The 1,109,388-nt window shown below is 44.3% G+C and overlaps 38 protein-coding genes and 3 long non-coding RNA genes across 118 annotated transcripts; 25 read left to right on the forward strand and 16 right to left on the reverse strand.

The window, feature by feature from the left end:
- Window positions 1–4,881: 4,881 nt before the first annotated feature.
- On the reverse strand, window positions 4,882–61,406 carry clybl (citrate lyase beta like). Its single transcript, XM_061692143.1, has 8 exons — window positions 61,347–61,406; window positions 30,469–30,667; window positions 20,574–20,762; window positions 16,009–16,110; window positions 14,229–14,322; window positions 12,784–12,951; window positions 7,718–7,842; window positions 4,882–5,410 (listed from the first exon to the last, which is right to left on the reverse strand). Exons 1-8 carry the CDS (start codon window positions 61,388–61,390, stop codon window positions 5,288–5,290), a joined length of 1,044 nt encoding a protein of 347 aa, XP_061548127.1. The 5' UTR covers window positions 61,391–61,406; the 3' UTR covers window positions 4,882–5,287.
- Window positions 61,407–80,250: 18,844 nt separating this feature from the next.
- Window positions 80,251–82,495, forward strand: si:ch211-184m13.4 (uncharacterized protein LOC798560 homolog). Its single transcript, XM_061692451.1, has 3 exons — window positions 80,251–80,616; window positions 80,930–81,435; window positions 82,217–82,495. The coding sequence occupies exons 1-3, from the start codon at window positions 80,289–80,291 to the stop codon at window positions 82,376–82,378; spliced, it is 996 nt and encodes a 331-aa protein (XP_061548435.1). The 5' UTR covers window positions 80,251–80,288; the 3' UTR covers window positions 82,379–82,495.
- Window positions 82,496–87,058: 4,563 nt separating this feature from the next.
- Window positions 87,059–94,143, forward strand: gpr183a (G protein-coupled receptor 183a). 10 transcript variants are annotated; one of them, XM_061692555.1, is made up of 4 exons: window positions 87,160–87,194; window positions 87,574–89,576; window positions 90,186–90,235; window positions 90,414–94,142. In XM_061692555.1, exon 4 carries the CDS (start codon window positions 91,290–91,292, stop codon window positions 92,508–92,510), a length of 1,221 nt encoding a protein of 406 aa, XP_061548539.1. In that variant the 5' UTR covers window positions 87,160–87,194; window positions 87,574–89,576; window positions 90,186–90,235; window positions 90,414–91,289; the 3' UTR covers window positions 92,511–94,142. The 10 variants fall into 10 exon arrangements, with proteins under 10 accessions (XP_061548537.1, XP_061548539.1, XP_061548543.1 ...); XM_061692553.1 differs by lacking the exon at window positions 90,186–90,235 and having other exon boundaries at window positions 87,059–87,194; window positions 87,574–87,629; window positions 91,392–94,143; XM_061692559.1 differs by having other exon boundaries at window positions 87,574–90,488; window positions 91,392–94,142.
- On the forward strand, window positions 92,520–104,338 carry gpr18 (G protein-coupled receptor 18). The gene is given in 9 exon segments (XM_061691935.1): window positions 92,520–92,612; window positions 97,428–97,498; window positions 97,500–97,576; window positions 97,579–97,922; window positions 97,924–97,952; window positions 97,954–98,019; window positions 98,021–98,086; window positions 98,088–98,200; window positions 104,151–104,338. Coding segments are annotated over 9 exon segments (1,047 nt in total).
- Window positions 104,339–111,458: 7,120 nt separating this feature from the next.
- Window positions 111,459–255,738, reverse strand: dachd (dachshund d). Of its 6 annotated transcripts, none has more exons than XM_061691541.1 (12): window positions 254,959–255,738; window positions 181,538–181,653; window positions 169,181–169,306; window positions 148,129–148,301; window positions 147,404–147,569; window positions 147,197–147,328; window positions 122,980–123,125; window positions 121,311–121,458; window positions 120,948–121,091; window positions 119,748–119,816; window positions 114,538–114,635; window positions 111,459–113,000 (listed from the first exon to the last, which is right to left on the reverse strand). In XM_061691541.1, the coding sequence occupies exons 1-12, from the start codon at window positions 255,564–255,566 to the stop codon at window positions 112,983–112,985; spliced, it is 1,944 nt and encodes a 647-aa protein (XP_061547525.1). In that variant the 5' UTR covers window positions 255,567–255,738; the 3' UTR covers window positions 111,459–112,982. The 6 variants fall into 6 exon arrangements, with proteins under 6 accessions (XP_061547525.1, XP_061547523.1, XP_061547522.1 ...); XM_061691539.1 differs by having other exon boundaries at window positions 147,404–147,548; window positions 169,151–169,306; XM_061691538.1 differs by having other exon boundaries at window positions 169,151–169,306.
- Window positions 255,739–308,739: 53,001 nt separating this feature from the next.
- Window positions 308,740–359,503, reverse strand: klf12b (Kruppel like factor 12b). 3 transcript variants are annotated; one of them, XM_061692333.1, is made up of 6 exons: window positions 359,274–359,503; window positions 337,704–337,786; window positions 331,255–331,780; window positions 324,884–325,019; window positions 318,398–318,555; window positions 308,740–313,776 (listed from the first exon to the last, which is right to left on the reverse strand). In XM_061692333.1, the coding sequence occupies exons 2-6, from the start codon at window positions 337,767–337,769 to the stop codon at window positions 313,595–313,597; spliced, it is 1,068 nt and encodes a 355-aa protein (XP_061548317.1). In that variant the 5' UTR covers window positions 337,770–337,786; window positions 359,274–359,503; the 3' UTR covers window positions 308,740–313,594. The 3 variants fall into 3 exon arrangements, with proteins under 3 accessions (XP_061548317.1, XP_061548316.1, XP_061548319.1); XM_061692332.1 differs by having other exon boundaries at window positions 324,884–325,052; XM_061692335.1 differs by lacking the exon at window positions 337,704–337,786 and having other exon boundaries at window positions 324,884–325,052.
- Window positions 359,504–397,289: 37,786 nt separating this feature from the next.
- On the reverse strand, window positions 397,290–430,571 carry tbc1d4 (TBC1 domain family, member 4). Of its 7 annotated transcripts, none has more exons than XM_061691123.1 (23): window positions 429,890–430,571; window positions 422,166–422,294; window positions 421,869–422,091; window positions 420,771–421,030; window positions 419,832–419,921; window positions 419,111–419,215; window positions 418,864–418,996; window positions 417,698–417,789; window positions 417,485–417,595; window positions 416,580–416,696; window positions 415,617–415,667; window positions 412,031–412,245; window positions 410,886–411,044; window positions 408,924–409,072; window positions 408,319–408,504; window positions 405,727–405,888; window positions 404,799–404,957; window positions 404,621–404,721; window positions 403,441–403,584; window positions 402,241–402,400; window positions 401,974–402,143; window positions 400,732–400,908; window positions 397,290–399,955 (listed from the first exon to the last, which is right to left on the reverse strand). In XM_061691123.1, exons 1-23 carry the CDS (start codon window positions 430,292–430,294, stop codon window positions 399,731–399,733), a joined length of 3,723 nt encoding a protein of 1,240 aa, XP_061547107.1. In that variant the 5' UTR covers window positions 430,295–430,571; the 3' UTR covers window positions 397,290–399,730. The 7 variants fall into 7 exon arrangements, with proteins under 7 accessions (XP_061547107.1, XP_061547105.1, XP_061547110.1 ...); XM_061691121.1 differs by having other exon boundaries at window positions 412,031–412,248; XM_061691126.1 differs by lacking the exon at window positions 429,890–430,571 and adding an exon at window positions 425,172–425,830 and having other exon boundaries at window positions 412,031–412,248.
- Window positions 430,572–432,696: 2,125 nt separating this feature from the next.
- commd6 (COMM domain containing 6) lies at window positions 432,697–434,762 on the reverse strand. Its single transcript, XM_061692150.1, has 8 exons — window positions 434,517–434,762; window positions 434,207–434,259; window positions 434,042–434,107; window positions 433,883–433,959; window positions 433,722–433,809; window positions 433,488–433,568; window positions 433,257–433,409; window positions 432,697–433,198 (listed from the first exon to the last, which is right to left on the reverse strand). The coding sequence occupies exons 1-8, from the start codon at window positions 434,539–434,541 to the stop codon at window positions 433,148–433,150; spliced, it is 594 nt and encodes a 197-aa protein (XP_061548134.1). The 5' UTR covers window positions 434,542–434,762; the 3' UTR covers window positions 432,697–433,147.
- A 528-nt stretch (window positions 434,763–435,290) lies between these two features.
- On the forward strand, window positions 435,291–438,850 carry uchl3 (ubiquitin carboxyl-terminal esterase L3 (ubiquitin thiolesterase)). Its single transcript, XM_061691129.1, has 9 exons — window positions 435,291–435,428; window positions 435,611–435,622; window positions 435,786–435,914; window positions 436,050–436,206; window positions 436,689–436,774; window positions 436,852–436,899; window positions 436,998–437,073; window positions 438,230–438,288; window positions 438,385–438,850. Exons 1-9 carry the CDS (start codon window positions 435,387–435,389, stop codon window positions 438,472–438,474), a joined length of 699 nt encoding a protein of 232 aa, XP_061547113.1. The 5' UTR covers window positions 435,291–435,386; the 3' UTR covers window positions 438,475–438,850.
- A 798-nt stretch (window positions 438,851–439,648) lies between these two features.
- On the forward strand, window positions 439,649–502,305 carry lmo7a (LIM domain 7a). 7 transcript variants are annotated; one of them, XM_061692947.1, is made up of 29 exons: window positions 439,649–439,794; window positions 439,919–440,148; window positions 449,240–449,310; window positions 453,752–453,821; window positions 463,489–463,595; window positions 475,860–475,890; window positions 476,385–476,498; window positions 478,379–478,595; window positions 479,305–479,557; window positions 486,135–486,164; window positions 486,881–486,998; window positions 487,492–487,634; window positions 487,718–488,315; window positions 488,528–488,782; window positions 489,046–489,160; window positions 490,247–490,408; window positions 492,533–492,702; window positions 492,773–492,830; window positions 492,936–492,992; window positions 494,422–494,447; window positions 495,286–495,393; window positions 495,466–495,552; window positions 496,333–497,144; window positions 497,590–497,630; window positions 498,914–499,091; window positions 499,209–499,481; window positions 500,708–500,816; window positions 501,285–501,387; window positions 501,497–502,305. In XM_061692947.1, the coding sequence occupies exons 2-29, from the start codon at window positions 440,080–440,082 to the stop codon at window positions 501,505–501,507; spliced, it is 4,386 nt and encodes a 1,461-aa protein (XP_061548931.1). In that variant the 5' UTR covers window positions 439,649–439,794; window positions 439,919–440,079; the 3' UTR covers window positions 501,508–502,305. The 7 variants fall into 7 exon arrangements, with proteins under 7 accessions (XP_061548931.1, XP_061548934.1, XP_061548932.1 ...); XM_061692946.1 differs by having other exon boundaries at window positions 439,650–439,794; window positions 501,583–502,305; XM_061692951.1 differs by having other exon boundaries at window positions 439,651–439,794; window positions 492,617–492,702; window positions 501,583–502,305.
- On the forward strand, window positions 479,564–486,127 carry LOC133411084 (LIM domain only protein 7-like). The gene is made up of 4 exons (XM_061692954.1): window positions 479,564–480,696; window positions 481,050–481,334; window positions 482,819–482,938; window positions 483,980–486,127. Exons 1-4 carry the CDS (start codon window positions 480,380–480,382, stop codon window positions 484,743–484,745), a joined length of 1,488 nt encoding a protein of 495 aa, XP_061548938.1. The 5' UTR covers window positions 479,564–480,379; the 3' UTR covers window positions 484,746–486,127.
- An 11,649-nt stretch (window positions 502,306–513,954) lies between the features above and the next one.
- On the reverse strand, window positions 513,955–516,129 carry kctd12.1 (potassium channel tetramerisation domain containing 12.1). Its single transcript, XM_061692903.1, has one exon. The coding sequence runs from the start codon at window positions 515,974–515,976 to the stop codon at window positions 515,200–515,202; it is 777 nt and encodes a 258-aa protein (XP_061548887.1). The 5' UTR covers window positions 515,977–516,129; the 3' UTR covers window positions 513,955–515,199.
- Window positions 516,130–517,491: 1,362 nt separating this feature from the next.
- On the forward strand, window positions 517,492–522,881 carry acod1 (aconitate decarboxylase 1). Its single transcript, XM_061692899.1, has 5 exons — window positions 517,492–517,636; window positions 517,735–517,896; window positions 519,051–519,140; window positions 519,218–519,417; window positions 521,570–522,881. Exons 1-5 carry the CDS (start codon window positions 517,625–517,627, stop codon window positions 522,528–522,530), a joined length of 1,425 nt encoding a protein of 474 aa, XP_061548883.1. The 5' UTR covers window positions 517,492–517,624; the 3' UTR covers window positions 522,531–522,881.
- A 1,502-nt stretch (window positions 522,882–524,383) lies between these two features.
- zgc:162944 (uncharacterized protein LOC569993 homolog) lies at window positions 524,384–526,963 on the reverse strand. Its single transcript, XM_061692904.1, has 4 exons — window positions 526,747–526,963; window positions 526,502–526,673; window positions 525,027–525,225; window positions 524,384–524,946 (listed from the first exon to the last, which is right to left on the reverse strand). Exons 1-4 carry the CDS (start codon window positions 526,924–526,926, stop codon window positions 524,751–524,753), a joined length of 747 nt encoding a protein of 248 aa, XP_061548888.1. The 5' UTR covers window positions 526,927–526,963; the 3' UTR covers window positions 524,384–524,750.
- A 915-nt stretch (window positions 526,964–527,878) lies between these two features.
- Window positions 527,879–531,901, forward strand: cln5 (CLN5 intracellular trafficking protein). Its single transcript, XM_061692902.1, has 4 exons — window positions 527,879–528,111; window positions 529,501–529,675; window positions 529,764–529,989; window positions 531,113–531,901. Exons 1-4 carry the CDS (start codon window positions 528,014–528,016, stop codon window positions 531,598–531,600), a joined length of 987 nt encoding a protein of 328 aa, XP_061548886.1. The 5' UTR covers window positions 527,879–528,013; the 3' UTR covers window positions 531,601–531,901.
- On the reverse strand, window positions 531,061–539,718 carry fbxl3a (F-box and leucine-rich repeat protein 3a). 2 transcript variants are annotated; one of them, XM_061692901.1, is made up of 5 exons: window positions 539,659–539,718; window positions 538,194–538,566; window positions 537,980–538,102; window positions 536,049–536,220; window positions 531,061–535,156 (listed from the first exon to the last, which is right to left on the reverse strand). In XM_061692901.1, exons 2-5 carry the CDS (start codon window positions 538,563–538,565, stop codon window positions 534,516–534,518), a joined length of 1,308 nt encoding a protein of 435 aa, XP_061548885.1. In that variant the 5' UTR covers window position 538,566; window positions 539,659–539,718; the 3' UTR covers window positions 531,061–534,515. The 2 variants fall into 2 exon arrangements, with proteins under 2 accessions (XP_061548885.1, XP_061548884.1); XM_061692900.1 differs by having other exon boundaries at window positions 539,462–539,709.
- Window positions 539,719–541,582: 1,864 nt separating this feature from the next.
- On the reverse strand, window positions 541,583–607,317 carry mycbp2 (MYC binding protein 2). Of its 14 annotated transcripts, none has more exons than XM_061692700.1 (84): window positions 606,551–607,317; window positions 603,020–603,095; window positions 596,491–596,706; window positions 595,017–595,170; window positions 593,810–594,006; window positions 590,711–590,953; window positions 589,739–589,810; window positions 589,491–589,587; window positions 589,229–589,302; window positions 588,012–588,150; window positions 587,088–587,164; window positions 586,146–586,350; window positions 585,886–586,050; window positions 585,042–585,200; window positions 584,768–584,972; window positions 584,532–584,677; window positions 583,345–583,455; window positions 581,779–581,883; window positions 580,388–580,507; window positions 579,292–579,373; window positions 578,616–578,733; window positions 578,178–578,536; window positions 576,984–577,156; window positions 576,763–576,888; window positions 576,508–576,635; window positions 576,331–576,422; window positions 575,713–575,847; window positions 575,539–575,622; window positions 575,361–575,457; window positions 575,066–575,258; window positions 574,612–574,886; window positions 574,212–574,433; window positions 573,947–574,138; window positions 573,094–573,300; window positions 572,878–573,015; window positions 572,361–572,539; window positions 572,129–572,271; window positions 571,902–572,002; window positions 571,609–571,827; window positions 570,805–571,027; window positions 570,595–570,713; window positions 570,391–570,478; window positions 569,962–570,011; window positions 569,713–569,885; window positions 568,963–569,107; window positions 568,665–568,871; window positions 568,537–568,592; window positions 568,128–568,243; window positions 567,881–567,978; window positions 567,223–567,339; window positions 565,964–566,104; window positions 561,658–561,882; window positions 560,349–560,481; window positions 560,133–560,258; window positions 558,470–558,691; window positions 557,261–557,365; window positions 554,943–556,583; window positions 554,687–554,856; window positions 553,671–553,918; window positions 553,419–553,586; window positions 552,780–552,937; window positions 552,499–552,698; window positions 551,608–551,757; window positions 551,362–551,522; window positions 551,130–551,286; window positions 550,825–551,049; window positions 550,667–550,732; window positions 549,542–549,781; window positions 549,166–549,255; window positions 549,006–549,086; window positions 548,648–548,914; window positions 548,204–548,487; window positions 547,531–547,627; window positions 547,332–547,451; window positions 547,144–547,245; window positions 546,721–546,849; window positions 546,518–546,650; window positions 546,328–546,431; window positions 545,816–546,004; window positions 545,232–545,339; window positions 544,921–545,130; window positions 544,750–544,857; window positions 543,787–543,952; window positions 541,583–542,897 (listed from the first exon to the last, which is right to left on the reverse strand). In XM_061692700.1, exons 1-84 carry the CDS (start codon window positions 606,823–606,825, stop codon window positions 542,782–542,784), a joined length of 14,331 nt encoding a protein of 4,776 aa, XP_061548684.1. In that variant the 5' UTR covers window positions 606,826–607,317; the 3' UTR covers window positions 541,583–542,781. The 14 variants fall into 14 exon arrangements, with proteins under 14 accessions (XP_061548684.1, XP_061548685.1, XP_061548686.1 ...); XM_061692701.1 differs by having other exon boundaries at window positions 583,345–583,431; window positions 588,012–588,153; XM_061692702.1 differs by having other exon boundaries at window positions 574,287–574,433; window positions 588,012–588,153.
- A 2,811-nt stretch (window positions 607,318–610,128) lies between these two features.
- Window positions 610,129–618,249, forward strand: scel (sciellin). 5 transcript variants are annotated; one of them, XM_061692626.1, is made up of 20 exons: window positions 610,129–610,228; window positions 611,111–611,143; window positions 611,540–611,624; window positions 611,754–611,816; window positions 612,759–612,818; window positions 613,822–613,854; window positions 613,940–613,975; window positions 614,113–614,151; window positions 614,265–614,339; window positions 614,428–614,475; window positions 615,301–615,357; window positions 615,426–615,479; window positions 615,570–615,638; window positions 615,716–615,802; window positions 616,525–616,587; window positions 616,667–616,792; window positions 616,854–616,928; window positions 617,012–617,120; window positions 617,745–617,847; window positions 617,918–618,249. In XM_061692626.1, exons 2-20 carry the CDS (start codon window positions 611,128–611,130, stop codon window positions 617,932–617,934), a joined length of 1,215 nt encoding a protein of 404 aa, XP_061548610.1. In that variant the 5' UTR covers window positions 610,129–610,228; window positions 611,111–611,127; the 3' UTR covers window positions 617,935–618,249. The 5 variants fall into 5 exon arrangements, with proteins under 5 accessions (XP_061548610.1, XP_061548611.1, XP_061548614.1 ...); XM_061692627.1 differs by having other exon boundaries at window positions 616,857–616,928; XM_061692630.1 differs by having other exon boundaries at window positions 615,429–615,479.
- A 734-nt stretch (window positions 618,250–618,983) lies between these two features.
- Window positions 618,984–628,257, forward strand: slain1a (SLAIN motif family, member 1a). Of its 2 annotated transcripts, XM_061692842.1 has the most exons (9): window positions 618,984–619,471; window positions 622,040–622,182; window positions 623,383–623,499; window positions 624,524–624,640; window positions 624,821–624,970; window positions 625,045–625,377; window positions 625,697–625,888; window positions 626,970–627,285; window positions 628,095–628,257. In XM_061692842.1, exons 1-9 carry the CDS (start codon window positions 619,086–619,088, stop codon window positions 628,168–628,170), a joined length of 1,830 nt encoding a protein of 609 aa, XP_061548826.1. In that variant the 5' UTR covers window positions 618,984–619,085; the 3' UTR covers window positions 628,171–628,257. The 2 variants fall into 2 exon arrangements, with proteins under 2 accessions (XP_061548826.1, XP_061548827.1); XM_061692843.1 differs by lacking the exon at window positions 625,697–625,888.
- Window positions 628,258–630,761: 2,504 nt separating this feature from the next.
- kbtbd7 (kelch repeat and BTB (POZ) domain containing 7) lies at window positions 630,762–636,161 on the forward strand. Its single transcript, XM_061692723.1, has one exon. It carries the CDS (start codon window positions 631,188–631,190, stop codon window positions 633,051–633,053), a length of 1,866 nt encoding a protein of 621 aa, XP_061548707.1. The 5' UTR covers window positions 630,762–631,187; the 3' UTR covers window positions 633,054–636,161.
- Window positions 636,162–636,259: 98 nt separating this feature from the next.
- On the reverse strand, window positions 636,260–647,646 carry LOC133410374 (uncharacterized). The gene is made up of 3 exons (XR_009769549.1): window positions 647,163–647,646; window positions 644,648–645,257; window positions 636,260–637,585 (listed from the first exon to the last, which is right to left on the reverse strand). It is a non-coding gene; the product is annotated as an uncharacterized LOC133410374 (long non-coding RNA).
- Window positions 636,377–638,051, forward strand: zgc:101559 (Ras-related protein Rab-33B-like). 2 transcript variants are annotated; one of them, XM_061691472.1, is made up of 2 exons: window positions 636,377–636,636; window positions 637,184–638,051. In XM_061691472.1, the coding sequence occupies exons 1-2, from the start codon at window positions 636,400–636,402 to the stop codon at window positions 637,628–637,630; spliced, it is 684 nt and encodes a 227-aa protein (XP_061547456.1). In that variant the 5' UTR covers window positions 636,377–636,399; the 3' UTR covers window positions 637,631–638,051. The 2 variants fall into 2 exon arrangements, with proteins under 2 accessions (XP_061547456.1, XP_061547457.1); XM_061691473.1 differs by having other exon boundaries at window positions 637,190–638,051.
- On the forward strand, window positions 639,570–646,776 carry katnal1 (katanin p60 subunit A-like 1). 2 transcript variants are annotated; one of them, XM_061691470.1, is made up of 11 exons: window positions 639,570–639,944; window positions 640,865–641,038; window positions 641,101–641,261; window positions 642,505–642,655; window positions 642,769–642,878; window positions 642,952–643,057; window positions 643,630–643,788; window positions 643,873–643,999; window positions 644,068–644,202; window positions 644,909–645,035; window positions 645,104–646,776. In XM_061691470.1, exons 2-11 carry the CDS (start codon window positions 640,877–640,879, stop codon window positions 645,300–645,302), a joined length of 1,437 nt encoding a protein of 478 aa, XP_061547454.1. In that variant the 5' UTR covers window positions 639,570–639,944; window positions 640,865–640,876; the 3' UTR covers window positions 645,303–646,776. The 2 variants fall into 2 exon arrangements, with proteins under 2 accessions (XP_061547454.1, XP_061547453.1); XM_061691469.1 differs by having other exon boundaries at window positions 639,570–639,701.
- Window positions 647,647–649,217: 1,571 nt separating the features above from the next.
- On the forward strand, window positions 649,218–657,971 carry tspan7b (tetraspanin 7b). The gene is made up of 8 exons (XM_061691471.1): window positions 649,218–649,344; window positions 652,855–653,043; window positions 654,039–654,113; window positions 654,214–654,309; window positions 655,218–655,373; window positions 655,452–655,535; window positions 655,825–655,910; window positions 656,027–657,971. The coding sequence occupies exons 1-7, from the start codon at window positions 649,279–649,281 to the stop codon at window positions 655,891–655,893; spliced, it is 735 nt and encodes a 244-aa protein (XP_061547455.1). The 5' UTR covers window positions 649,218–649,278; the 3' UTR covers window positions 655,894–655,910; window positions 656,027–657,971.
- Window positions 657,972–667,538: 9,567 nt separating this feature from the next.
- Window positions 667,539–669,118, forward strand: mid1ip1a (MID1 interacting protein 1a). Its single transcript, XM_061691814.1, has 2 exons — window positions 667,539–667,611; window positions 667,701–669,118. Exon 2 carries the CDS (start codon window positions 667,922–667,924, stop codon window positions 668,402–668,404), a length of 483 nt encoding a protein of 160 aa, XP_061547798.1. The 5' UTR covers window positions 667,539–667,611; window positions 667,701–667,921; the 3' UTR covers window positions 668,405–669,118.
- Window positions 669,119–673,115: 3,997 nt separating this feature from the next.
- On the forward strand, window positions 673,116–774,706 carry si:dkey-100n23.5. 4 transcript variants are annotated; one of them, XR_009769609.1, is made up of 14 exons: window positions 673,116–673,296; window positions 676,872–676,924; window positions 677,539–677,593; window positions 680,047–680,103; window positions 680,196–680,256; window positions 686,862–686,949; window positions 697,630–697,719; window positions 698,146–698,184; window positions 707,182–707,260; window positions 714,135–714,182; window positions 724,000–724,082; window positions 744,352–744,499; window positions 771,704–771,839; window positions 774,175–774,706. XR_009769609.1 is itself a non-coding variant. In XM_061692860.1 (13 exons), exons 1-13 carry the CDS (start codon window positions 673,216–673,218, stop codon window positions 753,505–753,507), a joined length of 1,038 nt encoding a protein of 345 aa, XP_061548844.1. In that variant the 5' UTR covers window positions 673,117–673,215; the 3' UTR covers window positions 753,508–756,839. The 4 variants fall into 4 exon arrangements, 3 of the variants coding, with proteins under 3 accessions (XP_061548844.1, XP_061548845.1, XP_061548846.1); XM_061692860.1 differs by lacking the exons at window positions 771,704–771,839; window positions 774,175–774,706 and adding an exon at window positions 753,352–756,839 and having other exon boundaries at window positions 673,117–673,296; XM_061692862.1 differs by lacking the exons at window positions 673,116–673,296; window positions 771,704–771,839; window positions 774,175–774,706 and adding exons at window positions 676,329–676,469; window positions 753,352–756,839.
- On the reverse strand, window positions 697,132–718,291 carry LOC133411043 (uncharacterized). The gene is made up of 3 exons (XR_009769610.1): window positions 718,211–718,291; window positions 716,659–716,688; window positions 697,132–697,827 (listed from the first exon to the last, which is right to left on the reverse strand). It is a non-coding gene; the product is annotated as an uncharacterized LOC133411043 (long non-coding RNA).
- Window positions 774,707–775,067: 361 nt separating the features above from the next.
- Window positions 775,068–820,489, forward strand: bcor (BCL6 corepressor). Of its 5 annotated transcripts, none has more exons than XM_061692852.1 (14): window positions 775,068–775,770; window positions 794,252–794,333; window positions 794,455–797,544; window positions 800,120–800,176; window positions 800,718–800,895; window positions 801,733–802,017; window positions 803,340–803,600; window positions 805,901–806,211; window positions 807,465–807,752; window positions 813,946–814,112; window positions 814,843–814,988; window positions 817,035–817,112; window positions 818,404–818,557; window positions 819,765–820,489. In XM_061692852.1, the coding sequence occupies exons 2-14, from the start codon at window positions 794,331–794,333 to the stop codon at window positions 820,117–820,119; spliced, it is 5,373 nt and encodes a 1,790-aa protein (XP_061548836.1). In that variant the 5' UTR covers window positions 775,068–775,770; window positions 794,252–794,330; the 3' UTR covers window positions 820,120–820,489. The 5 variants fall into 5 exon arrangements, with proteins under 5 accessions (XP_061548836.1, XP_061548841.1, XP_061548840.1 ...); XM_061692857.1 differs by having other exon boundaries at window positions 818,404–818,540; window positions 819,765–819,857; XM_061692853.1 differs by lacking the exon at window positions 775,068–775,770 and adding an exon at window positions 792,819–792,857.
- Window positions 820,490–821,648: 1,159 nt separating this feature from the next.
- On the forward strand, window positions 821,649–827,072 carry atp6ap2 (ATPase H+ transporting accessory protein 2). Of its 2 annotated transcripts, none has more exons than XM_061692858.1 (9): window positions 821,649–821,752; window positions 822,759–822,889; window positions 823,610–823,738; window positions 823,783–823,899; window positions 824,937–825,074; window positions 825,155–825,208; window positions 825,280–825,429; window positions 825,511–825,630; window positions 826,449–827,072. In XM_061692858.1, exons 1-9 carry the CDS (start codon window positions 821,677–821,679, stop codon window positions 826,641–826,643), a joined length of 1,110 nt encoding a protein of 369 aa, XP_061548842.1. In that variant the 5' UTR covers window positions 821,649–821,676; the 3' UTR covers window positions 826,644–827,072. The 2 variants fall into 2 exon arrangements, with proteins under 2 accessions (XP_061548842.1, XP_061548843.1); XM_061692859.1 differs by having other exon boundaries at window positions 823,804–823,899.
- Window positions 827,073–827,683: 611 nt separating this feature from the next.
- Window positions 827,684–829,414, forward strand: LOC133410793 (uncharacterized). The gene is made up of 3 exons (XR_009769581.1): window positions 827,684–827,795; window positions 828,144–828,233; window positions 828,995–829,414. It is a non-coding gene; the product is annotated as an uncharacterized LOC133410793 (long non-coding RNA).
- Window positions 829,415–830,499: 1,085 nt separating this feature from the next.
- Window positions 830,500–848,698, forward strand: senp7 (SUMO specific peptidase 7). 5 transcript variants are annotated; one of them, XM_061692649.1, is made up of 24 exons: window positions 830,500–830,680; window positions 830,776–831,015; window positions 831,209–831,297; window positions 832,411–832,476; window positions 832,573–832,688; window positions 833,757–833,987; window positions 835,333–835,424; window positions 836,747–836,853; window positions 838,694–839,021; window positions 839,784–839,956; window positions 841,925–842,056; window positions 842,151–842,184; window positions 842,735–842,956; window positions 843,029–843,573; window positions 843,896–844,023; window positions 844,144–844,260; window positions 844,345–844,461; window positions 844,556–844,651; window positions 846,061–846,254; window positions 846,333–846,367; window positions 846,536–846,579; window positions 846,650–846,718; window positions 846,793–846,943; window positions 847,741–848,698. In XM_061692649.1, exons 2-24 carry the CDS (start codon window positions 830,913–830,915, stop codon window positions 847,873–847,875), a joined length of 3,324 nt encoding a protein of 1,107 aa, XP_061548633.1. In that variant the 5' UTR covers window positions 830,500–830,680; window positions 830,776–830,912; the 3' UTR covers window positions 847,876–848,698. The 5 variants fall into 5 exon arrangements, with proteins under 5 accessions (XP_061548633.1, XP_061548632.1, XP_061548634.1 ...); XM_061692648.1 differs by having other exon boundaries at window positions 830,500–831,015; XM_061692650.1 differs by having other exon boundaries at window positions 830,500–830,972.
- A 1,321-nt stretch (window positions 848,699–850,019) lies between these two features.
- Window positions 850,020–871,988, forward strand: impg2a (interphotoreceptor matrix proteoglycan 2a). 5 transcript variants are annotated; one of them, XM_061692568.1, is made up of 23 exons: window positions 850,020–850,321; window positions 850,388–850,618; window positions 851,053–851,219; window positions 851,914–851,939; window positions 852,047–852,079; window positions 852,733–852,785; window positions 852,871–852,905; window positions 852,990–853,145; window positions 853,398–853,456; window positions 853,588–853,608; window positions 854,705–854,913; window positions 855,927–855,979; window positions 859,133–859,316; window positions 860,370–861,046; window positions 861,134–861,409; window positions 861,487–861,706; window positions 863,858–864,068; window positions 864,976–865,038; window positions 865,846–866,034; window positions 868,811–869,015; window positions 869,107–869,186; window positions 869,309–869,360; window positions 870,248–871,988. In XM_061692568.1, the coding sequence occupies exons 1-22, from the start codon at window positions 850,258–850,260 to the stop codon at window positions 869,349–869,351; spliced, it is 3,255 nt and encodes a 1,084-aa protein (XP_061548552.1). In that variant the 5' UTR covers window positions 850,020–850,257; the 3' UTR covers window positions 869,352–869,360; window positions 870,248–871,988. The 5 variants fall into 5 exon arrangements, with proteins under 5 accessions (XP_061548552.1, XP_061548553.1, XP_061548547.1 ...); XM_061692569.1 differs by having other exon boundaries at window positions 852,059–852,079; XM_061692563.1 differs by having other exon boundaries at window positions 850,020–850,618.
- A 21,041-nt stretch (window positions 871,989–893,029) lies between these two features.
- Window positions 893,030–919,331, forward strand: LOC133410814 (target of Nesh-SH3). Of its 8 annotated transcripts, none has more exons than XM_061692349.1 (23): window positions 893,030–893,315; window positions 900,364–900,543; window positions 900,635–900,703; window positions 900,777–900,909; window positions 901,327–901,517; window positions 901,657–901,700; window positions 902,226–902,271; window positions 903,174–903,239; window positions 903,393–903,470; window positions 904,235–905,407; window positions 905,512–905,589; window positions 905,956–906,120; window positions 906,807–906,863; window positions 911,485–911,547; window positions 913,032–913,154; window positions 914,153–914,242; window positions 915,050–915,262; window positions 915,371–915,479; window positions 916,427–916,506; window positions 916,812–916,841; window positions 916,930–917,088; window positions 917,352–917,474; window positions 918,226–919,331. In XM_061692349.1, exons 1-23 carry the CDS (start codon window positions 893,210–893,212, stop codon window positions 918,339–918,341), a joined length of 3,492 nt encoding a protein of 1,163 aa, XP_061548333.1. In that variant the 5' UTR covers window positions 893,030–893,209; the 3' UTR covers window positions 918,342–919,331. The 8 variants fall into 8 exon arrangements, with proteins under 8 accessions (XP_061548333.1, XP_061548334.1, XP_061548335.1 ...); XM_061692350.1 differs by having other exon boundaries at window positions 904,238–905,407; XM_061692351.1 differs by lacking the exon at window positions 906,807–906,863.
- A 1,135-nt stretch (window positions 919,332–920,466) lies between these two features.
- Window positions 920,467–932,632, reverse strand: tfg (trafficking from ER to golgi regulator). Of its 3 annotated transcripts, none has more exons than XM_061692425.1 (8): window positions 932,486–932,632; window positions 930,485–930,686; window positions 929,992–930,075; window positions 927,515–927,661; window positions 925,899–926,066; window positions 925,584–925,730; window positions 922,229–922,318; window positions 920,467–921,510 (listed from the first exon to the last, which is right to left on the reverse strand). In XM_061692425.1, exons 2-8 carry the CDS (start codon window positions 930,666–930,668, stop codon window positions 921,098–921,100), a joined length of 1,233 nt encoding a protein of 410 aa, XP_061548409.1. In that variant the 5' UTR covers window positions 930,669–930,686; window positions 932,486–932,632; the 3' UTR covers window positions 920,467–921,097. The 3 variants fall into 3 exon arrangements, with proteins under 3 accessions (XP_061548409.1, XP_061548407.1, XP_061548408.1); XM_061692423.1 differs by having other exon boundaries at window positions 930,485–930,696; XM_061692424.1 differs by having other exon boundaries at window positions 930,485–930,703.
- A 1,244-nt stretch (window positions 932,633–933,876) lies between these two features.
- jagn1a (jagunal homolog 1a) lies at window positions 933,877–935,712 on the reverse strand. Its single transcript, XM_061692242.1, has 3 exons — window positions 935,635–935,712; window positions 935,328–935,431; window positions 933,877–934,426 (listed from the first exon to the last, which is right to left on the reverse strand). The coding sequence occupies exons 2-3, from the start codon at window positions 935,414–935,416 to the stop codon at window positions 933,964–933,966; spliced, it is 552 nt and encodes a 183-aa protein (XP_061548226.1). The 5' UTR covers window positions 935,417–935,431; window positions 935,635–935,712; the 3' UTR covers window positions 933,877–933,963.
- A 1,905-nt stretch (window positions 935,713–937,617) lies between these two features.
- Window positions 937,618–953,312, reverse strand: col8a1a (collagen, type VIII, alpha 1a). 2 transcript variants are annotated; one of them, XM_061691973.1, is made up of 3 exons: window positions 953,270–953,312; window positions 940,772–941,078; window positions 937,618–940,610 (listed from the first exon to the last, which is right to left on the reverse strand). In XM_061691973.1, the coding sequence occupies exons 2-3, from the start codon at window positions 941,067–941,069 to the stop codon at window positions 938,683–938,685; spliced, it is 2,226 nt and encodes a 741-aa protein (XP_061547957.1). In that variant the 5' UTR covers window positions 941,070–941,078; window positions 953,270–953,312; the 3' UTR covers window positions 937,618–938,682. The 2 variants fall into 2 exon arrangements, with proteins under 2 accessions (XP_061547957.1, XP_061547956.1); XM_061691972.1 differs by lacking the exon at window positions 953,270–953,312 and adding an exon at window positions 951,336–951,472.
- Window positions 953,313–970,397: 17,085 nt separating this feature from the next.
- Window positions 970,398–986,031, forward strand: dcbld2 (discoidin, CUB and LCCL domain containing 2). The gene is made up of 15 exons (XM_061691937.1): window positions 970,398–970,836; window positions 972,572–972,796; window positions 973,033–973,170; window positions 975,005–975,056; window positions 975,142–975,214; window positions 980,834–980,967; window positions 981,055–981,095; window positions 981,165–981,380; window positions 981,819–981,943; window positions 982,172–982,319; window positions 982,984–983,127; window positions 983,230–983,327; window positions 983,399–983,444; window positions 983,528–983,662; window positions 985,147–986,031. Exons 1-15 carry the CDS (start codon window positions 970,398–970,400, stop codon window positions 985,497–985,499), a joined length of 2,367 nt encoding a protein of 788 aa, XP_061547921.1. The 3' UTR covers window positions 985,500–986,031.
- A 1,684-nt stretch (window positions 986,032–987,715) lies between these two features.
- Window positions 987,716–990,625, reverse strand: tmem30c (transmembrane protein 30C). Of its 2 annotated transcripts, none has more exons than XM_061691807.1 (7): window positions 990,524–990,625; window positions 990,143–990,259; window positions 989,437–989,544; window positions 989,280–989,370; window positions 988,813–988,959; window positions 988,523–988,735; window positions 987,716–988,297 (listed from the first exon to the last, which is right to left on the reverse strand). In XM_061691807.1, exons 1-7 carry the CDS (start codon window positions 990,623–990,625, stop codon window positions 988,110–988,112), a joined length of 966 nt encoding a protein of 321 aa, XP_061547791.1. In that variant the 3' UTR covers window positions 987,716–988,109. The 2 variants fall into 2 exon arrangements, with proteins under 2 accessions (XP_061547791.1, XP_061547790.1); XM_061691806.1 differs by having other exon boundaries at window positions 990,434–990,625.
- LOC133410520 (filamin A-interacting protein 1-like) lies at window positions 988,109–1,002,808 on the forward strand. Of its 2 annotated transcripts, none has more exons than XM_061691810.1 (4): window positions 988,109–988,352; window positions 1,001,658–1,001,893; window positions 1,002,015–1,002,188; window positions 1,002,536–1,002,808. In XM_061691810.1, the coding sequence occupies exons 2-4, from the start codon at window positions 1,001,660–1,001,662 to the stop codon at window positions 1,002,737–1,002,739; spliced, it is 612 nt and encodes a 203-aa protein (XP_061547794.1). In that variant the 5' UTR covers window positions 988,109–988,352; window positions 1,001,658–1,001,659; the 3' UTR covers window positions 1,002,740–1,002,808. The 2 variants fall into 2 exon arrangements, with proteins under 2 accessions (XP_061547794.1, XP_061547793.1); XM_061691809.1 differs by lacking the exon at window positions 988,109–988,352 and adding an exon at window positions 997,204–997,347.
- cmss1 (cms1 ribosomal small subunit homolog) lies at window positions 990,656–1,014,785 on the reverse strand. The gene is made up of 10 exons (XM_061691808.1): window positions 1,014,721–1,014,785; window positions 995,837–995,979; window positions 993,616–993,681; window positions 993,411–993,549; window positions 993,266–993,325; window positions 992,536–992,638; window positions 992,372–992,432; window positions 991,988–992,075; window positions 991,806–991,894; window positions 990,656–991,329 (listed from the first exon to the last, which is right to left on the reverse strand). Exons 1-10 carry the CDS (start codon window positions 1,014,767–1,014,769, stop codon window positions 991,246–991,248), a joined length of 882 nt encoding a protein of 293 aa, XP_061547792.1. The 5' UTR covers window positions 1,014,770–1,014,785; the 3' UTR covers window positions 990,656–991,245.
- On the forward strand, window positions 1,008,272–1,012,338 carry LOC133410517 (filamin A-interacting protein 1-like). The gene is made up of 2 exons (XM_061691805.1): window positions 1,008,272–1,008,578; window positions 1,009,513–1,012,338. The coding sequence occupies exon 2, from the start codon at window positions 1,009,760–1,009,762 to the stop codon at window positions 1,012,106–1,012,108; it is 2,349 nt and encodes a 782-aa protein (XP_061547789.1). The 5' UTR covers window positions 1,008,272–1,008,578; window positions 1,009,513–1,009,759; the 3' UTR covers window positions 1,012,109–1,012,338.
- Window positions 1,014,786–1,109,388: the final 94,603 nt, after the last annotated feature.

The raw sequence follows: 1,109,388 nt of genomic DNA on the forward strand, positions 1-1,109,388 counted from the left end.
TAAAAACAAATCAAATATCCAAATGCTCACTATATATCACATGTTCATAGTTTTTCATACATTTACTACAGCCCGAGGAAGACTTTATCAAAACATGTTTTTTTTTTTAAGGGATACAAAGAGGTCTCAAGCCCCCCTCCCCCCAAAAAAGGCAACCATCACCAAAATTATTAATACATTTAAGAAAGAAAAAAACTGTAGTGTATATATATATATATATACACACACATATATATATATATATATATATATACACACACAATATATATATATATATATATATATATATATATACACACACACAATATATATATATATATATATATATATATATATATATACAAATATAAAATATATATACAAAAATGACACCAAGATAAATCATTAAAGAAAATCCACTATTAGTTAACCTACAATTCAATTGAAAACAAAATAGAGAGGGGAAGTAAAAATTAACAACTGAGATAATATGGTTACACAAGTGCACACACGCACACTCATAAATGTGTGCAGAATTAAGCAATCATACTCAAATTCATGTTAACCGGGGGTTAAGTAATTCAATCAAATGTCAAAATAATTGGGTGGAATTGATGACAGAGAGGGTAATTTCTTTTTTCAATTCTGATGAATAAAGAAGCAAAAGCTGCAGCAAAAAGAGCACTTTTCTTTCATCCAAGGCAAAAGGGCAAGTGCTCGAGCACCATTTGGGGTATGTGTGTGCACATGCCTGCAACCAAAGGCAATTATGATATATAAGGGATACAAATGGCAATAGTTGTCATAAAAAGTGCTTAATTATGATGCTGCAAGTGTTAAGGTGGAGTACAGCAACTATTGATTCAAGGCACAATTGTACCTAATGATGTGACCAGTGACTTCCCCCCCTCTATCAGGCGCCATTACAGCTTTTATCAAGCATTCCATAAAGGTATATATTTTATCTAAAAAAAAATAAAAATAAAAAAAATAAATCTACGAAATATTTATTTGGTTATATATTATGAATGCGCGTGTCCTTTCTTGTTCTGAGGTTGTAAGTGTTCAAAACTACAAATGCTAACGTGATGAAACATTTACACACCAAAATAAGCTTTATTAGATTTGGCCTACAAATGTCAGCTAGGAGGGGACCCCAAAGAAAATGCGGTAGGCGCCGCTAGTGCCCGTTCAGTCTCGGATGTGGGGCCTCTATATGGAGGTCGAGGTGGGAAGGGGTGGCTTTTGGACCAAGTGGGGCTGCGGCCGACTGGAGACTCGTGCATAAAAATGTATTTCTATTTTAAATTTGACACGCTGACTTAAATGAGTATTTCTATTCAGGCAAGCCGTGCACAGCCTGTTTCGGGGGCCTTCTGCAGGGCCCCATTCAGCCTGGTCAGCAGGTGGGCTCTTTGCACACCTGCCTTATAAAGTCGCCAAAGGAAAGCTTCTTTTCATTTTGCATCACTGAGAATTGGACGAAGGCGAATAATGTTGCTTTGCGGCTGTCAGAATTCGACATCATCGATTGGTCCACGGTCGAATTTGCGTATTATGTCAAATTATAGAGCAGGTAAAAAAAAACAACAACGACGACTCGCAAAACCATGCAATAAAAAAAATGACGGACTGTTAAAATGTCAAAGTTGAATAAATTACATGTTAGACTTTTATGTAATTCATTTGCATTGAATAAATCTCATGTATGGCATATTTCGCCTCTATTCAATTTTGAAAAAACAAATCTTTTTTCTTTCCCCTGCAGGTGATTAGTAACGATTGTTAAATGACAATTAAGGTTTTGCAACAGCAAACAGATGAACCGTTTAGTGCAGAGGCGTGTTTGATATGAAATCACATTTGATATCTAAAGCAAAAGGTTTGTTATCAACTCATTTTTATTTATGTATTTTTTTCGCAAAAAAAACAAAATCCGTGCAAGCCAGGCTCAGAAACGTTCAGCAAGGTCAACGGAGAATTTAGTCGGCAATCATACAACAGTAAATCCGGATGAAATTTTGAATGGACAATTTTCCTGCAGCGGCGGAAAAAATAATGTCAACAATCTGAAGGTGACTTCGCGAAACAATATGCAAAATAATCTCAGTGTTAATCTTGAGTGATCGTCAGGTCACGTGAGCGTAACAACCATTTCCCCTCCTCGCGAACGACGTTCAGCTGCTCATATATTTTCATTAGAAGTCGATTAAAACATCCAATGATTATTTGGGGCAATAAGAGCCACACGGGCGCCATTAAGATGAAGGGGGAAATATGGAAAAGGCGACGTTGGAATTGTCTTCCGACGTGTTTTGCATACACGCGTGCGCATCACCACTCGGCGCCACTCGGCGCCACTCGGCGCCACTCGGCCCCACCCGTCGGCCGACGCTGCTCGCCGCCTAATTGATTCTCGCCGCAATTTGGGCGAGCTTCTAATCGTGTTAATTGTAATTGACGCTGTCTGTCTGCAGTCTCGCGGGGAAACGTCGAAGAGGGTCGCGCGCGCGAGCGGGATGGTGGCAAGATCATCATCATCATCATCATCACTTCCGCGCGTGATTGACACATCACGCGGCATTTCCACAGGGACCCGGACAATCTGCACAAATGGGGGAATTGTTTTTGTGGGGCAAAAATACAAGTAAAAAAAAAAGACTGCACCGCTGTGGAAAATAACCCAAAAAAAAAGAAAAAAAAAAAAAAAAAAAAAAAAAAAGATCCAATAAAATGGCCCATTGTTGCCTCGCGTTCCTGCATGTGACGTCTTGCTCCTTGTCGCCATCGAGACACCTGTTGACAACTGGCAAGTTGAGCAAAGTTCAGCAAGTTTTAAATTTGGACGTTGCAATCACCGGTGTCAAAGTCGAGGCCTGGGGGCCAGAGCTGGCCACCATGTCAATTTATGTGCCGCGCTAAAGTTGATTTAAAACATCTGGACCAAAATTGAAAAATTGTTTGAACTTATCCTAACCTTGCGGGTTGGGGTTAAATAAGTTCGCCGGTTAGGATTCATTCGATGTACAAAACAAGAAGAAGTGAATGCCTGCTTCTCCTGGAGTGTCAGTCAAAAGTCCAACTAGCAAAAGATTTTTATGGTTTCAGTACAAAAAGTCTGCGGCCCTAAGTGGTGTTCAGCTCAAGGCGGAAGATTTGCCAGAAACCGGCGGCGACCGACTCCATAAAAAGCATGTGCAAAACATTCAAACACAACAACATCAGCGCAGTTGGTTCCGAATGTGTGGAGAGGAACATTGAAGTCCAATTCACCGTTATACACAACCCACAAAATGTAAGTTTTCTCCTAAAAATCACTCGACTGTGAGAATTTCTGGAGGAAACTGCACAAACAAGTTCGGCCCTGAACACATTTTCCTTTGCTGCTCACCTCCCACGAAATCAAGCTCACAATGATCAAAACGTGTGCAATGCATTGTGGGCCGCCAAAAACGCTACATTTTGCAAACAAACAACACGAATGCTTCATTCGTCATCTTTATCAAAGCGGTGCTAAAGGATGAAAATATGCTGCTTTAACCTCTTTATTTTCAATTTCCAAAGTTGTGAGAACATCTCTGAAACAGATTTTAAATTGTTCGAATTGATCATAGAGAAAAAGAAATCAATGGAAAGCGTCTCGTACGTTTGAAGTGAAGTTCTTCCACGGCTGTGAAACTTAAGTTGACGTCACGTTGATTTGACAAAAATAGAGTCGGAAATTGTACAAAAAGCGAAGCTTCGTATGTTTGAATTGGTCCATTTCGAAGCCCCCCAATGATGAAATCCATCGGGGGGGCAAAGAAAACAAAAACTGCAACGTGCTCCAATACAAATGCCCAAAAATATATTTGTGGAAGCATTTTCAAAATCAAGCGATTGTGTGTTTTTGACTTTGTGAACAAAAAATAAATATTAAATATGAAACGATGTCAAACTGAGGAACTCACACAACTTGTCATCTCAACGTCTTTATTTCATTCCAATTGTCAATTGTGATGGGCCTGTGCACTTTTTGTAAAGAATCCTACGCAAGTAGTGCAATTTCATGCTCTCAAATACTCTGCTAATAATTATGCAGACTTTGAATTTTCAAAGAATTCCTCTGGAAATGGCAACGAAAGTGAACCTCGACATGACTGTAATACAAGCAGAGTGTTTGACACGGCGCTCGGCTTAAAATGTAGACTTCTGCAAAACTAAACAGAAAATTGCCAACAAAACAGATACTGGAGGAGATTATGATGAAAGAAACGATTCCAAGAACTTTTTTGTGTGCGCGCAAACTCCTGCGAGATGTACGATTGACGTGTGTACGTTTCGCCGAGTTGTAGCGTCGCGACGTGCGCGCGGATTGACTTCCCGAGAGCCGCGGAGGGCGGCGGCGGTTTTGTGGCCGACCTCGGCGTGGCTCGTGAAAACAAACAAACACAAACGGCGGCGAATAGACGATGGCAAAAAGCGGCGCGGCAGCGGCAGCGGGAGGAATCGCGTGGCCCCGCGCCAGACAGACAGCTTACTGCCGGGGCCTTCGGCTCGGGCGCTGCTCAGCCTTTTCTTTTCTTTTTTTTTCTTTTCGGCTGCTCCGGCGCTGGCGCGGACCCGGGCCCGTCCGCGGACACAATACATCATACGGTGGCAAGAAAGCGAGCGGGTGTGGCGGGGTGCGAAGAGAGCTTTTCATCGCCATGGTCACCGGCGACACCCCCCCTCAATTATACTCAGGAGAAGACAAAAGCCGCCATCGCCTCTGCTGGGGCAACGGCGCTCCTCCGCCGCCGAGGTTAGCCCGCGCGCGATTCCACGCCGACGTATTGTAGCGTGATCGTAGCGCACGCAGGCGGCACCGCCGGGGCCCCGAGTCCCGCGAGAGGCGCCCGCTCCCAATAAAGTGGCTTCACCTTCAACCAGAGATCAGGCAGCTTTTATTCTATTTGTCCACGTTTAAACCCGCAGGCCGGCCGGCCGGCCGGCCGGCGAGGAGCCACACGACCTTCGCCAAAGGGACCCGCACAAAGGCGCTAAACGGCGAGGTCACGCGGTTCTGCGTGTCTGACGTCGGGGGGCGCTGAATGGATCTCCCGCAAATCAAAATAGTGTTTGTTTACATTTTTCGCCCAGCAGCGCTGACCATCGAGGTCACCGTGAAAATGCTTTCACGGTGACCTCGAGCACGCGATGACGGAATCGATGGCGCGCCACCACCGGCGGGGCCGGCTCGTCCAAAAAAAAAAAAAAAGAAACAACTGAATTGGAACAAAACTGTCCTCTTGGTGTCAGGCGAAGTCCGGTTCCGGAAGCGGCAGCTCTACGTACTTCTCCCCCGGCGGCCGCCTTCTTCCTGCGGCACGGCGGCCGACAGCGTCACGATGTTCTGCGCTTGCTTCAGCGAGGGCATGTCGATCATGCTGCCGTGGAACGTGAACGCGCCCTGCAGACGGGCCCAAAACAAGACCGTCGTTAAAAAAAAAAAAGCACACGCCCGAAATACACATCAAACTTGAGCGTTTTCAACATAAGATCGTTACAATTGATTTATTTGCAGTACCACTACACCGGGAGGATTTAGGGGGATTCCATACAAAATGGAATGCAATTGAATTCGTAGGAAGGGCGTTGTTTTCAAAGTCGAAAAAAACGAAACAAAACGTACCACAAAGCGCTTTGAAACTATGGCAAAACGGAGCATTATTTTGATACGTCGGCCGTATTTGAGGAAGGCGATCCCGAAATGTACAAAGTACTTCCAGAAAATGTGACATTTGCAGGGGGGTCCATCGGCCATATTGTGGCTGACGGAATGCTTTTGTGTGAATTTGTACTCGATGATTAAGATTGTTGATGGAAGTTGCGTGTGAACTACACATCATTTTGGGGCTGTTCAAAAAAAGCATTTGTTCTCAACTCGTTTACTCCGAGCGCTATAAGAAAATATTGCAATAACTTCGATTTCAGCAGCAAAACAGGACAGGAATTGTATTTATTCTTAACCTTTTGTAGAATTCCGTACTAAATTGTTAAAAGACAACAAGTAGTTGTTGAAACTGAGATTTACGTTAGTGTGGGTGGCAAAAAAACAACAACAACAAAAACAACCCTGTCTCGGTTTAGTTGTGACTGCGTGGAAGAATGAAGTAAGATTCCGTAAGAAAATCATTTTCTGCAATAAGTAGCAAACGAACATTTTGGGGGTTACTTAAAAAGCATATTTTGGCATCTACTTCGCTTTTTGTTAGTTTTCTATCAATTGTCATGGGAACACAAAGAAATGGCGGCATCGTGCCCCCTGCGGGGGCGGGCTGGTGTGGCTCGGTAAAAACAAAAGGAAAAAAAAACCCCAAAACAATCAATAGCGGGAAGCGCAAAAACCAGCAAGTTCTCGCAAGCTCCTACAGTCGCGCACACAAAAAGGGCCGGCCGGGGCGAGCCTACGCGAACCCCTCGGGGCGCGCGGGCCACGGGCCGTCCTGGTGGGCAGCCCGTGAGTTGCGGGCAGATTGTCTTTTACCTCAGCAGATAGCCCACCGAGCCCGACACGTCGGATCCAACCACGCACTAAATTAGGAACAATAATATTGTGCGCTTAATTGGCCTGAGGAGCCCCCCGCCCCGCCCCCGCCCCCGCCCCCGCCGCCGCCTCTTCCGACGGCGTCTGAGAGTCGCCCAAGGGTGGACGGCCTGCGTGATGAAGAGCTCCGTCACAGAGCCGGCCGGCGCTGAGCGCTACCTCATGACGTGGAGCAAGATGACATCGTCGTCCTTTACATTACCGGGTGAACATCTGTCATGAAATTTCCACGATTACAATTTCAGTTCCATTTGAATATGTTTTTGTTTTTCACAGCACTTCCTCCTTGTAAAACCGACACTTGTGATTGGCTCCCTCTGGTCTTGTGCCGTAGTCTCAAACATGACCTACTTTTCCAAATATGAGCTCAAAGCGCCACCTTGTGGTGCAATCTATTAGTTTGTCTGAGATTTTGAAAAGGTTCAACTCATAGTTTCATTTTTGAACACATAAAAGAACATTGACCTTTGAACTGTTTTATCTTTATCATTTTGGACTTTTTTGTAATGGAACTTTCACTTATCTGTGTTTGTCATACGAAGCCTTATTGTCTCAAATTGTGCAAATTTGTCATTAGGTCAACATAGTATAATGTTGGTTTTCCTCATGGTGTACACATTTAATGCTACAAACATTTTTTTTAAAAAGAATAATTTCAATCCCTGATGTGGAGGAAACGTCCGAGAGTCCTGTTGACGCATTCATTCAAAATGAAGAAAAGTCAACAAAATGGGACGCAGATGGAATTAGTTGTATTACTTGGAGAACCGAATTGAAATAGTTACACTATTATTCCCTTGTAATTGTAACCAAGTACATTTCCAAAGTCATCTTGCCAACACTGCTCGTGTCACGCGTTTTTTTATGTTTTTGTGGTTAATTTATGAATGCTTTATTCGTGCGAGTTTGGCACCCTTTTATGGCTTTGGAGAGAGCATTTAAATCGCTGTGTTTAGCAATTCAACTGAGCTTTAAATGAGGTTGCAGCTTCAGTGACTTCATGAATGTGTCGTCCGCAAAAAAAAAAAAAAAAAAGGTGCAAGAGGAGCACCGTGGCTTCTTTTTGGCTAAACCGATTATTTAAAAGTAGACAAACATGATCAAGTTGTCTAAATGATGAATAAATCCATCAGGCAAAATGATCAAATATTTGCATTTGATTTCTTTTACCTTTCCTTCTTTCTGGTGTTGCTCAAATGCGGCAATGAGCTCTTGAGCCCACCGGACCCTCTGCCGAGTGGGAGAGAATTCTTGCTGCACGGCTCCGACTTGACCGGGGTGGATGATCTGCTTACCTAAACGTACAAAAATCAGGCAAAAATTACACCCACGTTCCTAAATCATTTCACATACTTCTATATATTTTCAAATGTATTTTTACATGTAAAAAATGGATGAAGATAATTCTACAAAAAATAAAGGAGGATTAAAAAAAAAACGATTTGTTTTACAATTAAAAACGACCAATATTTTTAAAAAATATTTTCATCTGTGTGTAAAAAGTACGCTAAAAATTCTAATTAAAAAAGGTAAAAACAAGTGGAAGTATAATTTGTGCCAGTTTGAAAAGAAGAAAAACCCAACATGAACAATATTCTTCACTTTTACATTTAAAGCAAATAGGGTGAGAAATCTGAAAAACAAAACAAAAACAATCCAGCTGGGGGAAAAAAAGATGTGGAAACAGAATTTGTGCCACAGTTTAAAAAAAAAAAAAAGGGGGGGGGGGGGGGGGGGAAGCACCCCAAAAACATTCTTCACTTACTTTCACATTTAAAACAAATGGGCTGAGAAATACGAAACAAAACAAAAAAACTAAAATCCAGGTGGCGGGAGAAAGATGTGGAAGCTTAGTCCCACGGAGACAAAAAAAACAAAACAAAACACACAAAGAGAATAATTTGGCCGGAAGAGGAAAAGTTAATTGTGTGTGTTTATATTTGAGGCGTGTGAGGAGGACCAGCAGCAGCACGGGACCCCGCAGGACCCAAAGGTGACAGGCAGCCGAAAATATTGACATCGGGAGCCGCAGTGTGTTTTCTTCACTTTGTTGTCACGGAGAATCCGAGTGTGTTCCTGCAGAAATGCTGTCACATTCATTCACACATCATTTCCCTCGCATGGAGATCAATATTACACACTCACGCCACTTATCGCATTCAGACAGCCATGAATTTACTTGGATTTATTTGAAATCATTTGTCTTTAAATAAATACAAACGGAGAAAATAATAATCATAATAATGAATTACAGCAACATGGGAGGAGAAGTAGGACAAGAATGAGTGTGAATTTGAAATGTGCACTGTGTTCGTCAGAGTTGGATGATATAGTAATTAAGTGCACATTATACTGACGGTAACTGCACTGATACTGTACAAGTACGCCTGCAAAATATAAAAAGATCCGATGCTAGACCGTTTTGTAATATGGGAAAATTCTCCAAAATATGACGTCCGTCCGTCCGTCCGTCCATAAAATGCAACAGCTACTTTTTTTGCTTGTCACATTCATCTCATATTCCCCCCCCCCCCCCCCCCCCCCACAAGATTATGACTTTATTTGAATAAAATGCAACACCTGACCCCCTCACAATACGACTTCTTTCTCAAAATGGTACGGCTTTATTCTCCTAGAAGTACAATTTGTTATAATTACACAACTTTATTCCGGTGAAATGACAACCTGTTGTAAAAGTACGTTGTTGTTTTTTTTGTTGTTTTTTTACCTTGTCAAATTACGACTTCTCGTGTTATTATGACTTTATTCTCAGAAGAATAGTTTTTCTTGTCACTTTTTAATGAAATTACAACTGTTGACTTCTGACTTTCTCCTTTTAAAATGAACTTTTTCCTCAAATCCTTGTAAAATGATGACTTTTTACTCCGGAAATGATGACCGGTTACTCATAATAGCACAACGTTGTTTTACTTTTCTCTCATGACGCTTTTACTATTCTTGCAAAAAACAAGTTACCTTCAGAATACTACAACTTTCGTATCGTAAAAGTGTGCATTTTTTCCCTCGTAATACGTTACACTGCATACAACTACTGTGGTAAAACTACAACTTTTTTCTCATACTACTACAACTTTATTCACACACGCTCTTTCGGACCTCGAACTGCACTCAAGTAGAACGACTACTTTTTGTCAGATTGATGAACGTGAAAGTCGCTGCGGCATTTCAATCTTTTATAAGATCCAAAATGACAAATCCGGCCGACGCAGACGCCAAGCTCCAACACGATCCTCCCGCCGTATTTACTACAACTCGCGCACGTGCCCGCCCAAAACCCCCTCCCGGTTCAATATGGCAAACGCCACAGACATAATCCTGTGGACATTCGCAGATCAGACTTGCCTCGAGATGTTACGGCGGTTATGAAACGTCTTTGGGCAGACGCCGAACCCGTCCGAAAAGCAAGCGAACCGAACGGGAGCCGGTGGCGCAAAAAGAGAAAAAAAAAAGGCTTGGGGGTGGGGGAGGGGGGCCCTCCTTCCATTCAAGCTGCTCTCACCCCGGTTAACCCCCACTAATACACACTCGTACTGTACACACACACACACACACACTGCAGTTCCAGGCTGTTGAACGTCTCCTGACATCGTTAATTAGGCTGCAACCCGTCAACGCCTTTGAGCGCTGCTCGACGTTTAATTTTAAAAACACTCATTTCACGTTTGCGCCGATGTGAGGACAAGTGCGTTGGAGCTGCTGTGTGTGCGTGTGTGTGTGCGCGTGAGGGACTAACCGCGCACACACTTGTTGGCTAGCTGAGGAGCCACTCACGGCGAAGGCGTATTATGGTCATGCTGAAGAGGAAGTGAAAAATAAATAAATACATTTTTAGCGAAATTTGAAAGAGGAGTTGTGAAATTAACTTGGGAACATCTTTTTTCCCCTCACACAGTAAAACTTTATCCGCACGTAATTCTAACTTTAGTTTGAGTAAAAGCTACAACTTTTTTTGTATAGTACTACGACTTTATTCCCGGCAAATGAAAACAATATTGTCTTTTTTTTTTTCTCCGCCTTCAACTTTCTCCTAAACCGACGGTTTCCGACGTTACGACATATCGAGGTTACGATCGGCGCGTGGCGTACGATTACGTCTTCACGCAGCACAAAAAGGCACGCAAAATTGCAAAATGACATTTTGACTTTTGTCCTGTAAAATTGTGACGATCCTTTAGAATAATGCAAGTTCATTCTCGGAAGAGAAATTTAGGTTTTTTTCCCCCGGTGTGGTGGCAAAGCTGGAAACCCCCGTGAGAACGTTGACTCACGCTTGCGTGAGTATTTATGTACGAGAAATGTGTTACTGCCAATCATTGGAGTGTCAAATTTTGCACGCGTGTTCCGCGTGTGTTTTAAGAACGTTGTGCACGTTCGGCCGCCTGTTTGACGGTGGAGACCGAAGACGAGCGTGCGTGTGTGGCAGCGACAGCATCGGCGGGGGCGCTCAGGTACCCTCGGCCGGCGTGCCGCCCGCCCCCACAAAACACACACACACCTCCTCCCAAAATGCATCGTGCATGCCCGGCGGCCAATCGCGGGCTGCCATGTGGAGCTGTCGCCTCATTGGACGATGGCTATTTGGCAAAAAGCTCTCAGGCGATGGATGGGCAGGGGGCGTGGAAGTCAAACATTCTTCTCTTCGAAGCAGAGAATTTTTCAACTCTTAACAGGCAAAAAAATGATTTTGAATCGAGATGACAGAGATTTGAGACATGGCGCTTAACAGTAAATCAATTGTAAGATTAAGGCAACCTTAGAAATCCAATTCCTCACCAATTACAGGATTTCTTTGGGGGGGGGGGGGGGGGGGGGGTGCGTTTTCCGTGGTCTGTGTTAATGGTGGCTTAGATTGTGCCAAGGTCAATTACAGCTCAGGTATAAGCTTTTGGCTGCAATGCTTCATTGCTTAAGGGACACTAATAGCTTTTCAAGAAAAGTCTGCCTTTTTGTTTTTGTGGATTTTGAGCTTTCATTCACATGCACAAATCAGCCAAGTGAGAATGAAATCCGGTACATTCTGGATAGGCACCAAATTTGAACTCGGCAATCTAACGAGAGCCGAGACAAGAGCTATATCAAATATTCTTCACAAAGATAATAATGTCGCGTTTCAATGAACGCTCTCAATTTCAATCCACAGTGTGTTCATTATTATGGTTGCAGTTTGTTTTCTAGTCACATTGATAGCTGTTTCAGTTGAAATAATATCTCTCTCACCATGTCAAAACGAAGCGCTATTCATATCTTTGTAGGGACGCAATATTTGTTTTGGATCTCAAGAGTGCGCACGTGTACCTAATGAAGTGGCTGTGAGTGTAGATTGCTTCATGAGTCGTTAAGGAGAGCAAACAGCACAATCAAAATGAAGCGCGGGAGGGGCGGGCCCACGATTGGAACGTCCCCGGAGTCGACCGGCGTGTGTGGCAAGAGCGCGCACACGCTTAAGGCGATTGCCGAGCGACAGACACGCTGTGCGGCCTGTTAGCGTCGTCTCGGCTTTTCGCTGATAGCTCACTTTAGTCGCACCTGCATTTCCGCCACCGAGATGTCAGAGCATTTAGCGACCGTGCGGCGCTGGTAGATGACAAGAAAACACTGGCCACTTCTTCCCGTTTACACTACGGGAAGATACAAGTTTAGTGAATGTCAATGGGAATGTCTTGAACCACCTCAAAATTCTTCACCCCTCAATGTGAGTGAATATTTGGAACACACAAAAGTCATAATTACATCTTGGCTAAAAGGCATGACCAGATTTGGGATTGAAACATGACTTTGGGGTAGTAGCAGGTTGTGTTGGCAGCAACCAACATTTGCTGCCTCAACGGACAAAGTTCCACACTGAAAGAGGACGCACAAAGTACGGAACTGGCATTTTGGTGTGCAAAAAAAAAAATCAGTGACTATTACAATAAGACAAAGTTGAGCGGACTGCGGTTTTGGTGTGCTTGCTTTGCATTTCTTTTTGTTTCCGTGCGTGTGGCGCAAATAAGTCGAGCAGCATTCCCGTTGTGATGGTCATCAAGTTCAGTTTCGCCCCGAGCAAAGCGGGGCTTTTTCTCCCTTTTGATTGGACCGGGCCGTTAATGTAGATTTTCGGAAGAAAAACCGTAGGCGATTACACTTTCTTTGGGTGGTGCTTTCTGGAACGTAAAGATACTGCAACTACATCAGTAACAGAGAAGGAATTGACGTCAGCACATCAGGAGTTTTACCTGTGAAGCCCATGAGAGCGCCCTCTCGGGCCTGCCGCCTCAGCCCGCCCTCGTCTTTGTAGTCGATGTACACCAGGTCGATAGCCTGCAGCCCGAAAGCCTTGGCGGTGGTGACCACTTTCTGCCTGGCGTATAGCAGCTCCTTGGCATCGTGGGTCCGTGAGGCGCCTTTGGGTAAACGCACGCGGCATACGGGTCACGTGGCGACGTGTGAAAGGAAGCAGAGGGCCGCGCAGGAAGTGAGGACGGCGAGGGACGAAGAACGAGGGAGTCGGGAACATCACCGGTATCGCCGCTACCAAATGCCGCTCTCGCGCAGGGGCGCATTACGGGAAAGCCGGCAAATCCATTTTGCTTTTAGAGAATGCAGGCGTTCGTTGAGTTTCTCTTACACACCACAACAAATAATACCAGCTAGATTTCTTACTTTGACGCAGCGCAGTCGCGCACCACTGAACTGCAACCGCAATGATAAACGTATCGTCGCATGAATACCTTTGTAGAGGCGGAATATGAGCTATGATCCGCTATAATCATCGGCGGAGAGTAAAAGCGTTGCGCCGCAACTTCCCGATAAGAAAGATTCCCCCCAAAAATTGCAGATCGGCTCCCGTCTCGCGAAGTCCACGCAGACGATGACGTTAGGATTTTGCGCAATTCACCAACTTCGATACGTAGCTTGTCCTCGCTGAGTATTTGCCAACTGTACGGTTTTCTTAGCAAATCAAGCGGGCATCAATTGGTGAACACGTCACATTCCCGTGAATTCACATTATTGCAAGGGTGAAAAGACCTAGAAAGACCTTAAGCGAGGAGATGGTATGTTCTGAATGTATTTCTGAGAATAAATACTTTGTAGAATGAAGCAAACAGCCGCTGATAAGAAAATAGAAAGTATAAGTTAGAATAGAATAACTTTTGACATCTTGGATGTAGTACCACTTAAAGGTGGGACACTGCTTTCTCATTCATTTTCTCCACGAGCAAGTATGACTGTTCGCAAATGTCAATTCATGATGTAATGTTATTTCTTTTTGCCATAATTCCTACAGGAAAATTGGTTTGAAATCTGAACAATTTGGTGGTCAACCAGCGTCCCGGGGGAGCTTTTGTTCGACACTGGAGCTTTCACTGTGTTTGATTTCATTAGACGGAGTGACTAATGTTGAGCCTTATTGAAACAATGTACTACTGTTTTTGTTTTTGGTTTTTTTTTTTTAAATAGCCTTTCTTTATACCAGCGGGAGGTGGCATTTTATCTTACCACGTGACACACTTATATCACCGGCAGGTCTCAATATCGCGATAATGAAAGTCCGAGGCCGATTGTTCACGTCATCACGAGGCTGGAAAAACGAGGCGTTTATTTGCACGTGTGACATTCCATCATCATTCCACCGGGTGTCCTCCTCCCCAACCGCGATCAACGCTGGCGTAATAGCTACCTATGCTGGCGCAGAAGTCATCGGAGCCGAACACCACGGCGTCGTGGCGGAGGCCGGCCTCGGGCGCGAGCCGACGGATTTCCTCGCACAGCGCCTGGAGAGAAGCGAGGCACGTTCGTCACAGGCCGCCAGTCGGCGGGCGAAACGGCGGCACAAACGCTGCCGACTTAAATCTCATTATACTCCGCTCTTCCGACTTCAAACAGTCTGCCTTTGTGATTTGCCTTCACAAGGAACACAAGAAAAATCACTCATTACAAAAGTACATTCCCTTTTAGCAAATATGCTAATGAACGCAAAGCCCTTCCTTCGCCTTTACTCTCCATCAAGGCTGAAAATTAGAATACGAGACAACTCAGTAAGCTGCCAGTGGGCACAAACAAGAAGGGACAGTGCTGAGATGTCTCCTTTTTTAATCTTATGATTGTGTGAAATGCTGATAGACAAGCCTTCATACATTTTCTTTTTTCTTATTCATCTGCTTCTTTTTAATAGCAGAATTAGGGGTGGGCACCGATCTCCTTCATCCATTATGGGGAAATGAAATGAACAATTCATAATTAAAAAACAAAACAAAAACAAAATAATCAACAGGATGCAACGATGTCGAAATGTTCTGAACTTCTGTTTCCATGCCAGTGTTGTATTGAGCTGAAAAAGGATGAAAGCTTTTGCTTAAACTAGATGAGAGTAAATCAACAGCGCCTCTGCTGGTTACAGCCAAGTGGTGCACTCCATTTTGCCACAATTGCTTCAAGACACAATTCGTCAACAATCCATTCCAGACAATCAGCTGCATTTTTAAGTAACGAATTGGTATTGATTCATCACTTCGCAGTAGTAGCTCAAACTCAAACAACAACATATGTGCGCAAAGTTTTATATTAAAATACTTACATAAATATAAATATTTAAATATTAATAAGTATATTACATCTATACATATTTTTTGACGTTTCATTTTTCAAAAACAATTTTGTTTAAGCCAGTCTTCTTCCTGTCAGCCATTGTGGAAATGACGTCATTGTTGGGTGCTCATCAGAAGCAAAGAGCTGTGATTATATTTCTTGCTTTGGAAGGGGAATTGCCACTAAACATTTTCAAAAGGTTGCAAAATGTGTAGAAGGAAGCAATGGGCTGGAGCGCAGTCAAAACAAAAAGTGAGTGTCCAGGACCAAAGGCCAAGAACAAGAGCCTGCTTTGCGTGACCGCCGTGACAAGCAAGGAAGCAGCAGACCGTCTTCAGCGGTTAAACGTGGGAACAGCGCGAGGGAGAGTCGCCGTTGATGACATCACCACCACGTGTCGTCATTGACGACATCGACCGAACCTCAAACGCATTTTGCGGCCTTTTGGAAAATTCAATCACAGCTCGGCTTCGGACGGCCACCCGACATCCGACCGCCCATCCACCCAAACCAAACTGCCCTACCTACAGAAATAAAACTAAACTTTAAGAGAACTCAAATGCATTCTGTCGCTGTCCAATGAAAGGCATGCACGGTACAATTTCTTCCAATGTTTTTGTTTACCAGAAAACTTATCTGACATGAAAAACTACAATAAGTTTAAGTTAATAAGTTATAATATATATATATATATAACAATAAGTTTACAATAATTTTTTTAAAAAGTAAAAAAAAAAAAAGAAAAAATGATCACAAAACTTGGCGATGCATGTTTTGAATTGTACTGTGACAAGTCATTTAACTAACCCCCAAAATGTGTTATAAAAAAAATTTGGAAGGGGGGGATGGTCTGGTAGTCCTTTCTAATTTACCTTAAAGTTGAGCAGGCCCACAGCAGTTTCCACAAAGGTCACCAGGCGAACGGGTTCCGTCAGCGGCCGTCCTTTCAAGCTGCGCTGAAACCTGTCAACGAACTGAACAACACAGGCGCTGCGACTCATTAGCTCGCTGTTTGCGCGAACACCAAAACAACACGGCGCGGCGCAATTACAATAAATTAATTTTGTTTGTACGGCAGACATACATCAGACATTTTGTATCCTCTGCAGAATTTAGCCGTAATAATAACAAGCCGTCCCCGCCTTTTGATGATTCCCAAATTAATTTGTAATAGATGTTTAAATGAATAAATTAGAAGATGCGTGGCGCTCCGAGGGACTGTAAAGTTGCTGCTCCTCACCGTGCAGCTGCCACCCTAAGTGCACTTAGCGCTGCATTATTAGCCCACTCCAAAGAGCTCACACTGCGCTATTGGGAGAGAATGAATTCAAGGGGGAAAAAAATGGAATCGAAATGTTGGGATACCGGTAAGCGATATGACAGTTGTCAACATCCGTCACAGGGTAAAAAAAAAAAAAAAAAAAAAAGGAAAGGCGAAGGAAAGTGTAACATTTTGATATGCATGTGGATACAGCGGTAGCTACCTGCGGCACTCACTTAGCAGCCATTATGCGAAGCAACACGGCCGAGGGTTCAAACGCCAGGAGAGGCGGACACAATGACACGTTTGACATCATCAATGTCTTCAGAAGCTCCGCACGGCGACACAGACTTTGCATGCTCGTGCAAATACACACAGAGTTTGCATACACATCAAGGTGAGAAGAAACAAGATTTGAAAAGACTTTTGAGTGTGTTTTACACACACACACACACACACACACACACACACGTACACATCTAGCATTTCTAGTGGGGCCACTGGAGCAACAATGCGACTCTTTTGCAGAGGTTGTTGTTTTTTCTTCCCCCCCTACGCTAATATGCGAGCTCACCTAGGTAGATCTTAAAACCGGAGTTGAATTCTTTTAAAGCATTTGTTCGCAACAGACCGGTTCACAGCGAGCCTCGGGACTGCCGGTGGTATAGCCCAAATTCCAAAATCTATCATCTGGAAACACACAAAAGCCCCTCCTCCCTCCATCAGATATTTTCTTCCAAAGCTAGAACCCCCCTTACTCGCAATCCAGAGGAGAAAACTTTGTGTCCCCTCGCCTTTTTCCACGATAATCTCAGGTACGCGACCCCAAACGTCCCCCGTGCTCGCTTGTCTGAAAGAACGAGGCCTCCATTGAAGGATTTCCAAAATAGGGCCAATTTTAATCATCTCTCCATTCAATCACAGCCGGGATAAATCATATCTGAAGAGATTTGCATAAATACAAACCCATCAAAGACTTCATCTTCAAAAGGGTCTTTTTTTTCCTCCCTTTCCAAGACCCCAACAGGCTTTGTACTGTAATCATCTGAGGTCACAACCCGGTGGGAGCCTAGTTGCCATGGCAACGTGAACGCTGGGGGCTTAGTCGGGCATGGGGCGTGCGGAGGGGACGTGGGGGGGGGGGGGGGCAGGTTTGCGTCTGAGAGTGTGAAAAGAGGGTGTAAGATAAATCTATTTTTGGGACAGAAGAAACAAGATCGAGAGACGGCGGGCCATTGTGTGGCGATGGCGCCGATATCACACGCCGCAACGGACATTGTCGTCGGGGAGAGAAAAAAAAAAAAAGCTTCTTATAAGAGCCTAAAAGCGTCTCTGATTACATGTTTCCGTCTCCGTATTCTCCTCTTCAGCTATTATGGACTTGGAGAGGCTGATTTACACGCCATAAGAGGTGCTTTCATTGTGCTTCTCTTATGTACAGCGGCCATTAGATGTCAATGGCCCTCACAACTAGGGCCCTTTAATTGAGACTCAATAGGGGTGGGTAAAAAACAAAAAAAAACAAAGAATAATTTCTTAAAAAAGGGGGGAAGAATGCCTCTTCCAAGCAGGCCCTCGGACAATTCGGCAAAGAGCAAGAGAAAGGAAGCGATAGCGGGACAAGTTTCAATTAATTTTGCTTCAAAAGGAGGCCAGATTAAATGTTTCCTGCCTGCTGAAGTGTTCATTTCACAGAGGGGAAGCGGAGAAAGGGATAAGGGGAGGTTACGGGAGGAGGCGGAGCGGGACGGGGGCGCCATTCTTTTGGCTACACCAAATAGTGCGGCCGCGCAAAGAATGCAGCACGGCTCCGAATCTGTGTGAGAATTGTCCCGCAGACAAAAAAAAAGGGGGTTGCTTTGAGAGGAGGGGGTTACGCCTGTTACAGCCCAATAAGGCCCGTCAGTCACAAAAGGGGCCGTGGGGGTGCGGCCCATAGGAGGAAGGCCCCCGCTAAAGATTTTCCACACAAAAGGAAACAAGCCAGTCCATCTTTTAGCGACAAATCAGTCTGGACGCTCCTGGGCTAATATCAATAAAAAAAAAAAAAAAAGGAGAAAAATAAACAAGTGAGGGAGGGGACACATGGGGCGGGAAGGGATTTAGTGCGCCTGCCTTACAAGAGTGGAGAGAATCAGACACATGCTTGCAACACAAGACGCCTCAAAAGCAGCTGAAAAGGCCAAGAAGACAACAATGGGAGAAAGAAAAGTTGAGCTGATCCAATAGGAAGCATCCCCAACAACACGCGTGTGCACCTGCTCCTGTGTGAACACATTCCACACAAGTCATGGCAATAAACACATCACTTTTCTACTCCTAACCCAACAAGCTATAATAAGCGTTGTTAGGGTTCTCAAAGTTTGGGGGGAAAAAAACAAACCTTTGTCTTTCGGACAGAATAAAAGAAAGTATGAGGTTGAACACAGAAAATGATGCCTAAAAATATCTATACACAGCCTGAGAATGAAACATGACAACAACATGAAACAGTTGTGGGCAGTTACGGAGCAAAAAGGTCCAATGTTCCAATTCGGGCTCCAGACTGCCTGCCCTAAACGGTCCCATTTTGCCCCTAAAATTTGAGACCGTGCGAGTAAATTTGTCGGCGATTTGCACACGTGCAATCAGTAAATTTGCAGATGTTTGCCGATCAACTCCAAAAGAAGAAGAAAGGACACCAAGATCAAAGAAGGATCCGGGCCAATGTGTGAGAGTGCGGCGGCCAACGGCCACTGTGATTGGCTAATGTGTGAAAAGGGGCGGGGCTTTTCCCGAATCGACAGGTTCCACCTCACTCTTGCAAACAAATGACCACAGCAAAGAGAACTATCAGTGCGCACTTCTCCCCAATAAAGCGAGTCGCGTGCCAGAGGAAACCAATCTCGATAATGAGCCAGACTCGTTTTGTGACGAAACGTTCGCGGTGAGAACAGGCAGGAAATTCCGTTTTCGGGACCAGTGTCGGCACGGCTTTCACCGGGCTGACGTATTTCAGGGAGACAAATTCAATGACCTGCGAATTCTGCACTTTAGAGGTCACGCGGTTGCAGTTTATGAATGGGCATGCTGTAGGTTGGATAAATACATTTTTACCCCGCGGCTAAAACGTAGTCAGTCTTGAGTGCGCTAAAGCAAAGGCGCAATTGTGAGCTCCGTTACGCTTATGAAGCAAATCCGCACAAACGTCGGCTTCTTGAGCAGCGGCCAAGAAAAACACTGCGGTCCACCCGAGTCCTGCCACAGGGATCAATTCCCACTTTTACTGTGAAATGCAAAAGCATGTTATGCTTGCTTTGAAGTTTCGTCTTACTTCTCGAGTTTGTGTGAGGATACGACTACGTTTCGTGGACCCAGAGGACACGGAAAGAAATATCACAGGGGTTTCATGTTATGTTCTTTGTATGCACTGAAACTATTGAGTTTTGTTTTGTTCAAAGAGGTCACACATGGTTACAGTAGTTCACAAAGTAAACCCTTTTTATAATTCAATCAAATTTCCCTCATTGATTACGCGGAAGATTAATGCAGAATTGTGCGCTATTGTTATTTTGTGACAATGGGAGGAGCACTCTCTGAATGTTCTGAACTCCTGTTCCCACACGTTGCCTGGGGGAGTTGTGGCGTAGCAGACGCTTGTGTGGCTGTAGCTCAACAGCTGAAGTTTTGTAGACTTCTTTAGACAGCAAACGCGTTGAGAGTGAATCAACACGAGTCTCTGATGGCAATTGAGCAAGAATCAATTCCATACAATTGATATGATTCTTAACAATGGCTTAAGCAATTATTATGCTCAAAAAAAAAAATGAAGCTCTACAGCACCCAAATTTAACAGGTGACCAAGGCACATCTGCAAAACTACAGTTGCTGGGAAGTATAAACAACATTTAGAAAAGAAAAATATTGACTACATTTTTTATAAAAAGTAAAAACCTAGAGCCAAGAAAATGTACCAAATGTGAAACAAATTTAACCGCATGGATAATAACTATAGGGAAAAAGAACAACAAAAACGTGCAATATCGAGTTGGGATGTTTCGTAACATCATGCCTAGAACGGTTAAGTGAAGCAGTTGAGCGTAATTGTGCTGAATGGCAAAAGAAACCTCGCTACTATAATTTGCTTGGCTGGAGCAGCAATAAAGATCTCCAAGGCACAACAATTTACCAACTTACCCACTGAACCTCTTGCGTGTCCTCCACTTTGGGCAACATCAGGGCGGGTGGCAGAACGTCGGCCTGGAGGACAACTTGCAGGTCAGCCTCAGCGAAACCACTGGACACCGAATTGACCCTCACGCACTTCTCTGTTCGGCCCAAGTTCAGTTCAGCCAACATCCTGGCGATGGTTTCCCTGGCCTCCGTCTAGAACGGCGGGGGGAAAAAGACGGAATTAGGACATGCGGCGTTGTGACCCATGCATCAAGAAGAGGAGCGACATCTGCACATTGACACACAACACAATAAAGCACATTGGACTTTGTTCTTCCAAAATAAACAATTGGGGGAAAACAGAGCAGGAGGGGAAGTGAGGGCGATAGATGGAGGGAAAAGAAAATCAAAGTGAGGGCCTGCAGTTCCAAATTCTATCAGTAACAAAGCATGTGCCACTCTATTTAAAACAGATGGCCGGGAATGAAAAAGGGGCGTCGGAATGGTGGGAATGACGTCCTGTTACTAAGAGGAGAAATGCGGTCTGAGTTAAATAACACACGGAAACGGAAGCTTCAAAATTGTCAGGTTTGATCAGACACCGGAGCTGTTGATGGACCATTTTGGCTTTGCAATAACACTACTCATTACATCGGAGGAAATGACTGACTTTAGGAGTCAGAATGCCGAAAAGCTTTTGAAAGCTAAAATCAGTTGTATGTGATCATGGGGAAGTTCGGCCGTTTACTGTATGTTAGCTACCGAGTCCCAACTACCATCAAATGCAATGCAGAAGCCTACTTTGGATATTATGAAAACTCGCCTAGACTCAATCAAATATGGTATCAAAGTATGTATATATATATATATTTCTAAAGGGGTCAGTGTTGGTGATCTCGGGCTGGCCTCAACAAACGACTAACACGTTAATGTTGGAACCTCTCATGGCACCGTCTTACCGTCACGCTCATGAGCCAGCCACCACCGCCGGCTTCATCTTTGTAATGTAAAACGGAAAGGCCATAATTCATGTTTTCATAAAAGTGCCAGGACGTCTGCTGTTGGTGGCGACTGCGGAAAACGGATTGGTGTGAACTTCTGTCTGACATCGATCACCGCACCAAATCAAACGTCGTTGGATCAAATAGAGCGAGGCGGGTCGAACGCTTTTCACTGTAACCGGAGACGGATCTCGCTGCACTTCTCTTCCTGAAAACAGAATGCCAAGAACGTCAGAAAAGATGGACAGCTAACTGAGCATTGCCTTTTTTTCTCTCTGTGTAAAGTAAGGATTATTATTCTACAAGACACCTTGACCCCTATGGGTTGTGCTACTCAGGGCTTGAATAAAGCCCTTTGAAAAGAAGGATTTTTACATTAATGGACAGCCATCCAACAAGTTGCTTGAAAGCCCCCTCCCCATATCAGCGGGTGCCCCACGGAGCGCCCTCCCCAACATCAGCTCCATCTCCTCTTTGATTCCCTCCATCATCTCCATCATTAGACGCTGACACGCAGGGAAGGCGAAGGCGGAGCCTCCCGACGCGAGCCAACGAGCGGCCCCTTAACGTGCATCCTCAACCTCGGGATCCCGTCGAGTCCGGCGTACGCTTGACGCAGCATGCGCACCGCCTTGTTGGCATCACATCCGACTAGAAAATGAACGCGGAGTTAAAGTTCAATGAGGAGGATCTTCTCCCTCTCTCGTGGATCTACTGGGAATTCCCGCCTTCCGGCTCTGGCAGACTCCATCGTTTCCGCTTTCCCACACGGTCACGAGTCCGGCATCACTACAATCTGAAATCAAACGGTCAACGGCAATTTCAAGAGGCTCGTAAACTCGCGATCCTGCGGTTCAAAGCCTTGAAGTCCTTTCACACTTCAGACAATACTGCTACCCCCAAATTATCGGAGTCACATTTTCTCTACATTTAACTATTGCGGAATCACAAAACTAATTGCAAAGTGTAGACTTTTGACCAGACCAAAAATAAACCTAATTTGAATCAGCACCTTAACTCCTGCAAATTCAAGTGCCACTAAGATTAATGGGATACTCACCAGGTAATATAACAAGATGTTTGTATATGTATAAGGATTGGAAGCAAAACAAAGGGAGTTCTAGCTCCATGCCTTCACAAAACGTTCATGGAAAACAGTACCAAAAAACATACTTGAAATAAAAGTGTAATCCAGCCAACCAGCATTGATGAAACTTATGAAATGAACTAATCTTCGGTGTCCAAACACCTCAGGGGAGTTGACTAACTGTCCTTCGACTTTAGTTAAATGTGACAGTTTCCCTTTGGTTGGTGTTCTAAATTGCCCTTTCATATTTATTTCATTATTACTTTCCTGCGAGTTCAGGCATCAGCTCTTCAGTCATTTCTAAACAATGAATTTGACTCCATTAGTTTGTAAACGTTTCCATATGCCACTAATGTGTTTGTACGCCATGTCCTGAGCACCTGAACACTGCACCTGCAGGTCGAGCCACGCAAGCTGTTCGCCCTGTAAGGCAGGTGCGATCCTTTCCGAACAAGCAATTACCTGATCATCTCCATCGCATGTTCATTAAAGTTCATTTGCTCACTTGGTCTGGTTTTGAACGGACATCACATTTTGAAAACACATTTCCTCTTGACACAACCATTTGTGCTTTTGAGGGCAACACGCTCAAGGCCCTTTTATTCAGAGAGCCCTGCTGCTTCTGGACATGCAATCGCACTTCCATACTTATCAGTTCTTCGAAAAGATCCAAATGTTTAACTCGCTGGTTGAATCACTGAGCTCCATAACGTAGATGATCAACTGGCATTGAGACTTAGAGCCAAGATGCTTTCCAATTTATTCCAATGACATCCTATTTAGGTTTCAACTGGTTATTTTTGTTGTTGTTGTTGTTGGGTTTTTTTTCCAAACGCTACATTTCGCACGCTCAATAGTTTGCGTTGCCCAGGTCCATATTTTGACGTGACATTCTGCACCCTATCCATGTCATTTTAAAGGCTGCATACAGAATGTGTATTTTTTTATTGTTGTTATTTTTTTCAAATGGATCGTGTTCTCGTGGCACGGTGAATGACTGGTTAGCACATCTGCCTCGCAGTTCTGAGGACCGCGGTTCAAATCCCGGCCCAGCCTGTGTGGAGTATGCATGCGCCAGGGTGGCTTTTGTCTGGGAACTCCGATTTCCTCCCGCATCCAAAAAAACATGCGCGGTAGGTTGATTGAAGACTCCAAACTGCCCGTAGGTGTGAATGTGAGTGCGACTGGTTGCGTCTGTGACCTGCGATTGGCTGGCGACCAGTTCAGGGTGTACCCCGCCTCTCGCCCGAAGATAGCTGGGATAGGCGCCAGCACACCCGTGACCCGCGTAAAGAGAAGCGCTACAGAAAATGGATGGATGGATGGTGTTCTATTCATCTTGCTTCCACATCTGTGCAACACCACCTAATGTACCGTCGGTCACGTTCTCTCGTCTTCCCGAGCCATCATCACTCCTCTGAAGTGAAGCGGGTGTGTTACAGAGGCGACACCAACCCCAGTAAGAACCTCGAAGTGGAACGGCATAACGGGAAAGAACATTACAGCGCTAACGTTTACAATCAATAAAGAGCTCCTGATTGATACGATCGAGCCAGGACTTCCCATTTGTGAGTCTTGGCAGCCTGATTGAGAATTTCCCTCAAGTCTCTTGGGCCTTTTTGGTGTCAAGCACACGTTTAAACCTGGAGGTAAACACACCCGCATACTTAAAACGCCAAATACAAACTAGTCCGTATTCATAAGCCAACAGACTAAATCAATATTTCCCAGGAGCTTGTCAAGAGTTTAGTCATTCGAGACCACTTCAAGGCAGAGCAGATCTTCCCGTGTCCTCAGGAATAACACACCAAGTACTCAACTGGGGTCATGTAGCAGTTGACAGTTGGCCGCATAATTTATGTTAAATTGAAAATCTCTGGTGTCAGACACCAGTTCACGCATAGGCCACAGCTCGTACAGTGACGGCACTGCCAACAGCAAAAAGGTAATAGCGCGTAATAATGTCATGCACTGAACATCTAATCTGCGCTCAGCTGCTCACGCCACAATGAGACAGATCTTCCTTTGCTTCACTGGCTCATAGGAAGACCAGCGGAAGGAAAAGCCACCAGTTTGCTGATTCAATGGCAATGCCAAGCCTGGGGCAACCAGGAAGTACAGTTTGATACATACATTTCTTTTTAAATTCACAGTTCCGAAGAGCAGTGGTTAGATGTTTAGAATTGTGGTTAGCACGTTGACCTCACAGTTGGGATCTGGCGTCCAAACTCCATTGGAACGTGTGTGGAGTTCACGGTTTCTCCTTGTACTCACTGTAAATTGACCACAAGCGTGAATTTATTTATTCTTTTAGCACTGCGACTGACTGGCAACCGGTCCAGGGTGTACCCCGCAAACGCTAATGAAGACAAGCAGTTTACAAACAAGATGGATGAATTATATAAGAGGGTACCAAATTATCCAATATCCCACTTTGTGCAAACCTCTTTTGTGGTACTGAATGCAGTAGAAGGACAGTATGATATTGTGAAGGAGGGCGGTAAATACCATGCTGTCATCATGCTGTTACATAGCAAAACCCCAAAAATGAAATCATTAAAAGAAAGACAACAGATTACATAGAAGATGACATTTACGCTGTTTGCGTTGCCTGTTTATGGACAATGTCTGCAGGCAGCAGCACTGCTCCATGTCACATATCATATCATCATCTTTATTAAATTACACAATGGCTATGATGTCGTACGATGGAAACAACCTACACATGCAGAAACGCAAACCTGATCAGGTTTTAACAGACTGAAATTGCACCGTTTGGTAGAAAATAGCTGAATGGGTAGAACAGGACACATTCCCGATCATTGATTGGCCAAAGAAATGTTAGATATAGAAATGATACCTAGGAACACCAAATGTGTCACTTTGTAAGAATACAGTGGCATACAACAGAACATGAAAACCCAGAAAATAATTGTACCAAAAAACAGTATGCATCATGTTTTGTTTAGGTTTCTCGTTCACTAAATTCACGAAACTAAACTAAACTCTTGCAACTCTCGGCTTGACATTTTGCAGTGTTTGAAAACTTAACATGATCGTTATTTCTTCACAGCCCTCACACAACTGAATAATGGATTGATCGGTTTCAAAGAGCATTGACAGGAGCACCAATTGAACAGCGCTTCTAATATGCGTCTCACAGGAGAATTGCGCCGCTGAAAGTTGCTTTCATTGACGCAATCACAAACCATTTGAAAGTTGACTGCCAAGCAGCGTCTGCTGTAAACTTGTTGGTGGCAAGCAGCCGGTGGGCTTCCGAAGCCTTTATTTCACGTGAAGGATCCGCACAACGATGAATAAGAAGGAAACAGGAAAAGTATAGTTTGTGTACTTGTGGTAAATTGTGTGTGTTCCTCTGGAGGCTCATGAGAGTGAGAGAGGTGCCCACCCCCGGGCCCCCACCGAGCCACGATGCCATCTGGAGAGGAAATCGAGTGTGAAGTACAGTATAGTTTGGGAGCAAGCGCCGTAGCAGTAGCTCAGCAGTTAGTTCATTAGCTCCAAATTTCCAAAGATTAGGAGAGAATCTCGAAGGCAGGGAACGCTGAGGGGGGCAGGGGGCAGAGGATGGAGGGACCCATGTGGGGAAGGGGGGCAGAGAGACACACGCCAGGGAGGGGAAAAGTGGACCGTAGGCCAACCAAGAGACCAGGGGGGAAGCATCTTAACCCCGAGGAGCCTGCGGCGGAGGAGGGATGAGTACAAGGGGGGCAAAAAAGACGGCGAGGAAAAGATGAGGACAGAGGGCAGGTGTAGCCGTCAGTTCCGCTCCAGGGTTTCAAGTCCCCCCGCTTCCTCCACCCCACTGATCATACAGATATGAAGATATGTGTACGAGTGTTCGAGCAGTCAGCCTTATCTCGGCTGCCTCCTCTCCCCTACGGCTCCGCGCTGACAGTTAGCAAGCTCTCCGCTGCTCTGACCCTTTGGTCCGTCTCTCATGCCCGCTTCCGAAGCAGCCGGCGCTACTGCCGAGATGGAGGGCGGACATTTTGGGAGTCAAAGTGGCAAGCAATTAATGGAAGCGCTCAGCAAGTTTTAAAGGTGAAGGTGGCTGGTTCATGAAAAGAATACATTAGAAGGTATAATTACCAGACCAGAAACTAATAAAGAAAAAGAACCTAAAGACCCTATCAAGTAGGGTTGGGAATGCCTGGCACGAGGCCGATGACATACATATCTAGATGCACAGGTTACGATTCGATTCAAAAACGATATCTTGAAGGGCGGAACGATACCATCATTCGATGCGATTCCATTTGGCGCAGAAACAATGCAATAGTTCACATTTGTGGATCGAGACAATCATGTAAATATAGACTAGAAAATGACATTTTTCCCAAACGTGTAAAAGACCACTGAGAATTGTTGCTTTATGGCACTGTAAAAAGATAAACAACATAATAGAGTATACATCCATATTTTCAAGTATTTAAATCGACCACAGCAATTTATTGTGTAGCCACAATAACCTGCACAAACAAACAATAGTTAAGAGCCAGGGTGTGGGGGTCTAGCGCGCGGTGCCATTCAAGCTAGGAACACCACTGTACACATGCAAATGCTGTTTTTGTTTTTTTAAACAATCCCACCGCTTGCTGAGCGCTGACTGACTTTTGGAACTTTAAGTCGTGATGACTAGCTTAGCTCGACTGGCGATTGGCTTCGGGACATAGCTGGCTGCGTGTCCTCTCGGTACTTTCTTTTTGGGCTCGCAAAGTACCAACACTGGAACGTATAAGTGGACTGAATGGGCTCGAGAAGCAGCATTGGTTTGCTGAGGTATTTCGCCCATGGGAATTGCAGCCACGTAGCCACCTTTGCCATATTGTCGGCATGTTTACAATCTGCGGCGCACATTTCGCCGCCGGCCCCGGGGTCGAAGGCGGACTTGAGATGAGGTACGTAACGTTACGTTGCATTGCAACTGCCGGGGGAAATGTTATAGTATTTGATGTTGACATAGTGACGCTACAGAGAAATGAAGTTAAACTAGTTGCGTCGGTAGTGCCCACCCACCACTGCGGTTTTCGGTTGTAAGCGTAAGCGTAACGTTACGTCCACGGCACACAGCGCGACAGCTCTCGCGCTTGTTTTAAAAGATGAAAACTGTAAAGCCTCAGGCCACCGATTCCCAGCCTCGGGATATCCGGTCCACAGCCCTACAACCGATGTATCGAAGGATTCCTGGCAGATTTGGTTTCGATGATGGAGTCTGCTACTCACGGTCGTATCTCTCGCCTTTACGGATGGATATCCGGTCGCGTCGGTTTATCGTTCCCAACGCTAATATAAAGTGTATTTGGAAATTTGCTTTTAAATATATTATACATGTTTGAACATAATTGCCGAAAACGTTTGAAGAGTATGAGAACTACGTCGTACTTCATTGTGGACCACTGCGGTTTTCCACATTTCTGGGGCGTGGCTAAAACGCAGCCCAGTTACATACTTGGACGAGTCGTCCCTCCCCCACCATATAAAAACGAGTGCCCTTCGTTCGCAACAGTGGTTAACTGGCGCAACTGCGAGTTACTTGTGCCCACCGCGCCCCAGCGACGTAGCCGAGAGCCTCTTTGCCGCACACGAAGCGATTAGCACCGCTCGTCTACCGGCGTTTTGAGGCTCCACATATCTATACTGTACAGTGGACCGAAAATCCAGACAATGGACGCCCATTATAATCGCATTGAAAAAACCTCTTTAAACCTTATGCCCCAAAAACAGTTTTGAATAAGCGGGGATAAGCCACCATTAAGCGTTTTTGGGGCTGGTTCCCCTGCCCAATAAATAAATAAATAAATAAATAACGAAATGTCAAAGAAATTGAAGAAAAAAAAAAAAAGGGAAAATAATTCAGCACATAGGCGAATCCGCGGGTATGCGGGGGTCCACTGTACTGTACTGCAGGGGTCACCAACATGGTGCCCCCCAGAATCACATGAACAGCCCGAAGGTCTAAAAAATAGCCCACTACTGATGGCACATTGTGATTTCCTAGGAATGCTGTAGAAGTGATCATTTGAAAATGTAAACACTTGCAGAGATTTATAGCAATAACGTTTTGCATATTGATATTTATCAGTTAGATCATTGTTGATAATTATTGCGAAAACTAATGAACATTATCGTCGCAAAAATGAATATCAATAATTATGAATAATAATATTCAATTAAAGGTAGTATGAGCACATTTCCTATTTCATATTAAGTGTGCGGCCCTTCACAATTATTAGCACTCAAGAAGGCGCTGTGGGTTTCAAAAAGGTTGCTAATCCCCGCAGTCGCCAAATCATGGCGCGACTGTCACGGAAGAAGCGGGTAAAGAACTAAGTGAGGAAACGGGAATGGCCGCATTCCTGCGGAGCAAATCTGCGACAGCTCGGAGCTGTCAGTCACGCTGGCCGCCGTCTTATTGTCTTCGTCTAACTACAGGAACGGCCCGCAGCCATATCAATCATCTTTATTATCGTGACTTACAAACCTTTGTTAGCTGACTTTATTCTCTGTGTTTACCCGGGCCCGCTCTTTATCCGGCTCTCCGATCACAATTTCATGGACAGTTCAGCCGGGCCAATGGGGAGGCGGCGTGGGCGGGAGGAGAATGCTTTTAACCTGCTGCATCTGCTGCTTTCCCGCTGCTCGCCCAGTGGGACGTGGTCACCTTGCTTTAAAGGAGGCCTGGGAGGGGGGCACCGCTGCCTTTATGCCACCATAATAGGGAGAAATCTGCTTGTTTTAAACATCTTACTTCGGTAGTTTGCCTTTAAGGGATTAAGGGTGAAAGCACCTGTCGGCCGAAGAATTTGAATTTAGGCCAAAAGCAAAATTGAACCCCGTTACTGAAATCCAACTTGTGCAGAGGACTGAATTCTTTTCATTCCGATTAATGCATGTCGCTATTAAGGATAACGTGAACAAACGTTCTAAAGCTGCACCTTTATCCAGATCTGTAGCAACATTTCAAGGACTTCTCCTTGGCTCGTGCGCCACCCTTTCACGCATTACACATTTTGTACCGTATATTTTACGACGGTATGTCTTTATGTTTTCATTTGGGGGAATGTTTAGCTGTCCACAAAATCATTTTCAAAGATGCCTGCCGCCTTTGAGCTGGCAGCCTGTTACAAGAACACCAATCATTTTTCTCTTTCATTTGTACTTTTCCACCCTTTTCTGTCATGACATGTTCATCATCCGTCGTGGACGAAATTCAGCGTTTTTGTCCGTGACATCGGCGAGTATCGGCGTTCGTTATTTGATGAGGATTTTGCGTCAGCGTATTTATTTCCACGCTGTCGGGACCGGGATGTGAAATTCAATAACTGACACTCACTTCTCCCGCCCTGTTGTGTTGGAAGCAAATGTTTGGAAAACAGCACAGCAGTTGCTGGTGCCGGCGTTGTAGCGCGGGATCCTGCGTCACAAAATCCCACCTTCACTGATTTTGCTCTCCTGTCACCTATGATGAGGCAATGTTGCTGAGTAAATGTTTGTCAACACCGTGCAAACTGGCCGACAGTTTTTTGTGTGTAATCCTACGAAGAAACAAACTGTCGAAAACACCTTTGGCGGCGGAGGTGATTTGGGATCGCTGCCATGGGCGGTGCGGGTCAGGCGGTAGAGTGGTCATCTCGCAACCCGATCGACGGTTGCGTGTTCGACCCTCAGCCCTTGTGGCCATGTCCGAGTGTCCTTGAGCAAAACACTGAACCCCGAGTTGCTCCCGATGTTGCGTCATCAGTACGTGAACGAGGGGACGGAGTACCTTCAAGGTAGGAAAGCGCCAGACAAGTGAAAGCCGCTTAACCTTTTTGTTGAGGGCGACGCCATCCTCGCAGTCCAGTACGGCGCAGTCGACGTCCAGGGTGGCCAGTTTCCGCAGCTTTCGCTCATCGTTGCCAGGGCAGTAGAGCACGGCTCTGCGGGGTACGTAGGGCGGCGAGGCGCCCGCGGCGTCATGGTGGTGACGCCATCCCTGGGCATACGACCTCAGCCGGACGGCCTCCCTGTTAACACCAATATAGATGAGCACACAAATACACAGTAATTCACATATTTCTCGCATAAATTACAAGACCTTATACAGTCTGAATGCAGGGTTAAGGACATTGAATAATTAAAGGTTGTTGTTGCTTTCATCTTCATAATATAAAGAGCTTTAATGCTAAACATGGCGACTACAGCGAAAGTCTGCAGATATATATATTTATTTATTTGAGTTCTATTTGCCCTTCAGCTGCTCATTGGAGTGGAGGGGAGATATAAGCGATGATGACCTGGGCTTTAGTTTTCTTTTGTTGAAGACAAACTCACCCAAACACTCAGCCACTCATATGCTAATGAGGCCACAGTGCTGGCGGTCCGGGGGAGTTGGCGGGGGCTCGTTGTGTCACCGAGTGGAGCACAGAACGAATTGGGTGGCTACGAGTGGAAACATTTACTCTCCTATGCCACTCCACCCACAACAACAAGTGGTTTATACAAATACTTTCGGTCTGTGAAACACACCCCATTTGCATGACTAATTGAAATACAACAACAAATAAAAATAGATAAGATAGAGCAAGTGGACATTATCTTGGTCATTTCTGACGTTCATTATGTCAAACATAAACAGACGACATACAGTACATTCTTGATTCAAGCTTTTCAATGTTTGATTAGCCAGGCGAAACACATTCATGTGCAGTATTTAATAAGGTTTTATCTTAAGGTTTAAGGATGTGAAACGTAAGACGTTATGAGGAGACTTCCATCAAATTGAAGACTTATCATTTACTCAATATGCCCAATGCAGGCTCAATCTTAAATCACCCCAAAAATAAGATTTTTTTTCAATTATTATTATTATTTTTTTATACACTACATGCAAACATTTGCAAAAGAAATATCCTGTGTGAGATGGTGCAGGAATACTGTTCTATGAGCCCATGTAAACATTACAGCTCTTAACTAAAAAAAGGATTAAACTGTCATTTTTTCATGCTCTCTTATCTGACATTTTTGTTTTGGATGTTTTGAGTTTTGGAGTCTGAAAACGCAAACTCAAAGTTTTTAAATCATAACGTTACCGTTTTCATGTAAACATGGTTGTATCTAAAAAAAAAATAATAATACACATGTACGTACGTGCCTGGGTATTTGCATTTATATGAAAGCCAAACAATAATGGCGGAACAAGGCGCTGTTGAGATTTAAAAAGTTCACATTGACTTAATAGCTAATAGTCATATTATTTCAGTTTTCACTGACATTTATGAGTTTCAGTATTATTACTATTACTGTATGTTAAACACGTGCGTAATGTTTCGTGACATCACCAACTACAGGCCCAGTAAACAGATTACAGCCTTTTCAGACATTTTTACATTGTTGCTCGGTATGATAAAGAATCAATGAAGAAATGCTTGAAAATTTAATTCACCCCAACGTCACGGCCAGTCTGACAAATCTTGGCAAATGCAGGAGGGAAAATGCTGACTTGGAAAAATAACAGTGACAATATTCAATTTGTGTGTTTTGCTACCTTGAAAATGCCGTGTTTGACATACGGCCATCCTAAAAGCTAATTGTTTAGCTCCAGATACATATAATTACAGAGACAACCCTTATCTCTTACCGCTAAATCTGACTAAGAAGGATCATATTGTTGGTGGATTACGGCAGTGTCCTTCTGTGAGACGGCTACAAAAGGAGGATGAAGGGCTTTTCTTTTCTAGTTTTCACAAAAAGGGCAGAATTATTCTCCTCATCACTTGTCTTTTGCTTTCTAAAAGGGAGATACAATCACTTCAACGGCCACTTAATCCTATCAACAACGCATCCACGTGTCCTCCAGGTCAGATTAGAGGCAGCACTGCCTCTAATCTGCTTGTGATTTTTGTAGTAGCAGTTCCACTGAATTAGGCTGATTCTTGCATACATGGCATAAGCATTTGGACTGCGAATAGTATTCAATAAACACAAAACAAAACAAAAAAAAGGGTCAAGAGTGGGTGGGTAGATACAGTAGTAGATGAAATATATACAGAGGAACCTCTAAAATGTATTATCCTATGCTATAAAACCCCAATTCCAATGAAGTTGGGATGTTGTGATAAACAAATAAAAACAGAATACAATGATTTGCAAATCATGTTCAACCTATATTTAATTGAATATACTACAAAGATAAGATATTTAATGTTCAAACTGATAAACTTGATTGTTTTTAGCACATAATCATTAACTTACACTTTTATGGCTGCAACACGTTCCAAAAAAGCTGGGACAGCGTCATGTTTACCATTGTGTTACATCACCTTTTCTTTGAACAACATTCAATAAACGTTTGGGAACTGAGGACACCAATTGTTGAAGTTTTGTAGGTGGAATTCTTTCCCATTCTCGCTCGATGTACAGCTTCTGCCGTTCAACAGTTCGGGGTCTCCGTTGTCGTATTTTACACTTCATAATGCGCCACACATTTTCAATGGCAGACAGGTGTGGACTGCAGGCAGGCCAGTCTAGTACCCGCACTCTTTTAATACGAAGCCACGCTGTTGTAACACATGCAGAATGTGGTTTGGCATTGTCTTGCTGAAATAAGAAGGGGTATCCATGAAAATGATGTTGCTTGGATGGCAGCATATGTTTCTCCAAAACCTGCATGTACCTTTCAGCAATAATGGTGCCTTCACAGATGTGTAAGACACCCATGTCATTGGCACTAACACAGCCCCATACCATCACAGATGCTGGCTTTTGACTTATGCGTCCATAACAGTCCGGATGGTTCTTTTCCTCTTTGGCCCGGACGACACGACGTCCACAATTTCCAAAAACAATTTGAAATGCGGACTCGTCGGACCGCAGAACACTTTTCCACTTTGCAACAGTCCATCTTCGATGAGCTCGGGCCCAGAGAAGCCGGCGACGTTTCTGGTTGTTGTTGATGAATGGCTTTTGCGTTGGATAGTAGAGTTTCAAGTTGCACTTACGGATGTAGCGCCGAACTGTATTTACTGACATTGGTTTTCTGATGTGTTCCTGAGCCCACGCGGTGATATCCTTTACACATTGATGTCGGTTTTTGATGCAGTGCCGCCTGAGGGATCGAAGATCACGGGCATTCGATGTTGGTTTTCGGCCTTGCCGCTTACATGCAGTGATTTCTCCAGATTCTCGGAACCTTTTGATGATATTGTGGACCGTAGACGATGAAATCCCTAAATTATTTGCAATTGTATGTTGAGGAACATTGTCCTTCAACTGTTGGACTATTTTCTCCCGCACTTGTTCACAAAGAGGTGAACCTCGCCCCATCTTTGCTTGTGAATGACTGAGCAATTCAGGGAAGCTCCTTTTCTACCCAATCATGGCACCCACCTGTTCCCCATGAGCCTGTTCACCTGTGGGATGTTTCAAACACGTGTTTGATGAGCATTCCTCAACTTTCTCAGTCTTTTTTGCCACCCGTCCCATCTTTTTGGGAACGTGCTGTACCCATAAAATTCTAAGTTAATGATTATTTGCTAAAAACAATCAAGTTGATCAGTTTGAACATGAAATATCTTGTCTTTTTTAGTGTATTCAATTAAATATAGGTTGAACATGATTTGCAAATCATTGTATTCTGTTTTTATTTATGTTGAACACAACGTCCCAACTTCATTGGAATTGGGGGTTGTTGATTAAAGACAATCATGAATAGGATTATATGTTTGTTTTTAAGAAAACAAACACACACAAAAAACATTCGCTTACTTCTAAATATTGAGCAGAATCTCAATTACTTTTAGTTGCAATTGCCAACATCTGGCTAACGACCTTCAATTATTATTAGCTGATCTGAACGCATCTGTTTTACATGTTAAAACCAGTCGCCAACATGCCATAGGGGACCACATTAACAATGTATTTCCCTTCCAGTCATGTTTCCGGTTTTTACATGAAAGCTTATGATAACACAGGCAGCTGTAAAGTACTGGGACACGGCCACAGCAGCGGCGTTTACTGGTCTGAGATCAGAAGTGAGTGCGTGTTTGCGGCTTTATATGGTGCTGGTTCTCATTAGCAGAGCGGCGGCGGCGGCGGCGGCGGACGCAGGCAAGGACAGGCGCAAATGTCTCCTCCTTTTTTGTTGCAAGGGTGAAATTACTGAATATCTTTTGGAAACGTGTTCGTCCTTCTTGTTACGCGGTTCAGGGAAACAAAGCACAACAGCAGCAGACAACCAGAATAATGAATTTAAGAGACTGTTCCATAATCTTTATGTATATATAAATATTTTAGTGACTATGTCAAGATTTGGAGCAATAACTACATAAATTCAGTCAGTTCACTTATAACTCTACAAAAAAGGGCCATAAGGATCATCCACAATATTCACCAACTAAATCATAATCACAACTCTACTTGCGGTCAAAATGATTAAAATTGGTAGATATGGTTAAACTCCAAAAAGCACGAATCATGTACAAAGTTGAAAAACAAAACGTTCAGAAAATCTTTTGCGATAGAGAGGGGCGTTTATGAATTAAGGAGGAACTAGAAGTTCAAAATGAACAGAATCTTCACCTTCTTTCATTCTGTGGAGTGAGACAGTGGAACAGTTTAGGCCAGGGGTGGCCAACTAGTCAGAGACTAAGCCACTTTTTTATTTTTTTTTCTGTGTTACTGCAAAGAGCCACATCATACACATGGGTACACATGAACATCATCTTTTAATCATGTATGCACGCATACACAGACCTCTGCTCAGCCAGATCTAATGAAAATAACCACACCAACATGATAATATCAGTAATTTTCAACAGTTAACATTGTGTGCACTGTCTCACACACACGAACTCTCAGTTCATTTTTGACGCATGTCATGTGACAGCTCCTGAAGAGCCGCATGAAACTAGTTAAAGAGCCGCATGAGGCTCGCGAGCCGCGGGTTGGCCACCCCTGGTTTAGGCGAATCAATTTCAAACGAAATATGAAAATGACACTTTCTCAGGACACGCACATGAAACGCAGGTGTGACAGGCAGACACAAGAGGTTCACAGGAGGCTTACTGATTATCTATGTTTACGATTATTTGGTACCAGCCTATGTTGTGTTTTTATTATTGTTAGATCTCTCTTCTATGTGGATTTTAAATTATGGTATACTGTGTATATATCTTGTATTATTACTATTTTGTTGCGCATTGTTAATATTACTTTTAGTATTATTATCATGAAATGAGAATAGCTATATGAATGAACACAAAATGGACGAGGGGTGGGATTTTATAAATCCAGACTTCTCGCTCCTTCTCTGCAGTTTAGTCTTTAATTGTCTTATGCTGCTTGTTTGTTGTTGTGTTATCATTACGATTGTCTTCATTTAATTTGATTTGAATGTTTATTTTTTAACATGAAGAGAGAAATAACATCCCGCAGTGTATTGAAGATGCTCCGACAACTTACTATTTTATGTTGCTTTTCCTTTTTACGTATCACCCGTGTGTTGAATTAATTAGCTTACAGCAGTTGTTTCATTATCACAATGTAATGATAAGCATTTCCTGTAACTCTACAGACCTCCAACTGGCAGCATAATGGCCTAATTCTGGTGGTAATATTCATTGTACCACATGAATGATGGCAGATAACAAGAGGCTCCACTCTAAAACAGAGGACGACAACAGCCACGCACTCAATATGTAGATTTACACAATTACCTCCAGCATGGAGGTGCAGGCTGATGCTGTGTGGTAAATGTACAAAATTAAACATTTGGCTTTCTCCCCCCCTACAATAATCATCCAGTGATGCATATGCAAACTACATTCTAATGTCGCTGGCTCTAAGTACTGTAAGACGGATCCAGTTTTGGGGAGAGGAAATCATTGTGTCCAAACCGTAATCATGATGACATCCTGATGCAGAAAAATGTCTAACGGGTGGTGGTGGGGGAGAAAAAAAATAAAAATGTCAACCTGCCTGGAGAAGAATTCTTCGCAGGCCTCTCTCAGGTCTAAAGGACACAATGGATTCAAGCCCTTATTTATATTTAGGTATTGCATTATATATACATATTATATATTACACTTACGTGTAAAAAGGAGGGCTAAAATTCTGCAAGACGCAAAATATTGGGGATCCATTCATTTGGTTCCTTCCCCAAGTTCTAATCAGCACTGCGGGAATATTTTTGATTTCAAAAATGCTGATGACAGTCCCTCACCATGAACAACACCCAACTCCAGACCCCCCCCCCCCCCAATCCATGTCCTGTCCCCCTTTGGGGTCTCATTAGTTTGGGTTTTATGCGTTAATCTACACAATGAGGACGAAGTCATGGCAGCTACCTTGGGCAGCCAATGCCTGTCCCACCTGTAATCCTTCTCAAAGACCCCCAGCTTTCTCCAAAGCTCCCAAAATTGGCACACAATGCTTGTTATGCAAGCTCTCTACCGTAATGCCAGGGGAACCAATGACCGTGGACCTTTCTCATCTCTGCCGTATAAAACGAGTTAAATTGCGCGCGAGGTCTCCGGAAAGGCAAACGAATGGAAAGGACACTACGAAAATCTGGCCTCGGGAACGTGGGGTCACAATTTCTTGAAAAGACATTCATTGTGTAAGTTTGTGGTTGCCATCCAACAAAAAGCATGCACACCAAAAGGGTTGTTAATCTGATAAAAAGGACAAAAACCAAAAACCTTTTGCTTTGCATCAAATATGGAGATATGAAACGAAACGAAAATATGCAGCTTTAGTCCAATTTCACAAGATTAAAAGGGAGAACATTTGTCAATGACTCATCACCACGGACATTTTGAACGTGGCCACGTTATCGTTTCCCACTAAACCCGACGAAAAGGGATTTCTTATGGGCTCCAAATCGAAGGGGCCATTTACCCTGACTGTCTTCCGTCTGTTTTATAGAACATTTGTCACCATCTCATCAAAAGACATTCATTTGTAAGTCTGAATGAATCAAGTATATCAACATAAGCGGGGGGGGGGGGGGGGGGGGGGGGTTCCATTTATATGAAAAATAGCAATTACCGATATATATTTTCCGCATAAAACACCCAAATTTGGACACACTTGCTTTTCATTGGACAGCAAATAGAATACATTCAATGGCAATGTGCAGAGTAAAACACCTTTGTTGACAGTTTAAATGAATTTATCATTAAAAGTCAATTGAGAGGGATGCTTCAAAGAGGTCAAATAAGTCGTTCCATTTGAGGAGGACATAAGGGGGTTAGCTTTTAACTTAGCATTTTTATTGACTCTGGCAAAACAAAATGAGCGGCCTCTGTAGGATTGTGCCCTCTGCATTGGCCATTCAGGCCTTCTGAGCCCCATTGTACTACTTTGAAGGCAATGAAAGGAAACCCCACTGGTGGAAATGCAGTGGAACAGCCCCACAACAGGCCACAACTGTTCCCTTATGCATGAAAGGCAGCCACAGAAAAGACAAGATGGACTTCTGAGGTAGCAGCAAAAACAAAGGCAACAAAAGTGCTGATCACGAGGGGATGACACGACTTGTCTCAGCAGAAGGAGCCCAAAGAAAGGGCGGCGGGACAATAGCACTCCTGGCCGATGACACGTTGAAGAATTGAAAAATCCACACAAGAAGTGTCTTTTCAATTCACTAAACCCACAATGGCGGCTGGACGCTGGTCAGACTGAAAGGAGGGGTGGGCGAGAACCAAGCACAACAGCTTTTGCTCCCTTTCCAAAATATTGCCCGGTTCTGTCAAAAACAACAACAACAACAACAAACCTTGGCGATGGCACACTGGGGGGGATGATGGCTTCAGTAAGGAAACACCAAAAGCAAATCCAAGTGTGGTGACTTCCGCTCCCGCCGCTTCCCCTTCTTTTTGAAATCTCAGAAACGTTTCTCTTTGTGCCCCGCAAATAATTATGCCAGTGCCGGAATGCCATGGTAACTGTTTTTGTCAAACAAAAACATGTTTGCTCTCACTGAATATGCCTCCATGTTTTGGGTGATTGACTCTGTTGGCTTTGAGAAAGAGAATTTGGACTTTTGATTTTCCCATGGGCTCGAGATCCAAGAGGCCTTTGGCGTGTGAATAAAGATTCGTTCATTTGTTTATATGATATCATCTTAGAGATTGAAAATGCTAACTTTTCACTCAAATGTTTTCAAAAGTTTCGAAAACGATCACGTGTCTGCCAAATTCGAGAGAACGTGTTGGCAAAAATGTATTTCTCATGGGTACAAATGTAAGAGGCATTTGAGGCGGGACTAAAAAACAGTTTGTTCATTTAGCATTTTAGAGCCTTCAAATGCTAACTTTCTGAAGACAGTCATGTTATCATTTCCAGAAACGCTGCTCTGAAAAATATTTCCCATGGACAACATATCTCCTGTTTCCGCTGGACTATTTTTAATTTCAGGTGTTAAACCCGTAACTCCCACTGCAAACTTCGAAAAATGTGCCTCAATGTGCAAAATTGTTATTTTTTTTATGCTAACAGTTCAAAAACCGATTGCAGTCAAAAATATGCTTTTGGAAAAAGATGGCAGGAACGAGCATTTTACCTGATATGCATAGCACGAAGCTTTTCTAATTATGTCTGAACATGGAGTATTTTTGACATAAAAAAGACACTATCAATTTTATCAGACTGTTTTTGGCTTAACGTAAATTTGAAGTAATTAATTAGCGTTCCCTGATCTTTGGCAACAAATGTCATCAACATTGTAACGCATTCCAGTTGGGGCGATGCCATTTGCTGAACAGCGCATCCACAGGTGAACCGAGGTCCTCCTCCATGATAGCCCAAGGCCGATCCCACCGTTCTTCAGACAGACCCATGGGGCCTTTCACTGGCAACCCCCCTGTCTGATTAATGGATCGATGTGGTAATTGATTAGTGAAGAGGAGGTGGGAATAAGTACATAGGCCATCCACCCCCACCCCAGCCCAAACAAAAGGGGGAAGACGTCAAATGTAGCAGTGATAGCCTGCAGCCAGGCCGCTACCCATCAAAGCCACGGCAGAGCTGACATAAAGGCCCCGGCCCATTCTCCAGCGAGCGCCGTCCTCCCTCACCGACTCTCCTTTTCTCTTGGTAATGCTGTCTGTAAAGTGACAGGAACCATTCTGGGAGCAACCCGTCCACTCGCCTTCATAAAACAAGCCGTAAAGCAGCAAATAACAGGCTTATATGGCTTCATTATGCTGCCTTTGCAGGTTCACAGCCCCGAGGCCGGAGGGGCGAGGGGGTTCGCTGTGGTCGGGCAGAGGCGGGGTTGACTGTTGGCAGGAAGGACAGCCCGCTTCTCGTGGAACGCTTGTTGTCCTAAACGCTGTCACCGTGTCCGTGTTTGCTCACGATAGAAGACTACTTGACCCTCCCTTTATCCCTGTACTCCCTTAAATCCCGAGCAGGACAAACAAAGTGGCACGGCTCACTCCAAGGCTGGAACTGATGCCATGAGTCCGGAGACTTCATTAGCACGACAGAACACGCGAAAGCAATTTATTTAGAAACATGTCAATGTTTGTAGGCATAATTTCACAAAAGCTTGGGTGACGGGGGTCAGGCGTCGACTAGCGTTCGGGTCCAGAAAAATGGGTCAGCGCCGGGAGCCGATTGACCTGGCGGAAAAGTGCAATGGAAAATTAATGGACAATAATTCAATTACCTAGCTAAATTTCAACTTGAACTCTTCATTTGTCCCTTGAGGCCAATTGGTTCTCCAACAAAACAGAAGAAAACAGGACTGCACAGTACATGCAGAAAGGGGGACACAAAAGGGTAAGAGGTGAATTTTCATGTTGCGAATGTATTATGCCGAAGTTGGGTGTAAAGCATCACTCCCAGAGATTTTTTTAATTGATCAGCAACCATCATTTTATACCGGTACGGCGATTTTCAATGAAGCTGACAAGATCTTCTTTTCAAACACACAAGAACGTTTATTGTAACCCCAAAGAAGGTAACTCCTCTCATCAACAAAAAGTAGTGCTTGGTCGCATCGCTGCGGTCAGTGGCCCGTTAATCGTCACGCCCATCAGCAGGAGACGTTTTGAAGGTGCTAAACCAGAAAATGGGGGAGGGGTGGCGCAGACTGCACACGAAGCTAACACTGGAACAAGGGTCAGTTTCCAGTGTCAGGATTACGGAGAATGGATTCAAAGAAGGCAGAGGAGAGGGTGGAGTGAATCCTTTCTCCACAATAATAATAATAATCGGTAATGACAGAGAGAAACGGGCAGGCCAGAATGATCAGCGTTTACTTTTAAGCCGCCGCTCAATCAAACGGTGAAACTAAGTGGCATCAGGTCCTTAAGATTAAGATACACACACACGCAAGGAAGAGGAAGATACGTGTCGTCTTGTGTCGTTTTAATGCCGAGTACTCCATTTTAAATAAAACCTTTTGCCTGGTGATTCAATACGTTTCAAATCTTTATCTGGACATGAGTGGGTGTAACTCATGGTATGAATAATGGGGTATGAAAAGGACACCAGGGGGCCAAATAAACTACAAATATCCACAAATGACTAGCACTTTAATTGAGCTGCTGCAACCTTGGTGGTTCTTGCTACCAATTTTAAACTTACCAGAGAACAACTCTGGTTTATCTTTACGGCCCTGTTTTTACCGGGCCCGCCACTTTATACCGGAGATCAAGCTAGTGCTTTCGAAAAGAGCCGGGCGGACACAAACGGGTGCAACAGCACAGCGCCAAAACTCTCCTGAGCTGTAACTCCCAAGACATCCGAGTCAAATCGAATGAAAGAGCCGAATCCGGATTACGCAAGATTGACTTTCAATAGGATCATTTTGACTAAATCGTTTTCTGTATTGTGAAACAGCTCCAATGTGGAAAAACAACTACAACAAACTAAATATTTTACTTGGACATTCTCATCATGTAAAGGTACCCATAGAAGTACCTTCTTTACAGAGTTTCCAAAGGAAATAGAAATATTTTTATTGAGTCCGTGGCATTTTAAAAATTGAACAGCAGATAAGGATAACGTATCATTTCATGGGTAATTTGGCTTGGAGTTAAGGATCTGTAGACACCCTGCTAAAACCAAATTAACACCACCTAAAGATACAAAAAAAAAAAAAAAAACTCAACACATCTGATACAGAATTTGGCTTATCAGCAGTATTAGCCATACTTTGTGGACTTAAAACAGAAAAAAAAATGAGAGGGAGGCCTGGGTGTTCCTACCAGGGAAAAAATGAATATGAAAGAACATTTCAGGTGGTGAAAGAAACAATGCGAGAAGAGAAGCTTGGCCAGCCTGGGCTGCGGTGACGAGCCTTGGACGGCCGCTCAGATGGTAGATCAGACCGTCAGAATATTTGGCCTGCGATGTGATGTGTCCTGTGTCTGATCGCTTTACCCCCTCTCCCAAGCAAAACGCGGCCTCGTAACGCACACTCGGACCCCGGAAAAGTCAGGCAGATGGGTGTGCATAAAAGATTCACTCGGGAGACTGAAACTTACTAAAGGCGCAGTGCATCTGATGTTCACATTTGGAACTATAACTAGAGAAAAGCAAGCCCGGGGAAAAAAAGAGGGACATCTGTGTCTTTTTTTCCCCTCTTATTTCATCTCTTGTGGGCCGTTGTGTGTCATGACTGAGGTTTTTTGGATCATGGTCTGTTTAATGAAATGGACCAGCATCACACAAGCACTGAACACTGACACCCCCAAGCTCATTGCTCCTCTTTCTCCCTTGTAAGTTGCCTGTGCCCCCAAGTGGTCACATATGAAAATGACACCTGTAATCCAAATTAGAGGACTAAAAATATAAGGTATAGTGTGTGTTTTTAATTAATTCTAAAATGCAAGTCAACCCCCTAAGATATGGTCAATTTGGGTATGTCACTACTGCCCAGGAGAATTTTTGAAAGTAATTTAAGTCATAAAGCTGCTGCTCCCTATAGTGTTGTAATGACAGACACTTCATTCTTTTGACCAACGGGGATGCCGCTTGCCCTCGACTTCTGCCCGGCCCCGAGCCTTTAATTAAGACTGGCTTAGGCCTGATTGATCCTGGCACGCCAGGAAGTTTCTTGAAAATCTGACTGCCAAAACCATGAAAGTATTATATAGGCCACAACCCCCCTCATAGCCCCCTCCTGGCACCCCGCATCAAAAAAAAAAAAAAGATTTGAAGCTGAAAGCTTCTACATTTTTGTGGTATGCCTGTAAGAATAAACCCTTAGCTACCTTCTGTCGCTTGCACACATGAATAATTATCGGACATTTATTTGATATAAGGCCAGACTTTCTACGCTGGAACCGTCACACATTAAAGGTACACAGGCCCAAATCCACCTCAGTCGATAAATCAACAACATACTTCCCTCCACAAAAGAAACGCAAATCGAAGCAGGATTCATCAGGTTTGTGGCACATGTCTACAGGCACCACGCATGAGGGGACCGCTGTACCTGGCAAAATGTGTTGCTCAGAGTAGAATACACGATTAACATGGGTTTGACGTAGCCTTAGACAATACAGGCGGTTGATGTCAATTTGGGGGATATTTTTTACCCAACGAAATAATGGAAATATTTGATACTATAAATAAATACTTTATTGACGAGTAAAATTAACCAAAGTATTGCTACAATATTACCAAGACAATCAAACTATGCCAAAAATAGCACATACCTTCAGCTCGTTTTGTCGGGACACACAGCATAAAATCCCCCCAAAACTCAGAGGTTCCTTGTGGTCTTGTACAAGAAAAACGACAGTTTTAAAACTGTCAAATGGTTGCCTGGGTAAAAGGTTTATGACACTCCATGTTTTAAATAACTAACATTCTCAACTGTTATAAAGTGACGAGTTGAAGATTTTTGGGTAAAAAAAAGGCAAAAGAGTTCATCATTTAATTCTCACTGAACGGAGGTTTTGCAGGATTTGCATGATATCATGCATGACTGGATTTTGATCTAAAGGCTTATCTTTGCCCCAAATTGTTTTCATTTTATTCTACTTAACCTTTATTTAAACAGATGAAGTCAATTGAGAAGCAGTTCTCATTTACAACGAAGACCTCGCCAAGAGGTAGCATAAGAAGCTAGCGAAACATGAAAAGGTTCAAAACAAAAACAATCCAACATCACGTCATACAGAAAACAACAGAAATACACGAACACAATAAATACAGCAAGACATGTTAATAATAAGCAGCTAAAAGCAAGTGCCGTGTTCTTGAACAACTGTTTTTAAGAAGTTATATTCAAATATTTTTTGGCTGCATTCAAATTTAGAGGTGCCACTGTATTAATATCATTACAAATAGCCAAAATGTAGCATATTTGTGAAACAAACAAAAACAAAAACAAAAGGTTTTTTTTGCGAGATGTGTTAATGCTCTTAGTGTTTGTGTTCCCAGTTAAGGATACATGTGCAAGCGGTTGTCTTCACAACACAACAACAGGGGGAAAAATGACTAGGGGCAACTGTTAATGTATGTTTCCCATGTTAGTATTTGAAGCCTTCAGAAACCAAAAACAGAATGTGGAAAGTGTCAGTGAGCAGGATCCTACCTTGGCCAATCTCTCCATTAAGGGTGTGGATTGGGCAGGAGCGGGCATGAACCAAGTGCCCCGCTTCCTTCCTTTACTGGGTGGACCATGGAAAAACATTGTCTCATTTTCAACTTGACACCAACACATCTCAGGATAGGACGGAAAATAACGTAAACATATCCCAGTAAACTAAGATTATGGTAATCGAAATCTTCAAGAGGGGAATTATTATGGTTCTGTAATAAAGACGGATCTGAAATCAATGTAGTAGCCCATCCAAGAAATCGACTGCTTGCTTCAGTTGACGATAACCACTGCGGTCACTCTCCTGTCAGGCCAGATTCTGTGTTCACAGAAAATCGAATACCAAGAGATTCGGCTGGATTAGTCCTGCAAAAACACGGTCATTTTAAGGGTTAAAGAACAGGAATGGGAGGAAAAAATGAACACAAAAGCCCCTTTCACACTGCCAGGAAGAGGTGACAATTTTTGTGTCACTGTTCTGTATAGACGTCGCCGAAACAGAATGGGGCTACAAAGTCAGCTTGGTCATTTTTGGCCGGGACGCCACCTGTGTGTAGGGTATCCATACAAAAACAAGTATTTTACATGTGATTGCAGGATGCGGTGTTGCTTTGTGAAAGCACATACAATATGGAAATATCCTGGAATATGTGTAAAAGACAGGCTGGCACAATGAAAGACACATTTTATGTTGCGGTTCTGATGCACCAGTTTTGATCTCATCGTAAAAAAAGGTCAAGACAAAACCAGCATTCTTTGAGCGGCATCTTTTGCAGGTGACTCAAAACGTGAACCAATTGATACAGAAATAAACCACCAGCTGCACTGAGCAAGAATAGCTGTTAAAAAAAAAAAAGAAAAGAAAAAAAAAAAAAAAGGCCCCAATTGAAATCCTAGCACATAAAAACCTGATTTATCAAGTTATAAAATACTGCTCTGTGACCATGGCTTGTTTTTAAAAAGGACAAGTATTAGCAAAACACTCAAAAAAACTAATTGATTGAAGTTGAAGTTGAAGTTGAAGTTGGCAATAGCATTTCATGTTAGCAGTGTTCACAAAATAAATCAGGAAAGCAACGCTGACGTAAAAACCCGCGAGCACGGGAGAAAGAGAAGGTAGATCGTATAAAGCGGGCGTGAGGTTCAGGAAATCATCAAGAAGATTCCATTTGGAGTCAGTAATAGATTTCCTGACCATGTGTGTATTATGGGTGTCAGCATACTGCTGCTGGAAATGTCTGCTGATTGACATGGGCCACATTTGACGTGGACCTGCTGCCGACTGTTTGGACTGGAACGCTACGCTATTTTTAAAAATGATTTAAGGAAAATATCTGGAAATGGAGCCTTTTTGTAGTGACCTTTCGGCTGTTTTTAGGTATGGTGTTTTTTGCTTGTTTTGGTCATTGTTATATTCTCCCAAAAGCCTGAGCAGTGGCGGAGGCAGGACGTTTGTTACTAACAAGTACAAGAGTGACGCTTTGTACGTGGTCTCGTAAAGGGAAGAAACTCCTGTACAGAGTGCCGAAGACCTCACTCCCGCTCCAATTCCTCCCTGAGCTCAACAGGACTGCCACGTCAGGTTATACAATTAGTTGAGCTTTCATCTTTCACTGTTCTCCGACCATATTTCCAGTGGAAGAGATGACATAAATAACTTCACTTGAATGGGATTTTTGCATTTCTGAGGGATGTTTGGTCACCAAAAACAAAATGTTGGATTAAGGCTCTTGTAAATTTAAACTTGAAGCGACATTTACACAATTTCTCCAACAGCCATAGCCGTCCCGTTTCAGGCCACCGTGGAAAAAAAACAGAATGGTCCCCAGGCAACGTAGGGGACGAGATGGGCAAACAAGATAGGCAGCGATTGTCGTGATCTTTAACTTGTTTAAATCGTCGAAACATTTGCCACGGTAGTCACGGTACCGATGAGATACTTAGTCGGCCGTAGTAAAAGAGGGTGCCGGCAAATTGACCCGCCAGTGCGGGGCAACACAACTTGGAGGCAATCCGTACGGGAAGGCTTGTTTTGCCCGGCATCTCACACTCATCGCCTACAACTCTGCTTTAGCTAAGCCGTGTGTTTAATTTGCCTATGCCGAACTATAAGCGCGCCATTGAGCCTGCCCCCCCCACCACCCGTCGGGGACACCATGACAGACTACGAGAAAACTTAGCGAGCGTCGAATATGGAAAAATATGGCCACAATACCACAGTGTACTACATTTTGGGCAAACGGTGCTGTCGCGAACATAATCCAAATGTAGACCTACACGTATATATTTGGTAACTCAAACGTACTTCAATGACAAGGACCTGTCCTTGCAGATTATAGTGGAACCACTTAAGGCCTTTTCACACGCCACTCGGTTTACTTGGTGTTCAAAAAAAGAAGAGACCATCCAGCATCATGAAGTGTTTCAATGCGGACTCTTTCAATTTCAGTGAGCTCTTGACATTTTACCATTTCTAAATGGAATGAGGAATTTCTGACTGAATTCACCTTACTGATTAAATCCAAATTTGAGCCAGCTCAGCGGGCCACTCCGATACGTCATAAATGAATCAATCAACCGAAAATTTAATTTTTCTGTTCATGAATGCAAGTAATTTCTATTTTTGTCTTTTGTGTGTGTGTGTGTGTGTGTGAGAGAGAGTATATTTGAAAATTCACAGATAAAACAAAGAATCCTTTTAGCATTAAATACGTTTGGTTCAAAAACTTCTACATCCTGGGGAATGAACCATTAGAGAGAAATAATTGTTTTGGTAATCACCAATTGTGTTAAATTAGGACAGCTGCGACAAAAGCCTGACATTGGCTGCTGGTCAATAGATTCGATAAGCCCGGTATATGAATGTCACTCCGCTGCGAGAGCTCTCCTGTGTTTACGGTTTTATCTTACTATGCTGATTTATTCTTCCTGCTCAATAACATGATTTTTAAGCAGTGAATATTTTACATCTGCTTCATTTAAGTCCATTTCTTATGCCCATTGCTATTCCCTTCAGTGAACTGGTGGACTCTTGCCTCCATTGAAAGGACCATTGCATTAATGAACACCGCCTGCCCTTTAGGCTCTGACACTTTAAACCCAACGTTTGATTGCGCCTTTACCTTGCCAGGCCGCACAGAGCATCATTTAGCTGTGAATTCATTTTCATGTTTGGATCAACCCTGCTGAGGTGTGATGCCAGAGGTGCATAATTACAGAAACGCTACATAATAAAAAGGGAAGCTTTAGTCTTGCGGGTATTACTGACCAGACACTGAAATCGGAGTGAGGTGTCAGTGGAGGACAAAAGGAGAATACATCTGCGGGCTTATAAAAGGGGGTACGCGAAGGACTTGTGCAGTTGTGTGCATGTGTGTATCTGGTCTCATCATGGGATAAGACACGCACCCACGGCCACAGCTCAAACACCGGCAGCCCTTAACAAGGTGTGTCTAATGCTCCTATTTAATGTTTGGGGGTTCAGTGGCGCGTGGCCTGAGGTTTTTTCTTTTTTGGCGGGGGTGCGCCGAGAGCCCTGACAGCTGCGGCCCAAACTGCAGACAAAAGCCGAGAGGAAGTACCGCATCATCGAAGGTCGGAGGAAAACGCCGTGGCGATTTGTTTGTGGTCTGGTCTCGATGCTGGCGGCTGATTCGGGGCTTAGTCTACCATTCGTGGTGCAACACAACTAGTTGAAAGGCGATCTTTGGCAAACAAATATGGTTGTGAAAAAGCAATAACACATGGAATGTTTAGATACAAAGCAAGTTGCAAATTGAACAGAGTGTACCTCCACCGTTTGCATCATCTATTATATCTGCTCAGCGCAAGCTAGATTCTGGATTCAGGGTATCTGCAGCCTGAAAGAAGGCAAAATGTAAAACTTTTGAGAAAGCTCAACCAAAAGCACATTAACTCAATACCTGAAACTCATCTCTTTGCTCTTCACCTATTATTGATGGTTTTGGCCCGTCCCAAAAATTCTACATAAAGAAAATGTAGGATCGTCTCTGTGGCATTTTTAAGACTGTTGAATGAAGTGCAAGTTTGTAAGCATAATTAAGGCATTCATTTTTACTAAATCTTAAGACTTGCCATACTGGTATTGATCACAATTTGTTTGTGGGATGATGCAAAAACAACTAACCTATCGATTAAACACTGTCTGGAGCTGGCGAAGGGAAGATCAAACCAGAAATGAATGACGCTGCGCTTCATCGCAGGCCCCTTAACTCACAGCACCAAAACGACACCGCCTGTCCAATCATAATATCGTGCATTACCCTCAGTCAAATAGAGAGTAGCCTGCTAATTAAGACTCATTTTAGGGATGTCTTGAGCACATATATTTGCACCCCGGCCCCTTGATTTTGAGTATCGGCCGATCTGAATCCGATACAATGGCAATGCATTAGCAAAATTATATACATATAAGCTGTATATGTGTGTGTGTGTGTGTGTGTGCGTTTGCATTTCTGTAACACTGGTCATCATTCATTGGTTTTCGTTTTATCCATTCCAACCAGCCTAACCTCCGAACTCAAGTCTTAACCCCTCAAACTGACCAAACAGTCCGACGTCAACACATCCGCCAGAAGACTGAACCTAATTTTAAAAATATCAACCTGTTCAATACGAGAGCATCAAACAGACAGCTGCTGATTTGTTATTCTGTCAATGTGTGTGGCGTTTCTTGTGTGTGTGTGTGTGTGTGTATTTGTACAGCTTCGCTTGTGTATTGTTCCATTTTGTCCGCAGCTGCAAGAGAGGAGCGGGCTAACTCCACTGCGTTGGATAAAGCCCTTTGGTGACACTCTTGACTAACTGCCACCTCTAGAGGAGTAACAGAGTATTACGACATGGATCAACTATACAGTAGATCTGTAAATCACCACTAAAACCACTTTGTATTATTCTCCAAAATTACTCAGCTTACTACTTTAACTATGCTTTCAACTATCCATTCAAATCATGTTTCAGTTGGGAACAGGTAATTTGGTGTATGGAAAAAACAATGTCATGGTCCAAAGCATGCAAAATTGACATCTGCTCCATGAAGGAACGAAAAGGAAGAACAAATGTCTCAAACTTAAGACTTGAGACCAAGTAGTACAATGAAATGTGTACACATGAACTTAAAAAGGGATGGCCATTTAACAAAATGTTGTCCATATCGCTCAACTTCCCATTGCTGACATCGTGTTGTTCCCGTTCACACCTCTGGTAGTCGCAGCCATGTAATTCACGATATCGTGCCTTAAATATGTGATTGATTACAATTCCACACAATCAACAGAATTCTTGAGGGTTTTTACTTCCATTTAATGTAGGCCGGAAATAATTGATCACGAGTAGTTTAGTTTGCGTGCACTCGGTATTTCTACAAACGGTAAGAGTCTGGTGTATGCTGAGAAAGTTCAGGCCCTCATTAATACGAGTGGCTGTGTACTCGCAGGGCATTAGCGCGGGCATTATCTTGTTGTGCCAGACAGTTCTGTAGTAAACACCCTGGCAGAGGGCCTCGTCCTCGTAGTAAACTGATGCGACTGCACAGTCGCGACAGAGTTGTGTAGCCGTCCTGGCACGGAGATATGGGTCACGCCAGGCTGTCCTCTCCCTCACCCCGACAGTAGAGCCCAAACCCTGATGAGATTAGCTCGGCCAGCCAGGAGGCTCAGCAGTTGTAAGGCCAAAAAACACCACCGTTACACGAATACTCCCGTCGGATCCCCCGCACCTCGACTCGGATTCCCTTGCGTTCGGTTGTACCCTTGGCCCGAATGGATCTGAACCACGACTGAGCAACTTAACTTGATCATACACTGCGGGAAGAAGACAAATCAAAGGAAATCAACTACTGTAAGTTGCCTGGAGGTTGAAGATTTTGGGGGTCGGGTCAGAGAAGCCCATCCCCTTGACCAGTCAGAGTTAAATCAATGCTAAAAACGGGATTAGGCAGCTCAGAATGCCGGGGTAATCACTCATTCAGCAATGGCCGTGAGAGAAGGGGCGGGTTTTATACAGCTGAGAGCTTTGCTTCCTGCACCGTCTTAAAAACCGCATCCGATGAGTAAAGACAAGCGCTTGGTCCTCCCCTGGCTTTACTGGGTGAGTCTGCCTCCTGGGTTCCTGTAAATAAGTGACGTCACAGCGCTTAATGATGCCCAGACGAGGCTCAGCGGGACCTACAGAGGGGAGCAAAACAGTCAACAGCGCTAGTTCTTCACATAGTCTCGAGGTACAGAGCAACGAACATGAGTATACTCATTCACAGAGCCCTCTGGGCAAGACACCTATTGCCTCATCCGAGGATCGCCTGAAATGAAGATGTTCAACGTGATCTTCATTGATGTACACTGCTAGTGTGAGCGAGTGACAGTTGTTTCCAGAATGAAAAGGCCCGTCATAAAGCCCGGCCGGCTAGAGGAAACAGGATAAGCGCTTGAGCCAAGGCTGTAAAAAGCTCTCTGGGAAACTTGAAAGCCACACAAATGAAGTCTGCGTCTGCCATCTGGAAACAATAAACAAACAAAAACCCAGCAGCCAAACAAACACCACGGAAGAGAGAAAGCGATCTAAAGATGGCGAGTGCAAATGAGTGACAGGGAGAGGACGATATAAAGAGTCCCGCATCATGAGCAGACACTCGTGGGAAGACATAGAGACAAGGCTTTGTGGAAGACAAAAAAGAGTGACGCTAAGGAGACGACCCTGCTGTTTTGAATCTGTGTGGCACAACTGCAACCTGTTTCCAATAAAGTCGAGTGCTCACAGGAGGCTGCCTGTCTGCAACTCATGCCAAAGATGCGATGGGACCAGCGACACAGCACCAAAGCAAAGGGAGACAACGCGTTGAAATTGTTACCTTGTTTTGGTCACCTCATTTGGAAATATGCGTCACAATGAAATTACACATGAAGCGGTTTTAGAATTCATCGCCTTCGACGGACATTGCTATTCCACTTAAGTCCTCTAGGATTTGTTTGTTACCGCCTTCCGTGTAGTCTGAATGCTAGTGCAAATAAAAAGCCGAACAAAAAGCCCTCTGTCCCTCAGATCTGTATGAAAAAAATCACATGCAACCACACCTGTCAAAATACCATGTACAATATTGTTTATCCACTTTATGTACACGCTGCGCATGGAGTTCAACAAATCAGGTCGGACCCCAGATTCAACTGCGCGACCTCATTGTATTGACCGAAGTCGTTTTTGACATGCCAAAAATGTATAAGATTGTTGTACGACTGCTCATCGTTCGCCACAGTACGACTAACAATGACCCACTTGAAACCCTGCATGAGTTGGCCGACTCAGGAATCGGGCTTGAAAAGGACAGAAAGATGGTGGGGTGGTAAACCGGTTTTGGGTTTACGCCGGAAAAAACATCCAAGCAAAACAAAACGCATGAAAACATTGCTCTCTTTTCTTAGTGGTCGCAATAATGTAAAAAGGAAAAAGGTTTGGTGAGCGGAATTTTGAGTGAAACAATGCCAAGGTCTTTGCTGCCAAAATTATTCCGAAAAGTTAAGGGCAGTACAAAATATGATCAGTTCAGTAATTCGTGGTCTTATTTGTTTCCACGCTTCCTTCGGTAACATCACCGTGAAGCCTGATTTGTTGCTCTGCAAGTTGGATCGAATGGTGTTCTCACCACAACCGAACCTTGCAAGAGCTCAACAGGAATCGTGCCGTGACCGCTTGGATTTGGTTCAATTGCTGCATTCACACCTGACCAAGCAAACACACGGGATCAAAGCGCCGTTTAAAACGCGTACACACCAGTAAGCTTCATTCCAATATAATATTGTTTGCGTATTCAGCCAATTAACTGGTCAAAAGTCAGTTTTAAACAGGCACAGGTCAGCCAAAACATTTACCATTGATACGTTTAGTATAAAAATAATCATACAATCCCCAAAATGTGTATCAAAAAATATCAGAAACTAAGTATACTAAACCTATCGATTGTTTTATGTATGCAAAATTAAAATGGTAAACAATGTTCTTTCAGTGCAAAAAGGCCCAAGATAAATACCAAACTATACTACAAAAAAATAAAGCACTGCCGGTAATATTTTCTTCTCTATCGGCCCAACAATTGTATATATTTTGAAATATCAGTAGCCTAATAGCATAAAAAAGTATTTTTTAACTTCATGTCAAAATATCAAAAATACCACCAGCTTGCTAAAAATTTGGGGTAATTATTCATTATTAATAGTTGAATGGACAGTCTACGTCTAACACGCCTCCCTAGAAAAACCTCAAAACCAATAAAGGCCACTGTCAATACTGACCCCTATGGGCCACAGCAAGAACAGCATCCACGTGGCCTCAGCATCTTTTCTATTCAGTGAGGTGAATATAGTGTAAGCTTTAAACAAACATGAAGGTGGAACGGCCCAGAGAAGCATGTTCAACCCCCCCCCCCCCCCCCCCCCCCCCCCCCCCCGCTGTGCCCGCGTAACAAACACTCCTCTATATAAAAGTAAAACCCATTACACATTAGGGTGTTGCGCATCAGACAGGAGATGCTGCTAAATTACACCTCATCGTTCTGGAGCTGACTTAACCGTCACCATGGCAATGAGCCAACTTCAGAGGCGTGAGAAGACCAAGACCACCACCTCCACCGCCCGGCAAGAGAAGGGGGTGGGAGGGGTTCATTGAATAGCCAAAAGAAACCAAATATGTGCCTTTTTTTAAATAGCTTTCTAAAAATCTGGCTTACCGCAAACCTGGAACTAATATCCTGCCCACACACAAACACGACCGACTGGTAGCCAATTAATACGACACGGGATGGAGAACTATAACAGCAACAGGCTCGTAAGGAAGCCATTAGGGTTGATTACTCATACTTGGAGAGAGCAACTTGGCTATCAGCACCTAATAAGAACATTTATATTTGATGGCTGCACACTATAAATAAATTCATATATAACTTCTTGAGTGCCCTTGATGTTGTACAAGTTATATCAGAATTCAAAAGGCGCAAGGCGTTAGCCTATCGTGGCCGACCTCAGTGTAGTTAACTCTTACTGTACTTTTACTTGGGCTTTCTGCATCGGTTCTTTCAAAAGATCGACCATAGTCCTGCGTGACACCGGATGAGACCTCACACAAGCTAAGCATAACGCGCCAGACCGCGGCATGCTTTTTGTCCACCGCATTTCCCCTTCATATCATGTACATAAAACATTTAAATTCAAATGCTCCGCCCCCTCCAGCGGTACAAGTTCAGAATTCCAATGTCCGCCACGCACGAACTCAAGTGAAACATGTCACTGCATTTCGTGCCAGGCGTTCTGTTCAGCAAGCGGAGATTAACTCTCGGCATCTAACTCCAGCAACACCATTGGCACTTATTGTTGAGTGAGTGGTGAGCTAATTTTTACACTTGTGTGACAAAAACTAAAATATAAAAAAATTGAGATGGGTGAGGCAAATCTGCAAGGGAACTAAACTTTGCAGCACTTATTCATGTTTGAAGTGAGCAGTGTTTTAAATTGGTTTGCGTTAGTGTGCACACTTGTATGAAACAGCATAGATGAATCATCGCTTATTAAAAATGTTTAGACGTAAATGTTTTGTTGTTTTTACGTTTTACAGTGATTAGCTTTTATATTGATAAATTATATTCACATAACTCCTACGCCATTCTTCAGTAAAGAGTTTTATTGTTTTAAAGTGATAATAACGGCTTTTTTAAACGAGTGTATTTTCCTCGGGAAAATAATGTTCTAATCGAAAAAATACATAAATAAATATTCATCTACATTTCATCTTAAAGCGGTCAACACGTTTCGCCCATTTAACTGAAACTTAAGGTCAAAATTCCAACCGAGTTTACCTCACATCTGTAAAGAGCAAAAACGCACATTCTCAGTTTGTGTTCTCCTTAAACCCAAAGAACATCCCCCTGCTTCTTCATTGAAAACTAAACTCCAAAACATGTATTCCCGATTAGCCAAGAAGAAAATTCTTTTGTTGCATTGTTCACACATTCCTCCCCGGTTGTGTTTATACAGATGTGCGCACCGAGGGTCCGAAAAGTCTTTCTTTTTTTTTTTTTTCTTTTTTTTCTCCTTTTAACCCCTCGGCGGCTGAAGATGTGCTGTTGATCAAAGGCTTCTGTGCTGGAGTTGAGACACTTGCTTTGGTTGTTTTGGTTGCCTCTGGGGGATACGGGCTAACAGATCCATCTGTTGGCCGCATGGATCCACCTTTCGCCGGGACAAGTGTAACGTGGGGCCCCTTCCCGCTCGCTGTCCAGCAGCCCCGCCCCTCCAGCACGTTTACTCAGCTGGCCCCCCCATAAGTCGCCACAGTTTGTTTTTGCATAGCAACATGTGTTAACTTAATGCTCTGTAACTCATTTCAAAGGCGAGCTTAGCTGGGTCAACAACAGGTAATAGAGGCATTTATTGATGCATTGCCTTGAAAACTGTGGCGTTAGAAAAGAGGCTCGGCGGGGGAGACATACGCAAATGAATAAAGAATGGTTACATTTGACTATGATGCAACAGCGAACCCCATTTTTTGAGGGAAATACATTCAAGGCCCACCCACAATAGGTGGAAATGTGTGGCATGAAGCGATCATATACTGTCATTTATAATTTAGAAATCTATTTTTTATACACTTTTACTCCCTCCCACGCACTTGCAAACACATTTAAATGTATGTATTAACACACACTTTCTAAAGTAATACTTAGCAGCTGTTTTCTCTCGCTTGCTCACACAGCTCTCCGAATAAGAGGCACAGTGTGCTTGCTTCAAGCTTATTTGTCCCAGTTGCAGTTTAGTGTTTAAACTGACACATAAAAACAAGAGAACTAAACATTGTATATTTAAACACCAAAATGTTTAACCAAACATATATAATTTCCTCTAAAAAAAAAAAAAGTCCGCTTGCCTAATGCTAACATATGATGCGAAACGTTTAACAAAGGGCTAAGAAAAATTAGTATAGATGTTACGTTTATTATAAACCTTCAAACAACTGCTACTTTAACGCACATGGAGCAGCAACACATACAAACAGCAAAACAACAATACTACTTACAGGCACAGACATACATTCTGTCTACTCAGTAGGAAAAAAATGACTATTATTGGAGCTCAGTAGGAGACCTTCTTTGCCTCTTTTTCTTGCTCGTAATTACGCTGCATCTGTCCCAGTAAATCTCAGCGCGGGGAAACACCAAGCGATACCTCTGAAGTCAAACACAATCGGTTCCCATCGGACATAACGGCAATGGAAATAATCCGTGCCTGGGTCAAACTGTCTCCATCGTAAAAATATTACTTGAGTAACATTTCAACATAATTAACAGCCATACAAGTTTTAAAACAAGTGAATCCATTGTTCATATCGGCGAAGGGATCCTCATATATCTTTTGGCGAATTTGCATACTGTGACGCAGGAGTTTTGCTTCTTCATAACAAAGTTATTCTTTTTTTTCCTTGCCTCCGTCACTACTTCTTGCTCATGTGGGCTTCAGTTGTTCTTTTAATGAGTGAGGAGGGTGCTTTGTGACCTGTTCCATGACCTCAGACAACTTCTGCTGTGATTTGGCACGATATAATAATAAAAAACTGAATTGAAGTGAATTCATGATATGCTCAAATTTTGTGTGGCTGTCATGCGCAACAAAGGCCCATCTTTTGAAATAAGCGCCGCAAAGAAAAATAACACGCCAGAAACTAAACTCTGGTCTGGCATGAGATGCGAATGTCTCGTGTGACGTTTGAATCGTGAGAAATCCAAAAGTTTCTGGATCGTACGACCTCATCTTCCACCGTACAAGGGAATAAAAAAGGGTAAAGGGGGTGGCCAAAACAATCGGCACGTTGAGGGAATACAGTACCTTCAAGTCAATAAATGTTGAAATAATACATTCAAATCTCAAGATTGCGCACAGGGTGAAGTGGTTGAAGAAGTTGGTTACACAGTCCCACTGGCTGTTTTCCCGCCTGATTGGATTATGGCCACACACACACGCGCACACTCACGCTCACACACTTGGAGCTCTCGGTTACCAGCGCCAATCAATGAGGAAATGAGGTGTCAACACGCGGGTGTTTATTCAAACAGCCATTTATTTTTCTAGCGGAAGCCAAAGCCAGCTCCTGCACAGACGACACCAGATGAGTGAGGGGATTTTCAGCGAGGATTCCCCCCCCCCCTCCGCTATACAAATAAATCCCACGCAAATGAATGCGATTGTAGTATTAGGCGCATTCAAGGGTATACAGTTAGGTACACTCGGGACGTTACAGGGCTAGGACAAAATATGGATATTGTGATACATCAAATCGTTATATTTCGTGGTACAGATTACGAGTGGCTGGCATTTCCACTCTTGGGAAGTACTTTGGAACCTCCAAAGTCAAACTCCTTAAAGCTGGAAAATATGGAGGCATCAATTTATTTATAGGCAAAAATATGCCTTACATATATATTTTAAATATTTTGGACAGTGCAAACGCTTGAAGTGAGCATACGTCACGAGCAAACATCAAGATGGCGGTCACTTGTTAAAGTGTTTTGTGTTGTGTTTTACTTACATGAATTTACAGCCGCAAATTCTTTGCTGGTTACATGTTATACTTGTATGACATACTTTGGAGAAGGTTCTGTAGGTAAAAAAAAATTGTGTAAATAAAAGTGTGTTCTTGTATCCACTTAATTAAATTATTGATTTTTGTGTGTGTGTAATGCGGAGCAATCCTTCAGTTGCATACGTATTATCGATCATTTGTTCCCCAACATATACAGGTGCAGCTCAATAAATTACAAATTAGAATTGTGAAAAACTTATCTCATTTCAGTAGCTCAATTCAAAAACTTGGTCATATTCTTTAGATTTACCACACAGAATAAAGTAGAGAATTTTTGTACAATTTTGATCATTATGGCTTGCAGCTAAATTACATTTTAACGTTGCAGGAAATTAAAATATCCCTGCTTGTAAGAAAGGACAATACATATGCTTATTAATTTTTAAAAACTAGATTAGAATTGGCCTTCTTGAAAGTATTTTGCCATGTGTCTCGTAAATCTGTATGAGTTTCATTTTTCAAACAGAACTTTAAAATTTGTTGAAATGCTGCTGTAGATAATCAATACGTAATCACTGTACAGTGGACGCCCGCTGTACGCGGGGGGATAGGGATCAGGCTGGCAATAGCGAAAAGTCGTGGATAATTGACATCCATTATAATTACATTGGGGGGGGGACAAGGTTTTTATTTTTTGCATTTTTTTTTTTGATTTTTTTTTACACCCCAAATCCTTTTTGAATAAGTGGGGATAAACAGCCAATAAGCAATTTTGTTGTTGGTTCCAGCCCATAAAATAAAAACAGAAAAAAAGAAAAAGTGTACAAAATGGACTTTTTTTTTTTGGAATGCATGTTTTCACTGCACTGCGATATTACTGGTGGTTAAAATATTGCAATAATACTGGCTCATCAGTGACTCTGTGGAGCCCACTTGGGAAGTAGCATCAAAAAATGTCCCGCACAGTCGTGGCCACTTTAAAACTACGGCGGCAGATAAGAAAGTCCCATCGCAATTTATGCCGAACGCCACCATGGAAAAAGATTCTAGCAACCGCGTGTGCCGCTTCACGTCTCTTAACTGAAAACATTATAGGGGCGCATAACACTTGGGCTTTTTATAAGCATGGCTATATAGCCCAAGCAGGCCCCCAGAGGGGAAACTGCCCATTAACTTATAAGGTCCAGGCCTCGGCTCTCTTAATTGACAAGCTCCAGGCTACTTTCATCACTTGTCGACTTCATAGCGGCAGTCGACGCTTCCTCCCAGGATGCCGTTGCATCTTTGGCGCGAGTGTGTTGGTGACAAAGAGCAGTCTGCCGCCAGTGTCGAGGCCGAGCGCGGGCGGCTCTAGGCTGTCCATAAAACAAAACAACAAGCGCGCACATTCCTCTTCGCGGTCTCGGCCGTCTGAGCATTTAACCTTGTAGACGCCGCTTCCCTCGAGTCGCAACGGATCCAATTAGCAACACATGACCCTTTGTTGAGGCTGTAAATTCTACCTATTACATTTATTACCTCCGCCAAGTGTTAAACGCAAGGGCGAGAGGCATTCTGATGGGTTATTAGTAAGCAAGATTATGCAAACACGACACAACCCATTTTATTTTGGTGAGGACACAAATAATAGCGTGGCTACACAAAAATGGATTTGTCAAATTATGTCAGTTATTTGGAATCAGATGTTGAACAATTGCAATTGACACAAAATGGCGTGCACTACACAGCTGCAGCCAGCAGAGGCGCTGCTGAGTCATTCTCAACTAGTTTGCGGTGTAAACAAGAATAGGATATTGAGCTCCATTCACACTACAGCATAACAACATGACTCCGCTCAACACGGAAACAGGAGTTGTGCCGATCATTGGGGCCGTTGCATTTTCAACATTTTCTTACAAAGCATTTCATTATTCGCCAAAACAGATCTCGAGGGGAAAGGGATCATTCTTGAAATAAAAATGCAAAAAACAATCTGCTTTGTATTTTCTCGTGTCTAAAAAATGTTTTTTTTAAATTGCATTCAGAAATTGTTTATAACAATAGGCGATCAGACATTTAGTCTACCCCTCCCAGATTGGAGAGGTTATTTGCACCTTTTTCACAGTTACAGTCTACTTGCATCGGGACCAACTGATGAGCTGATGTGGAAGCGGATGGCCTCTCACGTCGTGATTCGTCCATCAAACAAGTCGGACAGGAGCGTTCGGCCTTGGTGGAGGTCTGTGCAATGCTTAACAACTTTGTTTATTTCTACTCAGTTGCTCGAGAGGTTCTGCGTTACAATCTCAGCTGCGATTGGCTCGAGCTCACCCGCGACCTAATTAAATTCTGTAAAAAAAAAAAGATGGATAACAGCAATGCTTTGTAGTTTTACTTGCATTAATGCATATGCCTGAATATTATCAAAATCCATCCATCATTTAATACAAAAAAAGCATTTATTTACACTAGGGATAAGCCTGCATAACTATTTTATTGACTACATTATTGTTACGCAGGTGCTGTTAAAAGCAAAATATATCGGCACAAAAGAAAGGGAACGTTGAATAGAAATTCATTATTTTTAATCAGGGGACGTTTCAGTTTTCATGAAGGCCTCCAAGGCCCTTATTAAACATGAAAAAAATTCTATTCAACATTCTTACCATAAGAGCATTTGTGATTTACTTTTGGGAGGACTTTATTTGTTTTGAAATTTGCATGGCGGCCCAGGTCAAATGATCTCATGGGCCTTACGTGGCCCGCAGCACAAATGATCAAATGCTGCGACTCCAACCACCTGCACCTAAACGCCACCAAGACAAGTGAAATGGTGCTGAACATTAGGAGGCCCAGACCTCACCCCTGAAAGGGTTGGCATTAACGCCAACAGTGTGGCGATTGTACAGATGTACTAACATCTGGGTGTGCAGCTGGATGAAAAGGCTGGACTGAACTGCCAAGATTGACGAAACGTGCTGGAAAGGACATAGCCACCTGCAGTTCCTCAGAAGACTCTTTATCATGTTCTACCAGTCTGTGGTGACTACCGCCCTCATGTAGGCACTTGTGTGCTGGGGCAGCAGCGTGAGGAAAAGGGAAGCTTGTCGCCTGGAGAAACTGAGGAGGAAAGCGGGCTGCGTCACGGGCACAGAGTTGGACAGCCTGGCAACTGTGGCAGAAAGGAGGGCACTGAACAAGCTTCCTGCACAAAACGCCGCATAGCATCATCTCCAGGCAGACGAGCGGCTTCAGCGACAGGCCGCTGTCAGCGCCCTGCTCCGCTGGCAGATTGAGGAAACCCTTCCTGTGCCGTGCCATGCGGGAACGCTACTATCACGTAACCCTCAACGGCTTGCGCACAAATTGACATCACCGTATTTTACCGGACCTTTAGACCACACTGAAATTGTGCCTGTTGTTTAAAATGTCTGTCCATCCATCCATCCATTTTCTGAGCCGCTTCTCCTCACTCGGGTCGCGGTCGTGCCGGAGCCTATCACAGCTATCATCGGGCACCCTGAACTGGTTGCCAGCCAATCGCAAAACAATCAAATAAGGGGAAAAAAGTAAATATTTTTCATGTCTTGCTCAGAACATTGAATCGATGGCAACTGGACATTTTGCCTCTCATCCGAGAAGGCTTCTCTCGGCTGCGGGAGGCCAAACGTCTTCGAAAACAACCAGAACAGTCCGGCTGTGATCGATTCAATGCCCTGGAGGAATGAGAATATTACAGGCATTTGTCATCTCTCTACGATATTTGGAAATATTTGACATACCTTTAATACTATTGAGGTTGTAGTGGTCTAATTGTCTTCATAAAAGTACAATTGTATTTTTGTTAATTCAGTCTGTGTAAAACAATGAAGTCTATTGGCAAGCTAAGATCTATTCTCAGTATTTTCTAAAATAATTTACAGTATACTTAAGCCTATTTACAGTATGTAGTAACATTTTACTTTATATTGCACTTTTGACAGAGAGGACTCACACATTGCTGCACATAATTTGAGAATGCAATCATATATAAAACACAGAATCACAATGTTTTAGTTAACACAAGAAAAAAAAAATCAAATCAAATCCAAAAAAAACCCTAATCAAAACAAATGAGCTTCAACAGAATACTCGGCTGTTGCACGTGCTTTGCAAAATTGCAGAAAGGGAAGTGCACTCCACAATGCACTGCAAGGCTCTATCGCCTTGCAAGCTTCATTTCATGTGAGGCTGGTGACACCTGACAGGGCAAGAAAATGACCGCACAGCCACCATTCGGGAGCCTGACTGACCATTGAGCTTACATTTTGCACTCCATTCAGCAGCATAGCCATATTACTAGCAAAAGCAAAGGGACAAATGATCAGTTATTAGGCTAAAAACAACAACACAACAACCGTATTAAACGTCAACTGGCACAAAATGCGCGTTCTTGGTCTTTTATATAACAGGGAAAACAAACGAATGAAGCCTTCCATGCAGTGATTTGACTCCTTGAGGCTGCCGACAAGGCTAGCAAAATATGCCCAACGGTCAGCCGAACAAGCTCCAGCAAAGGCGTCCAAAAAAAAGCATAAAATAGGACTTACTGTTGCAGAAGTCGTCGGATAGTCCTTCTGACGGGCGCCGCCATCTTCGTGTGACGTACAAGAAGGGCCGCTGTTGATTGGCTAGTTAAGTAAATTCTGGTCCTTTGTGATTGGTCGCGGTGGTAGAGGAGGCGGGTACTGAGCGGGTACCAGCTCATTGGCCCGTGAGGGGGGGGGGGGGCGGTGCCACGTTTGCGCGTGTGTGGGAGGGGGCAACGTTTGTGCTCAAAGGGAACGTTCGAGTTCCACAATGAACACGTGAGCCAGCTCGAAAGTAGGTAAAATGCACAAAATCAAAATAATACACAATTTATTGAAAACATTTAATAATAATGCATTCAAATCTTTAAGTATAGTTAGGATTTGTATAAACCCATGATATCATAAAATTAAAAAATGTTAAATGTAAAATTGTAAAATCATGTAAAATTATTTATTTTTCGAATATCTTTATTTTGCTTACATTTAATCCCAGTGATTCTCCAAGTGTGTTAAAAGTACCACTACTCTAGTGGTATGTGAGAATCTCTGAATTAAATGTTGAAAGTTCAGAGTTTGGAGTCTTAAACTTTTTTTTTTTTTTTTTTTAAATTCATTGCAGTACATTTGGTATGCACAGTACTGTTTACAAAAAAATATTTAGGTAATATTTTTACTTGACTTTTATGTGCAATACATTTCAGTTGAATCATTGTTTAAGTAGAGTATTTCTGAAATTTCTTATACTTAAACACTGTTAATGTGTAAATGAAGTGTGGTGACTTAGCACATGTAAACACGTTCTCTGTGCAGTATTGTGGAGATTGTGTCATTAACATCAATTAGCGTTCCAGCAGTCTGACGTGTGTGCTTCGTTAGCTGCCAATTTCCCAAAATGGGCCTATCAGCAAGCCAATCTCAAGTTTGCCAAATTGTTTTGTGATAAAATGCATGAGAACAAGTAGGTGGTCGCTTCGCCACAGTTCCTTCCAACAACTTGGAAGTCAACTGGCGTCACGAAACGTTTGAAAAGTTTTGAGGTTCCACTATATCGTATTTGTGTGACACATAAACATCCTGATGATCACGCACGTGCACGCATAGACCCCGAGTGGTACTCAAGCACCTGTCCTTTTGCTCTGGATAAAAAAAGTGCCCTTTTTGCTGTAGCCCATTTTTCTTCAATCATCTATAATAAACAAACAAACAAATACATAAATCAATAAATACCACATCTGCCTCACAGTTGTGAAGTTGCGGGTTCAAATCCCAGCTTCGCCTGTGTAGAGTTTGCATACTGTCCCCGTGCCTGCGGCGGTTTTCTATAAGTGGGTGTGTGCACTTGTGCAACCATGGTATCTCAGTTGTTTATTTTTACTTCCCCTCTGTAGTTTTTTCATTGAGTTGTACAGGTTAGCTTGCAGGTTAACTCATAGTGGGAAATCAAATTCAAATGATTTTTCTTGGTCTCTTTTTTGTAATCACAAAACCCTGCTGCTTGAGCAAGGCCGTGTTGACGTTTTTATATCCGCTCCCTTCACCTCCTTCCTTAATAGTTGTATTATTGACTGTGTTGTTTGTGTTAACATAAATAAATACATACGTTAAATATCGACTACTGTCTTTATTATTTATTATTGAGTCATTTTGGAGATGGGTGCCTATTTTTGTGTGTGCGCCCCCCAAAATGTCTGCGCACGTGCCTGCAAATGATGGACATTATGATTAAGCAGCTGCCTCATTGGTCGTCCGATTCTGGTTCTGTGATGCATTCAAGACCTCTTTGCGTCACTGCTGTTTGTGTTTACACCGGCTGGCTCAGCGGGACGGGAAGGCGCGGAGACAGAATGAAGCTTGTGACCTCGAGAGAGAGAGCGAGGAGACGCGTGACCCCCCCGGGAGTCCCGCCTCACAGCGGTGACGAATTACCAGGCCCGCCATCAGCCCCGGTCCGAGCGCGCCGCCCAAAATGGCACGCAATATCTGCTGTGATTAAGTCAGCAGGGAGTTTGCTCCAAATGTCAACATTGGCCGAAAAGCCATCGTGTGATTTTGAAAGTGAACGTCGTGCTCCCACATGTATTGTACTGACAACAAGAAATAGAGTAACTTAGTAATTACGCTCGTTAAATGTTCAACAATTATGTGACAAGCATTCACACTGGTGCTCTCAAATCATCGACAGTGGACCCTCGCGTACTCGCGGTTCAGCACCTGCGTATTCATCTATCGAGGATTTAAAAAAAAAAAAAAAAGTATGTATCACAATTTATATCAAGTGAAAGTGGACTTTGAAACAAAAACAAAAGGGCAATTATGGAGAAATGCACTGAGAAACTGGGCGGGACCCCAGTCACGGAAACATGGAAGCGTGCAACATTGTGGAGCGATCAGATGGAACGCTCATCATTAAAAGATGTCGTCTCCACACAGTGTAAAGACGAGGCCTGAACGAAATAGACAAAAGTCCATGTGTCGATATTCATGCCGGATATCTTGATAAGATGCAATACAGCTATGGGTTCATTGAAAACTAAGCATTTTTCAGAAAAACTAATCATACAAAAGGATGTGGAAAGTGGAGTTTTATTTATAAGTTAGTCAGTAACATTAACATAATGTCACCAGTAAATTAAGTAAAACTCAAACATGTTACCCTGCTTAACAATAAATAATTATATTATGCTGTAACTGCTTGAAGGAACACATTTCTCTTTTTGTAATGTTCTCGCTGTTAATGTAATAACATTTTAAATAGTGAAGTAGTGGAATACATATTTACACTTAGGTTTCACAATTTTCATCATATGTGTGCAGTTGGATGTTGTCAAGCTTCACGTCCACAATCTCATGATGATGTATCAATTGATTTAAAAAAAAAAAAAAAAATGGAATCGCCGCTAAACGTGTGCCAACGTGACAGCTGGAACAGCTTATCGAAAATGAACATCAGTTTAACCCCCCCCCAAAAAAAACAAAACATTTCCATATTTCAATTGCGAGATGTACCATGTACCATGGCTCGAAAGCAAAGCGTGGCGTGTCTCTGTCACCCAAATGTACGCCTGCAGTCAGCGATCGCTGCCGACAGCCTCTCAAAATATCCCCACGCTCACCTTTATTCTGGCCCGGTTCCTGTCTTTGTGGCACTCTGCTTCGTCCATGACAATGGCGCCATGTTTTTGTGGTTCATTAAAAAAAAAAATGCAGTACAGTATATTGCATATTGAGCCTCAAAACCCGATAGCGGTTTGCAGTTCTCCTGTTGCAGTGCGTTGTTAGGTGTATGGTGTTCAATCGCTTCGTGTGCAGGTGTGAGTCGCCGACTGTCATTTTTTGGGCGATGGGCCACGTGAGTCACGCTCGGCCGCATCGCTGTGCGCGGCGGACCTTAGACGGATGAAAATATTTGAACACTTGGTCTCTGCTGAAAACATGATTTATACAATAAACACGTTGATTTTCGAGCACGTACAAATATAGTTTCCCTGCAAATTTGCAAAACAAAAGAGAGCTCATGTGCACATCCGTTCTCATGGAATGGAAGCAGCAATGCTTTTAGAAAATTCCATCTTTGTGCTCCTTGGAAACAGCTTCTTTATCCCTCCACCCCTCACCTTCTTCTTCCGCTGATCGAACACAAATGTTGTGTGCTAATCCAGTGTTGATAGAATTTGGCACACTTTCTTTGGATCACAGCAAGATGCTCAACTTCCATTCTCCTCTCCCCCAAGGAACCTCCTGAGCCCACGAAAGCGGCCGACACTGGGTCGCACCGCAGCAACTTGGAGGGCGGGGGCGGTGGGTTTCTCTTGTGTTGTCCAAAAAAAAAAAATGGAAAAAAAGAAGAGAAGAAAATCATCTTCTTTGGAGTCAAGTAATAGCCTTTGCCACCTGCAAACGCGCACGCACAGCAGAGCAGTAAGGAAGTTCATTGAAGACATTTCTTTCTAAATGTTGCATTCACCTAATGACCCCCTGTAAAGGTAGTAAAATATAAAACAACAATGTTAAAGGGACGTGCTTTTTTGAGGGGGGGAGGGGGGCGGCAATGCTCAGAAGTCTGCCTTCATTAAAAGCCGTGCCAAAGCTGTAGTCAGCGATTAAATAATAAAAAAAAAAGGAATATGAAAGGGTAATTCACGGATGGCGAGTCGCTGCCTCGCCCTGGCATTTATAATCATAAACAAAAGCTTTTCGTTTTCCAATTTAAATTCCTCATTATACTGTGACTTCTGCCAAATGCGTTTTCATTGAAAAATAATAATAAAAGAAAGAGTATAATTGATTAGATTTGCATGCTTTTGATTTGAATGTGCTTTTTAGCCAGTTAGCTCCCGAGGCACGTTATTAGCATCATATAAAACAAAGCAACATATCAAGCTGAATGTTTTTTCTCTCCTTCTCCACCGATAAAATAATTGACTTTCAATTGGCGCCTTTGAAAGAAACTTCTGTGAGGGCACCTCAAAAAGAAAAACGGTGCAATAGACTTCACAGGCCGAGAGTGTAAGATGGACATCAATGATGGCTGTATTAACCCATGGCTAAATCCCATCACACAAATGTCAGTGTATCCGTTATGAAACCGTGACATTTAGATCCAAGGTCTCCATTGTGGTTCTTTTTAAACAGGCGAGATGGCGTTTGTCCATTCTGCTTCGCATCTGTCACACAACCTGCACTCCAAGCACCACAAAAGTCGCGAGACCACCATGTAACGCATCTGTAGAATACACCAAGTAGCTTACCAATGTATTTCTTTCTCGGAAATAAACATTTTGGTCACATCTGAATTTTTTATAGAAAACGCAAAACCCAGGAGTGAAGTTAGTCCTTGAGAATCTGAAATGTATTTTGCTTGCTTGACGTCACGCACGAAGATGGTTTGAACTCAAAGTTTTGTTCGACATTTGAGGAACAGCTCCCCAGATCATTTTAGTTTCACAGTTACCATCCATGCCGTTGTACCTGACGCTTGTGCGGGTTTCATTTTCATATGGCTCACGAGAAAATACATGTAAATAGATGTTTCAAAAAATACATGGACACCAAATCTGAATTGGTCACTTCGAGGTTTCAAGTTGAAATTCAGCCAAGTGCCCCATTCCCATACACTGTCCAAACACCATACACACACAGCAGCTGTAGGACATCCTTTCTGATCACGGCTATTAGCGCAATGTAGCGCAAGGAGCCCGATGTGACGCGACCCGACCGCTCGGCAGTCTCGTGCGATGAGGACGTCTACGTTTAAGGATGGGACAGTGTGTCACAGCGGCCTCATGTAACTAGCGCAACACCTACGAGCCACTTGGCCCAGCGTCACGAGATGTTTAATTATCGCCTCCTTACGTTAGCGTGACATATCTCGACGCTTGCCTCGGGCGGCATTTTGGAGCGGGGGGGGGGGGGGGGGGGGGGTTAGTGGATGAGAGAAGGGGGTCCGGAACAGTCGGGTGAGGAATAACGGAGTCCCATCACCAGATCTCCTTCTTCTTCCCGGACAAGGAACCAGAAATGATATCATGACAATTTTTCACGCTCTTGGGCCGAGTGATGTTTTACCGACTCATTTGCTATGATACCTTGTTACGGATCCAGCTGTGAATCAGTGACGTGTCGTGGGCTCGAAGCCGGCCTCCCGCTGGGCCTGGCCGATGACCTGGAAGGCAATAGGGGATGCCAGCGCCTGCAGCATGTGCTGCACTGACAAAGCAGCAGGGCACCGTCAAAAAGCCTCTCGTACAAACTTTGGAGATCACTCCGCTTTTAACAGATGAGTAAGCAGCGCTCTCGACTTACACTTTCCGATACAGTATAAGGTTTGCCGATTCCCTTCACGAGTCGGCGATGGTGCAGGATGCCGGGCGTAAGTAGCGTGGAGGAAGATCTGGGCTCGAAGGATGCGGATGACAAGTGGCGGGGTCACTGCGCAGGTTAAGCAACGATTCAGTTGAGTGTAAAGCAAGTTCCGCGTGCTTGGAAAAGACCAGCGCACCAGCAAGCGAGCGCACAATACAGATTAGAGAGCACAATAGCCATACAGTATGTCTGTGAAGACAAACAGCTTTCTCAATGTTCACTCTGTACTTGCAGAGTTGAGTCAAGCGACCGCTGTAACTTAACCAAAGCTTCTGTGACACAACATGGTTTCAGGGACCCGATTGATGTTTTCCTCAAAGTGGTTCAGTTCAGATAAACGCCATCGATCATGTGTGGATGAAAATCTCTTCAAGAACTGGATATATGCCAACGCGACTATGCGGGAAGATCGGCTTCTGTATACATTATCTATGCAACGCACACGTCTACCCAAAACGAGACACCGACAATAAACAAGACTGCAGCAAAGTGCATAAAGCATGAAACCACAAAAATGACGACCTAGCTCAAGAGTACCTGCAAGGGGAAGAGTCAGTCCAGGCCAAACTAATCAATATCACGTTTAACACAATGTTGTTGTTGTTGTTTGTTGTCTCTTGCCACTTCTGTTTTGGTAGTGACATTTTTCACCAGCATCAGTTTTTTTCGGGATTTTAGATATCTAACAAGGACGACCTTAAAGTAGATGGACAGTCGGTATCTTAAGAAAAGAATCTGCATTAAACATAATAGAGTACTCGCATCATTTTAGTATAATGTATATTTATAGAAGAGACTTGAATTATTGGCCACAAACATGACAGTATTTGTGTTGCTAAGCATTCTTTTTGAAGGCAGTTATGGTCAAGTGGCTTCTGGCACTTTACTTCTCAATGTCGTCTACCTCGCATTTGCTTCACTGATTGCATTAGCACGCTAGCTCGACTACAAGAATTGCTATACTGTTTTCAGTTAAATTAACATGTTTACCTGCATCTAAAAAGTTGTTTTTCACTCTGAGTAAACCAATAATTTCATCTACAAATTCCCAACAAGCAACACATTTTTTTTTTTTTTTTTATTATTCTTCCAGAGGAATTCGTCAAGGGCTGTTGCCGCTTTCCAGATGAGAGACTTCATGCAATCCCGAGCCCTTGATGACTTCTACATTACTGGAATGATGCGGCCGGGACTGATGGGGCTGAGAGTGTCAGGAGGCATTAGCCCCCGCGGCCCGAAGCTGGTGGACAGAACCAGTCTGCGGCCCCCTGACCCGGCCCACCACAAAGCTACTGACCCAGCAATCATGAGCAAAACAGAGAGAGATGAGAAGGAGAGTGACAGATTTGGGGAGAAAAACAAGACGCTTATGTGAATATTCACTTTGAGGGAAATGTCCAGGGGGAACAGTGACTTTTCCCCCCCTGAATCACAGGAAAGTTGTTCCTCCTGTTCAGTTCACCCTCTCACTTCATTTCACTGAATTAATGAGCAGGTCCAAGCAGACCCAGAATATTCCAGCTTTCGGTGACCGCTATTTTGTTGATGGATAGCTTTCCTCTTGGTTGTATAACCCTGAGCATTATGTTGAAAATGTCATCTCAGTAAGTAGGAGTTTAAAAGGCCAATTTGGAGTAGCAGAATGTCTAGTTCAGCACCATGAAGCTGTGTACACGTGGTTCACTTTGGGACAAAGTGATATGTGCAGTGTAACGTCACTGTCGGCCCCCCCCTCGTTGAAGGCGCGGCCTTCGGTGGGCACATGAAAGCTTCAGGCTACATCATAACGGGTGCAGCATTATTGCGTTCAAAGGAGTTTCAAATGTTATTTAATAATGAAATACTCGTGTGCTGCTGCGTATCTCGTTCAACCCAGATCTTTCACAAAACGGCGCAAGTTCATTCATAATTCCTAACGGCAGTGGATTTATTCGCCTTTCTCCCTTGCGGCGCGCCACCGACACCGTAACCGCAATGAAATCCCAGTTTGCGGAACACATCGCCGCCGCTGTGAAAAGTGCTCACAAGTGACTAGTTAGCAGCGGCGTAAAATGCTGTTCAGGTGGCCCGTGAATTTTGAATACAAGCAAACGCGATGACTAAGAAAAGTGATTACGCAAACAAATGATCTCAGGACTAAATGTTCCTGACACTCGACTAGTCTAGTACACTGCAGCGCGTGTCTATTTATTTGTAACAGTTGTTCACAACAATTATGCTGGTTAAGTATGTGGTTATCGGTTATCTTTCTCCCGCCGCTAGTAGGTGCCAAGGCCCCACGCAGAGCTGAAGACAGCGACGCCTGATAGTAATTACATCGCTATTGCATGTCATGACCACCACCAAACATAATAGCTAGCTAAGTGATGACGATTTGTTGGTTGTTAGTTAGCAGGATGACACAAAAGCTACAAAACTCCCTCCCGTGTAACTTTACGGAGCGGCGGCACAAGCGCCAAATAAAACCAACGTGCCGGATTGGGCTGGTCGGTTTTTGCATTGCAAGACGTTGCACAGGTACATCTCAATAAATTTGAAAATATTTACCGGGATTCGAAACCCTGAACCTCAAAACCGTGAGGCTGACATGCTAATCTGCTCCAAATTGATACAAAATTCACTTTTGAACCTGTAGCACTTGATAGACAAGGGGGGGGGGGGGGGGGGGGGTGGACCGCTCCGCCCCACCCCGCCCCTCCCCCTTAGTTCCCCCTCTAACAACTCTTGTGCCCCCCAGAGAGAATCGTCCTGTAAGAACTACTGCAAATGTGTTGGCACCTATTCGATATAAATACTCCCCCTCCCTGGGCATAAGAAAACTGTCAACAGAACGTTTGTGTTCCATTTTCGCACTTGAAGTCGAAGGGCGACGGGGATTGTTTGCCGAAGACAAGGCGTTAAAACAACCACTTCACCCTTTGCTAAAGTCTGAAACGTTAACAGATGGGGCGTTGCGGTTGGACATTCCTACCCATAATACAGTACATTCGGTAGCAGCTGCCATCCCTAAAGCCTGTTCATTACTTACTTACATTTGGCTGAGTGAAAAACACCAGCGGATGTCAAGTCAAGTGTAAGACGAGCGATGTCAGAGGTGCGTGATCTGACCCACGCGTGGAAATAAGCTGTTACCACAAACCCCCCTCGCCTCAACATCCAGCCTACCGTAAATAGATCAAAGCACATCTGTTTGGCTACCCGGCAGCCACACATCTCTAATTGCGAACTGGACCTTAATGGCTCGGAGCGAGCCGTCGGACGCTGAGCGCTTTGGACACGGCTGATGCCGAAGCATATGAGCGGCGTGTTAGCGTCCGTAATCGCGGGACAGGGAATTCTCCGCGGCCACGTTGGCGGGCGTCTGCTCTCCGGCAGACTGAAATAGATATCACAACTTCAGCCCAAGGACGCAGTGTCCCGAGGGCTCGATCGGTGCTGACCCCTCACTCGGGATCGTGAGGGAGTGGTTCGGGGATCCGAGGAGGACTGGGCCTGACGTCGTTTGCCTCTAAAGAGGTGTTACCGCTAAATACTTCAGGGAATGACTTTAGCAGCATTTCGTCCCAAATGCTCTATTCAAGTCATTGAACGAAAAAACCCCCAAAAAAGCAGAACCCAAAGGTGTCGAATCGGGTCCGGCAGAGTCCAAGTTGGTCTCGGCTGGATGGATAAGCACCGCGAGTGACAGGAGAAGCCTCAAGTTGGCCGCTTGTCACCGTGTGACACTGATTCAGCCTAATGAGCGTTGAGCTGTCACCGCACATCTGGCTCGCGCTCACTTGTAGAATCTGGCAGAGTCCGAAAAAACCTGCCGCTCGATGCCGGCACTGCAGACGGCCGACACCTCGCCGCGCCCGGCGCCGTTTGCCAGAAAATGTCCGACAAGCCGACTTCAACTAGAAATTCCAACGACGCCGCACGCAAATAAGCTTTCGCCTAGTGTGACAAGAAAATGACAGGCTTTCCATAGTTGACAATTGTCACTGGCATTTTCCCAAATTTGACTTGCATCAAATATGCTGTAAAGTTTATTTTGCCTTTGAAATAGATGGCCTGCTTTGGGAGTTGTGACACCTCGGTATAAAAAGTAACTGCTCGTCGAACGTTACTTAGGATTACAGTATGTCACTAGCATGAATACTGAAGCGACAGTATTTGTGTGGCGTGGGCCAATGAGAAAAGTGACTTTCGAGCAAGAACACCAATGCTAAGCATACATTGATTTTGAAACATCTTCATCGGCCGCCACCACTGTCCTGAACACCTGTCACACCTCCGTACGCCACACCTTGCGCATTCGTTTTGTTGAGAAGACCGGCAGGCAACACCTCGACAAGAAACCATTGCCGTGACTTTGTTTCAACAAACCGAGTGCCGACAACCTCACGTAACGAACTTCAAGCTAGTTGCAAGCAGACGATTGGCAATCGAGTCTGATTGATGCGTACAGGTGACAACTCATTCATTCATCTTGCGTACCGCTTCTCCTCACTCGGGTTGCGGGCGCGCTGGCGCCTATCCCGGCTGACTCTGGGCGAGAGGCGGGCTACACCCTGAACTGGTCGCCAGCCAATCGCAGGCCACGGATGAACAAACAACCATTCGCACCTACAGGCAACTTAGAGACTTCAATGAACGTAGCATGCATGTTTTTGGGAGGAAACCGGAGTACCCGGAGAAAACCCACGCAGGCACGGGGAGAACACGCAAACTCCAGACAGACAGGGCCGGGATTTGAACCCGGCTCCTCAGAACTGTGAGCCATTCGGCCACGGTGCCGCCATTTTATGGAGAATCCAATGGAAAATGCGTGTGTTCATTTCTTTTATTACCCATCGTAGTAAACATTTTCAAATATTAAAGGGACAGCATACGGTGATTGTTGTGAACTGATGATTTCCATTTCTGGTGCTAAAGCTACATTTTAATGAAATTGTGTAAAACAGTTTTTTTTTTTTTGCACACAAAAATAATACATCTGTAATTGACAGAGAGCAGCAACTAATACAAGATTCTGCCACTATATTAATAATATATTCGGGGGGGCATTTTTGTTTGTTCTTTTGCGCTACCAGAGTTAGAGGGCCAAACTGAAAAGACAAATTTTTTGTACAAATGCAACACTTGTATCCTATTCTTAGAACCTTTGTGTTCAGAAAGATTATTTCTGGTCGGATTCCAACTTTTCTCTTAAGCTTTATTGTCTTTTTTTTCTTTTTTTCCCCCTAGCGTGGCTAAGTGACGTCTCGCACCAGGACCGACGACTAACTGTAACGCGACGCCTTAACGAGCACAACTTGCTGACATGCGTGACAGGTAAATGAACTATCCTCCATTGACTTATGATAACAAGTGCCATGTTCTTTCGGAGCCCGCAGTTCAGTCAAGGAAAGGTTAGCATCCCGATGCTAGTCTGGTGCTGATGCGAGGCGACAACAAGACAATGAGCGAGACTGTCGACTGTAAGGTGATAACAACGATCTGCTCGTCACGTCTGCGATGCGACGCGCGGGTCCACCCATCTGTTTTAGACCGAGTTGAAAAATTCCTCGTGGGCATCCTCGTGGAAAATAGCACAAAGGTTTACCAAACATCATTGTGGCGGCGGCACCAATTATTCTTAATCAAATCAAACGGCCTCAGCCCAGTCCGAGAAACACGCTGATCACTCCAATGACAGCAACTGTCAGTCTGCCTCCCACCAAAGAGAAGAAGCTGTTGGAATAATTAGTCCATGCCCTGTGAATATAACAATAATACAACAGCCCAGATGACGTCCCAAATATGCACGTCGCCTTCACATGACCCGGAAAGTAGCCGCCATTCGGCCTGTGGAACGAGGCGGAAAATCTGGGGGTCACAAATCAATATTGGCCTTGATCAAGCACAATAATTGTTCCAAGCAAATTTGCTGGGCCTTTTTGCAATTCTCAAATTGTCATCTCATTAAGCAAAGAATTGCTCTCAATTCTCAATGATGTTGGCTACGTCGCAGGGAAATTTCACTCATCCGTTTTGGGGGAATTTTCTTTTATTTTTTAAAAAATATCTGGATGGAAGGATCACACCGAATGAATGAAATTTCCTTGTCAGGATCATATTGAGAAGAAGAGAGGAGTTGTGATGAGAGCTGTGCGCTCTAATGACATATACATTGCAGAGCCATATAAAAAAAAGTCTAGCGTAGGACCTCAGGCTCTTTCGTTTATATGGTTAATTTCCATTTCCTTGGTGCTACTGAGAGAATCCTGTAAGTTCTTTCAAGCACTGGGCACAGCGCGCATACCCAACACGGTGTCCGTACACTGGCGCAGCCGCGAGCCAGACTGGACTTTTTTCTTCGTCTCTCTAAGCGCTCCTTCTGCATAGCGCCCCCGGTGTTGCGATTGAGAAAGCACATTGGGGTAAAGCGAGCTTACAGAACAAGCTGGCAAACTTGTCTTCCTCAAATGGTGCTCCAGCCGTCCATCCTCAGCACCGCTGATCTCCGCTCGGCTCGCGGGTGCGCTCGAGCCAATCCCAGCGAGGCGGGTACACCCTGGTCTGGTCGCCAGCCCGTTGCAGTACCAAATAAATATATAAAAATCATCAGGTTTACTTGGTGGAACAGCAGATGAACAGAATCGCTCTGATTGATTTTCCCGATCATGCCTGCTTGGCAACTGGTTGCTAGGCAGGATTCACAGGGCTCAATCATAAGTAACCAGTTTCGGCCGACGGGAACCAAAAGTAACTTCCAAATCCATCCATCCATTTTCAACAGCGCTTATCCCCGGTTAGGGTCACGGGGCGCCAGAGCCTCTCCCGGCTGACTTTGGGCGAAAGGCGGACTACACCCCGAACCGGTCGCCGGTCCGTCCCAGGGCACATACGGACACGGACGAGCACTCGCACCGTCACTGAGTGGGAACTGAACCCACGCTGCCCGCACCAAAGTCAGGCGAGTGGGCCAGTACATCACCAGTGACTTAACTTCAAAATCAAATGCGCAAATTTAACACGATTGCTGCGACTGTTTACTGTTAAGTTTGTGTGTGTGTGTGTGTGTGTGAAGGAGAGTAATGGTGAACCCAAACTGACTCAAAAGACCTTTTACACTGCCTGCAGTCCCAATTTTTCCATGTCGCTGTTCTGTATAAATGGTACTGACAAAGAATGATGACAGACAACCAGTCAACCACGCACTGATCCACTTTTAGAGTTTTAGAATCGCCCGGGTGTCGATGCCAGGACAGAGGACAGAAAGTCTGAGATTCCCGTTTTCCGACGACGGTGCGTTCAAAGCAATTGCGCTGTCCGCAGACATTTTGCGCACGGCGCCAGGTGCCGCCGCCGCCGTCACGTAATTATCTGATTGCAGGATGCCGTGTCGCCGTGTGAACGCGCTCGGTTGCGGCAATATCCGGATTCGGTGTCAAAGGTGCTTCTTCTGTAATGGCTCCGATGCAGCAATTTTGTGGGTTTTATTGACATCGGCACAATCAACAGAGTCGGTTTTACTGCGCAAAAGCTGGACCCAATGAGATACGACTGCTTGGAGTTCCCGTCTGCGACTGTTGGTGCTGAAAAGACCTCCACTTAATCCCCTCGAGCCCGGCGGCTGCTGAGCTGTAGCCGACCCGAGATGGAAGGAGGCGAGTAAGTCAAGGCAACGAGCTAAGTCACAGCTACGAGGTACGTCGACAACGCGGGTTGCTCTTTTCCCAAAATTGAAATTTGGAGGGGGGGGGGCAGACAATTTATGAGCTACAGCTGCACAATACAAAAGCATTATGTCCAAACTGTGTCCCAAAAACAACACAAAGCAGCTTGAAAATGGGGCTAACAAGCAAAGTGTGAACATCGTCTACATGGGGGGGGGGGGGCAGATGTCTGGTGTGGTGATGATGAGACCAGACTCGAGCCACATGAGGCCCCCCTCGCAATGTGGCCTGCAGTATGTCCACACACACACACACACACACACACACACACACGGCATGCTTTTCAAAATAGTTTTAAGTCAGAACTACTGCACTGTTTCATAGTAATATTTTAAATTTGTATGAAGCAATGTATCCTTAAATAAAAACAACAACAACAAAAAACGTCATACTTTGCTTCTATCTTATATTGCAGAGAATTTCCCTTGTGGATGACTAAAGTGTCTTGTCTATTGATCTATAATCTACAATTCCTTGTGTTTGTCTCCCCTCTAGCGGTCTCGTGTTTCATTGCACTTTCCGACTCTCATCACAACACACAAAAATATGTTGACGAAACAAAAATCGGAATCTTTGATTTTACATAGAAAGACGAATAGCCGTCAATATTGCGCCGGCCATCCATCCATCCATCCATGCATCCACCCATCCATCCATCCACCATCTCTTCTTCAAATTGTCTCGCTTCACCCAAGCAGCAGCAGACGAAATGGCTTAACAGTCTCCAGTCCACCCTCAACTAGTTGCCAGCCAGTCGCAGGGCAAAGCTTGAAAAACACCATTCACACAAAACAAAAACTCTCCTTCACAATTTCACTTGTTGCAGTTGGCTAGTGGTTAGTTTGGTTTGCTCGAGGGAGTTGATGAGCTTGTTAGTTGGAATTAGAATGAGTTGGTTGGTTTGTAGTGTCAATGTTGCTCTCGTTGTTGACTCGCTGACGTGGGTTCAGTTACCACTATTATTTCGTAGATATAGTTGTAGCTTGGTTAGAGGTTTGCAACGTGTTAACTGGTTTGGCCAAATGAGTTAGTTAGTTGTTTAGTTTGTCGGAATTAGTCGATTTGTTCAAGTTAAACTTCACATTCAGCAGTTGGTCAGAGTAAGTTGTTGACTAGTTTGTTCAAATGAGGTTCAGTTAGTTGTTGTTTTTTTTTTAGTTAGTGCGAGTTATTTTACAAGCTGGTTTGGTTAAGTTAGTAAGCAAGTTATGATTGTTCCCCCCTTTACGTTGCTTGGTGTTAGTTTATTTATTCAAATGAGCTCATTATTTTTTGTTGGCTGTTAGTAAGTTATTTAGCTAGCTTGTTTGTTCAGGTTAATTAGTTGTTAGCTTGTTTGTTCAAAAGGAGTTATTTGTTAGAGTTGGTTAATTTCAGTTATTTTGCTAGTTTGTCCATTCAAGTTAGTAAATTGGTTAGCTCGTTTGATTGAATTAGTTGCTCAAAGTTGGCTGTTTAGCTTGTTTATTCAAATTAGCTTAGCTTCGGTTAGTTCTTAGCTCTTCAGTCCAAACGAGTTAGCTAGCAGTTAGTCACTCGAGTGTTTTAGTTTGTTAGTTGATTGCAGTTATTTTGCAGCTGGTTTGTTGACATGAGTAAACTGGTGTGCTTGTTTCTTCTAATTGGTCAGTTACTGAAGGTTACAACAAATGTTAGCCTGTTTGTACAGATGAGTTAGCTGGCTGTTTGTTAAGCGTTAGCTTGAGTTATTTTGCCGGCCTGTTAGTTCAAATTCTTAAGTTGGCAGGCTAGTTTGCTCGAATTTCTGTCGTTGATTACAGTTAGTGGGTTAGCTGGTTGATTCAAATGTATTTTGTTTGTTCGACTTGGTTGTTCGGAAGTTATTTTGATATTTGTTTGATAAATATTTACCTCGTTTGTTGAAATGTGTTAGTTACTTGGCTAGTTTGCGAAAGAAACATTTGAGTTTATTTGCCAGCTCGTTTATTTCAATTACCAAGTTTGTTAGTATGAGTTACTTCAAACGAGTTCTCTCATTTGTTGTTTGTTTGAATGAGTTGTTCGCCCGGCCGTTCGAGCGGGCGACGCGCCGTATATTCCAGCCGTAGCCGCTATTTGAAGAAATACACTGGACGAAAGAAGACATTCTCGGACATTCTAAAACTGCATACGGCACGATGTTATGCGGAATCTGTTATCTTTTGCATCTTTTTTCCCACCAACCAACCTATCGGCCTTGCACTCAGCAGCAGCAAAGCGAGATTGTTTCAATATGGCAAGTGAGAGCGTTGCTTCGCACGCGATGCACTCTGCGAGCGAAAAACATCCCAAATTTGCTAAGGCGGCGTTCGTGGACCCACGCTGGCGTCTGCACACGCGTTGCGCTCACCACAAGTCAATCGCACTTTGGGTCAGCAGCACAGCGGACTGGTCCGCCTCCACCATCAGGGCGTCTTTTAAACCATACTCCCTCTGGGGAGGTCTTCTTTCTCGGGCCACGGTGGAAACCATTGACTATTATTGTATAATTCTCTTCAAATCACCCCCCTGACCTGACCTCAACCCCCTCCTGGAAGCCCACCCCTGACTTCGCCAGCAGACAAAGGTCACATTTCGGAGAAGTGACTTCCATACCAGTTGCACGCTGGGTCGTCACTTTCAATTTCCCAAAACCTTTCACGTCACACACTCATCAGCCTAGAAAGACAACCGCACCTGCACGCACGCACAAACTAGCTCTATTACTGCCGTATTACTGTGTATTAACATACTGTTAACCTTACATATGTTTGCAATAATATATTACCGAAAGTAAAACTCTGTTGCTAAAATGAACGAGTGTAAGCGCACACGCGTCTACGCGAAGTGCAGCTCGTAACTTTGCGCATGACACCGTATGCCCTCGTTGTGACCGAGCGCAAGTAAATCGGGCAATAACTCCAGCTGACTGCTGACAACGTGCGTGACCTTTTGCCGATCCGGAGGCCATCTGCTTCCATTACAGCAGACGCCACAGCGCTGGACGACAGCACGCCCACTATTTATGCGCGCTTTACTCCTTCAAGCTGGAGTACGAGAATCACATTGGCCAGCCCGTTTGTTTTTTTTGTTCGGCAGCGGGATTACGGAGAAGACAAACAAACAAACAAACAAACAAACCAAAACAAAAAGCACAGAAACCAGGAGGGCAAATTTGGATTGACTTCTGCTGGCCTTGGTCGAGGTCAGCAGAGGGATGTCAACTTCTTGAAGTCAATCTTATCTGATGACTGGTTTCTCTGTCCCAAACAAGGAAGTTGTTTGGATATACACATTTGTGTCCTCGGTTAGTGAGTTAGTTAGTTGGTAAGTTCCTAGTTGCTTGACTCATTTTTCAGGGAGGAATGTAGTCTGCCACTTCTTTCAGTTAGTTGATAAATTCATTCTTTTGTACTAGGGACTTAAGTAGTTTGTTGACTTGAGTTATTCAGTTGCCAGTTAGTTAATTGGTTGCTAAGTCTGTTTATTTGTTTGTTTCGGTTCGTTCTCTAGTTTGTTCAAAATAGTTGGCTATGTCCTTTGTTCGAATAAGTTAATTCCTTTGTTTGTGGTATTTTGCCAGTTTGGCTGTTGGAGCTATTTTATTTATTTGATTTAGTTGGCAAGTTCATTTGTTCTCGTTAGTTACTTGGTGAGTTGTTGTTTTCCCCTCATGTAAACTTCTTAGGTTGAGTTAGTTAATTTTCTTTGTTCCAGTGAAGTATGTGACTATGTATTTGAGGTAGTCTGTCATTTGTTTCAGTTAGTTGACGAGTTCATTTGTTCGAGTTTAGGTACTGGGCTAGTTTGTTGGCTCAAGTTAGGCAGTCGCTTGTTGGTTAATAAGCTGCGAAGTGTTTGTTTGAGTTAGTTGTCTAGTTTCTTCAAATTGTTGGAGTCGGTTCCTTTGTTTGTTTGTGGTAGTTGGTTAGTTTGGTTGTCCGAGCTATTTTATTTTTGGCAAGTTCATTTGTTCTAGTTATCTACTTGGCAAGTTGTCCTCCCCGCCTCCCCCAAGTAAACTTGTTACTTTGAGCTAGTTGGCTTGAGTTAGTCAATTGGTTAGTTAGAGTGGTTGAGTTGGTATCTTAGTTTCTTCGTTCCACTTGCTGTGTTAAAGGCAGAGGAACATTTGCATGAATATGCGCAAATCATTCTTTACAAATAGGATCTTATGGAAACAAAAAAAAGTGCACGAACAAGTGGAAGGTGTTCAGTACCTTGCTCAAGGGCACCGCGGCAGTGTTCGGGCAGTGAACTGGCTTCTCTCCAACCACCGCAGCTAATTGAACGTGAGCTGAGTCACACAAGAGCAACGAGCGAGTTGTCGCCACGCGCATCTGCGGCGTTTGAAACTTTCTCCGAAATCTCAGGTTGACCTCGATGTGCGCGTGTCGCTTCGCTCGTCGATTATGGCACACCACAGCACGGCGGCATGACATAGAAGTTCTTGCAAAAAATATATATCTATATTTTCCATCTACCACCTGTGAGTGTAAATGTGCGTAAGCTCAAGTTGTGCATGCACTGGCACATTTTGCGCAAATGCAACGACTTCCCTTCATTGATGCTCGCATTGTGCTCTCTTTGTTTTTTTTTAAAGTTGTTAGTCAAGGGCCAGTTGGTGAGTTTGTTCATTTGAGTGGTTTTGTTGGTTTGCTCCTTTGTTGTAATTAGGGCTAGGGGTTAGTTTGTTACACTTATTTCAAGTTAGTTGGATCACTTTTTTGAATTAGTTGTTGCTTTGAGTTTTTTTTTTAGATTTGCATTACCGATGCAGCTGTTTGAATTTGTATTTTCTTCAAATTAGTTACAAAGAGTTCGTTGGTAGGCTCATCTGTTTGAGTTGGTGCTCGTTTGTAAATTGGTTAGATAGCTTAGTCGTTCAGTTTAGTTTGTTATCATCATCCAAATGACTTATACGCGTTTGCTGGACATCCATTTGTTGGCATGTGTTTTGTTGGTTTGAGTTAGAGGTTGGAATGTGGTAGTGCGATCAGATAGCCGTGTCTAATGTTGTGACCTATAAAAGTAGAACTCCAAACAACGTACACTGTTGGCAACCTAAAACCAAAGAGTCAAACGTCAAAACAAACCCTCTGAAGTTGAAAGCAGAGAGACAAATGTAGATGATTATCTGGCACACCATCACTATCTTGCAATGCAGCGCAGTCAACGAGTGTTTTTGCAGTGCACGCCGCATCGAAACGCTTGCCTGGCTCTGCGTGGTATGAAAACGCAGAGGTGGGAAGTGAGAGCCCCACAGATGTATTTCCAGGTATTACAACTCCATTTGCCAAAAGTGGAAGCGCACGCAGCAGTGCGAGCAGTCGATCATCTCGTGTTCAGCGTAGTGCTTCCTGCATCGTTGACTTTTTTGTTGTTGTTGTTGTTTTCCTGCTTACTGGGATTCCCAATGGCCGCTGACAACAACAGCAGCAACCGGAGCGTCTGCGACGTGTTCGCCGACCAGCGAGCTGCCGTCGCGGTCTTCCCCGTTTTCTACTCTCTGGTCTTCTTGGTCAGCGCGTGCGGCAACGCGTTGATGCTGGCGGTGATGTGCCGACGACGGCGCAAGTTCAACTCCACCGCCGTGTACCTGCTCAACTTGGCCTTGTCGGACGGCCTGTTCACGCTGACGCTGCCGGGCAGGATCGTTTACTACGTCCTGCGCTTCGATTGGCCCTTCGGTGACCTCCTCTGCAGGATGAGCACGCTCCTGTTCTTTGCCAACACGTACGCAGGTAAACAAGACGGACGATGATATTGAATGTGGATGCGTATCTTCTCAACGTGGTGCGAACAGTTTGAGGGAGCAGGTCAAAGGTTAGTGAGTCAAATGATGACACTTTCAACCCACCTGTGTCATCTATTAGTTCAGCCGCCATCGACATCTACTTGTTAAGTTGAAGACTGCAGACTAGACCTCATGTTATCCTCGGACATTTTCAATTTCAGCGGCGTCGCCGACATCGTCCTTGGTTCATTGGCTCGACCGGTTAGTATTGTCGTATTTTTCTGTTTCCGACGTTGACGAGGCAGCGTTACTTGCCGCAGGTATCGGCTTCATGACCTGCATCAGTCTGGATCGCTGCCTGGCGGTGGTGCACCCTCAGCGGCTGCGCCGCATGCGCCGGCCAAAGGCGGTTCGCCGGGTCTGCTGCTCCGTTTGGGTTCTGGTGTCCGCTCAGGTGGCTCCCTTGCTGTTGCGCAGCACGCTGCGGCACCACGAGGGCAGACGGACCTGCATGGAGTACTTCGACCTCCGCGGCTCCCGCTGGACGCCGCGCTTCCTGCTCCTGGCCTGCGTGGTCTCCTTCTGTTGCCCGCTGGCCGCCATCCTGACCTCCTACGCCAGGATCCACTCCAAGCTGCGGGCGGCGGCCGAGCGCAAGTCTGCGTCGAGAAGGAACCGCCGAGCCAACGGCGTCATCCTCCTCATCCTCCTCAGCTTCATCGTGTGCTTCGGCCCGTACCACCTCAACGTGATGCAGTTCATGTGGCGAACGATGCAGCGGGAGCTCTCCTGCGACGAGCTGAGGGGCTTCAAGGTGTCCTCCCAGGTGGGGCGGCACTCCATCGACCATCTACTTCGTGATCGTATTCAGAAGCAGTTTTGCAACATCCGTGCGCCGTTAAGTGCGGGGAGATTTTGCAACGTTACCGGTAGCCAATCGGAGCCCAACGATTCCCACAAGACTGCCAAAATATATTTTTTTAACAATCATATTGACTTCGTACTGCAGTGATTTCAAAGTGTGGTCCGAGTATCACAAGTGCCATGTGGGCTCCCTCTAGTGGTACGTCAAAGAATCACTACCAGTCTACAGTTCAGTTGTGTTTAACTTTAATGTGCAATCCATTTCAATTGAATAATTACTTGTGTACGATTTTTGTTTTCCTATATTTAAGCGCATGTGTTGATGTTACAGAGTCTTACTATAATCTAGAAGAAAAAAAACTCAAACTCATTTCACATTAGCCTTAAAAATGAAATGGCTTACAGACATACTGTAAATGTCCGCGTTGAAACCTGTAAAAATACCAATTACTACTTTCCTATTAGCTAGCACATCTTTTGGCAATTTAAGGCTTTACAAAAAGGGCACAAAAATACACAGACGAGCACAATTTGTATGTTTTACTTTTTTTTTTTTTTTTTAATCGAATCACTGAGGTTAGGTTCCATAGGGAAAAAAAGCGTGACTTGGCAAATTTGTGAATGGTGAACCTCAGCGGCGATTCACTGCACACAATCACGTTGCGAGAAAGGAACGAGCTCTGGATGGCACGTCGCAAAATCGTTACTGCATGTTGATGATAATCATCATAATGTTGTTGCAGATTACCGTCTCGCTCATGAATTTCAACTGCTGCTTGGACCCGCTCATCTACTTCTTCGCCATTAAGACGTACAAGAAGCAAATGTTGAGCCTGTTTCCGCACGGCCTGTGCGCTTCCTCCAGCGCATCCAAGACAACTGAGAAAAGCAGCAGCAACAGCTGAGAAAAGAAACGGAGCGTCGTCATCCACCCATCGAACAAAAGGCCTTTCATTTCAATTCTCTTATAGTTTTGGAGCATGCTAATACAGTGGATCCCCACTATTCGCGGGCGATAGGTACCGGGCTGGTTCCCCCACAAAAATAGAAAAATAAATAAACTAATTAATGAAAAGATTTTTTTTAAATTCCTGTACTGCGAGGATACGGGGGTCCACTGTACTTTAATAACTAATACTTGCATGTCATTTATAGCTGTGCAGAAATTTCTAGTTCAAGAAGCTTTTCGTGCATTTGTGACGACACTGAGCAAATTAAAAGCAGTTCAACAACATGTGTGACGCGCTTGACCTGTTTGAGCCACGTCACGAGGGCAAAACATTAGGAAGACTTCTCAGGAAGCGTTCTGTGAGCGTCGGAGCCTTTACAGCACAATTGTGGCGAATGCCACTTCCTCATGCACTGTTCCTGTGCCCCCTCACGTCCAAAAGTGTGTGTGTGTGTGTGTGTGTGTGTGTGTGTGCGTGCGTGTGTGGGCACAAGTCAAATTGTTCGTCCGCATGAACGCCACAAATTTCAATTGCCTGAACCGTTTGACACTTTGTTGCCCTCTTGTGGACTCTTGCAGTACTGCAGGCCGTTCTCTGCTCCCACTGAGCCTCTGAGCGTCAACCACTAGAGCTGCAATACCTCTTCCCTGCCAGCGTGTGGCACTATTACTCCAAATACCGCCTCTCAGTAAAAACATTGTGGGCCTCAAGCGAGAGTCCTCTTAATAAATGTTGTTTTTCGAAAAAGTCAGAGTACTGCGACAGAGAAGACCCTCACAAGGACGGGCAGCGCATCAAACTCCGTAAAGAAAGGACTCCAACGCTGAAACTCAGAACTACGAGGTAAACGTGCTCACCACATGACACCATCATACTGGCAAATGACGTCATTGACGAACCAACCAACTGAATATGCGCATGTGCCCGCATGTGACTAGTGAAAAAAAAAGAAAAACTATTTCAAAATGATTTACAGTGAGTGGCGTTAGAGTGTGTGTCTATCGGCCCTTCTAAACTGTTTGGGGGGTTGTCACTTGTGAACATTCACAGCAGGGCTCGTCGCTTCCGATTCCCAGCAAACCGCGGTCCAACATTCTACACAATCTGAGAGCTGTGACTGTGCCAACGTGAAAATGGTATAACCGTGCGGAGTGGAACCCCAAAAGTTACTTTCCAACATTTCCAAGGACAAATTGCACAAAACGTAGGAGTTTAGCTGCGGTCAGATGTGACGTCACATGACCCCTCAGATCTCATATAGCAAAGGATTCATCGTGGCTGAATGGTTTGTTTTTATTTGTGTTTTTTTAGTATGCGGCCTCACATTCAAAGCAGGCAAACGACACCAACCGTGTCAAATGTTCCGTGTAGTCGAAAGGAAGGATGTCCCTGATTTAAACCAGGCAAACCTTTTTGGACTCTGTCCGCTGAATGAATCAGAATTGAGAATTGAATTTTTACAGCGACATTTTGTCCGTTTTGGATGAACCTTTCCATCCGCAATATTGTGATGCTGTTCGTCTGGATTTCAAATTTGCCAAATTTTGCAAAAATCGCCGCCAACGGTCGTCCACGCACGAAGACGAGTTGCGGAACGTTGCCTGATGCGCGAACGTTCAGTTGCTTTCGGTGTTACGGCGGGCACGGGTTTCCAGTGCCACCTTGCCATGAGTTAAGGTAGACTCGGTTTAGTGGTATGACAGTTAAGAATGTTCAAATCAGTGTGATTGAGACTGTCAGAGAGGTATTGAATTAACAATGTGTTTCTTCATTTCTGCACAACCTAACCTGCACAATTTTGCTTTCCACATTTAGCGGTTGAAATGATGGCAAAATATGAGAAAAAAGCTTTCAGAATGAGACAACGCAGTAAAGCGCAGCAAACTACTGGCTCAATAATTTGCATATTGCTTTCTGACAAAGTCAACAATCCACATGAATTCAATTTTACAAAAACAATTTTCGAAACAGCTCTTATCCTGGATCTCATTACACTTCCATAGGTAATAAGGCTAGTTTTGATGGCTGATTAAGATTGATATTTCCGTCTTCAAGTCGTTATTGGTTTGTTTCTTGACTCTGAATTCGTTTCTAAGTACTTAATACAAATCCCAACCGGCCCGTTGAGAGCTTTTGAGGTTTCATTCTGTTCAAAATAAGGAGCAAGCCCCAGTCGCTTCCTGTGCAACTACTGCAATCTTATCTCAACCGCAAGTCGAACAAATCGGCTCGGTGTCACGCTTGTTTATCTGCGCGCTGCACTCGCCACCGCCACGGTTATATGTCGTTAGTAGCAGTAAGTGTGACACAACCAGTGTGTGTCACACTTACTTACTGTGAGGTGCCGATACTGTAAACTCTAAACATACTGTAAACCAAAAGACGGATGGAACTTCAACAATAAGAGAAGATCCCGCCTTCAGCACCTTTAAAAGTGGCTCATACATATCAAACCAAGTCTTTTGCACAGCTATGAGGTGCAGGTCCGTGCATATCGTACTGTAGGCATCGCTGGCGTCGATTGTCCGCAAAATGAAGGTGTGGAAATTTGATTGCAACTAATGCGAGGCCAACTATTCGAGGCGTGAGCAAACTTAGTCAGCTAAGTTAACGTGGCAAACACCGCGCATATGCGGCAAAGTTTGCGACATTTACGTGTACGTAAGCCCGTTGCTTTTCATTCATACGTACTGCATATACAAATACCGCAACGGAACCGCCCCGTCTGGATCGTCAGGTGTCGCAGTCGTTTTTACTCTGCGCTGCGATCTGCTTTGCATTGATTGTTATTATTGATTTACTTTGTCACTCGGTGGCTGTAACCTTGGATTTTCTCCAGGAGGCGCGGACAGAGAAAGCACGATGTTGCTTCTGAAAACCTGACAGACTCAGGGCAGCCATTCGCAGGAAAACCAACAACAAAAAAGGCTTTTTAACAAGCTGAAGCGAATCTTCCATTCTGGTTTTGAAAAGTAGCTAGCCGTCAAGGGGCGTCAAGGCCTCATCTGCCGACTTAAGAGCGAGCGCCCTCGATTGACCGGCCGGCGCCGAATACTACGGTCAGGCGATACGAAACATTTCGACTGTTTCACAGTGATAACGGCCCTTTGATGAAAACCGACATGACAAGAAGGAGTTTGACACCACTGCTCTACAGTATCTCTCTGGGTTGGCACAAGTGTCGAACCCTGCACAGGATTTTGAGTGTGCAAATCCCTGAATGAGAGCATCTGAGGCCGAAAAGAAGCATTCAAATGAACACGTTGTCACTGGGGATTTCCTTTGACAAGTGTCTCTCTCGCAACTTCCTTTATTAAATACCGGATGTGCACGGCATTAATGAGCATCAGCTGCTCAGGGGCATGTCCTCCCGTTCGCTTTGTCATCACGAGCATCGGAACTTGTCGCATGTTGGAAACACCAGAGGCGGGAGTCCCGTGAGAACATAGTTGGCCACTTTTCCTCGGGCATTGTTGTGTAAAAATAGCGCAGGCGGCACAGCGGGCAGCGCGCGGCCCGTCGGCGAGGGGCACGGCCGTCGGAGAGGCCCCCAGTGAGTCACGAGCGCGCGTCTCGGCCGTGAGGAAGTCGGAGCGCTTCCTCTGCCTCGCCGCCGGACTTGTTTTGAACAAACGACGGTTGCGCTCATTAGCGCAGAGAATACGACGGCTGCATTTGTAAGCGCTTAACAAAACAGTCCCTCCCGTTTCCCAAATGGTACCATGTCGGATTATCTTGATTTGGCGCCGGGTGGCACCTGACACCCGCTTACGCTCCCTGGCCAGTTTATTCGGTACACCTGCACAATGTACAAAGAATCAACGCGAGAACTGCAGCAAAAAGTCAGAGACTTGACAAGCACATTAATAATCAGATTAATTGTCCAATTTCAAACAATCATCACGAGTGATGTGGACGGAAAGTAGAAATTCTTATCATTTCAACCCAAAAATATGCCAAAGCCTGCCTGCCTTTGTTCATAATCCAAAGTCGGTTTCGCGCGCCAAAGGAACGACAATTTGCGCTTGTCTCTGTCGTGACGAGCAGTAGTTAAGTAGCGTAAATACGACATCTTTTGCTGTTCTCATGTCCAACGGTCGCCCGTTGATGGCGCCATTGTATCCCGAATTTGTACATGGAGGAAATCGGAACTGTACGGCTGTCGTTAACCTCCGCTAACGCAGAACTCAAGTCCTAATTACCGTAAATTCTTCAATGAAACATTTCGATGTCAACATTCAAGTGAAAAAGGACAGGACCTTAGCTTGCCTTCTTGTGCCGTGCGATGACGTGTTCTTTCCACCGCTTCACGATATATCTCCACGCATTGTTTGCAACCTCGAAAAATGTGTAAACAGTTGTGCAGACATCAAAGTTTGCGCGGGGTGGCCACAACCAATCTACGATGAGCTTTTTTTTCACCTTGAAAAGCGCAGAAGGGCGCAGGGGCCGGCGTGGTCGCGCCGCCCCTGGTTGGAAACAGACCATCTCAATCAATACGGCCGCCCAAAAACACACATTGACGAAAACGTGAAACATAGAGAAGGATGCGCGATGTTGCTGCTCTGCCCAGTGCCAAAAGTCACGCGAAACGTGCCGCTTTGCTTCACAGTTTGTTCTCAGCCGCAGGTCATAGTTCACATGCTTCACACCACTACAAACCACAAGTGCAATTACAAGCGCTGCCGCTGCAGGGTTTTGTGGTTACGAATCGCATGCGATGAACTCGTTTGTGCCCTTTCTAGTGTGCATGCCAACCAGAGCAGTCAAGGTAACGATTTGTTCTTCCTTCTTTGTAATTGCTTTTTAATTTTCCATACAAATATTTACTGTATTTGTAGTGTTACAACTGTATGAGCGTAAGCCTGACTTGCGTACAAATCTGGGTTCCATCAGTGTTTTAGGAACGGAAGTCCCTGTAAAAAAACTGAGGACTCCCTGTAAATGTTTGGCCATCATCATGAATCAAATAACATCCTGCGTGTGTGCTTGAAAGTTGGAAAGGAAGTGATTCACAGCTTGTTCTGCTTTGCCACCAAACAGCATTTGGTGGCAAATTAAAGTGTCTCAATGAATGCCAAGGGCGCAATTCGCTTCTTCTTTGGCTTTTTCTAATTATTTTATTCTTTTTAATACATGTACTCCGAAAGGAATAGCCTCAACAAGACATGAGAGAAGAGTTGGTACATTCAGAAAGTTACATAAGGTAAGTGGACTTGCATTCAAAGCAGTAAGAAAGCGTTAATTTGTTGTCAGAGAAAAACAAAAAACATTTTCTTTTCCCCCCCATTTTTTTTTGTTTTCTTTTTTTCCTTTTTGTGGGGAACAAACTCCAGATATGCTCTGTTTAAAAATAATAAAAAAGAAAAATATGTATAGATATTATATTTTTTGTCCCGAACCCCACTGTATTATCAAACAGATAAACAGATATAAGTTCCTTCTTGTGGGCTCTGCACGTTGCTATTGTGGCGAGGATGAGCCGCGTCGGAAAAGCTGAGAAACTTCCAAAATCTTTTCACATGAACAATCAGCAGACCGGCAACTCGCGAATGTTGCGGGTGCTATTTTCTCGATTCCCTCGCAGCTCGAACGACGCCGTGGAAAGAGAGAACGGTCGGAGAGTGACGAGTTAGCATATTGAGAACGAAGCGGCTGTCAGTTAAGTGACGGCGCTAAAAGGATTTTGAGTTTTACCGAAGATAGTTATCTTCTCCTGGAAAGTGTGCGGAGGTTCATGCCACCATTTTGCGTATGTATAATTGTTAAGTGGGCGAAGTTGAGTCCACGTACATGTCCACGGACCTCCCCGTTAATTGCTAAGTTAGCATGCTATGCTATGTTCGGTGTTACATTAGCTTAGCGAGCGCTACGACTTATGTCCCGTAAGTGGCGCTCATATTGAGGTGATGTGTCTGATAATGTGCCTTATGCAGCTGCTCAATGTAACTTTACCTTTAACGTCAAGTCATCAGTAGTCACTAAGTTACTTTTTTTTGTTGCATAATCAGTCAAATAAAGAAGTCAACAGATTACGTTTTCAAGATAACGGCTGCAACAGTCCTCGCAATCCTAGCGAGGATTGGTGGGATAGAAAATGGACGGATGGAACTTTTCCTGTTCGAACTTTAAAAAAATATATATTTTTTTTCTTTTGAAATAAAATTTCCGGCTAAGTTCTTGTAACACTCCGCTATTAATGTTACAGCCTTTGCATTTAACGGCAGTGCTCGTTCATATGTGATAACTCATATGACATTTAACATTGCAAGTGCAGCTGTTTTTTGACAAGTGAGGAACTAAAGCAGGCGTGTCAAACACGAAGCCCGGGGGCCACATCTGGCCCGCAACTTCACGTTTGGTGGCCCGCGAAGCCAAATCATTTACATCAACTTCCATGGTTCTTGCTCAAATCTGTACAAAAATGTCAAATTGTCATTTATACAAGTAAATAAGGCTGAAATATTGCAAGCATTTTCTGGTTATCAAACAACTTTTGACATTTCTTTTCAAACTATTATCCTTGACTTCTAATTTAGCCCTCAACCTGTTGTGTATACTGTATGTAATACTATGATGAGGCAATTAAACATTTACAGTAGATGGTTTTCGCAGTCTTAACGGCCCTCTGAGGGAATCCATACCAACAACGTGGCCCGCGACAAAAACGTGTTTGACAACCTTCCACCGAAAATATGAAAAATGCGTGGCTTGGTAAAGCATAATCTTCAGTCTTCACTTTGCTCACCACTAAAAGGATTCAAAACCGAAGATTACAGAGAACTCGATTATTGAGTTGTGACTTCTTGTGAAGCTGAAACCGCTTCCTCCCAAAAACTAACTAATAATCTTTCACTGCCTTTAAGGATTAAGAATAATTATGGCAAGTACAGTAGATACAAGGATGGACTGAGAGGGTGGTAGTGAAGTGGCGGAAGGCGGGTTGGTGTGTGTGTGTGTGTGTTTGTGCAACAACAGGATATTTTGTCACCATGGTCCCTGGCAGAAAAACAGCACATGTTGTTTTTCGCATGCGACCGGTGAAAGGCGGGCCGCGTGAAAGGCGGGTAGCGTGAAAGGCGGGCAGCCTGGTTGGGTCTGGCGCCTGGTGGCATGTGCGGTGGAGCTAAAGCAGACTGCACGCAACTTTGAGGTAAGATCACTTCTGTTATTGGGATATTAAATCAACAGACCCATTATATCATCTTAAGTATGTCTGTATTGCATATTCAGTTATGGAAGGTATTAGAATGACATAAGTAAGGGGACTAAACTTGTTACCTGCTGTTGAAAAAACAAAAACAAAACATTATGATGCTTTCACACCAGTTTGGCTACGAATTGAAATGTTTAAGAAAAAAAAAATGCACCATTCATCATTTAAATTTCTAAAACAGCAAGAAGGGAAGCCCACTTCCTCGTGCGCGCGGCAACTTTTTCTTTGCCAACGTCGGAGCGCCGCGTCGAAGGTCGCTCGGTATTGTTGGCGGGCTTCCGTCGGGTCCGTTCGACAGCCGACAATGTGGATGAAATTTCCTGCGAGTCCCCTCGTTAACGTTGAGCAAAGAGTACACAGAGAATTGGGAAAAATGGCTCAAAGCAGCATCGACATTCATTTGTTCATTCATTTGTTATTTCACTTTGACTAAAAACGAGACACAAATAAATTACCTACTTCTTAACACAAACGATCATTTTATTCAATAATGACATTAAATAGGAATAGGATATCAAGGATACACACATTTGTGTTGTTTTTCAGATCAATTGAAACATCAAATTTGGAGACATAATGAACTCCTGTTTATTGCGGTGAGACCATGTTATATTTTTAACCCACTTTATCCGACACAATTTAAACACACTTAAACATTAAAACACATTTTGAACACACCGGAAAGATAATTAAACAAAAACAATTGCGAGCATAAAGTGTATCGAAAATATGATACATATCGTAGTATGTGTGTCATATATGCGTGTTTAAAAGGCGGGGCCTGGTGAGGGTCTGCGTGTGAGCGTGAGCTGTGGCCAGCAGGATCTCTTGCAAACTGCTGAGTGGCATGTAAGTATAGAGTACTCTAAAAACCCATTCAAAAACGATCACAGTTAAAGGCAGATTTCCGAAATACAGCAGGCATTTCCGCAAAGGACAAGTAGAAACCCGGAGTGACTATTTCTGTTTGTCTGTTAGTTAGCACGCTACGTTTTTGTAACAACAGAACAGTGGCCTAACGGTTAGCAAGTGTGCCTCCCAGTTCTGAAGTTTGGCATTCGATTCTCTGCTCTGGTGGATTTGTTCTCCCACGTTTTGCCAGATACTCAAGCTGTTTCCCACAATCCCAAAACATGCACGTGAGGTTCACTGAAGACTTGAAATCAGGGGTGTCCAGACTTTTTCCTCCGTGGGCCGCACACCGAAAAATCGAAGGACGCAAGGGCCCCTTTGAAATGATTCGCATGAATGTATTAAATACGGTCAAACGAATCAACCGACCAAGTTCAGTACCTATTGTTTATGAATTGTAATTGGGCGGGCGGGTGGGCCGCAAATGGCTCCCGGGTGGTAGTTTGGACACCGCTGCCCCAAATGTTCCGCGAGCGTAAACGTGAGCATGAAGGCCGGTGTGCATGCCGACTGGCAAGCGGCGCCTCGGCAAAACGTCATCCGGGACGGGCTCCGGCTCAGCCCGAGCGGCCGACAAAACGCACAAATGACGAAATTGTAGCCGTCTTCATTTTGGTTCAATTGTTCCATCCCAGCAGCAACTGCTATGTCACAAAAACAAGCTTTTAAGGAAGCAGCTTTACTCACGGAAAAGAGCAATATTTAGCCCTACTTCCTCTTTGAAAGTGCCTTCAGATCATGTGTCCCCTTGTGGTTTTTACAAGGCAAAGGCTACAACGGCACATGACGTCCTTGACCTTTAACCAGTACGTCTTAATCTCTTTCACTTTCAAAAATCAGAACATGGTGATGGCCGCGGCCCCTACTCCCGTGCTCGGCGCCCGTCCGTCGGCCGACAACGACTCCGCCTGCGACACCCTGTACGCCCACAGGAGCTACGCCCGGGTCTTCATGCCTCTGGTCTACTGCGCCGTCTTCCTGGTGGGCCTGCTGGGCAACGTGCTGGCGCTGCACGTCATCCGTCCCAACCTGAAAAAGATGAACTCCACCACCTTGTACTCGCTCAACCTGGTGATTTCAGACATCCTCTTCACGCTCTCGCTGCCCTTTAGGATTAGCTACTACGCGCTGGGCTTCCACTGGCCCCTGGGTGAGGCCGCGTGCAAAATCTCGGGTCTGGTCTTCTACATCAACACCTACGCCGGCGTGAACTTCATGACCTGCCTGAGCGTGGACCGCTTCATCGCCGTCGTGCTGCCCCTGCGCTTCTCCCGGCTGCGCAACGTTAGCAACGTTCGCTACATCTGTGTCGGCGTGTGGCTGCTGGTCCTGGGGCAGACCCTCCCGCTGCTGGGCATGCCGATGACCAACGCCGAGGCGGACGGCTTCGTCACCTGCATGGAATACCCGAATTTTGATAAGGTGGACCACATCGCCGCCATTCTCATCGGCGGCGTCTTCCTGGGTTACGTCGTCCCCGTCGTCACCATCCTGGTGTGCTATTCCTTCCTGTGCTCCAAACTCCGTTCCACGGCCAAGAGCAACCGCCTGATGGAAAAGTCGGGGCGCAGCCGCAAGGCCATCGGCGTCATCTGCTGCGTGTCCCTGGTCTTCGTGCTCTGCTACAGCCCCTACCACATCAACATTCTGCAGTACATGGTCCGCAAGCTGGCGTCGCGCCCGGACTGCGCCGACCTCACTGCCTTCCAGGTGTCGCTGCACATCACCGTGTGTCTGATGAACCTCAACGCCTGCTTGGACCCATTCGTCTACTTCTTCGCCTGCAAGGGCTACAAGAGGAAGCTCCTGAAGCTGCTGAGGCTGGAGGTCAGCATGTCCGTCTCCAGCGTCGTCAGAACTTCACCCGAAGGCTCTTCCAAGGACTTCATTGACGGCAACAACATCCAGCTCAGCGGCTCCGCTTCGGCCTCGGAGAGGAGATCGCGGCTGTACGTGTAAACCAGAAGAATGTTGGAGGGACCGAAGCAAAGATTTTCCAGGCGACGGTGGTCCCTAGTCCACCAGGACTGCTTCGCCGGTGCTCTCATGGACAACATCGGGGTAAACCTTTTGGGCGTGGTGGTCCCAAAAGAAAAGGCTTACAACTTTCGCCGTTTATCTCTCAAGAAGCGTGGGCCAATGACGCCACCAAGTAAAGACTCTATGACCATTGAACAACTTCAGGCTGCTATGAACTTGGACTTTGACCTCACTTCTTTGCCTGAAACTACTTCATGTTAGTGTTTTAATTCAGCTGCTTCCAGAAGTCACTAAGAACATAATAACCATAAACATAATCGCTCACCGAAACATTCACTTTGTAGCTTTGTAGAAATAACATATCCATGTGGGGACTGACTAAAAGTATCCATTTGAGAAAATAAATGGATATTGACCAAATTTGCACTTGGCAGGTTTTGGCCCGACGTCACAGTGCGACGAAAGATGGCGGAGGTAGCCAAAGTGACGGCGATATTCTGTCACCGTGCCGCTTAGTTTGCATTTTTTGGTAGACTGGCGATGGAAGAGAAATCCGAGACGCTTTGTCTGGATAAAAGGAAAAAAAAAAAAAAAAAGGCAGAGAAAAGTTGCTGCGATGGGAGACAACACGACTAATCTTTGGAGTCATCTGCATGATCGCTGTCATTGGAGTCATTTCAATTACAACCTTTGTGGCATCCTGCACGCATGAAAATACGAATGTCAAAAAAGTACATATGGTTGCTGAAGATATAGTTTTGTATTCAAAATCAAATGCTTTTAAAACTGATGATGAAATTCTGCAGAGAGGATCACTTCGAACGCCGGACGATCATACTGATCACGTGGACTGACAGTGGGATTCCACATTTGAATGGGATGTACTAAACAATTACCACAAAATATTCAAATTGCTTCAAGATACGATTCATCGGTTCCACACATTGACCACATAATAAACAATCAAGTCATTGATTATTAGACCCGCCCCTAATTTTGACATTTGTCGTTGTCGAACACATTTACAATTGTTGACGTTTCTCTTCAGGTGTCGCTTGGCGCACAGCTTGAGGCAAAATACTAAAATAAAATATAAATAAAATGCTCTGACCAAGATCACTGAAGTTTGAAGGTGAAATTAGCGCACTTCATTCTCTGGGATTTCAAAAAAATCCAAAAAGTTAATACGTATTTTTAGGTGCAGCACCTAAGTCTGACAGACTCTGTTTTTGCTCTACATATCCAGTTCAAACCCATATTCATTTCAAACAACACACAACAAAAACCTTGCTTTCTAATTTCAGCGGTAACATTTTCTCGCAGCGGTTGTCGCAATTTATGCAATCTAAAACTTTCATTGTTTTCCTTCGGCGAAATAATAAGCCGACTGGCTTCGAACAAGTTCAGATCGACGACATTGAGTTGTTGCGGTTTTGAAAGTGTCAAAAAGGCAAGTGAGTCACAAGATGAAGAGGTTGGCTCGACCAACGCGTTACATCATTCCATTGTGACCGAATTGCGTATAATCTTGTATTACAGACACCGAAGCATATTGCATTCACTTCTGGGAAAACAAAACAAAACAAAACAATTCTGAATAATTTATTTTGGATGTTTTTTTTAAATATAGTTTTAAAAAATTTTTTTAATGTTTTTTTGTTTTTCTGAATTTGTTAGTTTTTATGACTATTTTAATTCTAAAGTATTTTGTTTTCTGGAGTATTTGTCCTGATGACCCCCCCCCCCCCTGAAATGAAGCAGATTACAAATTGTAACGTATGAATGTTTGCGGCTCTCCCAACCGAAGTCATTCGTGGGGAATCAACGCACAAAGAAGCGTCGGGAAGCCGCGCACAGCTGGGGCCTCCGGGGGACGTTTCAAAAGTCGTGCGCCTGGGTCAAGGTCGCAGAAGGCACGAGGGGCGCTGAGGGACGTCGCGGTGCTTTTCCTGTTGGCGTGCACAGGATGCCCTCTTTCAGCAGCAACGCCGCTTGCCTTGGCCCCCTTTTGTCTGTCTGGCTCTCATCATTTGTTTGAATAAACGTCGTGTTAGTATATACAGGTCCAAACATTCGTATGGAGTTATACTGGATGTCAAAATATTTCAATCAAATTAATTTACAAAAAAAAAAAAAACACACACAAAAACTAAAAACTATATCAATATAGCAATTATAAATTTGCTTACATTGTTATTATACATAGATAAAATAGTGGACAAAAATGGACATTTTATAAACTGTAATTATGTTTACATTTTAATGATGTAATATCGTCAACTTATTTTAGAGTGATACAATATAAATCTTTAACGCAAATGTCAAGAGTTACATTTCTTTGCCTTGATTTTTTTTTCAACATTAGGTAGAAAATATCACAAAATATGAATGATATATAATAATATTCAAATTTCTGCCACCATGAATGAATACATGTGTGTGTGTGTGTATGTATATATATATATATATATAATACGTTGGCAGTAATGCATTTCTTATTTTTAAAATATCAGTATGTAATATTGCTGATTGCTTTGCAGTAATTACTTTGAGCCTCTAGAGGGGAGTATATACCAGAGGAAATATCATGGTGCAAGTCAAAATGAAAAGGCTAAATATAACCCTTTGCACACATATTTAAGGGGCTATAGTGGAAAAGTAGAAATAGAAATAGCTTGATAAATCTGTAAAGGACATATATAGACTTTATAACAGCAACAATAAATATAGAGTGGAGGACTTACTAAAACAACCACATGACAAGTATCAAAGGGTTTTATATCAAAAAAAATAAAATAAAAAAACAAAACAGCAGAGCAGACAGGCTGTTGTCATAACAACATATTGCCGTGAACACAAAGTACCATCTGCTTGGGACCTTTTTAAGACTCATTGAGGGGACAAGTCGATAGATAATTAGGAATGAGAATGAGGCGCTCCCGTATAAATAAGAAGGCTGCTGAAAATACGCAGCGGACATTTAAATGAAGCTGCGGCATCAAAACAAAACATCTGTGCCGGTCGCACCCTTCCAAATTGGAGGCGAAACCGCACCCGTTCGGCATTTCTCTTGAGACTTCAGCTCAGTGAGCATCTCCGGACGTGAAGGAAGCAAAGTGGAACACGATGAAAGCCAGCAAACGGATGTCTGGAAATGATCAACCTGAGCGATGACACTGCGATGTGAGATGTTTTCATTTTACGACCGATTTTTCCTCTGCTGCTACTGCGACGACGACTCTTACTCTTACTTACGTCTTGATTGGATTTTTCTCGCAATCTGGTTTGCCGTGTGGCACCAACTGCCTCTTGGTAGATGACAGAAATGTGTTTTGAAGGGATCGGATGAAATCAGAACGCGTGTATCCTGCTTTGAAGATAAACGCCATAAACGTCTTTCGATTTTTCATGTTTTGTGTGTGTGTCGTGACGTCGCTATAGCAAATATACAGAACCGGAAACTGAAGTCATTGCAGTGTAGGAACGTGTTAGCAAATTTGAAGAATGACGCTATTTACCTCACGTTAAATAGCGCGATGCATTTGCGACAATCGCGAGATGTAATGACATTATTAGGAATGGGTCATTGCTATCAGCGAGTGCCCAAGTGGGAGTACCCTTCGTCATCAAAATTCATTTTGATGTTCAACATTACAATGCTGATTGTTCTTAAACAATAACATAACACATAGTGAATCATAGCCGTTCAAAGTTGAGGTCTGAAAAGTTTGAACAGGTAAAAAGCTTGCAGTGATAAAAATCGTGTGCATCTGTCAACGCAGTATCGCAGGAAATCGGTTTTGGACCGACGAAGTGTAATTGTATAGATTCCTGTGGCACACCGGATGATATTAATATCGCGATCTGCTTTGGAATCACTCAACTCACAGCTCACCCAAAAACGATTTTTGGGGGGTACGGGACAGCTGCGTCCCAAGTTCCCACGCGGAACAGTCGGAAAGTCACAAGAAATCTTTCCTCTGTCAACAAACACAAATGCAATATACTGCGTGTGTTTTCAGAGGCTACATAAGCAACAATCTTTCTGAGTCTTAGCGTCAATGAAAGTGGGTTGCAACTTTGCAACAACAGGAAAATGCCGACGTGTGGAAAATATCAGGAATAGAGGATGAAAGTGGACACGCGAACAACACATCAATGGGCTGCCCTCCACGTTTCACCTCAGGTTCACTCGCTCTCACTCATTAAGGCCCCACTCAGGTTTTTTGAAACAACAACAACAACAACAACAACGGCATTTTGCAGCGTCTACTACGGCCTTCTTCGTTCCTGTTTATACGGCAACTGGCTCAACATCCTGTTTTTAATGACTTGTGCGCGGCGGCAGATGCTTCTCGCCGGCAACCTGCTGCGGATGACTCCCCCGAGAGCTAATGTGCTGTGACAGACCCCACTTTTCCAATCAATAACTCGCCCTAAATCTGCCAAACGCAGCTCGCCCGCTTCTAATGGCGCATCATTTTCTTGAGGGGGCGAAACCGCGCACGGCCACCGGAGAAGGAGCACGCGCGGGAAGTGACGTCACGAGACCATGTCGACTTTATTCGGAGCGGTCAAACCGGACTCAACGTATGATCAAAATGTATTGTTTTTCTTACATAAGATGTTAAGGTATGCTATGGACAGTACCTTTAAAAAAAAAAATAAAAATCCATATTTGAAACTCTATATAAGCAGATCCTGCATGCCGACCTCAAATATTTTATCAGAGTTCCGTTTTTCTGTTTTGTAGTTTTGATCCGGGGCTACAACTGAAATATGAAAAAAGTGTTCGATTAAAAACAATTGAAATAATAAGTCACTTTTTCATTTTTTCCCCCCAGTACGAATGATAGACAGATGATTATGTGTTGAAATGTTCTGGTCTCCCAGCAGAATTGGACTCTATTCGGTACGAGGCGGCTTCCGAACTCCTCGCCCTCTCGGCTTCCCGTCGAGCATCGTACTCTTCTACAGCTTCGTCTTCGTCATCGGCGTGGCCGTCAACGCGGCGGCTTTGCGGGTCTTCGCGCGGACCACCAGGAGGACGTCCACATGAGCGACGTGGCGCTAGTGGACCTCACCCTCATCTTGCTCCTCCCCTTCTGCTCGGTCTACCTCTAGATGGACTTCTGGCCCTCCGGCGAGCTTTTCTGCCGCATCGGCGCCGCCCCGTGGCTCTTTGCTCCGCTCGGCGCCGATCGCTACGTGGCCAACGTGAAGCTCGAGCACGGCAAGGAGCTGAGGAACGTCCCCGAGACGGCGGTGGCGCACCTTAGGGTCTTGCCCGTGACCCCGCCGGGCACCGCGCCCTCGCTCTTCTCGGTCGACGATCCCGACGGCCTCGCCGGCTTCAAAATGGCGGACTTCGTCCGCCTGCGCCGCAACGACCCCCGTCAACTTCACGCGGATGGCCTTCTTCCGTCAGCGTCGTGATTGGCTCGTACGCGCTGGTCGTGGACGACCTGATCTGCAGCAAGCACAAACCCAAAGTCCATCCGCATCGCGGTCACGCCGATGGCGCAGGTCCTGCTGTGTTTTGCGTCCTTTCACGTACGCTTTCACCGTTCCGGACACGGTTCTCTACTACTTTGTCTCCAAGCGCTTCCGGGATCGGGTTCTTAGCCGGATCCTGTACGGCAACTATCGGCGTGCCGTCCGTGAGCAACGTGAGCGGCGACGTGATTTGAAACGACAATGACATGAAATGTATCGGACGGGTCAGCGAGCGGGCAGCGCGTCTGCCGCACAATTCGGAGGTTCGGCGTTCGAACTCCGGTTGTCGCCTTTCTGTGTGGTGCTTGTTTTTTCCGGGTACTCTGGCTTCCTCCCACGATCCGAGGATATGCCCGATATTGATCGAAGACTCAAAATTCTCCGTCAGTGCGAATTTCAGTGACATTTTGTGGAGAGCACTATAGGTTTAGGAAAAAATGAAGTAGTTTTTGGGTGGGGGCGCGGGGGGTGACTGAGAAGTTGAAGCCCCCCTAAAATAGGCCTCGCGCTTTGCTAGTCTAAATGCGCGATGGGCTGCCAACCAATCCAGGATCTCGCCCGCCGTCAGCTGGAACAGGCTCCAGCTCACCCACGACACTAATGGCGACAAGCGGCGTCGCAAATGTATGGATACATCGGACGGGTAAAAACGGTCGACGGGAACTGCCGACATGTCATTTCCGGTCCGTTGGCGGTCTGGGACCGAAAACATCTGCGTGCTGAACCGATGGAGCCACCCGAGAGACTTCAGAGCATCTTGGCACGAACGACCATTTTTTTTTGTTCGGTTTGAGTGTGCGGCTCAGGTCTTAGCGTGCTGGTGAAAATGAGACCGACCGTAACGTTTTGACGTTCTTTGTCATCACACATAATCATATCAAAATCATAAAAGACCTATAGATGTGCAAAATATACAGAAAGTTATTGGTCGTCATTTGTTTGGCTTTTCATGTTCTTCTTCAGATGGAAACCTAAGTACTGTAGTTCCTCAAATGGTGGCTGCCCAAGTCCACTTAAGACAGATAAAACAAAAATAAAAATAAAAAGGCATGAATAATATTCTATATTTGCCCCCAACTGAAAAGAGTTCGCAAGTGTCTTAACATCAAGCGCACTGTGTCAAATGAAGGCTCTGGAATGACTCCATATTGTGCCAGGTCAGTGGCGCATAATGATTAGATTAATTCTACCAAAAAATGAGACGCAATTGTTTTGTTCTTCAAATAAACTAACATGTACATGTGAACTTTTTTTGAAACCTGATCTACAAATGACCTGGCCCATCTGTCCAATTTAATAATCAAACTCGTTTGCCGACTCTGATATATTCAGTAGTGCAACATTTAGTCAATTTTTATATATATTTCATTCGAACTCTTACAAAGTTTTTTTTGCAAAGTCCTTTAAAGATGATCCTGATGACAATGCTTATGTTCAAAGATGCATAATACCAATAAAGTACATGTATTTAAAATGAGCTGTGTGAGGCATTGTGTAGTAAATGCAATGAGCAGGTGGTGGCAGCATGGCACAGCTCGTCCTCATCTGCCGGCCATGTTGCACGTCAAGACAAAGAAAAACTTCTCTCATATCCAAGTGGAAAAAGTGGAAGGTTTGATGTATGTTTTTTTTTTTTTTTTTTTTTACTCCAGCAAATGGAGGTCGTTAACTCCTGCGGCCATCGCAGCGGCGATGCAGCGTGCGTGCTATTGATTGCGTGTTCAATGATTCAGACACTGGGAGTGCATTTACAGTAACATCATCAGGAGAGGTCAGCGAGGCTAAAACATGAGACATGACAAACACGGAAACTCCTTGCAGGCTTTTCTTCTACCAAAATCGGTCACGTGCCGTGGGCGTCCTCCGCAGGTGATTGGACTACAATCAGGAAGTGGTTAATGGCCTCGCACTGCAGGTTACAACAACAACAACAACAACAACAACAACAAAGCATCAGTCCTACTGATGGGGAACGAGAGTGTCCCTCAAAAGTCAAACTAATTCCCTTGAATTCTTTTTTGCCAAGCTGCTTCAAAGTTTTGGGATGAGATAATGGCCGACTTCTTGTGCATTTTCAGGCACGTCCGTCATCATATTGCAGTGGGGCGTGTCCTGCCCGGAACTCAAGTGGGATCTTCAGACGTTTTTTGGGTGGATCTACGTCCATCCGCCCATCCGTTTTCTTCGACCGCTTCTCCTCGCACGGTTTCGCGGGCGTGCCGGCGCCTATGCCGGCCGTCTTCGGGCGAGAGGCGGGGTACGCCCTGAACCGGTCGCCGGCCCATCGCAGGGCACGTACAAACAAACGACCATTCGCACTCACATTCACACCTACGGGCAGTTTAGAGTTTTCAATTTGGGATGTGGGAGAACACGCGGGGCACGGGGAGAACATGCGAACACCCCGCAAGCGGGGCCGGGATTTGAACCCGCAACCTCAGAACTGTGAGGCGGACGTGCTGACCGGCCCGTCCACCGTGCTGACCGGCCCGTCCACCTTTTGATACAATTTTAGGCTTCTGAGTGAAACCATTTTCCGATCCTTTCCAGTCAAATTTGGGGTGGATGTGAGACACCTGGCAAAATGTTCCCAAGGATGAACACGCCTGCAAAATTTGGAGACTTTTTCGGTGTGAGGCCTACTAATAATAACAACAATAACGAAAATAAAGAAAGCACCTTCAAGGCGGCCTTTGCCACCGAGCTCGTTTTTAAAACAATGAGGTTTCCTGTCAAACGGCTGTGATGAATTATCCGGAAGCTTTAACCGCCGTGGTTCGAAATCTTCCCCAACGAGTCCCTTTGTTGTCGTGAAATGAACGGAAACAAGATCGTCTTTCGTGAGAGCCAGATCTGACAAACACGACAGCCGGCTGCTCTTTCTCGTACGCGACTAAAAACAGTCAGCATTAAGAAGGGGAAAAATAAAAATACTCGTGTTTTTCTTCTTTCCTACCACTCGCGGAGAAAACAAGTCAGGCGCCGCGCGCACTCGGCCATCTGTTTTGTTATTTGATATGTGCGAATACGCGTTGTAATGACTTTGTTTGCGAATCAGCGCACGAGAGCTCTCTCGACGTGGCGGAGTGTTCAAAGCTAATCATATAATTGGAGACAATAGTCGATGACAAATGGAGACGCTCCAGGCCGCCAGCTGGGGAAGTGGATTTCTAATCATTGTCAAATCATATCGTTGTTTGTTTGTGTGTGCGTGCACGTGAGGACGGCCTAATAGAGTTTGGTGCGATCGGCGCAGACGGAGCGTTTGCTTCCCAAAGGTCGGAAGTCTCTTTTTTCTATCTTTCTACGTGCGGTAGTGCTTTGGTTCGGCACGAAGATGAGCACAGAGAAGTTCCGCAACGCGTCCATCTTGTGCAGCGCTCGTCCTCGTTAGGGTCACGGGGTCAGCTGACTTCGGGACTTGAGGAACCGAAGGAATTTTTCAAATCAGATAAATCCCCATTTTGAACGTTTGATGAATCGCACATCGCGGCACATTTTGAGATATAGATATCCTTCCGCTTAAGGTGAAGGAGCATGTGCGTTTTCGTAAAGCACGCCGTCTGCCATCGACCGACTTCAGCTGACCCGCCTTCGGCGGTTTTGCATCTCCTAACTCCTCCCCCCAAAAAGTCGCCTCAAAAGATCAAACATGTTAAGGTTACACGTGTTTACAACCTCACAAAAAACAACAACAAAACCTCGCCACGTAGCCGCTTTCGTTTTGTTGTTGTTGTTGTTGTTGCAGTTTTTCGCGGAAGTTAGCGTTAGCGGTCACGTTGTTCCCATGAGCGGGCACATGAAAGCGAGCTCCTAATGTTGCGGGGGTACTGTGCGCAGGGTCCGGTTCTAAAGTCTGGGTCTCGCTCGGTCTACCGTACAAACATTTAGCAAGAGCAGCTGCCGGCGTTTGTATGCTAAAGCCTTCCTCTCCGGGCACTTCAATACGCTCGCGCGCTCCCCTGGTAAAGTTTACAGCGTCGAAGGATGCTCGAGGGCCGCCATCGGAAATGAGAGGCGCATGCGGTGCCCCCCTTTTCGCTCGCCGGGATCCCCCCGCCTCGCTCCCCTCAGTGCGATGCCGGGCTTAAGGGCTACACAACGAGACTAATGGATTCTTTTTGTGAGGCAAAACGATGTTAAGCGCAAGATGTATTGCGGCCGCGTGCGCTAGATAAACAATAATATGTGGCGGCGCAGCGGGAAGTGTTAGGGCCGCTTGGCTGGGGCCATCTTTTACTTTCTGCCACCGCCCCCCCCCCCACCAGCGTTGCCTTTCGTCGTCTCCATTAAAAAGACATAATGTAGTGTAGTGGCGGAGTTTCAAACGTTGCTAAAGTGACTCCAATTGACCCCGGCGAGGAGGAGCAAACGTCCTTGATTACTGCTGTGTGTCTATTTTATCTGATTGTACGCTTGCTCATTCACATTTGCTGCCAAACGCCATTAGCACGTATAAATAATGTAAGGCCCACCCCCCTTCTTTCTTTTTTTTCCCACTCAGCTAAGTGCCTGCAGAGGAACCTTGGCCTCCGCTTGTCACTCTCCTCCATAGATTAGTATAAGATTTATTTTAAGTCGGCAAAGCACCGTGTTCTGGAACGTGCAAGAGATGTTTTTGAATTGTATCAAGTGAGTTGAAAGTGGGCGTCCATATCAGGTCTTGTTAATATTTAATCCGGTCTGACTTTCAGTTTCAGAATGTGGAAGCAACCTTATAAGGCGGATGACGCCGCCGCAGCCTCGGGACCTTTGGAGCGTCACGATGCCATTTTTAATTCGATTTTATTTGTTGCATCAGATTCCTGTGCTTACGACGCAACGCGTTTGGAGGTCCATCGATAAAAAAGCGATAGGGCGAGTCACTTTTAACGTACCGACATCGAAGGAAATAAAAACAAATGAGCGCCATTACGATGACTGTAATTGTTATAATAGTGGAGAGATTTGCACTTTGCACAAGAAAAGCTCCTTGCGAGGGGAAAAAAAAAAAAAGCCAGCTGCCACCAATATTTGTTGCTAATTAATATGCGATAATACGCAGACGTCGGGCTGTCGGCGTAATGCGCTCGGTTTTTGGGCAGCCGGTTAGCGCAGCTGAGCGTTAAGGGCCAGGTGCGATCCGCACCATCGGCACGAGTCGGCCGCCGCCGGGCCTGTCAATCAAAACGGGAAATTCGATGTTTGGCCTTCGCGGGGCGCTGCACTCGCTCGAGCCTTCGGAGTACGGAAGAGGAAAAGCGTCCACGTCCACATGTGCGCAGAACGTACACCGGGCCACGTTTGACTGGGAACGCCCACATTTTAGGGTGGCAAACTTCCGAGACGGATGTTCGAAACCACCACGTCCTCGAAAAAGACGCCGTAATTTGTTCGCACCTGTTGATCGGGAGCTATTGCTCGAGTTGAGTCCATTTTCGAGCGTTTTCTACTCTTTACTTCTGGTTCGTGTTGTGATCCCAAAACACTTTAATATCAATTCGAACTCCTCATCTGCCATCATTGCCCTTGTAAATAAATGGCTTACAAAACGTTGCACTGGACGTGGGCGTGCGCATGCACACGTGGCGAAGACTCGTAACTTCTACTAACAACCCAGGCTAAACTTGGCGAGGCTGCAGGGGCGGGCCCGGTCGCGTTTCGCTCCTTCGGTGCGCGCGTCACGTCTCTCAATTAGGGAATTGCGACGAGCAGAGGAAAACCTGTCCGACTTGAATGCCGCGTCTCCGTGAGTCACTGGGCGTTGCGTCCATTTCTCTCAAGTCGACGCCTCCCTTTTCCTCATTGGAAGTAGTCGTTTATTAGCTCAGTCATAAATTCTATAAGTTAACTGCTGAGCTCAATTGAACTCTGTCGCTCACAAAAATAACCAAATAATGCAACAACAACAAAAAAAAGAACAATCCCGGAGCCATTGAGCTCCATCATATAGTAAATATTGTGAACAAGGCAGACAGCTCCATAAAGTGCTGTGGGCATCACTGGGCGCAGGCGCCATTAGCGTGTAAAACCCCAATAAGAGCGCGCACGCACACACTTTCGCTTCACGCGTGCGACGCAAACACTCACGCCACAACAATGGCGGCGTTTGGCTTGAATACGATTCCGCTTTTCTCGTGTCAGCCGGCGCCAAGTGCTGTTTCGCCCGACGAACGCGTCTCCCCTTCATCGCGTCTTTCATGGGGGAGCTCACGAGCGTGGCTCGCGCCCAACTTTACATGGCTGAAAGCAGCAGCAGTAGCAGCAGCAGGCGTGCACACGCGCTTCCAACAAGAGGGAATACAAAAGCGCAGCTCTCCTCCCTGTCATAGAAAGTGATGTTTTGCGTTTGGTCGAGTGCGCGCGTGTGCGTACGGTACGGTACGTGTGTGTTGTTTGCTTTTTGCTTCTCCATTAAGAGATCTGTAAAGGAGAGGGAACAGATGGCGGCGGGCCCGCTCCGTCCCGCGTCTCCTCGCGCGGCCCCCGCCGCACTTCCCGCGCGTCCATTAATCTTCCCGCTCGCCGCGCAACTTTATTAAAACAACTCAAGAGAGAGGCCCGACGACGAGCCGGCGCAGCTGTCGAGAGCGCCGCGCGAAACCATTCGTCCACACCGCCGCCATCGCTCGTACACGTGGAGACACAATAGATGCTTCACACAAAGCATTGACAAGCAATTTGTTCCTGGTGGCTAATGCTAAATGCTAACAAAAAAACAAAACTAATTGTGAACATTCCCTCTTCAGTTTGAGCATCCATCCATCCATCCATCCATCCATCCTTTGTCTCTAGCGCTTTTTTCTGAGCCGCTTCTCCTCACGCGGGTCGCGGGCGTGCCGGAGCCCATCCCAGCTGTCATCGGGCAGCAGGCGGGGTACGCCCTCAACTGGTTGCCAGCCAATCGCAGGGCACATACAAACAAACGACCATTCGCGCTCACAGTCACGCCTACGGGCAATTTAGAGTCTCCAATCAATGCATGTTTTTGGGATGTGGGAGGAAACCGGAGTGCCCGGAGAAAAGCCACGCGGGCACGGGGAGAACACGCAAACTCCACACAGGCGGGGCCGGGGATTGAACGCCGGTCCTCAGAACTGTGAGGCAGACGCTCTAGCCAGTCGTCCACCGCACACAGTGGTCGATCATGCCGCCAGCATCTAGGGAGGAGTTTAGGACACTGGCAGGTCAAAGTAAATGTAAACGTCTCTTTGTCGCTGTTGTATTCGTGTTTTTTAAAAAAAAAAAAATTAAAATCTCGGATTTCAACTGTGCTAAAAACATAAAACATTGAAAGTCCCAATCACAACATCGCTGAGCGGCCGGGAGAACCGCTACACTGTTAGTGACTTTCTACAAAAGATGTTTCTTAAAAAAAAATAGATTTTTTAAATATTTTGTTCAATGTGCTTTTAAGTTTGAAATATTTTAATGATCTCTTTAAAAAAATACATATTTTTAAAATTGCTCCAATAAAAAAGGAGTATTTTTAATTTTAAAAAAGTGATTTTTATGAAATGTAAATGTTAATTATTAAAATAGAATTTTTAATAATATGTTTTTAGTGTGATTATTTGTTATTTATATTTGTAATTGTTTTTAGTTTTTAATTCATCTCTATTTTTATTATTTTTTTGTAATCATGTGGAGCAAAATCTAGTTTTTAATCAGGTTTCTTTGACTGAAAACTTTTTGGGTTTGTTTGTTTTTGAAACAATTTCTGTGTGATTTCTTCATATTTCATTTTGTAGAGAGGGAAAATTACAAAGTTGCTTAACCTTGTGTTCGTGCGTGCGTGCGTGCATGCAAGCGTGTGTTGGTGTGTGTGCGTGCGCGCATGTGTGTGTGTGTGTTTAAAGTGACCCCACTGAGTGTCCATTTTCTTCGGTTGGCCACACGCTATTCACTCTCTCCTCCCTTTTGACACCAGCGTCGAAGAAGACTAATCCAAGTGGATTCAAAACAGACACACACACACACACACGCACGCACGCACACACACACACACACACACAGTGGTCGATCATGCTGCCAGCATCTAGGGAGGAGTTTAGGACACTGACAGGTCAAAGTAAATGTAAACGTCTCTGTGTCGCTGTTGTATTCGTGTTTTTATTTTTATTTTTTTTTAATCTCGGATTTCAATAGATTCAGAAGTTGCTCGCATGTTGACGTTACAATCCGCTTGCATCAGGGCAGAATTGCTGAATTCCCCGACACAAAGGCGTCGTCCCGACTCTTTTACAGCTCTGATACTGTGACTGATAATACGCGTCATTGTGCAGTTAAATATTCTAAAATAAAATGAATACCCAAAAAAAACGCAGTAACAGTAAAATGAAGAAAGTAAAATTCATTCTCAACACAGCCTCATCCCCAGGGGAAAGGGGGTGTGCACACTTGTGCAACCACGTTATCTTAGTTGTTTGTATTTACTTCCTCTCTTGAAAAGACTTTTTTTTTTTTTTTTTAGCAGAAATAGTACCAGTTTGTGACCTGTCAATATGTCCAAGTTTACATTTTGAAACCTAGATGGTCAGTTGACCCGCAGACCGAGTTCAACTTACCCCCAACCTGGGTCGAGTTGAGCCACATGAGCACCTTTTTTTGGAGAGTTCATTGTTTTGGGTAGCTTCGTCACTGATTATTCCATTTGATTGGAGACGTCCTGAAATGAAGTTTATATATCTATTTTTTTTATATTATATTATATATGTTTATATTATATATAAGTTTATATTTCTGTGTAATTTTTTCCTTGTGTCCAGAAGAACCTAAAAAGCGGCTCATCTTACCCCACCCTCCTCTATATCCCGAAGTATCAAATGAATCATTTTGCTTCGTTCCCTCAGTCTGTTTGTGTTCCAATGACACCGTTTACTTTCCACTTTTTTTTTTAACAACAAAGTAAGCAAATCACAAATGGTCCCGCTGGAGGCCTGTTGATCCGAAAAGAACATTACGCCAAATATTCCCTCACTTGTTGACGCATTTATCAGCTGTCAAGAGAGCGTAATGGAGATGTCAGAGGGTCCCGATCACAAAAGGGGATGTGTGTGATAAAGTCAAGGAAAAAAAGGAAGAGAGAGAATCTCTCTCTGGAGAGAGAAAGAGACAGAAGCGGCCGTCTCCATTTCCGCAGAGTTAAAAGGTGGCCCCTGTACAAATGAAACTCAATTTCACGCCACATTATCCCTCCCTGTTCTCTTGCCTGCCTTTCATTTTCATTAAGAGCAGAGACAATCATAAATTAATAATTACTGCCGAATGTCTAAGCGCAGGCCACAGTGCGGCATACGTGAACCCCCCCCCGCGCACCCCCCGCCCGACGCCTCTGTGGGCCTCCATGTTCATGCTTGCAAAATGTTAATTTAGGTAATGTGTCCGTGGCCCTTGTCAGATGAAAGTGTTTTGTACGTCGCCTAATACATAATGGTCCATCTGATTAGATGACAGCGGGCCTATCAGACCGTCCTAATGTGCACACGTGCAAGCTCACCGCCTCCGCGTTAATCGAGATGAACACAGAATTACTTCTTGCCGGGCTGACCTTGGGCTACAAGGAAAACACGCTGATGCTTTGGAGCCTCCAAACAACAAACCTGAGTTTTAACGGTCATGTTCTTCTCTTCAAATGTGCGTATATAATATATATATATATATATATATATATATATATATATATATATATATATATATATATATATATATTCAAAACAACCTCGGCGGTCGACTTTAAAATGACAACTAGCACAAAAGTAAAATCCTCCCAAAAGGCTAGCGGCTTGAATAAGACATCAACACTCACCTTGCATTGGTTACTGCTCCAAATCAAGCGGGGTCTTGCGGGGTCTTGCTCCTCTTACTTGGGAGCTGGACCAACTGCTCTGATTTGGGACCTCAGCGACCTTCACCACTGGGGGTCTTGGAAGGATTGTTTATTTTTGTTTTTAAAGGTACTAAAACATTTTTATTTTACCAAATAAAAATGAAAGAAATTCAAACAATTCAAAATGTAAATACTTTTCATTGTGACAGAAAGCAAATGCTGCGTATTGTCATGCCAGGTACAATAATAATCGTTGACATTAATAATGCAGATTTTGTAATGAAAGGTTTTGTGCCTCATTGTCAAACCGTTCACTCATCCATTTTCTGTAGCGCTTCTTTAACCAGCTATCTTCGGGCGGGAGGCGGGGTACACCCCGAACCGGTCGCCAGCCTACCGCAGGCCACATTGAAACAAGCAACCATTCGCACCTACGGGCAATTTTGAGCCTTCAATTAACCTGGCGAGCATGTTTTTGGGATGCGGGAGGAAACCGAAGTAGCCGGAGAAAAGCCACGCAGGCACGGGGAGAACATGCGAACTCCACACGGGCGGGGCCGGGATTTGAACCCCGGTCGTCAGAAGTGTGAAGCGCTAACCGGTCGTCCACCGTGCCGCCTGAAAGAAGTCACCAGTGAAAATGGTGGACATCTGTTCATGCGACTCGATCACTGCGGCGATGCGAGTCCTCAAACGCAAACGGGGTCTTCTGTTACCTAGGTGGTGGCAAACCATTCCTGATAGTTTGCAGGAAACCTGATGCTTTATGGCCCTTGTCATCAAACTTGACCTCAAATGAAATTCCTCCCAATTTAGTCTTGGGTAGGTGCAGTCGTTAAAATTTGGAAGCCATTGGATGAAATTTCTGGGACAAGTCCGCCTTCGAAGGACCCCTGAAAAAGGCCAAAATGACCCTAAAATGTCCACTTTGACAGAAAACAAATGTTGCGTACTGTTGTCATGCGAGGTGATAATCCTGAGGTAGATGATGTCCCCATGAGAAAATCAAGTTAACAACGCCGTGGATGTTTTGAATATGCAATGAGCGACATTCTAAAAAAAAAAAAGAAGAAGCAACAATAATCCACATTTGGTATTTAAAGCGTTTGTGCCTCGTGGTCAAATTTGTGGCGAGTTGCGTTTCTTACAAAATGTGCAGTGATATGAAACATGTAGCTGCGGGCCCCCCGAGCACATGCATCACATAATGAGAAATAAATATAATATCATAGCGCGCAGGAAGTGAGTCGAAAACGCATGTGAAGCACTGAGTCATTAAAAGGATGACTTCTTTCACTCGCGGGCGGGCGTTCACGACTGGCCGCCCGTCCTGTGTCATATTGCTCTTTCAAGGTCGGGTGAAACTTAAACCTTGTTCTGCTTTAAAAAACAAAAGAAAATAGAAAAAGAAGACGCTTGAAATAGTGCAGTCCTTGAACGTGAACAATGCGCCATTGAATTATGCAACAATCGGTCAATTATTCATTGGGGCGGCTGTGTTACCGCCGCGCTTTAAAAAGCACGCAAAACGGGAGGGAACGGGCCCGAGCGAGCGTGCTGTGTCGGCACTTTTCACTCAGAAATGCTTACTGGAGAAATTTGTCTCTTCGTGTCCATTTCATATTCCGTGTGCATTTAAAGAGCGCGAGCGCTATAACCATCCCCGCGGACAAGAAACATAACAATTGCAAAAACAAATACTACAAAAATATATGGAAAATAATGTATGCAGAACACTCTTACAAAAATAAACTACTCAATACATTTATTGGGGAAAAATGAGCGTACACACTGTTTGTGTTGATGCATGTGCCTTTAAGAGGCGGGGTTTAGCAGGGTGGCACGTGAGTGTTTGGCATGAGCTGTGGACGACAGCAGCTCCTGTGTGAATGTGCACATTGTTTTTCTGTTCACTCAACAGCATTACCGTGTGTATCCTGTAAAATTCTATTTTTACAAAAAAACATTTATAGGTTATATAATGAATGGGGCAACACTGTACATGGATTTCAATGGACAGAAGAAATCATTATTAATGATGCATTTTTTTTAAAAGAGCACAACGGGAGTTACCAAAAAGATTTTTCATTTGCGCAGGACAACTGGACATTTTGTGTTCATCAAACTAATTGAACTACTTCGACAAAAGTATCTCCTTCCATGATTTTACATGTATTATTATTATTATTGACATTATCACAGATGGAAATCCTCTGCAGCCAAAAACAAAAAGAATTTCGTTTGTATCCTGACTACTGTGAAGGTGAGTTTTACAGTCACACTGCCATCTACTGGCCCGGAATGCAAGTTACAGCCGAAGCAGTCAATGTTGTCAAATCACGGCTGGATGTTAGAAAGGGGCATCTCCAGGGATTTGGGTCACCATTCCCAAAATGATACAAAAATAATAATCCCGCTTGATCCGACATCACTGCTGCAGTTGTGTTGTGTGCAACACAAATAGAGCGCAGAGTGAGTTGAATTTCCCCTTAAGTGATTACAATGCGGATAAAACATTTAAACTTCAATGTTATCATCAAAAGGGTTCGACTTGAACTCGCCAACTTCCCCGTTGGGTCTAGAGCACAAAAAATTCACAGCAAGCCATGCGGTTTCGACTCGATTGGCTCCGGAGCAGCAAATGAGCAAATTTGGGCAAAGCGTCTGAAAAGAATCGGCGCACAAGTTGAAGCTTTGCTGGCATCTGCTGCTCACCGACGGCATGCAACACACATCACATCATCACATCACACGTACACACTTCTTTCTCCCTTTTCTCCGCAATCTCGCCAAGACAGCGAGACACCGGCACCATTCGCGTCTCCCTCACAGTTTCGGTAGCGCACTGTGTTGTTCTTGCTAGTTTGAAGCAAACATTGGCACTCGCCATCCACGTGACGCGCGCACATGGCACACGTCGTCCTTAATGCGCCATTTAGGAAGCAGGAAGGCCGAAGATGGGCGTGCTTCATTGGCGCGTTTTGGAGGTCAGGTGACCAGACCAGTTTGGCTTTTGCGGGAATCGCACGTTTTTCATTATTTACAATCACGGGTAAACATTTGTACTGACAACTAAATATGCTAACAATGACCTAGATGCAATTATATATGTATGTAGATAGAATTTTCCACTTTTTGTATTTTTTATTTTTGTTGCACTTCGGGTGGCGACGTCACCCAAACGTGTACGTGCTATGCTAACACTAACCTATGCTAGCGCAGTAGAAGAGTCATCACTACGATAAAAGAAAACAAAAGACAGAGCGTGCCTTCTTGTGACATGTGACGACATATTCTCACGCCTCAGTGCAAAAATAGTTGAGTGCGCGACGTTCATAACTTTGAAATGCCAAACGTCGGTGACCTCGTAAACGGAAGACCCCCGGTGAGAATGCCGAGGTATTGGCCCACCCGTACGCCAAACCCGGCAAGCTTTGACCAATCCAAACGGAACGGAATTAAAAGTATGACGGACGTATACGGTGACATGTGGGTGGTGCCTTTTGGCCAATCAGCGTCATACACTTGAAAGAACACAGGGAATAATTTATTTACAGTCAGCTTGGCCACACCCTCATTGACATAATACGTGGGTCTCCAATTAGCCTAAAAAAAAACCCCCACACACACACACACACATGGAAGTCAAAAGTACGCAGTCCACCCACCGCAAAAACACTCCCGAAGGGAAAAGATGATTGGTATACTTTTTCTTTCACTGCTATACAAAGAGAAGAACAATATGCTCAGTCATTTTCTACAGTACAGCATACCTGCAATTTTCTTGGGGTACCGCCCTTTACATACATGGACAAAAGAGAGGGCGCACCCCCTTTCTCACCCTCACATGGTTTTATTGTCAACATTATTGAAAGTACAACGAAGAGATGATTTTGAGAGGGAAAAACAAGAAGCTATATAAGTTATCAGTGATAAAACACACACACACGTGCGCGAGGCTGCTGCTTCTTCTTCTTCTTCTTCTTCTTCTGATGACTGGAAGGAACACAAAGGCTCAAAAGTGACATCGGGTTATTTCGATAAGAATATACACACGCACACACGCACGTTGAAAAGTCTTTCAGGGACAAGAGTTCACTTTCTATCCATCGGGATACCAGGAAAGTCATGGAAAAAAAATGTGCAGTGTTTTTTTTTTGTTTTGTTTGTTTTTCTTTGTTTCAGGGAGAACTTGTTGCACAAATATTGACAGGTCGTTCTCGAGAGTCTCGTTTCTCTTTTTAGAAAAGGAAAAGAACAGAAAGTGCCGATTTTGAGGGCTCAAAATCATCCAAAATGTTCCAGAAACCTCCAAGAAATATCACCTCTGTTACAAAGATTACATTATGAGCGTACGAGAGGAAAAGTCTTCAATTGGAAAGATTTGTTGTGGTGGTGGTGGTGTTTGTTCAGCACAATAGAGGATTTATTATTAAATATCATAATTTCAGGACAAACATTTACATCATGCCTGCATGCTTTCTCAACAAAGTGGCAGCTAGAGGAAAGAATGATGGCTCAGGAATACAACAAAAAAAAACAAAAACAAAAGAGAAGTTTATAGAAACGGTGCTTTGTTTGCCGACTAGCGCTACTGCATGACATTATATATATACATATCATAGCAACCTGCTCCAGTTGTCCTATCATTGTTAGCATTGTATGTACAACAATGGTAGAAAGAAACTTGATTGTATTGTCAAGAAAAAAATGTGTTCACAACGTTTCCATCTTTTCTGTTCCCGTCTGAAAATTCAAATTTGAAATACAAAAATGGAATCGAATTCCTGTCACTGGTATTAAAAACAAATCTTCAGTGCTGCGGTTGGATGTGTCGCTAGCAACGTTCGACTGTGCTCGATCTACGACCCGAAGCTGCTTTTTCCCCTGTGACGAAACCAGCTAAAATCCCAGGGAGAGAAAAACTTGTTTTGATTCTACAGTCAGACTTCCTCCAGCATTTCCTTCAAGCGGCAACTCCACGTCATCCCGAAAAACTAAATCGTACTGCAAACGGACTCTGGAGAATCTTTCCCATCCTTTGTTTCCATCTTCTTTTTTTTTTGTTTTTTAAATCGCTCTCCCCCCACCAGATTTCCTCCAAGTACGTAGCTCCTGTCGGCGCTATTAGTACATGACGGCGGTTTTCAGGAAGAGTCTTCCGTCTGCAACACAAAAATTGTGCACGATTAGCCAGCGGTGAATCACACACAGACCTGAACAGCCTGCAACTCTCTCGCGCAGCGCTTCTCAAACTTTGTCCACCAAGTAACACCGATAAAAATTCTTAGCTCGCTAAGTAGCACCATCATGACCAAAATAGGAATGCAGTAGTGTAGTAGGCCTAAGCGTTCATGGAAACGAGTCAAAGCATCTACGACGAAAAAGAATCGGAAGCCACGGTAACATTTTTGCAGAGTTTGAACGATAACACTGGACTTAAATAAAAATTTGAAAAACTACTGCGGATAGTTGGATCGGGATCAGGTCGGACCGTGAATAGCGAAAATATGTGGGAAATTGATGTCCAGTATTGAAAAAAAAAATATTGAAAAAAATGTAAAAAATATCTATCTATTTTTTTTTTCAACCTCCCGAATGATCGGGGATAAACTGCCAATAAGTGTTTTGGGGGTTGGTTCACCCCCCAAAAAGGAAAATCTAAAAAAAACTAAAATCTGCGAATAGGTGAATCCGCAGATGCCGATGTATACCAAAATTATGATTCAATTAAAATGTATTGAATGTAAAAGTTAGATGAATTTTTTTTTTTACCTAAATAAAGCTTAAAAACAGAAAAGATGAAATGCAAATGTATTGTATTTTCAACTGAAATACAATTGGCATCAGCTAACACTGTTAGCTTCTGATAAAGTCAAAGTCAGCTTTATTGTCAATTCTTTACGTGTACCAGGCATGAAAAGAAATCCAAATGACGTTTCTCACCTTCTCACGGTGAGGACAAGACAAGACATTTCTCACACTAAGATCAACGGTAAACAAACCCCCCGCCCCCCAAAACAGACATACTATATCTTAACAGTGGTGGGGTGTGTTTGAAGTTAAAGTTGGTTGTTTTCATGTCATATTTGTGCGTTTGACTTTTTATGGGAAGCGGCACGCTACCTTCAGACGGCGCTAAGCTAACGAGCTTGTCCATTTCCTGCGAGAAGGCGCTCAAGTCGGAAAAGCCACGGCGGCGAAAGCGTGTGTCAGATGTTTATTAGCGTTCCTCTGCCAGAGGAGCGCGGCGGTAATGCCTTTAACGCGACGGCCGCTTCTCTACGGCAGCGTGGCTAAATAATTCAACGCCGAAGACAAAGGGAGGACAGCAAGCGTCATATTGTTGGGTGGCGTAGGAGCTTCAAATCATGTTAAAATCATCCTAAATTGAGATACACCATTTTGATTGGACGGTGCTGTGTTGTTATTTCAACGAGCGTTACTGTTACATTCACCATGGAGTGACACATGGGCTCCAAAAAAATAAAAAAATTAAAAATCAATTCTCTTTCCATGAAATACTGTACTCTGTCTGTGAAATTGTTTCACAGTTTGTTTTGAATGTTGTAAGTTAGTTGGTACTTCCTGGCCACGTTCATTTTGGGGGATTACGCAAAAAGACAAAACTTTGCCGAGGCGTGGCCATTTCACGGTGTCAAGAAACTGGATAAAGGTGCACACACAGGAATTGATTTTTACCGTTTGAGTCACAATCGCATCAGTGGAGCCGATCCGCCCCACAGAAAGATAATGGTACGGTCCGTCCGTTTGGCATCCTCCAGGAAACAGGAAGTAGCCTGCTTACAGACAGATGTACTCAACAAATTGGTTTCACTTTTGTTAACAGTTTGGCCTCGGCGGCGGTCTGACTTAAGTTCGAATGCTAAATGGTCACCGTCCGATGAAAAGCAAGTACCCGGAACTGTTGGGAATTCATCTTTGAATCCGAAAAAGCACCAAAAACATTTTGGCCAACTTGCCCTAGATTCGCCATTTGCTCATTTGCTCAAAGAGCTGGCATTTTAGTTTTACATTTTGGAATTTTGTCCTGTTTTGTTTTGGGGGTAGGCTTTTGTCATTATGTTTTTCTAAATCTAAATCTAAATCTTTATCAAAATAGCACAATAAAGTACATCAGCAAAAGAGTACGCTTACGAAACTTTGCAGAGGGGGAGAGGGAGGAGCCTAGCTAACAAATAGATAATAAAACTTTCCATGTTTTTTTTTTAATACCTTATACATTTTATTGTGTTCTGATCAGGAACTTATGTAAAACAACGGACATACTTTTAAAACATTCAATCGACATTTTCACAAAGTTACGAATTCAAAGCAAAAATGTTGCGGTTTGAAGAACAATGACAAGCACGTACTGTTACATCCAAATTGGACGAAAGAATCCCTTCATGGAAAACACAAACATTCATCTTTTCTTTTGTTTTACTTTCATTTTTAGTAACACCTGAAAATATTTGGAGATGGACATTTGTAATTGCGCAGCGAAGATATCTAACTTAAATGTCAATCGAGACACCTCTGCCAAGGCCGAACTGTTAACAAAATTGGGGGGAAAAAAAATGTGTGCTGTGTCTTATTTGCTTTTGTTCGTTAGTAATCTAGCATAGGCCATTAAAGAATTGACTTGTACACAATAACTGTACTTTTCCCCCCACAATGTCGTTTCAAAGAGTCCCATTTTTAAACTATTAATTCCAAAGCTAAACGTAAGCCATTAGCCCGCTTGCAAATGTTGAAAAAAAAATCGGATGAGAAATTGTTTTTACGAAACAGCCTCATTAAAACACGTTAAAACTTTAGTATTTTTACATTCAAATCAGAATTCATTACAGAAAATACATATTTAATTAGATGCTAAATAAAACAAAGGGATTTTTTTCGGCCTCTCTCAGCATAAAAAAATCCTTTGAAAGATTAATTAATACATGTAAATTATGCAAATGACGCCCGTGCAAATATTTTATGAAGACAATTAAGGGATTCATTAATTACAGCCATTTTCGTCTGTCCCTTTCTTTTGCTTCAGTGACATTCATTCATTTAATTTTTAATTTCACTGTTTTGACGGTAAATCTAGCAACAACACCGACAAAAAAAACACAACAAAACAAAGAACTTTAGCGATAGTAGATAACGAGGATATTCAAGAAGGTAGTGGTGCCCCCGCCTGCCAAAAGAGCCTCGCTCCCTCTTGGAAGCCATTCAAAACACAGCCAAAAGCAATTAATAAACACCGACTGTGTTCATATTGCAGAATTAGAGAAGTGTGACAAAAGACAAATAGAAATAATTAGTTTGCTAAAAATGACGCCCTCATTATCTCCCCCCCACCCCCCCACCTCCTTGAATTCAGAGTGAGGAGAATATACCAACACATTCACTTTGCTGATAGGCCGCTCTCCCCCTTCCCTTTATTTAGTTATTTATTTCCCCCTCTGTGCAATTTGTCAACCTCATTTTTTTTTTTTTGTTTGCCATTGGAGGTTAATTATGCAGCCGGGCTGGCAGAGCAGAGCGCAGGAGGAGACACGGGTGGCAGACAAATGCTTCTCTAATTGAACAAAAAGCACAAAAGTGCAGCGTGGATTTGGAATTCATTCATTTCCTCATTTGTTTAATTCACTTGCTTCTCCAGGTGAGCAAGTTTCACTGTTTCATGACAGACGGCGACAATGGAAAAGTCACACTCTATATTATACAGAATATGTATTCTGTAGTATGTATATTTATATTATTGTCTTTCAGATCATTTTACAGTGGAGCATGGCTTTATGACACAAGGTTTTTCTATGGCTTTTTCCGCCCCCCCTCCCGTGAGGGCAAAAAGAGGTGCTAATCTGAAGCGCAAGTGCTAATCAGTCAAAAAGCACAAAAATGTAATAGTGCTATTTTAATTAAATATTTTGCTTGCTCCTTCAAGGCGGTGGTGTGAGAATTTTTTTTTTTACTATTTTATAACTGACAAGGACAGTGAAAAAAAAAAAAAACATTAAAAAAATGTCACTGCTTATTTTAAGTCTCGCTGAGCTAATTTAGCTATCCGATGGAACCGCGATTTACTCTTGAGCAGTGTTTTGTTTTTTGAGTTGTCACTGCAGAATGGTACCAGTGATGGCAAAAGAGGTAAAAGTGTGGTGATAGTCACAGATTTTTTTTAAAAAAGGCCACAACATAATCGAAAGGACCTCGTCGAAACGCACCAAGAAAATACGTTGAAGTGTGCGTGCACACTTGTCTGTACCTGTACAGTTAATAAAGGTTTTATTGTGAATTAATTGACTTGACATGATTATCGAAAAAGAAAAAATGGCTTTGAAATTAGAACTTGGAAATCTGAATTACGCTCGAGCCTTTCAGTGGCTATATCCAAATTTGCTCTTAAATAAAGCCCCATAATGACTTTTGGATGTGTGTGCTACCTTTGCATTGACCGTGTAAATCTGTAAATCATCAAACAGTAAGTGAATGACATTTAATTAAAAGAAGAGTCGTGGTTTCTTTCCGCCATGTTTGCTCTTTTCACAAATCTAACTGTTTGGTAGTGTGGAGACGTCAAATTGCGATTAAAGGTGCGCCCCCGCGCCCCGAAGCATCTTAAAGCGATCCGTCCTCGGCGTGATAATTGAGGATGTTTTTGCGCGGTGTCTTGTGTGCGCGTAAACACAGAGAGCAGACGGCCCACTGAGGTTATCGCCGGTGTGCGCCCTTCCCCAAAAAGCGCGCCCGACCCTCCCCCACGGCCCCGGAGGCAAACAAACAAACAAAGCATTAAAAATGCACAAGGCTTATTCATAAAATGGATTGATTTGGCCTCTTTTATTATTACCAAAGGGGAGATTTCGACGCTTTTGGTGGTTTTATGACTCATTAGTATTTCCTGAGCGGTAAACAAACGCGTCTGCTTCTGCAAAGAAAGCTAACACACACAAGCGCACCGTTTGGTGCTTTTGACTGCATGGAGCTGTTTTTACCCTTGGTGGAGGTGAAAGGCTTATATGTTTGTTTAGTGTGTCGCTATTTGTATGCGTTTGTTACTCGCGCAACTCCCAAACGACGGCATTTATTTTCACAGTGCGAGCAAATATCCAAAATGAATGCACATAGCGAGAGTTAGCAACATTTTAGCACAAAACAGAAAGACACGTGGTGTACTTTTAGCTCTGTTGGTTCGTTTGTTTGTTAGGTAGCACAAATATGCTGAAGCTAAACAGTCGAAGATGCAAGTAGCCATTAGATTTAACTGAGAATTTGGGTAAATATTTGTCTTTTGGCCATTTACTACGGAATCGTACACCTCCACCAGCAATCGTACACCTCTACCAGCAATCCAATGGTAGCGTGCCGTCTGTCTTATCTGAACATATTTGGTTATTCTCGATGAACCAGAAATTAGCCTGCCAACTAACAAACAAAATTAGCGACGAAGGTGTTCCACCACTGCAAAATACAAATCGTAGTCTCTATGAAACAGAAAGTGGTGCACTTGCTAACATATGGTTATATGGCTAAATACTTTACGTCATTCTCTTACTTTACTTTACGTCATTCTCTATGACCCAAGAAAACATTGTGTTGGCTAACATATTGACAATTCCTCCCCAAATATGCCTCGTCACAATTTTATGCTCTGTTTTTGTTGGTTCGCTACTGATGGAACTGTGACCCCCACCCAAAATACAATGGTAGAGTCCACTATGTCTAGTTCAAACACGATGTAATTTCCCATATGGACAAAACAAAATAAAAATAGCGCGCTAGAATTTTTTGTGTGTGTCTATTCACTCATGATGGCAGTGCTACCCCCACACCAGAATGCAAAGAGTAGAGGACCATTTGCTAACTAGCATTCATCCTCGCCTTAGTCATGTTCGTCTGATCCTTACTGTTACGTTTTTCTCCACAAACTAGCGAGTACTAGCACAAACAAAATTGGTGAGCCCCGATTTTGTTCAAGGAATATAGTATCTACGTTTATGTCACAAGGATGGTGAGCCCTGACCAGCCAAGAATGAAAGTGGAACAGACTCGTCTCTTTTGCGCTAATGTCTTTCTCCGTGAACCAGAAATGAGCCAGGTAGCTATTTTTTAATTTTTTTTATTTTTATTGAGAGATTTATTTTCTCTTTTTGCCATTTACTTCAGGAAGTTTTACCCCGTTCGTGGAAGGCAAATGGTACAGTTCAATCATTTTACGTTATAATCTGTTTACCACACGTTTTTTAAAGTTTATCTGCCAGTACATTTGTGAAAATTCAGATGACATAACATCCATGATTCCCATGAAGTCCCACGATTCTTTAGGGTCTTCAAAGTCAATCGAATAGATTTGAAATGCAGTACACCTGGAAAAAGGTAGATATCTTGAGAAAAAAAAAAAGCGATTTAACAAGATTAAAGTTCGACGGTTGTTAGCAGGACAAAGATGATAATTGTTATATGCGTCAACAAAGTTCATCCTTGACATCTCTCCTCACATTCTTGTCAAAGCGCATGCGGCCGATTGCTAATATGGGACTGAACAGAAACACATATGCAATGTTTTCCCCTCACTTTTGTTAACAGTTTGACAATTCCAGCTTGCAGTGCTATTTTAGCTTATCGTTGTGGTAAAATAGTGAACATTACACTGCCTACAGGACGATAAGTGTTTGGAACAGTTCTATTGAGATCGATGTTTTTTTTTTTCCTTCCTGAAAGTATTACATTCTTTCTAAAGAGAAGCAATGATCTTGACCCAGTCTGGTGGCCCAGATGGTGAATAGCGATGGCCCAACGACAGGCACACTAAATGTGTGTGTGTGTGTGTGTGTGTGTGTGCGTGTGTGTGTGTGTGTAAAAGAGGACGAGAAGAAGAAAAAGAAAGATTTATAGTCTCATCTGAGCCCTTGCACCTTGTATTGTCCTTTCAGCATCTGTTCTTCCGCTGCCGCGGTCGCTCTCCATCTCAGGGGTCAGAGCGTCTGCGAGAGAAAAGAGATCAGCGCCGTTAAACATCCTCCCGACGTCCGGCCGGCGCGATGTCAGCGGCGCCGGCGCATCGTTCGCTCGGAACGAGCGGCGGCGCCTCGGAGCCTCGCGGGCTTATGCCGCCTGCGGCCGACTTTTGCTTTTATAATCCGTTCCTCGGAGTCACTCAGCCTTAATACGACAGGTTCAAAACCAGTTAGAGTACCGCCTCAAATAGTCAACAGAATAGACGCCGTCTCTCAATTAGGCGCTGGGTGAGTCATAATTAGGAGTGGCGGGCCGTGCATTTGGTGCCTGGGCCTTGCCTGACGTCTTCCACCTCTTGATACCACCACGATCATGTCGCAGTTATAGAAAACATCAATACAATACAAAAACGCAACCGCCCCGGGAGACTGCCCCTGTCGGCCATTATTAAAAACTGCTGTTGGTCTATCGTATTGAACAGTCAATGACACCTCGCTCATGTTTAGTTAGCGCTAGCGTAAGTGCTAACATGGCGCTTGTACAAACTTCACTAAAATAAACATACACATATATCACGTGTGTGAGTGTAAATAGCATCTTTGAGCTGAAATTATAGCAACGCCATATGCTGAGATAACGGACTACACTAGACACCAATTAAAGGCAGTTCATAGCTAACTAGCTACTCGCGTTAGCCTGAGATTTTGTGTACGGCTAGTTCACGAAACATTTTCGAAGGTGAGCTCTTACGAGGAGTTTCATTCAATGAAATCACTTTAACCTGGCAAAAGAAAAAGTACTGTTCTTTTTTGGGGGAAAAATCATCCCATATGTTTGTAAATTCTGAGCTAGCAGTTCTGCTTTTGGAGGCCACCTAGTGTGTTAGCTTCTACATGGCAACAATTAGCTTCACTGTGTGAATGTCAGCCAGACACTGGAGCTATGTTTGTGGGTGAAAACAAGTTTTAATAGTTGGGAAGTCAAGAAAATTTGAAATACTATACATAATAAAATCAGAAACTGTTGATGTGAATTGACTACTGTGGCATCAATCCATGAATAATTAATACATATCTAAAAAAGATAAAGATGAATACAAATTTACACTTGCAGGTTGTGTGAAAATAAAATAAAATGATTTTGTTTTAGTCGCTGACCGTTGAGCGAGCGCATGCTGTCGGCGGGCGACGGCTGCTTGAGGGTCTGCTCCGCCTGCTCTCTCCTCTTGGATTCGTACTCCAGAGCTTCTTGCAGTTTCCTCTTGGCTTTCTTCTCCTTCTTCAGACGCTTCTGGATGATGGCTAATGACGGGGAAACGCATGAAAAAAAAAGGCAAAGACGTCAAATACATTCTTGGATGTGCTGTATAAAATACAAATGAAATCCCTCTGACTGTTGTTATTTAGCCTGTAATGTATTTGTGTTGCATCAAGTGAAACGTGAAGGTAAAAAGCGTATTTCCACTTCTATACGCAAGAGGAGCAACGGTGCTTTAACACACGCACAGACAAATTGGTTACCTCTGTTCTTCTGCTCCATGGCCAGCTGCTTTTCCAGAGTCTCCCGGAGTTCCCGCTCTCGGAACAGCTCCATCTTCAGCTCCGTCTTCTCCAGCTGAACTTGCTTCTCCTGCGCTCGCGCGTTGTCGATGGCCACCTTCAGCAGGCCCTGCAAATCAAACACGCACGTTAAACCCAGCTGCTTGAGCTCTTGTAGGTGCAGTCGTGGTACTGTACTCCACAGTGGCCACTTTGCTTCAGCGCTCCATTTTCTTGATGCCAACAGTCTCCTCTCAGATACAATGAGTCTGCATTCGGGAGAGCCTCATTCTCCATTGTTGTTGTTTATTAGCCCGATAAGTCCCGAGACTTGTGAAATATAAATATCCATTCATCCATCCATCCATTTTCTGAGCCGCTTCTCCTCACTAGGGTCGCGGGCATGCCGGAGCCTATCCCAGCTGCCATCGGGCAGGAGGCGGGGTCCACCCTGAACTGGTTGCCACCCAATCGCAGGGCACATACTAACAAACAACCATTCGCACTCACAGTCACACCTACGGGCAATTTAGAGTCCCAAATTAATGCATGTTTTTGGGATGTGGGAGGAAACCGGAGTGCCCGGAGAAAACCCACGCAGGCACGGGGAGAACATGTAAACTCCACACAGGCGGGGCCGGGGATTGAGTTCCTCTCCTGGTGGTCCTGCACCGGATGCTCCGTAGCCTCCTGCTCGAGGGAGGCTATACAAAGAGGAGATGGGGATGATTCACCTATTGCATAAATCTCAATCAGTTATCCACTTTAAAATAGTACAGTGGGAAAAAACACTCCGCTTTAAGCGCATGAGTCGGAACGAGTCAGGCTAACAAACGGTCACGATGGAGGGGAACCGGGGTCTCCTGCATTCACTTGTCATCATGTGGTAAGAAGACGTATTCTGCACGGGCAGACTGAGCGCCGCTGCAGCACAACGGAGGCCGGCGAGTAAAATACAGCACCAGGGTAAGCTAATATTAGCATCGTGTGTTTCTTTTTGTTGTTTCGAACTGCGTATCCTGAAATGATACAATCATTCTGATCGACCTGATCGAATCTGATCGACCAATGAGAGACCAGCCAATGAGAGACCAGCCATACACCACCCATATGGTATCTGCTCGGCACACTTGGACCTCGTTTGACCTAGTATTTGAAATAGTACATGGTAATAGAACAGAACCTGAAACAGTACTTGATACAAGACAGAGTAACTTGTACTTTACAATGAATACAACCTAGTAACAGTACAATAGTACTTACTCCCAGAAATAGTAGCCTGAAGCAGGACTCATACTGGCTACCAGAAAATATTATATATACAATGATATAATAATGCTTCTATGATATTAGTATGACATTTGGGCATCACAGCGGAGGTGGTGCTTAGCATGTCTGCGTGCCAGGAGTTTGCATGTTCTCTCCATGTTTTCTCCACTTTTCTCCCGCATTCTAACAACATTCCTGATTGGTTCATTTCATTGTCCACAGGTGGATGCGCATGGTTGTTTGTGCTCTGCGCATGGCTCTCGCAGTCCAGGGAGTAGCGCACAACACCCCTTGCCCAAAGTCAGCCAGGACGGGCTCCAGCTCGCACACGATCCTAATTAGGACAAAAATGGATGCGTGACATCAGCGTGACCAATCCTACCTGTATGTTGGTGAGGAGAGTCTCTATTGACGACAGGCCGTCCGGGAAGAGGAAGGGCGAGGGGAAGCCGGGAGGCAGAGTCGGTCCGGCCAACGACAAGCGCTCGTAGCTGTCTCTCGCCGTTGGCGTGCACATCAGGTTATCGTCTGCAGACAAAGTCAAAACTCATTACCGCTAAGTATTCATACCATCCATCCATTTTTCTTCACTAGTAAAAAAGCAAACACAGCGGACGTGTGAAAGATGTGTTTGATCTGAGAGGTTCCACTGTCCTAATGGAAGTGTCTTCCTCTTCTCTTGTCACCCGGACTCCAAGAATTACACAACATTGGCCCCTGTGAGGTTTCCTTGTATTGCTTTTCCTCAGCATTCCAGAGTGGGGGCGAAACACGATCAAGATGGACAGAAATCCCAGCTTTCCCCATTTAAGAGATGTCACGTGTACAACAAAAGCACAAACAAGTCGGCCCGCCTGCCGCGACCCCCGCGAGGCTCACGCTCCCTTCGCGCTCGCACGCTGTCATTCAAACCGGAGATGACATCATCACGCGCGGCTCCGACCCCGCCATCTGCCGTCCGGCCTCGGAGGAGGGGGAGAGGCAAAGACAAGCGCGCACGTCGGCCATGTTAGTTTGGAGACGATTCGTTTTGACGGGATCGCCACAGGAAGTCAATGTTTAATAGCTTATTCAAGTTTTTTTTCCCACTTCATTATAAGCTTTGTGTCCTTGGGTGTCTTGAAAGGTGCTTATGAAGACAAAGGTATACTGTATATATCACTGAAATTATCTCAATATTCACCTGAGGAACAATATGTATGATGTTAGAAATGATCCATAAATCGTTTTTTAGCAAGCAGGATTACACCAATGATATTCTATATTTTTATTACAATTTTATATTTTTATATATTTGATATTTATTTGAGTTAAAATGAAGTGTCCTTGATTTGTTTTTGCTTAATACAAAATGAGTGTTTTTTGGGGGAATTGTGTAAAAAGAAATCAAATATCCCAATTGTCAATCATTTTTAAAGGATTGGGAGAATTTATTTTTGGGATCATGAAAAAAAAATAAATACTAGTAAAACTAGTTGTTAAGAACTCCGCCAGTCGTGAGGAAGTGAACATTGATTGCGCCTTGAAGCAAAATGCAATGACTTGCTGCAACCAGCAGAGGCGCTGTTGATTCCGTTGGTGCGGATCCAAATTTGGATCATTCGGCCTTGGCGGAGGTCTACGTTCGCTGCGTTCCATTCGAGATTGCAATGCGGACTTCATGTTCATTTTGTGTTTATGTGGCGGCACCCTCCCTCCCTCCCTTTCCTCCTTCCCTCACATAGCCCCCCCCCCCCCCCCCGCAACCCCACAATCAACATTTAAGCTATGCCAGCCAAGAGCCGGCCGGGAACAGCTGGTGCTACATTAATTAGTTTAAAGTATTTATTTCGCCCATCCTCAGAGCAGATTGAGCAAAAACATTGGAGATTATTTCGAGCATCTGCAAAATGCCCTGGAAACATGTCGGGAGCCAAGAAAATGGAGTGTTAGAATTCACAGTTTAGGCTTGTAATTTGGATTTTGAGTCCACCTTTCCTGCGGAGAAGACTGTGAAGGTCCGTGGAGGAAATAAACAACCTTTCCGCTTTTATTGAAGGGGAAGAAGTTCACTCTGTGTGCTTAATTAGAATGGATATTTGCCTAATGGATTCAAATTTTTTCATAATGCCAGTTCATAGGAGTAATGTAGTTCCCACTTTGAAATGGAAATTTGATTAAGTGATGGGGGGGGCAAACTTTGGTTATCGAAAAACATTTGGCATTCTTCCAGAAGATGAGTATTTCGCCAATAATTATATATATATATATAGTTTCGACTCAACAGACTCAAAAAGAGCAATCAAATGTACCGAGTGAGTGCATCTCCTGCCATAAACAGTGTTGTGTTATCATGTAGGTCTCCGAAGCTTTTTTCGAGCCATAGACGGGTTTCGCGTGAAGCGGACCTCCGCACATTCGCCGCTTGGCACCCGAATGTCCATCCATCCAGCCATCCATCCATCCACTCAGTACTCAGTAGAAGTCGCATTGCTTCTTGTAATGTGAACAACTCCGTAAAAAGATCAGACCTCGATTGCATTCATTCCGATTGAAGATCTCTGGTCAACTGTTTACACGGGATGTGAGCTTTTCCCATCTGGTGTACACATGGGACACATACACGTCTAATCGGAAAAGCTGTTTTACAGACGTGTGGCACACGCAGATCGATCACGTGATTTCTCAAGATGGATGTCAGTCCTTTATTCAGCACAGTAGTTGCGATTGTTTTTACAATTTCATTCAAGCAACAGCTTGATGAAAACAAGGTGCAAGAACTTAAAGACAGGATCTCCGTCGTATAGGAGCTCTAGTTGGAAGGCGGCTTATTTACATGCGTAAATGATGATGTCACCGCGCATACACATCAAGACAAAACACGCGCAGCCCCGGACAGTTCCGATTCGCGGTTTACACGACGAAAACGTACTTACACACCTGTGAATCCGAATGAAATTCCATTCAGATTTGACCTGTTTATTCTGATTGAGGTGTTTATATGGAGCAAGTTCATTTGGTTTGGGCTTCTAATCCTCTTCTAAGCAGAATCCAAAAACTCCACGTAAACCCGGCCAATCGTAACCGGACAACGTTACGGTCCCGAAAAGTGAACATGTCTGGGGAAGAGAGGACGGTTGGTCAGCCTTAGCATTGATTTCTGCCTTCTGTGGTGTGCGAAATAAACATCTTTTGGAGTAATATGAAAGGCCCATTTCATCTCCGTAAAACACCTAATGAAAGATCAAAACGCTGCGAGTTGGCCGGCGCTCAGGTTGATATAGACGTCGCCCACCCCCGATAAAATCACCTTGTCAACGAGGGACGTTAGCAGACCTCTGGGAGAGCGAGCTTTGTAATTGATTCGTACCGGTGGCACTTTGTCGTCCTTATTCCGAGCCGGCATTAATCATAAATCACCGCTTTAACAAACTCCGGCGTCAGGCTTCCCCTCAGCTCGACACAATGTTGGATCACACGGAATATTTGATGGCTTTGTTGCGACGGGGAAACAACCTGTCACGCTTTGGGAAAAGCAAACAGCGCGTTTTGTTCGACAGCGTACAAGCACCTCTTGTCAGAGAACATTTCCAACAGGAGACCTTCAAAAAAATACATAAAAATAAAAAAAATCGCGTGAATAAAATGTAATGGGACCAAAACAGGAAACGGCTTCGTGGAAGTGGAATGTAAACCCAGAAGAGTCACATCTTCTTCCATTCTGCACACGCTTCTTGGACGTAAACGCTGGCATGTGCGCGCGTGTTGATTCCTCACAATCGCAGTCTTCAACTTAATTAGAGCGAGCTGAACGGGGGCCCGCCGGAACACAGCGCTCTGCTTCCAGGTGATATTTCCGCGGGGCTGGCGCGGCCGCCGACAGCAGCTGCGACGACGGCGGCGGCGGCTGCCCGTCGCTCTGAAATACCGCCTGCAATAGCGGGCGTGTCACCCCCACGCCTCCGCTCCTCCTCCGCTTTGCTGTCACCAATAACATATCACGCACAGCTGTTTGGCCGGATAATAGGAGCCACAAATAAAAACGGGGCCGCTGTAAATACAATGCATGTTGAATGAAACAGCGTAATTTAAACACCTCCAGCGCAGCCTCCATAACTCCCTCCTTTCTCCATCTTCCCGCTTTGAATAGCTGCACAGGGAGTCGGTGACAGCGTGCAAGCAGTGATGAATTACCTTTCCACTTAATTCTCTTACTCCTCCTCTGTTACGCTGCTAAAACACCAGGCCAGGCATAGACTTGACTATAAATACAACACCTCCCCCCCCCCCCCCTAAAATAAATATTTGTAAATATAAAGGGGAATCACTCGGCGGAATGTAAGCTTGCGTCCAATTTAAATGTGATTATATTTGTGTACCTTGAATTAAAATGTCATCATAAAATAGCCCAAAAAAAGAAACTTTACAATTACATGCTATTACCTTTATGTTTCTAAAAATAAATACAACGTAATATATGTGAAGTTGCGTTCTATACATATGTTATTAAATATGTTATAAGTAGTACATAGACAAAAAATTCAAATAATATAATTACAAATGTGACCTGATTTTTTTTTTTAGTCATATAAAAATATGTATAATGTATATGTCACATATCAGATGTCCAATGTACATGCTGCTAACATTGTGCATGAATCCTGAAAAAAATAATGATGTATATATATATATATATATATATATATATATATATATATATATATATATATATATACACATATATAAACACATATACACACATATATATTTAATAATAAAAAGAAAATGTGGATGTTGGACTTTGCATTGCTAAAAATACAATTGCTAAACAAATACAATAAAATAAAACATATTTGGCACACTTAAGTGTTAGTAAATCTAAATGTACATGGGCTAAAAAAAAACCAAAATAAAATACTGAATATACAGCATGTAAAAAGAACAAAAAAGTAAGTTGATATGTGCAAATATGTGAAATTGTGCCAACAGGTTGTTAAATGTGCATTGCAAGTTGCCCTTGAATCTTGCATTTCTACAAATAACTAAATGATGACGATTCAAAATATTAATACAATAGAAAATGTGAAGTTGCAAATATGATCAAATATGTGTTGCAAGTGGACATTGTACTGTTAAAAAAAAAAAAAAATTAAAAAACTGAATTCATGTGATTATGTTTGTGTGGCATGTAGGACTTGGACCTTGCACTGCTATAAATACAAAAAATCAAAATCAAATGTAAAGTTGTGCTTTATAAGTGAGGAAAAATATGCATTAAATTGTCCTCTTCTTTTTTTTCAGTGTGACAGACAGACATTGCAATCTGCGGCAAAGCCAGAGCAGAAAAACCTTGGGAAATTTAGCCGCAATCTCGGGATAAATAGCTGTAATTGACCTTGGGAGTTGAAAATGTGCCATATGTTTCTGCTTCCCGTGTTTGAAAGCGACTCCCTCAGGACATCGCTGAAGCGGGGAAAGGGAGGCGAGGAGGAAAGACAGACAAAGAAAGAGAAGGTGGAGGAGGATAGTTAAAAAAAAAGGCAGAGGAGATGGATGCATAGATGGCGGCGGCACAAGAACAGAATGATTGAAATAGTGACAAGAGCAAGCCGGCGAGAGACAGGGCATAGGTGCACCGGGCTGGGCCAGTCACAATGATATATTGACAGGTGAAGCTTTTGTCCTTGTGAGCGCCGCTGCCCCCAGCAGGAGAAGCTCGTCAGCGCTGACTCCTCACTGCACAATTACATTGGATTTGTCTCCTCCGCCTTCAAACGGCCAAGTTATGACCTCTCGGACAGCCATTAGCGGCTGGTTCCACCTGCACTTAAAAGCGATGGATTTGGAAAATCCTGCGTCTGCCGCTGCAAGTGCAAGCCACGCAGGCAGGAAAGAGGAGTTGCCTGCAATTTGAGCACTTAAAAAAACATGAGCCTTGCTTATGTTGCAATCGCGATCTGCACTTGAAAGCATCTTTCAGGCTGAGTAGAGTCAACTGGATGAGCTGTCCAAATGGACGGTTCGGAGCAACGTTGCTCGTTGTACATTAGAACATTGGAGCATGTGAGTCCTCAAAGAAACGCGCCCGCCCACTGTATAGTACAAGGGAGTCAAAATCCTTTTTGTTGCAAATCAGAAGTCCAGGATAATAGTTTGTTTCACTATTTATTGTTCAAATGACTGCAAAATGTGGTCTGGCAACGAGAGAAAAAAAAAAGTATCTCACTGTTATTATTCATTACATAAGATTGTTTGAAATTTGGTCCAGATTTTCGCAAGATCCCTGGAAGCCGATGCACATGATTTGCTATCGCGGACCACGTGAAATGTTGCAGCGGGCCGGATCTGGCCCCCGGACTTTGAGTTTGGCAAAATTGTCCTATGCAATAAATGTTGAGCAAAAGCTTTTTTTTGGGGGGTGGTAGCTTCAACAATAGCTTTCAAAATTGGTTACCCACCAATTTGTTGTGTATATGGAAACGATATTCAGAGCCAATGAAACATGAATATGTTTTCACAGTCATAACGGCCCTCTGAGGGAAATCAAAAGTGTCATGTTGCCTGTGACAAAAATGAGTTTGACACTGCTGCTTCCAGGTACCATTTGTAGTACCTGGTCAATCTCGGTTCCAAGCGTGAGCACAAATACCATTGTCACGTTGAAGGCTAAACGTCTTAAAATGACAAAAATAAACACAAATGCTCATGTTAGCTTGCTCCTTTGCTGCAGCGCTCAGTTTTCTGGCTGCCCTCGTTCTTGTCAGTTCAAATTTGTTTTCAGGAAGTAGCCCCTTTCACACTAACCGGTACTTAACACAACTTCATTGGCCATTTTGTCTGTGCTCCATAACATTTATCGTTATGTTTAAAGGCCAAAAGGTGAGTTCAATGAATCGATACCATTTGCGTAAAGTGCGAGCGACATATTTGTTTGCCCATGCGTGATGTTACGTCAGTTTGTGCTAACGTGTTATTCGGGGTAGCATGCCAGCTCATACAATTAATGAGCCTCATGTGAAGGTTGTTTGTTTGTGTTAATTAACTACTGAATACAGTCGTTTATGTAACATGGGTTGATAATTGGCGACATGCTAGAAGCGTGGTGTCGGCGGTTAATGCTTCTTTCTGTTTCAAGTGCTTTACCACCATCTTGTGGCATCTGTGCGCAAATACAAACCCCTTTTGTAGGGGTGGTGGGCAATTATTGAGAGATTTTTGTTAGCCGTGGCAGGGCTCGGTCGCTATCCCCAGCGAAGTACGTTGGGGCTTTGACGAGTACGTTGACGTCACGGTAGCAAGCCGATTTCTAGATTGGTCATTGAGCTGGAAAAGTTCTGCTTCGATTGCAAAGTGAGCAAAGTAAACACGCTGATGGATGGATGCGAAAAACAAGACAAACACACAGTCATTAAACACACACGCACACACTAATGTGGCCTCATCACATTGAAGCTAATTTCCTTTTCATCACGGAGAGAGGTCAATGAGAGTTTGCCTCATCCCCGCTGGGGGACAAAGTCAAGGGCCCCCGGTCGGGATCGGGCTCGGTTAACAGGTCACATTTGCCACTCGCTCTCTTATCACAGTGTGAAAATGATTTTGGGGGTTTTTGTTTGTTTCTTTTCCTGCCCTCCCACCGCTTCGAGATGAAATCGCTGGCTGCACAAAGCCATTTGGAGAGCGGGAGGAGAGAAGGTGAGCGGGATAATCAGGCTGGCCACTGGGCCGTGTTTTCCCAAATGCTCTCCAAAACATTACTGTGCACGGGCATTAAATTAGCGGTGGCCCACCTTAAAATGTTGACATTTAGCGTGACTTTTTGGAGAGTGACACCGTCGTATTTTTCGCGTTGGATATCATTAAATTTCAACTGCCCTATGGCCGTGCCTTTCCATTAATAACCCATTCCGACTGTCGCCTCCCTCCCTCCCTCTCTCTCTCTGTCTCGCCACATTCTTAAAGTGACGACTCCATTGCTTTTGCTTTAATAATAAATTGAAACGTATCCTCAAGGCCGCATGAAAAAAGAGACACGGACGGATATAACAATAAATCCTTCCGTGTCAGGGACGTGACAAAAAATGTGAACAGGAAGCTCACTCAGGCCATGTCCACACAAACAAACTTTTTGGAAAACTCTGTATGTTTTTAATAGCTTAAAAACGGCGGTGATGATTTGCACATTTTGCTTGTAGACGGGGAGCAGTGCGCGCTGCACAGTTCTGAAATTTGCGTTTCGGTCTGGGAATCAGCTGGGATGAACTCCAGCAAATGCGAGCGAATGAGGACGAAAGTGGATGGACGGATACTTGTCGATGGAAGAAACACCTTTTAAGCAACGTAATTTGGATTGGTGAAACAAACAAACAGAAAACGATGATCATAAATCATCTTCAGCTTCTTGAGCTTTCGGCAGGTAAACTCGTTTTAGGCATCTAAAAATTTAGCTTTAGGAAAAGGCCACAATTCACAGCATGTGGGAAATGTTGTCTCTTTTGAAACAAAATACACGAAAACCGATTCCGCCTTTACCTAAACGACACTAAAATTCCGCGAGCTGAAAACGACTCTTGAGGAAAACTCATTCTCAGTGGTAAAATAATAAAAATAACGGCGTTCCGATCCGCTGCAACAGAATGACCCGTAGCCAAAAACACGTTTTATAATCTAATCGTAGCATTAATTTACGTTCAAAATCGGCATACTTCAAAGGGTAATGTTTAATTTAGCGGCACAATTTGGACGGCGAGCAAATATATGCATTCATTGTCAAACCTCTGCACGCAACTTTACGGTCATAACGGAACGTTGTCGGCACTTGGTTGATAAAAGCAAAATAACAGATTTTCGGACTGAGTGAACGTCTGAAGAGGAAGTACATGCTCAAAAGACAGTTCTGCCGCCCGATACTAAGAATAAATATATGACATAATACATAATGTTTTTATTGATTGTTTAGCCCCACAATTTTAAGAGTCGTCATGTAGAACACTTTGAACGTCAACAATATGTTTGACGTACAGTCTTTCAAGTGCAACCTTTGTGAAATTATGTCTCCAAGGTCATGAATGTGTTTCTTTTCTTGCCCCGAGACTCGTGGACTCAGCATCAAAAGAGAAGCACTCAACAGTTGACGCTGTTCATTTTCTTTCTTCTTTTCCTTTGGGCCTGTCCCTTTAGGGGTCGCCACAGCGCGTCATCCTTTTCCATGTAAGCCTACCTCCTGCATCCTGCTCTCCAACACCAACTGCCCTCATGTCTTCGGTCACAACATCCATCAACCTTCTCTTTGGTCTTCCTCTCGCTCTCTCGCCTGGCACTTCCATCCTCATCATCCTTCTACCAATATACTCACTATTTCTGCTCTGGACGTGTCCAAACCATCCAAGTCTGCTCTCTCTAACTTTGTCTCCAAAACATGGAACCTCGGCCGTCCCTCCGATGAGCTCATTTCTAATTTGATCCAACCTGGTCACTCCGAGAGCGAACCTCAACATCTTCATTTCCGCCACCTCCAGCTCTGCTTCCTGTCGCCTCTTCAGTGCCACTGTCTCTAATCCGTCCATCATGGCTGGCCTCACCACTGTCTTCTAAACTTTGCCCTTCATCCGAGCAGAGACTCTTCTGTCACATAACACACCTGACACCTTCCTCCACCCGTTCCAACCTGCTTGGACCCGTTTCTTCACTTCCTGACCACACTCAGCATTGCTCTGGACGGTTGACCCCAAGTATTTCAAGTCCTCCACCCTTGCTATCTCTTCTCCCTGTCGCCTCACTCCCCCACCACCCCTCTCATTCATGCACATATATTCTGTCTTACTTCGGCTAATCTTCATTCCTCTTCTTTCCAGTGCATGCCTCCATCTTTCGCACTGTTCCTCCAGCTGCTCCCTGCTTTCACTGCAGATCACAATGTCATCTGCAAACATCATGGTCCACGGGGATTCCAGTCTAACCTCATCTGTCAGCCTATCCATCACCGCTGCAAAAGGAAGGGGCTCAGGGCTGATCCCTGATGCAGTCCCACGTCCACCTTAAATTCTTCTGTCACACCTACAGCACACGTCACCTCTGTTCTGCTGCCCTCGTACATGTCCTGTATTATTCTAACATACTTCTCTGCCACTCCAGACTTGCGCATGCAGTACCACAGTTCCTCTCTGGGTACTCTGTCATAGGCTTTCTCTAGATCTACAAAGACACAATGTAGCTCCTTCTGACCTTCTCTGTACTTTTCTATCAACATCCTCAAAGCAAATAATGCATCTGTGGTACTCTTTCTAGGCATGAAACCATACCGTTGCTCGCAAATACTCACTTCTGTCCTGAGTCTAGCCTCCACTACTCTTTCCCATAACTTCATTGTGTGACTCATCAACTTTATTCCTCTATAGTTCCCACAGCTTTGCACATTCCCCTTGTTCTTAAAGATGGGCACCAGCGCACTTTTCCTCCATTCCTCAGGCATCTTCTCACGCGATAGAATTCTGTTGAACAAGCTGGTCAAGAACTCCACTGCCACCTCTCCTAGATGCTTCCATACCTCCACAGGAATGTCATCAGGACCAACTGCCTTTGCATTTTTCATCCTCTTTAATGCCTTTCTAACTTCCCCCTTACTAATCATTGCCACTTCCTGGTCCACCACACTTGCCTCTTCTGCTCTCCCTTCTCTCTCATTTTCCTCCTTCATCAACTCCTTGAAGTATTCTTTCCATCTATCTAGCACACTACTGGCACCAGTCAACCTATTTCCATCTCTCTCCTTAATCATCATAACCTGCTGCACGTCCTTCCCATCTCTATCCCTCTGTCTGGCCAGCCTGTATAGATCCCTTTCTCCTTCTTTAGTGTCCAACCTGGCATACATGTCATCATATGCCTCATGTTTGGCCTTTGCCACCTCTACCTTTGCCCTGTGTCGCATCTCAATGTATTCCTTTCGCCTCTACTCGGTCCTCTCAGTGTCCCACTTCTTCTTAGCTAACCTTTCTCCTTGTATGATTTCCTGTGCTGTGAGGTTGCACCACCAAGTCTCCTCCTCTCCTTTCCTGCCAGAAGCTACACCAAGTACTCTCCTGCCTGCCTCACTGATCACCTTGGCTGCAGTGGTCCAGTCTTCTGGCGAGTCTTCTCCTCCTGTCCACCGAGAACCTGTCTCACCTCTTCCCGAAAAGCTCCACAACACTCGTCCTGTCTCAGCTTCCACCACATGGTCCTCCGGTCTGCCTTTGTCTTCCTATTCTTCCTCCCCACCACCAGAGTCTTCTTACACACCACCAACCTATGCTGTCTAGCCACCCTCTCCCCTACCACTACCTATGCATAAAGCGCATTATTGCATTTCGTGGCGGGAGAAGGCCCAATTAGAATCGACTTAAAGGATCTAATCATGCGTGAACACCGGCGCACAGACAAGGATCCACCCTGGTGTTCCGCCGTGTATATGAGGTGTGGCGCTACTAATAAGAGCAGATTATGAGCTACAAATTGAACTTTAGTAGCGTGCATTTAAAGGCGGAGGATACAAGCGCGTTTCATCATTCGCTCAGTCAGAACGAAAAAGCAAAGGCGTGCGAGAGAGCGAAGGTAACGAGGGATCTGAGCTGACTTCCATTTGGGAGGAAGATATCTTGTCTTTTTATGCGGCCCGTGTCATATTTATTGCATAAAGGTCAGAGTGCTCATTTGTTCAAAGTCAGCATTTTGCTGTGTAATAAACGCAGGCGGCTGTGTCATTATCGGACCGGCGAGGATTACGGGCTCGGCCGACTGCGATGACTGCATAAAAGCGTGCGGGACGTTTTGTTTCCGAGCTTCGATAAAAGGTGGGGAGAAGTTAGCGAAAAGGTTGTAACTGCGATCCGTAACTGTCTGAAGGATGAGGCTACAAAAGGAAAGTAAGAATCACAGTGGAACATCTGAGGTCGAGCTAACAACAACATTCCAGCGTTTATTGAAGCAGTGATTTAGATTGCGGCCCAGCGTTTATTGACACAAGAATCCCAGAGATTAAAATTGATTGGCCATTTTGCCTGACTCATTCTCATTTCCGAGCGGGATCATTTGTACTGTATACGCCGCTAATCTCTGCGTGACCCACTAATCATCCAGCCGTTTATTCCTCACTCTTTGTTTACTTTGCCTTTTGTTTGGCATTTACGAATTCATTAGAGCGCCTCGTCGCGCGGCTTAACGCGGAAGGTGACTGGGGAGTCCTGTGTGTACCCGATAGCGCCGCCGAAATACGACCAACACAAGCGGCAATTACACGTTGATAGTAATAATAATAATGAAGCATTTGGGACAAACAAACAAACAAACCAATGGGAGAGGAAATCCCCTTGTACTTGTAGGATTTTTTTTTTAACAGAACAAGTAGTAGTTTTAGTGATATGATTTAAATGTCATGTAATTCATGTCAAACTTTGGTGTTGCAAAAAAGTCAAATAGTTTTGATGCTCGCTAAACTAATTAACTAATAAATTGAATTCAATTGAACTAAGGTCTCACGATGTACACTGAGGTCTCACGAGATGTATTTTAAAAAAAAAATGTTTTACATTTTGTTGGGTTTTCGGAATTGTACGAACTCAACGATTTTTGACTTTCAGGTTAGCAAGTAGTACATCGCCAACATCGCCCATATCTTGCAAAAGCTTGCATTTGGTGTTCATAATGAGCACGTTAAGCCCTGAGAAACTTGGTGAAATATAAAAAATCCTGAATTTACAACTTGAATTGAATCTGTAGAAAAAAAAGACAAATTTGCGTGTGACATTAAAAGCAAATGTTGATCAGAATTCCAAACAAACGGCAGAGGAAATCCCTTGAACTTCTTCCGTCGTACGCTTTGAATGCGAGTCTGCTTACGAATCGCAACTTCCGTTTTATATCACAAAAAGTGTTACAAACAAATCTGAGAAGAAAATGCAAATTAGTTTTTTTTAATTTTAATTTTTTTCAAATTTGTGAGGCATATTTTGATCAAATTGTATCAATTTTTAATTTTTTTTTACATTTTTTAATGGAACAAGCATTTGTTTTAGTAGTGGACAGATAGCCTCACGCTAACTGTCTTAGCTTAGAGGTGTCTTTGCCTGGTTCTGGAATCCACTGGGCGAAGCTCCACTGGCACTAATCCAGATTTGTACTCTACTTGGCTTGCTTTTTAACGACGAGGATGAAGACACGAATAAAAAGAAGCAGAAGAAGAAAAAGCGGGGACTTGAAAAGAACTGGCTTATAGCAACACTTTGCAAAGACGGGATGAAAATCCATTAGTCCATTCACAGTTATAAAAATACTTAAGGGGCCCTTTTAATCGCGGCGACGTGTTAAACGCGCGGAAATCTGTTTTGATAACATTATTCATAACACCGGCTTTGCTCACGCGAATTAATAACACTTCATTTGCAGACGCTCAAGAAAAGCGGGCACGGTATTTGCAGCTAAAGAGATTAATTTTCAAACACCTAATTGACAGACTGGGGTTAGACGGGATAAGCAACACACTCTATAAGGCGGCAGCTGCAAAGTCAAGGTGACTGCAATACTGAGGAAAAGGGTTTCAAGAAAGAAAGGGAAAAAAAAAGCAGAATAGAGAGCAGAAAGGGAGGGGCTGAAGCAAATTAGTCCTGAAGCACTTTTCCACCAGCCGCCCCCTATTCTTCCTCTCTTTATTAGGAATGATTTACTTTCACGGTGGAAGGATATAAAAGCTCGAGTATAGCCGCATAATTATCACAGAGTGAAAATTTAGAGCTTTGACTCACAATGTCCTCAAGTCGGCTATCGAGCAGACTGCCAGACGATAAGAGCGGTCGCGCGGCGCTCCCGGCATCCCGTCGCCCGCCGCCGAGTTTTACGAGCGCTGCCGACGAGCAGCGCCGCTCGCCAGTCTGTAAACAGGACGGGAGCGCCGCGAACGAGCGGGGCCGCTCGTCCGTTTACCTTGGCGAGCCCTGGCCTCAGCGTGTCGGCCGCATCCCTTAATTACTGTTTACATGCAAATATTACATTATACAAAAAAAGACCCCCGCCCCAGCGAGAACATCTCCAAAAGTACAGAAATACATATTCAGGGTCAACCTTATCTGTCCGCAACAGTCGCCGACGCCGCCAAGATATGTATTGTTTTGAATCGCAAATTTTCCAGCATTCTACATAATCTTCATAATTGCTTAATGCTGTTGTCCAAGGGCGTCGGGATGGGAACGTGCGGCCGCGATCTGCATAACAGCAGATGCTCAGATATGTAAAACTCACCTTGGGTGCTCTCAGGGAGCAAGGATAACAATAATAATAGAAAAGAAATCATAACAATAATAAAAACATTTTTTTTTTTTTTAAATTTGTCAATAGCAGTGTGTTTAGAGCTGCCGCCTGAGCGCCGACGAGAACTGGAAATTGCAATTCCCTCAGAACACGGGTGTCAAACACAAGGCCCGGGGGCCAGATCCGGCCCGCTACATCATTTTTTTGTGGCCCGCAAAAGCAAATCATGCGCTACAACTTCACCGTGATTCTTGCTTACATTTGGACCAATTTTCAAATAGTCAAATGTAATGAATAGAAGGGTGAGATATTGCCCAAACATGTTTTTTTGTTACCAAACCAGTTTGTACAGTAATTTGAACAATAGCTAAACTATTACTCTTGACTTCTGATTTCAAAATCAGTTATTGGTCAATTTGTTGTTGATCTGCAATAATATGATGAGGCACTTCAACATTTAATTAACACGGCCCTCTGAGGCCAAGTGTAACTACAGTGTGGCAAAAATGATTTTGACACCTCTGCCTTCGAAGTTCAGCACGGAAGTGGCAAAGAAATAAACACCTTGCAGACGAGAATGCTCGTTAATAGATTGTAGCTTATCAGCGCAACCTCCAGATTCTGTACATGCAACTATAGGCCTTGAGCTTCATTTAAAAAAAATAATAATAATAAGTCAAATGAATGTTTGAGTTGAAAAATAATGACGTTGCACGATAAACAACCAACAACACTGATTAAAAAGTTATTAGTTATGAAATTGGATTTTTTTGGGTGAACATTTTTGTGATTTGTTTGTTTCCCCCTATTATTTGTTGGTTTTCCCAAATTTGCATACGGGTAATGATGGCCACATTTCATTGGTAAAACCAGATACTGCCAGTAACGAGTGGAAACCGTACAGGTGATGTCAAGTCAACCACTGCTGCTCACTCAATGGCAGAGCAAATTCATCACGGTAACATTTGACAGTGCAAAAAAGTGGTTAGCATATCTGTCTCATGGACAAGAGGTCCCGTGTTCGAATCTTGGCTCAGGTCTTCTCACTTCCCAAAACACACGTTAGGTTACACTGTCTGGTGTAAATGAGAGTGTGACTGGTTATTTGTCTAAAAGTGCCCTGCGAACGGTCCAAGGGCGTACCCGGCTGGCCTCTCGCCCCAAAGTTAACGGGGTTAATGAGAGTAAGCTTGATATTTAGAAATAGGGTTAGGGCCACAGTAATATTACTCCGCAGTCTTGGCTTGGCTTCTTGGTGCCCTCAGTGTCCTCAAGGATAACATGCCAAATGAAATACACAAGAGCCTGTCATTCTGAATGATGCATTCAATGAGACATGATTTTTGCAGTTTCCAAACGAAATGTTCCGTCTCTGGACACAATTTTAGGTAGACCTGCGCAATCTCAGTTTGGATACGGTTCTTGTCGTGGATTTAGTTACATTGTGTCCGAATGTAAAGTGTGATTATTTTTGTCTTTGTAGTTCTGTTTTTGTTGTTGTTTTTTTCTTCCATCGGCATAAAAAAAGAAGATCTTTCCCTGACATTGAAGCTATCTATGTCTATCATTAAAAGTTTGACGTGTTCAGCTCCTTCTCTTCATCTCGGCTGACTTTAATGCTGCGTGTTGCGTCGGGTCCTCCCCGTGTCCTTGGCGCTCGCAGCTTCAAACGGGGTGCTGACTACCTGACTTTTTTTTTTTTTTTCCCGGTGGGAGGAGGCGAGATCATTAGCCATCAGAGCCCCTGAAATGTGACTTGGCAGACAATAATGCTTTGTGATCAAACAACTTGTCAGCGCGTGCCGTTGAAATGAAAGCGTGCAGAAAAAAAATTATTCAATAGAGGATCAATCAAATTTCTTCTTGCAGCATGTGAGAAGGAACGCTGACAGTGCAAGCGCGGGGACACAGGAGTTCATTTGGATATTTGTTCTGCCGCTCATGAATGTTCCATCGCGTGACACCATCTCCTTGCTAATCACATTTCACTCAGGTGGGCGGCGGTGGCAGCGGTGAGGAGGAAGGGGACGGGGGAAGATGCTTTTAGGGACGTTGAAAAGAGAGAGGTTCTTTTTAATCTTTGAAATGCCTCAAAAGTGACAGAATGCTCTCTCCTGCCAAGACGGGAGCGTCGGATGGGGAGATAAATATGCTGTGGTCAGCTAAGTGTATCTAGTGAGCAGAGAGGCAAATTTAATAATGCATTATCATTCACTGGCGAAGGTGAAATCTGCCTGTCCATCAGGAGGCTCGGGCCTGTTTCATGTTACCCTTCAGCACAAACGAACAAGCGCTTTACTCAGCCGGAGCGGCGATGCGCACCGTGCGGCGCGCGCGGGCCTCGCTAAATATGGAAGATCAGGAAAAACGGGTCGGCAATCGAAGGAATCATCGGAGAGTGCGGAGGTGAATGATCAAACGCCTCGATTCAATCCACTTTTGTTCGTCCAGATAAGCCACTCTTCACACGCGGCAGCTTTTGGATTCCTTATATTCACACGAGCAGCCATTAGTTGGAGTTTTTTCGTTGCAGTTCTGTTGGCCGTGTGACAAAATCAAGCGCTCCAAGACCGCCCGCAAGATCCCGTCCCCGTATGCTTCCCACGCACTCGTGAAGTGAACGCCATTCCACTTGACCTGTGTTACTCCAATCTCGTGTTTCGCAACTCGGGCACCCATTTTACATTGGGAAAGTCACCACCAAATAAAAGTGTCACAAAAAGTACGAATACTAAAATAATGATGATGTCGTCTCAATTCACAAATGTACTTGGTCTGAAATGTGGGCCAAAGGACAAAAAACAAAAACCAAGCTGATGTACTTGCAGGAAGCTGCTGTATGAATGGCAACAGGCGGACACATGGGCTTATTGTACCTTCTGCTGTCTACTCAAGAGGATTTCATTATTCTGCCTGTCACCAAGGAAAAAGATACAGCTGTCATTAATAAATATGTTTTAATAATTAGCAAAATTCCCCAATGTGGAACTAATAATGGTTATCCTATAATAACTTTGGGCAAATTCAGTGCAATTAGATCATTTAGCTTTCGATCACAACACAGCGAGAGCATTGGCAGCAAGGTGTTTTAGATTCCTGGAAAATCAATATGTTGCATGTCAACAGATTAGACGCTTGACACGTCCTTGGTTTTGCGTCTTCCATGCAGTCAGCAGTGTGTGTTTACACCGCGGCAATGAGGTCAATGTGCTCGAGTCTTGTTTTTAAAGTGCGATTGGCTTTTTGCTACATTGTCCATATAATTATTAAAGCGGTCAACAAATGTTCTTTATTTTTTTTTTTTTTTTTTTACAATTTTAGAGAGTAGCTTTATAGAGTAATATGTGACGTGATATGAGGGACATTGAGTGACTCTCGAACATGGACAAAGTATAAAAGTGTTAATTTCATTTGAAAAATATTTTGTTTTATTTTGTCATCCGAGTGTCCAGAAAAGGCCCCTCCCTCCGACAGCTACTTCTGTTTGAGCCACGTTTGTATCCGCTTTGTCCATATTTGGCTAAGATCGCCAGCTTTCCTCTGATTGGTTGCCTCGGTGTTTGATGTGTCGAAAGCGCCAGCTCGGGACAGCTGGTGACATCGACAAGCTCGAGAAATTCCGACGAGCTGATTTCAGGCCTCTCGCCAGAAAAACGTATGGAGCTCCGGAATGCGTAGACCATTTCATTTCATATTTCACATGTTTACTGAGGCCCCATAGAGACAATATTAGATTCCAAATACTCGAAAAAGTTGGGTTGGTAAAATGTGGCACCTTTAACCACATTCGCTGCCATTGACGGCTTTAGAAGTTAAATATCCATGACTGGGAGCTGGCACTGAATGAGTTTTAAGCTGTATGATGTCCAGAGTGAGTTTTACAGTCATGGCTTCAGTCATGTTCTAAAATTAAGTTCATGAATTAAGTTAATAATAGCATGTACAATGGACCCCCGCATACTTGCAGTTCGCCACCCGTGGATACACCTAATTATTATAATAATTATTATACTATTTGCAGATTTTTTTTCATTTTCCCCCCCAATTTTTTTCAATTTCTTTTTCATTTACAGCATATTGGCGGTCTATCCTCGCCTATTCCCAAATATTTTGTGTGAAAAAAAAAATAATAATAATAATTTTTAATGCAATTATAACAGGCGTCAATTACCCGCACATTTTTGCATTTCGGGGCCAGATCTCAATCCCCCGCAAGTAGTTGGGGTGCTCTGTATAATATTTGATTATTGAAACATAGTCATTTGTAACTATCTACGCTCTGGTTTTGGTGAGCTGCACGGCCGGCGACCGGTGGTTCTGGGTCGGAATCTGGGCTCCGGCCTTTTTGTGTAGCATTCGCATGCTCTCCCCGTGCTTGTGTGCCTTTTCACCGGCTTCTTTCCTCATTCCCAAAACAAGTACGAGAGGTTCACTGAAGATTCCAAACGGCCACGAGTGTGTGAATCTGAGCGTGAATGGTTGCTAGTCTATATGCGTCCTGCCTTTGACTGGCGACCAGTCCGGGTGTACCCCACCTTTCACCCAAATTCAGACGGGACAGGCGCCAGCTCGCTCGCGACCTGAATAAAGACGAACAATCTAGAACAGACTAGACCGATGCTTTTGCTAAACTAGTTTTGACTTGAGAAACTGCCATATAACAAATTACTGGCAAATTCTGCACAGCAAGCTTCCAACCAATAAGAAGGAAGGGAAGGGAAAAATGAGATTATTTTTGTTCAATTTCCAAAACCTATAATCAAGCCAGATATTCAATCAACTGTTCGCATTGTCAGTTTTAGCGTTCAAGAATCATCAGACACACTTTTGCCAGCTCCAAGGCAAACAATGTACTTTTCATTATTGGTAAAACGACGGAATATTGTGTTAGCTTTTGTTTCCGAAACCCCAAATGAAGCCTTATTTTTCATGTGGATAATGCTATGCTGTCATCGCAAAGTCAGTTTTGTCCCTCAAATGTCATCAGGGACAGCTTTGTCTGCTTAAGTTAAGCAAGGCACTCATATTACCCATGAAATGATGTTATGCTGTTGTTATTTTGTTCATCTAAACTGTAAAGGTATGTTGTTAACAGCCTAGTTACTAAACTAAATAACGGCGACTCTCGACGATGGGCGCGACTCGCTACTGGCAAAACACTGCCCCCGCCGCATGCTATTTGCACGTATGGCTGGCATTTGAAACACCGTTTCTTTTCCTGAAGAAAAGAAACCTTGTCCAGCCGTTTGATGGCCGCAGCGGATTTTACAGCCAAAGGCTTTCAGATGCCCCCCCCCCCCCGTTTGTTGAGGCTACCTGCTGTTTTCACGAGACAGAGGCTTGTAGGAAGACTTTTCTTTTTTTTAATCGTTTGAAGCTGTTCAATTAGTCACATGTGAGATAGCTTTATACTTTAAACATCATCGAATCGCACTCTCTCCTCGTTGTTTTTTTTTTTCAGCCAGGAAAATGTTTGGACCGAAGACCGAAAAAAAAAACAAAAAAAACAAGCCAGGACCATCTGTTTTTTCTGTGTTAGGTGACAAAACTTGGAAAAAGTCTTGACAACAAATAGCCTTTGTCCCGCCGTGATGCAGGATGACATTGCGGCATCTTTTCGGGGATCCTATTTAAATGGAGTCCCATCTCCGGCGTTCCCGCTGCGCACGAGATTAATTGAACGCTCGGCCAGGATCGTAAAGATCAAACAAGTGGGGGAGATATCATTAAAGCATCGGAACACTATCGCTAAACAAACCGACGTGACCAACGGGCTCCTAATTAAAAAGCCGGCCATAAACAAAGCCTCCTGAACAATGCTTTATTTTATTCATCTAACGCGTCGTGCATCATATCATTACACTTCACTATATCTATCATTAATTTTATTCCCTTTACTTAAAGCTTTTATTGGAATTACTTTGGTTATTAGTTAGTTCTTAATGTATCGGACGGCGGCGGCCGTCTCTCTTATCTCGCTGCATAAACCGGCGCATGTTATTCAAATTGGCTCATTTATTATGATAGCTTCCGCGTGTAAATTGTGCTGACTGCTCGCCCTTGCGCAGTCCTCATTAGACTAATGAAAACCTTCAAACGAAAAAACTAAACAAGCTGCCAAATAAAAGGTTCCGGGGTTATTATGAAAATTACAACTGTGCGAGCGGCGAGGAGCTCTCTTCATTAATTCATGCTCAGCAAATTGCTAACTAATTTGCTTGCACTCCTCTGCATTAATGGGTTATTTTATGAAAAATAAAGAATAAATAAATAAATCTCATTTCCCCCCCCTCTCCACACAGTGCAAGACCTCAGAAGAGAGCAGAATCCTAATCAGGTCCGGCGACATTTCGGGAATTGACAAGAACGAGTGTGCAGAGTGTGTGAGGGTTAACTTGTTGGGATCGCCGGCGGATTGTTTGCTTCCTTTTGTTTGGCTTTTATGGATCCCGTGCTTCCATTTCCTCCCCAGAGCTTCAACAAACGGAATCTTTGACTATAACATTGACCCCAGCCCATAAACTACAGCTTGACGTCACAGATCGATAGAGGCTTGATTGAGTCTGAACAAAAACAAGAAGCAATGTTTGGGAAAAACAAAACAAAACAAAACACTCCATTTGTTTGTACAGAATGATTATTTTTCTCATGAACTTGCTCACCAGAGGCTTTGGACAGACTAAATATTGAAGCATGTTTTATTTGAGAACTATGAAATGATTTCAACGGTAGGCGGCACGGTGGGCGACTGGATAGCACATCTGCGTCACAGTTCTGAGGACCGGGGTCCAAATCCCGGCCCCGCCCCCGCCCGTGTGGAGTTTGCATGTTCACCCCGTGTCTGCGTGGGTTTCCTCCCACGTCCCGCAAACAGGCGTGGTAGGTTAATCGAAGACTCTAGATTGGTTGTTTGTTTCTATGTGCCCTGCGATTGGCTGGCGACCGGTCCAGGGCGTACCCCGCCTCTCGCCCGAAGATAGCTGGCACAGGCTCCGGCAAGCCCGCGACCCGCGTCAGGAGGAGCGCTACAGAAAATGGATTTCACTGGTGATCCCTCATCAAAATCTGTATACTTGTGCTTTCTTTATGAATATTAGTAGATGACATATTCTTCCACAAATTGAAATGTATTTTGTAATATTTTGAGGAATTATTTAAACCTATGCAAGTATATACATCATTGTTAATACAAGCATTCTTCTTCTACTCCTCCTCCTACTTCTTCTTTTTCTTCTTATTATAACACTAAATACTGTAAAAACATACGCTACTATTAACCATTATCACCACAACTATTATCAATACTTTTAACACACGGTGACAGCGTGATTGTTTTTGGGACATTTTCTTTAATATTTAATGTTTAAAAGGTTGATTACGATAATGATTACTATTATACCCAATATGCTGTTGCACCAAATGGCAGTTTAAAAAACATTTTAAACAGAAATAAAAATAAAAATAATAATTTAAAAAAACATATAATTGTCTTTGTAGCCCCAAAAATAACCCACTTAATATAATTCCTTTATCATATGATGATATGTTATATATCTGTTACAGAATATACAATTTGATGTATTACGTTTCAACCAACGAAAAGTGCTACGAGAAAAATGTTTTAAATACACGGAAACAGCTATATCCTTTTGAATATTTGTTTCAAACGTGATAATATATAATGTTATATCATATTGCTTATGTGGTCAAGACATTGATTTGTGTTTTACTGGTGTTGGCAACAAGTCAAAGTCAGACATTTAAAAAAGAAAAGTAATAGCATGTCATCCACGGTGCCATCCAAGATTTCCTTCACCGCAATAAAAGGAGAATCTGTTCGAAACACACACGCACGTTGCGCACAGTCGTAAATTGTGCTGATGATTCTGCTAATTATTCTGACGCAGCAGCGAAGGTCTAATCGTGAGTTTCATGTCAGACGATCCAACCGGGAGCGAAGCGGATTTCCTCAGCGGTTCTGGGATCGTTATCGCCTCGCGCCGCCCAGCGCAGCAACACGACCGGCCGACCCCGCTCCCTCCGAGCCGACCGAGAATACTACAAATCTAACATTTGCTTCGCTTTCTATGAGTGCGGATCATCTTCCTTTTTTTTTGGTTCCATTTCATAATGAAAAATCTCGCCAGCAATTAATGAACGGATTTCACCGCCGGATGATACGACCGGGGTACATCTCTTGAACGTATCCCCTCCCACGTGGGAAGCAAGCGGGAGTGTCGGGGAATGGCGCGTGAGGATTTATGCTGATATCAATTCATTTGACTTTAGGAACGGAGAACGGCAGACGTCCACCTCCTAATTTGGATCGGCGATATGAATTGCTCATCTTCGTAGCTACTCACATCTTGCTTAAACGTCCATTGTAAACCTTGAGACTGATGCATTATTCAGTGTCAAATGCACCTTTTGCAACATTAGCCAGACTTTCATCAGCCTTCTACTCATTTTTAGACAAACATTGGCCAGAAGTGTTTATATACTCACATGCAAATGGGAGGAAGTAAAACTACAAAATGTTACCAGTATATTCAAATTGATCTCAAGTGAAATTGGAGTGTAAAGTAAAGTTGAAAATTCAAGTCTTCAAAAGAGAGAAAAGCGGCGAACAAACGCAAGATTGCGGAGCGATCAAACGTCTGTCGACGTCCTTAAAGACGGCGTCGTGCAGAACGCAAGCTTTTTTCAGCTTTAAGCGCTCGCTTGAAAAGTCGTCTTCACACTTGAATGCAATCCGGTGTTGCTGTTTCGGTTAGCAATGGAGTTGAAATTGGCTTTGCGGGTTAAGCCTTCATGTCCGTGCGGGAACCCTCGCGTCTGTGACGCGAGATAATTAGTTACTGATGAGAAAAAGGAAGGCTTTTATTTCTTGCAAGTGGGTGACGCACCCGACATCGAATTGAGAGACAGCATCTGTTAAAGGACGGGCTATCTTTGAGGTGTAAAAAATACCCACGAAAATGTTCATTAAAAAGAAGCAGCCTTAAATGTTTTCATAATGACTCGGAGATTAAACCCTCTTTTTTCATATCACCTTTCACCTTTTTTTAGATCCATTTTCAGATTAATTTTATGACCTTTCTTTTTTATTTAACAAGCTCTATTATCGTACAACTTTTTGACCTTTCCCACCTGGCTGTCCAGCAATTAGCCGGAGGCGGTTCCTGCGTATACTGTATTGCCTCAAATAGCGGCCGCCACTCAAATAGAAACTTTCTCAATGTATTCGTTGCAAGCCAAAACAGAATTAAGGTGTGGAGAAAATGATTTCATTATTTGAATTATGCTGTGTATTGATCTGTATGCTTAATGCAGGCCACCAGACTTTGACGTGATCGCTCCACAATGTTGAAGGCTACTTATTGGTTCCGTTTTTGTTTGGAAATTTCAATACAGTTACTTACGCAGGACGCCTCCACCCATCTGCAGTTGAGTAAACAAAAGCCCCTTGTGGAAATATTACAATCTGCAGGAGACAGGAGATCGGGCTCCACCACATTGGAAAACATTTGCATTACGATTCTATTTTAAACCTGCGAAATGAAAGAATACAGGATAACATACTCGTGACGTGAAAACCAGTACACATTTCTCTTTTAGCTCTCCACCGCTGTCCCCCAAATGTGCTAATCTAATCTGTTGGGACGCGAACTTAGTTTCATTCTGAAGAGTGATACAGGAAACGCAGCTGGTGTACACCGTTTCCTGTGTCCTCATTTCTAGTTATCATACAAGGAGTACGGAAGAAGCTGGGATCCTCCGTGTGTTGTTTGAAGGGTTATAATTCACCGTAACGTCGACGCTAATCTTATTTGCGTCTCCAAACAGATCCCTCTGCTGGTCTTTTTTAATATTGCAGTTGATTCACTGCATAATAAGTACATGCGATGTGACAATTGCACACACACGTACATCACAATAACGATGCTCAAACAATATATCGTGCGGCCCTAGACTCCGTTTACACGTCTGTGTGCAACTAATTCACATTCATTTGAATCCTTTTTCATTATTCAATTTAATCAATGAAATACAATGGCTCGCCGAGAATGGCGGGGGATAAGGACCAGACCGCGAATAGCAAAAATCTGGGGATAATTGATGGCCATTAAAAAAAAAAAAAAAGACCCCCCCCCCCCCCCCCCCCAAAAAAAATCTTGAATAAGTCTGGATAAACTGGCAACAAGCGTTTTCGGGTTAGTTAAGCCCCATTAAAAATATAAATTAAAACAATAAAAAATAAAAATAAAAATGGGGGGAAAAAAGAGTGAATAGGTGAATCTGCGGGGGTCCCGTGTATTGAAGAATAAAACTCCACTGACCTTTTTCTGCATGCATCCTCTTGCCTTCGTGGCTCATGTCGTGGGCCAGGTCTCCCTCTTTAGGTCCGGGCGGGATGTTGGGGGACAAGCCGAGCAGGGCTTGGTTCACGGACAGGCCGTTGTGGTGCGGCGCTGCGGACGACAAGGTTGCGGGCGGACGTGAGGACGACTTTGACGAACGCGACGGTGAGCCGCGAGTCCACGTACGTATCCTGTCCAGGGAGCTTTCCGTGCGGGCGGGCGAGCTGGACACGCTGCTGCTACGGTGAGACGACGGGTGGCTGCCGGGCCTCCGGTGGTCCTCTAAAGACGGGGCGGGGGACGGACTGTCCTGCATGCGCTCCTGCAAACCCTGCAGTGACAACACACAGCCCTAAAATAAATATATTCATTAGCAGTTGTCACAAAACAGCCTGTCAATGCATTCCGAAATGTCTTTTTAAACACATTACATTATACCTGTACACGTTTGAAGATAATTGCGGAGTCTAGCGGACGCGTGCAGCCGGCCTATTTAAAACAGGGCGGTCTGCGCCGTGGCGGGCACAGAAGGGATGCTTTATGTTACGATTTCAATTGGGACAAGTAACTTTCAATTGTCTATTTTATAACCGTGGACCAGGTGGTGCTACGCTTTCCCCATTCAAAGCATGCAGCAAGGGTGCTTTGCTACTGACGTGATAATTGCACGCTGCTATAGTTGAAGATCGTATTCTGCATTCTAAAACTACGGGTTAAAATAATCAACATGTAGTTTATATTTAATATATATATTTCAAGCTTAAGTGGTTCATCTACGTTTTGACAGTCCTTTTTGTGAGGGTGACACATTTTTGTCAAATGAGGATGGCTATTTGAAGGAACAACTGCTAAAGCGTTGAGCAAAATAAGACAAAAAAGTGTTGCGCAAACATAAAGGGAGGAAACGTTACCTTGATGACAGACGTGACCATTCTCGAGGGCAGGCTCTGGCCCTGCGCGGCGGCGGCCATGTTGGCGATGGTGCTGAGGTGGTTCATCTGGCTCATCGCCATGGTGACGGAAGCCGGCGGAAGACTGACGGGGATCAGCGGGTGGGGCATCATCATGAACGGGAGTTCCAGGCCTGCCACCACGTGAAGACCAGGTCGTCGGTTACTCAACTTCCGCAACGCAATCGAAGATATATTTCCCCATGCTATTAATTCTGCAATTCCCGCCCCTGAAATACCCCTTAAAAAGTCCAATAACACTTTAACTGAGGCAATTGAATAATTCTCCATGTTAACATAATAGACATCAATGTTTTATTACGCGTTAATAATAGAGAAGGAACGCAATAATCATAAAGAAAATGGGGGATAAAAACTATCCGCACAGTAGTTCACACACTCAAGTTTACACAGCAATAAAAAGGAATCAATTATTCCCTGATGAATGAAAAATATGGGAATATCATGGAAATGATCTCAATATTTAAATATAAAAACGGCAGCAAAAACAGAGGCAATCTTGAAAGCCGCCATGATTAGTTAAGCGCGCTAATGACAAACGCGACTAAGGTTAATTATATCAGCCTATCAGTCGGCATAATGAAGGCGTTTCAGTCCCTTTCATATATAAATATAGATGCACGTATTATTCCATTCCGGCGGCAGACATATCTTTTAAATTATTCAATTGCAGTCCGCCAACGGACGCTTAATTGGGGGAAATTGATGATGTTTAAACAGAAAAGAGAGCGGAATAATAAAGATTCCGCGGGGGTTCGTGGGGAGCAGTGCGCCGCGCTTCTTTCATGAAGAGAGGGCAACTTTCAGAAGGTCAAAGTTAGGCGTCCCCCCCCCCCCCCCCCCCCCCGCCCTTCCTCTCGTCCGTCCCCGCTCGGCTCGACGGGACTTTGAACGGCCGAGGATCAAACGCGACTGCGAACGGTTTGGTCTCGTTCCTGCGCCGCCCGCTTTAAAGACAACCTCATAGACACTCGGATACCGATTGAGCTTTTTTTTTTTGTTGTTGAATTTTTTTCTCTCTCTCTCTCCTTCCCTCTCACTTGGCAGAAGGGTTCAAGGTAATAATAATAAAAAAAAGCTGATCTGCAAAAAAAACAACTCTGACAAAACATCAGTGGCTAAAGGGCAAGGAGATCTGCATGGCGACAACTCGAAAGAGAAGGACACTGCTTGAAAATGAAAGGGCTCCTTTTTCCAAAAGCAACCATTGATTTCCATAAGAAAGGTGCCTCGGCGGAGAGTATTCCCAAACAAAATGAAGGATTAAAGCGAGCACCTTGTCTCATCGCTCGGACTGAATCAATTACCGCTCGGCAGGCAAAGCTCAATTAAAACAAAAAACAAAGCAAAACAAAGAAACGGCGGTGCTTAACGTAGGACAACAAGGAGAAGGTCTTGGCAACCCATCAGCCATTCAAGGCTCCTCGAGGGCCTCTCAGGTAAGATGTATTACACCCAGGGCCAAATGCGTCCTCCCTTTCCAAAAATACAGAGAAGGCGCCGCCACTTGTCCTTGAGGCCAAAGCCTGCGTCGCCGTTATCGCTGTTGCTTTCAGTGGCTGCCCCGCCGGCAACTTTCATGTCCCCGTCGTCCTAAAGTGGCTTTAGGAGCGCAGGGGAATGCGCCCACTTCCTTTTGTTCCAGACCGAAAGGATGCGGGTGAGCGGGAGACCGGTTGGTTTGAGCAAAGTTGGCAGACTTGGCAAAATTTCGACCAGAAAACTTGCAACAAGGTCAATCATATTATGATTATTATGAACCGTGGTGAACTTGTTTTTACCCTTGTCTGACAGTAACTCATGTTGCAAGCTCACTGAAAACCTCTGGTAGTGACAGTCCCTTGAACGGGTTATTTCTATTTCCATAATTTGCCAGGGGAAAAATGGTCTCACAGTACGGACACATCGGAGGCCAACCGGGGTCCCAAACAGATTGTGATCAACATTAGAGTCTTCACGCGTACAAGTGGTGATGATGAACGTAGTTTATTTTTCCTTATTAAATGAACATAAAACAAATAGCAACATCTAAAAAACCATCTGCCTGTCAGACTCGCTACAGAGCCAAAAACCAACAGAACCACAAGCAATTAGTCGTGTGGATATGCAGCGGTAATACCGTTCACGTCAGTACTGTAAGCATTTGACACTGTTGACACAATATCTGACTGTCCCGCTTCGCAGATACTTCTGTCAGGTGAGTAGAAATCAACAATCATTCCGCCGACATTCATTTAGAGTCCTCCATGCAAAACATGCATGTTTTTGAAATGTGGAAGGAAAAAATACGCAAGTATGAAGAGGACACGCAAACTTCACACAGTGAGGCTGCAGCGGGGATTCCAACCCGAACCACAAAACTGTGAGGCATATGTGCAAAACCACAGCCCAGCTGTGCGGCCCCCTGATAATTGCAAAATAAAGTATTTTTCATGTAAAGTGTTTTCTGGATGTTGAAATTCCATACATATAGTCACAAAATAAAACATTTCTGACAGTGCAAATGTAAGTTCATGCAAAACGTACCGTTGGGCGCGGACTGCTTGGTGTACAGTAAGTCAATGTGACTTTTAAAGTCTGCTGTCATGACAATTCAGTAGGTTTTTCTGCAAAACGGTAAGCGGATGACATTGCAGAAAAACTCACCTTAACTTCATAATCACGGCAAAATCGTTTTGCCAGATGTATATTCGTACCGACTAAATTCTTGCCGCGTTGATTGCTATCGGGATTCCCAAGCCAGAAGTGAAGAAGTGATGAAGAGGCGAATTCCCGCCGCATGTCAACAAAGCGTTTATTTAGCGGAAGTGAGCCCGAGGGAGCCGCAAAGGTGAGCTCCGATGTGCTGTCATTAAAACGACAAATCACTTCATGGCGACACAAACAGCTCAGCTGTTACGCTCTCGCCTGGCTAAGCAAAGATCGGAATCGGCCAGCGCATTAAAACAGCCCTCGGTGAGAACGTGTTTTCCGGTGTCAAGAGCTTGTTAAGCCAAACTCAAATGGCATGGTGTAAACAAATGATGGAACGTTTTAAAATGATTAATGATTGTCTCTGTGGTGGACTGAAATGATAACTCGCCACCGTCAATCTTCATCTCAACAGGACGTTTGCCTTTTTATAGGTGAACTTAAGAGAACAAGAAAAAGCGGAGGCCTCGAACAGTTTTAACTGTGTCACAGGCAGATGTCTCCTGACAAATATTAAACTAGATCCTACTTGGCACTTTATTATCTCTTCAGTGGAATGATTTATTGTTTGTGGAGCCAAGGAAGCACAAAGAGAGAAGGGGGAGATTGCATTTGCAGCCAAAGCTCAAGCCTGATCTCGTTTTCCGAGGAACAAAAGGGGAAAAAAAAGCTTCCCGACAAACAATAATGTCAGCTGTAATTGATCAGAGGTCGCCGGGCGGGCCTACGGTAACGGCGTACTATTTAAGCGACAATCCGCCCCGACGCTTTTCAGACGCTTGTTAATGAAGCTGTCTGTCTTGGGCTATTTACCTTCCCTTAACTGGACGGCGGGAGATGTACTGTAAGAGACAGCGCCGGAGAGGATCTGTGAAAAAGGACCTGCGCACGCCTGAGGAATGTCTAATTGGTTGGCGCCGCCCGAGCTCAGGATCCGGCGCTAATTAAATGTCTTGTTTAAAGCCGATCTGTCTTTGTTTGGAGCGTCGGAACAACGCATCCTCGACAAACATTCCCGGTGGTTATCCTTTGAGTTTGATTTCAATTGGACAGGACAAAAGGGCCGACGTGCTCCACCGCTAAGCTTTTTGTTTTGTTCTTTTCGTGTTGAGACGCTTTTTCCGTCACTTTTTTTTCACTTAACTGGTTTGAAAAAAAATATGAAAAACGTATTCCTAAGATGTCATCATTTATAGACCTGTTTCTGGAAAATAGTTGACTGAACACTCTTTCATGATTAATTAGTGACTGCATGAATAATGTTTAACACACACAGCTGACAGACTTGCCAATTTTATATAGTGCTGTATGATTTTCTGAAAAAACATCAGCCGATGTTGAGACATTTCGCTACTAGAAACACACACAACGTCAGAAGTTGAGAGCTGACGGCAGACGAATTTCCCAGAAGCCCCTTCACGCTCTCTCCTGAAGCGCGTAAACTCGTTTCAGTGAGCTTATAAAATGCCCCCATGTCGTATTCTGGCAACAAAGGTAAGGAACGGCCACCTTTGTTGTGGTCATATCAAGCATTTGCGCAGCCCTGAGAGGAAATGAATCGCGGGACCTTTGGCGGTCTGTAGCACTAATCAGCTCTTCATCTTTATTAGAACTGTTCACGGCGTTGAAAAAAATTGCCGTGGCTTTTGGAAGCCTGGCGGACATCAAACGTGGAGAACCTCCATAAACGTGTTGTGTTGTCTGGAGTTGCGCTACCACGCGCAGCGCTTACAATACGCGCAGACGCACACGCACGCCATCTGGACAGGTTGAGTCCAAGCGGGCGAGTCCTGGTTCTCATTAGAGTGGGAGGAAGGTATCCGGCTTTGATGTAGCCACCCACAGCCCCACGGTGTCACTGAACGCACCGCGAACAAAAAACATTTTGCGTTGACGCACTTAATGTCGATCATAAAGCAAACATGTTGCCTCTGTTAAGTACCTCCTGCGCGCACACACACGAGGGAACGGATTCCGCTGAGACGACGTAAACGCGAAACCTCAGATAACGCGCTATAGGTGCACGCAGAGACGACCCGACATGAAACACATGCGAACAATATGCTTTGCATTCCGCAGGCCAGATGGAGACAAATCAAGGTGAGGTGCATCAACAGGCTGAAAGAATCTCGACGATCTTTCCTGTTCAAATGCCGATGACATTTCCAGGCTTTCCGGCACTTTTATCTGTACAATTGTGTTAAACATTTTGTGTCGTGTATTGCTGTGTATGTATACATATTGTGCATATGTATTTTGGGCCATTGCCGGTGAGCTGTGAGATGCCTGAACACAACACAACAATAAGGACGAGACTGGGCAAAAATGGCATCCATGGCAGAGTTCCAAGGCGAAGACCACTACTGACCAAACAGAACGTAAAGGCTTGTCTTACTTGTGCAAAAAAAAAAAAAAAACATCTGAATGATTCCCAAGACTTTTGGGAGAATATTATGTGGACTGACGAGATGAAAGTTGAGCTTTTTGGATTGTGTGTGTCTCGTTACAGCTGGCGAAAATATAGCACAGCATTTCAGACAAAGAACATCATAGCAACAGTCAAACATGGTGGTGGTAGTGTGATGGTCTTGGGCTGCTTTGCTCCTTGGGGACCTGGACAACTTGTGGTGATTGATGGAACCACGAATTCTGCTCTTTCACAGAAAATCCTGAATGAGAATATTCAGGCATCAGTTTGTGACCTCAAGGTGAAGCGCACTTGGGTACTGCAGCAGGATGACGTTTCAAAACACACCAGTAAGGCAACTTCTGAATGGCTTAAAGAAAAACGTTTTGGAGTGGCCAAGTCAAAATCCAGACCTGAATCCGATTGAAATGCAGCGGCGTGACCTAAAAAAGGCCGTTCCTGCTCGAAAACCATCCATTTTTGCTGAATTGAAACAATTGTGCAAGGAAGAGTAGGCCAAAATATCGCCCCAGAGATGTGAATTCATTTCAGTTGTTGCTGCTGAGGATGGCCCAACTGCTGAGGATGGCCCAACCAGTTCTTAGGCTTAGGGGCCGGAAGTGGGCGATAAACATCAACTCCATCCTCAAAAGGGCCCAGCAGAGGATGTACTTCCTGCGACTTCGGAGGAAGCACGGCCTGCCACGGGAGCTGCTGAGGCAGTTCTACACAGTGGTCATCGAGTCAGTCCTGTGTTCTTCCATCAAAGTCTGGTTTGGTGCTGCTACAAAAAAGGTACAACCTTTTACAACTTTTGTACAACTGCTACAACGGACAATCCAAACTGCTGAAAAGATTGTCGGTACCCCCCTAGCCACCCTTGAGGACTTGCACGCTGCCAGAACTAAGACAAGAGTGTGCAAAATCCTCTTGGACCCTCCACATACTGGTCACCAACTCTTCCAGCTCCTTCCCTCAGGTTGGCGCTACCAAACAATGCCAACTAAAATTAGCAGACATTCCAACAGCTTCTTCCCTCTTGCCATCAACTTCTTAAACAGCTAACCTACAATTCCATTGCAACATACTGCCAATTTCTTTTGTCTGAGTTTGTTGTCACATTTCTGTTGGGCCAATTATACATTACTCGCGCACTAACTGTGGTAGGCTCGCCACGCTGCACTATTTGCATATCCGTTGTTGACCAATACTGGCCACTCATGTGCCAGAGAAGCATCTGCACCACTTGCACGCTGACTGAGGAGTATCTGCAACATTTGCACAATCGACATTGTCTCAGATTATCGCGCTACTCGTCACTTTAAACTGCATACATTCATTGAAGTCTCTGCGCCCTTTGCACAATGGTCATTGCACCCGACCATTGCTGTATTAGTCCTCCAAACTGCTCTAAGTGCGAGAGGACTCTGCATCTTTTTGCACATTGTCAAAATTAATAAATAAAAAATTGTACCGGCATTATCAGATAGCTAGCAACCCTTTATTGCTCAGTGACTGTTTTTCTCAATGTCTTTATGTCTCAAAAGTGTTCTCTGTCAATTGACTGAAAAGTTCCTTGTGTGTTTTTTGGTTCTGAAATCACCATTTAAACACAGCATTTTAAGTTCACTTGGGTTACATTTGTTTGATGATCTTAAACAAAGTGGGGAAAGTATGCAAAAATATAAGAATTTGAGAAGGGGGCCAATACTTTTTCATGGCATTGTATATGTTAATGATTCATGATAACACAGCGGACAGACATGAATTTACTACTACAGAAATGAATCGGGGTGGTCGGTTTTCCACTTGAAAATGGCTTCAGTAGTCGTGAAAACCCCAATGAACACAACAACTGCAACGGATGAGCACGACACTGGCGTCTCCCGTATTATCTTCCGACAGGAGAAAGAAAGAAAAACAGGGCGCTGCAGCAAAGTGGAGACAGTGCAGTATAATACAGCAGCGTCCGGAGCACGGCAACAGAGTAAACCAACTTGTGCATGTATACATCCATCCATCCATTTCCTGGACCGCTCATCCTCACGCGGGTCGCGGGCTGCTGGAGCCTATCCCAGCTATCTTCGGGCGGGAGGCAGGCTACACCGTTTTGGAAAGGATCTTTTGTATTACTAAAATGGTTTATTATTATAGATTACATTATCATTACAGTTTATTTAGTTCTCCATTTTAAAAGAAACTATTGTGTCAGCTAGCTATTTGTAGTTATCGATATGACACTGACATGGACACAGGAGTTCAGAACGTTCAGAGAGCTTTTCTCATCCCATTAAAAATAACACTTAAAAAAAGCAGTTCACTGATTGTAAGTTGATCAAAGAAATTCAGTCAAATGCCAATCCCGAGTTCAACCGAGTAAATTAAAAAAAATGAACAACGCGTGCGAACGCAGGTACGTGATAAGAAAGAAAACATTTCTGCTTTGACGAGCTATAGAATAATTGCTTTCCTCCGGAAAGGAGCTGGAGTGAAACATGTGGTCGAAATTATCAGCCAGACAGAGGTGTTTGTCCTTTAAGTGTATTGGGCTAACTTTTATGGGATCATTTAAAATCCCGGCATGCTAATGGCATCCATTCTTTAAAGGGGAAATGGAAAGATCCATCATCTATGTGACAGAGAGGGAAAAAAAAGTTCTTCCTATCTTTGTGTAGGAAATGCAAAACACGTTTTGGCCTTCCAGCGCGTTTCAGTTGTCTGTCTGGCTGCCTGCTGGAAATGTTAACAGACGTTTATTGAGCGCCTTTTTTTTTCTCTAGGTGGAAATGTTGATCAAAGTGAGAGTGTCGTGGTTTACTTAGCTGACTTCAGTCCAAGCAACGTGGGCTCATTTCCCTCTCGGTGACTGAGTGAATGTCAGAGTGAATGTTTGTGTCTGTGGGTTTTGTTTTGTGCAAGGTGGCGGTTATTAGAATCATCTTTATTGTATGTTATGTTAAACTGTTAATGTACAGAATGTTAAAACACACAAGGAATTGGGCTCCCTTCGTTGGAGCTGCTCTCGTACGACAGCAGAGAAGCCGCTACAGTGGCTACGGGGACCGGGACGGATGCCGAATCGTGAAAATACGTGGATAATTGACTCCCATGATAAATGCTTTTTTTTTTTAAACCCACGGAATTCTTGAATACGCGAGGATGAACTGTCAATGTGTGTTGTTTTTTAAACGCAAGTATGCAGGTGTCCACTGTATTGCAAAAAATCCATTTAGGCCATAAGCGCAAAAGTACAGAGTGTCGTTATCAATAAAATGACGGTCTCCACCGAGTGGCCACACATTCGTGACCGGGCATGTTGCGGACTTTTCTCATAATTTTGTTTTTTTCCACTGCTTCTTGTGCAAGGAATAACTGGCTAAAGGAACAATCAAACTCATGAAACTTTTCTCGTTTCTCTGAATAACCCTTGTGATTCTGATCATTCATGTTCTGGAAAAGGATTTGTTATGGGGCAAAAACTCTTTTCTAAAGAAAAAAACTTTCACCCGCCTTCAAACGCGTTTGAGCTGTGTTCTCTGGCTCTTTGCTGCAAATGTTAACGAACAGGGCTCCATAATCAAGCCATATGCTTGCATGTGGCAAATCTCATTACGGTAAATGACCTTTACCAGGCAACGCCAGCGTGGCGGTGCGCCATAACACAGAGCGCAGGAGACAACGGCGGCTCCGGTTAGCGTCTTCAGGCTCGGATGGCAAAAGAGGTTCCCGGGACAAACGGCTCCTCTAATTTGGGGTCCCGCTTTTATATTTGCGTCACGTCACTCCTGATAAATTAGCCGCGTCGGGGGGTGAAAGTGAGCCGGCGATAAGCGACAATGGCGTGCAGAGTGCCGCGGACAGGAGTGCAGAGTGTAAGCAGAGCGCAGATATTAGCAGCAGCTGTTACTGCTGCGGCTGCAATATATTCAAGGCCAATCAATAAAACTCCAGCAGACAGTGACACCCAAGCAGACAGAGGAATCATTTTCATCTGATACTTAGCAAAGGCTCCCCCTTTTAAAAAGATTGCTTTCAGTCAATGACAAGCCGTTGTCATTTGACTAAGGCTGCCCAAATGAAATATATCGACGAGCGTTATCAATCACGGCCCACTCGGCTGTCATATCGCGCGGGCAGGACAATGGACGCCGAGGGGTGGACGGCGGTTCGGGTTTCACGTGGTTATCACGTGGCTAGTTCGTTTTTAATTACACAAATGTGACGTGAGGTCGGCTTTACAGTGCCAACAGTGTCAAAGCAAACTGCCAGCTGTTAAATGTTGCATTGCGTCTGACAATTCGAATCTCCAAATTTGCTGTTTGCTTTAGTTTTTTTAAATATTTTTTTAAATATTAATTTTTTTTTAAATTCCAGAACAGGATTTTTGGTCATAGTTTGGTTGTTGAAAAAAAACAAAACACAAAATCCGAATCAAATGAGGGAGTTAAAAAATGTTGAAATCGCTGAAATTGAAAGGGTCCACATGAAAGCAGGATGTCATCCTCTCCTTTCATGGCAGATTATACATTTGTTCGGCACCAGTTACTCAGTTAGTAGCTACTTAGTTACTCATTATATCCAGTTATCATCCAAAGATTGCAACGTCAATGAATGTTTAAAAAGTGGAGTTTTTATTATTATTAGTGTATCTTTAAAAATAAAAATAAAAATAAAGAACAACATCTGGAGATATAGGGGGTGCTTTGTTTATGATGGTCCCAAAATTCGAGGAATTTGAACGGTGCCCAGTGAACAAGGTTGCGCCATGAGAAAATGAAAATGAAAAAAAAAAAAAAAAAAAAAGAAAATGTCATCACATACCACAAGAAGCCACGCGCAATTACCACCGTGCTGAATGTTTTCATTTGATTTTTGGTATCATTTTTTGTATTTCAGACAAATATTTACTGTAATTATGACTTTATTCCCGTGTTGGTTTGGGGTAGATTACAATTTACGTACAAGTATGGTTTATGTCGCCGACAGAGGCGTCCCGAGGCCAATTTTCAGCCTACCTAAAAACTTCTCAAGCCCTCCACAACATTATTTGGTAGGATGTGTTTATGGTTTATGGTTTATGAGTTTTATTGTCTTAGCCCAACTAAAACCGATCTTCAGCCCCCCTGAAAGAAATAGTGGTTTCCCGAAAGTGGCAACACAATTCGCCTTTTAACGTTCCCAAACTAGGAACAGAACTCCGTTATAAACCGAAGGCCCCCTTGTGCATGTTTTTTGTTGGATTATGATTGGGAATTATGACAACACTGATAGATCATTTAGTTTGTTCACTGCGTTTATTTCCTCACATTGCTGCATTGCCACTGAACTGTAGCAGGATTCAAATATGAATATTGTTATTCCATTTCTTGTTGTTGTTGTACCTGTAATATTATTATTAATTAATATTAACCGCCATGTGCCGCGGTGATCTCTGTTCAGCCTGAAGCTGACCCGCAGATCACTTTTTTTGGGTGGAATCTAGAATAGACTAGACTAGAACAGGTGTGTCCAACTCATTTTTGCCACGGGCCACATTGTAGTCACGGTTTCCCTCAGAGGGCCGTTGACTGTGAAACCACATAAATGTTTAGTCACCCCATAATATTATTACATACACACAACAAATTGATGGATAAGCTAGTTTTGAAATCAGAATTTGTTCAAATATTGTTCAAGTTACCATAAACAGAAAATACTTGCAATGTCTCAACGCTACTATTTATTGTTACTATTTTATGAGAATTTGAGCAATAATCATGCAAGTTGACACAGATGATTTGCTTTCGCGGGCCACATGAAATGACTTGGCGGTCCAGATTTGGCCCCCGGGCCTTGAGTTTGACACCTGTGGACTACAATAAAACATAGCTTCATTGTCACTGTCAAAGTAACAATGGAAATCAGGTAGACATCTCACAGTTTGCAACGTTGAGGTAAAAATCTATTTGGAGTGTAGTTGAGGAATCTAACTGTCACTATTACTCAAATTGCACAGTTACGAGATTTTTCTCCCACGTGGCCCAATTCGAATGAGGGTCACTGCAACATAAAGACAGACAGACAGATTGGATGTATCGTCACCGCGAGCCTGACAAGATCCAAATACGTCGTTCAAAAAAACGAAAAAAAAAAAGCGAATAAACACTACGTGCGCGTAATGCAGCAAATGCGTGTGGCGCATGTAAATGGTTTGTTGTGGTTGATATTTTTAGGATTTATTAGTGTCAAATGTCAATGTTAACAATTTAGTTAATGTAAACACAGTAATATCAGATTCGTAAATAGGGAATAGTAATGTAAATAGTCAATATAGGCACTCAGGTTACGATCACACTGCAGGTCGATTCCAATTTTTTTGCTTGACTTTTTCATGTTAATGTGAATAGTACGATTCAAAGTTTTTCATATCCACTCTTTCATATGTGGATCTAAATAAATCAAATATGTATCCGACCTATACGTCATCAAAAGGCAACAAATGTCGCGATTGTTCGACAAAACAAACATGCCACAAATGCGGATGAAGGAGCAGAAAACAGTCAGTGGCAAAAAGAAGATGCTTTGCGATTGATAAATCGAAGAAAATGTTGTCTGTGGTTGCACAAACTCATTAAAACTGCCACAAACGCGTCATGACGAGACCCACGTGAGGGCGTTTGTTCGAGCTTGTGGACATGCGCAATGTGACGTCACGAACGCATTCCGTGCGGTGTAGAAACCGCCTTTCTTTTTGTAATGTGAAAGACTACATTTAAAACATCGGATTTCACACAAAATCCGGATTGGGCATCATGCCCTGCAGTGTGAAATTGGGGACCTGCAGTGTAAACGCGGTCTGATCGTCTCCTGCAGTTAGTTGACGTGCACAAATAATAAAGGAAAAGAAAAACAAAACTGACCAGTCGAGTTGTCACGCGTCATAAACATTAAAGCTCATTCCTCATTAATTGGATAGATTAATTTGGAGAGCCACGATGCGGGGGCGATGCGTCCGCGCCGCTGTCCGACGCCTCCCCGCCCCTCCCCACTCTTCTTCTCTGTCAGCTCGAATTTAGCGGCGCAAGGGGCTGACCTTTGCGAAGTGAAGAGATCAACACAATTTGAAAAGACAATGTCACTTGGTGTAAATGTGATACGCGTAATAAACGACATTCAACCTTTCGGGAGCGATTCGCAGGTTTCCGGGCTATAATGCGGAGCGTGATTGCGTTGGCCATGTAAAGCAGTTTACAAAGTAGACGCGGCGACTCATTTGCGCTGTGAAATCACGGACGCGCCCGTGCTTAGTAGGGAACATGAGCACGTCAGAGTAACATTACGCCACACGCAAATGTAATGACGATACGGCGATTACGGCGACACGACGACCCCACGAAGGTGAAAGAGCAAAAACGCAAATGGCTGCCAAAACTGTCAGCCATTCTTCCTTACAACAAAATAGAAGAGCACATCCTGCATCCCCAATTTTACAATCATTTACAGATTGTGCACATTGAGAATGTCAGGGTCTTAATCATTCCCAACACATTTCAGCAAAGCATAATTCCCAAACCCTTTCAGCTCATGACCATCACTAAAACACTAAACTCCTTGAAGGCCAAACTTCCCACAATATATGACATATTGCCCGAACATCAACATATGCTTAACAACTTTATTAGACCTAGTTTCATCAAAAACAACAAGTGCTTTAATGTGGACTCTTTCAATTTCAGTGAGCTCTCAACGTTTGACCATTTTGAACAGGAAGGAAGAATTTCAAACTGGATTCCCCTTTTTATACGCACATTTTAGCAGAAGAAATGAATCGAGCATAACATTCAACCACTGAAACATTTTTTTGCTTGTAAGGAATCCAAGTAAACAGCCAGAATTTGACACGTTAAAGAAAAAAAGAATAACAAGTGACATTAAGTAGAAGTGTAATACAGTATGTAATGCATCTTAACATCATGACAGGAATACACATCAGGTGCATTTCTTTGCATTTTGTGGATGACAGATTTGATTTGTGTGGATTGCAGTTTAAGAAGAAAAAGTTGAGCACAGCAGTCTAGTGTGAGTCCATTCTTAAAACAAACACTCGCATCGTCAACTTTTTTTGCAGCCGCCCCTCCAGCGCTGCTCGATATGATAACGTTTAATCGATCCCCCGTCTTACTGTAATTTTATTTCTGCAGTTGTCGTGGCAGCGTTGTTGTTTTTTTTGTTTTTTTTTGAGGGCGTCATGCGTATTCAACGACGGCGGACGCTGGAGGAATCGGAACGAGGACATCCAACTTCATTAAAGAGGAGAAGTGATTATCAGGTTTATCTGTTGAAATGTCTATTAAAACGTGTGACTTATCTGTCGACGGCTCCCGCGAGGCTCGCCGGCCTAATGGAGAGATGGCGAGGGCCTCGCCCCAAGAGAGAGAGCCACCGAGCTCTTTGCCCGTCTTGCTGTCTTCACCTGACAACACCTTGCCACCCTTCTCCTCCTGCACCTTTTTGAACGGCTTCTACCGCCGCCGTCGCCGCAGCACAAAACAGCGCTTTGACGCATAAATCAGACAAATAATGTGCCCCCACCACCAAGTAGCTCTTGTTCATGAAATGAATTCCATTCAGCCCATGGCTACAATCTCGTCGCTCTGGAGAGCTTCCCCGCGACAAAAGGCTCCCGCAAGAGAGCTACACAAGAAGATGGATGAAGTTGCCCCCAGACACTCATATCAGGTCAGCGTGCGCTTTATCCCCTAATGGTTAACGTTCGGATCGAGTAGAGATGGGGGGGTAGATACCAGATCTCAGCCCGAGGGCCATCGTTCCGTCTAGCAGGAGCAACAAGGAAGCGTTCGCCACCGTGCGCCGTCCGGGCGCTGGCCCACATTCCGAGAGCAGCCACCAGCTTCCCGCAGCGGCCAGCAGGTCGGAGCCGCTTCGGATGTGTCTTCCGCCCGGAGAGCGTTATTATTAGAAAGGACATAAACACACTCATTAAATCGCAGGAGCGGAGCTGAGGCTGACAGCCGGCGCAGAGAGTGTGACCAAAGCGATCGCTGTCAAAAGTGCGGGCGGCGCCGCATGCGGCCTCGTCCGCGGGCACGCACAACACCACGCATGCCGTGCCACCGGGGCTTGAAATCTGCCTCAAATGAAGCTTTAAAACCAATTCCCACATTTCTCTTTACAGGTGCCAATTATGCATTGCACTGTGGGCTTCATTTGAATCATACAATAATGAATGTAATTTATTTGAACACTTCTTTAAATTTGGTCTTAATAGTTGGCGATTTATTTATATTGAATACTTTTATCTAGCGTACATGAAATTCTGTTGTTGTCATGTATCACATTTTTAATACATTTATTTAGCTGTATTCAGTCATTTGTATTTTTTTATTTTACTTTATTCTTACCGGAAATACTGTACATAAAAAACACTTTTTTTGTCTAAAAAGATCAACTTCTATATTATCAAAGCATTGCGCTGATGTTACGTTGAAATGGAAACAGATTTTGTGGCAATACTTAAAACGCTAACCAGGCTATTTAGTTTTACGTGTCTTTCTTTACGGGAGAATTGTTAAGAAAACAAGATGCCTGTCGTACCAATTTGCTTTCCAGAAGGCAACAATGAGTCACTGTCTGAGTCTGATGCACACTTTTCTTCGCAAACAGAAAAGCCATGATAATAGTTTGGTCAAGTCTTGGCCATCGTGAAGAAGACCTCATCGAGCGTTTCCATCAGACCACAATGTCGCATACACGCACGCTCATTCATAAACACTGCTCGCCTAATATCTTATTTAGCATTCGGACGCAAATTGACTGGCTGATGTGATCCAAAGTGCTATCCAGCAGAGCGGTAAACATTGGGCTAATTAGCGCTCGCTCTGGGCGACTCTGCGGCGTCACCAAGCGCGGACCCCATATCGGGAGGGGGGCCCGTTATGCATTGATCTCGCAAAATTAAGGCTAACTGCCCCAGATTGCCGTGTCTTGATCTACCTTCTGGACGAGCGGCGCTCGCTAAGCTACGTGCCGTTCGTGGGCCGAACACAATGACTCGCCTTAAATAATTAACGCTTCTCCTTAACGCGCCGTTCCATCTGTGACCGCAGACATGACGACGAGGAGAAAATATGGTTTTAACACGTCAATAACGGCCACGGCAACGAGAATAACCCAATCGATGCGGCTGCAGTGTTTGCAAACTTGACTTATCCACGCCGATATTTGATCTCATCCGTTTCTCCTTCATGCGATGTCATTCTTTATCGAGCGGCCGAGGATGACGGGAACTTTCTAGTTTAGCTTTAGCGTGACTTCTGCCCTCCCCGCCCACCCTCCATTCCTTTATGCTCGGTCTTCATCCTTTCTATTTGAAATTTGCAAGCTGTAGCGTCAGCTTAACCAAAAAGGATTAAGTCCCAAACCCAACAGAGAACACAGATAATGCTCAGTAATTGGTAAAAAATGAAGATGAATGGGACAGCTAGATAAGGACCAATTAGCTGCTGGGAGTGTACAGCTGTGGTCTCCTCACAGAGCGCTCTCAGGGGCCACAGCCCCCCTTTTCTCATGCGCACACACACACACGCGCGCGTGCTAACGTGCAAGCACGAGGGTGGGGCTGCCAGAAATTAGCCTGATGACCCTGGAACGGAGAGAATGATGCGTCCTCCTTGTCTTGCCTACCCCCCCCCCCCACCCCACACACACACCCTAAACTGGCATGCAGGCAACACTCCAGATATGTGGGCAATGCCAACCAAGCAGGCTGTGATTTGGGATATGGAAGTAGGCTAACGGAGTGCTACCAGGAGGCAGATACAGCAGAACCGCTGAGGTCGAACGCGATCTGCTTCAGGATGCTGAGCGAATTAACAAGCAATTTTCCCCGTAGGAAATAATGGAAATTGAATGCATCTGTCCCAGGGTCAAACGGTGTCCATCATAGGATGTTTTAATTCACATTTAAGCATTGCTGATGGTGATACATCCATCCATTTTCTGTACCACTTAATATCACGCGGGTCGCGGGCGTGCTGGAGCTTATCCCAGCTGTCTTCGGGCGAGAGGCGGGGTGCATCCTGATCTCGTCGCCAGCCAATCGCAGGGCACATAGAAACACTCCCATTCACACCTACGGGCAATTTAGAGTCTTCAATCAACCTACCACGCATGCATGTTTTTGGGATGTGGGAGGACACTGGAATACCCGGAGAAACCCCACGCAGGCATGGGGAGAACATGCAAACTCCGCACAGGCCAGGCTGGATTTGAACCCGCAACCTCCAACTGTGAGGAAGATGTCGGTTAAACACAACCTGTTTTTGTTCACCGGTCGAATGAAGAACTCATTTTTCCAACAGGAAAAAATGCAATTTGAATGAATCCATTCTAGGGTCAAACGGTGGCTGTCACAGAACTAACAGGGAAACATTTGAACATTGTTCAATGTCAAACAAGGGTAAAAATGTCAATCGAAAACAGTAACACTGATGACACAGAGACAAATGAGCACATTTGCCTCGGGATTGAACGCAGCATTTTCGGCTTGTTTCTTTTAATCATTATTGCCAACTCGCTCTGCAGTATTGTACTGCGCGGTGAGGTCAGGGACGCGTACGAACCGTTTTTTTGACTTTGAAACAAGTGCCACTTCCTGTCCTATGGTTGTTGTCACTCCTTCCCTCTTTGGTATCACAAAGGACAGACAAAAAGCCCAAGAAAAAGCACTGAGCTGAACCATGTAAGTTTTTGACTGCGTCTGTCTTCCAAAGTATTCATTTTTCATCTTTCAACAGCGCTGACTAAGATGTCAGGTGTGTGAAGTTGAAATTAAGCTTTAAGAACATTTGTTCATACGTCACAACAGGCAATGGCGCTGTCACACAGGTGCGTTAATGTCCCTCTTGGCTGAGTTTTGTATCAAAAAAGAATTTGGTTGTTCTTCTATTTCAGATCTAGTGCGGCTATTTTGCAGGACCGCTGCGTGAAAGAGGCAGGAGCTTATCGTGCCACCAGAAGTCTGCAAATACGTTTTAATGTGGTCAGAGATTTTTGTAAAACGCCATTAGTGTGGAGGGAAATTTGTTTGAGCCTGTTGTGTGCAAGAATATTGTTTTGGACAGTATCGTATATGGACACAGCCTGAGTCTCCAGTGCTCAGAAGTCGATTAGGACGTGGTGCATTTTAGCAGTCTTCTCTCTACTTGTGTTTATTCGGTCGGTGGCATCATCTGGCTGACGACAGTCAGAATTCCCATATCTAATTACGAGCGGGATTTCTGCTCCATTAGAGCCGCGTGGCGACGAGGCGGACGAGCGGCGTGGCGGGCGGCCGGTGGCCGACGGGAAGGCCGGGCGCGGGGGGCGGGAGTGCGGGGCTGAGCGCCGGATGGATGGATTTTGGTGAAATAATAAAGGAGGAGGGCTTGAACATTGTTATCTTTACCTCCCACTCCTCCGACTGAGAAACACTTTATTTTCCTTCCACGCTGGAGAAGAAAGAAAAAAAACAATTCCTTCTCATGGAATTGGCAGGTGTTTGTTAGTGGGCAGCGGACAGTATTTTCTCTCCCAGTAATGAAGGTTGTGGCTGGGGTCAGTGCGCAGAGGAGGGCTGGTGAGGGCGGCGGGGGCTGTTTATCCCCCTCAAGGCCCAACGGCGCACGTGTTTCGCTTGGTCTGTGATCTGTAATTGTGGCATTTCCTGAGAGGCGCAGGAACAATCCACAGCGTGCTCTGGGAGGTCTGCTCCTAACAGGCAATCCCCATGCTCGCCCATAAAAAGAACATTTCTTTGTCGCTCGTCACATATTCCCAACATTCAAAACTATTTCCCCTCTCGCTCAGGATGTTCGCCGAGTTGCTCTCAGAGTGGAACCGGCTGTTTTTCCTTTTCTTATAATTAATAACATTGACGCAAACAGGAAACTCTAATTGAGATGAATATTTAATGCGAGGGAGAAACATTAGGCTGTTCAATTTACATCAACACAAAGACAGCGACGGCCGATCCAAGTCTACGTGTCCTTCACGGGCCGGCTCGGCTTTCGGCCGCCTCACGCAAACACCGGTGGCTAAGAGGTTTACCAGTCAATACTGCCGTGCAGTCCAACTACAGTATATCAACGTAACGGTTGGTCACGTATGATGTAGACATAACCTGCTTCTGAGCTATTGCAGATAGGTAGGTAGGTACTGTCGTTAAGGAGTATATGTAAATATTGTAGGTAGGTAGGTGAGGGTAGGGTAGGGTAGGGTAGGTGGGGAAGGAGGTACTATGGAGTAGGTAGGGAGGGGAGGTAGGATAGGATAGGATAGGATAGGTAGCTGGATTCCTACATTGGTGCAGTAGCTAGCTTTATAGTTAAGGGTAGGGCAGGTACGTAGGAAGGTATAGTAGGGTCGGTAGATAGGTAGGAAGGTAGGGAATTAGTTAGGTAAATAGGTAGATAGGTTAGTAGATGGGTAGTTAGGTACTGTATGTAGGAACAGTTGCTAGGTAAGGTAAGGAGGTTGGTAAGTAAGTCATGGTAAGTATGATATCCTGGTAGATGGGTTAGGGGGGGACCTGCAGGCGGTGGGTAAGTAGGGTAGAGTTTGGTTTGAAATGTACACGAGTGGCGGGTAGAGCCGTGTCGAGAGCGTGGAGCGGAAAAGCTGCATCAGACATTTTCAAAGGTTAGGACACCAGTTGATATTTTGCTGGATTTGCTGGTATTAAATGTAATCCAAGGGTGGGGCCGGATGAAGAAGCGATGCAATAACTCCTGCTGGCCACCCTGTCACAGGCGAGTGCTTGATATAAACACGAGATTGCCGCGACACCCGCTAATCAATATGAGGACGCTTTTCAGTAGCAAACATCATTTGTCTCCGAGAGCATTCCTTTGACCAAACGAAGCATTAATTCAAATCATAAATCTGAACTGATTTAAATTCGCCGAGAGTGAGCGAGAGCAGCGGCGAGATGAGGGGGAGGCTGGCGCCGGGGAGGGGACGGAGGGACGGGTAGAGCGGCCCTGTCGAGCTAATGATTTATTTTCTACATTTCTGCGAGCGAGAGATTTGTCCATACTCACTGACAGGTCACCTTCAAACGCCAGCGGCAGACTGTTCATCACCATGCAGACGAGCACGCGGGCCTCATCGCGGCGGGTAAATATTAAAGGAAAAAGAATCCAATTGATTGTGGATGGGGCCGAGAGGCGTCGTCGCCATATATTTCACTCGCGAGCTAATGCCGGACGCACCTCAGAGCCGCTCCCGCCCTTCGTCGGCGAGAATTACGATTCCGGCGCGCCGTGGCCGGGCTCAAGGTTACCATTTAAATTGTAAAAAGATAAAAGACTTTCTTATTAGCTCCATTGCCGCAGCCTTGCTGTTGGTGTGCACATTTATCTTTATTTCCGTGACCTCGCGCGCTCTTATTCTTTTCCGTCTTTCTTTTTATACACACTCCATTCTCTCGGAGCGATGACCTCACGCTTTATGCATTTCGCATTGTTAAAATCGGCTTGGGGAACACATCCTGTTTTCGTGTGCGGTGTCAAGTGTTACCGGTGAAATGTATTCAGGAGTCGCAGTAAGTGAATCCAAAAGCTTCCATTTAGCAGCCAAAGCTACGGGGAATACATTTGGTTTATAATTCGGAACAGGCTCGCGGATCTGCTCTATTATCGTTCTCTTTAATACACTAAGTGCTTCTGTGTGATATCATGAAAATCCTTCTGCATTTTAGGGCTAATAATTAATTGGAATGGCACATTGCGAAAGGAGGGAAGAAAAAAAAAACAATGCTCTCACACCAATTCAATTAGGCCTTGTTAAAAGGCTGATAGCTTTGGGAAATTGTGTTCACAGATTCACTTAGCCTTCAAGAGTGCTGGGTTTTTTTCCCCCCACTTTCAACACAACAATCTCATATATGTCAGGTGAGGAAAACAAGACCCATCCTGAAAAAGAGTCGCAGTTTGCTCAAATTAGCTAACAGCAATATTTCACGACAGTCTTCCCTTCGTCTATCGCCGTTCACCTATTGCGGATTCAGTGCGTTGCAGATTTGTTTTGTTTTTTATATTCATATCATGCATAATTTGCTATATTGCGGGATTTTGAGTGGATGCGGTAATTTAAAAAAAATGTTTAAGAGTTTAAAAAAGGTGTTTTAAGAGTATAGAAAGTGTTTATAAGTAGTATGGTAGAGGTTAATAGGAGTGTAGGGAAATGAATGAGTCTGGGGAGGTTCATATAGCTTCAAATACATAATAACACATGTCATGTGACCAAACCTAAAAAACAGGATAGCTGACTTCCTGTGTATGCTACGCTACCGAGCATTTTGAGCGAGCAGTTTGATGACATGATCGTTTGAAGCCGAACTTGCTAAAAATGTTGTTTTCTTTATGGCTGGTGTCTTCAGTGGTGTTCTATACATCTATATCATATATTTTTTACAAATATGGTATATGTAAACACGAACAAAGCTGAAACATCGACTATTGTAATCTTTGGGGGTTCTGTGGTGACATCTTGTGTTAAAAAAAGACATCATAGATGTTTAAAGTCTCTACGGTTGCTTCGTCGCCGCCCCCGTCACCATTCGACCGAAGTGGGAGTGCTTTGAGCCCTTTTGCCAAATGCGGAAGTAGGTTGCGCATGTACTGGATTCCTTTCCGTACGCCACTAACATTCTTCGTTCTACGTGAGTCGAGTTCACGGCAAACATATAGCGTTCATATCTGAAGTTTGCACTCGCGAGTGAAACCCAAAAAATTGCCCGAATGTAAAAAAGGTGGGGTCACTCTAATCTCAAGAAACCACTGTACGCCAGTCGTTTCTTCTGAGAATGAGTGTGAGCGTCCTCACCGACGCTGGAGCTGAGGTCTCCGTTCTCACCGTCGGGCCCGTGGTGGTGGTTGGCGTTGGCGTGGTAGGCGCCCATGGCCTCCAGCTTGATCTTCTTGACCTTCATGGCCTCTGCGATGGCCGCGTTGGCAGCCGCCGCCGCCGCCGCCGTCAGACCTTCAACGGGGGGAAAAGAGGACGCGAACAGACTGCTTAGAGAGTGCCACAAGTCCGCCAGGGGGCGCAACAAAACCTGATTGAGCAAATGGATGGAAAAAACGAGGACTTTTGAAAGAGTCGAACAATGAATAATTTCCTCCTCCATAGGGAATAGGCATGTGCGTGCTTTTTCATGTGGTGACAAGAGGATATCTTCACAGCATGCTGTCATGATGATGGTATCATATGATTGTGATGAAGGCTACATCCACCCCGTGGTGCCTTGCCCTCCATATTGAAATATTTGTGCCTTCAAGGAGAAGGCAGGCCGTTATAATAACTACATATGATGTAAGCATTTGTTTGTTTGTTTTACACTGCAGATTGTTTGAGCTATGCTTTGATATCACACTCTCAAATATTCTGACATTAGCTAGTGAGTTATTGGTTCTCATACACATATAAGTTGCTTAGCCAGCTGGCTACAACAAATGCCAACCCCTAAAAATGTGCACTTAAAAACATGTACGTTAGTTTTGTGCTTCAAATAAATGTGAGTTAACTAGTTATAGAAAATCATGTTTTAGCTAGCTAGCTGGCTGCAATGACTGTTCCTTCCAAATAGACAGTAAAAAAAAAACATTACTCGTCAGCTAATGGGCTAACTAGCTTGCTAGCAACTTGAAACCGTAAAAACAGCATACGCTAATGTTTTCTCTCACACCGATTTTAGGTTATGTGATATTGCTTTGACATTTTATAGTGGTTCAAGTCTGTGACAAGAATGTTAAGAAAATTGCCTAATTCTAGCCGGCAAGCAGTTGGTTTAAAAGGTCATTTTATGTATTTTGTTCCATGACAATGGAACGTTTAAACAATCAAGTGCATCTTCGACACCCTACTCAAAATATATTGCTTTAAAAATAACTAAGTGGTGATTGTTTTTACACTTTGTGCAAGTTAAAACTGTATTTATGATATCACAGTTAATAGATGTTTTGTAAATGTGTCTTTACTCGGAAAACAAATTCCGTTGAAATTCAACAATATGGAGGTGGACCAACGGCTCCAGGTTCCACAATACACACAATTATTTTGTGTACCTAAATACGGATTTTCCTCAATAAGTCATCTTCCAATCTTCGATCATAGAGGAGGAGCATGCCCAGACCCCTCAAACAAAATGGACTGGATATGATCTAGTATGTGCGAGATAATAGACACACATATGCCGACCGAGCGCACTGCAGAGATCGTAAAGCATCGGGCTTGTCATTGCGGCACTTTCGGGGCTTCTGGTTGTATCGAACGTGACTTGAAATCTTTATCCATGAGGCCTCTGTTTCCAGCAGCGGGACAAATAGCGCTGAAGCTCTTCCGGGCCCGCGTGTACTGCACGTGCGTTCCCGGGAGATTCCACTGGATTCTCCTCGCCAACAACATCAAAGACAAATAGTTGAGAAAAGACACACACACAAAGAAATATAAAAGGAAAGCGCCTATTAGTGGAATCACTCAGATCCACAATAGAGTATATCACCTGCCCTTTAACTACTTATACTTGATATGCAGCTTTGTCTTTGCCTTTATCACCGCTGCGCTGTCACGCTCAGGAGCGGCCATTAGCACGCACGGGAAGAGGCGGGAATCGAACAGAAGATGCTCTTCTTCTCAGCTGATAGGCAGATGGTAAGAGTCACTCTGCGCATATAATTTAGAGGCTTGTTTGCATCTTAAAATACATCAGGACCATATTGACGCGCCGTGTACATCATGTCAGCGATGGCCCTCTCGTTAGCCGGCGGCTGTTCCATATGCAAAAGGCGTCAGTCGGAAAAAAGTCACAGGCCCATAAGAAGGTGATACTTGTGCACATAATGAATGTGGCCTCTGCCCGGTCTGAAGGTCAGCCTTCATTTGTGTATAATGGCCAAGAGTCAACTGTTTCCCAAATGAGACGTATGCAGAACAGACTGCAGAGTAAATATTGAAATCACCTCGGCGGCTGTTTGTGTGATAAATTCACCGCACAAATCAGGTGCGGGAAACACCTCGCCGTGCCCCCACCCGCAGCTCTGGACGTGCTTTTGGTGTACTGCAGCCTGTGCTTCTTCAACATTTGAGAGTTTTTGTTTTTTGGATTACTAAGAGACAGCAAGTGACAACAAAGCTTTTCTTCCCCACATCCGTCAAAGCCCATGGAGGTCGGCTGGAGCAGTGAAGTTTAGACAATTATTCATTTCTGTTAGTAGTGCACTGAAAGGATTGTGAACAGTCGGCTGCAGGCTGAGGCAATAACCCACCGAAAGAAATTCAGGTTGCGATTTGAGCTCCTCGAATGGAGTTTAGGCAATTGGATGCAAAACTGGCAAGTAGACGATCTTTGTTGAAAAGCTCCTGTTACACACAAAAACTGAGAATGTTCGCGATTTAGCATTGTCCATGTGTCTCGTATCGGTGGTTAACATTTTGTACAATCTGACAAATTGTCAATGAGAATTCATTGAACCACTGGGCCTGGAAATGGGCCAAAAGACCACAAAATGCCAACTTGTACGTAAAGATGTAAATATTTTGAAAGAAATCTGTGCACGGGGGTGGAGTTTTGATGTAGATTTATGTTAGTAGAGGGCACCACTGAAACAATTGTGAACAAACTGTCGGTGGGTTGGCACGTTTCTGAGTTTCTTGAATGACACAATGGCGAAGGCCAATCTTTGTTGCAATGCGGTGCCGACACATTATGACAAAAACTCAACATTCTAAACAATTCAGCTTTGTTCAGCCATCGACTATACATGCTTCCAATTTGGACAAGGTTTCTTTTTGCATTAGGGCTGGAAATTGGCAAAAACAGTTAAAAGAAAAACAAGAGGTTACTGCAAAGGAAAGGACAAAGGATTTATTAGTTGATTTGTTTTTAGAAAGGCAAACTTGTCTTGCCACACTCCACCTAATCTACATGTTACAACAAAAACTTGAATTCTGCATTTTTTTTGTCTGCCTGTTGGTAGCAATGGGTCAAACTTGGTAGCAATCTGACAAATGGCCACAGACAAGTTTGTTTTTGGATAAGCTCTGCAATGGGCAACATGATCTAAAGCTAAAACAAAAAGGTGTGTGTGTGTGTTTGTGTTTATTATTGTGCTTGGTGTCGTGATAAATATGTCAGAATTGTATATTATTTAGACTCACAATTGAGGGAGCGCTTCATTTCCCCCCCCTAACATTCTAGAACAATGTAAACTGGAATGTGTACACCGTTCAGTCATGTTGTACTTGAGTTTTGGTAGTCAACATTGCAAGATCAGAAAATTGACGTTTTCTGTTATTATTAGTTTATCGACCAACGGATTACTCTAAATCTCTGCAGAAGAAGCTATGGAGCCGATGTTTTTGATCGGTGGGCCACGGTATCAAAGGAGGCTCCGCCCACCACTTTGTCTTTGCCTAAACGATTTGCCGCATAAATCTAAAATCTTTATTTTTGCTAAGTGTTTCTTTCCAACAGATCAATTGTCATATTGTCAGACCCCACGGCCCGACGCGACGGGCGTAATGAGGAAGACAAGGAAGTCAATTAAACGGCAGGAAGTCTGAAACGTCAACATTCCACTCGGTCGCTAATCTGCATTCATTACCATGCAAACAAAACAATCCCGCCTCGTATAGTCTCACAAAGTCACCTTTAGATTCAGACGCTGGTATAGAAACAGGTACGAATCATTGGGAGCGCAAAATCAAACCCCCCCAAAAAAAAGCAGAACCCGTCAAAGAATTAATGGAGACTAGCGTGGCAGTGTCACACGGGGAGCACCAAACAGCAAATAACAGAGACAAGGTCTGACGGTAGCCCTCGGAGCAGCTGTCATATTAAATAATAATGAAGGATCTATTAATATGCAAAGGAAGCAGCAGCCGACTGGCTTAACGCTGTCATGCCTCCGCATATTGTCAGGATCTTCATCATTAATTAACATGCTAGCTGCCCCATACCTGCGCCAATGTCAGAACATTCTTACGACAAACACCCCGATGCCTGTGCCCTCTGCAACTAACTCGCATAATTGAATTAAAATCAGATTATCTTCGCATCACTGCACAAAAGAGGAATTCTTCTTTTTAACCAAATTAAAGTTTTGGCTTTGTTAAAGAGTGCACCACGGGCACAAATTAAACCACCTCAACAGATTACGCATGCAGGCGGCAGCACAATAACGACACAAGCGGGAAGAATCTCAGGTGAGCTGCGCCCACTTGAACTGCGCTACATGGCATCACGATACATTTACTATCAATACAGCGCTTGCTAACCTTATGACAAGCCGCCAACTTTAGAGGAGGAGGAGCGAGGCGGCGCAGCAAGCAACACAAAGAAACGAAAATAAAGAACTAGGCGGATCTAAACCGCTTGAAGTGGCGGCGGATTAGGGCGAGCCGCTCTCGACATGCTAATTGTACGTCACAAGGGCAAACTTATTCCGACCGTACAAGTGCACGGGCGGGATGAGCCCGACGGGATTATGAAATAAAAGAAGAACGCGCCGGCAACCAAACCCAAACAAAATATTTTCTGACAGTACACCTCTAACATTGCACAATACTTCGGATTTCAAACTGCAGTCATGTGTGACCGACATCAAAATATTAACGACTGTACAGAGAACCCCCGCTATTCGTGAGACAAACGGACCGAGCTCTACTGCAAATAGTGAAAATCTGCAATCTATTGAGCAGATAAAAAAAAAAGTTTTGGGGTGAAAATGTCTGCCAAAATGAAACTCCTCAACTCATGTCAACAAAGTTCATTGACCCCCCAAGATGCCTCAAAATGGTGGAAAGCACTAGTTTTGTTCAAATGAAACTCCTCAGCCACATGAGTTCTAGGCAGGACAGTGGCAACCAATTGATTGTTCCTCAAATAATCAATCAGTCATTAAGGGTTTTATGAAGATGACAATTTGACCACGGAGAGTATTTTTTTTTTCAATCTTCGTTATTCCCAACCGGGAAAATTCCGGAGGTCGTCTAGCTCCCGGAATGGATAACACACATACTCAAAGCAAAGACTCCAGCGTCACTATCCGCGTTGTCACTTGATAATCAAACTTAGGATACACTGTTTCATTGTTTTGACATTTGACGCAAATTATTAGGCGATGCCCTACATCTTGTCCTCAAATTCAAGGCTTCGTGTTTTATTGTTTTACACACTTTTACACTCGTATGACAGTGAAAAATGCTAAATTGTTAGTACTTAAAACATTGCCTGCACTGATCATCAAAGTTTTAAGACGGGGTATCTGCGGGTTTAAGGAAGAAGCCATGTTAACATTTTTAAGGCAACTTCCATCAAATTTAAGACCTCTCTTCCACTAAATATAACCATAATGACTGAGTGAAATGGACTCGATATTATATCACAGACTATAAGGTCTTGTAACGACAACTTTGTCAAGAACTTTGCGAAGATTTACAAAGGCAATTTTTAAGACCTTTGAATGGCGGCTTTATGGATTAAGTTCCATTTTCTGGGCTTCAATTTGAGACATCAAATGTAAGAATCCTTTTGACAGTAACAAAAACGCTATGTGTAAGGGAAATTTGTGACACCTTATTAAAGACAGTAGTTTTTTGTTTTTTTTCCCCCCCGTTTTACTTTTACCAGGGGTAAACATATTTAGACACTTGTAAAACAGTTAACAACTTAAAACTTAACTGTCACTTTATGCCTGTACATTTGGACTCTGGTAACGATTACTTTAACTTCTAGTGGGGAAAACAATGTGCTCCACTGTTTTGTTATTTTATCAGCGAAGCTTGCAGCAGGATGTATACTGTCGGTGGTATTCATTTCTCTAATGGCGAACTCGCCGCCGGATGAATTAAATAAATGAATTACACTGGAGCTTCTGCTGCTCGAGCCGTGGCCGAGTGCGAGCGGAGGTCCTCTCTCCACTTTAAAGGAGATGTCATCTCCGTGTGGTGTCAGGCCACGGCAAATAATCCCATTTGGGAAGTTGGGAACGTTGGGCTGGGGGCGGGGGCCAATCTGCCTGTAATGCATCAGCCCCCTGAAAAACTCCCTCGGGCACGTGCATACACTTACACGTGCGCTTTCACACACGTACGTATGGGAGTATTTGCTTTAAGGGGATGCTAAGCATATGAAGATGTCCTCTTTTTGAGATGGAAACCGTGTCAAGGGCACACATACATATGTTAACAATGTGTTTCAACACGCGCTTTGCTGCTCTTGTTAGCGTGTGAAGGAAACCTGCACAACAGTGTAGGCGTTGATTTTAATCCGACGCGATCTGTGTGTTTACCGGCAGCAAAGAAATACAATATTTGCAGAGGAAAGAGTCATAAACACCACAGTGCATTGGGGCTTGTTTGGGAGAAAGTAAAACAGATTTGACAAATTTGACGTATGCTGATTGAGGTGGGACTGGCCTCCTGCAGCAGCTCACATGGCACCATGATCCTGTTTAAAAAAGACTTTGTAAAATGCTGTTTCAACAGGATTTATAGGACTAAAATAAAGCTTTCTAACACATTTGAGATATTGAGGGAATACAGGCCCTTTCATCATGATTGGAAAAAATATACACCACAATATTTCCAGGTGACAGACCAGTGATTGCCCACCACTGACCTCAACTGAAACAATGACAAAAACATGTCTAAAGCCTTGAAAAACGTCTGCTTGGGGCAATGCCGTACACAAGCCAAAAGGTTTAGTTTTTTCTTCTATTTCCTTCCAATCAAATCAAAAACAATTCACTGAAACCTGTGGGTAAGGAGGAAAAATGGAGTTGATGTCATCAATAGTTCCATCTATCCATTTTCTTCCACTTTATCTCTGTCGTAAATAGTGAAATCGTGTCGTAACGGCCACTTTTAAAGGGACAGACTTCGAAACAAACTTCCATCATCGGGTTTGTGGACGACATTTTCTCACAGGTATGAATGAAATGTTGTCTTCCAGGAATTTAGCAAAACATAATAGCTAGCATGCTAACTAACTAGTCCCTCAAAGGTCATGTTAGCCACGTCTACAATCAACTAATCTGTTGAAATTAGCGTACCTAAAAAACAAACAAACAAACAAACAAAAAACAACAACTTGCTTTGCAACACTTAATCCAAAAGAAGGAGCAGTGGGAACAAGATCCCTTGTTATAAAAGGTTCGGTAGATTGTTTTGTTGTTCTCATATTTCACAGTGATGAACAATTATTTACGCATGTATGAAAATTAAGAATGCCAAAATGCAGGATAGGTGAGGCCCATGTGTGACACAGACAGACGTATGGGAACATTCCAGCTATGCAGATATTAGCTTTGTAAAAATCCTTACTTGGTGACCTTGAGAAAACAGCTTCTATTTACGACTGCTAAATGTTGCTTGACATCGTCACACACTTCATATACAAGACATACAATACATACAAGACACAAGGATGTGTGTATCTCTTAGAGCAGCAGTAAACCAGCTCAGTAGCTAATGTTCCTTGGCGTGGGCAGATTATTTCTAAAAACTTTGTAGGCATTCTGTCAGGAGACATTCGTGACAATGCCTTATTGGAAACGGACAGAACATTTTCAGCTGATGTTGCTGAAAATGGTCACATCAGATCTGGCCAAAGTTTCCGGTGTCGATTAAACTTTGCTGCATGTCTGTTAATAATCATAACGATGATGCTTTGCTCGCGAATTCTGCGTTAATCGCGTCTTTGATGAAGCCGCCGGCCCGCCATCGATACGTGCGCGGCCGCTAGCTCAAGTGCAAAATGAAGTAATATGACGTGACAAGATAACTATTTAAGACACTTCCATTTTACCATCAATCAGCGCGCTCCGGACGTGACAATGACGTCAATCAGCCGCCTGCTTACATGCTAACTTACGTGTGGTCAATTATATCCAATTAGGCGACTGTCAAAATCGGTAACTTCCCCTGACATTTAACGCCTAATGCCATCATCAAAACGGTTCAATTATAAAAGCAGCGCGCGTCAGATGGCAAAAGTTGCGTCCGAGCACAGTTAGTATGGGCCGCCGCGTGACGGTTATGAGAAGAGCGAAAACCTCAATTACTTTATCAGTGGCCTCTGAATATCCCGACTAAATGTCAAGATCAGAGCTTCCCTCTGGGCTTTAAAGGGGACGCTCTGAAAAGGCTTCTCTGTTCCACTAAATAACACGACTCTTTCTCATCATTGTCCTCCTCCGCGCTCATGTCGGCCTTTAAGTTTCGCTTTCTGCAGATAGCCGCCGACCTCGCCCTATGCGTTCAAAGCAAGCGATTGTGGTGAATGTGCTTCATATTGGGTTTCAAACACCTCACAGACAATGATTTCTTGACTCCAGGACAAAAAAAAAAAAAAAAACACTTTTGGGATTACATTACAGCAAAGAAGAGATAACTACGAGTCTGTTAAAGTAACAATGTGTTGTAATTTTATCAGAAACCCTTTGTTAGACAAGGAATCATATTTGCGAAGTTTAGTTGGTTTACACAGTGAGCCAGCAGATTCCTTGCAGACGATCAAAAAAACAAGGGAAAAAAACTTTTATTTTTATTTCCACTGTCTAATAAAATGTTGTGAAGTATTTAGTTTTTGTACTTTTGTGTGAAAAGACAAAAAAAGGATAAACAAGACAATATTTGGAGATTCATGATTTGTGGTGCCCGATGATAATACTTAGCATATTATGGAGGGGGGAAAAAAGGAAACATAACTATAAACGCAGCTGATTCCTCCCAGGAAATCAAAAAAGTGATGACAAAATGTTAGTAAACTATATTGTTGCAATCTAATGAAAAGCATTTATGTCAGGACTGTTGTGCTTTTGCTTTATCACAATGAACAAAATACATCAAAATAAAAAATACTTAATACCCCCCCAAAAAACTAATGAGTTTTTCCAGACAACTGATGAAAAAGTACAGAGTTGTTTATTTTCAAGACATCAATATTATTTTTATTTTTTTTAGATTAACTAAGATAAAAACATGAACAAAATTTGGTGAAAGATGATGTTCGTTGCACAGTGGCGACACAGGTTATAATCAAATAGGATTATATGAAATAATGACACCAGAGGAAGCACAGAACTTTTCTCCGACAATCAGCGAAAAAGAGCGAAAAGTCATTTTTCTGTTTCAGTAAAATACATCTTCGCTGTCTTTGCTGAAAAGTAGGGATTTTCAACATTTTGGGATTTCTTTAGTATTTATTTCTATTAAAAAACAAAACAAAACAAAATATTTGGGGGATGAAAACAAATAAAAACGGTAAACCCCAAAAATGTTGATAACGTGAGACATTATTTTGGCATTGCTAGCATAGCAAATTAGCTAACCTCTGACGTCTTCACATGACATCTTACAAAAACTTGAGCTGTGTATTACCAACTCAATATTTTAGTCACACTAGTTTCTAAAATCCTGCGATTGGCTGGCGACCGGTTCAGGGTGTACCCCGCCTCCCGCCCGAAGATAGCTGGGATAGGCTCCAGCAGCCCGCGACCCTCGTGAGGATGAGCGGTCCAGGAAATGGATGGGTGGTTTCTAAAATGTCTGCTCATGTCGTTTGACATTTAGGGCCATATCCTCCCATGTGCTTAAGTTAAAATAAGACACGCAGCAACGCGCTTGTCTGGCTGCGCGCATTTTCCCGTCCATCTAAGTCGGTCTTTTACGCACTTTGACGCCAGACACGCATTGTGGATGGGAACACCCGAAAATGTGGGCGTTCCCTGTCAAATCTGTTTGTCCACGCGTACATACAGCTGGCCGAAAAGTCCAAAAAAGGTTCTGAATTTTAAGAAGTCTTTTTGCATGATGCTTACGCGACTCCTCAGCGTGCCTCAAAAAACATTCATACAGTTACTGCGTGTTTTGCTTTTTCTTTGACTTTACAGCAACACTTACTGTAAAAGACGTGTTATAAAAGGAGTTTTGTATTTTTTTTTTATACCTTTTACAGTGGTTTATAAGCTGTACAGTTTATTTCTTCCTCCTGGAACCGATTGAGTGTGACCTTAGATTTGGCGTTACACTCAAAAACTGAAGGGAGACCCCGAGATCTAACTGACATTGTCGTAGAAAACTAGCGGTGTTGTTTTATGTGTATTCAGCATGAAGCACTTCAGTAAATATCATTTACACCGAGTGAGCGCTGAAAACGGTATAACATTGTTAGACGTGTCAAGAAGGAGAGCACAACAATATGCAAATGAGAGCTCTTAAAGCCACCAACATCAAAGTAGTCACAATGAACCCAGCTACAAATAGAACAAAAGCGTTCGTCGCAATAAGACTCGGCCTGAGGGGGCGTCAGGGCCCGAACGCTTGCTGTTGATTCTTGTGGCGATAAGCTTGCTTTAGCGTCAACCGGCGCCTATGTACATATAGCAGCGGAGTGGATTTAATCGCGCTAATTAGAATGCACTCCAGGCAACAAATGCAACATCTACCGGAATAATCTGAGAGAAAAGATCTCCGCTCCAATTTATTCAACCTTCCCTTTGTTGTTGTTTTTTTTTTTCCACAGGGGCTCGAGCAGACGTTCTGTTTTTGGTGAACGAGTGAGCGGCGGGTGTCTGGTGGCGGGGGGCTTCATGTGTCACTTCGGACCTGCTGCCATTTCGAGAACGAGCTGCAGGGAGCCCCCGGGCAGGGAATACAGTGGTACCTCCAAGTTCCGACACCCCAAAGGACGTACGTATCTGGAATTTGACCCACATTTGGGCGAAAAATATGCCCCAAAGTAAAAAAATAATAATAATGTAGGCGTTTGAACCGTCATTATATTTGCAACGACGATTGTAAGAGAAGACTACGGACTCAGATTCAGCCAACGCAGACCCGACAGGGGGCGGTGATGCTGAATGAAGTTCATCTGAGTGAAGATTTCGACTGGCACGTTAGTTTGGAGCTCGCCACCGCCTGGCTAGCTGTCATGTGTGTGTCAGTTGTGAAACAGGTTTGTACTAGTTCCTGTTGGCTTGATATGAATCTCGTCTGACATTTTTGCGGACAAAATACTTTGATTTGAATCTTCAGTTTGACAAGAAGGGGTACTGAGTGAAGACGTAGACTGCTCCGTTAGCTTATCACGTTTAGCCACCTATTGGTTAGCTCCCATAGGCTCATTACTTGTGATCAAAAGGTTGTGTTTTATACATCCCGTGTGCTAATTTATAACATTCTTATTTGTCACACAAGGTAACAATGTGCTAATTGCAGTTAATATTGTAACTTAAATACAACAAGAAATGTTGATAACAAGCGAGAGCTTACTTCCTACTGCTTGCTCCTGTTTTTCTACCAACCCCCGTTGAGGAGTTTTGCGACAAGTCAAAGAAAAAGCCAAACAGTAGAGTTGAGGCTTCGATGCCAAGCAGAGTAAGGTATTGTCGGGTACGCCGAGGTATTTAAGAGCCATCCATTTGGGTAAACGTCAACATGTGAGTGATGTGCTGAGTCCACCGGTGCGCTTTGAGTCGAGATGTCGATTTCTGTCAGCTTTTTGCCCTCAGCAAACAACTGGTTAGTTGCCTCACACGATATTGTTGTTTGTGATCAAAAGGTTTGATGCCTCATGCATGGCAATTTGTTCTCAACATTCTAGTTATCACAAGAAATGTAACTTTCTTAAACTTACAAAAAACAACAACAAAATATAACTTTCTCAAGTGAAAACTCTTACTACTCGAGTTTTTTTTTTTTTTTTTTTTTTTTTTAACTTCTCTTAAAACCCCTTGTTGAGGTTGTTCGCAAAAAAACAACAAAAAAAACAAAACAATGGAGTTGACCCCTTCTTCATCTCTTCACTGAACTTCGGTCTCACCAGGTACAAATGTATTTTTGGTCAAATTTCAAGTTGTACAACTGCATTTGAGTCCATCTATTGTGCTGTTTGGAGGACTGAGTGAAGATGTAAACTATTACATTAGCTTGTCATGCTAGCTCCGACTGGAAAATGTGTCACTTGTGATTAAAACGTATGCACTACATTACATTAGCGCTTGATTTCATTTTAGACTTGTGTGACTGTGTATGTTAAAAAAAAAAAAGAAGAATAATATGACTTCACCTCATTTGATTATTCAAGTTGAGTGTTCAAGGAGTGTTTTATAATGTGACAGTTTGGACTCTAGAACAAATGATTCCAAATATAATTGATGTAAATGGGATATTTTGCTTGTCCAAGACCGAGTGGGAATCCAAGCCTACCTGTGGGTGGGATCATGCCAGGGGACATGAGACCGGGGACCGTGTGGGGCATGATGTGAGGGTTGTCGGGCGAAGTCACACTCTGGGTCCTCTTCGGGGGCCGACCGGGTCTGGAGCTGAAAGGAAAGACAAGAGGCAGGCGGACGGATGAGAGAGCGCGGGGCGGTGGCGGCGAGGGCGGCGGTGGGGGTGGGGGGCGGGCGGGCGGGTGGGCGATGTTACGGCAACGGCGACGGCCGCTGTTAACATTGGGAGCGTTCCGCAACCAGCTAACACGCACTGTAAATAAATTCCCTTTCAAGGACAGTTGCTTTCTGCAGCTCAACATAATAGACTTCCATAACTAATTAGATTACATGCTGAATTCATTTCCTTTTATTGAAGATCAACCACTTTTTGATGCATAATTCATAGGCCGTACCTCGTTACCTGTTCCTGCGCATTAATATCCCCCGCACTATTTGAATTGCCTCGTTTGCATATGCTAAAATCCTCAGCCCGCGTCAGTCTGGAAATTACACGTTAACTTGTTATAATTATTGCAGTCAGGCCACTATTGATTTATGAGACTTTTAAAAACCAAATATGTGTAGTTGCGGTAATGAATGATATTTTAAGCTTCTTCAGGAAATTAAAAGGCAATGGCTGCCTTAGAAAGTGTTCCGCTTGCTTGATTTAATGCATGCCATCGCTGGAAGGTGGCGTGACAGAGTGATTCAGACCTGTTGGACCACTCCGACGAGGGGGAGTTTTATTACAGCGAGCGAGGGGCACAGATCCAGCCGTGATAAATGACCCAGTCACCTGACTGAGGAGGGGAAAAAGGCCTTGGAAGCAGATACCAAGCTGACTTTCCACACATCTCCTTCATTGGCCTTTTAATACAGCTCCGAGTTGCAATCAATAGCTACTTTGCTGGCTTATACTTACACAGACAAGCCTACAGGGTGAGAAAAACATATTATAAGAGGGCAAAGAGTCTATAAAGGTATACTCGGGTGTCTCTGCTGAATATAAATTATGGTCGACTTGACACCGGTGACATATTGGCGTCATAAATTATTTGGCATACGATAGTCTGAGCGTTACCAGGCTACTAAATCCTGTCCAAAATGAGCTGGGGTTCTTGTTTAAAATCGCTGAAAGATCAGTCAAAACCAGAACAACATGGGTCTCGTTTTACACAGACAAAACAAGACTGGAAATCAAATTGTGGGATGGCGTTGGCCGAGGTTCTCCGCCCACCCCTGAGCAGCACCCTCATTCAAATGAATTACTTTTCTGTTAATAAGACTGCAACAGTCAAATGTGATGTATTGTGTTCCACTAGAAACCACAATTACATTCTCCACTGGGAGATAAATGTTTGTTCTTGTGCTAACGAGAAAATTAGAAGACAGTAAGATAGGAAGTGCGGTCCAACAAAATATTGGACTGCTGTGTCACAATTGTGTTTTGGTTTGGAAGGGGGCGTCTGTTTCTCGTCATCAATCGCATGAAATGCTATTGTCACTTTAATTTTCCTTCTGACCTTATTGTCACTCGTATTCATTCTAGTCGTGTTAATGGTGTTAATATTCTGTTTGTGTTTTGCATTTTACAATATAATGTGCTAATAAAAGCTCACGTTAATTGTTATGAGCCCAAACTGTGATCAGTGCCGCCTTTAAAGTGACATTTTGAGATGGAAACACTTTTTCCGTGCTGAACTCGTTTGCAGGTGGTCGTGTCGTGCAGATGAGTCCATGCGTCTTTATGTCGCTTTCATTATCTTTTATTGGCGGCACGGTGGGCGACTGGTTAGAGCGTCAGCCTCACAGTTCAGAGGACCGGGGTTCAATCCCCGACCCCGCCAGTGTGGAGTTTGCACGTTCTCCCCGTGCCTGCGTGGCTTTTCTCCGGGCGCTCCGCTTTCCTCCCACATCCCAAAAACATGCATGGTAGGTTCATTGAAGACTCTAAATTGCCGTAGGTGTGAATGTGAGTGCGAATGGTTGTTTGTTTGTATGTGCCCTGCGATTGGCTGGCAACCGGTTCAGGGTGTACCCCGCCTCCTGCCCGATGATAGCTGGGATCGGCTCCGGCACGCCCGCGACCCTTGTGAGGAGAAGCGGCTGAGAAAATGGATGGATGGATTGTTTCTATATTATTTTTCAGCCATTTGTCTGGTAAATAATGCTAGCTCTCTGTTCTGTGCAGTCGGCATTCATGTTTACACTAACTAATAGCTGCAGAAGCTGCATTCAGGTGGACTTTGTCAATGCAAGTAAATGTGTTATAAAATGGATTCATAGGGGAATTGTAATGATGAATTTAGTTTAGTAATATGGAATTTATTCTGTTAGTCACTACTCTAAAAAGCGTTCTATTTGAGTGAAATATGACCAGCATTTGATTCCAAGAAACCATATTTTTATAACAATTGCAAGACGTAAAGCCATTATTGAGTATCAGTACTCGGTATCATGAAGACTCTAAATTGCCCGTAGGTGTGAATGTGAGTGTGAGTGCTTGTTTGTTTCCATGTGCCCTGCGATTGGCTGCCGACCGGTTCAGGGTGTACCCCGCCTCTCGCCTGAAGATAGCCGGGATAGGCTCCATCACGCCCGCGATCCTAGTGAGGAGAAGCGTTACAGAAAACGGATGGCTGGAGTACTCGGTATCAATGAGTATTCAAACGTAAGTACTCGGACTGAAAAAAGGCAAATATACTAATTTGAATGGTATTGCCATAAAACTGCAACCTATGTTCTGCGACCAAAAAAATGTCGGCAGGAATCGGCCTTTTCCATCAAACCTGTTTAAGTGACAATGTGCTATATATATTTTGAAATGAACACTTGTGGCTGAATGCAGCGCTCTGATCAAGCATTGCGGTCGTTTGCCTTCCAGCCCATCTCCTTGCATTTCCCACAGGCAGCATCCGCAGCAAACGGCCTTAATAGTGGAGTTTATTCAGCCGTGTCTTGTGAGGTTTACTTACCTCGCCGCCTGCTAATAGAGTGCGGCTCGCTCGCTCTGTCTGTCTGAATGTGCTGACTCTCACGGCGCGGCTCCAGAGGACTAAAAGCCGACCCTCGACGAACCTTTTGAAGGGGGCGGGAAAAAAAACTATACAAGCGAGCGAAGCGGCGAGGGAGTGAAAGTGAGAGGAGGGCAGAGAGTGAGGGGAGGGGGGGGGGACAAGTGCCCGCTCAACCTGGGAATGTCTGCAAATGTAATTCCTATTTCTATATGCCTCTTTGATCGGAGGAGAGGGAGCGATCGGCGGACAGTTTTGCTGTCATCACTTTCGCTCGTACTCTGGCTGAATTATTTATGAAAGACCTCAATGGAGGCTACGTGACGGCTAAAAGGCTTTTTGCCAACAATACAAAAAGCAAAAAAAGCTCCTCAAATGGACAAAAAAAAAAAAAAAGTGATGCTAAAGGATGCGGACTCTAGTATGAAAAAACGGTGAAGTAAAAGTGGTTCGTCAGCTTGTACGCATACGAGCTGCCAGTGAAAGTAGCACACATGTTGTACTTGTGCTGTGGGCGATGTGTAACATGGCACCGGCACATCTGCGACGGTCAAGCTAACTAACACAGTGCGTCCGCAGAGGAACTCAACCTGGCTTCCACCAACAAAAGCGCCAGGCTATTTATCAAGGAGCAGATGCTGACTTCCCTAAATAGCTTGGCACAGAAAAAGGCCCCAAACTAGGCCATTATTGCAGAACAGAGAAAGAAAAACTGAACGCATGCTTGGGATTTTCAGAACATTTTTCTAGGAATGACCTTTAACCTGATTATTGTCGACTTTGATCAGAAATGCCGACAAATTGTTAACAAAAAAGGAATTTAAGTACACGTTGTTACTATCCAATAACAAACTACAAATTGTTGTGTTTGAAAACTACAAAAATAAGAAAAACACATTTTTTGTCTTTTCAGATTAATCAGATTTTAGAAAGAAAAAAAAGCACCATGACAAAAGTATTTTAGAAAAAAAATTAAATACCAATATATGTTTTTCAGTGTTCACAGACATCATGTTGCCTCAGTCTAAATTAAGTAGTTTGCATTTTTTTATATCAGTTCCAGTGTGTTTACTGTTGTTGTACAATAAACAGCATGCATCTTCATACTGTTGTGGTTTTATATTACGGAATAAATTGGCTTGCTGGATTCATTACATTTACATAAATCAAGCAGTTTATCATCATGTCAACAAAAAAAAAAGTTGGAAAGAAGAAGAAAAACATTGCTTCAGTCAGTATATTAATCTTGTTATATTAGACCAATCGAGCAAAAGTTTGAGCCACTGAAAGTTTATGTTAGTCATACATACAGTGTGGTTAACATATAAACATAAAATGAAGAAACTTCAAAGTGTTACTACAAAAATCATATTGCAGTTACAAAACAACCGAAACAAGATAAACTAGTATCGCTTATGGTTAAACGACAAATGTAATTTGCAGTTTCAGAATCTGCCTCAATTAGCCGAAATTAAATACATGTGGTGGCAAAACATGCCCATACCCAAACGGCTCAGCTTCATCATTTGCGTGTTAAGTATTTCTTCTCTTCTTTTGTCATGGACATTCATTTGGTTTCTTAATCTCGTTTCGCAGAGTGAGCATTGAGCCTAAGAGTGTACAGTGGTTAATGTCACAAAACCGCAATCGAGTTACATACGGACATTTCTACTAATGCCAGCTTCAACTTTTGAAAATATCAGAACGACTGCCCTAATATTTTGGAGTTTATGGAGGAGAAAACATTTTCGTCATTATAGAGGATTGTCCGGGTGAGCGCAGACGGCCGCCGACAAAACTTCGGGACACGTCGCCCCGGTACTTGAGAGTTCCGAAGCTACGAGCTGCACTTGCGCGCGTCAAGCACCGGGCCTGCCGCACATTACTCGTTTTTCTTCAGTTAGGTTTTTAGAATTGTGAAAAGCCAAAATTGAAATCACAAATAAAATTACGCTAAAAGTGTAAATGATTTGTGAGCTGTTATTAGGCGAGTTTGTCCGCATTAAAAATTACGTGCGGAAACCAATGTCTCCTCTCGGTACGCAATCAATCAATATTAACATTCCATCTTCGTATTTTAAAACACACACAATATACATCCATCCATCCATCCATTTTCTGAGCCGCTTCTCCTCACGAGGGTCGCGGGCGTGCCGGAGCCTATCCCAGCCGTCATCGGGCAGGAGGCGGGGTACACCCTGAACCGGTTGCTAGCCAATCGCAAACAACCATTCGCACTCACAGTCACGCCTACGGGCAATTTAGAGTTTCCAATTAATGCATGTTTTTGGGATGTGGGAGGAAACCGGAATGCCCGGAGAAAACCCACGCAGGCACGGGGAGAACATGCAAACTCCACACAGGCGGGGCCGGGGATCGAACCCGGGTCCTCAGAACTGCGAGGCTGACGCTCTAACCAGTCGTCCACCGTGCCGCCACATCATATACTTTCCATATTAATTTAAAGAATATACTGTATCACCTTCCTGGTGAGAGCGCAAGCAATATTTTAGTCTCCCGGTTGCCCGATCAGTCTCGGCAGTCTGGGCGACGTCTCCGCCGGTGAGATGGCCCTTAAAGTGAACTCCGCTTGCATGTTTGGTAGATATGCTCTCTTTCGACTTGAGTAACATAACAATAAGACACAACTTTCGATAATCATTTCCAGATGAACATATTTTTACAAATTGTAATTTCAGCATAGGCCGCCGTTGTTTTTTCGTGGCGGTGCATTCTGGGTAATGACGTCAAATGTGCCCGACGCCCGCAGTTTTTAGCAGTAGCCACAGTAGCAGCCCCTGGCAGCGATGAACGCTGTTCAGCCATCTCAGTTCTTGCCAGAGTGTGATCAGGGAAATGCGGCGAGTGAGGAAGACACAAGAAATGAGGATGAAGATGACGGGTGTGAAGAAACTCCTATTCGGTGGCGTATTTGTAGCTCCTGATCGAGCGACGTGGCCAGCGCCCGCCTCCTGTCTTGCGCGTCTTTTTGCTCGGCTTTCGCATGTCGCGCGCGGCCGTTCGGGCTCCTTGTGAGGAAAGATTCCAAAAGAAAGAATCTGAGCCGGAGTGACGAGAACGCAGCCGCGGATCTTTGGGCAGCTCAACTCTTCGGACCGCATGCTCCCAGCGTTTCCTCAACTTTCTCTCTTTGGGAAAGCTACGAATGCTTACCTCCTTTTTTGTAATGCAAAAAAATGGCATAAAAGTTGACGAAGTTGTCGCTGACGATAAAAGCTGTTCGCAAGTGGCTAGCTTAGCTCCGCAGAGAGCAGCAACGTCATCATTCCCAGAATGCTTTGCACACGCTAAAACATGGTGGCGACAGTGTATCAAATTGTGGTCTAAAAAAAGCGTTATTTTTTTTTTTAACTCATAGGAGTAAATTATAAATATGCACCACTGTATTTCAGTAGTAGTAGTCAGTAGTTGTAAAATTAAATGTATTAGTCATTTCAATGGGAGCGCACTTTAAGGTATCACTGGATTAGCGTCAAGATCTGCGGCATTCAGACACGTTGTGCTCTCGCTTTCCATTGAGCTTTGTGGGCCGCTGCAGCAAAAGGTTGAAGGACCGATCAGGAAACAAGCTAAATCTTTCACTTTATTTTTACAGCCCCTTTCTCACTTTCGGCTGGTATAAATTGTGTGCGGAAATAGGGACAATATTGAAAATGGGGAGGTCACTTGTGAAACAAATGAATCCAGGCTTTATTTACATTTGAGCTGCTAAGGATATTTGAGGGCCTCGCATCTCTGCTGGCTTCAATTAAGCAACCCAAATAGGCCCCGGCAGCAAATATGCGACGTATCTATTTCTTTGTTTTGTTTTTGCCGTCGCCAAAAGAAAATAACGCTGAACTTTCCCTGAACCAGACCCGCTTTAATGGCTCGGCCTCATGTTGACCCAGCCGTCGCCGGGAACCCGATACTCGCCAACACACTACGCCGCAGCGGGCAATCGGATTACACGGGGCCCGACACGAGTCCAATTTCAACGCCCCGACGCAATAAAAGCCTCGATAATTGCATTCACGTTCTCACCCCGGTTTACAGGAAGTGATAGGCGTAGAATATCGCAAAAGGGGACGGAACCGGTGACTGAGATCTCATTACGCAGAACGCCGCTAATGCAGTGATTACGATCGGTTATAAATCAATCGATAATGTTGAGCCCGAGTGAGCGCGCCACCTTCAGTGGATTTTGTTACACACGTCTGCCGCACTCCCGTCTTTCGGAATCCAACCCGATTATGTCAACAGAGATGGTAATATTATTTTCCAGTGGTTCTGATTGAGCTATTAACCTTTTATCTGGGCTTTTGTTTGACGTGCCCAAAAGGTAAGCATGAAGATATTTATTCCATTTCCGCTGCTCGCTCGGGCCGACAAACAAACGAGTGAATCATTCCGTGTGTAAACAAAAGGCCTCTGCAGGTCTCCGCCAATCAGACCTTATAAAATATTAACCCAATGTCATTGCCCTTTGAAAATCTCTCACCTAGAATTCCCCTAATTGTTCCTTTTCTTTATCTCTCCGCTGCAGAGAGTAAATAAATTAACAAAATAGCTTTTATCGCCCCGAGTAACCTTTTAACTGAGGGATTATCTGGGGTTTATTTTTCATTTCTCTACCAGCGATAGCGGAGCGTGCACCCATTGATTGGTTCGCCGGGGTGGTGACCAGCCGTGGAAATAAGGTCTTATTGATAAAACAAAGCGCCTCCTTACCTTTTTTTTTTTCCCCCCCCCCAAAGTGCAGGGTCAGGCAGAAACACAAACGCTTCGGACCGTCAGGGAGCAGAATATGCTGACTTTATGAGCTTTCATATTTATTTTTTTTAAATGTATTTGGTCAGGTCAAACAGTTTAAAAACTCCCCTGTGGGGTTAACCGCTGCTTGAAGGACTTACTATCAATAGAAAATCCAATAGTGTATTGTTGGACAGAATACATCCACTCTAAATTAAATATTGCATGCAAGCTAGCATCCGTATTTTTAGAGAAAACAATTCAACAGGATATGGACGATTTGGGAAACATCATACTGTTTTATTATTAGACACCAATATAGTTTTAGTATAAAGCATATGTGTAAAACTTAAGGCCCGGGGGCCAGATCAGGCCTGCCACTCATTTTATGTGGCCTGCGAAAGCAAATTATTTGCTTCAACTTCAAATTTTTGCTAAAATATGTAGCAAAATGTCAAATTATCATATGTAATCCATAATAACGCTGAGGATATTGCAAGCATTTAAAAAAAATTTTTTTTTGGTACCAAACCCCTTTTTACAGTAACTTGAGAAATAGTTGTACCAACTATTATCCTTGACATCTGATTTCAAAACTAGTTATCCATCAATCTGTTGTGTATATGTAACACCATATGATGAGGGGATGAAACATTTATATGGTTTCACAGTCATAATGGCCCTCTGAGGGAAACCGTACCAACAATGTGGCCAATACTTTTATTGGATTTATTTCATACAGAAAAAAACATGGTCTCCTTCAAAGTTTAGTGTGTTACTCGGAGCGGTGCGGTTTACCTGAATAAAAGTCCAGTTGACCCGCTCATGCATTATGTTAACCTAAAGTCTATAGTCTAGCTAGGTGAAGTCTAGCTAGCTGTTTCTGTTCGCTAACATCGAAGTGCAGATAACATCGGGCGGCCATGCAAATGAACACACCTGGAACATTGTGAATCATTTACAAATTTGCATGCGGGGACCATTTCCTCCTCCAAACGTATCCGTGCATTAAAAGATGAAGACACCAGAGCGACTGGCGTTGAATCGTTCAACGAGTTTACATTTCTGCAACTTTTTACATTTCTGTTTGGATCATCGCGACTGGTTCAACATCTTGAGTTTTATTTCACGCTTGTGAGACAAAATGAGTAAATTGTTGCAAACTGTTAAATAAAGAAGGCAATGGGTATGCATTAAATATTTCCTTCATCATACGGAGAAGAAAAACATGGGATGATTTATATTTCTTGCTGACCTTGGCAGTCTATTGCTTGTGATGATCGTAATCTCGCAGTCACACTGTGATACATGGGAATATATTCGGTCATCCATCTTTTTCATGCAGCCGTCTATCCCTGCGCCTCATCTTGTATCTGCACTCGCATTCAACTTATTCTCGGATTATCTCCATCAGCTTCCTCTTGCACCTGTCAAACAGACGCCCGGCCCAGGTAGTCACATAGAGCTTATCTTATCAAGATTGCGGGCGAGTTGGTGAGGGCGGGGAACAGATTTTATTTATTAGGGATGGGACAGAACAGCTGCATCCGCCTTGCAAACTGTGAACCTTATGTTGCAGAACAATATACGGCAGATCAAATAGTGAGGAACCAATCATCGGCAGGGGTGGGGAGGGCTAGCTGCAATTCAGTCCTCACTAAAAGCCTTCTTAAACTCCCGTCTGGTGCCTGATCCCTGTGTGGGCTGCGGTTTGGGATCTGGGAATTTGGGATCACGTTTCGGTGGCTAGCCTCCAGTCAGTTAAGAACATTTCTACGTTAAGTTCGACCTAATATGTTAACATCAGATCGGATCGTGGAAATCCTCCATCCAAGACCGGTACCAGGCGAGCTGAAAGGAATGTATAGTCAAACGTAAAATCAATTATTAACGCAATTTGTCACCGTTTATCTATCGCAAGAAAGAGCCTGAGTCCCACTGGCTAAAATAAAGCCATTTGCAATATCAATTGTAGTTAAAATTGCTACCAGCAAAATCGTAAATCTAAGAAAAGTTTTCATTATTTGTCGTCTTTGTTATCTAAGAAGTCAGGTCCTGTCCGTGCTGGCAACGTTCAGTTTGTTTGTTCTCTCCTCTTTTGGTGAAACGTTTTTTTTTTTTTTTAACCAAGCTGTACAAATAAGACCAGTTTGGTACGTTTCCCCCCCCTCCTGCCTTTCATCGCTATTTCCCAAAATATCTTTTGAGCAATTTTGCTTTTCCATCCATCTATCCATCTATCCATTTTCAACACCGCTTATCCTGGTTAGGGTCGCGGGACGCTGGAGCCTATCCCAGCTGACTTCGGGCGAAAGGCAGACTACACCCTGAACTGGTCGGCAGTCAGTCGCAGGGCACACACAGACACGGACGACCATTCGCACTCACATTCACACCGTCACTGAGTGGGAACTGAACCCACGCTGCCCGCACCAAAGTCAGGTGAGTGTACCACTACACCATCAGTGGCTCCCAGTTTATCAAAATATTTGACGTGTACCCTCCCACTTTTCAGTACATTTTTATCAGTCTACAGGTTGTAGTAGAGTTGAATTCGCTTCAGTACCTGTATTTCTTTTCTCTTTTTTGTGTTCTCATTGCAAAGCATCCCAAAATATCAGGTGTGTCACGTTGGACTTTTCAACACGCTTTTGCTAGACTAGCGGTCGCAGTTGGGCAGTGCAGTTTGGTTAAGTGTGGTTTTCTATTTTTTGAGCATTTCCATTGTAAAGGGTTCCAAAATATCTCATCTGTAATTTTTCACTGCTTGCGCTTTTGCTGGAGTACCGGTCGCAGTAGTACGCCCTGAACCGGTCGCCAGCCAACCGCAGGGCACATAGAAACAAACACCCATTCGCGCACACATTCACACCTACGGGCAATTTAGAGTCTTCAATGAACCTAGCACGCATGTTTTTGGGATGTGGGAGGAAACCGGAGTGCCCGGAGAAAAGCCACGCTGGCACGGGGAGAACATGCGAACTCCACACAGGCGAGGCCGGGATTTGAACCCCGGTCCCCAGAACTGTGAAGCAGATGTGCTAAGCAGTCGTCCACCGTGCCGGCGTAACATAGCTAATATTCTAAAATAACAGAAGTAGACGTGAAGAAAAGACAACAACATGAATCCCTTAGTGTATTTTAAAAAAAATCCAAAACACAACGGTTAACATATTTTCTGTGTTTTGAATGAAAACAACAAAACCCACAAAATTTGGAGGAAAATGCTTTTGACTGGACAGGCGACGAAATCCCGAACATGTGTATTCTAGAGCCGCATTTCAAAAATAGCTGGTCTGATTACGAGGGAGATAAGAATACAATGTTTGTGACGCTTCTTTATTTTGTGTCGTGTTTTCCTTCTTTGGCCACTTACACGCCACCAATCCGCTATCCCCATCTGCACAGTGGAGCTGAAAAGTACCGTGCGGATGCCAACTGATAGAAATGTTGCGTAATGACACTATCTCCAATACATCGGTACAGTATGGAAGCGGGACTATTGTTCAAACTCACCGAAAAGTTAATAAATCGATGAGCGATTGTACTGCTCCAATCTTTTGGGAGGAGACTTTCTCATAATCGCATTCCATTAGAGCTGTTTGAAGTCTCTCGGCTGTGAAATTCAATCTACAAAACATCTAAAACACCATAAATTGCTGATTATAAAGCGCGCTTCATTAACGGCAAAAAAGAAGATTTCATAATTGCCGCCGCCGCTGCCGTAACTACAGAGTAAGAGTGTTTAGTATCACATCAACAGGCCTCGATAATGAGTAAGCAGGCTTCCCACATCACGGGAACTGACGAGGAAAGCCTAATTGGTTGACTTTTCCATGCCTAATGGATGATTCTCTTAATTAAAAAGATACTGTAGCAAATGTTAGGAATCAGATAGCGCTTAAAGTAAATGCAGTTAATCAAATGTACGCCAGCGCACAGTTCCAGGAAAGCCCCAAATGAGATCGCTTGATATGACGGGCTCCAGTATTTATTATTAAGCGCCTTTGGTTAACAAAACAGACCAGGTCTTATCTTCAAACTGTGAGGAAATTTCTCCTTTTTTCATGAACTGTGATGCATATGAAACAAGACTTCAAAACAAGGCTTTAAAAACTTACCCAGTCAGGGTGCCTTTGAGGATATTTAATTAAAATCTAATCCTGCATTCATTAAGGCTCACATAAATTAAGCTGTCATTCATAAGATTTATGGATTCTCATTTGCATATTGCATACAATTCATCAATTACTCAAGTATGAAAGGAGCACATTTCCCTTGGAGCTGCCTGCTAGCCTGCCAACATTTGAAATGAGAGAAAGAGCACGACTGTCAGGCATTCACGGCAAACTTTTTTTTCCCCCTCCCGCACAATGTCTGCCGCGTTGATTAATCTCATTTCCTGGGCATCCCTTACAAGATACGTACACAGCGCGGCTACACTTTTCAACTTTTTCAATTATTTCTCCTGTCCTCTCCGAGGAACTCTGAAAGCAGGCCACGGGCTACTCGTGCAGACTGGAGGCTAGGTGTGTCTTTATGTATAAAACATGTCCTTTTTGCCGGTGTAATCATAAATTAGAACGCGAGAGGCTGATGGAGAGGAAATGTCGTCATTTTATTACAAACCCCATCAGGCAGATATTCCGCGTGCTATAACAGCATATTTCCCGTCATGTTTGGAGAGAGGAGGAGATTCTGACAGAGGCAACAAAGACGATAACAGGTGGGGGCTATAAGTGGTCGGAGGTTCCTGATGCGCTCGGGCAGCATCTGACTAATAAGGTTGCTTTTGAAAGTAACCGTGCAATGTTGACTTCATCAAATCGAGGTTTCAATGGGTGAAAGGGGCTTCAACCAAGTCCACATGTAAATAGGTGTAGAAAAAAATTGAAAACCTATGCAATGTGGTGAGGTGCTGGTAAGCCCAGCAGAAGGTTGAACAAACAACAGCAACTGCAACTACAAGCGTTCAAATTTACGTCAGGTACAAAGTTTGACATTCTGACAGATTTGGAAAAAGCGCATTTTCCTTAAACCCTGTTTGTAACTCACTCATTACATTCATCATTTGAAAACAATACCTGCACCTCAAAAATATGAATTGTGTGTTTTCAAACTGAATGGATTATTACTTGCTAATGCATGCTAACTGGGGGCTGAGCACTTTTGTTCCGCAGGGGCAACAAAGCGTAAAAACGTCGACATTTGACATGGTTGTAGGTGCGTTCGAGCATCACCCGACTAAAAAGGATTCTTTGGAAAGCACCTTTGTACTGTGTACACGATCGAATGGAGATTTATGCAGTCAGATAAGGCTAAGTCCGTCCACATGTACATGGTCACTTTGACAAAATATGCATCGTACATCTCCACATGGAAACATTTGCCTGTGGGGAAGCGCTATCGAGGCAATGACAACGAAGCTTGGGAAAGCAACATCCGCCAGCTCGGTTGTTCTTCAAAGTCTCGACCATGCTCATTTAAAAAAATGCTTTTTCAAATTTGTTGTCTTTTTTTAAATGCCAAAATTTGATACATTTGAACAAGTTGTGCTTGAAAATATCTGATCCCAACAACCCAGTTTTGAGTGTCCAAAACATCAGTTTGCCACTAATTGACAGGCCCGAAAAAGCTGAAATATTTTTGAAATACCCACGTTTGAAAACATGGCATACATTTGTAAACAGCACATTTTATTATTAATAGTACAACATTCAGCTTTTAAAAAATAAATAAATCAACTCAATGAATGGCTCGAGGGCATATTGCATGTTTGCAAAAAGAGAGCTTTGAATCAGATTTAGAAGGATTAAGAAACAAAAGGTACAGCATCTTTGACATTGTGCCGAGCACTCCAAAAGGTTCCGTCCTGAGAGACGGCGCAACGGAAACAAAAGCGCGGGGGGAAAAAAAAGTAAAAAGGACATAAAAAGTCCTTATTTGGATGCGAGGCTATGGGAATCGCAGCGAGGAGCGAGTGCTTAAAGCGAGCCGAGCGTGAACGAATCTAAGATAAAAGGTCAGGTGCAAAAAAAAACAAAAAAAACAAACAGGCCACTCGCCAGGACGAATTGAATTAATTGACTCATTAATATGCATGGCTAATAAAGCTGGAAATCCTAAAACAAAAATCATTGTCAAGCATTCCCTTTTAATGGCTCTTATTTTCAGCTTGAGAAGAGCCAGTCTACAGGGCGTATCAATGTTTAAGGGGCGCGTTTTTGGGGGGTGCGTCTCTCGGAGTCACCTCGCTGTTGTATACTCATGTCCTCCCCGGCAGACAAAGGCGGAGTTGTTCTGCTGCGGGGATTAATTGAGAATTAATCCCGCTTTCTGGCAGCGGAGCAGACCGGCAGTTAGGAGTGAAAGTCATCCTGAAGGGTAGTTAATTGGTTCCTCTGTAGCAAGACGCTTTGGAGAAGAGAAATCGAGTCGCATTTTCATTCACGCTCCCCCGTTGTTATTGTTTGAAATCGCCGTGGAGCGTGACTTCAGATGGAGTCAACTGTTAAAGGCTTTCACTTTCAGATCTGTCAGTGGGGTGACAGTTAACAAGCGGCGAAGAACGACAACAGCGGCGGGACTTGAGAGTCAGAGGGCTCCAAATTCCTGATAACTGATAGCGTCACAATCGGAGCGTAATGTTAAAATTGTTGGTTAATGAGCTAACAACAGCATACCGTTGCTCTTCATACAAGGACATTGTGTACCCTGGAGCAACATTGAACGTTTCGGTTTTTTACTTTTAAGGAAAGCCTGTTGATTTTTCTTTTTCTTTCTTTTTTGCGGCTTCAGCATACGACCACAGCTTTTTCCAGAGCTGGCATTTATCTGGATTAGTTGAAGGTATTGGAAACCTCAACTTCTCTGGATAACGCAGTTGAAGGTATTGGAAACCTCAACTTCTCTGGATAACGCGTATCACTTTTGCAGGTGTCTGTCGCAAATAGCTAAACATCATTCTGACCATCCATTTTTCATGTTTACCGGTCGCCAGGCAATCACAGGGCAAGTTTAACCGTACTTATACTTCATGTAAACTAGGGCTCATGTTAATAGCCTAACATTTGCATTTTGGTGAACAAGTGCTTATGTTTATCCAGATTTACTTGGGCTAGTTTTGGAAGTGTGGCAAAGAAAAGCAAAATCCGTCCAACCTAAAATTCCTCAAATGTGCGTCGTTTCAGGGCTTGAAATGTTTTCCCTGTGCTTGGGCGGGGTTTCTATGGGTACTCTCGCTCCCTCACTGTCCCAAAAGATGTTTCTTAGGTTCACTGAAGATAAACTATTTGTCACTACACTACGTAACCCTTCCCCTAACCCTGCGATTGAGTGCTGAACAGCCGAAGTCAGCCCAGCTCACCCGTCGCAGGATTTATTGGCATAGAAAATGAATACATGAATGAAAAACATTGTTTGTACAAAGCCCATAAAGGTACTCGAAATGTGGTTGAACGATTAAAACAATATTTGCAATGTATCTCTCTGACTGAAATGAGTGATAGAAATGTTAGAGACAATTGCAGGAAAAGAAAGAAAGAAAGAAAGAAAGAAAGAAAGAAAAACCAGATTGAGCAATGGCCTTGGGGCAAACACACGAGTGGACGACATCAGCAGTGATGTAACAAAATAGCAGGTTGACTTGAGAATTTACTACGATTTTGCACAAAAATGGATGCACTGCGTTGACTACAATAACTTCCTCTTGTGATCATGAATATTTACAATGAAAAATCCTTAAAAATCATTGCCGATAAACCTGTTTTGCTGGGTTTTCAGTACAGCGTGTCTGAATGAAAATAGTGCAGTCGTGAACACAACAAATACTTACTGAATTCCCAACTCGAGATTTCCCGGTGAGGTTTTGGGAGGAAAGCAGAAGCCACACACAAAAACACATGTTGAAGCTAAACAGGAAGAGCCTGGCGATTAGCATTAATTGCGCTGAGGATTGAGATCCTGTGTGAAACTGTCAACAGAAATTAGCTTCTGTTTATTCCCGTTTTTTCCCCTGCTCTCGCTCTGATTTTCCCAATAATGAATGAAAAGTAAATACGGAGGAGTCCACCCACGATCCGTGGGAGGGAAAAGAAATGTTTACACAAACTTGAGTGTTCTGTGGGTTTGTATACATGCGAAAAGGTTAGGGATCGGGCCTTTTTTTCACCGCTGGGGGAGTGTTTATTCTCCGGCGCTAGCCCTGATCAATTTGGCCAACTGTGCTTTAAATCCAACAAGAAGAGCCTGCAAGGAGCGTACATGGAAGGAGAGGAACTTCTGAGAGGAGCCCCCTCCTCCTTCCTCCCTTCGACTTCAAAGCATGCGCATTCCCAGACGAGCATTTGTACCCAGTTAAAGACAAATCAAAGCACCTCCTCCGCAAGACACGGAAGACTTGGATTCCGTCTGTGTACATGTGTGTGATCTTTTTTGCGGAAGACTGCTTGAGCAAAGAACAGGAAATAACAGGCGCTCTCAATCCCGACTGGAGAGGCGGCGTTGAGTTGAACATTTCATGTCGGATTCCCTGAAACCGTTATCGACTTACTGTCACGCAAATAACTCTATTCGGGCCAGCTACTGCATTGCTCCGGACCTCAGAATTCTCTTCCCAGAGCTCCGTGTCAGCAGTCACACGTTCCGACATACAAACGTCGCTGTAGTATCGCCGGGTCGGAATTTGTGAGCGTAACGCTGACTGCTTGTTAGGGCCAATACATCCTGCTTTCATTGTTAGCTTACTTACAGTAGTTATGGCTCTAACGCCAATTTACGTACGTAATTAATTTTTTTTGTCGTTTTTATGATATAAAAAAAAACACAAAAACTTGCATCTGATTATAACAAGAACTCATTCAAAGTTTGGACATGCATGGTTTTCATTCAACAGCAAGAGTGGGGCACTAGTGCATTGTTAGTGTATATCCCTTTCTGTAATATTTGATTCTGTGTTTCGAGGATGTCTTGCCATTCCCGTAGTTGACACAGCTCTCACCATCTCGCCAACCAGACTGAACCATTTTGGATCCCCTAAAATCCCCACGTGTGTGACAATTGCTATCGACGAGCCTGTCAACCCAGCGCAAATAACTCCATTGGGGTGATCGACTGCATTCCCTGAGACTTTGGAATTCTCCATATGAGAAAAAAAAAAAAAAAAACAACTCAATTTAAGAATGGCAGAAGAGCAAATAGGCCTACTCAGCAGTGGAGAAGAGCAGCCCGCCGGTGTCCTCTTACGTGACGATATAATTCTTAATGTACACCCCGACGACAATAAATCTTCCCCCCAGCGAGCGTCGCCTCTCTAGAATTCCTCGTGATGAATTGTTTTGCTACATCTCGCAGACTAAAACCCTTCAACCTCTTCAAAGCCGGGTTTCTAATAACGCGCAGGTGCTCCGGCGAGGTGACAGCATGATGAATATCACAACAGACAGCTCCAATATGGGACAATTTTACCAGATCGATATCTCACCCTGCAATATCAGAGAAAAGGAGCTGATATTAGTGCACAAAGTGTATTACAGATGGGCTACATTTCTCCTTCCCCTGCACTCCCAATGAACCTGCGCCATACTTCATCCGTGTCAATCGGCGCTTTACACACTCGCAAACTAATCATAGCATGAGAGCATCTGTTTAAGAATGACCCATATGTGTGCGCGCACGTGTGCGACGCAGCCATAAGCGCATCCAATGTGGGAATGGACTTGAAAATAAACTGCGAATTGCAAGCGTGGAGGATACAGACGATTATTCCTAGTGAGAACAAAATGTTTTGTCACGTTCTAATAAAAGACGTCGCTTTGAGGCAGATGTTCCCATGCAAGCGAAACGTTACGTGGATCGCAAATGTCACCGCTCTTCGTCAGAAAGATCTTTGAGGAACGGAGAAAAGCGTCAAATGGGCAACTTGACATTTGTGCTGGCTGACGATAAGGCGCATTCCAACTGTCAGAGTTGCAAAAATATTTTCACTCATAGAAATGGTCATAGATGACAACATCTAATCCCATGCATGAGGTTGCCTCCAAATGTTTATGGCATTGATAGTTTGTTATACAGTGTATGGATTTAAAAAAAAAAAAAAAAAAAGAAAATGGAGTTACAGTGCATCTTTTTGTTCACCCCTCAAAATTCTTGAATAAGTGGGGACATAACGCCAAACAGCATTTTCCCGGAAAAACAGAGATTGGTCCACCCACGTTTGCAAGAAATAAAAAAAAACTAATATTGCTATCTACCCCTATCATAACATCGGGGGTTTGACGTATTAACCAGCGTTACAGTCGATTCATGTGTTGGTTTCACCTTAACAAAAACACATTTAGTTCCCTACGAGCTCGTTAGCTACTAGTTTTTAAAATGTCCAATTTGTTAACTCTGAATATGAAATATGTAAACGCATTATAAAGTAACACTTTTGTTTAGTTACAGAGGTCACGTTTATGATACAGGAGCGCTATTTGTCGGAACCCTGCGGTGCATTATGATTGAAAAATCACTCACACACAGCAAAATCGTGATTAAGACGAGATTTAATTGTGTATATTTAGTCACATATTGAACCGTCCAATCTGTTTCTACTGACTCGTGCGCCCGTTTGTTAGCTTGATGAATGGGACGTGTTTCAACTAGTTATTATAGACGGTATGCAAATGTCTTCATACAGGTGTCATTAGAGGTCCGAGTCTAATTTGAAGCAAATTGCAGCGCCGAGGATCCATCGCAAACATTTATTGAGCCTCGGACGAATAAATCAATCACAAACTCTCGCCGACAAACGACCCGACACGTTTGCCTTTGTCCAACGCGGCGGTCGAGTACTGCGCGTTGCAGGAAATGCAAGGCGACACCTTCCACTCGGGCCGGCAACGGAGAGACTCCCAAGCGCCAGACGTCGCTAAAACGCTTAATATCGGCCCTTTCTCCCCGGGGGGGGGGGGGGGGGGGGGGGGGCCGTGGCGGAGGGCCCCTCTGCTGTCAGCTGCAATCGGCCCTTTTGGTGAGTGCTCAAGGTTCGTTCAAGACTATTAATGGACCACAGAATCCCTCGCGTTGAGGAACTTGTCATTGTTTCATTAGAAGCTGATAAACATATAATACGAAGGTGTCAAACTGTGTGTGTGTCTGTGTGTGTGTGTGGGGGGGGGGGTTGGAATTGCTGTACAATCCATCCGGTGATCGAGTCTGGCAATTGGTAAAAATAGTTATAAAATAATGTTTTCTTTTGCAGTGTAATGCATTGAAACAGCAAACTGCTAAGGTTGTCATTTTCATTCCAGGCCACTAGTTGGCAGTGTAACTGACTTTTGCATGGGTAGTTAGGTAGTCTTATGCTGTTGTGTGTTTTTATTTTTATTTTTTTTACAGTTGATGGATTATTTAAATATAAAGCTAATGCCTTTATTATTATTATTATTTATTTATTTTTCTGAAAAATAAAAAACAACAAAAACATAAATGCATTTTATTTTATACAAAAGAACGAAAGTCTGAGATACGTTTTCCTTTGGGAACAACAAAACTGAGATCGTCACAAGTTCAGTGAGCAGGATCGATTCGGTATGCAATTTTTGTTGTTGTGAGTCCTCCGTTGTGTCTTTTGTTTGATTTTAAGTCAGGTTTCACAGTACCGAATAACGACGTGTGTCCGAAATGTTCAGGGAGGGACTGTCGTCCAAAAGACATATTTCAAATCCAACTTGCAAAGTTTTCCAAATTGCAGGAAGTGAGGTAACGAATGCTGGTTTTCTTTGAAGAACAAGGTTAAACAATGCAAGCTTCATTAAATGTAAAGAAAAGTTTGCCGGGGTTGACATCCAGCAAGACAAGTCGCTTCGGATCGTCTATTGTTCGCTTACGGCAGTTGGGGCCCAAACGTACAAGAAAAGAAATGCGTCGTATTCAATTAAAGTTATTTCCCGGCACTGTAGAAGAAACGGCCCACAGCTGGGACTCTGGGTCCAGTTCACAGAGTCCTTTTGATCATCGGGCTGCAGTTGGAGAGTCGTTTGGAGTCCCGTGGAGTAGGCGGCCGAGCCGATCTTATTACGATAATTGGGAAGCATCAACTTCACATGCCGCTAATGGAACGAGATTGCGCTGATCAAGAGCGCGCGTCTTCCACGGCGGAAAGCAGACGCTATGATGCCACGCGTCCGGGTCGCCTTCCCAGTAGGCAGCGCTCTTCAAATATGGCGCTGCGAGCAACGGTTAGCTTTGATGAGAAGCGCTCAAGATATACATCTACGTCTTGCCGCCAGTGTCTAATTGGTGACTGTGGCCGTTAATCTAGTTCATCTTTTTTTATTCTTTCTTTTATACGCACTCTCTTCAAGCAGCGGGAAATATCACAGGTCCGATAATTAAAAACGTGTCAGGTGAAAGTCCAACGCTCTCCCTCGCACTGAATGTTCGCACGCTGGCCGCTTCGCTCGTCCTATCAACCTCCTCGCCGCCGGCGTCGCCTCCAAATGAAATCTTTAGCCTTTTACATGCCAAATTACAACTGCCCTCCCTCCAGCGCTTTTAATTCTCCTTCTTCTTCCGGAGAAACTTTTGTCTTTCTTCCCGCTCTCGCCCTTTTCCACTCCCACTCGCCGGCGAGCCAGGCCTGTCACGCTCCACTCCTCCCTCCCCAGCTACTTCCCCCCCCCCCCCCCCCCTCTGTTCTTTCCCTTTTCTCTCTTTCTGCAGGTCTGTTTAATTCTCACCTTGCGCTGCCCTTGTCATCAAGCCGCTCAAGCACAAAGCCAGGAGCAAAGGAGTGTTTACTCATTTCCCCACTACATTACCCTTCCTATTAATCACGCCGTGGAAACTTCTGGACACTGAAATGTTTCTGCGGCCCCCGTGCCCTCCCCTCGATTGGGCCGGCAGGGGCCAACATTAAACCAAGCGTGGATTCATCCTGGACGAGATACCGACCGAAAGATTGTTGTGCGCAGAATGTGGGTCGCAATATTATTTGGATCACGTTCAAATTTGGCGGGTGTGCGACAAAAATGCCTCCTGCTCCTTCAGTATAACGGCGGCTTTATCCATCCATTCACTTTCTGTACTGCTTCTCGTCACACGGGGCGCGGGCGTGCTGGAACCTATCCCAGCCATCTTCGGGCGAGAGGCGGGGTACACCCTGAACCGGTCGCCAGCCAATCGCAGGACACATAGAAACAAACAACCATTCGCGCACACATTCACACCTACGGGCAAGTCTTCAAGCAACCTAGCACGCATGGTTTTGGGATGTGGGAGGAAAGCGGAGCGCCCGGAGAAAAGCCACGCAGGCACGGGGAGAACATGCAAACTCCACACAGGCGAGGCCGGGACTTGAACCCCGGTCCTCAGAACTGCGAGGCAGACGTGCTAACCAGTCCCTCACCGTGCCGCACTATGGCTTTATTCCCGTTTTTAAAAAAAACAATATAAAATAATATTTCATTCATGATTTTATTTTTGTGAAATAATGACTGTGGGAAATATAGTGTTTTCCTCCATATATGAAGTTATTCTAGTGAAATTATAGAGAATATTAACTGTCATATAATTGCACATTTATGTAAAATGACTTTTTTTTTCCTCCAAAATTACCAGTTTTATCTCAAGTTCCAATTTTAATCTCATAATATGATGACTTTGTGTGAAGTTATAACTTGTTTCAACAAGAACAAACTTTTTTATCATCAAATCTGACAGTAAAAAAACATTTTCTCATGTAAAGAGTTTATCCATCCATCCATTCACTCGACCGCTTATCCTCACACGGGTCGCGGGCTGCTGGAGCCCATCCCAGCAATCTTCGGGCGAGAGGCGGGGTACGCCCTGAACCGGTCGCCAGCCAATCGCAGGGCACAGAGAAACAAACAACCATTCACACTCACATTCGCACAAACGGGCAATCTAAAGTCTTCAATTAACCTACCATGCATGTTTTTGGGATGTGGTACCCGGAGAAAAGCCACGCAGGCACGGGGAGAACATGCAAACTCCACACAGGCGGGGCCGGGATTTGAACCCCGGTCCCCAGAACTGTGAGGCGGATGTGCGAACCAGTCGATTTTAGATTACTGTAAACTGTAATGCAAGCTTTATCAATGTAAAAAACTTCCCACATCCTAATATTATTGTATTTCATAGTCTTATTCCTCTATGAATATTATGCATCTTATGAAGTGTTAAAATGTTGTAAAATATTTCTCTAAAGATTATTAGACATTATATTGTATAATCTTAATATTTTGACCTCATTCTAATAAATACAAGCTTTTCATATTATGCCGTATTTACGGTATATTTAAATACATTCCCCAAAATGTTTAAATATAGAACGTGTACGATTAGAACTTTTTTGCTTTAAATGTTTGGAGTTCGGCCTGACTAAATGAGGACAATTCACAATTTATTTTCCTCTAAATGTCATAATTTTATTCTTGAATTTTTGAACACATCCTAAAATGTCCCTAATGTTTTGTTATTTCATGACTTTGCAATCACACCTTTAATTCCTCCAAATACTCACAAGCGAATCAATAATTGTCTCCAATTACCGTGTTACAAATTGTGATTTTATTTCTGTAAAATTACCACCATTTTCTCTAACCTCTATGACTTTACTCAAGAAATGATTTTTTCTCCAAATATTATATTTTAATTCTGGCAAAATGACAACTTTATTTGTGCACAATTACAATTATTATTATTTTTTTTCATATATATATTTTTTTGTAACATTTGTAATTTAACCCCCCCTCAGAGCATTACAACTTACATCTCAAAATCTGACTTCTTGTAATAATCACTACGTTTTGTCAAAATATCTCTTCTCGTAGAATTCCAACATTTTGTTTCCAATTCTGACTTGAAAATGTCAACTTTTGTACGATTATGACTGACCACTGATTCCCAGAGAAACAAATCAACAAAAAAGGAGGAGTTTGAAAAAGGACAAAACTGGCAAGAGCTGCCCTCAAGGATTCATGTGAAGTTCAATTAACACAGCGACAAGCTCCCTTTTCTTTTCTCCGTTGCCCTAATTCCCACATTCCCGCTTGAAACTGCCGCATTCCCGGAGATTAGCCTCACCCGCTTTTGCCGTAAATTTGCCGTCGTATATGTGTGGGAAAGGTTGTTAAAAAAAAACAAAAAAACGAGGGCTCCTTAAATATTACAAGGGGATGTTTGAGGAGATGGATGGCCGTGGGCTAGCAGGCCAACCGGATTTTAGTGGGCACGGGGAGGGGGGGAAGCGAAGCGGGTGGGGGCTTGTTTGGGGAAACACATGCTAGTTCTTAATGAGGCCGTATGGACATAAGCGACATAATCATTAGCGACCCGTCGGTGGATTTTACTTCCGTTTTGGCCACCCTCCCAATTAAAGTTGTTCTGGATGGCCGGAGGCGGCGTGGCTGTATGTACGGCGGAGAGAAAGACGACCCAAAATATTTGAAATGCAAATCCACGCAATGTAAATAGTTTGGAGAGAGTTTAGCCTGTGAACAATGCCCCCCTTATGAGACAAATGCAACAGAGGCGGCTTGGACGGGAGCGCTGGTGTCGAGAGGGGAGGAGGCGGCGGGGGGGTCCGGGGGTCCGTGGCGGGAGGGATGATCCAACACAATGTGGCCCTTCTCCTGAAGCAACTTGTTATCAGGCGCACCCCCCACCGCCCGACCCCATTCAATCTGCATTTAAATACATTTCAGTCCACTCGCTCATTTGCATTCATTTCTGCCATTATATTTGAAAATGGCCAAATGTCTGCCCACCACAATGTTGGAGCCCATCAGCGGGATGCGGGGGGGGGGGGGCGCCCACACCTGATGCCAATTTAGTCCTGCTTAGATCTTTTCAGCGCTCTTCGCCATCCTCTTCAATTGGATGTGCTTGTGCTGACAAAATTGTTTTGCTCATTGTGTGTGTTTTTTTTTGGTTCTTTTTTCCCCCTCCATCAGCCCCCTCGCCCCGTTTCCCTCCCTCCCTTTATTGCCATGTCTCTCTTTGCTCCGTCCGTCTCGGTGTCTGTTGGGGAGCCATGGGAAAAGCAGAGGCAAATGATTCTCAGTGGCTTCTGATTTCCACTATTTGTTCAGCATTACCCCGCATTTATCTCACAAAAAAAAAAAAAAAAAAAAAACACACAGAAGCAACACAGAGAGAGAAAGCGAATCACTGACTAGCGAGGCCTGCTGCAAAGTGCCGAGACGTACATTCAAACACGGGGGGGGGGGCCCTCCGAACTCGGCCTCCCCCCCCCTCCACTGCCCCCCTCGATCTGTCGCTCACTATCTGGCCGCGTACTCTCACCTCAGTCAATTACCGCCGCTAATCTGCGACGGGAGGGTAAATATTTCATTACCTTTTCCAAATAAACACTTGTCAAGTGTCATCTATCCTGCGAGGGGGCCGCCCACAAGTGGCTCCAGTTTTCCAATGATTGTTTGTTTGTTTGTTTGTTTGTTCGTGAGGAACAGCCGTTGTGCAAACCGATTCCTGTGAAACAAGTTGAATCCATTTTGAAAAAGTGTGGTTCTAAAATATGCTGTTCAATAAAAACAGAGTTTTTCCATTTTGAACAAAACTAATTGTGTTTTGGGTGACAATGTAGTGAGATCCATCCATCCATCCATTATCTGAGCCGCTTCTCCTCGCGCGGGTCGCGGGAGTGCCGGAGCCTATCCCAGCTATCATCGGGCAGGAGGCGGGGTACACCCTGAACCGGTTGCCAGCCAATCGCAGGGCACACAGAAACAAACCATTCGCACTCACATTCACACCTACGGGCAATTCAGAGTTGTCAATTAATCTACCGTGCATGTTTTTGGCATGTGGCAGGAAACCGGAGTGCCCGGAGAAAAGCCACGCAGGCACGGGGAGAACATGCAAACGTCAGACAGGCGGGGCCGGGGATTGAACCCCTGACCTCAGAACTGTGAGGCAGACGCGCTAACCAGTCGTGCACTGTGCCGCTAGTGAGATACAGTTCTTCACAAAATTCATTTGACAACCTCTCATAAAAACAAGAAAGAGAGCATCTGACTTCATGACACACTTTAATGCGACCTCTTTCAGTTTCAGACAGTTCTCAATGTTGTTCTCCTAAAATTCGCTTGAGCTTGAACATGAGGTATCTTGTCTTTGTAGTGTATTCAATTAAATATAGGTTGCAGATGATTTGCAAACGATTGTATTGTTTTTATTTATGTTTAACACAACGTCCCAAACTTCATTGGAGTTGGAGTTGTAAATGGAAGGGGCGGGATGAATGATCGTTGGACAGGATGTAAATACACCGAGGAGTGGTTTTCACCAGGTCATTCTATATTTAAGAAGGGTACCCGCTAACATTCGACACATTCTGCACTCCACTCGGGCACATTCATTTCACCGACAAATGTCACTATTGACTAACTAGCTGAACAGCACTTTCTGGTTGAAAACGTTCGGTGCGCTCTTCGCCAGCGACATGCGAACTTAAGCGGCGTTGTGTGATAACATAATGCGCGCAGCCGGCGAGAAGGGAGGAAGGTGGTGGCGGGAGGCAAAGGGGACCGGTGGGGGGTTGACAGAGAGATCCCAGAGTCGACTGCTCATTAATCACTGCAGCGTCTTTGACCTTTCATTTGCCAAGGGCACAAAGGGAGGAGGAGGAGTAGGAGGACAAGGAAGAGGAGGAGGGCGGCTGCTAAAAGCTGCCTGGGTTAAAAAGAAAAATGTAAAAATGCGGGTCCGGTGCGATGACCAAGCGGCGAAGACTCTCCGGTCACCACAACACCTTCTTAATGAAGAGTGAAATTAATCAGCTTCACGGACCGTTGATTGGATCCGACACTTCCTGGTCCTGGAGGAGGTGTCAGCTGCTGCGCTCGGCTGGGCAGGCCCGATAAACACCGGCAGGCTGCAATCCCCCCCCCCGGTCCCCCACCCCCTCTTGCATTACCCCTGCTCACCCGTTTACACATGTTATTAAAAGAACAACAAAGATGCTTTCACACCAGCCCGGCCTTTGGGAAGACCGTGCGGGAATCGGCACGGGGGTGCGACTTTAGCGTCAGGTGTATTTTTAACCTGCTCGGGATCGCTAGTGGCATTGTGGTGAAGAGTAAGTGTGCGTGTGCCCGTGTGTGTGCGCCCGTGTGTGTACGTGCGACAGGGCTAACGTGGGAATGTCAATAAGATGTCAGAAAGAATACCTCGAACAGAAGTGAGTGGGAGGACCGCCGCCAAGGCACGATAATCCAAACTGAGATCAGCACCAAATTGAACACGCTCACATGCAAGCTGGAGGAAGGAGGGCATGTTGAAAACGCATTTCCGCCTTACCGCCACATGGAAACTCTTTTGGAAAACTTCTGTTAGGGATATTTTGTCATCTTTAAGTGATGCCACAATTATGTCTTGAAATCATTTTACAAAAGTCGTGTATATATATATATATATATATATATATATATATATATATATATATATTTTACTGTCCAGTAAAACCCTTGTGTCTCCAAATCTTGCAACAGTTTCTCTGTGAAAATCAAAATTTGGAAATAATTTCCCTTCATTGCACAGCAACAATATGTATTTGTATATGTAATTGATTATTTGATATGCACGTTTTCATTAACCAGCGGAACATGCCCAACGATGTTATTGTCTGACACGGGCTGATTTAATTGTGTGCAATCACATGGGAATTAAATAACATGTCATGCTATGGTGTCAAACAAAAGCTTTTTTCAAGATTCTCATTGGTTAAATGCAAAGGTTTTGTCACACTCACAGAAATTGAATTGTGGAGTTATGTCATCTTTTTTTATGGATTTAGCAATGGAGACCGAGATGTTGTCTTTAGGATGCATGTAATTTTCACGGACTTATTAACGAAAACGGTGAAATCTGCACGTTAAGCCATTCCAAATGAAAGCAGATACGCAAGAAACGTCAGTGGCCGCCTCCTCGCCACTCCATTAAGATTTGGGCATATTTTTTTTTCGTAATCGTTGTAATTCGCACGTTTCTGATTGATTAAACAGCACCCGCCACCTGTCAAATGTGTTTTAATATGGACAGAAATGACAGTTAAAACATTGTGATCATGCGGAAGAAAACCCCACAAAAAGCAGTGAATAAAATCTGCGAAGTAGCAACCAATGATTTCTTCTAAATCATTTATTGCAAATGTCTAAGTTCCATAGGCATGAAATTCGACGTCAACATACCATCCGCACACACAACACAACACAACACAAGCACATGCCTATTGGGCATGCCCTGCTCGAATGACCACGTGGACTTTGTGTGAATAAGTGATTTCCGGGGTTAACCATTTGCACTGTTCCTCACTCTCACACTCCTGGCAATGTAGTCAGCATAGAGCATTATGGGTACCCACAATTCATTACGGTGATGTTTTCAACTCCAGTACTGTACTGTAATTGAAGCATTTGTTTGAGCTTGAATTTTGCTACTAAGATGCAGACATTATTTACTGACAAACTCATGAGAAAAGCGCCTGATCTTGCAGCATTAACAATGAAATTGGTATTTTTGGCGTAACGCTGATAATTAACAAACGGTGATGATTTGATAATGTCCTGTGTGGAGGTAACACCTTGAACAAGAGATAAAATAAGTGATGACACAGACACTCGAATGATGCAAAGCAAGGTTAGAACTCAGCATCAACTAGTTATTAATATACGTTTCATCATTTCTTCCAACCCCGACTGATGTTCAAGGTTAATCTAATCAGCCTGAACACCCGTGTGAAGAGCCTGCTCCACTTTTAATTGGCTATTTTTACGGCCTCAGCACCACTGTCAGTCCAAACCAAGGGGGGATATCGCACAACAAGTGTGACATGTGGAGCGTCTAGGGGATGAGTTATAAATATGCGACAAAAATATGTGCATTATTAACGCCATTATTTCCCCGTGACTGCAGGGCGAAGTCTGGAGATTTCTAACCATTAACATTCCAAACAGAAGCGGTCAAAGCCGGGAATCCTTGTTCGGAGAATCTGAAAGGTTGATTCGACACGTCGTCGACGTCGTCGTCGCCTTCCGGCGCCTAATTCGTGAAAGCCAGAGATTACATTGTGTCGAAGACTTCCTGGATCCAATTACGCCATTGATGATATCGATCGAGACTTTGAAAATGGGCTCCCTCTTCAACGTCCTTTTATATCGGAATGAACGTTCCATTTGGCATAACTGCGTCATTTGGAGATGAAGGGCTTATTAATGGCGTGCCTGCTTCCTGCTAAGCGATCCAGTGGGAATGAAGCGCCGCGCAGCGTGTTGTTATTTGTCCTCAAAAGGAATGACGGCCACTCCGGAGCGCTGCTTTAAATATCAGACCTATTTGAGGATCTGGAAGGACCAGAGGCTCCGATAAGGGCAGAGAAAGTTGGAGAAAGACTACGACCGGAGCGGAGTGGAGTGGAAAACACCACCTACTCAAGCTTGACATCTCTACGAAAACAAAAATAATCTGCTGTCAGCGGAATGTTCAGCCACTGCTATCACCCGCGCCACGAACGAAGACCCGCTACTACCCGGAAGGGGGGGGGGGGGGGGGGGGGGGGGGGGGGTGGGGGGGGGCGAAGGGTGGGTGCGTTTCAGTGGATCGGAATGCATGCTAATTGCCGTCGGAGCTTGCAATTCTTGGCAAAAAAGCAAAAAAAAAACAAGATTAATGAAGAGTGTTGAAAGGTTGTGATGCGTGACCGTATATTTCATCATGGAGGTCAGCCTTGCTGCCGCTCTGCGTTAATGCCATGTGGCCGATTTCTCCCACCATTTAGCGAGTCACGCAGTATTTACTTCTTCCTGGAAGTTCTCGTCTTGTGCACGTGATGGAAAAAAACCAGCTGGATGTCTGTGTACACCAGGGATTCGCAACTCGTCTGGTTTGACGCACCCTAGTTGTACCGGTGATCCTGGAATGACTTCTTTACTTTGAAGGGCATGCAAACCGGACCGCAGCAGCAATGCGGAGACTGTGGAGTGTACCGTAAAAGCCCAGCATCCGGAGTTAATGTACAGCAACAGTGAGCGCTAATGTTAGTATGTGTGTTCATTGTTGTTATTTCTAGCTTAGTATCATGAGGAATCTGCTCGACCAATGAGCGACAAGCACTGTTTTGAGCCTGAACATGGTTTCGTCTCGTCCCGCTTGGAATCCCGGCACGACAAATGCTACCTGGTCGTAGCTGGTTTTGCCAGTGTAAAACCATCAATTAGAGCTGCGTTAAACCCAGTTGGAACTTTTGTTTTAATTGAGGTCAAACCAAGCAAATGCACAAAAATGCACATTTTAAAAATCCCAGGTCATATTTCGACTCTAGATGTCGTTGCCTTTCAAAATCGTTTTCTTCGAAATTCAACTAACATCAGAAAAACTATTTTAAAAATTGAAATGTTTTTAAAAGCAATCCAAAATGTAACTATATATATATATATATATATATATATATATATATATATATATAAAACAAAACAACTAATAAAGAACTAGTACAGCAAATAGAGCAATTAAGACCATAAATAATATAACAAATGTAAAAAAAAATACGCAAAATCTAATTCAGCATCAATTTAAAAGTGTAAAATAAAATAAAAATAAAAACAAAAAAATATTTTAAAAAAACAATTTAAATAATAATACAAACATAAAATATATATGTAAACAAGTGTACTAACATTGTGTTCTAAAAATTGAACAATTTATTAAATATACATAAAAATACAAATATCAGAAAAATAAATATTTAAAAAAAGATATAAACCAGCGTGTCGGAACAACGTGACGCTCTAAACAGGAGCAAAGCTCCCTTTTTAAATAATTGATAGTTTCTGATTAAATGTGGCAGTTTGGAGATAATGAATTCTTTATAGTACGCCTGGAGCAAGTCACCAGCTTTGCCCCTGCATGACAGCTTTATGGGGCATCTTTTTTTTTTTTTTGTTCCCAAATTCAGAAAGTTGAACCTATGTAGATCAATCCTTAAAAGAGTTTAATAAATGAAAGTGCAGAGGGCTTTTCCTCCCCTTCCCCCCTCTGTGAGCAGAAAAAGCTGATGAGACAGGTTTAGTTTAATCTCAGGCAATAGAAGTCATTAACCATTCTCCCAGGAATTAAAATATAGCTTGCCCTTTTCTTCTCTCACTTATCATTAGCATCACTTTAATCTCCCTACGTTTCACACTGCTATTTTAATCATTACTTACTGCCTTTTGACAAGTGAAGAACACGCTTGGGCAATATCCTGATTTTAGCTGACAAAATGTAGGACATCATTTAAAAATATCAACATTTCCTCTTCCCCTTTTTTTTTTTTTTTTTTAAATTGTCTATTTCCATCAAAGAAAAGGACGAGCAAAGTGGACGACATTTGAAGGGTAACAAAATGTAGAATACGGGGTTATTTTAATGAATGTGGCGCTTCATATAATGCGCTATGTGGGTCATGCAGGGTATTGGAGTGGGGGGGAGTATTTGTATGCCCTTGAATCAATGATCATTTGCAACATAAACCTCCCATCACCAGAGCAGAATATAAATAAAGTATTATGGCCGGCCGCTCAGTGACAATGACAGATGTAGGTCGAGACATTTCTTCAACTTTTGTGTTTTTATTGTTACTGTTGTTGAACAATGCCAGTGGATCTGGAGCATGATTAATTTGGATATGATTTTAAAAAAAAAAAAAGAAGAAAAATACATGGCCTAAAGCTGATGGTGTATTATAGTTGCAAAATGTGCACTCAGGGGCTCCCAAAGTGAGTTTGTTCTTGAATAAAATGAGGACTCAACACTATTTAACAAGCATTAGTTTTGACGAGCGGCGTAATTCCCTCTGATTTGCTGTTTATTTGCCGTGTCAGTGCAAATAAAGGCATTTTGCGTCATTACATTTCAATTCCGCTATTTAACAGTAATCCATCTAAGCCAGCCAGCGCTTCAACAACCCTGAAAATATGTGAAAATGAACTAATCTGCTTTTCCCGTTGCCGCCTTTTTTCTTAACACGGTGCCAAGATTAAAAGCATTAGCAAAGAACACAAACCTCAAGTCTTTTAGATTAGTGTTCAATCACATAATCCTTTAATAGAAATGCAGCGTTTGCTACGAAACAACAAGAAGACCTCAAATGTGAAGAAACGTCGCTGCTGGCAGAAATGATGAGCAAATTCGGAAGAGCGCCATTTTCTTTACTACGACTCCAAAACATTCGAAACATTCTATGTGTGTTGCCATAGACGACCACGACGTTGCACACTGGATATCCTGCAACGATGTTGTCTTTCGACCAAACGGTTTAGGAACATTTTCCATCGATTTACAGTTTTCAAGCTCAAGGAGAACTCTACGATGCTCAGTATAGAAGGAAAACATGTCAGAACTTTGTCTAAATTAGAGAAATGTTTGCCTTTTTGGCCGATGTCAAGATCTCGGGGACTGATAGAAACACAACATTTGAACGTGATCGAAATGAAACTGCAACCTGTGTTCTGCGCACAATAAGCAGATCTTCCAGTTGGATCTAACGAATTGACTTTCAGCTCAAAGAATGAGTTTTGTTAGATATGTTAGCTTCACAGAGTATATCCCAAAACATCACGGGTTAGCATAGCTATGCTAACACACGACACATAACATTACTGTGCTACATTGTACCCACATTTGTCTAAACTTCAAACTAAACAGCAGTTAACATATTTTGACTTTTGTATGACATAAGAACGTTGAAATATTTATCAAAACAGTTAATGAAAGTTGAATGATGGCCTTACGGTTCATGCATTATATTGTACGTACAGAGTGTCCTAAATAATTGCAGTGTGCTTGGCTACCTGCATGCATTTCTCGTCTTTTTCTTTGTTTAATAGTGGTTAAGTTGGTTTAACGCTTGAATGACGGTAAGAATGCTAAAATGTTACTTCAAATAATGCCTTGTACAGTTAACAAGGGTTTTATGTTTGTATTTTATATTTCCATTATTTCCGATGGAGGGAATAATGGCAATATCTTCGGATGGGGCGGGCCAAAGTTTTGTGCGCAAGGTTGCCACATCTGAGTTTCAAAATGGACAGATGAGCTATGTTAAATGTACATGTAAACGGTTTATTTTTCTGTTACTGTTTTACTGTTATTTGTTTTTTTTTTAGGGGGGGGGCAAGTAATTTCAGGGGGGGGGGAAACACCTGAAGTAATGCAATAAATATGACAGGCAGGACTTTTGAAAAGGTAAATGCTGAGTGGGTAGGATTAACAAACGGTCACATGTGGCCATACTTTACCCACCCCTGCCTTCCATCAATTTATCTATCCTTATCCTTTTTTTTTCTGTTGCGCTTGTCGTCTTTAGGGTTGCAGGTTAGCCTGAGAAAACGCCGTCGACTTCAGGCGAGCTGCAGAACATACTGGACTGCTTGCCAGCGAACGGCGAGGCTCGTGTGGACCAAACTCCTCGCACGAGGGCCGGAATTCAGAATCTCAGAACTGTGAGTCGGACGTCAGACGTGCTCACCGCCAACCCTCCTCGGAAGGCATTTAAAACGTGAATATCTAGAAGTCAATCTGAATCACAAAAGTTGTGAAAATGTAGTCGTTTTGTTGCACGTAGTTGCAAAAGTAGTTGTTTTGTTGCACGTAAATACGGCTTATTATTTGTCGAGCCAATGCGGCGCTTCAGCCAAAATTCGATCCCGGAACTCTTCTGATGAATAAAAGCAGAGTGTTCCTCCACTGTGTCCTGTCTTTTTTTTTTTTTTAAATCAACGGCCCTCCCTCCTAAAGTTGGGCGCAGTTGATGAAGAGAAAAATCCCCTCCTCTCGCATGAAAACGCAGCTCCAGCAGCAGCTCACTTGTGATGTGTGTCCAAGTGCAGAGGGCGAGCGAAAGTGATGCTTCAAAGACCAGCGCAATCAAAGGCGCGCAGCTGTTAAAACAATCTTTTTGCCCGCTCATTGTCTTCCCCGGCGCACTCCTCGCATTTAATCCCCCTTCGCAAAATGAAAGCAGGCAGAATCAAATGCGTCGCATTCAATCATTCCGAGCGGGAGGCTCGGGTGTCACGCAACACTCAAAGATTTGCGACAGCGGCCGCCGCGCCACAATAAGCCGCTATCACCCGCCGCCGCAGCAACAACTGGCGTCGTCCTCTTAAAAATACTAAACCCAGACGTGAAATACTACAAGGCGTTTCGCGAGGCTCATCCGCCGTCCTCCGCAAGGGCAAGTAGTGCCGCCGTTAAACTTCTCCACGCTGCTCAACTTCTCATGCGGGACTCGGAGGATTTTTTTAAAAATCCAACTCTAATGTACGTCGAGATGGAGCGAGGCGCTGTCAATCAGCGCTCAGGCAAATGATATCCCTCGACTCCATGAAGGTTGAAAAGGAGAGCGTGGAGGTCCGGCGCGAGTCAATCAAACCACTCGGTTGATGGCTGCTCTTGCGGCTATTCAAGTTGCAGACGTTACGGAACATCAGCAGCGACTTCAGGAGGACCTGTTGTTGAATGTTGAAATAACAGAAACTGAATTTGCTTTCATTTATTTGCAGGACGACGGCATGGTGGGCTAGTTGGCTTCACTACTACTTCACTACTTCCCGGAACTTTAAATACCAGGAACAAAATTTTGGGGAAACTTCGTCGGGGTCCTACTTTTGAGATTTCCAGCAAACATTAAGGGTGGGTCTGAATCTACTATGCATATATCATTTGGACCTTTGAGTTCCCAGAAGGTGGCACGGTGGACGACTGCTGAGCACACCTGCCTCATAGTTGTGAGGCTGCAGGTTCAAATCCGGCCTCGCCTGTGTGGAGTTTGCATGTTCTCCCCGTGCCTGCGTGGCTTTTCTCCGGGCACTCCGGTTTCCTCCCACATCCCAAAAACATGTGTGGTAGGTTAACTGAAGTCTCTAAATTGCCCGTAGGTGTGAATGTGAGTGCCAATGGATGTTTGTTTATACGTGCCCTGCGATTGGCTGGCGACCAGTTCGGGGTGTATAGCTGGGATAGGCTACAGCACGCCCGCGACCCGTGTGAGGATAAGCGGTACAGAAAATGGTTTTTAAGTGTTACGAAGTGATAAAGACTCACCTGCACGTCAGACGAGCGGAACAGCAACAGCACATGCAAAAAAAGGAAACAAAAGCGAGAGTACATCAGGACAGCGATAAAAACATAATGCGATTGATCTGCAGAATAAAGAGAGTATATATATATATATATATATATATATATATGTAATGATAAATTTGGAGCGAAAAAATGAACAGAGCGACGGACAATATGCGCAGCATTAGATTGTGAGACGTTTCCATTTGGACTGTTTGCAAACATGACACGAGCTGTACACTTGCCAGGCGCTCTTAGCGGCCATATTTCCGACCAGAAAGAAGCTGACTTTGATGGCGGGAGGGGGGGGGGGGGGGGACGACAAAATGCCAAGAATGACACGATCATTTCCATATATGCCACACGGCAAGCAGATCTTCTCAAAATAAGGGCGTTTTCTTGTGTGTCTGACCCGCTCCATCTGGAGGATTGCAGCAGCGGGCTGTCACACAATGCGGGAGACGAGAGCTCGCTGAAGGATAACAAATGACTTCATGGCAAAACAGCCATTGAAATTCTTTCACTATGTGGCATTAAAAACAACTGAACAAATAGAGATAAGACGCTGGCGAGGATTTGAAATGAGATTTTTTTTCCCCCCTCTCCCTTCCTGTGTAAATGCTAAAGCAAACAAACGGCGCTTATTGCTGCAGATGACTACACTGGACACATTCACCGCGTGCAAACGCACCGTTCGCCGCTAAACGCCGCCGCGTTCAGGACCATCATCAAAACCCTGCTCCCTGTTGCCAGATCAAATCCAACGAGTAGACGTTTGAAAATATAACTGTCTAAGAGGTCGTTTCCACGCGGGTCGCCATAGCAAACACAGATAAGACAATTAGGCTGCTATATTTTGACTGTGGCCGCCAAACATCATCATTGACATTGGCCAGCAACCAGGATACACTCGAACAAGCGCTCTATTTATTTTCACTACCAATTGATTACTCGATTGTTGCTGGGGATTTTGTACCACCAACAAGGAAGGTTATGGACTGACTTGTTGTCGGGGTTGAAACACTGTCGAAACTCCAAGGTCCAACACGACCGCTAATTCAACTCCCAATTTATTTGGGTTTCAAAACGACTGCCATCAGAAATCCACTATTAATTATACGGGAAATGTTTCAAGTCACAGTTGGACACCCTCAGCAGTAATGCAAGGGTGAAAATAAGATAACTAAAGGTGCAACGATGAATCGACAACTAATCGATTATCAAGTAAAGGACAACTATTTTGAAAATCAATTAATGGTTCAGAGGAGACCTTGGTAACTTAAAATTGTCCAAATCCTTTTCAGTCATTTCAGTCTCTTAACAGTAAATATTCTCTGATTTGTTTGGACGCCCATGAAAGCAGACTGCTTATCTCTTGTCTTTTTTTTTTTTTTTTTTTTTTAAATAAGACATTTGCAAACATCTCCGTTTACTTTGTAAAACAATAATCACTATTTTTGCAGATTTTCTCAAGGATGTAACATATCAAACCAGTAACTGAAGCAATCCGTTTATGTTTGGGCCTTTTCTGCATTGAATTTGAAATTGAAAAGGCAGTCAGAATATGAGATGTAGTGCAGGAACAGGGTCACGGAGTTTGGGTTGGGTAACAGATTAAGGGAACCCGTCCGTTCATGTAAGCTTGCATGTTCACTTGATTCCCTTCAAATACAAACTTGGTTCTGTGTTTAACAGTAAAAGGAAAAAAAACTATTACTAACAGCTCTCAGTGTGATGGAGTGTATGTAGTTCAAGACCGCTGTAAACTAAAACATTACATTAATCCTCTGACCTTAGACCTCAGATGAGGACACAACATTTGGATTCCTGTTCCTGCAGCGGTCAAAAGCACAGTAACTATAAATTGAACCTAAACGATCATCTTTATTGCAACTAATTCCGTCCAGCCTGGGCCTGAACCTAACTGATCAATAAGCCATAAAGTTAAAATGAGAGGGCGTGGACAGGAACAGGGTCACGCAGGGTGGGTAAAGTCACAGATTCGAAAACTTGATTCACGTTGCGTTTCTGGAAGGCCGTTTCGTGTTCAGGGCTCACAAACCGTCCTGCAACCGAAAGCTACTTCTTCGGTACTGATGAATACGAAGGGCTACTAGTTTGACACACTTCTGGAATAACACTCTTCTACATATTAGCACTGTGAAACAATACTCAGGTCGCTTTCGTCTAAAAACCACAAGTGACCTGTGACTTTGCATACAATTTGATGTTACTTCAAATAATCCAAAATAATTGGATGTTACCACGTCAGTTTGGCTGTTATCCTCCTGTACCAAGCGTAGTTTACGAGGCCTCGTTGGATCGACAGCTGGCACGGAACGCAGGAACCGCCCCTCGCTAAATTCATCACGTGACCTCGACTGACTAACAATCAGGTGGCGGCGTGAACGAAAGCCCATTCCAAATAAATTCCCACTGTATTTGTGTTGGGATTTGATTTAGCGGCCTGTGGGGAGGCACCATTTGGTAGCGCGAGAAGAGGCGGGAGGACGTAGGTGGTGTCTGAAAGTGTGGGTATGTGTGTGTGTGTGTGTAAGAGGGGGCTGGGCACCAGGGGAGCAGGGTGGGTAGAGTTGGAGTGGCGGCGGAGGCGGAGGCGTCGGCGGCGGCGGCGCTCATGTGCCAGAAGTGTTTATTGTGTCATGGTGATTTATTGAGTGAGCTTCTTTTCACTGAATGTTCTCAGATATTTATTTCCCGAAAGGCCCCCACAAAGATATGAACAGGCCTGCATCCACATATGTCATCATTGCCCATTTTACAGCATCAGGAGATTTCTCTCCAACTAACGGGAGGAGGTGGTGCTGCGAAGAGTGGCGGAGGCTACAACAGCTCGTGGCGATCATGGCACCTCTCCATCAAAAAGCCTTGAAACAATGGCAACTAAGCAAGACGGAAAAATGGCATTTTCCGAATACGGCTTGATGACTTTCCTGCCTCTGACCACCTTTTGCTAAAACAGATGTACTTACCGCACAAACTAAATTTATAGCAATGTTTACATTGCGTTATATTCTACATCCCACGCCCTAGTGAGGAAAAGCGGTACACAAAATGGATGGATGGATATATTCTACGTCATTCTAAAGTTGGATTCACACAAAATGGTTCAAGTTATTACAATTCCACGACAGCATGAAAAAAAGAAAAAAAAGACATGGAATCAGATATCTTCAGATCATAATCAGACCTCTTCCAAATGTGGAGAAAAGAACGATACCAATCGCAATTCTGCCAACGTGACTGCAGCTTCAAGGCACGGATCGGATCTAGCCCATCAACGCGAGCTTGTCAAAGTACAGCGCTCAAACCTTCAGTGACAGCATAATCCATGAAACACGATAGACTGGAAGTATGGTACATTACAGGTGCACAGGCCACGCAATATGGAAAAGGGTGGGATATGTTGAGGTTATTGGCATTTTTGGCATCTGCGTCGCACTTTCTACTATTAATACAGGCGATTAATTACTAACCATTAATTACTCACAGTTCTTCACTATTTGCGGCAGGGCTCGTTCCCGATCCTCCATTATTAGCAGGGGTTAACGGTATATATTTATATATTTATATATATTTTTAATTAAAAAAAAATTTCAAGGTTCTGGACACCCATCTAACCACGAAACATTGTGATGTATAATGTTACGTGTTGTTAACAAAAAATGGCATTTAGATTTGAATTGGAGTACAACTGAAGGCTTCTAAAACCCAAAATTTAAAGCCTCCCAGAAACAGCAAACGATAAAAGTTATCGTAACAGCTGCCTCCCACTGACAACATTTGACGGCGGCAAATGGCTGTCATCAACACAAACCCATCGTTGACGTTCTCTTGTCCCGTCACATGGTGAAAGATATGCGGCTAGAGGCCGAGGAGGGGCTCGTATCCATCTTCGTAACGCCGTTGGAGGATGAGGAAGAGGAGGAGGATGACGAGGGAGGCAGCATGTCAATGAGCCTCGCCCGTGTCACTGCGCAGCACACACAAAAGCCATCTGGAGAATCAAAAGACTCCAACCATCTGGTCGCCTCAGCCGCTATCTACCCCCACTGAATAAGAATGGACCAGACACCGCTTTACCATGACAATCCCGGCCTTTTACGGAGGGAAAAGTCCGGCAAATCCGCAATTTACTGTAGGTTAAAACTAGACTTTACACCGGGCTGATCGGTGTCGGCCGATAACTAGCATTTTATGCCGATCGGCTTGAATGTCATAATTTGCCGATCCGATCAATGACGTCATCGATCGGCTCCGCAAAAGACATTTACTCCGCGTCGCCATCGTGCACAGTATATTTGAATCCAAAAGCTAGTTTATTTGTAGCCTGGTTGCAAGTCTTTTGACATAGTACTGTAAATATCTGACGGCCAATGAAGTTATTAAAGAAAGAAAAAAAAAAAAAAAGATGTTGGCGGTGTGGAACAGTCTGAGACAGACAACTTGTAATGACAAATTAAAAAAAGACAAATTTGCTCTTTCAAAATTGCACTATGTCAGACTACTGCAATAAAATCGTGTATTCCGATACTACCGCATCCCGTTTTTTACGATCATTGGGCTTTATCAGGTCAACTCAAATGCGACCGGATACACGCATTACCGTGGCGACGGCAACACGAGTGGATCGCGCCGACTGTATTATGATGACAAAATGAGGAAAAACATGTGTTGGTGGTCACCGGTGCTCAGGACAGGAGAGGACGTTGGCTTAAGGCTCGCTTGAGGTCTGTTCACGTACTTTTTATACGATACGGCTCGCAAGCAGGCAACAGTGTAGCCTAGCAAGCTACTGCTAGCACTGACGGTTGTACGTAAACATGCCGCCGTTCTGTCGAATCATGCTCTAAAGTTTCGGTGTGGGAGAAGTCATTTAATTAAAAATAAAGTAATTTAGTTTCAGTAAGTTAGCACCCATTATTTTTGTCATGTTGTAATGTTGGTTTGACCTGATTGATTAGAATACACGATGTGACTAGAGCGGTGATTTCCAACCTTTATGGAGCCAAGGAACATATTTTACAATTGAAAAATCTCATGGAACACCAACAAACAAAAATGTGACAAAAAGTGGAGACATTAATTACTGTATGGACTTCCTGCCATCTAATAGAAGACCATTTATCATTTGTTCTGTGTCACAATGCGTCACTGGCATAAATAGAGGAACAAAGATACATTATTTCTTGTAAATATAATTTTTTGAGCAATTAAGTACACAAGTATATACAGCAAATGAACAGGTCATTTAAATAGACACATTGCTCCATGTTGTGATTGGATCGGTTATCGGTTATCGTTTTTTTAAACTCGCTGATCGGTGATCGGCCCCAAAAAATCCTGATTGTGTAAAGCTCGGTTAAAACATTGCTTATGAGCTTTAGATGTTCTCTTGTTAACCAATAGACTGGCAACATGGCCCCAGTAGTTTGAAGACTTCACGTCTTTTGCTCACTTACACTTACAACATGCATCACGTCAGAAAAAAAAGCATCTCTCCAATTGGGAATGCTTTTCAAAAACATTTGAAACAATTTCAGAATTACAAGATAATAATTGGAGTGACAAGATGAGTCAGAAAGGTTCCAGGACTGTTGACACAAAAGATACTTTTCAAACCCAAACTACAAAGTACGACTTTTTCCTCTTCAATGTAACTGTAACGTAACTAGTAAATAATTTCCTCTGTTTAACAAGGGAAGGCAATTGAGCGCACTTTCTCGTTTACAATACCAACCTGGAGGCAATTTAGGGTTGAGTGTCTTGCCCAAGGACACGCTTGGATTCAAACCGCCAACCCTTCTTTCAGCGCACGAGCCGCTCAACCAACTGAGCCACAGCCGCCTTAACTCTCTGCCGCCATTGAAGCTTTTTGCACATGCTTTTATCGGCATATGCTCACCAAGACTCACCGCTAATGCGTCATGGATCTTCGAGTACGACCTAGAGACCAAACGCAAGAGCTTTCAGAAAGCAAGAACCCTAAACTCTAACAATAATCCAAAAGCCAAGTCCAAAGTCAAAGTCACATTCTTGGATGTGAGGCCCATCGTTGACTGGAGTTCTTGCCAGAGGGCCAGATGATCAATCGTCACGTCTACAAACTGATCTTGCGACGATTGCTTCGTTAGGTGCGCGCTAAGAGGCCGCGCCTGCTCACCATGCCCTGAGCACCCGACGGTTCCTGGCGGAGAGGAACATCGCCGTGATGGAGTAACGTCCCGACTCACGTGACCTGGCTCTGTGTGATTTTTTTTTTTCCTCTCAAGGACACCGGTGTTGAAGACATGGACGACATCGAGACGGCCGTGACGACGGAGGTGCGGAGGATCCCGGAAGAATCGCTCCCGGAGTGCATGAAGGTGTGGCAGAGAAGGCTGTGAAAACCTAGTTTCCATTGGGATTACCTTGGAGGGGAAAACTTTGCACAGTTTCTACTTGAAATTACTTTTTTTTCCCGTGTCTTGTTTTTGTTTGTTTTCAGTTTGTTTTTTGTTTTTTCGCAATAGCATAACTATTGTTGTTTTTTGTTGTTGTTTTTTTTAATCATAATCCCTAATATTATGTTTGTCATCATTTTTCTTTCAAATCAGTACTTTTATCCCCTTCAGCTATCAGTCACACTCACAAATGTTTGTCTTTTTGTCTTGGTCCTTCACAATAAATAAATCCTCTCGGACCCTCCACACCGGTCACCGGCTCTTCCAGCTCCTTTCCAAGCCTGCATTCAACTGGAATAATTTGGGAAACAAATATCATTTATTTCTAATACAATATTTGTGGTGTCGTGAATGTAAAGTGACGGAAAACGTATCATTGAATCATTTTTTAACACATTTTTTTTTAACAGTGCAGCAAAAAAACAAAATAATAAAATGGCTTTTGCAAAATGAGTATTTCTTGACATAGTCATTTTTGCATGTTGGTTTTCTCTCGTTTGTTCATTCATTTCCCAACGTGTACAAATTATACTATGCGGCGCGAAGTGCTGACAAAGAGCAAATTGTCATCTTGACCCTCCTCATCGTCGCTTGGGCCGGGCAGCAGATGAAGCAACATTTGTGCACATCCAAATTAGCCGGTTAAGCAAATCTCGGCCCTAATTTGAATGGGACCAGTTAAGGCGGCGTTAAACGCTTACCGCTTTTATACGCTGACCCCCGGTGCGCAGCTCTCCTTTTGGGGTCATATCATCATTACCATAGTGCAAGCTCAGAGCCTCGCATTTCTGTGCGCCTTAATTAATGTGTGTTTATGGGAAGGGGGGGGCTCTTAATGAAACATGGCTACGCCCGTCTCGAGGGTCTGCGAGAGACAGCTCGGCTATTGTGCAGGCTGTAAACGCTTAATTGATCTGTGGAGCATATTTGACTGTCCGGATTGGGAGCCTTCCCTGATTACTTTTTAACTTCAGCACAATGCATCCAGTGTCTGGGGTCTGTTTACTGGATTTGAAAAGTGCACACACACGATCAAAAAGGTCAGCAAAAAGTGTGCGGCGGGATAACAACACACGGCGGCCGGGTCGTTCGCTGGCGCGTGCGCAGCGGTGCCGATGACGAGGGCCACGGCCTCCTCCGCTCCAGGGAGCGTCAATGAAAAAGAAGCTTTTCCTCGAACATTCCACGGGTCACCAAAACAATTCGCCTGGAAAGACCTGGCAAAAAAAACTGCCTGGTATCTCAGGAAGAGGCGCAATAGCGTTTCAAACTACAGTAGGATTCCTCCTAGCCTGGCACTGTTGTATAATTAATACGTTTGCTGTGTGTTCTGCATCGGAAGGAACTCATTTCATTTCTCACGCTTCAGCGACTTTGTGATTACTTTTAATGGAGAACACACAGAATGACTCGCTACTTCATTACCCGGCAACACATACGACGACTGACGCTCAACACGAAACCCTGTGATGACTTATCCCGCTTAAATGTCTACATCCGAACGCTTTGCGGTTTAAATATACACCGGTGCGCTCAAGTCCATAAAAGTTGATTTCTCGGAACAGCTAAGAGTGAACATGATCTGTTGCAGTTTTAGTCAGGTTAAAAAAATATATATAAAAATCCCTCAGGAAATAATGGAAGTAGAAATAATCTGTTCCAGGGTTAAACAGTCATGAAACCTTCAGTAACTGTCGAGGCAATTTGAACATTTTATTAAAGTTTAAAATGAAGCGAACTGCACAATTTTCTACATATATTTGTGCATGCATCGTTGCATTACAACATTGCAAAATCTTACCGTGTGAATTTGTCTTATTTCTAGTGAAAACCTCTTCCTGCACTTTTAATTTCAAGACAGCTTTGAGGTTTTCTTTTCTTAATTTTCAGCGAGACAAAGAGACTTATGATACAAGTCAATTCATACTAGTTCCACAGGCAGATCATTTCTCTTACTTTAGGGACAAAACATCTTGCTTTTAATATTGATTTACTTGTCAGGAGAAGGTCATATTTTACAATGTGTATAAAAACAAGTGAAACACCGTAAAAAAGTAATAACAATCGAAACACAAACAACGACAATTCTGAAGAACTTCAAACATAAAAACTACCAACAACAAAAACAGGAATAACAATGCATTTTTGAAGCCGCTTTCAAAGCTCACGGGGGCACTGTACAAACAGTTAAAGGGACAAATGAATTAAACGCACCAGAAACAATGTAAATCAAATAAGATGAGACCTGGCGGAGGGTGGAATTCTGAAGTGGTGTGTTCGGAGTTTGGTGTGGTGGGGGACAAGTTACGGATGGCCTTGAAAGTAAGCCGAATGATACTGTTTTGTTTTTAATATTGAAGGGGTTAGGGTGAGGAAAATTTGATTTCAACAAATAAAGCTAAAGTCGACATCATCTAATGCGACAAGTAACAAAGATGATCAAACGGGTGTCCATATATGAAAAAAACAAAAGCTATTGGTGGCCATGTAACATGGATAATAAAAGGTCAACACATAAAAAGTGCGGATAAATCTGTAAACCTGCAGCTTCATGTAATGCAATAAAAGCACACATTTTACAGCTTGTTTGCCCACGTTAGTGCCTTTATAAGAGTATTAAGGCCAGGCAATATCTTTTGTACATTCTTAAAAGACAAATTTGCAATCAATTGCACTTAAGTGGGGGAAAAAAAAAACACACAATTAACTGGATTAAAAACACTTGAACCCAGATGGAGGTTTGAGCGTGTCTCGAGGCTCTTTTAAAGGACGCCGCACTTCCCATGAGCCACCTTGGCATTTCCTGCAACCAACAAAAATATCTCGCTTGAGGCTGTTCGGCTTTTGTTGCAGATGACAGATGGACACTGTCTGCTCAAATTGAGTTTTCCTTTAATTGCATTCATAATTTATGTGCCCTGCAGATTTTGGATTGAAATACGTTTGACGCGCCTCCTTTTACGTGTATGTTCTGTTTTGTTTTGTTTTTTCCTCCATTCTGCACTCCAGCAGGATAAAAGGACTTCTGCAAGCGCGGTGTTCATTAGCGTCGCGGTCGGCCCTCCAGGGTGACCGTGTTCAATAGGTGAGATTGTCTTTCTTTCAATATGCACTTAAACTGGGCAAGATTGCGAGTGTAAAGCTTCACGGAGGCCTTCCCAAGTTCCATGTTATGATCATTGGGATCGGCGTGGAGGGGCGAGTGCAATGTAATGAAATATCCAAGCGTTAGACTAAGCCGCTCACAAGGACATGCATATTCAGGAACTACACTGCGTTGCATTCAGGTACACCGAACACAGCAGAAAGAGCCCCTTGAGTTCTTTATTCCTGGTTTCCACACCCTGCATGTTCAAGTGGCTCTACTCCTTCCACAAGTGCCAAGCGTCTATTCTTTCCATGCAAACGTGCGGGTCCACGATACAACTGACTAAAAACCCTTTTCTACTACACGCCGCTGGTCAAATACTTTGTATTGTTGCAGTCAGTTTTATACTTCAAAATAACCAACCAAAACCACGCCACATGAACACATCAGTGGAAATGAGACACTCCAACAAACAACACCAATGGAGGCCGACGAGGATGTCGGGTGCTTAACTTCTCCGTGGCGCAGAGACCCGATTTCATCCCAGAGGAAACTGAGGGCTGCCACAGCCAAGTGGACACTGTGGAGTCTCATTCTGCAGCATCCAGCGATAGGGCAAGTAAGCTTTTCAAAGCATATACTGTCAGTAAAAATGGGGCAGCCAATGAGTGAGCAGCAGTGACATGCTACATGAAATTCTATCTGATAGTACTAATGCCTGATTTTGGTGCAAAAAGATGTGGCAAGTGTCGGTATCGTGCAGTGGAAAAGGGGAGAGTGGAGCCTGGGTTCAAAAACCGAAACTTTTGTTTGCGGACCAAAATGTTCGCGAACCGTACCAATTGTTCCCATTAAAATGAATGCACACAGAATGAATATATATACTATTCCAGACTCTGAATCAAGTCACATTCGCACGCAGTTGGCGCAAACGCTTTAGCACGGCCGGGAGCCTCACGCCGAGCCGCCAGAAATGCGCGGAAACCGTTTCAAAATAAAGCGACATTTGTTCAAAAAGTATTTGTTCACAAGCTAATAGTTGTGAACAGGATCGTTCGTGAACCGAGGAGTCCACTGTACTGAGCTGCACAAGAAGGGCCTTCTTCATCGGTGTTCATTCATTGACTAATTATTGTGTCGTGTTCTCATTGGCAAATGACTGTAATAAGGTTTTGGTGATCCAAGCAAACGATCCATTCTAGTGTGACAGACTTAAGGGTACGGCCAGTTGGTTCTAGTTTTTGAACCGACTGTTTTTTAGCTTTTGCAACATCTCGGCTGGTCTTTTCTCGCTTCGGTCCGGACCCCCGTTGCATCTCGCTAGCGCCGCTAAAGATTATATGCTTGTCTCCACTTTTTATGCTCGCCTCTGCCACCCACTAATTGATGCACCCGTGCCAATTTACACTTGAGCCCCAGCTCTGACCCCTATTAACTACCTGGCCTCGCTGTGCCGTGTTCCGGGAGGTTCCTCCAGCCCCTAATCAACTCCTCTTTAGAATGCCGCGAAACACATTTTCATTCGCAGCCAGTGAGCCACTTCACATGGCCTGACCGTCAACTTTTCTTAATTTTTTTTTATCTGGATAAGGATAAACTGTGCAGTTCATCACTTCAAGCCTTGCGGTCGTTCGCCGACCGTGAATCTTTATTTATTTCCCCTCCATCCTCAGATTAGCGTCCTAGTAACGCTGCACCAGCCACATGTCACTGTCTGTTTGGCGCTCATCCCAGATCTGGAGTATTTTGAGGATGCCTGGTATCTCCTGCCGTGTCCCACAAGTGAGCCCACTTTGGAGCCGGGAAAGAACAAGGAGTGCGAGTTCTGCTAGCTTTCTTTATGGACTTCTGACACTTGACCTGGTGTTACGATAGCTCCAGGCAGATTGAAACTCTAATTGCTTCGCAATGTCAACAAAAAGTAACTGAAACCACAAAGCGAATTCGACTTTTCCACCGGACTAAACGTATGTGGCCTGATAAAGGATTTTGTATGTTGTTTACGTGAACACTGGGGAAAATGTCTATTATTAGACGACAAAACGGTTCCACGCCACTACAGAAAAAAGAAATGTGGGGTCTAAAGAGCATATGACGCCATGGAGAGATCGTATTTTATTTTATTTCTTTTTTTTTTTGGGTGGCTGCTGGCTCCTGCATTGCATTGTATTCTAAAGCAGTCATATTGTGGAAAACTATTGTGGTTTTTGAACCCAAGTGTGAAAAGTGGATATTAAAGATGCTTCAAAATGTCAAATTCATGTCTATTTTAAATCATATGAAGTGGATTTACCTAAACAATTTGTCAATAAGCTCTTGTGTGTTAGGCTCAACGAAGTTGGCTACTGATCTATTCTTACCAGTTCAAATTAGGCTTTACACGATCAGGATTTTTGGAGCCGATCACCAATCAGTGAGTTTAAAAAAACGATAACTGATCACATGATAGAGGAATGTGTCTATTTAAACGACCTGTTCATTTACTGTATATACTTGTGTACCTAATTGCTCAAAAAATTATATTTACAAGAAATAATGTATCTTTGTTCCTCTATTTATGACAGTGAGGCATAGTGACAGACAGAACAAATGAATGGTCTTCTATGAGATGGCAGGAAGTAAATACAGTCATTAATGTCTCCACTTTTTGTGACATTTTTGTTTGTTGGTGAGCCGTGAGAATTTTCAATTGTAAAATATGTTCCTTGGCTCCATAAATTAAATTATTTTATTTTTAATTCAATTACTTCACTCACACCGAAACTGTAGAGCCTGATTCGACAGAACGACAGCATGTGTAACGTCCAACCGTCAGTGCTAGCAGTAGCTTGCTAGGCTACACTGTTGCCTGCTTGCGAGCCGTATCGTATAAAAAGTACGTGAACAGACCTCAAGCAAGCCTTAAGCCAACGTCCTCTCCTGTCCTCAGCACCGGTGACCACCAACACGCGTTTTCCCCCATTTTGTTCTTACAAACACACGGCGCGATCCGCTCTTGTTGTCGTCGCCATGGTAACGAGTGTATCCGGTCGCATTTAAGTTGACAAGATAAAGCCCACTGATCATAAAAAACGGCATGCGGTGTTATCGGAATACAAGGTTTTATTGCAGTAGTCTGACATAGTGCAAGCGTGAAAGAGAAAATTTGTCTTGTAGTCTGATCCGGACATTACGTGTTGTCTGTCTCAGACGTGTTGTCTATTCCACACCGCCGCCGTTTTTTTTTTTTTTTTTAAATAACTTTATTGACCGTCAGCTATTTCCAGGTCTACGTCAAAAGACACGCGACAAGGCTAAAAATAAATTAGCTTTTGGATTCAAATATACTGTGCACGATGGCGACACGGAGTAAATGTCTTTTGCGGAGCTGATCGATGACGTCATTGATCGGATCGGCGAATTATGACATTAAAGCCGATCAGCATAAAATGCTAATTATCGGCCGATACCGATAAGGCCGATAGAATCGGTGTAAAGTCTAGTTCGGAGTCCTAAAAATGTGGGACTAGATTACAGCTTTAGCTATTTAAGATGCCGACAAATATACCACTAAAATTGTATGTGCAAAAACATTCCAAAAACAAACTTTTATGTGAGTTAATTAGAAATACTACCAGCATGTGAGCAAGGCTAAATTACATTAAATAACTCAACACCAAAAGATGGTCCGATAACAGAAATGGAAAACACTTTCAATAATTATTTGACTTACCTTATTGTTTAAAAAAGCAATTTTGTAAAATGATTTGATTTAAAAAAAAAAAAGAAAGCATGTTTGTAACAAGCTATGAGCTAGGCTAAGCTAAGTTAGCTAACTCAAGACATGAAGCAGCCTTACTGCTGTTTGGTGCAGGCGGGATGCGGCCAACTATACTCACAGGCTTTGGTGGATGTCATTGTTTAAAGCGCTTGGAGGTAGCAAGGAGTTAGGCGACGCTAAATTAGCTAGTTCAAAATCAGAAGCATCCCTAATACTGTTTAGAGCTTGAAAACTTTAAAAAGGTACGAAATGTTGAGGGAGTTGGACTAATATGACTTGAATCTGTAATGAAATCATTAGCCACAATTTAGGAGAAATCAGTGAGCAGTTGTAATCTGCATTCAGCAGTACCCAGCTAACAGTGGGGTGGAACTGAGCAATATTTCTGAGGGACTTTTCCTTTCAAATTAAAACGCTCTTTTGATCAGCTCAGCACGTCTTGGACAGAACGTGGAATAAGCTCGTCTCCCAGGTGAAAAAAAGAACAGCTTGACTAAGATCTTTTTAGTCAAGCTCCAGTGAATCATTGTGAAACGCTTTACGAAAAAACAAGTACTGCTCATCTTCCTTATCCTGTTTGGCCACTTTGAAAAAAAAAAAAAGGCAACAGTGACCTGCGGCCCCAGAATGGGTAAAGAGCACTCAAGAATGCTCCTCTTTGAAAAGTCTGAAAGCAAAAATGGATCTGGCGTCTTAAACACACAAACACACACAATAAATCTCGACTGATTAAAGCACATCCAAGCCTCCTCAGAGCAACAAAAGAAGATTTGATTTGCCAAAATAATAAAAACCTTGCAAGTATGCAACTATTAAGGAGAGAATACAAATTAAAAGCATGCACATTTGTGGATACCTGACCAGGTCTGCTTTCACATGAGCGAGTCTGCCAAAATACGATTTATGATCCCATAACTTCTGTGGTGCTTAATTGATCATTAAGACTATTAGCAATTGTGTGGAACTGACTATGGCAGACCAGTTAGCACATCTGCCTCACAGTTCCGAGGTTGCGGGTTCACATCCGGCCTCGCCTGTGTGGAGTTTGCACGTTCTCCCCGTGCCTGCGTGGGTTTTCTCCGGGCACTCCGCTTTCCTCCCACATCCCAAAAACATGCATGCGTGGTTCATTGAAGACTCTAATTAGCCCGGAGGTGTGAATGTGAGTGGGATGGTTGTTTGTTTCTATGTGCCCTGCGATTGGCTGGCGACCAGTTGAGGGTGTACCCCGCCTCTCACCAGAAGATAGCTGGGATAGGCTCCAGCACGGCCGCGACCCGTGTGAGGATGAACGGTACGGAACACGGATGGGTGGATGATTATTGATTAATCCGGTCTTCAGGAAATAGGTGAAGCAAAAAAAATGGCTGCAACCAGCAGAGGTGCTGTCTATTCTTCTCAACTAGCTTTTGGCCTGACGAACATGCTGAAAGCTATGTGAAGTTGCGCTACGTCCACAATAACAATATTCTGCCCGCTAAAGCGATAGCATTCAAAAATAATTAACTGATCGCTAATGGTTCGAGAATTTAGGAATCACAACATTTAATTAAATTAAGTACCAGGTACAAATTTAACATCATTTTGACTACTGCCATCATGGGAATAAATGTTTGTTGTAAAAAAAAATCTCCCAAACACATGTGGGAAAATGTTTTATGGGCCGAAGAAACCAAGGTTGAACTTTATAGCCATCATTTCAAATGGTATTTTTGGCGCAAACACAACAAATATTACATATAAGTTTTCACCTATTGCGGGTGGGTCTGGATTCCCACGATATAAGGAGGTTCACTGCAGACAGGTCGAGATCATTCCGGCATTTCCAAACCGCGATGACTTTGGTGGCGGAGAAATCTACTTGGCGCGGTACACAAACACATATAAATATAGAGCGCTGAAGCAGACACGGATACACAGCAGCGAGGTGTCAGAAAGCGCTGTGGCAGCCACGATAAGAGGCTGACAATGATCCTGCGCAGCTATTAGGCCTCAAACAGCGGGCCAATACAAACAGTTGTCGCGCCAAGCCATTGTCACTCTGTGGATTTACAGTGAAGCCCGAAGAATTTAGTCCGCTGTGCTTTTGTACGACGTTTCCTGAGCCTATTGAGCACATTGTTTGGCTGTTTAAAAAATCACGGCATTAATAATAAGAATAAACACACTTTTATGACGCCCTTGGTGTAACAAGCATGTCTAATTAAAATTCAGAAAAGGGGAAAAACAAGATATCTTTGAACAATCCTCGCAGCCCTGGTCGCAAATTTCCCAATAAACACGGCAATATGCGCAGACACGGGGTGGCGTTAATTAAAAGCCTTGATAGACACGGCTTCGATCTTTAAAAAAAAAAAGAAAAAAAATTATAAATAAAAAATCAGGAATTAAATTGCTATCAGCAGCACAGAGAGCAGTCGAGGTCTCCCTCAGGGAGATTCATGAAACAGACTTTCATACAGGAGCCATCAGAGCCCGCTCCAGGCAGGAGGGGGCTGCGAGGGAAGAAAGGGGCCAGCAGCGGGATGTCATGTGCGGGACGGCGGCGGCGCTGACCTCTCATTTCATACTTTAATAAAGTCACACCCAGGTGTCCTTGATGCCTTCCAGTTGCCTGGGGGGCTCTGGGAAAAAGAAGGGAAAAAAAACGCTAAACACGAAAAAGAAAATGCTCTCTGTATTGGACATCCATCAGGGATTTGGTCCGCTACGAATACCATTGACCACTTCGCCAAAAATCTTCAGAAAGAGAAGAAATCCGTAACCAGCAATATCAAGTCGAGACAATCTGTGACTGTGTTTACGTAAAAATGTTGCCTCCCAGTTGCCGTAGACAGAAAACTAGTTGAGAGGGAATCAATAGTGCCTCTGCTATTTACAGCTAGTTTAGCTTGACGACAAAAGTTGTACAATTAGGAGAATAAAGTCATAAAAAAACACAATGTTATGTGAATAAACTCCTGATATAATGAGAGAAGTTGTAATGAGAGATTTACAAGAAAAAAAGATCTTATGAGAACAAATTAGTAATTTTAACAGATGCGCTTTTCGTCATGTTAGGAGAATAAGGTTGTAATATTAGGAGAATGCCAGAGAAAAAATTGTACCGACACAAGAGAAAAGTCACTTCTGTTTTTATTTGTTTGAAAAAAATCAACATGATGAAAAAATGTTTTAGTTTGCAAGACAGGTAGAAACGTTACGTTAAAAAAATTAGAAAGTGAAAGTTTTCCTTTGTTCAAGTCTGACTTTTAGTAAAATTGCAATTTTTCAAGAAAAAAAAGGACGAAGTGGTGATTGAAGTGAGAAAAAAAGTCACCCAGTTACAAGAATTACGTTTTTTTTCAAAGTTGCCATCTCTCACCATAGTTTGGATGTCAGCCATAGTTGACATTACGGGCTTCTTCAGACAGAAAACTAAGTCGGTGAACCAACAGCACCTCTGCTGGTTGCAGCCAAGCAGTGCATGCAATTTTGCCTCTATTGCTTGAATTTATGATTTATTGTCATGCCATGACTAACTGTTATGCGCATCCCGAAGTAAGTCGATTGAAAGTAGACCGTTTCTTAGCGCCTCGCTAAGGCATACAAAAATCCAACACAAAGTCATTAATGACAACACGTTCCACACAACTAGCAGCTAGTGCACGAGGTTTCTAATCAAGATAGGAGTGTGCTCATTGAGAAACGTGGCGATTTCCTCACTCGCGAGCTCAACTTGTGCAACAGCAAGCAGCCGTTGCATCAACAGAACACGTACCAGCGTCGCCTTCATGATTTACAATCGAGCGCGGTTTGGTCACAGGAAATTGGAACAGCGCCGACTTGCCTTTGAATTGCGAGGCCAGTCCGTTTACTGTTGAACAGTGAAGCGGATTATCAGGCAGCAGATATGGAGATGCACGCTGCGCTCCGAACAATATGTTATCACAAGACAGCCAGCGCCCAGACAGCTGCTATCTGTCATAAACTCGGCCTATTGTTGGCCGCACTTCCCTCTGCGACATGTGACCTCATCGAGATGAGCCGCCGCCGAGCAAATACGAAGCGGAATGGTGTCATTTTTAATAAAGCTGTTTTATGGACTCCAGTCAACAGAGCCGCGGGAGAGAGCGCTCCAAACTTCCTTGTGCAAATGACGAGTGCGACTAAGACGACGACAGCGGCGGCACTTTCATAACTTCCTGCGCTCAGACGAGCCTGTGGCAAGTCTGCTGGCGGGCCAAAGCGGGAGAGAAGGAAGAAGAAGAAAAAACTTAACCTCAGCCTTATCAAGATATTACAGACATTCCTTTAATTAGTTTTAATATTTCTTGTTTAGATAATGTCAGCCAATTGACAATTGAGTCCCAAGCGGAACAGGAAGGAAAGTAGGGAGGGAGGAATTGAGGGGGGAGGTATGAGGGGGTGACATCTCAGATACAGAGGAATTGGCAGATGAGAAAGATTACATATTCCATTTGATTTAACAGCGTGTTATATTTGCTGGGCAGGCATCAAACACATTAAGCACGCACTAACTTTCTGCAGAGATAGCCAGCTACGAAACACTCATTTCTCACTTACGCTACTTTGCTAAAGACATAGACAAGACAAAAAAAAATCAATCTGAAGGCTGCGGGAGAAGCCGTAAAACTTTGGTGGGGATCGGGATGAAGGTGCGCACAAATGATTTGAACGGTTTCACGTCAATATGGCATCAACGAAAGTGAAACCAAATAGCACAGCCTGCCCGTGAACCAGCAAATAACCTGCTAGCGAACAAACAATCATAAATATGCGATGATTTTTTTCCCCCCCTTTCTTCTTATGGGGTTCCGTGCTGTATTGTGATTGTGGTTATACACGACGGGGTCCTTGGGTTATGAGGTTAGAAATGACCCAACAAATTGAATTAGTTTGGAATACGTCGTCACGAGGCACAATAAGGCGCAATCAATTAACACCGTGCTTCCTGTATTTCGTTTGATATTTATATATTCATGGCCTAAAAGTATTTGTCATTATTTTCTGCAACTATTACTAACTGCATTTAGTGTAGGTTAGATTCCGACTTACATACAAATTTAGGTTATGTCACTGCCGAAATTCCATTTTTAAATGCTACAACAAAAAGGAGAAAATGGCTAAACTAGGGAAACGCGACACCTTCAAACCAAAATGGCCAACAACCTGACTGTTTCACAGTGTACGTTCTCCAGTGATTTTCTAGTGTCTGGTTCTGATGGACATGCATGCACCATTTTTTCTTTCATACACTTGTTTTACTTAACGGGGCAGACAGGAAATTTTCTTTATTTTCTTGTCGCAAATGATTACACCACTGTGTGTACCTCCATCGCGTTAAGACAACATCATTTGCATATGTGTTGTTGACCAATACTGGCCACTCATGTGCCTGAGTAGTATCCGCACCATTTGCACAATCGACATTGTCCCAGATTATCGCACTACGAGTCACTTTAAAGTGCATCCATTTCTTGAAGTCTCGGCGCCCTTTGCACAATTGTCATTGCACCGGACGGTGGTCATTGCTATATTAGTTATTCAAACTGCTCTCATTGCTAGAGAACTCTGCATCTTTTTGCACAGTTTAAAAAAAAAAATTGTACCGGCATTACCAGATTACTAGCAACCTTTTATTGCTCAGTGTCTTTATGTCTCAAAAGTATCCTCTGTCAATTGAGTGTCTGTTGTCGTACAAGAGCGGCTCCAACTGCCGGAGACAAATTCCTTGTGTGTTTTTGACATACTTGGCGAAATAAAGATGATTCTGATTCTGATCAGAATAAGTCACAAGGAACTCTCTGACTATGAAGGAATGCAACCATTGATTCTTTTTAGGCTTGTTTGTCACTATTTTATACATATTGTTGCATTTTGGTGACAGACAGCTGGGTGGAAAGAGGGTGTCTTATTTGGGGGAAGTCTTTCCGCTCTGTGATAGAGACATTTATTGTTTACTTCGAACAGGCAGCAAATATCAGCAAATTGTTTACGTCCCGGAACATCGGGACCCTGCCAGTCACTGTGGTCTTCAAATTTAAGTCAAAGCAAACAGCACGTCTAATGGTTGCACAATACTAAACAACAGTCAGTATTAGTGCTTGTTTGGAACTGGCGGCCGGACATGAGTGTGTTCTCAGAGCAGTGATGGAAAAATAATTAGCGCTGTTTTTTTCTCTTTTTCAGTCCTCCCAGACAAACACGGCAGGCCTCGACCCCCTAACAATGTCGATCAAAGCGCAGAAATCTCTGGAGCCACACAGAAAGATGGAAAGACAGCCTTTTCCGGAAACAAACATGGCCGGATCTATTTATAATCAGCGCACAGATGTGCACTTAAGATGGCCACGCTGAGTGAATTCCAAAAGCTTTTTAGTGTGATACTGTAGCCTACCTGCATGGTCGGTCTGGAAACGCCACCACCTGTTTCGCTTTCATCTACAATCCCGACAACCACATTTGACAAATTCTCAACCTTTTGTGCCCGTGTCGCCCTTTCTCGTCTTGCGTACCTTTCCTGGGTGGCAGGTGTTGAGTGGTTGCGTCCCCCCCGTCAATGCAATCCATCCCCTCTTGCTTTCCCTCTCCTAACTTTGTCTCTCCGGCAGCTGGCGGGAGGGAGGGAGGGAAGAGGCTTCAACAGCTGCACATGAGGGTGGAAAAATATCGCGGAACACAAACACCTCCGATCCCCTCAGGGTTGTCAAACTCCGAGGGCACCCACAACCTCCTGTGTTTTCCACAGGAGCCCGAGACTGTTACAGTCAGTGTCCTGTCAAATCCACTTGCTGCCTTTGAGTAATTTTCAGATTGGATAATGTGCCTCTTCCGAATGGAAATTATGTTCGAGCTAAGATCCACATTTTTTTTTGTTTTTTGTTTTTTTTCCCCAGCATCAAAATACATGAGATCATCTCTAGGGCTTTTTATTTTGCCCTGGCAAGGTTAGGCCAGGCTCATTCCAAATTTCCTGAGGGCGGGAAAGAAAACAAAAACGATCCCATGCAGATAAATCAGTAACACAGATCAAAAGACAAATCAGCGGCAAAGACAAAAGATGCTGAGTCGCTGAGAACAACGGAGACGAGCGAGGCGAAGGTATTAGAGGAGCGGGCCACTCTAACCGGGGTTTGCATGCTCGGTCAAACAAACTTCAGCAATAGAGAACGAGTAATCCCAATATATTTCTGTTTAAATGTATTCGGATTTGAGTCCGACTGATTTTAAGTAAAAATCCTTTCCCAGATCTGCGGGACTTCACGCCACTGCCCGCGGCGATCTTCTCTTTAGATGAGCAGGTTTTCCAGCAAAAAATCGCTTCGGAAACTACAAGTGACAGAAAAACCGAAAACAAAAAAATGGTAAAGTAGCATGTAGACAAGAACTCACGTCTTTCACGCAGTGGAGAGCTACAATTCATTCCCTTCCGAAATACAATGTGTCCTTCATCATCGAGGTATCGCAAGCCGAGAGGCTTTGTGAGATGAAAATGAGAAGTGACCATTGACTATGATTTTTTGTTTTTGATCAAATGGAAATGCATATTTTGGCTCCACCTATATGATGAATTTTACAATGTCGAGGAATACATTTGTCGCTGGTTGTCTGTATTTTACAAGTTGATGTTGACTACCATATATTTGAATAACGGTGATGTGAATGAGAATATCCACGCAGTTGAACATTAAACGTCGCAAGTGGAAGAAGCCCTCCCGTAAAATATGCAGATTGGAGCGAATACCGTCTCGCGAGCCCTGAACATCAGGTTTTATTCAAACGACCGAGGGGGTCAAAGGATTTACCTAATCGATTTGGTTAGCAGCCCGTGGAGGTGTCGCGAGAAAGATTAGCATTAAAATATAAACCTGAGCCGGGTCGAGACCCCCGTGAAAGTGAGCCGCACTCGAGTGGCTGTCTGCAGTCCAAAGAAGGGAGACCTGATACTGCTGTTCCGGGCAGTAACAAGGGTGGAGTGAGGTTGTTGAGGGGGTGGGTGTTCAAGGTCGGTGCTACAACAAAGACAGGAAGTTCAAAATAAAACAGTTTCACATAGTTTCCGCGACATTGGCACATCAGAGACTTAAGTCGGAATTATTTGCCTGTGCCTTTCAGTGTCTTTTTGTGTGACACCTAAAATACTTGTCAGACAATTGCTTTCAACCCGACAGGGCAGGAGAAATGAATCGAAGGTGCTCAACTTCACATCCCTGCCCCGGCTTCCCCCTAGCCCTCTTCCCGGACAATTTGCAGCTTCACCCCGGGAATGTATACGAGCCTTCCGCACAGCTTTCCTCCGGCCTCTGTTAGTACCGTGGAACACACAGCCACCGTCCCGCCTTTCAAATCTCTGACACTACCTCCGAAACTGAGAAATTCTCCCATCCCGCCATTCAGTGTCCGTACCGCCTTCCTTATGTTATGCATCTGATACTACGTCGGATGTCAGGAAATTTGCGAGTCGACTCTAACCCCCGTTCTGTGTTGATACATTTGAAGCAGAACACAAAAAAAGCTTTCACAGGCCGTGTAAGAGGAGCTATAGATTCCTACTTGAGTCATTCTTTCAAGCCTCTCTATTGCCAACAACGCTGCTAATGGAGAGGGAACTGTAGCCCGGAGCTGGCAGACACACCTGCGACATATTTTCTCTCCCACCACCTCCTCCTCCTCCTCTTCCTCGCCATCCAGTCCCCCTCCCCCCTCCACATTAAAGTCCTTCACAAAAATCAGAATTTAATAAATCACCCCAGAGCCTGACAGAGTTTATCTCCGGGGGTCGCCTCTGCCGGGCAGACGCTCGGCGACAGACAAAGCCCGGCACTGATAAGATGTGAAATTAAATACAGTTAGCACTTTGAGACAAAAGGCAGGAGAGTGTCACGGCCAGCTTTGCGCGCCGTAAACGGCGGGCCTGCTTACACAAACGCCGCGGAGACAGCGAGGTGATTCATTTCACGTCCCCCCCACCAAATCCACATTTAGCCTGATTTGCATCATCCACTGTCAACATATCGCTTCTCACAGATACCTTCAAGAGCTTTCATTAGGGCGTCCGTTTTTTTTTTTGCCGTTATTAATCACCAGAGCTCTATTCCGATGCGGGGCCATCTCCATCACGGATCAAACGCTATCTGCCCGTGTTTCCTTTCAGTCAGCAGACATTCCTGACACCAGCCATCAGTGCCGCTAAAGGAGACTTATGAGAGCGCGTCGGGTCTCCGACGACCTTACAAATGCGCTACATGAGCGTTTAATACCGGCGGGGGTATAAATGTGAGGATTTGTTCAGCGCTAGTCAGCTCTGTCAGAGCAAACCTCGGGCAGCGTGGCACAGGAGAACAGACGAGAGAGACGGAGAGAGAGGCCCGCTGCTCTAAAAGTCATATAACAATGAAACGGCTGCCCCGGTGATATGAAGAAGATTGATTTTAACGAGTAATATTGTTTTCAATTAACTGCGCGCTCGTCAGGCGATGGACGACCTCCCCTGATGTTGGCCCGGCACTGTAGTTCGGAGAACGCACTGTCAGGTATTCAGGTTGAATAGTTGAAGTCAGCCCAAATATTGATATTGCGATGAAACACGCTGCATCGTTATCTACGGGACTGTACAGATATGTCAACATCAGGTATTGATACTCGTCATTGGTACAGCATGTCGTGTTTCTTCATTAAAATAAACCCGAACCTTCGAAAATTAACATTACATCACTGTACAAGCAGATGACTGAAAACGTATATTATAACCCTACGTCCGACTTTATCCGCAGATTTGTAGTAGTATCCAGCACATGAGCAAATATGCTAATTAGCCTTCCTGTGAGCTTTTAACACGATTCACTTCTCTTTCTTAAGCTGTGGGGCAGGTTCGCTTCTGTGGAATGTTCATCTCTGATATTAATTTGTCAGTGATTAGAAAATCTTTTCAACGTGATCATAATTGTATGGCATTTTACTGTACACAGTGTACAAAAAAGCTATTTTAAATCAAATTTGAAAAATGATATTGTCTCAGGAATTCCTCACATTTAATAGCCTTAGTCGCTTCAACAATTGCTAATACGACCGCCCCGAGAACGCCGCGACCCGCGGGTGAAGCCTAATCTCCTCCGACCGCGACCTTGCCCGCTGACCAGACGGCTGTCATCCACAGCCATCGCCGTTCCTGCGACTGATGACTTCCCGCTGAGACAACAGTGCCAGGGAACTGTCAACAGGCCGGGCCCCGGCAGGGACCCCGGCCGGGCCTCTCGAGGGTCCCCTGCGGAATGTGAAGAAGAATGGCAGGAATGCAGGGTGCCGTCATGCGTTGTGATAACGTTCTGCATCCACCAGCGTGATTACTTTCCCACGGCAGCCAGCCGGTCCACGCATGTGGCATCCGAGGCCCGTTGCAATAAATACAAGTCTTACATCCACATGTAGTTTAGTGTTGGCCATTAATTACGACAAGGATGTTGGAGAAATCGCTTCCCAAGTTGAGATTTCAAGCATTTTGAAGGCAACAAGTCTTATCGATTGTCCTCATTCGGACGGAGGGTGTGCTGGGGAATCCAATTGAAAGCTTGTACAGTGGATCCCTGCTATTCGCGGGGGAGGGGACCGGGCCAGACCGCGAATCGCCAAAATCTGCGCATAACTGACACCCGTTACAGTTGCTTGAAAAAAACAAAAGACCCCACGACCCGGAACGGGACAAGCGGCGTGGAAAATGGATGGAGGTAAAGGAACAGGGATTATGCGTCTTTCCACAGCTCATCTTTCTCCTGGTACTACTTGTGTCTTAGAGAACAACCGACTGTATGTCGCCTGCAACAACACGAACAGGAAATGACACGGCTGTGGATGTCAACACAAATGGCGAATGTTTACAGACGCTCAAACACACTGGAGAGCTTAGCGGTGGATGAACACGAGCACGCTCGCACCGACTCCACCGCTGCTGCGAGCGTCAGATAAGGCAAGAAATAAGACAAAAAAACGGACCGTATCCGCCACTGCGTAACATAAACTTTGTTTGATGTGAACGGTTCATTCTTTTTATTGTTCCTGTGTTCAAATGACGGCTCATTTGTTTTGTTCCTTGAGCAAATAAACGACACAAAGAAAGGTTTGATGTCCGAAACGCGATCTGTATTTCTTTGCATTGTCTCCACTTCCTTGCGTGGCTTCTTGAAAGGTCAGCAGGGGGGAGAGACGAGGGGGAAAAAGGCCATTTGATAACTACAGAAAGACCTTTTGGAGACCATCTTTCATGTGCGTGATAACAAAGCGTGGCAAGCTTTTGCCAAAAAAATGGATCACCTTGTCTTCATTCAAACTAGCTAGTAGGCATCCTTCTGCGGGACTGTGACGCTAAGTGCGAGCGACAATTGCAGAGTAAATCGTGATACGCATTATTACGGTATTTTTTTTTCAACAATACCAATACTATTGTGAAACACTGATTGTGGGAGAGTCAATATATTGGAAGAAAATCATGCATGACAGCGATGGGAATTGAGTTAGTCAAGACATGATAGTGATGTTTTTCCAACGATTCTTCATGATCTTGATTTGTTTTCTCCCACTTCTGATGTCTGATGAAGGCCAAACTTAAACTTGAATGAACTGAAGAAATCAAAAATTCAACCACAAAGTCAGACGAAAAGCTATTTTTACTTTGAAGTCATTTAATAACTGGATATATATATATATATATATATATATATATATATATATATAATATATATATATATATATATATATATATATATATATATATACACATATATATATATATATATATATATACACATACACATATATATATATATATATATATACACATACACATATATATATATATATATACACATACACATATATATATATATATATATACACATACACATATATATATATATATATATACACATACACACACACACACTCTCAAATATATATAATTGACAGGAAGTGTGACATTAGACAGCAATATGGATATTTGATCCAGCTGAAACATATCATAAGAGAAAACAATGCAATTTATTGAGATATCAATATTTTTCCCCACTTCGTGGATATATCACGATACATTTGACAGAGGGAAAAGTCACAGAAATGATGACAGAAGTCCAGATTTTACCATTCCAGTAATGAAAAGATGTTGTTTTCTGAATAAATATTATTTATATGTCTTCATATTGATATGATTAATATTAGCATTTTCAAAAACTTTTACAATTGTCATGAAGCTTGCCATTAGACAGTGACTATCACTACCTGATCAAATTGTCCCGATAATGTATCGTAAGAGATGAACAATATGATACATCGGGATATGGATCTTTTTTCCCCACCTGTAATTTTGTTTTTTTTTATGTACTGTAATTTATAAGGAAACAACTTGAAATGAGAAATTAAACATCAGTTGAATCTTTGTATAACTTTTTACAACTTCAACTATCTATTTTTTCCTGTATTGGAATTTCACACCTCCCACTGGCAGTAACCTTGGGAGACACTTAAGACCCACTAGCCTGCAAAAAATGTTTTTGATATGCTTGTGTCATTTAATCATCGGCGTTCTGCCACCAAGACTGCGTGGGCCAATTTTGCAGGATATTAACTCGCAGCTAAAGCCCGGCTTGTATCATTTGCCGGGCCCAGTCGAGCAGCGTTCCCAGGAGGTGTCTCACGCTCGTAAGCGATCCAAGCTCGACTGGGCACGATACACAGGTAGAATGAGCCATAAAGGGATGAAGCGATGACGGAACGGCAGATTGAAATGAAGTCTTTTGCTGACAAGCTACCACTGCGGCGGGTGGGGGTGGGGGTGGGGGGGGGGATTGTATTTGTGATTTGAGCGAACAAGCAAAAACAACGATTCAATCGTTTACTCCAGCCACAAAACGAATGGAAATACAGAAGAGCATCAAAATTCAAACGAGCTTGATTTACTGCAGGGAAAATGAATGATCAATTTATCGGTTCCTGGAATTGGATTCACTTTCGACTTCAGCTGTGTGGGTGGACTGTAGCTCAGCTTCCCATAACTGACGTCAGATTGCGCTTTTATCAATAGCTAACTGCAGGGTGATTACAAAGTGACTCCAGATTTTTAAGGACTTGCAATTTATCGTATTAAGAAGGTGCAGTGATTTTTTGTCCGTTTCCATCATTTCTAATAGGAATAAAGCGAAACGGTTCAACTTTAGAAGCGCGACTGTATTTCTTCTTTTAAACTTGTTCGTCGTGATTCATGTGGATATGTCACATTGCTTAATGGAGTAACAAACTCCCTTTTTGTCTCAGCACATCGCAGATGATGTGATCCATTACTAGAAAAATGCGTTTCAATACGGAGACCGTGCGGAGCATATCCCTCGGACGAAACGTCAGACGCGCGCGCGACACAATGCACGCGAGAAAGAAAGCAAAGGCGAGCGCTGAGAAAGCCTCACGAAGAAGTAGGTCACCCTCTCATAATTGTCAATCATGCAATAAATGTGTGAGCAGCGCAAATGAATACAGCGTTGGGAATGAGACAAAGCGTATTGGCATGCGATGTCAGCTTGACTCAATTCATCCTGCTTTTCACACAAGACCATTCACATGTGAACTTGTCTCTCTCTTTCACACTACCTCGCTCGCTCGTGTGTGAGCCGCGCCGGGGTTAATGTATGTGGACGCCTGGTCTCAGCCCAGGGCCACTTCATTACCGCGAGCCGCGTTTATTTCCATAGTGGAGGCGTCGCGCCGTATTATTATTTGCCTCACCGCTGTCAAGCGAACGCCAAGAGTTGCTTTTCCGCCGCTTGAGGCTCGAAAGCAGCCGCGTGGACGCGACTCGCTGACTCGGAGATGAGATTCACTGAGAACTGTTTTCTTTTCAACCGAACTCATGACAAAAGTGTGACAACACATGGCCGTTACACCATCAGGAAAGCAAGAACGTTCTTCCACACCAAACTCCTCCCAGCACGCCTTTGACAGACAGACCTCACATGATCCCTTAAATTGTTCACACAAATTTGGAAGCATAAAATTGTCCTTAGCACAAGCTAGTGTACAGAAGGAGGGACCAAGCCTCGCCGTGCATAGGGGAAAGTTAAATACAATTAACAAAAAAAAAAAAAAATGTAAATCAGTTTCAAACGCTAACATTGTGCAGAGTTTGAACATTGAATTCAGTGATTCTCGCGTACCACACTTTGCGAATCGCTGTTATAGACCAGCGGAAGTTGGGGATTCGCAGCTGACAGTTTGACAACTTTGGAAATTGTATGTGCAAGCAAAATGCTTTAGAAGTTGTCACTTTAAGGTCAAATTGTTCCCTATCGTTGCTTTAACCAGAAAAGGAAGCCGACATTTTGCTGCACTCTTGGCAGTCGTCCCGTCCGTTCCCCGAGACCCGCGAAGGTTACGAGTCGGCCATCAATAACTGCGGGTCAACGCGTTTTCATCCAACACTGGCACTCCCGGCCTTTGTCGTCCCACGTATCGCACCTTCTGATTAACCGTGGGAGTGCTTTTATTGGCCGCACCCGCTCTTGTTTGTCCCCCCGGCCGACTCAAATGTCAGCATCTGCCTGACGTTTCCTCAAAATCACCCGCGCCGCCGATTCGCCGCGGCACCCGGCTATTATTGCCTTCCCCTTAAAGAGTGACAGGCGGCGTCCTCGCAGACGAGCGCCGCGCCGCGGTCGAGCCGACGGGATCGCGAGGGGCAGACCTCTGTGAACCCAACGCGCTTCGATGCGACAGTCGGCCGCTACGACTCGTGACTGCAAATATGGAGAGTGGACACGCCCCTCATTCAAGGGACTTGACTTCCGCCTCAATTTTGCATTTCCACATAGTCGTTAAGAGTTCAGTGAAGCATGTCATGCTACGGTTTGGAATATTAAACGGTTTGGGGAAATGATCTCTTATGTTCACCCACTGCAACGCGGTTCATCATTCGTGCGTAAAGCGCAGATTTTTAAGCAATTGTTTTGTTTTTTTTTGGGGGGGGGGTTACAGCATACAGGAATTCAGAGTTGTGCGCCTTTGTCGTAGTATCACATTGCGCCGCAACATGCCGGGCAGCACTGAGGTCTACTGGAAGAAATGCAGAGCAAGAAGAGGAGGCAGAGAAGGTACCCAACTATACACTCCAGCAACAGTCGGCGTTCCCACACAGCAGAGACAAAATATGTCTGGGACATGACTATTGTGGAATGCTGTTTGTATGTTGCAAGTTCATGTATGTTAAAGTAGCGGCAGCAGCTTTTGGACGGTTACAATTACCGTGACCCCTCTGCAAAGTTCCGTGAGTTTCACATTAAAAGTCAGCATTAAACAAGGGCACTTTCATTAAGATATAGTTTGGGTGAAAACTTTGGACTTTAAATATACAATGTTTAACTTTCTTGTGTTTTATCTGTGGCGAGATGGTGGGTGTCTGGTTAGCACATCTGCCTCACAGTTCTGAGGACCGGGGTTCAATCCCCGGCCCCGCCTGGATGTCCACCCCGTGCCTGTGTGGGTTTTCTCCGGTTTCTTCCCACATGCCAAAAACATGCGTGCTAGGTTGATTGAAGACTTGCCCGTAGGTGTGAATGTGTGCGCGAATGGTTGTTTGTTTCTGTGTGTCCTGCGTTTGGCTGGCGACCGGTTCAGGGTGTACCCCGCCTCCCGCCCGAAGTTGGCTGGGATGGGCTCCAGCACGCCCGCGACCCGCGTGAGGAGAAGCGGAACGGAAGATGAATGAATGAATGTTTTATCTGTCAGTTTTACAAATAAACAAAGTGGGAGTGACAAATAAACAGCATGAAGCAAGCAGACTTTGCCTTTTATTTCGAGGACTGTGCGAGCGAGACAGTGAGAAGAGGCACTCAAAAAAATACTTTTCAAAAATGTGTTTTAATAAGTTGACTTCATTTTAAAGTGACATCGCATAACTGTTCCATACGACTGCCGATGTTCGTCCAACAACAAAAGGTTCCGGGGGACCTGACCTGATAAATGTGAGTGACAGAATGAGAGCAATCTGCCGAGCAACGTCCAAATTTGGAACCGTCAGTCAGTCAGTCAGCTTGATATGACCCACAAATGTAATTATTTGAATGCATCTCTTGATCAAAACTACCTGAAAGGTCGTACGTCCCAAATACAGTGTGATGCCCTAAACTTGGTCCACATTCCAAAGTTATTCCCTCAAAGGTTTTAATACCGTGGTTGCGCTTTTCATTAAAACCTTCAACAGTACAATGCCTGCGTTGAAAATCAAAGCAAAGTCTCATCTGCTGACTCAACTCAGCAATGTGAGATTTAATCCAACACAACACACACACACACACACACACAGTGAGTGTTTGTCTGCTTCAGACTTCCCGTCAAACAGAGTTAAGGTCATTTTTCTTTGGATGGTCATCACAAGGTATTGACTGAGGGCGAAAGCTTTTGAAGCAGTGTGACGAACGAGCCGCGAGTCTCGAGTGTCATCAGCTTGGGGGACTTTTCTCAGCTAGCGCCAGGTAAAGATTAGATAACAATCGGCTCTTTTTTTTTTTCTTCCTCAATAATAGATTCCGCGCTGTGCTCGTCAACCGAGGACGAAGACACAGCAGGAAAAGTGTGTCGCTACGGAACTCCACTGATATTTTACCAAATCACAGCCGACTGTTGGCTGTCGTCAGTCACAAAAATGCCGCGTGGGCAAAAGAGTAGTGACTATAAAAAGGTGAATTCAGTTTGAAATGTTTTTCAAAATGGTAAAACGCGGAGAGCTCACTGCAATCAGAAAACACGCATTAAAGCGCTCATGAGGCTGGACGCTATCGTCGTGACGTGGTCTGACAAATTAAACACTCGACATATGCAAGACAGTGCTACCTTGAGATACAAGTGCCCCGAATTAATACTTGTACTCATTCCGAACCGCCGCTTGGTCGATTTTTTTGCCGCTGGCTTCAGATTTGGCGCCGCTCGAGTGAAGCGAAGAAGAAAGAAAAAAAAAAAAAGAAGAAGAGCGACAGTCGCCAATGCACTTTCTGACGTTCCTCAAATGGGACAAATGCAAAATGATGACACTCGCAAGGTGTACGGGGAAGACGCTAACACTGAACTAATTGTGAGGTAAAGCGCTCCTGACATCACTCGCTAGGCCACGCCCTTTAAAGGCACATGTCCACACACCAATAGTTTCAGTGAGTGACCCGCACCATGTGAAACGTGCCCCGGAGACAGCTTCGGCTGTGATTTGGCGCCATATAAATAAAAAAAATAATAATCCATCAATCAAATGGACTACTGGCCGGGTGGGGTGGGCTCGTCGGTCCCCCGTCGTGCCGGCTCAGCAATTCCAGGCGGAGCAATTCCAGACGGCAGCTCTGACGCATGCGGAACGGTGCCAATTCAATTGTTTGGGGTGGGGCCACTCCCTAATTGCTATAAATAACTCTTATGAGCTCGCAAACTTCTTGGGATGTCCCCTCACTTGCGTTGCGCTTCTTGAGATGTTTCGAATGTACATAGCCACTCCCACCACAATCCAGTTGCCCAGCCGGGTCCGCGACACTTGTCCTGATCCCTCCTGTCCTGTCCTGTCCTAGATTGTCCTGTTCTTCCCTCACAGGTTGTAGCACTACCGTCCCGTATAAAACTGGAATTCAGTGACGTTGTCATAGTCATATAAAAGTAATTGTTTTGCTTTTTTTGTTTTTCTTGCAGCAAGTGTCCTGTCTTTTCTCTCTGTCCTCCCTTTAAAACCACGTTCTGTCCGAATGTCATTTTCACTCAATGTCCATCATAATACAAAGAACCACAGTGGCAGTATATGACAAAAAGTAATAATCATCCACTGTTGCCTCAGAAAAACTGTTCCGTCATAAAAGCGACACAGATCCTTCATTCCGCTTGGCCTAGCAGACGAACAGGACTGGTTTAAAAATGTGTCTGTTTTCCGTGATCTGAAAAACGACAAAATTACGACAACAAATACTGCCATTTTGCATAGTCGAATGTCCATTCATTGATTATAATATTGAGCTGCTATATTTCTGGTATTAATTTTGTGTGGTGTGAAGGAGCAGCTCCTTCAAATTCCCAAATGTTGCAAAGGCTCTTTTGCGGGGTTCTTTGCTGCAATAAGCTGACATTCACAAAGCTGAGCTGCTTGTTTGGAGTAGAGCGCTGAAGAAAGAGAAACTCTTGAGGAACAACATCAGCGTGTTTACGCAGGAGAAGATTCATCCCCGATAGCCGCCGTGAAAGAAAAAACACAAGCGGAGGAAATTTGTGGAATCCCATGCGAGATGGCCTCCCTGCTGGATTCCTTTTCCTGTCAGCTCAGACGAGAAATGAAGCCGGGGAAAATTAACTCCTGATACGGTCACGCTGAATTAGACAGAGAAGAGGAAGGGGGGTAGTGTGAGAGCAAACGAGATACTTTTTAAGGATTCCATCCTTGTCATTTTCAATTTTCTGCTCTTTTGGACATGCTTGTATTCCGACTCCCCAACATCTCCTCGCCATATCAATCCTAATTAGACAATCTGGGCCCCGCCAAGGATGGGAAGCGGCTTATTTGCATAATTTAATCATAAATACTCAGTGATACATATTTCCAAATGCATTCGTACAATTATCTTTTCATCCTTGGGGCAAAAGAAGCATTAATATGATTAGGCAATACTTCTCTAAAAAGGGAAAATACTCTTCTTTTTTTTAACTGCAGCTTTAGGCTATATGAAAAATTAATTAATTTCACAGGAAAATCAATTTCTCCATGTGACCATATTAGACGGTGCCGACCCAGGCCCGCATTGCTCTTCCCTTCCTTTCTTGCAATCAGGAAATTTCATCTTCAAACTCCAACTTGTCAGGAACGGTTAGCGTCCTCGCGGCGGAGACGCGCGCCACGCTGGCTAAACGCGGCGCGCCGTGAGACCGTGGAGGAGGAGCGACACCGGGAAGTGAAAATCGGCAGGTATTGCTCAAGGTTAGCACCTGAAAAGGTCACACGTTACGTGACCTTAACAAAAAGAAAAAAAGCCAACAAAGAAAACAAAAATATATGCTATTCATCAAATCTGCTCTTACGTATCCATTGTAGGCATGCAAATATACAAAGGAGTATTAGAGTCACACTAAAAATGAAAAAAAACTCATTGAACGTTCAGAGAAAGAAGTCATGAAGTTAGAATGTTACAACTTTTATGCGGTGAAATAACTGCTAATGTTATTATCTATTTTTCATCTTCTGTTTTGGCTTCTTGCTGCTACGCGCGTGAAAAAAAAAAAAAGATTTTTTTACATTATAAAAAAATTTACTGTCAATGAATGACATTTTAATGTTACGAGGAAAAAAAGTTCCAATGCTAAAACAATAAAGTCCAAATTAATTGAAGAATAAGTCATGATATTGTCAGGGGGGGGGGGTGAAAGAATTCATTAGAATTGTTAAAAGACTAGAATGTGTAAACATTTTCAGGAGCAATATAAGTAGAAATCATGATATCACAAGAGTAAGGTCATGATATTATAGGAAGAAAGTTGTCATAATATTAAATAAAGAATAAAGTCTTGGTAAAAACTGTGATTGACTGGCAACCAGTCCATGGTGTACCCCGCCAGAAGTCAGCTGCCATCGGCTCCAGTTAGCAGTATAGAAAAAGGATGGACGGATATTTTGGGAATAAAGTTGTAACATTAGGGGGGGGGGGGGGGGGGGGGTCATACAGTCAAAAGAAAAATGTCATACAATTACGAGAAACGTGCCAAAACCGTCAGACAAAAAAAAAAATTTTATGTTGCGAGAATAACGCAATAATTTCTTTGCGAATGAAGTCATATGGGGAAAAAAAGTTCACAGTGTTAAAGAGAGAAAACATGTAGAAATATGCAAATCAAGTTGGAGCAGTAGGAGAAAGTGGTAATTTTTCGAGAAAAGAATGCGCGTCTTTGCCACGCAAATAGCCTCCAAAGCCACAAACTAAGACGTTTGTGGCAAACAAAGCCTCTCTTAACAAGTCAAATCTGCTGCGTCTTCACTCAAAACAATGTCGGGATTGTTAGAGGAATGTTTTTGCACTTGTTCCAACTGGATGAATGTCAAGTTAATAAAGCCCTTCTGATTTTTCAAGGAGACTATTTGCAAGGGGACAGGGGGGGGGGGGGTGTGCACCTTGCCGCCATCTGCCACCTGCACAGTTGACTTGAGCACATGTACTGTACCTAATCAAATTTAGCAGAGCTCCACTGAAGGATTAAGAAACATAAATATACCCCACTCCTTTGCAAAACCAAAAAATGAGGCACAATTTGACTTTCAAGGAAGTGCTTGAATAGATTTGGATTTGAAACAGCTTTGTGTACCATTGTCTCAACCCCCCCTCATCTAATCAGGCATCTGTCACTCTTGTTTTTGAAGTTATTATCGCCTGGCTCCCTCTCGGATGCGGTTGCCGGGTGACGGCGGGTATCTCAGCACCCACTCGAACGGGCTACGAGCATTTGAATGCAATCCAGAAATCTCCCCTGAGTACCTGTAAACACATTGGCGCCTTGTAAGAAAACAAATATATTATAAGAGAGCTCGACGCCAGCAGAGAAGAGGGGGGAGTGGAGTGAGGGGGGGGGGGGGGGGGGGCGGTTGTTGGTGGGAGAGGGGGCTGGCACCCTCGGTGGCAGAGCACACTGAGCGCTAAGCAAAACAATTACCGTCACTTCCAAATGTGTGTGTGTGGGTGTGGGTGTGTGTTTAGGCTTAAACACACTTGAAAACAAGTGCCCCCCACCCCAACGAGCTGCCAGGCAAGAGGTGACGATGATATGCGTTTGTGTTTAAAAGAGAGTGTAGATGTGTTGTGCGAAAACAAATCAAAACGCTCCAACAAAAAACTAACAAAGGAATAGGTCTGTTTTCACATAATTGATGTCTGTTATTCAAATGTGGTGATTTGCATCGCGTTGAGTCACTGTCTAGAACAAAGCTAGGAAACACAAACTTAATATCACAAGATAAGGTTGTAACAAAATGAGAACATTGTGGTCCTTCTGTCATTTTGAATACGCCAAAAATGTTGAATGTTTTGATAAATTTGTAATATGAGAAACATGTTTCACAGAAACATCATGTGGCTAAAGTAACAATGTGCCAATGTGAGGTCAGTGACCTCAATGACCTTTGCATCTGTTACAAGAGGCGTCTGAAAGAGTGATAAAAGTGTACTTAAGAACACTTGATTTAATACATTAGAACAGCGGTCAGCAACATGCTGTCCGCGGGCACCGGGGAGGCCCCAAGGACCACATGAGTAGCCCGTGGGCCTCTTCTAAAAATAGCCCGCCAGTCATGGGACATTGTGATTTCCCACAGGTGATTATTTAAAAATGTTAACACCTGCATAGATTTATAGAAATACAGAGTTGCACGTCGTTGATCATTATTGGTAGAAACAATTTACAATACATGGTCAGTGTCTGCGCAGAGATGAATAGCATTAATCACGAATAATAACATATGGTTCAAGATCATTTGAGCGAATTTGTCATTTCAGAAGTGTGACAGGTATCAGGTATCCCTTCTCATTCGTGGGTACCCAAGAAGTTGAAGTTTCAAAAAGGTTGCTGACCCCCAGATGAGATACCAAAATAGTTGAATGGAATGAAACAAGCAAAAACACAAAAAACACCTTCATATTTGATCAAGAATAAAGCTGTGGAATTAGGAGAAATAGTCATAATAGGATGATGAACCCTAATAGTACAAGAATAATATTGCCTAAAAAATTCTAAGGTTTTAATAAAATTGAAATATTTAATAATGATGATAAACTCATCATAACGAAGATGACTTAACTTTATTTTAAAATAAAGTTGTAGCATTAGTAGGAATAAGTAGTAGTTGTTGAAAAAAAGTATAAACTGATCATGAACTTGTAATATTGCAAGAATAAATTCGGAACATCACAAGACTAAAATTCAGAATGTTCCAGGAAATACGTTTTATGAGGACAAAAATGGTAATGTTACAAGAATGAAGATACAATTGTGAGGATAAAGCGGTACAGAAAATGGATGGATGGATGGAAGAGATAATAATACAATACTTTTTTGGGGGGGTGAATAAAGTCTCAAGAGTATGAGCGACAGCTCCTGAGTTTTCCAAAAATGGATTTGTAGGGTGGCGTGACGCCGGCCGGGCTGCGCAACGTTCACGGCGAGTGAGGCGGGCCGACGATCGTCAATTCACCGCGACGCGGCTGCGCCGCCCGCCGTCGTGTTGCCGCTCTCCGCAACAGCACACCAACGAGAGATGTGCCGTATCGTTCGGCCCGCCGAACAGCTCGCCGCCGCTGCCGCCGCCCGTGTTATAAAAACCTTCCGGAGAGTTCAAGTGTCACACAGCAATAAGAACCTTTTCCATCCCACCGCGGGGAAAATGAAAAGGAAAGCAAGTAGCTGGAACAGAGGGGATCCTGGAGGGCCGCTCGGAATGGAAGGGAAGGGAGATTACTGAGCCCAGATCTGTGTGTGCGCGTGTGCGTGTCTGTGTGTGTGCGCGCGCGCGTGTGTGTGTGCTAGGGAAAGGAACAGGAGGCACAAGAGAGCCCTTAAGAAAATGAAAGGGTCAACAGTGACTATGTTCCTGAAGATAAATCATAATTACAAAGTAGAAAAAGTCTGTAAATCCAAATCAAAGCCGTCAAAAAACAAAAGAACACCAAGGCCGAAGAATCCCAAATTTGGAATCAGCATGGGATTTTAAATGCCTTATTTACCTTGTTTACTCATTTAGTGGCCGTGAGCATTTATTCAGTCAACTTCAGATGGAAGCGGGCGTCTCCAAGGGCCCTTGAGGAGGCAGGCCTTTATGTTTCCCTGTTATCATAAGCAGTAGTTCTTTGTTTTTGTTTTTGGGGGGTTTTTTTCAAACTTTGTTTGTGCGACATCCGCTTTACAGATACCACATCAGCTCTGCGGGCAGTGCAGTGTATGTTACGGGCACTTGTATACAGCGCCACCTGGTGGTATCAGTCATAGTAAAAGTCACCAGTGCCACCTTAAATTTGTTGGTGCCGGCCGGTGTGGAAGCGAAGAGTAGCGGGTGTCGATTCGGGGGAAGATATTTACTGAGGGCGCAATTTTCAGCATATAGTATTCGAGATGAATATGAAACTGTTTCGTTTTTTTTTTTCTTTGAACTCATCTTCAGCTTTACAGATACCATGCTGAGAGTGCAGGCGGTGTGTGTTGTGCTAACTAGTTTAGAATCGAATAATTCTTGCACGTTGTGTTTCTATTGTGTCTATGCCTGATATCACTTTTTTCAGACCGGTACATGTACGAGTATTCAGTGTTGAATACTCACTGATAGCGATACCACTGGTATTTTTGAAACATCAAATTTCAAGTAACCCAATGCCAGATGGTTGTGAACAAAATCCTGCCAAAGCGCTGCCATGTAGCGCCAACTACTGGCGAGGAGGACTGACTTGATGTCAGAGATTTTCTTTGCCTTCAGTATCAGTGGCTGGGATTGGGAGTCTTCACAAGTACCCAATACCTTGAAACTAGCCCGGCATCGGTACTCGCCCGTCCCTACTTATCAGCTTTACAGATGTCACCCCTTTGCTGTGGTAATGACAATTACCGCGAGACATGCTGGAGCCAGTCATAGTACAGACAATTACAGCCAAGGTTTTTTTTTCCCTGGGGGGAGGGGGGGGGGCCTGAGATGTATTTGGGGTGTGGCATTTATTTACAGTATTCATGATTAACTTGTTGAGGGATGGTGTTGAATAAGAGAGGAGGGTATGCAGTAGCTGGATTTTTTTTCTGCCTAAACTCACACCGCCTCGTTGCGTAACGGAAACCAGCGAAGTCGCTTTAGCGGCGACAAAGTAAGTACCGCCACACTTTTTTTACAAAAACTCAAGTCATTATCTTAGATCTATTACTACATCTATTATTAGTATTAGATTTATTGGCCATTATAGGAGCTGGATAGGAGGCGCATTTTTGTGTAAACATTTTGAGACATTTCCGACAACGTGCCCAAAAAGCTGCAGCGAGTTGTGAGTCCAAACATAACGTTGATATCGTTTCTAAAAGAGGCAGCAAGCAGTGTTGAACTCGCTTGTTGGAGGACAAAAGACAGCGCGGGGGGCTTCATCGTCGCATGTGAAATAGTGCAAGCCCATTGTTAGTATTATTCACCTCATTGTTGCATAAATAAAGAAGAGAAGCAACTGATGGGGGGCGATGAGACCATTTCCAGAGAATACTTTATGATCTGACGGGTGGGGGGGGGCGGGGGGTCAATCAGTTTACACAAACTGACCGTCTTGTCAGCGGCACTTCAATCACACACTAACAGTAACACACACACACACACACACACACGTACGTCCCCAGCAAATAAAATCATCGCAAGCAGCGTTTTATCCAGCAGCTGCCTCTCGCACGTGATGTAATTCTCCAAATGGGACGAGCGCTCGGACGGACGGGCCTCTTCTCGACTGATTGATTTGGAGCCCAGCACCGACCCGCAGGACCCGACGGCTTTCGCGGACAATTACAGCGCCGTGTCCGTGTGCCCCGTAATAGCTCGCCACTTTAGCGTCATTAAAGCGGCGCGGGGCACTGCGTTATCCTTTAACCCCCACCACCGCTGATGCGCCACAAACGCACACACAAGCACAAACGCGCACCTACCCGTTGACAAGAACGGGCGTCGCACGATGTCACCGCACAGGAAGTGGACCGTTCGTGTGTAGATTTACCCATTCAACAAATTCGAAGAAGTGCGAGAGGTGAAAAAAACTTGGCAACCGACGGCCCGGGGATCACGTAGCGCAAAATAGCTTCGACGGCCTCGTTTCAACTCGAAATGATGAGCGCAACGTATCCCGCGGGGCTTTCCGCCAAATGTTTGTGACACACCGTCGCAGAAATGAAAAGCACATACACGCTCTCTGCAAATGCTGAACGCAAGTCCAAATTAAAAGCTCAAATAGCCCAAAACGTGCAAGCCACTTATGCTCGTAACCTACAATAATCAAGGTGAGTAACTGCCATATTTTTTCCATATAATTGCTATTTATCAAATCGGAAAAGATGCCTTCGCATTATATCCCGTTCCCAAAAACACACCTCGAACCCACATTCTCACTCAGTGACACAAAGCGCAGGCGTGTGTTCATGAATATGAGCGATTTAAGCTAAGCGCTAGTTTCAATCTTTAAAGCTGACCAAGTCTCTCCAAGTGTTTACGACTATTGCGACACCTTCACATCATATTTGCATTTCCAACTCGCCTCCGTGGTTACACCGGTGGTGGTGGTGGTGGTGGTGGGGGGTGGGTGGTTCGATATGGAATCAATCACGGTGACCTTTGTGTGTGCGTGCGTGTGTGTGTGTGTGTGAGCAACAGAAATAATCAACTATTTATCTGGCTTTTAATCATTCCATATTAAAACATATAGAGGTCCCGAAATATTCTGACTGCTAATATGGAATGATTTATTAATCCCCGTGTGTGCGTGTTTGTGTGTGTGTGTGTATGATTATGTATCTGCGGCGAGCTTAATTGAGCCTCATAAATCTGCCATCATAATTTCTGGCATGTGCACTTGGTACGTTTGTAATCATGATGATGGAGTGGACTGGCAGTTGATAAAAAAAAAAAAGAAGAAAATACTCCAATATTTGTCTTAAAAATGGGATGTGAGAAATGCGTGCGGTTGGAAAAATGGAGTGACTATTTAGCATAATTCAAGCCACGGATGGAATCATTAGATAATGAATTTGGGGCAGCGGGGTGAAGGTTCAAGTCCCGCTGTGGACAAAGTGCGCAAAGGTCAACGATTTGTTTGGAGACGCGCTCGCCGCGGCTGTGGAGGTGCCCTCGAGCAAGGCGTGTCCCCACGACGCCGAGCACTCTGTAAGGTGTGCGTGCGCTTTAGTTTGACGAGTGGCACGCAACACAAATCCCAATAAATGGATTCCCTGTTAATAATAAATTGAATGTAAATTGATTTTTTTTTTTTATCGAGACAACTTATTGTTTTACTTTTACTTTTTCAGAGGCTCCCAACTTTAATCAAAGAGACGTTTGCAAAGCCAACGCAGACTCGCTGGCGCGGACCACAGCGGACCACAGCGGACCCCCCCCCCCCCACTTCCCTCCCTCCCACCACCTTCCACAAACCCCGAACTTGATCGGCTCACCTGGCGTTGGTGCAGTCGTTGTAGAGCGTCTCGAAGTCCTTCCTGGAGATGAGCTTGCAGCGGTTGACGCCGGGCTGGATGGCGCCGAGCCCGCGGAGGATTCGGACCTGCTCCACGTTGCACACGACCGGCGTGATCTCCAGCCTCTTGAGCTTGGTGTAGACGGTGTGCAGGCCCCCCACCAGGTGCTTGAGGAACAGGTCGAACGCCTGCGGAAGGCAGATGAGCTCGCAGCCGTCCACGTTGAACGAGGCCACCTTGGCCCCGCGCAGCTCCACCATCTTGCACTCGTTGTTCTGCGGGATGTTCTCCACGGGCGACGGCGTGGAGTACACGGGCTTGCCGGCCGCCGCGATGCCCGCCGGGCTGCCGCCGGCGGCCAGCAGCTCGGAGCGGAAGAGCGTCTGCGCCGGCAGCGGCGGCAGCGAAGAGGAGGAGGACGGCGACGGGGAGGAGGTGGTCGACGGCGGGGACGCGCCGATGCCGATGCCGATGCCGATGCCGCAGCCGGAGATGGCGGCCGGCGGAGGCGGCGGAGGAGGCGGCGGAGGCGGCGGCGGGGGCACCAGGGAAGTCGGCGGGAGGAGCGCGGCCGGGACGGCGGCCATGGTCACCTTACGAGGCTTCGGGGGGGGAAGGGGGTCCGGGGGGCGGCCGGGGAGGGGGGTCGCCCGAGTTCAAAGTCTGCCGGACAGCCTCGCCGAACGCGAGAATCCACGCGAGTTTTGCGCCGTGTGGAGCTCCTCGCATAAGTTGCCTGAAAGTTGGGACACCCAAAAAAAAAAAAAAAAAAAAGAAGAAGAAGAAGAAGACGGAGAGCGAGAGAGAGAGAGAGAGAGAGAGAGAGAGGAGGAGGAGGAGGAGAAAGGAGGTGGCGGAGGAGGAAGAGGAGGAGGAGGGCAGGACAATGATCAAAGATAGCAGCAGGAGGAGGAATGACAGCCGGGAAATGAGCTGAAAAGTCAAGCGAGGCTCGCTGGGTCGCTTCTCGTGTGTGCGTGCGCGTGTCGCACGGCGCGCGAGGGGCGGAGCTTGCAAGCGCGGGGACGCCGCCGCAACAACAACAACAACAACACGCGCGCGCGCGCACGCACACGATACGCACGAGCGCGCCTCGTAGGAAGCAAGATCTTTTGCAACAAGTGCATGAAACGTTCGTTTCCAAAGCACTTTGCCTTTGAAGCCACATTATTCGGTTTTCAAGCTTCTCTAAGTCCTCAATTTCAAGTTTAATAGGAAAAGTCCTCAAGTCGAAATGCACAGCACGAATTATACTATTATTCTGTCCCAGATATTGCGTGGACTCAACACTCAAACACGCTTTTGCACACACTCGCAAACATTCTCAAACAAGTGCTTGCTACATTTCGATCGAGTCCAAAGCACCGCAACCACCAGGCGCTCTCCGCAGTCACCTGTGTTTTTAAGTTTTTCTTTTTTTTTTTTAATAGACTGCATCAGAAGTTTGACGTTAAAATTTAGAGAGGGGGGGGGGGGGGGTTATTCTACAGCACGCCTTCAAATTCAATCCCAAATAGATCACAATCATCTTTATCGGCAGACAAGACAAGTATGAGAGTCATTGAGCATTGACAGGGTTCCGGTAATAATGCTGATACAAACACAATTATGCAAATGACGCACAGTCGTCAAGCAATTTCAAGTGACAAAATATTATATATTGCGATATAATTGTGTCACACCGAACAGCCAAGCATAGTTGCAACGCACGCGCGCGCGCGCGCGAGACATCGCGAGTGCTTTTCACATGAGTCGCACTTTTTTTTTTTGCACACGCTCCGATTATAAATATGCGTTGAAGCAAACGCGCGAAGCGTTTGCTGAATGTTTCCAAACCACCAGAACGACGTTGCGGCTTCTACTCAAGCCGCGACGTCGCCACATGAAGTTCGCACTCAACACCCTAACCCCCACCCCCCCCCCCCCCCCACACACACACACACACACACACTCCCTTTATGAATAGCTGTATGCTTTTAAAGTAGAGCATGAAAAGTTTGCTTGATGTTTCCAAACCACCATAGCGCTTTCTACTGAAGCCACAATTTTTATAAATACCAATCACACACATAGTCTTCTCTTCAAAGTTAAAGGCTTAAAAAAAAAAAAAAAAAAAAAAGTCTTCGAGTGGAGTTCCATAAAATCGTAATGTACAGCCGCATTGTAATTGTCACAACATGACAACTTTAAAGACACTTTTGCACACAAACACGATGCATGGCCGCTCCTCTTACGAGTTGACGATATTTTGAAACGCGTGCATGCAACGTTTGCTCAATGTTTCTGTGGCGTCCAAACCAGCAGAACCAGACTGCTTTGTAAAGAACGCTGGCACTCATTTGTGCTCGCTTCGATCTTATTGCCAGAGCAGCGGTCCCTCGGTTAAACGTTTGTCTTGACTTTCGGGTCCCAAACATCCTAAATGTATAGCGGGTGCGGGTTTATTTTCAAAGGGGCCACACGAGAAACCGGAACCGTTGTCGAGGGCCGCCCCAAGATGCTAACTTCAATTGTCTTCGATCTGGATGTCATGCCTTTATATAAAGCAGTAAAGTGTTTTATTTGAATAAGCTGCCACTTGTGCCTATATGGTATAGTCCAGGATATGAAAATCCCCGCATCCGCTTTCGATACCGCTTGGACGAGCGAGCGGTATCGAAAATAGCTAACGAGATGCACCGCGTTCGGCCTGCTGTTTATATTGCCATACGTGGTTTATTAAGGACAAGCTTTAATGTTATGCCAGACTGTTAAAGGGGCAGAGGTCCGGACGATTCATCGCTATCACTTACCCCTTCTGGTCAGAGTACACGCTGCTGATTGCAGAACTGGCGGCTTGCCACAGTGCGATCTGCCAGTTTTGCCAACCTTGCCTGCACTCTGTGCGCTATCCCGATTATTCATACACTTTTAGGATAACGACACTAAAACATCACCCAATGGTGCCAGCTTTAAATGTGTTAAGGCATTCTTCAAAGTGTATATCTTGAATTTGTCTTTGAGTGGACTTTTGGAAAGTGCTTGCACATGATTCTTCCCCCTGCGAGGAAAGCGTGCGCTCCCATAACGCAAGGAGGACGACGTCGTGACGCTCGGTGTCGTATGTTTAAGGAGACGCCGGCGTGTCGTTTCCAAATTATCATTCGAGAAAAGAGGCGGCCTGTAGTGTCAAAATCGATAGCTGCTTAAAATTCATTGCAGTGGCAATCCATTTGCCCTTTATGTTGCTAACCTTTCACTGAAATATGCACCATATTAAGATTTCATTATATACAAGGAATGTCACAACAGTTTGTGAGAATTGTTTGCGCGGGTTCACGGCGACGCACGACTCGTAACGGTCAGCGGGGGGGGAAATAATACATCTAACATTTTATGGGATTCATGTGGGAAAATATATGAGCCTGGTATGTGGGAGGCATTAAACAATGGGATTTTTCAACAAAGTGGGTGGGCTGCATATATATACACATATATATATATATATATATATATATATATGACCGCACTTACGATAACACAGGAAAAAATGCATCTACACCACAGTGCTTGTAAAAATGTAAAAAATAAAATAAATAAAAGTCAGTGTTACATGTAAAAAGTCACAGCTGAAGAAAAAGCATTATTAACGATTAACAAAAATTCAATAAATAAATGTATAATCAGTTCCAGTGTCAAACTGTCAGCATCAGAAACACTTTATTAACTATACAGATTTTTTTCCCCAAGTGTTTGACTATCTTATAGCTGTAATGGAAGTGGACCATTAAGGGTGGGCATTTGACTCCATACGTTCCCTTTGATGTCGATAAGGAGAGATTTCCATCTTTTTTTTGGTTTTTGTTTCCAGTTCATATGAGGTGTGTCCGAAATGTTCCAGGACTCGCGTGACCATAAAAAATATATTTCAATTCCAAACTCCAAGTTTTCCCCTTCAAAGAAATCCAATGGCGTCAAATGAACGAAGCAAACGCAGGAGGAACTCGCAAACGAGTTGAGTGTGACTAAACAGCGCCCCTGCTGGTTGCCGCCGCGGAGTTCACGTCATTGTGCCTCATTTGCTCCGAGACACGATTAATTAATCACTTCCACACACCTGATGAATTCTTAATGATGAATTAATCAATCAATGTGCGCACTGATAGTTTGTAACACACGAGAAGGAAAACAGTTGTTCAGCCAACGCGTTGAAAGTGAGTCAACGGTGACTTTTCGAGTTGCCTCCAACATGCCCATTGCCGATAACCACTGCGGAATCGAAACTGCTTCTGCTTTAATGACACCTGTATAGTATAGTTCAAGAAAAGGATGAAGAAATAGACACATGGGAAAAGTAAACAAAAGGCAAAATAACAGAAATAGAAAAGAGCACAACATGGAAAAAAATCTCAATGCTAGATATTAGCCACATGCTTCTGCTCGGTCAAACTGGCGCTCATCTGTGTCTGTCATTGATATTGAATGAATTGTGTTGCCAATATCGGGACTTACGTGGTTCTACGTTCCATTCCCTGTTGCAATGTTATCATCACACAGCACAAACGCAAAAAAAACGCCAAATCTTTTGAGAGTTCCAGAAAAGTTTGATGAAATTCCAATGGAAAACAAACAAAACATTCTTTGAAATACTTTCGCAAGAAGTGCGCAGACGTGGCAGAGGTCGCGTAAAACAAATGAGTTTGTCAAAAACGTAATCAGCGCGTATGATGCATGGCGTCGGGCAGGCGTTTGAAAATGTACGTTGCGTATGATCAATGGCAGAGTATATTGTTTCTTGTGATAATTTATTCGGGCCGCAACGCTTTGATAAAACAATGTTGAAAAGCAATTTAAATGGAATTCATTTAAATGTCAATTCTCATGCTTTAGACTTTTCTATAATTGGCTATTTAATTAAAATAATTTTCATAGTCATTAATACGGGCCGGGCGACTTGTAGCGCACTGACGTGTTTTAATTACATGGTATTAACAAAATTGATATGCTTTAGAAAGCACGCTGAATAAGAAATAATGAGAGCAATCATGCATCATCCTCTTACGGACATTAAGTGTAGCACAATATAACTGATGAACTTGCGGGCCGGAGAAGAAAGAAATCACAGAGATAAATAACTTTAATTGTGCAGCTGTACTGTGCTGGACACAAAGAACTGCATTATGTTTCATGGCTAATTCATAATCTGCGCCATCACTTAGCTCTCCTTTCACCTACGATTACATGACATTTGAAAGCGGCGGCGATACGGCGCACTCCTTCCAAACGCCCCTCTCGCCTCGTCCGAATAAATCTCGCCGCGCACTTCGGGATCATTGAGATGCTCGGAATAAAGCGGCTATCGATCGTGAATATTTGTTTTCTTCGAGGTCACGGCGCCTTGAACTCGTCCGTTCTCGGGCGGCATCCGGCACAAACATTTCACGGCCGAAGTGACGGGAGGGGACGCGACATCGGCACAAACGCGCGTGTTTCATGAGGGGGGGGGGGGGGGGGGGGGGGGGGAAATTGGGATCAGATCAAGCGCTCGTGTGATGTAAAACGTGTAAAAAGTGTAATTACCCAAATCACGTCCACATTCAATTCAAATCCTTCACACACACAATAAAACCGTCTGGGCCAATTGGAACGCCACTGCTAACCAAAACAGCAGCACCGACCAAAATGCCTCAAGTGAGACTTGACGCATGTTGTCAAGGATTTCACTGCTCAGTATTAAATATGCTTATGTTCCGCGTGAGCTTTGTGACTCATCATATTGGCGCCACTTTCAGCATTTCTCCATAACATTTCCTTTTGATTCCTCATTTAACGTGACGTGCATCGCAATAGGCTGCTAACATCCCATTCGTTCAACGCGAGAGTCGGCCTGCAGTTTTGATGGTCTCTGTCGAAAAAGTATTCATTCCGCAACAGGTTTATGACAGTGGGTTGTAATTGAAGGCCACCCGGTCAACAAAACATTCTAAACAGGTCTCAGTACGATGGAGGGCGTTCCAAACTCCAGCTGCAACCATCACCATTGTGATCTGTCGGGGTCAGATCACAACAAAGCATTATTATCTTTGTAAAGTCAGACGTGGCCAGATGGTGTCATTTTATATCATTTTCGTCAATGACAGTGTGATTAGCCATTTCCTCGCAAAATAAATCACCGATTGAACGTGATTCCGGGGCGGCGGTGTGCTGACGTTGGCGCGCAACGGTATACGATGGCGATATAAAAATATGACACCAACTTGAACGATGCGAGAACAGCGAGCGGCAGCCGGGACGATGTGGAGCTTGTCCTTGCGCAATATTTACTAACTCGGTATGGTTGTCTTCCTCGTACTTTTCATAGTAAATAAAGATGCATAATAAGATGGAAGTGGCAAACTCACACAATCGCGAGAGTGAAAAGACAAAGTTGGCGGCCTCCGTAAGAGAGCAGATGCAAAGTTTTAAAGGTATTTTTTTTAGAATAAACCATTTATATGCAAACAGCAGCTGAGAAAGAAGATGTGTACATTTAAAATAGGGGTTAACTATTAACTTCAGCGGATTTATTCGTCATACAAAATACATTACTTATTATATAAAGCATTTAATTTTCTGTAAAATGTGTATGACTACTTTTTTATTTTTTCATTTTTAACACGAACAAAATATTTTCACAAAACTATATTTGGAATTCAATGTAAAAGCTCATGACGACGCAACATATTTGACCTGAAAGTGAGTGTGCCCGGAGTGGATTCTGGGAAATGAAGTTCTGTGCTCCAGCTAATTGTCTTATTCCTCTGCTAGCAATTCAATTCCACAAAGAGATCATTTACTTCCGCTGTGTTTCCACACTAAAAAGGCACATTTATTGAGTGCGTGTGTTTTAAATAAGACTAATTTAAAAGCACCCTCTGCCAGCACTTGAGGAGCGTGTTAACTTACAACACTTTAATAACACGCTGCCGCACACAAACGCACGTCAAGTAACCGCTTCTCAAGCGAACGCGGCCGCTCAAAACGAAGCCGACTCCATTCGCAGTCGCACTTCATTCGGCTCCACGCCGCTCGCAAACCACAAGCGTGAGGCGAAATAAGAGACTCGTAGATGTCTAAATTGCCAGCGCACCAACCGGTATAAACAGCCGTAATTACCGTCCCGTTGACGGCATCGCGGCGCTGCGCTGCGCTCGTTCTGGCAACAGCCGCAGTGATTAAAATGAATCCTCATCGACTTCTCCATTAAAGCGCTGGCGGAGGCCGTCCCGTGACCTTTGCGCATTGATTGGACATAACAAGCACAATTCTATTGTAATGCAAAGAGAACATTTGTTATCATGTACACCAAATGCAAGAGCTATTTCCTGCCGGCTAATCAATCGAGCGACTCTCGGCGTGATGCACGCAGAAGGAGAACGCGTTTGCCGGCCTTCGAATTCACACTTGACGGGAAACAATCACGCGCACGTGGGCGCTCGTTTGTCGATGGGAAAACAAGAAACCCTTCTTCCCGTGCACTAATAGTTCAACGCTTTGCATCACGCATGTTTTGGGGATGTGGGAGACGGCCTGAGTACTCGTAGAAACCCCTCGAAAAAGTTGGGGGGGAGATTTCAACGCAGGACCTCCGAGCCGTGAGGCAGACGTGCTAACCATTCGGATACTGTGCAGCCCCGTGCGATTTCAAGCTCAACAAATTTGTTTTCAGGCCGCAATGGAAGGAATAAAACAATATTATGAGGAAAAAGGGTTGGTTTTACGAAATGAGTCATTTCTTGTTTAAATTTTCTTCTAATTAACTTTCAGAATTTTGTCAAAATACTTTTTTAGGTCTTTTTTTCGAAAAAAACCCATCTTATTTTTAAGAAAGGTTTACATTTTTGAGATAAGTTGTATTTTTTTAAATTTTAAAAATGTTTTAGTTCATGACAAACCTTGCAATTGCGTGACCCTCAAAGGACAAATTGCAACATCCACCCAAAAGTGTTGATTAGCGAACCACACATTGACGAATTGCTACGTTCAATTCAATTAGAGAAAAAAACTTTAGTCTGATACATACTGCTAGAAAACAGTCACACGTCAAACACTACAAATACAGAAAAGTACATAACGCTAATAAATGTAAAACACTAGCATGACTTCATGTTATTTAAAAGACACACTGCTGTGGGAATGGAAGAGTGCTTGTAAGTTTCCCTGATGGCCAACGACGACCTGTGCGGAGTCACTCAAAGGAGTGGTGAAGTGGGCGTGGCCTCTGTAACGCAGGCTGCTTTCCTCTTCACTGCGCGAATGAACTGGTCAGAGAGAGGAGTTTGAGAATTGCCACCGAGTTTTACATCTTTAATAAAAGAGTTTAGTCTCGCCAACTTGTTGTTTGACTTGAGCCACGTCAGGTGTCGCTCTCGACTAATCACTCAACGCATTACGGTAGGATATTGGGAAGCCAGCACCTCCCCCAAAAAGCTGATGATTAGCATAACATGCTAATGACATGCTGCGTGCTGAAGCAAAAATAGTGTCGTGGCATTGGACTTGAGTGACATCGGACATCCCCTCCTGGAAGCCGTCACCTTATCGTGGTGGAGGGGTTTGTGTGTCCCAATGATCCTAGGAGCTAAGTTGTCTGGGGCTTCACGCCCCTGGTAGGGTCACCCATGGCAAACAGGTCCTAGGTGAGGGACCAGACAAAGCGCAGCTCCAAAAACCCCTATGAAGGAAGAAACAAATCTAGGTTTCCCTCGCCCGGACGCGGGTCACCGGGGCCCCCCTCTGGAGCCAGGCCTGGAGGTGGGGCTCGAAGGGGCTCGAAGGCGAAGGGTAACGTGGGTCCCCCTTCCCATGGGCTCACCACCTGTGGGAGGGGCCATAAGGGTCGGGTGTAGTGCGAGCTGGGCGGCGGCCGAAGGCGGAGACCGTGGCGATCCGATCCCCGGCTACAGAAGCTGGCTCTAGGGACGTGGAATGTCACTTCTCTGGCAGGGAAGGAACCTGAGCTGGTGTGTGAGGTCGAGAAGTTCCGACTAGATATAGTCGGGCTCGCCTCCCCACACAGCTTGGGCTCTGGTACCAGTCCTGAGAGGGGTTGGACTCTCTTCCACTCTGGAGTTGCCCACGGTGATAGGCGCCGAGCGGGTGTGGGTATACTTATTGCCCCCAGGCTCGGCGCCTGTACGTTGGGGTTTCCCCGGTGGACGAGAGGGTAGCCTCCCTCCGTGGGGGGACGGGTCCTGACTATTGTTTGTGCGTATGCACCAAACAGCAGTTCAGAGTACCCACCCTTTTTGGAGTCCTTGGAGGGGGTGCTGGGGAGCGCTCCCGCTGGGGACTCCATCGTTCTGCTGGGGGACTTCAATGCTCACATGGGCAATGACAGTGAGACCTGGAAGGGCGTGATTGGGAGGAACGCCCCCCCCCCCCCCCCCCCCCGATCAGAACCCGAGAGGTGTTCTGTTATTGGAATTCTGTGCTCATCACAGATTGTCCATAACGAACACTATGTTCAAGCATAAGGGTGTCCACACTTGCACTTGGCAGGCCCAAACGTATTGTGGGGGTCTGCTGGGCACGTCTGTCAGAATCCGCTGTCAGAAGGAGTTTCAACTCTCACCTCCGACAGAACTTCGCTCATGTTCCGGGGGAGGCGGGGGACATAGAGTCAGAGTGGACCGTGTTCCGCGCCTCCATTGCTGAGGTGGCCGTAAGGTGGTCGGTGCCTGTCGTGGCGGCAATCCCCGAACCCGTTGGTGGACACCAACGGTGAGGGATGCCGTCAAGCTGAAGAAGGAGTCCTATCGGGGCTTTTTGGCCTGTGGGACTCCTGAGGCAGCTGATGGCTACCGCCTGGCCAAGCGGAATGCAGCTTTGGTGGTCGCTGAAGCAAAAAAGTCAGTCGCGTATGGGAGGAGTTCGGTGAGGCAATGGAGAAAGACCTCCGGACGGCTTCGAGGAAATTCTCGCCCACCATCTGGTGTCTCAGGAGGGGGAAGCAGTGCACCATCAACACTGTGTATAGTGTGGATGGGGCGTGTTGTGAGCCGGTGGGAAGAATACTTCAAAGACCTCCTCAATTCCATCGACACACCTTCCCATGAGGAAGCAGAGTCTGGGTTCTCTGAGGCGGGCTCTCCTATCTCTGGGGTTGAAGTCACCGAAGTGGTTTAAAAAGCTTTTCGGTGGCAGGGCCCCGGGGGTGGATGAGATTCACCCGGAGTTTCTAAAGGCTCTGGATGTTGTGGGGCTGTCCTGGTTGACACATCTCTGCAACATCGCGTGGACATCGGGGACAGTGCCTCTGGATTGGCAGACTGGGGTGGTGGTCCCCCTTTTTAAGAAGGGGGACCGGAGGGTGTGTTCCAACTACAGGGGTATCACACTCCTCAGCCTCCCTGGTAAGGTCTATTCAGGGGTGCTGGAGTGGAGGGTCAGTCGGGAAGTTGAATCTCAGATTCAGGAGGAGCAGTGTGGCTTTTGTCCTGGCTGTGGAACAGTGGAACAGCTCTACACCCTCGGCAGGGTCCTCGAGAACAAGATCCCGGATACGAGCGGCCGAAATGAGTTTCCTCCGCAGGGTGTCCGGGCTCTCCCTTCGAGATAGGGTGAGAAGCTCGGTCATCCGGGAGGATCTCAGAGTAGAGCCGCTGCTCCTCCACATCGAGAGGAGCCAGATGAGGTGGCTGGGGCATCTGATTCGGATGCCTCCCGGACGCCTCCTCGGTGAGGTGTTCCGGGCACGTCCCACCGGGAGGAGACACCGAGGACGACCCAGGACACGCCCGGGAATGCCTCGGGATCCCCCCGGAAGAGCTGGATGATGTAGCTGGGGAAAGGGAAGTCTGGGCGTCCCTGCTAAAGCTACTGCCCCCGCGACCCGATCACTTTCAACGCACTGTCGTGACAGACCGCATAGCTCTGTGACGTATAAATGACGAGCTGCATCATTAGAAAATAGGTAAGTGTCGCAAACATGGCGGTTGAATTGAGCAAACACCGTCCGGCCCAATCAGTCGGCATGATATTCTGACAAGTCGCATAATTCTGTGACAGTCAAGAAAGGACAAACTTGCGAAATGCGCCCAGAAAAGCCGATGATTAGTGAAACACACGCCAACGACTTGCTGCGTCTTTAGCAAGAAAAGCCATTGATAGGCATAAAATGTTTTACAGTCCCTCTTTAAAAGCCGCACTCCACGCCGTCTTTCAAAAAGTCTTCTTATGAAGAGTGCATGCCAATGATGTCCTTAAGGGATTTTCTTTTTAGAATCAGGAGATTATAGTTTACACGGACATTAAACAGATTAAACCGGGCCGCTCTCTCAAGGCAGTTTATCTAATGGAGAAAATGTGCTATGCTAATTGAGAAATTCCGATGGTAAAATTATATTTAAAGCCGTCTCTCTCTCTCTCTCGCTCTCTGCTGGAGAACTTAGCGTGATGAAATCAAAGGGCCAGCAGCGAAAAGTCAGCTTGACGGAGGTAGCTCGGGAGTGGCGTTGTTTGCTAAGCTAAAAGGTAATTGTCTGTGAAAACTTCATCGATGACAGATTCAATTCCATTTGGCAAATGTTTAACAAACGCTCTACAAACAGCAGCGGGGCCTATCTGGGAAAACAAAGGCAAACTTTAATTGCTTTCATCATCGTTGACGCTGCGGTCGGCCTTCAAAAATAGCAGTTAACAGAAACTGTCCCGACCAGGAAATTGAACCGCATTTGGCAGAACGATGCGTAATTAAGATAGCACGTCCCGAGCAGGGGGCCGACTTGTTGTGGCTAGGAACGACATTCCGAGCCGATTCAATTAACAGGACGGACGCAAAGGAAAACAAGCAGCCTATTACGTATCACTCGCTTTTAATCAGATCCAGAGCAATCGTATCGCTTTTTTGAAAATCCCCCAACACAAACATGTTAATTAACAGATAGGGGATGGAAAGATGTATTTTTCATTAGTGGCTGAAATAATGTTCAACATCAAGGAGGAAAAAAAAAAAGAAAAAAAATCTAGCGCAGTTAAAACTAGTAGGCAGTGTAAATTTCCTGCCAGCATTTTTATTTAAAAACTCATTACTGTGTTCAGAGCTGCACCTTTAATCTGCACTAAAAGGAAATAATGCATTTTCCTGTTTTATTTACCGGCCGTACTTAACAAGTGTTCCTGTACAATTAGAATTGGTGAGAGGGAGGTGGGAAACAAAAGGACTTTGAAGCGCTGACATTATTTCTCATGGAGAAAACACAACAGCAACAAAAATCTACAGAAAAAAAAGATCCCACTAATGTATAATATTGGTAATAACATGAGGATATTTTTTTTTAAGGGAACATTTTATTTATGGGGAAAATGCCAATATGTTAGAAGAATTAAGCCATATTTAAAAAAAATAATAATAAAATTAGTAATTTGTAATGTTACAATAATAAAGTTGTTGAGGGAAAAGTTGTAACATAACAATAAAAAAGTTGTAATGCCATGAGAATAAAGAGAGATTTTTCAAGAAATTATTTGAGACATTTACAAAAAAGGAGAAAAAAAATAAATCTGTAATTGTGTTTTTTTTTTGTCTGCCCTGCAATTGGCTGGCGACCAGTTCAGGGTGTGCCCGAAGGTAGGCAGGATAGGCTCCAGCACGGAAGATGAATGAATGAATGAATAATCTTCCTGTACAATGAGAATTGGTAACAGGCTGGGCAAACAAAAGGACTGAAGGTGGGGAAGTGCTGATATGGGGGGGGGGGGGGGGGGGGGGGGAAATCTCAAGAAAAAGTGAGAGAGATGCGGCGAGAGAGCTGCGTCGTAAATGCAGTTTCCTGGAAGGGAGGCGCACAGCAATGATGGCCTGGCACAAATCATAAATCAACCCTGTAAAACATTTCATTGCCACACAACAATAAATTACACACACATTCTGTTTAAACATTGTAATTTTGCCTCATTCACATTAAACCAATGCCCGCTTTTTACAATCCATAAACAGAGTATCTGCAATAAAAGTTAATAAATGTCAGAATTTGCATTTGCAGAAAGAAGGGGGAGGGGGTGGGGGGGGACGCCCTTGCTACATTTTTTTTTCTCTGCAAATATCAATCTATGAACCTTTCAACATTTTGTCAGACAAAATGCTAATTGTACCTTTAGGAATTTTAGACGACAAGTGACAAGAAATGAGATGCAATGTCCTTTAGGATGAGGAGGACAAGCTGGAATACATTAAAGTGGCACACTTAAAAAAACAAAACAAAACAAAACAAAAAAAAAACAAATTAAATGCAGTGACGCGTGGTGGTGACGCACAGACAGACGGGGTATATATCCATTTAATAAGATGAAATTCATGCTTTTTTTCCCCCCCTGCGTGACCACGTGTCATTTAATTGCGTTCAAGTAGTAACAGCGTCGTCGTTTGACGGCATCCTTCGCGCTTGACGACTGTTTCCTGCCCTCCTCTTTATTGAAAGGCTGATAAAGGATACGCTGAATTATTCATGAGTACAGATGAGATTATAGGAGCATACGTTAGCCAAATGCTGTGGATGCATTTGAAAGTTCATCTTTCAATTGTTCAACGGAGACAGTTGAAGGGTCACACTGGGGGGGGGCGGGAATCCAAAAAGAAAAACACAATCTGAAGCTACAATGCCGCACAAAAAAAGAAAAAATTAAGAGGGGGGAAGGAACATACCAGAAGTAAAGTTGGTGTACTACAAGGAATTAAATGGAAAATTTTGCAAGAATAAAGTCAGATATTTTTACTTTGAAAAGTTATAATTAGTAATATGATGAATAATGTCATATTGTTACAAGATTACAGCGTTCATGTTCGAAAACTCCAGGTCAGAAGGAAAGTCAAGGGAAAAAAAAGCTCACTTGATGAAAATAAAGTTGTGTTATGCCAAGATGTTCTTTATTCGGAAAATGTTTGATCAAAAATAAATGTAATCAAACTACAATGAAATATTATTATTATTTTTTTTAATAGAAAAAGTCACAATATTAAGAGAATAAAGTTACATTGTTACAAGAATAACGTTGACTCAAAATGCTATAAGAAAAGTCATATTATTTAAGAAAAAATGTTGTAATTTACAAGACCAAAGTTGCACTAAGCCATGAAGGAGGAGGTATTTTTTGAGGGGGAAAACTGGTCAATTAGGAGAACAAACAACTAGTAGTAAAATAAAAAAAAAAGTTGAAATGTGACACGAAGAAAAACGATAAGAAAAAGTCATAAAACTATGAGAATAAATCTGTATTTTTCAAGAAAAAGGTCATGAAAGCAGTCGAAACGTTAGGACAAGAAGGTTGTAATGGTACGAAAATACACTTGTTGTATTCCAATACAGAGCACATTTATATTTTTCAAGAAATACAACAGAATTTTACAAGAATACAACAATTTAAAAAAAATATTTTTCAAGTCGTAATTTTACAAAGAAAAAAGAATTAATGTGAAGTGAGTGAAGTCAAAACGTGACCAAAATAGTCGCAATTTGCACTGATTGTCCAAATTTCCACACAAATGGTAAACGAGTCATCAAGTAAATCAGGTAATCAGATTATCATAGGGTTTATCGTTTATTGTTAAAAACATTTGCTGTATGACGATTGAACGGAGACAAAAGAGGCAATTTCAGTTCATGTAGAGTACTTCTTGGAATTCTGTCAATTCCGGACGAGAATCTGTCCTCTCATTGCTCAGCTAATTGTTTCATATCAAGATGTATCAATGAGTACAAAAGCTAATAGACACGAGAAGTGTTTTATAAAGAACTTCATGAACAATTACCCGGCCTACTTTTTTATCTGTCCAAAGGCACCGACCCAATTTCTGCTTTCTTCTCCCTTCGAGATGAGGGTGACAAGCAAAGTTGTCCGGGAGAGCCGCTGGCTGCTCCTCCGCATCGGGAGGAGCCAGCTGAGGTGGCGTGAGCGTGTGTTTAGGACCCGAACCCATCGGAAGACCCACGAGGGCTCTATTTTCGTAGACGCCGCGTCAAAAACTGGTGAATCCTGATTTTCGTGGAAGCGCAACGCTCGCTGCCATCTTTGCCAATTTGCCGGACGAGTCTGCGACAGTCGGGCGTGCCGGCGTGACGAGGGCGTGTCCCTTTCCATGCGCTCGGCGCGGTGGGAATTCGGTGGCAGAAAGTCGCTCTCAGCTTAGGCCCGCTCAGACTACGTCTAACTTCTGGCGCGCGATTTTGGTGAATTTGATCTGGGCACAGGCAGAAAGATTCTGAGCTCCGTGGAGACTCGGTGGATGTCAGATCTATTGAATTTATAAATATGTGAACAGCGCGCAGCAAGCCCTTTGAATCACTGACGATATCAATGAATGAATCGCCGCACCGAATATATGCCGTTCCCCAAAGTAGGGCCCCGTGTCTCGCGCCGCATCGGGATGACCCCGAAAGAGCTGGATGAAGTGGCCGGCGATGACCCCAGAGAAGCGGAAGAAAGAGGATGGATGGATGGATGGATGGATGTGAAGACAAGAAGTCAAGATCAATATTCCAATATTACCATATGGTGTATGCATTTTAGTTACAATACATTGCTAAGTTTCAATGTTAAAATACATTACATATCACAATACAAAGAAGGGTACAGCGGAATACATTATGGTACATACATTGAATATGACGACAGAACCGTCCGGGCATTCATATTGCGTAGCGCGTATAGAAGGGTCATGCCTTTCAGTAGTTTATGATATGCAACACAGTACGTTACAGAGAAACGTGCACATGATGCAGTGCTTATACGACAATAGTGCGAATGGAAAGCCGGATTAGCCATTGTCCGTCTTCTTGACGTCTGCCTTTTTGGGACACGCCCACCACTCCAACTAACTTCCTCTGCTGTGAACTTTCTGCCTTTATTATTCACGTCTAATCTCATTTAGTCCTTTTCCTGCGGTCATAATTACTAGAGTGGCTGGAGGGCATCTGTCACCTGCACTAGAGCAGATAGAGTACACCTGCACCCTTTGTCTTTAGTTTCCTCTTTTGTTTTCCCCTCAGTAATAACAGGACGTGTTCTCGGGGCCTTAATTCACTTCAGGCAAATCAAAATGCATGCAGATTGATTTTTAATCTAAGAGACTAATCGCGTTTATAGTCTACGTATCCATCACGGCAGTGACGGTTTTTGATATGATGCGATATGAATTTCACATTATGAGCTCGGGCTACAAGTTCACTTTTAGCGTCAACGCTGTAATAAAGCTTGGCAGTCATTCGCTATGACGACTTTTAATAAAGTGCGCATCCAGCAACAATAATTAGTCATGTCATTCTTCAAAGGTCCTTGAGAAAGATCTCCCGATTCAACCTTTTGTATTAATTCAAGCTTGGCGACGACTGTACCATCTGGGCTCTTGTACTTGGTGATTAATGCCAAGCGCTTGATTCATACGCACAACTGCGGATTAATAAACCCGTCTTGTGGAGCTAAATGGCACATACAAATGCTGAGGATGAACTCATTCAGACGCTCTCATTTGTGTTGGTGGTAATAAAGCCCACTCATCACTGCACACTACAATCATCTCCCAGATACATAAATATGGGGGGATTTGGCGATTAACATAATGTGTTTCTTCCAGAGGAGAGAAAAATAATAATAATCCCGCCATTCCAAAACGCCTCGAGACATATGTACACAAGGCGCTTCATTTGGTTAACTTGCAACCGGCGTAAAGTGATTAACTGGCACGGACAATAATGACGGATCATCGCCACGCAGATTAAATGCCAACAAAGTTTTCTGTTTGGAGAAAAAAAAAAAGAAAAAAGAAAGAGACAGAATTGTTGTGTGCGCGAGACATTACGGCTTGGCAAACAAAATTAACTCTGTAATCCCTTCTCTCGCCTTCAATGTCACACAACTTGCCGCTGAGGGGGGACGCCACGGCACAGCGACCTCTACAGGAACGCTTGTTTACCACTCGCAGCAAGACTCCAAAGCTTTAGTCATCTCAGACACTGTTTAGGGGCTAAAGTGCTGCTGTTTTGGTTAGCCATCGAGTTCATATATGTCTGAATGTTAATAATTGAGTCAATGAACTGAGAAAATTGAATTTCTCCTTGATGTAAAAAAAAGGAAGAATCCTTTGGGGAGGGGCATTGAATTGTTCAAGAATATTTTAATATTTTATATTTTTGATTTTTCAAGTATTCCCGTTTGCACTACAAAAGGGTAAAGTAGCCCAACAGAATGTAATGACAGCCAACAAGACCAACAACATTAAAGCAAATGTATTTATATAGCGCATTTCATACACAAGGTAACTCAATGTGCTTTACATGATTAAAAACATTTAAAAACAAAGACAAAAAACAGCTTCTAAACATTTAAAACAAAGAGATTTTTTTTAAAAATACAATTAAAATATCATTTAAAAGTGGAAATGCTCTAAAAAGCATGGGGGAGTGGGGGGGGAAGAGTTTTTAACCTGGACTTCAAAACATGCACACTTGGGGCTGACGTGACTTCTGTTGGTAATTTGTGTGCAGCATAGCATATACAGGCTGAAGAGGAGGGGTCCAAGAACTGACCCTTGAGGGACCCCATAGGCCATTGCCATTGGATGAGATTGAACACTTCCAATGGTTACAAAATAAATCCTTTCCTCCAGGTAGGACCTGAGCCATTTAAGGACTGCTCCATTTAGTCCCGCCCATGTTTCCAACTTGTTGAGCAGTATGTTATGATCTACCGTATCAAAACGCATACTGAGGTCCAACAAGATCAGAATTGACACCTTTCCAGAGTCAGTATTCAACCTTATATCATTTAGCACTTTGATAAGAGCAGATTCTGTACCGTGATGAGTTCGGAACCCTGGTTGAATTTTTTTAAAAAGTCCATTTAGGTTCGAGAAATTGCTGATAACTTTCTCAACCATCTTGGTTATGAAAGGGAGATTTGAGATGGGTCTATAGCTAAGTGCGGAGCCCATACAAAGAAAGTCATGCTCAGTTTGGATTGGCATTGTTCAAGTGGTATTTGTGCAACAATTCTGTCTGTTGAGGTTATGTGAAGGTGAGGCTCCTTGTATTTCTTCTTTTCAGTAAGGTGGGAGGGAGGGAGGGGGGGGGGGGGGCAGGAGGCAAAAAAATTGGGATCATTGAGGAGGAATGAATGATGCTCCGATAAGAGACAAAGTAAGGAGGGCAGACCAAACAGGAAAAGTACAAGAGGGGAATATGCGGGGCGTAGCCTGCCTGAGCAGGAAAATGTGCTGATATGAATATTTTCTACTCTTTCTCGGGTTGTACTATTTTGTGTGTGTGCGTGCGTGCGTGCGTAGATTTAGTCATAACACTTAGGACGGGTGGGAAAATGTCTTTCTGCGCTTAGTTTGTTACTTTGCCGTGAGATTGGGTCAAGGTTATCGTTGCTGACCGGCGAAAGGTTATTCCGGAGAAAGCCGTGAAGGCAAAAGCCCTGATAGTCATCCGGTTTGGAACATGAGTTACATATTTGGGGGAAGAAGCGTTTGAACGTCCCTCAAAGTGTTTTTTGGGACACATTCTCCACAAAGTCGTGAGCCTCCTGTGTCACCATACACGTCCTCGCCTATTATCGAAGGTGGAGAGGTTTGTCGTTTCTAAAGCTGTTGACTAATTTTTACAGTTGTGCGACAATTACGAATGTTGAAAAAAAAAATGAAAAAATGTGAGACAGTCTGCAGTTCCCCTCTTTTATTCACATGAATTACATCGGTGTTTATTTTTACATGTGGAATGGCAGTTAAAACGTTGCTTGTATGTGTAATAAAGGTTTTATAATGGCGACCACTTGACGCTGGAACATTTTGTTTTAATTTCCATACTTTCTAATGGCTAAAATGATGTCATAATCTGAACAAATCCAACCAGATCAGAACAGATTCTGTGCAGCCTGATTTCTCGCTCCCTCTTTATCTTAAAGAAAATTTTAAAAGATTAAGCGAGGTGCTACGTAAAGTTTCGTACATAATACAGTATGTGGCTAAATATGCATTTAAAGATGGACTAACAAGAAGAGATACAAGCATGGAATAATTAGTTATTTGTTCATTGTACTCATGAGCAGCGGTCTTCCATTGCAATTGTTCAAAGTATGCGCAAAGAATATTGTAGTGGAGTGCTAATTGTATTTCTGGTACAATTGCTCATCATTAGTAATAGCAAATAGGGGCATATTGTTGCGAAAAAAGGAAAACATGGGCTAATCTGCCTTTCTTCCTTCACACAAGGGAACAGGAAAACACAGAGAATGTTGGAGCCCCATTTCTTTCCTACTTGAGTCCTCCTTTATGTATTCAAATTAACTTCGGCAGCATAAAAGTTTCCCATGAGACGGCATTGTCCTCCTGCGTGTCCCCTGGGTTCCCGATCTCCTTGCTAACCCCCCCCCCCCCCCCCCCCCCCCCCCCCCCCCGCCCACCTGCACACATAATATCAAATACACGTCCACATGCTCCAAATACACAAGAACTTCAAGTCCTACACAATCCCTTTTGTTACGGTGATTGTCTTCCAAGTTGTTCGAATTTTAAAGCTATTTTTTTCACCACATATGATCTAAAATGCTCCAGGGTTGAACTGCATCGGAAAACCAGAACTTACAAGTCTTTAAAGGAACATTTAACATTCTTTAACTGTCGCAGAATGACAAAGCGAGGGTAAGAAACAACAAAAGTCAAACTTTGGAGCGGCGATGAAATGGAGAGGGAACAGGAACGTGTTTGCAAATTGGTGAATTGCTCACCTTCTGATGTTTCAGAAAGATTGCTGGAATTCATGTGTTCTGTAGTGCACATACGTAACACTGTTACCATCTCCTTGTTAGTCCATTTGTGAATGTAAACGGTATTTAATCAATTGCAGTGCTTGTATTGTAGTGAGTAGCAAGACCCTTTCTGGTTCGATGGTTATTACACTCTTGCCCGTTGCCATCACTGGCGCGCTTCTGTGGTGCACCACAAAAAACACACCAAACCGCAAAAAGAGTTCAACTTTCCGATGGCCGCTGAGCTAAAGTATCGAGAGGTTTACTTTTGTTTGACTTTTGAGGCATATCTTTCCAGGAAATGTTTAGTTGAACTTACGGTTGCGGCATTGGACTTTGAAGGTTCTGCTGTACTTTGACATTCATGCCTCCGAAGCTGCTCCAATGTGTGCTCTGGTGAACTTGAACGTGACGTTCTAGCCCAACTCGGAAGCAACGAGGCCTTGCCGAGGGAAATGGCATCGGACGAACCGGGAGCGCGCAGAAAGAAATAATCATCCTTCGAACAGGCCCGAGAACCAATCCAACAGTTCCAACACGATGTTCGGAGCTTACAAACGACACACGTCGAACCAGTTTGCGCAGCGGTGTGACGATGCATCATCACACGTATGTTACCGACATACTTTTGTTTTCAGGTTTTGAAATTCAGGTTCCGTTGGCCGTTGGAGGAAAGGAACTCAGTGGTAAACGGAGCGCCCTCCCCTCCGAGCTGAGACCTTCCGGAGCGGAGTCATTCAAGCGGCCGTGTTTAATACGAGGCACGAAAAAACCGTTCTGCCGCCGTCTGCGCTCACGCTAAAACCAAAGGTCAAATTCTTCCCATGTTAGCATCGGCCATCTGACATCTGGCTCAAAAATCTGCTTCACACCCTAGAATGGCCGCTTTCTTGTCTTTTGTGGCATGGCTTTTTGAGTTGTTTTCTTTCTCCTCTGGGTCGACTGTTTTGATGTGAAGCGAGCTGAAATGAAAGGCAAAATTCCAGGGGTCGTGCTCGGGCAATTTTGGGGGTCAACCAACCCAAGATTAACACGCCTGCAAATGATTATTATTTTTCCCCGGGCGTATGGGATCGAGATGGTTATTATCTTTGGCCTGAGATTGATAACGAAAAAGAAACATAGCAACTTAAATAATAATGCTTTTGCCGAACAGCGTGGATTTAGTGACGTCATCGAGCAGAGGATCTCACGACGACGACATCAAAACGAACCTCTTTTGTCGCAATCATTTCCAAAGAATCTATTCAACGCTAGCAGGATCCAAATGGGCTCAACGGCGCGCCCGCCTCGACAAAACTCTCCCACAGGCTTCTAATAAAACAGCGTTTCCGACTCCGCGTATCCCCCGTCGCAAAGATCGCGGTCTGAAGCTCTGTGATCTGCGATAGACAAAACGAGACGCAGCGGCTACGACGGAGCCGAGGCGCAGTCGGCGTATTCCCGGCGCTCCTTGAATAGATAATGCTCTCTCCCCCTCCTTTCGCATGCCTTTTATTCGCTCAAAAAGAATGCATCACAGGGGCCAAACATTAATTCTCCTCGTCATATGGAGGAGCTACGCAAGTGGCATACCACCACGGGCTTTTGAATGATTAAGGGAACACATAAAGGGGTCTGCGCGGCGCTTTGAACGTTTGCTTTTCTTCTTCTCTCCAGCAGCTCCGGAGTTCCGAGCACTGTCAACTTTATTCCCCGGCTCTGCAGGAGACTGTGCATTAAAACACAACATTAATGACAAATCTGTAACAGGTCGGGACAAAGGAATGGATGCAATGCAAACTCATCGAGCCTCAAACACAGAAAGCACTTTGCACGCTTTGTCTTGTTTTTGTTTTTTGTTTTGTTTTTTCCCCATTCACACTTTGGATCACTTTGAAAGAAATCCAAACGGGCTATTACAGAGAAAGTCAACACGCCACAAGTCTACTATTGGGCATGCCGTCATCACATAAAGTAATATCATTGATACTGCACAGCAAACTCGCTTACAAATGTTCCACTAACGTAGCGTGTGGTAAACATTATTCGGATCTTATTGGACGTGGCTTGCATACGTATGCCAATTTGTTGTTGGCGTATGGTGCAATTAAGATGGAGCCCGATAAAATCTGCATTTGGAGAAAAATCAGCGTGACAAAAACGTTACCCAAAAATGAACATACCTTTCATGTTTTTGCAAACATCCCAAAGCATTTGGAGCCTTTGATAAACCTTAATTTACAGTTTTATAATTTTTTTTATAATTTTAGAATTTTTTTTATTTTTTTAATTAAACAGTGAAGATATGTTGGAGTTTTGGATTAACCTAATGCATGTCTTTTGGCAAAAATTGAAGACAAAATGAAGTCCTCATCTCACTAAACATTTTGGTAGTTTTCCTGGTGTGGCGCGCCACACTTTGTACACAAAAATGGAGACTTCTTGTTTGCATTAGGTTGGTTTGTGAACAGCCTTATGCAAAAACGTATACGAAACCTTGCAGAGGGTGCGAACACAGGATCTTCGAGTTCATTTTCACTTGAATGAGGGGCCTCGGAGTGCAGTCACCAGGTAGATCCAGTAGAGGGCGCGCGGCCGGTCGTAGAGATTTGTCAGGCAAACGCGTTTTGGATCGTCGGGCCTTGGCAGAAGTCTGCGCTCTCAGTGCAAATGATTCTGTTTTAGAAGTAATGCCACTGCCAGTGGCGTTAGTGAGCGTTACGATGCAAGCGCGCGTGTGTGGGGAATCGCTTCAAGGAGCGACATTGACCGGGGAAGTGCTGACTCGCGCCGCTGTTTGTCTTTTGACGCGAGAGATCAAATCAATGTACAAGCCGCTTCTCCGGGGCTGATGAGCATTAGCCCGAAGGTGCGCGCGTTGCCCCTCGATCATTAGCGTTCGCTCGCGCCTCTCCGAATGATCACGATGCATCGACAGGTCGGCCGAGCGTCGGAGATGGAACGCAAGAGCGAGGCCGTCATTAGGAGACTCCCGACCCGAGCCGCAGACAGCGGCTGACACTGACATTTGTTATTGGCGCCTGCCGCGTTATTTGTCAGCAGCCTGGTGTGCGACGGTGCCTTCACATGGAAAATACCACAATGAGATCTCCTGGGTCTTAAGTCAGATGGATGGAACGCTCCGGAACGTTGATAAAGGTTGATTTTGCCCCGTGCCGACGTTATTGCGGGGAAACTAATGCAGAATAATTGGCGCATTTTCTCCTGTCAAAATAGAGCAAAATGAGCAACTTTGCCCTTGCGTCGCACCTTTTACCATTGAATGGAGGATATCCAGGCACGCCAATTGGACGCCATTTCCTTTGAAAACGAATAACCCGTTGGAAACAAAAACGTCAACAAAAGAATAATAAGGATGCTTTATTTTCGAAAATTTAACACTAAGTAACAAATAGCTGACATGCGCTTGTGGTTCCAGTTTAGTGGTGTCCAAATTATGGCCCGGGGACCATTTGTGGCCCCCTTCTGTTTCCTTATGGGTCAGCTTAGTACCGACTGATCTTGTTTCGCTTCTGGGTATGCAGAGGTTTTGTTTCAGTACAGGGGCTGATCTAGTCTAATGGGATACAGGGCTGAAGACCATCCCGAAATCCCGAAAAATCCTCTTCTTTTCGCTTCATCCTATTCATTGTACGTGTTTTTTAAATTACTACAGAGAAAAACCATACATAATTGCTGAGCATAGCTTTACGTACAATGATGGGTTGGCTTTCGCATGTCCCTGTCAATAAATTCAAGGTGAAAAAGGCCAGTGGCCCGTGCATTATTCGGTATTTCTGTATCCGTCCCACACCCCTGTTGCAGTTAATCATGCTCTGTCAATCAGCATCACCTCTGCCGGTTGCAGCCGAGTATTGCGCTCCATTTTGACTTCGTGGCTTCAAAACACGATGACTCAATCAATTCAACACGATCCAGCAAATTCTCAACCACTGATTCATCCATGCGTCCGTTTTGAGGCTCATCCCTCCCCCTTGACCCTTAGCGATCTTGTTTAACTCAAAAGCAACAGGATTCTTGACACAAAGGAATAATCGGGGGGGGAAAGGCCGATTTGAAAAATAAATCTGCACTCATAAAGAAAACTATGTTTGACTATCATGAAAGAAATGTTAGCCTTTGCTAAGAACAAAGTTGAGCGGTGCCAAGTCTAAAAAATGACAATGACAATAGACGGAGAAGGTTTGCGAGCGACTGCTTTGAACACTTACACTTTCCAACAAGCTTTGTTTTTTTAATTGGCTGAAATTCATCTTAGGGATGTGGACGTCTGATTTGCATTCATTAAAAGCACAGCGAAAAAGCCATTCTTAATTCCGAACAAATTTGCCTAATTATGCATGGCGACGAATTCCCAAATGAGCTGCGCATTTCCATCAGCAATGTTTTTGTTTCCTATTGCAAATAAGGTGCATTTTCGTGTTTTCGTCACTGTTGAGGAGCACCTTGAATCTGGGCTAAAGAAACAATATTACCGCTCAAGTAATTACAAGAATCTGCATTTTTCACTGTTAATTGCCGGCGTCAGCGTCATTAATTTTCATTTGCGGCAGGCAATAAAATTAAGAATACTTTGTGCTGATGTTTTAAATCAGGTCTGTGAAGGGGACACAAAACATGACTTAAATCTCAAGGAGATATTGATTGCGGCGGGATGATCTTTTCTGCGAATCTTAAAGACGTCACTTTGGTGGGTGAACTTCAGGACCCGACGGCACAGGTTGGACACAATTACGACGGAGCACTGAAACCTGCGCATTAAGATAGGTACGATAGGCGGATTTGTTAGCCTACTCATTTTTGAATCAGGGAACGATAATCCAGTCAGTAGTGCGACGACTCGTGTAGCACATAGCGAGGGTAATTGCGAATTTCTGTACAGGTCCTGGCACAAATAATAGCGTGAGGGCATGACTTTGTTCCGAGCATAGTTGATTCGCATTCCGAGTCCACAGATATATTCTTTGTTTTGAAAGTCCATTAAAATTTCCAACTTAATTGGTTGACACTGAATCTTTCTAAGATATATTTCATATGTAATACAGAATCAAGTTTATTTTTTGTTTGTTTGTTTTTTGCAGGATTTTCAATTTGCAAAGAACTCTGACTCGCATCAAGTGGCATCACCGAGAAAAAAAACAACAACTCGTCTGAGCAACTGCTCTTTCCAATACGTAATTTATATTCAACACAGGGTAGTGATTAAATCCGTCCGTCCGTCCATCCGTTTTCCGTACCGCTTTATCCTCACGCGGGCCGCGGGCGTGCCGGAGCCCATCCCGGCCACCTTCGGGCGAGGGGCGGGGTACACCCTGCACCGGTCGCCAGCCAATCGCAGGGCACATAGAAACAAACAACCATTCGCACGCAAATTGGAGTCTCCGATTCACGCGTGTTTTTGGGATGTGGGAAGAAAGCGGAGTGCCCGGAGAAAAGCCACGCAGGCACGGGGAGAACATGCAAACTCCACACAGGCGGGGCCGGGGATCGAACCCCGGTCCTCAGAACTGTGAGGCAGATGTGCTAAACAGTCGCCCACCGTGCCGCCAGTGATAAAATCATAATTACAATGCAGTTTTTATTTTAATTTACATCGGTGTGACTAACCTGTGCCAGATTTGCCAAATTTTCCAGGCTTGAGAGTTTGAGCTCTGATTCACTTGACGTGTATATGAGCAATTCTCTCGCTGCACTAAAAATGAATATCCATCGTCAAGTTTCATATGAATTACATTATTTATTGTTCGAAGCGGTTGGCGTCCCACCGTTTTATCCACACAAAATCGCCACCGACGTGAAGACTGCAATGCAATCCGCCATCTTTCTATGGATAAGAAAAGGCCTAGAAATCCCACATAAAAAACATGATGCTTTCCTCGGCTACTTTATGATCGTTGGGTTTATAAGATAACGTTGGCTTGTTTCTAGTGTGCAAGCAGATTGGAGGAGGGTTTGATGTGAAACACTGTAAAGTCTCCGTGTTCTATGGGGGGGATGACATTGTGTGTTTCTGCTCCAACACTTGATTTATAGCTCCATTTGGCCCGCGCCTGTAGCAAACACATCCTGCCTGCTGCATTGTCGTCGCCAAACAAAGGAAAAATAAAATGGATCTTGGCGGACGCACACACACAAAATCAACGAATGACTATTTCCCGTTTCATGCGACGTCGGTCCAAGTCGTCCAAATCCTCGCACGTTCCTCTTCTGCCCTCGTAGAACACGTCACCGAAGTTCAACCCGGGCTTAAAGTGTATCACACCGCATCCTTTAAGACGACGCTCCGTTTACACTACGGGCTCCACTGCAAACAGAACCTCTTCCAAGGACCTTTCGGCTTGTGTTCGCTTCTGATAACGAGAGACCCGTGCGAGGTTGCTTCATCCGCAGGGGGCGCCTCGTAACGACCCTCTCACCACAGAAAGCGTTTGTTTACCCACGTGAAATACAGACGGCGCGCAACCTATCCACAGTTTATTTGGCTTCATATTTGTCTGAATACAAAGTGTGCGGATTCTGCTGACTAAAAGCTGCTCTCTAATTGCTTCCTTTCTACACAACTGGTTATGCATACTAAAATAATTATAGGGACACAATGACTGTCACGAGAATCAAGGCGTCATTTCTATGAGCATTTTTTAATATTGTGAAAATAATGTATTTTTTCCAAAAACTCATTACCACAAAGTTAATTAGTGTACTTTTTCCCCCCTCTTTACTTGAGTGGAAAATTTGGATTTTATTTTTGTAATTTTTTTCCCCCCTTGACATAACAGGAAAAAGAATTGAATTATGTTGCTGCGCCTACTTGAAAGCTAAAAATAAATATGAGTTTTGTTGCATTTTTATGATGAACGACACAGCTATGATATTTTCTGTCGGTGGTTCCCCACTGCCTTTCCACCCAAAAATGTCAATATAATAAATGAAGGCTGCATATATGGTACAATTAGGGTGGCACCCTCTTTCGATGGCTGCCAATCGATCGAAGTTACACGTTGCTGATTTCTCTTTCCATCCAGTACCTGACATTGAGGTCCGATTCCTGGAGCCACAACAGACAAATTCGATTTCTAATACATTGGATATGATGAGACTGAACTGAGTGGCTAATGATTGCAAGAAATACTTTGCTGCTGCACACAGCCGTCTTTTAGAGGGAAACAAAACAAGCACAGCTTGGTCTTTAAAGTGCGTCCATAATATATTTTTGGAATGATTGCTGTTTTGTTGCTTCCTTTCTTTCAATCGTGTCATTTGTATTTTGGCGCTTATTCCAAAGGATGCGCTTTGTACCCGTTGTGAAGCGCACTCGGTTCTCGCGCAAAAGTGATTACGTTTCCACAACACCAAAGTATTCCAAAGTTCCATGTTCGATTGTTCTTCAACAGGCTGCACGGTGCACTATCAGCCCCCCGCTCCTTTTCCTGTCCCGAAGCGCGTCGACCCTCTCCGCAACAATGACGGTTGATTTGGACTCGGCTTACCCGAGGCAAATAAGTGCTTAAGCAGCTGCGTGTACTTTGATCCAATTAACTTCCTGAACGTGAGCTTCCTCGTGCACTCTCAACAACCCCGCCTGAGATGCCAGCAGATTCAAGACGAGGAAAACGGTTCTCATGATTATCGTTGGCTGTGTAACCCGATCGCTCCGAACAGTAGCTCTCGTAAAGGGACGACCGAGAACAGTATTTCCCAAACTTGGAACCAGGTCCGAGGTCAGTTTCTATTGGAGAGGTCACCAACCTTTTTGACACCGAGAGCCATTTCTCGGGTACTGATTAATGTAAAGGGCTGCCAGTTGGAGGGAGACACACCGGAAATTTTCAAAAATGCTCAAATTACCTTTCGTTATAGCTTAATATTAATGCTAAAGATGCTGATCGTGCTCATGATTTTGCACAATAATGATCAGCAAAGACGTAACAAGGTACGAAACAAATAACATTCAACACTTCATTTCAGTAGATCTCTGGAAGTGTTTATATTTTGACATGATCACCTCTCCAACATTCCTAGGAAATCGCAATATCCCACCGCTGAGCTGCCACACGGAGCCCGCGAGCACCGCGTTGGTGAGCCCTGCTCTATTGGGTTTGGGACTTTCAAGCGGCAGGTCGCCAGTGACTCGTTGAAAGGTTCTACCGTTTTGCTTCATAGCATGAAAAGAGAATCGAAATGGTGTTATGCAGAATCGCAAACATAAAACTGACTCCATCAAGCGGAAGAGGAAACCGGTTAACAGTATCGAGGTCATCTTTGCTCTCGCCGTGTTCGCTGGGTATTGCTTTTTTAATCAAATACCACAAGCGCCTTTGAAGTTGGTTACTTATTGCAGAACTACAACCCGCACAAAGGCTGCTTCTGTCGCTTCGGGTCCGTGTAATCAAAGAGCAAGCAAGCAATTACCATCGACATGCTAAGAACTTGGAATTCTTCCGACAGCTGCGTCGGGTAAAAGATACTTTGTTGCATTCACAGCAACAAGCAGGAAGCAAATCCAGACCAAGGGCAGTGTCTACAAATGAACGGTAACGGTGCAAACTCCCAAAGCTCACATTTGTGATCTGCAATCATTTCACACACAAATCACATACAATCGCATACATACAACATTGCACACATACAAAAAGCAGCGGTCGGAAGTAGTACAACTCAAGTGTACATGGGGGGGGGGGGGGGGGAAGATCATACTTCCTTTTGATTTCCTCATTAGACCCGTACAACAGAAGGATAAATTACCATTGTCATGCCTTGAGGTCTTCAACAGCCTCACAGACCCCACATTTTGCTTTTGTCTTCACAACATTATTACTATCTCCTCCAGATTATTTACATTATTCTTTTCCTAATAGTCCTTCCAATTTAGTGACGCACGGGCGTGATATTTACAGTGCAAGGACAGCCCGTTTAGGTGAGCATAAATGAGCCTATAAGTCGTATTTGGAGAAACGGCTTCGACCCAAGTTGGCCGACCGAGCTGACGGCACGCAGTTCAGGCATCGCTCGTGCTCGCACGCGACGGTAAAAGACTCGAACTTAATACCGCTGACGGAGCTCCGGGAGGTTGAACGGGCTAGCCGTATGGCGAACATGGCAACCTTTAACATCGCTGTGCGCTTGACTTCTCCCCAAGGACGGCGTGGCTAAAAAGATGATCAGTGGGAGAAAATTGATAGCGGTGATTTAATAAACATCCTCAGAATGATCCCCGTGACCCGGCAGGCAGCGCGGCAGTCGCTCGCACTTCAGCTAGGTTAAAGAATCAAGTGCGATGATTCATTTGAGTGACTGGGGTAGTTGAGTTTGATGGATCGTCCCTAAAAGCATCATTGCTAATCTTCGGCTCCTCTTTTTTAGGTTATTCACAGATCAGTGAGTTTTCCGGCTAATCCTGGACCCGACCGCCGCTCCGGTCCGCGTGCGTGGTATTCATCACGTGCTGACAGGTGGAGTCCTTCAGACGACAAATAACCTTCAGCGAGAGGAGGCGCGCCAGCAGTAGGTGTGCAGTTATTTTGGATACTTTGCACAGTGGAGTGGGGAAAGCTGCGCGGGGAGATGTACGGCGTCCTTGTTGGACGCGCCGAGATGGACCCCTCTCCGTTTCCTAGCATCATCATTCTGAGCCTCAGCCATGCCTTCGACAACTCAATCAGACAGCTTTCTACCTGTAAAGTGGCTGGGCTGATTTGATTGCCATTTTTATTGGGTCTCGCCGCCATAAATCAAACCAATGGGGACGGCTCCGCGGACGTGACCGCTCGTCATTCGCGAGCGGCCTTGGAAACATTGTTTCGGAGGCCGCGTGGCTGTCATCGGAGGTAAATCAGGGCTCGGAAGTTTCTTCCCTCCGACGCGGTTAAATCATTTTGGAAAATGGATGTCACGGCAACCGAGTGTTTTAACCTACCCCTTCAATAGAGTCCCATCAAGTGGTGACAATGTCAGCACTTTTACCCTCCTCCAAAAAAAAAAAGTGAAATCCTCGTCGTGGTCTGCTTTAGCTGATAAGAGCAACTCCATTTTTAGACATTTTCAAAGACTTTTCTTGTTTCGTGTGTTGGGAATAGGGGTGGGAATTGCACAGCGTATCACAATACGATTTTACAACAACAATAATAAATCATCATCATATCATGGTACGGCCATCGTGCAGTCAGCTATACATTGGCAAAAACATCCATGATGCATCCACATATGTGAGTAGAGAAGAAGAAGCGGAAAACTGCTTTTGCAAGTGTAATGCTAAAATGAACAAATACCGAACATACGCCAAACAATAAAAAGTATGAAAAACATTGTTTCGGAACAAAAAGCAACAGTTTGATGTCAATCTTTTTTGACAGCAGATGGTGTATCAATAATGTACTGCGAGAGAATGTCGCAATATTTAAACTTTGCGACACTGAGTTTTTGACTACATTGTGTCTATGACAACAACAACAACAAAAAGCAATACGAGGTGTGCTAGAAAAATTCGAGTACTGCCATCACTGAAGAAAATATTGAAAATCCAAACTACAAACTACATTTTTCAATGAATAATAATAATAGGCAGCACGGTGAACATGTGCCTCCCAGTTGAAATCGGGAGAGTTTGCATGTTCTCCGCCCACATCCCCAAAACATGCATGCTAGGTTCAGTGAAGACTCTAAATTGACCGTAGGGGTGAATGTGAGGGCAACTGGATGTTTGTTGCTATGTGCCCTGTGATTGGCTGGCGACCAGTTCCGGGTGTACCCCGCCTCTCGCCCAGGGTCAGCTGCGATAGGCTGCTAGCGAGACTAAGTGGCACAGGAAATGGATGGATAATGACCAATAATAATAATAAAGTCCACTGTGCTGCCACGGACCATCCAGCCCGGCGAAATTGAGGACGGAAGTTTTCGGCCTCATCGGACAGTGAGGACGACGAAGGGGGAGCGCCTCCACCGAGACGAAAATACTCACGGGAGAAAGTCGACCGTGGCAGATGAATTGGAGAAGTGGAACGGGAGCAACCGCCGCATGGCAGATGGAAACGTGTCAAAGGGGGCGCAGGCATGCTACAGAGTCGTCCGCCCGAGCTCTCGGGGTGGACGCTGACGAGAGCTCGCCGGAGAGCCCATCGGGCGAGCAAGCTAGCTCGCCGGCACGGAAAAGTGAAAGCGGAAAGCGTGCCCAGGTACCAACCACTGCCACGATACGGCTATTAATCCTGAGGAAAGTAAACCATTAACCAACTAAAAACAAACATTTTGGGCGGAGAAGCGGCTGCCAAACTGTGCCGGCGCACTCTCCTTCTGGTTCCGCGTTTTCCTCTCCGCCTTCTCTCACCCGACTTCACGCGCTCTCGCAAGGATTCTTCCGAGATTCTCCGGAGCGCCGTCGTCACGGCCATCCAGATATTGTCCACGTCTTCCAAATGCATCCCCATTAATAACCACCTTGAGCGTGGTAAAGAGGGGTAACAAAAAAAAGAAATAAAACGGAGCAAAGTTGGGTGAAAAGGGAAGTCGCTCCAGCACGGCGAGGAAGTGTCGGATGCTCAGTCGTGAGCAGGCGAGTTGTCACGGTGACGCAGCCTCGGCTCTTGTCGCGCACCGAATGAAGGAAAGGTCGCGCGATCTCTTTGCAGACGTGCAGGGTGATCGTCTGGCAAAACTCGGATTTGGAGGTTCGCTTTGAAATCCATCTTTTGTGACACCGGTCGGGAATTTGTCTGACACACCTCACAACCCAAAAAACGTTGTTTATGAAGAATTGCATAAAAGGTCAGGTGCTTAACCTTATGAAGGACAGCGGCCTACTTTCTTCAGGCTATTATCAGAACAGAAAATGATTTCCCATCACAGTAAGTTAAATCACTTAATTGTCCCTAAATTTGGCAAAAAAAAGATTCCGATTCTAAATATTCAATGACCATTTTACAGTATTACTCAGATTGGACATAATGAAAACGCCACTGAGCGGCGGACTCTTTTTCATCCCAAAAAGAAATGAGGCCTCCATCCGAGCGACTAAACTCTCTTGTACACTCCCTTTGAAAGTTGAACTACGTTGTTCATCATCGCTTAGCGCCGTCTCCTCGGCATTTGATTCAGTGCGAAAGTGACGTCTATCATGTCCACCGGCGCTTACCGCGGCAACATATTCTATTAAAACGCAGGTAGCTCATTTCCTCCCGCCGCGTGGGTGAGCAAGACTGCGAACGAACGTGATGTAAAATTAATTCCGACCTCTGAAATTTTGATCACGCCAAGGCTATTTTGGGTTTCTGGCGGCGACGGGTAATAGGAGGTTGTTGCTCCCTTACCTCGTTCCCAGGGGGCTCTTCGAATCAACGTCATTCGGCATAAATATCACTCGATCTGGAAAAGGAAATTGGACAAAACAAAAGCCATAAATGCAAGGAAGCGCTGTGAACACATTACAGATACAAGGAGGCGAGATACGTCCGCAGCAGTAAAGGCGTAAACAAGGCGGCCGTTAGGAGTGCGGATGATTTGAATCAACAAGGGTGAACAGATATGGATACTCGGCGCATTAGTGTTAATAGGAATAGATTATGGAGGGATTTGGCGGAGTGACCTTCAGTGCACTAATTGAAATAGTATTCCGAGTCAGCAGCGGAGTAATCAACTTAAACACAGAATCATAAATCACGGTGAGGAGCGCTGTCACAACGCAGCCATTAGCCTCGTGTTTTTTTTCCCCCGGCAACCTCGCGAAAATGTTTGCCACGCCGCTCCGTGGGTTAATAGGAACAGAAATGGCATTTCGACTCTATTTGGATCAAGCGCACTGCGGGGTTGAAAGTTTGCTAATTTGCAGGTAATGTGAATTGATGTAGTGCGCAGGCCGGAAGACGCGTTCAGCGGCGAGCCAGATCAGAACGCCGCTTGGTGACAGGCTGTCTTGTGAGGTTGACGAAGAGGTCCACTGGTGGCCAGATCTGTTATCAAGAAGGGATTCATCTTGCAGGCTTTGTCTGACCTTTGTGCTTTCTTATTAATTATAGCTGACAAAAGAGCAATAAATTGTGTTTCCTTAGGGCTCCTGCTCTCCTTTACGCAGGCTATCTGTTAGCGTAAAGAAGTCAGATTGAAGACTTTTAAGGACCTCCACAGTAAGTAAGACCTGATGTCAACAAAATGTGAGCACATTATGAATAGCTACCAAGACTGAAAGTAATCCCTTCTCCGAGATAACCAAACCATTACTGATGCTTCTGTCCGTTACGATATTATGCAGCGATGCCGTCGTACGTAGGATGGGAAGCGCCACACGTTGTGCCATATGGAATTCAACCAATCCATCCATCCATCCATCCATTTTAGGATGGGTTGCGGGGCGCCTGAGCCTCTCCCGGCTGACTTCGGGCGAAAGGCGGACTACACCCCGAACCGGTCGCCGGTCCGTCGCGGGGCGCATACAGACACGGACGAGCATTCGCACCGTCACTGAGTGGGAACTGAAGCCACGCTGCGCGCACCGAAGTCAGGCGAGCGGACCGCTACACCATCAGTGACGGAAAAAGAACCGTCATCATACTCGGGCCGGCATCGAAGGATTCACGTTTTGCGTTTGTCGGCTAGTTTTGCGAAAAGGACAACAGTGGTAATAGACAAAGACCGACCCAAATCACCATGAAGTGAGCAGACTCAAGTCTTATTCTTGTCCAGCATTAGCGAATATTTCTGTGTCATGCTAGTTGAAGACGATCACCAGTAATAAGGAAGATGACTGAGGAGAAGAATTGAAGAATTGCCTTAACAGCCATGTCTTAGCACCGCTAGCGCTTTTATTTCCCGGTTACTTTGTCCTCTGTGACTTGGATCTTCTGTGACTGGTGCTATGCACGAGCACTGAGTAAAAATGTAGACTTCCTTCTTTAGCGTCTTGCACTAGCTTTGGTCATATATATATATATATATATATATATATATATATATATATGCAGATTTTGTGTGTATATATAGATTTTGTCTGTATATATATATATATATACACACACAACATCTGCGTTATTTGTAACATTTTCTACATTACATTGGTGGTTCATTTCATTTTACCCTTTTGTTCTTAACAAAAGGGTAAAATATTTATTACAAAGATTCAAATCTGCTTCCGCTCGACAGTTAATGTCTAAATGTTACCTAAAGGGGATATGCAAATTTGCTAGTTACTTGCATCAAAATATTTGGATATATCTCTGGAGTGTGAAATGTAACAAGCACGTCTATTTCTGAAAATGTGTCTGCGAGCAAGGCGTTCTGCATTTCTCCCTCACTGTTACGCAACTGTGGGGCTAATATACCCAAAAGCCACACCCACACCCACATTTCTCCGCCTATGACTCGGAAGCTCGGCTGGGTGAACGTCGGCCGTTTTCAAGCAACAGCTGGAGTCCGGCCGCAGGGCTAGACTATTCGAAACGCTACCATTTCGACGCTAAAGTGCAAGTAGAGCTGCAGAGCGCTAGCTTCTGATTAGCAGTTGCTCGGTGAAGTTGTCGAAGTGGCGACGGGTTCAGGGGTCGGGGCCTTATTTATCTTATTTGTCAATATTTCCACCACGTGTGCACGTTAATTGCAAAAGCAACATTCGGCAGTTTGGTGACGAAGCGCTGCCTCGACACAAGAAAATATAATCCATGCTTTTTTGGTTGTTTTTATGTTCCCTTTTTTAGATTTGTTCCACAAAGCGCCACCACCCAAGCTCCACCCCTTGTTGTTGGCATAACAAAATGGTGACTCGCTATTGACCCAGCAGGGTGAGGGCTGGCTCTACTCGCAAGAGACAGGCCCTCCCCCCCGAAACAGACTCATTTCAGCAAAACAATATGCAAAAAATGATTCTTGATCCTATTTAAATGAGTCTGTATTTGGAACAGACTCATTTAAATGTGGGAGGGGTACGTCTCCCATTTAGATCTTGCTTGTCCAGTTAATAAATGATTAATGTTGGCAACAGTTTGGACCCTGGCACGAATTCTTCCAAATATAAGGCAACCAAAACAAAGTTCAACAAGCATCACGGAACAGATTGTGGTCGAACTTCATTATGTATTCAAAAGGAAGAAGAAACCTTTGAACAACATCCTCGACGATTGAGGGCAATTTGTAAGGCTAAGGAAGGCTTCACTTGGTCAAATCGAGTGTAAGACTTTTCAAGAGACGCTCTGCTTACAATCAAGCGTGTGTTGCTTGTTTGTCTTCATTAGCGCCAACGCGCCTGATACAAGTTGATTTACTCATCATCACTTACGGCGAATGTAATTTCAAGTATTGGCACTGAGCGGATTGTGGCAATATCTATATCAATATCAACAGCAGCCCTGGCGGTAAATAGCTTTTTAATTGCGGCTAAAGAGTTGGAATGGGATACTAAGCAGTCGGCAAGCGTCGGCGAGACGTCTTTCACACAACAATACACCAGCGAACTTGTCACAAAAGCTGATAAGAGGGCCGACCCCGAGCGCTTACGCGCCATTAATCAAATATCAGGTCTAATTAAAAGCGCTTTAAACAAAGCTTTTCTCCTAAATGTTGCACAGGTATGGTAATAATTTTTGATCAGCCAAGCCTGCAAGACAAATAATTAGAAATGCCACAGCGGCCTGATGAGTGATGTCAGCATCTCAGAGTGACCTTCCCCTGCTAATTAATTTTCATTCCCGGAGAAAAAAAAATAAAATAAAGCCCCCGTTGTTGCACATTATTAATTGAGTTCATGAAAAGATGCACCTGATTCATTTTTGTTGATAATACATGTCATTCTGGCAGCCGTCGGTAATCATTTTATGGGGTTTTCGGCTCTCTGTTTTTGCAAAAGTTGATCTAAGTCATCTTTGTTAGAGATTCATTCATCCTAAGACAACAGGACCTCTGTAGGCAAACTCTAATCATCTATGACTTATTTTTAGATCTTGTTTAATGACATATTATTACAGCTGGTATGCAGGGAGTAAAGGAAACAAAGAACCTTTGAGTAACGATGAACCTTTTTTTTAAAAAAAAAATAAAAACACAAATTTCTCTCTTGGTGCTTCACATGAATTGCTCTCTCTATAGGAAAACAACTACATACAAATAAGAAAGTAAATATGACAAATCTAAAAATACATTTTCATCATCACTTTTGACCTCACGTCTTATTTAGTTGTAGTAAAAATGTCAGATAGTGCGTAGACCTCGGCAGTGTTCTGCCAGACATAATGGACATACGCAATATTAACACGCCGTGTGCACACAGCCGCGAGTCAACAGCCGACTTTGAGTCTTCAACGAGACACGAAAAGAAGCACAAACAATGCCGTCAACACGGTTGCGTTCCACTGTGCGCATCGGCAGTCAAAATCAACGGCGATTTAAGCTGCAACGGATTTCCCAGCGATGTTGAACTCATTTACGATGACTGTAATGTTCTGTCCCGCCACCTGAATTTGTGGACGCTTCGGTGCAGGAAATCCTTCAATTAAGAGGAGCAAAAGACTAAAAATGAACCACGTTTCGGATTCGCCCGATCCGACGACGACGATCGTATCTCGGTGAGATGGGGAAACGCTACCGCTAATGTTAAGCAGCCCTACATTGACACCGTAAGGTTTTTCACGCTGCTTCGTGGATCTGAAGCAAAAGCCCGACTGGCTCTTGGAACTCCGACGAAAACGTCAGCTTTACAGATGCCACGTCGGCAGGCAGCGGTGCATTACTGCGACACGCCGTTGTAATGAAGGTCATTGCAGCCGCCTAGCGGTACCGCCTGGTCTTTTTGCACCTGGTGATTAATTGGGTGACTCATTAGCGCAAAGGCCAACATCTATCCCTCTTGACGAAATAATAGTCATTCAAAAAAATGACACAAAGTTTAGCCGTGCACTTTCGTCAAGATGTGTACCAAAACGTGGGGGTGTGAAAATAGTAGCAGTTTTAGCTGATGAAGAACCCTAACTTCTTGAATAAATGGACACGTCTCATATTTTCAAGTCGATGATTAATTGGGGCAAGGCTACTATTTCGGGATATTTGGCAATTTGGGTCTGTCGGAGCAAGTATACAGTCGGAGTTGCTGTCAAGTTTGGCACGCAGTCTTTCATTGTATATGTTACAGTGGTAACATCATCATTCTTCAAGTTTAGAACAGAAACCTGCATGGTGCAGTTTTCACCATTGCTTTGTTCTTAATGAAAAGCCTGTTGCTGTACGATAAGCTCCGAAACACGGAGAGGTGTCTCGCAAACGGCGATGATTTCGAATGAAAAATACAGAACGCATCCTCGCTAATGAAAAGCTATCGTTTGCCGCAGGGTAATCTGCGCAACGCGAGACGCCACCGCGCTGCCACGACTGCACGCTTTAATGGCCGCTCTCCCAATGATGCCACGTTGTTCTTGACAGCGGGAAACGATGTGAAAAGCTGCTGCTCGTCATTGTTGTGAAACTATTCAAAACATCTGTAATTACAGTGGGCAAAATCCACCCCCCGCCCCCCCCCCTCCTCCTCTTCCAGTGGTATTTGATATGCTCAGCACAATGAGGAGATGAATTAGGACTAATAAACAGGTCTCACGATTCCGTGTTTAATTGGAAGATCATTATATCTCTCCCATAGAGATGCCCCCACAGCTAAAGCCCTTGGTTTCAAACGGGACACAAAAAAGGCTTTAATGAATACTCCTGTGACTTAGCGCCGTCTCTCACAAAGGGGGAGGCACATAATGTGTTTTTATCTCACGCATAGTTTCCAGTAATTGCTGGGCTGAGGTACGAGATCAATGCGGCTTCCCTTGGAAATAATTCAAGCAGAGGTTAAATTTAGGTTATGCGGGCTATAATGTGACATTTACTGGAGTTTTGTTGAATATTGGATCAATTTGAGGTTACAATGAGCTTAAAACAACCGCAGGTAGTTCTCAGACCTAAAACAAAAAGTAGTTTGGATTGGCTTGGAGTACGGAGAACTTTACCTTTGACGAACCAAAATCAAATCGGACTTGAAGCGGGCCGTCGTGTCGACGGCGCAGCCGGGACGTCTTTCATGTTGCGGGCCGAGTCGTGTTGTTTTTTTTTGGAACATATGGACGACAACGTTGTCAACAGCGTAATACGCAAGCCACTTCACAAGTTGCTCCATTTCTGCTTAAAATTGCATGTTGAGCATCGTCTGTTATTATAAGCGCTTTACATAGTTTAACATCGCCGTCTATCGTGGGCAGGATTCAGGACGTTATTGTGCACTTTTTAAAGCCATTTCAATCAAACTTAAGACCGCTCATCCACTAAATATTCTCAATATTATACCACGGCATTTCCCCTTTTTCCAAAACGATGGACTCTTTACAAAACGTTCTGAAGAAAATACAGCAGCATCTTTGGATCGTGTCAGTGGCATTTGAAATTTGGGAATTTTGGAATTTACACTCTGTATTCGTATTCAGGACTTCGGATGAGGCCTTGAGGACCCCAGTTCAGTACTCGCTATGGGCTAAAAGGCCCGTAGGCACGTCAAACAAAGCGAATGTTCCTATAGGTTGACAATGGTCAAAGGTTCTTCTGAATTCAATAAAACCGTCTCTTACTGTACTGCAGCTTTAACAATAATCTTAAGCGTTTCTTGTTACGGCGGTGAGCGGCGCAAATGTAGTGCACGCAGGAAATGTTCCATTTGCTCCCATCGGCGCGGCTGCCGGCGCTCGGCTCTCAGGCCGCGCTCCGGCAAATGGCGGCGGAGCCTTCCGTGGCCTTCCAGCACTTCGCTGAAGCTGACGGGTTACGGCATATAACGGGTTACTAGTGAAGATGTGACAAAGGGACGAGGAAAAGGTTGCAAGTGTTCGACATCCGTTATTCGAACTTGAAGTCGTATTGTTTTTCTTCCCGCAATGTCAGCGAGGTTTTCTTTTCTTTTCTTTTTTTTTTTTTTTTTTAAGACATTGCGTTTGACCTCCACGCTAATGGAGGAGGCCCTTCTTTATCTATTACTGACCAACGCGATCACCCTTGGACAGCTCGGAAGCTAAAAAGTGCTGAAATGCTCTAAATGACGAGCAGAAGGATCTGCAGGCTTTTTGCATATCACACATCCTCCGTGGCTTTAAGAGAAAAAAAAAAAAAAAGGTGAAAGAGGTCAGCTCAATATGCATATAATTTGGCGTTACATTCCAAGTTTAGGTTATAAGCTGCCTGATGAAAGGCAGCTATGAATAAATGTAATCTTTTTCTTTCACATTTTGGTCATTTGCGAGGAGGAGCGCCGGGCGAAAAGTCTTTGTTCAGCACGCCGGATGTGCTGTTAGGGTTCCTTAATGCCGCGCCCTGTGAATTATTGTCCTCCTCCAAGTCTCTCAATGTGTGACCAATGTCAACCAGTTCACATGGAGCACCGGCACGACCGGGTAGCCTATTGACAAAATTGCTTGGGAGAGAAATCATGTAGCACCTTCTTTGTTTGTTTGTTTGTTTGTTTGTAGCAGGCTACCTTCTGATTCACGGAGGACATAATAAGACAATGAACAGACGTAACGTCTACGTTAAAAGGAAAGTTCCATAGGTTTCGGCATACTGTCCTAGCCGTTCGCCGATGAAATGATGCTAAAGAAGTCAGTGGGTTTTGCGCCTTCCAGCAACTGAGGAAACATGGGGTCCCGTATCTGCTTGCAACCAGCAGATGTGCTCTTGATTCACCCTCGAGTTTGGAGTCAAAAGCCGCACCAGCCGATCACACGGATCACGGAGCCGTTCTCTACCCTGAGACGATAATCCCCGCGGAACACGCCGTCCGATCTTCGTGACAGACCGCGACCGCAGCAGTTGAATCGGGTAAAGTTAAGCAAGATTAATTCAACACATCGTAGCAGAGGATTGACGAGAACTAGTCAACTACCGTTAACTAGCAGCAAAGCTAACTAACATCTCGGATTTACGAATTTGACAGCACCGAGACGGCGCAAAATAGACCATGGGCACGATGCGGCAAGGGATCCTGGTTCAAGTAAGCCATTTTAACCTTTAATAAAAAAAAAAAAAATAAATAAAATAAAAAGCTGAACCGCGGCAGCCAAAATGCCTCAGTGTGTTGTCTTTCTGTTGTGATCAAATCTGTGACCCAAACAAATAGGGCTATGGATAGTTTTCAAATAATCAAATTGGATTTTTCATTTATTGGACAATGACGTCTTCATTGCGGATTAGTACAAGGAGTAACGATTCGATTGTGACTCGCTCGTCATTCGTTACTGTCGACGCGAATAGCGATTGGGGATTTAGACGGCCGGTCCGAGCTCCACGACACCCTCGTGGAAAATCAATAGTGCGTTTATGCAGGCTTGCCAAACTCACTCATTAATATTAGGCTAACATATTTCTCAACAAGAAATAATAGAGCAGAGTACAAACATACACGTTTTTAAAAGCTTAACCAAGTTATAAAATGTGAGACCCCACACATGACAAAGACAAAAAGCGCGTGTATTCTTACTGCTCTTATCGACTCGAGATGACCAACACAACACACCGCACACATAACGATATCACCGCCGCCAATCGTGAGTATCCTCCACCAGACCAGATAGGATCAAGACTAGCCTCCAGTATCCAGACTCAAATCAAATCCGATCTACAATATAAAGATCCCAGACTGAAACACCACGTACAGCGAGTCCGAAGTTGAAGAGGTTTCGATGCGCCTCCTGCTCAAATGTCGTTCCTTCCGTCTTTTTGTTGTTGTTGTTGCAAAAAATGATGCTTCTCAAACTAAAATATCTATGTGGGAAAACACACATTCAGTCGTCCGTTCCAAGTAAAACCGATACCCCTGCCGGGTTTTGTCACAGACTCGAAAAGTTTTGAGGCCACCACGCTGTCAAGGAACTTATTTGTCGAGCGATGCAAAAAGGGTGCGGACTGGACGGCAGCCAGTCAAAGGCGCGAACACGCCATTCGTCTGCTCACCTGTTCAAGGTGCGGCCGGTTGATGTTGTCCTCCTTTGGTGGGGAAACATATGTCCGCAGCAGCTGTGCCACCGGCAATAGGCGGCGGTTGTACGCTCGCTAACCGCATTCCCGGGAGCCACGCCAAGTTGGAGCCGAGCGAGCTGTCCCATTTCTTTTTCCTCCGTGCGAGCTTTTCCCGACATTCGGCCTGACAAATGAATCTCGGCGGAATTAGTGACCATTCATTTTGGCTCAAACTGCATACGAGCTCACTTTTTGTCACAACGCAACAGCTGCGGTGCAGTTGTTGAAAGGAGCTGGTTCATAATGTCGGCTCAGTTTATCGCAAAGGTGTTTGATGGGGATAAGGGTCAGGACTCTTGCATTTTCCTTTTCTCAGTCGGAACCAAAAAGCGTCTTAGCCAAACTGTTCCCACGATGTTGAAAGCATACAATGATTCAAAACGTCTTGGAACAGCCATCCATCCATTTTCCAACGCACTTGTCGTCATCAGGCTGTCTTAAAAGAAGAAGTGAAATTCTGGGCGAGGGGATCCAGGAGGTCCAAACCCTGATTCGGTCATTTAAAGTACCGTTATCCACACATTAAACACTGCCGCTTAACAACACACAGCCAGCGCTTTTATACATTCAGCCGAGCTCCGTGCATTATGTACAGCATTTTCCTTTTTAAAGTAAAGTAAAAGTAAGCAAAAGTAGACCTGTTCATGTTTTTTAAATTTTAATTCACTTTGACGTTAGGATTGAGGGCACAAAAAGTCAAATGTGTATTGGAATCAGACTTGGCCTCTTTCTCCCACACTGTCAAAATTGTTTTGTTTTTTTTAAACGCATGTGTCTCTACATGTGGGAAGCTTTTTATTTGAAGAACAAACTGTTTTCATCATGTTTTAGCTCTACTAAGTACAAATACAATTCGGAGATGCGTGCTTTCGTATTGGGCGGTAACGGCAATTTCCAAAACTCTGATTACAATCATTTGATGACTTGAATTCCATTTCACGCAACTCTCCCTTTTTGTCTTGTTGCTGCACAAACATCTGTCCGTTGGCCTCCTCGTTCATAATTCATTCTTCAAAGTGATTGATTTGATGTTCTAGTTGTTGTTTTTTCCTTGAGTATTGTTATGGACATTTACAGTCTAATCACCAGACAAACAGTTGAAATGCAGTAATGGCCGACCTGGCTGAAGCGGAGATGAGAGCGATCCGCGTCTGCGCAGCTCAAGCTCGTCCGGGTCCGAGGAGGTTGCGCGTCAATCTCAGTCGCAGCGCACGACGGGTCAGAGCCTACTGTATGGACAATTCAAGGCATAAATCAAAGGTACATTTGCAGTCTCTGTGTAACATCGTTTCTTGGGGGATGTGGGAAGAAAAGAGCTGAAGAAAAACACGCAAGCGCTGGGAGAACATGCAAACTGCACACGGATGGGAGTTGGGTGCTTAACACTGACGAAGTAAGCTTAACAGATATTGTATGAACAGTTTGAGTAATGCTTTCCCAACATGGCCATCATCATCATCATCATCATCCTCCTCCTCCTCCTCCTCCTCCTTACAATGACCTCCAGCACCTGCGATTGTTGTCGACTCGCACAGGAAAAGTGCGGCCTGTTAACGGCCGCCGCCAAGCCGTCGAAAAAGATTCCGAGGCAGCTGCGAAGTGGAATTCTCGTTTCTGTTGTTGACAATTTGTCCGCAAACAAAGAGTGGACACGCTCAACGCTCCTCTTGTCCTATCGCCGACCTCCATCCCGCCAGGCGCGAGGTCAACAGAAGAGCTCCCGCATCCCGAAATAAACCAATCCCGCCTCTTAAAAACAACACAATCGCACAATCGACGTCGCGCCGCCTTTGCCTCATTGTTTAATTCCGAGCGGCTATCTTAGATATCTCTGCGACTGTTCTTATCTTTGACCTTCAGCTTGTTGCTTTGTCGTCAACCCCCGCTGCACCCGCGCACCTAGCGTCTCCCCCCCCCCCCCCCCCCCGCGCCACAGCGACCTTCAGAGGGGTGCCATTACTCCCTGACCCATTTGACGATCCCCTCATGTGGAATGCGCGTGTGCCCGACGGCTCGGCCGGCCGCCGAGCGGCACAGTATGGGGTGAGGTGAAGTACTTGCAGAAATATGACTTGACGCGCTTTATCAAATGGGGAAAGATGAAGACGAAACAGCCGCTGGTGCTGTCGTAAGCAATCTGGCCGTGATTGAATAAAAGTGTCAGGAAAAAGGGCCGCTTGATGGTCTTTTGTCCCCACCCCCCACCATCCAGCTTGATGTTAGTTTGAGCTGTCAGGAGGGAATCACAGCCGGGTGATTTATCAATACGTGAAGTGACCTTGCAGCCACGCAGCGCCGGTGCACGAGTGTGCGTTTGTGCGGATTAAAGAGAAACAAAGTGGGATATTTTCAACACGCTTGGCACACGTAGACAAAGACTTGGAACAAAAACGCTCTCTTCTTAGGAGTGGATTGTTCTTGCCAGTGCGATAAGACTCCATTTTTATTTATTCTCCACTTCAGAGCTCAAAAAAAAAAAGCTTTCAACTCATGCTGCTTTTGAACACTGAAAAATCTCTCACTTCGCTGCTAAGTGTACAATCCATCAGGTTCGGTGATTTATTGGATGTTTTCTTTTTAATGTAAAATTCAAAAGAGCAAACAATATGAATGACTGAGCGGAAGTGTTTCTGTCGAGCCACGTTCAGCGCCGCGACTCCTTTGATTCCAGCGAGTTTCGAGTTCCTGTTACTCAATTGATTGCAACTTTCGGTGGCTGCTGTTGGGCGCCGCTATTGCTTAGCTTCCCGCAAATAGTCAAAAAGGGAACAAGTCTATTTCAGTCTCATAATTTAAAGGTAGCACGTTTATTGTCATCACGCTCGATCATTCACGAACAAATAAAAAGAATGAATATTAGTCGGCCATGAGTTGTGTTTGCAGCCACAACTGTTTTATGGATGATTCTTCTGAGGTTTTGGGTTGCCAGGCGACGCACGTCGTAGAAATCCGTCTACTTCTCAAATGCTCGCGCTTCTGTTTGTCTTCACTCGCCTCACGTACGTCGCAATGTCGTGTCACGCCCTTTCTTGGTGAGGAAGAAAAAAAGAAGCGCTAAGGTTTGTTTGTTTTGGAGGGGAACGTACAGAGATGGAACCCGCGCGGACATAAGACAAAGACGTGACAGCATTTGGGCTCTGGCTTCAGGCTTTGGGTTCTTAACGTCATCTTTTCAAACCAGCTATTGTTTCAAACAGTTTCGTTGAGTGAAAAAGTGTGAAAGTTCAATTCAAAGTAAGTCTATTATTGTGTCGTAACGTTAACTTAATACATCGGCGTTGGCCAAAAATAGGCGTCACTCCCATTTTAGCAGTCGCGGCCTCTGCGGCACGTTCGCCATTGCGCGTTGGACTCGCTGCGTTGCGCTGGAGCAGATGTTTTACTGCCGCCATAAACCCATCTGTGCAATGCAAATTTGCAGCGCATCTGCATAAATAAAGCACCAATTAATACCTTTCTGCAAACCTCCGCACTCTTTGTTCGGCACGGCGCACTTAATTGTGTACAAGCAGGTAAAACAGCGAATTTGTTAGACGTTACATAGTTTATAGCGCGTTTGGTAGACGTGAATGACCAAAGAATAAGACCGATTTGTTCATATTTTATGGATTTTTTTTTTTTTTTGACACGTTGCACGGTTTGTGGAAAACGTTTTTTTTTTTGTTTGTTTTTTTTTATACGCCATCACATTTTGACGAGCCAACACAGCTAACTATTGACGTATCTTTAATTAAGAATGCGCTACAAACAATTTCAATCAGGGGTAAGACTCGTGTAAAAGTCGCAGCGGGCAGCGTTTTTGGGTTACAGGGGAAATAAAAGCAAATCTGCTGCTACCGGTTGATTGGGAACTACTGAAGAGTCAAGTTTCTTGAAGGCGGCTTTGTTGTGAGGGCGCCAATGGAAGCTCATTAATTTCCCCAGGCTTTTTAATGGGGGAGCGCCGAACATGTGGCGAGCGTTGTCTTGCCGGGACCCTTAAGCGTTGCGCACCTCTGCAGTTGGGAGTCCACGCGCTGCCTTTCACTTGTAAAACCCTTGTCCCTTTTTGCCAGCTAATCAAACGCTTAGCAGCACCAATTGATTTATGAGTGATTCTAATTAGGCGGCTTTTAAAATGCCATGTATGTCTGCCACCGCTCTGCGCCGTCCGCCGAGAATTGTCTTCTTTTAGCTGTAAACGCGACGGTGTGAATCATTATTTACCCGCAAGTTGCGATGATGTCTGAGTTAGCGGTTCTTCGCTCAAAGTGTCATTGCGTCCTTGGGTTTCCAAACGGAAGAGCTTAAGCTCATTTTCAATTTGTACAAAGCGCCGTGGTTGTGAAGAGAGACTTGTTCACCACGCCAGATTAAAGGATGAACACGCCTCCCAAATCAAGTTGAAGAAATAATGGGAATAGAAACAATCTGTTCCATGTTCAAACAGTGCGCCATCCTAAAACCTTTCAGGTCTGTCCCGCCAATGTTCGAAGTAACATTTGAACATTCTTAAATGTCACACAGTAATCCCTCGTCTTCGGTACGCTACATTTTCGAGGTCGGGCGCGCGGAACCCTCGAGCAAACAAACGAGCGTTTAAAAACAAGCGGGTTTTTTTTGGGTCCTCAATGAACCCAGCGTGCATGTTTTCAGAAAGCTGAGGAAGCTGGAGTTACCCAGAGAAAAGCCACATGCGCATGCTAACATCTTTAGCTGGAAATTTCTATGCGCTGTATTTAGACCTTCAAAACTTACATAGGGTGAGCACAGGGGTCGCGGGGACAAATATTCGTAATTGTCGATGTCCTTTTATCGGGTTTTCAAGATCATTTGGGTTGGAAATGCCCAGGATGCCCTTTTTCAAGCTATTCCCGATGGTGTTTTAGGCCCGGCCATTGACACAGCCGTATTTCTCATTAATATTTAATATGGTTGCCCTGATTGGACTGCTGTTATTCTTAATTTAAATCGGGAAAACAACTTTGCTGTGATTGGTCCTTGCCGATATCACAGCGCGTTGCGACGACGGAGACGGCGCGCTCGCCCCGGCTGGTTTTCTTTTCTTTTTTCTCCCTCGTTCTTCTCCGCTTCCAGCCCCGCGGCCAGCGACGGTGTGCGCTGTGAGCGGCCACGGCAAGCGAGACGCCGCCGCCGTCGTCCCCCGGCTCGCCTAAAACCCGGAAATGTTGTGTTGCCGGTCAGCCGAGTTGAGTGGGCAGGTACATGAAAAATTAGTAACTATCATGTCACACACTCATTTCGATGGCATGGAAACTTCATTCGATTTTAGTTCTCCTTTGAGGGAAATGGCATATTTATGTCGGAGGGCTTTGAGGGTTTCATTTGTCTGTAGAATTGTATGGCGGATCGGGTCAAATGTCCCCCGCCCCTGGGCAAAAGGCCGCAAGACATGTTGTCACATATCTTGCACACGCAGCCAGGATTTCTCATCTACGTAATGCTGCATTACTTCTTTCGTCGGCTCGCAAACGTATAACAACTTTCTAGCTAACGAGTTTAAAAGCTACGCCGCCTCGACACAGTCCGTCCGAGCTGCCATCTCGTAAATTAAATTATGTCCATAAGCATTACAGCTTTGATGCTCTATTTGGGCAGCGCGTGTGCATCCATTTGCTAAATTCTATCTAACAAAATTATAAAAAAAAAAAAAAAAAAAAAAAAAAAACACAGACACCTATGGAAAGTGGGCTCGGCCGCAGCACTTAAAGGCAACCGCTCCAAACGGTCTGCTGACTAATGCATTTCCAATCATTCCTCTGATCAATGTTAGCTGCCGTACAATAAGATTAATCAGCCATATGCAAAGTGAGGATCACCTTGAACAAGAAGTGTCTTCATTATGCGGAAGTGCAAAGAAGAGAAAAGAAACGCACACCTGCATTATTCCCGTTCTTCCCGTGGCGGGTCACGTCGGCCGTGTTCGAGCATCTGTGCACAAGCGGGCCGCCGCCGAATAGCTGCCTGATTATTCCGAATGGAAAAGAATATTCAAACGAGGCCGCTAATTCATTCGTCCGGACGATTCTCCGGAGCTCGGGCAGCTGTCGAGCAGACGGACAGATATCGCCGTACAATTAACAGGCGGCGTTCGAAATCTGGGGGCGAATAACAAGAGCCGAGATTCAGGAAACGTTCAGCCAATACACTTTTAACCCCACGGGCAAAACCTGTTTGATTTCAGGTATGGAAATAACATTTCATTGAAGTGCTTAACCGGTCGACAAAAACAACAAAAAAGATTGAGAGTGCTGTCGAATCCTAAATAGATAGAACATCCCTAAAGTCTGGACACGGGGAAAAGCGTGCACGATCCATCCATCCGTTTTCCGAACCGCTTCCGAACCTCACGCGGGTCGCAGACGTGTCGGAGCCGATCGCAGGCCACATAGAAACAAACAACCGTTCAGTCTCACGCTCACACCTACGGGCAATTTTAGAGTCTTCAATTAATGCACCACGCATGTTTCGGGCATGCGGGCGGAAAGCGGAGTGCCCGGAGAAAAGCCACGCAGGCACGGGGGGGGGGACATGGGCGGGCGGGGGCCGGGATTCGAACCCGCAACCGCAGAACAGACGTGCTAAAATATGTGTGATGATATTTCATTTCAGTAGATAAGATTTATAGAAATACTGTAGCTCAATGCATTACAATAAACGTTATTGAATTGATGGCCCTGTATAGTATTTCTATAGATAAGATGGATATATCTAATTTGTCATTTAATATTTCATTTCCCAGTATTTTCTTTACTGAATTCTAATATTAATGACATTGGTTTCTTTACTTTGTTCAATGTATCGTTTGTGTGTGTCAAAGTTTCGATCCAATCTCAAACAGCAGCTTTCAGCTAACGCTAACCCAGCGTTAGCAATTAGCAGTAACAAACATCACGATTCCTTTGTCAATTGTGTCTCCTAAGACGTCCTTCCACGTCAGCTAAGCGTCGCCGAAATTAATAAATACATATCTACGGTCACGTTTCATTTCAACTTTGAAAGAAATGCCTTAGACAGCTTTTCTGGGATGGTTAAATTAGCGGCCGTCGTCTTAGCTAACGATCGACACTGAGCGTCCAAATATCGTGTACATTTACACTTAACTGAACAACTAAGAACTAACGACACAGGGGGATTTATAGATGGATTTTTTTTTTTTTTTGTTCGTATTATTATTTTATCCCGCGAGGAAAACAAAGGTGAAGGTCGTACAGTTGTCTGACATCCGCTGTGCTGCGTCACGGAATGAGCAGTGAGCGGATTCAAAAGTCCTCGAACATAAATGTCGATTTGAACAACTGTGTCAAAGGTGGGAAAAGGACTGATACGCTCTAATATTTGTGGATAGAAACATGCGAGTAAAAGTAGCAGTATTGATTCAACTCCTTTGGTGGGGAAAAAAAAAAAAGCATGCGTTCGGATTGTGAAACGCACTCAAGTACAAAAGCCAAAAATATTTGTTGATGCCAGCTATATACAGTACCAGTAAAATAGTTTGCATAGCGCTCATCTCACACGAGACGGCTTTGCTGCAAGCTAAATTCGGAGCGCTAATCGGGACGGAACTGGCTGACGACGGGTCCTGCACGGGATACTCTAAACAATATACAAATGTTTTTTTTTTTGTTTTGTTTTTCAGATTAGACGGAGCATCTCTGAATTCCAGAAACACATTTGCCGCAAATGATTCTTGTAGCCAACAATCCCAAACAATTCCTTCCTGTAGCCTTCAATGGATCGAGATCTGGACTGCGCCGCAGTTTACCGCTCTCTTGTTGCATCTTCTTCGACGTGCTCTCGTCATTCGTGAAGGTTGGAAAACGTGACGAGCCAATTTTGACAAAGTAAAGAGTAGAAAGTACAAACACTTGTTTTCAAATGTAGCGAGCAGAGGTGTCAGGTAACGAAGTTCAAATACTTTGTTACTTCATAGAAATCTCCAATATCTGTACTTTACTGAAGTGTTTGTTTTTTTTAATCCAATTTAACCTATCCGGATAAATGGCGCCAGGAAAAAGTGATTTTGATTGTGGTTGGATGAGAAGTATAAATTCCGACAGCCTATTGGTTCGTACGCTATTTTGCACATGACACAATGCCCGCAAAAGCCAAGCAAATCAACACTCTCATTGGCTGACGCCCACGCCGCTCGCCGTCGCCGGGCCCCGCCTTTTCAAGCCACGCGCACTCAAAGTCACAGATACTACAGTAGAACACGACGACGGCAACTCTAAAGTGGCTAAAAAGTCCTAAAAAAAGACGTGGGCTGTTTTTGAAAGCCAAGGATGCTTGATGAAGACCAAACGCTGAGCTTCGAAAACTCATGTGACGTCTGCGAGGGGAACAAAATAAAACTTTCAGTAACTTTGTTACAATCCGATTACAAGAACCTGCGAGCGCAACCGATACAAGCGCACCGACAAGAATCAGAGCGCGGTTCGTCCGGCCGAAGAATTCGTCCGGGCCGACGGCTCCCGCGGCGAACAATGAGCGGCTTTGTCCGCGGAGGGCACACCTGTGAGGGCAATTACGCCATCGCGCAAGACTTCAAACGGGCAACATTCTTGCAGCAGATTAGAGCAAAAGGATGTTTTATTATTTAAGGGGGGGTTATGTATTGGACTCCCCTTTGTGGTGAAATCCAAGACAGTTTGAGATGGACTTTTAAGAAAGGCCAGCAGAGAGGATCAGATTAGAAGGCCAACAGCGAGCGGCGCTATCGTCTCTCGTCTTCTTGTCCGAGCCTGTAGAGATCTTAAATTAAACGGCTGTAATAAATGTTGCGGAATGGCCGCCCATCAAAGGGAGAAATGCCGCAGAGAAACAGCAACACGGCGGAAGATGGCAAGGAACCTTCAAAATGGACTTGTTTTCATTTCGAGCGCAATTATAATGCTGCGCCCCAGAAACAATTATATTGATGAATGCTGCCCAAGTTACTGTAATTAAATTATTCCATTTCATTAAGGAATTATGGGGAATTTCTCCCCGGAGAGTCTACGCTAGCCTCATCTGCTGTTTCCCAAACAGGAGCGGGCGAAGGAAACGATGGCTAACGAAAGAGCGTCACGTCCGATAAGTGTGCCGCTCGCTGCTTGTGACGCAGCCAAAAGACAGATTAAATAAAAGTAGGGACAGCATATTGATTGTATTTTTCGAGGGTAGAAACCGTTCAAAAATAACTTCATTGTAACATCATGAAGGCGAGAGGGTCACTTGAGGATTTTGTTGAAACGACTGTCTTTGAATTCCCAGCAAATCGATACGTGCCTCCTATCAAGGCGAAATATTTGAATACCAAAACATTTTAAGGCAACGGCATTCGAACAGGAAACAATTTACGTAGCTGAGCGTATACAAAATAACGACAAAATCAGAGGAAATTGGAACATATTGACTTTGTTATTTGGATCATGGAGTTGAGTGAGAAGCTATTTCAATACGCAGCAAAATGTAAAGATGAACTGCAGCGAACCACTGCCCTCTGGTGGTCATGTCGGGAAAAGGCTCATTCACACAAAGCTGGATGGAATACGCCATACTTCACTTCACTTCACTTGTGAAACATCGTCCGACTTCATTTCAGAATTCCAACATTATTAACATCATAAAGCATTCAGCATATGGCATCAACTAATGAATGTCAAACAAGTCAATGCCAGTATATTGGGAAGGTTAAAATACACCCAAAATCAAACATAATGCAGGTTGAAAGACATCCGAACAAATCAAGTAAAAATTAACAAAACAGCGATCGCCAGGAAAATATCCATAATGAACAAATTGTATGCAAGCTATAAGCTATAAAGACGAACAACGGTAAAGATCAACAAATGCATCCTGAACATAAATACAGACAACCATGAGTCCAAACAAGCAAAACATGTCAGGAAGGAACACATAAATAAAACACATAAACACTGCAAAAATCGAAAAAGAAACAAAGGGAAAAATAAAGTGCGCAAACAACGTGGCTCCTGAAATGTTCTTATTCAAAGGTTCCCGCAATGACACAAATGACGCTACTCATTCCCAAATCCGATTCAAATCGCAGACGATAGTCATATACAGTACAGGACACATTTGGACATGGATTCATCAAGTCACTTTAAGTTTTGGGGTTTTCTTGTACGGCATCGTCGCCGTACTTGCGACATCGCCTGACGTCGGCGCAGGCACTTGAGCTCAATTTGGGAACGTTTACCTGTGTGCATGTGTGCCTCGCGGTTGACCGGCGACCGGTCCGCCGTCCGCTTTGACGTTATTTAACATCGGGAATTTGGTTTGGGAAGCGGAAATGGATTGTGTTCCACTTTGGAGGTTCCGCCGTATGAGATCATTCCACGTGGACGACATATGTTCGGTCAGGTCAGCTGTGCAGCGCTTACGCGATACTTCACTCGTGTGGGAACCAAACAAAAAGCCTGACAAGTCAACTCTATTGTGTTAAGCTGATCTTTAAAGCTGCTGTCACTGTGATCTTAAGAGCGCTGCAAGGTTGGATTACGACTCGGCTTTTTATTGCTGAGACATGACTTGAAGAAGAAGAAGAAGAAGAGGGAGAAGAGGGAGAAGGAGGAGGAAAAGCACCAAGCACATGTCAAAGTTCCTGCAAGAAGCTGACAAAAGACTCCACAGAAGCAAATGTAATGTTTGCAGTTTGATTCTTGGAATGAACACAACAGAGGAGAAGCTTCAAATTCCAGCACAATCCTGTTTGGGATGCGGAAATTTTGTCAAAGGTCTTCTTATAAAACCTTTATTAATTATACTATATATATATATATATATATATATATATATAGCTATATTATAGCATGTTTAACTTTCACACAAGTATTAATAATAAAAAAAAAATTAAAAATAAAAAAAAAAGCAGCCAGAGCCTTTCCTATCTCAGAATAAATTCCAGTTCCGGTTCTATGGTTATCGTCATCTTTGCCATCACTGGTCACTTTCTGTGCTGTCACAAAAGAAATAACAAGTGCACTTGTGGAGTAGTTAATGCTTCAGATGAGGAGTGTCTCCAAAATAAAAACCATGAAGAAAAATATGCTTTTCAGTAAAGGTTTGAATAATTCTGTTGAAAAACGTTTGCGCTATTTTGTGTGCGCTGGATACTTTTGGTGCAAACAAAGACTGCGGCTCACCAAAAGAACGGCGTGCAAACCTGCAGGTGGTGGCGGCCTCAAGATTTGGGCGGCGTCTTAGTGCAGCTGCAACCGGGACCTTGGTCAAGGTGGAAGGAATTAGGAACTGTTCCAAACAGCAGTCAGTGACCCTTTAGGCTTCTGCTAGAATGCAAAAAAATGTCAGGAAAAGCCTGCTTGAACACCTGAACTTTATGTAGGTCTATAAATTTTAAACGGCGGCAGGTGTGCTGACTGCCGTTTAACATGCGTTTAAATATGATTGGTTCATTCTGAACACAGCCACATGCCCACTTATAAGAGGGTGTGTGCACTTGTGCAACCCTATTTTTGCAGTTATTTGTTATGTACGTAATGTAATGTTTGTGTCTGATTTTTTTCATTTATTGTTTTAATGTTTCTCTTCTTTTTCCCTCTATAAAGTGGCTGCTGGACCAGCATTTAAAAAATCAGAATGCTGTAATAATAAACAAAACATGTTTTTATTTAAAATAATAATAATAAAATAAATGTTTCATTAGATTTTTGATACTAATTTTAGATACTAAATTCAGACAGCTATAATGTAAGAGGGTAATTATATTAAATTGCAGTAATTGAATGTTTGGTTGATATTATTAATAACAAATCGCCACATTTTTTTGGGGAGCAAATCACGTCCAAACATATGTTGTTGTTTTTTTTGTTTGTTTTTTTAAGTCGAGCTCCAAACAACATGAAAGTATCATTTCCTTGATTTGTCTTCAAAAAGCATTTTCAAAGTGCTCCCCCCCCCCCCCCCCCCCTCTACTTAGCACCTGGCGGCGTGAACATCTGCCAAACGCTTTTAGTGTCTTCAAGCTCCTTTTCAAAGTGCTTTTTACATATTTATTTTTTCAAAATTCATTAATAAACACCAAACAAAGCTGTTCCTGTGGGAGAAGGTTCTTTTATCACCTACTTTTCTCGACTAAAGCCAATCCTGCCTGCTTGATTTTTCAGACTTGTATTGCATGACTGTAGAGGCATCAACTTTTTATATATATATATATATATATATATATATAGACCAAAGTCCAAAAGATACACCTATAGTGACATATGTTTCTCATAAATGTGGGTCAATGGGGCAACTTTCTTTCTAGAATATATAAATTTGGTATTGCATGAAAACTGGGACATTATACGCAGAAAAAGACAAAAAAATTGATTATTCTAAATTGTATAATCTCGGGAAAAATATGCCCCTATCGCATTTTGGTGAAATCTGAAATGACTCTACTTTAAGGGGCATATTTTATTCAGAACATTTGGGTGAAGTTCAGAAATTCGCACATTTGGGGATATATTTGGGTCAATTTCACAATTGTAAACTTTAGCGGCATATTTTTTTGTTTGACTTCATGTAAATATTTTTTGATAAAATGTTGGCCAAATGTCGAACTGTAGGACTTGGGTACAGAAGATATGTTTTCTCCAGTGGTCGACGCAAGGGGGACACGTTCCCAGATCATTTTGGTCCAATTTAGATTTTTTCAAAATCATATTTGTACTTCTTTAGCATTTGGGTAAACTTGGAAATATACTGCACTGTATGACTTTAGGGGCACAATTCTCTAGAATTGTATAACATTACGGTCTTTACTTTCCAGAAGATTTTTGTCACAAATCGCCCAAAAAAATAGTTTGACGAGGGAATTGTACAATTTAGGGGCATTCCCCCCCCCCCCCCACTTCTTGGGGCGTTCAAATTTAGAGGTTCCACTATAGTTCCCCTGAATATCAATATTTGCGGAGCAGGGAATAACAACATATTAACCGAGCATTACATATAAAATGCAATTTTATTAACCTTCATGCCTCCATTCATATTAATATACATTTATATGTTTCAACTTATTTAAATTTCACAGCTCCAGCCATTTGAAAAAAGAAATACAGAAGAAGTAGAAGAAGACAAAGCACAGACTGGATAGGCTACTTAAAACAACTGGGGGGGAAAAAACGAACAAAACAAAAACCAGAGAGTAACACAAAAATGGGCACCATGTTTTTAAAGAATCCCCCGCAAAATATTGTACATTTGTGTTGTTAGTCTGTGAGCAAAATCTCCCTTTTGAAGCGGTTTGCTGAGCGAAATCACACTTTTCCTTACGTGAAGATCGCAAAGAAGAAGACCGAAAGATATTTACACTACACTCACTTTACATAAATACAGGAACAACCATTTACTGTACGAAATATCTGCAAATTGAAACACAGCCGCCGGCGTCACGATTCTTCCCAACCACGAAATCAAAATGTACACCGAAAGTAAAGTAGATTTACAACTGATAGACTCTCCAATTATAATGAAAAAAAGCCATCAATCTACATTGAGTGGGATTTCCCGTTACGTTTTTCCAGAAACCGTGAAATAAATTCTATGGAGTCGAATCGTTTTTGGTTTTTTTTGTAAGAAAACATGCAATGAACAGTGTGTGATTTTGGCAAGCGGACGTGACAAACGGTGTCAAAATACATCAAAACATCAGCGGTCCGACTTGCATATCGTTGTCTGTGCTGCTTCTTTCTTTCTTTTTTTCCCCTCTCAATTGTCGCCTTGTCATGTGAAAAGGATTCTGTCAAATGAAAATGCTGCACGGAGCAGTCATGTGACATGAGGCACTATTCATGAACATTATTATTAGTTTTATTGTTATTATTGCATAACTTTGACCCTGGTTACCGTTGCAAAATCATGCTTGAAAAAAGACGCTGAAGAGAAAATCCAACAATACACGCTGTCTGGTTAGGATGCTATTTTTTCAAAATACTGCTATAATAAAAAAAAAATCTATATATTGATTGGGAATCGTGTTGATATGTGCATCTGTGAATACAATCAATTAGTTGATAATTGAACACTTTTCACTTCTCCAAAAAGAGTCCATTGAAAAGAATACAACTGAGATTGAACATTTTTATGTCAACCGCACAATTTCATGTTTCTATTTCAACGGAAACCTTTATCCAATATTAACTTACTTATTTGTGTTGAATATTTTTTCTCAATTCGCACCATACAAATTGGATTAGTCCACCCCCCCCAAAAGTTAAAAAGAAGAAATTGGAAAGACCCCGAGACAAAACAAGTGTAAAAAGATGCAACGTGCAAGTTGAGGGCCGAGACGCGAGGGCGGGGGCAGTGACGTGAGGCTACGTTTAGATCTTGCTCGCAGCTGGAAAACTGCACACATACCTTGATGGTATATATATATATATATATATATTTTTAAAAAACACATTTGAACAATTTAACATTTTTGTGTTCAACTGACAAAATAAATAGCATGTAACAGGCTGAATCTTCATTTGATGAAATGATTTTTTGGGGAGGGGGTGTGTGTAATATTTCACACGCACGCCCCAAAAAAATCATTTCATCAAATGAAGAGTTTTGCATTTAAATGAGAAAATGAAATTGTGTGTTTGACAACAGGTTGACAAACGTATTAAACATGCTAAAGCAACTTAGTTGTTTTGTGTTAAACGAATAGAATAATTGGCAAGTTTAAAAAAAGTTCACTTTTGACTTTTGGGGGGGAGAGAAGGGGGTTAATTTAAAAACGTCGAAAATTGCACAAATATCAAACAAAACAAAATTTAATTGGATCAACATCGTATTTGCAATATTGAAATTCTTGACAGACCAACAAATAATTAAGCTGTTGGATAAACAAAGAAATAATTGTGGAACACGTTGAAATATAAAACAATCAAATGTGAATCATATTTTTGTTGAACTCACAAGAAAATGCAATTATGTGGACCGGTTTGACAAAAATACTTTGAAAAAATATTTTGGTTGTCATTTTGCGTTGAAATAACAAGAAGCAATTGTATGGAACATCAAAATCTGAAGTCGACGTCTTGTTGTTTTGAGTGAGTCAGCAACGCAATGCAGCCCCGCAAATGAATTTGAAATAAGACAAATGGATAAATCCTGCACCTCGAATCAAAGAGCCCTCTTTATCAAACGTGTATATATATACATATATATATATTGTAAATATATACACGTCATCACATATATTACAACATTTTTTGTACAAAAAAAAGTAATAAGCATGTTGAAGTGACCCTCATTCATAAAGTGTTATATATATATATATTATATGGATAATAAAATATGATAATGATGATTATTTTGTTTATAAATTGACATCTTCAATAAAAATCATTTGACAAAAACAATTACACTAATAATAAACAAACAAGGTGCTGATACTCTTATCACTAACATAACACAATGATGATATGTGCACAAATTATATACAGTACATAAATAAAGAGAACATATACATTTTACACACGGGGGGTTAATATGTATACGAGGGCGGGTGTTTATGGGTGTGGAGCTTTTTTCAAGGTGCTGTTTTTCATACATCAAATAAAAGGTCACGGGTTCCTTTTACTGGCTTGGCTCCAATAAATGCATTCGGCCATCAAAGAAGAGCACTACTTTCATATTCAGCAGCGACAGAGCTGAAATCTTGGAGGGAAAAAAATATATACATTTATTCATGTTATGGTGATTTTTCTGGATGTTATCAATGGACAAAAGAATTGGGGGGGGCGATCAGATCGATAAATACAGCGGAGGCGCGAAATTGGCACGCTTATTTCATAGTTTGAAGAAAATGCCCACGAAGTTTAAAAAAAACAAAAAAAAAAACCTTTTGACCTGACATTCTGCAAGATTTCAGCAAATCTCGTGAGACTTCACTCGAGCTCAGTTCGGCAAGCTCGCCTCAAATGACTCAATGTGTACGTTTGGCTTTTTCTTTGGTTTCAAATATGTTCTCGCACCCCCAACAATACATTTGATCCAAAATTCTACTGCTGCCACCCCACAAAGGTCCTTTTAATATACGTTTTACATTTTTTCATTCATCATTTTTGCATTGTAACTTAATCTTTCATGCATTCAATTGCTGTTTTACAGCTAACTTGATATAGTTGATGCTTTCACTTGACATGGTTTACATTTTTACCAAATCTTTTCTTCTATATCAACTTGTTTTGTACATTTTGTGACGCAAGTAAGTGTGCGCCCTGCAACCGGAGGGTCGCCGCTTTGCCTGAATTCTAATATTTGTTCCACCAGATTTTTTTTTTTTTCCCAACAGCCAGAGCGCTGGCCGTCGATGACATCAGCATTTTCCCGCCCTCTGATTGGTTGGTCAGAGCAAAACGTTAACGAGCAAAACACATTTATAGCCATTTGCGCACAATAATACACAAACAATCAGCATCTCTGGAGGGTACGATGTAAGAGTTGGATTAAGTCGACGAAGTCCCTACGGAAGGCTACTACAGCTAAAGGAGGTTTTATGAGGGTGACAGTTTGACCCTGAGACAGACTAATTCTATTCCATTATTTCCTATGGGGAGAAATTCAAGCTTCCACTGTATTCAAGTAATCAGGGTTTTTGTGCTATACAACTCCCAATGCTTTTGTCCATATCATGTATGCAAATGAGTGATGTTGTGACAAAATGGCAACTAGATGTAGTTTTCATTACAATCCAGACTGGAACTATTTTGAAGTTGATGACATTCGAGGCAGCAAAATTTTGAGCAAAAAATTTTTTTTTTTACATCAATCAAGCTCCGTTCACAATATATTGCTCTTGTGTGTGTGTGTGTGTGTGTGGTTGCCGCCATCTTTGTAACACTTCGGCCGTTTTAAAGTCAAGTGCTGCTGTGCAAAAAAATAAAATAAAATATTTTTTAAAAATGTATTCTAAAACCAGGTGAGAGAAGAAGTGAGGAAAGCAAAGAGTCCTATATGTGATTGTTGCAAAGTTCTCTGTACACGACATAGTTGTTGAAGCGTTTAAAGCCAGCGATGAAACCTCAAGGGGAAAAAAAAAAAGATCCCTAGAAAACATTTCACCCACAAAGGCTCATAATATATAATAATAATAAACATATGTCCAATGGGATTTTTTTCAGCAATTTTGTATGGCCCTTGGCGGACTAAAATGGCTCCTGATAGGAAAAAGGTGATTTCAAGACGTGTCGCTCTCCCTATGTGTGTGTGTGTGTGGTGTGTGTGTGTGTGTGTGTGTGTGTGTGTGTAGTTGTAACCATTAAGATTGCACTTGATCTGATTGCTTCATCACAGCACAAAAATCCAACAAAGTGGCTCCAGATTTTTGTTGTTGTTAAATGATGATATTCGAGAAGAGTGAGCACACCCCAAGAAAATGGCTTTGGAGTCACTGAGCTTGTGGTGGCGCCTTCAAAGTCCAGAGGAAGTCATCCATGGTCAAGTGGCGCCCTCTGCTGCCAATCCGGATTTGCTTCAAAAGAGCCACAGCATCATTAAAAAGAAGGGGGAAAAAAAGAAAAAACTGGAAAAAAAGAAAGAAAATCCATAGTCCGGGGTCTTTCACATTATAAAGCCAAAAAAAAAAAAGATTCTGAAAAATTGCAATTCCTCCCCACGTCTGATTAAAGAGTCCGTGTTCCAAACTTCCAAACAGTGCTGAAAAAGACAAGAAACGATCCTGACCGCCTGGTCCCCAATTGACCCTGTTTTCTTTCTTTGACCCCCGCCATCTTCCTCGCGTGTGGCCAGACCAGCTGAAGAACATTTCCCAGGGAGATCCGGCTCCCCCTTGCTTCCTCGCTTCCTTCCTTCCCTGCTGATTTCTATTTCCTGGCTTGTCTCACACCAGCATGTGTCGGCGCCGGTGCAGGGCTAAGTGGTCCGAGCGGGAGAAGCTGCGGTCGCAGTCCGCGCACTTGAAGGGCTTGACGCCCGTGTGCTTCCGGTAGTGGCGGGTCAGCTCGTCGGAGCGGGCGAACTTCCACGTGCAGCCGTCCCAGGTGCATTTGTAAGGCTTTTCTCCTAATAGAAACACACACACACACACACGTTCTAAAAGCCAAGCCTAACATTTTATCGTCTCACCTTACAAGAGCTGCATCCAAACACGGTCGTCGTTTGCAGATGTGCCCAACTTCACCCTTCTAACTTTTTGACCCTCCCACGTAGCCTAAATAAGGGGAACGAAACTATTTTCCTAAACTTATTTTCAAAGATAGTCTTTTTCTTTTCCTTTTGGGCTTGTCCCATTCGGGGTTGCCACAGCGCGTCATCCTTTTCCGTCATCCTGGCAGCTCCATCCTCATCATCCTTCTACCAATATACTCAGTCTCTCTCCTCTGGACGTGTCCAAACCATCCAAGTCCGCTCTCTCTAACTTTGTCTCCAAAACATGGAACCTCGGCTGTCCCTCGGATGAGCTCACTTCTAATTTTATCCAACCTGCTGACTCCTCGAGAGACCCTCAACATCTTCATTAGCTCTGCTTCCTGTCGTCTCTTCAGTGCCACTGTCTCTAATCCGTCCATCATGGCTGGCCTCACCGCTGTCTTGTAAACTTTGCCCTTCATCCGAGCAGAGACTCTTCTGTCACATAACACACCTGACACCCTCCTCCACCCGTTCCAACCTGCTTGGACCCGTTTCTTCACTTCCTGACCACACTCACCATGGCTCTGGGCGGTTGACCCCAAGTATCTAAAGTCCTCCAACCTTGCTATCTCTTCTCCCTGTAGCCTCACTCTTCCTCCACCACCCCCCTCATTCATGCACATATATTCTGTCTTACTTCGGCTAATCGTCATTCCTCTTCTTTCCAGTGCATGCCTCCACCTGCTCCCTGCTTTCACTACAGATCACGATGTCATATGCAAGCATCATGGTCCGCGGGGATTCCAGTCTAACCTCATCTGTCACCATTGCAAACAGGAAGGGGCTGAGGGCTGATCCCTGATGCACTTCCACCTCCACCATAAACTCCTCTGTCACACCTACAGCACACCTCACCGCTGTTCTGCTGCCCTCGTACATGTCCTGTATTATTCTAACATAGTTCTCTGCCACTCCAGACTTGCGCATGCAGTACCACAGTTCCTCTCTGGCTACTCTGTCATAGACTTTCTCTAGAGCTACAAAAGACACAATGCAGCTCCTTCTGACCTTCTCTGTACTTTTCCATCAACATCCTCAAGGCAAGTAATACATCTGTGATACTCTTTCGAGGCATGAAACCATATTGTTGCTCACAAATACATCTGTCCTGAGTCTACCCTCCACTACTCTTTCCCAGAACTCCATTGTGTGGCTCATCAACTTTATTACTTTGTAGTTCCCACAACTCTGCACAACACCCTTGTTCTTAAAAATGGGCACCAGCACACTTTTCCTCCATTCCTCAGACATCATCTAACCCGCTAGAATTCTGTTGAACAAGCTGGGCAAAAACTCCATAGCCACCTGTCCTAGATGCTGCCATACCTCCACAGGTATGTCATCACGACCAACAGCTTTTCCATTTTTCATCCCCTATTTACTTATAAATTGAATGATCTGAGTCAAAACATAATACAGTACATAGGTTGCATAAGTTGCAAAGCGGACATGCACTCTTGCGTCCTTGACATTTCTTTTAATCAAATATTTTTAAGGGTAATGTTGTAATATGAGTTTGAAATTATGCAAAGTGTTTTGGGATCAAAGTATGGGGTACATTTTCGGTTTAATCAATTAATATAGGCAATTGTAAAACATTTTAGCAGGGCATTCATTAAACTTTTTGCTATTGGATCTTAAGGCTTGGTCAAATGGCGAGGGTTCACTGTATATAAAAACATTAAGAGCTTGGCCATACTGGTAAGTCAGTCATTACAAAAGAAAACAGATTTTGGCAGTTACCAATGCTGTTAATTTGAGGCAGCTTTTTCTACTGTATGTGGCATAACGAGCCCTAACCCATCGTAGTACAAGGAAACCCCAACCTAGCCCAACCTAACCATCCATCCATCCATCCATTTTCTGAGCCGCTTATCCTCACGCGGGTCGCGGGAGTGCTGGAGCCTATGCCAGCTATCATCGGGCAGGAGGCGGGGTACGCCCTGAACTGGTTGCCAGCCAATCGTGGGGCACATACAAACAAACAACCATTCGCACTCACATTCACACCGTCGGGGAAATTAGAGTTGTCAATTAACCTACCATGCATGTTTTTGGGATGTGGGAGGAAACCGGAGTGCCCGGAGAAAACCCACGCAGGCACGGGGGGAACATGCAAACTGCGCACAGGCGGGGTCGGGGATTGAACCCCGGTCCTCAGAACTGTAAGGCAGATGTGATAACCAGTCGCTCACCGTGCCGCCAACTTAACCATAACAAACTTTATAATTTAAATTTTGTGCAAATGCGATACTTATCTGGAACTGTCATGTCATTATATCAGTGTGTCCTGCCCTTCCCACTGCTGCAGGGGGTGTGTCCTGATTCCTCATAACCACCCACTTTGACTGTTTTATTAGTCCGGGTTACCGGTGACTCATATTGGCAATGGACCAATGGGCTTCCCTTTATCTTTAATACGGAAAAATCGACTAAAGGATTTTCCTAATGAAATTAAAGTTTGGATTAGAACTAAAGACCTCACTCTACCCATATCACCAAAAGATAAAAAACTAATTTTAACACCTTCAGAAAAAAAAAGCGACTGAGGTGGGAAGTTGCACAACTTTTAATGAAGTTGGAAAAGAAAGTCAAAGTTAGCTATTTAGGAAGCAAAGCACTTTCTGAATGTCATAAATGATCAATATTCCAACTTCGTACATTAAAACAAACCGGGTTGCCCGGAGAAAAGCCACGCAGGCACGGGGAGAACATGTAAACTCCACACAGGCGAGGCCGTATTTGAAGCTGCAACCTCAAAACTGCGAGGCAGATGTGCTAACCAGTCAGAGTCCCCGGTAACCCGGACCAATTATACAGCTGAAGTAAGTCCCAGCGCTCACTTGCGTTGTACTTTAATGACGCCGTGTTGCGGTTTTGATGTGTTGTGGCGTTTGCAGTTGTTGTGTGACCTGTCTCGGCCAGTGTGTATCACACCGTTACAAAGTAGCAAAGTGAGATGTTGCAAAATGTCTCTATAAATCCAGGCAGGCAGTGAAGTTGACTGCTAATGTTAGCTGCTAATGCTAGCCAGCTGCACGTGCTAAGCACAAGCTAGACAGCTAGCTAACAGCCAAAAGTAATACTGTAAATTAAGTAGCACAGTGCGACATTACGAAAGGTTTCGGAAAGTCCAGACAGTGAGGTCAACTGCTAACATTAGCTGCTAGCAGCTAGCCATGAATTTGTCATAAAAAGTCAAGCCTGGTACACACAAGGATTTTTCAGGTCTTAAAAGATGGCATTTAACAGTTTTGGTTGTATTGTGTGTGGTGTGCGCCGATAATGTCGACACAGAACACCACACACAAAGATTATGTTCCACCGCTGATCTTGAAATCTCATGTGATCACCCGTGAGCTCACAAAACCGAAGAAGAAGAAAAAGAAAAAGATGTTTCCAGAATGTTCCTGCGGGCTGTCTGAGCCGGCCGGAGCCTTGTAAAATGTTGTTGTCCTCAAAAAACGACTTTGGGAAATACTTTTTGCCATCTGGGGAACCCACTTTTTCTTACAAAAAAAAAAACCCAACAACATTGGGTAAGACATGCTTGTTTTTATTTACGCTCTTTTCCTTTTGTTAAGTCAGGGTGCTTCTTGATTGGCTATATGCTGTTCCACGGCATCAAGTCGACTTCCCCACACGCGAAGAAGACTTCATTATTTAACATTGTCAACTCCGACCTGTTTCAGAGCCTAAAATTGGGACGAGTCTACTCTTCGCACACATCAGACCTAAGGATAATCTTATAAGACTTAAGATTGTCTGGCGTTTGACGTGCTTGATCGAGAAGAGGCAAAGTAGTAAAGTGCAATGTTGTTATTTTGAAAAGTCCTGGCAGGGAAGACGAATGCTTATGGTAGCTGCTATCAGTAGCTAAGTAAAGCAATAAATGAAATAGCAAAAACAATGTTCCAAAGTATCTAGAAATGCTTAGGCAGTGAAGTCGACTGCTAGCATTGGTTGTTTAGCACTCGCCCCTTGCTAGCTCGCTGGCCACAAAAAGTAATACGACAAATGAAGTAGCAAAGTTTTACGTTGCAAAAACATTTAAAAAATTGCCAAATGTTTAATTTTCGCACTCCCATAAATGCTGTCTCGCACAGCAGTGCATACAGGCACTGAAGTCCACCACTAAATGTTAGCTACCTGCTGAATGGCTAGCTGCTAAGTATCACCTGTTATCTTTTTTCTTTTCTCTATTTTTTTTTCCATTTGTGGTTAACTTTTTACAGGTTAATCTTTTTTTTTTTTTACACTTGTAGAATATTTAAGAATGTTAACATTTTGCTTTAAACATTTCCTCTACAGTTAATGCCAGCTGTTCCATTTCGCTAAATAAGGTAAAAGAAGCTATTGACATTTATATATAAAAAAAAAAAAAAAAAAAAAAAGAAAAAAGTTTTTTTTTTTTTTTGACACAACTCTCGTTTGGGATCTCATTAGATGTGTAGGTGTCGATCATTGTTTACGGCGTATGAGAGCCACTGACCTGTATGTGTCCTCCGATGTGCTTTTAGGTGGGAGCTTTTGGTGTAAACCTTATTGCAACCCTCAAAGTCGCACCGGTGGATTCTTCGCTTTTTGGAATCTGGCGACTCCGATCTCCGGGGACGTCGTATGCTGTCAATACTGAAAGGCGACATCGAACTGCAACACAAACGAGGAAGAGTTAAGGACGGCGACATTTTGCACTGGCCCATCATTCTTTGAATGTCACTTGTTTAAAATGCTTTGAGCATAAAAGAAAAATTAAGGGGACTTTTAGATGGTTCAGATACAGTTGAGACAGACAGTGTGGGTGGGGTTCACACTCAAAACATCTGTAGTTCAATTTTCGATAACTCCAGCAGGTGGCAGTGTAAGCCTGCACTGTAATAAGAGAAGCAGAGGGCCGCTCTTCTCATTGCTCCTATATTGACTGTCATCTATCAACATGTTTTATTTGTCCATCTCGTCCAAAGAGGTTCCGTTGTCGGAGCCTCAAATCATAAAAACTGGTGAATGGAATTGTCTTTACTTGAAAGCAATCGTTATTGTTTTGGTCTTAATTCACACGCTTAATTTCTTTCCTTTTTCGAGTGCCCCTCCCTTATTATGCAATGGTCTATTCTACCTTCATACTGCGCATGTGCAAACTTGATTCAGGAAGACGATAGCAGCAAAACAAACTTGTTGGCGTGACGTGTGGAAAATGAAGCGGAGGTTTCGAGGGAGAGAAGAAGAGACGGAGCGAGGAAAACAAACAAATTCATCTAAACTACAAAAGGTTTCAACCTTTTTCACAGTGACAACAAATGTGCATAGCAGACAACAGAAAGAACCAGTTGCTGTAGCTCTGCTGTCAGTGTCAGCTGAGGAGGGTGCAGTTCACATGAAGTTGAGTGACACTTTTCATCACCGACATGTGAATATCCAAGTGGACAAAATGGTAAACTATATTAAATGTTAATTAATGCTCATCAATTCCAGTTTTAAGGACTTTACCTCGCTCAGGAAATAGAAGTACTGTCTCACAATCACACCTTTAAGTTGATGATAAACACTGCTATTTCAACTTTGCAGTACACGGATGTGGAGGGCCCCATGACTGCGTTTGCCTTGGACCACCAAGTGACTAAATATGCCCCTCTATATACGCAGTGCATTTCAATGTGCATTTGAGACGGCCAAATGAGGAAGCACGAGAGACGAAGATCAAGGGGCGGGTTCGAGTGCCAGACAGTTCACCCAAGGGACTGTCGCCACCGCAGCAACGCCACTTCCTGTTTCCCCCTGCATCTTACCACCATTTTTTTTTTTTTTTTTTTTTTTGCAATTCTTAAAAAAAAAAGAAAGAAACAAATCGTGCACACAGATATACACACACATTAGGGGAGCACAGCGGCTGTTCTGCGTCTCACTCGCTTAAAAACTTAATCTTAGCATGAGTGAAAACATATGCGTTTGATTGGCTGTAATCATTGTGACCCCGTGCACTGGCGATTCAATTTGTTTTTTTTAATCACGGCAAAACCAGTGGCTAACTGATCGGCCACTTGTGCAAATAAAAAATTGTTGCGGAAGCCCGCACAATGGACGAATGTTCAGTCGCGTTCGGCTGCATCGCTAGGTATGCGGCAACAATAAGAGGAGGGAAACAAATGGAAAATTGTAGCAAATGTATTATATTGCAGTAATTCCCCATAAATATACCACAAACTGTGATCCCAAAACAGTGTAATATCGTTTCAAACTACTCTTACAACATCAGCCTTAAAATGACATACAGATGATTTGACTTCCAAAAGAACTACACCCTAATTACGTGTATATACACAAGTAGGTGAGTTTTCCAGCAAAATAACGGAGTGTACGTTAAAAAGAAGGGAAAAAAACATAAATGGATGAATTTGGGAAAAGTGAATGTGTGGGGATAACTGTATCATTTTGCCATTTCTGATCACTGCAGCTTCCCAAATTAAGAATCACACAAGAGTAATCACAGCTTAATCAACTCAACATGGGCCCTTTTTTTTTTTTTTTTAACCATCACTACTTATTTAATAGATTGACGCTGGATATAAGAACCTAATATTCCACTTCATAAAATGCACGATGATATTCAGTTAACATCCAAGCTCCATATGAAGAGCCGCTGCAGAAAGTAGGGATTTAAAAATCAGACCAAATAGTATACAAAAAAAACTAATTGCTTTTTATAACTACCATGTGCACAATTAGCTCATTAATCCATCACTTTGCATAAGCGAATCTTTTGTTTGATCTTATCGTAACGTAGCTGGCGTGTGACAATCAATTGGTGCTACTTTTCTCATGTGAGCCCCGAGGCGAAGCCCGCCACGCTGCCTCCAAACCTCTGTGTTTATTTGTGTCTCCTGGGGAAAACAAGGAAGTAGCACTTTGAAGCATTGCTGACTTGTGTTCAAGTTCCTCTCTTTCTGCTTTCTCTCCAAAACAGAGGCTGATCGAAATGTGCGTGTTTTACCACAATAGCATTGGCGAAAAGGAAAGCGGGTCATGCTAACGGACGGGGTTCTCACGCTGCGTCTGATTGCGGCTTTACAGAGAAAACAGGAAAGGACCTGAGAAAGTGTGCCCTGGCTGGCCTCCCGTCGGCCATTGTGCTACCTGTCAGAGGATGTGACTCGAAGCACTGCTGCACTCCTGCCAGCCACACACTGCTGCTCTCTCTCGGGCTCCGCCACGTCTTGTGTAGCCAGCCACAGCGATGTGTCGACTTCGAGGACGGCATACCCGCAAGGGTGACTTGCTTTGCATTCATTATGTCCCTTAATATTGACTGAAATAGTCTAGACTCCAGCTCAACATTTGCACCCCAATGGGTCTTTGCATAATCAGGCAAAAAGGGAGAAAACAGAGTGTCAAGCGTACAATGTAAGAGCTAGAGGTGGAAATGCAAACTTGTTTTACAAGCAAGAGCCTGTCGTGGATTTCAGTGAACCTGCAAAAACCCGCGAGTAACTGATGCCCCCCCCCCACCGCCCACACCCATAAAAGTTTATACTGTACTGTACTGTACCTATAGGTGCCACAAGATGGACGACGTTTGTCTAAAGGAAACACCTCAACTCACTTCAATAGTTTCTTGGCGCCAATATGCCACCAAATAGTGCCAAAGAAATAGGCTGGAAAAAATTAAAACATCTGCTAATTTGCGAATGCCAAAACGCAAATATGTGGGGGTTGACTGTGCAGCCAGGCTAAAGGAAGCTCCTGACAAAACCAAACCGGATTTACAGCAATTTCATACGGCAACACCACTGGGACAAAGCTACAAGCGGGTCCGGTTTACGATAGCGTTTCGAAACCCACATTTGTAAATCAGACCGTGCCGTAGTCTATCACTAGCCTACGCTGACACAATCGTTAAGTCATAGATACAGTGATTATTTATATGTACAAAAAAAAAACACTTGTAGACCATAAAGATTGATCAATCCAATGACAAAACGGCAGTAAGTGACCATGACTCCTTGTGCCGTGCGACGATATCTACGCCTCTCTCCAAACTAATTAATTTCGCACCATTTGCAACCTCAGAACTGCTTATGTCGGGACTGTCAAAAACCAAGGGGCTATTTTTTTGCGCAAAACGATACATAGACAGCGACAACTGCTTTCAACACAACACAGTGGGAACGGTGTCAAACTTCACCCACTTGTGCCGCTTTTTTTTTAAATTCACTTTCGTTGCTGTAAAAGCTCTGATCCTACCTCCACAGCTAAAAAATTGTCACCTCCCCCCAGTCGTGTGTTGGTGCCATTTATACAGAACAGCAATGTGGAGGAAAATGCAGAAAACGCCACTAGCCTCTTTCACACGATTCTTTGCCGCACACTAAGCGATTGACCACCGCACATTACCGATGCTCTGCAACAGAAAAACTGCAACGCAATATCGGGTTTTCAGTATCCACGTGTAAATTACTGTACTGTATTATCTTTGTTTTGTTTTTGTTTTTACCACAAAAACATGGTGCAATTGTCAAAGAATAGGAAACACGCAAGACTAAGGACAGACTGTGGATATTTTGAGAGGCTGTGGCCAATGATCGACCGCCCCGTTCACTGACTGCACACTCGCATTTCAGTGACTGAGACTCTCCACGCTTTGCTTCCTGGCCACAGGTACAAATGAAATTATAATATCGCTGAGTATTATTCTAAAACACTCGTGCCCTGCGATTGGCTGGCCACCAGTCCAGGGTGCACCCCACCTCTCATGCAGTGTCAACTGGGACCCAATGTTGAAAATGAATTATGTATGTTGTATGGACTTTTGGGGATCTTTGCCGCTCCCAACTCGGGGGAGTCTCTCTTACACACAAACGCGTGCGCACACACCCTCTAGCCTCAGTATTCTCTTTTCCGCTGCCGCCCTCCAACAATAGCCTATCCACAGTTCCCCTAGGAAACACATGAATATGGAAGAGTTTCATGAAGAAACCTACTCCACACACACACACACACAAACCTTCTCACTCTCCTCTCTCATTTGAATCATTTTAATATATGGATACCTGGAATGAAAGCTGTGCCCTCACACCTCTCCTGTGACGCTCTGCCTGATGTTTGCGGGTGGAACGCATCCTGTCTTTCAAGCTCACGATGGAGCGCACCGTATGTCGTGATATGTGCGCAACTCGAGACGGAGGTTTGTTTTTACCCACGACCCACACTTAGTATGTCTGTCGTGCTGCTGCGTGGACAACGATGAGTTGACCTCCTTGCTGAAGGCGCTGCGCGCGGCGCGGGAGCATGTGTTGCCGTACAGCAGGGTCGCACGGACACCTGAGGTCTACTGAAGGGAGGGGGCGAGTAAGGGGGCGCAGTCTGGCTGGAAAGGCTGGGGCCCGCCAAACTCAGCTCTCCTCTGAATTTCCCAGTGCCAATTTCATCTCAATGTGTTGCCCAGCAGCGCCACGTAACCTCTCTCACACGCGGATCCTGCGGAGCCCTAACGGACGATCTGGCATTCGACTGCCTTTTCCTTTTACGCAAAACCCAGCAAAGCAGGATATTACCGCAACTGTGTGCGTTTTCACACAGGCATCCTGCAATTAAATAATGTGATTGTAAAATCCGACGGCAAAAATCACTTTCTATGGGAGAATTGTGTCAACGCCTGTGCCGTTTACACAGCATTGCGCAATCAGATAATTCGCCAAAATCAGCTCCGGTGTCGATACATTAAGTGTATGTAAAGTTGTATCGAGCTGACTAATGTTGCCCCAGCTGAGAGCGAATCAACAATCAATGAACATTTACTGTGCAGTTCCCAAGTCCAGAAGTCATTTAGTAGCGTCAAGTTTCCACATGAGACAGATTAGCACAGTCTGGGAATACTTTTCCTCGCAGTTAGACTAAATAACCATCCGACGGGCACGAACTCGAGTCTGGCCGGGCGGCTGTTCTGGCTCTTCGTCCGACAGCAGAGGAGGGGGGCGGGGTCCCGACTTCCTGCTCGCCATCAGGAGAGCGTCCGAGCCGTCATCCGCTCAAGAGGCCGCTCTTTTCATTCAACACAGATGGGCTGGCACCGCTGAGGTTGCCCGTGCCCGGAGGCCGTAAAGTATGCCCGCCACGCGAGACCGTATATGTAGTTGCGCAGCCGCACATCACATTCAAGCCCAGTGTGGAAAAGCTCCCAGGGAGATATAAAAATATATATTTGATGTCAGAGGGGAAACCTCGACCTCTGGGCTCTTCTAAATGTATTTCAAACATTTATGGGATAGTCGAGTGACGTTCTAATTTAAAGTTTAGAGACCTTTTCAAACTGTTAGCAGGCCACAGCATGAGCTACACTTGCACAATTCGAGAGAGCGACATCACAAATAGACAAAATTGCTGAGCCACCAGAAGTCGCCTGTAATATGGCGCACAAAACTTGGTTCCGACGTGCAGTAGGGCTCAACGCTTTAACTCATCTGAAAGACTAATCACCTGCTGCTGTTTTGGTTAGCGACACGACTAAAATGGGATCAACAGTTAACTCTTTCATGTCTGAAATTAGTCAATAGCAGCAGTAGTTTGACAGTCGTCAGCTTTACAGATGCCACGTCTACTCCGCAGGTGGGAGGTATCATGCTAAAGATGTCTACCAATTGTCATCTACTAATTATTATTTTTAATTCATGTATCTAAATATTTGTTCCAATTACAGTAAAATTCAATTGAATATTTTTTTTTGTGTTGTGTTATGTATTTACTCAGTTTTCTATACTTATGTATTTCACTTTTAATTCAATATTTTATCTTTTATTTCTCTACAACTTTACCTTTGACTGAACCTTGACCTTAAAAGCACGTTCACTGCCAATACATGTGCAGAGATCATATAAACTTCCAAAAATATATTTCTGATCCATTTCTCCCAGAGAACACCACTCACCTGAACACAAAAAGAATGGACAAAATGGACGCCGAACGTATGTCAAAGATTAATACTCACTCTTGTACGGCGCGGGCTATAGACAGTGCAGTGGAGCCGGTCTCGTTGACGCTGTCCAACGTGACGTTTGGCAGGTCGTCGTCATCGCTGTCGCTCTTGATGTGACGCGGCGACAGGCCGTTGTGTTCCGCGCGCACTGCGAAGATGAGACGAGACCATGAAGGTGGCGCTAAAAACGACAAAGATACGAGTACTCGGTTTTACCCGACACAGTCAGAGGTACAGTATTCATTTAACATTAGCTGTTCCAGTGTTGGGAAGATGACTTTGAAAATGTAGCTGGTTATAATTACGAGATACCCTGTTGAAAATAATAACAGTGTAACTACTTCAATTACTTTCTCAAAGTAATATAACTAATTACATTTTATTCAATTTGGATTACTTATTTTTGAATGAATGCATCAACAGGACCCTTTGAGGTTTCCTAAAAAAAATAATAATAATAAAAATATAATTTGATTAAAACGATAGAAACCTTTCCAAATGTTAGACAAACAAACTTAAGGTCATATTTGGAAAAACGTGTCATGTTTGACACTACAGCAGAATCGCACATGATCAGAGCGAGCCAATCACAAGCTTCGGCTTTCGAAGGGGGAAATGAAATCTGAGCGTTTGTGGCTACCTTTCAAATGTAACAAAGATTGTAAGAAATTTCCGAAAGCAACTGTAATTTAATTACACATTTTCTCCAAGTAATGTAAAGGATTACAATTACACATGAAATTAAATTCCACAATCAATTCACTAAGCATGTATTTAGTTGCACCCCAACACTGGCTGTTCTTTATATTCTGTCACCGTCATGTAGCTAATGCTAATGAACGGAACTCGAGTTTAACTGAAAGTACCACAATAACCATAGAACCCAAAATGGAATATCCTTAATCTACTTTGTTTTCTTATAAAAAGACATTTAACATAAAAAGGCTTCGTCAATTCCAGCTGTAGTTGACATCACTATGACTAGCAAAAACCTTACTGTTCTCTATCCACAATGTGATTTTCAGGTTTATTTTAGTTGTAAAATGGAACCTCAGTTTTTGTATGCCCGAGCTTTTGTACAATTGAAATTTCCTCACAGTTTTCGTACATTGCTCCAACGCTTTGTAGCAATCTTCCCGCGTGACACGTCCTGCACTTCTTTCCTTGAATATACACAAGGCCCACGTGTAACCTTTTCGATTTTATTGATGTTTTCTTGAGTCAGCGTCTTCCCGTTCATCGGCACCATTTCCAAAGTACCTTGTGTTTATTTTTCTTGAATGTGACTGTTGAATAAGTCATAATGGGGCCAAAGAAAGTTCCAATTTCCTTTTTTAAAGACGAGAAACACCGCAGAATTCAGGAAAGAATCAGCAGAGTAGAAAAATGGCGGATTACCCTTGCAAACGAAAACTTCTCCTGCTCCCTCGCCACCATCTTTCAAATGCCATCAAGAGTCTTCAATAAAAGTAAAAGCGATGTTTAATGTTAATTAATTATTTCATTTGTCATTTACCTTAAATTTACATTGTTTTCTGTTACGTCAAACTATAGTTATTCTCTATGAAATATATTTTGCTCATAATTTTGTGTATCGCGAACACATTACATTAATTGGATTTGCATGATTTCCTATGGGAAATAGAGCTTCAGTTTTCCTACGAGTTGGTTATAGTCAGATTTGTTGGGATGGATTAAACATGAAAACTGAAATTCCACCGTATTGTAAACCGGTCAATTTTTTTTCTCAAATGTGAATGTGAATTAAACAGGAATTTTTGAACTCTAATGTCAGCTGGGTGTCTTTATTTTTCTGGAGCTGCTGTGTCTCCACCACTTACTCCACAGTCTCGATTAAATATTGGTTAGAAGTCATTCGGAAAGAAAGACATTTCAAAGACAGCTATTCAACAGAGAACATCTTGTCCATTGAGGCTCACCTATACGGATTTCAAAGCTATCAAGGGTCCTCTCGGATGGCACCGGAGCCATTACAGCCCATAATAAAGCAGTAGTGACTGCTTTTAAAGCTTTCTACTTCTACAAAATACAGGGTGGCTACGGGGGTGTGTGTGTGTGTCGGGGGGTTCAGCATCTCGCCCGGCCTATGGAAAGCCTGCAATTAAGGAGCGTAATTAGCTGGAAATGCGAGGTGGGGTGAGGAGTGGTGGGTGTATTTTGAGCGAGGGACACAAAGGAGGAGTGCTGCAGAGGTGGGCAGATCACCACATTTCTTTCCTTTCTTTCTTTCTCTCGCTCCTGTTGTTTCCAGTCATGCCCTGTTTCCATGGCAACCTGCTGCCGGAGATGGGGAGGCAGCAGTGAAAAGGAAGCGCATCCGCCCGCTCTTAAAGAGGATGGCCGACCTGTGCGTGTGCGTGCGCTTGTGGGCGTGTGGATGTGGGTGTGTGCAAAGTGTTTTTGTATCAATGTTGAAAGCTTTTCATACAAGTTGCATCACTGCACCCTCTTGTGCTGCTGTCGTCGGCTTTAAAGTGCGACAAATATGCGGAGATGCTTTCAGGTGCATACTTATTTATTGTATATTATTTATCATCACATAGTTTCTGCATGTGGTGCTATATTCAGCCCGTATCAGGCACACCCACAAAAATTCTGCCTTTTGAGAAATACAACGGTACCTTTACTTTTTATTTGAATTGATTCCGTGACCAAGAAATGATTTGAAATGCGATGAATCCGTTGCAGCGCCGACAAAAAACACACTTTTTGTCACGTGTACATTTACAGCAGCGTACTAGGGTCGCCTAGAAAGAGAGAACAAAGCTGAAATGTGATTTAAAGATGACATTTAAAGTCATTGTGATGAGATTAAAGTTGTCATGATGAAATTTAAAGTCATGAAGAGACTTAAAGGACCCCAGTAAACATAGAGTTTACATATAACGTTAACAATTGACGACCGGCGGTCACGTAGCAATCGGTTGCTAAGCCAGGATACGCGCTCGTCAATTGTTGATTTTGATATGTTAACGCTAAGTTAACCGGCATCCTCGCGTCAATTGTTGACTTTCAATCTCATCACGATGACCTTAGATTTCAAAGTGACGACTTTATATCTCATCACGAAGACTTTAAATCGCGCCCTGTCGACTTTAAATGTTGTGGTGACGAATTTGAAACACGTCTCGGCTTTTTTTTGGGGTCCTCTTGATAGGTGACCTTAATACGTCGTCGTCTAAAGTAGCACTGTATTGTATAAAAAGAGAATAAAATATAAATAAATGAACTTTTTCATGAAGCGCAATTAGTGTCCGTACTTGGTATTCAGGTGTCAGATGTGTTCCTTTAAGGGGCGTGGCCTCGTGAGTGAAGTCAGAGGCTACAGTTGGAGTCATTCCTTGCAAGTGTTCTTGTATTTGTTTTGAATTTGTGTTTGATCGCTCCATTCAATTATCAGCTGAAAGTGCATCGATGACTGTGGCCTCTTTTTTTTTTTTCCTCATTTCGCTCAAACGGTGGCACATCCGAAGCTCAAATTTGGGCTCGCAACACCACAAATTGACTAAGCGCTGGCTTATTATTCGCAAAATTATATTACCACTGTCAAAGAGGTATTCATATTATTCGAATATTCTAATGCTTCAATGCAAAGTAGAATCACATTAACGCAAATATTGATTCTCATTATTATAGCGAGCGTCAAACTCTTTGGCTTTTTTTTTTTTTTTTTTTAAACAAAACAAAAATTCTAAAAGATCTTGTGTGATAAGCAGTAAAAGCACCCAGAACAAGGGGCCATAAATGCGTGAAGTCTCCAGTAACGCAAGCCATGCCTCATTTCAGCCAGTCTCCTCGGACTCATTCTGGGCATTATTCCTTCCTCACGGCTTTGTCGTTTGTCATGAAAAAGTTCAGATTCTCTTGTTTTATGTCTTACTTTTAACAGACAGTCAGCAATGTGACGATGTTAATCAAAACATCGCCTGTACAGTTAATACTACTTCCAAGGCGAACATTTTCAGAATCCCAAAAAATCAGAGGTCAACCAGTGTCTCAGAATAAATTGTGTTGATGTTGATTGTTTTATTCAGCTAAATGAGTGGGTCAAAATATTAGAAACAGCTTTCAGTATGCTAAAGTGGACTTGAAGACCACCGCAAGTTCAAACCACAATAGAGTAAAGCACGTCTCCGACAGCGTCAGTCAATCACAAATGACCATTGTTATCTCGATAAGAGCATTTTTAATTGTATTGAAGGCTTAAGCTGTCTACTGGCTGCATTATAAGTGACTAAATCCATCAGGGTTGTACTGTGTGTGTCAACTTGGCTTTGTTCATGTGTGTGTGCCACCCATCTTCAATATACATCCACACCCTGTTATGCAAGTCTTGATTTTCCTGTCCTATTTTTTTTCGCCCCCAGAAATTCACAACAAGTATCTCTGAGGACGACCCCGCCCAGAGCTAATTACACATCCCCGTTTGTGCGCTCGCATGTCGGCTTGGTGCACGGGCATGAAGCCGAAATGTCCATCCTAGCAGGATGTGACCAGAAGCAACCTCTTTTAGAGAAATGAACACTCGCCCTGTGTATGGCGCCGGAGGTGGACAAGAGCGGCCAGTGTAGGTTCCCTCCCCGTGGTTGGCAGTAAAAACCCCACCCAAAGAGAGAGAAGCAGTCCCACCCTGCAAGACAGTGGAAGTGCTGCAGATGTTTGCTCCTTCGCTGCCGCTTCCTGAAAGAAAGGCAACCTAATGGCGCGTTCACCTCTGAAGGGCAGCATCAACACCCGGGGCGCGTCCCTTACAGTGGAACACACAAAATGTCGGTACGCCGTTTGACGCAAGACACAAGGTTACCGTCGGAGGTGGGACGAAGTCAAACATGCGCGAGTCATACGTAATGCTCAAATCTTGAGCTTCAACTTTCAAGCAAGTCGCGATGGCAAAAATGAAGCACTAAATGTCAAGCAAGTCAAGTCAAGCTATTAAGTCATAAAATCGAGCCTCGTCACAACATATATTCGCACATTAGCCAGTTTGCTCTCTTTGGAGCATATTCTCGCGTGTGCTTACGTGACACAAGATGCGCAGCTCCTCGCTTTTCTGACTGCGCCCGTTCTTTTCTTATTATTCTGTTCTTTTGCTACCTGCCATTTTCTGAAAATGTGTCTGTTGAGCAAGCTGGAGATAGATAAATAGAAGATGGAGAGGCGGAAGAATTCCTGTTATCTATTTAAATGCAAAACAACAAACAAATGCCACTGATGCCTTTTATCGCAAATTTGATTTCTCGTGTTTATAATATTAAAGTTTGTTTATTCCAGATTCAGTGTTTGGGAAAAATTTAAGTTTGTTGTCATATGATAAACATTAACGCTACATTTCTGCAGAGAAGCGAAACATGCACATCTCAAGAGATTTTTCGTTAAATATTGAGTTTGGCCCAGCGACGTTGTCCCAATTTTGTATTTTGGCCCACCGTGAATTTGAGTTTGACACCCCTGCTTTAGAGCATGACTGGACAGAACGTCGGCATGTTTATGTACAACCGTTAGTGCTAGCACTAGCTTGCTAGGCTACAAAACATTTTGTTGCCTGCTTGCGAGCCGTATCGTAGTAAAGGTACGTGACCATACCTCAAGCCCTTCCTGAATGGACAGCCCAAAACGTCATCTCCCGAGAATGTTTTTCCCAACATTGCCGCAGCGATCCGTTGTTTGACAACAACTTGTTGTCGCCATGGTAACGGTTCTATCCGGTTGCTGTTAAAGGTGACACGTTTTCTGGTTGCGCCTCTCTGACAGTGTTTGGTTTGACAAGATAAAGCCCAGTGATCGTAAAAGACGGGACGCGGTGGTATTGGGCCACGCTTTGTCTACGTAGTGTTGCCACTGTCTACAAGATTTTATGGCAGTAGTCTGACATTGCAATCGTGAAAGACCAAATTTGTCTTATAGTCTTATCTAGGCATACGTCAGTGGTGCAAGCGCCATTCATTTGCAGTCCGGATACGGAGGGCTGAACACACAATGCTCTGGAAGGTGTCTTGGTCCCCAGAACTCTCCAAAAACACCACAAAAAAGATGCAAGATTTGTTGCTTTTTTTCTTTTCAAAAATGTCGCGACAAAGTTGCTTAGCTGGCAACACTGAGTGGCAGCTTGTGTCATATCATGCCTGCGCTCTGCCTTGGTTGTTCATGGTAACTAAAGTCGTACTCTGCACTATCATGCCGCCCACCACAATCGAGTGTTTCGAAAAATTTGTGTCAGTGTGCACATTTCTTTATCCTGAGAGTCAGAGACCTTTCATTAAGACACCTGGTAACTGTTTTCAATACTGAATATGTTGCATTGAATGTCTAATTTAAAAGGCTTGAAGCTTTCATTTGCACTGTGAACGGCGCAGCGGCCTCACCTTTGCCCAGGCTCTTGGCGTCGTCCAGCAGAGGTAGCATGATGGCGTTGTTGAGGCTGGAGGGCGAACGCACGGCCGTGGTGTACATGAGCGGCAGCGACTGCACCACCACCGGGATGCGGTGAACGCGGCCACCCAGCTTTCCGCCCCCCTGCAGGCCCAGCGGGCTGGACGGAGGCGGCGGCACCGAGTGCAGGATGTGCAAATATGGCTGACCTCTCATCCCGGGCGCCACCAGCGGGCCCGGCGAGAGCACCGACGCCGCCGAAGTGATGACCGACGGCGAGGACGAAGAGGATGACGACGACAGGGAGGACGGCGAGAAGGCGGATCTCAGCGGGGAGATGGATGACGTGGTGGTGGAGGAAGAGGAGGGGCGGGGCTTGTTGATTGACAGGTCTACGGGCTCTGTCTGCGTGTGGAAGTGCAGGTCGTGGCTGAGCAGGTCTTCCGGAGGCTCGGCTTTCACCCTGCTGAGGAAGAAGGGCACGCCGTCCATCGCGGTATAAGGCCGCACTTTAGGTAACTGAGGAAGGACAGAAGCATTTGTTAGTCTTGTTGCCTTAGAAATACAATTTTGAAACATTTGGAATCTTACAAAGTATTCCATCCTGACAATATGAACATCAGTTGAAGTGGCATTGAAGCATTTGAGGTTAGATATCTTTCAGAACCCATGGGAATCTCTCGACCACGTCATAATCGCTAAAAAAAAAAGAAGACGACGATGTTTTTAGGATCTGAGAACAAACAAAATCCATCGGATTCTCGCTATGAAACTGCCCTCTCGGACCGTTTGGTTCAAAATCAATACTATTCTTATAATGCCGGTTTGAAAATGAGTTGACACTCCAGAGTGTCAAAAGGAAACCCAAACTTTGTTTTGATCTGAGCTACTCCAACCAACTTCAAGAAAGTTTTGGTGTGGCCGGGAGAGAATTGGCACCAAATTGGCATCTATTTTCAGATGTCATTCAAAACTAATAGGATTCTTACTATGATACTGCATGGTCAGCCTTCTTTTTTTTTTTAATACAAAGATCCCAAACCACCTAAGGGAAACAAGGAAGTAACATAATGGTAAATAACACCCACACTCTTCATCTACTCACACTCTTGGATTCCACCCCAAATAAATCGTTTTCTTAGCATGATCTTTTGTGTTTGGGGGATTGGTGGAAAAGTCTTAAGTGGAAAGATACAGCGCCAGTATCACTAGTACAGGTACTTTTTTTAACACTTTAGCTACATCATTATATTGCTAAATGTGACCTGAAACTAGATTATCAGCAACATTGGACGATGTATCGATGAATATGAGCTCCAAAGTCGGTATCGATATTATCGATATTTGGATGGATCTGCCCACCAAACACTTCAAATAATATTTACACTTGTAATTTTAATTCATCTACTGTTTGCAAAATCGATTGTATTTTTACCATGACTAGTTTAATGATTAGTTTGACTGATAACTGACAAAGAGGAGAAATTGAGCCTCAAGTTGGACCTATTTCGAAATTAATTGCATTCTTGCTACTCCTATGCGCAGGAACACATGGCGACATTATGAAGATAGTGTCACTCAGCACTTGTAACCTTTCATCATCGTCTCTCTTTCCCTCCCTCCGTTGTTCCGCTTCTCGTTTCCTCCTGTTTTCCATCACTCCCCCAGAAATGTGCCTCTGTGTATGCCCCCCCCCCCCCCCCCGACATCTCCTTTGTGGAAAAAACATCATATGGGCTCAATTTCCTGCCCGTCTCCCCTCACTCCCTCTCAGCCGCATCGTAACACAGGCGCTCCGATGTGACCCTGAACGCATCACAAACTTGTTTCCTCCCCAAGCCGTCTTGGGTTTTTCAAGTGATCTTTGTCCACAGTGCGTCACGTGTGGGAGGGGTGCCACAAGTCTTGATCCTAACAGTGAGGCCTTTCACAGGCCCGTCGGGGAGGCAGCACAAATGAAACTTACTTTTTTTCTTTTAACCAATCGTACGTGTAAAGCTTGTTAAATCTAGAAGGAAAAGCCCGCAATGAAAAATGTGCCCCGCCATGGATTTTCACCCCCACTTCACATTTCATTCTGCTTATGTAATGCTGGCTGCGAGTAGTGAATTGAGATTTTTTTTCCTCATCCAAGTAGCGCGTGTTCGTTTTTGTATTTATTTATTTCTTTTTTTGTGTGTGTAGTAACCTACTATTTATACTCCGAGCTTGTATACTCAGCCTACAGGAAATGTTACGAGCTCATGAATAGAATGCAAACGCTTGTTTACTCTGTAACGCCCTCGCCAGTGGAAAGCAAACCCCGCCACCATCCTGGACGGGTTCAGCTCAGGTTCACCGGCGTCGGGTCAAGGTTTATGGCGTGCGGTTATGGTCCGCTTCACAGAACCACCCACTAAGCATTCTCACAAAAACCAAATATGTGCTCATATGACCTTTATACCCAACCACCTTAGAACAACAATTCAAAATCAAGTATTATTACGATGCGTAGGCCTGAATAGGATTTTCATCATGACGTCTGAGCTAGTCGGAGGTGATAAGAACAATGTGTGTCCTTTTAATAAGATCAGAAATATATATGAATTGTGTTGAAGAGTATGATTGTGGTCACAACATTTCATATTCAATTTCATATTCAGGGCCGCATTAACCACTGAACATGTTTGACCTTATATAAAGTGCACGCGTATACGTTTACCACGTCCCATCACACCACGTTTCAAGGTAACAGCAGCGCGCAATGCACTACTGTGCTCGGCAGCGTAGGAATACGTCAACCCGCGTTACAAAAAGGCACACTCCGTTACAGTTGCACTTATTGTTTTTCATTTGATGCTTAGATATTTATAGCCTACAAGTACTTTTCATACAAATGCTTACTGTATTTATGACATTAGTACGAGGTTAGCGATAGATAGCACGTTGATAGCAGGTTGCGGCTTGCGTACAAATTTGGGTGACACCGTTGCTTTATTTTAAAGATAAAACGTTTTGACATAATGTCAACATGGTCAAGTAAACCAGCAACAAATCCCTCCTCCATTCACTATGTTGGCAGCAATAGCAATGATCGCCGATTATTAATCTTTTGCGCAGATGATAGCCAATAAAAGATACATTTCGGAGTGTAATTCATGCATCCAGGTAAAAAAAGTCAAGTGACTAAAAGTCAAAAACAATATATGGCAATGATTTCAGTGTCAAATGTGAATTGCTTTGCTTTGATGACGTGAGCTCTGCAGATATATGTCAAAATGAATGAAAACGATGGTTTTGGCTGCTTGTTTCCATGACAACAGCACTTTGGCGCCTGAAAAAGCAGATCTTTAAAAAACGGTTCTTAAAGTGGACATTTTTAAAAGCCTGACAGTTTTCATCCAAATGGATGAAAAACAGCAGTGTTTATGATTAAAATGCTTCTCTTCACCAAGTGTACATTTAACTCATTGTTAATGGGTTCAGTCCAAATCACGTCCAAGCTGACGGAGGCTATTCGAAAGACTCGTTTGCGTGGGAGGACAAGCAGTTGGTGTGCACTACAGCTACTGGCCTGGAATGCATATCATACCAGTTTTCAGTTGGATTTGCAGACCGATGTTTGTTGTAGTTTCGATAAAAAAAAGTTTTTAATGGGTTAGTGAATTTTTTGTGAAATGTACAAGTCACATTTATTGCAGACATTGTCTTTAAAGTATCCATCAAAGTGTGTCTAAGACATAGGAATGTGCATAACTGATGATTAATTGATCTTTGGGAATCTGGCTGATTCTAATTAATTGTGTCACAGTGCAACTGAGGCAAAATGGAGTGAAATACTTGGCTGCAGCCAGTCAAGCCAGTAAAGTGCGCTGTGGATTCAGTCTCAACTAGATTGCTGCATGAACAATTATGTCAAATAATAAAATAACTGACTTTTATCCCTAACCCTCTTGAAACAGGTTGTTGCAATCAGCAAAGGTGCAGTTGATTCACTCTGATTATTCTGCCTAACTAGACGCTGGGATGGAAACTGGAGTTTAGAAACAGTCAAAGCAAGATTGTCCCATCTAATTAGAGATATAATCGATTAAGTGACCCTACAGAAGGATGTTTTGTCCAATCATCATCGTAAGACAAAAACAGAAACTTTGCTTTCCTATCCAGCAACAGAAACTGGGAAAATGACGCAAACCCCCCCCCCCCCCCCCCCCCCCCCCGACACACACACACGCACACACACACACACACACACACACACACACGTGCTTGAGCCGCCTGCCCACCTCAATTGTGGTGCCATTGTCTTTATTAGGGGATAGTGGTTAGCAGGGCACATTTTCCAGCCCCTTGTGGGGGAAGGGTCTAACGAGGCAGGCCATATTTCCAGCCTTGGCTCACTGCCACCCAAATGAAGACCACATTTTTGCCGCGGCCTGTCTGCCCTACGATGGGGAGGCGCAGTCTTTTGGGGGCGGGTGATTGGATCTCGGCGCACTTCAAAGCCGCATCCAGATTGACATCGCTGCACGAATGGAGGGTGACTTCAGAGGAGCTCAAAACCCTCGAGGTGCGATAGAGAGCAGAACACCCATAAAGACCCGGAGAGAAACCACCTGCTGTCACACGTAAGTGCTCAGATGTGGCGATTTCTTATCAGCAAGTTGGACCTATGTGACCGAACAATTCCACAATACCCAAGATAAGCCCTCTGGCTGCAAGGATCTGGTGCTCTGCCCATTCAACATGCACTCACCAATGAGTCATCTCGACTACGCATAACTAGGACCGTGCATTGTTTTTGCAAGTATCATGTAAAACGAGATGTGAAATTTAGTGGGGGGGAAAGCATAGTGTCACATCAGATCTGTCTTCACTTTTTACGTAGAACCCAGCAAAGCAGGATATTGCTACAACTGTTGCATGTTTTTACACAGCGTCACGGCATCCCCAACCAGATAATTCGATGTGTTATGAGGTCACCACCGGCGTGATGTGGCGCATGAAATATTTGCCGGACATGGACAATTGAAAGGAGTGTTGGGTATTGATTGTTGGTCGCTGGATGTCTTGGTCGCTGGATGTTGGGTATACATCCAGCGACAAGCCATGTTAGCAATTAATCCAGACCACTGTAAAGGTGGGACATTGTCGGAAATGTGAGCTTTTACACAACGACGCGCCATCTTCGAATGATGTCAGCGCCAGTAACTGGTGTGCCGTATGCAACACAAGTCAGAAAAGCAACATTGCAGGTATGCGATGAGTATCGGCTAAGAAACTTCACATCCGTCCCACCGTTCTGACATCCACCATTTATACTACCTGTTGTTATACTACCTGCCCAACGAACAGTTTGAACAGGGTGCGTAAAAAAATAAAAAATAATGCTTATTTCTTCTCATGATGGAAATGGGTGCCCAAATGCATTACGAACTAATGACACTTGAGTGTTTTTTTTTTTTACCACAACACAGTTTTCCCATACTCAACTTGTACACACAATGCATTACCCACCTGCAACATTTCTTCAATTAAAACATATTTTACTAGATGGAAAATAGATTTCCCCTAATTTAGATCTTGTAAAAAGATTTTAGGTGATTTTTAGGATGGTGTAAATCACTGATGAGTTTAAATCAAAAGGAATTGAACACTAATACATCATTATTACAGAAATGTAATAATGCCTGTAATAATGCACACACACACACACACACACACACGCATACACACACACAGCTGTAGCAGCAACACAAAGCTCCTGTAACCTAGCAACAGCTTCTCCATAACAAGACCACTTTATTTATAGGTATGCTGGACCAGAGAGCCCTGATACTGTACAAGGGCCATGCATAGCCTGCGTGAGGTAACATCGTTATAAACCTGACCCAACTAGGAGTGAACTCTCTTTTAAAAGACAATGGCGCCCAATGGGAGTTTCGCGGAAGGCTGGAATCGCGACGTTTAACTTCTGTGTCTGTGATTCATACTTGGCGATAGAAGGCGCGACAGGAGCGTGCGGGGGGGGGCCGAGGAAGAGACGAAGCTGCGATAGTGTTCTTCAGAGGAAGACGAGGATTGTGTTTGTGTGTGAAGATTATTCACGTGTTTGTAAGACAGAAGGCCAATGGGAGGCTCAACATAAAGATGCGGACGGATTCAGAGTTTCTCATGTGACACAGCCTTCCCACTGACAAATACCCCCAACTAGTACAGACTCCCAAACAACCCCCGTCCAAAACCACCACCTCCTTCCTAATGCATTCCTGTCCCAGCTGTGGCTCTCCTTCTCTTCCTCCTCGCTACCATGCTCTCCGACCACTCCTCATAGCCCCCATGCTCGCTGAAGCCTGGGAGTGATTATCTGCCCAATACCAGGAGGAGGAAAGAAGGAGAGGAAAGCAGGAGGGGGGGTGGTGAGGGAAACGGGGAATCGTCTGGAAAACAACTGCTCGCTTACCCCTTGTTCCGATTCCAGGGGCTCGGCTTTGACTCGGACTGCAGGCATTCCGTCAAGCATTAACATCCTGTCTCTTCGGCGGCCTGCGAAGGGACAAAGAGGAGGCGTGAGCATGTTGAGTTAGGACCTGTAAAGAAGTAAAGACGGACTACATCTGTCTGTCATAAACAGGGGACCGGGAGGAGTTGATGACTGACCCTAAAAGGGTATAATGTAGATCAGCGTTTTGGAAACTGAACCCAACCGCTCGTGTAGTAGTTCACTGACGTCTGCGGAGCTCGCACGGGATCAATTCTCGCTGTATTCACAATCCCCACCGCGGTGAAGGCTGGCAACCAATCCAGGGAGCTCTTTTGTCAGATGAACTACCACCACCATGAACAGGAGAAATGGCATAGAAAATTGGATGGATGGATGGATGGATGGATGGATGGAGGGTTTCCCAAACTTTTGCAAAAATGTGGTTCCTCCCTAGGGTTACGGGGATAGCATTATTACCGTTACGGTTAGACAGATAGCATTAAGGTGTTAGCGTTGGGGTTAGGGCAGACCTGGACAAAGCAGGGCCCGCCGAGGACGTTCGGCCCATTCACAGTCTTTAGCCGGCCCTCGCAGTGTTCATGAAGTCAAAATAAAAAATTAAATATGTGCTACTTTCATTTTGAAAGTAGCACTTTTAACTTAAGTTTCACACGTTTGGACGGTAAAAGCGAGCAAGAGCTACAACTTGGTGAATTTCTGGTATATGTAGCGATTCTTCTGAGCCATTTTGCAAGTCGCAACTATAAGTCGAAGAGGCCAACAGTGGTTTCAACGTTTGTTAGCAACATTATTATTTCCTGCATGCTAGAGGGAAGACGACCAGGGTTATTTGTGAAGACGGCCAGGGTTATTTGTCCTAATAATACGCATCAATAATATTATGCATGCCACACATCCATCCATCTGTGTGGGCGTCCCAACTAGGAACGGCTAATATGAGCTAATATGTCAGCACATTTTTATTATTATTATTATCATCGTCATTATTATAATTATTACTGTGATTGGCTGGCGACCCCACCTCTCACCCAAGGTCAGCTGGGATAGGCACCAGTACACCCGCGACCCTAGTGAGGATAAAGCGTTCAGAGAATGAATTATTATAATTATTATTTTTTCATTCCATTTGTTTTTTTGCTGTTTTTTTTTAGTTTGTTGAGATCATTCCGTTGGACCACCAAATCAAGTAATGACTGATTTTCATTGGTTAATTTTCGGTAGGTTTTTATTGGCGTGGCCCTCAACAACTTTTCCAGTTTGTCATTCGACCCCTTCGGAAAGATGAATTGCCCACCCTGGGTCGAAGGGGGCAGCATAAGGGTAGGATTAGGGGCTATGGTTAGGGTAAAATACTACATATTGCCATAACCTTTAAGATTCTACTTTGAATTCTAATCTTGTTAAAAAAAAAAACGATAGAAACTTGATGGGAAAAAATATATATTAAAAAAAAACAGACTAATAATAAAAACTAACTTTTCATTTTGGAAGGGCTGAACTAGACTATGGTGCACATAGGAGTAATTATGTAACCAAGCTGAATAAGTTAATAGTGCAAAAACAGAACTTTTGAGAGACAAATGAATGCAGAGGTCCAACGATGTACTTTTGATTCTGACAATGATCAAATTCTGACATGAATTAGGATGAGATGAGTCATTATGGTGTTTTAATAAAGACATTCATTGCCTGGTGGGCTGCCACAGGCCTCGTTCGTCTTTCAGTGGCGGACAATAACTGGCTTGTATAAGGAGTTACTCAACAGTTGTTGCAACACCACCGTCAGGTCACGGCTCCTCGTGTCGTTCAGGGGGAAAAAAAAACACCCAAAAAAGCTGCAAATGCACAGCAAACAAACACACGTGCAACCAAACGTCCTCCAGCCCCCCCATCCCCCCACCCAGTGCGAGCAAACAGCCTCTGTCTGGTGCCCTGTAAATGCTGCTGCTTCAAAGGCAACGGAGCCAGTAACAACAATGGATATTCCACATCCCCCTCAGCCGCCAATGACCTTAGGTAGCAAACCCTCTTGTTATTTTAGCAGAAGTGACGAAATACAAGCACGGTGAGTCGCCTCCACACGGTGACCCTGTTACTCCATTGGGTGCCCACTGTGACCACTCGAGTTCAAGAAATAAACCTCGGTTAGTGATGAATGGCGCACAGTCCTTCGCCATGCTTTTCTGACCCGATTGATGGAGTGGGACCACCGGCGAATGTCAAGCGACGTTTCCAACCAATTTGCACAGTTCAGGTTGATTCGGTTCGGAATGCTGCGACTTTGAATCTTCCCTTTGTCAAAAACTGCTCAAGTAATGAGTTACTAGTGAGTAACTTCTATTTTATTTTTTAGATCAGAGAATGAATGTCAAATCAAATTAAAATAACTAAATATTAAGGTGCAAATTCAGATAATACTGAACAATAAATATCACTTAATCCATGGTCTTACACTATATTGTTTCCACTTGCTAAACAGCACACTACTGTCGGCTCACCAAGCAGATTCCGAAAACAGGCTGCTGTGGATATAAAAAGTATACACACCCCTTTTCAAATGCCAGGTTTTTGAGTTGTAAAATCATTTTGAGCAAGATAAATAATTTCAAAACTTTTTCCACCATTGATGTGACCTAGAATTTGTACAACTCAACTGATGGGGAGGTAAAAATAAACAACTGAAATAAACCAGTATGTGATTGACGTTGAACTTGCTGCCTTCTTGGCCAGCTCACCATTGCAAAAGGGATGTTCTGTTTTAAATTCTGGTTTAATAAAGTTGAAATAGAATGTATAAAAATGATTCTGGTTGCACAAGGATGCACTCTCTCTTATAACTGGCATGTGGCTGTTTTCAGAAGAACAACAGCAAAACTGCAAGGTGATTTAGAATCGGGCTGAAATATCCAAGTTTGGGCAGTGACAAAACTACGCCGCATGTCAAAGATGTTGTTTTTCGTAGTCCGTAATACATAAATACTCGAGAAAAGTAAAAAGTATGCATGCTTCATTAAAACTACACGTAAGTACAATTTATCCAAAATGTTACTTGAGGGAATGTAACAGAGTAAATGTAGCGCATTCCTACCGACCTCTGATGACTAACGTGAACGAACAACTCACAGCTTTTAGTTCGCGTTCCAAAATAATTGGACAGATCGTTTCAGCTTGTGCCAGTATGGTCGGGCTTGGTGAATGCGCATGAATGTCGGCAGGACTGCTGCATCTGCTACACAAATTGTGTGACTTAACGGAACAAAGAAGCTAAACACAATAATAATTATTTGCAGGTATTCTCAGGAAATCACTGAAATATACAAGAAATTCATTTACTGACATCCCGAATGCAAATACATTGTGCTTCGTTACCCTTTATTCATAAAACTCTAGATGAGTTTTGTTTGCTTCACTACAGTTATCAGTTACATCCTGAGATTTGGGGTGTGTTTCTAGCGCGGAATGTGCGGATGGGTGCCAGCGGCGTGTTGCCTTTTATTTAATTACCAATTTATATCATTTTGTTCTTATTCCAGTCATAAACTTCCACTTTTAGACTGGCATGTGACAATCTACGAGACAGCGGCATCTAGCTGAACAGTCCACAAAGCATACCCCAGAAAGCTGCACCCCGACAAAAGGCTACTGAAAAGTGCAACGGCAAAGAAAAGGCCTACCGTATCTAACTAACCGAAGTGAACAGCACCTAAATGCTGGGTGGAAACAGGGATTAAGCCGCCCTTTTATGGGCTACTTAAACCTCTAATTTATCCAGAAACAAAGGGGCGATTAAATGCCACATATCCTCCACTACTTCTCCGGCGCAAGGCTAATCCTGGTGGTGTTTGTGTGTGATGGAGGTAGAGCTGTAGAGGGGAGGGAGGCTTTACTTCTTCTCAATCTGCTGCCTCCACCTCCAAACCCCTCCCCACACACCCACACACCTCCCTCTCAGGTCTAAGTCCCTCAGGTACCCTGGCTGTGCTGCTATTGTATTGTTGTCCAGCATGTCCTTCGGCTTCAGGTCTTGGTAGGCCCAGATAGCGTTGCCATGGCAACTGTTTGAGCGGGTGGAGCAGCAGCCAGAGTCCAGCCTCGAGCCATGTGCTGAAGAGAACGAGCAAAGGGAGCGTAGCAGGAAAAGTAAACGGCTTGTTTTCCCTGATAATGACTGAATCCACAAATCTCTTATTTTGACTTCTACATCTCTAAATGTAATCATCTTGGCCAATAAATGAAAATGAAATAAAAGCTTGAGCACCTCTAGAAACAGCCACTCTTTCTATCCAGCCGGAGTCCCGCTAATCCCGCCGTGCGTGAACAACCTCATAATGAACTGGCCCACAGCGAGCCATTGATGGGAAATCAATGGCCGGCGCATGCCGCTGCTTGTGACCGCAATGACCAAAGTGCAAACAGCGGCGAGGGACGCCTCACGCCGAGTAACGAGATAATTGAGGAGGGCCAGGTCGAAATACCTTGACCGATTGCTCCACCGCTGGCCCGACGAAGCGGTTTCTTTGCTCAAAGTAGTCAAACAATGAATCTAATAGTCTTCGTCGGTGTATGCGCTGTGCGGGCGACCATGAACTGCTGTCCATCAGCAAGCTCTGTGTGTGCCAGATAGCGAACGGGCGGGGGGCTGTGGGGGCGGTGGTGCAGGGTAGATTAAGATCACCTTTCCATTTGCTGCACTCTGAAATAAAATGGCCATCCCAGGTGTGTGGGGGAGTCAGACGCAGCGAGGAGGGTAAGTCAGTGGAGTGTTGAGGCATTTCATTTCTTCTTCCAACGAGCAAAATCCCTTGAGGAAACGCTAACGGTGAAGTTTTAGCAGCCAAAATAAACAGAATTGTTTTTTTTAAAAATATATACACCACTCTTCGAGGAGACGCCTGTGAATATTCTCATTCATCCAGGTCATTTTATTCTGATTGGAGCAAAAATAGTTGCGTCTCTCCACAGCAACTCAGGCTCATCTGTCCTAACTAAGCCGTGTTACATGCACTGATGAAGCCTGCTCGGACGAGAGGCCAAATGTCTTCTAAGACCACCACAACAGTCCAGTGGCGATCGAGTCAATGCCCTGAGAAGGTTTTTGAGAATGTCTATCTATGGAATTTGCCCCAGATCAAACGGTCAACTCAAGAATCAACAAGTGCACCTATGATTCTCTCCATGGCAAGACCTTCCTCTCACAGGTGTTTGTTCGAGCTCGGGCCTGTTGGAACCATTAAGAGTTTGTTTTATTGCTAGCCCTCAAATTTGGCCACTGTGCTTTGCCCGCTGACAATGACAAAAACTTTTTTTTTTTTTTTCTTAATTAAGCTTTGCCCCTCTGTCTTGTATTCTATGTATGTCAAATTTGGTAGCAATCAAACTAAATCCATAGCACAACTTAAAACAAATAATAATTTTAAATAATTCCAATGGACACTGCAAATCGAATTGGTGTGTTTTTTGGCACGGCTTCCGGAGAATTTTTGTGTATCGCATCATGATAGACATGGTTACCAGATGGCAACATTGCTAATTAAAACAAGCTTCAGGAACTGAATTTACTGGGGCTCCACAGAGGAAATTCACGTGGGTCAACCCATGCGATCACTACTTTTTTTTTGTTTTTTGTTTTTTTTTTAGGTCCTGTTCGGCGGCTAGGTCAAGCAGAATGGAAAATCTGCATCCCCCTTATGCCGAAACAGTTTTACTGTGTCACACCGGAGCTTTTAAGCTTCCGCTGTGGTATTATAATCGAGGTTGATTGAGAATCAGACTTGATCAGTAGAACAGAACAAAGTTTCTAGGAGGGAGAAAGAAAGAAAGACAAAAGACAAAACACCAATTGTAAACAGGATGAGAGAAGTAAATCATTACATTATCTACAACAATGAAACGTTAAATATGAGCATTGCATGGGGCCCAAGCGATCACTACTGTATATAACATGCAAAATCCCTCAAAATTCCCGTCCCTTCGGAAGAACATTTCGCAGTCTCTGCTCTAGTTCCTCCTAATGTTTTTTGGGCAGCGTTGAGGTCATGGGTGGGCCAATATACACAGTGGTACCTCAACTTACAAGTGATCCAATTTACCAATTTTTCAAGACACGAGCCATCACTTTTTTTGCCTTGTGTTGCGAGCAATGAATTGAATTACGACCCTCCACTGCTAGATGGCGCTAGCGAACTTCACAACATCAAGCAGCGATTGGGCAACTAGCGAACACTTCTTCCATTAAGAGGCAAAGTGTACTTGCTTAAAGGTTTTGCTTTTTGTGAAGCTCAGTAAAGAAAACATGTTTTATTACTTGCGTTTTTAACAAAATGTCTTAAGGCAGTGATTCCTGACCAGGGTGCCGTGGAACTTACTGCCGTGAGAGATCATCAGCAGTGCCACAGAAAATTATCCAATTTCACTTAATTTGTCAGAAAATAATTGATTCATTATAAATACATATTTATCTATGCCAGCGACACATAGCAACAGGCAGACCATTTAGTGTAATAGCTCTTCCATTAAAAGGCAGAAGGTACAATAAAGCTGTGCAAGCACCTGTTGCCATTGTGCACAAATAAGCAGGCATAGATATTACACTAAGTAAATACATTTTTGTGTACATTGAGATGAGATCATTATTATTTCAGCAGTCATACTTTTTTTGACATTTTTGTTTGGTGGTGTGCCGTGAGATTTTTCTCATCTCAAATGTGTGCCTCGGCTCAATAAAGGTTGGGGAACAAAGTGGGGTGAAGAATGACAATTAAGGGAGAACTACAGGCTTTGCTTAAACTCTGATTGACTGATGATTGATAAACGGATGAAGAGGTGTGTTCCGATACCTTTCCCCATGTAATGTGCAGACACATTACCGGTAGCCTCTTTAGCTCAGCGACCCTGCAATGTTACCGTAACTGACGACCCAACATTTATCCTCCTCTGCCTTTGACACAGAACCTAGCAAAGTGGGATACTGCAGCAAGTGTGTGTGCTGTCACACAGCATCCGCCAATCAGATCATTAAATGACACCAGTTCCAGCGTCTGGTGTGGTTTCAAAAAGGAGAAGTGAGTGTCAAAAAAACCCCTCCAACCCAGCTCTGATAGTACCTCAGATGCCAGGAATTGACGGTCAACCTTGTTGCCCTAATTCTGCGTCGGTCGGTGCCGTTCACAGACAACAGCGACAAGTAAAAAAGGTAAACAAAGTCCGGCTTTAACAAGCAGTGTGAAAGGGTCCTCTGATGCTACCGCTGAAGGTGGGAAACTGCTGGATTCTGTGTTGGTGTTGTTTCTACAGAAGGGGCTAATCACACACTGCGGACAGAACACAAAGCCCATGCTTCCATTCATCCATGTCTGACAGTGTTTGTCCTCATGAAGGTTGCAGGTCAACTGGAGCCTCTCTCAGTTGACATCGGGTGATAGACAGGGTATACCCTCGAAGGTCGGCAGCCAATCACAGGGCAGGAACACGAAACCATGAACTAAATAGCTGGTTAATAAGTGAACTAATAATAAGCGAAAGCGAAAACTGTGATCATCCAAAGATAATTTATGAACCAATCACCCTTATGACCTCGAACAAAACTTTTCTGTCTGGTTCCTGGCATTGTTAGCTTTGTTACCCTCCATGTGATACCGGTTTACAGAGAACAGCAGATTTGCTCTAAGCTTCCGTTGATTGCTTTGATTAGCAGAAAATACCAGACGTGCATGTGTGTGTGTGTGTGTGTGTGTGTGTGTGGGTGGGTGTGTTGGTCGCACACCACGCAGTGCTATCGCCACACGAGTGAGTGCAATTGACCCATCCGGCTTGTCTCCCGGCTTGCGGTGCGCTATTTCTTCAGGTAAAAGTTAAGTTAGAGTCAACTTACTGAAGCAAAAGTAATAAATCATCACCTTGCCTGCCCTTCCCTTGCATGCGCACCTACGAGTCCAAAACAAACTGTGCCACCCAACCTACCTCGGTGCTTTGTTTCTATGTCGAGTGCCCCATCTGTGTCGCAGAGACCGGACCTGCTGCCATTGGCCCTGCATGCGAGGGAGGTCAAGAGGAGTGATGAGGCAAGGAAGTGGGCAATGAATTATCTGGGGTACGTAAAGGGAGTGGAGAGCAAGAGGGAAGATGCAAGCTGGGGGGGGGTTAAATGGTTGAGGAGCGCAAGGGGGGTGCGAGGAGGAGGAAGAGGAGGAGGCGGGGTGGGAGTCAGAGAAGCGAGAGAGGGGATATGGACTACAGCCAAGGCCCGGTCGGGCGCAAAGCTCACAGTGCAAGAATGCCAACAGACCCCCCTTTCCCTCTGCCTCCCACCAGGGCCTCCACCACAGCAGAGCGTGAGTGGAGAGGATGAGACGTGAAAAAGCTTCTCTTTTTTGATTGGTGCAAAAGTATAAAAAGAACTGAAACGATTTCCTGTGGACCCCCACTGAATGTGACACAGTCATAGCGGGCCTCGCAGCACACTCCTACACTCGTTCTGTTCAGCAACGTTTCTTTCCAAAGCTGCTTGATTTAGCGATTTAGCCGCAATGAAGGCTAATGTTGAAGGCAATAAAGCACAGTCTGACTGGATGATGTCGCCGTCACATTCGTCTCAGGTCTTGTATTTGCTCCCACGACAGCAGCTTCTTCAACAGGAAGTGGACCCAGGCAAACAATGGACTATGTGATCAAACATACTTGAACCTTCAACCCATAGAGTGCAAGGTGGCATAAGTAGCTCATATCATATCGATATATTTTCTCGGTCTACCAATCACAATTTTAAATCAGGCTTCAAACATGATTTTTTTTTTTTTTTAGTCTTCCAGTGCAAGGTGTCCTGTTTATGAATGTCATCCAAAGCACGATGATGTTGCAAAGATCAAAGCACATTCAGTTGACTTCTGCACTGGCAGAGCAAAACGAGGATTGATTTTGAATACTATCCAGTGTTAGTCCTAATCACCCAAATAGCCTGTAAAAACTTGACTGACATGGACTTTACAACCCTGAAAACAGGTGCTGATGCTGGCCTATTATTATATGAGAGTCTGGCTTTCATTACAAAGATGGGCATAATAACTCTTTTTTTGTTTGAATAAAACAAAAAAAAAGTAATTTCTGGCACTCAGTGAATGGTCTCAGAATTTCCATTTCATAAGAAGTATTTTGCTTGGCGAGAGAAGCCATCCGAGTCTTTCGGATGCTCCCGGGACATTTTTGAGCACGGCCCAAGAACACTGGAATGCACTACTTGGCTGCAACCAGCAGAGGCGGTGTTGAGTTAGCATTGCCTTCTAAAGGACAACAACAACTATAGGAAGTTGTGCTACATCCGCAACATGGCTCATCTCCTCCGCGCAGCATTCTTCTTCCTCATACTACACTGGCATGGAAACAGGAGTTCAGAACATTAAGACAGGGACGGACCACATCAAAAATAATTTGAAAACGCTTGATGAAAACATGCTGGGTAGTAAATCAAATAAATCAAGGGAATTTGTTGAACACCCATCCCTACTCAAAATCAGTTTCCTACACGCAAAAAAGGTCACAACATAGTCGATAAACATGTTGTATGGAATATGCAGTCTATTTTACGTATGTAGCTAGGTAATATTACATATTTATAGTTTACAGTTTTTCACTTAATACACTTCATCAATTTCCATCTAATAAGAGAATAAATTCTTGCAAGAACGAGTTTGAGCTCTTGTCTTTCTTGACAACACACAATGCAAGATCAATTTACTTAACGACCAAGCAAGAATGCACCAGACTCAAAACCCTCACGTGTATGATTTGCGGTCTTTCAGTTGGTCACAGGGAGACGATGTCACCGATACACAACAGACAGGAAGATCTACAACGCGTTCCGATATAGCATAACTTGACTTTGCACGTACAGTGACACGGAGCACAGCGTAGTTTACCACTAACTTATGCTAACTTCAGTAGTCATGTTTACAGTAAATATTTGTATGAAAAACACTTTGAGGCCTTGAATATGCATCAATTTTCGATAGCGCTTGTCTCATTAGGATTGCAATTTAGTTCATTGCACACAATTTGTAACATTGTAAGTATCTGATCAGTATCTATCTACCCACCCCTGTAGTTGAGGCAAATTAAATATTGCGATGAATGATGGGCATAATAATCAATTATTAAATCTTCATTAACTATGTGGAGTTGATTAATTGTGTCTTGAAGAAATTGAATCAAAATGGAGTGTACTACTTGGCTGTGACTAGCAGAAGGTACTGTTGATGGACGTAATTAGTTTGCTGTCCAAAGAGGTTAACGACAGCAGTGATGTGAAGTTGAGCACAGACCTCTGCTGTGGCATTATTATGAAACAGGAGTTCAGAACAGCCAAAGATTCTAGCAACCGTTCAAAATAACATTAGGGGGGGGCAATGATTAATTAGTCATCTGATTTTAAAAATAAATAAATAAATAAAACGGCAAATGGTTGAAAATGGTCACAATATACAATCACAAAGACAGTGGACATGCTATGCAGAAAAATATGTTGTTTTTTTAAACATTTTAACGTTTCAGATTAACAAAATGACAAATTTCAAGTAACTGGGAAAAAAACAAAAATAATAATAATCTACAAATAATTTTTTTGTATGAAATCCTAGTAAGATCTTGTGAGAACAGGCAGAGCAGAGCACGTGAGGAAACTTGGTCCATTTGTAGTCGATACAAATAAACAACATACGACAAGCCCCTTGGACGTTCCCATATTCTGGTGTATTGGTCTTGGTTCACGGCTATTTCTGCCAGGGGAGATCCTGTGTCACTAAATCCTTTGGAGACGTGAGGGAGGGTGGAGGGAGAAGCAAAGTTGCCGGATGCAGCTGAAGTTTACCGCCTTCACTGACAAACACGATATAAGAACGTCCAAATAACACAGCAATGTTAAAGAATGAGAGTGTGTGAGTTGATCTGGATCATGCATGCACCCCACTATCAGGTGGCAAAAGACCCCTTCAACGGAACCCCCCGGTGAAAACGACACGGGTAATAACTAGCTCGAGGCATATCAGTGCTTCCCTTCCCATATGGCAAACACGAAAACGTGCAATTTGATTACAGGCAAAAACACCAAATTATAATTTAGCTTTTCTTTGTCTACAATGTGGGCCAGAAGGGTGCCTTCCGGGCTTAAAATGCTTTTGTGACCTACAACAAAATAATCAATAGACACTTCATTAGATAAATTGCCAGAGAATATAGTACATTTAAAAAAAAATGGGAAATGAGCAGTCAATCAGTTATTATTTGATATATTATATATTACGTTTTAAACATCTCTCGCTAAATGTTCTGAACTCCTGTTCCCATGCCAGTGTTATATTGAGTGGGACATTAATAAAGTGGTGTACAACTGCACTGCGTTATACTGAGAGCGCCTCTCACTTAGGTAAATGAGCTCACCGAAATAGTAGAACCTGCAATGTTGTGACCCACGAGCATATGAAAACCATGTGTCGGAAAGTTTTGCTGACTTGACTGCATGAATAAAACGAACATAAGAATAAAAAAGCACCTGCATTTCATTTCATCAGCCATGTCTAAATACGCCAGGGGGGGAAATCATTCATAAATCTTAGGGGTTTCTTGTCTGTGCAAAAGTTCCTGACCTCTGCAAAAACCACATTGCTCCCTTGAGAGGCTGCTCGCTCTGAGAAATAAAACTCCAGAAAGTTTAAAGTGCTGTTTGGTTTTGTCTGCGCCTCCATCTGCGTGTCACGCTGGCTTCCTGAATAGTGGAACGGAATAGAATAGAAGAGAAGCCGTTATTAGTCCCGCAATGGGGAAATTCCAGTTTTACAGCGGCAAAGTGGACAGTAGCAGCACACAAGAATAATGTCAAAGGATCAACACTAAAAATAGATTTACATATTAACAACGTCGAGGAATGAGGACACCAGTGTATGTGGCAACTGCACACTAATAATATACTGTAGATACTACTGAATATGGACAGAAGTGCAAATGAAGTGCTGCAGCAATAGTCAGGAGCGTTGTACGTGACATAAATGGACTGTATTTATTAAGGCTGCGCACGAATCGGTGGCGACTCAAATTGAGATTCGAATGGAACCGACCCGGGTTCTACCTTCGGCCACGGTAGGGCAATGGATCCTGGTTTGAGTAGGCCATTTGAAACTATAAAGAAAAACTTTTCCGGAGGGAGAAGCGGCAGCTCAAACTCGCCAGCGTAATCTCTTTCAGGTTCAATAGATCATTTTCCAATAATCAAATTGGATTTTTCATGAGTTAGACTAGTATGACATCTCTTTATTTTGGAATAGTACAAGGAGTAACGATTCGATGCTGATTCAGAAGTCATTTGTTACTGTCAACACGAATAACGAAGCGAGATTTAGAGGGCAAGTCCAACCGTAGTATGTTTTGACACCAGCACTGGAGTGACAACTACACATGAATAAATCATATAAAACCAGAATACTATACTATACCATCCATGGAGATGTGAAAGAAGACAGCACGAATAAGCATCATCATTGTGTGTCAAGAGTACACAAGGCTGAACTTGATCAAATGAGTGGCTACTGCTGGGTGTCTGACTACCTTGCAGGAACACCAACTCAAGCAAACACGCCTTGCTTGTGACCTTTGCCTACACCCACCTATCTTTGGTTTCGAGACACACTCGCACATAAATCCACGCAACCGTCTCGCTCATGAAAGCAGAAGAATAGAAGCCCATTCAGCACGCAAGCTGCCACCTACAGCCACCCACAGTGTGTGCTAATTCACACTCACATTGCTCCTGCTCCAGAGAAGAGTGTGACATCCTCTTGCATCATACGCCTCCAAAATGCTGCAGAGGAACAGCGACTAAACAAGCCGTGACCGTGACAGCTCTAACGTGAGGTGGCGTTACTCGAGGCTCACAAGTCAACGCGATTTGTGACAGCGCTCCAGACACTTTTGTTTCTAATTGACAATCAGTTTTGATGTAACCGTGAGAAAGAAGTTAAATACCCCACTGGAATGATTGAGCCCCCACCCATCCATAACCCTCCAGAAGACAAAAACCCATAAAGTCAATAAACACTGAGGTTCTAATGTAAGGAGGGCAGGACTGTGGAATTATGGTCACAACCCCTGGAGAGGACGACCTGACAAATATTCTCCGCCATTGTTCTACAGTATGTGCAGAGGTGCTGCATCCACACGGAAGGTCCAATAAGGTGAATGCACTGCGGTGACTTATTATCTCAAGACGACGAGCCGGTGAAAATGTCTGACGACAACCTTCAAAGTAAAATTAGATTCTCAGTGTTCTTCTGCATGTTAACCGTTTAAGCTTTCTCGCAAAACAACCAGTGCACAACACATTTCATAACGCCGCATTTTGAAAAAGTATCTCTGACAGCTGACCTATTAGATCACAAATCTTAATGTGTGGTTAATACCAAGTTTGGCCGAGCCACAGACTCCGTGATGGTGACATGAAACAATAACCAACGAGGAAGTGACCTGACTTACGTTCAGTGATCATTTATACAAACGTGTCTCCCAAGTCCCCAGTGTTACCATAATAACGACAAAAAAGAGAAAGAGAAGCCTTTGCAACCACAATGTAGTTAACCGATAAGCTAACAGATAGCCTCGGCTAAAAATGGGTATTTGTGTAGCCCCTTTAGCTGTCAGAATTGGTCCTTCAAACATGTACTTTGTTTTGAAGACAAACGAACACTCATGACAAGAGCCATTCATCCATCCATCCATTTTCTACCGCTTATCCGAGGTCGGGTCGCGGGGGCAGTAGCTTTAGCAGGGACGCCCAGACTTCCCTCTCCCCAGCCACTTCATCCATCTCTTCCGGGGGGATCCCGAGGCGTTCCCGGGCCAGCCGAAGGACGTCGTCTCTCCGGCGTGTCCCGGGTCGTCCCCGTGGTCTCCTCCCGGTGGGACGTGCCCGGAACACCTCACCGGGGAGGCGTCCGGCAGCCATCCGAATCAGATGCCCCAGCCACCTCATCTGGCTCCTGGAGCCTTTCTTTTTTATTTTTGTTTTAATAAACCAAGTGCTGACAAATTTAGATAATGAACATGTTGTATTGGGGAGATGACTGACAGTAAAGTTATATTTTCGTTGAACCAAAAATTCATGCAGGTCAAAGATAGGGTGGCTAAATAATTTCTTACCCTAGAAATTAGCGTCAATGTCAAATTGGAGTTTAAACATAGGTTTCTCTGTGTTCTCATAGCATGTTATGTGCTAAAACTGGGTAATTAAAGATGATGTTCTTCACAAGTACAACTGTATTTTAGAAACATACTTCCTCTAGAGACCACACCCTCCCCCATTGACTTTCTGACAAACAAAGACTCACAATATAAGAGCCGATCACCATGACTTTTTTTCAATAAACTGAGTACCGACAACCTCAGTAAATGAACCGAATGTGTGGTGCGAATTATTGGCAATCCAGTTGTAGTTTTGCTCAATCAAGTACAATTGAAGGATGCATGAAGGTCAAAATCAGATGTCTAAATCAGCCACTGGAGCTCACTCAAAAGAAAGCGACCAATTTTTGACAATTTTGACTTTTGTTAAGTCTGTGTGTTCACCTGCATGTTAAACTGTCAAGCTTATCAATCAAGTATCCACACTGGCTGCCAGAAATAGGCACACACAAATAGGTACCAGAGCACACATTAGTTTACAACATATAAAACAGCTTCTAAAAGCTAGAGTTCAATTTCTGGTGCTAAAACTCTCATAGCACGTTCTTATAAAACATAACGATATGTTACGCCCTCAGCGCAAAGAGATTGAAGCAATGTCAGTAAAACCCCTAGGAGAGAACGCTAACCTACGTTATCGTTGTTTTTAACTTCAAGTCAAAATGAACCGTTTCTTATCTTGTGCCCTTACAGGGAGGTGCAGTTGGGAGTACCAGTATGCTCACAATAACCTGCATGCCTCCTACCCACCACCCACATACCTCGCTTCCTCTATATGGAATGCCACTTCACTCCTGCCCTAATGGGGGTTTCTCTCAGTAGCCTTTTATCCCCCCAGGCTGCGTGTGGTGCATGTGCGCGCGCTGGCGCTCTAACATGTAATGTACAGTATATGTCTTAATGTGTGCTAGCAAGTGCCCCTTCCCTCACCCCACCACCTTTCCACCCCGGGATATGCAGCATGTACACCCAAGTTCTACCGATGGCTCGCCCGCTGAGTGCATCTCGGCACACGTGCACTCACGTGCTCTCGAAAGACCGGCCTAGATGTTTTACTACACGGCTGCAATCACAGCCACGTCGAGGCATCCATGCACTGACTCGCGTCCAGGAATGACTGTCAGCAACTCGTGTGAAAACACGGTGGTTTTAGATGAGTTCATGGGCAACACGTGCGCTGATAGCGATACAGTGTAAATCAAGCACTTTTGCATCCCGAAAATAACCCAATTTCCACTGATTATCGCTTCGCTCTTCAATATACGGTTCACTATCTGACACAACCAAATCTTCGCAAACAGAAAACATGATGAATGAAATGATTAGTTTGATGGGCAATGTCGAAGCCCGATCTTTGGCGTCATGCCACACCCCTCACGTGTGATGATAACTCACATGCTTTGCAATTTAACATAATTCATGTCTAATATACACTGTTGGAATATGGAAAAGATCCAATAATTCCCCTAAGAGGATAAGGTTGAAGCATAAGATGCAGTCTGACCAAGATCGGAACTTGTGGAGCAAATTTATGCAGTGTTATGTTATTTTGGGATTAATGGACAATAATCAATCTCACAACTTTTGCAATGAAGCATCAACCATCTAATTAACATTTTGTGTCCGTCGAGTGAATTCCCTTGCAGTTTGTTCAGGTACGACCCCTGGAAATGGCCCAAATCCACCAAAACAGGACCTTCAAACACAAAGAGGAATTTGACACTGTAAAACAACCTATGCCGTCAAATTCACAGGTTGTCATTGAGTTTTGTACATCCTGTCGTAGTGGGCACGTGTGCCGGACTTCACGTCAATAGGACACACGGGCGCCGGGTGCTAATATCTTCTGTGCTTGGGCCCTAATTAAAAATAATCCAGCACATGCACACTCAAATGCGTCAAATGTGCAGTTTTGACCCGCTGCGGCTCTTCAACTCCACTTAATGAATAAAAGCCTGGCTGTGTTTACATCAATTAGTCATCCGGTGACCATCAACCGCTTTATTTATTTATTTAATTTTTTGGGGAGAGCACCGTGTGCCGAGCTGATACCTGGCGGAAGCCGTTCGCACCCGGGGAGTTACGGTCCATGGCGGGAAGTCGTTTGTGTTGACGCCAGAGACCTTGTGGAATGCCAGCACTACCTAAATGGATTCCACATGTTGTTGACATAATTTCCCCTCCTTAAGAGTTGACTCAGAGTGCCATGCCGGCAGCGTCTTTACATCGGCCCTACTCTGAGCTCAAATTAAAGCAGCACATTAAAGGTTCAAAGCACCGGCTCATTGTAGTCTTGTGAGCAACCCATATTTGGCCAGACACTGGGAATCGAGTCAGGCCCTACATTGGCATGCTTTTCCATCCTCCCCATGGAAACGTGAAAGCAACCTTAAATCAGATGACGGGAGCAAAGCGTTCCTTAGCCAGTCGCTTCCCGTAAGGGTGTGACAACAGAGACAAGGGTTTTTTTGTGTTGTTTTTGCTGAAATGTCAACAAAAAGATCTTGGCTCAATGAGCTGCGATTAAGGCACAATCAGAATCGTCCTTTGGTGTGTTTAAAGGTCAGTATGGTGATAACATGTTTCAGTGAAATAGTTCAAAACGAGAAGTTGCCATTGACAAAGCTGTAACCTCCTTTGTTACAGTGTCAGTTTTTTGTTTTTTTTTAGTTGAGGGACAGATCAGTGTTTAGACTATCAGCCACAGCTTCGGCGGGTTGTTGCACAACGTTTTCTGTTCTCGGGCCGCAAAAATCACATGCTGCGATCGCTCTGTGCGCACCCTTAACTCGTTTTTTGGTCAACAAACACGGGCTGGACACCGGGGTCGAAGGTTGAATCCACTAGAGAAAACACAACGAGGGAGGAGGGGACATTTTGTCACCATCTGACAGGGTGAAGTAATAGCAGAGAGCTCAGAAAATAAAAGTGCCTTTATGTATCTTTTTTGTCTACAATGGATTTTATTTGGGTGGTGCCCCTAAAAGGTGCGGCTTAAGTACTCTTGACACAGGAAAATACTTTTTGGGTAAGATACAGCTTCCAATGATGAGCCAATACAGTAATAGTTCAATTGTACTCTCTCTAAGGCCAGAAATTGACTTGAGCTGTGCCCCCTACTTCTGACAGTATGAAATTGAAATCAGCCGCAATCCACTTAGAAAAAGTCCACATTTTCTCAACGTTGTTCTTTGGTCAGCCCATGCTCCACCTCCCTACCACATCATTTTTGTTGAATTCAAATAACCGGAAGGATCAAAACACTCCTCATGGGGAAACTGAAGGACTTTTTGGGCCAAATTGATGCACTCCAGGATGATTTGTTTGCACTTTTCACCTACATCGATTGATTTACAGTGGAACTTTGCTCGAGCACAATCCGATCCGGGACGCTGGTCGAATTTCGATTCATTCTGACAGCAAAACATTTTGCTCCATAGGGAAAATATGGAAATAATCTGTTTGTGGGTCAAAATTTTGCCATCTTGCAATAATGTCTTAACTACTGTTAAATTATTACAACCCTCTACGGGAGCATTGAGAACAGGTGACAACCATATGATGACGCAAACATTTTACACTTACGTTGCCGAGTGACGCTAACATTTGACGCCAACTTTGCTAAGTCATGACGCATTAGGAAACGCTGGAGTCTCACCTGGTTCTTCCTTTGACACTCTTTGGCAAAGCTGGTCCATCTTTTGCTACACCGAGATCTCACGACAGACACCATGCATGACAGGGGTTTGAATTACAACATTTTGTAAACTACAAGTGTAAAATGTGTACAACAATATGAGAGCCACAAAAAGACTGAGGTGCACTGACATCCCGTATTGTTTGAACTGCACTTTTTTTTGTACAACTTTTCCTGAATATTTTGTTCAAAATCCAAACCGTGTGAGCTGTACAGCGGTTTTAGAGGTTCCACTGTATAAAATCCACATTGTCACTGGCATCTCACCTGTATGCATGTCAAAATGACCAATGTGAAGCTCACATCCAAGTCTACATCACTCTCCTTTGGCTTAAAGTCACAGGGAGAGTTGTGGTCTTTCTGCTAATCAATGTCTCTCCACTCCATAGACCCCCCAAAGCGGAACAATCATCCAGCGGTTTGTCAATACAGCAACAGTTAACCCAGCTGATTAGGGGTAACGCTGGCCATTTCGAACGAGCGGACAGAACTTCCTGACAAACTCTGTCTCTCAGCCGGTGAGCAATTTGTGTGCCGGACAAGGAGATGCCTCTTAGCGGAGGCTGATTAAATGTCCTGGGAGGCCCAGTGTTGATGGACAGATAAGAGTCTATCCATTGGTGATTGCCTTTTTAATTGAGTCCCCCACCGCCACCGCCGCCATCAGCACCGCCACCTGATCTGATCGCAATCGTAAGCCTGTGGCTAGTAAATGGGGTGGTGGGGGGGGCGAACCACAATAGGAGCGACCAGAGAGGCAGTCACGGGGGGATTACGACTGGAAATGTATCACATCACACGGTTTACGATGTGAGGCAATACAGCCACTAGAGCATGCCACAGAATTTTGACTTAACTAGACAATAACCGTTGAAGGTTCACTCTTGTTGACTGATGTCCAAAAACACTTCACAGCAAGTCGTCAAGGAACGCACCATCGCTTTATTCTTCAAGTCACCTTCACAAGCCCAGCCACGGTTACGTCAGACTATTTGTGGGTCCCCGCTGTCGCCCCTTTTCTAAGAATTGAAATGATCTTTTAGCGAGGAAGTAGCGCCCCGTGTGTCACCGCTCAGCTGACAACTTCAAGCTGAGTCGCCGGTGAAAGTTAGGATTTACAACAGCGCTATTTTTTTCCAACTACAAGCAAAACACGTTGGCCGCAAATAGGTATCAGGCACTTCAGACACAGTACGAGTTCCAACCTAAGCACTTAATCATGAATTCTGCTTTTTTTTTTTTTAAATATAATAATGATCACTTTTGATTGACATTGTCAGAGTTGTTTATAGTCTATTTGGTGTAAAACTCCACTGCATCATCCTGAGAGCTGACTAAGATAACCAAAATATTGAAACAACCTGCCAGTATGATGTCGTGCCGTTCTCCACCACTCTGCACACTACAGTGGGCTGACCATTAAGTCACATACAGTTCGGAATTTGCCCAAAATTTAGCGGCTACTGGGCCTATGCTTCGTAAGTTGCACGTCACATCGGACTTTAAACCAGCGTCATGCGTGATATCATTGGCATGACATACATGTTATGGTTTTTCTTTGGCTTTTTTGCAACATGTTTTCCCAAAAAACTTCAAAAGGGCTGTGAAGAAAAGATGACAATAGAAGAATATACACAGGAAGAAACACTATGAGAGCAGACACCAGCGTGACCTTACAAGCTGTCACGTGTTTGCAAACATATTTTAAAGGGGGAAAACTTCTTTTCACTCGTGTGAAAATTAAGGATGTCACAAACAGATGCATTGGGCACAACAGCAAGGAAATAAACCTTGCATTTATTGATTAGGCGCTTTGTTTTCGGTCCTATTTTTGCACGTTTATGACAGTTAAGAATGGTACTTTTACAATGGCAACAGTTTTTACCCTGAACCTGACCTTTTGCATTTAGAATATCTCCAATGGTAAAAATTGTTCCAAAATTGAGGTTGACCATATCCGGTTTTTTTTTACACAAAGAGCCAACAAAATTGGCATGTCAGAGAAGAAACAGAATTTGTTTGCCTCTTATTCAGAACCTTGCAAAGAAGCCTGATAATGTAATCAGAACAGATGATGTCAGCAGCGGCTCTGGTTAAGGAATAAAACACTTGCTTTCAGCCTGGAGTGTTCAACTTCACAGCGTTGTCGAGGCATTGTGGAAAAACCTTACGCTTACACACACATACCCACACACACACACACACACAGTGTCTGACCTTTGACACTACAGGGCATCCTCGGTTTATTACGACAGAGACATACAAAGTTTCCGGGTCACGGAATGTATGCAATGAATTAGTTTATGCACGGGTTTAAGAATATAAGACGACACGCTCAGTTACTACTGTACTGTACTGTTTTGTTTTGTTTTTTTAACTGTGCTAGCATAAGTGACTGTATGGCACCTTCTGCCACAAAAGGAATTGAACTACGTTGTAAAACGAGGAGTCTTTGTACGTCTGCACATGAAAAGAAATTGCCCCGTCGACCAATGTTGGTGGCATTTACAGAACAGTGAGATGAAAAAAAGTTGGAAAATACTGGCTGTCTTCCACAGGCAGTGTAAAAGGGGTGAACGTGCAGGAACGGTTAAAAGTCACGTGCGTTCAACGTCTCAAAATTGCTATGTTGCTATATATGAGGCAGATTGTTCCGATACATCACTTGTATTAGGAGATAGCGCAGGTGTACCGAATGTTGCGTCTTGTGAGCGGACAGGACGGACTTCCAAGACGTGCTCCCCCCGCCCCTCATGTGGAAATGTATTAAAGTCAGAGTTCAATTGGACACTAATATTCTCAGTCGATGAACATCAAGTGATCTCATCCACGCACACACACTTTATTACCGCGCGCACAACACAGCTGTCACGCAGTTAGAGTGAAGGCGAGGGCCTCTTTTGGCAAACGTCGGGGTAAAGTCACAGAGGTCGGCGCTCACTTTCCACATCAAACCCGAGAGCAGAGGCCACCCTCCCACCTTGGTCCCGCCCCTCGCCCCCTCACTACGTTTGCAAATGCCTTTGCTGTCAGCTCTGCCCCCCCCCCCCCTAATTGAAAATAACAGCCGAGGGCCAGCATCCCCCCCCCCCCCCCCCTGCGGCCCTGTGGTGGCGTCTCTCTCTCTCCCGGCCACCCCGACAGCTCCCCATCAATACCAATGACTATTACCCCACACTGCCGATGACATCCAAGACACCAAGCCCTGCAACACCCCCCGCCCCCACCCCCCGTGTCCTTCCTCCCGCTACCCGAGCCGCCCTAATGTTTAACCCGTTGCTAACAGCCGCCGTCTCTTAGCTGCCACACGCACACACACACACAGCGGACACACAACTCTTTCTGAGAGGGGGCAAACTTTTCCACTGCGCTTCAACACAAGTTTGCCGCTGCTTCAAAAGTTGCCTCTCAAAAAGAGTCCATTTAAACTTGATTAGCTGTCGCGGTGACACGTGAGGTGAGCTGTCATCTCTCTTTGGACGATGACAGCTGAAGCCATCACACGCGCCCGTTAGACAAATGAAGCGCAGCAGCAGGAGCAACAACAACAACAACAACAACAACAACGATGACAGCAGGAAGCAAGAAGGGAGGGAAAATAAATGAAAGTGTACCTTGTCAGAAGCTGCAGAGCCGTGGAGACGCTTTTGCTTTCCACGCTCTCCTCTCCGTCTCCTCGTCTCCTCTGCTAACTGTGACTATGGACGTGTGTGTGTGTGCAGCTCCCTCCCCTTCTGCCTCTCAGGCAGGCAGGCAGGCAGGCAGGCAGCTCTCAGGAAATGAATGGGGAGCGCTGCACAGAGTTGTGTTGTACTTGCAAATGACTTAACCCCGCATCACATGATCCGCTCGAATGTAGGCTGGACAAGCACACAGAAGACAATATAGTCTCAGCTTGAACAGCGTGCATCGAATTACACAGGGGGCCCCCGCCGGAGATGGAGGCGAGGCGAGGCGAGGCGAGGCGGGGCGGGGCGGGGGGTCCGACGAGTCCGCTCCCCGCTTGACCGCTGAGAGCGAACGGCCCCGGGCCTGTTTAAAGGAAGCCACATTTGTCACTTTGAAGGTTATGTTCACATTCATACTGTCAAGGCTATTTCGTTTGCTACGAATTTAAGCCTTTCACCACATACAATTTGTCTTTTAAGACATTAAGCACTGACTTTTTCTTTTTTGCGTGTGTGTATGTTGACATCCGAACACCGGCTCGTCTCGTGCTTATGACGTCACAGGCGCGGCGCGCGCTATTATCGCTTACCGGTTAAAAAGATGACATGCTTTTGTGTATTTGTTTGTTCGTGTGCGTGTTACAATGCAAAATTTGACTTAACTGGTAACCATGAAACCTTTAGGAGCGTACAATCGTGTGGATCAGTCTATCTACACTTTCGGTTCGATATCGAGGAAGACGATATGGCGTCTCCTCTTCTGCTTCATGAGATTGGCAGTTGGCGCCTTATCGCCCCCTACAGGACTGGAGAAGAACATCCATTGAAATGTTTTTTAAACCCAACCTGCTTTTCAGAACGGTTTGTATAAAATTGCATTCGCCAGTTGCAAACCAAAAGTTAAGGTTTAAGAGAAAAAAATGAAAATAAATTAGATGATAAAATGCTTTAACAATCCCCTTGGTTGTGTAGACACGGTCACAATACCTCAATAATTAAATAAATAGCTGTTTAATCATACAAGTAGCGCCTTACTCGAGCGTGTTTTGAACTGCACATCATATCCGCAAACGTGACAATTTATACACCTGTACACCTACAGGAGATAAGCTGTTGTCATGGTAACTGCACTCAATCATGTCTTCACGAAGCTGTCAGCGTCTGTTTTTCTTGGATCCGAATGTGGATTTGTCTGTGGTCACTTAAGAAGACTCTTTAACATGATAAGTGGAAGATTGTATAAACATTTCTTTCTGCCTCTACATGTAAATATGACCGCACTGGATCATACAGAGAGGTGTTACATACTATACTGCCATTCTTTTCAGTTTTAATTCCTTTTTTATTTATTTGTATTTTATTTTACTTGATTCATGTTTTTATTTATTTATACTTTGTAACACTTTAGGTATTTTATTCTCAAACATTTTTTTTTATGATTGTTTTTATTTAGTTCATTTATTTATTGTAATAAATTCCAGGGATGGTATTGGGAAAATAATTTTTATTTGCTATGATTGAAATTTAATGAAACTATTAGTCACATGTTTTGTGTACTTTTTTAAATTATATATATACATATATATATAAATATATATATATATATATATATATATATATATATATATATATATATTCTAATAACGCGGAATGGCGGGTGACTCGTTAGCACATCTGTCTCACAGTTGTGAGGTTGCGGGTTCAAATCCCGGCCCCGCCTGTGGGGAGTTTGCATGTTCTCCCCGTGCCTGCGTGGGTTTTCTCCAGGTACTCCGCTCTCCCTCCCACATCCCAAAAACATGTGTGGTAGGTTGATTGAAGACTCTAAATTGCCCGTAGGTGTGAATGTGAGTGCGAATGGTTGTTTGTTTCTATGCGCCCTGCGATTGGCTGTCGACCGGTTCAGGGCGTACCCCGCCTCTCGCCCGAAGATTGCTGGCACGCCCGCGATCCGCGTGAGGATAAGTGGAATGGTAGATGGCTGGATGCATGGATATTGTAATAATTGATAAGTGATTCAATTGGAAAAAAGAGTTGATGTCTCTGACTAATTTGATAACTAGCGAAATATCAATCATTCTGTGGTGTGCGTGTTTGATAATACACTGCAACAATCCCACATAACGGCTGCTTTTATCCGCGCATATTTGGGCTCTAGCGCCAATGCGTGCATCTCAGTTTTCCCATCTCGCAATGGCTCCTCCCCCGTGGGAGCTATCATGAAGGTGGAGGCGTTGGGACTCATCTGCATGTACACACGGTGTGTATGGTTTTGGAGCGTTGTAATTGGGTTTCAGCAAGGGATGATAGAGATGCTTGCCCTAGTACAATGAGGGCCAAGCATTTAATATTCCTCCTGTTTCAGTTCAGATAGCGAGTGGCTCGCATTTGCCTGTCAGTTTACATGGCTGGGCGGAGGGGAAGAAACAAATGAGGAATGGGGTTGGGTGAGCTCAATGAAGGGACGCATGAGCGATTGTGTCGGGGTAAAATACGAAGATGGAGGCTGGATAGCTGGAGAGGTGGCCGGCGTAATGCGCAGGTGTCAAAGCTGGAAGGTTTCGACCAAAAAGTGACAAGCATTTGGCCGCTGCGTGGTCAGTTGGTGGGCTTAAAAGCGAGCGCAAGAAGCTAAGGTAGCGGTCTGCTTGTTCATTCAGCGCTCCTTTCGGTCAAACGGCATAAACAGATGCACAACAACAGTCGCAGAAGATCCTAATCGACGTCATTTCTTCGCACGGAGTTGGGCAATTCCAACTCTGACTGAGAGTCCGATAAAGCCAAAGGGAAGGAAACAAAAACAGGAAGTCGAAACCCACCAAATTAAAACATCGCTTAACTGAACCAACAAAAGTACGTCAACAATTCTTTGCGTACAAAATCCTAGAAATGATCGTATCATTTATATGTGTGGATTTAAAACATGAACACGCCAAAAATGTCACTTTTCTACTCATAGGAAATACACAAAGTTTTGTAGAAAATCCTATAATATTCTTGCGCAACCACCACTTTGTATCCGAAATGGACTATTAACAGGAAGAATGTAGATCGTGTCTACATTTGTAACTTAGTTTGCTTAAAAACATGAACACCCACCCCCCCCCCCCAAAACAAAATGCACATTTTCTATTAACTGCAGCACGACTCTTTATACAATAAATTAGTTATCGATCGATTTAATTGGTTAAACAGTAAAATGAGCAAAAGCACGGGCAATTGTTTAATAAAATGATGAGGCAAACGTACGTTCATATGGTTTCACATTTCAAAGTGACCCTCTGAGGGCAATCTTAGCAGCCCTGTTTTAATGGGCTCTAATTGAAGAATGCAAAACCATTCAGCCGCTTCTTTTAATGGGGTTTTTTTTTTTTCAAGTACAAAGAAGCTTAAAAGCATGGCCAGCATTATTTATTTATTTTTTATTTTTATTTTATCTCCCAATGCTTTTTAGTTGTTTGTACACTAAAAGGGTTGCAGGAGGACCGTGTTACACAATTCTTGCAAAAAAAAAAAAAAAAAAGCTTTTTTGTCTGCTTTTCTTTCTTTTCTCCACGACACCTACAGTAGCGCTCAGCAGCACACCCACCTAAAATACTACAAACACCACTCGGAGCAAGAGGGAATTGCTCGGCTCGCTCAGTGCCCGCAGCAGCGAGATGGAGGTGGAACTGCTTCTTCCAATCATCCAGATGCAACACCAATGGGTGTTTTTTTTTTTTTTTTTGTTTGTTTTTTTCTCTCCAAAACACAGATTCACATACACACACACCAATGGGTGATGTGACGTGTTGCTTGCTGTGTGGGAAAATCACAGCCTGTGGAACCTGAGGAAATTGAAGCCATGCAATGGAACACAGTCACATTCTGTCACACCTGACATACAGTTGCTGTTGTTAAGCATTTTGTGGATTTGTGACCAAAATGGCCATCCTGTCATCTCAGTACATCAATTTAAGATCAAGTTGCAATAAGGCGATATCGTCTTGTGGTAACTTTATAAGGAATTGTACCCAAGAAAAGTACTATTTGGCATCTGAGATGAACTATTTTCAAGCACACGTCCTCAAAAATGTACAAAACAACTGCTGCCACAAAGATGGGCGAATATGCTGCATTAACAAGATATTTTCACACAAAACGAAAATAAGCTTCATCAAGCAACTCTCAAAATATGTCCCTTTTCTATGATTTCAACCGTATTGCTATTCGTACAAAAATGTTCTAAATGCTTGTGTGGCCACTATTTCATTTTGCGTTTGAAAGGAATATTGTCAAGCAACAGGACTTATTATTTCACGTCCTTGACACAGTCCCCAAAAAAAAAAAAAAAGTCCTCCCGCAAACTCTACAAACACGTCTGACACAACAATTGCCAAAACCTTACATCTAATGACAATTTTGAAGCTTCCAGAGACCAAATAATATCTATCGCCTTTTTCAAGCAATTCCAAAATGATTATTTCGTTTTGTACAAAATGATACTAAATTCTTGGGGCCACACATTTTGAGCAGGGAGGGTACAATGTTTTGAAGCATTCATTAAATAAAAATAATAATAATAATAATGTCAAAACCTGTTGTTACCTGATTACAGTGCATTAGTTTTTGTAGAAAATTCTCCTAAATTGTTCCGCACTTACTATTTTTGCAATTCCCAAGCAGCGAGAGTGTTATAATTTTATAACGTCAGTTAGCCACTAATTTATGTCCAATTTCTGTACAAGTCATCGTGAGAAGTAAAAGATGCGAAGGTGGTGAGCTGCTACAGTCAGATGACAGCAGATAGTTTGAGCCTTGTGAGGGAGTTGCATGGGCTGAAACGGGCCGTCTGGATGTATTCTGTCCCCGGCAGGGCTTATTCAACACGCGAGACGCCACCGAGCAACTGCAGACAGGCTGCTGATGCGTCACCCCGCGGTGGCAGCAGCTCGCACATTATATGGGCGTCTGGGGGTTCATTCGCGGGCCATCGTCACGAGGGCTTCAGGAGACATCACCACGTTATTAGCGTTCTCCCTTGCATCATCCCACCCAATCTCATCAAATTATTGTACGACCGTTCGTCAATTAGTCAAGCGCGACAAAATGTGAGGGGGCGAACATTCTCCATAAAGGCGCTTCCGGTTCGACTCTGTAGGAACATTTTAAGAACGTGTGTGCGAGATGTATTTCAGAGAATATTACTACTGAGATGTGTCGTATTCTTCTACTCTAATACTACTGCAGGCATATAATAGCATTTCATGCCGTTTGAGTACCAGCTCGGCTCAGTTCGCCTCGGTTGGGTTTTCACGTCAAAACTACGAAAACTGCGCTGCGTTGAACGCATCAGTCGCAAACAAACATGCGAAGAAAACAACAACAGCGGAGGAGAATGGCGGTGTACTGCTGAAATCTTTGTTGGAAACAAACATTACCCAAGAGGAGACTGAGGGCACCGAAACGCAACAAATCGCTGCAGCCAAGCGGAGACGGTGGAGTACAATACTACAAACAGGATGAGTCAAGGTTTGCGGGACTTTAAGCCATGATTGTTGACAGTCATTATGAATATTTGAATCACTTTATCATTCTTTATGCTGGCGGCACAGTAGAGACTGGTTAGCATGCCTGCCTCACAGTTCTGAGGACCGGGGTTCGAATCCCGGCCCCGCCTGTGTGGAGTTTACATGTTGTCCCCGTGCCTGCGTGGGTTTTTTCTCCGGGCACTCCGGTTTCCTCCCACATCCCAAAAACATTAACGCGAGGTTAATTGAGGACTCTAAATTGCCCGTAGGTGTGAATGTGTGCGCGAATGGTTGTTTGTTTCTTTGTGCCCTGCGATTGGCTGGCGACCAGTCCGGGGTGTACGCCGCCTCTCGCCCGAAGATGGCTGGGATGGGCTCCAGCACGCCCCGGAACGGAATGCTATGTTTTTCATTCACAATCAGACGTTTAGCAAATCAATTCCCAGATTTGTGCAAAATGTTATTATTATTATGATGATGATGATGATGATGATGATGATGATGATGATGATGATATGCATATGTACATGCTGAAAAGTATTTGTTGTATTGTTTGTTATTCATTTCAAAAGAGAGGGCTGTAATTGAATTTCTTGTTTTGGAAGGGAACCACCACTGAACATGTTCAAAAGGTTGCAAAATGCGTATACGGGGTCAGGATGACGTCATCGATGATGACGCACGATGGCCACGATCGCCGATCATTGCCTCGGCCCTCGCATTATTGCCAGGATTATCCGCTCAAGACGGTCGGCACGGCAAAAGACGAAGCTAACGTTATGAGTATTTTGGTCATTTCTAGCCGTCTTTGGATGGCAATTTGCTCCGAGAGTGTACTGAGTGTAGCAACGGAACAGAGCGCAGCAGCCACGTGGAGACTATGGCGTATATACTATACTGCAATGTCCACATGTAAGACAACAACATGCTAAGATGATGTTAGCATGTGTGACGCTTGATGCTTCCGTTGATGCCATAGCGACTTTCATCCAGATTCTTGCCAAAACAAAAATTGAATGCGTTCTTCCTTATGTTCATATGAGTAAGAAGCAAAAAAATCATAATTTAAAAAATGATTAATTCATTGAATTCATTAATCATTTGAGTGACCTTGATCCATTTGAGTTGCACTTCATTAATTAATTGAGTTGCACGTGCAACTCAAATGGAAGCGGGAAAATCTCTTTTGAATGACATGAAATCTACGAGGCAAAACGTCAACGAGTCGTAACTGACTGTACTGTGCAAAGGCCTCTTTGAAATGACACAATATTCAGCGACGTGGGTTTTTATGTAATAATGAACACCAGGGAGGAGAGTTGTAAGCATTAAATTAGGAATTTCGACACGCGTTCATACATTTGATGATGATTTATTTATTGATTTTATGTGCAGCTGAATCCACAAATGTTCTGTGCAACCAGCAGATGGGATTCTTCCAGCCCTTTATTGTAAGTGTGTGTGTTTGTGTGTGCGTGTGTGTGTGTGTGTGTGTGCGTGCGTGTGTGCGCGCAATATAAAAAAGAAAAGAAAAATGCAAATGGGAAAAAAAAAATGGTCACACAAGTGAGAAACAGAGAGAAGACAACAGTACAAGAAGAACTCAGAGAAGTGGAGCGTTAGCACATCTGCTGGCCGAGGGTGTCTCCTCTGGTCCAGTGGATTTGCATGTGCGTGCATGTGTGCGTGCGCGTTTGTGTTTGTCCAGGCGTCAGTGCACCTGCGCAGACCGAGCGGGCTGGCGCGGAGGTCGGCGGGTCCCCCCGCGGGCCGTCTCTCGGTCGGGCCCCGCCAAGGTCGGCCTCCCGCCGTCTTTCGCCCTTCCGGGCCCATGAAACGTGCGCTCACACGTGTGTGTTGTGATCTCGCTTTGGAATAGTGCTAGCATGTGATTGGCTGGCTGCCGGCCAATCATCGTCCAGCACAAAGCAGCGACAGTTTGAGATGAGGAAGCCATTTTGATCCAAATGTCTAGCTGACTTTCTCAACGTAATATTCACAAGTTCAGCGTTATCTTTCTTAAATTGTTTTTAAACATTTGCTACTTTTGCCTAAAAAAAACTTTTTACTCATAAAATTGACTTTTTCTTGTAAAATTGCATTTTTCTTGGAATATTCAACTTTTTCTCCTATATTTTTCTTTTGAGGACTTTCTTTCTTCATGTACGTCGCTTTTCATTAAAAAAAAAAAAAAATTCCTCATAAGTTTTTATTTTGGTCCTCCTACCTTTGGTACTCCACCCTCCCCCCGCCCCCGCCCCCGCCCCCGCCCCCGCCCCCCTCCACAAATATTTCTTGTCAAATTTGGGAATTTTTTTCCCAGGTAATATTAAGAATATGATTTTTTTTAATTAATTAATTTGAACAATTTAAGTTAATATTAAAATGTTGCGTAGCACAATTTTCTTTTGTCAAAAAAGTCTTTTATCTTGGTAACTTAATCATTTTTATTGAATGAATATGACATTTTCCACGTTCTTTCATAAGGTTGTGACGACTGACATTTTTTTTTTTTAATTTACTTTTTCTTGTACATTTGCTACTTTTCAGATCCCACCACCACAAAAACAAAAAAAAGAAGACTTTTTGCATGAATTTATAGCTTTTATTTCTTACATTCACACCAACGGACAATTAAAAAGAGACTTTAATTCACCTCACATGGCTGTTTTTGGAATGGGGAGACGCAATCACTCCACCAGACGAGAAGGCCGGAGCCCGAATTTGAGAGCTAACCACTCATGCACTGTGCTACACTGACGTTTACCATTTAAAATACAAAAAAAAATAATAGATCTGCGATATCTGCGATCGGCCGGCAACTATTTGAGGGCGTGACCCCCACCCCCTCAAAGTTAGCTGTGATAGGCTCCAGCTCACCTGTGACCTTTATGAGGATAAAAGGTACAGAGAATGTTTGGATGGGTGGATAATTGTATTTTCCCCTCGCAGGTTTCTATTTTTCTATGAAATGAGGACTCTTTTCTCCTATATTTGCTACGTTCCCCCGCAAACTCACTCAAGACGAGAAGGGAAGACGATACGCAGGAAGTTACTGTCGGTGCAGTCGGGGCACATGACAACGCACTTGACACCTGAAACCAATGGCAGCGCTGTAAGCTTGGCCACGCCCCCCCCACCCCCCCCCCCCACCCCCACAGCCGTCAATCCTGTCATCGACAGTTGTGCGAGACACCGGCTCTCTGCTGCTCTTTTGTTGAGAGACCTTGCGTTGCCCCCCCAACCCTCCGCCTCCTCTCCCCTCACGGGCGTTTGGGTACAGCCAGTGCTCTCAAAACACGAGGACGCGAGCTGCCAGCGAGTTGCCATGGCAACAGCTTCTCTCTCGCCCCAACTGTGGAGAATCACTCACTCACTCCCTTTTTCTCCCAAGCGGCCCAAATTAGACTTGTCACAGTGTTTTTCATCAAAAAGACACAACCAATGACAACAATTTTTGGGGGTTTTGTTTTGTTTGTTCTTTGCATAGAGGCGGAAGACTGCGGTGGAAGGAGACGAGGAGGCCTGAGATATTTCCGGGCCACGGTGCAGGACTTACTGATTCTGTCCGGGCGCAAGCGCAGGAGTGCAAACGTCTGCTCGTCCCATCACTTCCTTGTTCCCAAGTCACTCTTTATGGGATTTGGCGGCAGATCGCCTTCCTGCACATCTCGCACGCGGCACACAAAGACGGCCGAGCGCTTCTCCAGACCTCCTGGCCGCCGACAGGCTGCGCAGGTGACGGAGGCCTCGGCCGCCGCACAAGTTTCCACGCGCCTCTGCAACAGCGATGATTTTTGATTTTGTTTTTATTTTGTTGTTGTATTGTTTCATCCCCTTTTCATTCTCGCGCCAGTGTTTTCCTGTCGGTAGCCTCCATACCGGGAGGTGTTTATGATCCACCTGCGGGGACACAGTCCTGAGATTATCTCAGGGCCGGCGGATGGGGTGTGCGGACTCTACCCTGGTCTGTCGGGTCGGGGTGGTCCGGGGTGGCCACTGGCTCCCTGGAGCACCGCTTTTCCGCACCTGGCTCCTCAGTGCCAAGCCATGTCGTTGTACTCACAATATGTATGCACACTGTATGTGTGTGTATATGTGTGTGCACGTGCGTGCACGTGTGTGTGTGTGTGTGTGTGTGTGTGTGTGTGTGCGTGTGGTTGCGTAGGGTTAGGTCTTTTGCAATCTGTTGTATTGCTATGATTTGTTTTGATTTTCGGGAGGCACTTTGTGTTGCATTTTTATGTGTGAAAGCTGCGATACAAGTAAAGTTTGATTTGATATCAATAATAATGTTTGACTATTAAATACATAGGTCACATTCCAAAAATGTGCATGTTAGGTTGATTGAGTGTTTCAATTAAACCTTTGTTGTTGAGTCACATTTTCTTTTTTTGATAAATAGTTTATTTTCTCATATTAGGTCATTAAAATGTATATTCTTTTTAGAAAAACAGACTTCTAATATTAAAATATTATCAAATGTCTGTCTTTTTTCTTCAGTATAGAAAATTGCAACTTTTATTTTGAAAATTCATTGGAAAAAATATGCATCATTATCTGATTTATTGAATCATAAGAATAAGATATTTTTTGTAAATGTGATCTTATCAGAAAATGATTTTTGAATTTTTTTGCCTTTGCTTTTTTGTCTTCACAAACAGAAGATTAGGACTTGTTTATGATAACCTTTTTTCTGGAATTTTTTTTTTTTTTTTTTTTTTAATTACAGTGTTTTCTTTCTGGATTAGATCATACCTTGTCCTCTTGTATGGTTTTGTCATTTTTCTTGAAAAAAGTTGACGCTCTCTTTTTTCTATAATTGATTGCTTTTTCCTTGTCGGTTTGCGACTACATTTTTGACTTTTTCTCTGAATATTAAAAAAAATAGTGAATAATTAGAATTTTTTTTTTTTTTTTTTTTTTTTTTATTTCCTGCAGGAAATCTTTGGCGTTGTGTTCAAACTCTGTAACACCTTATGCATGTGGCGAATACTGAAAGTGTATATTCAATTAAACATATGGCTCGTTATTCCCTTCTTGATTCTTCGCCAGCGTCTTTGATAATAAGCCAAAAGAAATGATTAGCTTTTTTCCTCTATCCACGATGTGGAGCCTGCGCAGGCAGCGAAAAGGAAACTTCAGAGCTCCTGCTTTACAGAATGACATCACGGCTAAACAATGTCTATTTTTAACTTGGGTGAAGTTTTTCTCTCTTCCAGGAATTTCCAAAACAGAGTGAACATCTCAAAGAGTGCGCGCGGTGCTGCAAGACAGTAGGAAACAATGTGTGCGATGTTTGGACTGCAAACTATGGGTGCTGAGAGTGCACATTCCTGCTGTCCGAAAGGGCTTTTCTTGCTCACGAAAAGCACCTGAATGCTCGTTTGCATTGGCTTGCGCTGCTTGTGAATGGACTCCCATCCAAAAGTGGGCTTAACAAATGCTGTCTGTTGTGCACTTTTATGGGGTTTACATTATGGCTTCCTTTGGAACCTTCATAAAAATAAAAGCGCGTGCAAATGGACTCAACATTTGACAGTGGCTTGTGGGAAATGTCACAATGGACTTATGAAAATGTGATTTTCTTCTAACAATACACATTTCTTTTGAAAATAAGAAGTAGTCATTTTGTATGCTCTCACATACAAATAACACAAATCATTTGGTATGATCTCACATTCATTTCTCAAAATATATGAATTATTTCACGTAACATTGATTTCTTTTTCTGAAAATAAATGACTAAATGCTGGGAAAAAGTGCATTTTTTCCCTCTGTGATTGCAACTTTTTTTATATATATACAAATATACCTTGAGACACTTTTTGCGAGATTATGGCTATTTCTTTCCCAATATAAACATTTTTCTTGCCCAAAATATTGCTTAATTCTCGAAAAAATATGACTTTTAATTCCAACATCAGTTCTGCATCATTTTTCTTGGGGGGGGGGGGGGGGGGGGGGGGGGAATCACTCTTTGTTACTTTTTCCTCAAAATAAAATCTCTCTTTTCTTGTTGAATTTTGACTTTCTTCTCATAATCTTGGGACTTTTGTCACAAAATATGCCTTTTCTCACATCACAGTATATCCTTTACAAAAAAAGCCTTTTTCTCCTGAAAAAAAAAGACATTTTTCTTCTTAGTTTCTTACCTTTGCCTACAAAGATAAAATCACTTTATTCTTGTAAAAATTGTATTGCAAATTTTGTATTCTTAATATTAGAAGTTTTTTGTCAGAATTTTTTTCCCCCCTCGCATTATTATTTTCTTTGTGAAAAAATGACTGCTTCCTCCATAAAATAGTTTTTGTCAAAAATGAGCTTTTCCGCCCTCATTAGAATAAGACCTCTCTCTATTTTGGCATGATAATATGAGTTTTTCCTGACATCATGTCTGCCACTTATATCTTTGGGGGGGGGGGGACTTTGTTCTCAAATAAATCCCCCCCCTGTTTTCAGTGTGGCCCTAATAAATACTTCTTGATAGTGACTCGGCTCTCTTTGAGCGAGTACAGAATCCAGTCGTGTGCGTGTGTGTGTGTGTGTGTGTGTCTACGCGTTGTGTCAATGTGTGCGTCGTCACACACACGCTTGCTTCAGCACACTGACACCAGATGGCCCTTCCCATCATGGCTAATGGAGGAATTCAGCTGGCAGAACCCCTTCTTGTTCATGGTCAGTGTGTGTGTGTGTGTTTGTGTGTGTGTGTTTGTGACCCATTTGTATTCTGGGCAGAGCAGATGAGGCTCCAGGCCCGCTGCCCCGCTCCCCTCCAGCCCGCCCCCCCGGGGAGGGCATCTGTGGGTCTGCACTGGCTAGATAGGGCAGACCCATCATGGCAGCACTTTAAAGAGCACCTCACTTGTCCCGTGAGAGGGGATGCATTTGGATTTTGGGTGTGTGTGTGTGTGTGTGTGTGTGTGTGTGTGCGCGTGGGTCGCCTCCCGTGTCGGCGTGCTGAGGCGTCGCCGCTCGCCTGCTTCGTCTCAAGTGTGATTGTTTCTTTTTTTTTTTCCCCCGTGTTCCCAAAGCAAAGAGTTGATGGTGACAATGATGAGAATTCCATTGTGACAGTTGATTCGGCTGTCATATACAAACAGCAATTTTGATATCGCATGCAGTAAACAATCGAACGCCAGCGAGTCATCGTCGTCTCTGATTAGTCACCGATTTTCTTGGAATTTGAGTCACCCCGTCGAAACGTTGTCCTATTGCCTTAAATCATTCTCCGTGAACCAGGAAGTAGCCTGCTAGCTCATCGAAAAACAACAAAAAAAAAACAATACAAATGTCACAGAGCTATACGTGGTAGCTTAAGAACAGTCAGATCTACACAAAAACTGCGCTTGATCTTTGATGATTTCCACTTCTTACCTATTGAGTCATGATGGAAGCTTTCCCCCTGCCAGAATTACAGAAGGTGCGCGCCATCATCTTACATCATCCTCGTAAACCCTGCAAGATAGCAGACACAAGTATGCGCCATTGCTTTCATAACACTTCAATCATATCTTTGCGCTACATGGATTATAATTTTAACATACTGTATATATAGTGAGACAATCTTGTCAATTTTCTCCTTATCGCAGTGCATAATTCCACTGAAGTCTCCCTTTTTGTGCGTGATAGACGACTAAATGAATGGGAATACGGGTTCAGTTTGGCAAATTGCACGCGGGACCGTCGGGAAAACATCTCCTCGTCCACTGACTGACTCACACTTGACAAATTTGCATGAGCGGACAAAAGTGTAAGAACGCAGGTGAGGCGGCCGCGAAGGAGCAGCGGCGGCGCAGTCATCACATCATCATCATCATCATCATCAGCGGTGTACTCGGAGAACACGCGGGCCGATAACGCCCCGTGTAATTGAATCACTTATCCGCAGCTTTTTCCCAGGAGGCCGAGCGGCGAGGCGGCGTCGCCGAGAGAGTACGAGGAGGAGCTCGGGGGCATTTGGGGCGAAGCGGAGAAGATCGGGATCCTTTGAGTCGCGCGATGAGACAATAAACGCGCTCATAATATGTAAACATCAACTTTTTGTTTGGTCGCTGCATCGTGGGAGGGTTGGGCGCTTCCTTTTTGCCTCTCGACGTCACCGGATCGTGCGCGGACGACCCGACCCGACCCGACCCCTCTCTTATGTAAGCCGTGAAGGCCGACGACATCATCCCGGAGCCCGAGGGTGCGGATAAATCCCACCTCAGAGCTCCCAAATTCTGGCTTCCTTCTCCGGCCCGCCGTGGGCTCTCCGCAGGGGGTAGCAGTCCACTTTTGCTTGCCTTTTCTCCCACCGTGGAGCAAACCGCCGTGGGAGGGTTAGCGCTTGTAGCGCTTGTACGTCTTCTGCATTACTGCGTTTTTTCCTCTTTCTTGGTACTTTATTATACTTGATCTATTTCATGAATACTTTCTTACACACGTAACCTTAGTCTGAACGCTCATATTTAATCTATATTACATAATGCTGATACCGTCAACTAAACGCCATCGCGCTGACGATGCAAAGAAAGGACGATTGCATCTGTGTCGTCTGTAAGCACAGCAATCGCTTTTGCGATCTCTGCTAGCGGAGCGGCCGCGACAGCGCCATCGAGGACACCTTTGATTGTTTTTAGCTTTTGCAAAAGATTTTCCATACAACTTTCCCTTGAATACTTTTTTTTTAAGCTAAATATTAAGATTTTTTTTTTGTTTTTACAATATTTTCCCCTATAAACAGGATTATATATTTATTTTTTTTTCAACATCAAATGTTATTTTCCTCATAACAATTGGATTTATTTTCTCTTCAGTGTGGCGCTAATAAATCAACAGTGCTTAGTTTTGCTGAACATTTGTGAAGGTTCCGCACGACGGCGGTTCAAACGCTTTTTCTGCAATTTTAGAGGCGTATTTTTCCCTCCAACTTCTGGGCCGTGCGACTAGCGAGGTTCTGCTGTGTTCCGTACTGCCGTTTTAAAGCTCAAGCGTGCTTACGCCACTGAGGAAGTGCAGTCACACAACCTGCAGCATGCAGACAAGTCGAAACAACACTTTTCAGCAGAGTTGCCGTGTTTGACAGTTCTGTATTTCTAACTAGCAGAACTTTCTCGGCGGTGCTACTCGGGTCGATAGCTCTATGCCCACGAGCGCGGAGCAACTCAATTGAATTTTTATTAGCTGGTAGCTTATTGCGGGGGGAAGAGTGACGAGGGGGGGGGGGAAGCAAGGTGTAGGCAGAGGTAATACATCGATTTACCCTTCATAGTCGGTTGCACTACATTTGCCCAGCAGAGTGCTCAAACGAAGGGCCCGCAGCTCTCTCCCAATTAGTTTCCACCGAGATGAGGTGTAAAGCCAGTCACCGGCCTCATTACCTCTCCCTCTCTCCCACTCATTTTTTGGACTTTCACTTCATTCACCGTCCAAATCTCTTTTTCCATTTCACTCAGGCAGAAAAGCCTTTTCGGGCGCTCGCTTTCTCTCCGGTTCAACTCTGGAGTCAAAAAGCGTGTGAAGGAGATGTAGAGCTCGCATTCGTCGCAGGCAACGTGTGCCGGCGAGCGGCTGGCTAGGGAAGCGCTGGGACTCATCATCACTGGCGCGGAGACCCAGACACGCCCGAGGCTCATTTCTGACACCGGGCCACGCGAAGGTCCAGCGGCGCCTTTCCCGCTGCGTGGTCCCCGCTGTTGACAAAAGCCGGGGTGACCACGAGTCCGGATATACATTTTCAAAGCCAAAAATCGCATGTATCTTGGATTTGAAAATCCGGATAATCTGCATATTTTAAATCCTGATTAATCTGCATATTTTTAGCAGGTAAAATCGATGCGACCTCGCGAGGCTAGGAATCGGTTGCCGCCTGAGGCTTTGTGGTTTTCATCTGGTAAAACATGCGCGAGAGGTCTCGCGCTGTGCTCCGGAGGTAACGTTATGTTTACAAGCCAACGCAGCAGTGCTGGATACTAGCGACACTACTAGTGTAACTACATTTCTCCGTAGCGTCGCTATTTCAACATCAAATAGCCTTTTTCCGTAGTTAAACTACTTTCGTGGTCACGGCGATAGCAAAACACTGAATTAAACACTGAACGCAACGTCACGTTACAAACCTTATCTCAAGTCCGCCGTCGACGCCGGGGCAAAGGTAGGTTCAGCTGGGCAATTTCCTTGGGATGTAACTCAGCAAACTAAGGCTTCTTCTCGCGTCCTCGCAGTCCACTTCTACGTTCGTGTTGGTACTGCTCGACCCTAAAAAGAAACTAGCAAGAAGACGCACAGTCAGGTATGTCCCGAAGCGGACGCAACAATCGCCTGTTGAACGAAGCTAGGCATTATTATTTGTATTTTTTTCCCAGTGCCATATAGCAGCAATGCTCAGGGTTAAGTGGTCTTGTATGTGTTTGAAAATAGGGTTAGACAAATGTCCTTTTATAGAATTGGGTTCAGTCAAGTCGAGGTTCTTTATGATTATTAGCACATGTGCAAATGTTAACTACCACATTTTCTCTGCAGCAAATCGTATCGTCCCCATACCGAATCGAATCGTACCCGTAAAGATATCCTTTTTGAATCGAATCGCTACCTGTTTTATTTAGCTATATATTGAATCGGCCTCATGCCAGAGATTCCCAACCCTAATTTTTAATTTATTGATTCCTTCACGACTGCACGACGGGGCAGTTGTTAGCTCGTCAGCTTCACAGTAAAGCGGTCCCGCGTTCCAATCTGGGCTCGGGACCTTCAACAGCATGCGGACTTGAAGGACCCTAGTGTTATGACCGCCGTAAATCTGGTACGGCGGGACCCAGGGCACGTTAGACCGGTGTGGGAAATTTCGTCGATCGGCGCCGAGAGCGGGCACGCTTGCAACCGACTTCATTTGCCGCCAATCAAAGCGGCCCCTCTCGTTCCCTTGAAATGTGGCGCAATGACAGTCTAGTTAGGTTTGAGCTCATTTTTCGTGCCGTATCATGAAATTCAGGTCGGTGTGATGCCGAGTCAAACCTTTTGCGTCCTGCCAAAAGCATATCGTTAGCCACGATGATCGTTAGCCAGAGGCTGAGCCGCAGTGTATTTGTTCATGAAGTAGACGTGTGGCGCGCATGTTCCACGTTTGGAAACTTTAAAACATGTACTGTCCCCCCCACCCCCCAAGTCATTTGTCATCTACCAAGTTGCTCCTGTCTACTTTCTGACACATGACAAGCTGCATCGGTGCTACATCGTCTGCCGCGGTACGAAGTACAAACGCCACCACCGCCCTGAAGCCATTCCTCCTTCCTTCCTGGCCTGCATGGAGAGAATGTGGGTGAGGTGTCAGGCCTGCAAACAAAAGCTGCCCTGTCCACCCCGGCCCCAGATGTTCCTGATGATCCCCCTGTGGGATCTGGCTGAATGTAACCGCTGCGCCATCTCTCCCTCGTCGCTCGCGAGACGGACACGTTCGTGCGCTCGCGACAACGCCGCTTGTTTTGTTGTGGACTGAACCCCGCCCCCCTTTACCCTTTTCTCCCTTTTCCCGATCATGTCCTCGAAAGCCTCTCTTGGCCGCGTGTACTCGAACGTGTCGCCAGCCTGGCCCCTGTGATGCCGCACTGGGTTTTTCACCACAGAAAAGCTTTCCACCTTTCCGGGAGACCCGTTGCCAAGGCGTGAGGAGGGAGGAAGGGAAGAAGCAGGAAGAGGAGGAGGAAGAGGGCTTGTGTAAAGTGGAGGTCTGGCAGCAAGAAAATGGCAAAAGACAAAGAGAGTGAGAAGAACCAGGCCGGGAAAGGGAGATCTCATTTGCGGCGCTGGCGAAACGGGGCGGAGGGCTGGCGGAGGCTTTCGAAGGGAGGCTAAAAAGTGCGAGGCAAGCCAACGCAGGCCGAGCTCGTCATTGCCAGCGCCTTTAAAAGCCTTTTTCGCCCTGATAAAAAGACGGGGGGTTTCAATGCTCACAGGCTGTTACACGTACTGGACGTTCTGGACTGCACATTCGTGTAGAGACCCGACCCTTGCGTAGGCCTGAATTTTGTACCTCGAGTTTGATGCAATGTTTATCTCTTAGCAAAAGCAGCAATAATATTCCTCGTAACAGACGCTGACTGTGTACAAAGTCGCAGCGGGGCATTGGCAAAGTCAACTCTTTGTGGAGTTAACCTATCCTCTGCTATTCACTGAAGACCTATTGGCTTCTTTGTGGCCCAGTCCAAGCACCATTTTGCTGTCAAGGAATCACAGTATGTTGAAGTAAGTTGAGGAGTTTCATTGAGATGAAACTAGTCCTTTGCTGCCATCTTATGGCATCTATAGGCAATTCTAAACCTCTTGGGGTGAGCGTTTAATACTCGTGGATTTTGGTTCGTCGCAGCAGGGCTTTCCCTTTCGGGATGCTGGAACGCGGATGTGACTTTTCCCACTTGAAAACGATTCCTTGCACAATGGCCGCTTTATTTTATATGTCACGCCCAACTGTCCCTGAGTGGACGCACACACAGTTGCAGGGTCCTGTGTTAAAAACGCACATTTTGCGGGATCTCCGGGTGAAAGACATTCCTTGACATCGGCTTCAGCAGAAAGAATCGTCGAGTACGCTAAACAATGGAAGCACGCAAGTCTAGCGTGTGGCAAGTTTGCCTCACAGTCGCGAGTCCCCGGGTCCACGTGGAGGTCCTTGCGTGTTTACACGTCCCCCGGTGCGTGTGTGGGTTTCGTCGTCCCACATTCCATAATCTTGCACGTTCATTCAATTGCACACTCAAAATTGTCCGTTAGGTGTGTACGATTGTTTGTCTTTATCTGCCCTGGCATTGGCTGACCTGTTCAAGGCGGGTCCGCCTTTCGCCTCAAATCAGCTGGTATTTGCTCCAGCTGACGCTCACCCTCATTAAGGGCGAGCGCTGTCGAAAATAAAGATGTATTTGCTTCGACTTGACCGATTTTGGCAGCGGGTGTTGCATCGGCACATTTCACCGACGCGAGGGTTTGTGAGAACCAAAGCTTGAGCGCGCAAACTAGAGCGGTGCTCAGAATTCCGCAGACCACTTGACCATTCGGGTGGCACCCCTCCAATGACAGATGCCTACGTCGGGTGATACCGGCTGACTTTAGGCGAGAGGCGAGGGGGCACGCTCACGACTCCTCACATGGATAGAGACAGACGACTTTGTGTTTTTAATTATTTGTTTTTATTTTCTATTTCGATGCCAGCACTCGTTTTAATGGGCCCTAAAAGTTTCACAAAATTTGTACGAGTACTCACTCCTCCAAATGGAAATGACAAATTGTTCTCTTGCATAAGTCTGCCAAGTAACAAACAAAACGAACTTGCTGATGAAATATAATCAATCCTGTGGCGTTCGCAGGTGTCCTTTGAATCATAAACATGTCTCCTGGAGGCTGTGATGTCGTGACAGTGTTTTTTTGCTGAAAGGTACATTCCAAATAGCAACAGGTGTTACGGCCGCGCACGCTTGTATCTGTACGTGTGCGTGTAATATCTGACGCTTCGCATTCATATTGGTTAATCTGATTTGTCAGAGACGTTTCCTTTTTCAAGCGGCGAGCTGCTGCGACATCAATGAGATGAGTCTTTATCTGCATGTTTGCAGCTTGGGCCCTCTCTATATATCGACTGTGTATACATGGGCGCCGGGTGGTGGGAGGCGTGTGGGCGAAGGTGCATGGCATCCGGCCTAATGCGAAGCCCGGGGAGGAATGCTCGCGCTCCGTATTCACCACAAGAAAAAAGAAAAAAAAAAAGAAAAAAAAACAACTCACCGCTGTTGCGGCTCTCACATTTGGGTTGTCAGCGAACGAGTCACAGGCTTTGCGAGATGTTCCTCGGGACATGCTCTTCTAATTAGAGTGCGAATAGAAACACGAGCGCGTTCTGTCATCTGCGGACTTCGATCCGAGCCTTTACGTGCGCCGCGCTGCTCGCAAAAGATACGAATCGAAGTCCTCTGTGCACAAAAAGATGGTTGATACCATCTCCGGTGAAGATCAAACCAACAGAGATGAAAACAAGATGCGACGTGGATACGGACTTCATGTGACGAGCGTATGGCAGCTAGCCACTCGGCTGTAAATGCGAGACGCTAACATAGCAGTCCGCAGCGGCGTCGCTACGCCTATTTTAGGGTTCGGTCAGCACACCCCAGTCGACAATATGTTTTCCGGGTATGACGTTGCTGGGGGCCCCGTGTCCATAAAACCTATTGAAACTAAGACGGTCTACATTTTGAATCGGGCGTCTTCATGTCAAAGAGAACAAAATAGATGTACCACACTGGTCCCAGACAATCCACAAAAAAAGCACAAACAATTGTGCAATAAACTCCCACACTTCGCGTATTACTGCCACATCAGAAAAAAAAAAAAAAAAAAAAAAAAAAGAAAACAGTATCACATTACAATGTGATAAGTTTGATTTTGCATTGAGCCAAAGAAACAAGGCAATTCCTTTGTGTTCAGGTCACTGGCGGAGCCCGTTGAGGAAAGAACTTGCGTCTTCTTTTTGAGTCGAAATCTAATCTTACCAGCTACGCAACTCTGCTGCTCTTCTACAGTACTGTTAAAAAAAAGTATTTCAAATGAAGGTCGGAAACTGGAAGTCCAGTTTATCACAAAACGGGAATCTATCGTGTGATAAAAATGAAAATGTTCACGTTAAAACATGCAACTTATCCCATCATAACACAATACTAAACTTTTTGTTTTTGCTTCCGTGCTGAACAAGCCAACGGGAATGAAAAAAAGACAGGAGATGGAAACCTGTTCCGCACGTGACAAACATATGGCGGCTCGCCAGCTCGAGAAGCTAACATTTCAGTCTACATCGTAAATCATTGCTTCTTCTTGTCAAATATCACAAACAGATGCTCTCAAATGCATCAACGCGGTCACAGACGACGTCCACGAAACGTTGTTCAGGCCCACGGAACAAAGACAAGAAGCAGAAATCTGCTCCGCAGGCGACAAGCACACGGCGGCTAGCCGCTCGGCAGCTAACGCGATGGGCTAACTTAGCGGTCGTCTCCTTCACAAAAGGTCGGGCAACGCTGAGCATCACGGATGCCGCTGAAACGCTCCGGACTCGGACACCACCGCGGTCGGTTGGAACGTAAAAAAAGTTTCACCGTCTGGTCTGACCGAGGATATTTCCTTTGCCTCTTATTCTCTTTTTCGTTGGAGCGAACGGGCGTTCCTCTTCCAGCCCAAACGCTCCCACCAACACACATCCAGCGCGAAGGTCTTCGCTCTGCAGGAGGGCATTCCACAAGGTTTTTTTGGGTTTGTTTTTTGCAAGAAGTCTGAAAGCGAAGCCATACATTGGGAATCTTCACGGGTCACTCCATTAGGTACAGCTGGCTTTTGTGCAACACATTACAAAAAGGTGGCAAAAGTACTCACACTTTGTACTGAAGTAGAAGTACAGTTACTTGTGGGGGGGGAGACTGGTAAAAGGAAAAGTACTGACTCAACTCCTTGAAGTCAGTCAAAAAAAGGTGTGACATGTATTTAAGTAAGAGTGAGTTCAGTAAAAACTATTCTTTTATTGTCAATTATATACAATAGCCATTTTGATAACTTGGCAAAAAAAAAAAGCCGCAACTAGTTTCCTCTTTCTAATTAAGTCACATAGTGCTTGCGTCGAGAAGAAAAAAAGTCAAGTTACATGTCGCATTTTGTGTTTAGGCCAAGAGCTAGCATTGGCTCAACTTTTATGTTGTTATCAAAACAATGTGTTCCCAAAAACATGACATGCCGACAACATCAAACAATTCCTTTACAGTCACGTTTGCACGAAGGCAACAGTTTCCATTCTTTCCAATGGGATGAAATGTTTCCTTTCAGCAAATCAGAGATGAACAGCTTCTTTTTTTTTTTTGTGGTGTCAAATTGCTACGCATCAGACTTACTAGTTCCTTAGACACAATATATATATATATATATATATATTTTTGATCTTCTTTGTAACAGCTCCATTTTTTTCTATGATGCTACTTTACAGCCGTTGTGTGTTGGTGCTGGTTCCTCCTATCAATAAAAGCAAATCTATGACAGCCGGTCAATAGTGTTCTGCAGCTGCAGCTTCCCGTCTCTGCGGGCCTCATTAATGAGGCGCTTCCTTAAATCAGTTTGACGGCGGTGGAACCTTTATGGAGAACACCTAGGAGCTAAAGTTTTTTTGTTTTGTTTTGTTTTTTTAATAAGCCGTTATAAAACAGTTTTTATCGACATATTTTCTGGCACACAATTCAAATTGCGCATACGCTAACAGGCTAATAATACATGAGCTTGTTTGGTTGCGTGGTCAGAGTGCTTTCACACATTATTTGGATTCTCGTGTAAAGTTTCATATTTCCTCACCGGTCACCTTTGGAATGGACCAGGTTTTATAGGAGGTAAGAAAAGAATTTGTGTAAGATACTTCCGGTTGCAGAGCAATAAAACTCGAACGAGACTCGTCGACCTCCCGTCAGCACCAAACTGCACACCTTCATCGACGGATTCTGGAAGTCACACCTCCAAGAACTCCCCTATCTGACGGAATTCCAAATCCCCATCTGGACAAAGTTCACGGAGCAGTGACGGTATTAAACTGGGCTGGTGTGAGAACTTTCAAGTCAATCTAAATTGAAGGATGACAGCTGTTAAACTTCTTAAATCTCGCTGCTCCTATCTGGCAAAATTACCAGGAGCATTTTTGAAATATCCCGTCGATCAGAAAGACCTCTTATTGCTGTTATCCAACAACAATAATAAGTCTTTTGCAAAATGTCATGTTCGAGTGGAGTCCACAATATTTCGCTTTTCAGCCACAGAACCCAATCTTGGCATATTTGCCCTCACAATCGGTGTGAGGGAAGGTGTTCATGTGACAAAGTCTCGGTGTTCCTGAGTGAACCGGGCGCATCAATTATTCAGCGCGATCGCCGACCCTCCTCAGTGTCTCCATCGCAGCTCGCCTTCATTCGCGCTGGACCTGCGGTCGAGGCGGAGGAAGAGGAAGGAGGCTTTGGCGGCCGAGCCCTGCAGCCGGAGGGGCTTCCGCAACGGGAGGACTCGTTAGCACGGCCCCCGGAGCAGACATAGGGGTGCGTAACAAGACCCCAGGGTGGTTAGTGTGGACCCTCGCTGCTCAAGAGCAAAACACACACACAAATGTATTTCCCTTCATCCACACAAATCTTCCCGTGTCAGCGAAAAGTGGCACACACACACACACACGACTTTCACCAACCTTTGTTTACAAGCGGAAATCGGACGCAGTGCAAGAATGTCAGCAAATCAACTTGTTTGAAAGTGACGAAAGAAATTTCCTCCATTTTGAATTATCAATACAGACTATAGTCAACTACAAGTATATGAGAAATTTCGAGTCAACCACATTTATGGCGTGAGATATTAAACTTTGAATTTGGGGTCAATTCTGTCCTATTAAGCAGGTCAACATCTGGACAACTCGGCTGACTGGAAGGAGAAATTTCAAGTGACAGGTGTGACCTGCTTAAAGGTCAATAGCAGCACGTTCATCTGGTTAAAATCCACAGTCCAGAACTGGTATTCAGATGGACTGGCGTGAGGAAATGTCAATCCAGTCGGATTTATGCGGTGAGGGGCGGGACCTAAACCTCAGAAAGGTTTCCCCAACTGGAAAACGAATTCCACGGTCCATAAGACTGTGAAGTGAACTTGACTGGTTCGATGCATTTCCAGTCAGTTGGATTTATGAGCTGATCTGTGAGGGTTGGGGTGGTTTGCAGGGTTTGGGGGGGAGGAGGGCGGGGGGTCTCCAAGTGCCCACTTCGCGGCTCAGATCTGATCTCCTTCCTGCTCGCCGTTCTGTATAAACATACTTTGTGCGCTTCGACTTCCCGGACTCGAGAAAATCCGTTTCTTCTTCTTCTGCCATGTCAAAGACTTGCAGCGCGCAACATTTCAAGGGAATGAGACGATCCGCTTCGATTGGACAAGAGCGAAGTGGGCCGTGACCACGCCTACAGCCGCGCAGACGTCAGCGCAGCGCATTTGCCGGTCCGCGAACTGACGACCTCTTCGCAGTTACACCACGCGCCGCAGCCACGAAAAGTGAGCCCGATGAGTAATGAGTGGATTGCGTGACAACTGCATTTGTCTCTTTTCCAATAAAACGCTTCAGACTTGCATCTCGTCTTAATGATGATGAGCGGCCAAAGTGCCTCGTCCCCAAATTGTTTGTGAACTTCCACCAAAAAGTTTGGAGTTTCTGCGGTGCAATATGTCAGATATTTTTTCATTATTTTTTTAAAACAGCCAATGGTCTTGGATGAGCATGTTGACCGATATCTTGTCTCATTTTTCATCTGTTGGCCGCCCAATAAGTCACACCTCCAACGGATGCCGACAAGCGTTTAAAACTGCCGTGACGAACGCCTCCTGCGTCTTTTGAGGGCTTCGGACGTCGGATCGGCCCCTCTCTCCTCTCATACCGCGGTTTCCCAAAAAGACCCCCGGGCGGTGCCGCCCGCGTTCTGGCGGGCCGAGAGGCGGCGCGGTGCAGTTTAAACTGCGGTCGGTGAAATAGTTGGCCGCTGAGAGAATGGGGTGGCCCTGAGTCAAGGCTGAGGCTGTCTGGGCTGCAGAGTGGAAATCTTGGCAGGAGTTGGGAAGGGGCTGAGGGGAGAAAACATGCCGAAGAAGAAGGGAAAAAAAAAAAAAAAAAGGGGGGGGGGGTCTACAAGAAACACAAAAAAAGTGGCTTGCCTCGAAGGTGTCAAGAATTTTGATGAGGGAATGCCACGGCTGCTGCTCAACTTTGCTGAAGTGTCTGACGAGAAAAATCGACTGCTACAACTTCACAAAAAGTAGATATAATAATAATTCCCTTGGAATAGGATGATCGATAACATCCCAAATTAAGAAGGGGAAACTTTGGGGGGGGGGTCGCTTAAAAAGTGAAAAATGAAAATGTTCACAGTCGTGAAAACGATCCACATTGAATGACTAAAAACTGCAATGTGCATGCTCTGGCGCATTGCCGCCCAAAGAATTACCACCTGCGACACCTGCAAAGAGAGACCTTATCAATTTTTTTTTTTTTTCAACTTGACCCCTTCAACACACTTTAAACGCAGGTTATACATATTCTAAACTTATTAAAAACACAATTGTTAGTGTCCGTCAGCACCTGTTGTCACTCGCTCGCCGTCAAGAATCGGAAGACGATCATATAACATCACTTCGAGGGACCAAACAATCCAAATAGGAGCCTAATTTCTATTTCCAGATGAAGTTTTTTCACGATCATGTGTTCAGAACTCTGAACCCCAAAGCAGAGTCCAACACAATTTGAGCAAATGATTGTGTTGAAACAAGAGAGCAAAATAAACGGACACAAACGAAAACCGATGTCAGGAAGAGGCTGATGCGAAAATACAATGAGCAAAAGAAACCAAATAAACGAGACGGACGGCAGATTGCGATGGGCGCTAGTTGCCGAAAAAGGACAAAAACAGAATGAAAATATAATGGAAGCGCAGACATAACAACAAGCAAAAAAAAAGGAAGATACGAAAAAAAGAAAAAGAAAATAGTGCAAGAGATAGAAGAACCGAAGTTTCTTACGTGATAAATGTAAAAACAAGTGAAATGGCCCAATAATACGGAGCAACAATATTCTGGCGGCTCGCCTTCATCTATCTGGCGCTTGAGAAGCCAACTAATGATGATGCCAAGCAGGTGTGCGCCAGAGGCTCCGCCCCTCCACCAAGCGCAGAGACTTGAAAAATACGAAAACGCGGGATCATGTTAAACTAGCACGGAAGAGAAAAAAAGGGCAATGAAACATTCGAGTGTATTTAAACACCAGCGTGTTCAACCAAATCATCTTATCTCATTTCATTTCACAAAAGTCTCGTAGCCTAATGCCATTTTTATCACGGCCATTTTAAACCCCCCAATCGCAGACGTTTTCACACACACGGGAGCGTACGACAAAGCCGCTGGCTCATTTTCCGCGCGCGCTGTGCGACTACGACTGGAGAGAGAAGTCGGGCATCCTCTCCGCCTCTTCTTCTTGCTCTTAATTACACGCTGGACGGCTTCTGGCAGAGCTCAGTGCTGCCCGGCGTGTTGTGGCACGACGCGGTACTACACAAATTGAGATTCGCTTCCCGACGGCTCCGGCACGCCTGCGACCCTCGTGACGAAAGTGTACAATTGCTTCCGAATCGGTTTCAAAAACGATGAACGACGGTTCACTGTACATTGATATCGGTGTGGATATTGCAATTTTCGGATTTATCCAGCGGCTGCCCTGAAGAGGTCAACAACAGTTGAAAGTGTCCTACAAAGGATATATTTGTGCATCACTCAAATGTTCAGCGAGATTTTTTTATCGTCGCGCTGTTTTTGATTGACCGAATATATGCGGCTTTCGGGCCAGCGACGATTTGGAAGTGTTCTCTGAATTATTTGATAATGGTTTGGAATCACTTTGCCTCTCCGGGGTCCTTCTGGTCGGAGCCAGCCTCTGGAGGGGGGAGATCCGAAGCGCCCGCCGAGTTCTCGGCACAGAACGCATCAAAGTTGACAGCCGCGGGTTTCCCGACAAATGATATAATTCCTGCCCCTCGCCGCCTCGCCCAGAACGAGCGCTGACAGACTATTGCCTTTTGCTTTGTATTCTTATGCACTTTTGGACGCGCTACAAAAGAAACACTTTCCCCCACTGCGTTTTCCAGCCGCACATCATAACTGGAATGGAAGAGGAGTACATAGCCAAGCAGAGTTCCTTTAAATCCAAAGGGGCTCGGCGCAGCGTACGGATTAGTCGTCCAGAAGAGAAACGGCAGCCAAGGCGTCCGCGTGACGATCGCAGGCCCGAGCCCCACGAGAACAACGCTGGCAGGAAAGCGAGCGGCGCGATCCCGTCGCATCGCAGATACGCAACGCGCTCTGCGCCGCATCAAAAGTAGCACGTGTACAGGAAGAAACTACAGTAGTCAGGTTGTGAGATGACAGGGGGACATGTTGAAATATTATGTAGAAGGCAGTTGGGATTTTTCAAGAATACGGTTGTTATTTGGTGGGTATAAACTTTTCATTTTGCTTGGACAAAGTCTTCACTCTGAAGGTTTTTCCAAGAATGAAGTTGCGTGAGCTTGTATTATTTTAGAAGAATAACTGTGAGAGGGTTGCTGTGAGAACAATTCCAAATATAAGGAAAGAAAAGTTGATTTTCTGAGACCAAAGAATAACGTTGCAATATTGCAAGAGAAATGTCAGTTATTAAAAAGTATAAACCTGTGAAATGACAGTGATAAAATGAAATTGGGCAATTCAAAAAGGCATAAGAAAGGGAAAAGTAGGTCAGGTCTTAACGAGGGTTTCCCGCTGGCAACGATGCCGTAAAAGGGAAGCATTATTTCATCATCGCGCGGCCATGATGATATTACGTACACCGTGCGTGTCCTCCCGATGAATCGACGAATCGTGTGCGATGAATGGGAGATCCTCGCCATCCGCTTCATGAGGCGCACCTGAAGAATAGAAGCGCTGCGTGAAAAGTTGCGCCTTCGCAACGATAATAATCTTTTGGGACACAATCTTTGAAACAGACCTCAGAATGCTTGGGAGTCAGACCACAGTTGAACTTTGCAATGACCCCCATTCAGGCACACCCTCACAGCGCACATGATTGAATTTAGATGGACACAACTCGCGTGTCCTCTTATGGTAGACGTGTCCTGCGGCTTTTGTGTCGATCGGTGAAACTGAGTGAATATTGGGGAATCTCAAGTCTCACATTTTTTTGCTCTGAACAGACGCCCGAAACGCTGCAGTTGAGGAAATAAACTTCCCTCTCCCGATATTTAGCGCAAACGATCACATACGATGAGCTATAATTACGGAGTCTATGAACTAGTTGACAGCTAAGGCCAAAGTTCACCTTCATAAATGCAGCCTCCTGCGTTAGCTTCATTGTGTCATCAACACGAATGCATTGTTCACTGAGAAATGAAGGAAAATGTTGGAAAATAAAGTTGCGCATCAGCACCTTGAACCCAACCAGTGCAGTAGGCTGCAGTTTCACTTCTCTCTTACAAACGCACACGCACATTTACAGTATATACTTTTATGACCTCCCGTGTCCACCCAAGCACACCTGCTGTACACAATAACACGCACACACACACACACACACACACACACACATATTCCAGCCTTGACAGGCCAGGTTGCCAGAGCGACACAAACTCCCACCCATTAGCGGCAGGATTCCAGAATAACCATGGCAACCGCCCCCGGGGGGGGAGAAGAGCAGCCCAAGTGAAAGGCTCCATTCAATTTCCACATCCCAGTACAGCACACACAAAAGGACACGCATTGCGCACACACACTGCACACACTGACTGACAAGCACACACCCCCCCCCCCAGAAACGGCCAGATCCGAGCTCGTTGCTCTAACAGCCTCGCTCGCACTCCCACTGCCGCCCTCCTGCCCGCCTCCAGTGGACTGAGTGGGAGCTTGTTAGCCAGGCCGCACACTGCATCCTCTCACCGGCGCAACATTAATTACGCCTCGCTCCATTTGCCGTACCGACAGAACGTCGTCAACTCGCTTTGATGTATTTATTGAGCCGAGATTTCCTCGTGTTTTCCTTCCGAGTCCCCCGCGTTCTTCTCAGCTGCGCTCGCGCTCGGATTCCGGCCTGTTCCTCCAACCTGTTACTCTTCGATTTGATTTTTACTTGGCATTCAAAAGAATCGCGCCACGCGCTCTGATGCTTCTTCCGAAGGCGGAAAACGGCCACGTGAATTGCATCCCTCCATCGTCGAGTGGAGTTTGTTTGTACAGCCCTTAATCACAAATGAGTCTCAAATAGTTTCGCGGGCCCGCAGTTGACCAAGATTAACGACCTCCCATGATCTGAGCCCCCCAAACGGGCAAGGGAGCGGAAAGGATTTAAACAATCTAATAATGATGATATTCCAAATAATGACGCATTCAATTAATTGATTTCTAGTTCGATGTGGTCTGAGCGGGCGACTTTCGGCCGCCATGTTGTCACTGCGCCGAGCGCCCTGGTGTCCGCTCCTGCTCAGTAAATCACGGAATGGTTTTAGATCCCGCATTCACGAAAGAAATGCTTCCGGAAGATGCCTAAACCCAGTCGGGCTCCGAGATCTGCGGGCTCAGCTCCACAGTCCAAAGCAAACCGCGTGAAGCAGCATTTAGCGGTTATGCCGCACACAAACGCAATCCGTCGACAACAGAAGTGTCGACGTTTTCAAAAAATTCTCTCCTCCTCGTGCTTGTGATTGAGCATTTTAGAGCATTTCCATTCTCAAAATGAGTTTCCTTGTACTTTTAGTCATTTTAGCAAGCTGTCTTTCAATTTCCTGTACGTTGCTTTGAAATGTCTTTTGCTCTTCTTTTTTTCAAAATACTTTTGAATCACGTAAAGCACATTGAGTTAGCTCGTGTGTGAAATGCGCCAGAGACATTTGCCTTGCGCCGTTGCGCCACAATAGCGAGACCCAGACCTAGACTCAGACCCAGACCGTTCTGCCAAATTGGCAAACGTGCGCGGCGAGCCTCGCGCTTGCACGGAAATCAAGATACGCCGGCTTCTGCGCTCCGGCACAGATGTGGAGTCTACGAAAATAGAGCAGGAAAAGGGAGTGCTGCGGCAAAGTGGAGACTACGGTGCTCAGGCAAAGGAACGGCATTAGCTAACGTTAACATGCTTGTCACGTCGAGCCGTGTATTCTCAAATGTTACGACCGCGAAAAAATCTGCTCGACCGATGAGCAACCGGCAACGTTTTTTCCGGACTCGCGGGGACCTCAGAGTGCCAGCAGAGCGGTCAGGCGGAAGGAGAGTCAGAAATCAGGTCAGCGGCTGTCGTACGGGGTGCGGCGTTCGGGGACCGTGCGGAACAAGGGAGCGATGGCTGGCACTAATGACGGGCCGCCGTGGGCCACGCGAGTACAGCTGTCTTCCCGCCCTGCTCGGGCGCTGTCGGATCAGCACAAAAACATCCAGTGTGTTCGTCCGCGCCGGCTGGAACAGCTGGCTGGCTTAGCGGGAGGGGAAAAAAAGAAAAGGCCAAAGGCTGTGGAAGAGGAATGCGTATCGCAGACTCTTATCTTGTGGCTTTTTCCCCGATGGCGAAAGTTCAGGGAGGCTCCGAAAAAAAGGACAAACGAAAACGTTGACGCGGTTTCGCCGATGTCGACGTCACATCGTGCGTGACTCACGCGTGTGCGGCCTCGCCCGTCATCCTGAAAAGGAAGTACACGCCGCATGATGTCAGCGCTTCTCGTGAGGCCACGCCCCGCTCACGCGGTCGTGCGCCCGGGTTAACCTAAAACTAAAAGCTCTTTCACACGGGGATCCTGCAAAAACCTCCACACAGCAGCACGGCGCTGCTTCACGCAAAAGCATCGTCCTGCATCTGGTGCGGCTCGAGCCTTTTTACACTCGAGATCCCACAAAGTTAGCAAATCAGAAACGTAACAGAAGGCCTAGTATTTATCCGCTTTTGCGACAATTGCTTTCAACGTAACGGGGCAGGTGACGTTTCACACTTCTGTCCTGCGTTTCCGGCATTCCCACAGGCACAGGAGTTGCGCTGCCTCTGTTACATCTTCTGTCACACACACAACATAAAACTGGCAAATCAAAACTGCAACAGGAGACCTGACCCATTGATCCGCATTCGCTTTTCAGACAGAACCCAGCGAAGCGAAATATCTCCGCAACTTTGTGAGCTTTCCCACACATACACGGCCTCCTGTGATCAGATAACTTGATGACGTCAGTGCCAGGATCCGGATTGCATCTGGAGGGCAGGAGAAGGGGTCGTCGATGAACTTAACACTTCTGTCCCCCGTTTACAACAAGCGCCCACACTCTTCAACTCTTTCAAAGTGATCTTTGCTAAAGTGGTGGAAAAGTGCTTTCAACACAAAGGGGGCGGGACCTTTTAGCGCCACATCCAGCTCTCCCTGGAACACGCTCACACGTTCACAAATGCTGCGTGCCGCCTCCGTTAAAGCTTTCTAGCACCCGACCGTCATCGTTCCCCCATTTTCCTTGTTGTTGATGGGAAAATGGCAGCTTTTACAGGCACAGTGCAGCCGCCTCACAAACTGGAATATGTGCCAGGTCCATTTCAGGGCCCAGGTCATTTCTGCAGAATACCAAAAAATAAACAATGAGAAAGGCACTCGTGTTGCGTCTCTGAAACTACCTCGTAAACCGGAAACATCGCCGGCTCAATTCCGTCCCTTCGTTCTGTGTCAGTGTCGCTTATACAGAAGAGCGCCGCCGAAAAATGCCAGCGTTTGCAGACAACGTAAGAGGGGCTTCGGTTACAGCGCTCATATCACCGCATGAACTGGAATGTCGCCAGGTTACTTTTGTTCCTCCGTATTGTGTCGGCGCCGTTGATGAGGAATAGAAAAAGACGAGAAAAAGCCAGCTTTTGCAGGTAACGTGAAAGGGGCTTCCGTTAGGGCTCTGACATATTCCGGCCTGAGAATTCTCCATTCAGCGCCGGTGCCGTTTATGTCGAACGGCATCATCCGAAAAACAGCGGCTTTTCCAGCTTGTGTGAATGCGCTGAAACACAAAGCAACCTAGATCTCGTGTTTTGCTTCGATTGAATCGAGCGACACGTAGGAGGACGCCTGACTCATTCCCGGTCCGTCTGACCACCCCCTCCTTGAAGGCCGCCGGCATCCTCGGAGTCTCTCGCTCGTCTTCCTTCGCCTTCGCCTGTCTGCTGTCTGAGTCACGGCGGAGGTGATGCGAGGCCCGCCGATGAGGCACAAAGAGCTCAAGGGCCCCGACTCGATCGTTCCGATCGCCTGAGACTTCGCTCGCGCTCGTCAAGGGATCTCCGGTGGCGTCTCGTTACTAACGCCGAGCGAGCCTCGCCTCGTTAGCGGTGCGTTTGCATACAAAGGCATAAAGAAGATGCCTCAAATTGAGTGTGTATTTATACTCACGTATCATCGGAGCTTAAGATTTCAATAGAAGAGACAGCATCACATCAAATGTAATGCAAAGCAAATGACTATAAAAGCAAGTCGAAAGAAATACTTTCTTTTCATTTAACCTTTATTTAGCCAGGAAAATCTCAGTGAAATTGAACATCTGTTTTACAATTGTCCTGGTTAAAAAAATTATAATAATAACAATAATAAAAAAACATAATAAATCAAATAAAACAACAGCACATATAATGTTAAACATGAAATAAAATGTCATATTGTTGAAGCAAGTATAAACATTTTTTTTTTTTTTTTTTTTTAAATACAGTGACTCATTTTCTTGGTTAAAGAAATGTTAGACTACAGCGCTACATACTGTCATGACTGAAAACGAAAGAAAAGGTCACAAAAGGAATACGGGGTGCCCCAAATTGTTTTATTTTGCCTGATTTCTTTTCACCCCGCTTAGCAACAAAAGTTAAAAAGAAGGAAGTGGACAGATACTGAGACCAAAAAAGGGCTAAACCTATGCAACGGCGATGTCCAATGCGCGGACGGCTTGAAAAACCGCCGCCGCCGCCGACATCGCTTTTCTCACCAGCTCGTCAGGTAAGTTGATCACATCGCTTATCTTTTTCATTGGTTGTACATTGCAGAAAATACAACATCAAACCAGTAACATTTGGCAAGACACCATCATGAATACTGTAAGTCATGCTAGCAATGTAGCGGCCTTGGCGTGTACCCGCATTAGTGAGCTGGGAGGCATTTTGGGGGGGGGGGGGGGGGAACGGGGAACGTAGTGAGGCTACATTCAAATCTTGCTAGCAGTTCGAAAACTGCATATTCTACCTTTCAAGTCACGCCAGCCACGGGGGAAGAACCTGAGCCCTCAAGAATCCATATCTTAAAAGGAGCGGGAATTCTTTCTTTGAAGTGGACGTTTTGAGTGAAATTTGGTTGTACACTCTCACCAACTTCTTGGGAACTCGCCCGACTGCTCCCAAACGTGAACCTGGTGTAGAAGACAGACGGGTGACGCTCGTCACTCGACCCCGCAAGGTCAGATCTTAAGAGATTCGTGGTGTTACTTTCCACAGCGCCATCCGGTGGTGACAGGATGTGCCTCCACCCCTCAGCCCATTCCACAAGGTTCGTACGACTAAACATACAGTTTGGAAGTGTGCAATTGAGGTCTCATGGGAGCCATGTTGTCTCTACTGACCGGACGGAGCCCACCTGGGTCTCCCACCCCTTCCAGCTGTTTTCCCTCCCATTCCCGTACTTGTTGTCGCCTCCCTGTGCAAAAAAAAAAAAAAAAATAGAATAAAAATAAAAAAAAGAATCTCCTCTTGCATCTATCACCCAGCTGCACATTTAACACACTTATTGATGCTGGGAAGCAAACGATGAGCCTGTTCAACTCATAACAGCTCTTGTGGTCACTAGAACAATGTTTTGGGAGTGCACCCGGAGTGCAGCAGATAAAATTCCCATATAAGGCACGCGGACACTCTTCGAGCTGCTCGGCTCTCTCTCTCGCAGCTGGCTTACATCATCAACCACCCAACCCCCCACATACGCTCGCCTGCTGCTACTGACCTCCAAAGCCCCTCGTGACATATTCGCACAAATGGTACCTGAACATCTACACCAGGGGTCTCAAACTCATTTTTGTCGCCGGCCACATTGTAGATACGGTTTTCCTCAGAGGGCCATGATGATTGTAAAACCATATCAATGTTTAATCGCCTCATCATATTATTACAAAACTATTGTTCAAACATGCTTACAATAGTTCATTACTATTTATTACATATGAATCTTATACAAAAATTTGGAACAGATTTTAACAAGAATAATGGAAGTTGACACACCTGATTTGCTTTCGCGGGCCACATAAAACGACGTGGCGGGCCGGATCTGGCCCGCGGGCCTTGAGTTTGACACCGGTGATCTACACGGTAAATCTCAGCTTATCACTCGGAGTCAGGGAAAATCTGCAAATGGCGAGGACATCGAAACGGAGTTTTACGCCTCCCGCTCACTTCAAACACATGAAACTTTTCCAGCACATTGGAAACATGAATTTGAACATACCCCAAATCGTGCAAGCCCATAATGCATGGACAACATTACGTATTGTCGTGTCTGCCTATCAGAAATATGCTTTTAAGAGGCGGGCCCTGCTGGTGGGGGCGTGTGATGTCGGCGCAGCTGCGCGCGAGTCTCTGGCCGTGAGCTGCGGCCGACATCAGCTCCTGCGTGCGTGTGCTCATTTTGTTTTTGTGTTTTACAGTTCGATAAATGGCTGAAAAGTGCATACCTTGTCACATATTCGCAGTTCGGCATTTTGAGAATTCCCTTCTTCACAGCTTTTTGGGGATCGTAATTGCGCTGGAAAAACTCACATTTTGCTGCTCTTTAGCTAAGGCTAAAGAAATAATGTTGGCATCAAGGTGACTACATTGAAATGAGTTGAGGAGTTTCATTTCGACAAAAAAGAAGTTATGTGCCACCATTTTGTGGCATCTTTAGACAATCGTAACCCTTTTTTTGGGTGGGGGGGCGTCAGTTACTTGTGGATTTTGCTTTTCGTGGCGGGGCTCGACCCCTACACGGTGTAAATAGCAAGGGTGACTGTACTGCAGAAAGCCATGAAAATATTTTTGCTTCATCTTCCTGAGAGAGCGCATCCTCACACCGAAAACCGAGATTCCAGATCAAGCAGGAGACGGATTCAAAGGATTCTGAGGATTTTTTTTTGGAGGGGGGGGGGGAGAACAAACCGAGTCGACAAGCCGCTCGGCAGAGGAAGTCTCATTCCCAGTGGATCCCCATCGGACCCCGCACCGGCCCCCGGCGTCCCGCTCTTCCCCTGCTCCAGGATGCGCGCTCGTGTGGGAAAACGCCAGGAATGTGGCCTCCTTTGTTTGGAGTGTGTGATAGGCTGCCGGTCGGCGCTCATCTGGATGCGTGACGAGCTCCAGGCTCGGCGGAGGCCGACGGCGGGCCACCTTTACCCGGAAGACCCTCCTATAGGGGGGGAGCTGTTATCTGTCAGAGACCCACCTTTTGCTGGGAGGCTGCGCAGTGCATTCACATTCAATCACTTGAGAGGAAGCTAAAGATACACACAATCTAGAAAAACAAAACAAGCTGTATTTTCTCCCCAGAAATAAATGGCTGTTTTTTGACTACATTTCAACAACGCTACGATTGATTTCACTCGCGCAATGGTTTGACAATTTATTTCACTTAAATTCAGCAACGTTCACAAAAACAACTCGTGCTCCCACAGTGTAACCTATCTTGATGTTTTGCCTTTTAAAAAAAAAAACCCCAAAAAACCAAAAGTACACTTTGAGAAGTCTTTAAATAGACTCGCTAGGTCAAGCAACCGTTGCTCTTTGTCGCAATCATCTGTCTGCACACAGAGAGCCTTTTAGCGTTAGCCGAGCACAGTAAAGTGCTGAATTATGGAAGAGGAAAGTGAATATGTTACCGTACACTAGTAAGGGCATCGGGATGAAGCCAGGTGAGCTTTATTGGATTTGTGAGTCTGTTTTGATGTAGCCTCCAGGTTGACATAGATGCAATCTTTAAAAAGTCCTGGGGAAAAAAAGCACACACACATACATACTTTACGTCAAAATGTTAGACGGACAGCACCTTGTGTAAACACAGCCGCTTGGCATTCACATTGATAGAAAGTTTTCCAATTTACCACTAATGGAGAACACAGACCGCCCACATGCAAAAAAAAAAAAAAAAAAAAAATGACAATGAATGTTTTCTCACACTCCATTTTTCATGGCGAATCCTGAAAATGATCCTCAAATGTTGACTACATCCTTCAACCGCATTGGACGACGTCGGCAAAAAGCTTCACAATTGGGGCTCATTTAGTTCGTCAAAATGGCTGCTTCAAACCAAGATGGCCGTCTTCCTGTTCAGTTTTGCTCGTGTCCTTGAGACTTTTTTTCGTGCCCTCTTACGATAGACATGTCCGACTAATTTTTGTCTCGATTGATGAAACTGGTGTCAGGGAGAAACTTTTGCTAAAATTTTCCAGCAGGTGCGACTGAGTTGCGTTCAGTAAAAGTAGTAAAATTAGTGCTTTTTCGAGCCTGTTAAAGCCTCCAAAAAAGGAGATAAATTTTCCGGAAGATTCCTAGAGGTCCTTCGCACCACTTGGTGCTTGGGCCCGAAAAATATTCTCCCACTTCAGTCCCAAAATAATTTCCAATTGCACCAAATAAAAAAAGAAAATCATAAAAAAGGAATAGCAGGACGTCAAAGAAACAGATGGTGCTGGAAGCCCAGGGGCCGTTTTAGCCAATCAAAAGCTTGGAGAAAGTCATTGGCAAAAAGGAACAATTAAAGCAATGCTGATGGTGGGCTCGCCTTTGGACTGATCCAGAAACCAAGTTAACAAAACAAAAGCAAAAAAAAAAAAAAAATTTTGATTTTTGGATTGAATTTTCTCTTCAGTGACCTGAAACACAGTTTGCAAATGGTTTAAATGGCAAAACGTATAGAAAAAAAAAAGTTGTAATATGACAATAAAACTGTAATATTAATAAAAACAAATAATTTTCAGGAAAGAAATCTGAATGCCAAGGGAAAAATGTTAAGAGGGGGGAATATGCTGCCCCCGCCCAAAGTTGTTCCTTCAACAAAATACTAAAACCCATATTTTTGAGGGGGGGGATATATATATATATTTAAAATAAATAAATCATAATCTCTCTAATCATAAATTAGTTGTTTTGTAACCATTGGAAGTGGTCAATCTCATCGAATGGCAATGGCCTATGAGGTCCCTCAAGGGTCAGTTCTTGGACCCCTCCTCTTCAGCCTGTATATGCTACCCTTGGGTCCAATTCTTCAGAACTTACATTTTGACTGTCATAGCTACGCAGATGACACACAGTTACGTCTAGCAGTGTCTCCAGATGACTAAAGTTCAATTGAGGTGTTGTGTCACTCTCTAAAACAGATAAATAACTGGATGAGCCAAAATCTTCTTCAATTAAACCACAATAAAACTGAGATCATTTTTTGGGAATAAAGATAAGAGGATTGCGGTTAGTAAATACCTGGAGTCACTCTCTTTAAAAACCAAAGACCAAGTCCGAAACCTTGGTGTTCTGATAGATTCTGGCCTGACTTTCAACAGTCATGTCAAATCAATTACTAAAACTGCCTTCTACTATCTGAAGAACATATCCAGAGTGAAGGCTTGCATGTGTCAAGCAGACCAGGAGAAGCTCCTCCATGCTTTTATCTCAAGTGGACTTGACTATTGTAATGGTCTTCTGACTGGACTCCCTCAAAACAGCATAAAACAGCTGCAGCTCATTCAGAATGCTGCAGCTCGGGTTCTGACCAGAACAAAGAGGTCAGAGCATATTACTCCAATTCTAAAGTCGTCACACTGGCTTCCAGTCAGCTTTAGAATAGATTTTAAAGTTCTGCTACTGGTGTATAAATGGTTTAGATCCTGAATACATGAAAGAAATCCTAATGGAATATAAACCCAGTAGGGCTCTGAGATCGACAGACTCAGATCAAATCGTGGAGCACGGAGTCCAAAGCAAACATGGTGAAGCAGCATTTAGCTATTACGCTGCACACAAATGGAAGAAGTTGCCAACTGAAGTCACTTCAGCCACCAACAGGTGCAGGTTTTTAAATCCAGGTTAAAAACTCTTTTTTTTTCCTCATGCATTTTAGAGTATTTCCATTTTTAAATGGTATTTCTTTTATTTCGTTTTCGATATTTCGTTACCTTGTGTATGAAATGCAGTACATTTGTACTGTTATGATAATGTTGCAATTTCAAAATGTCAAAAAGTCAGAATAAATCCCGACATTTTCAACAGAAAAGTCGTCATTTCACTAAAGTATTTATAATCTTAAGATTTTCCTTTTTAGAGTGAATCCGAATGTCTTAAGATTCTTAACAGAATACAATTGTATCATGATGGGGGGGAAAGCCTTTTTTAAAAAGTTATTAAATTACAGGAATAAAGTGAGGACATGGTCATTGGATGTAAAGATGTCATTTTAATGATGACATTTTTTATTTTATGAGCATAGAGGTATGATATCAATAGAAAACGTTACGTTGAAAGGAAGTGGTCATTATATTTCAAAGAAAAAAAAAAAAAAGGTTGAGAAAAAGTGGTTGAAATTCCAAGCAGAGAAAAAGTCGTATAATTCTCCGAAAAACTAACATTATAAAAACGAGGTTGAAATATCAGAAGAACATTTTTTTGGGGAGAAATGTATAAATCACATTGGAGGTTTACTGTAGTTAATGATTGTCAACATTCCAACCTCCAATTTTCTTTTTCTATATTTTTTTGCTAATTTGGGTAGTAAATTAGTTTCTTCCCGGTGTGGTCCAAGTAATTGTTCGTAAAATACTTCTGGCTATAAAGGTTCAACTATGTTGGCTTTGAAGTTAGAATCCCACAGAACATACAAAAATGTTTTATTTTCCAAAAACAAACCCAACACGTTGGTTTTCATTTACAATTTCTGTGAGGCACACGTAGCACCAAGTGGAGATAAACGTGTCGCACCGGAACGTGGCACGCTGGAGCTTTGCAAAAGAACGCCAAGTGCTATAGAATCCACGCAAACACCCACAAAAAATTCCCCCAAAACACTAAACAGCACATTCGGAGCACTTTGACATTGAGAATACAAAGAAACAAATCTGTAGAAGGACGGGGAGGCTGGCAGGCCGAATCAAATGTGCTTTCATTTTGGCGATGTTTCGTTCTAGTCAGGACTGAGAAACGCTTGAAACAAAAGCCAGGCAGCCAGGGAAGAGCGCTTCCAAAGTACAAACGCAGCAACAACTCTTGTGTGAAATGGAAACTTAAGTTCTTCCTCTTGTGGTTTTACATCTGCACACTGCAACAACATGACGTCGACGCACCTGCGGCAAAACAAAAACGTCTACGGGCAAAACGAGCCATCATCAAGTCATCCATTGTGACTTTTGAAAAAGAAACTCTCTCTCTCGCTCTCACTGAATGTCAGATCGACTACAACAATCGACATTGGATGAAAGCCACGGCTGACGTCATGTTGGTCTTCTTTAGACAGTCAAGACTGACTCAACAGCGCCTCTGCTGGTTGCTGTCAGTTCAGTTTCTTTTTTTTTTTTTTTTTTTTTTTAAAAGTCATACTGTTAAGACAACAAATTCAAGGGAAATAAATGCAGTTCTGCGAAATGTTTTTGTTTTTTTGAAAGACAAAAATATAATTTGCTCCCGAAGTCGTAATACATTTTTTTTTTAAATGCAAAAAATATCTTAACTGTTTTTGTTTGTGGATACTGAATCAGCAGAGCCCCCGTTTGCTCAGCAGTGCACTTTTTCTTTTTTTAAAAGGCATAACGAGAATGTCCTTTATGGGGGGGAAACGTTGGACAAGAAAGAAGTTATGAAAACTCATGAAAAAGTCCTAATATGAGAAAAAAAGAAATTATTTTTTTTTTTATTTTTTTTAGGGGAGAAAATACTGGAAAAATACTGTAGAAAACGACAATAAAGTTGTAACTTTCATGTGAAAAAGGCTTAATCATTCCATAAAAGTCGGTTACAAGAAAATAAAGTCAATCTCTTCTTTAAACGGCAAACTGCTTGAGCGGCTCAACGGTGCCCCTGCTGGTCGCAGGCAAGTACTGCACGCAATTTGGACTTTTAAACAATCAACAAATTGACCAAGTTTGTAACAATCCATTAAGCGTTTTTATGCTCATCCCTGAAAAGGGCAGAACGAGAGATTCGGTTTTGACCAAAGCAGCAAAAGAGTACATTCGGCTTCAAATGCGCCACCTCAAAAGTTTTGTTTGATTTTGTTTCGTTGCGCCGTGGAGGCGATTCTGCGGTCAGTCACACAGGAAACCGACGAGGCAGACGACCTCACATCCTGTCTGAGCTTTTGAAAGCGACACTTCCTTCTCAAGAGGAGGAGGAGATGCTCTGAAAGTTCAAGTTGCTTTTCTGTAAATGGGGGGAAATAAAAAAAAAAAAAAAAACTCTTTGGAAGAAAAATACATTCAACAACAACAAAAGCTTCTAGTGAATAGAAAGCAAAGCCATTCAGAGGAAATGAAAGTGTTACTAAAAAAAAAAATAATAATAATAATCCACTCGAAAAGAGATGAATGGATGCCGTGCTTCTTGATTTTACACGACAGCCGACGCTGCATGCACTACAGGAACATTATTGGACGTGCAGATGTATAATGGCTTGTCAATGGGGCAGCTCCTCCCTTTTTTTTTTTTTTTTTTCTTCTTCTTTGTACCCCGGAACCTACCTGTACCCTTTTCTGGAAGTGGAAAAGGTACAAATAGTTAACAGCGGAACCTCTAAATTCAAATTACGACACAAAATGTTGGCGTTCGAACCCTGAGCACCACATGACATTGCTTCATTTTTGTGGAGAACGTCATGGAAAAGTGACGTCATCCCACAGGAGAGCTCAGTTCAGTGTGAATATGTGATGTATGTTTCCTCCTTGGCTCCGTCGAAACGTTGTTTTTTTTTCGACAGAAATCTTCAGAAAAAATGTTTATCGCTGTAACCACTTGCCAGGCCAACGCGTCAGTATATCGCCAATCAAAGTATTAACGGTGGCTCTTTTTCGGCAGCTTTTATGCTCTATTATTTGACCGCTTTGTGCGACAATTGAGAATTCTAAAAATGTGACTTAAAACAGTCCTTGTGCAGTGAATAAAGGTTAAGTCAGAGCCTGGATTATTTCAATATGCGTGATTTCCTGCGGCAAATGAATTGAGAGATTCACTGTGCCGTCGTCCCAACACAGCAGCGCAGCGTGCGCCAGAAACGGCCTGCTACAAACATCGTACGGCGAGGCCCTGCACGCGTCCGCTCGCCATCAAGGCTTCTTGGCTTTGGCGTCCGCCGCCGCCGCCGCCTTGACGTGGGTCATCTCCACGTCGCCGAGCGCGTCGGGCGGGAGGCACGCGCGCATGCGCTCGGCCGTCTTCCGCTGGGCCGCCTTCTCCTGCTCCAGCGTGCGGATCACGTGCTTCATTTTGCTCTCGCGGGACAGGAAGTTCTCCACGTTGCTTTCTAGGGTTTGGATCTTCTGCCGCGCCGCCTGGTTAAAACATCACAGTAGAATCAGGCACGTGCGCACGTAGCCTCTAGGTGGTGTTCAAGCACCTGCGTGTTTGCCCTGAACCTAAAAAGTGCCTTTTTTTGCAGCAGCCCTCCTTCTCCTTTCAAATACGTCATTTCAACAGGGGTGTGTTGACTTTTTTATATCCACTTTAGCCCCTCTTCACCTCCTTTGTTAATTGTTATATTATTGTGTTAACAGAGATAAAAATATATATATATATATTCCTATACATCCTACTGTTTTTTTTTTTTTTTTTTTCTTCATTGCATGAACAATTGTGGCAAAGGATGTCCTTTTTTTGGCTTGCGCACCTGACCCCAAAAATGTCTGTGCACGTGCCTGCACATGTAAATATTTGCATACTATTTTCTGTAGCGCTGTAGATTGCATTCAATATTGCTTCCTTCCATTGGACAAATTTCCTTTAACATTTTGCAGGATTTTGTGCAAAAATCATTGACAATTCGTTGAAAACTGACATTTTGAGGGGATTTGAACGCGCTACCTTATGATTGTGAAGCACACATGCAAACCGCTACACACTATGCTGCCCTCAATGTATATTATTCAAATGAAATGGTTGAACCCAAAAAATATGCTTGAAGACCACTTCTCGCTCGGAACATTCAGCCTTGTTTTTTTTAACTGGTGCCACTCTTTCGTTATGTTTTGTTACACTGCCACCTACAGGAAAGGTGACGCGTTACACCTTACCGTCCACAGCCACAAACTCAAGAGTTGTGTTTGTTCACCTGAAGTTTCTCCAGCAGCTCCATGTTCTGCTTCTTGAGCTGCGCGTTGGTCTTCTCCAGCTTGTCGAGGCGCTCCGAGTCGTCGGGCGCGGCGCCGCCCTCCGCCGCCTCGTCCCGCAGCACGTGGTACTCCACCTCGTACGCGTGCAGCTGCTTGGAGATGTCCATCTCCGTCACCTGGCCGTCCACCGGGGGCGGGGGGAAGAAAAAAAAAAAAAAAAAAAAAAAAAACCTTTACCGTGTCAAAAGGGTCGGTCTTGGTTTTGGTCTTTTACAGTGTACGCTGTCATCATTAAAGGCGAGATTGTTTTATTGCTCGTCACTTCTGCTTCCACTTGTATGACAGTTAAGAAAGTGAAAGTTACTTCAAACTTTGCCTGTACACTTAATAAAGGTTTTTATAACGGGATCGGTTTAACACTGGTACTCATTGTTTCTATCCAGTCAAGTATAGCCAAAGTGGAAAAAGACCTTTTGTGGAATTGTCAAAGGTAGAAGTCGTTTAACAGCTGCTAAAGCTTTTTGCTATATTTAAGAATATCACAACCAGGCTTGGGGAGTAACGGAATACATTTAACGGCGTTATGTAATTAGTTAACAGTACAAATATTTTTTTGGTTTAGCACGTCAGTGCTCTGGCTTCCTACTGCATGCTAAAAACATACATATTAAACATTTATAAAACAGAAAAGACCAGACTAACATACATATACATACACATTTTATTGATATTGAATGTATTTTGGCTTCATTAACATCTTTGGTATTTTAAAAGTAATTAAAAACAATCAAGTTACATTACTTTAGAATTGCGGTACAGTGCTTGGATTACATTACAACCTAATTGTATTTATTTTATTTTTTTTAAACGGGTAACTATATTACAATTAAAAAAAAAAAAAAAAAAAAAAAAGTAAGCCTCCCAACCCTGGTGACAATGTTACTTAAGAATCCTGTACAATTCATAAAGTTTTATAACGATGACAGTTTGGCACCGGAACAGATGAATTCCATGTCGTCATCATCTCCTAAGGTGCTTAACTTCTTTTTACACCTGTATAAAGATTAAGAGTACTAAAATGTGACTTGAAAAAAATCCCTGTACAGTTAATAAATGTTTGACGATGGTGACACTCGGAGGCTGTAATAGACTAATAGGATTTGCATTATTTCCAATGGGGAAAAGGTTTCAGAATGCACGTCGGATCCAGTTTTTGAGGACCAATCAGATGAGCTCCTCACCTTGGCGATGCTCTGCTCCATCTGCGCCTGAGTGAGGCTGGGAAGCGTCGACTTCAGGTAGTCCACGATGCTCTCGAAGCTGTCGCACTCCACTATCGCCCCCTGGTGGCTGCTCAGCAGGCACAGGGCCACTTTGAAGATGACCTCCGTGCCCTGGACAAACAGAAAGTCTGACAACGACAAAAAACAACAACAACACAACATCAGAGGCGTCAACATCAACAGCACAGCGAAGCTGCTATTAAATTAGGAATCAAAAAGAGGTACCGAAGATGCGCGACACGAAGCCCAGCGGGAACTGCGAGGCGAAGAGCGTGAGGAACCACGGCGCCGCGTACAGACTCGGGCAGATTTCGTACTCCTCCAGGTGATCGTACAGGTCGCGGTGGTAGTCGTGCAGAAGTCTGGAGAGCTGGTACATCTGGATCTGCGCACACATCACAAAAACTTGCCGCAACACAGGAAAATACACAATATTTGGATTTGGAAAGGGCAGATTCAAGGGAACAATGCGCGCTATTGTAGCTGCTGAACGATCCCAAGCAAGCGGGGCTTGCCGAGGCACGCGCCGCGCTCGCTCTCACCGCACGGCATGAGAATAAGTCACCTCGGCGGTAAAAACACACCAGAAAGTATGTATTTCAAACATTTTTAAAAAGCGCCCTTTACCCTCGTACACGCGCAGGTGACTCGTGTCCTCGCGGCCGTGCGACAGGGAGTCGCGGCGGCGTTAAACATTAGCGCGCCTGCTGATGTTTTCCCAGCCCCCGCAGATGTCAGCTGACGTTGAAACGAGCCAGCGCGGAGGTGCGGTCGCGCTTCAAAAGGTGAGCGAACGTCTGCGGCCTCGCGGGGCACGCCGAGACAGGCGCACGGTACTGCGTACTACAACTGTCGCAAACACGAATGACAGCTTTACTTTTTCGACAACGTACTTTCCAACGATTCCGTTTTGGGTTTTTTTTGCAAATAAAGCTCATAGTGTAGAAACCCCCCCCCCCCGACTATTTTATCATTCATTATTATTATTATTATACTCAATATAACAGCACAGTGCATTATTGGGATTAGTACTTTTTTCAATTGACATGTGTATGTCTTTTTATCAAATCTAAATGTGTATTGTTGTTCTATTTTTTGGATTGATCGGATATTACTACTGCGACTACTAATACTATTTTTCTGTCCTCTGGGTTCTTTTGTGACGCCAGAAAAATATCTCGTTATTGTTTATGTGTATTGTTGTTGTGCTGTAGTCTGTGTTTGTGCCTAACTAAGCTTTGGTTGAACACAGTGACTCCGTCACAAAACATTTTCTTTTCAAAACACATAAGGTGCAACGGGTCAAACGCACTTCCTAACCCTTCAAGCGATGACCCCCTTCAGCGGGTTTCCACGGTTACAAGCTCGTAAATCAACCCGCGGGTGAGCCGTCCATAAAAGAAAGAGCTTGAGCGTGGCGCCGACCTGCAGCGAGACCATGTCGGGCTTGTACTGGCGCCGGACGCCGAGGTCGTACATGAGGAACTTGAGCGTGTCGAAGGCCTGCTCCTCGCTCATGTGCAGCAGCAGCACGCCGGCTACGAAGCTGACGCCCTGGCAGTAGCCCACCTGCACGCGCAAACAAAACACCGTCAAGCAACATTCGCTCGCTCCAACATTACCGCCGCTACGCTAAGGTGCCTAAATTGTCCGTATTCATCACGTCCGTGGCATGAATGACATTTTTTTTATAAAAAGGTTGAATGAATTCTGCCTAACAACTAGTGGCAATAGACATTTTCCCCCTGTATTGTTTTATATAAGCAATTAGACTGAAAGTATGTACTATTTGGGATATTTTTTCATTTAAAAATGCTTTGTATTTTATTGTAGGTAATCGCAGTTTGGCACTCGCAGTCACATCTTTTTCTTGCCAATTGCGGATATTTTTGCCGATGGCGAGGGACCGGCCCAGTCCCTCGCCTTCCCCACAAATAGCGCAGGTCCAGTGTATTGTAAATAAACTTTGTTACTGAAATGATTTTTTTTCTATTTAGTATATTTTTTATAAAAAGATGTTTTATTTTAAAATGTTTCGTAAAATATTAGAATAAAATCCATATTTCAAAAAAATAAAATAAAGACATTCATTTGTCAAAAATATGCTTTATTGTAAATACTCCCGTTGATCTATACTGTGTTGCGCTTCATCTAACCTTTCAAATTGAAATGTTTAATATACTATACAAATATATTCTTAACATTTGTTGAATTATTCTCCTTTTCAAAGCATTGCAAACATGCAAACTCCACACAGGCGGGGCCGGGGATTGAACCCCGGTCCCCAGAACCGCCAGGCAGACGCTCTACCCAGTCGTGCGACGTGCCGCCCCAAAGCATTTATATTCATTTTTTTTCATTTTAAAATGTATTTGGTTATTTCAAAAATTAATCTGAGCAATCTGTTGTTCAAGACTAGCTAAAAGTGCATTTCCATTTTATGATGAAACATTTGCGTTGGCGTTGCATGAGAAAAAAAGAAACTTGCGCTATATGAATATAGTTTTCCTCTATTTCCTGTCCACTAGTTGAATGCTAGACTCTATATGTATCGATTTGTTTTTTTCTCTCTTTCTTTGAAAGAGCCCTCAGGGAGTTAGCGTACCTCAGTGTCCAGCAGAGAGTAGGCTTTGAGCAGGTTGTAAAGGGAAAGCTGCCCAGCGCCCAGCTGGGCCGAGAAGTACTCCAAGTTGGGGAAGGTCCGACCTGAGACGAGACGCGCGACGCCGCATTAGACTCGTAACTTTCCTCGGCGATGAGCGCCCGCGATGGCCGCCGCGCACCCAAATCCACCAGAATGGCGTGCTGCTGCGCGGTGAGCTGCTTCAACAGATCCCCGTAGGGCGTGTCGGCGGGCGGCCGGCGCAGAGGATGTCGGCGACACAAGCGGTGCTGATGGCACAGCAGCAGCCACACCTCCCCGCGACGGCTTTTGGGAACACCTGCGCACAATATTCCAAGCATAAAACGGTGGCGCCCCATTTCGGGCATTCCCACATATTGGTGCGCCACACTGAAAGCGAAACGCCGACCTGGTAAGACGCTTAAACTTTGACATCTTCATGTTCCGAAAAAGCTCGAACGTTAGCGTTTCATCACTAAAATTAAAAAAAGGGGGGTGCGCAAGATTGAACGTGTCATGGCGATCTGCTATAAGAAATTCCACATTCCCCCCCCAAAAGGTTAAATATGAGCATTTTCTCTACAAAATTTAAGATTTGTGCTTATTCTCATTTGAGCCATTTTTAAATGTGTGTGAGTGGAGGAGAGGGGGAGCGCCGGAAGAAAGGTCGAACGGCAATATGGCATGATAATGCACCACAAAAATGGGGATGGGATGTTGGAACATTATCATGGGCTAATCAACTACGTTAAATCAAGAACTGAAACATTGCCTTTGTTTTGCCATTTTAGGGCTTTGAGCAGGAGAGCATTTTATATATAATGTTGAGCATAAAATATGAGCCTTTCTTTAACTCAATTAAGATTTTAGCTTTTTTTCTCTTCTTTTTTTTTTTTTTTTTTTTTTAAAGGTGTGAACAATGGGTGTGCCCGGTTTTAATCATAATGCGGACACGCTGTCATAATTCCAACTAACCAACTCCGGCGTGATGTCGGAAGGCGGCGTGGCTGGAAAAGGTCGTCGTACAACGTCAAGCGATGCCCCTTTTTTGACAGCGACAAAAAAAGCGTCATTTAGCGACGCCTCACCTCGGCAGAGCGCTCGGTACAGATGGTCCCGGTCCTGCCGCACCGTGGTTCTGCCCGGTGCCGTCAGTTTTTTCTCCCACAACGCCTGCGCCTCTTGGGAGTCGGGGCCCACTTCCTGGTAGCTCAGCTTCATCTTGCGGATGTGCAGCTCGTCGCGACTCGCTGGGCGGAAAGAAACATTGTCGGTTAAGTCGTCCTCGCTGGTCGCGTGGCTTCGCGTTGAACACGCTTGACGCCGTATTTCTGCACACCAGAAAATAAAAGCGCAGACAACCAAGCAAATGCCTAAAAGCCACATACAGTGGAACCTCTAACGTCACCGCTTCACCTCCATTTTTCTGGAAACGGGAAACGACAACTTCTGGTCCGAATATTTTCTTGGAGAATTCCATCTTTTTCTTCAAATACTGTGACTTAATGTTCATAATATCATGCATTTTTTCCCCCATCACATTACAACTTTAGATTCTTAAAATAACAATTTGACGTAATATCGTGAGTTTATTTCTGCAACATGAAATCATTTTCTCATAGAATTCTCATTTTATTTCCATGAAATTACAACCTTATTCTAAAATTACAACAATTTCTCATTATATTGTGACTTTTATCGTAATAGTCATTTTAATGCAAAATTTGGTCTATAATTTCCTAGAATATTTTTTGCATATTTTATGGTAAAATGTAAACTTTTTCTTGTAACATTCTGACTTTTTCTAATGCTCTCACAACTATTTGTAGCAATTTTGCAAGTATTTTTAGGATAACTCTCTTTATCTCTCAATATCAAAGTTTTTCTTATAAAGTTGTAATATCACAACACCATTAATAAAACACTATTTTGTCACCAATTCCCAAATGACAAAGAATGTGAAAAAGGAAAAAAAAAGTCAACATGTTGTTTAAAATTTGTCAGTATGCAACAGATTTATTTCTTTTTTTATCTTAACGAGAACGAATTTCAAATCCAAGTCCGTGAGCCGTGGAGGTTCCGCTGTGTAAAGATGGCCGCCCTCCCTGCCACTGGAAGCAACGACCAAAACCGCGCTAAACAACCACATACGGTGAACGCCGTCGTCTGTTACGAAGCGAGGCCCGCGGATCACCGAAAAGGAACACAAACGAACACCTGACAGCAAGACCGCAAGACGACCGATTGGCTCAAGTGAACAATAAGGAACCCAAAGCCATGCAAAAAAAAAAAAAAAAGAACGGCTTTATCCCCGAGAACTGTGCTGGTGTTGCTTACCTTCTATTGAAACGATATTCACAGCATTGGTGTAAAAAAACAAAAAAACAAAAACAAAACAAAAAAATCATAGATTTTTAATCATAGAAAGAATTTGGGAAATATTTCAGTTTTTTTTTTAATAGTCAACTGCAGAGCGTCCCAACCGAGTCTTTATTGGGGGGGGGGGGGGGGGGGGGGGACTTTATTTGTACAAATGCTTCTTTGAAATCTTAAACAATATTACATTGTTTTATATAGCTTATCCCCAAAATATCAATCTTTCATTTCAATGATATACAGCACATTATGTTATGGTAGTAGTCATTGTAAACTATTTCTAGCCACCTGTAAATATCATCTGTTATTCTTTTGCTTGCTTACCAGGATTATTTGAAGAAAAAAAAAAAAAAAAAGTTTTCTTAAATCTTTTCAGGCTGTGGCTTGTTTCACATATGCCACACACAAAAAAAGAAAAGCTCAGTGTCAAACGTCTGTGAACATGCCACACGCACGCATAAACACAAACACACAATAAATGTCAACAGCGAGATGATGATGATTGACATAAACAGTGGTGACATCACGAGCTGGGCGTGATGATGGCTGAGGCAAAAGTTCAACTCCACGCACAGCAGATACACACACACACTGGCTATAAAATGTCTACACACCCCGATTCAAATGCCAGCTTTTTTTCTTTTTTTTTGTGATGCAAATTATTTTTTTTTTTTTTTTTTTTTTTTTTAAAAGACCAAGGTAAACCATTTCAAACTTTTTTTCCCCACCATTAATGTGACCTCTAACCTGTACAGCTCAATTGGAACAAAAGGAACATTTTCCAGATCAGAAGCAAAATGAAACACCTGAGATATTGTGGTTGCACAAGCGTGCACACCCTCTTATGGTATGGTATATTTTTTCCTCAAGCCCCACAGTCTCAAACAAAAAAAAACATAAAACAATAACAATATTACAATCCTTTTCCTCCATTCTTCTCTTTGCTGTTGGAAGTAGCGCCGCGGCTGTGTTCAGAATTAACCAATCGGATTCAAAAACTCATGTTAAATGGAAGTCAGCACTCACCTGCCACCATTTCAAGTGCCTCCGATTTACCCCAAATAAAGTTCCGCTGTTCTAGTAGGCTCTCTCTTTTTATTTTTTTATACACATCACAAAAACCTGGCGTTTGAACAGGGGTGTGTGGACTTTTTATATCCATCGGATGTCCAACAATGGGCGCAGTGCGATAACGGAGAACGGTCACACGAGCAATAAAGCCGATCGTCGGCGTTTGTAAAGGCGCTTCGGATCAAACGATACGGAGAGCCGGCGAGGGGGGCCGCGGGCTCCGTACTACTCACCCTCCAGCCTCTGGTTCTCCTTCTCCATCCGCAGCAGCAATATCTGCTGGCGGACGGCCGTTTTCCACAGCGCCCGGTAGTCGGCCGCCGTCCTCTCGGGCCGGCCGCCTCCTCGACTCGGAGGGTCGGCGCCGGAGCCCGGGCCGCCGGGGGACAGCGGCAACAGCTCCCTGGCGTCTGACTGCTCTACAAGCATCAACGGAAAGAACAAACATTCAAAATGGAAGCCAACTGCGTTCTCGTGACCGATATCAAAGGAAGAACCCGAAAGAATTTTGGACCGCGTCAGTCGGTGGCGGCAATGAGCCACCGATTGAAAATGTCATCAAACGTCACGTCAATTTGCCGGTCTCGTAATTTGCCGGTCTCGTAAAAACGTTCGTCCCGCCCACCCCCGACAACCCTCGCTATTTTGGATATCGCGCCATCAAGTTTATCCTTGCTAAATTCCAACTCGATCACTTTTTGGGTGAAATTTCGGCAGCGACATTTTCCTCGTAATTCTCAATGATAAAATAAAAATGCTAATTAATACTTGCAGTCTACAAACTGTGCTTTTTACTGCGCGTGGCATTTACGAAGCGCGTCAGAGCGACTGGCGAGACCTGAGTGGTGCATGGAAGTCTTGCCCATGGGCGACGCCACCCTCAGGAAGATCTTCTGTCTCCACGAGACCCTGCGCGGGCTCGGCGGCGGGCCGCTCGGCGAGTCGCTGCTGCAGCCCGACAGTGTCCTCTTCCTGCCGTCGCCGTTGCTGCCGCGCCCACACACGCGCGCACACACACACGCACGCGCCATCAGTGTCACGTTACACGGACGGGCATTGGCAAATTGACGCACGCACACGACAGATGAAACCTTCTCTAAAGTGCAGCGGGAGTTAATACAGAGATGCCGAGAGATGGACATAGCAAAAACATGTGGCTGCCATCAGAGATGTTAATGAAACAAACAGCCACGGCTTGCAGACAGAAGACGGCTTTGCGGAAAGAAAGCGCTCATCGAGGCAGACCATCATTTATTTCGGGAGCGGAGGACGACGAGCGCGCGTCGTCACGAGTTGAAATTCACTCCTGCAGAGGAGTGCGCCTCTGCTTTCACCGGGTTTTTTTTCCCACTCTTCTTAATTAACCTTTGAAAACGTTGCTTTTAGTCGTCGTGTTGTTTTTGTGGGGGGGAATTATGCCGAGAAAAATAGTCATAACGTGATGTTTTATGAAATGTTACAACCATAGACAATGTGAAAAGTTGCAATATTTTCAGATGAATTTGTTAGAAAAATCTTACAACAATAATGTTATAATCTTACCAAAAAAAAGTTGCAATTACACAGCGAGAAAAAGTTGTATTTCTTTTCTTTCTTTTTTTAGATGTAAGTAGGACTACTACATTTAAAAAGTCAAAATGTTACACAATTAAAGTCATAATGCTCCAATTGGAGAATAAAGTCATATTTTAGGAGGTTATTTATTTTATGAGAATAAAGTTGTCCTCTTGCAATAGTAATGTTAATGTATGTTTAAGATGTCATGTAAGGAGAATAAAGTTCTTTTTGGGTTGAAAGTTAAGAGTCCAACTTAACAGGTACGGTATACATACAAGACTTTATTTGAGAATATGTTATCGACTTTCTTCTTTTAAAATAAGATTTTTATTCCTCTCAATTTCAACATATGATTTCAAAAGAATGTAAAGCTTTCCCCTCAATAATATGACCTTTGACATCCATCCATTCTTGTCCGCTTATCCGAGGTCGCGCTTTCCTCCTAAGATTATGATTTCGTTGTGGTGATCTTCATTTATTCAGTCCGTTTCTTGGAAATGTTTTCCTCATTACATTTGACTTCATTTTCATTACATTTTTTCATGAAATGTTGGTGTTATTCTTGGGGGGGGGGAAATAAATAAAATTCTTATAATTTTGGACTTTTTACTGAGAATCTTGAAACTTTTATCTTGTAAAATAACTTTTTTTTGTTGCAATAAACCTCCATTTCCATGCAAAGTTGCGCTTGATTCTTGCCACATTTTGACTATATTCTATAATTCTGACTTTTCAGTGTGGCCTTAATACCCCTTGATAGTTTCTGAAGGTATTTGCAATGTAAACTAAGAGGGGACTAATAAATCATAATTTATTCAATGAAATAAGAAGGCTGCTCCACAGTGTGCGTGGAAATGTTATTAATAATGTAAACAGGAACCTTTCTTTTCCGCCAAAGCAGGCGACCGCGCTTCAGTTGCGCGGCCTCACACTCGAATTGCAAAAGTGACGCAATGACTCAATCGGGTTACGCGTTTAGTTTGGCCATGCAGAGAAGAGCTCCACATCCACATGCGTCCCCCTTCTACTTCGGAACCAAACAGGAAGAGGGTGCGCGGCCACAGGGACGTTTGGCAAGAAACGGGAGCGGCACATGTTCTCACTGCGGAGAGGCGGGAAAAGACGGGGGTGGGGGTGGGGGGGGGGGATTGTTAAAATGTTTGGGAAGCCAACACGTATACATTTCCTGTCATCCCAGCATGACAACAAATCAATAAAAGAATAAAACGCATCATCCCGTCACCTCTTGATGCTCCCACTGTCCGTCAGCGAGCTCAGGGAGCCCAGCGAGCCCTGGTAAATGCTCTTCAGGAAAGTGGGAGCGGAGAAGGAGGAAGAGGAGGAGGGGAGGCTGAAGGACCGGCTCTCCGATAAGCTGCGCGTTCTCGACACGGCCGCGGGACTGCGCGAGCCCCCCGCACATGGAAGACAAACACGGTAGACAATTTGGGAAGGGAAGCGCGGGATGCCGTCGTCTCCGGGGAAAGGGATGCCGGCCTTCAAAGTGCCGCAAACGCAGGACGTCGCGCGCGTGCGCTTCATATTTCCCTCAACAAATTCGGCTTCATTCAATTTAAACTACTACACATGCTGTATCAAAACTGTACAAGAAACAAAACCTTCCTTCTGTAGAGTTAGCTCATGCACGCACTTGTTTTTTTACTTTTAAGTCAATTGTTTTTGATTCTAAATTAGTTGAAGAATTTTGTAAAAACGTATGCTCCATAATTAGTAGAAATCTTATTAGATTAGAAATGTTTTAATGAAATTAAATGATTCCAATTCAATTACAAATGATTTGTAGAATTTTGTTCAAACATATATGTACAACTACTTATTTGAGGAAGCGTTTCTTTTTTAATTAATTTATTTATGAAACTATGTTTTCCTTGAAAAGTGGAATGTGTCTTTAATGAAATTAAAAAGCCCTTCGAAACATACGATACGTTCGCCAAACTGCGACTAAGCAAGAAAAGCGCGACAAATGGAATCTGGAACAACACAACAGCTCAGCGAAACATCCGAGCGCCAGATGGTGTTGCGACTGCGCGGATCCAGCAAACACCAAAGCGCAAGCCGCCCTGCGCAACCTCGGCCTACCGAGCAGCATTTTCAGTAAACTAGTAATATAGGAAATCAAAATAACTTTTAGCGGCGCATCGGTCATTCGCGGAAATCCGCGGGGGATCGGGACCGAGACCAACCGCGAACGGTCCGCTGTCCGTTTAACAGCAATGGATATTCCCGACTTCTACCCGTTTCACGTGTTTGTGGCTGAAGAGCGTAACGTGTTAAACGGACTCAACTAACTTTTCGCCGGATTTCCTACGACATTCCGGTCTGCGTGGTTACGGCCGCGGCTAACAGGCGGCGTTCCGGTCACGCTACCTGCTTTGCAGCGCTTCCGAGGTGGCCGAGCGCTGCCGGCGCAGCGGCGCCTGCTTGGCCAGGTTGCCCGTCTGGCCCTCGAAGGAGATGCGCTTTTTCACCGGCGGGTGGCTGAAGGTGTGAGCGCGCCTGCGGAACTGCTGGCCCGCTTCCGGGTCGTCGTCCGGGTACGGAGGCGGGGAAGCCGGCGGCGAGACGCCCGAGGAGTCTTCATCCTGCTGGGGAAGATGCCGCAGAGGTTAACGCTCATGCAAGAGCATCAAATTTCCCGTTTCATAACGTATTTCCTCAAAGAGCGGTGCCAATTAGTCAGCAGGTCTGTCATTCAAGGGCAAGTTGACCTCTGTCAATGCCCGGGGCTTCTCGTCGCTTTTATATTTTACAGTACATGATCATGACGTTCGTTGCGAACTGTCTTGTATTGTATAAATCGTTATTATTTGTATTATTATTCACTGAAGACATAAAACAACTCCCTCAAAGAGCAATCTCCCTTTTCTCATCAGGTAGTAGCGTAATTACTCCTGTATAATGCACATTCGCCCCCGCCCCCAAAATTGTCAAGTCGTTCACATTTTATAAATGTATGCCGGTCATGAAAAAGCTGTACACGTCCATTCCAATATGCCACGGCAACCGAGAGGTTATGAGAAAGGTGTAGCCTACACTTTCATTCCTATATGACAGGGGTACGTATGATTATCTATATTATTATCTGTACAGTGGTGCTCATACATTTACATAACCAGGCAGCATTTGAGAAATATTGTTGTTTTTTTGTTTTTTTTATATGACTGATGACGATACAACAACCGTCATTAATTTCTTATGGTTATGTTTTGTTTAATGATAATGCTTTTCTGAAATGCTTGACCGTTTAATTTGAATCCCATTAAAATAAAATTAAAATGTGTTTCGCCTGCTCCGTCAGGTTTTCTTCAAAGAATTGTGCACAACTTCCAAATCAAATTCTGCCTGGGTAATAAAACATATGGGCACAACTGTGTTTTCTCATTCACTAAATAAAAGTAGGGCTATGCATTTCAAAATAAGAGCAAGTCAATAAAAAGAAAGCATTGCGTGTTCAAATTAAGTGCTTAACTTCAGAATAATTCTTTGAAAAAAACTAACAAAATACAGATAATACTTTATGTTTTGATTATATGGGGAGAAGCAAAATCATGCATTGTAAAAATGCATTATACATAGGTAGAAGGGTTTTCCAGAATTTTTAGATCAACTTCGGGGGTGCGCATTATACGTGAAAAACTACGGTAATTGTAATTTCCACAGTAAATAAACACATTGCTCACACACGGGCAAAAAAGTTAACTGCTGAGCCCGTCTGAACCCTGTGGCTAACCAACACAGCAGCAACTACCAAAGCACAGAAAAGTCTAGTTAAAAAAATAAAAAAATAAACGTTATCATTGGGAGGTTTGTTCTAAAACGTTTGAATTATATTCTGAGTATTATTCTGAGTGTTACTTGTTTCAACTATTCAGGAAAATGACAAACATTTGAATTTTGAATACAAATTTGGAACGCCATACAGAACCCAGAGTTAACCGCTGAGCCCATTTAAACTCCGCGGCAAACCAAAACAGCGGCACCTACCCAAGAACCGATGAATTAACTCGAGGCGTCCCTCCTCTCCCATGAAAAGGTAAGTGCTGTATTTCCACAAGTCTCCAGAAACCGGCGCGTCATCCGCTTAAGAAAAACAAACGCCTCCCTCCAATAAAAATCCTGTTTCCTGTCAGTAGAGAAAACGGGCCATGCGACTCTTAACTATCTCAGTCCCAAGACACTAGTGCTCGCACACTTTACAAAATTACAACTCTGTTGCGGAACAATACAGCAGCACCTACCGAGGAACGTAAACTCTCATCAAACGAATTACGGTATGTTTCTGTCCAGTCCACCTCAGTTCTTGATGAAAATTCAAGAGCTTATCCCCCCCAAACTTGGCACTCACCTCGTCGACAAACGGCCACGGCGACGCTCGTTTGTGTCCACCGGTGGCCTCCCACTTCCTCACATCTGCTGGTGCAACTCGCTCGGCCATTGTATTCTAATGAGCGGCGTCGCGTGACTTTATTGGCGCTGAACCTTTTCAGGGAAGCGGCGTCACGCTCTTCGTACGAACGCCACCAAATACTCCGCGTCAGCGCAATGTGAACGTTATCGTGACTGACAGGTTAAAGGTCAAGCGTGCGCACTGCCCTTTCCTCTAAGGGCGAGGTGGAGCTTTAAAAATAAAAATAAAATGAAAAAAATGAAAGCAAGAGGAAGTCAACACAGGCTCCGCTCAGCAGAAGTGGAAATTCCGACATGGGAGTTCCTGCTTGGCATCCTGATGCCATCACAACATGGCGCTGCTGTTCGAATGTACCATTTTACCAAAAAAAAGGAAAGCACATGATTATTTGAGTAAGATGTCAAATTACATTCCTTTACTTGCATTCCTAAACAGAAAAGTGTTTTCGTGGTTGACTGATATTCTTGATTATACTCAGATTTGAGTCTAAAAATGTGAATTTGGGGAAATTCCTCATTCCTGTTTTGAATTGACCAAAAAAAAAGAAAAAAACCTTAGTTTGTATTCAAATTAATTTGATGAAATTTAAGACTCGCACAAGGGTTTAAAATCTTTGCGTATTCCCTGCTTCCTGTTATCATAACTTAGAACATCAATTCATGTGCTGTAATTGTCATTTTTGAGTTGTTCAAAAGCTCCATTTGTGTTGAATTAATTTGAAAATATATTATGGAAAAACATTTTTCAAAGCATTGGTTATTACTTCTCCAGGACAAACTTGTTGTTAAAAGAATTTAGTGAGATTTTGGACAAAAAGCAATGCATTGTAAATCGTAGAAATGTGTGATTTTTTGGTTTTGTTTTTTTTTTTTCAATTTAACAACTAAAATGTTTTATGAAAACATTGAAAGCACTGACTATTCCTTACTACTCCAGAACAAGCCAATTTACGGGCACTGTAATTAAAGGGAAAGTAAAACTTCAAAAAGCTCATTTGTCATGAATGAATTTTGAACTAATACTGTATATTTAAACAATAAACAATTTGTAAAAAAAAAAAAAAAAAACTAATAAGAAATAAACATTAAGTACACCCTACTTCTACAGGATGAACCTATTTGAATGAGAATTAAGTCGGTTTTTGGAAAATCATTTTCTTTTTGCGCGCGCGTCGCGTGAGATAACGTGGATTAATGCAAGAAGAAGAGCGCAAAGTAAATCTACTGTGCGAAGTCAATGTCGCGTTTGTGTGTATTTAACATTCCAAGCTCTGCGCCCGTGAAGCCGTCAGCGGGACGGCGTCGTACTCTCATTCAACATTCTGCACAGCGGTGCCACCGGAACGCAAACGGCTCCCGGGCGGCCTCTTTCGCACGTTGAGCGCTACGACGTCCCCGCGTGACTGCAAACCAAGACGCCTTCATGTCGCCGTCATTTATCACAAGTTTTTCCACAGTCAGTGAGATTTAAAAAAGGAGGCGGAGGGTGACAGTTCCCAGAATCCTTCCCAGGGGAATTTTGTGTTCCCTCCGAAAAGAAACTTACTTTGTCAAAGCTGCCCATGCTTCCCAGACGTCCTCGCATCCGGCTGGCCCCCTGGAGATGAGCAACACTTGGAATTATTCAGACATTCTGAGCAAAATCTGGACCGAGAGGGTTGCGGCACAGCCATTTATATCAATTATTATTACTTGTTTTGTTTTGGGTTTTTTTGCACATTTTTGCTAACTAACATGGTCGTGGCGAAAAACAATTGGCAAAAGGTACATGTAAAAATAAGAAATGTTTGGAAGTAAACTATCACGACATACCCATGAGATACCTTCTTGATTTCCCCCCCCCCATAGATTCCATAACATAAGCAGAATGTACTGTAGCTGCTCTATCTAGTCAGGAATTTGTAGTGTGTAAACATTTTTTGAACAGAAACTCAACTGTTGTTCTAAATATATGACAGACTTCCAATCCAGTGGCATATATCGACCAAAGCCATTTCTTTCAGTCCTCTGAGGGCCAAAGAAAAATGACGACAAATGGAATTTCACGAGGCCACGGAGGAACGGTGAGCTCGTTGTTAGCACGCGTGCCTCACGGTCGAGAGGTCCCGGCTTCGAATGTCGGCTCAGGCCGTCCCGTGCGCCGTTTGCGTGTACTTCTCACGCTCGCGTGGGCATTCTCTGGCTAATCCGGCTTCCTCCCACATTCTAAAAACATGCATGTTAGGTGCATTGAACGCTCTTAACTTGGCCAAAGGTGCGAATTTGAGTGCCAGTGGTTGTTTGTATGAGTTTTGTCTTTTCAACTTGATAGCCCGTGGACGGCAGGTTTGCCCACGCCTGCGAGCCAAATAACAGATGGCAGCGGAGGCCTCCAACCTCAGATCAGCCTGGATGCGGCGACTGAGATATTACTCTGCATCCGGATATGGGTCAATCTAAATCCCCGGGGAGCACAGCGACACAACGTGGCGGGGGGGGGGGGGGGGGGGGGGGCAAGAGGACTTCCTACCCTGGCCAGGATGTTCTCCAGCGAGCTGGTGAGGGACGAGCGAGCCTTGTTCTTCAGGATGTCCAGTTTGAAGCGGCCGCCCGTGGCCGCGCCGTCCCCCGCCGAGTTGTTGGCGTTCTGCCGACAACGCACGGGAGGGAAATCATCATCAATTCAAATAAACACAAAACCTTCATTAACTTGGCAGGCACTGGAAAATCTTACACAAATGCAAAAAAGTTGTCCACATTTTTGTCTCATATTTTCTTTTTGCCTCATATTTGTGTATATAGTCCAAATATTTGCATCACATATATTTTTGTAACATTTTGTCTATTTTGTATTATTTTCTAATCATTTTGTTGCAATGCTTTTGTGTATTTTTTTTTCCAGAGTATTTTTTTTTTATACATTTGTCTTCTTAGTCTAATATGTGTATATTTCACTTTTTTTAAATATTTCTAATATTTGTAAATCTCTGTGTAATATTTAAATTTGTATCGTATTTTCGCTCATATTTGAGTATTTCCGTTGTTTTTGTTTTGGGGGAAAAAAATATTCTAATATTTTATTATTTATTTTTTTACCATTTTTGCCTTTCTAATATTTAATTTGATTTATATATTTTCTTGTTTCAAATCTTTTATATATTTTCAAAGGTTTGTCACAATACATTTTTCCTCAAATCTCGTACCCAATACGTTTCCATTATTTCCCGAATATTTGCGTGTGAACAATGAACGCTGATCAAATCTTTTGAGCCCCCCCCCCCCCCCCCCCCACCCCCGCTTTGACCTTTGCGCAAGTGTTGCTAATGAATTTGAACTTGCGCATTCCCATCCGGGCTCGTACGGCTAACTGTGATCGTCTTGGTCACGCGCGAGTCTGTTGAAAAAGCCCGAGCCGGAAGCGCGGCCGCGCGGTACCTGCGGGGGCTCTCCAATGTGGCGGTGGGTCTTTTGCTTGCTTTCACACAGCTGCCTGAGATGCAGGACGACCAGCTCGTTCTCCTCTTGGTCGGAACCGGGCTTCAGTCGCTGCAGATTCGATCCAGTGACAGACAAGCCGAGGTAAGACGCAGCCATTACGCTACAGTACGGTAACGCGATCGACCGACTCGGAGAGGAAGTCAGCCTGACCTGAACTCGCTCGAATATCTCCACTTGCTCGTTGTCAGCCAGCTGGGAGAGATATTTCTGGATGGCCAGCTTTGCTCTGGGCGGGTAAAGGCCTGGAAAAATACAAAAGGAAATAAATAAACAATATTACAGGCGACATACCAGCAAGTTTCTGCTCCATTAAAAATGTTACAAACCGTACGGACAACGCACATCATTTAGAATTCAATGAAAAAAGAAACATAACATTATAAATTATAAATACGTTTACTGAATATTCAGCTTTTGTTTGAATACACAAATACAAAAGGTTGCTTTTTTTTTTACCCCCATTTTATATTAACAAATTAGATAGGGTGCAATTATGGTGAGAGAATTTACTAATCCATATTTCTTGTGTTATTATTTTCAAATAACCTCTGTGATAGCATAGAACTTGGATGTTTTTACTATAATAAATAATGTAATTATTAACTGATGCTATAATCAATGTATTATTATGTGTATATCATAATTCCAGTGATGTCATATTTAGGAAATAATATTTCATTATAAATTGTGTATTTTGTATAATTATGAATGTACTGTATATACGTTATGGAGGTAATATAACAGTAAAATAGAATGTGGGTGATAGATATTTAGCATACAATAGTTATCATCCATCCATCCATGCATTTTCTGAGCCGCTTCTCCTCACGAGGGTCGCGGGCGCGCCGGAGCCTATCCCAGCCGTCATCGGGCAGGAGGCGGGGTACGCCCTGAGCTGGTTGCCAGCCAATCGCAGGGCACATACAAACAAACGACCATTCGCACTCACAGTCATGCCTACGGGCAATTTAGCACAATCGTTTTATTTATTTTCACACCTGAAATTAAATCTCAATGTCACCACATAATCACATCACCAAAATTGGTTCCTTCTTTTTTTGTTTTTCCTGGTTATGGCACTTGTTGCTAGGCGGAATTTGTGGAGCAAACTAATTTGTGGCACCAATTTGAGCCAATAAAGATTTGGCAAACCATTACTTTCCAATTAATAAAGCATGTACCTCCAAATAATGTTTTTTTTGTTCTTGTCGTCTTAACCCGAAACACACGTTTTGTTTGTGTTTTGTATCAAAAGAAAACTTACTTTAAATAGGGACAGCAACTCCACGTAAACAGGCAAAACAGGGCGTCCGTACCTTCGATGCGTTCGCAGAGCTTGTGCAGGTCGTGCATGGGGCAGGCCTCGCACAACTGGACCAGAGTCTTACTGCTCTGCAAGGACGCGGCCGTGCTGAAGGCCTGCTTCAAGGTTAGCATCACCTCGTCCACCTTTGCACACGTGTGAATTTGGGGAGAACAAAAATACAATTATTATTATTATTATTTAAGAAACTTATTATTATTAAGAAACGAGTCATTGTCTTTTTCATGCAAAATACTCACCAGAGACTCGCTAGCGCACTGGAAAACGAAGCACACGTACTGGCTGGGACCGGATTCCGAATGGTCGCGACAGATGAATCCGAAATGATCCGTTTGCTTGATGGCCTGCAAATAAGTCGAAGATTAGAAGACGACATTTTGGGAAATTTCTGCGGCCGTTCAGTCAAAATGTTGGAAAAGCCAGATCGAGGGCAAAAATGTATTTGCGTCGAATCAAACGTCCCGACGCCGGGCTTCACAAGTCACAAGGTCAAAAATCAATGTGCAACATACATCATGGACAACAATTTATATTTAATCCAATAATGAGGTCCCTCAAGATTTGTAATCAATATCATATCCACTCCTCTTTTTTATTGTGCTGGAACAGCAGCCGAACTGTTCTTATACCGTTATTTTTATTTTTGTATTTACACCTCTCAAAATTTGGATCTTATTTGGGAATGAAATGAAACATTTGAAATTTGGATCTGTTTAAATGTGTTAATTATGAGATGTTAACATTGATAGGGTTCACGCTCTGACGAAAAGAAATAATCAGGAAACGTTTGAAGACCACCGCCGTGTTAAAACTGTCACCAGGTCGAGCTCGGAAATGAATACCTCTTTGGGGGAAAAAAATGGACATTGGTGATCATATCGAAGAAAACCTTATTATTCGGGTGAACAAACAAAACAACCATTTATTTTTGTTTACATTTGGCACACAAAACAAACCAACCTGACAGCACGATGAAATGTCTTTGAAGTTTTTTTCCAGCACCACTGTTTTGCTGTCTGGACTTATGAGGTTTACTTCAAAACGACCAACCTGTTTCGAAAAAAAGAGTTCAGTCACGCTGAGTCATGCCATTAAAAACAACCGAACAGGATTAGCGAGGTCCTAAAATACTGGTCGACTGCAGTGGCACACGCTGAAGATCAATGTCACATATCGAGCGGCTGGCTATATAATTAGGCCTCGCGCGGAAATGTGCTGTGAGGGACGGCGGCTGGCTCCCCAAATAAACCGAGAGAGAGAAGAAAAACATTAGCAGCCACGAGCCGCCTGTTTTCACAGCAGCACTGACGAGTTGCAACACAATTAGGCAGGTCGTTACGACTGCCTGCCAAGTCAACGTAAACGTGGCTTGCTGGGGGCTTCTTGGCGCGCCGGGTATATTTCGAGCGGAGGCCATCAAGGCAGCAACAACTTCTGTTCTCGCTAAATCCCAAAAATGGCCGTCCAATCAAAAGCAGGAAGTTGCGACTGTAGTGTTCTTTTACAAGTAATACGAACAATATCAAGTGTCAGTTTTTCCAAATAGAAAAGTAAGGATGCTATATGTTCCAAGTCATATGTGCAATTGTCAAAGTATAATATCAAATGTAATTCATCCTGTAGATACAATATACATATTTACAATGTTACAATAGACTGTAATCGATATTTAATCCCCAATGTTCTGTACAGTATATAGCGTAGTCCACCATACAGTGTATCCGTTTGTCTTTTTATTTAATCCAATAGAGCATTGTTTTTCTTTATGTAAGTGGTGCAATATTTAGTCAAATGTATTTACAATGCATTATTATTCTTGAATCTTTGCTGCGGTGCTTTTCACTAGGATTGCTTTTGTTTGTTTACATAGTGCTATTCCTATTTCTTCCGCGGGCCTACCTGGAAAAGCATGGTTCTGTTTTTGTCCGAATCGGACGGCTGAACGTGGTTGGGCGCGCTAGCGTGCCTGCGTCGCGCGGGGTCCATCCCGACGCCGTCTCCGGCTTTCCTCTGCAGACTTCCCGCCAGGCTGCTGCAGCGCGTGCGGAACTCCTGCGGTTCCCGAAAGCCCGAATCTTCCAGGATGCACTCGGGGAACGCTCCCCTCAGGCTGCTCTGACTGCCGCCGGCCGACACGCCGGCGGACGCTCCCTCACGTTCTGTGAAGGCAGAATTGTCATCATCAACTTCGGTGCTTCTCCGAATTTTTACACAACGTACACCTTAAAAACAAAACAGTTAGCTGTCCAGCATAATAAAATCGAAATAAAGTCCAACTAGGTACATATTGGACGAGTGGTTAGCACAGCCGCCTCACAGTTCAGAGGTTGCGAGTTCGTATCCGGGGTCCGGCATTCCTGTGTTAAGTTTGCAAGTTCTCCCCATGCTTTTGTGTCGTCCTTAGGAGTGAATGTGAGTGTAAATGATTGTTTGTCTACAAGTGCCCTGCGATTGGCTGGCAACCAGTCCAAGGTGGCAGCCTGCCTTTTGCCCGAAAGCTGAACGAGCAAGCCAGATATTTTCCTAATGTCGCAAAAAAGTCACCAAATTGTAACAGTTCTCCAGCATTTGACTTTGTTGCACTGTGGGGGGGGGGGAAACTGGAGCAATACAGCAGTACACACAGGCTGATAATCAGTTTTGAGCCCAATTCGCCCCTTACAATCAAAATCTCGAAAAGATTATCATGAGTGATTATCATGCGATGCGGCGTGTGTTGAAAGTGATTTTTCCGCCCCTGATCTGCTTAGAAAGCAGCAGGAACCAACAATTGCTAATGTTAAATCTGTTTCCCAAAACAATCCCATCAGGAAGCGAGCTTGCACTCGATGTGCTGTGCTGTGCTGTGCTGGACTTCTCCAGCGCACCAAAAGCCTATGAGAACAGCGAGAACACAAATAGCATTTTTTGGTTTGTTTTTTTAACTCATCATGTGTGCGGTCTCTCACGTTTACTTACCGTAACGAGTGCAGGTGGGCACCATCTACTCTCTCTTACCGGTCACGTCGTCCTCTCCGAGACCTTCGGCGTCCTCGTTCTTCTCATTCAGAGCGGAGGAGAGCGGATCTCCTCCCACCCCGATGGTGAACTCCACAGGAACCTTGTCCACGGACCCGCGCTGGCCGTTGAGAAGCCGTTTCCGCTTGACCTCGTGTTGGTGAAACTTCTCGATGCAGTCGTCGATGAGAGTGGACGAAGCTTTTTTGTGCCCCACCGTCACCTGCAGTCGTAATGCGCGTTAACGGTGACGCAAAGGATAGCACAATGGATCTTCATTCTGCATCCGGTTCCCACCTTGCCACAATAGAGAACTTCAAACTTCTGAGAGTTGTAGAAGGCCTCGTCGGCTTCCTGTTTTGGTTTGGTGTCTTCCTTTAGGGCCGATTTGGACACTTGGCGAATACTGCTGATGACCTCAGGCACCTTTCCAAAAACAATGGAACATGATTACACAATCATAACAAAAGAGACATGGCGGGAGGAAAAACAAACGATTAATTTTACGTTCTGGTCTTAATGCTTGTGAAAGATCATTTCAGGGAGTTCATTTCCGCAAATTAAAACATTTCCCAATTGTTTTAATAAAAGAGGTGCACATCTACGATCACTCTGTCTCAGATGTTACCAAACGGTTACCTTATGAATATTATGTCCTCACGTAGCCAACATTGATGCAGGTTTTTCTGGTTTTTGTAGCTGTGCTATAGTCACTGTTACACAGATGATTTGATTTGAAAAAGGAAACGTGTCATGCACATCCAATCCAATGCAACTCTTTGTACAGAGTGCTTTAAGAGCAACGCAGATGACCCAAAATGTCAAGAGCCGAATTGGGGAATCACGAAGCACGAATAGGAATATTATCAAAGCTAACGCTAATCTCTGCGACCAACAACACTGCAGCTCCGCTTAGCTTTCGCCTTTGACGTGACAGTGGTCCAGCCGTCTCTTGTAAGAAAAGCAAGTCTATGGATACGAGCAATTAGAAAGTTCTCTTTAAAACTAGTGGAGCGGAGCAATTAACGTGAAATGGACTTCATGTTACCACTCTGAATAATCCAAGGTTAAAAAGGCCAGCAGATAAGAGCTCAAGCAGCCTTGAAAACTGCAGCGAGAGCAGGCAGTCCACGGGTGAAGAATGAAGGCAGCGAGGCAGGGAACGCCCACGCTTGCCCAGGACGGAAGTCACAACAGGCAGCAACAAAACGGAGCCCTTCACGGACGCTCAGACACTCGGTGTTCCGTCGGCGTTTGGTTGTGACTGGTGCCGTAAAAAGCAACCAAACAAATACAGTTTGATGACTCGCGTGCATGAACAAGTCAAAACAGAGAATCTCTGCAAGCAAACTCTGGCGAAATCCCCGTGGAAAAAAATGACATTTTAGCTCTATGTCTGACGGCCTGAGAGTTTCATATTGTTCCCAACCGGACCTCCAAGGTCAGCCAGTCACTTTTATAAGACAATGAGCCATAAAACTTAGGCGCGAGTTCTTTTTATGCAAAGTCACTGTGGACACAACACGGCCAGAGAGAGACTTTCTTTGGGCTGCTGCACATAAACTGAACGTCGAGTAAGTGATGCGTATGCGGTTAACGATTAAGAACGGGACTTGGCTATGAATAACGAGTGATGTGACAGACACGGTGACGGCATGTAGACTGACTCAGGAAGAGCGAGCGATGCAATCGCTGACGCCGTACGTAAAGATCGACGTGGTGTAACTAATAAAGCCTAAGAACATGACACGTAGACCAATTGCTGGTTCTAGAACGCGTGCGACTGACCCATGAAAACCGAGAGATACAACAGACCAATCTCAGGCACTGCGTGCTATTAGGGGCATCTATCCCCAGGTCGTAGTCTGGTTCTACAGGTTGTCACATACGTTTCCATGCATAGGAATAATATTTTTGAAATGAGAACCATTTTTTATTGATATAATATGCTCTACGTGATTACCGTTGTTTTGAAAACACATTCCAATGTGCGTCCTCCGATGCTGAAGAACATGTAATAGCACAGCTGCAGTTATGCTTGCGATGGCGTCGGTGATACGTTCCCTGGGATGGTTTACGTTTTGGGCCTTTTCCTCTATGGCCTTCAAATGCCCCCAAAGATCAAAATCAAGGGGGGCAACTGACCTAGGAGGCCTCCCCGAGGACCGTGCCGACAAATCCGAGCATCTGGGAACGGCTGATCTAACCTTTGGCGCACGTGAATACCATTACGAAATGGAGCTCAATCATGCTTCAAATAAACTGGGACGTTCTCCTCGGCTCGCAGCGGTGGAAAAATCTCGTCTTGCAACATGTTAAGATACCGTTGCGAACACGTGACAGCTTCCTGCGCAGGCTCTCGGTTTAATTCTAACGTGTTGCTTTTTACTCAAATGCATATTTTAGGCTCGGAAATATCAAAAAATCTAAATGTAAACATAACGTATGTATGGAAGCTTATGGGACACCCTATACAGCGAACACCATGACTACGACTATGACTATCAGTCTTTCCAATGTAAACACTTGTGGCTTCGAAAAGCAAACATTGTGATGGATACGCTCTCTTGAGCACAGCAAATATCAGAGTCAAAGTATTGCACTTAATCTGTTGTCACTGATACACAACAGCCAAATATGGCCATTTTTCAAACACAAAGGCTCTCAAAAGGACTTCTTCTGCCTCTTTGATTGCTTTGACTCTGATTCCCATCCCCTCCTACAGTCTTCATGTCGAAGCTCCGCCTATTTCAAATGTGCGCAGGGGTCAATGATGTTGTTTTTGCAGCGCCGTGGAGCCAGACCACTTGTAATCACGGCGAGGCGCACCACATTGTCTTTGTGATGAGGTCTAATTAAGACTTCTTGTCGGCGATCACAGTAACACCAGAAGGGCGAAAACAGTCAGACTGATTGCATGCATGGCTGAATGCTTTGAAATGATAAACGATGGCATGACTGGATACGGGTCACGACGATTTATGAACGTTTGCTCAACACTGCGGTTTAAAGAACACAAAAGGTCACGGTTTCCATACGCTGCCTTTGTTGGGCAACAGTGCGTCTCGAAAAGGCACTCGTGCGCTGTCATGTGTTTGCGCGACACTTATGGAATCTTTCCAGCGCTTACACACGCCCGAGGAGGGCAAAAGTGGCCACGAGTTCATATTCCATTTCAAAACAAAACAAGACATTACGTCACCTTTAGGCAATGTGGGGCGTCAGGCGTGATTAATAGGTCCCCACCACCACACTTGCATTATTTAATGACATTTCATACAAAAGATGGATTAACATACATACCTTTACAAAGGCAATACTGTTCATGTTTAGATTGATGCTGACCTTTTGCTTTATAGTCTGAAATCTGTTGTTGACAAAAATTTCTCTCTTTGTGCTATGAAGACTCAGTGCCACATAGATAGATAGATAGATAGATAGATAGATAGATAGATAGATAGATAGATAGATAGATAGATAGATAGATAGATAGATAAACAAAATCATACAAGAAAGTTTTAGTAGCATGACAAAAATTTTTTTGATGTTGCATAAAAATGTAGGTTTATGTAGGTTGGTTAAAATTCAGACATTATTGACGTAAGAGTGTGACTTTTTCTTGAACTGTACAACTTTTCATTCCAAAATACAGCAGCTTTAGTATTGTAAGATTATTTTTCTTTTTTTCTCTTGTGGTATTACAAATTTATTCTTGCAACATTATGTGGGGTTTTTTTTTTTTCCCTTTTTGCTATGGCCGTAACATTCCTTGGTGAGATACAAATAAAGATGCAGACACTGGATTTTCTTCTCAAAATTGCAAAATACAACAATTTTCAAAATTTTTATAATGGATGAATGACATAACTGTGGCAGAATCCGGACATCTATGAAGGTGTACAATTTGGTTCTGATCCAAATTAGGATCACAAAGGCCAAAGTCCAATCACCACAAACCCGTTGGGTGAAAAATTACGATTATACAACAGTAATTAATTTGGATTTTTGCATGGGGAAAAAAAAACAAGAGAAAATGATTTTTTTTTTTTTTTAATTCTCCATCTCTCTTTTTTTTTTTTTTTTTAGTACAAATAGGTACAGATGTCAGGGCTGCACAAAAAAGGAAAAAAAAGAAAATTAAAATAAAAGTATACTACGCGAATAAAAGGGCAATGTTGGGAGAAAAAAAGCAAAAAGTAACTTTTCATAACATTGGCATCATACATATAAAATTATTATTTTCTTTTCATTGTGGTCATAATATTCGTTTACAACAAAATATTTGTATTAATAATTTGTATATTACGAAATACAGCATTTTTCTCCAATGTTCATAATTTCTCTGTAAATAATGCATAAATCTTTATGAATAAGGCACATGACAATGACGGGTATCTAGGAAGGCGTACGATTTGATTCTGATCACAGTGGGTCAACTTGCACTCTGGATCAGTTCCAAGTGAGAGCGGAGGTGCTGATGCGCGACGGGCCCTTCGGCGTAAACGACGTGGGATCAGATTGCAACTGCCTGGCCTGGTAAAGAGAACAATGCAGTTGTGTCTGCGATAAAGTTGTCTCACAGAGGACATACAATTGCAATGCCAGACTCCAAAAATGGGTAAAAGGTTACAAAGGTTTTCTGTTAATATGGGACGACAGAAAACTCTTAATGGAGTTGTGCGAGTCCCACATGGACTACATATTGCAACAACAAACCCTCCAGCAACAGCCAACCTGTTTAGCAAGGCACAAGCACAGTCGGTTCAAATTCCCCTCCAGTTAAACATTATGTCGTGATATTTAATGAACTCCGTACAACTGCTCTGCGTGCTCCCGTCTCTAATAACAGGTCTGCGAGCATCCACGTCACCCTGAAAATGAACATCCGAGCACAATATGAAGTGCCGTATCATAAACAGGAAAGTCATCAATTAAACCCTGCGCATGTGAAAAGTGCCCTCGTGGAATGGGAAGTGCATTCCAAGTGGTCCATCCAACCACCGGCTGCCAAACCGGTTTCTCTTGCACAATAACTCTGACTGAGGTACATTCTGCAACGCTACGAAATGATATGTAGGACTCCTTCGAAAGTAGCCAGGTCTTAAATCAGCCATCTGTGGCTCACACTGACACGGATTCCACAGGAAACACGATAGAGTGCAGATACAGTTGAGGGCAGAGCAAAACGTGACTACTTGATATGCGTTTGGGACGGTAAGACTGCTGAAGGTTCCCAGGTTTCAAGGAGAAACAAGAGCACGAACCTTATGATTCGTGTTACAACTTGAAAAAAGGTTAGTTGAATGCAGAGTCATCAGAATCTCCCCTAAAGCCACCGTTTATGTATAAGCAAAGTTTAACCTAAGCAACACTGTAGTGCGACAAATCGGAAAAAATAAGTTGTAACCGTTTACCTCAGTCCATTGACGCTACTGTTCAAATGTTCACACATGGACATGATAAAGACTTAAAACGCTGAGCTCATTTCAAGCCAGTTGCTAACTGAAACAGCAGCAACTCCAGAGACACGTAGACAATCTTGCAAATAAATGATGTTGTTGCTTACGCAGCATTAAAGATGGACGGTGTCTATTTAACGACAGGTGTGTAGGCCTTTTATTTTGTTTTAAACTGACCACACGCAGCTTATCCAACTGAAATCATTCAAATCACAGTAGTCCCCCATTTCTTCCGGTGCCCCCAGGGCTCTGTCATGGGCCCTCTCCGATTCATCGCTTACATCCTACCTCTTGGCAATAGGTTCGATAAATTCTAACACTTACACTTTTGATTGTTACGTGGATGACACCCAGCTCCACATCAAACCCTCCAAAACACTTCCTCCTTCCTAAGCGCTTCTCTGAACTCAAAACATTGGTTCTCATCCAGCTTTTGTTCAACTCAACAGTGATAAAACCCAAATCCCACTCAAAGTCCACGTAAGCCAAAATTGAGTTTCAACTCACCTCTTCTCGTTTCAAGCTCACATAAACAACACCAGCCACTCCCCTAACAAGAACTCTTTATGCCTTCTTTCAATCCAAACTCAAAACACAACTCTTCCTGACTGCCTACCCACTCTGACATTGCCCATATCATTTGCCATTTTAAATCATGTCTTAGATTCTATTATTTTTATTGTATTGTTTGTTTTCTTATACGACACTTGACCTTGAGTGCCCTGAAAGGCGCCTACAAATAAAAGGAATTCTCATTATTATTATTATTATTATAATATTATATATTATGATGATGATGGGTTAGGGTGTTGTTAAAAGCAACACATAAGCGGAAATCAGATCAAACATTTTAGTTGAGTGCTTTTTTACAACGATGTCAAATTTCTATCTATTTTTGTTAAACTTGGGTTTTCGGTCCACAATCACATCTTTGCTTACAATCTTCATTTTAACACATACATGAGATATTCCCAAAACAATAAGCTTCTGAGTTTTTGACCCGTCTTGAACAAGCGGCAATTTGTTGCGATGAATAAAATGCCAACGCTAACACGTACCGGCACCGGAAGTTTTAGCATGTCTTTTTGTTAACAGAGGTGGGTGGAGCAGCCAAATATTGTACTCAAGTAAAAGTATGATTGCTTTAGTATAAAGCATGGTGTATTCAGACTACTCTGACAAGTAAAAATGATCAAAAACGTTACTTGAGTAAATGTGACTCGATACTATTATTTAGCACCGTTTAATATAACAGCCGGCACTAACAATAAGCCAAGTCTCCAAAGGCCAGGATGATTATTAATATTAGAGCATTTCTAAGTTGCAGGTTTTGAGGGTGTTTGCTTATATCTTTGGCCTTGCGCGAACAAAGATCCTGAACGACGGGTGGCAAACGTGTCATGTCATTGAACGCACCTTTTAATCGCATACGGTTGATTATTGGTCTCGTCTCAAATGCGTTTTGGCATGATTTCCGGCACCGGCCGAGGAAGCCGGCACTGAATTTTGAGGGAACGTCAGACATAAGCGATGCCATATATGAAAAGTTCATGCAATCATAGAGCCTCTGAACGAGGACAATAATTCTGGTAAGTCGTCCAATCTAATCCTAAAGCCCGTTTCTATCGAGCGGCGCCATTTGGGTTCGGAGTGCCTTTTCAGCGTTTCCGTTGCGAAAGGGTTCCAAAATAGCCAAACCGTTAGCATCCTGCTTGTCGGCCCGCTTTCATTTAGGTTATCACCAGTCGCAGTTGGCTTACGTCGGGTGAGACTAAACACGCTTCTGTCGCAACTTGTGAGACTTTTCCACGGCAAACGGTACTCGTACAGAATTCATCATGGGAAGGGACTTTTTAATGATTTGTATATACTGTATGCAGCCGGGTCTCTGGAGGGTACATGTTGAAATTAGCTGGACGCCAACTACTCGCAGCGCACATGCAGAGAAACAAACGCACGCATTCACACCTATGGACAATTTAGAGTGCTGCCACATAATTTGGGGGTTTTTTTTTGCCCGCAAAATCAAATGCAGTGCGTCTATTTTGTTTCTTGCTAAATGGATTTGCCCTTTGGCACAAAATCTGTAGGAAAAGTGTCACTTTTTACAAATATTATTACATTTTTCCCCCCCACCTTTAACATAAATTGAAAACTAGATGTATCCTGAAACATTTATCTGGGTGTCACTATTTTACGAGACGTCTGATTTCAAAGTCTTTTTGTCGTTGTTGTTCATAATATCAATAACAATGAAATGCAGAAGCAACGTAGTCGTATGATGACGCGCAAACACTTAACTCGCCTGACTTTCACACTTCTAACAGCAATCTGAGCGAAACCACGACAATAGAGAGAAAAACGAGTTTCCAGTCTTCAATTGGCCCAAGCCGAGATTCAAAGCGCCGACCTCTCGAGTGTGAGGCAAACGTGCTAACCACTTTCCCACCGTGCTACCCATAATCAATGCCGAGTCTGATCAAGGCGGTTGTTCATCTTGGGTGGGTGGTTGATGTGTGTGTGTGTGGGGGGGGGGGGGGCTCGCATGTGACCTCTTGGTACCTGGTTGGGGTCACAGGCCTTGAACACGTGACAGGACATCTCCGCTTCGGGGTCGTCCGGGTGGGCCCGCAGCAGGTAGGCAAAGTAGGTGAGGTCGTTGCTGTGGTGCATGAAACGGGAGATGTGCTGCGCCTTGTGCTCGAAGATGAACACCGAACAGCTGCGGCTGCAGGAGGAGCAGGGCACGCAGCGGAGGACGGGGCTGTGGAGCACCAGCTGCACCTCCCGCGGCTGCATGGCGGGGCCGCAGTCGCCCCGCTCGCTCCTCCGCCGGATCTCGGCCACGAGCCACGGCAGCATGGGCAGCGTGGTGCGGCGGTCCAGCGCCGACCAGCCGACGTAGGTCAGCGGGAACCTCTTGTCCTCCTCGCCCGCGGGGCTCTCCGCGGCGGACGGCTGGGACATTTCAAACTTTTTGGCCCGAAAAGAAATGAATCAGTCAAATGTCGCCCCTCCCCCAAGGCGCAAAGCTGGCAAAATTGATGGAGATCATCGCTTTCCCGTCTTCCTCCTCTTGTTTTTTTTTTTTTTTTTATCCGAAGCGAGGAACGCGGCTCGGGACGTCGCCAATGTCAACACAAGACTGCGCGACCCCAACCGGCCGATTCTCCTTAAAAGACGCCCAAAGGTTGTTTTGAGCGCCGTCTTTCCTGCTGTCTGGCTTTGCTTGCGCGCACGCACGCCACGCACGCAGCGTCTTGCAGAGGCGAGGCGAGGCGAGGCGAGGCGGGGAGGGGCGGGGCGGCCCGCCCATCCGCAGCACGTGTACGGCCTTTCGGGGCGGGGCCTCCGTGTGGAGAAACGTGACAGCGCAGGAACACAGCGGGGAGAGCTGTTGCGTGTCCCCTTCCGTGCCGGGGTGTCCCACAGGGCGACTTTCTAGGGACCTGCGAATTCCATTTTCACAGTCAATCGCATTGCGGGTTATTCCAGAATCGGAGGACTATTGAGGCCTCAACATTTTTGAACGGAACTGTTTTGAACCGGAAATGGAGGCATTCTTCTTGTGTGTATGTTAAAAAGAACGCTAGAATTGCTTGCTTACTTTGAACTTTCTGCGTGTGGCGAACAGGAGGGAGTGTGATGGCAACAAATCCATGATCGATGGAAGACTCCAGACCTCCTCTTTCATCAGAACTGCTACATACAACAGAGAGCAGGGATGTCTTGTTTTTTGGGGGGGGTTTTATTTGCGACAACGGCCGCTTGAGAAACTAATTCCGGATGTTCCACCTACGAGGACTGACAATAAATGTTACTACACCATAAGAAATCATCATATCATTCCGTTAATCAAGCGCAACCTTTAACAGTAGACCTTTTATGAAATACTTTAGTTTTCAGATATAGGCTAGTACTATCTTTGACCATATTACTGATACTCAGACAGCTGGAAAACATATACAGTATTTACAAAAATATTGCTGAATAAATCCTTTTTTTTGTAATTACACTAGTAAGGGGGTGGCAAATAACAGGTTGGCAAATGATGAACGCTAACGTTTTTCCTCAAGAGCACAGTGTGCTATTTGCCATTTCAAATATTAAAGAGTTACTTTGACTGCAGCTGTCGTTTGTTCCAGCACAACACTAGCATGTTTTTGTATTTTATGCATGGATAATTAGAAAATTCACAGGGGAGGCAGGGATGGGCAAAAAAATGGCCTCCAATTCTGGAACGCCCCTTATATTAGCAAGTTAACTTCGGGGAGACCCCCACTGAACACCTACCGCATGCCATGAATCCAAGGCCCGCTAAATATAGCAGCTGCAACCTTATCGGTCGAGACATGAGAGCACTGCGACTTAGCAAACTTGCTGCTCACTTCTTTGGCCTCCTCAACTATTGCCATAAAAGATCCAGTGTTTATTCGTCTGTGCTTTTTATACAGGGCCCACCGAAGATATTGAAACTCATCTATTTGCAAAGAGCAAGTGACGTGCGCCCCTAAAAATATTTAGAATCGCCTTTTGACAGTAGTTGAACCCTAAATATATGCAAGGGTGCTGATTGAATTCTTGTGCCTCTGAACGTTCTTCAAAGTGTGAGGTGGGGGGAGGGTCATTGATGCCCCCCCCCCCTTTGCACACACCCCTGGTATGAACATTATTTTTGTGTGTGTCATTTGTGGCCTCTTTCGTGTTTTAAACATCATGAAGATGTTAGTAATGTGTTTGTGTGTACACTACTTTACACAAAACCCAGCAAAAGTGGGATTGTGCCACAACTGTGCACACTTTCACACAGTGACGCGACATCTGGCAGATTAGTAACTATAAAATGGGCCCGAGAACTGTGTGTCCAAAGTAAAACTTTGCAATGCTGTGATCTTTTAACATTCCCCCCCTCCATGTCAAGGTGTCCAACGGAGCACCTTTCGAGAAACTTGCAAACATGTTAAATGTGTAATGGCGGTTTAATAATTACACATACGTGTTATTTCTTTCAAAGAATAAGTAATCACTACATTAACTGTTGAAGAATTGTTTTTTTGAAGAGACTCATTTAACACGAAAACTGTGACGGTCGCAATTCTTGATCAACTAGCTCCGCAACAGGTACACAAACTCAACCTGCCTTTGGAAGTAGTATCAGGACCGTAACGGAGGCAGGCCCGCACCTGTATGGAAAGGTATTCCATAAAGCTGAGACAAAGACGGGAAGATATCGTTTATACTGTACATTGCATCGATGATGCTGAAACGTATGCAGGCACCACAAGACTGTAAAAGGTTAAATGGATTTATTTAGACAACAAATAAAGGCATTTGATATCAAAGCCACAATCTACATCATTACTGTCCAATAAAAAAAAAAACATGTCCACTTGTTAATTCTCCTCGTGGATGTAGTGTTAAAACAAAACATGTTTTCTTACGTCGCTTTCAGCGAGTACTTTATCTCCGTTCACCAACTGAACTGTTCTTCAAAACAAGCACTTGCACTTCCGCGTCAGACTACACCTCCCCCAATCATGTTGTTTGGAAAGATTAGCGGAGACTCAACAGGCCGTGACTTTGTCTTAAGAAATCAAGTGCCGACAACCTCGGACAATCGACGACGTTTTGAGCACATGGCTGCCGCAATCAAGTCACGTTTCTGATCCCACAGCTTTCAAATAACAATCATTTGCGATGTCTTTTTATGACATTCTGAAATGTGACATCACCGATTTGGTGAATGAAGCTAATCTCAAACAGTACAAAACATCCAAATGTGAGAGAACAGTAAACGTTGGCATCTGCAGTCCTTTGCCATCAAACAGTTTCCATGACAGCCGCCAGCTCCCTCACCTGCTTGTGAAAGTTCTGTGGGGTAACAAGACGTTAGGTCGGAATCAGTGATAGCGAATGCGCTGGCGCGTACCTGAAACTGCGGGACGGTCATCTCGAAAGCCCTCTGGCCGATCTGGCCCGACGGCTCGGCGATCTTCAGTAGAACGGTGACAAAGGGCGAGTTGAGAGAGCGGCAGGTGTCGGAGCTCACCGCCACGCCCAGCTTCCACTGCATGTCCACCAGCTACAAGTCACAACAATGTAAGCAGGTCACCAGCTCTACTCAGGAAAACGAGCGAGGCCGCTATTGCGTTGAGATTACCCGACCGACGCTGAGTAAGTCCTGGGCGACCGGCTGGACTTGTACCGAGTCGCCGTGGTCACTCCACAAGCTGTGAAGCGCCTGAAGGAATGGAAATAAAAGCGGATTTTGTCCTCAAAAAGAATTATGTAGCACAAAAAAGAAGCTGCAACTCAAAGAAATTCTCTTTTTTTGAGTAGATCAGCCAAATAACTGATTGGTAATCCTCTCTGAGGTTGAGGAAGGACATCGAACCTGGAGTGACTCTTTGGTCCACTTGTTGCTGCCTTCTTCTAGTCGTGACACCAGGTCGTCTGCAGACAGTTTGCTCTTCCCAGCAGACCTGTGATTGGCAAAATATTATCTTTCTGCTCCTTCACGCATTTATACACATGTGCCGCTACACTGAACAATACCTGAACGTTAACAAGAGGAATCTGACGACGCTCTGTAAAGATTCGTGGTCAAGTGTGACTCCGGCTCGCTGAAATATCTGGACATGCCACAATGATGCAGTACTGTACGTCACAACAGGAGGAATTTCAACCCACACTCCATTCGTTGTGTTTACTCACATCACACATTTCAGCTGAATCAACTCCTTTCGCCTGCCCTTGCAGATAACTCAGAATGTGCTGACACTGGAGATTATACAACGCGACAACACATTCTGCGTCAGGTTTGCTGAAAACCGATGTCATTAGGAACGTAGGAATATTTCTGGTTTCAGATCTACTCACTGGTTCTGCTAACAAGTCTGGAGCGAGCCTGCAGATGTTGTCCACAACGCTGTCTGTCCCATAAAAAAGCAAAAAAAGACAAGGTGACATCGCCATTTCCCATGGACCGTCAAACACAACACAGTTGCAGCATATCGCTACTAGTTAGGTAGCTAGTTCCCCCTAGTTGTGGTGCTAAGCTAAAGCTATGCGGCAAGTTGTCACAACCACTTGGATGGAACACAAACGAGGTAGGCTCGTTTTTAGGTTGAAATGACAACTATGCTTTCAAACACACACACGAACACAAAAAAAGATGTATTCGACAAACCACATGCGTCGTCTGCTGCTGGCATCTTCGGACTCGGAGAGTTCGGCTTTACTCGGAAATATTCTCGAGATGCAGATCATCAAACTGAACAGTGGCGTAAACTTCTTCCGGGTCGTCGCGTGATTTAGTTATTTCATTCGAAACTCGTGATTTAAAAACTCAATATTTTGTGAAGTAGTTTGTGGCATAACGTTAATCACTCTGTATGTATGTAAACATGGCGATATACTAAAATGTCATCTACTTTGAAAATCAACTGTTTGCGGCAATGATCTTTTCTTCGAGAACATCTTTGACTTGCCTTTTATTATTTTTTTTCCCCCGCGCAACAATGCCGCCCCCGTCTGAGGTTTGTATGTAAATGCAACACACCGCGACCCTTGGTTCCACGTGGGATTATTTTACGCCGTTTTTATGTCTTGTTGTAATTTAAAAATACTTTTAAATTATGTATTATTTCTAATATGACTATTTAATGCCAATTAATATTTGCAGGTAATGTTATTAAATATTGAAGCAAAAGAAAAACTGTATCGAAAGCCCGCCCTTATTTCTGGAATGTTTCATTCTGTGGGTGGTACTATGTTTTAAATAGCAGGGAAAAAACGAATTATTTCGCTGACGGATGACAATGTTGCAACTATTCAGTGTTTAAGAGTTAATTTAAATTTAAAAAAAAATTGAATGTGACTAAACGTCTAAATATTTGCGTAATTTCAATTATGGAAGAACCTGACTCCCCTTTGGACATCGTTAAATGCTGAATGAGGTCTACCGACACGGAAGCGGAGCCCAGCTGTCAAACTCGCTGGTGAAAATCGAGTTTCTTCTCTCGTTCTTGCAAGGAAACCAACCGAATCTGTTTTCAAAATGAGCTCCCAATGCTGGTTGCCTCTGGAGTCTAATCCAGAAGTACGTGTCGGCGGTGTTTTATGGCTTATATTTGAGACACGTTTGCCTGATAAGACAAAAAAACGTGCGGGCTGGCTAACTGGTGTTAGCAACCAGAACAAAAGCTAATACCGTTATAGCTGTTTTAATCATATTTACGACATTTTCGCTGACGTTTCTGTTTCTTTTTCTTTTTCTTTCAGGTCATGACGAAGGTGAGCGTGTCTTTAAATGCATTTATTTGTTGACAAACGAGTGAAGTAGCTACCTGGAATGTGCAGTAAGGCCCTAAACAGCGATGTTGCATTCATTGAATTTAGCAATTGGCACCCAGTGAGTGACTTCATATGAAGTAAACGTTCCTAATTGTGTGCCCAGTTCGTCCGCTCTTTGGGAATGAAGCAGAGCTGGCAGTTCGGGGACGTGTATGGATTGGATCCTGATATGCTCGGGATGGTGCCAAGACCTGTTTGTGCAGTGCTGCTCCTCTTCCCCATCACAGAGAAGGTACTCTCACACTTATACATCAATCTTTAGACATGCACAATCTAACGCGTGGGTGCAAAAGTTAAACCAGAGCATTTAAGCCGGTGTAGTCATGTGGTGCGCATTTTAATGTTTATTTGTGTGCCTGTTAACCAGTACGAAGCCTTCAAGCAAGAAGAGGAAGAGAGGCTGAAGAGTCAGCAGCAGGAAGTCTCCACCGACATCTACTTCATGAGACAAACGATCGGCAACGCGTGCGGCACGATAGGATTAATTCACGCGGTGGCCAACAACCTGGCACGCCTGGAATTTGGTGAGTCGTCCTTACGCAGGCACTGCAACAATTGGCAGGAATTCGTGAGCCGCTTTCACACCTCTGCTGCGAAGGCGGTGTGCATTGTGGTCAAGATTCTCTAGTGCAGTGGGACACATAGCGCTGGGAAATCTGGAAGGAAATGATCAGAACAACTGATCATCAGAACGTCCATTTTCTATCACGCTTGACCTCTTTAAGGTCAGGGGTGAGCTTGAGCCTATCCCAGCTGACTTTGGGTGAGAGAAACGGGGGTTACACCGGAACTGGTCACATAGACAAATAACCGTCTCACGCTCACGCCTGTGAAGAATCGTAGGATCGTCAATTGGACCCAAGCATCCATGGTTTTTTGGAATGTAGGAAAAAACCCACGCAAATACAGGGAGGACAAATCCCCACATAAAACTCCAGACTGTCAAGATGCTAATCACCACTCCACCGTGCTGCCCGCAATCAATTATTTTATTTTATTTTTGTAGAACCTAACTCTGTTCTGAAGAAGTTTCTGGAACTCACCTGCCAAATGAGTCCGCAGGAAAGAAGCGCCTTCCTGGAGAACGATGAGGTACTCCCGAATGGAACAAAATGGCATGTCGTTTGTTCGAGCATTGGCTAACAAGTGCTCCTTGTGTTTGCCTTCAGAGTATACGTATCACACATGAATCCAGTGCACAGGAGGGACAGACTGAGGTGTGTTGCTGTTTTTTTTGTTTTGTTTTTTGTTTTTCAGGACCTGGATTTGATTGAAAAGCTTGCAAAGTCGTTCGTGTGTGTGTGTCTTTTTGCAGGCACCGAGCTTAGATGAGAAAGTCAACCTTCACTTTATAGCTTTTGTGAACGTCGGCGGGCAATTGTACGAATTAGGTGAGCCGACTGCAGTGTCGAACACCCCTGATCTCGTGCAAGAAACACATTCCGTTAAACAATCCTGGCAATCTTTATACTCCCGCGCTGGCGCGGCTGACAAAGCCCGCGTTGCATCACGTGACCGACGCATTGGCCCACGCGGCCCCTCTGCGGCACTTGACACGCACACGACAAAAATAGTTGCTGCGCGTAGAATGCCGCGGAGATAATCTCTCGTGATTGGTCCGTTTTAGTCACATGCTGTCATGACGTACTCGGCGTGCCGCTCGTTTCTACATACCATCTACGCCGCCGCCTTCTCGATCGATTTTGCAGCATAATTAAACGTATCATCTGGTCCAGGTCCATTTGTTCTGTCACGGTCGCCGTTGTTGTTGGTTGCTTTGTTCGTTGTTACGGACTGGAAAGTAAAAACGGCTCCCGGAAATGGCCCAAAAATCCAGCGGAAAGTCCACCCTGTGGCGGTCCTAGTCAATACTAGCCGTGGCGACACCCCCGACTTGGAGGCGAACTGCAGTACCTTTTCAAAACTGCGTGCGTGGGTTGCGCTCGAGTATAAAGGCAAACTGCGCGCGGGACAGCCGCAGTGGCGTCAGCGCGGTCACCGCCCGCGCGAGGATTAAGAAGCTTTAAGACTGCATGGTCATCAAAGTTAAGGGAGGGTGCTCATTTGTTTTTCCAACTGTGGTTAACTTGGTTTTACACTTTTAATTATGTTGAACTTATTTTTACACATGGACAGTATGAACGTTAAAAATTGTAAAAGGCTTTGCAGGTAATAAAGGATTTAATGGAGACAGATTATTTTTCGAAATCACTTGTTTACAGTGGTTAACTTGTTTTTACACTTACACGGTAAAAGAAATGCGCGTGAGGCTGATCTGCTATGCACAATTTCATTTCTTTGCATGATGTCCTAGTTTGTCATTAAAGTTAATCGTCTTTATTTTTTTATTGAAATAATCTTATGGGTGGTTAACTTGTTTTACTGTCATATAATAGTTTAGACTGTTCAGATATTCCAAGAGGTTATTTTCTTTTTTGCTGATTTCCTGTTGAGACATTCCATTGTATTTGCCACACTGCTGGCTCGACTTCCAATTTACCCAAATAATTTTCCAATTTACCCAAATAATGTTTTCTTCCCCCCTAGATGGGCGTAAACCTTTCCCCATTCTTCACGGGAAAACTTCAGAAGATACTCTCCTCGAGGTAGGATGGCCCCGGATTTAAAACAATACAACATAAAAAAGAAGGTTAGGTCTTGTAAAAAGGAAAACGTGAAGGCTAAACGCTTCTTCATTGCAGGACGCTTCGGAGGTTTGTAAGACCTTCATGGCCCGGGACCCGCAGGAGGTCCGCTTCACCATCATCGCCCTCTCCAAAGATTCTTACTGAGGTCATCCCGTGAGCGAAGGGAACATTTTTACTGCCAAAACATTCTCAAGTGCTGACTTGATCTGCGTCGTCAACCGAGCTCTGCTCCTGATTCGTGGGAAGCTAATGAACTTTTTTTCAATTAAAACACAAAAAAACTCTTCCACTAAACACTTTGCCGCAGTTGGATGAGATTCTTCGGGAGGTGCTCCCCGCGCTGGCTTGTTATTGCACTAAAATGTTTACATAATTGAGCACAGTTTTCGGCCGCCACTGACGACGTCACGAAGCGCTTACTAATCGAGCGCGTGTCCTTGCGAACGCTGCCGACGGTTTTTGTAATCATTTCAAACACTTGTCAATTAAAAGCTCCATGTCATGGCTTTGTGTTATGATGCTTTTATTAATGAGATTTTATGTCGCTTTCAACAAGCGTGTAAAAGTAATTTAGAAGAAACGAGGTTAGCTTCATGCTTAAATCATTTCCCAACAACTATACTAATACAAAAAGATTTGGCTTACGGGTAAAATCGATCAACTCTAAATGCATCGTAACAGTTACAGGTGAACTTAATTTGACCTTCTCTTTGTTTTGAGTGTACATGTCGGACTGCTTAATGTTTCGACACTTTTTTGCACAACTTGTTGTTCTCTAACAAGCGGCTGAAAAGCAAAATTAACAACAGGTATTCGATCCATGAACAGACCGATACAATTTCATGTCTGAGGTCCACTTCTATTTTTTTTTTTTAATTTTTTTTTTTTTTTTTTTTTGATGTGTGTGACTCTTCCAGTATCCTATCGCTCGTTTGCAACCTGCCGATGACACCCTAACGTCAGCGGCCACACACACACACAAAAACGTCTCAATCTTGAAATATGTACTGCATCTCCAAATGTTGTCAGTTTTTGCTTTTTTATACCCCAAAAAAAAATATTTATGACTGCATCCAGCATCGTTGACTTGAGAGTCACTTGGTTTAATTTCACACTTGACGGGTGAGCAGGCATATCAGAGACCCAACTATTTGTACACAAACATTACAAAGCCAATATTCCCAAGTCCTAGTGTATCTTGCCGCGTTTGACAACCTGTAATACACGTTAACCGCCACCGGATGTCGCTGCAGGAATAAAATGTTTGCCTGTTTCTTTTAAGAAGAAAACAAAACAAAAAAAAGTTCTAATCTCTCCGAGGGAGACTGTGGACTTTTTTCGGTTCAGTTTATGAAGACTCATGAGGTGATCCACAGGGCTCCCTGGTCTTCCACGCTTGAACAGATCCCGTGGAAATGGGCCGCGACTCTTAACGTGGCAGCTGCGTGGGAGAGCAATTAGAAGGTAATGATAATACAATGCGCTTCGTAGACAGGTGTGTCCGGTGCTCGGGCCGTGTCATCATGTGATGTGTTGCAAAAACAATGTGTGACTCTTCCCCTTGCGTTTTGTTTTGTTTTGTTGACAGCGAATTATCAGCTGGTTGGTCCGCTCTTGTGAGTTTCGATTATCGAGGAGGAGACGACGGAGCGCAGTCATGTCCCCGTCGCGGTGGACCCGCTGAGGCTCGCTCCAGTCCAGTCCAGTCCAGTTCAGTGAAGAAGAAGAAGAAGAAGAAGTTTTGGTGTGATGGAGTGGCGAGAACAGTCGACGGTGAGCTGCCAGGACGCGTACGTGGAGGCTCGGCGATGGATCGAAGTGAGTGCACCACCCACGCCCGCGTTCTTCTCTCGGTTGGCTCAGTGACGTCATCATGCGGCCAGGGATCGAGCCCTTGTACAGAAAAGGAAGATTTCACACTTGCAAGCTTGGAGAAACCATTTGAGTAGGACGTCTCATCGACATCCACGTTTTATTTCTATCGTGCCAAATCTCAGCACCTGATAACTCGCACCATAGTTTTAAATATGTTTTTATCATTTATGGACGGGTTCACGAGATCCAACATTGTATTTTTTTTTACACGATTTTTAAATTTGCTGAGTGTTAGTTTTTTTTTTTTTTTTTTTATACAGCTACAAATGCAACAGATAACTCATATTTTTTCATTGTTCCAATTATTCGTTTTTTTCATTTGATTTCTAAATATTTGTATTGTCTTTATTTAGCGTCAACAACTAATTCCAAACTAAATGTCTTGGTATCTGAAGCAAGGTTTAGGACCATGTTCCGTGGGCAGCAAGCAATCCAACTTTTTCACTTTATTTTTTTATTCATTTGGATCTGCTTTATTTGTGTTCTTTTTAATTTTTTTTAAAATCTCTCTTCCCCCCCAATAATAATTTGTGTGCGGATGACTATTTCTTTCTTGTCGCTAGCATGTGGGCACACGCTAACGTTAGCTTAGCCTGTTGCTTGCTGTGGACTCTGCAGTTGCCATTTACTGTCTGCTCGCAGTCTCCACTTTGTTGCAGCACTCTGTTTTTTTGTTGTTGTTGACCTTTCTGATAAAATCAGTGTGAGAAGTCATTATAGGAGACCCTCTTTGGCCTCCATTGTTATTTGTTAGCATGTTGCATTCCAACTGGTCCGTTCAATGTGACATTTTTTTCAGTTTCTTGCAGTACCATGTGTACCAGCCACATTATTCGCTTGAGACCTGTCAAGTGTCAACAGCGGAGCACTCTGTCGTTAGGGACAATTAAGATACTGTACGTTTAAGTCACAGAGATGGAGGTTCCAGAACCTCTAAGCAATTTTCTTATCTGTGAGGGTGACACTTTGGGTGAAAGTAACGAAATCATCACTACGTATCGGTAATCCCGATACAACATGGCGTGGCGTGCCAACTAACGTTACTCCGAGGCTGTGTTTAGTGGCTGAAAAGATGTTTCCTCATCACACACATTATTCTCCGGTCAGCAGGATGGCGCGACGCTTGCGCACAGCTTGTAACTAAACTAATATTGTTCCATTTTCACGGGGTTGGGGGGAAATGTGAATGCTTTCAGTGTGACATCAGTGTCGCGCACACTGGCCCATTGTAGCCGGGGGGCACCAAGATTCCGTAAGGATGCCTGCAAGCTCGTGCAGGTGGAGGGCAAAAAGCTAACGGAGAATGGTTGCGCTTTGAACCCGACAGGGCTGGTGGGGAAAAGTGTTTTTGGGTCCGTTGGCTGCTGAATGATTAACCATCTGCTTTGCACCACTTGAAACACAAGCTTGAGCGTTGTTGTTGTTGTTGTTGTTGTTGTTGTTCGTAATGATGGCGGTGAGGTTAAAGAGTTATTCTAAATGTTCTGCAGCTAGTCACATTCCTGCGTCACAGACCCCCAGCACGGCATCCTTGCGTAAAGAACAGTAAGGGAATAGCAGGGGCGGCAAGAATGTGTTTAAAGAAACAGTTACAACACAATCTGGCCACAAATGGTGCTTCTTTTGTGGTTTTTGAATATTTTGCAGACAGAAGAAATCATTGTCAAAATGATCCCCATTCTCCAAAAAAAAAAAAAAAAGGCTGAAAATGCCATAATATGCCCACCAGGCCTTTGTTTGATCATAGAAATGACTTGAAGGATTTGAAGCAATTTTTTCCTTCTTTCTTTGCACACAGGCAAGTTATCTGCCTTATTAAATGCGTCCGCAATTCTGCCATGTTTCATAGCTCTGTGACTTATGTGCCTGACATCTTCGTTTTTGGCTCAAGTCTTTGTTTTTTTTCTGTTGTTTGTGGCGCAAACATCGGACGGTAAAAGCCGAAAATTAAGATCGGATGATCGGCGTTCATGCCGATCCGATCAATGACGTCATCGATCGGCTCCGCACAAGACATTTAACTCCGCGTCTTTGTCGCGTATGAATCCAAAAGCTAGTTCATTTTTAGCCTTGTCACGTGTCTTGTTGCGCAGTTATGTAACTAACCCTTTTTTTCAATCTTTTATGGGGGTGAGTCAAACGGACTCAAACTCTGGACAACACCCGTCCATATAGCTGGGACAGTGAGAACGTTAGCGTAAGCATGTCGTTAACAGTATTTATTAACGTAATTTAATTGCAATAAAGTAATTTAATTACAGTAAGTTAGCACCCATTATTTCTGGCATGTTGTAATGTTGATTTGACCTAAACTTATGTCAGTGGCCAATCCTTGAATGCCCCCAAGAGGACTTTGGTGTTTAAAGTTTTGTCTAAAATGCTCGAGAATAATTTGAGCTGGGACGGGCTCCGGCACGCCCGCATCCCTTGTGAGGATAAGCTGTACAGAAAACAGATAGATGGATGGATGGATACAGTACACAAGTATATGCAATCAATGAACAAGTCATGTAAATAGACACATTGCTCCTCCATCTTGTGATCGTTTTTTTTTTAACTTGCCGATCCGCCCCAAAAATCCTGATCATGTAAAGCCTATTCATTACGCACTTGCTTCATCACTTCGTCTTCCGTCCAGGCTTCTGACACACCCGGTCGGTCTAAAGTTACCCTTGTTCAGGCCACGTCGAAGTTTGGGTGCAGCTGGTCAAACAAGATTTGGGTGAATTTGATTGGGCCACAGGCAGACAGGTTCTGAGCGGCGGCTGACACAGTCACCAGCAGTTATCACTAGATCATTCTGTATTTACCAACGCTACCCGCTCACATTGTCTGATACAGAGGCAAAGAGCTGTGCCAATGCTGCACTCGCGCACGGATCACTGCGATTACGCATCGTCGTCCTCCTCACAGGGATGTCTCCGTGCGAGACTGTCATGGCGCCACATCTAAAGGGAATGAGAAGAGCCGATTTGATTGCCGGCAAACGGAGTCTGTTGTAAACACTCCCACAGTGACACAGCACGCCCACCGCTGAGGCGCTGGCCCACAAAATTACCAGCACCGGTCTAACCTGCCCCTGCACGCCCGGCGCACCGGATTTATGCCGGTCTCGAAAATCGAGCCCTAGGAGTGTGCGATTACAGGCGGGTGGCGGGGCATCAAGCACTAGTGCTCCTTTTCCACTCAAGAGTACCTGCTTGGCTTTACATGCTAGTACTGAATGGAACTACTGGAGCACATTTGTGGTTGTAACACACACATTCTGACCTTACGCTTACGCTTCGGCCCTGCATCAGCGCTGGACGCTGCAGTCTTCACTTTGCTGTCTCCTCTTCAATCTCCTCTTCTGAATGTCAAATGCAAAATCAGCAGTTTGACACGTTCCTTTATCAACTCTTTTCATCAAAGGCAACCTTTTTTTTTTTTTTACAGTAATGTTGTTGCCCTGAAGGCAAAGTGAGATTACTTCTTGAATAGGTTTTAGCTAAACACAAATCTGATGAAAGGTTAAACCGGTAAAGGTATAACCACTCTCGTTCTGATGGTTGCCCCGTCCAGTGTTTGTCTTGGGAGGCCAGAACGGGTCACTTTGTCTCGTTGGCATCCGCCGGAACAAAGCAGCCAATCAAAAGTAACATAATCCTCTGTGGCTTTCCTTCAAGATGTGACTCGAGTTGCTTGAGTTGTTCCCTGCAACCAAATCCAAGCAATTTACCATGTTGGGGACTTTTTGTTTTGGGGGGGGGGGTGAAGAAACAGTTTATTTGTTTGTCGTTTTTTTTAAATTTATTTATTTTTTAAATTTATTTATTTATTTATTTTTTAAATTGATTGGGTTTCCGATTGTCTCTACTGATTTTATTTTGCCCCATCAACTTTCTAGTCTTCAGTAAAAAAAAATAAATAAAATTAATTAATGAAAAATGATATGAAATATATTAATACATATTTTATATTTAATTATAGCCTTACAATATTATTAATTAATATGATTAAATGCACTAGTAGGCAGCACTTCTTCACCAAGCCACCGACTGACACTTAGTGAAGCAGATTTGTGTATGTAGCGCATGCAGCGGGAAACATTGCCAAACAAAAAACGATACTGTATCCTATTGTGAACTGATTTGAATGTTTCAGTTACCTCATTTAGCCACGAGGTACACGGCGGTCCTAATAGTGTGGCCAGTGGGTGTAATTACATACAGTTTGTTCTTAAGACACTCCTAACACAGAACATTCCATTCACCTGCAAATGCATTGTGGTCGTGGGAAACCTCTCAAAAAGTGGGAGAAAATATGTTTTTTGGCAGCCTTTTGAAAGTGTTCCACCAAAATAAACTCTCCTGGCCTCTCTGTGTTTTGTGGCCTCCGACGAATGGCTTGGCGTGACCCGCCCGCGCTGCCTTATTGTTCGTCGTACACGCTGGTCATTCGGCGCCTCAGTCTTGCGGCGTTCAGCTTGTGGCCGGGCGCGATTTGGCGCATGAAGACCTCACGCAACATTACATGTGGATGCAGTGTTGTGTCAACATGTACTCTCTGTGTAGCCCTGGAATACTTGACTGTACTGTATTTCAAGAACGCCGTAGTGGACCCTGATGAACCACGACTCTGTCCTCTACAAGAACAAAGGATTTTAGGAACAATCAGTGGGCAGGGGGGGCCTGGTGGGGCTGATGTGCCTCAGCGGCCCACATGAATAAACGCTAGCTGTGGTCACGGACTCAATTCCGGCGATTATTTGCGCTCAGCCCAGATAGCGTTATTGGCTCGCTGCAGTAATGGCGGAATACGAGGACCATCGTGTTGCATGTGCTGACATGCAGTGGTTAGAGAAATGTTCTTTGGCATTAATGTGGATGCAAGATCGCACCAAACTAGCTAGCGTTGCTAAATGGCACTTTTCCGCTTTGATGTGGGGGCCGTCACTTTCAGAGTACCGCAGCAGACTGGGAAAACCGCACCGTATTGAACGCATCAGTCAGAGCGAGGCACGCTAACAAGCAACAAGGTAGAAGAGCGCCGCTCTCCTGTATTTACTTAAGGAAACACATTTTATCCAAGTGGAGATGAAGGGCAGCAAGAAAACAGTTCGTTGAAGCCAAGAAGAGACTACGGAGCACGTGACTGCAATGGCCACAACTAAGGCAAAGTAACAGGTTCAGATAGTTTTGTGCATGTACAGTATCATCAAATGTTCGGCTTTCTTTCTTCCTCAATGTTGGAACTTTTCCTTGTAATATTACGACTTTATTCTTTTAAAATTAACTTTTTCACATGACTTTATTCTCATTTTTTTCCCCCCTTGTAATATTACTTTTTCATTACAACATTTTTCTTTTACTATTGCGACTTTTTTAAAACTCCATTGTAATATTATGACTGTTCTCATAAAATAACTTTTTTTGTCTCCTCATATCATGACTTTATTCTTGCAAAATGTCAACTTCTCTCCTATTTTATGCGCTTTCACTTGTTCAGTGCTTTGTAGCTCCAGTCTTGCTCAAGGACACTTGCACACGGTCACAGGAGCTCAAGATGGAACCCACAACCTCTTGGGTCGGGAGACAACCAGTCTACCACCTGAGCCTTGCCACCTTTGACTGTACTCTCGTAAAGGGCGTCAACTTTTTGGGTCATAATCTTACTGCTGTAAAATGACAACAAAAATTCACCCAACTTTATGACTTCCTGTAGTATAACAACTTTGTTCTCACAATATTTTGACTGTTGTTTTAAATCTAATAATATAGATCTGCCTCACAGTTCTGAGGACCGGGGTTCAAATCCCGCCCCCGCCTGTGTGAGAGTTGGCATGTTCTCCCCGCATCTGCGTGGCTTTTCTCCTGGTACTCCTGTTTCCTCCCATATCGCAAAAACATGCAGGCTAGGTTCATTGCAGACTTTAAATTGCCCGTAGGTGCGGATGGTTGTTTGTTCCTGCGTGCCCTGGGATTGGCTGGCGACTGGTTCAGGGTGTGTCCCTCCTCTCGCCCGAATATAGGCTCCAGCACGCCTGCGACCCGTGTGGGGAGAAGCGGTACAGAAAATGGATGGATGGATCTTGTAATATTCTGACCTGTTCTCTCGTGATATTACGTCTTCATTGTCATAAAAATACAACAATTCCTCTTAATTTGATCGTCGTAAATGTCATATGAATGTAGACAGAGGGCAGCAAGAACATCTCCTGCAGCAAAGCGGAGACCCGTTTAATACTGCGGTGTCAAAAACGTTAATGCGCAGTAACCGGGCCTTGTCTTTTTTGCCTAACAAATCCACATGAAGAGGTGTGCGTGTGTACCTACCAAAGTGTTTTAACGGTAAATTACATTTCACATCTTTAGGAAGAGCCCTGATTTGAAAAGAATTGTTGCAAACACTGTAAGAGCTCCTTCAAACCGCATCTCTAACATGTAAAGTGCAAAGGGGGTAAAAAGCTGTCACGAGAATCATTCAGCACATTCTTGAGGGGAGTGCAGGCTTTGGAGGTTTTGCAAGCGAGGATTTCAAAATCTCCGCTGCCCCTGTTAAATCGGAGCAGTTGGAAGTTTTGATCTCACACATCTGACAGAGTGGATGTTAAACGTCTGCATTAATGACAATTAGAGAGCACGAAAGTGCGTTTCAACCCGGTTAACCCTTTCCTACTGTTCATGAGGCAATGCTACAGAAAGGAATGTACTTTATACAGGGGAGCAGGGCTTGACATGAACCTTTTTGCTCACCGGCCACTGTGGCTGGATCACCTGGGTACCGGTTTGATACTTGCTGCTTTTGGCAGACAAAGTCAAAATTCTTCTCAGGCCGTTTCGTCTGGAATTGCTGGTTTTCAACATGCACTTTGCGTTTTTTTTTTTTTTTTTTTTTTTTTTTGGGGCTTTGAGAGATGAGTTTTTGTATCATTTTATTGATCACTGCAAACACACATTACAACACGTTACATTAAATTAAGATAGTAAAGTCCGGCAGGCCGTATCAAATTAAATTCTAAACGCTCCACTAGTTAAATAGGCCTGGTTTATTATGTCAGCGAAAAGTACAATTAAATATACTGTAGCGTCGAGGACGTTGACGCTGGAGTCCCCAGCGTGCCGAGCGACTTTGTGTAAATATTGTTGATGTTTGATGTTTACTGTTTCCTCGTCGTAGTAGTAGACATTGTGTGTTCATCCACCCCTTTTATTTTACTAAAAATAAAATTTTATTTAGAATTTTTCCTTGTGGAATAACTTTTTTTTCCTAATATTGCAACTTTATTTTCATTTAATTTTTAAAATATTTTCTCTTAACGTCACAACCTCATTCTTATTCAATTACTTTTTTGGGGGGAGTTATACTATTTAATTTTGCTATTATTCTGTCATATTACTTTTTTCCTCATTTCTCTTTGATCATAAAATGTTTATCTTTATTGAAATTGTTGTAAAAGTTACTTTTTCTCATACATTTACAAATATATTCATACAAAAAAATTCTTAAAATTGTGAGTTTTTTTTTCTCTATTACAACTTTATTCTAGTAGTGTTTTACGTTCTCTTAAATGGACGACTTTATTCTCGAAAGATTAGTTTAAACAGATTCTGCCCTTGGTGACATTGAACAGTAGGAGGCAGGAGTTCAATTGGTCATAAACGCGCATGCATGTTCAAATTTGATTCCTAGTGCTAATATTTGTGTCTGTTTAGGGTTTTCAGCGCTTGTTTACATCCTCTTCATCCATCACGGCCTGAATCGTGTTCCATGGAACAATGCTTTGACGAGATCCGGTTACAGAGGGCGTGTTTGGAGGTGTTCGGAAACATTTTTTTGTTTGGTTTAAAAGAATTATAATAATAATTGTCACTGCGTACTGAAATCGGATGCCAAGGTAATTTGCTCGCTCTCCAAACGAGAAAGACTGTAGACAGGGCGATCGTTAAGGCGTTTTGAATTCCTTAAGCGGGAACAGGACACAAAAGACATAATAGGAGGAATCATCAAAAGCAACCAATGGAGTTGGCGCAACCCGTTCAGCTCGTTTAGTCGTGTCATCACCTGCCTTACCTCTCTGCATTATGACTAAATATATACTGCATAGTTCCCGTCACTCTTGAATAACATTCAAATGTGTTTAAACAATAAGCAGGCCTCCCGCAGCAGTTGTTGTTATATAAGGATAACAAAAGTAAGAGTCCTGAAAATATGATGACAATGGCAACCGCACTGTCCTTCCTGAGCCAAGCGGAGTCAGTTTACCACCTGGTTGGCTTTGCTTTGACTGTCAAGGGAGACGCTGGAGGATCAAGTGAAACCCACATGCGGAGGAATATTTTGAAAAACCTCTCCCCCAAAAAGTTGAACTGTGGAAGTTGGAAGTCGATATCCCTAAAATGAAAAAGTCAGTCTCGTTATAAAATCATAATACTGCAATAAAATGTTTTATTTTTGAGAAAAGTGTCATGTTTGGAAAAAGATTTGCAATCAATAGGAATTTTACAGGAATGAAATGACATTTCCGCATGGCTGATGAGTCGCTCGCGGTTGACTCTCCTGTGGTCCGTTCGGTTCCCACTCAGTGATGTGCGAATGGTCGTCGTCTTTTTCGATGGGTGTCCTGTGATTGACCGGCGACCGGTCTAGGGTGGACTCCACCTCTCGCTCCAAGTCGGCGGGCGTCGGCTGCGACCCCGGCCGCACAGGATGAGCGCTATAGAAAACGGATGGACGGCTGTCAAGAGATGACGCAGACTCGGCTCGCCGTTTGCGTGCACGCGGCTTTGCGGCCGTTGCTTCCCGTCTGCTTTCGGTTTGGGAATCCGGGTGGGGTCTTAAGGAGGACTGAGGAGCACCTGAAGCTGCCCCAAAGTCGGCGTGTAGGAACGCCGGAGGAAATACCTCTGACTTCCTCTTCTACTGTTCTCCACATCCTACCTTTCTTCTCCAGCCCCCCCAAGCCCCCAGCATAGCGGCACCTCCTCCTCCTTCTCTTCTCCGCCTGCAATTCTAAACTCCTAACTTGTTTCTCTTCTTTTTGTTTTTTCTCCAGGCAGTCACCAAGAAAACCTTTAAGGGCAGAGACTTCCGATCGGCTCTGGAGAATGGAATTCTGCTGTGTGAGTAAGTACAGTACGCCGCTTTTTCGGTTCGCTGGGCTCTCGGTGTGGCTGATGTTTCCCACGCGGGCCCCCCTCGTTCCCTCAACCCCTCGCCTGCCCTCCGCCGGCTCCCCTCTTGTTGCTCGCTTCCCGTCGCGCGAAGCGGACCGCTTCCAGGCTGCACAACAGAGGATGCACTGTGGCCTTGTTTCGTCTTTCTCCTCTTTTGTGTCAGGACTTTCAGGAATAGTCATAGGACACTCTCTTTCTTTTCATGTAAGATTGAGGAAAAAGTCATTTTTCAAGCTATTCGTTCATGCAGATTGCATTGACATAGTATTTTTTGTTGGTGGCCCATATACATTAGTTGCTCATTTCATTAGGTACACCTGCATAGTCCAATGAAATCCAATACCACAAGTGTGGGGGGGCGGGGGCATAGCTTTTTCAAAAATGTGTAATATTAGAAGAGTAAAGTTGCATTTTTTTTTTATAGCTCATACTATTCTATGAATACAATCTTAATATTAAGAAAAACATACAAAAAGTCGTCATCTTAGGAAAAAGTCATCATTTTATTATTTATTTATTGGACTTGCGTTGTCAAGTTCATTCATTCATTCAACTATCTTCCGTTCCGCTGATCCTCACTCGGGTCGCTGCGGAAGAAACATTCCGGACAAATGCCATAGCATTCTATGGAAAAAGAAGTCCTAATATTATGAGAATGAAGTGCGAAAAATCCCAGGTTAGGTGAATGAATCATGCTGTAATATGATTACGAAATATATCTTGCAGAAACCATAATCACAACTATACAGGTGGCGAATGTCTGAAAGTGTACAAAAAGAAGCTTTATGGTGTTTCTTTTGTTTTTTTTTCTCTCTTTCTGTTTTGTTAAAATTCCAAGATCAGGTATTATTCAGTATTTCTTAGTAGAGGAGCAAATATTGGGAGGGAGGGGAGTGACGATTCAGACAGTGTTTTTGTGACACCGCCACAAGATTGTAAAGAGGAAGCGTGTAATGATAACCATAGAACCAGAAAGAACATTGTTAATCATTTTGTATAATTTGCACGAGTCTTCACGATAACATTCGGATATGGACAGGAGGTTGGTGCTTATTTTTGAAGGTGAACTATTTGGAGGTGCTGATTGAAATGAAATGTTTGTTTGGACTTGGCCAAGGTCCTGCTGTATATTCTGGCTGTAATATTCTGGTTACCTTATTTAGCAACATGAAAGGGACTTAATATCAGAAACAGCCACCGGAATGATGTAGTGCAGTTGTGCACCACAGCCAACTACAACCCCAACTCCAAAGAAGTTGGGACGTTGTGTTAAACATAAATAGAAACAGAATACAATGATTTGCAAATCATGTTCAACCTATATTTAATTGAATACACTACAAAGTCAAGATAGTTCATGTTCAAACTGATAAACTTGATTGTTTTTAGCAAATAATCATTAACTTAAGAGTTTTATGGCTGCAACACGTTCCAAAAAAGATGGGACAGGTGGCAAAAAGGACTGAGAAAGTTGAAGAATGCTCATCAAACACGTGTTTGGAACATCCCACAGGTGAACAGGCTCATTGGGAACAGGTGGGCGCCATGATTGCTTCCCTGAATTGCTCAGTCATTCACAAGCAAAGATGGGGGGGGCGCGAGGGTCACCTCTTTGTGAACAAGTGCGTGAGAAAATAGTCCAACAGTTGAAGGACAATGTTCCTCCACGTACAATTGCAAGGAATTGAGGGATTTCATTACCTACCGTCCACAATATCATCAAAAGGTTCCGAGAATTTGGAGAAAGCACTGCTTGTCAGCGGCAAGGCCGAAAACCAACGTTGAATGCCCGTGACCTTCGATCCCTCAGGTGGCACTGCATCAAAAACCGACACCAATGTGTAAAGTATAAAGGAAAAGTGTTCTGTGGTCCGACGAGTCCACATTTCAAATTGTTTTTGGAAATTGCGGACGTCGTGTCCTCCGAGCCGAAGAGGAAAAGAACCATCCGGACTGTTATGGACGCAAAGTTCAAAATCCAGCCTCTGGGATGGTATGGGGCTGTGTTAGTGCCAATGGCATGGGTCACTTACACATCTGTGAGGGCACCATTATTGGTAAAAGGTACATGCAGGTTTTGGAGAAACATATGCTGCCATCCAAGCAACGTCTTTTTCATGGACGTCCCTGCTTATTTCAGCAAGACAATGCCAAACCACATTACAACAGCGTGGCTTGGTAGTAAAAGAGTGCGGGTACTAGACTGGCCTGTCCCAGCTTTTTTGGAACGTGTTGCAGCCATACAATTCTAAGTTAATGATTATTTGCTACAAATAATCAAGTTTATCAATTTGAACATTAAATATCTTGTCTTTGTAGTGTATTCAGTTAAATATACGTCGAACATGATTTGCAAATCATTGTATTCTGTTTTTATTTGTTTACCACAACGTCCCAACTTCATTGGAATTGGGGTTGTACAACCACAAAAACTCAACATAGTGTAGTGTTCAATGTTGCGGTCTTCTACCAATATTGATTCAAAGAAGAATCCATCCAAGACAACCATGCTGTGTTTTGTCAGCCTGAGGAAAAGGGAGGATGGAGGTTAAATCACTTTCACACTTGCAAAAACAACATCGTCCGTTTCCATTGTGTGCTGCTGGTTATCAAAGTCGGAAGGCTCGCGAACACGATTGCTTCGTACTCGGCTTCCACTTTGCTATCTGATCCAATGGCAGCAACTTTCTATTGTATGACAAACGGCAAGCCACATTCCTCTTGCATTCTTTAACAGGCGTCCACCAACATTAAGTGTGACTAATATTCACACAGATACTGTATCTTTCATCTGGATGAAGGGTTTTACCATGTAGTGACATCTAGGGGTGGAAATAGAAATGCAGCGATACCTCGTTTCGTGAATTTAGTCAGTCCCGCGGTTTCATTCGGGAACCAAAACATTGGCGAGCCGAAGTAATGTTTCCTTTTGAATTGAATAGAAGTGCTTTTTATCTCCTGAATTAAGATACACTTACCTTGTTTTTGTTGTGTAGTTATACATGAATACAGTACCATGTATAGACACGTAAGTGCAATACAATCTCTGTGTGTTGTTTTTTTAAAGCACTTTTTTGACTGGTGAGAAGGTGGCGAGTGAGAAATGATCAATGAGGATGCGTGTACCGTGCACTTTGACGCATTTTACATTCGCTTAGCTTAGCTGGCTAGCCGCTAACATAGGGAAAAGACGCCTTTGTGATCAACCCATTGCTCAGCGGAGATCAAGCGTGAGTGTGAAGTGTTGTGAATGTGACTATCGTGTGAAGATGTGTCCAGTAGAAATGTTGAGAGCCTCGCTGAATGCGCAACAAGGTGTGCGGCCCGTCGAAGAAATGTGTCTAGCTTTTGAAAGAACAATAGCGGCGTACGAGGAGAAACCGTCTGACAAAACAGGAGACCGAGCGACACTGTTTTCAAGCCTCACGTTACAAAGAGCAGTTTTATTTCATTGATTTCTCTCGATGTTTCATGAACACTATTCCTAAAAGCTTTTTTCTCATTTCTAGCCATTCGTTTTTGTTTAGAACAGGGATACTCAAACTTTGGGTCCAGCTAGGACCCATGGCTGAATTAACACAAATAGCAATAAAAGAACATCAGGAAAATCTTTATTAATGTAATGACCATAATTCAGTTTACTTGATTCCTTTACAAGAAACAACAGGAAACTAGAAAATGTCACCTTCACTGTGCAGTATGCATGTGCTTATTTCACAGTCACACTGGATGAACTTTGGGTTGAAATGTTTCGGGTTGTATGGTTCTAAATGACGCAATATCATCCTTGAATCGATTCGGCAACCGCGAGTCGTGATATAAATGGAATCGTTGCTAAAAACGAATCGTTACAGCCCTCGTCATTATGCTACATGCTATTAGTGTTAGCAGCTGCTTGGTCAAGTTCCGTTTACTGGTCTTCGGTTACTGAGGTTATTTATACATTTGAAGTATGATACATTTTATTCATTTTTAAAAATATATGCTGTTTTGTTTGTTTGTTTTTTGCACATGGCAGGAAAATAAACAACAGGACGCAAACCGTCTTGAATTATTGTTCAGCCTTGGCGGAGGTCCCTGGTCTACTGAGTGTAATTTAACTTTATTAGTCTAAGACACTGCATTTCTACTTTTAGCTGCAGTCTCACGAGATTTGCTGAACTCTTGCACAATAGGAAATCATATTCTCAAGCCACTAAATGACACTTGTCTGAGTCTTTATTCCAGTAGTGTTGTGGAGGGTCCAGCTTGTTTACATGGTGTTGCAGCACTGCCACTGTGGAAACCATATCCAGGTGGCTGCCATTAAACACCGCCGTAAACATAGCAGGGGTTTGCGAAGCTTTTTGGTCCTTCGCTGTAACTTTGTGTGTTGTTCTCGCTCCTTTTAGTGTGATCAACAAGATCAAGCCTGGCATCATCAAGAGGGTCAACAGGCTGCCAACACCAATCGCTGGTCTGGTGAGTCTCCTTTGCTTTTTTTGTCTTGTCTGAACGTGACGGAAGAGAGGTCACAGTTATCCACAGAAAGCATTTCCGTGCTAATTGTAGAAGTCGGTATTTTGTCATCTTTGTACGTGTCACTGTCCTGTTCAAACAGCAGCGACACGGAATAGGGAGACCGGCGATTTTCAAAGCTATATTAGCCCCTTTCACACTTCCTATAAAGCTTGCATTTTTCCATATTTTTTTTCTTTTCTGTATGAACAACACTGACACGGAGTGAGGGGATGAAGTCGATCTGTCAATTTTTTCTACATTCGGAGGTAGCATCATTGCGCTTCCAAAAGCCCCTTTCACGCTACGTCACTGTTCTGTTCTGTTCTGTTTAAATGACGCCGCGATGAAGTCGACCCGTGGATTTTTTATCTTTCGATTCCGAGTCCCAAAGGAAGCCCCCTTAACACCGCCTGTAAAAGACGACATGTTTCCATGTGGCTGTCCGTGTTGCTGTTCTGTATAAACAGTACAGCTGCCACAAATGATTATTTTCCTAGTAGACTAGTCACCGATTATTTTTGCGATTAGTTGACCGAGAGAGTTGCAGGACAGGTACGGAAAGAACCGATTACGTTGTGCAAATTCAGATAACGAAGGTTTTGTAAATCTGTGATCTGAAATCCTGCGAGCATTGACGCAAACAGAGTGTAACTATAAAAGACCTTGTCCATGTCTGTTATCGTTGTTTGGCCTTGGAGGAGGTCAACTAACTGCATGCTATTCTGGATGGAGTTGCTCAAGGTTCAAGCTTCAGACCTAATAGAGCGCAGCGCAGATTGTAGGGGGGGAAGCAAGTGCAGGTCAAGACAATAAAAGCATTTTCACATGTGGAGGTGGCACATCGACACATGACCGTACACGCATACACCACCACGTCAACAACTTCACTGAGCGATCAAGTATGTGCCGCTTGAAAGAAAAAAAAAAAAAAAAAAAAAAAAATGCTGCTAGGTAACGCTAATCTGCATCCAACAATATTCGGTGCAGCTTTGCTTACCTTTTGGCTTTAACGTGATGTCGCACTTGTCAGGAAGTTGGTGATTGTGAAGATTGTGGCTCTGCATGATAGTGTTTGAGACAGGCCATCGCGCAAATGTTTCTCTGGATCTTCACCCAGCCGAGCTCACAGGTCATGGGTGAAGAAACTCTGTGTGTGGACATGATGGAAATCAGAATCAGAATCATCTTTATTTGCCAAGTATGTCCAAAACACACAAGGAGACAAATTCCTTGTGTGTTTTGATTTTTTTTTTTTTTTTTATGTTTCCTACATCACAATCTGGTCAAATCTAGTGGAACTCTCATACAGACACATTTTCAGGAATATGATGTAATATATATGATAACAAAAGCTGGGTGTTGAATTTTGCACTTGATGCGAGGGCAGGCAGGGCTCTCCGAAGACCCAGTTATTTGTATACAAGCAATTAATATGCGCGTTTCATAATATAGTCAATAATTGACACCCACCCAAAAAGGTTCGTAACTGCCCAAAGATGCCACAAGATGCCGACAACAGTTTTGTTTTGCTATTCGACAAGGCTATGGCCTGACTAAATGAAGCTCCTTTCTTCACTTCATGATGGCGCCAAAGCAATAAATCTACGTTAGACATGGCTTTGGCTTGAGCACAAAAACAGCAAATAACAACGCATAGGTTCCCAAATCAGTGAAAAGGTGAATTATCGAATGCCAAACCGCGAATACACGGGGGATCGCTGCGTGTGCCCGTTAAGCAGGAAGCGGTTCAAATGAGGCTTAGCTTGAAAAAAGCCGTTATTTTGTGATTGCCAATATTTTGCTGAGGCTCTCCTTAAGTGTCAAAAAAACAACCTTTCTCAGCTTGATCATGTATTGATGTAAGCCGCTCTTTCGACAGTGGCTTAGCTGGTGTTTCGAGGAGTGTCTGCGCACTTGTTCCACGGAAACGCAGGCTTGAGAAGTGCCTGAAAGACGCCCGGTACAAAGCTCGCTTGTGGGAGTAATTGAGTCCAGCTGCTTAGTGGAATTATGGAGAGCGCCTCCCACACACACACATACACACAAACACAAACACACACACACAGTCAATCAACATGCTTTGCATTGGAAGCAACACACTAGATACAAGCAGTCAACCGGACCACAAATCACACAAAATTACAAAAAAGTAAATGTTATTCCAACTCGGTGAGCATCTAAAAGTGTGTGTTGCTGTTTTTATGGCCATTTTTATGATGCCAGCACCACAGTTGTGTCATCGTTGGCCATCTAAGGCCAAGTCGTAAAAATGTGATGATAACCATTGAACCGGAAGTTCAAAATGCCCTCATAAGACATCACGCGATATGTCAGCAAATCTCGTGAGACTTTGCGGCGTTATAACCCTTTAACCAATGGATATTTTTTGGGCAACACACGCCGACAGACAACATAATCATCACAGGCATATATTCTGTATCCTTTGTGAAAATGGACTCTTTCAGCAACTTACTGAGTGAGTTATGAATCACTTCTTCATCTTTAAGCCCTGGCATGCAAACCAGGAGGAGTAGCACGATGTCCATGGAATTGAAGCAAAAACGTGTAAAAAATAAATAAATAAATTCTTTATGTTCTATTTAGAATAGTTTCATTATTAAATTACACAATCCAACATTTTTGGGGGGCGGGGTTGGAGGCGTGATGAGATCAATGGCATTTCCGTTGATTTCAGTGGGGAAAGGTGATTTGAAATAAGTTACGCTTTGCGGTGCGTGTGATCAGGGAAGAAAAATGAAAGTCGGATCGCAAGGCACCAATGTCTTCAGTCGGCAAATCCCGTGCGACTTCAGCTCAGTGAGCATCTTCAAGAGGAACTCTACAAGTGTTTTGCTTTGTTTTGCTTGGATTGTGACGATAGCCATAGAGCCCAAAATGCAAACCGTCGTCATGAGACCTCATCTTGAATGTCAGTAGATTTCGTGAGACTTTTCGTGCTCAGTGACCAAGGATTAACTCCCAAGTGTGTTTTGCTTTTTCTTTGACTTTTTTTTTTTTTTTTTGTATCCAGCATCACATTTAAATACTTGCTGGGATGTTTGAAAAGGAGATTGCATCCATATTGAAGCAACTTTTTGCTTCAGTTTGTTTTTTTATTTGTATTTATTAATTAGTGCAGTCCATTAACTCATCATCAAAGGCGGAGTAGTTTGAACTCCTTTTTACACTCGTAACAACAGTTCCAAATGTTCAAGTGTACCTGCACTCTCGTGACTATTGTGACGTGAACAAGCGTTCCCGCACCTTTCCCAGACAGACCTCGCCTGCTGACGCAAAGTATCTTCCTAGATCTGTTTCAGTATTTTCCGAGACTTGGACCGCGATCGTTTTGAACCAACCCCATCGTAAATTTGCAGCTAGTAAACGGGAAAAGTCCCGCCTGGCCGGCAGCTATCCCTCACCGCTGACCGCACACAGAAAAGACCGACGTCCTTCCAAGCAAACATGACTCACTCGCTCGCAAAATTTGTACTGCTCAACCTTTATTTAATGGTTCTTAGTCCTTATAAGGACTATTTATGCATAGAGTTTGTGGTTTTTAAGCATATAAAGAGAGACAAGGTACTAAAGTGAGACAAAGAAAGAAACAGAGGGCTGAAACCTGCACTGCTCCAAATGGCCAGCAGGGGGAGTCGTGCAAAAAAAAAAAATGTTTCAGAGGGAACTCTGCACATACTGTATGTACATCACACAGTGAAGCGTAAAAGATTAACAATTTTATTGTGAGTTGTGAAAGGATCATGTTTTTTGGGTGGGCTCGGGGGGGTTTCCAGTCTTTTTTTATTCAACATGATGCTCTAATAAAATGAAAATAGACAATATTGTGATTTCTTCCCTCTCTTTTTTAACAAAAAATCAACATGATGTTCAAAAGAAAACATTTTTTAATGCAAATTAAGGTTAGAAAAATAAAACAAGAAAAATAATTTAAAAATAATTCCATTTTATCATTTATTTAAACAATATGTGAAAAAGGGTGGCAAATTCTAAAAATGAAGACAATGCCATAAATTAATAAAATTTAAAAAAATCAACAAATCGAAAGAAAAACATACAAAATACAAGGACGAAAACCATTGTTGTGATTGAAACAGTGATGCTAAAAACAACAAGAATGGCTTTTTAACTGTGGATTATGTTTCTGAAAATGGAGGAAATACCCCCAAACAGACAACTTGGGTGAGACAGTGATGTTAAACGATGTAAAGAAAAAATCATTTTTTGACTGAATGTGAAGTTTCAAATGAAGAAAATACAAGATACAGTGATACAGCTCTGATTTCTTTTTTTTTTTTTTTTGGTAATTTGTTGCAAAATGAGGGGCAAAACATGAAAAGGTTCTGCCATCATCTTTGTGTTTTTGTAAAAGTTGTTGTCGACCAAATGAAACCCAGGCTGCTGTTGGCAGAACAAAAACCTCCAGAAAGGAAAGTGAAAAATAAATCTTCTGGTTTTGCAGAAATTTAGCAACATTGGCTGCAGAGACGAATTCTTTTGGTTTGGCTTTGGGAAATCTTCCCGAGTGGGCGCGCGTCTGTGTCTGTTGTTTTTGTTGCCGCTGAAGAATGAGCGCGCTGCGGCTTGGGCCGTGGGACGGCGACACGTTTAGATTCGGGTCGGTGCAGGGATGGACTGGCTCGCGATGGCATGTTGTGGATTACGGATTCCGGGTTGGATCCCCACTTTCTCCTCAATCCCGTCCAAAGTTTACACAAGCAAGAAACTCGACCCTCGCTTGGTCCTGATGCTGCGTCATCATTGTGGAAGTGAACTGTTGACTTTTCTTCGTTGCCATGGCAATGTGCACCACCATTATTAATCACTGTGTACACACACGGGAATGAGGAAACATAAGCCTTTATTGTTTTTTTTAATAATAAAGTGGAACAAAATCTGTTCACTAGTCAAATTTGTTTGAACATTTTCTGATCATGAATACTCCAAACACAAATAATCTTTTCCAGGGTCAAACTGTTGCCATATTGTATGGTGGAGGAAGTATTAACAAATTATTAATACTTGTATAGTAAAATAATGTAAGAAGGAAATACATGTAAATTGATAAAATGATGACAATTATTTTCAATGATGGGGAAAAATTGCGATTTTACTTTTCAAATAAAAATGTAACTGTGATACTGAATTGAAAAACAATTCTTTCAAGTAAATACTGCAAATGAGAAAAGACAATACCATTGTAATTGGTGTGTGTTGAATTTATAGTGATTTTATTTTATTTAAACAAATAGAAAAAAGAAAAAGATTGCAGGCATTTTAAAACAAAACAAATTTAAATTAAAACATTTGTTTTCTGAAGGAAAAATATAGAATAAAAAATGTAAATGAAATGTAAATTGATATTTATAACTACAAAGATAAAATAGTCATTAAATAACAAAATGCGACCCTAGTGAGGATAAGCGGAACACAAAATGGATGGATGGATGTAAAAAAAAAAAAATGTTGACAAATTGCTCATCAATAAATACACAAAAAATAAAATGCTTATCAATAAATTCTGCATGGTGTCTAAATGGTGCGGCTCGGCCAACTATCAGCTGTCACAAATGGTACTGTGATGATAAAACATTATTAATCTCTTGTTCCCTTTAAGACCATTTTGAGTCTACATAAAAGTTGCCTGACATCATCGGCTTCCAATATCTTAAAGGCAAAAAAGGTGCTGTAGAATTGCTGTCGACTGAAGCACATGACCGTGAATATAGCGTCACGGATGCTACGAGGTGGTCCTGTTTGAGGCATGCGGGCCTCCTTTGGTGCGACATTTAACTTAACCATTATTGAAGCCATTACTTGTGACATCTGCCCACAACTTGCACCCCCGCAGAGAGAATATTTCAAGGACGTGAACAATGTCGGCCGCTATTATAATAGCATCGAAGGCTCGAGGTCACTCCAGGCTAATTGCAGCGTTCTTCCGCCTTAGGCCCGAAGCTGCCGTCGCGGAAAGGAGAGAGTCGACCGCAACGTGACCGATCCGACACGATTTGTCTGCAAACTCTGCATGTCGCAAAAAAGAAAGCACGTCAATTAGGATTAGAAGCCGTCGGACGGGCACGGCATATTTAGCAGGCTTCAAAGCGGGCACGAGGCAGCGTGGCGTTCTGAAGACGGCGTTATCTCAAAGCTGCCAGTCTGCCTGCAATGGCATTCGGTTGTGTTCATAGCAAAGTGATATTAATTACAGGTCTAATAACGATGCGAGCGATTACAACGTCAAGAGGTTGTTGCTTCCGAATTGACAGGTTAAGTGCAGGAAGAAATCTAAATTCCCCATCTTCCACCTCAAATAAAATCACAGATAGTCGTCATGTCAATCAGTCGGTCGGGCAACGTTCTGGAGGTGAGCTGACGAAGGCGAGGTGGAACAACACCTTCATTAGTCTGCGCATGTGAACTACGCTTGAGCTGAAGTACGTGTAGTCAACCTGCGGCCCGTGGGCCATAGAGGGCCCACTGTAGTTTTTCATCTGGCTGTGCAATAAACAAAAAAAACAATTAAAAGGAGGCTAGAAATATCAAAGATAAACACGCATGCTAACGTTCGCTTACTCCTGTTCCTCAGGACATTGAAATATTAAATGCCACAGTCTCCGCTTTGCTGCAGCAATCCATTTTCTGGCTGCCCGCATTCTTCCTTTGGCTAAAATTTGTCTCCGTACTAAGAAGTAAATACAGGAGACCCTCTTTCTTCTCCATTGTTGTTGTGAGCTTGTCTCCTCTCGATTGGTATAAAATGGAAAAAAATAAAGAAGTACATGGATTGCTAACATAAACTTATCCTAATGCTCTGGGCGCTGCAGTCTCCACTTGGCTGCAGCGTTCTGCTTTCTTGTGTCCCGTTAGATAAAACGTGTCTTATTATGAAATAATACGAGACCCTCACTCTCCTCCATTGCTGTTGTTGCTGGTGGTGTTTTTGTTCCAAATGGTACATTTCTGGAAATGTACCATGCTAATGTTATCTTAACCTCCTGCTGTACCTTAGCGCTGCTCACTGCTCTATTATAATCCACAGTCTCCACTTTGCTGCAGCGCTCAGTCCTGCTACGATTTGATCCAGCCGTGCCGTGCAATTCTAAATATAAGGAAGACGTTTACCCCACACATTATTGGTATATCATAATAAATATTTGTTTGATCTTGGCATCGGGAATATATGACCCTAGTTTGGTACTCCGAGCTTGGTGTACCAAAATGAAATGTTTCCCCAACCTTGAGTTAAATGCAAAATCCACAGCAGATTTTGCATTTAACTCAAGGGCTTTATTTTGTTGGTTTCCTTTAATCTTACATATTAATGATAGGAATCCTGTATTTATTACAAAGACAGGCTGGTTGTGTAATTGTCCCGCGGGCAGCCACAGTGGCCTACGAAGCCAGCATGTTTGGGCCTTTTTAAATATAGAGCCTACCCAGCAATTATCGTAGACCATGATGATGTCATCCCACGTCCGCACTCGCAACTCGCTTTAGCACGGAGAGAAATGCATCATGTTGCGCATTTGCATGTAAAATGGGCTAATACAAGCTTCATTTGACTCACTTTAGGCTAATATTTGGTCCGTTTCTCTACCTTCGCATCTTGAGGAAACTATCTCCAGAATAAGCCGCCGGCGGTCAAGTTCTGCAGGTGTTGAAGTCTTGTTGGGCTGAAGCAGGATTTCAAAACGTTAAGAAATGCATCCTTCCAATCGACCCAAAATGTAATTTAAGAAATCAATAAGTAATATGAATATTCATGTAAAATAATTATTTATTAATAAATCAAATAATCATACAACATGAACTAATAGGTCGATTACTTATTGATGTTTATTTTAATGATGTGGGGAAAAAAATTATATATAAAAATAAAGAAATACACCGATTGATGTAAAATTTCACAAGTGGTTACTAATTGAATAAATTAATATATTATTATTATTATATATTATTATACTGGGCGGCATGGTATAACAAAAAATTTGGTGAAAAAAATACTAAGATATTAATACAACTATAATAAAAAAAATGTGTGCCTTTGAAATCCAATAATCAACATGTTTGTATATTTTCTGACATTTTACAAACCAGACCAGTAATTTAATCGTAATCTTTTTTATTTTATTTTATTTTTTTATTATTCTTTTTTTTTTTTTTGCATTTTCTGTACAGTCAAGTTGAAATAATGTCCTGTTTTTCAATAAAGGGTTGGAAATTAAAAAAAATCGTAGTTTATTGATTAATTGAAAAAATAATTGACAGATTGATTATTAAAATAATCATTAGCTGCAGCCAGAATATAATTAAATGACAATACAAATACATTATATCTCTAAAGATATACCGCCGTAGTTTCTCATGTATAATGCGCACCCATGTATAATACGCACCCCCAAAGTTGACCTCAAAATTCTGGAAAACCCTTCTACCTATGTATAATCCATTTTTACAATGCATGATTATGCTTCTACCCATATGATCAAAACAAGTATTATCTGTATTTTTTTTTTTTCAAAGAATTATTCTCTTATTTTGAAATTCACAGCCCTACTTTTATTTAGTAAATTAGAAAACACACAGTTGTGCTCATATGTTTGATTACCCAGGCAGATTTTGTAAGATGGGTACAATTCTTTAAAGAAAACATGAAGGACCAGGCGAAACACATTTAATTTTATTTTAATGGAATTCAAATTAAACTGTCAAGCATTTCAGAAAAGCGTTATCATTAAACAAAACATAACCATAAAGAAATGAATGATGGTTGTTGTTCAGTCATCAGTCATATTTAAAAAAAAAAAAATAAATGAAATATTTCACATTCTGCCAGGGTATGTAAACTTCTAAGCACAACTGTACATATATGCAGTCATACGTACCCTTCATATTGGAATGAAAGTGTACAGCTTTTTCATAACCACTAGATGGCGAAGTTTTTTCCCATTTGCCCCTATACCTATGTATAATGCGCACTATTGACTTGTGTGCATTATACACGATAAATTACGGTACCTTTAAATAGAGTTCAAAACATTCAGCTAGACCGATTGCACTGTAGATTGAATAAAGATGAACATACACTGATCAATTAAAAACATTATCAGAAAAAAGTAGTTGTAGAAAATATAAAATTTCTTCTGAAATGATAATCAATAAATTCATTTATGTAATGACAATTGATTAATTAAATTGCCCCAAAGTTTATAAGGAAATGTAAAGGGTAAGATTTTGTGAGTTTCTATCACCTGACGTCTCCTAGCAACCATCTCCAAAATAGACCACCGCCCCTCAGATTCCACAGGTCGTGTGTGAGGAAGAGGAGGAGGAACAAAACCAAAAAGCCTGTGATGTCACACTTCCTCATTCACCCGAGCCCTGCCCACAGGTGGCGTCGCTGCCATCAGTCAGCTGCTTGTTACGCGCGCACACACGCACATGCTCCTCCCTGCCTGCCTGTACGATATGAACTTTGGAAGCAGTGCGTCGCAGGCTGCGTCGCTTGTGCTGCCAGAAAATTCTTGAGTGATTACTTGTTTTTTTGTTTTGTTTGTGGTGGTGGTGGACAGCTCTCATTCGTGCTCTCTTGTTCTCATCCATCCAGGACAACATTAACGTCTTCCTTAAGGCCTGCCTCAAGCTCGGACTCAAGGAGGCGCAGCTCTTTCACCCCGGAGACCTCCAAGACTTGTCGTCCAGAGTCACGGTCAAGTAAGCGGCTAACCTCTGCTCGTATGCTTCTGTTGTTTTTTTTTTTGTGTAGCATATGAATGAGACTTTGAATGTAGCTCCGCACTGGCAGCACATGAGCACATTATTAATTGCAACCGGCATCATCACTGCCCTTTGTCTGTTGGCAGAATAGTCTTAAAAGCACTTCACCAATTTCCGCAAAAGGGAATCGCAGTGGTTGGGTTAAGGTCAAGGAAGAACCTGTTGAAATTTTGTGCAGATCCGGATGTTATTTTCCAATACTGATTAAAATGTTAGTATTTTTCATTATTATTTAATGTAGTAGTGCAAAAACGTCAAAATTCAGGCATGAGCAGGTGATCTTGTTCTTTGCTCGCAGGATTATGCAAAAAAAAAAAAAAAAAAAACCTCAGCGTTCCTTTAAACATTATTGAGAGCTGGCGCATTGGCTTAACAGGAACGCAAACAATTTTGTTGCAGAACTGGATTAAAGTGCATATCCTGTTTTTTTGTTTTTGTTTGTTTGTTTTTCTCTCCCCTTTCTGTTGTTAAAATAGTTTCTATATATATGTATATATATTTTTTTCACTGTTAAAATTGCAATATTTGTGGCCAGCGGTGGTTTCTAATATGGGCAGCCACTCAGGACGGCACTCTGTGGGGGTCGGCAATATTTTTTAAATTGTTAATATTGCAAGATTGTTTTTGACATTTTCCTCTATTCGCCTGTGATGTCGTTGCGCCTTTTCCCCGGATGACTTACTTTATTAATTACTTACTCCACTTCCCTATTTGCGTGTGTAATTTTCCTCTGTTTGCTTTTGTCGTTATCGTGTCTTTTCTCGGCATTGCTGACTTCTGGCTTCTGATTGGCTAAAATACACTTAAGATTTGAGGTTATAGTGCCACATGTTGTTTTGGCATGCTTTTTTACGGGAACTGGTTTTTAGTTTTTTTCCCACTTTTGTCTATTTTTTCCAATATGCATTTTTGACAGCAGTATTACATTAGAAACTACTGACCCAGAAAAGACCGCATGAATTTTTTATGCCAAAGTGCCAGGATTTATTTTTCGCATTTGTAAACATTCCAAGAATTCTTTTTTTTTTTTTTATTCGACCACCAATAAAACTTTGTTTTTTTCCCCCGATGCTTGTTGTCACTGCAAAACAATTATCAATTTTAATTTCCATTTGAAAAGTGCACGAATCTAAATGACGAAAACAAGCATATGCAGCGTGTGCGTTATCTACTGTATGAATGTGCACAATTTGGTGCTGATCCAAATTGGGATTGTTTGGCTTTGGCTTTGAAGCGCCATTCTAGTTTGACATGTATGTTCACGTTGAAGTTATTTGTTTCTGATGAAGTATGATTCACTGATGCAATCTCTGGTATGTTTTGATCCCATCACTTTCTTTGGTTGGAAGTAACATTCAGTTCAGAGGAATAAAAGTGAGGCCCTCGTCTGGGTTGAAGGTGCAATACAGTCATTTAGTTGTTTTTTGTTGTTGTAGTATTGCCAGCAGAGCGGCATGTCGAACAACTTGTTCGCTTTTTGCCCTCAGGTGAGGCCGCAGGAGAGAGCCGACTAGGTGAGGCACACTTTAGAGCAGTGGTTCTCAACCGTTATCACCTGGGACCCGCATCTTCCTATTGTTGCGAAGTTGCAACCCGCTTTCATAGAAATTTAGAACAAAGATTTTGGGGGGTTTAAAGATAGCCTCTGAAAACATAAACAGAATATTATATTTTTAAATGCCGTTTCAAATGGGTTTGCCGCAGCGCCAAAGGCATATTGCTTGCCATGACATCGGCCAGCCAAAGGCTGAACTGCACTGTATTTGTTTACAGAATCAACTAGTGGCTTGAGCACAAGGAATAAATATTTCTTGTCGCTTTTCTACCATTTTCCGTGTGGGAACCCGGTACGCCTCCGTGCTGTACTGAAGAAAATCAGAATAGGAATAGACTACTAGCTGTCTGCGACCCACTTTTGGGTCCTGACCCACCAATTGAGAATCACTGCTTTAATGGACGTACAGGACAGGTGCTGAGCGAGCAATCATATTTTCACATGCTTGTCAACATGGAAGATGGAGCTGAGGCCAATACCTTGTAATTGTTGTTTTATCGGCACTCTAATGACAGCAGGCTGCTTCATGGTCCATGGAGGGGGTACCATTAGGACTCTGGGGGGAGACTTTTCCAACCCAAAATAAAAACTAGAATAATATACCTCTTCATTAAAAAAATAATCGTACAAATATGATCAAATACACTCCATATCTATCTACGCAATAAATAATCATTCAAATGTAATTTTAAAAAAAAATACAAAGCAGAGAATCTGAGCACAAAACACAACTGTACCTAGTGTATTGTCCTTTCTTCTTCTTCTGTGGTGTTGATTGGCAAAGCAGTTTAATGGCGCATTAGCGCCACCAACTGGTAACGTCCTTTCACTGCAAGGAAACCTGCTTTTGATTGGCCGACCGGTTTTATCATCATTGCTGATTCTGACAAAGCTGCAAGATTGATGACAAACTATTGAATTTTGTTTACTGTTGCTTTGTTAACTTGGTATTTAATAACGCTGCTTTCACTTAATCCACAATTTCCCTCGATATCCTTTGGATGTTATCCCGCCTTTTCCCAGGGAATGAACTTGTGGCCTTGGCGCGTCGTAACAGCGCCCGTCCTGTCACGCGTCTGTCATTGAGCTCCTTCTCACAGGCACTTTCCAGCATTTTTTCTTTTTTTTTCTTTCCCATGATCCACCCGGGGTGGGATTAGCCATGCTTGGTTGCCCCAGAAAGTGATGTTGAAAGCACATAAAAGACAGAGAGATCAACTGTACGTACGCTAAACAAACAAATCTGCCATGTTATCGTGACACACCCTCCGAGCCAACAATGATGCCCTATGGTACAATATGATATCAGTGCGTCAAACACTTTTTCTTTATGGAGCTTTGGAATGAGTCGTAAACTCGTCGCTTATCTTCTCGGCTACTTCCGTTTCTGTCGTTTTGTTTCATGTCTTACGTTGTTAACAATACTGTACATTGTATCTGTTTCCGTTTGTATCAGTCTTGTAATAAACCACATAAAAACATGCAGACATGAAGAAAAAAGGAAGAAAGGCAGTGAAGAAAAATCCAATACTGTACATCAAGGGTGTACATTGTAATTTAGTTATTTATTGTTTCATGCAGGGGGTGGGGGTAATATAGGAGGAGGTCTGCCGTAGTCCCATGTGAACACCAAGTGAAGCGTGAAAAGGCTTTTAACCCCAATAGATACTTGACATACTACATGTTGTAATATATATTCTTTTAATCGAGCTGAATTGTTTGTTTTGGGGGAAATTATCAAATATAATGTCAGCAAATATTGAACCTTGTCCACTCTGCAGTTGATTACAACATCTCCACCAGCCGCTGTTTGAGGGGAAACAGTAGATGCGCTGCATTTACGCCAATGGACTTTTTTTCAATTTACTGGTTCACTTTGCCATCGCACTTGTTCTGGTTCAGCTCTCTTTGCCACCATGTGAGAGAAGGAGAGAAGTGGTAGAAGAAGGTGGAACCCCCGTCCTATTTTTAGGCTGTCCGGGGTTGGTTTGACAAGCAGGATTGATCGGAATGGTATCGTAACTCTGAAAAGGAGCTTTTAATAGCGTCCTCGAATGCCCCCCTGCATTCTGCAATGCATACGGGGGTGCGCTTACTTATCCCTCTGTGTGCTGAGAGGGTCTTTCATTGCGAAAAGAGACTCGAGTAGCATGTGTTTGAATTTTGGGGGGGGTGGGAAGAAGTCAAAAGTGTCGATATTGGGCCGTGTTTCCCATGACAGGAATTTATTAGTTGAGATAGTGTAACTCATAAAAAAGCAGGCAGTAACACTGGGAGGAGTTAAGTTAAGGAGTCAGGCGTTTTCATTTCACTTGATCAGAGCGCGCGCGGCAAGAGAAAGTGGCCTCCAGCAGCTGTTTTTGCCGCATGTCCTCCATTGTGACCAGTGCTATTCTCAGCCTCAATTTCCCTTTGGCACGGCAAAGTCCCTCTAAAGCACCCTCGTTGCACTCCAGGCCTGTAGACCTTTCATTTTATGGGCCCCCCCAAAATATGATTAGCTATAAAGCAGCGATACACATTCAGTCCCTCTGCCAAGCACAATGGAAGGGGTTGTTTTCACCTGCGTATGTTCGCATGTTTACTGAAACTGCTAAAAAGTAACTCAATCTGTTCCAAAGTTCGACCTCTGATTTCTTTGTATTTTTGAATGTTTAAGTACATAACTAGCTTGTACTAGCATGTTGTTTATTGTAGCTTGTACCAGCTTGTTGTAAAATAGCTACAAGCTAATAGTAGTTTGTCCTAGCATGAAGCGTAGGAACCAAAATGTGTCCATACTACCGATTTACACACAATAGCACCAAAAACAAACATCCATCCATCCATCCATCCATTTTCTGAGCCGCTTCTCCTCACGCGGGTCGCGGGCGTGCCGGAGCATATCCCAGCCGTCATCGGGCAGGAGGCGGGGTACACCCTGTACTAGTTGCCAGCCAGTCGCAGGGCACATACAAACAAACAACCATTCCCACTCACATGCACACCTACGGGCAATTTAGAGTTGTCAATTAACCTCGCATGCATGTTTTTGGGATGTGGGAGGAAACCGGAGTGCCCGGAGAAAACCCTCGCAGGCACGGGGAGAACATGCAAACTCCACACGGGCGGGGCCGGGGATTGAACGCCGGTCCTCAGAACTGTGAGGCAGACAATCTAACCAGTCGATCACCGTGCCGCCAAAAACAAAGAAACAAAAAACTAGTTTGATACTCCCATAATCAGCTGCGACATCACAGACAGGAAAACTTAAATCGAGCAATGTTTGTTTTCATCATTAAAAATGCTAAAAGTAAAACACACACACATCCATTTAAAGAGTGCCGTGCTTCAATCCAATGTTTTTTCCTAGTATCGATAGAATTGATTGATCTACCTTTTACACCCAATTTAAATCGATTTATGTACTGAATGAATCGTTACAACCGTACTAGCTCGTATGGCGTATCTTTAAGAGTGACACGACCTTTTAGTTCTGCCCAGTCCGTCACATTTCTTGAATTATCCATCCATCCATCCCTCCATTTTCTCTACCGCTTATCCTCACTAAGGTTAGATTTTGTTTTATTTTAAACCTGACACATATAACGATATTCCTGTAAGATTGTGTAATATTATTCCCAAAAAACATGTTGATTCAACCTTAACAGATGTTTCTTTCTATCTGGAGTTGAATAAATGAACACCGACAACTATTAGCACAGGCAAAATACAGTAAAACATATCAATAGGAAGTTAAAAGCAAGAAGTGTTTGAACCCTCATCCAAAATATTTTGAGAATTCCAACGCTACCCGACTGGTTTGCCATCGAAACGGGATGTGTTGCAACAGTACGTCAACGATACTGACTTGTGTACGGGTTACATTGAAACATTACAAGGCTGCGGACTGGGTAAGGATTGTAACAATTGTTCCTATGAACTTGTAACATACGCATGAACTTTTGCACTGCTGCGGCAGCCATAAAAGCTTTATCAGACGTGTGTGTGCTGACCTTTGAGCTTTGTGGTGAACCTATTGCATCACGCCTGTGATAGCTGCCCTCCGATAGAAGAGCTGTTATCCAGAAAAGAAAAAAGGAAGAGTTGCTATCAGTGACGTGAAGTACAGACAATATCAAACGTGTTGTATAGCAATCGCGAAGGTTGTGGCAGAGTTGCCAGTGATTAGAAGAGCATTTTGTACCTTCTAAGATGACATTTGACCAGGCCTGATTCATCATACTGGAAGCTGTGATTCCCCGCCGACTTAACGCCAGCTCTTTCCTTTTTCTTTTCTTTTTTTTTTTGTTTTTTTTTTTTTGTTTGGCTGACGGGGAAATTAAAGTCTTCCAGATGAATCATGGAAACTATTTAACTTCTCCACGGAGAACAGCCTTCAGACGAGTATAGCTTGTACTACCTTGTAGCTTACAGGTTTAATATATAGTAGTTGATAGTTTGTAGATTGTACTAGCTTACAGCTTACTATCTAGTAACCAGTAGTTAGTTGCTAATAGCTAGTATTAACTTGTATGTTGTGAACAATATCGCTTGAGGGATTATGCTACATACAGTCAACTGAATAAAATTAAAATCAAATGATTTGATTGGAGCTTGCTAGCTACTGGCTTGTAGTTATTTAGCTTGGAGTATGTACTAACTCGTTGGTTTAAATTGAATTTCCCTTGAGGAGTTAAAATATGTATAATAATTAAAATGAATAGCTTCTAGATTAGTAGCTACTAGCTTGTAGATTTTACAAGCTTGAGTTCTTAAGCATGTACTGAGTAGAGTTACTCTAACGTAGAACTAGTAGCCAGTGTTACATTTCTCGTAGCATTCCAGATAAATGTAAACACAAAGCACAACTGACAACCTAAATAAGATGTTTGTCTTTCTTTAGAGGTGCGTTGTATTGCGTATGACAAAAGAAACCGGCAAATGACAGCAAACGTCATCTTTTTTTGACACTGTCGTTCTGAGCATTATTATCAGAAATGTTTCTTTATCCCGTGCAGGGGTACCTCATGATATCTTGAAGGGTCCGAAGTCACGCCGGCGGTCGCCATTTAATGGAGCCAATGATTGACAAGCAGTGGTTACATTGTCCTCTGATTTCTTCATTTTTACAATTGTTGGCTGCGTATCAAATTTGGAAATGTTCCAGAAGGAATGCTTGTTATTACCACAAGCGGTACAGCACACCCACTAGTGCTCCTATGTGAATGCAAATCATGCGGACAAGAGTTGCGCGTGTGTGTGTCGGGTGTGGCAGCTTCATGCCTTCCTACGTGGCGTCACTGGGAAGTGCGGCAGCGGCGTTGGCAAGGGCGAACACACCATAAACATAAACGAGGGTGGTATTATTCATGGTAAAACACCAGACCTCATTCACTCACTCTTTTTACACTTGATGACGCAACGCAACGCCTGGCACGGTTGCCTCCTCTGTTCAAGTGTTGGATTGTATTTTGTGTGTGCGTGCATGCACTTAATTGTGTTTTTAAAACATATAGTGTGTATAGTTGTGCTTATGAAATCAGTGAGGTGCTCCAGAGAACACAGAATTTAGTTTCTGCAAACTAGTAGCCAATTAAAATATTTATTTTACTTAGTTAATTAGACTTTTGCTACTGAACCTCAGCGTACAGCGTGGGCACATCAGGTTTCTAGACGTGACCTTCATTTTCACACACGATTGTAAAGTGTGCGGTGTGAGCAATCTTTGTTTTTATAGTTCCTGTAGCAATAAACATTTTATTTCAGGAGCTTGTCTTTTCTTGGATTTATCCATGGTTTTCTTTACTTTTTTTCCCTACTTTGTTTTAAATGTTCTGTTTTTCTTTGTTTTTAATTGCTTTTAATCATGAAAAGCACATTGAGTTACCATGTGTATGAAATGCGCTATATAAATAAATTTGCTTTGCTTTGCTTACTGACGATAGAAGCTCAATCTTGTTGCTAGGTGTTGCACATAAATGCATTTGATCTTCAAATTGAAAATTCCATTTGAAAATAATAAAATTTTGAAAATGTTATTTTTTTTAACTTTAGGAAAACATTTAGATTTAATGACTTTAAAAAATATATTTTACAAAACAACCTCACATTTCTTAAAAACAATTGTGCCTCATTTTGTCTTCTAAGTGTGTGCATAATGACTGATCTCAGTGATTGTATTTTAAAGCGCAAAACTTTAAGTCACATGTATTTGGAACTGAGAAATATAGTATTGCACTTTCAAATCAAATCAACTTATGAAGATCTGGGAATTATCATTCAGTTTTCTTTATATGCATAATAATTTCCCAACTTATCCTTATTTCCCCCCACCACAAAGTCTTATGTAGTTTTTCATTTTGAAATTCATACTGCGGGCCAAAACCAGTGCACGAGGGGGTACAATTTGGCCTATAAACTCCCCCCCCATAAGTACTTCTGCACAATATAACAGAGTAGAATACTAACCACACTGCCGAGTCACACTGACTGTCAGCTGATTGTAAAACAGTGACGCTCTCAGGATTTGGACCCACTAAAATAGTTATTTAAATTTGCTTTATTTTTAGTCTTTCCCAGTGGAAACTTACTACCACCAGCTCCATTAGAAGAAGCGGCATGCAGTAGTTCTAAATAAATATTTCATGGCTGTGTGCATTTGTACTGTATAATTAGCATACTTGAAATAAGTGGGTGTGAGATGACACTTCCTGTTTGGGAAGTTTAGCTTTTTCTCATCATAAAATGTTTAATGCGCAGTATATTCTGTGACATAACAGCTTAAGATACGAGTGGTGGGTGGATCGATCCAAATATTGATATTGATTCCAACATCAATTTTGACGTTGCTTTCGTTCCTATCTGCTCTACTGCAGTTTCACCAAATATAGGGCAATATTTCTTTGACAACAAGGCTTTGGCGACCTCTGACCTGACAGCAAAAAAGCCAAGTCACTTCTATACATTTGTTTCAGAATGCCATACATAGAGAAATGCTTTTTTAAACCTGTTCTGGAGTGATTATTTTGTGCAGAAATGTTCTTATTACTATTTCGTTGTTATTTTGTTTTGTTGTCGTACTAGAGCGGCTCCAACTACTGGAGACAAATTCCTTGTGTGTTTTTGACATACTTGATTATAATATTTTTTTCCCACTCTCTCCTTTAAACATTGCCCAAATTCTGTCTTCGGTTTTCACTACTTAATAATACAAAGGGGGGGGCGGGGGGGGGGGGGGGGGAGGCAACTTATGGTCATGGAAATTCAGTCAGATTTAGCAATTTGATGATGCATCAACATTGATTACAAAAGCTCTGTATTTCTTAGTATATGATTGATGGCAAGCCTTGCAGTATCTCACGCCATTATTACTAACCACTTGAACTTGTACAGTTGAGCCCAAGTTTATTGCCAAGAATGTGTGCATCACAAACAAGGAATGTGTGTAGTTCCAACGCCAGCATTTGTTATCAAATTCATTCATGTCATTGTTACTGTTGAATCAAGCAACCATCCTTGTTTTACACTCCACCCACACCCAAGCAGGGGTACCGGTCAGGTCGTGAGCAACGATCACATTAAAGCGGGCAGGGCATAGGGCATGATGGCACGAATGCACAGCATGAGTGTACATTTACAGTATCTTGCCACTGGTGTACTGTGTGGGTCATTATCATTGTTTATGGGTCTCCCTGAACAGAGGCGACACACAGTCGATTGCAACTGTACACAATGTGCATACAGAAAGTAGTTGTTTTCACTGCACAGACTGACACTGTCAGCTTTGTTTTGTGACACGGGTGATATTCAACACTTTTGGGGGGGGGGGGATGCTCCACAGCAAAGCCCTGTGTGCTGAAGTTAACCAGTGAAAACACCTAATTGTTTAAAATTCACTTTCACACAAGTATAAAATGTCGATTACACATGCATTATAAAACATTAAAGGATAGGATGGGTTAGAATTAGGGCAGGTTACGGTTTGTGGGATTCATATTAACGCCGGCACACTTAAGTCACATACTTCTTTTCCCTTTTGGAAATAGTAGAGCGTGTTCGACCGGGATGCAGCAGCCAATCGAATTGCAGCAGTGCGTGTCCTGCAGCGAGGAATATTGGAGCGGGGCGTGTCCTGCCTAGAACACGAGTGGGATTCCTAATAATGCTTCTCTGAGTCTTATGAAGCCAATGGGAATGGAAACACAGCTGGGAAGTAGAAACGGTTTCATGTGTGATAAGCATGTGGCAGTTAGCCAGTCGTCAGCTAGTTCAAAGCTAACATACCAGTCTACTTTACTCAGTGTTCCAATACCATCTCCGGCTGAGAGTCATATCAAGGCAGTGGGAATGAGATCAAAAATGGCAAGTAGAAACCTGCTTCACAAGTGACAAACATGGCATCGACCAGTTTTGGATAGCTGGAAGCTAACGCAGCAGTCTTCATCTTGATGCTGTGCTCCTTCCTGCCAAACAGCACAAAGACAGGAAGTAGGAACCTGTTTCACCTGTGTTGAGCATAGATTTAAACAATAGGTAGAAACGACATTCCCCTTTGAGCTGCGTGCCTACGGTGACGCAAAGCTAGTGGGGGCAAAGTGTCGGCACATTCCATGATTGCGGTTACCATTAAAACCAAAATAAGGATGCCTGCACATTGTGCTGCACACGGTTGCACACATTGCTATACAATAACAACTGCGAATAACCTTTCACATGGAAAAATATTGTTTTGGCTCTTATTTCAAATGTTCTATATTGATAGCACACACTTTTGTCTTAACGAAAAAGTAAACCTCATGAAAATTCATTTATTTTTAATGTACATGTATTGCCTTAGATGGGAACGTCGCCCCACCAACTTTCTTGACTTACTTACTTATGTTGCAATACCGATATAGGATCGAAAGTGAACAAGTTGGGGATTGGGACATGTGTAGTATCTAGTCTTCTCTTCATATCTGTGGTGATATGTCAGCTAGTCAGATTGCAGTTATTATGGGAAGCTAACATAGCAGTCTACATCTTCTCTGTTTCTTTTTGTCAAACAGCACAAAGACAGATGGTACAAGCCAGTCTCACAAGTGACGAACATATGGAAGCTAGCCCCTCAGCAGCTAGCTAGCAAGTGCCCACTGCAAGAATCTAATGTTGCAGGCAACATCTTCACTCAGTGCTGTGCGTTTGTCAGCACAAGCAGATTGACTCAAAAGTACCACACCAGTCACTAGTGATGCCAGTAACGCATTACTTAGTGACACATTTCTCTAATATGACCACTTTTTTGAGCAACTTACACAGTTGGTAAGCCACCAGCTAACTTGCAAAATGGCAAACATCACCGATTGGTTATCATACAACCCACAGTCAGGGCTTTATGAAATAAAAATGCTGGGAAGTGTGCGGCTTCACTCTCGCTATACTGGTCATTTTCCTTCATAAAAAGTGAAGAGTAAAAAGTTCGAGTTTATGATTGTTGTTGAGTTGATTATTCATTACCTCCTATCGAGCGGTGAATAGTCTGGATCGCAACGCAGCCGCAATGGGTCAGTACACACTGCATTGTTTTTGTGTGCATCTCTGAATAACTGTGAGTACACTGTCCATTCACTTAGTAAATCTATATTTCCTCATTTGCCTCGCTTTTTTGTGTGCGGCAGTTTCTGTATTTTATTTTGCCTGGGTCACATATGTGATTGACAGCTCCTGTTCTTCCTATTCTTTGATGTTCGTTTCGTACATATTAATGTGACTAAGTTACTTATAATCTAACTTAGTGTCTCTTAAAATCAAGTAATCACTAAAGCGGCTAAATTACTTTTCAAGGGAGCTGTGGCAACACTGCCAGTCACAGAAGATCACGTCAAAGCCCTTTGTTCACAAAAAGCTCTTTCGGGAAGCAGCTAGCACGGGAAGCTAAAATAGCGCCACACGGCGCGCCTTAGTTTTTTTCCCAGTTATTTGTTAATTTCATTCATTCATTCATTCATTCATTCATTCATCTTCCGTTCCTCTTATCCTCACGCGGGTCGCAGGCGTGCCGGAGCTTATCGCAGCTACCTTCGGGCGAGAGGCGGTGTACACCCTGCACTGGTCGCTAGCCAATCGCAGGGCACAAATAAACAACCATTCGCACTCACATTCATACCTACGGGCAATTTAGAGTCTTCAATCAACCTACCATGCATGTTTTGGAGATGTGGGAGGAAACCGGAGTACCCGGAGAAAACCCACGCAGGCACGGGGAGAACATGCAAACTCCACACAGGCGGGGCTGGGATTTGAACCTCGGTCCTCAGAACTGTGATGCACCGTGCTGCCTTTGTTAACCGTGCTGCCTTTGTTAATTTATAAAGGTAAAATTAATACAGTCCTTTACAAAGGACCCAACAAATCAGCAGTTCCCTTTGAATCCCGTGATAGTGTTTTCAGCAACACGTTTGTGTGTGCGCGTGCTTGCTTGTGTGTGTGTGTGTGTGTGTGAGAGAGAGATGTTTTCGCAGCCTTTTGTGTTGTTGTGTGAAGGGCGGGCAGTGTAGTCCAGCCTGTGCTCTCACTTTCTAGCTCTTTCAATGACTAGCGTAGGACGCTGCTATTTTGTTGTCCACACACACACGTATACATGCACACACAGTGACCTCTCTTTTCTGCCCTTTTCACACTCACAGTGACGAAGAGACCGACCGGAGACTCACAAATGTAAGTTGTCTTTTGTTGGTCGGTGACAATGAAGGTCATCCTCCCCCGATGATTTAAAAATGTTTGTCATTTTGTTTATAGCACACAGTGGGTTGATTTTAAAAAACACCAAAAATAAAACAATAAAAATATGCTAAGTAGTTATTTAAAGCCGACATAGCAAATTTATTTTTAAAAAGTTATTAGTATGAGTGTAATATCTTTTAATATGCCGCAGGCCAACACAAAAAGATATGTGGGTTGCAAATGGCCCCTGAGTCAGACCCCTGAAGTACTATACATTAAGTATATTGTTAGATTTACTGTTAAATTTTCAATTGTTTCTTGAAAAATCCGACTCATAGTCGTTGTATGTCCACTAGTCAGATGGTGAATTGTTCAGTTAGTTAGTCAGCCTGCTAGCTTGTTAGTTCATTGATTTCTTTATGTATTTTTCAATTCCGTGAACACTCTGCCAAACCTCAACGATGTGATTGTTTGTTTGCATGCTACAGGTGCTGATCACCCTTTATTGGCTGGGTAGAAGAGCTCAGGGCGAGCGTTCCTACGATGGCCCTTACCTGAATTTCAAGGCGTTCGAGGGTTTACTGGGCACGGCACTTCACAAGGTGACACTCTACATCTGTCAATTAAAACATGCACTTAATTCTTTACGAGTGTTATTTCAATCCTCTTTCACAGCCACTGAACAATTGCATTGCTGTAGGCTCCCTTGGTATGTGCGGGATAACATGGCATAGCCTCCATGCCAGGTGGGGTGCCCAAGCTAAAGGCGTACCTGTGTTAAGTCATATTTGATCCCAAGGCTTCACTGGCCTATTTAAGTGTCGTTTGCTACCTTGCTCACTCTCGTCAACATGTGACTCAACTGGTTTGGGCGCATTTTGTGCATGTAACAGTAATATTTTAATGCTCCTCGAACTGGGATTGGCTGCATTGACTTTGTGAGTGTGCAATGCCTATTTAATTGTAAATTAACTTCTTCTTAACAGTGTTTAACAGTGACAGCCATTTTATTTTTGGGGTGGTTAGATTGATTGTGTTAGATAGTCAGCCAACTAGTAGTTAGTTATTCAGCTCATAAGTTACATAATGGCGGCACGGTGGACGACTGGTTAGCACATCTGGCTCACGGTTCTGATGACCCGGGTTCAACTCCGGCCTTGCCTGCGTGGAGTTTGCATCTTCTCCCCATGCCTGCGTGGGTTTTCTCTAGGTACTCCGGTTTCCTCCCACATTCCTAAAACATGCGTTAATTGAGACCTTTAACATTGGCCGTAGGTGTGAATGTTTGTCTATATGTGCCCTGCGATTGGGTGGCGACCAGTTCAGGGTGTACCCCGCCTCTCGCCTGATGTCAGCTCGGATAGGCGCCAGCACGCCCGCGACCCTATTGAGGAGAAGCGGTACGGAAAACGGATGGATGGAAGTTACATAATACATTGTGTTAGCTAGTCAGCCAGTTAGTTTGTTTGTTTGTTCATTAGTTTATTTTTCTCATTCATTAGTTAGTTCCCTAACTGCGTAGTCTTATAGTTACTCAGCTAGCTAGTCAGATAGTATGGTAGCCTAGCTGTTCATATTGTTAGATATTAAGCTAGTTATTTATATAATCAGTGTGTCAGCTCGTCAGTGATTTACTGTATTTGTATTTGTTCATTATTAGCATGCTAGATAGTCAGATATTTAATCATTCAGCTAGTTAAATTGTTAGCTAATCAGTTATCTAGTTAGCCAGCTAGTTTGTTTTGCCAGTTCGCTAGTTAGATACCTACTCAGCCACTTTGTTTTTGTTTGGTCACTTATCTAATAAGTTCCTAAGCGAGTCAAACAAGTTGAGCAGTTAGTCAGTTAGCTAGTCAACCAGCTAGTTGTTTTCGTTATTCACTAGACAGCTAGCTAGTTAGCAAGGCAGTTAGCAAGTTAGTTCATGTTTTTAGTTCGCTTTTCAAGTTTATTGTTTTGCCTTGTTTGTCAGTTGGCTAATTAGCTAATTTGTCAGTTAGTTATGAGGTATTGATTGGCATTGTGGTTATTGTGTGTGTTGTCTTTGCAAAGCATGAAGCGGTTTTACGGATTTACGTTTCGAATGCCGTTTGTTGGTCGTTGAGCTAGCAAGTTTAGCATTTTTCCGGATAGTGGTGCAGACCGAGGAATTTATTTTTACTTTTTCAAAGCTAACAATCTGCTTGCATTGGGGAGGTGACCCCTGTACCATACCACTCAGGCTGCAAAGTGTCAAAAAAAGTTAGTTATTTCTGTCTTCAATAGGGAGCACACTGAAGTGAATTGAACTGAACTTGTGCTTGTTGGACACTGAGGATTTGTGTAACTGTTAAAGCGAGAGGCCTGAGTTCATTCTCCACATGGGAGTGCTCTCAAACACACCCACACATGCCGGAGCTAAATATTATAACTGCTTGTAATAATGTTTTTTTATTATTATTTTTTTCTCCTCCTCACAATCTGCATGGGTGTGTGTTGAAAGGCTCTCCAAGAATTGTCTGGTCATAAAGGCAACAGCGTCCAAGACAGCGATTTGGGTGACAACTGGTATTCAGAGCGAGAGGAGCTTCATCAGTTAAGAGGCAGCGAAGGAAGTGGAGCTGGACACAGGAGAGACGACTCCTTGGACAGCTTGGACTCTCTGAGCTCTCAACCGCTGAGCATCTCATCGGACGCCACGCTCAAAGGCAGCAGCGAGGGTAGGAAACGGCTTACTGACAGCCCACACCGTGTTATACTCCCGTTCTTTCTTTTTCAAAGTTTACCTTAAATATTTAACCTCATCTTGCTGGATTGTCAAATATTTGTGAGGCAGCAAGACGCAAAAATGTTGTCTTTGTGAAAACAAACAGCTGCCGCCCTCTAGTGGTTCGTTTCAGCAAGGGAATGTTTTTGCTGGACGTTCACTGGCGATCATCAAGCATGATAAACGGGTGTGTGTTAAAAAGGAGAGTCTTGCAGTCACATTGTGGTCCATCCGCCCCCCTCAATCGGAGAAGTGAGACATTCCACAGTGCTCCACGCTGACTTGTAAATGAACAGGCTTCCAAAAGAGAAAAAAAGGTTCCATACTCTTGCCAGAACACACGGTTTTCCCCCTTCTATTCACACCGTCTTGTTTTCTACAGCCAATGTTATTTGCCTCTTCAAGTCAATCCACCCCAAAAGTTACACTATGCTATTTTTGGAAGGGCCAACATAGCTGTTATTCTTCCAGAAATCCGGCCATATAGGACGGCATATGTTTTACATAGCCAGAGAATATCTTTTGTTAAACCAGAGCTATCAATCAACTCTTTCATGCAACAAATACTCAACATTGTTTCTTTATTGTTGTGATCAATTTGTTTTGTCAGTTTCCAGCAGAACTAGCTCAAACATCAGTTCTTTATCTCTTCCACCCGCCAGGTTGTTGCAGCGACGCCGAGGCCGACGCAGCCTTCAGGATGGCCGATAACAAGGAGTCTCTTACTTATCGCCGCTCCGTTTCCCTCACGCCGAAGGTCACCACCCAGTTCAACCAGTTCCTGCCCACTAAAGACAAGGCCACGGGATACGTGCCCGCTCCGCTGAGGAAGAAACGGGCCGAGCGCAACGACGACAGCCGACGCAGCTGGGCCAACCCCGTTCACGGGGAGGAGGACGACTTCCCGATCACTAGGTAGTGTACTAAGGCTAAATCAAGAACTGAAGTTTTGGCTGTGTTCGGAATCACTCCGTATCCACGACATTCAGGCCTGTCAAACTGATTTCCCTCAAAGGGCCATGATGATTGTGAAAGCATATAAATGTATAATCGCCTAATCATATGATGACATGAAAAAATAATATTACGTTTGGTAGCGCTATGAGCTCATGGTTGTTTCTATTGTGGATTGTAGGCATAAATTCTGTGAGTCGGAAGCAGTTCTGCCAGTTCAAAGGTGACACAGGGCAGGTTAAGTAGGTAGTGTCGGTTGTCCACTATGTAGTGCCCTCCATATATCACACAATGCATCTAGAAAAGTTGTGAACAACCGATGGGCACTAGAAAAGCAATATATCCCATGATGCCTTGCACCGTCTCGTTAGTCATGGCTTGAAAATATCTTCGATGGACTATTTGTATAATTTTTTTTCAAGTACACTCACAAAAACAATGTTATGATAACTTATTTGTTCAATTTTTTTTTTTTTTTTTTTTTTTTTTTTTTTACAGAAGTTCGACCAGCTAACATTGATCCGCTACGTTGTTATTTTGTAACAGCCAGAGGGAATTAATGGCACCTGAGTAGTTTTTGAAAACTGATTTTTCATTGACTGATGAGTAAACTATATAGACAGACCACAATATAAAAAAAAATTAAAATAAAAATCCCTTAATAGTGTTTTAGGGAGTAGGGATTGAGTGAATGATTCCAAACACAGCCCATGTCTTTGGACTTTTACATTGTGACTCGTTTTCTTCCGACGCCGGTGAAGTTCGTATGTGGTCCGATGGTCCATGTTGGTACCGCTGTTGTGTTTCCTTCCTATTTCCTGGAACGGCACCCTCAGTGATGCCAGAGCGCCCCCTGACAAAAGTCCCGCATCCCCTAGTGCTCACCAACAGTGCGCCTTTGAGTTTGAAAGCGGCAGCGACTCTGACTCGGACCGTCCGGACCCCGATGTCGTTATGGATGACCTCGCCAGCCGACGCTTCCGCAGCCCCTCGCCGGCGCCCCCTGCCAACTTCTCCGTGCCCATCGGCCCGTCGGTTTCGGGAAGGGCGCCGGGGGGGCCCTGGCCGAGGGTGACCGTGAGCCCCAGTGTTGCTCGCAGGTCAGACAAGCGGCGGTGTGGCTGTGTTGTGGCGAGGACGCAAACATGGATGCTTACTTTTGCATTCGGTTTGTTCGTCGTAACATCAGGCGACATCTTTGGATGTGCTCATGCTAACAGCGCTGTTTGCTGGGTTTTTGGTTTCCTGTTTTGAGCTGGGTTGATTTTCAGCTGCACGACTATATTTGCCCTGCCTGTTTTTTTCTTTTTTGTGCACTTTTGACTGTAGTTTGGTTTCAAGCTTTTGTTGATCTGATCAGGATCATTCCGCCCCTTCTACTTTTGGTGTGCCGTGATTGCCTAATAACCCAAATGCTTTCACACGTGTGATGGCGGCGTCTCTCTCGAAGCAGCGGCGACGCCGAAGAACAGAAAGCCGAGCGCCGCCCCCCGGTGTCCTCTGACAGCCTTTTCAGTGATCTGTACGCCGACTCCGAGGACGAGGACAACGAGGTGGGATACGCAGACCCCGTGCAAGACGACCTCTACGCCCGCAAGGTGGGAGCCAGACCCTTGGTGGGAGGCGATCCCTCGTACCACAAGTTCTTGCCCAAGTTGTGGACACCGCAGGAGGACATTCACGTCCAGATCAAGATGGGCTCTCAGAGGCCGTGGTACAGGAAGATGCAAGGGTTCAGGTGTGTGAGGGGCACGGGAGTCCACATCGACTTAGGGCCCGATTTACTAAGACCCAAAATAGCTGGTGCTAAAGTGTGTGTTCTCACACAAGATTGCGTGCGCTATTGCCAACAGGTGTAAAAGTGGTGAAGACCGCCATATTTCAAAGAGGCTTTTGCACTTATATTGGTTTTCACCATGGAAAATTGGGGTGAGCAAATAAAGTTTGAAGTGATGGAATTGGAAGTGTTAGTGGCAGACAATCATATTATTGCGTGACCTAAAATAAATTGATCGCTCTGATAATTTTGGTGCAGCCAACAACTGCATAAAAGCCTTGCTTTGTTTGATTTAACCCACCTCGGATGGGTGGCAATTGGAAGTACGGGTATGTGCCCATTCTGCGTAATATTGTGTTTAAATCTTGGGACAACACAATTGCTCTGGATAAGGCCAGCCCCAGTTGTCACAGTGCGTTAAAATTATGAATGCAGCATGGAAAGGAGTTTTGTCAAAGGCGATATGGCATGACTCCTTCTTGTGACTGGCTCCAAGTCAGCTGAATAGATGACATGTCACGATAATTTATATTGGTGTTTCGAAAATGTTTATACGTGTAAAAGTTGTCATATTTCTTGATCTACGCTGACATCGCTTTGTGTGCTAGTTTGCACTTGCTTTTCAGACGCACAATTAACATTTTAAATAAGAATTTAGTATGTTTGGCAGACACAATCCTGGTTGCGCCCCCTGAGTAGATAAGCGTTCACATCCGTTTGCGCACGCAATCATGTTTGAGCCCGTTTTGTAACACACGAGCCTTTAGTAAATCAGGCCCTAGTGAGAAGAAACGTGTAAGATAATTCAGCAGGTACACCTCCGACATTTAATGGGATCGAATACATGAGCTGTGTCAGAAATTCTGCCTTTACAAATATATTTTGTATGTATGTAAATTTGTGACAAACTGTAGTCTAGAGATGGTCTGCATCCTAAACATAGCTAAAAAAAAGGAAAACAAAATACATTATTTCTTGAAATAATAGACCAGTACCCAGATTAATCACTGGGTGCATCGTCTACTTTAACAAATAAATTGATGGCTCCCTTTCCACATTGAAAAAAAAAAAACTGCGGTTTATTTTCATCGTTAGACAATATTGTTCACACAGAGACATGAAAAGTGGAATATAATAGACCTTGTTAAACAAATATACTCGTGCCAATCCAAAGTGAGCATTATTTTTGTGACACAGCTCTTGTGTTGGATGTCTTGATTAGACTGTGCAAGTGTACCTAATGAAGTGTCAGCTTTCTTCTTGCTTGCTGAACTGTCCTCCCTTTTCTTCCAAGCATGTCGTTTTCCTGAACATTTGTGCAGGATTCTTTGCATTTCCGCTTAATTTTTTTCCACACTAACGTTTCCGACTTTCTCCCTGTCGCTGTCCCTCATCTTCTGCCTCCCTCCCCCCTTCCCTCTCTTTCCTTCCACCCTCGACCTCAGCCACGAGAAGTCGGGCTCCTCGTCGGACGATTCCGAGCCTGACGGCACTCCTCGGCTGCCCTCGGGCCCCTCCCCCCCTCGGCCCTCCACGGCTCATAGCGCCCTCGTTGTGGGGAAAAGGTCCATACAGCTGCACTACGTCGGGACGTTCTAAACTAGAATGTCCCGACGTCCTACGTAAAACAATAACATCATTTGCCATCCTAGGTACTTTTTTGGCCGAAAAAAAATACACAGTGTGGACAGAAGTGTTTGGACATGGGGTCATTCCAGACCACAGGAAGTCAAACTGCAAGAAAATGTACATTTATAACCGCTTCCACTGTCCTGGGAAGACCTTTGACAAAATGTTGAATCTGAAAGAAGTCCCGTTGGCTCACCATTTTGGTCTCATTCATTCTAATTGCGTTCTTCCACACCACACATATCCAAACATGCCTTTATGGAACACGGACTTCCCTTAACTCTTCACACAAACTTGGAAGCATAATGCTAACCTTCGATGCAGAATTAAGGTTCAGGGGTCTAACCCAGGGGTGGGCAAAGTGTGGCTGTCGGCCGACATACGGCCCGCTCCATTCTTAAATGCGGCCTGCCGAGCATTTGCATGATCAAGATGTCATATTTCCACCCATCCATCTTTACTATTCATCCTCACGAGGGTTTGTTGCTTCAATTTGTTTTTTCTCTAAAATTGGTGAATTACAATTTATTTACAGCATTCATTTTTTTCGATTCATTTACCTCATGAAATAATTAATTTATTGTAAATACAAAAATAAATCCTCGTAAAATAAACCATTTTAAAAACATTCATGGATATGTTAAAGAATTAAATAATTATAATTTAATAAATTATAAACAATACAAATCAAATAAATGTTATTCTTCATTCATATTTTTTTTTTCACAATTCACTTTTTAACCTCATCTACGAATAACCTGGCCCATCTGTCCTTTTTAAGGATTATTCTAATTACCTTGAGCACCAAACTTTGCCCACCCCTGGTCCATCCTGAACCCTGACTGATGAACTACTTTTATCCACATATACCAGCACCACCATCGATCGCCATCCTTTTCTTTCTTTTACTGCAGTTCACATGCATGCGCTCATCACCTTTCTATCCTTTTCTCTCTTACCTGCCTCTCCTCCTACAGTCATCCTGTGCACCCTCACAGCACCCCACACCTACCCAGGACCGCTTTATTAGAGACCCCGTCTCTGGCGTTCCCCCCAGTGGACCCCACCTCAGGTCCCAGACTGGTCAAATGTCAGCAATGGCCCCTGTTAGGGCGCCAAGACCCCCGAGAGCCTCCGGACCCGATCGATTACGAGAGCATTGTTCCTGATTTGGAGAACGATGACATGTTTGCCAGGCGGACCCTCGCCTTCCAGTCCAACAGCGAGCTCGCCGCAGCCAAAACCCCGCTGTTGGCAAAACGTTGCCTCTTCACGTCGGAGGAACAGATCAATATCGTGACGCAGCTTCCTAAGGAGGAGGAGGAGGAATTTCCCGACATCGAGCAGGACGACGTGGTCCAACGTTGGGAGAAAATCCAGCAACAGCGACGCCCCCTGTCGGGCGCCCCTGACAACTTCTCCCCAATGGCCATCCCTGAACCCTGGGACCTCCCTCCTGAACTCAAGACCAGGCTCCTGTGCCCGCCGTGCCCCCTCACGCGGGAGTCATCGGCAAACAAATCCACCCGCGTCCGAACGGAGCCGCGTCCCGAAACGGACGACATGCTGGTCCGAAAGCTCACTGCGCAGCCCAGCCAGGTGTCAGCCAATCAGGCCAGCCTCTGTGCGCCAACTTCCTGTTCAGAGGGCGACCTGCAGAGATGGCAGGCCATCAGGGAAGCTAGTCAGCGGAGATACAAGAAGCGGCTGATGGTGGAGATGCTAACGACTCTCAAGTTGTAGGAAGGCTCTGCAGTTCCACATTTAGCTGGAAATATTTTATGTCTCAACTTAGTAAGGATTTATTGTTGCAAGTTCTGTTAAGGTTTGCTGCAAACAGTTGGGAAATATCTTGTTCTTTTTGTTGTTGCTATAGGTTGGAGGGTTTGTGTTTTTCAAATCGGATATTTTCGTATGGTTTCCTGTTGACTGGCTAATGGAGATATTAACAATGCAACTGCTGCATGTTAGGTTATTTTTGGAAGTGTGTTTTGTGAACAAATTTTATTAACACCATACTTCCTCAAATAGTGGCCTCCTTACTATGACTCTCGACTTGTACCACAGCACACAACCTTGACAGAGCAGAGGTGGCATCTGTAAAGCTGAAAGGGAAGTGGATATAAACACAAGCGGGTAGTGTCCATTGAAATGATGAGACTCGCATGGTTGTGCGAGAGAGGTCTTCTCCAAAACCGACGCTGCTTGCAGAGCAGACGTGGCATCTGTAAAGCAGACATTTCCCTTGGATTGGAAAGGAAATGTTTGAAACACACAAAAGTTGAGAAAAAATCATCTTCAATAGGGAGAGGCCATGATGTGATAATAACAGAGCAACACTGTCCAATTCTATTTTTGTGTTCCACAAGTAAAATAATACTTGATACAATGTAATATTTATTGGAATAAACACAGAATTTTTTTTTTTTTTTGGGGGGGGTGGGGTTGATCCGAAACACAACAAAAATTATACTACCGTTACTACAGTAGATGACTGGTACTCTCTGCAATTAAATAAATACACACCTCTGGCCTTTATATGAAAAATGTATATGTACGAATAATAATACTCCAGCTGATGACCACCTTACAACTTTAACTCTGCACTTGAGTAAATAAAAGCACCTGGCCACTGTGTGAGGAAATATGATATTTTAATGTACTTTTGGAGGGTTTTCTCAACTGAGTGGATTTAAAAAAAAATACTGGACCTTATTAAATAAAAATTATACTGTTTATACTGTTTATATTGTGTGGAATGCACCTTCCCACTGATCACACTGACCGAAGTGTTGCGATTGGTCGCGAAAGCCTTCAGAAATTCCTCATAGTGCCGACGGAGGTTGCAACTTAAATGATCTCTATGGCAACCACAACATCCATTTGCACGTCCACAAAGCACCCGTTGAAGCCGAATTGCGTGGGGGTGAAGTACTTCACCTGTGTTTCCTGGAGAGTCTTGTAAAAGTGAAAAGATGATGTCATCCATGCGTGCGCGCACACACACACGATATAGTGTAAAACATTTGGGATGCGCACAAGTGGACAGCATCAGGTCCCATGTGAAGAAATGTGACACTCTTGTCTGTGGCTTCCCCCCCCCCCCACCCCCTTCCTTCTTTGGTTTCCTAGACAACGGCAAGCATCAGACAGTTTCGATGGGTGAGTTGACACGGGCTGCCAGGAATGTGGCACGTTTCGCTCGATTCATGCTTTTGTGACTGCTGCTGCTGCTAAATGCTTAACACTTGGCACAGTCTGGCAGCCACGGTGGGTGCTGGGCTCTCCCCAAAGACCCCTAAAGATCTCTTGTCAATAGATGTATGCAGTATAACAATAGGTCACAAGTCTAAGCACTCTAATCCTGCTCAAATAAATACAAGACTGTTTTTCGGCCCCCGCCCCCAGGTGAGTGTGTGCGTGTGTACAGTATTTTGCTTCTGTTTTGCAATGTGGGCCGGGGCTGTTCACTAACCAGCTGGGCTTATTGCGCTCCTCAGTGGTCGTCTACTGTAAGTGTGCAATCTAACGTGTGAACCTTCTGGATGGGTGATACATTGTTGCCTCACTCGTTTGGAATTATGGGATGCAAGATGTCAAAATATTATGTTGCCATGGAACTACACTGCATCCACTGTTACAAAATGAGTGCGAAAGGTCTTCAAAATGTACAATTAAAGATGTTTTTCCCCTGTGTCCATGCAATAACCCTGTTGGTTTTCATTAACAGGATTATTATGAAAACAAAACGGTGTTGTTCTGAGGGAGTGTAATATTTGAAAGAAAAGTCTATAACTGAGCATCCCATTTCACCTGAAGCTGTGATTCCTATTTTGTTTTTAATTCTGAACTTTTTCTTTTTTTTCCTTTTTCCTTAGGAGCAAATCAACAAGCGACATCTCGGAAGAACCTGTGCTGGTCAGACGGCGGTCTCAGTATGAGGCTCTCGAGAAATACCGCGAGCAGACCAAGATGGGTGATGATAAGTGGCAGGATGTGAGCATCACACCCAAATGGAAAGAGGCAGGAGGGAAAATAATGGGCACAACTCCAGTCAAATAATTCAGTCGGGTTTACACTTTTTTTTTAACCTCAACCAATTTTTACAATGTGAGCCCTACAAGAAAATAAACCTCAATTGGAGGCCGTATTTGGTAACTTCTAGTTGTTCTATGAAGTATTCATTCAAACATTAATTAAATGCTGCAATGGTGAGCCAACATCATTCATATGGTAGGTATTCTTATAGAAGGTGAAAGAACAAAAACCTGATTGTAGTCTGCACATATTGCGTCAAGGCTGAGGGAGCGCTGTACAATGTGCGTCTTTACAGTACGATTGGTGCAAAGTGAAATAATGGAGCCTTGATGTAGCATTTGGGTCACACGGCCCCCACTCCACAGGGGTTAATGAGCCGGATGGGTGGAGTCTAAAATACGCAAATAGAACATCGTTCCCTCATGTTTTGAACTCTCCTCCTCGTTTGCAGGATCTCAGCAAATGGAAGAACCGGCGCAAGAGCGTCAACTCTGACATCGTTAGAAAGAAAGAAGACAGGGAGAAGGTTGAGCAAATCACGTCCGGCGGCAGCACCAGAATCTCCAAGACCTACAAAGAGATGCAAGATGACCGGTACGAAGGCCACGATATTAGGTACCGTGTCAATGAAATCCACTTGTTGCTTACCACCTTGCGATCGTCCGGTGGGTCAACAGGGAAAACAGGCGAAGCGGCAGCATCGGCAGCCGCATCGGGTTGCTCAGCTTTGACGACGACAGCGACGTATTCGAGAGACCGAAACCCCGTACTCGAGACAGCCTGAGCAGGAGCTACACCGTTGACACCCTTTATCACTCCTCTGGCTCATCTGAAGCTGCCCAGAAAGAGGACAACCCGCCCGATGTCCCGCTCAGATCCACCAAACCGGAAGCCGATGCTGCAAACGCTCCCGGCGGGACCGCCACCCGTAGCTCCTTCCACAGACCCAAACCTTCCGAGACCGCATCCTCGCTCAGGAGTTCAGTCTTCGACCGTACGGCCAAAACGGAGGAGAGCTCGCCTCCTTCTCGAGCCTCACAAAAGGTTTCAGAGCCAAAGAACCCAGTCAAGGTGCAGCCCCCATCATCTGGTTCTCTGTACAAACCACCGCTGGCCAGAAAGACCGAAACCAACGCTGCAGCCGTTTCTCGGATATCCGCCTCGCTGCCTAGGAGCTACCAGAGATCGGATAGCGTGCGACTGTCATCAGTGGTCACGCCCAGACCTTTTGGGACCCAGCGGTCCCGCCTCGGCTCACTTACCCGGACCCTCACAGTGAGTCGAGGACACTTCTACAGCAAAATACAGTGCTTACGCCACTTTCAACTACAATCTGTTAATGGAAATTGTGCAAGGTTTGGGACATGACCACGTCTAGGTGCCACTGTAGTTTGAATTGCTTTTGTTAGCCACAAGCTGTGCTCACAGAATTATGTTCATTCTTTCATTCTATATTCATTCTTTGCCGACGCATCTTTGTCCTACAGTCGGACGACTCCAACAGTCGCGTCAACGGCAGCGTCGCCGTTTCCAAGAACCCGCCGGTGCCGAGCCGCTATCGTCAGTTCATGACCGCCGAAGACGTGGCCCGGTCGCGGTCGAGCCCCGCCCACAGCAGCGAGGATGAGGATGACGACGACGAGCAAGAGGAGACCACGGGCAAGAGCGTCACGTCCGCGTCCAGCATCTCATCACACCCAGTCCACGTCAAGAGGGAAGTTTCAGCCAAGGAACCCCACAAGGTATTCCTGCACTGGCCTGATTTTGGATGGGGTATCAAAATCATTCCTGCTTTGAAATTTAAGAATGACTAGTAGACCATTTACGATAAATACAGAAACGGTCCTCGATTTGACATTTGATTGAGTTTTATTGTGCTGTGGATGCTAGAATGGTGACAAGAAACTTCTGAAGACCTGAAAGTCTGGTGACCTCCAGTGCTTTGGTTATGTCATAGTTACGATACATGAAATCATGTTTTTGTTCTTCATTTTCTGCTCTCCAGGAAAGTTCCTGCGAGATGCGGATCAGCCTGAACCAGAAGCCCAACAGCAGTCGAGACTTCGGCTTTGATGTGGCGTGGGACTCTGGCGTGGCTCACGTCAAGTCCATCCAAGCCGGTATTGGCAGAAGCATTCCAAACCCTTTGTACAGTTTTGCCTTTTTGTTCACATGAGTAGTAACGCCTAGAAAGATGGTTTTATAGTCAAGAACACATAAACCAAACAAAACCAAGAATTTGAGGTGTCAAAACCAGAAACAAGGCAATTATTTCTCAGGGCACAATTTGAAAAAAATTATTCCAGCTGTTACAGTTGTTATCTGGATTGAAGAATATATCTGGAGTCTTCGGATTTGGACAGTTGTTTTTGACTCCAAAATAGCCATCCGTCCATCCATCCACTTTCTATACCACTTGTTTGAATTAGTCAAGGCTGAGCTGGAGCCTATCCCAGCTAACATTGGGCGAGAGTCGAGGTACGCCCTGGACTTGTCGCTAACGAATCGCCAGGCACATGTAGACAAACATAGTCACGGTCACATTCACACAAATGAACAATTCAGGTTCTTCAGTTAAGCTGCCGGAGAAAACCCACGCGGTCGATATTCCGACCCAGAACCTCTGGATTGTGAGGCATGCATGCGAACCGTTCCTCCACGGTCCTTCCCACTTCAAAACAGTAAACAGCGAAAACTGTGCCACATTGAACACGCTTGGGAACGAGACAAAGTGGAGACTGTGTGGTGTAATACTGCAGGGGCCACAGGGTAAGCACCAGCACCATTTCTAGCCATGTTTCATCAAATGTGACAATCTGATCGACCAATTAGCATCCAGCAGTTGTTTACGTCACCCGTCTGGCATTGACACAGCTAGCTACCCTTGTACAATTTCTAGCACCTGCTTTTACTCTTAGAAAATGCATCACTCTCATCGAGGGTCACGTTGAGACGATTAGGTACCGTGCCGTGGAAAAGGGCATGTATGGCTGCTGTATATCGGCATGTTTTCTAGTCCACTGCAGTTAGGACCTGCTGGTTGTAGGGCAGCATCTTTCTGGGACGGCTCTCCTGGGCCTGAGGCTCCCTTTTCGACTGAAACCGCCCCATCTCCACAGTGCGCATCATGTTAGCGTCATAACTCCCACAGTACCACTTTGAGCCTCTCTGCCTCTGATCCACACCTGTTGTGTTGTGTCCCACAGGCAGCCCAGCTGAGACGTTCCAGTTGCAGGCTGGGGACGAGGTGCTGACTGTCAACGGCCACCGGGTGGCGGACATGAGCTACCTGGACTGGAAAGCCAGCATGGACCGGGCTCTGCGAGAGGGCAGCGTGGTGATGGACATCAGGCGTCATGGCAAGAGCAGTGAGTCATCCGCACGTGCGGTGTGTGTGTGTGCGTGTCTACCAGATTAAGACCATATAATTCATATCTACACTGTAAGGGACAGAAGTATTGGGACACCTACAGGAATTGAAAATGGAAGAAACTACTGCCCACCTTTTGCAGCTGTAACAGCATTGGGAATTTTTGTTATGACTTCACTTTTACCACAGAAAACGTATCCAAGCATGCCATTATGGAGCTTTGCAGGGGCTTTCCCCAAATGGTTTCCATGAAGATGAAATTGTCCAAAACGTCTTCGTAAGACGACTAATGGGGACAAATAGGTCTGATTGATCCATCAATTCGCAGGGAACGTTCACATGTAGACGAATGACCTTTCACAATCACATTCACTCCTAAGGATCATTTAGAGGCTTCTTGCATGTTGCTGGAATGTGGGAGGAAGCTGTCATAGCAACAGAATTCCACAAACCTCAGAACATTTTTCAATTCATAGTCCCGTTTCTGTGTGACGTATCAATGGATAATCTTAATTTCCCCACTGCATATGAAAAAGGCGGGTCTTGGCTGCCTCATAGAGGACAATTGTGTGTGTTTGTACATGCATACGTGTGTGTGCGTGTGTGTGTGTGTGTGTGTGTGTGTGTGTGTGTGTGTGTGTCAGGTAGTGAGAGGCATTAAGTGGTCGCATTTCTAAAATGACATTGTCGCTTGTGTTGCTGGCATTGCTAAATGATTGTGACACTCTAAATTGGTCCATAAAGTGTTTGTTGAATCATGCATGAATGATCCCATGACAGCCGTGTGGGAGGAGGCCCCTCACGCGCCCACCCATGTGACTGCCACTCTTATTGTGTTAACCATTCATAGTTTTCTTATCTACTTTCACTTCCTCTGTCGATATTTTCTTGCATTCTTTCACTTGGTAGTTTCTTTATTTTAATGGTCCTTCCTCTGTTTCATCAGCATTCACGTCTAATTGTTTTCATTTCGGTGGCGCACCTTGTTTCCGCGGTGTTGGTCTGGGAGGCTAACGGCTACACTAGCGCCACATGACTTGTGTGAGAAATTGTGAAAATGGAACTAGAATGGCCCACGGTGGAGGGCAGACCTCCACCATGTTTGATTTGATAATATAGTCCAGATCGCAGGGTCTGACCACATCATGCTGAGCATCCTTTGAATGAAATTACATGAAAAAACTTCGTATAATGAAAACCAGTTAAAGTCAGTGTTTTTGGTGAGATTGTTGGTTTAAGTGCATTTTGTTAATTAGCAGGCTACTTGGTTTTTACGGAGAATGACATAAGATGACAGGAACTCATTATTTTTGGTACTGGAATGGTGGGGAGTTAAGCAGTGAAAAAGAGGAAAGCAATTGCCCTGACAAAAGTTGGTCCTATGTCCTGGAGAATGACGGACGAACACAGGAATTTAACATTCTTGGTTCTGAGGCTGAAAGACCAATGCCTCCCTTTTCATTTTTATTTTGAATTAAAGGAACATTTGGGGGGCTCTTGCTCTCCACCCGTTCGTGATTGTGTAGTTTTTGCAAAAACCTGCTAACAAACAAACAGCAATACCTATTGGTTGGTGGAGATGCTTGGAACTTTTACTCGGTTTCCTAAAAGAAGCTTTTAGCTTTGCCGGTAGCGTAACACTGTTTCATTTACATCTGATACGATTTGCTAATAGGTTTCGCTCATCGTAAAGACTAAGCATTTTTTTTTAAATGATATTACGGACATTGAGTAGAAACACCCTTGGATGAAAAAGTTGACAGAAACAAACAAATGTGGCAATGGACAAAGCCTTTTCCAACATTCTGTACCCACTTTAGCGCGTCACTTTGAACACACGATAGTATGTGTTATATGTTATAGTTATATGTTATATGTGATGCTGCATTTGTCTTCTGAATGGCCTGCTGCAAACGCTTTGTGGGTGAATGACAGCTGCGGTAGTCTCCATGGCTGAGGAAGGCGGTTTCTCTGTCCCGTCCCCCGCTGCTGCTTTCTGTGAAGACACTCGTCCCTTGCTTCTCTCTGGAGAATTCCTTTGGATTCCTAGTCTACAGTAATACATATGCCGATTATAAAACAAACAAAGGTGATGCTCTATTGCTATACTGTCCGCATGCAGACTGGGACAGAGATCCGTCTTCCCTGCCATTTCAAGGCCATAAGACCATCAATCTGACCCGTACGGATCATCCCATACTTGTAGGTTTCCCCGACGCAGGCTCCGCCAACACGTTGGATTTCACTTCGCTCACAGACACGTCCGCCAAGCTCGCCACCCACTCGGTGGTGGTAAGTGGACCGCCAAACCCTCGCATCTGTTTCTCCGCCAAATTGTTACTAACGGAGCAACTTTGCGCAGGATCTGGCTTCCAATGGCGTCGATGGTGTTTTCCCCAAAGTGTCCATGATGACCGCAGGTAAGAACATGCAGCTAATGAAGCAATGGTGACGTACCGTATTAGTAATAAATGACATCTTGTTTTTCCCCTGATGAAATCTTATTTCTCCCATCTCCTGTGTAGAATCAGAGCCCATTTCTATGATAAACTTAAAACGGAGGTCAGAGTTTTTTGAGAAAGGTAAAAACGTGTTTAAAAGAGATGTGGGGCTTTTCTGTTTTTTCCTGCTTTTGTCTCGTGCAACAATTTCTCAGACTTGGGGTGATTTTGCTTTGCACGCTTTCTGATCAGTTGAAATGTAACTGAATCAAAGTGGAGTCCCACAGGCATGTGTTTTGGGCCCCCCCTTTTTTCCTTGATCTTGTCTGGTTCCAGAAGACTTCCTTTCCTTCTTCAAGCGTCTCGCAGTCACGGGTCAATGCGCTGGTCTTCCTCTGTGGTAAGCAGAGCCTTGACCTCAGCAACACGACATTGAGGCCATACTGTTCAAGCCTTGAAGGGACTCGTGACAATCATATGAGCCTCACATTTACAGCACATGAGGGGAAGATCCTCTCAAACAATTTTACCCTTATTACAGCCAAATGAATGGAAAACTTCCTTAAAAAAAAGTCACCGTTCGAATTTTACATTAAGGGTAAAGTCTTTTAAAATAAATTGATGCATTTTTCCATTGAATGGTAATAACATTTTTTTTGCTAAATTTTCAATTCATCGTAAAATAAAAACACAACATTGTTTCTTTTAAATACTTGAGGGTAGTGAATGATTAGCTACATTTTCCATTGATAGTCAAATATGAAAGAAATGCTACATTTTAGAAATAGAGAGAAGATGAAATGGAAAAAAGTTTCACTCTAAAGTTGTTGTTTTTTTCCCCAATAATTGCAAACTTTCCCATTGAGGGTAAAACGTAAGCATTTTTAAGTAAAATATCTGTATTTTTCATTGAGGCAAACATGAAAAATGAATGTTTTTTTAAAAATGTTATTGCTGATTAAATAAAACATTTTTTATTTTTACATTTTCAACTGAGGAAAATATAAAAACTTTTTTGAATAGCAACATTTTCCGTTTCGACTAAAATATTTTAAAGAAATGCCAGCATTTTCCCGGAGTGCAAAAAATGCCTGAACAGTATGTCAGACCCAAAAGCAAAACCTTTTCGTTCTTGTGGTCTTGTGTGGTGTTTTTGGGATATAAGATGCACACTTTTATTACTTTGCTATGCACATTAAAAGCATATTCTCCCCCTTTTTTTCAGCATGTTCAACCTTTTTCCCTTCCTCTTCTGCATGCCGATGGTGTGTTTATGTCACCCGATTGTGCGCTTGTTAATTTTCCCCCTTCCCACCGAGGGACTTTTGATGTCCGTCAGCATCTGATGGATATCGTCGGCTGATGCTGAGTGGAGACGATCAATAAGCCTGAATGGGCCGAAGCTGACATTTGTTACCCGTGTGGCTTGTTGTTCTCAGTGTCACTTTTCTTGATCAATTGCTGCTTGACTGGACAATAAAAAAATAAACCTGTCAGCAGCCCGTGAATGTCGCCTTGAATTAATGTCCCTGACACAATTATTGACTGACTGGTTTTGTCTTTTTTTAAGGAGGAGCAGACTCTGCCATGCCAAATGTAAGTACCAGCATCCATGCATTAAGATTATTATTATTATTATTATAATACAGTGCATTATGACTGTATTTCCTCAAATTAGTGGCCTCCGCTCTATTAGATGCTGTGCTCCCAGTTCATCGGCAGGTGTGGGGGTAGTGGGGGCTGCAACTTCCTTTACGAAGACTTTTTCGCAAATCGCAGCGAACGGGGCATCTGTAAAGCTGACTTTGCAGTGACAAGCACAAGCAAGAAGGGTCCAGCAATAAAATTATTTTGCCTCCACTGAGGGATTGAGGCCATAACACAATACATTAGGTTTAGTATATCCACAGTTATTTCATTTAGTGCAGCAAATATACAAATGAAAAGTGTAAAGATAAAGCAATTTATTCCAGATTTGTTTAAATATTATTACACGCATGCATTTGGAGACGCCTGGTACTGCGGTTTACTGTAGTAAATAAATGGTCCTACTCACTACATTTATACGAGGAATTACAGTACACTGTATTATGCTTTGCCACCACAAGTGTATACTGTATAATGATATGCCGTGTATTCTTACTGGCCACAATGTTAAGCACATCTCTACAGTCTAATGGGATCGCTATGCAAATTTTTTGCCATTACAAAAATAACAATGCTCATTTTTCATAGAACTATTCATTTAACAATACGGTTATTGCTATGGTTGTAGTTTATTGCAATGTTTCGAATATGTTGGTTACCTTATTTAGCAACAAGGGAAGGACCAAAATATTAGGAACAACTTATTGTTCATTTGCAGCCCACAAATTAGTTGCTCTCCTTTTATATGTACCTAATTTCGTGTACGTGTATTATAATCCATCTTCAGATACTCGTTCCGCCAATAACTACGTCTTCGACTCGCTGGTCTTGGGATCCCGAAGAGGAGCGCAGGAGGCAGGAGAAGTGGCAGAGGGAGCAGGAGCGCCAACTACAGGTACATTTTTGAAAAGAAGACAAATGACTCGAGGTGTTGAACAAGTGTCAGTGTTATTGTTTTACCACGCAGGAGAAATATAAGCGTGACCAGGAGAAATTGCAGGAGGAGTGGACAAAGGCCCAGCAGGAGATCTCCAGCAGTGTCCCACAACCCGAGGTATCGCATCATATCGTTCAACTGACAGAGTAAATTTAGTACGAAGATTACGATCATGTTACGCTGTCCAATGCTCTAATTTTTAAGGTTTTTTTTTTTTTATCGTTTAAAAAAAAAAAAAAAAAAAAAGATAGAAAATTGTCTCTAAGAAGTACAGTAGTATAAAGTTCTTAATATGTATTTGCTTGTCTGATAGGAGTTATTAAACTAAATGATGTTTTAGCCATACATGTAATTATACTGTTACCGTCCAATCTTCAACTAATATATGGATAATTAAATAAAATTAAATTACATTGTTGCTGTCTAGATAAATGAAATCTCTTTACATCCCCCAAAATAAGAATAGAAAAAGTTAGAAATAAAGGTTTTCATCGGTGCATTTGCATCAGCAATTTGATGGGTCAGTGATGTAATACCGGTAAAAACAATAGTAACCCACCACAACAAGGTTATATTATATGGTGATTATATATTACAACATGGATTCTTGTATATATTACTAACATGCTCTCTTATGATCACATGATTTGGCGAGTGTATACGGGGGTGAATGTTAAATGTTTTACAAGTGGTTGCAACATCAAAATTTTAGCTTTCCTTAAATTGAAGCCCATGATATTGTCGCGTGGTCACGCGGACGCCTGCGCCACAAACCGCAAAATTCCCCTTTAGGTTCCTTCCACTTTCTATCGATCACCTCACAGCAAGCAAATAACTGTTTTGTTGCCATAACGTCGTCATGTGTTCATTCACGCCTCCTTTCTGTGTCTCCTGCAGCCCGTGGGCACGAGCTTCGCCTCCCGGGAGCTGGAGCGGCAGCGAGAGAGGCTGGAGCAAGAGAGGAAGAGGAGGGAGGAGGAGGAGGAGGAGGAGGAGCAGGAGCGCTCGAAGCTGGAGGTGGAAAGGAAGCGGGCGGAGGAAGTGTTTGAGCGCCAAAGGCAGGAGATGCGGAGGCGGGAGGAGGAGCTGGAGCGAGAGAGACAGGAAGTGGAGAGGAAGAGGAGGGAGCAGGAGAAAGAACTGGAGCGCCAAATGCAGGAGATGAGGAGGAGGGAGGAAGAGCTCGAGCGCCAGAAGCAACAGGAGGAGGAGAGGGCGAGGGAGGAGGAGAGGAGGAAGAGGGAAGTGGAGGAGGAGCGCCAAAGGCAGGAGGAAGAGGAGAGGAGGAGGAGGAACAGGGAGAAGGAGGAGGAGGAGAGGAGGAAGAGGAAAGTGGAGGAGGAGCGCCAAAGGCAGGAGGAAGAGGAGAGGAGGAGGAGGAGCAGGGAGGAGGAGGAGGAGGAGAGGAGGAAGAGGGAAGTGGAGGAGGAGCGCCAAAGGCAGGAGGAAGAGGAGAGGAGGAGGAGGAGCAGGGAGGAGGAGGAGGAGGAGAGGAGGAAGAGGGAAGTGGAGGAGGAGCGCCAAAGGCAGGAGGAAGAGGAGAGGAGGAGGAGGAGCAGGGAGGAGGAGGAGAGGAGGCAGAGGGAGGAGGAGGAGGAGCTGCTGTGGCAGAGGAGGAGAGAGGCGGAGAAGGAGGAGCTGAGGAGGAGGCTGGCTGCCGCCGAGGAGCGCCAGCGGCGAGAGAGGGAGCGTGCCGTCGAGGGGCAACGGTCATTAGTTTTCCTATTTGAAGAATCTCAATCACGCAACAATGCAAAACCACTGTTGCTTCCAAATATATACGACAAAAATATTTACAAATCAATAAAATGTCAAACGGATGTTTATAAATAAGTTATTGTATGTCTGTAAGCAAATCAAACAGTATGTTCATATACTAATTGTACATGTATAATGTTGTACATGTAACAGTTTTACAAAATCATTAAAAATGGAGAAACACAGGCACATATATAAAGTACATAAACAATTGAAAAAGGCACAGTAATGTTAAGTTTAGAAATAAATCATTGTCAAAATAAGTTGGCAAACAAATGTAAAAAAGGTGCTTAAAGCCAAGTTTTGAAGTAAATGTCAAGATGGGGGCGGGGGGAGCACGTAGGTTTGTACGCTAATCAAGTTTTCATTGTGGTGTTTTTTTGTTTTGTTTTACAGGGCGAAGTCACTTGAGGAGGAAGAAAGACTTCAGAGCAGAGGTCAGTGAAGCGTTCAAACAGACTTAGCAACTCTCGGGATCAGCGATTGTTATGATGCATTACGGCGCGACACCGCCGGAAAGTACCGTGCGGTGTACCTAATATTGTGACCTTTCAACCGAACCACTGAAGCCCGCGTAAACGCCACCCGTGCGCCGGCCGCCGTCGTAGGTGCGTTTGCGCATCGGGGCGGCATGGCCCGCTGGCTGCTGGAGGAGCAGGCCAGGAGCGCGCGCGACAAAGTGGCTCACGGTCAAAAGGCCGCCGGCGAGCTGGAGACGGAGAGGAGGAACATTCTCAATGCCATGAGATATCGGCAGCCGGAGAGATGTCGGCTGCCGCCCGCCGCCGCCGGCTCTCGTCGGCCCCTCAATCCGAACTCGCCAATCGGCATGCCAATCAGAATCGATTCACTTGATCAAATCTCTCTGCTAAATCTCTGTATGGACATTTGGTCTGCTTAAATGCCATCAGAATGTGCCGACACCAGATGAGGAAGACGTGGAAACGCACCAAATGCAGAAATGTGAATTTTGTTTGGCCGCATTGCTGATCAGATTTGTTACCGCAGCGTCGATGATACGTGGCTAGAAATGACCAAAAAAACCGAAATAAACACGCATGCTAACAGTAGCTTAGCGACTTAAAAATGCTATGGCATATCATTTGAGCTTTCACAACAAACGTTACATTTCCCGGTACGAAGCGAGAGCCAGCTGGCGGCCGCCAAGCTGCACCAGTATAGCGGACCCCCGCATACTCGCCGTTCGGATTCACCGATTTGAAAATTTCTTTTCAATTTGTTTTCTTTTTGTCTTGTTTTTCTTTTTAGGGGGGAACAAACCCAGAAACTCGGCGTATCCCCACTTATTCAAGAATGTTTAGGGTTTAAAGATAAATAAATAAAAGCAAATTTAAAAATACTTTTTTTCCAATGCAATTGTCATAGGCATCAATTATCTGCGGATTCCCATTAGAGTGGTTATATAATAATGTGTTTGATCATAATACTTCACTAGAATCATCATTTCATATGTACCTGTGGCAAATAAAGTGACTTTTAGCCTGTTTAGCAACTTTTCCAACACCTTGAGCGACCATTTAAAAAAACACAACTAGCTCTCGCGACTGACTTAGCGACTCTGAGCCTTCATGTTCATGTGATCAAAGCATGTGGAACTATTAAACAAAACATTGTATGGTCGCCGCGGATTAAATTGGCTCTGCATCATTGAACGGGGGGTTCCCCTTGAACGTTTTGGTCTCCCCCTCTGCGATGGCAGCGACAGGAAGCGACGTGACGGACGCAAAGGGTCCGCAGCCGACGTCGCAGGCGGAGCTTCAGCGCCAGCAGCTCCTGAACGACATGAAAAAGAAGACCAACTTGCTGACGGACAGCAGCTGGATCCGCCCACGCTCGGCCACCGCGCCCGCTCCCGAGGACCCGCCGTCCACGCGCAGGTACGTAAGGCGGCTCGGCGCCGGCGCCGTGGGGCTCGCTTGGACCGACTTGCACGGGTGGTGGCTTTCGGCGGCGGGGCGAACTGGCTAAACCGGGCGCGGGGGTTGGCTTTGCAGGGGCGTCTCCCTCGACCGCCCGGATAACCCCCACGACTCCTGGCGTTCGTCGTGGACACCCGGGAGCCACTCCCATATCCCAAACTACTCCCGGCCTCTCTCCGCCAGCGCTCCCTTTCACGGCGGCGGACGCTCCGGCTCGACCTTCCGGGGCCCGGCGGCCGAGACGACCCCCTGGTCTCGACGGTCGTCGTCCCCTTCGCCCTCTTCGCTGTCTCCCGCCGCCTCGCCAGAACCGGGTTCTGACGCAGGTGGTCGGCAGCAGCGCAGCAGGTAAACTTGGCTGGGCTCGCAGGTGATGCCGCGGCTTTGACGGGAGGGCTGGCTAACGTGGCAAAGTTTTGTTGCAAATGATTTTTGTTTGACTTCATTTCAGGCTACGGCTGCACAAACATGGTATTTTTATTTTGGGCTTTCATCAACAAGAGAACTGATTTATAATTTACAAAATACAATTTCTTTTTCTTGTACCGTCAAGAGAGGAATGTTAAACAGATCCATTTCCGTTTACACTTTCTGCAAGTTTCTGTGATGCATTTTCAATTATGACTCTGTTGGGGCTAAAATGGTCGTCCAGTTAAGGGTTCTGGGTAGGATTGGGCATTGACAATCGAGAACCGCTTGGAACCGGGAGTAACGTTTCAGTTCTCCCGGAATCGTTCAAATTTAGAAATTTCGGTTCCCAGTTTCGATGCCTACAGTCCGCCGACCCCGAAGAAGAGTGGTGAAAACCAACGAAGAAGAACGCGCACGAACACGTGATTGTGCCCGACGGCAGCGGCGAACAAAAGTCCGTCATGACTTTGTTCAAATGAATGACCAGTCGCCTCAGTGCAACACTTGGAATAAGATGATATTGCGCAAAGGAGGCTTTCACCATGTGTAGCGTCTGACGCGCTCCGAGCCTCAGCCTACACCGCGCGGCGCTTCGGTCAAGTCGACGCTCAGTCAATTGGGTGAGTGAAGCAATAAAAGACGTCTATGCCAACATTGAGGCGGCTAACAAGGTCAACTGTTGGTTGCACCTTTGCACTCATGGTTTTTAGTGTTTATTTTAGTCTTCAAACCAACATTAAAAAAAAAAGCTTAACATTGAGCTAAAACTTCACTATGAATTGGGACAAAATTCACATAAACATTGTCTCACAGTATCGCAAACACGAACTTTGTGCCTCATCGGTGGGTAGGGAAAGGAATCGTTTCATAGTATTTGGTTCCCTTCATTACATTAAAAAAAAACCCGAGTCAAATGTTCATTTTAGTCTGTGCTGCGGGCTACTAAGAAAATGGACGTTCATAATTTGGATGCCCTTTATTGAAACCATGCAACCTTTTTCGACTCCGCCCCCTAAAAAGAATCGGAACCGAGAATCGTTTTGGAACCGGAATCGAAACGGGGAACCGGAATCGCTCAAATTCAAACGATGCCCAACCCTGGTTACGGGGACCACCTATCGCTAGCGTACACCGTCCGAGCCGCGCATTGTCATGTGATGCAGGTCGGTGAGCGGTAAGAAAGTGTGCACGCTGTGCCACACGGCGCTGGGAAAGGGAGCGGCCATGATCATCGAGTCCCTCGGCCTCTGTTATCATTTGACCTGTTTTAAGGTGAGATCCTGGTCACGTATTCTCACTAGTTCACACTTCTTCACTTGATCTTGAAATCTAGTTCAACCTTAGTCTTCATCGCCCTTTCCACTCAATTGAAGTCACTAATCAGCACAATTTCCATGAATTATTTGTATCCTCCTAAATTCCTCCAAACATCATCCCACCTCTCCTTTGTGTACTTGTTGAATTATGATTTTCTGAGCTAGTTGCTCTTCTTAATTTAATATCATTACCAAAATAATTTACCGTTTTGACCAAGAGTTATTAACATGTTGTTTTGCTTGTAGACTTGATCATTCATCGCCTACAGCGAGAGCGTTTTGATCGCCTTTCGCGAGTTCGTTGCGTAGTTAACGTAGTTAATAGTTAACTATTTAATCAGTCATTTCATTTGATAGTCGGCTAATCGGTCAGTACGAGTTGCACTCGCCACGTTTGAACGATCGACTTTGTGTCGGTTTCCAGTGCATCGACTGCAAGTCGGCCCTCGGGGGATCGGAGGCCGGGGCTGAAGTCCGAATCCGAAACAAGCAGCTCTACTGTAACTCCTGCTACGTGCGATTCAAAAGTAAGGAAAGTCCACACAAGCGTCGTCGTGGCTGAAGATCCTACACTCGGCACACTTGCAGTATTTCCCCTAATTTACAATTTGTGTATTCGTTTTATATTTAATACAGAGTGCAGTTAGTTGTCTGTGGCGGGCTCACGCGTGACTTTGCTTCAACGGAAAGAGGAAAATCGTTTGTTAACGGCTCTCTTCCAGCTGGCGAGCCCACCTCGATGTGACTCGAGCTTCGTCCGAAGACCGCGAGCGACAACAACCCGTCATGCGCCAGCCTCCTCTTTGCTCCAAACGTCCGACTTCCGTCTCTTGATTGCTGACATTTGAATCGTTTTGTGCTAAGTTTTGTTTGTTTCTGTTTTTTTCCAAGTGGGTAAGGCTGGTGTGTGTTTAGTGTGTATGATGTGAAGTATTACAGCTGTCAAAAGGGTTCTTCTTCTTCTTCTACTTTTTCTTCTTCTTCATACAACATTTGGTTACTAGAAACGAGTGGGTAAACCTAAGGCCTGTGGACTCATATGCAGCCCAGGTGAACATGAAATCTGACATGCAGTTCTAAAACAAATCCAAGTAACTTTAAAAAAAAAAAAAAGGCCACAAATGCATATAATGTATCATAATAAACATATTTTTTCATGAATGTAGTTTGGACCTTGGAGGAAAATGGTTCCTCCCGCTTGCTCTATATATTACTACCCCATCTTGTTTGTATTATTATTGTTTATGAATGATAATGACCCCCGTGGTGTTCATTGTTCGTCCACCGATTATGTGCCTTTATGTCAGTAACAGGGAGAAGAAATTAAAATTACAATGATCATTATCCAGACTGTATTTAATGAGATGGAATATTAGGCAGGTTGTGAAGAATATATGATGTGTGATGAGGGCACAGAGATTTGTAAATAAAGACTTGAACGCTGATCCTGGAATGCTGTCGTTGCGGTGTCCGATTCCCGATGGAATTTCAATGAGGCGATGTGTCACACCAATTTGATTGCGCGCGCAAATTTCCACGACACTTTTGATAAGAGATCTCCGCAAATCCTAATATTCCCGCCACCGGAGCTGTTATACGAGATCCAATTTGCAATGAGCGTTTATTGAATATTCATAACCCTGCCGCTCTTGCTTCCTCAGCTAAAAAAGGAGGAAATTGTTCTTTTCATTCCATAATCGAGAAGAAGACTAGAATGGAAATGAGTCAGAAGGAGGGGGCGCAGTGGAAACATCTCAAATTCTTCCATCCTCCACTTTGGATTTTTTTTGGCACTCTGCGCCAGGAGAGATTTTTAATCCGACTGCTTGGAAAGCAAACGCAACCTCAATGGCGGCCTGAATGCGGAATATTGTATAACCCCCACCGGGACGCTTTTCCCCTTCTTCGTTGACATTGGAATCTTCTGGAGTGGATTTTTACCAGCTTTTGGACAAATGTGGAGATCCCCAAGGACCTTCACATATATCATGTATGCATAATAATGCATGCGATCGGCCGGCGACCAGTTCAGGGTGTACCCCGCCTCCTGCCCGATGACGGCTGGGATGGGCTGCGGCACGCCCGCGACCCGCGTGAGGAGAAGCGGCTCAGCAAATGGATGGACGGATGGATGGAATTAACATTCTGGATCTTAAGTCTAGGAAGCTATATTACTTATACATTTTATTCAATGATAACACATGTTATAAACATGATTTCCAATTAACACGACAGCTCTTCGTTCAAGATCAATTGGACAAGCAAAACAACGAAACATCTTTAGCCCGATAATCTTAAAAATCAATACAAATCGTTACCACAGCTGTTTTTGTTTTTGTTTTGTTTTGAATTCCATGAGCACGTGGTGCTTTGGTTGCTGCATCTTAAAGCGACCGACAGGGGGCACTGTGGTGTCCAGTCCGAAAAGGGTAGACTAGTGTTTCTGGACTTTCCTCCATGTCAGGGGAATAACACGTAACAAATTCTGAGAAAATGCACTTAGCCGTGAAATGTTGCATTATAACAAGTCATTGCTTTGGAGGAGAAGAAACTTGTGGTGCAATGCAAATAGTTTTCAATTTAAAGGGTAGTTGACAGATCACATCTCCTGATTGTTTAAATTTACGTTTAAAAAAAAAAAAAGTTTTAAAAGTTTTTTTTGTTTGTTTGTTTTTTCAAATATCCAGTTTGCCCTTTTTTTCTGAAATTGCTGTTAACAGCCATCCATTCCCATGAATTGCCATCCATTCCTTTTAGAACGTTTTCCTCAATGTCGCGCCCAGTTTTCGTTAACCTAATGCAAAGTTTCCCAAAACTGAGGTTTAGGCCCCAAAATTGGTCGCCACTGAAGTTTTATTGGCTTGTCGAATGTGTGCCTGTTGCGGTCTTCATCTTTAATTTATATATACTGTATGTATGAGTATCAGTGTGATTACTGAATTTTGATTTGAAAAATGTCTGAAACCAAAGTTGAGCTATTGGGCATCAGCTCAACCTTCCCAATTTGGAGGCCGACAAATCCTGAATATGACCCAAAGAGCACTAAAAGGGCTCTCAGGTGGCTCTCAAGTATTTCAAATCAACAGATAATCAGTCCCCTTTGCGGAATTGATCCGGGATCTTTCGCCGATCAGCACAAATCCGAGCCGTCGCCAACGAAGGCCCCTCACGCTAATCCCCGACGCGCTAAAGGGCGACACTCCAAACGAGGCGAGCGGGGGGCCGTGCGACGCCCGCGGGCAGCAAAGCACTCCGAGGATATTTGAAAACATCAAATATCGCGGGGCGCCACCCCACAAATAGGATGCTAAGCGACGGCGTCGCCGTTGGCGACGTGACCTCAAACGCTCCCATTTGGCGGAGGAAGATTTCGGTACGTAGAGGGAAAGAAAGATCTGCTCTTTCACCTCCAGCTCTCCCCCTCATTGGCCAATGAGCTCATTATTTATTTGTCTACTTACTTATGACCAAATTCGAAATAATGCAACTAAATGTGTTTCTGTTTTATTCTAAGAGTGATTCTCAAAGTGTGGCACGCTGGCTCCCTCCAGTGGTGCGTGAAGAATCACTGAATTGAATGTTCAAATTTAAAAATCGAAACAAACAATCGCAAACGCAGTTAACTCTCTGCTAATGTGCATATCTAGAATGCAACGGAATGTAGCCGGAGTGCCTGAAAACGTCGAAAGCGGCCACCTGGGGCGAGGAAATGAAGACGGCGGCTTCGTCGTGTCGACGTCGCAATATTTCCCCGGGAGCGCGTAAAGCCTTCGCTGCGCTCTTTTGTGCGCGCTCCGTTCAGCTTCATTATCGCCCTGGCAACGTTGTAATTGGCCGTCCCGCCGTGCAAATAGCCTTCGGTGGCCCGTTATTTGCCGCGTTGTCAAGCGGCTCGTTTTGTTTGCGCCGACGCGAGAGCGCTCGGCTTGTGTGGATTTATTGATACCGAGTTTTGCGATGGCGGCGTCACCGGACTCGGAGCGAAGACGAACATCAATAAGAACCGATTGAACGTTCCTGAGACGCGCTCGAGAGCGTGGATGGCCGTTTATTGCTTTTCCTTGATCGACTTTTCAGCATATACGATAAAGCGCGGTTCGGCATTTGCAAATTTTGGCAAGTCTGTCTTTGGCAAGTCGCTCGTTTTTATGCTCCGGCCAAAGCGATAAAAGCTTGACTTCGGTGCAATCTTTCTTGATGCCGAGGAACTACGTCGACGTGAATGGAGAAGCTTAATTTCGACAAAAGTAACGCTTCGCCATCATCTTGTGGCATCTCCAGGCAATTGGAAATGATTAGTTCTTAGTTCTTCACACATTCCCGAGAGAGGGCTCGGTCCTTACCCCCTGCAAATAACGGGGGGCGGGGGGTTTCCTATTTTTTTAAAAAGTTTGGTTATTTGGAGAAGCTGAATGTTCTGAATTACTGCTTTCTTGCGCATATTATATTGAGAACTTTTTTCAGGGTGACTTCTTGCTCCGAAGTCTCGGGAGAACTCCAGCCGTCCGCTGACGTCTTCCAGAGGGAACTTGCTGGCGAGCCCCCGGGGGTTCTCCCACATTTCTGGCTGCTTGTTTTGCTCGGATGCCCTTCTGTCAAATTCACACATCCGAAGCTCTTCGGGGAATTCCCGTAATTTCCCTTCTGCTGTCCGTGCTAATCCAATATTTCAACATAACAGTATCTCAGTCAGATCACGATTGCACTTTTAATATAATACGAGGGGACAAAGCACCATTCATTTACCATCGTGGAAAATGTTCATATTATTGGAGTCTTATGTTTCTCTGAAAACAAAAAGTATCCCGAAATGGAATTTCACCAAGAGCAGTTGAAGTCACGTGAGCAAATCGCATGACACGTCTGCTGAGTGACATCGCAGGTGTCGCACTTGATTTTGTTCTTTGGATTCCGTATGTGACGATAAGCAACGGTAGATAGCGACGCAACGCAAGGCGCTCCGCGTGCGTCTCCGGACGATACGGCAAATGCCCCTGGTCACGGAACAAAATGAAGTCCAACTCCGACGTCATAAAGGTCCGACTCGGGGGCCCACGGGCCGACTTTGGCCCGCGGTGTCCTTATAGCGGCCCTGCCAGACCAAATGAAATGTGTACAGCGCCTGCACCGCTTGTACTACAAATCCCAGAAAGCTTTGCTCGTGCGTCGGCGAGGCCCCCCTCCTTTTCCGTTGCGCTCACGAGCAACCGTGCTACCGGTCTGCTCGGCAAATTCACGCCGCAGGAAAAACGGAAAACGGGAGCGAGGCAGCTCGTCTGTGGACGATCGTGAAGGACCGACCTGCTCGTCTAATGTGCTGCGCCAACAAAAGAATAGAACATAAAAACTTAGCTTGAATGAATGTTTTTTCTCCTCTAAGGCAGGGACTGTTGATAGTTTAAAGGTTGGACTTTTTTTTTTTTTTTAAGTTTGTTTTCATGTGAAAGTCTTAACATTTTATATCTGGAGGGAAGAGAAAACATGCACAATTGTTCAATAAATATTTAGTTTGGCCCGAGACTTTGTCCCACTGTGAATTTGAGTTTGACAACCCTGGTCAAGATGCTTCGCTCGGGAAGTATTTTGCTTTCTTTGGATTTTCTTTTTGCTTGAAGGTAGCAGTGAGGTTGGCAAAGAGGAAATGTGGAAGCAGAAGAACAAGGAATGGAAGTTGTTACGCCACAAGAACGGTTGCAGTGTCTCGAAGGGTTGGTAGCTTGACTTCATTTCCTTTTTATGCCGCAGTGGTTGAATGTTCAAATGTCGCTTAAGCGGTGACTGCGACTGACGGCCCTCTGCTGTGCGGAACGAGAACACAACAATTTACATTCATTCCAGAAGGGGGGGGGAAGTGTTTTGAAAGCATACGTGCATATTAGTCTTGAATGAATTTCTTTTTTTCCAGGCTTAGGGTTTATCTCCGGTCCAATTCCTGCAGCTCCCGGATCACTTAGCATCCTCTTAGTGCGCTTCGGAGGACTGAGATGGAGCGCAAACAGCGCAGTTGCCGCTCTCGTCCAGCCGGCATTAAACCCATCGCCGCCAACGGAGTGGAAAAAAAAAAAAAAAAGGCTAATTAGAGTGTTTGCCTTGTTAACTCGTTGATGTTTGCTGCACTCCATCACGTCACCGACTTCCATTTGTCTCCAAACTTCATTTCACGCTCCGGCGGGCCGAGACTTTGCGTCCTCGAGGGGAAGCGACGTACGGCACGGATCCCCGGAACGGTGACGGGTGAGCTTCCCGTCGCAATTGTGCAAATGCCCCGTAGAGGAGCGACAGACGCTCGGAAAAAGAAAAGTCGTCTTTTCCCGCTGCAAACACTTAAGTGATCGATAGCGCTAATATGTTAAACCAGCCGACCTTTCTTGACCTCGGGACGTCGCAGGTGGAGGCGGGGGTGCAGGATGTAGACCTCGTAAGGAGCCGGCGGGGGGGCCGAAAGGAAAAGCGGGAGATCGTAAACCTGGATGCCAGGGGACCAGCGGGGACCAGGGTGCCCTCGATACGATTCGGGTTTAGGTTTCAATCGATCGGCAGCGGGCCCGCTTTTCGAGGATCAAGATGGCCAAGAAGTCACTCATCGTACGTCATTTTTGTCAGTCTGCCTTTTTCAAACTTTTTGAGAACGCTATTGATTTGAAAAAATATTTGACCGACGTCTCAGAACAGTTCAGTTGTATTTAACTTTTAAGTGCAAGACATTTGCATGTAGTCTTTCACAACGGTTTGCGTTCAAACATTTATTTAGCTCAAATTTGTATTTAAACTTTTGATGCAATACATTTTAGTGGACTGATTATTTAAGTGCGCTTTGTGTTTCGTTTTTTCCCCTCTATTTATATGCCTAATGTATGCACAGTGGCTTGCAATAATATTAAATATCCTTTTTACTGTAATTTATTGTTTGTCATGATGGTGGTACTTGGAGAGCCAAGTATTTTGTCAGGTGGTACTTTGTGTACAAAGTTTGAGAACCAGTTCTAGCCCCGCCCCATAACGGGCGAAAATCTACGTCCGTAGGAATATTTCGTGTCAGCGTTCTGCCAACGTGCAAATTTTAACCAGCCTTTTTCAAACCTCGAGGAATTGTCGAGTTCTTCACAAGATGACAGAAATGCTGCGTGTGACATCACCCGCAGACCGCAGAAAGAAAGAGAAAGCAAGAAAGGAAAAAAAGATGAATTATATGAGGAAGCGGAGGCCGGTAATCCGCTCGCTGCAAATCCAATTGACTTGGTGGCCAATGCAGGCCAGCATTCATTTCAAGGCTCAACTGCAAAACGGAAAAAATTAAATCATGTCGTCGTTTAACAGTTAAAGTGTGGGGGGAAAAGTATGGTAGTAGTACAATACATTTTATTCACTTCAATTTTCCAATTTAAATATTAGGTTCGTCATTCCATTTCTAAAAATAAACAGTTATGAAATGTACAAAGTAATTAGAAACAAATTATGAATGTCACTTCACGGCCCGAGCGAGGATAAGAGACTCAAAAATGGATGGATGGATTTAATGACCGCATTTTCTTGTAGTTACTAAGTAAGAGTACTACTAAACATGACCATAATAGAACATTTTACGATAACATTGAATTTTTTTTTTTCTTAAAAAAAAACGTGAAATACATTTATAAATAATTGGAAATTCACTACAATTATTTTTACTTTTTAAAAAATAAGTAAACGTGGTGAGATTTGTGTCTCTATTGGCCGACAATGCGGAGTAAAGTTGTAAAGTGGACTCATCGACGAGTCGACTAATTGGCCCTTTTTTTTTTTTTTTTTTTTTGGGGGGTACATTTATCTTTTCTTTATGTCTAAGCACACGTATAATGTTAACATGAAGGTGTTTGAATACGCTGAAGTGTGTTTAAAGTGTGCGGGAGTAGTGAGAGCATTTCTTTTGAAACCGTGTGTCTCCATCCCGGCAGCGGTTGCGAACCGACTTCGTATTCGCCGACTACCGCGGCGAATACGAAGTCGGTCGCTGTGGGTGACTTCCGCCAATGTCCAATAGGAGCGGCGGTGTGGCGGCCGAGAGCCAAAGACCCGCTGCCGTGCGCACGCTATCTCCCTGAGAGGCGGCGTGCAAATGTTTGGGTGTTTTTCCAATTCAGCATTTGAATGACAGTGAGCCACGACGACGTTTGTCGCCCCCGGTGTGTACAGCCGCGCGCCGCGTGGGCGACACCCGCCGCACCCTTCGTTGCGTTCATGCTATATTCAGGCGAGGACATCGAGTGCAAGACCAGGTTCACTTTTCCCCCCTGAATGTTCCATTTTAAGGGACACTCACTGACATTAGACAATGATTGTGGTACAGCGAGCCCCCCGTAATGTTGCGGTTCGTTGTTCGCACCCCCGCTAAATCGCAGTTTTGAAGCGATCACTTTTTGATGCAATTTTAAGCGTGTATTGCCGCAACATGCCGGGCGGCACTGAGGTCCGATGAACCTTAAAACCGAGTCGAAAACTGGGATCAAATCCGCTTTACAGTACGTCCTGCGCATGAATGAGCAATGCAAAGAGCAGCGCACACAGTGCACGCTGTTCGCCTTTTATGCAAAACTAAAAGAGCAACTTTGTTAGGCGGGAGGTTTAATGGCCGCTCTGAGGTGAGAGATGATGTTCAATAACCCAACGTGTTTGTGAAATTGTAGCGTGGATCCTAGTTCAATCTCACTCCTAAACTACAGCACTGCACTCGTGACACCACTAGGCCCAACGAGTAGGCGTGTTCACGCACGAGTCGCCTCCTCATCGAGTACCTGAAATCGAACAAAACGACTTTGAGCATATGTTCGGTACCCTCGATATCACGGGCTGCTACCCTTTGTCGTCACTGGAACAACGACATGTAACTGGCGAGGCAACGCTGTTCCATCGCTCGTGCTCGCGACATTGTCACATTTTACAAGTGAATCACTGGCACTGACAACTGTATAATGTCAAATGCTGTCCAACTTTCTCCGGGAGGCCTCCCAGTGAACGATTAACATCTCGTGCTTTACGAGTCGTACAAGCGGCGCGCAGATGTCGACCAGTGCCGTTTTTCCTGCGACTGGCAAGAAGTTCTTCACTGGATCATGTACACGGGTTGCACTTGATTAGAATGTGGTAAACCGATGTCATTTCCCCCTCTTCCTGGACTGTAATCAAATATGTTAGTTTAACACCTTTTAGTCGTCTGCAACTGATGGACAGTACAAAGTGGATTAGAAAGTGTAAAAAGGCAAACAAACAACTGGGCAGTCTCGCGGGACTGCAATAACTGAACCGCGATATCCTGTAGCGGGGGTTTACTGTATTCGCTTCAGTCCCGTGTTGAGCATGTTGGATGCTCCGTAGGGTTGAAGTCTGGAGATTGACTTGGCTCGTCTAAAGCGTTATAATCCCTCATTTTGTTTGACTTCCGGGCTCGACTGTGTTGCTGTTCATTTTCCAGACATATTTTGAGCGGGATGCACGAAGGCGAAGAGCACACGTCGTAATAGAACCGGAACACGCGAGCTTGGGGGGGGGGTTCTGCGGCCTTGCAGTTATGCGCACTGCGCCTTCCAAATATGTTGGCGAATGTTTCCTCTGGTCTCGCATCAAAATAGCCCCATTGATGTTTGCCAGAACACGCAAGAGTGGCAAGCTGCGCCCGCGGGTGCTTCGTGGTCGGACGCTGCCTTTCTCTGCTCGTTCAAGATTTCTTGAAATACTCGTTTAAATACTGACGTGTTCGTTCGATGTGTAGCTAACACGCCAGGTGTCGTGTAAGGAAAGCAAAGGAGACCTTTCCTTTTTTTTATTTTGACCCAGTTATCTAATCATGCTTTAACCGGTAAACGAGCAGGCGAGGCAGACATCTGTTCGAAAAAGAGTGAAGCGGATGTTCGTAAGTTGACATTTCGGTTCCTGACTTTTTTTTACTCACAAATGTAAAGATAATGATCAAATAAAAAATATTATCTCTCTCTATATATATATATGATGCAAGTGTACAAGTGAAAGCCCAAGTGTGTGTGTCAAGTATGCATTTAACGGTGCATTTTTTTCTGCAGCGTTTGGCTTCTTGTGCAGCCTACGCTTTTGCATTTGGACCCTCTCAAAAGATAAAATGCTCCTTCCTGTTGAGACATGAGCTCCTTGCAGGGAACGGTTGCTGCTAAAAGAGGCGCAGCGGAACCTGTAGTGAGTCCCACTTGACATTTATTGATATACTGCAGTGTGTTGCATAATAACTGCAGGGGCTTCCGTAGACTTCTCCAGCCTTTATTGAAAGGCTAAAATGCTGATGATTGGGGGGGGGGTCACACTCCTCCAAAAAATGTAACAAAACTTCGCAGCATCACGTGTGACGTCAAGACTTGAGCTCCGCGAGCATTTGTTGTGCTTTTTGTCATGGAACCGTGACAGAAGGCTACAACGATGGCCGAGCTGAGAGTCTCAAATGCTCCAATGTTGCATCATCCTTGGTGTGAATCTGAGAACATTTGAGCTATGTGTGCAGCGTTTCGTCTATTTTGTTGTTGTTGTACTGTTATTTGCATTTTGGAATACCGCGCATAACAAAACGTAGAGCTTGAAAAAAGTAGCACACCTATTTTATTCTTCTCCTTTGAAATCTGATGAGAAATTCCTACGACGTCAGTTCCAATAGCGAAGTCGAGCGTGACTTTACAGGCGTATTATTTCGGAAATGTTCCGACTCGTTGGACTTCGGCGGGGTTCGACTTTTGGAGACTTTGGAGACGCTCGCCTTGCGTGTGGTTGTTGTCGGGTAGGATTTTTTTTTTTTTTTTGCAGCCTACAATTGGGACTTGCGGAGAAGCTCCCCTCCCAAAACCAAAAGCCAGAGCGACGCCTGTTTTGAAATTCTTGCGGTAGCCACGCGGCGCCCGTCAAAGGGAGCCATCTTGATCTGCTTTTGCGCTCAAAAGTTGACTTTCGAGAGGTCGTCGCCAGGATGAAACGTCAACGCTTGACAAAGAAGAGTCATTCCAGCCCCAAAACGTTCCAAGGGAGTGGAAACACCATTCAGAACTCCAGCAAATTGACTTTATAGTTTGATCATGTAAAATAGCAACCACAGGTATGGCAATAAAATCAGTTTTGATTTTTACAATTACAAATTGAAACCCTAACCCTGTTTTGAAACATGCCTGTGAAGATACTCGTTCATCCAGGTCATTTCATTCTCAGAGCCACTGGACTGTTGTGTTTGTTTGGCGTCTCATCTGAGCCAGCAGGCTTCATCACGTCAATGGAAGAAAAGATTTGAAATGGCGCGCGAGCCAGCGTTTGTGTGGAAAACGTAACTATTTCTAATCCAATTTAGAGGCGCGCCCCACACGACGTACGGAATCATCCATCCATCCATCCATCCGTCCATTTTCCGTACTGTTTATCTTCATTCCTTTGGAAGGCCACTCTCCGTCCACCGGCGAAACCCTAACCCTGTTTTAAAGCACTACTTTTGATACCCTAACCAGTCAGTTTTTTCATTTGAAACCCTAACCCTGATTTGACACCCTAATTTGAAACTGTAACCTCGTTTTTAAATGCTACTTTTAAACCCTAAACCTGTTTTGAAACCCTACTTTGAAACCCCGGTTCTTGTTTAAAACCCTAATTTGAAAACCTAACCCTGTCTTGAAATCCTACTTTGAAACCTTCACGCTGTTTCGAAGCCCTACTTTAAAACCCTAACCCTGTCTTGAAACCTTCATTTGAAACCCCAACACTAACCCGTTCTTGAAACCCTAACCCTGTTTTAAAACCCTAACATTCTTACTTGTCCCACAGGTGGAAAGCAAAGTTAAGTGTTCTATAATAAAGCAAAATTATAAAAGTAAGGCAAATGCAAATGAAATAAAACCTCGAAAATTGCATCACTTTTTGGGGCCGTTCGACAATAGGTTTCGCTATTTTATTTTCATGAAATTAATTAATGAAGGGGGACGGGGGGACGGACATTCTCATTCATCCATTTTTGTACCTTATATTTGTTTGTAAATAAAAAATAAAATAAATCATTGTAAATTCCAACGAAACTGTGATTAATTTACAAAAGCTGTCGAATCATTTTGAGCGCACGAGATTCAACCGCGTTCGGGCTCGGCAGCCGTTTGCAGTTGATTAGCGTCGGTGCGCTCGCTTCCAAAGCGTCATCACTAGACTCCACTTGACTTGCAACCAGTCCAGGACGTGCCCCTGCTTCTCACCCGAGATCGGATCGGATCCAGTAGAAAATGGACCGATGGGAAATCAAAACCTGCTGAAGCAGCAAAACAAGAAACCTTTCTCATTTAATAGAGTTAAATCTCAAGGGGATCCCTCAAGGATGTGTCCTAGATCCCCTGCTTATCTCTGCCACCTGTTTTTAAAATCATTTTTAATAATCCCACGCTATCGTTTGAAAGCAAAGTCCCTTCTTTGATATGAATGAGCACGGTGGTCCAAATATGCATGTCTCTCGCATTAGCGTGCAGCTGGACCCTTTCACACTAGCGAATGACAATGGCAGCGCGTCCGCACAGCTGCGCGATTAGCATGTCCTGCGGCTCAATTTATGTGCGAGAACCTCCCGCGATATTTAGCGCCGCCCGTGCCGTTTGATAGCCGTGGGGCGCGTCTGGGTTCTGATGAGGTCCAGTGCAGCTTCTCTCGGAGGCCGCCGCTTTGATTGGCGGCGGTTTAAAAAGGTCGGCGAAGGTTAAGGAAGCGGGGGCGGGGCTGGCACAGAGTGAAAGAAGCAAAACGGCTTATTATGGAAATGTCATTCACTATGTACCGATAGACATTGTTGCCAGCACGTGCAGAAACGCAGGATTGACAAAATTGCCGAAGCGTGCTACACATACCCATTTGTTCAAACCATTTTTAAAAGGAGAGACTCCACACAGTGTTTACTGCTCTTTTATTGACGTGCATGACCGAGATCGAGATCGAGATCGAGATCACCTCCACAACGCCACAGACACAAGTCTGACATGTGAGAGGTGTCCAGACTGCCGATCGGGGAGGGAAACTCTTTCTTAGCACACCTCGCACCACAGGATACTCGCTCAGGATCATCTTTTACAGACATCCGATAATCGGGCTTTTGCTGACTTTGATCGGAAGGGAAGGAAAATCCTCCAATTTGGCTCGGTTGTCGATATGCGCTACTTTCTTACGGTCGGGTCGCAGGTTCGACGGACACCTGTTGCTAGGCAGAATGGTCACGTTCTAAAGATTGTCACCGGTTTCCGTGGCAGATTGCAGCATAGAAATCAACCGAAACCAAAAAGGCAAGAAGAGGTGGCAGGAACACAGTCAGAAACACAAAAAAGACTCCCAAAAACACGATTAGGGTGAGAAGTTTATTCATACACAAATTTGCCACTTTGTTGTCTCGTTGCCGTCTCACTTTCTTTGTCCCCCCCCAAAAATAGAGATACTGTGCATGCTTTTTATTGGACAAGGATGTTATGGAAAATGAATGAACTTCTCCTATGCAGTTATCATCTTGTTTTAACAAATGATCAGGAATTGATTATCTTGTCCACCTAATTATCGAGTTATCATCGTCGAAACTCGGATGTCGGAAAGCAACACGACTAATGTTGAGTTGTGTTTCTTTCGCACACAACGCAACACTCAACACAACCAAAATCCTATTCGCTCCTGACGCGTTATTCCAAAGTTTCATTCGAGCTGATGTTACTATTGGAGCCTGACAACTTTGATGTTCCATTTCCAGACACGGTGCCATAAACAATGTTGTCGTTGGGGTTTTAGTTCTTAGTAAATTACGATGCGACTTTATTGTTTCAATAATACTGCCGATGTTCATCTATGCCGTTGGTTTATAGCGACAGGCGGAAGGATGAAATGCGCTTCCGCGGCATCATTCTTGATTTACGTACGGCCGACCCCAGCTGCCCCCGGGGGACCGTGCCGTGACGGAAATCTGCGAGGGATCACAAAAAGGCCGCGAGATGGAGGCAAAGAGCTACTTCGGTCCAAAATGAAGCTCCTTAACTCGCTTGAACAGTTGCTTGGTGCCAGATGAGCAGACAAAAAGCAGCAAATAGGTGAGTTTTCCAGCTAAGAACGGATTGCGAAAAAGAATTTGGGTTGACTGTATATATATTTTTGTTTCGTGGCGCGCTACTGTAAAATATGCGGCTCGCCGAATAAAGATTGGGAACCAGCGGCGGACTCCGACCGTGCTTTTGTGCATGTTTGAATTTTTTGCGGGGGTGCGTGCAAATCTCCAGCTTTGAAGCGGTCGTACGGGTAATTGCTCTTCCGAGGACGTCTAGTGGAATGAAAAGGCCGAAGGATTTTCTGAAGCGCGGTGGCTACTGTTCCCGACAGAAGACGTATTCGGTGTAACTCGTCCAGATTTTGTCCTCGCAGGGGTCGTTGCTGGCGTAGGCGCAGGTGCCCGTGGAGCTGCAGGCCACCATGCGGAAGCCCACCTCGGTCAGCCTGTCGAAGGCCTGCTCCAGGAAGTTGTACTTGAGGTAGTAGCGCGACGTGTACCTCTCCGGCGGGCGGTCCGGGTCCCGGCTCTCGTTGAGCGTGTCCCCGAACACCTCCTTGGCCAGGGCGGTCTTCCCGCACACTGTGATGCGCGCCACTCTGCGGAATTTGGCGTCGGTCTGGGTGTCCCGGCCGATGGTATACGAGCCCCGGTAGCCCACGGTGATGTAGCCCGACTTCCTGGAGTCCGCTTCCGGAGGCCGGCCGTCGTCGGCGTCGCCGCGGCCGGCCTCCTCGCCGACGGAGCCGTCCCCGCTCAGCCGCTCGGCCAGCTCCCGCAGCTGGAAGAAGTCGGCCTCCCTGCGCAGGCGACTCCTCTCCGGGAAGTAGTCTGGCAGCACCAAGGTCAGGTCGCGCAGGTAGTCCAGGACGTAGCGGAACAAGAAGCCGTCACGGTCCAGGAAGACGCGGCCCTTGCCGTCCCGGGCCAGCTCCTGTGGCGCGCGGCGGCTGAACATGCGCCACAGGAGCGAGTCCGGCACCGCCACCAGAGTTTGGTGCCGGGTCACGTACACCTGGCCGCCCACGTTCAGCTCCACGATGTCCGGGAACTTGCTCTCGCCGCCTTGTTTGGACGCCTCGGCCAGAGCCATCCCGCCGCCCGCGTGCGCGCCCGTGTCGGCTCCTTCCGCGGGCTGCCTGAGCCTGACTGAGCCTCGAGCGGCTGCGCACGGCTTATGAAGCTTCAACCCGCGGAGGAAAAGGAGGAGGCAGCTGCAGCTGCAGCTGCTGCGTGGTTAACCATTCAACTCCTCGGCTTTAACGACGCCCTGCTTAACGAACGATGAGCGCCGGGGGGGGGAAACAAATATGTTGATGTGCAATGATGTTAACCGTATGTGGAAGTTACAATGAACGCATATCGGGCAAGACTGACAGCACAGTCAGTCACTAACCGCCCACTTCATTAGGTACAGCTGTTCCGTACAGGTTCATCTCAGTACATCAGAATACTGTCGATTGATTCTCATCTATTGAGATGACATACCTAAACAAAACTGTGCAACATGAGTGCAGATGGGATTTCTCGTTCTCAAAGTTGTACTGGCGATGTGGGAGGCTTCAGGTTATGTCCCAACTGCATTTTACAGATAATAAACCACTCGTATAGTCATCGAACTAAGTCAATTTGACTTAGTTCAAAGTGCTTCACATCATTAAAACATAACAGTAATACAGTCCTTCCGTCGGCAGTGACCTCACAGGGCGATAAAATGACAGCAAATGCAGTAACGTTTTGTCATGAACGAGTCAGATGTGATGTGGCTGAACAAAAGCCTCGCGGCGGTGCGCTCAACCACTAATTCATTAAGGTGTAATGAAGTGGCATCTTGACTTTGGAACTGACTAACTAAAACTCAGCCATTATTTTACAATGACAAAATAAAAAGAAGCGAAAGTGAGAACATCGTGCAAGTCCAACAGTGTCACAGTCTTGCTCTTTTGTACTTTCTGGAGTTTGTTGTTCCGCTGCTCATTCTGCATGCTCAAGAAAACCAGAGTTAAATGTCAACGTTTCAGCTCATCAGGAAGCACTTTGTTTTGAAATGTTGACAAACGATCATCTTTTAAATGTCAAGTTGGAGAGCAAGAGAGACGGACAGATACAGAGAGCGAGAGAGAGACCTTTCATTTGGTCACATACTGCATCTACTTCAACTTATGCTCCAGACAAACAATTCAACTTTGACTCTGCTCTCAAATATCTTTTTTATTTTTTTGCTTCCATTTTGTGTCTCAATCCAAATGTCGGACCTGAAAGTGAACTTTGTGTTTTGTTTTTCTTCCTAAGCTCATTTTGGGACTTTCCCAGCAGGTCGTGTGTCACATGCATTCGTGGCCGGGCTGTTTTGGCCCGAGCTTGTGTCATTTCCTCCAAAAGCATCTTTCTGGCCACTCGAAAGTTTCACCCAATTGTGAAACGCAAGATGAAGTTGCGTGTATATGGTTAATTTAATGTCTGACCCCCCCCCCCCCCCCCCAACTGTCTACACAGCACAGCGGGGGGGGGGGAACGCCAAAAATCCATTTTCACGAGCCCAACAATTGCATATGAAAGCGAAACCTTTTCCAGACACAAATTTCCGTCATTGTGAAAGTCCCCACTTGTCATCACGCTGACCATCATCAACCGGCTTTGGAAATTCTGACGTTCCGCCACTGGGCAGCGTGACCTTCGCTAATAAATAGGACAAGCTCCCCTTTAGGACTTCAACATTCAACGCAAAGGTTAAGGAAGGAATGATGCGTAAGGTAAGCATTGTTTTCCAAGTGGATTTGAAAGACAACCTGGATGATTGTGCTGAGTGCTTTCCATTGGGGGGGGGGGGTGTTGACCTTTTGCATTTCAGGGGGTCACGGAGAGCTTCGGCGCCGCCATCCAAGCCCTGGGCGCCGGCCAGCTGTCGGATGGCGTGATTAGGCGCAGTAAACGGATGATGCTGGACACCCTCGGCGTGGGCCTGCTCGGATCCGGGACGGACGTCTTCGACAAAGTTCTCAAGTACAGCCGGGTACACTTCTTTAAGTTTCCCATAAACACGACAGTAGAAATGTGAACATCTTTGCAGAATACCTTGTGGATTTGTGCGTAATGTCGAAGTTTACAAAGGATCGTTTACGTGGTAAATTAAACAGCCCTTTTTTTGCTAAACAAACAAGAACATTCTTTAAAAAAAAATAACCGAGTTTCCAATTGGAAATAATCAGGCTGAGTTTTGCAGATTTGTTAACCCATTACAACATCATACAAGGACAATGGCATTCTAACTACAATACAGGAAATTAGAAGTAAAACTATAACGGTACCGATGTTACAAATGGGAAACACTCAGCTCGAATTGCGCAAAGAATTCCTTTTTTTTTCAAGAATTCCTGAGACTTGATTTTAACCGGGATTGACAAATTGTACAGCGGAATCGACCGGGAGCTCCCTCGATCGCACACGACCTCAAGTCACGCTTTCATAAAACACAGCGCAACATCAACACGCAAACGACAAGAATGAACGTCCTTATTACTGCAGCGGCATTGCGTGGCGTAATGCACCGGTGTCAAACCCAAGGCCCGGGGGACCAGAGCTGGCCCGCCATATCATTTCATGTGGCCATTTTATGAACAAATGGTAAAAAAGAATAGAAAATTGCTATGAATTTCATGTAATTTTAGAGAAAAACGCTTTCGGGGTGTGTAGGGCACCAAATAAGTTATTTTATGAATTATATATATATTTTTTTTTTATTCATCGGTTATTGGAATTTTTCTTCTTCCAAATATATGACTAGTTTATTCTAGTTATTTGTACATTCAAAAAGAATATACTTCTTTTAACTTATTTATAGTTTAAAATTCACATTTGTGAATCGTAAAAATATTACTGTAAGTTTTCCGTCGTCTTCGATTGAATTTTTTTCTGTCGTGATTTGTACCACAGCCAAGTTCGTGTACCATGTTGTTGTTCAGTGCATTCGATCCAAGTGCTGCATCAAAATGACTGCCTTTACAAATGAGCCACCCGGAACTAGAGTGGGATTACTGAATTTTGGGCATTTTCACAAAATTATAAGGATTTTTTTGTTACTAACATGATTAAATGTAGTCATTTTGCAAGCAAAGCGGTTTTCATTCTTTGCTGACTTGACCTTTCTTTTCATGTTGTTGATGTCAGTCGTTCCAGTCAGAGGAGAATAGCAGAGTTTGGGGCAAATCGGACGCGACTGTGCCGCCGCACTTCGCCGCGTTTGTCAACGGCGTGGCGGTAGGCTCGCTCACACGACTGACGACAGCATCGACGGTCCTGCGACGTCTTTTGAAACTTTGCCTGTGTGCTTCCAGGTTCACTCGATGGACTTTGACGACACGTGGTACCCGGCCACTCATCCCTCGGGGGCCGTGCTGGCCGCGCTGCTGGCCTTGGCGGAGGTCGCGCCCGGGAGGCCCTCCGGTGTGGACCTGTTGGTGGCCTTCAATGTTGGCATCGAGGTGCAGGGCAGACTGCTGAGGTTCTCCAGGGAGGCCTTCAACATCCCTAAAAGGTACAGCTGCACATCTGTTAAAATAATCATAATAAAACAAAACAACAATTTTAAAATAAATAAATAAATAAAAAAGAACACCTTCCACTGATGGGTTAAAAAAAAAAAAAAAAAAAAAAAAGTTGGGACCTCGTGGTTATTCCATGTCCAATTTGGTGTGTATGGTAGGTGGGGTCAAATGTCACATCATACGTTTATTTAGTGATCATGAAAGAGAAACACTTCCCTCTAGTGGTTTAAATACAAAGCTTTGCACATCATTATCATAGATTGGATCACCTTGTTACTTTTTTTTTTGTATACATTTGTTTATATATATGGGTGTTTATTTGATTATGGGCCTTTTTGTGTCCTTGATGTCAAATTTAAAGGAAAAATATATTTAAAGATATTTTTTCAATAACCAGCAGTGGGCGTGCCTAATTATAAGTGTTGTCTAAAATTTCATGTTTATATTAGTATATTTGGGTTTTATGGTGGTATTTTACAGTTTTCACCCTATACCTAGCACAGGGTTTGCATATATGAAGCTCTATCTTTCTACTAAAAAAATGCTAAAATGGTGTAACTTTTACCATAAATGACTTAAAATATAATGGAATGAATGATTTCTCATCATATATACATTTCAAATTCTGTCTTTTATTTTTACTAAAATATGTCTGTCCCCTAAAGTTGCTGTCATTAGCGCAAGCACATGCTCGGGCAGAGAGAAGTCAGACATTTTGATAACTGGAAAAGTAAGTTTTTTTCCCTCATTTGTACCCTTAAGTCACATAATATTCTTATTGCGTGTCATTATCAAACGACTTGTAGTTTGAATGTTTCAAGATTTTCCTCTAAAAACTTGATAATCATATAAAACTGTTGTACAGGAATAGCTAGCGAAAAGAAAAATTTAAGCTAACGCTACCAGCATAGCACAGTTTGCTTAAAACTTTGAAATGTCATAACCATCACAAGATTAATCAATTTTCAATCAATATGCCATTGTGGTGGTAATGGCATTTCTCTCGGGTTATCTGACAAAAAGACCAAATTAAAAAATAAATCTTAAATCACAGAAAGTTTTACGGTAAGGTAGGTATATATAGTTTTTGAGACATTTTATTTTTGAGAAAAACGAAACTCAAAAGTGCCCGAAATCAAATAAACACCCCTATATATTTAAAAATATTCACAAAAAAATAAAATCACGGGATAAAAATTCAGTGTACTGTATCTCCTCATCCAATTAATCTCTCAATTATTTTAGTTTTTAATCCAAAAAAGAATGTATTTTTATAACAAAAAATTGGCACATATCATTGCTGTTAAATGAAAAGTACGTACCTTGAAGTTTTTAGAATCCGCTAGATGTGGAACATCACGTGACCAATGCGGAAAACAGGTTAGCTGACTTCCTGTGTATGCTCCGCTAACGCGCTGACTACACTTTGAGGACAGCTGAATTGTCTTTTTATACACATATATGTAAACACAAACGAAGCCTAAACATCGAATATTGTCAACTTTGGTGGCTCTGTGGTGACGTCTTGTGTTAAAAAATAAAAAGACATTGGAGACGTTTAAAGTTCCTAGGATGTATTTCGACTTGTTAGCGGAAGAAGCTTGAACTTGGTTATTATATTTGTATCCCAAAAAATGATCATCCAAATTCAATTTATGACGGCCACCCAATGATAAAAGCATTTACAGTAACGCCTCATTTCGCACTTCCAGACCACCTCTGCAGGGGGTGAAATCCACGAAATAGCAACAAGATATTATGATTATCTATACATATTTTAAAGCGGTGTAAACCTCCCCAGAATTGAAATCTTGCCCACACTCCCGCTACCATACTCCGAAACACTTCCTATACTTTTAAACACCTTTCAAACTCTTTAGCATAAAGTATGCACAGTAGTACTGTACACCATGTACATTTTATTCTCTGTAATGTGTGTTAATGAATTTTCTTAATTTAAAAAAAAAAAAAAAACAGTTTTAGGCTCGTAAGTTTATTTTCCCACAAAAAAAGAAATATCTGAATCCGCAATACGTGAGCCGCTATATATAGCGAGGCAACGCTATCTCCCGACGTCCTGTGCTGCATCTCATCTCTCGTATGAGACGATGCAGCTGTCCCTAATAAAGTGTCTCTGATCAGATTCCACCCTCCCAGCGTGGTCGGCGTGATGGGCAGCGCGGCGGCCTCTGCCAAGCTTTTGGGTTTATCGTCCGGGCAATGCGCCAACGCTCTGGCCATCGCGGCGTGCTCGGCCGGGGCGCCGCTCGCCAACGCCGCCACCCAAACCAAACCGCTGCACATGGGCTACGCCGCCCAGAGGGGCCTGGAGGCCGCTCGGCTGGCCCAGACGGACGTGGCGGGCAACCCGTCCATCCTGGACGCGGAGCACGGCTTCGGGGTTTACTACGAAGACTACGAGCCGTCCGCGATGACGCTCCCCGGGGTCGGCGGCTCAGGTTGGGTCCTCGAGGAGCAGGACGTGGCCTTCAAGCGCGTGCCCGCTCATTTGGGGATGCACTGGGTGGTGGACGCCGCTTTGACGGCTCGCGCTAAGATCCCAAACTTGGACGCGGGTCAGATAAAACGGGTCACCCTCCGAGTTCCGCCTTCCAAGTACATCGACTGCCCTTTTCCCACCACGGAGCACCAGGCCAGGCATTCCTTCCAGTTCAACGCCTGCTCCGCCATCCTGGACGCCGGCGTGTCGGTGGGCTCCTTCGCCAGACCTCAAAGGGAGCGTTCGGATCTCAAGGAGCTCCTGGCCAAAGTAGAGGTGCAGGTTCCCGGGGATAACCGTGCCAACTTCGACAAGATGTACGGCGAGGTCGTCATAGAAAGCCACCGAGGGGAGAGCGTCTCGGCCAGGTGCGACACGTTCTACGGACACTGGAGGAAGCCGCTGAGGCAAGAGGACCTGGTGGCCAAGTTCATGGCGAACGCTTCCTCGGTGTTGAGCTCGGAGGGCGCCGAAGGCGTGCTGGACACTGTCGGAAACCTGGAGACCGAGGCGGAGTGCACGCCGTTACTTTCGTACTTGACGATGACGACCGAGCAACGCCACCGCAAGTGTGACTCCGTAGCTTTGTCGCAAAGCGTATGAGAAAGAGGGAGTCAACGTTTACCCACACCAAACAAAACACTGTAAATATTGTTGCTTTCCAATCAAAAGCAAGCACTTTATCAAGCCAAAAAATATTTGGTCAGGCGATCAATCCAGGGTGTACCCGGCCTCTCGCCCAGTCAGCTGGGATGGGCGCCAGCACGCCCGCGAGCCGCGTGAGGAGAAGCCGTACGGAATGTGGATGGATGGATATTTCATACAGTTTTTTTTCTCACATTAAACAATGAACACGGAAGTCATGTTTCAGAAATACAATGTACTCTGAAGTGTGTTTACTGTCCAATCAAAATCATGTTTCCACAATACTCCAATACAATACTCTACTACTTTGTTCTTTTTTTTTTTTTTCCATCCAAAGATTGTATGATTGTTAGATTTTGGGGGACATAAAAATACCTATTTTTTCCAATGTAAAACATGTACTTACAAATTGTTGAATATATTTTAAACAGGGGAAAAAAAAGATTTCTCTGAAGAAAAGCATGCACTTTATGTCCAAATGTTGATTCTTCAAAATACAACCCCAATTCCAATGAAGTTGGGACGTTGTGTTAAACATGAATAAAAACAGAATACAATGATTTGCAAATCATGTTCAACCTATATTTAATTGAATACACTACAAAGACAATATATTTAATGTTCAAACTGATCAACTTGATTGTTTTTAGAAAATAATCATTAAATTAGACATTTATGGCTGCAACACGTTCCAAAACAGCTGGGACAGGTGGCAAAAAAAGACTGAGAAAGTTGAGGAATGCTCATCAAACACGTGTTTGGAACATCCCACAGGTGAACAGGCCCATTGGGAACAGGTGGGCGCCATGATTGCTTCCCTGAATTGCTCAGTCATTCACAAGCAAAGATGGGGCGAGGTTCGCCGCTTTGTCAACAAGTGCGGGAGAAAATAGTCCAACGGTTGAAGGACAATCTTCCTCAACGTACAATTGCAAGGAATTTAGGGATTTCATCAGCTACGGTCCATAATATCATCAAAAGGTTCAGAGAATCTGGAGAAATCACTGCATCTAAGCGGCAAGGCCGAAAACCAACATTGAATGCCTGTGACCTTTGATCCCTCAGGTGGCGCTGCATCAAAAACCGACATCAATGTGGAAAGGATATCACCGCATGGGCTCAGGAACACTTCAGAAAACCAATGTCAGTAAATACAGTCCGGCGCTACATCCGTAAGTGCAACTTGAAACTCTACTATGCAAAGCAAAAGCCATTTATCAACAACACCCAGAAACGCCGCCGGCTTCTCTGGCCCGAACTCATCTAAGATGGACCGACGCAAAGTGGAAAAGTGTTCTGTGGTCCGACGCGTCCACATTTCAAATTGTTTTGGGAAATTGTGGACGTCGTGTCCTCCGGGCCAAAGAGGAAAAGAACCATCCGGACTGTTATGGACGCAAAGTTCAAAAGCCAGCATCTGTGATGGTATGGGGCTGTGTTAGTGCCAATGGCATGAGTCACTTTCACATCTGTGAAGGCACCATTCATGCTGAAAGGTACATGCATTAAATATCTTGTCTTTGTAGTGTATTCAATTAAATATAGGTTCAACATGATTTGCAAATCATTGTATTCTGTTTTTATTTATGTTGAACACAACATCCCAACTTCATTGGAATTGGGGTTGTAAAACTGGAATAAATAAGCACAACATATTGTTGCTAATAATTGCAAATTATGCTTATCCATATTTAGTTTACATGCTCTTCCGCACAAAAATAATGTTATTCCAAAAATAAATGCAAAAAAATAAATCTGGAGACAATATTTTCTTTGGTGTGTAGAAAGGTGTATTACAATGAACTCAACACTTGAACTTTGACACATTTATTGCATTTGTCTCTGTACAATAAGACACCATTAAGACAGTGGAGAGATTTACCGCTATCTTTACCTCATCTTATTTTCATTGCCCTCACTGTTCTCCAATCACAAAGTTCTCCAGTTCTGCCATGTAAATATAGCCACTCTATTCCCAAATTGTGTCGCAAAAATAGCCTGTGGAAAACTCGATTGCAGCCACCGTGCATCATAATATTTTCTAGAACAAAAGTGATACAATGAAACCAAAGTAGTCAAGCTATGTGCTGCGATTTGTATGTGTATGCGCTTGTCATTTATGACCGCATTTTTGTATCGCTTTACCTTTAGCAATAAGGCGCCAGAATTTGGCTCGGTTCAGGCTAGCTTAAGCACGTCCTGCACCATGGAGCCGATGCCGTCGAACACCTCGTGAATGGGCGCGTCGCACATGAAGGCGCAGGTGGTCACCAGCTTGTTCTTGCGGTCCACGTGGCTCCGGCTCACAGCCGCGCTCACGTGCTCGCAGCCCAGCTGCTTGATGGCGGCCGCCGTGTCCGTCGTGTTGGGGTACCTGAAAGGCGAGGGAGCGGGGAATCGCGTTGGCTTTTTACCGCTTTTCTGGGAAGTTTAAGCCGAGCGGTTTACACGGACTTGTCGTCGTTCTCCAGGCCGACGGTGACCTCGCAGCCGGGAAACACTTTGGCGGCCAGCACGGGCGCGATGCAGCAGAGGCCGATGGGTTTGCCCTCGCCGCGGAACGCCTCCAGCGCCGCCTTGACCTCGCCGTTGACCGAGCAGTCCTTGCCCTGCACCGCCCACGTGCACAGGTTCTTCGCCGCCCCGAAACCGCCTGCCCAAACGTGACCGCGACATTAACAATGTGCGTTCGTTTGCACGCCCAAAAGCTCCCGGGAAACTTAAGACGAAAGGACTGCAGCGTTTTTGTTTCAGTATTACTATATTAGGACAGCATTCTGTCCTCCCTGGCGTGCGTTGTGCATTTTGGCAAAGAGCGAACAGTTCTTCAAAAAGAGACGTCTGCTCGCTCCAAGCGGTTTCAACCTCCCCATTGCAGTTTGAAGTAAAACTAACACAAAATAAAGAGGATTACACATTGTGTATGTAAGAAACCACATCGCTGCATCTAGCGAAAGTTCGCTCGTGCTAGCCCAATGCTAACACATAATGCAAAACACTATAGTAGGGTTCACAGACAACATCAATGTCACAGGCTAAACCTTTAAAAAAAAACACGATTATTTCAAGGTAACATAAATGATGTATGACATGACAATGCTAACAGGCATATAATCTTTCTATACTGCAAAAAATGTGTTATGTTCCTGCCGCTTTGCCAAAATTTTCTTCTTTGTGCCTTCATCAAACCAGTGTGTGTTATCTGCATGCTTGCGCCACACCGCCCCCTTTGGAGGACGAGGAGCACGCAACAGAAGCTGCACATGTACCTCTTGGCCAAGTGGAATAGGATTATTCCATGTGTAACAAAACCTCAACTCTATTTTTAGAGCGCAGAAAATGCAGCTGTAACCAAGTGCTCATACATACATAATACGTCAATTGATCATAAAACAATAAATCAAAATATAACAACAATAAATTCATTTGTTACAATTGAATAAAATGTATTCCATGTTTTTGTTTGGGTGTATAAGTGTCATAAGAGTTCAATTTCGACTATGTTCAGTTTAAGTTTGTTTTTTGAGCAATTGTAAAATAAACATTTTCATCAAACTTGCAAGACAATGGCATTATCAAGTATATGTACTCTGTATCAGTGTGTACTCAAATGTGAGAACAATATTACACTATAATACTCCAAGAATAAAGTTGTATTTTTTTTTTTTTACAAAAAAAAGTAATACCGCAAGAGTTAAATGTATAGTGTATTATGAGGGGGGGGGGGGTATTTATTTTCAGAGACTAGTCGTAACATTACAAGGAAAAAGTTCAGAACATTGCCAGAATAAAGTCTTTTGATCTGAGAGGTCAAACTTTTCCAAGAAAACAGTTGTTGTAATCCTAACTTTAACCTTAGAAGAAAACCGGACGACAGGTTTGAAACAAATGGTCACGTGACTAGTCTCCAGCAAACAGCGTGACGTCACCTGGGAAGATGATGGCGTCATGGTCCTCGACGCTGAGTTTGGAAAGGTCCTGGATGCTGCCACGGGCCAGCCTGGCGCTCTCCACCAGCACGTTCCTCCTCTCCTGCGTGGGCTCGCCCTTCGCGTGATCCACCACGTGCATCTGCTCCACGTCGGGGGCGAACACGTTCACCTGGCAACAAAGAGCACAGCGCGTCACACAAGGACATGGCGTGCGTGGGCTCTTCCTTTCGATTTTCACCCACACTTGCGCCTCCTCGGCTCAAATGCACCAAAATGGCGGAAGCTTCGTGGATCTCGCTGCCGTCGAAGACCCCGCAGCCCGCCAGAACCACGGCCACGCGTTTGCTCATTTCTGTGGAATAGAAGTTTTTGGTCACCGCTCGGACGCTGCTGCGAGCAGACGCTTGAAGGAGACTCATCATGGCGGCCGACGGTCGGACAAACAAATACAGACAGGAGGACGGCCCCCTCCGTCTTCTTCTGCAGTCGTTCACCTGCCACCTTGGGCGAACAGCGACCTCACACTTAAAGTGGCGGTATTGCAAGAGGCTTCTTTACAATTGCATTCATACGCATACTGCATATTGTTATTTGTTTATATCCACTACCGGTCTAACCTTTTCAAACACCCCAAATATATGCACTTCAATTTGTCATTTTACTCTGAAATGAAAACGCAGAACAAATAAACTAAGTTACAAAAGAAATCATGGAATCGATCAAACAAAAATGTATTTTAAACCTTTGACTCGGTAAAGTGTGCAAATATAGCAGCTGAACACACTTGTGGCATTAGCTCTAAAATGGACAGAAAATATTGTTCAGAACGTTCCCACAACTGTGTGGCTATTCACTGGATATGAGCTATACTTGACTTTCAATTTAAAAAATAATAAATGTATACATTAATAAATAAGGGGGGAAATGGGCGTGTTCTAAACCTTTTGACCGGTTGCAGTAGCACGACAGTTCAGTTTTGGCTCATCCTGCCTAGTTTTTTTCTACTTCTGGAAGTTCATCATTTATCTTAGTTTGTACCATTTCAAGCTATTTAATGGACTTGGGCTATAATTGACGTTCAATCCCCCCCCCCCCCCCAAAAAAAAAAAACTTTCGAAAGTTTAGCTAATAAATCATAAATGTTTAAGTACGTTTCAGTGAATTTCTGTAGAATGATGCTGCAAACCCGTGTTTTGTTATAAAGTGACACAGAATGACGTGAAACTAAAAAGGAAGGAAGGAATACACATTTAAAATTTTAATGAAATGATCGCATTTGAGTTAGTTAATCATCAGGATTTTTTTTTAAATATTACATGTTTTATGACGGTATTTATTTCACTGTCGTTCGTAAAGTTTTGTGTCGAATCTGGTGTCGATGTTTTCGTCTTTCGTGATTTGAACTAGTCAACAAAACCACGTGACCAGCATTGCGGAAGTACTGCATGCTGTCGATAGAAGAGCAGAATGAGAAGAGGCCACCTCTTGTCCGCCTTTTAAGCTGCAAACATGCCTCGCTCGGAGATCCGTGTGTGTTTCTTCGTCTCGTTGGCCTTTCTTCACGTCGCCAACGCATTCAAGAATCAAACGTGGCCGGTGCCGTACAGGTAAGAAAAGAGCAAAGTGCGTTAAGGTCAAGTCATGTGACACAAATCCCCGGAACCCGCGCCACTTAGCGGCTTGCTGAACTTTTACCAGCTCTTGTTAAAAATGCTCTTAACGAGAGAGTAACTTATTCAACACGTGCGCTGAAAGGACCTTTATGTATATTTATTGTGTTATATTTTTATTATGAATTTGGTTGTTCGCTAATTTGGAAAGGTCGCTACACTCCCACCGGCGACATCATTAAGTACAAAAGAAAAGAAATGCACTCCTATGATTGACGCTGTCGAGAGAAATATTCATTTAGCATGTTCATGATTGTAATCTACTTAAAGACAGTAGCTATCACAATGCATGCGCTCCTGTTATTGAGGACAAAACGATGAGGCTCAATGTTTTCTTGACAAGCACATTCATTCATTCACTCACAGGATTTCTGGAATTTTAATGTGATAATTCACTTTAACTGTGTGGCAGGAAATGACTTTGTGTATGCCACAAAGACATTTTTAAGGTCAGGGTTAGGCTCCTCCATTAAATGATGTGATCCCAACCAAAATTAGAGAGAATTATCTTGTAGTATGAATTAAATCATAATAGTAACAGGAAAAAAAGTTGCAATCTTCCAAGAATAAAGCAACTGAAATATAAGGGAGAAAAACATTCTTGAGGGACTTGCGTAGCAAAATGACTATGATGAAGTTGTAATATTATGATGAAAAAGATGGACTATTGTGAGGGGGGGGGGGGGGGGGGGAGTTATGTATTATTTGCAAGAACAAAGGCATAATATGCTGACAGAAAACTAGAATAATGGAGTAAAATGACAAGAATAAACTTGAGAGGGTAATCATTTTGAATTTGAGAAAATAGTTTAGCTAATACTCAGAGAATAACCTCTGAACTAATATTATGATAATACATTTGTAATTATACTTTTAAAACAGAATCTCTGCTCGAATAAAGTTTCGTCATAAATTACCTGAAATATTTCCTTGATGAGGTTGTAGCATGACAAGAAAATGTTGTGCAATTATGGGGAAAAGGTCAGAATTTTATATTTACATTTTAAATGTATAATATTATTAGTCTGGAATTTGTGCCCCCAAAATACCAAAACTAATTCTGAAAGGGAAAAAAGTAACTAAAAAAGAAAATGCCATCATTTTGCAGAGTAAAGCTAAAAAATTACAAGAATGGAGGTGAAATATTAGCAGATTATTTTCTAGGATAAAGTTATTAAGAGAAAAAAAAAAGTCATGATTTGATGTGAGCAAAATGTCAAATATTACGGGGAAACAATCGCTACGTTGTTGTTGTTTTTTTTTGGAGAAAGTATAACGGGAACAAGCGTAAGTCGCAGTTGCTAAAGATGAAAACGTGCCCGACAGACGCTTCGACCATCGGCCCGAAGCGGACCCTTACTGTCAAGCTCTTTTCCCGTTCTGTCCCACCGGCGACCGAGACGGCCGCATTCCCTACATGAAGGACGCTGACGTCGTTTCGGTGTATCGCCTGCAGACTCCCGTCTGGGAATTCAAGTACGGAGACGTCCTGGGAAAACTCGTAAGTCCAATTTGACGCGAAGCTAGCGAGCGGCACGCCGGCCGCCATAATAACGAGCGACGATGTTCCCGGTTTGTTCGTTTGTTAGCGCATCATGCACGACGCCGTCGGCTTCAGCAGCGCCGAGACGGGGGCCAACTACACCGTGGAGTGGTACGAACTCTTCCAGCTGGGAAACTGCACCTTCCCGCACCTCCGACCGGACGTCTTCGCCCCCTTCTGGTGCAACCAGGGGGCCGCGTGCTTCTTTGACGGCATCGACGATTTCCACTGGGCGCAGAACGGAACCTTGGAGAAAATAGGAGAAATCAGCGGTAATACCTTTTGCAGCCTCGCCGTAATGACCGAATGTGTGCCGTGCGAGATGAGAAAATGCAGTGCAACGTGGCACTCTATGCTTTTTTGATATCAGTGTATTGATTGTGTACCGCAGAAGAGAAGATTTCGCTATATATCGATAGTACGTAAACGTGCTACTATATTGATACTGCAATCTCCCCAAAAATGCATGTACGGTTCATTGTCAATATTTGACGTCAGTATATTGATACTGTAACATAAAAGATTAACGGTCGTTTTCATGGTGATATCAGTCTTTGAGGTCACTATATATATCGAGAATGTACTGGATTAAAATAACGATGCAATTCACATACAGATTCGTCGCAGTGATGATATTTGAGGGTGGAATATTGATCATTCTCTTATGGAACACATTATCCACATATGATCTTGGTTTATTAATACTGTACCATAAAGGATAACCGTGTCATTCGTCATGATATCATTATTTGTTGCCAGTATATTGCGTAAGCATATTGCTGCAACGCCAGAAAAATAGGAAGGTTCGGTATCACATCAAATGTCATCGATTCATTGAAAACATTTCACGCCACGAGGTGACATCACGGGAAATGTCTCACGTTATGACGTGATACTGACCCTTTTTTTACTTTTTCTGGTGTGGCAACTACGCTTCCGTAGTATGCATCAGCACTGTTCTGGGCGAACAAATAAATAAATACAGTTCATTCCATGATGGATATTTGATATTAGTATATTGATACTGCACTGTGAAAGATAACATCGTTCATAATGGTGAACCTTTTTGAAGCCGGTATAGTGATACTTTAGTGAAAAGTTATATGATTTATCCCATTATCTGTATTTGATGCTGGTATATCAATACAGTACCATCAAAGCAAACAGTATCATTCGTCATTATAATTAATAGTTGATGCCATTATATCGATACTGTACTGAAAAAAAACCGATAAGGTCATCATATCCAAATTTGCTGCTCCAATATTGAAACTGTTCCATAAAAGATAGCAATGATTCATTGCATTGCGGATGTTTGCGTAAGTGAGAATGCGCTTGATGGCGATATCAATATTGAGTAGTGACGTATTTATATCGTGCGGTTTCTCCATTCAGGCAATCAGTTTAACGATCTGGCCCGGTGGGTGCGCGACGACAACACGACGGGCATCTACTACGAGACGTGGACGGCGCGGTCCCACCCGGGCCCCGACGCCACCGTGTGGTTCGAGTCGTACGACTGCTCGCAGTTCGTGCACCGCGCTCACCGCAAGCTGAGCGCGCTGGGGGCCAAACTGTCCAGCCGCTCCCAGACCAACTACACCAAGATCTACCTGTACAGCGGAGAGCCCGCCTACCTGGGCAACGACAGCGCCATCTTCGGCCAGCCGGCGCTCAAGAACCTGGCGACGGAGATCCGGGACTTTTACGAGGTCTTCCGACCCCACCAGTCCCTGGCGGAGTTCGCCTTGAGCGTGCTGCGGGCTTACAAGAAGGTGGTGATGGACAAACGCTTCTACTTGTACTACAACTTTGAGTACTGGAGGCTGCCCATGAAGCCTCCCTACGTGGGCATCCTATACGAGGAGGTGCCTTTGCCTTAAAACCGACAACCGGGAGACAATTATTTTTATACCGTATACTATGAAAAACGATCCCCCCCGTTAAAAGTTAATATAAAACGTATGTTCTGAAGAACGAAATGTCCGTTGCAAAGCATCCATTCACAAATGTTTATTAGCAAACGATCACATGTCCAAAGGTCGTGTTCAAATCTCAAGACAGGCGAGCAGTACAGCAAAGCAGACGACGCGTTTCAAGGACAGTTGACGCTCCGAACTAAGCAACTTACCGGATCAACCTGTCAACATGGAAAAACAAACTTTTTTTTTGTAGCAAATAAAATTCCATTCAAAAATAAAAACTACAGAACAGCAGACGAGAGCTGCGGTCCAATCGTAACACATCATTTGTTACTGTACCATCATGGTGCGTTTACTGTCATATTGCGTTTGGGTCTCCTGTATCATTCATGTCACTTATAAATGATCTAAATGACATGATAGCAATGACTGGCTTTCATTTACCACTTATCATATACGATTGTCCTGAAGGTTGGTACATGACTGTTTTTAATAAGAAAATAATAAAGCTTTATTATGTATATGAAGCCTCTTCTGTGCTTGCTTCTTGTCAATTATTGCTGATTGTGAAGTAGATTCATATAATCTTCCAAAAATACCTTGGAGGAAACCAAAAGTCGCAGGAACAGACGGTCTTCAGTTTAGGTAGTTCCGTGGTTGCCAACAAATGTACTAGTTTGCGCAGCGGCGTAAGAATATGTCCAAAGGCAAGCCCCAGTTTCCTTCATTTAATTCTTTTATATTCATGGCCTACAAGACTTTTTCATAATCCTAAATATTTATTGTCATTATGACTTCACTACTGTTTTAGCATAGGTTAGTAAAATGGATTATAGCGCGTTTGGACTTGCATCCAAAATTGGGTTGCGTCACCACAAACCAAGGACCCCCCGAATTGCTGCATGGTGCTCAACAAGGGGCGGCACGGTGAAGGACTAGTTAAAGCTTCTGCCTCACAGTTCTGAGGACCGGGGTTCAAGCCCCGGCCCCGCCTCCGCCTGCATGGAGTTTGCATGTTCTCCGCGTGGCTTTTCCCCGGGCACTCCGGTTTCTTCCCACATCCCAAAAACGTGCACGGTAGGTTAATTGACGACTCTAAATTGCCCGTAGGTGTGAATGGTTGCCCTGCGATTGGCTGGCAACCGGTTCAGGGCGTGCCCCGCCTCCCGCCCGATGATAGCTGGGATAGGCTCCGGCACGCCCGCGACCGGCGTGAGGAGAAGCGGCTCGGAAAATGGATGGATGTTCTCGTTGGCATTTGTGGGGTAACAAAACACATTTACATTCCAAAACGCAAAATTCAGGTCAATAAGTTACATCTTGTCTAGTGACAAATGGACAGAAGGGCAAAGATCCGTCCACTCATTTCCAATTCCGCTGCACGGTAACTAAGTCGTCGGCGTAGATGCTTTTCCGGCTCTTTGTCGAAGTACTCGGGGTTAGCCGGCGTTCCGACGTTTCAGTGTGCGAGCTCGTACTGTTTTTGGTAACTGCTGGAAACCACCGAAATCGAGTCCTATGCTAACGTTAGCTTAGCTCATGATGTTATTACAAATTCAACTCAACCGGAGCAATGAGTCCAGACCACTGTGCAAAAATATCATTGACTACAAATATGCATCTTTGCCAGCGACATTATAGTGATACAATGATTACATGCTCTCCTAATAAATGGCATAATGTACAAATTAACCTATATATAACTGTGTTCTAGTCATCAGGCCCAGATTTCGCATGGAAAAAGTCAATTTCGGAGTAAAGTGAGACGAGATCATTATTCTTCCCGTATGTATCCGGTACTTTTTAATGATGGTGTGCCGTGGGATTTCTTCTCGTGTAATATATGTGCCGAGGTTCAATGAAGCTTGGGAAACACTGAATGAGAAAGCGGTAGAAAAAAATCATCGATTTCAGTTGTTCAATTCGAAGGTTGCACTTTGTCAAATGTACGACTGAAATGAACGGAATTTTCCACAATATTCCAATACATTCAGACGCACGTGCGGCATATGCATTTTCATGTATTTTCCCCCTTTTTGAACTGGAAGACGAATACCGTGCAGTGGAAATGCCGTACGGTCGACGGCGAAGGAACAGGGTGAAATTGAAGAAATACAAACATTTCGACGTCGTGGCAATCAAACAAACACACAGCGTTTTATGTACAAATGCTTTTGACTTCCTTCTTAAGGAAGAAAAAGGTTTCACTCATCTGAACTTGCAGATCGGAGCGCTGGCTGTACTGGCGACGTTTTCTAACTCCGCCGCGACGTTGGGGAAGGTTTGGGGGCGTGAACGGGTCAAAAGCAAAAGGTACAGATGAAACTTTACCAAATGCACCTGAGCGACCGCGAAAGAGCGCGGCCAGGTTAGAGCAGCTAAAAGCCGACTATCGGCGGGTTACAAGCAATCTCCCGAAGCGGCTCGGAGACGCCGTCATATATTTCTGTACATTTATTTACGGCCGCTGCGCCTACTAAGATCATTTGGTATTGACGCAAGGCGCTGAGGAGGATAAGCCGCCTGCACAAAAAACAAAGTCACGGGAACGAACATGAGTGTGAAAAAGTCCACCACGATTGGACACTGCACACGTTAACGTGACGAATACAGACGTATAGACATCTCTCACTCTCTCTCCATTTTGATTTGATCCGCAGCGGCCGTCTTCAGCAAATTCATTCCGAACGTTCCCGGCTTGTCGGCCGTTTTAGCGCTAGTGCAAATGTACGCCGATCCGCTCGGAAAAATCTGCTTCGGCCGTGCGACGAGTTCTGCGGTCGGATAAAGCGCGTCGGCAGAGGTTTGTCCAGGGCGAACATTTCGTAGTAACTTTGGGCTGCGCTCGAGTCGTGGCGGCGCCGGCGCCCGCGCTTCTACCAGGTGGGCATCATGTCCGGGAACCAAACCCGGCCCAGGTGCTTGGACACCTCCCAGTGGATCTCGTCCAGGGAGTACTTGTGGTCGGGGATGAGCACCTCCTCCATGATGGAGAGCTGCGACAGGCGGCGCCCGCACATCTTGACGAACTCCACGAAGGCGCCGCACGACACCTCGCACTCGCCCAGGCCGACGGCCGACAGCTGCGTGCAGCGCTTGGCGATGCGGATCAGCTCCTCGTCCAGCGGACGCAGGCCGTTGGCGCACACCACCAGCTCCACCAGGCGCGGGCAGTGCAGGCCCACGCGGCCCAGCACCTCCTTGCTGACGGAGCGGCCGAAGTAGAGGTGCGTGACGGGGATCTCGTCGTTGAAGAAGGGCCCGAACTCGTCCTCGTACAGGAAGAAGTACATGACGAGGTTGAACTTGGGCGAGTGGCGCACCATGGCGTCCCAGCTGCTCTTCTTGATGCTGTGGAAGTGCTGGCCCGGGTTCTCGCTCACCACGTCGATGCGCAGGTGCTCCAGGTGCACGTGCTTCTCCGACGACAGCGCCAGCAGGAGCTCGTCGCTCAGGAGGTGGTAGTTCAACGCCAGCTCCCGCAGGCCGTGGCACTGGTCCGCCACGCACAGGATCCCTGGAAAACAACAAGCTCCCGTCGACGGCTTTCCAACACCGGACCTGTATCGCCACCACAACTTGACGTTTCAACAAAATGGAGGCTTTGCCCAAAAAAAAAAAAAAAAAAAAAAAACGGGACATCGCGCTTGCATTTTATTGGTCCTTAGAATATACTACGGTACCTTGAGTTTATCAAATTGGCCATTTCGAACTGTTTTGTGTTTAGCTTTATATTTCACCTTCAATTGGTTTACCTTGCCTTGCTTGGCGTCTTTTTTTCAGCACAACCTCACGTGGGACTGCACACTTATTTTATTTTGAACAACACTTTAGACCCTAAATCACACAGAAAATAAAGTCTGAGCGGGGGGAAATAAGTGAAATTGAAACAAGCCATTTTTATAAAGAATGCAAATGAGTTAATTTCAAAATCTTATGGAAAAAGTTAGCAAACAACAAAATTACGTGAACACAACACACTATAAGAACAGTAAGAACACACTTACAGATTTTTCCCTCATCATGTCTGGGATCTCATGCATTTTAAAACTGTCAAGACGTTCAAATTAAATTCAACATTTCGTATCAGGCTAACGGGAAGGTGAAGTTCAACACCTCAGATTCGAAAATCCATTTACGTCGAAAGGAAGTGTCCGTCCGTCCCAGACGTGGCCGCGCATCGAATTATTTCATTTCACGAAGCCAAAACAGCTGTGAGAACACGCGCACGGCAATGTTCTGTCCTGTTCTGTCCGAAAAGGACAGCAGGCGAATTCATCCTAGCGCTACCGTTAGATCTCTGACGCGCACATTTACTGGAAAGGCGACGTGAAAAAGCCTTGAGACGAGCACGGGCGCAACTTTTGCCCGCTTGAATACGACGCGGCCGTTGGGCTGCGCTCACGTACCTGCCGGCGAGACGTGAGGGCAGCTGCTCATCTTGAGCAGCTTGAGCGTGTCGCTGTTGTTGGCCACCAGCACCTTCAGCGAGGGATCGTCCACCGGCGTGTCGTCGATCTTCAGCGACGACAGCGACTTGGAGTTGACGAACACCACCGTCAGTGCCGAGATGAAGTGAGACTGGACCAAAAACAACACAGCGATTTATGCAGCGCTCCAGCCACCAAAAGCTACAACTAAACCATTGTGAGGTTTGAAGAAATAAAGTGACACACAATGGAAGGCAGAGAACCTTCAAAAGCGGATTTGTGCTTTTATGTTGATCATGACACTTTCCGGCTTGTGCCATCCCTGGTACCCTTCTGTGGTCAAATGTTTTCCCTCTCGCAAATCGAACTCTGCAGCGAAAAGCGAAAATCTGAGAGAAATTCACCCCCCCCAATAAGGGTCATAATAGCCTATAGATGCCACAGGATGGCAGCAAAACACTACTTTTGTTGAAATGAAGCTCCTCAACTCACTTTGGCATTGTTCCTTAGCACAAACATGCCACAGGCTGGCATCAAAGCAGCGTTTTTATTGCGACGGCCTGAACACAAAAACAGCAAACAGGTGAGTTTTTCAGCAAGTTGGGGATGGGTTTAAAAAAAAAAAAAAAAAAAAAAAAAAAAAAAAAAAAAAAAAGAAAGTTACTGTCACACTTTTCCCTCCTTAGCCATCACTGGCGACATAAAAAAAGCCAAAGAAAAAGCAACACACACTTAAAAAAACGTGGCCAATAATGGCGGATTGGATTCCAAATGGTTTGGCTTTTCAAGCACATTTTCCCCCAGAAAATTTTGGTTGGACTCCAAAGTTGGGTTCCACTGGGAAAACTTGCTAAAAACAGGGAAACGGTTCTTAAAACTCTTACATTTGAATCGAGATGATTTGCAACGCTCAATAATTCAACGTTTTAATATAGTATCCCATCACTATTAATGGCTCTCTTATTCACTTCCACCAGTCAATTTTGTGGAGTCCTTCCTTACATGCTGTCCACCATCTCAAAAAGTGTCACAAGCCTTTCAGCTTTTGGCTTTCCGTGTCTACAGTAATCTCTCGCTATATCGCGGTTAATTTATTCCAGATTCAGTGCATCACAAATGTTTTTCTTTTTTTTAGGTCAGTGTCGTGCAATTATTCAGCTGCACATCTCTGATACGAGCAGCGTAATAGGCCCATCGACTGAAATGTGGCAGCAACTGTTTTTAGCAGAAAATGAAACCCTACCGAGTACCTCACCTGCTTGAAACACAAGCCTACCAACCTTAGCCCAACAAATAGCTAAAGCGCACTCATAACAACAGTGACAGGAACGAATACAAGAACAATGTTTCGCTAGATCTTCTACAACTACAGCACTGTAAGTATAAAACATCACTGCAATGAATTGTGGGTAGCCATAATGCTTTTATCTGACTTTATTGCCAGGACTGTGAGTGTGAGAAACGAGGCAAAGGGTTAACTCAGGAAATCGCCTGTTCACGCCACGTCCGCGACGGATTTCGTGCGCGTCATCCAAGCACGGCTTGTGCTCCTGCGGCCTCAATTGGACAAATTAATGCCCGCACCGCTCTCTTCAGTACTGTTTTACAAATTCGCTTTGAAATGCATATATGAAACTTATAAATGCACATGGTAATATAATAGTTGGTTGCTACTTCGCAGATTTCATTGCGCAATAAAGTGAGGGTTTACTGCATTTGCGATATTTGTTTATGTTATAATACTGATAAGTTCTCAGTTTGGTGATGCTAACAATCACATGAAATGTTCATATCGTTTCATCTCTGCTGCTGAATTAAGACTCACATTCAACAACATTCTCTCTTCCGCTAATATGCAAACAAACCTCCTTTCAAACATGAGACAATGGATGTTTGTGTGTTCATTCTACCTTGGGGACCTCCATGAAACTGGGTCTGGCTGTTGAGATGAGCCCTAAAGTCTTCAGGGAGCAGTTTACCAACTGCGAAAGAATGTCACAGGCCGCCTCTGCGGACTCGGTGCTGCTGTCCACCTGGTAAACAGCACACAGAAAAAGAGGTGCCAAAACCCAGATTTGTTTAGACCTCGTAAATATTTCACCCCAAACCCAGCGCCGCTCGCACCTTGAAGCTGACATACTGCAAGTGGTTGGAATGCCTCTTGATGATCTGTTTGATCAGGTCCGGGTGCGTGGCTTTCAGGTAAGAGCTGGCGGGCTGGTTGAGCTCAAACTCGAAGCAGCGCCACAGCTCGGGCATGTGGAACGCCTGGTTCCACCCGCGGCACACCTGCGAGGCGAAGGCCCGATCCAGCAGCGGGAGGTACTGGAAGACGTGCAGCAGCAGCTCTTGCGGCAGCCGGGCCCAGCCGGAGTCCCGCGAGTCGCCGGCCTCCGACGCCGGGCTCGACTGCTTGCGAACTTTCTTGCGCGCCTCGGGCGGGCTCTTACTGGGGGAGCTGTTGCCCTCCTCCTTGGCGCCTTTTATCCTCTTCATCCTGAAATGTGACAGCTACAATTCAACAAAAAACATCTATTTCCATCCCTTTATTGAAAAACAGGACATTATTTAAAATTGTCAGTGCGGAAAATGCACAAACAAAATGCTTACGGTCGGTAACAAGTCCGAAAATCAGTTGATAATTGTTTTCCAAAGTAAATGCAGATGTTTGCAAATGTCCTATTTTGATTAAACACGAAGCTAATCTGTTTCCTTTCATGGAGGACTACACAAATCTGAGAATATTTATTGCTCAGACGCTGGAATTCTGAGGATTTAGACAATATAAGTTAAACAATTGGTCGACTCTGAAAATAGCTGTTAATTCATTTGATAATCGATTAGTTGTCGATGACTGAATGAATTGTTGCACCTCTAGTGGAGAGTATGGAGTATAATACTGCAAAGCGACTACGTAAACCGGTGCAAGGTCAGAATGTTTGTTTGTCCTTTCGAGACGTGTATGTTCAAATGTTCAAATGTAACGTGGTTCAAATGTAACGTGCGTGAGCTCCGTTAACCCCAATGTTAGCAGTTTGAAAATGCACTTAACCCGTTATTTTTATTTGACCGATAAGCATAATTGACTGACTGAAAATTGGGTGAAAGTTCATCCGGTACATGTTTAAATGAGCGCTTATCTAGAATGTCCGCTTTCAATATGCAACTTCAGACTTTCCACGCGACGAATTGACTTGACAGTTACTTGAGCTGCGTGATGGCAAACTACACGTAACGTGCTTGTTATAGCGTCTTGCTCATTCCGCGCTACGAAGCTGCCAACCAACACACAACAGCAGCAGCAACGAGTTGAAATCAGTCGCCCAATTGTTGCTCGTGCGAGCGTCTGTTTATTTGTGTATCCAAGTTGCCCGCGACGCTCACGCGCCCACCTTGTTTACACTCAGCTAGCTTGCTAGCAAGAAAATCCGACAAGCAGACGACAGTTCAGCCCGGGCCCACGCTGGAAAAGATCATTCGGGCCAGCAAAATAACAAGCATCGGAGCGCGTTCGCAAGCGAAAGGCGTTAACGACCAAGAAAGGGCCACAGTGGCGCCTGGCCGGGGTCGACTTAATTCGCTCGCTCACAGCAGCTCCACGGCTCAGCCCCCCGGAGCCCGAAATGGCGAAGTGTTGGTTTCAGGGGCGCGGTGGATTGTGGGAAGCGTGCAAAATGGCGGCCGCCCTGCCCCGGCCGTGTTATTACAAATCCCACGCGCGTTCCGCCAGCAAACGCCCCGCTGCAACATGATTGGCTCCTGCCTCACGGGAAGCGCAGGCTCCGCGAGATGGAACGAGACGACCGTCCCAGACGTGTCTCACAGTTGTACCAAGTGAAAACAAAGACGTTCGTCATCGTTAGGTTGGTGCTAAGGCGGTTTAGGATGGGTTAAGGTCAAGATTAAGGTGTCATATTAAAGCCAGTACTCCTGTTCCCGTCTGGAAGTAGGAGGACGTGTTCTATTGGAATACAGAAGCCAATCATAGTGCAGCGGCGCTTGTCCTGGAGCCAGTAATATTGGCGTAGGGCGTGTCCTGCCTACAACACGGGTGGGATTCCTAATAAGGGGCCTAATGGCGTTAACCTGGGCGTGAAAAGACGACTCACTTATTTATTCAAAATCACGCCGAATTTGGAAATTCTGTGTGTTCCTTTGCTGTTATAGTATTTTACACATAAAGCAAGTTCGGTGACCATACAGATAGTTACAGCGTATTTCGTCATGTCAACAGAAAACAACCTCATCCTTGTGCTTATTTAGATCATTTTCTTTTATATACATTTATTTAAGATAAATATTGTATAGACTGCATGTATATCTGAATACTATAATATATACTGCTCACAAAACGAGAAATCAGGCTTTTGGGTGACATTTCAGGCTGAAAAATGGACTATAACAGCAGTTTTGAAACCGTGAGCTACTTCTTGCCCATTGATAAATGCAAATAGGCTTCTGAGAAATAAACAAATTCGACTGAAATTATTTGGGTAAATCATCTCGTCGTCGTCGTGCCAGGTAGCTTGCTTCCTCAAACACTATAGTTTGGTCAGGTCCTACAATACTGACCTTTGAACTATAGGAGTTGATTGTTGTTGTTGGTTTTTAATGCTGTCATTTCCAAATTTACACCAATGCAAATGTGATTTGAAAGAAAAAGAATAAGAACTAAAAGTTAGACCCACTCAATGGTAAGTGGTGGCATTTGTATGGACTAGCAACACAAAAAACTACAGTATCTCACTGGTCAGCCATTTAGAGAAGGGGCCCGTGGAGTTTTGGACAATCCATGTTTTGAGAAATTATAGTTTGTATGGCTTACAAAATCCATATAATATACAGAATGGGCGAAAAGTAGGTATACACTTTTTAAATGAACTTACTTTAAGACAGGGAGGAAGGAAGGTCCTTACGGGTACTTTGAGGGTCTCCGCCAGGTCAACACACACACAAAGCCACACCCAGACTTGGAAATCCTAACTCTTGCCTTTAATCGCTATTTTAGAATCTTGACCCCTGCTTGATACTATCACAAGTTCATCTCTGAGGCTTTTATTGGAATGAATGTTGGGACTTTCTGGTGCTGCGTGCCACGTGTTGTGGAAAGGTTTGAGCAATGCTGCAATGTTGGAGGAGGACATTACCAATGTCATAAAATGCTGTTCTTTCCAACTTTTTAACTACTTTTGGGCCACTGCTGTCCAACAAAAAGCATGTACCGACAAATTTGGTCAGTTTTTGTATTTTTGTCCGCGGCACTTTTTCTTGGATAAATATGAAAAAAAAAAAGTAAAAATTTGAGATCCACTTTTTGTTAGGAAGCAACAACATTGGAAACTTATAATGAAACACTTTCGACATACCATTTTTTTTTATAGGAATTTGAGTTATCAAATCAATATTGATAATGACTAAAAAGCGCACATTCGGGTCCGCTTCGAATTTTTAAAATATCTAAATATAGGAACAAGTCATTTAACGCCTCCTTATAAAAGAATATGTGTAAACTCTGCCAGACAGACAACCTGGTTTATTACCATTCAACTCCATCCACCACAGATATTACAGTGCAGATTCACAAGTATTACGCTTTTATCTATCTACATATCTATCTATATATATATATATATATATATATATATATATATATATAAATAATAGCAGGTGTTTTTCCTCTCCAAAACAATCTAACCGCCCGACCTCCGACTAGGGAAAAAGCATTACAAATGTACAATTACATCTTTTGGTGTGATGGCAGACCCGTTAAATTGTTCAGCTGTCATCGATCTCACTTGAGGTTTGTTGTTGGTTTGTATCGCGGAAAAGATTTGTTAAATAAATAGGACATGGATCCGCCATTCCTCATCCTCAACAACAGAAGAAGATGTGACAATTAGAAGAGCAGGGCCGTCGACTGTATAAAAATGTACAGTGGCTTTATTGACATACATTCCATCATTTTTTTTTCGTTTTTTTTGAACAGCTGCAAAACAGGAGGCACGCCCAGTATTGCACTTCATGAAAAGTTCTGGCTCAAAACATAACCCAGAATATATCAAAGAAACGTGAAGTGAAAAGTAGCAACTTTCAGAATACAGCTAATTTGAATAGTAGCATTATATACAAGATTAGATAAATCGTACACTATTTTCCTTCCAAACAATATTCTTTTAACAGTCTTACCCGACAACCTTTTTTTATGCACTTGACAGTTGGAGAATACTGTACAAGATTACGAAAAATGTTTTACATACAACAACATTTTGAATGTATAATAATTAGGAAGCTGGAAATACGGCCTGTTCCTTTTTTTTTTTTTTTTTTTTCTCTTTTACATAACTCGGATGATTTTTTTTTTTTTTCATTTGAGTGATCAGGAGGAGCGCAGCGTGGAGAGAAGCCGAGGGAATACGACGGCCGCATGCAAACACGCCACAGGTTGTTTTCTTCTTTTATTATGTGTATATTTGATGTAATCATTATTTGTCTTCTTTTCCGCTCAGGTATCCCAAAGGATCCGTAGCGGAGCCTGGATACCGACCGGTTCGGGAGGAGAGCGGACCTGCGGGCTCTCGGCTCGCCCGGGAACCTGCGCACGTTTCCTGCAGGGAGGAGCCGAGCTTCGCGTGCTGAATGCGCTTCAGCAGCAGCCAGCATCCTGCCAGAGATCACGGTGGACAAGAAGGCGTCCCAACGGCGCAACTCTGGGTTAGAAGGTGTGCGCGTTCCTGCACACGCCGCAGCCCAAAGCGAACTCTTCCCCCGTGGGCGGGTGGACCACATGCAGGGGACATTCGGTGCCCTCCAGCTGCTTGCCTTTGGGCCCTGGCACAAAGATGAGGCAAGGATTACAACCTCAAATACACGGTCTTCGGTTTACGACATTTCAAGGTTACAAACGACACTCTGTTTAAGAATACGTAGTGATGCGGCACAACAACGCATGGTTCTTTATTTTCATCCATCCACCCACCCATTTTCTGAGCCGCTTCTCCTCACTAGGGTCGCGGGCGTGCTGGAGCCAATCCCAGCTATCATCGGGCAGGAGGCGGGGTACACCCTGAACTGGTTGCCAGCCAATCACAGGGCACAAACAAACAAACAACCATTTACACTCACAGTCACACCTACGGGCAATTTAGAGTCTTCAATTAATGCATGTTTTTGGGATGTGGGAGGAAACCGGTGTGCCCGGAGAAAACCCACCCAGGCACGGGGAGAACATGCAAACTCCACACAGGCGGGGCCGGGGATTGAACCCGGGTCCTCAGAACTGCGAGGCTGACGCTCTAACCAGTCGGCCACCGTGCCGCCCGTTTATTTTCATTTAAAAAAAAAAAAAAAAAAAAACTCCTACTAATATTTACTGTAATTGTGACATGGAGGTTACAGAGGGCACGCCACCCTTAAGAGGTCTATTTTTCCCCCCTTCTTCTTCACATACTGACATTTACATGAAGTGTGCGTAAAAATGGACAGCATGTCGCAAGCACCAACTTGTTAAACACCGTCTTGTTTCGACTCACGTCTGCAGTGCAGAAAACGAGCTCAAGTGCGGAACCTGTGAAAGGTCCAAAAGGAGTGCAAAAGTTGCTGGCTCACGACGGTAGTTCAAATTCCGAAGTTTTGTGTGACTTTTTTTAGGGTCGTTCAACTTTAGAGGTTCCGCTGTTTTGTTTTGTCGCAAGAAGAAGAAGAAGAAGTCGGCGCATACCTGCGGGGCAATGCGGCAACTCCTCCTTGGGGACGCTGGTCATCCTCTGGAAGTCATCGTGGCAGGCGTTGCAGAAGTGCGTGGTGCCGAAGCAGAAGAAGACGGCCACCGAGCAGCAGTAGCGACATTTGTACTCCAGGAAGTCCGTGCCGTGCTTGGAGCACATCTGGTCGACGACACACGTCGGCATTGTTAACGTTTCCACACAGCAAAAGCAGCGCTGACTGTTATTTTCAGTCGATTGGAGGATATGGTTGACAAAGAGACAAGCTGAGGCTAGTGGCGCGCGGTTCAGTCCTTTCCAACACCCACAGCCGCAGCGCAACATTGGTTTTATCTTCCTATATTTCATTTTTAAATTTAAAGTGCCTTTTTAAACCCATTAAAGTCCCTTTTTTTTTTTAATTAAACTTTTTGTGCATGATGCAGATCCATCATTTGGAATAGGTGTTTTAAATAACCCAAAGGAAGAGGTTAACATTTACGAGAATAATTCAGAACCTTTTGCAAAAATATATATACATTATATATCTCACAAAACAAGCTAATGAAAACTCAAATGCATATTACCCCAAATTACAATTCCTACAAATCACAATTTATGTCAAACTTTGTCCAATGTTGGATATTCCCCAAATTCCATGGGTAGTTTTGGGGGAAATTTACTCCAAATCTTTTACCCTTTAAAACTGTCTTTGGAATGACGTTGAACCTACGCCAAAAGTAATAATCATGTCCCAACTTCATCAAAATGAAAGGAGGAGATTTTTGGCGCAAGCTGAGCTCTCAAGTCCTGTTACCAACACACACAGTTTGAACGTGACCTGAATAAAACTGTTGTGTTTGTAAACTAATCCCACGAAGTTACTGTGGCCTGTTTTTCCAGTCGCTTGTTTGCTTTGTCGGTTACACGCGACATACCGTCAGCAAGTGCGGGGCGTGGCGCGGCTATCGTTTACCCACCTGAGCCCTGGAGACATCAGAGCAGGCTCCACAAATCAGCTCGCTGGGGTCATAGTCGTCGCCCTGCCCCGCCTCGGCGTCGCAGCGGGCCTCTCCCCCGAAATAGGCCTGACAAGACACACGTTAGCTCCGATCTTGACCGCGTCAACGCTGCTTTCGTTCAAAGAGTACCTTCTTGCACTTGTAGCACACGTAGTAGGCGTATCTGTTCATGGCAAAGCCGGCCGGGTCGTTGTGGAAGCGCGCGCCCGGCGTGGTTATGGCCTCGCTCTTGTGGAGACCCTCGTACTCCAGCCTCATCAGCGCCTTCCGCCTCACGTCCTCGTAGAGCTCCTTGATGGGGTCCAGCAGGTCCTTAATCACAGAGTGGTTGATCTTGTTCTAAAGGACAAAACATCGGAAAGACGGTTTCACACCGGGTGGGGGCTTCGGGTGAAATGTCGCCTCTTTGTTACACAGTTAATCCGCTGGGGTCATCTTACCTTGCAAATTGGACATAACATGAAGCCAAAAGTGATGCGGGGCCCGAGCCAGCGGTTCTCCAGAACACGGCGGGTGCACTGAAGGTGGAACACGTGAGTGCAGTCCAGCTGGGGAGAATACCAAAAAAAGTCAGACAAATAAAAAGAGTCTTGTGCGGCCCAAGATTAAACCCAGTATGCCTCCCCACGTTAATTCATCTAATAGACTGATTACATTTCCTCAGTAGGTGCTGCTGTTTTGGTTCTCAACAGAGTTGAAACGGGCTCGGAAGTTAACGCTTGCGTTCGCAAGTGTGAACAGCAGCAGCTATGAACTGAGATACTGAAACAGGTGCAGCACCTACGCTACCTGCTTTTGAGGGAGGGCCATTGTTAGAGGAAATACCGTATTTTAGTTTAAAAATAATATTGGAGTTCAAATATAATATTTATTTATGGTATTTCCTCAAATGGCCCTACTAATAGATGCCAGCAGGTGCATCGTCTACCTAATAAATAGACACCTTCCTTTTCTCCATCAGGAAACGATCATCCCCCTTTCATTCGGTGATTTCCCTGATGGAATCCATGTTGGGAGGACATACCTGAACAGCGGGGGCGGCGGAGAGCGCCTCGGTGAAGCAGATCATGCACATGTCGTCGGCGTCTTGCTTCAAGCAGCCCGTGCTCTTGTCGCAGCCGTGTAGGCACGGGAGGCACGACTCCTCGTTCTTGACTCCGCCGCACGGGTGCCCGCATGGGTGCGTTTTACTGCATGCTAGTTTGGAGTATTCCTGTGGGAGAAAAAGGGAAATGAGAAATGGGGAGAGAGAGAAAAAAAAAATATATATATTATATATATATATATATAGAATATAAATAAAAATATAAATTCTGCTTTCTGAAGTAGAAGAACAAGCTACACAAAACCTCGGGCAAATACGCTGGGTTTAAGGCAGAGAGTAACCTTTTAAAAATATTAGGGTTCAGTTTATTGCCCAAGGACAATTGGACAGCAGACCGTTGGAGTCGGGATTCGAACCATCGACACGTCGGTCAGTGGACGACGCGCCCTGCCAGCTGAACCGAATGCTTTTCAATCCCTCCGGTGGTTTACCTGACAGTCGGGGTCAGAGCAGACGCTTCCGACCGCCGACAGTTCGGTTCCGTTCCTTGTTCCGCAGAACCTGCACGCGTCCGAGCTGCTGGATGCAGGCTTACCTGGAAAAACATGCCCGCTCAGGTTCAGGTTAGAGGGGAAAATGGAGCATCCCCTGCTGCGTGTTGCGTGAAACCCGTCGGTTTACCTGTGTGTTCTCTGAACTCCACCATGGCCTTCATTGTTTTGGAGTCGGCCAAAGCCATGAGCCAGAAGAGCTTGGTCCTACCGCAGCCTTCGTGGAGGTCCACCTTGATGGCCTCTTCTTCCTCCTTAAACACCTGCCAAGCGCCACCGTGAAAGCGGTTAGTGAACAATAAGTGGCATTGAAAACGCCTGCCAAACGCTGACCTGTCTCTGGTGAGAGCGCGTGCGTCGGTGCAGGTGGAGAAAGCGGTCGCAGTCGGTGCAAAGGTTGCCACACATGTTGCACAGGATAATGGCCGCCGTCTCGCCGTCGTCGTGGTTGTCGCACATTGGCTGTGGAGACGCACAAAAAAAAATTCTCATATTTCTTATGTTGCTTTTTTGCGATCTTGTCCTTGTATTTGGTCTGGGACACAAATTAATTGGGTTCCACAAATTCTGTCTAGCAGCAGTGCTAACATTTTATGATTGACGAAGCTAAAAAAAAACCTATCTGAATGAGATTTTGTCTGTGGTTGAATTTTCCGCTCCTATTAGCTATTATGGTCCCAGACTCATGGCGAAAGCTATATCCATCTATAAATCGATATGGTAGTATTATTTTTTTTCTATTCATGTAACTCTTACCATCTGTTTCTGCTGTCCGTCTTTGCCCATCCATCGACCAGAAGACAGCCTGTCCACATGATCTTGGTCCAGCACACACAGGGAAGCTAGTGCCAGCCACAGCTAGCTCACACATAAAGAAACAACACAAGATGCATTAATACCAAAGAAGAAAAGAGGATTTCAAAAGAAGTCGAGTGACTGCATACCCTTGTAGTCGCAATGCAGCGCACGGGCGACCGATGCTCCTCCTCCATTTTGGTGAGCGCTATGATAGTCTCGGCGATGGCGTTTTTGGTGACTCGCGACCACGCGTCTGAAAGGTGACCCTGTAAACGAACGACAAGGCCACCTGAGAGGAGGGTCGGCGGTAAACCCGTGCACGCGATCACAAAGAAAGGCGCTTACTCCTGCCATGTCTTTCACCAGTTTGATGATGATCTCGGCAATCTGGGGAGGGGTGGAGCCTTTCATCCACCAGTGGCTCTCCCCTCGCCGGATGTAGCTGAACATGACACAAATAGAGCAGATCGAAAGAATGATTCCAAAGAGGTCATCCCTGGAGCCACCTGCACTTGCTGCTTGTTTGTGTATCTTACAGCCTAGTAAGTGAAACGCATGCTCTACTGGGTTGAGATCAGGTGACTGCCTTGGTTTTTTTTTTTGCCTTCATAAAGTCTCAGTACAGCAATATGTTTGTAGGCATTATCCATTTGTCCTATCGGTTTTGTAGCATATTTCATGTCTTTACCTTCCAAAAGTCTTGACCTGCTATAGTAGTATATGAACAGTGTGTATCCTTCTGATAAGTTTGTAGCATTTGGCTGAATGTGGATTAAGCTTCACTTGCTGTTGGAGTGTGGGTCTGCCTTCACTTTTGTCACCTTTGCAACAATAAGACTTTGAATGCAATGCAATGAATGGAGAATTCTTCAATGGCTTGGTCTCAACCCCATCAAGCATGCTTTTGATTACTGATTACAAAAGTGAATGCAGCAACACCGACAACGACGCAGTAACTGAGGGTAAAAACATAAAACAATACTTGTAAATATCGTTCGATCGCAGGGCGCCAACGCACCTGGAGTTGAAGATCATCGGCAGCGTGACGGTGGTCACCCCTTTGCCGGCAGCCATGCCGGCAGTGCTAGAGATGGTGGTCCCTTTGGCCTTCAGCTGCACGGTGAGGGCTTTGGCAATGCAGCCCAAGAACATGTCTAGAATTCCCAGCTTGTTCCAGTCGCCCTTCTCCGTGGAGTGGATGATGTCGCTGATGTCCGCCGGCGGCAGAGACTTCACCCCGATGATGCTGGCCAGTCGAACCGGCGTCACCTCCGGAAGGACCCGTCGGAGCAACGACGTCACCTGTGATAAAGCGCGAGCGCACGGCGTGGAATGATACTGTGGGGATGCTGAGAGACTAAAAGGTACATTTATGGTCATCATTTGACTTGGTGGGAATCACCGTTACGAGCACTGTACAAGCCCTTTTTCCTCCCTCACGTTCATGTTCGGCCTCGCTCACCTGTCTCTGCACTCGCGGCGAGGCCGTGTGCAGCAGCGAGAAGAGATCCTGCATGAGTGTCAGTTGCTGCGCCAGGTACTGCCGGCCCACGTTGGAGCCGCTCAGCGCCAGCACCATGGACAGCAGCTCGAAGCAGTAAGCGTCCGAGGAGGCGTCGTCGTCGCTGGGCTGCGAGTTGGCGTTCTCCTTGCTGGAGATGGCGTGCTCCCACTCCTCTCTCACGCGCGTCGCCTCCATACGGATGGCCTGGACGATGTGCGCACACACCTGTAAAGAAAGAAAGAAACAACAACAAACGTCACGGTAATGTCTTTCAAGAGTTAATTTAATCCCGTGCTAATTGTGTCTTTAAGTTGACCTGTTTCTGCAGGTTGGTAAGTTTGCTTCTGCTGAAAATGATTCCGACCATGTGCTCTTTGAGGTCCGCGTCTGACGGTACCTATTCGAAAATGTAAATAAATGAAGTGAGGTGTCACTAAAAAGTTGACGAGTATGCGGACGAACTTGGCCCAGCAGACCTTTTCCTCTCCTTCCGGGGACGACAGCAGATTTTTCTCCTCCTGCTCCGGGGTCGGCTCTGCATCTCCGCAGATGAGCTTCCCAAACACCTAAAAAGAAAAAAGAACATTCTTCTTGTAGTCTCAGTGGTTAGGCAGTGGAACATGTGGTGAATTCTGTCCCCCAAATAAATAGTGAAGAAAGGTAGTGGTTTAATCAAATACATACACTGAAAAATCAATATACAGTATGTATAAAGATAATGCTAAAAACATTAGAAACGATCGATAAAGCACAAAATCCATAGTAGTTTTTTTTGCTGTTGGGAGCAAAATGGACAAATACGGATAAGGATTTCTTTTGCACCTGCAAGTAGGTATGTGCGTTTCTGACTACCTGTGAGGTGATGAGGCGGAACACACGCAGCGTTTCGCCCTCGCAGTTCTTCTGCTGCGCCACGCCGGCCGAGATCTGGCCGGCGATCTTGATGCTGTCGCCCTCCTTCCAGCCCAGCACCTTCACCTGGCGCACCCTCAACGTGTTCTCGGGCCCTTTCAGCTCCACCCTGATCACGTGATGATCGCCCCCGGGGAGCTCGCTCGTCACCCAGCCCATGTGACGAGAGTCCAGGTCCACCTGAGATGGAAAAAGAGTTACGTTTAGGGTCCTCGCTATGATCCCACGCGGTAAAACAGCAGGTACATTATTTGAACCCAATTTAGCGCCTCTAATTACTTTTACTGTAACGTTTGACAACATCGACTTGTCAAATTAACACAGTGGTGGTGTTTTAAATTTAGATTTGTATTCCAACTATTTCGTACAATTCCATTGATTTCTGAAAACTGTACTTGTAAATTACAGAATATATCGTTCTAATGTCATATTATTGTTATAATACCAATATATATTGTAATGCATAGTTTAAAAAAAGTAAAACATATTTGTAAAACAAAATTTTAAATAAAATAGATAAGATGATAAAATATATTTCGCAACTCATAGTGATTGTATAAAATATTTATTACACAACATTAAAAGATATCGTAGTTGAAATATTGAGTTGAACAATAACTAATAATGTAAACTATAATATTACAGTGTACAAATATATTTTATTTTACAGAAAATGCATTACAAAACGAATTAAAAAATGATTTTAAAACATGCAATATCATGAAATATTACTGTGAAAATGTGTATACGTATGAGTAAATAAACTAATGTGGCCACTACATGAGGAAATAAGCAGTTCACTTTTAAAAAGAAGATTTAACTTTTAGTTTTTGGGAAAAAACGCAGCACAATATCAATACAACTAATAGGTATTGTATTGAAATGTATGAGCTTAGCATTATGATGGTAATTATTCTATTTTAATATTATTACTAATGTAGTGCCTTTGTGCTAATGAAAGCGCGGTAGTGGAAAATGTCTCGGTCGTGGAACCCAAAAATTGCAATATTTGAATCATAAAAGCAGCATTTGTTGTGTTTTGACTGTATTCTCTCATCGTCCCACCTGCTTAATCCTGCAGAGGTCCTCTATAGCCTTTCCACACAGGAACGTCACTGAGGTCACTTTGTTCTATGGATTGGGGGGGAGAGAACAATGAAGATAGAAAGAAAACATCGCAGTTCTCTTGAAAACTTGTTTGTTTTTTTCCCCCCCCTCCTTACCCCGAGGTCTCTGGAGTTGTCGACGTGAACAGACACGTTGGAGGCGTTGATGCCTTTCACGCAGCCGATTGTGACGCTCTTGGTTTTGTTCTTGTCCTCGTCTCCGGACTCCCAGAAGGTCTCGGTGGAGCCGTCCGTCAGGCTGCCGATCATGGCGGGACGGCTGGACGTCTTGATGTCCACCACGCCGGTCAGGTCCTTCAGGCAGGTCACCAGGCAGAGATCCTATCGAGCGACGACGCATCGCAGTCAGCGCGTGCTGCGACATTTCGGCAACAGTACCAGAGTGCTGGGTTTTTGCTTGCCTGGCTAATGGCTTCATAGCCCGACTGAACGCTGATGTTGAAGCTCTCCTCGCTGTCGCCGTCGTCAGACTTGGACAGTATGTTGTTGATGTGGTGGAAGACGTTGCTCTGGTGGAGGAACTGGTGGTCCGACTGCTTGAACTTGAGACTCCAGCACCTACAAGTGCGAGACACAACCCGTCAAACCTGCAAAAAGCTCACAACTGGAAAACCCAAACAGGAGGTGCAGTACCTTAGCGCCATCTGCTGCAGCGAGCTTCCGCTGGGAAGGGACATCATGAGGTCGGAGATGGTCTGGAGGAGGCGGTGAAAGGTGTGGGGCAGCGGGTGAGCCGCCTCCCCTGCGATAACGATGTCGGACAAAGGGTGCTCGCAAACGCCGAGGTCTCGTTCCTGTGAGGTGTGAAGATGACCCACATTGAGAAATCGCAGCCCCGCCCCCCTCAAACAAAAGCAACACTTTTGAACAACTCGTCACCTGTTCAAGGTTTTCCTTGTTGCCCTTGTTCTCGTCGTCTTCCTCGTCGTCGGGTTCGAAGGGAGATGGAGTGAGAGATGCTACGAAATGCCACAGGATGTCATGCAGGGAAGTGGTCTGGATCACGTTGCACAGGAGCCAGTTGAAGGCCTGATGGGGACACAAAGTTTCCATTACCATCACTGTAATATTCAATATTTTTTTCATATTGGATCAGTTGGATACACTGTAGTGTTGGTATGGAAGAATTTACCTGTAGTCAGGGCACTATAGTATCTTAATACATATGTATTGTGCTACTTGTGTGCTAAGTTTGAAGCATATCAGATATAGCCCCCACCCCCGGCCTGGGAACCAAAATACAGCATTACCTGATTTTAGTATTTCTGCAAATAGTGGCGTGGGGCTTTTAGTTACGCAACTGCACACGGGGCAGGATTAGTCTTCTATTAGGAGGGAGGCCATTATTTGAATGAGGGCATTTTTTGAACGCACTGAACGCAATCTTTCAAAGTGAGCAGGGAACGTGTTGACAACCTGCTGCGCTACTCAAAACTTCATCTTTCTCGGTTGGAGCTGCCGTTTTGGTTAGCGACGAGGTTCAAATTGGTATGCGTTGGTGGTACAAGCAAATGGTGGGGGGTTAGGGTTAGGGTTTTGTTTATTGTGGAAACCATCACGACTGAAGGATTTGCAATGGAGTTCTGAGTTATGTAGTTTACCAGTTTCTATAAAAGTTGCGGAGGAGGAGACAAACTCTATATTATGTTATTGTAGGTATAATAGCCAAGGGTCCTAATATTTTGCGTGCGTGTGTCGGTTACGTAGCGAAATGCTGCTGCACGTTTCACGCTAAAATAAAACCGGAGATTGAAGAAGTAAGTGTTGTACCTCCATGGCAAACACCCGGCATGCGGACTTCCTCAATGCGTGCCTCATGGCCACTTCCAGGCCCTCCAGATCGTGATGCTGGATGACAAACGCCAGCACGGGCCACTGGAAGTTCCTCTCCCCTTTGCTGAGGGAGCCGTGGGCGGAGATCAACCTGGACAGCTCGGGAGACGGGTGGCGCAATAGCGAAGATCCCACCTCTGGTACGGTGACAAAAAACAGGTGGTCAGAAACGATGCCGAACAGCTTACACGAATATTCGACGGGTTAAGCTGAATCACCCGCATCGCCGCTGTGAACTCTGCGCCTGGGCACGGCTTTGACTCGAGCCGGAGAGGGCGAGTGCTGCTTGTCGTACTCGGAGGCCACGACGGAGTAAGACCTCTGGAAAACGGTGCGCTTGGCTGTGTCGCTGTCTGTGATCGGACTTGTCTCGAGACTGAAAGACGGAGATCGGTGAGAGTTTCAAGCCAAAGTCTTTGGGTCATCACATCATCATGTCAGGGCATTCTATAACAAAATAATTACAGATCTGAAAAGCGCTCATCAAGACTTTCAATATGAGATTTGACACAGTGTGGGTTGTTGCCCGCATCTTTTTTTTTTTTTTTTTTTTTTTTAACTTGGCCGATCTCGTCAAAGTCAAGGTTAATAGCGACAAAGGATAAATCAGATGCGCGGCCTTACTATCACTAAACTGTTCGTCCATCAAGTTGAGAGACGAGCAGAATAAAATTAAGGAATATTTCAATGTTCTTTTGTAGTTGACCTTGACCTTGATGCTTTGACATGAAAACAGAAGCTCTGTAGCGTTTCAAGGGTGTTGGGGCTGATTTGTAACCACGAGAGAGTGTTCCGGACAAGCGGCAGAGGCAACATATCGTGCTGTAAAAACTGAGCCTGGAGGAAGCTGTGTTTACCTGGGGGGCATTGATTTCATGTTGCTCTCCGGCTCCTCAAAAACATTAGGGCAGGCGTCGGGGGTGACCGAAATGTAGGGCGCAGGAACAGACGTGGAGCGCAAATACCTCATCTCATCTTGGAAGAGACTGTCGTCTTGGTAGGCGCCAAAGTTCTCCGTGTGTTGCCTTAAGGACAAAAGCGTACTAATTGTTACGCATAGACGTTTAGCTTTCTAATATTTATGTATATTTACGGAGTTGGTTTGCTACCTGGCGAGTGTCTGTAGGTAGAGGCAGCTCATTTTATTGGGAAGTTCGGCCGAAACGCCTTCTTTTAGGCTGGGGAGCAGCTGGGAATGCAGCGGCCGGGGAGGGTGATGGCACAGCACGCTGGGTTCGGCGGCACTGCTGAGGGACAGCAGGAACAATGCGTTGGCCCGAATCACCTGGTGGGCCTCCATGGTGGGCAAGGCCCTCGGGGTCTTCACCTGCAAGGGCTTCTTCCTTGACTGCTTCACCTAGCAAGGAAGGGGGAATGGGATAAGTCATGTAAGACAGCCAATACAAATAAACTCACTGGGAATACATGGTTGGAAACCATGGCGACAGCAGTGCCTCAGTCCTTTATTACTTTAGCCTTTACTTTAGCTGAGCTGACTACAACCAGGACCGTTCCCACGTCTCCCGAACGTGCATCGAAACTGATCCCACACCGGCTGCTTGACGAAACGCAACCAGCTATCTGAAATGAACCACTCAAATACCAACAGATCCAATGTCAATACAGTTGAGTCGATTTAAAACAAAACAAATAACCACGCACCCCTGTTCAAATGCCAGGTTTTTGTGATAATAAAACCATGAGACCGGGATGAATCATTTGAAAACTTTTGACCTGTAACTTACACAACCCAACTGAAAAGTAAAAGGGGGAAGTAAAAATAAGGAGAAGTTGCAATAATGTGGCTGCACACACTCTTACAACCGGGGATGTGGCTCTGTTCATAATTATTTAGAAGCATTCAAGCTCTTGAGATGGGGGTCAGCTAACACCTGGTCACCAATGAAAGTACCTCAAATAAAGTTGAGATGTTCTGGTAGGCTTTTCCTGACATTTTTTGGTCATCAGATCTCACAGCACAATGTCAGGAAAAGCCAACTACAACAGAAGAACTGTGAAGTTCCACTGCTGCCCACACAACGCGCACCCAAAAAAGAGGAGAAGAAAATGGATGGCTGGTGCACCAAATGCTGCTACACAGTACAAAGGTTGGAGCAGAAGATACCTTCTCCCTGGCTGCAGTCTGCTTCTCTCTCAGGTATTTCTCCCGGCAGCGATCACACACCAGGTACCAGGTGCTGCCTCCGATGCCACCGTCTCCACAGTTGCCAGCCCAACCACCGCAGAAGTGACCGATGCTGTTGTACCCTTGGCCTCCGGCATAGCGGCCGCAGCCTGAGGAAAGGAGGAGCTAGTTATCCCTTCTGGGAATGAGTCTCTTCCGTGGCAACTCTGTAAAAACCTGTTTTCTCTTCTTTTACCTGGGTGAGCCTGTCTCATATGGTAGGTGACGGGGTAAGGATGAGATTCGCCACACAGCTCACAGATGGTGTCCTTCTCCGGTCCGCCCATGGCGAGCTGCGCCATCTCCCCGAACAAATTTCCCCTCGGCCGCACCTCCGCCTTTTCCCGCTTCTTCTTCTCCTTCTTGGCTTTTTTGCCGTCCTTTTCATTCTCCTTCTTCTTTAGGATGGCGCTCGACCCCGGGCTGGGAAAGATCATGTTCTGAGTCGCTGCCTTGATCGTGGCCAAGGAGATATCCTCCCAGAATGCGACCAAGTGCTGCAGCGTCAGCGGCAGGATGGATTTTGCTCTCGTGGACGGATGCGACGTCACGTCATAGGAGACGCCGTCCGCTTTGCCGTCCTCGCACTTTTCTGGCAACGGTGGCTCCTTTAACATGGAGAGAACCTTGTTTTTGTTGATGCTGCCCATTTTGGAGATGTCCGGTCCATGCGGGGCAATGTTAAACATGTTCAGTGCGGAGGAAATCTCCAGGGAGTGACGGTTCTTGAGCTTGCTCTCCTTCTCCTCGGCACCCTGCCCTCCGAGGGAGCTGCGGATGGGCGCGTGCTCTTTGGTCAAATCCGGGTTGAACTTCAGGAAGGACGAACAGGCCATGGCGTCGTGGACAATACCTTCGTGCCACAGGAAGGCTGCAAAGACCGCCCTGGAGCATTCTGCCACAGATGGGGACATGGCCTGCTTGGCGGGCTCGCATATCCTCTGCGTGCTCTCACCTTTGAAAAGAGGTCCGGATTTGTCCTTCTTTGGCCGGGTGTGCCGACTGGAGGTTTTGCGGCTGACTTTGGGCGAAGAGCGGCTTTCCAGCTCCTCCTTGACTGGCGCCTTGCCGATGCTAAAGTGCACCTTGCACGAGGTCTCCTCAGAGTCCTGCACCTCCACGTTTTCATCGTACGCGTCCTCATTTGAAAGAAGAGTGCTTGAGGAACACACCTCCAACACCTCGCTGTGCAGGTTTTCTTGGGTCACGTGGGGGGAAGGAACGCGGTTCTCGGTGTTACCGACGCTGTCTTGGTTTGGATCTTTGGGAGACACTTTGGGTTTGGGGGAGGTGGATCTGCCTCTGATGGGCTCTGTAAGAGGAATCTTCTTCTTCCTAAGAGTGTCTGGGTCCAGAGTGTAGGAATCAGACTTGGATCTCTCTCTGGGCGGTTCCAGCCTGGCTTTGGACGAGGAGCTAACTTTAGGTGGGACGTTCTTGTCGTGGTGTGTTGACGAGGAATGCTGGGAGGAGGCGCTGGAAGGACTGGACCGGCCCGAGGAGGACACTCCTTTTTGTTTCGGCGAGGAGGAGCGGGAGCCTGCGTTGGGCGACTCAGCCCGATGTCCTGACGTTCTGACGTCTGACTTGAGGGCCTGCAGAGTGTTGTGATTGGGCGAGTGAGAACGGCCGTGAGAGTCTGAGCGCAGTTTGGCCGTATCGGAGCGGAGAATGAGGGCTTCGCTGGCCGAGAGCGACCCTTCTTGACCCGTCTTGACTCTGCCGTGGTCTGACGTGCGGCTCCCTCGACTCTCTTGTTTGGGCGAACGGTTCTCCTGCCGGTGTTTGGAGGCTGGGGACGTGGACCGTGCGCCGGGCGCCAGGTTCCCTCGCTCGCCTAAACGTCAACAATTCAGTTATGTGGAAGCAGAACACTCCAGAGAAACCATTAGAAACATTTAAAAGGGACATATGATGCTCATTCTCAGATTTGTTTTGAAAGGATATGTATTTTTCGAAATATACGGTAGCGGCTGAGTCGCAGCTTTGTTACGCCCGACAAAAGCCTGACAATTGATATATGGACTTAGTCTCCCCATTCTGTGCCAGTCAAGATTATTCAGAAAAGTGACACAGGGAATACAAATGTTGAAGATGGGCATTGTCCATTTTAAGCTTGTTTCTCCTTTTTCTAAACACGATAAATCCCTTGTATGAATCTCTAGTATGAAAAGGAAACATTTTAAGATTGTATAACTCTGAGAAATAAAAGCAAACATGATAAGTCCCCTTTAATTCACTCGGCTACGACATAACACTCCGATATGTGACCAAAAAGATGCTTTAAACTGGTATGAAAGGTAGAAACAAAAGTGAATGAGCATATGAGTATGTATTGAGTGGTTCATCATCGTTACAACACTTAATCAAGACTTTTTTTTTGAGGGGGGGCAGGGTGTGAAAGCCGATTAGAAACTGTTAATGACAAGCTTATAAAATACAAGCACAGAAAACCCGCTTTCCACACAACCTCTGATGGGTCTGAGGGAAGCCGTGCATGATTTGGCTACCCACCCTTTTGCCTCAGAGCGAGAGATGAGAGAGCAGTGGCATGCCCGGCTGCGGCCACGCCGCTTTTGCGCGCACGCTCGCGAGAAGCAAGGCTGCGTGGTGAATCATCTACAGCGGAAAACAAGTGGCAAGGTAAACAAACAAGGCATGGAATGCAAGGAGGCAAAGAGTCAGAAAACGAGAGAGAGAGAAAGCACAAAAGAGGCAATGGGCTCAATCCAGAAGGCCAAATTGAAAGAGGCAATGCATTAAAGTGAAACTGACGGAAAAATGTGTTTTTAAGGCAGAAAATAAGTAGCATGACACACACACAAAAAATGTCTGAAAAGTAGACAGCTCCTAATTTGGGTTATGTCCAATGGCGATTTCACACTGACAGCTCTGTAATGGTATTGAAGGCTGGAAGAAAAGAAACTCCAGTTTAAGGAGGTCATCGGAGACTATGATAAATAATTAAGAGTAGCAGTAGTAGTAGTAGTAGTAGTTTTGTGTACAACGGGAGCGAGGCCCGAGGCTGGCCGAGGTGGCTGATGAAAAGGCTCAAAGAATGGAAATGGGAGGGAAGAAAAACTGATGCAAAATGCGGAGAAACGTTTCACTAATCATCAGAGCAAGCAAAAAAATAAACAAACTCAGCCTCTTAAGTCAGCACATGCCCAAGAAAATTCTTTTTTAACAAGATATTTAGTCTACGATTGAGATTCAAATTCTTGTTTTAAAAAGGTGACGAGCGTATTTCCTCATATTTACAGAGTACTATTAGGTCTAAGGTATTTATTTAGTCAAGTAGGGGCCTTTTATCTGTACAAATGCCTTTTATAATACGCAATATTATAGAATATTTGAAGTTGTATTTATTTTTCTGTCTGCCATATTTATCGTGGTTAAGACAAACCGAGACGCGTCGCTATTAGTCCTCATAAAGATAACGGAACTAGTTTGTTTTTTTTTCTCCTGAGGGTGGCGTCCATCCGAGAGGTGACGTTTATTAGAGGCCACAGTTTGAGGAAATGCAATTTACTTCAATCCAGTGTCACCTGTTACTTTTTAAAACAACAACAATCCAATGATAGACTGGTGAGCTTGTTAAAGGTATTCCCACTGAAGGACCAACACATAAGTGCATGTGATGCCTTACAACACATTCTGAGCGAATGAGGAAGGTTAAAAAAAAAAAACATCAGGAGCTGACTAATCACTGGACGCACTTACTCAGAAGCTGTGGTTGTGGCTGAGACAGTTGGGAGGGGGACTGTCCAAACACAAATGGACTCTGGACAAGGGAGGAAGAGGAGGAGGAGGAAGAGGAAGAGGAGGAGGAGGAGGAGGAAGAAGAGGAAGGAGGTTGTGCAGCTTGCTCAAACACTGAGGAGGGAGCTGCTGAGATGAAGGGCCCAGACTGAATGGAATTCAGTATGGCGCTCAGCCGGTCACCTGCAAACACGGAGACAGAGGAGGTGGAGAAACTACAGCTTCAACTAGGGGCGCGGGGGGCAGGGGGGGGGGGGGGGCGAGTGGGAGCGGGAGGGGCACCACAATTGAGGGTGAGGGTAGTTCAATCTACATTTAGAGTGCGACATGTATGCAGTGGCGCCACCCAGCAAAAACACAGCAGGCCGACTGAAGGAACACACAGGCGGAGATGACGCTTAGCATTGCAGAGGCGGTAGGCATCGCTTATCTAAAACAGCAGCTCAAACATGCATAAAAAAAAATAAATCTAAAAGTCACGTTCCGATGGATCGGTGATATTTGCATGTAACTTGACAAAGTGCAAAATGAAAAGGGCTAACTCAAAAAAACAACGTCACATGGATCTCCATTAAAAGGATTGGCTACAGAAAAAGCCAACAAAGCCATGAAATCAACTTTAATGAGGATCAAGTGAGTTTAGTGAAGTTCGAGGCGAGACGTCATTAGGTACACTTGCACCATATAATGAGATCCAATACAAGAGCTGCATCTAGCATGCATTGTGCCCTTACAAAGATAACTGCTCTGTTCATCGATCGTCAATTTATTACTGTGGTTAAAGTTTGCAGCGATCTACAAACTGCACCACACCACATTGAGAATTTTTTTTTTTTTTTATCGTACTTAAATAAGGTTACCAAAATTCCTTGCTGTGAGAAGTGGGCTTGACTATCATGTTGCTTGCAACATAATTATACAGCAGAGTAAAAATGGAATTTGCGCTCTGGGATTTAACAACGACATGCCTGCTTATAAACTGCTAGATTGCTAGATCCTTCAATTGTTCATGTACAAACGGCTGAAACCCGAGTGTTTGTAACCCCACCAGCAGGACCATCTGCACCAAACATCGCCGCACTGTTCGACTTTGTCAAGTCTTTCATTGAATATACAGCTTAAGAAATATAGCGTTATTAGAGCGTTATAATAAATAGAGCGTTATTGTATGTAGGATACAATAACGCTCAGTTGTAAAAGTTCCGTTTTAACCATGTGTATATTCTTGTGCTTAAAGTTTGCAGGGGTCAACAACTGCACTGCATCAAAATTCCAAATTGCTGCAGTCAGACAGGACCGCTCGCCACATTGGTGTAAGAAGTGGGATACAGCACAGTGAAAACTGAATTTCCCTTCAGGTATTAAAATTAGAGCAAAACATTGAAGACAACATGTTAATGTTTTTATTTTTTTTTAAAACGTAAAAAAAGAAATGCCACACAGTCGAAGCTAAAGAAATACTCAAAACTTTGTGAAGGAAGAGGTGCAGGTGTACCTAACGTTGTGGCAGGTGAGTGTCGACCGAATATCAGTCACGGCAGAATAGCGGTCAGAATATGCTGCAAGATGTGCGTGATGGACCATAAGAGTTTTTTGTCGACACTTATTCCATCCCTGAGCTGACCTTTGTTGTTGGAGATTCCATAGTCAAAGCCCTGCGCTCCATTGGACGTCGCAGCTCTGTTGAAGGCCTGCACTGAGAACGGACTCGGCGGCGGCGTCTGGGCGTCGTGCTCAAGCAGCGCTTGTTCTGTGACATGAAATTGGATCAGGTTACCCGAGACGTGATTGCATTTGATGTACAGTTATGACGACGATCATGATGGAGGATGCGGCTCACCCTCGTCGTGGCGAAGGTACTGGTTTCCTCCGCGGTCTCTGGCCAGCGACCATGCCTCTCCCTCGTCACTCTCGCAAAACTCCACCACGCTGTTTTTATCCAGCTGCACCCACGCTCCCTCCGAGTTGACCACCTGGTACACACACAACACTCTTTATCCAAACTCCAAACCCAACACATACTCTGGCTTCACCTTTAAACGTTCAAAAACAAAACAAAACATACACCGTATAAGAGTGGGTGTCGCCTTTGCATCTGTAAGCAACAAACTTTATCGGTATCGGCGTGCAATAAAACTAGCTCGCACGGCGGCATAAGAATACGTCACACATTACCAGAAGGCTGTACTGCACTATTCTTCATTTGATGGTTTATATTTCGGGCCCGAGAGGTGTTTTCCATAAAAAGGTTGGGTTCCAGTAAACCCCCGCACATCGGCAGTTCGGCATTCACGAATAACAGTATTGCCTTGGCGCCGTCTGGTGCCATCTTGGTGCCAAGGTACCAATTTGAAGTGAGTTGAGCGCTTCACTTGGACAAAAAGTAGTTGTTTGGCGCACTCTCGTGGTTCCACTATATTTGGTATTAGTAGTTTAACTCCACCCTCTTGTCCAAATACTGGATGGTTAAAACACTCGACGCCAGTCAAAGAGACTACATCCACGTTTTATACTGTCTATGGACACTTCAGATTTTGATCCCAATCCCAGTGCACTGCACAAACCATGAGACACAATTTAAACACACAATGCACATTATTGGAACCCAAGGATTGGATAATTTTGTTGTTGTTGTCAGCACGCCACACCGTGGAACAAAACCAATGTGGCTCAAGCAAAACGTACTCGTTGAGAAGTTGCTTATTGAAAGTTAAATGTACTCAACTCCCTGAAACACTATATCATGGGGGGGGGGCAGAACACAGATGGGAAGTATTAGTAAGTGCAGGTTGCACCTCGCGGGTCCGGACGGACCATTCTAGTGAACAGCATGACACACCACAGGAGCCAAAAACCAAAGATGGATGACGCTCCATTCAACACCACGACAATTGCAAAACTTTGAAATATTAATGTGGACGAGATTCCTGCTGCAGCTGAATATGATTACCTGAACAAACTGGAACAAACAGGTACGGTGTGAGCGATAAAGAGCACACCCAGGTTACAAGCATAATTCAGTGCTTCATTTCAGAAAGAGATTTGTCTGTGAGGGGATTCGCTATATTTGATCAGTGCAGTCCACTACCAGAACAAACGTAATCAAGCCGAGCCAGCACAAAGACATTGCATTTGGGATGAGTGCGTACCTCGCCTATGGCCTTGACCGTGTTGCCAAGTACTAACATTCCAATGGGGATACCCCTAAGGTTTGGGCAGCTTCTGATGTTGTGACCAGAGGGGCCTGTCTTCACTACCTTATAAAGCCCCGGTCCGCCGCCCTGCCCTGCCCCGCCCTGCACCCGAGCGGGCGCTTCGCGGGACGGGCAGCTGCTCACCTCCTTTGTGGTGTCCGCCGTCTGGCCCCTGACCTCCTGCAAGAGGGAAGGGCGGGAATTAGGGCGAGAGGGAACGCACATCGAGCATGATTTAAAACGATACCTATTCCAATTTATTTTTAAAAGAATTAAGAAGAAAAACGCATTTGATTCTTCCCATCACATACAAACTGCATTCCCTTAAACAGCTGCCTCTGCCCTAATGGATCCCTTCTGCACTTGCATAAATAATATCTGTAAAGCTGAGGTTTATGGTAGCGTTTAAAGAGAAAGTGACGCTGCTTAAGGGTGGAGCTACTCCATGCTGGACAATTACCACAGAGTAGTGTCAGGAAAATGAATGGAAGGCAAGTGTCCAACTCTACAACTAATCAATGTAGAATAATCCTCCATCCTTTTTCTGTATTCACTTATCCTCACTAGGGTCGTGGGTGCGCTCATTCTATTTGATTTTACATGATTATTTCAATTCTTAAAAATGAAAGAATACAATATTGCAATCATTATTTTTTTAAATGCATTGATACTCTGCAGTGAAGTGGAAAAAAAGGCCACTATGTGAGGGAATACCAAGTTTTAAAAACTTTACAGTATATACACTTGTGGTGTTGTCATATAAACAATATGGACAAAAGTATTGGGATTCGTAAAAAAAATAAATAAAAAAGTGTAACTGTCCTTTGAAAATATAACAGCTTCCACTGCTCTGAGCGGACTTTCTAAAAGATGTCAGAGTTTTCCAATGTAGAAGGTTAGAAACGGAATTGAAAAGTCTCGTGGCATTCGTGATAAACTGATCGTTAATCTGTCAATCGAGTGGAACTGATTATTCATTACTTTTGTCAAGTCAAAATGGAGTGCACTAGTTGGCTCCAAGCAGTAGCGGAGCAGTTGACTCGCACTCAACTAACTACATGCCGTCTAAAGAAGACCAACCTGATGTCCGCTTTGGAACAGAGGCTTCATCTATTCTTCTCAATGCGGCACTGGCATCAAAACAGGATTTCAGAGCCATCCTACTAAAATGACATTAAAACTAAACACTAATTTATCAGTAATGTTCCCCATTAATGATCAAGGAAATTACATCAAAAGGCCATCACGACGAGGCGCGTTGAAAAATTAAGATCAGAGCGAACTATGATGTCTCGCCCCAAACTTTGAGAGGCAGGTCTCAATAGTTTTGTCCAATTGTTTTAAAGTCATTTAAGAAGAGAAGACATAATTAGATTCTTCTATCCAACACTGTACCGACACACAATTATGTAATTTTCATAAACGCCAACAGGGGGGCATGCTAGGACACACAAACACGACAAGGCGTCAAAAACATGCGACCAACTGCCATAGTAGTAGTCTACGATCCCATGCAGTTAATACCAACACTAATCACTTCGGGACGCTGTGGAGACATTGCGATCGCCTTCAGCTGACAAAAAGATACAAAAACAAAAACAAAAACACCCATGCAACTCCAGCTCCACTTCCTTTTGACAACTACAGAGCGAGTGTGAGAAATAAATGAGATGCGAAAGGGGGTGTAGGTGGGGAGCGAGGGGTCAGACAAGCTATTCAACCCTCTCCTTCATACAACTCACCTGTGGCGGGAATATAGTTAAGGGGGTCCACGACAAAAATCCGATATCCCTGACTCCATGGCTAGCGTTAAAGACACTCTGCGCAACAGATCGTGAGACAGTCAAGGCACACAGCAGAGAAAGGAGAGGAAAAACAGGATGGAGGAACAAGGGAAGGGGGTGCCGAAATATTGGTTTGGCTCTTTGAGAGGATAAGAAGACACAGCAGAATTTGAAAACGGAAGAATGGGAAGCACTTCCCAAAAAAATCCCCCCACTTGGATGATACGGTGTGTCATGCTGTTCAAAAAGCAACCTTGCGCTGAAAGCCTCGGAGCAACTAATACGACCCAAACGCAAAAGGTGGAACTACAACTAGACACTCAAAAGCTTCACGACCACATGGATCTCGGTTTTCGGACAAGAGGGAACGAAAAACAAGAACCTCGATTGCAACATGCCGTAATGCATCAGTGTTCATGGACTGGGAGGGAATGAAGAAAGAGCTCACTCAGTTAATTTGCCACGAGATTAAAGTTGCAGCTTGGTCTCCGTGTTAGTCAATGCACTGAAAAGTCGGCTGTGTGAGTGCATGAGCACTTACAAGAGCTGCTTCCATTTCAACATGTACCGTATTCCTTCAAATTGTGCTCCCTCCACTAATAGACGCAGTGCCCAATTAAACACCAGGCGAGTTATTCATTGCAATAAGCACCACTTTTCAAATAGATTCAAAAGGATTTTTTTTTTTTTTTAACCCCAAAAATGGATGCGATTCCCTTGACTATGACTGATGACATCATTTGGAAGCATTCGGAAAGCTATAGTATAAAACAATCATGACAAAGATATTTCTGCTGTTTTATGTATTGTGATTATGTACATGTGGCTCTTAATGAATTGTACTATGGAGGAAAATAATTTATTGCAGTAGTTCTATTCAAAAATTTAAAACATAGATTTACTACACACACACAGAAATATTTTATTTGTTATACTGTAATTTAGATTATAGTTTACAGCTAACAAAAAAAAAACTCAAATTTGAATATTACATAAGAAATAACCAAAAATCTATTAAAAATAAAATTGTAATATTTGTGTAATAAACGTCATAGCCCGAAGGCGAATAGGCGCCTTGCACTCTCGACAGGAGAATTGCGTGACAGTGGCCATGTTGATTAGAATTGGTATTTTATGTTGTAATATTTTACTCTTCAATAATTCATTCAAGGGAAAGTATGATTTAATAGTCTTTACATTTTATAAAAATGCATTGCAAAAACAAAAAAGACTTCTGTCCAAATAAACGCCTTACCCCTAATGGACCGTGGCACTCCTGACAGTTGAGCGTGACTGAGTCCTATATTTACTACTGCATATAGTCGTTTTTTAGGTATAACTTATTATTATATACACAGCAGCTGAAATAAGTGTTCAACACGTCACCATTTTTCTCACTAAATATACTTCCAAAGGTGCGATTGAGTTAAAGATTTCACCACACGTTGGGAGCCACCCAAGTAAACATACAAAGAAAGTAGAACAACTATGATCAGAAATTAAGTTGGGTGTAAAAATGTGAAATGACACAGGGAAAAAGTATTCAACACATGAAGGAGGAGAGGTCCAAAAAGGCATGGAAAGCCAAGACAACACCGAAAATCTATCAATAATCAAACAGCGGTCCAGCCCCTTGTCAGTACAAAAGAATATCAGCTGGTTCAGTCCTAATTGATGGCCTACAAAAAGCTCTCATTGCCGAGGTGTGAGTCAAGCCACATATCACGATGGGGAAGAGTAGAGAGCTGTCTCAAGACCATCGCAAACTAATTGTTGCGTCGATTACAGGCGCATATCTAAGTTTCTGAACGTTCCAGTGAGCACGGTTGGGCCATCATATGTATGTGGAAAGCCAATCATACCACCATAAATTTGCCTCAATCAGGTGCTCCTCGCGAGATTGCTGACAGGGGAGTGCAAAGAATAACCAGAAGAGTTGTCCGAGAGCCAAGGACCACCCGTGGAGAGCTTCGAAACGACCTGGAATTAGCGGGTACTGTTGTCACAAGAAAAAATGTATATTTAGTGAGAAAAATGGTGACGTTGGAAATACTTATTTCAGCGACTAGAAATGTTTTTAATAATTGTCACACGTTTAAAAATGTAAATCGTAAAATCAAAGCTGTACTCCCTGGTAGGTCTTCTATTTATTCTCTGCAGTTTGGGTAAATAAACCTCCTGGGCCACTACATGAGGAAATAGAGTACCTTCTTGTGAAACCGGAACCACCTTTGCGCATCTCTTAGCTACATGCACACTTTTCCTTTGAGGTGCTCCAGTGGAAATTGTTATTCAAACAGATATTACATGCAGCAGCTGCCCCCTGCAATTTGACCAATTCAACATGCTCCGTGTACATTCGGCAAGAGAGCGCCAAAACATGAACCTTGAAAAGCAATTTTGACATGTGAACAAAGGGGGAGCTGAGTTTCTCCCGAATTAAACATCCTCTGTCAGACTGCCTCCTCCTTACTTACATCAGCGGGGACCAGAAGGCTCCTGCCCAGGTGCTGGTTAAAAGAGAGGCACCAGGCCTCAGTGTACCCATTCATGCTGGGAACGTACTTCTTGACCGTTTCCTCATTGAGCTTGAGCCACACGCCATCGTCATTGTGGATCTAAAGTAGGGCAAAGTACGGGGTGCGGGAGAAACAAACAACAGAGCAGAGCACAGCATGCCGTCCCGTTACTACGGAAACAGGAAGGCCACGAAAAAGCACACGTGCAAAACAACTCTGAGGCCACAAGAGTGTCTCCAAAATGGAAGGATATTCAATCTTTGCAGTTTGGAACCAAGGATGAACCTTTTAACGCTGAACTACATTTGGACATGGGCATCAAAAGTTGAAAGAAGGTCAAATTAAGTTCACCAGTAAAGGTTACAGTGTATTTTCGGTTCATCCTCAAATTTTACCCAAAAGCCAAATACCCCTAAACGTTTCTTTTAGTAGTGTATATACTATACATTGTATACATATATAATCATTTTCTATTACTGCAGTGTGCTGGCTGTGATTTGTTTTTTTATGCACTCAAGCAGCCTGAGAAAGCTTTATGAGCAGAGATATTTAAGAGAAAAGAGTAAATACTTTGGTCAAGAGGTTATCACCACAACATTTAGAAGCAAAAGAGGATTCACAATAATGACTAACTGGAGAAAATCGAGGATGATGATAGACGTACTGTATAGTGGAACCGCCACGTTTGACCGAAATCCACATGTTTCCTAAACTAATTCAAACTGAATTAGTCTTTAGACTGTCATGTTTATTAACTGTCCAAGTAAAGTTTTAAGGAACATTTCAACATTCATGACGGCCATACAAGCGTAAAGGTGAGTTAACCACTGTAATGGTACGCTAACAATGGTTACAATAACAATAACCCCGGTTAATAAGTCGGCGGCTTGCGAGCTAACGGCTTGTGCTAGAGGCTAAAATTAGCAGTGGACATCCATCCATCCATTTTCTTTACCGCTATTCCTCATTAAAACAAAAAAGCAATGGACTCCAACAGCTCCACTGTAATCACTCATGCCAGTAACTACTGACGTTCAAATCCTGTCTTAACGTTGCATTTGTATCTCACACTCCTCTGGTCAGTCCATTGTCAAAATAAATTGTCTGAATTCCAAATCGGTCGACTTTCGAGGTACCGCCGCATTTGGGTGCATTTGTGTCTTTATCGGCTTATAATGAAAGCAATATAATTTGTCATCTTTCCAGGGCTTAATTACCTCGTCAATGAAAGTGATGGTGCCATTGACATGCACTATGCCTATTTGTTCACTCTGCAGGGAGGGGTGACTGCGCACACGCAGGCCTGCGCTATCCTTGGACACAAATTTGCGGACCTGAGAGAAGCAGAGGGGAGACTGTGTGTGAGCCACAGCAGCAAAAGAAGACAACGCAAGAAAGAAGAAGGACAGTCACTGAAGCAGAGCAAGAGGGAGAGGAAGCATGCACGCATGCATGCATGCCCCGAAGAAGGCCAAACATCACTTAGATGCGGTCTGCTTCAGTCCTGCTTTCTTTCTTCATCTCATTACGACAAACGGGCTCGGCGACGGGGAATAATTACACAGAGAAGATAGCACATTGTTGCTTGTTTCCCCATTTTCCAAATAAAGAATCCTGTCACAATGATGATTGCTGACAGGTTCAAACGCTACCTTGAGGCATTCTTTGCAATTCAAACAAAACACTTACTTGAGGTTAAGCATATTTTACAGCAATACAGCCAAGACCTCAACGCAATAGACATTCTGCGGTATGTCCGCATATCAGCCTAACGGGGGGCTGCTGTTTGAGGCAAGAAGATCACTTGGGCTTTCTGGAGAGCGATTGCAAGCACGGATATTTTCACGTGTAAGGTCATTTCAAATAAAAGCTCACCTTGCTGGGCTGAGGCTCCGCCTTGGGTTTGACCATCTGCGTCCCGGGCGGTATCATGCCTTTGGGAGGGTCTTTGACCTCTACCTCCAAACCTGCATCTGTAGAAGCCGGTTAAATTGCTTTAATTTCATGTTAACACAAAGGATCGCCAAAAGCAGACTCCAGTGCAATCCAAATATTTCCCCAGTGGGACGCTAGTATGAAAACAAGCAGTGTTTTACATGAGGCATAAGGCACAAACACACACCTATTTCAATTCCATCTATGGTGACGTGGATTGTGTAGAGCCCGACTGCTCCCGGGGTCCAGTTGGCACTGTAGGTTCCATCAGTGTTGGCCCGTATCAGCATGTTCTCACTGGGCCTAGAAAGGGGAATGATGATGAATGACCACACAACCAGAATTTAGGACACGGTCAGAACGTAGGGACGGGTCTGACCGCGCTGCACGATGAGCAATATAAATCATGTTCATGTCATTTGCATACACAAATTACTTTTACTAAGCAAACTAACTATATACTACGTATTTCTTAATTCCAACAAACCCATCCTTCTTTATTATGTCTATCTGTCGTCTGGAACAATTGAAACCACTTTACATGATTTCCGTTGGGAACAAATGTTTTGAAATTGGAATAGCTTGATGTCACGTACCTCTTTGGAGTGGGAGAAGCGAAGCGTAGCTCCTCAAAAGAGTAGCTGTCATATGCCTAGAAATATATATCAGAAGGTAGAATAGGTGAGCAAGTGTCGAGACGTTCCAGTCCGTGACACGGGCTGACCTTCATCATGGTAATCGCGATGTAGCGAGCTTCTTTCACGATCATGGGCTCGTACGTGGCCTCTAGCCTAGGCGCTGGCAGACCGCCAAAGGTGAGGTCGGGACCAGCAGACGCCGGGGAGGGGCTTCCGGTTAGTCGCTGCAGTTTTTTCACATTGTCGGGCTGCAACGACTTCTTTTGAGAAACAGGCACGGCTTTTACTTCCACCTGGTTACGAAAGGGATGAGGAATTTCAGTCGAAATGTTAAATCTCTACCAGTTCAGTTTTCACGAAATGTAAGTCAACATTTTTTTCAACCTTCATGTTTGGAACATGCACCACATCTCCGTATTGGTCTTTGGTCTGTACGACGACGGTAGCCGGCCACCCGCAGCGTATGTCGTCTTTGTTCAGGATCAGCGATGTCTTCTGGGGGTCGGCGTAAGAGTCGGGTTGCAGCCACCTTGAAGGAAGACACGACAAGACCTAATCAAATGGTGGGGTTGCCGCATGTGAAAGGCACCAGTGCGACGTCTCACTGCGGGGTCGTCAATTGCTGCTCTTCTTACGGCACAGTTACTGGCTGGGTTCTACTCTCGCTTTTACACTTCATATTCAAAACCGTGCCACATTGAAACACATCTGTCATACTGAGACATGCTAAAAAATAACAACACGAGGATCTCCTGCAGTTACTTCGTAGCATGTAAATAGAGATGTTCTTCATCCAGGAGGCGAAAAGAAGATTGACCGTCGCAGAAAACGTCCGACTGTGGAGTATAAAACCACGGCGTCCAAAGCTAAGCTCACATCAGCATGCGTATATTTCGGTCATTCGTAATCGCGCATCATCAAATATTACAATGACGAATCTGCTTAACCAATGAGCGACCAGGAGTGATTTGCGTCACCCGTATGGCATCTGCTCGGAACACTTGGAACCCCAGCTGACAGGAAATAGCACCTTGTAGTACCCGGTTTTGCCGAGGGAAGAGCTCCAATCGGTCAAGCCCACTTGGTCCTTTGTAGTGAAAAATAGACATAAAAGGCAAAAAAGCGGAATTGTACCTCGCTAGACGTCCGCCGCTGGAATTCTGCACACATGTGATGAAGTCCTCGAGGAAGGAGTGCTCGTTGGTTTGGAGGTGCAAAGGCAGGTTCCCCTCCAGGGCCTCCAGGATGATGGGGGGATGGGACAGTGCCAGACCCTTCCCCAGGATCCCTGCATGGGCTTTACACACCTGAACGCCGGACAAAGTCTTCAATGAAGGCAGAATGCAAATGGGAGAAGAATGGTGAATTTAACAAGTAACTCACCTGGAGAGAGGCTTCCTCTAGGATCTCTAGATCCTCCTCCAGTTCATTGCCTAAACAGCAAAAGTTATTATTATTATTGCTCATAACAACAAAACGTTGTTGAGTGCAAAACGGAACAAACGGTACACTGTTTTTGAAGCTTTACAAAATTGACACAACTAAAGTAAAACTCTTTTTTGTTGTAAAGGCACAAGGCATAAGGCATTACAAATAACATTGTGGTAAAAGTACAACTTCTACAACTCAGTTACAATTCAATTTAACCTTTTGGCGATCAGACAATGTTTTCCAGACACTATGAACACGCTCAGTTGGCAAATGTCATGTTTGTTGTTATTTTCGTGGTTTACATTTCAGAATAAGGATTGTTTGGCTAAGATTCATCTTGTGGAAGAAATGATATTTAACCCTTCCCCTCCCCCCCAATACCTATGGGGAGCGCCAGGTCTTTCTTCATCAGAGCTGCGGCACACACACTACCCAAGTACGCCAACTCTTTCTCCAGCTGGATGATGCCCTGAAATGTCCAAATGAACTGTCAGATACGGAGCTACTGTGACATTTAGCTTTTATTTTGAGATTTAAAAAAAAAAAAAAGATTATTAAACAGAAAAATGAAAAAGCAGACATTACCTCATCAGGACCTGGGTTGAATTCATACCCCACCGCGACACACTTAAAGCCATAGAAGGACGCCTTTTCATCCTTCACATAATCTGAGGCGGTTTCCAGTGAAAACAGAACTTCATTTCCTGCAGAGGAAGTTTCATGTCATATTAATATTCCTTATAAATTAAGAATGTAAAAAAACATCACAGAGGCAGAAGAACGCGTTCTTCTCACCCGGCAGCACGAGCACTGCGGTCGGCCAGCCCGTGGAGCCCGAGAACTTCCTGAGCTCAGTCCAGGTGTTGATGGTGTCATGGATTAGAGGTTTGCCGCCCAAGCAGGACAGGTGCAGGGTGCGGCTGGGGATGAGCAGGCGCAGGACGTCCTCCGGCTGAGCGGTGCCGCACTGCGGGTCGAACTCGATGCTCGTCCAACGCACGCATTCGGGGAACGAGACCTGAAGGCAGGTGAGACAACATCCACGTGAAACTTCAAAGAGACTTGACGCAAATCTGGAGTAAATGCTGCATTCAATGTTGCTGGGAATTCAAAAATATGCCACAGCAAATCCTTCCAGCCAAACTTAAACAAAAAACATGATCGGCGACACCAATTTGTTTGTGAATAGATCCTTTCATTGTCAGCAGTTCAATTACAAAACAAATCTAATTTTTGGGCCACCTTTAACAAATGTATTTTAATTTACGGTAGAAGCTTTATTTATTTTTTTTTCAACGATAATAAGGTTTTCATTTTAGAAAGGAAAATCAAACTTCAGATTCCCTGATTATATAATAAACTGGTTATGTGTGGTCATATCCAGTACAACCAATAAATATATTTGATGTTGTCTCTTGTGAGTCTCTGTGGGCGCAGCCATTTTGTGTGAGGTCAGATTACTGCATCTCTGTGAAACTGCGATAAATCAATTCGCCCAGAGTTGAAACTCCGAGTCGGATTTCATTTTCCTGTCTTATGGAATGCATTCAATGTGGCATAAACCGTTGGCTTGCACCTATATTGAATAGAATATTGTACCCTGTATTGCGTGACCCCGGCCTGTTTGTAGGGGTGCTCACTCTCTATCACAGAGTAGTGATTGGAGGTGGTGCAAGCCGACAGTCCTTGCTCCAGCTGGTTGCCGGTTGTGCTGTCCGTCGATTGGTTGGGATTGAATGTGGGCGGGGCGTACTTTTGGTTGAGGGCCGAGACGGCGGGGAGCAGCTCTTGGACGAGCCCGAAGACCTCGACGGCAGCCTGGGTGAGGATGAGGAGCAATTTCAAGACCATCCAAAATGAAGGGGGACAATGCAAAGTGCTTGGAAGGGTACCTTTGGTACAGAAGCAGCCACCGGGCCAATGTAGGCCAGGATCAGGGGGAGCAGCATGGAGAAGAGACTAGAAGAGCTTAGCAGCTCAGGGATATCATCCACTAGAGAGAAAATGGATATTGATAAAGCTAAGAACAGGTTGAGCAAATTAGATTAGGGGGGGGGGAAATCAATTCTAGGGCCTGGAAGTTGTTTTTGCAAATGAGGTGTCTGATTACCCGGCTTACCATCGACAGCAAAAGCCCGATGAAGCAAGTCCTTGGCCGCTCTGACCACAGCACTGACCACAGACAGCGCCCGGCTGCAGTTTTTATCTTCTTCGTTGGCTTTGCTCAGCAGCTGGGATTGCAGATCGCCATCGTACTCGCTCCTCCATTAAGTAAGGAGACAAACGTCAAGGGAAAAAAAATATAGCACGAATGAGGAGATGTCTCCTTAAGAAGATAGTTTTGGGTTTACCTGTAGTAGAGAATCTGAGGGATCTGTCCTCGTGTCTGGTTGGTGCCATTGCTGCTCAAGCTACAAGTGCTGAAGGTGAAGGACACACCGTCGGAGCACTGCACCGTGGTCATGCCGCCGTCCCCGTTTGCAGTGCGGCTGCCGTAGTTGCGCAACCGCACAGCATATTTCACCCCTTCCTGTAGAGGAATACATCTGTTTCATCGTGGAACGTCCCAAACGTCAAACAATTTGGAGTTCCAAATATCCTGGAAAAATATGCCTCAAAAGTCAAACAAAACTTCAAACGACGAGAAACTCGGCGCTCGCCGGACATCCTGGCGCCACAACGCACGGGACGGCAGCCTCAATCGCCGCCCAAGCTCATTTCATCTATTTTGCAAAACATTTTTCGAAGTCGGCTAACAAAGGGTTGTCATCTATGTGCACCTTAAAGTCTCAGTGTCCACGTATTGGAGCATTTTTTGGAGAACGACTACAGACGCACAGCATCCCTGCAAATGCTGCACGCATGTACCTTGAGCGGCACGGCCTTGTCCAGGCGAATCTCCGCAATGTCACTGGGAGAATCATCAGTGCTGTAAGTCCCCTTCACCAGCTCAAGAGATGTCCACCTGTGAGAATGCGCAGAGTCCCCGGGGTGCTCTGTCTGCGCCTGTGCGAAAGCGCAAAAAATAAAAAGTTTGAAACAATGCAAAGTGAAACACAACTCCACCTGAATATTCTTCCTTACATCGTCAGCGAGCACCTCCAATTCGTACTCGTGGATGCCGCCGCCTCCGTACACACAGACGCCCACCAAGACGACGCCCGGCTTGTCCACCGTCATGCAGATGGCATCCGGGGAACCGTTGCCCGTGTTCCAGCTGCGTCCCTGGCTCGTCTTGGTGAAACGGTTGGGGGAAGCCTTCACAGAGTGGAGCGAGTTCAGACCATCAACCTAATAAGGAAGGGACAAAAAAAAGTTTACCGGTAACGCCACGAGTTTTGCTTTTTCTTTGTTTTGTTTCGTATTTTTTGCGATGCTTGCTTTTGTGATACTAGTTTCATTTTACACTCAATTTACAAATATGTCCACTTTATTTGTTGCAATCATTGAGTTCTATAATGACCACCAGGGGGCTGCTCATCGTTTCAAACAATGCCCTTTCCTAAAGGACAAGGCATGTCTCCTTAACAAGGGCTGACAAATTGTTGATTGCTGAAAAAAAGGCCCAGCAGAGGATGGACTTCCTGCGGCTTGTGAGGAAGCACGGCCGACCAGGGGAGCTGCTGAGGCACTTCTACACAGCGGTCATCGAATCAGTCCTGTGTTCTTCCATCACAGTCTGGTTTGGTGCTGCTACAAAAAAAAGGACAAACTCCGACTGCAACGGACAATCAAAGCTGCTGAGTCCTGAGTTTGGTACATGGTGGCGTAGAGGAAGGATAATGATAACCAAGACAAATGCTTCGTGACTCCACTAAACATACAAACAGAACACTATACCCGCGTCCACATCCAGCTATTGCTCTCAACCAAAGAAGGAGCTTCACCACATTAAAGTGCTACTACCACTGTGAAACGATTAAAGAAAGTTATTTACCTCAGAGCCCAGGGCGGAGGCGGTGAGCTCCGAGACGATGGAGGCCAGCAGGCCACAGGTGTTGGACACCAAGTGTGGAGAGAAGAGCTCCACCTCTTTCCTCAGGCTCTTCCTCACCGGAAGCACCACAATCACCAGCATCTTCTCCAGGACCTCCCGGAAGCTGGTCATTCCCATCAGGTTCTCCTCGGTCTAAGGTTGACAACAATGACAATTCGAACCATTCATCAATTACCTTCCTTCACAATGTGCACACGCCACTCACGTGGCTTAGTTTCTCCATGTGGGCCACGAGCAGCGGGAAGCGGTGAGCGAGGGCTGAGTCGTTCTCCGTACTGACTTGCTTGACCAGCGAGCGCAGCAGGACCTCGCCGTCGTAAGCGATGGGCAGGATGGACGTCAGCTTGACCGAGGTGTTGCACAGAGCCGACATCACCGCAGCCAGCAGACGGCTGCTGGATGTGCGAAAGTTGGCCTCAGCAATGTCCTGGGAAAAAAAAAAAAACAACAACAAAATGGGAAAGGTCCTTTCAGTGCTCTTTATTCTCCTCAGGTGTTCTTTTAGAAATACTGCAGTGGTGTTGTGGGTCTAATTATTTACATTTGTACCTTTTCTGGGATTTTCTGGAAGAAGGACTAAATAGCAAAACCAAACGGCGACTGACCTGATCTAGGCAGTTGAGCAGGTCGCATAGGCAGGCCCACTGCAGCGCCGGCGTCGGGTAGAAGGAGTGGAAGCAGGCGGTGAAGGTGTTGTGGCACTCCTGTAGCACGGCCTCCAGCAGGGTGAGGGGCTGGGAGAGGTAGCCCTGCGGATCGTTGTCCAGCTTGGTCAGGCAGCTATCCGTGCTCTCCGACAGGATCTTCTTCAGCAGGCTACGTGTCTTCCCCACGCACTCGGCCAGCTTGCTCGACTCCTCCACTACAGCTTTGGTGCTTGCTAGGAGCCGGTTCACATAATCAAAGTGAGGACACCCTCTCGAATTTGAATGTCTTCTAATACAATCAAGCATGTGTCCACGGGCCAATAAAGGGCCCGCGAGAGCATTTGACCGTTAAGCAATTGAAAACAGCTCAGAGGAACTCTGCAAACATTTAATAACCTCCACGTGGTCTTACCAGCGATGGGGAAGATCTCGCAGATGTAGACCCGGAGCAGGCGGAGGCAGCACGTGCCCACAAAGCGCAACCTCTCCAGGTCGAGCAAGGTGGCTGTGTACTGGAAGCCCTTCAGCCCTCGCAGCTCCTCCACACCCAGAACCAAAGTAGTCCAGCTCCAGTGGAGGATGCTGAGCAGGGACTCAAAGCACTCCTATGGAAAGAAACGGGTGTAACTAACAAGCTATGTGACGTCACCGACCGACCGAACGACCCCCCCCCGACAAAATAACTATATTATTATGACGGTAGTTACCACGGAAACTGTCCGAGCAAACGAGCGCTTGAGTATGTGAACCGGCTCACTGGTCTGCTGTTTGCCTTTCGATGCATTGGCATCATTTGAAGGAAGCCTATTGTGAAATAATACGTTTACATGTAATTGACAACATATAAAAAGAAGCAGAAACCACCGTTAACACCATGTTACTTGCCTGTAAAGTAGTTGAGGTATTTGACCGGCATTAACATCTGTACCATTATTTGACTTCTTGGAGCTTTTGAACTGAAATACCACACTAAAGGGGAAAATAAGTATTAACTACGACTTCCGAGGTATGTGATACACATGGCGTGCTACTGGAAATAAAACATGAGGAGTGTTGTACCCGTCATCAGTGGTGATGGTAGCTTGTCCGTGGGATCCGCAATCACTGCTGGGACCAGAAACCCGGGCCCAAGCCACGTACCACCAGCCCGACTGCAGCAACACTGGCTCATCAAACATCATGGCATATTTCTCCCTGAAATTGATTCACAAATAACAGTATTTAATTAAAAGGACGACAAGAAATACTGCAACTTATGAAGAATACTTTATTTCTTATCCGTATCAGTAGTTAATTACAGCCATCAAGTAGCACGCATCTATTTAGGCCAGGCATTTATTTACTCAAGTGGATTGGGCCACTATTTCAAAAGCAAGATATAGTATATAATCAGGGGTGCCCAGAACAATTTTGGTCTGGTTCTCAAGGGAGCACGAGAGGTTTTTGCTTGGTGCTCATTCCCCCCCCCCCGACCTCACTGGATGAACTTCAAGATTTCGCAAACGACACAACACTCCTCGAGTCTGGTCTAAAGCTCTGTTCCCAAAAAAAGAACATGCAAAACGTTTAGTCCGCAAATGCGCAATGACACACTTGATTCGAGTGCGCTTTTCACATTTTCAGTGCGCATGCGCACCACTTATGTGCACCCCTGTATATCATTTCTCTTCACTGTACCTGGCAGCACAGTCATAGGCCAGTACGTCAGTCTCAGCAAGCAGATCTCCATCAGTCTCATGGTCGCCTCCATCAGGCCCCAGCTCAAAAAGCTGTCAAAATGTTATGAAAAGATGAAGTGAATTCTGACGAAGGGACAAATAAATACATTCTTGATCTGGAAGTGGAACTGCCTACCTTGATCTTAGCGGTATACTCTCCTCGTCCGCCAAACAGGCCCAGCCCCCCCAGCAAGATGTCGGCATCAGCACAAAAGCGGATGGCCTCCACAGAGTGGGCCGAGTAGCCCCAACCGCCACCGTGACCTACAACATCCCACGTCGTTAAGGCCGTGCAACGTGCTGAACGCTATAATGTTCAGCAGCTAGCGTGCAATAAATTAAAGCTTGAAGTGGACTCATTTAGATTTCCAACTTCCAAGTGCAAACTTACTCTCAAAGCGGTTCACTACGCTGTAGTCCTCCTTGGAGTAGACCTTCATCACCGCCTGCGTCTCTTCCTCGGCGCTGGCCACGCCCATCTTCAATTCCTGCATGGCCGCCAGAGTGTCCAGGCAACCTGTCGACAACAGCAAGCTTCCTCTTAGCACGAGCGACAACCTAAGCGTTCTGCTAAAGGCTAACCACGGAGCACAAGTTAAGTTCTCGCGTTACCAAGAATGTGTAGCGCGCCATGTGAGCGGGTGGTGGTGGCGTGCGACCCCGCGGGCAAGGCGAGCTCCGGGCTCAGGATGCTGCAGCGGCCCTGCAGGTCTGTGGCGGAGGGCATCCTGGCATCTGCTATCACTGCGTTGTAACACCACATCTCTCTTGAATCTGGTAAGAACCTTAAAGGCACACACAAGACAGTTTAGGACAATACACCATGGAGAGTGCTTTTCAAAGTTTTCTGAATGAGCGCAGAGTGAAGATGTGGCAATGCTAGCTGCCATATGTTTGTTACTTGTGATCAAAAGGTAGAGTGTCATGTGTGTGTGTTAGGTTTGAACCTTTTACATTTCACGGGTGCAGGGATGGGCAAAGGTTTGAGCTCAAGTGGCACATTTGATTTTTAAAAGACAAATGGGCCAATTTGTAGCAATACATAAATAAATAAAACATTGTTAATGTGCATGTAAAATTGTTTACAGTAAAGTACAATATTTTAATGTTAATGCCTTATCGTTTATTTCATTATACAGTACTCGCAATTAAATGACCAATGTAATCAAACGAAAAAAAGCAAAATGTATTATTTATTTTCCTTATTTTTTTGTTTTCATATCTTTATATTTCATTATTTACAACAACAAAAAAATAATCACTTAACGAATTATTCAATATAAATGGATGTAAAAATACGATAAATCTACAGTATACATTATAGTAATTAATTGACCAATCATTGTATTATATAAACAGAATGTTACATATCTACACTTTTAAAACTGTTTCCATATAGCTTTTAAATTTGATTATTTAAAATTAATCAATTGACTAATTACGTCATGTGATGAAAGAATCGAAAATAAATACAGTACAGTAATTCACTGATCAATTGTTTAAAGGAATGAATGTAAAATGCTTGCGCTTTGGATTTTACTACTATTTTTAATGTTTCCATAATTTTGTATATTTTATTGTTGACAATAAATCAATTAAATAATTATTTCATGAGATGAATTAACAGTATCATACAATTATTACAGGATTCTTTATAGGACTGTTTTGTAAATGTTTGCTGGGCGGTCCCACAAACCATACTTTGCCAACCCCAATTTTATTGAAATGATTGTCTGCTCAATTAATCATTGTTTTATTGAAAGGCTTATAATAGAAAATAATAGCACATAAAGTGCTTGAACTGACCTCCATATGACATCATACACGGGGTCCAGGCAGAGCCCGAACCCCTGCAGGTCCTCCTGCTCGGAATCATTGAAGGTGCGGCAGCTTCCGTCCATTTTGTTGATGAGCAAGCATTTGAACGGAGGCGGTTCGGACACGGAGGTGGGCACCAGGCCGATGATGTGTTTGCTGGCAAAGATCTCGGAAGTGGCCAGCACGTGGGAGTTGATGAGCGCCTCGTCGATGCGGAGGAACGTCTGGTCTCCGCTGGCGCCGATCCAGGTGGCCTTTCGTCCGTATTTGGCGCCGATGTTGGGCATGGGCGACGGCTTGGCGTTCCAGTAGGGCATGTCGAGGATAGGCCGCCCGAGCTGCCCTTTCTGAAAGATGAATTGTGTGTTTTGGGTCATCGATGTGAATCATACATTGAGTTAATTTTAGAAAGTGTTATTTTCTTACCGAGAAACTACCAAAAGTGAAGACCTGTCCGTCCACTAGAAGAACCACCGTGTGGTTGCTGCCTGCGGTCACTTGAACACTCGGACCCGGGAGAGCCTGGATCAGAGTTGGAGATCCCCTACGAGGTGGGAACGCGACTTGCAGTTTAGTTTGTGAAGCCACTTTTTGTTGAGGTTATACATTTGCAAAACGTCCTAGGTTTACCGCGGTCCCGAAATACGACAAAGTTACGAACGGCACATAGCGTAGGTGAAGATGTTGTCAGGTAGCACAAGAAGGCATACGCAGTTACTGTCGTGTTTACCATTTTTAATTTGTTTCATATTTATGACCTTGGAGTGTTTTCATACTAATATTTATAGAGTAATTAAGACATTTTGAGGCTATGAACGGTGCACAATAAAATAGTTTGCATTGCCGTTAAGTCTTTTTCCTACAAATTATATGACATCACAACTACGTCAGTCATAGACTACGGTGCATTCCAAATTTAGTCGTGTCTACAATACAATTTGTAAATGCTTTTACTCACGTACAGCACGTTGTGTCTGAAATGCGCTATATAAATAATTTTGCCTTGCCTTACAAGTTCGGCTTACATCGCCACCATACATAGAGCGCAAAAACAACAACAAACAGAACTCGCGTATGTTCGTAAAGACAACCAAAACTGCACCTGGAGTTTACATCACCGTGTCCAAGCTGGCCATGTTGTCCATAACCAAACGTGTAGACGTCGCCGTTCTCCATCAGCACCACTGCAAGACAAGGCGGCCATTAAAACCAGTGGGGGAAACAGCGAAAGTCAAGCGCCATTGAACGCATCAGTCACAATGAAAGATGTTAACAATCAGAGGACCGTGAGGGTCTTCTTGCAGTTACTTCTTGTCGTGTGGCTGGAGACACGTTCGGTCTGAGGGGAGACTGAGGGCAGCAAGAGAACAACGTGCTGAAGTCAAGTGGAGACTGTGGTGTCAAATATTGCAGCATTTTGTTCAAATAGGTAGGTGATATGGGCCCAAAACTTTCATTGTATGGATTTTTTTTTTTTTTAAGCACTATAAACACCGTACAGGTAGAAGCAATTATTAATGTAAGCAAAATGAAACATTGACTTAAATTATGAATTTTCTTGTCAGCTGATTTGACAAAATTGTATTTTGCAATTTGCTACACCAACACAACTATATTAAGCGAATGTCAGTCAAACACACACACACAAAAAGATTCACCCATTCAAATCTCTTTTATGATGAAATGTTAATTTCAAATGACTAGATTTCCATCGTCTGTGGCATTTTAAGAGTTATGAACAGCTTATTCAAGGATCACATACACTACCAATCAAAGGTTTGGACTGTTTCTCATCAATAGCACTAAAAAGTGTGCCCAAATGTTCAACTGGTAGTGTATGTGTCAATTATCTTTTTTAGTAATAAAAACAATAAAGATTGTAAAGTGGAGACTGAGTGTCATACTGCAGCATCCAGAGCTACAGCACAGCCGCAGGGTGAGCTAACAGTTTATTTGAATATCCTAAAATAATAAATAATATAAAAAAATGACAAATCTGCTCAACCAATAAGCAATCGGTAGTGGTTTATGGTGGTTTCATGTTCTTGACTTGGCATGCTTGAAACCCTGACTGACCAAATACAAGGAACGCTGTAGTATCTCGTAGCGGTTGATTTTGACAGTGGAAATGTATCACTTAATTCATCTTAACAGTTAAAGTTTAGTATTAAGGTTTGAAGTTACGAGAAGTAATCTACCTGAGTGGTGAAAACCGCAGCTGACCTGCACCGCCCGCATTTCACAGTCAAACCTGACTGCCCCCGGCGGGTAGGTGGTGATTTTACTGGCATCTTTCTCACCACGTTCGCTGCTGCCATCTAAAAGAGAAGAAGAAGAAAATAAATCAACTCACACAAGTGCTCCCATTTTGAGGGCAAGAGAGCGTGGCGAAAGATGTGCAGCTCCAATTTCCAGAAGTCTCATCTCTACAGTCCTGAGAAACGACACCCGAGGGAAAAGGAGAGAAGGAAATCACATGCTGAGAATGAAAGCGGGGCTAAAGAACAGACAAGTTTCAGTTAACCAGTCCCAAAATAAAATAAAGGTCTTCCGCATGAGATACAACAAAGTGTTGTTTTATTATTATTATTATTATTATTATTTTAGACCAGTGAAGAAATCTGGTTTACAGGGGGTCTTGTGTAAGAGGTCTGACTTCAGGAGCGGGAGTTGAAAAAGTTGCGTCGATGCCCATGAATCACTTTGAACACAATGACTGCCAACTATTTGTGGTTTACAAAGATCAGAGGTCAGCGCTCGGCAACTTGACAATGACGACGACTGTCAAACTCAATACTGACTGGCTCACTGCCCGATGATGTAACAGGCAGGGTTGAATGTTGAGCAAAAAGAAGACAGTGGTGCACGAGAGTATGTCAGTGACAACAAACGGGTGTTCAAAGCTGTTGGGGGTCAAAGGGAAAAACACACAAGATGACAACAACGAGGGATGGCTTCATCTTCCAGGAAGGATGCCAAAAAGTGGACAATTGTCAAGTATATGCACAGGGGGACCCTCGGAACACACCTCAAAATCAAACTACCTGTATTTAAGAAAAATACAACTCTGAATGTTTGACGAGAACCCCCAACCAATGTAGTGAATTCATTTGTTACCGGCTCAAAATCTGGCATCATACAATTTCATTAACAGGTGGATGTTTTAAAATAACATTTTAACAACCTTAACTTGAATGCAAGTAAAAAGTCAAAAAGCCTGCTGGAACCTTCTACTTCCGAAGGTCCAGTGTACCTTTTGTTTAACAGGCATGGTCTACAGGTTTCCTTCTCCCTGGCATGAAGTTATCACCAAAAGTGATACAGGGATGGGCCACTTACAGTATGGCCCACTAGAGCAATTATAAAACAAATGAAACCTCAGTGCAAGTGCTATAAAGAAAAAAAAGCCCTCGAGTGAGTGTTTGTTGCCACGAAACCTAAACTTAAAATGACACTTGAATGCCCCCCCCATCAGAGAGGGAGACAGGGAGTGGGTGGGACAGCCAGACCGGGAAAATTAGTCAAAGGGGGGGTGGGGGGGGGGGGGGGGCGTCTCTGTGCCCATTGAGGTAGTGTAAGTCCGTAGTACCTTTGTGCTTGTCCCGTTTATGCCTTAGTGCCTGAAGGGGTCTTATTCTGGCTAGGGCTTGCTCACGCTGGTTCATTAAAATGGTACCGGGGGAAACAATGGGGCCTGGGGGAGAAAGAAACTTTCACATGCATGCAACATCGCTCACAAATCAATGGGTAAACAGCACAGGATAAATACTGCTACGCCACGAGCATGCACGCTCACAGAAATGAAAAAGCACAGGGGAAGTCACCAAGGCACCCAAGCGAGCGCAGCACCTTCAAGATAATTGAAATGAAAGGAGATGAACGCACCGCTTGACATTCATGCCATTCACACCATTCCACACGCTCACTGACCCTACAAAGCTCTTACAACCGCATTTTCCTTTGAATTTGCCACGCTTCCGCTCACATATGGCAACTGAGGCTGTACCTTGGAGTGCAGAATTGTTGCACTTAATGGGGAATCGGTTAAAACGACAACCAGTTCAACTATTAGTAAATGAGTTTCACGTGCGTTATTAAGTTTGAAGTTTGTGTTGGAGACGTGCGTTTGTATGTGTCCCATGAGTTCAGTGTTGATGTGATGTTCTAGCAGATAGCATTAGGGCCACACAAAAAAATAAATATATATGGATAGTAAATGTAAGAAAACAAATATCGAGAAAAAGGTTATGATGAATTCCTTGCTGCAAATTATGACTGACTTTATTCATGTAAAAAAAAAAAGAAAAGTTTATTTCTGACTGCTTTTCTCCCCACTGTACAGCTACACCCTTGTAATATATATTACTCGGGTCCTCAGAATTGTGAGGCAGATGTGTTAAACTAAATTCAGCTTAAAACAATTTCTCTAATTGATTTATTCTTATTTTTCCCTGTAATCCTACAAATTTAGTCTGTCAAAATTACAACTTTTTTTTGTAAATGAACTTGATTGTATTTTGTTTTTCCTCTATTCTCCTGATTTTCTTTTGTACAAGACTTTTGTAAAATTTCTACTTCATTCTTGAAAACTATCCTGCTTGTAATATTACATTATTAATATAAAGTATGATAAAATATCCTGCAAAAATCTATTTCTTGTACAATTACTCCCTCCCTGAATATTGTGGGTTTATTATTGTAAAACTAAGCCTTTTGGGCACAATATAACAACTAACATTCATTTAAAAAGAAAAAAAATTAAAACCACAAACAATTCTAACTTCAGACTTGTAGAATGACAACGTTTTCCCTTGTAATATTTTGACATTGCTCTCATACAAATGTGCATTTTTTCTCATAATTTTTCCATTTTATTCTCCTGATCATTTATTTTATTTTTCTGAAACGATTCCACTTTATTGTCTTAAGTACAGTTGTATTCCCTTGATTCTATGAAATGATTCTCAAAATAACTATAAAATAATTTCTGTGTGTCCCAAATACTTTTTGATACAGGGTGAATCCATTGTGCGCCGCACATAATGAAAGACCACCAAGATCCCTGGCGAACTGTCAGAGTTCTCATGGGGCATTATAGTCAGCTGGCCTAACTTAAAGGCTGGTCCGTCCCAGTCCGTCTCGACCTGATTCCTACCTCGTCCCTCCTCCAGCCTGTGTCGGCGGTTGATCCTTTGCCGTTTCTCCTCCTGCCGAATCTGAATGTGCTCCTCGATGTTCACTCCTGGAGGGGGGGGAACAGGCACAGCTGATAACAAAAAAAGGGAGGGAGGCGGAGGGGGGGGGCGCAGCCCGGCCAGACAGATGCAGGATGGGAGGAGGAGAAGGAGCAGAGCAGAACAAAACGAGACCCACATCAATGAATGAATGATGAAGGAGAGACAAACAATGACTCAGCTCAACATGAGAACAAAATGGGTGACACAGGCACATGGAATGCAGCAGAGAAGCAACAGGCAGGGCAGTGTGTGCGGAATAGGCTTGGAAATAACATTTAGTTTTCCAACATCCTTGTTCAAAGTTTAGAATGACCCCTTACGCAGGTTACATCAACCTGCACACTCCTGAAACCCCCCCCCCCCCCCCCAAAAAAATAAAAAAATAATCACCTCTACGCACCTTATGTAACAAGTCGATGCATGAAAGTTTACCATGCTTATCATGTATGTAAGTGAAAGTACATGTGAGGGACATCTTGTGCGTGAATGACAAGAGAAATTCTGTGGGACAGGACACAACAAATAAAGTCATCTTCCTTCAGAGGTTCTATCAGAGCCGTATCAGAGGCGGCAAATGTGTTTTCTGCAACGCTGGGAAAGAAGTGTGAAGTGTCAAAATGTCATTTTTTCCCCTAAAATTAAAAAATAATTCGCACTAGACTTCATTTTTTCAAGTTATTTTGGGAAAAATTGAGAATACTTCTTTAAAAAATGTATGAATGCATTATTTTTTGCATGTACCATATGCTATTTATCACATCTTTAATCTTGTAATATTTCAACTTTATTCCAGGAAAATAATAACTTTTCCCCCCTGAGAAATACAAAATTTTCTCATACTATTATGACTTTTTTTTCTGGTGAAATTATCATTCACCTTTATACAAAACTAAGATTGTTTTCCGAACAAACTATTTTTGTAAAATGCTGACCATATTTTTCATCATGGATTATTATGTATTTACAACTTTATTCTTTAAAAAAAAAAAAAAAAAAAAAATTCCCCTGAGAAAAACTTTTTTTCTCATATGACGCGTGTTGCGCGAGCTCTGTGTAAAAAAAAAAAAAAAGGCTCCAGTGTTCCAAGGTGAGGAAAAGGCGTTACCTAGCAGGAGATCCAATGGGATCATCTCTTTGACTGCATCAAAGATGCCCCTCTGTCGAGCCTCCTGCCCATCCAGCTCCCTGGCACAAGCCTTGCAGCAGCCGCACGCCGAGCAGCCAGACTCTCCTGACCCGCAACCACAGATGCTAGTTGAACAAAAAAATAAATAAATTGTTACAAAAAGATTCAAATTGAATTCGGAAGATGAGCGCTATTGTTAATCTGCATCCTCTTACCCGCCTGGTACTCTGTCAGGCCGCCCGCTGCTGACACAGCTGGCACCGTAGCCCGTGCAGTCGCCGCACACGGTGCAAACCATACACTGGTCCAGCTTCCACTTGTGCATTCCGGGCTGACACATCATGCTCTTCTCTTCCTTCTCCTCCAGCTCGTCCTCCAGGTCCTCGTCCATGGCCGTGGCCATGTTCTCCACACCGAACGCTGTAACGGACACGGCCGTGAAGCGCATTTCAAATGCACGATGACGTTTAATTGCTTTCTTTGCCCCACCTTTCCCAGCCTGACTCATGGGGCCCGTGTCTCTGCCGCACTGGCCCTTGTTATTCACCCCGAACGTCCACACTTCCCCGCTTTTGGTCAGGACGCACGTGTGGGCCTTTCCCATCGCGACCTGGGTCACAACGTGCCCTTTCAAGTCGGTCACCTGGCCTGTCGAGAGGAGACGGAGATGGTAAGACGCAGTGCCGGGGTAAGAAAGCACTGTGCAGTGAAACCGACAGAGTCGAACACAACGCGTTCCATGATGCTGGTTGACTTTCAATTGATTTGTTCAAAAAAATCCCAGGTAGTAATGTCAAATGAAAGGAATCATTCAAGACTCACACAAAACGTTTTATTAACTGTACATTTTTCTTAAAACTCTTCTTAACACACTTAGCGCTCTGACTCCGGCTCCTGTAGGCCAATTACCACGCAGTTAGTTAAGTGTTGGCGTTTTCGCCATGCTCCTTGAGAGTGTTTTCATTTTATATTTGCGGGTTTGACTTGTTTGTTCCCTACAATAAACAGCTGAAAGTACATCTGTGATTCTCTCTCTCTCTCTCTCTCTCTCTCGCTCTTTTTTTCCACGTCACGTAAATTGGGGCACTTATAAATTCAGGTACCACTGTAATCCAGTGTATAATAAGACAACATGAAACTAAAATAATGTGAAACTACTTTGAAGATGACTAATGTAATGTTTGCACAGCAATACTGTCACCTTATGGTGTTCTATAAGTATTTGTGGAATTAATAGGTGTTGTGCATTGCATAATATGCGCACATATGTTCTAAATTGTTCCAATATTTGACTTTGGCGCTTCCCCTGCATCTTTCATCTTGATGAACTCACAAGTGCTGTCGCTGTAAATGGCGTCCTTTCCGAACATGTACAGCTCGCCGTCCTTGGTGACGATGCTGCTGCTGCCATTGTTGCACGCAGTGTACACCGCCATCTTGGTCTCTAATTTGATCATCTTCTTCGGCTTGTAGGGTTTGGGCTGTCGCCGACTTTTAGCTGCGCAGGGCGGCGGGGGAAACGACACGTCACGTTAAATTTGTTATCTTGCAATCTGATCCGTAATGTCATACAAATGTGGACATCGCTCGTACTCGACTCTCCATCTTCTCCTTTGCTTGCAGAACCTGTAAAGAAGACGCTTCCGTCTTCGGCCACTAACAACGCGTGGGAGCCGTCGTGGCCGACGGAGAACTGAAGGATCTTGGGAGATTTGGTAACAGGAAGTTCTACCCATTTGCCAGCAGAAGGGCCTCCCTGCTTTATACCCAGGCTTTGATACTTTCCTGTGTAGTAGATCTGACATGGGAGGATGAGGGAAGACAAGTGAAAAAAATACATTGCTTAGAAAATGTACTCAGACTTGCGTTTCTCTCTGCAGCCAACGTACTCAAGTCATACCAGAGGTGTGAACGCAGGTTATATGCCTATAGGTGGGTATTCAGAAGATAAGCAGATTGCAAGACGAGGCAACCCTACTCCGTCTCCAAGTCTTAAGAAATGATCAACAGGCCTCTTGTTATCTGGCGAGGCCTCACACTGTGTCACACCCACTGCACAGACGCAACGACGCCCTCCACACACCCCTGATTAACTACATACTTAGCATTGACTTTTTTTTCTGCATAGAAAATGTATGTTTATAAGCTTTCCACCCCCCCCCCCCCCCCCCCCGTAACAACATTTAGGTACACACACATCTACAAACCCCAATTCCAATGAAGTTGGGACGTTGTGCGAAACGTAAATAGAAACAGACTACAATGATTTGCAAATCCTTTTCAACCTAGATTCAATTGAATACACTGCAGAAAGACAAAATAGTTCCTGTTCAAACTGATCAAATGAGTTTTTTGGAATATATATGCCCTCATTTTGAATTTAATCCCTGCAACTGATTACGCCTAAATAAGTACCAAAAGAACAGCAATGGGTCATCGCGCCAAATCAATGTATGACTTTCAGAATGTGCATGTGTACTGAATGATATGGTCAGTGAGCGTATGACTAAAATAATACAGGATATTGGCTCTCACCTTCCCAGAGGCAGTTTTCATCAGTGCAAATTCCCTGCCAGCTCCGAGCAACGCCGCCTCCTCATCAAAGCCCGTGCCTGAGAGATCAACACAGCGTTGTGAGTTATCGCCTCATGGGTCCACGATACCTACTGCACAACATATTCGTACACAGACTACAACTAGACAGAGATGCACAGTGTTTTTCCTTAAATATTAGCCTTTACTCTAATAGGCGGCGTTTATCAAGAAACAGGCACCGTTGTGAATTGTCTGCCTGAATAAACAAATCCCTCACCTCAATTCGACACCTGTCGTATCGTAATTTATTACTCCAAGTAAGAATCTTTACTTATTTGTAGAATAATCAAATAAATGCTGCACATCAACTGGTCGGCTGGTTCGCCATCCAGCCAAGACAAACGAAGATCTCCTTTTTCGCAACAGGAAATATTACTTGAAAATTAATTGATGGCCACAGCACACTGTTCGAGTTAACAGTCTAACAGCTTCCGGGGAAAAAACGTGCCTCAGCCTGGTGGTCCTGCACTGGACGCTCAGTAGCCCCCTGCCCGCGGGGAGCAGATGGCTTGTATGGAGTCATCCCGCATGTTGTAAGTCTTCCCTGCACAATATACAAATCTGATTTTTTATTATTATTATTATTATTATTATTATCATCATCATCTTACATTATGCGTTCCAGTATGCTCTGTTATGTGATCACTAAAAAATATTGTGTGCATCAGCTTTTGTTCCAGGGAGCTACCCGACTTATTAGTGTCGATTTGTAAGTAATGTAGCTATATTATTCTAAAATGCAGGTTAAAAGTACGGTCATAATAAGCATCTCCTCCTCTTTGCAACGAAGCAATTAAACACCCCACCTTTCCCATCACTCGTATTTATTTGAAAACACCAACTTGTCCCATTGGCATCACTCACTAATGATGTGCAGATCTTTCTCGAGGTCAAAGAGGGAGATGCCACAGGCATGCAGACACTTCCTCGCGAGCTTCAGCTGCAGTTCCTGCTGCAGGCTCGGGTCAGAGCTCATAGTGTAGATGCGCACCACAAAACCATCCTGCTGAGGGCAACACCACACGATAACGTTGATACCTGCTGCTGTTTACAGCCCTTTGATTGCTGATGGTCGCAGGACCACTGAGGACTTATGTTACAAGTAACATTTGAACATAGCAAACGCAACCTAAAGGAACTTAAGGGCTGTATTATAAAACTACTCCCACCTGAAAAAATAAAAGGAAGGGAACATTAACACGACATCTTTTATAGGCAATGCTGGAAATAATGTGTGTGTTGTGTAGTGTACAATAGCTGCATTTACTTAACTTTAGCATTTGGTTGGAAATAAAATATTAATTTGAGTGTGTAATTGATATTTCTTTAACTGTATTGTTCATATTGTAAAGAGCAGACAAATGCGTCAGCAAGTCACTGTACATTCCGTTTCTTGTTTGATAGTTATTATTACACTTTTCCTCTTATTTTGTTTTCTATTTAACCTTTATTTAAGCAGGTTGCTCTCAACCTCTTTTGAAAACGTTTTCAAAAGAGACCTGGCAAAGACAGGCCATTACTGGTATTTTTAAAATATCTGCAATGTGTTTGTTCTTTGAAGTCCTCACCTTTTAGACTTTGCACTCGGCCCTTATTGCCTTATAACACAGCTCTGTACCTGTATTACTGGCAATAAATGACATTATTCCATCAACATTTGGCAGGCAGCGAGGGACATAAAAAATGATTCACCATATGTGCCGCAGCCCTCTTGATTTGCTTCCCACTAAGCTGCTCCCGTGTTGGAAGCACTACTGCAATGGCAATTACAGTTTATAGATTTCACATGGTCCCCTCCCCCCACCTGCGTGGCGACGCAGTGTTTATGTGCTTATGCAGATAGCTTGTGACATTAAACTGTAGCAAATATGCAACAACCCTCTTCGTCACGCTACGCCACACAATAGCTCTTGGTATAATAAATGACAGCATTACACGAGAAGAGGCTTTGTACTAAAGTCAAGATTTTTTGCTGCTTTAAAAGTAATTCATAATAAAGTAGGTTCCCTGGGTATCTCTGGTACAATTTGGAGATGTTGAGGAATTCCCATCGTGATAACTTGGAGGAACTTAAGACTCACATCTTTGCATGCTGCTATTTGGTTAATGTGCTCTCCGTCCGTGAAGAGTATGTTCTGCCCGTCCGAGTGTTGACCTGGAGAGAGGAACGTGACTGTCAAGTTTCACTATTTATCGTTTGTGGTAGTTTGATCGATCTTGGTGTAGAGGACTACAAAATCAATAGTCTTCTTGCTTTGAGAAGAGGCAAAAGAAACATCACAATGTGCAATACATGCAAGACTGACATCAAATAAAGCAAGTAAATAAACATTTTGTCAGCACCTGGCATAGTGACAGCCCCCTCAGGCTCCAGTGTCTCAGGATTGATCTTAATGGCCGACATACTGTGGTTACCCGTGTCCCGGTACAGCAAGTAGCCCTAAGGGGATGAGACATAGGCGCTGCTCATCGACACTCTCAAAACGATTACCACCAATATGGGCTTATATTTGTGATGCAGTTTCGTTGAAAAACATTTTGCAGTCCATTTCAGCTCATTTTGCTGTTGAGTCAAAATGAGCGGAAATTACCTGAGCGAAACCCAGCCATGACCTCTTCTCTGTACGGTTCCTGATGCGGGATGTGGAGTTGTAAACATGCCCCTGAGGTTAAAAAAAATCATAATCATAAAAATAAATATCAGCAGAAAAAGCACACACACTAGCTAGCATTTGATGTGTAAAAGGGAAAAGACACATTTAAATCTCAGACAGTTTCAAGTTAAGCGGAACCTCTAAAGTTGAACAGATGCCCCTGAACTTGTACATAAACAATATGCCTCTAAAATCCCACAGCATATTACATTTCATATTAAAATGAAAGCAAATCTCGCAAGACTTCAATTCAGTGAGCATCTAAAGCATACACACCATTTTCTCCTTTGTCTTGAGGTTTTTGGGTGTTTAATTGCATAATGTCAACAGAATGACGGCAGAGGAAAATATGATCATAACAACAGGACATGAAATGGAACAACAACGGTTGCATTCGTCTCTGTCCAGGCAGCTCAGTACAAGATGGCGAAAACTCAAAATAGTTTTGCTTCAACTTTGGGTTTTTTGTGAAGCCATCACAGAACAGCACCAAAGAGGAAACGTGACGATGACCGTAGAACAGGAAATGGAACTTGGGAAAGCAGTTAGAGCATTTCTGACCTAGCATCTCAGTACAATATGGCTACTATAAAAGCAAATCTCATATCTAAATCTCAACTAATTCAGTATCAAAAGGATAAACTAAATTTGTTCCCTCTTTTGTAGTTTTATTGTGATGCCAAAACAAGAGAGTACCACAGAGGAAATGTGATGATGACCATATAAAAGAAAAAGGTACTTATTTTGACATCAGAGAGCCGTTTCAAGCATCTTTGTCCTGGTTGCAAAATGGCTAAAAAGTTTTTTGGTTTTTTTTAGCACGCAATGAAGATCAATGAATATCCCTGAACAGATTTTAGTTTTAACTTTCCAGGTTCCGCTGTAGAATTTGTTTTGGGTGCTACGTACCCTGACAGTACCGCTGTACCCCGAGCCCACTTTGTACAGTCCGTCCTTGCACAGCAGGTAGAGAAAGGATCCGTCCGTCTGCAGGAGGCAGCGCTCGTCTTCGTCGATGGTGACGCCCTTCAGCACCCATTTGTTCATCAAGGCAGCGCGTTTGATGCCGTTACCGAACCATTCCTGGATTTGGATCTTTCCCACCAAAACCGCCTGCACGCTCCTCTGCAGGGCGTTCAATATGGTGGGCACCTGGAGGAAATCTCATATGTAAGTAACGCTTATACAACACACTCCAAAAGGCCCTTTAGTGACATTATGTGGAGTTATTATGGGATGCAAATGATGCTTCCGGCAGTGCTGATGACTCATTTAAATAGCATTATGACCTGTAGTGTGAATTTTCCCTCGTCTCATTGTGCTCAACATCACATTACCACGACAGTTATATCACACACACACACACACACACACACACACACACACACAAACGTGCAGAGTGCAGTGGCGCACACTTCCCGCCAGCCTGCTTCTACAAGGACTCACAGTCTGGTCAAGGCTTTACAGTCCAAAACCCAGGTGGAAAAACACATCTTTTAGTCAGTAGGCCGCAAAGTGACACTTTATTAGGTAAAGCTAAACAATCTAGAGCACGGGTGTCAAACTGGTGGCCCGGGGGCCAGATCCGGCCCTCCACGTCATTTTATGTGGCCCGCGAGAGTGTGCATCGACTTAAGTGTTTCTTGTTAAAATACCAAAATTGCAAATTGGCTTCACTTTTAAAAATATTGAGATATTGCAAGCATTTTGTGTTACCAACCCCCCTTTTAAAATAAAATGTATGCATACTGCAGTTGGCTTCTGATTTCAAAAGTAATTATCCATTAATTTGTGTATATGTAATAATATGAGGCAATCACATGGGTTTGCAGCCATAACGGCCCTCCGAGTGGAACCATAACTGCGATGTGGCCCGCGACAAAAATGAGTTTGACACCCCGATCTGGAGCATGTGATGTCAAACATACGGCTCGCAAGCCAAAACCGGCCCGCGGCCCGCAGGATTCATTTGATAGTAGTAGTATTTGATAGATAGTAAGACATTGTTGTGGTGGAGACTAAGGATAATTTTGAGAATTAGTATGCTCCTGTAAAAAAAAAATGGAATTGTAATAACTCCAAGGTATTCATAAATTTCATCCATTTTAAAGTGCATTACTGTATTTTACACAGCCAAATACCTGTGACAAGGTTTTGTGCCTTGAAATAGAATCACTGTGATTAGTTACTACGCATACATGGTAGAGTACAAACTGACGCAAAATATTTTCGAGAAATCTGAGGTTGTTTTGTAAAATGGTAAAAAGAAAATCATTAAATATAAAGCTGCGATTGGCTGGCGACCAGTTCAGGGTGTACCCCGCCTCTCGCCCGAAGATAGCTAGGATAGGCTCCGGCACGCCCGCGACTCCAGTGAGGACAAGCGGTACAGAAAATGGATGGATGGATTAAATATAAAGATTTTCCTACTGTATTTGATTTGTTTTGCATTCAAACAAAGGGATAACATTGTTATTTATTATTATATCAGGTATGCTAAGGTTTTCGTGGTCCAGCCACTTTGACACCAAATTAGGCTTTATGTGGCCCCTGAACTACAATGAGTTTAACACTCTTGATCTAAAGACATCCAATACGAGCGCAAACAAACATTCTGTCTTTGAAAGTATAATAATGCTCAGTTTTGATTGACGCCATCGGACTGTAATTAACTTTACTATTTAATCAAAGCTATTTCAGAATAAATCTTTGGGTTACTCTAATTAGCTACATTGCAAAAACCGAAATACAGTATGAATCTTAAACCATTGCCATTCTCATCAGCTTTCAAAAGACAGACTATTCGCATGAAGGTTAATTTAGGTATAACTAATGTTAAAGCCAGTGAGTACTACAAATATTGCTGAGGGTGTTTAACTGCAGATGGGGGAAGGCATTCGGAATAATAATTGTCCATTTTCTATACCACTGTAGTGGTAAAGGTTAGCTGATCCCAGCTGACTTTGGTGCAGGGCCAGTGGTACAACCTGGACTGGTTGTTATTCAATCTCTTTGCACAGATAGACAAACAAGCATTCACACTCACATTCAATTTAGAGTCCTCAACGAACCTAACATGCGTGTTTTTGGAATGTGGGAGGAAACCGGAGTACCGGAGAGAACCTGTAAACTCCGCACAGGAAAGCCGTAGATTTGAAACCTGACGCTCAGAAGTGTGAGGCAGATGTGCTAAGCACTCGTCCCCCGTGGGGCTATCTGCCCACCCATCAAGTGTGAAATTAAACAAGCAAACCGATCTTTTTTTTTTTCACAATTCGGAAAATGTGTTTGAGAGTTGTTCTGCATTCCAGGTCCACGACTAAGGAACAATGGGTCTAATTTACATAACAACCGCAACAAACTTCTCCATCCACGACATGACCAGCTAGGTTGAGTGAAGAGCCAGTGTCCAGAGCAGAGTCACTGTCTGATCATACGGCAACACCCGCATACACACCCATGAGTGTGATGCCCACACTGTGGAATGTGTGCGCTCCCACAAGTAGAAGCCACTCTTGTAGCAACATTCAGGCTTGCCCCGGTCATCATGGTAACCAAAGCCTGCCTTGCAGTTTAAACAGCCAGATATAGGGCCAGAGCATGTCATATTATTAAGACACCAAGGAATTGTATTCAATTGTGGAGGGGGAAGCATATGATGTTTCCTTGAAGTGCATTACGCACTGGGTGACTATTTGAGGCACGGGACAGCCACTACTGGAGGAAATATGGTACAAATAATGCAAAGGATGCAGTCAGATGAAAGAGAGGACCAGTGACTTGGCAGAACAGAAGAAGTCATCAGGCAGGGTAAACTAATTAGTGAGGGGACTGACTGCAAGCCGGCTGACATTTTGCCAACTCAACTTGGACTGTCCACATTGCTTCAGAGAAATGCACAAAGGAGCTCCACTGTTATGTTTGTAAACAAGCCTACACGACCTCACGGCTGCCGGTTAACGAAATTCGCGTTTCCAGACTATGACCACGATAACATTATTCAGTCACCTGTATCGTCTGGCAGGCGTGGCTGCCGTTGTTGGTGAGGATGGCGGAGACGGCCTGCAGAATCTTGCCGGTGTCGCCCCACGATACCACCAGGCTGAAGAGGCAGGCGCAGGACAGGGCAGTGATGGCCTGTCCCGTCGGGTCGTTGGGGCCCGTGCTTCGGACCGTGGTCTCCAGCAGCAGCTGGAAAAGGGACTCTGATGGACAACATGCATGCAATTCATGTTGGACATTTATGAACAGCAAAACACCACAATATAATATTAATATAAGACTATTTTCAATCACAAAATAGGCATGAAAAAAATTATCTATAGATTCAACAGAAAACATTCGCAAAGAACAATAAATGCATGTCCATCATGGACGACTAAAATGTATCCCACTGGGCATTCTCTATTTATTTATGAAACTGTATTGAATACAGCCGTTTACAAATGTATTGATTTATATGAAGGTTGATACCACAGTTGCCCTAATCCAACAGCATAGGCAATCATAAAAAAAATGTCTTCATGTTTCTATAATAATGGTTAATGCATCAAAATGTAGAATCACTAACCAAAATTTGATTTTTAATGCTAAAATATCATTGTCGTTGTTGTTATAAATGCAGTTTGAAATGTACTGTTTTACAAAGTAGATGATTATTTATTTACTTTATGTCAAATTATAGTAATTTACATACATTCCTGAACCTCATTCCTGTTCAAAATGGTAAAAACATTGAGATCACTGACATTTAAAGTCCAGCTGGACTGTCTTCAGGTTTTAATGACAAGTGGTCTCATACATTTGTAAAGCATTGTAAACCACAACCAACCATAACCAATAACTATTGCTCATCAGAACATTGAATTTTATATCGTTTCAATAATAAGGTCAGCATAACTGAAATGGTTAACTTCTTTTAAAATGACATTGGCTCTATGATGAAGAAATGTCATAACTTTCTCAAAATGTAGGAGAAACAATTTTGGCCCGTGATGCTATCTCAAGTACTGTTAAAAACACAATATAAATGCATATAAAATTACAGCCTGTATTCTGCACACACAAAAATTTGGCAAACTATGAAAGCACAGGTACACCGCAGGTTTCCCAGTCGCATACAATTAGAACACAGGGTCGATTTATTCCAATACAAAACATTTGCGTCGTTATTTCTCCAACATCAGTGAGACTGATTTGCGTCCACGCTCCTCACCCAGCACGTCGGGAGGCTCGGTCTGGAAGCCCTCTGGCTGCTGGCCCTGCAGCATGTCCAACAGAGCCTGCAGACTGCGCAGGCAAAGCGAGGGATGCGAGAAGCGGGTCTCCTTTATCAGCTCAAAGACCCCACACAGGCCGATGCCAATGATCTACGGACGCAGAGAAATTAGAGCTGAAAGCTGAACTACTTCCCAGTTATATTACTATTGTGGATTCACACATTTTCACTTGACTTTGTCAAAACTTAACTGCCTGATCAGTGCATTTAAAAAGAGGCTTTTACATAAAGTAATTTCTCATGTATAATGCACATTCTTTCCCCCCAAAAAATGTCAAAAGCCAATAGTGCGTATTATACATAGGTATAGGAGCAAATGGGGGGGGGGGGTAACTTTCACATTTAATAAATGTATGCCGCCATCTTGTGGTTATGAAAAAGCTGTGCACTTTCATTCCAAAATGCCAACGCCACCTAGAGGTTAGGAGAAAGGGGAACACTTACATTCTAATATGTCACTGCCACCTAGTGGTTATAAAAAAGGTGTAGCCTACACTTTCATTTCAATATGACAGGGGTACGTACGACTGCATATAGGTACAGTTGTGCTCAAGTTTACATAACCTGGCAGAATTTGTGAAATATTGTTTTGTTTTTTTAATATGACTGAACAACAAGCATCATTCATTTCTTTATGGTTATGTTTTGTTAAATGATAATGCTTTTCTGAAATGCTTGACCGTTTCATTTGAATCCCATTAAAATCAAATTAAATGTGTTTTGCCTGGTCCTTCGTGTTTTCTTGAAAGAATTGTACCCATCTCATTTTCATGTGCCGAGTCTCCACACTGGAATTCATTTGAGAGAGTGTTTACGTGTCTTGGTAGGGGCTGCCATTTTGGTTAGCAACACAGTTCAAATGGGATCAGCTGTAAGTGCTTTATAAAGAAAGTGATGTTGATTACCATCTGTGTGTGAACAATAGCGTCTATGTACTAAAATAATTACAGTCACAATTATTATTATCTAATATTATATTCGCTATTACCTATATAATAACACATAGGTAATTAGCATTAGTTATTATTATATGTTATGATTATTATTTCAAAAAATGATTGCACAGTCCCCAGAATGGCCTCTTTTATTTATTATATACAAATTAATGGCTGCGTGATGACTGTGTGAGGAACACTGCATGTGTGTGCAGGTGTTAGATCTAGCGGGTCATAACCAGTAACTGATGACTCAATCCTTTTTTACGACTTGCAGCTCCTCGTGAATGGAAATGAAAACCATTCAAAGGGAAATGTGGGCCACACGAGGTTGTTAATCCTCCTGATAGGGATGAGAACTGTCTGGGAAGGTGATACCAAATAATACAATATATTTCTTTTAATTAAAAAAAAAAAAAAAAAAAAGGTAAGGCCTATAGGGAGTTCACTGCATAATGATAAAGACGAGTCCTTACCTTTGGCAGCTTGATGGCCGGCTCGCGGTACTCCTCCTCCTCCTCGCTGTCGGAGTCGCCGCTCTGCACCGAGCTCCTGGAGGCCAGCGCCAACGAGGCCTCCCTCTGCTGCCACTCCAGCACGCAGTGGCGAACGTTGCAGTAGACATTGAAAGCCGACGGGTTGCTGTGCAACTTGATGTCGGGAACAGCGAGGACGCCGTCGAAACTCTCCGTCTGTGGGAGCGAAGGGAAGCAGAAGGGGTCAGTCGGGGGAGGAACGCATTTGTGGCAGTATTACACTATCACTAGGACTGGGCAAGTAATAGATTTTATCAACTAATTTGAGTTCATTTTTCAGGATGATTTTTTTTGAGCGGCTTCTGTAATTCAAAGCCCGTCCCTGATGGCGTGCGTTGCTCACATTAACACCATAGCTGCGAACAGAGAGGAGCTAGTTTACCAGTGCATTCGGTGTTGCCGAATGCACTTTCATCTTTTGTAAGCCCTCTAGCAACTATTTTTCAAAAAAAGTGACTCGTGATTTTAGTTCCCGCCACGAAACAGACAACACGAGCGGAATCATTTTCACGTTGCTTTGGGTATGACGACAAAGGAGCCCGAAGGAAGCCAATCACGGAGTCAATCGAGCTAAAGGTTACCAAAGACATGGTGCTCACTTATATGCTGCAATGTATTGACATGTTGGGATTTTTTTTTACCTGAGGTCCGTGCTTCCAAGCAGCACATATAGAAAAAGTCTACACACCCTTGTTCAAATGTCATCTTATTGGTGAAATAGAAAATAAAAAAATGACACCAAGAGAAATCGTTTCAAAGCTTTTTTCACCACTAATGTGATCTGTCACTAAATTGTACAATTTAATTGAAAAAAAAGTATGCGCTGTATGTGTAGATTGTCATTCATCCAGGATTCTGTAATCTGCAAAGGTTGAATCAAGGCGAATGGACTGTTCTTGCTTGTTGAAGACGTTTCACCTTTAATCCAAAAGGCTTCTTCTGTTCTAAAATTTTAACTTGGGAACTGATGAAGCCTTATTCAAAAGATTTAATATCAAGAAATAGGACTTACAAACAAAAAAAAGAAAAAGAAGGCCAAGTCACTCAGTCGAAACTCTCACGCTACTTAAATGCAGCCTTAACACCCATTTGAACTCTGTTGCTCACCAGAACAGCAGCACCTACCGACAACAGATTTTTCCGTTTTCCATCTGAATTTCAATTTATAGGCCCAGTCAATATCTGCATCAAAATTAAATTCATGTATTTACTTATTTTATTACTATTCATATTGTTTTATCTATTGTACTGCTTGTATTAATTTACATTGCAGAAGAGTAAATGTTTTCAGCTGTGAGGGATTCTCAGATACTATTTTATTTCTAAAAATAATAACTCATAATTGGAGGCAGCTTTTTTGTGTTGGATCTCGTGACTTTTTGCAGGTGTTTTACATTTTTTGATGTGTTTAGGGAGAATACGGAGTAGTTTATAGTCACACCCCCGACAAATGCTCCCCCTATAGGTTTGGAGGCTAGATTTATGAGGCAGTGGTGTGTAATTGAAGCGCCATTAAATATTTCTAAGAATGTCCATTAAATAATAATCAGGATGAGCGCGGTGAATGATTAGCTTTCTGCACTGACGTGGAATTTTTATCCACAACCCCCAGGGAGGAGGAAGCTCAATGATCGATCGCCAGTGCCTCTCATTGCCCTTTGGGCAAACCCGTCACAGGAGGTGATGTCATCTGTTCGGGAGGGGACGAGGTCATTCATACTCCGCTCAGAGCAACAGGGAGGATATTAGTTGCATCGAGCAGAGCGTCTGCTGCTCTCTGGCCTGTGGCACTTAGTGTACATTCAAAGAGGACAAGGCTGGAGGAGACGTGTAATACAAACCTCACGCTGTAAATGCGCACAGTATTGAATGCATGAAAATCCGATTTTAAAAATCGGCCTATTTAGGAATAAAGGGATATTTTGAATGCAGTGGAACCTCCGAATTTGTACATAACGTGTGCCGGGATACTGGACAACCACAGTTTCCCTCATAGGAAGTCATGGAAAGAGAAATAACTGTCATACCATGTAAAAAAATAAGTTACTTTTAAAAACAACAAATTATGATCATTTTTTAATGTTCTTAATATACACGAGTGCCCCAAAAAACTGTAAACCAAAAAGAAACCTTACTTTGAGAAACCAGTCAATAAGTATCATATATGCTTCGTTCTTCAACGCCCTGTGTTGAGGTTGGTGGTAGTGTCCCAAAAAAGCAAACGTCACCCTCAGCTCAGACTTCATCTTTTTGATATGTTTAAAAGACAGGATTCAAACTGCATGGTTCAAGTGACAATTCTGATTGTTTGAAGTAGTACAATGTGGTTATGCGTCATAGTAGGGGTGTGCGCTAAATAAGGTAGACGTACAGATTATACAAATTTGGGCTCGAGATTTGGACTCGACCGACTAATCGCGATAACGCTTGTTGATGATGTCATCCTACCACCCTCAGCTCAGTGTGGCAATGGCTTCAAGGAGAGACCACGGAGTAGGAGGAGCAGTTAAAAAAAAATGGTGCTAGGCCAGTGATTTGGACTTAAAAAGTATGTGTCAAGTGACAGTGCGTGCAAACAAAGCTAAATAACAATTTGTTTTAATATCTAAAATGTGCTCGCCTCAAATGCCCAGGTAGCGTCCGAACGCAGGAGGGAAGAAATAAGTTGCCCTATTTCCCAACCACGGAACTCTAGCTTTTTCCAGGACTACTGCATTTGACATAAAGAGCGCTGGAATGACATTACAAAACCCAGTGCGGTGCACATAGACGTGGTCCCACTTAAACGCAGCGGGTATCAAGAGATAATTTAAAACCTTGATCCAGCAGTGCTGAGACACAACTAGTTTAATGAGATAGAAATGTCCAAACTATACAGTATAGCCTGCTGCAAGAGCAAGTTGATAAAAAACCTTTGTGAATTAAAGTATTTCGTAACTAAATTAGGCTTCTGGCTGAGTCGCTCCATGGGGCCTTATATCAAGCCTCACGATCCATTTCATAACTGACGAGTGGGAACTGGCCAACCGGTGCTTACACGCTTCATATTTCCCTGACTACCATACAGGTGAAGCGATAGCACAAGGATTAAAGGATGCGCTGGACCCACGGGGTCTCAGGGAAGAACCTCATGTGGGCATAACCACCGACGACGCAAATGTGGTGAAGCCAGTGACTCTGAACAAGACGTTGGTAGAGTAGCCACAAATTGCACTCAAGTGTTTGTACTGTTATTTGGAAATAACATGACTCAAGCAAAAGTAGAACGTAGTCCTCCAAATAATTACTTGAGTAGGAGTAAAGACTCAGTGAAAAAAAACTACTCCAGTACAGAGTACCTGGTGAGTAACCAATTTAAACTTGTTTAAAGAGATTTTTTTTTTTTTCCATCAGAGGATGCACATCAACTAGACAAAATATAAAAATAGAATGTGCAACTTTAGATATTACCCAACAATATCACAATCTAAGACAATAATAAATTTAATCTTCATGAAATAAATTAAGGCCAATTCAGCCACAATAATTGGTCTTTGTTTACACTTGTGAGACAGCACAACAGTTAGCGATTACATCGAAAAACGCAACATGTTTTTGGAAATTCCTAGTGGAGTTTTGGAGGCTGAAACATGGATCTTTTTGGACAGACACAAATGACAGAATCATGCCATAGCTGTTTTTCAGAGTCTGGAAGTAAGCCTAGAGAGTCAACGAGAGGAGTCACGGGACACCAGAGGTCTCTCGGACGAACCAAAACAAACAATCATGCGGTAGGTAGATACAAATAAAGGCAGCGAGGGGAATGCCGCTCAATGTGAGGAGTGTATGTTGCTTTTCTTAACAAAAATACACAAGTCAAAGTAAACAAATGTGTTCCATTAAAACTACAAAAATTATCCAAAAAAATACATCAAAATGCAATCGCAAATGAAGTGTGTTACTTTTCTTCAGCCAATATGAGGATATTACCCTTTATTATTATTTTTTTTATAATGAATAACATGTCTAATATTAGCCACACTTCTAGAACACTTTAGTACACGTGTTCAAACATATGACGCTACCGGCAACAGCAGCAATCACAAGGCAACACTGTGGTTGCTTTAAGTGTAAATCAAAGAACACATTGTTTTGTTCGTAAAAGATATTTTTAGTTTAGGTACTTCACTGTAACCACAATCTTTTTATACCCTCAGAACACGTGTGGTTATCTGTTTGTTGGAATTCTCCGAAAAGGCATGCAGTTTCTTCCCGGAATGCAGTTCTTAGCATTAAAACAATTTATAATTATAATAATAATAATATTAAGAATAATTTGCATTGTACTTTTCTAAGTGTGTAAAAACGTTGTTTTCCAGCTATTTGAGCAGCTCTTGTTTGCAGCGTTAACAGTAAAACCGTGCCGTGAAAGCCATTCCCGTATTTATAGAAGACGTTGCCTGTCTGACACTTTTTTTTCCCCCCCAATTGCCGTAACGCTGCATATTTGCATATTTACAATGCAGCCTGCTGTTTACTATTCACACGTGTATTTCATATAATGTGATCTATTCATCCCCAGAGTTGTGATTAGACAACGTACATCACATATTTCAATAATTCAAAATGCATATTAAGGAGGGAGTGTGTCGACACTGCGCATACTGCGTGCTCAGTTAGCCGTTGTAAAACGACGAGGAAGCTGTTGGGGATTAACTTTGAGTCAGCTATGATGTATATAGCACTAGCAAGGGGGGGAGAAACGATGCTTTAATTGTGTAATACTAATACTGAGAGACTCGAGCATTCACTGTAATGTTATTCTGTGAAACAGTTAAATCAGGGGTAAGCAACCCATGGCTCTCGAGGCGCACGTGGCTCTTTCGCCCTTGCAGTGGCTCTCTGTGTCTTTGCAAAATAAATAATGAGTACCGTAATTTCTCATGTATAATGCGCATTTCTTTCCCGACAAAGATGTCAAAAATCAATGGCGCGCTTTATACATAGGTATAGGGGGAAATGAAAAAAACTTTCCCATTTTATAAATGCATGCTGCCATGAAAAAGCGGTACACGTTTATTTTAATATGCCACCGTCACCCAGAGAAAGGTGTACACTCATTCTAATATGCCAGCGCCACCTAGTCTATGAAAAAAGTGTACCCTATACTTTCATTCCAATATGACAGCGTATGTACAGTTGTGCTCATATGTTAATATACTCCGGCAGAATTTGTGAAATATTGTTTTTTGTTTTTTTTTATAAATACAACTGATGACTGAACAACAACCATCATTCATTTCTTTATGGTTATGTTGTGTTTGATGATTATGCTTTTCTGAAATGCTTGACAGTTTATTTTGAATCCCATTAAAATAAAAATAAATGTGTTTCGCCTGGCCCTTCCGGTTTTCTTTAAAAAATTGCACCCATCTTACCAATTCTGCGCGGGTAATCAAACATATGAGCACAACTGTATTTTCTCATTTACTAAATAAAAGTAGGGCTGTGAATGTCAAAATAAGAGCAAGTAAATAAAAAGAAAGTATTACGTGTTCAAATAAAGTGCTTAAATTCAGAATAATTATTTGAAAAAATGAACAAAATACAGATAATACTTCATGTTTTGATCATATGGGTAGAAGCAAAATCATGCATTGTAAAAATGCATTATACATAAGTAGAAGGGTTTTCCAGAATTTTGAGATCAACTTTGGGGGTGCGTATTATAAATGGGTGTGCATCATCCACCCATCCATTTTCTTAACCGCTTATCCTCGCTAGGGTCGCAGGCTGCTGCAGCCTATCCCAGCTATCTTTGGGCGGGAGGCAGGGTACACCCTGAACCGGTCGCCAGCCAATTGCAGGGCACATGGAAACAAACAATCATTCGCACTCACATTCACTCCTACGGGCAATTTAGAGTCTTCAATTAACCTACCACGCACGTTTTTGGGATGTGGGATGAAACCGGAGTGCCTGGAGAAAAGCCACTCAGGCATGGGGAGAAAATGCAAACTCCACACAGGCGAGGCTGGATTTGAACCCGGGTCCTCTGAACTATGAGGCAGATGTGCTAAACATTCGCCCGCCGTGCCGCTGATTCATTGATTAATGTTAAAAATAATAAATTAATAAACAGATTGATTATTAAAATAATCGTCAGTTGCAGCCCCAGCCTCCAGACAGAGACAACAAGTCGCCCCCCCCCACCCCAATCCTCCTCGAGTATATACGTGTGTCCCCTTTGGATGGAGGCGTTGGAGCCAGGCAACTGTTGCTGTGGCAATGCAGATCACATCCGGTCGCTTGGCAACAGGCCGTCACTAACACAGACGAGCCACTTAAGCCCCCCCGGTATGTTTTGTATTGTCCTTCTCGGCGTCTGGCCCCAAACACGATTTTTATCATTAAGCCTCCACTCGTGAATTACGAGAGCTTTTTAGCATTTGATGTTAGCAAACATACTGAACAGACAAGCGTCTCTTACTTTTGTCCTTGATTTGACTTTGGACTTCACCTTTTGTCGCCTTTTCAGCTTCTTCTTGTTCAATGCCTTCTTTCCCCTGAAAGAAACAAATCATTCGTCACAAGGAATATCCATCGAGCAGGGAGGGGAAACCTGCGGGAGGTGGGCCATAGACGGCCCGTGAGACCATTTGATCCGACCCACCATACAATTCTAAACACCAAAGAAAAACTTGGAGGAACTGCTGTTTAAAAAAAAAAAAATGACCAAAAAGAGTTATCCTTCAAATGCATAATCGTATAACATAGTTGTTTTGTTTTTTTTATACATTTAGGATGGCCTCTGGAGGACTTCATAAAACATAAATGGCCCCTGGAAAGGTATACTCAGAGAGTCTTGCGTGTAAACAACACCTGTTAAATGCTTTATTTATGTTTGGAACATTATAACTTTCTTCACAAGCCAGGAAACAATTATGCTTATGTTTTGTAGTGCCAGTGAGTATAATGTTATGTGCTTTTATGGCAGAAACATTTAATGTTAACGGTAAAATCCCAGCTTTAGAATTACTTGGAATGCAAATCATCTTTGGTGTCGACAACAAAGATGATTTTCGAGAAATAAAAACACATGAACCATCCTAAAACATCAACAATTGCCATCCCAGTGCTCTAGCCACATTACATCTGACACATTTTGACAAATACAGAAAAATAAAGGAGTTCGCTGCTGAAGATCTTCCCGTTCTTTACATCGCTTTGGTGCTATTTCTAGTTTTTCAAGGACCAAATGTGTCCAAATTTGAAATGTGGTTTCGCTTTAGAATCACAGAGAATAGTATACGAGACTTAATGACATTGACAAGGGAAAACAAAGCAGGGGTAGATACTGAACAGTGGGGGGGGGGGGGTATTATATACAAAAAGCTTAAAATGAAATGTTAATTTTAAGTGCACAACTTCATTATTTATAAAACTTCAAACTACAATGATGTATCTCAAGCAGGGATGGGCATACAATAATTATCAATTAGTAAATTAATCAATCATCATAATAAATTGTGTGGGAAATTGTTCGTTAATTGATGCAACAGACTGCAAGCCGGAGACGTACTGTCGATTTATTTTAAACTATTTTCATGTCCAGTATCCTATTTGTTACAGTGTTTAACATTAAAATAAGCATTCATTTGCGGAAATAAAAGTGAAAATTAATTGTTTAATTATTCTTCATTTTCCCCAGAGGAAATCAAGGCATTGTAGTCACACACGCATTCCTAATCTCAAGTCAATGAACGTATCGGTGGCCGTGGGACAAATAATGAGTTCACTTTCTGTTTGAGTCACACAGCAGCATTTCAAGTCCAAGTCTTGCTGTATATGCTAAACAGTTTGCTTGTGCCTTTGTCCATGAAAATATGAACTTGAACTCAAGACTGACTAATTACTATAAAGACACATGCCTTCATCGTGTACCCGACACTATCGCATGTTTTTTTTCCCCCCACCTGACAACAGTGTAGGAACACCTCAGACGCTGAGAAGGTGAATCTAAATATAAGGTGTGACAAAAGTCGGTATATGATTTAAAACTTTTTCATTTTATTACACGTCAACATTTTTTTCCTTTCTTTCCTGGCCACCTTCTTTCTTTAGAGTTGCTTTTTGATTCTTCCTTCCCTCTTTCCTGCAAACTACTTGTCTGCCATCCTTTATTTGTTCCTACCTTCCCTCCTTCCTTTCTGGCCTCTTTCCTGCCTTCCAGTCTTGCTTTTGTTCCTGACATCCTTTCCTTCCTGACTTTTGTCACTCCATTCTTTCTTCCCTCAAACCCGCATTTTATTCATGCAACGAAAATCCTTAAACCCATTTTCCTTCCTTCATTCCCTCCTTCTATCACACCCGTTTTCTATTCATGCATCCTTCCTTCCTTCCGTCACTTAAACCTGATTTTCTGCCTTCCTTACCTACTTCCTTCCACCTCAGACCTGTTTTATTCTATCCTTGCTGACCCCCTACTTTCCCCCCAGATCCGCTTTTAATTTTGCATCCTTCCTTCCTTCGCTATAAACTACTTTTCTACCATAATTTTTCCTTTGGTAGAAAGGTTTTTTTCCTTTTTCATGTCATCACACCTGTCTTTTATTCATGCATCCTTCCATACCGCGTTCCATTCCCCTCTAAACCTGCTTTTTGTTTCCTGACCTGCTTCCTTCCCCCTGACCTTCCCTTCTGTCTTCCTACAGACTTGCACTTTATTGTGTATCCTTCCTTGCATAAAACTACTTTTCTACCTTCTTTCCTTCGCTACTAGTACAACATTGCGTTAGAGTCCACTTTCTTTGTTCTTGACTCAAATTATTTGCCATTATTACGGTACCTGTAGAAAAATCAAACTAAAAAGTGTTGAGTCGACCTGTAACCCCATTTGCCCAATCCTGTACGAAATTTAGCATGACTGCGTTTTACTCATCAAACTAGGATATAGAAATCCTCTCTGGATCTTTTTGCACAATTGTTTTTTGTCAATGTCTTTATGTCTCCAAAGTGTTCTGTAAATTGACTGTTGTACTCGAGCGGCTCCAACTTCCGGAGACAAATTCCTTGTGTGTTTTGGACATACTTGGCAAATAAAGATGATTCTGATTCTGATTGCTTAATGCAAAGTGACTGACACAACAAGAACAGAGTGAGGGAGGATGCTGCAATGACCCGGCTCGTCTCCAACCTTCCTGACAATAAATGACGTAACTCTATTACCCGGCGCTTAGGCCAAAAAAATTGTAAATAAATAAATAAATAAGCCACTTGAGCTCACCCACCTCCTCCTCCACGCACTAAAAACAAATTCGCAGAGACGTTATCCTGTCACTGTCATTATTGTACGTTTCCTAAAAAAAATATTATATAATTTTTTTTTTTTATTAAAAAAAAAAAGACGAGACGAAAGAACTAACGCTGCTCTCATGTAGGTTGACGTCCAGCTAGCTGGCGAGCTAACTAGCTAGCAATAGAAATAGTGACGCCGTTGGGCCTAAACACAACACGAACGGCCACCACTCAAATTAAGAATGTGTATTCTGGACAGTCTGTCATATATTTGTACACATTTAGTCGCTTTGCGTTGTGTCGGTAGCGTCTATTGGCAAATAAAACTACAATTACTCCCATGACAGCTGAGCTTTTGGCTGCCTAGCTTGGGCTGCAATATCAAGCAAAAGTGCGTGTCGTTTGATCGCTAGTGGGTGGCGTTAGTTCAACGACGAGTGTTGTACTTCATGGCTAACGAGAGGCTAAGGAAGTCCCTGGATCCCGAGCTGCACCCACCGGGAATGCACCCCACCCACCCGTCTGAAAACAGTGCAGCTCTTGGGTTTATTTGCAATTGATTTATTTATTTTTTTGGGGGGGGGGGGGCTGCTGCTGAACCACAAGCGAGACGAGCTCACGAGACACGAATGACATTTAATGACGTGAGCTAAGCTTAGCTCGAAGCTAGCCCGACGAATGACGAGCCAGCCTGTGCCACGAGCAGCCACATAGCCCCACTCACCTTCCCGGATTGATTCCTTGCTCTTTATCGTTGATGGCAGTCGTATAAATCCTCCGGTATCTTTCCGCCAGGGCTCTCCCTGAGAGTAAAAGCTGGTAGCGAGTCCGACAGTCAGACTGGGCTCCGGGTGTCGGACAGGAGCCCATGCCCGGCCCAATGGTGGAGCTATCGGCTCCGAGTCCGTAAATGACCCGGACTCCCAGCCCCATCGACGGCGACGAGGAAGGCAGAGTGCCCCCGCAGGCGGCGGCCGCTGCCGCAGCGGCACACATCATCGTTTAGGAGCACAATGCATCAATGAATCACGCGAAACAGAAAGCAGCGAGATCGCGCCCGGCCATCGGGGACAATCCGGATGTTGTTAAATCCACGGCGCGTCGATAACTTGTCCTTTTAACGTGGCGGAAAATGGAACAAATTGGATCCGGGATCGGCGCTTGTTATCGGGGCTAATTCAACGACCGAGGTCGTCGTCGTCCTCCTCCTGCTCCTCCTCCTCCTTCTCCTTCTCCTTCTCCTTTTACTTCTCCTCCTCTGCGTCTCTTCCTCGAGCTACGAGAAAATGTCCAAAATATCACGAGCATTGGTTGTTTCGGGGTTTGCTTGCCATTCGTCCCTCGGAAATGCGTTGACCCCGAGCGGCTGCACCCTCAGACGGGCTGCCATCTTGGCTCCATCATCAGCCCTCCCTCCCTGCCTGCCGCCACCGGAACACTTTCATTATTCCGATTATTATTAGCCTTCACTGGAACATTTGCATCATCCTTTGCTATTTCAACGATGCATGCTTGCATAGAGTTCAGAATCATGTTTCCATTGGAACATGTGGAGGTAAGACTAGTTTACCTGTATGATTGGCATCCGAAAATCAAAGTGTTGTGTTGTATTCGTGTTACTTATTGATATGGATCCAAAAAATAATGATAATAAATATGAAGGAGACCAGCAAAACACTGGGCATTTTGGGGGGACATTTTAACCATTTGTCATTTTCTGCAAATAAATGCTCTAAATGACAGTATTTAGATTTCAATTTCGGGAGTTCTGTTGTCAGTAGTTTATGGAAACGAAAAGGGGAAAAAAAGATGCAGGCCTGTTCAAAAAAGTAGCTCACCAGTGACTGGACGTTGTGATTTCCTGGGAATGTTATGTTGTGGATGTGATCATTCGAAAATATAAACATTTATAGAAATCAAGTGTTGCATATTGACATTTATCTGTATTCTACCTTGTTGCGTCATCGTTGATCATTCTTGGGAGAAATCTTTAACATGAACAGTGTCTTCACATCGATGAATATCACGAATCGTTGATATAAAAAACAAATACGAGGTCATATGAGCACGCTAGAAGCCTTCCACATTCATCAGATTCAGTAGCCAAGACGTTGCTCTCACTTTCCAAAAGGTTGCTGATCCCGTTTTAGATTTGTCAAATAACCGCCCAAGCCGGAGTGCCCGAAGAAAACCCATACAGCACAATAAAAGGAAAATAAAGTCAAACGACTCGAACAGATGCGTAATGGAAAGGGGTTTTAGAGCAATACTGTCCCCTAGTGGCGTTTCAAACGTATGGCAGGAATTAACGAGCGCGTATAATAAGTGCACAGTATTAACATTAGTAGCTTAAGTTAGCATTGATTGTGTTGTTTGTATTGTACTGAGAAGCCACACCTTTCCCTGTGTCACAGTACCTTTTGTACTTTGGTGGCACCGCAAAAAAAAAAAAAAAAAGTCAAGAATTCTTCTTATGAGATTGACTGACGTCACAAATGGCGGCGATTTGAGCTGCAAGCTTTGCTCGACGTTTGAGGCATAGCGTTCCAGAAAATGTCAGTTGAAGTCCAAATTGGAGCACTTTTGCAGCTCCGACTGAATGTTGTTGTTGTTGTGTGTGTAAATGCAGCAGTAGCGCCGCCTAGTGTGCGTGATTTCTGCATAGCCTGAGCTTCAGTGGCTCGGGCGCCGAACTCGCAATACAGTTGTGACCGAATTTATTAGACCAACTTTCATTTAAAAAAAAAAACACAGGCGTCCCCTCCAACACAATAAGGTGACGGAATTACAGAAATATGAACAATTATTTTGCTAATTGGTAATGAATTACCAATGCTGCTTATTTAGGGCGGCTGTGAAATAAACCTCACACTTGGTGGTAGGACATTTTATAGTAGGACATTTTCTTGGTCAGAAATGATTTCGAGTGAGTCGTGTGTTTAAGTACTGCTATGATCACAATTAGCAAAGTGTGTGGCATTTTTCTTGTCAGACTTGTTCATGTTTCATGATTTCCTCTCCGATAAACATCTATTTGAATCGCTCGGCCCGGCCAAAACGCAACGCGATGGCGAGGTCGCCCGCATACCTGTCATCGCAGGCGAGGTGTCACGCCCTGACGTGCTATGAGCGCTTCACACTTTTCATCTTTCAAGTAGTTTCTCTCCAAAGCAGTCAAAACTCTCCATCACAAACATGAACAGTAACACGTCGTTGGTGTTCCCTTGGTTAAAAAATATATTTGGAAGCTTTTCCAGCCTTTGAAAAGGCTATATATAGCCTGGAAGCTTTTCCAGCCGGATTCATCCGATGACCTGAAGTTTCCAAGTACTTTTGATGCCGAACAACAGTTATTAATGTTGAAATGTCAATTTCAACATTAATAACTGTTGTTCGGCGTCAAAAGAACTTGCATTCGGAAGTGTTTCGGCCAGTATGATCTGCTCATATTCAGCCAAATGCTTCAGGACTCATCGGGCGGAGCTCCACCGTGCACGTGGACAGACGTGAAGCAACCAAAGAGTTTTTGAAGGCAAAGACGTGAAATGTTATGCAATGGCCAAGTCAATCACCTGACCTGAAACCGACTGAGCATGCATTGCACTTGCTAGAGACAAAATGCCTGAAGCAACAACGAGCCCCGGGATTGGCCGGCGACCGGTTCAGGGCGTACGCCGCCTCACGCCCGATGATAGCTGGGATGGGCTCCAGCACGCCCGCGACCCGCGTGAGGAAAATGGAAGCTTGGAAAGCTTTTTCTGAGCAATTAAGTCAAGGCCCACCTGATGATCTCTCATGACACATCGACGGTTGGGAATCACTGGTTGAGATTGTGCACGTGAACCCGATATTGGGGCCCGGGAGTGCACATGTCGGACGTTGCAGAGTGAAAATGCCCTGGACTTGCCGTGTAAACTGTTAGACTTGCAAAGTGCAAAGTCGGATTCAAGGAACGTTCGTGTAATGCAGAGGAAAGCTTACTAGAAACCGAGCTGATGTGAAAAGATCCACCTGCATTTCACACATTTCTGGGGACGTGGTGACACGCGGTGCCACACCCGCTTTGTGTGGAGGCGCGGGCCCTCCCGAGCGCTCCACCTTCATTCCGGTCGCGTCTCAGCCGCCTCGGAGGCTGATAAACTTGCTCCGCGTCGACGACAAGCCTACGTACGGAACGCTCGCTGTTCTCCTTTAGTCAGGCCCCGTCTGCCTTAGGCTGACCTTGCCCTGCCCTGCCCTGCGCCGCCCCGCCCCGCCCTCCCCTCCCCTCCCCTCCCCTCGGGTTAAAAGTGCTTTGACGAGGGTGTAGTTGCACACTGCGACGTAATTCACAGCTGTTAAGGCCGCATTTCCAGTTCCGTTTGGTTTCCGCCCCGCTTGGAGCTCACAACTTTCCACGGAGGTACGCACTTTTCCTTACTCGCTCGAAAAAAAAAATACCAAACACTGACTTTGTGTTTTATCTCAGCAGAGTCCACGCCTGATTAGTGAGACAAAGCAGTATTAAGTCAAATCTAAATGAAATGGCTTGCGTGGTTATAATGCGGTAATGAAGAACAAATATCGAGTCATGAAATCCGTGCCTCGTGGATGTGCTTGTGTTATTCATTGACACGCAAGAGTGTTCGGCTTATTAAGACGGCTGCGAAGGAGTCGGAGAGGGGCTTTGGCTCTAACAAGTAATCTTTATTTGATTTTATTTTTTTTAAATAATCAGGTCATGAGTTCTCAGAGGGGGGCTGCACATGGCCCACGGTCCGTAGGTTGTGCACCCCTGTCATAACGCGTCTTAACCATGACAAATGCTCACACATGGCTTCTAATTTCAAGCTGCACTTCAAAACTCCAAATGAGCCGGCTCGTCATGGCAAGCGAGGAACTCAAACCGTCCCACTCGTGGAGAAAAATCCGCATTCAAACGTCACTTGCAGTTTTTTTTTTTTAATGCAGAATGCAATCAGAAACGCGTCACTCATGATTCATGGCACTCATATGTGCTCCTTTTATTTCTGTGTGTTTAGGGTCAGGGTGTGTTTGTGGGCGTGTCTGCGATGCAGACAAACCAGTTTTAAAAAAGCCAGCTCTTTTACACAACGTAACATCTCATGTGTTGCCAGGATAAGCAGACATAATACAGTACGGTACAGTACAGTACAGTACAGTACAGTAGGAGAGCCATCGAGCAGCTCAGCCCACAGTGCCACCTAGTGCCCATAATACTGTACTGTCGGGGGTGTATCACGTGGTAACCTGTCCTTCTCTTGTCTTGCTCTTCTGCACGTAGAGGTGAAAATACCAAAAATGGCCTATCAAATGTGTGAGTATTCCTATCCCTCTTCATTCTTCTTCTTCTTCTTCTTATTATTATTATTATTATTAGTAGTAGTAGTAGTAGTAGTACTAGTATTTATTGTTATGTAACATGAATGCAATTATTTGAATTGTCATGCATGCATACGTTATTTTTTTTTTATATTGCGGTGATGGTGATTGATGTTTAAACATGCCATGATTATTGTACTATACAATAATATATATTGGTTGATAAGAATTCAGAAAAATCTTTCAGGATGATGGAGTGCATTTCTACACCACAATATTATTACATCATAAATACTGTACATAGTAATACTTCTTGTCCAATTCATACCACTTTTAGGGTGTCACATAAAACGTTTTTGTTTGTGTGTGTTTTTTTTTTTTTTAAATAAAGCCAAGAGCGTCCGCACCTCATCTTCCTCCCTGCTGAAAGACAACAGCTGGATCAGAAACGACGAGGGTGACTATGAAGCTGTTGAGTGAGTACAATTATGACATAACATAACATAACATAACATAACATAACATAACATAACATGCAATGGCAGGAGGCCGACCTTTGGTGTGACTTTGTTACGTTTGCCTTCATTTTTTGTCTTCTTCTGCAGCCGAGATCCAAACTTCGGCTCATCTGTTCTCAGCCACTACAGATCCACAGACAGCCTAAACGGGTAAAAAAAACAACAACATTCAAAACATTACTTTTGGAGGGGGAAAAAAAACTCAAAAAGAATGGGAATAAATGCTTTTGATTGGACAGCAACAACATGCTCGGTGTTGCCAATGTCGCTGGAAGACAGTCCAGTTGAAGTTACGCATACGACCGTGGCAAATTTGTGTAAAATGCGTGACTTTTTATTCCGTTCCAGCGGAACCTGCAAAGTTGAACACAATTTGCCATGTTCAAGTCGGTTGACGTCCAAGTTGTTCTATTTGTGAATTACTGTCAGTGTCTGTCACCAAAGCTTTACTAACTGTGTAGGCGATTATTTTAAGTAACATTTTAACATTCCTAACTTGTCACACAATTGTAGCCAAAATAATTTCCCATGGTATAAAAGTAAAATAAAGTAAAAGTAATCACCCCTCACCCTGATTCCTAACAGATATGTAATGCAGAGGAAGCAGAAACGTGTTTACCAAGGAATAGTGTCCCCGAGTGGCATTTTATTGGCATAGCCTTTCCTGTTTCCAGTTCAATAGTTAGCATCGCACTTTTCCAAATATTTATTTTCCGTTTTGTGGGGGCATCGGTCACAGAAAAAGCTCAACACACAATTGGAGTTTCAAATCTTCAGATGTTCACTGAGCTGAATCCTCACGAGATTTGCTGACGTCCAGCATGATGAGGCTTATTTTGTCAGACTTTTTTTTTTTTTTTTTTTAGAGGGGGCGGACTTGGTGCATTCAACGTTGGAGATTCCACTGTATAATAATGTCTGAATGACAATAATAACAGACAACATGTCGACCGTGTTTGTGGAATATGTGACTCACTTTTATTAATTCTTTTTTTTTTTTTTTTGTCGTACTTTGAGATTTTGAACCTCCATTATAGCTTATTTCTGTCAGATTTCCAACTTAATTATCTGTTTTTTGTATGTACCCTACAGCCCCGTGGCAGAAAATAAACAAATTACCAGATCAACATCTGTACAGGCTCTCACCAAGAGGTAAAAGTCTTGTGCTGCAGGTTCTCCCTTTTTTGAAATTATATATATATATATATATATATATATTTTTTTTTTGTTTGTTTTGTTTTTTGTTATTATTATTTTTTTATTATTTATTTTTTTAATATATATATATTTTTTTTGCATTTTGATGCATTTGCAGGGACTTTGTTGCCATTTTAGCAACATGCCAGGTACACAGTGAAAGGAAATGCCCTTGATCAATGTAGAGACCACGTTACCCGAAATAAAATGTTATTAAATCAGCCAACTAACAATATACAAATGTAACGTGAGCACATCCATATTGTTATTTTGTTGTTGTTTATTTTTTTGTTTTATTTTAGTTTATGGACAATGGGCACATCCATGAATGAATATCAATCGACATGAAAAGATCCTTGCTCCAGATTTAGCGGGAAGCTAATTTCCATTTGTAGTCCAGAATATAAACGACAACAAACAAATAAAAATAAAAAGATGCAAAAATCCCGACTGGTTAGCACATCTGCCTCACAGTTCTGAGGTTGCGGGTTCAAATCCGCCCTCGCCTGTGTGGAGTCTGCATGTTCTGCGCGTGCCTGCGTGTGTTTTCTCCGGGTAGTCCGGTTTCCTCCCGCATCCCCAAAAAAATGGGTGGTAGGTAGATTGGAGACTCTAAATTGCCCGTAGGTGCGAATGGTTGTTTGTTTCTGTGTGCCCTGCGATTGGCCGGCGACCGGTTCAGGGCGTACGCCGCCTCCCGCCCGATGATAGCTGGGATAGGCTCCAGCACGCCCGCGACCCGCGTGAGCGTAAGCGGTACAGAAAATGGATGGATGCATGGAGAAAACAAGATGGCAGCACACTCAGTCAATGATGACAGGGTTGACGGTTTGAAATCCTTTTTTTTTTTTGCTCCTCTCGAGACGACTGCATAATTGGTGTAAGTTGTTCGATTCGTATGGAGCTCGGCGCTTATACGAATAACATGAACCGTTGATTGTCATTTTTGTTGTCGTAGATTCAGCGGGAGTCAGGACGAGCTGCCGAACAGGTTTGTGTCAAATTTGTTGAAAAGACTTTCAGAAAAAGCGTCGCGAGGCCTTTTAATTATCGCCTCGCTGCCTTGTCACCTGCAGCTCCTACACCACGTCCAGAGTCTCCCACACTCAGAGGTAGAGTTTGGGGAAAAAAACCAAACCAAAAGTCAAGCAAGTTGCCTTTAACGTGGCTGCGAGTATTCAAACATCAAGCACATATCCACATTTCCAGCCTCTTCGTGCAAATAACCTTGTTTTTGTGTCTCCTCCAGCTCCCCCACTTACAGGAGAACCGATGAACCGGAATCGAGGTGCACCAACTCCGATCATTTATGCGTCCGAGCCATATAAAAATCACATTCCAAAATATGTTGTTGTTGTTGTTGTTGTTTTTTTGTAAACATGACTTGTGTTCCATCTTCAGCAGCACAACAACCACAGTGAGCAAGGATGGCAAAATCACTGAAACCACCACGTTCACCACCAGCCAGAGTCTCAAGTACACACCGCCCCCGCCCCCGCCCCCGCCATGTCTTTCATGCTATTGTCACGTGTCAGGTTTATGACAATGTTTTTTGTTTTTGCAGAAGTCCCACCAAGACGTTCAGCGAGAGGGTGCAGTCCTTCACCAAAGGGTAAAGCGATGAGGAGAATGCACATTTCTCCGCATCCAAAAAGTTACAAAAGTAACTCAACTGAATACACGTTTGAACCCGGTGGCCATTTTAGAGCGACGCTTTGTAATCGTTTGACCTTGTTGCTACGGCAACCCCACATCACCTACTACAGCAGTCTATTATAATGGTAGACCAGCCTGCGCACCTCTTTTGCGTCTTTAGCTGTAGTGGTAGTGGTAGTATAAGGACGTAACAAAAAAAAGAACCTTTTGTCATGAAATCAAATTATCTTCAAATGAAAAGATCATATAAACTAATAGAATTGATTAAAAAGGAATACAAATAATTCATGTCAATTATAATAGTAAAGAACACATTGTTAATAATCATATTAGATGAGAATAAGTATTTATTGATATCCATTCATATGTTTGCGTTATTTTTTGAACTATCAGTTAGAGCAAAATCCAATCCCAAATACCATTCAATGTATAATTTTGAATACAATTATATGAAAATGACAATATATAAAAATAGCGGTGCGACCGGTTCAGGGCGTGCCCCGCCTCCCGCCCGAAGATGGGCCGGGATAGGCTGCAGCACGCCCGCGACCCGCCTGAGGAGAAGCGGTAGACAAAATGGATGGATGGATCTATACAAAGAAAATATCAATGCATATAATCGATGAATGCGGTTTTTTTTAACAGGCAATAGTATGGAAATCATATATTTTACAAATATATTCTTTTCATGACATTGAGTGAGTATTTATTAGTGCTGTATATCCTGGCAAGTCCCTTCCAAGGGCAGCGGATGACAAAGGATCTTTTTGTACGTCCGCAGCGCTGAGGACAAACTGTACGATACGCTCATCCCCAACGCGATCAGAGATGAAGACAGGTCAGACGTTCATCAGCTCGTTCCATTGAAGAAATCTGTTTTCAATTGTTTCTTTATTTTCCCTACAGCAGGACAAGTCTTTCCAGCAGCGAGGCCGTGACTCTGAGAAGAAGCATCAGCGGGTAAGTCCCGCGTGTTGAATCACGCAAACGATTCATATCATAATCCCGGACACGCGAGCGACGTATGTGAGTGTCGGAACGCGTCGGCAGGGCTGAAGACGGGCTGTACGACACCCTGCTGCCGAAGGGCATCGCCTCCGCCCAGTCCTCCTCTTACAGGTGAGGCCGCGTCCACGGTTGACCCACGGGCCCGCGTCCCGTCTAATCCGCACTTTGCCAATCTTCTTTTTCGTCAGCTCCTCCAGTGTGACCAAGCGAGAGATGGTGACGGCGGAGAGCGGCGTCGGTCCGCTGTCTTCGTCATCCTCCCTGCGCTCCACCAGGTCAACGAACATGGATTTTGGGGGGATGGTTGCAGTTCATCTTTTTCGTGATACTGCACCTATATTTTGGAAATTGAAAAATACATCTATTTTTATGATTTTATTAGTCGTAGTGGTAGTGTTTTTTTCACTTTGTATATTATATGCTTTTTATATAGATGGAGTAATTATTATTATTATTATTATTATTATAGATTACTAGAGTGTACAGCTTCGCTTCTAGATATTTTTTACATATTACTTTGCATCACTTTATTCTTTTTAGTGATAGAATGCTATTTTGAGGATTTTGGTTCGTTGCACAACCCCAATTCCAATGAAGTTGGGACGTTGTGTTCAACATGAATCAAAACATTTCCAAATCATGTTCAACCGATATTGAATTGAATACACTACAAAGACAGACAAGATATTTAATCAACGTTGAGGAAGATTGTCCTTGAACTGTTGGACTAGTTTCTCACGCACTTGTTCGCAAATAGGTGAGCCTCGCCCCATCTTTGCTTGTGAATGACCGAGCAATTCAGGGAAGCAATCATGGCACCTGTCCCGGCTTCTTTTGGAACGCGTTGCAGCCATCAAATTCGAACTTCATGATTATTTGCTAAAAACAATCGAGGCGATCCGTTTATCCCTGTGCGATTCCGACACGAGCACTGACGTTGGATAGGTTTCAGTGGACTTCCTTGACCGATCGCTCAGGACGATGCTTGACTTTCCAGTTACTCTGATGAGATTCCCAGCGCTCGCATCACCTCCTACACTACCAGCAGCAGCCTGCCCAAGTACACGCGCACACGCAAGCGCACACGCACACGCGCGGGTCTCACGCACGTTGCCTCATCTGCACTTCTGTGCGTACAGTGACAACTACAGCAGCAAGAGCGGCAGTTACTACTACTCGTCTTCCTCCTCCTCGTCCTCCAAGCCCGGCTACGAATACGGCAGCATCGGCAGCCCCACCGAGTACAGCTCCGCTACGTACAGGAGGTACGCGCACGCACAAACCATGACAATCATAACAGTGGCGACGATAACGTGACTGTCGCAGCAGCAGCAGCAGGTCCGACAACATGCTCTCGACTCCCGTGACGTCCGTCAAGAGCGTCTACAACACTTCCGACAGGTCGGAGGAGCGCTTCGGGATAAGGTTGGGTGTCAAGAACGGTTTCGCTGGTGTTTCAATCGATCGCGTTGTCCAAAACATAGGACCGTCCTCGAGCGGGAGCTGTGCACCTACTGCCACAAGCCCTTCAACGGCGACCCCAAGATGATCCTGGATGACATGAAGATCAGCTGCCATACCTTCTGCTTCAAGGTCTTTTTTTTTTTTTTTTTTTTTAAACTAAATATGGTACCACCGCGAGTAAGGCACTCACCTTTATTTGAACATATCAAAAGCTAGAAAAGATGCACTTCACAGGCGATAGTGACCGAGCTCAATGGCGAATAACACAAATCTCAGATATCCCAAAAAGTGTCATGTGCAGTACATTATTATTTTTCGATGTCAAAAGTTTTTGGATATTACTATCAAATGCATTTCATCCAAATAAACTCCTCCCACCTTAGCCTTGTCCCAAATAGATGTGTTAGTAAATTATATTTTTGATGATACAATATACTGTATATTATATTGAAATGTATTTATTTATGTAGAATGCTTCAACCATACATATATATGCTGTATATGATCCAATATTATAATAAAAATGCATTCCTACAAACCGAATTAAAACCTTACCCCTAACACAGTAGATGCCTGATACGGTACACAGGTAAGTCCATTTTAATTTCAAAATAAACAGAGAAAACTCAAATTTTCAAGTATTGAGTCCAGGACGAAACTCCTTTAATCCAAATTCAATCCAGAAAATAAGAAATATTTTTGATTCGAAATGTAGTTTTGATGGCGCGTGGCGCTTCCTCTCGTTTTCCGCAGTGCGAGGTGTGCAACGGCTCGCTGGGCCACCTGAAAGCGGGCGACTGCATGTGGGTGTACAACTCCATGGTGCACTGCGAGAACTGCTTCGACGTGACCAGAGGTAAGCCACACATCTCCGAGCCCTGAATACAAAGTGAGACGACAAATCCAATCAATGCTTCTACCCGCAGAGAAATGGCGTCGCTGAGTTTGCGCCGCGACTTCGCATGGACAAAAGCAAAAAAAGTCATTCGATGAAAAGAAATGTGACGTGGTCACATGGGTTCTGTTGCATTTATATTTGTGTTAATTCTGGTGTTTTTGGATGATCAGGAAAGATGGACGCGGACAGTTGGAATGGATATACTTTAGGATCAAATTCAATATATTAGCTCTAAAATTCTTTGAAGGCTTTAAGGGGACTCTTTTTTTTTTTTGGGTAATGTGATACCAATACTGTGATGTGGATGGCCGGGGTTGTTTTTCCTGTGTGCAATAAAAGCAATCACTGTATTGACATCAAGTTATTGTTTTATGGTCATTTGTACAGCAAATCTTGTGTAGTTGCACGTAAAACACACAAAAAAAGTCAAACGGTAACAAAAGAACCATGTAAAAAGCACATTCGTACCACACAACTGACGGCCAGTCTTTCATCACGCAGACTCGCTATGGCTAACGGCTAGCCACTTAGCAGCCAGCCGCTAACCTGAACGAACAACCGCCAACTGCGCTCTCGTCCGCTGACGCCCACGTCGCTCGCGGGTTCGGGACCCGCCTTTCGAAGGCGCGCACACTCATAGTCACAGATGCTACAGTGTAGGATGTGAGGCTGGTGACCCCTAGTGGACAAGAAATATACAGTACCTGCACCTCACACATCCATTTGATTGATTGGTATAGTTGTTTAATCATGTAAAATCAGTTTCGAGCAGATTCCTATATATACTGGATTCTAGAAAGACTCAATTCGTTGATTATTCAAAATACATATCCAAGTATGCACACATTAGGTTCGCCGAACATCAAGTATGGTTTTAGACTCTCCTTGAGAATGCACGCACAGCAAAAAAAACAGCAACAACAACAACAACAAAAGAAGAAAAAAAGAAAGAAAAAAACCACTTCCTGGCCATGTGGCGTCCAGGAAGCTGCCGACCAATCAGGAGACCGCTAGCAAGTCATGCCAGCATCAGCATCCTCCGCGCATGTGTGCGCGTGCACGCGAGCGCGTGTAGCACGTTGAAACAGCGGAGGTGGGCCGCCCCCGTCCGGATTCCGGCAGAACCCTCCGGACGCGAGCGGGCAACCCGGCCCGTCTCTCCATGCGCTCGGCGGCGGCGGCGGCGGCGGCGGCCAATGGACGCCGAGGTGCTGCTGGGCCCCCCCGCCGCGGCGGACGTGAAGGGCAACGATAAGCTGGCCGACGCCGAGCTGGAGGTGCTCAAGCTGCAGGAGCTCGTCCGCAAGCTGGAGAAGCAGAACGAGCAGCTGCGCAGCAGGGCCAACGCCGTCCACGACGGTGCCGTCGCCTCCGGCCACCAGCGCCGCCTCCTCCACCGCAAGCGCCCCCGCTTCCAGACCGCAGCCCGGGAGTGCCCCCGGGAGCCCTTCGCCTATTTGCAGCCCAGCTCGGAGGAGGAGGAGGAGGAGGAGGAGGAGGAGGATGGAGGCGCGACGGTCCTGGATCTGGTGGACATATTGGACCTCAGCACCGTGCTCGCAGTCTCCGAACCGGATCGCTGGTAATTCTCTTTCAGCATCCTTTTCAAGTGAATGTTGCCGTGACCGACATGTTTTTCTTCCCGAGCTCAAGTCGAAGATTGATTCAATGCAAACAAAAGGCCTCCAATTAGGCCTACGTGTGTCTTCAAATCACTCTTTGAACACAATTTGCATCTTTCTGAGAGACATACCCGACCGCAGCATCTCCTCATACAACAAATGAACGTGTTCCCTTATAACAGCGTTCAAATATATGCGTCAAATGTCTAGTCCGTCATATCGACTTCACCGAAATGTACGCCGAAGATCACAGGATACACCAAACACAAAGGCAGAGTTGAACCCACAACCGCTCGGCTGCCAGGCGGCTATCGTAAATAGCAGGATTCCTCCCTTCCCGAAAAGAAAACAAAGTTCTTTGACATTTTCGGGCATTCAGATTCGACAGACTTCTTCACTTCGACTTTCCCCCAAATTGCCAATGTTTCACCAGATGTGAAAGGACAAACAAAACAAACACCCGTGAGATGCTTGGTCCCCTCTGCAGAGACATTGGAATTGCCTCCACGCTTATAAACGCCGCACCCCTCATAAATGCTCGACGGTCATCAATAACAAATGCTCCTGGCGCCCGTTTGAATAAATAAGACGTCGAAACGTGCAATTAAAGCCATCCACCCCGATAAATGCTTTATTACCCTCTTTGACGCTTTGTAGCATTGAGTAAAGAAGGACCTCAGGTTAATATTTGAGAAAATATTATATATATATATATATATATATATATATATTATAGGGCATATAAAAAAAAATTCCATTTTTATTGTTTCCTTTTGGGGGGGGGGGGGGGCTGAACCTGAAAACACTTATTGCTGGTTTATCACTGATCTTTCAATAATTTTGGGGGTTTAAAAAAATAACAGTATATATATGTATATACATAAATGCTGTATATTCTTTATTCAGTGCAATTATAGTGGGTGTCAATTGTCCGCAGATCCCAGCGAGTAGCGGGGCTCCACTGTCGTCCCTATAATTTGGGGGGGGGGGGGGGTATCTCAATTCATGTTATTTACAAGCAGGCGAACTGCCTCGCCCATTTGAACGTTGTTCCGAACCAAAACAGCAGCCCCCCGTGAAGCACGTTTACGGTCGTCTCTCAGAGATGAACTGAAGTGTGGATGATAAAATGTTCCCTGCCCAGAGGATCTTACGTAACGTGGCGAGGAGGGGGAGTGCACTTTTTTTTTTTGTCTTCTCTCTGAAGACTGAAAAGGTCCTTCCCAGAATGCACTGGCGGTTCGCGACATCACGGATGTGGAAGTCGGCTGCTTTTCGTCGCCGCCGTGGCGGAAGGCGAGACGGAGCCGCGGGGGCCTCGCCGCCGGCCTCCAATTAGAAGACGAGGCGCCGACCCCGCGGAGGCGTCCGACCGCGACCCAGATGCTCGAATGACGGCTCGGCGCCCAGTGGAGATGCGCTCGCGCGCCCTTGCAACGCTGCGTGTTTCGCTTTCGTTTGAATATTGAAGGCAAATGTTGCCCCCCGCTCTAATAGACACCGTGCTTCATCCGCCTTTACAAAAAGGACGCCAACCCGTTGCCCGTTTACTTTTTCTTTACCACAGTACACAAAGCGGACTTTGTGTACTGTGGACTCAGGAAATCCTCATTGGGATTATAAAATCTGTGTCTCGGTCCAGGACAACAAGTATTCATAGAACACAAACAACACACAAACCGACACAAATAAATCAAAAGACACATCAAGATATCCAGCCGTGCCATCTGTAAAGCTGACATTGACCTTGCCGTTTCAAGAGTGAGCAGTGTGAAGAAAAATGGTCGGCGACCCTTCAGTGAGTGGTGGTGGCTGTTATGCAATTTCATATTGATCAGAATACATAACAACAAATTTCACGTTTGAATTGCCCGTCGGTGTCAATGGCTGTTTGTTTTCTTGGTGCCCTGCGATTGGCCGGCGACCGGTTCAGGGCCCGAAGATGGCTGGGATGGGCTCCGGCACGCCCGCGACCCGCGTGAGGAGAAGCGGTACAGAAAATGGACGGATGGGAATAGCGGTAGACGCATCGTAGGCTGCAGTTGAATACAAAAACACCCCCTGCCGCGAGATGAGGATTTTTTATTTAAAAAAAAAAACAAAAAAAAATCAAATAAGCCTTTATTTGAGGCAGTCACCCCCGATAAATACTGCGGTTTAGTATATGAATGCTGCAGCCACTACATAAGCAAATACAGTTCTATTATTCAAATGTCATTTTGCAAATACATGCATGATGCATAATAGACATTCGGTCCGCAGTGCCGTTGACAAAATAGTCGAGTAAATAAACACCTCCGACAACTACGTGAGGAATTATGTTACAATAAAAAGCTGCTTATATTGATGAAATGTCAATAGATTAACCATACAAAGATAATTAGATGAGTTATTAATGAGGAACATGTCTTATTTTTGTAGATTTGTTTTGAGAATGACGTCCTGTAAAAGGGACGACGGCGGCGCTGACGTTTCGGGCAACGGCAAGAGGCGTCACGAGGTGCCGCTTATCTTTGTGTGTGTCTCAGGCTTTACGTGAGCGCCAGAGCCAAGTCGCGCGGCGGCGGCGGCGGCGGCCTCAGTCCTCTCCAGTGGTGCAGGCAGGTCCTGGACCACCCGGCACCAGAAGTGCAGCTGGCGAGGATGACGCTGTGCCACAGATTGGACCAAGGTAACCTGCGCCAGCCCGCGAGATTAACGGCCACATGTGCACACGCGACCTTCCGGCTGTGGACACGCGAGGCTGAGCTGCGCCTCAATCCGCACGCGGAACATCGACATCTTGTCGCGCCCGACACGGAACATCATCAGAAAGATTATTTGCTCTACAGTGGTCGGTCAGCGCCAGGTCTGCTAGAGCCTCTAAATGGCAGCCTGCCCCTGAATCAACATCCAAATGGGCAAAAACATAAATACAGCCAAAATTTAAAAAAACATACAGTCATAAGTTAAGTCAATCAAATGTAAAGAAATAAGCATTTTTGCCACATTTTTGCTTCAGTTCAATGGACATTGTGCTGCTCCTTCGGGGGCAGTATATATATATATATATATATAGAGAGAGAGAGAGATTGTTGTAGATGGATGGCCTATGAGTGTTAATTTTCCATTGCCAGTGGAATAAAATATGAATTATTGGATTTGGGAAAACCAGACCATTTTCCCGCTTTGCATTGTGCCACGCCCATCCTCTTTCGTCCCTGCAGCGAATGTTTCAAATGTTCTGCGCTTGTTGACAACACGAATGTTTGCAGTGTGGCATGTGCGCGGCGTGGAGTGAAACGTCCCATCCGGTTCAGCGGACAGCGAGACCGAGTCGTAGCTCCGAAAGTCAGACGGAAGTCTCGGGTCGAGACAGTCAAGTCTCGAGTCGAGTCCCAAGTTCTGCTTCAAAGTCTAGGACTCGGGACTTGATTTTGAGTTCAAAGTTCAGGACTTGCCACTTGACTGGGGCCTCGAGGGCCAAGACTCGAGACTTACTTGTGACTTGGTTCCACCTCGGTCTCTCGGTTTCTCTTTTGAAGCTCCTGAGTCTTGAGAGGCTCAGCAAAGATTTGGACTTCACTCGAAACGAATTCTAAAGCTAACGGGATGACGGCAGAATGTTCGTATAATACCGAAATGTACGCTCGTGTTGGTCTGACTGTGTTTTGGGGAATGGGATGTAACCCACATACGTAAGCAATCCCCGCTTATCCTAAAATCCTTCCCCAAAACAGTCCAGTAATCTGTTGTCGTAATCTAACGCTCATCTCGACGCATGTCCGACATCGATAGCGCCGTGTCGACGGAAGATTAGTGTTTGCCTTGACAGTATCATCACTCCGCCACTGCTGACGACCCCGTCGCTACGCTACGTTTGTGTGTCTAGCCGAGCGGCGGCGAGGAGCCTCCCGCGTCCGAGCGTACGGCTGCGTCGACGGGCTGTCCGCCCTCAGCCGCCCGGTGCCGCCTTACGCCCAACCTGCTGCGATAACCGAGACCGCAGGTAACGCACGAGCGCAACGTCAACGCATTCACGTCTTGAAAAAAAACACGGCAGCTTGACAAAAAAAAGCAAGAAAAATAGATTTCTTCATTTTTAGCGTGCGCACCACACACACACACACACACACACACACACACAGTGTAAACACATGCCTTGAACGCGTCCTTAGCTACCTACACTAACATCGTTGATCAATTATTGGATGCTCCACTGGGGGGGCGCCAGAGGACATCAGTGTAGGCGCAGCAGCTTGAAGAAAATTAAGAAAAACTGCTGTTTGTTTGTTTTTTCCTAAATGAACCGAGGCCACGTGAAGGCATAAACACAATGTCGACACATAACACCCTCCGAACAAACGCTAGCTAACTTACTGTATGCGCCCCTAGGGGGTGCCAGAGGACATCCAGGGATGCGCGGCAGCTTGAGAAAAATAAAGAAAAAGATTTCTTTCCTTTTTTTGGAATGCATAAACACCATGTCAACAAAAATACCTACGCTAATGTTGCCTATCTATTACTGGATGCTCCCCTGTGAAGGTTCCGCAAGACTTTAGGGAAGAAAAAAAATGAAACCAAAAAAAAAAAACCGCACCAAACGCAAATGATTCTCCCACTTCCTAACCTTAGGAAGTGGGAGAATCATTTCCTTTATCTGAGGCACAAACACAAAAGGCAAAAGCCCTGAATGTGCTGAACTCCTGTTTGACTGCCAGTCGTCTTCCTGATCAGTAGACTCGTTCTTCCCACGCAGTTCAACTTCCCCACAGCTGACGTCAGCTGACCTCTTCGGGCGGCAATCTAGTTGAGAGTGAATCAACGGCGCCTCTGCTGGTCGCAGCCAAGCGGTGCACTCTATTTTGCCCCCGTGAGCGGATCAGAAACATCCGCTGAGAGCTCAAGCGTGCCTAATACGAAACTGAATTTCATCCATATTTTCATGTTATTAGGTGGCGTGCCAGCGCACTTTGGATTCACACGCTACCCTCCGTGGGATTAAAATCTCTGTTATCCTTTTCCCCTCGGAGCCCTGGCGCCGCCGCCGCCGCCGCCGCCGCCGTCACGGTCCGGCCCCGCCCTCCCGCTCAGGCCCAGCCTCGGCTTGGACAGAGGCCCCACCTTCCTGTCCAACTCCAGCCTGCACAGTAAGACGCGTCTTGCGTGCACTTGAACCATTTGTGTGAAGATTTTCAAGATCAAAAAAATGATGCCGGTAGAGTTAAGAGTTACTGAACTTGAAGCTCGTAACCACCACAGTGGCCGGTGGACCAGCGAGTTAAGCGGTGGCTCGAAAAGTCAAACGAGCTAGCTTTTGTGCGTTTTAGATGTCGGCCGGCGGCAAGCGTGCGTCAGCCCTCAGTCTTCCCTGGACAGCGAGGCGGGCATTTCGGAGCTGGAGGACGACTCCATCTCCATGGGCTACAAACTGCAGGACATGACGGACGTGGAGGTCATGGCCCGCCTTCAGGAGGAGAGTGAGTCCAGCCGTCCACACTGAAAATCAACCCGGTATTTTGCACGAATTCAAAGGAACGCGTCCTCCCGGTAGGCCTGCGTCAGGACTACGCGTCTACCTCGGCGACCGTCAGTCGACGCCGCTCCAGCTTCTCCCTGAACTCGCTCTGGCGCGGCGGCGCAGACCCGGAGGAGGACGAGGAGGACGAGGACGAGGGTTACGACCAGCTCCCTCCTCCGCAGCCTCGACTCTTGCGCGCGGGCACGGTGCGGCGCGGCGGCCTGCCGCACTCGCACACCTTCTCCAGCTTCAGAGAATGCAGGCGCGGCTCGGCCGCCTCGACCTTCTCGCTCGGGGGGCTGGCGCCGTACGCGGCGGGCGCCGGCCTGAGCGGAGAACCGCACGCGGCTTACAGGAACGGCGCAGGTAGCTTCTGCTTTGTTCCTTTGCTTTTCATTGATGTCGCTCGTGACCATTTCGGTCACTTAAATTGTTGTTCCAAACCGACCCCGTTACTATGAGGCGGTCGATGATTTCTACTCAGCCATCTGGCAAAGGAAAAGAGAGAGATGAGATTTTGGTGATCTTATTTTAGCTTCAACTTCGTTCAGCTTAGTTCAAGGTATTTTGTTTTCGGTGTCATATTTTTGGGATCGGATTTTGCCTTCGCTTCCGGCAGCGTTCGGGGTATCTCAGCGTACTTTAGCTCCTGCTGTCTTGCTTTTGTTTTGCCTCGGCCGCGTAGACATACGGCTGCGGAGAAGCATGCCCAACCTGATGCGAGCCCCCAGCGTGCCGAGCGTTCCCAGTATGCAACGCCCGGCGTCCCCCGTCGACCCCCCGTCCCGCGGCCCCTCCTCCCTGCCGACCGTGTCCTCCCTGCGCGGCAGCCTCAGCTTTGACTCGTCCAGCGGCCTCGCACGCTTCCAGTCGTCCAGTAAGACCCCTCGCCTCCTGTCTGTGCTTTTATGTCGACACGTAACACCCTTTTTACAACCACATCCTCGGTTCGGGGTTCTTATCCTCGAGTATCTTGTGTTAGTGTAGCTTAGTTTCGCTCGACTTTTGTTTTGGGAGCAAAAACGTGTTTTAGCACGGTCGCGGCTTTCTTGACGTTTCTGTATTTGGGCTATTCCGGCCTCTATGGAGCGACTCTTTCACGTGGACTCCGTATAAAAGTGTCAATTTCATTTCCGAAAACATGCGAGTGTCCAGAAAAGGCCCTTCTGATAGCTCCTTCTGTTTGACCCAATGTTGTATCCGCTCTGTCCACATTTGGCTAAGACCGCCCGCTTTCCTCCGATTGGTTGCCTGCGTCTTGCGAGCGCACACGTTTGTTTCATTGACAGCGCTGGCTCGGAACAGCGAGGTAGGCGGAGATCTTCGCCGGTGCCGTCGACGAGCTCGAGAAATTCCGATGACCTGATTTCAGCCTTGTCAGCAGAAAAAGGTCTGGAACTCAGGAACGCGTGGGCGATTTGAATTCATATTTCACATGTTTACTGAGGCACCGTGGAGACAAATCTTACATCCCAAATACTAGAAAAAGTTCATTTGGCAAAATATGTCCCGTTTAATTTAGCATATCAAATTGTGGTTGAACTGAGCTTATTTAGTTGAGTTTGTGGTCGTGGTTCTCCAAGCTCTCCAAACACCACCATAAGGGCCGACGTAAAAATACATTGAATCTTGTGATAATCTACTGTAACATCATGCGAGTTGAACATGAACACGGCACTTACATACGGGAAAATAAGAAAGTAGGTAAAATAATGATTCAAGTGAAATACATTGCAAACAAAAGTCAAATGTTTCAAAACACAGAGTTCTTAAAGATCGAATGGGACTCTATGGAACGTGAACGTTAAGTACCACGGAACTGTGCTGAAGTAGCGATTCCTTCGCGCGCCACTAGAGGGAGCCCGCTTAGCACGACAACACACTTTTGAGAATCACCGGTTTCGAGTATCTCGCCGCGGCGAACGGGATCTCATCTCCGTTCGCGTTTTGTGCCCCAGTTCCTTCCCCGGGCCAGCTGAGTCAGCGCGTCCAGAGCGTCGGCAACTTCTCCGCTGCCGCTCGTCAGCCGCTCAAAGCCACCGCCTACGTCAGCCCCACCGTCCTGCAGGGCCCCTCCGCCGGCCCGCACTCCGTCCCCGGCAGCGCGGCGCCGCCTCAGCCCCTCAAGCCCGCCGCCGGCTCGGTACCGCAGCCCGTAAAGACCCCCGGCGCCGCCCAGTCCGCCGTCCCCCGCAGCTCGCTCCCTCGCCCCGCCTCCTTCGTGGGCCTCGGCGGAGCTCTGCGTTCCGGCAAAATCACACAACCCACACGCAGGTGAGACTCGGAAGCCGGCCGAGGCGCCGTACGCACGCGTGCCTCTTTTGTTTGTGGAGCTGACGTTTGACCAAAGCACAAGCGAGGTATGATACCTTTATTAAGTGTATACTTATATTTATCATGATTCAACTGAAATGACTCTTAGGGACGTGGACATCCGAGTTGCATTCGTCGACAGCGCACCGAAAAAGTGCTTCTTAATTCCGAACAAATTGCGTTGCATAGCCAGCTCGGCGCTCGCACTTCCCGCCTGGCGCTTTGACATCCGGGCGTATGTGCGTGTAATGTATACGCAAATGCGTACGATGCGCCATTTTTTTTTTTTTTTTTTTTTAATTCAAATTGTAAATTTATATTTATCACGATTCATTCATATTTTATTACACGTTAATGAAATATGTTATGATAATCACATTTCTTGAACGGCAACTGCAAATATTTGAGCTAATATTTTTTTTTTTTTTAAATCATCCCTATACCAATACTTCATTCGATTTACTGCAGTAGCATCCCAAAATATATATTTTATTGTGGTTTAATTAGAAAACATTTTTCACCCCAAAAATCTGTTTTGAGGCATTTCATTTATTCATTCGCTTTCTAACACTTTGACACGTCAGGCTTTTTTTCTTTCCTGATCCTAATATTTCATAAAACTCCGTTATTATATTTATATCTGCTAGGACTGCCACGTCAATACAAAAGCATATTGATTTTGTGTTTTTGCTCTATTTGGTTCAAATAGGAATGGATACAAGTCATTGATTGTTTTTGTTTTTTTTCCTTCCCACTACTTTCCCTTGCAGTTTGCTGACGCCCCCGAAGAGCCTCACCTCCCTAAGCACCCTGAGGGACGCCAGCTGGAAAGATGGCTGCTATTAAAATCCCACAGGTATCGTGATAACCATAACAATGATAACAATAATACTGATAACAGGGTCGATAACGCTGCATTACTGACCGTAAGAGCATTTGTTGAGCTGCCGCCCCCAGAAAGAAGGACTGGTTTTTGTTTGTTTTCGGGTCTTCTTTGAGGGACGAAGTCAATGGATCCGGCAGGCTGGATCGTAAAACAAGAAAGCAGGGGTGGGAAACCTGCGACCCGTGGGCCAGATACGGCCCACCGCAGCATTTGAGCAGGACCGAGAACAGATCAAATCTCAGAGCAAGTGTTGTAAAAAGTCCCCAAAGGTAGTTGTGTATAATAATAGACGTGTTTGATGGTTGTATCCTATTTTTCTTATGCATTTGGAAGGACTGTACAAAACTGAAAAGACCTCTGATAGGAAAAAGGTTCCCCACCCCTGTGAGAGACAGACACTTGCAATATTGGGCTAACCAGTTGTTAAATGTGAACTCTTGGCGAAGCGTGCGTGTCGATCGGTCGGCCGCCTGCGAGCAAAACGAAACGCTTTTGTACGTGCTTTTTTTCAAATATCTCACAAGCTTTTTTGTCACCGTGGTGTAAAAAAACGATGACGACCGTTTTGCTACGTCGTGTCCCTGTTTTGGAAGTGGTGTCACATTCCGTCATGTTCACATCTCTTCTATTTACTGGCCTCTTCTCGCGGCACTTTTATCGAAATGATGTGAATAACACTGGAGGTTTGTGTTTTGTTTGAGTTGCTCAAACGACGGCCGTTCTTTGACGTGAGTTTCGACGTGTTTTGAATGGATTTTTCTTTTGCAAAAGATACTTTCATTCATGTGACAGCTGCAATGATATTGCGCATCATATATCGCTGACGAGTTCCACCGTTTCTATGACGAGGAGACGGTGACGTTTTTAAAGTGAAATAAAAGCTTTTGAAAACATTGTTTCTTCCGTGTCATAAAGGAGAGGGAAAAAAACAACAAATGACAATAAATCATTGAAATAATTCATGATTATTTTATTCACAATATTTCTTGATCAAGTATTTTATTATTAGGAGTAAATGACAGATTTCAACTGCAATATTTTATATTATATGAAACATTTTATGAATCAGCATGTTGTCATTTGTAATTAAAGTGAACAATGAATTGAAATAACTCATTCATTGGTGAAGAATTTATAATAAACTGTTTACTCAAATTTTCTGAAATGTTTATTTTTGTCTAAACAAAGAAATAATGTTCAAATAAGCGTTTTTGAAAAACTATATTTTGTTGGACAGCAAGGAGACATGAATTTTAATGGATCTAACCATATATGTTTTTTATTTAAAGAATTTATATTATTGTAATGGGTTCTTTTATTGGAGTTACATTAAAGTATATGCTATTTAAAATATAATGTGTACCTATGTATTATACTTCATTGCCATTATTATTTGACTCCCTAAAAATAACCGATTTTTTTACAAATATATATCGTGTCATTACGATAAACAGTATCATTTAAGCTGTGTAATTCAGCTAAAAAAATAATTACAATTCATAAAGGTGAAAACATACATAAACCACGGTGTCAAACCCAAGGCCCAGGGTCCAGATGCAGCCCGCCGCATCATTTCATGTGGTCACTGAAAGCAAGTCATTTATCTTATTATTTTTGCTAAAATACCACAATTGCTAATTGTCTTTTCGTCTTTTAGTAACATTGAGATATTGCAAGCACTTTATGTGACCAAGCCCCTTTTCAAAATACATTTTTTTGTTTTTTTTTTGGCTGGCTTCTAATTTCAAAAGGAGCTATCCATCAATTAGTTGTGTATATACAGTATAATAACATGAGACGACCATACATTTACTGTACATGGGTTGACAGTCGCCGCGGCCCTACGAGAGAAACCGTAACTACGACGTGGCCCCACCACAACAAAAATGACTCACACCAAACAATAATAATACTAACTTACTTTGTTGCTTCTTTTGGCTATGAAAGGGTCAGAAAATGTCACGTGAATAAGTGCTTTTGCCCCTTTTCCCAGAAAACCTGGAATTTGTAATATCTAGCGGTCGTTCACAATTTACTACATGTCACCAGACTGCAATAACAGCTGAACATTTGACTCGAAGGGTTTTAGTGGGGAAAACAGTGCACTTGAACATGAACAACCGGTTTTGTATGTTAACAGTTTAAATTTGACATTTATAAAACTATTTACGAGAAGGTTTCTGATTCTTTGTCTCAAAATGTTCAAAAAAACGTGCAAAAAATGTCAACTGTGTACAGGCGTTTCTTTGTCACACGCTAACATGTACAGCAAAGAGCCGATGAATTGTATCGGAATATATGGGGGAGATGTTAGGTGAAAGTTATGTACGTGCTGTCGTTATGACCACGTTTCAAATAATGCTGTTTATCCATTGAAATTGACCCAGTTATGACAGCCAATCACAGCGGCACTTTCGCTCGGACGTCGCAAGTTTGGACGCACTTGGAGCCGGGGAGAGCGGAAGTGCTATGCGGTGCCTTCAGAACAATGTGATGATTTTTCTAATTTGAAGTTAAATGTCAAGTGACATGTGTAAAGCGTGGCAGTTTGGCGAGGAACTACATGCAACGTGTTTTTCCGTGTCAAATAAAGTCGTATTTTACATTTGAACACAAATACACATTCACTGCTTTTTTTATTTTGACACTCTCCTGTGCGCTGCTGCCCCTGGTCTTGAGCGGTGTGACTGCTTCACCAAAGCATTAGCACACACGGAATTAAACGAAGTGAGCCAACAACATCTTTAGGGTGGACTTAAAGTGGACGTGATGGTCGTTTCATGGCTGAAAGCCACTTTGAGGCACACGGGCGTCCAGCAAGAGCGTTTCGAGGCTGGTAATGTTTTTTGAAAACATATGTTAGACGTTTTCTCGTGAGCGGATGTGTCCTTGTCGGCTAGCCGCGGAGGTGGCGCGCGAGGCGGCGTCTTATCAGAAAGCTTCCGCGACGTGAGATTACAAAAAGTAGACCCCCAAAATGGCCTCGGTGCTGGGTTGCTTCAATGGACCCGAAGTGTTGGAGGACGTCAGTCACGCTCGATGTTTGATGGGGGAGCTGAAGGCGTTGTACGACAGCCGCCTTCTCTCGGACGTCACCATCGAGGTGGACCCCGACGGAGAGCCCCTGGAGCCCGGCGGAGGCGGAGGGCCCTCGGGTGACGACCTCGTCCAGCTGTTCCACTGCAGCCGCAACGTCCTCGCCGCCGCCAGCCCTTACTTCAAGAGCATGTTCACCGGTGGCTTGACCGAGAGCGTCCAGGAGAGGGTGGCCATCCGCGGCGTGGACGCCGAGTCCATGTCGGTCATCGTGGACTACTGCTACACGGGTCAGGCGACCATCACGGAGGGCAACGTGCAGAGGCTGTACGCAGCCGCCAACATGCTCCAGCTGGAGTACATCAGGAAGGCCTGCTCCGGCTTCATGACCCGCAGGCTGGACCTCGCCAACTGCGTGGGGGTTCTGAAGTTCGCGGACACCTACGACAACCCCGAGCTGAAGGAGAGCGCTCGGGCCTTCATCGCCAGGAACTTCGGCCAGCTGTGCATCGCCGGGGAGCTGTGCGAGCTGGAACTGCACCAGTTGGAGGAACTGCTCTCCCTGGACACGCTGGACGTGGCCTGCGAGCGCGAAGTGTGCTCGGCCGCCCTGCGCTGGATCGAGGCCAACGCGCCGCCCACGAAGGAGGAGGCGCTGCGCGCGCTGAGGTGCGTGCGCTGGAACTTGTTCACCGAGAGGGACAAGCGCTACCTGGAAGGGCTGGCGGCGAGGCCCTTCATCGAAAAGTACGTGGAGTCCTTCTTCAACAGGCCGTGCGCCGTGTCCACGTCTCTGGATGTTCCCAAGCACAGGATAGGCGTGAGCGCCAAAGAAATGATCTTGTTCTTCGGTCTTCCCAACGACAGCATCATGTGTTGCGACCCGTACTCCGAGGACCTCTACTTCGTGACGCCGCCTCTCGTGGATCTCAGCAGCCAGGATTACAAACGCTCCACCATGGAGTCCCTCATTGCTTGTTCCAGCCCGGAAAACAACCTCTACCTGGCGTCCCACCTCTCCAAACACTTCTGGCAGTACAATCCGGTCCTCAACAGCTGGCAGGCACTAGCGGAGAGGCCGCTCGGGAGGATTCACTCGGGGATGGGCTACCTCAATGGGCACGTGTACCTCCTGGGAGGAAGGAACCCGGTGACGGACGCCCGGCTGAAAGAGGTGGAGTGCTACAGCGTCCAGAGGAACCAGTGGACCTTCGTGGCTCCGCTGCCGCACTCTTTCGGTAAGATGCAGGTGGTGGCGTTGAACGACCACCTGTACGTGGTGAACAAGCGCCGCATGCTGTGCTACGACCCGCGCCGCAACCGCTGGCGCCACTGCGGCTCGCTGCGGCGCGACAAGCTGCACAAGGCGTGCGTGTACCAGGACCAGATCGTCTGCGTGTGCGACATCCCCGTGGTGAAGGCCTACAGCCCGGCCCGCGGCGAGTGGCGGCGCCTGGCCGACGTCCCCATCGACAGCCGCGCCCTCAACTACCAGGTGATCCAGCACGGCGGCAAGCTGCTGCTCCTCACGCAGACGCTGCTGCAGCACAACAAGAACCGCGTCCTCATGCACGAGTACGAGCCGGCGCGAGAGAGCTGGAAGAGCGTCATGGCGGTCTACGTGTCCACGCTGGGACCCGTGTGCGTTTCCACACGCGTCTACCCGGCGTGCCTGGGCTCGGCGCACAGCTTCTCCACAGAAGAGGACGACGACAGCGGATCCAGCGCCGACTGGGATCTGGACGGCTTGACGGACGCCGATTCCGACTCCGCCAGTTCCAGCTCGTTCTCGGACGAGAACTGGTAGTCGGACTTTTACAGGGTTGCTGCGGTGAAACACAAGCTGGCGTGTATTCGTTTCTTTCCAAAATACATCATCTATTCGTTGCCGTAACGTTGACTTCCACTGTACATCGACTAACGATTAAGAACACGAGATGGGAATTTACGACAAGACACTGAATGACTGCGAATTTCAACCAGAACGTCGGCGGTCTTTGTTCGCCGTAGCGCATTCGGGTCACGGGTGAGCCGGGGCACATCCCGGCCGACTTGGGGCGCCGGGCGGTGTACACCCGGGACTGGTTGTCAGTCCCAAAGTCATTTGCCAAGAAATTGTCTACTTCATTCGTGATCAATAGGATAGCTTCAGTGACCCAATGAAAATGGGACTCTTGACCCATTTTAGGTCCCAAACCTAAAACCCATCTTGGCCGTTTTTTTTTCCCCCGCCAGCTCTTTCCCCTGCCTCTGTACTAGTACTTTGTTCATGAAGTGATTCCAAAATGGTGGTTTGTTCCCGACATGCAGACTCCCTCTCTGTCTCACTGTTTGCCTGAAAACACCTCCGTTGGTCAATATTGTGTCGTGCGGGAGAGGTGCGGGGCTTTCTTCTTCTTTGAAAAAATTCCTCCGATGTTTTATTTGTTGTTACAATCAGCATCAACCCCCTGCTTTATAGAGACGCGTTCAGCTTATTATAGCAAGATGGTCATGCCGTTACTACCTTGCTCAATTTCCAGTGTGGCGCCTTGCGAAAACAAGGCGCAGTCAAGCATGCACGGCTTTCCAAAGTTTGTTCGGGGAGCAAAGCGTGTGGAGTTCCAAAATAGGCGAGCGAGGCGGCTGACGCCGACCGCGCAGAATTTTTGTCTTGCACTTCAGTTTTGTGTAAAGACGCCATTTTGTTTCTGGGTTTCGTGGGAGACGTAAGCGACTAGCAACGCATGTAAAGATTGCACATAGTATGTCTGTTCTGTGTTGAATTGTAGCGACGCAGTCACAAGACCGAAACATCTCCGAGAGGTATTAAATGAACAATACGTTTTTTATTGCGCTCATTAGAACTGTTCGACATCATACTGAGCTGTTTCTAATATATTGATTACATTACTAACCAATGATAAACCCGTTGTTATACACAGTTGTGCTCCTAAGTTTACATACGCTGGTAGAAGTTGTGATTTCCTGGCCATTTTTCAGAGAATATGGACGATAACGCCAAAACGTTTTCTTTCACTCGCGGTTAGTGCTCGGGTGAAGCCATTTATTACCAAACAACTGTGTTTACTCTTTTGAACTCTCCCAGAAACTCACTCAACCGTTATATACACAGACTGATTACAAGCAGACGCGTGACGGGTGTAGATGGTTGCCTTTAGTCGCCGTTCAAACGCATTTGTGTCAACTTGTGTGTGCGTTTATCAGGCCAAGACCTCAAGGGGGAGGTCAACTTTTGATCAGGGTCATTTGTGTACTTTCTGATGTCATTATGATTTCAAAGGAGTAAACGCACTTGGTGGATAATAAATGGCTTCACCCAAGCACTAACCAGGAGTGAAAGAAAAGGTTTTTGTGTGATCGTTTATATTCTGTGAAAAATGGCCAAGAAATCATAAATTCTGCCAGGGTATGGAAACTGAAAGTACCTCTCTGGTTTCAGTCAAAACTGAGTGCACAAAGATGTTGAGAATTCTGGTGCATGTAATGCACCAATGATCTAATGAAGTGCATTGTGCTGACTCAGGTTTGTTTGTTGTTGTTGTCGTCGTCGTCGTCGTTGTTGTACCTTTGAAACACATGTATATGACATTGATGAGTTTCTGTTTTTTTAACATTTTTTTGCTCTCATTTTTACATGAGCATCAGATATATTACCCCAAACGCATTTTCCAATGTAAACCGATTAATAGTTATTAATCCTGTCTAATAGTCACCACAAACTACAGTACAACCTCAACAGTAACTGTTCAGTTCCAAGTATTATATCCATATCATCGTATTAGTTACTTGCATATTTTCCCGTGTGTTATAATTGTTTCATATGATGACTAGATGCAATTTTAATATATATTTTTGATTTGTGTGAAACAAACTGGATTACAATGGCAGTTTTAGTGTACCGGTGAATAAACCGCGTTATTGAGTAGCAGCCCGTTGTTTTTGTGGCTTTATTTCGTATAATCACACCAACAATAAATAATGAAAAGAAAATACTAAAACAAGCCCAAAAATATCTTAACAAATGTAATAGCATTATTTACGCTCACTAGATCATTAGATTCTCAGAAGACTGTAATGCAAATCACTCATCATTGCAAAATTGTTGTAATTCAGCCACGTCACACACAAAGCGCCTTTCTGAAGTCATGCCACAGTACCCCAATAGGATTTAGGTCAGGACTTTGACTCGGCCACTGCAAAGTTTTCATTTTGTTTTTCTGCAGCCATTCAGAGGTGGACTTGCTGGCGCGTTTTGGATCATTGTCCTGCTGAAGAACCCAAGTTCGTTTCAGCTTGAGGTCACGAACAGACTTCAGAATTCATGGTTGCATTTATCACAGCAAATCTTCCCGGTCCTGAAGCTGCAAAACAGCCCCAGACCGTCACACTACCACCACCATAGTTAACAGTTTTTCTGAAATGCGGTGTTACTTTTACACCAGATGTGATAGGACACACACCTTCCAAAAAGTCTTGGGGATCATCAAGATGTCTTTTGGCAAAATTGAGATGAGCCTTAATGTTCTTTTGGCTCAGCAGTGGTTTTTGGCTTTATGTCCATATGTCAAATGTTGTGTGTACGTTAATAAGGAAAAATGGCTGCAATATAACAAAGACTGAAAAGGGGTTTAAGGGGTCCGAAAACTTTCTGTACCCACTGTATACTAACAACCAAAGCAATGTTAACATTAATACAGGATTGGGATGTACTGTGATAATTTTATATTCTTTATGTGTTTTAAATACAAAATGGCACCAGCCACTAAAACAGGATTGGTAATCATCATTTACATATTTCTTTCAATTAAATAAAATACCAAAAGTTGGAATACCTTTTTTCATGATTATTTTACTATTGTTTTAATCTAATGTATAAATATGTTTGTATTTATTCAATTAAATCGGAATTTTAAATACACGAAATATTATACGAGTGATTTTTTTATTTAATTTTCTTTTTTATATTATTTTACAAATTTTAAATATCATGTACTAATACACGTTTCTATTTGTTCTATTCAATCGCTTTTATATAAAAAAAATAAGTAAAATACAAGAAAGAATAAGGTGTACATTCTCGCCAAGTCTCACTCTGCTCTCGCGGGATTTACAAGTGTCCATGTCCGGTTCACTCGGCGAGACGATGAGCGATGGCAATAGAAAACAAAAGCGCCGGCGGTGAGGATTTCGACTCGGTCTTTTTCGACTCCCTGGAGCTGTCGTCGCCGTGCCGAGTCTTTAAAATTATCGTCATCGGAGACACCAGCGTGGGGAAGACGTGTTTGACGTCCAGGTTCTGCGGCGGCTCTTTTCTGAACAACCCCGAGGCGACCATCGGCGTTGACTTCAGGGAGAGGACACTGGAGCTCCATGGAGAAGTCGTTAAGGTAACAAGTCCACCATGCTAGCTGCCACTGACGCGGAGCTCCTTTGTCTTCGACAACTTCACCGTGATGTGATTTTTAAAATAAATAAATACTTTATTTATGAAGGTTAGTAGTTTAGAAAAATTACGGGTTATTTTTTTAAAAAAAAAAGAAGGTTGAAGCAGTGGAAAATGATGTCAGCACTGCGAGCCAATAGGAGGCACTCTTCCGTGTTTTTGTTAAAAAAAAAAAAAAAAAAGCTATTTTCTTTTTTTGGAGCTATTTTCTTTACAGCCATTTAGAAATAAACTGTGTAACAGTTGACTTTGGGCAGGGCACAAATAGACAAGAAACTATTCACACTGACTTTCACACCTATGGACAATTTGAAGACTTGAACAAACAAGTTTGTCAAATGTAAAAGGAAGCCCCATACCTGGAGAACATGCAGACTGCACACAGGAGGGCATGAACTAGGATTCCAACCCAGAACCTTTCACAGCTGTGAGGCAGATGTGCCGTTGTTAATCAAATGCAGCCATTTTAATGTTTGTTCCTTTGGGGCCAGTTGCAGATCTGGGACACGGCAGGCCAGGAGCGTTTCAGGAAGAGCATGGTGGAGCACTACTACCGCAGCGCGCACGCCGTCATCTTCGTGTACGACGTCACCAGCCTGGCCACCTTCCAGAGCGTCCCCGACTGGATCGAGGAGTGCGGCCGTCACGCCGTGGGGGCGCTGGCGCCACGCGTGGTGGTGGGCAACAAGTGCGACCTGCGGGACCGCCGCGAGGTGCCCACGTCGGCGGCGCAGCGCCTGGCCGACGCGCACGACATGCCCCTCTTCGAGACGTCGGCCAAGGACCCCGCCGAGAAGGAGCACGTGGACGCCATTTTCCTGACGCTGGCCTACAGGCTCAAGAGCTGCAAACCTCTGAGACTGAAGCCGCCCTCGGAGAGCGACGTCGGGCATCTGTGGAAAGCCAGACAGCAGGAAGCGCTAACCTGTCGGTGCTGATCGTGTTAGCTTCCTAACACGAGCTTCCTGTGACACTTCACAAACAGAGGGACACGTTTGCACTATATATATCTATGAATTGCCTGCACAAATATATAGGTGTGGCAAATATATTTTGTAGCTTACAAAAGTACAATTGGGTGCACTTGATTTTTTTTACAGTTGAACCTCCAAAGTGATTGATTGTGTGATATTTGGGTTAAGTTGTTCCATTATCAAAGTGTAATTCTAGCTAATTTTTGAGTAGCATTTTAACAGTATCAATTGTCTAAGCAATTGCAATTTCAGCAATTCTATTTTTTTATTTTTTTTGAGGGACTACCCTCACCCTGAACTGTTCGCCAGTCAAGCCCACGTCACAGATAAACAACTATTTACACCCACGGACAATTTAGTCTTCAATAAACCTGACATGCATGTTTTTGGAATGCTAGTGGAAGTCAGAGTACCCAGAGAAAGCCCACAAAAGCACGGGGAGAACATGTCAACGACACACAGGCGGGGCCGGGATTCGAACCCCGGACCTCGGAACTGTGAGGCAGATGTGCTAACCAGTCGGCCGCCACAGTAGATTATTTATTTGAATGTTTTTTAACGATTTACCGTACAAGATCTGTTTTTGGTACCATTTTAACAGCGTCAGTCGGCATAGAATCAGAAGGTGATCATCGGCAGACCGCCGCTTACGTTGGGCCGGAAAACTGACATCGGAGGTCAAGAAAAGTAATTCCCCTCCATGCCACCAGGTGGCATAAACATCATTCGAACAAAAAAAGGTAAAAACACAATGTCAATAACAAATGAAAAGGACAAATAAACACGAAATATCTTTTTTCAAATGAACCGAACTCACTCTCCAACTTAAAACTGTATAACATAACGCACATAAAACACTGCGTTTCGGTCACCAGTGCCAAACAAATGACAGCTAGCTAGGAGCTAAAGTAGCGGTCTAAATCTTCACTGTGCAACACAAATAGTTGCAGATGATCCCACAGGAAGTGGAAACCTACACAAATCGATTCCAAATCGATCTTTGAAAGGGATATTTCCTTTGATACCGAAAGTGAAATAGGCTACAATGTTTTTCTTCCAAACGTATGTGAGCGTAACCAGCAAGAGCTAAGCTACATTCTCTCGAATGCAACGCTAGTGATAGCATGACATGGTTTGTTTTTCTCTTCGGTACGAACAAGCCTCGGAAGGCCGACATTCCTTCCTTTTTTGGACCACCTTGAATTCCAACCGGTGTCTCAAAGGTGACTGGCCTGGAATTTGAAGTGATTGTTGTCTCATGTGTCAACGCAAAATAAAGGTGGCGTCATGCAGGAACGTTGAGCTGGGTTTGTTTCATTTATTCCATTGCACATTTTCATAATAGTGGTTTGAATTTGTTGCACTATATATTGCAAGGTACTGTATATGCATGTAGAAATTATATGATTTGCCACTTCTTAATGTAAGTTGTGAACATCTCCGCCCCAAAGTAAGTATCTACAGTATAGTATAATATGTTATTTCATCAACGATGAATAACTATAATATATATTTGACCTGGATAGTACATTTACTGTTGTATACTGTTTATATTCACTAAAAGAAATGTCTCGGGCATCCGGCGGTGCCAACGGAGAAATCGATAACGCTGCGTTCAAGTAACCTCGGAGGTTGTGAGTGCAATGATGTCAAAAATCGTTTTGACCTCGGGTCGATTTAACGTGTGAGTGTTTTCAAGATGTAAGTTCACCACGAACACACAACGGACACGCGCGTGTTCGTTTTGCATATTAAATTCCAGCGCCAGATGAATAGGATGCACACAAGTGTTGTCACTGGCATGTCGTTGTGTGCTGAATGAAGTTGCTCGTATTTACTATGACAGAAGATCATTTTGAACACGACAAGACGTTGGTAGTACAATGCAAAAGAAGGGGCGTTTTGTGTGTGTGTGTGTGAGTTGTAATATGCAATCTGCGAGGATGGCGACAACTTCGGCACACGTTCGGCGTACGCGAATGCAGCGCGATAATCGCGCCATCTGCATTCTGCGGCAGGCGTCTCCGCGGCCATGGTAACACTCCACCGCGGAGCAAACATTTGCTCTTCACGCGCGTATGACGATTGTTTTCTTGTCGCCTATCCAAATATTGTCGCCATTGTTGCCGTTGTTGGGGTTTACAAAGGGCGAGGTGGCGGCTTTCGTGATTATTTATCACCACCCGGTTTGTTGTTGCGTTCCTGGCCTGGCCCGCCCGGACTGGACCGGAGGCGACGCTGTTAGCAACAGCTAGCCAGATGATCAAGTGGGAATAAGGCAAGTGGATGAGTGTGACGTTCCAAAACGAAATGCTTTGGTTGCCCTCATCAGGCTCGGAAATATGTGCGGCTCCGCACCACAATAAGCAATGAAAAGTCCGCATGATTCTATTTGTACGGGCAGATTTAGTTGGTGCCGCTCTTGCATTGAGTGCGGGTAGGGGCCACTCGGGGGCGCTAGTGCGCCGCCACACCTCGAACCGCATCGCTTGAATAAGATGAAGCGAAAAATGACATCAGAAAACACAAATATTTGCAAATATCTCTAGCCTATATCTATTTTGACATGAGCAGGGTGAATATTTTCTATTGTTAACGATGGGTCAAGTTGTTCCGTTACCCGTCTGATTTGTGACGTGTTCCCTCCTTCGAGCGCAAACAATCTTCAGATAAAATGTTGTTAAAAGTTGTACGTGCGTAGTCGCTCCTCTTCAATGCAAAAGTCTGAACGCAGTTTGATTTATGGCGCTCTGAGAAATGCTGCAAATTGCAAATAACTACGCTGTGTTCTGTTGTTTAAGTGAAGTACAAACATCCATTTTCAACACCTTCACTGATTTTGACAGCGTGACTCGGAAAAAGATCCTCAAGCGTGTGCTTATCGCACTCCCAGTGTGCGATTTATTCAAGATAACCAACACGGCACACGACACGCATGACGATGGCTGTTGTAGTACCAAGACTGACCTGTGAGAGGCAGCGTAGTCGTAGGAGCGGAAGAAATAAACGAAGCTAGGCTAACTTTTATTGTGGCAATGGACTCGAGACGCATTATCCAAATACTCAACACCAGTTGATACTCTATTAGTTTTCAAGACTCTATTAATTAGCGTCAGTTCCGCACGATGCCTCAGTTATTACGCCCATCCTTAATACGGACCCATGGATCAGTGTTGTTCTTCTTCTTTGTGCTTTTAGCTGTCATGCACCATGAATTTGTGCGAGATCTACGACAATGCCAAAAAGGGTCGCGAGTACGCTTTGCTGGGCAACTACGACTCGTCCGGCGTGTACTACCAGGGCGTCCTGCAGCAGATCAACAAGCACTGCCAGACCCTCAAGGACCCGGCGCTTAAAGTCCGATGGCAGCAGGTGGGTGCCTCGTTGCGCGATCGCGTTTCAAATCGGCCAATCGGAGTTGTCCGTTTGGTCAGGTGAGAGAGGAGCTGACCGAGGAGTGGGAGCAGATTAAGAGTATCGTGGCTGTGCTCGAAGCCTTCAAGACCGAGAGGCCGGTGACCGTACCCGTTCCTCAGTCGGGGGGGAGCGCCGAGGACCCGGCCGCGTGGCCGCCTCCCATGCCTGCGGAGCACAGGTGCGCAAAAGACTACCGTGCAAAAGTCTGTAGACCAGCATACGATTCTTTATCTTACCAATGCCGTACGTTATAATCTGAAGGCCTTGCGTGCCGTCAACAAACCCATTCATTGTGTAGGTGCTGCAACGGCGTGACAAGGAACCGAGGTTTGCCGTAACGGCACCGTGCCTCAAACTGAAAAATGTTCAATTCAGGCGCCTTGACCACTCATCGAGAAAGTTTTGCGGAAATCGATCGTGTTTGAATTACAAAAAAAATAATTCGCGTAAGAGATAATGCAAGCAAAAGGTGTAGAATTACACCTTGTTTAACTGCTCAGGCAACATTTTAAGTAACATGTTGACATTCTAAACTCACACGTGTTTATAAAAAAAAAAAAACATGAACCACTTCATATTAAAACATACAAAACACTCAATTTTCAAGTCAATTGATGTCTATGTGACGTCGCAGCTGCAAGTGTAAAAAGGCGTTAACCATTCTAAATCCATAAAAAAAGTAGAAAGGTCTTCGTTAGATATTGACATCTTGCACGATGACACACACGTTTTTATGCAACCTTTGAGGTTGATCACTCCTGACAATTTGATTTGATGTATAAATTGTACAATCTTTGGGAGATTGCACTTTTGACGTTCGTCTTTAATTAGAAGGCAGTACCGGGAGACAAAGGTGGAGAGAGCTGACCCCCAAAAAATGGGAAAAAAAGTGCCTTGGGTAAACATGCTTCCTGGGATTAGCATAAGACAATGGCGATCTGCGCAACACCACTCACAGGATAAACAAAAGGAGCTGACACAGATTGAATGAAACCAATTAACTAAGTACAACAAGACGAATGGCGCACAACAAAGACGCAGGTCGGGAGCGCACGAGGGACGGCGGGCGGTCGATCGGATAGGCGACGAGGGACCTGGCTGACGGAAGGCAGACGGCGAATTGCCGACGCTTCTGTTTGAGGCTACTTCTTTTGAAATAAGGTTAGCAAAAAAGAACACAATGTGCAGCGTTAATCTTTTCATGGTAGCTGAGTTATGTTGATGGCAATTTCAACGCTGACATTTTTTCCATCCACTTCCAAATTATACAACCGAATTCCGTTTTTGACGTTCACACTGAAATGGACAAAAAGGTCCTTTCAAAAAAGGCAAAGACTTTTTCACAGCACGGCCATGTATCAAGAGACAAACAAAGCCTTGTTTCCGACATGTCAGAAAGGACATTTGCTTGCATGATGTAGGAATCCTGTCGCTGCAAAGCGTCCCAACAGCGGAGTGAAGCAGCAGAAGAAAGATTCTCCTGGTCTGCAGCATCGGGGCGAAGGACAAGAAGGCCGCGGGCAGGCCAAAACTAAGGCCGAGCGTGGCCGCAATGCGAAATCCAACGAGGAGGTCGGTTTCGAAGTCATTGATGGAAAGCTCTCGGATTCGGTAGCTTGAAAACTGCCGTCGACGAGCTAATGACCGTCTTTTTTCTTTTTCTTTATTTTTTTTTGAATCATCAGGGAAAGAGAGGTGAAAAAGAGCATAAAAGGTTTGATGGTGTGGGACATGACGGCGACCTGGTGGAGTCGCTTGAGCGAGACATCGTGTCCCGCAACCTGAATGTACACTGGTATGAAAACGCACGCACGCACTGCAGGGGGGTTTTCCCGCTCACGTCGCCGATTTCTGAATTCTTCGGGAAGGAACGACATAGCGGATCTGGAGGACGCTAAGAAGTTGCTAAGAGAAGCTGTGGTGCTGCCCATGTGGATGCCCGACTTCTTCAAGGGCATTCGACGGCCCTGGAAGGTATACGCACGCACGCACGCACGCACTATTCTACTCCGCTGCTGTGAGTAGCGGAAAAACACAAGTCATTGACACCTACCCAAAAAGTTTTCGAATTGCCTAGAAATGCTACAAAATGACAAGGCTATATGTGGTCTGACTGAATGAAACTCCTCCCTTCAATTCGTCATAGTTACATGGCAAAAAGAGGCCACCGGATGGCGCCAAAGCAAGATTTTTATATTAGACATGGCTTTGGCGGGTGCAGAAAAACAGCGACTAACGGAGAATAGGTTACACCCCAGAAATCTGAAAATTTTACAATTCACTGCAAATGCCCAATTTGTCAAAATGATTATTGATTCATTCCCAATATATATGTCACCGTACATTTAGAGCTCACGGAAAGAGTCGAGATTAAGGCACCTCATGACGCTCTTTACGACGGATAAACTTGTCAAGCACCGATGTCTCCAGAATCAATTTAAAATTAATTTTCCACAAACTGAAAAGTAACATTTGGGATTGTTCAGTATGTAGAAAATGGCACCGTGTTTTTATTAGGGGTTAGAATTCCATTTCCTTTGCGACAGGGTGTGCTCATGGTGGGCCCCCCGGGTACGGGCAAGACCATGTTGGCCAAAGCCGTGGCGACAGAATGCGGGACGACGTTCTTCAACATGTCCTCGTCCACCCTGACCTCCAAATACAGAGGCGAGTCAGAGAAACTCGTCCGCCTGCTCTTCGAAATGGTAAAAACACGACGACCGACTGAGTGACAGCTCCCGATGAACTCAAATGCAACAAAAAGCAATGATTTGCGTGACTCCCGCAAGGCCCGCTTTTACGCGCCGACGACCATCTTCATAGATGAAATCGACTCCATCTGTAGCAGAAGAGGAACGTCCAATGAACATGAAGCCAGTCGCAGGGTCAAATCCGAGCTTCTGATTCAAATGGATGGTAAAGATGTTTATTTTTCTTACACTTCACTATATTATCTCCTCGCTCGAATGCTTCGCTTCCTCCAGGTGTGGGTGGCGCCCGGGACAACGACGACCCTTCCAAGATGGTCATGGTCCTCGCCGCCACCAACTTCCCGTGGGACATTGACGAGGCGTTGCGCCGACGCCTGGAGAAGCGGATCTACATCCCTCTGCCGACAGGTGACGCTTAAAAGCGGCGCGGGACAATCGGGTTTGCCGGGGAGCCGTTGGGATGGTAAACCTTGACGAGCCTTGTTGCGTTTGCTCACAATATGTCACGTCAGTAAAACAGATACGCAACGCAATTGCTTGCCGCCGATCGCCGCGTCACAAATATCACGAGTCCGTCGGAGGTTGCGCTGAACAGTGCTGATGATTTGCAAATAAACACCCCAAATTGCATAAATTCCTCTCTGCGTCGCATTGCAATGGAGGTCTTTTGCGAGGCTTTACAATGGAACAAATATTTGAAACGATTTCATGCGATCCTTTGTAGGGAGCGTGAACGGGGCTGCTTTTCCGGTACGGCTCGGAATTTGGAAATTTGCCGGGTCAACGCTACCCCCCCCCCCATTTTGTGTTTATATAGAAGAGCGACACAGAAAGAAGATGGAAAAATACTTACTTTGAGAGACCGCGTGAAAGGGGGCTTCCATCACTGCTCCGATTCCACCTCTTAAGGCAGAAAGTCGCTCAGTCCGTGTTTCGTTTAGACCGAGCGGCGACACGGAAAAAGGCAGAAAATTGTCTGATTTGATACGCAGTGTAACAAAGGCTTCCATTACAGCGCCGCTCTTACCTCGTCAGGTGTAAAATGGCCCCCTACTTTCATGTTTTTGAAGCGTGAGAAGGGCTTCCTTATGTATGCCTTCCGAACGTTGTGCAGCTGCGGGTCGCGTGGAGCTTCTAAAGATCAACTTGCGGGAGGTGGAGTTGGCCGCCGACGTGGACCTGGACGTCATCGCCGAGAAGACGGAGGGCTACTCCGGAGCCGACGTCACCAACGTCTGCAGGTTCGTCGATGAATGCTCGCGGGAGAAGAAGACTGTTCCCCGGACATCTTTGCAATCTTCTCCCTCAGGGATGCGTCAATGATGGCCATGCGGCGGCGAATCCAGGGCCTGAGCCCGGAGGAGATCCGAGCCCTGTCCAAAGAAGAGCTGCAGATGCCCGTGATGATGGAGGACTTCACGCTGACGCTCAGGAAGATCTCCAAGTCAGTCTCCGCTGCGGACCTGGAAAGATACGAAGCCTGGATGTCCGAGTTCGGTTCGGGGTGAAGGACTTCTCGGACAGTGGCTGACGAACCTCTAATCCCGATGTCTAGTATGCCAGATGAATACGTGGGAGTGTTTCAAACCTCTTTTGAGTTAGGCACAATTCATTCATGCGTTGAGAATACACGTTTTTAAACGAGGATTGAAGCAGACGCAACTGCCGATGTCATCGACGAGGGATGGGCTTTCGACCACGTGGACAATGAACAATAACAATCCGCTCAGGACTTTTCAAAACTACCAATCGCAGCGTGGCGACCGCTCGTTGGGTTTGCTGCGTGTGAACCTCACCGCCGCCGGATGGGGGCGCGAGGTCGAGCCGGCAACGTTGCGTCCGACCTTCGGAGTTTGTAGCGGAGTTGGAACAAATGCGGGACGCCGCCCGCGTGTCAGGGAATCCCACAAGCGGGCTGGGAAATGTCATCGTTTCAGGCGTCGGGCCGCCGTCTCCCGTGTGGATGTTTTTGACGTGTCCTCAAAACCAATAAATCAATTAGACGCCCTTCGTGACGTGTGGCGGACGTTTTCATGCGACATCTTAACTGTTGTCTTCGCACGTCAAGGAAAATGACTTCGTTCATTCGCTGCAACATTCCGGCCTTTGAGTTCGATGCGGTGACTTTCGAAGTGTGCTGCAAGTACCACGGGTTGTACGCAAAGGAATCACCGAATCCGATACAAATAACGTTTACGTGTAAAACGTGATATACAATCAAACGTTTTAGAATGAAGCGGCATGCTATGCCACACGACCCGTTTTTGTTTTGTTTTGAAAACAGTACAGTGCGTACTTTTCGAGGACGGTACATTATTAAGTACACGTTAGCAGTATTCAACGTTCAAGAACAATACATTCGCATTTATTGAACTGTTTTCTTTGAATGGATACTTTTATATGCAATATGTTTTGAATTGAAAACCAAATCGTTCAAGTGGCTTGCAACGATATGCTTTTTTCGGAATAAAACCTCGTTTTTGAATGGTGATGTTTGGAGAGCAAAGTCTTTTTGGAGGCGGTAAAAAGTTTGGTCTCAACTCGCAAGCAACGACCCGCTGTTTTCCGTCACCGTGGCGACCATGTTGCTCAAAACGTGTACATTAGCTGCAACGCGATTTAGTGGCGAAATAATATTTGTACACAACTCCGGTCGATCGCTTAACTTTGCTCGTGAGACAAAACGTCATTTGTAGCAGCGTCGCCACATTCAATGAGATTACGTCGTCGGATTTTTCCAAAACAAAAACAAACGTACGATGCGTTTATTTTGCCGTTCATTGGGTTTTTCCACAAATATCGACGACGGGATGCGCTTTTATCGTGTTCAGCGGAGGTTATCCCGGTCGATCGAGTTGGTATCACCTCATGAACTTGCCGCTTGTCGACGAGCCACCGCAAGAGCACCCCAAATTCTATTCATGTTACATGACATTCAGTGGTGGGAATAAACCAACTACAATACTTTTTTGCTGGAGCGAAGTACATTTTTCTCTGTGCGTGTTTGTATTTCTCTTTTTTTCTAGATATATAGTTTTAATCACTACATTTGAAAAATGTTATCTGTACTTTCTACTACTTACCTCCGCAAGGGGCTACTACTTTTTTTTGGTCATGGAAATAAGTTTTTATGATCGTAACACTTTTCTCATTTTCGTCAAATCATGTTATTCTTGTAACGTGTTGATTTCCGTGTGCCGCGTTAAAAGGCGCCGTCTCAGTTACGGGGTCTGTTTTTGTATTTAACACGTACATCAGGCGCGCGCACGGTAACACGTACGCTATCTTAAAACATGCATGCTCGCGTATGTCTTTAAAAAAGCAGCGGGAGCAAAACTGAGTTCGGTTGTATTTAACAATGTACTCACGTTATTTTTGGATCAATCCTCATCGGCGAATCCGTCCAAGTCCTCATCTCCTGGATCCGAAATGAACAGCTTTCGTCTCGTTGCCGGGGGAACTGCTCAGCCAGTCGGTCATCGAAGTCACACGACAACATTTACAGATTTCGGAACTCGGTGCTCACATAAGGCGCGCCCGCATGATAAGGCGCCCCGTCCGTTTTGGAGAAAATTGAAAAGACTTTTTAGTGCGCCTTATGGTCGTGACAATACGGTCGTTGTCATTTTCTTAAAATCAAATCATTTTCTCCACAATTGTTTTTCTCATCACATGACTTTGTTTTTGCAATCTCACATTTCTCTCGTGTTATTCCAATCTTATTCTCACATTTCAACTTGATTCTCAATTACCGCTTTTTCCTCAAATAACTTTTTCTTGTAAAATCGCATGATGACTCTTAACAAATTATTCTACTAATTATAGTTACGATAAAAACATTTAGTATTGTTTTTTTACTCATTAAAATAAGGAATTTTCTGTTATTTTACATTGTCCCCCCCCCCCCCCCCCCCCTCTTAATATATATATTGGTTCTTCTCAAAGCATTACGACTTCCTCTCGTATCTTTTTTTCCAAAGCGTTTTTGGCGGCGACATAAGCAAAGTTTGTACGAACGTCCGAACATGTCGCAGTCTATCGCGAACCTACACGCCCTTAAAGTCACGATTACGGTAAATATTTGTATGTAAGACGATCAAATAAGAACAGCAAGTGAGGCGGTAAGTGAGCGCATGCTTTCTTGTGCAGCTTGACGACATAATGTCACGCCGCTCCGCAAACTAGTTCCATATGGGTACCGTCGTAAACCGTTATTTTAAAAGATCTTTTTTTTTTTTGCTTTATTTGTATAAATAAAGCAACTTCGTCCTTGTTTGCCTTTTTTTTTGTGTGTGTGTGGCTTATTTCACACTGCGAGAATCGTGAAAATCGACCTTCTGTGAACTCGAATCCGAACGAATCGAGTCACGAAGTTTGTCGCCGGCGCTCGGTCACACGCGGGCGGGTCCCGAGCGTCGAAGCCGCCGAAGACTCTCACGAATCGCGTGATCGTTTCAAAACAATTGCGCAGCTTCGGCGCCCTGACCGTATAAACCGAGGCGGGAATAATAATTGTCCTCATTAGTCGCTACCAAAATGTTAATTGCCGTACCCCGAGGCCAAAGATGACACATTTAAGTGAGGACATCAATCAACATTTGGACAATGATGATATTGATATTAACATCCCGACGGACACAAAATGTGGACTGTACATTTGCACTGCAGTTCATATTTTTGTATATTTGTATTTTTGCCAGCCTCTGCTAACAACGTGCACATTTAACCCTCAGAACACAGCCAATTTTGGCCGCATGCTCATGTTCTTTTACCTTTTACTGCATAAAGTTAACTACATCAGTTGTTGTCATGGTGTCAAATATTTACTTGGATCCCTTCAAATTCCAGTTTGCGTAGGTTGAAAACATGAACAGTGATTTTATTTCCAATCTATTCGACAGTGCCACCTTCCCCCCCCCCCCTCCCCCCCCTCTTCTCGTATTGCAAAGAGTCGTCAACAGTCTCCACTTCATAAAATTAAAATCCAAATTGTCTTTCATTTGTGGAATGCTACGAACATGACGTGGAATTGCGTCCTCGCCCAAAAATGTTGCGAGTCTCGAATGAAGCCCCTTTTCCGAAGTTGTATGATTCAGCAAGTCAAAATAAAAAGTGTACTTTCAGCCAAACGGTGAAACGTGATGTAACTATTGAACGAAACACTGCTCGTTCCCCTTGAAATTGGCCTTTGCACAGCTCCGACTTGTTTGGTTGGTTGGTCCTCCTCGCGGGTGAATGGCGGCGCCGCCGCGAGCTCCCCCTGGCGGCCGCCGCGACGTGATGGAAACGTGATGTAACTATTGAACGAAACACTGCTCGTTCCCCTTGAAATTGGCCTTTGCACAGCTCCGACTTGTTTGGTTGGTTGGTCCTCCTCGCGGGTGAATGGCGGCGCCGCCGCGAGCTCCCCCTGGCGGCCGCCGCGACGAAGCGCGCCAGTGACGCTGTGGGTGCTGCAGCAGTCGGTTCGTCAGCGGCGACATCATGGAGACCAAACCGGTTATCACCTGCCTCAAGACCCTCCTCATCGTCTATTCCTTCGTCTTTTGGGTAAGTCGCTCCTCTCGACGTGTGCGGCTGTTGCAATTGAGCTGAGGGTGAGGATGAGGATGGTGAAGGGAGAGGAGGAAGGGGCGGCTAATAGCTGCGGCGTCACCGGTGGTTCGGATGTCCAAAGTATCCGCGCTCGTTCGCTTGACGCTCGACTCAAGGATCCGACTCGCCGCGTCTCGGCCGTCGAGCGGGGCGAACGTCATCACCGGGAGCGTTCAAGTCGTTCGTCACGGGCCGGGCCGGGCCGGGGCGGGCCGGGCCTGCCGCGAGAAGCCTCGGCCGCGCGCGCGCGCGCGCGTGCGTGCGTGGCGCGATGCGGACGCGCGCAGTATGCCGCTGTCAAACGCGTGTTGCCATGGATACGTCAATGTGAGCCCAGACACACGTCGTCTGACGCACGACTACGTGCCTACCTAGAAAGCGGATGGAACGTGAACGCAAGACGAGATTGGCGCAGGACGCGCGTAGCACGTAGGAAGCATCTGTGACTTGATGCGTGTCGGCAGCATATGATCAGATCGTGTAGAAAGCGCGATTATAGCTAAGTATGAGGCGTGTCGACGTCATCGCATCAGACATCAGAAGTCGACATAGCGCTCACCGAAGAAAAAAATCAGAAAAATAAAACGAAAACAAATCATTTCAAAACGTTTGCGGTGTCTTGTAGCCTGTAAAACTGAAACTCAAAAACAAACTGTCCTTTTTTTAAACGGGGGGGGGGGGGGGGGGATTTACAGTTACCTGGCTGCACAAATATGCACACCCTCAAACTAATACTTTTTAGCATTGTGTGGCGCATCTTTGCAATATTTGCCCACGCTTCTTTGCTAGCAAACGTGTCTCTTGCGCATCGCACTCTTCGGATCACCCCCGAATTGTTCCGTGGAACTGTTCGTAGTTCCCTCCACGTTGACTTCGGGCACGAGTTCCATACGAAGAAGGAGGGGGGAAAAAACCAACCCAAAACCTGCCGCGAAGCGTGACGCTGCCACCCCCGCCCGCCCGCGCTCGGCTGTCGTTTTGGTCATGAGCAGTATTGCGTTGGCGCCGAACATTCCTTTTGGAGTCACGGGCAAAAGGCTCAAGAACGCGTTTTGGAGACTTCAAGTGCGTCTTGGCCATCGCAGAGCTCGGAAGCGAGAGAAAGACGGGAGATTGTCGTCACGCTGGCCGGTACTTGCCGGCAGTTCCTGCAGTTCCTTCGATGCCGATGTCAGCCTGCCTCCCAGACCAGTTTTCTTCTCGCCTTCTCATCCATTTTGGAAGGACATCCAGTTCTTGGTTGTGCCGTATTATTATTTTGGGGGATATTTGGTGCCTTGGAAATCCTTTTGTCCTCTTCTCCCGACCGATACTTTTGAACAATGAAATCCCTCTGATGCGGAAGCCGTCGGCGGACGTGAGACGCGAATATCGGGAGCAGCTGAAGTTGATTTGGGGTCAATCGGAGGCACTTTCAACGGCGGCAGGTGTGCGCCGACTCCCATTTAACATACGTTTGAATGTGATTGGTTCACGCATGCCAGCGATACTTTCAACAAAGTCGGAAGCTCGTACACCTGACAGTAAAGCCAAAGTCGGAGATGCGTGCTGGAAAACGACGATACGATTTTGACGACGCCGAAGGCGCGCGACTCTAAATTCACACCATTTATGATTTGCGTCATTGCTTTATTATTATTTTTTTTTAAGAATGCTTACATTTCATAACCTCCGTTGTTACGTCTGTTGATTATTATGTACGCACGCCCGCCTGCACATTCGCCGATGTATGTTCATGCGTCTATTTGTCTGTCTCACTGTAATATGTAATTGTTTCATAAAAAAAAAAAACATTGCTTAAAAATCTGCGCTAAAGCGCAGTGAGAATAAGAAAGCGAGTTACAGCAGGGTTCACTTTCATTGAGGTTGATTTTACAGTGGCTAATGTTTTTTGATGGGTCATTTTCATTTCATTTGAGCAATAACACTCAAGACATACGCCACTGAATTTAATATCGAGAATCAATTTTGCCGGTGGTTATCATTCAAAAGGTAATAATTCTTTCTCAGGCAGAAAAGAAACGTTGTCCTCAAACAATGTTTCCGCACGTCTCCGCCGTCATGATTGTTCTGAAGATCCTCATGAGGTTTTTTCGCAATCTGAAAATGACGCGTTACGCTTTACAACGGTGAAGAATGCGAAAGTGTCGCTATTTCCTATTTCCTATGGGAAAAGGATTCTCAATTCGCACCAGTTTTTTTTTTTTTTTTGGTCGGGCCGTCCGTATTTGTGGCACGCTTGACCTCCGGCCAAGACGGACTCGTTCCCAGGAAACGCTTTCCTGCCTCGTCGACTCGTTCCCCGCCGGAGTCCAGCTTCTTGTTTTGCCCCCCCCCCCCACCCCCACCCCTCCCTCTCTCTCCGAGGTTTAAAGGAGACATTTTGTACAGACGTCTCGCTGTCAACGCGACTTGACAGCGGGAAGGCAAGCTGCCGCCTCTCGGAAGGTTTAGGATGACGGCCCGCCGTCGCTCGGGGGCGGATCGTCGTCGTCTGCGGCGGGCGCCCCCCCCCCGCGTTCCCAGCCGAGACGCGCACGCCACCGCTTCATGCGGCCGCCTCGCACAACGCCGCTCTTTTATCCGCTGCCTTCATTTGAAATGCTAAGAGCGCCGCAACAGGAGGAAGCGCCTCGCGGCGGATCAAAGCGCCGCCTTTGATGCGCCGCCATTCTTTCACCGTTCTTCGCCAGGCAGGTGATCGCAATCCTGCGCGCGGCATAAACGCAGCCCCCGTCTCTAATTGGCGCCCTTTCTTGTTCCACCTTGATCCGCCGTCTAGAGGGAGTTGGGATAAAAAGCCGCTTCCTTTCGCTGCTCACGCCATCTTTTTTGCACAGTGATACATCACCAGGTTTGTAACAAAAAGTGGCAGACAAAACAAATGTTCTTAGACTCGCAAATAACTGACGCCACCCCCAGCCCCCCCCAAAACTATTTGTAATTGCATATCAATGCCACCAGATGGCGACAAAGCACTTAGAACAGGGAGGATCATAAAGCATCAACGACATCCTGTTGCACGTACGCAATCGTGAGCCCGTGTTCCATAAATGACTGTATTCAGTTGCTCAATTATTCAACAAACAAAGCGCCTTTATTTCAGGCTTATCGATAGTATTAGCGAACATGCTAGCCATTCGGAAAGTGGCGATACTTTTAATACCTTGACGCAGCTAGCAGGGGGGAAAAAAAACCCATCAACAAATTGAACCTAACGACGACAAGATGATGATGGAAAAACGATACTTTCATTGCTTTGGCCTGAGCACAAAAAGAGCAAGTAGACGAGGTCGCCATTTCAGTATTCTTACTTTTTGTTACATGTTTCTTTGGTGATGTGCTGTGAGTTGTTTTTTTTGTTTTGTTTTGTTGTTTTTAATGTAAAACGGTACAGAAAAAAAAGGTCAATAAAGGTCGGGAAACATTGCTCGCTCACCCGCCGCTTCCTTCCGCACGCCGCAGATCACCGGCGCCATCCTGCTGGCGGTGGGCGTCTGGGGCAAGTTGATGCTGGGCCCGTACATCTCGCTCATCGCCGACAACTCCACCAACGCCCCCTACGTGCTCATCGGCACCGGGACCGTCATCGTGGTTTTCGGCCTGTTCGGATGTTTCGCCACGTGCAGAGGAAGCCCGTGGATGTTGAAGCTGGTAAGAAGGAGTGTCTGGAATCACTCCCTTCCCTTCAGAAAATAAACCCCAATAATTCTCCAATAAGTAGGAATAAACTGCCAATGAACGTTCTCGGGGTTGGTCCCCCCCCACCCGATAGAAGAAAACGGGGAAAAAAATCGATTTGCCCTCAACGCTTCCTGAATCGGAGTGGCCGAGCGACCCCGATGCGTTGTGGCGGCACGAGACAAATTGGTCAGCGATGGTGCAGAAATATCGGGGATATAAACACGCCACAATCCGGAGGAACAAGAAGTGATTTCTTTGTAAAATATTTGATCGTGTAATTATTACGGAAGTCCAACCGGCTGACGATCTGGCACGCCGAACGTTTCGACCTTGGCTCCGAGTTTGGAGTGTGAGGAGTTTGCATTCTCACCGTGCTCGTGCGGCTTTTTTCCATGTACGTCGGCTCCCCCCCGCGTTCCCCGAACACGGACGAAGGCTTCGAAATCGTCCGTAGGTGTGAGCGTTTGTTTGTCTTGTGCCCTTTGACCTCGGGTGTACCCGGCCACTCGCCCAAAGTCGGATGGGATTAAAGTCGAGCACGTGCGCGACCCTCTTATGGAGAAGTTGTGCGGATGTGGCCACTCCAATCCTGTAGGTGGCGGTCATGCACATGAGGCCGCACACAGCAAGCGTTTTATTTTGTTTTATAAATCCTCCCGTCGTAGCGGGTATTGTGGGGCATTGCCTGCACGTGGCCCCGATACAAATGGATTGTAACCCCTGAAGTGAAAAGAAATATCCATTGATTTAAATTCAGATCCAGACCTGTGCCAACATTTCACAGAATCAGAATTTCTAGTTTGCCGTTGGTGTCGGAATGCGCCGCATCATCCCGAGAACGGTTTCTCAGATTTTCATGGGACTAAACCTGCTCACCGAAATGTCAGGAAGCGCAGAAAACTGCGCTTTGTTATCGTTGTGTCCAACAAGCGCACGTCAAGCGCGTTGTCTCTCCCTCTCCGCAGTACGCCATGTTTCTGTCGCTGGTCTTCCTCGCCGAGTTGGTGGCCGGGATTAGCGGATTTGTCTTTCGCCACGAGGTCAGCGCGCATTTCATTCCGGCGCTAAAACCCCAAAGCGTCAATCTAAATAAAGCCGCCGGTGTCGTGACGATGTCGTCGCTTTCTGCATGCGCCGCAGATAAAGGGGACCTTCCACAGGACGTACACCGACGCCGTCCTCAACTACAACGCTGACGACGAGGCGAGCCGCGCCGTTGACAGCCTGCAGCGCAGAGTAAGCCGCACACACACACACACACACACACAAAGGACGCTGTCAGTCTTAACGTACGGTAATCCCTTTTGATTGACACACCTAAAAGGGTCATTTGCATACGGATGCCACAAGATGGTGGCAAAGGACTACATTTGTCTAAATGAAGCTCCTCAACTCACTTCAAATAGTTTCTGTGGCACCAAAGCAGATACGTCGGACCCCCGCTCTTGGCGGCGGACGGGGACCGGGCCGGAGAGCGAATAGCGCAAATCCGCAAATGCTCGCCGCCCGTCATAATTGCGCACGTCGCTGGGAACTTCACGGCTAATGACTCGCGTGAAAATGCCAAAAAGAAAAGTTTGTATCCGTCAGGTGTTTTCGAAAAGGGTGAGCACTTTTACTGGATTTTAGTTTCAAGCTCAGCGCAGCGTTTGTTTACAATTTCCCACAAATCGAGTTTATTTTTTGTGTGTGTGTGCAAATGCTAATGTGCATGCAGGGCAGCACTTTTTCATGAAAGCATGATGCACAGTTTGAACGTCAACACTGCTTAAATATACGAAAACGAACAAAACTGCACTTCAATTATTGAATTAAAATGTGTCGCACACAAAATTGATGAAAGATTAAAAGTAACCAACTTGTGAACAGTGATTCTATCACGTACCACTAGAGGGAGGCAACGTACAACTAGGGGTACGCCGACCACACTGACACAGAAGTACTTTTTATTGGTTTCCTTTCTTCTTGTACGACAGTTAGGCCATGTTACCGAAGACATCGACTGTACGGTTTTGTTTCAGAATTTTACGAATGTGACCAAACTAAGAACATCAAAGATCCTCGATACACACACGTTTATACTTTGAATGTATTCCCCCGGTGTGCGCGCGCATGCGTGTGTGTGCGTGTGTGTGCGTTTGTAGCTGCGCTGCTGCGGCGTGCGCAACTACACCAGCTGGTTCGGCAGCGTGTATTATCCGTCCAACGGCGTTCCCGCCAGCTGCTGCGTCAACGCGATGGACTGCAACCCGGACGACCTCCGCAACGCGACCGTGGCCCCCGGCAAAGTTTATCACCAGGTCAGCGCCGTGTGCAACCCGCCCGCCGCTCCTATAGGCTCTTTACCTGTGTGTGTGTGTGCGTGTGTGCGCGCGCAGGGCTGCTACGAGCTGGTCACTTCATTCATGGAGACCAACATGGCCATCATCGCGGGTGTCACGTTTGGCATCGCCTTCTCGCAGGTAAAACAAAACGCCGAGACATTCGGAAAGTGGCGATACTTTTAATACCTTAATGCAGTATTTACTTACATGACTAATATTTTGCTAACTTTATTCGATACGTTTCCATGCCTTTATTTAATGTGAATCTTTTTATTTATTTATTATTTTTTTTTTGTCATCAGCTACTTTATGTAGTTATTACTTCCAGCAAAAGCGCGATCTATGTGAAGATTAATTTTGGAGCTCTTCCGCTTTCGAGTCATTTTTCTACGTGGATTTTGACTGACTTGTGGAATTTGTCTTTCAGCTGATTGGCATGTTGCTGGCCTGCTGTCTGTCCAGGATCATCACAGCCAACCAGTACGAGATGGTCTAGCTGACGTCACGTGGCAGGTGTGTGTGTTTGTTTTTGTGTGTGTGTGTGTGTGTTTATTTAAAAAAAAGAAAAGAAAAGACAACATGATTAGTTTCTCATTACGGCTCCATGGATAATTGTCTTGTCTTTTCAGTGAGGTGAAGAGAAGATGAAAAAAACAAAAAAAGAGACAGACGAGAGTACTTTTGTTTCCTTGAATGATCTCAAAACATCTCATTTCCGCCTGCAAGCGACCCGCCGCTGTGCGTGCCACACGCCACGCTGGCACACCGGCGCCGGCTGCACTCAAAGCGTCGCCTTCGCGCACATTTCACACTTGACTTGATGCTTTTCATTCGCGGTAGACCGACGCCATCATTGAAAAACGGCTCCTGTCTTTAGATTCTCAAGGAGACACAGTTCCACGCTTATTAAATCTGCCACCCGACAGTAGGGGGAGCTGTTGCGCTCCAGTTCTCCCCCCCCCCCCCCCAATTTATTTCTGAAAATGGCATACAAAGGATCATTTGCAGGAACTGTGCGAGTATTAGGAGAACACCGAGAAGAAAATAACACAATTTGCGAAGGATAAAAATACGTATTAAGTTACTTAGAATAATATTTTTTATTTTTTTCCCCCAAGAATCGTTATGGATTAAAGACAACACTCGCAGCTGTAGTCTGTTTTAGTTTTGTAATATTATGATTTTACACTTAAATAAACCTTTTCTTGCATTGGGACTTTTCTCCTACTTTTAAGACTTTGCTCTTGCAAAATATAATTCTTTCTCATAATAATGACATTTTCTTTCTCATGTTACAACCTTATTGGTCTAACATCAAAAATCTTATGATTCTATTTTTGTAAAATGACTACTTTTCTCATGTTACAAATTGTATGATGAGAATTGGGTAAAATGATGACTTTCCTTGGAATGTTAAATTTTTCTCCAATTACAACTTTCCCCTGGAGTTTATTATTTTTTATTTTATTTTAATCATTGATTTTTTTTAAAGTAAAAACATTGTCCTCATATCCCAACATTTTTGTAATAATATACTTGATTCTTGTAAAATGTTTGTTAATTTAAAACACATCTTTTAAAGAATCACTTTTCTCATAAATGACCTTTCTTTGGGGGACTTTTGCGACTTGTCAATTTGAATCCCCCAACATGAGTTTTTTCTCGTATGACATCCATAGTCTTTTTAAAAAAAATCCCCCAAAAAAATCTCAGGTCACAAAAATGGACTTTTTCCCCTGAATCTTCTCACTTGGTTTTCTAATATTGGACTTCATTCCCATCAAATAAAAATGTGAAATGGACTATTTTATCCCAACATTGCAACTTTTTTTCCGTTCTCAACGTTGTTCTCCTAAGTTGCCCAATTTCTTTGCACCCTTGCGACTTTATTACGGCCAATGCAATTCCTTTTCGGTTGTAATATTACACCGAAAGCAGAAATTATTTGAAAAGATCTTTGATGCTCCCCGAGTGACAGACAGTGTGTTGTTATGTGTGTTGTGCATCAACACGCCGCCGTTTCCATCATCATCATCATCATCATATCTGTAGATATGTACTGTAAATGTAATTTATAATACTAACGATGATGTAATGTTTCATTGTAATATGATAATTGGCTGCGTTTAATCTACTGTTTAGTCGTATTTGTTTGCACCGACTAGTAACTAGTAGTGGCTGCTGTTGTGACGTAGACTTCTAGTAGGGTTTGGCATTGCAGCTTCAACAAGTGATTTTTCTCCTTATTTTTATTTTTTTAACTCCCCCCGAACTATTTTCCTTCTGTTATTTAGTGGCTCTTGAGTTCTTCAGTAGTTAACAGTGGATTTTGTTTGTTTGTTTTTTAACTAGTTGCTGTTGTACACTGCTTTGAGTACATGTATGTTGTTTTATCTTGCATATGTACTAAAAAAAACAAAACAAAACAAAACAAAAAAATACTAATCCCAAAACTGTAATGCCATCCATCTTGCACGCGGGGTCACCACACATGGACACGCTCAAAAACACCATACTGTCTAATATTGACAACGTCACCGTCTGTGGTCTTAATATTATCAATAAATTGACAAAATGAAATCTTTCTTTGTTCAAGTTTGGTCATTGCTGGAATAATGTCATTTATTTCCCGGGATTGAAGTTAGATTATTATACATTTCATTTGAAAAGATTCATATAAAGGTGTGATTAATACACATTCAACTATTTGTTATGATTTAAATTAAATTCATATCTCAAGGCAGCATGACCCCCCCCCCCCCCCCCCCCCAGAGCTATATCTGTATTCAAATATTTAAGGATACATACTTGAAATATCGAGTGAACCACAAAAACAAGAAAAACCGCGAATGTGGCGGGCCGGATGGAGGCTCCCAGGCCTGAAGTTGGACACCCACGAGTCCTTGGGAGTCAAAGCGGTCGGGCGCGTGTAGTACCGATTCCGTGCGCTTGGAGGCGCTGCGGCTTCAGGGAAAAGCGTAACGTCCGAGTGCGAGAGCGCCGCCGCATCCGTAATGAGGTCGGGATGACGGGAAGCAAGGAGAGGCTATTACTCGGCGAGGCCCGGCCTGCTCGGGTTCGCTGCAACCTCGTTACACAAATTACCGGCGGAGCGGCGCGGCAGTGGGTCCGCTAATGGAGCGTGAGTGCCGCCGGCTTCCGCCGCCGCCGCCCCCGCCCCCGCCCTTCCCTCCCCCTCCCGATCGAGGCCACAGGGAGACATCCGCCGGGGAAGCGCTATTAGTCCGTCTTTTAACGCCCCTTCTGCACGCGGGCCCGCATCATTGCAATGAAACAAATGGACGTTTCATTTCACTATGCGCGGCGGTGCGCTGATATGAGAAGTGCAAGAATCGCGAAATAACCACGGCAGTGTTCCCTCTGCATAACTCACCGACTCACAAACACAAACCGGTTTGTTGCTGTTTTCAACCTACCCTGTTCTTTGCTGAAAAAGTCACCTATTCGCTGATTTAGTTCTCAAGTCGAAAGTGTCGTCTCACATCACATGTATTGCTTCGGCGCCCCCTTGTGGCATGTTGGTGCCAAGGCACTACGGTGGAACCTCCGTTTTTGGGTCCTTAATCCAGAAAGTCGAAAAGCAATATTTCCCATAGAACGAATGTAAATCCAATGAATCCGTTCCAGACGATCTCAAATATGAACAAAAAAGTATATTTGATAGCGAACAACGATAGCTTCACATACAGTCATTGACCAATAAGGTGGATAAATGAACATTGAACGAGAGTTCAATGTTCATTTAATCAACTATTCAAATTAATCAACTATCAAATTATCAAATTCAAATTAATCAACTATTTTGATAAGTCATTGAGAAACCTTTTTTTCTTAACCCTTTTTGAAGCATATCGGCATTTGCCTTTATTACTATGATTATTATTTTTTAATCCGACGGCCGCTGAGAGATCAATTTCAAACTTCAGAGAGCTAGTCGTTTGTTGAAATTGTCATTTGTTGAAATTGTCATTTAACTTGGTGAGATGCCGCTGACGCTGCGAGCACTTTTAGAATGTTGAAAGAAAGATTCCTATTGTCGAAGATGGGCAGGGGGACACACACGAAAAAAAACAAAAAACATATAATGTTGCAAATCTGTAAAGCTGTTGAATAAACATTTGCTTGAATGCATTTAAATGAACGGTTGCAGTTTGCATTATTCCAAATATCGGTTATCGGCCTCCTGATAATCGCTATTCGCGCTGAAAAAAACATCGCGGTCTCGCTCTAATTGACCGCTCCGAGAAAGTAATTAAGTAGAAATTGCCTTTCGATGCTGCAGGATGGCGGCAAAGCACTCCTTTTGTGGAAATGAAACTCCTGAAGTCACTTCAACATACTTTCTTCACATCAAGATGGCGCCAAAGCAATACTGAGCACAAAAACAGCCAATTGCTGAATTTTGCAGTAAAGAACGGAGAGGCTCCCACAAAAAAATCTGCGAATATGTGAATGCCAAACTGCAAAAAAAATAAAATAAAATAAAAAATTAAAAAAAATAATAAATCTTTTTTTTTTTTTTTTTGTACCACTGAAGTGAATTTGGATTGTTTCGCGTGGCACACCCGTTGATCTCTCACGGCGTGGTTGGGAAGCTGCTGTTTTTTGCACCACAGCGCCACCTGCTGAATTTGACGGGGCGCTGCTCAACTTGGCCCTTCATGCAAAAATGGTGCCCAGAAGCCTGGCAGGAAGATCGCTTTCTGCTCGTCTTCAGCGCGTGCTAGCTTTTGAGCTGCTGTCGTCGTGCAGACGACGTCTTTATTATTAGACGTCGTTTAGCGGCGTCCAAACTGATGTAGCGGCGGCGTCTCTGTGTTCTTTTTGTCGCCGTTGCCTCTAATTGACGCTCCCGCCTCTGGCCTCCCCCCTTTCCGCGAAACATTTTTCGGCGAACGCGGCTCCTCGTCTGCCGCTTCCTCCCGCCCGCCGTCTCTTTGAAGCCTGCGGAATGATGATGATGACACGCGGCGCAATCGCGGCACGACGCGACGCGACACGCTATTGACAAAGCCTTCGGAACGTACGTGGCGGCTTTCACGGCTGCCTTCCCCGCCGCCGCCGCCGCGCATCCCCCTGTGACAAGTGCAAAGGCCCGAGGGGGTGGATGTCAGCGAGGTGGGCTTTGATTGACAGCCGTGTTGGCAGGAGAGCGCGGCGCGCGTGTTGACGGGATCTCGGCTCAGGTGCGGTTCGAGACCACGAGACCGAATGCGAGGGGCGACGACGACGACGACGTTTGCCGGCTGTGGTGGGAATTTTACACGGCAGGCCGCTCGCTACGTGTGATCTGACAATGATGAAGCAGCATGTGGCTCATTAGCCGAGGTTCTGCGCGGAACGCCTTGTTCCCAGTAGCCGCCGATAATTGTGTTTCAGCTGCTAATTGGAAGACCTTGTACGCTGCGTTCCGGGCTTGCCTCTATGCAATTTCTTCTCTTTCTTGCAAGAAATTACAACAAAAAAGGACAACTCTTGCAGCGGGCCTTCTGCATTCGGGGGGCAGCTGGCAACATTTCCGTCATCAACTATGACGAAAATGAAAGGTCAATTGTATTGTTCGAATGAGAAGATTCTCTGGGGATGTCCTGAATTGCTCTTTCAAAGTCACTTGTTGTACTGAAGCAGAATAATAGCCCACAATCAAGTTGTTCTCGTCGAAAGGGAATCGACAGCGCCTCTGCTGGTCGCAGCCCAGTAGTGCACTCCCTCCCCCCCCCCCCTCCTTTTACGATCCTTCGCAATCCACAGAATTCTAAAGCATCGATTGGAGGCCGCACCCCCCTCACTATTGTTCCCCTGAAATCTTTGAAAACTCAGACCCCAAAGCCAGTTTCCTTAGCAACATGAAATTTGGTAAGCGTGTCAATAACGAGTATAGATCCACAAGAACACTCAAGAAGACCTGGCTGAAAAAGACAGACAGAAGCCTGCCTGCCATTTTGGTTTGAAGCCCACATTACGGAGTCATTTTGGGCATTTTTCAGTGGGCCTTGAAAAATGAACTCGTCCCGGACATTTTGTCCGATCGCTATCATATTTGAACCACGTGTAAACGGCGCTATCGCTGCGTGTGGGCAGAGAATGGCAGCGAGGTTTGATGACTTGCCGTTGAACTCGCCATAAATCAGCGCCGCAAGGTCACATCTTGTCCAAAAGGTGTGTTTGTGTGTGTGAGAGAGGAAGAGATTCATAAGCACATGCTACTGGCAGAAACGCACACAAGCAGTACCTCAACAAATTGGACTTGAATGGAGTCCTCGAAACCACTTTTGGTTCTTTGTCCAAACGATTCGCCTCAACGTGTCCTGGTGCGCTTGACTTGTACTTCTCATTGTTGACTAGCTTACTAGCGAGTGTAGTTGAAATTAATCCCAGCGAAAATGCCTTGAGTGATAACGAAAAGAATATCAGCCAAAATCGTGCTCGGGTTTGTTCTCGCGACCTCTGTGACCCCCAACAAATACGTCATGTGATTGTACTCCAGGTAAGCGAGAAATGCTAAGAATAGATTTCTGGGTAAGGTGTTCTCGGAGGAGAATCTCACCCGGCGAGTTCTATTCACACTCGCTGAGCAACAATTTTGCCGAGCTGATTCACTTGCGAGTATCTGGAACACGCTGTGCCCATCTCTCTGCGGTGGGATGGTCGTATCGAGCGCGCCGTCTGCGCTGTGCCGCTCGTGCCCTCCCCGCGCTGCGCTTACGCAACAGCCGACATACGGCGCTGTTTTAAACGTCATTCACAAGCTGATGTCCCCCGTCCCCCCCCCCAACTCAGTGAAAAACATGTTTTGGTGGCGTGGACAACAGCTCGCATTTCAGACACGTACTTTGTGTTTTGGCTAACAGTGGACCCGTTCTGGTAAAGCGCCCCCTTGTTTACCAGAAGCTACTTCCGCTACAGCGGGGCAACACGGTGGTGACAGATCGGGGCCGGCGAGGCCTCCTCTGCAATGACCTACATTTACAACCTAAATTCTAATAGTTGTTCGAAGAGATCATTTGAATTTGTTCGCAACAGCCTATCGATAGCGTTTCTCTGGGCTGCTTCCAGTTACGTGCGCGCATGTGGTTGTTAGATTGATTGATTATTATTTTTTTTGTCCAATCAGATTCCAGCCTCTATGTGTTGCCATGGGAATCTAATCTGCCCAGGGCCTTCCGAATCAGTCGCGCTGGCCGATGTAACTTGAACTGTATTAATGAGACTGTTTCTTTACCAATCAGATTTCAGTTTGTCCTCGCGGGGGCCAGCTCGTCGACGTCGACATTCTTCCGTCCTCTGATTGGGTGGTCAGAGCAAAGCCTGTTACGGCCGGTTTTGACTTGAAAAACACCTGTACATTATACCCGTTCAATATTTCTGATCGCAAATCCTGATGGGCGCGGGCAACACCGAGTTCGGCCGAGCCGCAGACTGCGCAATCGTGACACGGAACGGAACGATAGCCGATCACGACGCGACCTGAAGCTCGCCAAGATTAGAGGAGCAGCTGGTCGCGTTGTTGTCTGACATCTGGTTTGCAGGAGGAGAACTCGCGATTGTCGCTGGAGAGCTATTATTATGTGTGCGGTGTGCGTCACTATAAGAGCGATAAAAAGACCTTATGCATCAATTATTTTTTCCCCCCCTTCCATGTGTGTGGTTTCTCACATTTTAAAATTCTGTTACGATGTTAAAATCGGGGACAGCAGGCGGTTTATGATTGTCAGAAACGATTTCTCATTCAATGCTGGAATCTCGTGATTTTGTTCTTCTCCCCCCCCCCCCCCCCCAAATGTTGCTTCACTTTCTCAGCTGCTGTAAGAGGCGGCGTCAGGGCTTTTACACAACACAAAATAGAGCGAAGATTTTTGCGGTTTTTGGCTGTTCATTTATACGGCAACAGCCAGTTAGCCTGCAAATTAAAATATTGGAAAACTTTGCAAAGTGCACGTTTTTAAAAATGACGCAGCGTTTCTCGTAGATGTTGAAAACTGGATGGACGACGTACATGCGTGAACATTTTCGCTTTTTGTTGCTCTAGATACGTTTTCATAAAGTTTGGGAATTTTGTGGGGAAATATCTAGAGAATGTTTTTTTTTTCATGCAAATTAATGCTGGACGAGTAGGATTGACGTACGTCCAGTCTGTTTTTCTATGGATTTAAACTACAAAATATTAGTATCAGACAGTTATTGTGAAAAAAAATATTGAAAAGATTATTGTAGGAGAACGTCTTCCAAAACCTTTTATGATAAAGATTTGTCGCATATTGTTGGAATTTGGTTCAAAACTGTTTTGTTATTTGTTTTCGGTGTTTTTGAAAATGCGTGAACGATCAGTCTTAACGTTTGGGCTGCTCAAGATAAAACTTTTCTGGAGGAGAAAGTGTACATTTACTGCACTGAATATGCATTATTAATGTACATCAAATATGTTTTTAGATGAAGTAAACTCCAGATGTGTATACATTGACGAGGGCTATTCAGCAGATAGCTTTGGATCAGATCAGGGACATTTGCAGCTACTGGCGTGGAATGCAGATTAGAGTGCTATAGTTGTTTTTTCAGGTTCATGTAAATGGAGATCATTTTGACGCAGTTCTCTATATGTACAGAAAAGTCCCGCCTTTGTTTTGTTTGTTTTTTAACAAGGCTGTTGTTGTTAAACGTATCATTGGTCGCAGGACGCTGGCGCATGAATACAGTTATCAACGCAGCTAAGGTATGCGGCTCATTCATCGCTCAAAACACGAGAGGATGTTCCTGCCGATATCCACTGACAGTGCTTTGAGAGTGAGTCATTCTCGTGAGAGTGCAAAGCAGGGGATATTTACAGCGCCAATTCCAAAGAAGTTGGGACGTTGTGTTAAACAGAAATAAAAACAGAATACAATGGTTTGCAAATTGAATTTAAATGAATACACTACAAAGACAAGATATTTCATGTTCAAACTGGTCAACTTGATTGTTTTGAGCAAATAATAATTAACTGAGACTTTTATGGCTGCAACACGTTCTCAAAAAGCTGGGACAGGTGGCAAAAAAAGACTGAGAAAGTTGAGGAATGCTCATCAAACACGTGTTTGGAACATCCCACAGGTGAACAGGCTCATTGGGAACAGGTGGGCGCCATGATTGCTTCCCTGAATTGCTCAGTCATTCACGAGCAAAGATGGGGCGAGGTTCGCCTCTTTGTCAACAAGTGCGTGAGAAAATAGTCCAACAGTTGAAGGACAATCTTCCTCAACGTACAATTGCAAGGAATTTAGGGATTTCATCATCTACGGTCCATAATATCACCGAAAGGTTCCGAGAATCTGGAGAAATCACTGCATCTAAGCGCCAAGGCCGAAAACCAACATTGAATGCCCGTGACTGTCGATCCCTCAGGCGGCACCGCATCAAAAACCGACATCGATGTGTAAAGGATATCGCCACGTGGGCTCAGGAACACTGCAGAAAACCAATGTCAGTAAATACAGTTCGGCGCTACATCCGTAAGTACAACTTAAAACTCTACTATGCAAAAAAAGCCATTTATCAACAACACCCAGAAACGCCGCCGGCTTCTCTGGGCCTGAGCTCATCAAAGATGGACCGATGCAAAGTGGAAAAGTGTTCTGTGGTCCGACGAGTCCGCATTTCAAATTGTTTTTGGAAATTGTGGATGTCGTGTCCTCCGGGCCAAAGAGGAAAAGAACCATCCGGACTGTTATGGACGCAAAGTTCAAAAGCCAGCATCTGTGACGGTATGGGGCTGTGTTAGTGCCAATGGCATGAGTCACTTACACATCTGTGAAGGCACCATTCATGCTGAAAGGTACATACAGGTTTTGGAGAAACATATGCTGCCATCCAAGCGACGTCTTTTTCATGGACGCGGATAAGACGCCGCTGAATGGCCTGCAGTCCAGACCTGTCTCCCATTGAAAATGTGTGGCGCATTATGAAGCGTAAAATACGACAACGGCGACCCCGGACTGTTGAACGGCTGAAGCTGTACATCGAGCGAGAATGGGAAAGAATTCCACCTTCAAAGCTTCAACAATTAGTGTCCTCAGTTCCCAAACGTTTATTGAATGTCGTTAAAAGAAAAGGTGATGTAACACAGTGGTAAACATGAGCCTGTCCCAGCTGTTTTGGAGCGTGTTGCAGCCATAAAATTTTAAGTTAATGATTATTTGCTAAAAACAATAAAGTTTATCAGTTTGAACATGAAATATCTTGTAGTGTATTCAATTAAATATTGGCTGAACATGATTTGCAAATCATTGTGTTCTGTTTGTATTTATGTTTAACACAACGTCCCAACTTCATTGGAATTGGGGTGGTATTTTCCGATCAGGGGCCATTTCAAATGCTCTCGAGGGTCGCGCACGGGGCCACGGCCCCTAAGTTGCCCACCCTTCCTGGGCCCAATCAACCCCCAAGTGAAAACACAACTTTCAGGCTCCATTGCGCAATTGAATGAGCCACGATTCACGTGGCGGCACCGGCTGCTTGTATCGTGCTCCTTAAGCGCGCGCGCTGGATAGACGAAATGAACTCAAACGGCACAGAGTCGATAGAGCACAGACCTCCGCCAAGGCCGGCAAGAATGGCAGGCATCCAAACTGGGACAATTTATTGAAACAGATCCGTAAATATTGGGACGTCGTCACAGTTCTCAACTTTTTGGCTCTGAAATGGCTTCAAATGAAACGAACAACTTTCATCTTTAATTTCGAGGTATTTACATCCAAATCAGGCCAACGGTTCAGGAATTACAACAATTTGTATGAATGTCTCACACTTTTTAAGGGGCCCAAAGTGATGGCACAATTGGCTGCTCAGCTGATCCACGGGCAGGTGGGCTTCTCTGTTTCTATTTCATTTGTGCTTTTCTTGTATTTGAGGATAGATTTGCATATTTCGCAGTTAACCTTGTTACTGGTCTCCTTTTTGGTCAATTATTTCCACACCCTTGTAGCATCCATTCAGCCGTATACACTGACATCAGCGTCATGCAGAGTCATGTTGCAATGTTGTATCATACAACTTCTAGAATGAAAGCAGTTGAATAAAGCACACAATTGTTGTCCACGCATTACATAACATTTCGAAGACAAATATAGAGTTTCTCTTTGCGCCGCTGCCCTTGTTCCTCGTCGCCAGTCCCGAGGTCTCGCTGGTATGAACCTTCTCAGACTAGGCGCGATTGGATTAGCTGAAACTAGAGCGGCTAACCGCTCTGCTTACCCACAACCGTCTTATTTTCATACTGTCGGACCCACGCGGGCATTTGCGGACTGTGGCGTGCTTTAGGCCAGACATTTGGCAACCGGACTGCGCGTCACAGTCCGGCGACGGCGGTAGACGGCTGGGTCGAAAGTCCTCTCTAAATTGGCCGATTGGAAGACGAGATGCAAAAAACACGTGATTAGCGATTAGTCAACCTCAAGCGTTAAACGTCGATGCAGAGTAGTGAAGTCGACTCGTGGTTCAACCACAGCGCAGACCTCTGCCAAGGCTGGAAAAATCACTTTGAATGTTTTTGGTTGCTCCGAGTCATACATTATCCATCCATTTTCTATGTTTCTATGAGGGAGCACGTGCCAGTTGGACACCATCCCAGCTGACTTAGGCCCAGAAGCAGGCAGACCCTGAAAATGTAAAACAAAAAACAAAACAAAAAAAACTACACTTTTATCTGTACCCCCACCAAAATGTCATCAGTGTTCCTTGCCCCACCCTTCTATTATATTCCTGGAATTTGAGTGGGCTGTTTGAACAAAATCATAAACACAAATTACGCCATAAGATTTTTGCGAAATGACTACATTACATGATTCAGCGTCTTGTTTTAGAAACTTTTTTTTTCTTATTGTTTTAGCATTACAAATAGAACTTTCTACACGCTAGTGGAGAAACTCCAACACACTTGCCGTTGTTTTGCATACGGGAGCGTCCCGGCTGCTGCCGCCTCATTGGTTCTCCGTCTATTTATCCCGCCTTGCTAGCGGAGTCGTGGCGTATGATTGGCCGGAGAGGATTCCGCATAGCGGGTGGCCTGATGGCCCTACTTCATGAATATTCATGAGTCGCTTGGCAAGTCTCCAGCGTAAGCATGCGCCATGTTTCGAGAATGCGGACAGAGGTGACGCAATTAATGTAGAGTCGGGGCACTTCAAGCTAAGTTCACTTTGGAACATAAAACCTAAGCGATGTGAGCCCTTATTATTATTATTATTATTATTATTATTATCATCATCATCATCGGATAGCCTCGTACTTTGTATTTGTTTATTTGAACAGCTCGTTGTCACCTTCGGCGCCCGTCACTGCCGGGTGCTATTTGCGGTCAACCCGGCTCCTGTTCCGCTCGAAGCCGAAGTACCGGACAAACAGGTCGAGCCGTGGAGCACCTGCCGTATCTATTTAAAGCGGGGGCCAGAAAGCCAAGCGGCAAAACAACCGTGCCCGGCCGACAGCGCGCCTTCGTCGAATTCACAACCCGGAAATTAACCGCCGCGAAAATGATGCGACAGCTCGCCGAGACGCCCGCCCAGAAGAACTCCCTGTTCAACGCCATGAACAGCTTCCTCGGGGCCGTGAACAACATGGACCAGACGGTCATGGTGCCCAGCCTGCTGCGGGACGTGCCGCTGGGCGACGACAAGCCGGAGGCGGACGAGGGCGACGCGGACATGTACAGCTACTACCAGCTGCTCAAGTCCATCCGGCGGGACATGGAGTGGGGCTTGAGGGTCTCGCCGGCGGTCAAGGAGACGCCGCCCCGGCTCAGCCGCGCCAACTCCACGGCCTCGTCGGCCTCCTGCGCCTCCTCTCTGTGCTCGGCTTCGTCGGAAGACGAGGACGACGACGACGACGAGGAGGACGACGAGGACCTGCAGAAGCAGTTCCAGTACCACCTGGCCGGGCTCCAAGAGGTCCTGAGCAAGCTCACCACGCAGGCCAAGTCCCTCACCAAGCGCTACAAGCAGTCCATCGGACTCTAAAAGCAAGACCCGTTCTCCATTGCAAGGATGAAACGAGCCTTTCTTATTCTAGATTAGGAACTTTTGTGTTTTGGGGAGGGTTTTGAAACTTGCACCACCGAAAGGCCCATCTGTATTGCTACAGTTTTACTTTGAACTGGCTGAAGCGAAATTTAAAATGGCGACTAACCCACCAATGGACGATGGCGGAGAAGATGGCAGCCTTCCTACATACATCTCTTGCACTGTCCGATGTGTTGAAAGTCGACACCGCTCAATGCTTTAACAATTCCTCTTGCACTCAATGGGCGTTGACTTTTTACTTTGATCGGCAGGTGAAACCTATTTAAAAATTGTATTTGTGTAATTTATTACCTCAGGGCGTGAATGTTTCTTTCAAACAACCGGAGCGGATGTGTGGGGTGAATCGCCCATTTGAAGATAGTTAATGTGTGCGTATGACCATGCAATTTCCGCTCTGATGTCTTTCGGATTAAAAAAAAAAAAAGAGGAAGGAGGCAGATGCTTAAAAAAAGAGCCAGTGACTTCCTCGTGCCTCACTTCGGTCAATGAACTGGAATCAGCTGATAGTTCTGCTTTGAGAACAATGACGAATTCCAGGAGATCACTTTGTATGTCAACAATCTGACTGGATCTGCGCCTAAAAGATGCGTTTGTTTGCACTCTTTATCTACTGATATTTGATATGTAAAAATAAACTTTTGTATGAACTCAGTCTATTTTCGATACTGATGCATTTTCACTTCATTTCGCGCAAGGATCTTACTATCCTACACACGGGACAAAGTATGCAGCACATTCAAAACTAGTATCAAGTCAATGTAGCGGCTTGGATGTTAGTACTTGCGTTCGGCTAATTGGGCTTAGCACAAAGTATAGAGCGGTTGTAATGATAGCGCAGTACTTGCGTTCAGCTAATTTAGCATAATGTTTGCAGAAAATGGAATATTAGCACTAGCAATCAAGAAGCTTAACACAAATTACGCAGAACATTGGATGTTAGTACTCGCATTTGTACTCAAAAAGTATGCAGCGATTGTTAGTGCGAAGAATCAGAACTAGCCTATGCATATTTGGCTAACAAAGTATGCAACAGATTGAATGCTAGCAACTAGCAGTCATCGAATTTAGCACAACGTTTACAGATGATTGGATGTTAGTGCTAATGTACATTCTGCAGAGACAGTTTAGCGCAAAAATAGGATGTTAGCACATAAAGGATGTTAGCGCATAAAACTGCTGTCATGGATGATGTCGGACAAAATGTTAGCCTATAGCAACAGACGTCTTCTTTTCCTTTGGGCTTGTCCCTTTAGGGGTGGCCACAGCGCGTCATCCTTTTCCATGTCAGCCAATCTCCTGCATCGTCCTCTCCAACACCAACTGCCCTCATGTCTTCCCTCACGACATCCATCGACCTTCTCTTTGGTCTTCCTCTCGCTCTCTTGCCTGGCAGCTCCATCCTCCTCATCCTTCTACCAATATACTCACTATTTCTCCTCTGGACGTGTCCAAACCATCGAAGTCTCCTCTCTCTAACCTTGTCTCCAAAACATGGAACCTTGGCCGTCCCTCTGATGAGCTCATCTCTAATTTGATCCAACCTGGTCACTCCGAGAGCGAACCTCAACATCTTCATATCCGCCACCTCCAGCTCTGCTTCCTGTCGTCTCTTCAGTGCCACTGTCTCTATTCCGTCCATCATGGCTGGCCTCACCACTGTCTTCTAAACTTTGCCCTTCATCCGAGCAGAGACTCTTCTGTCACATAACACACCTGCTCGCAAATACTCACTTCTGTCCTCAGTCTAGCCTCCACGACTCTTTCCCATCACTTCATTGTGTGGCTCATCCACTTTATTCCTCTATAGTTCCCACAGCTGTGCGCGTCACCCTTGTTCTTAAAAATGGGCACCAGCGCACTTTTCCTCCATTCCTCAGGCATCTTCTCACGCGCTAGAATTCTATTGAACAAGCTGGTCAAATGACACATATGACACGTAGCAAAAGGAGCACAGAAGAGGAGGTAAGATAAGATTGCTTATGGAGGAAGGTGACAGTTTGAACCGGGAATTTCTTATTTCTAGTTACAATTGATTTCCTCTGGGAAAAATTGTTGGGAACAAATCATAAAACAGTTGAGAAATCTTTTGGGACGCCACAATCTGGTTACGCACCAGACTAAACAGACAAAATCGAAACATGTTTTTGTTTTTGGGAGCACTGTGTCGATGAAGTCCCCGCTGCTTTGAATTATTAATCACTTGAAACGACAGCCATTCAGCGGCGTCTTATCCGCGTCGTTAGCCACTTTGTCGTTCCATTTCTGTCAGAATATGTTTTTTATCGCGCTCATTGTTAACACGCCGACAGCTTGAAATGACTCTGGATCATTACCCCGCTCGTTTTCATGTCATAATTATACCCATGAAAAAGCGTGCCCGACCGGACGAGCGCCTTCTAAAATGTCTGCACGTTGTGAATGTTAAAAGTGGTTTGCCGCCTCACGCGGCAACAACTCGAACCACCTAAGCTGTCGCGTTTCGATCGTTGCTTTCTGCTGTGATCTGTTCGTACATCAATAACAGGCTACATTTACTCAAGTAATGTTTTGGATAAATAGTACTTTTCAGAAGAGTTTTAACGCAACGTACTTTTTACATTTTGAGTATGTACAGAATTACATTATTCGATTACATTGAGCTACATTGCGCTGGCTTTTTTTTTTTTGCAAAATGTTGCGCTCCAGCACGTCAATCACAGCATGTAAACGCCAATTGGAATTCCTCCGACTAATCAGACCCGTTGGTGTTCCTACCGTAGCTGTAGAAAGATTTGCGCGCATTCTAAAAGAGCTTAGAGACAAAGCAATCTGCAATGTATGCACAGGACTGTAGATAAAGATGTAAGTTGGCAGAACTAACGTTGTTTCTGAATCATAAAAGAGAGTCCAGTATTGCTGATAAATGTGAGTGATTCCTTCCACCTGTTGAAGTTAAATGGAATCAAATTATACGTAAACACTCATCTCGGCCTGGTAAACCAATTGTGCTGTTTCACACGTGTAAAAAAAAAAAAAGTTCATTTCAGAGTTTTTCTTGTGGCTGAATTTGCCTGAGTTTGTTATTTTTATGAAGAAAAAAAAAAGATTGTTTTAAAGGGACATTGTTGGGCAATATTTGGATTTGCACATTTCCATTGTAATTCTTCCTATTTGACGTTCACGCTCGATTTTAAAAATAGCTAAATCATATGTTATTCACCATTTACTCCGTACTTGAGAGGTTTTTCACAGAATAGTTATTCAAGTAACTATTCGGAGGACTACCTCTTCCTTTTACTTGAGTCAGACCATTCCAAAGTCACCGTCGTCTTACTCAAATACACTTTTTGGCTCGCCTCCCCGCCTCTTATCGTTCTCCCGGCATGTGTCCGCGTTTGACCTCGTTCCTCATCAGTTTAAGCGCGCCCGTTGGCCTCCCTGTGCCCCAACCAATCGACTCCCTGCCATCCCTTGTGTTCACCCAACCTGTGTCTTTGTTGTGTGCCATTAGTCTTGTTGTACTTAGTTAATTGGTTTTTCTTTCAATCTCCGTCAGATCCTTTTGTTCATCCTGTGAGTTCTGTTGTGCAGATCACCATTGTCTAATCTCGCCAAGCTTTTTATCCCGGGCATCTTTCTTTTCGATGCCTTGTTAGTAGTGGTGTTTCATTTGTTCATTTATTTATTCTAAATAAGGCTTGTCAGTCACTCAGCATCGCCTGTAAATTGGAACCAAAGGTTACAGAGACACTTTCGAAACTGAACCAAAATTCTCACAGGTGTGTAAACCTCGGCTGAGTGAGCACCTTAACTATTAACCCTACAAGTGTGTTTGGACAAGAGTGATGATCACCGTTAAACAGGAAATGGAATTTATTGTTACCCACTGGGGGGGGGAATGGTAGACGTGTCTCTGTCCTCGCTACTCGGTAGAAGATGGCTGAAGAGGCCAAAAATCAACATTAATAACAAAAGAACAACAAAGCAATGGACGTCACCAAGTCAGTGTAATGTGAAGAGACTCAACTCCCCGGTCCACACATCCTATTTTGACTGACAGGAAGAAGTCTTTCTTTAGATATGCTCAACGTGTCTTTTGTCTATTTCACCAGACCTCAGAAAAAAAGGTTGCAGTTGAGCCTGCAACACAGCCTTTGAAGTACTAATGCAACACATCAAATAGCAAAGCATACATGCAAACACGTTTCCCAAACATCAGTAGTTGTTGTTGCACCCCTAAAAGGGGGCAAATAGCCCTGAGACATTTCCAGCAGACACACCCTGTGTGTGACATTTCATTGTCTTGTCTGATTCTCAATGTTTTCCACTCACAGATGCCACCGCATCGGACAAAGGTCACACGCATTGCTGCATTTGACTGTAAATGAGCTGGCTTTTTTTTTTTTTTTTTTTTTTCAATCGTCGGCATGTGGAGATTGCGCCATGGCGAGTGGAAGAGGTTATGCACGAGAGAGGCTGGCCATCTCGTAACTACCTGGCCCTTGAAACAAAGCATCATGTCCAATTTGGAAAGCACTTCTATTGATAGAGTGCTTCTGCACTAGATGTAAGAAACCCCGAGCACGTGCACGGTAACAGACATGCATGACTTCAAACATGCATTTTTAGTCTTTTCGTCCTTTCGCGCGTGCCGTAGACCAGGAAGTAGCGTGCGATGCACAACCAAAAACTCAAACATATCCAGGCTGATTTTGTTGTTGTTTTTTTTTGTTTTTTTTGGGGGGGTCCATAAAGACAAGCGAGGCGAAATGGACAACCCCAATATAAAGTCCTCCGTTAACGACTCCCGCTGTGTATTTTTTAACACGCATTCAGAGGACTATCGCTGCGTAAGTAGCGCACGTCGGTTGGGTTTCTGACAGCTAGCTCGTTAGTAGCTACATGAGTGGCAACGCAACACAAACGACGGTTAGTTGAGGTTGCTAGCACACACGTGAACCAAAAGGGACATTCCCGTAGCATATTAATAGCTGATTTAGTACTGCGCGTTACCTGCTCAACTTTCACTGGGACAACGTGTTCGCCCCCCCTCTCCCCCCCCGCGGGACGTGAGCTCCAGCCAAGCTTGCTGGAAGCAATTTATTTGTTTTGGCACGATTGTGGAAAGAGCTAATCACTTCTTATCTGGTCCAAACGATAAAGTGAACTCAGCCAGTGGTAGAGACGGGGGCAACGTGAGCCGACATCGACCCTTTTATTACCAAGAAGTGCTCATTATCGCTGGTTGAAAGTGCAGAGATTCACTGATACAGTATTTCGTTTCCCACAGCTCCACTAGTGATTTATCAGCGAAAGGGGGAAATGAGGGTAAACACAAGATTTAGTCCTGAGAGCCTCACGTCGAATCTTGTCAGGTGAATCAACGAACTGGTTAAGCTGGTTGTTTCCTCAAAACACCCGTTGAGGCATTTTCATTGTCTCGCCATTCAAAAACAACACAAAAGGCATATTTGCTCAATCATGCGTTATATGTGGGTGTTGGTTTACTCAAATGTAGAGTATCTGTCGGCCTTAGGCATTTGTATCATCTTGGTAATTAATATTTCATTAGAGGTAGCCCGGTGGCCTAATGGTTAGCACATCGGCCTCACAGTTCCGAGGTTCAGCATTCGAATCTCAGCTTTGGCCTTCCTGTGTGGAGTTTGTATGCCCTTGTCGTGCTTCCTCTCATATTCCCAAAACATGCTTGCCAAGGTTGTACTCTAAATTGTCCATAGTTGTGAATGTGAGCGTGACATCTTGTTTGTCGATGTGTTCGGCTAGCGACCGGTTCAGGGGGTAACCTGTCTCTTGCCCGAGTCAACTGGGATTCGTTCCAGTTCCTTGCAATCCTCATGATGACAAGAGTTCAATAGAAATTGGATGGATGAACAATTCAAAAATTTTTTGCAAACAATTTGTTACAATCTGGGAAAATTATACAATTATGATAGAATGGTACTAAGTACGACTACTAGTGTATGTAAAGTGAAAGTGGAGTTTAAAACTAAAGAAAAATGACTATTATGGGAAAAGAAAATGCAGTGAAATACAAAAAAATCTGTGGAAATGCGGGAAAAACAAATAAGACATAAATATGGACGCTCACAACATTGTGGAGCGACCTCCGTCTACTTGAATCTGCGTTCACGTCGCTACGTTCACTTCACAGCGTCTTTAATAGTCCACAGGGAACTCGTATGCATCATGCACTCTTAATTAATCGGAGAGACTGTTTACCAGCTTTAGTTGTGTCTCCTGTTTTAGTTAGCAACAGAGTTCACAGTTAACTTTTGTCCGTGTGTGAAAGGTGGCGGTTGTGAACTGAGATACATTTGCCACCCAATTGGGGTGTCTATTTGACCAAGGCATTTATTTGTCCGGAGTGGATAAGAGCAGCTAATTAGGACACTGCATTTGTTAGAGCGGGAACACGTTCATTTTGGGTGAACGGCCGTCTTATTTCCTCCTTCGTCTGCCGCGGCATTGTTAGATAGAACGATAGCGGCTGTGTGGGAAAGGCCCGCATCAGCGACGTAGCACAGGTGATCATGCAGATATTCTCACTTTAAAAATGCAAGACCGTCGTCGGCGCCTTTCATTTCCGGCCCGACGCGCACATTTTTCATTCTCGTCATTCCTGCGCTCGCATGTCAAACATGCTTGTCCGTCTCACCGGCTCGTTATCAGATCAGTTTCGGAGCTGCTTCTAATGACCTGTCAAAATAGGCCACGTAAGCATGTTACGGTTACTCTCAGTTTGCGTTTCGTGGTTTCTGTAAACATGTTTGCCTGCATGAAAGGAATTGTTTCGACTGTGCATTCTGTAGTTGGTATGCACAGACACCCTTTTTAATTGGTCAGGTCAATTTGCAGGGCGCTGCCATGACAGCGCTCTTGAGTTTTATGACCTGTTGAAATAGGTCACACAAGCATGTAAATGTGGCACAACCATGCTCTGCTTGAATGTGATGACATTTATTTTACATCCTCTAGGTGTTATGGACAAACAACCTTATCAATTGATGGTATCAGTTTCAGGCGGGTAGTATCATAGCATTCTTATGTATTATGGCGTGACAGAAAACAGACTCATAGACACCATTTTTGTTTAGTGTTTGTCGTGAATGTGCGTGAATCCATTGATTCCTTTTATTGTGCATTTCCTAGTTGTTATGCACAAACATCCATAGTTATTGGTCAGATCAGTTGCAGGCTGATTGCATTTCATAGCGCTCTTGAGTTTGATGACATGCTGAAATAGGTCACGTACACATGTAAATGTTGACGATGTTAAATATTCTGCATGGATGGGATGACATTTTAGTTTGTTGTGCATCCCCTCTTGTTGTTATGAACAAGGAACCTTGCCAGTCAACTGATCAGATCACTTTCAGCGGGATAGTATCACCGCAGCCCTCTTGAGTTTGATGTAGAAATAGGCTCATAGGCACGAGTTAAAATCAGTGTTTGTTTTTAACAATGAAAGTCACTGCATTGCGCATTCTCTACTTGTTACAGACAAACAACCTTGTTAATTGTTGCAGGCAGGGTCGCATGGCACAGCCCTCTTGAGTTTTATGACGGGTTACAATAGGTCACGTAAGCATGTGAAGGTGGCACGAACATGCTCTGCTTGTTTGAATAGAAGGAAATTCACCGTATTGTGCCGTGTCTAGTTGTTATGGACACACAACCTGCATAATTGATTGTATCAGTTTTAGGCAGGTGTTATCGCAGCCTTCTTGGGTTGATGTCAAAAATATGTTCATGAACACAATTTGCGTGTAGTGTTGGGAAGGAAATTCACTGCTGTGTGCGTTTTCCGGTTTTGGACAAACATCCTTAATTGGTCAGATCCATTGAAGGTTGGCTCAGCGCGAGTTTTATGACATGTTGAAATAGATCAGATAAGCATGTAAATGTGGCACGAATGTGCTTTGCTTGACTGGAATGACATTTTCATGTTGTAGTTGTTAGGAACAAACCTAGCCTCATCAATTGATCATACCTGTTTTAGGTGGTTAGTATGAGCCCTCTTGAGCTTTATGGCATGCAAAAATAGGCTAATAGAATCAATTTGTCTTTAGTGTTTATTGTAGAGTTTTATTGTGCATTCTCTAGTTATTGTGAAGAACATTCATGAACGATCAGATGGATTTGAGGCGGGGAGTATCAAAGCTTTCTTGACACGTTGACCTGTGTTGACATGATAGAAACAGGTTCATGGACACAATTTCTATTTAGTATTTACTGTAAACTTGCTCTGATTGCTTAAATTCATCTGGTTGCGCATTCTCTAGTTATTGCTACGGACAAACAACCTTCTCATTTGCTACCTCAGGTTACGATCACTTACAGCGCAAGCTTGCACACTTTATTTATAGTAAGAGCCTCATAATAACTAATTGCTTCTCATTTCCAGGTGGTGATATTAACAGTGAAAAGAGCCACGGGAACATTCTCATTGGTGGGATGGTGAATATTACTTTAAATTACCTCTCAATGATTCCTATTCCTCTCGGTGACCTTTATTTAGTTTGGTAGTTACGGCGGAACTCTTCATAGCTGAGCATGGTTAACAGATAAACGCCATCCATGCTCATCACCTTAAAAAACTAACCAAAAAAAACGTATTTTAACCATGCACCCGCCAGCCACAACATTAGGTACAGCTGTGTGTCGGAATCAACGATTAAGAAACACAATTTGAAGCTACATGCTTTTTCATTGACATGTTGCATACTGTGTTTTACTTTATTTGTTATTGACGCTGTCGCTGTCCAATGAATAGCACATATCCACATTTTTATGCTTTTAAAATAATCTGAATAAGAAAAAAATACATTTGTTGATACTATAAATGAGTGTTTGTTTGATGTCCAAAATATCAACTATCTTTTTAATACAACTCCTAATGTAATGCGCAGATGTACCGAATATTTTGGTCGGGGAGTGTCTCACCTTCACAATGTGTTACATAAAGCATTCTTTAAACATGTTGCCATGGTGCGTCTAACCCATAGTGTGTTTATCCGACTCCGATGCATTCATTGTCCCTTTTGTTTTTTTTCTTCCCCCTTTCTCCACAGCATGTTCATGCTCTTTGTGATTTGGCTGCTTCGCCGCTACCACTCGTTGGCGCAGGTAAAGTGGCCTGTCTTCTTATTTACGTTTGTGTTTGCCGTCGTTGCCACAGCAGATGTGCTCAATTAGTCCTGACAAATCCTTGGGTGTGATTGAGCCCAGTTAAATGAGGAGATTAATCACACGCGTGGGGTTAATTGACTGGTGGTTGTTTCGCGATAACGACCTGTAGCCCCCCGTCCCCACAGCCCCCTCCGCTCTCTCCTCAATGCAACGTTTCCAATTTGACTTGCGTGCGTTTGTTTAATTGCATTCATTGTGTTTCCTTACACATTGGCGCCTTGACTTGCACGTTTAATTTGTTCTGTGACCACGCTTATTTCTCAAACCATCTTTTCCTGTTAAAATGTATCGAAATGCCATTAATCCATTCCAGCCCCACCAACAATTTTTAAAAACTTTTTAATTTAAAAAAAAAAAGTAAATAGTGCTCTGCAGTATTGTACTGGCCCTTATAAAAACATACAGTAATAACATAGTTAAATAGGATGGAAATAATTAATCAGTTTGTGCATCATGAGTTCATGCTTCAATGCCTATTGACATTGTGCTTCTTGTGGTGTGCGTGCCTTGGCCACCAGGGATGCAGTGGAATACACACATAATACACGGAGTTTCACAACTGACTCCATAAGTTGCAGGAATATTAGTCGGTTTTTGCAGAGGATAAAGATTATAAGCCTGTGAGTGTTGTTATCACAGATGTGAAATGGTACATACGATGCCCTTTTTGAGCGGCGTGCCTACGGTGACGCTAAGCTAGGAATGGCAAAGTTGTTAGTGCGTTTCATGTGTGGACAGAAAGAAAGCCGAAAAAGAACAAGGATGACGACACATTGTGGGAACTGGGAATACCCTTCACAGGTAAAAATATTTTTTGGCCTTCTATTAAAAAACAAAAAAAAGTTTGTTTTGATAGCACACGCTTTGCTGTTGACAAAAAAGTCAACCTCATGAAACCTCAGGACTACTTAATATCAATGTCCTTGCATTGCCTTTGTTGGGAACGTCGACCCTCCCAACATGGCCGCCACGTAGGTTCGTTGGTTAGCTGGACTGCTACAGCATGCAGCATGCAGGTTGTTATATTGACTTTCTACGTTTGTTGCAGGACCGTTTGTGTTCAAACAGCTACTGCTCAAAGGGTTACAACTACCACAACATCGATGCTATTTTTGTTCGCCCATCTAAGGCGTTTTGCATTGTGTGTTAGCATTAAGCTAGGATTTTGGTACCACTGTATAGTTTCCTATTTTTTATACTTTATATAGTTGAATAGTTCGACTATTTTCTCACACACTTGTTGACAAAGAGGTGAACCTCGCCGCATCTTTGCTTGTGAATGAGCAATTCAGGGAAGCTCCTTTTCTACCCAATCATGGCGCCCACCTGTTCCCAATGAGCCTGTTCACCTGTGGGAGGTTCCAAGCAGGTGTTTGATGAGCATTCCTCAACTTTCTCACTCTTTTTTGCCACCTGCCTGTCCCAGCTTTTTTGGAACGTGTTGCAACCATCAAATTCTAAGTTCATGATTATTTGCTAAAAACAATCAAGTTTATCAGTTTGGACATTAAATATCTTTTCTTTGTAGTGTATTCAATTAAATATAGGTTGAACATGATTTGCAAATCATTGTATTCTGTTTTTATTTATGTTTAACTCAACCTCCCGACATCATCGGAATTGGGGTTGTACGTATTATGTTCATTTTTATCAGCCATAGGCGTTGGGCTGCCATGTTTATGTGTGAAGTGCGTGGAACAGGTTTGTCAGGTTGAGTCGATCTCCAAAATCATTCTGGTAATCTGAGGTAAAATGAGTTTAACAGGACGATCAGAATAGATCCTCTTGCTGCCGGACTAGGTCACCGCATCGCCTCCTCCACTTCTTCCTTCCCCACCTCCAACTCCTTTGCAAAGGTTATCCGTCAGTCAATAGTCTTTAGTGCTCTCTGGCCCTGCTGAGCTTGTTTCCTCCCCCACCTCCATCCGGCAGCCTTGGCGAAGGTCGCCGTTGGACGCGTATCGATGAAAGATTGTGTTTATTTGCGTACCTCACTCTCCGCTGGGCCTCCGCCAGCCGTGCGTGCGAAGCCTGCTTAAAGCTGTCAATTATTGTAATCACGCAACCAAATGAGTTCAGCGTGCGGCGGAGGGGAAATGAGGAGACGCTCCTCCGACGTGGCTCAGAATGACCGCATATCCTGTTTTGCTTTTGTCTACCATCATTTCCTGTGTCGGCCTTTTGTCCGTTGCCAAATTCTCGGGGACTGAAGCCCCTTTCTACCTCTGCCAATTGGTGCATCTATTTTGAGGGCCAGATAACTCGCGCGGCTTCCCGAGCATTGTGTTGTAATTAGCTTCAGTCAGATTGGTCTTTGGAAAGCGGTGTTGACAGGGCGTCCCACGACCGACGTGCGCATGACACTCATTTTGTCTTTTATTTTGTCACAGAAGATGATTCTAAGCCTGTCTGTTGCCGCCTTCTTTGACAGCCTAGCGTATGTCATGGTCAGTTTCTCTTTTGCTTTTTGAAATAAAAACACGCAATTTTTCATGAGTCACCCCTTTGCACTTTAATGTTTTTTCCCCATTCTATACAGGGTGAATCCCACCCTGAGGGATCTCTATGTGACTTCCAAGCCTGGTGGCTAACATACTTTGGTAAGATGAAGCTCCGGGAAGCTGCTTGACTTCCATTTTGTTTTTCCCACAGGAAGTAACAGAAATAGAGATGATATGTTCCAGAGTCAAAATGAATACATCAAAAAAATATATATATATATAAATACTTTGACTGATTGTACAGTCACAAGTAACATTTTAACATTCATAGCTGTCACACAAGTAGACAAACAAATTAACTGCCGCGTGTTCATTTTGCAATGTATTATTATTGTCAACTTTTTGTTGCTCTAGTGATATTGTCCTCATCACTAGGCTTGTGTCATGTCAATTTTTTTTTTTAAAAAGTACAATTTGTGGTTCCATTATATTGATCAAATTTTTCCTCTCTGCCATCACTGGTACCCTGCTGTGGTGGCAGAGAAATGCTACGAAATGAAGAGAATAGGCGGTTTGGAATATCCATCCATTTTCTGATTAATACAATTTAATTGAACAAATGTTATGATTTAGGTTAGGTAAATGTAGTTCAGTGCTTCTAATAGTGTTGGCCCTGACTGCATTTTCCGATGCACTTACACAGCCCAATAAGCGCAAACAGAAAATTATACACAGCACAAATGGCAATTTGTGATGATTTGTAACTATCAAACAGAGATCCTCCTCCAGTTTATGAGTGGAAACTACTCAAATCACCACTACACTATAATGGTCAATGGACAAAAGTAATGGGACATCTGGTAATTACACCAGGAAAGCATGAAGTCGGTCTCCGTCATGCACTTACAACAGCTTCCATTCTTGTGGAAAACATTTGGCGTGTGTAGCTGTGGGAATTTCCTCCGCGTCAATGCCACGCCACAGCTATGCTGGAACAGAAAAAGGCCTTCCCCAAACTGTTCCCACACAGAATTGGAAGCGTAACGTGTCAGTATGGTGTATTCCTCACACTAATCACACTGTAAACGAAGTGGGGAAAATTCCGTTGAACAAGGGGCTTGCCACCAAGTGCTGACTTCACTCTGGCAAGTCCACAGACATTTTGGTATTATAATCTAATTGCTGATGCACTTTTCAGAGTGCAAATTTCAACCTAGCTCAGTAGTCGAACACTATCTGTAAGCTGGTTGAGTCGTTCAAATTTGAAAAATAATAATTGGAAATCATGAAGTCCCCCCCCCATGTTTTTTTTTTTCACAATTTAAAACATTTCCATGGTATCTTAACAACATTTCTGTGACGTGCTTTTGTCAAAATACCCCAATCATTTTACACTTTACACAGCATAGTTTTTGTCTTGCTGAAATTAGCCTGTTTTGAAGGGATTGCCTTGTCTCATGCAGGTATGCGACTCGAAACAGTGCCCCATACACTGCTGGGCCAATGGCGAGTCCTGCTTTCATTACCATGACAATCGTAGGCGAAGCCTGGGTTTTGCAATCTGGCGTATAAGTAATCTACTAACCCATTCGGCAAAACGGGTTGAAGCACTTCCTCCCGGTTCACGTCATGTCACCACAGAGCCACCAAAGATTACAATAGTCAATGTTGAGGCTTCGTTTGTGGTATCATACAGAATCATATTTGTATAAATAAATGTTACACATATATTTAACTTTCGTCCGACGACACCAGCCAGACAGAAAACAAAATCTTAGCAAAATATTTTTAAAAAAATCATGTCAAACAATAGTCATCCTTGTTAGCGTAGCATATACAGGAAGTCAGCTAAGTCTGGATTTGGTCATGTGAGGTTCCGCTTCTAGCTGATTCGGGGGCAATTCACAAGCTAACGCTAATAGCTGACTTTAATCTGTGCCTCCAATGTCCTTAACCTTTTGTTTTTGACATGATAGCGGGAGTGTCACACCCTTAGGTGTGTGGGTGTTGCTGTATGATCGTGTTTCAGACAGTGCAGTCCGTGAGTCGGAAAACGGCTGTCGCTTGAAAGCGGCTCGAGCGGAAGTTCAGAATGGCTCGCTCACACATTTTCAGAAATCATCAGATTGCAAAAGATTTACTTGGTTGCGTAATTTACAGGTCACGTATTTTGTTTTCGACCTCCATGGAGTGACTTTAACATGGACTTTGTGTAAAAGTGTCAATTTCATTTCAGAAAAATGTTGTCATATGAGCATAGAGACAATATTAGATCCCAAATACTAGAAAAATTGCTCTGTCAAAATACAGGATACAAATACAAGCAAAAGTCAGTTTCCTATAATAATGTATGTCCCCTTCAAAAGTGTTACTAACTGTACAGGCAATGTTTTAACATTCTTAACCATAGATATGAAGAGAAGACTATATAGGCAAGCGTGCTGAAGCCGCCTGGCTAACCGACATGTCTACGTGGCGGCCATGTTGGCAGGGTGCCACATTCCCGTCAAAGGCAATTAAGTTGTAACTTGCTCATTTCTCAACCGATTTTCATGAGCTTTACTTTTTCTGTCAACGCCAAAGCATCTGCTAGCGATACAGAACATTTGAGGGGGGAAAAAAAGTAAAAATATGTCAACAAATAACCACATTTTTATTAGTCTCCCGTCTTGTTTAAACTGAAGCAATTGGTGTTTTTTTAAAGCTTCATTAGCATCGATTTATGCCACTCGCGACTGATTGTTAAATTGTAGACATTTTATGGACACCCTTTGAAGATGCTTGACAGACACAATTGAGTTTCTCTTCTGTAGTCATTGTGGTTACGCTCGTCATTAGACATAAGGCTTTCAGCGACATGCGATGTGCATTAGCAGGTAGAATGAATTTGTGTGTATAATTCCTATTTACTTAACTGTATTGCACATTTACGGAGCAGCCAGACTCTTTCCGATATAGAATGAGTTGCATTTCCTGTTCTCTGGTTATCATCACTGGTATCCTTCTCTGGTGGCAGCACAAAAACCCAAAGAAAAAGGAACTTCAGGCTTAAATCATCCAGAGATTTGCTGACGTCTCGTGACGTTTTTCTTGAGTTTTGTGGTTGATTTATTTATTTTTTTCTTCCCCCCCCCCGCAACATTTTCATTGAACTCCAAATTGCACCATGTTTGGAGATTCCACTGTATAAAGAGAGATCCACTCCTGCTTATTCCCCGTCTGTTTCTTTCCCACATAAGTGGTGCATTATATCCTGCCGTTCTCAAGCTAAAGGAGCACATATGTGCTCTACATTTGCATAGAAAGCCTATAAAGCAGCCATTAGGGTGGTGATGCGGCACTCGACTATTCAGCAGTTTTCACACACCCTCGCCAGGAAAGCCACGCCTGTGGGGATGGCGTAACACATGGGAGTGAACGGTGTCCGTGTCTTTATGGCGAGATCATTTTCCTCCAATCAAAAAAGCAGACACTGAAGGCTGTAATGTATCATACCAGCCCCAAACATTTTCAACGCACCAAAAATATGACATGCCTACATTGTGTGTGCGTGAAAGCACATTTCCATTACAGATTAAGGGTAGGACAAAATATCAATATGATGATCCAGTGTGTGTGTGTGTGTGTGTGTGTGTGTGTATATATATATATATATATATATATATATATATATATATACACACACACAGTATTGTGACCGCCTATTTGTGGCCTCTGAACTGTTAGAGCAGTTTCCTCTTCCTTTGCTTTGGTCGTTAAACCACGCTTGACTTCGCACGGCGCAGTGCGCTGTTGAGTAACTCATTCATTGTTGTATGTGAAGCTGGTGGTGAGCTTGTTGGCAGGCACCACCGTATTGAAAAATGTTTTCCTTCACTATGCGCTTTGGGGCTCTAGAGGTGCAACGATGAATCGATGGATCACCAACTAATCGATTATCAAATTGCGCACGTTTTTCCCCATTTTGTCCTTATAATACAGTCGGCTCGCTCCACTCGTGTTGTCGTCGCCACGGTAACGCGTGTATCCGGTCGCATTTGAGTTGACAAGATAGAGCCCAATGATGGTTAAAAACCGGATGCGGTGGTATCGGAATACAAGATTTTATTGCACTAGTCGGACATAGTGCAATCGTGAAAGAGCAAATTTGTCTTGTAGTCTGATCCGGGCATTACGTGTTGTCTGTCTCAGACGTGTTGCCTGTTCCACACCGCCGACATGTTTTTATTTTTTAATAACTTTATTGGCCGTCAGATATTTCCAATACTACGTCAAAAGACGCGCGACAAGGCTAAAAATAAACTAGCTTTTGGATTCAAATATACTGTGTACGCGGCAACACAGAGAAAATGTCTTTTGCGCAGTCATTGATCGGATCGGCGAATTATGACGTTAAAGCCGATCAGCATAAAATGCTAAATATCGGTCGATACCGATCAGCCCGATAAAATTGGTGTAAAGTCTAATAATTATATTTATTATGATAATAAAGCAGTTGTAATATCTTTGTGTATAATAAAATAAGACAATTGTAAACAAGAAATTACTTTGGGAAACAATGATCGGCATTTTTGTGGCCATTTGTCAAGCCAAATACGGAGGACAAATTAATAACACAGAACATAACAGGATCATCGATCAAGATAATCTTTTATAGACATCAGACCACCGGACCAAAGCTGACTTTGATTGGTAGGGTGCTCAAAATCGGCGCAGTTATCGGTATCTTTGCACCCCGCCTTAGCTATATGAGGTGATGTGCTCATTCACAATTTTAAGCATTTTGTGGTAAAATGTCATTTTCCCTCGACATCGTTATTAAGATTTCCCTGAAAAAATAGTATAACCCAGTTTTGATGTCAACTCGCCTCACTGGCATTCAAGAACCTATTTCGACTGCAATTTGCATGTGTGCGTGCCTTGTTTTTACACTAAAGCTGGCCATTTTGATGGCAATTATACGGCCACTTTAGCCCCGCCGATTAGCATTTGGATTCTTAGTTAGGGCTCGGTGCTAATACGCCTCTTCGACGGTGCTTTTTTTTTTTTTTTTATTGCTCTCACAGGCAAACGTGCACACTGAGGCGGCCGCGGCGTAATGGGCAGTGAGTTAGTGCTGCAGGGTTGCCGCGTGTCAGCTCGCTTTATCACGAGCATCCTCACGCTGGGGACAAACGGCTGTACATAAACCTGAACAGGCACTTTGTTCTGTGTGGCGTCGAGACTGGTGGGAGCCGCGCGCCGTAGCGCTGCTTTTAAATTCACACCAATAAAACGTTATGAAATGTGTTGGGATAAGGGGGCAGGTACGTGTTAAAACAGGGGTGGGGGAACCTTTTTCCTATCAGGGGCTATTTCAGTTTTCATAAAGTCGTCTGAGGGCCGTACTAAATTTATATCCAAAAAATTTATATATTACGAGGATTTGTCGGTTAAATGTTTTTTGGCCTTTTTATATCATTCCGCTGTGCTTTTACTACCTCTACCAAGCGTGAAAGTACAAATGCTTTGTTTCTTTTCTTCTTTTCCTTAAACTATAAAACTCACTGCTTGGGTGCGGGTGGGGGATCGCATAATAAAATAGCATCCCCCCAAGCAGCTTTTCTTCTCTCTCTTTTCATCATGGTGGCCGGACACAGCGCCATACTGGTCGGTAATGTCAGATGATGGATTCCCCCCCAATTTCCGGAACAATCTGTGTTACGGCCGTAACGAGTAGTGTTAGCGATTTGCGCAACAAAATAGGGACATTCTGTAATATTTGGCAGCTCTGCTGCGAAAATGTTCTTGACCAAAAATTGAAATATGGGAATTCATGCAATTTTGCACAAATTGTTCTGGAAGTTGAATAGTGTTGGCAGCTTTGGAATGAGTACAAGCGGTACAAAAAAAATAGATGGATGGAGGGATGGTTGGCTGGATGGATGAAAAACTAAGTACGGTGCTAACTCAGAGTGCCTTCTTATGCCGCATAATGAGGATCAATGAATGTTTACGCTGCTCAAACTTGTTCTTCGCGCACAGTTTGCAACCTCGAAACGTTGCTCGTCGGGAGCGTCATTAACTGAAGGACCTCCAGTATATGTCGGCCAGTTGTTTATGGCCCAGGGGCCGTAGGTTGCCCACCCCTAAATTAAAGCACAGATCCGGTCGCGGTCCGGTTGCGTAAGATGCATTTGGCTTGTCCCGGAGACGGTGATTTATTGCGAATGAGGCCAGAGACAGCCGGCCGGCCTACTTTCTTAGTCACCGCACGCCGCTCCCGCTTGGTTTTTGTGCGCGTGGTTGTGTTGTGTGAAAGCGAGTAAGCTGAGCACGCAGCGCCGGGAATTCATCATTGTGACGAGCGGCCTTGCCTGTCCTGTCAAGAAAAACACACACACACAAGGACACACACAAAAATGAGGAAGGCTGAAAACCGAAGAAGAACAAGGGACGCGAGCGCTTTGTTTCACGTTCTCCCTTTTGTGTCAGCTTCTTTACATTCCACCATGTTGGAATCCCGCCGTCGTCTCTCTGCGCACCCACGCCGCCGTTATCTCGCGCTGCTTTTTCATAGTTCATCATTATCTCTCTCCGAGCTCCCCCCTCTCATACATCACCATAAGCCACAGGTTTCCCTCATATTACTCCGGAATGGGCTTCCATTCATCAAAAAATGTCACATATACATTTGAGTGTGTGTGTGCGCATGCGGGTGTGTGGTTGGGAGCTGTATTGCATTCTGACCTTGTTGTTGTTGTTGTCGTTGTCCCCCTGTGCAGACTGGAGCGCCTTGGCCTGGGTTTGCCTCATCACGCTGAACCTGTACTTGAACCTGGTCAAGGAGATGAGCACTCACACTTACGAAACGTGAGTAAGGGTCGCATGACAGGCACGTGCACAGACATTTTTGGGGGCAGGTGCTCAAGCCAAAAGAAACGAGAACCCGTCGACAAAATTATGAACACAATTAGTAGAAAAACAGTAGTATATATTCAAATTGATTTCTGTTAACACAGTCAACTGTTAACGGACATCAGCTTTTTGTGACATGAAAACGATAAGACCAAGAATGGATGAAAAAATGGACTATTAATGAATCTTTAACCTGCACAACTCAATTTAAAAAAATGAGAGTGGAATTAAAAAAAAACAACTGAGATAATGTGGTTGCACAAGTGCGCACCCCCTCAAAAATGGGGATGTGTCTGTGTTGAGAATAAATGGGGGTCAGCACAGAACTGCCACCATTTCAACTGCCTCTGATTAACCCCAAATAACGGTGGGAGGATATGCACAATTCTCCTAACTATTCTAAATAAATGCCCCGCAAATATCAAAACACTCTGGGTGGAATTGATGACAGCGATGGTAATGTTTTTTTTTTGTTTTGTTTTTTTAAATATTGCTGAATAAAGAAAGAACACGGTCTGCAGCAAAAAGGCCCCTTTTTTCATTTGAGACAAAGGGACAGGTGCTTGAGCACCACTTGGGCTCGATGTGTGCACGTGCCTGAAGGGTCACATGATCTGCTCTGCGCAAGCTCCATGCCTCCTCCACGCCCTCACCTCAACTGGCCTCGAAGCCCCATTTTTTTTTTTTTTTTTTTTTTTTTTTTTTTTTTTTTTTTTTTGAGGGATAAGGTTTTGATTGTTTGTTAGCTCGTGAGCAGAAATACTCCAAACTCAACCGCGAATGATTTCCATGAAGGCCTCAAAAATGCATATTGAAGAATTAATTTACTCTTTTTGCTATTTGAGTTGGAGGGAAGCAAGAACGGTAGACTCCTGTCCCCCTAATCTGAACGTCTTACATCATTCTCTAAGCCGCTTTCACACTGGCTTCCCCGCAAATTGGCGTAACGGTAGAGCCGGGATTCATTCGCCTGTCCCTTTCAGACTCAACTCACCGACGCGTGACATTGACGTGTCCGGCGTGTGCAGTCACAGAGCCGTGCAGCTTGGCGCATTGGGATAATTAGACATAGAGCATAATGAACTGTAGACAATTGCTTTCGACTAAAAGCAGCGTGATCGGCTGTTAAACTTCACACAACCTTGCAGACCGTCGCCTCTGATACTTCCGATGTCAGAGGAACTGTTTCACTATAGAATACAAGAGTGCTTGTTAAAATTTACTGACTTCTTCATCACCATCTTCTGTCTGGTTCTTGTCAGAGGACATGCTGCCGATTGCAGAATTGGGGGCTCGCCATGATGTTGTCATGGAAAACAAACACAAATGCAATTTGTTAATTTTTGTTTGAGGTTTTGACTAACTTTGCCGTTGCCCCATATTAAAAATGGCACATGCCCATCATCTTACGTTTGATTGTTGTTTGTATTCACTTATGTCTTTTCTGTGTATGGCTTTAGATGAAAGGCCTTTGAATCCCAAAGCTTTAGTTGGACTTTTACCATAGCGCACCCTGCTGATTGCAGAAACAGCTTGTCGCCACGATGTGGTTTAAAACAAACACGTTTGGTGAGAGGATTTTTTTTTTCTCAAGCCATTTAATTCATCATGTAGTCCCCAAATGAAAAATGTTACATTGTTGTCATTGAAGGTCATCCTTTGTGCACCACATTTGCCAGAGGCTTGTATTACCTATGGTGACTTAAGTTGCATTTGAAAAGAATTGATGTTGCACCAGATGCTAACTGCCTCTTTTGTTTTATTGTGTGGCTTCGAAAAAAAGGCCATTCATTGCAGTGCGCAAAGGGTACTTTGTCACGATGTGGTCGGGCAAACACACATAAATATGGAGCTCCACCAGCTTTGAATTTTTGGTAGATGATTTTTCTCTTGTCGACGTGTCTTTTTTTTTTTTTTTTTTTTTTTTTGCAATTTGTTGCAAGATTACATGATAAAGGTTATTCATTACAATCTACTGACTTCTTTTCAGAGCGCACATTGCTGATTGCAGAAACAACAATCATCATTTAACATGACATGAACCACTGCTTGTTGCATTTATGTTGACTCACAGTGTGTTGCGCTACAAACAAACGAAACTATGATGCTCCATGTTTTATAATATCATACATTTTTTATTTTTTCTTGTAGTAACTCTCTGCCGGGTGGTATTGTATTTTTCCGATCCAGGCCGGAATCGCCGCGTTGCTTTTTTTCCGCCTCACAGCTCCGTACAGAGACCCGAAGTGGGGCTGCCGATGTAAGAACGGCGCCCGGCACTGATGTCTGTGTAATTGGGACAGCCTTGAACGGCGTAGAAGCTCATTAAAAACGCTGATGCGAAGGCACTATTCAAATTCACCCGCTGGGGCGCCATATTGCTGGCGCTGATAAGTTCCGCATAAACAAGTGAGGCGGAATAGCAGGCGGACTTGCTTTTTGCCGTAAAAGAAGAGACTTATGTCTTATTTTGTGATGGCCGCTTCCCCGGGAGTGCGTGTGCGTGTGCGTGTGTGTGTGTTCGGCCTGCCAGAGCATGTGTTTCCCTGCAGCGCCCTGACAGCCATCTCCCGTCCGCCCCCCCCCCCCCAACCCCCATCCCTCCCTCCTTTTCCGTTCCAGCCAGCCGCCACTCTAATTGAAAAGGGAGTGAGTGTCAGCCGCTAAGTGCGAGCTTGTGTGGCTGCGTGTGTGCGCGCACACGTCTTCACGCTTTGTGGCTCGGCGTCCCTGTCGCTCAAACTCCCCTGAGCGCTTTCCGCGGAGCAAGTGTGAATTTATTTGTGCGTGTGTGTAGGACGTTTTAAAAAATGAATGTGCGCTGTGGGTGGAAGAACAAGCAGCTTTAACAAATTAGCAGCCACTCTGTTCGCCCAGCCAAGTCGATTGTTCCTGCTCCTATTCTGTAGATGTGCTTAGGTGTGCACACTTGTCCCACACTCATGTGTTTGTGTGTGTGTGAGAGTGTTGTGTTGGGCCCGCCAGCCCTCGCTCTAGGGAGTTCCCCTGTATTGATTAGCAATAAGCCGGAGGATATAATGGCGGTATAACTCAGAAAGAGAGGGGTTTATGAGCCCAGGGATGATGCCTGCTTGGGGGTCCGGAATGGGCTCACGACCGATCCCTATCCAGAGCCCCTTTCACACCACCTGTAATTGGTGGCGTTTTCGACGCTCTAATTCGCATTGCTGTTCTGTATAAATGAGAGCTTGCATAATTGAGTGTAAATCCTCCTTTACTGGGTTCGATAGAAAAAGCAAGGGGCAGATAAATATTCTGTTTTGGGCTATGATGCACTAATTTTGCTGGTTCTTTTCATAAAAGAGGCTTCTCGCTGTACATCTTTGGCTCGTGGCTTTTCTGTGTCAACGTCACCGACACGGAATCGGGGCTTGCGTCAAAGGCGCTGTTCCGTAACGACGGTAGGTCATGTGACGTTTCACACCTGACTTTCACTTCTCCCACCGTGTTGTCTTGAAAGCAGTTGTCACGCTACGAAATTATTTGAAGTCACACGAGGCGCTGGCACAGCAGTGGCAATATAGCGCTTTGCTGGGTTCGGTTTAAAAGGCAGCGGTTTGATCTGTACAAACGCCACTGACACGGAATGGAGGTACCACGTCTACCTGGCAATATGGTTGTAACAGAGTCATAACAGAGGCGTGGCGCTGCCTGCGTGTACAATAGTGTTCCGCGATGGTGTTATCAGGGTGTAAAGTTTTAACACTTGATACTCACCTCCCCTGCTCTGTTGTGTTGCAAGCATTTGTCACTGTCCGTCACACCAGACGCTGGCACTGACGTCAACTAATTACCCGATTGCACCTGATGTGAAAGTTCGCACAATCGCTTGGTTTTGTATAAATGGCACAGGTGGATAAATGCCAGCGCTTCAATTAAGGCTGTGATGTGCTAATTGTGATGGGTCTCGTTGTGAAAGAGGCTTCTGCTTGTAAACGTCAACAAGCGAACTCATCAACATGAAATGGAGGGGACGAAGTTGACCTTGCAACGTCCTCCTTCTGCGGCAACATTAGACCCGTAACAGCGGCGGTCCGCTGTAGTACCAAGGTGTTCGACTTTAGAGCCCTCGAACGCAGGCAGTGTCCCACCTAGGAAACTACCTCCAAAGGCAGAAGAACATTTGCAGGTGGACTCCAACCCCCATTCCCCAAATTCCCGGCTTCAATCGACAATTTGAAAGGGGCTAGCAGGGATCCCTCCGTTTATTGCGGGGGTTAGGTTCCGGACCACCCTTGCAGTAGGTGACAGACGCAATGTGGTGGCCATGTTTTTTTTTTTTTTAGCATTACAGCGGTCATCCTGATATTATTTTCGTCCTTCCTTCTGTAGCGGACTGAAGATGAATTGATGCCGACAGCCGCAAACCTCTACCTTCCCTCAACAGGTCGCCAAGTTGCATCTTTACTGCTCGTTAGCTGCTACCGCCACCATCTTCCTCTGCCGCTTGGAATGCGCAGAACACTTGGGTGGCATCGTGGGCTTGAAATAAAGTATTGTGACGTATTCCAACGGTACACGCCGAGATGTTAGTCTATTTAGTTCACGTTTATCGATAAAGTAACAAAACCCCGCCAACAAACTCTCTACACTCCCCTGCCCCTTGGTCGCCCTTGCATGCAAGGAGAAGCGATGCGTTCAAAGAAACTCTGGAATCTCCCCGGTCAGCACAACTGAGCTTATGTACTGCACTGTACAGGTATTTTATTCTTTGTAATATTTGTTTTAATGAATTTTAATTTTGTTTTATTGTTTTGGGCTAGAAAATGCTTATTTTACCACGACAATTGCAAAAATATACAGAAAAATATATATTTTTAAATGCGCGATACAGTGAATCCGCAGTAGGTGAACCATGATATAGCAAGGGATTACTGTTTACCTCCGAAAAGCGGCAAATTTGCACATTAACTCCGACCCCCCCCCCCTCCCCCCATCCCGTGTTTGTGTGTTATGTTTCAGAACCGCGACACAGGAAAATAGTGGGGAACTCACGGCTTTCACAGGCAGTGTAAAATGGGCTAAGGACGAAAGTGAGGGGTGGGGGAGGATGCGCCTTTGTTTTTGTGCGTGCTGTGAAGAAGAATTCGGGGGGGGGGGGGGGGGGGGGAGCGGCGCTCCGCTAATCGGTTCGTGTGTTAGCGGCAAGCGTCGAGGGGCTTTTCGTGAATTGACTGCACATACGTAAGCTGTGTGTGTTTAGTCGGGCGGGGATGTGCCTTTGCACGCATGCACAATTACCCTTCAGCCCCCAAACCAAAACTCCTCCCTCCTCTCTCACACTCACCCCCCCCCCACACACACACATGCGCACCCACGCGCACACACAATGTTGGCTCATTGTGATGGTTTATGAATGAACAAATTGCCAGAGGAGAGGGGGAGCCAAGGCGGGATGAGCCAAGACTGATTGAAGTGCATGCAAGAGAGCGAGGGAGGGAGGGAGGATGGGAGGAAAAGAGCGAGAGAGAGAGAGAGAGAGAGCGAGAGCCTGCGCATGTATGCTAATGTGCGTTTGAAGGGCGGATTCAGGCTGAGGGCAGAGAGATGTCAGCTGGAGAGGGTGGCGGGGGTGTTGGGGCTGAAGCTGGGGGCTGTCTAGGCAAGCCGAGCATGCGTTTGTGTGCGTCCGCGCGCATATGGCCGTGCGCGCGGGTGTATGCGTAATACGGAACGCGTCGTGGCCTGCTGTGCCTCATTAAGCCCATGTTGCGCCGCGCTCTGGACCTCGTCAGTTCCCTCTCGCTGTGCTGCGAGCGAGAACGAGCGAGCGGGCGTCGTGCGCGCGTGTGAGTGCGCGCGCGCGCCGCAGCTGGTGTGTCAGCGAGCTCTCGACATTGATTTCCTGACAAGGCACCCTCCCTCCCTCCCTCCCTCCCTCCCCTCTTCCTTCCTCACCTCCCCTTCCACCGGCAGGCGTCACACCAGGGAACGGCAGCGCTGATTTCACCGTTTGTATCTCTCCTCCTGCTGGCGAGCGCCTCCTCGCCGTACTTGCTCGTCTCTTTCCTGTTGGATTTCGAGTCGTTTGCGCACCACCGACATTTTGTGTGCGCGCAAAACAAGGGTCTTGGTTTTACAAACCCCAATTCCAATGAAGTTGGGATGTTTTGGAAAATGCAAATCCTTTTCAACCTATATTAGATTGAATATACTACAAAGTAGGGGTGTGACGTTTTTTCGTTTTAGCCACGATCACTATTCGCGGTTGACGATTCGATTCGCATCACGATACGTGGTTGACGATTTTATTCGAGGACGAAATTGGTTCATTTAGAACGATGCGATCCAAAACGATTCAGTGGCTGGACATCGATTCGGTAACTTTTTGACTGAAAATTCATCCAGCGTGACTGACATACTGGACAACGCAGGGGAATTTTCCTAGATTCCCGTGGTTTCTTGTAAAGGACTGCGGTAAAATTAATTATGGTCATTAAATATGAAGTTTTTCCTGATGTGCTTATATTGCTTTGCAATAAAGCAACGGGGAAAACGGCAACTTGCACTGTGAGGTTTCCATGAGGAAAACCTTTTAGGAATAGTGATAATAATACATCAAGAGCTAAGTAAATGAACAAAGCTGTTCTTTGTAGCCAGTAGTTGACGTTGTCGCTTGTTCTCCTCTTTTGCCTGACAAAGTTCCTCCTCGTACTCTATCGTTCTTTCTAAAGTTTCAAAGATTTCTACGACAGCCGCACTTAGTTGCGCATTTAGCAACACTCAGCATTGCTTCAGTACACCTTTTCACGCGATAATCGCATTCGCAACACTTTACACTCACGCTTGAGCTCTGCTGAGCGATATGGTGATCACAGACGCATCTCTTCTCTATGTTAGTGGCTAGCGAGCTCAGCTAGCGACCTTGAAAGGCTTCAACGTGCACGCCGACTGCCACGAGTCGCGCACACGCATCCTTATTGATAATTCCTCGCTTGCCGCCTTCTCATCCCGTCCGTCAGACATCCCGAAGTATTAAACGTCAATAAAAGTGCTTCAAAAGGACACTCACACACTCTCGTGTCTCGGTCCAACCAGTAGGGGCACTACGCAAAGATGTGACTCGATGTGGGCCGTAGAAAAGGAAACAAGGAAGAAAAGAGAATTTACCATTGCAAGAAGAAGTTAGCGTCGGGGGATGCTAACGGCTGTGTGCTAACTGAAAAAGAAAGCATAGTAAAAGGAATTACAAGTGTGTTTCTCGGAAATACAACACATACCTCCATAAAGTCTGCCGTGCGTAAATCCAACGCATTATTTGTATTTTCATCCGGAAGGCTAACTACCTGAGCACATATCAATCGAGTTGGAACGTAAGAATATTAATTGATACAATGATATAATGAATACATTGTTACAGCGCGACTCCTAAGACATAGATAGAGAGAGAAGCTATTTAATGTTCAAACTTAAGAACATTATATTTATTTATTTATTGTTTTGTAAATATCCTCTCATTTGGAATTTGAAGCCTGCAACGAGTTCGAAAAATGCTGGGGCAGGGGCAACGAAAACGCTGGTTGGTCGTCTGGACCACATTCAAGGGGGAAACTCGTAATTTGTGGTTTGGGTTTGAAATATACCTTTTGTTACTTTTCTGACAAACCTCTTATGTCACACCAGACGCTGCGGTCATCTAACGACTCGATTACGGGATACTCTGTCGCTATGTGCAAGCGCGTGCCGTGAGGAGAATATCTTGCCTTTGCTGAGTTTTGTGTGAAAGGCAAAAGGCGATACATTCTGGATCGTCTGTCACGGCTCTGATGCCATTTTGCATGCTGTCTACGCGATAGAGGCTTTTGACAATGCAAACCTAGTACGCTAAACTTTTAACAAAGGAAACACAAACAAAAACATAGTGCTTGTTAGAAAGCTGTCTTTGTTGTTTCCTCTCCCTTTTGTCTGATTTTCAGCTTTCTCTCACGCTCCCTGGCTGGATCCCAATCTGTCTCAATCTCTCCCACACTCACCGCCCTGTTCTATTTAAACCACCAGCAGGCACTTTTTTTTTTTTTTTTTTTTTAACGCCATCGCCTCCCACATATTCACACTGGTGTCCATCAGACGGCTGCAGAGGCGGGAAATACAGAGAAATGGAAAAAGAGAGCGAGTGTGTGTGTTTGCGTGTGTGCTTGATTGGGAGCAGGGGAGCGCACACACACACACACGCACACACACTGAATGGGATTGCGTCCGTGTCAGCCCTGCCGCATCTGCTCGATTGACCACGCTCGGAAGATTCCAGGGTCGGACTTCCACTCTATTGACCGGCTGATGCTGTTCGCTGTATAAAGTATTGATGCACAACCCCAAAAGACACACAATCTTCACATCTAACACACGCACATATGGCACTTAAGTATTTTTTTTTCTTTTATAGCAGTCAACGATTTTTTTCACCCCCTAAGCAGTTTTAGCTCCTTCAGCTTTCTTGAAATGTTCCCATGAAGGTAAGCTGATTAATGCACACAAAAGGAAAAGAGAGTAAATTCTTGTTTTGCTTTTCCTAGATTTTTACCTCATCATTTACCCAGCTGAGCTCTTAAATTGAATTATTGCAACACCTGCTAAGGGAGACCGGAATTCCTGTTTGTGGTTATGCTGCAGACCTCCCATCTTAAAAATCAACCTTTGCACTGCAATGGGGGTAATTACACTTTATATTAGCTTGTTCGGGGCTTTTGCCGCATGCAACCGCAAGCAAGAAGGGGTGAACTGAGGAAGAGAATAGTTGATTATCGAGGGCACTCAGGAGAGCACGGAGGCCCAACGATCCCTATTTGGATCGACACCAAATTTTCCACTGAATTTATTTTCCGTTTTATATTCTTATCTCACACAGATGCCTGAATTTTGTCAGTAAAATTCAACCCTTCGTCCTCCGCTCTTTGTCCAATGTTCCGTGTTCCATACATAATCCCACTAATAAAGAAACTGCAGTGAACATTTTAACTTTAGTTGCAGGTGTAACGTTCTCTTTGTTGGAAATCGGTTACGATATTCTACCTAATCTTGCTAACAAAGAAAAAGTGACAAAGACGTATTCTTTTGTAAGTAGACTTTACGCCGATCTGATCGGTGTTATCGGTATCGGCCGATAATTAGCATTTTATGCCGATTGGCTGATCGGCTTTCATGTCATAAATCGCATATCCGATCGATGACATCGTTGATCGGCTCCGAACAAGACATTTAACTCTGCGTCTTCGTCGCGTATGAATCCAAAAGCTAGTTTATTTTTAGCCCTGTCACGTGTCTTTTTGCGCAGTACTGTAACTATCTGACGGCCAATAAAGTTTTTTCAAACTCGTCGGCGTGGGACTATTCTACGGTGTCTCAGACAAACAACACGTAAGTTATTTGCAGTCTGTGCACAACTGAAGTACGTCGTGGGGAACGTCATCCAAATGGTTCAACACAACTAATTTGATCGGGCACCTGAAGAATGTACACGAGGGGCATGCTGCGTTCAAGCAATGCAGCGCGGGGGGGGGAAAGAAAAAGCTAGAAAAGTCAGACGGACTCAAACTCTGGACAACACCCGTCCATATAGCTGGGACAGTGAGAAAGTTAGAGTAAGCATGTCATTAACAGTAGTTATTAAAGTAATTTAATTACAGTAAGTTAGCACCCATTATTTCTGTCATGTTGTAATGTTGAGTTGACCTAAACTTATGTCAGTGGCCAATCCTTGAATGCCCCCTAGAGGTCATTGGTGTTTTTACTTTTGTCTAAAATGCTCGAGAATAATTTGAGCCGGGACGGACGAACGGGCTCCAGCACGGCCGCAACCCTTGTGAGGATAAGGGGTACAAAAAATGGATGGATGGATGGATGGATACAGTACACAAGTATATACAATAAATGAACAAGTCATATAAATAGACACATTGCTCTATCTCGTGATCAGATCGGTCATCGGTTATCGTTCTTTTTTTTTTTTAAACTTGCTGATCGGTGATTGGCCCCAAAAATCCTGCTCGTGCAAAGCCTATTTATAAGCAGATATAATGAGCTTAGTGTTGGAGAAATTGATCTTTTTTTTTTTTTTGCCTAAACCTGTGTAAAAACAAACCGCAATGAAAATAAAAATGAATAAGTGTGACATAATGGTACTCAGTTTCCTGAAAACCGGTTTGGAATTTTTTTACTAATCCTACTACTATTAATAATAATAATGTGAAGTAGAAGTGACTTTGGGGCTTTTCCCTTTCAAGGGTCCCCACAGTGAGTAACTCGCAGGATTTGTTTGGCACAGTTTTTACAGCCGATGCAGGTTTGGGCTAATAAACAGGCAATAAAAGCTCGAGTTAAGTGGCAGAATTCATTTTCATTTTTGCAGAAATTGTTTACAAAATGTAATCAAATCCCAATGAAATCATAACCTCGTCAGTGGAAGAAAAGATGATCAGTTCTTGGTATTTTGTTTACTGCAATCGTATGTAATCCTGCTAACGAGCAAACATCAATGAAAAGAAAACTTAATTGATGGAAGGGTTCATGCTCATTCCGGTGGAATTTGGCTTGGAAAATATTACTAATAAACTCAGAAATAGATTCCCTCTCTGGTCTTCCACAATGAAACCGTTGTCCTTTTTTTGTCTTTATCAGGTTCTACCATCTGATAGCGTGGGGGGTGCCCCTGCTCATGTCCTCCTTGCCGCTGCTCAAAGGTTACTACGGCCCAGCAGGAGCCTGGTGGTGAGTCCCGCCCGTCGTAGCGCCGGCGCCTTTGTCTTGTCGGCAAGCAGCTTTGGCCTCCCTCTAGCTCCCGGCGGGCTCCTTTTTCCCCTCACGAGACCCAGCGTTCTAAAAAAGAGCAATTATCAGCTCATCTTTAAACATTTGGAAGCGCCTGCTCCTACGGTGAGCAGGAGAGGCGTCATTGTTTGTTTGGAGAGTCGTTAAGGGGCTGAGGGAAAAGGCGACGCGGGGCCCGAGGAGAGCCGGACGTGAAATGAAAATTGGGACGGAGCCTTAATCTCCAGGCTCGGCGCTGTCTTTTTCCACTCTTGGCTTATTAATAGCTACAGCTGCGCGGCGTTTTCCCCCCATCCGCAGTCACAAGCCTTCCTTCCGCTCTCCCTCTCCTCTGTAACCCCGCTCTCTCCTTCTCTCTTCCTCCAGCTGGATCACAGACGATCACGTAGCCTGGAGATTTGGGATGTAAGTAGACCCTTTCAGCGCCGCCATCAAAGCCTGCTGTAGGGGTGGAGGGTCTCTGCGGGGAAATGTGAATGGTTGCGTATGGAGGGGAGCCTGCGGGTTATTTTCCCCTCTCCTTAGCGTGAGGCTAAAAAGTGTTGTTGTGTTTTTTTTGGGTTGCGCTTTTTTTTTCTTTTTTTCTTCATGTTCCACTCCTGCATTCCACGGAAGTGGAAATTCACTGTCTCGCGTATCCAGCTTCACACTACATTAGCAAAGAGTCCATTGAAAGTTTTGGAACCTTTTTATCATGGAAAGACTGAGTAACGCGTACCATGCCACACGGAACCATTGTTTATTCTTGCTACCCATACAGGAAAGAGAGGGTGCTAAAAGGTGGGTGGTTTTGGATTTTGGGATCCTGTAAAGTGGAGTTGCCCAATTGAGCTCAAACAGTGTTTGGTGGAAATAAACGAAACCTAAACGAATAATTCATATAAAGCAATTTCCATTTGGTCGGTTATCCGACAACATCTTATTTGGCTTCACCCGACAGCGGCAAACTATACCGCACAACTGAAGTCAAGTGCTTCAGATATTGTGGGACGTTTACTCTGAAAAACTACATAACGTACCAAACAGAACCATTGGGACAACAGTGAGTCTAGTTTTACCCTACACAAGCGAGGGTTGGGTAAAACTATGATGAGCATTTTTCAATTTCTTTTTTTAAATACGGTACAGAAAATGGATGGATGGATATTGTGGATTTTCCCCTTTTGCGGGTCGGTCCAGAACGTATCCCCTGCTATAAACATGGGGGTTCACTGTACTGTCCTGTTTCTTTATCTTTTTGCCTTTTCCAGATAGACTTCTGATTGACTGAATTGGTATCAGAAGATATGGTGGGGGGGCTGGGTTATCCCCCCCCCCCCATGCGATAGGCGAAAAAGTGTATTTTTTCCTCCACTGTCAGATCAGGGGAGTCACTGCTTGTGTATTTAAGCGCTCAGGACGGCCATGATGGATTATTCCTGCTCGACGCTTTCCGCAGCCGGCCCTAAGTCTGCGAGCGCGCCGCCAATCAACCCCCGACGTTTAAACACACATGCACACACACGTACGACTCCTCACACACATACACGCAAGACTGCACACACACACGTACACACACAAGCACACCCAAAACTGCGCTCCGCTACGAGGCAAGGTAATTGCGTTGCTGCTTGCGGCATCAGCAGGGAATCAATCTTTCTAAACAAATAAGCACACACTAGGCAGGCGCATACACACACGTGCACGCACACACGCACGTGCATCCACACACAACATGCTATCAGCTGTGCTAAACGAGCCTGTGTCTCTTTTATCAGTGCTCCTCTGCTCCCCGGCTCTTTCTAGTTTTCCTCGCTGTTGTGGCCCAGGGGGACGAGCCGCTCAGAGGATCAGGGAATCATCATTAGCTCTAATTACATCAAACCAGATGAGAGATTAGAGGCCAAGGCAGCGCCCGTCAAGGAGGAAACGCTAAAACGCGTACGCTGCTGCTGGCAGCCGGGCGAAAGGGTGCCGCATTAAAGGTGAAAATTAGAAAGATGGAAGGCGTGAGAGGGAGAGAGCGGGCATAACTCAGTGGGAGAGGGAGGGAGGGAGGGAGGCTGGTGGCGGCGTAGCGGGAATGGAGATGAGCCTAAGAGAAATGGATGGCCCCTCGTCTCTGGCCACGCCGCGCCGTGTGTCTTCATCAGCACTCATCCGAGCACGCCGACGCGACAGGCCGCGCTCGGCAGCAACGAGGCGCAAAGGACGAGGCCTCGTGAGACAGAGGTGCTGAATTTCAAGGGGTTGACTCAGCGCGCCGGCGTTGTGCCGAGTCATCGCTCTCGTGTCCCTGTCGGCGGCGTGTCGTTGACCCCGCGCGACACAAACGAATGGTAATGACCACGGGCGAGATTTTAGCTGTGCTAGTTATTGGTTGGACCTATTGACATGAAACATTCATGGGTCCTGGAATTGAGAGTATGACGACGCCAGTGATAAATGGACGCGTCCTGGCATTCGCAGGAGCAGACCTTGAATTGTTCCATCCAGTGTCATGGTGGTCAACTGAGACCCGTTTTCCATAAGTTCGTAATGGTAGGCAGTTTGTGCATATCCAAGACTTAAATAACTGATTTGAAGCACTGTTCCTTTGAGCTAGGCAAACTATGGCCAGTGGGACACACATGGTCTGCTCCGTTCTTTAATATGGCCCACCGAGCATTTAAATTGTCTATATTTGTTTAATTTCCAATGATGAGTCATACTTCATGATATTTGCCTTTTATTTGAGTGTCAAAGCGAGAGAATATCTGCCGACCAATCACTCTTCCCCACTTGTACCGTACTACTGCTAGCGTTCTTTCGAGGGGCAGATGCTGAAATGTCCAGCTGGACTATTTTGAAAACCCTTACAATGGAAACTCTGGAAAATATGTACGGAACTGAATCGTTTGAACAGAAGTATGTCGTAGGGAAAACATAACATAATGTCAGCTGGGGTAGGTCTCAGCTCTGTGGGACCCTGATCAAGATAAACCGTATAGAGGAGATGGTTGGATGGACTTTCCTCAGGCTGACTGGCTGAAATGGAGATTACAGCACTACTTGTGGTTTTGGCTTTATATAGCCTGTGAATGCTGAAAGGTTGAATAGTTCAGGACCTTTTACAATAGAAACGTCGAACCATACTGTTTGGTAGAAATTAGGCTAAACAGCCGTTCTTAAATAGTTGGCGTTGGACATGTGTAAGCGTATTTTCTTTTTTTGTTGGCAGCTAATTGTAGTGTTTTAGCACTGTGCCTTTCTATGTTTTATTGTTCTCGTTGTGCCTTTTCTTCAAGCTTTTGTTCCGGGAACAGCTTTCTTCAGGCTTGTGATTGGCTGAAATTGCTTTAGTGTTAAGGCCTCTTTATACTCCCGCGGTCGCGCGGCCGACAACGCCCGCATTGCATCACGTGACCGACGAATTGCCCTGCGTAGCTTGCCGCGCACCCGACAAAAATGCGCGTCGAATGCCACAGAGATCATCTCTCGTGATTGGTCCGTTTTAGTCACCTGCTGTGATGACGTACCAGCGTGCCCATTGGTTCTACATACCATCTACGTTGCCGCCTTATCGATCAATTTTGCAGCATAATTAAACGTATCATCTGGTCATCTAGGTCCATTTGTTCTGTCGCGGTCGCCATTGTTGTTGCTTTGTTCCTTATTACTGAAAGGAAAGGAAAAAAACGGCTTCCGGAAATGGCAAAAAAATAAAAAATGCAGGGGAAACTCCACCCTGTGGTGTCGTAGCCAATAGCAGCCGTAGCGACACCCTCGACTTGGAGGAGAACTGCAGCACACTTTCAAAACAGCGCTCGCGGGTTGCGCTCGAGTATAAAGGCAAACTATGCGTGGGACAGCCGCAGTGACGTCATCGCGGTCGCCGTCCGCCCGAGTATAAAGAAGCCTTTCGAGATTACAGCACCATATGCTGCTTTGGCATGTGTTCCACAGTCTGCGAGTGCTAAAAAGTCGTGCGGTTCAGGTTTAATATTTTGCACACTTTACAGAAACCCCCACAAATGTGCACTGTACCGATACAACATGAACTGTACCGTTTGGTGGAAACACAAGGCTCAATGTCCTATTTTGAACAAGACTTAAATTATGACAGAAAGGTGATTTGTTTCTTGAATATTGTTAGCACACGGCACTGTACAGGTCTACTTTTCATTTTTGTCCTTTTCCCTTTTCCGGGAGTCTCTGGGCATCTGATCAGCTGAAATTGGTTGTCATGAAAAGAAGAGTTTTATTTGTAATCGTAGCATTCAACTCTCTACCTGTAAGTTCGAAAAATGGCATTGTGCCTTTTCCATAAACAAGTTTCTTCGGGCAGCAGATTGGCTGAAATGGCTCGAGAGTTTCGAATTCCAACCCGTTTACGGCTTTGACTTTGTGCTTGAGAACCTGCGAGGGTTGACAGAGATCTTTTTAAAACTCAATTTGTGTGGAGAAAAACTTTTTGATGCAACCTTTGGACAATACAGGCTCCTTTTTAAAAATGTATTTATTTATTGATTGATTTTGTTGTTGTTCCTGTTTGTGGAAGTGGCTGCACAGGTAGATTGTGATCTCTGGCAGTGCAGCGGGTCAAAGTTGAGTCGCCGCAGTCGAGCGCTAACCAGGAACGACGGGTCCCTGCTGCACTCTCATCTTCCGCTGAGCGCTTCCATTAAGGCGCCTTTCATCCGCGCCGCGTCCTTCACTTCACAGGGAGGATGGAGGGATGGGGGGAAGGGACAGAAGGCTGAGGCGTAGGGATTCAATCTACGCGCGTGCCTCTGAAGATCTTTCTCCAAGTTTCAAGCCCCTCGCTCTCTCTCTCTCTCTCTCTCTCTCTCTCTCTCTCTCTCGCTCTCCACTGCATGCTCGCCGCAGTCCTTCCCGCCAACTCTCCTCCGCTGTTATCCGTCTTTTTTTAGACATTCATCTCCCTTCAGTCCCTTTACGCCACGCTCGCTCTATTTTTAATCACCCTGCGCCGCTTTCTAATTTCTCGTCTTTCCGTTCCTGGCCTACTGTGCTCGTTTCGCCCCGACCCCCCCACCATCTTCACCTTTATTTCCATCCTCATCTTTGTCATCCCCTGCCCACTCGGAATCTCCTTTCTCCTGCCTCTATTTTGCCTCTCTGCTTCTTTTTCCTTCCCGCCTCACTCCGGCTCCGGGTAGCGCGCAGCTGTAGAGCAAGGCTCTAATGGCAGATCATTATCATGCTAATTAGAGCACTTTGTAGCTGCCGCCCGTCATTCTCTCCCCCTCGCCGCTGAGCCCCCCCCCCACCCATGCCTCCTCTCGCTCACTGTCGTTAAAAATGCCACCCCCTCCCACCCTCTCCCCGCCGTCCGCCCACCCCGTCCCTCCGTCATTAATGGGACGCGCGCTGCCGTAATTGGACGCTGTTTATTCCGGAGAGCGGCTTATTAAATCACACGAGGTGACACTCGCGTCGGTCCCCTAACACCCCCCCTCCCTCGAAATGCTTTCATCATTGTCCCATGCCATTATTGAACCCACACACACACACACACACGCACACACAGATGCATACACACATGTGCGTGTTCAAAGAGGCGCTGCTTTGTTTATTGATGTTTCCTACCAGACTTGAGGGAGCGCATATAAAAAAAAACAGCGTGGCGTTTCCCGCTGCGAAAATAGCGCCGCCGACCATCCCGGATTCCCGTCGCCAGTGAAAACTTTTGTTTGAATGTAATTTTTCCAGTTGAATGCCAAAGGAGTGGTATTTACCTTCTACGGATGTTGCTTTCAATGCCAGTTTTAGTTTTATTCAGACGGTGGAATCTCTGAGTCAGACTCCCCTAAAATTGACCAATTTTTATTCCAAGTCAAATATATGGGAAAAATCTGCCATTAATGTCGTACAAAATCAAACCTTCCAATATACATCAAATGAGCGTTTCTCACCAGACCTCAGATCAGCGAGCATCACAGGATTAACACGTTTTTGGGGCTATTCCAAAAGTCGCCGTGGATGATGTCCCACAATATTAGCGTATAACGAGAGACTGCTGCGTACCTCATGAGACCTCCTCAAATTATTTCTGTGCGTGTTTTTGTGACAGACAGCACGTTGACCTTGTGGTTAGCACTTCTGCCTCATAATTCTGGGGTTGGACTCTGCGCTCCAGCCTTGCTGTGTGGCGTTTGTCTCCCTGTGCTCGCGTGGGTTTTCTCAATGCCCTGTAATTGACTGGCGACCAGATTGGGCTGTAGTTCACATTTCGCCTTAAATCAGCGGGCATATGCTCCAGCTCAACGTGACTCTGAACAGGAAAAGCGGTGTGAAAAATAGCTGGATGGATGATGCCTTAGGTTTCAAGTCTTAAAATGCGACAGCGAAATCTGGCATAGCAAACCAAGTCTTGCCAAGGCGCCAACCCGCGGCTAACTGGTTAACAAACAATGCATGTCTGTGCTTGGGCTGCCTACCAATGCCTGAAAGTCACACAAGGACTATTTTTGCTTCGGCAAATGTCTGGCATTAATGACAGACATTCATTTGCATGAAGATTATTTTTGTAACTATATTTTTTGGAAAACATTCAAAGATTGAGTGAATGTGACTGATCAGCAGTTATCCGGCGCATTTGCGACATGTAGTTAGCTAGCATAGCCTACACCCCCAAAATGCATATTCTCCTCGGATATTCATCTGGCATAGCTTTTTAGTACGCCTCGTTGTCAGCTGTGAGTGCACAAACGTCATGCAGAGATCTGCTGATCTGAAGGAAGGGGTTAAATTTTTTTAATTAAAATCTCCAACTTCATAGCCAGCTTTTGGAACGGTGCCTCAAGCTGGCGGGGCAACTTTAGAGTGTCTCGTTGTTGGCCATGAGTGTGCATGTCACGCAGAGAAAGGCTGAATAGTGAGGAGCGGAAAAAAGTTTGATGTGACAGCTAGCGTGTGCTGCCATGGCTCCTTTAGAGCGCCTCGTGGTTGCGGCGTGGAAAAGCCACGAATGTTCCAGCCACCGGAGGCTTTTAGCGGCTATATTTTCACTACTCCAACATGTAGGTTCAGTATGTGCAGGCAGGGGAACGATGCTGGACGAAGCAGCATCCATTTTACCCAGTCGTAGTAGTATTTGATTGACAGTTGAGCGGGGCGTGGTTTATACACATTCGGCAGACACGGCCGCAGTATTCCAGAGTGGAGAGAGCGCCTTCATTTTGAACAATTTTGAAGCCTCATTTTTCGATACTTGCCTATTCTTTTAAGCATTCAAATTTGACAGGGTTGTTGACAACACTCTTCGCTGTGGCATGTCACATTTAGAAGACTTAACACAGTCTTTCTTTTTTCTTTTTCAGCGATTAACTTTTTTTCCCAACACTCAGGTGTCAAGTGAGAGTGTTCAAATGAGAAATACTGACGTGATCTTCGCAGTTATGACTGAAAGTTTTATTTTTATGTTGTAATATTTGTGGTAAACTTGTTTTTACACTAGCATGAAAGGTAAAAATGTGAAAACGTTACATAAAACATTTGCCGCGCAGTCCATGAAAATGTTAAGACAGCAACAGTTCGACCCTGGCTCTGATTTATTTCCAATTGCAAAAATTGTTTCCGAACTGGAGGTCGGCGAGCGTCCTTGAACAAATTGCTTTGAGCGGTTCCACTGTATTGAATTTGAACCTCTACAAATTCATCTAAAGCTTTTAAATTTATCGCATAATTAGTTATCTACTGAAAATGTTAGCCGCTAAGCTGTGTTTAGCTCGTGCCGGATGTTCACACTGGCTTGGTTAGCCTGTTTTTTGGCACCGCACTTGTGCAGAACAGACAAGCGGCGTCCGCGAACCTGCCTATCAAAGCGAGACAAAGGCCCCGTTTTGTGATTACAGGGAGAGGTTGAAACACCTCCGAGCTTACATCACCTCCCGAGAGGTTGCATAACACAAAGCTGCCATTCCAACAAAGCCATCACCACCTCTCCACCCTCCCCTCGCCTCGCCTCGCCTCGCTTCTCGCCTGCTTCGCTTTCTTTCATCCGGTCAGAAATACCTGACATATTTCTCGCTACGCACCACCTCCCCTTGACTGTCAGCGCTTCATCCCACAGGAACGCCATGCATTTCCGCTGACTTTACCCCCTTTGTCTCTCGGCACCTCGGGTTTCGCCTGACTGAAACCGCGTCAGGCGGCGCAGCGTCTGTGACCTTCATTAACCAGCCAGGCTGGCCTCCGTGGATGAAAGATGAGTGCGGCGCGAGTGGTCAGTCAGAAGAAGAGGTTTACCGGGTTCCCACAAGTGCTTGAAATTCTTCAAAAGGCTTCAATTGTAATGACACGTTTTTTAGGTTTGAAAAGTGCTTCGAGTTTTCTGTCAAGAGGTTTAATGTTGCACACAGTGTAGTTATATAGTTCAGGACAAATAGCTAGCTTAGTGTATAGTTTGATGGTGAGATGCAGAAAGAAAATCAAACTTACACTACTCGCAAAAGGTTGGGGATATATGGCTTTCGGGCCAAATTTTAAGGATGAACCTAAAATGCTGTGCAATCTTTCCAGTTGAAGTTCATTTGACCTTCTCTAAACTTGAATGCATATCCAACTGTTCATTGTTTTAGTGCTTTTTGTTGCTGGCTGCCCACTTCTCCGCCTTTCTGTGACTCTCCCAGTCTCTCTGTATCTCTGTTCCAACCTGCTGATGACACTCATTGGCCACTTCTCTCTGAGAACGTTTTGTTTGAAGCCCGCAGTGGCGAGGTACTGTTGATCAATTGTTATTAGGCATGATCTTAACATCTCATGATGTTAAAATATGCACGTTGTAATAAAGAGGACAGGTTAAATACAAACAAACCAAGAAACAATGGAAATGATTTTTTAAGGTCCCATATTTAGGCTATTCAGACCTCCATAGAGTGACTCTCTAACATGGACTTAGTATAAAAGTGTCAATTTCATTTCCAAGAACACCTTGGTTTTGTCATACGAGTGTCCAGAAAGGCCCCTCTGACAGGTACTTCTGTTTGAGGTGGTTGCAGGATGGGAAGCACAGACCAAGCGAGCATTTTTCTCTGTACTGAGACTGCTAAAAAACTCTCAGCCCAGGGTTCTGCACAACCTTGGAAGAAACGACGCACGGGTCTCATTCATTCGTGAGCTTCATTCAAAAATGTGGCTCTATGGAGGTTGTGGATTACAGCATGGGTGGGGAACTTTTTTTTCCCCCATCATAGGCCATTTGTCCTCAGGGGGACATTTGATGGGGGGAAGAAATATGATGCAATGATCCAACAAATGTTCATTATTGTAAATTTTCAGTTTTTGTGGGTTAAAGGAGGTTTTATTTGGGTTTAGAATTGCATGGTGGTCCTTCTCGTACGCTCTCACGTAGGTTGCCCACTCCTGTGTTAAGTCTTGCATCAGACATCCTTCATTCGTATTTTCCTCTCCTCGCAGATGGTACGTGCCTCTGTTCACACTCATCCTGCTGATGATCTGCTGCTACGCCAGGATCGTCTGCGTGGCCAATAACCGGGTGAGTGTGTGCGTTCATTAGGCCGCATCTGTATGCTTTGTGACCTTCGGAAGATGTGTCAAATCAACGGGGAAGATGAGGCCACGTGGCTGGAAGTACGTCTGACCGGACGGAGTGCTCAGTCGGGTCGACGTCCGGAAGTGCGCCTATAAATAACTGACATTTTGGATAATTTGCCTGTGTTGCCTCCTCCAACAGGTTTGTCTGACCTGCCCGGAGGCATTCAACACCCGACTCTTTGTCTGTCCAAGCTCGCAGCCTTTGCAGAACTTGGCAATGAACCTGTCCTCACAGTCTTATGTTTAAATGCAATTTTTTTCACGACCTTGGTTTTGTATGCAAGCTTGAATGGAAATGAGCCAATTTTTGCATTCCCCCCGTTTTAGTCCGAGGTATATTTACTCCGAGCTAGCTACAAAACCAGTTTTTACGGACAGCAAGCGACTGCCAAAGTTGTTAGTTCACAAAGTGGATCGCGGTGTTGGTTCAGGACATTGGTTTTCGTTAGTTCATGCTGTTAGTTCAAGACGCTGGTTCACAACTTTGTGAGTTTGCAATGTCGGTTAAAGACAGTTCAAGATATTAGTACACAACCTTAGGTAATCATTTGAATGCCAATTGAGTCGAAGTCTCATGCTGAAGTTGCTGAAGTTTCAGGTGGCAATGGTTTGACCTCTAAATTTAGTTTGACTTTGCAGGCATATTTCTCCAGAACAAATTGTACGACTTTGGTGGCATTTAACTGTCAAGCTTCCACTGTAAAACACATGTGGGACCGCATATACAGCCGGAGGTGATTGGCAGCATGGATGCACACCGAAAGCCTTTTAGATTTCTTTGATTTTCTTCATTCTGTGATGCACAGTAGACGGTGAACAATCCAAATACCTTTATTACAGCCTATTGTTCTTATTGTCTTTATTCGATAAATACTATTGCTCTTTGGACGAAGCAGGCTGTTTGAATGGATTGATCTCCCCTCTGGCTCACATAGAAGCTGTGTTCTTTTCCATTGTGAAGGCGCAGTCGAAAAGCCCGTAGGCGGCATTCCGCAAGGTCCGCATAGCTGACATTCCCGTGATATGACAGCACTGTGCACAAAGCCCAGTCGCGCACTTGAGTTTAGCATTAGTTTTTGGATTTCTTTTATGGAGAATTGCAAGCAAGGTTCATGGTACAATCAACAGCCGTCTTTAATGTTGTGCATTCAGTGAGGAATCAGTGTGGGTGCGAATCAAGTCTTGTGTTTTGCCATTTAAATTTTTTTTTAACCGGTGTCGATTTCAAGTCTCTTCCAAGGTCGTTAGTTGTTTGTTTTAAAACTGTACACTGAGATACTGAGTATACTCTGTACATTAATGTCCCATACCGATGACGTTGATTTACATTGTGCATCTATCTGTATTGCGCACTGATGTCGGATACTATTAACATGGACTAACGCTGCGGATGTACGAGCGTAATGAACTTTCGTGAATTTCAAATGCATTTTAGTGTTGCATATTAACCTTGAGGATTAAACTTAATCGCGTAGCATACAACCCTCATGAGCTAACATTGTGTACTAAAATTACATGAACTAAAGTTGTGGCCCTACGTATACTAATGTGAACCACCGTCGCGAAACCATCATTGCGAACTAACATTGTGTAGTACTGCTTTAGTGTAGTCCTGTTCTAACGTTGTAAACCGCAGTGAATTAAAGTCGTGAACTAGCGTTGTGAAGGAACATTCTATAGTGTAGTTCTGTGCTCTTATCATGAGCTAACACTTTGAGCTAACTTCGTGAGCTAAAATCGTATGCTAGTGTTGTTGGCAAAGAAAGATACTGTACTATACAGATTTTGCAGGAAGCTAGTGCCCTCTTTCTCACCAACGCGTTAAAAGAGAGTACCTCACTATAGCCACTCGGCACATACAAAAACAAAACGCCATCATTTCGCAGTGTTCACCTGTCTCGCCCTCCCATCTCTCTACCCCGTCATTTTTCCCCCTGCGTCTTTCCCGTCTCGCTCCACCTGTCTCGCCCTTCACTCTGCCGTTTTGCATCCTCTATCACATTTATGAAGAGCTGCGGCTTTATCTCCCCCTTCGCTGCAGGCTGTCTCACTTGAAAGAATCTCAAAAAGCTTTGAAAGCGGGGAAGGTAGGTGGCGCCTCGCTCGTCAGAGAGACAAGGAGCGAGCGGGGGAAGGAGGGAGGAAGGGAGGAGAGGCAGCGCAGGCTGGACGGAGACGTTTTCACATAGCGAGGGAGCGAGATTGCGGGAGATAATTACCGCGTAGCTCATTAGTCTTCCAAGACTATGTCGACGCTGTGGCTTTAAAGAAATAAACACTGAAGGGCAGCGTGCAGCTTGAGCGCTAAATTGAATGTAATTTATGATTCCTCCGTCTGTGTGTTCCTCGGCTACGTCCAAACTAAAAGCCTTTGAGATTTGTTTTTTAGGTGTTAATTTCTCTGGTTTAACCTCCACTCTGCACAACAACTCATCTGAGTCACACATCCATTCATCCATTCATTTTGTATACGGATAGTCCCATCTCATGTCAGTAAAGCAGACACTCTGATTACTACGCACGCCAACGTCGAGAACCAACGTCGTGAACTGTTGTCGAGAAGTAACATAATAAACTCATGCCGTGAACTTACGCCACGCTGAGCTAACGCCGTGAACTAACACGGGAACTAATGCTGTGAACGAGCGGCGTTCGCTGAACTTTAGCTGAACATAGTGAACTAATGTGACTGCTATTGATTGGTTGTGTGCTAACGCCATGCACTAGCGTAGTGAGCGTACACATTGTAAAACCATTGTGGTGAACTAACGTCACAAACGACCTTTCATAATTAACATTGTGAACCAACCTTGCGAGCTAACCTCGCCAACTTGAGCTCTGAACTTAAGCCGCAAAGTAACATATTGTACTTACAGCATCACGAGCCTTGGCGGGCCAGCATTGCGTCATAGCGTCGCATACTAATTAATGTCCTGTCTTAACATTTAAAATTTCTTCACATCGTGTCCTTGCATCGGATCCTATGAAATATTGTTGTAAACTATCGTTGCGGAGCAATGTACTCATCTAGTTTACTAATTTCAAGTACTAACCTGTACTAGTGTACAGACCGAAACAAGGAGCGATTAGCAGCATGTTGCTTTGTTGTTAATTTAGTTGCTTTTAGCTGTAATATTCTGACTTCACAGGCAGCTGAAAGGTCTTCTCTCATTTGACAGTTGGCAACAGTTACTGCATGAATGCGATCAGAACGACATAAGTGAAACAGCATCTCTCGACAGAGTCTGCCCAACTTTAGTGTGATTAGCGACCCACAGGTCAGATCGCAATCAATCATAGACGCCTCACACGCTCACAGCAACAACTTACTGAAACAGAAATAAAGCACTGAAGCATCTTATTTGTATTTTTTTGCCCAAGTCGCCGCTCAGTTTCTGTTGCAGACATTTCTGACCAACACACCGTGAAAGAGTTTGTCCGGTTACATTTGAAATGAACTTTTTATCAGGCCGTTACGGTGGCTGAGCCTCTACCACTATTAAGAGTGGCCCCACTATACTTGCTCATCCCTTCCTTTCCTATTTTCCCTCCGTATTTGTACAATCAAAATAAAGCCAACATGGCAAAAAATAAGCCGCAAAATGCCCATGTAACATTGCGTTGAGAATAGCATGACAAATGTGTATTGCTTGATGTTGGCCAGTTCTGTTTTGTTAATTTTTTTGTTGGTTGGTTAGACAGTTTGCAAGGTTATGCAAAAAAAAAAAAAACTTTTCGTGGACCAAAGATGAACAAATGAATCTTTGGCACTCCTCCCTTTTGGACATTTGAGCCACTGTGGCAAAAATAAATGGTTTTCAACTGATTAAAAACTGTTTGCCGTTTGTTTACATGACAGCAATGATTTTGGAATAAAAAATTACACTTGAAAAATGGGTTTAGGCACTTTTCCTATTTATGGTTCTGCTTCCGGGAGAGTTAGTCGTGAATTAACAATTTAGATTAATGTTGTGAATTAACATCGTGAACTAACGTGGTGAACTGAGGTCGTGAACTAACATCGTGCACTGAAGTCCTGTTTTGCGTACTAATGTTTTGGACGTCAATCAATCAAACTTTATAAAGTGCTTCTAATACGAAAAATGTAACCCAAAGTTTTTTTTACATTGTTAAAATCCACTTATGTGGCATACTAACATTGTGTACTAATGTAGTGAACTAACGTTTCGTACTTACATCGTGTCCGAACCTTGAGGTAACGCTGTGAACTTACTGTGGCAACTGCTGGCCTGGCATATATATTAACATTTTCATACCTTTTTAAGTCTTTCTGAAAGTAAATATATATATATATATATATATATATATATATAGTAAAAGTATCACCTTAGGTTGCCTTGCAATTTTAAAGCTGCAAAAATGTGGGGGGAAATCAGCAAGGGAGTCATTATCAGGCCCGCCAGGGTGGTCCTATAACGCGGTTGAAGTGTTTACGGATGTGCTTTGTCTGCGCCCGTTGCTTCCCTCCATCACATCTCAACACTTAATCCGCTGATGTGCTCGCCTCGCCGTGGCGTGGCTTAAGAGAAATTGCGGCAAAGGTCAGGCAGGCGCGTTGGTGACTTGGCGGCGGCGTTTGTTGATTCTGATGGATAGCGGCGCTCGCCACGCAAACACGTCGTGGTCACACTCGCATTTGCAATGACGGTCGGGGCGCCCGGAAACCATGGCAACATGGAGTTAATAAGTAGCTGAACGGATGAGCCGTGCACATCGTTTCTCCTCTCTTTTGTGTGCGTGTGTGGCTGTGTTTGTTAGTGCACGTGTGTCACACTGCCCCCCGCCCCCGCACCCCCCCACCACCATCATACATTTGCCTATGTTTTCTTGTGTTACATAAAACTTCTGACTTCCTCCCCCACCACCACCTCCATCCTACCATCATTACAAATCCCAGTCATGTGTTTGGGCGTGCACGTGCGTATGTTGACATTTTGCTGCATTCCCCCCAGAGAGGAGACAAAAGGAAAAGTATTCCCATATTCTCTCTGGAGAAAGCCGTCTGCTGTGTTTGCTCCCCCCCCCCCCCCAAAATTTCCCCTTTCTCTCTCCCTTTAGTACCTCTTCAAAGATTCCCTTTTTCCTGGTGTCACATCGTGAGCGCGGATGCTGATCATTTCCCGCACGGGCGGGAAGTGCTCCCAGCCGTCCTATTGGTTCATGAGTGGGGGATTTTGCATTGAAGCCAATTTTAGGCCCAGTTGTGTTGCTGTTCTGTATAAACGGCACCGGCGCGCAATGGGGGCACAAAGTCGACCTGAGAATTTTCTGCCTTGTTTACGAACAAACGAGACTGTATGAACAGTGCAGACACATAATTGCAGTACGAAGTCTTTTTGAACTGTCCAAATCAAGCGTGTCCTCCATTTTGTGTCCTTCCTGCTCACATGCAGCTGTCACACGGCCAGTAAAAGCCACCATTTTCTGCCTGCTTTCCAGTGACGCCGTTCTGCATTGAGGGCACCGGCAGGGAATGGGTTTGGAAAAGTTGACCGGCAAATGTTCTGCCTTAGGCGGTAGCAACAGAGCCATAATGGATGCCCCTTTCACAATGTCTGTCAAAGCAATGAACTTCCGCTGCCCTTTTATTTCTGTGTTTCTGTTCCATATAAAAAACACCAACACGGAATCTGGGTACAATGCATTTGGCCAAATCAAAACCTCTGTTCCATTTTTTTGATGTGGAATTTTCCTCCTTCGGGTTTAGTATCAAAGCCGTAATGTCAGCCCTTTTCACACTGCGTGTGTACCGTTTGCGGCGTCGCTCCTTTGTCCAAACAATACCTCGGTGTTGGGAGAAAAGTGTTTTTGGAATGTCCAAACGTCCTTCCTGCACAGATGCAGTCGTCACGCTGCCAGTAAAGGCTACCATATTCCGCCTTTTTTCCATTGTTGCTGTTCTGCATTTAATGACACCGACGCAGAATGAGGGGGACCAAGGCAACCCTGCAATGTTCTGAATTTTCAGGGAGACCCTTTTGCATAGCATGTAAAAGCAGGCATTTCTCTGCCTTTTGTCTGCATGCGACCCAGAAATTATCTACCTTTGCATGGTGTAGCTCTCCCTTTCACACAGCCTGTAAAAGCATGTATTTCCCCTTTGTTTCGTGTCGCTGTTGTCTATAAACTGCATAGACATGGAATAGGGGAGAATTTAGTCAACCCAGCAATTTTGCAGCTTCTAGTATCAGAGCCGTAACAAAAGCCCCTTACACACTGCCTTTTTCAATGTGTCACATTTCTGTATCAACGGCACAAACACTGAATTGGGGGACTAAGTACAATAGAATAGAACAGAACAGAATAGAATAGAACTTTATTGTCACTGTGACAAGACCAATGAAAATCAGTTAGGCATCGCACAATTTGCAGCCGTGGTGTAAAAAAAGAAATTGGCATATGAGCACACAATTATCAAAAGGCACACTTATTTACAGAACAAACAATTGTTCACATTCGGGATATGTACCATGTTATGATATTTTTGCTGTTCTGTATAAATGGAGGGAATCGGGTTGCGACATGTTTTTAGAATGTCCAAATAAGCAGGTATTCAAGCTCGAACGCAAGCACTTCACACTGCCTGTAAAAGCTGCCATTTTCATTTTGATTTCTCTCTCCCCCCGTGTTGCTGTTCCGTATAAAAGGAGCCGACACGTAATGGGGTTGGGGGGGTTAAGTTGATCCGAGAATCTTCTGCCTTCAGAGGTAGAGCCGTAACGGAAGCACGCTGCCTTTTTTGGGGGGAGCGTCCAAATGAAACCTCTCCTCCATTTTGTGTCCTCCCTGCACAGATGCAGTCGTGGCTGGGAACATTCAACCCGGAGCGAGAGAGACGAAAGGTAATGAATGACCCGTCTGACCGCCACTTCCCCCCGACGCGCACGCACACACGCACTGCGCACACACAACACGCACGCACACACAGAGTGAACGTGAGGATAAGAGCGTGTGCGGGATTAGCTCCTGCAGTCACGCTGAGCTGGTTTCAAAAAACAGCAGGGAGTGATTTGACCTCCTGACTCGCCTACTGCGCGAGTGCTTTTGCATGTATATGAATGCGGATGTGCACATAAACGTGCGTTTAAATCAGAGGTTGTCGGGGCCTTGCTTTGACCTTACTGAAATAGCGGGGTGGGCAGGCAGCATGGCTAGCAACATGTAAAGGATTTATTCTTAACAACCTTTTACTGTGTCTGTAAAAGGTTGTTGGGCTTGTCAATTTTCCTGCCGCTATTACGTTTAATTGTCACCAACACTGAATCAGGGCTCGGAGTCAACCCTCCAATTTTTCAGCTTCTGAGGTAGTGTAAGCACAGTTACGGATGTACGTTGTACCTGTAAACATCGGCATTTTCCATCATTTCTGTTTGACTGATTTGCATAAAATGCACCAACACAAAAGGGGGGAAAAGTCGATTCAGAATAAAAAAATTTCTCTCTCTGAGCTATCAGAGTTGTAACATAAAGCAGGCACTGTTCCTTTGTTCTGTGTCGCTTTTCTGTATAAGCGGCACCGATACTGAATTGGGTGGTGCGGGGGACGTCAAAGCAGCGGTTTTCCACATCAGAGATAGTAACGGAAGCCCCTTCCTGGCAATTTTCCAGCTTCGGGTGTTGTAGGGTGAGGTTGTCAGGAGCCTTTCTTTTGACCTTAGTGAAATAGCAAGGGGAGCGGGGTAGCATGGCGAGCAACATGTAAAGGATTCATTCTTGACAGTCTTTGAGGGTGCCTCTAAAAGCCAGTCAATTTTCTGTGCCACTATTATATATAAACGGCACTGAGGCGGAATAGGGGAAAGAAGTCAGGCCAGCAATTTTTCAGCTGCTGAGGGAGTATCAGAGCTGTAACCAAACCACATTTCACACTGCTTGTAAAAGTTGCCATTTTCTTTACTTTTGTTTGGCTGATCTGCATAAACTGAACCAACATGGAATGTCGGAAGTCGACCCAGAATTGCACAGATATCAGAGCCCCTTCCTCGTTCCCTGTTAAAGTCAGCATTTTTCCACCTTTTGTCTGTGTTGCTGTTCTGTATAAACTACACCCACATGGAATGGAGGGGACGATGTCAATTTTCCCCTATGGCGGTAGCGTCAGAATCTATGTATGACAGAGGCTATAGGTTTTTCCGCTTTTTTTGTTTGTTTGTTCCATACCTGACCCACACTCTGTACAACAAGAATTTTATATGCAATTATGTGATTGTGGGATGCTGTGCCGCTCTGGAGGAAGTACACACACTTGCAGTAACATCCCGCTTCACTGCGTTATGTGTAAAAAGCGGACGCAGATAAATTGTGGAGCTCATCTTACAGCTCTGATGCAATCATCATCAGAATCATCTTTATTTTCCAAGTATGTCAAAAACACACAAGGAATTTGTCTCCGGTAGTTGGAGCCGCTCTAGTACGACAACAGACAGCCATTTGACAGAAAATACCATTGAGGCATAAAAACACAGTACGGCGAGTCACTGAGCAATGAAAGGTTAATGTCGATACACTTGTTTATTTATTTATTTATTTATTTTTACGACGTTTGTGCAAATGATGTCCTCAATCAATTTAGAGCAGTTTGAAATTACTAATAGAGCAATTGTCTCGTACAGTGACCATTGTGCAAATGGCGCAGAGACTTCAAGAAATGTAAGCAGTTGAAAGTGACAAGTAGTGTGATAATCTGGAACAGTGTCAATTGTGCAAATGGTGCAGATACTTCTCAAGCACATGAGTGGCCAGTATTGGTCAACAACAGATATGCAAATAGTGCAGAGTGGCGAGACTACTACAGTGAGTGGACGAATAATGTATAATTGGCCCGAGAAAGATGTGACAACAATCTCATGACAAAAGTGGCAGCATGGTACAACAGAATTATAAGTTAATTGTTTAAGAAGTTAATGACAAGAGGGAAGAAGCTGTTGGAATGTTTTAGTTGGCATTATTCGATAGATAACTCATTTTCCAGGAGGCTATGAATGCCGTGGTCGGCTTCTAAGTAAACCAAGGCCTTAAATATGACATTGATGATGTCATTGGGTCTGTCACAAACAATTACAGGATCTTGTATTGTGCCATGTGACGTGCAATTGAAGGCATTATTATATCCACTAGGCCTGGCCGATTATGGAAAAAAATAATCCCAATTATTTTTGATTGATACTGAAATCATGATTAATATAATACTACATGATTATTCATTGATTTAAAAACTTTGCAGTTATTCAACTACCAAAACTCAACATTAAATGCATCTTAAAAGAATAAAAACATCAAAATGTTAAAATAATAGCAAATAAATACATAAATAAATACCTGTTTCTCCTGCTGTGCGCACCTCGGCCTCTTAGGGGCAGTGTGGAACAGTGATAAAAAGATAAAGAAAACAAGATAGAAGAAGAAAGTTGTGATAGAACTTTATGAATTTAACTTATTTTTCCTAAATTAGGAAGAATATAAGTCTGTGAGTATTGTTTTAATACCTGTCTGTATTTGGTACTGCAGCGTTTGTGTGTGAATCCCTCTTGCCTGCCTAGCCTCTAGTTAGCTTGCACGGGCAAGGCAATAGGGTTTTCCATTGACTGTTAGAATGAAGCTGGCGAATTCTAAAACGTCTTATATTTAAATATACAATGTGTGTTATTTCTTTTGTCGTTTGTTTAGTTTTACAGTAAACTCCAACTGCTGTGTCATTAAACAGCTAAAAGCACCCTCAGGGACGGCAGAATAAACATAGGTGGGCTCAGGGTGCTTTTACAACGCAGGAACTCGCACAGACACACCGTGTCGTTCGGCACAGTAATTGCTTTTCTTCTATTATAATTTTATGATCGTGAGAAGTCATAATCGAAAGCAAGATCACATTTTGAAAAATCACCCAGCCCAAATTTCCACCAAGTATTGTGTGGCAAGAAGAGAACTAGGAATTTCATATACTTTCAGGCCGAGCCTCCTCCAGCAACTTTCACAGTGACACAGCATCACAGCTAGGCTAACTGTTAAATTATTTGTTAAATACATTCCAGTTACAAACTCTTTTGTACTCTATTTCTATGTTTGTGAACGGGCGTTTGTAAACCAAGGTTCCAGTGTCTTTGCAATTCTTCCTTTGGTGAAAATGCGTTTTAAATCCTGAACAAATCATCCTGCAACGGATTGTGTTGGACCTTGGAGGCTCCACTGTCATTTGCTAATTATCATCGCATCTCCTCGAGCCTCTTAACGTAATCAGACCCCATTATTAAAATGTTAACGCCAACGCGGCCTCGCATGGTTTAGCGCAACACAACTCGCCCGCTCAGCCTCCTGGAGTCCTTCCTCCCTCCTGCACCCTCTCGGCCTGCCTGCGGGGTTAAGGTGTGGAGGGCAGGTTGGGGTTAAGGTTATGTAAATGCTGCCCCTAAGTGGCAGTTGTAATTACTGCACGCTGAACTGGTCTAACCCTGGTGTGTGTCAACAACACACGCCTGGGCAGAGTGCAAATAAGTCGGCGGTGGTTTTTGCCTCTTAAGCCGCCACCCTCACCCCCTCCTCTTCACCAAACACACACAAACACAACCTAACCCCCCCATCCCCTGCTTTCTCTTTTTTTTTTTTCCCTCCCCCCTCGCTCTCTCCCTCCGCCTCTGTCACTCTTGTACGCGCAACCCGGCATGAATAAACCAGCGCGCCAGGTTCATGCGCATGAATATTGATGAGAATTTATGCACGCGCTGCGACGCTTTAAAACAACAACAACAGCCTTGCCGATTGCGCTTGCCAAGACGGCAGGCCTCTAGTGTGTGCGTGTGTGTGTGTGTGTGTGTGTGTGTGTGTGTGTGTGTGTGTGAGTGAGTGAGTGTGTGTGTGAGTGTGTGTGTGCGTGTACCAGCAAGTGTAAACGACAGAAAGCGATTCCGGCTGGGCACACCTCTGTCTCTGGCGATTTCCGTTCACGTCAACATGTCTTCCTCCGTCTTTCTGTTTTTCTCCGAGTCAGCCGGGCTGCCGCCCCCTCCCTCTATGCATGTGTGTGCGTGTGTGTGGCAGGAGAGCGATGACGTACATAAGTGTCGGCAGTTATCTGGGCCGTCAGTCACGCGGCCACGATACATCTGTGTCCCTCTTGACTGATTTGTTGGAGGTCACGCGCGAACGCGCACGCACGCACGCACACACACACACACACACACACACACACACACACACAATCACGCAGCAGGACAGGTCAGCGACGGGGTATTCAGCGTTGAATATTTAAGTCACACACACAACAGCGTAGTCCCGTCGGGTTGCGGAGAAGGTGGCTGAGCAAACAGACGTCCTTGCTCGTGTTTGTTGTGCTCATTATCGTCCCCGAGAGTTTGCTCCGTGATCCGCGCCGACTTTGCCTGGAGCGGCAACGCAAATGTAACCGCGTCGCTGCGCCTGTACGCTTTGCTCTTTGGCACGTCAAATGCCTTCTCTTAACGAAAGGCGATCCATTAAGGCTGCTATGTTTAAAAACAAACAAACAAACAAAAAAAAGCACATTTCTTCAATGCGATGTGGCCTTTTGTCCACACGCAAACTGCATTTCAGGTCACTGAAAAGTCACCCCACTAACTTAATTCAGTTTATGTTCAATGTGTCACGTACTGATAACAAAATCCCTGATACCAGATCACACAGACCTGCAAAACCAACAGAAAATGCTTCATTTTGTATGCCAGGCCAGTAGTTAGCGATGCCACTTTGCGCCAACTGCTTGTCTCCTCGCTTGTCGACGTAATCCAAGATTGTACGCGAGTCAGAATGCTGCACAGTGCATCACTAACCTATGCTAACACGAAGGCTGGGCAATTAATCGATTCTACTCAAATTAATGGATTTTATCTATTAATATGAGTTAGCTCGATAGATAGATAGATAGCTAAGCTGGTTATTACCACTTCCAGTTGAAGTTTACTGTCAAACTAAACAAAGCAAAGCGAGTTACACAAGCCAATGCAATTTAGTTTTCTTGTTTGAGAGTTGCCAGCTAGCTTAATGCTAACATGAATGTGAAATGCCAACGTTAGCATCGATAGTTGCCGTTTTATAACCTTTTCAGCAACAGATATTCGAACGTATATAAATGGAACAACTGGTACACAGACAATACTCAGAGGCATATCTTCTTCATTCTCTATAAAAAATGACTAGTAGAAGTCCATTCTTCTTCGTTTGTTTGCATGACTGAATTATACAGCGCTGCCTCCCATTGGCCAAAGTGGGCACAGCAGAAGGTGCAGGACACTGCATTGGATGCAGCATTGGATTGTGATGCGCAAACTGTTTAATACTTTGCAGTCTATTCAATTATGTTATTACTCACTTTTTTTGGGGGGGGTGAGGAAGATAACCATAATCTAGAAAATAAGTGTTTTGAGTTAAGAGCATGTATCTTCTTGTCAACAAACTGCAAAACGTTCAAAGTTGTCTTGTGTTAATGGGTACACAATGTTGACTTTATCACGGGGTCGGTATCTTTACACTAGTGCCATAAAAATTGTTTTTTTTTTTCAGTTTGTTTCTTTGGTTTTTTTAAAGGTTCCGTGTAGAAACGACAAAGTTGATAGACCGCTGCTCATTCTCACAGAAATGCGAAAGTGCCTGAAAACGCAGCCAGTAGTTGCCGTTTGCGAAAACATCCACTTTGAGCCCTTTTTAAAAAATGTTCGCGTCGCCAAAATGCATTCTTCGTGTAAATAACCCGCCAAAACGACAACATTTTCATGAAAAAATTGATTTTGACATTTGTATACACAACAGTGCCACCGTTATGTTTTTTTTCCGCTCAATGCCATTCGTTTTATTCACCTTATATTGAAGTGTGATGTCCATGATTAACCCCACCTGATGTCGGGCTGCATGTGATGACCGTAAAATAAAATAAAATATTATTATTTCTTTTTTTTGTTTTTTTTTTAGATTTCTTGTTAAAATGATTCCACTTATTGCATAATTTTTAGCATCTCAAAAGAGCTCGTCGCCAATGTCTTAATACCGCAGCGCTGCTGCCGTGCTTGTGATGAGCTCGTCGGTGACGCGCGTTCTCGTCGGGTCGAACAGGTCTGTTTCCAGATCAGACCCGCTTTGTCTCTGCGGGCCTCTTGCGCAGGATGAGTGCGTTTGACAACACGCATCTTTTATGGGCATCAGCCCCGCAGCTAGTATATATAATCAGCATTAGTGCTCGCTCAGCTGTGTCCTTTTATTGTTTCCGCGCTTGCGCTTGGCCAATTTCCATTTTCTCGCCGTTGTTGTTGTTTTCCCGCGAGAGTCCCTTTTGTTGGACATATTTGACATTGAAAGTCGACCTTGGAGCCTGCAGCTGCAAAAACAGTCTGAAAGAAGAAATGAGAGCGTCTGCAAAACTTTCTACCAGATTGCAAGGAGGTGGAATATATTTTAAACTAAATTAGAATGCAGGCAGATTAAATGGAGGGGAAAAAGCTAACAGAAATTAGTTTGTCAATGTTAAAAATAAAAAAAGTAAATCTGACTTTGGATTTTAATAATTTTCAACTGGCTCCCTCTGGGATTTGCTTTGTTTCTCATGGTAGCAAACAAGCTTTGAAACTGTTTTTTTCCTTAGCATTAACTTTCATAAACTTACACAGAAATAATGAAAGTACTGTATAATGTGTAATAATAACTTATAATGTGAAAATAAGCTGTTCCTCTCATTTTTTTTAGATCACAAAAACCCAACATTTGAACTATTTATACCCACTCTACGTAAACACGATCTTTAATAAATGTTGCATATTGAGCATTCAAACGGCATGGCATAATTCTGTTGTCGAAGTGGTAGTGGTACACAGCCTCGAGCTTTCTCACCGTCTTATCTAGAGTTGCACAGGTGAGGCAAAAATATTTGCCTCTTGGAAGCACATACCTCGGGTCAAAAGTTCCCAACATGTATAAAATCCCTGCTTTTTTGCAACATTTTCATGGTCAGCATGTATTTGGCAATATTCAGTGCAATTGACTGTGTGCTTGTGACTGTGTGCGTGTGTGTGTGTGTGTTTATGAGAGATATGCTTGTAGCGCTACCTATTGGTTTAATATGCATTTGAGGGCCTGCAAAGGCATCTTGATGGAATATTTTTTTTGTTGAACATGTTTCAAAAAGCATCCGAGAGTTGGCATTTGAGTGCGGACATTTTCATGTTGTTTTTCAACGTCTCTGAAAATATGCGACGTACCCCGATGCGGCGTGGCTGACACGGGCGGCTGCCGAAGCAGATGGGCCGCCCGTGTTTCGCGTCCGCAGTCTAGCATGTGTCATTAATGTCGGGACCGCTGCGCCCGCCTCGCATAATTGCTCTTTCGTTCCCCTCCGCTTCTTTAGACGCGCGGAGGTCCGCGCTGCGGAGAGACTTAGATTAAAAACACGAGGCTCTTTTGCCGCCCCCCTCCCCTTCATTTCGCCGTTCCACATCCTGTCTGTAAGCGTACCAGAATTCCTCAAATGCTTGTAACTCCACCTCACCTAAAATTTTATATCACCCTTCTGGCTGGGCTGTTCTCTTTTTAAGAGCCGTTTCTGGAAGCCTCATCCCCCCTCCCCCTCCCTCCCTCGCGGAGGCGCACTGGTGCTGACATTCCCGCAATGTCCTCCATCACGTCGGATTCGTCAGCCTCGTGGTTTGCCCTTTCAGTCGGACGAATGAGACATTCCTGCCCGAGCGCACGCACGCACTCACGCACGCCTGGCGATGATGTCAAACCTCGACGTTAATAGGCCGAGGCTTCGCGTTGGCCCCCCCAGCGGGGGTTTTGCCGTCGCTGTCGAAAACGCGCTCTGTGGAAACTTGGCTTTAAATACTTAGCGCCGAGCACAGATAAAACGCCACTGTGGGGATCTTGTGATTTTCATTCGGATTGTTTGGAAGGCCTGCATCGGCGCCCGCACGCCCCCCAGGCTCTTTCTGGTGACTAATTAATTTCCAGCGTGCGGGGGTAGAGGCCAAAGCTCGTGGGCCCGCCTCCTGACACTGGCTGCGTGTTTGCGAGGAGACGGCGGGCGGGAAGAAGGGAGGGAGAGGCTTCGCTCCGGCTCGACTGCTGCGCCTCGGCCTGCGGGGAAGAGGAGGAGGGAAGGGAGGGCGCGCGGGGGGGTTGACGAGCAGAGCGCAGAAAATCGATCCGGGGGCCTCGCTTCTCAGCCTCTTTCCGGACGCACGAGTCCTCCTCTCCCGGGAATTAGATAACAGCTTGTAAAAGCCCTCCACCGCCAGGCGCTGCGCTCGCCTCCTCCATTCCGCCGCCGTCGCTCCTCCCCCGCCCGCGCCCGCGCCCGCCTGCCCGCCCGCTTGTCCAGCAGATATTGAATTCATCCCCTTCCAATTGCCTTTAATTGGACGCGCCGCTTCTCCCCATAACTGTGTGGATATTGCATATTATCAGCACGTTAATATTTTATTAGATTTTAATTGGCCTTTGTTGTTTGGCTCAGCGCACCACTGCGCCCGTGAACGCGCCGCCGCTGACGCCCGTGTGCCTTTGTGTGTTTGTGTTTGGAAAACACCAAACCATAGCTTTCCTTCTCCCCCTCTGTGTGTCAGTATCCCCTTTCACAGAGTTTCTGCAAAACTGATGTATCGAGGACGTACAAGAACGTTTTTCCTTTCACGCAGAGCCCTGCGGCACATGGCCGCGTCTGACGTGGCATCCCGTAATCAGGTCGTAAAATGTCTTCCGCGCCAGCGTCGGACGTACTCGTCAGACAGAAAGCCGACAAATTAGCGGGTTGACTCGAGACCCCGTTCCGTGTCGGAACGGGGTCTCCGTGCCGTTAAACTTCACACCCCGATCCCATCTTTCTGCGCGCATTCCTTCCTTTCTGTACCTTTCACACAGAACGGTGAGAGAGGAAGTAGCTGCGGAAAAGAGTCCAATTAGCAAGCAACCGGCAAGTGAAATCTGTGGTGTTAAGCTTCACACCCGCCGTCCCAGCTTTGCACTATTCCCTACAACATAAGCAGCGTCCTGATATTACCTCGGAAGCTGGCGACTCCAGATTCCCGTTCTGTCTCGCTACCTTTCACACGGAACACGAGCACAGCAAAAAACAACTTTTGTTTTTCCACACAAAGGGGCAGAAGAAGTGAGTGTCGGGGGTATGAAACTTCACACTCCGATCCCAGCTTTCCTTTACAGCGGACACACGCAAACTCGCAGTTCGGCAATCCGTGGATTTGTTTTCAATTTGAAATCTGACCTCAGAAGCCGACAAATTTGCAGATCGACTTAATTCCCTCATTTTCTTTTCCCCCACAATAGCGGCACAGGAAAAAGCAGCAAATGTGAAGTCTCGAGTGTTGAACTTCCTTTTGCACAATTGCTACCACACGTTTGATACTACCCCTGACGTGACTTCAGCCAGCAAATTTGCAGGTCGAACTCGATCTCCCCAATCCGCGTTGTTTCCTTTCACAGAGAATAGCAACACAGGAGAAAATGTTTTCAACACAAAGGATCGCGACACTTCCCGATCACGTTTTTTTCCCCGGCGTTCCCTTTCCAACAGTCGCCGTCCCATTTTAGAAACTACCTCTGAAGCCGGCAAATTTGCCGGTCGACTTCAATCTCCCGTTCTGTGTCGGTTCCGTTCGCAAGCCGAGAAAAACAGGATTCTCTCTCCTGCAGGTTTCGCTGGCCGAGGAGATCAAGCCGCTCAAGTGGTATCCGTCTGTTTACCTGCTGGTGTCCATCTTCCCGCTCATCAACAGGTAAGGCACGCACACACCTACACGCGCACGTGTCGACTTTCACCCGCAAGTCTTGTCGTATTTGCATATTGGCGTCAGTCGAATCGTTCCGCCGTCGCCTCTCTCGCTCTCGCTCTCGCTTATCAGCGGCTCTTAGAAGCGCCGCTTTCCGCGTAGCAGCCAAGCAAGATTGCGTGCGTGCATGTGTGTGCGTGTGTGTGTCAGCCGCGCGGAGCATTTTATTGGGTTTTTTAAAAAGTCGGAGCTTTGTCAGGCGAGGCTTGGCGCGAGGGGGCGGGTGGTCCAGTAAACGACAACCTCGGGCCTGTTATTACTTCTCACGTCCGCCGTGTCTTTCGCCTGCAGACCCTCCTCCCCCCCGCCCCCCTTCTCCCTCCCCACATAGAGCTGCTGGCATGATTGACAGGTCAGGGTTACTAAGTGATTAGCTGCGGCGGCTCTGCTTGTCGCCACGGCGATGTCAGCAGAGACGCAGGTCAATTACAGGGTTAACGTCTCTCAAAGGCTCCCCTCCGACGCCCCCCCCCCCCGAATCGCCCCCCCCTTCTTGTCCTTCCCCACCCCCTCCTTAACCTTCCTGTCCATCGCTCCGCCCCCTCCCCCGCTGCCGACCGACGGAGATGATCCCGCCCCCTCCTTTCCTCCTTAAATGTCACTTTCCTTTCCGCTCTCCCTCGTTTCCTCACGTATTTTGTCGCCGCTCCTTCCCCTAATTTGCGATTTTCCGTCTCCCCAGCCCCCCACGCCCCCCCCCCCCCCTTCTCTGGTTCTCTCTCCGCCTGTCTTGAGCAAACACACGCCGCTCTCTGCCTTTCTCCCGAGAGCGCACGGGGGATAAAACGGGAATGAATTGCTCTCTCGTTGTCGTCTTCCGCCTCCTCCCGCCGCTCGACTGCGCCGGCTGTATATATCCCCAGCTCCTATTAATTTGTTAGCCGCCCCCGCCCCCCACCCCCCTCCTATTTACTCCCCCCCCCCCCCCCCCCCCCCCCCCCCGGCTCCTATCCTCGCTCCATCCTCCTCCCTGCCTTCAGCTGCGGGGCTGGAGTGTGTAAAGTGTTTGTCACGGTGCCGTGCCGATGCTGCCGCGTGGAAGTGAACGCGCGGGAGGCAGCCTGAGCGTGCGCGTGTGCGCGTGCGTGTTTTTTTGTTCCTCCCCGCTGGCGTGCGTAGGCGGCCGCTTGGTTTCGTGTCAAGGCAAATGTGCTGTCACCGCTTGTTGCCATGTGTGCGCACTTGTTTGTCTGGCTTGACGTTCGTGCGTGCGTGTGTGCGTGCGTGCTCTCCAACGCGCACGGGTTTTTCTATCCCGTGTGTCTGAGTGGGGGATTATTTCTATCTGAGCTCCAAAGCCTCCTAAACAGGGTTTAGAGAGACGGCCCAGGGCAGCAGCCAAAGCTGTCGGCTCTCCCCCTCTCCCCCTCTCCCCCTCTCTCCCCCTCTCTCTGCCATTTCTCGCGGCCTGATCCGTCCTGCTAATACGCAGGCGCTCCCACACACAAACACGCTCTTGTTTTGGCCTTCATGCGCTGCCACACACACACATACGATTCACAGACAGTCACACGCCACACAAGCAATTTTAATCTGTTCCAAATGCACACTGGTAAATGTGTTAATTCGACACCAGCTGTTGCGAATTGAAACGGGAAAGCGCTCCTACCTTTCCTGCGAGCCCGTGCTCTCCCTTTCTCGCTCTCTTTCTCTCCCCGTGTTTGTGTGTGCGCTGCCCGGGCACGCTGACTCCGGTTTTCACAGTCTGCTTCTCACATCACCTCCCCTGTGTGCTTTTTAGTGTGGGTGTGTGTTTGTTTACAAGGCTTGTCTAGATTCCTACTGTGCGCGCCTGTCCGCCTGTTTGCATAAATAAGCCTTCTCCTCGGAAACCTCGCCGCCGATTCCGGTGGCGCGTCGCCGCTTGACGAGCGAGCGCTTCTCCCGGACGAGCGTCTCGCAAAAGCCCCTTTTTCCGCCGAGCGTCGCGCTTTGGTTTCGTTTGACGAGGCACACTTTTTTTTATTTTTATTTTTTTATTGGGTTTCCATTGTCAAACATTCTGAAAGGTACACAAATATCAAGAGGCCCTTTGACATTCCGCGGAAGTTGGCTTCTTCCTGGTTCGCTGTCCCCCGTGTGAGGGTTCGGGTTTACCGTCGATGTGCAAATGTGCCCGCTTCTGGTGCGGTATCACAGGTGTAACGTAGGCAGAACATGCCAGCCGCGAGTGTGAAGTTTCACAGCCGAGAGTCGCTATGCGTGCCCCTTGGTGTTGAAAGGAATTGTCGCTGACGCCGGCGTTGTCGCGCACCTAATTATCACAATTAGCGAAGCACGCCAATGTCCTGTCACCGTTACATCGCCGATGCGCCGGTTTGCCCGGAAGCTTGCGTGAAAGGGACTTGGGTGTTCATGCATATTTAAAAAAAATACCCCAAAAAGTTCCATTTCACGTCGTCAAACCTGCAGATACCCTCGATACCCGATCTGTAGTTTGCTACTTTTTGACACCCTGTTGTGGCAATATGACAAAGAGGTCCTCGGTTTACGACAGTCCAAATGTATGAGCTATGAATACGCCATCACACGGCACAAGAAAGCCTACTCTGTTACCACCGTATGTGCGTTTTTTTTCCATTTGACTAATAAGCACGGTTGGTACTTAAGCAATGTACGCACAGAACCGATTTTCAACATCTTAACCGATCTTTTGAAATGACGTTTTTACTATGGTGAATGACTTGCGATACAAGCGTACAAACACTCAACACGACCAGTTGCTCCATCCATCGGCATCTTCGAGTCACTTCCTAAGTGGCTCGTCTTCCGTTTCACGTCACGGAATCCGTGGCTCGGCTAACTCGGCCCGACCGTTTTCCGAGCAGATCGGGGGGAAGAATCCAATTTAACGCACCCCACCGCAGGATAATCTCTTCGGGCCTTTGCTGACTTTGACAGCGAACGGGCGTAGAAGGCAATCGCCAACAACATGTGTATCCCCGTTTAGTATAAGGGGAGTTTGCAATTTGTTGGTTTGTTAAGAAACCACGCCACGCACCAGAGTGCTCTCCCAGCAGACCGAGAATGGTTGGCACAATAGCGGTCAAAACGAAGCAGTTGTCCCGAAGTTCCTTTTAACCGAGCCAGCGTGAACGCTCCACCGACATTAAATGACGGCAAAAAGCATCAGTACATCACAAATATTTACAAACAGTTAATTTTACTAACATCTCAGCAGGTGGAAATTACTCCAGTGCGTCACAAAACTGTCAGTTTGTAACTTTACGCATATCGCTGTCCCACAAATTTTTTTATCAGAAATTTAAACAGAAAACAACTCCCAAAATACAGTAAGCTTTTTTGCCGTGTGGTGACATTATGCATTTGTCTTTTTTTCTTGTTAAAATTGTGTTTAAGTAGCGGCAATTTGTTGAACTTATCTCAAGACATTTTACATATGGAGCAGGTCCTACCACGAAGGCTGTATTTACAGTGCATTTGTCTGTTTACACGTGTATTTCGAGGGACACGTCAGATATGGCAGCTGGGCACACCTTGAATTTTGCCTATTTACATCATATTTAATGGTCTATGCTTTTCTTTGCCCTAAAACTTTACATCGTTTTTTTTTTTTTTTATCTATTTGTGTTGTTTGAGCAGTGTATACGTCAGCACTCTGTGTATACGATAATGTCAATCTCGCTTTGAAAAGGTAGCGTTCCCCCACTATTCTCGAGGGATAGTGAGTGATCTGTGACGAATTGACGCCCACCCCAAAAGTCTTGTAATTGCCCGTAGATGCCACAAGATGGCGCCAAACGGATTTCCTAATAATAGACACGTCTGCAGCCAGAGCAAAAAACTGCAAATAAGTGACGCTTTTCAGCAAAAAAAAAAAAATGTGTATATAAAATTTGAAACTGCCGTGTCGCGAATATGCTAGGCTTCACTGTATAGCCGTTCTCTCCGTTTCCACAGCACTCACATTTTACAAATATCCGATCGGTATCTGATTTGTATGCGCATTTGGAAGATGCCTTATTCTGATCTGCTTCCCTTAAACATCCCAATTATGCCACTCGAGAGCAAAACAATCTGAATTTGCTCACCCAAACCATGCAGTGTAAATCCATCGTAATCTACATAATTACACAAACGTTGTTTTGTCGTATTGGTGTCCAGTGGGGCAGTGGCCTTCAAATCCAGGAGATAGCGTTACAGTGAAAACAAGATTATGCCGTGTAGCCATTTGCCATGCTCATCACAGCCACCTACAGCACTGGAGGGGAACAGTTGTGATGGTGATCCCATGAAGGGATGTGCATGATATAAAAAAAAAAAAAAAGGCTCAACTAAATATCCACAATGACGTTGTCTTTCATTGCGGGCTTCTTTTTTTTCGGGGCTAACCATTCATCCGTCCATCTGTTTTTAGGCGCTTTTCATTATTGTGGTTGCGGGTGAGCTGGAGGGTTTCCCTGCTGACGTTTGGACGGGACTGGTTGCCAGTAAGTTGCAGGGCACATGTAGACAACCAACCGTTCACACGCACATTCACCCCAAAGAATTTAGAGTCAAGCAAGCTAACGTGCGTGTTTTTGGAATGTGGGAGGAAGCCGAAGGAAAGCCATGAAAGCACGAGAAGGGTATGCAAACGGCACACAAAGCCAGAGCAGTGATTCGAACCCTCTGAACTGTGAGGCAGACGTGCTAGCCACTAGGTTACCTTGCTCTTAAATAAATATGATGCAGAATTCTAGTATTCTAATCATCCTTATGTTTGGACAAACCTTTCAGCAGTGGAAAAGCTGCGTTTTCCGGAAGGACTGGTTTGGGATTGTTCAGTCTTGGCGGAGGTCATTGTAGTTGTTATCTGTTCACGGTTCCTCTTCTTAATCGAGTTCAGCGCCGGGTTACGCTGCTTTAATGTCAGGCTATTCACAAAGCTAAACCTTATCAATATGCCCGCAACGGAAACGCACGGCAGATCGGGGTTTATTGTTCAAAACCGTACTGTGGTGAGCTTGAAGAAACGCTTTGGCAGAAAGGCGGCTAAAAGCACACGCTCGGAAAGAAAAAGCTTCCCCAGTTTGTTGATTTTTTGTTTTTTCTTCGCCTTTCTGCACGAGGCAGCCGCTCTAGTTGCCTGTGAGCGATGGCGGTTACGCTCCTTCCCGCGGGGCGCCTCCGAGCCAAGCAATTGGTCCTGGCGGCGGAGGCTTGAACTGCCGATGTGTCTGCGTAACCTTCAGTTCACCCTGTCGCAGCGGGACGCGGCCGCCGTCCTCCTCGTTGTCCCTCCGTGCTACGTAGGTTTTTTTTCCCCCCTCTGTGTGCGCGTGTGTGTCGGCACACGTGCCAGTAGAGGAGTTTTGTACGGGCTCCCTACAAGGCCCGAACCCCCCTTTCATCCCCGCACCACCCCGCCGTTCTTTGGAGGAGATCTGATTTCCCTGCTCCAGGCGAGCTGAGAGAACAAGACAGCGCGTATGTGCGTCTGCGCTTTGCTGCGTGCGTGTGTCTGTGTGCGTGCGCTCGCTTCGCCTTGTGTGTGCGCACGCCGAGGCCAGGCAGACCTTCCCCATCTCCGCTCGGCGCTTTGAAAAACGAGGAAGGAAATCTCAGAGCAGCAGTTATTATTCATCCCTCAAAGAGAACGCCGCGGCGGCAGAGGAGGAGGGGAAGGATGGAGGGAGGAAGAAAGGAAGAGAGAGCCTAACAGGAGGGAAGGTGGAGGAAGAGTGTCGGCGGGGGAGGAAGGAGGCGGCGGTGCTGCTCGGGATACATTAACGCTTATCGCACTGTATTTTGCATCCCAGGATGTTCTCTTTCTCTGTCTTTTTCCTTCCGCTGCTCCCTCTTTCCGACGCTGCCTTCCTTCTCCGCCTCTCAGAATAACTTGTGCGGCTTGGCGTGCGTTTCATATTTTACACCCTATAACGTCATCGGTGTAACGAGCGAGCGTCTCGGATCCAGAAATGTCCCGACTTATCTTTGTTTCTCTGTTTGTTGGCATTCATTTGACTGAAGAACGACGGAAACGTTTTGAACTGTTAAGTATTTTACAGATTTTATTTGGACTTAAATCGGCGACACACATACTAATGTCTTTCACATCCTAACCATTTTTTTTAATGGAACGACCCTGCATGACGAGGGAAAAAAATGACTCTGCCGCCTTATTGCTCTAATAGTGCGAAGTGTAGTTGACATGACCAACACAGAACAGCACACGATATCGATAACAATATCGCAACTAATAAGCACGAGTCTCCTCTCACCAATGTGATGTCTTTCCTAATACCAAAACTGACCTGTGAGAGGCAGCATTGTGCCACTGGCCATCCAGACTGGAAATAGAGAGAAGAAGAAACAGTAGAATCAGAAGAAGTTAGGCTAACTGTTTAGCTGGTAACTACATTGCGGTTGCAAACTTTGTTCCTTGTCAATTTGATTGTACTTGAATGACTTGGAGACATGTTAAACAAACGCTTAACACGAGCAGTTGCCTCGATTTGCGCCAACTTCAGGTCGCTTCCTTCGTGGCCCTGGTTCCGTTTCACGTCTGCTGAACTTGCCCACGCGCGATGATTTGCGGGTGTAAATATTGAACAGGTTTAAAAGTTACGGTTGCCATCTCCCAAGTAGATCGGAGAGGAACAATCACCCGTAACGTACACCGCCGGATAATCCGATAATCGGGCCTGTGCTGACTTTGAGCGTAAAGGGAGGAAAAAAACTTCAGCCCATTTGCTTGTATGTATGTAACCACCCTGCTTTAATTCTGCAATTTTTCAACTACAAGGCCCTAGACGCCACTACTAAAACCAATTTCCTTCAAGTTCTTGCAAAAATTTGCAGTTTTTTTTTTCTTTGCAAGAAAATGCTTCCATCTTACCTCAGACAACGCAGACGCTGATTCACAATTACAATTCCTAAACTTGGTTTTTCAATGACAAAGCATTTGAGGACATAACTAAGGTCAGAATTGTCTTAGTTTTTGCCCCCCCCCCCCCCCAAAGAAAAACTGCTGGACTTTGATGTTTTCAAGGCTTTCGGATGGGGAATTGATTGTCATGTGGAGCAGCACGTAACCAGAAATTCCTGCAGCTCCCTTAAAGATCAGATGACAAAGATGTTATGGGGTCAGTTAAAATTCCTATTTGCATTGTTTATATGTTATGTATCACATGCACGTAACTTCCAGCAAGTTTTCAATCATAGTTTAGCTAAAAATTGTGGTTTTTATCACGCATATCGAGTCCTCCCCGAACATACGCTAAGCTCAGGACACCGGGGTGTGGTTACTCTATCCACCGCAAGGGCTACCAGAAGTGACGTTGCAATTGACAAACACAGGGCGCTACACACTATATGCAATGGCGAGCAACATGTTGGAATATGTGGAGGAGGAGGATTTCGACATACAGGAGCACCCGACTGAACTTGGCATCGTCAAAGCGTCCACGTTTGAGCCGCCAAGTAGCAGCTGTACAACAACCGTGACCGCATGGCTTGAAACAATGCCACCCCAGGGGTGCCAATATTTTTGAGCACGACTATACGTATTATATATTCCTATATGTTTCAGTGACACGGCACAAGCTTTTTCACAGTATGCAGTATTCCTCTATATTGTGTGCCCCTCGCTCGAGTAGCGGTATAACACGATGCGCAGAAAGTTTTTGCCGTGCGTCTGTTGGCTTGTTATATCGGCAAAAGTACAGACGACAGTACTGAAAAGTACTGCGTGGGTCTGTTTTCCCCTACTCCCCAGTGAATAGTAACCATAATAGAGTCGTAGGTATATACAAGGAAACGCTCACCTCTTGTCTGCGGCGCCGAGGCGGCTGCGAGATTCAGTTCGCTTGCTGGCGGTTGAGGTCCCGGTGGCCGTAGGAAAAATAGTTGGCACCGCAGCTGGTTTCAGTCTCTGCCTAACTCCACCTGTGTATCCAATGCTGTCTGCTAAATGTTTCTCAAAACACGCCGGTTCGAAGTGATCAGCACAGAATTTGGAACGCTTGCTAGGCACTCATAGCTGAGCATGTTTCTTCCCCCGTCGATTTGACTTTGCCTTTCCACTGGTCACATATTCCTTTTTCACTTGGAAAGCCCCAAAAAAAAAAGAAACTCTTGCCGCTGCCTGAACCATTTGTACAACCAAATGCCACACAATAAACCATCGTTAAATCATATGACAACAAATATACAAGGACGGGAACAACGGCATGGAACAGTAGGACACAACGTCGACTGAACAGGATGTTTGGCTCGTGTGACGTCACAGCGCCGGAAACAGACGAAGACCAGAAGGCGCGTTCTGCATCATATTGAGCGATTTAACTGCTGTATAGCGGCTATAATCACTTCGAAATGGCAGATGTGGTTTGTTATCAAGAACATTTTTAAAATCTTTGTCCTTTGACCTTGAATGTTCAATCGCTCAAATTCAAACGATGCCCAACCGTCCGTCTGACTGAGTTGTCTTACATTTCTTTGTGTTTGTTTGGAATAATTTTACTGCGTATGAATGAATAAAAAAGATTGAACATCAAAAAACTATTTAAAAAAAAAAATGCTATCTTGTTTTGTCTTCAACTGCTTTGATCCACATTCGCTATCCCCAAATTGTAATTATCAATGATTTACTGCGTGTCAATAGAGCGGCTGACAGTTGCTGTTGTCTAGGCTGCTCATTTATACAGCGCAGGTGTTTCAGAGGTGGAAATATTTTCAAAGCGTGTCTCAAAGTGGATTTCGTTAAACAACAATTTACTCCTTCTCTAGAGTTTGACAAAATCAACCCCAATCAGAAGCAAGTGTCCTAGACAGATGGGCAATGCTAAATTGTGAAGGTTTTTTTTTTTCCCCCTGAGCTATCTAATGTTGTCAAAGTTTGATAATCATTTATTTTGAGGATTTTCGTAACGTGCGTAAAGTGCTGCCCCTCACACTAGTGCCACCAATCAACACTAAATTAGTAGACGTCTATCATTCATTCATTCATCTTCCGTTCCGCTTCTCCTCACTCGGGTCGCGGGCGTGCTGGAGCCTATCCCAGCTATCTTCGGGAGAGAGGCGGGGTACACCCTGAACTGGTCGCCGACATGCACAAAAAAGTCTCAAAAAGCCAAAACTGAAATTAAACAGGAAGTCAGCATTTTGGTTTAAAGCGGTCATTTTGGGAGCGAATTCTAGGGTTTGTACTTTGAAAAATTCTACAAGAGAATTCGCCCAAAAAAGCCCACGTTGGAAGCTGTTTTAGACGGTTGGGCAAGCTAAATTGTGACGTTTTTTTGCGTACATCATCTCATATGGTCGGCACATGCCGTCAAAGTTGCATGACTGACAATAATTTCCTTTCAGTGGCAGCTTTTGTGGAGGGTGTGCGTTTGTTGTAGCGTGTCGGGTAGCGATCGGTGTGTAACCAGAGACCGAGAGCCCTCTAGCCATTTGTCTCCCGTCGTGCGCCGGCAACGCTCCGCTATTCATCCCTATTTAGCGAGACCGAGCTGGCCTGCAGGACTGCGTGAAGAGCACGCGGGGGACTTGGTAGGAGGCGGCGGATAGGCCGGTGGGGGGCGGGGGTGGGGGTGGGGGTTGGGGATGGGCTGTCGGTGCCCAGTCTGGACACCACACACACTGCAAAAGCGAATGTATAAAAACTTGGCGACACGTGGTGGTAATTAGTGGGTCGCAAATCCGCCCTATATAGTGAAGGCCATAAACATCCTATATGTACGCTGTATACATGCGCATGGTGGATGCATGCAAACGCAAGCAGAGACGAGATAGCCTGTGTCACACGCTCGTGGCCACTTTCTTTTTTTATGTGAGATGCAAGCGCACACACGCAGACACACCGTCCGCTATGTACGCCCCCCCCACCGCCCCCACCTCCCCACCACGCTTTCAGGCACGTCTTTAAATATTCATCACTCTGGCTGCTCGGAGAGTGCCGTAAACGCTGCCTCACACTCCGGGGAATCGCTAAAGCCTACTCTATCATCTGCTCTACCTCTCTCCCTCTCTCGCTTTCTCTCTTTTTTTCGCTCTTTCTCTCGCTCGCTCGCACGGCGCGAACAAGGCTAAATTCACATGCCCAAACACTCAAACGTGTTATCGACCGGACACGCATTGTGCTTGCTACGTGAACGCCTTCAACTAATTTGGTGGAGTTTCACCGGAAGGGTGCTAGCTACTTGTCTTCACACTCCTCAACCTAGCTTTAAAGCCACCATTTCAAGTGTCCCACAATAAGTAGGAGTACCCTCAAATCAGGCCCAATGTGTTGAAAACGTACATGGAAGCAAAGTCTCTGGATCGTTGGCGCGGTAGCCAGATTGCGTAGACAAGCGTAGTAACAGCGCGTTCCGTCACACTACAACCACCTGCCCGAGGAGGGCACGTTATTTAGCATTCCAGTCATCCTAGTGTCTCAACCATTTCAGGCGTCTGTCGCAAACGGTCCTGCCAGTTGAGCAAACCACGCATGGCATAATGGCTAACCAGCTGCCGACTCGGACTCTACCCTCCATTTGGATTTTAACCTCGGGTGTGTTTGGTTGAAAAAGCTGTGCAGGTGGCCCTCGATTTGCAACGGCCCCGACATCGGGGATTTGAGAATACGATTGGCACGCATTAGTGGCGTAAGAATGTCGTCACACGCCACAAGAAGACATGCTCGGCTACCACTGTATTGAATGTATATTTATGGCCTTAAGGTGTTTTTAATCCAAATATTGACTATAGTTATAACTTTGCAACTTTATGCCTATGGCACATTCAGACTTCAGACGTGCACATTGCAGTTATGTCGCTGCCGTAGGAATGGAACTCCCATCGTGGACATAGGAGCCAAAAATAAACCGAATAAATGACACTGCACTGTTATGCTTTAAAAGCTATTATAAATGTATTGCAAAATTTGTCGTCCTCGCTCGCTTCGTGGTGCCTTTGGCATTGCCCCACCATCATGATTCCTAAGCTCTAGTTTTCAACGACGGGGCTCTGAAGTTTGCTGCTAAAGTCCAAAACTCTTGCATGTTTTTGCAACAATTAGACAGGCTCTGCTGTTACTCTTGGTAAGAGAAGGCTTCCGCCATTGCTGCCGTAGCCAGACAATACAGGGGATTGTTGTCACATGTAGGACACAACCAGTATTATTCAGGCTTCTTGGCAGTTGTCTTACTAGTTTGTTTCATCTTTCTCTTTGTCTGTTTATTTCTATTAATCTTACTGCGCATGAACTAAAATGACGATACATTATTAGAAATCTATTCGGGGGGGGGGGGGGGAGAGCCAATTCCCAAACTGTAGTTATCAACAATTTTCTGCTTGTTAATATAGCGGCTGATAGTTTTAGGGTTACTTGTTTATACCCCAATTGTGTGGGACATTTGAACGTCACAACAACACTCATTAGATGAGGCCCAGTTTTTCCAATCTTCCTATTGGCCAATTTTGGTGCGCTTGTGCTTATTGTAGCATCTATTTCCTGGTCATTACAGACAGGAATGGCACACTGTGCGATCTTTAAGGTTCCACTTATTGTACACCTTGATCATAGCTTACACTTGGTTTATGGAAAACTGGCGAATAAATGTGAAGACGAGTCTTTCCTTGGAAACATTAGAACATCTTAGTGCTGCTCGGTAAATAGCCTTAAATGCGGTCATGTTTCAAGGAAGTTGCGGAAATCCAGAAAGAACACACACCAACCTCACCCAAGAGTCAAGAGTTGTCATGTGTTGCAGCGGAAAAGTCCCTTTCACTTAGAGGATTCGGATTGCAGCGCTGTGGCCGGCACAAGGGCCATGTTTTGGCATTTTGAACCGTATGATTCATCTGGAGTGAAAGGGGGGTGGGGGGGAGCGAGTCAGCCGAGGAGAAGAGGAAGTGCAATCAGGGTCAGGATGACTGTTTTGGCTGCCTTCGACTCTACGGAAGGAGGCTCTCATGCAAGCGGCCTCTCGTTGGCAGCTCAACGGATGTTTGACTCCACAAATACGTTGTCGTGTTTCAGCTCGCCACGGTACGATTTGTAACGCTAAACCCTCATCTGACTGATTTTTATCTAGCAAGCGGGATGGCAATAACTGTGTCAGACCAAACTACGAAGAACCACTATAGTTTGGAATTCTCCCTTCCATAAAAATGATGTATAGTGTGACTTATTTCCAACCTTTCATGACCATACCCCACAGAATGGTGTCAAAAGGTGCTACGGAGCGGTTTCTCTACAGGATTCATTGTCACTTATTTGCTACCTTTTTTGTGCACAGAGCACAGGCCAAGTTCTTATTTGAAATGCGCTCGAGATCTCAGCTTGGCCCAAAAATGAATGAAAAAAATGCTAACGGCTTTGAATCCACTCTGCAAATCCACAGAATTTTTGTTATTGCCCATCCAGCCATCCATTTTCTTCCTCTTATCCGGGGTGGGATCACGGGGGCTGGAGCTTAAGCAGGGAAGCCCCGACTTCCCTCCCCCCAGCCACTTCGTCCAGCTCTTCCGGGGGGGATCCCGAGGCCTTCACAGGCCAGCTGAGAGACATAGTCTCTCCAGCGTGTCCTGGGTCGTCACCAGGGTCTCCTCCCAGTGGGACGTGCCTGGAACACCTCACCAGGGAGGCTCCTCTTGATGCGGAGGAGCAGCGGCTCGACTCTGAGCCCTTCCCGGATGACCGAGCTTCTCAACCTAACTGTAGGTGAGAGCCCGGACACCCTGCGGATGAAACTCAACGTCTTTGCGATCTTGTTCTTTGGGTCGAGACTCGCAGCTCGTGACCCGTAGGTGAGGGTAGGAATGGAGATCGACCGATCTCCTCCTCCATTACTCGCGAACAAGACCCCGAGATACTTAAACCCCTGCAAGTGGGGCAGGATCTCATCCCCGCACGCCACCCTTTTCCAACTATAGTGTCCAACACATTCCGTCCAAATGTGAGGCTCGCTATTGGCACCTTACTCAATTTGGGGAAAATGAATGAAAATGTTCCATTCTCAAACAAAAGTGGTACAGATTTTGGGTGTAACCTGTGCAACTTTTGCACACCAAGTAGAGTCAGTTTTTTGGTGCCCTTTAAACTTTTAAAAAGCCAATGGACCGGGGTTGAAATTTGTGCACTACTACAACACAAACGGTGTCAGAAGTCGAGTGTCTTAGTCTTGTTGCATTCTGCAGCTTTTATTTCAGGAAACTGCTCTGCTTGGTGGAAATGGAAGATTAGAGGCCTGGCAAAGTGATGACTAAAAAGCCGGTTGGCCCTGCAGAGCAATATTGGAATATGAAAGCTGGTGTCGGAAATGGGATGCCTCAGTCATAAGGAGTCAGAAGACGTGTTAAATTGTCTCTGAAATCGTGCGGTGCTTATTTCTGGAAATGGATGAAAAAAATGAAGCAAACTTGGTGGAAAAGGGGCATTTGATGCATCTGCAAAGCGATGAATTGAAAAAAAATGTTCGACTGATATTGTATGAGAAGGGGAGAAGCGGTCCGATGGGCGGGATTTTACGCAGAACCCGATGGGCAGGCGAGAGAGCGACGTGATCGATGAAGCGCTTCTTGAATAAACGAGCGCGACTGGCCTGCCAGACGCCGTCGATTTGACTTCCCGTGAGGCGGCGCGCGATTAAAAGGCGACGATCGCTCTTAGACGGGCGACCTCCGGCGCGTGACGCCGTCCTGATTGTCCGACACCTGCCAGCTGAGCGGGAGGCACGCTTGACTACACACGCGCACACACTTCTTTTCATCTCCCTCTGGGCAAGTACAGCTTTTGAAAACGCAATAGACTAGCTGAAAGCGCGATGACGGCAGAATGTTATGAATGAAAGATGAATGAATGATTGTTAGATTGGCATGGCGTCATATTGGACTGGACGGGCAGAAGCCCGCGGGAGGGCGGGGTCTTGCACGAAACTGGACAGGCAGGCGAGAGACTGACACGATCGATGAGGGGTTTCTCGAGCGACCTTCGAGGCACCGCGGCTTCGTTTGACTTCCTGTGAGCCGGCGTGCGATTAAAAGTCCGCGATCGCTCTCAGGCGAGCAGTCTCCGACGCGTGCCACGCCGTCCTCGTTGTCCGACACCTCCTAGCCAAGCGGGAGGCACTCTTGCACAAAAAGTACAAAGTTTCAAAACTCGATATTTGCTTTGAGGGTACTAAAAGTCAGAATCGCAAAAGTTATACAGACGAAACAGCCCGATTCTCTTCGCGTGTGTACCGCTTTAGTCGTGAGGATCCCATTCTGTTCCCAACAATTCTGTCGCCCATTGCGTAGTATTGGTACGGACCAATCTTTCCGTCCCCTTTAGAACTTTTGTAGGCTTTTGCACCAAATCGGGCGGGCGGGCCGGAGGTCGACATGATCGATGAAGTACCCGTTGAGCTGCCTTCGAGGCGCCGTTAATTTGACTTCCCGCGAGCCGGCGTGAGATTAAAAAGCGGCGATCGGTCTCAGATGATCGCGTGCCTCGTTGTCCGACACCTGCCGGCCAAGTTTGAGGCGCGCTCGACTGCACGCGCGCACACTTCCGCACACATTTATACACACATCGGCCTGGCCTGGCATCGCCCGCAGACACACTTCCCACCACTGCCTCCCTCATTCATCTTTCATTAGGTCGGCCCCGACGGGAGAACGCGCCGCACGCGCCTCTGTCGCGTTTCGCCCGTAATCTCCCGGTTTGTCGCGCTCGTGTCTCGCAATCTGTCTTTTTTGATATCGCTCGTCCCTGGCTGTCTCCTTCTCGTTCTTCTCCTTCTTGTCGCCTCGGCTCGGCCTCGCTCCTCGCTTTAACCTCCCCCCCCCCCCCGGGGCCGCTCAGCGCCGTCGCTCTCTCGAGGGCCCTCGTCATTCTCCTTTCTCAGCCTCGCTCTTGCACGTTCTCACCTCTCGTGTTTTCTCCCCCCCGCCCCCCTTCTTCCTGTGCAGCGCTGTTTCTCTGACACTCGTCTCACCGCCACCGCCCGCCCGCCCGTCTCTCTCTCTCTCTCTTTCTCTCTCTCTCTCTCTCTCTCTCTCTCTCTCTCTCTCTCTCCCCCCTGCTAGCTCGCTCGCCCGCTCTTTCTTCCTTTCATTTCGCTCTCCCTCGATGGAGGGGAAAGGCTCTTTGCCTCTAATTGCGGCTGTTCCGTTGCCATGGTGCATGTTGCTCGCTGCTGCGCTCCTTTGTGTGTGTGTGTGTATGTGTGTCTGTGTGTGGCAGGCAGGCAGATGATTGCTTGCTGCCAGCTCTCGTTTCCCGGACGCCGATCGCGTTTCTTTGCGGCAGCAGGAGGGGGGGGAAAAATGAGATGCCAGAAATAGCCGCCTCACACACGCACGCACACGCACACACGCACGCACACACACACACACACACACACGCTAGCTTGCTCTCACCGCTGTGCTGTTCAGAGAAGCGCACACACAAATGCACATTCACGGTCTTTTCCTCTCCACCTGACATTCTCGATGCATGTGACCCTCTCGCACACACAGACCTTTTGTGTGTGTGTGTGTGTGTTTGTCCAGCAGGTTGTGTGGGGACTGCTGATTTATTTTGCCTTTAATGGGAAGTGAAATGAATGTGAGCAGCAGCTGCGCCGCTCCTCTCGAGATACAGCGGTTAAGGCTAACCCAGAAAACACGCGGCGCCGCCGCTGCGCTCCCAGCCGGGCCGCCGCCGCTTTCATTAGGCGGCGCGTTAAGACCCTTAAGACTTGACACGGCCGCCCTCGGGTCGGCAGGTCGGATGCGGCTCGCTAGGCCGCTTTTCAACCTGTTGCTGAACCCGCGTGGGTGGGAGGCACTCTCTCTTCTCCCCGTCACAAGTTTTGGAAGGTAAGTGGCGACAGATTAATAGAAAATAAACCTTCCAACCTTCTGCCGCAAAAGAGGATAAGAGAGGATTATAAGCAGATTTACGAAGAAATCTACATAATCATCTTCTGCGCTCGTTCACCTGCAGTTCTGTCTTGATTTTTTTTTTTTTTTTTTTTTTTTGCGTGTGTGGTTCCAGTCAAACACGAGAGAACTCAACAAAGCACAAATACAACTAAGACGAAATAAAAGACTTAAGTAATGCTGACATTTATTGGGGATTGTTTTTTACAAAGGGGCTTCATGGTTGCCATCCTTCGTAAACCGAGGAGCAGCTGTACTGACGTGTTTCAACTGTCAACAGCAGCTACTCGTTGTAGTTGGCGTGGACGTGGATGGTCAGCCTGGGCCTTCTTGGGATCCAGCAGATTCATAATTGGAACATTTGAGGATGCGTGGCCAAAATTGACAAAGAATACAAACGCCTGCTCTCTGGATGCTACAGTGTTAGGTGCCCGCAGTCTCCTCTTGTATAAAATACTATACTGGAAATCCTCGTTTTCATCCATTGTTTGTTTAACGTCGTCTTCACTGCAAAAAAAAAAAAAAAGCTAAATCTTACCGAGTGAATTGATCCATCCTATTTCTTGTGAAAATATCTTATGTACGGTACTTATTTGACGACAGTTTTGACTTTTTTCAAAATTTTCAGCACGACAAAAAGACTCTGATTGCAATGACACGTTTTGTATATATGATCTCTTTCGACTTGAGTAACATAACAATAAGATACAACTTTCAATAATCATTTCCAGATTTATATATTTTTAGAAATCGTAACTTCAACATAGGCCGGCGTTGTTTTTTCGTGGCGGTGCATTCTGGGTAGTCACGTCAAATGTGCCCGACGCCCGCAGTTTTTAGCAGTAGCCACAGTAGCAGCCCCTGGCAGCGATGAACGCTGTTCAGCCATCTCAGTTCTTGCCAGAGTGTGATCAGGGAAATGCGGCGAGTGAGGAAGACACAAGAAATGAGGATGAAGATGACGGGTGTGAAGAAACTCCTATTCGGTGGCGTATTTGTAGCTCCTGATCGAGCGACGTGGCCAGCGCCCGCCTCCTGTCTTGCGCGTCTTTTTGCTCGGCTTTCGCATGTCGCGCGCGGCCGTTCGGGCTCCTTGTGAGGAAAGATTCCAAAAGAAAGAATCTGAGCCGGAGTGGCGAGAACACAGCCGCGGATCTTTGGGCAGCTCAACTCTTCGGACCGCATGCTCCCAGCGTTTCCTCAACTTTCTCTCTTTGGGAAAGCTATGAATGCTTACCTCCTTTTTTTTTGCATTCCGTCTCGATTGGAAATTGCATCCAAAAGCGGCGCAGTATGGCATTTTTAACTCGTTTCGCTGACAATAAGTTGTTCGCAAATGGCTATGTTAGCGCCGCAGAGAGCAGCAACGTAACTATTTTACAACAGCCAGTCGACGTCGTCATTCCCAGAATGCTTTGCACACGCTAAAACATGGCGATAGTCTTATCAAATTATGGTCTAAAAAATGTTGGTTTTTTTTAATTTATAGGAGTAAATTATAAATATCTACCACTCTATTTCAGTAGTACAGGTCAGTAGTGGTAAAATGAAATGTATTTGTCATTTCGATCGGCGATCACTTTAAGATACAAGGTCTTATTTTAGGAACGCAAATCACTGCTGATCGCTCATTGGCCGAGCAGATTCGTCATTATAATAATTGAGAAAACATGGCTGGAAATGGGTAAAAAAAGAGGGCGGAGGCTGTAGTATGATGCGATGCGTCCAATGTTCAAACTCGCAGACACTATTCCGGGTTCCAAACAGATTCGTCATTGTAACACGAGTGTGTTCAGAGGTTAAAAGCAGGTACTACCAGATATTTTTTCTCGTCTATATGAAAACGGTGACATGTTTAACCACTAGTTCACCGTGATTCTTGAAGTTTGTTGTTGTGCACAACATCACGCTAAGAGGTGATTCTGTTGCAGTTCGCGTGATCTTACGTTTTTCGAGATGAAGCAACCTTGCTGGGTTTTGACGGTATGCTAACTGTGACGACCGTGCGTGTGGGAAAGGAGAGCCATAGTTTCCAAAGGACCAGGCCGGACCGTGAATAATTATTAAATAAGCATTTTCGGGGTTGCCACCCCCCCCAAAAAAAAGACAAATTTGAAGGAAAAAAATGTTTCAATAAGTCAATCCGGGATGCCGGACCGCGAGTATGCGGGCGTCCATCGTAATGTGAAACAGATGAGCACACTCACGCAGGTTGTTGCTGTTTGCCACAGCTCACGCCCAGACACTGACACGCAGTAGCCGACGTCATCACTTGGCCCTGCCTTTTAAAGGCACATGCATGTTGACAGACACTATAATACGTACATTACTTTCTATACATGTTACGCTTTTCAGTTTTTTGTGTCTGTTCCAATACATTTACAATGTTTTCTTAAATGTAAGTTTGTTTGTTTGTTTTTACGTATTCCTGGCTGTATTTGGGTTCGCGCTTGAGAGGGTACCGCAAATAAATATGAGGAGAACGTGTCAGTGATAGAGTCGCTGCAGCGTCTCATAATAGAACTCGAACGCGTGTTGTTTTTCCACGGATGAGCGAGCTCGAGCATTCCTCCCAGGCGGCACACCGACAGCCCGGGGATGACTTTCCGAGCGCCGAGGTCAACTGCGGCGGCCGCTTATTTTCGCACCGAAATCGCCGTGAGCGGCGTACACTTTGATTCCCCCGGTTAATAGATCAATAAAAAAAACATTAGGGACACGCTAACCCGGCGAGGAGGACTAATACGAGGTTAATCCGGGGTCAATTGCCGGCCAGCGTCCTTCGAATGTGTTCCCGACGAGACGGAGCAACCTTGAGCAGGGTGACACGTCGAATCACGACAAATCGGCGATACGAGCGGGGTGACGGGGACGCAAATAAGGAGAGGACGTGAGGATTTGGACGGGATCAGCGGCGGACAGGAGACGGAACGGAGCGCTCTGCCACTTTTCCGCCTCTCCGCTTCTGGCCGCCCTCGTAAAGTGCCGCGCGCTGTCGAGGCGGCAGCCAAGAATGTGTCAGCCCAGACGTCTCGCGCTGCCTAATGGGCTCTTAAACGCTGATATAAAGCTCGCCTCGCTCCTTTTCACCCTCCCCCGTTTTCTTCCGGCTCTCCGCCCCTCCCTCCCCCGTTTTTGCCGCCCGCTCTCGCTACCTCTCGTTTTCACCCTTCCTTCTGGCTCCGTCACTCACTCGTCGTCCGTCCTTCCGGTCCATGTGTCACCCTCGCGCTCGGTGCTTTTTCACACGGGCTCCATGGGCTTATCTCAACATTCAGGATTGACGAATATAAACCCATGCTAATGTTAGCCTACGCTGTGAACGCTGCAGTATTGCACTCCACAGTCTCCTTTTTGATGGAGCGGTACATCTTTGCGCTGCCCTTAGTCTCTTGGATAAATGTTGTTTTTGTTCGGTACTGTTTCCCACAACTACTGACATAATATGGTCGAGCAGATTTGTCATTGTAACTTTTGAGGCAACGCTTCTAGAAATTATCCAGATAAAAACACACAAGCTAACTTTGTGAAGGGACAAACTTGGAAGCTGTAGACAAAAAAAACATGTTGTTTAAAATAATGCACTCAAATATAGAAATGCTAATACATATGGTGAAACATTTAAAATAACAGATTGATTTAAAAAAAACAATGAATTGTGTTAGCAAAGTGCTAATGACTATCCAGTATAACTGTATATAAGTATAACTTCTTGTCTGGCTGGACTGTTGCCTGCTCAATCTTTTGCTGCACTTAAATACAGGTTGTCTTCATACAAATGACTCGGCATACTTTGGTTCTCACGTCACAAATATATTATTCTGTTTTTTTTTCCACATCCGAATATATCAGGGTTTAAAAGAAAAAAAAGGGCAGTGTCATTTTCTTTCCAAATATTGTGCAGCCGTAGCAAAAAACAGCAAATTGTCATACTGCAGTATTACACTCCACTGTCTCCACTTTGATGTAGCTGTCAATATACTCGCTACCCTTTGTCCCCTCTTGGATAAAGTACAGAGACCCTTGTTCTTTGTTGCTGTTGATGGATGGTCATTGTACCATTTAAAGATAACAAGATAGTCTGGCATTACCTCTGTTGCAGTATTTTCTCCATCGTCTCCACTTTGCTGCAGCACTCCGTTTGTCCCCTCTTGGATTAAACAATGAGACAATCAGACAATCAGTCTCCTTGGTGTTTTTTCGGCACGTCTCATTGCGATGGGTGCTTTCGATGTGGCTTTTTTTTTTTTTTTTTTTATGGCGGGGGGCTGTTTCCGCCATCTTTGCTAAAAGTTGATGAACTCACGTCGACATGGTAACTGTTAGGCGAAACCGCGATTTGAAAATTCAACCGTGTGCCGCTCTGTTCCGCCAGGCTCCATAACGCCCTCTACCCGCTGGCTCCGTCCTTCTCCCTCACCCTGTTGCACGTGCTCTCCGCGCCACTGCACGGCTTGGCCAACGCCTTCGTCTTCGGGCTGGATCGGGAATGGCGGAGCCTGCTGAGTCCCACCGGTATGCAGGTACGTGTCAAGCTGGTATTGCAAATCACGCAGTGTATTTTGTGGATTGCTTTGCAGTGCTTTAACAATCACGGATACCTTAGGAATCACTATTAAGAGACATTTTGCCGGTCTGAGAATGTGTTGCTCGTCCGCTGCAGATGAGCCTTTTCCACTCCACGGTGCCCACTCGCTATTGACTCAAAAGGAGGTACTACCAGGGAACAGTTTAGTCAGAGGTTCCAAGTAGGCCAAGCTGCTATGGTCGGGCTTGGGCAAAATGTCGATATTGCGGTGTATTGTTTTTCTCTTGCGATACAGCATCAATATTCAAGTTTTAAATATCAATACTGTGGCTGTCCCATGTACAAGTATGCTCGTTTTACGGCCATTTTTACTTTCCGTTTTTTTGTTTTAACTTGATGCGCCTCTCAGTTGAGGAGGTCCGCGGTTTACGACAAAGAGTTCCACTCCTATAGTGACGAAGTAACCCAAAAGTCTATTTAGGGGATGACAGACCCTCGCCTCCCTGGTCAGGTCTATTTGAAGTCGGACCTCCGATTCAGGAGGAGCAATGTGTGTTTTTGTTTGCCCTGGTCATTGACCACAAGGGCACCAGCTGTACTCCCTCAGGTAGGGTGCTGGAGGGTGCACGGGAATTTGGCCCACTGGTCTACATGTGTTTTGTGGACTTGAAGAAGGCGTTTGAATGTGTCCCTCCGGAGTCCTGCGGTGGGTGCTCTGGGATTTTGGCGTACCCGACCACCCGATACGGGCCGTTTGGTCCCTCTACGACCGGTGTCACAGTTTGGTCCGCATTGTTGGCAGGAAGTCGGATTTGTTTTAAGTGAGGGTTGGATTCCACCGAGGCTGCCCTTGGTCACCACTTTTGTTCATAACTTTTATAAAGCCTGATACCAGATAGGCGGAAGATAGATGGATTGGTTAGTCTATTATTTACCTCACAAATGCAGTAGTGAAGTCAAAATTAGAATAGCTATTTGGAAAAAAACAAAACAAAACACTTAACCCAATGTCAAACAATCTTTTGATTGTTTGACATTGGTAACTGAGCGTGTCTTCGTGTGCCACGTGACTTTGTATTCTTACACCGATGCGCAAAATACTTCAATGGGCAGCATTCATAAGCTCAAAACGCTGTGTATGCGTGCCGTCGCAAACCGAGAACCCCTTGCATTGTCCTCCATGAACTGTCCTCTCTGCTCATCCAAACGAACAATGGAAATGTGTTTTATTACGTGTACTACATCCTGTGTAATTCTGCTTAAACAATAAAAATATAAACTTAAGGTGATGAGTATGGGGGGAAAACAAATAAGAAATCATTTTGTCTTCTCTGTTCTGGAACTAAATTGCTTTTTTTTTGTGCTGTGTTTGACAAACATACAAAATTGTTCATATTAGCTTTATGTGGTAGTGTTTTTCATCCAATTGTTTTCTTATCACAAAATCATCGTGTTGTGATATTATCAGTATCGCTGTCAAAATATCAGTTCATTTCCCCCCGGGTGGAAAAGACAAAAATAAACCCACACGCTAGGTCACTGATGAGTCACTGTTGCCCACCCAACGTCAGTGCAGGCTGCGTGGGTTCAATTCCAACTCAGTGACGGCGTAAGTGTGACTGTAAAACGTCGTCTGTCTCGATGTGGCCTGCGAGTGACTGGCGAGCATCAGCATCGATAATGGGTGGATGGAAACGCGCGCTAACATTAGCTTAGCCTGTTGCTGTTTCTCAACTCTGGACACGCAGTCTCCCCTTTGCTACACATTTGAGATTGTTTTTGTTTTAACCAGAAAAAAGGTTTGTTTTTTTTCCCCATGAAACTTATCATTTATCAAGAAAAAAAATATTTTTGATGAACTGTTATGGGGGGGGGGGAAATGTTCCAAAAATTGAGGAATTTAGATTTTTTTTGTTGTTGTTTTCAAAAATGGCCGTTTTTTTCTTTTTTCTTTTTTTTGCTAAAATGTTTATTTTTAACAGTATTCAGAAATCTTTTTTCAAAACTACAAAAACAAAACAAAAATGGAATAAAATCTTGCTGCAGTCTCCACTTTGCTGCAGCAAAGTCCACGTTTCCTCCTGGTTAAAAAAAAACAAAAAACAGGAGACCCTCATTGTTCTTCATTGTTGTTCGATGCCTTCAAGGCAGCGTGGTTTTCCATTTTGAAGCAGAAGCGAGCGAACCTCGTTCGTCATGGCAACTACAGAGACCTACAGCGTCAACTTGGTTGTACATTGTCACTCTTAAGTTTGTGCTGGTGAGTAAGAAAAGTAACTGGCCTCAATTTTGGGCGAACATGTTATGACAGAGGATGTTTGCACATTTGAACCGTCGTGGGCTGCACTTCAATAAACACCGCAATCAATACCGCTCCCCACTGATTCGTCTCAATCTAGCAACATTGACAGTATTTGCGGATATGAGCCGGAGCTAATATCGAACCACGAGAGGCGAGGGATAAAGTAGTCTCTTGTCTTCGTTTGGAGCGCACACACGCATTGTCACCCAGTCAGTAGCGCCAGCCAGGCTGATAAGCGGTCATGAGCACAAACTGGAAGAGAGGAATGTGCGCTATGACCTTCAACGCAAATGTCAATGTTTCGGCGTGGCGAGCGGGGGCGCAAGGGAAAGACGACAACACGAATGAAATGGAATCACGGCGCCTTCGTAAATCACGGAGAAAAGGATGTTTGTGTCAGGGAACGAGGGCACGGAAATTGGCGACGGCGCGCCCGCACGCGTGCACGCGGCACTGCCAGTCAGACAGGCTCCGTGTGCGTTCGTGACTAACAGCCGGTTGTTATTCATCTTGGCATGCGACTCCCAGCAGCCCCCCTCACATCAGGTGCGAGATTGGCGGCGGCAAGGGGGAGGGCGCGGGGGGCGTACGGGCGACGGGGAGGTGGTGACGGCGGGGGTGGGCGCTTGTGAGAGCGTCGAAACATTCCTTCCTCGGCGCAACGAATCTGCGCTTTCATCAGACACCTCATCGCCAGCTCAACACCCTTCCCCCCGCCCCCTCACACACGCTATCAGTCCTCGTAGCAGCCGCCGGCTCTCTCGCTAGCTCGCTTTCCGCCTTCCTCGTTGTCGCTCTGCCGCCTAAATCCAGCCTTCACGTTCCTTTCCAGGCAGCTTCACATTCTTTCAAATTGGCTAACTGCAAACATTCCACCACGACACTGGGGCCACATTTACACCCCCGCCGCTATCGCAATGAATCGTATCGTTTGATTTCATATTACAGCCTCGATACGGTACCCCGACACGTGATATCGATGCGGTCACCGAATGACCCTCAAGAGCAGTTGTGGTCCTCAAGTTTCCATACAATCATCCTAGGCATTTTGCCTCCATTAATGTTTTATTTGGACCATTTTTCACCTTTTTGGAGGTTGGAATCTTCCAACCAGTGTCGAAATTCTACACAGCTTAATTTATTTGCAACCATTCACTATCCAAGTTCTATAGAGTTGCGGCTGGACTGTAGCTGAGAGGCGGGGCACACCCTGGACTTGTCGCCAGTCAGTCACAGGCATACATTCACCAAAATCTTTTGGTATGTGGTGCTGAAGGGTCGATTACATTCACTTGACAAGACCGAGCCACCGCAGACGGGCGGTAGCTTCTTTTCCAGCATAGAAAAGACTCGTTTGAAAGAGCTCGTCGGATTGACCGACACTCAGAATGGGGAAACCCCAATGACCTCTGTGAAGATCTAAGATGGAGAACTTTAGATTGAGTCATTTGTAGCCATTTCTAGAGGAGGAGGACTCTTTAAGTAATTTGAATCTTTCACCATTTCGCCACCGTTTGGAAGAAGACCCAAACTATCACCCGCAGATGAAAGGAAATTGGTGAGGATGATCAGGAACAACCGAGGAACCACCAAAGCTTAAGCGAGGCGTCATTCGTTATATCAGTCGTCGCAGTCTCTGTCTTGTGAGAACTGTTTGTCGCATTGCGCGTTAAGCCTGCGATTCCGAACCCCTCGTTGTAAAGTTTGAGGATAGAAAGGAACAAAAAAAAAAACGATGCCTGCTTGCTAACAAATGGATGGACAAACAAACACAAATCAGTTTTTATTCCCCCGCTTTTTTTGTCTGTTAGAGTCTCGATGGGACTGTCTACCCGCCCCGGGTTAAAAAGTGTGAAGGTGACGTTGTCTTATGTCATCCGTAGCGAAGCAGGTCGTAGCCTGCTAACTAACACACGAACAAACTCTCCGAATAGTTTGACTTTAGTTTGAGTCAAGATGAAGCCATGAGAGGAGACACTGCTGCAAATGATAATTCCGCGTTTTCGCTCGGGATGCTGTCGTATTAAGAGTATTCCAAAGTCTTGACTTTGCTGCCTCAGTCTCCTTTTGGACGGAATCCAGGTGCTTGTTGTCCATCGTTAGCGTGTCTACTAGGATGGTTGCGTTGGAGAGAGGATCCCCTCCCATCTTTTGAAAGTGACCTATGGCGGCAAAGTCGTCCGTCGACATGACAACCACGCAGCATTTCTCCCTCCGTTTTCTCATCAATGCAAATGTTGCATGTGGTAAGCAACTAATATAATTGCGACGCGGGTTAGTATGCAAAATAAAGAATATTTCTCTGGGGCTGTTGTTCTAACAGTAGATTGTACAACCCTCACCTCGCCTTGACGACATTTGCCTGCGGGCGCATCCTCTTTGTTTTTGTCCACACAAACGACGACACGAGCGTCTTTCTAAAAAAAAAAAAAAAAAAAAAAAAGTGAGTTCCAACCTCTTTTGGGTCATTTTGCAGCTGACTAAGGGCATTGCGAAACACTCTCGGGTTCACCGTCAGCCACAAGCGACCATCATCGCCTTCCAAAAGTAGGCCACGTGTTTGCGGTTGTTTGGGCCGTGACGATTCTCAGAAGGGAACAATAACGATGCCTCCTTTGTTGTCTCTGGTTGCGTAGCAGCGATATCAAAAATAGTGGCTGCTCAATTTGCAAGATAAGAGGGTTAATTTGTAATTAGGCCCTTTTTGGACGGTCTAAATGTCAGCCAACCGATGTGCCATGTAATGTGAATTATTCAAACCACAAACCCGGAGTGAAGTTGAACCTTCACTGCGCTTTGACTCGTCCGTTTAGTGCTTTCTTCAGCGCGCTTGAGGAGCCCTTAAGCTAGCGGACGATAGGCCCAACGATATGCTTTTGGCAGTACGGCAAGGTCGTTGTCTCGTTTGCGCGAATGCGGTTATCATGAAACAGCACGAAAAGAACAAAAAAACGAGTATGGTGTATGCGTAACTTCCAGTGGCATTTAAACATCCTCTAACAAATGCCATTGGTGTTCTGATTGCATAATCATTCCAACTGTTACTGTTGCAATTTTCGGCATTTCGTAACAAGAAGACCAATTTCTGATGTCCCACTTTTTTTTTTTTTTTTAAAGAGAAAATATTTCAGCTGTTGTATATTATTATGTAGATTTTTCTTTTGACCTCAAAACCAAGATACCGGATGTTCTTGTTGCTTCTTTTGATTGTCGCGTTTATGTCTCGTTTCCACTTTACCATCTCAGGAGTCGTAACAGCGACTTCTTTCCGCAACTTTTTGTTTCGTAAGAAGTGACTTGCTCACAAAGTTCAGCTTTTCTCCATCGCCCATTTGTGTCATAGTTTCGTGAATGCAGCCGTCATCTAAACAGGAACCGGTACGATGATAAAACAAGAAGTAGGGAGGTCGTTCGGAGATGTAAAGACTGCGTTAGAATTCTTTGTCACAACTGTGGAATGGCAACATTGAATCAATAAACATCTTACAAAGTCATTTTAGTGTCTCATTAGATATTGACTTTGTGGCAACTAGTAGATAGCTCTATATATTATAAGGTAACATGTTTTTCAACAAAATGCCCAACAGCGGGCGGATGGTACACTTCAATTCAAAATGGCCGACTTTCCTTGCATTTCACGGCATTGAAGCTATTTTGTGTGCCCTCTTGTTTCATGTCTATTAAGAGTCTAGTGAATTTTTGATAACTTGCTTGGGGGCTGCTGAGTGGGCTCCGAAAATGTTGCCGTGTGTTTGAGACTCTGAAAAGCCTCAACAGGGTGATTTCTTTTGTGAGTCATTTCAAGAGTGTTGGCACTGCTTGCTCAGGCTCTAATAATAGGACAGCAATCCAGGAGTCCCCGAAAGACGATGAAGGAACAAAACAAAACGACGTCATGCTTGATACTCTGGTCCCTCAGTAAGGAACTAGAATAGCACAGAGCCAAGACCCAATTGTTTGTTAGCATCCTTTGTTAGCACGCTACTTCCTTGCGAACAAAAGACCACCAAAGTTAAAAATGGACGTACGTTACAGTTTGGAGGTGGACTGAAGTTGAATGTTCCATTACGTCATAGGGGCGCCAAAAAAGACGGGGGGGGATTACGAGCCGCAACTTTATCCGGATTTGCATCAAAATTGAACAAAACTTACAGCTAAACAACCGACAAATAGCGACCAAAACATGAACCCGCTTTTAACACAATCTAAAAATGCATTTAAAAATAAAAAATAAAAAAGACCTGCTGTCATTGTTAATTTCACTGGCCCTGCCACTGAGTTCAAAGCGCATTCTCCATCTGGTCAAACGAATCAACGCTGATTGAAACGTAGCCTCCCAGCAGCGGACTTTACAAATTGGGGCTGTTAACGCTTTAGGATGATGTCGCGTTTCATTTGCGGCGAAGAGGACCCGACAATACGCGCTGATACAATGAATATCATTTCAGATTCTTATGTACTTCCATAAGTGTCATTTCATTGGCAGTAAAGTAAGACAGTAAAATTCGGAGAAACTGCAAGGACTGAGAAAGACAAATATACACACAGACGTACCCACCTTTGTGGAGCAACTACGCGTTTAGCACATACTTATCGTAAAAAAACAGGAAAGTCTTAATAACCCACACTTGAGTTCATCGGAGAGACTGTCGTCGTGCCTCGTAGGTCCTGCTGTTGCGGTTAGCCACAGAGTTGAAATGGGCTCGGCGGGTCGCTCTTGAATGTCGGCGTGTGAACAGTCGGGGTAATTACCTTTGCTAGCCGTTTCCAAGAGGCGTTCAGTGGATGAGTCACCTGGCGACCAACTGGCGCATGGCGCCTATCGGTTGGTGCGTGCGTGCAAAGAATGCAAAGAATAGCCTTTGCGAGGCTTTTTACTGCTGATGGGAACATTCAAAAGAAGTCAGTCTATTACGGCGTTTTTAAAGAAGAATGTTTCGTTTAGGATGAATGTACATTTTCCTCTTCACTACGAACTGCGTGTGTGCGTGTGCGTGTGGGCGCGCCCGTCCAAATATTGATCTTGTGGCTGACGATGGCCGGGGAACCGTTCAAGTGGATCTTTCCAGACCGTTGAGAATTCAAGAGTCCTTCTCGCGCTGCGTTGCCAAAGGCTGCGTTCACACGGCAGTTGCAGCTTTGGCCTATCAAGATCATTCGACGCGCTGCGACGTCGGCGCTTATTCTCGAGCGTTGAACGCCACACTCCGGTTGCCGGCGTCATTACAGCCGATACGACATCGGAAGGCGTAGGAATTCTCGGCTCGACTCCGACCTGCGGCCTGCCCCGATTCCTTACGTTCCGAAAATTTGTGAAAATGCCAACTGATTTGTTACGATCCCAAATAGTGGGCGGTTGGAATTGACTAAGATTGCTATTTTTTTTACTGAGATCTCAGATAGTGAATTACAGATTTGCTCAAGGTTCGAGCGTGCAAGAAGAGGCCCAAACTTGCTTGCTTGCGCAAAAAGATGTCGACGCCGATCTGCTGACGGCGCGCAGCCGTGGTTGAATCGCGGCGTCGTCCGTTTTGTGTGTTCGGGGAGGAGTCAATGCAAATGTATTAATGAGCACAGACAATTTGATTGATCAAATCTGAGAATTATGGCTGAAAGATTCCGACCGATCTAGTGGCCGACTTGTTCGCCAGTCACAAGAAGGAGTCATGCCGCATCACCTTTGACGAGACTCCTTTCAACTCTTCGGTTCCTCGCTTTTGGGTGGTTCCAGCACACTTGTCACTTGATTTTGGGGGTGTGTCGTCCCAAGTTTGAAAGGAAATGTTACACAGGCAGATGCGTCCTAACGCGACACACTTGGGATGAGTTGAATCAAACAAAACATGGTCGCGGTTGCCGGCTTCCTCCAAATTATCGGCGTGTTCGATTTGGTGAGCCTCGCGCCTCTCGAGGCAACGTCAAAAGACGGATCGACTTCAGCCCCGCCCATTTCCGCATCGATAGCTTACACACGGGCCAGTGAGCCGATAATAAAAATGTGTGAAAATGCCGATTTCGATGGCCAGTGATTGTTGCTGTGCCTTAACTCTGGATTCTGCAGTATTACGACGCACAGTCTCTCCTTTGTGGCGCAAAACGGAGGTTTTCCCGCTGCCCTTTTTCTCCTCTTAAATAATGTCTTTGTTGTGTGTCTCATTTCGCCTGATGCCTTCGATTTGCTGAAGTTTTTTCTTTTTTGCTTTATTTTGCAGTACTATTTTCAAGCAGAAAACCGACTGCCCTAAGCCCAGATGAGCTGTGGACGCTGCAGTACGAAATTGTACTCAGTCTCCCGTTTGCTACACGTAACCGAGATTTTCTCATTGCCCTTAATCTCCTTTTAAATAAAATGTGTCTCCTTGCCGCCAGAGGTAAATTCAAGAGCCAACATTGATGTCTCCTTTCGACTCTGACGTGGTTTTCCTCCTTCCTCGCCGTACTCTTTTGCAGCGGAAACCCGAGCGCCCGGTGCCAAAAGCGGCGTCGGATATCGAGCCGTCGAGTCGCGCGGCCTCCAGTGATCGTGACCTTTTTGTGTCTCTCAGCTCGCTCTGCGGTCGCGGCTGTGTGACGGGACGCGGATCGGCGAGTACCACGCCGGGACCGTGCGCTACGCCCGAGCCGACTCGGCCGACCTGAGCGACGACGACGACACGCTCTTCTACGCTCCAAACATGACCCTGAAAGACCGAGGGCCCTGAGGGAGACCGAGACGGCCAGGACGGGCGGGAGGAGGACGCGGCTTCCTGACAAAGAGAAATGCGCTGGATTAGAAAGCGAGCGGGAGGCAAAGGAGGTTGGCAGAGAATGGAAGGCAAGATCGGGGGGAAAGTCAGGCAGATAGAAGCCGGAGATGAGCTGTCAGGTTCCATTATTAATCCCCATCCTTTACTATTTAATATCCTAAAGACGCGCGCGCACACATACTGAGCAGGGCCGCCTGCAATTCCGCAAGCTCGGGACCAAAAAAAACCCAAAACGATCCTTGCGGTGCGGTGTTAAAAAGGCTTCCGCTGCATCCCCGAGGTCTTAAAACATTCCTCATCGCTGCCCCCGGGACTCCCTCAATCCGCACTTTTGGCACAGCACCAAGATGGAGGGGGGAGGGGGGGGAAAAAACGCTGAAAGGCAATCATAACAAGTCGCAATTACCTTTTCACCTCTCTGCAGGAGACGAGGTGGAAAAGCAGGCCTTTTTCAAGCGGCGGCGCGTGCCGCTCGCTGGCGCACGCATAATTGCCGTATTCTGCGGCACCGCGACTTCCCTCGCTTATTTATACATGAGCCGCTGCTCAGCGGGAAACCAACATTCGCCTTTCCTGCCTTGGACAGGATTTGTTTCTGCCTTCTGACACCCAAAACACGCATGTCCATTTAGCATTGTTTTTTTAAAGCAATATTGTTTTGTAACTACAGATGAGCATTGGACTAAAATTCTCGTTTCCAAAAGAACGGGGAAAAACTCACCGAACCATTAGTCGATTTTGGGGAGCATCTCTGAATGCGCTGAACTCTGCTCGAGAGGGAATAAGCAGCGCCTCCGCTGGTTGCGGCCAAGTCGCGCGCTTCGTTTTCTCAAGCGGAGTACACGCATCCATTTTGAACATTCTTCTTCTTCTTCTTTGCCGATTTCTATGAGCTGTCTCCAAATGCTCCTGTAAAAGGGGAATTAACCTCAGAAACATTTTGGTTTGAACCCAAATTTTATGTTGCCCAACATGGCTGACATAGATGAAAATTGATGAATTCATCTGTTTAATTCTTATTCCACAAACGCAATAGCAATCACGGTACCGTGCTTCAACCCGTGATCCTGATCCCGCCGGTCCTTCCGAATGGTTCTTCACACCCGTTTTTGTTTTTTTCCCCACTTTTTCAAACGTGTGGCAGATGACCAACGCAGCGCATCGCGCACAGAATGATATCTGTCAAAGTACTGAGACGAACCTGGAGAGGCAGCGTCGTGTCACAAGGCATTCATTCACACTGAGGGGAAAAAAGAAGAAGAGATGGAAGACACTCGACGAACTGATAACTTCATTGGTCACAACATTGGGGGGGGGGGGGGGGAAACGAGAGGAAGAAAAACAAATAAAAACCCTCCTTGGAACACCCCAAACCACAGGAGATGTCCCCCAATCAGCCCTTTGCTAGATTGTCTCCCACGTGGGGGCGCAAATGCTCCAATTCATCCCAATTGTCAGTTTGCGTGTTCCCCACTTTATCAACAAGCGCTTGATTGTTAGCGTAACGATGGCTAACGTTTCCACGAGGCTTCTGATTTCGAAGAAGCCTCGTGTTGACGCTGGATATTGACATCAGCGTAATTCAAAGGATAACGGCTAATTTAGCCACCGCGCGCTTCTGTCAGACTCGGCTCGACGAAATTGGACCTTTATTGACGACGATTGGCTGAAAACATGACGGTCGTTAGCCGAGGTTGTCAGCAGATCCCGATGAACGTCCGGACCTTACGACACGGAAAAGACTTAATCAAGTGGACGTGTGTGTTTTTCCCTTTGTTTACTTTAACACATAAAATGGTTCGGTGTCCACTGAAAGCCGTGTAGCTCCAAATTTCTTTTTTTTTTTTTTTCGTCCCAAAAACGACAACAAAAAATACTTTTGTTTTCATCTGCCCTGCAATGGCTCAGAACACAAGTCACAGTTTAATTCGTATCACATTCCTATTTGGCGTATGTGTGACACTTCTTGGGATCTCAAAGTGCTCCAAAAATCCTGATGATTCTTTCAATTTTTACATGAAATTATGTCACGTGTATGTTACAAATGTTCCCTTGTAGATTCATTGCCATTGAGAAGACAGTTAAGAGTTTTCGGAATGCAAGCTGATTGTTTTGTTTAACATTTTTTTAGGGCATGTACGTATACATTTGCAGTATCGAGAAAAGACACAAGGAAGTCTGACATTGGTTTCATCCATTTCACGCAGCTGTTTACGAATCATTTTGGCTACCCCGCTTGAAGCCAATTTCACTCAGCAAAATCGAATCAAAGAGTCAAGTCTGTTCTGAGAAGAAGCACCCAAAAGTCGGCCATTCCGGTCGCATTTGGGCATTTGAGTGTCATTTGGACTATTTCCATGGGCGCTTGAAAAATGGACTCATCCTGGAGATGTTGTCCCATTGCTACCAAATTTCAACCGCCATTTTTAGGACGATGGTTAACCACGGTTAATTGCGAACCATTTTAGTTATCGTCTTTGCGTGTGGGCGGAGCAAGCAGCCTCGCCGTAAAACACAAAATTCAAATCATTCGCCCAACCCCTAAGGCAAGTTTTTCACTTAAGATGATGAAGTTCGCTAGTCGTGTCTATCGTGAGTCGACCCTCCCAAAAAGTCTCACGAACCGATGCCCGAAAACGCACGGGAAGTCCGCCATTTTGATTTGAAGTGGCCATTCGAGGCTCATTTCCAATTTTCCAAGGCTCCTTAAATAATTTCTTCAAAAATGTTGTTTTGTATGTTTTATATAAAAACGTGACTGCTCTTTGTTGAACTGTATTTATAACAATGTTGTCTCATCAAATGGACATTCTATTTTTGTATGTGCCTGCGAAGAAAACGGTCCGCGTGCTGCTCGGCCTTATGAACGACTCAAAAAAACACAAACAGCCTGTTTTTTTCGTCTGTGTGTCCGCCGGTGTCCAGAGGAAAAGGTAAATGACGGCACGTGGCGAGCGCTGCCTAGCAACAGCCTCTGCTAGTCCATCATCTCACGGCCCGTGTCAGCGACGGCCAGCTGTGATTGGCGGCATAATCATTTAAATTTGGCCTCCATTTTGTTGTTGTTGTTTTTTTGGGACGGCGTGAGGTGAGCGCTGTCACTCGCCTCTTCCTGAGCAGTTGAACTCACGACCCGACACTTGACCCCTTTTCGCCCCCTCGAGCTGTTGAACTTTCCCGCCGGGTGTCAGTGACACCGCCGCGCGACTGAGTTTGCACTTTAACGCAGCGTGGCCACCATCTTAGGCCAACACAAACGCACACTGACTCACATCCTCTCTTTTTTTTTTTTTTTTTTTTGTGTGTGTGTGTGTGTGTGGGGGGGGGGGGGGTGCGCCGTGCCGTCGCTGGCTTGACTTGACTTGCACTCCATCAAACGAGCAGCAGAGACGTTTCATAACAAAGCTGCGCCTCGGTGTGTTTATTTCATTTGCACGCCGCCGTCCCTCAACGGCGTCAGCTTTGCAAAGTGTGCCGAACGGCGAGTGTGCCGACGAAAATTGAATATATTTTCTATTACGAACACACTAGTACCTTGACTTCAGGATTTTAGTCACTTTCAATTTCCCAAATTGAAATGAATTGAAATGCCATTAACCTGTTCCAGTGCCCCAATTTTCATTTTTTTGTGTGTGGTGCTTTATTATTAATAAAACAAAATAGCACTGTCTTGAAAGTATAATTGAGCCGAAAGTCACATGCACGCACACACACTGAAGTATTTGTTTGTTGACGTGTGCCTTTAAGGGGTGTGGCCTCGTGAGGGATGGCAGGATCTCTGACTCCACCTCCAGTTGGCCATTGACCACACGGTTTGTTCAGTGTTAGCATCTTTTCCGTGCTCCTTGCAAGTGTTTTAATTGTTTATTTGTCTTTGACTGTCCCTTTCAATAAAATGCTGAAAGTGACATTGGTCCTCTTTATTTTTTTTTTTTTTTTTTATTTCACTTCATTCGAGCGCCGGCATATATGAAGCTCACGTTCAGCACAAAGCAAAAAAAACAAGCAACCAAACCAAAACAAGGTACTATGGAAGCTTGTTGGCGCCACACCAGAAAAGAACAAAGTTCTGTATCATGTTATAACGTGATAAAGTTCACGTTTTAGCGTGATCAATTTTGTGTTAAAACGTGATACGTTTCACATTATAAAGTGACAAGTTTCCCATTGTCTCGTGATAACATTTGCTTTTTAACGTGATAAATTTCATGTTTTAACGTGACAAAGTTATCAGGTTTTGTGATAAGCATCAGTATGACGGCAATGCAGAAGTGCTCGCTTAACAGACATTTTCAGAAATAAGCAGACAGCAAAACAGAGTCTTAAAGTTACAACTCCACTTTATTTATAGAGCACTTTGAAAAAATAACCGCAGCTGAAACAAAGCGCTGTACCTGAAGAAAAATGAAACATAATCATTAAATACTAACAAAAATAAGTGAATAAATGCAATTATTTCTTTTCGACCAAAATGTATCTCTTTTTAACAACAAACCCAAAAAATTGTTGGTGACGTCGAAACCCCTGCAGTTCCTCTGTATCTTGGAGCAAACTGTCAAGTCTTATGTCGGGCACCTGCTGTTCCGCCCGTGGCCTGTTGGTGGTCTTATGCGGGGGTCAGATTCCCCAGATGAGTAAGCGAACGAGCCGTACGCTGCATACGCGAGGAAAACGAATACGTGAAAATACAACACAAGAATAATGTTGCAACGTTATGAGAAGAAAAGTGCATCAGCAACATCGGCGTATTACAAGAAAAGTCGTAACGTGACAAGAATAAAGTCGTCGTCGTAAATTACAGGAAAACATCGTAAAGTTATGAGAATGAACGCTCGTTGTTACGTGACAAAAAGTCACTGTTGCGGGAATTGTGAGAAGAAAGTCGTAGTTCAAGAAAGAGTCGTAATGTTAGCTGAATAAAGTCAAAAGAAATGGAATATTACAAGAAAAAGCCATATGAAGAATTTTTATTTTAGGTGGTCAAAGTTGTAATGTTACAAGATTATTTTATGAGATATAGTCATGCTGCGATGAGAATAAAAATGATCAACGTCATTAGAAACTCAAGCCACAGCATTGAGGAAGAATGCATGCTGACTGACGGTTTTTAACATCTTGACGATATGCTTTTTCCCCAGTCACATGAGATTGTAATGGTTCTAAAATTACCAAAAACTTTATTAATAAAGCCTCACATTCATGCAAAAGAAACAGCGCTGTAATGGTCTTAAATCATGACTAATCATTACGGGTCGCGCCCTGCTAGCCTCGTTCTTGTCTGCACATCTGCTTAACTGGATTTTGATGAAACAAAATTGCGCACCGTGTCCTCCAGAAATTCGGACTTTTCTTCATTCGCAGCACCTCCTTGAGGAAAAAAAAAAGGAGGGCGTACAGATTCTACAACATTTCACGGCTCGCGCCGCTGAAGCCGAGGAAATAAGCGAATCTCCCCGTCATGCGAGAAGAATTATTATTCGCCCCCCCCTCGAATCGTGGCATGCTTCGTAATTGGATACAATTTAACAGCCGCGGCCCACGGGCATGTCGGCAGGCGCGAGGCCTACTATTAGCCTGCCTCGCCTCGCCTCGCCTCCCTATCATTTGTCACATCTGTGTTGGTGTGCTTCTCTGTGTGTGTGCGCGTGACACCAGAAACCCGAGCCATTGTTGAGGTCCGGCCATGACGCACATAGAAGAGGGGGGGTGGGGGGGGGTTGCAGAATAGCGGCAGCAGAATCTCCAAAACAAGGCGGAGCTTTGTCACCTCAGCAAAGGCCCGACAGCGGCTCAGCCCTCCTCCGCCGCTAGCGCCGCCGCCTGTTTATTAGCGCGCAGCCGTCAAACAGCCTCCTCCCTGGACGCTTTCGCTTAATGGCGAGATCACAGCCCGCACGCGAGCGCCGCGCCTCACATCAAATACTTCAATTAGCCGCTTTGACTGGGGGCCGTTTGCCCTTTGCCTCGTCCAATCGTCAGCCAGCTCGTTTGACGCAAGCCAAGACAACAAGGAGAAGAAGGACGGGGTGCCCGCTGAGCAACAAAATTCATTTTTCATTTTTTTCCACAAAAATCAGAATTCAGTCGTAAGGTACAAGAATGTTACAAAATAATATGGGGGAAAATGTCATTTTTTTCTATTAAAAAAAAGTCAGAATGCTACAAGAACAACATCGGAATGTTACGAGACAGAAGCGTTCATCAATAAAACGGGTCTTAGTTGTATTGTTATGGAAGAAATGTCGGAATGTTGCGAGAAATTTCGGAATGTTACGAGGAATGGGAAAAATGTTGCAAGGAAAAAAGGTAATACATTTACAAGAAAAGTTGTAATATATTAAATGATGAAAAGTCATAATGTTAGCAAGGACAAAAGTTGTAATGTTCCAAGAAAAAGGCCATAAAGTTCTGATAAAAACGACATTTCCCGAGTGAGAAAATATTGAATGTTACAATGTCACTGATAGAATTCTCTAATGTTACAAGTCAAATGTAAAAATGTTCCAAGAAAAAAAAGTCAAAGACGTTTACCAGGAAAGCTGCGATGTTCCAAGAAGAAGTTCTGACAAAAAACAGTTTTGTTTTCCCGAGAGAAATAAAAATGTTATGAGAGGGAAAGTTGTAATGTTCCATGAGAAATTACGTAGTTTTACAAAAGCAAAATATTATGTTACGAGAGTAAAAGTCCTTTTACAAGGGACAGTTCGCAATGTTACGAGTCATAAGGGTACAAGAATATGAGGAGAAAAAAACATCACAAGTAAAATCATGTTTTTCATAAAACAAAACAATCGGAAAGTTGTTGCGAGAAGAAAGTTGTACGGTTACAAGGAAAGTTGGAATATTACGAGAAAAAAAAATGGTCATAAACACCAATGTTACAAAGAAAAAGTCCTCAATTCACGAGGAAAAAAAAGCTGTAATCTTACCAGAAAAGATAGTAAATATTGCCGACGCGATGTATGTCTTAGCTTTCTCCGGGCAGCATTTTAAATTTGGAAGAAATGCTACGTGAAGGCAGGAAGCCTGTTCATTTGGACAATTAGGAAGAATATTGTCTACTTTTTTGGGTGTTATTTTTTTTCAAAATCCTCCAAAATGTGGAAAACGAAACACGCAGCTAACGCCGTTGTGACGATCAAGAAATTGATTTTGAATGGCACGAAACCAAACATAGAGCTGTGGATTGTAACTTGGACTGTTCGTTGAAATTCACATCATTATATCGAAATATAATTATTGAAAGCCAAAAGAGTTGCAGCCTGAAGGTCAAGCAGCGATTCGAAAAGCCGCCGGCTGCTGTCCCCGCACAAAATGGCGACCGGCCAGGCAACAGGTTGCGAAAGGGTGACGTCATCACACGCACAAAACCACCCAATCGGGAGGAACGCGAACGGCGTCCTAATGAGGACGTTCGAGGGCTGCCGCGCGCCTGCGCGCGCGCTCGCCTCGGCCCGACGTGCGCGACGTGCGCGGCGCGCGTGACGCGCGATAACGGCAAGCCTGGAAAGAGTTCAATTCATCCCACAGCCTGCCGCCGCCCCAGATAACGGAGGGGCGCCGCTCCCCCCTCCCCCAATCGCGAAGGGGGGGTGATGGGGGGGAGCGAAGCTAAGCGAAGCGAAGCGCCGGCGGCCTCCTCACATCGCTGGGCTTTTTATTGACGCCGCCTGCCCGCCTCGGAGCGTGTGCGTATGTGTGCGCGTGTGACCGTCGGTAAAGAGGCGTGCGCGATTGTGTGTGCGAAGCTACACAGGCGAGCCAGAATGTGTGTGTGTGTGTGTGTGTGTGTTTGTGTTTGTGTGTGTGTCTGCGCGCAGCGGAGCGCTAAAGAGAGGCGCGTGTGTGTGCGTGTGTGTACGTGTATGTGTGTTCCCCGCCAGCAGCGGAAAGCAGGGAGGTGGGCGGGGAGCTGCGAGGTTAGCAGCGGAACTCGACAGAGGCCGACAGACGGGGAGGGGGAGGGGCAGGGGGCAGGGGGGAGGGGCGAGAGTGTTTCTTGTGCTGCGCTGCTGAGAGCAGCCGACGCCGCCGCCACCGCTCCCGCCGCCGCCACCGCTCCCGCCGCCGCCGCCGCCGCCGCCGCCGCCGCCGCTCCCCGGCTGCCTTCTCGCGTGTGACGTTTGAAGGCTTTTCGTTTTTTGTTCCTTCGATGCCTGGCAATCGCGGCAAACAATCGCTGGCTTGTTTTGAAGGGGACGAAAGGGGAAATTGCAGCTATGAGGGGAAAATGGTGTTGTTACGTGCGGGGAAATCCACCACCAGAACAAAAAAACAACAAAAAAAACCACCCAAAAAGTCGTATGGTTCCCACGCAAAATGTCGAGAGGTTGCGAGAGAAAAAATAATAATGTTTCGTAAGAAAGCAGAAATTTACAAGGATGAAGGCGTACATTTAGATGACAACAGAATTCAATATTTCACCCCCAAAAAAAGGCAGAAGGCTACGGGGGGAAAATACGTTAGGTCCTGAACAATAAAGCTTTTATGGAAAGAATAAAGTCATCATTTGACAGTCGTCCCAAAATAAGTCAGCATGTTTGGAGAAAAATGTCAATGTTAGAAGCCAAAAAAAAAAATCACTTTACAAGAATCAAGTCGTCATGTTGTGAACAAAGTCGGAATATTGCGAGGACAAAGTCCCAAGGTTACCAGAATAATGTGGCAAGGTTATGGAAATCAATTCCGAGCAGGAGTAAAAAAACTGGAATTTCAAAAGGACAAAGTTTCCAACAATAAAGTCCCAAAGTTACCAGAGAAAAGTAAAAGTCCTAACTTCCATGGGAAAACTCATACGCTGATGAGAATGAAGTCATAAGTTCGCAAAGAACAAAGCGGAACATTTATCAGAAGGACGTCGTAATATCACAAGGGGGGGAAAAAAAGCCGTCATGCCGTAGGAAGTTGGACGGTTTCAATAAAGTTGTCGTCATGTTACGGAATTAAAGTCGTGATTGCGAGAATAGTCTTGTCATGCTTACCGGGGTAAAAGTCGTAAGGTTGCGAAGAAAAGAGTTGTCATGTTACGACGGAAACCGTCCCACAGTTACGTGAATTGAGTCGTAAGGTTACGAGAATAACTGTAAATGTTACAAGAAAAAAGTCAGAATATGAAAATAAAATCGGAAGGTTACGCGACTAGCGTCACATTAAGTCCTGTTAGGAGAGTGAAGTCGTAATGTGATGGGGAACAAGTTACAATGTTTTGAGAATAACGTAACTTAACAAGAAAGAAGTCCCAGAAAAAAACAAAAGTCGCAATGTTACAAGGAAAAAAATCCCAAGGTTACGAGACGAAACTACCAAGGTTACAAGAATAAAGTCTTAAATCGGAATTTTACGAAGAAGTCAAGAAGTTGTACGTTTCCAAGAAAGAAATGGTAAGGTTGCGTGAATAACGCAGCAATACGAGGAAAAAGTCGTAACGTTGTGAGAAAAAAAAGGTCCAACGTTGACAAGAATAATGACGTAACGTTACGTGAAAAAAAAGTCAGGTTCACGTTTCACGAAAAAGATCGTAAGGTTGGAAGAATAAAATCTAAATGTTACGAGGGAAAATTTAAGATGGAAAGATTAATAAGGTTAAGGAGTAAAGTGGTAATGTTACATGATAAATCTGTCAGGTCATAAGAATAAAGTTGCTATCTTTTTCCCATTTTAGTTCGTTTATTTTAGTTTTCTTTTTGTTGTTTCTTTTTTTGGAGGGGGGGGGGGGGTGGTGGGCAACCACGGAAATGCTTGTTGGCAGCTTCCCCCTCACTTGTTCAACCATTTTTGGCGTTAAAAAAAACAACCTTTTTTTTTTCAATGCAATTATAACGAGTGTCATTTATCTGCGTATTTTCGCTATTCGCAGACCACCGTTAAGTCATTAAAAATAAAAAAAAATCGCAAGGTTACGAGAATAAAGTTGGAAGACCACAAGATGGAGTCGGAACATTAATGGAGTAACGTTGCGAGAAAAGTTCTGTTCGTGAGAATAAAGTCGTTGTTTTGAAAGAAACAAATACATATTGATTGGATTGTACTTTTCGTAAACAAAAAAATCCGAACGTGCGATTCGAGTTGTCGTTTTCGAGGAACTAAAAAGTCACATTTACGATGATAAAGGTGTACGTTAAACTGCAAGCCTAGATGACGGGAGCAGCGTACGTGGACGCGCGCCTCCGATCGATCGCATCGACGAACCTATAGCGGCGTATCGATCGGCTCCTAATCGATAGGCCCGTTTCCGCGGCTCGCTCTCTTCCCTCTCGTTTGGTCGCCGGCCTCGCTCGCCCCGCCGAGCCTGCCTGTAATTACCTCCGGCGAGGCGGCGCTAACTCAGCGTGGTGCGCCCGTGGGGAACAACCGGTTCGCTCCACGGCGGAGGAGGAACGGGGGGGAGGGGCCGCGTGTGCTAATGCGTGCACGTGCGGCGCTGCGAGGGGAAAAAAAGGAAGGAAGCGGTCGCTGTTGTTGTTGTTTTTCTTCGCCGTCCTTTCACGAACCCGCAAGCTGAGCCCTCGCAGGGCAAATGAGACGGCCGTTAACGACTTCAAAAGAAAAGAAAATGGCAAAACCCTTTCACCGCTGCAAATGTTTCCACCCATATGAAAACATGAGGGGATTCTTCTTTTCCCGTATGTTGGCAGGAACTCGATCGGTTTGGATTCATGTTTACCACTCGACGGTCGACGCGAGATCACGGTTCAGCGTTTTAAGCAATCATTTTTGAAATGTTTTGACAGTATACGGCGGACTTTTGCATACGGGCGGTTCGGCACCCGCGGAATCGCCTATTCGTTATTTTGTTTCTTTTTGCTTTTTTAGCAGAGGACCAACCCTGAAAACTTATGGGCGCCTTGGGGGGTTTTGAACTGGGTTAGGGGTTGGTATTGTTCCTCATCAATATAATTGTCAAATCACGAATCCTGTTGAGTTGTAATCTGACACAAAACGGGCGAGGTCCTCGGATTCGTAACTCGTCGCCATGCGGGGGAATTGTGCAAGAAAGAAACAAAAAGCGGGTCCCCACGGCAGGCAGACAGCTGTGATGAATTAAAACAAACGAGCCTCGTGATCGTGCAACGTCGACGAGGCCGCGCGCCCGGGCGGCCGGCATCGGTGAGCGCGTTCGTGCGTTGGCTTGCGCCCGTGTGACTTGCACTAAGCGATCCATAACAATCTGCAGGTGGATCGCGCTGATTAGTCCCGGCTGCCGCGGCCCGACCTGCGTGCAAAGAGCTTCCTGCAATCCGAGCCTGCGTCTGCGTGTGCGTGTCATGTTGGCAGGCGGCCTTCCTGAATGTGTGTCAGCCTGCTCTCTCAGTGTGTGCGTGTTTTTGAGGACAGCCTGCGTATATTTACCAAAGGGCTGTTTTTGTGCGAATGTGCAGCCAGTCCAGCGCTCCGGTGTGATCGCGGCAGCAGATGGCGGGATCACCGCGACCTCCCAGGGCGCCGCGCCTCCGCCGGGTTGAGCCCCGTCTAGATTCCCCGCATGTGTACACGCCGCGTTGCTCTTTTTTTTTTTTTTTTTTTTTTTTTTTTACGAGGCGCGCACCTGAATCCGCGCACGGAGGACACATGTGGCGGGAGGTGGAGGGACGGCGGACTTTCAAGCAAATTCCTGCTCGCCGCGCTCCGACTCAAAGAGACACGTGCGGGCTTTTTCAAAACCGCCGCCGTCGCTCAGGGTCATAAAGAGCGCAGCTGTTGATGCGTTTCTGTCCAGCTCTCGGCAAAGGTGTTTTTTCTTTCTTTCTGTTTTGCGGAAGAAAGCCACAGTCGTAGAATGCACTTTTCCAGTGAGTATTCCCTTAGTGCTTGAACCAGGACCAGGAGGGCAAAACAGGAAACCTTTCTTGAATATGTTGGAATCTCCTTGGATTTTTCTCTTTTTATTGGATGTTTTCATTTTTTCACTTCTACCTTGAAATTTCTTGGTTTCGAACCCTTGTAAACCGACCACATTTGCAAAAAGCAGAGCTTCTAACTTGGGAGCCAGATTCTGCACACAACGGCGGTCGGTGACTTCCACGCCCCCCGCAAGAAGGGTGATAACGACCCCATACAGGGCGCCCCCATTCACCCTTCCCTAGAGACTCTTGTATCGGGGTTCATCTTTCGAAGGGGTTCATCTTACGAAAGGTCATTCCAACTGGAGATTGACCGGCCTCCCAACTTGCAACATTCGACACAACCCGCAACAGCGAGCTTGTGACCTCAACTTGGAGTTCAAACAGAATGAAACCAAACGGGTGAGGATCACAGCTTAGTCGCCAAGAACTCAAAAGAGACAGTTTGTTGGCTTGTCTTTGCAGTCCGTGGCACAGGGGGGCACCTTTCTAAGGGTTTTTCCTAATGGACTCCTTCCAATTGAAGGTCAACAGGCCTCCCAGTTGGCAAATGTTGACACCAACTGCCACTGAAGGAGACGCTTGTGACTTCAACTTGGAGTTCAAACTGAATCAAAATGTCTGCAATGGCTAAGGATCTTTGGCTTGGTGGCCAAAAACTCCAAAGTTGTCTTGTGTCTGTCCCTCGTAAAGAGACGACCTATCCAAGGTGTCCTCAACCAGACCCCCAACTTGCAACATTTGGAAACACGGAAAGGGGGAGGAGCATGGTTCGGTGGCCAAAAGCTCCAAACAGAAAGACTAGTTGGCATGTGACTGAAGACACGTATCCGATGTGCCCTTGCAAATAGACTTCTTCCAACTGAAGGTCAACTAGCCTCCCAACTTGCGATGTTTGACAACACCTCCTCGGAAAGAAAGGCGAGAGACCTCAACATGTAATTCTAATGGAATTAAACTTGCAAGGCACGAGGATCACTGAAATAGTAACCAAGAACTCAAAAGAAACATACTTGTTGCATGTGTCTGGAGACTCTCGCACGAGGGTCACCTATCTAAGTGGTTCTTCCAACTGGTCCCCTTCCAACTAAAGGTCAACAGGCTTGCAAATAATGACAACATCTGCGACCGAAGGAGAGGCTTTTGACCTCAACATGGATCGCTAGCAAAGTATCTCAAGTAAAAAAGGAAAAAAGAAAACGGCCCACGATGCCACAGGGATTGGATCATTGGCTTGGTGGTAAAGTACTCCAAAGAGCCAGACTTGTTGGCCATTTCCGCAGTCCCTTGCACAGGGTCTCCTACCTAAGGGGTCCTTGCAACTGGACCCAATTGAACTGAAGCTCAACATTTTTTTTTTTTTTTTTTTTTACCAACTTGTACCTGATGACAATGTGAAGGAGACGCTAGACCTCAACCTGGAATTCAAACAAAGTCGCTTGCCGGAACACTAGTGACGAGGCAGGGGTCGTCCGAGGCACACCGAGCAATGCGGCCGACCGTGATCAAACCGTCGCACAGCGTGCAGGTTTCTGCGCCTCGTTTTTTGAGTGCCTGACCATCAGTCACTGGTTTTGTTGCGATTTGAAATGTTCTATGTGTGCAAGGTTCAATCGCCAGGTGTGTGGGGATAAGTCACCAGCTGTGGTTTCCCCCCCCCCCCCCCCCCCCCCCCCCCCAATTTTCCTGTTCAGCCGCGTTGCTCAGTGCGTAGTGGCCCTAAGACCCAAAGGGGTCCTTAATCCTGAGTCTAACTTCTGACACAACATGCTGCAAAGTGAGAGTTTAGTATAGTATCGTACCCTCAACCCAACGTGTAACCTGACTGTGGCAACATAACGGGTGAGCTTCATGGACAACGTGGACCGGATCGCGCATACAACCCTAAGGATCCAGGCTTGTTGCTTTGGTTCCAACCATAATGATAGCACACGCATCTAAAGTGACAGCAGAGGCCCGTGACATATTAACACTGAGGACTGGCATGTGTTAAAAAAAAATACAGTAAATGGCAAAAAAAAGTCAGTGTGAAGGAAGCAAGGAAGAGGTCCAACATGGCTGAGTGTGAAGACACCTTGCCAAGGGGTGAAGATGGTGCCAAACTTGAAAATGTTGGCAGAACCACATCAAGTGCTGCTTTGCCTTCAGTTCATAATAATAATAACAATAACAAACATTTCCAAGACAACAAGAAACTCTTACCTTTCTTGCAATCTTGGACTTTTACAGCATTTTTTGTAAGGATGCAAAAACTCACACTTTCACCATTGGTACACAAAAAAAGAATGACCCTGTTAAACAACACTTTATCCGCACTAAATTAGCATTTTACAACCCAAAATGGAGCCCTTTTTTAAAATGGCCTCCAGGGTTTCTAAATTAAAAAATCCCGACCTTGTGTTTTGCAGTGGACTTGCAACGGCAACCTTGTTGTCTGCGTGGCTACACTGTAGATGACTTGTTTGTGCAGACGCTGCTCACCAGCCATGACTGTAAATGTCACACTGCGTGACTATTCTTCCTGCCTGTGACGACAATTAATGAGCAAACGTGAGGGAAAAGAAAAAAAAGACGCTAAGTGTTTCAAGGCGGAGTGAGATTTTTTTCTCTGGAAAAAAAGAAATGTCATTTTCACACGTGATTTGCATTTTCAGGCTCAGTCTCCTGAGAGCAGATCCTTAGACCGACAAACGTATGTCTGTCTCCAAATTTGTTTTGTTTTAGGTTTTTTTTTTTCCATCTGAAAAACAAACATCATTGTCCAAGGGTATTCGAAATATGATTTTGGCTGAGACGCGAGATGACATACCCTTGCGCCACGATGCTAGGTGGCTATGCATTAGCATTACTACTCTACGACAACATCACATGACATTTCTTATCAGAAACGTTACGGTTTGACACATTTGAAATTGTTGAAATGACTAAAAACACATTACTTATGTTTAACAGCGAAATCAACGCCTGTCCACTTTCCACCAAAATATTGGAATATTTTTCTGCCTTGGAATATGGCTAGCCGTGGGCTAGCGATTAGCATGCCTGAGTCACAGTCAAGAGGTTTGCACGTTCTCCCTGTGCTTGGGCGGGTTTTCCCCAGGGACTCCAGCTTCCTGCCGCATTCCAAAAAACATGCACGTTGGGTTCATTGAAGACTGTTTCGGTCACGTGTGAATGCTTGTTTGTCTACATGTGCCCTTTGATTCGAGCCCTCTCGCCCAAAGTCAGCTAGGCGAGGCCCCAGCTCACCCGCGACCCTAATGAGGACAAGCGCGATAGAAAATGGACTAAGTATAACTTAATCCATTTTCTATAGCGCTTCTGAAAGAAAAAAAATAACCGAAAAGAAGCCCGTAATCCAATTATCGTGCATTCTTATCACCAACTAGTGGCCTGGAATAGACATTGCAGAGCTTTCAGTTGCTTTTGCAGTTCCGTGTGAATCTTAAAAATGCAAAGCATAACCATGTAGAATTTGTAAATTTCATTTGAGGCTCATTTATGCCCATTGAAGCGTAGAGCTCCTGAATTTGTACCCAGCTAAAGTGACATCGCCAACTACTGGCGTGGCATGCACATTGCAGCCTTTTCAGTTGCTTTTACACATCTGTGTGAACGGCATTGATGTTGTCTGATGTCTCTGTGAAATCTCAGTCGGACATAACCGTGCCGTTGCTCAGGCGTTTCGTAGAAGTTGCACCGTTGTGTGCACGCTAACTAACCTTCTCGTCTCAAAGACCTTCCTCCTGTCCTCCCGCAATGCTCACATACAAAAAGAAAAAAAAACTCCCGTTGGAGTTGAGCTTTGCTGTTTTTTTTCTCCTTCCCTTTTTTGTTCTCGCACACGTGAGAGCCGTGCTCACTGCCTGCCGCAACTCCCACTTTCAACAGCTGTGGTCGAAAAGCAGCCAGAGCCTCCGTTTGCCAAGTCTTCCTCCTTTCCGACTCCTACTCTGCTCCCGACTGCCTGCGTGTCTTCGTGACCGTCTTCCTGCCTGCCCGTCTGTCTCTCCGCTCCACCAACACGCAGGCACATCATGCGCACACACCTCAGGCTTCAGCCTCCTCCTCCTCCTTCACTTGACATGGGAGCCTTAACAGATGTGCCCCAGCCTTGAGCGGACGCCCCCCGCCGCCACCCCCACCCCCCACCACCACCACAACACACACACACACACACACACACACACCTCTCTCTTCCTCCACCCCCACTTCCATCTCCGCTGGCTCATGCTTCACAGATCTGCCGGCTTGGAAAAAAAGTGGCACTTTTTTTAGATATGTGAAAATGCAAAGTTACTAATATAATGCACGCATTGCTATAAAATCGACACATGCTGTGCATAAGCTAATGAAAACAAACACAACAGATATTATACAAACTGGGCCTTTTGACCCTGCATTTGGAAAGTTACCATTCAAGTAATGGTAACTTTAGTAATGGTAACACCCAACAGCCTTGCTCAAGGGCACCTCAGTTGGAATGCAATGCTTTTATTGTCATTGTACAAATACAACAAAACACTGCCCTTAAGGCGCAATAAAACAACAAATAACCTTTGTAAACAATGAATAAAAACCACTACAGTCGTGAGTGTGAATGTCAGTCCAGGTAATCAAACCTGTGGCCTTTTAGGTCAGAGGCCATATTGTTAACCACGAGACCACCGCAGCCCCAATTAGTCTGATGAGCAACACAAACAAAAAAGCCCACTTTAGTAACTTAAACTCATGCTTCTATACACGTCAACCTTGAGTGCCTTCAATGTCAGTCAAGGGGAATCGAACCCTCTCATGTTTCAGGTCGCCCTAATTTTGCCCCCTATTCAACTGCGCTGCATGGCTCACCACAGCTCTGCTCACAGACAACGCTTTTCCACTGGCAAAAGCAGGTACTAATTCTAGTGGCTGGGCTATCGGGGTTCCAAGCGTGGTGGCTCATTGGTCGAGCTGCGACATTTGAGGATACAAGACTTGGAAGGACAAAAATAAACACACACGCTGTGTCTCTAAAAGATTATCCTGTGGTGAAGGGTGTGTTAAGGGTTATATTTCCTCCCCAAGCTGCTCTGAAAACGGTGGAGTTGAATAGAATAGAACTTTATTTTCACTGTCACAGGAACAATGAAAATCAGTTAGGCATCTCTCAATTTGCAGCACTGAGGTAAAAAGAAAGAAAGGTAAGTACACAATTATCAAAAGAAACTTATCTACGGAAAAATCTATCACATTTGGGAGATTGACCATACGACTGTATGTGTAACCCACAAAAAATATGTTTACTAAACCTATGTATGTAATTTAGATGATATTCTCACATTCCGCCACAACGTTAGCGCATATAGCTAATACATAGTCAAGGCCATTGACGGTTTGCATTAATTTCCACATTGAGACCCATCCTGTAAACACGCTGACGAACAAAGCAATCTCCCGGGATGAAATACGGCATAAAAGTCATATAAAACAACGATTAACTGATTCATATCAATGTCTAATGAGTTGCTTGCCTGTTGGGACAAAGGAGTGTAGATATATGTTGAAGTCAGGAGCCGTTTTCGCCGAGTAATCTCCTCATGTGAGCTCCGGTAAGCAAAGCCTCTGCTCGCTAAGAGGCTAGGCCCCTAAGCTATCATGTATATAATAAGTTGTTTTTGCGAAACTGTGTCTCGGTAGAGAATTTATATAAAACCAGTCGAGATTATACACGTGTATAACACCACTGTGGTAGGTTGTGTCAATGTATATCGTGTTCAAATGAGTAGATGATGTTGCTAAATAGTAATTAGCACGATGCTAACACAACTCGGGAGTGGCGAACCGCTACGCTAGCACACACGTCTTAATGTATTACTGCAGGTACATTGTGGGCGCTATTTGTGAAGCTAGCTAAGCTAACGTGATGTTATTTGACATGCTCGTTACTTCATTTTGGTTTTAAAAAACACTCTTGATTTCAATAAGCGTTACAGTAAATAGAGTTTGAAGGAATTTAAAAAAAAATAAAGCATTGTAGGAGTTATTTTAATTGTTACAATATAGAATGTGAAATGTGAATTTATGACCAACAGTACAGAGTTGTTATGTTTAAACAATAATGTGTGTACCAAATCATTTCATAACAATTTACATATTTTATAGCTTGTTATACTGTACATGATAAAAGATACTTTGACTAATGGAGTAAGTTGATATGCAATTATTTGATGAATAGAATAGGTTGATAGTGATGATATTTTCTACACTGTGTGTGTGTGTGTCAAATTTTTTTTTTCTTGGATTACAACTGAATTTGTATTCTGAACCTTGAGGGATCAGTGGCAAGCCGAGCCCAGGAAACGACAGTGGACGGGACCGGACGGCGGTGTGGCCAGCCGTGGCATCTGCCTTGAGGACGTCGGACTTAAGATAAGAAAAAACTACCCAGTGTGCACACGTACACTCCAAGTAAGGGACTCGATACTTCATCATTTTTATTTTGTATCAAAAGTTAATTCATTCATCCGTTCCGCTTATCATCACGCGGGTCGCGGGGCGTGCTGGAGCCTATCTCGGCTATCTTCGGGCGAGAGCCGGGGTACACCCTGAACTGGTCGCCAGCCAATCGCAGGGCACGTATAACCAACCAACCATTCACACTCACATTCACACCTACGGGCAATTTAGAGTCTTCAATTAACCTACCACGCATGTTTTTGGGATGTGGGAGGAAACCGGAGTACCCGGAGAAAACCCACGCAGGGCACGGGGAGAACATGCAAACTCCATACAGGCGGCGGCAGGATTTGAACCCCGGTCCTCAGAACTGTTAGGCAGATGTGCTCACCAGTCCGCCACCGTGCCGCTTTTATCAAACGTTGAATATTAATATAATAATATTTAAATATTGAAGTTTCCTTTTCATATATTGTTTATTCATTGCTAAGTGGTCTTCTGGCAATACAGTTCTGATGTTCAATTTAATGTGACTCTCTTCTTGTGAGTCATATTGACAATGATAGGTATTGAGCTCTCCGAACCAAGCTGTGTCGTTAGCTTTTGGTTTTGAGAGCCAGTAGGGGCGCTACATGTAGTTATGCGATTACTTTCATATGAGTAATGCACGTTTTTACAGATAGTATTGCACGGTTCTTGTTCATTATATTGCACTTGCGTGTAAAAAGGAGGGGTGGATAGTTATTGGTACTTACTGTTGGGGTTGGGGGCAGATGCATTTCACAGCTTGCTGGTTGAAGCTGTTTTTGTTGCGATCACAAATCCTTACAGAATGTGTGGGGTCAACACCGAGGTCCGCCGACTACGGACTCGGTGATTGCGAGGTGAAGCGGAATGAAAGCCAACGAGGAAGCGACCTTAAGCTCGCGCCTGTCGCATCATGTTGTCTCGCACAGGTCAGTCTCGGTACTACAGCAGACATCTGCTTTCGGGGATTCAACTCACGATTGTCGATCCCGATATCTATTGATGTGTGTGGTGTGCTGTGATTATTAGGGGCCGTTGGGGACATACTGTAATTCAGGAGTTACAACTGAAATGCTTTCATACACAATACTGATTTTTTTATTATTATTATTTTTTTAATGCTTAGACACAACCAAAATTCTTTCGCACACCATACTGAATTCAAAGATGAATTGAATTTAAAATCGGTATATGTGTACCCGGTTTAAGAGCTGATCTATTGCTTTTTACATGACCAAACATCATTATTTTTCGCCTGGATAAACTGAGGAGGATGGTGGGCTGTGTTGTGGGGGCACAGAGTTGGACAATCCAACATCTGTGGCAGCAAGGAGGACACCAAACAAGCTTCTGTCCATCATGGACAATCCACCGCATCCACAGCACAGCACTATCTCCAGGCAGAGGAGCGGCTGCATTGACAAGCTGCTGTCGCTGCGCTGCTCCACTGACAGTCGGAGGAAATCCTTCCTCCCCCATGCCATGCGGCTTTTTAATTCCACCCCGGGAGGGGAAAATCTCAAATATGTACTGTCAACGTCCTGCACACGAATTACCATTCACCTGATTCCAGGCCTTCAGACTGCACTGGAATTCTGACTTTTATTTCTGTATTTGAAAAAAATAAGTTTATAGGTAGTCACTGATGGTGTAGTGGTACACTCCCCTGACTTTGGTGCAGGCAGCGTGCGATCAGTTTCCACTCAGTGACGGTGTGAATGTCAGTGCGAATGGTTGTCCGTGTCAAAATGTGCCCAGCGACTGGCTGGCGACCAGTTCAGCGTGCAGTCCGCCTTTCGCCCAAACTCAGCTGGGATAGGCTCTAGCGCCCCGTGACCCTAACTGGGATAACCGGTGTTGAAAATGGATGGATGAAGGTAATAGGCCATCGCTTGGTTGAATATTTTATATATTTATTTTTTCCTTTGTGTGGCAAGCCAAAATTTGAGTTATGAGCGAGCTTCAGATACGCTGCCGCTTGAGTGAAGTTGGAAAGAAAAGGAGTGCAACAGTCGCCGATGCAATTTCAGCCATTTATTGAACCAGACAAACAGTTAAACCACATAAAAATGTCAAATGAGAACAGGAGCAAAGAGCAACGTTTAGCTAAAACTTAACGTCCACACGCTCACTCAAAGACTAACCGGCCATGTTCCTGATGTCGCTCACTTGGCCATAGAACAAAAAAGGCGGCCGTAGATGAAAAAAAAAACGATTTATATTCGGTGGTGTGTACAAATTGGACTGTTTCTAACATTTTGCCTTCAGCCCCTCCCCCCCACACACACACCCAGTGATTTTTTTTTTTTTTTTGTTTAAGGGAGAAAATGTCATATCAGCACAACCTTCTTCCCCTTTTGATGACTGGCAAACCTTTGCAACCCACAAGAATATTTACTTGCTACACCACTGCTAACATATATCACCTTCTTTTTCTTTTCATCCTTTTATGGTATTTCTCATTTTCTTCATTTTCTTGCTGGTGTTTGACAACAATCCCACAGAGGAGATTCCCGGCATGTCATTGCATCATTTGCGGGTTTCCATTTGTGTTGTTCACACGGACTAATATCGGTGGTCTCTTCGGGGCCCTTACTCGCCAGCAACATCTCGCTAGGGGCCCTTTGTGGGGGATTCCCGATACCTCGTCGTTGCTATGGGACGACATCGGCCATCTATCGGGGCCCCGGGAAATTGCCTGGGTTGCATGCAACAACAAAAAACAAAAACAACAATTTGAGACCTATGAGTTATATTTATTCTGTGACCAAACATGTAACTCAATGTATTGATATTTCAAATCTTTATTCCCTGTATTGAAATGTATGCCATTAATCCGTTTCAACCCTCGAAAAAACACCATTTTTAAATTGATTTTATTTGTAGTTTTTTTTTTTTAAGTACTGAATTGTATAAAATATAATCATTAAAAAAAAGAGTGTCAAAACTAAACAACAACTGTCGTGTTTTGTGTGGTGTGCTAACGTGAGATTCTACGTGGCTTCTCGCCCCAATGACACCAACTTGAATGCTGTGCCGCTAAACGCTTCGCCGAGTGCTGTTTTCCCACTTTTCCGCGGAGCTCGCGTGTGTGCGATTTTGTGTGCGCGCGTCAGCGCCTCTGATGTGTGTGCGTGTGTGTGCGCTCGGAGGCTTATGCTAATTGCGGTCTCCCGACTGGCCTTCTGGGTAGAGTCTGCGCGAGTGGGAGTGGAGCGAGTCGCTCGGTCTCGACAGCATTTACCCCCCCACTCCTCGAACGTACGCACGGCTCCGTGCGAGGCTCCGTCCGACCGGGCTGCTCGTGTTTCACGCCACACGCTTCTTTTTTTTTTCTTTTTCTTTTTTTTCTTCTTCTCCGTCTTTTGTCGGCTGCTTCCTCTTCTTCGGCGGCGTGCTGAAGAGTGGAACCGGGCGAACGCGAGGCGGAACCACGACCGGACCGGAGCCAGCCCCTCCTCCGCCGGCTAGCTCGAGCCCAGCCGGCCCATCGGGCAGACGACACGACGGACGGACGGACTCCGCGCGGCCGGCCGCCAGTCCGCCATGGAGTGACGGAGACGAGAGCCGAGTAGGACGGCGTGCTCCGCTCGAAGCTAACATGGCGCTGCCGCCGACGCCGCCGCGAGTTTCGTCCGAGCTGAGTTGATTTTTCCTCGGACGTCGCCACCTGTATGTCCTCGGTGGACCCACCGGTGCTTTCGCGGACACTTCAAGCAAGCTCGACGGGATTTAAAACACAATTAAATCGCCGCCCAGAGCGAACTAAAAACTGCACTTTTCTTAAAGGATGACTTTCCTCTAGTTTTCTTTTATTTCAAACGGATAACCGGATCGGCACTTTTTTTTTAACTTGGCAAAAAGAGGACAAAAAAAAACGGCACAAGTTGGCTGGAAGTGACGCCGAATTACCCAGGTGAGACGAACTCCAAATTTGTACTTTTTATCAGCTTTTAATTATTGTGGAATATTGTGCGTATTTTTTAATTTTTTTTGGAAGCAAGTCACACTAAAGGGACCGCGTGATAGCTCCGAAAAGCGCAAGAAGTGTGCCTCGGTCGGTGATGGTGGTGGTGCGCGCACGCACACATTGAGAGCGGACCGGACCACTTCTAAGAATAGCGCATAGGGTGGTCTTTGTGTGTTTTCGGCGGGGCAGTGGCATGTGCTTGATAAATAACACACGCACACACAAGCGAGTTGGTCCGGCCGTGAGCTTGGCCCCCACCCCCCCCGCGGCTGCCTGTCAAGCGGACCCCGGGCGCGAGTGCAAGGCAGTCCGCCACGGTGAATAAATTCAGCGTTTTCACACTCTGTGTCGTGTGACCGACCGACCGAGTGAGTGTGTGTGCGCGTGCGTAGGGGGTGCTGTGTACGTGCGCGCACACGAAGCCCCTGCCGCTAAAAAACAAGGTTACGGAAGCCAGCCTCGCCCTGCCGAAAAGGTTCAGTTGGAGGGCATCCCCGCAGTGTGTGCGTGTGTGTCCTTTCGCGTGTGTGCGGCTGCGTCACCTGAACGCGCGCGTGTGTATGCGTGTGTGTTTTGTTTGGACAGAGTGGACGTTGATCGGCGGCTTTCGTCAGCCTCGAAGCTGTTAGGGAAATGTGCGTGCGTGCGCGCGTGCGTGTGGCATTGTGTACACGACACACACATGCATGGATCAAGGTCTCGCAGGTGTGTTCTTTGTGACTTTGGGCCCCCCCCCCCCCCAAATAAACACCACCTATTTTTGTCGCTTAATCTCCGCTGAGCTCTCAGCCACTTTCACCCCCAGCTTCCATTGTTGTATTATTAATCGCAGGTTTTATTTTGGCTTTGCACGCAAGGCGGGCACCGCAGAACTAGTTGTTCTTCCGAGTTGAACTCCAATCAACAACCCCCCCACGTCATGTCGTCACCCCGCGGCTTCTGTCCCGGAGCCACCCGGGCACTAATTAGGGGGACGCTCTCTCAGGACGATCGATGCACCTCGTATTGGCTGGCTCCAGCTCATTAACGAGCTTAGTGAGAGAGGCGGCGTAAGAGCTGGCGCTTCAGCTGCCCCCCCCCCCCCCACGCCCCCCCTTTACGTAGGCAGCCAATCCACGTCGGACGGGCGAGGGCTGTAAATGCACGCGTCGTCTGCTGCAGGCACCAGGGCAGGTTTGAGAGCGCCGGGGGCCTCGTGTTGGGACCTCTGCTTTTTATGAGAGGGAGGATTAAGTGATCGAGGCACGGCGGTGGTAGGAGGTGGAGGAGGCGTCAGGGGGCTTTGACACATGAATAAAAGGTTAAATGTGCTTAAAGCAAACCTTGACATCGCGAGGGGAAGATTGTAAAAAGCAAGGCGAGCCTACTTTTTAATGCAAGAATCCAACAAAGATTTGGTAACAGGAAAGAGATGATAGAAACTGGAAGGAAGTTACGATTTATTCCAGAAGTGCTCTGATAAACTGATAAATGAACCGCGTAACATGGTAGGCATGAAATATATGAAATGGTCAATAGTTCATCAGTATGCCGCGATAACACTTCAGGTCGTTAGTTGTATCATTGTTACCGTTTTGAGTGTTTGCAAGTCCGGTGCATAATCAAATGTTTTTAGCCAACCACACAACAAACAGAAGAAGAAGAAGTGAGCCCAACGGACAAATAGTCAGTTGCATATGCATTATGGTACTCTGCAGTTTGTTTTACTCCAACAAAACATGGCACAACACAAAGGAGCCGAACTAAACATTTGAGACAAACTTGACTGAAGGCTAGCGGTACAGTAGTGCGAAGTTAGCTCATTTCTTAACAAATGAATACAATGAACAGACTAGGCTTTACACGATCAGGATTTGTGGGGCTGATCAGCGACTTAAAAAAAACGATCACCGATCCGATCACAAGATGGAGGAATGTGTCTATTTAAATGACCTGTTCATTTACTGTATATACCTGTGTACTTAATTGCTCAAAAAATTATATTTACAACTGGCATAGTGACACAGAACAAATGATAAATGGTCTTCTATGAGATGGCAGGAAGTCCATACAGTAATTAATGTCACCACTTTTTGTGACATTTTTGTTTGTTGGTGTTCCATGAGATTTTTCAATTGTAAAATATGCTCCTAGGCGCCATAAAGGTTGGAAATCACTGCTCTCGTCAGATCGTGTATTCTAATCAGTCAGGTCAAACTAACTTTACATGACAGAAATAACAGATGCTACTTTATTTTTAATTAAATGACTTCACCCACACCGAAACTTTAGAGCATGATTCGACAGAACGGCGGCATGTTTACGTCCAACCGTTCGTGGTACCACTAGCTTGCTAGGCTACATAACATTTTATTGCCTGCTTGTGAGCCGTATCGTATTCAAAGTACGTGAACATACCTCAAGCAAGCCTTAAACCAACGTCCTCTTCTGTCCTGAGCACCGGTGACCACCAACACACGTTTTTTCCCCATTTTGTCCTTATGATACCGTCGGCGCGCTCCACTCTTGTTGTCGTCAACCCGGGAACGAGTGTATCCGGACCTTACGTGTTGTCTGTCTCAGACTTGTCTGTTCCACACTGCCGACATGTTTTTTTAATAACTTTATTGGCCGTCAGCTATTTCCAATGCTACGTCAAAAGATGCGTCGAGGATAAAAATAAACTAGCTTTTGGATTCAAATATGCTGTGCACGATGGCGACGCAGAGTAAATGTCTTTTGCGCAGTTGATCAATGACATAATTGATCGGCTCGGCGAATTATGACATTAAAGCCGATCAGCATAAAATGCTAAATATCGGCCGATACCGATCAGCCCGATAAAATCTGTGTGTCTAGAACAGACACTCAACAATTTGGAAACTTTTGCACTTTCCTAAATTTTCTTCAAGGGGGATACAAGTTACATCTCAAATTGAGACTAAAGATTTAATTTGCTTTCTCTCAAATGTTCACTTTTTCACAAGTCCACTTGAGAGAGAGAGAATATAACATTTCTGGAAACAGACGGATTCACATTTTGTAACTGTCACAACAGGATAATTAGATCTGACATGGTAGCTATGCACTTTCACCAAACAAACTAAAAGTCTCGCTTGACATTTGACCTGTGGTGCGTCATTGTAATGGGAGCTTTCTGATGTAACAATTCAACTAAAATTAAAGATTTGTCATTTTTCTGGATTATGTACATTTTATTTTATTTTTTTAGTTAAATCTCAAATCGACACTTGAGATTTGGTTTGTTTTACGCAAGCATTTTTCCTCTTTGCTTAATTCACCCAGGAACCAATTAGAAATTAGCGTCAGAAATTGGCACATTCACAAATTTGTTACAAAATCACTTGGCTTCTCTTCATGACTGGACACTCTGATAAAGATTTAAGGACCTTCACTGAGATTTTTTTTATGCCAGCTTGAGTTAAAGTTACCATCATGCTAATATTCTTGCAAACTCCTCTCTACATTATGACCAAATATTTTGATGCAGTTGATACTATAACCTTTATCCCTGTGGTTAATGTGGGTTAGCCTTATATATATATATATATATATATATATATATATATATATATATATATATATATATATATATATATATATATATATATATATATATATATAAGCCCCACCCTCCCTCACCTGATAAAGGGTTAACCGCACTTTAACGGCGGGTGTAGTTTGGCAAGGTTAATGTTGCCTGTTACCCCGGTGAATTCTGGTGCAGGCGGTAAATCGATATTGTGAAATAGCATCCGCGCTAATCTCTTTCGGGTTGGGGGAAGCACGCCATTGTTTAAGATTGCGCTCACTTCCTGCTTGTGCCACAAATAAACCGCACACGCAAAGATGAATGCGCGAGATTACACACCTGTCTGCTCTGAATCCAGCCGCTCGGCTGCATTCAACGCGTTTATTTTCATGTGCGGCGGCGTGCTCCCTCAAAGTTTTTGTACCAGTTGGCCTGCTGCTGCCGATGACTCTAACGCAGGCTGCCATCTTGCTCAGCGTTCTTGGTTTGGCCTCGCGGTGTTGCTAGCCAAAATACATACAAGCATAGGTCATCTGCAGCTACCAAAATAATCCGCTGTCAAATGTCATCCCGTCTGTTCTCTCCAATACCCCAACAAACTCTCAGGCCGAGCCTGCTCACCGGGAATGTTTTTTTGGTCATTGGACCGAGCGTAGACGCGCAAACCCAAATACTTGGCATTTTGCGTGCTGCTTATTTATAGTGCGACTGTCATTTTCCACTGAGCGGCCAGTGTGGGGGCTGATGTGTTTTCCAGGTGTTGGAACAAGGGGGGGGGGGGCGTATTGACTCGGCGTCATGTCACATGACCTCACATTTCCTCCGTCACGCCGTGTTAGGCCTGGTACGCACTAAGGATTTTTCAAATTTTAAAAGATTTATGTGACAGGCCCCATACATGAAGATAAAAAAAAATCAGGCATTTAACAGTTTTGGTGGTATCGTGTGTGTGGTTTGCTTTGATAATCTCAACACAGAACAGCGCACACACAAAAAGATTCTGTTTTGTTGCCAGGCTCAAAATCTCATGTGATCTCACCTTAGCGAAGACGGGCAGACACCTCTGGATCTGCACCGATGTTACCCGAGTAATTCCTAAAGTTGCTGGAAGTGGGACCGTTATAAAATGGCAACGTCGTCAATTGCTTTGGAAAATACTTCTTGCCGTCTGGGGAAACCAGTTTTATACAAAAAAATGACATTGGGTAAGACCTGTTTGTTTGTTTTCGCATTCTAATTCCTCAGTAAGGTCGCTTCTTTGATTGGCCACGTTCCGTTTCACGTCACAATTCACACATGAAGATTGTCGATCTTGAACCGCTTCGAACCCTATTATGGGGACAAATCCTGTCTTGACAGACCTCAGACCTAAGGATAATCTTATTGGATAATCGTGTAAAACATAAAATAGTCTGGCGTATGACGTCCTTGGTCAGGAAGGGGCAAAATCAGCACAAAAACAGCCCAATTGTCTTTGTGTATATAGGGTCTTGTCAAAGAGTGCATGTGTGCTTTCCAGGTGATTCACGCCCTCCCCCTCGCAGCTAAAGTAGCTTCATTATGCACTAATTCAATTAGCACAACTGACTTCTATTAATTGTAAAAATGCAATCACACGTCTGTGCCTTATCTTTCCACATTAATTCCAATGAGCATATTTTCACTCGGCTGAGGGGGCCCACACACTGGGAATGTTTGTATTTTTATGTAAATCCGACAATAGTTTGTGTTTTTCAAAAGAGACGTGTCAAGTGAATATGCGGTTTCATCGTGTCGCCGTTTAGCGACAACCGTGGCCCCCCCACCCTTTAAAGCAATTAACCTTCTGTTTGTCCGCTTTTCTAATCTGGAATCAATAAGGGCCACGCACGGAATAGCTCTCCCTGATTGAGCACATCAATAAAAGCACACGGGCGCTTTGGCAGCGTGCCGCAAGGAAGGCGGGGGAGGGGAAGGGGGGGGTGGGAAATTAATAAAATCCGAAAAGGACAGTGTTGTGTTTCATGTTTCTCGTCGGAGAAGCGGGCTCTTTTTTTCCGTTGTCACGCCTGGATGGAAGACAACAGGCTCGCTGCTGCCGAGGCGGCCTGCGTGTGAACAAAAGCCGAGGAGAGATCGGTTTTCCAGGCGCCGCTGCGCAGCTCCCGGAGGAGACGTCACGGTTTGATTGAAGCTATGCTCCGTGCCGGCCTCCCGGGACCTCGCCATGAAACGGGAGAGCGGAGGCCCTCCCCCTCCTTCCTTCCCTCCCTCCCTTCCTCACCCGCTCTTTTCTCGCCTCGCTCCACAAAGCTTTTTGTTTCGACGCGGTCTGGAGCGCTCGGAGCGCTTCCCCGCAGAGATGTGACGGACGCCGCTGATCCAAACCCCCCCCCCGAGCAAGACCATTGCGGCCCCCCGAGATCCAGACGGGCATCTCACGTGATTGCGCGTGTTCTGTGGTCCGTGCTCGCACGCACTTCGTTCTGAGACGTTTTCTCTTTACGAGATCACATAGCGTAATCACGCGCGCTAATCTTAAGTGTCCTTGCTGTGGATGGGCGGACCATTGATTGGACGTGCCGCCGAGCCTCACGGTCCCTTGGCAGGCTCGTCCTGGTTGGGCCGAGTTTTAATTTTAGCAGCAGGAGCCTCGGGCTACATCCATATTCCTGACGTAATCCTGCCTGCGCACGACGGAGTGTTGGCCACCAGCCCGCAGTCTGCGCACAGCAGGAATGTGTATCGCCTCGTTGAATATTTCCACCTGACTTGGCTGGCGTGCAAAGCTCCCACCGACTTAACAGTGTGAGCTTTCTTTCCACCACGCAGTATGGTTCGGTTCAGTTCGACACTTTTGTTTTCAGAAATACCGAGCTAACTTTGATCTGTACTGTACAAATTCCAACTCCCCACCGCATGAGTATGGCTGCAATTGGAAAGAAAACAATTTCTTGTAGAGTTCGTACACTATGGTATATATAAATTTAACATGTACAAAGTAGCGCAACAAACATTTAACTGCTTTTACTACTACACCCTTTAAAGTTGTGGCTCTTTGGGCCATTTTAAAGGAGACAGTTTAAAAAAAAAAAAACTGCCTGACAAACGGTTCACGGTGTACCCCACCTCGCCCAAAGTCGGCTGGGATAGGCTCCAGCGCACCCGTGACCCTAGTGAGGATAAGCGGTTCGGAAAATGCATGGATGGATGAAAACTGATAAAAATCAAAGTGTTGCAGATTTCACTGCTTGTTAACATGATAATGGTATTTTGGAAGCAAATAGGAACTTTGTTTTGGAACTTTGTCACCAGCTACTGGCCTGGCATTTAACTCATTCACTGCAGGCCTTCCCACTTAACATGGATATTTGACTTCTAAAGCCGTCAATGGCAGTGAATGTGTTACTATACGGAACATACAAAATTATAAGGCAGGGTATGAACATATGAGAATGTACTATTGGCCAGCTATTTGCTGGCTATAGCATTATTAGCCACTATGGTGTACAGTGAAGGTGTCAGTTGAGGCTACCTGCAGGTGTGCTAAGAATGTCTTTTGCTGACTGTATTTTGTTACCCTTTGTTTAGTAAAGCAATTGAAAGAGCACCACCGTCTGTTTCCATCATCCCTCTCGCTATACCACCCGTTATGGACTGCAGTTCCTTTTAATTTGCAGTGGTAGGCTATATTCAATTAGCAGCAATGATTACTTTACCGTAGCCATGCAGTTGAGTGACTGCACTGTACAATTAAAAAAAATATATATATCTGCAGTTCAATGAACCGCAGTATCGCGAGGGATGAGAGTGGAACCTCGATAGAATGGACTAATAGGGGCTGAGGGTCGTCCGATATAGCCAATTGTCCGTTACATTGAAGCATTTTATTGAAATTCTTTTTTAGCCCATATGCACCCACATTACTGTACAGTGCAAGATTATTGTTTCGTAGGCTTTTTTTCATGGCCTAAAACACCCAATACAGTACAAAGTTATTGTAAATAAATATAAAAAAGCTTAAATGTTTGAAAACTTCACATTTTATCTAAACTTAACACGCGAGTGTGCTTGGTCATGGTGACATTGTTGATGTACAGTACTCATCATAGGCAAGTCGCTTTCATGCGCCGCAGGGAATTAGTGAACTTCCTAGTTCCAAATCCGGTCCCAAAGGCTAACGGCTTGACAAAAAAAAAAAAAAAAAAAAACTGTTACAAAAACAGCATGTTCCGGACTCCAAGGACTTTTGTGTTCCTCAGTGTACGCCGCAGCCATGCTGGTCTCGCTCTCTGCCAGCACTCTACGCACAATTGACAGAACCGTCATGACATGGCTGCCAAGTCAATGGCCCTCATTCAACATGGCCGCCCCGTAGGCACATCTTTTGGAATTGGATCTAGTCATATTGTATGTCTGTGACCCGGAAATACGTCAGTCCCATTCTCTGCCTGCATTGCGACACAGCGTCTGTAAACAACAGCGGCCAATTCTGGAAGTAACGGACTTTGTCAGCGACGTTTTGAAGTGACCAATGGAAACTATTTTTGGACACAATACTCTGTACCGTTTTATTAGATATCAGTTATTATCGGGGTCTGTTTGGTTCCACTGTATATACCGTAGGTTCTGTGACTTTTGTTTGGTGTGCTGTGCGATTTTTGGAACGTAAAATGGGTATATTTGCTCATTACAGGTTGGCAAACACTGCTCTAACGCCATAGATGCTACTGAACAGTGCGATATGTCTCTGAACGTTGCCTCATATGTCACTCAGCACATGCCAGCCCCCATCCCCCATAGGCTGGGTGACGTCATAGGTGTGAAGGCTTCACTAAAATTCATCGAGCTTAATTTACCTTTATAGGCTACTAATAATTAAAGCATTAAACAAAAGCATTCATCCTGTAGGGGGCGGAGTAATCTCTAGATGGTGGGTGGGGGTGGGGGGGTTGCACTTTAATTAAGACCATCCAGCATGAAAGCAGCGCCAGTGTATTCGAATCAAAGTCAAGAAAGCTCCGGTAAAATGCTGGCCGACTCTTGCCTAGCGCATCCCCATTACAATCGGGCCCTTTGGTGACATAAAGAGCCATTTATTTCCCATTTGGCCCGCGATGAATAGAGCCGGTTCAGCGACCGCCGCCCAGGCCCCAGTGTCAGCATGGGAGGGAAGGGGAGTGCAGGGAGGGGGCGGCGGAATCACAATGTCGCCGTTGTTGACGGCAGAGAAGAGGCGAGGGAGGGGGGTGGGCCCGTGTGGCGGTGCTGAACCATGCAGCGACTTGAATGCATCTGTGCAGCAGGCCTGGAGGACGCAGGGGCCCCTTGTTTACAGCGTGCTCGCTAATAATGTGACAGCTGAGGAGGCGCTGCCGGCTCCCTTTCGGCTCTGCGCGGATCTGTCTCGCTTCCAGACTTGTGTTTTTTTTTTTTTTTTTTTCCCTCCTTTCTTTTAATATATACAGCGGAGGCTCGAATGTGAAACAGCCCAAAAGTGGTACAATTTCGTGAAAAATATGCCTCAAAAGTCAAACAGAGCATTGCGTTCAGACCAGCGTCGTGCGTGACAGCAGCTAATAAAACAACATTCACCTCAGTGAGCATGTAAAAGTGGGGTTAACGTTAGTTTTCCTTTTTCTTTGACTTTTTTTTCCTCACCTTGTGATGATGATGATAACCATAGAAACCTCAAAATTGGAATCTCTACTTGATAATAAAGTTCAATAAATATGAATCACATTTGCAATTACCAATCAGATGCTAATGTAAAATAGCATACCTCCGAAAGTGTCATGCTAATTACTACCATGAAAATGACTGGAGGAGCTTGCCAGTAAACTGTTTCCTGTTCTCTTTTTGTTGTGTGTCAAACAGGTGTCTTTGGTGGGTTAAGTATTTCGGTTTTATTTAGCAAAATTGTTTTGAAATTAGAACAACTTGGAATTCAATCACTGTCTGGTAACGATTCTGCTGTACAGTGAACCCCGTTTATCCTGGGAGATACATTTCAGACCCCTCGTCATTTGGTGAAAATAAACGATTTCTCGAAACCAAATTAAAACATTTTTAATAGATTTATCCCTCCCTCATTCAGAGCTGCCAAAAGTTTTGGAACGTCTGTTTTTTTTCATCATAGATAAAGATATCTATTAATAATTTTTAATGATTAATAGTTAATCATAGATAAAGATATCCTTGATGGTGGAACGTCGAAATCGCATATACTGCGACTTTGGTTTAGGCTGCAACTGCGTCTGCCATTACAATGTTGGTGAAATAAAAACATTAAAAGGACAAATATTGAAGCCATAATTTAATTACGATTATGACTTCCAAAGAAATGTTCTCGACAAAATTTTGAAAATATGTAAATTCAGACAAATTCTTCTGGAAGGGAATTTTTATAGGTAGGCAGCTCTGCTCATTGAATCTCAATTGTTGTCCCATTGGGAACTGCATTTTTCTGTTGTTGCTACGTCGAGACCCACTGTTACTGAAGTTAGGAACAATAAAGAACATATATTGTTCAAAAATAGCCTTTGAAACCTATGAATATATTTTTAAACATTACTTATGCTTACGTTTTTAAGTGCCTTTTGGACCACCATAAGAAACAGTATGAACATACATTACTGCATTTACAACATTTTATCTTTATATTTTAAATCCGTACAACATTAGCCTTCTTTTTAAGAAATGAAAGCAGCAGACCTAGGCAACTTTCACAGTTTTGACCGTTTGAATTATTCTACACATTTTTTACAACCTGTCTGCGACCCACCTAAAATCGCTCTGCGACACTCTTTTGGGTCCCGCCCCACCAGTTGAGGATCACTGCTTTAGTCACACTTGAACATAATTTTTAGTCTTCCTTTAGTGCCTGTTCTCATTCTCACTTGCAAAGTTATCCAAATAAGATAAGTTGTTTAAGTTTAGTCTAAAACAAACTTGAAACAAAATACATTTTGTATAGCTAAACACCAAAATGTTCAGCCGAACCATATATTGTTGTTGAATGAAAGTCCGCTAGGGTGATGCTAACATATAATGTGAAACGCCATAGATTGTAAAACAGAAATGACCATACTATATATCCATTCATCCATTTTCCGTACAGCTTCTCCTCACGCGGGTCGCGGGCGTGCTGGAACCTATCCCAGCTATCTTTGGGCGAGAGACGGGGTACACCTTGAACTGCTTGCCAGCCAATGTATATCCATCCATCCATTTTCTGAGCCGCTTCTCCTCACTAGGGTCGCGGGCGTGCTGGAGCCTATGCCAGCTGTCATCGGGCAGGAGGCGGGGTACACCCTGAACTGGTTGCCGGCCAATCGCAGGGCACATACAAACAAACAACCATTCGCACTCACATTCACACCTGCGGGCAATTTAGAGTCTTCAATTAACCTCGCATGCATGTTTTCGGGATGTGGGAGGAAACCGGAGTGCCCGGAGAAAACCCACGCAGGGCACGGGGAGAACATGCAAACTCCACACAGGCGGGGTCGGGGATTGAACCCGGGTCCTCAGAACTGTGAGGCTGACGCTCTAACCAGTCGTCCACCGTGCTGCCGCCAATGTATATGTTTACGGTAATTATAAACATTCAAACACTTTAACACATATGGAGCAGCAACTCATATACAACCCCAATTCCAATGAAGTTGGGACGTTGTGTTAAACATACATAAAAACATTACAATGATTTGCAAATCATGTTCGACCTATATTTAATTGAATAAACTAAAAAGACAAGATATTTAATGTTCAAACTGATAAACTCTCTTGTTTTTAGCAAATAATCATTAACTTAAAATTTGATGGCTGCAACACGTTCCAAAACAGCTGGGACAGGTGGCAAAAAAGACTGAGAAAGGTGAGGAATGCTCATCAAACAAGTGTTTGGAACATCCCACAGATGAACAGGCTCATTGAGAACAGGTGGGTGCCATGATTGGGTAGAAAAGGAGCTTCCCTGAATTGCTCAGTCATTCACAAGCAAAAAAGGGGCGAGGTTCGCCTCCTTGTGAACAAGTGCGTGAGAAAATAGTCCAACAGTTGAAGGACAATGTTCCTCAACGTACAATTGAAAGGAATTTAGGGATTTCATCATCTACGGTCCATAATATCATCAAAAGGTTCAGAGAATCTGTAGACATCACTGCATGTAAGCGGCTAGGCCGAAAACCAACATTGAATGTTCGTGACCTTCGATCCCTCAGGTGGCACTGCATCAAACACCGACAACGATGTGTAAAGGATATCCCCACGTGGGATCAGGGACACTTCAGAAAACCAATGTCAGTAAATAAAGTTCGCCGCTACAGCCGTAAGTGCAACTTGAAACTCTACTATGCAAAGCAAAAGCCACATATCAACAACACCCAGAAACGCCGCCGGCTTCTCTGAGCCCGAGCTCATCTAAGATGGACTGATGAAAAGTGGAAAAGTGTTCTGTGGTCCGACAAGTACACATTTAAAATTGTTTTTGGATATTGTGGACATCCTGTCCTCCGGGCCAAAGAGGAAACGAACCATCCGGACTGTTATAGGCGCAAAGTTCAAAAGCCAGCATCTGTGACGGTATGGGGCTGTGTTAGTGCCAATGGCATGCGTCACTTACACATCTGTGAAGGCACCATTAATGCTGAAAGGTACATACAGGTTTTGGAGAAACATATGCTGCCATCCAAGCAACGTCTTTTTCATGGGCGCCCCTGCTTATTTCAGCGTAACAATGCCAAACCACATTCTGCACGTGTTACAACAGCGTGGCTTCGTCGTAAAAGAGTGCGGGTACTAGACTGGCCTGCCTGCAGTCCAGACCTGTCTCCCATTGAAAATGTGTGGCGCATTATGAAGCGTAAAAGACTACAACGGAGACCCCGGACTGTTGAACGGCTGAAGCTGTACATCAAGCGAGAATGGGAAATAATTCCACCTACAAAGCTTCAACAATTAGTGTCCTCAGTTCCCAAATGTTTATTGAATGTTGTTAAAAGAAAAGGTGATGTAACAGAGTGGTAAACATGACCCTGTCCCAGCTTCTGTCCCAGTGTTGCAGCCATAAAATTTTAAGTCAATGATCATTTGCTAAAAACAATAAAGTTGATCAGTTTGAACATTAAATATCTTGTCTTTGTAGTGTATTCAATTAAATATAGGTCGAACATGATTTGAAAATCATTGTATTTATGTTTAACACAACGTCCCAACTTCATTGGAATTGGTGTTGTAGTATACAAAAATTTTCTCGCTACTCATTTTGGGTCCTTTTCTGCTTTGTCTTCTTGCTCGTAACTGCTCTGCTTTTCTTCCAGTAGACCTCAGTGCTGCTTGGCATGTTGCGACACAACATGGTTCTAAATTTAGACTTACCCATTGTAAAAACACAAACGATCGCTTGGAAATCTGCACTATATAGTAGGGCCGTGAACGATAAACTGCGATATGGTGGGGGAACACTTAAATGACAAGGTGGATGTGCATCTTTTGCGCAACCCCTTGCAGCAGGATAGACACGGTAGAGGGGGAGGAGATGGAGTTGGAGGCGGAGGGGGTGATCAATCGGACCATTTGGCACACGTCAGCCTGATGATCAATAACAATTAAAGGCGGCCACGCGTCCTTTTATGGCGCCTAGGTGTTAATGTTGTCGACAGGAGCGTGCACGCTAAGTGTGCCTTTCTCCTCCTTGCGCTCATTTGAGCGTTTAGTGTAAGGTGTGTGTGTGTGTGTGTGTGTGTGTGCGTGTGTGCGTGTGTGCGTGCGCGCGCGCGCAGAAAATCCTGTCACACACATGGCGGCAGCGAGACGAGGCCTCTGATTTGTGTGTGTGCGTGCACACCGTTTAATCCCTGTTTATCCCCCCACACCCTCCTCCCCTCCCACCCCCGTCGCTGTGGAGATTATCCTGCGTCACACTGCCCCCCCCCCCCTTCCTCCCCTAGAGCTGATCGCGGCTCTGTGCTCCAGCGCGCCTGGCAGGGCTCCAGGGACAAAAAAAAAAAGTGGTTTGGGGGGCGGGAGGGGTGCGGTAGGGCGCAATCACCGTTTCGGCACACCAGCCTCACGTTTCTCCTTCTGCACCTGCACTTTAGCAGATACTTCAAATCTGTCGGTGACTTTTTGTGCATAATTTCCATAGTGACCATAAAAAGCACTTGGTCAACTTGTTTGTGCTCCATGCACGCCAGTGCTGACCCCCCCCCCCCCCGCTGTGCCCTCCGCGCCCACATCGTGGGGAATTAGGAGGCCTCCGCCCAGGAGGAAATGATGAGCGGCGCCGTTGTTTGTTCCGGTGATGGAGGTCATGGCAAGTTCAAGTCGCTGCTGTCACAGGCAGGAAATCAGCGGGATGAGGCAGGCGCAAGCGTCCGTCCGCTCTGCCCCCCGCCTGCCCCCACTTTTTTTTTTTTTTTTTTTTTTCCCCCCCTCCCCCTTTTTTAAAAAAACATGACCTGTTCTTTTCAAAAAGCGGTCAATACTGAACTCCAGAGCGACTCGGCTAAAAAACACCCGGTGGTTTTTCTGTTTAATGGTGCGCGTCGAGGCTCCGCTGCTGCGGTCTGCTTTATAAACGCAGCACGACCACTGCACCCCCTCCCCACTACCACTGCCCCCCTCCCCTTCCACCCTGCCTGTCTGTCTGCCTGCTGCCGGCCGGCCTGCGTGATGTATTGGACGGCCGTCGGGAGTTGTTTGTTGCCAGGGACGTGCGCCCCCACACCCCCCTTCCCCCAATCAAGATTCATTCCACGTGCAGTATGTCAAAATGAGGTTGGAAGGAAAAAAAAAAAAGCTGTAGTCAGGCTAAAGTTGAATTTTGAAAATGGGGTAATATGCATCCCAGGCCACTAGTTGGCGATGTCACATTCCAACTGCGCTATTTGAGCAGCGCCGTAAGAACATGACATCACATGGCACAAGAAGGCACACTCAGTTTACGCTGTACTTTTGTTTTTTATGTGATAGTTTTTCATACAAATATTTACGGTAATTCTGACTTTACTATTATACTGTGTTAATGTAGGTTAGTTTAAAACTACGGCAGGTTTGGACTTGCATATAAATTGAGCTAAACTGGTGTAAACCAAGGACTCCCTGTAATTTGACAGCTCGTCATCAACAGAAACGGTGCGACAAATAGCCAAATAAAAAAATGTTTAAAAGCCAAAATATTTAAGTTTGTTCCACCGATAATATTTAAAAAGAGGAGAAAATGTTTAGCGCGGTGAGAAAAGTCAGAAATGATCGTCGTGGTTCCGTCCAGTCCGACCGAGGGCGGTAATGAGCATTACAAAGTGTTGGACATCTGAACAACTCAAGTAGTTTTTGAGTTATGGAATTAGCAATACAAGTAAATGAATGCATGCATGTATACAACAATAAATACTCTTTAAACTCTGAAATACTCTTGAAACTCTTAAACATATTTAAGACAAGATTTATCTTCCAAGTATTGTCGACGCGTCAAGCGGTGCGAACGCTAGATGGACATTTAGCTTGGTATAAATGCCGACTAATTATTCTAATGTTAGCAAAGTATGATGCGCCCATCTTCCCGAGCTGTCGGCTCAGCCGTAATGACGACGCATACTGGAGCGGCACTTCATCCTACTGTGCGCAATTTGTGCATGCAATGAGGCTGCAATGAGTGATCTGCGGCACAGTGTCGCCCATGTGCACGCGTGTCATAATCAGGGGTGTGGTCTGTACATTTAGTCTTCAGTCAGTCTTTTTTTTGTTTTTTTTTTCTCTTCTCTTCCCACAATGTCAATACTGGCCACGTGTGGAGCTTTAAACGTAAACACTGGTCTATGCACAAGCAAGCAGTCACGTTTGATCCGGGAGGTGTTTTTCGGGTCAAAGTCACACCTGCATTTGCCAGTCAATTAATAAAGATGCACCGCCGCGCTTGCTCCTCATTAGACACAACGTGTCATGCCGTTAGACGTGTGTTGTGTATGCAGCTGCTTCCTCAATCAGGATACACACAGGCCGTGGGGGAGAGACTACAGCGGAACCTTTAGGCTGAGATGTCGAAATTGTTTTTCCCATAGGAAAAAGCCTGGTTTAAAGTGTGCCTTTTATTTTGATTAGAATCTGGTTAGAAGACCGAACTGAATTAAAAAAAAAAAGCTCAATATAACACTTCATCCGGAATAAACAGGCTGCAGGGGTGCAATATTCCTTTTCCCAAATGGATCCAGGCATGTAAACGGTCAATCGGAGTAGTCAGGCTGTGTTCTGTCTGCGCATGTTCTGTCTTGATGTTAATGCGCAATGACGTATGGCGGCTTCCAAGCAGAGCTGGTCTGTGACGGAGATCTTGTTTTTAACTACTTGTAACTTGTTTTTATCAGCCTGTTGCTTTAAAAAAGTGTAAAAACAATTACAACTACTGTATAAGACAACTGACCTCCATCTTGATACATCATGTGATGTTTACATCGATCTCCCCATGTCACGTTTGTTGAACAGCTGTTCCGATTACTAAATGTCACGTACACACCAGATCGGAGTTTGTCACAGTAAACAGTTGACCAGAGATCTTCAATCGGAATGAGAAAAAACTCTGCATGTAAACAAGCAATAATAAAGTAAAGCAGCAATGTTGTAACACTTTAACAGTCTCAACTGTCATACAAGTGTAAAAATCTGTATAAATACAATGTGTATTTAGGACTTACTAGCGCATAACAACCGTAGCCATTAGTAATTGTACAAGTGATTGAAGCATCGTTTTCTAAATTGTACAACCTTCTAGATGAATTGTTGCACGTTCCGTTGTTCCTTCTCAAATGTACCTTCTTATTTTTGCTTGTAGTTGAATGCGTGTACTTGCACAATAGCCAAAACCTGTGCATGCCCCCGTCCCTCACGTTTCACCACGCTGTCGTCTTAAGTTGCGCGTTTGTCTGTCAAGGCAGCATGGCGTCAAATGTCTACATTCCTATAAGAGGCTTATTTTTTGTTATCTTGTTCAGTCTCATTGAGCGCAGATTGCTTTTTCAATGCCAGATGAGCTGCTGTGGCGGTGGTGGGTGCGTGTGTGTTTGTGAGACAGGAAGCGGGAGTGACGCACGTGCATGAGCTCGCTGCGCCTCTGCACGCACGCCGTTTCAGTTCTGTCATATGCGGATGTTGTCGAGGCAGGCCTGCTCGCCTCGGTCGGAGGTGGTGGGGGGGCGCACTGGGACAGGGAGGAACCGTGATGAGGGGCCCGCAGCAGCCTGATTAATGGGCCTCGGGTCACGGCAATAAAAGTGGCGTGCCAGCGAGGCTCGGCGTCGTTCCTCTGGGATGATAGAGGAGAGCGCTTTCTCTGCTGCTCTCAGCACTGCTGAGCACGGCAAGGCTTCGTTCTTTACTATTTAAAGGCTCTTCCCTCCCCCACGCCTCGGCCTCCCACCTTCTTCCTGCGCGAGCTCCCCTTATTAGGGCCGCCTCGCAAAAAAATTTCCTCATAAGGAGACATCACGTACGTAAATGCGGACAACCTCCTAGCCTAGTTATTGTAAGTCGCCATTTTCCCGTTTTTCCTTCTTAAAATAATGGAGTCTTATGTCGTATCAATTTTAGTATTCCACGCCAATGAAAAAAAAAAAACGTATGAAATTATGGTTCAAATCAACACGAGCTGTTAGTTTCCATAGTACAGGTTCGTAACGTCGACGCCAATTGAAGTAATCAATTACTGTGACTGTGACTGAAATTGGTCGTCTTGTTTTCTTTTAAAAGCGTCAATCATTCGAGGCTGGCGTTTGCCAAGGCGTCGCTAGCAAACTAAGTGGATCTTGCCTTAGCACTAAGTCTCGCTAAGAATCTATTGTATAAGTGACAGGGTGAGCCAGAGTTTCTGGTTACGTCAAAAACAGGCTGTTTTGTACTAAGCAGCCAGGGCGTAGACCTGTGTACCATGTTTATTGTAGTAAATTCATTTTCTGGTTCAGTGAAACTTTCATAAGGAAAAGAGCCAAAAAAAAAAACATCCATTGAAAACATTGCTAGCAAACAAAAGAAAACTGTGTCGCTAAGAATCTTTTGTCCAAACGATCATCATAACCCACCGGATAAAACGCATGGATTTAATGTGAAAGGCCAATTAGAATTTCCTTAACCATTCAAATGAATAATTGCGACTTATCAATTTAACAGACCAATTAATAACGGATTAAAAGGTCATTTCACACACAATCAAATTCCCTTTTTTTCCGCCCTTACTCAAGCTTAAACAATCGTTTTTTTTTAAACTGTCTCTTCGCAACAAATGTCTTTCGTTTCCTGTGGCTTTAGTGCAGAGTTGTGTTTGCATGCTCTGCTTTTACACGTGCACGTTGGCCGATCTGTGTTTCGGTGTCGACGGGCAGTAAATGGTCCCCTACTGACGCGGTCTCTGATGTATAATCTGGCCTCGCTCGGCGGGCTGAGGCAGCCCGAGCGTAGGTCAGAGAGGCCAGCGAAAACCAGTGTGACTGAATGGCGGCATCTCCGCAATGTGCGTCAGCCTACAGGGGTGGTCAGGATGGGGGTCACGGGAAGGGGAGCAGGGTGGGATGTGTTTGTGTGGTTGCTGAGTGTTCCTGACTGATGGAAGAGGAGCTTAACTCGTGGCTTTCAACCGTGCTGAGCTTGTTTCCAAAAAAGAACGGTTGTTACGATTGCTCCAACTGCCATTGCTACAAGCAAGAACCAAAGGATAAATGCTCAAACGTGTGTGACTTTCAAGAAATATGAAGTGATTATGATCATGGATTGGCTTCCATGCCCCAGTGATTAAAGTATATTGGCGCTTTGACATTGGGAATTGCATAGGCAGATATGCGTCAAGAACATGGGCAGTTTGTGTACAACAAAGTGTTTGTGGCCGAGTCAAGACACTTAGTGCTAAATACTTGCTCGTCTTCCCAGGGTTACTTCTGTTCGTGATGTCGATGCAGAGACACAAACCAATCTGGAACTAAGACGAGGGAACCAGATCACACAAAATATGGTACGTCTCTGAGATTAACCTTTCCACTCATTTTCAAGACTTATTTACTTGGAAAAAAACTAAGAGGCATTTTTGTATTTGTAGAAGAGATCTTATTTTCTGTTCACCATTTTTGCTGCAGGTGGATGCAAGGTTGACGCCTCTGGCGGCGATGGGGCTGGACCGAGGCACCCTGATCCACGATGGTCTTCGCCTCCATGGTGGCGTTGTGTACCCAGGGATCAGAACGCTGCAGACAGAGAAGAATAGAGAGGCGGCCGTTCTCCCATTGGGTTACAACAGGGATGGTCTACCTGACCTTGTCTACAAGCCGGATGGCCCTCTGGACAGTCGTAAACCCTCTAATGGATACCTGGGCCTCTATAAGGGCATCCCTCCTAATTTCCACAAGCCGGTGCTGATTCCTGGAGCAGAGGGTTTAAGCTTGGAACGACGTCTGGCACCTGGGGAAAAAGCACCTGAAATGAGCTTGGCGAGCACTGGCGGTAGCTACCTCCGTCTGCCGTGGCTCAACCCTTACCCAGAAGCGAGCATGTATCCCTTCATGGACTCATCCAAATATGCCGCTCTGAACATGTACAAAGCTTCGTTGCTCAGCCAACCCAACCCCTACCTTCCCCAGCATCTGGCCTACCCTTCTCTTTGTGCACCCCAAGGTGGAAATGTCAACCCTGTTGCAGTCACCTCTGCGGCTGAAAGGCTCTACTATATGCCCACCTACCCACCTCCTACCATGTCCTCTCCCCTGGTGGCGCCCCAAATGAGGATTCCTCCGGTCTCAGTGGCCCCCACGTCACTTGTGCATTGCCAGGACAAGGGCCTCGGTGTAGCGCCTCCATTTGTACAGCAGCTTCACCAACATTCCCCTCTTCCGCAGCATCATCAGTCTGTTATTGACAGGGAGCGATCACCCAACAGGAGCACTCGACCAAGCAGACCTCCCTCTAGGACTGGCACCAGTGCCAACAATAATGCCAGTATTACAAGCACAGGTGCTGCCAGTGGTGGAAAGAATAGCCTGCCTTCTGACTCCTCACCTCATGCATCCTCTCGCCTTTCCCAAACTCTCATTGACAATTCACTGGATTTACAAAGGCCTGTCGCTAGGTTGGGACAACCGCCCGTCTCTTCGGCTTCAATATCTTCATCATCTGCCGCGCAGCCCATTTCTCATCTGTTATCTGTCAGCAGCATGGCATCAGAGCAACCCTCCCCTGCCAGGCCACGGCCAAAGGATGGGGCGCCAGGGGCTGAAAGGAGACATAGCAGGTCACCCTCAAAGTCCAGTTTTGACAGGACCACTCACCAACCCCAAGCAACCAAAGAATTGGCAGAGAAGCCGTTGGATTTGTCTGGAAGAATACTGGAGTTTGGACTTCCTAATGGGTTCCCAATTAAGATGGACACTATTGCTCCAGGTGCACGTTATGGACTTCCCCCAAGTGGAGAACTCTTAAAAGAGAACCTAGCTCTCTCCCCCTCCTCACACCCTCACTCTGTGGTAAACAGCACTTCTTCAAAGGTCTCGGAGAGACCAGAGATGATCAGCACTTTACACTCCTCCTGGGTGGTACCCAGCCGGTCTCCCTCTCAAACTCAGCACGCCCCAGGCTTATCCCCATCTCCCAGATCTAATGCAGATCTGGGATCTTCACAAGTCAAAGGCTCCTCCCCTTCTGTCATCAAACACAAGAATCTGGAAAGAGTGCTCCCTCAGCCACGCATCTCGTCTTGTCCGAGGATAAGTGAGCCCAACTCTGTATCGTCAGACTCCTCTCTCATCACAGCCAGGGGTCTATCGCCCAAATCAAATGGCGATTGGGTCAAACACAGCCCTCTTCAATCGGAACATGTGCCAGTCATGGGCCACCACAGAGAGGGAGCTGAGAAGTCCTCCCATAATGCTAAGCGAGCAGAAACGCTTCCAGAGGCGTCATCGTACAAACGGCCCATGTTGGAAAATGGCCACCCAGCTGGCCCCCTTTACCTTCCTCAAAGTGACGCTTACCTAACCCACAGTTTGGCCTACGCCAATAGATACCTGCACTACCCCATCACTGACAGTATGGCACTTCACTCTCTGCCACTTGCAGGGAAAGGTCCCGTCTACCCTCACCCAGTGTTGCTAGGCAGCAATAGCCTTTACCCCACCCACTTGGCAGCGAAACCCCCGTTACCCTACCACAATCTACCGCCTGCTTCAGGAGGTGAATACCTTTCTTATAACTCACAGGAGATGTCCCACCCACTAATGCAGCCTCCCTCTGATAACAAGCTTTCAGAAAGGGGGGATGGCAGCCTGAAACTACGAGGACACGAGAAATCTAGGAGTTCTTTTGAAGAAAGAGAGAAGAACATGAGCAAGGAGATGAGAGAAGGCAGCCAAATAAAGTCAGATAAAGAAGCATCAGCACAAGGACAAAGTGGCAGTCAAACTAAAACATCGTCTCCGTCTGTAACGTACCGAGAAAAGATTGAATGCATTGACCTTGTCCACTCGGACACCGATGCAGAGTCTACACCAACAGTCCAGAAACAACCCTCTGGTGGATCCTCAGCTTTTGACCAAAATGAACGTTACCATAGCAACCAAAACACAACAAGGGTGGAGTATGAGCCAAAATTTCACCTTTCCCATCCTTATCCTATTCTCTCCGGACACAGCCCAACACGGAAACCCCAACCCACAGACAGAAGGCAGGAAACGCACTATGGAAAGCCAAAGGTTGTTCAGGACGCGGGCTGTCCTGGAGCAACATCTAGCACATCCCCAAATGATCCAGAGAAACTCTGCCAAGAACAAGAGGAAGACTCCTCAGAGGAACAGTGCCCCAGCCCTGACCCTGCAGACGACGACCAGAGCACCTTGCGGTGCGCCCGTACGTCCGGTGAGCGCAGCTCTGGTAAGGGCGAGCGAGACAGCAGGGTTCCTCACTTTACTCCAAATTGTACGGTTATGGCCCAAGAGGCGAACCGGGACGTGTCGACGTGCAGAGACATTGAAAATGAAGACAGTGTTGTGGACCTCGGGGAGTCTCAAGGAGAGGGCGACGACGAGGACGATTGCCAGAATTCCAAAGGCTCTCGTCGTTCCAGTCTGGCCAAGAGAATCGCCAACTCCTCTGGCTATGTCGGAGACCGCTTTAAATGCGTCACCACGGAGCTGTATGCTGACTCCAGCAAGCTGAGCCGCGAGCAGAGAGCTCTGCAGGTAAGGCCAATTAACATTTGTGTGTGTGCGTCTGCGTGTGTGTGTGTGTGTGTGTGTGTGTTTGTATATGTTTTATGTACAGTGCAGCATACGTTGGGCAAATCAATATGTGCAGTTCTCAAACATTTCCATCATACAATGGAACCCCTAAAGTTGAACGCTATCCTCAGATTTTGAAAGTGGTTTCCCTGCATGAAGTAATAGAATTAATCTGTTCCAGGGTCAAACTCGCTGTATAATAAGAAAAATAATATTGTCCTGCATTCATATTAAAATGTACAAAGCGTTAATGATGGTGGAATTCAAAGCTGATTGCCACCATCGATGCAGCTAAAATATCTCACTTGGTTTTCAATTGCCACACAAGTGTAAAAATAAATCAACCACTGTTAATAATGAAACACTCCAGTTTAGAATTGATAAGTAACAAGGACATGTGGACCCTATGGGGTCTTACTGCTTTGAAGTCCGCTTACTTGACCTAATGTCCAATGTAATATTCTTCCTCTCTTCTCACATTCATTTGAACTCCAAACTTTTGTGCAACTCTCGCGGTGTATGTATCCACAATTGTAGGTTGGACTTTAGAGGTTCCGCTGTACTTCAAACACCAGAATAAGCCCGACAAGCTCTTTATTCCCATGCCAAAATTCCCAGAACTCCCTCTGGATCACATCTTGCATGTGACTGGCATACTGCTTTTCCAGCACAGCACAAGACTAATCCCCTTGCTGTCATGCTACTGTCCTGGCAACAGACTTGACCTTCCCCCTCCTTTTTAGTTTATCACCATCTTAGTCAGCGCGCGCAAGGCCAGTCGACGCCCTCTATCAGGGATGGCGGTTCAAAGGTTAACCAGGCCTGCCATGTCTGTGTGTTGATTAGCAAGCAGGCGTTTGCTAAAGGTTATTCTCGGTGCGTCCGCACGCGCTTGTCCTTGTGCGAGTGCCCCAGGGCGAAAACGCATGTTTGACGCCGCGATAGCGCTGCGTCGGTTTTCCCGAGCATGACTGCGGTCGGCCCTCGCTGTGCACAACTGCTGCCGGCTATGCTTAACCCCAAGGTGAGGGGCAGTGGCGGGCTTGTCGTGCGTGCTTCAGTACGAGCAGCTGCCCTCGCTGGGCTTTCCTGTTTGGCTATGCCCTCCCCCCTCGTTGCTACCAGCCAACCCGCTGTGCTGTCCTGCCTGCCTTGTTGCTGTCCAAGGTCATAATTCTCCTGTGCCCCTTTTGGCTAAAAAGACCCCCTGCCCTTCTTTCACTCACTCGGCACACCTCAAATTACATCCACATAAATTACACCAGGGGTGAGAAACGTATTCCCCTATCATGTTTAAAGTCTGTGGAGGGCAGGTCTTTACCATTTTGAGGGCTTTGCCAGCCTCAAATAATTGTTTTCATCCGAGTGAAAATGTATCTATGGTTGGCATGTCTATCATGAGTAGAGCAACAAAAACATTCATACGCGAAAAGACACCGGAACCCATTTTGGTTTGAAGCGGCCATTTTAGGGGCGTTTTGGCTATTTCCAAGGCTCCTTCAAAAACAAACTAGCCCAAGAGATTTTGTTTGATTGCTACCACATTTGAAGCATGCATACCAAACAGCTAATGAGAAATTTGCGAAGAGTTTTTCGGCATTGTTTGCGACCGGCGCACTTTAGCAAACTTTCTCGCCATAAAACGCACCGCTCTAAAAAGTCAACTCCTCGAGGTCAGAGCCTGACCAAACTTCTTGTGTGTGATGAAGGTCACAACCTGAAGAGATTAATTGGCGCCCGACAAGCAGAAATGTATACCGGCAATCACACCGCTCCTGGCGTTGTGATTTTCCTCCGCCTGGCGCTTCCAAATTGCGCCTCGTGTGCGCCTCGTGCATGTGGGTTGGAGCACCCCTTCGTCTCTGCTCGCAGCTTTCATTCGTTTTTAGAATTGCATGACAGGCCGGATTGAATGCTCTTGCGGGCCCACAACCCATGGGTTCCACACCCCTGATGAGTACACTTGACATTTGTCGCTCACATACGTGCATTTGAGCTACTGTTTTGTTTTTTCCTTCACTTGTCATGCGGTTCGCGTCCATGCGCCAACATTCCGCATAATAAAAAGCCAACAAACCCTATGCTTTGTTATCCACTGGCACAGAGGCAGATTTGTTAATGTGTCCCAAATGTCTGTCTGTGTTGTTGTTGTTGTTTTTGAAGGCATCCTCGTGAACTGTGGTTTTATCTGTGTCATGCTTGCCAATGCGTAGCTTCAGCACAAAGCTGTCAAACGCTCAATTTCTGGACGTGTGATGATTGAATTTGTTTCGGGAAAACAAAAGGATAATAATGACTAATTACTATAAATTTTTTCCACTATGCCTCTGAACCAACATCTTATTTTCCAAATGTTCAAAAATGATTTGATAATTTTGTGCTGACCTGTTGAGTCGTTTTTGGTTTGTTTGTTTGTGTGTCATTTTGTGGGACTGCCTTGTGTGTGTCAAGAAACAGTGGAGAAACCTTTACATTAAACACGAGAATGAAATGATGGACAGTTATATTGAGCCCACCCCCCATTCTAATTGCTTAGATGGAAGTCATATCACGAGAGGGGAGTAATATAAGTCAACCTGCAGCTAACTGGGAGGTCAGTTCTTTACATTTCTTATCACATCTGCCTCTGATGGCCTCTTTGTCTCCTTGTTGTATACTCTGCATCGCTGCACACTCCTCCTTTTTCGCACTCCCTCCTTTCCCCCACCCTTTATCCCCCCTCTTCCCGGCCGCCTCGGGGCTTAGATGTATGTTTCCTAGCCATGGTTGTATTCCAGGAAGGGAAGATGTGCCAGGACTTTAAGGCCCAGCGCGCATGGACTTACAGTGGCTGCAGTAGTCTAACCTGCTGTGTCTTGATGCTTGTTTTCTTCCCCCCACCCCCCCACCCCCCCTTTTTGTCTTGTCGGTTTAATTTCTTGGCGTTTTCTTTCATTTAAAAATTTATTTTCTAAAAAAAATATATAGTTTTTTTTCTAATGCACATTTACTTAATTGTCTTTTGCCTTTATAGCTGTTTAGGCCAGATTGAGGCTTAAGAGAGGAGAGTGTGTGTGGCTCGGCCAGACGACGAGTGGTTTTCATGGGATTTCTCTGCATTTTTTTCTTGTTTGTGTGTGTATGTGCGTGCACAGCGGGCGATGATGCGGTTCTCGGAGCTGGAGCTGAAGGAGAAGGAGGGCGGCGGCTGTGTTGGCGGCGGCGGTGTGTGCGTGTCTGCGCCGACAGCGGGACGAGAGCTGGCGGACGGCCAACGCAGAGAGCGAGCGCTGGAACTCGCCCAATATGCCACCCGGCAGGGGGAGAGGGAGGGTGAGTGCGCGCGCACACACACACACACACACACACACACACACATCAGCATGCTATAAATGAGGACTCGGGGAGTGACACACAAACAGTAAGCGCGCACATGCAACAAACGCTGTGGCGAGCGAGACCGGGTCACTCTAAAAAAAGACGCTCTTCCTCTGTCGACGCAGACGCTCTTGTGCAAGCGAGCGAGCCGCAGGGACGCGAGGGGGGAGTTTTATTTTCAAGAAGCCTTTTGTGCTTATCTGCGCGCAGGGATATGATCGAGAGGGAGGGCGGGAGAGATTGTGCGAGAGTGAAAGCAGTGTGCGGGGGGGACGGGGGTGAAAGCGGATGGGAGAGCGCAACAGAGAGGGACGGAGCGGAAGGGGGGGGGGGGGGGGTTAGTTAGGTTGGCGAGGAGCCCAGCTGCCTGTCGGAGCGAGGCCGCGGCTGACGTGTGAGCCTAATTATGGCATGGGGGGGGTTTAGAGTCACGCTTTATGTGAGAAGGGTGTGGTGCGGTCATGCCGTGGGGGAGGACAGAGGACACAGCAGCGAAAAGGGGGACTGGGGGGCGGGTGCGCAAGCGGCAAAAGTACACAGGATGTTGTCTTGCCTCCGCGGAAGTGTCGACATCGGCAGTGAACCATCAAGCCGCTGGCTCGGCTGACATCAGATTAAAAAGTCTTTACCCCATCAAAGTTTTACTGCCTGTCTTTAAAGCAGAATAAAAGCTGCCTGCTTCTTAACTAGCGTTTTCCCGCTGACGCCGCCCCTCCACCCCCACCACCCGTTGTTTCTTGGCTTTCATCTCCCTCGTTCACGCCCCACTGCCCATTTTCCATCCATGCTCAGGTGTTCTGCTGACGTACCCCAACAACTGTGTCCCAGTCCTTCAGAGGTGTGGCGCCCAGAGGGAGCCCGCCACCCTGAGCGACAGCGCTCGCTGGCTCGGGCCGGACTCCGAAGGGGGTCCCCCCGCCTTGGCGGCGGCGGAGAGTGAGTCTCCAGAGGAGGCACTCTGTCATGACTTTGGCGCCGGCAGGAAGCGCCTGCGTGTCCTCAAGGTGGAGCAGGACTCTGAGCAGGAGGAAGAAGAGAGGATGTTCCAACCCCAGAAAAGAGCCAGGATGTCTGCCGGTGAGAATTTTTAATTGTGCCACGCCGCCCACACACGCTGCGCTCCTTTTCTTCAAATCTTCACCGCACGACTGCTGGCGTCTCCCCTTGTTGCTTTACTAACAGAAGTTCCCAAAAATCAATTCCGCCGTAAAATAAAACATTACTCGGAAATAACCCAACCCCCCACCCTGCCGTCCCCCTTCCCCCGCTGTTCGCTCTGTGAGGCAGCCAGCAACGCCAAGTGTTTAATCCTGTCTTTGAGGCCGAGCCCGAGTGCCAAGCGAGGAAGAGGAGACAGCCATTCTCTTCTCTTCTTTCAGGGCCGCTTGCCCACGCAGCACCTCCCTTTTCAAAGCTGCTCTTTTCATCTTTCCTCATCTGTTTGGGTCTCCTCCTTTTTTGTCTCCCCCTCCGGCATGTGGTACCACACTCTCCCCCGGCAAAAGCTGACGAGTAAAAATGTGCGTCCCATGTGATATATATATATATATATATATATATATATATATATATATATTTGGTTTTTGTTTAATTTTTTCCAGGCTAAATTCTTCAATACATATCCTTTTATTTTTTTAAACGTCCACGAGTCCAGGTCGCTTCTGGACTTTTATGGGGATTGATTGGATTTAAGAGATGAAATGGTATGAAAATGTCATCATTGTTTGTGACCAAAATAAGTGTGATCACTATATTGCTAAAACCCAATCGAAACAAAGACAAATTTGCGATAAGCAATACTCTTGGGGGTTCCGGTTATTGCCGTTATATGGTCTGGCCACCGATGCTAAATACTGTAGTAATGATGAATTATATTTTTAAACTAAAATAGTTTTCCCTCACTATATCGTGGTTCACCTATTGGCGGATTCAGTGCATTACAGATTTATTTTTCATATTCATAGTGTGCGACTTCATATTGCGGGATTTTGAGTGTATGCAGTATTTTTTTTTTTGTGGTAAACGCTTCCTAGCCTAAAACATTACAATGAAAAATTTTTACAAATTCATTAGAACACATTGCAAGGAATAAAATGTACATACTGTACATTATTACTGTGCATTACTGTATGTTTAAGAGTAGAGTAAGTGTTTATAAGAGTATGGTAGAGGTTAATAGGAGTGTAGGGAAGATTCATAAGAAGCTGGGGATGTTCATATAGCTTTAAAATATGTATAAATAATCCCACAAATAAGTGGTTCGCTACTTTGCGGATTTCACCTATTGCAGGGCAGTCCGGAACCTAACCCCCTCGATAAACGAGGGATTCGTGTACCACATTTTAAACTGCAAATCGTTTCATCCCTACTTTGTACTTGATGAGACATTTTGTTGGCAGATGAGCACGAGCAGAACAGTGCTGACGGGGACGAGGATGACGACGAGGTGCGGAAGCTGAAAGTCTGCATCGAGCTGAAGGGGCTGCGGCTTAGCAAGCCCGCCCAGGGGGGAGCCTCGCCCGAGCGCCCACAGATCAAACAAGAGCAGCAGTGGCCCCGCTTTCTGGGCCCGCCGCAGACCCAGCGAGAGCGTGAGGAGCGAGCGCTGGCGCAGAGAGCCGACATCAACAGGAAGTGGGGCTGCGAAAGGCTGCTCAACGGTGAGTGCCGCGCCGCGCCGCGTCGTGCGAGTTCAGCCAGGGTAACTCAAATCTATCTTTGGCTTTCGCTTTCTTGTTGAGCCGCCTGTCTAGAGGGGGATTTCCAAGGAGCCCTTTTGGAAGCAGGCGGAGGAAATGAGGTAGCAGATACTTCCTTCTGCCAAGGGGGAAAGGCTGCGAATCAGATGGGAGCTGGGGGACACAAATCTAAAATGCCGCTCTCCCCTTGTGATTTGAGCTTTTTTTGTTCCACCGGCCTACAGCGTGCTCGGTGACGGCGATGAAAGCGCGCACGAGAGAAGTGGTTGCTGGAGATATGCGTGGGCAGGTGGAGTGTGACTAATGTGTGATAATTTCCCCCCCCCTTCAAGACTGCTCGCAGGGGAAAAGGCGATTGTGTGTGTGCGTGTGTCTGTGTCGAGGGGGACTGAAGCGAGGGGCTAACTTATTAAAACCATGCGCTCCCTTCTATCGCGTGCCCAGACTGAAGCGGAGGGACGAGCACGGCGAAGAGGAAAATAAAAGAGCAGGCGGGAGATGAAAGAAAGCGGATAAATCAGAGAAGATTCGCGTTTTATGTTCCCTGCAGAAACCACAGGCCTTGATTGGCCGCTGATTTCTTTTCATTATTTTTTTTTATTCTTCCCTGCTTTCACCTTTGCAGATAACGTCACCTTGGCAACAGCTGCGTAACGATTCCCCCCCCTCCAGTCAGGTGGCTTGTTCCTGTCACGGCTGCAGTTTGTCCTTTATTCTTAAATGTGCCTTATGTGGACAAAAGTGTCAAATCATCAATGACTTCATCAGTTGTAGTCTAGTACTCAGTGAATCTTGATTCTAAATCTGACATTTTGCGCTATTGTATTCTTCCAACTAGAGCAGGAAGAGTTTGGGAAAGGCCGTTTTCTGTTCATTTCGACAAAGCAAATCTCATTAAGTCGTGATCAGGTAAATTTGGTGCGGTAGAACTTGATCTGACAACCTTTGGGAGGGACTATAACAATCCTCCAGAGCCATACGGACAAAAAAAAGAATCCGCTTTTAGAAGCCTCTCGCACGTCCTGCAAAAATGGCCACATCAGAGCACAAACAGTAAGTCCACGCGTTTTTGCTGTAAACGTGTGCGCTTTCACACAGTGACACCGCATCCCGCAATCTGATCATTAAATCCGTCAGCAACAATTGCTTTCACCGCAACAGGGGTGGCATTAAACTTCACACCCGTGTGATTGCAGCATTGCACTGCGGAATACCCTCCCTTACACACGGCCACTGTCCCGTCACTCTGACATCCCCCCCACCAGTTCTGGTCTGTGCCAATTTTCAAACCGGGCTGGAATAAATTGCTTTTACAGGCAGTACGAAAGGGGTGATAGCTTTGAAGGAAGAACACAACTTCATATTGTCCAGTGTCCAGCAGCCCTTTTGAATCCATTGGTTTTACAAAGCATGTTGGGGGGATGCGCACCCTATTTTTGGCTCCAAATAATTACTTTCAAATTTAAAAGTTGAAAAACTTTAACTTGTTGTGTTGGCATCAGTTTAGGGAAACCTTCGACTTCTAATACTGTTTTAGGGTTAGTGAAGATGAAATGAAGATGAAGATGAAATCAATGATGATTATCTCTTCAAATTGCTTTTTCTACCAAATGTTGTTAGCCGTTAGGCTAGCCTAGCCAGCCAATCACAGCAACCCATTATGTATGCACGGACAAAATAGGATCTTAATGGCATTAAGCTGACACCAAGTGATGTTACAGGAGTCACGTGACCGTGGTTGCAGCAGCAGACTCGTTTGGTTGACTGTCAAGCAGCTTCATCAGTACGTGGGGGCGGCTTCGTATTAATGCAGGAGTGCAGCACAAAGCCATAGAATTTCACATTCCTCCTCACCCACACTATAAGCCGTATGTTTTAATGGCATGTTTATTCTGAAAATTGCAACGTAGTACGCCTTGTGCGGAAGGCTTCACAGTGATCCTCCTGAGGAAACGCGTTTCCATTAAGCTCTTAAATACCATTTTGTCCTTGCGGTTTTCGAGGACCCTGCGTTTTTCTCCTCAGAAAGCGCCGTATTTGCGCAACTTGAAGCTGCCGCTCTGCGTTTGAGATCCTTGGTGCCGCATGCACCTCGCTATATAGGTGGGTGGGCAGTATTTTCTTCCTGATCGAGCAGGCGTGCGGCGCTCGCAGACAGCTCTCTGCGCTCATTAATAAACCAACAGAGAGATGGCCTTGCAATACCTTCCCGCCTTCCCACATACTCACGCCGTCTCCCTCCCCCTCTTCCTCTCCCACAGGAGTCACTGCACCTCCCCTTCACCCCGGCAACCAGCTGAAGGACAGAGTGCACCCGCCGGGCCCCTTCTCAGGTGACCGTGGCCTCAAGGAGCCTCGGCGCGGCCCTCCCTCCCCGGGCGCGGAGGCCTCGCTGGGAGGCGCCCCTCCCCTCAAGCTGCGTCGTCATAGCGACACGGACAAGCCCAAGGGCAAGCGGCCGTGCAAGACCAAACACACCGGCCAGCGGGAGCGTGAGAGGAGGAAAGAGGCTACGCCTAACAGCCCTGGCCAGCGATTCCCTGCTGATCTGGGAACAGCTGAGGAGGACAAGGTGAGTCAGTGGCGTGCCAAGTTGTGTTGCTGTGTTCCCTTCTCAAGGTTTCTTCTTTTCTCCCCAAACCGGGTTTTGAGTTTTTCCTTGCCCGATGTCGTCAGTCATTGTCAACTGTCGACCCGTGAAGCGCTTTTCGACTCTTTTGTGATTAAGGGCCATATAAATAAACTTGTTGCTGTCGGGGCACGCGTCGCTTTGCTAATGCCCCACGAAAACCAAAACAGGGTGCTGAGCGAACTTTTTTTCTCTCAAAAGCCCATCGTCGACAGGGGGTGGGTGAGCGTCGGGTTGCTTGGATGCCCACCAGCCTAGGGCCACTTCCCCCCCGGAGGTGAGTGCTCCTGTTTGCAACGCCCGAGTGAGCCTGCACTGGGCACTGAGCCTGGGGAGGGTGAGGAAGGAAACGTGTTTAGAGGGTGGCTGGCGCTTTGCCCCCCTCGCTCCATCCGAAACCTCGACACCTCCTTCCGGAGTGCCTGCGTGCATGCCGACTCGTCTCAGCGCTTAATTGTCAAGCGCACCTCGTCCAGCCCGTTGCGGCGCATCGATGTGTGCAAAGGGTGCGTGTCGGAGAGCATTCCTGACATAACAACAAAACCCCGGAGCAATTATACAGCGGCGCTGAACACGAGGCCCGCTCGCGTTCTCTCCCTCCCTTCCTCGCTCGCAAGCGCGGCGAGGAATGTGGCAGCCACGGTCGAGCGCGTGAACTTCAAAAGCGGGGGGAGGAAGAAGAAAAAACGAGCACTGGGAAAATTGCGAGGGGAAAAAAAGGCGAGTTGTTTTCCGCCTGCGCCGTTCTCTTCCCCTGCTCCTCCTCAGCCTGACAGCTGCTCTGACATGGAATTCCGTGGAGAGGACACACGCACACACACACGCACACACACAGAGGCAGGCAACTGCCTCTCGCCTGGCGCTCGTAGGCCTGTTGGTTTAGTGGTTCAAGGAAAAGTGGCGTGCCAGCCTGCAGCGTCAGTTCAGAGGCGCCTTGTGCACGTGTGACACATTGCGTGTCTTCCTGACAAAAACAACACAGATGTTGCACATTAAGGCCCCACTACACACACACACACACACACGCACACACTCACACAACAGCGCCATTGTGCGTGGCTAGATACATAATGAACGGCACACTTTTGAGAGTAAAATGTTTCTGTGTATTTGTGTGCGTATACTTCAGTTTCAGTGTGCGTCTGTGTCAGCGGCTTTAACACTCTTCCCCTCTCTCTCGTCCTCTCTCTCCACAGCCGAGTGAGCAGCGAGAGGCTCCGAGGAAGCGTGCTGCCTCTCCCAATCATTATCCCTGCTCTCCAGTCAAGCCCTGCTCCCCCGCTGCGCTCTGTCCGCCCCCGCCGCAGCAGCCCCAGGCCAACGGCAGAGCGGGCGCCGTCCCCCCAGAGGTCACCGGGGCGCAACGGATGCCCGCTGCCGACTCCCCGGTGGTGCGGCCCATCCCGCCCGAAGCGCGCCGCCTGATCGTGAACAAGAACGCCGGCGAGACGCTCCTCCAGAGAGCGGCGCGTCTGGGCTACGAGGTAATGGGGGGGGGGGGCTTGGTACATTTTACACTTTGCCTCGTTTCCCCGTCTTCGCTTCCTCTCCGCTTAAATTGAGCTCATTTTCTCGCCCCGCTTTGTTCCCGTCTGCTACGCGGCTTCGCACCTATTTTCAAAATTGTCTCTCTCCTTACGTCCGTCCTCCTCATCCCATCTTCATCCCTCTATTTATCTTCCATCTATTTCTTCAGAGTGTAGGCTTTCTTCTCGCCATCTTTTTTTCTGCACCCCCCCGCCTGTCTCAGGTTTCCGCTTGTTCCCTCCCCCTTCTTTCCTCTCGGCGCTCTTTCTCTTCCTCTCTTTGTGACTCAGATTGTCGTTGGCACCCCGCAAGCGCACACACACACACTAACCCCCCCTCCTCCTCGTCTCCCCCTACACCCTTCTCTCGCCTCGCTCCGCTCTCACATCTCATTAATTTTCCGTGAGGCGAAGTGTGACACACACACACACACACACACACACACACACACACAGACGCGGGCGCACATGCACACGCTCGCGCGCAGACTGCATCGGCGGGATGATTACACGGGGAAGAGCGGAGACGCTCGCTGCCTCTCTCGCCTCCTCTCGTGCATCCGGACGTCTTTTCTTCCCTACCGTGCCGCTTTCTGGCAGTCGCACCGCTGCGCAGCACAAGACAAGAATCTTCCGTCACTCCCAAAGCTTTTAGCTAGACCGGTTTTCCCGCCTAAGAGCTTGGCGCCAGGTGGTGTTTAACGCAAAGGCGCCCTCATCTGCTTTGGCAGCCTCGCCGTCTCCGCTGCGATGCGGATTTCGCTCTGGTCGTGACGCAAATTCCGAGCTTGCCAGAACAACAACGAGGTAGACGCGCTGGAACACAGAAACACGAGTCCACAATCAGCCCTTTAGCGCTCAGATGTTGACGCACAGCAAGTTTGGATTTTTCGGGTCAGCGCTAAATCGTGGCAACATGCGAGTCAGGTCTGGTTGCTGTATTAATCAGACATCAGAACTTTTTAACACACACTTTAGCTCAGTTCCGTACGGCTTATGTCAGAACGCAAACTAGTTGTGTATCAACAGCGCCTCAGTTGGTTGTAGGCAAATACTGCGCGCCATTTTGACTCAGGTGCTTCAAGATACAATTAAGTATACACAATCGTCCAAATTTTGAAGGATCGATTGTCAGCTGATCTTGAGAGAAAAATTAAAACAGTCACTTCTGAAATATTTTGTTTGGGAACAGGATGAACTCTTATACTGTGTTGTGTTTTTCATGGAATTAATTGGCCACTTAAAGTCTGTGTGATGTCACGCTACTTATGTAGCTGACACAGCTAGCATTATCCGGGGTTTTTATATAGTGTTTAGCTAATTACACCTTTATTATCTTCATGAAACTCATTCAGATTGTGCCAAACTAAACCACTAGGTGGCTTTACGAGCGCTCGACGTGAACAGAGCGAAGGTGCCATCCGCGCGTTGCCATTTAATTAAAGCCGGATGGCCCTTTGTCTCTCCCCTCCTCTGCTGTCCTTTGTGCGCCTCTACTCTTGACAGATTTTCCAAATTGATTTATTGATCGTCGCAGTTTAATGCCTCCTCAGCTGCGTGTCCGCTCGCTCGCCTCTGCGCTTTCCATGCGTATTCTCGCGTGTGTAATATCTTTAATCACCAGCAGAGGCATCTTCACCAAACTGTAAGTAGGTGTGTGCGTTGCTCATTAACCGGTTGCTTTATGGTCTCACACACACACACACATTTATGATGATTAGGCGTGTGTGCGTCATGATGTGTGTGAGTCAGAGTGGGAGAGCGGGCGGTGGAGAGTGTGAATGAGAGGTAAGCGCTGGGAGTATAATCGCGTTCTAATGGCCCTCTAATGTGCCGTGGTGACTGCGGTTAGCGGCGGCGGCGGCTGTTCTTCCTTCCTTCCTCGCTTGCACACAAACACGGGGAGCGGCGGCGGCGGAGAACGGCAGCGGGGCGCAGTCAGCCGTGCGGGAGAGAAGCTGGCTCGTCTCTGTGATTTATGTGTCTCTCTCAAACGTTTTATTCCCCTCCCGCTTCTTTCTTTTTTTTTTTTTATTTTTTTATTTTTTTTTTTTTTTTTTTTTCTTCTCTCCACTCACCCCCACCATCCCCTTTTAGCATTTTTTTCGCCTTCCTGCGTGCAGAGAGGGGGGAGGAGAAAACCTGAGACTACACAAACAAGGCACTGGCCGCTGCGCAAACAACACCCCCGCCTTACCCTCCCTCCCTTTCTTTCTCTCGCTGCCTCTCAGGAAGCGCGTCTCTCACTGCCTGCGTGTGATAAGCCTGGGGCAGACCCCTGGGGCTCCCACACACACAAACGCACACCAATTTATGCATAGTGCCACACACACACACGCACACGCACACACGAGCATACAAGCCTGTAGATGCACAGCGCTTGTCCCGCACTGGTGTTTTAGTGCCGCAAGCTCCAGGCTTATCACACGCAGGCAGTGAGATATGAGGGCCTAGGAGACAGTGACACACACACGCACACACATTTGCTGATTAGTGTGACACACGGAGCGACGCCAGTTATGACCTAATAAGCACATGTACAGTCACGCCGGCATGCTCTTCTGAACAGGCCGCACGGAATGACTGATGTTATAAAAATAAATGAGGAGAAAAAAAAACACTTGCTGCTATTGCACACCCACACACACCTGCACATGCAAATTCCTAATCATCTTAGGCACACACACACACAATTTAAGACGTGCGTGCACACGTACTCGATGCCCGGGCAACAACGCGCATATATTCATGTTCGTTTAGTTTCGCGCGCCGTGCCGGCGCACATGAAAGCCCACTCGCTCGCTTCTTCCCTCCCTCGCTCCCCTTTTTATTCGCTCGCTCTCCCCCTCGTCTGCCTCGCTCGCTGGCGGAGCATTTGAAATGGTAATGAGCTGAGATGCTGCGGATGTCTTCATCCCTCTCTCCAACCAACCAACCGACCAACCGACCCCCCCCAACCGAACCCCCCACACCTCTTTTCCATCCAATCCGCCCGTGCCGGGTGCTCCAGCAAGCCCCCTCGCTAAAGCCCATTGAAAGCCAGGATAAAGGTGCAATCTGTCATTTATTCTTCTCACATAAATCATGTCTAATTTTCTCTCCTCAAGCCAGCGTACGAGGGAAGCAGGAATGCATTTTAAGTACCCGGCGCATTTCTAATCAGAAAAACTGGGGAATTGCGTTGATTTGGGCCGTTTTCTGGAGGAGATAAATAGAATACTTTTCTCGCAGAGTTGTTGGCCTCTAACCCAACCTCAAATCGTCACGGATGTCTTAAACTTTAGCGGTAGCCTTCCTGGATGCTCATGACAGGACTTGCCATGTTGCGTAATGCTATGTACATTATAACTGGTTAAGTGGAAATGTTTTAATTAAAAAGGAACCAAAATAGTACCTGTCACAGCAATCCCGAAAAGAAGCGTAAGACGAGTTTCTGAGAATGAAAAACATTATCGCTTGCTTCTATACACCAAAAACATTACATCGTCAACTACTGGCTGGACTGCATACTACGTCATTTGTATAAGGTGCTTGTTGTTGACATTGTCTATAAACAAAATTTACCCAAAAGTGAAACTGGTAAATTTTTGCATACATTTACAGTTCATGTTATTTTTATATATAACACTTTTAGATGATAAATTGAAAACAATCGATTGAAAAACAGTATGAACTGTAGTAGCGGACGAATGAATATGGTTGGTAGAAAACCTCATTGGAGGACATAAAATTCCCTTCCGCACCCCCTCAGAATATCTACGCTGCCAAAAAAAAAGGATTAGCTTTCTTGCCAGAACAGTTGCCATTCAACTTCTCGCAGTCAGCAGTTGATTATTTTATTTGTTTAACCCGTGTTTGTTAAGTTTGTTTTGTATAATTTGACTGGTAAGCTCCAAAGTGGGATGCATCTTGCTTCCCGTCAGACTCTAAATGCAGCCTTAGCCGCTGTAATGACGACCGGCTACTTGGAGTGCTATACCGAAGTGTTTAATTCAAGCATGTCCACATTAATTCACCAGTCGTTGCACAAAGGTGCCCCCTTATTGTAAGAGGAGGTTATGCTGAGGTAGTAACAGATGACGCTTAACGGTCCCTTCAATGAATAAGCTTTGTACAGTCCCATGCTTAAGATTTTAGCGCATTAGCTGCTAGCTTGCTAGCCTGGCTGTACAAGTATAGTCACATAAACGAGACGCAAACATCAGGCTCGTTTGTTTCAGTATTGTTTGTTTCTCTTTTGTTCGGTTTATTATAGTTTCTTGTTTTTAAGAGGGGGTGTATTTATTGCATATGTACATCATACCCAGCAGAGGTCATTATCCATTTTTGACTTTATTAACAAAAACAACCAAGCTTTCTGGCCATGTGGCCCTAGCACGAGCTAGCCTAGCGCCGCCGAGAGAGCACGCACACACAAACATCTGCTTGTATGCGAGGCGCGTAGCAGCGCCGCGCTGCAAGGGGTTAAATGTCTGAGTGATGCATTGATTGCAGGCGAGCGCAGGGAAGCATTCTAGAGAGGGAGATTAGAGGACGGAGGGAAAGCGGCGATGCATGGAGGAGGAAGGGGGGGGCTGGTGGGAAGGGATGTGTGTGCGTTTATGTGTGTGCGTGCGCCTCATTATACTGTGGAGACGTGTGCGCGCGTGTATCTGGCGGGAAGCCGGGGCTCTCGTGCTAAGCTCCTCGCTCTCTCCCAGCGATATTAAACACGGCTCCAGAGGTTTAGCGCTACACCTCCTCCACAGCCGCACACACGCTCATCAGCAGCACGTAAACACACACACACACACACGCAGGCGAGCTGCATATCAACGCTGTCGTCGTCAGCCTCGCGCGCACGCAAACGCGCGCACACACACACACACACACACACACACACACACACACACACACAGACAGACAGACACGTGGAATCCCCCAGAGGGGAGCTTCGGCACAGCGCTCCTGAATCTCTCTCCAGCAGGCAAACGGAATTCTGGCAGCGGGTGAAAACCAGTTGGCGCGTCACTCGCCCCATACCCCCCCCCGCAACCTCCTTTACTTTCACAGTTTTTCTTGCACACACTTGTTTTCCCGGTATCTCCCTCCCTTCCTCCTTCCGTGGCCCTGATCGTCCTCTAAATCACTCTTATCGCCGCACACACATATTTTGGACCGCCACCCATGACAAGCCCACCCTTTCATCTCTTGTTATTGTCAGCTGCGGCCCAGCGGACGGCCCCGGCAGATCTCATCCGCAGACTCATTAATCTGTCATCTGTCGGGGTGTTGCCTTCGCCGCCGCGGCCCTCCTTCCGCCCGCTCCGTTCCCCCCGCCAGTCAAGTCTGCCCCCCTCCTCCTTCGCCTCCCCCTCCTCCTTCCGTCCCTCCAGCCGCCCTTTCGCGAAAATGGGGAACGAAGGAGATAAACACTTGGAGCAGCTGGAGGGCGAGAATTAGCATAGAAATGGAAGTTTGGAGTCATTCCCCAGGTTCGCAGGAGGGAGGTCTCTGCGGCGGGCGGTTCGAGGGACAGCGCTTAAGCGTTGGCGTTTATACGCATGTATGGATGCACGTAAGTGACGTAATTAAAAGCCTCATTTAGCCTATTTGCTTGGCTTCTCTACAGCAACGCACACTCTTTTCTTATCAGAACAGAACGCACTCCCTCCTTCCCCACTGCTTCTCGCCATTTCCTCCATTTAGCAGCAGCAGACACGGCGGCGGTCCAATAAAAACCAGCCCCGTCTATTTTTCTGCTGGATGCCGGCTGTCGCGGCCCCGAGACCAGAGAAAACATTTCCAGCTCTTGAGTGCTTCCATCAAATCTCTTTGTTCCGCTTCCATTACGCCACGCTTGCTGCCCGGGTCCGCCGCGACTGTCTCCGCACGCGCGCACGCCTTCGGAATCTGGCAGGCGACATGTCGTTGAGTCATCCTCGGTCTCCTGGCCTCGTTCTCTGCCAACTGCGGCATTATGGAGCGTTTGTGTGCGAGTTTTATGTTAGTCCGGCGCAGGAACACGCTCATTTCCCCTTCCCCCTCCTCCCTCTTCCCCTAATTTGGCCGCCACAGGAAACTTTATATGCTAGAAGCCGTCTGTCTTTGTACGACTCTGTTGTTTTTCCCTCCCGTGCTGAAGCGTTGCGCTTGTATTGGCTCCCGACAGGAGGTGGTGCTCTACTGCCTGGAGAACCGAGTGTGCGAGGTGAACCACCGAGACTATGCCGGCTACTGCGCCCTCCACGAGGCCTGCGCCCGCGGCTGGCTCAGCATCGTCCAACACCTGCTGGACTACGGCGCCGACATCAACTGCAGCGCGCAGGACGGCACCAGGTTCGTCGACCGAAACTTGACACAACGTAATGCGCGATTTGGCCTCCTTCGCATGCGCCGGTGGGCTGTGTCAGGGCTTACTCATGTCGCGTAATGCGTCATTTGCATGATGGATTTCATAATTTCTTGCCAAGAGTGTCATTGTAACACATGCGCTCTGCAGTTTTGGACCTCTAAGCCTTTTTTTAGTTGGACCCACCTATGGGTCAAGGACTGCTCCCTGTTTTTGGTACAGACCAACCTCTGTTAATGAACTTAAAACTGTTCGCCAACCGAAATGCTCACGAACCGAAAAAAGTTCTCCCATTAGAATGAATGGAAATAGAACCAATCCGTTTTTGTCCCAGAACCAAGTCACCGTCACACACAAGAAAACCAAAAGCTGAGCCTTCCAACGTGGATGATGTGACCGTTCGCGAACTGAAGCATGCATACTTTGTGAACAGAAGCGATAGTTTGTTCATAAAACAATCTGTGTACTGAGCTTCCTGTGTCACTGTCTTGTGTGTCAAAGCCACACCGATGTGTGTGTGTGTGTGTGTGTGTGTGTGTGTATATATATATGTATGTATATATATATATATATATATATACACACACACACACACACACACACACAACTCTAATTTGCTAACTTCCCCACAAGGTGGAGCAACTACACTTAATTCTGCTTTTTTCAAAATGAGATACATGCACAAGGTACTTCAAATGATGGCGTGTGTATTTGTAGGCCCATTCACGACGCGGTGGAGAACGACCACCTGGACGTGGTGCGCGTCCTGCTGTCCTACGGGGCCGACCCCACCCTGGCGACGTACTCCGGCCGGGGCCTCCTCAAAATGAGCCACAGTGACATCATGGAGCGCTTCCTCACCGGTAAGCGGTTTTATCCTGGCTCCTCTTTCCTGGCCGTCACTGAACCACATAACTGATATGGATTTCCACCAAGTCGTACAGTTTGGGCAGCTTGGCTCGGGTGGTGAGTTGTTGTCTCCCAACCCCAAGGCTGTGGGTTTGGTCTGGACCCCCCCATGAGCGAGGCACTGAACGCTCGTTTGCTCCTGATGCTGAATGAGGAGACGTGTTAAAATGCTTTGAGTATGTTCAAGGTAGAAAACGTTCTACCAGGAGGACCCTGTTTACCAGTTTAGTAGTCTGGTGGTGTAAGCAGCAAATGAATTCAACTTGGTTTTGAACTGGTAGTGAGTGAAGCGGTTCACATGGCTGGCTTTCTTGCAGCCAGCTCCGTGGGTCAGTTTGCTTGAAGTCAACAAAATCCAATTCGTACAGAAGTTGCACTTGTCTTGCAATCAGCGGACCGCAGCTTGTCTATCTCTGGCCTTCAGGTACCCCGCGACTGTGGTCGGCACCGTCAACTTGTAGGGTGTTTCAGTTCAGATGTTTCAGTACTGCAGCCCAAAAATGACATAACCTCCCAGTTGTAATACAGTTGGGATGTTTGGCGCTGTAGATGACACATTGGCAAAGGTTCGACCTTGTATTACAAAATGCCGGTGACGAAAAGGCTGACGGGTGGCGATGGTGGTGCCCCACGCAGGTGATGAGGGCTCAAATGTGAAAGCAGCTGCTCAGCAGCAGCCCGTCCCCGGAGGCCCCGGTCCTGTTTGCGGCCCTTTCGGCGCCTCGACCTCTGCGCAACCTGTTGCTCCGAGTCCCGCTTTGCAAATCCTCACCATCCGCCCCCCCTTTTCCCGCCCCACGCTCCCCTCCGGCCGTCAGCAGACGTGTCAGCCGCTGTCAGCCCGCCTCGCCCCTCCGGCGGGCCCCCTTTCCCACTCCCTCGACCACCTGTTAGACAAGGGAGTTTGAGCCCGCAGGAGTGCGTGCTGTTGCCTCTGAGCTCGTCTATCTGGTTACTTAGCAACGCCAACTGTGTTTACTCAGCGTACGTGAGGAAATGGCTTTCGCTCCGGCCTGGAGGCTTTGCTTTTGTAGTGCGTGTTAGGGCCCGTGTGCGCCTTTCCCAGGTAACTCGAGATGGGGAGAACAGGACCCGGCCGCATAATGTCAGGTTGGACCCATTAAAACTGATTTAATCAGGGTGAAAACGGAAGAGAAAATGTGAAGGTGAGCCGCTTTAAGTGGCGAACCTTTTTGCGATCAGCTTTTGAGGGCCATACTTGATCACATATAATGCAACGAGGGAACATAAGTTTGTCTTTATATGCTACGAGCATTTGTGGGTTAAATGTTTTGGGGCTTTTTAGAATTGGATCACATGCTCTCACAGTGGGGCTGGATACGCCCCACAGGCCGTGGGTCCTATGGAGAGGGCTGCAAAAGGGTGGTGTTGAACTTTGATAGGAGCGTGGACACGTAGATCGATGCCTCGCGGTGGGGAGAGGGAGCGAGCGATGCCCCCTCCCCATCCCCCCCTCCACCTGGTCCCACTCATCTGGAGGCCGTTAATCCCTCCAAACACACGCCAGACGCCCCACGCCTCAGCGCTGGCACAAAGCCCGGCCCTGATTCGCCGAATGTGTGTGCGTGTGTTTGTGTGTATGTGCTGAACACACACTTTGCTCCCACCGCGCGTGTGTGCGTGTGTGCGTGCGTGCGTGCGTGCGTGTGCGTGCGTGCGCCCCAGCAAAACTGTGTGTGGTTCTTGTTCCTGGCAGCCGTCTGCAGCCCCGCTCTGAACTGAGCCAGCTTTAACCCAGCAGAGTCAGTCGCTCCCTCCCCCGTGGTGAAGCTGCTGGCCCCTGACCATTAGACCCCCCCACCACCCCACCCCGCCCCATCTCTCCGCACTCCCCGACCACGTCCTCTCTTCCCTCCTCCTCCTCTTTTACTGCCGTTTATCCATTCGCCGCTCTTGTCTCCAAGGGCAATTGTTTGCCTGGTTGCCTGTCCCCCTGGGTCCCGGCTGGTGAGTCACATGCTCCTCTCCTCTCGCCATAGATTATTTTGCTGACCTTCAGGGGCGCGCAGATGACGACCCCGGCCTTTATTGGGAATTCTACGGCAGCGCGGTGTGTGGTGAGTACCGATCACAACAATCCTTTTCTAGCTGCCTGTTGAATACCTTTTATTTATTTATTATAATTCCCCTTTTCCAATGTCGCTGTTCTGTACTGAGGCGGAATTGGGGACGAAAATGATTCGGCGGTATTCTGCCTTTGGAACTAATATGAGGGCAGGAACAAAAGCCCCTTTCACACTGGCTGCTGTAAAAGCTGGTATTTATCTGTGGAGGTTCTGAATAGACAGCACAGACACGCAATGGGTGAGACAAATTCCACCCGGGAATTTTCCGCTTTTGGACGCGGTATCCGAACTGTAACGGAAAGTATTTTTAGTTTTTACGCTGCTTTAAAAGCTGACATTTTTCAGCTATGTTCCCATTCTCTATACAGTGTTCTCTAGCTGAAATGTATTTATTTATTTATTTTAACCCATCCTCTTTTATTGGCTGAATTCTTCCATATTTACAGTTTTTGTGCTCCTTCTGAAGTTGCCTCAAGATGGTGCCATAACCCTGTCTAATAGAAAAGTAGTGCTTTGGTGCCATCTTGTGGCAATTTGAAACCTTTTTATGGGAAGTGACTTTTTGCTGTTGGTGGTAGGTCACAGTCCCTATTTTATTACTGTAAACAGCGCTGACTCAGAGGTCGACCTTGCTGTTTCCAGCCTTCGGCGGTAATATCAGAACAATAACGGAACCTCTTTCACAATCCTTGTAAAAGCCTGCATTTACCCACCTTTTTCCGTTTTGTGGTTCACTATAAAATGCACTGACACAAAGTTGACCTGGCAATTTTCTGCCTTCAGATGTAGTATCAGAGGTTTAACTTAAACTTTTGTCACACTGCCTGTAAAAGTCAAAATGTTTCAGTCTTTTTCTAAATATTGCTTTTTTTTTTTTTTTTTTTTTTACATTTATTTATTTATTTAAATAAATTAAACTGCACCGACACGGAATGAGGGGGCTAAGTCAACCTGACAATTTTCTGCCTTTGGAAGTAGTGCGGCGGCGACGATGGGAATTCTGCAATGATGGGACAGAAGTGTGAACTTTAACACCCAACACTCACTTCTCTCACTCACACTGGCACGTTGCAAGCAGTTGTCGCTGCCCGGCGGGTATCGCGTACGTCATGCCACATGTCGGCGCTGGCGTCATCAATCCGATTGCGGGACGCTTGGCTGTGTTTTGTGTCAAATGGATCAGCGAGCCGTTTTGTGTCAAACGTGAAGGCGGATGGCCTGTGACGCATATTTGAATCGAAAAGCGTGTCCCTCGAGCTCACGTTCGTTTTGCGCCTTTCAGAGTCTGCCGAAGAGGGCGGAGCCTTTGACATCCTGGCCGACCCGCCGGGTCCCGACGATGACGATGAGGATGGCAAGAGGGAGGTGTTTGAGTTTGAGTTCTCCGACCGGCCCTTGCTGCCGTGCTACAACATCCAGGTGTCCGTCTCTCACGGGTGAGCGTCCCGCCATTCCCAAGTGTTGGGAATAATGCAGAACTTTTTCCCGTAGCACAGAAACTAAATTTGCCACGCACCTTATGATAATTTTGACCTTGCCGTCACCAAATGTCTTTTTGCTGGGCAGCTCCACTTTTTGGAGATGTGTAAAAAAAATTCCAGCCAGGATTTTTGAAAAGTTGGCACGTATTCTTTGCACTGTGGCACAAATTTGTGTTGAAGTCGTGACTTTCTGCACAAGTGTACAGTCACTGGTCAGCTTTTCAGTCACTGTTCATGCAGACGTTTGGCCGATGACCTGTCAATCATTATACGCAGCACTTGGATTGGTCGTGATGTCACTCAGTTTGTGTTCATCATCACACGCACAATTAGTGATGATGACATGCATGTTCTGGAAGACTGAAAGTCAAATGTTGTGAACAACTGGCTTTTTTGTTTTATTTTAGTCTGTGGCTATTATGAATAGTTTATTTTTTTATTTTATTTTTTATTTATTTTTTTGTTGTTGAAATTTTAAAAAATAAAATTAAGGCAACCTTTTATTTGAATACATTCACTGCCATTGACGGCTTTAGAAGTCAAATATCCATGTTAACTGGGAACATTTGCAGTGATTAAAATAAAAAATAATCCTTTGACATATTTCCACATTTAAAAAATTACAAATTTCATTTTTTAAATTATTTAAATTTCAAATTAAAAAATATTTTACTTTCAAATTGTAAATTATAAACATGGTACATCACAAATGTAAATAAAAATATTTTTTGTTAATGTTAAAATATATTTTCAAATCATTTTAAAATAAGAGTTAATTTATAATGTATTTAATATATTGAATGGATGATATATAAATCTATATTGAATGAAATCAAGGTTAAAAATATATTTACAATTTTTAAATTACAAATTAATTTCATTCAAAATGTATTTTTAATATAAAAATTACATTTACAGTTTTGGGGTTGTTATTTATTTATTTTTTTATATTTTTTAGGGGGTGGGACATTGTTTTGTTAAAGGTCTTGAATACTATCTTCAGTCTTTTGTGGAAATTAACTCCAACTAGTGCAGAAATACGCTAATGCATAATGTAGTGTAATGAATGACTTTCAAATGACAACATGATTAGTCAAATAAGTGAATACAGGTTGTGGTTTGTCATCAGTGATTAATTTGCTCTTGATTTGATCTCTCTCAGGCCTAGGAATTGGCTGCTCCTGTCCGATGTGCTCCGCCGGCTGCGCATGTCGGCCCGCGGTTTCCGGCAGGCCTTCCCCCACATGGAGGTAGTGACGGTGTCCGAGGCAGAGTTTTACCGGCAGGCCTCGCTGTCGCAGCTCTTCTCGTGCCCCGAGGAGCTGGAAGGCTTCCAGCCGGACAGCAAGGAGCTGCTGGACCTGGTGGAAGACAGCGCCGAGCTGGCCGCCCTGCTGGGTTCTTCGCTGGAGTGCCTGGACGACCGCTGGGAGCAGGCCAGGGACAAGCTGAAGGACAGGATCAAGGCGGCCGGCCAGGTGGGCCTCATCCTTAACCCGGCTCACGACAAGCACTGACCTCCTTCGGCCTCCCGGGCTGCGGTTGGCTTTCCGGTCCGACGGGAGTCGGCGACATGATGGCCACGGTTCCCCGCCAGGCGCTGTACATAAACACTTTTGGACCTGCTGGCTGACCCGGCCTGTGTTAGCTTAGCCATACGCTTGACTCTCAATAACTGATGGTCGTATTTTTTATAAATTAATATATGTACAAATAAATATAAATATATGTATGTATGTACGTGTGTGTGTGTGTGTGTACATAAAGATTTTTTTTCTTGTTTCTGATAAGCGGACGGTGTGTGAGTGCAGCACATCATGCATGTGTGCTATTGAATGTGCTATTTGAGTTCACAGGGAGCACATGATGTACAATTCGTTTTGTTTTATCTTTTTTTTTTTTTTCTTTCTTTTTTTTAATGTTAAAATTGTGCTTCCTGTCCAGTCTGTAATTTAACACGCGGAGTACAGCGTTGATTGTATTATAGTTTTATTGTGATACTGATTCACCCTTTGGCAAAGAGCTTGTGTACATATCTAACAGTGAGGCTACTGCAGTAAATCAACCTTTTTTGGGGATGTTCATTTTGTTTTGTTTTAACTTTGTAATTAAAATATCTCCTAATTTGTATTTATATTTTACAAAAAGAAGTTGCTTTAAAAAAATAAATATACAAACTGCAAGATGAAATGTGCGTGCTGCTCCTTCAATTGTGAGGTTACGTTTAGCGCTGGAGGGACTAAGTGGAACTAAATGAATTGGGTATCAATTGTCAAATTAAACCGTTTAGGCAAATTGTCCACGACGACGCAATCCTACATTGCCATCTTTAGGAATAAGTTAATATCGTCTCGGGCTGCGCTTTGTCTCCGCAACCGCCAGCCGACGGCATGCCACTTCATGCGGACACCTGCAGCGCCATCAAATGTCAAATTTGGTAATTGCACGATAAAAATACACTCGATTGGAATATCGTCAGCGTTCAACTTGTCTAATATTGTATTTGCACGGTTGCTAACGTGACAAAAACGCTTTTATCAATAGAATCCGTAATCAAATGGCATTATCTTCTATTACTCGTCATTTGATCTAATTTATACTCATTTTAAATTACAAATCTAAGTGAAGAAGAAGTACCTCGAACCTTTTTAAGGCCAATGTTGCCTTTCACAACTTAAAGGATAAGAGATAGGAAAGACGGAACTATCACCAACTGCATCAAAATCATCAAGTAAACGGCAACATTGTGGCTCTTTTGCACCTTTTTTTTTTTTTTTTTTTTTTTTTTTTTGCACAGACGTCTGTTGCATGCTTTCGTCGAAATTCACCAAGACATATTTCTAGAGCATAGTTTTTACCATGGGTGAAATTGGCCTGGTTGAGAAATGAGCAAGTTTACGGTGTCGGATTGCCTTTGTGGGAACGTCGACCTCCCCAACATGGCCGCCACATAGGCACGAACAACATTATCTAGCCTCGGTTAGTACGCATGCGCCTATCACTATCGGTACCACATGATCCTGGTGTGACGTCATTGATCATGTGCCCTCAGCTGGACGCAAAGAGAAGGCAAGATGTCACCGAAAGACTGTACGAGGATGGAGGCTCTGTCCTCCGTCGTGTTTGTCTTCTTTTTTCTCTGCGCGACCGGTAAGAACTGCAAAATTATACACGCTGTCGTTATTTTTTTATTTTAAACACATCTCCTCTCACTATAATGTAATATTACCGAGTCTTGGCGTCAAAGAGTTAGCGGTTGACAATCGGCTAACCGACGGAGCTAGCACCAGTAGCATCGTCGATTTGCGCATTTCTTTCCGCTGTCTTCGATTTGTATTGATGCGATGCATATTCGTGGTATTTTCGCATTTTTGCCTGTTGTAGATATCTTCATCAGGTAGGTTTACATTTGCTTCGTCAGCTAACAGCAATTGAGGAACACTCCGTTGGAACTCGAAGCAATTTTAGAGTTGTAACAATTTTGTTTTGTTTTTGGATTCCCCTCTAAAGTGCGTGTCAACATTGTTTTAATAGGCCACAAAGACCCGAGGTTGCGTGGTGAGTTGCTAATGTAAGGCTTGTGAGTCATGTGACAGGCCACGGAACGGGGAAGGAACGGGGAACTTCTCGGCATCTTTCCGTCACGAGTTTCTGCCTTCTTATTACAAACAAATGGAAAAACATTGAAACTGTTAATGGCCATTTTCGTTTTCTTCCCAATGTAAAACACTTCCCAAGTGGCTTACTAGCGTGTGATATGCGTTTGACAAAATACCCCATGGGTCAAGAATTATAGGTCACTTTACATAACCCCTTGCTTGTCTTGCTGAAATGAGTCCTTTTTCTGTGCCCCATATCGCTGCGCAAAACGGAGAGGCCGGCTTTCATTACCATGACGACCGATGGGGGGGGGCGTGGCATTACAACTCGAGTGATTTCTCCTTGTGGGAGCAGAATGTTTGTGTTTGTATTCAAGGATTTAAAAAGGAAATGTTCCATTATCTGTTGCCTTTAAAGAAGAAATGTGCAAGATTGGGATCGTTACCTGATCAGAAGTTTGTGGTTGTCGCTTCTTTTTTTTTTTTTTTTTTTTTTTTTTTTCCTTCAAACACGTTTTTTTTTCCTTTTTTTTCCCCCCCCCCCTTGTATCGTGCAGGTGTCCGTGGGGACGGTTTGACGGTGCTGCAGGCGCCGGACTTTGTGTCCTTCCAGAAAGGAGAGTGGCCCATCTCTGGCGAGAAAATCCCCGACCTGGTGGCCCTGACCATGGGCTTCTCTGTTCAAGAGGTATGAGCTCAACTGGGCTTTATTTATAGAGCACTTTAAGAACATAACCACCAGCTGAAACAAAGTGCTGGATATAAATGAATAAAATCGCACATAAAACAATTTAACGTAAAACCGAGGCAGCGTCCTCAGGAGGCAGAGGTTCACCCCTTGCTAAGAAAGCCGACGAGGGTGCAGGCGGCGGGGCCAAAATCCCTCCCGACGATGCAGCCGTCGGTGGGATCCGGGAAATGCCCCGGGGCACCAAAGTGAGGCATCAAATAAATGCTTGTCGTGTCTGGGGAAGCGGCCTTGTCTTCGTGGATCACGAGAGGCTACGCTCACCGTTAGCCGGCTGACTGATTACTACAGCTGTGAGTTTGTCCGTTTCGTTGGCGAGGGACTTCAAGTTCCTCATAATGATCGACAGAAGGCACGAAATGACAGTTATTGTCGTCACTAGGTGGCGCTATATGTAAAATAAAAGATTGTCATACAAATGTTTTCAAATTCCGGGACTGGTGTCTTGCGTGTTAAGTTTGGGAATTTTTGGAACACGTACAGGAGAGTTATTAAACATTTGAAATGAAAAGTTTGATGTGCACGCACTTCTTGTGTTCATCATTCTATCACCTTTAACCAAACTACATAAGACCTTTTCCTAAGTTTCGACGTACCCTGAACCTGTGGATTTCGTGAACCGTTCCACCCCTAATAACGCCGCCTCTTTAATCCATTCAGGATCTGTCTTGGCCAGGCCTGCAAGCCGGCCCCCTCTTCCAGCGTCCCCGCGCTAACGTTCTGGTGGTGGTCCGAGGAGCCGATGGCCTCGCCTTGCCTCAGAGCGTGGCCTCCTATCCCTTAGAGAATGTGAGTCCTACTGGACATTTAGTGAAAACAAAATGGCCCGTGAGTTTTTCCTTGTTTCTTCGCAGCCGGTGCCGTTCACGCTGGATAGCGTCGCAGAGACGGTGCACTCCCTGTTCGCAGACGACACGCCTGTCGTGCTGCAGCTCGCGCCGAGTGAAGAGGTACAAACAAATTCAGAACATTCGGGAACCCTCAAACCTTGGACTCCGCGCTAACATTATGCGTGACGTTAGCCATTTTCTGGAGACTTCAGCTCTCAAGGTTTAAGGGTTTTACTTGACCTTTGGCTTCTTCATGTGATGCCACCGCAGAAGGGAAGCCAATGCTACCCATAGAACCAGCAATGGAATTTGTTGACATCGGAAAAGGTCCGACTGCTCGGTACATTATGAGCGATACGATCCGGAGTACGCGTAACCGTACTTGCGCTTTCGGCAAAACGGGTGAAAGGCGAACGGGACCGTGACGGCACCTGTGGAAACTTTAAGCGACTTCGTCTTTTGTCGAACACGAGATGTCACCGAGATGACAATATTCGATGTTGAGGTTTGTTTACATTTACATATGTCGTATTTGTATCAATAAATGATATACATAAATCTAACTTTTGTCATAAAACACCAGCCATAAAGAAAATCAAATTTGAGCAAGTTCAGCTTCAAACAATGTCGTCATCAAACCGAAGTCGTGATCGTTAGCGCAGCGTACACAGGAAGTCCACGTCGGTCACGTGACATTTCGCATACAACGGATTATCAAGTACATAAAAGAATTTACCAAGCAGGTGCTAACCTAAATACAATAACAATACATAAAAATAATAATACATTTCTGCATTACTGATAAATGTCACTAGGTGTCAGGATGACCCCGTGCCGGCTGTCACCAGTTTTGTCGAACGACATGTGGACATGTCTATCATGACAGGATACACCAAAAAATCTCAAGGACATTTTTAATGTTACAGTGACTTGCAAAAATATGAAATATACTTTTTAGGAATAAAGCTTCTTCACGCTTTTGATGAATACTTGTTACCTCGGCCTGCTATCCTACTGTATTTGAATGTCGGTCATGATGCTGGTACTTGGGAAGCAAATTATTATTATTATTTATTTTATTTTTTTTTTGCGTAAAAAGTTTGAGAACCGCAGACCTTGAAGTATTTGTGACATGCGTCTTTTGTGTGGTCCATTAGAGGCTGTACATGCTGGGCAAAGCCAACGCCGTGTTCGAGGACCTGCCGGTTACTTTGCAGCAGATCCGAGGCCGCCTGTCCCAAGATGGCTCCGTACTGGCCACCCTGCCCCTCAGCTCCCTCAGCAGGAACGCGGAGGTCACTTTCCGTGCGCCCCTCTGCACTACAACCGCGCCCGCCGATCAACTTGTCTCATCTCGCTCCTGTCGTGTCCGCAGGCCGATTTGCTGTTCCTCTCCGAGATCCAAGTCCTGCGTGACATCACTGCTCTGGTGAGTTCTCGTTTCTGCGCTATCCCCCCAATGTTCCTCTGTCTTCACAATGTGATGTTTTTATGTTGCAGCTGCAGAGGCACCGGCATCTGGCCAAAGACCACTCTCCGGACCTTTACTCCCTGGAGCTGTCGGGCCTGGAGGAGCTGACCCGCGTCTACGGCCGAGACTCTCCTCAGTACCGTGACGCCGCCGCCATTCTCTCCTCTGCCCTGCAGAAGGTGAAGAATCAAAGGAGGAGTCTTAACAATCATCAAGTTACAGACTCTATCACTATTGTGGTGGTTTTTTTCATTTTGTAGTTCGGCGAGGACGTGTACGGTCTCTACGGCGACAGTGCTGTGGTGGAGGTCGTGACCGTGAAGAACTTTGAGGCTCCTCTCACCAGGAAATCTCGCTCCATTTTGGAATCCAAACAGATTGTAAGTCCATATTGTGTATAAAAAAACTTTACGTAGTCTCCAGGGAGTGCCAGGCTTCTGTGAGTGCTAAGGCCTTTATTGGGGGGCGGGCCTCTATTTGTACAAATGCATTTTTAGACTTGAACTTAAATACAGTATCAGTAGAATTGGTTGGGGGGGGGGGGGGGGGAAACGATCCACAAATAAATACCGTAATTCCTCTTAGATACATTTTTTCTTCATGAGTGAACGAGGTTGTGTATTACACACCGGTGTAAGAAAAAGTACCACAATTAGTCAGCCTTAAGCTGGCGAAAACCAACGAACTTTCCTGCTTCTACCTACTGTGCATTTGTAATGTACCTTGCGCAGGCGCGTAATTTAAATTCCTCGGACTAAGTAACTGCTTATGCAGACGGAAGTGTCGCATAGAGCACAGAGCAAGGAAAGCATTTTCCACGTTGGTTTTGTATGGCGGATGCGCAAAGGTAACCATTTCCGATTTACTTCAGAGAGCTCTGAAATTTCTTTGAAAGACATTCAAATACAAATTAGCGTGCAGATAATACCTCATCTTTGTAGCATTGATAGCAGCAATTCTGAGGTGCGAAAGTGCGATTTTGGTGTTGCGTGTTATGCATGAGGAATTATGGTCATTTAAAAAGTAGCTTATAGGTATTTAGTAGGAGAGAAGCTTTTATTTGTACCTGTGCATTCTTTTTATTTCTTACCAAAAAAAAGTCATTAACTGATGAGTGCAGGCCACTATTTGAGGAATTGAGGTATATTTTTCCGCTATGCAGAATTGATCGATTTTAAACAGTAAGTGTCTTTCGCAGAGCAACCCAGGCAGCCCGTACAACTTGGCGTACAAGTACAACTTCCACTACGCCGTGGTCTTCAACATCGTGCTGTGGCTGACGATCGCGCTGGCGCTCGCCGTGATCGCCGTCGGTTACAGCCTGTGGAACATGGACCCGGGCTACGACAGCATCATCTACAGGATGACCAACCAGAAGATCCGGATGGACTAAAAAGCTGACCAGCAAGCACTCCGGAGGTCCGTCCCCCAGGTCCCGCTTGTGATTGTTTTGTGCTTCGTGTTGGTGTGGCATTTAGTGAACAGTTGGTCGGCAATTGGTTTACGACGCTGCTGTGATTGTTGAAAGTGAATATCAACCTAACAACACATCGTTCCGTATGTGACTCACTGTTTTTTGTAACGTATGTTGATGTTTTGAAAGAATGTGTGAATTTGTCATGAAAACCTAAGTTAAATAGAATCAATGCGTGTGTATATATTGAAAATACAAATGCAACTGTGTGACAAACTGCTGTGCTCATTGCTTAAGTGAAGATACATGTTTATTGCCTGAAATAACTTGACCATTCGTTGTAAACATTGGGCAAGAATAATGAAGTGAACTGTAAAATTGCAAGATAATAAATTATTATAGATCACACCAATGTTGTCCATAGTTCTGATATTGGCAGAATAATGCTGAATTGAGTGATTTAGTCAATTTGATGTCAATGTTATTGATATTTGTGGGGTGACAATTTATTTTGCATGAGCAAAAGTCTGCTACTTACAAGGGTCAGAGTTCTGTTCCTACGGTGGTGAAGTACTAGTCTTGTCACTAACCAACTTAACGCAGTAGTAATGTCATAATTGGAGTAAATCCATCCGTTTTCTACCGCTTATCGAGGTCGGGTCGCGAAGGCAGTAGCTTTAGCAGGGACGCCCAGACTTCCCTCTTTTGCATGACAAACACTTCTTCAGCAAACAAACGAGTTAGGGTGTTGGGACCGTTGGACCCAAACCCCCCTTTTTTAATGTCATAGTTTTTTGTTTAATAAAAGTCAAAGTTAATGAAACTCAACCAAGTAGCAACGTCATCAAACTTGATACGTCAAAATGCATTTATTATCACAAATTGCGAACCAAGTGTACCAGCTCGCCATTTAGGCCCTTTCACCTGGTCACGTGTTAAGTTGCGTAAACACTCAGCCAATTAGAACGTAACTTTCACCTTAGGTCCCGCCTTCATTGTCATTCGTCGTACTTAATTGGTCATCACCTCGCCAATACTTCCGGGATAGCTTTTGTTTACGCGTCGCGGATAAAAAAAAGCTCAAGCAGAGCTAAGTGCAAACTGCCGATATGGTCTGACTGATTATCAAAGGTAAATTTGAGTGTTTCTATCTTTTAACCATAAGTGTCTTTAGTTCAGGCTGCCCGGGACGTTGTGTTGTAAACAAATCAGGCAACGTTTCTTTACCTCAACACGTACATAAACATTCCTAGTTGTTTTTTTAACATTAAGGACGTGTTTGACATTGTAACTAATCCTGTACGTCCTGTCTGATCAAAGTTTAGGAATAATTATTTTCATGTTTACCTTCCCTGTTAGTCCACTTAAATGTCAATGATTTCAGTGTTATCTCAAGAATTAACACAACTTGTGATCTAACAAGGTCAAGTAACGAGAACATGTGTACGAGTCGACGAATAACAATGTTTTGCATGACAGCGAGCCTCTACGTGTTCAGGAAGATCCGGGCGGCCATTGCCAAGAGAGAGCAACTGGAAGAGCCCATTGTGACGCCATGTAGCGCTATCGGTAAGGTTAAAGGTGTTCACGGAAATGACGTCATCGCACATCATTTGCACTGGAGGGTAGGGGGGTGTGTGTGTGTGACAATAACCCTAGAGCTCTGACATTGGGTTAAGTGTTGCACGCCTCAGTCCTGGCTGCTCAGTACGATAAGTGACAGTCGATGGACAATAATAAAAAGGAAAAGAAGAATGCATTTCCTCCCACATTTCCAGAAAATGCCTTTTCGGTTCATTGACCACTCGAACGTTGTGAATGGTTGTTTGTCTAGATAAGCGCTACGATTGGCTGGCGACTATTCCCGGGTGTGCGCGGCCTCTCGCTTCAAGTCAGCTGGTTGATGTTGATGAGGTTTTTTTCAGTTTTTCAGAGTTGGCCATCCTTAAATGCACCTTGCGCGCCATCAATTGTGAAACTGAAATCCCGACGCAACTACTAATAGCCCCTGTAATCTACTTCGCTGTTACGATCTGCCTGCATGCCCTAAAATTTTTTATTGTTTGTAAATGCCAAAAGGTAAGTTTAGTGACTTAAACCGTTTGTGTAAAGCGCTAGTGCGCATATTTTTCTTTTTCCAGTGTGAGTCCGGAAAAGATTATTGCCACGTGTGCCAAATTGTTTTAAAACCAATCGGAGCATCACAGATTATGTTTGACGTTGTAGAATTCACTCTTTTGTCATGAAACATGTCTACCAGACACAAAACGGAGGCCTTTCCATGCATTGTTTTGAGTAAAACGGGTCTATTTTCTTCTGCTTCTACTCAGCTGAAAAGAGAGCGGCGCAAGCGCTGAGAGCGCCGCCGGAGGCCTTAATGACGTCGGAAACCGGGGCGACCGTCGGCGGGGAAGCGGACTCCGGGACGCCCTCGACTGTGCAGAAAAATGGCTCCTGAAGTTAAATCAAGAATCACACCGGTCATTAATAAACAGAATTAGTCTTTTTTTAATTTTTTGTCTGGCAGAAACAGATGCTCACAACAAAGTAATGCTATTAGTCATATTGTTAATTGAATATTCTTCAAAAACCACGCTGTGCTCTTGTTAAAGCGTTGGTTCAACCCTCTTCTGAAGTGTTGATACTGTCTGATGCAGCGTGTGAAGACATGACTCTCCAACCTCTCCACAGAGGCTGAGCAGGTCGGATGTGTTTTGCATTGATAATATCAATAAATGCGTGAAACTGTGCCACTGCATTGCATTATGTATATACAGTATACAAATGTAGTTCTGCGGTCGAAAGTAACATTACAACTCAGCAAAAACAAAAGACAACGGCGTATTCATGTGAGTGGGTAACGTAGTAAGTGGTCTCGTCATATATTTTTGTTCATTTTCACTTCACGCTTGTCGGGCGGGTAGACACTCAAGACACCCAACTAAGAATTTAAAAAGTATTCAATCCCAATTAATGTCCGTCCATCCATTCTCAATATAACTTATCTGCATTAAGAGTCATGGGTGAGCTGGAGCCCGTTTCAGTGAACTTTGGGCGACAAACCCTGGACTGCTTGCCAGCCAATCGCAGGGCACATATAGATAGGCAAGCAAGCATTCACTGCAATGGACAATTTAGATGAGTCTTTAATTACCTATATCGTGTTTTTTGAAATGTGGAAGGTAGCCAGAGTACAAATGCACGCAAGCATGAGGAGTACATGCGAACTCCACACAGGAAGGCCGGCCGAGATTCAAACCATCAACCTCAGAAGGGTTTGGCAGACGCGATGACAACACCGCCTCGCAGCAGAAAACATTTAAAGTTGTTTTTTTTTTTTACATCTACATTTCTTTTCATCAAATTTTTTTAAATAAGCATATTTTTTTATGTTTACGGAGTCACAAAGAAGGCATATGTGACGTTTTAAATTATAACCAAATCAATTATTATTTAAAAAATTCTGTTCTTTATCTTACCTTGACAAATAAAGGTTAAATTACTAAAATAAATATATTGTTTCATTTATTTAAAATAAATACGTTAAAGAGCCTGTTCAGCTTTGCAAAATACATATAGCCCAAAACAACATACTGGATGGAATTAAATGTTAGCATTTTGTACATAAAGCTTTTCCGTTTTGGGAACAAGAACTCGACGATATTTACATATTATCAATGAATTATATAACATTAAATGAGCGCTTTAACTTCTACAATACAATAAAATGATCAAAAATTACAAATAATTAGCAATGTATTAAATAAATATTTACATTTTTTTAAAAAAATCGATCGTTTTTAGTCGTGGCGTATCGTTTCCGGTGTAACCCGGATGTAGCTCTGGCCAACTGGAGGAAGCTCTGTGTGTACATATCTTGAATAGCAGTCCACTTCGCTGCCAATAATGACGATTTAGCGTTTTTGAGCGTTGCCCACGGAAGTGCTCGCTTTCAGATAATTGCCCACCCGTCCCCCGCATCTCCGCGTAAAGCTAAAGCGAAACACCGGAACATGGTAGGGTTTGGCTGTCTGCTGTCCCGTCCATCTTTGTCTGCGTGAGCTAGCGTCGCTGCTAGCGTGGCTAACCGCCGTCTTCATGTTCAATGTAGGCTAACTGCCGAGGAGAAAACGAATGACGAAAACAATGTCACATTCGCGCCCGTGGTGAATTGTGTCATGAAAATAATCTTCGCATACGTTGCGTGGTTAAACTAAACAGTCAGGTCAGCGCATTTGTATTGGTGTCATGCGAGGACCTCAAAGGCATCTCACGAAGCTGGTCAAGACGCGTTCACGTCCGTGCGAGGTCAGGAGCTGTTTGTCTTCAATCAAACAAAAAGAACAACAATGTGAATGTTCATACGCTCATGTCTTTTTATGTGGGGAAAGGGTTCTTGTTTTCACTGCAAAACGACGTGTTAGTATCTAAATTTGTTTTGTCATAAGATACACTTTTTGCATGTTTGGGAAACCAATTTTCATCTGGCTCCATTTCCCCCCTCAAGCTTTACTGACGTGTTGTGTTCTCGTGTTCTGTCCCAGTGTTGCTGTGGTGGCTTACTCATTTGGCAGTCATGATGGACACCCAAAAAGCCTTAACGCTTCCATTTACGCTTAACAGGAATAAGCTGGTAAGTGGGACTTGGCTGCCGACACCGCCTGTCTTTTCTCTGAAGGCAGGATGCTCACATTTTGCAATCACACAAGCGACATTTCATCTATGAAGTCATTTCCATTCACCTGTCTTCATTATAGACCTCACTGTGGGCTGGTTTTTAATCGTTTTGCATCATATACCAGAAGCACCAGAGTCACTTCTTATAAGCACTCTTTTAAACCAGAGAATAGCTGTCTTTGCTGTTCTGTGGAAGTGACACAGAATGGTAGGACCAAGTTGTTCAGAATCATCTTTATTGGCCAAGTACATGAAAAAACGCGCAAGGAATTTGTCTCCGGTAGTTGGAGCTACTCTAGAACTCGAGCACTACAGCAAACAAGCCGCTGTAATAAAATATGTATTTAGGACACAAACACATCAGTATAAGCTAGAGTCATCAAGCAATGTGAGGTGAGGTGAGGATTAGTGCGGGAATACTGATATAATGACTCTTGTTCAGATGTTGCAAAGAGTTGTCAAGCAATTTAAGGTAACCGTTGCGATACTACTCATCAACAACAGTCACGCAAATAACGCCGAGTGACGAAGCTACAACAACGGATATGTTCATCATGTCGCTAGAAAGTGATGAAGGTGCAGTACAACAAGTGCTGCAATACTGTCACGAAAGAGATGTGCAAAAGTGTCAAAGTGCCTCCTCTAACTGCTCAGTTTGTCACCGTTAAGGTCACCTTTACAGATGCCACATCTGCCTTGCAGGTGGCGTGTGTGTGCTGAAGACGTCCGCCGCGACACACGGTGTCTTAGTATTTTCCTGAGAGAAAAAAGTGCGTCTGTTTGAGGTGCGGCGAATGGACAACATTTGCGCGTGGCGTCTACTAGGGCGGAGGCCATTATTTCAGGACATGCAGCAATTCTCAAAATGGCAATCACCCGACTGATTGACTTTGATTGGTGCTGCCCTATGTCTGCTAAGTTTTATCACGCCGCTGGGTTTTGGTGCGCAGTAATAGCAAATCAACTCAAAAGTAACGAACTCCCACCCGCATATCAAATAGCCGGGGTATTTACAACGAGTTTGCTAATTTGACGTCAGCGTGGTAACAAAACACCCTGTCAATTTCAGATGGATAACCCACTCAGAATCCCCATGATGTGTCACTCATCAGAGTTTGGAAAGTTAGAAAGACAGGTACCGTGCTTATCATATGAGATCATGGTATGTGATTGTTTCGTGACTATTGATGATCATTCTCGAGAGCTCATTATTATTATTTATCACGAACAGGTGTCCTGGGAAGCAATTCCTGGTTGCAAACTCCAAAAATCGGATTTAAAGCTCAAAGGGGGATCCGGGGCGTTTGATCACAATCATGCGGCTCTGCTTAAATGGGGGATGGCCAGGTAAGTCAACACCCAGCAGACATTTGTCACATCCCAATGTCATTTTTTCCAACTGAAACAAATAAAAACAGGTGCTAGCAAAAAAACGAGCTATTTCTAGTACCTGGTCAACCTGGCCGATACCATACGTGTGATGTAAACCCCTGCTGCTTGCCCGTTGGTCGAGCAGATTCGTCACTGTAACATTTGAGGATAACGCGGCGAGAAATGAAACCAAGTCGGGTGATAAGCTAACAAACAGACAAACATAAATCCTCTTTTTCCAGTTTTATTGGAGGAATATATCCTGTCATGTTATATCTGAGTCACCATGGAACCGTTCTCCAAGGCCCACATGGAAAAACAATGGGACGATCCCGTCGGTGTACGTCATCCTCTGTGACCTCGGAAAGCTGAGATACAGACAAAAACGATCCAAAATACTCGACCAATATTGTCACTTTTGTTACAGGACATTTACTATTTTTACCGTTTAAGTCAAGATGGAACTGTAGTCGTAACTTTTACCAGCGTTACAAGATTCGGACACCGCATTCTTTTGATTGAGATGAAGATCAGACTACATTTTATCACCAATTTAAAGGCGACATATTTTGCCAAACCAAATTTTTCTCGTAATTGGGATGTCATTTTGTCTCGATGGTGCCTCAGTAAACGTGAAATATGGATTAAAATCGTGCCCGCACTTATCTACGTCACGAGCAAAGAGCTCCGCCTTTCTCTCAAGTATCTCCTAAACGTAACAAACACGTGTGCTCTCTCAAGCGGGACTTATACACAGAGGCAACCAATCAGAGGAAAGGGGGTGGTCTTAGCCAAATATGGACAAAGCAGACACAAAACGGGGTCAAACGGAGTTAGCTGTCAGATGGGCCTTTTCTGGTTGACACTTTTATACTGAATCCATGTTAGAGAGTCGCTCTGAAAATAGTTAAAATAGCCAAAATAAGAGACCTTTAAGAAATCGCAAACGTTTCACATACTTTTTCCTCGCAGTGTATTTTCGGCAGGACAAATTGAAGTGCCAGGTAAAAGACATCGGTGGATAACACCTCTCTTGTCCCGCAGAAGGAGGCTTTGCCTGGTCCTGACAGATGTGTTGAAGACGGAGGTCGGCAAGACTTTTCTGGACAAGCGACAGGGTCGCACGTGCGGCATAAAGGCGCAAACGGCGAGCGAGAGAAGCCCGTGCAAGAAGGAAGCCGTCGGGTGTCGAGGCCAGAAGCCCCCCAGGAACGACAGGAACGAGACTGCAACGCTGAAAAGTGTCAGGAGGAGCGCGCCCGCATCCCTACAAAGGTAACGTTACATTGTAATGGAGAAAATTTGAACGTGACGTCTGGAGAAGTGACTGGACACGGACAAAAAGAGACATTTTGAGTCTTCAACCTACTGGAACGTGAATGCAGGGGGTCTTCAGTTTCTGACAGAGTTCCGTTCCTACGTAACGCAAATGTATACAAAAGTCTAATCGCTAATCTATGGTAACGCAAGAGTAAAGTCATTTTGCAGTCAATATTTGTGTGGGGAAAAAAATGATAGCTCGAAACAATCTGTTGTAAAAGAGCATGAGTATGCTAGCTAGGCAGCAACTGAACATGTGTTTTGAGCTGCGTGTGTCCTTAAGCCATCTCGTTCATTGCGAGACCTCGAAAGCCCGACTTCTGGGGCCGTCTGTGCAGTCACTATTGAAAAATGTCTCATTTCCCCCCCCCCCCCCCCCCAAAAACTGAAATAATCTGTTCCAGGGTCAAACTGTTGCTGTCACAGAACATTTGCCAACGCTGTACAGACAATTAAGTTACTAATTAACATTCTTAACTGTCATACATGCGTAAATAGAAGTCATCCACTTTTGAAATCATGAAAACAAATGTGTAGTGAGACGAGTGATCTCGAGTGAAGACTTGCGTTTCCCTTTTTAACATTTTTGATTGGCAAAGAATTGTAAAAAGAAATGAATCGCTGTTAACAAACCTAAATGTAAGCACGAGGAATTCTTGGCGCAATTTCAACTTTAGCGATGAATTAGATTAACAGTGCGCCCTGCGTATTCGCGGTATGGTCATTTTCAAAATTTTGAAAATAGTAAAAGCTGGAAAGTTAGTTTTGATTTTTATGACAAACTACTGTCTACAGTATTTATTTATTTACTTTTGCATCTGTTTTATCGAGACAATGAATGGTTGCATACCGAGCTGTAAGCTGTTTACTTTACGGTATTTTTAAGCATAGAGCAATGTTTGAAGATGTTTGCAAGCGTTTGAAATGCTATCAACGTATTTGGAATCATAGTTTCCGCAATACTTCTGGTTTAAACTTTGTAGGCAATTACAGTGTAATCCCTTCAGCGTCAGTGATACGTGGAAATGTGTTGTTTGCGGTCAGACTCGGTTCGTTTCCCTCGCGAATAGTGGGAGTCTACTGTACTGCTTGTGAGGTGAAACAGGTCGTATGAACATATCTCCTATTCCAGTCTTGCCATACTCACACATTTCCAGTGCTTTCCCATCTCCCTATAAGTTCCATTACGTGTTCTATGGTTGTCATCACAATTAGCTTCTTTGCTAGCCCTCCCTGTAGGCATAAACAACAAAACAAAACAAAAACAAAAAAACATTCAGGACCTTTTGTGTTTCTGCAGGTCGAGCCTCAGGAAGAGGTTGCATTATGTTGACAATGGAGAAGAAAGCAAGGACGTGCCGCCGACAAACGGGGAGGACTACGGCGTCGTAGGTAGGCAGCACGGACAGTTAGTTAGTTCTATACTAGCAACTTGCATCACGCTATTATCAATAATTGTGTGATTTTGTGCTAATCGATGTTTTGGAGGGTGAATATCAAAGCTGTATCACATCTATTTCACTGAAGGAAAAAAAGAAAGTGGGTTTGTTGTAGTTGTAGTCAGCACTCGAGCAGCAGTTAACGTTGTCTTTGAGGGAGCGCGTGATGTTTTGCAGCAAAAAAAAATATTTGTGTTAATAAAAACACAACACAGTTCATTGACAGTCATCAATCTATGTCATGTGTAACGTAAGCATACATTTACATCATAGAAACAAAATGAACAGAGTGGCGACGAGCGGAGCAGCAGAACGTTAAAGACGCAACCTGAGAAACGTGCATGTTCGCTTAATTGAAGAACTCTAAATTGTCTATAGGTGCGAGTGTCTGTATGAATGGTTGTTTCTCTATATTTGCCCTGTCGTTGGCTGGCGGCCAATACGGAGTGCCCGGCTTTTGCCCGAAGTCAGCCGGCTAGGCTGCGGCTCACCCGCAACCCAAATGCGGACGAGCGCTGTCGAAAATGGGCCGATGGATAGAGTCTGGTAGCAAAGGTAGCTGAGATGCAGTTCTCCTAAACGCTACAGAAGATTAGCGCATGCTTCTCAACTGTTGTCTACGTGGGACCTGCATTTTTCCATTGTTGCGCTAAGTCACAACCCACTATTGCAGAATGTGGGAGCAATAAAGATCATGTATTGTTCAAAATCTGCCTTTCAGAGCACCTCATTAAGAAACCCATGAAGAACATAGCTACATGTACAATGTTTTATGTCTTTAGATCTTTTTGGGAAAGTGCAACATCAATAGTCTTCTTTTTCAGAAATAAAGGCTGCAAACCAAAGCAACTGTAACACAATCATCTTTACTTGGCAAGTGTGTCAAAAACGCACGAGGAATTTGTCTCCGGTAGTTGGAGCCGCTCTAGTACAACAACAGTTGACAGCGAATAAGTCTGAATTATGCCATTTTTACAACCTGTCCGCGACCCACCCAAAATGCAGTAGTCCCAAAAACAACGAACCTACAAATAATACAATTTGTTCCTCCATTGCACCATACTTCATTAGTTTTTAAAAGGGGTCTTGGAGTGAGCTGTTAGTTGACGTACATCACAAGTTCATCGCAGGTTTAACGATACTCCAAGCCGTTATTTTTTCCTGGACCAAAAGCGTCTGCAATGACGTAGCGCGTTTTTCCTGTCATGCTTTCTTGACAACACAATGTTCTTGGTGGCAATCAGGTTGTCAGTACTTGTGGTGTTTTGTCTACAGACTGCGGCTTGTCAGTGAGCTGGAAGCCGGCGGAGGATGCCGGAGACGCTGATGAGTTTCCCCCCACTCCCGTCAAGGACATGGGGACGCAAGAGAAACATTGTCTGGTGAGTGGCTGCCAAACATTCCAACATTATGATGGTAACTATTATGGATAATGCACATTTGATAAAATTTCCAATCATTATAATTTTTTTTTTTATGCCTAGATCAGACTACAGGATTTTAGCCCCGATTAGCTAACGCGGCCGATTTCTTAGATTGGCCCCAACGTATTTTGTCGGGAACGACACAATTTCGTGTAGTGTGACATAATCCACTACCAACGATTTGGCCCTACGACGGCAAAAAGAAAAGTCTCGCATTTTTTATTTTTTATTTTTTTGGGGGGGGGGATATCTTCTGTGTAGTGTGACTTATCAACCCACAACTATCCGACAGCGCACCTCATTGTCGACCAATAGGATTGCGTAATGTGACTGGCACATCGCCTCCCGTGCTTGCCGTTGTCAACATACTTGCATGCCGTTGTTAACATTTATTCACGCGCAGAAACCAATGTTTAGCGAAGCTTTAGCGAATGATTTGATACAATGGCGGCTTGTTTACGTACAACCGTTAATGCTGGCACTAGCTTGCTAGGCTACATCACGTTTTGTTGTATACTTGCGAGCCGTACGGTATTAAAAGTACGTGAACATACCCCAGGCAGTCCTTGAAAGAATGTCCTCTCCTAAGCACCGGTGATGACCACCACACGTTTTCCCTCATTTTGTTCTTTTTTCCACCGGACACAATACGTTGTTGTTGTCGTCACCATGGTAACGAGTGTATCCGGTCACGTTGACCGGTCACACGTTTTCTGGTCGCGCCTCTTCGACAGTGATTGATTTGCCAAGATAAATCGCAGCGATCGTAAAAGACGAACTACGTGGTAACGGAATACATGTCGTGTCGTGTTGCCACTGTTTGACCGAGATACGGCAAGATTTCATGGCAGTAGTCTGACATCGTGCCATCGGGAAAGACCAAATTTGTCTTGTAGTCTGATCCAGGCATTATTATTGAGACGGACAAGCTCTCAATGTTCTGAACGCCTGTTTTAATGCCCATGTCATGCTACCTGTTGCAAGGGCCTAGTACTTAAGCATTTCTCTGTTTCGCTGTTGCTATTCCACTTGTGCTTTTATTGTATTGGAGGATATACTTGCATATTTTGGAAATGACCGTGTTACCCATCTCATTTTTGGTCAAATATTTCCACGTACTGCAACAAGTGTTGCGGCACATTGTCGAATCGCCACACGAGTCGTGAGGTCGGTCGGTCGTATCCTACAATTTCCACGATGAATCAAATTCTCGTTAGCACGTGGTTGTTGTCCGTGAACATTACTGAACATAAAATAGCCGCCGCTCTCGTGGCTCCGCTGCCGCTTGCGACGCAAGAGTGCCTGTTAGCTAAGTCTCTGTCGGTGTATACGTTTCTTTTTTCGCTCAAAATATTAACCATATCAGTTTTGAAATAATCATGGAGTAGTGAAATTATCAAAATAATAGTTTTACATGCAGCGATTTGGTCTCCAGTTCTATCGATGACGTGACACTAAGCATGGCGGCCTACCGATTTTGGCGACATAAAAGCGGCGTTCCCAGGGAAGTTGTTTACCGATTGCCTCAAAATGATTGATATTTCTTCAAGTGAGTGAAGCACCCTGCGACTAATTGAGACATTGTGTCTATTAGAGTGGGAGCCACTATTGGAGCAAATATGGTACTTGCGAGCCAACTAAAGATGCCCAATGCTGATTGCAATCAAGTGCACTGCATTATTCCTCTTTTGCTTCCAGAAATGATGAATCAACAAATTCAGCAAAATTCTGTTATTTTTAATCAATGCCAATCTCCAGTAATAATCAGACACTCAAAAGTTGTGTTATCCGTGAACAGAAGAGGAGAAGAAAAATAGACAGAAGGACTAGATGCAACGGAACCTGCGGCCCAAAACGCCAGCGAGAAAGCGTGCTTCGGCTCACGGGGGAAAGCAAACGAGACGGAGGATTGGCGCCGGCTAGTCTGGTCGAACCCGGAGAAGACTGCGATGCGGACGACGCGGACGGCGGCCTGGTCCGGTTCGCCTCGGAGGCGGTCTGCGGAGCGACGCGTCTCGCCCCGGTCGCCAATACCAATTCGGAGCCGGCGGACGTCGTCGGATGTCCCGGTTTCAGTCGGTTGCCTTCACAGGACGACTCATCCCAGGCCGTTCCGGGAGAGCCGAGTGAGTGCGCACGGGGCCGGTCGAGATGTACATACAGCCAGCGAGAGCATTTCATGTAAATCTGTACAAAATAAAAACACTTCAGGAAAACTTACAAATGCCTATAATGCATAATTAACATGCTTTCACAAATTAGTACGGCCCTCGGAGGACTTCATAACAACTAAAATGGCTGCTGTGGGGGGAAAAAAATTCCTCCTCCCTCTGTTATTATTCAATTGTCATGTTACATTTAGACTCTTTTTCATATAAAACTATACAAAATTGTCAAATGTTTTGGGGGACAACTTTTTAAAAAAATTTTTGCAAATCATAATGCTGAATTATAATGGTGATATTTTTTTGTTGGGTTAATTAAATTTTTTTTTTAAACAAACAATTCTTGAATAACTGGAGATAAACCACCATTAAGTGTTTTCAGGGTTAGTCCCCCCCCCCCCAAAACAAAAAAAAAACAAAAAGAAAAACAAACAAATTGAGAATAGAAAATGTGCCTTTCTTTTCACTGCATTTTTCTAGTGCGAAACACCTTTTGATTTTGTAAGTAGTTTGTTGATTTATTTAGTTTTATAATTGTCCTCCGCTGTAAGGTCTTGGAGTTCAATCAATTTTGAATTTGACCTTGGAAAATATGGATGTTAAAAAAAAAATGTTTTTCAGCCTTAACGGTCCTCACCCATTTTGACTTTTTTTTTTTTATTTGAATGTTTTTTTAAATGAGAAGTGTATCTATCTCCTTTATGATCTTTTTTTTGCTTTCAGTTGTGTTATCCAGTGACGAAGAGGAGGGCGGCGACGTTATCCAACGGCGTGTCCGACGTGTTCGTACGGTGTTCTCGGTGGGAGATGCAGGAGCCGCCGGGCACTGTGGGCAGCAGGCGACGCAGGAAGTTGTGTTCAAAGACCTTGGCAGCCCTGACATGCAGAATGTAGAGGTGGGCTCATTATCTCCCTCTGTGTTCCATTCAAATATGTAAAAATCACCTTCTGTGAGCACGGATAATAAAATATGGTTGGAGTTCAAAATATTTCTCTCAAATCGCAAGTAAAACAGTTTAAATGCCACAGAAACAATCAATTGTGAGAGCTATAACTGTGGTTAACATCCATTTATATAAATTTCCCATGAATTGTTGTTGTGAACCCTATGAATTTCAACGATTTCATTTGAAGGGAAAAAGCCAGAAAAAAATGGTTTCAGGTCAAGGGTGTCTGGATATTCTTTTAGAGTGTCCAGCAGGGGGTGCTCTAGTAGCAGTGCAGATAAAGGTTTAGAACTGCATTACTGCTTTTTAAAAAAATGTTTATTTAAGAAATTGTTTTCCTTTTTTTTTTTTTTTTTTTTTTTTTTACTAAAAGTTGTATTGATTGTATAATGTAATGCCTGGTGGCTCATGTGAGTTTGTAGCGTTAAAAACAAAAACAGACCATTGATGTTGGCCCTTGCTTTGAATTGTCTCCTTGTAGTCCGAGGCCGTGTGATTGAGATATAAAGTCTTTGTACTGTGCTGAAGGGCTGGACGGTTGTGGAAAAAATACTAATTATGATTTTGATTGATATTGAAATTATGATTAGTCACTGATGGTGTAGTGGTACACTCGCCTGACTTTGGTGCAGGCAGCGTGGGTTCAGTTCCCAGTCAGTGACGGTGTGAATGTGAGTGCGAATGGTTGTCCGTGTCTATATGTGTCCTGCGACTGACTGGCGACCAGTTCAGGGTGTAGTCCGCCTTTCGCCCAAAGTCAGTTGGGATGGGCTGCAGCGTCCCGCGACCGTAACCGGGATAAGCAGTGTTGATAATGGATGGATGAAATCATGATTAATAAACATGATTATGCATTGTTTTCAAAATTATTTTTAGTAGCATTTAACTAGCAAAACTCAACTTTAAATATAACTTCAAAGAACAACCAGAAAATAAATTAGTAACAAGTAAAATAGAAATAAATAAAAATAAATACAGCAGTGGCTTAAAACATTAGCACGCCTGGGCGACTGTATTGTCAATTATATATATTTGTCTTAAAAAAAAATGAATCCTCTAAATATTCTGGCATTTAACAAATAGAAATACTGTTGTTAATCCTAATTAACCTAAAACGGGAAAATGTTCGTCTGATTTCTTGTCAGAGAGTCGGAGGGGTGGGTGTGTGTGTGTGTGTGTGTGTGTGTGTGTGTGAGCGTTTGTTTTTTTTATACTGGCCAAGACTTTATCTGTTGTTCCTGCTGTACGCGCCTTGGCCTCTGGGAGGCAGTGTGGTGTGGTGCATGAATGTAGCTGCATATTACAGTCAGCTAAAGTAAGAGTAGAAGAAGAAAGTCAAAAGAAAACTTTATTCAACTATTTTTTTTACAAATTAGGAAGAACACACGCATGTGAATATTGTTATATCATGTCTGCATGTGCTACTACGGTGTTTGTGTGTGAATATTCGTTATTTGAACCTAAATCCCTCTCGTGATCTAATGCTAATATTAGCTAGCCCGTGAATAGGGTTTTCCATTGACTGTTAGCATTAAGCTGGTGATTTCTAAAACGATGTGTCTTATGTTTAAATATACAATGTTTGTAATTCTGTTCGTTTGTTGTTCATTTAGATTTACAGTAAACTCCAACCGGGGTGTCAATAAACGTCTTAAAGCACACTCGGGGAGGGCAGAAAAACATGCGGCACACGCTTGCTACAAGTAACACGGTGCGTTTCGAACGCGGGAAACACGACAAACACAAACTCGCACTGCTGCACATGAATCGTTTTTCTTCGATTAGAACGTTTCTATGAACGTGAGAAGCCAAAATCGAAATCACGATTACATTTCGATGAATTGAAATGTAAATGAAATGTAAACCCTACTGTGCTGGGTATGTACCTCATTATGCGTGTTTACTTGTTCTACACAGGTGTTGCATGTGGTTGTAGGCGAGCGGGGGTCGACTTCTTACATCCCTAAAATCGACCGCTCTGTCCTGGGTGTGGCCTTCATCTCCATGTTCTGTGGAGGTTACCAAGGGAACGCAAATGGAAACCTTGTGGTACATGTTTTTTTTTTGTCCTCCTACAATATCATCACCTTGTAATGAGATGACCTGGATGTAGATATACTTACTTGTTTTTGCTCCTCGACAGATAGTGAACCAAAAAATCATCATACCATTGAAAGGTAATGTTGTTGCCCGTCTATTTTAGCATGTAGAAAAAAGTTTTAAGTCCTAGTTACTTGAGGACGTGAAGACCATACAATATTTCCTCAAATTGAGGCCTCTGCTCTAATAAATGCTGTACTGCTGCCCACCCCGTAGGTGCACTGTCCACGTACTAAATCATCCCTGAGCCTCAAATCTTTCCACTGTAAGAAACAAAAATGTTGAGCTGAAATGACCTGGACTATATGACAGAAGGTCTTCAGTACAACACACACGGCCTGCATAGCAGACGTGACATCTGTAAAGCTGAAAAAAGTTGCCTAAATAGTGTATCAAACAAATAACTATAAAATCCATGCAAAAGTATAAATGAAAAATCCCAAAAGAATGGGTGGGAAAAAAAGTTGTTGGCCACTGTATGTGGAATAATACAGCTTCACAAAAACTGCAGTAAAGTCTGCTCTCTATTATAATTCTCTTATTATTTCTGCATTATTCATGAGTACTTGTCATTTAAACATAGGAGGCAGCTGTGCTAAGGCAGTTGCGCTCTCTTGTCGTCCTCAGACTCAAGCCAGCAGTCGGACGTGACGTTGACCTTGGAGCGTACGGAGCTGAGGAGGTACAGCGTTTGGGAACAGGAGGAGCTGGAGTCCAGGGGGCTCCGCTGGCCATCCGGCGCAGAGCCTCGTACCGTCCTTTTGTTTTGCGTGACCCAAAGTGCCGCAGCGGCTGTACACAGGGATCTTCTCCGCCTGCGCGCCCAACACGGCGCGCCGCCCGGCACCGGTAAGGCATCTGGAAGGCTCACGCGATCCGCGCCCGTCCGTAACAACACGCTGTCTTTCCGATGTCTCGCAGGAAATCCGAGCCCCTTCCTCGTGCTGACTCTCAAGGACCCCCTGGTGGGCATGGAGGGGGCTGTGTTGCGCTCTCTCCTGGAAATCGATTGTCTCAACTGTCTGACAAGCGAAAGCCACGCGGACGGGCTCGAGCTGAAGGACTTCATCAGTCCAGATCTTTCACTGGACGAAAGTCTGGAGCTGATCAAATCCAGCGGCCGAGACCCCCACTTGCTGCGAAGGCTCGGCCTGGACGCGGCCGAGCCGGACCGAGAGAGTTCGAGCTCCGATTCCGACGTGGATGCGCTGAATGCAGAGGCGGAGCGCGCGCTGCTGCTAGACATGTGCGAGCTGGAGACCCTCCTCGATCTTGATCGGGGGACAACTCCCACGCAGGAGCAGGAGCAGGACCAGGACCAGGACCAGGACCAGGACCAGGAGCAGGAGCAGGAGCAGGAGCAGGAGCAGGAGCAGGAGCAGGAGCAGGAGCAGGAGGAGGAACAGGAACCAGAGGAGGACGCTGGAATGCAACACAGTCCGGAGGAGGATCAGAAAAATCACGGGGTACGAGGTCTCGTCACGTTTCCTCACATCTTGCGCTACCTCACCCAAAATAGACAGCAAAAACTTTATGAGCCAAAATGGATTTGACTGATGACTCACATCCACTTCCAATCAGCAGGCACTAGCTCAATTCGTAGACGTTAACGTTCACACATGGGCATTCCTGTTGCTAACCAAAACAGCATCGTTTGTCAAGTCCCACAGATGAATTCAAGTCTGGAGTCTTAGCGGCCGCCACTCCAATATTGTAAACGAGTCCCCCGAGCGAGCGCTATTAAAGGAAGTTTGCAGTGAAAGATAACGTGCTCCTGCTGTGTTACAGGAGGACAAACACGCAGGCACGCCTCTGTACACAATTTGTCGACGAAGAGCCGCAGGAACGTACACGGTGACCATGTGTCAGCCAGACTCCACTTGGGTCAAATACAAACATCAGGGCCTGGCCCACCGGTAGGTCGGAGGAATGGATGAATGAAGCTGAAATGATATGTGAGCGAATCTGCAATTTTGCGAGGGAAAAAGTCGTATGAGGACACTTACTTATTTGGTCTTTCTTCAACTTGTGTCCAGGTTGATCCAGTTTCCTCCCCCGCCACTCAAAGGTGGAATCACGGTGACAATGGAAGACCTGCAGTGTCTGGACAGCGGCCAGTACCTCAATGACGTCATCATCGACTTTTACCTCAAGTGAGCGTCATGACGACTATTAAGCGACGCCTTCGGTTAGTGTGCCGCGCTCACGCGGCGTTAACTTGTGCGCTCTCGACTCAGATACCTCCTCCACAACTCGCCGCGAGCCGTTGTCGAGCGCTCGCACATCTTCAGCAGCTTCTTCTACAAGCAGCTCACTCGCAGAGACAACGCCAGTGAAGGCAACGCCACAGAATCGTGAGTCTTTTTTTTTTTACATTTTTTTTTTTTAATCGTAATATGAAGAAGCGTTTGTAAGAACTACGTTGAATTAATTAATTTGAACGTTCAGCTGTCAGAGGCAGAAGCGGCACCAGCGAGTGAAGACGTGGACGCGCCACGTGGACATCTTCAAAAAGGACTTCCTATTTGTTCCTGTCAATCAGGAGTGAGTTAACACGCCTGCGCAAACATGGTGAAGGCACAAGAGTCAAGAAAAGTAAAGTAACAAGATAAAAATTGTTAGACAAGAAAATGATGGAAAGGTCAAATATAATGGGAATTTGTTTTTATTTTTCAAAAATAGTTGTAATCTTACAAAAAGAAATCCAAAATATGACTAAAAAGGATAATGATATGGTAATAAAGTTGTAATGTTACAAGAAAAACTATATTCAAGTTGCCGGACTTAATTTCTACTATTACGAGAAAATAGTTTGAATGTTTCCAGATTAAAGTCGTAACATTCTGGGGGGCAAAGTTGTAAAGATGATGTGAATCAAGTTGGAATGTTTTCGAAGAACATTTTAAAGATTATAAACAAAGGTCATAGTTTCTCAACAATAAAGTAGTAGCATGTTGAGAAAAATGTTTTAATACAACCCCAATTCCAATGAAGTTGGGACATTGTGTTAAATTGAATTGCTCAGTCATTGACCAGCAAAGTAGGGGGGGGGGGGGGGGGGGGGGGGGGGGGGGGGGGGGGGCGAGGTTCACCTCTTTGTGCACAAGTGCGTGAGAAAATAGCCCAAGAGTTTAAGGACAATGTTCCTCAACATACAATTGCAAGGAATTTAGAGATTTCATCATCTACGGTCCATAATATCATCCAAAGGTTCAGAGAATCTGGAGAAATCACTGCATGTCAGCGGCGAGGCCGAAAACCAACGTTGAAGGCCCGTGACCTTGCGGGTACTAGACTGGGCCTGCCTGCAGTCCAGACCCGTCTCCCATTGGAAACGTTACGAAGCGTAAAACACGACAACGGCGACCCCGGACTGTTGAACGGCTGAAGCTGTACATCGAGCGAGAGTGGGAAAGAATTCCACCTACAAAGCTTCAACAATTAGTGTCCTCAGTTCCCAAACGTTTATTGAACGTTGTTCAAAGAAAAGGTGATGTAACACAGCGGTAAACATGAGCCCGTCGCAGCTGTTTTGGAACGTGTCGCAGCCATCAAATTCGAAGTTCATGATTATTTGCTCAAAACAATCAAGTTGAGCAGTTTGAACATGAAATATCTTGTCTTTATAGTGTATTCAATTAAATATACGTCGAACATGATTTGAAAATCATTGTATTCTGTTTTTATTTATTTTTAACACAACGTCCCACCTTCGTTGGAATCGGGGTTGTATTACAAGAATCAAATCGTAATATTCGGAGAAACAAAATACATGTTGCAATGGTAAACTTGCAATCAAAAAATGTGGAAGATGTGAGAATAAAGTTGTAAAGTGACTAGAAAAAATTGCAACGTTATGTGAACAACGTCAACAACACAGCATGGCGGAGGATAATGCCGATGTTTTGGAACGCTACTAAATGTGATGATGATAATGATGTTTGTCTTTCGAGGGCTCACTGGTATCTGGTGGTCATCTGCTTTCCTGGACTGGAGGAGTCCAGGTCGGAGCCCTGGACAGAAAGTAGCCACGACGGGACGGACGAGCCGCCCGAGCAAGAGGAAGCCGGAAGCTCCAATGAAGCGACGGCGTCGCCGCCGCCGCCGAAGTTGAACCGCAGCAACAGCGTGGACGCCGCATCTTCGGGTCGGTTACGGGAAGCCACGCAGTCGTCCATTTCGCCCGAATGAATGCAAATGCTCAAGTTCGTTTCATGTGTTCTAGGAAAAGAGACGACTAAAGCCTGTCGTAGTCAAGTGGTGAGTGACAGTCGATCATTTATTGAATTATTATACCATGTTTCCACATATCGTGGCCCAAGGAATTAACGACACTCAGCGATTGAGGTGCGGCGTCGACTAGAGCGGCGGCCGCCTCGTCAATGCCTACAATAAGAACAATAATATTTTTTTTTGCTTCCCTAATAGAACTGCACAGAGAAAAGCTGCCATCGAAACGTGGTCTCGAAGAGGTGAGCGGACACAAACGGTTCGCCTTTCTCCGTTTGAACACTTGAAGTGAATCTTCCCTTTTGCCTTTAGGCCTTGCATTCTCATCATGGACTCGCTCAAATTGTCTCTTCACGAGCGTATCTTTAAAGTGTTACGAGAGTGAGTAAAGCGTCTTCGTAGTTGTGCGCGTCTTTTACGAAGGAGCTCACGCTGTGACCGTTTCGTGGCGTCAGGTACCTGCAGTCGGAGTGGGAAGCGCGTCGCGGCTCTTCGCGCGACTTTGGTCCCGACCAGATGAAAAGTTCCCACTGTCAGGTTCCTCTGCAGGACAACAGCAGCGACTGTGGTCTCTACCTCCTGCAGTACGTGGAGAGTTTCCTCAAGGTAGTAAGCACCTTCATTTTTATACCGTATCACCTAGAGGTGGCACAATGAATCAGTTCAGCGATGAATTGTTTGCAGCCATTGTTTAACTTAAAATTGTCCGAATCCTCTGATTTCAGCCTCTCAACAGTAAATATTCTAATTCCTGTAGTCCTTCATTAAAAAGAAAATAATAAAAAAAATGGGCCAATTTTTTGCAGATTAATTTATTCATTTTTTTTTTACACACAAAGATAATGACAGTCAAACATTCATAAAAAAGTTTGCAAAAAATTGGCCAACTTTGGCCAATTTTTCTTTTGAACACATTAACACATTACAACAAAAGTTCCATATTTTCAATAAGTTTCAGTGTTTATATGTGCCATTGTTTTAAATGAATCGATTCATTGGTTATCAGGATTGTACTCTTGTCCAATATCCGAATCGGCTTCAAAAATCCATATCAGACGCGCCGTAAAAATGAAAGAAATACAATTTAGCCCAGAATCTTTTTTCATTTCCAAATGGCTAATTGAATACATACGTGTCCAGACAACGGCTGTTGATCTGTTTCGAGGCTCTCGCTCCTCCTCATCTTCGTCCCTCGGCTTGACTCGCTCTCGTCAGTCCACTGAGCGACTTTAGAGTTCCCGCCGCAGCGAGCGTTCGGCGCCGCGAGCGTGATATTTAGGTAGCTTCGTGGCGCCTTGACTGTGCGTTCGCCCCCCTGGTGGTCGGCCAACTACTGGCGCTTCATTAAATAATTTGGCGCTTCATTAAATAATTTCATTAAAAAATTTATTTTGTGCTTCCAGGACCCCGTGGTGCACTTCGATCTGCCGCTACACCTGCAACGCTGGTTTCCGCGGCGACAAGTGCGCAGCAAGCGAGAGGACATCCGCGATCTGGTGCTGCAGCTGTACCGACAGCAGAAGACGAGCAAAAAGTGAATCGGCGACGCACATTTCTGCCTGAACTCGAACTCCTTTTCTGAATCGCGGTCGGCCAGAGTGACTGGCCGACCAGTCAGGCGACTGACAGCTACTTTTAAACTGAAATGTACATTCTTTTTTGTTTTGTTCAGTTTTTTTTTTTTTTTTTTATCCATCCTAGAGATTTTTTAAAGACTGTTATAATATTATTTGCAAGTTATTTTTGATAAATATGATGCCGTTTATTTAATTTCTACACAAAATCACCTGTCAAACAAAAAGCGTGTCCAGAAGTGGTAACAATTTCCAAATGTAGTTTGTGTAACATAAATTGTTCCGATTGGAATTGATTTGGGCTGCTGATATTTTCATTGATTCGGACAACGACAATGCTCGAGTTGATTATTAAGGCCACATTGAAAAAAGCAAAAGTAGAATTAGGGTGACGCGCAACCAACTTCGACATTGTGCAAAACAGGACGAAGCGCCTCCTTCCGGTTCGGTACACTGGCGGCGGCGGCGAGCGGGACAAAAGCACCTGGAGGAATATTTCAACAAATTTTTTTTCGAGAGCTTCCAAAGATGATCGCAGCCGATGTTTCCATGGGAAAGGATGCCGCGCCGCGGTGACCCCTAACGAGACAAGCCGAAAGCAAAAGAAGGAGGCTTCGTTTGTGTTTACATATATCAATATGTAAATCAATGATATACTTGTATTTAACTTTTGTCTAAAGATGCCAGCGATATAGAAATTTTTTTAGCCCGTTGGAGTTCAAACCGTCATGTCGTCCAGGCTGTAGTTATCGCTGTGGGCCTATTTTCTGGTTGGGTCACGTGAACAGGGCCCATTAAGTGGGGGGGGGGGGGGGGAAAGTCGCCACTTGGAAATGTCAGTTTTTTTTTTTTGTTGAGAAAAACGTTCCCATGAAAAGGAATGCATTTGCAACAATTTGAGAGAAATGTCATTTTTGACAAAAAGTCAGATTATGAGAAAAAAACGGACATTGCAAGGAAGTGTTATTGTTAATTTGTTAGAAAAAGATGTTTCATTGTGAGAATAAAATGGTAATACTGCATTCACAGAGAAAAAAAAGAAAGACTTTTTCCCCACTTCTAATTTTTTTTAAAAAAATGTCAGAATATGAATATAAAAGTTGGGGATAAAGCAATAGGGATATGACTTTTTTTTTTTTTTTCCCCTTCCCCCACTAAAAAAGACGTTTTTAGTGAGCTGTATAAGAAAAGTCAAAATTGCGAGCATAGCGGACGAATGTCAAGTTTTCTTTTTAGAAAAAAAGTCTCAGTGGAAAGAATAATGCAACAATCTCACCAAAAAATGAGCAAAGGGGTGTTTAAGAGAATAGAATTGAAATATAAAATCGTTTTTGAGAAAAAAGTCAACGGTGTGAGCATTGAGCAGTGCTCTTACAGGGGGCGTTACCCTTGTGAGATTACGACTTCGAGATGTTTGTTCTTGTCAAAAAAAAAAAATCAAGTTTTCCCTCTTTTTCCCCCCAATCAGAATAAGTCAACTTCCGTGTGGCCCTGCAGTAATCCTCCTTGGGGGGTTGTCTGCGTCCTCCCTCGTGCTCCTTGTTTTCTTCCCCTTGAACACTGAAGCATTGACACCGCTGCAAAACGGATCAATCCAATGAATAGTGCCACTGAAAGCCCATCTCGACACCAGCACACGCAAAATAGCTGAATTCCTGTCACAAAGCGACGAGTATCAAATGAAAGAAAAGGTCGCGAGAATAAAATGGGAGAAAAAAAGTCCTAGTTTTTGTCAGAATAAAATGTTTTTCCCATCCGTCACTTATCCTCATTGGGGGCACTCGCGGGTGATGTGGGGACTATCCCAGCTGACGTTGAGTGACTGGCAGGATACGCCCTGAACTGGTCGCCAGCCATTCCGGGGGAGGTTTTCGATACGCAGTTGTTATAAAGTCACTCGAAAAGAAACTAACTGGTTCGACCCTCTCGGTAGACTTTGGGGATTTCAGCAAGCGAGCCTTTGCGGAGAAGAACCTTCCTTTCTTTCTCATGTCGTCTCAAACTTCCTTCTTTGTTTTCTCCCTGCATGCTCGTTTCCTCCGGCAGCACTAAGCACCTTCTCCTTTGCCCCGGCCGCTCCGCTAACTCCCCTAAAAGGCTTAGCTTAAACAGGATGAGCAAGTTCAAAGATCTTCAGCCATCTGCCCATCTACCCCGAGGAAGTGTCTTGTGAGCCGCATGCCACCGCGTTGCCGTTGTTTTTGCGGAAAACAACGAGTGGTCGCTTACGCCAAGGGTTGTGACCTCCGTCTGTAGCGGGAGACTTACGAACTATGCCAACTTGTAGGACATCATTGCAAAACTCAAGAGGAAGTACTGGTTTCGGGATCTAAACAGGGATTGAAAATGTCCATTTTGTGGAAATGTCTTTCGCTTAGTTTCGTGCTAATGTTTTTGGACCTGAGGACAGGTATGTATGTCTTCATCAGACCTCCTCCGAAAGTCAAGCCTGAGGTGTTCTTTATGCCTCCGCTAGACGCCATACTGGAAGGATCCTCCACGGGTCCACTCGAGGGGCCATTCGGCGGAGAAGCGGTGTCGTCCCGGCGTGTCGTTCGCGTGTCCGACGTCACGGTGTCCCGAGGAGGTCGTGTGGCTGTGACCAGACGCAAACGCAACGTCCTCTTCCCGAGCGGAGTCAAGCTGTGCGCACGGGAGAATGCCGAGCAGGTGGTCGCAAACCACCTCAGTTTTTTCAATCTCAGAGGTAAATCCATACTTTGTTCTATTCTCGACCTTTGCAATTATTCAGGTGACCGCTCCCCCAGAATTCCCTGTCCCCCCCCCCAAAAAGCGAGAAAAACCTGCCTGCTGAGTTCATGCTTGTGATGCTTACTAAACCAAAGTCTTGCGAGATTTGCTGAGAAGTCTTGCGAACGATGTCAGTCTGAACTGAAATGGTTGTCAACTCAGGTGTTTCCACTCTTACATGCAAATGATCCCTACTTTGGAGAGGATCCGCTTTTGCGTTTGCACGATCAGATTCTCCGAAATTTGTGTTAAACCTAGCCAAGGAATTTTAGCGTTGCACCCTAAGGTGGAACGAAAGAGACGTGAGAATCCAGGAGCTTCTGAATGCTCTACTAGTCCACTCTCCGGTATTGATTCGGTGGTTCTCTTGCCTTCCTGGGGTGTCTCCAGTGTGCCAGGAGACGGTGTGGGAGGCTTTCAAAATCTTCTGGGACCGCCTCCCCGAGCAGGAGGAGTACCAGAGCTGGATGAACCAGTGCCAGGGGGGGGCTGTGACGGCGCGAGACATTGGCGCCTACTTCAGTCAATCGGGGGAGCACCAGGAAGTGGTCAAAAAGGTACGTGGACAAGTCAACACGGGAAAATGAACAAAAACATTGAAAAGTGAAGGAACTAACTGATGGAAATCTTTGCCCCGCCAACACGGGATGGGGGTGGGGCGTGCGCAGCTGATCGAACCTTTTGCCCCTTCAAAACCGATCGTCACTGGGGATTGCTGATCGAACTTTGAGCGGCAAATATTTTCCCGATGACTCCTGCCACATGTGGGGGGTGGCTACCCTTCAGTCTACCCCCGGTCACCCCCTGGCACCGCCCCTTTTGGTTGGACTTTTCAGGCAGACGAGAACGGATTAATGGCGTGTCCATTCATTCCAATGGGGAAAAATGATTTGATGATTTGGCTCTCAAGCCACGACTGCATTCGCACACCATGACAATACACCGCTGCCACGCGTTGACAATTTGATTCATTTTTGCGAAAGTTTGCTAACTCAAACGTGAACCAACTTCCTGGCTTTCGTCGTAAACGTTAGTGACCAAAGGTCGACCAGCCCTTAGTGCACTGATCCGTGCGGAGTCTGCCGACGTGAGCGGCAGCTAGCGTAAGCACATTCGCATCCGCCGTGCGGTCGCCTTGAACTTCGTCAATCCTCTCGGTGCTTCGCGTTGGCGAAACAACGCAACCGCAACAAAGTCAGCGGGCGGCTGACGCCAGTGCTAACCTTTCCTTCTTCTCCTCCACACTTGCAGAAAATGTCAGCGCCCGCCTTGAAAAGGTAATTCCGCTCAATCGTGCATCAGCGTCGAATCGTTTTGCGCGTTCACTCAATTGATTGCTTTTTTTTTTTTTTTTTTAACCGCCTCCCCCTCCAATCATGTCAAGTGAACCCACCAGGTCTGGACAACATACATGCAGGTAAGGTCACGTGACGTCATTATCTTCGAATCGTGCTCGGCGGGCCGCAATCAATCAACCAATCAAGCAATCAATCAATCAATAGCCACTGAAATAAAAAAAGTAGTGTATATTCTCATTAAGGTACACAGTGATGAGCCATTTCTACAAATACAGTTTTTCAATGTTACAGCTCAAATATTACACAGTATTATGTAACTATACTGTATATTATAGCCATTACATACAATATATGAATAATACTTTTCAAAATGTGTAATTAAAAAATGTATTTGCCAGACATGATGCATTAGTGAAAAGTTCAACATTATTATCTACGCTATATTAATAGTTGCATTTAAGTTTAAATAATACAACATCATATAGTAATATTGAATCATTCTTCATCAAATTCTTTGTTGTACATTGTATTTGTGTAAATGGAAAAAAAAAAAGATGAAATATTACATATTCACAATAACTGTACTGAATTTTTAGTAATAGAAGCTGTATGAAGAATAACAATGTTATTCATATTCGTACGGTTGTGTTGCAAAACGAAACCCCAAAATCAAGAATTGTTCGTAACACTGGGCTCGATCTAAAATATGATAATAACCGTTGTACTCGTCCTAGCGCTACTTTGCCCATCATCCCTATTTTGTTGTGTTTAGCACTTCGGCTCCCGCTGCGACGACCGCGCCCGCCGGGGCTCCTGCCAAAGAAGGTGAACAACGCTCCCGACCAAGATGCGTCGTTCATAGTTAGATCAAAACGATTCATTATTATTCGTGATTATTCATTCGAAAAAGTGGAGGAAGCAGCTGCGATGGAGCCAGAAATGGAGGTGAAGTCCACGTGCGAAACACGCATGTTGAGGCCATCGGACGCCGTGACTTCTTTTTGACGCCTTTGATTTGTTTCGCCACAGTTGGACAACGACATTCCGGTGGAGCCGCTCCCGGCGGCCATGTCGGAGCAGGCGGTGGAGCTCAGCATCCTCCTGACGGGCGTCGCGTACGACGACGACTTGGACGACTCCGACTCGCTGCGCTATCAGACGCTCAGCAGACACCTCGCTCAGAAGGTAACCCAAATCGAAAGACTGGAAAATCCTACGAGAAGGCGACCGATTGATTTGCTGTTAATCAGAGGCACTTGAAAAGGTGGAAGGTGCGGGCAAACAATTGAACGTTTGTTTTGGTTTTGTTTTTTTGTAATTGTGGTTGTAGTTTGCACAGCATCGCACTCTGAGTTGTTTCTATGATTTGATCCCTCTCACAATCATTTCAATAAATGACATAGCACGACAACATAGTAACAACGTGTATTTGTGTAGATTACGGACGCTCTGTCTGGACTTCCTGGTTTTAAGAGCGTGACTGTGATGGACTTCAGGTGAGTTTTCTCTCACGTGGCTTAATCCCACCTCATCCTATTTGCGTCCGATCCACTTTTTGTTTCCCGCCATACACGCCGCACAGAGGGGACGCTCCTTTAAAACTGCTTTTTCCCTTGTTTTCGTGAAGGCCTCACAAGGATCTGCAGGGGTGAGTCGGCCTGCTTTCACCTTGAACTCCGCCTTAGAAAACACTCCCTTAAGCCCGTAGATCCTCATCAGTGTGTGTTTGTGCGCGCGTGTGTGTAGCTGAGAGAGTGCGCACGTGTTCTCTGCGTCTCGCTAGCTGCTTGTGCTAATGGTCTTAGCGGGGTTCACTCACCTGTTAAGGTGGATCAGCAGGGAGGTCAGAGGAGGCCGGCGAGAACAATCATTGGAGCTTTAAAAAGAAGAGAAATGACGCTTAGACGCTCATTTTCACACAGGAAATAATAGAAATAGTCTGTTCTCGGGTCAAACTGTGGCCACCCTAAAAGCTTTATCAACTGTACAGGCAACGTCCGAAGTGTAACTTGCGCCGGTAGCTAAAATTAGCAGCGGCGTTGAAATACTCCGTGTCACAGCTAACGATTGAGTCCATCTGTGGTTAGTGCTAGCGGCTAACGTTAGCACGGGCACGAAACTTTAAGGGGCTGGCTGATTTCAGAAGTTTGGGAACGGATGTTGAGGAGCGATGCGCTGCGGAAAACGTTTAGGAATGAAACCATTTTTCGGGGTGTATTTTGGAACTAACTTTTTGAAAATAGGAGTTTGAGAGCGGCTGTTTCAGCATTGGAGACGTTTACCCGTATGAAACCAAGGCGGCATTAAAAAAAAGAAAAAAGTGAAAGTCATATTTTGGTGTGTCTTTACCGTTATCGATCAAATGATATCATAATGGCCCACAAAGGCAAGCAACCCTTCACGCTGGCATTGGCACCTGTGGACAATTTGGAGTCTTTCGTCAATCTGACACGCACGTTCTGCACGTTTGTCTTTACCGTTACGCAAGAAGTGAACTTCAGTGCGCCACCAACATTTCCTGTCAACGAGCACCGCCGGAAATTGTAAATCATCAGTCACTTTTTCCAAATCGGACATTTACCCCTATGAAAGCAAGCAGGTGTTTTTAGCGTTATCGATCACATGATATGACAATGACCCGTTTGGATTGCCTGAGCACTGTCGGGGTGATGTGAGCAAGGCGCCCGCCCCGCCGCCGCTGATAGCGCAGTAAATAGAATTTGAATAGAAATCTGTTCACCCAGGCTGGACGGCATCGCGGTGGACTACGCGGTCACCCTGGCGGTGGACGACGCGGGCATCAGCGGCGACCAACTGGACTACCTCACCCTGCAGTCCAACCGGGTGGAGAACTCGTACGGCGAGGTCAAGGAGCACCCGACGCTGGTCTACGCCATCAGCGAGCTGAAGACCTTCGTGACCGAGAACCTGCTGAAGGACGCCTTGGAGAGCGGTGAGGCCCGTCGGCGCTTCTGAAGGAGCTCGCTCCGCCGTCCAACGCCAATCTTTCACGTGACACCCGAGACGCTCGACAGACGCGGCGGCGACGTGACGCTTTTTGCCACTTGAGAAAACATTCGGACACGCTCATCTGTTTCTTATTTGTCCGCTGTCGTCCTCAGAGAGGACAGAAGCGAAAAGAAAAAAAAAGAAAAAAAAGTGGGCCATATTTAATGAAGAAATAAGAGCGGCGGGCTTTCGGCACGGCGTAACCCGACTGCGCTGCGGTTCGGGTCCTTGTCACCGACTGCGCCGCAAAGCCAGGCGCTCGTGAAATGGGAGACGCCGGGGATTTTCACTCCGCACGCTCGGAGGAGGCTTTGTTTTGGCCGAGGGGAGATGCGGCGAGGTCGCGCGCGTCTGCTCGCCGAGTTAGGTTGGCCTCCTCTGCCGCACCTGGCACTTCACCGGCGACCGATAACCCGCAACCAATCGCAGGTGTTGTCTGCCTTTTGCCCTAAATCACATTGGATAAGATGCTGGCTTGGTTATGGTCAATTCCCTAATAATGATCGATGGTTTTAATCCACTCTTTTTTTTCCAAAGACATCGAATGTAATTAGTTATATTACTTACTCACTTACTTTGAGAAAGTAATCGAAAGAGTTACACGACCATTCCATTTCCAAGAGGCTAACACGTAATCGCATTTGCAAAGTCATCGTCCCAACACTGCTGGCGACAATTTGTGATGCAAGAACTCCCCTTTTGGATACGATTCCCTCCCTTTATGTTGCTGCCATTTGATTTTCCTGTTCTCCTTTACGGTCGACGAGTGGCGCACGCGCTGACGCGGCGGCGGCGGCCGATGTTCTTTTCGGATATTTGCGAGCGTCGGGTCGGGAAGGCAAACGCGTGTCAGGCGGGGCCAAGTGGAACATGTTGCGAAGGTTCTGGCAGGTACGAACGTTCGCCTTTCAAGGGTCATCTTGTATTCATGATGTTTTCTCTCTTGCTTCCACGTAGTGCCCGAGACCCCCGAGACCCCCGAGACCGTGCACCCTGCAGGAGAAACCTCGGTGAGTGGGCGCAACCTCCAGAACAGTCTAACTGCCCCGACTGACTTTGGACGAGGCAGCGGGGGGGGGTACGCGCTCGAGGGGGCCATCTCGGACTGGTCAGTGGTCGGCACTGGATATCTAAGGCCTGGTCCGCGCATAAAGATTTTTCAAATTAAAAAAAAGATGATTTTTATTTGTGACAGACCCCGCACATAAAAATAATGACAACAAAAAAGGCATTGACCAGTTTTGGTCGTATTGTGTGCCGTGCGCTCCGATAATCTCAACACACATGAAGATTGTTTTCCACCGCCGATCTCAAAATCTCGCGTGAGCACATGTGATCTATCAAAACCAAATAAGAAGAAGAAGAAACACTTGTCCTTCGTCACGGTTCTTCTTTATTAACATTTCTTTCTTCTCCACGTCGCAATTCACGTCGCCATAACTTGCCTTTCCCACACACGCGAGGATTTTTGCTCGTTCCGTATTTAAGATCGTCGACCCCGACCCGTTTCCGACCTTAATTACATGACATTTTGTAATTCAATTACATGCAATTAGTTACCCTCCAACACTGGTTACAAATGCGCTTCAGACTCTCCACTGATCCAGTTAAGTGGAAACAAAATAAAAATGGAGCAATTAAGGTCCAACCTCTCGCCGGAACGTCAGTTCAGTAACAAATGGGTTTGCGGACAAATGTTTCGGCCAAATATCGCTTGGGCTCGCCAACCGACTTTACAAGCAGAGCGCTCACTTGTGCTTTCTCTCACGCAGCGGAAGCGTCATTTGCGTATTTCAGGTATCTTAGTTTTTTTTCTGTCAATCCTCCCTCGGTGCGGCTGTCGAGAAGGTGAGAAGCGCGAGTGATGGTGCGAGTCAGAGGCTGAGGTTCTTGGAACCAAACGTCTGCTAAAGAACGAGCGGCAGGGGGAGAGAGGAGCGCGACCTCCGAGGTCACGTAGACGGCACTTCGCTCGGCCACAGCACGCCGATGTACTACAGTGGCCGTGGCGACTTTATTTCTTGAAATTCTCTCTTTTGTTCTGTTTCTAGTTTATGTTGTTACAATACAGGGCTATTGCATTCGAACCGGAACAAAAAGTGTGTTTTCTTTTGGGGCACGGATATTTGAAAATACAAAGAAACAGAAACAAAAATGGCGTATGTATTGCGAATCCGGTCGGAGGGAACGCGCTCGTGTGCGATTCACCTGCAGCAGCAGCTCACCAGCGAACAGGGACGACCGAGGATGAAGCGGATTAGTTTGTTTATTGTTGCGATAATCCGCCGCTATTCTCGGGCCGAGCGATACCGTCTAACGTCTGACTCGACTCGTGCGGCGGGCGGCTCAAAACCACGTCTGGCGGTTGACTCAATTGAAACCCATAATTCCGTAAAACGAAAAAAAAAAAAAAAAAAAAACCGAAAAAAAAAAAGAAATCGGGAAGTAAACAAAAGCTGAAAGTCAATCCTCGATTCAGCTGATTGCATTGCTTTTTCAGACATTCTTTGGAAAATATCATTTCATCACGATATTGACGCTGGCATCGTGTTCTAGAAACTTTGGCGCTGGCACAAAGACAGATTCACTTTGTGGGACACTAAAAGCAGCCCTGATGGAAATATGCAATTCTTGTGAAGAAAAACTGGCACGCTCAATAGCAACGGCTGGTGGGCCATAACAGGCCTACATGCCGAGATTGTAAAGCGAAACAATTCAGGCTTTCCCATATTTCGTCAATCAATAGCATCATATTTAAGGTGGTCAGGGGCTCCGAGGTGACATTGCCTGTGCCCCCTTGCCCAAAAACTGTCAAAAAACGTATCCAATTGGCTGTTTTATCCAATATGAAGTCAATTTGAAAAAAAAAAAAACCCACCAAACGTATGACATCATTTTCAAGTGATTCTCACCAAAACAATTCAACAGAATTCGAAAGTCGTACAGAAACGTGTCGACGGCAAAATGGACTGAAAATCTGACCAATGACTGAAACGGACTCAGAAATGTTATTAGTCATACATTAAAAGCAAAAAAGAAAAGATAATACAAATAATGCAGGGTTTCCCAAACCTTTCTCAGCTTGAGACACAAATGACAGTTTTTGCTCCTCTCTGGCAGTATGGGAAACGAAAAGAAAAAATCCAACATAATTCTCACAAGATTATGATTTTATTCTCGAAAAAAATTGGAATTTTATTCTTGCATGATTGCATCTTTTGTTCTTCTCAAAATGACATAATTCTCACGAGATTCCGACTTTATTCTTGTAAAAATTCAACTTTATTCTTTAAAAACACTACTTTATTCTCAGCAACAACTTTATTGTAAAAAAGACAATTCTACTAAAACCCTGACATTATTCATTATTAAGATTTTGTTCCCCCCAAAATATTTTCTCTCTTTGCCTTATTTCCCCTGCAAAATATTATCCATGTTTCTCACAAAAATGCAACTTTAAAAAAAGATGTAGACTTAGATTGAGACTTTTTTCTTGAAAAATAAGTTTTAATTGTTGAAAACAATGCAAACGCCTCCCTGTAAGGTCTTTTTTCCTTGCAGAAATATGACATTTTCCTCGCAGAAATGCTCTCGTTTTCCCCTCTAAATGACTGTCTTCTATATATATTTTTCATTTTCAGCGTCTCTCATGTTCCTTGGTACTTGAGCATGTTTGACACAAGGTCTCAAGCGTCTCGGTGTGGCTCTTCCCAGAATTTACAGCAAAAGCGGAGCTCCTCCATACGTTCGCCTCTCGTGCGCAAGAGGCCAGAATTGTGTCAGCATGAACGTTTTCGAAGCACAACCAATGAAAACATTGCCAACATATGACAAGCTTATGAATGTGTTTGCAGATGAATTATAATGAAAGCCACAATGGTTAACTCCAGTTACGTCTTAGCGAGCACGTTGAAGCCATTTTGCCGCGACGCGTCGTGTCGAGGCTCACTGGCTTGGCTTACGGGAGAACACACACACGTGCACACAGCAACCTTCATGCTACATGATTTGTTTTTGAATGAGATTTTTCTCTGGAATTTCCAGGACCTTCCTGAAAATGGCGCGTCACCTCACGCGTGTGCGGATCTTGTCGATGCAAAACAGATGTCACATGCCTTGAACAGGCTGTTGGCGTTAAACAACGAATCATGTTTGTGGTGCAGAACGAACCGGCGGCGGTTCCCGTCCTGGACGACGTCATGGACGACGTCAAGAGAGACCAATTGCTGCCCGGAAGCGTCGGCGGAGACACGTTGGAGACGTCCGAAAGTGACATTGTTGTCCTGGAGGAGAGTGTTGAGATTTCCTCTCCTGCTGTGGTCGCCACTTCTGCAACTGAAACTGGCAGTGAGTCTTTTTGGCAAACCGCGTTGTCAACACATGCAAATGTCACCCATGTTTTGAAAGAGTTCCTTTGGTTCTCTCAACTACAGTACTTTGAAGTATGATTTGTAGTAGCTGGTCAGTTAGGGTTCCAAACAATCCAAGTCGATCCTTTATGGCTGACGTAAACCACTGCCGGTCCCTCGTTGGTCGAGCATTTTCATCTTTCGATCTGTTTTGTTATGGAAAACCAACCACCACTAAGCCAAGTACATTAATGAACTCCTATTTGGCCGGTACCGGTCCACAGCCCAGTTGGTATCGGCCCGCACAGAGAGACTGAACAAAAACATATTGTTATAGATTTCAAGCTAGCAAAAAGAAAACAAATTAAACAAAAAACATATTTGGGAAGCTTCTTGGGAAAGGGTAAAAGGCCAAACGAGGAGACAGAGGAAGAGCCTACAACTTCCATTAAAAAGGAAGCTACGGTAAGAGGCAATATCGTCCGTGCTTCTCTACGGGTTCATCGCCGCAGGTGTGCACCAAACCCGCTCCACGTAGTATGTGGTGACAGGATCGCGAATGAGACAACCAAGCCTTTAAAACTACCAAGAAAACACTGATTGATTTCCTACATCTTTGGGAAGCAGAATTTTCCGTATTGACGGCGATCAAAAACAAAATACGCCGTAGACTGGACTGGACATAAGAAACAGACTTTGGGTGCCATTGTCTTTTTGCTTGTTTCTATGCCGGTCTGCAAGTATTTCCTTACCTGAAGTCCGTCTGTGGTGCAAAAAAAGGTTGGGGACTGCTATACTATGGAATTCCTCCAAATCAGCCCCAATACGAACCAGGAATAGACTAGACAGATAGGCAACAGTAAATTGCCAAGGTTTTTTTCTATTATGACAAACAATGTGGGTGGAGCATTGCAGTGAAGATGTTTTCCACCACTGACTATCAAACTGTCATCACTGGAGATGATTATATCTCCACCAGAATCAGAATCCAAAGATGAGCCAAACTCGTGTCGCCTACGCTACGCAAGTTTCACTGGATTTGTTTTTTCAGGCATCAAGGAAGAGGGTCTGCTTCTGGAGAACACCGTGCAGACCACCGCTGCAGATAAACCCCCAGACAAAGACCAACAGGAGCCTCCCGCATCTGAGGAGCAAGATGGCATCACGTCGCCTGAACCGCCAGCGTTGGTGGAGGCCTCAGGCACGGGTGAGCTGGAGAACCTGCTATGGCCGGAGGCAACGCCGGCGGCGGAAGATACTGAAGACGTGGTCATTCTGGAGGAGGAGCATCTGGACGATGGTTTCGACACCGAAGACCTCCTCACGAGTGCAACAGCAGAGGACGACTTTGTTCCTGATGTAGCGAGTGAGGCAACTGAAGAAGGAGACTCTAAACATCATGGGGAACCTGCGGTTGCAGAAGCTGACATGCAAGAACCAACAGAGAGTGAAGGACAAACTCCCGAGGAAGCAGCGGACTCAGTTGAGGAAGCGCCAACGCCACTTGAAGAACCTCCAGAAGCTTCCGAAATCGTTACCGACGATCTCGTAGATGACGACATCTTGCTGGTCAACAAGGACGCACTTGAACCATCGGTCAGCGTTCCTTTGAGCCCCGCCCAACCGACCGCAATGTCTGCCGAGAAGGAGTCACCCTTCACGCGTGTCGCTGATGTCAAGAGAGCCGTCAAGGGCCAACCCGAGATCGTCGTCCCTTCACTCGTGGAGGTAAGCCTGAATGCGGTGCAGGAGGTAAGAAGGATGACGCTAGTTGACAACCGATTTGACTCATAGGAAACCACCTTTGTTCCTTAGATCCAGAACAGTGATGAAAACGATTCTCCCATGGAAGACCTCGCTTATGACGTCTTTAATTACGGTTTGATCAACCACACGGAAGAGGGCAGCACGGGATTCCCATTCAGCGTGTCACGCGGCACCGATCCGGCCGGCATCGCCGTGCCGGCCAACCCTGGCCGAGCGCTCATGGTGTTCTTCAGCCTGAGGGTGACCAACATGATTTTCTCTGAGGATCTCTTCAACAAGAGTTCGCCAGAGTACAAAGCATTGGAGCAACGCTTCCTGCAACTGGTACACCTCAAAAGAAAAGTCACTTGTGGTAATCTACCGTATATTTTCACTAACACGTGTGCAATCTTGTCCTCAAGCTTGTGCCCTACCTCCAGTCCAACCTGAGCAACTTTGAGAACTTGGAAATCCTCAACTTCCGCAACGGGAGCATCGTGGTCAACAGCCGAATGAAGTTCGGCAAGCCCGTGGCTCAAGGCGTCACCACCACCGTGTATCTGATCCTGGAGGACTTCTGCAACACGGCCTACCAGACCATGAACCTGGCCATCGATAAGTACTCCTTGGACGTTGAGTCAGGTTGGTATTTTGCTGCCAGATTTCTAGACTGGGACGCGTGTAGTGGAGCGTGAAGTGTATTGGCGGTGTGGTATAATAACAACACAATTCGTGTGATTTCCCCCCCCCAAACTAAAAAAGTCAACAACAACAACAACAAAAAAGAGTATTTCCTCAGGTGAGCGGGGGTGCAGCAGCTCTGTCGGGACATGACATCAACAAGAGCGGGTCAACTAACTCACCACCAAACATCAAGGCCACCGTCACGCCCATTACGTCAACCTGGAAAACGTCTTTACGGAATATGAGACCGTATTTCTAATATTCCATCCCCGAAAACGGTGACTCGTGTTTATGTTTGCAATGCAGACTGTCAAAGTCTTTCTAAGTCACACGCTTTGCACACTGCTGAGGTCACACACAAAAAAAACATGACTAAGGTCTTTTTTTTGCTGGTCATATATTCCTCCTCTGGAGCAAGAAATTTCAAACACATGTCGGCTTTCTTTTATTGCTCTCTTGCTGATAGAACCAACATGGCTAATCCATTTATTATTTCGACAGAAAACCTCTCGCAGAAACAGATGACAACTGTGAAGGATCGTCTTTACAGTTTTGTTGCACCTATAGCAAAAAAGCTAACTTAGCCACTCTTGTTTTTGCTATCTCTGCTGCTAACATGATCAGTTGTCACGAACATCTGAAACACAATTTGTCAACTTCACATCAGTTTGCTGTTTCATGCTTCTTTCTACTTTATGTGCTAAATAGTACCCCGACAAAAGCAGAGTGTAGGATTACGGGGCACATGTTTTGGGAGCATTTATTTTATTCAAAGGAACTGAAACTGTTCCGCTTGGCCTAGTAGTCATGCAGTATTTCGACCAATTGATACAGTTCAGATCAGTGAACCAAGATCAGTCCTACGGTTCCACACTTATCACTGTAATTGATGTCAACCAATCAACAGACAGGAGGTCTACCTGCGCACGACAAGAACAAGAGAAATGTACTATACTACTGTGAACGGTACAGCTACAAAACTAGGACAGCACTGGTTGGGCATTTTATGAGCCATGACAATGGAAATGCCCCACAATTCATAGGATCTCAAATTAAACCGAGCTGCTCTGCTTGTTAAAGTTCCGTTTGCTTCTCCACGGTACAGTTTGTTTTGGTATACTCTGCTCAAGTTTGCATTTCCACAGCGGGATGATCCCAATTCCCTGTTCACCAATCAATGGGAAGCAGCACGGCTCGCTCCATTCAACATCAGTGAAAGGAAGCGTACAAAACTGAAGCAAACTATGGCTTTCAGTCAACTTTTCCACCAAGTACAATGGTCCAGAAACAGTTCAGGGAACTTTATTCCAACCAAAATGGAATCATACAGCTTGGATATTTTGGGAGCCTTTACATTGGAAAGGCAGAAAAGGTGAAAATGAAGCAAACTCTTCTGTTCGCTAAGGTTTTGTTCGGCTCTCCACACTAAGGTTTGTAATACCTGGATCGACTACTGAAATGCGATCGGGACCCTGTTAATAGGGCCCTTTCGGGACCCTTTACTATGGAAACAGGGAGCCCATTTGCTGACGCTTTGTTCTGTTCTGCTTGATGCAATTGAGACCTCATGCCACATTGCCAACAAGCAGTAAAGTTCAGTTTGGTTCGCCACGGTACGCTGTGGTTTTGAATATTTTCAACGGTGACTTAAATGACATACTCCAACAAAAGCGCCAGTCGAGTATTTCGGGACCTTTTACTATGGAAACAGAGGGACGGGTGCTGAATTTTCCATAACTCTTGTGTTTGGTGGAAATTAGACCTAAAGCCACCTTGCCACCAAGCTACTGTAATCAATTTGGTTTGCCACCGTACAGTACTGTTTTCATTGGTAAACTGACTCCCACCGCGGCCTGCGGATTTGTGGAAGCTCTGTAACTTGGATCAACCAGAATAAACGCAGAGCTGTGTGCTAACATACTTTGTATCCCCCCCAAAAAAAAAAAACATTTCACAAACTGCAACTAGCACCCCAACATGTATGTGCTAAAAAAAGGCAAACTAGCCCCCTTTCTCATTTACAGGCCGATACCGCATGTACTAAACGTGTTTTTGATCCGCTTTGACATTTACCGCATCATAACATTCCTGCGGTTCTGCGACTTGCAGGCGACCAGGCCGACCCCTGCAAGTTCCAGGCGTGCAACGAGTACGCCGAGTGCAAGGTGAACAAGTGGTCGGGCGAGGCCGAGTGCGTGTGCAACGCGGGCTACTTCAGCGTGGACGGCCTGCCTTGTCAGAGCATCTGCGAGCTGCGCAACGACTTCTGCCTCAACGACGGCAAGTGTGACATCATCCCCGGCCAGGGAGCCATCTGCAGGTGGGTGGAGATTAGGACGGGAAATGATCCATGTGCGCGTGGGTCAGGCGTGCAAGCCTGCAGGATTTCGAGGCTTAAATCACAGCAGGCACGTCTCGTCTTTTGCGTCGAAACGTGCGGGAGGAGTGCAGAACGTCTCCTGCGGCTTTTAGATTTGCCCGCGAGTCCAACGTCTCGCCGTCCCACGCTCCATCTCATACTGAGAAAGCATCCCAATTATATACAACATAGTGCATTTGAGCTCAGAACACTGCGTTTCTTTTTCCACTCACAATGACGATATATACAAACGTGGACTTGCTTGAACCCTTCATAGAATACTCAATTGCAGTACTTTCACAAATGTAACCCTATTGTATACCATATTTCCTCAAATAGTGGCTGTCCCTTGTGGAGACACCACACCCGCCAATAAGTGGTCCGCATTCACTTAAGAAAAATAAACGCCTCCCTCAAATCGACGACTCAGCAAGTATCCACCTGTCAGCGTCTCAGTTCTACATAGTTACATTTCAAAAGCTGGTCTTTTAGTCGTAGTAAAATGAGGACTATATTACTAAATTCAAGCACGATTATTTGCCAATAGAACAGGAAAATTTCACTTGGCGATACATCTAAAAACAAGTCAAAATCGATAGCCTCAAAGCCTTGAAACTATTTACTATCTATTTATACTAGCTGCACCTATATCATTGTGGTATTTCTTTTAAACTAATCTTACTCATCAGCAGTAATAATAACAAGTTATAATACTTGATTCAAATTTGTAAGGAAAAAAAATGCGTGAAGCAATTGAAATACTCTTACACAAAAACTGCCCGGTATGAAGAAATACTTTGGCAGACAAAGAGCAGTCATATTTCGCCTCGATTTGTGATATATCTTGGCTATATTTTTCTTCTTGCAGCGTTACCTGCCGAGCCCTGAGGAAACCCGTTGCTAACCAAAAGAGCAGCGCCTACCGAGGCATGTAAGCAGCCTCTGAGATGAATCAAAGTGTGGATGGAGCCTTACTGCGTTAACAACTGACCCGCAGAGTCGTAAAGAGGACGAACCATGTACCATACGTGCTTCTAATGCCTCATAGTGCGACGCGTGGCATCCATTTTGACTCCATATTAATATCTAGTAAGCGTTGTAATTATCTTTAAAAGAATACTGTGCCTCAGGTAGGTTTTCAGCCCGCATTTTTTCAATGTCCCAGATAGAATCTTTCTTGTTGTTTTATTATGCCCATGCATGTGGTTTAACCTGACAAAGGGGAGATTTGGAACATGTGGTTGTTGTGCTCACTGCGGTTTTACCCAAATAACTATAAACAGATGCGCTGGAGGCTCTTCGCCAAACACAACACAACACAACACAATAAAGTACTTCATGTTGTCTGGGGGACCTCATAAAGTAAATAAATGACGGTTGACCTTATATTTTTAACACAGCCCCTAATGTACGTACACTGAAATGTTAAAACAAAACACACATATAAAAATACTCTACCTTTTGAACACAAGTAACAAGCATATGGCAGCTAATCAGTTGGCGGCTAGTGTGAGAAGCTAACTTCCCGGTCTACACGTCCACTCAGTGCTGCTCCTTATCAGACAGCACAGAACAGACGGACCCAAATGCATGACACTGCTCACACAAGAAACAAATCAAAGTCTTTGGTCTGCAAAAGACTCCTGCTGACAGTCCTATCGAACCAATGGGAGAAGCGTTTTGGTCACATTTCAAGGTTCCGCTTCACATCTCGTAAAAACAAAATGGACTTATACAGGTGTCGTGTCGGAGAAAACTGGTGGTACCGAGGAGAGCACTGCGAGGAGTACGTATCCGAGCCTCTGGTGGTCGGCATCGCGGTGGCCTCAGTGGCCGGATTCCTCATGGTTGCGTCTGGAGTCATCTTCTTCCTCGCCAGGACTTTACGGGATCAGTACGATAAGGATGAGTCAGAGGACCCGATACGGTAAGGGAACTTTTTCACCGCTTCACCATTTGTGATTGCAACGTCCTGCATCTTCCCCATACCCCGAAGGCCTGAACTCACAGACTAGACTAGACTAGACTAGACTAGACTCTACCAGATTCAGCTTAGATAAGTCATTCATGAATGTCATCTTGTCTTGCTAAGTCACGTAAGTCTTCGTGAAGTGTTTTTGAGGTCTCGGCGTAAGCTGTTTATTTTCTATCGAACCGTTTCGAACTGGAAGTGGACTACTCCAACCCTGCCGGGTCCAAGGAGGGGAACGGTTCCACTTGCGCTGCAGCAAAGCAAGTGAACCGTTCCAACCATGCTTGAGCCGAGAAAGGATACCGTTCCAACTGTGAAGAAAGTGAACCTTTAGAACCGTACTAGGGCTGAAGAAGTGTCCCGTTTCTACCGTGCTAGGGACATGAACGTGTACCATTCCAACCCGTCTGGCTCCAAAGAAGAGAGCTGTTCCACTTGTGTTAGCGTCAAGGAAGTGAACCGTTAAAACCGGGCGAGAGACAAAGAAGTGCGCTGTAACAACCACGCTAGGCCCAGAGAAGGGAACATTCTAACTGTACTAGAAAGGGAAGTGTACTGATCTAATCGTGCTACAGCCGGTGCAATGTATCATGCTCGCGAATGGTACGAAGCAGGTAAACTAGTCAAACAATCTACAGTTCAGGGGACGACCATACCGACTGTAAAGGATCGAAAAAGTAAGACTTTCCCGGGCTCACATATTGCAGAGCCGCCAAATGTTACGGAACATCCGAACTTTATTGCAGAAATTACTGAACGTTGACTCGTTTTACGGCTATAGAACTGATTGACATGACATCGACTGATTGTCTGACATTACCGTCGCGTCCACATTGAACAGCCGCAAGCTATTTTATTACGCCGCCTGGCTGCCGAGCCGCGGACACCACAGTTCTCTTTGCGTCTGGTGTCATCGCAGCGTAAGTCACTGATCATCGCCTCCGAGGTGGCTAATAAGCTGCACTTAGCATGCTTTTTACAAAAGTGTCAGAAAAGGAGCAGGCGGTGCTAATTGCTAAGCTAACGTTACAAGCAGTCGCAAAACATCGAAATAAGTGGTTTGGTGAAACAATACACTTGTCGCATAGGTCTGGCTGGAGCGGATTGTTTTTCTTCGGACAAGAAAATAATAGGCCAATTAATACGTTTAGAGAAAAATACTCAACCACACAGGACGCCGCGTCTGAACCGGAAATGAATTCGTACGTCACTGCAAACATCACTTCAGAACGTGGGCAGCTTAAAAGTACATTTTTATTATTAGTAAATATCTGTAATATAAACTAACCTTTATTAGTCCCACAGTGGGGAAATTTGCATCATCTCAGCAGCAATTGTGGATATAGGGAATATAAATATGTAATATAACGAAATCTGCTTGAATAGCTTTTTGTTTTTGTTACCAGGGTTGAGAACAAAATTGGTAAAGGTGAATTAATCCATAGACAGATATTTTTGAGGATGGAACGTGGAAATGTCATAAACTGGTACTTTGCCATTACAAGGTTGATGTAATAAAAACATTAAAATAACAAATATTGAAACCATAATTTATTAACGATTATGATTATGACTCACACGGAAATTATGACAGACATTTTTAAACATGGAAATTCGGACAAATTGTTCTGTAAGTGAATTTTTATAGGTTGCCAGCTCTGCATAATATGTTTCAAACGGAATACGTTTTGTTTCCGGGGACAGAATGAGGGGCGACATCCTCGGGCTGAACTGGCAGTTTGCCTGGCGACATTAACCACCACACAAATCTTCACTTACCCCTTCTGTCCCTCTTTATTCGTTATCCTTTTTTGGCAGTCACGCCTAGGAAGGACACATTCTATGTCCTCCATCCACAAGTGATGTGCGTGGCGTTGCTGCCTGCAGAGAAAAAGTGCTAATCTCAGTCGGTTTACTGCTCCGACAGGACGCTGATTTGCAGTATTAAGGCAATTGTCCTTGTGATCATCTGGAGTGCGTTTTAGGCTTAGAGGAATTATTCATCTTTATTGAAGGGAGTTAAGAGTACTTGTATTACAGTTCATTCTTTTCAGTTCTTGCTCCCTCGAATATTTTTCGTTTTAGATCGTTTTCACATCGATAGTGTTCCCTTGGGTATTCACACCAGTCCATAAAAATCTGACTGAATAATTTGCTATAGGATCAGGTCAAGGTTGATTGCTTTCCCGCCACTGATTTAGCCGATTCCAGACCAACTGGTTGATTCGGTCAGTAACGGAGTCTGATTACCATGTTCTCATCTGACCCAAGAAACCAAATTCAGTAATTTGCATGTTGGCTGAACCAAAGCAGAGTTCACTGGAAACCAGTTGGTCCACGCCAAACTTTGATTACCATGTTCACACCTGACCAAGGGACAGGTGGCCAAGGAAGGGAAATGTTCCGACCGCGTTGTGGCCACGGAACTGTACGGTTCCAACCGCGCGAGGCCCGAGGAGCTCTACCGTTCCAGCCGTGCTAAGGACGAGGAGTTGCACTGTTACAACTGTGTTTATCGCCAGAGTAGCGTGCCGTGACAACCAAGCTAGCGCCGCAAAATGTACTGTTACAAACACGGAAGTGTACTGTGTTACAGAGGTCTGAGGATCACAGAAGTGTACCGTTCCAACAACACTTCGGGTGGAAAATGAACTAGACTTTGATTAAAACAGACGGAAGTTGCCTGTGTGAAAGAACTGAATTCATCACTCTGTGTCACGATTTTCCACAGGCGTGCAGAGAGCGTTCCGTCGCTAGAGAGGGCGACCAAGTACAACCCCATGTACGAGAGCGAGGCCACCACGGGCTACAGCCACTACTACCGCCGCTACCCCGAGGCTCCCGCCGTCTACAGCAGCGCCAGCGCCGAAGCCTCCACCGACTTCAGCAGCGAGGAGATCCGACACATCTACGAGAACAGCGAACTGACGAAGGAGGTGAGGCACTGTGCGATATCGCACCGCCGACTCCTACGCCTGCTCAGTGTACCCTTTTATCTCCACGTGACGTCATGCTCCTTTCCGACAGGAAATCCAAGACAGGATACGCATCATCGAGCTCTACGCCAAGGACCGTCAGTTTGCAGATTTCGTGCGGCAGCATCAAGCGTAAGCAAACACCATATAGTCTACCGTACACGTGTTCCCCTTCCGTCTGCTGAAAAAGCCTTGCAAGTGCATCCACGTGTTGGAATATTGGAAGTGATTCTTAGGTGTGTGTTTTTCTGCAGTGTTCTGGATACCCGAAGAGAAAGTTCCTCTGCACAGACATGAAACTAGAAGGTATTTCTCGTATATCTGTTATCCCTGAAAGCCATTCAAAGTAGAAGGCTGCCCCTCCATAACATTAAACGGAAAACATGCTGAAAACACAAGCTCGTACAAAAATAAAAGAGTGGCGATCCAATGACAAGCCACGTATTGTCGCCACACAATGCCCTCTATTGAGATTGCAAAGTCAGAAAGTGGTGTTGCGGAATGAAGAGTGTGTAATGTGCCAGGCCACCACTTGGCTGGGAGACAGTCAACGAGTGTTTGTATTGCGGCTCTTACTGGGATTTTGTAGCTCCAGCGCTGCCAAGCTCCGTCGCTTCTGGCTGCAACTTCACATTTCGAGGACAATTAATGCGCCGCCGACTCTCTACCAAACGGAATAATTGGGAACCCCGGGAAGATTGCATTCCTGTGAAGACAACCACATTAGACTAAAGACAACTAGAAGATCCTAAGTCTGTATGACTTGACTGATTGAAAAAATGATGACATTGTGGGAGATACAGTTCCACCCGAGTCCATTCTGTCCTTTTTAAAATGAGTGCCAACTGCCACGCAGCAAACGTTTTTCACTTTTGGGTCACTGCCCCGTTTTGCCTCAATGCAAGCAGACGCAAAACGCAAAAACAAACCAACAACTGTAACATCTTTCCTCAGATCGGCGCCCCTACATCGTATAATGGTTGCTGTATCTCAGTGAGTCAATCATTTATGACAAAATAAAGCCTTCCCTCAAGTAGATACATCTACATCGACAACCAACCGAAGCCCATCAAAACTCATCAACTGACAAACCAAAATCGACCAGCCAACCAAATATGATTTGACCAACTTAAGATAACCTTTCCAATTTGACCATTTTTTATTTTTTATTTTTTATTTTTTTTTCAACCCAGAACAACACCTGTGTATTCCGGAAGGACTGGTCCGGGCAATCAAACAAAGTCTATCACCCAGGACATCTTCACCTCTCACCTCACGTCTTCACGAGGCGACCCGGGAAGCGCTTGCAGACTGTCCTTCCTTCCTCCCTCCTCCTTCCTTAGTGCCTTCCGCTGGACATGTCCCCCCCATGGAAAATGTACTAAAACCTGACATTTTGTCAAACCAGGCGATGACAAAGAACTTCCCGCATTGCTTGTGTACAAACAGTTACAGAGTGTAGCTATTAGAATATTATTGTGACAGTTTTCTCTACTTTTTGTGTGTTTGTGAGGCTCAAAACGAACCGGGAGATGCCGAGTTAGCTGCGATGACGTTGGTTGGTGCTATGCTCGCTGATAATTTGTCGATGTTGTGATGTAGTCATCAACCATGAAAGTGGCAGATTGGGATAAACGCTTGTCTAATAGAGACCTTCGCGTCAAGGTGGGCAAATATTCTCTCCGGTGGAATCGTTTTCTCGACATTTCGAGGCTCCACCGAAACAGACGTTTGGACATGATTGGATGCAACGAGGCAGACGGTGAAGGCAGCGGGCGCGGACCCCTTGCAGTGGCGGTATCCAGGGATAAGTGAGAACACATTTTACCGAGGGAGGACGTTTTGAACAAATGGAGGGCTTTCACACGACATTGCTGAAGAATGGAGAAAAGCGGCAAAAACACTCGGTTGGCAGCAATTCCTTCTTAATGCGACTACCAGTTTGGCCCCGTCATTGTGTTTTCTTTGGTTTTTCTCTCGCATTCCACCCTTGGATGAATTCCACTCCATCAGTGTTGTCCTGCTGAGCACGAAATCGTAGCTGTCCCACTTTGTTATGATGTTTAGCTCGCTTAAGAAAAACTAGGCACACACACACACGCACGCGATGAACCCTTTTTATGTATTTATTTTTGCAATCACTCATTTTTACTACAGCGGAACCTCTGAAGTCCAACCTAGTCGTACCATTCAGAATTTGACCCAATTTGAGGGCGCACAAAACGTCGATTGGCGACAGCGCACCTCACAAAAGAAACGAATTCAAACGACGACTTTTCTTTTTCTTTGGCTTTGCGAAGATCCTGAAAATAGGGAAGGGCAAAATAATTGGATCAATTGATTCTTCCCATTGAGAGTAATGTTTTAAAAAAATGAACAATTGACTAATTGATCATTAGATTTATCCATAATTCATCAAGGCTATTTTATGACTAGCAGTGGTTAATCTATCCCAACTGAATTGGGGTAAGAGATGGGGTACACCCTGGACTGGTCACCAGCCAATCACTGCAATCCTAATTTGACACTTAATGGACCAAGGCAATTTAGTCTAACACTTGTGGATTGTTTAAAATTGAAATTTGTGAGCTGACTTTTGCAGTGCTTTTAACATAATTTATTGCAGCGATTGCATGTACAGTTAATAAAGCATTTAGGTTGGCAACCGTTTGACAGACTATTTCCATTCCCATTATTTACTTTGGGTTTTAAAATTGAATAATGATCATCGAATGGATTGTGGTCAACTTTAGAGGTTCCACTTATGTAAATATAATCTTTGAATTCATCAGTTCGGATACGTCTCCCCAATGTTTCATGACCTAACCATGTACTTTTTATACTATTTATCTAAACGTTTGTTTCCATACTCTGCAGCTGCTTCACTGCGTGTACAAACCAAAGCCATGTGTGCAAAATAAAATGCTTTGTAACACATCAGACTTTCTACGCGACACTTTGGGTTGCTGCACTCTGCCGGGTTGAGGAATTGGCAGCTAATCCCACAAAACAGATTAGCCTCAGGGGTGTGGATTACCGGCCGTGACGGTGTCTAAAAGCGTGCGCCGCCGCTAATCGGACTACGTCTCACACACACACACGGGCGCGCGCGCACACACACACACACACGCGCGCGTTGCATGTGTGTGTCAACATTGAGCAATGTGGCACAAGCGCGTGGGCGTGTTGATGTTGCAAGCGACAAACAAATGGATGCAGATGCTTGTAATTGTTTACTTTGTTGAACTCAGTGATGCCGTCAGTCGCAACGGCCTTATTGCGTTTGTTTGTTTTTTTTTTTTTTTTTTTTTTTTTAAATGTGAAAAAGAAGTTAGTTACACAGAGGAGAACTTCAACGAGGTCGTCCATTCGAACGGTAGTACTGAGGAATATTTCAATAAGCTGTTTCACCGCGAAGGTGTGTAAAGTCCTGATGAAACGCGGAAGGGAGAGTAAGGCGTCCGCAATTCAGCGAGGCCTTGGAAGCTGCCAAATAAAAAGAGGTGCAGTGGTTCTCCTAAGGCGCCAAGAGGGACTCCTCCATATTGTACTGATGAGTCATTTTAGGGGAAGGAAAAGTTCACTTAAAATCTGCATGATCAGCATTGATGGGGGCTGTTTTTCAGTTTTTTCACTGGATGGGCTAACTCTCGAAACTCCTCCTGGCACTCCAATGGAAAATGAGACTGCAAGAGAGGCCCATGCATCAACTTGACTGAAGGCCTCATCAATCTCCCGCCGCGCATTTCCAACGCAGCATCGACGAGCGTCTAAAAGGCACTCGCGTTGGAAATGCGAGAGCTGGTGTCCGTGGCAACCAGCGTGAAATAGAATACGCGGCATCATAACGAATCGGTCGGGGATGGTTTTGCTTTGCGGTCGCACTTCACTTGACAGTAATGATAGCCTGCAGGGGATACGGCGGACGTCTCAATGAGCCTGCACGCAGACACGCTTTGCCTCTTGCGCACTCTCCTCAAATGTCCTATAAAACCTGGAGAATTTATGAGCGTGTGCTGTAAATAAAGAAGCCAGTGTAGAAGGCAGATTGTATTCAAGTGTACACAAATATCAGCGGTGGAAACTAACTAAGTACAAATACTTTGTTACTGTACTTAAGTCGATTTTTCAGGTACTTTACTTGAGCACAGTGGATCCGCGCTATTCGTGGAGGAAAGAGACCAGGCCTGACCACCAATAGCAGAAATCTGCGAATAATTGATGCCCATTATAATTGCATTTATTTTTTCTAATCCTTTTTAGCCCCCACAACTCTTGAATAAGCAGGGGATGTACCGCCTGGAAGCGTTTTGGGGGCCTGGTTCCCACACACACGCACACAAAAAGAAAACAAAATTGTTCATTTGTTTTCGTTTTGTTTGTTCAGTTGACGATGTTAGCGGAGTAAAGGGAACGCTGTTGGCCTAAAAGCACGAGCCATTGCTCAACAGCTTTTATTCTTCTCTTTCTAATTGTGCTGATTTATGATTTGTATATTATGGATTATTATGGATTTGTGCTTGAGTACATTCCAGCCAATACTTTTTTTTTTTTTTTTTTTTTACTTCCATTTAAGTGAAGTGGTTGAATCAGTACGCCTATTATCATCTTTTTGGTTTGGTTTTTGTAACACGTGTACTTCGACTTCAGTGCAGATGATTGCAATTGCCATTCTTTCCTATGAGGCAATCTGTTATCAACGCAACTTCAAGAGTCGATTGCGCTTTTTTTGAAACCTCGATGATGATCGTAAATTGCTAAGTGAGATTGATGTCATCACGTTCGTGAGGGCTCCGCAGTTCCTTTTGGCCCCTTGGAGCATTTTCAACGTCTTTTTGCTTTTCACTTGGGTTAGATCTCATCGGCATGTCAAGCGGACGTTTGTGGTTAAACTAACAACGAGACCACCGCAAGTGTTCTCGCCAGTCACCTGACCCCAACCAAAGCGGAGATGTCCTCGCTGTGCGGCCACCGAGAGGATGATTCCAGAGAATTGTTTTGGACAAGCAAGGCGGCCCCTCAGATGTTTAGTGGAGAGCAACGCATTGGAATTTGTGTCAGGCGGTTCCCAAAAGGTCCCGCTTGAAACACAACACGATGCTTTCGCAGGTGCGGCCCCCTCGACTTTGCCCACATGTATTTTGTCTGAAAACACTTTGATCTCGATGTCGAAGTTTGATTTATACGCCGCAGATGTCCCAGGCCGTCGGGATGAATCGACAGAGCGATGACTGTAAACCGAATATCTGCGGTGAGGGAGCTTTGCGGTCCGTTCGGCTCCGAGTTGGGGGAGCCTCGTAAAAGGCCGACCGTGATGAGGACCGCCTTGTTTCCTCGCAACACCGTCGCCAACGATCAGCGGTGCTGTCAATGGAGGTTCAATAAATTCTTGATTGTCCTGCCGTCAACCCGATAGTGGGACCTCACTTTGGGGGATTTTCTTTCTAATATTCCGAATTGGTATCCAAAACATCTTTAATGGTCAAGTATCAACAAGAAGATGGTTTGTAAATGCAACTTGAAGAATTGTTTTATGTCCGGTTCATGCATTACGTTAATTATCCGTACTGCGTGTAACTTTAGGTTAGCTAACGTTACCTTACTTAACTTTCTTTCGTTATGTTAAATGGCTTCAGTTTACTTTGTGACGTTAACTTACTTCACCTTGGATAACTTTACCTTATATCGCCTTATGTTACATTAGATCGTCTTACAGTTACTTTATTTAGTAGTTAACGCCACGTGACTGTATATCAGTTCCCTTTGTTTCGTCACGTCACATGACTTTATGTTAGATTCTTTTGTAACGGAGTAATGTTGTAAAATAGTTATGTCACGTAAAATCATTTTCGGGCGAGAGTTTATGTTAAGTTGCGTTGCTTTTGGTGACCGGTGTTTTACCTGACTGGACACAACTTTCCATCAGTTAACTTTATATTTGTTAAATGTTTCGTAATGTGAAATAACCTGGCGTTCGTTGCCTTCGTACTATTAAGCTACATCACGTTACGTTTGTTTTTTTTTTTTTTGCTTTTAAGTTACCTAGCGTATGAAATGCGCTATATAAATACATTTGCTTTGCTTTACCTTAGTATATATGTATATATATTTGAGGTTCGCTAGCTTCACATGACATCAGTTAACTTTCCGTTTCGTTGGATAACTTTGTTTTACTTTACGTTAAATGAATTTACATTACCTTACTATACTGTATGTAATTTTACATCAGTTAACTTTGTTACGTTAGTTTTTTTTTTTTTTTTTTTTTAGTCTCGCCACCTTATGTTAGATTGTGAAATACATAAAAAAAATACATACAATTAATATATATATATATATATATATATACACACAGAGCTTCGCTTCTTCCAAAAGTCTGCGCGAACTGAAAGTTAATCGGAGAGCAATCACGGGAATAACGTCTCGAGTGAGCGGCGGAAATCTGCTTTACGGGGGTCAGAAAGCGCAGACGTCTGACGAGACGCCGCAGCTAAAGCAACAAGGACTTTGTTTGGGTCTTCAATCACGTCGGGCGCCGGCGACACGGCGTCTTCGGATCGCTTCGGCTCGGTGCGTTCCGAGAATGGAGCGAACGAGCACATTTTCGAACGTCGCCCCGTCGGTACGTGCAGACGCGCAGCATGTGAAACCCTCCCGGGTTGTTGTTACGATTGCTTCTTTATCAGATTGGCTGTTACTTTACGCCACTTCACGTTTCATTTGAGCACTTTAGTGATGTTACTTATTGTCATGTTAGCTTACGGCGCGTTAGGTTACATTACTCTGCGTTACTTTTAGTTTCTTTACGTTCTGTTTTTACTTTATATTTGTTAGTGCTTCACTGCTTTGTGAAAAACAGTAGTTAACTTTGCTTGACTGTTTTATATGCTTTTGTATTTGAATACAAAGCGCGGCGAACTTCCTTTCCTTTCCACCCGCAAGGTAGTTCAGGATGTGGTGACTTAAAACATTACCTGCACAAGTAATAACGATTTTATGGGAAAATGAACGATACCATGACAAATCGTAGCCATTTCTTTCTTTGTCGTGATTTGGCTCCCTCGAGCGTCGCCGACATCTTTGGGCTTCCAGTTTGCGGTTTGGTACACTCACGGTTTCTCCTGCAAAGTGAGCGCTTGGCCTCCGGGCGCTCGCGGTGGTTCGGTCTTTAGCGGGAAGGTTTGAACGTCCGACGGGGGCTTCTCTGCGTAGTCGGGTTTCGATTCAGGGCGGCCTGTCCGGCAGCGGCGCGGAACAGATGGCGATTTATCAGCGAGATCTTCGGCACTGTCCTGGCGATTGTGGCTATGGTCCACAAAGTCCCGGCGCCGTACCAAGGCGAAGGTCAGCGTAAACAAAACAAACGCCGATAAACGAAAATGGTTGCACTCCCTCCTCACTCGTGCCGCTCGTTCCTTCTCAAGAAGCTCGTGGAGTGATGTGATCGCCGAAAAAGGTTTCTCCTGCTCCGAGGGTCACAGAGGACGAGACCACTGCGACGAGTGGTCACAATTTATGATGATGACTTTGAATATGATTGCAACGTAAACGAGTCAGCGATGGTGTAGCGGTCCACTCGCCTGACTTTGGCGCGGGCAGCGTGGGTTCAGTGACGGTGCCGACGGTTGTCCGTGTCTATATGTGCCCCGCGACGGGCCGGCGACCAGTTCCGGGGTGTTGTCGGCCTTTTGCCCGAAGTCGGCTGGGATAGGCTCCGGCGCCCCGCGAGCCCGGCCAGGGTGAGCGCTGTTGACAATCTCAAAGTAGATTAAACACTACGATTGGCTGAGGGCTTACAACTTGCAACTTTTAGCAATGTTCGTCGTTTCCCAAACCCAAAACGAATTCAGCTCGCATTTTGAATTGTAAGACTTTTGCGGGATCGCCATTTGAAAATATTTGGTTGGACCTGAGACCCTTATTTAAAAACTAACATCTGTTTTTTTTGTTTTTGTTTTCATTCAAACCTGAACCTTTGTTCAATTGAAGAGACTTTTTATACCCGAGGTTTTGGTGAGAACTCAGAGCTTTTTCACAACTTACGAAGCGTATTTTCACAAACGAATTGAGCCACAAATTCTTCGTTTAAACGCTGAGGTTTTGCTTTCATTTTCATACACTTTTCAGCAAGCTTTCATATTTTTCGCAATTTATTTTTGTTTGCTATCCAATGTGTATGACAGCGTATTTTTCCCAAAACCTTTGCTTCAAACTCTGAGGTTTTGTGCAACTTTGGAGACATTCCCCCCAAATGTATGCATTAAACTCCAAGATGTTGTTCTTCCAAACTGTATTTTCCCTGCCCAAATTTGGGGTTGAAACACAGAGGTTTTATGTGACATTAAAAATGCAGCATAAAACATGTGGTTTTGGACTGTGAGCTCCCAAATGCCGTACTTCTCCTGAGGTTTTGGTTTGAAGGCCAACATTTCGTCGGTCTCTTCAGATCCTCCAAGTGCAAGGTTGTGTGCGACTTCATCGGCGTCCACCACTCCAGAGATCTTAAAAATCAGCCCTTTTCTATTATTTGTTTGAATTCTGAGATTTTGCGCAACTTTCCAAGTCATATTTTGGGTGTTATTCCAAACCGTACGAGCTCACAGATGCCGGACTGGAATACTTCCCGCGTGTGCGTGTGTACACGTTTTGTTGTTCCAAAGCGTTACAGTCACGAGCTGCGCGATTGCGGCGGGCGGCGAAGGGGCGAATATTTGTACAGCGGCTCTCGCGTAAGACGTGAGGAGCAGACGGTTCGGTGGCACGGGAGCGAGCGCTCTCCCGGGAAGCAATGAAAGAGCATCTGAGAAGCATTGGCGAGTGGACGCGGCCGCCGTGACGTCACCCGCACGTTTGTGCGGTTTGCCGTCGAGTCCGAATTCCCACCCGGGGAGGATTTGACAGGCGGAGGTGGTCGTACGTCGAGCAGAGGGTGGAGGGAGAGAAGCGCGAGGGATCGGATTTCGCTTGTTGTCGTCGGGGTTGCGGGCGGGCCGACTCGACTGGTCGAGAGGCGGGGTACGCCCCGGATTGGTCGCCGGCCACACGTAGACAAACGACCATTCGTACTCGCACGTTTCAAGTCCACCTACGGGCAATTTCAAGTCGTTAGTTAACCCAAAGTTTGCCAATGCGATGCGGCGGAACCCGAGCGAACTCTCGCACGCCGTGCGCGGTTCCGCAACTGTTTCGCAACTCGTGGCCGATTTTATCGGCGATTCAAATTTGAATGCGCGATGTTACAACTGGCCAATCAAAATCAAGAGCCGAACGTCCGAAGCGTCGGCGGGATCGGGAAGCGGTTCAGATTTGGCCGTGAGGTTTGACAGCGATATAAACACCTCAGGAAAGGTGGATTTTAGAACGAGTGGAGGTCAGTTCAGAGTTTGGATCGAGATTTAATAGTTTGGATACTCGAGTTTAGACGGCGTTTATAGAGTTTGGATAGCGTTTATAGTTCGGAGAGAGAGAAGCTCTCTGGAGTAGAGGCAAAAATGGACCCCAATTTGTAGAATCTTGCTGCAATCTGACAATGAGTGGGCGAGCAACAAAGCCTTAAGTAGGTGGGTGTGGCTGACTGGCGGAGGTGGGCGTGGCTGACCGTGGCCGAAAAGACTGCGGAAAACCGTTTTTGGACAATCTACACGGATAATCCATCCATCCATCCATCCATCCATCCATTTTCTGAGCCGCTTCTCCTCACGAGGGTCGCGGGCGTGCCGGAGCCAATCCCAGCCGTCATCGGGCAGGAGGCGGGGTACACCCTGAACCGGTTGCCAGCCAATCGCAGGGCACACAGAAACAAACAACCATTTTCACTCACATTCACACCTACGGGCAATTTAGAGTCTCCAAATAATGCATGTTTTTGGGATGTGGGAGGAAACCGGAGTGTCCGGAGAAAAGCCACGCAGGCACGGGGAGAACATGCAAACTCCACACGGGCGGGGCCGGGGATTGAACCCGGGTCCTCAGAACTGTGAGGCTGACGCTTTAACCAGTCGCCCACCGTGCCGCCCGCATAATACATAAAAAAAAAAATTCTATTAAACAAGTGCTAATTTAAGCCGAGAAATCATTTGGGGCGGCACGGTGCGAAAAAGGGTTAGAGCGTCAGCCTCACAGTTCTGAGGACCGGGGTTCGAATCCCCGGCCCCCCCTGTGTGGACTTTGCATGTTGTGTGGGTTTTCTCCGCTTTCCTCCCACATCCCCAAAAACACGCGTGCTAGGTTGATCGTAGACTCTAAATTGCCCGTAGGTGTGAATGTGCGTGCGAACGGTTGCTTGTTTATGTGCGCCCTGCGATTGGCTGGCGACCGGTTCAGGGCGTACCCCGCCTCCCGCCCGAAGATAGCTCGGAATAGGCTCCGGCGCTCCCGCGGCCCTCGTGAGGAGAAGCGGCTCGGAAAAGGGATGGACGGTGGAAATCATTTGGTCAGATTTTTTTTTGCCATTCCCAAGAGCCGCAATCGACGCACTAACTGAATGCGTCGCACATGAGCGGATGTGCTCAAGATGCGGCTGCCTGCCTGTGATTACACGCCCGGCCACTAGGCGGTTTCGTGAGCCCTGACCGGCTCGAGCGGTTCCGTGCCTCGTGGGGCTTCGGCTCGCCGTCGCCGGTGAGCCGCGACTCGACCGAATCCGGCTTCGCGCATATCCTACAAAGATATAAAAATAAATGGTCTCTGATCTTCCTGGTGAATCATCCGGAAAAAAAGGCTTCCACTTCCCACTTTGATGTGGGCCAAATTCCCTCCGGGATTCTGGAGGAAAAAAGGGATGGGAAGAAATCCATTTGAGCACTTTTCTAAAGAAAACTAACTGTTGGATGGATCTCCTTTGTTGGTTTGAGTTGGACAGTAGTCGTGTTGAAAGCGCAGACTTCCTAATTCAAATGTCTTGTTGTTTTCTGTCGTATATTTGATTTGGACGGGCCTGGCGCAGCCTCATCGGTTGAGATGTGACCTCAAAAGCGAGCGCTATTGCATTTTTCAGTCATTTGTTCGGATGTCATTGCAAGCTGCGCGCGAGGTTTGGTTCGGAGCCGAGGGCCGACGTCGAGCAGACGCGGGACGCGTCCGCAGAAGGCGCCGTACGGGGAGGCGGCGGCCCGTCAGCCGCAGTGCCGGGTGACGTCGCGCGTCTGCGGCAAGACGGCGGCCTGAAGGGGAGCAAATGAGCTCGCAAAGGTGGAAACAAACCAACAAACAAAAGTTTTAAAAGGGTTATGTTCAGGTTGCTACAGCCAAGATTTTCAAGACAAAAAAAACACTAAAAACGCTACAGAACATTTATGGATGGACATATACTTATTTATTTCTATCTCTAATTAAACTTATACACGTATATGTTTTCTTCTCATGAAATGTTTCTGGAAATCTATTCTCTAAGAAGCTATTTGTAAATGTTTTCCTGGTAATTCTTTTTTACTTTATTCTCAGAATTTTTTCCCCCTCTTAAAATACAACTTTATTTTTTTTCTTATGACATTACTCTTGTAATTTTTTTCATCATAACAAAACATAATTTCAGGTTCCGTATAATTGTATTACGTTCATTTTTGATTTCTTTCCTTTCCTCGAGCAATTTATTTATTTTTTTTTCCTTTTGTTCCAAAATTTTCCCTGGATAATATTCCATGTCTAATGTTTTAACATTTTACATTACATCAGTGGTTGATTTAACTTTACACTTTCGCGAAGGTTAATGTTCAAAAAATATATTTATAACCGTATCTCATTCTTTTATTGAACTTAAAAGTCTGTTTGAGTGCTTTTAACAGATGAATCGACGGGTTGACTTCTGCTTACACTTGTATGACAATAAAGACGATTTTTCAAAGATTGCCGGTACGCTTCGAAAAAGGTTTTTCAGATCGTGACAGTTTGGAGTCTTGGAATGATTGCAAATACAATTGACGTCCAAGGGAAATGTTGTTTTGTAAGTCTACCAAACTGAAATTGGACCAGCGTCGTGGAACTAAATGAAAGGTTTTGCTGTATGCTCGTTTTTTTTTTTTTTTTTTAATCCCCCCCCCCCCCCCCGATCCGACCCTGGAAGTGGAATACGTTAACGGAAAGCGATCCAAGGGCGCATATAGGATCGGATGCACTCGGAATAAGCTAAGTGGCGCAAAACGCGGGCTGCCCTGAGTTTTACGGCCACGATGAAGCGTCCATTGTTAGCGAGCGGGCCCTTCGGCGTCCTGGCTGATAAATTCTGGCTAAGTTCCTCCTGACAGTCGTATGGGAACCAGATGGTCTTTTGCCCAAACAAAGTCGATGTAATCAGGAGGCTGCGGTTTACACACTAACCTGTCAAATGACAATAAACAATCCAGGCTCGTGCGCTATATTAGAACACGATGCATCGAACCTCGCATGTAGCAAAGACTGTTCCCGTCTATTGGGAATACACTTGGAAGCGTGCGCGTGTGCAGGTGGATTATGGAATGTTGTGGAAAATTAGAAAAGCCTCCGATGGAGAAAAGCCAGTTTGTGGCATTTGAAAGGTGCATTCCATTTTTTTCCAGTGTGTCCGCCGCGACTGACTGTGTCAGCCGCTTACAATTAGACCTGCATGTCTTCAGCGCGTTGGCCCGCTTAATCACGTCCAGACGCGCGCCTCTCAATCATGTCAAGGACCGCAAGCGCAAACAAAAAAAAAAAAAAAAAAACCCCCACACACACAGAAATGCACCGTGATGGTCACACCGCTTCGACAAGCTTCACAACTTGATGGAATGCCGAAGAATTTGATCTTTGACTCAGCAAATTCAAACGGAGCTCCAAAAGCTGCGTCCCACAAATTCCAGGTGTAAACGTTTTTAAATGTCGCACAAGTGCAAAAAGAAGTTTACTACCGCTGAACAGAAGATGTAAAAAAACAAAACAAAACAAAAACACAGCGGCAGCTCTCCAAAGAGGGCGCTTGGGCGCCGCCGCACCGCTGCCGGGTCAGCGTGGCCTTTGTCGCAGCTCGACTCCCAAAATCAAGATCTTCTTTCAATCTTCATTTTAAATGTCTTTTTTGGAAGAATTTAGCTCAACGAAATTGTTAGGATTTGAGATTTTTGCAAGCTGTGCTTGCCGACGCCGTTGAAACGTATTCCAAATAAAATTCGATTGAACGAGAACAACGCTCTCGAACTGCTCAACCTTGACGATGATTTTTAAAAACAGCGTTTTATAGTTTCGGTCTCGTCTCGGTCTCGACTCCCGAAAGTCTCGGTTTCTGTGAGTTCTGGTCTCGGGCGAGTCATCGCTCAAGACTAGTTTCGAGCGACGCGATCGTTGGAGATGATCGCCATGATGCTTTTTATTTGGTATGTTTCTACTTGGCTTGAATTTTGGGGGGCTTTTTTGGGTGGGGCGTGGGGGGACGGATTTTGCGTGACTGGCGCAGTACGCCGCCGCCGGTCTCGTCTTCAAGCAGGACTCCAAAGTCTGTATTAGATGTTCTATTATTTGACTTAATGTGTCGAGATACACGTGAGGCAGCGTCGTCCTATGCCGTAGCCAGTCCAGTTTTTTTGTTTGTTTGTTTTTTTGTCGGATTTTGACCACAAAAAACTCTTTTGTGTTTTCCATTTTAGATGAAAGCAGGACTAAAATGCCTCCTTTTAGCTTGAGCGAACAAGAGCGGAAACGATGCCTGGAGTTCAGGCCGACCTTCTGGCAGAAACTTCAGCAGGTATTACCTGAGGCTTTGTCACTGGAAACTATTTTAATGCGAAACACAGCGAGAAGGATTCATAAAAAAAAAAAAAAAAAAGCGTTGCCTTACTAGGACTAATTAGACGCTGGCTCAGTTTTTTTTTTTTTTTTTTGTAGGGAACGTAGTTTTCGAACACCTGCAGCACATTTCTCCACGTCGACCGGGCGGGGTTGAACTTTCACGTGACGCGGCAGTCGTGTCTCGCTATCGTTGGAAATATGTAACCGTTTGGCCTAACACGCTGGTTCCGCCCCCCCCGGCCTCGCTCGCCGCCACGGAAGCTCACCTCACCTCACCTCACCTCACACGCGCCGCAGAGGCGGAAAACAAGTCGACAATCACATCATAATCTTGCAACATGGCAAGAAAGCAGTCGTTAAAGTTCCTGCCCCCGCGACGCGACCTCGGATAAGCGCTAGAAAATGGATGGATGCATGCATGGATATTCCCATGTATCTTTTTGTCTCAGTAGGAAGTATTTTCATTCCTTCTTGCATAACTTCAAGCTTGTTCTCTTAGTTTCACAATCTTTTTTTCCATATGATATTATGACTTTATTCTCGTAAAATTATTTTCTTCGCAACTTTCTTTACAATTTATTCGTGTTTGGTTTCAAGGTTTTCTTAATTTTATGATTTAAAAAAAAAATAATAATAATTTTTTCCCTGTGAAATTGTGACTTTATTCTCGTGAAAATATTGCATTTTCCAACCAAAACACATTTATTCCCACTTTACTCTAATGACAGTCAGATTTATATATTTTTTAAAACTGTATTTTTGATTGATTTCTTAATTTTATGACTCTGTCATAAATTTAGATTTTTTTTTAAATTCTTGCACAATTTTGTTTTGACATTTTTATAATGTTTTGACATTTATTTTATGTTCATTTCTTTCTTGTCATACAATTTTGAGTAATTTGATGGTTTCATTCTTCTAAAAGAGATTACTATTTATTTATTTTGTATTTTTTTGGGGGGTATTGTTGCATAAGTTTCGCTACAGTGTGTCACTGACATCCCGAAAGTGTGAAATTAGGCGGCGCTTGCTTCTTTTCCATCTCACCTCGCGAGCTGGCTGTCCCAAATGTGTCCACATCGCTCCCGTCCCCCAAGCCTTCACGTTTATTTATATGAATCGACCGGAGGACTCTGACGTAGACCAAACCAAAAATGTTTTATTTTTTTTTGTTTTTTGTTCAATCACACGACAAAACCAAGAAAACAAACTGACTTCAATGAGACGACACGTCTTCTTTATATTTGATTGACTTGGTTTTCTCGCTAGCGTTCCGCCCAGTGGTGTTTGGTTTGACTTTTTGACGAATTTGTCCGAACGCAACACCGCAACGGATCTGACATTCAACAATGTGGTCAAAGTGGAGACCTTCAGCTTTAATTGAACAGCTTTCGCTCAATGTTGGAATTGACCATTTAGGGACTGAGAAACCTTTTTTGACTACTTCTAATGTGGGATCGTCAAAAGTATTTTTTGGGACAATTTCCATGATTTCAAATGGAAGCATCATCGCTAATACTGCGCGGGTTTTGTTGTATGTGCGCATACTTGTATGTACGTTTCCGCTTGAACGCGCGATAGCAAGTTGGAGGCGAGGCGGGGTCGTGAATCGCGCGTCGACGCCCTCAAAGCGTACGAACACGCAAACGGGTGACGTGCCGAGAGGCCGCTGTGTTTTCCCTCCGCGCCGACGGTCTCGTGTCTCGGCCGCACTCCGCGAGCGAGCTACAGCAAGCGACCCCCCTCCTCCCTCCCCGTCCAACTTTCCGCTAGTAAACCTGAGAGTGTCTTCAATGCGAAAGCAAACACGAGATGAATCATTTTCAGGGTGTCGCCAGCTGAAAATGACGTCTGCGAAGGGACTTGAGTGAGTGAAGACGCTCGTCTGCATTTCCAATTTGGATGCTAAACGCGGTGGTGGAATCCTTGAAATCCAGGAAGAATGCACTTGATACCGTAAGGCACTTTTAATAACGCACCTGATTGGGTTGCACTTCTTTTCGTTTGCTCGCAAATGCCTTTCCCCGAAGTCAAACCAGGCTGCACAGTTGAGACTTTTCAAAGCGTTGATACCAGTTAGCTCAGTTTAGCATAAATATCCATCCATCCATTTTCTGAGCCGCTTCTCCTCACGCGGGTCGCGGGCGTGCTGGAGCCTATCCCAGCTGTGTTCGGGCGGGAGGCGGGGTACGCCCTGAACCGGTCGCCGGCCAATCGCAGGGCACACAGAAACAAACAACCATTTGCACTCACAGTCACCCCTACGGGCAATTGAGAGTCTTCAATCGACCTAGCACGCATGTTTTTGGGATGTGGGAGGAAACCGGAGAAAACCCACGCAGGCATGGGGAGAACATGCAAACTCCACACACACACATATATATATATATATATATATATATATATATATAAATCATCTGAAAAATGAACAAAACTAAATCACACTAATGTCTTGCATTGCTTATGAAGCTATGATCCGAAATGAACGACTCCTTTTTGCGATTTTACCAGACACGCGGCGCTTCATCTTCTTCGATGGCACAACTGCAGCAGGGCGCAAAAAGTGGCGTATCTTGATTTTTGTGCTCGCTGCGCGTTTGCCCGTCGGGCAGGCCGGTTCGCGCCCGGGGCGGAGGAGCGCCCGGCGCAGCGGCCGTTCGCTCGGCGGGAAGTTGAGATCGTATCTCGTTGAGATCGTGGCACAGCTGGTCGCCGAGCGGGATCGGAATCCACGCTGCCCGCACGGAAGTCGTGAGTATGACGAGGTGAACTTAATGTGCCGTTCCAAAGCCTTCTGGAAAGCATCGCAACCACGCATAAACTGCGAATGCGCGTGCATTGTCGTAACCGCGTAGCTCTCAGCCTGTGCTAAAGTGTGTAAAAAGTATTTGTGTGCGTGTGTGCGTGTGGCTACATCACTGCCAGGCTGCAGTCCACGCACGCCAGCGGATTCGCCTTGTATCCTATCTGCTGTCGGCCGTGATCCTCCTCCCCGTAATGCGGTCATCCGTCTTTCACGTGGACGATATTTAAGCGCACAGTTGAAAGCACTTTGAGACATTGAGACTCACGCTGTGTAATCCCGGCATGTCTTTTCCCAGGTCATAATCATTTGGTTTGGTTTGCAAGGAAATGGTTTTGACATCAAGGCTTGGGGGAATTAAAAACAAAACAAAAAATCCGTGCATGAACATGTTGTTCACCTGAAGTCTTTAGCGGTGCCGGCTGCCGTTTGAGTTGTCGAGCAGCGACCGCAACAAGTGTTCAAGTCATCAGCGCTGACGTCACCGGCCGGGAGAAAGAGGCCAGGTACCGCCTCCGTGTTCCATCAAGTTGTCCCGGCCCCTCGACACAAACTTGGACGCAACGAGGAAACGTGTCATCCTAGCGTCAAGCAAATATAAAGGAACCAAACGCGCCTGCTGATGATGAGCTGACCGACAACAGCGCCGCGGCGGGCGCACACGCGAGCGGGCCGCTACCTTCACTCCAAAAGTTGAATTCCTTCCAGCACCAAAGTTATTTGACAAATATAGACCTGACGGTCCAGTCTGCATATCTGTGGTGACGAGAAGGTGGGGGAAAAGGAACACAGAACTCCACAGGACCCCACCCCCAAATCCGAACCACACAAACCCCCCTTAGCGGGTACTGTATATACGCGGTGCATTCGGAACAGAGGGCACGAGGATAGAGCGCATTGACGCTAGAGGACGGACAGGGAAACTTGACGATTGTACTGAAAGCCGGCCCCTTCGACGGGCTTCGTTGGCATCGGACGCTGCTTTAGAAAAAACGCAAACGGGCGAGTTTTTCAGAGAAGAGCTGGGCATAGTTTCCACAGAAAAAAAAAAACGCCGATCGTTGAATTTGTGAATAGTGAAGCGCGGGGGATTACTGTAATCCCTCCAAAAGGTAAGAAGTCAAAATGTTACCTCCGCCAAGGCTTTGAAACCAAACTATTAAGCAGTGCGCTGAACAATTTGGTCCGCTAGTGAAACACAAACGATGGGGAGACTTGGCAGCGATCTTACAACCACATGCAGGCACACAAGCCACTGTTTAGTTTAAGAGTCAATGCAGTCATATTTTCCACTTGCTACTGAATGCTGAAATGTGACATCTGACATGCTACAAATTGGTTGGAAAAAAAACCTACAAAAAGGAGCAAATCCATGAAATAAAACAATCAGCGTCGAGGTCATCGATTCGAAATCCGACGTCGAACGCCTGCAGCGTTTTCGCCGTTGTCAAACTGGAACACGGCAACTCAATAAGGCGCTGCTGCGTTCAAGGCGTCCGTGAGTGGAAAAATCATCTCGATTATCTTATTTTTTCATTTTTTTCCAGGCGAGGGAAAAAGTGCAGGCAGGCTTAAAAGCCGAGCTGAGAAAAGACCTTCTCGCTCTTGGCCCACAGGGAGACCTTGCTTGCCCGAGTCGCGAGCTTCATGTCCGAACACGCCAATGTCACACTGGGAGGGATTTCTGCCGAGTGGTTTTCCACCCGGTGGTGATTTTTTTTTTCTTCTTCTTCTTCTTCTTCTGGGAGTTTGGTGGCCGGATGAGAGGGGACACAAATCCTGGAGGTTTTCTTCATTGAGTCTGATCCGGCTTACGGAAACTGGCACGAAATGTTGCTCTTTTTTTACGAGACCTTGTCACTTTTCTTTTTTTTCTTTTTTGTCTCTCGGCGACACAGATTTGTGCTTGCGTGGCGGGCGCGTGTTGGCGGGCGAGGCTGACGATGTGCTGAAAAGCCATAAAAAGACGGAAAAGAATGATGACTAAAGCAGAGCGAGGACCCATTGTCCTCCATCCTCCGCTTCATATTTCGGGGCTGCGAAAGAGACTCGAAAGATCCCCAGACACTTCGTTACGTTCGTCCGTATCGCACCGAGCGCTTCGGTTCAGTTCGGTTTAGTTGTTGTTGTCAGAAATTGTGAAATTGCTGCATTTACAATAATAAAGCCATTGGCGATTTGTTTTCGGGTATTGTTTTCGCTAGGAATATGCGAGTACTAGTATAAGTAGTTTTGGGCCGACACTGGTCTTATTGCAAGGTATCGGGTACTCGTGAAGGCCGCTGATACCAGCCACCGATATCGAAATCGGGCATCAAAATTTGACATTGAGTAAGTCTTCCTCGCCCAGTAGTTGTCGCTACACTGCGCAAGTTGGACACATCGGCGAATCGTCATGTGGGTCAGAAAGAAAGAAAGAAAGAAAACTCTTTGTTCACAATTGCTGTAGATTTCATTATGCTCATAGAAATGTTATGTATCAAAAGTATTAGTGGTGTCAGTTCTTGTTGAGTACCCAATAATCGTACTGGTGCGGGTCTGAGAAAAAAAAAGTGCTATCGAACATCCCCAATGAGCTCAAGAATGAGCTGATGAGACGGTTTGGGGACAAAACTAGAGAGGCCAGACTGAGATGGTTTGGATTCTCAGACCAGGGACGGTGGGTACTGAAAACCGAGCCGCCGTGAAGGTAGGAGGCAAAGAGGACGACGGAAGAGGAGCTTTACGGATGAAGACTTGCCCGCAGCCGGAGTTTGAGCCGAAGACGGCGAGATGGAAGACGATGATTGTTGAGCGGGATTAAACCCAAAGGGAAATCAACGAACGATGTTTGTTTCGACACATAACGGGGGCGACGAAAACAACAACCTCGCTGACTCGAGACCGATGAGCGGAAGGGAGAAGGGGGTGTGATGCTGTCGAATCGATTGCTGCAACTTTTTCTCATTATTCTAATTCTCATTAGACTACCACGCCAATCCAGAGTCAAATGTTATTCCTCAAGTCTGACAATAACAACAAAGAAGCGGAGGCCAAATTCGGCCCCTCGCGCGGCGTTCGACTCAGCAAAGCAGGCCGTCCGTTCGGGCCGTGACGGGAAATAATCAGGAAACGTCGCAACTTCTACTCGAACTCTGGATTTGTTTTGATTCCTAGCCTGTCCAAGTGGGAATTAAAAGAAGTTGCGTAAACATAACGGTGAAAGACAGTGATGAGTGAACCGCAACACATGGTAATCAAAACGATTTGAGAGTTTGAGGCTTAATTCTGACTGGATCCAGCGCTGTAGCGGGAGCATCGTATAGCGCGATTGTTCTGCATGTTGATACAAACCAGACTGAATTCCACGCAGCCGGCTCGGAGGGCCTCTTTCTGGAATCGGGTAATCGCCGAGAGGACAGAAAAAGAACCGTGTGGAAAGAAGAGAGGATGGCGTCAGGACAAGTTGACGTGGAAAGGCCAGATGCAAAGAGAAGCGGCGCGCGTCTGCTCGTGGCGCTTTGGACTTTTCACAGAAAATCCGTGCGTTCCCCTGCATGCGCCGCTGAAGGTGAGTAGCTAATGTATCGGTCAAAACGTGTTTTGCAACGCGGGCCGCCAGAACTGTCCTCCGAACACACACTTTCGCTTCTGACCACATGCTGTATCGCTTCGAAGAAAAAAAGCCAAGAACTGATCGTACTTCATTTGTCCTAAGAAAGCAAATGCGAGCGAGCGCACGTGATGGAACAAAAGGCGCCTTGGCTTTAACGGCCCATTTTCGCACGACCGTAAAATCTGGTGGTTATATGAAATCGCACCATGGATAACCATGACAACAAAAAAAACGAACCAATTAAATTGCAAAAACTTTTGTATTTATGCACTCCGAGCGACAAATAACTTTTCTCAATGATCAAATTGCGCCGAGTGACAAAACGTAATTGTGCAGCAAAGACGTCGCTTGTCACCGAAGCGCCTCAAAGATGCAAACATGTTGACAACGGCGCTAACAACCAATAAAATGTCTTGCTTCAACTTGAAGTGCTATTTAAACACTCCTCATCATCATCGGTTCACATTTTGAAAGCACCAAACGATTGAGAAACGAGATGTCGCCATTGAGAGGCTTCAGACAGGATGTTCTCAGAGGGACGTCGGCACTGATCTTCAGCGTGTCACAAAAAGAGAGACCGGAAGAGTCACAGAAAGGCATCAAAGTGGATGTCCTCGGTTCAAACACCCATTCCGAAAACATCTGCTTGAACATCGGAAAACATTAAAAGTCCACATTGCTGCAAAAAGATTGACGTTTGCGGTGCTGAAGTCGTCCGACAGCAATCATTTTGCTCTTTGTTGCGCCCAAGAAATGTAAGAAATAAATGATGTCGAACAAAATCCATTTGTGCTTCGGACAATATAACGGTCATATATCCTTTTTCCTGTTTTTTTTTAAAGGCAGGTTATGTTATGTAACATGATGTCATGAACCGCCCCCCACCCTCAATCCAGTCGGCAAGTGGGCCGGGTCAGGTTGATTACTCGCCGTGCTCGTTCATCGCTTGAAGCAGACTGTTATTATTATTCTTGTTAATAATATTTAATGGGCTCTCTGGCTGCGATGGAAGCACGCCTTCCATCGCAAAGTCTCGTTTCCTCGGGGGACACGCCCCCGCTGGCGAGCGCCCTCGGTTTCCTGTCTCGTGCAATGACATGTGGGATAATCAGCGAGGGCGGGGACGCCGCACTACGCGTACGCGCACGTGCGGGCCGACATGTGCGCGCCATGCACACGCACTTAGTACACACGTCGTATCCTTGAGGCCCACCAGAAAGTCTTGGCCGGCCACCATTAAAAATTGGAAGGAACGCGCGCGAGTAAACGCTCCACAAACACGTTCAGAAAAATCCAGTTAACTGACCGGTTGTAAACATTGATATGTTGTGCGATTCACACTTAAAAGAAAGCACAAGATGTAAGCAAGCTGTCACAAGGCACGTTTGCGCTACATTTGACCTCGGTGTGTCTCCTTGGCATCGTCGGAGAATATATTTATAGACTGCTTGAGGAGAGACAATGTTTCCATGGAATATAACGGCAGCCCTTAACGATTTGGGGCGACCGATAGCTGACTCGGTGTGCGCGTGCGTGTGTTTATTGGGCAACGTCGGGAGCCAAACCAGGAGGCCTAAGCGCGATGCCGAGATCGGACTCTTTTTTTCAAAATCCGGATGGCTTGGTTAAACTTTCTGGACGCCGTTCGCCTGGCCCGCGCCTCCTTTGGGTTCAGCCAATGTGCTCCAAGGTCCACAACAGACCGTAAACATCTCAGTAAACAGTCTGAACAGTTTGTTGCCCTGGAGAAGGTAGAAAAAGCGAGCCGTGAAGTAGATGGGCTCTCTGGTCTACGAGGCTTCGAGCCCGTAAATATAAAACAAACAAATAATACAGGAATTAGTCGCTGGTTAGGTTTCTTCATTTGGGACGGATACAAGAAATAGTGGCAAAGTTGATGAAACCTTTCAGATGTTCAGGATGGAGAATTCCAGAATGTCATTCCATTTTCAGAGAAAGGATATTTTCATTTGATGCGGCTCTGGTGGATCCGTTGCAACTCGGTAGTCTCCTTAAATATGCACAGAAAGGTGGAAGAGAAACTCATTGAGGCATGGAAACACAAACTGTACATTGACTCAAACTTCAAACTTGTATTTGTTCAAGAAATGGCCGCGATGGCTCCTTTGTTATTTCTTTTTTTTTTTTGGAATTGGTTCTAAGAGGATTTCATAACCGACCGCTACCAGGCGGTTAAACCAAAAGAAAAGCGTCAAAGTGTCATTGAATTGAAAAAGATGAAAGGATGATGACTCGTCAAGCAGACTTGTAGAATTGCAAAACAGCAGAGATGAGTTTGCCAAATCTTTTGAACTTGGTTTTCAAAACGCAGACGAGAGCCTAAATGAAGTGAAGTTGGATAATTTCACGACCGTAATGTGACACGGCACAGCGGTTGGAAATCGCTGCATTAGCGTAGACTGCCCCCCAAAAAGAGGCAAGCGACCACAACGGGTTTGGGGGTGGAGGTCCGTGACCCTGACCTGACGAGCATCTTTCCGCAAGCACTCACACATCCATATTTTCTTTCTTCAGACACAGCACGATTAGAAGCTTAACCCAGGCCTCTCAAAGTCAAGTCCCGAATTACTACAAGCAACCGATCCCTCTCGGTGCTCGTAATGCAACCAAAATCGGAAGGTTGGCCGCGGCTAAACGGTTAAGAACGCGATCCGTGGCCAGAGCGGGGCACTTAACGCTGATTGCTTGCCCAGGGGGCTGGAAATCTGTCCACTGCGCCAGTGCGCGACGAGGGTGGGGAAAGTCGGTCCCTCGCTGTAGACGAATAGACAATCTATTGCCATCATACTGACAATAGATTGAATGCAACGAACAATCAGAAAGTCCTTTGCCGAGAAATCGTGTGCGGTCTGCTTAAAGGGGAAACGTAGGCCATAAAGGCTTTGTGACATTCTTCCGAGGATGAAGAAGGAACGCACACTTACAATTCACTTTTGCCAGCGTGTGGTTCCGTCTCTTGCAAAAGAGCCGCTGCTCACTTTCGTTACCGTGACGACCCCGCGGCGGAGCTGCTACCGGTTGTCAAACAACCCGGCGTCTGAAGCGACTGTAAAGATGACTGAAAAGCATCATTTGCATTTTCACCTGCGGAGGCGGCACTTCATCCCCAAGCAGCCGAAAGAAACGTTTGTCACTTATCGTAGTGTGCAATCCACACACGCGGCGGCGCATGCAGCAGACGCATCTCCGAAATCCAAAATGAAAAGTGTCATGTGCAGATGACAACGTTATTAATGAAAAACTACGGGAAATGCATTTGGTGATGTCACTTGTAACCAGAGATGACGTTTTCAGTTGAGTATTCAAGATGGGTACGATAACAGGGTCATTTTCAAACTTTTTCCAATGTTACTTTGTTTATTTGTTTGTTTCTGGGTTCCGGAACACTGTTGTCACGCAAACCGAAAGGCAAAGGCAACACCCTAAGTTCGAGTTTGGGAAAGGCTGCTGCATCCATTACGATCATGAGTTGAACTCCAAAGCTCGCATTTTATTGACACGCCCGCAATGACAATAATCTTCCTGCGCATTATCAATAAAGCAGCCATTGGAATGCACGGAAAGATGTAGATTGTGTTTGCATTGGAGGCGTTCTGGATGTGACTGCGCACACAAGCGCTCACTGACAGAAGCACAGAGGAGGGAGAGTGAAAACAATGACTCGTGTCAGAGGGTTTCTGCTGCAGATGGAAAGCAGGATTGGTGTGGAGCCACCAGACTAAGCAGGGAGGGGAGAAAAAACAGACGAGAAGGGCGGGAGGTTTGGCTGAAGCGTGTGTGACCCCTCCCCTCCATCACGGAGGTATAGAAGGTGCAGCAGCATCCGAACCTGCAGTCAAGTGTGCCTCGCAAGTCGTGAGCAGCTCGCAGAAGTCGTTCAGCCTCTCGCAGAAACCAAGCTGATACCTGCGCCTGCTAGCCTACGGGACTCGTCCAAACCTCGAGACATCAGCGCTCGTCCGTCCGTCCCGAGATTCCCCAACGCCGAGCGCTGCAGTCATGACGAGGACGCAGCAGCGCTCGCCCAGCTTTCCGGTCCTCTTCCTTGTGGTCCTCATCGCTGGGATAGCTTCGTCGGGTCCCTCCACACCACGCAGGAGCAGAGGTAGGACATGCTCACGTTACCATGTGCCGCTTCATCGGTTCGAGGTGCGTCTCGGTCAGCTGCGATAGGGTCCGGCTTACCTATGGCACCTGGACACGATAAGCGCGAGAAAGTGAACGGATGGGTCTCTGGTTAAAGGCTTGGTCATCGTCTCTCGGCACGTGCCCCCTCGCGTGCAATTCTGGTGGTCTGGAGTTTAAGATCCCACCTGCTATCGAAAGCTTTTCGGCCCTTTCCGTACGAGCCAGAGATCTGAAGGTTCTTAGTCTTCCCCGGAAGAATATCTCAGTGGTTCACCGTATCGTACGTACAAACATCCTCGACGGTCGGTTCACCGTTGCGCCTGAAAACTGTATGAATCCATCTGTTCCGTCCTGACGAATGCCAATGAGGTTCATCCCAAAAGGGAGGCCGTCCCTCACCTGTCCGACTTACCTCGAGAACGAATTTTTCTTTAACCAATCACGTTTCCCTGAAACAAAGAGAGCACAGCTGGTCCGTCACGGGTTTTACTTGGCGGTGTCCTCAGGTTAGGAAGTTCACAGGTTCGACTTGCAAGACTTCCTCACGAGATGAAGTCCCTGGAAGCAATACGGCAAGAGGTGTCGACTTTCTGCTGTTGCTGTTCAAAATCTGAGTTGCACCAGTCTGACTTTAATCAAAGTACCCGCAAACACCACAGCGGTGAAGTCACGTGCCGGACTTAACATGTAGACCGCACACTAAACATCGACAGCGGTTCCAGCAGCACAGATGCATGGGACATTATCACCGCAGTTTTTCAAAGTAGACAAATATGACATACAGGTTGTCTCCCTTTTGGGACGTTGAACAAAAACTGAGCCCGAGCTCCTGGCAGGAGTTTATTTTTTTGTCTCTCTTGCCAACAGGAAAGAAGAAAGAAGTCAAAACACAGACTCAGTAGATCAGATAACTGAGTTGCTGATTGGGAATTTTCCTGTCTCACATTGCACAAACACACCGAAGGCCGTTTTTTTTTCTCTGCTGCCCGCTGGGGCATTCGCAATCATGCTGTTTTTCTCCTGCACGTTGGAGCCCCTTTGAAAACTTTAATGGTTGTGAAAGTGATTTGAGGGGAGCAGCCCGCAGTCCAGCCTGCACGCGGTTAACGCTGCTGGCAAAAGTTGGCTTGTTTTTCTCTTTCTTTTCTGTGGGAAAAGGCAGGTTTGTTTGAGCTTTTCTTGGCTCGAGCACCTGATCTGAGAGTCAAACACATTATGCAAAGAAGCGGTTGTGTTGTCCACTGACCAGAAGGAGGCGACTTCTGTTCCATCAGCCTGCGCCAACTTTTGAAGCAACGCACCCCGTCAACATCTGTTGAAAGCCTGTTTAGAGCCAAGGCATCACGTTTAATCCTGCAAACATGGTCAGAACGGGACCATCCATTTTCTGTACCGCTTCTCCTCACGAGGGTCTCGGGCGTGCCGCAGCCCGTCCCAGCACCCTGAACCGGGCGCCAGCCAATCGCAGGGCACGTAGAAACAAACAACCGTCCGTACTCACATTCACACCTACGGGCAATTTAGAGTCTCCCATTCATGCATGTTTTTGGGATGTGGGAGGAAAGCGGAGCGCCCGGAGAAAACCCACGCAGGCACGGGGAGAACATGCAAACTCCACACAGGCGGGGCCGGGGATTGAACCCCGGTCCTCAGAACTGTGAGGCTGACGCTCTAACCAGTCGGCCACCGTGCCGCCCAAAAACGTGACTAAATTAAAAAATAAAAAAATAATTTCAAAAAACGCAACAATGCACACGCAGGTTTCGATTTATTATATTCTACGCTAAGGCAGTAGTGTAAATTGTAGCAATAGTCAGACTGTATTTAACTTTTTTCAAATTCAATTGTTGGTTTTAACTTTAAAAAAAATGGATAAATCTAATTTATTATACATACTTCATGTGCAGTGCGCCCCGCACTGCACATGAAGGAACACCATGACCTTACGGCAATCTCTCTCACACACCCACGCACACACACGCACACGCACACGCACACGCACACACACGTGCTTGAGGGCGGTTCAAACCTTCTCTTCTTCCCCCTCAACCAGTTTGGTGCACATGTGAGTACGTTGACTGAAATTGGCCCGCAACCCTTGTGAGGAAAATGGACGGATGACTGAAATTGTGCATTTGGAGTTTCATTTTAAAAAGTTTGAAGTTTTTCCAGCAGGACTCTTACAGTATTGCGCCTCGCATTGCGGGAAAGGAGAGCCACAGTCCTCGATGCACTTTTATTTTAATACATTTACTATGTGAATAAAACGTGTGTCTTAAGTTTAAATGTGTTTAAAGTGCACGGGAGGGGTAAAACGATATTTAAAAAATGAATTTTTGGAGATGGTCTCTGTATATTACAGATTTTCACCTGTAGCAGATGAAAATCTGGCACGTAAGCCTGCAAGATGAGCAGCAGTTCATTGGATAGTTACATCTCGCTTCTAAAATTCCAAGAAGCTAAAAAAAAAAAAAAACAACAACAAAAAACAAACAAAACAAAACAAATGGTATCCTAGAAAACAACGTACGACATCACCCCGTTTGCGATCACAACGTTGTATTATTTACGACTGACCCACATTTAGACGATAAATGTCTTGGAAAGAGCGTCGGAGGCAGCCAGACCAAAACGGCGGATCAAGCGCGGATGAAGGATTGTGATGCAACCGGACGAACTCGGAATCCCGGGGTGTCGAGATGACGGAAAGACGGCCGATTCCGCATATCGGAGAGAGAGAAAGCAGCTGCGGCTCCGTTCAAAATATACCCCGAGCCGTTCGTCGTGCGAAAACAGCACGGAGGCCGCCAAGGAAAGTCTGGGGAGTGCGATCCCTGGCGTGACGATCTCCCGCTGGAACGGGCATCGTTCCACAATAGACTCCCACTGATTTATAGCCGATATTCCCTCGGTCCCGTTTTAACTGATATAGGTCACCGGAGCTGTCGTTGCCTTGTCACCATCGAAATGATTTTCAACTGTCTGTGCCGCGGCTGGCACGAGCCTCGGCAAGATTTTTCACACTCCGTTGCCCTAAATGGAGTGCGCCGTAGAACATCTGTTTCGGCTCTTCTCCTCCGACTCCAGCTCGACATCACCTCTTGCGTGCGCGGCAACCCAAGTTTAATTGAGTTAAACGATCACGCGTGTGAGGGGATATAGTTTCTTGGGCAGTGGGCTGCACAAGCAGAAAGTTTATACACTCATTTACCGACACTTCACAACGATCTGTGTGCAAGCGCTCCGCGGCTCACGTTTGCAATTCTCACGTCATTTATACTGAGACCATTTCAAGCGGTACAAATTCGCTGACGCTAATTGGTGGTTTGGTCATACAAGGCGAGGAAATCAGCATGCAAATCCGAAATCCAGGAGTTGACAGTTAATGTACAGTAGTACGTTGACGCATGACCACAATCCCTTTGTCTATGGAGATTGATTATATTTGGAATAATTGGTTCCGGAGTCCAAACTGTCGCGAATATTAAACATGTATTAACTGTGCTGGCGATGTTTTAACTAACATTTTTCCATTCCTAATTGTCATACAAGAATGGCAAGTGAACCTTTCTGTTTAAAACAAGAAAACAATGTACCAACATCATTTTTGACCATTAAGTGCCACTCAAATAGAAGCTTCTGATCATAAGTGACAAATATAGCAAGAAAAGCTAACGTAGCAGTGGAAAGAAAAGTATCAACTTTCATAAGTACAAAAAAGTGTTCGGTCTTTCAGAGGAAAAACATTTGTTCCTGGCAGGAATGAAGCAAATCTATTGAGGTTCACCGATGACATCGCAGACACGATGACGGTTCCAACAAAATGTTGGTGTCAAATCCAAAATAACTTTTGGTACGCCGATGCTTCAAGGTGTCACGGAAATTTGCGGTCAAAGCTGACGCGAGCGTGTTTTCTTCCCCGTGAATCTGTGACTCCCTTTCCCGGAGGACCGCGCGTCAGCAGCCGATAACGTCCGCTTTGGAGCCAAGCAAAACTCTTCAGTTCGAGGGTGTTGCTGCTTTTCGGGCCAACGGCGTGACCTCCTCGGCTTACTCACCAAAACGCAAGATGGAGAGGACAATTAGTCAATGTTTATCCCGTTCTGGGCCTTTTATTTATTGGGTAACGGCACGTGCCGATTGGTGACTTCGTAGCATTTTAAAGGATTTGCACACGCAGTTAATGGGAATTACCGGTTCGACATTTGGAGCCCGACGGCCGGAGTCGGTATATTTGAATGAAAGGGACGCATCTTCATTAACATCATATAACACATTGTTTTCGGTCGAATGAGTGCGCTAAATGACCATCTGGGATAGTGCGGAGGTTACCGTTACGTCATTTGATGTGGCGGATAAAAATAAAATAAAAAGAGGTCAGCAGACAATTTTGCTGCTAATAAGCCTGAAAGCTCCGTGTCGTCGATATTAGGGCCCCACTGAAAACAGGTACAATTAAAAGGAAAAAGTCTAAACGCAGCAAGAAAAAAGGGTTTCTTCTTTTTTCTGAGAATAAACATGGAACAAGTTGAATGTGAAAAATTCCATATATACTCCATATATTAAAAATGTAACATTTCCAAGTATTACGAGCAATTGCAACCTTTTTGTCGCAATGGTACGACATGGTAATTTTGGAAAACGTACTACTTTCACCTCATAACATTCTGACTTTTTCTCAAAAACCTTTTTCTTGCCATATCACGGCTTAATTCTCCTAATATTACTGCGTCCTTCTTGCAACACTGCAATTTTATTCTTTCAATGTTAAACCTTTTTTTTTGCCCTCATAAACTGCAATTATTTTCAACTTTAAAACTTAATTCACATAAGACCAATTTTTGGGGGTAAAACTGCAACTTAGTATTTTAGTCAGTATAGTATGACTTCATACTAAAAATGACGACTTTCTTCTTTATCTCCACAATATTACAACCTCCCCATATATAATTGCAACACTTTCTCGCAAAGTTATGATTAGTGCATGTAAGATCAGAACTTTTTCTGACTATTTTACGACTTATTTCTTAAATTACAGTTGAATTTTCACAATACTATGAATTTATCCTCACACTTTTTTCCAACCCTTATGAAATTGACACTTTTTAGTGTACAGGTTTATTTTGTAATACTTCAACTTTTACTCAGATAATTGAATGACTTTTACCCCATAGTATTAATATTGGTAAATGTTGGTCTTATTATTATTATTTTTTTTTTTGGTACTAACAGATGTTTCCTGAGTAAATCTAAAATAAAACAGCTTCAAATGTTCCACTGAGGCAAATATAATTTTGATAAACTGGCTTTCTACTTAGGCAGCCGACCACGTATACTAAAATTAACACTATTAGGATTCACTCATATTATGACTTGTAATAAATACTGTTTAGTCTGAAAGGCAATTTGGGCGACAGCCAGTCGAGGTTTCAGACAGCCCCGAGAGTTTGTGCAAACAGCAACAATGTGAGAATGGTAGCTGAGAGATGGATTGTTGATCAGGCCAGTGATTGGGTCAGATCGTCGAGATCGAACGACTCTACTTGGGAAATATTGCTAAGTATCAAAGAGCCAAATGGTCGAAGCGTGGAATGGTCGTTGGGTCCGAGCCAGTCTTTGCTTGCGCTCGATTTGAACAAGACGCTGCCAGAAGTTTCCTGATGTTTCCTACTCCCTGAGCCAATCTCACTTGCGCGTTTGTGCAGAATATTGATGGGCGATGCAAAAACAAACGCTTTTGATTGAGGTTTTCATCGAGAGAACAGAGCTGGAAAAGCGAAGAGGGTATTTTTCAAATCCAGGGCTTCCCCCTTTGCAAGTGTCTGCGTTGGGTCTGGCAGCTGCTAGCGCTATTCGGCATGCAAAGTTCCACTATTTCATTTGATGCTGAGCGCGAAGCCAAAGACATGTGCTTTGGAGAGTTGATTGTTTATAGTCTTAACTACAAAGGAAGGGAGGTTGCAGCTTCTACTGGCTCATCTGTCACTCCAATGCCCTTTTTTTAAAACCGTCAAAAATCTACTAATTGCTCTGTTGTCAATTATGATTTGAAGAAGACGAGGCAAAAGAGAACCAACAATCCGGCAAACACATACTTCATTTGATCAACTTGCCAGTCATTCTTTTGTCAAGTCTGATCATTAATAACGCAACTTTACCCGGGAGTTCGGATTTATCGTTCGACGTGTTTCTGCGCCAACTCTCAGTCATCGATGGTCGTTGTGACCCAAATTCATTCATCCGAGCATCATGACTTCCAATCCTCATTGTCAGCCATAAATTGGATCATTTCTGACCCCGAGATGGAGTCGAGTGTGAACATTAGCGAGTCACACAGGAGTTAAAAAAAAAGACAAATTAAAAAAAAAAAAAAATCATCAAATCTAAATCATTTGAGTGTACTAGATTCTCAGAGATAATTTGGGCCGAGTTTTTCATTCATATAATCAAGGTCATTGAACATAATTTGAAGTTGGCTGAGGCCAAAGGCTTGAAAATTTTGGGAGAACATAAACCCCTCCTGCCAGTAGGGGGCGCCTATGATTAATTTTCCTTGTTTTCCCAGGTTGGGACGTTCATCACAAGTCTCATGTCTTATGGGCATTCATCAAAATGCATTGCCCACACGCAATGACAAAAGATAAACTTCTTTTTTTTGGGTGCAATTTCACATCATACAGCTGTTTTTTAATATGAGACGTGATTCAAATTTGGTAGCAATCGGCAAAAATCTCGAGTTAATTTTTGAAAGACCCCAGGACATGGCCAAGATGATCCAAGAATGCTTGCTTCAAACCAACATGCACTACAGCCTTTGTCTTTTTTCTTCTACCAAATTTCATGTGGCTAAGTGAAACTGGCTCTCAGGCTTGAATTAAAAAACAAAAAACAAAACAACAACAACAACCAAAGATGAACTTGCAGGTTTAGAATATATGAAAGCCCTCAAAATCTACAATGATGACGACAAAGGAACAGAGCAATTTCAAGCATGATAATAATGGCGTCCTCTCCTGTCCCATCAGTCCGACGGCAGAACATGAAGGTCCGCATCAACGCCACAGGTGACACCATCGTGATGAAGTTTGTACGTCCCAACGCCGACACCAAGCTGGAGGGCTACATCCTGGGCTACGGCAGCAGCATGTTCTCCAAACAGTTTATTCCTCTACCGGAGAACGGGAAGCCTTACGAGACCGAATTTGGTGAGAGTGGCCAATGACTACCATGCATACGTGTATACTTATTTCGCGAAAGGTTGTGTCTTTCTATAGCCTCTAAATGTCGTGTCTTCAGACGCGGAGCCCAAGTACCTTATCGCCGTCCAGCCCATCCCAACCAACGACGTCAAAAAGCACTGCACGGGTATGACTTATTAAAATGACGGCTTTTAAAAGTGGCATGCAGATACTGTATGTTAATAACCATTCATCCGCAGGGAAAGTGGAATTGGAGAAGCCACTCCACCTGGTTATCGGGTCGGTAACGCCCACCTCAGTTCTGCTCTCCTGGGGGACCCTACTGAAGACCCCCTACGAAGGCAACATCATGAACGACTGTCTCGAGGATGGGTATGCTTGCATACATTTGGCCTTAGCTCATGCGCGGGGTCTTTCTTTAGAAAGCAAACGACTAGAGAGTGAAGCAACGGAACGCGTGGAAGGTGTCTAGCTCCACCCTCTGCAAGCATACCGTAGACCGGCACCCCAACAAATGTGGGTTGCTTGGGGTTGGATATTTTGTGACCCTTTAGAAGGGGAAAAAGGAAAATGTGCCAAACCTAACCGAATCGTAGCGCTTGGTGGGAACTGGCTTGGAAATGTGTCCTTAAAAACCGAGGGTTAAGAATTTCTCAAAACGTCGTCAGTGTTTGTTTGTAGTCACAAAATGTCAGGAAAACTTCTGTGAAAATTTTTACCAAGCATCTTTAAGTGTAAATATTCTCTTCGCGACTGTATATAGTTTGTTCTGCTCTGTCTTTGGTCCAGACACTACACAGTGCGTTATAGGGAGAGGAACAGGAAGTGGAACTACCAGACCTGCCCGACGAGCGACACGGTCATTGACAATCTCAAACCCAACGCGGTTTACGAGTTCGGGGTCCAGCCCAGCTCGAAGGACAAGACCGGATCGTGGAGCAAGCCCGTCATCCACAACATCAGCTCGGGGGTTGTTCAAGGTAGGTTTGATCCGTAACGTGCATTAAAACCTTCCGATTCTCAGCAATCTTTTAGTATACTTAACCATGATGCATTCAATAACCGAATGTCATTCAGTTTGAAAATGTCATTTATTGACAATTTATTTTTTGTTTACAGAGAAAGTCATCAGGAAAATCTTCAAACGCCCCATGAGCCCTGTGGTACGTATCTTTATCTTTTAAAATAGGGTATAAAATAATATACTGAGAGTTCTTACTTGATGTCATGACTACATCATGTATTACATGAGGGTTTTATTGTATCAATCCATCAACGCAAGCTCTGTTCATTGGATATGCTGAAAGAGTTGTTGAAGCTAATGAGAACGAACAGCTCGGCTCATAATAAACATATTCAGGAACAGGGTGTGCGTTCGGAAGAATTAATATGCCCTGGAGAGCATGTTGTACAGTTTTTAGATGTGTATGCTATTCTCAGGGTTGTTTGCCTCATTAATTTCCCTTCCAGCTGCCGAATGGAAACGGCATAAGTACAGCCAGGGTATGAAAAGCCAAGTCCGTCTGTAGTGTGCTAGCCTCTTTGTGTATTCCAACTTAAGGCCATTCGTGCCAGCAGGAGATACTAAGAGCAACCTCTTCGGTTGCTTCGGTAATTTATTAGTCGTGATCATTGCGACGACATTATTGACTGATTATTCCTCTTTGTGTTTGTGTTTGACCCACTAGAAACCCCAAGCACAAGGTCCTCACTTCCCCTTTACTCCTCGTCATGGTAAGTTCAGCACAGACTGCGTTTCCTTAGTAAAACCGATTGTAATTATTACTCCAATAGAAGATGCATAACAGTTTTCATGATGTTTGTTAAAAAAAAAAAAAAAAAAATCTCTGTTCTGCTTTGGACTGTGAGTCGAAGCACTGGACAAATCTTTGCTCTTTAGACCAACAAAAGCCTATTCAAACTTTGATTTGTTACAGATTCCAGTGATCAGAAAGCTGTTTTCATACAAGGTTTAGCAAAATCTCAGTACAAATAGTAAATGCAAGGGATGTGCATTTCCGTCACTGCATGGCCTCATGGCCTTGTTACAATGCTACAATACATTCCCAAAACGCGTAAAGCTACTCCCGATGCGATACAACAGGATTCACTCCAATTATGACGTGACACTATACATTTAACCCAAAATACAATGGGACACAATTCACTCCAATTACGACCCAATATGATTTATTCCAATTTCAATGCAATACAATTCACGACAGTCACAATTACGTTGATGCTAAACAGCACGCTATGTATGATGCAAAGGAAAGACATTTGAAATTATGCAACAGAATTGCATCTCACATTTCTGTGTTTCAACCCGGACTACCTCACAATGAGTTTATTTCCAGAAGTACTGAATTGTGTTTTACAGTGCCTGAAAGAAAACATCACATTGTCTCTAAGGTTGAAGTCACGTGCGCATGTACAATGCCGATGGCGTAATATCAATAAATAAAGAAGAAAGCATTACTGTGAACGAGTATACCCTGATCACCCTTGGGAAAAAGCTGTCACCATGTACTTGCACTCAACAAATGCTTTAACTTTCCTATTTCTTTTTCAGGACTGTGATATCCTTTGTGCTGACTTCTCTCCAATCTAACCGCTCTTCCTTTACTCTTTGTTAGTTCTTCCCAATAGGACGCAGGGCAGACTACCCCTCTCCCGCCACATAACCCCAAAGACAACGCTCGGTAATTCTTTTTCTGAGCATGATCTCAGGAATTACGTAATGGTCAGAAAAACATACAACTAAGCAACTTTGCCTGTCACTTAAGAATAGATGCAACAGCTAGTCTACTTTCTACACTTCTTTCACATGATCTAATGTGCACTATATTTGTCAGCTCCCACCACAACTACTAGACAGGAACCTCTGTCTACCCCCGGACCTGCGACACCTGCGACTACCAAACAGCCAATTGGTAAATAGTGATTCAAGTTTGTTCAGAACGTAAACACTAGACCTATTCTAGTTGAGAGGCAGGCAGAGTGCTAACTAAGAACCGTTGCGTGCTTAGTTTACGCTCCATATGTGATGTCAGCTGTTTAACAAGGCTAAAGTAGGTAGGCTTAGCACAGCATACGATAGCTCGAAGCCATTTTTAATGATGCATTTTAGGGCCTTGTTATGTTTCAAAAGTATTTTTATCAGTGACCGGTTTGTTTGGCTGACCCAGTTGAAGCCGGACTGTTAACACGGTCGATTGGCATGGAGTTGATTGACGACTTAAACAATGGACTGTCTTAAATTTTAGTCCCTATATTATTCTAATCTTAGAAGTACATTGTATTGGCTTTGCCTATGCCGTTTTAGGACTCTCTCTCTGATATCCTTTTATTGGAGGTTGAACCAATTCGGAATGCCTATAAGGCAGGCAATCAATCACACCTAATCAAACCTATCATAGTGTATTAGCGAGACTGCCTTTGGAATCAAACCTTAGGAATCCTTGGTAGAGAAACTGGATTGCTTTGAGGCTGAATGAGTCATCGAAACTTGAATCAGGTAAACGATCCTGTGTAACTTCACACTAGGTCAAGCATTACAATGTACATTTCCAGGTCCTTGTCTGTACCTCTGCTGTTTTTTTTTTTGTAGCCAGCTCAGGCCATGTTTTTGTTTTCATTTAAACCAATAAGTATTTTACAGGACATATTTTCTCTCTCCCTCTCACATGCCACCCAGGAGGAGGCCTCTCCAAATCTGTCATTTCTCCTTTCTACGAGGTCCCTTTAGTTCCTAATCTCCAACTTCCACTTCAGATTACAGCGCCAACATCTTCTGTATCAGTCCCAAAGCAAAATGGTGGACAATCTCAAAGTCATCCCCCACTTCCATTAAATCTCCACCAACCACCAACACAATCCAAGCCCAGACCACAACAACCCCAAACAGGTTCGAAGCCAACAGCCCATTTTCTTCAACATCAATTAGCATTCCAACCTATACCCCAAAGTGAATCATATTCAGATCTAGAGCTAGAGTTGCACCCTATAACACATAACCCAATTCCAACACACTACCATCAAACATCCCAACCTACACCCAAAGCTCAACCCCAGTCAGAAACCAGATCGACACCCAAGATCCAGACAAAATCGAAAACTCAGACAAAACCACAACCACTATCACAGCCTCAAACCACAAGTCAGCCTGAACCAAGACATCCTCCAATAACCCAGTCTATACACCCAACACAATTAACAACAAAGCCTGCCGATGAGGCACATCCAAAAACATCTCAACCGACTAAACGACATCAAACTCAAAGGCAACAAATTCAAACAATACCTCACGTCCTACCTAAACAACCATCTCAATCTTCAATGGAGCCACAAATCCAAACAACATCTGAATCAATGATCCATTTTCAGACAACATTCCAGCCCTTCACGCAACTAAAAAACTCTACGCATGCTCGTCCAAGCACAAAAAAACAGTTCAAAGTTCAATCAACATTAAAACCAAGGACTCACTCTTTGATCCCCATGACACAACCTCTATTTAAGAAAACGGCCCGGCCTGAAACACACTCCCAACCAAAAACACAGCCAGGTCAGCCGGCCAAGTCTCAAAACCAACCCATCACCGGACACCATAATATTAACCAACCACAACCTTTAGGTAGGGCCCAGCCACAGCCCCAGTCTCATCCTTTGTCCGATACCCTACCCCAAAGGAAACCTGCTTCCAAATTCCCATCAACGGCACAAAGTCTGCCCCAATCTGAACCACGAACCAAGGCAAATCTTGCATCAACGTCCCAAGCAGAACTGCAACCTGGAATTGAGATTCTGCCTCAGGACAGGATTCACTCTGGCCCTGTAGAGGTCCCTCCATTGCAGGCAGTTCCCACCGGTAAACACCTACTTTCCACACCTCGTATGTTCAAACACATAATGTTCAATGTCACAATAACAACAAATACCCTTTAGAGTATACATGAGTTTTCTCCCATACAGCTCCTAGTCCACGGGAGAAGGGAAAGCCTCTGCCAATCCCAGCCCCGGCTGCAGAGAAGCCTGATAATTACAATCTTGGTAAACACCGCGGCAAGTTGCTCGCATTACCGTCACCGCTTTTCGTCACAACTGTATGACACCCAGTTGCAACTCAAACCACTGGATGATATCACTGCTTCCCCATCTCCATCTCCATTCTCACACCCACGTCATCGTCCCTGTCACCATGTGTGCTGTCAATCGCGGCCCAGCAGACCCTCCTAACCCCCACCCACTCACAAACAGCGCAGTGTGCCATTCATGTCTCGTGTCATTTCATTCCTTGGTCTCTCGCCTACATTCTTTTCACCAATGTGCACTGTCATTTGTTCCATTTAGGTAGAGCCTTTCTAGCTCGCAAGTGGATGATCGCTAACCTTCCCGAATGCCTCTCTTCTTATCTAGGTACCACCAACCGGAGAGTCGAGACCCCTCGTCCCCCAACTAGCTCCTCAGCTATTCAGGCAGGAAGAAACACAACATTTTCACGCATAAAGCCTCCTCCTCAATTGCCTCGCAATGGCGTCAGATCATTCTCCACCTCCTCCCACAGCTCCAGGATCTCTGGGGGTAATGGATAATTCTCTTCCTCTACTCTGATTCTACCTTTCTCCTCTTTTTTTTTCAAACTTCCTATCTTTATCTGCAGCTCTGCATTTACAGACAACGACAGAAGGCTCCCGGCTTAGCGCAGGATACGTCTTGCATACACCTTGAAAAGCTTGTGCCTTTCAAGCTTTCTTGCACCATCTTGCGCTCCTCGTGCGTCCCTCACCAGTGCCGAAACTCCCTGCGCTCGGCCACACGTGCGCTCTCGTGCGGTGTACTTCACACCTGTGCCATGAGCTGCATTGGCGGCTTGAGCCTCGGCGTCGTTAATGTGATTTACAGTCCCTCTTCGCCGGACCATGTGGGATGTCTGGCTACAGCGCTGGCAAGGACACGCCACATTTTACACCTAGCATGCCAAACCAAGCATAGCGCAGGCAGTTTCGCTGGTCTCTTTTTCCTCTGTTTGTATCATTCTTTCCTAAACATACCCACAGTCACCTCAAAAGACTTAGAGAATGGAGAATGAGGAAGGCCACAATATAAGATTAATGTCGCAGAGTCATGCCAGTTCCAGTTTTAAAGACAGCTCATCTCTAAAAACTAGGTCAAAGGGACACATTTCCAGCTTTGTTTTTCCTGACTGGTTACTGCCAAAACCAGTGACACCGAACACTTCATAACCGACCTTCTTCTCCCTCCAACAGCTCATCATAGGAGCAATGCTCTCCCTAAACCTGGAGCATGGTCCAAAGAGAAACCTGGTAAAGACTAACAAGAAATATCACCTTTCAGCATTCCACACGCACTAACCCATGAGGCAATGTTACAGTATGTCCTGTCCCACATCATCATAATCATCATCATGCGCTTTTTGTCACAGTCCACTAATGCTTCGACCTGCCTATTTGACCTTTTGTGTCTCTGTTGTTGTTACTGAATATGCCCCGTCCCAGAATACGTTAGCGGTTTCAGCTAGGGATGGGCTTCAATTCAAACTTGATTGAAGATGAATAACTTTGTCGATGATATGCAATTTGATCCATTTGAAGCTCATATCGACAACTTGGTGGAAAGGGGTCAACACATCTGCCTCACAGTTGTGAGGTCCTCGGTCCCAATCTCGGCTGAAGAGTTCGCATACTCCGGCTTCCTCCCACATTTCAAAAACATGCACGATAGGTTAATTGAAGACTCGAAATTATCCATCAGTGTGAATGTGAGTGTAAATGGTTGTTTGATTGTATGTGGCCTACGACTGACTGGCAACCAGTCCAGGGTGTACCCCGCCTCTCTAGCCCAAAGTCAGCTGGGATAGGCTCCAGCTCACATGCGCCAATAATGAGGATAAGCGCTATCCGAAATGGATGCGTGAAGGAAGCCAGAATCAACACAGTTGTTTTGTACTTTGCAAAGATTGAGGAATCTCATGCTTAATGTGCCTGATGGTCGACAAAAGATGTTTCTTCAAATGCCCATCCTTAGTTAGAGTTCATGTCGAGTTTGCTTGTAAAAGGTGAGCACGTTTCAGCCCCCCCCCCCCCTCCCCCCCTTTTCTTAGGCCCATCACATTGTCTCAGCTAATTAAAATCAGTCAAACCGTAGGAAATAACAAAAATAGAAATAGTCCTTTCTATGGTCAAATTGTCTGGGCAGTAAGTAACATTTCAACATTCATAACAGTCATAAGTGTAGTAAATGCGAGTCCCTGTAGTTCGCACAACTTGTGGAGTTCCCGAATATTCTTTTTCTCGTCTTACACTACTTGAGGATTTTCTTTAAATAAGAGTCCCCGTCCCCCCCCCCACTCCCAAAATAAATAAATAAATAAATAAAAGACTAAAGGAAACAAGCAAAACCGAACTGAGGGTCATGTGCCACAGCAGGTCGGTTTAGATGCATATTTTTTCTGGGTCCATTTACGAATCGTACAACCGTGCGTTCCGTTATGTCATTGCTGCTGTATAAAACTGCAATGATACAAGACATATGTTAGGTTGACAGCTCATGCTATACATCACTGCACCTCTATCCTTCACCCAATGAAGCATGACTTCATCTTTTTGTGATTGTCAGTCTCACATAATCACATAGGATTACCACATGGACATACTGTATTTCGCTTGATACATATCGGCGCATGTTTGCCATTAGCTGTCTGTCATACGGCGGTTAATCTCGGGGTTCATCAGTGAGAATCATCATTTTGCAGATTCCTCCAGGGAGTTTAAGCCCGAGGTCATTGATTGGAGGGACGGAAACGATCCCAAAAATAAATGTTTTGAAGCTGCTTTGGATCATTGACAATTGCATGTCGTGAGACTAAGAACGGAATTATCTCCGTGATAAGGGAATGAACAATCACCACAGTGCAATGTGAAATGCATTGCAGCCGAGCAACTCCAATTAAGGAAAAGTCTTAAAGGCGAGACTCCCTCAGGCGGCAGTGTCTCCTCTGAAAAGATTTAGTGCTGTGTGCTCTTACGCGTCGCAATAATAAATGTGAGTTTGTTGCGAAGCTGTTTCCATGACACGCCTGCTCGCATTTGCTCACTTCTGATTACATTTCCAGCATAATTCCCTCACTGGATCAATCAAAGCTGCTCGGTCTGAAACTCATTGGCGAGGACTATTGAAGCTTGTAGATATCTGTGGAAAATAAGCATCGTTTCAAGCATTATTTTTTTTTTAAATAGAAATGAGTCACTCTTTAAAAATGAAGTCGTCCTTGACTCTCCTCAGATCATTAAAACAATTTTCAGGGCCGATTAATGTTTTTATTTGCCGTAGACCGTGGCGGCATTTGCGATCTTCCTGGCTTGTATGTGCTTTGATCGGAGATGGGCATTTGACGACATTAACGCTCATATAATCGATTAATTGTTATTTTAAAAAAATATTTGTTAATGCACTTGGCACTAGGACACACTCTAGGTCGCCGTTCGATGATCGACTTTGCGGTCGTGTCATCGGACTTGCGGCCGCATGTCTTGGACACTCGGGTGAAGAGAGGGGCGGAGCTGTCAACTGATCACCACCTGGTGGTGAGTTGGCTCCGATGGCGGACCGGAGCTGTGGCCGTAAGGTGGTCGGCGCCTGTCGTGGCGGCAATCCCCGAACCCGTTGGTGGACACCAACGGTGAGGGATGCCGTCAAGCTGAAGAAGGAGTCCTATCGGGCATTTTGGGCCCGTGGGACTCCTGAGGCAGCTGATGGGTACCGGCTGGCCCAGCGGAATGCGGCTTTGGTGGTCGCTGAGGCAAAAACTCAGGTATGGGAGGAGTCCGGTGAGGCCATGGAGAAAGACTTCCGGACGGCTTCGAGGAAATTCTGGTCCACCATCCGCCGTCTCAGAAGGGGGAAGCAGTGCACCATCAACACTGTGTATAGTGGGGATGGGGCGCTGCTGACCTCGACTCGGGACGTTGTGAGCCCATGGGAGAATACTTCGAAGACCTCCTCAATTCCACCGACACGCCTTCCCATGAGGAAGCAGAGTCTGGGTTCTCTGAGGCGGGCTCTCCTATCTCTGGGGTTGAGGTCACCGAGGTGGTTAAAAAGCTCCTCGGTGGCAAGGCCCCGGGGGTGGATGAGATTAGCCCAGAGTCCCTAAAGGCTCTGGATGTTGTGGGGCTGCCCTGGTTGACACGCCTCTGCAACATCGCATGGACATCAGGGACAGTGCCTTTGGATTGGCAGACTGGGGTGGTGGTCCCCCTTTTTAAGAAGGGGGACTGGAGGGTGTGTTCCAACTACAGGGGGATCACACTCCTCAGCCATCCAGGTAAGGTCTATTCAGGGGTGCTGGAGAGGAGGGTCAGTCGGGAAGTCGAATCTAAGATTCAGGAGGAGCAGTGTGGTTTGGGTGCATGGGAGTTCGCCCAACCAGTCTACATGTGTTTTGTGGACTTGGAGAAGGTGTTTGAACGTGTCCCTCGTGGAGTCCTGTGGGGGGTGCTTCTGGAGTATGGGGTACCGAACCCTCTGATCTGGGCTGTTCGGTCCCTGCACGACCGGTGTCAGAGTTTGGTACGCATATCTGGCAGTAAGTATGACTCGTTTCCGATGAGGGTTGGACTCTGCCAAGGCTGCCCTTTGTCACCGATTCTGTTCATAAGTTTTATGGACAAAATTTCAAGGCGCAGCTGAGGTGTAGAGGGGGTCCGGTTTGGTGGCCTCAGTATTGCATCTTTGCTTTTTGCAGATGATGCGGCTCTGTTGGCTTCATCAAGCCGTGAACTTCAACTCTCACCGGAGCGGTTCGCAGCCGAGTGTGAAGCGGCTGGAACGGGAACCAGCACCTCCAAATCTGAGACGGTGGTCCTCAGTCGGAAAAGGGTGGCGTGCGCTCTCTGGGTCGGGGATGAGATCCTGCCCCAAGTGGAGGAGTTCAAGTATCTTGGGTCTTGTTCATGAGTGAGGGAAGAATGGAACGGGAGATCGACAGGCGATCGATGCGGCGTCTGCAGTGATGCGGACTTTGTATCGGTCCGTTGTGGTGAAGAAGGAGCTGAGCCGAAAGGCGAAACTCTCAATTTGCTGGTCGATCTACTTCCTACCCTCAAGTATGGTCACGAGCTGCGACTGAAAGAACGACATCCCGGATACAAGCGGCCGATATGAGTTTCCTCCGCAGGGTGTCCGGGCTCTCCCTTAGAGATAGGGTGAAAAGCAGTAGAGGCGCTGCTCCTCCACATCGAGAGGAGCCAGATGAGGTAGCTCGGGCATCTGTTTAGGATGGCTCCTGGACGCCTCCCTGGTGAGGTGTTCCGGGCTCGTCCCACCGGGAGGAGACCCCGGGGACGACCCAGGACACGCTGGAGAGACTACGTCTTTCGGCTGGCCCGGGAACGCCTCGGGATCCCGCCGGAGGAGCCGGATGAAGTGGCTGGGGAGAGGGAAGTCTGAGCGTCCCTGCTCAAGCTACTGCCCCCGCGACCGACCTCGGATAAGCGGAAGACAGTGGATGGATGGATAGATATTTGTTAATAAAAGGTAGTGTCGCTCTGAATGTTCTGAACTCCTGTTTTGTTGGCAGTGTCATGGCTGCAGCTGATGTCATGTTGTTCTTCAAATCAAATCAACAGTGCCTCTGCTGGTTGCAGCCCATCAGTGCATATTGACACAATTAATTAACAATCAATGAATTGATTATTATGCCCATCCCCAGCTTTTATTGTTGCTTTTGTGTGTGAGTTGATTTTTGTTGACAGATCTCTACTAATAGTACCCATTTATGCATAAATGTCAGCTTCCGAAACCGCCGCCATTTTGTTTCCAGTCGTGAACGTCCTGTCCTACAGTGCAGATCAACCTTAGTTGCTCTGTATCCATTAGCCATTGTGATGCTCTAACGTATGTAATGTTTCCCATTCATCCCTGCAGTTCTGCGCCAATCTGTTCCCGTCAACAAGCGACCCAACTTGGTGGGGATGCCGAACGACCACGGTGAGGGCGACAGTCACAAACGCTACGCTGCACCGCATAAGCGCCTTCTCAAGCTACTTCCTTGTGCCGTTCTATTCCAGTCGTAAATATGTTTCTCATGCGTAAGATACCATTTTGCTGTTGACGTGAGACTCAATGAAGGGGATTTTATTCACAGCGGAATTTTTTTCAGATTTTAAAAAATGTTGACTGCCACTATCATAAAAGAAGTACATTAACTGTACAGACAATATTATGTGTAATATTATACTCTTAACGGTGGTAGAGATAAACATAATGTATCCACTTTTAATATTAAAACGTACAAACAAAAGATAATGGTATAATGTGAAGCTAATTTGTAAGGTGCCTCACGCATGCCAGTTTTTAAAATTCAAACAGGTGTGAAAAAAGAATAACCACTATTAATAGTAAAAGAACAAGCACTGGCTTAACTTTTATAACCTAGTGTAAAGTAATGAAAATTAATGTAGTAACGTAAAGTAGTGTCATGTAAGCTAGCCTAAAGTAGGGTAACGCCAAGGAGCAACGCATGACATGACATGACATGAACAACGATATAACTCAAAAAGCACAAAAAGGCAACAAATGCACAATTTTAATCCTTTGACGCTCACTCAATTGAGTTCTGACGTAAATCTGAAACGTAAAGTGAAGCAACGGCATGAAATAATAGAACCCGTAGTCGCGAAACTTCAAGTTGTGAAATTGAATGGAGTGCAACTATGTGTACATTCTTCTCTTCTCACTTACTTTTCTTCGCAGGTCTTGTTGAGGCTACGGCTTTTTTTTTTTTTTTCTTTCTTTTTTTCCCTCAGAATGTCTCCAAAAATGTTGTGTACTGATTAGTCTCTCAACTGAGCGGTCGCGACGCACGTTCACGTATCGCACAAACCGCCACACACTATCACACTATGAGATGTTTTCCGCGTTAGTGGGCAAAAACCTTGCTTGGATTCCGAAGCGAACGACGGGAGAGGTTCCACTGGAGTGTGCGTGCATGCAAGGATTCCTGTTGTCGAGCCATCAAACCGATTCATTCCACTTAACATTTCCCCGAGACACACCGCAATGTTTGATTTTCGTATTCGTCTTCTTACCACAATTTATTTCAGCTGCCAAGCTCGGACAAGTTAGAAGTGACCACACTGCAAAAAAATCCACTTCTAATGAAGCAGAATAATGAGCACTATCTGCGTAAAACTCGGTGCGGGTTCTTCTTTGCGGTTATCGTGCTGTTGTCGTACACTGACGTCAGACAAAATGGCGCGGGCGTGCGGGCCAGTCCCAACCTCGCTGTCGCGGCTGACGTCTCCCCCCGCTTAAAAAGCTCAACGTGGGATTTCTGATGCAAAAAGAAAGAAAAAGGACACAAGCAGCTCTGCAAGGACAGCCAAAGCAGATGGAACACAACTATGTGTGAGTCACATGATGCACTGACCGCCCTTCTTCTTCCTCCTCCTCCTCCTCCTCCCTCGCCTCAGATAAACCCATGGACCTCAAACAAGGCGACAAGGAGTCCATCTTGAAGCCTTTCCCTTTGGTCACATCCAAGCCGAAGCAGGATCGTCGACAGCAGACAGCCACCACTACCCCGTCATTAAATAGTAGGAAACGACACCTTTTTCTTTTGTCATGTATGTATGGTACACCTGCACCATGTAAACCAGCGGCCACCGTGCGAGTTTAAAAACGAATAAAACCCTCTAAAACGTTACCAAAAAATGTCCGCATCTAGTTACTGGAGGTCTTATTTGATGCTAAAACTGCACTGCAACATACTGAGAAAATGTTCCTAATACTCGCGTTACACATTTCAGCTCAAAACGACAAACTACAGCAACAATAAGCATGTTTTTGCATTTTAGAACTCTGATGTTGCTTTGAAAAGTGGCCATGAATAGCTTAAAAGGGCAAACAAAAATGGTTTTATCATAGCTTCTTTACATTTTTGAACATTTGCTTACATGCTACAAAAAAAAAAAATCACATTATTATGACTGAATGCTTACAACAACATCAAAAAATCTTACATTTCCAAATTTGGTAATGTTTGTTTCGTTAATATCTGAATACCAAATGAGTCCTTTTTGTTTTTCGGATTGAAAAAAAAACAGCAACACAATTTTGGTTTGTTTTGTAGCCCAAGAATGACTATTAAGGTCATAAAGTACCATCATTTCCCCTCTGGAGATCAGTAAAAGAAAGATTTCTTAAGTCATCGTAATTGTTTTGAGTATCTATTTGAATATTTGTTTTAATATGCAACTGAGCACAACTGTAACTTTGCAACGTTTGAAAACGAATCTTGAAGTGACTTGAATTTGACTGTAACTGTTTAATGTACTCGGGATTCCATGAGGTTGTACAGGTTTGCAGATTTATCCTAGAGCATTCCATATGCAGCAACGGACTTCCATGGATGACGAGGTTGTAATCTGAGAAGGAAATAAGAGAACACGTGTGATTTTGAGTCGCCGTGAACGCTCAAGCAGGTGTTGGGCAGACGAGATGTTGACCTGGGCCAGAAGTGAAAAATGCTGACAGATCGTTCTACCAGAGACTGTCAGTGCAACTAACTAACTCCTCGGCTTCCTTTCTACAGGCAGCCGCTTTGACATCAATGAAAATTCCTCCATATTCAGGCCCCTGCCCGCATCCGATGTGGACATTATGGGCAAGAAGCGCTATGTGGGTAAGACTATGAAATCTCTATGACTTTCACATTACCCCCCCCCCGTGGTTCGTTGGGTCAGATTAAAGACAAACAAATAACAATATCGAACTCTGCTGCTGACCGAACGAGACGGTTAACCGTTAGTAACCAGAGTAACCAGTCATCGAACGACTTCCGACTGATACAAACCAACCATTTTCCAATGGGAATCAGTCAACTGCGCAAGCCAAAGTTCAAGCGGCAACCAATATAAACCAAACGGTCAAACAATAGCAACCGTCAGGTCAACAAATACAAACCGACTTTCAAACGCTACAACCCATTCATCAACTGATCCAAACCAACCATCAAACTTGTCATCCGTAATGAATCACTCCACTATACAAACCAAAGTTCAAGCGGCAACCAATATAAACCAACCGGTCAACCGCTCCAAACCAACAAATCAACGATACAAACAATCGATAGAAACTAACCATCAACAATGAGCAAAACGATTTAAGATCATTCTTCGGCTGCAGAAAGCAGGGCATCTCCACCCCCGACGCAGATGCGATACACATCTCAGTCAAATCAACGCCACAATACATTGACGCATATAAAGCAACTCTTAATGCAACCTCCTTTTTGCTTACAGACGGTACTTGCAACCAATAGGAGGAGCGAGATCTCACGTTTGGATTGTCTATAGTGTGAAAAGACACCAAAGCTGTGGGAAAACTGACCAAGTTGATGAACCGAACCATTCATTCGGACCAGGGAAAGCAATTTATTACCACAAATGAGTCATTAATTATATTATGCTCCCACTCCACATATCCACAGCTCCTCACGTCATCTACAAAACCGATAAGAAGCCAGACGAGCCGTGTTCAATCACGTCCTCCCTGGCGTACTTCCCAGACGACGAGGACGGCGGTGATCAGAACGTGACGGCTGCTCCCCGTATCCCGCCCTCCAACCTCACCGTGGTCACAGTCGAAGGGTGCCCGTCCTTCGTCATCCTCGACTGGCAGAAATCTGATAACGAAACCAGAGGTGATTTTAGGACAGATTGTTTTTCTTTGCAGTTGCGTTTTCATTTGCTCACGTCGCCCATTTATTTGTTTCCAAATTGAAATGACTACACGATACTATATTTTTCAGAGTATGAGGTCGTGTCAACAGCTAAAGGGCCCAATGGAGAGGAAGTGTCCATATTGACAACAACAAACCAGACACACACCGCAGTGGAGAATCTAAAACCAGAAAGCAGGTAGGCGACCACCTAAAGCCCATCTGGATTTTAAAAATCATCTAAGTAATTCAAACGTGTCAGGCAGGTATATGAGCACATAATTTGCCAATGCGTCCTTCATACAGAGTGAAGTGACATGAAATGTAGCTTCAAAAATACAATAAAACAAATCAGCACTGTTCTGGGGCTGCTGACCGAACTTTGGAAGGAGTACATAAAAGTCAGGCTGGCGCGTTGCATGTTCGACATGTGGCTACTTGCGCAGGGGATTGGAAGAAAAGAAAGAAAAACAAAAACCAAAGGCTTCGAGATGCAAATGGAGAGATTTGAAATTGATGTCGCAGTTGATCACGGAAATAAACTTCATGTCATTTGAAAGGGAGCTTACCGGTTGAATTGCTGTATTTTGCTGGTTTTCAATCCCGCTGTTTTCCCGAAATGTCCCATCCATCCATCACTGTGATGGATTACAGCTCACGTTTTCCAGCACTTTTATTTGAAGAATGCGTGAAAGCTGCCAACGCAGATAAACGAGCACAACCTCTTTCCAGCACACAAGTCGAATGTATACAAACACTTCATTTAGAAGGAGTGAGAACCAACAAATAACAGAAATCAAACCATTTGCATTATTATTATTATTATTTTTTTTTTTTACTGCACACAAAAATAGCCAGAGAAACAAGCAGAAAGGGTGGAGGAGGTGCAGGATTTTTCATTTTGCATCTGGACTTTTAAGAGTTGACCAGAATTGTCCCCGGGGCCGCTTTTTGCCACGATATCTTAACCTTCAGCACGTGGAATAACCATCAGCTGTTGGACTACAGCGAGTGAGTCATTGCGACTCACGTTGGCTCCGAAATAGCGACAATTTCGGCCCCGGGCTGGAAAGAGGGGAATTTCGATGGAAAAAATGTGCCTTCAAGTCGGTTTATCCCCCGGATTGATCGTTTGTCTTGTTTCAGTTACGAGTTCAAAGTGACACCAAAGAACGAGCTGGGAACGGGACCGTCCAGCGAGCCTGTGTCGTTTAACACCGAGTCAGGCGAGTTGCACCGGACGCTACACGTAGAAAACCATTCTACGAATCCCATATGCACCGTTGCACAAACTAATGCATCGTAAGCTATTTAACATCTGTATATTTAGGGCTACTACTAAAAAAAAAAAACAAAAAAAAAAAGTTTTTTTTTTTTTTGAATAAACGAATAATAATACTGACATCAATCATATTATTCAAGTGTCAATAATAATAATAATAATAATAATAATAAAAGTGTCAAGAATAATATGTGCATGCCACATGACTTGTTAGGCATGACAATGACATCATTTTCCTTCTACATGCAGCGGACCCTCGAGTGAGTGAAAACGTTTCAGGTAAATATTGTCCTTTCTTAACATCATTCTAATGTAGCATATTTATGTTTTCTTTTTTCCAATACATATTTGTTCACATTTCCAACAGGAAAAGATGCCATCTGGACACAGTTCCCATTTAAGACAGACGCCTACTCCGAATGCAACGGGAAGCAATACGTGAAGAGGACGTGGTACCGAAAGTTTGTGGGCATCCAGCTGTGCAACTCCCTGAGATATAAGATCTACCTTAGTGATTCACTCAATGGTAAATACGCCGTTGTTAGCCAAAAGAGCAGCACCCAAACTGTCTCACGGTCAAATTCAAGTCATTCTGCAAATAAATTCAGCGCTCAGTGTTCCAGATTATCTTCATCTTTAAGGCTGTTTAGGATTCCAGCAGACATGAGGTCACTCCACATTGTTGTGTGTGTTTACTTCATTAGTCCCACCTGGTGTTGCGAGCCACCTGTGTTTTGTGAAATGCTAACCCAGAGTGGACAAACCTACAATGTTTTCCTCTCTCTCTAGGGAAGTTTTACAACATCGGAGATCAATCAGGTCACGGCGAGGACCACTGCCAGTTTGTGGACTCCTTCCTGGACGGGCGGACTGGGACGCAGCTGTTTGCTGACCAATTACCATCCAGGCCAGGTATTTATGAGCAGTGTGCTGATTTGACATGTATCACTTTCAGCAGAAACCCAGAGTGACCCCATAACAAATGTGGCGGCCACATATATGATCGCAACAACAATTTGTGGTTGCTGATGTCATGGTCAAGGATCACGCAACGGACAACTCTCAGAAAGAAATTACCCAACAATCTTCAAGGGGCAGCCAAATTTCTAGGCACGTTACGACCGGGCAGATTCTCAGTCAGCCAGGTCGTGGCAATCGGCATAAGTTAAATAGAGGCAACTGGGCTCGTCTGTGTTGTTCAACACCTTTTAGTTTGATCCAAAAGGCTTCCTCTTCAGCTTCTGTATTACTTCAACTGAAGAAGACTTTTGGATTCAAGGTGAAACATCTTCAAGTGTCCACTTGCCTCAATTCAACTTGAATCCGGACCAGGCGTGGTGCACAAAACCCAAGCTACATGGGCCTAAGGATACCGCCTCAAATCCAGTTCTCACAAGATTAGGAGCTCACTTGAGTCCAGGGAGAGGCAGAAACAAACGAGAGCCTGAGCACTCACCCGAACTCCGCACCAGGAAGCGAAGAGCTCCCCAGACAGCACCCATCAGTGCCATCCTCCATCGATGCCCCACACAGGACCATGGACCCCAGAGAACCAAGGGGACCGTACCTTTGTGTTGTTCACACATCGTGTATTGCTTTCTGTTGAACAACTGCTCCATTGAGCGAGCCCATTTGAAATATTAACATTTTCTTTTAAACACAGGTTACCTCCGAGCGCTGAGACAAGAGCCGGTTAGCTTTGGTGAGATTGGGGGCAAGTCGCATGTGACTTACGTGGGATGGTACGAATGCGGCACGCCCATTCCCGGCAAGTGGTAACACCTCTAATGCAGTCCCGAAGGTCTGGAAGAAGAGTACCAAAGGCGCCTAACCTGAAGAGAGTTGGGCTTCTTTTCCATGTTACCATAAATCAAGGGTGGACAACCTCCCCCCCCCCCCCCCCCCCCATCTAGACAGTCCTCCACAGGCCACACTAAATTGATTAAACAAACGTTTATTATTATATATTATTAGCATTTGTTGGTTAGATGTTCCGCTGAGGTTTTGTTTTTAGAATTACATGGTGGGCTGGATTAAATGCTATCGCGGGCTACATAGGCCTCACAAGATGTAGGTTCCCAGCCCCTGCCATAGACACTGTAGAATTGCTACGAGGTATGAACGGGTTCAGGAAACAAATTCCCGATGTTGTTAAAGTGTCAAAATGGATGCGCGAGTGGCCAAAATGTTGATTATATAGTCATTGTTCTGAAAATTGTTGGGAAGCTGGCTCCCAAAATGTATGATACTATTTATCAAGGGATCGTTACAGGATTATAGTGCGTGCTGGTACATTCCAGAGGACATAGATTTGCATGGCTATAAACACACACACACATTGGTCATTTGTATAGAGAAACAAGGTGCCACTCATATAATGATTGTACAGTTGGACAATGTAAAATACAAGCACACATGACACATGCGAGACGGACCGCTTGCTGTTCCTGAGGAACTGCTAGCAGTTGCAGTTTGCACAGTATTATACTTTTGTTTATATATGTATATGGCGTGAAATATTTTGTGTCTTCCAGGGATAGTTTGTTTGCTAGAAGGTTGTCGAAGTGCAAATTGTTGGTGAAAAACAAAGAGCCTCTATATGATGTCGTTTTGGAATGCTAACTTTTCGCCAATAATGCTATTCCATAAGAAATCGATTTGTTGAAACATTTTGCTCACTGTACATAATTTTCCCATTATTTCTTAAGGATACGTTTGCGTTGCAACATGTAAACTGTATTTCAGCATTAAATCTTGTTTTGATATTAACTGTTGCTAGTTTCTGTGTGATTTCAAAAGCTTTACCATGACCTTTAGATCTTTACATTAAACACAGGAGAAGAATAAGATCTTAGACCGAGGCTTTAAGGTCACACCCCGAAGCAAGGTAAATGCTAAGACTAAGGTCTTTAAGAAATGCTAAGATGTTAACAGTAAGCAATGTAAAGGCTAAAACTAAGGTCTACCCTAAGCTAAAGACTAAAGATAGTCTTTACGCAAAATAAGTAAAGGCTAAGATCTTTACGCTAATCTAGAGAAAGGCTAAAGCCTGTAAGCTCAGCAAGGTAAAGGCTAAGACAAAAGTCTTTACACTGCCAAGATCTTCACACTAAGCCAGGTCAAAGGTTAAGACTGTCTTTATGCTAAGTAAACACCAAAGCTAAGGTCTTCACCCTAAATTAAGTAAATGCTAAAGCTAAGGTCTTTATGCTAAGCAAGGTAAATGCTAAGGCCTTTACATTAAGCAACACAAATGTTATAGCGAAGATCCTTATTCTAAAGACAAAGGATAAGGGCTTAATGTAAAGACTAAGGTAACTTCGTCTTTGCTAAAGCCAAAGTCTGTATGCCAAGCAAAATAAAGCCAAAGTCTTTACGGTAAGCAATATGAAGACAAAAGCTAAGATTTGGTGGGTGCTCATTGCTTCAAACTATCAACATATATGGGTGATATAGTATGCACTATTTTGAAGCTTATAGTCTCCTTTGAATTAGACACAAACTGCAAAGTTTAAAAATCAGCTCTGGATGTAAACGGTCCGTATTTAACAACTCGCTCATATTTTCCCAACCATTACGTGGTCAAATCCATCAAAGATGAGCGATTTTGGGCTTGGAAGCAACTACCATGCGGGTGTTCAATAACTTCTGAAAATGTTCTTTAATAAACGCTTTGTGCTCGATTCCCTCTCATTCGCTGAGACAGTTTGACATGGAAGAAAGACCGCACGCTCCCTCAGAACACATCCAGGCCGCCAAAAGCCTCAAAACAGGAAAACAAAACATAATACCACCGGCATTACGTCAGTATTCCCAAATCAGCATGGGAGGAAAGTGGAAAAGAAAAGCCCAATACATAAATTTCAACAGCAACACAAGTGTCGGAAAACACGAACGACTCAGCTGGGTATCAATCATTTATTGTGTTAAAGAAAAAGAAAAAAAATCTTACAGCTTACACACTCAACGACAAATCTGACATGAAGGTGTGATTTGATTTCTGTATATTAGTAAAAACTGGTGATCTGATAGAGAAAGGGGGAAGGAGTGGTGACCAAAGGGAAACCTTACATATTACACTGGGATCGACCCCACCCGTACGCCTTCGATTAGCTAGTGTGCCCATCGTGATTAATACAGATAGAGCGGTGACAAATAAGAAAAAGAGAAAACATCCAAAGTCAGTTAGGGCGCAATGGGCCCGGCGCATTAAGTTTTAAGGATACGAATGTCATTGGAGCGTGACACGAAAGGAAGGAGAAACAGCCTGTTTTGGTCGATGGCAAATACAAGAGGGGAAAAAGGGTGGAGAGATGGAAAATAATACACAAACAAATCATAATTACTGCAACAAAAGCCCAGCAATGTGTTGGTCAGACTGCACATAAACACTAGCCATCAGACGGGGGGGGGGCTTTTTGCCTGTTTAATATTTGGATTTGATATTCATATGATGGGGAAAAAATTCAGAGCAGTTAACCAGTCCAAACGGTTTGCGCCACAAGGGTTGGTGTCTGGATCATTCACGCGCACCTTTACCGGTACCCAGGGCCTGGCTGGGCATAGCCCTGACCATAAGGGGGCCGGTTGCGGGCGTATGGGTTAGCAGCCCCGGGCGGAGGGGTGACCGTATTGCCCGGAGGTGGGGTGTATCCCGGACGAGGTTGGTACCCGGCAGCCTGGGAGTTGGGCGGCATGCTGTAGTTGGCCGGCTGCGATGCCTGGGAGGTATAGTTTTGGGGAGGAAAGGCTCCTGGCGGGTACTGCTGGGGTCCCTGAGGAGGATGAGAATGAGGCTGCTGCTGCTGCTGCTGGCCACCCTGGAAGCTGGGGGCCGGGGCCGGTGGACCTGGGGCCGGGGCTTGGGAGGAGGGGGGCGCGTAGTTCTGGAACTGCTGCTGTTGCGGTGGACCAGGTTGGGGGGCTCCTGGCTGGGGGCTGTACCCCGCTGAGAAAATGTTGAGAAAGCGACAAAGGTTGTGCTGAGAAATCAAGTGTGAACGCTATCATTGGAACAACAGCCGGTGTTCAAAAACAGAACAAACAAGCAAACAAACAAAAACTGATGTAACAGCCTTTTTTATTTAGAAAATTTGAATTTCATTGTTAAAAATATACTATATAAAATAAAATGATGCTGTGTCACAGCCTTTTTGCATGCAAAATGTTATTTGCATTATGTCACAAAGCAGAGTTAAAATGTGTACTATAGATTAAAGATGCTACGTAAACGCTTTTCATCAAAAATTGGTGTGAACGTGTACAATAAACGTTTTTGTGGGGGGTGGAGGGGGTGATTTTGTTTCATCATGTCACAAACTGGTATTAAAATATACAATATAAAATAATGAAGCAATGCAAGAAGCAGTTTTCTATGGCGGCAGTTTCATCACGTCACAGACTGGTTTTAAACTCGACAAGCTGTTTGTTAAAGCTATGTTAACAGCATTTATGCGTGGAAAACTAGTTTCATAATGCTCTGTCACAAACATGGTCCAATCATGTGACTTTACAGGCAACTTCGGTCCGATGGTGAAAATACGTGTGAACGCTGAGTGAAGCAGACTAAATACTAAACACTTTTTTGTGTACTTTGGTCAGAAGCAGAGTACTGAACTGCAAGTGTCCGAACGCTTGTTTTTACATTGGACCATTGTCACTCTTACCAGGATACTGCATTCCATACGGTTGAGGGGGGGCACCCGGCTGCTGTGGAGGGTATCCACCTGGGGCCTGGTACTGCGGGTATACCTGACCTGATTGCAACACAAAGCGGAAAACTGTCAACTTTGAATACCTCCTCGACATTGGCGCACTCAAGCTTGACAACCTGTTGAAGCTTCCATAGCTCATTCACATACAAATATATGAAAATTCTTTGTCAAAAGTCGACGCATGAGGTCTTGGGATACTAAACTTTTCTCATGAGATTCAAGCCTTTCTCACAATTGACTCCACACGCATTTTTGTGCGCATTTCATGTGACGCCACAACTTACTGCGAAACAGTAATGCATTGGATGTTAAATACATTCGCAATACAATTAATTACAAACAGTAATTCATTACTTTCTGCAAAACACCACTAGGTGACAGTATCGCTGTGAAAATACCTTCTGATTCCCTCTCGATTATGTCTGTCAGGCGCCTTGAAGGGTGAGTAGTTTTACTGTGTTTTTGTTTTATTACAACCCGCATATGGGCATGTGGTTAACAGTGGTGAACGTCTCTTGACAGCTCAACCACTATGGGATTAACTTGTGGATAAATGTGCACACACCACAAACATTACCAAGTGGCCTCAAGCTAGCGAGTAGCATGCAGGTGGCTCTCGTAGACGTAAACATTCCTTCTTTCCACAAGATAATGATTGGAGGGATGCGTGTACCCACTATCAGGAACACACATGGACACTGTCTGCTTCGCATGTGGCATCTCCCTCGGCAGACACGTCTACATTTGCAGACAGTGACTTCCTGCTACACTTGAATTAGCCATGACTTCACCAGACCACACTGCCTACGTGCACATGTGCAGGAGGACGACCAGCCGTGCTGCAGCCGTCTCAAAGTTAAGCGTGCCTCTTTGAAAGCGACAGATGAGAGCAGCCCAAGATGGGCAGTGGCTTTTAAAAGTGCAAAATTGTCTTGGTATTTTAATTAGCATGGAGAGGTTTCCATGGAATGGACGCTGAATTGATAATCAGCTGTTTCCAAAGCAGAGAAAGTCGCAACTTTAAAAACTCCCTAGTCACTGCTGTACTTGTCAGATAAGCTATGATAGGCTGCACATGCCTTTCCCGACAAACAAACACTACAACAGACAAGTAAGCAGATCTTTCTAAAAGCGAGGAGCAGAGCACCGATGTGTTAGCCATGTGTTGCACAGTTCAACATGAGCACCGGCATGGTCTTCATTACATGTGAGAACGTGTGTGTGTGAACTCGGCCGCCATTCATCCTTTCCGTGGCCTGCGCGCCATCATTGCTGTTATGTAATCGCTATAGAGGGATGAGTGGCTGTTACGACCCTGTCGGCATGAGAAGGTTTTAGTCCCTACCTAATACACAAGATGTATTATAATAAATATAACACAAACACTATGAGGTGTCTCAGAAGAGTTCCATGAGCAGTGCCACAAAAAAAAAACCTCTTTATCAAGTTCAAGGGGGACCCACTTTGTAGACGTGGACATCAAGATGGCCCCAACAACAGAGCTGCGCAGGATCCCAAAAGAAGGGAAGACTGGGAAAGTACATTAGATTCCACAGGGATTACTTGGAAGAGGAAAACCTGTAGTTTATTGTTCAGCTTTGAAATCTAACTTCTGTAACACATTTCTGACCCACCTCATATAATGTATTACATCTTTAAACAAACAAACGTTCTGTGTTGGCTCCACATCTAATAAAATCACTAAAACCTGTAAACGTCAGCTTTACAGATGCCACGTCTACTCTCCATGAAACAGGATTGTATCATATGTTAGTGAAATTCTGTCTGAGACATCACGGCGCATCTTTGTGAAAGGCGAATGAATGTCAGTTCTTTTGCTTCGCCTCAGATGTGCAATACGCCAGATAGGCAGACTCAAAGCGGCTGTTTGTGTGAAGGCTTTTCCCTTCAAATTAGCTATATTTCGATGTACCACTCACCTCAAATCAATCATTCAACTTATGAGTGAATGACACTAAATGCCCAGTATAATTGAAACATATTTATGCTTGCTTATTTTTTAATGTGTATTGAATGAGGTTTTAGGCAATGTAGTTTGAGCTTCCTGGAAATATCTACAAGATTTATGATCATCTCCAAAGCATGACACATTTACATCCAAGTGTTTCCAAAAGAAAATCCTCTGAGGATTCTTCTAACTCTCCCTCGTGCTGAAGGCCCGAACATACCTTTGCGAGAAAGCGAACGCATGAGTTTATTTTAAAATAAACATTTAACACTAACCGCATACGATGGATCAACGTCCTCACGCAACAGACGGGTTGAGCGGTAGCCTCATTTACACGTTTATGCTTTCATTTCACGCACGGATGTAAATGACTGCCAGGCGGTCCACCCACCGGCATCTGTCTGACAACAGGTTCAAATCAAATTACACAGTCAGCTTTTTGATCTTGTTAGCAGGGTTCTCAATGCAATAAAGCAACCAAGCTCAAGGCTTAAACTAAAATAGTCTATCATTTAATTTTCTGTGCGGCAGCCTGTCGTAATGCTAAGGAGGCGACAAAGATCGAGGAAGGAACCTCGCGTTGACAAACTACCACAAGAATCAAGGAGGAAACTGTCTTCATGCACAGAAAAGTTCCCATGAAGATTGTTGGAAGTGATGCTGAACATCTGGATCGCAAAGGGATCAGAGTGAACTTCGCACCTCGTGCTCTCGACACAGCTCAAATGAGCAAATGTGTGGAAAAAAAAACAACCCAAAAAACCAAAACAAACAAACAAACAAAAACATTCCATTGTTCATTTCTTGAACATGACGTAGCGCCATTTTGTCTTCAAATGTGACATGCGGTCACGGGGTCAAATTCGTTCTGCAAAATTTTGGGAAAAGTATGCCTTAAGTGTGAAACAACTATTGGACCCGGCCGGGAACTGTCATAATGCTTGATGTCGGCATATCACGTGAGCCATGAGTCCACCTCATTAAGCTGCCTTTCAACCAGCATCCAAGGGTTACCTCTGCATGCGTGATTGCTTTTTCCCTGTGTTACTTCTGTCACTAGTTTGATTTCGCTAGGTTCCTACTTCCAATTTTCGTTTTCCTTCCTTGTAGGCTAGTACTCAGGGGTAAGTATTTGTGAACACAGGAATTCGATTTAGATCTTCGGTGAGTAGTATCTATGTTTATACTGTTTGCCAAGGAAGAACTGAGTGAAGATGTAGACTGCTACGTTAGCTTATCACACTAGCCAAATTAATCCAAATAGATTTTCAATTTGAATAGGAACTCTTTGATTGGAAAGTTGACCGGCGTTACGGAACGTATTGAACAGTATTTTACCATCCACGCCAGCTGGGGGTCCCTGTTGCACTCCAGAAAAGGGTGCCTGCACTTGGGGAGGCAATCCTGGCTGAGGGGCTGCGGACGAGGAGGAAGCAATGCTATCAGGGGTCCCTGAGCGCTCCTCTGGGCCCGCTGCTGGCGGCGCTACAGATGGCAAAGAGAGAGAGACAGCTGAAACAAAACCGCAGCTCACGACAGCTGTTAAGACTGCTCATCAATGTAAAATGAATGTTGTTGTTACACAGCCTTCATCCAGCAGAGACGGCTGGATAATTGCATGAGATGATAGGTCATTAGGACCTTGTGCAATACCTGGGGGCTGGTCTTCGCTCAAACCAAAAGCAGAGATGACATTCTTGTTGACTTCATCCTGGTTCTTTAAGGGGTCAAAGGCGGACATACTGGCCGCACTGACTGGGGTCACGTGCTTCGCAGCAGGATCTGTTGTCGCCACCTTGCCTTCACGTCCCTCAACAGTTTCTAATAACAGGACAAAAATGTGCAAGTACTGGCCCACAAAGGGAAAAATGTAGTGCTGTAGTCTGGCAATGCATGTTCGTATAGCCCCTGTCTAGAAAAGCAGTCATTTGTCTGCCTTTTTCTGTGTCACTTCTCTGCATAAACTGCACAGACAACGCATGGGTGGGGATGAAGTCAACCCACCATATGTCCCCCTTTTGAGGTAGTATCACAGTTATAACAAAGGATGGATGAAACGCATCTACGGGAAGTCCACAATTACCAGGACAAGGGTGTAAAATTAAACACGTATTAGTCACAGTTAAGGTAACTACAAACCCCTTACACACAGCTTGTAAAAAAAATGCATTCCTCCTTTTTACTGCAGGTCGAACCCATTTTTTTCTAATGCACGATTAAAATATATGTAAAACACATGCTGTTAAATTGTTCCACCAACTGTCACAAAGTGCTGTTTATATTTTCTGCGTTAATCCAGCATATCCTATAGCTGTGACTCTCTGTGTCCTGCTGTTCTTTACAGCTGCGCTTCGTGGAAAGTGTGACTCAGACAGGTCGAGGCAGGCCTCCAAAAATAAAATCCTCCTCTTGTCTATAACATTTGCAGTGGTTTGTGTGATGCGTCGCAGCCAACAATAATGCACGCTTTTTTATGCGCCGATGCAGACTCCCTGCTTGGCACTCCGCTCAAAGAAGCAAGATGGTTTTCATACAGATTTTTTCAGTATCAGCGACGCTGTCTCCACATGGAAATTGGATCAGACTAAATTTCTTGCAAAGACGAAGTATATTTTGCTTTATGGTGGCGAGCAGAACCAAACCAATTTTAACGCTTATTCACACAAGGTGAAAAATTAATGACACAAAGCAAAATGATTTTCACCATGTCAGTCCTTCAAAAGGACATTTTGTACATTTAACAAGATAGTGACTTGAGACAATTTATCTGCTTACAAGGAATAAACAATACTAACAATACTGCATTTATAATAAAGGAACCATCTCAGTCTGATGAAAATTCTGTATGGCACAAGAAAAAACAAAACTATCCAAATAAATAATATATAGTATTACTAAAATAAAGAGATAAACAGATATTACACACCTGGTACTTTGCAGTTCTTGTGACTAATGGAGGATATGCAGCATTTTAAATGTTTTAATACTATTAGTTTCTACTGTTACTGAAATAGCACATTTCTTGATGAGGTCATTCTCATAATTTAGGGAAAAAATAAAATAAATATTTACACAAAATAAGGGTTTATTATTTATATGACCTGACCTCCGATCCTCGCCGAAACCAATGACACAGCGACATCTATGGGTATGTGATGGCTTCTGGACACAACTGCAGCTGCTCATGTTGCATTGTCAGCCTCAATGACATTCGGGACTTGGGAGTTGTACATATACAATTCAGAGGCTTGATTTTCTGTGTGGTTTACCGCTTTCTGGTGCTGTGGCGGCCACGCCGGGCTCTGTGGGGGGCTCAAAGGTATCCAGGAGGGTGTTGACTTTATTCCTCAGCTCGATGAGCTCCCTGCGCAGGTGCTTCACCTGACTGGACTCCAAAGGCCTCGGCTGACCGTTCACTGTTGATGACAACAGATTACGGTGCTGAATTTGAAGTGGCTTGGTAACATCCAGACCAACACAAGGAAGTTGTCTAACTTGTCCATCAGCCAACAGTTCCTAGCAGTGTCAATAGAAATATTTATGACTGTCAACACTGTGCATATTTTATCTTGAAATTAAAACAATTATTACACATTCTGACAGCTATTCTTGTGAAAGTACAGGGCACACAGAAAAATGATTTGGGGAAAAAATAAAACATGAAATATCATAATGCATGAGATGCCAGTTTACCTTACTTGACTGAATTTCAACCAGCGATTGTGTGTGTGTTTTGCCCTTATCTTTCCCTCCCTGCTGTTTTACAGTATCTGACACTTTTTCTAAGACACCGGTTGTACGAGAAGATTATACACCAAAGGTTGACACATTTACAGCAGAAACAAATCAGGTGCCCAAATACTTTTGTCCAACGCTTGTCATGTTACTAATTGTAGTTGATCAGGCTTTTTTTTTTAAAAACTCACTGCCATGCCATTGGCTTGATAGGATTCACCTCCATAGCTGCTATGAGCAGCTTTTAGTGAACATGGACTTAGTTTTAGTTCTTTCGTGACTGGTGTCATGCAGTGAATGTATTTCTGATGTTTGACAAGGAGGAGCTCTAAGTGAAGATCCCCCCCCCCCCCCCCGACGAAGTGAAGATGTCTGCTGCGACATTAGTTTCTAACGCTAGCCGCTGCCATATGCTTGTCACTTATGATCAAAAGGTATCGTGTTAAACGCGCTTGTTAGGCTTTAACATTTTACATTACATCAGTGATTGATTTCATTTTATACTTGGGTAAAAGGAAAATGGTAAAAGCTGAGATGTTTAGTATCCTAGATTTGTTTTTATTTTCAATCTCATAGTTATTAAGACTGCTTAATGAAAACATTATTTTAAAAGGTAACAATTGATTGTGGTTTGTGCATAGTGACAATTTGTCACCTGCACCACATGCAACTTTGAAGCACCCTCATTTTCCCCACTTAATAGCGGATAATGGAGGGAAAATTCCACTAAGAAAGAATTAATGTGAACGCCAAGACTGCCGGACATTCTGCTCGCTCGCTCACACGCCTGTGTTTCTCTTTTTGAGTGGATAATGCTGAACAGAGATATTCAAGGTCAGAAGGCACTGCACCCAGACGCCGGCCTACTGTGACTATTCACCAAGGTTTGACGCGTGCAAGAGGAGCACGCTTCCACGTGAGGTCGCGACATGTGATGAGTCAGGGCTCCGCTTTGATTGGAAGGAAGCGAAACGTTTTGACAACCACCACCCCCAAAAAAAATAATTATTCCTGGCGAATGGCGGTCGCTTGATGACAGATTGACTGGAAGCAGAGTAAGACAAACATGCACACATTTCTGTCATCGGAGAACTGCGAGTGCACATTGTTTTTATTGTGTTTTTATAAAAACATTTGGCCAATTGCTTATGTTGTACGGTGCTATCCTTGACATAATACATAATCCTTGACATCATAATACTAACGGTAGAGGCAAGTACCCATCCATCTTCTACGACTTATCCAGTTCAGTGTGTCGCAGGAGCTGAAGCCTGTCCCGACTGACTTTGGGCAAGTGGCAGGGTGTACGTGCGCGCACGTACACACGCGCAAACACACACACCTCAAGTAGAAACCTATCAAAGTAAAATCTGTAACAGTGCTGAACAGCATTTTCTCTTAGTACTCCTTGTCAAACATCACAAACAGATGACACTCAAATACACCTAACCAGAGAAGATCCAAATCAAAGTCCTTTGTTCACGGCAATTGAAGAAAAACAAGCCGTTGCAAACGACACAATTAAAAGCAGTGGCAGTGCTAAACATGGCTTAACAGAAGCAACATTTGTGCTCAACCAGTCACATGACAACTGGCAATCATCACCACAAGACTCCCTAAGCGCTGGACAAAGATACTTTTGACACTGCTGCTTTAAATGAGTCCGCTTACGATATGCTAACTTCCAGTAGATTTATTTTTATTTAAGGTGTATTTTTTTTCTGAAAATGTGAGAAAAATTGCAAATTTTATGAGCTTTAAGAGTTTGAGGTTTCTATATACTTTTAAAAAACATAGCAAATGACCTGCTAAATAATTGTGGCCGCATTCTGCTTTTTGTTGTGAACGTCTACACACAAATTCTCCCATTATTTACTTGTTCATACAGCACTCGGAGACAAACCCTGAAATCAGAAGGATCGTTTTGACTGTGAGCAATTATTTGAAGCTGGAGCTGAACTGCCCTCTAGTGACCAAATACAGTAAATTAATTGGAACTATATGACCTTACCAAACAAGGTTAACTTGAGTATTCTACTGCACTGGATAGCGAAGGAGAGGTCAGAGCTGTCGAAGATGGTGATGAGGTCATCGTCTATAAAAAGAAGAAGAAAAAAAGTGTGGAGGGTGAAGATATAATATTTAAGTTTTATTGTTCCATAGCTCTTAATAAGCGCAGTACTCATTTATGTCTTTTTTTCCCCCCTTTTCTTCTCTCGCTCTCTCACTTATAACGAAGGTGATGTTTTGGTCGGGCTTCAGTAAGGGGTAACGACTCGTGACGACTTGTACCTTTTGCTCTCGATACAAAGATGTATTTTTTCTTGTATTAGATTTTTTTTCTTCCTTACTTATTCTGTCAGAAAAATATTTAAAATTAGGTTTGTTCTGCCATCACAGCGGTTGACGTTACTGAGAGACATTTTGGTTCTGTTGGAGAAATGAAAGATGCCCATTTAGAGGAAAATAACAATCATGGGTGCGAGTCAGAGGACGTGACAGACCTTCGTCCTTGTACTTGATGGTGACCTCATCGTTGCTCTGCAGTTTGCCCCTGAAGACACGCTGCATCATGAGCACCAGCTCGTCGTAAGTGATGTCTTCGTTGTGGATCGGGATGCGTCTGATGTCGTCGCCCAGCTGGGCTTTGATGATCAGCTTCCCGCTCAAGTCCAGCTGGCCGTTCATGGTGCCGTCTTAACGCTGCTGCTCCCACCTCCCGACAGGGTAGGAACGAGAAAAGACGGTGCCGTTTACAGATCAGCAGCACAGAAAAAAAAAGGCGGAACAATGACAATTTCATACATCCATCCATTTTCTGCACCGCTTTATCCTCACAAGGGTCACGGGCGCACTGGAATCCATCCCAGCTATCTTTGGGCGAGAGGCGGCGTACACCCTGAACTGGTCGTCAGCCAATCGCAGGGCACATATAAACAAACAACCATTCGTGCACACATTCACACCTACGGGCAATTTAGAGTCTTCAATTAGCCTACCATGCATGTTGTTGGGATGTGGGAGGAAAACGGAGTGCCCGGAGAAAACCCACACAGACACGGGGAGAACATGCAAACTCCACACAGGCGGGGCCGGACTTGAGTACATGATTGTTTTGTATTATAACAAATAATTAGGTTCTAATAATAAATCGGGTTGCAAAAGGGTGGAAAATACCCTCTTTTTCGGGGAAGTCGAAAAAAATTGTATTTTTCCGGGAAGTCTTAAAAAAAAAAAAAAAAATAAATAAAAAAAAAAGTCTAAATGCTGTTGCTATCTAATGAAAAGCATATACCGGATTGTGGAAGTAATATGGTCATGTGTGTGCTGTGCAGGTCAACTCGAGAACATTACACCCTATAAAACAAATGCTGATTTACCCCCACCACGCGTGCGGTCTCATATTTTAAACATTGGTTAAGATGTAAAAAAACAAAAAAAAAAAACAGTATGCGTATTTAAGCTCTTAAAACGGCTGTGGGCAACTTGACAGAAAAATAAGTGAGATCACAACTTACAGTCAATTGTACTAACCCATTCATCAGATTGGGAAAGAAGCAGGTCACGTTTGCTCTTGGCGACAGACAAGAATCGAAGGGTCAAGCATCAGCATGTGAGCTGGCGGGGACTAGTATATGCTAATTCACAGACTTTGACCCCAAACTTCTAATAATAATTCGTCGCGGTGACGAGTGGTTGTGTTATCTAACAACGTGACCATTTGGCAACTGGTTTCATGGTGGTGTTGTAAACTGGATGGTGAACTATCGATCCATTCATCCACCATCCATCTGGAGGGAGACTTACTTTGTGTTTTTGCCAGATGAATAATTGGCTGGATGCTAAGGATTGGTCTGTGGCTAACATTGGACGTTAGCAGCGGACAGCCGACGTCCATTCTGAACATCCGCGTGATCTTAAATATTTCCGAATGCGCGATCGGCAATCCGACAGTTATGAACAGAGACGCCCAAAGTTTAACAGGCCAGGCTAAGTCACCTGACAGTAGAGCAAATTTGCTAACTTGTGACGGTCAAAAGTTTGCTAGGCCGTTTGCGCTGCAATGCCAACGATGACACAGCGAAAACTCATTTGATTTGACACAAATGGAGTATTAACGCGATGAACAACAGAAAGCTTGGAATGAATGCGTGCTCTATTAGTGAGCGGTGATGAACGTGAAATTAAACAAGAATTCGGTCAAAGCTGACAATTTGCAGACAAAAACACGCGTTAGAATGCATCAGATGTGCGAGGTGGAACGTGTCCAAGTCTGACTGACACTCTCGAGGATATCGTTGTTGACCTTGAATGAATTATTCCCAAACACCTGCGTTTGCAAGCTCAACTGTTAGCTCGCCCTAATGCGAAGGCAACATTAGCCGGCTAGCTACTTAGCATGTAAGCTAGCTACACACATTCACATAATAAACCGCAAACACGTGACATTAGGTTAGCGGCAGACGATTGACCGACTCGTTAGCAAACCCGACAATGTGTTTTACCTGATCCCGACGACGTGACCACGCTGTATCTCACTAGCTGTTCCCAAAGCGTGAAAGGTGAAAGCGGGTTGCTAGGCTAGCAAGAGCCGGGTGCCAGCTGCAGCATCAGGAAGTGCTCAGCTGTCAAGCCGTACGTGGCAGTCACAGGGCGCATGCGCACTAACTGACATCATAGCCTCATAATGGTCAACCCATAATCACTTCCAAGGAAACGTTTTATTCATTTTTTTTAATTCACCATGCATTTCAACACAACGTTTAGCAAAAAATGTATGGAATGTGAATTTCTATAATTTGCCATTTACCAATTGCCATAGTATTATTATTTTCACATTACTGGTACACCTACAGTTCTCAATGACTCTCTAGATACCGGCAAAGCAATTTAAATACAGAGGACCATAAATCTCGAATACCATGCATCTAGCATGTACACAATCATGAACCCAAGTAGTTATACAACCCAGTAGTTATACAACACGAACGAACCACCTTCACGTCAGGCTGCCTCATCATTAGTCTTAGCTAGCCCAATAGGCTAAATAAGAGTTGTTTTCCCCCTTTAAAATCCAAACAAATTGAGTTTGTTTGGATAAAAACAAACTCAACATTGCCTTCAAAGATAAACGCTTTTCATTGTATTGGAGTGCAATGAAAAGCGACAAAAGTCATAAAGATAGAAAAATATGTAGTCAAATGTGAGTCATAAAGAAGCTGTAATATTATTATAAAAAAATGGTAATTTCATAAAATAATTCTGAACTGTATTTATATACCATCCACACATCCCCTTCTGCTTATCCAAAGTGACAAATTGAGACATTTTGAGATCCATCCATCCATTTTCTGAGCCGCTTCTCCTCACAAGGGTCGCAGGAGCGCTGGAGCCTATCCCAGCTATCTTTGGGCAGGAGGCGGGGTACACCCTGAACTGGTCGCTAGTCAATCGCAGGGCACATATAAACAAAAAACCATTCGCACTCACATTCACACCTACGGGCAATTTAGAGTCTTCAATTAACCTACCACGCATGTCTTTGGGATGTGGGAGGAAACCGGAGAAAACCCACGCAGGCACGGGGGGAACATGCAAACTCCACACAGGCAGGGCTGGGATTTGAACCCCGGTCCCCAGAAATGTGAGGCAGACACTCTAACCAGACGTCCACCGTGCCGCCTGGATAAAAACAAACAAACAAAAATTGCACTTGAAGATACACGCTTTTCATTGTTCAGGAGTGGAAAGGAGTTTTAAGCTACAATGAAATGGAACAAAAGTCATAAGGACACAAGAAATTAGTAAATTATTATGTATTATTAATTTCATAAATAATTATTAGCAATAGCATTAAAGTTGGTAGAATAAAGTTGCATTACTTAATAGTAAAAAATGAAATATTAGCAGAATAAAACAATAATGTGATTCCAGTAAAATGATGCATAAATACAAACAAAGTATACAGATTTTTTTTTAACAATCATTTCTTCTTCTTCTCTTGCGTGGCGTTGAACCACGAGTCTAGCAGCTTCTTCATGTAGTACAGCTGCCACGCGTGCACTTGCACGGCCACCAGCATGAGCAGATACATCACAGTCACCGCCGAGAAGCCAAAGATGAAGCGGTACGCTTTGCCGTGGCGATACAGCTGCTGCGCCAAGGGGAACATCTCCATGCCGCCGTAGATGAGCGGCGCCACCGAGAAGAGTCCGGCGCTGATCATGGACAAGACCAGGTAGCTGATGTTGTTCTTGGGCAGCGACAGGCTGCTGCACAGCAGGGGGACCAGGCTGAGTAGGTAGGGGTACTCCCACTGGTAAGGCATGGCGACGGTGTCGTGCGACAGCAGCTTGAGGTGACTCACGGCCACTTGGGCGGCCACCAGCAACCAAACCAGGAGGTGGATCACGTTCAAGCGACGCACCTCCGACTTCAAGGAAGTGCTGCAACGTGAACGACACACCGCCACCATTTTTTTCCCAATGTTCGCATTCTTATCAGTTTCGCTTTTACATTTTGGAGTCACAGCATGCTGTTCCTTGGACATCATCAAAACGGTAAGAAAGACAACAACGGAGATCAACTCTCCTGTATGTGACGGAGACTGTGATACATCCATCCATCCATTAGCTGGAGCGTATCCCAACTGACTTTGGGCGAGAGGCGGGTTAGGCCTTGAACTGCGCGCCAGCCAATCGCTGGGCACAATAGTTTGTGGAATGTGAGAGGAAGCTGTATAATACTGTATATTATATACCATATTATATTGTACTATATTGTTGCTAGCCAACAAAAAACATGCAGGCATCTTCAAATTATTCAGATTTTTAAAACATTGTATTAACAACCCCCCCCCCCTCCCCCTGCCCGCCCAAATAAAAAACAATGCAAATAATTAGCTTTTTAAAATGCCTCACAGTACAGTCGTGACGTTCCCGGTTCAAAATGGCAGCTCAGGCCCCATAAATATGTGGCTTTTCATTACACTAGTCAAAGACTCTCAATTGTCCATAGGTGTGAATGTGAGCGTGAGTATGAGTATGGCGCATACCCCGCCTCTCGCCCAAAGTCAGCTGCGATACGCTCCAGGCTCACAACATGGAAACCTAATGAGGAAGTGCTATAGAAAATGGATCGATAGAAGAAAGAAATCAGCGGTCAAATTAGAACAAACCAGAACGGATATTATGATATATCTTACTGAATTTCACCGATCTGAAAAAAAAGTATTATATTTGTCCAAATACGGGCCTCACTCCTAGTTGATACCTTGTACTCTGAAGTCCCTTTGCCATTATACGAGGAAATACAGCATATTCAACAAGTTCAAAACGAATCACTTACCTCATCTGGTAGTGTGAAGTTACCTTCTCTTTGAATTTCAAATCACTTCCATTGGTGGCAGCAGCTTTGTGGCCAACGCGTGACGTCATATTGAGGAAAAACACCTATTGCCAAAACGTACTTTTATCAACTTCATGTTTATATGACAGATTGCCGTTTTGGGTTGGGCAGGCTTGCTAACGCTGCTAGCCTAAATCAATATGTAGCCTCGGCGTTTTCACTCCAACTAAACAAAACGTAAACATTCAAGTGGTTTTGTTGCGATAAAAGAGTGTGTTGTGATCTTGTAATAAGCAACGATGCTTACCGGCTGCTCCGCTTCGTGGCTAAAAATCGGTCGACTTCTAAACAAAAAGATGTCAAGAATCGATGGGCTCCCGACCGGCAGCTGTGCGCATGCGCATAGGATCCTCCGACGGCAACATCAGCATCTCTTTTTTTACGGGCGTGGCCACGGGGCGCCTGGCGCACGTTCACATTTACCAACATTAGCATTGAGGATTTAAAAAAAATAGAAAATAAATAACAAATCATAATAGTGTAATGCCTGTATTAATAGAAATGCTTTAATAATAAATAAAGACGAATAAATAAAATATATAACTAATATATAACCAATAAAGTTTGTTGAGAGATATAGTTTACATTAGCAATACTGTAATGCTTGTTGTAGCCGGTCCTGGAATGAGCAGCTGCCCATATCGCCCGTATCAGAAACCGCCCCTGTTTATAAGAATATTTGGAATTTAAAAAATGACTATTTAAAGATATGTAAATTATCATTTTAAAAAGTTGGGATTGTTTTTCGGACTGAAGCAATGCTTTTGTCAATGAGAATAGTTTTAAGAGTAAATAAAAATAAGGTATATTTTTCAAATATTAAGAAATATAAATAATTCATGTGAACAATGCTGTTGGGGAAATATATATATATATCATTACATAATCATTCTTTCAATAAGAATATTTAAAATGATGAATAAAATGTTGTACTATGAAGTCAGAAAAAAAGAAATAATATTATTTCATTTCATTTCTAACCTCGAAGGATAATTGAGGGTAAAGCCCTCATTTTCAATGATGTCGAGTCGAGAGGATAGCACAGAAACAGAGAAATAGAGCAAGCATTATTATTAATATTTGAAGTGAATGATAAATATAATTAAATATTTGTAAAATAATAAATATATAAACATTATATAAAGTTGGAATTCTTTTAAATTAAAAATATAATGCGCTCACTAATAAAAATAAGAGAAATAAAAATGCATATTTTAAAAAATAAAAAATGATGAATATATTTGAATTATTGTTGTAGAAAATGTATTTTCTTATATTTAAAATAATAACTATAAAATAACAAAAAGTTTTTGGGAGATTTGTTTTTTTAAATATAAGAAAAAAATCTTTTTATATGAACCTTTCTCGCCCGAAGATAGCTGGGATAGGCTCCAGCACGCCTGCGACCCGAGTGAGCATAAGCGGTAGAAGAAAATGGATGGATGAATGAACCAATGAACATATGGACCTTTTCTGAGGGGTATTATTAAAACACATTCATAAAACACAACCGGAGTACGTTTTGATTTACAGAAGCACAATTGTAAATATTTGCAGGATAACAAACATCAATTAATATTTGTCTGAGTGTCAATCAAAATTGAGTACTCTTATCTAATTATTAATGTCCAGATGTACCTCATGAATGAATGAATGAATTTGTTATGCTTTTCAATGGGATCGGAAATAAAGATTTCTGTGATAGTTTTCAGCGAGATTTTTATTTAGAAAAACAGCATAGACAAAACAAAAACAAAACAAATTATTATTATAACAACAGAGAAACATTAATACATTAACTCTCAGGTTAAACTGACAATATTAGCACCATGCTTGGAAGGACGAATGCATTTCTATTTTCCTTTTCAAAGTTTCCCCCTAGGTTTCCGGTCCAAATAATAAATTACTAACATTATAAGTACTCTCCCATATTCCATCACTTTTGACACATCTTGACATCAAATTTCATTTCATTTCCCCCTTTTATGTGTAATTTTACTGCCAATACACATTTGACATTGGTAGTAACAACAACATAAATAAAATGACAGTAGAGTAAAGATAAATCTGGTAGAAACTGTGACACTGCATAGGAATGAAATATTTTTTTGAAAAACACATTTTGGGGTCGTACGTAGTGAGTGGTATTGCATTTAGCTTTATATTCTCTGCAGCGTAATTATCATATCACCAAATCTGTTAAAATCCCTTGCAGAATTACAGCAAAGCCGGCATGAGCAAGCAAAAAAAAAAAAGAATAAAAGCATCATTAATTTGATATTATTCTCTGCATTTTTTATTTATTTATTTTTTTAAAATCTTGACCAACCTAAATCTCTGATCTGTATTGCCATGATCGATGAAGGCAACGGCGGTATTTACGAATGTAGGAATGGATGAAGGGGAAAAAAAATAAAATATCAAATTATATTCATGTTTTTTCCTGAACTTTACATGATTTGCCACATGGAGTAGCTGCCACTTTTCCTCTTCTTTTTTGTTAAACACCCTAAGTTTTTTCTTCTATGACACATTTTATAATTTCCCTTCATGCCCTCACATTGTAATTTACAAACAAACTGCATTCACTTGGCTTGCTGAAATGATGTCAAAACTAGCCTTTTTTTCTTCATCTTGTGGCCGGGAGCGTTTGGCTTCTCGACTGCAGATGGGCGGAGATGTCGTCTATTATTTGCACAAATGCAATTTCTCGAAAAACAAATATCAAACTATGTATTCATAAATGTATATCCTTTTTGCCGTAATGAAGAAAATGCAGAAAGAAATGAGACCGACTGGGTGGATAAAATATGGCGCATCGCTCCCGGGGATGTACACATGGACGCACTCGACATTGTGGAGCGAAATGTCAGAGCTACTGGAATGTTCATCTTTTTTCCACATACCGGAAGCTCCTCGTGGATAGTTGTTTACAACAAGCAAGACTGCGGCACTTTTTTCCGAGAGACTGTTTTACGTCCCTCGGTTGGTGCTGCCGTTTTGGCGAACTTCAAATTGGCGACGCACCTGACAACTAATTGAGACACGGTGTCTATTCAAATCGGCCACAATTTGAGGACATACAGTACGACAGGTCATTCAGGTCTTGTGTGAATACCTTTTCATCGGTTGTTCTATACCTTTATATCTATAAAATTGCACATGGACTCATGGCTCGGTGGTGTAAAATGGGTTTTATATACAGACCATCCTACTTCTTTGTGATAACCAAACTGACTTCTCATCAGATTTCCACTGAAAAGTCCACTTTTTTGGGCAACACTTCACTTTTCACTTACAACGGATACAGTAGAAATCCAGAGAAAGACGAGTGCACGTACTCCCCAGCATAAAGTCCTGCAGCCTGGTCTGAGGGCAGCTGAATGTACACAGTGTCCCCCGGTTGTAAAGGTAAGACTGCACTTCCCGATGCTTGATCTAAGTACCCCTTCTTGTATTCGTCGTACGTGTACATCAGCGGCTCATTGTTCTTCATCAGGGCCACCCACACATTGGCTCCTTTGCAATGGACGTGGTAGGCAAAGTAATATATGCCAGGGACTTCGCAGGTGAAAATTCCCGTTTCGGGGTTGTAGTTTTGGCGACCGTTGTACAAAGGCTTCTCAAACACCACCGGAGTGCCCACGGGTGGGAATGGAGTCGACGCTATAGCTGTGAATGCTGGCATTTCCAGCCCGCTGACTCCCATGACTTCTGCTCCATTTCCTCCATATTTGCCCTTTTGACCGTAGCCACCAGCCTTCTCACCATCCAGTCCAGGGCCCATATGAGAGAGCACGCCAGCCAAGTCCGGAGACAGACCTGGTGGGCCAGGGGGTCCAGGAAGGCCAGGTGGTCCGCTCTGTCCTTGGGGTCCCGACAGGCCTTCTTTCCCCCGAGGTCCGATAGGACCGGGATGACCTGGAATGCCTTCACCTGCGATGCCTGGCGGACCAGGAGGGCCGAAATCTCCTTTTGGCCCTTGAAGTCCAGGTGATCCGATTGGGCCTGCTACACCATCCATACCGGGGATTCCTTTAGGACCTTGAGGTCCCATTGCACCAGGAAATCCCCCTTCTCCTTTGGGCCCAGGAAGTGCTGCCGGACCTGGCGGACCGGGAAGGCCTTTATGTCCGTTGTCTCCTTTGGCACCACTTGGTCCTTGTGGACCTTTCGGCCCTGGACTTCCACGTTCTCCAGGCAAGCCATCAGTACCAGGTAATCCAGGCGTACCGGAGTCACCCCGAATTCCATCAATCCCTTTAGGTCCTCCTTCTCCACATTCTCCTTTTGGACCTGGTAAGCCTACACCCCCTGACGGCCCCTTGGGTCCTGGGGGGCCCGGTTGACCATTTGGTCCAGCAGGTCCGGTCATACCAAGTAATCCTGCGTGGCCTTTATCTCCTTTTGGTCCTATGGGGCCAGGTGGCCCATTCATACCTTTATCACCCTTTGGTCCTTGGAGGCCTGGTTTACCAAAACCAGGTAGTCCTGCCTTTCCTGGCAAACCAGGTGGTCCTGGATGACCTTTACCACCCTGCATGCCTGGCTGCCCTGGCAGACCATTTTGACCTGGTTTTCCTTGCCCGGGCAGACCTGGCGGGCCCGGTAGACCTGCTTCACCTGGTGGCCCACTTAGTCCTTTTAGACCTGGATGTCCCTTCTCTCCCGGAGGTCCTTGTGGGCCTGGCATCCCATTCAAACCTGGTTTTCCAAAACCAGGCAGTCCTCTTGGTCCAACAGGGCCTTGGGGTCCTGGAAGACCTTTGTGACCTGGTAGCCCTGGCTGTCCCAGTCCCTTATCGCCTTTGGGTCCTTGTAATCCAGGAAGTCCTGGCAGTCCTTTGTGACCTGGCTCTCCTTTCATCCCTGGTTGGCCTGGCAGTCCTTGGACACCTGGTTTACCTATTCCAGGTAGCCCAGGTGGTCCTGGTGGACCCTGACGTCCCGGTTGTCCGGGCTGACCCGGTCCACCCCTAGGGCCCATTTCTCCTTGTGGCCCGAGCTGACCGATTCCTCCTGGTCTGCCTGGTAGTCCTGGCAACCCTTGTTTTCCCATCCCAGGCGCCCCTGGTTGACCGGGAGGTCCAGGTAGCCCTGCTGGCCCTGGTTGGCCATTGCCTGGAGGTCCAGGAGGACCGATAGGTCCTTCAGGCCCAGGTGGCCCAACTGGTCCAGGTTCTCCTTGGGGAATTCCCTCCGCACCACTTGGGATTGTCTGACCTGTAATCAATGATACAGATATTATAATAAATAGTGCATGACTGGGAAACCACCTCTGTCATGTAGCTCAGGAATACCAGGATCACAATACCTTCAGTGAATCTTGCCTTTATGACAATGGGGCAAAAAAACCCCCCCCAAAAAACCTAGTTATTTCTTACCTTTATCTTGACCTCCATTATAGCCACCTCCTTTGCGAGCCTTCTCTTTGCCCTTCACCACGGGCATCTGTGGGAGTTCCTTTCGATAGTGGGAATAGTGCATATAGGGCACATCTTCGCCGACGTACTGTTGCTGGGGGTAGCCTTCATTGCCCATGTGTTGGAGGTGCTGCATTTGCATCTGCTGCTGGTATGCTTGAGGGTGTTGATTGTGTCCATAGTACTTCCCATCACTTACACACGTAAGTACGACGAGCTGCAGCAGGGTCAGGAGGAGGGGGGGCCGAAGGGACGGCATAGCCAAGGCCTGTTTCAAAGGGGGACAAAGGAGAATAGAACTTAGACAAGGCTGCGCAACAGCTTGAACTACATGTGGCTCAGCCACATGTGCAGACTCCATCCATCCATTTTCAGTACCGCTTACCGGGTGTGCTGGAGCCTGTCCCAGCTATCATTGGGTGAGAGGCGGTGTACACCATAAACTGGTCGCCAGCCAATCGCAGAGCACATATAAACAAGCAACCATTCGCACTCACATTCACACCTATGGGCAATTTAGAGTCTTCAGTTAACCTACCGCGCATGTCTTTGGGATGTGGGAGGAAACCGGAGTGCCCGGAGAAAAGCCACGCAGGCACGGGAGGAACACGCAAACTCCACACAGTCGAGGCCGGATTTGAACCTGGGTCCTCAGAACTGTGAGGCAGATGTGATAACCAGTTGCCCACTGTGGCGCCGCCAGATAGAATGTAAAGCATTAAACAAATTGTGCATCACAATCGAATGCCGTGTCTAATTCAGTGTGCTGAACCTTCTGGTGTGCCCACCTTGGCCACTGGGAGGCAGTACTCTATAACGAGGAAGAATGGACTTCTTCTACTGTATTCCTACTCAGTAAGTGTAAATGATGTGGCACATGTGCCTGTGAGTGTTGTTATGATATCGGTCTGCATGTGTTATTCCACCATATGCGTTCAAATATCCATTGCTAAAAGGATTATAAAATCACGACTATCGATGCTAATGTTAGCATGTCAATGGCATTTTCCATTCATTCATTGCTTGTTAGTGTTGAGCTAGCGGACTTTAAGGCTTTAAGACTGTGGTTGTTTTAAATATACTATCAATGGCTAGAAACCTCTTTTTTTTTTGACAAAATGTTCCGTATTTTCCAAACTCCTGCTTATTGTGAAATGAGTTGATTTGAGTTTGTGATCGCAAGTCAAAGCAAAAATTTGGCCTAATGACGACTTGTATCCCGAGAAACTCGTAAGTTGGGTCATCTCAAGGCAACCTCCTCAAGACAACTATAATACAAGTACGGTTGATACACAAGGAAGTGGTTCAATGAAATGCACTCACAATTATTACTCATAATTACTATTTTCATAGTGTTTTAATTGCACGTAGCTAACTGGAGGAGATATCGGTCCATTTACAATGCCATTCAATTCTAAAAACAAATAAAACCTCAGAGCAACTGTTATGAAAAGCCCCAAGATCCAAGCCCCAAGATCCACAATTGAACCCACACCTCAACGCAAAGCGGCTGTCAAACTCCTGAAGTTTGCAGATGACACCACTGTCATCAGTGTCTGCATATCGACAGGAAGCTGCGGTGCGGCCGACGCAACCTGGAGCTGAACACGCTCAAGACTGTAAAGATGATCGTGGACTTCAGGAGGCATCCTTCGCCACAGCTGCCCCTCACGCTGTCCAGCTGTCAACCGTCGAGACCTACACCTGGTTTGGGGCTGCTACAAAAAAGGACAAACTCCGACTGCACCGGACAATCAAAACTGCTGAAAGGATTGTCGGTACCCCCATACCCACCCTTGAGGACTTGCGCGCAGCCAGAACTAAGACAAGAGCGTGCAAAATCCTCTCGGACCCTCCGCATCCCGGTCACCGGCTCTTCCGTCTCCTTGCCTCAGGTAGGCGCTACCGATCAATGCAAACTAGAACAAGCAGACATTCCAACAGCTTCTTCCATCTTGCCATCAACTTCTTAAACTGCTAACCTAGAATTCCATTGCAACATGCTGCCAATTGTTTTGTCTGAGTTTCTTGTCACATTTCTGTCGGGCCAACGCTGCACTATTTGCATATCTGTTGTTGACCAATACTGGCCACTCATGCCAGAGTAGCATCTGCACCCCTTGCACACCGACTGAGGAGGTTCTACAACATTTGCACAATCAACATTGTCCCAGAGTATCGCGCTACTCGTCACTTTAAACTGAACACATTCCTTGAAGTCGAAGTCTCGGCACCCTTTGCACAATGCTCATTGCACCGGACTATTGCAATATTAGTCATTCAAACTGCTCTAATTGCTAGAGGACTCTGCATCCTTTTGCACAATTGTAAAAAAAAAAATCAAAAATCAAATATTGCACCAGCATTACCAGATAACTAGCAACCCTTTATTGCTCAGTGACTGTTTTTTCTCAATGTCTTTATATCTCAAAAGTGTTCTCTGTTGTCGTACTAGAGCGGCTCCAACTACCTGAGACAAATTCCTTGTGTGTTTGTTGGACATACTTGGCAAAATAAAGATGATTCTGATTCTGATTCTGATATGTTCTCATGCACTTAGTATGGCCTTCAAAGGACTTAAATGGCCCTTTGATGGGGATAAAGTGGAACATGGGTCAAAGCACGCTGTACTTCTTTTCTCATCCTAGTGCAAACCTGTTGGTCTGGAGCCAAAACAAGAGTATGCCTCGCAGATGCTGGCTTTGTGCCTGAACATGAAGCATGTCTTCCTACATGTTCTCCCGCCATGATGTAACCTACACGGTTTCTACAGTGTAGTCTCGTGACTCCACGGTCCATGAATGAGTCATTGTTGTGTGAAATCATTCGTCATACCACCGATTTCCATCCTGTCATCAAGGTTCAGCCTCAATCCTATCCCTGCTTTACTCAAGACACGTTGACTGTCGCTTTCAGAATTTCCAGCTAGATCCCGACACCGTTCGCGCCATCCCATGCTCTTTTCCTTCGGATCTCTGACCTTTTCTCTTAATAGTCTTAATAAAACAACTTGTTAAGCTCGAGAAATCATTTAAAATTTATACACATTTCTGCATTTATCTTGAAATCTTGACAGTATCAACTGAATCATCACACCATACAAACAAGTGGCAGCTATTCAGAAAGCGCTTACTGTTAACCACCTACTTTGTCAATGTATACATACAAATACAGTCCATACAAGTTGGGGCAGTGCATGAAAAGAAGATTGAAGAGTTCCACCAAACCAACTGCTGTTGACTGACATTTTAAAATATTCAGTGGCTTAAAATATTTCTACATGTGGTACTTTTAGAATTTTCACCGAACTTTAGCGCAAAGTGGCACAGCATTTTATAAGAAGTAGGCCTACTTTGCTCATGAAACCTGGCACCTTTTATCCTGCACAAGTGCATCGATATCAGGTGTTAAATCGTGAGTAGCAGCCAATTTCAGAATGTCATTTAAGTGGTAAGTGGTCGTCAGTACGCCCTCCAGTGGACAAAACGAGCAACAAGTTACTTTTCTTGAAAAAGAGCAGCGAATGTGTTCCGTGTTCTCATGGGGCCGGATTGGACCCCCTGAAGGGTCTGTTCTGGCCTGTGGGTTGAACGTTGAACACCCCTGCTCTGAAGTTTTATATAATTGGATCATTTCCTGTGGCACCCCTGGTGATCTTTCACGGCTCTAGTTCTACACACAAATGATCAACATACTGTTCAATGAATACCTTTACAGGGTCTGAGCATGATTAGCTTTATAAATGCAAGCTATTGAGATGCCGTATTATTGGATGCCACGCACGTGGCCGTTTGCCTGTTTTCCCGCTTTGGCCCGCAAACATAAACATGTCTGTCACACGTCATGTTTTTCTGGTATGGAGTCAGGATGAGAGGAAACATTTAACCAATGTTGTGCTAATAAAGCGATGAAGGAAATCCCTCGTCAAGTGCATGCAAAACAAAGCTAACGTCATGGTTTTCCTCTCGGCGAATGAATGACAAAAGCAATGAGGGAGCCTTTAAAATGTTTCAGAAACATTTAGAAAACAACGTGGGACATTTTATGACCTGCAGCGAGGGTGCCCCCCCCCCTTATTGATACATAAAGTAAGTGAGTGAGCAAGTATGTGTGTGTTTTTAAAAGGATGGAAATACCGTGACAAGTACACAACGATCGCCTGTTCACTTGCTACATAGCAACGCCCCGTTGTCACGGTAACCAGGGAGCGGCGGAAACACCTCGTGACGCTACCTGCCGAGCGGTTTCCCCCTCCTGGCGAGTGATTGAACATAGGTCTCGCCTCCCAAGCGCCTCATTCATTCAGTCACCGTGAAAATTTACCAGCAATTTGCACCGTTTCAACTTGTGATTTGTTATTTGAGGAAACGGCAGCGACGTGAATAGAAAGAAGTTTGTTATGCCTTTCAAAGTGCCACTGTGCCATGGCACAATAGCTGCCCATTCAGGGGGCAGACGTGAGGTCACGTGTATGGAACGCGGCCGCGAGCGCACCTAGCGTGCAAGGAGTCTGTCACGTTCCTGGCATTTAGGGTAACGTTTTATGACTCGCATGCTAGTGCCAACTCATTTTTCATTTTTCAACTCGGTACAGCCAAACTTCCACTATCAATTCATGTTTGTACAGATACGTTTCATTCAAATGTCTTGTCTTTTTGTCATGTTCTTATAAAAAATATTGATTCTGAACTGCTCCAGATGATGTACGTGGCACATTTTTGTACAGTATTGACGATTTCTACAATTACGACGTGATCATGTTGATATTAAAAGGTGGATTGAGTTGGCCCAAGTACCAAATGCACAGCCCTCCATTGGTAGTTGGTATGTATAGCAAGTATTTAGGGAGGTATAGTGTAGGTAACCAGCGTAGAAAGGTACGTTAGTACCGTTGGTATGTACGTCGGCCCTTAAGTAAGTTGGCAAGTGTTGTAGATCGGTAGTTAGGAAGGTAAGCAGATAGGTAGGGTAACCAGAGAGGTTGGCTAGAGTAGGCTAGTGTAGGTAGATTTGGAGGTCGTCAGTTGTCTGATAAGTACAGTAGGTAAGTCGGTATGTAGATAGATAAGCAGTTGAGAAGGTAAGGTAAGTAGATGGGTAGGTTAAGTTATTAGGCAGGTAGCTGGGTAAGTAATTAGGTAGATAGGTAGCATAGGTTGGTTGGTAAGTATAGGTTGGGTAGTGTTGAGTAGAGTTGGATAAGGTAGGTAGATACTGTATGTGGATAGGCAGGCTTATAAATAGGTTAAGTAGTAAGTAAGTGGATAAGGGAGTTGTGCTGGTAGAATGCTAGATAAGTAGATTAAGTTGGTCAGTAAGCATGTCAATAAATAAGTAGGTAGGGTAGGTTGCTGGGTAAGTAAGCAGGAAGGTAGGCAAGTAAAGTGGATTAAAAAAGTCTACACACCCCTGTTTAATGCCATTTTTGGTGGGGTTTAAAAAAATGAGACAAAGATCCAGTAAGTCATTTCAAACCTTTTCCCACTTATCATTTGATCCACATTCAGCATAACTCAATTTGGAAAAAAATAAATCTTTAAGAGAGGGGAATGTAGTCGCATAAGTGTGCACCCCTTGTTTGAACTCGTGGTGTGGCTGTGTTCAGAACTAAACAATCACATTCAAACTACCCCTATTTCAAGTGGTGCGTCTGATTAACCCCCAAGACATTTTATTTATTTATTTATTTATTTTTTTGCTGTTCTAGTAGGCTTTTCCTGACATTTGCTGCTTGCTTTCTACCAGAAGCCAGAAGGATTTGTGCTAACACCAACTGCTATTTGGACCTGTTCATAATTCGCTTGACCTTGACCGAGGCATTAGTTCCAGCGAAGAACACGCAGCCCCAAAGCACGATGCTGCCAGCACCATGCTTCATTGTGCTCGAGCTATGTTGTTCTTTTGCTGAGGAGCAGTGTTGCGTTTGCACCAAAAATAACTTCTGGAATCATGGCCAAAAAGTTCAACCCTTCTTTCATTGGACCATAACAAAATGCGGGACAATTTGTTATGGTCAGATAAAACCCAACTGCAGTCAGTGTTAACACAACACCTTCAAGCTTCTGCAGGAAAATCAAGACAAATGTTAGAAAGAGTCTACTAGAACTGCTGAAATTGATTTGGGGTTATTCAGCGGCACTTTAAATGATGGCAGATTTGTGAGTGGTTGGGTGGATAGGCACACAAAGAAAGTACTTTGGCAAATATGGATTTGTTATGTAAAATACTACATGTAGAAATAAATAGATTTTTGGTGTCCACATTTAACATCCCTTAACAACCCACCATCTGTAACGGATGTCCTGCGATTCAAACTCATGAAATGGTAGAATCATTTTTAGTGCAACAAAAGTACTGATATTAGCACTGAGGGCATTTGAACATGTGCTGCCTCGTCCTCGTTCATACACAAACATGTGCCAGACACTCCCAAAAATAAGCAAAGCCCCGAGTCGTCTGCTGTGTTTAATACACGCGTGTGCGCGTGTCTTTGCCACACTGCTTCCAGATGTCCATCGTTTTACCACATGTCACACAAACACGGCGTATAAAATGGACTCGTTACCGCTAATTGTGAAGATGCTGGCCGTTCACGCAAGCTGCGAACGCAAGGATGTCATTCAAATGCAGTTTTTCATTGGTTGGCCTCAAACATGATGATGACAATGACAGGGATTAGATTCTCAAGATTAAGTGGGGAAAAAAATGTTCAATTTGGAAGTCAGCGTGTGTTTCCCAAATATGGCAAGGAAGCATATTTGGCAACTGAAACAACAACCAGAACCAAAATAATGTATATAATTATACTTTGAAATGCTTAGAAAAAATGTAAAAGAAATAATCTTATAGCAATCAAATTTTGATTGATATAAAAAAAATATATGAATATCACGCACCCGCTCAAAAAAACAAAAAACAAAAACAAAACAGTCAAAGCCCATCCCAGCTAACTGCGGGCGAGAGAAACCGATAAGTACAGTAGGTAAGTACGCCCACCGTGCCGCCAATGTTCATAAATATGACTAATTATAATAATATTCTTACGAATATAAAACGAATCCCGCTCGGACGGTGTCGTTCAAGGCCTCGCCTACAAAGTCCCGCAGAGGGTCACGGTTCATCCATCATCTGTCAGATGGCGACAACTCTCTTCTCGCCGTCTGCCTTCTTTCCCTTGCGCCGTGTCTGTGCGAACAGAGGCGCGTCTGTTCCACACCATCTTCACCCTGTCTTCTCCGTCTGTTTGCTGGCGGCCCACTTCACCAGCCCGCCTCCCCTCATATTTGGAGACATCCCAGGGCAGTGACCCGAAGACACCCAATGAGCTAACAGCACAGGCACCGGGACATCACAAATGCATAAAGGGCGCGTGAAAACTGCTATAAAACATTGAACCCAAAATGCCCCAAAAGGGGTACAATTCAACTCCATTTTTCAGGCAAACTATGAAAAGGAAAACTCAGAACAGAGGCGGGCAATGCATTTGGGACCCAGGCGTTCTAAATGCAACTCAATGCAACTCTTAATACTCCCACGATCACGTCACAACTATAGAACCATCAATAACACACACAAAAACACAATATAACAGCATACAGCTTTACGATGCACATCATCTGGAGCACATCACAATTAACATTCATTTAACAACATGACACAAAGGTAAAGCAATTAAATGAATTACACCATACTTACCAGAGACGCTAATTAAATGCATCAGCGTGTCCAGATCAGTACTGTTTTGCCAATAGAAATGGGCTGTAACAAGTTTTGCTCTGACCAACCAATCAGAGGACAGAAGAAAAATGCTGACATCACTAAGTGCCAGTTGGCTCTGTAAGGACACATTTGAAATCTGATTGGTCAAAGAAACAACAACCGGTACTGCTGATTCCGAAGGCCCTGGACAGATTTGAATGGCATAGCAACAAACAGAGCCTGACATTTGATTGGACAAAAAAAACATCAAAACACAAACAAAACTTGGGAAAAGCTCTTGAGACTTCAGCTTTGATCTCAACCATAAAACAGGAAATGGAACTCGAAGAGTGTCTGGCCGCTCAGTACAATATGGGCACTACAATTGCTTCAATATCGCAAATGAATTTGACCCAGCAGATGCAAACTAGCATGTAGCTCAGAGGTTGTCAAAGTGTGGTACGAGCGTCACAGGTGGTACGCGAAAGAATCACTGAGTAACAATTCAAATACAGTCAAAGAAATTGGAAGCAACTTTGTAGCTATGCATACAGACGATTCAAACTTTTTTTGCAGGACATGTTTTACTTTTCACGGAAGAGATTTTATTATTTTTTTAAATTATTATTATTATTATTTTTTTTTTAACTCTCAAGTAAAGTACTGGACATTTTTTTAACTACAGTTCAGTTTGTTTTTTACTTTTAATTTAAGTGCAGGACAATAGAACACTCCAGTAAAAAAGCATTTTTCTTTTATTATTTAACTTTTATGTGCAAAACATTTGAATGGAATAATTATTTTAAGTATGTTTCTTTCTTTTCCTATATTGAAGCACAGTGTTACTGTCCAAACTGTGCATAATGTAATAAATAATAATCATAAATGATATATGATATGTATAGCCGAAATACCTTTCAGCATTTTGGATGAACACTTAAGCCAACTACATTACTGTACTTTTAATGTTAGTCATAATGGTGGTACTTTGAGAGCTATGTATTTTGTGAGGTGGTATTCGGTGTAAAAGAGTTTTATTAGAAGCACTGGTGTAGCTGATAGTCTAATGGCTAATGGTCAGCAAGCAAACAACAACACTTTCCGGCTGCTTCTTTTCCATTACGTGTCTGCCAGGTGTCGTCAAAGAGTGTTTTATTTATTTTAGTGTCATTTGACGAGACATCGCTTGACTATTTTTACACCTGCATGACCGTTAAGAATGTTCACATGTGATATCGTTTTTAAGATGGATGTATTTTGAGCACGGAAGAGATGAAATTCCAATATAACATGGATGCACACGCGCGCGCGCACACGCACGCGCACTTACACGCAGGCATAGACACACACGGTGCCACAGCTGTGCAGCTAAATGACCCAAAGTATTTACCTCTGCCTCTCTCCTTTACACAAACATAATAATTCTCTTGGGGCCCTTTTGTCCCCCGGACAGCTACACTACTTTGCAGTGTAATGTGTGGTAGGAGCACTGTTTGCATGCACGCGCGCACACACACACGCACACACACGCACACACACACACACACTGCATTGAAAAGGCTTCCTGTTGTGCACAGGGGTCAGCAATGCTAAGGGTAGTATCTTTCATGCAGCTAGGAGCCAGGTTTCGGCTTCTGGGGAAAAGTGAGATTCAGGGATTAAAGGTTGACAATAATAAAGGTAAAAAAAAAAAAAAAAAAAAAAAAAGTTTAAAACGCGCATCTTCAAAGTGTGAAACCAACAACATTTAAGAAATAGCATAGAATCACATGCATAATAAATAATGTGAAGAATCCCCATTTTGAAAAACAACTGAGCGCGAATAAGAGTATTATCTGGTTTTTATAAGGAAGCCATAATAATAATAATAATAATAATAATCCCATAAAACGATGAACGTATGTTTCTCAAAGTGTGGTTTGTGGGCCATTTGTGGGCCCTGAGAAACCCCAAAGTGGTGCATCATTTATAGGTTGAAATTTGCCATACCCCTCTCAAACTTGTGACTCTTCAATTCAACTGTACTGCACAAAATACAAATGTTGTGTGTCTACAAAAGAATGCTCATAAAATTGTGAGTTCAATACATTCGTATTTAACTGACAACTGAATTCGATGGTATTGCACGTAATAGACCATTTTTGTCATCTATAATGTCACTTGGACAGTTGCAATAAAATCAAGTTAACCTAATCTAACGTTTTAAGTAACATTTTAGTAAATTACAAGTGAGTGGGCAGCACAGTGGTTAGAAACTCTGTCACGCAGTGCTGACGTTCGGGGATTCGAATCTCAGACTTCATGCATGAAGTTTGCATGTTCTGCCCGTGCTAGCTTGGGTTTTCCCGCGGTACTCCGACAACCTCCCCCATTGTCAAAACAGTTTCCTTGAAGACTCGGTGTGAATGTGAGCGTGAATTGTTTGTCTGAATGTGCCCTGTAACTGGTTAGCAACCAGTCCAAGGTGCCTCTACTTCTCTTGCCAAAAGTCAACTCATCTGCGAACCTCATGACAACAAGCGCTATTAAAAATTTTTTTTTTAAATGGATGGATGGATGTACAAGTGCAACAACTAAGTTAAATATATCGTTGGTGGGATTACTAAAACCTATAGCAAACCTTCCATTTACCAGTAATATTTTCAGTTGCACTGCAATCATTACCATTGACATCCTTTTGAAAGGTAGCAAAACCTCGTGGACTTTGCCCCGTTTTGGTTCAGGATGTGGACTCTTGTTCAACTTTCGAACCGGATTTTTCTTGGTATTTCGGTTTAAACTCTGATTCGTTCAACGGCGGAAGCGTCGCTGTACAGATGATACTCACATTGTCTCGTAAAGATGTGCCTCATCGATCCATGAATTCAATTCAACCTGAAACCTCTGACAATTCCACCAGCTCACTTTTTCAATGAAATCATTCTCACTGAGCAGTACCGTACGGCGGTTTCACGATGGTACATTCCAGTGAGTGTATCAAAGCAGCGTGCCGGTGAGCGCACAGCAAAGCAATTGAGGAAGTGTTTGCTCGGCACTCTCTTCTCACCAAACTGCTTGCTCTTGCCCCCATTGGCGGACATGTGACAGTTTGGCTTCAGCTTCCTGCGCGCTCACTAAACATTTCAATGCATATTTGTTTTGCATTAAGTGGTACACACATACACACATGTGGTGCACACAGCAGATCCCAAAAAGGCCGGGGACAGAGTACGCAAATTTGAGAGGGTTGCTCTGGAACATAATGATGTGCAACAGTCACGCTACATGCTAACTGTAGCTCCTCATAAGGCAAGGAAGCATATCTGGTAAGCTAAACTGGGGTCAAAAGGGATGCCACATGGCTCACTATAAAGGCCATGCGATTTCTACCAGTCAGTCCGATCATATCATTGTCTGACTTATCATTGAAAGAACAAAAGCAAACGATCCATCCATCTACTTCTACACCGCTCGTCACACAGCTACGCAGAGTACGGCCCGTGGGCCACGTCCGGCATATCCACAGTCTCTGACCGGCCCTCACAACCTTTATGAAGTAAAAGGTATACACTGCTTTTATTTTGATGTGTGGACAATGCAAGTGAACAAGAGCAGCGACCAAGACAGAACTTATAAATTCTGTCGCTGTATTTAGTGACTTTTCCGACCATTTGCACAGTTATTAAAAAGAACATAGGAAAAACGGCATCTGCGGTCCTCATTTTAGCAACATTCTTTTCTTTTTTTTTTTTTTTTGCAATGTGGAGGGAAGAAAGGAATTTGAACGGCTAATATGAGTTATGACGAGTTGCTCATCATTTCACCACACTTTCAAAATATAGAAACAATTCAAAACAATTATGGACACTGTCATGTTTTTTTGGGTGAATGTTGATTTAAATAGTGATACAGTAATATTAACATGTGTAACTATGTCAATTTAATATGAAGGATTCAAATTTTTTTAACAGTTTTCATTTTTATTTCATAAAATATACCATAGTAGCATCTTATTAAAATATGGCAATTTACTGCTTTACAAAAAGTCATTAAAACAGTAAGAACATGATTTAAAAGTAAAATCTCATCATTATAAAAAATAGCTGTTGAAAAAAAAATGTAATTAGATTTTTGTGTCAAAATGAATGTACATTTTGCAAGAAATAATACATGAGGAAACTTAGGGTTTGTTGTAAGTAGTTTTATATGTTGAATTTTTGCTCATTTTTCTGTTTCTTCTCAATATTCTGGCTACATAATGTATTAGTCATAGTCATGTTTTTAGTATTAGTCATAGTCACACACAAAAAAAGTACATTTCTAACATAAATGCAAAGACAAATATTTTGTGATTTAGGGGGAGAAGGGGGGAAAAAATCGTAATGTTTGGAAAAACAAAACAAAGAACTTGTTGAATACATGCTCTTCATTGAGAAGCAATAGTGCCGCACAAAAAAGAACACAATGTGACATAACTGACTATTTAAAATGTATATTTTTGATTTACAAAATGATATATCTAAATAATAAAATATATAATATACTGTATATTGTAATACTACATTGTGTACTACATTGTGGAAAAAAATGGAGACACTGTACATGCTTTCATTGGATGCATATAAAAACTGTAATTGAAGAATATGCAGAAATCAATTTTAGAAACACAACAATCTTATGCATTCTTGTGCAAACATCCAATTAACACGTGAATTGATTTCGAATAGGAATTAGACCTGAAATTGAAAATACAAGACTACATAAAAGCAGGGCATGGCTTACCTTTGGGGGTCAGGTGCAAACTTGAAATAATCACAGCAGGGGGACTCAGAGAGAGAGAGTGGGGGAGTAAAAAGCTGCAAAATCGGGATGGACGAGCCCTCCTGTGGCGCATGTGCTCATAACAGATGACCACCTTTGTGGACACGCTTTATATGCGCTGCAGGGTGGGGCCACACGGGGCGGGCAGCCCAGCCAGACCCTGCTCGGAAGAACAGGAGGGAGGGTTAGGAGGCTACCAAAAAAAAAAAACACAAAAAAAAACTATTCCACAATTTATAGTGGCGCAAAAACATATTTGTCGGCCGAGCACGCACAAAGATAATAAAGAATAAAGAGTCCTTTTGTGGCCCGCTTAAAGTGATCTAATGCGCTGAATGCATTAAAATGAGCCACAGTGGAGGCATTGTTAGGGTTTCACCTGTTCTGGCTAACGTCGAAGGAAAACCCAAACAGACGACAAGCAAGCGTGTGTCCTGGCGTACTGTGTGTATATACTCTGAGGAGTTTGAAAATTAAATCGAATTAAAGAATCCGATGTTGCGATGTGACGTGATGTGTTATTGTAATTAAGGCACAAACACGTGGGACCCAAAAAAATAGTCGTAAATCCCAGATTGCTGTGCTTCAACAAGAAATAATTCATACTGTATGTAAGTGGAAGAATATAAATATCATTTTAGTGGTGCCTCAAGGTTGTATCATTCAAAAAATGGGGCATTTAAAAAAAACAACAACCCAATGTCATGCAACCTCACAAGACCTCAGTTCAGTGAGCATCAAGGGTGCTTTTTTTCTGAAAAATTGCAGAAATTCTCTTTTTCGCACAGACACGACGAGTTTGAACTAGTGTCACACAACCTCAGTGTTACTCACAAAACTCAAGCTCATCGTTACATTTTGCTGGTGTATTTGGCTGATATATCACCAGATGTTGCGGGACAACTTTCGTAGTTACCTACCTACTTACCTACCTACCAGTGACGTGCGATGAGGTTCATGATTGGTGAGGCACTGACTACGTCACGTGACTGATAATCACGTGACGTCTGAAGCTCTATGAAACTCAACTCAACACTGCCACATGCTTTTTGTGGCAGCGTACGTCCCAGACTCCACTGTGCACTTCTAGTGGCTTTTCTGGTCGATAAGTAAGACCAAATGTCACACACTTTCATGAAATATATTAGACAGTTTGTTAAACGTCACTAAGTGCAGTACATGTGTGATCAAACGTATATTATTGGCGATGTAATGAGGAAACACCAATGTCTCTTGTGCGAAGCCACGGTCCAATCACAGCCTGCCTGAATGGATGTGCGCGTGGTCTCTTGAAGAGTCATGGGAGCGATGACTCAACGTGACTCGTAACTGCGCTTCATATGCATTGGAACAGGAAATATGAAAATTCAGCTATTTTAATGATGAAATCATTGAAATTATTGGAAAGAAAAAGAAAATCAATGTAAAGCATGGACCATAGAACTAAAATGGAACAATTTCATGTAATTATAAGGGTTTTTTTAACTATTCACATGCATTGGAACCGAAAGACCACCAGGGGGCAGTGAGGCTCTGCCTCACTTGCCTACACTGACTGCTCGTCACTGCTACCGACCTAATAACTGTGTATATGTTTTTCTTTTTTCAAAAGTTGCAAAAACACAGTGTACACTTAAAACACTAGCCCTCGGTTTAGCGCGCATCATCAGGTTATTTAATCACTGCATGTTTCTTTTCCAGAATTTTCTGGAAATGTTCTCGTATTTGAACTGAAGTCACATGGGCAATTTGGGCATAATTCAGGAAACCCTGGTTAAGGTGGCAACTGAATAACTGCACGTGTTGCTTTTTCTTTTCACACACAAAAAAAGAGGTCGCACAACATCAATGTAACTTATAAGCTGACAAAGAGACAACTCTTTTTCTTTGGCTTTCTCTAGGGATGCACCGAGACAACCTTTTTTTCAGTTAGAGTACAAATACTTACACATAAGTACTCACCAACACAGTGTAGCAGTATTTGATAATGCCATTAAGTCTGACAATTGTGAGCACTCAACTATCACACTGTTTAGGTTAGCAACTTGTCATGACTGACATTCTAACATCCAACTGCAGGTTTTTCTAATACGTAGTTTAGCTGCACATTCGTTGTGTGAAGAAAAAGAATTTCGAAAGAGAAGAAGAAGAAAGATAGCAAGATCGCAAGTTAGGTGGACTAGCGCAGTAGCATTTGGGAAGACTAACCAACATGACATAACATGACACAATCAACAACTAACTAACATGACCAGTGACCAGTAAGCTAACCTATCATTAGCCGCTGGCTCTCGCCGCTAGTTAGCTACCTGCTAACTGCTAGCTAGTTACTGTATGTGACGTTATAATCCTTGTCAAGCTATATATATATTGAAATTCATCATTAATCTTTAGTTTTTACAATGCCATGTGTTTGCGTGCTAAGATTCACAGCTTAACTGGTTAATGGGCATTTAGATTAAATGAATCAACTACAGGAAAGCGATCAATTAATTGTTCATTTTTAAATATACATTTTTAATACATTTATATTTTTCCTGAAACTGTGTGTTTACACCGATGTATCTTGATTTTACTATTTTATCAAATACACAAGCCTTTAACAATGTTAATATTTGTTTATCTTAAATTGAATTTGAATTAAATATTGATGTTGAATGTCTACATTTAGTCAAAACATTGTTGTCCCGCCCCCCCACCACCATGTGACTAACACTCCCATGGGTGTGTCCGTCACTCTGGGAAGAACAACGCGGGTGCCCTCACACCTGTCATAGTAAAAGTGTGAAGAACGTAGTTAGCGGCGGCGGCGGCGGCCCTAAAAATAAATCTTCCTTCCTCAGAGCGTTTCTGTGACGACAGACTTTTTCTTTTCCAGGGCACTTTCTCTCGTTTAGTTTTTGAGGCCTATCACTGGCCCAGCCACCCACCGTTACTACTCATCGTAATTCATTGTGTGCAATTTACAGCACTGAGCAGCACACCTCCCTCATCATCTCATTTGTTTAGCGCCCATTAATCCGGCGAGTCAAGGCTAAAATGGAAGCCGGTAGGGGTGTGTGCGTGTGCGCGGTTTTGAAAGTGACACGCCGGTGCAAAAGGGTGGATGTCCTGTTCCGTCTGCAACAGCCAAGTGTCATGTTAGTCAGTTGACTGGCTTTTAGCGAAGAACTTTGCACTGTCAGCCTTTTGTTAGCGCGCCATCACATCGCGCCATTTGCGACGCAGCCGTCATTCCGGTCCGGACAACGTGTCAATAAAAACTGACCAAGTGTCAATAAAAACTGCCATTTCTTACTGCGCTATTTTGCGTGACCTCTGCTATTCAAGCTGAAACGCATGATTTGTGCGCTAAACGCACACATCATATAACGGCAACGGGGTCCCGGCAACTGTGGTTGCTTTTAGAAACATTTGCATTTTACATTCACGAAGACGGCGGGACATTCGGACCGTCGCCGTAGCAACAAATCGGTAATTGTACGCGCACTCCCATTTTCAGATGACTTTACGACATCGGAGTCCCCGCATTCCTGGCTTGGTCCCCGTTCGCAACGTTGGAATTTGTAGTGTGAACGGGAGTAAACACGACAAGGTGGCCTGCAGGGACAAAGCGCTTTGGAATTTCGCTCATGCAGGAAAGGCGCCTCACTTGCATGCAAATTCTTCAGAATTGTCACTGCATAAACCACACATGACCTGGGTTCATATGTACAAGTATGATGATAACATATTAACATATTAGGTCAGGGACAGGAGGTGCAGACAAACGTCGATTCTGTAAACAAATACAGTGCAGCTCGGCCTCTGGCACGCAAACGTCATGGATAGCGACATCACTCATTTAAACCTGTCGTCATTTCGGTAGCAGGTGGGCGGACGTTGGGCAAGAGGCGAGGGACACCCTGAACTGGACACCAGCCAATCGCAGGGCACATAGAGACAAACAACCGTTAACACTCACATTCACGTCTTTGGACAATTTCGAGTCTTGAGTGAAACTAACATGTTTTGTTTTTGGATTGTGGGCGGAAACGGGAGCAACCGGAGAAAGTCCACACAGGCCGGGATTCGAGCCCACAACCTCAAAACTGTGAGGCGGATGTGCTAACCATTTGATCTCCGTGCCGCATCGCATGAAATAGTGCAAATCAAAAGAAACTTCCAGGAGCTTTTAAACGTCCTCTCCTGTTGGTGTTTTTTTTTTTTTTTTTTTTTTTTTAAAGCATAATCATTCGGACTGTTTCTAGGGTGTCAAACTCATTTTTGTCGCAGGCCACATTGAAGTTACGCTTTTCCTCAGAGGGCTGTTATGACTATGAAAACATAACTGTTTAATCGCCTCATAATATTACATATACTGCACACAACAAGTTCGTGGATAACTAGTTTTCAAATCAGAAGTCCAGAAGAATAGTTTGTTCAGTTATTGTTTGGGTTATGGTAAAACAAATAAAACAAAAATGTTTGCAATATCGTACTGTTATTTAATATATATGGCAATTCAAAATGTTGGTACAGATTTTAGTAAAATCGTAGAAGTTGATCCACGAGTTCGCAGCCCACATAAAATAATGTGGCAGGCCAGATCTGCCCCCCGGGCCTTGAGTTTGAGACCTGTGGTTTAGGAAACTATTGTTGTACTTGTCGGGACTGTTCGTTTCCTAAATAGAAGACGAAGAAGAAGATGTTACACTTTACAAAAAAAAGAGGATTTAAAATGGTGTTGTTGTTTTTTTTCTTTTACTGAAATGACTTTGTTTATTTCAGAATCGTTAATTCATTGCAGTTGCATTTCAAAGGTCATTGAATCAGATTATACAGAAGATAGGCACTTTCATGTTGTATGGATGTGAAGCGAACCGAAAACCGAGCAAAATAACCGAACACGAGTTTTTTGACGTACCCTTTGACCCCACAAGTATACATACATCGTGTGTGTGCGTGTGTGTGTGTCTGTGTGTAGCTTGTCACGATTTCGACTTTTACAATTCTGAACTTTTACCCCCCTGGCCGCAACAGTGGCCTTCCCTCCCTGACCCCGGGTCACCCTGAACCAACCGACAGGGACAATGGAGGGCACTAAAATGAAGGATCCGCCAAAGCAGGACCAGGAGGGCCAGCACTAAAGAACGTGAATCATCTTCTTTTTCAGACTAATTCAGTTGGAAGGAGAAGGTATTGTTGAAATCTGACACGGGACAGTAATCCATGAACATGCCAGGATTGGGTCGAAACTGTGTATTGATGTTATATTAGAAATCCCTCCCCAAAAATCACCAAAGGTGTCTTTGTGGCTGGCTGTCCTCGTGTAATATATTCCATTTGGGGAAAACAACAATAATGATATTTATCATATTTATCTATGTGAAGACACTGATCGTGTTAAAGATTTCTCACAATAGAGATCAGTAAGCCACACTGTATTTATTTATATATTATTATAGGAAATGGCAATGTCCCATCACTAGTGAGCAATTTTTACAAGGGTCGTGCCTGTGCGCACCGTGTTGGTGACCCCCGCTCTTGGCTTTATGGATCCTATTCTTCTCCATCTGGAATCCAGTCTTGCCGCACTTGGACGGACAATGTGACAACAATGTGATTGCACAAGTGCGCACACCCGTTTGTAACTCAGACTAGGCTGTGTTGAGAAGTAACCAATCACATTCCAACTCATGTTAAGTGGAGTCCGCACACACCTGCCACCATTTCCAGTGCCTCTGCTTAACCTCAAATAAAATGAAGTCGTTCAAGTAGGCTTTTTCTGACATGTCACTGACGTCGTGGCTCATTTGGGATTGCTTGACATAATAAGCGCAATCCCTCGTGATTAGCCGCTAAAATCAACGACATGCGAGGTCGTGAGCTCCTCCTCCGCATGTCGGTTTCGGGCAAGACTTCACACGGGAGCGTCGCGGCATACATGCACACAAGCTTACACATGCCTCTCGTGCATGCCGCTCTCTCCGTTCACACGGAGCCAGTACCCACAATCCTTTGCTTCCATCAACAGACTGAAACATTCCAGTCTCGCGGTCGCCCGCCGGTGACGTCACCGCTCACCGTTCGGAGCAAGACACGAGGGGGTCTTTCGTTTGACGGAAAAGAGTCGGGGGTGTTTAACAACCGTAAATTATATTTCGGGGCAAAAACTGCTCATCAGACCAGACACTCGTTCGGTACACCTGTACAATTGCATTTTCAATTTCATGGAAAATTCTGCCTTTTCGAACAGAACATTGCTCATGTTTGATTGACATTATTCATGCCAGTGCTCATGTTTGTTATTTTATTTCATGCTCAAATCAAATTTTCAATTTCATTTCATTTATCCATCCATTTTCTTGATATCTTGTCCTCATTAGGGTCGGGGATGAGCTGAAGGATATCGCCGCTGATTTAAGGCGAGAGACGGGGTACACCCAAGAACGGTCGTACATATAGAATCTATATACCTGCGCACACACACACACACACACACACACACACACACACACACATATATATGTACAACTCACTTCTTTAATCCGGCCCACCAAGCATTTACATAATCAAGAGTCCTATAATATCGGTTGCCATTTTGCCATTTTGCCCCCTAAAATTGGTGAATTAAAATTTACACTGATTCATCTATTCTAATGCATTTATCAAATGTATTTTTGACTTGCTTAACGTCCATCCATCCATTTTCTGGACCGCCTTTCCTAAGTAGGGTCGCGGGCATGCTGAAGCCGTTCCCATTTATTTTATTAAATAATTGATTCTGAAATTATTTTTTTTACATGAATTAGAAATATAATCTGCGATTGGCTGGCGACCGGTTCGGGGTGTACCCCGCCTCCCGCCCGAAGATAGCTGCCCGTGTCCCTAGTGGGGATGAGCGGTAAAGAAAATGGATGGATGGATGGATGGATGGATGGAGAGAAATATCATTTTAAAATGAGCATCTATGCATCATTTTTGCATTTTGATGCTATTGTGCACAAATTGGTTATTTTATTTTATTTGAATTTGAGTCTTCAATTAATTCGTATGCCTTTTTGCACTGGTTATTTAATTGAATTGTTACACCTTTGTGCACAGGTTATTTTATTTCATCTTCATCTACAATTTGTTCACTTTATTTTATTCATTTATTTTTGGGGGGTGGATTTGCACATTGCAAAAAGTACAAACATACCGGAGTCGCATCGTTAAAGTACGGTGGTCCGAAAGGGTCCCAAAGTTCAACCCTGGATTAGTGGACCCAGAGAGTTCTACGTAACTTATGTGTTTTTGATCACCAAAGTTGATATTACCGTAGTACGTGATTTATTTGAATGTGTCGGGGTCCCATGCGGCGGATAATCCTAAACCACTTGCACATATCACACGTATGTACAGAAGCGCCAACCGCGCTCCCCGTCCTCCTGTGCTGCATTCACAACTTGTCATCGTGACACTTTCATACAGATAGTGAGACACGCTGTCTGTAGACACCTGACATGTTTGACGGATGCTTCATTTTAAGCGTGTGGGAGAAACAACGTTGACATGACACGTTAGATTTAGAGCAGGCATGAAAAAGTCATTAATCCGGCCCCGCCTCACCCCAAAGGAAAAAAAAAAAAAAAAACATGTGGAGGCATTCATTCAAACAAATTCATTCAAAAGTCATCAAAATGTAATGAGTTATATTACTAACTAGTAAAAGCAATTGAAATAGTTACACTACTACTACATTTTCAACAGGGTAACTTGTAATTGTAACTGACTACATTTCCGAAGTCGTCTTCCCATCGCTGCATGTTACGCGTGTCGAAGGAACTTGTCTCCTGCATTCCTTGGTCTGCTATGTACAATTTCTCCACTTCTTGCAAGAACGGAAACAAGCAGCAGCAAATGGGATTTTAAATTTACTAGCCTGCGTGTCACCAGTTGTTTTTTGTACCATCGTGCCAGCGTTTGCATTTTGTTGCGAGGGAGGCGAGCAATGGTGTCTCTCAGTCGACGTGATGATTGATTATTTACATGTGTCTTATGCGGACAGACATTGTCAAACCAAATGCTCCAGTGATGAGCCTGTCAGGCAACACTACGGTAAAAGTCACCCCTATCATTTTGCCACATGAGCTCCTCTCTAGCATTCAAGTCGTCTACGTTTCGCTCTCCTTCCGCTCCTCGACGACAGACATCAAGTTGTCTCCGTGGGTTACACGTACCGGGCCAGGGCCATAAACACAGGTGCTTGCAGAACGGCATTGTGGGTTGGCTATTCTGCAGGAAGGTGTGAGCAATTCCAGGAATGCTCACAAGAGTCACTGTTGACCCGGCACAAACAGCATGGCATGCTGGGACGCATGCACGCAGCATATGGCCTGCAAGAGAAGAGGAGCTTTTAAAAATGAGCCAAATGCATGAGGGTTCCTTGTAACTAATAACAATCCCCGAAAGGTTTCAAGAGAATCAACAAAATTGCACTAATCTATCGACAACTACATCAATCTTACTGGCATCCTTCAAAACCTACGGGGTTCTTGGATTTGACTAAAATCTCCCAAAGACCCCGAAAAGTGAATTCAGAGATTCGTCTCTAAATACATGTTTGAAGATAACTGCTGAAAACATGTGCAGAGACTGAGAACAATGTAATACTGAATTGTGGCGCTATAGCGTTACGCTGTATTTCACAATTTCAGTGTTCCTGATTTTTTTGGGCAACGACACACTTTGGCCCCGGCATGAGTCACCCCGCCCCACCTCGAGTGCCTTTGTTCAGTTATCTAGCGCTATTGCAACATGTAGTTAGCTAGCTAAATATTCCTACACCGCCCAAAAAATGCATCTTCCCTTTAGATAATCCTGTGACGTTGCGGCCTTAGAGCGCCTCGTTGTTGGCCGTGAGTGTGTGCGCATCACACAGAGAAAGGCAGGAGACCAAGGAGGGGGGGACGGGGGCCAAATGCGACGTGACAGTCAGCTTGTGGACAGGGGCTTGCCGCTGGCGTGAACGCTTTAGAGCGCCTCGTTACCGCCCCGCAACAACCCGCTGGGATAGATTCCAGTCACCGGAAGCTTGAAATGGATATATTTATTTAGTGAACAAAGTCCCTTTTCAATAAAATTTGCTGTGTAAACAGGCCGAGTCGCGGTGATGTGAAGTCAGATTCAATCCGGATTGGATCCAGATTGCAACTTTGTAAACAGTGTAAACCCAACATAAAACAACGTCACGTGCTCTTAAGCTTATTTTAGTCAAATCTCATTGGATCAATTTGAAATTTGCTTACGACGGCAGCTCCATTGGATCTAACAGAAGATCCGGATGAATCTTTCAACCTCCCTCGATGCTAGTTTGTTCCCATTGCACTCAACGACCTCACTTCCTGCTCTCTTGTTAGTGTTTCCACACTCCATGAACCATTTAGCTGTTCTTACTTACACTTGATGGTGTGTGAAGCACTTTTGTAAATGTTGTTATTCTTTTCAAATAGTATAAATAGAGACTGCTTACTTACAATGAGCTCACTCCCTACACGGAAAGCAGCATCATGATTTTTTTTTCAGCGCGCACAAAAGCTATAGTTGTACGTGAACCCTGTGACAGAAACGTTGGCAATGCTCGTAAGCCTGGGAGTGTTATTCCATGTCAAACTAACAGCATGCCAGGTTCAATATAGGTAAAATAAAGGCCGCGCTTACCAGGTTTGTTTCACAGCATGCTAAATTAGCATGTTTACACTCACTACTGGAAATGGTAAAAAATATTTGTGTTAATCTCAGCCGTGTTTTAGGAGTGAAAATGGAAATGTTTTCAGTTTTACAATTGTGGAAATGGTTATGATGAAGGCTTCTTCTATCCACCCAAACTTGTTGGGCTTACGAAATATGTAGTCAACTATGTAATCCAAAGTTTTATGGTCACATTTTGGGCTGCTTTCCCTAAGTCAAAGTTGAACTAAAGGAGGTATAGAACAGAGCCCTGGGGTAGTCCACGTGCTGTTTGATCAATGTAAATGTCAACTAGACAGTGCCTTTCTTTGGTAAAAGAATTCAGTTAGTATAGTTTAGCTCATACATTTTTTATGGTGGCGTCACCTCCAAAATAAAACTGAATAAAATAAAATACAGCAGCCAACATTTCCGTAACACATCCTTTAGCAGGTAAAGACAGCTCTTCAAAATAAAAGCGCATCAGTAAAATAACACGGTTATACAACAGGATCCTTCAGTGTGTTATACCAGTGAAAACTGCCGTCAAGTTTTGGCGATATACACACACAAAAAAAAAAAAATTTACAATCCACCAGAAGAGAGGCAGTGATTGAATTTAAAGAAATATAATCCTAAAATAAATAAATCCCTAAAACATACATCAATAGGAGAGCTTTAAATAAACAGAACATTCCCAAAAATCATTTAAAAAGAAATACACATAAAACATTCTAAAATGTGATACTACAAGAACAATAACCCCTCTATAACTAAATTAAATACAAATATAAATAAAACTTATAAAATGAATGGTAAAATAAATCAAAAACACACTTGAAAAAGACAATATTAACATATGAATTGAAATGTATATGCTTGAATAAATAATGGACGCATATGGACACATGTGCGGTCACATCCACATTGCGTCTCTCATTGATTCCGTCACTTGGGGGGGACAACAACAATGAAAGTAGTCTGAAATGGGAGTGTTATCCATTTCCAATGATGTCTTTAAACATTTCCATCCTTCACTGCACACCCAACGCACGAACGGATTGATGAGTTTGTGAAGCCGCTTGCCAGACACATGGATCTTCTCTGCTTTTAGTCTTTGAAAAATAAATGCATCGATTGTCGCTGTGTACATTTGAGGCTCATGCGGAAAAAAGGAAAATACACAGCATCTGGCCGAGGAATGTGCGCAGATAACCGAGCGATGGATGATGGCCGCTGGAGACTGAGCCGCGAGAACGCAATAAAAAAACAAAAAACAAAAAAAAGACCTTGGATCCAAATTGGGAGGAAGGACAGAAGACCAGGCCACACTTGAAGGTCTGAAGGCTTCAAAGCAGAAATCCAAACAATTGGTTCCAGGGTCAAACTGTGACCATCATAACACATTTATTTACCGCTCACACATTGTTTAACTGAACATTATAGCATTCTTAAGTGTTATGCACTCAATGGTAAAACCGCATAAAACTCCAATAATGAAAAACTATTGAACTATTCACACCTGACAGACGTAACGGTGTGAGAACAGGACAGTGGTGCTTTTGTTCTTGGACCCTTTTTGCTCAGCCTGTATATGCTAGCCTTGGGTAAAATTCTTCAGAACTTTATTTTTACACACAATTATATCTCGCATTGTCGCCACAGTTCAACCGCAGTTCAATTACGGTGTTGTGTCACTGTCACAAACCAATAATTGACGGGATGAACCGGAATTTCCTTCAATTAAACACCAACGAAACTGAGATAACTGTTCTTGGCAGTAAAGAAAAGAAGGTTTGCTGTTAGTAAGTACCTGGAGAGACTCTTCTGAAAAACCACAGAGCAAGTCCGAAACCTTGGTGTGCTGATAGATTCCGATCTGACTTTCAGTAGTCACGTAAAATCAATCACGACAACAGCCTTCTATCAAGTGAAGGACATTTCCAGATTGAAGGCTCTTGCATGTGCCAGGCACACCAGGAGAAGCTCATCCATACTTTTATCTCAAGTAGACTTGACTATTGCAATGGTCTTCTGACTGGACTCTGCCAACAAGAGCATTTAACAGCTGCAGCTCGTTCAGAAAAAATATTAAATAATAAAATACGATCAAAGTGAAAGAAGAAATGTAATTCTTGTCGAATAAGCAAATCAAATATGAATAAAGAACAAAGAAAACAATCCTTTTCCAAATAAACAGCTGGAATCCAAATAAATAAAAAGACACATAATCCAAGAAAAAAAAGTATCAATTGAAAGATAAATAATCCTTATAGAATAAACCAATAACCTACTAATAAATAAAAGGGTGAAAAATAATCTGTCAATATTAACAAATAAAATGCAAATAAATCAAAAGAAGAAAAATAATACGTATTGAATAAACAAATAATATACTAATTAATAAAAAGAACAAATCCTAATAGACTAAGAAAATCACAAATAAAAAGAAGAAAATGAATATTAATCTCTAATTAACACAATAACAATACAATGTACAAGGTACTTTTATTGTCAATTCTTCAATATGAGTAAAACACAGAGGATTGAAATGACGGTTCTCAATATGAAAAGCTAAATAAAACTACAGTCTAAAAACTATTAATTGAATGGACAAATATCAAAAATCAGGTGAGGTGTGCAACATAGTCAAGGTCAGAGAACCAAGGCACATAAGACATACATAAAAAGGCATTTAAAGAAAGAAAAGCAAACCTAAATGCAAACTAAAAAGAAAAAAGGTCTTAAAATGTCGAGACCAGCGACTTAACCGCTGACAAGGCGGACCAAGACTAAATCCAGGCGTACATATAGGGGACTCATCATGGATGCCAGACGACAAGTCGAGCCAGTGTATTATGGTCTCGCGCTCTGTCGTGGCACCAAAACACTGCGCAGCGGACGAGGGACATAAATTCCTCTCGTCATTTATCATCACCCGCGGTTCGGAAAGGTCAGAGTGTGTCTGCTTATTATTTAGTCTTCCTGTAAAAAGAGATTATTATTCCTCCCTGACAACCCGCTGGGGAAATGTGCCACCTTAATAGAGCGTTTTGGAAATTGTCTATTTGCGCAAGCGTACAGGAAGCCGAGCGTGCGATGTATTTGTGGACACGTGCCGGCCGGGACCACCGGTCTTGACGCCCGCCGGATGGCGTTGCTCATCAAGTCGGGCGGGCGAGACCGAAAAATGATGATGATCAGCAATGTACGGCGCGAGAACGGTAGACAGGTGGCGGCGGCGGCGGCTTCCGTTGCCGCGTGAACGTCGGCCGTGACGGATGGAGGATGACGCAAAGCTCGGCCGTACGTCCGCACAAACAGACGCGCTTGATTGATCCCGAATCAAGAATCGTCTGAGCCGTGCGTGTGTGTGTGCGTTTACTACCGTTAACCTAATTTACACTGTTTTCGAACTAATTGTCCAAGCGTGTCTTTCCTCACTGTCCGAAGCATTTGGAGATACAGACTAAAGCACATCTACATTCACGCATTTCCTCCCCGTTCTGAGACGTTCCCAGGCCAGCCGGGCGACGTAGTCTCTCCGGGGTGTCCCGGGTGACGACACCTGCCGGTGGGACGTGCCCCGAACACCTCGCCAATCCTAACCCTCCTCATATGGCTCCTCTCGATGCGGAGGAGCAGCGGCTGACCGATGATGAACCGAGCTTCTCACCCGCTCTCTAAGGGCGAGCCTGCGGAGGGAACTCATTCCGGCCGCTTGTATCCGCCATCTTGTTCTTTGGGTTACGACTCACGGCTCGTGGGCGAAGGTGAGGGTAGCAACGGAGATCGACCGCTAAATCGAGAGCTCCGCCTTTCGGCTCGTCTCCTGCGTCACGGACCGATACGGAGTCCGCTTCACCGATCCGCCTGTCCATCGCTCGTGACCGAAACCCCGAGCTACTTGAACTCCTCCACTTGGGGCAGCGTCTCAGTCCTGACTTGGGAGCTCATTGAGCAAGCGGGACCACACGCAGGACTGCATGCAAAGCGTACGTACCAACATTCCCCCATAAACTATGGGATGTATCAACTTGGGTCGATCCTTTTCATATATTTGGTTCATATTCACCAATCTATTTGGGGAAGAAAAACAAATGTTATTCTTGAAGTACTTTTGACTATTTTTTGTTTTACATGTTGTACAATTCAAACCAACGTGTATAAATAAAGTAAACACACTACTGTCGACTGTCAATAATATGTATAATTGTAATATATTAAATGATCTTTCCAGAAAGGACTTTGTAAGGTTTGGGAATGGCAACTAGTGAAAAATGGTGCGCTTTAGCTGCCTCTGGTGGAGATGTGTGTTATTGCGCATGTATTTCAACAAATCGAGTGGGTACAATTCAAATAAAAGCAACAACAATTACCTCAAAATAAAATAGTACCCCCAAAAAATAATCCCTTCAAAATAGACACAGTATAAAAAACATATTTCCTACAAAATCTGCACCCAAACAATCATGAATGGGGTTAAAAAAAATGAATACATTGATACTGTATAATTCAATTAAATTTGCTAATTTATTACGGTTAAATTGAATGCGAAAACATGAATCAAACTAAATTTCAAAATCAATAATCCTTAAAACACAAGTTAAAAAAGGTAAGAATATAAAACAACCAATACAAACATTTGATGAATCAAATAGAATAAAAGCAAGAAATAATGCTTGAAATTTTGGGAAAAAAATAGAACAAAAACAATGACCCCAACAAAATCAGCGGATAAAAGAATAAAAAGTGAGTTTAGAAAAAACTCCTATTATGTCTTCTATATGTGTCGTTATGAACATGTGTGTTCGTTGGAACATGAACCTGTGATGTGATGCGGAACTAAATGCCTCATTCTCAACAACTGCCATCTTCCCAACAGGCTGCACTCTCATCAAATAATTGACTTTAGCGCATTAAGTGACACACTATCGCTGGATTTCATACAGAAAAGCTTTGGATCAGCTACCGCTGGTTTAAATATGTCATGTCATCGCTCTATCACGCATCCAAACCCGAGCAAAGTCCTTCTTTTGTTATTACCATGACTACTGCTTTTATTGTTTGTTTGTTTTTTTTAATTATTTTTCATTGAGCAGATAAACTGAAATCATGAGCTTTATGTCTTTAAAGATGTGAAGCAGTTCTATATTATGACCACCAGATGTCACCATTTGCTTCAACCCCCCCCCCCCCCCAATGAATAAAGCGGCTGAGGGGGGAAAAAAACAACAGATTGGATTATTGTCCAATAATTAACATCTCCATTTGAAAAAAGTAACATATTTGTATTGTCTTCCACATGTAATATTTTTTTTTCAGTTTTTTTTTGCTTGCATGCCTCACAATACGATTTTCTTAGATTTTTACCCTGATGGACAAAGCGTATTAAAAATAATAACTTTCAGACATTAACTGCAGCTGCTGATTTGTTTTGTTTATGCCGGTAACCCGAGAAACAGACCGTGACGTCAGATATTCGCTCATTATGTGTCAGAAGATGGTGGAGACTCATTGTGATTTCATTGACGCTCATGTGACGTCAGCCAATCACGTCACAATCTGCGTGTTAAAAATTATTCTCGTTCTTATCCTTACTCTGTTTATAATTATTTGACCCTTTTGATGTTCTATAGATTAAAGGGGATTAGTGATACGGATAGGAGTAAATAAATTCGACTTTTTCCTACTTTTTTTCGAATATGTATCCTAATTGAACTTTATCTTGGATTGTTTTGGTCCAAAATCTTGTTTGTTTTTAATGCTACTTTCAAACATGTTCAAAATAAAGAGTTCAGTTGAATGCAAAAACCCAAAATGAAGTTCAAAATTCCGTGGCTGCGAACGTGTCCTGCGTCTCGTTCAAAGTCAGCCGGAATTTTCTTTATCAGTTATTTTATCTCAATCAGAGTCACAGTTGATTTTTGTTGTAATTTTGTTTACGTTCGGGTGTTTATTATTATTATTTTTTTTGCGTTCCTTTTTCTGAGTGACGATTCCATTTCGGCAGTGCCGGCAGGCCAATGTTGTGACAGCAGCTGAATGGAATCCAGCCTGTAACATGTCATGATGTCATCTTGTAAAAAGTAAGAAATCAAAATAAGAAAAGAGGCCCATCCTCACAATGAGTCACGATCATTTTCGGTAATTTCTTTGGTGATGAAACGCTAGCGTGACACGAAGTGTGAAATGGAATTCTTCTCATCAAATGATAACTTTCCTGCGGGAAATTCAACTTATTTTTGGCCACAGTTAGCCGTTTATCTTGGGGGGGGGGGGGGGGGGGGGGAATTATGACTTTTTTCTTGTGATTTTTTTACAGCTTTTGACTTTTCTCTTGTGATTTTACAGCTTTTTAATCTTGAAATGGTTTCACTTTTCTTTTAATATTGACTGTTCTTGTAAAATGCGACATATTTCTCAAAATATTATGACAAAATGTTTCTAATACGCATATATATTTTCTGGCAATAATACTTTTTCCTCTAAAAGTATTACCATTTTTCTTAATATTACATTGTATTACTTTAGTAAAATGTTTTTCTTGTGATATTGCAATGTTTTTGTGATAAAATGATTTGATGTATTCCCCCCCAGTCAAATTTTACATTTCATGATTGAATGACTTTATTTTGGTGATTTTAGGATGTTATCCTCTTGAAATGACTATTTTGTTAAATTCCAGTATTACGTTCATGCATTTTTGCGATACTATAACTTTTATTCCATAAAATGACGACTTTATTCTTGTCAGATTAGGACTTTTTCAAGATTTTTTTTTTCTCGTTATATAATAATGTTCATCTTTTTATTCTCATGAAACTCTGATTTATTCTTGTAACATTGCAACTTTATTACTGTACAATCGTGACTTTCTTTTCAGCGTTTTTGGTGGGAAATTCAGACTTTTTTTTTTTTTAACAGCTTGCACAATGAATGCAGTTTCTTGTAATAGTCTGATTTAAATCGTCTGCAATTCCATTGCGACTTTGGATGCGCGCCACTCGATAACAACGATGAATGGCGAACGTGAGTAGCGGCCGCCTCCAGTCCAAATACAATCCGATGCTTTTATTTTTTTATTTTTGCCGAAATCGGACCAATGTCAAATATCGGCTGGGGACATCCCGAAAAAGTGTTGCTAGAGGGGAGGTGCAAGTTGCTAAACGTTGGCAACACCGAGGAGCCCTCGCTCGGTCGAAACGGCCTAACTCCGCCTCCGGTCGTCATGGTAACAATAGCCGCGGCCGCCCCTCCCCCCGAGCCTCAGTGATTTCAAGCAGAGTGTGACATGTGGATGTTGAGTATGCTGTAATTCTGTATGTTGATCAATGAATTTGAGAGCTATTTGATTCCTATTTGGAATGGTGGCGGGGGGGCAAAAAAGGGTTGAATGTGGATTTGCCCTTTGGACTTGCGGGGGTGCGAAACGTGCAAATTTGCGCTGCTCAGCGTGTGCGGGAGGGGGGGGAGGAGCTTCGACGGAGGAAGTCGCCCCTTCGTCGGCCGCGGTGTGTGTGTGCGTGTGTGTGTGTGTGTGTGTGTGTGTGTGTGTGTGCTAACTTACCTCCGGAGCGAGCGTCGCGAAGCACCGGATCGCCGAATAACATCCACGGGGGCGGCGGCGTGGACGAGCCGCGCTCGGATCCGCTCGCCCGGACCCGAACGTCGGCCCGCGCGGTGCACTTTGGGCGAGCAGTATGCATTTGGACTGCAGGCTGCCAGTACGGAAGGAGCGGTAATGGTGGGCAGGGGGCCGACAGGGGCCGAGGTTCTCGTCCTGTCGATCCTCGTCATCATCCTCACCGCGGAAGGCTGCAGGGCGCAGAAAGGTGGGTGCCCAAAGCACGCCGTCAGCGGTGTCAACGTTGGGCGCACGCGCACGCGCACACAATGTGCTCTTACTATCACGATGAAAAGTTGCGTCGGATCTTAACATGGCCATTTTCCAGCACGGAATTCCGTTTGCTTTTTCACCGCTTGCCGCCGCCCGCCGCCATGCATTCGTCGGGCTAAAAACCAGCGGAACCGGTTTTGTTTATGTGCCTTCCTTTCGGCCTGCGGACCGCTTGAGGAATCGCACCACCGCCGATTTAAAGCCAAGCGTTAAATCGAGAGTTTGAGGCGCGCGGGCGCAATCTTTGCTCGTGTTACAAGGTCAAATGGAGGAAGGATCTTTTAAAATCCCTCAAGTCTCAAAGGAGCATGGCTGCGGTTTCGCCAATACGAGACGGCAGCACATGTCGGGCATGCCGTGGCCTTTCCCCTCGCTCCAATCACGCCAGTTCCGCATGTTTCTACAATCCGATGATGTATTTGAAACATTCGGGCTCCGTCGAGTGCATTTGAGCGAAGTGAAGAGAAGTTTTAACATGCAAACTCAGGTGGGTGAAGTTGGGGGGGGGGGGGGGGGTTAGGGTAAACAGTGGGGGGCATGACTGGCAACACGTGGACAATTTTGTCATTAAAAAAAAAACCCTCAACTACTTGTAATTACGTCTCCAACATCACGCAAGTCCTTCTCATTTGATATTTAATGGGCTTGCGCTCAAGGCAGGACAGTTGATGTCAAAGTGATGTGTTGTGGTGAGTTTTTAGGAAGGGAACATGAGCTGCTTGCTGCTCAACATTGCGGTGACTCAGAGCAGGGGAAGAGCCTTTTGTTTTTGTCCTGTTCAGCTGGATAATGTCCACCGGGAAGCTCTTGCGTAACACACATAAACACACTTCAGGCCCCCCCCCCCCCTTTAAAAAAAAAAATACATCTGTAAGGTCACAAGTTGACTTATGTTGCACTTTTGGATGTATCGCTTTCAGTTAGCGAGGGTTTCGCAGCTGCAAAAGGGATTAACAGTGGATCGTCTGCGCTCCAAAACAACACTTTGACTTCTAAATCAAATCGTTTCTGGGTCAAAGTATCGTTCGCAGCGGTGTCAAAATTAGTTTGCCGCTGTTAATTGGAAAAGATAAGACCCCCCCCCAAAAAAAAAAAAACATGTGTAACGTTCATGACTCAGGTGAATGGGAGTTATTTTGAATTGTCAAGTGGAAAAAGAAGTTAACCAAAGTGTAGCGTATAAAAGGTGCCCTGAGCTCCAGAAGTCCCACGCGAGGCGCGGACGTTTTGTGAGTCGTCACGTGCGACGCCGGTCCATCATTTGGCAAGTGATGCAAAAAAAAAAAAAAAAAAGCCAAATAAAAAGTTCAAAGTACGAGCGAATCCTTCGATGCTCACTGAACTGAGCTCTTCCGCTTTCGTTCCGTGAGATTCGCTTATGTCTCGCTTTTGAAATAAATGTTGCCAAAAAGCCAAGAAAGGAGCAAAACGTGCACAAATTGACGAACTGAAGTCTGACAAGATTCGTCAAAGTCTCGCCAGATTTCACGTGTGACAGGAGGCTCACCGGCGGTTTGATCGGCTATAGGAAGCGGTACCCAAAAAATGCCCAAGACTGAAAGCAGACTGTCCGCAACAGGCGGCCCAGATTTAGAGTCAATCGTTTGATGCTTGTTGCCATAACAACCAGACAAATGTCCGCGGTCGGTTGCGTCGTCTTTCCTGCGCAGGTGACGGCTGCGGCCCCACAGTGCTGGGCCCCAGCAGCGGGACGCTGTCGTCCCCGGGCTATCCGGGGCCGTACCCCAACAACACGGTGTGCGAGTGGGAGATCGGCGTGCCCCCCGGCAACCGGGTCCACTTCTGTTTCGCCGAGCTGGACATCGACGACGGCGACTGCCAGGTCAACTACCTCCGCCTGTACAACGGCGTCGGACTCGACAGGAGCGAAATCGGTGAGCGGGACGCCGAGCCCGTTAGCGTCAACGCATGTGATGAGTGTTGCGAAAAAAGCCAAAGAAAAAGCTCAAGCCTAATCGTAGGCTACGTTCACACTAGGGCCCGACCGATATGGATTTTTTTGAGGCCGATTCCGATATTTGGCAGAATAAAATTCCGCTCGCCGATTAATCGGAATTTGATCCCTTCACGCTTACAGGTTCTCACTAACGTTACGTTTGTCGTGCTACAGCGAAGTACTGCGGCTTGAATGTGGAGGCGAACGAGCTCATCGAGTCCACCGGCAACCGGGTGACTGTTCAGTTCATGAGCGGGAGCCATCGCACTGGACGTGGATTCTACCTGTCCTACTCCACCGCAGAACACACAGGTAACCCCGAATCAAGTGCAACGTGTACAATTATTAGCCATCTGCCAGAACGCTTTGACGCTGCAGTTTGCTATCTTGCTCTCTTCCATCCTATTTCCCCCCCCCCCCAAAACTTAAGAAATATTTTGTTTTACATGGTGCATCAGTCTTAAATCTCTTCTATCCGTTGTAGTCATGAAAATGTTATTTGTCTGTCTAAAAACTGTTGCTGATGATGGTGGATGCTAGAATGCATGCCGCTAACACTTTCCAGCATGTATAAATAGTTTAGACAACAGATGGATTCTAAAATACTAACTGGTCCACACTTTCCAACCACGTTTTTTGTTTTTGTTTTTCAAAAGACATTTGTAGCTAGTCCTTTTGAAACCTTACATCTTTGCTAGCTCTCTTAGTGACAACATTGTTAGCATTGGGAAAGAAAACAAAAAAAAGCCATTCCACAAACACTGAAATGTTTTCACTCTAGTGGTGACACGATGGTTAACGTCTAAATCATCCTCACTCAATACTTGGAGGGTCAAAAGCTTGCTGTTAGCATCCCCAGCCGACTCTTTCCCCAAATGTGTTTCATAAGAAAAGAAAAACATTTGGGGCAAATATTTGATCTTTCATCGTGATGACACAATTGTAAATTTGACATGTCGAAAAAGTTGTTCAACAACATTTGGGTGCTAAAATGCCAGCTGTTAAGAGCCACAGCTTGCGCTTTCGGTTCACGTTTTTTGTCCGGCCAAAAAAATAATCTGATGTTGGTCGCCTTTTTAAACCTTAAAGCGTTGCCATCTTTTGTATCAAAGACAAATTGTTAGCATGTCTTTATAGAAGTGACACAACCGTTGAATGCAAAAAATCTGCCTAAAAAAAGACATTTGCATGCAGGCTTTTATAAAACTTAAAATCTTCGCTATTGTACAGATTATAGATAAGAGTTGGATGCTAGCTACAGCCCACACTTTCAACCACATTTCATAGCTAGAGCGTTTACAACCTTAAATCTTTTCTGCGTCTTGACAATAAAATTGTTAGCATGATATGGCACAGTAGTTGGATGCTGAAGTAATGACTGCTAACAGCCACTCCCGACTTTTTGTTTGTCTTTCATTCAGAAAATGTGGAAACAAATTGTCTCCGTGAAATCAGAGTTGCCTTATGTTCCATTGTCTACTGGGCCGTTGTGGTTGTGACTTTGCTTTTACGCCACAGAAAGAGGAAGCGGTGACGTCCATTAAATCGAGTCACGGTGTTTATCTCTTACAAGTAGCATTTTTTTTTTTTTTGTGGTTGTTTTTTTTGTTTTTGTTTTTAGTGCGTTGTTGTTGTGCATATCGTCTCAAACGTCTCTCGCCCGCTTGGGTAAACCACGTGGCGGGCAAACACGAACAGTCACCATAGCGACCTTTCGCGGTCGACGTCGGGGGAGTCGTGTTAGTCACTTCGACTCAGCGGCTGGATTAGCAGATAAATTTGACCACGCCACGAGATTTCCGGAAAATTCACGGGAAGCCGCGTTGACTTGTGGATGTGGATATAGTTTGGGTTCAAGCAACTGTAGCGTCCGTTGTCGAGTAACGCACACACAGTTGTCAGCCATCGTAGGTAGTCCACCAGCTCTGACATTTAGAAGGGAAATCCCAGGTAGTTAACCCTTAGCAAAAATAAAAATAATTCAAAGGCTCTGCGGCTAACTACATCAAATATTTCCTGGGAGGGCACATTTGTTCTACACTCGCCAAAGCGCAATTGCCTTCAAGCCACTAATTGCTTGTAAGACGACATAATGCTTTTGTTGTTGATGGGTTGCACGAACCTGTTCTGCCATTGTTTACTTTAGATCTCATCACCTGCCTGCACAAAGGAAGCGATTTCCCCGAGGCGGAGTTTAGGTAAATCCTCAACGTTTGCATAACGGCTACTACCTCTGTTTGTTTGTGTCCGATGTTCATTTTCAGTTTTCTCTCTCTTCCCAAGCAAATACTGTCCAGCCGGATGTTTGACATCTACAGAGGAGGTTTCCGGAACGATACCGAATGGGTACAGAGAGGTGAATGAAATTACAATGACTTGTTTGCTGGAGTACGGGAGTAGCTCCAACTACCAGAGACCAATTCCTTGTGTGCTTTTAACGTATTTGGCCAGTAAAGATGATTCTGATCCGATCGAGCTACCGCATATCAGAATCAGAAACAGAATCATCATCTGTTTGCCAGGTATGTCGAAAACACACGAGGAATTTGTCTCCGGTAGGCCCGTGTTTAATGTAAAGCTCACAGCTATTGTCAATAGCCAATATTTGCTCAGTGCATACTTGCTACTACTCGGCCCGAATTGATACGATATTGAGCGCGTCTTGAAATGCTCGAAAGTGGCCTCTTTTTGTTATTTCAAAGTGGCCGTCGCTCCCACGCTAATTAGCTTTCTGTCTGTTTGGATGGTGCTGACCAATTCCAATTCGGCTCACTATCTAGTTAGCCGGAAAGCTAACGCAATAAGCCGCGGCTGATGCGGTTTCGCGCAGTCGGCGCTTTCGAACGGCAGCTGACACCTGGCTGTTTCAGGACAGGTTGTTGCGTGTCCGTCGCCTCTGCAAAATCACGTTAGGCTGCTAACCGTCACAATTTGGCGTGGGAAGCAAGACAATGCAAAATGACTCACAAATATTAAATTACCTGTTAGAAATTGTTATATCAAAATCTTTCTTTTCTTAAACTATATAACTAACAGCAAGTAATAATTTTTTTTTTCCAGATAGTAAACAATTCTTCCAAAATCTGTGTATTCAAAACAACCACATATACAGTGGGTTCGGAAAGTTTTCAGACCCCCTTAAATTTTTCACTCTTTGTTATTGTAGTGTACTGACTAAAATGTGTTGAACTGTATTTGTTTGAATTGCTGTTGTGAAAACTAGTTAAAAGTTTATTTGGTTCTTTGTGTGGATGGATACTGGGGTGTCCTGCGTTCCGAGGGGTCTGTGAACATTTCAGGGTTTTTTTGTTTTCTAATGATTGATTGAATGGGTGCTGCGTCCAATGGGATTCGAGGAAGGAGGTGGGTCGTGGGGAGAGGAGAGCGGGAGATGCGGCGAGAGAAGAGAGTTTTGTTTTGGGGGGGGGGGGGGTCTGGACCCGGTCTTTCAACGCGAACGGATTTACTCTTTAAACGCCACGGGTCCTGCCTGCCGAACGCCACCGGGCTGCCGCTTCGAGGTTACGGGATCCAGTCGCTGTGCCAACTGAAGCGTTTTGAGGGCGCGTTCCTACGGCAATCGGTTTGGTTTTTTTTTTCCCCCAGTGAACTGAGGGTTCAACGGTTTTGTGAGTGCTGCCAGTTGCCAGTGAGGGCTACATTGTATTGGGGCCATTCGTTAAAATCATTTAAGTTCCTTTTTTCCCTCATTAATGTAAACACAGCACCCAACATTGACAGAAAAAATGTAATTGTTGAAATTTTTTGCTGATTTATTAAAAAAAGAAAAACTGAACCATCACACAGTCTTAAGTATTCAGAGCCTTTGCTGTGACACTCCTATTGAACTCGGGTGCTGTCCATTTGCACCTTCATTGGAGTCCAGCTGTGTTTGATGATACTGATTGGACTTGACTAGGAAAGCCACACCCCCTTGTATATAAGACCGTACAGTTCACAGTGCATGTCAGAGCATATGAGAACCTTGAGGTCAAAGGAAGTGCCTGAAGAGCTCAGAGACAGAATTGTGGCAAGGCGCAGAACTGGCCAAGGTTACAAAAACATTTCTGAGGCACTTAAGGTTCCTAAGAGCACAGTGGCCTCCATAATCCTGAAATGGAAGACGTTTGGGAAGATCAGAACCCTTCTCAGCGGCATGTGTGGAGAAAACCAGGCACTGCTCATCACCTGTCCAATACAGTCCCAACAGTGAAGCATGGTGGTGGCAGCATCATGCTGTGGGGGTGTTTTTCAGCTGCAGGCACAGGGAGACCGGTTGCGATCGAAGAAAAGATGAATGCGGCCAAGTACGGGGATATTCTGGACGAAAACCTTCTCCAGACTGCCCAGAACCTCAGACTGGGCTGAAGGTTCACCTTCCAACAAGACAATGACCCTAAGCACACAGCTAAAACACCGAAGGAGTGGCTTCAGAACAACTCCGTGACTGTTCTTGAATGGCCCAGCCAGATCCCTGACTAAAGCCCAATTGAGCAGCTCTGGAAAGACCTGCAAATGGCTGCCCACCAACGTTCACCATCCAACCTGAGAGAACTGGAGAGGATCTGCAAGGAGGAATGGCAGAGGATCCCCAAATCCAGGTGTGAAAAACTTGTTGCATCATGGCCCAAAGGACTCATGGCTGTATTAGCTCAAAAGGGGGCTTCTACTAAATACTGAGCAAAGGGTCTGAATACTTATGGCTGTGTGATATTTCAAATTTTCTTTTTTAATAAATCTGCAAAAAATTCAACAATTCTGTTTATTTCCGTCAATATGGGGTGCTGTGCCTACATTAATGTGGAAAAAAATGAACTTAAATGATTTTAGCAAATGGCTGCAATATGAAAAAAGGGAAACATTTAAGGGGGGATCCATAACATTTTAATGAACACAATGCCTGATAATAGTGGAAAAGACTTTGCTTTCTTTCTGACGCGCATGCTGATTCACCATTGTGTCAAACCGCCATAGTGTAGCGCCAACTACTGGCGAGGAGGACTTACTCTGCCACATTAAAACAATTCGTTTTTTTGCCTTCACTATCAGTGGCTGGTATCGGCGGCAGCCTTCACGAGCACCTCGGTATCTTGACATAAGGCCGATATCGGCCCGATAGCCTCGGTTCTGGCCATCCCGCTTATAAAGTGCTAGTTTCCTTTTGATTTTGTTGCACTGTCGTTTGACCTATAGGCCCGGGTCTGCCCTCCACCGACCTCCATCGTAATTTGACCTTGTGGTCCATTTCAGGAGCCCTTGTCTTTTTTGTGGCGTAAGGCGGCCTCTTCTTTTTGGTGTGGAACTCTGCGGAGGTGGGATGACGTCATCACGACTCGATGACTCTGCGTGAGGAAGGAGGGTAGTCGCCGGGCGGAGGCAGGGAGGGAGGGGTCGGCGGCGGTGGGGGGTTCTGAGGGAGCGGGGTGCCCCTCGGGAACAGAGGAGGGTTGGGGTCAGAGGGGTGAAAGGGAGGCGAGATAATAGTTTGGCCCTGAAGAAAAGAGCTCCTAATCCGGTGCAGCTGCAGCGTGTTCTCGGAGGGTGACTCAGTGCAGCTGACGTGCTGAACAACACCTCGCTGTCTGCGTGTCATATAGTGTGTGCGAGTGTGCGCGCATCCCAACACCATCATGTTGTTGTGATGACTGTGGAGGCCTGACACTAAAAAAAAAAAAAAAAACGGAATTGAACCACTGCCCATTTCCAAAATGTCTTTCTGAATTTTGCTGTATTGTGATGTCACAATGTCTCATTTACATTAATAGCATCATAAGAATTTCTCCATCCACGACTTTGCAGCTCGACTGGGTTAAGATCATGATCAGTGTTTGCTTCTGATGAGCGGCACCTAGGCAATTGTTGTGCGAGCTCGTTGACATCGTCGGTGTGATCGAGTGTCTGCTGCATGCGCCACACGCAGATGCGGCGCCACAAAATGACAGTGTAATCCGCCATCTTGGTGATGAAGTGCTGCCTCCACCCGTGAAAATCAAATCCAGGTTTTTACTATGCTAATTTGATTGTATTTTTTAATGAATCGCGTGATCCGGTTGGTCGTTGGAAGGATTCTTTGACTTGCAGCATTTTGAACCGGGACCCCGCGATCGTGTGGCGTTGCCACGATGTCGCATTGTTTCCGTAGCTAACGCGGCGAGGGCCAGCCGGCTGACGCAAACCAGCGCTTGCCGGACACATGGTCCAAGTGGTTTGCTCGGAACTTGTGTGTGTGTTGATGGGAAATTTGAATCCGTCTCGGGGCGAGTGTTGATTGCCTGAGGTGTGCATGTGAATAAATACATGTGCGCAAACACGCTCGTCACTCCGCGGGGTCGCCGCACAGCTCCTTAGCGCCGAATTCCACCGGTGCGATCCCAGCTGTTCCCGGGAAGGCTGTCGTTTGTGTTTAGGGCAGCACATCTGATCGGAATGCAGCCGGCGGGGTGATTCAGGACGTTGCGGTGACGTCACGGCGACTCATGGGCGTCCCGGACGTCTGCTGCGCTGGGAATGCAACGTGGCCTACGCGTGGCACGCTTGACGAATTCTGCCTTACAAAGGGAGTGCTCGGTTTTTAATGCCACGGCCTGATGAATCGATTGAACTATTTTATTTTCATTTTGTTTCAGTTTGTTGTCATTTTATTTATTACATGTAATTATTAAGTAATATTCTTTTGGTAAATTAGATTTATTTTACATTTGTTCATTTGATCATATAGTGTATTATATATGTTCATTTAATTTTATTATTTTGTGTAATTTTAGTTTTTTATTGTGCTTAAATTTATTATTATTTTATATTTGTTTCTGTTAATCATGAATAGAATTAATAAAGAGAAAACAACATATATTAAAAAAAAAAAAAAATCTGTTTTCTTTCCAAATGGCCAAACCCTGTAAATCTTTCATTCTAATCAGATTTGAATGCAGGTTCAGAAGCAGTATTGGGAAACTAAATTTAATCTGAATTTGATCCAAATTGCTCGGCGCAGTGGAAATGTAACAAATCAACCAAAGTTGACTGTATTTTATTAGATCAGGTTGTGCTTACTGGGCATTTCTTTGTTGTTGTTTCTCTAATGACAGAGAGTATGAGGCCTCTATTAGCAGTCAGGGGGAAGCCATTTTCCTTACAAATGTATTTTTATAATATTAAATTCCTCAAATAGTGATTCTGAAAGTATGGTATTAGTACCTGTAGTGGTACACGGGCCCTGTCTAGTACGCAAAAGAATCACCAAATTCAATGCAACAACCAAAATATATATGTAATTAAAATTGACAACATTTAGAACAAAAGATTAAAATCAAACATATTAGAATGAAGCTTGTAGTTGTGCAGAATCTTATTTTAACCTTTTTTGATTTACTTTTTTTTTTTTTTTTTTTTTTTAAATACAGCACAGTACTTTTTTTTTTAATTTAAAAAAAAAAAAATTGTTTTTTTTTTTTTTTTTTTTTTTACTTCTCAAGTACGGTACATTTTTTTCAAGTACAGTTCAGTCGTATGTACGGCAAATGCGCTTTTTAGAACTAAAACTCTGCATTTGACTGTAGTTGAATGTTGCCATTATGTTGGTACTTTGGGAGCGAGATAATCTTTCAGGCGGTACTTGGTGTCCAAAGTTTGAGAAGCACTGCTCTGATCGAAGCGCTTGCCCGACAAGTCGCTGGTTGTGTCATCCATTTCAGGCAAATAAATGCTTCTCCTTTTCCCATCGGTAAAAAAAGGGTCATAAATGTAAGTACCTCAGTTCGGAGATGCTTTTGTCCACACGCACGCATTACAGCGTTAACTGCTGAGCTCGTTTGAATTCTATTGCTAAACAAAACAGCAGCACCTAAACAGTTTGCAGATCAAGTGTAAGTGTCTTACAACTGATGGTTTTGGTTTTATCAAGCCTGATGTGTGAATGATAACATTCTTCATAGATTATTATTTTTTTTTCGTGGGGGGGGTGGGGACACCTGTGCAGTCGTCTCCCCTGTGCTTGGCCGCCGTCCACGCTGGCGTGGTGTCCAACGCCGTGGGGGGCAGCATCCACGTGGTGAGCAGCAAAGGTATCCCGCGCTACGAGGGCACACTGGCCAACAACGTCACATCCACTGGGTAAGAAAAAAAAGCGAGTCGGACGGCCGTCCAGAAAATGAAAGAAAACGTGCATTGAAGTCTAATTGACTTTTTATCGCCCCTCAGAGGAACTTTGTCAAACAGTCTCTTCACCTTCAGGACGAATGGTGGGTGTCATACGTGACTTGTAAAAAGATACACCAAAAGACATTTATTTTTCAAATGACTGCTTTAAGGCTGCTACGGAACGCTGGGACTAGAGTCCGGCGGCGTGGCGGACATTCAGATCTCCGCTTCGTCCGTGTGGGAGTGGAACGACGTGGCGGGCCAGCGCAGCGTGTGGGCGCCGTCGGGGGCTCGGCTAAAAAAGGCGAGCCTGCCCTGGGCGCCGTCCCAGAGTGACCAGCACCAGTGGCTGCAGGTGGACCTGAAAAGACAGAAGCGGATCACAGGTACTCAACCAAAATATTCGGAACACCACTTCGTCGCGGTATCGTAAACCTTGTCTTGGATTTGGTGGCTACGGTCCAAAATATTTGAAACGGCTCCTAGTGTGTTTCGTTTCAATTCTACACTGTCTCTAAAATACAACCATAATGCTAAACTTTAATATCTTGCTATACGGGCTGTTTGTTTACACAAGTGCAAGCAGTGTTTGGCTTCTATTGGGAGAAAGCAGATTATTAGGGTGATTACCTTTCGTTAAAATAGAAATGTACCATTGAATGAGTTTTAAAAATCTTTAAAATTTTGAAAAAGAGATGAAGATGGCGCAAAAAGGCATCCTGTTTAAAAGGTGAAGGCAATAATAGTATAAGTATTTAACAGCGTCAATCAAAAATGATCATTTTGATTCAGGTTATTTTATTTTTTTTTGTCGGCCCATGAAGGCATCATCAGCACAGGCTCGACACTGCGGGAGTTCCCGTACTACGTGGCGGCGTACCGCGTCCTCTACAGCCACGACGGCCAGCGCTGGCTCCGCTACAAGGAGGCCAACTCCACCCAAGACGTGGTAACGCAAGCACATAATCAGATTATCCATGACGTCACCGGCGTCCATGTCGAGAAAATCGAGAGGGGGGGGATATCGCCATAGCAACGGGTATTGACTGGGGGATGTTTATCTGAGGAAATGAGTGGTTTGAGTGGAGTGCTGGGCATGAATAATGAATGGATATGGATTGGATATGCCATCTTTCGGGATTCGGGAAACTACATTTTTTCTTTTTTTGAATTGCAGACTTTTCAAGGAAACATCAACTACCTGGACGAGGTGCGGAATAATTTCATCCCTCCCATCGAGGCGCGCTACCTGAGGATAAATCCAACCTGGTGGCACCAGAGGATCGCTATCAAGGTGGAGCTGCTCGGTTGCCAAGTGTCTACAGGTGAGAGTGGTTGTTTTATTTGGATGCCAGCTCACTTTTTTTTTGGCACAGTTCGATTCAGTTCGGTACGCTTGCCGTGTGTTTTGTGTTTGCATTTCAAAAAAAAAAATAATAATAATAATAAATCAACAAAATGAGCAGCATAACACATTCAAAAAGCGGTTCAATTCGGTTGCCATGTTCCAGTTTGATTCAATTTGGTAAGTTTTTGTTGAGCTACTTTTTCACCAATTGGTATAGTTTGAATTGGTATCCAGTTGACCCCCGCATACTCGCAGTTTAGCACCCGTGGATTCACCTCTTCACAGATTTTTTGTTTTTTGTGCAACCAACCTCGAATATGCTTGGTGCAGGTTTAGCCTCGCTTATTCAAGACAAGAGAAGTCAAGAAACATTTTGAAGCATGTTATGTAGCTTGGTATGGTACACAATTCGAACTGCTCCACACTAAATTAGTTTTGGGGTACAAACTGTGGTAGCATAATAGTGGCGCTCAAAACCTGCAGTTTGTCGGTTGGGACAGGAACTTGGAAGCCAAAATGGTTCCCCCAAAAATCCTGTGGTCTCCTGGATTGCCGACACACCAGGCAGTGGAAAATGCAGGTTTTGAATTGCACCATAGCGCCTGGTTCGAAATTAGCTGAAGCTGCGCTGTTCTCCCCAGCGAGGAAGAGTATGACGCCCAGGATGTTCCCGCCTCCCCGTTTCACCCCTCGCCCGGCAGCCACGAAACGCCCGCTTACGCTCGGCAAGACCACTTCACCTCCTGACATCAGAAACACGACCATGCCGCCTCTCACTGGCAAAGGTGAGCGGCCCAAAAAAATGAACTTCATCCCATTTCAAGTAAATCACCTTTTTGGGGGGGGTGGGGGCTTTAATTTGTGCTATTCTTATTTGTGTGACCCAGAGGTGGCACTGGCTGCCGTCCTGGTGCCCGTCTTGGTCATGGTGTTGACGGCGTTTATCTTGCTGGTGGTTTGTGCTCGGCACTGGAGGAGTCGGCAAGTATCCTCTTATCGTGACTTGACAAAAAAACAACATCCTTTGTATGACTCAGCATCTCCGTTTACAGGAAGAAGAGCTCCGAAGGAACGTACGATCTTCCTCACTGGAATCGCACTGGTGCACTGTTGTTGTTCTTCTTCTTTTCACTGTCATCTTTAAATACTTCCCGTTTTAATTTGGCCGTGATGTCTTCGTTGCAGACTGGTGGAAAAGTATGAAGCAGCTGCTGCCGTCCAAGATGGTGGAGGCGGAAGACTCGGTCCGCTACAGCAGCAGCGAGGTGGGCCGGCTCACGGCGAGGGGCGCCGTTACGAGACTGCACGCTGAACCCGCAGGTACCGTTTGTGACGGTTTGCCGTCACGACCGTCAGATTTCTGGCAGCAGTCGGGGTCTTTGCTATTCCCGTGCTGCTCGGACAGACTGCGACACGCAAGTCGAAACGGCAACATTAGCACTGGCGCTAGCGCAACAAGGGAGATGTCCTGGCCGGTTCATTGATACGGTAATACGGATGGAGCCATGCTGCCAGTAGCGGGGGGAAAAAACGAGTAAAAGTCATTGCCGCATCCCCGCCCAAAACTTTTAGAATTGCCTTTTTCAAGTTTAAACGGAAAATATACTGCACATTTCTATCACAAAACACATAAATATCATTTCAAACTCATTTTACGAGATTAGCCTTCAAAATAAAGAGATGATTTGAGTAAGAAAAAGAAAAATTGCACTCGAAGTGATTGTGTACATTTGGCAGAGACTCTCCGCGAACAACCCAGGCTATATTTAGCTCCACCCCTTGAGTCCCCGTGCAAAGATATTCGTCCCTCGGTCGAAATATGTCACTTCGATCTACTTTGTGACACCAAAATGTACTACTTTCCTAGTTTACATCAGTTCACCAATTAATATAGACGCGCACACACAAAATGTGTACATTTTGCTAACCCCAATCAATCAGTCATTGTTAAGCATCTATGGGTTGCTTAAAAGTCGCTACAAACAGCACGTCTTAAGATATTCTTATGTATTATACATTATACTATTATTCTGAACAATATTATATCATAATACCTGTGTATTAATACCAAACAATCATTCGCACTCACCTTCACACCTACGGGCAATTTCGAGTCTTCAGTCAACCTACCGCGCATGTTTTTGGGATGTAGGAGGAAACCGGAGAAAAGCCACGCAGGCACGGGGAGAACACGCAAACTCCACACAGGCGGGGCCGGGATTTGAACCCCGGTCCCCTGAACTGTGAGGCAGAAGTGCGAACCAGTCCTCCACCGTGCTGGCTTCTTGAACACATCTATATGTAAATACCATGAAATTAAAGCTGGACTTCTCAACTTTTGTCTCATATTCATCTTTTGATCTGCAACCCAAATGCCTTCAATATACAACAAAAACAAAGGAATTGACATTGCCATTCTAATACGTTTGGAGGGGACTGTACTTGTACTTTTACTCAAGTACTGCTTTCAGGTACTTTAAAATAAAATAAATGATAAGGGAAAAAAACCAGCTTGAAAATCATTTTAACAGTATGAATCGCACGTGTGTCCTGGCTGGTCCACCTATCTCGATCACTGGAAAGTTGTTGACAAATTTGGAAACATTTTGGAGCGACACAGTACATTTTGCAGTGGACAAGCTTGCAGTAAGAAAAGCCACCGGCAGGAAGCGGTATTCTGCATTTGTCTTTCTTGCAAAAGCGAAGAGAGGGGCACCGGAATAAGCTGATTTGTAGGTGCATAAGACAGTGATGATGATTTTGTAATACAGTCCATCTTCATCTGTTGTGTTGTATCTCCACAGAATATGCGCAGCCCCTGGTGAGCGGCGTAACAACATTGGGCGCCCGATCCACGTTTAAACCCGACGAGGGTCCCGACCCGGGGTACAGCGACCCCGACTTGTACGACGCCCCCATCTCCCCAGACGTCTACCACGCGTACGCCGAGCCGCTCCCCGCCTCGGGGGCCGAGTACGCCACGCCCATCGTGGTGGACATGGGCCGCCACCCGTCGGGGGCCGCGCCCGGAGCCTTGCTGCTGGCGCGGGCGGAGGGCGGCCAAACGGCGTACGACACGCCCAAAAATGCCACGGGACAGGACCTGGCCTATCAGGTGCCTCAGTGCGGCGCCAACAGAGCCGAAGGGGGCGCGTGATCGGCGGACCGTCACCCGTAGACGTCTGTGTCGTGTACACACGGCGAGTACGATCCGCTCGCGTTGGCGCCATTCCAGTCGGATCACTGAAAGCGCAGAAATGAATGTTGTGTTCGCGCGGCGTACAAAGCTCACGAAATGAGCGCGCCGACTACTGTTTTTCAAAATCTGTGATTCTTGCTTTTGTGAAACTGTGATTGTTTTTTTTTTTCTGTTAAAAACGTGATGGTGGAAAACAATGAATTCCTCCTTAGCGTAGTTGTCCACGGTACGCGTCGTCTTTGAAAGCGTGACTTGAACTTGTGCTGCAGCTCGTGTGATTCCGTCGCTGCCAACCTCTTAGAATTCCCAAGTGATTTTTTTACTGATATTTATTTTTGAATCCTGCTGATGACGAGAAGCCCACCCGCTGCCCACCCCACGCCGCTTGCGCAGACCAAAATGTTGCCTTTTTTGTGTTTGTTTGTTGCAACTCAGCAGAATTTTTAAAGTCTTAATGTGAGAAATAAAGCAAAGATTTTAAAGACAGAAAGAGGTGTGGCATCTGTTTTTTGGCTAATTGTCAGATTCGTTTATTGTCTTGTGGTGGTAATCAAAGACACTGTCACTTTTATTATGGCCAGTAGTCACACTTAATTATTTATTTATACCCCCTAAAATTTAAAAAAATGTTTAAATTGTATTATTTCTGTAATTACCTTTTGGAAAAAAATATTTATATTATCCCCATTTGTTTGTATTATCTTTTGGGTCCCTCCCTTGTAATTTCCTCCTTGATATTTATAATACTTTAAAAAAAAATCGATCTTTTTGCTTTTTCATTATTTTTAGTCTTTTTTTTAAATTACAATGGTTTTTATTTGTTTCCAATTGTTGTTTTTACATTTACATGGTTTTAAATTTCTTTTTTTTCTGGCCGTTTACTATACTATTTTTTCTTTATATTCTCTTTTTCTAATTCTCGTTCCCCATTTTATTATTTGTCAAATGCATTTTTTTGATCCCTCTTTATTCTTATTCTTTATTTGTTTTTCTCCATTTTATTACTATTTTTGGTACTGTTTCTGACAAACTCCCTAAACAAATGTAGGGGCTCAGACATTGACAGCAAATAGAGGTGGGGGGGGGGGGAAGTTGTAAAAGTTTTATTTCTGTTGACCGCTCTTGGCATGAGGTCATTTCCTGAACTGACAAGGGAACTGTGTTTCGTTAAGTTCACATCAAAGTCTACACGTTGCATACAATCCGACACATAGGGATGGGTTCCGAAGTCGGTATTTTTATTTTAGTTTTTTGGTACCGACCGATTCGGTCGGTATTACCGAGTACCGATTCAGGCAAAATCAATCGATACCATATGTCGGCAAATCAGCGCGGGAGAAGGAGAGTTTGCTAATTTTCCACGAGGCGCCTGAACGCAGCAATGCCATTGACGTCACTGGCGCCGGTTCATCACTCCCCTTCACAACAAACCAGCGTGGCTCCACAGTGAAGCCGCGGAGTTACACTCGTGAGAAGCAGAGGCGGCGCATAAACGCACAGATGAATAATCCCCAAACTGGGATATCGGCAGCGACCTTCAATCACGGCGCAGACAGAGGAGCGTTCTGAAAAAAAGGGGTAAAAGTCCGGCGCTTGGGAATTAGCAACAAGCTAGCCGCCCGGTCAGTGTGTCGGGCAGGCGGCGATCTCCGGGTGGACGCACGGGTCCAGGAGAGCTGGCAGGGTGGCAGCGGACCGAGCTGGTCCAAGCGGGAGTGCCCGAAAAGACTGTGCGATTCGGGGGGCGAGCCACTACAGGTTAGCCCCACTGGTAAACTAGCTTCCGGCTAACGAGGGAGGCAATAAGCAGCACAAAAAGAAACCTTAAGGCTATTTAAATACATAAAATGATAAATAATTTCGGTATCGCAGAGTATTAGAACGAGCAAGCCGAGTACAATAAATGCGTTTCAAGTTCAACGTTCATATGAGACAATCTTTAGTAAATCAATGAAAATATGTACCAAATGGCAGAGGGGGCCATACATACATCATCATACAATTAATGTTTATCTTCGTTCATTGCAAATAAGTTTGCGTTGCACTTTGTAATTCTTTTTTCTAATAATAAAATATTGTACCTGTATCCTCTTGTGCTCATTCGTTTTAGATTCAGGATGTTGTTTTGTTATATTTGTCAAAGTATATATATTGAAAAGTAAATGTTCACGATATTATCAACAAATTATTTATTACCATATACAAACACAAAAGTACCAAAAACAAATCGGTACCGGTATCAATTCCCAGGTACCATGAATCGGTACCGTACTAGTTCAAATGTGAAAGGTAACCCTCCCTTTCTAACATATACAGTAATCACATTTCATGTTGCAGGATTTCAGTGTCAAAAGGTTAAAATAAAAAAAAAAAATATATATATATATATATATATATATATTAGTACAAAATGATGAATCGTAACTATGTACACATTATGCCATGAAATTAGTTTCCACTTACTGGTAACATGAGGCACATCTGACAATCTAATGATCTAATACAAGGGTTGTATCAACAAATATTTTGTGCAATTTATTTTAAAACTTCATCCCTGGTGCGAACTCATCACTCATCCATGTTCTTCCCGTCTTTCCCAAACTTCCACCAGACGACGGTGAGGCCGACGGCCGCCAGCAGGACCAGGCTGCCGGTGATCAGGTACGCTATGGGCAAGAACTGGTTTGGACCGCCGAACCAGTTCAGCGTGGTCAGGACCACCTGCTTTCTGCCTCGGAAGTACTGCACGGGGAAGTCTGGAGGGAAGGGTCGAGTGTCAAGGCAGCAAATCAAATGATCATGACACCGAAGGTAAGGCAATATATATGAACTGCGACACAGCTAAGGATGACTGTTATATCAGTGCAATAGAAAATAAGATGTGGAAAATGTTTGCGATAATTCTTGATCCTTGGGGTATTATGAGATGACCGGGAAACAGTATAAAAGTGTGGAAAATGGATCTTCTTTAAGAAGGATACTGTAGGTTATCTCCACAGTGTAGTTGCCTTTCGGGAGGCCGCTTTGGAAGGGTTTGTTGGCGCGGTCCAAAACGCCGTAGAGCTTCTTGAAATTGGGGAAGGCGGCCTCCCGCATCCACACGACGAGGTCCTCGTTGATGAAGCCGTTGTTGACGCCGTCGTGCGTGTCCAGCTCGTACACGGGCTTGTGCCAGTAGGGAGGCGGCGCCGTGCCTGTCGGGTTCACGCGCCGCTTAGCCGCCATGGGGTTAAATGACACAAAATAGATTTAAAATGAATAAATAAAATACCTTGGAAGACCGCAGCCAGGCTCAGGTTGGCGGTCTGCGGGTTGCGGTACTTTATGTTTTTGTCCGTGTACCAGCTGATGCCTTTGCGTAATAGAGGAACAGCATACTCGGAGCTACCAGAACTGAGATATTGGAATTTAAAGGAATCTGTGGGGAAACAGACGTTAAGAATCAAAACATGAGCCATGTAGCGACCATCAAATTTTTGGCAATTAATCGGAGCAGAAGGTACAGTGTCAACCTTGGGCAATGAGCCACATGCTGCTTCACCAAGACATCAACATTTGATCACGTGAAGCATACTCGGAACAGGACGAACAATAACACTGAGCCATGTCAGCTAGCGACAGGCACGCTCCGGCACAGCTCTGACACGCAAACAGGAACGGAGAACATTCGAGACATTTCCCCATCCCACGAATAATCACTTAGGAGGGCATTGGTGGTTTACTCAGGTGCGGGTTTACCGTTAAAAATGCTGTTTGCAACAGCGCCACAGGGAGCGATAGGCAGTCCTTTGTCATCGGTGGCGAAGGGCTTGCAGTACGAACTGGGTTTCTGCGCCAAGTGCAGTAAAGATGAATGAATTCACACGACGTATACTTCATTACAAATAAGGCACACCTTTAAGTTGGTCTTCCTGCCGACCATCTGTGCGTCGTCCCTGGAGTCCATGTACCTGCGCAGGTTCTGGTGGAAGTTCTGGAGGCTGTAGTAGAAGAAGACGTCTCCCTGAGACAGCAGAAGAGAAGTTGTGGGCGATTGACTCTCAATAAAATCAATGTTAAGGAATACAGACAAAATGTATCAGCGAAGTGGACTACTTCACATTGGGAGGGAAGCACAAACATACGTTCAGGACCACTTGACTGAGCACGAGGTGCATTTAAGGACTGCCAACAAAAGAGAACATTTCAATGTATGGATGAAAAAACGTAATTATTAAATCTAACAACAACTCCATGACTTCACCTGACGACGCCAAAGTACTACTTTAGACTGAGCACAAAAAACAGTGAAGACAGTGGATCCCTACTATATGAGATGGATTTTTTTTTAACAAATATACGAAATCACAAATCATTTAAAGCCAAACTACAAATATGCAATGTTCCCTGTATTAATACTGTATAGGCACTTACAAACATTTGAGGGCAGGGGGGGGGGGAACCCCCCCGCAATTCCTGGTAGGGCTCGGTCCCATTACCCTATCTGTCTCTTGATGGCCGTTCTAGTTAATGTTTTATGTTAGACATCAGCAAAGTACAACAGACGAGATAAACAACGTGAGACGTACACTGTAGGAGACGACTACCGGGTTGCGCGTTACCTTCAAGGCTTTGTCCACGGTAAAGCGCAATTTACAAGGACAGGTCAACGCCGCGTTGCTGGCATTCTTCCGCATGTCGTGACAAATAGCACACGCTCCGTTGTCTGTGTAGTCCACCTAAGATGACAGGAAAGATTCAAAAATAGAACACATGCTCGTTCACAACATAAACTTTGGCCTCTTCTTTCCTTGATGCGCCCTTTTTTTTTTCTTAAATGGCACACGAAGACCCATTTTCCTCCCCATCTCCCACAGTTGTGTTAAAAGAAAACGAACACTAGACAGACTCACGCGGACTTCCCGTATGCTCTGTACGGTAAGCAGAAGCCAAATTCCCAGCAGCAAGCATATGACAGCCATGAAGTAGAAGAAAGGCAGCACCGTGTTTGCAGTCAGCATGGGCGACCAGGCGGGCAGACGCTGCTGCTTGAACGCAGAGTTGTCGGGCCTCCGGGCCAGGGGTCCGCACTTGGCTTTGGCCATGGCGGCGTCGGCGCGGGGGGCTTGACTGGAGGCTCTTTGTGAAGGCGGCTGAACTCGCTTCCTCTTTCCTATTCCTGTGGTATCGCTACGTAAAGACACACGCACACACGACGGGCCTCTCAGTGTGGGGCGAGACGGTTGAGTTCTGTTATTAATTAACCACAATAAACTGCCTCTTCCTGTTTTCTGTTGCTAGCCTTTTTTCTTTGGTATTGGACAACACAGACAGTACATTTGTAATTAATGTCATTCCTCAACATACATTATTACCAGGTTTATTTGGAGCAAGGTGCTTGTTTGTGCAATTGAAAGTTGAAGATCTTTGCTGTTGGGGTTATCGCATTTGGAACAAATCAATGACATTTGTTCTCAGCAGGAGAGAGTAAAACCGTGGGAAAGAAACAATGTCATCACTGTCATTTGACAGTCAATTATTTATTGAAGAGGTCTTGCCAAGACATTGTGTTTGATCAAACAACATCGCACATTTCGAAGCACCCTGACAATCGCAAAAAAGCTGAGCGCCGGCAAACAAACAGCGGTAGGCCGCAGGACGAAGCTTTGAACCCGTAAGCTTGTCGCGTGAATCATCAGCGCAGAGGCAAGTTGACAAACTTGAGTCAAAACAGTCCGATTTTGACTTTATCTGCTTTGCATCGGTCCAGGATCCCGCTCTCGAGAAGCTTAAGAAAATCCAGTTTGATCTGAAAGAAAAGTAGGAACACTTGTATAAATAAATAAATGCACAACTGTTCAAAATGTACAAATTGAAAGCTGAAGAAATAAATAGAATACTGCAACCATTGGTGATTACAAGGCTGCATTCTAGACAGTCCAATATCCCGCTTTTGTGAACTCCAACGATTCAGTAATTCTTTGTTTTTTTGAGTTTGGATCCATCCATCCATTTTCTGTGCTGCTTATTTAACTCATACACGGCACAAAAATAACAAATCATCAAAAACTCATGGAACAATAAACAAGTGAAAAATAACAATAGTCTGAAAATCATTAGTCAATGCTGGTCTCTCAGCATTGACTAATGATTTTTTTAGCGTCTTGAGAATTCACACACAATCCTTTTGTGGTGAATGCTCATCTCTAAAGTTTTACACAGCAATGTAGTTCAGTGCAGTGCCGTGTAGTGTAATTTTTCCACCAGCAAGGGGCGGTAACCAACCTCAGGAATGTCCATCATCCTTCTGCACTTCTGGTCTCTCCAGTTCCAGTCTAGAACCAGAAATCGCAACGCCTGCAAGTTTAATCCCTCTAGAGAGACAAGAGAGAGAAAAAATACTGTACATTACTGTCCATTGTTTTGTTTCTTTTTTAAGTGGCGAAAGGCAGGATGTATTCACTTACCTCTGTTAATAAGAGCGCCGATCCTAGCAGGTGTGCCCACTCCAATGTGAACGACTCCCTTCTGCAGCAGCTTCACCTGCTCCTCAATCTTCCCGACGCCAAAACACACAAGCACGAAAAAGTTAGTTCTCGCAGTTCAAATCATTCTCGAGCAAGGGTGGGAAACCTAAGGCCTGTGGGCCATATTCGGCCCACCACGGCATTTGACTTGCATGCAATTCTTAACAACAAACCCGACAGACGCATTCATATATTTAAAAAAATATATATATATATTAATAATAACAGCATTCAACCCATAAATGCTGGCTCCTGGTAAGTGGTTCTCCACCCCTGTTCTAGAACATTCACTCGCACTCAAATGATAGCCAGTCTTTGTACAACCTTTATGTGTTTTGCAAAAAGCTTTACAGCCTTGGCTTCACCCTTGAATGTTGTCAGATGTCTGGGAAAGAAATAAAAAAAAATTAATAAAATAAAACAGTGCTTTGGCTGATCATACTTCCGATTTGGTTCCATTATGAGGGTTAAAACGTTAAAACCCTGACCTTATAAGTTCAATGGCGCGGAGGGCAGAACTGCAGACGATCAGCAGGACCACTGAACTTTTTTCTGTGTGTTGTTTCTGAACCTTTGCCCATTTGGGACAAACTGACAGAAAAAGAAAGAATCAAAGAGAAAACATTAATTAACACCATTAGATTTGTAGTTTTCGCAATGCTAATATGAGCAAAACAGTCAATAGAAACCGGGTCCTGGCGCAAAAGGTTTTCACACAAACAGTCCTGAAAGAATTAATGTGCAAATGTATTATACTGAAGTTAAATTCAGTTGAACTGTACTTAGGGAGTGATTCTTTTGCGTACCGCTAGTGGAACTAGTTGCACTTTTGACTGGCCCACCTTCAAACTTCTCAACATTACCCCCCCCCCCCCGCCCCCCCCCAAAAAAGGCTTACAGATTTAAGAGAGCACAAACTGCAGCGAGTTTTTTTTAGCAAATGGCCTATTTGAACCCCATTGCTAATCAAAACAGCAGCGACTTAAATATTCTCTCAGATGAATTAAAAAGTGGAGTCTTATCGTATTGTAAACAAGTTCCCTACGCAGTAATACAGATGTTCGTTGTGTGTGTACGTTTGTTTTAATGTATAAAACTAAGTTTAATATCATTTCAATAATGCTTTTAAATAATGGCCTCTCCCATAATAGATGTCTCCACCATCTGCTGCTATTTTTTGTAAATGACTGTGAGCAAAATCATGACAACGACACTTACTGTGCTTCAGATAGGACGAGACGCTGTGCGTCAGGTCGTTGCAGGTCACAAAACTAGAATCTGGAAAAATGCGTGAGAAATGTCAGGAGGCAAAAGATTGGCGGCTTTAAATTCAATGTTCGAATGTGGATTTGCGAGGGCTCACCGTGCAGTTTGAGCTCCTCCTGCTCGATCACGGAGCGCTTGTCTGAGAAGTACTGTGCCAGGGAGTTCTGAAGGTCTGCGGGACAGCCTGGTTTTGGGTCAGAAGCGGCCAACACATCTGTAATGGTCTTTTTCTTCCTCTGGAAATAGAGTTTAAATATGACAAACCGCTGACCGTGGAAATTAGCCACATTGGTTTGGCATACCTTTCTCTTTTTGGGGGATTTTGTTGAGGTTTCCTTCACGCTCTGCTGCTTCGGAATTTGTGACACCTGAGACAACACAGGTGTGATGCACTTTACAGCCAATTTGTAAAGTTTTCCTTAAATAGCTGGCTCAACTGAAGAGAGAATAAGGCATCTATTGAAGAGGAGGCTTTTATTCGCACCTATGCTTGAGAAAGCGAGGTCAGGCTGCTGTCTGTTGATTGATCGACACACATTTGAGGCTGCAGCTATCGAATATTTTAGCATTCGAGTATCCTCCCAAAACTTTTGTGTAATCGAGTATTCGGATAAATTCGATTATTTTAAAAATTTAAATTAAACTACATTTTAAAAATTATTGCTCGGTAATTATGAACACTAGAAGAAATAAGCCATTTCACTTACTTAGTGACCAATGTTTTTTTTTTTTTTTTTTATAATCAACTGTTTAAACTGGAAATGTAAAAAGGCAGAAGCAGTCTGTGTTGTGCACTTTCACTTGCGCGTCTAGCATTTTAGCATGTGACATAAAACAGTATAGGTTTATGGCTGTCCGTTTATGAGCTTATAGACCAGCTGACTAAACTCAAATGAAGACACCTTGAGAGGAAGCACAAATATAAACAAATTAAACAACGGCATAACATGAACCCATACTTAAAAAGCACTACATAGCTTGGAACGACATGGAAAAAATCTTAATTGCTGGCCAACTATTGCTGCAGGCGTCACGGAATGCCACAAAACACGCATGGCCAAGCTTGTAGTGAACTCGACATGCCAAATAAGTATTCAAACATGTAAACAAGCGCACCACTTCTAAAGTGCGCTTCTCCCCAGGCTCCAAACAGATGAAATGTAACCACATTATTAACCAAAGCTGCGCTTAAGGAACGTCCTTAGGTGCGTAACGGACAAAGAAATGAGCTGCAGCGGTCAGTCAAATCGGTGAGGAGCCGAAAAGCCAGTAAACAGGCGCAACAAATGAGCACAATTCAAACTTATAAGTCACTAAATAGTGTAGATCAAAGACGCCCAACGATCACTGCAGTGTTGTACAAATCCAAATATGCAGGCATTGGCATTTCACCCACCCCCCTCACCACCCTCAAGCATTTATCTTCTCTGATGACATCGCCATCTTCTTCTTTGTTGTGTTCAACGCGGTTTGCAAACTATAATACTGCGTTTTCCCTATTTTCCCGCTCCTTGAATCAAATATGGGCACCTGGCATTGATGACGTAAGCACGTTGTCGTCGTGCGTTTGCTCTGAGTTTAACAATTAATTATTTCCTGCTATTAACAGGCAGCTACTGTATATACAAATAATATCAAACTGAGAGGGCTGGCAGTGAATGAGGTAAATAAGCGGATCACCGAGGTAGAAAATAATCTTGAGCATTTTTTGTCCTCGAAATACTTGACTATTCGTTGTAGCCTTACACACATTCGTAACTTATGATAAAATTTTGTCAATAACGTCGTGTTGAAAGCGGAGCTAATTGTTCCCTTCAAAGGTTCTTGAGATTGATGGACATGATGCCCGACAAGCACCAGCGCTCTGGCCAAGTCTATTCCAATTAGCACTCGCTGCAAAGCTGTTAGATCAGCTATTCTCTTATTGGTGCACAAGTCTGTTTTTTGCTCACCTGACTTGCGCACCTCCCGTAATGACCTTGCGTTGGCGCGTAATTTGTACGCAAGGACCCAGGAGGCGTGACTCGTTGAAGTCTGAGGCTTGCTGTAATTCCCGGAGCGTGGCGTTTTGCCGAGACGTGTGAATGCCATGGAAATCCATATGGAAAATATGACACACTTCAAATGTGAAATTTGGCAATAGCAAAGGTTGCTACAGCTACATTGTGGCACCACCTGTTATATTTGTCTTCGAAAGGTTAAAGAACAAAAAGACTATTTGAACGTAGGCCTTTTTTTTAGTACACAGTACAGAGGGTCGTTGGTTTACTTGGTTTCTGCAGGTTTTCGAGCTAAGGAACGGTGCGAAATAAATGAATAGTTTGTGAAACAGCGTAAAAATATGTCGTCACAAGGCACAAGCAGTGGCTGCCTTTCTGTTTTTCATTTGATTGTTTACTTACGTCTGGCCTCAAATAGTGTTTTTCATACAAATATTTACAGTATGTGCAAACTCCTCCTACCAAGAGAAAAAAACATTCCAAGCTGCACCAAGTATCCAAAACCCATTAATGGCTGTAATACCTCTTCATTCTTTTTCTTCTTCTTTGCAGTCACTGTTTTTTCCGTTAGCTTCTTCCTCTTCTCTGCTTTCTTTTGTATGTTCGGCTTTTCTTTTATCCGTTTTGTCTTGCTTTTCTTCTCTTCAGTCTCCACCTCAGAACCATCTATAATGTATGTATCAAAAAGCAGAAGGTGTTGAGGGTGAAATTGAAATGTGGATCAATAAGTTATGTACAATAACATAGATAAGCTACAGAAGATGGGGAAATATTAGAAGCATCTGGCAGGGTGACAGTGCAGCTCTACAACCACAATAATAACATATTGTTAACTGAATCCCTCTGAAGCTAAAACAGAGCTTTATTATTCTTGTAAAGGTCGGTTCATATCGAAGAGATTGAAGACAAATGAAGGAACAGTGGGAGAGAACAAAAATGTTAAGACATCAAATTCACATCACACTCTTTCTGACCATAATTACACCCAAGCACGTTGGTCTAAAAAAACATCCATGTCTCCAAACTAAAAGTCAGAGAAAACGGTAATTTGTGCGACACAACATCAACAAAAACAGCAACCGCCTCACCACCGTGGTCATTTTTGTGATGTTACATTTCCTGGTTGTGTTTTGCAACCATGCTAAAAGCAAATTAAGTTCTCTACTTTTGTCTATGTAAAAAGGATAGGAATGATATTATATAATAGAGTGAAACCTCCAAAATGGAATGCCCTTTACATCATAGGATTTGGATTTCAACAAAATATTTTTCATATGCCTAAAATGTAGTGATACAGTGAAATAAATGATGCAAATTATCAGAAAAAAATATTTTATGGCAATAACTATATTAACTTCACTAAAAGCAAGGCTTTGCAATTGCATAAATTATTATTAACGCTTCAAAGACTAACTGAATTACAAAATATATATATATTTTTTTAATTTAACACTGTAATTCCAACAACGCACAGGCAGACATCATCACTCAAAATTGAGAATTATTGTCTCTGGCATAATTCTTGCATTGGATCTCATTCGACTGTGCAGGTGTACTTAAACCTGTGGCCCGACGACTGTATATAAACCATCAGCGCACATCTGACTCCCATCTTTGTCCTCTTATTTCGCCATCGCCCCTGAAGGATTAGTACCATCTCATCCATCATCATCACCGCCTGCTTGTGTTTTTCTTCGCCGGGCTCATTACTGTCAGCCGCCCGCTTAAGAAAATGACAAAGGATGAGCGCGGGATCGTTGTTCACGATGACTTCTGGCTGCCTGTTTGCTTTCTGTTGAAACGCAGCTCCGCCCCCTTTTCCACTCCGTCACGGCCAGACTTATCTCGTGTCATTCGTCCAAAAGTGCACTCCATCAGCTGACCCACCCTTTCCTCCTCCATTGTTGGAGCAAGCCAACAACCTCGCTCACTACGTTGAGGTTGATGTGAGGACACTGGGATGTTACACACTGAGGAACATGAAGGATCACGAATAAAACCGTACAATATTCATCGTCCACAAATGCCTTGCAAGTAAGACTTTTTCCTTGATAGTACTGTATTATTAATATTAATTTTATTTTGGGTGTGCGGATCCCTGTCTCACCTGAATTCTGATTACTTCTATTTTTAAAGACATTTTGTGTGACTTTGTTGTCACTGGTCTGCAATGACATTTTAGTAGTATAAGTTCTAAAGGGTTAAAATTGTGCGTTTGACACAAAATGGCAATAGATGAGTGTGGGATCGTAGTGCGTGATCACTTTTGACAATGAACCACTTGTTTTTGGAGCAAATGTTAGTTTCGTTGAAAAAAACAAAAATAAAACCACATTTGTGTTAAAAAATGTTGTAATTAAAGCTACTTTTTAAAATCAATATTGGCACTACAAACCGGCATTTGACAAAAGTTTGTTGATCAACTGCATGTAAAATTAAAAGTCAACGGTTTAAAATATATACTTTTAAATATGTAAAATTAAAATCCAATGGTTTAAAAATACATACTTTGAAATATTAATTAGGGATTGCATTTGAAATGTGCTTTACTGACTGTGGGGGAAATTATTGATCAATTATTATTATTCATAAAAACAATAATTACAGATGGGCATGTCTGTACATTTTGTTAATCAACTAAGAGAGGAATTAATTAAAAAGGAATAATCATTAGGGATGGAAGTTGACTACAAATGTCCTTGAATAACTACGGGGAAAATAAATTCTTAATTTCGTACAATGACAATTGAACAACATACTACTTTAAAGTATCATCAATAATTAGCGAAAGTCCAAATGTGGTCACCTACGAGAAACCCATTTCGTTTCTATGACATCAGTTGGAAAGCAAACCGTTAACACACATGGAAAGCTAGTACAGAAAAAAGACACTCAGTCTCCAACAACACCCCCACCCTATGAGCTAAAGAGTCAGATAACAGCAAATCAATAGGAGTCAATGGCAGTGGAGGAGGTTGGCAGGACAGAAAATGGCTCTTGCCTCGTCATTCTTAACCGGTCCATCAATAGAGGTGACTGGTTTTAATGGGCACTCAATGGTTTCCGAACGGATACAATGACAGTCAATTGACTGGTTCCAGGAAGTTAGTTTTTTTGGTGGGGATTCCAGACAAATTGCTTTTAGCCTTCAAGTGGTGTCATTGTACCTTCGCAATTCGTGATGATTACATGGGTCGTGACCTCAGATTAGCGGGTTGTAAGAGGAATAAGTACACTAAATCATCCATTAGCCATGTCAGTATGCAGTTCGCACTGCATGTTCCACATTCGTACAGTTTACATCAGGACTCTGCTAAAAGTGAGCAGCTGTCATGGCGACCACCACAACATCATCCGTGCAGGGGACTGGGGGAAAGGACGGAGCATTCTAGAAATACAGATGGCTCCCGATGACGGACGATGACAGATTTAAAATGGCATGTCGCTTCTGTTGCCATGGTTTTTGGACATATGGAAGGCATTGGCTGGACTATTGAGTGTAGGGTTCAAGTTAATAAATGGAAGCTTTGGAGTAGACTATTCACCATCCATAGTAAAGTGCTGGTCTTCTGTGGCTACTGCTGCTTGTCATGTGAGATGATTCATGAAGTGCCTTTAAACAAACATTATACAGTTTTTGTGAGCAACAACAACAATAAAAAAGCCTTATTGCACTGAGGCCAGGACAGAGACTTGTGTAACTGTTTTTGTACACTGTAATTAAGTTCCATTTCTGATTCTGTGGTGGTCCTATTTGCCATCACTGAGGTGGGACCACAGAAAGACAAAAAGCAAAACACACTTTTGAAATTAAGATGTTCAATGGACCAAGATGTGTGGAAATCCTGAGGATATCTTAAATGATGGACCCCCCCCCCCAAAAATAAATTCTGAATTTTATGACACTGACCCCGTTCAATTTTTGACCATTTGAAGCCATGTTTCTGCCAAGCAGTTTAGTTCAGTTTGATTAGGGTTAACATTCTATCTCAACGAAGAACTGACAATTCGGTGTCGAACAATCAATGAAGAGCAGCGTGTTTCGGTCGAAACAAGATAAGAAAGACGGGAAGTTTCGGTCTCACTCTTCAAAAGCATGCTAAAAAGTGGAATGGCACAGGTTGGCTATTCCGGGACCTTGACAAAAGAAACACCTAAAACCGCATTCCATACTGAACTGAACTGCTCGGTCGAAACAAGACTTTAGTTTACTATTTTCAGATTTTATATATATATATATATATATATATTTTTTATATAGTTTTTAGCAACCACACTTGACATTATATAAGGATCAATTTGATGACATGCCTCCCATTTTAGTTGAATTAACTAAAAGGCTTTTCATCATCTTAAAACCTCATCGTTATTTGGACATAATACAGCTGCTAAACCCTCAAGTGACAGCAATCATATTATGAATAACACTTCCAAAAGTGATGCAATAATTGTGGAATCTAGCATCGTGTGTGTGTAGAAAAACAAAATATCAAACAGTAGAATTTCACAACCGTCCGTCAAAAAACCTAAGGGGAAGAGAAGGGGAAAAAAAAAATATATAATAAAAAATTCTCAGAGGACAGTTTACATCAGAGCCCAAAAATGTCGAGCATATTTATTACATTATGGAACCGCCGTCATTGTTTGGCTTTCCAGCTTGATGCCTGCCATGTGATTTATGGAACTGGGCAAATACAATAATGAATAGACCACCTACAGCCAAAAATCCCCATAAACAACATTTGGAAAAATCCAAATTAGTTTTGTTTTGCGAGAGTAAAATATAAACGTTTTAAGACGTTCAGATTTAGCCATAATTATAGTGAAAAAAAAAAAAAAAAAAAAAAAAAAAATCCGCGTGAGCTTCCTCTCTTCTCTTATTAGTCACCATAATGTGAAGAGGATGAAAGTATGGTGCATGGACTATTGATAGAAAAAGCGCTAAACATTTAAAAGATTAATGATATGCCCAAAGTAGTGTGATACAACAGGAAATATTTTGTTAAATAGGGCGTCTTGAGCAAATTAACCTCATTTACACATTCAAAAGAGAATATTTTACTGTCAGATGACAAATGGTAGAGTGAAGACATGTTCAACTGCTTTATCAATTTACACTGTAGCGGGATTTGTCAAAAATGACAATCTGTAAAAATGCAAAGTCTGACTGGAATGGCTCCAACAACAATTTAGAAAATCTGTTGATGGGTCCAGAACAAATGAGGTTTTTGTGTTGGGGGGGAATTTTTTTTTTTTGTAGAATGTTTTTGTATAATACCGCTAATAGAAAATCTGGTTAAAAAAAAATTCCTCAAATTAGAGTAAAGCAGTATAACTTCATTATTTCTCACCATATCTCCTCGACCCTTTCTTTTCGTCTGCTACTCGGGAAACCTCTGCTTCGATTGACTGACAAGTTTTAATTCAAAATATCCACCAATAAGCTGGTGCAGACCATATCAATTGGTTGGTCTTGTATTGGTTTATTTGTGCTTCACCAGAGTTCGATTAGTGTGTCTTAATTACTGTTATTAAACAAACCCGATTGTTGGTTGGGTTGGACTACGATTGAGTTCACCAAACCAGAGTTAATTTGAAACTGAAGTCAGGTGTGGACAAACTCGACCAGTGCAGGACGAGTTAGTTGATTTGTTTGGCACCTGTGCTTGATTACCAAACATTGAGAATTTGCTAATGGATTGAACTTGGATGGAGCCCGATCACTTTCTCAACACAACACGACCGAACCAGTTTTGAACCAAAACAAACCAACTGATCCAGGATCAACTGGTTCATTTGGTCCAGAACAAAAGTCTAATTATTGGGTTTACATTTACACTATTGGATTTACATTTACACTGGACCGAATGAACCACACCGAGGGTGAAAATAAACGGAAACAATAACAGGGTTTACGGTTCGAAAAAAATAACAATAATTTGAGCAAACGGTAAAAATATCATCCTCAATTATATCATATTAGGTAGTGGAGAATACATACTATATACTGATTGATAACCTGAGACCTCAAACCATTAGATGGATCCAGTTTCACCAAAGTTCAGATTTTCTCCAAGTAATCATTTTCTGGCTTGGTCCAGGGGTCATCTGCTTGGAACTATATGTCATGAAGTACGTCATGACCAGAAATTATATATCTTCTCTTGAAACATTTTTCATTGTATTATCTGCAAAACCGATAAAGTCTCGGTGTTCATCCAAGAGGCTTGCTGATGCTGTTTTTAATCGGGTTTTTGGACTTGAGTTAAATGATAAAAAGCAAAATGTACAGTAGACGTCTCTTTCCCATTTTACTCATTTATCTACTCGTCTGTTCCTCCTAGAAATGCATCCTGCTTGTGAAAGTCTGCAAGCTCAATGGAATCAAGTGGAATCCAGGAAACACGACTTACAGTCTTGCATCCACCCAATTCCTAACACCGCCAGGCATCGCAAGATCCTCATTCCGATGAATAACGGGAAAGACGAGCGATGCAAGTGTGAGAGACAACGTGGGAGAGGAGACCTTTCCCGTGATGATATGTTGTTCCTGCTCAGTGTTCTGGAGGGAGAACTTCAGGTGGGATAAACTTGAATTTTTTTTGGATGTAGTCAAATGTACAACATGACTCAATCGTGAGCCCCATAAAGCACTCTGGAAAAAAAGTGCAAACTCATTGTTGTGCTGTTCGTCACGCTAGGCGAGAGATGAAGTCATTGCAGTGCTGAAATCAGAGAGGACCGACTCTGCTCTACTGAAGACCCACTATGGTTTTATTGGACTACAGGGGGCGCTACGTTCCCTGCATGGAGACTCGCTGCAGTCACAACAACAGGACCGCTCACAGGATGTGTGCAAAACAGCTAGTGCTGAGGTATCAATAATAAGAAACCAGACACCATAGGGAGTCGGTAATCACATTTAATGAGGTGAACATAGCGCCATCTGACAAAAGCGGATTAATTACTGCTGCTTCACTGCACGTTGAGTAATTTTGTGCTGCCAGAGAAGCAATTACACTGTAATGATTTTGCGACCCCCTTGGATTGTTTTGGTTTCACTTGATTGAGAGTACTTTGCAAGTTTCCATCAGGATCTTCTGCTGTTGCTGAGACAATAGGGAAAAAAAATAAAATCCTCACATTAACCCTGATTTTTGGAGAATTTTATTCCATTCCTGATGTGTTAACTGTATCGTGCCTTGCTTAATTCTTTTTGCAGCTTACTAATGTTATACGGTCCCAGAAAAGGTCAAACAAGTGGATGGAGCAGCAGCTTCTCGGGGTATCAAAGGCTTACCGAGATGCTGTTAGCAGGAGTGAGGAGCAGCTTAGAAGCCACCGGAATTTCGTAGAAAAGAGGAAGCGCTTTGTAGCATTACTGGAGGAGGACCGAGAAAGGTTAGTCGGTGCATCACGTCACTAAGTGCGTCATTAAGACATACAGAATTAGGCAAAACACAAATACATTTCTGAAACCCTTTGTGGATCGTGGTAGAACCCATTAAATTTAGGTATTTTTTCATGTCAATATTAGGGCTGGATATAATACTCTTGTTTTATAAACGGTAAATATATAGATCCACTTTGCTCTGTAAATTGCACATGTGTAAATGAAAAATGATTCATAACTGTTGAAATTGGAATCATTTTTGTTAAGACATTTTAGATTCCTCATATGATTTACAACAAACTTTGCCACAAGATAATAATCAATAAATGTGAACATACATATGTAAACCGAAACCATTTGGAATAGTCAATATTCATAGCTCATTCAGCCACAAATATACTGGTCTGGCCCACTTGAGAATAGATCCAACTGGAGTGAATGTGGCCCGCCAACTAAAATGGGTTTGACAAGTCTGTTCGAAACAACAACACTTCTACATCCAAGCAGATCTTCACTAAGGCTCAAAACTAGCATAGAGTTCAGTATATACAGAAGATGAGTCTCCCCGCCACAAAATATTTACAAAACAATTAATGACTTTGTTGCTTTTGCACTAAGGAAATGTAGTCCCTACTGCTAACAGATGGACAGATAAAAATATGACATGCCATTTTTCCCCAATTTTGTTTCACAGTTGGACAAGCTTTCTCCATACAACTCAAATTGTAGTTACAGATGGTCATGACAGCATGGCAAAAAAACCCAACAAAAATAACTAACTGGAATAAGATTTTTTGCACAGTCCTCTATACTGTGAGGAAAAACAACTACAGACTGCAGCTCAAATTCAAGTGTCATCCTTGCATTCAAACTATATAAATTGAGTAAATATCCATCCTGTCCCTCTTGGTATGAAATATGTACAGTGATTTAAGTGTTTCAGCACACTGTAGAAAAAAAACATCTGGACGTTTTGACGTACAGTACACGTGAGCCCTTTTAGCCCATCTTCATCTGTAATGCTCATTCAAAGTTCCTCCACTTGGACAGTCTGGAGCAGTCCCGACTTGATTTGACCCGTGAGTGTGTCCAAGTTCTACTTGCGCTTGTAAACACAAAGATGCAATTACACGTACCATGCACTTTTGGCACCCTAGGTCAGCCAGTACCTCTTCAGAAGCAAAAGATTAATGGTGGCTAGAACGTTTTCCTTTCCAAATAGTGACTACATTCAAATGCGGCTTGTGGGTATGGCTAGGTCTGTTGGGTATGGCTAGGTCTGGTTCAGCTATGCTATTTGAGGCCTATGCTGGCTCTAGTACCGCCAGAGTCCACTCTGTAATCTAATTATGGAGTTTTTGGAAGACTAGCCTGCATTTGTTGGTAAGATTCCAAAAACTGAAAGTGATCCGCCACAGGAGCACATTGTAATTTAAGACCAAAAATAATCATGAAACATAAAACGCTTTGTTTACTGTAACTCTGTATGAATACAAAGGGATGCCCTAAACAAACACAAATCTGTGAGTTTTCATTGCATTGGCCAAATGATGAATAATACAGTGAAACGTGCTGGCACGGTGGGCGACTGGTTAGCACATCTGCCTCACAGTTCTGGGGACCGGGGTTCAAATCCCGGCCTCGCCTGTGTGAAGTTTGCATGTTCTCCCCGTGCCTGCGTGGGTTTTCTCCGGGCACTCCGGTTTCCTGCCACATCCTAAAAACATTCGTGGTAGGTTGATTGAAGACTCTAAATTGCCCGTAGGTGTGAATGTGAGTGCGAATGGTTGTTTGTTTCTATGTGCCCTGCGATTGGCTGGCGACCGGTTCAGGGTTTTCCCCCGCCTCCCGCCCGAAGATAGCTGGGATAGGCTCCAGCAGCCCGCGACCCTATTGAGGCTAAGCGGTGAAGAAAATGGATGGATGGACAGTGAAATGTAATGCCCCTGAGGTTTCTTTGTCATTCTTTGTTGTTTTTAAATACGATGCCACCGTAGAAAGGTATCAGTGATAACAAAGGGGAGAACCATAAAGCTGGAAATTGGTCTTACTGTGACAAAGTGGCAAGTGGTACACAGCTCTCGGCCCCGGCTACTCAGTACAATATACCAACGGAACAATAAGCTAACAAATCTATTTAAAAAGAAACCACACTTCGACAAACCTGTAGCAAGATCCACGTGCCGGCCACATCCAGCGCACCTTATCCTAGTTGATGGACCATCACTGCACAAATGGCATAAGAATACTTTCAGAACCTAGGACCAATATTTGTGATCATTAACTCCCTCCTACCAGGCTATGAAAGTGAAAAGCAAAAAATATATCCTGAAAATACAATGAAGTGTCACGTTATTTGTAAAACAAAGTGTGATTCCCGGTGTCTAATTTGTTGCTTTCTTTACTGATTGCATACGTCTCATCCAGATATGCACCACTGCCGCCAGTATCAGTGATTAATTCAAAAAGGAAATTGGGCAATCAGTTAATAATGCCAGATGTTTAGAATTGACCAGAGCATCTAAAGTCGAACAAATCTGAATTACAGCAGCGCACGATCCTTAGTAAAATAATGCACAGAAATCGCGTGGGGGACCCACTGTCTTCAATTCCTTTTCAAAAGTTCTTATTCTTTGAAAGTTTGGATGCCGAACTGATCTCAACATCACACATCAAACCCTTTGAAAACCTTTCAATCTGCTTCTGTTTCTTTTCAAAGCGTTTCCTCCAAACAAAGAGAGAATCATCACAGCTTTTGTTTTTTTTCACTTTTGAAGTTCCACAAGCGCCCATGTGCAAAACAGATGACCTCCTATGCTAGATGCAAACTATACCGTGAATTCCAGTCATTGCGCATCATCTCTTACGCTGTACTACACAATGAAACAATGTGGTAGTTCCAGCATCTTCTTGCCATCAGATTACGCACGTTTCATATGGTCATGGTCTGTCATTGGGCGACGCCATCCACGACATTAAACACTCGTGTATGTGCGACTCACAAAAGGCATGCGTGCAATCGACTGTCCTCTTCACTTCATAAACTGTAAACTTAACCCTTCACTCCTTGAAAGCCATCTTTAAAAACTCTTGTCCCTAAAGGAAAAGCATCTTAATCCCAAATTGTTGGGAGCATTTTTTTCTCTCGCTTTATTTTTGTATTTTTTTTTTTTTTAACTCAACTTCGAGGAGTACCACTGTTTTCATTTGAAGGACGGACGCCTTTAATTGTACAAATGCTTCTGTAAGGCATGCTGATGTCATTTGATTGTGATGAGGGATTGATTGTTGAGTACCGCTATTTGCGGTGGAGAGACTGAGCCCTGCCGCAAATAGTGAAAATAAACATGATTTATAATTGCCTATATTAATAGTTCAATTAACATTACCCTTAAAAATAAATGGCTTACAGATGATTTCATTACAAAAAAAATTTGCACAGGAAGTGTGCCCTATACATGCACATGTGGTGAAAACTTTCTATTTTCCACTAACAGCCCAGGCTAAACTTGGCTCCTCACGGACATAAAACTCTCAGTTGGTCGAGATTGATCACGTTGACATACTTCCTCGACTCAAATTCCTAATTAGACGCAGCTTTGGCGCCATTTTGTGGCATCCTTCAGAAAGAGCACCAGAAATGCTAATAGGTGAGTTTTCAGCCAATCGCTGGTGCTTTGTGCCAATTGCACTGCTGGAAGACCATTCTGATGTGTACTTTGTGAGTCATGCGTTTTAAGCCATTTCTTCCTTTCTCATGGGCTGGTTTGTCCAAAGGATAAACCCTGCTTCTTCTGGACGCTACAGTATGGGAGAAAAATTAAAGCAGTCTTTATTTAAAAAAAAAAATAAATAAATAAAAATAAAAAAAAAATGCAGTATAGACTTTGCTGGAGGATTTCATGGCTTTTGTGGTTCTTGTTTTATTCTTCGTTAAATTCAGAGGCATTATTGCACAGGCGAGAATTTGAGGATATACAGCACATAAGTTTGGCTGTGCCTCATTTGTCAGAGGCAGAAGCTAAAAAAAAACCTCAATTTTTGTAAAATTACACCCCTGGATGAAAATAGGACGTTCGGTCGTCCTCATACATGGGGACGTATTACATATCATTCCACGCTTGAAGGCTTTCTTGGAAAGGTCTTTGCGGGATGGGCTCATGCTTGTAATTGAGGACGAGCGCTGCAGATGTCAGCTCCGCTATGGGAACGAGGACTTTGTGAACTCTGCAGTGAGAGTTGTGGGCGTGTGGATCGGAATGCGGAGCTCTCTTACCTTTCACAACAAGAGCAATGTTTAACCTCCAGCATTTGGGGGCAAGGCAGAAAAACGTAGTACGTTGACAACTAAATATTGTATACCGGGAATGAGCATACCTTAATTGAATAACGGGAAAATTAATCAATTATTCTTGTGGCTGTAGCACAACTTCCAATATCTTTTTTAGACAACAAACTACTTCAGCATGAAACAGGCGCACCTCTACTGGTCCGCAGCCAAGTAGCACACTCCCTTTTTGTCTTGATTGCTTCAAAATGCAGTTAAATCAACAGTTAAAAAAAACACAGCTGGCATTTCTGCAAAGGCATAACAACTAACAATAGTGAAGTTTTATTTGAGATATGTTATGCTTGCCAGCTAGCTAAGTCAACTATGGGCACATTCAATACAACTCTGAAATTGCTACGTTTATTATTTGTAGCTGCTGAGAAAGGATTTAAATGCCAAACACTCACATGTGAGTAATTGGCATTTGCGCGTTAATTCTCACCCCTTTGGCATGTAAATACCGACACGTTTTATGATGTGGCATACTGTACATGTCCTTTAGTTAATGTCTATAAATGGATGTTGTTCCACAGCTTGTTTATCTGTTACTATTGGTAGTGCCTGGTGATTGAGCAAAACCAAAATGTTCCCGTTCTGGTTGCTTTCAGACGTGACTTATACAGGAAATGATGAAGGCATCGCTGTTTATTGTCAATTCCCCCTGCGCCTGTACAGAAAGACGCGCGTCGAACGCTCGATGAACAACAGGACGGCAATGACGCCACCAACCGAAAACTGCGGTTTAAGATTTTATAATTTCATCCAATAAAAAGCTACAACTGGATGAAAGAGATATGTATTAAAGGGTTTGGGTGAGGAAGAGAGAGAAAAGCAGAAAAACATATGGATGTAATTGTGAACCAATGAAGTGATGATGTCATCTCACAGTCAGGTTATCAGGTCCCAAGCAAAAACGGCTACGGCGCACACAAAAAAAGCGCTGCTTCTTAAAACATATGTGAGAAACACACGCACACACACGTATGCACGCACATACTTAGATGAACTACAGCTCTTTGGACATGCCAACACATTCTGTCCTTCCCATTAGCCTCTTTGGCATGGCTGCACAATGAGCTCATCTGGACTGGGCTCAACTCCAGTAAAAACACACTAGCACTAACACACACGGTCGTATTTCCATCACTTCAGAGGACATTACAAACTTTCCTGAAAACTTAACCCTAACTATAACCACGACATGCCATAGCGACAAATCTCAACCTTCTAATTCACGTTGTCGTCGTCGCCAAAATGATGGCTTGCACAGTGTGTTAACAGATTTATGGTCCCGCAGCATGAGGAATACCTGACACACACACACACACACAGCAGTCTAGGCTATAACCATATAAGGATTGGGCGATGATGTAATGGGTGCCACTGGCTGCGAGAGACAGTCCGTGCGCAGAGCACTTCTCATAATGTTTGGTTTTCCGCATGGAATGTCCACATCACTGGGATCTCCGGGAAGGGAGAGGTGAAAGAGTTGAGGCCAAATAATCTCTGAGGATTTGTAAGGAAAAGGACACAGGACGGCAGGTAGGACTGTTTGAAAGACGTGATTTGAGGAGTTTGTGCTTGTGCTTTAAAAAAAGTTGGATCGTCACTACAAAAGCAGCTGTAGCAGACGGACGGAACAGACTTTTGAATTGGTTGCTTGGTACCAAAAGAACACATCACAATTATTTATAAATGCATACAGACATTATTTACGATACAGTGGGAAGGTTTTACAATGAAACTGAATTTTCAGAAAGGAGGGAGGATAACCGGCTCAGAAAATGGATGGATGGATGGATGGAGAACTATCCATAAAATACGCAAGTACGAAAATTGCCATTGCCATTAAATATAAGAATAATGTCCGTTCTACAGAAGCAGAACAATAGATCTTGCCTGGATCAGGCTCGTTAAAAGTCGTAGTTGGTCCGTAATCGTCTGTGACTCAACGGGAACGCATGTCTTTCGGAGCCGTGCGTCTTTTCACAATGTATTTTCACAGCATAGAAGGGGGAACGATGGGATGTGATGTTAAGGGTACTGGAGGGGAAACACAATTCTTAATTAACAAATGCTACACGCCAAGGCAAAGGACCATCTGCCGCACTTAAAAATGAAAATATCCCAAATCACAGCGCATAAGAGACTACACGGATGACAATACTTACACTGATGACACAGCGACATGTGTTAGGGTTTACAGGTCGATACATAGGCGAGAACAAAATGTTCTATGTTCTTGAGTAAGGAGAGGAAAGTGATTCAGTTCTCCTTAGGATTTAAATAAATGTTTATGTTGGAAACAAACCACAAAGGGAAATCATTTGTGTTTATCAACCGTGGCCAAAAAGTGAGCAAGTTTAAACATTACCTCATGTCCTTGGTGAATGAATTACAGAGTTACACCGTAAGACCATTCAAAGGCATTTTTTGAACACAACTAATGCTCTCTTTTTCCCCCAACTCTCCACAGACTGAAGCTCCTGATTGTAAAGGAACAACAATACCAGGAGTTAAAGGAGACTATCAGCAAGCGAGACATATTGCTTCTTAAAGAGGAGCTGAACCGCCTGAAAGCTTTTGCGCTGCTGCTGGTAAAGGACCATCAGAGTTTGAAGGAGCTGTTGGAGGAGCACAGGCTTCATGTCAAAGAACTGAGCGCCATCGCTAAAGGTATTGAACAGGACGCCAGTCTGGCGAGAGAGAGGCGGCCCAATTCGATGCATCCTGAAGTGGAGCGGCACAATTCAGCCAGCGACGTCCACCGCTCCCGTCACGCCATGGCAGCTCAACTTGCTGACGGGTCCGCTCAAAATCAGCCACTTAGACAGCAGCACTCGAGTGTTGGTTGCCGGATAGACACCCTGGAAGAAACAGAAAGTTCTGCAAGGGAGAAGGACAGAGGACTGCAGGAGCCCGGCGATCGAGAATCTAGACAGCAAGGCTCGCTGTCAGAAGTGGAGGTACTGAGGAGAAGGGTGGTGGAGATGGAAGGAAAAGACGAAGAACTTATCCGCATGAGAGACCAGTGCCGGGATCTGGACTGCAGACTGGTGAGGGAGACTAAAAATTGCTCGAACCTGAAGGTTGAGGTGAATAGGCTCAATGGGAGAATTAGTGAATTAGACCGCATAGAGGAGACTTTGGGAAAAAGCAAACAAGAGTGTTGCAATCTGCGCGACAGCTTGGAAAAAGAGAGAGATGTCAGCAAGATGCTCTCGGGTGAGGTGGACTCCCTGAAGGTCAAAGTGAGGGAGGTGGAAGCGAGTGAGGGCCAACTCGAAAAGAGTGAGGCGGCAATCAGACATGACCTGGCCACCCTCAGGTCTCTGACGGCGGCCTTGGCAGAGGACAGAAAGACCATGTCAGAGAGACTTCTGCAGGCCGAGGAAAAGCTCAGCGGGTTGGGGAGCAAAAATTCCGCAGGGAGTTCAAGAGAAGAGGCACAGATTTCAAAGGCAGATGTGGAAGACAAGATAACAGACATGACAAAGGCTAGGGACGAGTTACAAGCCAGGCTCGCAGTGGAGCAGCAGAGAAACATGGAGTTCGAGAGCAAAATGGTCATTATGAGAAAGAGGTTACAGGTTTTGGAGAACCGCAGAGAAAAGGAGGAGAAGTACATGCAAGGCTCCAATAGCACCAGCCCTCGTTGCCAAGCGGAAGAGAACAAAGCCAAACAACTCACGTGGGAGCTGGAGAGGCTACAAAAAAGACTGCAGGACAAGGAGATGATGGAGAAAGAACTGATGAAAGTAGAGGTCGACTACGAGTCTCTGGAAATGAGATTTAAAGAGGAACAGATAAAGTCCAAGTCTCTACTAAAAGAACTTGAGGTGGCCAAAAAGGAGCTTTCCGGATACAAACAGGCAGAAAAGCAGGACGTCAACCAAGAACATCTCCTCCTTTGTCGTCTTCAGAAGGAGCAGGTCAAGTCCAGGCTGCTCGGGAGAGAGGTCAGTGCCCTAAAAGAGCAACTCCAGCAGCTGATGGGTACAGAAAAATCCATTAGCAGAGTCCAGACGGATCACTCTGCACTCCAGGGTAAGTTGACGCAACAAGAAGCAAGGAACCGGGAACTCGCCCGAGAGATGAGGTACCTGAGCAGCGAACTCGACAGATACACACACTTAAAGAATCTCACGCCAGGCGATAATGAAGAGCATTATCGCCCCACCAAAGAGGTCCAGACCGAGCCAGCGGCTAGCCTGCCTCCTGACTGCCAACTGCCCTCTATAATAAATGAAACATTTGGCAAGAAATGTGACGAGGAGGATTCAAACCACAACGTCGAAGTCATAGACAGCCAGGGCTCAACTATCGTCAGCAACCTTAACAGTTTGAACAGTGCCAACAACATCGTGAGCCAAAACAGAGGCCTCGCAGCCAACGGGGTAAATGTGCACCAAGCGGCTAATGGGGACGTCATGATGCTAACGCACACGCCAGGGCAGCCGCTGCAAATCAAGGTGACGCCTCATCACATTCTCAACACGGCCACCCTTGAGATCAGCAGCCCCACGGCGGACGCCTCCGCATCCTTCACCAGCACAGCCTTCATCCCGTCCGGCGGAAACACACCAAACCAAAGAATCACCATCATCCAGAATAAGACGCCGCCCTCGAGTCCCGACCGTACGATCTCCCTGCTTAACGGGACGCCCGTCTCTCGAATTATGAGTCCTAATTCATCCCGATCGGCGACGCCCGACCTCCCGATCCAGATTCTGACGGTCAGGACTTGTTCGCCGGAGCCGACCGACATCGGGAGCCAGGCCGCCTTCTGCATGAATCCAGAGCGACAGAACAGCTGGCAGCACGTTTGCTCCAACAGCCCAGACTCCAGCCCTAGCATCATCACCACGGAGGACAATAAGATCCACATCCACCTAGGGAACCCGTATCTCCCGTCTCATGGCATGCCGCCGCCTGTAAGGCCGTACTACCTTCGACATGAGCAGAGGACTCAAGTACTTGCCAACGGCTGCCATGTTAAAGGCGTCGGCAAGATTACCAGTAGTATTACCATATCTCCTACCACTTCTCCCGCCTCACACTCCCCGATGTAGCAGCTGTCATTTTGATGAGGTCAAAAATGTCAGAATGTCTCTTACCGTACATAATGTATTATTAGACTATGCAATTAAATCGATACATGTTATTTTTTTTATAATGACACACCATAATTTGCTAAAATACACGTAGCTAGTATTTCTTTTCCATATAATACTTTGTGCAGCTGTTTCTACTGCCTGTATGAGAACAACATGAAACTACAATACAGTGGCTTTTATGTGAATGTGTGGACATTCTTTCACTTACTAAGCGGGCTTAATTGTCAGCATATGCTGTGACAAAATGGTTTCTTATTTGGTGGAGTTTATAAAAAAAAAAAAAAAAAAAATAGCCAAGAACAACGGTTGCTCAGGTTGGACTGTAAATCAATGGCTACAAAAAGAGGAAAAACATATTTTAGAGACAAATAATCAACAAGTACCGTATTTTCCGCACTATAAGGCACACTTAAAAGCCTTTAATTTTCTCAAAAATCGACGGTGCGCCTTTTAACCCGGGGCGCCTTATGTGTGCACTAAGTTCCACAATCTGTAAAAATTTTGTGCGATTTTGGTAAGCGCTCCGCTTCATTGACTCTCAAACCATTTCCCGCAGACATAGGGACGTAATACATACACTACGTACGCTGGCAGCGATTAACCAATTATAGAAAATTACGTAAAGCTACGTACAGTACGTACGCTTACCTCCGCCACGCCTCCAGTAGGTAGACTGTACTAGCGGTAGGCTGCTAAACAACATTTGTTTGGCTCAGGAAAATGGCATCAGCGAAGAGACATGTTTACGAAGCACAATTCAAACTACAGGCTATCAGTTACTCGGTTGTAAATGGGAATAGAGCAGCCGCGAGAGAATTCAAAATCAAGCACAAGAACAGCCGGGAGAAGCGTCTCTACAGTCACCATTCGACTGAAGGCAATAACGATAGCACAAGACAGAGATCGAACATTTTCAAGGAGGTCCGTGTTGGTGCTTTCGTTTTATGAAGGACTACCGTGGCGCAGCAACTACAAGCCAACTCCAACTGCTGGACATTGGTATACACGGGGCGTTCAAAGTGAAGTTGCGAGCCGCGTGGGAGCGATGGATGAGAGATGGCGAACACACCTTTACCAAGACTGGGAGGCAGCGCCGGCGAGTTACGCCACAACATGTGAATGGATTGTAACCAAGCTTTCACGAAAGCCGGCATCATTGCTGAACAGCCACCCGGCAACGAGACTGAGTCCGACGAGTACGAGAGGGAAGCCGGCATGTTTGATGGCGGAATTGCCCAGCGGTTGAATTCAGACTTTGATGGATTTGTGACAAAAGATTGATCAAAAAATAATGTAAGTGTATTTTTAAATACGTAGCAGAATAAAGTTCAACCAAACTCACTGTTTAGCTTCCGTTACCTTGTTTTAGCATGCGCCGAATAATACGGTGTGCCTTATTCATGGCTTAAGTACAGAAATAGAGACTGTAATTGAGACTGCACCTTACAATAATAAAGTAGACTTTTTTGAACAACCCAAAATTCATGACATTTCAATCACCCCCCCCCCCCAACCCCAAAAAAATACATCAAAAACTAAATCTAAATTATTTTTGATAAAATTATGTACGGATTGGCCTACTGAAAATTATTGTCCTATGTTTAATGACATTATAATAAATTAGTTTCACGTTTTGAATTGATCTAAAATAAATGACATTTTCTATGATATTTGAATTTATTGACAATAACGTGCTCTTTCAGGTTTTCTGTTGATCCACTTTGAATTAAAATTATGAAGTGGAGAAGTGATGCAATTTTGCAAGTTATTAATAATAATAATAATAAAGAAGTATTACGACAAACTTGTGCTCAGGTTTGGTCTGGACTACACAATGACTAACTGTCTAAACACCATGGCCGTTGTCCAATTTAATTACACATTTTTAACATATATTTATTTTCATTTTGTATTTATTAAAATACAAATTTAAGTTTACTTTTGGCATTTTGATAATTAGTTTTCCCTTAAATTGTCGCAATAATGCTGTAAAATTAGCGTGTTCTTCTACGCTGAACATGTTTAAAAACCACTGGAGTGCGTGGCTGCCCTCTGTCGGTCAAAGGCGAGAACTGCGATTGGCAAGCAACACGCTGGAAGATCCAACCGGCGTTCCACTGCACGGCTGAAAAGAAATGATCAATTTTACGCATAATTGTCCGTTTGGCGAAAAGCCAAATGTGCGAACACATCTAAGGTAAGTTAAATTCTGTTTGTGAAGTCTGTATAACTTTTAAAACGTGTGTTACATGTGGATGCGCACGTGTGTTTACGTCCCTCAAGTAAGTAAACCCTTACGTCACCCTCGAGGATTTAAAAAAAAAAAAAAGACTCTTTGCACGCAAGTGTGAATTTGTTGTAATAATCTGTTATTGTTATGTATAAATAATAATTACGTCTACTATTACCAATGTTGAATGGCTAAAGCTAGCTTACAGTGAGCAACATCATGCCACGCGAAAACTATATGCGTGCTGACAATGATACAGAAACCACGTAGGCGCACAAGTGTTAACCAAAGAAGACATTCAATTGCGTTATATTAACAAATAAAAAAAGTAATATACCTGATTTACAGTCATGCTGCCACCATTCGTCACCCAAGTCGTCTCCCATTTTGCCCGACGACGCTTTGGACCGTTTAGCCAATCAAATGAACCGCTGTGAGAGCAGGCTGGGGGTGCGTTCACGAGCTGCACGTTGGAGAACAAATCGGCACGGCGCGGTTTAGAAACTCTAAAAGCAGAGCAAAAGCAGCGCGTTGGACGATTTAGGGATTATTTGCACAAGCGTGGAGGAAGTAGCCGATTTAGAAGCATAATTTGAATTTCAAGACACCAAAGTCGTCTCCGACTTTACAACGTTGTTTCGTCCAGTACAGCTAAATTCAAGGCATCGTGGAGCGGGGTGTGTAGCGTTCACAAGCAGTTCGTTGCAAACACGACGCGGTTTAAAACGTTAACAATATACCACAACAAGACCTTTTTCGAGTTTTTATTTTTTTAACATGCATCTTTCGTATGGGAGGATCTGGAATAGCTTGATGATACGAGGCATTGTTTTAGTTATAGGGCCTTTTTTAAAAATTCTTAAATACTGCATTCATGTATGAATGTGCATTCAAAAAAACATTTTGGACTCTTGTCATCTCGTTTGGATTGGGACATTTTCCAAGTTTGAGATGAGCGAAGGATGCTGAGGATGCTTGGAACAGTGCTGCTTTTCTGCAGCTGTAGAGGAGAGCAGGGACAGGTCCTCTGACAGTAATTGCTGCATGCATTTGGTGTTTAAATTACACTACTTGTTTTGGCTATGAATGCGATTTTTGATTAAAGCACCCTCTGTCCTCCTCCCCCCAAAAACCTAATTATGATAATAGATGCGTAAAAGCTATGATGTGTGTTATCCTTGCAACTTGTAGAGGGACCCCCAAAACGAATCAATAACAAAGCAAGGATCAAATTTGCAAAAATACATGAAGATGACTCTGAATGCTAAAGTGCAATGGACGAGCATTCTTTCCGACAACAGGGGGCGACACCACAAGTCAAACTTTTAAAGGACATGTAGTCCTGAGAAGATGAGCAGCACGGTTGGCAAGTGGTTAGCATGTCTGCCTCACAGTTCTGCGTGGATTCCTCCCACATTTCCAAAACATGCATCCTTTGCTCCATTAAAGACGCAACAACAGGGATGGACAACTTAAATGATGAAGGAATGATGGATGGAGTATCTTAACATATTGCATTCTCAAAAGGATATATGAAATATCTGCTGTTATTATTTTTGTCTTTCCCTTCTGTGGTGCTAGATAAAACACAAAAATCCGTAGAAAAAGCAAAAAGCAAATCTGACCTGAAGACGTGCCAGATTTGATTTGGGTGTTTATGATGTAATCCTGTCTACAAAATGATTAGATAAAATGTTATTAATCCATGAGAGGAAATTTTAGGAAGCAGCCATACTAGTGTTGCGGTAATCTCATTTACGCTAACAAAAGGAGCTAAAAAAAATAAACCGCATGGCGGCCAATGGTATGAATTAAACATACTTAGTGTGTGAAGAAAAAAAAAAGTTGTGATAATAGAATATACATTGTTCTTACAGGCCGACAGATGTTTAGTTGCGCCTCTAATTGCACACTGCAGCATCACATTTCATGTTTATTTTCTTGTAAGCAGCTGTTGCTCCACACCCACATCACAAAGAGATATTTTTAGACGCCACACTCGCCTTTGCATCAATATTAAAAAACAAAAAAAACAAAAAACACACACACAATGAAAGCGAGGAAGCACATAATACTTTTAAAAAGGCTTCCAAAATAAAATTTTGCACTGCGGGCCATATTATATTTATGAAAGAAATGGGACGCAATGATCCAATAGATGCTTATTATAACGGCGGGCGTTGTTTATTTATCCTACTGCAGATAGGAAGAGGGGTCTCTAAACAGTATTAATAACAAAAGATCTTTTCTCAAATCGTAAAGAATCCCCACTTTGATTGATCTCAAAGACTGTTTACTTTGTTAGGTCCTGCTGTTTTGGCGAGCGAAAGATTTTAAATGGCCTCAGCAGTTCATGTCATGAGCAACATTCCGACACAGTACGCACATTATCATGCGTTATGCACCGTTTGAATATGGCAACACTTTAAATATGGGGAAATAAAAATGACTTAAATCACGATTCAATAAAAATAATAAAATCATTGACTCTCGCAGGTCAAAGGTTGCCACAATTACGCTGTGCTCACAGAGCCTCTCCACTGCGCAACGACAACCCTTTAAAGTCCTCCTTCATTCGCTGAAGAGAACACATTAAATTAGAGGTGCACTGACATTAACAAGCGTTTCCCTGAAGAGATTATTCTTGTGCCTAATTAAATAATAATTGCTTTTTATAGTCTTTAAGGTTTAAATTATGTATTGGGAGACTGTGACTTCCCTGCTAGCATGGTTCACCCTGTCTTCAAAATAAAACAAAATCCATCCTCAATTTGATGATAAAATACTACTGAAATCAGCAGCAGAAGTTAACAACCATAGTCTTTTAAAAAGAGAGAAAATAAATATATAAATTGGGGCCGTCATGTTGCCACAATGAGAGCAGATGGGTGGGCGAACTCGTCGGTGCATTGGAATAAACAGGAAGTGACCTTGAGCTTTTCAAAACTTCACCCCGCATAACTTCGCGCGTCTCCACAACTTAACTGTATTCATGAGCATCTGGCCCGGCCTGACCTGCACGGAGATTCGCTGCATTTCAAACACTTGGCAAATATTTGTTTCTTCTTTGCGCTTTCTCGACAGCAGCTTTGCCCCCTCCGCGCCACCCCCTTCTCTCGCAGACATTGATTTGAGGTTCAACTACACATAGACGCATCATACCCATATATTTAATATGTCACGGTCACGTACGGACCGAGAAATCTTTAATCTCACTACAGTATCGGCTGATACACACTGACTGGACACATCATTAGGCACAAAATATAGTAGAAGTCACACTGCAAAAAGTCTTGCTTCTAGAAAATTGGTACTATTTTAAACGTAAATTATTTTGAGAAGCAACGTTGTATTAGAAAAGTCAAAATAGCCAACATTTTTCAATATTACTCAAAAGACTTACATGCTCACAAAACACTGCAATTAATCAGTCCCAGCCCCCAAAACGTTTTATTCCCTTAGAAAAATTGCACTTAACAGTATTGTACTGTATAAAAACACACAATAATAACATAACAGCGGCGATATGTAAAATACCTCTAGTGAATGCCTGGTACTGTGTGTCTTTTAATAAATGAACAGCCATAAACAAGTAAATAGGGTATTGTAATTATAGCTATTATAAAAGTATGGGATATCGGGTTGCATCCAGACGGGATGAGCGGTTGTGCAAGGTTCTGTAGACATGCTGGGGGGGTTAGAGGTAAGCCAGAAGGCATCTGAGGGCAGGCATTGTTACGGCGTAGGTCCCACTTAATGTCAACCCCGCCAACTGTCGCGGCGCATGGGTCAGGCTGCACCTGATGGACGCTTTAAGGCCACGCTGCAAAGTGCTGCCAATGCGCAATGACAGAGTCGAGGTTAGAGCCCCGTGTCCAAACGGGGGTCCTCAAATGATGTGCTGGCGCTTCAAAACAGCGCGGGGTCACTAAAAGTTACCGCAGACAGAAGCTGCATCTCAATTCGTGACGGTGACCCTGAACAAGGAAGAGTTTGCAGCTGCTCTTTTTTTTTTTCAAAATCAACTTACTGCTGATGCAAGCGTCTCATAGCCGAGAAAACAGCTTAAGTGGCTTTAAAAGCAATGCATTTGGAATAACTTGGGATAATGGCAGCGGCTCGGGATAACGTAGGATGTAACTCCGTTTGCATACAAACAAGTGCTAAACAACACAATTAAAGATGAGTAATCAAACTGAAAATGAGGGGTGGGAGTAGTAATTGATGAATTGATCAAGTTCTTCCGCACCAAACTTAGCCATGCAGGTTCTATCTCAACACTTGCAGGCACAGCATGTCCAAGGACATTCAAAGATTTTAAAACAACACAAAGTAGTTGTTTTGCAACACATCTGTTGCCAGGCAACAGACAGAAAGCGCAACACCGAGAGTTCGTGACATGTTCTACTGTTGAATCAATACTTCTCAATCATACGCGAGTTACTGTATATTTATTTCATTTATTTCAAGCTGCCTGCGAGCTGATCGAGGGAAAAGTGGCATTGCGTGCCCTCCGTAATTATGCTCAGCAACATGTGGAAATTGTTGCTAAAGTGCACAAGTGTCAAATGCAAAAGCGTTCTGACTTGTGAACACCCGCAAAAAAAAAAAAAACATTCCGACTGGTCTTTAGATGACGCTCGTACTTGAATACATATACACACATTTGCAACATGACAAACACGTGATGTGGGGCTACCAGTCCAGTCCGCAGAGGAAAAAAGGGATATTACTAGCTTGTATTCATGCAACTCTGGGGTCTGCCAACTAGCTAACTAATGAAATCTAACTAACTAATTTGCAATTACTCAAATCATGCAAAATATTGCGGCATAATACAGTCTTTGAATGTCTTTTATTTTTTTTGTAACGTATCTAAATTGTCGCGCTTCGGGAGTTGCTTTCTTCGCAATCTGAAATGTTTCCCGTCGTTGTTTTCAAAGTCCTCAGTACGAGCCGGCGTCTGTAGCGAGTGCTCGTGAGATCAGTCGGAATTTTCCTGAATTGAAGTCGGGCCGCGAGTAGTCCGAACGCCTCAAAGGTCGGCACCCGTTGATCGCTGCTCAGCGGTTGGCATTTTCACCGATCTCATCTTCATGTGGTTGCAAACCTCCAACGTCCTGTGGTGTCGTGTCGTGCTGTTGAATTAACGCAGCACAAATGGATCGAGCTATGTTACTTTGCAGGCGTCGAGGCGGACATAATCATTGATTACTGGATTTTCTGGGATGGATTCTCACATTTTGAAGCGTTTGAGGCAACGCTGTTGCTTTTCTCTCAACGGTTTGCCATCCAAAGAAAAAGGAGAGTACATGATGCCCGCTCGGGCCCACACTCATGCTATGGCACAAGAAAGTTCAGTTCAAAAGAATATTAAACAATGAATCGATTCATGGCTCATATTCATACGCCCGCTGGCAGCCATGATTACGCAGCTCTTCCCGGACACTTCATTAGGTACACCTTAGCACTGTTCTGCCCTCTTATGTTGGTAAACAAGGTGTCCAAAACATTAGAAACAACTCTCGGTATGATACTGTGCAATTCTGCACAATGGGAATAATAAATATAATAATAAATAAAATAAATATAATAATAAATAATATAATAATAATAATAAACGTCGCTAAACGTCCTAAATTGAGCGTTAGTTTCTTGATAAGGGCTGAATTTCTGCTGTTTTTTTTAAATAGATAGAATACTAATAATAGACTCATTAATAGAATACTTTACATTACATGTTGTAAAAGATTTCTTGTCATTATTTGTTTGTGGGCAAATGATCAAAATGCATTTTTAAAATGCATTTTCAAGATGAATCTGCAATGTTATAGTTGACCAAATGATGGCGACCTTGCCAATCAATGTCACATGGGGCTCTCTGCAGTTAAGTAAATAAATGCCTCCCCGGCCACTATATGCGGAAATATTGTACTTATTCCTGCATCAGTGTGCACCAAGACGGGATGAACAGTAATTAAACAACAATCAACTGCTACAAATGAAATGACATTGCTAAAATACTGCTTCCCTGACACTTTCAATCAAAACTGAGCATTATCTGTGCGATTACAAAAGGTTTTCTGTATTTGAAGGCCACAATTTGGGTTCGGATCCCATGAGGTGTACCTAATGAAGTGTCCAGTGCATGTCCTTTTCCTCATTGATTTCAGTCATTGTTGTTTTCCCAAAATTTGACTCTCGCCACTGTGCCGTTTTAATGTTGTCTCGCGATTCCCCAAATTACGAAAAACATCCCGGCCCGTCCTTACGCAGACTTCGAGTCTCAAAAGGGCATCCGGCAGTTAAACAGCCTGTTGATTATCAATGCTATAGTTGTTGTAAAGCGGTTACAGGCGTAATCATCTATTCATTTCCTCGCGCATTTGCATAACAATGTCGGGCGTCTTCGCTTGATAACTTTCCCCTCAGTCGTTGCGACGCGGCCGCGTGATATCTCCGTGCATGCGCAGCATATCTGCGGTGGTGTGCGGCTACAAATGCGTTGCGGTTCAAGATGATTTATTTCCCCCGACGTCGCGTGTGCAACACGGCTTAACAGCCGCGCTCCCGTAGCTCCGATAGCGGCAGATAAACACAGCCCAGACAATAATAATCTTCTATGCGCGTTGGGCATATTTCACCCCGAGTAACCCCTGATTTCCTAAAGCAAAGATGGGAAACATATGGTATGTGGGCCATATACAGCCCCAGCGAAAGCATTTGATCTGGGCCTAAAACAGATGAAACCTCAGAGAACTTAAGAAATGCTAATATAATGAAAATAGAACTGGTTGCTCTGTGAGTTGTCTCCAAATTACTAAAAAAAAAAAAAAAAAAAAAAAAACAAACAAACAGATTTCAGTTCATAGATGCCATTCTTCACATGTGCAAAACCAGGTTTAGCCTGAATTTGGTCCCAGGGCCTAACTTGCTTGCTCAAGCACACAGATGTGGAAGCCGCTCTACTAACCGGGCGCGTCCAGGATGACGTAAGCCAAACGGAAAATTGCCGTACAGTTCGGTTCAGGAGGAGTACATGCATATAGATGAATTGAGCAGGCGCAAACTGATTCCTCAAACCCCGGATGATTGCGACGGATGATTTTTGTGCGATACCGCGACGAGGAGACGACGGGGAGGACGGATCGTTTCCGCTCGTGTAAACAGTTTTTGAAATGCCAGAAACAAAAACTATTGTCTATTCAGCCGAGAGCTTAACTTGAACAAATGCATTTTTAAAGTACTGTAAGTGTAAATCCCAGATTTGATCAACTAAACGCCGTCTAAATTAGTTGCCAAGTGCGTCCTCTAAAAAAATAAAAATAAACGCCTCACACAAATAAAGCTTCCTAATAGCTTCCTTTATCCTGTCTTTAAAAAAACAAAACAAAAAAAAACAACCCACAACAGCCCAAATTGGTACTCACTCTATTAATCTCAGTTCATAGACGCCATTTTTGTTGTAACTGCAACAATGTCAGTTGATAGAAGCTCACATTCTGGCATTGAATTGTCAACTGCTGAACTCAGACGCAAAACAGCGGCGCCGACCGACACCCGTCAACGGGCCACTTACTGTACGTTAGCGTTCGTTCCAGTGGACTCTATCTAAATACATAACAAATATTAAAAACATATCTATATATATATATATATATATATATATATATATATATATATATATATATATATATATATCAGAACATATCCTAAAATGGCAAAAGTCAATGTATATAATAAATAAATAAATAGCTGTCCATGTAATAAATGCGACGGCAAGGTTCAAATCTCCAAATACAATCATTTCAAAGAAGGACATCTTTTTTTTTCGGTCTTTAATGAGCAATAATGATAAAAGATTTCGGCCGCTAATCCTCTTAGGGCTGCCTCTTTACTCACTGAGTGCACTGAGACATCATTGGGGGAATGATAAGATGGCAGCAGAATGAGGAGCACGGAGATAAAGAGGAGCAAGATTGAGTTTGACTTGGAGCAAAGCAGTAAGAGGCGAAAGGCAAGGAAAAAAAAACAAAACGTCTCAGAGGTCATGAATAAAAGAGCAAGAAGGGAACAATTTGGGTCATTTAAGAAAGGAGAGGAAAAAAAAAGCGGCTACAGAACGCCACATTTTGGATGTGGAGAAGATGGAAGCTCTCATTTTGATCCTTTCCACAGTTCTCGTCGCACGTTATCACCTGCATGATTTTTCCTCCGTGATGGAGAAGCAAGGCAAGGTTGAAGGTTTGATGACAGCGGTGAAAATCAATGTCTTCTGAATTTGACACACCGCAGAAAATAGTGTTGTGAACAACACTGCCAAATGGGAATGATTCCCCCCCAAAAAATTCCAAATATCTAAAATTCAAAATCATGATAAAACAAGCCATCGAATGCTGTGGGCATGTCAGCTGAATGTGGCGAAACCACGCCCTGCTCAACAGTCAGCGGTCAATCATGTACCACTAAACCAACTTGGAAAAATGTTTTAGGGGAACTGTGCTCCTTTATTTGCAAACTAAATAAAATCACATTTTGTTTTTTTCGTGTTGAGGCCAAAACAATAAAAAGTAGTACATTGGTGCCAAGAAACTATGTCGACGTAGGTCGAGGAGCTTCATTTAGTCAACAGTAGTGCTTTGCTGCCAACTTGTAGCCTCTATAGACAATTATAAACCCTCTAGGGGTAGCGTCAATGACTTGTGGATTTTGGCCAATCACGGCTGGGCTCCGTCTATGTCCGCAGTGAGTAGTGGAGAGCACGTTTGCCAGGCGCAGTTCACAGGGCTCAGTCAGAATTGCCCCAAAGGACGGTGACCCAATTAATAATAAGGAACTCAAACAGTCTCTTTAAAGACATTTCACAAGTATAACCACTGCTCTGTATTAAATATATAAACTATTGGTAAGACTGGCAAACAGTACCGTCTGATGTAAAAGGGAATTCGCGTGGTACAAATGAGCTATTAGCCTCACGCTAGCCCCCCTCGTAATTTAGCGCTGGCGTGCGATGTTATCCGGAAAGTCTCGGCTTTCCCGGGACGGCAACGCCACCTGTCATACTCACGCTAATTGGCCGAGACTGTTTTTGTCGATGTCCAACAAACGCCGCGTGTCTTGCATTCTCGTCGCGCTCTCGACGAACGATGCGATGCGGAAATAAAGAAAAAAATCATTTCCCGATCTCGGTGACGAGGCGACATTTGTGTGTGCATGTGCGTTTTAAAGAAGATGTTTCTCGCAGGAAGATTTGTCTTGCCACCGCTCGAGCAGGCTTTGCTTATTAGCATTTTACAATCAGCAGTGAGCAGCTGTTTCCATTGATAACAAATGGACGGTAATTGCATCAAGATCGGGGAGGCTAAACCATGTCAACATTCATGGAATCATCTAGTTTTTTTTTTTTTTTTTTTTAACCTGCATGCCGCCTCCAACATTGAGCTAGCAGGATGCCATAATGTGTTTTGTGTCTTTTTTCCGCGCAATTTAATCTCGGGCAAGTGTTCTCGCTCGCTGCAGCTGATGGGAAGAGAGTTTTTACAAGTGGCTACACAAAAGAGTTTATTATTGGCCGCCCGTTGCGCTGTCAGCGCTGATAAGAACGAGGGGGGGAAAGCACGGCGCCAGCAGAATCGCACGGCAAACGCATTCTACATCCGCCCGGCGGAGTCCAAATAATTGAGATTCAAGCCCCCACCGTACAACAGCGGACGTTACGCAACGTTGTCTTTCGATGTATATTTAGACTTCGTACGAAGTCGGTGATTGCTTGCGATGGCCTCCGGTGACACGACACGTAAAAGTGTACAATAATCCCTCGTCTGTCGCCGGGGTTAAATTCAGGACCACCCCCGCAAAAAGTGCAATCTGAATTGGCGGTCACACTTTTTTTTTTTGTGGTTATACATATTTTAAAGCTGTATGAACCTCCCCAGGCTCTCTTAATTTCCCCACACTCTACCATAACTTCTTAGAAACACTTTCTATACTCTGAAAAATCTTTTCAACTATTAAACATACAGCTACTTGTACATTCTATTCCTTGTAGTATGTCTTTTTTTTCCCTTTTTACATTTTTTGTTTCGGGCTATGAAGAGTTCATTTTCTCACAAGTTTACACTCAAAATCCCGTGCTATGTGAAATTTTGCATTATACGAACGGATAGAGAGACAAAATCTGCAAAGCGCTGAATCCGGTACGTTAAATGTGAAAATTATGTGGACATTACTGTACTATTTGCATTCCAGCATAACAGTGGAGAGAATTTTTAAACTTGTTTTTGTTTTTGTTTAGTGTTTATTGAAGAAATGTTTTTGTTGATCAATAGACTTGCATGTGAACAAAATTTAAAGGGGGGGCAGTCCGAGGTTTGAAGGGTGCCTTTTTTTTTTTTTTGTTCGCACCTTCATGAGGTCAAGCTGCCACTGCAGCCTATTTCTCTCCTGAATGAAATTTTATTGTAACCTGCACACTTTCATGACACCCTGTGCCTCCACATTTTCTTTTCTTTCTATGCTTCAGTTTTGCAACATCGAGCTGATGACTCGTCTTGGCAAAAAGCTCCAGCTTTGTCCGGCGTCCCAAGGATAATTTTCCCAGAATCTTTGTGGCTGGTCAACGTGCCTTTTTGGCTAATTCCTCTTACAAGTTATTTCAGTGACCATTGCTGTTTTTTTCCTTGAACAAAAGTGCACCAATAATTTTGCCTGTGTCTTGTGTACGAAAAAAAGGAACTTTTGTGTACTTCGGAGCATGGCGGAACCCAAGCTCCGTTATGTTGTGGGGCTCCTTTCTTGCATCTGGCACAACTCGTCTTGAATCATTCTTTGTTCAACTTTGGAGGTTCCGCTGCACGAGCCAAGTTTATTTGTAGATTTTAAGTAATTGACTCGCTGCTCTGTATTAAACCGAAAATTCATAGAGGAAAATGCCATGTAGTGGGAGGGCATCATCATCATATCTCATAATGGAAAAGACATTGAGGGAGATTTTCCACATCATTGCCAGCGGATGGCGCTCCGTTCCTCTCGGGCTTGCGACTGTGCACAAGCTGGTGTGAAGGAGGACATGCATACGCGGTGATTTTTAAGGTCGAGTCGGCTGCGTGTGGCATCTTCTCGAGCTGCAGCGTGGTCACTTGCGCAGATAAAGAGATTTCCTTCAGCTTTGGAGGTGAGAGAAGGACAGGAAGCTCACATCCCCGCGCCCACTTAGCAGCGCGGACGCTGGCACAGTGGCACCGGTGTGGACTCTTGAAGCGGCATCTCTGTGCCTTCTCTTCACTCACACCCCATTTGCCCCAGTGCCCCCCTTCCATTATTTTGCCCGTTGGCCCCCTTTGGCCCTCGGAGCATCTGCGCCCCCTCCGTGCTTAGCATATGCCCCCCGTGCCTTTAGGCCGGAACTGATAATTTATGCATTTCAAAATACATGAATTATCAATTATCTTATTTTCCCATCCAATTCTACTCTTGCCCTGCTTCTTTTTCTTTTTTTTTTATCAAGCAGACACACAGATGGCCCATGAGAACTTTTCAACTGGAAATATTCCAAGCTTTGACTTTTGACACACGAGTACATTACTGTTACAAAAGTGTTTTGACCATTTATTAGTATCTTTGTCACAACACAATAAGAAAACATACACAAAATGAAGAAACGTACTTACGTACAGTGAGTGCAGTGAACACATTTATTAGATCAGCTGTCATAAAAAGCCCATCCAGCAGCGTGAAGTGTTTTAAAGCTGACTTTCAAATTCAGTTCAATTTGTTTGACCATTTTGAACGGGAATTAGCGGTTTTACACTAAATTCACCATTTTTACAAACATATTTAACCCTACAGAAATCAATATGTAACAGTTTTTGAAAACATCAATTCAGAAATGCAAGAAAAATAACTCATTTGACTTTTTGATCAAGAAATAGTACTTTGCTTTAATATTTATAGGGTGGCTTTTCTATAACGCAGTACAATGGAAAATACACGATCGAAAATAGTCATTATTTTTAGCATTAAAAAGCGCTTCTGTGTACTGCTCTGTTAACCATTTAAACCTAGCAATTATTATACATATAATCATAAAACGTTGCACCAAGGTAGCATTTTGAAGTTTCCAATGATTCCAAGACTCCAATGAATTGCTGGCTTTTCTTTTCTCTGTTGTTAGCCTGATGAAATGTGACAATTTGAAATAGAAAGTCTATCATTCATGTTGTACTTGGTATTATTATATCTGCATGGTAAATGTCTCCTCCATCTACCCTTTATCTGGGGGGCTTCAAAGCGGGCTCGCAGAGCGCAGGTAGGTGCTTTGAGCCGTGCGTGAGCTTTGACTGTCATGCGCAAAGACAGACTGTCCCTTTAATCAGCCAAAGACGAAGTTCATGTAGCGAGACAAACGCAAGTCACGTCGGCTTATGTCCCCGCACCGGCTCGTGGGTTGTACCTTGCAAAGGGCAAGCTGAGCGATGAGCTCACGACCGCCGGTTTCCCTGCCGGGACAACGCGCTGTCGCCGGAATTTAGGAGGACGATGAACCCAAAATCAGCCGGTCAAGTCATGGGAATCCGTTCTCGCCAACAGAACAACATTTGTGTCACTTCAATCAGTCGTCCGCACGCCGCGGTCCGCGAGTCATTTGCTTCCAATGGACTGGAATTTAAAAAAAAATTATAATACCAGTAATACACATTTCAAAACGGGTTAAGGCGGTCATTACGTAATTAGCCGAATTGTGATGACAAAATTTGCACAATTTAGAACATCTTACTTTTTGCGCAAATGCTACAAAATGACAGGGCAAACAGGCTTCCAGGAGATGTTAATTAATTAAATTCCCTTTGTCATCATTTTAAAGGGTCCCTCATTTTCACACTTTGTCTTTGTAAAAACGACAAAACATGATTTTTTTGAAAAGTTCACTACTTTTTGCACGAATGCTACTTAACGGCAGTGCAAACATCGATAGAGTACCCTCAGCGATAATGACATGACGCGCAGATATTCATTGATTCTCCCAATCCTAGTTGGGATTAGCATGATAATCGATTAATTGATGGATGGATTGATTGATATGGTCACTACTTGGGTGTAACTAGCAGAGGTGCTGTTGAGCTATGGGAAGTTGCGCTACGGCCATGCAGATTTCCACTATGGCACCGTTATTCTGTTCAAAACTCTTATGAGTGCCCCAACTTACATTCCCTGGTCAGTTGTCTTTTCTTTTCTTTTTTTTTTCTCTTTTTCTTTGTGCCGTGAGCCAAAATTCAAGGCACAAGCGAGCTTCAGCCACGCCGCCATTTGAGTAGCGCAACAGTCACTGATGCACTTTTTGCTGTTCACTGAAGGTGACAAACAGTCAAACACAAACAATAAAATAAAAAACAAGAATAAACAAACACAAATACATAATGAGGACAGTTACAGTAGGCCAAAAATCGCATCCAGATTCCAGACAGTCTCATAAAGAGTCTGATGAAGTCACTCTCTAGGCCCACCCCCTTACAGTGAGTGCTAATCTGTTTGCATAGTCGATTAAGGATCTTTAGCCAAATCTCGACTGCCAAGATACATGACGTTGCAATCAGTCGGAGCTTCTACTTTTCCTACAAAACAGAAACTCTCACCAGTACGCAGCAAGACGCGCCTTTACGTGTAATCTGGAGGGAAGCCTGTTCCAAGGAAGTGTTTTCAATCCATTTAACCGCCTGCTACTTTTCTCAATATGCATAATTGTGCTATGATTTAACCAGCTTTAATCCGTTTCAGATAAAAAAAAATTATAATAATGCATCAAATAAAATAATGCATCATGCACATCACTCGACGTCAAGGTCGCCGAGCACACTGGGACATGACGGCTTTGCACGTAGTTCGTAGTGAATGTGCGACAATAGCTTCAAACGGGGAACGCAGGCATTAATTACGATTTGGCATCCATTAGAGCAGAAGCTCTTCTTTGAGGGAATATATTATATACAGAGCTTAACAAATGTATTTAGCAGACCACCATCCAATGCAGGGTTTATGTCATTACTTCCCTAAAATAAATGAATTATTTGGATGTTAAAAATGAATCATCAGGAAATGCATTCATGTTTGTCCTGTGTCTTAGATTCTCGTCGCGCTTGAGAACCCCTTGAAGCAAACGGCTCCCTTCAAAAGAATTGAAGAATTGAATTCTTGCATTATCGTCTCTTTCAAGCAGGGACAAAATATTCATATTGACGTGTGTTATTCCCATCCGATGATGCATTTTTGCTTCGGTGACATGCTAACAGGACCTCTCGGAAATGGCAGACACAGTCTTTGATTGTTTGTTTTCCTTAATTCACAGGTTTGAAAATGTGTTTCGTCCGTGTGCTACACTGTTAGACCTGAATTACGGTAACTTACTGGCAACACTGTTGTTAGCCGGCCGCCTTGCATCATGCCTTATCCCCCACAAACACCACCGATTTCAGCATCCGCAAGGCCATCGACACGCACACATCACATCGCGAAAATTTTAAGGGCAGGGTAGCGACGCCGAGAGCCACATTAGCATGGCAACGTCGGCGTGACAGCGGCTTTGCTAACCTGCTGTTATAATAGAATGAATATGCTTGCGGTTTGGGTGGGGAAAAGAGCGGCCCACTCCAAAGTGTGTTATCATGTAGCCCCGAGTGATGCTGGAGGCTGCGGATGGGGAGGAAGGGCCGCATCGTAGATGAGCTTATTTCAAAGTTCAAAGCCAAGGAACGTGACCGCAAACCGAGCGACGGCAGAAGGAGCGGGACGGCGGCGAGCGAAAGGGAGGACGACAGCGCCGCGCTTATCGGGGACGACAGGTGGAGCAGCCGCAATCGGTCGCTGGTCTTGCTGTGGGGAGGTGATGCGAAGTGGAAGGGAAGGAGAGGAGCCAGTCACACGGAGGCCATCACACGCGTTTCACAATTCAAGCATTTCCTCATCCTTCTATCCCTGTAAGACACCGTTTAAAGTGGTCGCGCGGTCACAAATTGGGGGAAGTATATATACATATATCTCACAAAAGTGAGCATGCCCCTCACATTTGTGTAAATACAGGATTTAATTTGAGATTTTCACTGACAAAGTAATACTTACTGTATGTAAGTATTACAGTCAGTGTACAGTTTGTATTACAGCGGAAGTTGCTGTTCCGTCATAATAAGTCAACACACAGCCATTGTTGTGTGGTGAACATAATGCTGCCCACACAAAATATTGACACTTCTGGGCACAATTTGGACATTTCACTTAGGGGTGTACTCACTTTTTTTGCCAGCAGCGTAGACATTCATGGGTGTGTGTTGAGTTATTTGGAGAAGAAAGTAAATGTGCATTGTTCATAGAAGCTCTACACAGACTACTTTACATTGTAGCCAAGTATTATTTCTTCATCGTCGTCCTATGAAAACATACGCCACAAGATAATCGCTCATGACATCATCATCCGCCAGTCAGGCATTTGCTGACTTTGGGGAGAGGAAAATGCTCCGATTTGGCCTGTTTATTGAAATGTGAACCTTGCTTGTGATTGCTCAACCAGACCAAGCACCTTTTGTACGCACAAGACCTCCGTATTTGTTAAGGCGATGCCTGTGACGCCGGTTTATACGGATTACGCAAAAACTAATTGCAATTCAATTCTCTAGAGGGTTGTGTCATGGGTCGAGAAAGAAGCCAGGATGACAACATCGTCTTATTCGGCTACGAGAAATTTACGATGAATTAAGGGTGTGTTAGTTTTTCCAATGTTGTTTTTCATGGGATGGGCGATCTTTTTGAATGTTACGAAACCGCTGATGCCATTTATCAAACGGCTACAAAATCATCTTTTTCTTCCAAATCCTCATAGGAGTTTGTGCTTTAATATGTTGCATTTAAATTTCTTATAACCTTCAACTCTACAGCTCAAATGGAGGTTTAGAAAAAAAAAAAGTCAACCTATTTTCACAACTCGCAGTAAAAACTTGCCTGCAGAAATAACACCTGTCTCTTTTAGTGCTTTACTGCAGCTGTGCCTTTTACTTTGCACTTGTAAATAAATGAATAAATTAATACCTCCTGTTGCTCAAATTGATTGGAGCGTTTATTGAAAGTGTCTCCTCTTTTTTTTCCGCTCCTCGCCGGTGAAAAGATGTAATTTCCCCTCACCTCTCCATCGCGGAACAACATAATTACACATCAGAGTGATTAGTAAGCTGAATGAATGAAGCCATTCATTTGTTTTTCTTCAGGAAACAGAAAAGGGAAGGTTTGAAGTGCCGCGTGATAGATGACGCTAACGGTTAACGTCGTAAATGGGTAACGGAATTGACTGAGCGAACGCAGAACAAATGCTTCTCCAAATTAATAACAAATATAACATGGAAATAACGTTTCCAGAACATAACATTTATTGTCAATATACTGTCGGGTTATATGTTGTACAAAATAGCAAACAATGAGAACCACTGTGAGTAAAAAAAAAAAAAAAAAAAAAAAAAAAACTAACAAAAAAAGCTCACTATGTTGTAGCATTCCGAAAGGCTGAAGCAGCACGTTGGTGTCAGAAGTTGGATTGGCTGCCCATAAAACCTCAGAAAAACGGTTATTTCTAAATTTAAAAAAAGAAACAACTTTAACCCACAAAGCCTGCTATACAGTAGTCCCTCGTTTATCGTGGGGGTTACATTCCAGCGATAGACGAACATCTGTCAATATCATTTATATATCACGTAACGCTTTTTATGCCTTATACCAATACGAAATATGCATGGGAGGTGCAGGTATTGTTCTCTGTCCTCTGTTACGCACTGTAGTATCTGTGAATGTATGTGGCTTTAACAGGCGGGGCCTGCCCCGTTGAGTGACGTGGGAGTCAGCGAACGAGTGTGTAGAGTTGTCTGTTGTTGGGGGAGGAACAATGATCCAGTAGTATTATCCTTGTCATTATTGTTTAATTATTTGTTTTGTTTTATGGTTTCATAAGCGGTACATAATTAAATGTTTGGCTCAAAAGTTGTCGACGTGGAGACGGAGGATGTTTGTGTTTGGCGACGTCACTGCTGCACGCGCCCCATTGATTAACAAAGCGTAATTTGGCGCGGAAGCCGTACTTTACTTTGGCCCCCGTAGCACAGTTTGTTTGTTTGTTTATTTTGACCCCAAAATGCCAGCAAGCTTTTATTAAGATACCTGATACCGTTTTTTAAATGATTACAAAGTGCATAATATTTCATCTTTTGTTTTACATATTAAAATTTTTATTTTTATTTGCCTTCTTTTTTAGATTATTTTTAGATTATTATTATTATTTTTGTTTTTTGAAATTGACAAACTAGTTTGTAGCTTCAACATCATTTTTCAAACTTCTTTCTGGACTACGAATCTTCGACCTCTGCCTTCTTTAGAGAAGCTTCTGAGGAAATAAATAATCCATAAAATGTATATACAATGTAAAAGAGAAACAAAAAAACCCCTTCTCTAGCTGACATTTAGACTCTCCACTGGAAGCTTTGAGGAATGCGTCGGGCCAGTCAACACTTCCTGCTGGCAGGCCTGAAAATGTAATTTGTCTTTTTCTTCTCATCTTGACTATTGTGTTTAAAATCTAGAAAGAAACATTTTTCAAACTACAGTCAGGCATTGCTGGAATGTCACCTACACGCGATTAGTCTCTCTTTAGAAGTCGTGTACAAGAATGTGAAATTGCCTCAGAGGGATTTATTAACATATTCGATGATGTGTCAGTGAGCATGGATTTCGTCATTCTTTCCGAATACTGCAGGAAAGCGCATCGGTCTGCCAACAGTGTGTATTTTTGATGATGGTGAGCAGGTGATAATGCTAATTTTAAGATGGCATTAAAAGCAGCCATGTACTCTGGGATTGTGAACGTCATGTACAGTATAATTGGATTTGAGGATTAGCATTATAATGAATTGGCATTGTCTTTGTATCTGCCTTAATGTGATTCTTATTCGTACTCAATGATACAGCAACTCTTCTGTTCTCTACAAAAAAAGATGTTTTCTCCCCCCCAGCGTAAGGTATTGTTTTGATCACAGTTATGTGTATTTGTTTGTTAGTTAGCAGAATAATGCAAAACGTATGCAACCGATTTGTGTGACACTTTGCCAAGGGAAGCACAAATACAAAAACAATCTATATGTCATTCTCCATTAACCAGGAAGTAGTCAGAGCCAATGTGGCGTCCGAGGCAAGATTGTATTTGCCACCCCTACCTGCATTTGCGATTTATACACGCTTATCAATACCCAAACCCTACATGTTGTGTCCTATCATGGGGTATATAGGAGTACACATAGTAGTGATTACGAGGGGGTCTTTGGAGAAATGTATTTTCGGTGAAGCGTCCCTGGAGCCAAAAGGTACGAGAAACCCTGCACCATAACATTGATACAAGTCCATTTTTTCCCCTTTGACCTGTAATGGCAGCGTAGCCAGCGTCTCTTTTGTTTTCTGTGATGCAGCGTAACATCGGCGATGGCATGGTCAGCTGAAGTGAAGTGTCATTGAAATGCTGATGGCACACCGGAAATTCATCATGGTGACGGAGCTCGCTGGTGGCTTGGAAACAGATTAGCCTGTTGAATTTAACAGACGTGTCTTTTCTTTAGCGTGTTTGCAGTTGCTGCCTTGTCGTGTTTAGACATTTGATAACGGCATGTCTTCTTTTCTTTTTCAAGTGCACTCTGGTGTTTGCCTGCTAGATTGTCCAATTAATTATTCAAGTTCACAACAAATGCCACTTTTTGCTCCATTTTGTGTTGCTGTATTCGCTCATTAGTTGCTAGCCCTTACAGCTAACCAATTTGAGAAGAGAGCGAGCTCACGTGGCTTGTTGACACACATCTTTGGAGGCTGGAATTGTATTATTATTATTATTTTTTTTACATTGTTTACAAACCCATTATCTGATTCTGACCAGGGAAAATTTAGATGAAAATGATCTCGTAGTTGATTGCGTTTTTGAAGTTTCACTTTTCGATGACAAGGCCTGCAAAAATGATCGTAATTTAAATGCCATACAGGTACCAAATGTTTCAAAGTTTAATAATAATATTTATTCAAAGGTTTTTGGCCCGCCGTTTTTATTTAAGACAGTCATGTCAAAATGTACGGTATGTGTACCGAATAAAATGCTGAGCGTGTGTATATCTTGGATTTTTGTTTTACTGTTTTCCAGTATCAGTAAGAAGTGCTGCATCTGTACGCCAGCATCATCACTTTGAACTTGACTCTGCTGCTGACCAGGCAATTGTGAAGAGCCATTAACTCCCTAATGTAAATGAAGAAAAGATGTTGTGTCGCCATTAGTGTGTCGCATTAAGCCCGTCAACTTTTCACCTAGTGCAGTATTTTATTTTATTATTTTTCAAAAATAGATCGACGCCATATTCGCAACTACCTTTACCTAATGTTAGAGACGGGGTAAAACAAATCATAATCCTCATCGTGGGCAAGACAACGAAGCCTAAATTGCCTCCAGGTCGGTGTAATAAATAGGAAACTGTTCTCTATTGCCTTCCCTGGTTAAACAAAGGAACCTTTTTTTATCGTATGATTATTAGCAAATTTGAATACTGGACAAATGGACAACGCTAAATTGCGAAGAATTTGAGTAGACGTCATTGAGTGTGGGTGAAGCACGGCAGCTATTGTTTCTATTTTGCTGTAAAACGCAAAACTCGAATATCTCCCCCGCCCCGGAAGCTAGTTTCACTTCAAAACAAGAAATTTGGTTGTCACGAATTGAGCCACAAAAGAAAATCACAAGAAGCCATGCTGGAGAAGAGACGGGAAGCCATTTTGATTTGAATCGGCCCTTCTAATGTTGTTTAGGCCATTTCCATATATTATTTTAGAGATTTGGTCGAAATGCTACCAAATTTCAACCACACATACTATACAGATGGCTGATGCTAAATTACGAAGAAGTTTTTGTCATTGAATGTGGGCGGGGCTTGGTGGCAAAGTTTGATGATTTGCCTTAAGACACAAAACTTAACTGCCCCACCTCAGAAATCAGTCTCACTTCAGGACATCAAATCTGGCATGAGTTGATCCACAAAAAAGTCTGACGGAGCCATGCTTGAAGAGACACTGGAAGTCGGCCATTTTGGTTTGAAACTGCAATTTTGGCCCTTTCTTCAGATCCTTCAAAAATCAACTTAGTTTAGTTAATTATTTTGAAGCCAATTTCACTTTCACTTTCAATTTCAATCTTTTCTCACAAATCAAACCTTCTCATTGTGTCCCTTCAGACACACCACAGATGTCTGCAGAGCCACTTTGCAGGATGGAGGCCGCGTCCATTATATCCCCCCCCGCTCTCGGCTGTCACGTCGGCTGCATTTCTCTTTGCGCAAGACGGCGACCGTGAGGGTGACGAGCAGAACAGCCGTCACCTTAATGTCTCCCTGCCTGATCATGAGACGCTCACAAAGATCCGCCAGCTCGCCCACAAGTAGGCCAATCTCTGGTTCGCACACACAAGAGGAAAGTGCTGCAGAACCACGGATATCACTGCACACACATGAATATTGTAATTAAACGACTGTTCAGCGCTCTCTGCTGAAGCTATCGGGGCACTTCCCCACTTGCCCCGAGTGCAGAATCAGCACCGCAACCGACCTTTGGCAGTCTTTGGCTATCTAGTTTTTAAAAGGTCTTGAGGGGCTAGGGTTAAGGTTGAGCCTTAACCCCCAAATACCTAACCCTAACCCATTATGTTAGCATAGCATAGCTCGTTGACTTAATTTATCAAGCCTCACAACAATATCATTACAAGCATAGGAAAGTTGCACCGACTGATGGCGAGATGAAGAAAAGACCCGAGAGACTCCAATCAAATAAACTATCGCCAACTCTGGGGAGCGTTTGACCACTGTGGGCGTCGCTGCTTAACGATGCATGCGTCGATGGGTCGCTTCCCCGCGCTATTTATCCGACACGTGCGCATATGCAAAAGCGGAGATGGTACGCGACGGAGACGGAGGGAGAACCAGGGCAATTTGGATCCTCATTAAATTTTCAAACGTCCTGACGGTCCTCACAAAATTGAACCAACTGTTCCAAAGCAACCTTCATTTTATGCTACAGTAACTGCAAATTAGTTTCACAAAAGTATTTTAATCACACACACACTGCAGAGTTAATTTGCTGTGTGCTAATTTTGCACACTCCCCTCTTAGATGAGCATCAGTCATGGAGCACGATGGCTTGACTGATCAGCGCCCGGTAGCCCTCTCTTTTCCGGCCGCGTTCCATTTCAGATCGCCTCCGCCCATACACAGGTCATACTGTTTGCATCAAACACTTACAGAAATAATAATAATAATAATTAAAAAAAAAAACACTTTTTAAAAATGTCGTTATTTATATTACCGGTATTTGGATTATTTAGAATTTTGTTCATAGTTTCATTTTTACTTTAGTTTTTCAAAGCAGTTAGGAATATTAATAATTTATGAAAAAAAGTTTAGATTTTGTGTATATGAAAGTAATTAAGCAAACTAGTGTAGGCTTTGAGTCAGTTATTGATTAATAAAGATAATTATTTTAATTGAATTTGATTACTCTTTCACATCACTACATGTAATTGATTAATCAAAACTGATTATATATGTATATATATATATATACAACCCCCAATTCCAATGAAGTTGGGACATTGTATTAAACATAAAAACAGAATACAATGATTTGCAAATCATGTTCAACCTATATTTAATTGAATACACTACAAAGACAAGATATTTCATGTTCAAACTGATCAACTTTATTGTTTTTAGCAAATAATCATTAATAATCATTGTTCGTGCCAATGGCATGGGTCACTTACACATCTGTGAAGGCACCATTAATGCTGAAAGGTACCTACATGTTTTGGAGAAACATATGCTGCCTTCCAAGCAACGTCTTTTTCATGGACGCCCCTGCTTATTTCAGCAAGACAATGCCAAACCGCATTCTGCACGTGTTACAACAGCGTGGCGTCGTAATAAAAGAGTGCGGGTACTAGACTGGCCTGCCTGCAGTCCAGACCTGCCTGCCATTGAAAATTTGTGCCGCATTATGAAGTGTAAACTACGACACTGTACATCAAGCAAGAGCGGGAAAGAATTCCATCTACAAAGCTTCAACAATAAATGTCCTCAGTTCCCAAACGTGGGTTTTCTCTGGGCGCTCCGGTTTCCTCCCACATCCCAAAAACGTGCGTGGTAGGTTAATTGAAGTCTCTAAATTGCCCGTAGGCGTGAATGTGAGTGCGTATGGTTGTTTATGTGTGCCCTGCGATTGGCTGGCAACCAGTTCAGGGTGGACCCCGCCTCCTGCCGATGATAGCTGGGATAGGCTCCAGCACTCCCGCGACCCGCGTGAGGAGAAGCGGCTCAGAAAATGGATGGATAATAACATGCATATAAACCTGTGATTATAAATATATTGGTATATTTTAATTTTGTATGTCCAGTCAAAGTATCCATCCATCCATTTTCAACACCGCTTACCCTGGTTAGGGTCACGGGGCGCTGGAGCCTATCCCAGCTGACTTCGGGCAAAAGGCGGACTACACCCTGAACTGGTCGCCAGTCAGTCTCAGGGCACAGATAGACACGGACAACCATTCGCACCCACATTCACACCGTCACTGAGTGGGAACTGAACCCACGCTGCCTGCACCAAAGTCAGGCAAGTGTACCACTACACCATCAGTGACCTGTCCAGTCAAAGTAATAAATATAAATAATTAACATAGACAGTGATGTGTACATTTTTTATTTATTTTTATAGTTATGTTACTATTTTGAGTGGACAATTTTATAAAGCTGTTGAATGTAATTGAAATTAACAAAATAAAGAAAGTTATTACATTATTATTAATAATATGACCAAAACATTGGCCAAAAGTGTCATGATCCCGTGATTCTGTTTGGTTGCAAGTGGTTGTGTAGTTTACGTGTTGTTTATTTTTGTGCATGCCTTTCCAAACTTGTGCGATTCGGATTGTGACCTTTGTTAGTATCACTCGTTTTGTCTTTTCTAAACTTTTGTAATTTAGACAGCATTTCTATCTTGCGTACTGTGTTTCACAACCCCCCCGCCCCCCCTCACAAAAGCTCCATGGCAATCGAGCGACATGCAAATAAATCCTGTAAGTCATCCTGACATTTTAGCCCATTGAGTTTAAAAATAGTTGCGTTGATGACGTGCCAGGCGCGGCGCCACCGAATCGAGCGCACGGCTGGCTGAACTATAGTGAAACCTTTTATTTATTTCATCCTTGAGTCCGTCCGAGTGGCCATTTGTCAGCGCGCTCTCTCCTGTGCGGGAGCGAAGGCCGCTTCTCTCCATCCTCTGCCAGTATTCTCCGTTAATGAACACCGCAACTTCACATTGTCATGATAATCAGTGCTTATTTGGCAATGGAACGCCACCATTACCGCCCACTTGAACAATCACAAAAATACACTGTAATCCCCATTAAAATCATAGGTTACCTTCCTTATTACGTTTGACTGTTATCTTGGGCTGTCACCTCCATTCGTCGTCTCTTTCTCCATTTCTGAAAGAAAGGCATTGAAAAGCTGATTGCACGGTGCCATAGGTGGGGGGCATTCAGTGGCACGCTACCTGCATGGAAATTGCCTTTAATCGTCCCCGGTCATTGTCCCAGTGGAGATGTTAATTGGCTCGGCCCGGCAATCAGAAAGGGTCATCTGCGGGAGTCGTCCACTAAATGTTGTGGCCTTATCGCCAAAATTATGATGGCCGGTGACTTTTTTGTTTAATCTGTCAGGAATTCCAAACATGCTTGTTGGTATTTTTAAAGTTGGATCCATGTTACATGAGGCACAAAACTGGTCCAACGCAACAAAAAAGTTAAAAAGCAGACCTTTGCCCAGGTGGAAAGATTGTGGTCTGCGTATCAACGCACGAGATTCTTGACAGCAAGTTTGAAACATATATTTTCAATGTTTTTAAGCAAGTGGTGAGCATGCCTGCTTTAAAATTAATCCACATTTTTTCCCCCAGAATCCTGTCATGTGCCCCAATACCATTTACCCGCTAAAACAATACAGCTTGCTTCCGTGCTAAGCGGATGAAAAAGCGCTCCGTCGAGCTTAGACCTCCACCAAGGAAATTACCAGGATTGTGGTCTACACGTCAACACAAAGGATCCATGCCATCCGGCCATTTTCTTTTGTGCCTGTCTTCAATCCGGGCAACTGGATTCATCCATGCTGACAGTGGGTGCGAGGCACAGTACACCCTGGGCTGGCTTCCACTCAGGTGCAGGGCACGTATACAGTGGACATAAAAAGTATAAACAGTGGATATAAGAAGTCTACACACCTCTGTTCAATTGCCAGGTTTTTGATATAAAAAAAATGAGACCCGTGTAAATAATTTCAAAACCTTTTCCATCATTAACGTGACCTATGACGTGTACAACCTTTTATTTCTGTGTAAAACACTAAATTCTAATGCTCGTGTCATTGTATTTCCTTATTTTAGTTTTGTTTTTTTATGCAGTAGTTCTATTTCCAAGATATCGTGTGGTTGTGTGAAACCACTTGCGCGTGGATGGCTCACAAGCCTTTGGTGGGTTCTGTGTTAAAGGCAAATGGGTATAAAATGCTCTGATGCCTCAACTGAGCAGGGTGAAAGTAATACCTCTTACCCCCCACGACAAAATATTTCAGATGTCAGCGTTGGCGCTTCAACAAGATATTGCACTTACTTGGAGACGCTGCACATGTTTCCTGAGGCGGGATTAACGGCGACGCCAGGGAGGATGCGGGGAGGGTTGGGGGGAATGAGTGTCTCCATCTGTCTGTGGGGGACTGAGGGTGTGACGGCGGTGGGCGGGGGGACTGGCACAAGGGTAGAGATCACACAACTTCCTGGCCTGGAAGTACAAAATCTGTTTGCGGACATGGAAGAGGCATGACTCAAACATCACGATGAGTGTGTCCATGTCACCGAGTGAAGTTTGTCTCCGGGGGACTGACCATCTCACTGGCAGACAGATACCATCTGCTCGAAGGGGCTCGAGGATGGATTGAGTACCATCAAGGACCGTCTTCCCGGCCTCTTCATGCGACCCCCCCCCTCCCCCCCGCCAAGCCCCTTCCCGAGGTGCTTTCTGCTACTGGTTTTGGGGGTGGGGGGTCTGATAGAGATTCTTTTATCTGTGGGCCAAAATCAAGCAAAGATTGATCATTACTCTTTTGGGCAAGGATCCAAATCAATATTCCATTAATGTCAGAGCTGCTAGGTTGGGATGAATCCCGCTAATGTGTCCTTGGTCTAACCACTGACAGGATTTTTATAGCGCACATATGAGACTTATTTTAAGGACATTGAGGGGATGCAGCGATGTTCGGTTAAGACTTGATCTTGGATGGTGAATGGGCGGTGTACTGTACGGTAGATGTATTGATCAGCGGATGGACAGACCGATACAGGAGACAGATGGATTGATGGAGGGATGGCCTGACAGAGGAACAGATAGATAAAATAGATGCATGGATTAACATGAATGATGGATGGATGCACAGATGAACGTTAGGGGCACTTACAGTTGCTAGATGGATGGACTTGGGCAGTGGACGGACAGACGATGTCGAAGGGAATCAAAACAATATATTAGATCAGTGTATAACCAGTTATGTAACGTAAATGACTGATTGATATCAACATGCCTGTGAATATTCTCAGTCATCCAGCTCAATTCATTCTCAGGGCATTGAATCGATTAGCAGCTGGACTGTTCTGGTTGACATTGAAATCAACGTCTGCTAGAGGATGATTAGAACGCTGGTGACTTTACAGTACACAACAGTCAAACTTGTCTTAAACTTTGCTGCCAAGTCAAGCAAACAAACGATGAGGCAGGCGTACATTTGTAGAATTACAGAGCGAGAGAGGAAGTGAAGATGAAGGGCAGATGATAAGGTATCGCAGCGGCTTCCTTGATGACTCAGGCAATGATGGCGTTGTCGTCGCCTTCCTTTTGAATCACAAGTTACACGCCGGCGTGCCTGTTGCACGCGATCCCTCAGCCCCGCCCGTGACACTACTCATCAGCGTGAAGGCATCTGTGCCCATGTCGGCAACGTGAACAACTTCGCTGGGATGTAGATGCCATACAGCTGCACCGGCACACGGCTATTAATAGCCCAAATGCTTCAGCACACTGTAATCGGGTTGTGCCCGTTACGAATACGCAATGCTGGAGACGGTGACTGGGGCCTCAACTTCAATGTCATCACTACACTTATGTGAACAGTGACTAAAACCAAATCCAATGAATGACATCTCAACCACTCAATGGTGCACTATATCAGAATTGACATGTAAGACCGCCCAAGGATTGCATGGACGGTGACTGCCAATCTTTCCATTGAGTGGCATAAAGGCCAGTCAGTGGTGCTCTGTATAATGATTAACCTGTAAAACTGATTGAAAAAAGATTGCTGAAACAGTGGCTAAAAATCTTTCTGTTAAGTGACATCACAACCAATCAGTGGACACCGACGTGTAACATTGCTTATTGATTGTGTGAGCAGTTACTAGAAAGGCGGTCTAAAAATCTGGTTCCTTTTTGGGGGTTTACAAAGAAATCCAGCCTTGAGCGATCAATGTAGCATTTTCTTGTGAAATTCAGTTTTGTTTCGCCAACGCAGCTCAGTCAGGATTCAGGCACCTTTCAGCCGTTCATTGTTGGGGCTGGCAATTGATTGCCTTGGTCTTGTTCTGTTCTGTTTAGCCTTGTCATTTCTCGCTTTGTTGTTTGTTCCCTTGCCTAGGACATCTTCAATTTATGCGTGCCGAGTTCTACATTTGCGATCGCGTGTCTCTGATAAGAGAGGGAACATTGTCGGCTCTTCCGCGTCAGATGTTCGCTTGCGTATGCGTGGAGTCAAACAGTTCTGGATCACACAGATCTGCAGGGAGTCGCTGCTTTGACAAGATGAGGGTCATACAGTATGCAAAAAAAATAAATAAAAAAGATATCCAGGAACTGTCAAACATCCTTACACACGTAGCATCGCGTGCAGTTCATCTGGAAAACAAGAACAGGCAAAAGGTCATGTGGGAGGAAAAGTAGAAAACTGGAATGAAGAAAATTACAAGCGACAACAGGCTGAAGCCAATTTGGTGAAAGGAACGGGTATAAAACAAATAGGCGCTGACTTTATTACCTGATGATGTTTTGTAAGGGTAATTACCAAAATGTTGGCTAGATTTATATATACAATTGTCTAGAGCCACGCTAAATATTGACCTTTGTTTATCCACCCATTAGCATGCTACATTTTGTTGCGTGGATGGTGAGATGCTACGAAATGGGCTAACAATTTTCATTCTTGGGCTGGACCTTTTCATATCGCCCGTATCAGAAACCACCCCTGAACACGCGCTACCGACACCTACAGGACCTTAAGGCGAACAGCAATGAAAATCACTCGTTTTGACTTCACGTCACAGCCGCTTAACTCGTACTTTTCCAGTTGGAATCAGAAAACAACACATTGCGACTCCCACAACTAGTTATTGGTCCTTTGGGCAAACAACATCATCAATACTCGTTGCGATCGATGATGAAGTTGGAGAACTTGGCCGTGCCCTCACGCTGTTCTGTTTAAATTCCGCTTGCTCTTGTGACGCTTGAGTGTTTTTCAGCATCCGTATACTCAATACACACGCTGCTCGTTTCCAACGCAATGAACAGAGCATTGGCAAACGCTAATGGGCGCCATGGGGTGTTCGCCGACAAATTAGCGCCCCGAAGACAACTGCAGTGTTATTATTTTGAAGCGTCCGCCACTTGTTCATTAATCTTCATTTGTGTTTGATAAGTGTGACAATCGAATGAAATCGTGTCTCATATCGGGGGTTATTTGTGTGTGTGTGTGCGTGTGTTGGTGATCACAACTGCAATTTGAGAAGGACTTTCGATTAATTTTGTGTGATTAGCGGCTAAATATAACACCAGGCTCTCTCAACACCATTAGCTGCGCAACAATGGCGAACATCATCGCGGTGCATGAAATGCAGCAGCCGCCAGCGCAATTGAGACTTTTAAATAATGAAAGGACAACACAACGCACCGTGGCCCTCGTTGGATCATGCGAACGTGCCAAATCTATTATGCTCTCTGTGCGATGCGAGCTCTGGCCTGCTAATTAGAAGGTATGTGCTCAGGGCTCATCTCTGTGGCTTTAGATCACCATAATTGCCCCTGATCTGCTTGACTTGAAGACTTCAAAACTCTATCCCCCCCCTCGTAATTACCCGCACATCTGCCTATGACATCAGTGCGCCCCGCTCTCGTTAGCATTGACGCACCATTTACGGCACTATTGTGTGAATTTTGCCACAGTAACAATGCAAATAGTGTCAAGTGGCGTTCATGTACTCAACTGCAGATAACAGGCGGCATATTGGGGGCAAGGTCTTTATGAAATAATATTAAACAATAGTAGTGTGAACGGTATTCCAATTATTTCAAGTGAAGTTGGACTGTAAAACAAAATAAAACTGACTTGGATTGGGGAAATTTAGAACCAAGACGAGACCGGGTGGGACTAATAAGTTTCGTACGGCCAAACTAATAAGTTTCGTAATGGCCAAACACACAGACACGCGCACATTTGCCGTTCTAACTTTCCTCCACCCACTTTTGGAAGAATTGTCCTTTCTTTTTGCCATTTGGGTTCCTCCAGAACCCTCTCCCCCCAGAATAATAATAATAAAAAGGAAAGGTTCCAATGTCTTGTGTGAGCCAGGGTCCATTAAATCAAGATCAGGTGGAAGCAGTTCTTCGCCGTTGGCTAGTTAATGACCGGTCAAAGGTGACGGGACATGAATATTCAGCAGGGGCGATTTTATTGGTAAACGGCCTTGGTGGAACAATAGACCTCAATCAAATGAAGTTCCCTGATGAACGAGAGGAGCGTCATCATGAGGCTAGTAATGAGACATCCATTTATAGACGTACCAATGTTCTCTCCCGTCCTCCTAATAGCCACCAGGTCAGGAAGTGAGAGGAGCTTTGCGCGAAACTGACAGAAGTGTGTCACGAGGACGTACTGAGAGGAATATGCAGCGGTTCACGCAGCCCATCACGTTCGCTGATGCGCCGACTTGTGCCTTGCCAATGAGGACAGTTTCGTTTGGTACAACATTTTGCTAAATTGACGAAATTACAGGTTAGGTTATTTTCCTTGAGCATAGCCATCCTCCCTCATGCTGGTCTACATTTCAATGCAAGGACATATTCCATACATTTTATATATTGTAGACATTATATGCTGTCTTTGTTTACGTTGTTCATTAGGGCCTTATGGTTGCATTTTCAATGCATTGAAATTATTTGTAGTGTTACTAGCACAATATAAACTGCACGTTGTCTTGGTAAAGTAGCTACAGTATCCAGTATATCAAAATCAACATTATTTTGCATTCATTTTCTTAATTTACTTATCCTTTACCTGATCTGTATTTACCTTTTTAAAAAGCCTCAAGCAACTGTTCTACAAAAGTTACGAAATACAAAAGGCTCCTAAAATAAATAAATGTAGTATGTCAGTCTAAATGTGCCTTATGCAGCTCTCGCATAAACATTACTTGAAAAGTAAAACATTTCAAAATAAAGCAAAAGCAGTTGAAGGAAATACAACTGATTCAAAAATAACAAAACCGCCTACACTCAATATCAATGTGGTATGTTATGTTCTACTACTAATATAACCAACAACATCAAAATGATTACTAAATCTCAAATAAATCAAACATTAAAATAATATATATATATATATTATTTTTTTTACTGTAGCTGCATTTAGGGATAACATACAAGACAAGACGAGTACAGGCTAAATGTGACAAAACAATCATAAAAATAACATTTAGTCAATTCAAATGATCACTAAATACAAGACAAATTTCACATTTTAAACAGATGAGGTTAGGTGGAACATGTTCATTCAAACGGATTTGAGTTTTGAGTCGATATTTAACAGCATTAATAATAATATATGATGTAATGATTTTATAATAAGAAATGCAAAATATATTTTCCTACAGACAACCCCTCCTATTTCCGATTCCCAACCCCCCCACCACCACAAATGCTTATTATATGAAATAACGATAAATATCCGCTGCAAATCTGCCCGGTGGACAGTTCTGAGATTCGGGGCTTCGGGGACTCCGACTTCCTCCCACATTCCAAAAAGGATAATAAAGGTTCCGGCTTTGCGACTGGTCCAGCAATAACGTTTGCGCGAACTTTTCCGACAGAGAGACGCGCCATTTCCATAACCTTTGCTTAATCACCCGACTGCCTTCTTCCATTCAGACGCTCCTTTTCTACTGCACCTCGCGCTCAATACAACTCCGCACTGGCCAGGAATCTCATTCATCAATGCCACCCCACACTGGATATTACTGACCCTACAGCGGGTATTATCTCTCCTGGCTTTATAGGAGACTTGCCTATGTGAGGGAGCCATTTTTTACAGCTGATTAGGGCTTTTGTTTTGGCTATTTTCACTCAGCAAGTCATTGTGTTGACCTACAAGAACCTTTGGCCGATTGTTCCCATAGAAACTCGCATTTGCTGTGTGACCTTTTGTGACTGCCAGCGTGCCGCTAATTAATTACACTTAAAAGAACCCCCCCCCCCCAAAAAAATAACGCGTCGTTTCCATTGCAACAAAGTAGAGAAATTTTTTACTTTATATTACTTATATATTTATTTTGCATTGATTTATATGATTTTTTTTTTTTTTTTTTTTTTTTGAGCGAACTCACACAGAAATGATTCATGGTCCATTTTTAACATGAGCAAAAGTGCTTCCTTGCCTGCTTTGGGTTTAATCTCACTTTGCTCCCCCGCCGCGGTTATCGTCCTGAATATGGATTATGGCGGTGGAAGAGCGTTCACATTGACCCTCGTAGGACTTTCTCCTTTTTAAAATCCCCCGCCGCGTTTCGCTGCTGGAGTCTCACCTCGTTTGTATTCCCAAAGCAGGGGCTCCCCCGCGTGCCTTCGCGGTGCCCTCGCTGTCAGGGTGGCATTATTGACCCAGCAGGGGGATGCGTGGGGGTCAGCGCCAACATTTGACCCTCTGCCTCCCCAGCGGCCCTCGACCACCTTCTCGAAGGCCTTTGACAAGCAGGTGTCACGCAGGCAAACAGATTTGTCTCCTTTCCTTTCACTGTGTAAAAAATACACTCGAAGGGGATGATAGCTTGCGTTTCTTGAGTTGAAATGGAAAGTATTTATTTATTTATTTATTTTTACATAGCTAGAGGATTTGTTTGCATGACAGGTCTATAGACCATTTCATAATGTTCGTAAACAATAGGCGCCAGAAAAGCGATTGACTACCACTGACCTGAACTGAAATGATGACAAAAACTTGTTGTGTTTGGGGGTCGCTGGCCAGAGAATCCTTTGTTGCCGCTGGCCAGCTGGGTCTCGTTTCCACGTAAAACCTGAAAATGTAATTTTTGAGGAAGGTGGTGAAAGCACATGTGCATTTTCCATCTTCTGTTGGACATCTGGGAGGTTGCAACGCCACAAATATTGAATTGCAGCAAAACTAGCCACTCATGAAAACTAGTTTGGGAAGCCCACACTGTGCAACAGTTCAATCGGGGTCACCCGCATCGCTCGGTGTGCAGTGGGCCCAAGTCGCTGTGATGGTTTTCGCCACGGGTGAGCACAGCATCCGCTTTGGCGTGATGGACTCGGAATTGGAGTATTGGTGGAACTAAACTAAACAAAATGAATCACTGCGATACTTTTGGGGAAGGCAGCAGCTGTACAAAAGCCGAAACCGGAGTACTCGGAGAAAACCCACAAAAGCACTGGGGGGACGGAACATGCAAACTCCACATAAGGAAGGCTGGAGTCCACATTGGAATCCCTGTGAGGCGGATGTGCTAACCAGTTGGCAATACGCTGGCATCGCTGTGCATGTCGGTTGGCACCGACTTTCGGATGCACTGTTTCGAGACCCATCAGCCTTCGCAATCGCAATATACGCAATCTACGTCCGCATTCGGCAAATCAGGTAAAAACGCTTCCTACTTACTCGGGTGAATGGCGAAGGCGACCGTGGAACCTTAAATGTCTACAATGACTGTTTGAAACACAAAATGTCGCCACAGAGCCGCCAAAGATGACAATATTTGTTCGTCTTTACATGTATCTAATCATATTTGTATAAATAAATGATATACATGTATTTAACTTTGTCCGAAGACATCAGCCGTAAAGAAAACAAAGTTTTAGCAAGTTTGGCTTAAAAAATACATAAACCCTGTTATCAATCCAAGTTATGCTCGCTAGCGTAGCATGCACAAGTCCGCTATCCTGTGTTCCACATTGGTCACGTGACGTCCCGCATATTGCGGATTCGTTTCAGGTTTGGTAAATCGCACAGTATGTGCTAAATGAGTCTATTTGCATATACTCCGCCAAGAACGCCCCAAATGAACTGCAGGGCTTTGCACCCGTTTCTCTACACACAAACCTTTAGTAAATCACATTCTGAGTGTTTTATTGTTTTACATTTTACTATCAACACATGTTTTTACACTTGTGTGACAAAGTTACAAATATGAAAATGTTACATAAAGAAGTCATCTCACAAGCTAACAAAAATGAATAAAAAACAAAAAACAAAACTAAATTGTTTGGAGAGCTTTGTCAAACAGGGAAACAGGCCAAATATTAAGACTGAAGAAAAGCTTCTGAGAAAAATAAAACTATATTTTAGAGACAATATGCGCAGTCCGACTTAATGTACAGTATGGTTTCCTGCAAGTTGACTTGCGAGCACCGAACCGGCTCTGCGCAATACATTGCGACAGGCTCGCAAATGAGACAACGAAGCCATCAAAAGCCACATGGCATTAAAAGATGTGCTTTTGGAGATTACCCCAAGATGGGACCGGATCATTGAAGCCAAACGCGCTTTCCCCAATTACAGCGACATGCTTTTGTTTTTAATCTGTTTCTTAAATTAGATGTCTTTACGTGTAACTGGTCCGCGGTGCAACAAAGGTTGGAGATCGCTGACTGAAAGCGTTGCCTGTACAGTCAAGACCTTCCTCGTGGCCACAGTTTGACCCCGAGACAGATGATTTTTTTCCCCGTTACTTCAAATGGGAATTATTATTTTTTTCCTTCCTGAAATTGGAAAAAATCGAGCCAGTTAAAAACCCCGTCATGTAAACGGTGCCTGAGCGTAATAGATGAGTCCAGAGGGAGGAGCTCTATGGAAGATCTGGGTCACGGATAGCTAAGAGGTATTGTACACAAGGTGCGTGAGTGTGTGTGTGTGTGTGTGTGTGTGTGTGTGTGCGAGGCATCGTGTTTCAGTTTGTTCACCAAGAAAAATATTTTTACTGTATGTTTGATGATGCTGATGTTTGATCTCTTTAGAATGACATTTTAAATATGCGCAAATGGTTAAGGCAGTACTCATGTGACTGTTACTAATTTTGTGGCTTAAATGCTTTAGATGTCATTTCATTGTTTTATTTGTATTTTTGTGCAAGTATTGCTTGAGTATTTCTTTTTTTTTTCATTATTCTACGATAATTTCAATGTTTTTTTGGGGGGAATATTATTACACATGAATTATACAACAACCTATGGATATAGTCATGGATTCTTGATGGATTTAATGAGTGTGTATGCTTTTTGTGCTTTTCAAAGATCAACTTTTTCTGGGTCGTTTATGGTTGACATTGAGCAACATTTTGTTAAAATTTGAAGCAGCGTTGTGACATAATCAGTGTTACAATCTGCAAAGGCACACATTTTTGCCATTAGTGTCGTCAACGTTTACTGTGTTGTGCTTTTTAAACATCGAAAATGATTTCTTGCTGGCTTTTAATTGACAGTCTTTGTGGACTTTTTGAAGGTGTCACTTTTTGTGTGTGTCATTATGATTCACTTTGAGGCATTTTGTGTCAAAATTCAGGATATCCTATCAAACCGAGCTGTCATACTGCTAATGAGCAAAAAGGCAAACAAAACATCGGAATTCTAGCATTCTTGGTGTTGTCTGACTTGAGTTTTCCCGTTTTCGTGTGCTTTTTAAACACTTACACAGCTTTTTTTTGCTTCATTATGATTCACTTCGAGGCATTTTGTGTCAAAATTCTGGATATCCTATCAAGCCGAGCTGTCATACTTCTTATGCTAATGAGCGAAGACATACAAAACATTGGAACTGTAGCTTTTTTGTTATGATCAACTAAAGCTACGAGAGAAAAACGTGTTTGTGTGTAGTTGTTTTGCTGTTGACGTTAGTAGCGAGATGCCAGCATGCCTCTCAACATCAAAATCAGCCACCTTTTGCAAAAGATCAAAGGGGAGCATACAAACCTCGCTAACGTGCGCCTATAATGCATCATCCTGTTGCTATGTGGAGAAAATGAACCTTTTCCTTGGATTTCTGCGTCTGCTGATGCATTGTGACAAACCTACTCGGTCAACTTTACCTCCTGTCATCTGGGCCGACGACCCGCGTGGGTTTATTGGGAATCTCCGTCATTTATTCCGCGCAGGGGTCAAAGGCCGATGACCCGCTACCCTGGACTGTCATCACATGGCCCCTGAGTGACAGAAGCGCCGCTGACTCAGCATATTTGCGCTCCTTTCCTGTCGGTCTTGTCGGCTCGGAGGGAGCCAGTGCGCTCGTAGATTTTGCCGATACGTCGGGACGGTGCTAATTGTTTTTAGCCGAGCAGGAGGCTCTGAATGAATTTTGGAGAGAAATCAAGGCCTCTGTATTCCGAATGTTTCCACAGGGACTCAGCTCCTGATTGTATCTTATAATGGGAAAAGCGGCAAAGCATACAATCATGACTAATCAGATCTTGGGAGAGATTTCCAAATGGCCAAGCAGAAAGAAAAAGAACAACAACAACAACAAAAACCTGTTCAGTTTTTAATTCATGCGGGTTTATTCTTTTCTTCCCTTTATATTTTTTTTGCTGAGTAAAGGTGGCGGTGTTTGGAATATGTGGATCGTTGGCATGAATTTGCTGAATGGCGATTGGAGGGAAGATTAGTCAGTTCACGCACAGGCTGACCTTTTTACATGAACTAAATTATATATAGAAATAATAATAATAAGAAGAAAAGCATAGAAATGATAGCTGTGCATGGTGTGTGACCACAATAGGTTAGGATGGAATCAAAATCATAGTATTATATAAAAAAAAATATGTATTTCCTTGACAAAGTTGTACTTTTATGATAAGGACATTTTCAGGCATTTTCAAAGTACTACAAGCATAAAGTCCTCATTTTATGAGGATAAAATCTTTCTTACAAAAAAAAAAGATGTAGAAAGAGACCATTAGTTTATGACAAAATATTTTCAAGACAAAGGAACAAATTTCAAATTTCAGGAGGAAAAACTTTACGACAGAAATAAAATCAGTTTTACAGGAAAGTCACAATTTTACAATACAATAGGGTAAATATAATTTAAAAAAAAAGGCTTTTCCAAGAATGAAATAAAAATATTATGAGAATGAAGAGTAAAATTCATTTACTATTCTAAGATCTTAATATCATGAGGGAAAAAAAGTTGTCATTTTAGGGCAAGAAAAATGATTAAGAGAAGTAAGAGGTGTTGAAATAAACTCAACATACTATGAGAATAAAGTACATTTTACAGGAGCGTCAGATTTCTGATATAATTGGTAATATTATGAGAAAACATTGAAGTTTTTAAAAAGGGAATAGTGTTATCTTATGAGAATGTTTTATGTGAGACAAGAAAGAAATGTTATTGCAGCAATGTCTTTTTTGTCAGATAGATATGTACTTGCATTAGAAATGACATTACAAGAAGAAATGTTGCAAAATACAACTTTATACTCATGAGACGTTTTCCTCTGTATCATTTCTTCTTGTCCATTACAACATTTTTCTCCGAATATGACAAATGTGTTCTCACCTTTTCCTTGTAATTATGTTATTTTCTTTGAGAGCGTGCCCTTAAAACGTCTTCACAGTCTTGGACTGGATTTGTCAGCTTGCACGTACACTTTCTGGTCAAGGGTAGTGGCCATTTCCAGTTTCAAGAAGTCAAAAAACGGGAGAAAATACGGAGTTGGTCTGACCATTTTGTCTCAGCATTGTGTCGGTCGCGGGCCGTCTGGACTCCACGCAGCGATTATGGCTTCGCGGCAGACATCTGTGAGCACTTGCGTTGCTTTAAATGAATGTGAGTTAAGTTAATTGCTTCCTGCGAGCAGAGGGCGAGCCAAATTGCTTTAGTGCCCCCCGAGGCTTTCTCTCTTAATGTGATATTCTCTCCTCTCAGGGATCACAGGGGTCCTGACCCGTGCGTTTGGTCACTGGGATATAATCATAGAACACACACACACACACACACACTCGCAGAAATGAAGTGGATATCTTTAAAGATATTGGAGAGTGTATGTCTAAACTTCTGTGTGGAGGGTATTCCGAGTCAGTCTCGTGTGACCTACGACATTTAAAAAAAAAAAAAAAAAAAAAAAAAAAAAAATGTAATTCTAGGAAGGCCGACAGGCGTACGTCAACGTTCTTGGGAGCTTTTTTCATAATGAAATTTAGCAACACCGATTGTACAACTATTTAAAAATGTCGCCCCATTTAAAAGGGCAATTAGTAGGCTTTCCCACCTGTAAGATTTATTGCCAAGAAGTACAAAAAAAAGAAAATGTACCAAACTCAAAGCAAATAAAAATCACATTTTACGCAAATAAAATCAAAATATTAAGTATGGAGGTTTTATCAGTGAGATAAATGTGTTACAGGAGAAAAACTGCAATAAAAATTCAAACTATTCTCAATTACAACTAAGAATGTTTGTAATGAGTGACTGAATTGTTACAACATTTTTATTACAGCTTCACTTGTAACGTTTGAACTATTTGATCACAATTTAGGTCCTCGGTTTACCGCGCTCCCGACATACGTTCGACGAACGAAGTGCGGTGAACTCGTTTGCTCAGCGGTCGCCGCACGCCACGAGAAGACATGCTCGCTTACCGCTTTACTTCACGGTTCTTATTGGATTGTTTTATGCAAATAACCGGCGTAGGTTAGCGATTGGCTACATGACGTTGCAACTTATAAATTTGGGTTACATCGCTTAGGAATGGAAGTCGTTGCAAACCCCTGTAATTATAATTAGGTGACATTTTGTCACGTTTTAAAACGGTGGCTTGAAAAATAAGATTTGCGGCTATTTATCAAATGTTTTCTCCAGCAGTTGAGCATCACGACTCGAAAGGTTATTCCTTTCAAGCCAGCACGTGGCGATGTCCTTGTTAAGCATTTTTAATGTTCCCCGCCAGTTAATATCACAGCTGACAATCACGGCAAGACGGAGTGCAGAGAAGGTGACGTCCGCGGCTGCGGCGCGCCGCCACAAAGGCGCTTTGGAAAGCGGCCGGACGGACACTAAAGATGGGAATCTGCTGGGGCCGTCAGCGTTTCATTTTCGCAACCTCTTCACCGTGACAAGCGAAGAAAGAGAAGTAGTCGACGCCGCTTTGAGAGCCATTTATTTTTCTTGCCTGCCTTTGTTCAAAGGACCTTTTGTTTTTGCCAATAACAAGAGATATAAAAGATAGAGCTGATAACAGCATATACCGTATGCCACCTACATCCTTCCCAACAGCGAGGCAAAGATGCAGCAAGATACCTCTGCGGGGTTGCCTCGGGGCATCCACCTCCTCCTCCTCGCAGAAGCCTCCTGGAAGAAAAAAACAAAACGAAATTGATCGGATACGCCTTGTTTAAAACCCTAAAGGGTGTGTAGGATTAAAGCTGCCAATCTTTACCCATAGAACAGAAAATAAGTTACAAGAGCGGCTCTCTGACGAGGAATCTCACAATACAAAATTACGGTGAACACACACCGATTTGTGAACTCACCGACTACGATGAACGTAACCAAAACTATTCATACCTATTCATGTTAATCCGCATATTTTTGTTGTCTCCCTGGAACGCCCTAAGAAGCCACCAAAATGCCTTGCTCCTTCTAAGGTGACGCTAGCGTTAGCCACCAGCCGATAGCCGGCCAGCTCGACGGTCAACTTGAACTCGAAGTTCCGACAGGCAGGCGAGGCGAGGCTCCGTGTGGGGTTGCCGACACGGACTAAAAAAACCTAAATGCAAACAAATTGAGGACACAACGAGGCACGAGTAAGTGGAGGGAGCTGATTGGTTGACACACGGTACAGGGCTGACGAGAACAGGTGTGGACGAAAACCAAAAGAGCAGACGAGAGAAAAACACGGGACCCGGGAAAACGTACAAAACAGGAAACAAACAAAATCGAATCAAAAGCGAGTCAACAAGAATGCAGATGATGACAGAAAGTTATAGATTTCTATCAGCATTTATTATATATTGGTGACTCTGGTGCTTGCAGAAATGCCGCGTACTCTATTTTAAACCTCAAATAAACCTCGAACTACATCATGCCAACTCCTAATGACTATTGTCATACTGCGATTATGCCATAAAAAATAGATCGTAGAAAATATCTGCCATTTATCACCAGATTTATGCAACTGCAGAAGAAAATACTTCACATTAAGCATACAAAACATTGATATCAAAATGTACTTTTGTCTCATGTAAATCTGACACAAATGAGCTTTCTATGCTGGTATGTAGGAATTCAAATCTCGAAAGAATTGTGGTAGTTTTTCTTATATCTTGCTAACAGGCATCCCCAAAGTCAAATCTGTGATGCTTTTCACAGGACAGTGTACAATATAGGAATTGTGGATGAGAAAATGGAAAATTAACATTCAATTCATCAATTATTGATCAAATAGTTTTCTGAATTGTCCATGTTTGTGTTGCATTGAACACGATAAGGCTGCCATAGCGGTGGTCTGCATGGATGTCGGCCGGAAAACGTCTTTCGACGGCTGACTAGTTGAGAGTGAGTCAGCAGCGCCGATTCAAAGAAATTGCTGTCAATGAAGTCGCTGAAACTGATTTCTTCAATGGTTGCTGTTTCACGAGTGACAATGACTTCCAGCTTCAACAAAAAAAAACGGATGCACCTATTGTCTGCTATTCTTTTCGTCCTTTTTCGAAAACGCCTCTATTGCGGCTCTGCGACAGGAACCGCCAACGGCGCCGGGCCCAGGTAGCCGCGTTGACTGACAGGCCGATTTACCGTCTCTGTTCCTCTCCACCAGGCCGGCAAATTTAGATCTACATTTGCCGTGCTAATGTCACTCAAGCCGCACCGTTGCCGCTCGCAGCGCTGCGGCACTCGTGCGTGCGTCCCGAGAGTTTGTGTCAGCATATGCGAGCCAATAAAGTGTGGGCGCGCGCACGAGCCCTGCGCCCGCAAAAAAAAGTGAGCGCGGTGACCTGTGGAGGCGCGCAAAGCTTCGTTGCACTTCAGAGCCGTAGAAGTGGGCGGTTACTAATCTAGTCGCACTAATTGCTTGATGTCATGTTAAACCAATTGGGGTGGAATTGTGGAGAGTGCAATTTCATTGTACGTTGTATTATCGTTTTTTTTAAAAAAAAAAACATTTTTAATGATTACTTTTGAAATTCATTTTCACGAGGGAGCAGGGGGCGCCACACCCGTGCGAGACGTGCGTTTCCACACCCACACTTTTCCCGCTGAAAGGCTTCCACACACACTCTTTTCCCGTGACCAATACCACGCTTCAATAATGCGTGTCTAATTTACATCATGACCGCCACAAAATGAGTTTTCCTGCAAATGACATTTCTGCCGAAGCTAGGTGAAGATCCAGAGCTATTTTCAAGTGGTGGCCAGAATCTGGCCACCGGATTACACTGTCTGGAACTCCATCATGCAGAAACACCCACGTGCTAGACAGATGTGAACCCCCGGCTGTCACGTCAAGTCAAATTGTAAGCAAAGTAAAATTGATTGCTTGAAAAATTTGTCGAAGGACCCCGTCATAATTCTAACTGGGCCTGTTAAAAAAGAAATGGCTAACTCGGCTAAGTCGACCATGAAAATTGGTCTACGCAAACGTTCCTGCTTTGAAGCAATAAAAAGTATGAATAAAAGCATATTTGCACAGCGTGGAACCATTTGGCCATTGCCCATGTTTACCACATGGACATTTGTTGCAGACGAACGCACTGTTGAGCCTGTTAAAAACACTGCCAAAAACGACAGAGGAGTGTCTGTCAGTGATTTTTAAGACACTATTAGATGTGTAATCTACATATAACATGATATAGGAGTCAGCTGAATTGTAGTTAGTGGTTTTCTTTCCCTAAAATGGTAATCACTAGCGTACTAATGCTTGGCGCAAATGCTAACCGTTTAGCAAAGGCTGATTTTAGTGTCTCAGATTCTGTACGGAGTTTATACCATATCCTCAGTACCAACATATGCAGTTTATGAGAATGAAGTGCATGTTAGTCTTAAAAAAAAATCTATAGGAGTATCTATTGGACAATCAATTCTAAGATTCGATGGTCTAACACTAATTAAACATAACTATAATGTTTAGCCCATAATGTCAGGATTTCCTTATCCATTTCATCCTCAATATTTACAATCTGTCTAATAGAAAGCAAACTTCCAAATGCAGATTCAACTCAATTAAATGAAATATTTATGCATCGCCGCCAGCTGATGTGCACTCACTGTGAATTGCCAACAGTGAATTTACAAAAAGCACAGTCATTGCTAGCAAAGCAAGCGATTTGCTTGCTTTGCTAGCAACTGTTTTTCAAATAAGCGACTTTGAATCCCGCTAAGAAATTGACAGGAGCGGAATCGTTTTTACAATTTTTTGTCCGGATGATGAAAGGGGAGCCTGAGGGGACGCAATCACGCTATATTGCGAAGTGTGCAGACCCCCGAGCTAAGGCTCGCAGACCCCCAGGAGTCCGACGACCCTAGTTTGAGAATCACTGGTGTAGTGTTGTCTTTATGGACAAAAATGTTTTTTTCCCCACTGTAGGCTGTGCTCACACAAATAGAACCCGCTATAGCCAGGGGTGCCCCCCAGTCGTCATAGTAACAAAAGCCAGACTCTCCTTTTGTCCCGTAGTATATGGACGGGCTATAAAGTCGCTCAATCGATTTTGCGCACCAATCGCTGCTCCGTTGATATTTTGGGCTTAATCAGACCCGGCGAGTTGAAAGGCAGAGCAGATTGCTCGTCAGCGAGCGTCGCGGCTCGGGCTGACCCGTTCTCGGTCTCGTGACCCAAAATGGCTGCTTGCCTCGCCTCTCGCAGCCAGGCCCTTTTGCACGCGTGCGCTTTCGAATGCGTCTGACGGTCGTGTCGGAGCAGCGTCGCGGCCGCCTGAGCCGCTCGGCGGCGCTGTGCCAGCGAACGTCGCGGAGCAGCCCCAGCAGGCGGATGGCGGAACCGCTCGGCACCGCAACTCGCAGCTCTGACCCAGATCCCGTCTGAAGAAGGCTTTTTATCTTCTCTTCCCTTTTTTTTGATTTAATATACTTTTTTCCTTCAGAACAAAGACTGTGCCAGCTCTCAGATATGTGCCTCCGCTCCCTCGTTTGCGCATTTCCATCCTTTTCTATTTCTGTGTGTTTTTTTGGTTTTATAAAGATGAAACCTGGCTCGTTGGGAGGGATGCTCTCTGGGGTCTGCGTGATGAAAAGGTGTCAGCCGAGCCTGCAAATGGAGAAAAAAAAAGAAGAAAAAGACAAGCGGAAGATGCCGTTTTCTTATTCGCTACCGATGTTTGTGTTTGGCTGGCTTCCTCATTCGAATTTTTAATCAAACAGCGTTTCTCCATTGGCTTAACCTTGTCCAAGGGCCTTGCGTGCGTCTTTCTCCCATGATTCCTCCAATTATCCAATTAGACGGGAAGTTTGATTAACATAAAATCAATTAATGCAATAATTAGAGTTCTTTTAATTAAAAGCGTAGTATGAGTTTTCCTCACGATTATTTATTCCATGATTAATAAGCGGTAATTAGCATTGCCAATCTCACCGCGGTAATCCTGCGCAGCGAAGTTGACACGTCAATGCTTGTTTGCAAGTTACCCAGACCTGCACTCGCCTAGTCTTGGAAATGCCAGTTAGAACAAAAAACAAAACAAAAATACAACAAATGTAATATAGCTGCAAGGTAAGAGCGATTTCAGCTTTGAAGCTTCATTCTTACGATGATTAAACAGATGGCAAAATGATTTATTGTGAACCTTGAGAGTTGTTCACCAAATGCTGCGAAATGTTTTAACATCATTTGCCAGTTCTCCTTGTTCTTAACTTGCATGAAAGAAGGAAAAAAAACACAGTTGATGATTGTGATGACTTGAAACTGATTTAGACTGGAATTTTCCAAAACGCGTATTGACGAGCCTCAAAGCTTTGGACAGACGAGACAAAAGTGGCGCTTTTTGCCAAGTCACGTCAGATCTGCAGTACTGTGCAACAAGCTTAGCCCGCAATAAGATTTGTTGTTTTAGCAACGTCATCATGATCGTGTAACTAGAAGGTCGCCTGGGGAAAGCTCCACCAGCCGCCGCAGTCTCAATGACTGATGTGAAAAGCGGTACAGTAATTACAAAAACAAAGCCAGTGGTGGCCTCCAGGAACACTTTTTGCACATCACTGTTGTCTGTTTCCAGACAAAATGAAGCACAGGACATTTCGACGTCACAAACGACGCACAAGAACACACTGTCGGTTACCGCCATGCTTAGTTTTACATTTATGGCCAAATATTTATCGGAATTAGAACGTGCGTACAAATTTGCATTACGTCACCACCGTGGGAATGCAACTCCATCGTAAACCGCGGCAGCCCCTTGCACCTTGTAAAATTCCTGGCTTCCCCCCCCGACGCGCTTTTGTCACCACAGCGAAACCGATTCTTCTCTGTCTTGTCTCGCAGCTCAAGGTGATACGGCCGCTAATTAGCCGAATTATCAGCGACCCCGTTAACGAGGCCTTCATTCAGACTGGCGCTTCCCCTCTGAGAGCCCGACGCTGCTTCCCACGGCGCCCCGAGGAAATGTCGGCAAGGAGGTATTAAGAGTGAATAACCCGAGACACTTAAAGACAGAACGAAGGAGGGTAACACGACGACAGATAACAGATGGCTCAATCCGAGGGAACGTTTTTGCCGAGGAAAAAGAGCAGCGAATAGGCCGGAGTAATGATTTGAGCGCAAATGAAGCCGGACAGTCGGGCTCCTCCTCGTGGCTCACGGCACACAGATGGCACCGCTAATTGCGCGCCGCAGCCAGCGTCGCTCCGCTGCACAATTTCCGATCCCGCCGACGGGATGTGCGGCGTTTTCCGCGAGCGACGTTCAACGCGGCCCCTCGCTGCCGGGTAGCTCGTTAGCGTCCAACGAGACGCCGCGACAAAGGCGAGGGCTAACGCTTGTTGACATTTCGCATCCGTCTACGTGGGAGTGTGCAGTTGACAACGTGAAAGGAAGAACGATGACAAATCTGAATCAACGCTTTTATGCCGGCGCTGAAATGTGCAGCTTGCAGAGGGAACATTGTGGCACGAGCGAGCTTGTTCCGCATTGTCTGACTTTGTCAAGGAGCGACATTGAGTCTTTGTAACATCAAACACAGGGGTGGGCAAAGTATGGCCCGTGGACCACATACGGTTCGCTCCATTCTTTCATCCGACCCACCGAGCATTTATTTACATCATCATGAGCACATTTGATGCTTTTGCATTACTGGTATTCATTTGTTTTCATTATTTCATTGAATTAAAATAATTGGTTAATTGATGTATTGTAAAAACTAATTTTGGTAAAGTAAACATACACATTTTCATTTAATAACTGGTATATTAATTATAATCAAATTATTTATAATACAATTAAAACTGATTTTTACCTTATCAATGTATGCCCTGGCTCACTTTCCGTTTTGAAAATCAAATGAGGGCCTTGAGCGCAAAACGTTGAACACGTTTCGTGGGACGCTGGACGACATCACGCTTTCTTTGCGTTTCAGTACAATTTTTCCCATTGGAAACGTTGGCAATCAAAACGAATCTTCCACGGTCAAACTGTCGCCAATGCAAAACATTTAACCGTTACTGCTACGAAACGATAACGAGACGGTGGAGACTTGAGGGATGCATCTCGCGCTGTGATGAATAAAAAAAAAAAAAGACTAAAAAAAAGAGGCTTGGGCACGGACCGATCCAAATGATTCATGTACCAGTAACCCATTTAGTTGCATAACTAAAATGATTATGTATGCACCATTGTATCAGAGGGAGTTTGGGCTTGTTTACGGCCAAACTTGCACTTGTATTCCCAACACACGTTTGCTGTTTTAATCCCACAGCAGGTTTGATTTGATGTCAAGTTTGTTTTTTGTCAACATAACCAATCTCTTTTTTTCCTTCCTTAGATGGAAATTATTATATTAAAATGCTGTTTAGTCAACTATATCAATTACCGAAATGACATTTATTATGATTTTGTATGATTATTATTTTTTTCCAGTATTAAGCATCACGATGCATTGTACATTTTGTAGTTCATCTCGTTAGAGAAGCCACATTTAAACAAACACCCAAGGTCCGTTCACGTGCCTCTCGGTTCGCTTGCTCGGTCGCCATGGCAACAAGTGGCTTTCACGTAATGCACAGAAAGTGTTACATGTATACAGCCTACGCCCAAGACCTCACGGCCAAGATGTAAGTGCCGCTGTGATTATCTCCCAGATCGAATCCAGCCTTGAATAGTCAGTCCTCTTTCATAATATTCCTGCGCGCGTCTTTATCTTGTTGCTTGGATCTGACGCATGTTGCCTGTGATGTTCTATACGGTTCTCATCTGTCTTTTAAGGTGAGCGCGCAGAACGTGCGGTAAGTGCTCTCATAACTGATCCTTAGTCCACGCAAGCAGCAAGCCGAACAAAAACACGCACCCACAGGCTCCAGCAGGTCATACGTGATACATTTACGGTATCAATGCAGTCGCACTTTCACTTGATATAGAAGGACCGGTGAGAGGATGGTCAAGGTCGGGTCGCGACGCCACGGAAGGTTTGTCGGGTCAAGGGCGACGACTGCGGAATGATAATGAGACTATGAGGTGAACGAGCAGCACCTCATTGTCTGGGAAGTGTGAAAAATTGGCACTTGGCGCCTGCGAATGATGATGAAGGATTTTGGTCGGGTGTGCAGAGCACCGATGGGGTTTTGGAGGCAGCGATCAGGACCTTGGCGAGAAGGCCCGGCACAGGTGAGCCTGAGTCATCCGTCAATATAATCAGCGGCACAAAGGGAGGTTAGCCCACCGCGGGTAATTGGAGCCGCTGTGCCTCGGCTTCTTCGCAAGCCCTGCTGGATTTTTTTCTGGGGGCGAACTTCCTCCCAATATCTGGGTGTTTGGGTTTCTTTCATTTTAAAAACTCGACCTTCTTTTCTACCGAGCGTGACGTCCTTCATCATGATTTGTAGCGGCCAGAACAAGTCAAGTCGCTCTTGCCGGAAGAAGCAGAGTCTTCCTCTGATAAGGACTCCATGTGGATGGTGGCATATGGTCCCCCGAAACCAGTTTCCTCGCATTCCTTCACAGATGCAAGAGGTTAGCTATGATGCTGAGAGGTGCTAACACAACCCTCAACCCACGCGGAGGCTGCATTCTTTAATTTTGACCTGCTAACAATCTGGAGGCTCTCTTTAATCTTTAGACCTGGAGGACATATTCTCATGTATGCATCAAATATAATCACTTCACATAAAATTATGAGACATGTATTGTTAAATATGAGATAATGTTGCACAAGCCCCCCCCCCCCCCCCCAAAAAAAAGGTTTGGGTCTGGTGTTAGTTTTTTGGGTCTAGGTAAGTCTGAATAAAGTTTAAAAATAAATACCTTTTATGTCGTAAAAGCCACATAAGCACCTTTTCTGGGTAAGGGGTTACGGGCTGATTTAGGCTTTTGTTAGGGTTATTATTTGTTAAATAGGTTTTACACATGAGCAAATGTTGTACAAGCTAAATAAAAGCAGCTTTCTGGGTTCGGTTTAGGAGTTTTTTGGGTTGGTTACCTGTTATGATTGGGGGATAGCGTGACACGAACCTTACCGCAGATTATTCCCAAAAAAATAAATACAAATAATACATCCATTTATCATCCACAAGTCATAAAAACTCTTTTTGTCCCTGTCTATACAAACAGTTTTGGGAAGTTTTCCCAAAGTTCATTTGCATAATAACACATTTCAGCGTTTTGGAAATACTGTTTCTTCGTTCACGTGATTGAAATTATTCACCTTTTTATTCTTAAATGTAAGTTGCTGTGAGTCACCACATCCAGATGGTACATTTGGATTGCTGCAACACCGTTTTTGCTTGGTTGCTATACGCTTGCTCTCCTGTCGTCCGTGATATATCGTTCCATTTTTAAATTAGGCCAGCTCGCCAGGTGGTTTCCAATAATACTGTGGCGTGTTTGCCGCTATTTTGTCTTTATTGATCGGTTGTAACAGGGGAACAAAATACTGTGTCACGCTTGTCCGAATGAGGCAGCGGGAAGGCGAAGCCCGGCGGGTGAATCAAATGTTTCCTCCCAAGGTAACGGTGAGCAAATCCGGTCTGGAGTTTGTCGACGGGTGCGCGCTGAGGCAACGCTGTGAGAAATGGCCACAGAGTCGGACCGGTCTTGTCGAATTTAAATTTGCAGCTCGGAACTCTTGAAGAGGCTAGGAAGAAGATTTGCTCCAGAGTTCAGAAAAGTTCAACTGTGGCTACAAGGTATGTTTGGCTTCAGGACTCACCGCCCACGGTCTGTATTTCATTTAGACGATTTGTTTATGGAACCGCTGCTACTCACTCCTGCCTCGCACACCCCGTCCTGATTTATATTGTTTTCTTCGCCCTGACCTGCTGCTACTTCGGAATAATGACCGGGTTTTGTGGGCGTCCTAAATCTAATGCGATGGGATTTCCTAAATCCAATGCAGTGCTACCTCAAAGTATTGACTGCAACACAAACAGATGGACTCAAATGGACAACGAGCGCGACAGAAGTCAGTAGTTCACCAAAACCTCGCCCTATCGGCTCCGGGACGGGAGAGTCTGTTCAATCCAAAGGGAATGCGCAACCAAACCAGGCAGTAGAAACCAATGAAAACAAAACAACAGTGCTAAGCCAACACTTGGCTTGGGTACTGGCGATCCTCGCCAACTGTAGTATCATGACACTCAATGACTCGCTAACACTGGACTAAAGTATTTGGACACAGCTGGAGTCTTTCAGGCTTGGGATGCGTCACTGTTGTCTTCTCCGTAAAAGTGTTGGGAAAAGCCACAAAATCAAACTGAAAAGTCAAAACAGACACACAGTTAATCCTTTGCTGGCTGAAATGAGGTCTACTGAATTGCACTTTTGTGGCGTTCCAACTTCACGGTACACCACGAGCTTAAGTTGCTATTAGCCTCCCGCGGCAATGCTAATCCAAACTGAGCAGAGACTGATGCAAACACACGATGTCTGAAAAGCGCCCGAAGGAGACACGGCTGCAGCACAGTGCGCGCAATTTGAGCCCCGCAAACAGTTTTTTTTAACGGTTTCAAATATGTAAATTCACAAGCCTCCTTATCCTCAAAGCTCAATCCGCCTCTGTCCCACGTCTGACCCCGAAGCGCTAACCGCACTGTAGACAAGCCTGAAAAGAAAGAAGCGGATTCCTGTAAAGGTGGAGGCTTTGTGTTCGGAGACTAACAATCATTATCATATCGTAGCAATAACAACTTCAGCAGTAAAGACTCACCATTGCCGATAACATAGCTGAATTAATTCTCCCTCTGACATCCATCAACAGTAAACAGTAAAAAAATCTGTTTTATAGCACCTTTATTTAGTATTTTACAAACGAAACAATTAGAAACCCAAAACCGTCTGGAAGACGGTTTTGTAGAGCCGGGATGTTATATTTATCTCTTTGAATGTGATGCAGACCTTTTCGAGTCACACTCGAAAGCTGTTTTAATGTACGTTGAACAACAGGCAGAGAAAAATCCTATTGTCAAGTTTTACAAACATACAAAGTTGCCAAACAATCGCCATTCTTATCTTCTTTCTGCGGCTCAGTTGGTAGAGCGGGTCATCCGGTGACCGAAGGGTCGCCGGTTGGAATGCCGGCTCCAGCTGCATGTCGACGCGTCCTTGGGCAAGGCACTGAACCCTCATTTTGCTCCCAGTGGGCCCGGCAGCTGCCGCCCATTGCTGTATGAAAGTGTGTGAATGGGTGAATGTGAGGCTTTGTAAAGCGCTTTGGGCACTGCGATGGTGTCCATAAAGTGCTGTGTAAGTGCAGTCTATTTAGAATTTACAGTGTCCTTTAAAAAAAACATTAACAAAAAATAAAAAAAAAAAAAAATGACTCCCTTAAATGACCCGCATGTGGGCTTGCGAGTGGGAGGGAGTCAACAGTGCGTCTCAACACGCCCTCCAACACTCTTCCTCGGAGGGAGCCGTTGGCAGAATAAAAATGTGGGCGGGCGACCAGGCCGCAGATGGCGCCACACACACACACAGACGCGCGCGCGCACACACACACACACACACACACACACACACACACACACACACACACACACACACACACACACACAAGTAAGTACATACATGGACACGCAGACAAATACACACACGGAATGCCTGAAGGACACACTTGCCAGCAGCACCATGCGAATCCCTCTTAAACTCTGCCCACCACCCTTCAACCCCATAAAGACCTTTTTCTGGAAAAATGGAAAGCACTGTGTACGATGCACTACATATACATTTATTTCTTTATTCATACCTGTAACTGCCAATTAGGATGCAGTGCCCTGGCTGAGCATTACTTTTTCACTTTTATCTGATGGCACAACACATTTTGTTCTTATGGTGTAAAAGAAAAATCCCTTGCTAACATGGACATTGGAAAACATGCAAAACGTTACACAGCAGTCATTTCAGATTCATTTTTCCTCACAATGTTGCTAATCATCTCTTTATTCTTATGACTCTATTTTTTAACTTTCTTCTATACATTGTGTTTCTGCACAAAATACTATTTTATAACATAATGCATGACAGTGCATTTCAGACGGGGAGCCTTCGCTGAGCAGGAAAAATTATAACGTCACCGTCACTACTGCTGTTTATTGTCACCGTCACTACTGCTGTTTATTGAATCTGAAATGTGATTGGTTCAGAGTGGTTAAAAAAAATAAAATAATAATAATTGTTTTGTGTCTATTTGGTGTCAGCCAGCAATCTTGAGTCTGAAGGCCCTGGGAAGAGTACATCCATATAGCAACACACGTAAAAGCTGAAATCTGATTGGACCCCAAAAAAATGACCGTTAAACAACTGGAGGCTGCTTAGCCAAGACACACACTATGAAATGAATACAAAAGACTGTTGTAAATAAATGAATAGAATTGTATGAAACTTGTAAATGCAGTTCAGGGTGAGGCCAGCAGAGGTCTCTGAAGGCCCCACTGCACGCCTCTGATATACATATAGTATATATTTTGTATTTTAGGCTGTTCAGTGTTACATTATTTCTCTTCCTCTTTGTTTATTCTCGGAATACACTTAAAAACTGTCTCATTGCTAATCTTCAGTCTTAATATTCTGACTTGGATTTTATACTATTCCAACAATCCCCCCCCCCCCCCCCCCCCCCCCCCCCGCTTACTATTACGACCTAATCATAACTGTCCTCTTTTTCCCATTCCTGAAGGCTTTTTTCTCATGGAAAAATAAAAAGTAAAAAAAAACCCTTGTAATAGTCAGAATTTATTCTTGCAATTTTTGTTAACTTTGGACTGAAAAAGGGCTTAACCTTTAGCCACCAAATTGTCACATGCGCCGGCGGATATAACAGGACACACGTTCGTTGCATTGGTGCGCTCAGCTTGGCGCAGATTTGCACGAAAAGAAAAAGAAAATCAAGATACAGCAGCTTTTATGCGCAGCTGACCGACCACTGGTTGATTTCAGCGAGAAATCCGTGTTGTTAATGCTATAACACGTGATTGGTTATTAATCAACTTCAAGATATAATCATCATTGCGCAGTGTTAAAAAATGATGCGTCAACTAGTCGACTATTCAGTTTGACCTCTACTGGCCGTGCATTTAAAGGTTCAGGGAAGGTCAAATTTCCCAAAGTTGCATATCTATAACTTTTGTGAGTTGTGTATATGTTATTTATTATTATTATTATTATTATTATTATTTTTTTTTTAAACAAACAAACATTTAAAAACAAACAAACATTTGTTTTTGTGTAATTTCATTTCAGGGATGAACATGTCATTTCATGACATTGTTGCATGACAATGTTTATTGATGAGTTGATGAGATTACTTTTTGGAAAAAAAGCTTTTTATTCAGTACCAGCAGCAGGTGTTCCCGATGAGTCTTCTTATTTCCAGCCTTCTTGGAACTTGATTAAAGTGTCGTCAAGCTGTTTGATGCGTGATCAATTTGTAAAAACAAGCATTTCCCGCTAATCTGACGGGTGTAGGTTGATCGTTGTGAGATTCTTCCTCGCACTTAGCCAATACGATCCTTGCGTGTTCCATCTCCCGCTCGTGCCAGCGCAAATTTGGTCACTGGCGAACGGAACCTCCACGTCTCCTTTGCGTCTTCTCGGGCTTGTTTTGCGAGGAGCGTGCTCTGCGCCGATGTCAGGTCTCTTACGGCGCGATGCTATAATTACGCCTCAATCTGTCCACCACACTCCAACACACAAACAAGCGTCGAGTTATTTTCTGAATCCACTCGGGGGAGATTAAAGGGCTTTTACACACTTTGCCGTGCTTAACATCGAACTCCTCCTCATCAAACAATCAAATGTAATTGTAGTGAAGGGAGAGTGGAGTCCACTAACCTGAGCAGTTTATATATAATAGACGTACAGTACACGTATACAGACGATCGGCCGTATTTCACCACTGTGCCTCCCTTCCCATCAAAGTCAGCAAAGGCCCAATTCTCAAATGTGTTTGAGAAATTGTCCTGTGGGGTGTGAAGTATTTATTGAGTTTTTTTTCAGTCTGGGTTGGCAATTGTAAATGTTCAAAATCAATATTTACATCACTATATGGTCAATATTTTTTGCCGGACACAAACAGAGGCGCTTCTTCCATTTGTTTGTTTGTTTCTTCTTCTGGTGCAGTAAACCCTTGTTTAGCACGGGGCTACTTTCCAGGCCGGATGCCTTCGTGGCGCCATATCTCTCACAGGTCAGTCTGGTATACAACTACTTGTTGGCGGAGATGCTACGCGTGTGGTATGCTGTGTTGGTCAAGTTGATGTACTATGCGCTGTATAGTACAGTGGAAGAGCAGAAAGCACACTCAGCGATTTTTGTTATTTTTTTATTCCCCCCCCCCTCCCTCATCATGTGTGGTGTCTCTCAAATCAGCACGTGTTACCTTGCTTAAGTCATAGTATGATGTCATTGTGATATGTTGCCAGTAACAGTATCACGATACAGCAATCATGCAATGAAAAAAAGAATACACTGATTGTATAACATATTGCTATGAGCAATATCGATACAGCAGTATGTAACGTGGAAACTGCATCCTGCACAGTTACGTTCCGTCCTACTTTTTGCATATCTCTATTTGCTGTGCCGTTGTTCCATGTACATGGTTGTTTTTGAAATGACTTAAGACTTGACAAACTCAAAAGGCATTTTGAGTTGTGTTTCTATGGTTTCCCTCTCCACGACAAATAGCAATGTCTACGCATTGCATCTTTTTCTCTTTCTGTCCAGTATATGACTGATTGTGCAGGAGCTGTACGTTTATCGTACCACGAGTTACTCCGCGATTCACACAACTACGTGACACGATTCCTCTTGAGGCTCGATTGCGTATCAGGCTGGAGTATTTCAACTAAACTGTAGTTTTCAGACATGCGAAGTCCAAGAATCTGGAATCTTTTTAATCTTTTAACCAGGCAATTGTTGTCTGTGATTCTACATTCCTAACATTTCTGTGCTATCGGTATTCGTCTTGCACGCTGCCTCCTGTTGTTGACATCCCATTGAGCTAAGATGCAATTGCAGGGCAACTACGCTTCTCTATTGTTTTCTAATCGCACCTCGCACCGGAATGCCTTGGCTTTACTTTGACAATGTTGTTTATTTAATGCCTTGGTATTAAATATGTCAATACATACCAGCTGGTGAAAGTTTAGTGTTGTCCCACGTTGTCAACAAGGTCACGTGCCGCTGCTCTTTTGAAATATCTTGGGACAGCTGCTGCAAGCTAATCACGGATTAGCCTCAGATGCTATGTTAGCTCCAAATCTTATGTGGGCAGATCAGAGAGCAGATGACTCCCCAAGAGAAAAAAAAACAAACAAACAGACTTGTGTGGGATAACTTTTTTTGATGAAGTTTTCCCATTTACTCTCGGAGTCCTTTGGGGTTACCAATCACGTTGTCAAAGGCGAAGAGGCGATTGGGCCTTTCCGATCACAGCTTGTGTTTGCCAAAAGTATTGGTGCTTTATGGAACAAGACGTATTTGGTGGAGATGCTATCAATTTCAATCCATCCACAGTGTCAAAACAGTACATAATGGGAGATAAATGACTCTTGTAAATACTAGGGAGTGCAAGCGTGTCTTCTGCGTTATTATTTTTTTCAGTTTATGTACATTGTGTTCGTAATATGGTAATAACTTTATGCATTTCAAATTAGGGTCTTGACATGAAAATGTTTGGGAAACCAAGCTTTGTGGAGTTTTGTACTGTCTGCCCTGTTTTGGATGATTTAAATGTTGTATTTTTTTTGGCGATGATTCTGACATTTTAACTTTAGCTGTGCCCCAGTCGACCCCTCGAATCGGAGTAAATAGAGGCAGGACTCACCGAACTCACCGAAAAGCATTGATGACGTGGTGAAGCTCAAAACGGACCTGAGATCAGTTAGCTGCTAAACGCGCACAGGGAAAGGGGCGGAGCTCAGAGTGCGGCGACAGCAGACCATACATGATTCCGTCATGAATCGTTTGTATGAAAAGCGTACGTGAGGCTGCTGTCTCTTGATGCGTTTCTGTGCTTTCTTGGACGCTTACTGTCCATACGCTAGCTAATGCCACGTCAGCTTGACTGTGTCTGTCAACCAGGCGAGAGTTTTTCAGCAACACGATTCCAGTCTCCAGGGACTCTGGTGCCTTTTTATCCGCTCGCAAAACTGTCTGATGCTGCAAACACGGGGCGCACAGCGTGTTTCACCGCTTTCACGCCAAGGCAACGGTGACATCTTTATGGAAAATCTATTTTATGATTCGGGACATAAGAGCTGTACGCATGTGCAACACGCTGCTAGTCAAATCATGAAAGAAACATCAGCTATCATTGTAAGCCTTGGTTACGATTGCCGCAGCATCTATATTTCATAACCATGTGTGAGGCGAACTGGAAGGTATTTGTCAGGAAAAATGAGGTTGTTGTCTTGCTGCCTTCAGTACGCCTGCATTGAAACAACACGCTTCAAGGGACACAATTCTGATTTAGTGGCACAGTCAGAGTATGTGTATGGCAGTGTGCAGGAAGAAAATAAATACAAAATCACTCTCGTGCTGACCGATACCCTTTCGTCCCCGTTGAACCCCGTCAAACGTCTTTGAGATGAACAAGAACAGAGATAGCAGGGCAGCGGCTCTCGTACAACATGGCCGCCCTTTAGCTAGCATGGAGGAACCTTTGAGGGAATGGGAAAAGGTCGGCAAACAATCTAATACGGGATGCAGGTTGAGTTCAGATTTATTGGGATTTTAAAACATTCTTTCCCAAGAAATTATGACAATAGAAATAATCTGTTCCTGGGTCAAACTGTCACCATCATGAACCCTTTAAGAGCACTGGCAGTTTTGGGGAATTCTACTCGAACACTCCATATTCTATCAGGGTCGATGTACAATCTTACACTGGCACCAGACAACGTAGCTAGTTAGCTTGTTTATAGTTTGTTACGTAGGTGGAAAGCACTCTCTTTTTTTTGATTTCTTGCATTGTTTTGGGATTTTCATGGTGATATCTTTTTGAAGTTGAAGTCTTCACCGGGTCTGGGTTTAATTGCCCCTAGCAACGATGTTGACGTGATGCACTGCGGCGGCGGCAATGAAGTGTGTGTTGTTGTTGTTTTTTTTCTTTCTTTCTTTCCGTCGTCCCTCTCCGGCAATCTAATCGAGAACGGACCAATTCCACCGGCTAAGTGAAAATGAAAAGACGCGTGTGGTGGTTTCAGCACATCGCCCTTTTTGCGGTCCGACAGCTGTGCTTCCAAAGTGCTAATAGCATAGCAACGCGTTTAATTACAGCTTTGCCGGCAGCAGAAAATGAGGAAAAAAGCACCGGCGGCTCGTGATTTGAAGCAATGATTCACATTTCATGAATTACACACAATTGATGAATCTGAAGCAGATTTTTTTTTGGAAAGGGTGCATTGTGTTTTAAGTAAGTCCCAAAGTGGATGTGGATGGAGCATCATTTCCCATAACAGATGTCATTTTGGAAACTAGTGGCGATTAGATAAACAGCGCCACTGCTGGTTCCGGCGCTCTAATTTTGCCTTTGTTGTTTCAAGATGCAATTAAACAACAATCAGCTTCACACAATTGAGAACATTTGTTTTTGTTTTTACATGGAATTCATGGATTTATGAAGCGCAATCCAAGTTTTCGTACAGTGGACTATTGGAACTTGAATACAATCCGTTCCAGGACGATGTTCGGTCTTTTGCGCGTTTGGATTTTTTATTCCCCCCATAACAAATAACATCAAGGAAATTAATCCGTTCCTCTGCAAACACGTTTTTAGTAACATTTATCATAGTTAGGCTATTTATCATTACGTTTACCAGGAATCAGGAGCGTTTCTAATCATTTGGGGAGCTAAGGCAAACCCAATCATGGGAGGCTCCACATCCGTATACTTCCCTGGCCAAAGTTTGATTTTCACCTCAACACAAGGTCTCCGCTTAGCTGAGTGCTCTTGTGTTGGTTCCCAAACAGGCGACAACAAAAAGCCGATAACACTTTTCACCATACGCAAGCCAGGACCTGCTTATCTTCTCTCCAATCCTCATGTGCAAATAGTAGTAAATACCGTGTTGGTCAAACTGCGCCCTTCTTGATTCCTTGGAAATCTTTTAATGTAATTGATGAATATTAATTTGTATTTGTTATAGTTGAGCGATCACATCTTGGTGTTGAAAAGCGTCACACGTCATTTTCTTCCACGACATTCTTCTCGGCTGAGACTCTCGCCACAAGTTCCTGTTGCAGCGAGTGAAAAGTGAAAAGCAACATTTTCAGACAAACCCGGATATCAGAAGGAAACTCATTCGGAAGATTTTTTTTTTGTTCACTCCAAACCTTTTAACACTTCTACCTTTCTACCACAGGAAAGCAACAAAAACAAAAGTGGAGGTTTTCTTTGTGGCGTTATCAGCGACGCGTCACCGAGAGCAGCATTTCTGCGCTAGCCGACTGGAAGGTGACGGCCAAGTCAGGTGCTAAAACTTGTTCAAGTCATCCTTGATGGGTCCATGAGGACATGGGAGTTGAGGGGGATGTGGAATACTTTACGGGAGTTCTGAAGGCATCACAAAACTTTCTGGGAGACCTAAACTAACCTCCATTCGGTCTCACTAAGCTATACTTGATTAACCTTCTTGAGACCTTCTTTGTGTCCTCTGAAGGGAGACTGTAAACTAAGTTTTTTTTTTTTTTAATTCACAAGCATATGTAGAAAACAGTCCATGCTGTCAAATAGAATTATTATTTTTTTTCTCGTGACTGTGCTTGTGACTCAACAGCAGATGTTGGGAGAACTGATGATGATGTACCAAGAAAGGGCAAACATTGTCCTGATTTAGCCAACAGTTGGTGCAGAGCGAGACACCGGCGCGCGTTCCCGGCCGGCAATATGTCGCTACCTCGCAGGGACCGACTTCAATCTTGTCTGTCACAAATCACCGTGGCTTCAACACATTGGAGGGTGAGCAAAGGCGCAGCATCAGAAGGCAATTCCCGTTTGTTTGACATTTCTGGAGTCTTGCTTTGTTGTCGTGCTGCCGGTGTTGGATCGAGCCACTCAATAATCATCCTGATTGATTGGCGGCCATTGCACAGAGCGGATGAATGGATGATTATTCTTGAAGCTGCCCCAAAACTCCAGGTCACTCGTTGTACACCCGGGGTCACCAACCCCGCCAAGCTGACATTGTCGTCCATGAGTACGCACTTTTGTATCGATTTTTGCACCCTGATTTTGCCATGTCCCTGTCATGTAAATGTAAATGTACCCAAACTTCGGGTTCACCCGACACGCGGCGGGCGGTTCGGCGTGTCCTCCGGTCGTTTGGCCTCTCGCTGTGGCGGCATCAGACGTCAGCCATGTTGGCTCAAGACGCGGCCGCCGCATTCACGCCGCCCCCCTGCGGTGGCCGCTTGAATATGTCAACATAAACGAGGCGGGATTGAGTGTCCCGTGACAAGGGGCATTTTTCACCGCTCCCACCCCCTTCCGCCTCTTTCCCTCAGCTCAAGGTCCAAACGCTCTTTTTCTGGCCCGCGACGAAATGTTACCAAGGACGTGCGGTGTTCCCAGCTGATGCCATTTATTATTTTTTTTCTCCCCTGAGCTGAGGAACATTGCAAAGGGCAAAGCAAGGAAAATAGTGGAATAAGGCGCTTGGACAGACAATCAATCTTTCATCGGTGCGGGAAGTGACTTTTCATTAATGGAGTCCACGTCAGTTTCAGCCTCTAATTGCTCGACTAAGCGTCCCTTTGGAATATTAATTACATCATCTCAATGCGAGGGGTCCGTTTGCTGCTTTATGTGCCGCACGAGACGGTTATTGGTCACCCGAGTGTCTGTTGAGGGCCTGTTTCATTCTTTGTCACTCAAAGCCTTCTTTTGCTAGCAATAATATTTGACGAAAGATGAAGACGGCTATGATCTCTGCTGTCGTCGTGCTTGTTTTATGCATAAACCGCCTCCCGTCCAAAGATAGCTGCGATAAGCTCCAGCATACCCGCGACCCCAGTGAGGACAAGCGCTATGGAAAATGGACGGAAGGATGCTAACTCCCTAAGCGCTGATTCTTTTTAGTCTTTAATTTGCACCGTAGGCCTGAAAAGGCCATGGAAGAAAGTCAGTTGAAGAAGAAAACGCGCTTACAGCCGAGCACAATACGCTGGTCGATTTACTTATTTTTTTAAATACAAAATTTACCACCGACGAGAATGATTTCAAAACTGTCACTGTAATAATTAACCCTAAACTATTGATGCAATGTTTTTTTTTTAACCGTCTTAACGCTTACATACAGTATAAGATGACGTTAATGAGTCCAATGTTTAAACACTTTTTTTATTACTTTAATGAATGAGGAGGAGAAATAATTGTATGCATCTTATTTTCCTTTTTTTTTTTAATTTTCATTTTTTTGGGAAAGTTTTTTTTAACATTCCCGATGTAAAATAAAATCAACCACTGATGTATTGTAAAACTTAAATAATGCACACATACAGATTAATTCAACACACAGGGACAGGGATTATATGATGCATTTGTGTGCTTGATCCTCATGTCGGTCCTCATTTAAGTGTAAAAGTCGAGTGGGAATGCTCCCATGCAGTGTTGTGAGAACATAATTAAAACCAATAGATGGCTACACCATTTATCCTTCTTAGGGGGATGTCAGGTATCCAGGGCGTTTAATACTGAAACTAAAAGCCCCAATAATATAACAATAAATAACATGGCGCTGCCTATTCAAATTCATTAATAAACGCACTACAAATAAATGTTGTATTTCCTCCAATAGGGCTTATAATATCTAGTCTAATATACAGTATGTCTGAATTAGTAGTCATCCTTTTTAACAGATCACAGATCTGTGTAATTATTTTAGCCATGCTTCCACAGTACTCTCCGGATTTGTTTAGCGTTTTCACTGGCTAGGCAAGCCAAGGCAGATTTAAACGTGTCGTGCAATTCATACACGGTGTTTTACCAAACACATGGAGAAAATTGCTAAAAACACGATTACATTCAGAACAATCAATAAAACTCAAATCATAATCAAGCAAAAATAAAGTAAAAGAGAAGAGTGCAGGGAGAAGACTTTCAGTTGTAATATGCGAAAAGAAATGAACCAGACACAACCACCTTCAGCCTGGTCCTGGAAAAGATACGGTTCTGTACAGATACGGTTCGAGTCGAGACCCGAGTGTTGGGAATGCACTTCAGTCGTCTTTCAGCTTGTTTAGAACGTCCTGTACGAAGGCCGCGACTGCAGTTTAACCTGCGAGATATATCGTGTGGATAAGTCCGTCCAAGTCGGGTTTCGACAGTGAACCTTTCATTCTTGCAATGTTTTTCCGATGGTAAAAAGCCGTTGATGGTATTGATCGGAAAGGTTAGGCCTGAGTACATCGTTGACCCGAGATTTCTCAACTGATTTTGAGGTTTTAGGGTAAGAGATTCAAGGTGACTGTTGACACTTGGTTACTCTTGGTTTTTGTGGACTAAAGACAATGACTTCCGTCTTGTCTGAGTTTAGTCAGCCAGTGTACAGTATTTGATGACAGATTAGACTGCTTTTGGTTTCCTCCAGAGGTTCTGGCTAAAAACGGGGCTTGAGTCTTTCGACAAACCGGGTCAGAAGAACTTTAAAACGCAGTTACACATTCTGTTCCCATTGTCACGAAAGTTTCAAATCTTTGACGACCGGAGTACGTCCCTGTTTAGCTCCCCCATACACGTGCGTTTCTACAAAAAAAAAAAAAAAAAAAACAGTTACAAGCTCAAAACAATGCTAATTAGACCTCCGTTCACCGCTATTGCCACTCACCTGTACTGCAGGGTTTTTGTCAAAAAAGCAATTGAAGTTAAGTTGTTCTCAGGTCAAGGGGAGGTCAGGCAGTCATTTCCCGTCCCGGGGGGGGAAAATGAATTGCTGTTGACTGTTCGAATCCGCCCGACTGAAGCGCTCGGAAAACCAGAGCCGCAGTCCACACGGTCCAATTCAGCTGGGCTGAACTTTGTAGATTAAAAAAAAAAAAAAAAAAACACCCACATTGCATCCCACTTAAGCTTCACTCCAGGCCAATTTCCCCACAGTTCCAGTGGAAATGGAGCATCTGAAGGATTGGATTTGGGAGAACTCTTTGAGCTGGTGGATGCTTTCATTTTGTCTTTGCACCAGTGGGGGGTAGCGGGCATTATACAATAGTTTTTGCCAGACTACTGGTTGAGAAGGAGCTGCTGTTTTTGTGTATTAGCGCACAGATACTCGGGTTTCTCTCCTTAAGCTTCCTGCCAAAAAACGCACTCGAAAAAAGATGTAAGAGTCGAAGTCAGGCGGCAGTGTAGGGAGGCGAGGGTGTAAGACAGCAGGTTACGTCTTCATCTCCCCGTCATGCATCAGCGTGTACGTCGCTGAAAAGGACGGGATGCTGATTCACGTTGGCAGAAATAGACCAAGCATCAGAAGGTTGGGGAGAAGGAGGCGGAAAGAGTGCTCATAAAATGTTTCAGAACGTGTGGTGGCGTGAAAAAAAAAAAAAAAAAAAAAAAAAAAAAGTCGATGATAGTCATAAAATTTTGAGCGACAGTAGGCAGAAAGAGATGAATCACAGCACAGGCTTTAATCTGTATTTCTAGAGGGACACTCAGAAGAGCAAAAACCTCAGCCAATAATGTTAATTTATTTCCACATTAAGGATGGGCATAATATTTTTCTAATTATTTGTTCAGAATTCAGTCACTTGTATTGAATCGATTTATTCCCGAAAGATTTTCTGACGCCTCACGTGACTGCGGTCTGTCTTTTGGAACGGTCGTAGGAAAAGCCAAGAACAATCAGTGAACGCTTCGCTGAACAGAGGTTAAGTGAGGGATGCTGATACGTCTCCGTTTGTTCGACGTCATGCGCAGTAGCCGTCCAGCTTTTGTGAGTTTTACAAAAACAAAACAAAAAAGATTTTGGCAATAAACTATCATCTCACGAGATCTTGCGTGATTTCATGGACAGTGTGGCGCTTGTTCCCAACGATGGACTCTCTTCAGGGGAAAAAGGTGTCACCAAAAACAGAAGAAAAATGGTAATAATCAGAAAATTGGGAGTTAATCGTGTGTTGCTTACTGAGCTCAGGTCTTGGTGAGGTATGCAAGAGTCCAATGCTATTGGATGAGAAACTGTGTCCAAACCTTTGACTTGCAGTGTATGTGGAAGTCTCATCATTTCCAATAACGCAATTAACAACAGTAATAGTCTTTTGGTAGAAGTATCACAAAAATGTTAAAAACGTGAGTTAATCCGATGAGGCTTGCTGAACTGATGCGTTTTTTCATGACATTTTCTGCCATCCGGTGTGACTTATGGAACAAATATGTCAAAAAAGCAAAAGAAAAAGTGCAGCATGCACAGGGTTAATCTTTTGTTTTCATTTTGCATTACACTGTACTGTCACGATTTGTTCACATTTTGCGTGACTTTGAGCGCAAGGATGGTCCGAGCTCAAACCACATTGATGCTCACGGAAGTGAATTTAAGTGTCGCGGGCCTCTGCTGAAACCACATTCGCTGACGTCCTTCGGCTTCTTTATACTCGCGCAGACGGAGACCGCGCTGACGTCAATGCGGCTGTCCCGCGCGTAGTTTTGAAAATGTACAGCAGTTCACCTCCAAGTCGGGGGTGTCGCTCCGGCGGATATTGGCTAGGACACCGCAGGGTGAAGTTTCCTCCGCATTTTAATGACCTTTTCCGGTAGCCATTTTTCCTTTCCTTTCCGTAACAAGGAACGAAGCAAAAACAATGGCGACCGTTGAACAGAGTCTGCTCGAACAAATGGACCTAGATGACCAGAGGATACGTTTAGTTATGCTGCAAAATGGACCGACTTGAGCGATGCCCTTTTTACGGTTATATTCCGAACTGGGCAACTTTAGGGACAGTTGACTTTAGAGATTCCACTGTGTCTTTATTCTTGTGGTTGCAGTTGTCTTGCACTATCCAAATGAAAGATGTTCGGCTATAAGAGGACCTGAACTCTTGTTTAAAGGACCTGAACTCTTGTTTTCATGTATCGGGGCAGTAAACATCACTTAGGTGCCAAGAGAGATGCTTGCAATGGACTGAATATGAAGTGCAATGCACATAAAAGCCAAATAAATGTTATCTCCATTTCGCTTTATTCCAGTTTATTGTGAGCTTAGCTGTGACGGCTGTGGACTTGATACAGACAGTTACGGCCTTGAAGCGATACCTGGCGACGCTCTTACAGGAGAGAGAGAGAGAGAGAGAGAAACCATCAATTTTAGTTCTACAATCAGGAGTTGTTATATTCCTTCGTACATACTGGGAAAAAAAAAAAAAAAAAACGCCGCAGGTAGCGCATATAGATTAATGTCGCCGTGGCTGGAGCACACAGTGGGAGTGTGATTGCGAGGTGTTTTCCATCCAACAGCCTGCTCGCTCATCTAAATCTTCAGCAACCGCCTACAAGCCCGCAGGGAGACGCAGGATATACAGCCTGCCGGAAGAAGACAATAGAGAATGGCCGGGAAGAGTTTCATTTCATCAATCCCAGCATCTCTTGATGCTTTCGGTTGCACTCAAGTGGAAACGTATGGTTTTTTTGCCTCTCTAAATTGTGAAAATTAGACTTGAAATTCCACAGTTTGTCAGCATTTGAGGTAAAAGACATTTACCATCGATATTAAAATCGGCACACCGAGGAAAATGTCTGAGGCGGCTGCCTCAAACACTAAACGTATCGCCGTGTGCTAGTCGCTGAAGGCTGAACATTTACTATGCGGGTAAAAAGGTAGGAGTGAGGTATCTGCTCGAAGTTTAAAATGACATACAGTCGCTAGCATCTCACTTCATCAGCAGTCTGCACTGCGCATCAACGGGTAAAATGGATCTCTTGTTGCGTGTCGGCAGAAGTGGCCGCTCCTGCCGCAAAGTGGTGCTTTGGATGGTGGATTTAATTATGTGGAGCCCTGAGTGATGAGGGTACGCTAGTATGCGGCGTGGAAAAAATACCATCTAAAGCGCATCGGCAGGCAGACAGCCGGTACATGAATCAGATGCAGGTGTCCATTCCCACCAAAGACTCGTCGGCTTTGTCAACACATTGTCTGATTCAACTGCGCGCTATTGTTGGATATTCTTGTCAAAGTGTCATGTTTAGAGGATGTGTCGAAACCTAGGCACACACTGTACGAATTTTGTCGACTGACACGCTTTTGAATCTCATCTGATTTCATGTCTCGTCAGGCCTTGTTAGTTACGCACTGTGCAGAATTAGCCGCTCCCGACCGGTTGTACGACCATCTGATGAATTTTCCACGTGTCAGAAGTCGAAGCCTCTCAGTCACTGCCCTTGAATAACGTAGATCAGTGTTTCGCGACCTTTATTAAGGCATGGCGCATATTATTCATTAGGAAAATTCTCACGGCACCCCCCTTCAAAAACACAAACCACAAGTATTGAGATGTACCTTGACATACGAGTTTACATACACATACACCACACGATTGACGAAGAGGCAAGTGTTTAAGTTGTTTTTGAAAGCGGTCACTGAAGTTACCAGTTTAACTGTGTCGACCACGTTGTTCTGTATGGGAGGGACGTAGATGCAAAAAGCTGCCTCCCCTTGGGGAGTGTTATTGCGAGGAATTATTAGACTGCAATTGCTACCAGCTCTGAGAATTCTTGGTGGAGTGTAATTGATGAGCATGTCGGTTATGTGCTGTGGTGCAAGGCCATGTAAAGCTTTACAAACCAACACTGACAAGTGAGAGATTTGAGATGTGCTGCGATTTTATTTCTGTGAGCCTGTGCATCAAAGACGAATATTTGTGTTTTGTCTTTGTTTAGTTGTAAAAACCGATGAGCCATCCATTGGTTACTGTCAGCGAAACGCTGCATGAACAAATGTATTCAACATAAATCATCAGAATGTAGTGAAATGTAAAGCTGTGAGTCAACTACATGGTTATGGTAATTTATATTCTGTTTGCATATGACTTGAGAATGTGGAAGCTTGAATAACAGTGGGCCAAGAATTGACCCTTGGGGGACCCCACATGGGATGTTGTTTCTGATGTATCAAAATCCCCAATAAATAAGAAGTAGTGCATGTTGTGTAGGCAGGATTTGAACCAGTTGAGAACTGGGTCAATGAAGCTGACACACAACATTATGGTCGACTGTATCAAAAGCCCCGCACTAAGGTGAGGGAATACGAATATGGATCATTTTTGGGAGTCTGTGTTTTTGTGTAGGGCATTCACAACTTTGTAGTTCAGTAGGCAGTTTCTGGCATGTGAAATATGTGCAGCGGCATTATTGGCACGGCAATGCCGCCTCCCCCTAAATAAATTGCTCCGTTTCCATTGCGTAAAGGCATGACTTGTTAATCATTGTCATTTGTGTGGGCGTATTTCCGCCCCCTCGGGGAGCCCCCCCTTTGTAAGAGGGATGAACGCACCATCTCTTAATAAGTTCATGTATTACAGACTGACAGTTAAATCTCAAGGATGACGCTGAATCATTAACTGTGTGATTGAATACATCTTACTTATGACCTAATTACACTATGTTGGCGCAGTCCAAGGAAATATCGTTCTCATTGCTACCTCACAATGAAAACGAACACGGTCATCACTGAAATACTAAACTTCCTCACAGTGCAACCGAAATGATAGAAATTATGACCAAAGATAGCATTTTGTCGCAGAATACTGCAAACCCCAACGAAAATCCATGAGTAATTGTTCATCCTAAAAGGGTTTGGAATTGCCTATAGATTTTAAAAAGGTGGTGCAAAGCACTTTTTTTTTTTTTTTTTATATTAGACAAGGCTATGGTCTGACTAAATAAGATCAGATCACCATTGATACTTGGCCCAAAGATGGCGTCAAAGCAAAATTTTTATATTAGGGATGGCTATGTCCTGACACAAAAACAATGACTAGGAAGGTTTTTTAGTAAATAAGCGGCAACTCGGTGAATGCCATGCAGGGGTTCAATGTCGGGCTTTCGGCGGTGACTCTAGATGAGTTTTCATGCGTTGAAAAAACCTAACCATTTTTCTTAAAGAAACTCGTTGCTTGAAAATAGTAACGCTCAGAAGGCTTTGACTGCTTTTTGTAGGATTTAACACTAAAATCATGAACATTCATCAGCGACTCCGTTTTAACCGCATCTTTAACGTGACGACCAGCAGCCGCGTTTCGCTGCCAGATTTGATCTATGCTCTTCATGTTTATACGTCCGCATGTATGATCCCAGTGTCAAGGCTCTCTTCTCTCGCCGTTAATGAAAATGCACCCGAGCCGCAAGGACGATTGCCACTTGTCGTCGTAAATATATAAACAATCCGTCCAGTCGCAGCCACCCAGGCTTCCTTTTTGCCTGACACCGACGCTAGTCTTTTGTTACCCTTGAAGAAGTGAGGAATGGAGGAATTTGTTCCCAAAGTTACACCCCCGCCCCATCTTTCTTGATTATTACCATGCCACTATTGACTTGGATATTACCTTGAATTGCAAACATGGCTGTGTTAATATAGCGTATAATGTGACACTAAATATGCAGCGCTCTACAACACAACACCTGATTCCACATCTGAGTGTCAGAGGGCCATCTGTGGGGTCACCTGGTGCCCGCCCGCCTGATGGCAGGCCGAGCGCCGAACGGAAGTGTGGATGGGCGGAGGGTGGGGGTAAACAACAAAAGAGAAAGAGGTCAAAACGTTCATCCCGACACATACAACTACAGAGAGAAGAGTTTGAACCTTTCAAAGAACATTTCACGTCGGAAAGTCGTCGGTGTTCTCTATAAATAGATTCATTGAAATAATTTTTCGTAATAATTTTGTTTTTTGAAATCAACTTCTGTTGGGTTTTTCAAAATATTTCACGGTGCTGTGGTTCACCATTTGCTGTTTTATTTTTGACACACGCAGATGTGTTATGTTATTATGTTGGGCTATCTCAATTGGTCACGCCAAATGATCATGAATATTCAACTAAAGATTGCCATCACTTTGTTGTGACGTTTTCTTGCGCCGAGGTTTTTCCCCCCGTTGTTTACCGACAACTTTGTAATAATAACAATGTAATAAGAGTTTAGTTGACTGCAACAAATATTGCTTCTTTTTTTTTTTTTGCGTTGTTCTTCAGTCAAAAGTAAACTTTTAAAATAATAATTAAAAAAGAGAATAATATGATAGGATAATTGCCGTGGAAAATGATTGAATGAATGAATAATAAACTGTGCCCAAATTAACTTTCAAAGGAAAAACTTAATAGCAGTGTTTTGGCCACAACATTTTGAGCAGGCCAAAATTGACAAAGTATTAAAAATGTGATGTAGTTATAATAATTTGAAAAAAACCCCACCCCAATTTCAATATGGCGATGTTTTTTTTTCCGGGTTCGTCATCGCAGGAGCCATTTGGAGGTCTCCGATGGTAGGCCTGCAGTCATTCAATTATCCTTCTCTGTCCTTCTCAGGGGGTTGCATGACGAGAGATTTTTTTTTTAAGCCAACACTTGTTCGACGTTGATTAGATTCGGCAACCAACCTTTCTTTCGCTACCGCTGTTTGCGCGACCGTCCTATTCAAAACCGAGCGGCTCGGCTATTCCATTGAATTTCATTTCATTCGCCTTTTTGTGCCGTTTAAAAACTTCTTTGATGGTCTTCACTTCAATGCTGTTGCCGTACTTGGCCGAGAGTCCGCCGTCGGGGTCAAGCAAAGGCCAGCGACGTTGTGGAAAAAGGACTTTGACGTCCTGGTGAAGTGCAACATTTCTAATTGAAAGCAGCGCCAGCAACAACTTGTCACGCGAGGCTCGACATTCCAAGACCTGAAAACAGGCGGGTTAAATAAATGAATCAACATTGAATATTTATGTATTTAATATGGATTCTGTGTTAATGTTGCATTTCTGATTAATTATAGATTGCAATATTGACTACGCCATAATTGCTGCGTATCTTTAAGAGACCCGCGGGCCCCAATTAGGCATATAATTCAATTTTTAATCATTTCCTTCCTACAGGTGACTGCAAAACTGTAACTGCTGGACAATAAATATGTTTGGCCCTTTACGAATGTAGTTCATAGCATAAGTGTCCGAGCAGCTCGGGTACTTATGCTATTAACGGGATTTGGAAATTATTATCAGCATCGGTATGATCAATAATAACTCATAAGCATGTTTCAAAAAAAGTAGGTTAATAGTTACAAATTGCAGCTAACAATTGATTTTGTCTTTAGCTGAGAGTGCGCAGTTATTGACTGTGTTACTGAGTTGAAAGTAGTGAATTCTACGCAGACCTCGAGCATTTGCTGTGTGTGCTCTCAGAATATAATAATATATAAAATGGCTTATTTGAATGAATTGTTTCTATTATAATATATAGTTTGTTTTTAATGCATTGATCTATTATATACATGTATGTATATATTTTTTTTCTTTTTGACTCGGAAAAAGACAAACAAAACTGATTTTAGATGAATGTAAATTCAATTTGTGTTAAATTTCAAATAACCACACATTGTTTTTTTAATGGATTAAATTCAAGTATGATTGTTATTTTTACGTATTAGACGTATTTCTCAGATTGAGAGGTTGGTGTGCTGTTGAACCCAAACTGCGAAAAGATTTGTTCTATAGCGTCTTCATCTTCTTGATTTGATTCTCTTCCTACATTCACTCGCTACCTCGCTGCATCGCAGCTAACACGACAGCATCCTGTCTGCTAGCTGCTGAGTGACGGGGCAGCTCTGTCCCCCCTTAGGTCCGGACCCGTAACACACGTTAACGCACATTCAGTATAACGTACAGTAGCTGTATTCCCGCATTGAACCGACTCTGAGTGTCTCGTTCCTGATTTTGTCTTTGTGGAGAACATGACGAATTAGTACCCCAGTTCATCGACCGCTTTCTACCCGCCACAAAAAAATCTGGACGTTTAATTAAAGTCTATTGTTCATAGATGGGCATTTAATCGATAACTGCTGAGGCCAGCTGAAGCACAATGCTAACAAAAACGGCAGACCTGCCGTTTCTCAGACGAATCAGTGAGGTCCGCGTCGCATACTGGTTTTTTGTGCGCAGTATTAGAGATGATCTGGGATTGCGTGGAGACGGCGCTTTCGTAGACGACGAGCGTTCCAGTAGACTCTGACGTGGCCGCGTGTTACTTTTATCAGTCAACTCCGGTTTCAGTTGGTATAAATTTCAGTTGGTATAAATAATGAAAATGGTTTCCTATGATTCAACATTGTGAAAAAACAAATAAAGGCCTCCCTCTGACAGATATTTTCCAGTGTGAATTATAGCTGCTTTTTCGTCATTGCTTGACTTAAGGTGAGCTAAAGGGATTTTTGTCTTGTTTTTGTGACTTCAAACCTGTAGAAAATGTGAGCGAGTGCGATACATCATTGCAACATGCGCAGGTAGAGGCAAACACATTATGTCTTGTTCAGTGATTTGCCAGCCATTTGCAAACTGCTAAGAGAAGCACCAGGGCATGAAAAGCGAGGCTGTGCGCTGTCGGCAAATGTATTCCGTGCTGTCAGGTGCCTTTCTCTCCCCACCACCCCCTTCATTTTTTTCCCGTAGTAGTAGTTGCCAGCAGCCACGGGGCGTTTTGCATTTGCATGCGCCGTGCGGGCATGCCTCCAAGCGCCGGCTGCGGCCGCCACACCGGAACAGATGTCACACCTGCTTTGCGTGATCGCCGTTGTCGGGCTGACCTCTTGGTCTCCGAACAACGAGCTCGTCGCGCAACTGAAGAGCCCTCAGACGAGAATGTACACGTGTATGACTGAAGTTTCCTGATGTAGTCTATAAGCCGGTGTCCAGGGAATCCTGATGATGCCCCAACTTGGTCCCATCCAGCTTACAGGGAAGTCTCGGTTTTACGATTTTCGTTCTTAAGGCGCAGGTGACGTAACCCGCGGTACTCTATCACTATGTCACACAGGCGGTAAATACCGCCCGTATGTAGTAGATACACAGGTGGGTACGGTAACCAAAACTCGGACTTTAGAATAATATTACTCGAGTAAGAGTCAAAAGTAGTCCTCTAAATAACTTAACAGTAAGACAAAGAAAGTACGCAGTGAAAAAAATATTCAAGTACTGAGTAACTGGTGAGTAATCATCGAACGAAACTAAAAGTAAATAAATATAATATGAATGTGTGAATTCAGATTTTACCGAACATTATCACTGAATCCAAAACAATGATTCAATCTTTATAAAATAACAAATGATATTTCAAATATTTATAAAATCGCCTAAATTAAGGGAGATCATGTACCAAGAAATGGTCTTATACTATTTTGATTCCGCTTGCTAAAGAGCACAAAAACAGGAACAAGACTACAGTTGAGATACAAGGTTCACACAGCTCCGTTCAAATGCTGTTTCTATGTGTGTGTGTGATATATGTTGTAAAACAAACAAACAAACAAAAAACCTGAGACCAACATAAAACATTTCAACTGATTTATTATTATTTTTTTTTTTTTAAATTAAGCTTTATTTGGACAGGAGATAAAAACAAAGAACTGAAATAATGTTTGCACAAATGTGCACACCCTCCTGTAAGTGCGATGTGAATGTGTTCAGAAGTAACGCATCACACTCAAACTCCTGTTCAAGTGGAGTCCACCTTTTGAAGTGCCATTCAAAAACAACAACAGCGCGTGAGAAACGTTTGCTTTATTCTTTGAAATGACCTGTTGACCAGATTTATTGATGAAGTATAAGTTTTGTTTTGGCTGCCCAGTCAAGTTTGTAAACCTCGTACGACAGTTACACAGCGACACGTTCTCTCAGGTGGAGAGGTATCGTAATCATTCCATATCAGCAACGGCGTCGAACGGAGGCGCTTCAAGGCCGCCGTCCTCTTCAACCTCTTTTCCAGCTGTGTCCTTAACCTTTGCCATCAGGGACTTTGACCTTGGGGTTTATCTGCGATACAGACTCTGGCTCAGTGTTCGACCCCCGCCGACTGAACGCGAAGACCAAGGTCGCAAAAAAGATTGTGCTTTTTGCTGACGTCTGTGCCCCCATGGCTCATACGCGGTCTGGCCTCCGCCGCATCGTAAATAAGTCCGCAGAAGCCTCACACCTCTTCGGTCTCACTATCTGCCTCAGTAAGACAGAGATTCTGTTCCAACCAGTACCCGCAGCCAGCGCTCCTCCGCCCTCCATCTCCATCGAGGGTACACGGCTGAAGAAGGTAGATGACTTCAAGTACCTCGGCAGCACCGTCAGCCTGGATGATGAGTCAACGCCAGGATTTGCGAGGCCAGTCAAGCTCTCGGTCGTCTCAGAGCTCGCATGCTGAGCCGGCGCAACGCCCGGCTGTCCGCGAAGCTCGAGCTGTGCGGGGGCTCACCGGCCTCCTTTACGGATGCGAGACCTGAACTGCGTACAAAAGACACCTGAGGCCGATTGAGAGGTTCCGCATGAGAAGCCTGCGGTTGATCGTGAACATTCACTGGCGGGAACGGGTGACAAAAGTTGAGAATCTAGATAGAGCCCAGATGATTGGCATTGAGGTCATGATTCTGAAAGCGCAGCTTGCACTGTTAAAACGGAAGCCCTTGCTTTTTACTTATGGTAAGGAGGAGGCATAAGAAGGACATGGGCCCGTTTGAACCTAGTGGCACAGCAGGATCTGGAGGAGTTTAGGTACGTCCGTGAGCTACAGCTCCAACACTTTTATGGTTAGAAATGCTCAAATTTGAACATCCAAAATAGTGGCGGTCTCCTTCCATCGCTGTGCTTTTTTTTTTTTTTTTTTTTAAACTACATCACGGTACGACATCTGCCTTGTGTCGCAGAGCTCGGGTGACTGGTCCTAAATGATTGATTCCTCCGTTCCTCAAGTGCTGTTTTCATTCTAGAATCACTTTGCCAAAATCTCTCCGATTGGAAGTGCCGAGATGTCGTCCGAGCGCATTGCGCATGATCCAACTTCCGAGCGCCGCGGCACAGCGTTGCGCCGTGTCGTTGTAGCACACGCGCAATGAATGGGTCGGTTGACGACACGCTCTGCTGTGTTATGGGCCGTGTAAAGAGCGACGAAGTTAACACCGCCAGCAGCCATAATTATATGGTAGGAATATTGTTTTCATCTCATTAACATTTTGTTAAAATGCACACTTTGTACATCATTGACAGGGGGTCGTCCAATTTGTCCAATTCCAATCCGAAATTAGGGTTCAGAAAGGAGCTAAAGGTGTCTATCCAAACCTTGATTGATTAGTTAATTACAGACTCGTGTGCCTTTGAGGACTTTCGGCCATATTGTGTCTTGGTATAGACTTATAGAGTGTTGAATGAGGGAATATACACAAAGTGTCCCTTGGCTTCACGACTCCCCCTCGAACGCCGCTAGACGACGGCGCTATTCCTGCTCGTCGTCTCACCAGTCTTGACGATCTTTCTCTCTCTCTTTCCCTTTCGCTCTCTCTACCCACCCTCCCCGTCTCCCCCTCCATCTCCCAACACACAGCCTGATACAACACTAATCTCCCTCCAACAGTCTCTATGGAAAGGATTCGGCTGAGTAGCTTCTCGGAAAATAAAAATGCAAAGAGCAGCGGAGTAAGGTGGGTATTTCCCCCAAAGTGAGGACAAGTGCATAATAGAGCTTGGATGGCAAAAGAAGCGGGAGGCAGAATAAGAAGGGAAGCGAAGCCTGTCACCAGTGGCTTCCGATCTGTGCCCGCGCTTCAAGCTGAAGAGTTTGCCCGCACGACAACGGATCAAGCGTGAAGGCCGCGCGGGCTACGATGAGCGCTGCTCGGATACGTCAGCGCGAGTCCCACACCTTAGGGTCCGCAAAACGTTTGGGGGTCCGGAGAGGCCCAAAAGGCAAACATTTTCCCAAGAAGCCTGTGATCCTAAAGGCAAATAGCATACCATGCGTACGCCTAAATGCCGTACTGTATTTGTGTTTGTGTATATATACTGTACATGTATGCGTGTGTGTGCGACCGTGTGTGTGTGCATGAATATAGGTGTGTGTGTGTGAGTGTGTATACTGCATGTGTGTGTTGTTTTAGTGTGTGTGTGTGCGTGCGTGACCGTGTATTTATGCGCGCGTGTGTGAATATAGGTGTATGTGTGTTTGTTTGTGCGTGTGCACGCGCGTTGCTCCATCCTGCCGGCCGCCGCTTCCCTCCTCTGCCGTTGTCGTACGTCGGCGTGGACACGGCAGGCTGTATTTAGGAACGCGGGGGACTGCAGAGGGCAACGAAGGTCATCGGGAAAATGTAAATGGGATGCGTGAATCAGCCGATGCAAATGCAGCCTGGCGGGGCGGACGTGCGTGTCTCGCGATGTTTAATCGATCAAATATGCCTCGTCCGCTATTGGATCGTCTACGTCAGACGATATAAAGTTTCGGGAATTCTGGAATGTTGCTCCTATTTTGAAAAAACAAAATGATTCCCTTCGGGCTTAATGGAAATCAAAGCGAGCAGTTTCAGAATCTGACCAAACTGTCGCCACCGTAAAAGTTTCATTTACTTTTAAAAGTAACATTTTAACAGTCTCCCCTATCACATAAGTGTAAAAAGAAGTTAACCTCTGCTAGGGAGGCAATATTGTATTGTTCAGTTATTCCATAATTCCCTCAACTGTTTTCATTTTGACACAGCTCTTGGAAATATTGATATTTAATTGGATTTCTTAGAGTATAATGAAGCATCCACTCAGTGTATGTGTAAGTAAAACGTAGAAAATGCATAGAATTGATACTACTACTAATATTAATAATAATAACAACACCATTTATTTTTAGCCTTAGCATAAATAAAATAAAACGATTGAAAATATCCTATAATTATTAATGATAATAAAATGGAAAAATAATACTCCGGCTGGCAATATTAGATTGTTTGTTGTGAAAAAAAGAATTGTATATTTTTTGATATATTTTAACATTTTATATTAATAGTCATGCAGCGACACAGTGTACGACTGGTTATCACATCTGCCTCACAGTTCTGAGGACCGCGGTTCGAATCCCGGCCCCGCCTGCGTGGAGTTTGCATGTTCTCCTCGTGCCTGCGTGGGTTTTCTCCGGGCACTCCGCTTTCCTCCCACATCCCAAAAACAAGATGGCTGGCAAGAAGGCTCCGGCGTGCCCGCGGCCCGCGTGAGGAGAAGCGGAACTGAAGAGGGATGGATGGAAGGATGGATGGAGGGATGGATAGTCATACGAAGTATAAATGAAAATCCTTACATATAAGGAGATTGTTTTTTTTTTTAAATAATAATTTAAAATAAAATTAAATAAATATTAAAACTAAAAGTTCAATTAAACTGATCAAAGAGAAGTGGGCAAAGTGAACAAATAAATATAAACCGAAGAAATGGATTGGACGAAGCTCTTACGGGCACATTTATTTGATTTAAGTCTGCAAGGAATTAGTATTGCACGAGTGTAACAACCGTAGCTCATGCGCATGTAAAAGTAGTTCACCGAGATCCTCCCTCAAACTTTCCCAGGCAGTTATAAAGCGAAACATTTTGTCCTCCACGAAAGGTCAAGGTGTGAACGCTCACAGATGATTTCGACCTTGAATAAGAGCGTTTCCTCGGGGTGGCACCGCTCGAGCGGAGGTGCGACGTGAAGCTTCCGTGACTGTGTTTCCCTGGTTATAAATACGCGCAGAAACTACAATGGGATTTTCAAAATACCAAGTTGGGCTGTGTTGAGTAATTGGCTTCTAGTGTTTTGTGATGGCGAGTGAGTCACGCGCTCCCGGGGAAGTTCATTAATTCATATGCAGTCAAGCACTTTTCACACACACGAACAAAAGGGCTGTTCTAAAATTGCACAGAGGAAAAAACGTTCGCTGTGAATTGAGCCGGAAAAGGAGAATAAGGACAGAAATACTTTGTACTGTATCGTTGGATTTGTTGCTGAACACGCTGTGGGGGGGATCGTCACAAAATGGAAAACAATCTGCGTTTGAAGCGGCATGTACGTGACACTTTGACACCGTTTTTATATATTTTTTTATTCTCTATGCATTGGTGGCTGGAAGCGTACTTCCGCTATGGATCGCTCGGAGTTTGTATTTATAAACCCAATACAGAATAATGTCATGTTTTCCCTTAGGATAACAGCTGGGGAAAAAATGTGTACATTTTGGCATTGTGGAAAAAGAGTTATTTGCATTGGAAAAGATTACTTTGCAAATAAAATACAGAAAAATACAAATCAAAGGGGATTATTTTGTATTTAAAAAAAATTTTTTTTTTTTGGAAGTCAGTCTCAACATTGATGTTTTTCCATCTTTTATTAGCCCATCTCTGACGCTTTACATTTTGTGTTAGCATTGCGTTGTGAACAGATTTCACAAATGTATCCCCTAAAATACAATTTATTAATTTTTTTGCCAGGATACTGTTGCCATGTTATAAGGCCTCCCAAATGCCAATTAACTCCTCAGGAGTGTAATAATGAACACGACCGCGGCCTAATCCAGCAGATGGAGTTTAAGGTTGCCTTCGACTCTCTCGAGCTTCCAATTTATATGGGACATCAATCTTTTTATTGTCCCGCCTCGTTCGTTCCAAATAGCCGTCCGTCCTCGACTCCACGACGTCACGGCTGTATCAAAACAGCGCATTATGAAGCAATTAGAAAATGCATTATCGAAACCATAGTTATGTCGCTGTTATGGTTTCAGTACATTAAACGCAGATTTCATTATGCAGCATTTAGGGCATGTGCGGTGCGAGATAAAATGTTGCAGTGCGGCTCATTAAGGTGCTAATACAATAGATTTACTAGAACAACAGGCGTAGTATAAAAGAATGTGGGGGGGAAAAAAATGATTTTGACATATTGTAATCAGGGCTGAGTGTTGAGAGTGAAATAACTGCAATATCATTTTGCAGCGTGTGTAGCGGTGATGCAATAAATCGTAAGAATGAATTCTATTAGCTGTAAACAACGTTCTCTGCATGCGACGTTTCGACACAAGGGCTTGCTGGCGCCGCGTGCGCGTGATCGGATTTTACATTCGGGACGTGCGCCGCAAGAAGCTAAACCAGCGAGGAAGCTCGCCGGTTGGCGGCGGGATAGTAATATTGTTTTTTTGCTATTTGTGCATCCGTGGGCCTGTGTGTTTGTTGTGCGGTGCGACTGAGTCAGCGCGTTTGAGTCAAGCAGGTTTTGTTTGAACAGCCTGCAAGTACGCTGATACATATTCTTTGTACACTGCTCCAAAAAAGAAATGTATTGGACCACCACCCAATGGAAGTTTTATTTCACAGATGCCCTAAATTCATAGCCTTGGTAATTAGTACAATTATTGATTTTGTTTCTGTCATTGTTAATACACCAGTGTGTCTTTATCCCTTGTTAAATTTGGACTATAATGTCATGAGATTAAGACTTTTTTTCTCAACTATTCATCTTTTTTCTTGAAAATATTACTTTATTCTGGTAATGTCTTTTTTTTTTGTTTGCTCAATCAGCCTATATAACTTTTCTTTTGTAATATTATGACTTGTTGAAAATAATTGTTTTTATAATAAAAAATGAAAAAAGTATATTTACAGTATATATATATTTTATATTTTTTTCCCTTGAAATTATCTCTTTATTCTGCTAAAAAAAGAGAACTACATGACGTTATCTGAAGTATACATTTTTATTATACGACTCAAATGTATAACTTTACTCTGGTAATTCATTTTTTTCTAAAATATACTTTAGTCATATGATATTATCTTTTTTCCCTCAAAATTATATTTTTGTTTCAAAAAACAAAAAAAACTAAATCAAAAAAATATACTTCAAAATACACCACTTTATTCTAGCAAAAATAATGGAACAGTTGAATTTCCTTTCATGTCAGTGGGAAAAGATGATTTTTGAGTTACGGTTGTGATGAAGGAACAAATAAATTCATATCTCAAGGCACCACTGTAAACAGTATAAAAACCCCGTTTCTCAAACATATAAGTTTATTCTTATACGTTGACCATTTGAATCTTGTGTGTATCTTTTTATGCGTGGGCCTAATGCACTCATTCATATGTTTAAAATTGATGAATAAATACTAACAAAATAAAAGGTATTACACAATTTTACACTTACAAAATGTTCCCTTTACACTGAATTGACACGTGAAGATGCAGAAGATCTGATGAGAGTCATTTCAATGAAGTCCTCGTGTACGACGGGCGTCACGCTGCGTTTGTTTACGATCGCTCGTCCGCGGACGTCACGCTGGCAGGTGAACCGATGCGAAAGGTTGACGCCTTCACAAGCATCTTTTTCTCGGTGACATTAAGCTGACCTCTCATCTCCGACGCTTTCATCTGCCACCACACGCCGCCCGCCCCCGCCGCCGCCGCCGCCGTTTGTATCTGTCATTAGCGCTTAACAAGTCACAGTTAGCAAGCAGCATATCATGGACCTTCTTGACTAGGAGGTTGGAAACCAGTTTCTCTTTTTTTTTTATCCGGGCTTTTTTTTTTTTTTTTTTTTTTTTTTTTTAAGGTATCTGAGGTTAATAAGGCATCGCAGCATAGCATTCACTGTCTTGTCTGCAGAAGCTTTTTTTTTGTTTTTTTCATGACAGTAGCAAAGTTTTCTTCCCCCCATTTGTGAGGTAAATGTTATGTACAGTAGCAGCAAGCAGAATATCATGCATTGTCTTGACTAAAGAAGCTTATTTTTTGCATGATGCAGGCATAACCATGAAGTCATAATGCCAGGTTTGTTTTCTTCCTGCGAACAGCATAACATGCACTGTCTTGACTACAAAAGCCGATTCCCAAGACAGTGACATCAAAGTACGATTATCCTCCTGACGTAAATCCAGCCAGCCCAACTTTTATTTTATCAGAATTATTTGTTCATAGATGTGTGCACATTTTGCCAAAATCAATCACATTTAACACAGTAAATAAAAAAATAAACAAGCCAAGACAATTCATTTCAGCCACACGCACACACACCTAGAAGCACGGATTGCACTCACTGTGGTCGTCTCGCCACGCTGCGCTATTTGCATATCTGCTTCTGACCAATACTGGCCACCCATGCCAGAGTAGCATCTGCCCCACTTGCACACTGACTGAGGAGTATCTGCAACATTTGCACAATCGACATTGTCCCAGACGATCGCGCTACTCGTCCCTTTAAACTGAACACATTCCTTGAAGTCTCGGCGCCCTTTGCACAATGCTCATTGCACCGGACTACTATTGCAATATTAGTCATTCAAACTGCTCAAAGTGCTAGATGACGCAGCATCTTTTTGCACAATTGTCCCCAAAAAAAAAAAAACAACTAATAATTTGTACCGGCATTACCAGATAACTAGCAACCCTTTATTGCTCAGTGACTGTTTTTTTTTTTTTTTTTTTTGTGAATGTCTTTATGTCTCCAAAGTGTTCTCTGCCAATTGTCGTACTAGAGCGGCTCCAACTACCGGAGACAAATTCCTTGTGTGTGTGTTTCTTTTTTTTTTTAACATAACATTTTTTAACAAATAAAGATGACGCTGATTCTGATTCCTGAACTCACGTGCCATCAGTCAGCGTCGTGATGTCGCAGCGCACCGATGACAACGGGGAATCTCTACAAAGACGAGCAGAGCGAATTTTATGTTACAGAGCGGCACAAGTTCAGAGAGGAGAGCATGACCTATTTTTGAGGGCTCTGTGAATACAATGTTTCTGTTTCTCCAGCACTGTGGGGGGAAGAAGAACGTGAAGGAGGAGGACGCCAGGCACAACATTGTTGTCGCTTTGCAATAAACGTTCCGGTGCATTCCAAGTCCTTTCAATTCCAACCAGTGTACCCACAAGACTTCAGTAGGAATTGGTACTAGAACTGAAGCGCTATATTAAAGGGGAGTCCATATTTCAATAACAAGTTGATTTGGTGTATATTTTGCTCATGAAATGAAACTGGCAGTCATTTCCAATAATATCGGTCCATTTTGGAACAACTGGTAATTAACTATGGCCGAAATCGATACGCCCTCTCAGCATAGCTGGTGTGGAAATAGGAATCTACTATACTACAAAGTGGCAGTATTTTATATATTGTCTCTGTCGGGTGAAATTTCCCTCCGACTCCCAAATGACAACTTTTAAGGGAAAAAAGAAAAGACAACTTGCTTGAGTTTCCAAGTGCCACTTTGTTCAAGTTGCTTTTATAGCTTACATTGCTGTCATATATTGTTGCGCCCTCAACTGCTCGCATCCCAACATTACGTTTGATCACTAATTTAATATGCTGAGGGTGTCATGGATTGAAATCGGAAACATGGCGGCAGTGTCACCAAACTTTACGTGGACGCCTCTCCTTGTGGCATCTTCAATGTCTGAAAATATTGCGACGAACAGCCCGATGTTTTGGATTTTATGGACGTTAAGCCTTTACCTCTCCGACGGGAAGGGAATTTCACGGGATTGTTCAGGAGCGGGAACTATGACAACAATGTCACCGGGAGTGGAACCCACGGTTTACGCGGGATTCTGTCGGATTTTTCAGCCTCGACTCTTTGCTGTTGTCGAATTCAAGTGGCTTTGATCTCCTCACATGACGACAGCAAAGCGCCAATGTTTGTCCTCTAATTTGAGCACAATTTGGGTGCAAATCAACCTCGTTTGGGATAATTGAGCTCCTCCCCACAGTGGGGAGCAATCTTTTTGATGCCGGGAAATTGCAACAAGCAGCATATCATGGGCTGTCTTTATGAAAGGAACTTATTTTATAGCCACAATCAAAAGTACAAAAACCGTCCCGCTTGACTTATATTTATCAAATTTGGGAGTCTGCACCTGGTTTTGCCTGTGCAAACCCTTTGTAAATCAGATGGTTAGTCTGTGCTTTTTAATTAGATTGTGTTGAATAAAGTGTGTCCGGTGAAATGAGGAGTTTCCGAGTTGCTGCCTGATTAAATCTGTGTGCAGTTACTTGTTATTCCAAGTCTACAATAAAGTCGATGAATATAAACTTCAGTGTTTGATAGCGTGCCAAACTTTGAGACCCACCAAAAGTTCACCTGACAGTCAGCCAAGCGAACACAACAAAATGATCACAACGCGACAGAAAACAAAAAACACAGCGTTTGAAATTCTTCATCGGAATAAAACACAATACACGTATTCATTTAATTAAAATGAATGCCTTCATTGTTGTCTTTAGCTGACCTCCGTTGTGCGCGTCTGTGGGTGACGGATGAGCGCTGAACACAAAACAAAGCGGGCCCACATGCTGCCGTTTATGAGGACGAATTGCAAGATTTGATTTGATTTAGCCTTTACTTAACCTCGAGTCCCTCGAGATTAGAATATCTGCGAGCCAGAGAACACTAGTTATACTTTAATTGGAACAAAACAAGAAAGGAAAAATTGTTTATACTGTTATGCTGTATTTTTGGTCAAAGTTGCTCACTCATAGCGTCGCCGCACACACACACACACACACACACACGCACGTCTCACGTGGGATCGCTTTGATGCGTAAGTGGAAGGACCACAAGCAGAAAAGTTTCTCTGCAGCCAGAAAGCTATCCTGGCATTTTGCCCGATCTTGACAAGCCTTTCACCACTTACTCCGCTCGTGCGAAGACCGGGCTCCAACTTCATACAGACGACAACTTTTTTTTTTTTTCCTTCGCAGTATCTTTCACAGTTGCGCTTGGAGTGCACGCGGCGTGAGTTCAATCGCCCGAAAGCCAGCCACTGGAGCGCGGTTTAAAATGCGCAGGTTGCATCAGGAAAGGCATGCGGCCTAACAATTCGGAGCAGACAAAACATTCACAAATAGTATTTTTAGGATTTGGTTCCATGTACAAATGTTTTTGTGCGCAGGCCAACGCAATAAAAGTATTCCTTTGGCCTCATCTTCTGGCATCTTGCTGCTAAGGAACTAGATTGAGGTGATCATTTCGACAAACGTAGTGCTTTACCGCCATCTTGTGCACATCTTGGTCCCACGCAACTATGTCGACGTGAGTTGAGGCATTTCATTTAGACAAAAGTAGTACTTTGCCGCCATCTACAGGTAATTAGAAACCTTTTTGGGACGTCATTTGCTCGTGTCGGAGATAAAAAAAATATATATATTGAAATGGCAAATATACTGTGAGAACAAACTCTGGAACATGGACTCACACAACATTGTGGAGTGCATGACAAAGTCGTAACCATATCTTGGAAACTGTGCAGAGAACTCGTTGACAAGATGCCTGAAGTCTTCACACCGGAATGTTTAGTCACATTTGTATGAAATAAAAGTGGTGTGTACAATGAGCTGTTTTAATGCTGCCTTGTTTCCACGTGTACTCGTTATCGCCCTTTGCGAGTCCACCTTGCTTTCTCTTCCCTTGCGTCTCTTGCTCGCCTTGCCTCTCGGTCTCTCAGTCGCCGCGCTTACATAAAACCGTGTGAAGGCCAGGCTGTGCCGGCTTGTCAAGTACCTGTGAATACCTCGCCACTTTGGGAACCTTTCATTCACCAAGATCGGCGGCCTTTGCGATACTACTCAGCCAGCTCGGTGCTTCTGAGTATAAGGGGGGCTTCGGAGTGTAAAAGGCTAGTCGTCGACCGAGCCGCCATCGTTTTAGACCAGGGGTCGGGAAGTTACGGCGCTTGGGCCATTTGCAGCTCGCGGCCCAAAAGCATCTAAAACTTCAGAGGAACGGGAAATAGAAGCCCAACACGTCCGTGCTTTTTCTATACCACTTGTCCTCATTAAGGTTGCGGATCCCAGCTGGGTCAGGGTTAGGACGGTTCGTCAGCCGATCACCGGGCACAAATCGAAAAAGAACCGTTTACACCAATTGGCAAAAACAAAAAAAAGTATATATTTTTCAAATGTAAGCGTAAGCCAAAGTACCTGTAACAAAAAAAATCTATGCAAGGACAGGGAGAACATGCAACGGAAATTCTAACCCAGATCTCTTGACTGTGAGCCAGACATGCTAACCACTAAAGCCAATGTACTGCCTGAGTTCAAAAGTGCAAGAAATAACAAACATTTGTTAGGTATTTTTCCATAGCTTGAATTTTGCTCTCAGGGACCTTGATAAAACCGTAAATTGCTCCACCCGTTTTCTACAACCTTCATTTGCTTCAAAACAATGCAATGCTCCACAGCGTGTTCTCTCTGGACGGAATTCAAAATTACTAAGGTCCTTGCTCGGATTTAGGACAATAATCCCCGAAGAGGATCAATTTGGGAATTACGAACAGTAGTGTACTGATAAATCTCTCGATGGAGTGGATCAGGGCCTAATTCTCGCTTGTCCCGTTGCTATCAACGCGAGGACCGCAAGCAGCCAAAGTGGAACATGATTGATCATTTGTACGAGTGCCTGTGTATCCCAAGCGGCGGAACCAAAGAGAGAAATTGTGATGTATCGCAAAATGATCACCAATCAATTCCGTGAATCAAGCAAATTCTTAACGTCCAATTCATCGATTATCAAGCCTGTCCCTGGTTTGAGCTTTTATAGGGAGTTGTGTTTTAAATTACGAGTCGCCCTGCCTTGAATTTGCACAGAAATCGCTTAATAGTGGATGTTTTACAACTAACAAACTACAGAAACAAACTGCAATGAGTCTGCCTTTTGTATGAAATCCAAATAATTCCCTGGAGAGCAATTGGCTGCAGCTGTCGCTTAAGTTTTATTTTTGCAGAGTCGTTCTTTTCTTCTCATTGTCGACATCAGTTTCTTGAGGCTTTTACACAAACGGCACCTCATGGAGGAAGCGGTTTGATTGGCATATTGGGCTCAGCATTGTCAGCAAGTAAAAACCAACAAAGGATTGCATGTGCCAAAATGGGCGCAGACTTGATTGCTCACAAAAACAAATGTGGAAAGGGATCTATTAACAGGATGCAAACGTGCAAAATGAAATGCAATTTAGCGCTTTCTGGGAGGAGCATATGCAAATAGATTGAACATCACACGCAATGTAATTTATTAAGGCTGAGACTAATTGCGATGACTGATTTTACGTCTTTAAATATAGAGAATCGGAAAGGCAGGTGAAAACTAGCACGCAAAGCGGTCCCACCGTATTGCAGGCAAAATGGTGAAATATCCATTGAGCAACACAATTTTGGAGCTTCTGAATGAATTTCTCTCACTTCCACTAACACTTCCAATTCCATCACTTTGAACTTTATATTGCGCTTACAATCATTTTTTGTTTTTGTTTTTAACCAGCATCCTGTTATCGATTTCAGTGAGTAATGTTTTACTTAATTTTGCGTTCCTTACTGATATGAAAGTGTTGACAAAGTCACCTGTCTGGTACCGTAGGAAATGCTAAAAAATAATGATGTAGGATAGGAAAGGAACAGTCTGTGCTGTGCTGTTTTGTTCAATTATGTTTTTGTTGTTGTTGTTTTTTAGGAACCAATAACTTTTTTATAATATCTTTCATTCGGGGGGGGAAGAGAGACTGAAATTTTGGACTGATACAAACCAGACCAAAGCATCTTTATTATGTTAAAAATGCATTCGTCAAGGAATATTCTATATTAGAGCTCTTATTCAAGGTCGAATATAGAATATAAAGAGAGATTCCATACTTGTCATAAACTGTGCGAAAAATAAAAAGGCTTGAAGCGGCCTCTGGAGAACAATGAGGCCATAGTGACTGCCACTCTCCCAACATCCGAGGGGGTATTTTGTGTTTCATGGCCAAATATCAATCATCCAGGTTCCGCCCACACCCTATGATGAAACGTCTCGACATTTACAATTAAGCGCAACTTATCTGCCGCAGGATAGTCTGTTCGGTTTGGTTGCGTTCTGGGGAATTCTTTTTGGTGGCGTTTGCTTGGTACGACCCTGAGAAATGGCAGAAATCCTTGGAAAGGACTTTTTAAAATCAAAATGTATTTTGGGGAGGTTTGCATCAGGGGACCCTGAAAATACTTCAGTTTCATGCTTCAAAATGAGCATTTTTGAGCAAGTTGAGAAAGTGACTTCAGAGTTGGACCATCATCACAAGCAAAGTTTTTGGCCAAGCCCTGACTTTGCTGAGTTTAGTTATCACAGTAGACTGTTTTAGGGCAGTACTTATCAACTGGTGTCACCCTGCTACCAGCATTTTCCTATTACCGCAAAATTGCGACTCACTTTTATAGAAGAACGATACAGCATTTCTTTGGTTTATAAATACTGTAGCCTCTGAAAAGATGTACAGTATGTTATATTTTTTAATGCCATTTCAAATGAGTTTGGCATAACCGCCAAATGCATATTGCTAGCCATGTTCCATGCTAGCCAGAAGATGAGCTGAACTGTATTTGTTTACGGAACGAGTAAGATAGGGACTAGAGCACAAGTGAGTTACATTTCGTGTCGCTTATCTAATATGTTCCATGTAGGAACTAAATATGCCTCTGTACTGTCCATCCATCCATCCATCCATCCATCCATTCATCCATTTTCTACCGCTTATCCGAGGTCGGGTCACGGGGAACCACATCATCTGCAAAAAGCAGAGATGCAATACTGAGGCCACCAAACCGGACCCCCTCTACGCCTCGGCTGCGTCTTGAAATGATGTCCATAAAAGTTATGAACAGAACTATTGACAAAGGGCAGCCTTGACAGTGACCTACTTTTAGGCCCCAACCCACAGGTTGCGAATCACTGTTTTAGGACGTGTCGTCGAAGTTCGCCAACCTTCTCCACCGACACTCGCAATGAAAACTGAAAATCTTTCAATGTGATTCAAATGTGGTAGCAATTAGACAACGTATCTCGGACTAGTTTGTTTCTGAAGGACCCCTGACAATGGACATGACTCATAAAAGGAGGTTTCCAAACAAAATGGCAGACTTCCCCGTGTTGTTGTTTTTTCGGGCTTGGGTTCTTTGTACATCCTATCATGATGACCCGCCTGCCATCATCTTTACGCTATCATGTTGAACATGTGAGACTGGATTAAAAATTTTTTAAAATAAATTACAGGTTGCTTTGGAGCCAATGTAGGGGTCATCATTTCCATATCTCATCGCTTAAGCTTGTAAAAAGGAGAGAAAAAAAAAAAAACACTGAGGGAAGATAACTAACAAACTTTTTTTGATGCACAACCAATTACAAGCAAATCATCCGCCGTGAGTCATTTTACAAATTCATGTAAAGTCATTCACAGCCAAAAATGATGAAGTGCCAAACAGCGGCACTCCTCCTTTTGTCACTTTAGGCTACAATTATTCTCTTTCTGTCCTTCTCTCTCTCTCTCTCTCTCTCTCTCTCTCTCACTTCCTCAGTCTGTCTCTTGACCTTAACACCAAGCGTTCTCATTCGTTTTTTGGCAGCAGTGGTCATGGTTGTGCTCAAAACTTTTAAAACCCAAAGCAAAAGCGTTCAACTTTCTGGCAGAATAGAAGGAAAATTGTATATATAAAAAAAATTGTCATCATTTGTACAATTTTCTCATTTTACAAATCCAAAAACAAATAGAAACAAGTACGACCTTAGTAAATGCACTCCGTAAATCGCAATTTATTTGTGGTGAATTGACTGTAATGGCCAATGTTTTACCACACCGTTGAATACAGCGTAATAGATCTAAGTACAGAATGAATTACTCAAGATGATTCAAGTGGAAAAATAAACATTCTTCCAATATGATTGAAAACAACTCCAAAAACTAAATCCGCAGGATTATTGCTTGAAACATTTGCCAATTTCCCACAAAGTTTCATGAAAATGTGTGTGTGTGCGTGCATATATGTGTGTGTGTTTTTTCCCCTCTCTTTTTGCACTTGGAAGACGTAATCATTTCGGCACAGTTTTCTAGGCTCGAACATTATTCCCTGATGCACCAAATCATTTTATAATCCTCAAAGTTGTTTTAGGACCCAATTTTAATCCAACAAATTTTCCTTTAATACATTTCCAAATTGTTTGGTAATCGACCAAATTGTTGAATGAGCCACCACGTACGGTAGTTTTATAACATACCAATTATATTCCCCAAATTATTAGTCACTTCATCATCTTTTAAATTGCTTTACGATGCGCCGTTTTGTATTTCTGCACATGAAAAATGAAATAAAATCCTCTGCTATAAAGCAAAACAATACAGAATACAAATGTGACGAATCACGCATCGAAAGCGGCCGTTATGCAGATGCTGAACATCGACGACGATTGTCTCTGCCTAATTATGGCAAGGCTGCAATTATGGAGATTGGAGGTGGCGCGCGATCGGAGTGCACTGACAGTACAGCCGTCCGCTCCCTCATTGGCCGGAACCGACAGGAAGTGCTGAAACGGCGATGATTGCGACGGCGGCGGCAGATGTTCCCGCAGCTGCCTTCGAGTGCACGCTGCGGCGACATCTCCGCAGGAATTCTGTTTGTTTCAGGCACGACTCAACACTAAATAATCCTCCCCCTTTCCCCGTTTGCTCTCATTCCTTTTCGTCCATACTAATTAAATAACAGGAATGAGTTTAACTACGTCTATAATATCAGTTGGCGTTACTGGAGTTTAAATATAATATTGTGTGATTAAAAAAAACGATAGCTGGTCTAAAAGGTTTAAATACTGTACATTTATTGCCACTCATGTTTGCCCCGATGTTTACAATCCAAGGTTGTTGTTCGTTGATTGATCAAAAGAAAGTAATGGTGTTTAGCGCTTTTCTTCACCATCCCTGAATCTTCAAAACCACCTGAATGGAGGAGGTGTGTGTTTGAAGGACACTTCTGGCGTCGAGTGGAGATACTAAAACGTGAGCCTTATGCAACATACTTAATGAGTTGTTTCACGATACAGTTATCACAATCACAGTTATCAATCAGTTAACTCATTCACTGCCGGCCCTCCCAGTTAACATGGATATTTGACTTCTGAAGCCGTCAATGGCAGTGAATGTGTTTTAAAAATCACCGTAAAGGACTTCATCAATGTAGTGCAATGATATCTGCATTTTCGTTATTTGCCTGCATTGCAATTTTCTGGATAAATACATTCTCGATAAACAAACTAGGCAGTTGTACAATCTGTCCGTGAGGCAGAGTACCAGTTTAATGCTGGTACGAGGTCACCTTGACACGTTCCTCTTGTGGTCCTTGTGTCTTGATGTTCAAATCCCAGGAGAACACGAGCACCACCATACACGTGCAGCAATGTTTGGCCTGAATTCCCATGCAGATGCGTATGTAATTGGAAATAGTTGAAGCGCACGTAAAGTATCAATGTCATTCTTTATCTTATCTGTAAACTTGGAGAAGACGAACTGTGCTCGTGGCAATGAATTTGATTTAAATTTCCATGCTGAGTATAAACATATACAGTGCGCATGCTGTCAATATTCAACGGGGTACGCCATCTCCTATAATTGTTTTACACTCCAAGTTGGTGTCCTGCAGGCTTCTGAGAGAATGTTAGTGTTCGGCGAATGGGTTCTGGCCCACTTTGCCAATCATAATAGCAGCACTTAAAGGGCCGGGGCTTAATTACCGGCTCTTGGCTGACCTTGCTGTCTGAACTTTGCTTTAGATCGTCAATTGTGGCTCATCAATTTCTATGTTAATGAACACCAGAGGCTAAGGGAGGGAAGGGATGACACAGTTGGCTTCCCAGGGACCAGTTGAAATGACTGTTAGGTAAAGTTTTAAAACATTGAGATAAAAATAATTAAGTAGGCTTACGCCTGCCATCATTGCACTGAGAGAGGGGTACAATTAGGGCTGGAAATTAATAAGAATTTAGCGATTCTGATTCCATTAGCCATACTGCTTACCGATCCACTAATAGCGAAACACAGATTATCAAGACCTCACGCCAGTTATGTGTTTAAGTGAGAAGAGAAAACATTAAAGTGATAGAAAACACGGAGACTGGAAGCAGGAAACTATATCGTTAAAAAAACAGAGATCGCAATCTTAGCATAGACGTTTACGTAGTGTCAATTGAACCTTAAAGGAATTGTTTTTTATAGCGGTGTGTCCGCCATATTGGATGTGGCAGGCCTCCCCATAAACTAATGCAAGTAAACTGACTGAACTTCTTAAAACGCCGACCTACGAAGTGCACAATGTTGATGCCTCACATTCACCCATTTACACACACACACTTATCGACTTGGGAAACAGACTGGTGCCGAAATAAAACATTTTTAGTTTTAAAATCTGATATATAAACATATCACTTATACAGTATATTTCAATATTTATCATCACAGTAACAGTATTAGATATTGTTAGATGTAGCTGTAAACAGTCATGCAAACATTAGACGTTTTTTTAAATTCTTTTAAATAATAGTAATAATAATGATAGTATATGCATTTATGTCATACTCCTAATTTGTTGTTCATGAACCGTATTGTGTGTGTGTGTGTTTTTTTTTAGAGGTGTAAATATATGCCCGGGACATTCTGAGCTTCAGGCTGAGATAGACCCTGATAGGTTGTTCCACTCTGACTGTGTCGATGCAGTTTTTCATGTAGCACAGAAAACTGTCGATGAACATCTGCAGGTCTGGATGTTTCAAAACCTCTCAGTGGGTCCTGTCGAAGCAGAACTGCGGCCGCTGAGAGCCGCTTTCTGAGTAGTCCCCCCTCCCCCAGATGAACTCAACTCTATTTATAGAGTTCTTTAAAAAACAACCGCAGCTGAAACAATGTGCTGTACATTAATAAGAATCCAACATAAAGCATAGAATAATAATAATAATAATAATAATAATAACAACAATAATAATATTTCAATTCAAATAAAGGTCTTTGAAACCTGTTCTCAATTGCCTTGCCTGGTTAAAAAGAGGAAATTCATTTTGTTCAGCAAGTCGACTGAATTGAAGTTGGACTAGCCTCATGGGGGTGATGGTGATTGACCTTTGAGGCACGACTGTACTTTTCTACCCTGCACCATTACCCTGCTACCCTCAAGTTCACAAACTGACTTGGCCGTGCGAGACAATTTCATAAAAGCACAGAGAACACACAGTGCAAGCATTAATTTCCTAGCTGATAGCGGAAAAGAAAGATGATAGCGGATGAAGCTTTTCATTCTTGCACTGGTGGGATTCCAACACCCCAGTCCTGTCTTTCTTCCTCTTCCACTCCCTTTTTTCCCATGTCTTCATCTTCCCTCTCTCTTGTTCCCTGTATTCCTCGAGATGGGGGTGGGGGGGGGGGGGGGGGGGGGGGGGGGGGGGTGGGGGGGGACTGCTGATCCAAAGCCCAGTACTCTGATTAAAAGGAACGGTCTCAGCTGGGGGAAACATGAGCAACGCTCCCGTGACAGTTTGGGATGCCGGCTCCGGATTGGCTGATTGATGTATAATTCAGATTAGAAGCGAGATCTTAATGAGCCGGGATAATGATGTTGACATGTGTTTCGGCAAAGATGAAAAATGCTTGCGCACACTGGCTTCTAAATGAATTTAGAGTGACAACACGTTGCGAGATTGTATGAAACTCATAACCTGAAGTATGAAACAGGAACAAATGTCCTGGATTTCCAACTTCCAACATGTCTTTATCTTAAATCCAGGCTTTTCATTTGTTGACTCAATGGCAACACACATTCTGTTAAAGAGCTTTTTGCACTTGGCTTTGGTGTTCACAAAAAGTACTCAATTAATGGCTGAGTGGAGACTTTATGGCTCCAGTGCGCCTTTTCACTGCACAGTAACTACTTGATCTGATCTTGACTTCTCAAAGTCTTGTTCTTGATTTGGCAAATGGCTTTTCCCAATGTCAGCTGACGCTGCTTGTCAGTATCCTCACCGCACGCTCGCCGAGCTGCTTCCCTCCTGCGTTTCTTTCATGCCGCCAAGCACGCTCGCGCCATTTGCTACCTGAAAAACCGTCATAGCCTTGGAGCTAGCTAGTTGGTGAGCTGCAGAGAGAGAGAGAGAAAAAAAATCTAGATCCCTGCTGAAATATTTAGTAATGCTCGGCCTTGTGCGGGGAGAGGGAGAAAAGAAAGACACCACATTCTGAATGTTTTGCTTGCTTGTTGCTGCATTTTTCAGTCGGCGGCCGAAAGACAATGACAAACATAGCAGTTTTAGTCCACGGCTTCTAAAGCAGATGCGTTTTTGTACCTGATGTTGCATGCTTTTAATAATTAATTTACACTCTTCAGACCGCGAAAACCCAGCAGTTGCAGCTTCCACTCTTTTAAAAGCTCAGACAATTTGTACAGAATCTCCCATTCCTGGGAAGCTCTGATCCCCTCTCCTCCCTACCCCTAATTCAAATGACACGGCTCAAATCTGGCTTTAAAGCAAGCGTGGCTGGCACAAAATTTTTTTGTAAAGACTGTGAAGATGTGGGGAGCTTTGTGGCTGGTGTCAGAGGAGATGATCACTGGATCTAGGAGAAGCGGAATCGGCCAACTAGAGCGGATGCAGACTTAACTCGCCGCCCCGAAAAAAAGAGATTCAAAGGATAACGTAGCGGTAAAATGTCATTGTGATTTCGGCGCTCTGGTTGTAAGAGCTTCCCGGTGTTGGCACAGATGCGCTTGGCAGATAATTGGGTCGGGGACGGACGGACGGACGGCATCATCTCTGCAATTACGGGAAGGTCTCAACTCGCTGTCGTGGCATCTGTTAGGAAAACTCCTTGGCAAGGGCGTAACTGGTGCGGGCACACAGGATGAGAAACAGCAATGGGCGTATTGGTAGGAAAGTCATGTTTTCTTAGGTTGGATTTCTACAACATATTTGGACTAGTGGTAATGCCGTTTATCCTCGCAGTTCTGATGTTCTGGGTTCCATTCACAGCTCAAGCCTTCCTGGAGTTTGCATGTTCTCCCGAGTTCTTTATGGGTTCTCCGGCTTCTTCCCACATTGCAAAACATTCATGTTCAGCTGAAGTTCCCTGAGTGCGAATGGTTGTGCAGTGGTACCTTGGCTTACAAGTTTATTTCATTCCGTGACCAAGCTGAAAGTCAATCCCACATGTTTTCGAACTAAATGTGGGTGGGCCAAAATCTGTATGGAAATCCAATATATCATCAGAAAACAAGCCCAAAATTAGTCTGTTTGGGGGAGTCTTTTCTGCAGACACAATTTTAAGTCCAGAACTATGGAAAAAAGGGCCAATATTTCTAGTATTAAATAGGTCCTTTAAATATGATGCAGATATTGGTACATTCGAGGTACAGTGTTCCCTCCCTATAGCACGATTCACCCATTGCGGATTCAGTGCTTTGCATATTTTTTTTCATATTTATATTATGCTTAATTCACCGTATTGCGGGATTTTTGAGTGTGTGCTGTCATACAATCAATGCTTTTTTTTCTGATAAAGGAAACAAAATGTACATAGTATAAGTACTACTGTGCATTACTTATGTTTAAGAGTTTCAAATGTCTTTAAGATTTGAAAGTGTTTAGTGTTTAAGAGTATGGTAGAGTTTAGTAGGACTATGGGGAAGATTAATACTGTTATTATTAGTCTGGCGAGGTCTTCGAAGTATTCTCCCCACCGGCTCACAACGTCGCGAGTCGAGGTCAGCAGCGCCCCATTCCCACTATACACAGTGTTGGTGCTGCACTGCTTCCCCCTCCTGAGACGCCGGATGGTGGACCAGAATTTCCTCGAAGCCATCCGGAAGTCTATCTCCATGGCCTCACCGAACTCCTCCTATACCCGAGTTTTTGCTTCAGCGACCACCAAAGCCGCATTCTGCTTGGCCAGCCGCTACCGATCAGCTGCCTCAGGAGTCCCACAGGCCAAAAAGGCCCGATAGGACTCCTTCAGCTTGACGACATCCCTCACCGTTGGTGTCCACCAACGGAAGAGAGTCCAACCCCTCTCGAGAAGACTGGTACCAGAGCCCAAGCTGTGTGTGGAGGAGGCGAGTTAAACTATATCTACTCTGAACTTCTTGACCTCACACACCAGGTCGGGCTCCTTCCCTGCCAGAGAGGTGACATTCAACGTCCCTCGAGCCAGTTTCTGTAGCCGGGGATCGGATCACCAAGGTCCCTGCCTTCGGCCACCGCCTAGCTCACACCGCACCCGACACCTATAACCCCTCCCACAGGTGGTGAGACCATGGGAGAATACTTCAAAGACCTCCTCAATTAAGCTCAATTTACCGCTCGATCTACGTTCCTACCCTCACCTATGGTCACGAGCTGTGGGTCGTGACCGAAAGAACAAGATCCCGGATACAAGCGGCCGAAATAAGTTTCCTCCGCAGGGTGTCCGTGCTCCCTTAGAGATAGGGTGTGAAGCTCGGTCATCCGGGAGGATCTTAGAGTAGAGCCGCTGCTCCTCCACATCGAGAGTGGCCAGATGAGGTGGCTGGGGCTTCTGATTCGGATGCCTCCCGGACGCCTCCCCGGTGAGGTGTTCCGGGCACGTCCCACCGGGAGGAGACCCCAGGGACAACCCATGACACGCCGGGGAGACTACGTCTTTCGGCTGGCCTGGGAACACCTCAGGATCCCCCCGGAAGAGCTGGATGAAGTGGCTGGGGAGAGGGAAGTCTGGGCGTCCCTGCTAAAGCTAATGCTCCCCCGAACCGGTCGAAAAGCGGTCGAAAATGGATGGCGGAATGGAGTCTGGTGAGGTTCATACAGCTTTAAATATATGGATAAATAATAATAATAATAAAAATCCTGTATGTTTTCCCTACTTAGCGGATTTCACCTATTGCAGGGGTGGTCCGGAACCTAACCCCCGCGATCAACGAGGAATTACCATACATTAAACATAATGTAAATATGGTACATTACAGGTGACAAATGTGGTACATTACAGGTACACATTCAACATGATGTACTTTTGAGGTCCATTACATATGATGTAAATATGATCTATTCGAAGCACATTATGTAGGATGGCAATCTGATACATTAGATGCGCATTAAATATGTAAATTTGATGTACGTTAGAAGTGAGTAGACATGAAATAAGTTCTACACTACTAGTCAAACGTTTGGACATACAATACTTACTCATGCTACTAAATGACAAACTGTCTCAAAACATTCGACTGGTAGTACAAATATGAACAATAAAAGTGCGCAGACATTAAATTTGATGTAAATGTGTTGTAAAATTTTGTGTTGTAAAAATAACATACGAGGATTGTACAAATTAAATATGATGTAAATATGGTACATTAGAGGTATAGAGAACGATTCACTGGAAAATACAGTACATTTTTATAGAGAGTAAAAGAAATGGGATATAGGCACTAAATCCCAATTCAATTGTAGTGTAAGCTTCAGTGCTGGCTTCATTTAACGTGAAAGTGCTGCCATGCATGCAAAATTACTTTTTTCCACCTCGTTTTTATTGTTTTCATTGTTGATTTTTTAAAGTCGCTGGTGCATCCCCCACTGGGGAATATGTTCTCACATTTTTTTATTTTATTTACATGTCGCATCGTGTATATGTCAGGCAAAAAAGATAAACTATTATAGTTTCCTCTATCCAGACTTCCTGCTGAGGTTTTTTTTGGTTCCCCTTTTGGTTTGTCTTATTTTTCTTATTTATCCTCAGGTCATATTGGAGAAAAAGTGTCACAATAACTATGGAACCATAAATGGAACTGAGTGTGACTAATGGAGCAGTACATTTAATTAAAAATCATTTATACAAACAGCAATATGTAAACAATGCTTGATCTTCCATCAGGCATTTTACAAGGTTGACGAGTTTTTCTTCATTTTGGTTTTATTATATACAGCGGAATTAAATTAGTGGTACACTTGATTGGAGGTTAAGAATTTGATTATCTCATTTCATGACCCCGAAACAAATGAATTAGATTTTTGGAGGAAAAAATATTTGAAACCATTTGCAATTTTTGTTCCTTATCCTATAACTTTTTTGTTGGTATTTCGCACCATACGCCCCCCCCCCCCCCAAAAAAATAAATAAATAAATAAATAAATAAAATAAAAATACATCTGTTATATATTGAAATATAACAACAGTACACGTTCCATCCCAACATTGTAACTGTAAAGAGCAAATATCCAATTTATTTTGAATGATGTCAAAATTGTCCATTGCTGCACATGCTACCTTTCGGTATTCTTCAACTCATCTATTATTTCTCAAAGTAAAAACTGAATGCAGCTCTGTGCGTCTCACAATTAAAAGCTAAACGTCAGATTTTGATGCTGCCAACGCGCTTGACCAAAAATAATTGCACCCTATGTGGTGTCATAATAAGCTCAGATAAACTTAGATCAAAACGCCTTTGAAAAGAAAGCAGCAGACTTTCTTGTCGGCATCAATTTGTCTGCTTGTGTGAGTCCTTTATAGTTTTTTAGTTTGTGCTACCTTCTGCATTAAACAGCCCAATGTACCTTTTTCATTTATTTATTTCTTTTTTTTATCTGATTGCATCCTAAAACAAGTTTATTTCTGTCCTTGCTGGGAAATTGGGACATGTTACTAATTCAAGATGTTTTTTTAAACAAACTCATTGAGTTCTCACAATGGGCCGTGTGAACAATCAGTCATCGACTGGAGTGGCGCATGGGAGTCGAGGAGGGAGGCGCTGGGGTTCGTCTTCTGATCAGCCAGGAAGTGTATTTTATATATATTTTTTTTTCAGTAGGCCAGTGAGGTGGAGGTGGATTCATGTGACGGCTATATTTTGTGCATGACATGCAACTTTCAGGATCCTACTCGCACCGTGAAAGGAAACGAGTGTGGAGGCAGGCGCGCACTCACGTCCTTCCTGAGCCCTGCACGGCTGCACGGTGCTTACACAAGAACATCCCTGCGCACACGCACGCACGCACTACACACTCACTGATGTTGAGGGCGTGTATGACAGCTACACTGCATTTACTGAAAAATCGAATACTGTACTGGGAATAAATCTTCCCATAAGAAATTTCTGGCCGTTTATTTACTCAACTGCAGATTGGGGCAGACATCCACACAAAATACGGGAGCCCTCGGTTTACCGACGAGTTTGTGGGCCGGTGTACGAATACACAGAATGTCGTCACACAGTTACAGGCGTATTTACAGTTTTTAGAATACCTATGGCCTTGAAGTGTTTTCATACAAATATTTAGTGTGATGATGACTTTACCAGTGCATGAGTCTTGGTAAGTCTCGCAGAGCAGCACTTACTGCCCGTTATGTATTGTATATCAAAATGGAATCCAATGTAATTAGTTGTATTATTTTGAGAAAACAATCGAAATATTTACACTACTATTACATTGTCAACAGGGTTAATTATAACCAACTACATTTCCAAAGTTATCTTCTCAACCCTTTTTGTAAGACACTGTCATAAGTTGTTGGATAGTTTTTGAAAATGTATTTTGCACTGAATTTTTGATTTTTTGTTCTGTTACGTACGCATCTTTTCTGAAACTTAAGTTTGAAATAAACAAATTCAATCCTGTAGGAAAATCTCCACTCTGCTCTTAATGACGTGACCACACATTTGGTAAAACTGGAGTCTTACTGATTTGTTTTGTCGCGTTCTTCGTTGTTATACAAGTATAAAAAGAAGAAGCACCTAACCCACTTTTAAGAGGAAACCGTCAAAGCAGTACAAACACTCACACATCTCAACTTTAAAGTCAATATGGGGGTAAAATAAAGTTAAAAGCGTACAAACAACAAAATCTGTTGCCAGGTCAGTCTTCATGCTTTGAACATCATGTTTTAAAGATTCCGAACTTTCATCATTCATACAAATAGTTGATGGGGAAATGTCAAAAGAGTAACTTTAAACGTAGGCCAATAAGCGTTCCGAGAAAGTGATTGGTATCGTCGATTTTGAAAAACCTCACAGCCATCCGGACGCAGTCGCAAGTTCGCAACGCTTCATGTGGGCAGCGGGAGGTTGTGTTCGTTTGCTAGCTCGTCAGTCAGTCAGCGGGGCGGCACTCAAACTAGCACACCGATATGCGCTCAACTTTTTAACGGGTTAGGGAAGTGGGGCAGTTGACAAAAGGAGCGTTTCTGCAATTTCTGAGTCAATACTGCATTGACGTCAATGGGACGATCGGTAAAAAACAAGGCTCGCTTTTGGCCTTGGTGGAGGTCTGACATCACCACGAGGCAGTGGACACAAACACTGAGAAGATTTGAAAAAAGGGTCTTGACCGTGATCTTGGATGATAGAGGAATAAACGGATGGAATGATTGCTGAATGATAGATGGAAAGATGAATGGATGATGGGCATTCAATTAAGAAAAGCAGGACAAAATGGACAATGACCACAAAGACAGGTTGATTTAGAGGATTGGATGGATGGATGGCTCAATTGATCACTATGGATTGACTGATAGACAGAATAAAAGACAGATTGATCAAGACATTGACAGCTGGAGAATGATGGCTAGAAGAAGAGAATGATCGACGGATTGACTGGCAACCATTTCAGAGTGTCAACTGCCTAAATGCCGATTCGGCTCCGGCTCACGGGCGACGCTAACGAGGACAAGCGCATAGCAGATGGATGGATTGATTAGTAGGTTAGATCAGAATTTTACTGTTGGCATTGTCATGAAGAAAAAAAATCAGATGCGTCACATGGGGCAAAAAAAATCGGAATTGACCTGCACTTCGAATGAGGGACAAATGGAAGATAAATGTATGAACTGACCGATAGATAGAGTGACGATCACGGATACGAAAACAGAGATCGATGGATATACGGAGACTGATGTCATTTGGGATGGATGGCTGAATGGATTGGTAGTTTAGGAGAATCAAACATGGATGTTGGAAGATAGATATTGACGCTGGATTGACAGATTCAGTGGATGGCTGTCTGATAGATAGATTGCACAATAGATTCGTAGATAGCGGATCAACAGAATGAAGGAAGGCAATGGGAGGTACATCGATCACTTAATGGATCGATAAGGAA

Source organism: Phycodurus eques, chromosome 12 (assembly GCF_024500275.1).
Source record: "Phycodurus eques isolate BA_2022a chromosome 12, UOR_Pequ_1.1, whole genome shotgun sequence".
Lineage (NCBI taxonomy): Eukaryota > Metazoa > Chordata > Actinopteri > Syngnathiformes > Syngnathidae > Phycodurus > Phycodurus eques.

Bases quoted from the DNA above. Each gene is read 5' to 3' on its own strand.
- clybl (XM_061692143.1), bottom strand. From the start codon at position 61,390: ATGGCGGCGCCCGTCAGAAGGACTATCCGACGACTTCTGCAACA. The intron at 14,323-16,008 runs GTAAATTAGAAA...GCTTCTCTCCAG, and splicing joins TGGGCCTGCTCAACTTTAAG to GCGCTGTGCGAGGAAATCCG. The intron at 7,843-12,783 runs GTAAAACTCCTG...TTGTACGTTTAG, and splicing joins CGCTCTCATGGGCTTCACAG to GTAAGCAGATCATCCACCCC.
- si:ch211-184m13.4 (XM_061692451.1), top strand. From the start codon at position 80,289: ATGGCCGCTGACAACAACAGCAGCAACCGGAGCGTCTGCGACGTGTTC. The intron at 80,617-80,929 runs GTAAACAAGACG...TACTTGCCGCAG, and splicing joins CTTTGCCAACACGTACGCAG to GTATCGGCTTCATGACCTGC. The intron at 81,436-82,216 runs GTGGGGCGGCAC...ATGTTGTTGCAG, and splicing joins GCTTCAAGGTGTCCTCCCAG to ATTACCGTCTCGCTCATGAA.
- gpr183a (XM_061692553.1), top strand. From the start codon at position 87,065: ATGCTTCACACCACTACAAACCACAAGTGCAATTACAAGCGCTGCCGC. The intron at 87,195-87,573 runs GTAACGATTTGT...GTACTCCGAAAG, and splicing joins TGCCAACCAGAGCAGTCAAG to GAATAGCCTCAACAAGACAT. The intron at 87,630-91,391 runs GTAAGTGGACTT...TTCAAAAATCAG, and splicing joins CATTCAGAAAGTTACATAAG to AACATGGTGATGGCCGCGGC.
- dachd (XM_061691538.1), bottom strand. From the start codon at position 255,566: ATGGCCGCCGTCCCGGCCGCGCTCCTCCCGCCGACTTCCCTGGTGCCC. The intron at 147,570-148,128 runs GTAACGTTTCCT...TATTTATTTTAG, and splicing joins TGGTCACGTCTGTCATCAAG to GGCTGTGTGTTGTCACTGCA. The intron at 114,636-119,747 runs GTGCAAGGGCTC...GTCTGTAAGCAG, and splicing joins TGCTGAAAGGACAATACAAG to GCTACTTCCTGTTTCCTGGA.
- klf12b (XM_061692332.1), bottom strand. From the start codon at position 337,769: ATGTTAATGCTTGACGGAATGCCTGCAGTCCGAGTCAAAGCCGAGCCC. The intron at 331,781-337,703 runs GTAAGCGAGCAG...GTCCTTCCTCAG, and splicing joins CCCTGGAATCGGAACAAGGG to TTACCTAAAGTGCGGCCTTA. The intron at 325,053-331,254 runs GTGAGGCCGCTG...TGTCGTTTTTAG, and splicing joins CGCCAAGAGCCTGGGCAAAG to CGCCACCTTCATGGTCTCGT.
- tbc1d4 (XM_061691121.1), bottom strand. From the start codon at position 430,294: ATGTCCCAGCCGTCCGCCGCGGAGAGCCCCGCGGGCGAGGAGGACAAG. The intron at 419,922-420,770 runs GTAGGCCCGCGG...TTTTCGAAACAG, and splicing joins ACAGAACCATGCTTTTCCAG to GTTGGTCGTTTTGAAGTAAA. The intron at 404,722-404,798 runs GTGCGCGGCGGC...GTCTCGTCTCAG, and splicing joins CGCCATTCTGGTGGATTTGG to GTCGGACCTTCCCCAACTTG.
- commd6 (XM_061692150.1), bottom strand. From the start codon at position 434,541: ATGCCAGCAGCAGACGACGCATGTG. The intron at 434,108-434,206 runs GTGAGTAGATCT...TATAATCTCCAG, and splicing joins CAGACTTGTTAGCAGAACCA to TGTCAGCACATTCTGAGTTA. The intron at 433,410-433,487 runs GTAATCTCAACG...TGTGACTTGTAG, and splicing joins ACTTACTCAGCGTCGGTCGG to CTGGTGGACATGCAGTGGAA.
- uchl3 (XM_061691129.1), top strand. From the start codon at position 435,387: ATGAGCTCCCAATGCTGGTTGCCTCTGGAGTCTAATCCAGAA. The intron at 436,900-436,997 runs GTGTGTTGCTGT...GTCTTTTTGCAG, and splicing joins CACAGGAGGGACAGACTGAG to GCACCGAGCTTAGATGAGAA. The intron at 437,074-438,229 runs GTGAGCCGACTG...CTTCCCCCCTAG, and splicing joins CGGGCAATTGTACGAATTAG to ATGGGCGTAAACCTTTCCCC.
- lmo7a (XM_061692946.1), top strand. From the start codon at position 440,080: ATGGAGTGGCGAGAACAGTCGACGGTGAGCTGCCAGGACGCGTACGTG. The intron at 494,448-495,285 runs GTAAGTACCAGC...ATCCATCTTCAG, and splicing joins CAGACTCTGCCATGCCAAAT to ATACTCGTTCCGCCAATAAC. The intron at 497,145-497,589 runs GTCATTAGTTTT...TTTGTTTTACAG, and splicing joins CGTGCCGTCGAGGGGCAACG to GGCGAAGTCACTTGAGGAGG.
- LOC133411084 (XM_061692954.1), top strand. From the start codon at position 480,380: ATGTTGGTACCGCTGTTGTGTTTCCTTCCTATTTCCTGGAACGGCACC. The intron at 480,697-481,049 runs GTCAGACAAGCG...CTCTCGAAGCAG, and splicing joins AGCCCCAGTGTTGCTCGCAG to CGGCGACGCCGAAGAACAGA. The intron at 482,939-483,979 runs GTCCATACAGCT...CTCCTCCTACAG, and splicing joins GCCCTCGTTGTGGGGAAAAG to TCATCCTGTGCACCCTCACA.
- kctd12.1 (XM_061692903.1), bottom strand. From the start codon at position 515,976: ATGGCTCTGGCCGAGGCGTCCAAACAAGGCGGCGAGAGCAAGTTCCCG.
- acod1 (XM_061692899.1), top strand. The intron at 517,897-519,050 runs GTACACTTCTTT...TGTTGATGTCAG, and splicing joins AAGTTCTCAAGTACAGCCGG to TCGTTCCAGTCAGAGGAGAA. The intron at 519,418-521,569 runs GTACAGCTGCAC...GTCTCTGATCAG, and splicing joins GCCTTCAACATCCCTAAAAG to ATTCCACCCTCCCAGCGTGG.
- zgc:162944 (XM_061692904.1), bottom strand. From the start codon at position 526,926: ATGATGAGTCTCCTTCAAGCGTCTGCTCGCAGCAGCGTCCGAGCGGTG. The intron at 525,226-526,501 runs GTGACGTCACGC...ACGTTTGGGCAG, and splicing joins TGACGCCATCATCTTCCCAG to GCGGTTTCGGGGCGGCGAAG. The intron at 524,947-525,026 runs GTCCGTGTAAAC...CTCGCCTTTCAG, and splicing joins GGCCTGGAGAACGACGACAA to GTACCCCAACACGACGGACA.
- cln5 (XM_061692902.1), top strand. From the start codon at position 528,014: ATGCCTCGCTCGGAGATCCGTGTGTGTTTCTTCGTCTCGTTGGCCTTT. The intron at 529,676-529,763 runs GTAAGTCCAATT...TTCGTTTGTTAG, and splicing joins GAGACGTCCTGGGAAAACTC to CGCATCATGCACGACGCCGT. The intron at 529,990-531,112 runs GTAATACCTTTT...TTCTCCATTCAG, and splicing joins GAAAATAGGAGAAATCAGCG to GCAATCAGTTTAACGATCTG.
- fbxl3a (XM_061692901.1), bottom strand. From the start codon at position 538,565: ATGAAGAGGATAAAAGGCGCCAAGGAGGAGGGCAACAGCTCCCCCAGT. The intron at 536,221-537,979 runs GTAGAATGAACA...TTTTTGGTCCAG, and splicing joins GTTTCATGGAGGTCCCCAAG to TCTCACTTCATCTCGGCACT. The intron at 535,157-536,048 runs GTACGTGAGCGC...GTTGTTTTCCAG, and splicing joins CCCTCACGTCTCGCCGGCAG to GGATCCTGTGCGTGGCGGAC.
- mycbp2 (XM_061692699.1), bottom strand. From the start codon at position 606,825: ATGATGTGTGCCGCTGCGGCAGCGGCCGCCGCCTGCGGGGGCACTCTG. The intron at 553,919-554,686 runs GTATCTTCTGCT...CTTCCTTGCTAG, and splicing joins AGACTGCAGCCAGGGAGAAG to GTGAAGCAGTCAAGGAAGAA. The intron at 547,628-548,203 runs GTGCGTTGGCGC...TGTCATGTTCAG, and splicing joins CCGATGATCTTCAACTCCAG to CTACATCCGGCGAGGGGAGA.
- scel (XM_061692626.1), top strand. The intron at 615,480-615,569 runs GTAAGTCCCGCG...ACGCGTCGGCAG, and splicing joins CTGAGAAGAAGCATCAGCGG to GGCTGAAGACGGGCTGTACG. The intron at 617,121-617,744 runs GTCTTTTTTTTT...CGTTTTCCGCAG, and splicing joins GCCATACCTTCTGCTTCAAG to TGCGAGGTGTGCAACGGCTC.
- slain1a (XM_061692842.1), top strand. From the start codon at position 619,086: ATGGACGCCGAGGTGCTGCTGGGCCCCCCCGCCGCGGCGGACGTGAAG. The intron at 624,971-625,044 runs GTGAGTCCAGCC...TCCTCCCGGTAG, and splicing joins GGCCCGCCTTCAGGAGGAGA to GCCTGCGTCAGGACTACGCG. The intron at 625,889-626,969 runs GTAAGACCCCTC...TTTGTGCCCCAG, and splicing joins CGCACGCTTCCAGTCGTCCA to TTCCTTCCCCGGGCCAGCTG.
- kbtbd7 (XM_061692723.1), top strand. From the start codon at position 631,188: ATGGCCTCGGTGCTGGGTTGCTTCAATGGACCCGAAGTGTTGGAGGAC.
- zgc:101559 (XM_061691472.1), top strand. From the start codon at position 636,400: ATGGCAATAGAAAACAAAAGCGCCGGCGGTGAGGATTTCGACTCGGTC. The intron at 636,637-637,183 runs GTAACAAGTCCA...CTTTGGGGCCAG, and splicing joins TCCATGGAGAAGTCGTTAAG to TTGCAGATCTGGGACACGGC.
- katnal1 (XM_061691469.1), top strand. The intron at 643,789-643,872 runs GTAAAAACACGA...GACTCCCGCAAG, and splicing joins TCCGCCTGCTCTTCGAAATG to GCCCGCTTTTACGCGCCGAC. The intron at 644,000-644,067 runs GTAAAGATGTTT...CGCTTCCTCCAG, and splicing joins GCTTCTGATTCAAATGGATG to GTGTGGGTGGCGCCCGGGAC.
- tspan7b (XM_061691471.1), top strand. From the start codon at position 649,279: ATGGAGACCAAACCGGTTATCACCTGCCTCAAGACCCTCCTCATCGTC. The intron at 649,345-652,854 runs GTAAGTCGCTCC...CGCACGCCGCAG, and splicing joins TCTATTCCTTCGTCTTTTGG to ATCACCGGCGCCATCCTGCT. The intron at 653,044-654,038 runs GTAAGAAGGAGT...CCCTCTCCGCAG, and splicing joins GCCCGTGGATGTTGAAGCTG to TACGCCATGTTTCTGTCGCT.
- mid1ip1a (XM_061691814.1), top strand. From the start codon at position 667,922: ATGATGCGACAGCTCGCCGAGACGCCCGCCCAGAAGAACTCCCTGTTC.
- si:dkey-100n23.5 (XM_061692860.1), top strand. From the start codon at position 673,216: ATGGACAACCCCAATATAAAGTCCTCCGTTAACGACTCCCGCTGTGTA. The intron at 697,720-698,145 runs GTGAGTCCCGCC...CTCTTCCTCCAG, and splicing joins GGCCCAGCAGGAGCCTGGTG to CTGGATCACAGACGATCACG. The intron at 707,261-714,134 runs GTGAGTGTGTGC...CTCCCTGCACAG, and splicing joins TCTGCGTGGCCAATAACCGG to ATGCAGTCGTGGCTGGGAAC.
- bcor (XM_061692852.1), top strand. The intron at 803,601-805,900 runs GTGAGTGCCGCG...CCTCTCCCACAG, and splicing joins CTGCGAAAGGCTGCTCAACG to GAGTCACTGCACCTCCCCTT. The intron at 817,113-818,403 runs GTGAGTACCGAT...TGCGCCTTTCAG, and splicing joins CTACGGCAGCGCGGTGTGTG to AGTCTGCCGAAGAGGGCGGA.
- atp6ap2 (XM_061692858.1), top strand. From the start codon at position 821,677: ATGTCACCGAAAGACTGTACGAGGATGGAGGCTCTGTCCTCCGTCGTG. The intron at 821,753-822,758 runs GTAAGAACTGCA...TGTATCGTGCAG, and splicing joins CTTTTTTCTCTGCGCGACCG to GTGTCCGTGGGGACGGTTTG. The intron at 823,739-823,782 runs GTGAGTCCTACT...ATGGCCCGTGAG, and splicing joins CCTCCTATCCCTTAGAGAAT to TTTTTCCTTGTTTCTTCGCA.
- senp7 (XM_061692648.1), top strand. From the start codon at position 830,913: ATGCGAGGACCTCAAAGGCATCTCACGAAGCTGGTCAAGACGCGTTCA. The intron at 836,854-838,693 runs GTGAGTGGCTGC...ATCCGTGAACAG, and splicing joins CGCAAGAGAAACATTGTCTG to AAGAGGAGAAGAAAAATAGA. The intron at 844,652-846,060 runs GTGAGTTAACAC...TTGTCTTTCGAG, and splicing joins TTTGTTCCTGTCAATCAGGA to GGCTCACTGGTATCTGGTGG.
- impg2a (XM_061692563.1), top strand. From the start codon at position 850,258: ATGTCCATTTTGTGGAAATGTCTTTCGCTTAGTTTCGTGCTAATGTTT. The intron at 861,047-861,133 runs GTAAGCCTGAAT...TTTGTTCCTTAG, and splicing joins TCGTCCCTTCACTCGTGGAG to ATCCAGAACAGTGATGAAAA. The intron at 869,187-869,308 runs GTAAGCAAACAC...GTTTTTCTGCAG, and splicing joins TTCGTGCGGCAGCATCAAGC to TGTTCTGGATACCCGAAGAG.
- LOC133410814 (XM_061692349.1), top strand. From the start codon at position 893,210: ATGACGAGGACGCAGCAGCGCTCGCCCAGCTTTCCGGTCCTCTTCCTT. The intron at 901,518-901,656 runs GTAGGTTTGATC...TTTTGTTTACAG, and splicing joins CAGCTCGGGGGTTGTTCAAG to AGAAAGTCATCAGGAAAATC. The intron at 903,471-904,234 runs GTAAATAGTGAT...CATGCCACCCAG, and splicing joins GACTACCAAACAGCCAATTG to GAGGAGGCCTCTCCAAATCT.
- tfg (XM_061692425.1), bottom strand. From the start codon at position 930,668: ATGAACGGCCAGCTGGACTTGAGCGGGAAGCTGATCATCAAAGCCCAG. The intron at 927,662-929,991 runs GTAAGGTCATAT...TGTCATCAACAG, and splicing joins ACTCAAGTTAACCTTGTTTG to TGAACGGTCAGCCGAGGCCT. The intron at 921,511-922,228 runs GTAAGAGTGACA...ACATTTTCTCAG, and splicing joins GTATGGAATGCAGTATCCTG to CGGGGTACAGCCCCCAGCCA.
- jagn1a (XM_061692242.1), bottom strand. From the start codon at position 935,416: ATGACGTCACGCGTTGGCCACAAAGCTGCTGCCACCAATGGAAGTGAT. The intron at 934,427-935,327 runs GTAAGTGATTCG...TTCACGTTGCAG, and splicing joins ACTTCACACTACCAGATGAG to CACTTCCTTGAAGTCGGAGG.
- col8a1a (XM_061691973.1), bottom strand. From the start codon at position 941,069: ATGCCGTCCCTTCGGCCCCCCCTCCTCCTGACCCTGCTGCAGCTCGTC. The intron at 940,611-940,771 runs GTAAGAAATAAC...CATTGATTACAG, and splicing joins TAATGGAGGTCAAGATAAAG to GTCAGACAATCCCAAGTGGT.
- dcbld2 (XM_061691937.1), top strand. From the start codon at position 970,398: ATGTGGATTTGCCCTTTGGACTTGCGGGGGTGCGAAACGTGCAAATTT. The intron at 981,944-982,171 runs GTAACGCAAGCA...TTTGAATTGCAG, and splicing joins CCAACTCCACCCAAGACGTG to ACTTTTCAAGGAAACATCAA. The intron at 983,445-983,527 runs GTGCACTGTTGT...TCTTCGTTGCAG, and splicing joins TCCTCACTGGAATCGCACTG to ACTGGTGGAAAAGTATGAAG.
- tmem30c (XM_061691806.1), bottom strand. From the start codon at position 990,625: ATGGCCAAAGCCAAGTGCGGACCCCTGGCCCGGAGGCCCGACAACTCT. The intron at 990,260-990,433 runs GTGAGTCTGTCT...CTGTCATCTTAG, and splicing joins AGAGCATACGGGAAGTCCGC to GTGGACTACACAGACAACGG. The intron at 989,371-989,436 runs GTGTGCCTTATT...CACTTGGCGCAG, and splicing joins GCAGGAAGACCAACTTAAAG to AAACCCAGTTCGTACTGCAA.
- LOC133410520 (XM_061691810.1), top strand. From the start codon at position 1,001,660: ATGCATCCTGCTTGTGAAAGTCTGCAAGCTCAATGGAATCAAGTGGAA. The intron at 1,001,894-1,002,014 runs GTGGGATAAACT...TCGTCACGCTAG, and splicing joins TTCTGGAGGGAGAACTTCAG to GCGAGAGATGAAGTCATTGC. The intron at 1,002,189-1,002,535 runs GTATCAATAATA...TTCTTTTTGCAG, and splicing joins GCAAAACAGCTAGTGCTGAG to CTTACTAATGTTATACGGTC.
- LOC133410517 (XM_061691805.1), top strand. From the start codon at position 1,009,760: ATGCATCCTGAAGTGGAGCGGCACAATTCAGCCAGCGACGTCCACCGC.
- cmss1 (XM_061691808.1), bottom strand. From the start codon at position 1,014,769: ATGGGAGACGACTTGGGTGACGAATGGTGGCAGCATGACTGTAAATCA. The intron at 995,980-1,014,720 runs GTATATTACTTT...CATACATTATAG, and splicing joins GCAGCATGACTGTAAATCAG to ATGGTTCTGAGGTGGAGACT. The intron at 993,682-995,836 runs GTATTACAGCCA...GTGTTGTCTCAG, and splicing joins AGAAGAAAAAGAATGAAGAG to GTGTCACAAATTCCGAAGCA.